A 1,079,941-nucleotide genomic window follows, 5' to 3' on the forward strand; every position below is an offset into this window, starting at 1 on the left:
TTTTGGCAACAAGACCTCGGGCTTGGAAAACACCTCGGTGTACTCCAGACCCTGTGGCAGCCCAGTAGTGCTGGTGTGTGATGCACCCAGAGGGCAAGAGGTTGGGTGAATACCTTCTGTCATCCTGACCCCAGCTGATCCCCAGCAGGAGCTGTCTGGTGACATGACAGCTCCTGGCCAGGTGTTTGTCCCACAGGAACTCGTCTGAGGGGTGCATGCAGCAGCCTCCTTTGCATGCCCCCCAAGCACAGCAGCTGATTGTGACCCCACACCCAAGAGGCGAGATGAAGCCAGGCCTGTGCAGCACTTTGGAGCGTGCAAACCTGCCAAAACCTCCTTTGCAGCCCTGACTGACCCACAGGGATCAGCTGGAAGCTGCACCCTGGTGTAAAGCCGCTGCTTCCTCTGTCTCCCCTGGCTGGGACAGCACTGATGCTGGCCAACCACCCCGTGTGAAGCTCTGCTTGCACTGGCACAGGCAGCATGAGCTGGGCAAGCAAAGGCTGGCCATGAAACAGTTGTGGTTAACCTGAGCCATTTTGGCAAAACAGGTCATTGGCTGACCCAGTAATTTCGGAAGTGCCCAGGAGGAAGCCAAGTCTGCTCGTGAGGAGGCTGGTGGTGACAGCAAGTCAGGCTCAGTTACCTTTTAACCCTGCTCAGCTGCAGGCAGCTCAGATGCAATCAGATCATTTCCTTTCCAGGTCTCGTTTTGCTTTCCGAATTTTGTGTTTCTGGGCAGCTGGGAATCTGACTTGGAAGATGAGCAAGTCTCCATTGAGGGCTCTGTGGGGTCACAAGCCCCCGTGCAGGCAGGGACTGTGGGTCTCTGAGAGCGTGCCCGGCCAGGCAGAGCCACATTAGCCCTGCAATAAACCATCACCCCGAGCAGGGTTTAATGGCTCAGCCAGATTAATGAGCCTGGGAGAGCCGAGCCGCTTCCTGCCTCACACGTGTGGTTCACTCAGTGCAGCCCAGGAGAGCACCATGATTAAGCCAATGCAGCCAAAATTTGCCAGCTAAGAGACTGCAGGGTCAGAGTAGTCCTGCTGGAGGTGGCTCCGCTGGCTTTCCTGCCTGTGCCTGCCACCCCTCTCAAGACAGTTTAAACAGTTTTCTCTGGGATGCTTTGATAAGCCTCTGCATCTCACAAGTAATTCAGGAAAGAGCAATAAAATGAGAGGTAGATAGAACAGGCACACAAGGGGGAAGCAAATGGCCCACATGTTGTAGTCGCCAGTTCCAGATACAGACAAAAGTCCCCTCCTTGGGAGTCCCCTTTGAAAGGAAAAGCAACTATTGGATTTCCAGGCTGTCACTCTGCTCTGTGTCCCCATCTTTGCCAAGGGTGGATGAGCTGTGGGTTGATATGACCGAGGTGCAAGCAGGGGTGAGGCAAGCAGCAGTGTGGGGCAGGCTGAGGTCTCCCTCATGTCCTGATTGTTGCCCCCCATGGGGCTGCCCTGGCTGCTCACTACTTGTGAGGGATGTCTCATGAGTCTTAAGGGATGTCTCATGGGTGCTGTAAGCACCTTCTGGTACCTGCGTCTATCCCCCCTCTACCCATGGTGAAGGAGCAATACCTTAGAGACAGCCCCACCCAACACTGATAACTCCTCTCCACAATGTTATCAAAGGCCTTATCAATGCATGCAGCTGGCACTGGTTGCAATAAAATTGGTTTCAAGCCTGTTTTCTTTACAGTTACCCATCTGGACATGCTTGAATCAGCACACAGGGGCTGGGAAAATCAATCCAGCCCCAGTCAAAACCCATTCAGCCAGCAGCAGTTCACTGGTTGCATTTGGCTGCAAGTCCCATGGTGCCTTTGCCTGTGCTGGAGGCTGGAGGGGGGAAGGTGAGTGGAGCTGTTGTGCTCCCAGGGGAGGTTGGCTGCAATGTGAGCCAGCCTCACCTGGCATGGAGTTTATCAGAGACTGCAGGACTGGGGCTTTTCCTCTTCTGTGGGTGCTGGATACGGTCAGCATCGGACACACCGGGAGACACCCCAGAAGCTGATGGAGGAGAAGATTTGTCTGGAATGAATGCAAACAGCAAAGTAAAATGCCTCTAGATTACAGCCACCAGATGAAAAACACCCCAGCATGCCATTTTCCTTGCTGCCCTTGTTGGTAAAGTGACACTGACACACATCTCAGTATGCCCAAGCTCATGGCTGGTGCTGCACTGGATGGGCCTTTGAAAGAAAGCATTTCTCAACAAATCCCTGTCTTGGCTGTGGTTACTGCCTGGGACAATGCCGGGAAGGAATATGCCTGGAGATACCGTGACCAGTGAATAACTTGACATGTAGGTGCTGGAATTCAGGTCTGGAAAAGGCACTGCAGTGAGGATTAAGGACAGCAAGGCTGGAGAGAGCATGCCATGGTCTTGTCTTCCCCCTCGGCACCTCCATGGGACCAGGACTTCCTTTTCTGATGGCACAGCTCCATTTCAGAGGATTTGGAAACTATATCCAACTGGCAAATGAGAAAACTCCCTTTGCCTCTGCATTCCCTATGGTACTTTTTGGCTCTCCTCTGGGAGCTCCCAGCAGGCCAGAGCTACACCAAGGAGGGATAAGAGGAGTACATGAGATGGGGAGGCAGCAGGCCCAGGGAAGCATGGAGGTGGGTCAGTTTAACCTGAGCCTGGTTTAGTGAGGAAGAACACAGACTGAGTGTCTGCAAAATTGCGAACCGGGGACTGGAGAAGGGTGACAGGTGATAACTGTGGGTGCTGTGTGTGGAAAGAGAAGTGCAGTTCACTTTTCTCCAGGTTTTTTTTTTTCCCTTCATGTTGTGATAATTATGTTTGTAAAAGCAAATTAACACTCAAGTGTGAAGAGCAAAATTCAGCCTTAGGAAGGTGGGAAGGAGCAAACTGCCTCCCTCCAAGAGGGCATCTGCCTCTCCTTGTCTGCAGTGACAGCTCTGTGTATCCTCAAGGCTCCCAGCCATTCCTTTGGGGTACACATGGCTTCCAACATGTTCCCAGAATCCTTCCACACCCTGATGTTGCATCATTCACAGAGATGTGTTCCTTTTGTCTTCATCTTCACCTTTGTTTCGTCCAACTCTGCACACTGGAGAAAAAAAAAAATCCTCTGGCTTATCTGGTTTCCAGAGCCAAATAGCGATTACCTGTTGGCTCATGCGTCCATCACTGGGAGAGCTGGCAGTTACTGACCCCTGCACTCCGGAAGGTGCAGGCTAACCCAAGCTCAAGCAGTGAAAAGAGCTAGAGAATTGAAGGTGGACAACATTCTCCTTTTCTGTTTGCTGCTGCTCCTGAGGGGAAGGCACCAGAAAACACCCAGCTGGACAGCATTTATTCCACAAGAAGGGTTTGCTGTCATATCTGAGCAGGTGATTCAGAGCGGGAGCATGCAGTGACATCAGGATTCTCAGTGCCCTGAGCTGCTTATATTTGATTGCTGTTAAAAACCTCTTCTGCCTTGCTGCAGAGATACCTCTGAAGCCACTTCCTCCTTCTGTTTTTCACGGTGAAGCTTTTTATCAAACTCATGTTGAAACATATTGAGTTGCTGCTAAACCAAATTTTTGCTTCACCTTTCTGACAAGCCACCACTGACTCAGTGTTACTTGCATTTCCATTGTTCTTAGAGGCAGTGGTGGAAGCTCTGATACATCAAGTGGTCTGAAACTCTACCACAAAATATAGCTCCATGCTAAGGTGTTTGCAGGCTGGAGAGGCGTTGGCAGGTACGTGTGGTGTGAACTGGGCCTATCAGGATGCCAGTGGCAGCAAACACTCTTTGTCTCCATGCCCACTGCCCTCCTTTGCCCTCCCAGCTGCAGAAAGACTGGATTTTTCTTGCTGCCCAGAATTGTTCTGTAGTAGGAGATGAGGATGAAACACAATCTCTTTGCCTTTAATATTACAAACTGAAAAATAGCCCAATGCTATTTGCATTTCAGCAAATAATCCAAGGAGCAAGGCTGCAGAAACCCCTAAACGAGAGCAAATAGTCCTTATCTGGCAAAGTTTTATGTTACTTATCGCCAGTTCAAGTTTAAGGGCATTTGTTTGTTTCTGTTGCACACAAGGCATCTTTTCTGGGCGGATCCTGCTCTTAGGGTTAGTCCCTGAGTATTTGTACTAGCACTTGTTCAGTTTCACTCTTGCTCAACTACAGCCTGATTGCTAGAAATGGTGGTTGCCAGTGACTGTAATTTTCTTTGGATAAAAGGCCTCAGAGCACTCAAGGAAGAGATAAATATCATTGTCTCAGGCCGTTTGCATTGTGACTGATAGAAATGTCACTTTGTTGTTTCCCTCCCTGCCACCAGCAGTGCAAAGTGAACAAGGGCATCGGATTTCAAGACTGGCTGGCTCAAAGGAGAACTTTGTTTGCAGAGTCTAGCTCCAAAGGGCATTAAAAGGACTCTAATTCCAAAGGGGAGGGGGGGAAAGACGTGACCTTTTCGTGATCTTCTGGAGAAAGGGCGACAGTGAGAGTTAATGTCTCTGTCACCATTAACTCTGCTCTGTAACTCAGTGAGAAGGAGTTAACCAAATGTCAGTGACTTGCACACCGAGAGACCAAGAATCACTTATTAGCATTAACCACAGGGTGAAGAAAAGTTGCCTAATAGCAGCTGAGCACATGGCCTTGGGTGCAAGCCAGGTTCACCCAGAAATGATGGAGAAGGGCCTTTCCATCCCCTGCCTTTGCCTGGCAGGTTGGAGCTGCCAGCTCCGCTGGGTGTGTAAAGCCCAGCATACGCCTGATGCCCTACCTAGAGGGTCTTGCCCTCACCAGCCACTTTTGGCACTGCCCAAGAGGAAGAAAATAGGGCATGTCACAGATCATGGCCACCAAAATATAACAATGGACACCATATAGAACAATATTTTGCTTCAAAGTCTTGTACCTGGCAAGGCAGAAGCATGGAGTGGGGAGGCACAAATCCTCCCAGGAGTGAGAGCACCACCTTGGCTTCAGCAGCAAACACAAAAGTGTCTCAGTTAGTAAACAGGCTCAGCTGTGGCTGGCTGGTGTTTTATCTTGCTGTTTCCATCAGAATTCATTTGCATGCAGACGTTTGGATTTTTAGACCATTTAAGGTTAACTCATTGCAATATGTTAATCGGCTGCTTTCCCCGGAGGAGCAGTCGGGAGTTAGGGAGTGTGGAGAGCAGAAGTTGCTCTGCCAGCGGCAGGATGATCATCTCTGCTACATTCGTGCCTGAGGTTGCTGCATGCCCAGGACATCCCTGCAGTGTGCTCAGCTGCTTCCCAGCCTTACCAGCCCCACACATCAACCTGAGCTCAATCCCTCTCTCTTGCCCTGGAGAAGGGCTGGAAGCATCACATGCCATGCCAGAAATGGTGTTTGGATGCCGTGCAGCCCACAGGCACACATGAGCATTCTCTTCCTTCCTCTCTTCCCTCCCCTCTTTTGGCTCATCATGGAGCTCATCTGAATTGTTTTGTTGTAAAATCCCTTCCTTGCTGCTGGTGCTGGGTTGGGTTGAAATTGGCCAGTGAATTCAAACCGTACTGTGGGCGGCTGATAGACAGGCAGATAGACAACATGATTGTGAGAGCTTAATTTCTGTAAGGAATCAGGCTAAAAATGACTCCTTATCCCAAGGGAGCTTGTCCAGCATGTCTCAAACTGAAGTGCACAAAACAGAGAGAAAATGCTCCGCAGACAGCAATGGTTACAGTGCTAATTCAAGATCCACAGTCGGTTTTCTACCCTACCACAACCTCTCTGTTTGGCCTCCAGCAAATCACATAACTTTTCTAACTCTCTGTTTCTTTTATGTAAAACACTGCCAAAGGTTTGGGGTTTTACTTTTAGGAGAAGGGATGATGACTGAGTAAATTAAAAATCATGAGGTGCTTGGATGCTACATCTAAGACTACAGCCTCACCCTGGTGCCATCAATGGTATTATCATGCCAATAATACCATTAGTAAAAATATATAAAACCCCCAACTTCTGTGTCTGGACCCGCAAACCCAGAACCACGTGGCTTTGGAAACCAGGTTCCCCTTTAGAGGAGGTACAGATGCAGTTGCACTGGTGTGGAGGAGATACCAGCATGCTGCTGCATCTGGCAGTGTAGTGGCACATGCTGAAACAACAGCCTTCTGCATCATTCTGCTCTGGGATTAGCTCAGGAAAGAAGAGCAAAATCTTATCTTTCTTCACACAAAGATTCAGAGGCAAAGATAAAATCCCACATTCCCCATTACATTGTTGCGTAGTATAGCAGAGGGGAAGACACACCTCAGGGAGGCTGCAGGAGCTTGTCTCCCTAGTTAGGAGTACTGAGTGTGGCAAACGCTGTCACAAGAACAAGGAGCTGTGGTATTGCAGGTGCCTCTCTGTGCACAGGTTATTATTCTACCTCTAGGTTTGTGGTCTGATGCTCTTGAACATTTGCAATCTCTGGATGAGCCCGTAAGCCTTCAGTTTTATCACATTAACATGGAAAAGTGTTAGCTGTCTTCACATCACCCCAGGGGTAATATTTGCAGCAAAGGGATAATGTTTTATGAGGAAAGGAGGTCTGAAATAGTGATGTTTTCTTCCCTTTAGTGCTAACCATTCCTTCTGTGATGGGTGTTCGCTGGCTGGGGGAAATGAATTGGTGATGGCTACCCATTCCTAATAGGATTTATATTCCCAGAGCTGAAATCACCCGCACATGCAAGGCTAATGCTGTCACTTGCCAGCCATCTCAAAAAAAAAAAAAAACACAACCCAACCCCCCCCAAAAAAGCAGTCATGGACTCAATGCAAGTTGAAAGTTGAATCATGGCTGTCAAATTCTTCCTAGGGATGTAGAAGCTCAGGACTCCCTTCAAGCCCAGTTCTCTGCTAAGGACCCATGACTTGAAGAACATGGTCTTGTCAGAGAGCAACTTCATCCTGCACCCACAGAGACGGGGATGCTGTTGTCTTCTCAGTGTGTTCCCACCAATGCGATACTGCTGCCATCGAGGTAGAGCCTTTCAGTGTCCTCAAGGGACTTGTGCTTGTGCGGTGTTGTGTCTGCCACAAAACGACCTCTCATGTTCTGAGAACCTCGCTTGCAGTATCGTCGTCTTCCTCCTATGTCCTCATTCCTTTCCCTCAATGCTTCTACAATACTCTAGAGGCACTTCTGAATCCAGCTGACCTCTGGCTGTCTTTACTCATCCTTCTAGCTGAGTTTGCATCGGGGAAAATTCCCCTTCAGTTATGCTGTCTCTTTGCCTGAGCTCTGACACGTTCACTATCTTAGCCTTAAAACTCAAAAGTAGAGTGACCCTTTCCCACAGAAACCCTCTCTGGTGCTGGCCAAGCAGCAGATCAGAGCGTAGGGCAGACTCTTGTGCCACAAGTGCTCAAAAGAGGCAGTGACAATTTGACAGCCACCTCTCACCTTCTCCCCAGCGAGCTGCCCAGTGTGCCCAGACGATAAATGGCAAGTTGGAGAGGTGCTGGCACCAAGGATTTGTTTTTAATGTGTTGCTTTTCCAAATTCCCATGAAATGTTGAGGAAGGGTGTACTCTAATTCTGCTTCCTTTGACCTTTTGCTCACTCTTGGCCGCAAGGAGTGAGGTCCCACGGTTGTGTTTCAGCATGTTTGCAGGGGTGCTGTTCAGTCAGGGGAGAGGGGGTGGTGATATTACGGTTTGTCTTGGCTTTGTTTTCCTTTCTGAAAATGGGCCCAACGTGGAAGAAGGAAGGCAAAAGTTTAATTGAGAAAAGACAGCTTTTGCGGTTAGGGTGTACGACCGGGAGTCAGCAGATGCAGGTTCTATTTCTGGCACCGCAGCAAAACTTCCTGATGTCGCTGGACAAGGCAGCTCACGCATCCCCACCTCGCCTCCCTCCCTCCCGCCAGGCAGCGAGCGCTCCCGCCCTCGCCGCCCCCCCGGGCGCGGGGAGATGCTGAGGGGCGGCTCTGCCGCGGGGCTGCGGGCGGCACGGCGGCTCTGCCTCGGCCCCGCGGCATCCTCGGGGGCACCGCCTGGCCCGGCATCGCTCCCGCAGCCCGCCCCAGAAGCAGCCCGGCCCTGCGCGCCGTCCGGGGGCTCCTTTGTGCGGGGGGCGGGGGCGGCCGGGCCGTGCCCCGGGGGGCGGGCGGCCCGCGGCGGCGGCCCGGGGGGCGGGCGGGCGCGCCGGGGGAGGAGACAGGCGGTGAGGGCGGCACAAAAGGGGCTGCTGCAGCCCTGCCCGCTGCTGCCGGCGGGGCTCGGCTCGCCGCGGCTCCGCAGCGCAGCGCATCCTTTCCCGCGGCCGGGAGGAGGTGCCGGGCCGCTCCGCGGCGGAGGAGGAGAAGGCGGAGGAAGGCGGCGGGGGGCTGCGGGCTCCGGGCTCGCCTCTCGCCTCGCCGCGGCCGGCGCCGAGCCATGCCGGGGGTCTGCGGGCGGGCTGGGGGCGAGCGGCAGCCTCGCCCCGCCGGGGGCCCGGCGGGCACCGACACTGCGCCGGCCGGGGGTGAGTGAGCGAGGGCAGCGGGGCTGGGGCGGCGGGCGGAGCACGGCCCGGGGGAGCCGCCCCGGGGCTGCGGGCAGCGGCGGCGGGACCCCCATCGGTCCGTCCCCCCCGCCGCTGTCGCCACCTGCAAGTTGTGCCTCGGCCTGGGGGTGCGGCGTCATCCCCTGCGAGCGCTGCCGGAGAGGCTTTCCCCACCGAGCCCCCACCTTCGCGCTCCTTATTTATTTATATTAGTGCTATTTTTTTATTCTCTTCCCCCCCCCCCACCCCCCTTTCGCCACCCCCCCATAATCCCGGCATCCCCTGCTAGGGAGCATCGGCTGTGGGGAGGAGGGAGGTGATGCTGCCAGCCCCCTGCCCGCAGCGGAGGGCTCGCCGGGGATGGAGGCACCCTCCCTCCGCCCGGGGCACTGCAGCCAAGGCCCATCTGCTGCCCGGGCTCGGCTTGCGAGGAGGGCACGGGCTGGGGATGCGTGCCAAGCCTGCAGCAAGCGAGAAGGAGTAACAGGAGTGCGTGCGTGGGAGGGAAAACATCCATACAAATAAATGCGTATCGTCCAACGTCCCCTCTGCCCTGCTCTGTGTCCGTGTCAGATGGCTGCAGTTCCCCTCTTCGGGGCTGGCCGCAGTGGGGGACGCGGGCACCCAAGTTCGTTGTTTGTGGGCTGGAATATCTGTGTCCTGTGAGTGACACAGGCTGGTGTACCTCAGTCCTTGTGAGAGTTTTGCTCCCTGGGCGAGCATGACAAGGTTGGTGGGGAACACAGCATCTGCTGCAGCTCTGGAGTCCCTCAGGCAGCTCAGTAAGGGAGGGAGCGTGGCGCGGGATGGAGAGAAGCTTCTCTCAGTGCCTTAGCTTGTGGTGTTCCTTCGGGGATTTCCACATGCTGTGTTTCCTCAAGCCGCGCCTGGGTCGCACGGGAACCCTGCCTATTTCCCCGAAATGATGCTGGGGTCTTGGATTTCTCCTTTGCACCCTAGAGCAGAGCTGGGGTCAGGAGCGTGCCAGCCCTGTCTTCAGAGCATAGTGTGGGTGCTGAGCACCTTTCCTCCTATAGAACAGCCCTCCAGTTAATTCCAAACCTCTCTTCTTGAGTGGGAAGTTCAAGCCTTTCACTTTCATCAAGTGAAAACACTCGGTGGCACCCCTGCTAACAAATATGACTTGAGTCACCAGGAACCCCTAAGCCTCTGCAAACTGAATTTCAAATTCCTGCATCCTCTTGCACCTGTGTCACTCACCTTGGCAGGGTGTGAGTCAGCAGGAACTTCTCAAGTTCCTTCCCCAAAGGGTGTCTCTTCTGTACTGTGGGTCTCTCTTGCAGCAATGGTGTTTAAGTCCAGCTGGCGCCTGTGATTTAAGAAGCACTTGCAAGTTCCTGTTACTGCAGCCTGGCTGCTGCCAATTTCTCAGAGAAGGGCAGAAATCAAGTAGGATCTACTGTTCATTGCTTGACCCTCAGGCAATGGAGAGACATGTCTGAGGGGAGGAAGGACTATGGGTGTCTCTACACTCCAGCAGACCTCCAGCTTCTAAAGCCCCCCCCAAACACAGCTCTAGTGCCTGTGCTTGTTTCAGCCCCAGTAGCAGTGCTGGGAACATGTCCTCCAAGCTAGAGTGGGAGAAGAGCAGTTTTTTGAGCTATTTCTCAGGAGGGATTCTCCAGCTTGCCTGTAGCACTATAAAACAAGCATTGAATAAAAGCCATTGCAAACCACAAGAGAGGCGGGAAGCTGTGGCTCTTCTACTGCGTGTTGTAAAAGTCCCTCAAAGATTTATAGCTCTTCTAGCACTCTCAGGTGATTTTGCAGTATGGGTAAGAAATCCAGTGCAAGGTATAGCATTTCCTCCTGTTGAGGACTCAGTTATACCTGCATAGCTTGTTTATTAATGTCCTGGATATGGCAATTATATCCTTAGGAGAGGGGATGGATTCCAGCTAGCTGCAGGTGTGTTGTCTTGCCCATTTACTAATTTTATGGCCTGACTGCTGCTTTTTGTCTAGTATACTTTTGGTCCTAGGTGCTGCTGTAGCTCACCTCTGTTGGAGGTGTTCTCCACACTCTTGTTTCCAAAGTGGTTTTGGTGGCTGAGTTGCCTTCTTGCTTTCCTCTCTCCCTGTAAATGCTGGTAAGATTGAAAAAATCCCTGTGTGGCACGCAGGGATTGTCTTACCAAGGAAGAGTGGGTGGGAAATAGTGTACTTGCAGGAATGTTAGCTTCAGTGGATGCTCACAATTATGAACTTACCTGGAGAACTTGTGCCCAACATGAGATAGGGATTGCTGGTCTGGAGGCTTACTGGGGCTGCATGGTGAGCACAGAGCCCGTTGAACCTCGGCCAGGCACATGGCTGGCACAGACACACTTGGCATGTTTGCCTGAGGAGAGTACCTGTGAGATTTGTGTTCTTGTGGGCTTCCTGTGTGCCTTGTGTTTACCTTTCTCCTCCTTCTCCCACGCACATCTGGCTAAGTGTGGTGTGACACTGGGGCCTGCCAGATTGGTGTAACATGCTTACTGCATGCCTTTGAGGGATGCTTGTGTGACAAGTGTGGGTGGCTGTTTGCTGGGTGCGTGTAGCAATGCAGACAGGTCCTGCTGGATGCACTTACCATGGAACACAGGCACTTGTGCTGATTTTTATGGCTGCAATAAATGTAGAGCATGTAAGCAGTCATGGGTATGGCAGTTGTTCAGGGCAGTGCACATAGATGTTGTTGTGCATATTCAGTACATGCAGGGCACCTTAGGCTAGGCAAGTTTCTCTCTGTCCCTTCCTTGTCAGCAAGCAGAGATAAACTCTGTCCTGTGGAAGGGTTTATAGCTGAGTTTTCAGTTTGCTGTGTCAGAGTTTCTTTTCTCTTGAGAACAGCATCTTTAAGGTGTACCTGCTATCACAAAATGACACCTCTACACCCCTCAGCCTCTGTGCTGGATCATAAAGGTGGAGGAAGGAAGTGCAAGAGTTTGGTGATGGATAGATAGGGCAAGCTGGGCCAGCATTTGTTCCTAACGGCTGATTAGGTTTTAGGTGGGGTTAGTTGCTCTAAAATGAGCCCTTTGTACATTGTTGGAGTCTGTGACCCAATCAGTGGGATGTAGCTGGAGGAGGTGGTGCTAACGAAGACTGGTACAGCTGTCAGTAACTCTGGCAGAGAGGAGGGTGTACTGACTGGCACAAGAGATGTCTTCATGACTTTAGGCCAGTGGAGGTGCCTCAAAGGGCTGGTTCATGTTACCAGCCCTAACTACAGAAGCAGAAAAGTGTGGGTAGTTGTGCCCACGTGTTTTCTGCTACTGTTACCCATCAGTTCTGCGCAAAAGGTCAGGCTGCACTTCACTAGCACAATGCCATCAGGACACTACAATGAAACATTACAGTGGGATCTGAAATTTGGAAAAGTAGGCACATGGGGCAGTGCAGTCTAAGGGGATGTCGGGAGAGTCTTAGGAATGCCTGCTGTTCCCAATGTTGGCTGTTCTTGGAAAGGTGGTGACAGATCTGCAGTGCACACGTGAACCGTGCTGTCGAGTCAGTGATGCAGGCTGGCCTTGAGGAGCCATGACAGAGCTGCGTGGAGGGGCCTAGCCTGGTATTGTGGGCAGTTTTGGGTCGGGTTTGGGGTGCTTTGAAAGCATAGGTGAGTGTCTTGCAAGGACTGGGCTGTGCCACAGCAACAGCGCTGGGTGGGGTGCCAGGACCAGCTGCTTGTGCCGGGGGCCAGGGCAGAGTTGCTGTCACAGAGCTGGTGAGGTCCCCCTTCTCCAGGGAAAGGTGAAGAGAAATGCTGCGTGCTGGAGCAGTGGTGTAGGATTTACAAAAGCACTCTATGCCTGCATCCCTGCAGAATAAACTCCAGCTGCATATCTGAGGAAGGTAGAAACATGATTTGTTCACATATTTTTTCTGACTTCTTTGTATTCCTTGGTATGCAGACCCTTTACTTCCCAAAGTTGTTCCTGAAGTATGATAGTACCTCCTGCTCTTCAGACCTCTGAACACCTGTAGCAGGGTGGGTGTATATTTTTGTGCTCAGAAACTTGCTCAGTAGAGCTGATAGGTGAAAGGGGGTGCAGCACTGCACTTTGAGGTTTCAACAGGCAGGCTGAGGAAAGAAGTAGTAGCATGAAGGGAGCTGACTGCCTTAAAAATGGCAAGGGCTTTTTCTAGAGTTGTGATTTTGGAAGTGATTATTACCTCTTTTAGGACAGCAAGAGTTATGTGAGCTGCTCGCTGGTGAGGCCTTGGCCTTTTGTACTGAGATAACCCCACAGGCTGAATAGACAGCTTGATGACCTCAGCTAAGGTTCCTTTTTTCCCCACCAAGGGGAGTGCCTAGGTCTGTATCTAAATAGGCTTTTTCCAAAACATCAGCTGTGCCTGTGGTGTATGGGTGTATGAGTGTTGCCAGAAGTCTTTTTCAGCCTGTAATGCACAAATTGCAAGAGGAGAGGTGGATGTGACTGACCGGAAGAGAGAAAAGCAGAAGGGGCTTCTCCTCTTTCTGAGGATCATCTCTGTCTTGCAGTTTGACAGAATTTCTCTTGAAGGACTTTGAAGCAACCTATTAAGCTTCTTTTAATTAGGTAAGCCCTTACCCAGAGTAGAAAAGTTTCTCACATTTCCCACGCAGTGAAACTGAGGCATGGAGCAAGGCTGTGCTGTGCCCAGTGGCTAACATGGGCTTGTCAGGAGAGCAGTAACAAAAGTGCCACGCTTCCTGTACTTTCTTTGCTGCTGGCTGTCTTGGAAATCCTGGAGAACAGCAGGGAGTAGGTGCTGAGCCAGAGGTTATTGATAACTTTCTAGCCACTGCTAGGGTTCTGCAGCCCTTTTCACCATAGATACCACCTCCTTCTTGATCTGCTGTCTAATCTATAATCCCAGCTCTCTGCTGCCTTTTCCTCAGAGTCGTTCTCCCCTCGGTGTGTAAATCTGTACAGGTTGGGCTAGGGTTAACAGGCAGACTCAAACCGGGGGTAATTTTTATCTTGGGATATTGCTGCATGTCTCTTGCACGAGGGCAAAGCTGGGGGAGGCAGGCCTGGAGCACAGCTGAGAGGCTGCTGCAGATCAGCCCCGCTGCATGGCAGCTCGCAGCTGTGACACCTGTGAACTAAGCGCAGGTATCCCCTGGCTTGGCACGCAGATACGGAATGGGACAGAAAGCCAGGGAGACAGCATGGCAAAGAGTCCTGAAAGGGAGTCTCTCTCCTAGATGCTGAGCCCTTTAAGAAGGGGAAGGTAGGCTAGAGCCCTGAGATTTTAAGCTGGTTGTGCTGAGGCTGAAGAAAGGACTACAGTAGTGCTTTTGGTTCTTCCTTCCTCTAACACAGACACTTCTAGCTGGACAGCAGGGAAAAGGAGGAGGATGGAGGCCTGTGCAGGCTGAGCACATTGGGCACAAATTTTGGAGGCTGCAGCAGCTAGGAAAGGTAGGGTTTTGGAAGAAGGACTTGGCTATAAGGGGCTCAGAGTGCATGGTGCTCACTGTGTGTGAGGAAGCTGTGTTTTTCTGGAGCTTGCAGCATGGGGGCTGGCTCTGAGGCAGAGCAAAGGGCAGGGTAAATGAGGAGAGCAGTGCCCTGGAGTGATCAGCATGAGCTGCACTTTGCTTAATGACCCCATTTCCAAGGAAAACTTTGGAAGCCCTGATATTCAGGGAAGCAGGATCTCCCAAAGGCAGAAGATTGAGGCAGCAGAACTCTGCTTTCAGCTCAGCCTTGCTTGTATGTTATTTGTGTTAGCAAAACTCTTCTTTCTTTGCCACTCCAGACTTTTTTTTTGTTCCCTTTTCTCCTTCCCACCTGCAGTCCTTTCTTCCCTGCCTCACTGTGCCAGTGCTGTCCAGCTGCAGCTTTTGCCAGCTAATCCGATCCATGGAGGCAAGACCTACTGAGCAGCCTTGCTTGAAGTGGACATGATTTTCTACATTTGCTCCTGGGGCCATGTGAGGTCTCTGGAGAAGAGGTGGATTAAAGGAGCTGCTGTTTCCCCATCAGCCCTGTGTCCCCAAATACCTCCTCTCGTGCCGTTGCTTGGTGCAGGCCTGGCTGTGAGCAAGTGGCCGATGTGCTCTCAGATATGTGCTATTGGCACAAAGCCTCTGTGGCCTCAGAATCCCTATCTAGCAGCATCTTTTGGAGGAGGGATTGACCACACCTGCATTCAGCTTGGCTGGGGGTATGATGGGATTGCTTTTGCATAATTTAGCAGACTCTTGCATTATTTATAGTGCAGTTGTGCTCTGGAACAGTCTTCTCACTTCCCATGAGCACTGGGGGGGAGGGAAGGGGAGTTTTTCAGGCATCCAGGGTCTATCACTTAGTGATGAGGAAGTGCTGTGGGCTTCCTTTCTGCCTGTGTTTGTTTGTATATGGCTCTGTGCAGCTGAACTGCCCTGAAAATGCAGTTTTGGCTTCTATATCACTCGGGCGTGTGATACTGCTGAGCATCTCTGTGGCTTGGGATTGTGCAAGAGGCTCCTGAGTTCAGAGCCTTGTCTTTGCAGTAAAGAGACTGTCAAGCTGGAGGCAATGAATCTGGTGCTTGAATTTGGTCCCTCATTCAATTACAGTGTGGAATCTTCTGGACTGTTCTCTAAAATATTTAGATACTTGAAAGCATTTTTATTCTTTCAAAGGCCCATCTTGTCATGCCAAAGTGTTTTTTAGATTTCTCATGACACCGTCCACTGGACTTTGCACAAGATCATCGGGATCTGAGCACTGGGTAGACCAGGTGGTTGAGTAGCAAGCCGTGCAGCTGAAATTCCCATCACTTCTCAGTGATTACACCCTGAAGAGAAACTGACTGGGGCAGTTTGTTACAGTCTCTTGCAGCAATGGAGCATCACGGAGATGAGATGGGTAGCCCAGCTATGTATGAGCTTAATGCCCTGTGTACCTCTGCCTCACTGTGGCAGGTTGCTGCACCTCACGGTGGGCTGTCCTGCTTCTGCCCTGCTTGTCCTTTGACTTCAACATAACCACAGCTCCCCTCCTACACTACATGTCCTACTTGTTCATAACCAATTTTCATAATGTTCTTACACAAAAATTCTGTCTTTTGTCTTTCCTTCCTTTTTGACCTGTTTGTGGCAGCTGACTTCTCAGCAACACAGTTCAATACAAATGTGTTACTGAAGACCTGAATGGAGAGGAAGAGGGCTGAGGGTGGAGAAAGAAACTTGGCCTGTAATCAAGTGATTGTGGTAGTAAACTGCTCTGTCTGTTGTGCAGTTGAGCAGAAATGCTCAGCTTCCCTGTTTTTATTTCCATGGTTTTCTCTTGTGGCTTTTGCGTCTGGGGCAAAGTTGGACAGGTATGTTGTATCCCTGGACAAACTGTGCTGTCCCATCTTGCCTTGGCCTGGTTCTTGGTCTCATCAGCCTGAAAAGAACCCATTCTTTCATCAGATGGTTTTACCTCTTGTCAGAGGCATCACTGTCTGGCTAAACAAAAAATACCTATTCATCCTCAAGAATTAAGGCAACCTAATGTGAAGACAAATGATCCCCAAATCTGTGTGATGTCTAGGATGGCATCTGATTTTGCTGATGAAGAAAAACTTTGTCCTTCTTTCCCCATAGACCTTCTTCTAGTTCTTTCTGCTTGGATTAATCTGGAGATCAGGGTACTGCTTTGCTTAGTGAAAGGGAATGTTGTGCAGAAGTAGTAAACATATTGTTGAGACCCAGGCCTGCTGCAATGCCTGTAAACAAGGTCCAGTTGTCTGTGGGAGGCAGAAGAGAGATTTATGTGACCCTGAGTTAAGTGCATTAGGAAGCTTTTGATTTCATTCTGGGAAACTGCCCCTTTTCGTGGTACCATATGCCAGTTATCGGCATAGAGCTGTGACTGCAGAATTGATTCGTGGGGATTTAATCCAAGGGGCTGCAATGCTGCAGTCAGAAGGATAACATTAGCAGGAGGTTGTCTCTGCAAGCCAGAGCTCCTGAGCTCATGCCCTTTGTCCACCCCAGAGGTGGGAGTCTGGGCTGACTTATTCCTGCCTCGGGGCAAGGCACTGAAAAGCTCTCTGCCTCTCGGCCCTTTCTTTCCGAAAATAATAACAAAGTGAAGTGGCAGCGGGGGATCCAGGCAGCACTGTGTCGAGGTCTTGACTAAGTCCTGAAAGAGGAAATTAAGAACAAAGGCAGAAGAGACAAATAAATAAGGGTCTGTTCGTGGTCCAAGAAAAATTCCCATGGGCTTGTGTAACATTCTCAGGAAGATGTGACACTCCCTGGGCTGGAGTTAGTTTTTGAGAAATGAAAGGAAAGGGGGGGGGGGGGGGGAGTGGGGAAAGGCGAGAGAGTGAGCAGCGGGGGTTGGGGAAGGGGTGGAGAGAAGGAGGGAGAGACATCCTAGAGAAACCTCTGCATGGAGTCCGTTTGTTCCTGGTTAAGAGGGGTTAATTCTCTTTGCATGGGATTGGCTGGTCACCAGATATTCAGAGTAGAGGGGGATCCGGGGGCTGCCAAGCAGGACCCCTGTGGCCTGAAAAGGAGGGGAGGAGGGGAAGGAAGGGGCTCTTCCAAACAGTAATAGATCGGCTACTGTGGGAAAGTGAGCACACTGCCAAACCCCAAGTAGCTGGTGATGGATGGGGGAGGAAGGAGGGTGGGGATGGAGGGCCAGCTCTTCTCCTGGCCACTAGGATCTTGCTGCTATTCCATGGCCTCTCGTTATTTATTGTCTTCCTGGGGTTTAATTATTCTGCTCCTTGATCCATCTTGGAGAGCCTTTATCCTGGGGATGCACAAACAACTGCCACCCACTTCAAAATTAGCTGGAGTTAACATGGTTTCTCCTGCCTGCGTGGGTCTGTGTGCTTCACCCATCACCATGGCATCAAGTGTTTCTTGCCTCTTTTTTAAGTGCCTTGCTCTGGGCTCACAGGGCAGACACTTCCTCTGGCCTCTTCAGCCTGCATCTCCCTGTTTCTTGGGCTGTCACACAGTCCCTGCTTTCCTTTGCACAGGGTTTGCATGCCTGATTTGGCACGTCTGCCGCGTGCTCTTCACCCATGGACCTGCAGGTCTGAGGATAATCTGGACTGTTCATCTTGGAGCTGTTCTCAGGATTTGTGGCTTGTACTCCACTTGCTTGACCTGCATGGAGTGCCTGCCAGGATCTGCACTGAAAGCAGCTACCTGCTGCTGCTGGTTCTTCCACTTCCTTCCTTGAGATGTGCTCCTTCTCTGATGCTGCTGGGAAGAATAAGGGAGCTCATGGTGGTTGAAAGGGGGCCTTATTGGAGATTTGGTTAGATGAACAGCACCTACAGTTATGCAATTTTGAGGATCTGAGGATGTATCTGCATCTATGTGTTTTGATTAGAAGTGAGCTGGTGAAATAATTTAGAAAGTTTCTGTGGGTCATCTGCTTGTTCCCATGCCTAGGCGTTTTCTTCAAGTTTATTTTTAACCCAGTTAGATCTGCTGCTGATATGGCTGTAAAAGCAAACTTTCATCTGATTGGCAACTTGCATCCATGCAACTGACAGCTGAGGGATGGGTAAGCTGTGATGGTGGTGAGTGAAGGGGGAGAACCTCTGACACAACAGCCTGTGTTGTCACATGCCTCACTTGAAGTCTCTGAAAGCATGATTTGGTTTTGGCCTGTCCCTCTTTGCAAGGCACCAAAACTAGCAGGGAGACCTTGCATGTTTGTTTGACTACCCCATGGTCTGTCTGAAGACATAAATTGTTTTTTTGCACAGTGTTGTCCCCTTTCCCTTTCCTGTTCTTCATGATGGAGTACTCTTTCCCTGTAAGGCAGCAGAAGACATGACCAGCTGTGCTTTGCAGTGACTGACTGCTGTGCAGCTGGAGCAGGGAGCAGCAGCAGTGCCGTGTTTGTCCGGGAGAAGGGCCTCGCATCCTGGGTGAGCGCAGTGAGCAATGCCTCTCTGATGTGCAGAGAGGCCCGGCCTTGGAGCCAAGTGGTGATGCAAGCTCCGGGGCCATCACAGCAGACTTCGTGGAACCAGATGTTTTGAGGAGGCAATAAGCAGAGTTGAGGAAGAGTTCTTCCAGGATATCAGGGATAAGTGAGAGAAAGAGATGCTGCTTCTCTTGTAGTGGAAAGAGCACTCAGACTTAGTGATGCTAAGAAATTGAAGGAGCAGCTTCTGAGAACCTCCGAAGGATTAGAGTGTGCAGAAGCATCTCTGAAGCAGTGGAAATTCTGATGGTGAGACTGGATTTAGCTGGAGAGAGAAGATTAGCTACAAGGGAGCCCAGCATATCTGAAAGATACTGAGAAGAATATTTGATTGATTGCAGTGGAGTTGGAAATCCAGCTTAGTTTCCTTTAGCATGCAGTACTGCACCCTTGTGACGTCCAAGTACTTCTTGGATAAAATGAAATTGGTGTCTTGTAGGCCATTACTGGATTTCACTAGAGTTTTCTAGTCTTTTCTGAGATCTTCTTTTAAATTTCATAATTATATATTGCTGCTATTAGTAATACGGTAGCTACAGTAAGAACAGTCTGAGTGGAGGGGTTTATAATGGACTCTGAAGGTGTTCAGATGTTGGTCTGTGATGCTAACTTCTGGAAGATCAGTTTTGAGACAAAATCCTGTCAACAAAGACCAGTTTTCTCCAGGTCCCATGAGTTCTGTATGGAGGGTTAAGAGCTGCTGCCCACAGTGTATGGCTGTCTTGCTGCAACTGGAGGTGTAGCACCTGAAATGACCAAGGCTTAGTTCACTGAAGGGCAGGAAAAGACACTTGAGAGAACAGTTGAAACAATGAAAGTCCATGGGAAGAGTGGATCCTGAAGATACTGTGCTTGTAGAGGTGAAGAGGTGAGCAGCCACAGCACTTATAAAGCTGGAGGCTTTGTGTTGCATCCATCTTAGTTTCTGTGTGCAGCAGATAGTAGCTGCTGGTGTGGAGCACTTGGGTCTCCTAGAGGAATGCATAAAAGAGATACTTGGTTTGTTTGTTTTTTGAATGTAGATGCTGCAGGTCTGTTGAGATGTAGCAAGGTCCTGTACACAATCTGGAGGGTTGTGGCTGACATGTCCATCATGTGCCTGCCCTTCCTGGGAAGGGGAAGGCAATGCCTTTCTTTGTGCTGTGCTGTTGCCCTTCCTTGGCCAACCTCAAATCTTGGTTTTGTGTAGATTCACCTTTAACTATCTTTTTTCCTCAGTCTGTTTTTCTTTCTGACTTGACGAGACCTATTACTGGTGTGTGGATGGCAGCTCTGGGCACCAAATGGGAATCATGGTGGCACGCTGTTGAGTGGTTACCTTACCACTCTCCTTATCTGTCTGCAGAAATGGAGGGAAGGTGCTTAGGACAGAGCCTTGCTGTCCCTCAACCTGACCTTGCTTGGAGAGTGACGGTGCTGGATGGCTGCATCCAGCTGTTTGGGCTGGCACCAAGTCAGTGGCACCTTGTGGTCAGTTGCCTCAAGGCTACAAAGGAAACACGGAGTCTGAGGTATTGCTGTTTTGCATTTGTGCTGTGGGCAGCAGCTCTTGATGAAGGACACAGAAGAATGTTTTATTCTGTCCTTGGAACTTGCAGGAAGCTGATACAGACCTGCTTACATGGAAACCACCTCGTGCTATGACGGCCAGAGCTTCTCACTGATGTCCTTGTAGCTTGCAGTCCCTGAAAACACCGTGGCATCCTTCATGTGAGAGATGCTGAGCCCTAGCTACCTTCTGGTACATCCTGCTACTCGGATATTCCCACAATGTAGGGTAATTTCCTTTTCCTACCCTTAAGCAAAGTGCAGTCCTGCTGTCCCTGAGCTTGTTTTATTTGTTGACAAATACTAAGTTTTATGGTTTCTTCTTCTGTGGATGTTTGCAGGACAAAAGTTACTTGAGATTTTTAGAGTGTTTGGAGGTACTGTGGCTCTGATGCCTGCTTGGTTCCTGTGCTTGAGGATGGCAGGTAGACCTCGTACTCCAGAAATGTGGAGCCTGTTCCATTTGTCTCTAGCTGGAGCAGAGAGAGTTGGGCCCTCTGTATGGTGTGGAGGGTGGAAGTCATACTGGGTTTTTAATCTGCCATGTGAAAGTGATTCTAATTTGAATTGCTGCTTTGTGTGGAAGTGTCTGAGTGATCTGCAAATATGTTACTGCATGGGTGTTATGGGATAACTTTAAGCAGAGGAGATGAGCATTTTGGTATCAGGGGAAAACCAGAAGCTTCTGCTCTGACTTGTTCTCCACAGTTATGTTTTCCCTGTAGCCGTGGGAGAGGTCTAACGAGTCTTGAGTCCCATGCCCTAACAAGATGGGGTAACAAGCCTGTATCCTGTTGTGTGGCCTCTTGCCAGTGTTCTCCAGAAGAGAACATTGGGGCTGGTGAACTGCCAGGTCTTATCGGTGCATATCTTTCTCTCTGGATTCTTGAAAAAGAAGTATAATATTTCAGAATGGTGTAAATCAACTGGTCACTAAAATGGTAACAGGTGCCTGGGGATAACTCATGTGCATAACACTTCTAGCTTTTCTCCTTTTCTGAAAGCACTTCCCCTGCATGGTAGAGACAGAACTTCAAGCAAGGAAATATCAAAGAAATCCCTTACAAAAAGAAGCTTTCAGCTTGTCTCTCCAGGATTGTGTGTTGCTGAAGCAATCTATAACTGTGCACTCCCTAAAGAGCTTTGTCTTAATGGAGCTGACTGTCCATACTACTTCAGGCTTTTTCTTCTACTTGAACATTAAAGTTTTTCTTGCTTCTGACAGCAACTTGATCACTCTCCCAGAGATCAAGTTGACTTTTTTCCCCTTCCTCAGTCAAAATTTTCAGAAGGGAAATACCTCTTCTTGCTGTTTTCTGTGTTCCTGGTCTCTGATGGCTGCTTTGTGTTGGAGCAGCTGGGCTCTTCTGTGACAAACTGAGATGTCTCCCTGACTGGTACCTCCTTTTTAATTTCCACCGCATGTAAACATTTTGGATGGGGAGGGTGGGGAATCTTCCCTTGCTGGCCTTTGTCTCCAACTTGTCTCTCCAGCTGCCACCAGAGATGTCTTTCACTGCAGGGCTGAGCAGAGGATATGGGATGGGGTACATGATGGATGGTATTTAGTGTCTTGGCTCACCCAAGGGTGCATGAGTGTTCTCCACTCCCTGGCAGAAGAATCCCTGGCATGTGAGAATGAAGGTGGTTCCCAGGCAAGAGATTTTGAAAAGGACACGCCTTGCTCCTTTGCTTCCCCTCTTTCAGGAGGGGTTAGGAAATGGGTTTGTGTTCCCACTCCCTAACAAAACCAACTGAGCAGTGAAAATTGCCTCCTGGGCCGTGTCAGCAGTGGAACAGCAGAGGGTACTGCAGGGCCAGCTGCCTTGGCAGAGCAGCTGGGGAGGGCTGTGCACACCAGCCTGGCATAGGAACCGAGGCAGCGCAGCCTTGCCTGGAGCTTGTTGTGCCCGTGGCTGAAGAGCTGCAGAGCCACATGCTGAGCCTGACAGATACTGATGTATGCTAATGTCAAGTGAGGAAAATATGCTTTGCTTTCTAAAACCATGCATCCTGCTATGTTGACACGGCATGCTGCATCTCAGAAAGAAGAGCAGTTTGTTGAATGTCAAGAGTTACGGCTTTTTGTCTGGGAATTTACTGCAGCGTGCCGAGCATCACAGCCATCTGAGAAGATGTTCCTTCTGTGATTCCTTCACCACTTGCCTTCAGCCCTGGGCTGGCCCAGAGGAAGCTGGCTGACCTGCCTTTGTGCATCCTGTAGGAACTGGAGCGAAACCAGCATTACCTGGCACTCACTGGGATTGTTATATTGGAATAGGTCAGCTGTTCATCTTGCCCTGGTTTCAGTGTCTGAGAGAGCAGCCTGATGTCTGGAAGTAATGCCTTGGAGAAGTCACAGGACACCTGACTGGAGAAAGCTGTACTCAAGTACCAGTGAGGGACACTTTCTACTGACCCCCTGTCATTCAGCTAATTTAGTGGAGGTTTGGCTTCCTTGTGCTCTTCCCTACACTTCAAGACAGGCTAAAAACTAGTGATGTGCAAGGAAAAGGCACTGAATATTCCTCTTTTACAAGTGATCTTGCTGCTTCTGCAAGACATCAGCAGAGCCTCGAGGAAGAAAAAAACAAGCATGGATAGAAAGAGATGCTCATGGCATTTTCTGCAGCCCCTTGTTTTGCCCTCGTGAAGAAAGCTTGACAGCAAGCCCCAAGATGATCTTTTATGGCTTTTAACAAAAGAATATCCCAGCCCTTTAATGGCTGGTCCACTACAAAGGTGATGTCCAGAGCCAGCACCCTGGCCTGCTGCTGACTTGTGTTGTGGCAAAGTATATCAAAACCCCTACTAAACATTAACCAATAGAATCAAGCTCTTTCCTTTTTCCTTGTTTATTTTTCTTTCAATTTTTTCCCCTCCCATAGCCATGCTGTAACTTTTCCACCAGCTTCAGGCTTGTAGTCCTTCAGTCAGAGCTTAATCCAGGACTCCTTGCCCTGCCACCTGGGCACTGGGGACAATGTCAGTGGATGGTGACTTCCACTAAAAATGTGACTGCCAAGTGTCCAGAAATGCTGTTGCTGAGCTGTAAGGAACAACTGTGGACAGCCCCTCTACCAAAGTCCTTGCCACAGTCATCTGTGGAAAGCCAGATACATTTTCCTTTGAGCAGTTGCCATCTGTCTAAATGCTTTATGGCTTTTCACTTTAGTATTAAATTCTCCTCAAGTTAATCAGTAAACACACTTTGCTGTATTTTACCTAATAGCCTTTGAAGTGGCGGGAGCTGGTTGGGTTCTTCTTCCACACCTGCCCACGTGTCGGGCTGGTGGTGTGGAGCAGCTTCCCCATGACCCCCAGGTGCAGGGACTGCCTCCAGTGAAGGTGTTGCTGGCACCACTGTGTGCCAGGTGGAACCTTTATAAGTGATGGTGCCTCTCAGGAACTTTGGCCCTGGAAAGGAGACTGCGCCAGGGAGAGAACCACCAGAATGGAGCCTGTGGAGGGGGTGAAATGGTACGTGTCACATGCATGGGGATCTCTGCCTCTTTGTCACTGCAGGAAGGGTGTCATGCTCCAAGACAGCCTCTGCCTTGAAAACTACTTTTGGATGACCTTTCTCCTATGCCCACTTTTGCCCCAACTTGCCTTTCCCTAAACAGCAGGTGATGAACACCTTTTCTACTTTTCCTTGGTGAAGCACTGTGTGAGATTAGTCTTTTTCTTGTATTTTTTTTTTTTTTTGTCCTTTTTCTGAATTGTAGTCTTCAATCACTTCTCTGCCTGACAGCAGTTCTATGTTCCCTGCCTAGGCTGGAGGAGGGGAGGTGGTGGAGGGGAGGATGAAGGCAGTGTTTCATGTTGTTTGGAGGGAAGGGCTCTACACCACTGGCTTCTTCCTGGACTGACGTGGATCCATCATGATGGCACAGTATTACTGGCAGAGACAGCTAGGCATTTATTTTTGTCACCTTGATCCAGATGCAGAAAAACCTCAGCATCTGGTCCACAGAAAGTGAAAAAGCAAACGACAGCATATGGAGATACAGTGGACTTGAGAATCACAGGTGGAAGAGACAGTATCTTAATTTTATTTTTGTTTTCCTGTCCTCCATGTGAACTTGGGTAGTATTTCCTAAGAACAAGGGTGGTTTTTAGGGTGTGTGTTGTACAAACACTGTAAAGATCTGGAGAGTGTAGGCTGCCTCTGGCAGTCTGACTAATGATCTTGGTCCTTTAAAACTGCCTCTCTTGCACTGGTCATGTTTCAACCATTCCTCCCCCCAACTCTCACCCTTCCTGCTCTTTTAATTTTCTCCCAATCCTCTGGTGATGCACCTCTGAGGAGGTTTACATTGATTTAATTTCCATCAGTGAATAGGGGCAAATCTGCCAAGTGTGGTAAGTTCACTAGATCATGAATTCCTGTTATTCCGGATTTCCTGTCTTTCTACCCCATTGCTAGTGCCATTCTTGTCTTTGTGGATTTATGAGACTGATCTAGCAGAGGTTCAGCTTGATGTAACCTAGCTGAAGCAAAAGGCACTGAAGATGGCAGGGGGTGGGGTTGTAGTTATTGGAGTCAAGTCTCTAAAGATGCATGCTGAATTTGGACCAGCATTCCTGCCTTCCCCAACCTGTTTTTCTAACAGTGGTAAACTTTCTGCATCTCAGTAACTATTGAATGTGACTTTCCTTTTCGTGGCTCTTCCACAGGATGAAGATGAGACGCCATAAACTCTTTCTGACTCTCTGCATGGCTGGTCTCTGCCTCATCTCCTTCTTGCACTTCCTCAAGGCCCTTTCCTATGTCACCTTCCCCAGGGAGCTGGCTTCGCTTAGTCCCAACCTCGTCTCCAGCTTCTTCTGGAACAATGCCCCCGTCACACCTCAGGTCAGCCCTGAGCCAGGGGGTGCGGAGTTTCTCCGCACACCCCTGTACTCCCACTCCCCCTTGCTCCAGCCCCTGTCTCCCAGCAGAGCCAGCGAAGAGCTGCACAAGGTTGAGTTTGTGCTGCCAGAAGACTCAACAGAATACTTTGTCCGTACCAAAGCCGGTGGCATTTGCTTTAAACCAGGCACCAAGGTGTTGGAGAAGCCACCCGTGGGAGGTCGGCAGGAGGAGCGAGTGGACGGCGCAGCCTCGGGGCGGCCGGCTCGGAAGCCGCTGAGCGCCAGCGGAACCAAGCGGCGCAAGTGGGTGGAATGCGTGTGTCTGCCGGGCTGGCACGGCCCCAGCTGTGGGGTCCCCACCGTGGTCCAGTACTCCAACCTGCCCACCAAGGACCGCCTCGTGCCGCGGGAGATCCCCCGGCGGGTGATCAATGCCATCAATGTCAACCATGAGTTTGACCTGCTGGATGTCCGTTTCCATGAGCTGGGAGACGTGGTGGATGCTTTCGTGGTGTGCGAGTCCAACTTCACAGCCTACGGAGAGCCGCGGCCACTCAAGTTCCGCGAGATGCTCCTCAATGGCTCCTTCGACTACATCCGCCACAAGGTGCTCTACGTTTTCCTGGACCACTTCCCCCCTGGTGGCCGCCAGGACGGCTGGATTGCTGATGATTACCTGCGTACCTTCCTCACCCGGGATGGCATATCCCGCCTCCGCAACCTGCGCCCGGACGACGTTTTCATCATCGATGATGCTGATGAGATCCCGGCTCGTGATGGCGTGCTCTTCCTCAAGCTCTACGACGGCTGGACGGAGCCCTTCGCCTTTCACATGCGCAAGTCTCTCTATGGCTTCTTCTGGAAGCAACCAGGCACCTTGGAGGTGGTCTCGGGCTGCACCATGGGGATGCTCCAGGCTGTCTATGCTACCGATGGGATACGTTTGCGACGCCGTGAGTACTACACCATGCCTGGGTTTCGGCAGTATGAGAACAGCACAGGGCACATCCTGGTGCAGTGGTCATTGGGCAGCCCACTCCACTTTGCTGGCTGGCACTGCTCCTGGTGTTTCACCCCAGAGGGGATTTATTTCAAACTGGTGTCAGCCCAGAATGGGGACTTTCCCCGCTGGGGTGACTACGAGGATAAACGAGACCTCAATTATATCCGGGAGCTGATCCGGACTGGTGGCTGGTTCGATGGCACTATGCAGGAGTATCCCCCTGCTGACCCCAAGGAGCAGATGTATGCTCCCAAGTACCTGCTCAAGAACTACCAGCGGTTCCGCTACTTGTTGGAGAATCCCTACCGAAAGGCGGAGGGTGCTGGGTGAGGCCACGGAGGCTCAGGCTTGGGTGGGAAATCGGAACTTCACAACAAAGGGAAAGAGTCGGGTGTTTTCATCTGTTCCTTTTCTTCTTTTGTTTCCTTTGTTTATGGGCAGGGTGTGCTGTTTTTCTGGGGCCTCTGCCCTCCCTCACTTCCTGTTCTTCTTCCCTTCATCCCAGGGTGATGCCTGGGAACCCAAATTCCTCAGTCACATGAAGGGAGGCCTGGACAGGAGGAAGAGAGATGTTGAGGACCCACTCTGTAGTAGCATAAAGACTTCCTTGCATCTTCTGAGCCTCTCCTGCTGGCTGGAGAGACTCTCCGCAGCCAGCTGGCAGCTTTTCCTCTGGGGGAGCTGAGAGGGTCCCATGGGGAGGGAGGGCAGCTGTTCCCATCCACCCTCATCCTTTGTGGATTGGAGCAAGCATAGATGCAAGCCTGGGTTATTCAGTGAGCATGTGAGTCAGCAGGCACAAACTAAACTCTTGTGAGTGGTTGTGTGTGCAGATGTGTGTCACTGGCATTTTTTGGATGAGTGAATGTGCAAAAGCATCTCAGTATGCTTTTTTTTTTTTAATACTGCTATATTCAAAGGGTATTTTGGGGAAGGGAAATCCTTTGCTTCCAAGGTGTCCTTCTCAATATGCAGCCCCTTGCACAGGCTTAATCCATTCTGTCCTGGACTGGATCTTGCCCCAGTACTCTACCAATCCTGGAGCAGATAGTTAGGAAGCAGAGGAGAAAGCTAGGCTTGAGGATTTTTTTCTGCTCATTTTTCCTCCTGCCCCCACAACACTGCATGGACTTGTCCTACAGAAGCCAAAGCTTCCCTGCAGTACATGCTTCTGTTGGGGCTGGGATAACCTGTGGGGGACTCAGTCAGATGGTGGGAGTGTATGTTTGCAAATGCATGGTTGCCTGTGTGCATGAGTGCTCACATGCATGGGTTTGGTGTGCACTTGGGTGTTTATTACCCCTATTGAGCGGGGCAGTAGGACATAGTGGGGCTTGGCTGTGTGTGCTTGCAGAAAATGGTGAGATCTAGAAGCTGTGATCTCAGTGTTGGCATGGATGACTTCTTGGGCAATTTGTAGGAGAGGACCAGGGATAGCATCGGCTCTGCATAGCAGTGCTACACTTTTTGGGACTGTTGCAAGCCTCTCTGGCTGCCTCTAGAGCCCTGCAGGCTGTACCTGTAGCAGGACTGCTGCTTACATGTGCTGGCTACTCCTTACCATGGGGTAATAAGAGGGAGAAGAGGAAGGGCAAAATTCTGATTGCTGTGGGCAAACAAAGCTTGTCAATGCACGTGATCCATCTGTCTGACCTTAGGGTGTGAGGGAGCTCATGAAGAAACAAGCCATGGGCAGTTTCTTCCTGGGGCCAAGAGACTGTTTGGGGACCACAGTTTTGCAGCCTACATCTGCAGCCTGGGCCATGCAGACAAGATGGAGAGGAGGAAGGGATTTAGGAGTCTGCTAGTTTCAGCTGATTGGGCTGGTGCCTGCTCAGGTATGAGCAGTGAGGATCTAGCCTGCTGTTGTATTGGATTGTTCAGCTCACTGAGGAGGCAGATTGTTGTCTCCACCCTTGCCACCACCCTTCCTTAGCAGATGGCTTGACAGGGTGCCCAGAGCCTGGGTCGTAGTGGGCAGAGGGTGAAAATCATAATGAACTTGCTCTCTTAGCCTTGCAGTGGAAAGACTGACTCATGTTCCAAGCAGAAATCATGGAGGAGGATAAAGAGGAAGGCGTTGGCACAAAGAAGTGTGGCCCTTCTGGCCAGCTGTTATAAAGCAGGAGGGTTTTCATTGCCCTTGACTCTGTCAGGGTTCCATGGTCCTGTGTTGCCCAGCACGTGCCACCCTTGTGCTTCATTCCTACCTATACCTCTCTTTTTTTCCTTCCTAGTCTCCTCTCTAGAGAGGAGAAAATTGTCAACAAAAATAACTTGCTTGCCTAATAAGGCAGAGACTGGAATGAAAAGAAGATTAATGTCTTTTTCTGATCAAATGGAGATGCACTTCACCTTAGCTCCTTCCACATGTTGTGTGCCATAATGCCTGCTCAGAAGAACTGAATGGAGCCTCTTTTTTGTTATTATTTTTGATTTCTTTAAAATCACTGTTCTCAGTTCTGTTGTGTCCTCCCTACAGGCAGAGAAGCCCCTTTGGGAACTGGGTGGACAGACAAACTTTGTTAGGCAGAATGCTCTTCCCCCAAAGGGAAGTTGTGGCTTTTTTAAGTCCAGACTTACAGATGTAGCAGAAGGAACTCCTTTCACATTCATGGGCTTCTGGTGCTGAGCTACTGTGTGGAGGTCTTGGGTGTAGAGAGGTGATAGAGAAACTGGGTCCCAGCTGAGAAAGGAGGAGCCTGTATTGAGCAAGATGAAAGCCATAGCACTGAGGATGCAGCACAGGGAGAAGATGCTTTCCCCAGGGACAGCTGGAGGAGAGCAGGTGTGTTAGCTCATGCAATTCAGCAGCAGCACAGCATGGAAGGAAGAAGTCATTTCTCATTTTTACTCTGAGGAATGAGCCTGAGGTCTGCTCTTGGACCTTTGTGCTTTGCTTTGTCTCAGTGATGATAACACAAGGTCAGTGCCAGGCTTTGCTGGGGGCAGAGGAGAAAGACAAGCCAATCTTTTGCTTTGGCAGCACCAGAGCCCCAGTTCAGCAGGAGCTGAAGTTCATGTGTACTGGGGTTGCACCTCCTTATCTCCCATAGTGGGAGCAGCCTTTCCTCTGATATCAGCCCTTCCCATGCATGGCCATCCTTGGATTTGTAGTTCACAGCAGTCATGTTTTCAGTGTTGAGGTGTGGCCCTTGTCTCTTGGGAGTCTGACAGAGCCACAGCTGCAGTATCCTTCTCCCATTCCACTACAACCTGTTGCCTTCTCTCCTCCATTATTTGCTCCACCATTCTATTCTTCCTCCAATTTGTCTCTCCCTTCTGCTCCCTTGGGCTGAAGAAGAAGGTGTTGCTGGAAAAGGAATGCTGGGGCTCTTCTGCAGAACTCCTGCCCTGCCTGCCTCCTGGACTTACTCACTTCCTAATTCTTAGAAAATTAAATTGAAACCAGACTTCTGTTGTAGTGGGAGGAAGGGGCTTTACAGATGAAATGGATTCTTTATGTTTCTCTTTCTCAAGAATTGTTTAAGCATTTTTTGATTTAAGGCCAAACCAGTCAATGTTTGTCTAATTTGTCTGGGTAACCCTGTGTTTATTATCCTTAGGGAACTAGAGTGCTTGTCATTAAAGATCTTCCTTCTTGTCCCTGGAGGGAACAGACACTACTAAGCTGGCTTTCACACAGGGATTTTCCAAGGTGGTGGCTTACCCTCTGCTCAGCCTTGCCTGTGCTGCCTGCTGGGACCTCTGCAGCCAGCTGCAGGTGGGACAGCCACCCCTCCAGGCAGCTGTCACAAGAGGGAAGTTAAAATATGTTTGTGTGTGAGGTGGTGAGAGAGGCAAAGCAGGAGGCAGGTTTGTGTCAGATCCTTGTTTCCCGGTGCTGGATTCTGAAGTGAGCACTGAAGCTCCATCTTACCTGAACCAGGTTCTGAGATTTGAGAAGGTAAAGACTAAGAACCTTGTCCTGGAACTTGGATCAGACTATCAGAGCCTGATGTCTGTGGGTTGTTGCAGCCCATGGGGGCAGTGGGCAGTGAATCCTGCTGTTTCTCTAGGACCAAACTGTCCAGGATGGAGGGAATACATCACCAGCCTTTTCCTGCAGCCCTTTTCAGCCTTGTGCTTTTTCATTCCCAAAACGTTTTTTACCTTCACATTGTTAAAAAGTGGGGCCAGGAAACAAGTGACACATTGTGTGGCACACCCAAGCCTTGCACTTCTTTCTGTCTGTCTTTCTGCTTCCCACCTAGAAAGAGATTGTGTGCCTGTGCATGGCTTTGGACTGGAGAATGCCTCTTCCTCTTTTTGAAAGGAAGGACATGGGTTTTGGTGCACCTGCAGCAGGTGAGCTTGCTAAAGCAGAGGGAATAGGGCAAGTTAGAAGTATTTGCCTATCTGGGGCTAATGCCACAGCCAAGTGACAGAAAAGACACGGTGACTTTGTGCCTGTGGTTGGTATGGAGGATGACATGCTCAAGCCCACTCTTGCTGTTGCTTTCTCTGATCCCTGTGTCCTGCTGAGGTGTTGTGGTTGTGCTGCCCAGGCCAACCTACTCTGTGTCTCTGACAGGTGAAGAAGGAAACGGAGTTGGCATGGAGGGAGAGTGTCAGAGCAGAATGGGTGCTCAGAACCTCTGCCTGCCTTGCTGTTTCCTTGTGGGATGGTGTCTCTTCCCCTCCTCAGAGTCCCTGGGGCTGCGTCCCTGTGTCCCAGCTCCTGCCGGCAATCTCTGTGGCTGCTATGCCTCTGCACTGTGAAGACGCGTGTCCAGGGTCACTCCTGGTTCAATTGGTGAACACTGGTGGTGAAGAGGGAAGGGACGGCTCGTCCTGGCTTCACTGGCCTCTAACCTTGGCGAGAAAGGAGGGAAGTGAGTGGGAGAATGGCTCCTGTATCCCTCCATCATTGTGTTCTCCCTACCCTCCCTAATCCCCTCCTTTCTGATTTTTGAGACATTGGGCAAACTCACTCCTGTTACGGAAAGAGAAGGGAAGCTGGAGGGTAAGGGGGGTGGCAGGAGGGGCTCAGATCCAGCATTGAGAAAGAAGAACTGTTTCTAATGCAATACACTGACATTTTAAAGCTTTGAGCACTACAGGTAATGGATTAAGAAGGGATCTGAAATACTCTTTAAGAATTCAAACCACTGTTTTTACCTGCTTGTCCGGATGATGATGCAGTATCATCCTGGAGGTGGTCCAGCAGCACTTCTGAGCCTGGGGTCCACCTGGACCTACTGCTAGTGTTGCTCCTGGAGGGGCTCCAGGACACCCTGCTTTGGAAAAAGAATGCGTGGACTTGCCAAAAACTAAAAAGAAAAGAAAAAATAAGAGCATCTGCAAAGCTCCTTTCAACTCTGTAATTTATAAACAGCAAGTAATAATGAACTTTTTGTAAGGATAAATCAAATGTACATTCTGAAATCATTTTCTCTGTAAATGGTTGGATTTCATTTCACCCTTAAAGGGATGCTTAAAAGGAGGAGATAATAATAAAAATTTAAAAAAATTTACAAAGTATGAAAGAAAACCAAGATGTGTGTGACAGCTTTTATTTCTGATTGTCTGGCCAAGGGGGCTGCTGGAAAATGGAGTGAGGGAGCTTCCTATCTTGGCAGAACACTGTTCCCGGGAAGGGAGATGGAAGGGGAGCCTAGCTAGTCTGGGGACTGATTCCTGATTTTGTAGGCCCCTGTCAGACCTAATCTGCATGTTAGGTGAGTATGAACATGTAAGGGCACATGAGTGGGGAACGATGGCTGCTACGTGCTCTCAGAAGAGCTGGTGGACATGGGAACCAGCATAATCTCATAAAATGGTCCCTTGAGACCATCTTTGCTCCTTTGGATGCATCCGTTTTTCCAAGTAAAGCCCTGGAAACCCCGGAGCCCTAAATTAAACCTCCCCACTGCAGGAATGCCTCTCTGGTGGCTGACTTTTGGCATGGTGTATGAGACCTCCTTGTTTTGGTTATTTTCAAACCTGTCTGCTGTAGTTCTGGCTGTTCCCATTACTTGGTATCAAAGCCTGGTCCTGCTCTGAATCCTCCTAACCATCTGGCCTCTGCAGTGCTTTTGGCAAGGGCCTTTTGCAAGCTCATGTGCCACCTACAGCTATTTAATTTTTTTAACTTTTAAAGTGTTTTATGCTTCAGGTTCATTCCTGATTCCATTTAGAGATAGTGACTGTAAGCATCATAGGTTATTTTCCTCATAATTATTAGCTCCAGTGCATTCCCTCATCTTTCATCCATACCAGTCTAATGTTCTCAATTCTCCTTTTGTGGAAGGTTCTCATCAAACTAGAGGATTGTGCTGTGCATTGCTGAATGCAATTCTGCCGTTTCTGTCTCTGGAACAAAGGGCGTGAAAGAAACCTGCCACTCAAAATTAGCAATTAAAATTTTCTATTTAGAATTTTTTAGCATTCTTAGTGATCACTGTATTTTTGTGCCTGAACAGGGGCTAATCTAAAAATAGTTGCTGACCAGCATGCTTGAAATTTCAATTTTTCAAGAGGGGAAGTATAAGTCTGTAAGCACAGACCAATGGCAACTTAGTGAGACAGTTTAAGAAATGAGAATTGACTAGGTCAAAGGTTCTCCCACATTATTTTTCTTACCTCTAACACAAAATCCTTACTGACATATTATTTTAGAAAGTGACATAAATGGCATTTCTTTTTCTTTCTTGTGAGGTTCTAAAGACCTTTTTCCCTGTAAAGTGTGAGCTTCTGCTGCAGGAGCTTCAAGTGCCTCTGTGAGCGAGAGGAGTTCACTCTTGGACAAACCAGTCTGGGGTGGAGATCTTCATTTGCAGGAGCAGTGGGGGAGCACCACCACAAGCCCCATTTGCCATGTCGGAGGGTCCCTCAACACACCAATGCAGCGTCCATCCTGGGTATGGCTACAGAGCCTTAAGCACCATATGGCAGCAGGAGCCTGCAAGCCACCTGATGCCAAGCAGTCTTGCGTGTTTTGCAGCATTTCAGTACCCCAGTAGGTGTTAGATGGGGTGATGCATCCTGGAGGAACTCTGGCGTGACCTGCCTGGAAGTCAGTGTTTTCTCCCAAGCTCTTGCTCTTTGTCATGGATGCCTGGTCCTCATCCTGGGCACTGTGCAACCCTGCTCAGTGGGGAGGCTGCCAGCGACCCTCTGGCTCACAGAGGCTGGCTCCAGCTGATTCCTTATTGATGTATATCAGGCTAGCTGGTAAAGGGATGATATGCTGTTTCCAAACACCAGGGTGCTTGGAAACAACATGACTTCATTATAAACTTAAGACACCTTTCAGAAAGCTGGAAGTGGGATACCAGACCCCATTTTGCCAGCTGTTTGTTTGTGTTGCTGGGATACGTTTGTTCCCTGTGTCAGGACACGTTTAAATGTGCTGCTTAGCAGGGACAGTTAATTTTTAAGTATTAATCCAATTTTATATTATGCTCTAAATCTTGCTGCTTTAGCAGCTCAGCTGGGGAAGCAGTGAGGGCTCACTGGCTGGCAGGCAGCCCGTGGAGCAGCCAGGGAGAGTCACCCCAGCGCCGGAGAGTGTCACCAGCAAATGGCTTCATGCTCACGTGCCCACAGCTGCAGGCACTGGCTGCCCTGCTTTCCAGAGCACTGCCACAGAGAGGATTTGGCCATGGCAGAAGGGAGGCACGTTCTGCTTCCTGGCAGTGCTGTGTGTTCCTGAGGCTCTCGGGCACGCCGAAGGCAAACCTTCACCTGGGAGTGAGCTTTGCGGGGCTTTGCTCTGTCCCTGCAAAAGTGGCCCGTCTCGAGAAGGGGCTCCCGATCACTGAAGTGAGAAGCTGAGTTAGGGAATATAATCCATGCATGCTTGGTTGAGGAGCCTGGCTTGGGACCAGGCTGCTGCAAGCTCTGCCTTTGAAGCTGCAGCAGGGACAGGCGTATCAGCAAAAAGGTAAAGGAACAGCCCTCTCCAGCTATTGTTTGGGACATTACTGTAAGCATCTCTGAGCTCTCCAGACATGAACCTTTACCTGGAACTAAGGAGCATCTGGCAATCCCAACATTTTCAGCATTTCTGTGTGTGCTTATTTTTTTTAAGCAAAGTGAGAAGTGAAAATACTCCTTACTGTCTTTTAAAATATATTACAGCTATGTAAGAATACAAATCTTTCAAGGCCATATCTCTCCTCACCCTGCCAAATGAAACACAGTATAAAACTCCATTGTTTTACTCTTGTGTTTCCTGTGCCTTATGGCTTGAACCATGGATCCTCTTGGCTTAAGTCCAAGTCAGTAACAATTTAATTTGGGAACACACTTCACCTTTCTAAAAATAAGGAAAACTGAGAAGAAGAGCAAATAAGCTATGCTGAATAAAGTTCTAAAATGACTTCTCCAGGATCTGAAATTTAAAAAAAATGTTATCCAAGGAATGCATAAAATAAAATAACATAAGCCTGCCTCTATGCAGCAAGCTCTTTCCTGGCATTATAGCCCTGTTCTACAGTCTGGACTTTTTCCAAAGAGAGAGCAACAAATCATCAGTTATATATATATATATATTTTTTTTCCCCCCTCAGACACTTACTAAGACCCAGGCATACACACAAAAATAAAAGAATGTAGAAAACACCTACCCACTTCTTTTTACTTCACAGTGTTTTTAAAGCATTTGTCTCAAACTGTTACCCAGAAGTGAATGTCAGACCATGGAAAAACCAAAACTAGGTAAACGGGACAAAAATAAATCTAAGGGCCTGTGACTTAAGGGGCAAGGTGTGCAATTGATGCCTTTGCTTGGAAAAAGAAGAGAAGCAGCAGAATACAGCAGCCATACCCTTCTCCGGTGGTCTGTACATACAGGGGACCAAACCACACCTGATGCTGGAGTTCAGGATACCCTTACACAAACCAAAATCCCATGTTCACACCAAGAGGGCCTCATCCCAGCACACAGCAGGCAAAGGAGCACAAGAAAGCCAGAGGTCAGCATGTGCAGCTCAGCTCAGGCAGGTGGTACCACCAGCTGCAAGCCCTCTGCAGAAAATGGGGGCTGTCATAGGGATGCAAGATTGCAAGGACAACAGCACTCACAAAAGCAGGGTCTCAGAATGGCTCTGGAAACTGCAGCATGCATCTGGTGCAAAGTGAAGAATGGGATGAGGGAGGCTGGGGGATGGAATCTTACCAGTCAGGGAATAATGAGGAAAGTCTCCAACAAACCCAACCATGGAGAAATGTGTTTGAAGAAACATGAGTCGTGCTGGGAGTGAAGGTGGGCACAGACCAATTGTAAAAGTACTACAGAAGCAATTTCAATGTGTTAGGTAATAAAACTGAGCCTCCTCAGTGGCTGTCAGTGCAGCCCCTCACAGGGACAGCAGCTCTGCTTCACACAGAAGATCACTTGCTGCTGACAGTGTTTGCAGCCCCCTGCACTGCAGGGATGGAAGTCCAGGGGTCTGAAAAGCCCCACTTCAGCTGCAGCGAGGCTTGGACCTTTGCCCTCTTCCCCCTGTCAAAAACATACCCTGAGCGTGGCTTGCCAGATTAGGTATTTACTGTCCTACTAAAATGTGGGTCTCTGCTCGAAATCAGGAATGCTCCTTGAAAAGTGGCTGTGTACCAGTGGTCTCTCCTCCCTCACCACCTGTCTTCCCACATGCACTCAACATCAAAGCTGCTGGGGCTTCAGGGAATGAAGCCACGTGTGCTGCCCTTGGACCTCCACCCCTCCTGGCTTGTCACAGCTGGAGAGCAGGATCTCAAATGCCATTAATCCTTGTGACTGCTCAAGAAAAGTAAAGAAACTGAGCTGCGATTAAAAAAAGAGCTGTTGAACAGGGCTGAGACTACCAAAAGGCCTCCTATGAGGTCCATTTACTAGAAGATACTAAAGATTTTAAGCTCAAGCTCAGATACCCTTGGTGGGTCACTATCTATCTTCCACCTCACATTTTAGAACTGCTTTCTGGCTCCACTAAGACACCAGCCTTCTGCTTCCAAGCACAGTTTATTTCCCATCCCTGCACAGCCCCTCGAAGATGCCATTTCATTTGTAGCTCTGAGGCTCACATTGACCTCCCTGCTGCCCAGGGAGGGTTTGCTGCCTGGTGACAAGCAGCACAGGGATGTCTCCATGGCTGGGAATGGTCCTGCCCTTGCAGAATGGGTGGTGGGAAGCCCTGGGCATGGCCCTTGCCTCCCAGGAGCAGAGGCTGCAAACTGGGCTCAGGGGCAGCCATTTGCTGTTTTTAGTGACCATCAAAGCCTGTGGCAGTGGCTGCTTGAGTGGGACTGGCTGCAAGCATGAGGAGACCAGCAGAGGAGTGGCTCTGGAGACCCCTGAGAAGGCAGGGGACAGGAGGGGATGCCTTAGTCTTATTCCAGGTAACAGCACGGGTTACTGTGCCCTGTCACACATTCTGCCTTTGAAATTTCAAGCTCACTTGGTCATTCTGGGAAACAAAGGTTGTTATTGTTCTCCAGGAGCACAGCAGAGGTCTGCTCCCTCCACTCTGCCTGCACCTGGCCCTGTCAGGTCAAGTGAATTCCCGTTCATACAGGGACATAGGCTAGAATCACAGAGGGAACTCCATTCCCAGTGAGTCCATGGGCAACAGGGCTCTGCAGGCAACGGGGCCCTCAGGGCAGCACAAGTCTTTGGGGTGTTGGCTGGGTCCCACCAGCTGCGTGCAGCACATCAGCAGTTTGGGAAACCCTGGAGACGAGGGTTCACGCTTCACTGTCTCGAGGCAGAGTTCAAGTGTACAACCCCCAGCATGGCACCAGAGGTGGGGCACTCGTGTGCTGCTCGGCCCTGGCACCTGCCCTCCTCTTTGCAAGAGAGAAGGGGCAGGCTGAGACCCCTGCCCACGCAATGCAGGCGTGGGCAGCGCCGACGGGGCAGCGGGCACAGCGAGTGACGTCCCTGCAAGGGCTGGGGCACCTGGAGACACTGCACAGTGTGGGTGCAGGAGCTCTCAACACGCACACATAGCTGCTAGCGAGGGGCCCGGGAGCTGGCAGCCAGCCTGGGGGGAAGAACAGAGAGAAACACCAAAACCAGCACAACCCAGGGGGCCGGGCTGGGGAGGGGTTGCTTATGGACGTGGCAGTCCTTGGCTGCCATGGCAGGAGGACAGCAGGGATGTCCATCCCTGCTCGGCCTGACCCGGCAGATCCCACTGGCAGTGCTCCAGCGGTTTGCCACGTGTGGCTGCTCAAGTTCTGATCCAGACTTTTGAGAGCTGGGCTCATCAGCACACCTGCCCAGGGCTGACAGAGCCCGCTTGTGAGAAGGGAAGTATTGCTGAGGATTAACAACCCAAGGAGAAGGCAGGAAGCCGGGAGGAAGGGTCAAAGATCGATTTTCATTCTGGCAGCACGTTAAGAGTGGGAATGCTGCCTCCGAGGTCTTGGATAGCCCAATACAGGAACTGATGATCTGGAAACAAAGATGAGCAATATACCAAACATTTTTAAAAGTTGACTCGAAGCTCTTGATTCTTGAGGAGACCAAAAAGGACTGAGTAAAATGCAAATGTGGCAAATAGGGAACACCACATATTTGCCAAGGATCAGCTGGGTACATGCAAGGTCAGAAGAGGGAAAACAAATTGCACATAAAAATTACAAAGCTCCAGATGTTCTCTAGCAACCCAAGAAATAATATGGATGTCACACAAACCCTGGCTCTGAGAGTAGCTGCAAGTTTAAAAAAAAGCATACACAAAATATTAGCATGCAGAAGGAAGAAGAAGGGAATAATATGGAAAATATGATAATGCTATTATGTAAATGACTAGCACGGCTTCTCTGGGAATACTGTCTGCAGTTCAAGTAAGCCCTTCTCAGAAAGGGCTGATTAGGGGCATGGCAAATTCGCTCACAGAGAGATCAAAATGATTGGGGTTGTTTATCTCAGAAAGGAAATGAGCAAGAGGAGATTGGCACAGAGTGAGCCAGTCCAGAGATTCTGTTTTTCTTCCCGTTCAGCTCTATCACTGTCATATCTGGTGTCACTGAGAATTGTGTGAAGTGATGTGGCTCTCCTCTGTTACACACCATTTGCTCTTTCTCTCACCCTCCCCTCCAGAGGAGGCACAGCACATTATGTTTTATATTTAAGTAGGGCCTGGGGAGGAGGGGATGGCTAAGGAGAAATAAATATGTCCCAGAGACATCTCACAGTAGAGAAAGTGAGAATGGAAAAGTGGGGTTTACACCCGGACAGTGGAGCAAAACATTCTGGCTTTGGGAGGAGTCTTCTTCCATCATCTCAGTCAGATCCCAGAGAGGCTGCCAGCTACTGCCCTTCTCCCGGAGCCTTGAGGCTTCCAGACCAAGCCCTGGGGGTTCCTTGGAGATAAAGATAAGGAGCTTGAATTTGGTAGGTCAGTCTGTTAAAAGCACCCCAGAAGTCAGAAGAACCTTGAGATGCAGCACTGATCCACTGCTCTCTTCCAGGGGAGGGTCAAGTTGGACATAGGGGAAATTCCTTTGCAGAAAGGGCGATTTGACATTAGGGATGGGCTGCAGGAAGGTGCTGGGGTCACCCCGGAGGTGTTTAAGGAACGACTGGATGTGGCACTCGGTGCAATGATTTGGTTGACAAGGCGTTATTCAGTCAGAGCCTGGACTCCATGACCTCAGAGGTCTTCTCCAACGTAACGCATTCCATGATTCCATGACCGCTGCAGCACACGGAGCCCCGGGCAGCGGGAGCATCCCGGGCTGCCGGTGCCGTTCCCGGCCGGAGCATCCCGGGCAGCGGGGCTGGGCCGGGCGCGGGCGCTCCCCTCCCGGCCGCCAGGGGGCGGCAGCGCCGCGCCGCCGCCGCGCGAGGCCCGCGCGGCTCGCTGCCCGGGGGGCGGCGCTGCCATTGGCGGGCGCGGGGCCGCGGCCCGGAAGCGGAAGCGCAGCGCTGGAGGGTGACCCCGGGAGCGGCCCGGTGAGCGCGGGGCGGCCGCGCTCCTCCCGCGGGGCTGCAGCGGCCCCCGCGCCCCGCCCGGCCCGGCCCGGCCCGGCCCTGCCGTTACCCCTGCCCGGCCCGGCCGTTACCCCTGCCTGTGGGACAGGCGGACGCGGCGCCGCGGAGCGGCAGGCGGCGGCCGGCGGGTCTCTCGGGAAGGGAGAAGCTGAGCCGGATCCCGGCCTCGGTCACTCCTCTGCAGGTCGCCCGCCCGCGCCCCACAGCCGTCCCCCATGGCCGCGTGGTCCCGGGAGGCGGTGCTGAGTCTGTACCGGGCTCTGCTGCGCCGCGGCCGCGGCCTGCGCTACACCGACCGCGATTTCTACCTCGCCTCCGTCCGCCGCGAGTTCCGCCGGAACCAGGGGCTGCAGCGGCTGGAGGACAAGGAAAGGCAGCTGGAGAAGGGACGGGCTTTCCTGCAGAGCAGGCTCGGGGGCCTGGTTTAGAGATTCCCCGTAGCTCCCACCGGTCTCACGTACCTCTTCTTTCCAAAATCCTCTCGCCAGCCAGAAGGGATGATTAACACTCACTACCCACCACTTGCTTGAAGAAGTCCTGAAGGTGCTTCCACAGGCACGCCAGGAGGGCTCTCCTGTTCTCTTCACAAATGCATTAGGTCACAGGTAGGTCATTTACAATGATAAAATTGCGTTCTTCATGCTCCTGTTACAGTGAGCTTTGTGAGAGTGCAGGGTTTTTTCTGCTTGGGGATGACAAGTCAATGTATTCTTGGTTCATCCAGGCAGGAACATTCCCGCTGGCTTGGCTTTAGAAAAAACAAATGGTAGTTTTAAACCACCCCAATCAGGCGGACAGGCTCAGAGCCTTGAGCACTGGTTCAGAAAACAAACCTAAAGTCACAGTGCAGGAGTTTCTTCGTGTTTTCATATAGGTTCACCAGGGGATCCCCCTATGGCTACAGGGATGGCAGTGTGTTTCTCAGGATCACAGAATCATTTAGGTTGGAAAAGGCCTCTGAGATAATTGAATCTTATCTTTGACTGATGACCACCTTGTAACTAGAACATGGCACTGCCTGTCACATCCAAGGGACACCCCCAGGGATGGTGACTCCCCATCACCTTGCTGGGCAGCCATTCCAGTGTCTAATCACCCATCCTGTGAGGAAATTCCTCCTGATATCCAGCTTGAGCCTTTGCTGGCACAGCTTGAGGCCATGCTGGCATGAGAGACTCTTCAAATTTAAATCTCAAGGTCAGGTTAAATGAAAATTTGAGAACACAAAAATACACATGTAAGAAAATATTCATGTCAGTGTTTTACATTATTTGTCTGCGAGTCAAACCCACCAGCCTCGAGGGCAGGAATAAACCCCAAATGAAGGCAAGGGAGCTGTTCCTTTTATGATGTGTTGCAGTCTGCTATTGATTCTTGGGTGTCTTTGAAGTACCTGGGATTGGACACTGTTCAGAAATTAATCTCTGAATGGAAGCTCTGAGACTGCCTTTCAGTTGTTAGGGAATATTCCACTTTGTGCCAGACAGTTGACCAACCCTGTATTGCCTTGTCTGTGAGCAAAGTCACACTTGTTACATTAAAATTACAAAACAAATTGCATGTGCTTTGCTTGAGAAGCACAAATTATAAGAAAAATACCTGAACAGTTAGAGAGTTTTCCTTAATATGAGGGATTTTATTGCAGAAGTAAATTCTGCTTCCTTTCATTAAACCTATTCAATTATTAGAAACCTGACATCAAATTTGGATGTGTTCTCCCAGGCACTGGGCGTTGCTTGGTCAGTACTGTCCTGGCACTGCTGGGAGCAAGCGGCTCTTCGGGGGAACACAATTGGAGAGGGTGCAGGGTTGGGTGGCCCGTTCCTGCGGTAAAACCCGGCGGCAGCAGCGGGCGTGAGGTGTTGTGGGAGAAGGGCAGAACCGTCAGCTGTGTAACGCTCCCGCCGCTTGCAGGTAAGATGGCAGGCGCCGGGCAGCGCAAAGGGAAGAAGGACGACAACGGCATCGGCACCGCCATCGACTTCGTGCTGGCCAACGCGCGGCTGGTGCTGGGCGTGGGCGGCGCCGCCATGCTGGGCATCGCCACGCTGGCCGTCAAGCGGGTGAGTGAGCGAGCCAGCGCCGCGGCCCTGGCAGTGCCCTGGCTAAAACGCAAGCGCTGGGCCCTCAGTGACTCAAACTCTCCCCGGTTTAGATGTACGACCGGGCAATCAGTGCTCCCAGCAGCCCCACTCGCTTGAGCCAGTCGGGAAAGAGAAGCTGGGAAGAGCCAAACTGGCTGGGCTCCTCCTCACGCCTGCTGACCCAGGATATGAAGACCAGCCTCAGCCGCTCCCTGCAGACCCTTCCCACTGATCCTTCGGCTGCAGACACTGGTGAGAGGCATGCTCATCCTCCTGCATCAGAGAGTCATCCAGGCCTACAAACCCTGTATTTGTTTAAGGGAATGCAGGGGAAGGAAATACCCTGTCTGGCCTGGGATTTTTATGTTTTTCTTTTAAGCAGGTCCACTGGTAACTTCAAGAATCAGAGATGACATTGGGAGCTAGTCAGTAATGGTCATCTATTTGCAGTCTTCATTCCTCTCATGATTTCATGGTGTTGAGCTTTATTCTCCCTCATTTTTGCTATTTCAATATGAATATCTATTTTTTCCTGATAGAAAGCTATTCCATTAGTTTCAAGAACTCTCCTGCCTTTCTTTGGGTCATTCCAGTTTGCTTGCATCTTTTTAAGGGGGGAGTACTCAAGCTGGGAATGTAGTAGCAATTTATAACAGCATTTCCTGTATTATTGCTGCCATTTTCCAAATAATTTTTGGGTTGACATTTCCTTGTTTAATACTGCTTATCACTGCATTTGTCTTCAGTAGTCTATAGAAAGTGTCCTGTAGTTTTCTTTCTGGGTGGGATAATCCGTCATTTAGAATCCAACCTTGTTTTGTTACGTGTGGTTGGTTCTTTATTCTCAGTGATTTTACTTTCTATCCCTGGTCACTAGGAGATTTACACTTGGAGATTTAACCTAAAAATCAGAATCAAGCCATTAACTCGATTTCCATATTATTTTAGAGGAAGTTATATTTGGGATGGCAATAGGTTTTCTGCTGAGGAAACAGTAAAAACTAGACAGCTAAATGGGGTCTAGATAATTTGATTGGTGTCCCCAAGCATATGGGCTGAGTAATAAAAACGTTGATGATGGTGTCTTAATTTCTTCAATTAGAAGTAAATTAAAACTCAGTAAGGAAAAATAATTTTTTTCATGAATAGGCAATGAAATCCAGTTCCCTGTGGTTTAGTACATTATTTCCTTTACGCGAAAAAAGCTCAGATATATCCATTAGAACCCAGTGGGACAAGAGACAACAGCTGCTGAGGCTGGGATACATGGCTTTGTGTACAGCTTGGTCAGCCATTCCTCCTGTGCTGTGTGGCCAAATCATCAAGCAAATCTGCAACAGCCAATTGCTTTAATGGGGCCACTGACTTTGGATTTCTCCTGCACCCATAGGTATCACAGCCTTTCCAAAGTTCTCTTAGATCTGTAATTCCCCTTTAATTCTCATTGTTAACTTCTGAAACTCTTCGTCCATTCTTCGTTAAGAGAAATCTGAAACAGACTGATTTATTGATTTATTTCTTTGGGAAACCAGTCAAAAAAAAAAGGGACTCAGAGAATCAGTGCAGGTCAGACACTGTTTAGTAATCCAGATAGCAATGTAAACCTTGTGTTGTTGCATTGTGCTTCTGAGTGGACTCTCTGGTCTTTTTCCAGTGGAGATTTCAGGGTGGTATCACTGGAGCAATGATGGCCTGAGCTGGGATGGCCCCAGGATCTGTCAGCTCATCATCCTAATTACTGTGCAGATCAGACTCCCAACAACTATTTCATTTCCAGGTGGCACAGTCTTCTCTGATCTCATATGCTAGTCAGGACTGGGTTTCGCTGGTAATTTGTAACAATCTGTTTCAATGTTCAAAACTCAAAGAGATCATGGTGGTTGTTCAAAAGTGTTTTATTCACTGGTCTGGCATCACACTGAAAGCTTTTGAACTTGTAACAGTACTGAATTTTTGATGAAATTGAGCTGAGATACTGCCCATGTAGCCATTAAAATTACATCCTTGTACACAATATTAGTCTGGCCAAATTTCAGTTCTAGTAACTTGTTTTCATCTGTTTTGATGCTTTTAGTAGTACGTTTTGAAGTTCCTCAGCACGCCCCTTTGGTATGGTAGCTGCATAAAGCCTGCAAAATGTCTGCCAAGGGCTTTCTGAGACCTGGGAGACTGCAGTTCCGCGCTGCAGAGTCTCTTCTGCGGAACACTTCACAGCAAAATCAGCTGCAACCTCAACAGTTTTCATTCTGTCTTGCAGACTTCTTTCGACCCACAAAGCCCAAGCCATCTGCCAAGAGGAGTCAGGTGGAGCTGAAGAAGTCCCGCCTTCGCCTGTCCCTGCAGGAGAAGCTGTTTGCCTACTACCGGCGGCGGGTGGCGATCCCGGCGGACGAGCAGGCTCGGGCCAAGCAGGCGGCCGTGGATATCTGCGCGGAGCTGCGCAGCTTCCTGCGCGCCAAGCTGCCGGACATGCCCCTGCGGGACATGTACCTCAGCGGCAGCCTCTATGATGACCTGCAGGTAACTCCTGGGGACGCATCACGGCTCCTCCTTCGGGAGCTGACCACCCAGGGGCGTTTTAGGCTTCCCTGATGGCACTGCTGGCTCAGCACAGCATTCCTCAGTAATAAGGCCCCTGGTGTTGCCTTTCCCACTATGGAGCCAGGTGTTGATTTCCACAGTGCTGTGTGAACAGGCATGACCAGGCTGCTCTGTCATTGTCTGCAAACCCTTTGCTTTTTGCTGGTTAATTTCTCCAAAATATCTCAGTCCTTTGTTTCCCTTCTTCTCTTACTTTAGTTGCGTTTTTCTTGCTGTTTCTGTGGTACATGTCTCTTTTCTCTCCATCCTTCTGTAACCATCCGAATACGTTCCCTTAGAACTCCCACGTATTCATGTAGGTCTTTCCTACCCTTTTTTTTTTTTTTTAATGCATGACAGACATGGATTGGACAGCAGTCCCTGCTGCAATATCTCCCTGATGGCAAGATGCCCATGGCTATAGTGAGTGATTCAGAGGCACACATTGTTTGAATCAGAGCTCTGGAATGGAGCATGGAATGTCCAGTGAAACTTAGACGTGGGGTCTTAATCACATTGATGAAAAGGGATCTTTAACGACCTTTTTCCAAACAATGTAGCAGACCAGGTGAGGGCAGTGTACCTAGCTGTAGCATTGGATTATTAAACCATGGCAACGGAAGCTTGTCAAGAAACTTAATACTCTGTCTCCTGTTTAAATTATCATGTGGTGTTGCTGTGCCCTAGGCCAGCTGCACCTCACAACCAAGGAGCAGACTTAAAGCAATATGAGGCAGACTGATTCATCTGTATGCAGTCCACGTCAGGTCTCTAAATAGTACATACCACATAAGCACTAGCTTCGGCTATACCTTGGAATTATCCCACTGATGGCTGGAAATAGTCCTTCAGAATGCCTTTTAACAAAGGGAGGCTGGGATTCCCACGCAGAGAGGAGAGCAAGACAGCTGAATCCTTATTCCAGGTTCCTTTGGACAGAAGGCTACCTAAAGGTGATGAATAAAATGAATGTGGAGATAGAAAGCTTATTCTTACTGACTTCTCTCTCTTGTGAAAGGTAGTGACAGCTGACCACATCCAGCTCATTGTACCTCTCATGCTGGAGCAGAACCTGTGGTCGTGTATCCCCGGGGAGGACACTATCATGAACGTTCCTGGCTTCTACTTGGTGCGTCGAGAAAACCCAGAGTACTTTCCTCGCGGGAGCAGCTACTGGGACCGCTGTGTGGTGGGAGGTTACCTTTCCCCCAAAACTGTAGCAGACACCTTTGAAAAAGTTGTAGCTGGGTCAATCAACTGGCCAGCAATTGGGAGTCTCTTGGACTATGTGATCCGTCCCGCGGCTCCCCCAGCAGACTTGACACTGGAAGTCCAGTATGATGCAGATCGGCATCTTTTTATTGACTTTCTACCATCCCTGACACTGGGGGACATTGTCCTCGTTGCCAAACCTCACCGATTGGCCCAGAATGACAACTTGTGGCGACTGAGCCTGCGGCCAGCGGAAACGGCTCGCCTCCGCGCCCTGGACCAGGGGGATTCTGGCTGCCGCTGCTTGTGCCTCAAGATCTTCAAAGCAGTGTGCAAGTTAAACCCAGCTCTGGGACACCTCACTGCCAGCCAGCTCACCAATGTCATCCTGCACCTCTCCCAGGAGGAGTCCGACTGGTCCCAGGACATGCTGGCTGATCGCTTCTTGCAGGCACTGAAGGGGCTGATCCGCTACTTGGAGGCAGGTGTCCTCCCTAGTGCCCTGAACCCCAAGGTGAACTTGTTTTCAGAGCTCACCCCTGAAGAAGTGGATGAGTTGGGCTACACCCTCTACAGCTCTCTGTCAGAGCCAGAGGTCTTGCTGCAGACATAATGGGGCCTTACCTGGGGAAGTGTTGATAGGGTTTAGCCAATGCAGACTTTGATTACTGCAAATTATATCTCCTCCACTTCTCCATATCTCCCTCTCTCTCTTTCTCTCTTCACCACTCCCCCCTTTTGGTTCATTAGTAATTCCTGCTGTGGAGTTGGTGCTCCCACTGAATTTCTTGGTGCTACTGGTCCATTTCCACCATCTCTGCCCCAACAGGTAGCCATTGGCTAGGGAAGAGAGGCTAAAATTGCAGCTCTGAGATCTTCACATAAATTCTGCTGAGTTTTAAGTGTCTACCAAAAAATGAACTAAACTATGCACTTCTTTCTTCTGTACTACACTTACAGCAGCAAGCCCTTTTTGGTCTGAAGAAGGTGGAACTGGGCTGGTAAATCCAGTGATGATTTTAGTAGACGTGCACTGAGGTTGTTTAATTTCCTCCAGCCTGACTTCGCCCTATGTTTCTTTTTCTCTGCTGTCCTACACTGTCTCACTTTCTTTTATGTTCTTTTGGCCCAGTCATGCAGGGCAGACTGAGCGAGATATTTTGGATAGGGTTCTTTTTGTATTTCTGAGTTGATAATGATTACACTGTCAATATTTAGGGCTGTAGAGCTTGAAATTGGAGAATTTCCAAAGCTCCTGCTCCCATGGAGCCTTCTCATCCTTTGCAAGCTGGGTTCAGAATTAAGGGCCAAAATTTGCTGCAACCGCAATGTCTTGTACAGGCAATTCTTGTTGAAGCTATCACAGGGGAGGAAGGAACCCTTGTGGTCTGGCTGTGTGATGAGGCTGAGGGAGCAGAGCTTGCTGTTCCTGCCTAGCCAGATCTGCTGGGAATGGTCTTGGGAGTGGAGAACAAGGCAGCTCTTCAGTTGTCTCTGTCCTAGGGGAAGAGAGGGTGATTACGGGGGAAGGGTGGGAGACACACATGGGAATGGGTTTTTTGTTTTTGTTTTTTTTTTCATCTTTCCCCCAAGAGCTTATGTTTTTGGTTTATTAGAGGTGGAAACAAGACTGCATGCCTCAAAGGGCTTTGGAATAAGCACACACAAGCCAGATTCTAACCAGCTCTAAAGGCTGTGAAGGTGGTAGAACTGAACTGACGAATCATCAGCAAGGTTCTGTCCCATACACTAGTATTAGGGTACATATACAAAGCTGGCATTTAGGGATATATTAGCTTTGCCACCTGCTCTGTGTGCTTTAGTCTCCTCCCCAGAACTGAGGCTGTCCATCCCCTTCCTCATTCCTCTGTGTTGACTTTCCAGTGCTCCCGTTTTACTAATACTCTTAGAAACCTGGTGAGGGCACACCTCCCCAGTGTGTCTGTTGGGACCTGTTGGCAGTGCAGTTCTGCTCACTCCTGTCTATTGTTGCTGTCAGGCTGTAGACTCTTTGTACTCTGCATTAAGCCACCTGCTGTCTTCAAAAAGTGGGATTGAAGGTGTCCCCCCAGGTCTGGAGTTCTGTGTGTATCTCAAAAGACCGGCGTAACTATTGTTTTAGAAACATATTTGCCTTTTCCCTGCTTTAGGAGCTTTTTTCACCCTTGCTGTCCAGCCTCCTTAGCCAGTGGAGAGGAGTACTGTAGCGGCAGAGTTTGTAGGGAGCAGGAATCCTTTATTCCTTTTCTTCTCCCGTCCCCTCAGGACTTCCCCCATCTTTGACAGAGAAGTTTCAAGGTGAATTTCAAGAGTAGAACCACAGAGGGAAGTCTTTCACCCCGTTTTTTTTTTAGAGGCAGTGCTGGTGAGGTGAGGGAGGGAGCATCTTTCTTGGACAATCTGTCCATTTTAGCCAGTGTGTCAGATAGCATTCTGTATACAGTGATAATGCAACATTGCATTTTAAATTATTTAATCCTTAGGGTACTGGTATTTTCTAGACTGCCAGATGTGTACTTTGGAGTCTGTGTGTGTATATAAAGTCTATAGTCTATCAAAGGTTAACAGGAATCCCATTTGTATGACTTTGTGTTTTGTAAGTTTTGCAGCAGTCAGTGTTGTTCAACTGTTGATTGCTCTTCACTCTGGTTCCCAGATTTTTTCCCCTCTTCCTTCCCTTGCCCCCCACTGCCTTTCTGATGTCAGCCTTCTTACCTTAAAAGCAGACAGATGAGACTTGGAGCCTACTTGGAGGCTACTGGGGGGAATTCCCCTTGTTTTTAATTACTTGAAGGTCAAAAAAAAATATTAAAATATCTGGGTTGTCAGGAGTTCCCCCAAAGCTCATTTATTCAGTGTGATCTCACCCCTCACTTGGTGGTGACTCCGCTGCTGTGATCTTTGCATTTTAACAGCAGTGTGGTTGTAAATTATTAAAACTCTAGATAGAAAAGAAGAAAAAAAGGTGAGATATGGCTTAAGAACAGTTGTCACATACATATCTGTATATATAATTTTTTACATGAATGCTTTCACTTTTTCCTGGCAACCTAATGAATTAATATTTTATGGCCATTTTTGCTGCTATCAAGCTCAATTTGTGTATCAAATGGAGACTGAAGCTGCCTTTTTGCCTTTTTTTGTAGACTCTGCTCCACTTCACTTGCATCAACCATCTCCATCATTTCTTCCCTTCAGTTTTGCCCTTCTCTGAGCCAGCCACAAGCCTGTTCTCAGGAGGCAACTGATCACTTTCTACAGGCAGCCACCACAGCAGGCAATGGCTGCCCTGGCAGTGGCAGTCTGCACAAAGGCCAAAGATCTGATGGGTCACAGGGACACTGCAACTAGGAATATTTTAAGAGTAGGGTCAGGTATAAGAGGCAACAGAAGCAGGGAAGAAGGTGTAGAGTAAGTGCGCAGGAAACTCCCAGTAATGCTGCACCCAGCCTGTGGGGTCAAACAGAATGTTGCAGAGTCTTTCAAACTGGCACCTTTCAGTATTAAATGCAGTACATGTGTTGATGTACAGCCTGGAGGGCTGGCTTACCTACAGGTAGGCTACTTCCTGGTCAAATCTGTAGCACAGAGCAGAAGAACCTAAAGTTGAATGTGAAAAGGGCAGCTCCTGGCCACCTTCCTGGCAGAGCAGCTCAGACAGATTGATTGTAAGAGGCCCAGGGCATGCATTGGGCTGGTGGCTGCCTCAGCTCCAAGTATGTTTCCATGTGTTCTGCTGTAGCTTAGCTCACACAAGCTTTCCATGAGATTGTCATCTTATTCCCTGTAACCACAGGGTGAGGACCAACTTGCTCAGCTGTGGGTTTCACTGCTGCTGAGCTCCACTGCTAATCTTTCAAGTCAGATGGATTTATTTTCCCGTGTTTAAAAGCAATTATGGAAACAAGAGGCTGCTTTCTGCCCCCTGGCAAGCTGCCATCAGGGCCCTCATTCTTAGTATGTGGGCACGCAGTGAGAAGTGAAGAGATGATGCCTCATCTCTCCCAGGCCTGGAGGTTATGTATGTGCAAAGGGGAAAATCCAAGTGCATGATCTGTGACAGAGTGTGTGGAATTCTGAAATAAAATTACTTTCCACAGTAACCTGGTTGTCTCTGGCATGTTTATAAACAATGGAACTCTCTGCTTTCATCTCGGTGCATCACCTTCATGTTGATATCATTCTGCACCACTCCAGTGTTTGGGGGCTGACTTGCCCCTTGCTGATTCACTCGCTTTCCCTTTGCTGCTCTGGGTGCTCAGCACTTTGCAGCTTGTCTCGAGGGAGCACTCAGCTCCAGTGTCCTGGCTCCTGGCAGCTCTCACACCAGTCACAAGATGATGTGTAATTGTGGCGTGGAGCCTCTCATCCTCTCTCCCAACAGTCTGCATGCCTGGACGGGCACCTGCTTTTCATGTGGCTCCCCAGACTTCAGAGGCTTCCGTGCCTCTGGAATATTAAACTTTCCTGTGTGGGCTCCCCCACCCTTGTTCAGTCACACCCTGGTTTTTGTGTGCCAGACCTCTCCCCTCCCAAGTGCACTCCTCTCTTACCCAGGCATCAGCCTTGAGGCAGCAAGGAGGCTGCTTTGCTGGGGGCCTGTGTCTGGTGTGGTGAAGTTCTTTACAGTAAGACCCAGTTTTATGTGCCTGCTTGGGAAGGTGGATTGGAAATGTTTGATGTCAAGTAATGTGTGAAGTTGTGCTGCTTTTGATGGGTCCCAGGCTTCTTAATTCTTGGAAGACATACTACAGTGGCAACATTGTCCTGTAAGACTTGTCTTAATGAGGACTCTGTAATTAACTATTTTAGAGGGTATTTTATGATACAAAGGAAGTCTACATCTCCAACTTTTTTTTCTATTACACCTTGCCTGTGTTGCTCTGTTTTGTTTTTTTTTTCCTTTAATCTGTCCTGTGGAAGGAATGGACCAGATGAGATCAAGCACATTTCATGCCATACAGAGTCTTACAGGAGCAGCTAAAATAAGCTGCTCTGTTAAATCTGTGACGGTATTACCCTGTCAAGTTAAAGCCCCTGGAATGCCTAGAGCCTGCAATACACGGTTAATAGATGCAGTGGTTTGCACCATTACATAAAAGCTGTCCTGGCATGAATAGGGAGGAAAGATCAAAAGATAACTGTCTGTTTAATGTAAAGAAGAAATAATTGAGGGGAGTGATTATAATTATTGCAAGTATGGAAAAAGTTGCTACAAAGAAGAAGAGCACAAGTAGTTCTCCAGGCTGCAAAGACTTAGAATCTCTTTTGTTCTTAGCCTAAGGGACAAACAGATTAGGAGGAAAGTGAATTTTGGAATAAGCAAAATATTTTGCCCATTTTGTTATATAACCACAGTCCTGTCCTGGATATTAATGTAGCTGAGTTTACATCTTACTTCTTTATTTTTGCATCTCTTAATTTTAAAAATAAATACGTAAATTCTAGTCTATTTTGTATCTAATCTTAAACTGGGGAAGAAAGGATGACTGAACCCCAAATGTGAGATTATCATGCTAAACTGTTGAACTGCATTAATAATGTTTCTTTTTTTGTTCCCAAATACTTAGTTGCTTCCATGGTTTTTTAAGGTTTATTTTAATATTCTAAACTTTAGAAAAGCTGTAGACAGTTGCTGCTTTTTAAATTTAGTCTCAGAAAAAAAAAAGCACCTCTTCCAACTTTTAGTTTCACAGAAAAAAAAAAGAACCCTCTTCCAAATGAGGAATTTTTCTTCCAGATAAGTTTGCTCACTACCTGCACTAGTCAATGGCTCCAGCATGGCTCACTGAATCTGGGACTGGATCTTGAAATGGGGGCTTTGCCACAGATGTAGCAAGGAAGAAATGGGAAATTCTACCTCCTATCAGTGAAACCCAGTATTGGCTTCCAGCCCTGGGAGAACTGCTGCTGTCCAGACTATCAGGGAAGTGTTTGAGATATCTGGATTTTATCTTCTTTATCCTTGTCAGGCTGAGTTACTACCTGAGTTTATGACCTGAAGGATTCAAGAAATATCCTTCCCCTCCCTTTTATTATTTTTCTTTCCTCTCTTTTTTTCTTTTTTTTTTTTTTGTAAGATTCAACACCTTCTTAGAATAGGTTTCATGTCCCTTACACAATTCAGGATAAAATTTTTACTAGCATACTTTGAGAAGGACAGCATTACTCACAAGTCAAGGACCCAGCAATATGCTGGTGAGCAGGCTATTATTCCTTTCTTTACAGTATGTGATCCTGTGGAATAATCCTGAAAACAATAAGGCAAAAGAGGGTGGTAAGACCAATGGGTAAGGCAGGGAAGATTGGAAATCATTCTGTAGACAGGAAACGTTATTGCCATTTTACAAAAAGCAAAGAGAGTGGGACACAGAGTTTGGCTCAAGGAACTCAAACTTCTTATGATCTTAAGCTTTCCTAAGTATTCATGCAGAACTCAGTTCTGAACCAAATCACATTAAACACACTAGAAGTCAGATTGATTTTTGTTTTGCTGCCCTGGTTAAATTTTCCTGGCTCCTGTGGCTAAGTAGCTCTTTCATCTGTCTCTTAACACTCAGTGCTAAGCTTCTCAGGGGAGATATAGAAATTCTACCACATTCTTTATGAAAAGCCTTCTCCATACAAATAAAGGACAAAAGTTGCTCACTTGTGTTACTTGTTTTATTTGGGATTTTCTTTTGTTAGGCAACAATTCCCTAGCTTCGGTGCAATTCTACCTTTCCCCTTCCTCTCTCTGTGGTAGAATTGTCACTGTTCTACAGAAGCACAGGGGTGATACTGTCCCATAAGAAATCCCACTACAATGATCCCAGTCCTGTACAACCCTCTTGTCTCATTTTGCTCAGTATTGCAAAGGACAGGCCTCAGAGGCAACAGACATGAGGGCACAGATGGCAAATGTTGGATTGTGTTGGCTCTTTACCTCTCCCACAATGGGCATTACTTGAAAACTCGTAGGGCCCTGGTGGACTCCTTACCTCCCTTGAAAGGCAAGAAGCAATTGTTCCTGGAAACAGTATGGCAGAATGACATTTTTGCCTTCAGATTCTTGAATTTATTTAGCACAGGGGACCTTGGAGACAGTAAGCAGCAGCAGCACTTATATGGATAATAAGATGTGAATCATATTTAGCTGCTGCTTGTTTGCAGCACTGTCAGAGGGGCACTGGAGCCAAGGCAGCAAGGCACAGCAGTCCCAGAGGCTGCAGAGCTGCAGCTCCCATGGTGCTTGTTAGAGAGCACGCTGGCAGGGGCCCAGCTCCCTGGCACTCACAGGTAGGCCAGTTTCTCCTGAGGCAAGGACATGACCAAGGCATAAACCTTCTCTTTTCAAATCACTGCTTGTAGGCTGATGCCTTTTCTTGAACAAGGAGCAGTGAGCTTATGTTTTGGGCTATGAATCTTTCTCCTCTTTTTTTTTTTTTTTTTTTTTCCCCTATGTTAAACAAGATAATGAATGAAGAATGATGCATCTTCAGTCCATCACTTTGCGCTACCAAGGAGAATGTTTGGTGTCACCAGCAGACTGGTAACTCCCAAGCTTTGTACCCTGGGACAGACTTATCCTTTTGTGAGTCTCCCATGCCTAGGTGGATGTGTTACCTTCCTGAATAGCCCTAGCATTGCCTCAAACCCAGAGATGTCTCCTCCTGAAGCCAGAACACAGCTTCAACAGTCTCACCCTCTGAGTGCCAGAAGAGCAGGCCAGCTGTTCCTCCCCAGCAGAGCTGGGCTGCTGTGGCTGGCTCCTGACAGACCTGGGTTTAGTCTAAACCAGTTCTCTCAGCAGTCAAGCATAGAAACCTCCTCCCATTAAGAGAACTGCAAACCTCTCTCACCAGGCACCACAGCAATGACAGTAAGAGGGCAGGTGAGTTGAGAAGCCACAGCACCTACTCAATATGATACTTTGGCTGCAAAGTCTCTGGGGACTATTATCCAGCCTGCCTATGGTCAGTCCACCTGTAACACACCTGAGGAGGCTCTACTGAGGCCACCCATCAATCCATGTACAAGTGCAGGGAGCAGAATAGTCTTCTGAAGTCTTCTGAAAGAATCTTCTGACATAATTTGCCAAATCCCCTAACACAGAGACCTTAGAAGGGAAAATGACATTCCTTCAGGAAAAACTATAAACTCAAAGTATCACAGTTGTGTCAACATCCGCCAGGATTTTTTCTCTCCTCCTTTGTAAACAAATATCTACTAAAACAGTACAAAGTCTGCTGGTAAATCATTGAGAAGCTGCTGCCTATGGAGAGTGGAAAATTATTACTGAATAATGGCTGCAGCCTTCTTCCCCAGGGACCTGGGCAGCTCAACAGTCTCAGCAGTGACTTACCCTCTAATGAGTTTCAGAGCTTCATCTGAACACTCATGTCAGTGTTGTTGCTGAAGCTGCCTGGCAGCACCAGAATCAGAGATCTCACACACCTTCAGAAGATCCCCACCTGTCAGCCAAAGCTGCCAGTTTGGCACCAGGTTAGGACTGCAGTGTAACTGGGGCTGGGCTGGAACAACCAGGAGCCCTCATGCTGACTGCTCTGAGGGGCACTGAGACCCTGAAAGAGAACTCCACTGAAGTTAACTCACTCACTGGAGTCTGGGCTGAGATGCTGCGGTCTCATAATCCGTACCTCTGTCAGGCCTCAGCTCTTGCTAACTTCACACTGGCAGAAAATAAGTAATGTGCATTGTCACTGTCCTCTTCATCCTTTCGAACAGAACATCTGGCATTTGTGACTCCAGCAGATGCTGATAACCTACAGGTACATACATTTTGATAGACACCAAGCACACAGTCTGCAAGGGGGTCACATCAACTACAGGCCCATGAAGAACAATAGTCGACATGAAATGTGCTTCTGTTTTTTATTGCTTGGATAATTGGAAGGCTTTTGTTTGTGTGCTAAACTGAGCCCCCATGTGCTAATGCACATGAAGGATTATTCTTGACCCCCAAGTCTTTCACCATAATAAAACAAGGCTGGACAGTGAGACAACTAAAAATATCCCCCAATGGTCTGAACAAGTCAGCACCCCCTCCTCTCCACCCCTTCATGCATTTTTTTTTTTTTGCTGTAGATAATTTTCAGCCAGTTGTAGCTTTGCTTAGGAAACTCATGCTTGGGCAAGTTACAACTCACCTCCCTCTAACCAGATTTGCGCAATGTTTTCACTTGTGGCAGCTGGCCACAGCCTGGCTGATTTTGAGTAACGAAGCCTCTGGAGATAGGTATTTTGTGAGCTATCAGCATGTGCTTGGCATGCCCAAGTTTGTTCAGTAAGAAAAATGTAGGTGGACAACCAGGGTTGTTTCCATAACTGTGTGAAATAATTGAACTGTAAGTTGCAAATGTAAATAGCAGATTTAATCCTAGTTTTTATTAGTCCCATTTCTAATGTCAGGTATACTTACACAGCAGGATGGAAACAGAAGACAGTGAGGGAGTGGGTAAGCAGTGAATGATTTATTAGAGATTCCATTTGGTGTACTAGTCCAAAACAAACGAGGCAGAGCATATGGATAACTTATTTTGTATGCAATAAAAGATGGATGTTAATACCTCCCAGCCTGACCTTTAATCATATATATTTGCTTTTTGATCTAGTTTTAAAATGGAACATCTATAAAGCAATCCCTAAAGAGCTTACAATGAGAAAAGATCTTTCAGATATCTGTTTGTACCACATGAGAAAAGAAGCAAGCAAGCACTGTGAATTAGTCTGTGCCATAGAGATTGTAGGTAATTCTCCCTCAAAATTGCTCAAAATGTCTCTCTGCCTTTCCTCATTCCTCCCTTGTGTTTTTCTCAGCACTCTGTCTTCAGGGAAAATTCCTGCTAGTCTCTGGAAATGCTTTGTTCATTGAAGTGAGGGATAAGGCTTCCTGTTCCTCTTGATGGAAGGTTCAAAGGACTCAGGTTATCCCTCACAAGAATCCCCTTGGGGCTTGCCCTCACACTCACCCTTCTGCAAAGCAGGCAGTGCCCCCTCCTCCCCATGCACCCCAGCAGAGCCCAGGGCCAGCAGAAAGCCCATCTGCTCCTTCTCTGGGGCACTGAGGCTCAGCGGGGGCCCAAAGCTGCCTGCGCAGTGCCACCATGGCCACCATGCACCCTCCCAGTGCAGTGTCAGCCCACCTTCCCCCTGGCTGCAGCTTTCCCAGCACTCTGGAGAAGAGCAGACATCTCTGTCGCTGTTACTTTTACTGGTTCCCCTCCTGGCCCCAGCCATTCCCACTCCTCCCACCCCCCTTGCTCCCCTGCTAGAGAGGGCCACCAGCTTCCCAGCCACTGGCAGTCCCTGAGAACATCCTATGCAGCCGGTCTAGACTGTGGGAGGGGATGTTACTATGGAAACATTTACGTCCTCTCAGTCTTTGGTGTGCTTACTAACAGCATTCAGCATTTGTCTCCTGTATTCTTGCTGGCAGAAGAAGAAAACATCTTTTCCTTGCAATGTGTACTTAAAAAAACCCCAAAAACCAAAGAAATTATTAAAACCCATATATTGACCTTCCATCCTAAGGAAGGAGGAGGGTGAATGAGGAGTATTAGTTTTCCACCTCCTGGTGATGCTGTTTGGCTGGAGGTGGCTCTCTGCAGTGCTGGATTTTTCAGGGCACTTCACTGCTTCCCAGCCAGGTCCTTGGCCTCTCTCCTGCAGCGAGTTCTGGAAGAGCAGCTCCTTTCTCCTGCAGCTGGCCCCTCGTTTCTGTGTCAGGATGGATCTCACTTATCCCAGGAGTTCCCTTTGCTGAGGTCCCCAGGGCAGGAAAATAACATCCATGGTGATAAAGCTGTTAACATGACAGCAGGACTTCACTTACCATACACACAAATTGGTGTTCCCTCAGAAGCCACCTTTTTGTGCTGAAATTAAATTTTTTCAGAGCTGCTCAGTCTCTGAGCAATAAATATGTAATATTGCAAAGAAATTCCTTTTTAGACACTTTTGAGTTAGTAAAGACTAGCTAGCAATCCTGTGCTCACAAAGTAGTTGTAATTTCTTTTGTACAAAAATTCCCAAAAATTGTTATTTGTACTTTAAAAAAAAAGTGTCTTCTACCTCGGCTAAAAAATCTAGACACAGTGGAGATATGTCTGACATAATATCTGTAAAAGAAAGATAATTAATGAATTGGGGTTGTAGATAATGAAATTATTTAACAACAGTTATTCTGCAGTCCTGCAGCAAACAGGGAAAAACATGCCTTTCTCTAAACAGCTGGCTTCTGGCTTGTTTGATTTCATTTTCTGGATTGGAGGTTGTTACAGAAAATCTGTCTGGAACTCATAATACAGATTAATTTCCATCTCAGTTCACACACAAAAGGGAAAGCAGGCGGCTAGGAAACAGGCAGATCTGGGTTAAGTTCCTCATCACATACTTCATTTTTGCTTACGTGATTCTTGCGCATACATTCCCAGAGTCCTTTCAGAGAAATCTATAATTATCTTTTCATGATGAAGGATTGGGTGTATAAATATTGGGTGCATTTCTGTTTGTTTAGCTGCTATTATGGTCATACAATCGCCCTTTTCACTCAGAGGAGGGGAAGGCAGGCACGGCTGTGGATATGAGAGCTCTCCCTTAGCCAGTGAGGACATGGAAGTGCTGTCCACCCATCCACACAGCCCATCACCCGCTCAGCGTCTTTAAAAGCTGCCGCATCCTCTCAATTTTCCTTCGAGGCGAGATCTGCCTCCTCCGTAGTGTATTTATCAGAACAGTTATCTCAGACTGCTCAACTGCCACAGTGGTGGTTTTTGGCACTGAAGGACATTTTTCTCTGCCTCCTCTATTTAAATGAGTCATTTCAAATTTTGTGCTTAGAAAGGAAGAAAGAGAGACAAAGAGAGAGAGAAAGAATCAAAACCAAACAACCGAAGTAAAACGGCAACAAACCAACATGTAGGGGAAATTGCCCTTTTTAATTCAGCAGCCAGTGTTCTCATTACAAATGTGGAGTGACATACTCTGCTTTGTAGCGACAGTGCTAAGACCAGACTGCTAAAAGTAAAAATTGGGTCACATTCCATCCTTGCAAATCATCAGCCAGTTTTTTACGAAATCCCAGGCCTGAGCAAATAAAGTGAAGGTTTTACCCAAATACTACTGAGGCTTTAAAAGGAAAATAGTGGAGCCTTTTGCAGAAGTAGTTGAGAGCAAGTTGAGCTGCAGGATGATGGTGTTTGAACAAGCAAAGTCCCACGGCAGCTCTCAGAGCTGATGGTGCTATGAGGCTGGCAAAGTGGAAAATCAACCTTTTGAAGCTGGATAACTGACACAGTGAGGAATGACACAGGTATTGAGACTCCCAGCTCACCAGAGCTGTCCAGTGCTTATGTGACCTGACTGAAGGGATGGTGAACTGAAGCCAGTGGAAAACTGTGGACCCGTGTGAGGTTCCTGCTGTGAGCTGTCTCAGCGGGGGCCAGGCGAGCTGGTGGAGCTGTTTAGTTTAGCAGGAACTGGGTGGGGGAAGAGGTCTGACTTCTTTCCTAGAAGCGAGTTGATTTGGATCAGATAAAAAGCAAAACCGCACTTGGAAAGCTACCCAAGGTGTCACTGCCCTTTTTAGCCGCGAGGTTCTATAGGTGATCCATTAATGCTCACACCAGACGAGTGATGTCTGCAGGGAGAAGAGAAGCAGCTGCATAAGCATGAAACTGCACGGCAGGAGACGACATTTTTATTCCTCAGCTGTGGAATAACCAACTTAATTTTCAGCCCCTGCGTGGGTTGAAGGCACTAATTAGACTGATCCTGCCGGCGGCTCGGCAGCGCGGCTCTGCAGCCGGGCTCCTCAGGAGCTCTCAGCGTCGGTGCGGCGCCATGGCCGCTGTGAGGCCGGCAGGCTCCGGGCAGACGCCCTCCTGCACACACACACACACACAAACAGCCCCGGAGTGCCCGTAATCTACACGCTCCGTGTGCGGGGCAGGCAGGGAGGGAAGGCAGCGCGTTATCTAAGGCAGCAGGAAGCCACGGCGGGCTGCAGCCGCCTCAGGGGCGCCATGACAGCGCCTCAGCCTCGGCCGCAGCCGTCAGCGCCCGCCAAACCTCAGCGGGGCTGTGCGGGGAACAAAAGGAGCCGCTGGAAATCGAAGTGAGGTGCACACACTGCTTCGAGAGGGGCACGTCAGGGGAAACGCTGGATTGCCGTGGGCGGGCGCCACTGCCCGTCCCGGCTGCTCGTTCTCGACCCGCTCCCACCATCATCCTTATTTCCCAACCCCGTGCGGCCGCCATTTCCCTTCCCCGTCCCGCTGCTCCTTCTCCCCTTCCCCTCCGCATTGGTCTCCTCCGAGCCCTGGCCAATGACAGCTCACGGGGCACGTAAACGACTCGCCCCTAGCCAATGAGCGCCGCCCTTCCAACGTGGTGAGCTGCGTGACGTCTTCCGCGCGAGCCCCGTGTCTTTGTTGGCGGGTAAAATTCCCCCCCAGAGCTGCCCGCGGCGCGGGGGGGGGAAGCGTCCTCAGTCGCTCCGGTCACGTGGCACAGCCGCGCCCGAAGGGGGGGGGGTGTCATGCGCGCATGTATACATCATATAGTCCCTTCGTGATTGTCCCGTCATGGTGCTGTGGCGTCTTGTCGGCGGCTCCTGTGTTTAACTCGTAGCAGAACAGCAGGAGAGAAGCCCAGAAAGACAGGCCACAAGCCCTTAGCTGCTGGTGAGAGGCAGGTCATGCTCGGCGGAAGGATACCTCACTGCCGCAGCTGGTCTGGCGAGGCGTCTCGTATATAAGAGCGGAGCGGCGCCGGTGCCACCTCATTGTTTCCTGTGGCCGTGAGAAGAGGTTGTGTGCGTGACTGGTTCGGTGTGCGCAGCACCTCCCGCGCGGCGCGGATACGAGCAGCCCCCTCCCCGGCCGCCATGGCTCTTTAAGGCGGCAGGGCCAGCGGCGGCATCGGCCAGTGCAGCAGGCGCAGCAGCAGCGGCGGCGGCCTCAGCACACCCCCGGCATCTGCAACCATGGCGTGAGTATCGTCTGTGAGGGACGGCTGCTCCGTCTCCTGTGTGTTGATAGGCGCCCTCTTACCCGCTTGAAGTGGGCTTTTGGGGTGGATTTATTGCGCCCGTGGTGGTAGTTCTGATCTCACGGGGAGCGGGTAGAAATACCTAGGTATACCAAATTAATACATTAACTACCTAGCTACGCCTCCCAGGTGGGGAGATCCTTGTAGAGCTCAGTATCCCCGGGTGCGGCGAGCGTCAGAAATAGCAGGAAATGCCCTTTAGAAAGAATTTACGAGGAGTTCTCTGCGTTTCCTATCGTTGGAGAAACCTCGATTTCGAAAAAGTTTGCCATTTTCTTACGTAAACCTACTGTCCGGTATTTTTGTGGGAGTACGGGGACTTTCCCAGGGAGGGTTTCCTTGCTCTCGCGCGGGAAAGCGCGGCTGTGTGTGGGGGAAAACGGGGCATTGGGGGTTGTAGGGTTTTGAGTCCAGGGCCCACGTGCCATAATCGCAGCTGGGCGGGCGGGGGCTGTTGGTCACCGGCGGCGGTGCTGAATGCCGCGCCGGCCGCGGACTGCGCTCACCGGCCCCGTGCGGGCCGGCCGCGGTCTGCGCTCACCGGCCGCGGTCTGCGCTCACCGGCCCCGGTCTGCGCTCACCGGCCCCGTGCGTGCCGGCCGCGGTCTGCGCTCACCGGCCCCGGTCTGCGCTCACCGGCCCCGTGCGTGCCGGCCGCGGTGCGCGCTGACCGGCCCCGGTCTGCGCTCACCGGCCCCGTGCGGGCCGCGGCCGCGGTGGAAACGTGGCAGGGCACAAGATGGCGGCGGGACCGCGAAATGGCGGCGGGAGGGCGGGGCCGGCCCCTCGGGGAGGCGCGGGACGTGCGGCAGCCGCGCAGAAATAAAGAAGCGGGATAATCTGCGGAGTTCCGCCATACTCACTGAGCTGCCCTCGGTTAAAATATTCAATGTGTTGGTCAAACCAAATACTGATGGGTGCGAGTTCTGTTTGCAGGTTTTTCACGGCATCGCACAGCAGCATTGCTGTAGTCGACGAAAAAGCCTTCTACTTGTCTACATCCTTCGACGTCAAAGCATTAAAAGCTGACGAAAATGAGCTTCTTGAACAACGAGATGCTGTTGGGGGATTCAATATCCCCCTTCAGCCAGCCGTGTTCGGTGGCTGAGGAAAGTCTGGGACTCCTAGATGACTACCTGGAGGTGGCCGAGCCCCTCGGTTCGCATGGGTTCTCCAGCGACAAGGCTAAGGCAGTCTCCTCCAACTGGCTTGCTGTGGACAGTTTAGGCAACACCATAGATAGCAGTCAGGGTAAGGTATTACTTACTTTCATAAAGGACGCCAATTCATAGTACCACAACATTCCAGTTAAAAATAAATTGCTAGGTTTTCTTAAATCCGAATGCAATCTCACGTGTGTTATCTGGGCCTGGAAAGAGTGTATGCTACACTGCTTATTCTGGACATAGTTGCTGGTTATGGTAAAGTGCCTCTTCTGTTGGCCTTGAAATAACACACCAGCTGTCAATGGTATTCTTTCTTGGCAGAGGTAACAATAAGAAAGCATGGTTGTGTGTTGCAAATGTCTTTGAATTCTTTTGGTATTTAAATAAGAGGGCTGGAATGTCACAAGAGAGGTAATGTTGTACCCTGCAGTTTTAAGGAGCTTAATGAAAGAGTTTTTTCCTGATGATTTACTCTTAGTGTTGTAATACGTGAGAGAAGAAACATGCAAGATGATAAACTGATAGATTTTTCATGAGCTTGAGTTGCACTGTGTGATGGTTTACTGAAGTGGTAATTTACTTTCTGTGTTGTGCAGAGGATGCCTTCTCTGGCATGGAGTGGATGGTGGAGAAGATGGATCTGAAGGAATTTGATTTTGATGCCCTGTTAGGTATGGAACATCTGGAAGCCACCGTCTCACCAGACGAGCTGATGGCCACGTTGGAAGACACGTGTGATCTATTTAATGCTACCATCCAGGAATTTCACAACAAAGAACTTCCACTGATAAATAATGTAATCACCCATCTCCCTGAATCCCCTGTTGGAGCAGATCCAATGGCCCCATTGACTTCCCTTTGGTCTTTTCCCCTCTCCCCAGGGTCTCTCACTTCCACTCCAGACCACTCATTTAGTTTAGAGCTAGGTAGCGAAGTGGATGTTCTGGAAGGAGAAAGAAAACGGGAGTACCCCACTGTTGTGGTGGTGATCACCAAGTCTGAGAAAGAGGATGAGAACCACTCTGATGATAGTGGAATATGCATGAGCCCAGACTCCTACCTGGGAACCCCCCAACACAGCCCCACCAATTCACTTGGATCCCCCAATGGCAACCAGTTCCCTGCAGATGCCCCCTGTGGCTCTGTGCGGTCCAAACCATACGATCATCCTGCAGAGAAGGTAGTGTCAGCAAAGGTGAAAGGAGAAAAGAAAATAGATAAGAAACTAAAAAAGATGGAGCAGAATAAGACTGCTGCCACACGATACCGGCAGAAAAAGAGGGCGGAGCAGGAGGCACTGTCTGGGGAGTGCAGAGAGTTGGAGCAGAAGAACCAGGCCCTGAAGGAGAAAGCAGATTCCCTTAGTAAGGAAATTCAGTACTTAAAAGATCTGATAGAAGAGGTCCGCAAGGCCAAGGGCAAAAGAGCTAGAGTCCCCGAGTAGGGTAGTCAGCAGTGTTGTGTGCTTGTATATAAGCTGCCTGCTAAAGCTGTGTATTGCTGTCTAATAAATGATTTTGTAGTAAATGTGCAATGATGGCGTGTGATGAGTGGTACCTGTAAAACCAGCATGACTTGAACCACACCTAGGTGTAAATACAAGCACAACAAGCTGTTGTGTGTCTAGTGAGAGCAGTGTGTCACTTGTGCTGCTTGTTCTGGGTGGTGGGTACAGTGCAAGTGCAGAGTGCTTGGAACTGGAGCGTGTGTAAAATGTTTCAGTTGACCTGTGCCCTCCATAATTTCCCTGTATTCTGGAGTAAGGGCATCACACTGAGGTGCCTCAGTTTTCAGCAAATTGTAAGACAGTTGAAACCAGCAAGATTGGAGAGTTGATGGAATACAAAAGGTCAGTAATACTATGTGGTGGGAGGTGCTTATTTTCAGACTTTGATATTTCTTTGAAGGGGGGGAAAGGTCCAGGGACAAAATGAAGTTGTGAACACTGGTTTGAGAAAGCTTCCTAGGATACAAGTCCAGAACACGCACAAGTGTTTGCTGCCCTTGCTGTGGGTTAACTGCAACCCAAGTGCCCAAACCATGAGCCTGGCCCTGTCAAGCTGGTGTGAACTGGGCCAGGTCGATGGGGTTTCTGAAGTGTTCTTATTGATGGGTCACGTTCCTGTACCAGTGTGAAAGTGCTGCTTCAGCCAGCCACGCATGAGTCAAATTTTAAAGATAAATTTGCCTTAACTAAGGCTATAGCTGAGTTGGTCCATAAAACTAGTTCAGCTCTAGTCCTGCCTCAGCTACGCAGGAAGGTACTGGTGTGCTGGAGCAGCACATCTGTTTGTGTGGGGGTGGTGTTAAGGGCTTTGGATGTGCCGTTTTTAACTACATGTGTGCTCAGTTTTTCTTTTTTTTTTTTTGGCTGCTCATACTCCCATCTAACACTGCTTAATCCCTTTGGCATGTGGACATGCCGCTAGTGCGGTTTCCTGAGCTGCTGGGCTCAGGTGCTGGACATCTGAGCCTGGCTGGCACACACTTGTAGTGCAGTGACATCAGGGCTCCAGTCAGTGCTGGAGTGGGGAGGGAAAAGGTCCTTAAGGAAACCTTGGAGAATGGTTTCTCCAGTTGTAGCCTCCTGGTGCTGGAGGTCTCTGGCATTTGAGCTCTTTGCCCAAGCCGCTAGGTGAGGTGGGATAACAGCTGTGTGCTGGGGACCTTGGTGTGCAAAGGCTACTCCAGCCCATGGATGGATGGTGCTGCTGGCAGCAGGAGCTGGTTGCTGCCGTGGAGGGCTGAGTGGGCCAGGCCCTCAGTGGCACCTGTCTGTGCTTACAGCTGTGCCTGGGTGCTATTTAAATTACAAGAAGGCTCCCCATCAGGAGTTAGGGCTCATGCCACACTGTGGAAGCAGTGGATAACTAAGACCTTCTCCTCGGTATCCTCAGACAATTTGAGTAGTCTCAAGCCTCCTGGGTAAGGGCTGGTGACCATGTACTGTATGAATGAGACGCACTGCAAACTAGAGACTGCAAGCAGGGACAAGGGACTCTGCTGTGGTTTAGGAAGTAGACTAATGTGATAGGTTTCCTTCAAATCAGCTGCATTAGCCAGGTTGAGGATGGGGATACTTAGAGGCAGAAAGCTCCAAGGTTTTGGTCAAATTTGCACCTGAGGTGACATTGCACTTGGTCTCAGTTGATCCACAGAAAAGTGGCTATTAATTTAATCAGCTGGTGGCTTCCCTGTGCAGGGAAAAACCCTCCTCTCCTCCTCATACCGATTCCCCCTTTTGCACCACAGGGCAACCACCTCCTCTTCCCTTAGAGCCATAGCAACTTCTGCTTACACCTGGCAACAGCCAGAGCTGAGGGAACACCTCCTGTGTTCTGCTGCTCTTACTCAGTTCTGAAGCCTGGAAAAATTGGCTGCACATTTATCCCTTCCCCACCCCGTGGCAGGGCTGTCTGTAAGCCACTTGTGGCTAAAACAAATATTAGCTACAGTGTCTGAGTGTTTAGTAACAGTGTCAGAGCTGGCCAGTAAGTACATGATCCTGGTTTCTACAGCCCTGCAGAGGGTGTGCAGGTCCAATTTACCCAATTACACTCACTCCAGGGAAGGAAGATCAGAGCTGGAGCAGGTGAGAAGGAATGCATGATGCATCCATGCTGCTTTGCTCTCTGCAGCTGTGTGTGGGCTTTGCAGGAGAGTCAGAAACCTGCCCTTAAAGAGCAAGTCAGCACTGTCAGTGCTTGCTGAGGCTTCGAGCTTGTGGCTTTGCAGAGGCAGCCCATATGGCAATCTCCTGCAATGCCTGCTGAAATGACGCTGTGTTTCCATACTTAGTAACTTAGTTAAGATTTTACAGGGGCTGGAGATCAGGGCTGATTCTTCATCTGCATTTTTTATCAAGACTTTTCCTCCAGGCTTCAGTTAGGCACACCAAGCATCAGGCTGCTTTGCTCTGCAGCCCAGCAGCTTGTCCAGCCTGCAGCAGGAGCCAAGGAGCGCCCAGGACACTGTCTCGAGCTCCAGCCCACAGAGGTAAAAAGTCTGATAGCTTCCTGCCTAATAATTGCCTTTATATTTTTCAAACTGCAGGAGCTCTCTCCTTTTTCTCACAGCCTCACAGAACAAATGTGCTTCCACTGATTCCTTGCAGCTTGCATGGAGTGTGATACCGTGTCCAGAATTAGATTGTAGTGCATGAAATGCAGGCTTTACCTACCCCTGGAGGAGCCTAGTTCTTCTACATCCTTGGAAACAGCATCATTTCCCCAATCTGTGTTTATATAAAAGCTGTTTGAATCTGAAGCTGGGACAGCTGATGGCATTTGTCTCAGTTATTTTGCCTCTGAATTAAGGGCAGCGAAGTAGATTTCACTATGACACTCAGGCTCTGATCCCTCAGCCAGTTTTGTGCTTCATGGTAAACAGGAGTCCAATATTTCCCCACAAAACCAAACAACCTCTTACAGTTCACTGCTCCCAAAGTCCCTTCTCATAAGCTTGTTTCTGCTGTTATCATAATATCTATAACTACCTTCCTCTTCACCCTGCCTTTAGAGAGACCCAGGTGCACACACTTCTCTTTCAAAAGGAAAAGGGGAAGCCATCACTGCAGACAACTTCTTCACATGCGTGTGTGGAGAATCAGATGCAGCTTTGCAGCAAGCTTACAAAAATAAATCCACAGCTGCAGTATTGGGGAATGAAGAAAGAATGATGACAAAGTCTTTCAAATAGCTTTTGCCCTGGCAGAAAGCCCAGAAATAGCTGCAAGGACAGGCTGTCCTTCGGGAGATTAATGCTCCTCCAGTGCTCCCAAGCTGGACTATAGAAAGAAAATGTGGCTTATTCTGATGCAGTTTCACACAGTGGTAGTCCATTCATAGCCTTTTTTGGGGGGTAGGGAATATATACATTTTTGGCCAGAATAATACCAATTTTCTTTTATCTTCCCATAGAGTTAGGCCTTAGGGAAAAAAAAAAAACAACAACAACCAAAAAAAGTACCTCTGTTGTCCTTTCTATAGGCATACTTTCCATCTTGTGCATACTAATTTTTTTTCAGTATGGTCCAAGTAGCTTCTGGGGATATCCTACCTTCCACTGTCCTGCTGTATTCACAGCCTTGCCATGCCGTGCTACACATAAACTCTTGTTACACTTCATTTCCAGTGCAAAGGCCATCTTGGGGTCTTACCATGCACATCTCTTGCTGGTCCAGAAGTGCTCACCTTTGCTGACTTTCTCATTGAAATGCTTCAGGCGCTGTGAATTAACAGAGAAATTCAGTCCACTGACCTAGGCAATACTATTTTGACTGCTCAGGTATCCCAGGTATTGCAGCCTTTGCATTATTTTCAGTGCAGTCATGCAGTGTCAGAAGTGAATGAAGTCACCAAAAGAAGGAAGCTGGCTGCACCCACAAGCTCCAGTTTCCCTATTACAGAGGTGCTCTCCAAGTGAGCACTTCTCATTTCTCCTTCAGCTGCTGTCTTCCTCTCTTTTGCACACACACACCCTTTGAAGGAATGGCAGGAGTGAGTTCCAGGCGCAGCAGATGTGTCAGCTGAATTTATATAGGACGGAGAATCTCCTAGTCCTGAAACTCCTCTGCATCTCCATTGCAGTGTGCAGGCAGGTGGAGAAAGAGTTCTGGTCTTTGCCTCACATTAAAGGAAATAAATGATCTTGCTGGCATGCAAACACTGCAGCTCAGGACAGAGCTATGGCTATGTTACTGCTTAGCCCTGCCAACAGCTTATTTCTTCAGAAAAAGGAGTGTGTAACCCTCTAGACAGCTGCAGAGCAACCTTCATGCTTTTTGTGTCCCCGACCCCCACCAGTTAGTGGTTGGATCTGTTAATCCTATTTAACATAACTACAGATAGACATGCAAACCTTTAATCCCCCTCCAACCTACCACCCTTCAGTCTGCCTTGGCTGGAGTTCCACATTTTGAGCTGTAAGCAGACAGTAAGTAGGCAGTCTGCCTTCTTTCACACTCCTCATTTTGACTTGAATTGATGGGTCTTCATGTCTCAAAATAAGGAACTTCTTTCACTGTAACTTTTCTGAGTTATTCAGGGCCCTACTGCTGTGCACCCTTTTTACAATCACCAGTCCTCTTCCTGAGGCATTCAGGAGCCTGTAAGTGCTGTAGGTGCTGATGCTGTGTTGATCATCAGCAAGACTGAAATGTAAAGCAGTCACAGAAAAAAACCCCGAGCATAAGATTGGCTAAGGTTTTTAGGACCATACCCCTTGATTTTCATCTACAGCTTTTTCACTGTTTTCAATCTCATTTGCCTGAGCTAGTTCATTGGCAGCCAGGTTTGTTACTGCTGTGCCATTTCAGAGGTAAGAAGTTGGTGTCCTGAACAAATGTGTTTTCTTGGTTTACATTTGCAGTCCTCTCCTCTCTGACACACACACAATACTAGTAGTAGTTGCTGTTGCTTTCTGTGGCAAGGAAGTGGAGACTTGCTGATACAGCAGAGGCTGTATGGGCTTACATGAGTTTGTACCCACCAGAACAAATTTCCTTTTTTTGCTTTCCATTCACATAACAAGGGAGCAATAGGCCATTAAGATGCTTGATGAATCTTATTCACAGTAAGCTAGCTCAAGGCTGAGCATATGGGAGCTATTCTAAACAGTTTCCCTGGAAAGGTTCTACACTAATAACACTCCAGAGCTTTTATTTGCATTCGTATTAAAGCTGCTGCTACTGCTGCCCATTCTGCCTCCCTGCTGCATGTGGGTGGAGACGCCCTGTAAGATGGCACCCTCACCATTGCCTAGCTCAGCTACCTCTATTTTCTGCTGCAGGATGCTCAGCTGGTGTCGCAGAGCTGGGAAGGGAGCCAGCAGCCTGATGAGCTCAGTGAGCACGCGGCGTTGGCCCGGCAGCAGTGGGACACGTCCCCGTGTTGCCGCTCGCAGATGCGCGGGAAAGAAATGCTGCCCAGCAGGTCCAAAGGTTGCTGTGGCCTGCAGCCCATCAGCTTCCAGCGTGGGAAACAGGTTGGAAGCCAACTAGGAAAAGCAGCTATGGCAGCTGCTGCTTCTCTGACTCCTTCTTATCTCTTCCATCAGGCAGAGAAGTCTGGCTGCAAAGCGCCAAGATTACAGAATCCATATGGGTTGGAAGGGACCTTAGAGAACATCCCATTCCCTCCCCCCTGCCAGGGACACCTTTGTTCAAAGGCTGCTCGAATCCCCATCCTACCTGGCCTCAAACACTTACAGGGATAGGGTGGTTGCTCCAAGGTAGCCACCTCCTGGAGTCCCAGCACAGCTGGCATCCTCTGGGCATGGGTAGACAGACAGCTGGGAGTATGAGAGGGTGCCTGGCTTCAGCTTAACACCAGGCACATGTAACAGGCTGTTCTTCCCTCTCCTTTGAAGACATTCCCCTCACGGGGCACCACCTGTCCTTACCTACCCAGTATTCAGGCGGCACTGCTCTTCTTTCCTAGGAGCTCACACCCTGCCAGAGAGGGGGAAAGTCAAGGTTGCTGCTGTTAGATCTTTGCCCTTGCAAATGATATCTCTAGAGCCACCATTCACTTCTGCTTCTTTTTCTTCCTCCCACAAAATAAAGTTTAATTTATTTAAGGATACTATTGGTTCTACAATCAAGTTTAGTTTCAAATGGCAAAATTCAGTCTGTCAGGTAGCTTTACTCTCCTTGACAGCATAATGCTTCAAGAAGTATGTTGATTATTTATGTTGGCCCTAATAGTATTTCTAGCCAGTAATAAGAGCTGACACCCAATTTTGAAACTCCCCTAATCTGGGTGTTATTATCCCCATGAGAACTGCTCTGGGCCTCACTTGAAAGTTCCTCATTAACTTTGAAAGAAGAGCTTTCCTGTTGCTTACATTTGCAAACAAACAGGCTCGGTTTTGCACAAAGAGAGTGAACCACATTACCCTCCTGCCCTTTTCTGGAACAAGGAAGGATGGTTTTGCTTCCTTCAGTCTGTGGGAGAAGGGCTCAGAAACTGAACAATGACAGAAACAAGGATGTGTAGGAGGAACGGGTAGAGGAGGAGCAGGAAAGGACATGAAGAACTTCTGTAGGATTATAGGAAATGCCAAATACTGAAGATGAAAACTTAAAACAAAGTAACACCCCAGAAACCTACCTCCTTCACTCAAGTTGTAGCACAGCCAGCTTTTTCACTCAAATAATTATCTTCATGACAGCTCCACAAAGAGCTGCTTGTGTTAGACCAGCTCACATGTACCGCAGCAGGCACACAGTGCAGAAGTTTTAGGTAGACATGTACTGAATACACATTTTGCTCAATTATTTCTTCAAACAATAATGCTTCCATTCTTTTAAGAAGCTTTTTTTTTTTTAATGTTTTAATTTTTGGAAGTAAGAACAAACTAAAAAAAGGGAATTGTTTTTTGAACTGTTCCATACTTACCACTTCTGGCTGCAGATAGCTGAACCTGATCCTATTAAAATAAATCCCCTCACACGTGCTATTACCCAATTCCAGTACACACACTTCAGTATGTTCACTATTTATTTCCCCTGTCTGGATCTCATATATCCAAGTTACCTTTCATCCTATGCAGACACAGGAAAAGAACTCAACAGAGGAGGGACAGAGTTAAAAGCACAGCACCAGGAACTATTATTGGAGGGTAGGGAAAGGATAAGTGAATTCCTGCCCATGCTGGCATCATGCAGCTGCTGCTCAGGTCAGACAGGCCTCTTGTAATCAACTCCTGAGCTTAACCAAAGCTTGGCATTAGTCTTTCTCCTTACCTGTTTTGCTTTTTCTCCAAGGGGAAAGAAAGGGAACACATTTTCCATCTTTTTTAGGTAAGGGGCAGGATAAGGCAGTGGCAGAGCCACCCAAGCACATTTAAAGTTGTTTAGTGAGGAAGTTTCTGGAACAACACTCCCACCTGCAGGGCCTTCTGTTTCTTACAGCTGGCTACTTAGTGCTGGTCTGAGAGAAAACAACTTCCCTTCAACCCAGCACCACAAGCTCATGCTCAGATTTTAATTTGATGCCAAGACTAACATCTGGGTCACAAGCTCTCCTGGCTACAGGACCTGGCTACACTCAGCAGTGGTGCCTTGATGGCATGGATAAATCTCAGAGGGACACTCAGCTATAAACATTCAAAGGACAACTTTCTCTGTGTGAGAGCTCTTCCTTGGAGAAAGGGAAGATTGTGAGTAGCCAAAATGGAGGAGTCATCTCCATTCCAACCTGCACTCTTTGAATGCCTAAGCATGTCAGAGAGATGGTTTAATATATGTGTTAACATGAATTGGAGAGGCCATTCACATAACTGAGTCATCCTAAAGAGAGGAATGCCTGGATCATAGCAGTTACATGGTTCATGTTCATGACCTGTCATAAAAATCACTTTGTGACAAAGGCAAAGAGACAGTGTCTGCAACAATTATTTAATCAAACGACATATAAAAAGTTTTTGCAATGACTGACAGACCTGACAGTGGCAGTAATCAAGACCCAAACTTCAGGGTTATTTGAGTTTAACAGTTTTTCAAAGCATCCTTCCCTTCTTAATGCTGGTCCAAAACATTTCTCCATTCAGATACAGTACTTTCAATGCTCCCTGCCAAATAATACAGATAGCAGGAGCCTTATACCCTGAGGCAGGGGAAATGATTTTTATTTGCCTTGGTCCACCCTCCTACATCAAGAATGCAAGACATGCTGGCTGCAGGAGGATAATTATAAGGACAACACATGTCAGAGCCAAGAGCACCTCTGTGGCTTTAGCTGGCCAGTAACAAGCTCTGCCCAGAAGCAGAGCTGCTCTGCAAGTCTGACACAGAGGCACTTACTGGCAGAGGTACATCCCCCATGTGCCATTTCAAACATGCCAAGGAAATGCCCAGGCCTGAGAGCCAGACTGGAGAAACTGCAGAAAAACTGGAGCTGCAAGAATCCCTGTCACGATGTTTATGGGATCCCAAAGTATTCCCTCTCAAATTTACGGAAATCTTCCTCAGTAAACACAGTGCCTTCAGGCTTCTTCTTTTCTGTCTTCTCTGGAGGCTGATCTTTGGACTTCCTGCCTCTGTTCTGAGCAAGAACCTTCAGATAATATAGAAATGGAAAAAAAAAAAACAGTCATTGTTATCCAGACCAAATCGCAAAACAATGATTTTCAAGCTCACCTGCAGCATCCCTGCTGTTCTACAAGAACCCTGCTATTTCCCAAAATGCCTCCAAAGAAAAGTGAGAGGCAAACTACTGATGTTAACCAAAAGAGGTCACTGGGACAACAGCAGATACCAACTTGTTATTTGAAGTCAAACATGAAAACTATTTTCTAGTTAATTGGGACAGAGATAAGAACATGGATTTCAATTCTGAACTTTCTGAAACTATGACCTTCTTTTTTATTCCCTCCCTCTGTGAAACAAACCAAAAACCCAACAAACTTGTGGAATTCCCTCAGCATTTTCTAATACACTGTCACAATCTCTAGCATGAGAAACACTGGCCTAAACCACTTTGTTTATGTAAGCTAACAGCCTATATCTCATAAAAACAGCTCAAGATTCTAGCACTGTCAACTATTCTTCTCTTCAAATCCTGGCATGAGACTACCTTTTGGGGAAGACCATTCAAGAAATTCTCAAGTTATGAGAAACACCATTTAGGAAGCTGAGTAATTCCTATTAGATGAGCTAGCAGCAGATCTGCTTCCTCATTAGTCAGCCTCCTGCTACAGAGAAGGCCAGTTTGATGAACAGTAATGAGAAGGTCTGAACCAGGGCATCTCTGCCAGCTGAAACTATGAAATACATATTTGGTAATTAAGAAAAGCCAACAGCTGTCAGGATATTTTGAGGAACCTGATGTAGTGGGTGGCATTCCTGCCCATGGCAGGGTGGATGATGAACTGGATGATCTTTTAAGGTCCCTTCCCACCCAAACTGTTCTACGATTCTGTGATTTTGACTAGTATTAGAAAACAACACAGGGAGCAATATATCAACAACAGTTTAAAGCTTACTAAGTTATTTTGCCAGGGCACATAGAAATTCCTCAAGGCCATCAGTAGACAGAAACTTAACTTGACTCTCTTGTGCAAGGTATAAATCTGGAAGATCCAGGGATGATTCTCATTCACCTGTGTTCCTCAGTGGAAACAGACCCCCCATCCCAAACAGAAATCACAGTCTTACTTGTTCTGTGACAGCTTTGTTTGCAACAAGCCGTCCCTTTAACATGTACTTCAGGTTTTCTCTCAAGTGATTCACAGGCTTCTTCTTATGGTACTCCTCTGAGGCAAAGCAGAAATCGACAAAACACATCAGCTGCTCATCCAGGCAGCTCACAAGGAGACACACAGAAGGATCAGCAAAACCCCGGGAGAAAGACACCACTACAGCTCAGGGATAGAGGTGCGCCCACAAATGAGGCTGTATTTAAAGTGAGCGACACCAAGAGGGCATGCAGAACGGGACGGGGATGGGAGAGGATGGATTGCGTTGAATTGAATGGATACAGCAACCGGCAGCGTGGCTACGGGACACCTCAAGGGTCCGCGGCACGAGGGCTGTGGAGGTGTCGGGACTCACCTATCGCCGACCTCACGACTCTGCCCTTGACCGTGGCCTTGCTCCTGCCGGGCTCCGGGGCCCTCTTCCTCCGCCTCGCCGCGCCCGCCGCCCCGCGTCCGGCCCGGCCTCGCCGGAGCCCCGGCGGCGCCTTCGCCCGGCCTGCAACGGGAAAGGGACGGAGTCACCGCACCGCAGCCGTGCCGGGAGCCCCGCTCCGCCCGCCCGCACGGCCCCGGCGCTCACCCGGCCCAGCCGGCGGCTCCAGCAGCTCCAGGCCGCGGCGCAGCAGCGACGCCGCCATGGCCGCTCCGCCCGCAGCGCCCCGCCCTCAGGGCGGCGGCGGCAGCGGCTGAAACACGGGAGCTTCCCCCCAAACCAGGGCGGCAGAGCGCCCCAACAGGCTGCGCCGCGAGCTCGTGGAGGCTCCGTGTCCGGAGACATTAAAAATCATCTGGATATGGTCCTGTGTCATCTGCTCTAGGTGACCCTGACTGGGGCTAGATTGGGTGAATACCAAGATTATCTTAAGTCAGGATGATGCAAGATTTTTCAATACTTTCAGTGCTAATCAGCAAGAAAAAAAGACTTAATCGGTGTAACAGGCAGCAGCCAGCATCCCTTAGTCAAGGACATCCAGGAACTAACAAACTTTAAGGATGTAGTAAGTCAGGATGTTCTGTATCAGAACAGATAGCAATTTGTATCCCTTACTCAAGGATATCCTGGAACTAACAACATTTAAGGATGTAGTAAATCAAGATGTTGACGTATGTATGTACTGCTAACTTTGCAAAATACTCAAGGTCCATGTATGTTCCCTATAATACTAAAAGTCATGCTGAAAGGTCAAAAAGACCCCTGGCCAGGTGAAGGCCCTCTCCCTGAGCCCACACAGAAATTAACTGGGGTTATGTAATTACTCCTACTAACTCATCACAACACAGGGGAAAGCTACAAACCCTAAACTTCTGCATATAAATGATGGTGTGGAAAGTCTGGTGGGTGTGCTTGGTTTGGGGGATGTCACTGAGCACCTGGGCTCACATAACCCTGAAATAAATAATCAAGTCTCTCCTACATGTGTAATTATTGGCTTGTTGCACACTGGATAATGAATCTGATTTTGTGGACAAGAGGTCCTGCCATCACAGGCCAGGAGGAAAGGGTATGGTGTCTTATTTTGTCTCAGCAAAGCCCCAAAATCCAGATTTAACTGTGCTAGACTCATCAGACTGAGAAATTGACTCTGCCATAAATTGCATATATTATTCAGGGTTACTTTAGTCTATTTGTTTAAAGCTTTCTTCTCCAGTTTTCACCCCTCTAGAGACTTCATGCTAATATCTGCTAAATTTAGCTATCATTTGAATAAAGCTTATTCAATTATAACCAGTGCTGCCGGTAACAAGCTGACACTGGAGGAGGAAAGAGGTTTATTCTCCCTCAGACATGTCCTGCAGGGAGAAAGGGATACAAATGGCTCTCATTGTTTCTCATATAATAGGGACCAATAACAGTTAAACCTCTGTGTATTAAAAGACAGCGGTTCTCTGGAAATTGTTCTCCAGCCTCTGCAGATGTCACCTCAATGCCTGTCTTTTATTGTGCCTTCTCTTCTGAATCCCTCCCTGGATGGATATCAGCATCCTGTGTCAGTTTCCGCTAGTGCAGCTAATACATTTTTCTGGACAGGACTTACATGGTGCCTATTCCTGGCTTCAGAGCTGGGGAGCATTAACCATTTAATGCTTGTTCAGCATGTCACGTCTCAATCCTAGTTTTCCCTTTAATGAGCTATTTTTTAAAATTGATTTGGAGGGACAGTCACTGGATATGTGATGCAAAACACTTCTCCAACAAGAACACATTTTCTTGTTTTCTGTTTATAGCTGGTGGAAAATTGAACCTGCTCAGCCTTGCCAGATTTGTCCTTACAGTTGTGCGAAAGCTCACAAAGTTACAAAGAGGTTATTGTAGCTTTGTAAAGAAGCTGAACAAGCCATGAGTTAATAGCCTATTGCTGAAATTGAAAAGAACAATAAAGAATATTATAATCAGCAGAAAAGTTGTTACTGCTTGTATATGCATATTATCTTCATCTTGGTCAGAGTGAGATAAATGATAGCTGCCAATGCCATGGGGAAAGTATTTTCAAAATACTTCATCAGTCAAACACTCTTATATTTCAGCCCCTAAAATACAATTTACAGGTTCTGTGTAAGCTGTTCATGGTTTCATATCACACAGTATATTCAAGACAGCTTATTCTACTGATTAAACATAATTTACTGGGAACACCTAATACATTGTTACACATGCTTTGTGTCAGAACACTGTAACCTCATAAAATGCCTTATGCAGACGTCTGACGGAAAAACATCTTTTTGGCCAACACTGCAAAACATGTTCAACAAAATAGTGTGATAGAAGCTGCACTGATGCATTATCCTGTTTATGGAACACAGAGCCCCTTTTCTACCTCAAAAGTAAACCATTACCACCTCATTTCCATTTCTGTTGTGCCAATTAATACCATTCTCAGTTATGTAGGTGTCTCAGAAAATCGGAGTCTCTTCTTATTAAATACCTTCAGTAGCAAGGACCCGTAATGCAGGCAACTCCTCCTTTGACCAGCAAGGCTGGATGCAGACTTGCTGTGATTTTAGTCAGCAATTACCTGCAGAATAAAATTTAATGAGCACACAGGGGTCACTTTGCTGAAGAGGGAAAGCAAGGCACTTTCTTTAACTGCATGCACAGTCTCAGAGGTTAAATGGATGCACACTTTATGGTTTGACGTATTCCTCAGGCTTGGATCTGTTGCCAAAGATCACGGTCTAACATAGGCTGTGGGGTTTTTAACACTTAGTGAAATCATGTACCTATAATTAATACATTACATTTCTTCATCTCCTTTTAACAGGATCTGGCAGCTTTTCTCAGGGCATGATTGCTGCTGTTTCTCCTGACTGCATTCTGGAGGCATTGTTTGGTCTTACCAGACATGGTGATTTCAGCTTCTGTCCTGTTCCTGCTGGGTGGCTCTGGTACAACCAACACCTGCCACACTCATGCAGACAGAGGTGCATAGTCTTCCTTTGCTCTTTGACCTTAATAGAGAATTATGCTCATATTCCCTGCACTGCAAAACAAGATAAATTTGTTGGCTTATATTAGGGATGTAAAATCATCTCTTAATATGAACTGGGTTTTGCCTGTGTAGTATATGTTACTTCTACTATAGCTCTAGAATGTAGGCTTTTGGAACACACAATGTCTTCTCCATGTTTCAAACTGCAAAATATCCTCTGCTGACCTTAGATTAAGTCAACTACCTGTTTCTGATAAATCTGCTTTATGCTGAGCAGAGCATATGAAATGCTCTATTTCTCTTTAGAGGAGCTTCCATGGCTTTATCAGTCTCTTAGTGATTATATGCTCCTTGTGTCATTATGAGATATACATAACTATGCCTTTCTTTTACTCAGTCACTGTTGAAAGTAGCTGAGCAGACCCTACAAATAGCTTTTTCCAGACTATTATGTACTATTAAAAACTTAATGTTATGAGACTTTGTCTATGTCAGTACAAAACAACAAACAAAACAAAAACAAAAACAAAAAACCCAACAGTATTTCATTGCACTGTTTTACGGCCTCTATTTAAATTAAAATTTCATCCAAGATTAATAAAATTAAAATGTCATCACTTTGCAATCCCTCAAAAATCAGTTTAGTTAGCTCTTTGAAGCACTTTGGGGACAGAATGAATGCCAAATGGTCTTCATTTAAATGTATAACATCCAAATAAATCACTATCTTAGAGCCTGAATAATCTGAGTTTAGGTGGCAAAACCCACAGATGCTGCATTTCAGATTGGGAAATGCCTTTCTTTCTGAGATTGAAGATGTCTTCAAAAGCTTCCTGACACTAATGTTCATGTTTTAGAGCTTTCTTTCATGTGTCAGTGGGTAGCTGGCTTTTCAAGTACTAAATGACCCAGCCTACAGATCAGTTGGAGTTTTCAGTAACTTCCATATGTGAATATTATCAGTTTACTTTCTGCTTCCTTTTTATGGCATTGAAAAATGGTACTTTTTTCCTGCTTGAGTATACAGATAAAGTTCCTGGTTCATCTTGGAGCAACTATTATTTCCCTATTATTCTGGGCTTTGGAAGACATCTGATTTAGCTTGTTCTACCTGATTATTCTGTATTACATGCTAACAAAGATGTACCTATATTCATGTCTAATCACACTGCTGTCTGTAGCAGTTCATAATAGCTGTCTGTTTGCTCTTACTTTGTGCTCCAGCTTCTGGATTCAGGGAGTTATGTAGGAGTCTCAGTCTGAAGGAATGTTGTGAATGATGTGAGAAGACAGAAGCTAAGGACAGCATTAGAAGTAAAATATAACAAACGCAAACATTTATTTAGTTTAGGGCTTTTTTAAAAAAATACAGGTTTATGATTTTGGGAAATGGGATCCTGATGTCTGAACACTTGGTACAGTCCACACTGACACATATATCTGTATTGTCTATTCCAAGTGAATCAGACTGATTTCCAAGCATATTCATAGCAGATTTTCACCTCAGCATGTTTCTTCATATGTGGATTATGGAATGTGCTTTGCTTTCAGCAGCTGTCCATTTTTACCACTTCCCATATTCTGTATTTTCTCTTGAACAGCAATATCCAATGCTGCTGTCATTAATATTTAGCTGTGTTTGCCAATTTGAAGCAGTTTGTGCTGTGGTCACCATTCCTACAAAGAGCCATGGATCACTGTACTTCAAGTGCACAAGAACCTTTGTCCTTTAACACTGTGACATGCCTTTGAAAAGCAATTTAACTTTCCAGCCTACTGAATTTGAACAAGGGCTGGGCAACACTTTCATTCATACACCTGCATAAGTATCTAGTTATTTTAGACTGACAGGAAGTCTTTTATTCTGGTTTTTTTTTGTTGTTGTTGTTTTTTTTTTTTTTTTTTTATCCATTGCATACATCTACCTCTTCCATTCACTTTTCAATGACCTGTTCCAGTTCACCAAGAAACTGGCTCTACCTTGTGCAGCTTTTGTGGATAATGTTGGAGCAGGTTAAGATTAAATCAGCTTCACACTGTACAAGATGCTGTAGCAAGAAATGAACTCTCCCCCAAAAGAGACATCCTATTCAGAAGAGATAAGGAAGGACAAAGATTAAGCAGCTCTCAACATCCTTGTCCTCTACCTGTTGTTTTCTTTTGCTCCAAATGGAAGGGGAAAAAGCATCAATAGCTCTACTGGTACTGTAAGAGTCCACTTTGTAGATAGAGGAAATATCTTTAAGTACATAAAATATTGTATTTGGAAAAAAACCCCAAACAAACAAACAAGCCCTTCTTCAGGGCTTAGAATACCAATAGAAAGAACTTTGCTGGTAATAATTTACATAATTATGAACCCAGTGTTCATGTCACAGGGTTTTGTGGCCAGAAAAATGGGTTTTGGCATCTAGACTCACAAAGATGCCTGAAAGTCCAGTGCCCTCATACTTTCTATTTTTCCCTGAAGGGAAAATTCTCTTCAGAAGAGCATCTGCTGGTCTCGCAGACCTCCTAGAGAGGAGCAGGCAAAACAGTTCTGCAGCTGGAGGGGAACTATTTCTCTCTGTTTCCCACTGCTATCCTTAAATGTTAAAAGGATGAAGGAGTAGAAGAATCCCAGGTCTCAGAGTGATTCACTTTTCCCTGTTCTTTCTGTGGGCCATGGACATGGTTTCTGGTCTCCCTCCTACCCTCCCCACCTTCTTCATTCCTGCAGCATTGGCTCCGGGAGAAAAGGGCAGACTCACTGCCACTGTTTCCCTGAAAGACCTAAACCTATCCTGCTGTAGCTTTTCTTTTCCCCTAAGAACCTAGGAGAAGATGCTAAAGATCCTTTGGAGCAGAGATGGGCCTGAGTGGACAAAATATACAGGAGCTGTGGAACTGCTAAATGCTCAAGAACCTGTGTAACAGATGGCAGACACAGGAAGGGGCAAAGGCAGGGCTTGGAGACAGTTCAAGTTTGCTCTGCAGATTTTCAGACTGAATGAAAAGCATTGTAGAAAGGTCAGTAAATTGTGGACAACACTTACTGCCACACGTACACATTGGGATCTACCGAAAACTTTAGAGATTTAGGTCCCTGTCTTGCTTATTTGGGATCTGGCTTGTTAATTTTTGTGGTTTTGTGTCACTGGCACTTCTGGATAAGAAGTTTTGAGCTGTTTCATGGAAGTCTTTTCAGACTCTTCCAGAGCATCTTCCCTTGATATTTTGAAACTTACAGTTAGTGTGGGTTTGATGAGACATCAGCATCTGAACCTCCAAGTTTACCAGTGTAGGCACACAGTTTGTGGTGATTGGGAGTGGGGCTGTGACCAAACCTCATCCCTAATGGGCTCCAGCTGTGACAATCATGTGAGCAGCATTGAAAGCAATGAGCCTTAGGGTGCCCAGGTGCACTGAGCATCACCAAGGGAACAGAGGGCACACAGGTGCAATTCATGAACATGAGGGGTATAAAAGGCTGGGCTTAAGGACAGCAAGAGCAGAGGCTCGCAGCCTTCTGAAATGGCCTGGTGTTGCTCTGTAGGGGCATGTCCCTGAAGCCTTCTGGTATGGTGTATGTTACTCTGTATAGGCAAGTGGGTTGAAGCTTTCTGAAAAAGTATGGTGCTACTCTGTGTATTGTGGCTATGCCAACTGTAATGTATGCTGAGACATACCAGGAACCTTTGTTTTCCTTTTAAATCAGCTTTAAGCCACTGAACTGTTACCTGATGATTTAGTTTTTTTGCTTTCTTGCCTCGGGACTTCAGCCTGTTTTTTTTTTTTTTTTTTTTTTTTTTTTGTTTGTTTTGTTTTGTCCTTTTGTTCTTCTAGAATTGATCTTTCCTTTTTAAATTGCAGACTGACCTCCCTGGTTGACACCTGGCCTTTTGGCTTTCCATTTACTTTTTATTCCTTCCTTACCTTGTTTGCTTCCTGCTTTGTGGCTTTCTTTTGTGTTTTAGTCAGAAATATAGGTTGTTCCATGCTGGAATCTGAGAAATTCACCTCAAGAAAGCTCCCCACTGAAAATGGAGAAAATGGACAGAAACTGAAATGAGGATTTTGGGGCAAGGTTCAGCGTATAACATTCTTTAACTAGAGGATTTGTAAAAAAGTTGTTCTCTATTCTGGAAATACTGTGGACTTAGATGAAATAACATCTTATTTCTTCCAGGAAGGATGTATTTCATCCAGGTTACAGTGGAATTAATGATTTCTCATATAAAGAGCTTAGAAATAAACAGAGAAGATGTTGCATTAGAGCTGTGAGCTTGTGTCCTCATGCTGTGTAGATATGAAATTGGGAGTGTCAGTGGCTGTGAATATGGTTGCTTTTAAAGCAGTGACAAGGTGGTGGAAGGCTCTGTTTTGTTCCCAGCCTCTCTGCTCCTTAAAATGTTTACAAGCCCCAGAGCTGGCTAAGAATGCAGCAAAGTTTATCTAGTTATGCTTGTCATCAATTATTAAGGGTTTGGAGACAGACAGGAGGTGGGCTGGGGCCATCATGGGTTTTGCTGCCTTAGGCAGGCCTTGTTAGAGGATGTCTGTGCTGCTTGGTGTGCAGCAGAGCCAGGGGAGCTGGGGCAGCATTGCCTGCTGCTGCTGCAGCTCCTGCCTGCTCTGTCCTCTGCTGGCACAGCCCAATCTTTCCATGGCTGCAGCTATGTCATGCATGTCCCTGCTTCAGTTGCTAAAGGTGGAACATCTCCCCTGCTGTTCCCCACTCCCTTTAGATTTGAAGGGCTGGATGTTTATAGCTGCAACACACACTGTGGTTTCCTAATTTCTGGGATGTTTTTTTCAGAATTGCTCAGAACAGCACAGAGTTACTTGTGAGGCTTCTCGGATCAAGGGAAGGTAATCTGTCCTGTGGCTGGCATGCTGCATTCATCAGTGTAGTGCCAGGCCTCTCTCTCTCTGCACTCTGCTTTTGTAATTTTTCTCTCACCATTTTTTTCTTTGTGCTTTCTCTCTAATAGCTGTATTTTGTCTTTCCATTTTTCCCTGCTTCCTTGACTGCTGTCTTTTTTTATTGCTTTTGTGTCTAAACAGGATCTGTAATTTCAGAGGCTGTGGGAGGGTGACAGTTCAACCTGACTTTTTACTATTTATTCTAGACTCCCAGCAGTTGAGTCTCTCTAAATGATATGTTTGGGTCGCTCCTCTCCTCCCCTCTTTCCTTTTCACCCATCTCTCCTCAGCACAGTTCAGGAAGCACTGAGGCTTTAAGTGCAAGCACTAAAGCAGGTGCTTGGGGCACTCTAACTCTCCTGGGGCACAGGGGCAGTCCTGGAGGTGCGGGGTACCAGACACCCATACGCTGCGACGTGAGACCCCCGCGGGCCAGGCTGCCTTTTCCGGGGTCACATCTGCTCTGCCTCTGTCCCCTCAAGTCCGGGGAACAAGAAGTGCCAGCGGGAGATGAGGCTGCTGCCATTGCTGGCGAGTGTGCACGGTGCCACTGGGGCTCACTCACTAGATGTCACTGTGAGGCTGAGTTTTGCCTGCCACGAGCAGCCAGGCGAGATGAGTGTTGAGTGATGAGTTTTAGGAAGGACCTGCCAGAAACAGGGGGAGGGCATGGAAGAGATTTTGAGGGCACACGTGCAGTTGCTGTGGGTTTTACGCATCCCTGACGAGTTTGTCAGGGATGACAAGAACCAGCAAGATACACAGGGGCTTTGGGGTGCAAACCCATACCACTGCCATGGTGCACACATCCTGGGTGACAGTCATTGGGCCATTAGGGTGACTTTGGTCTGAGTCATGCTCATCTCCTGTTGGTCACCATACCGGCTGTGCAGCAAGTCTCTTGCTAGTCTAGCAAGTCTAGTGCTCAGCCTTGGATTGCTGTTTACTGTCCTATCTGCCAGCACCCATGTGTAGTGCTGGCCCCAGCACAGCTTTGTACTCTGAGTGGCCATGGTGCTGCCTCTCTGACAGGACTGCTGTGGAGAGGACCCCTGGGAGGCACCGTGGTAGCCTCCAAAGACAGTGAGGTTGAGTGGTGGAGGGAGGCTTGCCAGGGCTAGCCTTTCTTCTTGCTAAGGAAGCTAAATGGCTGGAGGCAAGCTATATTGCTGAAGATGTGGGGCATGAGTGTAAGGTGGGTCTTTTATCTCTTGATCTTGACTCCCAGCACTTGAATTCCTCTAAATCAAAAGACCATCTCTTTCCTTTCTCTGCTTTTTTTTCCTTAAACTTTGTAAACTGGACTCTAGGATAATGTCTGCAGCCTTTGAGAAGTCCCTACTGAGAACTTGTAAACTGTGCCCTCAGGGAGAGTAGCTAACTAATAAATGTCCCATGAACCACTTTGGCACAGATAGTGTTTAGGAGAGTTAGTTTATTTTTAAGTTAATCAACTGCAGTTTGAACAAAGGTTATGTGGAAAGCCATCAGCTCCAGGGAAGCGTTTTGGTCTGGTTGTGTGTAGCTGTACAGCCTCTTGTCTCACTGGGTGCACCATGATTTACTTTGGGATGAGAGCACACCCCATTTACGTGTTAGCATCTGCATGAGTTTCTACCTGGCTGTAGCTGCACAAACAGTGCCATGGCAGGCAGCGTGCAAGCTCCTCAACTGGTGTTGTACAGCCAGACCACTGCGTACAGTTTGGATGGCTGTAGGTAACTGTGTGTGTTTGTGTGCAGCCTGCCTATGTGCTTTTACACAGGTGTCAGTGCTTGACAGCATAGAAAAGCAACTGGATCCAAACCCTCAGGATCTGCAGCCTTTGGGGCTGCCCAAATTGGTGGGGAGCCCCAGAGACTTCTCACTGGGCTCACCTTGCCCTGCTCTTTTAGCTGTGTGCTGCACTGGAGGCTGAATCTAGCTCCACTTGTTCAAGGGCCAAGGCACATTAACAGCTACTTTATCACAGTGCAGCCCAATTAATATTTGATTCTGGTGAACGAAGGAGGGCAGAGAGATTAAATGGGGTTACTAGCTGGGGTGGTGGGAGTGGTGAGAGGCAGACATGCTCTTTTTTGTGCAGCCCAGAGGAGTAGGACTAAAAGACTTTCTAGGAGGAATGGGGATTCCACCAGGCTGAATACTGTGTGGGATGATGGAGGAAGAGCAATGAGCTGCTTGAACCCTCTGGGCCCTAATCATACAGATCTCATAGAGAGGACATGGCTAGTTAGCCAGTGCTGCTAGAAGGTGCAGGACTTGAGGCAGACCTCTTGGAAAGCTCTCTGCAGGAAGAAATGGACAGATCCAGGCCACAGAGTTCTGAGGAGCAACTTCTGTGTCATTTACTTGATGCATTGGTAGATAGCAACTCAGGGTCAGTAGTGCACTGTCAGTGCTGCTCAGCAGGATGTGTGGCTTTGCTTTCAGAGCCCAGGCAGGTGAGATGAAGCAGATGGACTCTGCCTCAGGCAGAGGTGACTCCCATGCCATCCCTTTGTTTGCAGAGCTGCCTCAAGGCTGGGTGGCCTAGTGGGTTTCAGACAGGTCAGGAGAAGCTGGTCTGCTGCTACTTTAAGACTCTCTCAGGTGTGATTGTCCTTACCCAAGTATGCATCATTTCACTTCCCAATTGAAAAGCCAAATGAACTTTCCAGGCAGTTTGCAGTTTTTCTGATTCACTTGTTTGCTTTTCTTCTGTTCTTTCTTTTTTATTTTAATTCTTTTTTTCTTTCTCTTGTCTATCTGTATTCACTCCTGCCAGCTGCCTGCTTGGAATTTGTTTCAAGGGCAGGAGAAAGTAATTTTCTTATTTCATATTTGGTGCAAAATAGCTTCTTCCTCTCCTCCATTCCCTTTCCCCGCCTTTTGCTGAAGTAAAGAAAGCTATCTTGGCAACATTTCCTTTTTAAAATCTCCTTCTGCCCTCTTGTAGCTATTTGGTCTCTTGGCGGACAGTGTGGCTGACAATGTGCTCCTTTCCTGGTCCTAGAGCTGGAGAATACACTCTCGGGTGTTTTGCAGAAAACCAAGTAAGAGCACATCTCACAACAAATTTAGCTAAAAACAAAAGGAAAATAAATATTAGGACAGAGAGGGAGAGGTTTTTCATTGTCCCTGGGATGTCATCTCGGGAATTTCTCAGGGGCTCCTGAGTCCCTGGGGAGCTGTCAGCATACACAGAGTATCTCGGGGTCCAGTGCTGTGACAGGAGGTACGGGCTGACTCTGCCTCGATCTGGGAGTACTGCATGGGAGGATATTAGCCAGGATAGAGTCAGTTTGCAGCAAACATCTGGTAAATCTAACATTTTGTTCTGGAAACTGTGGGCTTTTGTGATGGATTTAAAATATCCCAGCTAGGCATGAAGGAACTGAAATCAGCTTCCCAGTTCCCACAGCCCAGCACTGTGTCTGTTGTATGTGCAATAATTGTTGGTAGAGCATATTTGCGAGATGTAGTGTTTATGTTACCTTTTATAAGGGAAGAATCGTTTATCTCAGCATTCTAATTATGTTCCATTAAAATGCAAATTTGGGTTTATGCGTTGAAATTGTCAGTACCATTGCCATGGCAACAGGAGCTTGAGGGAGGGGGAATTGGAATAGGTGGGACTGTGCATCTCACTCAAAATCACTCTCAAATATATCTACATAATTGAAATACAGTGCCCTTCTCCAGAAATGGTGGCACTTTCCCCCTAAATAATTTGAGCCATCACTGAAGTTCTTCACAGAGTTGTTCTAACAGGGCAAATGTGTGTGGGTCACCAGGTAACTTCCACCAAAGTGGAAGAGCTATTGCACAGGTCTGTCAGAAAGAAGTATATCCTTCCCATTTGAAACCCTCCCCCCCCCCCCCCCCCCCAAATGTGATGCTTCTTTTGAGGTATCTTGCAGGAGAGAAGGAAGAAGAGATCCCTAATGATTTCACAAATGTTCACCTGGAAGCCCTTGGATGCTGCTGCAGTTACTGGAAGGCTTAAATTCCATCTATGCTTCTAAACCCATTCACCTCCAGTTAGGCACCCACTCAAGCTGCCTGCACTGACAATGTCCTTCAGCAGTGAGTTCTCCACACCAATCATCCTTGGTGCAGGATGAGTAGAGCCTTCTCCATGCTGCTGTCTTGTGGCCCTGCTCCTTTCTCTGTTTGTTTTTATGTCAAGATGGTGTGAATCTGTCTTCCTCCTCCATTTACCAAGTACAGATGGAACTCCTGAAGCTTGTCTCCCTCCTCTTTAAGAATCAAGTGAAGGGGTTTAAGGATGCTGGGTGGAAGTGAATGCTGACAGAGATTGAGACAAGGCTGAGTACATTTACAGAGGAAAAATGTGCCTTTCTCTTTTGGTTGTTGACTGAAAATTTTGTTGATAAATAAAGCATGGTGAGTTAATTCCTAAACTGCAGTGACAGCTGGGCAGGAAAGACAAGCCTAGGTCTGTTTTCTGGCTCCCCATCCCTGATAAGAGGTTTACAAAATCCAATACCACATTCTGGTTTTGTCAGGGCAATTTTTTCCCTATGCACTGGGAATCTGATTTGATGATAGTAAAATCTACATAGAGTCTTATGAACCTGGTGGTCCAAACTGCAGTTTCTATTGAATCCAATTGACTTGGGTAGCTTGAGGCTGGTTATCATCCATTTAACAGTAAAATAAGAAGGAACATTCAGAGCAGAGTTTACTTCAGCCTAGAGAGATTCAAGCAAGGAGAGGTAGACTTGGGTACTGCCTCTCCACTATGAGAGTGGCAAATTGGAGTGGGTTCAGTGGAGGGCCATGAAGATGGCTAAGGAGTTGTAGCACACAGCATGTAAGGAATGCTGAGAGCGCTGGCTTTATTTAGCCTGGAGGAAATAAATTTAAGGGGGATCTGACTGATGAGGCAATGAGGGATATGCCTAAAGAAAATGGAGCTGGGTTCTTCCCAGGAGTATGTGTCAAGGCCAATAGGCAGCACAGACAAGTTGCAACTTGGAAAATTTCAGCTCTGCATGAAGGAAAACCATAAGCATGAGGGTGGATCCAATGTGCAATGGTGACCCAGAGGTATTTTGGAGTCTTCCTCCTTTGAGATACTCAAAACTCAAGCAAACAAGGTTCTGACCTACCTGCTGTGGCCTTGAACTTAGCTCTGCTTTGAACAGGGGTTTGGATTGGAGGCCTTCTGAGATGCCTTTTGACACCAGTCATTCTGTGGGCTCCCACTGGGGGCAGGTTCTGTGACTCACAGTGAAATGGGGAGCCCACACTGTTCTCTCTTCTAGGATGAATCACAAGCAGAAATAATCTGTTGGCTTCTTTTACTGGGAAAAGCATGGCCCTACTGTGGACCATCAGCTTCTGCACTGGGGGAGTTATGTCTGTGCAGCGAGCACAAGAGGGAATGGGGTCTGGGCAAAGGTCTGGATGCCAGGAGGACAAGGAATGTATCACTTGCTACTTCCTCACTAGGCAAGCTGTTAGCTTGAGGAGATTGGCTTTCCCAAGAGTGACATCTGACTGGGAATGAGGGATAGGACTAAAATAGTCCATTTTATATCTCAGGCTTTCTCAAGGAGCAGTTTAAAAATATATGATAATATCCTTCCTTTCTGAGTGGAGAAGATGGTAGAGGGGAATAAAAAAAGGTGGTATTTGAGTTTCTGCTTCTGAAGTGACAAGGAAAGGCATGAAAGTGGCTGGTACCTGAAAGCAGAGCATTGAATAATTGGTTTTGGTGTAAAAGAAACCATTTCACCATGTTCAATATTATCATCATTACATGGATCAGCTTCACCAGCAAGGAGGATAACTGAGAATGAGAGAGAAAATATTGTAAGGGTTGTAGAGGAACACACATTCAAAATAACTATGTTTTGGGGAAGATTTGCCAACAAGTGATTACAGAAGGAAAGACAGAAGGTGAGACAGAGACCAAAAGAAAAAGTGGAGAAGAGAAAATGACAGGGAAGAGAAGAGTGGGAGAAAAGAAAATGTCTATAATTTCTGTAAATCTCTGTATCCTGTTCCTTCACACACAGAAGTATCCTCCCCTCCCTCAGCTGTGCTGAGTACTTCCCCTGGCACCATTCTGGTGGCACTCTTGTTTCCTTTGATGATGAGCTGAGGGGCTTCAGCCCAGAATCTCTGCTCCACATCCATGCCAGCAATTCCTGACTCCCACCCTCCTCTCCATTTCCCTAGCCAAGCACTCTGCTTTAGAAAGAAGTGTTTGTCCCACATCTCCTTCTGACAGTCACACCAAGGTGCAGCAGAAGCTTCCTCTCTTACTGGGCTGAGGTTTTACTGACTGGGAAGATTTAACCCTATGTCAGCTGATGCAAAGGAGCTTTCTAAGATAAGGAGTAAATGCCTACTTTGCTAACATTAGCAAGAGATGGTTTTTGCCTCACTGATTTGAGGATGAGCAAACTGACCCCATGTCACCCCACACTTCTGTAGTGATTCATGTGGCACTCTGTGAAAACAACCTGTGACCCTTGTCCTTGCTGTACAGGTTGGCATTGCAAAATACTGTGTTTAACCTTGCCTTTTGAAAGTGAGGTCTTCTAGTAGCAACCAGGGCAGAGCTGCTGAGATCTGTAGCAGAGGCATCAGAGCTGGGTGATGGTGATGCTTTCCCTCAGCATGTGCTCTGCCCCTTTACCTGCAAACCCAGGCTGCCTGTGCACCTGCATACATTCAGACTGGTGAGGATGGCAGCACTGCACCCTCAAGCAACCATTCCCTCATCCTCCCTTCCCTCTGCCTGCCAGAAACAGATCGCCATGGGCTGCTTTCCTCTCACACCCCTGGCTGTTCTAACATATCCTCAGGGAAGGTGTAAGACTGGCTGTGGTGATGAGATTGTGATCTTTCCTTTTTTTTTAATTTTTCTTTTTAAATTGTCACTGGAGTTTCCCTTGCCATTTTCAGCAGATCTAAAAAAATCCCCTTCATCGAATATTCAGCATCTTCCTGGAGCTCGGCGGTAGCCAGCGGGGGCTGTGGGTACGCAGGGGATGACTCACGAGTCCTGTCTTTTTCTCGGGCCCCCAAGACTCCTCTGCTTCTCTCCCTTTCTCTCAGGCAGCAGTTTGTGCTGATTGGCCTGTGGCTGCCAACTCTGATGGGGCTCTAGTTGCAGCAGTGCTGGGAAGAGGGAGGAAAGAGGCACTGCTTGCAGGCTGTGGGGATGGAATGGGAAGAGAAGTTTTTACTGGAATACGGGGATTATTGAAGGAGGGTGCCTGGAGGCTTTGTATCTAATGCTGGGGGTGGCCTAGGGAAGAAATCTGGTTGGCAGATGTGGTGATTTGAAAGACTGATTCAAAACCTCCTGTACAGAACCCCTTCAGCTACCCCAGGTAGCTCCCTCATCCCCTCCCAGAGGTCTTGGTTCAAGCTCATTTCTAATAGAACCTGAGCCAATGCTGGCTCATTTTCATACCCTGTTGTTTGGTCATTGACTAAATTAAATTTCAATTACTTTTTTCTTATTAAAAAACTGGTGAGAACAGCAGCTTTTAATTGGAAGCAGCTAGTTGGCCTGTTGCAGCAGTGAAGGGTGTGCAGGTGATTGGATGAGGAGGAGAAGGCAGGGGGAGATGCTGAGTTGTAGGAGGAACCTTTGTGTGGACATGTGAGAGGGCACAGGAGTGGCTGGGTATCCTACCAGGAGATGTGGCATTAGCTGCTCTGCTCCTTCCCAGGAAGGGAGGCTAAAAATGCCATCTGATGCCCCCTCACTTTGGGGTTGTTCACCAGCTGCCAGCCCTGGGAAGGGGAGCCATGCTGCAGGGTGAAATTTGTCTTCTTCAAAAGATCCTCTATTGGTCCCTTAAGGGTGAACATGAGCAGTTGTTTTTGGTACCATTGTCCCGATGGGCTGCTGAGAGTGTTGCTTGCTTGTCAGGAGACCTGGCACAGCTTGACCTTGCCTCTCTGGAAATATGTCCTTCATGGCCCCTCAGCAAGCTGTCAGGCTGAGGAAAGACAGTGAATGTCTTCACTTGTGCACCTGCTGGGACTTGGGGAAGAAATCTGTCTGAAGGCACACATTATTTAACTGCTCCCCTGCCCCTCAGATGAGCAGAACAGCAGCTGTGCAGGAGGCAAAGGTGTCCTGGATCCTCTGGGAACTCCAGGAGTCATGGCAGGTGCATTATTTTGGATCTCTGCTTTCTGCTGTTGCTCAGTTGTTTTGTGTAGTGGGTGTTTTTTTTTTTTTTTTTTCCTTTAAGCTCCTCACTGCTCATCTCTGAGAAATGTAACCTGTGACCTCAGCCTTCATAACTGTGTCAGCCATGTGGGTCAGGAGCACCTGGGGCCCCTTTTCTCCTGGTGACATGTCCTGGGTACACGTTGACAGGTAGTCAGGACTCATTGTCTCTCAAAGAAACCAGGAATATAAGCTTGTGTTTGAATCCCAGGTGCAGAGAGGGTCTGCCTGTCACAGCCAATTCAGATGCTGCTGTGCCTGGCAGTGTCGTTCTGTTTTATGGGCTCCTACTCATGTTGCTCTCTTTTTGTTTTGCTTGCTTTCTCCCTCCTTCCTCTCTTTCTCCCTCCCTCTCCTCCCTGAGCTGCCTCCCAGCAGAGATTGGCTATTAAACCAACTGTACTGAGGCTGTGAGATGCACACAGGATTAGGAACAAATGACACTGAGCACTCGCCCCTGGTGCAGCAGCTGGACACCAGGAATCTCCAGGGGCATTGTCTGCCAGGGAGAATGTGTATTCTGGAGAGTTGATGAGCTGCCCCTTGCATCCCACAGGCCAAGGTGTGACTCTGCTCTGCTTGAGCTGCCAACATATGGGCGTGCAAATTTCTGCCATGGTCCATGGGGCCAACAGCTGCTGTGTGTCAGGGTGTGTTATGTACAGACTGGTGGCAGTGGAGGAGTTGCTCATCTCCCTTGTGCAGCTGTACAAGAGCCAGGGTAAACACTGTGAGCAGCTCTGGTTTCCCCTTGTCTGTGGCCAAAATGTAAATGCAGATGCACTTGTGGTGTCTTCTGGCATTATGGGAGCACTGGCTGGAAGGGCAGTGGTGTAGAGGAGGCATTACAGGTAAGTCTGTCAAAGTGACAAGAGCATGGAGGAGGGGAGGTTTGCGAACACTGGAGTTTGGACAGCTTACAGCAGCCCTCTTTGAAGGGTGAGAGTGAGGTTTTGATGTAGTCACTTTTTCCCCTTGAGAAGTTTCTTTTTCTTTGATGATGGCAATTTCTCACATGTCTGTACTGTGAAAGGTGTGTGGTGGAATCCTTTGGTGCAATGATGATGCTGAGGACAATATGGGTGAGAAGGCTGAAAGTCTGTGCACTGGGCAAATAAGGACATTGTCCTGAATGAAGAGGGTAGAGGAAAGAAGCAGTTCATCAGACAAAGAGATTCAAATAGATTTTGTCAGTTATTTTTTTTATGAAATTAAATGCCTTTCCCAGGTAGGCACCAATGATTTGGCCATAGCTGTGTTTAGAAACTGTGTTGAGGTGGCCATGGTTGCCATGGCTTCTCAGCACAGCAGTGCAGAGTGCTGATACTGGGAGAGTGACATGGCTGTAGTGCACATCCACCCATGCTGGCAGCAGGCAGGGTGCCCACAGGCCTTTGCAGGGGACAGAATCAGCTGAGGTGGGATCATTCTTTGTGCACCAAAGGGTCAGTTCCTGCTCAGAGTCTGTCTTACTTTAAGACTGTTTTCCTCACAGTGGTTCCCCCTCACTGTAACTTGTTTGACTTCCAGGGATTTTTCCAGGAGTGGGTTAAATGTCCTCATTAATAACTAGACCGATAAAAATCACTGGAAAAGGTAAATGAAATGCTGCTCTGACACATCTGATGAAGAGGGGGAGGCAAATTCTCCAGACTGGAAAGCCATTGTGTCCCAAGGGTTTTCAGATATCACATCCTCGATGGAAGCAAATAGGACATGCCAAGCTCCTTGAGAGCATCTGGTAATGTAGCATGGAGGGAAGATATAGGGACAGATTGGGGCCAACACTGCTTTTTGATTTTATTTTGGGAGAGAGCTTCACAGGACAGAGGCAGGCACTCTTTTCATCCTGGAGCTGAAGAATAAAGTGTGAGAGGCAGAGATGAGACCAGCTGCAGGGCTTCTCTCAGGGGGAGACTCTGTGGGCGATGAGTGGTGCAAGAGAAGAGTGAATCAGCCCCTGCAGGATGGAGTGATAGACCCAGGCTTGGAAAGATCAGCAGTGCCCAGTGCCTGAACAGTCAGACTTTTCCTTAGTGTAAGCAGCATCTCCAGAGACTTTTTTCCCCTATGACATAGCCTACAGTATTAAACAAATTAAAAAATGGTTAGGGAAGCATTTCGGCTACCTCTTGCTGTTGTCAAGGCAGTTCTGTTGCAGGCAGTGGTGAGGACAGGCAGCAGAGGCTGGCTGGCTGCTGCTGGGCAGAACATCCCAGTGGGAGATCACACAGAAGGGAGTGGTGGAGCAGGGGATCCTACCATAAACTCCTGAATCCTCATCCTAATGTTTGCCTTTGTCAGTGGCAACCAGGCAAACTGTGACAGATCCCTCCCTTTCTCCTGTGCCTCTACTCCGAGTCTGTCCAGAAATAAAAAAGAAAATTATGGTGGATGAGGGAAAATGTGGGAAAACTGCCTTGGAAAAATAACTCTGCTGTAATATAGGGAAAATTGTGTCTTATTTTGTTGAAACAGACTCAGTTTAGAAGGAGGAACATTAAGGAACACTTCAGGGAAATCTTTAATCTGGTTGCAGCATCCAAGAGAAACGGTGTAGGAGAAAAAGACCTGAGGGAAATGAAGATATGGAGATGCATTAGCAGATAAATAGCATGTAGCAGTCTCTGGACACTTCCCCATAGCTATGCTCTGGAAGGACCATCTGGGTTTTCCTTTCAGCAACTCCAATTCTTTGGTACAGGAAGAGAGGGATTCATGGCTTAGCTCTCCTTGTCCTTTGCTCAGCAGAAGCTTTCCCTTGACCTCGTGGCTAATTCTAATAGCCAGAGCTTGTTCCTTTAAGCATTTACACCTCCAATCAGGCCTCCAATCCCACTGCCATGTGCAGTCATAAACAGGGATAAACACTAATTAGCGTGGTAAATAGCTTGGCCTTGTATTTTCTGGTTACAGTATCATGGTAATTATTTCCAGCTCCCTGCCTGTGTACTTTTGCTGCCTGATTTTGTGCTCTGTACATCCTTGCCATCCTGATTATTGTTGGATGCATTAAAACTGGCAATTGCCCTCTCCTGTCTCCTATCCATGTCTCGGGGAGGGGACTGGCCTAAGCCAGTTTCACTGAGGTGATCAGAGATGATTGAGGGGTGCTGGGTAACATCACTCAGCTCTGTCTTCTCCAGGCTGTAGGATGTGGGGTCATGAGATCACACAGCACAGCATTTTCAGGGAACCCACTGCTGTTCAGTAGGATTTTGTAAAATATGGCAAGAGAAATGGCCAACTGGGCAGCTCCTACCTGTGACTCCCATTACTGAGGTTTTTTCTTTCTCCATTTCTGCTGCCTTGCTTCAGCAAACATCTTTGTCTCTAACAGAGTTTGACTTCAGCCTGGATTTTTGCCCAAGAGGGACAGCTGTGCATGTGCACATGAGTATGTATGAGGTGGCTGAAGGTCCTGCTCACTGGGAAGGGAGAAAAGAGTCCTCATTTTTGTCTCTTGACAAACATCCCAAGCCTAGCTTCTCTCTAATGCAGTGTAGTTGCTTTGCATGTTTCCATATGCAGCCAGTGGAGAAACATATGGGTTCAGGGGCCTGTGGCCTTCTGACCACTTGTGTGGAGCCTGTTGCAGCTTGTGAGCCAGGTCTCTGGTTCCTTTCTAAATTCCTCTGGGTTAAAAAAGTCTCTGTATTGCAGTGTGATGTGCTCTTGTCTTGTCTCTGCTCTTCCCCAACAGTCCTGACTATTTTTTTCCTTCTGGATGTTCCTCTGGCACACTACGGTAGGTAGGTACATATCTTTGTTTTATTTGCACCTAGCCCTTTCTGATATCTATGCACATAAACTGGAGGCACTGGAGGCAGCTTCTGGAACTGGGGTAATTGCACATTCTCTCCCTCTCTTCCAGTGGCCAGGATATTAGTATGAGAAATTTCTTAGAGCCCTCTCTCAGGTCCTGACTTATTAATGATTTCACCTGTGAAATGTCACTAAAATGGTTGTGTATTCCCAGTTATAGATGATCTCTCCTCTCTTTCCCCTGTGGAAGCACACTGCCTTATAACCCCTGTGGGCCTGGTGGGTTGGATTTTGCAGCACTGTAGGGCTCATTGGCAGATGCATTGGCTGCTCCTCATGTACACAGGCATATGCCTTAGCTGACCCAGTTTTTTATTTTGCTGGAGATATATGAGTGTTATTATTCACAAAGTGTTGCAAACACATGCTGGGCTCTGTGAGACTCTCAGGAAGACAAAATAAATGGGTATTGCTCAGGAAGAAATGGCCAGGGGAGAAACAGCTGCTGTTTCTCCACAAAAAGCACCACAATAATAACACTTGATCGTGGTGGTGGCCACAGGCCATTTGGGATTAGACACCCACAGAAGACAGGCCTGGCTGTGTCCTCAGGATGTCACTGACTTCATATTCATCCCAGAATGATGAATGCATGCATTATTCCCAAGAGGTTTGGGATGGCCTGGTTTCAAAGCCCTGAAGTGCAGGATGATCCTCAGGCAGTCTGAGCACCGCATGCCTTGCCCTCCTCACCACTAAATGCCCTGTACTGCAATGTAAGCCCGTTGTTGCTTCTGTCCACTGTGAGCACTAAGAACTGAGAACTCTTCTTTTTTAGCCAACTTGTATGCAACTGAGGATGGTTATTGCATCCCTTCTCAATCTTCTGTAGTCTAAACAGCTTCATTTTGCTCAGTAGCTTTCAGGTAGGTCATGCTTTCTGCATCTCTGCTCATGGTGGCTTGATTCTCCCAGCTATTTAGAAGAGTGCTATGCTCTCCTCCCCCATCATTCTCAAAATGATGGAAGAAAACCTGTCCATCACCTGTGGAGCTGTAAGTCCTTACAGAGAGACATGCTATCCTTCACTCCTCTAATACGACTTTGACTGCATGTCATTTTCTGAGACAACTGAAGTCATTCATCAGATTTGCCTCGCAAGGCTTGGATTGGAGTGCATTGCTGTTCACTAAGGCAATTAATTCTAGCTAAGTCTTGGCTTAGATGTGAGCCAAAAAGGTGTCTAAAGGAAAACTGATTTTGTATGTGTGTCCTTTTGAATGTGTCTGTAGTGTTGATCTAAGAGGTGGAGAACCTTTCAATTCATTCTGTGCAAGCTCCCAAGCTGCTTGGAAAAGCATCTCAACAGTGAAAACCCACTCTGCTGCCTGCAGTCAGCAAACAGATGAGCTTTCCCTGGGTGGCTGCCTTCAAAATCAGCCTTTAGGTCTCCTCAGCCAACATATCTACATTATCATAATTTTATTTCCTCCATCCAGGGTGCAAAACAGCCCATGAAAACAATTCAGCAAGATTTTGTCAATCTCACCATTCCACAGTTTTTTATCCCCATGGTTTTTTACTCCCCCCGTCTGTTCTATGGGCTAGCAGAAACTCATTCTCCTCTGATATCTCATTTCCTTCAAGCATCTCTCTTTACCTTCATCCTCTTTCTGCCCACTTTCAGAATCATAGAATTATAGAATGGTTTGTGTTGGAAGGGCCTTAAAGATCACCTAGTTCTCTGGGAGGGGAGACCTTCCATTAGGCCAGGTTGCTGAGAGGCCCATTGAGCCTGGCCTTGGACACTCACAGGGATGTGGGGTGTTCACAGCTTCTCTGAGCAAACTGTTTCAGTACCTCACCACCCCTCACAGAAAAGAATTTATCCCTAATAGACAATCTAAATCTATCCTCCTTGTGTTTAAAGCTATTACCCCTCATCCTATCACTATGATCCATGGTAAAGGTCCCTCCCCATTTTTTGCAGGACCTCTTTAAGTACTGGAAGGTTGATATAAATTCTCTCTGGAGCCTTTTGCTGTAAGCTGAACAACTCCTACTGTCTCAGCCTTTTCTCACAGAGGGACTGCCTCAGCCCTTGGGTCATCTTTGTGGCTCTCCTCTGAACCTGCTTGAGTGCGTCTGTGTCTTTCTTATGCTCTTTCAGAGCCAAACACAATATTCCAGTACTTATGGCTATAGGCTCTGCCTACCTGCCATGGCTGAAGTCTTCTCCTCAGTCTTGGTCTCATTTCCCTGATGTTGCAGTTTCCCAGCTTCGAAAATTTCCTCCTTGCTTGCTTTCCCTCATGCTGCTTTCTTCCTTGGGATCTCTTGCCAGTGGCTGTGAGGGCCTTAGCTGGCACTTATATTTTGGGAGCCACTGCCTGCACCTCTTCACCACTTCTGCTCCTGAAATGTCACCTGTCCTCTCTCCCCTCTCTCCCTCCCTTGTTTCCCTCGCTGCTGAAAGTTCAGCTGGTACGTGATGACGCATGCAGGAGCAGTGCGTGTGTGCTCAGGACATATAATAAGCACTTGGCTCCTACAGGCTGCATTTCAGCCTTGGGCTCCAACACACTTCAGCAAAATGATTGAGGTATTACCCTTTGCACAGAGGGGAAGGTGACTCACACAGAGATGCCCAGCCTGTCTGTGCCCAAGCTGGGAGGAAAATGCAGGTAGCCTAAGCCCTGCCTGATGCTTCCCCTTGGGCAGGCAGTCCTGTCTGTCTCTGGCTGCGTTTGCCTGAGAGACATCCTGCCACCAGTTATGTCTGTGCACGTGAAAATGTCCCTGTGTGGGCACATGCTGACCTTGCTCTGGCTTGAGTGCTTGTGAACAAGTGTAGGCAGGTATGTGAGTGCTGGAGGGCATTTCTAGGCATAGACAGGTCTCCTGACCCTGGTGGCTTTCACAATATCTGAACTCTCTGCCTAAATACTTTTCAGACCCATGGTAGCCAGGGAAGGGAAATGAGGAGAGTCACCAGGAACTGGTGACAGCAGGGAGGTTAGAAGGGAGTGGAAGATAGAGTTTGTGCCTGCTATGGCACAACAGCTTTCTGGTTAACAATGGCTCTATCCCACCTCAGGGCTGGCTCCTGAGAGCTCTGTATTTGGCTTGGAGTGCCCCAGTTAGTTAGCTTGATAGACAGGCCAATCAGTAGCCATGGATCTTAGATGAGCAGCCTTCTCCCTGGAGCTATGTGGCAGCCTTTTAGCTAGGGAGGATGATGTTGTGCTCTCTTGATTTGCAGATGAGAATAAGCATTTCTGAAATGCTCATGGCCAGTTTGGGGCCCTTGCCTTGCTGCCCAGTTGATATCAAGGCATCTCCTCTTTGAAATGGTGGCTCTGGAGTACTGATGGAGACAAGAAGCCATGTATTTTTTCTGTCTGCACGCAGAAAAAGTACTTTGTGGGTGTCTTCTTGGAGTTTTGTGGGGAGTTGTTTCACATGGAACTCTTCTTACTCTTCATCTCACGGTTTAAAATGCTGGAGTTCTTTCCTTCCTGTCCAACCCACCAGCACCAACTTCCTCTGCACATTGCTGGGTCTGACCTCGTGTCCCAGTGGGCTTCAGAGTGGAAGAAGGCTTTTCCCCTCAAAGCCTGTACATCAGAGAGGGCAGGATAGGGTGACAGGAGGCATGCTTGTGCTGCAAGCTGGAAATAAACCCTGCTGTCCTTGCCCGGGCCTCCCGAGCAGCCCTTGGATGTATACAAGGCACACTACAGTGCCATGCAGATACTGTGTGGTACCAGCACTGGAGCAGCTGTATCAGCAGGACAAACTGGTTTGGCTGGCCGTGGTAGCTCTGTGCATGTCCTTCAGCTCTGGCTGTCCTGTGCAGCCCTGGGTGCTCAGACAGACCTGTTCTCCTTGCTCCATCATCAGCCAGTGCAGAACTCTTCCTTCCAGGTTTGGTGTACTCCAAGCACTCCCTTCCCAGCCCGTGGTGGAGGCTGGCAGGGGGCTGCGTGAGCCCGGGGAGCGGTGTGCCCATGCTGATGGCTGGGACAGTGGTGTGAAGCCATGGGAAGAGGCAGGAGCCTTGCATCAAATCCCCAGCCTGATGTGAGGTGATGGAGCAGAAAGAGTGAGCGACAGGGAGGGTGGGAGGCGGGATGGGAGAGATAGGGGAGCTGGGGGAGGGGAGTGAGAGACTGGGCTCTAGCCTGGGAGCAGAACAGCAAACTGGCTTATTATTAACCATAACCCCTGTCCCTTCCTAACCTTGCATCTGATAATCTGTTCTCTGATTTTTTTTGTTTGTTTCTTTATTTTTTCTTTTTTTTCTCCCTCAGGCACTGCTGTAGCTCAAATTTAGCCTCCAATATTTATATCTTTCTGCCTCTTCTATTTCCTTTCTTATTTAGAAAATATACTCAAGAGGACTGTGCGACTTGGGAAGAGTTAGAAGCACAGGGTATGCCACATTGGTTTAGCTGATCTACTCCAAGATCTGAATTTCTGCCCATACCCTCCCTTCACAGAAAAATTAAACCACCTATCCCAGTGAAAAACCCAGCTGTATGATAGAAAGTTTGGCAGGAAACACCTTCCTCACCCTCCCCATGGCAGTGACCTCCCCTTGAAATGTCAGATTTGGTTTCCATTTGATGATATTTGGTATCCATGGGATCTCCCAGGTGGATGCTGGTAGAGTATGACCCACTCTGTGTGTGCTGAGCTGGGACTGGGCAGACCTAGATTTGCATCTGCTCTGCAGGGTGATCTTGAATGGATCATCTTCTTTCTCTGGACCTCAGTTTCCTTGTTCCTAAGATGATAACTAGGTGCTTATGTAATATTTCTCCAGCTGAAAAATGCTGGAGGAGATGCCTTGTTTTATACTTCAACAATAGAAGAGAAAGTATATCAGCAATCTCTAGACCTGGAAAATTCCTTGCTGGTAGCATCAAGTACTTAGAAGGGCATATTGCCCCTGATGAGGGAGAAATCAGTATGCACCATGCTTCAGATAGAGCTGGAAAGAGAATGTTGGGGAGATAATCACCCCAATGGGAAAGGTTCCTTTAAGCTTATGTCCTGGGGATTAGATCTTGTTTCTTCCTGCTCCAGAGCCCAGAATAAGGATCATTGGATGAAATAAATTGTCACTTATGTTGGAGAGCAGGTGAATCTCAAACCTTTCATGTTGTGCCAGTTTATGCTTTTGATTCAGCAAAAGGCATCTTTACAGCTACCCCTTCACTGCAGTGGTGAGTCCTACAACAAAAAGCACATTTTCCTTTTCATTCCTATATTGCTTTGTTCCTTTAGTCTGTAGCTTCTCTGCCAGAGGGCACAGTATGATGGAAAAAGGTTGAATCCATCAGTGGTTTAGGTGTCCTCTATCATTTGTGCTGGGAGTTATCTACTGCTTTGCCTGGACTTTTGTTGCTCTCAGGAAAAGCAATGTCCCTGTCAAGGTCATGCCTTTCGTGAGCTGTAGCAAAGGTGAATGGGTCTCACTTTCTGTTGATCTTAAACCATATGGACTTCCACCTCAATACTTTTCCACTTCTGCCCTTGGTCCAGGACTTCTTGGCCCAGACTACATTGTGCAAACCCATTATGAGGTGGCACCACAGGTTTGCCTTTCTTTTTATTTTGCCTTTCTAAATCTCCCTCCTTTACTCTTACTGGCCCTAGTAGTCCTCTTGGTTTTTGACCAAGAGGACTACTTTGCTGCTCCTTGTCACTCAGCTGAGTGCAAATGTTTGCCCTGGCTCCGAAGCCAGGTGAGACAAAGCAGCTATGCAGAACATGGCACAGAGCCTCAAAGATTTAAAGACCAAAGGGATGGATGGGTGATGAGAAGGACTATCTGCTAATTTTGGTACAGATTTTTTGTCTTTTTTTTTAAAGAGCAGTGAACATGCCTGAAAGGAGACTGTAGTCTGCCCTGGGGTGCTCCCTAGCTCTTGCTGCCTTTTTCTCTGCTTCCTGGAGTAGCTGCTGATCAGAGGGCGCCTCTTGCCTGTTCTGTCCTCCTCTTGCTGCGTGAGGGCAGACAGAGGCTGCCTGACAGAGCCAAGGAGCACAGCTGAGCCAAGAGAGTATTGGATCTTTTGGATGCTGTTGACCTCAGCCTAAACAGAGCCTCTCCTTCTGCAGCAGGCATTTTGCAAACACACTTCTTGGATTGCTTATGCTCCCCAAATGAAGTGTGCTGGCGCTTGTGTGGAGAATGTTCAGACTCTCCATGTTGTCCTTTGGATGATCAGTGGGGTGAAGCAGATCAGAATGGCTCAGCTTTGACACTTACTGGGAAATTAGCTCTAATATTTTGAGTGAAGATGAGAAGGTTTGGAGCAAGATGACAAATATGTACTGTATGAGACCGTCCCTTAGAGACTGATGTACCACAGTATAGGTCCAAACCTAAAGGATGCCTTGGGGAACGTCAGATCCAGGTTTCACCATTGTGTTCCACAGACTTGCATCTAGAGAAGATTCATAGAGGGCTTTTGAACACAATGCTCCTCTTCCCAGCATCTGCTTAAACTGCAAAGGTGATCTTCCTTTCCTGGACTGAGCTGTTGTATCAAATTGAATTTCACCCCTTGGAGATCTCTCAGCCAAATACACACTCTTATTATGCTTTTCTTCACCACTGTTACTTTTCATAAAACCACCTTTTTGTAAATGGTCTCTGTTTCTATCTAGAAACCTGTCTGTCACCATAGTTCAGAGCTGCCCTTTGGGGGCAGAGATTTCTTTTCTCTTGCATGCTCTTTTTCTCTCATCTGCTAGAGGGATTAATTTACAATTTCCCTCTTGCCTCTTTCTGAGCTCTTTTTTTCTACTATCCCTTTCATTGCTGCTTCAGATGAGGAGGGATGAGGATATTCCAATTTTAGGCCATTACAGATCCCCAGTGACCTCCTGTGCAGCTGATGGACAGTTTGCAGCCCATGTCTGAAACAGGATGATTGGCAAATGGGAGAGTGACCATGGCACCATTGTACCATAAATGTGCAAGGTATGAGTGCAGGTGTGAGGGACAGTGATGGGAGTGCCACACGCTCTGGCAAGTAAAAATGCTTGTGGAGGCCTCATAGAGCTACCTTTTGCTGATGACAAAATCTGTTCTCTGGTCTCAGAAGTGGACAATAGCTGGCAGTGGCTGTCAGCCTTTCCTCATGGAGCACCTGATGGTGTGGCAGCTAGGGCCTGAGGCATGATGGCAAGGTGACATCATGTCCCAGGGTGGTGGGCTGGAGAAGACAGCACCTTGCCAGCCCCGGGACACATGGGTGGGGTCAGGAGTAGAGCTCCATGCTGGAGCAATGGGACAAGGGATCCCTGGGAAGGAACTGGTGCTTATCCAGTGAGCTGTGTAGCTATCAGGACCAGCAGATCAGGAGGCATCACAGGATCTGACTGCCAGCACCGTGGCTGGGAGCACTGGGCCAGGTCTGGAATGCATTGGCAGATCTGTGTGAGGAGCTGTGCTTAAGAGCCACAACACTGAATCATTTTGCAGAAATCCCCTGTCAGTCTAACCATAAACACCAGAGTGGAAGGTGGGGACGTGTTTCTTCAGTTTCCTATAACAAAGCAAGCATAAAGGGGATTAGGAAGGCAATGCTAGGGGGAAAAGAGAGAGAGATTTAGTAGGGAAGGGAACATTAAGATTTACATGGATAAAATGCAGATTGAAGCTGTTGGGCCAGAACAGAAGAACTTCTCAGTCTACATATTTAGCTCAGTGAGGTATATAAACAGAAACCTACAGCCAGCTCAGCCACTTCTCCCCCAGTAGAGTGAGTCATCAGCCCTTGGATCTAAAGTTAGGTTCACGTCAGAGCTTACACTCTCTCTCATTTTATTTTTCTCTTTCTATTTTGAAGGATGTGGGAAAAGCTGGGCACTGTCTCCTGGAAGCAGCAAACATAAACCCACAACAGCAACAGATGCAGGACCTGATGCCCTACCTGGGAGCACTGTGGCAAATATTGCTTTCTGTCTGACTGCTCCTCTTCCTTGCTACATGCCTGGGGATGAGTTTAGACAACATGCAGCCAAGGCTAATTTGGGCATACAGTGGCCCCAGGTCCAAGGTGTTTTGTGCACTGTACAGATGAGCTGGAGGATGGAATGGGCTGTGCAGCCATTCCTGTGGCCACAGCAGAATTCCCTGTGTTGGGCTCCCATGTGTCATGCAGGGGAGCAGGATCTGTGGTCAGGGCTGTCAAAGAAGGGCTGGGGCTGGCTCAGCTTGGCAGGAGGCATGATGATGCCTGTGAGACTTGGCTAGAAGGTGCCTTTAAATCCAGTGTGGGTTGCTGCTGGTGGGCTCAGCCCACAGCCACCTGCAAACCTGCAAGAGGGGAGGGCTGCATCTCACCAAGCTATCTCTGCTGTCTTTGCTTTGATATGGCTCCCCCTTTCCTGCTCTTTCCCTCTCCCCTGGTCCACTTTCTTAAGCAGCTACAGTGAATCACATACTTTCCTTACTAACTCACCAGCCAGTGCTGCTGGCTCAGGCAGTGACAGGAAAAATGTGGACTTTTCTGTTCCTCTCAAAAATCACAGAAAGAATAGAGGGAGATTCTTGGAAATGCTCTGGATGCAACGGTTGGACCAGCTTGTGCCATGTTCATGTCTGGTGTGATCTACCTCCAGGTCACTTCCAAGCAATCCTGCCTGTATCGCTCAGGGCAGATGGCAAAACTTTCTGAAAGTGCACTGGGGGTGGAAGATGGAGCCCTGTGACTACTGTGAGCCGCAGGACAAGGAGACCATCTTCAGTCCCTTCCCTCGTGGATGGTGGAGAGGAGGGCCTTTTTCATGGACAGCAACAGCTTCCCAGCCCAGGCTTGGAATTGCTCTGCAGGGATGCCTGTGGTGGAGGTACCAGGAAGCCCACGGAAGTCACCCCTAGAATATGTGGATGGGGAGGGCTGGGGAGATGAGGCAGCTCTGCTCTGGTGCATGAGCTGCCCCAGGCTTACTCTTTTCATCAGCTCCAAATCTGTGACGTGTTGAATGGCATGACTCCATTTCCCCACCCAGCCCCTTTCCCTCTCCCTTCCTTCCAGGCTTGTTGCATGTTTTTACCAATTTGGAGGGTTTGTCTAAGTGGGAGTTCCAGTGTCTCTTTATCCCTGTACTGTGGATGTGCTGGAAGGCAAACAGATATGACCCTAGGATGAAGACATGACAGATGACCCACAGATTGTCCTGAGTGTGTGTTTATGTGCCTCTGTCCTCCTGTGCCCCTCTGCATGTACTTTTCATCTCCCTTTAAAGTTTTGTTTCTTTCGCCTCTCCTTACTGCCCTATTTCTCCACTCTGCCTCACCCTCTCCCTCTCTCTCCTGCCCTCCTCATTCTTTTTCTCATTTGATATTCATGCATGAATAAATTCAATTGCATTTTTCCCTGTTTCCCCTGAAGGGGCTTGTTGGTGAATTACAGGCATCTGAAATCATATAATGCTCAGATTCATCATTTCTGGGACAGAATTGAAGCCCTTCTATTTCTTGGGAAGGAATAATAGATGATTTTTATGAGGAGAGGGAGTAGTGAGTACCTTGTAGTTGGTGAGGAAAAAGCCAAGGAGATTAACCTTGGCAGCACAGAGTGGACCTGCTAGCAGAGGGGACTAAAAGGTCAGCCAGCCCCTCCTCTGTTGGCAGGAATGGGGAAGGCATATGTAGGCAGGGGTGTGTGTGTGGAATGCGAGTGCCTGTGATTGCTTCGTGTTCACTGTGTGGTGCTAGTGGGGCCCTTAGGGAGGAGTAAATCTCTTAGGGGACTGCCCAGAGTTGCTTGAGGAAGGAGTAGCCTGACACCTGAGCAGTTAGAGAGATTGTCTAGAGATCTGTTTGGAGCATCTGCCTCAGCCGGCTTTTGGGACGCTTACACAGTTTTGATATCACCCCAAAATCTACTGTGGGTCTGTGGTTGTGCCCAGCACCACATCCCCATCACACTGAGAAGCTGAGGTTGGTATGTCACAAAATCCTTCACTTTCCAGGGCTTCCTGTTGTGGATGGGCTCCTGCTGCTGATGGGAGCCTTCCAGTTCATGCAGGACAATGAACTCAGGGTAAGCACAACCATCTTTGGGGCCAAAGGTGATGAGAGATAGGGTCTTGCACAGCTCCCATACAAACAGGCTCTGACCCTGGGCAGGGGGAGGTCTGACCACCACAGAAAATTATTATCCTGGAATAAATTCTCTTTGCAGCTTGTGGAAGATGCATGAGTACACCATGGAACTGCAACCCTGGTCAGAAGCTATGAAAAAAGGCACGCTGGACTTGTCTGGGGAAGAGCTGCTTTTCATGGAATCTGTTAATCATGCAACTTTTGATGCTCACAACATACCTGTTGTTTGTAAGACTGTTTTTTTCTTTTTTAGCACTTCTGGAGCAGCCTGAGGATCCTCCAGGAGATGAGTTTACTTTTCAGGAGAGGTAACAAGATTAGACACTTTAAAAAACACAAAAGTGCTGCATTAAAAGTGGACAGCCATTGTCTTTGTTCCAAAGTCTTTTAAGGGCCTTGTGAGAGACAGTGGAGGTGCCAACCATGTTGTTCAAGTTCCAAGGAGTATGGCTTATGTGGTGTAAGTGGCTAGAGGCTCCTTGACTTCTGCCTCAAGTCCCTGGTACAGCAAACCCAAGCCATGTGGAGATAAGTTGCAGAGGAGAGGATATTTACAGGATATTTTTCACCCTAGGTGGTCAACATGAGCTACCTTAAGGTAAAATCAGAGTGGTCCTGACTTTACCAGAAGGTGGGCTTGCTCCATTGCCTTCCTATGGAGAGTTAACATCCAAGGGTCTGTTTCTCACTATGATGAAAGTGCTTGGTTTCCCAGCCATTTGTAATTTAGATGTGTTAATTACCTTGACCCAGCTATGCTAGCCATGCAATGTCTGTGACAGCTGGAGTGGACATTGTCTTGGTGAGGGAGGTTTGGAGAGGCTGTGTGGAACTACAAGGAGGCAGGAATGTCTCCATGTCTCATAACGTGGAATTTTATTGGTCTGAACAGGACAAACATATGAAAAGCCTTGAGGAGTTTGATGGCTTCCTGTAGTGTCTGTTTTCCAGAGCAGACTTGGGATCCCCAGAAGGAAAACTGAAGGTTGATACTTCAAGAATGAGGGGCTTGTGCTCATGTGGGGTAGGGCTGCTCAGCCACAGAATGGGACCAGTGGGGGCAGATGGCTGTGCTGGCCCTCCATTGGATAAGGCTCGGGGAGGCTGTACTCTGTTCTAGCCATTAGAAGGTAGGATTCCTGCATGTTATCCATCCCTCTCATTTTCCCCTGGCTTCACAAAATGGCATGGGAAACTAATTTGCAGAGAGTTGTTCCCACCCCCTGAGTTCCAGTAATGGATCTGGGAAGTAGGATGGGGCAGAGAGGAGGGATTGGTTTTGAGGGAAGGACTTTTGGGGGAGGGTTGTTTGGTTTTTTAACTCTTCTTAAATGATAATTCTCTAACCTGCTTGATCTGTGACCTGCAGAGGGACACAGCCTTAAAAGTTCAAGGAAAGGCAATCATGCTGAAGCCAGTGCCCACCAGAAAAGGAAGGCTGAGTGGGCTGAAGGAAGGGGCAAACCACCTGCCCTGAGACCCCACCATGGATGCAGGTGTGTGATGGTGTGCAAGGAGATTTCTGCCTTTCCTCCCCTGTTGTAAGAATTCCTGCATTCTGCGCCTCTAATTGTAGGTTCCCCTAAAGACATTTGGTGTCACTGTAAGGACGGTGTTTCACTCTCCCTCTCTGCCTGTACAATTATTCTCTCTCTCTCTCTCTGTGCAGTTTGCTCCATAAGCCGTTGGTGAACATACCATGAGACAGAGAGAGAGCGAGACAGACAGAAACCACACACCAGCCCTTCCTCCTCACTTTCCTACCATGGAATAGCTTACCTTGCCCCCACCCACACCTCCAATGTCCTGCAATTATTTTGACCCTCTCTGGTCTTTTTGGAAGGAAGCTTCTGTCACTTTTTAATACCACTCGCCTGGGAAAACAGAGGCAATACCCCTCCAAGCCCTCCTGTGAAGGAAGAGGTCCTTTGTTTTAACCTCTTTTTGTTTGCTCTGACTCTAGAGCTTCAGACTCCCGAGCAGCCACAATTTCTTACCATGTATTCTCCTTTTAAACCATCTCCTTCCTGCACACGCTCAGTCCTTGCAGGCACGGATCTAACACAAGTCCCCGCTCCTCGCCGGCAGGTTCTTTGCTCCCCATCACTCAGCTGATCCTGATCTTTTTTTCTCCTATTCTCCCCACCCCGGGCACCGAGGTGTGTGTGTCTGCGTGTGAGTGTGCCTGTGTGCAAGGGGGGGGGAGGTGGGGGGGCCTTTTTTTTATCTCGGTGGGGGAATTTTTTCAAAGCATCTTCATTATTATTTTATTTTGCTTCTCTGACTTGGAGACTTCTCCCTCGGAGATTTCTTTTCCATGCAAAGGTAGGTGAGATGCATGCACACCTGGCTAACCTTGTGTCTGTCTTGTTTTGCTGTCCTTTTAATAGAAAACTTGCGCCCACCCATGTACCTGCATCATTCCTGTTCTGTTTCGTACCTGTTTCCTCTCTGGCAGAAGTAAAGCTGAGGGTAGACATGTCTGTAATGTGAATAATTCTGTCTTTCCAGAGAGGAAAGTTGTTTCTGTGTGCATGTCCGGTGGTACGTGTATGTCCGAGTGCAGTGCCCATGTATGTGAAACTGCCTCTGTTTACCCAACAAGTAGCAATAATTGATTTTGGTGTGTGTTTTGGGCAGTGGTCATGTCAGAAAGGGGACAACTGTGTGTCCAGTAGTTCATGACCATGAGCAATTGCAGCAGGGAATGTGTATCTCGTAGATAATCAGCAGCTCTTTATACATGACTGTAAATGGTAAAAGGAGGGAGAATAATTCCAGGAATTGGAAATTTAGCCCTGGTTAGTTTGTTCTGTTATTATGGGGAAGGATGGTGGGAAAGAGGGAGGGTTACAAAATCTCCTCCCTGGAGAGGTAACTGCCTGAGACTTGTAAATACGTAACTTTTTCTAAAACCTTCTCACTGTTTAGGGTCTTCTTGGGTTTGGGGTATTGGTTTTTTTTTTGTTGTTGTTGTTGTTTTTTTTTTTTTTTCCCCAAAGCAAGAGTTTGGTCTTGGATTCAGGTCTCCTAATTTGTCTTTTCTTGTTTTGTTTATGGTTGTTATTGCATTTCAATTGCATGTGCAACATCCTGAAAAGAGACACGGAATAGGATGTACTCTAATTCAGCAAAATGCATCATCTTCTGTGCATCACTGGAAGCTGTTGGCTGGAGTCAGGGGTTGGAGCAGGGTGGAAACAGAAGAATTAGAAAAGAAGAGAAACAGAAATAATGTTAGACCTTGTTGACCGGCAATTATCAGGCATATTTTCTGCCAGTACTGGTTTTCGTAACCCTCTTGATGGTTACCTTTTGCTTCTTGGTAACTGCAGCTGTGTGACAAGTACTGGTGGTTTTGAAAAAATAAAAAGCCAGAAAGAAAAAAACCCCCATATATATATATATAATTTCCCTGTAAATTATTGCAAAGAAAAATGGTAAACAGCTAAAGCAGAACTTGTTGTGCATTTTCTCTCTGCTAATAGGTGTTTATCTCACTGATATGGGGGTTGCTACTGGTTCTGTGTCCCTGTCACTTAGAAGACTGCTATGTAAATTGTCAGTTGTTTCTGTGTGCTATTGCAGAGCTCCTGATCTTAGATTTGGGCTAGTGACTAAGGATTTATTATCTCAAAGAAGGAAGGGGTCTGCTGACCCTCCATCTCGTTTACCCCTCTGTGTTTTAACTCTGACACGTAAGCTTCTCTATCAGTGGAAAGAAATCCTCAAGCACTTTCTTTTCTCAACAGCCTACCTGCAAAGAAACTTTTAATTGAGAGCACTGCAAAGGGAATCCAAGAGCTCCATTTTTGCTCCCCTTCCCCTTTATATTTTAAGGACACCCGAGCAGCTCTGCCCCAACCAGCACTGCCCCATCCCTGAAGTCTGGGCAGGCACACAACCTCAGGCAGGAGGGAGCTGCCTGTAAGGGACTGAGAGCATTTATTCCTCTCTCCATTAAATAACAAAATAGCTTCATGCCATGGCACTGGATGTGATCTTCCTCAGAAGGGCAGCAGTGCATGCCTGTCAGTGAAGGTCTGGTGCCACCATCCTCTCCCAGGCCAGCTGGGAAGCAGGCAGGGATGGAGTCTGGGCATGGCACTGGGTTTCCTGCCCACTGCCAGGGTGCTTGCATCAGGCTGGCTGGGCAAGGGTGCAGTACCTGTTTGGGAAAGCCTTGGCCCTGACTGCAGCAGGAAGGTGGGGAAAAGCAGCTTCCCTGCAAATCTCACTAGAAAGCTGTGTCTAAACAGTGGCCCCCCTCGATGCACATGTACCTTGCCAGGATATCTGGTAGTGAATATCTCTGAGGAGAGTCAGGGGGACAAAGAAGCTTTGATCTGCCACATCTAAGGTTTGCCTTGTGAAGCCTGGATCAATCTGACAGTGCCTATTATTAAAGGGGATTATGCCAACCTGTTTCGTGTTTTATCTTTCAAAATGTCCCCTTTTTGCTGTCTTGGGAGTGTTTTCAGGCTGTGGATCTGGCTGATGCAGGGCCAGGACATCCACAGCCATCAAGGGAGTGAGTGGGATGCTGTCTCACAAGGAGCTCCGTGCTTGCCTGTGGGTGTTTCTGGGTAGGCATGGTGGCCTTGGTTTTGGGATATGAGGAGACCAGCTGGGCTTCCTGGGCTTTCCCACAGTGCACCTACAATGCTGGGTGAGCTTTCCTCTGTCCTCACTCTTGTCCCCATCAAGAGCAGCACCTTCCTTTATGGTCCAGTCCTGAGCATCCTCAAGGAGCCAATAATGCACCTGTGCCCCAGGCTGCAGTTTTAGCATCTCCTCTAGTCCTGGGCTGGCTTGCTTGCTTCCTTCCACCAACCCACCTGGCTGCATCTCTGCTGTCTGATCCAGTTTTGGAGAGCCCATGTGTCCATGCCCAGTGTGACATGGTGCCAGCCTACAGCCCCATTTAATGTTAGAGCCCTGTGCCATCGGCAGCAAGGCACACCAGGAAAATGTCCCACACCAGACTGGCTTATGCTGAGCCCTGGCCACCTCTGATTTTGGGGAAAAGCTTGCAACTCCAGGCTGTGCTGCAAAGAAGGCACATGCTTGGTCAGCTTTTTTTCCTAGTGAAAAAAAAAAAATTGTTCAAACTAATTTTTATTCATTTTTCTCAAAGAGAACAAGTGTCTACAGCTGGAAACTCATGAAAAGCACACCCAGTGTTAGAAATCTTTAAAAGAATGGGGCACTGATTTAAAATAAATTTAATCTTTTACTAAATTGAAGTCCCAGTCCTGCACATTCAAGCAAGCAGGTGAATTTCTGCAGTTGCCCAGAGCTTACTAGAACCTCTGTGTCCATGGATGCGTTCAGTAATCAAGTGGTACAGGTGGATCTGCAAGATCATATAGTACCACTTCTTAGCTATATTAAAAAAAAAAAAAATACTAGATGGGATAATATAGGACTGATTTGAAGGGTGTTCAAAATTTGTAAAACCTCAAACTGCTCCTGGAAAGTAGAATTTTCTTGTCAGTTATGCAGAGGTACATTGTTGTTTACAATGACCTAATATAGGCAGCTTACTTGGTTTATTTGTCTGTGTATGAAGTGCATACCTTGAAGCTCCTAGAAATCACACAGTGGCTTGAAGAGTGTCTTATACTGATACAAAATTTATTTAAACCCTCTAATCATAACTCAAATTGCATAAATCAACCCAGTAACTTTGTAATAAACTTGCTCTCCTGGTACTTGTCAGGCCTCAGTGTTTGAAGCACCGCAGTGTGCCCTGAAGAGCAATCAGCCCAGTGTATCAGGAACTAATTGCAATGAGGAGATGTCAGAAAATGCCTTCTCTCTTGCCTTGAACTGGAGGTGTGTGCTGTTGTGGTGGCATAGGAGGGGATGTGTTTTCTGGGCCAAGCCAGCCTCAGTCACCAGGGGCTTTGCAGATTCATACCTTGCAGCCTGTGGGCTCCTGGTGTGGAATCCTGCTTGTTGGTGTTTTCTGCAGTAGCTTGTGCTTCCCAGCACCTGCAGAATGCAGTGCAGAAGCCCTATCTCTGTGTGATCAAGGCAGGATTGGAAGGGTGCCTTCAAAAGCAAAGGTTGTTACCCTCTTATCAAATGTGTGTGTGTATTAAAAAGAAAACAAAACAGTACTAAGAATACTGCTTGTCTCTGCTTCTGACATCATCTGCAGCATGGGCACCACATCCTCCTCCCTTGTCTGCATGCAAAGTTCCATGGGGGCATCCCTGGAGGGCAAGCAAAGGGCATATCCTTATGAAACTACTGGGTTTGGGGCTATGGCCATGGGTTGAATAGGATGGAGAGGATCTGCTGACCTGTGCTGTTGGTAGCTGGTGAAGTGATAAATGCCAGGGATTTTGCTGTGTGATGTGACTGCTGAAAGTGCCTGTCTGGTATGATCATTAGTATGGGGGGACAGAGGGTAGGGAAGGTTTATATTTCCTTTTTCTGAGGTGTCAGACTTTGGCCATGGCTACAAAAACACTGCTGAATAGAGAGCACAGGTGGGGTTAGTGGTGTTAAACCTTGCTCAGATGTTGTGCTGCCTTAGTGTGTCTGTCTGACAGTCTCAATTAATTTGTTTTTCAGGACAGAGGTTAGGAATGGATTTTCCTGCAGGAAAAATCTGTTGGACTGTCAGGAATGGTTGGGATCCTGTTTCTGCTGCTGCATGTGTGTGTTTGCAAATGTGGGCATGTGTATACAAGTGTGCCCAGAACTTTCTTGCATCTCATCTCTGAGTGGGGACTTTTGGCAGTGTTGATGCCTTCAATTGCTTGGGCAATTTGTTTCTCCTTATTTTGCCTTTAAACCTACTCTGAGTTTGGCAGCAGGGATGGATGGAGGTAGGGGGCAGAGTAACTCATTATGGACTCTTTCAGACTGGGTTTTCTGGCAAGGCTGCAAGGAATTGGCTTGGATATAGGGGTCCATTTCAGGTGTGCGGTCAGATATACTTGCACTGGTGTCTTTGCTGCTTTTCAGTGATTGCTATTCAAGCACTGAAAAGTCCCAGCTTTGCTTTTTTCCCCCCTGGTGACATCAGGGAGAGAAGGGGACTTTCAAGCTTATGTAAATGAGTAGCAGTGTCAGTAATCAAATAATGGGGGATGTAGGGGAACCATCACAAGGTCCTGGTCCATCTATTGACCTGAGATTGAATAGCCTGTAGGCCTTTGCAGAAGAGTTAGCAAGATTGCCTCTTTGCTTCTAGAAGATTCCCATCTTCAGAGCTACATTTCTTTCCCATATCCTCTCTCCTTTCTGGAGGCAGAGCCTGGGGCATCATCACACTCCACATAGCTTTAGCTCCCTTCCTGTTTTTGTTTTTGCCAAGACTTAGTTTGCTCCAATTGCATAGCTGTGTTTATGCAGATTATCTCCTTTGGAGGGATTGAGGGGGAGCATGAACTTTTAGAGAGGAGAGAGGTTGGGGATGTAACCCTTGATACACCCCAAAGCTCTTCATATCCTGTTCCCTTTAGATGTGCTGCTTACTGTCTCCACCTCACCATTTCCATTTTCGTCCTGGGGAATCTCCTCTCCAGATGTGAGTGGTGACAGTGAGTTGGGAAAAAGACTGGAGGTGGTAAGGATGCTTGTGCGGAAGTGGCAAGTTGCATTCAGTTCTGTGCTGTGACAGGGACTAGGAAGTCTCCTGGGGTCTCCCCACTCCTTGTATGCTGCTGTTTTCCTGCTCCTGCTCATTCCAACAGATCCTGATGCTGGGTTGGGCTGGGCATCGGGATGGAGACAAAAAGGGCAGAGAGGCTGGTACAGGAAGGATGGTATGGAACAGCAGAGCTTCTCACTGTCAGCTTATCCTGTGTGGGAGCAGCCCCAGGATGCCCTTTTCCATCCACCCGTACAGGTGCAGTGCTGGCAGCTGCAGCATGGGGCCCCTGTCCTTGTGGTGGGCAGGGGCTGCAGCTCTGCTCTCCCAGCGTGGGTTTCTCTCAGAGGCACAGCTGAGGTATTTGCACATTTTGTGTTTCCTGCAGCACTTTAGGATCTGGGTCCTGAAGGGTTAAGAGTGTGAGGATGGCCTCAAAGCCATCATTGCTGATAGCCTATGACACCACTGTCTTCCTCTTCATCATCTTCATCTGACCTGAAGGAAAGTGTAAACAGCACATTAATTACTTCCCCGCGTGATGATAAACCAGGTTTTGCCTGCCAGTGGAGATGCAGTAAAATAACACAGAGGGAACTAGGAAGGTCAGAAAGATGGGTAGAAAATAACTTAATGACATTAATCTTAGGAAAAATGCAAGCGAGTGCATTTGGAGGCAATCAGAAGCCTGGAACGTGGGCTCTGCGAACTGGCGAGGGGCAAGGCGGGCCGGCCGAGGCCCGGGGCCGCGGTATGGCGGTAGACGGCACAGCGCACAGGGACTCGCAGCGCGGCGGGCCGCAGGCGGCACGGAGCACCGCGGGGCTAAGGAGATTAATTTGCGAGCAAGGATTAAGTGCTAAAGATGTGCGGCTTGGCTAAGCGGTGGTTTTAAGCGGGAGGAGATGACAGGAGTTCTCTCAAGGGAAAGGTGTCCGTGCGCACGAAGAGGAAGGATCGCTGGAGCTGTGCGGACCAAAGCAGCGCACGGGGAGAGCGGGGCTGGTTTAAAAGGGAAAACACCGACTCTGGGGCAGAGTCTCCACAGAGATGGATCTGTTGCAGAATAGAGTCGCCCCCAGAAGGAGATTTTTAGAGGCTGCTCGCTTGGAACAGCAAAAATGAAAACAATTTGTTGAAAACAAGTACATGTATTCTCTGGGAAGCAGTGGGATAAAGTTATGGTCTTCAGCAGCAGTCACCTCTGGGTCTCAAACACTCCACATAGGTCAGGTAAAGATTTTCCAATGGGAAACTTCTTCCTCCTCTGTATTGCCTGCACCCAAAGTGACTATATTACTCCTATACCTTTTCTTCTCTCGTTGTTTACTTTTTTCTCTTTATCTCTCCAGCAAAATTTTTACTGGTCTGCATAACATCTCCTTTGGCTTGGCAAAGGGCTTCTTAGCAATGTAAGCAGATCCCCACTTTGCTGTGCCAGGAGCAGGGACCAGAGGTACAGACGGGATGGGGCTATCTGAGCCACACGACAGGGAAGTGATACATTGGACATTGACTGTGATGATGAGGGTGGGAGTGTCCAGGAGATCAGGCTTTCCTCTTTCTACAGCCGCAAAATGCTGCCTGCAGTACAGGTTGAAGGCAGGGTATTGTTGAGACTTCAGGACAGATAGTTTGCTCATTTTGTCCTGTGCTGGCTGGACTGCTCCTTCCCCTGCTCAGTGGGATGCAGGAATTTCTTCTGCTCCCTGTCTTTAACAGGAGGAGGGGTGTAAAATGACCAGAAAAATGGGTGAGGCTGTCAAGTGCTCAAGCAAATCTAGCAGAGGATAATAGCACGTGTGTGGAAAGAAGGCACAGCAATTAATCAGCATGCAGCTGCAAAAGCAGCAGGTCACGCGCATGTGACCAGGGCAGGGAAGCTGGGAGACCTTGGCTCTGGTGCAGGCCACGGATGTTGTTCTTCAGGGGCGTGTGGGAGCACCAGCATCTGTGAGAGATGGATTCGGGCACCATTTGGAACACTCCTTGATGGCTTTCTGCCACATCCCGTTGCATTTGGAAGTGCTGAGATGATGGAGATGTAAAAACTTCTGTTTCAAATTAATTGCTAAGAAAAGTGACCATATTCCTTGCTGCTACTTATACAACCCCATGCATGCACAGGCAGATGAGAACAGGCGCTGTCTCATGCTAACAGGCAGAGAAACATGCCAGTGCCAGCTGAACACAAACACAGAGGGAGCTGGGTACCACTAATTATGTTGTACCACGACAAACGCTCCAAATGTGAAACCTGTATGACTAACACATCCCTGCAGCCAGACGCAGGCATCAAAGGTAACGCTTGCCACTTATAGCAGCAAACAAACGCGGGCTCACCGCCGTGCTCAGCACAGCGCCCCGGGAGGCTCACGCAGCTCCTGAACGGGGTCACCCACACGCATTCTGAAATAGCCCACGCAGTCAGAGACCTCCTTAAATAAGTCTGGGCCTGTGCAAAGCTGGCTGCAAAAGCCGTGCCCCCAGATGCTTGTCAACTTTTGGATGGATGTTGGGAGATGATAAATAAATATGTGTGCCTCAGGTGCTGCTCCAGCTGACGGGACCATCTTGCTCTCCCCTGCAACACCAGCTGGAGGTTGTCATTTTTGTCCCTCTTCTGCAAGGGTGTTAGCAGGACAGAGTGCTAACAGCTAACGGCTGTGCTTCCTGCTGCTTCTGAGTAATGGGTGACTGATGGTGATGGATGATTTGGAAAGGACTTGTGTGCCTCAGAATGGGAGGTGCTGTGTTTACATTTAAAGGAAATATACTCTGTACTTTCATTTTTGATGTGGGACCCCAGTGCTGTCTGTGTGAGCAGTGTGCAGGCAGGAAGGAACAGCTCTGAGGCAGTGTGGTCTGGCAAGGGATACAGGGTTAGGGATGATGGTGGGGAAGGTGAACTCTGAGGATGGTCCCACATGAGAATGGAGTTGTATCCTGCTGGACTCTGGGTGGATCCTCTCCAGCACTGGGACAGTGCTCTGGGGACCTCCCTCTGGTATTTCCCACTCCTGGCTGGCTGTGAAAGGCCCTTTCACTGTCAAGCTGCAATAGTCCAGACACAGCTGCATGAAAGGTCCTGTCAGCCCTCCCTCACCCATGGCTCTTTGTTGGCCCCTCTGCCAAGGGGGCAGTGAGGAGCTGGGAGGCTGCTTTGGCTGGAGTGTGGTGCCTGCAGAACACCTTGGGCTGGCTCGCTCATGGCAGGTCATGGCACTGACAGCCCTGGGATGCTGGCTGCAGCCTTAAAGGGGGAGTCTGAGCACTTCTGCAATGCATGCCAGGGGGTGACATCGGCCTTTTTGGACAGACAGCCCTAATCTGTAGTGCTTCTCCTGCATTGTGATATTTTCTTCTTTTATTCCTAACCAATTTCCTCTTCTCATTAAGTCCATAACTTCTCTTGCTGTTTTAGAGCATCCTTCTCCCTTCCTCCTCAGTAGTCTGGCAGGGCCAGGTGCTTCTGGGGAAGGGTTGAGCCAGAGGCTGTCAGCTTCTCTTGCGCTTGCCAAGGCAAAGAGCTCCCTGCCAGCGCACATGCCCAGAGCAGGTGTGCGTGCCGGATGCAGCACCAGTAGGTGCTCAGCTCAGGATGGTGGTGGCTTTAAATGGTCCTTGGGCATGGACAGTGCAGACTTAAGACCTGGATCCACAGAAGGGTTTGCCACAGGCTGTGCAGGGAGGGAAGCAGGAGGAGCTGCCAGCCCACAAATAACTTCCCTTCCCCTGGGACGGAAGTGCAGCTGGTGTAGCATCACTCCTTCAGTGGTACGTGACTTTTGCAGCAGAATGTTTTTATGTATTTGGGGACATTTGGCCAGGTAAGTCCAGAGTGGGGAGGATTTTTTTTTTTCTGGTGGATCTGGCCTGCTGTACTTGCTGGGGTTAGAGTTGCCTGAGCAAAAGTCTGAGTGAGAAGAACATGCATCTGGCCACCCCATAACCCTCATTTTGTATCCTTGTCCTCCTGTATTGCCCTTGTCACAGTAAGCTGCACTTGCACAAAGGGGAGGTTAGAGGCATCCCAAAGACAAATTCTGGAGATTTATAATTCTCTTGAGTCTTACTACAACTGCCTTTTATCTAGGTAGGAACCCTCTCCATTGATGCACATTTTGCTCTGTATGCAGACAAATGCATTTGCCAAACTCATTCCTCATTTTGATTTAAACAGGGCTCCCCTGGGTTGAAATACTGTAGCAGGCTGACTCCAACCAAGTTACAGAGTAAAGCTACAGCAAAGGAAGGCCAATGATTGCAAGGCCATAGAAAATAGTAGTATTGCATAAGTTGCAGCCTGACAAAAATAGGGAAAATAGCTGATTCCAACCTCCATATCTGAAATGGTAGGGGAGACATCCCTGGACCTATCTCTGGCAGAAAAAACACTCTACTCTTCTTTGAAGTTGAGATGGGAGGACTAACTGTGTGAAGAGCTTGGAAGTGCCCCAGTGCTTGATTTTTCCCTCTCTCTCTTTTGACACAGAATATTAATCCTGCTTAATGTAGGAAATACATTGTGATCACAGCCTTGGGAGGAAGAACAGGATTTAATCTCAGGAAGGTAACAGGTATTACTCACATCTCCAGTGGGGCAGCTGTCATTCAAGGACTGTATTTAGCTTCAGGACTTCCAAAGGGATTCACCTGGCCTTGTGTCCATATCAGCCCTAATGAGTCAGTCCGAGCTACACAAATTAGAGTGATGAACTGTTTGTGATAAACACACTACCCAGTTTGTGTGTATTTCACATGGGCAGAGCAGCTTCCCTAAATCCCAGCTGCATCTAGCAGTGGTGAGATGGAGAAGAGGCCCTGGATGCTTGCTGAAGGAAAGCAGGGAAATGCTGATGAGGTTGTTTCTCCTATTCCTTTTCTCAGTTGTACTGGCAATTATGAAGCTTTGTACGCTGCAGTTTGGAACTGTCATGCCCTCATCAGTGTGCATGCTCTGAGCACCATAATAAGTAATTCCTCCTGGCTGTCTCTGCTAATCTTTCTCCTCTGTGCTGTAATGGGAGGGAAGTTGGGCTCAGCCACTGCATGTTAATAGCCTGCGAGGGAGCCAGCTCAGAGCAGGCAATGGGGAGCTGGTGGGAATAGGGAATGAAAAATGTGGTATAAGTAGTTGCATGGGTGTCCAGAGTCAAAAATCTGCTGGAAGATTTTTTGAAAACAGTAGTGATAGATGGTGACAAGGATGCAATGTAAGTTTTTTCACAGGGCTTAAAAAATTATGAACAGCATCCCAAAGCCAGTCAGGAGACATGGAATCTGTTCTTTCCAATAGCTGCAGGCCTTTGGGATAATGAATTCAAAGAGTCTCTCTGCTATCCCCTAAGGGACACTGTGTCTGCTTTCTAAACCCCTGCACTTGCTGCTCTTTATTCTGACAAATACCAAGCCTTGAAGAACAAGCAAAGCTTTGGATCAAAATGTGTATTGGAAGCAGGAGGATGAGAAAACAGGATAGGTAGGCAGAGGTGTCACAGTCTCATCTGGGAGTGATGGGGCACTGCAACCTAAGGTGGAGTGGTTGGCAAGCCTGACAGATGAGTGGTGTGGAGAGCATTGGAGATCATGGATCCAGCAGTGTGAACACCAAAAGGGTCACGGGCTGAAATGTCAAGGGTGCATTGCTAAGGCAGAGCAGTGTCAATAAAGCTGCTCATGGCCTTTGTGATCCTAAAATGAAGAGAACAGAGACAAATGCCAGGGAGGATAACCTATGGCCAGCATGTGAGGAGATGAGGTCTGGATAGACACATCCTTTCCTGCTGCTCATCATGCTTTTCTGTGCTGCAGTGTGTCTGAGGGCTCTCGTGTGGCTTTTAAACCTGTACTTGCAGCATGGGCACTCCAGATGGTTGAACATGCCAACAGGGAGAAGGGAAGAAAATGAGCAGTCATTGGCCAAGGTCTCTTTCCTGAGAGTGTCCATGTAACACCTCTCCAAGGCCAAGCCTTGGAGTTTATTTAATTCCCCTCAGTTTGACCAGCCACTTCCACTCTGGTATTTAATGGACAGCACCCAGGCAACAAAGTGATGTTTTTTAGCAAAAGTTTGGTGCTCTGTAGTGCACAGGAGTGTTGTGGTTCAACCCTGGGTGGCAGCTGAGCCACACACAGCTACCTGCTCACTACCCTCCAGCTGGAATGGGAGGAGAATAAAGAGAGTAAAAGGGACAAACAGGCAAAAAAGTGAGATAAAGGCAGTTTGATAGATAATACAAAAATTTTGCACTCAAGTAAAGCAAGAAAAGGAATTTATTCACCTCTTCTCATAAGCAAGCAGATGTTCAACCATCTCCAGGAAAACAGGGCTCTATCATACAAAAACACTGAGTGGGGAATACAAATTCTATCACTCCAAATGTCCCCCTTACTTCCTTCTTCCCCCAGCTTTATGTGCTGAGAATGATGTCATATGATATGGACTATCTCTTGGGGTCACATGTCCTGGCTGTGAACCCTCCCAGCTCCTTGTGTATCCCCAGCCAAATAATTGGTGGGGTGATGTGAGACATGGAAAATGTCTTGGTGCTGTGTGAGCCCTGCTCAGCAGTAACTAAATCATTGATATCATTAATAACGTTTCCAGTACAAATCCAAAACACAGCCCTACTCCAGCTACTGTGCAGAAAATTAACCCTTAGCCAGCCAAACTAGCACAGGCTTCCAGTGAGCTTGAGACCTGCTCTTCTCATGCGCACCCATGCTTCCTGACCCTTCTGTTCAAGGAAATAATTTTTGCAGCTCGTGTTCATGGTATTTCCACGGCTCCAGAATAGGAGAGCTCAACAAGCTCAAATAAAAGGTGCTTAATGTTTAATCCCACTTCTGGCTTGTGCTACAGCTCACTGTTTGAATGAGTGACTGTTGTGTATGGGTTTGGCATGCATTTGTCAGTGACAGTCTGATGGAGCCTGTGCATTGGTGTGACACGGAGCCAGCCCAGGGTGCCCTTGGATAGAAGAGCTGGGCCAGCAAAGCTGCACCTGCAGTTGGCAGGACTATGTTAGGGACAGCAAGGGCAGGATGCCTCTGTTTTGTCAAGATGGGCATGTATTGTTCAAAACATTGTGCTCTGTTATGGCGCTCAGGCTGCCTCCAAAAGAGCTGCCACCATCCTCTGAGATGGTGCAGCACACTGACAGAGTGTCTCAGGAGCTACAGGGATGGTTTAAATGGTGATGGAGAGGAGTGGCCAGAGGAGTCTTGGTGGAGAGGTGACTAGCAGAAAAGAGCTTAAAACTGCTTCAGCACCAAGTGGTTACTAATTTGTCAGAGCCATCAGTCCTGCAGCTCTCCCCTGCTCTGGACTTGCTAGGAGAGCCCAGATGTGCTGTGCTTTTGATGCTGATTCCTTGTGGGATTTAATTTCTCTTTCTTGCTCCCTCTCCAGGGGTTCTTGCTTGTGGCTGGCATGGCAGAGTACGTCCCCCAGCCTCCCTCCACCTGGCCTGCAGGCCCACAGCCCCCTCACACTTCTGCCATCTGCCCACTGGAGCCCGTGGATCTGGGCATCTCGGAGCAACAAACACCACCAGAGCAGCCACCGTCCTCCCTGGAGCTGGGTGAGGATGAAGAAGTCACCTCCCCTCCGGATCCTGATGTTCCCTACCCAGACTTGGCCCCCGTTGTCTTCTTCTGCTTGAAGCAGACCACCAGCCCACGGAGCTGGTGCATCAAAATGGTGTGCAACCCATATCCTTTCTGAGATGCCCCTTCTCCCTCCCTGCCTCTGGCTCCCTTCTGCCCTGTCCTCCCCTCATCCTGCCCTTCTGGGGTGCCTTGCAGGTAAGGAATAACTTTTATTACATTTAACAACCTTATTTGTTCATTGCTTGTGTTGAAACAGAACCTTTGCTGTTTTAGTGTGTGATCAAAAGACATTGATCATGAAAGAAGGGACTTCAGAAAGAGCTGCTGGCAGTCCCAGACAGGGACTGGGAGTGGGGAGAGTGGAGGTGTGAGGAGAGATACATTAGGAAGTCTGTTCTTCCCCTTCCCAGCTCCCTTTTTGCCTGGGACAGAGTAGGATTTGCTAGCCCAGGAGCTTTTCAGACTGCCATGAATGGTGGAGATGTCTGAAAATACAGGCTTTACTGAGAGCTCACCTTGCTTTAGTCAGGGAACCACCACTCCTCCTGCACCCTGATTGCAGGGAAACCTAGGTGACCCCTTGCCTTTCCATTTAGTACATGTCACTGTCCTGCCAGCATCTTGTTGGGATGTCTGGCCAGGAATGAACGGGAGAATGTTGTATGTTCCAACCAGCCTGGGAAAGATCTCTGGGACATAGGCATGTGCTCCTTTCCGTGGTCAGCAGTCACACACAGGTGTTATCACTCATGCTCAGGGCTCCTGCAGCACAGCAGTGCAAATGATGGCCACCTGCACAGCTCATCACCAGGAGCCTGCCAGCTGGGCTCTGTGGCTCCAGTGTATAAAAACCAGGTAGAGAGGCACTGTTGTTCCTTGAACTGTGGGATTGCTGATGGTGTGGAGGAAATGGAGACAAAGATGAGTCATCAGAGAGGTTGGTCTGAGATTTTATGTAAATGTTTTTCTAGCTGAAAATCTCACCTGGCAGCACTTTTTACCTGGAAGTTTCTTAGTTCCTAGTTAGGTGAGCATTAGCTATGAGGATGCCTGCTCTGGTTTTGATGTATAGATTAAATCTGAATGTCTGGGCATACAGTGGAGACTAGCAAAATGTTTCCAAGAGTATTTTCAGCTTTAAGAGCCTAACCCTGGGTGAGGACTTGAAGTAGTGTCAGCAGTAACAGCTGACCTTAAATGGATGAGATTTGCTTTAATTTCAAGTGTAAGTAAAGGTTTGTGTTTGATCTCTGAGCTCTCATCTTAAAGTTCAAAAGCCACTGAAGAGATGTTGCAGTCTCAAACATAGGTTATGGCTGAGAACACATTGGAGATTTAGATATTCTACTTTCTTTTCTACTGGCTGCTCCATAAAATTTTAAAACTTTGTATTGAATTATGCATTGCTTTTCTATCACAGTGTGCCTGTTCTAGTTATTATGTCCTGGGAATCTTGTCCCAGCATGAGGTAGAGCAGAACTCAAAACAGGACTCAGAATACAGCATGAGACATTTGTGTCACTAAAAAAGGCTAGATTTGGGAAGTGGAAGAAGAGTAGCAGCATGGGTTTGGGATGAAGGCTTGCTTTTGGATGAGGGAAGGAGGTTGTGGTGGAAGAAGACAAGAGCCTGTCCTTATTGCTGGCTAAAAAGTCACACAAAATAATCCCTCCAATTTGATATATTGCAAGGTGTTTGCTTTCAGTTGTTGGAACTATTACTCAAGAAATTGGTCTGTTTTAGTTTTTAAATGTTACCTTTGTCCTAATCTGCAGACAAATGTGTTCTTTGAAAAGTCGTTAGAAAAGGACTTTTTCTTATTAGAAACTAGATAAAGAAGGAAAAAGCCTCATCCAATCACCTGTTGATGACCTTACATGTGGCTACAGATACCACCAGAGTGAAGGGCAATGGTGGAGCTGTGGACACTAACCTTTTGGAAGGGTTGTGTCAAATTTGAGGTTTCAGCTCAGCTGTGTGATGTTGAGAGATTACATGACTAATGGAGACTGAGAGGTGAGGATTCAGCCCCTCCTCTGATTTCCTTTCAACCCCTTGTGCTTCTCTTTTTGAAAGGCTCATGAAATAAATAATTAGCTGTTTTTCTCAAATGAGGAGTTGTTTCTGCACCCTGAAGGCTTTTTACATGTAATCATATGCTCTTGGCATCACACTTTTTTTAACAGCATCATAGAAAGGATGCATTTACATGGCCTGGTGGCAGATTCCTGGCTGGGAATCAGACCCTTCATAAGAGATACTTCTATGAAAATCAAATCATGTCTTCTAGGAATTGATATGCTTGCCTGCTTTTCATTCTTGTTATGCTGAGCAATTGGGTCTCCAATGTGCTTAAGCTAAGCAGGGGCAGGATGAGTTGCTGTCATAGGTCAATACCTGGTCTTTCAGGAAGATTCAGCAAAAAGATGAGGCATTAATTAAATGCCTATTAATCTTCTTGTGGATTTTTTTCCTAGGTTAGAGCTTCATGATCACTGTTATGGAAGTACTGTCAATGAGATTGAAAAAGGAAGCTTTGATAGTTAAGGACTATGTAACATTTTTTTTAAGCACAAGGTCATTAACCACCAAATTTCAATTTAGGTAATTGCATTCTAACTACTTAAATCCCCCTCTCCTGGAGATTATTTTTCCTTTTGTGAGCAGTCTTACAATTTTGTTATGTGCTATTAAACAGCTGCCATATTGCTTTGCTGCAGTGCAGTAATAGGAGAAAGAACCACTTATTTCTGTGCTTTAAAATTGCTTCTGGAAGCATAGTAGTGTAGAAATGTGTGATGCTGTCATTGCAAAACTTGTAGATCCTAACTCCCTTTTAAGAAGAGGACTATGATCCCTGTGAAAGTCCATGTGTTTGTCCCCAAAGGAAGTATTTGCTGTGCTTTTTGCTGTTGTAGTGTGTGGTGAAAAGGGGCCTGTTGCTTTCAAGTTTTGGTGATTTTCAAGTTTTTGGGATGGCTTTACCTACAGCACAAGTGAATGCTTGAATAGCCTTAGCTTATTTGGAAGCAGTTGTTTTGTTTTTTTTTATTCCTAATATACCTTATTAGAGACAGGTAAGTGGTGTATCAGCTGGGTATGCAATACAACAAAACACATACCTGGAGCCTGGCTTATCCCCTGGCTAGAAAGGAGTTGTTGTGATGCAGCACATGAACAACCAGCCAGCTGGTTTGTTTAGGTTAATTTGTGCTTTGGTAACAGGAGACTGGATCACTCAGAGTTGTAGATCATGGAGCTGTTGCAGCTACAACATTAATACAGTCCTTATTTGAGATGTGGTTATGAGAACGGCTGGAAGATTTTTTTTCTTTCATAAAACCTCAACTCTGTCATATAGGATTTGAAGTCAAGCTTGGATGGGGAATGGGATGAAAAGTGTAAAAAACATGCTTCCAAATCAACTGCATAGCATTTATCTTATGAATTTATAAAATGTTTGGGACTAAATAATGGGTAGGCCACATGGCACCTTACAAATGGATTCTTATGAGAGGCTCTGCAGTTCACTACTCTGTCATTTTCTTGCTTTTTATGTACCAACCCCTTGGTGAAGCTGTTGGCCCTTTGGGCTTCTGTTTTGCTCTCAAGCAATGAAGTGTTGCATTTCCAGCCGATTTCAGTGGTGTAGGAGCAGCAGGTCAGGTCCCAGATGAGTAAAAGCTTATGTGCACACTTAATTTTTATTACTGGGAGCTGTGTTTTACAGAGTATTGAGCAGGGTGACTTCTTAAAGCTGTGGTATGACTGCACTAAGGAGCTGCTTTGTAGCTCATTAGCTTCAAAATCCACTGAACGGGGTTTTGCCATCATACCTGCTGCCAAAAATCCACCTTGCTTCTGGAGATACCTTTCCTGTAGCTTTCCCTGGTGGCATTGTTGGCTTGGACTGGGTGCCCTGTGCACAAGGAAACAGGACTGGCCTTGAGCATTTTGGTTGGAAACAGAGGAAACCTCTGCATTTATTCCCCATCTCTTCCCCTGCCTGGTGCCATAGGCATCATTTATATAGGAGTCAGTAGAGGATGGCTGGTGATGGCAATAGTGGTGTTTCATGCTGGCACTACCCTCTGAGAGCCAAGTGCAAAATCAAATTTTGGAGGAGAGAAAATGCATGCATGTGGATTGATACTTTTCCTGGTGACAGTGGCAGGGACTGTGGGCTGCCAGAATCACTGCTTTTTGGGTTAAGGGGGCAAGGACTCTGTTGCTCATTAAGCTTTGGGTGAATGTGTTATATGTGTAAAATATGCCTGTGTCAAATACCAGTTTGGGCAATTAGTTTATGTCCAGTGAAGCTATATGTGCAGATTCTGTAGTGTGTTGTACTTGTTTCTGCCTGAAGTTTGTACACTGTCAAACCCTGGACACAGTATTCTTAATTACTACCTGTAATTATATAAAAAGCATAATCTGCAAATTTATTGTAAATCTTGTGGTAGTTGATGACTATATTAAGGCCTGAGCTCCTGTAATTGTCTGAATTTTACTTTTTTTTCCATACGTGTGTGTATATTTAAATAAAAATAATCATTTTCTGCATCTCTAGTAAGTAGAGAGAAGCTTGGAAATGTGACCAGAAAGTACAATAATACATCAAAAATTGAGCGGCTTATGAATTTTAAGCAGCATTGATCATGCTTGAGAACCTAGGGATCATGACTTTCTGCTCTTGGGGTCATCAGTATCAGCTTTTAGGTGGATATTTGAAAAACAGTAAAATGTGCATGTTGTTCATGTGTCTCCATTTTAAAGGCAGCTCTCCTATCGCTCTTAAAAAGCCTCTCTCAGACACATGAAGTCTGGCACTTATTTGAGGACTTTTGACAGCTTTGTATCATTCTAGGTAACCAGGCACATGTTGCTGCTGTGCCTTCTTTCCAGCTAAGGAGATATATCTGTGCACCCAAGCCCCACCAATACATGATTTTTTTTTTATCTAACCCCTCTGCACTCCACAATGTTCTAAGTCAACTTTGCAGTTGCTCCTGTTGCATGGGAAACTGAGATGGCCAGAGTTCTCCAGTGGGTGTGCAGTGATGGGGGCATTGGTGTTCCCATGGCCTGTGCCAGATGCTTTTCAAGCTTTGAGGGAGCAAGAGCGCTTCAAGTTCTACTGGGTTTTCTGACACTGCCAGCCTCCCTGCTGGAATGAAGCTTGCTATTAGCAAATAAGGGTGACTTCTAATAAGTCAGATGTCCATTATCTTGATTAATATTTGAAGTCACTGAATGCAGTGTATCAATATATTATCAAGTGCTCTCCTCCCCTTTTATGTTAGCAAAGTGCCTTAAAGCAGACATGTCCTACCCTTGTGAACTGACCCTTAATTTCTCTGTTAATTCTCCCCTTGGAAAGCTGATGGGCTTTACCCTGTCTAACTCTACCTGTCGAAAACCATCCAAGGTCTCTGTATATATTTGACAGACTGCCACAGGAAATTGAGTGTGCTTAACTGAACCTCTCTCTTCAGAGGGTAAAGCAGATCTCTGGAAGTTCCTGTTCTTCCTTTAGCAAAGAAGTAGTTGCTGGATAGCAGACTGTAGCATTTGCATTTAGGATTGCTATGCTGTTTGGTTTCCCAGATGCTCTAGAAGAAGGCAAAGGGAAAGATAAGGAAGTAGGTTTAGTTTTGGAAATGGCACAGTCTGAACATTTTAATGTTTCCATAATGAAATATTGGGTAATCTTAATTTTGTGGGAGAAGAACCCCATCCACCTGGACTCTGAACTGGGGAAAAGTAATTCCCTGAATTCCAGTTTTTTCTTAGGACAGCTGTTTCCTGATTGTGTTTGGTAGGCATGTGGCAGGGGAAGCATGATAGAGCTCAGGGCCTTCACAAGCAGTTGGGAAGGAAGTTGTCTCCACAAAACTAGTGACAAGGGAGTGTCATTAGTGCGAGTCATTTGATGTGCAAATTTACCAGTGGAAGTTCAGAGGAACCATTTGCACAGTCAGATTCAGTGTAAATGGAATTTAAACTCGTGCATTGTCATTAGTAGCACACAGGGGATGGATATGTTTTAAGGGGATTTGCATGCTTGAGATCTGTAAGAAATTGGCTGGGTTGTGTGTATGTGAGATGTATGCAATTTCAGGCAAGTGGGCAGATGTAAGGGATGAGGTCTAAATTTGGCTGGCTTGCAAGATGGCCCAGGCTATATAACCACAAATGTTGAAACTGGATAAATCCCTGCCTCCCATCCCCTTAGCTTATTCTCTGGAGGATTTTTTTATAGTGAGAACTTGAAGACCATGGTTTGGAAATGAAGCAGGAGAGCAGCACATACAAATCCAGGGCTCTGACTGAAGATTTAATGTTCACAGGGTCTAACACAACTGGAAATAAGGCTGAAAATCCGTAGTGCATCCTTATTTTCTCTTTTTCAAAGATCTGCGCGTTTTTGCTGTTACTGAAGGATAGATTCCTACTGTTGGAGGGAGGGCTATAACTGCAAAGCACAGAGGAGCCTGTGGTTTAGGAGAGGGGTATTTCTGCTGTGTGTTTGTAATGCCCTGTTTCCCTAATATGTTTCAAACCCAATAAAAGACCTTGTAGGCCTCCATGCCCTGATGCTTTAGGAAAGGAGGGCTAGGACTCTTACTGCAACAGCTTTTGATGAGGTGCCTTAATATGGCAGCTGGGTTTATGGCCAATGAATGTGGAAAGTCCAGGGAAACAGGGGAGAGAGCATAGAAGGCACAAGTCATGTAATTGTCTGGTATAAATCAGTGTTATTATTATACCTAGTAAGAACAAATCTATATGCACCAGCCATTGCTCTTCAGGTGAGGTTGGGGAGATTGGTCTTGTCTTGTCATACATCACCATGTATTTGTGGCAGTCTGGGGGTATCTGGTATTGCTAGGCCAGAGGAGAGGGGATGGTGTGCTCAGCTGGGATGTAGGGATGGTAGCAGTGCCTGTTCTGAGGGACATGCCCATCCCTCTGAGAAGTGCCTTGCTGAACTGAAACAAATGCTGAAAAACCTTTCTGGAGCATATTGTGCTTATTCACTGGAATATATTTTGCCTTGGAGATAAGAACCATTTATTCTTTGAAAAATGGTCAGTCTGCCTTTTTCAGCCTTTATGAACACTGGAGCAGGGTGTGCTATAGTGCCAAAAGGGCTCTTGTAGGAATAGAAAGGACAATAAAAACGCTCCTTTTGAGTTCAAGACCTATAAAATACTTGGACCAGACCTCTAATTGGATGTCTTATTATAACAATGTGAATTAATAGAATTAACCATTAACAAATTGACCAGCTGCTTATTTGAGGACTTGACACTCTTCCCACTCTAGACCATGGGAAAGGGCCTGTAACTGTGGGTTGTGAGCATAGTACTTAATGGGAGATGCTTCAGGTGAGGAACAATCAACAGAGTTGCAGCTCCTCTGCAGCAAATGGCCTGCAGCTGGTCCTGGTATGGCTAGAGATGAGGCTATAAAACACTTGGCCTGTTACAGACCTATGGAGAGAACAGGAGCAAAGAGTCTGCCAAGTGGCCAAGGTCTAAGCTGAGAAGATCTTTATGGTCCAGGAGAAGCACTGTTTTTGAATATGCACTGTGTTTTGGTGTAGGAAGGCTCTAGTCTGGTGTAGGATGGACCAGGCTCAAATTAGCACCCACTTGGAGCCTGTGCTTTCTTTGCCCACTAGTCCTGGTTGGCCCAGAGCACCTTGGCCTGCCCCTTCCTGGAATGCCTCGTGTATCTCTGTGCCCCTGCCTCTCCTGGACTTCCCTGTCTGCTGAGGGGCAGGGCTGAAGGAGGTCCTGTTTCCTGTTTGGAAAGTGCTTCCCTTAAATGGGGTTTTACAGCCTCTGGCTGGTGGGGGCGATGGGATGAGGCCTGAGAGTGGTGGGAAGGGCCACCAGCTGGGGCTGCCTGTTTAGAGAGGCAGATCTGGTGGTGGATTGGGCTTGGCCTGCTCTTTGTCACTGCTGCTCCTTGGGCTGTGAGTTTGTGCTGTGCTACCTCCTGTCAGCTGTGACCCTCCACCAGGAAGGGATTGCTGCTCTGCCTCCCCTCCTTGGAGAGGTTCTCTGGGCTTAGCTGTGTAAATGAGAAGGAATCATCTCAGGAAAAGCTTTGGAGGAGGAGAGAGGCTAGCTCAGGGGGATGGTTTTTTATTCCATGCCAAAAAAACAACAGAGTTGTGACCAGCATCCAGGGAATGAGGCTGAGATGAGCAAGGAAGGCAGGTGAGAGTGCAGCTGGGCTAGTAAAATGAGAGGTGAAGTGTGATGATGGAGATGTAAGATACTGATGGGGAATGATATGGGGAGGTCATCTAGGTTCGGAACAGATGATGCAAATCCCTACTAACCTTGGCAGGCATCTCAGCAAAACTTGAAATCAATGGTATTGAAAGCAGCTGATAGACCTGAGACAATCAGCATGAGTGCTTGATCTCTGACTGCCATCAAGGACTGGTGAAGTGAGAAGGTGGTGTGATGGCGGTGTCAGCCTTCTGCTAGAGCCTGCAGAGATGTTTGGATGGCTTGGCTGCTCTGAGGGATGGAGTTGGTGTGCAGTGCTGTAGCTGGAACAGCTTTCACATGCCCATCCTCACTGCCAGGTCAGCATGTGGGGATGGAGATGGAAAGCTTAGATTGGCCTCCCTGCCTTTCCCTTCTCCAGCTCTCCATGCCCATTGCATCAGTGTGCAGACTGGGGAGGGGAGCAACTCCCCCAGGCAGGATGGGAGATGCAAAGCTGTGATGTGGGGGACCATCTGTCCCCCTGAGACAATGGTGCCATTTACACTTACGTACTGCAATTCATCCAAGAGGAAAGATAAATCTGTCCTGGCTAATGATACATCACAGTCTTTGCTTATCCTCTCTTCCTTTAGTTTTCTCTCCCCCAGTCTCCTCTTCAGTCATCACCTACTGTGCTTCAGCCTATGAAAGAAGCCATTGCTCCCCCTCCTTGAGTGTCATTTGATGTTTGAGTCCCTGCAACTCCTCTAGCAGACTCCCCTGTGACTAGCCACCCTGTCTATCCCTCTTCTTCTCTGTCTGTGGCAGTTTGTAATTTTCCTCTTCTTTTATTATTTCCCTTGCTGTCATTCCTGGGTTTTGCTGCTAGCAGCCTGTCTGCACTGCCTGTTCCTGCTCCTTCTGTTAAGTGCCTTTCTTGGCCAGTATTGTGGACACCAGACTTCCTGGGGTGAAAGGTAGGCTTAAAAGGGAGGCCTGGAGGTAGGATTTAAACAGAGGGCATCACTCATTGGCTTATTTAGAATGAGGAAAAAGGCCAGGGCTCTACAGAAGTGTGAGTTTATCTGTGAAAATAGCAGATTTCTGCTATCTCTGGAGGGGATTTCTACATGGCAGGGTGGGATTGCTTCCTTGTACTCACAGGCTGCTTCCACCCCCCTTTAGAGCTGCTATCTTCCTGTGTTCTCTGACATGCTAGTGGCACCTCTGACATCCCCATCCTGAACTGCCAGTGTACAGGAGCACTAAGCTCATTTCTGAGCAGCAGAATGCAAGAGGTGCCTCTGCCTGGGAGCAGGGACAGGCTGCTGGGAGGTGACCACCTCCTGAGCCAGCCTGGGTGACACTTGCTGCTCCATCAACTGGCCCTGGCCTTCTCTGGGATGTAGCTGGTGCTTTGCTAGTCCCTGCTAACCAGGTCTGGCTCTTGTGGGCTGGCACAGACAGATGTGAGCTCAGCATGCTGGCTGGGAGCTGTGTGGCTGCAATCTCCTGGCCCTGTGCCCCAGCTTGGAAGCTGGGCAAGGCGCTCAAGGATTCACTTGCAAAAGTTGAACCAACAATGCTGTCTCAGCCTTGTTCCTGACCCCTGGACCTTTGTGAGGGCTGTTTCATCCTTACTTTAATAACTTGGTGTTGTTTATCACTACTTCCCCAGGGTAGCAAAAAATTGCTGAAAAGAGCTTTAAGACTGTTTGAAGGGACTGGATGCTGTGAGAGGCAGAGGGAACCAAATGTACCTCTTGGGGGATTTCTCTTCTCAAAGAGTCATGGATTAAAAAGGCTAACACCGGTACAAATTCATCCAGGAGAAAGCTGATGAATCCAGTGCTTGTACTACTAGCTCTGAGATTTCCCTCAACAGGCAAGAAGGGAAGAAGGAAAGAAAACACATGGTAAAATATTAACCTCCCTATTGGAACAGGCAGTTTGCAACAAACAGCAGCTGTTCTCTTTCATGGCATGAAAGATGTAGGAGCTCAATATTTGAGGGTGGAGAAATATTTTCTTCCATGCAGAGGTTGATAGTTCTTCACATCAAAGATCCAAAATATCTGCTCATCTTTCAAGCCCTGCTTATTATTTGGAAGTATACTGAAACATCAGTACTTGGCAAATCTGCCTTGCCCTATCATTCACACACCCCAAAAGGAAATCTCTCTGTCTTTACCTGTATCCTGCATCTTGCTTTGCAGCCAAGAATGCCTCTCTCTAGTGTTCCCCTAAGAATACCATGTCCTTATTTTCTACAAAATGTTCTACAGATCATTTACCAGCCAGCTAGCAGATGTTAACAAGAATTGTTAACAATAATCAAGCTAAAACATATTTGAGAAAAGTAGGTTTTTTGATGTATTGCAGTTTTGATGTAATTATTTCTGTTCACATATTTACCAACTTGTGATGTAATTTTTGCTTTGAGTAAATGTCTTGGGTTTGTAGGTGATTTTAGAATACTCTGTTTTGTCCACATGTGAGATTCAGGCCAGACCTTAAAAATGTTTGTCATGAGTGAGTTATATTTAAAAAGACAGGCTTATAGAAGAGCAGCAGTAAGAATATATTGCCTTTGGTACTACCTGATGTTCAGTGCCACTGGCCAACTGTGATATTTCTTAATGAAGGATTTTTTTCCCTCAAGGCAATTTTTTCTTGCTTTTTTTTCTTTCCCTATGGCTCCTTACTGATTAATTTTCTTGGTGGAGGAGGATCCTTCCCAGATTGGGAGTTTGCTCCTCTCTTCTCTGTACTTGTTGACCCACTGTTTAGCAGCCTTGTGCTGACAACTGCTCTCGTCTTCTCATCTTGAGCCCTCTCTGGAAGTGGGATTTTAGTGAGTGGAGGAGGCTCTAGATGTTATCCCATTTGTTTTATACAGGAAAATCCTTTGGAGACAGCAGTCTTCTCACTGTTTTCTTGTAGAACTTTTTTTTAATCCCATGCTACAGTTTCCCAGTTTTCTTTTTTACTGTATGTTGACCCTGTTATCTTTCCCTGTGCAGACAAACTCCTCCTATTATATGTTTTCTTCCTTGCTGGGTACTGAGTAATGTTTTTCCTTCTTTTCCTGCCCAGGAGGATCTCTGAAGAATCTCACACAGTTCATGCAAGGGCCAGAGCACAAATAGAACAGAAGAAATGGAAGATATAGTTTCCATTGTTCCATGAGGTAGTAGCATGGTTTTCAAAAGCTGTCCAACTTTTCCATCGTAGCAGTCTTTTTATCCATTAATAAAACCTTAATTTGGGATCTGGGAGGCAGAGACCAGGCAAAACTCTGTGCAAGATACTGAAGTGGGGAACTGAGAAGCCAAGGAGGAAGATAAGACCACTGGGTCAGGCAGCCAGCAGGGATCTGGAGTGGAAAGCTTATCCACCAGGTATCTACCCTCCAGAGTGGAGGGACTGGGCAGCAGTGGCATGAGGGAGCACCCTGGAGAGTGGACTGGTTGGGCTGGGTGAGGAGAAGGTCTGGATAGGAGAAGCTGGCTGAGAAGGCTGGGGCAGGGAGCCCAAGTGGAGGCAGGGCTGGAGGGCTCAACCTGCAGCAGGAAGGGGTGAGATAGGAGCACCCCATGGAGTGAAGCTGTGTGTCCCTACCCTACAGCCTTCCTACTTATTTCTGTTTCCCTGCTGCCAGCAAACTCCTGCAAGCTCACTGGCTGAAGTGTCACATTAGTGTCCTCTGTGATGCTATCCTTCCCTGTGGGCAGGGATCCTGAGGGGAAAAACCAAACCTGAACATGCAATGGAAGGTTGAGTTGTGAAGGTGGTGTGGAGAGGGAGAAACTGAGATTCCACATTCATCCTTATCTGTGTTAATTTATTGGATTGAGTCATATCAGACAGTCTCTTATGAGCATATTCAAAGGCCTCTTTTTTTTTTTGTGGTTTTTTTTTTTTTTTGGTTTTTTTTTTTGTTATGGCAGCTGCTAATTTATCTCCATTTGGATGGGTTGTTGGAGGATGAGTGAAAGGTTGAAAGCTCTTGGGTTACCCTGCTGCCCAGTGTGGAAGCAGCATTTCAGAGCATCCAGCAGCAAATGCTAGTCAAAAGAGCATCTAGGACACTTAAGAAGAGACAAAATAAGTTTTTTATTTGCAGGCATTGACATTCAACTTAGTTTTTCCTCACAGCAGTCATACCTGCTATGTAAGTCTCAGCTCAAGTTGCCAATCAAATGAAGCTCTAAGCAAATGAGACAGGGTGTTGGAAGGAAGAAGAGTTTGTGGTAGGATTAATTAAAATTAGTGTTATCACTGTAGCTGCATGCAGCCTTCCACCATATAGGTCAGCTCTCTCTGAAGCCTCAAGTTTCCCCTACAATGCCATAATTAACTATTAAAGTAGGTACTTAAAAAAAACATTCCTCCTCCAGAAAACCATAACCCAGGATTTTTTTTCAAAGCACAGAATTAATTGCATCCTTCCACAGTATCTTTGAGGTGCTGTTATTTCTTTAAAATGCATTTACAGCATATTGTGATATGTCACACATCCTTTAAATATCCAATAGCTTTTTAACTTTTAAAAATCTATTTCACACTTAGTGGCATGTCTGTAATGCATTTTTCTGGAACGTGTGGCAGATGTCTGGGGAAACTGTTTTCTCCCATATGGGGGTTATTTTACTGGAAAATGAAAGAGGGTTGACACTTCATTTGATTTTCCTGAGCTGTCACATCAGGGATTCTCTATCTGGGTGTGAGACGTGAAGCCAGATCATATGTAAACTGCATAAGGGAAGATGTGCTCCCTTCCCTGGCTGAAAGGAGACTTCCCATCAAAGAACATCTCTGAGGGCTACAAGGGGGGAAAACAGGATGGGGAGGTCTGCTCTAGGATACCCTGCTCCATGGGACTTTCCAGCATGCTCTGGACATACAGAAGTAACATTAAGTCTGTCCTTGGATCTTCCTCTGAGAAAGAGGCAGGTGGCAGCTTTGAGGTTACTGAAACCTTGAGGAAACTCCTGATACTTGTGACCCAGGTTCCTGAAGTGATCTGGCACTTGAGGGTTTGTGTGGTGCTGAATTTGACTCCTGGAGAGGCATTCTACATGCCAGGGCTGCAGTCACTTTAGATGTGTCAGACTGCCATTGCACGGTTGTGTTTTATGGACAGACAGACGGAAATTTGTCATCTGTGTTGGCCAACAATCTGTCTGCAGGTCTGTGTTTCTGTTCCGACTCCTTCCTCTCTGTCTGAATGTGGCTTTGTGTCCCCTTGTCCTTGTGCTGTGGTGAGTTGTCCCTGCATTTTCTTTCCTGTTTCCAGACTGAGCACTGTGCTTGGGGCAGGCCCCTCTGTTGTTTCCCCTGCGGTATCAGGGGGAGGGGAGGGAGCTGAGCAGGGAAACTGCTGCAAGCCCCTAAAGGTAATGCTTGTGCCAACATCGCCCCTTTACTGAGACAGATGCAGTGGGGATAAATACCAGGTGTCTCTTACAGAGTAGTTAAATGCACCAGCAGTCCCTGTTTTATTATGTTAGGACAGAAGAGCCTTCCAGCTTTGTATTTCAAAAGATTGCCAGTGGCACTTGGCACATCCCTCTTGTGCACAGCCTGGGAGACACACTCCTGAGTTTCTGGGCTGTACAAATTCCCAAGAATTATTTGGCTGTGGTAGCAGTTGGTGTCCTCACTGCTGGTATGTGTGAGCACAGGCTCACTGCTGTTGAGGCATTTCTGGGCAGAGTTTCCTAGGGACTAAGGAGCACAGCCCTGGGGGAAGCTGTCACTAAGGGCACAAAGCTGGGGAAGCAGAAAGGTGCTGGATATCCCAGGAAATACAGACATGGAGGCATGCCTCCTGTGTGGAAGCAAGGGGATGGAGTGGGTGAGTGACCTGGAATGTCCCCCACCAGATTGAGGGTGTCAGTGATCCCATCAGTGGAAGCAAAGGTGACAGGTTAGACAAATCTAGGGGGAGAGCACAAAAGTAATTATTTCCTTCCCCAGCCACTTGATTTCTCTGGGTACTTCTTTAGTGTGATTAAGCTGATTAGTGTAATGCACTTGGGACTTTGTCTTGTACCCATGGCATTTCCCATTCTTGTTTGCATGTGTGAAGGATTTCCTCACCCATAGCTGTGATACCTCTCCCCCTGGACTCAGGATTATTCTTTTCAGTTGATGATTAATGTTTTCATGGGTCTCAACTTTTCAGGAACACAAAGACATTCCCATCTGATGCCAGTCTTTAGTTGCTGGTTTTAATAGTTACACCTGGGATTATTTCATCCCACTGAATGACCTCTTCTGAGACACTGCTGCTTCCCCCAGGTGGGTTTGTATTTGTAGGCTTATCTCTGCACCCTTTCCCCACCAAGTGTGCTGCTTATACCTGATGCTGTCAGGCACGTACCTACAAGCTTGTGCTTGAAAACTTTGGGAAGGCCTCGTTCACCTCATGGACTCAGAGAGGTTCTCTGAAATGTGGACAAGCAGCAGTAGAACACCAAAAAGCATTGAGGATTGCCCAGAAGAAAAGTATAGGAACTGTTAGTGCAATGTATGTATTGCTTTTATCCTCTTAGCTCCTACACTGATACACATACACAACAAAGATATTTGACTAAGTGATACAAGTGCTACGTAATAAATCATCTGAGTTCTTTATTATTCTAATTTATATGCATCTGTATAAATCAGAGGTGTACTCACCACTCCTTTGCCATCCCTGAAAGATGCAGGAGGATTAGAAAACATTTGCATTGATGAGTCTTGGATAAATATTTGACCTACTGGTGAATTCCTCTGCAATTATCCCTTGGAGAGATTTGCTTCCCCTGTGCATCTGTCTGTGTGATGCCAGAGGGAGAAGCAGGGGAACCGTTCACTGTTGTTTGAAATCCTGGGGGAACTGAAAAGGTTTTGAGGGAAAGGTGAGGAATTTAACTTGTTTTTACTGATCAAGTAGTAGAGGGACGTCTGGAGTTATGAGGAGAGAATAGGTCATGGTGTTGGAAATCTAGTGGGCTGCAGTATGTTGAGCCATGTGGAGGTCACTGATTGTGAGGGTAGGGACTGAAGACAGTTAAAATCTGTGAGCTCCCAAATGCTCTTCAGGTGTATGGAAATCCCAGTGTAAGTCACCAGTGCAAGAAATTATGCTGATGGTGGGAGCAAAGTCCTCCCAGCTCTTTCTGGGCACCTACCTGTGGGATGACATAGCCAGACACCCAGTGAAGATAAGTGTGACTTGGTTAAAAAATAGGGTGTGCTACAGGGACTGGAGTCCATACCCAGGAAGTGGCTGGTAATGAGAAAGCCTTGTTTTGGCAGAGGTGGGCAAAGGACTGCCCCTGCCTGCTGGCTGCATGCAAAGTGTGTTGAGCCTCCAAAGCTGCTGGGTTTAGTGCAGGTAGGTGCTCAAGCATTTGAGTTCTGTATGCTGTGATTAATAAACTCACATCGTTCCACCAATTTAGAGAGTTCTCTTTGCTAATCCCAGTTCAGGGCCTCTCAGGTTTCTCAGACTGGGTGTAAATTTTAGAACAGGGAAGAAACTCTCTCTTGGAAAACTGTAGCCATGTTTCTTCTTTTGGTCAGGGTGCGTATACCATAAAGAATAGCCTTTGTGTCTGTGCTCGTTTCATGCTTCTGTTTAAACCAGTCATTTACTGAAACAAAATTAAATCTGAGCTGGCAAGTTGAGTTTGAGTTTCGGCTCCAGTTGGCCTGTGCTTTGTTCAGATTAATTCTTTTTTCTCCTGAATGCTCATACCTCCCACCCCATCCCCCAGACAGGGAGGCAGCTGTTGTCATTTCTCTGCTTTCACAAAAGCACAGTGGGAAGAGGAGACAAAGCAGAACATCATCTGCCTTCTCCTCTGGTGGCAGGCAGGGAGCTGAGCTCCCAGAGGAGCTGCTGCCTGTGCATTGGTGGGATGCTGCTCCACGGGGATGCTCGTGTGGCAGGTCTCGCTGGAGGGAAACAGGAGGAAGGTCCATGAGAAGAGGGCACCAGTCCAAGCATTGTGAAGGTTCCCAGTTTGGGTACTTCACTGGTCCTCTGTGTAGCTGTCTGAGGGAGAGCTGCTAGGGAGGATCTCCTGGGATGGCCAGGCAGCCTGGAGCATGGATACAGCACTGGAAAGAGGACAAGGGGGATGAGAGGGAGCAGTGTGTTAGCGCACCTAGGAGCTGGTATGTCTCTAAAGCTGATGTGTTGCCATGGTGTGCCTGGCAGTAAAGCTCCCTTGTTGCTTCTCTAATTCCATTCAGGCAAAGAAGAATGGTGAGGGGATTAAAAACAATGCAGAGCAAAGGCTCTGTCTCCTGCTGTAGTGTGCTCTCCTTGGCTCCTGCACCCTTTGCCACCCAGGCCTCTCTGCAACTCAGTCTCCCACAGGGTTGGGTGAAACAGCTTCCCTGGTACCTGCTGCCCAGGCTAATGCATTGCTTTCCCATGTTGTGAGAGCCTGGGAGAACACCTGCCACAGCTTGTGCATGAACAGCAAAGCAGAGAGAGAGAGAAGACAACTTTCTGGAAAGTCAGGAGTGTGGGTGTAGGACTGAAGGCAGCAGAACCACTGGCAGTACTTCCACTAAGGTATACAGGAACAGAACTGGGTTTGTGGTGGTCTGGTGTTAACTAGCTTCCTCTTCAGCTGTATCTGAGTGTGTTAATAGTCCTGTAGCAGAAATGTCAAAAGATCCTTGACTACAAGATGTTACAGGTAACGCCACCTAGAAAGTTTAATGGCAAGGAAAATAGACAGGATGACACTTTAACCCTGTTCATCTTGCTTAGCTCTGTCTCCTCCATAGAATTTTCTCACCATTGTCCATCTCTCATTGCCTTGTGATCTGACTGTCTCTAGACCTCCTACCTTCTGGATCCTTTGCCGTCCCTGCCTCGGCCCCTCAGCTGGGTAAGCCGCACTGTTCCATTGCAGGCTGCTGGGGCCCAGCCCTATCAAATCTCACCGTCTTCACCCCTTGCCCCTCCACAACTTGCTCACTCCAGTCCTCTGATTGTGGCCCAATGTCTTGCCCCGCTACCTGTCATGGTCCTTTTCTCTCTAAGACTTGTTGTGACACAGGAGCCCCTGTGCAGCCAGAATGGCCCTCACTTGTCTGTGCCTGCAATCATCCTCCATCTACAAAATCACTTTCTTCTTTCACTCCCCTTGTTTGATGGGGAGACAAAAGTCAAGTCATTACTCCTTCAGCATCTAATATGGGCGAAGCAATGTCCATAGAAGGAGCTGTGGTGGTAGAGGGAGAAGCTGCTGTTGTTCCTCTGCATGGGGTTGACCATTCTGGAGTTCTTGAGCAGTTCAGGTGATGTGGGATGAAACTGCTGCAGGGGTGAGCCAAAGCCCTGTTCAGGGAGTGAGCTCCAGAATGGTGGAGAAACAGTTCTGTTTCTCAGAGTGCAGTGTGCTGAATCTCTCCTTTAATAAGCAGCTGCTTTTCCATGGAGAGGTTTCCTGTCCCATGCCAGCTCCCCTTTCAAGACAGCCAAAAATTCTCCTGTGTTATCAAGAAGTACCTTCAGTGAAAAGAAGCCCTTTCCTGTCAGGGTGCAATGCAAACACCCTTTGCTTGGAAAACTGGACTTGAGTCTTGTCACAGGTGAGATACCCCAGGGAAGACCTGTTGGGGAGCCCTGCTGCTCCCTTGCTCCAGGCTGCTCTCTGCTTTGTTCTCCATCCCCCTTCAGTTCTGTGGGTCCCCAGGCCCCTGTGCAGATTTTCCAGTGGGTCTTTCTCCTTCACAGTGAATTGCCAGGCTTCTTGTGCCCACACTTGGTTGCTGATGGTTTGACAGTATCTGAAGTCTGGTTATTAATCCTGACCTAAGGCAATATCTCATTAATGAAAATAAAACTGAAAATTAATAGAAGAGGAAATAAAGAGGCTGAAAGATGATGAAAAGGGAATTGTGAGGGAGAAGTGTGAAGAAAGGGAAGAAGAAATTCAGTCTGGGACTTGATTTCTCTGGAGGCAGAGTGGAGAGAGGGAGAAATCTAAGTCTTAATAGGGCAAGAGAGGACAGAGAGGTGGATGGAGAGAAAGGAGGGTCAAAGGAGCCCTTGCCTAGGCAGTCTGCCATGGGCCTACTGGGAAGTCAGCAGGGCCAGGCTGAAGCAGATGGGGAGTGAAGGATTGCAAGCCTGAAGGCTGCATGAAATATTAAAGATGCTCCATCAAACTATCTTCTCAGTGGTGGTGAGATTCTGGGTAGGAGGGACAATAAAAACTTGGCTGATAAAATGAAGTAATAATAAAGAAATCTGACAACACATAGCTCTCTTCTTTACACCTCTTCTCTTATCTCAGGGGTCCTGGGCAACCTGATCTAGTGGGTAGTATTTGTGGGAGGGAGGTCAACTGGAACCAGATAATCTTTAAGGTCCCTTCCATCTCAAGTCAGTCTAGCATCTTACTTTCCCCATATGTGAGATGTCCAGTTATGCTGGACACAAGTCCAGGTTTCTTCAACCTTTGAGGTTTCACTTTGCTTTTTCTTTATATTTCCTCACATTCTTCCTCCGTTTATTCCTATTCCCCAGACTCACAGCAACTGTCACAGTTACCAACTTCAATCTAGCTGGGTCTTCTCCCCTCCCCTACTGCTGGGGTAGGGTGTAGCTCTGTCCCCTTTAGATATGTCCCCTTTAAACACAAATGTGTCTTCCTTGATCCTATAAAGCCTTTTCTTCCTCCGCTTGGTGCCTGGTCCTTTTGACATCTGCTCTTGGGAGTGGGATGATTTGCCGGGCATCTCAGTTCAGTGAAGCCTTGAGCTCAACTGAGGTGATGCACAAACAGAACCTGGTTTTAAAAGTATCCACAAGGATTTCTGCCTTTATCCCACATTGGCTGACAAAGGCAAAACTTGAAGCGTAATGAATGTCACTGAGTGTCTGAGGATCCAGGGAATGGCAGAGCCCAAGAGAAATCAGAAAGCTCAACTGTCTCAGCTCATGAGGTTTTGTACCACTGTCCTGCATTCTACCTATATACAAATAGCACTATGCAATTCTATCACCCTTTGCTTTACCCATTTCCCTTCCCTCCATGAGCACAGAGAGAGCTGTTACCTTTTGACTGGATGTGTGTAATCACCATGACCTAGTTTGAGAGCTGAATCTAGAAGGAGAGAAAACCATGTCCAAATAACTCCTGTGTTCTTTCCCCATGCCCTGTAAATCCAGTATTAAATTCACTTAGTAATTTAGATCAGGCTTTGGTTATATTTAAAAAAAAAAAAAACAATCTCAACACCTGTAGCAGATGTAGTTTTTAAATGTAGAAAGGAGTCCAGACTTAATTCTGAATGTTTTGTCTCTGGAGACTTCATTTGGCGGGGGGCAGGTACTGCGTCTTTCTTTTGTGATCCTCCTGTGCACAGTGTGTCCTGGCCACTCTGCCTTCTCCCTGTGAACTGTGCCTGATTTTTTCTAAGATGGTGGAATTGTCTGTTCCTGCTGCTGATCCAGCTGAGTTCTGCAGGTGACAGGTTAGCAGGTCCATGTTAGTTTTTTGATTTGAAGGTTTTTTTGAGTGGGGCAATAATGGAAGGAAGAACATGAAGTATGTTTGACACAGTTCATGAAGCAAGTGAGCCTGGGGCTGGTCTCCAGGTTTTCTTGATTGCTCTTTGTCTGGCATCAGAAAATATCACAGGACACAGACAATTGCTATTGTATTTAAAGGCAGGATGTGCTACAGGTCTATACCAGCATGAGTTAATAAATGTGAAGGAGTGAACAAAAAGTAAATGTTACCTCAGATGACAAAATAACATGCTTTCATAAAAAACTAGCATCCCTTCCTAGGATTGATGGCTTCCAATAAACCTGAGCTGGTTTTTCCACCCTTTGGTATTCACAGAGAGAAAATGTTCAGAAAACCTTTTGGGTTTTTCCCCCATCATTTTTGTAAATGTTCCTAGGTACTGAAATATGTGGTTAAGGCTAGTCATAAAACAGCCACAGTAGAAGACAGTAACATTTAATCTGATTTCTTCCAAAGATGTGAAATATGTATCTGAATTTGCAAGAGCAGTATGGAGTTCATATCTGAGTAGATTATGCATGGGAAGCCTGCATGTTGATGCTGTCTCTCCATAATCCTGTATCAAGACTGATAGTCAGCATTACCTTAGCTCTCCTCAAATGTTGTTATTCTCTTTGGCTGTTCTCATTCCTCCCTCATTAGGAGGAATCCATGAAGGAGGAGTGAAAAATATAGAAGCCAGTCTTGGCTCGGGAAGTCCTTGAGCTGAGAGTGGTTGGCAGCTGGAAGAGTGCCTAAGGGAAGTATTGTGTCTGCTCATCCCATTTTTACGCACTTCTCTGGGCAGCTGTGTTGCTGCCCAGTCTGGGCAGATGTTTGGTCCAACTTGAGATGCTCAGTTTTAGTTCTTATTGTTATATCATTCTGATGCTCCTTGACTTGTGTAGGCTGGGAGTCTGTAAACTCTTAGGTCAATTGTAGTTTTTGTTTTGTTTTTAAACATCCCTTCTGCTTAATTCTTATTACTATCTGCTATCCCCCCCTTCCCCCTTTTTTTTTAAGACACTTGTCCTTTTGATGGGTGTTCCCATTTAGGGGGACATGGGACCTCCAGCTCTGAAGGAAACAGGATCTGCTCTACTCAACACCTCTTGGTAGAGACTTCTTGCTCATGATCACTAAGTGTGTGAGGTTTGAGAGCACAATCTCAGCACCTGGTGGTGCCTACCCCATGTTTTTACCTGCTGCCTAGAGCACTGAGGGACCAGGCTGGACAAGTGTCCCTGTCCAGGCTCTGTGGTGTCCCATCCTCCATCCCTCCACTGAAAGCAGATCAGGAGTAAGAGGTCTCCCACAAGAGGGAGGTAAATATAGGTTGGGAAAATAGATGCAACATAGAGATGAACTGCTTGCTTTGAGAGGCTGGAATACCCTCCAAGTGGGGGATCCTTGGTTGGACACATTAGCCTGGCTCTGATTAACCTGTACACAGAATTCTACTTCAAGGCTTGCTTCGTTTGTCTCCCTCTCTTTTAGTGTATATGAGCCTTTGGTCTAAGCATTTAATTATGGTGGCCTTTTCCTTCTAGGCTGTGATAGTTACAGTCCATGATTATAAAGAAAGGTCCAGACCAACTTATTTTCTTGTTGGAGGGTCAGCCAAGTCTTGAGGCTCATTTGAGGACAAATCTGCACAGCAATCAAGTACCCAGGAAATCCAGCAGCCTGAGGCTGCTGAAGGAAAGCACTGCCTGGGCAGAAGTTTTTGTTCCACTGCACAAAGGCACAGACCTGTTGCATAATTATTGCATTTCCTGTTTGTAGCTTTACTTCAGATCTTCAGTGTTTTCTGTGCTCTCACAACAGCTCAAGCTCCCACAGGTTGGAATTATGATTTAGTCATAATACCAATATATGCCAGCAAGAAATGCAGGTGACTTAAATGGAGCTGGTTTTCTTTTGCTGTTGGATGGGTGTTTGTGTAAGAGAATTGCTTACTTCTAACTTTTCTTTAAAATCATGTTTAAAGTAACTTGTGTTATTTTATGATGTCCTCCTGTCCTCCCAACCCAGCATTTCTTTTATAATGGATTTAGCTATGGGTGCTGTTCCCAAGCCTCTTTCTTTAGAGTCAGCATAATTTGAGGTTTTAAGACTAAGCTGTTTTCTAAAGTCATGCTTACTGTTCAGGACTACACCTAATAAAATACTGCAAGCATGAAGTAGTCTGGAATGAAGGCAATGGGATGGATGAACACAAGCTTTGATGGGCATCCAAGAAACAACCTTATAAAGGACTTAGGGTCAGGCAGGAGTGTTATTTAACTTCTCAATGAGAATAATGAACAAATGCTGCCAGCCTTGGTAAAGCCTGCTTTCAATCCCCAGGAGCTGGGCCTTGTTCACAGGTGTTATACTGAGAGTAGCACAGACCAACGCTAATGGAGACAAAGGTGATCAAGGCTTTGGAGGGGTGGATCATCAGTGAACCCACTCTTCCTTCTTAGAAGAAGCATCCTGTACACTTGGAGAAGTCTAAAGGGAAAATGTAAAAAATGTTTGGATACAGCTGATGTTAGCAGTTTTGAAGAGAATTTAGGTTGAGGGCAGGACAGATGTTGAAGGGAAGGATTAATTCAAATCGGATAAAGTGCCTAATTTGCCTAAGAGGTTGCTTAAAGAAAATGACAAGTTGTAAAAATTCTGCTTAGCACTGGGCTAGAATTTAGAAGGTGATAATGATTGTTCAGTAGCCGTTGACAACGTGGAGGGAGTTCCAGAGGTGTTCACTTGCCAGCGGGTGGTGCAGCCTGATGGGCAGTGGGTAGGGACACTGGTTCATTTATTTATCATCCAGCTGAGCTCTCCCTTGTGGGTTACCCCTGTCTGGGTAGAAGGCAAGATGAGACTCTGTGAAAGAGCCCTGAATAAAAGAGGAGGAAGGATGAATATTGTGCTCCTCAGAGAGGGGGGGGGTTTGTAGGGAAAGCACTCAGGTGTATGTGCAACATTACCTTGAAGTCTCCTGTAGTAGAATATAAATGTGTTTGCTTTCTTCCCAAACTACTCTCTCCATCTGTTTTATGTTTTAGGCACCTTGGTCCCTATCTAATGTTTTATCACCTTGATAGCTCTTGCCTTATTAAGTATGTCTGCTTCTATCTCTCTAATCTCTTCACATCACCTCCCCAGGGTGCTTTCTTTTTTGTCTCTTACAGTTCTCCTTTACCTGATGCTATTTTTTCCCACCCCTCACTGGTGCACTGCAACCTCAGTTGACATTTCTCCTTTCCCTTGGAGCAGTGGTGAGAAGCGCTGCTTGGTGGATATCAGGAGGGGATTCAAAGTATATGGAGTGCAGCTGTGTGGGAATACAGGGCTTCCCTCTGGCTGCCCTGGAAGGCCTGGGACCCTGGCAGGGGGTCAGGAACTCCCCTGTACAGAGCCCCAAGAGACACTGTCTCTGATCTCTGTCCATGGAAAAGAGTTAATTACAAGCTCTGAGTGTTTGATATAAGTAATAATTAGTGTGGCACAGGTGCAAAAGTAGAATTTTAGGATTCTAGATAAGGGGTTCAAAGGGGACAAGATGGAGGAAATTGTGTGTGCCTTGTCTTTTTCTCCTTCTTCATGCCATCTATGTCTCACTGTAGTGTTGGCATTTTTCTATTGGTTTAGACTGGGGACACACTGTTCAACGTAGGTGATAGATATTGGCACGTTATTTTAAATATAGCACACGTAGTTCCTGGTATATAATGTTTGTAACACCCCACTGAGGGGCAGAGCTCCACATGCTGCCCTGCAGGACAGACCTGTGGCAGGGCAGCAGAACATGTTATAGATAAGCAAGAATAAACAACCTTGAAAACCAGCACAGACAAATTATGACTTCTTCTTTGGCAACAGGGCACAAAGACAGAGACTTTTTACAATCTCGGAATCATCAATACCTCAGATTCTGACACAGCTGCAACACCCTGGGTGAGCTGGACACCTGGTGTTCCCTGGCTTGGGAGCTGGGCCCTCCAGGCTCCCTACATAACTTAAGTCAGCTCTGACCTTTGGTGGCGTAGAAAAACCAGTCTTGAAAACCTCAGCTCTATGTTCATGGAATTGATGGGGCTCAGAAGCTTTCCCCAGTGTGGCAGGTGATGCTCAGAGATGTTGCAGTAGTGAACTTTTTGCTCCTGCACTGGTTCTTCCCATGTATCTCATCCTCCGGGTCCTGGTGCACAATGACAGTTTGCATAGCAGAGGGACAGGAAAATATTGTATGTCAAAAAGAGAGAGGGCTCGACAGTGAGAGCAGAAGATAAGCAACCTAGAATATGCATGGATTAAAGATGCTTGGGGCCAGACCCGTATTTCCAAAAAGGTGCAACAGGAACTGTCCAGAAAGATGTGAAACTGGCAGGAGGGCTCTCTATTTCTGCAGCTCTGCAGGATGGTTTTCTATCCACCTTCAGCAGAGTTTACCTGTGTGATTGGCCAGCTCACCTGAGAGGCAGAGAGCTCTAGATGTTTCCAGGAGTTGGTCCTTGTTCTCTCTGCTCTCCTCGAGCCCTAGATATCTCCAACCTTTTCTCCATGAGCACATTAGGGACAACTGCTAACAAGAGCTTCTTGCATAGCAAAGGGGCTGTGGTCAGCTGCAACCTCATGGTGGAGCATCTGCAGGCTGTAGTGTGTATCCAAAGCACCTTGGCATTGTAGTGACTCTTGAACTCAGGTAAGCACTGTGCTGGTAGATCCAAGTCACTTCAGAGAGCCCCATCCCCTAGGACTGGGTTTATTTATGTGAGAGTTGATTTCTCAGTTTGACAGGCTTTTCACTGGAGGTGAGATGTGGAGGTGAAAGCCCATGGGGAGATGTCAGTATCCTGCCAATGACTAGAATAGGAGCCTGATTTACCAACTTAGACTGCATCCCTACCTTCCCACGGGCGCTCTGTCTCCTGGCTGAAGGGATGTGAGGGGAATCTGAGTTGGGTGTGTGTGAGAGAGAGCTATCTGCCATTATCCTATTATGTGTAATGAACATGTATCATTTGATTGTTGTCCTTCTCTCCTGGACTGCTATCAGCCAGAGTGCACCATCTCTGTGCTCATCAGTAATGGCATCCTGTCCTCATGGGGTGCTCTCATCAGGGATGAGGCTGGCATTTTGAGTGCTGGCAGCCAGATTTTGTGCTCTGGTGCTGGTTTCTAGGAGGTGATGAGGCTGTCAGTGGAGCTGTGTGTGTGTGAATGTGCGGCTGCTTCTCAGGCGTAGGGACATGGGGAACTTTAACTCCTGAGCTCTTTCTGCTGTTGCCTTTTCTCTGCCTTCACTCCTCAGATCCTCTCTATTCTTTGCCTTGGCAGGAAGAGGTGTCCCAGTGTGCACAAGACTTAAAAAAATGCGAGAAAATTGGAAGCATTTCAACTTTTTTGTACATGTTTCAATTTTTCTTTGCAGTTTACAGTGCTAGACACACTGGATCTTATAATATAAAGATGTTGTTTCTTGTCATTAATCCAATGTGTGGTGGCTGTTGGCACTCTCCTAATTTGCTGTTCTACTTGGTGAATGGATATCTCATGGCATGTACAGACTTGCTGTAATTTAACCCTGTTGAGAGTGCTTGCTCTTTAACTTTAGGACAGGAGGAAGTATCCATTTATTTTTTGGTTTGTTTCCTCCTCTTAATATTATTGATGATATAAAAAATAACTTAAAGCAATAGAAGTCCAGCAAACCCTGGACTACTCTTTCTGGGGACCAAGACTTTCCAGGTTTGTCAATTCAGCTTAGGCAAGAGTCACAGCACTAAATTTTGGGTCCACTGGAACTGAGCACTGGATTTTATGACCCTGGTTTTGTCTGGAAATGCCACTTTAAACTGCTGTGAGGATCATTTTGCACAGAAAGAAAACAACTATGGGTGCTCAGCTGTTCTTTTTCTTATAACTGTTATTAGAATGTCAGTATTAATGTTTGAACACTTTTCCCTTTTCTCCTGAATCAGGATGCAGAAAGCATTGTCATTACAGCTTTTGTATCCTCAAGCCTGGTCTTTCTATCAAGGATCTGACTAGAGCATGAGCTGCTGTTGTGGCTAAATCCCACCTGGCAACTCAGTACCATGCAGCTGCTCACTCATTCTGTCCCAACCCCAGTGGGAAGAGATAGAACTTGTGGGCTGAGATAAGGACAGTTTAATAACTGAAACAAAGTAAAATAACAATACTAATACTGCGAATTATAATAATAATTGTAATACAAAGGAGAGCGAGGAATAACACCTGAGAGGAAAATGGGGTGCACAATACAGTTGCTCATTGCCCCCTGACAAGTGCCTCACCTGGCTCCTGACCAGAAGCTGGTGGCTTCTGGGCAACTCCCTGCAGTTCATATATTGGACAAGGTGTTCTATGGCATGGAATTTTGCTTTGTCCAGTCAGACCAGCTGTCCTGGCCATGCTCCCTCCCAGCTTCTTGTGAAGCTCCTCACTGGCACAGAGCACAGGAGAGAGAGAAGTCCTCGACTCAGGGTAAGACAATACCTAGCAACCACAGAAACATCATTGTGTTATTAACAGGATTCTGTGCTTAATCCAAAACAGCACTGTACCAGCTACTAGGAAGAAAATTAACTCTATTCCAGCCAAAACCAAGGATAGCTGTCCTGTTGTGAAAATTTAAGACTGAAATCAGCCAAGCTCTCCCTTTCCCTCTGAGGCTGACCTTAGGTGTGTTTCTGGATGTATCTATATTTCTTGCTCACCTGAAAATAAAAATTATTGTGCTTTACCACTTGGTGTCTAATTAAGGCTTCCTTAAGGAATAGAAGGAGAGGAGGATGGAAACATAAGGAACTGTTTCAGAACCAAGACCTCTGCTGTTCAAAGGGGCAGCATTAAATAAGTTGGCTGGTGCCTTTTCTTATGTTTTTGCAGACCATGTTTTTTCCCATTGTTCTCCTACTTCTTGTCAGGTGCTTGAAGGATGGTGTTCACTTAATGAGCAGCCAGATTACACCATGTTCTCCTGTGTTTGTTCATTGCGTGGCTCTGGGCCTTATTGACAGCACACTGTGTAAGTCCTGCTCTGGAGATAGGATTATTGATTTCCTCATAGTCCTTTTTATTTTTTTTATCACAGTAGTATCTGAGTGCTCATCGCTATAGAACCCAAGTGCTTCACAAACATTAATTTATCTTTACAATGCTCCTGGGAGGAAAGGGCTTTTCTTGGATCTCAGTTTATACAGAGGAGATGGAAGTGGGCATAGATTGAAATCAGAAGCATTCAGTAATTTTTAAATCCTAATTAGAAGTACATGGGATTAGTAATTGTCAGAGTCTGTGGTGTGTAGCACTTGCTCTATTCAAAGTGTCTTAGATGCAGAAGTGAGCTGTCAGTCAAGCTGTACTTGGGATTTCTGTACTTGGTCTGCAGTGCATAATGAAAATAACTGAATTAGTGACCACATGCTTGAAATGACTCATCTTAGAATCATAGAATCATGAAATTTGAAAAAGACCTCCAAGTTCGCCAAGTCCACCCTTTGACCAAACCACCATCATGTCAATTAAACAACAGTTTACATCATGTCAAGTAAACAGCAGTTGCTTCTTGGGCACTTCCAGGGGAGGTTATTCTTCCACTACCCTGATTCTGTTCCAGTGCTTAACCACCCTTGATGGTGCTTCACACCAGCCTGGAATGAATCATGTGGTGCCATGGCAGCTGCTCCCTCAGATTACAGTGGTGAGACCCTTGGCTGTGTAGCTCTTGCTGAATTTCAGCAGGGCTGGGAGCTGCAGCCTCCTCAGGGACAGATGATCACTGGGATTTTGCCTTGGAACTTGATGGGAGCATCCATCAATTATTGTTTTGGAGCCAAACACCCATGTTAAACTCTTGTCAGTTTTGCAAGCAGGGAAATATGAAAATATTCTGTTTTTCCCACACACAGGGAATATTTGGGAAATTTCCCATGTGGGAAACATGGTTCCACTGAAGGAATTCCATTTTGGTCTATGTACCTGTTTGAACTTCTATCTTCTTTGTCTTGGGTATTTCAGGTAAATATTAGTTATTTGCTCTTTTGTGTCTTTGTATTTTGATCTCTTTCAGAGATTTTCTCATCACAACTGTCTTTCAACAGAAAGTAGTCTTCTTAATTTCATGGAAGCTTTGCCATGAAAAGAGTCTCCTTTTCACAGAAAAGGATTATGTGGGGCAACAAGCACAACACCACATTGCAGGGCCTGCAATGATTGCTGTAAGCCCTGAATATCCAGGCTCTGCAGTAAGTTCTGGCTCATAACAGAGCAGGTCATCTGCAGGGTATGACAGCAGCCAGACACCTGTTCCTGATGATGCCTGGCTGCCAAGATTTGCTACTCCTGGCTGCCAGAATAGCTGCCCTGCTTTACAAAAGTGGTATGAACAAGGACCAAATACAGTGAGAAGTCCAAATGCTGAACAAGTGGAAAGGAGCCCCGTGGAGCCAGATTTGAGAATTGAAGTGGTATTTTTTTTTTTCTGTAATCAGTGTTCTGATTTAATGTCAAGTAAAAGTAAAGATTTTTCTTTATTCTTCTGTCCTGCTGCCCTCTGCAGCACATAATTGCATAGCTAGCAGGGCTAGTAGTTTTGCTTTTTGACTTCCAGCTGTAACTGTTTGATCTTAGCCACACTGGTTGATTGTCAAAATGATAGTTTTGTGTGTCATCGTAAAATTTTGGTTTATTTTGCCTCTTGCCCAGCTGTGTTTGCAAGTCTGGGGTTTGCTTGGATTTGGATAACTGATGTCTTGTGGGGGATAAAAGTACTTGTTTGTCTACTTATTGGCATCTGTGATGGGAAATCTAATCTTTCCATTGGTGTGTTTCTAGGATCCAGCAGAGATAGAGCTCTTTATTTTCAGTTTTAGCTTCTTTTGGTCGTATGCATTTGTTGTCCAATGGGATGTCTGGCTCTCTGTGTGCATCTTGATGAGGAAGTAAAAAGGTGAAATGAATGTGGTTTAGTGTAATTAGAAAACTTCTCAGCTAAGAATTAGTCTCCTGTGTTTCTGTTTGCAGTAAATGATCTAGTATGCTGTTTGAGCATTCCTTCCCATTGGAAAATTTAAGTCACTTTGTTAGCTGCATTTTGTTTCCAAGGCAGGAGTGACCATTATGCATTTAAGCAAGTGTCTCTTTCTCAGTGTTACTCAAGTAATCTGTCTTGCATTGTGCGAGAATGTTCCTTTCACTGACCTCTTCTGTCAGTGGCCAATGCCATCCCAAATTGCATCGGCTGTATGTCATCTCTGGGAAGCTGGTAACTGCTGCTTATGCAAAACAAGGCATTTCTTTGTAATTTGGCTTGAAATGCTGCATATCTGGCTGTGAGAGACAGCTGCTTTTCTGAGGCTGTGACTACCATCCTTTGGATGTGGACACAAACTCTGATCACCTGCACTCTGGAGTGACATTACCTATGGCACTGAAATAAAGCAATAAAGCATATTGAGTGTTTCCCTGTGCTCAGTGCCCTGCTGGTGTGGTCACAGCTTCCCTCTGCTTCAGAGCACAAGTATGGGGTGTGCATAGGTTCTGTTTGAAAAGTCTTAGAACTGAGCAATAACAAGGCAAGGACAGGTTTTGGTCCTCCCCAAAGCTGTGAAAAGCTGCTTATGTGAATGCTGTCACCTCTGAGTAGTGTAATGCACACACACAAACAGTAAACACTAAAAAATACCTTCAGCTTTGGAGAATGAATGTGCAGTTCTGGTACTTCTGTTATAATGGTGCCAATTTTCAAGACTCTTTGCTGAATTTGCTTTGGGGAAGACATCCTTTGAGGCAACGGGTTTTCTAATGAAAGCTGAGGCAGCCAGTTGTAACACTTGCATGAGAACTACAAGTCCAAGTGTTGGTAGGAAAGTGCTCTTGCTCTACCTGTGGGAGCAGCTGGACTGCTGTTACCTCCATACTGACAGATATCATTCTGAAGCAATTGCTGATGTGCTCAGCTTTTTCATGAAAACACAGAATGACTTGGCTTGGGAGGGACCTTAAAGGACATTTAGTTCCAACCCTCCTATCATGTGAATGAACACCTTCCACTAGACCAGGTTGCTCAGAGCCCCATCCAGCCTGGCTTTGAACACTTTGAGGGATCAGGCATCTATCTGTTCTTTGGACAACCTGTTCCAGTGTCTTTACCCTCATAGTTCAGACTTTCTTCTGTTGTCTAATCTAAAGGTACCTTCTTTTCATTTGCAGCCATTCACTCTTGTTCAGGTGCTACGTGCCCTTGTAAAAAGTCCATCCCCAGCTCTCTTCTAAGCCCCCTCTCAGGGACTGAAAGGCTGCAATGAGATGTCCCCAGAGCATTCTCTTCTCTACACTGAACAACCCCAGCTCTCTCAGCCCTTCCCAACAGGAGAGGTGCTGCAGCCCTCTGATCATCTTTGTCTCTCCTCTGGACTTGTTCCACCAGGTCCATGTTCCAGTGCTGGAGGCCCAGAGCTGGGCACAGAACTCCAGAGAGTTTCTCATGAGAGCAGGGCAGAGGAGGACAATCACCTCCCTTGACATGAAGTTTTCTCTGTATTCTACCTGGAAATAATGGGCAATTTTTTGCTACCTCCCATGCATCACTACATAGTAATTTTTAGAAAAGCAAAGTGGATCTGTTAGGTGAAAGAAGCTCCATCGTCTTTTCAGCTTTGGCATTGTATATTGTAGTCTAGGTGCTGCTTCAAAGTGTGCTCTTAAGAGGAGCTCACAGCCATCTGTTTGATATTTATGAGATTGTAATTTTAGATCAGGGAGTTTATTATTCTGTATTAAAAGGTAAGCATAAAATAAACTAAGCTAAAGGGCATACAACCTTTCAAAAGGTTTTCAGCTAGTTAAATGTTTCTCTCACTCTGCTATATGATACTGTGTTTGAAAGCAAGGTTACAAAACACCTGGGTGTGTTTTCTCTTAGCTCTGTGTCAAGATTGCAATCCAAGTGCAACTGGTTGCTGCTCTTGAGGGAACAAAATGCCTTCTGAACCTTTGGGGTTGTTTTGGGAGCAGGGAGGGAAAGAGATAGGATAGATGGTGCTGGCATTACAGCTGACTTATTTAAATTACAGTTTACAACTAGCCTGTAGACCAATGTATTTAACTGTTCTATATCCCTCAAACCACTGCTGGATGCAGGCCAAGTTCCAGCACTTTTCTGGAGTGTTTTTATTTAAAAGAAGAATTGCATTTTTTTCATTCAGTTTTTATCACACTCACAAATCTTTGCAGATTAGGTTCTGGTATGGCTGTGTCTCCCATAGCATTTATTTTGTTTTAAGCTGTCTTTGTTCACTGCTAGTCAAATTTTCTGTAAAAGGGGGATGATCCAGAGCTTGGCTGTTGTTTGGATTCTGGCTGGACATAGGTAAAGAATTCTTCTCTGTGGTATCTGTCGTATTTTGTCAGGAGCTTGTGTGTGTGTGTTCTTAGCTGGGCTTTCGAAATGAAGATGAATTGTGATTTATGTGCAGAGATGAACTGTTTGCCCTGCAGAGAACAGCACAAAGGAATGTCCATATTGTTTCCTGAACCAAAGTGCTGCTGGATGCTCCAGCAGATGTGAAATGTATGCTTTTAAAGCTTTGCATATGAATATACGTCCATTCATATTAGCTTTTCTGTGCACATGTAACCATGAAATAAAGCTGCTTTCATGTATACATGCAAACCCTGCACACAAGTTTATCATGTGGAAGATCCACCTCTTCATTTTGTTTCTTGCATGGGTGAGTGCAGCTGTGATCAGCCCATAGTTTATGGATTTTGTGTGTGGGTTACTTGAGTTGAACACATGGCAAGAGTGAAAAGCCTGTATGTGACTATTGCAGCACCAGAGAGCACCCATGAATAAGTGAAGCATGATTAGGGAAAGCCAATGAGATTTTTTACTGTGGCAGAATACTTTAATATCTGTGACCTTTATCTCAAAAAGTAGGGTTGAATGACCTTGGAGAACAGCAGGAACCATGTCTTGGGAAATCTGTGATGTGGTTTGGAGTTGAGCTGTTGTATGGCTTGCTGAAAGCTGTGTCATCTCATGAATCTCAGCTGTGGAGAGCAAATGGATTTTTTCTATTATAAGAGTGCTTTTAATGCATTCACTAGTTAATGCATGTGTATTTGTAGCAAAGCTTGTCTGTAGGGTGCTCTTTACCACTTGTTATGTCATCTTCATGGCAGAATCTAGGAGAAGTGAAATAAAACAGGGAGAATTAGGCCCTGTACGCTAATTGTTCCTTTAATGGATTACTCTAATTAGAAATGCATTATTTAATAATTAAAATGCACTAATTTGTAATTCTGTAATGATCTAAGTAGTTAGTCTTTGCAAGACCTGAAGAGAAGATTTAAAGCCAGTTAGAGAGCTTTCATACGACATCCAAACAACGTGCATGATCATTAATTTAAGCTTAATCCTTGCTTTTTGCCAAAATGCTTGTATGCACCTGCATATATAATGTCCTGTGTCTTTTGGGAACTTGGCTTTTCTCTTCAGCAGTGGTTTTTCTCAGGCAGTGTTCACACTTTCAGTAACAGACATAAACTAGCTTTACAGGAAGCTTTACTTTTTTACAACTCTTCAGACTTTCTATACTACTACAGTTTTTGCATGCTGGGAGAAATGAAATTTTTATCTCTGTCTCCTTGATGAAAGTTCCTAGGTGTCTGTACCATCTGTCTATTGAATCCTTTGGTCCTACTCGAGTCCCTGTTGGCAGAGAAGCAGAGATAGCAGAGTAAAGCTACTGCAAGGAGGCTACGTGGATTTAAAAGACCATGCAAAGGTCTTTGCAGCAGAAATCCTGCCGTGTGCACTCAGTTTATCAGTCAGCAGGGACTCCCATGTGGCTGCTCAGCCTTGGAACACATGCATGCAAGGGAGCCCCTGCTCCCTGCAGATCTCCTGTGCCTTGGGAGTCTATTGTGCATCTGCTTTAATGTCAGCAGAGGGGAAACCCTCATCCTTCAGCTATCCATGCAACTTGGAAGATGAGTATTTGTACAAAACAGAGGTGAGATCTTCTTCAAAAATTTTTTTTAAAGCTACTTTTTCTAGAGGCACTGCCCCTGAAATGCATCTGAGAGCTGACCTCCAAGCCTGGAGGCTGCTCCCACCTCCTCTTTCTCCGGCTTGGAGTTTGTTTTCCAATCCCATATGAGAGACACAGTGGTGATTAGCCTCCATCTTAATGCAGTCTATGAAGGAAGGATAACTCCACAGAGGAGCTCTGTGTCTCTCTGCAGGGCCTTGCAGACAGCCATGCTGTACCAGAGGGGACCTGCAGCCCATGTCCCTGTGTCTGGTACTGCAGTGACACAGGTGTCCAGGTACAACACATTGATCTGTGTGCACTGTATGGAAAGTTGTCACCAAGTGCTCCTGCAAATTATTTCCTCTGTGACCAATGTGAAAATATTATTTGCACACATACTTCAAGTCTGGAATAAGCAGTATGCCTTGCCTTACAATTTCTGTGCATTTTCCTTAGATATGCTATTTACTTTTGATGATTAATGCTGCTCAGAGCACCAGTGTCTGGCATAACAAGATAGAGTTCTGGTTTTATTCAGCTGTAGCTGCAATCACAGCATCATAGAATATCCTGAGCTGGAAGGGACCCACAAGAATTGTGGAAGTCCAACTCCTGAAGCAGTTTGTATTGTGGTCACCACAGTTAGCAAAACATGGGGATCACTGTCCCAGTGCTGACCAAGTGTGCAGGAAGTTTTGTCTGTAGCTTAATGTAACTTGGAGAAAGTGTTTCTTGTGTGTAAGCACTGATGATGTAACTGACTAAATCCTAAGTGTTTTCTGGTTTTGTTTTTCTGTTTGTATAAAGCTTGTTACAGCTACAGAAGAGGATTTTTTGGCTGTGATGAGGTGTGGAGTTGGTCCTTTGTATTCTAGTTTGATCTGTGATTGCTTTAGTTTTCTGCATCTTTTGGCTCTGGGGATTTCTTTGTCTCTTTTCCCAACGATGTCACCTGGAATAGCTGCTTCTGCTGTCTCGAGCCTAAATTTGCATTTAATTGTAAAATGAATTTGCATTTCACAGATTTTTCTTTTTTCAAAATCTCTGTGGCTTGGGTTAAGGTTAAATCAGCTTTCCACATGAGTCTGTGACTTGCTTGGTCCTTTTGTATTCTGTGTATGAGTCTAATCTCTTCATTAAAGAACCATATTTCCTCAGACTGACATATTTGAGCTTTAAGTCTGTCATATGCATCTACTGATTCATCTTTCCATTGATGAAGAATAAAGGAGAAAGGTCCCACACCAGTACCTCTCAGCACAAAAGAGGCTTCTTGCCTTGACATCTGTCTGTGCCCTGTGCCTTGTTTTGTCATCCTCCCCTTCATCTGAAAGCCGTGCATGCCTCCTTTGCTGGGAGCCTGCTGCTAGGAGGGATTGCATTGCCTTCTCTCAAAGGTTGCAGAGAAATACTCACCCCCTCCACCCCAGTTTCATATTGCTGCTGAGTTTTGCTTGGTGGTTTGTGGTGGAGGGAAGGCATCATCTCTTTTTTTCCTTTGTGTAGCATCTGGGATATGGGCCCTGACTAGACCGGTACATGTAAGCACTGCAGTTGTGACAACAATTAGTAGTGCTAATTGCAAGGTCTAAGGCAGCAGAGGAACGCTTTGGAGCTGGATGGCTGGGCAAAGAAAGGCTTTATTTTGTGAGAAGAAGTATGTAGAAACTGCGAGTCTATCCTGGCTGTCATCAGCAGAGCTCTTTTGTGGTGGTGCCAGCTTCTCTTTAATCTTGTGCAGGTTCTTGTCACTTCTGACCTGTGACTTTGGAGGAGCTAATTTATTTTAGCTGCTGGTAGGATTTGTTTTGTGCTGTCCCCAAAACTGGTGCTTTCCTCTCTTCATCAGGTTGTCTCCAAAAGAGGTTTGCACCTCTTGCAGGGGGCAGCCTAGGGCTGTAGGGGGGATGCTGGTCTCTTGATGTGAGGTGGTCTCTGTATGGGCTGGGCTCCTCTAGCCCCGTGTTCTCTGCTGTGTCACTGCCTGGAGGTCTCTCCCTGCTGCCACCTCACACCTAGGTGGCCAAGGATATGCACCAGACCTGGCACACCTTGCTGTTGCACCAAGACTGACCACCTGGGCTTGTCAGGTGGACTTCATGGTACTGGGGGGGACATGTTCAGAGCAGCAGAAAGGGCTTCTAGAATCCGGGTGAGATACTTTGTTTTGTTACAGAAAAAAATCAATATGGTATTTCCCCCTTCTTGACTTCTTGGTTTCCCTTTTTTTAATTATTTTGTAGCTGTTCATATTTTTGTCCTTTCAGTTTATGTCCTCTCTAAAAAGAAGCTAAAGAAAATGACCTCATAAAACCTTTGCTCATGATTGACAGAGCTGCCTTGACACTGAGGAATAGGGGCCTGATTGAAGGGGGGGAAAAACAAATGGTGTTCTGGTTAATCTGAGAATTATTTTCTTTTCCTTCTTTTGTTAATAAGCCTGTGTGAAATGGAAAGGGGGAAAGGTAAAACAGAGGAGTTTGATTTCTGCACCAGGGAAGATATTGGTGTGCTCTGTCCCTGTGCACAGTGTGTAATTATACCCAAAACAGAGCAGTGAACTGAGGGAGGGAGGTGGGCTCGAGGACCAAGCAGGGAGGGGGCAGGGTTACTCACTTCAGAAGCACTATCCAAAAATAAGTTTCCATTTCTTTCCTACTTTGTTTGATAAATGGGCTTTGTCTCATTAATACCATTTCTGGTTTGCTCTCTTTCCATCTTCATCTGCCCCCATTCTTTCTGCTCTGTCACCATGGGATGTGATGTCCCAGCTTGTGCTGGATCTGCTGTGCCAAGGATGCACCTGCAACGAAGGAGAGTGGCAGCTGTCTGGGAAGCACTGGGGAGTGATGGGCTCAAGAAACTCAATCTGTGTTAATTGTAGCTTGTAGCTTTCTCTAATGTGTTTTCTAATTAGCTCTGTGGGTTTGGCTTTGTGTTGTCTCCCTCACCCCTCACACTTTTCCTCTTGGTCCAAATATATTTCTGTACCTCTTCTTTGATCCACTGCACCCCCATGACTTTTACTACATTTACATACTTTGCTTCCGTGCCTTATTTAGCTTTGATTTCTCTTCACTTTTTTCCTTTTTCTTTGTTCTATTTACACATCTCCCTGCTTCTTCTATCTCATTTTTCCTTCCATTTATGCTCTCTACTTTATTTTTCTCTCATTGCATTGCATTTTTCTAGGGCATCACACTTACAATATAGCCATGAGGTAAAGGCCAATGGGCTTGTGAAGGAAACTGCTTTGCAAGAAAGTGAGAAATTCAGGTTAATTGGATGCAATCAGGTCAAAATTTAGTTAATCTTTGAGTGGGTGGGTGTGTTAGCACAAGGCTGTGTATGCATGCCCAGTCTAGGGGCTGATTCAGGAATATTCGTTTCCAACTTTGTATGAATATGCACATTCCCTCAGACTGGGAGAGTGATGTGCATCTGGGGAAAATGACAGGAATACAAAAGTGACATCTCTTCGTGTCATAGCAGAGAAACTTCTTCCTTCTCTGGCAAGAGAACAAGGCTGTCAAATCATAGAGTAAGGGTAGCTGTAGAGCTGTAACACAATAAACAAGAATGAAAGATCAAATAGTGCATCTACCCTCAGGAAAGGATGCTCTCTGTAGAGGGCAAAGGGATACTGCCTTTGTGTAGGATGAAGAGAGGGAAGATTCCCTCAGATATATCTATTGATTTCTGTGTGTGTGTGAGATTAAGAAACAGGTTTTGTTTTTCAGAGCTGTTCCATTTTAGTTAGCTATTGAGGTGTTCACTGTATTTGAATGTCTGGATGGTATTATAAGTTAAGGAAATTGGTGCTGTAGTTTTACGGGGAAAAAAACATCATTGTATCCTTTAGACTGGAAGGGTTCTCAGTGTGTCGTCCCTCAGGAGTTCAATCTCCTGCTTAAAGCAAGGTGGGCATTGAACTTAGGCAGGCCTTTGTCCAATTGGGTTTGGAAAACCTCTGTGTGGAGTCTGCACCACCCCTCTGGGCAATGGCTGCAATAGCTGCACTATCTAATGAGGGAAGAATCTTTTGCTTCCATTTATTTTAAAAAACTATTGTTTCCTTTTATCCTTCTGCAGTAAAGGCTACTACATGCTGCAGTAAAAAGCCTGGCTCCATCTCCTCCAGATAGAGGGCTGTTAGTTCTCTCAGATCTCTCCAGGCTTGAACAAGCCCCAGTCTCTCAGCCTCTCCTTGCTGGGCAAGTCCTTCAGCCTCCTGAGGCCCTTGGTGGCCCTAGACTGAACCTGATCCAGTTTGTCAAAGTCTTTCTTGTGCTGACAGATCCAGAGCTGATCCATGCGTGCTCTAGCAAGTGTTGAAGGATGAAGGGAAATAAATGCTTTCCTTAACCTAGATAGGTTAAGGTGAAAGTCCTGCAAATACAGCCTTACATGTTCTTTGTTAGCTGCCTCTGCTGCTGGGCAGAACACTGCTGCTGAGCCTTTCCTTGCTGTAAAGCAAGTTGTCTGATGTGGCCAGTGTGACATCTGAGAGGGGATCACCCTGCTTGACAGCTGACTGTCCCCCTTTTAGGCCCTAAAGGAAAAGGATATGGTTCATCATTTCTGCTATGAATTTGGCATGTGGGAGAGACAGCCTGCTGGGACTGGGAAGGGCTCTGAATGTAAGGTGGAGCTGCTGACCTTTTCCTCAGAAATAAAGGGATGACTTGATACTGGGTGGAAGCTAGGGAAACTGCTGCTTGTAAAAGAAAAAAAAAAAATGCCTGTTTTAGGGACAAGCAAACAAAACTCCCCACTTCTCTTATTCATTGGGAAATAGTGACAGTCTGGCTTCTATCATTTAGTACCATTAAATCAGGCCAATTGGAAACAAAGCACTTTGAGTTTCTATGGCCAGGTACTCCTCATAAACTGAACATGTGCTTCCAGGTACTGCTAAAGCACTGGAATCTTGTTTAGGTCTGCAGAGTAACAGTCATGTTGTCCATCTGTCACACAGGAGGGCGCTTCAAATACTTTCAGTCCTCCTGCAGTCTTAGGCCTTGCTGAGTGTGGTTAAGGGCAGAGAGCATACCTGCAAAAGTGGTGTTCCACTGATGTAGACTCTGATGTGTAGTTTAAATTCCAAGCCCCATTGTGGAGTGACAGATCTTTGCACTTCTTCACACAGTGGATGCTTGTCCTCATGCAAGCAGGTGTCCTCACCTGCATGGCTTGGTGTGACCACTGAGCTGTAGATTCACAAAAATACAGCCTGTTCAAAATCTCTTTTACATCCAGTGCTGGTTTTGACTGTGTGATTATGGGCTAGATCATTCACTTGTACATCTTTGCATCTCAGTAGCTGAAATATAATATTAATTAATTAATGGGCATTTCTGAAGCAATTTGAATATTCTGAAATAAGGTAAAAACTCAGCAAAAGGACTAACAGATAATTTGTAGGGAGATGCCATTCAGAACTGTAATCGGAGTCCTCTTTCTTTTGAATTTTGTTAGAAATCATTCATTATTAGGGTTTGTAGGAGGATGCTAGGAAAATGGAGATGTAGGAAACTTCTCGGAAGCTGGAAAGAGTGCACTGTCCTGATGTAACCTCAAATTTAATAAAAACCTTGTTTCAGACATGTGTTCTGTCCACACTTGGGGGAATCTTCAATGGAGCCAAGGACTTAATGTTGTAAGAGGAAAGGCCCCAGTAATGAATTGGCTGGTGCAACCAGTGGCCCATGAACAACGAGCTTTCACGTGCTTCAAGTGATTTCCCACTTTGGGTCAATAGCAGAACAGGGTTTGGAGGATGAGTGAGCTGCTGCACAAGTCATGGCTTCAGGCTGGCGTGGGAGGTGGATCAGGGTGAATTAGACGCCCTCCCTCAGCAACGTGGTAGCTCTTGGCTATCTGATGTGGTGGGTTGCTGTAGGATCTTGTCCATCTCCATGTTGCAAAGGTGATACCCATTCCATGTCCTGTTGATGCACAGTCTGGAGATTCTCTTACCCAGGACTGAGGTGCCTTTGTTGTCAAGGTAGGAGCTAAGATTTAGTCCTTGAGGAGTGAAGCCCTGGTACTTTCTGTGCCCCCTGGTAGGGCCTTTAAGCCCCCAGGGAAGGTGGCAAAGCACTCAAGCAGAAAGATGGATGTGATATTGCATCAAGAAGGGATTCTGTACCTTTTATCCTGTAGCTGTGCAAAGGCAGCCCACAGGCCTCTGGCTGAAGCACTTTCAAATATCTTTATCTGTAGCACACTAAATGCTCATGATTAGTTTTAATTCCAGCTATTTTCAGCTATTAAAGTGCTGCTTTCCTTGCATGGCCTCGTGCTTTTAATTAGCCAAAGCAAACCCATGTGCTACAAAATCCTTTCCTTCATCCAAACGGAGGAGAGCTTTATAATTTCTGTACAGCTCCTCTTTCAGACACACAAAACGTGATCCAGTAGCTGGGCAGCCCTCTGAGCTGCCAGGAGCCTGCACTGCTGCAGGCTGTTTCCCTGGTGTAGGAAGAGAGGGATGGAAGATCCCTTTTGCTCCGTGAATCTGTTCCTTGGTGCTCGTGGCCAGGGGCACTGAGGATCTGCAGTACAGATGTGCCATGTCCCCTGGACTGCTGAGTGGCACGTGCAGGACCACGAGGCAGTGCCCACGTCATTGCTCTAGTCTGGCTCCCCTCATAGACCCCCAGCCTGCAGTTCCTGCAGGCACCCTCTCTCTTCCTTTCTCCTCTGCTTTAAGCACAGATTTGCAGATAAGTGATACAATATCATCTTATTTTATGTGCTATCTACTGTGCTAGCTGCATTCTCTGAACACAATAGCACAAATTACTTTACATAACAGAAGTAGGGAATTCAATAATAGCAACAGTAGAGAGAAGGGAGAAGTGAACCACTGACAAAAACAAAAGATGTTTCCAGCTACGAGCTTTAATATACACAGGAGTTATGTTCAATGCAAAATTGATCTTTTTGTGGGCCAGTCATGAAACAACAGAAACACCTTCACAGGAGTGACATGGGAGGAAATCCAGGTGTCTGTTTTTCCTGAAGTGCAGTGGAGAAGATTCGGGCACAGGGAACAGGCTTAGGATAGATGGGTACTCAACCTGCAAGAGCTGTCAGTGTACCTCCTCCTAAATTGCACAGTGGGATCTTGGTCATAGCTTCATTTTGCTCACCCTCCCCATTTCATTTTTTTCCCATTCCCCCCTTCTTTGAGATGGTGATCAGCACTGCACATAATAATCTGAGTGTGATTCCAGCCCTGAATTATAGAGGGCTCAGCACAGTCTTTGTATTGCTTCATCCTGTTCCTCCTGTGTTCTGACATCGTGGTTGTTTTATTTTTTTTTTTTTTTTTGCCACAGCTGCACAGTAAGCTGAGCTCAGCATTCAGCTGTTCCTATTGCCATCTAGATCCCTTTCTTTGGTAAGAGAGTTATTTCATAAATTTGAAAGATGTGTGAATAATATGCAGTTTTCTCCTCTTTAGAGGTATTATTTGCATTTAGCAACATTGACTATAACTTCTTATCACAGTCTATTTGCTTGGTCTCACTCAGGTCCTTCCCTATTCCTTTTGGTCTTGGCTACATCAAATAACTTGGTGTTGTTTGCAATTTTGTCACTTGCTGTGTGTTCTCATTTCCAACTGTGTTTAAGTAGAAAGTGACACAGCCTAGCAATGAGTCTTTATCTCTCACAAAATTTACTGCCATAGTAAGGATTTTAGCACTGATGTGGTACAAACTTTGACCGATTTTATTAATTCACTAGTTTCTCATGTTTGAAATATTCAGAGGGTGGCAAGACACTGATTTCTTTAGTGTATTTTAAAAAATAGTCTCACAGCATATATTTCCAGATGTTTAGATACTATGATTTTAAAGATTATTTTATGTCAGTTGTGAGACCTAACTTGAATTTTTATAGATTTCTGAGATGCTTTCCAAGTGCAAAGTGTGGCCTGCTAATTCCCCAATTTAGTTTATGTTACTGAATTTTTTAGTGATGGAATTGCCTCATACTGCAAGTTATATAGAGATTATTGGTGTAATATTTGTGAGTAGAAGCTTTTGGATTTTACTCTTGGTTTGTTCCTACGCTGCTTCTCCTCCTGGCCCCTCAGCCTTCAGCAGTCTTGTTTCACTTTTGGAAAAGGAATGGAAAAGGATGGAAAAGAGGACAGGGACAAAACTTTTAAAAGGGGAAATTTAAACTAGTTTCTTCTAAATGAAGTAGAGATTAATGAATCTATTCAAGAGCAAGAAAGATGATAGCTTTTCCTTGTACAACATGAACAGCAAGAGTAATATTGGGGGCATGGTCAAGTGAAGTGGGACTTGAGGCAGAATAGGGAAATGGGTCAGGATAAGAGGAAATGAAAGTGTGGATGAAGGTTGCAGTGAAGGGAGACTCAGGAAAACTAATGATGATTAATTAGGCTTCTCCCTAAATAACTGTTCCCATCTGTACATCTGAAAGCCATTCAGATGTACAGTGTGCATTTGCAGAGTCCTACAGGTAATAAAGGTAAGTAAATTAGGTATGAAGTTACGAATCAGAGTATCAGGAAAAAAGTTCATTGCAATTTTGAACTGCACTGTTAATACTGTTAATGCTATTACTACTGTTATTTTTAGCGCTGTTTCCTAAGGAAATGAAGGTGATCAATGTCCCCCTGTAAGAAGCTTTTGGATGATTTCAGTCTCAGATGGGTGGATGGAGGAGAGCAGTCATGCTAGTGCCCTTACCCAAGGAAGGATGGGCAGGGCAGAGATGCTGTCTGTTCTGCTTGATCCACCAGCTGCTGAAAGGCAGTGACCTGTGCAGGTAGCTTGCTGTGCCAGATGGCCAAACAGCACCCATGCAGAGCAGAAGCAGCTGTGGTGGCTGCCAAGGCTTTCCAGGCTGGGAGGGTGTTTTGTGCTAAGTAGGATGAACTGGTGGGAGCAAGGAATGGACCTAAGTATGGCAAACTCTTGAGGAGATGTTGGGAACATGGGGAGGAAGCGTAAAACATTGTGGTGCAATGAAGAGTGAATAAAGTTGTAGGAGAATTTGACCTGAGATGTGCTGGTAGGTGGGCAAACCCAGAGAGATTAGTTTTCTGAGCAGTAGAACTAATGATGCCTCATGTTTGTGTCTCAGCTGGTAGGAGGGTCATCCTGAGGAGCACAGGCACAGAGACCTGTTCCTGAAAAGGGGACTGCCAGAGGTTAGAGATAAAAACTGCAAAAGCTTAAATTCTGCAGTTCAGAGCACTTTGATCTTACTGTTATGTGGGAGGATCAGGAACTGGCTGTGGTAGACCTTGTGTAAACATAGGAAGAGAAAGATGGTCCCTGCTTCAAAGAGGTTGTTTAGGTGCACAGCAAGAAATCACATTGTAAACCTGGCATGTAGTCCTCCTTTTTCCTGTGTGATTGCAGTTGTTACACGTTGGGTACTCTGAGTTCTGGGAGGGATTTTGGGAAGAGAGAAACAGGAAAAGCAGTGAAAGAGAAAACAAATCAAGTGCCAAAGGATCTGGATGGATTGATTTTTTTGGGTTTTTTTTCCCCTTTCTAGCAAGAAAGAATTAAAAGTTCTAATTATGGGTTGTTCGACTTAGCAACAAGTCAAGGGGAAGCCTGGAAGGAATATATAACAACAGGATAAGGTTCTGTCCCAGGGATGAGGAGGGGTTTACTTTAAGGCTGTAGAAATGCTGGAGGCTTTTGGAGGAGGAAAGGGACAAAGTATTTTCAATGTTCAAAGGAGCTGTGTGCATGTGAAGGTGTTAGGCTGATGAATGCCTCGTCATGGCTTGTGGCACTTGCAACCCAACTCAAAGGCACTGGGAACTGTGTTGCTAGGATCCTTCAAGGGCAAGGGCCTGGCTGCTGCACATCTCTGACACTGCTGACTTGCATCTTAGTGCTGAGATGAGCTGAGTTGGTTAGAGCAAGGTGCTAATTACAGCAAGGTCATGGCTTGGTCCTGGAATGGGCTACTCACTTAAGGGTTGGACTTGATGATCTATGTAGGTCCCTTCCCACTCAGAATGTTCTGTGATTTCTAGGGAGAGAAGCATCAGTTCAAGCACAAAATTGAGGGAATATGCTAATTACTAGTCAGTCAGACTGAAAGCCCTATCACCGTTTCCTTGGCTCTAGCCCAACCCCAGAAGCAGGTGTATCACAAATGAGGGGAAGCTGGGCAGGATACAAGAGATGCCAGTGATGAATTCCAGGAGGATAGAGGTGCTCAGCATATAAGGTTGTGCTAGGGTCAAAGAAAATGAGCCAAGAGAAAAGCTCATGGTTTGCTTTGCAGAGAGGAGATCATTAGCTATCCCAGGCAGTTCCAGTGCTCTGGCTGTCAGAGCCTGATCTAAAAACAGGCTGGGTTTATGCTCTGTATAAAAATGAGAGGCGGTGTTTCCCTCCCCCCTCTGCTTTCCTGAGAAGAGAGGGAGGGCTGCAAAGTGAGAATATGTTAGGGCAAAGGTGGAAATGTGCAGGAATAAAAGTAGTGACATCTAGCAAGTGGCAGGAGAGTAATGGAGGAGGAGAAATTTGGAATTGTTACAGTGGGGTAGGGAAAGTAGGTGCGGGGTGGAAGAAGTGAGAAGTGATGCAAGAGGAAAAAGATATGAGGAATACCCTGAGGGATGTGAGAAGGAATAAATAATATCTTGGGAGCAGTGAAAAGCAGCAGCAGGCAGGGAGCGACATTATTGAGATTTAGACTAATCTTACATTGAAAGGAAGCAATGTGCTCTAGCTGCTCATAATATGTGTGTGTAAGCTTCAGTCCTGCATGCATACACCTTTTCAATGATAAGGAAATAACTATCAAATTAATGAGGAATTGGTAGCATTGTTCTCATTGTCTGTCAATCCACAAAGAAAAGACAGTCAAGTGCCATGACTGAAAAGGAGCTGGAAGCTCTGAGAAGGCCTGGGCAATTGGCAGTCAGGCTAACTGAGCTAGATAAAGCAGTGCAAAAAAAAAAATTGGCTTGCGAGGCAATCTACTTATCCTGAAACTGGCTTGTGTCACTTCAGCAGTTCTCCGTGCAATACCATCTCGTAGCTGCGTTTTCCTTGGACACAGAGTTAAGCAAACATTCCTCTGCCTGTTTATCTCACAGAAGAAGCTGATGTGGAAAGGGATAAAGATGCTGGGCATGTGTGGTGCTGGATTGAGTCTGATATGCTGGTCTGGCCTCTCTGACAGTGACTGGTGGGGAAGGTGACAAGTGTTTGACTGGTGCCTGAAAGGTGTTTCTACCTTCTGGGCTGTTAATTAGAATGGAAATCATAGCAGTTGTACTAGTAGAAACAATATTTCTATAAATTGAAAATGGGATAAGCAGGGTTTGCTTGGCCTGATCTATGAAGGTCTGACTCAAAACGATGAGAGGAAACTGATCCTGGGAGTGGAAAAATATTCAAATGAGCATCACAGAAATTAATGCCAATGCCCCTTTATCTGCTGCAACTTGTAGCTGCCCTTTACTTGCTTCATTCTCTGGCTCAGATGTTGCTTTTCTGCATATGACTCCAATATTCTTAGGCACTTCAAAAAATCAAGCAGTAAATGTGATTGCCTTTATTATAAATGTCATCCAGCTTGGATGAAAGAGGAATGGCTGAGCTGGTGTAGTACATCACTGCTGGTGATTAACCACAGCAGGGAGCACCTCACAAGAAGGTGTCCAGACCTTGCTGTAGGCAAGTGTGGAATTATCCCCTGTGGATGGGTTAGAGATGGGTGTGATAGGCCTTTGAGTCTCCAGTAATGATAACTCTACATATGGATTTATTTTCCTGTGAATTGATTGGTTCTGTATTGAGTGATGTGGTGATCCTGGTCTTGCTGCCTTATGTGGCAGAGTTCTGCTGTTTAATCATATATTGAAACTGGGAGGAGGGGAGTGAGAGCAGAGCAGTATTTCATTTCTGTGAGGTTGGATTTGCCATCTTCTAAGGACTGTGTATCCTCCCGGCCCTGTGCTGGGAGCACAGAATTTCTCCTGTTATTGGTTTTATTATTTCATGCACTTCTATAATTTTTTTCTGTTCAGATGAGCTCAGGACCAAAAGGGATGGCTGGAGTTACCTTATCAGGCACCCTGCAATCATGAGCCCCTGTGCTAAGTCCAGAATGAGATGCCAAAAATGTACTCTCACACGTCAGAGGCTGTGAAATATTTTTGTGTGCTTTACAGCAGATGTAGGACCAATGCAATAGCAGATCAAAAATCTCCAACAGTAATATACTGTGATGACAGCCCTGCTTGGCAGAAATCAAGGGTATTGCTAATGCAGTTGGTGCTTGTAGTAGGGAATAGAATTTCATTGGTAAAAGGGACAAGAAGCCAACCCAAAGTTTTCCCCTTCTTGGAGATAGCAGTGTTCCCAGGCTGTCCATCACTTCTGCCACCTTTCTCGGAACCCTTTCAGGTTCTGCAGAAACTGTTGCAACCTGAGATAGCCAATCCCCACTTATTATCTGTGTCCCTCCTCTTTCTGGTCCTTTTGCAGCTGGGTATTTTTTCTGATGATGCTGGGCTGTGCTGAGCTGGGTGTGGGGACCCAGCTCCTGTGCACTTGCCTCTCAAAATCCTGTGAGAGGACTTGGAGCAGCTTTAATGTGGGTTTTCCAGGGTAATCAGATTGTTTTAAATGACAGTGTCACTTATCATTGTGTTGGCCATCTGCCTTGCTTTGGTTAAATCCCAATCTAACACCCAAGAATTCTCTCTGATCTTGAGAGGCTGTTTTGAACTCCCCAGAATAACCTGAATCCTCTACAGACTCTGTGACCCCACCACAAGCTTTCTTCCCACATAATTTATATATTATTTAAACCATCTGTACAGCACTTGCTTCCTTTACTCTGAATTAATGTCCTTCTGAATGACTCCTGTTGTGTTCTGAACAGTCTTCTAAAATCTAGTGTCATTTGTGTATCTCTTGATTCACTACCTCCTCCTAGGCCACTGAACTTAATTACATTGTGAACCATATTACTTAAGGGCTCAGATACTGTCACTTCTTGATTTAGTTTCCTGCGTGTTACTGAAAATTAAGTCAGGAGTTGCTGCTTTTCCCTGTTGGCACTTGAATTAGCTGTTCCAAGAAGCAATTGTTTTAAGAGCTGAGGAGCTGTTGTGTTCTTTGTGCCAGCTTACAGGTGAATTCCACCATCTTAATTTTCTAGAAATTGTGTGTTCTTTCAAAACTGCATACCCAGCTGTCTTTAGCTACAGCCCTGATAATAGATGTGCAGTATGGGATTATAAATGTATTGTAACTCCTGGGGTTGTGAATTCATGCAGAGTTTGATGGTATGATCTTCTGCACATATTTTTCCCCCTTAAGAGTTTTAAGATTTTCTGAATTAACTCCACTGAGGTATTGAAAAAACTGCATTATTCCTTCAACCCTTTGGCTTGAACCCACTTTTTCTGTATAACTTGCTTCCAGGTATTATAACATCTAATTTGCTTTTTAGTGTTCCACCAAGTTTCTGTCATTCACAGTGAATTAGTCATCATTCATTGCCAGGATGTGTAGTTCACCTTAAAATCAGCCTGTTTTGAGATGTTTAAAGCTAGGCTCGAAGGGGAGAAAGGGGAGTAAAAAAAAAAAGAGGTAGTTGTAGAAATGCTAATTTCAAACCTTTCTCCCTTGTTGAAGTCTGGATAAGGTGTTACTTGATTGGTCTTTCCTGCTGCTGTCTCCTCTGATGATGCAAGAGGTGCTGAGGGAATGTGATTGATTCCTGGGCTTGGATTTGCTGACTAAATGGTTTGTTTCTTTATCTGCTGCAATGAAAACAAGCAAATTGGAGTCAGCAGGTGAGAAAGGACTGACAGTAATTTCCCTTACTTCACCCTGCTGTGTAAACCTGGTAGGTTTAAGGGGTTGAGGGCAATGGGGCTTTGCTTTGTGTCCCTACTACCATAATATACTGTGCTGGAAGCAGCGCTGCCAGCTCTAGGCTATGGAAAATGAATACAGTCTCCTGCCCCCACCCCACCACTGTCCTTTAGGGTTGGCCCTTCCCTGAAAGGGGAGGGTGGGCACTGTGAAGCAGCCAAATCCAGTTTGGAAAACGGGATTGAGCATCCTGGGAATCGGGTAGCTTCCTCTGAGGGGAGCATACGCCATAGGCTCTGAGAGCTATTTTATGATTATGCCAATCATAGATTATGCCAACCCTTTGCTGTAGGGCTCTGCAGGGAAGAGGCTGAGGGGACCTCCCACAGATTAATCTGGTTAAACTGTTCTTCACAGGGTGGATAATCTCTGTGTCAGCATTTGTGAGTTCAGACCCACTGATAAAAGCTACTCTGCAGCCAGCTGGGAGCTGGATAAATAGGGCAGATGCTGCTGAACATGATGGCTTTCAGCACTCTGTACAAACATTTGAAAGTCAAAAAAAAGGAGCCCAGTGGAGAAAAAGGGGCCAAAATTGGGTGTTTGAAGCTGTCCAGATGTGCGTAGTGTCTCAGATGAACACTAGGGACAGCATGACGATTCCCAATGGTGCTTCTGGAGAAATTTGCCCTGGAACTGAGTTCAGTTGGAAATTGCTGATTCAGTGAAGTCAGCACAAATTTATTGTCACCCTTCCGCCCCTGGAAATGATGTGCATGTTTTAATCAGCTCAACACATTTCCTTTGGCTTTATATGTTAATGTAGAAGTCAACATGATAATGGTGATAGTCAAAACCCTTAGGTCAAAACAAATGTATTTCAAATGAGTCAAAGCAAAATGCATTCTTGAATACATTGTTTCAGGCCATTGCAAATTAAGATGACGTAGGCTTATCGTCTGCGATGTTTGACTTCCAACAACCTATTAGGAATCTGTGGCCTTAATGTCCAAACAAATGTTCAGTAAGATTCAGTTCGCTTCTCTTATTTTTAACTGAGTTCAGTTTTGATAAAGGCTGTGGGGCTGACATCTCTGAACAACGAGCCTTAATGCATTTCTGCAACTCACATCTTTAAAGCTTGATGTGTCCTGGCAACTCCACCCCCGTTTCTGAAGCTATCTTTTATCTTTTTTTTTTTTTCTTTCAAAGCTTCTAATGTTTCCTAGGTAGACATGAACTACATAGATCAAAGCCCCAGTTGAGCTACGAGGTGGATGGTGGGGCCTGCAATGCAGCCCATGTGGTTTCCCACACATTGCTGGCTCCAAGCCCACCCCTTGTGCAGGCTCAGAGGGTTTGTAGCATGCTCAGGCTGCCTGTGACAGCCCATCCAGACTGCACAAATGACAAGAGACAGTGCAGGGCTGAGAGAGCAGTGCCTGGGCTGGCACAAGGACTTACTGCAACCACCAGATTTGCAGGAGGGGTAAAGATGAAGCCTAGAGGGGACAGTGGCTTTTGGATCTCTGTGCAACCCACCTGTCCAAGATATGTAATATGCTTTCAGGTGGTTTTCATAGGAGTCTGCTTCCAAGCTCACCTTAAAACAGGCACAACCCTGCAGGAAAAAGGAAGGGATGAGTTCCCAAGGCTTCCTGCTTGTCTTCCTGCCATCCCTGCAAGAGTGGAGAAGGCAGAGGGGTGAGCGTTCCTTGTCATCCTCACTCTTTTGTTGGCTGCCGTTTCTCAGAATGGGTGTGCAAGCATTCTGTGTTGGGAACCAGGCAGGAGGCAGGGCTGTTGCCTTCCCCCTTCATCACAGTGTGGAGGAAGGGCTGAGAGACAGAAGCAAACATGCCAGGGGTCCTTGCTGGGCATAAGCAAAGGTATATCTCACCAGAGACCATGGCAGCATGAACCTTGTTCCCATAGAACAGATCCTGTAGTACCCCTATTCCTATATCCTCCCCAGTGCCAGGGCTATGTGGGTCAGCTGGGGGGAACCAGAATACAAGCTCCCTTCCAGAGCTGGAGTGCTGTGAGGAGAGAAACAAGTAATGGAAATTGAAATGCAAATTCTTTTTCTGAGTGTAGAAAAGGCCCCCATAAATCAGGAGTGACAAGAACACAAAGACACCATCAGGATGCATTTGCACAATCAAGGGATGTTTCATATATCTGAGAGAACCAAGGCACAACCTCCGCTCCCAAAATAAACCAAATCCATTTTTTTCTCATCAGTGAAGCAGACTCTGAAATTCCCTGTTTGAAGAGCAACAGAAAAACAGGAGATTTGAGCTAAATTTTACTCAGATGAGGCATGTTTTCTAATCCAGACAGCAAAATATTTGTTTTAAAGGGTCAGTGATGAATAAACAGATTTTCTCTCCCTACACATCCAGCAACATTATAGGGATCTGTATTTTTTTCCTCTAGATTTGTTGGAGTCAAATAAATGGTACAGCTGTTGAGAACCTTGATGATCTAATTGTGTAGTCTAGAAATAGAGTAGCCTTATGGCAAGAAAAGAGAGCAGAAATGCTAGAACAGAGAACAGAGACCCTGTCCACAGAACACTAGAAAAAGGAGCATGGCAGCATGGAGAGCTTTTTCAAAGGCTCGAACCTAAAACTGTAGCTGTGTGTAAGGTGAGGCAAGCTGGAGGTGGTTCTATAGGAAGTTTTAATGTGAAATCAGAAGTGACAGAGCTGAGTGACTGAATTTGGTCAAGCAAGCCCTGTCCTGGATTTTAGCTTCACTCTTCATCATTCTGTCACAAGCCCCAAATCTATTTGTCTTTTCCTGTAGTAACTGATAAAATGCCTGTGTCTCACTGTCTTCCAGTTTAAACTTGAGACCAGTCTTCAGTCTTACTAACTGGCTTTCCTGTTACACAGGTGTGTGTTGGGCATCTCTTTACTTCAACTTATAGGTTCCTGAGGAGCCTAGCTCCCATGGGTGAGATGTCTTTATCCCAGCCTTGCTGCGAAGAAGTGTTTTGTGCAGTTTTCAGTGAGTGTTTTAAAACCAGGTTGAGCCTGCCCAGTGCTATCTCTGCATCGTATAAAGTGTGATTAGATATGTGCAAGTGGCCTCATAAATCAGCTGGAACACATCTGTGCTCTGCTTTTGGCTGCAATTGTGTGGTCCTGTCCCACAGGTAGTGTTGCCTCACCCAGGCAAGACTGAAGCAGTTGCCATCTTCTGTTCCCCTGGTTTAAGGCCAGATTGGATGAGGCCCTGAGCAACCTGATCTAGTGCATAGTATCCCTGCCCACAGTGGTTGGAACTAGAGGATTTTAAGGTCACCTCCAAATTAACTAATTAACTAAGATACGGTTCTGTGTTGATATGTTAAATAGGTGTAGAGCTCCACAGATGGATGGATTTATAGGCTATTCCTGCCCAATGTACACATATAGGACCCTTCTGAAAAGCCATTGCTTCGCAAGCACTGGAGTTTTCCCAATTTGTATTTTCTTCAGCTGAGCCATCGTCCTCTGCTATTCCAGCTGTAGAATGGGGATTAGGCAGACAGGCTTTACTGATGTGATTTGTACTGGGTTAAAGCTCACAACTGAGTTATGCAGGTTCTGTGTTAATAAAACCTTTCCATTACGCCACCACATGCTCTAAAGCACATTAGAAAGTGACTGCATTGTGAAGGGCTTGGGAAATTCAGATCTGCTTTTCTGCAGCTGTTTTTCTGTCCCTGCCAGGGTTAGGTGCATAATGTGCCATTAGTTTCCATCTGCTAGGGCTGGAAACAACCATCTCTGTTTCTAAAAGATAACCCATTATAAACTCCCCAAATGCTAAACTGTTTTTTTTTTTTTCCTTTTTTTTTGAGCCATTTCACATCTAGAAGGGAAGCAGGAGAATGGCTAGAATGTCAGAGGCTCCTTCCTATGGAAGGGTGATACTCCCTGGATCAGGTGCAAAACTGGTTGTAATTCCATAGGAATGCTAAGTATTTAATGGGTTCCTGCTCTCCTCTGCCTTTGTTGCTTTATCCCAGCCTTGTGCTGTGTCTCACCAGCCTGAAATAAGAAGCAAAAGCTCACCCAGTGAGTGGTCACAGAGCCTGGGTGAAAAGGGAAGGTTATGCTACTCTTGCCCCAAAGAAGCAGGCAAACCTGCACATGCATTTCCATGTAATATGTAAGAAAATAAGCATGGTTTCCCAATTAAGGGCTATTGAGATTAGCACTTACCTTGGTAAGGTAGCCAATATTAGAAGGGATCTGGGAAGGGAAGATGGTTGTCTAACCCTAAGTCAAGTTGTCAAGTGTTTGGAGAAGTTCTCTGTGCTGTGGCCTGACAGGTGATTTACTCAGGACCCTGTCTGTGAGGATGGAGGGATTTCCTGACTTCAGTGGCTTTGTTTTGGACCTTGATGGTGCTGCTTACAAGAGAGGGTGCTAAAGGATCACAGCAATTCCTTATGCAGAGCAGAGGCTTTTAGTGCAATGAAAAATGATGATTGCTTAGTTCTCAGTTTCTTTAAATTAGGGTTAATTGAAAAAAATTGTGCAGTTCTCAAAAATGGGAAGAAAAGGCCTTCTCAAGAGAGAGATTAAGTTTTCAAATAGGTATGAATGATTTAAAATAGAGGACTTTGATAATTTAAAAATAAGTGCATCAAATGTGTCATCAAAAACATCCTGGGCATTCCATTGAAGAAACAGATCACTTGACAGGCTATCAAATCACCTGAATGTAAATGCCTTCCCAGTGCAAGACCTGTATCAGTTGATGGTTGTCCTAGATATGTGGCTTATATCCTTGTGTATGTTAGATATGCATGGGCATGCTTGCTTTGAAAAGCTGTAATGCAGCAGCTAGTAATGGGGCCAACATTATTCTATAATTTCTTTTTTATCCACATTCAAACAAAATCCTGTCAGGCAGTATGGGGAAGCTGAAAGGAAGAGCATGAGGAGAAAAGTGCTTACTAACAGGAAAGGGAAGGATCAGGCATGTATGTGGAGTGTTTGTAGAAATAATCTTAAAGCATGGAGGTAGACAAGACCACTAAAAGCTGTGTACACCAGAGTACAGCCCGATGTGACAATTGTTATTTGGAAACTTAGGGCTCTGTGAGGTTGAAAAGTTTTTTTTGAAGTATTGCTAAAACTAATTATCCTGAGAAATGAAGCTAGACTAAAACAAAGAAAAAATTATACTATGGGTCACTGTGCATAAAATTTGAGTGCAAATTTGATTTTCCTTTGTACCCTCCTCCCCAGTTTTAGTGGCATGTGGGTGGGAAGAGTGCAGAGTGAGGCAGAGTGGTGTGGGGAAAATTGCTTTATCAGCCTGGTGCAGCATGCAGGGGTTTGAGTGGGTGTATGGCTCCAGACCTGGCACAGTGTGACTGCCCTGGCCCCCAGTACTGCCTGGCAAGGGTGCCCATGGGGCTGCAGAAGCTCAGCCGTCTTGCTGTTCACTGGGGATTTGTCATTCTCCCTGATGGCAGAGGGGTGGGGAGCGGAGCTGGCTTTAGGGACAGGCTGTTCTTCCTGTGAAAGATGGGAGCTCTTTTGCAGTCGCTTTTTGAGATTTACTGTGGGTCCACAGTGGCTGTCTGCTCATGGTGTGCCAAGTCTGTCTTTACTATCCTGACCTATGCTCTGGTTTTTCTTTCCCTTCCACTCACTGTCACAAATAATGTGGAAGATCATTAAGTGCAGTTCAGTGCAGTGGGTGCTCCAAGCGTGCCTGGCACACCCTGCGCCACGCACCCTGCGCCGCACACCCTGCGCCGCGCACCCTGCGCCGCGCACCCTGCGCCGCACACCCTGCGCCGCAGCTGACACCTCCTGCCTCAGCCTCCTGCCACACTAAAAGGTATGGCATCCCTTCTTCCAGAAGCAAGCAGTGCTGCAGAGGGGGTTTTGCCTCTTTCAAAGAGGTGTTATGACAGGGCTGTCTCTTCTTTTCCTTGCTGATAAATTTTAAATTATTTTTGACCCTTACCTGACTCAGACCAAACCAAATGTCCTTCTGCATTCCATGGGGATGGACACCTGAAGCAGGTGCATCCTGGCAGCAAAATGGATAAGTGCTTGGGGCATATAAGAATCTGTAGGAAGGAAGTCTTGAAATATAAGGGTAGATTATGAGTAAGGAGCCTAAATCTTCTGTGGTAGTTTTTCCTACTATACCTCTGAGTCCATGTGTGATTGTATCCAGGTAGGAATAATCATTCTCAGATGAACAAAAAGGTTGTGTAGAGAAGATGAGTTTTATTGTCACTGCTGGGTACGTTTGAAGAAGGATGCTGCATGTAGGGTTTGAAAAATAACTTTGTAGAAGTTGATGGGTCTTTCAGCTCTAGGTATCCTGAGTCTAGCAGGAGATGGTAGTTGTCTCAGAGAGAAGCACATGAAGCTACTGGTCCTGATGGGTCCTCTGACAGGCTGTACAGGGCAGGAAGCAGGCATTCTAATCCATCAAAACTAATTTATCACATATATCTGGTCACTGGTGCTCCTCCAGATGAGACTGACAATGTCTCATCTTGCTGAGCTGGGCAGGTTACCAATAATTTGATGACTCTTTGCCTTGGTGATCTGCTGATCCAGGGGCTGAAATATCTGCATCATGATGCAGCCTTCCCTGCAGTGGACCTTTGCAGGCTGCTGAGAGCCTACTGGAGCCCTGCCCTCTGGTTAAGGGAACATGGCTGGGTTTTATACTCTGCTCACCAACATTCTGTACTAGCTATGTCTCAGCTAAGCGATCATCTTTCTTCCATCCTCATGGTAAAGTCACTTAATTGTGAGAAGCAGAAGGGAAGTTTCGGAAGTGTTCTGTGGATGTAGTTAAGTATTGTAGAATGGTGTGGGTTAGAAGAGACTTTACAGATCACCTTCTTCCAACTCCTCTGCCAAGGGCAGGGACACCTTTCACACCACCAGGTTGCTCAGAGCCCATTCAGTCTGTCCTTGAACATGCCCAGGAAAAGGGGCTGCTTCCTTGGGCAACCGTTTTCAGTGCCTCACCACCCTCAATAGAATTATACAACAGTTTGGGTTGAAAGGGACCTTAAAGATCATCTTGTTCCAACCCCTCTGCTGTGGGCAGGGACACCTTTGCAGTGGCAGTATGGAATCAGTGTGCACTATGGACAGGAGGCAGGAATGTAAGCATAGCTGGCCTAATGAAGGTGAGGGAACCTGCATGGCACAGAGGAAATGCACGCGATCCTTCGGTGTTCAGAAATTAATGTGACAGATGTCTGTGAGGTACCGAAGAGTAATCCAATAAAGAAGCAGTTCCTACAGAGTCAGGTGGAATGGGGAATGGTTGTTAAATGTTAAAACTAAAAGGCTCATGAGAGACTCTGAAAAGAGAAAAGGAAATACTTGGCATGGCTAGAAAAGAAGGATGGGGTAATGGGCTAGGCTATCACCTGCGTGTCCAAAATGAAGTGAGATTAATGCACAACTGAAATTTCTGACTGGACAGAGTATAGGGAAAAATAAGTTAGACTGTAAATAAGAGGAATAAGCATGCATTTCCAGAGGCTGTCAAAAACTCTAGAATAAATAGAGTGTGAAGTTGAATCCATATGAAAACAAATAGGTTGCAGGAATACAAATGTGGTACCAGTCTTAAATCTGAATAGAGGCGATGAATACAACAGGCAGAAAGACATCAAAGAGGCAGTAGAGCTGTGCTGTTCTGACTGATGAAGGCTTTAGCTAGCCTGCCCTATTAGCAACATGCTGTGTAGGACTTGCCTTTTTCAGAGATGATTGGGATGCAGTCAGTTGTGTTGGTAACTTGCACTTATATATCGTGTTTCTATTAAAGAAACCTGGAGTGCCTTGGAAGGTAGAAAATTCTGTGGCAGATTGGAAAAGAGGGAGATGCGTGGGTGTTAGACTGGTTTTAGTGTAACACTATCACAACTATGGGCTGATTTTTTCTTGAGGTCCCAGTGAAGGTATCGGTGGAAGATGGAGGGAGAGAGTGTGTGTCTTGTGGCTCTTGCCTGTTTATCCTGCACACCTGAACAGCCAGAAACCTCTCTGAATGCAGGGAGCCCTGCATTTATGATAATCTATTTGCAGTACATTACTTGCTTCTACAAGTGGAACTTGGACACTTCTCCCATTGTTCTTAGGAAAGGTTTTTGGGGAAATAATTTTCCCTGTGAGCACTGTCCTCATCAAATGCGGTAGTAGTTGAGACAGAGAACACACTGAGGTCAAAGATGCTGGAGAATAGCTTGGGAGACTCTTGCTTACCTCCCAGCTGTGCCCCATGTCTCCTGTCTGCCCTTGGGTAAATGCTTTCATTTCTCTGTGCTCTTGCTTCTCGTGTGTGAAGCAGAAATCATAATGCATCGTTAGCCTGTCCTGTTCAGTTAGATTAAAAACCGTTTGGAGCAGGCAGCATGTTCTACTGCATGTTTATGTAACATTTTGCATAATTTGATCTTGGCTAGCATCATCTAGGACACGTGGAGATACCTCATAAATAATACTAATAATATTTTAATATTTTTAATACTTAGCACATTCACAGCTTTTAACCTCCCCCTAAAACAGCACTCAGCACTGTCGACATTGCAGTGATTGAGCATGAGTCATGTTGGCTTCTTTCCCTGGCATGGTTCAATCTGTCAACTAGCCAGAAAGCTGAGGCCTTTAGTGAACATGTACTGGGTGTCAGGAACACCTGGATCTTAATGCAGCCCTGGCAGTAACTTACTGTGTCATTGCTGGGTAATGTTGTTTATTTTGGGCTTTTTTTTTAAGTGAACTCTGGTCTTTGAGCATCTCACTTGAGAGAGTGAGAGCCAGAGGCTCACAGAGCTTTTCTGTGTTAGAAATTATAAGTATTACACATCCTGCAAACCAGTCTCTAAGAAGCTCATGCATTGGAAAACCCAAACTAGGGGACACTTTTGAAAAACCCTGCTCTTCTTGTGCTTGCTTTCTAAACAGGAACAAAGGGGAAGGATTAATGCACCTTAAGAAGTAGATGTGGAATTCAGTAGAAGTTCACATGGTGTCTTGAAGGAAAGTACTAGACAATTTATATAATCTCATTTTCTCTGACTGCTCTTTGTTGCAGGATATAAGAGGAGGAATGGAAAAGAGACCAGATGTACTAGGAGAGTGCTGACACATCTGCTCACCCACCACAGGGTCTCTTTTCCTCCTCAAATGAGAAGCTTAAATACTGAGAATCTCTCCTGCCCTTTGTCACACAGACACATCAGGACCTTCCTCCAGGAGGTTCCAGCAGCTGCTGTGAGCCTGTATGCTGGCTGGAGCTCCTAGCTTCCAGTTATCTGCTGAGACAGATTGGCTCAGTCATCTGCAGTCTTTTCTCCAGGCACATGTCCTGCAGGACATTGGTGCCAAATCTTCCAGAATACCGATTGGGAACCAGGGTAGAGTGGCCAGCTACAAACCTTCAGAAGAATTAAAAACTGAGAAGAAAAAGGTGTGTTTAAAATAGGGGGTGGTGACAACTTAAACTCTGAAACTTACACTTTAATTACAGCCAATAAATGAAACAAACAACAGGAGTTTGTATCCAGCTCTCTGTTGCTGCCCTGCATTTTGCCTAGACTGTATGCAATTTCTTCTGAGTGACCTTACCTGAGCACTCTCTACACTTCTGAATTAATCTTTATTTACCTTGCTGCAAAGCTTTGTCCCTGCGTGTTTTTTTTTCCTGACAAGTACTGAAGCACTTGTCAGAAAAGCTTGCTAAGCTAAGCACCGAGCATAGGATTTAGTGATGCTCCAGCCACTGAAAACATCACACTGCTGGGAGAAGACAGAAAGAATAAAACCACTCTGCCTTTCTTTCTGCCCCTCTAATCTAGGATTTCCTAGAGGCAGAGTGCCCTCTAAGATAATTTAGCCTTGGAAACTGGCTGTCTGGAGGAGCAAGGTGCTCACTTCCACATCCTTCACCGAGTAATGTGCTGGGGTACATGATACTGCCCTGAAACCTGCAGAGAGAAGAGCCCCTGTGCAGAAGGGCATACACACCTTTTAACACTGTGAGAAGGTCCTTAATCTGCCTTTTGTATTTTCATTGTCATCTTTACATTCCTGCCAGGCAAGATGACCTTTTATTGAAGGTGCCCTCCACTCCCTTCAGACATATTTGAGTTGTACATCTCTCTAAGCTCAGCTTGCACTTCTGTGGCCTTTGACAGGGATAGGTGGGAAGCTGCAAAGAATGGAAAAAGTAGTCTTTAACATCTGAAAACTACTATGACTAGAAAGATGGCAATGCTGAACAAAGAAACCAGTGCAAGGAAAAGGAACAGGAGCAGTTATTGTTTGGTGGGCTTTAGCCCTTTGGTTCTGGTGAAGTTTCTTCTACCCTATTTCTTCTCAAGGGAAATGGCTTCTTATTCAAAGACATTCCATCCTTCCTCTGTATTTGCTGTAAAGTTCAGCACCCAGGACCCAAATCTCTGTCCTTCATGGTTCTGTGCCTCCAGTCTGGGGGTGGTGACTCCCAGCTCAAGCCTGGGGCAGTGACTAGGAGCTGCATAGCAGCACCTGCTTCTGGAGGTTCATTGGAATATCCCCTTCATGCCCCGTAGATGGCTTCCAGAAGGCACACAGAACCTAAAACCCTCAGCAAAAGGCAAACCCTGTACCCATCCAGAAACAAACCTGACAACATTAGGTGCAGTAAGGGAGCATAAAAGTAAGGCTTTCCTTTTCTAAATTTCTCTTCTCTGCCCTCCCAAATCTAACATCACTTGTTCTTTCCTTTTCCTTCATTGAAATTGAGTCACACAAACACTGCTATTATGGTGCTCTATGTATTTAGTGGTCATGCTTAGTGGGCACCCAAGATGAGGACCCTGTTCAAACCTATCTTGATATGAAGGTAAAAGAAGGGAGTGCAGCACTACCAAACATGGCAGGACAGTTGCATCTGCCTGACAGGTGCTGAGGAAGATTGACACAATTTTGGATGAAGCTGCTGGGTGACAGGGCAATGAAACACAGAAACAGAGGAAGGACTGGGAGATATTTTTTTCCTTTCCCCTTGCAAAATATTATTTTTATGCTTTAGAAGGAAATTTCACCAAGTAAGCTTGACCACAGCCAGATTAAATCTGATAAAAAGTGGCTCAGGCTCTGGTTAGAGAAAGGTGACTCCACCAGTTTCTCTGATCATGTCACTTCCTGGGGTCATGGAGGATGGGGCACTGTACCAGAGCATTCAGCTACACTGGTGAAATTCAGATTTCATCATTCTGGAGCACATTACTGATTGAAATAATTTCTGGACTACAGATACCTTCCTGTTTTGGCCTGCCAAGTTTAGCTCTTCTCTGGAGCAGAGGTTCAACTGAGTCCAAAAATCAAAGACTAACTCTTCCAAGGTCCCCTCTTTGCCACTGGCATCAATAAGAAGTTGCTTGTGCTATGCAGAATATCAATAAACAATAAGAACTTTAAAATTTGAACCCCAGTTTTGTGGTTCAGGGGGTTTTCTCAGCTGGTCCTTCTCTGGTGTCTGTTACTCCTATGACTCCATTTGCAGTAGGAAGCAACTGCTGGATCTGCCACTCTGACTAGAAGCTTTAGGAGCAAAGTTCTTTCACCTGTCATACAGCATAACAATGTTCCAAGCTGCAGTCCTATAGCCTCATGCTGTGGCCTCATTGAAGCTCCTAATGTGAAGCCAGGTCAGATTTTGGATCGTACTCTGCAAGGCAGAGCCAGAATGCTGCAGGAGGCACCATTTGGGAGTCAGCAGGAGGTGTGATTCCTCAAGTCAGTCTTGAACTGGTTCCACAGCATGGTGGAGTATTGCTTTCCTGGCAGGAAAGACAGGCAACCTCAATCCCAGCCATCTGAGGATATTAAAAAGCTCTTTCTCCAGGAACAGTCATTATCTCTAATAACCTGCTTAAGTTTAAACTTGGATAATTACTTTCATCTGACCTAAAAAAAAGATTCTCAGGTGGGTTTTTTCCTAGGTACGGAATTTTTTCATGCTTTCTGTAGTAAACAGCTTTGTAGGAACACTGCACACTGTTAAACAGATGCTCTGTTGCACCCTGAAAGATAGATGCAATTTGGAGGTGGGTCATTATCAGTTGAGAAGCTCTGGGGCTCAGCTGCTAGAGGCAGGAGGTAATCATTAATAGCAGGGCTGTGCAGCAGCGTTGATGAAGATGCATGGTATTTGTGAGGTATTTGAATTATTAGTGGTGGGATCAGCACACCTCTCCTAGAGAAAACACCAGGCTGCTTTACAAGACCAATGTCTGTCCATGTAAATGGTGTGACAGACAGCCAGAATTTTGGTGTAACTTATGCTAGCTTTAGTACTAGTGAGTCCTGCTGGTCAAGGGTATCTTAAAAAAAGCCTTGCTTTTCCCTGCAGCCTCCTGTTTGATTAGGGGCCCTACACTAGGTCAGAGATCTCTGGTTGTCTCCCATTTCTGGAGTATCTCAAGACTTGTCTCATTGTGTTAATACCTCTTTTTTCTTCAGGTTCCTTCCTAGCTTTTTAATATTCACTGTATGTTTTTCCTGACAGAAATTTCTTACTATATTTTTGGGTTTAGTGGACTTGAGAGTTTAACGGGTGCATTTAGAAGATCTGAATAAATCATTATGGAGAGAGTTTCAAGAAAGGAGATATTTGCTTCATCTTGTTTCTGTAATGAAAAAAGGCAAACCTAACACAATTTTTCAAAAGCCATCTTCAATCCTTGCCAAACTTTGCAGGGTAATATGATGTGGTGCCTGAGAAACAACTGACTTAAATTCAAATTAAACTTAGAACCTAATGAAAACTGAGCTATGCAGCCAAAGGCCTGTGTGCCCTTGTACAGGACCCACTTTCTGAGCAGCCCTTGGAAGTAAGATCAAAGGGTCTGACCAATTTATTTTTTTTGGTGTTCATCTGATTTAACACGGGAACAACTGAATCTTTGTCTTTTATAATTAATCTGTCCTTGGATAGAACATCCCTTCCAAAGGGCAGAAACATAGAAGCATTGCCAACCATTTAAAATTTCTCTACTGCATCCCCCTTTTGCAGTTTCTTGTCCTGCCTGCCAGTAACACCAACACAGGTTCAGCCTTCCCCAATGCCTCTCTAATCAATGTAGGAGTTCCGCTGCATTTTGCTGTACCACAGTCCTTTCCTTGGCATCAGTATTGTTGAAGGCTTGAAGACCTTAGCAATGCTTGTGTCAGGTGCCCAAAGTTCAGGTGCTGCTCTCTCATGAGAAAAGTGTATAAATGATGGCGTGATAAAAGCAAATGTGCCCAAGATTGCACAACATGAGAACACCTAGAGCGTGTCTACCTTGAGTGCTTGCAAAAAAGCTTTATAAACTGCCCTTGTGGCTTGGCCAGCATGACATCCCAACACTGCTATGCTGGGTGTTGCCATTTGATTTCTAAAGAAACTCAGAACTCCAAACCAGGGTGTTCTGTTGGTCAAAAAACCAACCTTTTTTTTTCTGTTATGTTGAATTTTTTCTTTGCACTAAAAAAGACATAGGAGAAATGCTTCAGTTTTAACAAAATAGAATTTTAAAAGTTTTTCTTTTTTGTTTGCAAAAATGTTTTGTTTTGATCTATTTGAACACAAACACATTTTGAGAGGTATTTTCCTTCACGTGAACACAGTGTTACATTCAATTTCTTCTAGTGAGTTAGTTCAGCAGACTTAGCTGAAGAGAAAGAGCCCTGTTGATTCTGCCAGCTTATTTTGTAGGAAAAGACAAACTCCCATGTATCAACACAGAAAGAAAAAACCCCCACAAAAGGTGAGTGTTGATAAGAAAAAGTGGGAGGGGGCAAAGAGAGAAACGTGCCTGTTGAAGATATTTTCAAAAGACAACAGCAATAAGGTTGAGAAAATGATAATTTCTTTCCTTGGAGCTATTGCCTTCTCTGACCTTTACAACAAATCCCTCCTTCCATTATAAGTGGAATATTAACTGTCCTGCTTCAAGTACAGCATCCTACTGGCTTCTTGCAGGACAGTCACAAAGCAGGGGAGGAGAGTAGGGAAGGAACACAGCTCTGTCCTTAGCTTGTTTCAAAAGGAGGGAAAGAAAACGTAATCACTGCAGACTGGAATGACAAGGTGAAGCCATTTAGCTGGTGGGAAGGACAGGGGGATGAGTGGCAGGTGGAGAGGAGCCCAAAGGGGAAGCAGAGAGGAGTGCTCATGCAGATATGATGCAGAGTGTCCTCAGCTGAGCCTGCCAGGCAGCAGCCTAGAAATGGGAGGCCCCAAGGAGTTGTATGAGGGGTGGCTGGTGTTTGGGATGTGTTGCATGGGGCTCCATGTTCTCACTTGAGGCACTGACCTGTCCTCTCCATTTTGGGGCAGGAACAGGTTCTGCCATAACAAACCACAGGGCGGCAGGCTTTCCCCCTTGCTGTAAATGCTTTATAGTCAGGCATTTCTCTGCACATTAAACAGGTCTGAGATATTCAGGACTTTAACTGGCACAAGGCATACCCTAGGAGTAGTTTGGAGATAGCAGCAGAAAACACTGAGGGATTGTCATGCTTATAAAGCTTACATATTTTCTGTGCTATTAGGAGTGCCAGCCTCTGGGGAGCTACTTGTGCCTCTGCAGCTGATGACGGAGGAAGAAGAGAGGTGTCCCCAAAGCACTGTTTTATTCTACTCTGTTGTGTTTTTGTCAGTGATAGAAAATGGAGATTAAGGTCAATCCCAAGAACCTTAAGTGGTACTCAGTTTTTTAGGTGCAAGGTAATTACAGCACAACAGACATTTCTTCTACTATTTGTCATTCAGAAATTGAGCCCAAAAGCTTTGCCTCTCTCCCATCACCTGTTTCTAACATAATTTTCCATTTTGCGCAGTTGTGTTATCAAACACTACCACAAAGCATGTCCCAGAAACATCTGCATACCTCCTTAAGTATCCTGTAGCTTGTGGCTTTCAGCACATCCCAGATGTTTTGGGGTGAATGAGGGGTTGCTCCTGGTGTGTGCTGGTGATGCATGCCTCTGTTGAATGTATCCTCATCCCAGGACTGCCCTGACCAAAGGAAGCCAGGGTGTGAAGGGTCAATAGATTCACAGTGGCTGTCTCTGGCCAGCAGCTGGCCAGGCTCTGCTCAGAGTGCAGAAGGACAGGGTTGGCACCCAGCAGCAAAGAAGTCTTGCTGCCACAGGCAGGCACCAGCTACAGAACCAGTGCAAGTTTTCTAGGCAAAATATAGTTAATCTAGTTATGGATCTTGATGTCTCCAGACAGTGCTGAAAGGAACAAAACTTTTTTTAAGGAGGAGAGATTTCTGTGGATAGTGAGACCAGCCCATGGTTACTCAATGATCCTTGTGGATCCTCCCAGCTGAGAATATTCTGTGATTAACTCAGGAGATACTTCTTTGCTGTATTTCTTTTTCCAAATGTGATCCATAGTCTTTTTATCTGAAAGGGTTTGAATCAACTGTGAACTGTCATAGTTAGTGGGGGAAAACCCCTCCTTTTAAGGGCAAATTATTACATAGTGGATTGCTGTGAATTTTCTGGTACCTTCCTCTGAAGCACCTTGTGGTGGCCGAGGGCAGAAGCTGACCATGGGCAGAATTTGTGTGGGTCTCCTTTTAGTTTTTCAAACTATTTGCAGGCCCCAAAACTCACCGGGAAAGATACTGGGAATGAGGCTGTGGGAAGGGAGAGAAGCAGTGAGGAAGGGCTGGAGCGGGGTGGGGAGAAAATATGCATGGGTTTGCTTGTAATTAGGAGATTTAAACTTTGAAAGAAGTTAATTAATAATGAAACTTCTGACTGAATGATGCAGATTATGAAGACTGGCTTTGTCAGCAGCTGCAATTAATTACAGGCTCAGGCGCAGGGAAAAGGAGGGGGGTGAGGGATGTGGGAGAGGGAAGGCATCACCAAAAGAAAGATGATAAACCTGGCTGCAGGCTGTTGCTGTGGTGACAGGAGGCAGTAGCTGTGGTTGACAACGGTGACACATTAAAGGCAGCAGATAGTCCTAATTACCCCCTCCACCGACCTAAGCAGGCAGCAACTCCTCCTGATTCAGGGTAGGAGATGCTCTGGTTCTCTCCTTGCACTTTGTTCTTTTCTGCTGTAGGTTTGATGTGGTTTTTTTAGTGTTTCCAGCTGCTGTGAAAGGAAAACGGTGGGGCAGTGGCTTTTTCTAATGCCACTGTAATAGCCTGGGAATGGCCAGTAGTTCTGTAATATTCTTGGGCAGCCTGGACAATGCTTGTGAATTTTGAGAGCCGATACCTAAAAAGCAGAGGAGAAGAAATCATCTGCAACTGGCCATGGCATTTTGAGCAGGAAAATGAGATGAGATTGCACAGCTGGCCTAAGTTTCAAGCTTTTTGGGAGCACTTGCCATGTCTTGTTAGGTTTTGTGCTTCAGGGTCTCACCAGAAGTTGACAGCACCCTGCCATGGTCTGCAGGGCCACTGCAAGGGCAGTGAGAGAAACATGGAAGTGTGCTGCCCTGGCATTGCTGCTGCCAAGGCACGTGCATAGAAGTGTGGGTCTGTGTTAGATAAAAACTCCTGACTCCCCTGAGTTGGGCTGCAGTCAGAGTAATGCTCTCTGCCTCCAACTCTCTTGTGTCATGCTTTCTAGAGGAAAAAAAAAGCCAACTGGCTTTTAAAACATTTCTGCTTTTGTCATGCATTAATTTAATCCAGGAACATTTGAGGCCCTGGTTTTGTCCACATATCTTCTGACCTCCTTATGCCCAGGGAGAAGGACTTCTGCAATCATTGGCTCAGGTTGCTCTGAAACTCTTTTGGCTTCTTGAAGAATGTCATTCAGCACTGATCCCTCTCTCAGGGCCTCACTGGTGCTGCCTTTCCAGTAACCATCAAAGCACCTGCAAAAATGGAAAGGCTGAGAGAGCTGGGGCTGCTCAGCCTGAAGGAGAGATGGCTTAGGGAGCTCTTATCCGTGTGTTACAATACCTGATAGGAGGAGTGAAAGACACAGACTGCTCAGTGATGCCCAGTGACAGAGCAAGAGGTAATGGTCACAGCCTGAAAAGTGGGATATGTCCTATTTAAAGCTAAGAAAACACTTCTTTTCTGTGTAAATAGTCACACGCTGGAGTAGGTTGCCCAGAGAGGTTCTGGTGCCTCTATACCTGAAGATATTCAAACCCCAAGTGGATTTAACCCTGAGAAATCTGGTGTAGTTGATGTTACTTTGAGCAGGGAAGGGTGGACAAGATGACCTCCAGAGGCCCTCCCAACATCAACCATTCTGTGCTTCCGTAACAAAGTGGTGGCACCAAACAGATTTTGAAGAGTCCAGAGAAAGAACTGCAGTCTTATCTAAAAATCCTGTGTGGACTAATGGGAACCTCTAAAATTGCTTTTCTGGGCTTCAGATCTGATCATTGAAGAAATGTGCAAGAGAGAGGAAGGTGGAAAGTTGAAGCTGTGTTGCATAGACCCTGGCTGAGAATACTTGGTGCCCTTTTGGTGCATTCCTCTCAGAAAAGGACCTGGTTTTGAAGCCTACATTGAGGGTGGGCTTCATGTGCATTACTTTGTAGAGCACATGGGCTTAACTTTGTGAGGGATAGTGACACATTCTTGAAATCACCTTAGAGCATAGTTGGATCAGCAGAACTAATGCCTTGCTCTTGTCTGATTTTGCAATTGAAGGTAGCTCACCACAAACCAGGTGGGAGAGAATAGAGAGAATTAATAATCTTCTAGATTAGATTGTGCGGTTTAGTCATAAATCACTGTCAGAGAATGAGCATGGAAGAGTTGCTCAGAACAAACTACCAGAATGTCTTTCAGAAGTGATCAGAGATACAGGCCACTCTTTTAGATTCAGTACTGAAAGGACTGAAAATGGATGCACGCAGTGGGTTGTATTTTAAGTAGATAATTTTGTGCCTCTCCTACTTAAAAAAGATAAAATTGTCTGACAGTGGAGACTGGGCAGATATGTTGTTGTGAGATGTGTAAAATGCCCAAGAATGTTTCTGCCAGAGGCTGGAGGTCTATTTACTCTTTTTATATCACTGATTTGCAATTGGAACACTGGAAAGTACTGCACAAATGTACCCACTTTTAGAGCTAAAATACTCTAAATGAGTTCTTGGATAAGCATGTATCAGGCTTTAAAACTCCTTCAGGAGGAGAGGGGGCAGCTAGAGTGTGTAGAGTACAAAGGTCACACAAATACAACATTTTTATCTACTTCTCTAATACATAAATGAAGTGGCACTTGACAAAATTATAAGACAACAAATTAATAATAAATAGGAGGGAACAGTTTTTAATGTAAAGTATAATTAGCCAATGTAGCTCCAGGCTGCTAACTATTATCAAAGCAGATATTTTAGCAAGATTATCAACAAAGGATTCAAATGAATAAGCAAAGCATCTGCAGAGACACCAGTGTAGCTGAGAAAACAATTATAAGGACTATCAATCCTCATGCTTTAGGGCATGAACAGATCACCAGCTGGGGTCAGAAACACAAATTCTCCCTATAGTTAGTGAGTAACTTGGGCACATTGTGGAGTTTTACACAGCGTGGGTCACTGCTGGAAACATGCTAACAGGATCAGTGGCACTTCTTGACCCCCAACTACCTCTGAGAGGGGACAAGGGAGAGTTCCAGCCTCATCTTGTACCCCCTTCCCAGAAGTGCAATAATCATATAGAGATCAATCTGCCCATTTTGATTTAGATCCCTTGATCTTGGAGACCTGTGATACATTTAGGTATAGTCCACCTTGGAAAGTCTCTTCCATGTATTTGGAAGATTCAATAAACCAGTGAGGGAAGGGACTCTGCAAACCCACAGGAGAGGAGGAAGCATGTATTTGATTATGGCAATTATTTAAGTTCTTTAGGCTTTCTGTGCTACCTCTGCTTTCCCTTCTATAAAAGAGTTTTGGCTTAATCAAGGACTGGAGTAGTGAAGAACTGGGTGCAGAGAATGTGGGAATGTAATAAATCAGCCTACCAGAATTTCTTTCCCTCAATCTTCATACTTTGTTACTCAAGCCTCTAGGCTTATCTCAGCCATGATGCTTTTGCAGAAGTTTTCCTTGACTGTTTTCCACCTGGTTCGAGTGTGTCAGCATGATGGTGATTCTGCTAAACTGTGTTACCCTGGGAATGTACCAGCCATGTGAGGATATGGACTGCCTTTCTGACAGGTGTAAAATCTTGCAGGTAAGCAGATTTCCTTCTTGTTGTGATGCTGCTTTAGTCCAAGTCACAAATTTTCATGCATGCTTTCCTTCAGCGTGTGGGCAACACCCTCCCAGAGAGGCTGGCAAGGCTGTCCCTGGCAGCGAGCTCTGCTGCAAAAAGGGAAGGAGCTTGCTTTGAGCAGGGGAATGGGACAAGAGTGAGAATGAGTGAACTTTGCTTGTGACTGTGCAATACTGAACACTTGCTAATATTCCTGAATCCCTGCAGGGGTTTCCTGACACAGACATCTACAAGACACGTAGGTGAGGGTTAAGCCAGGGAGAAATAACTTAGGTTACACAATCCAGGCAGGACGGAACAGCAGCTCCCAATGCATTTGGTAGTCTGATGATGTGCAAGACTATTGCTGATCCAACAGATACTGTGGAATTCAGGATGCCCAAACGGAGAGGAAATAAAGAGAATGAATGCTTAGAAGGGCTATGAGTACATCCAGACTGAAACATACCAGCTATGCTTGATGCTTCCCCAAGAGAAGGTCAGGCTTCTCTCTGTGATGGGTGTGTGCTGTCCAAGCTGCGTGGGAAGCTGCATGATGTCCTCAGCTGAGCCATCTGCAGCAATGTGATGAGGGGTCCCTCCTGGGGGGACCTTGGAAAAGCAGTGTTTGCCTGACCAGGTTTAGATCTCCTGGTGCTGAACCAACACCTCTTTTCAAGTCTATGTAAGGAGTTTCTGAGTCTGCATCAGTCACTTCATCTGTGGGTGAAAAACCTATAAAAGCCCGCACTGAGTTTGAGCAACAAGAAACTGTGATGCCAGGGCTGCATGAAGAAACTTTTCCAGCCCTACCTTGATCTTATTTTCAGGAGTACTGAAATTAGTATTTTTCTCACATGCTGTTTTTGAAAGTCCAAGCTGAGAATGCTTGTCAAATATGCTCTTGGGTTTCTGTTGGCAGGTGTTTGATGATTTCATCTTCATCTTCTTTGCCATGGAAATGGTCTTGAAGATGGTGGCACTGGGGATCTTTGGCAAGAAGTGTTACCTTGGAGACACCTGGAACCGCCTGGATTTCTTCATTGTCATGGCTGGGTAGGTTGATAATTTCTGGGTTGATTTATTCTGGGTTTACTAGAGTCTTGTATGGAACAGAAATAATGTAATTGAGGAGAAAATTTCCACTCTGGTGCTACTCCAGTGCAGCAGCCAAGCTAGATTTGGGCATGTTGGGGTTAGCATCCAATGGAAGAAAGAGCAGACAAGGTATCTTAACTCCTCAGCTGATGTGCAGCCATCTGTCTAGCACAACTTCAGCAGAGGGTGTTCATTTATACCAGCTGAAGATCTTGCCCAGAGACATTTCTGGGGTTTTGTGTTCTTAAAATGCCTAGGTAGAAGAGGTGTAACCTTTACCAGAACCAAACTAAAGCTAGCATTTCTGTTTCCAGCAGCAGTGTTTCAAGGGTAGGAATGTAGGTTTTTTATTCAGGGCTTTTTGTTTTTCTGTTGCATGAGCATTACCTGCAGTACTACTGGGACAAGTTGACATTTGAGGGTTTTTTACAACAAAGTTGCTATTTGGTGAAGCTTTGATTTTCCCCTCTGCATGTGTCAAGTGGAAAGTCTACCAGAATTTGCCTGTTAAATGACAGCAAAATGTCCATTTCTTCTAACAGTGGGATGTGCTTTTTTCCCTAGAATTCTAATTTTCAATTAGAATGCCTTGTGGGATAATAGAAACAAATCAGAAATAAATATGATATGTTGCTCTTCTAACAGAAAAAAAAGTGAACATCTTTTCAGATAGAAGCCCTCAATTTTGTTTTTCTTTAGCCAGGAATTACCAGCCCCACTGTTGCCTGGAAGTACAAGTATTACTGACTGAGCTAGCAGTGAGTTTGAACTCACTTTGCAGTTTTCCCCCTGGTGTGGAGCAGCACTGTCTTTATATTTGCTTTTGACAGAGTTCTTCTACAGCAAGACTTGAAAGTCATTCCCTCTGGAGGAGCAGATAATTGTTTGCTTCTGGGAGGAGCAGAGATTTTCAAACTTGGTGCAGCTTTAAAAATTTGAAGGCTGATTCTTAGCCAGGTTGTGCATGAAAGAGGACAGGCAGATGAAAGCTGTAGGCTTTTCTAAATTAACACAACGTGTGTGAGATGGGAAGACCTTTCTTGTAGCTCATTCTGCTGTGCTTAACATCTGATTTAAAATGGCCCAAAATGAGAAGTGCAGTTAAAGCCCCTGAGACTTGGTGCTGAGGAAAGCCAGATCATTGTATGTTCTAGCTGAGCTCCTGGTGGCTTAAATTGCTGGAGACTGGATGCAGGGAAAGCAAAGACCCCAGCACAGCAGCCTGTGAGGAAGGAAAAGCTGGGTAGGTTTGAAAAGGGGACCTTGGAGCCCATGGTGCTCCTCTGTGCAGGTGATGTGCTGCATTGTGCTGGGAGAAAGACTCTGCTCCAGGTGGGCACATCCTGGAAAACCATGATATGAGGTAAAAAGGCTTGGGAACTGGGGGTCTTGCCCTGCCTGGGGTCCCTGCAAGAATGGTATGTGAGTGGTGCTGTCTGAAGAGATGGTGGGGCAGTACTAAATGAAAGAGGGAGAGCTCAAATACTTCCTACTGAAAACAAGTGAAATCCACACTACCTAGGCAAGATGGGAGGAAACTCCCTTACACATTTCTTTCTGTCACCATTGCTGGCAGGAATTTGAGGAAAGACAGTCTTTTGTGCATCTGATAGCAGTACCATGAAAAAAAAAGCTCAAATCTGGACTTTTAATGCCAGGGAGACTTTGAATCAACCCCTTAGATATGAAATAATCTGTGTGGAGGGTTTTTTTATTTCAGGTCCAAAACGGAAAGTAATTTGTTTCCTGATTTCTATTCAATTGTCCTCATGAGGTGTCAGAATGAAATGATAGTAATCTCATTAGAATATCTGATCTCAAAGGACTTCTGCTAAAGAAAGATTTTTCCATTTAGTTATATAGAACTAATGACTGTATAATGTATTTTGAGTTACAAAAGCTTGTGGTTATTAATTCATTATTCTTTGAAATTCATTAAAATTGTATGCACTGTTTAAATCAAATCCAAGGCTTTAACTTGTCCTTACATACTGTAGGCTTTTGCTTAACCTCAAATGTAAGCCCCAACATTTATCCTTATTGATTCTACACCTGGATCATGGCTTCAGCTCACTAAAGCCATGTTGTCCAGCTGCTGCCTTGGCATTGACTCAGGGAGGACACCGAGCATTAGGTCTTGCATTTTCTCCATGCCAGGGAGTTAGATCCTGATCAGAGGCTAATCAGCTTTCTCTAAGAGCCTTCTCCTTTTCATCATCCTGGATTCTTATTTTCTGTAAGGAGGGTCATAAACTTGGCTCCTAAGGAAACATCCCTGATGTTGGGGAGCAATGCCCAGCCTACAGTCCATGCAGCTTCTCTCAGTTTCAAGAATATGGACTGTACTCGTGGCCCTTCTCCCTTTCCAAATAAACACCAGGAAGGCAGCAAAGGTTGCAAAGAATAAACTGCAGCATGGAAAAGTGAGGTGCAGGCAGGGCCCATTCTGTGGGGCAATCCTGGGCAGCTGAGATGTCTTCACCTGGTTTGCTGCATGACAGCACATTTTATCAAAGAGCATAATGAGTGTTTGCTGCTGTGACCCCAGACAGTGTTTTGGTTACATAAACCATGTATTCAGGCAATCATTTGTAGTTATTTCCTCACTTCCTTGGAAAGCCAGAAGCTATAGTTTTAGTTAGCTAAATTCCCTCGTGTGCCCTTGCCCTGCTTGCCCCTGCAACCCAGCAGCTCAAGGAGGAAGACTCCATTGTCACTAAAAATGTTCCGTTTCCATGGCAATAGGAGCTGACATCACCAGAATTTTCTCCCCTCTCAAACACTCCCTCCCCTAACCATCTTCAAAATGCTTTTTTGGGTTTTTTTTCTGAGAGGGTAAAGAAAAAACCCAAAACAATGTTTATAAGTTAATGTTCTCCCTCAATATTCCCCTCAGACCTCCAAAAGTCATATGAAGCAGTTTGGTTTGAAGAGTGCCAATGCCCCTTGTGTGCACAAACAACCAGGGCTGCATATTCAGCTTGTTGATGCTCCCATTCCCAACTGCTTGCTGGTGACAGGAGGTTGCAAGCTCCCAGACGTTTCAAGCAGGCTGTGCTTGTCACCACCAGCTGTCCTGGTGGGAGTCCCTCTTCCTTTCCCTTCCTGATTAGGTCTTGTCTGTCGTCATGTTTCCCACAGTGACGGGCGTGTTTGGAGAGTTTGAACTGAGGCAACTTCAGAGGGCAGCTACCTCAAGTTGAGATGGTGGTTTGAAAGTTGAGATAATGAAAAAGCTAATCAGATTGGAAATGTCAGCCAGACTCTATATGTGTGTGAAGTTAGGGGAAGAGTCACTTGTTTCTGAGCTCATACTCGTCAATTTTCTAAACCAGGCAGTTCTCTAGCAATGCAAGAGTGAACAATTGCCCCTGCTCACTCTATTCTGTGAAACAATTGCATTCACTTGTGGTTGGAGACGATGCCACTGTCCCTCTAGGAAAGGAGATACCATCCCTTTATATGTCTGACCTGAGGGTCTCCCTGACCTTGGGGGCATGAATTCCATGTAGGGAGAGGTTGTTGTTCTGCCTCTCATGATCCAAGTGCTGTAATTAACCATCTGTGGTGGGAATTCTGTCTTTGCCCCCTTCTGTGGCATCCCTGAGACCTGTTAGGTAAATTAAGGGGCAGAGGATTTACTTCACTATGACTGGGGGGGGGGGGGGGAGGGGAGGTTTGTGCGCAGCACATGATGTGCAATTGAGATGGCACGTGTGTCCCCAAAAATATGCCCAAAATCTTTCTTTATTTGTTGCTTGATTTCCATTGACTGAGGAGAGGGTCTGTCACAGAATGCTGTCTTTACCTCTTCCCATTATAACAGTAGAGTGTGCCATGTAGATCTCAAATTCTGGTCAAATTCCATCCTGTCCTTACCTTTGGTGTGAGGAATGGCATTTTGGATATTTTGGCATTTTGAGATATTCTTAGGGTGTTCTTAAACAGCTTTTAAAAGTGGTGTATTTCAGAATAAGACAGAGCATTCTGTCAGTGTTTCAGTCTCTTTCAGTGCCACTGGTTGTAATACCGTCTTACTATTCCTACCTGAAATTTCCCCTTTCCTATAGCCAAGCATTGCAGTAGCCTGTCCATTCAATCGCAGCACCTCACAATCAATACATTCAGCTACTTTCTTCATTGTCTCCAAGCTTGATTGGTTAGGTTATTTTTTTGTCTCCTCTTCTGAAGAGAGAAAACCCCTTCCTATTAGTAGGAACAGTAAACTTTATTCACAGATGTATGTTGGTTCCATTTTTTTTCACACTGGAATACTGGAATACATATTATTTGCATTTCCAAAGCAGTTCATGCTGTTCTATCCCCGACTTGTCATCTTCATTTCTTTTCTGTTCTCCCAAAAATACGCCTCAACTGCAAAATCCATCAGTGACTTTTTTAGTTTTCTGTCAGGTTGTGATAAATAAATAAAGAACAGAGTGGCAAGAATTGTGCATTACAGAAGTACATCTGCTCACAAATGAATCCCCAGTTAGTGTTGCATGTGAGGTTTATTACTTAGACAGTTTTTCTCCAGCTAATGTATGTCATGATGATTACATATCGTTCCAGCCATATTAACTTAATTACCTGTGAACCAGACTTGTAATCTCATAAGAAATTATAACACATTAGTTTGATGATGTATATTTTTCCTTACGCTTGTATTTGGTATGGTTAATTTTGTTATCTACTTTTAATCCATAATGTATCCAAGATGCACATTGACAATTTCATAACTGTACTGTCACCAGCATCAGTCCTGTCACTGAGATCACCGTGTACTGGCACAACATCAGAATTCTTTTGACCCTTGGATGCTTTCCCAGTTTTCTGAGTCTAATAAAAAATTATCAGTACTGGTCCAGATCTTTTCTGGCCGTCTCTTTTAAAACTCTTGCATACAAATTGTCCAGACTTGCTTATCTTAGAAAATCCCTATTTAGGCACAGCCTGAAATACTTGATCACAGCTGGAGCTGAAATTAGCTCATTATGATCAATGGTGCACTTATATCATCTGACCTTCCTCAAAGGATTTTTATTTTAACTGATGTTTTCTGCCTTTTTTACACTGTTAGCAACAATTATGTTTTCTTATTCCAAAACTTATACCATTTTATGTGCTCTTCAGTTCTCTTACAAATTTTCTACAAGTCCATCTCCTAATTTATATTCATGAGTATCACCTTCCCCTTTCCTGCTATTAAGTTGCTGCTTTTGCTTTCACTAATGTTGTAATATCTTCTTAGCCTGTTCACCTTTCTTGTTTCTCCTGAAGCTTCTTGAATACCTGAGAAATATTCCTAAACACTACTTGACTGTCCTCCACAGCTCATAAATTGAAGTCTGACTAGTTTGACACTTGGAGCTATTTAAAAGACATGTAGATGTGACTGGTGCTTAAGGACAGGGTTTAGTGGTGGACTTGGCTAGGTTGAATTGTACTTAATGATCTTAAAGACATTTTCTAATCTAAACAATTTTATGATTCTATGGCTGTTTCTGTGTGCTTTCAAATTGATGAATATGGCCTTTCAAATCCACCAGATATACCTGGTACTGTTGATGACCTTACATAAGTTGGACATAACACATGCAATCAAGTTATATAATTTTTTTTTTTTTAAAGAACTTGATAGAAAATCCATCTTCCATTCTTGAATACAATTTTCTGTGATTTGTAAGGCTGGGGACTTCCAAGGAGATTTAGGAACCCCCAGTGCATTCAGTGCATTACTCAAATTTAATTCTTAGAGGTGAATTGAGAGAGTGCTTTTATCAAGACAATTAGTGTGCCTGTATTCTGGTCTGATCTGGACATACCTAATCACATTCACAGGATCATAGGTAATCAGGGTTAGAAAGGGCCTTGTAGAGTCTCCACTCTAAGGGTCAACAGCAAACTCAAGTTAGAATTGTCCAGTCAAGTCTTGACAACCAGCACGGATGGAGATGGCACCATCTGTCACCACCCCAGCCCCACTGCTGATGTATCTCTTAACTAGTCTCAACCTCCCTTTTCTCTTTGTATTTATATTTGCTGTGTCTTGTTCTCCTGCTGTATGGTACTGTGAAGACTGTGGCTTAAATCTCACTGCCTTGTAGGTACCAAGGAGCTGCTGTTAGGTCCCACCTAACATCTCCTCTCCAAACTGAACAAGCCCACATCCTTCAGCCTCTCCTCACAGGACAAATGCTCCAACCTTGAGCACTTTGGTGACCCTCCATTGAACTTACTTCCATTTATTGACACCTTCTTTTATTGGAGGGCCAAAAGTGAATGTGCTTCTTTAGACATGGTCTACTGAGTGCAAAGTAAGGGGCATAATCCCTCCCTCATCAGATTGCTGCAACTTGACTGGTGCATCTTGGTGTGTCATTGTCTTTCCCCGCGTGGACCTGTCCCCCAGGATTGGCAGCTTCTTTTCAGCAGCACCTCTGTCCCTCAGTCCAGCCCAAATGCAGGACCTTGCATTCATCTGTTGAATTTCATAAGGCTCCTGTCAACCCATTTCTCTAGCCAGGAGGAATTCTCTATATGGCAGAAAATTAATCCATAAGTATTTTGTCACTGACTCTGTACTAGAAAATGCCATTTCTGACAGAGTGTGTTACTCCTCCTCTCATTCTGTCCACTTGAGCCTCCTGACTAGGTTAAAATCCTTCATTTTAATATTCCTTTCATGCAGATTTTCCCACCAGGCTTTCCTAATGCCATTTAGGCATTATGCTCATAAATTGAACAATTCTTATTCTCCTTATTACTCAGGCCCCTGGCACTGGTGTAGAGGCAACACTATTTTCCTCCTCTTTACATCTTTTAGTGCCTTGATTAGTTTTGTTATTGACATGGAGGTTCTGTAAGAATTAACTCTTTTCCTAGTTTTATTACTTTCCCCTTTGGTCTTTTATTTAATCTTCTGACTGGTGTTTCAGTTCTCTAAAACCTAATTTTTCTTCTAATTAAATGCTGGTTAATATTTCTGCACAGGATTAGCCCAGTTCTCTGCCGGTCTCATGCTCTATGTGGCTGGCTAAGCCAGCACTTTATCACCAGATTCCTCCATCACCTTTTTGCCTGTTGGCCAGAATGTGCCACTAATGAGTTCAGCTGAATATTTCTTGTCCAACTTCTTCAGAAAGGTTCATAATTCCAAGTTTATAATATGTGGTATATCTCTCATGATAAGAAAAACAATTAGTTTTGAAAAACATTATTATGGGTAAATACTGTCCTTGAAGTCTGAGCGCTTTCCTAAATTTGATTTTTAATTTCACCTTCAGGATGGCAGCAGAGCTCTTCTGGAGCTCCATTTCTTTTCCAAAGCACCCTTTCCTTTCTGACTAGTTGTGCAACCTTTGGGGGAGAGGGTTTTGTACAGCTGAAGATCCCTTTTCAGGTAAGCCTGATAGCCCTTTAGTCTTAGTAGAACACTTCTTCTCACTCCCTGTCCCTTTTGGCTAGTTGCTTCTTTAGGAGTGCTTTATGCAGATTCCTCATTGGGAGGCTGGAAAGTACTTCTATTAGCTGAGATATTACTTTTATGTTTTCTTTCTGATAGTTCTCTGCTATCGGTTCTCTCTGTCCTTGACTTCTGTTCCCCATAATTCTCTAGATATGGCATCCTTCCCAAAAACCTGGCGTGATGATGCCTCCCAAATTCATCCATCCAAGCTCTTTTCAGACATGTGCAGCACCACTGTGAACAGGAGCTTTCTCCATACATGGAAAGCACTTATGGCCCCAAGTTCATCCCTCTAAATTTCAGCCTAAGAAAGGTAGCTGGCAGCTCTCTGAAGGATGTGAGGTACCAACCCCCCATTCTCAGATGCCCACCTGTTTCCAGGAAACAAATCCATCACTGCATGGTGCCCTTCCACACTGGGAAGATGCCTCTTAGCCTGAAACACACCAACTGGCCTTAATCTCACAACATGGGGAAATGTTGCCAATCTTCTGCTTTTTCTTTGCTTTTAATTAACTGCAGTCCTTCAGGGACCTGGCCAGAATTTGCGTAGTTATGACTTTAAAATCTCAGATCATTAAATACTTATTAGCAGCAGGGTAAACAGCAGAATGCTCAGAAAATCCTAGTTAGCTAATATTCGATGCCAAATAGAAGTCTCTATAAAATTATGGCAAGTGAAAGAAAACTGTAATAAATATAGCAATTAGGTGTTTCAAGTAGTGATCAGAAAAGATGGAAACCAGCAAGCAGCAGGCTAAATAGCATCTTAACCAAAGGTAGAAATAGCAGCAGCACAGCCCTCCCCTCAAACATGCACTTTCTTTTCCCTCCTTAATGATACTAATTATTTCATTTGCTTTCTCCCAGTAAAGCTATCCCTAGATGTGCAACATATTGAAATGAAAGCAGTCATCAAAACGAAATGAATCACACCAGAGAAGAATCAAAACAAGCAGGCAGCGCTACCCTGCCTGCATAACGGGTAGTTCTCAATTATTGCCTCTGATTTTTTGCCTTCCTGAAAGCGAATTCCCTACCATGTGAATGCTAGGGTTTTTTAAAAGAAACAAAACACAAACCCCCAAGAAAGGTAAAACCAGCAGGCTTATAGGACCAAAATGCAAGCATTCTTTTTTATTTTCCCTTTTTTTTTTTTTCCCTAAGCAGTGAAATACAGAGCTCAGCCTGTATTCTGACTCTTGGCTTTTAAAAGTGAGGCCCCATCACTCGCATTCAGTCATCTGAGCTTGGCAAGTCCTTCTGGCTTTCTTATCACAGTGTGAAAACCTGCTTATGTCTTTTTGTATCATGTCTCTGAAACTATTAAGAAACTCTGACATTTTCTCTTAGTACACGGTTTGGAGAGAAATCTGAGTGTTCCAGGGTGTGAAATAATCACATTCCAGGCAGCAAGGGACCAGTCTCACAGGCTCTGGAAGCTTTCAGTGGCTTTTGCTTGCACAGCAATATAAAAAAAAAAAGTTAAAAAATATTTTGCACTGGAGGGGGGAGAGTTGCAGGTTATTTTTTTAAGAATACAAAGCATCACAGCTCAGGAGCTGACTGTGTAATTAGTAATTGATCTATAACTCCCTGAGGAAATGTCTTTTTGCTAACAGAATTATAGACTCTTTATTATTATTATATTTTATAAATAGGGAATAAAAAGAGTGTAATTTTTGCATTTCTTCTTTTACTAGCAAGGCTACTTTTTTTTTACTTCTGTGTTTCAGTTTTCATGTCAGCAGAGAGTTGTCTTTTTGCAGCATAATGAGCTCTAAATTTAAAAGAGATAAGCAGGACTACTTAGCTAAGTACACTGTGGTTTGCAGAGTAATTTGGAGGCCTACTGTGTTATTCCACTTTTTCTGTGGTAGATGTCAAAAGTATTTTGGATCCTCTGTTTAGGGTTCATGTTGAAGCTTGGCTCCAGAGGCACCAAGCTGTGCAAAATGGGTGCAAATGCACAGTTTTTTCTTCAGGTATCTATATGTACATAGATATATCTATACCTATCTATCCCAAGAGAGCTGATGGGGAGGCGGTGCTGGGATCTGCCTGGCAGCCCTATGCCTCCTGCATCACAATGTCCACATAGCAAAATATCAGGTTCAAATAATGAAAGAGTCTTTAACTTTTGCCATAGCCTGCTGGACCTTTGGGGAAAATAAGGATGTAGCTCCAGCTATAGAGCAAAATGGTGGGTCATGGAGCAGAAATCTTAAAAAAATAGGTCCTGGCTAGGAGCCCTGCTGGTCTGGCAAGTAGCCTGTGTGCATCTGCTGCTTTGTGTGCATCCTGTGGCTGAAGACAGAGTGGAAGCAGTAGCCCTTTGCTCTTGCCCTATGTCTGGTCAGGCTCATCCGAATCTCCTGTCCCTGCATCTAATGTGTCCAGATGGATTTACAAGAGATTGGATTAATATTCCAGCTCTCTTTGTGTACAAACTCAGGCATGTCCAGCCTTAGTAAGGGATGACAGGAGGAATCCTGAATGCCCCATGTGCCCCATGCTCTAGACCTTTATTTGTGTTCTCTTTTTCCTGCTTATCTGTGTACTCTTCCTTTTGCCTCATTGCTGTTACTCCAGTGCTGGTGGTCCCCACTATCCAGGCAGTTGTGGACCCCAGTAAGTGGATTTTACTGCCTGCCTTCCCTTTCCACAACACAGATTCAGCTGATGGAGTCTGTTGGGCAGCCTGGCCAGCCCTGTTCTCCATGTTCCCTGTCCATTGCTACACCTCTGGCCACAGAGGACCAGGGATGTGTGGATCTAGCAATGCACATGCCTTTTTTTTACTTTCCTTCCCCTAGGATGGATCAATAATGTAAGAGGGGAGATATGGGACCACTAGAGTTCATTGTCCAGTGCAAATACCAGCTTTGCTCCTTCTTTGTATTGTAGCCAGTCTTTGAAGCCAGAGCAGAGGCAGTGAGACCACCTTCTCATCCTGGTATGTATGACGGAAGTAGAAGAATTTAGGGGTAAATCAGCCTCCCACCACCCCACAAACTTCAGGTGGAAGATTTGAGCTCATGTATCAGGGGCTAGACATTTTGGTAAATGGAGAGATGTCAGCTCCAACCTTTGGTATAGATATATTAATAAAATTTCAGTCAGGGAAAAGGGATGGCCTTATGTTTTTCCTATGGACTCCTGTGTTCTAGATCTTTAAAGTGGTAGAAATTCCAGTTTGCAAAACGTGATAGACAAAACAAGGAGCCAAGGACAGAAAGGCATATTCCTGTACACAGAAGACATTAATTAAATCCCATCTAGCCATGGTATAGGTACACAGCAGTCTTTGAGCCTTCACACAGCTGAGAAGCTGAAGGAATTCAGAGCAGAAAACAATCAAAGCCTTCTGACCCAGTCATATCAGGTCCTCTTAGATGTAGGGATCAAATTGAAGTCCACAGGCAGAAAAAGCTTCATTTCCCACAGAGGCCCACAGCAAGTCTGAAATTGCAGCTAGAAAGTCATAGCCATGAAGTTTTTTTGGCTTCAGTGCCAAACCTAAATTTATTTGACAAAAAATTTGAATTGATTAGTCTGCAGTTAATTAGATTTCAATTAAAAACTTCTATCAGAGAAGGGGAATTAGGCAGCTTTTGAATTTGACAAAAACATATTGGCTTTGTGTCATAAGAAAAATACTGCCTTGGTATTTTTCATGAATGATTTCAGAATAGGTTTTTAATACCATTTCTTGGCTGCTAATTTTCAGTAAATAGTAGTTCAGAAGCCAAGATTAGGAAAGTTAATAAGTATTTAACAAAGGTATAAGGAGATGTAAATATGAAGAGGTAAATGGTAATGTTTGAACTGTTTTAATAATGGATTTCATTGAATGTAACTGCAAGGTAGCACCTAGGCAGGCATTGCATAAGTATATTATCATGGGTCACACGTGCAGCAAATAAAGTCTGCATTTTCTGGACTCCTTACATGGCTTTTGTCTTGTCACTATGTCTATTTTAGAGAGCCTTAGCTTTATTCTCCCTTCTGCTGGTCAGTCTGCTGTCCTGTGCCTGGCACAGAGCCATGCTGGCTGTGCATTTCTGCTGTTGGACAATGAGTGCTGCTCCTCTCGAGTGCCAAGGCAAATCCAAGCCCACTCTGGAGCTCACAGGTGCAGAGGACCAAAGCAGTGCCAGGCTGCAGCTGATGAAGCTGTTCTGGTGTTGTTGAGGTCTCATGAACACTGAAGGTTTCCGTGCCCCCGTGTCCCTGCACGCTCGCTGTCTGCTCCAGTGGCGTGACATGGGACAGAGGGACGTGAGACCAGGCACATTCTGGACTGGGTCAGCGTGCTAACAAATTGCTCACTTGTTCCCCTGCAGCTCCTCTGTGTCACTCCAGGTCCTTTGTGTGTTCAGCTGAGCAGATTTACCTAAATGGAAAAATACCAAGGGAAGTCAAGGGGCAAATGAAAAAAGCGGGAATTAAGAAGAAAGATTAAAATGAGAGATGGAAATGCTGCAGGCAGGCATGCGTCAGAGGGATGTAAAGAGGCAAGGGAGCAGGTGGGATGCCTTGAGAGTGGGGAGGGAGGCAGAGCTTAAGCAGAGAGGTGTTCCCTGCCAGACATCCCCCTGTTTCTGCAGGATGAACCCCACGCATGCAGGCAGTGCCCCTGTCCCTTTTGCCACCCGACAATGTTCCCAACATGCACCAGTCTTGAGCTGTGTGGTGTGAAGACACTGCCTGTGCCAATCCCCTCTCCTTCCAGAAGAGTTTCATGTGGAAGGTTTTGAAAAAGAAAACCTCTAGCAAGGGAAGAAGAATTACTGTAAATATTCAATTATCTTGACAGCTCCAGGCTCAAATTCCATCTCAGATGAGAAGTTTGTCTTATTTAGCATAGAACCTGTCCTTCTACTAATTTATTCACACAGGAGGCCACAAAATAGTTTAGTAATGCCAGAAATGAGCTGCTGTTTCCCTCAGAAAAGATGCATCTCACTCTGTTCCCTCATGATAAAGGGGAAGGACTCACACCCAGTAGAGTATTTTTTTTTTCTTTCCTCCCCTTCCCACATCCTAGACTTTTTCTGGCTGCCCCCAAACCTTAAAGAATTTTTGTGTTTACTAACAAGACATGCCTTAAGCAGACAAGAAAGAGAGGAGAACAACATGAATGGTAGTCAGGTAATGAGGGCTACCCTCACTCATGGCACTGAGCTGCTACAAAGCAAGGAGAAGGAGCCTGGGAGTCTCCTGGAGTTCTACAGGTGGCAACCATTTTGTACTAGCTGTAACCTTACATTGGTTTACAAACGCCCAGCAAACACAGGGTTCTGCAGGTTGCTGATGTGATAAGGATCCAAAACCCAGCTTAACGAGAGTGCAAACAAGCACAATGCACCTGACCCACCACCACAAGGTCTCTGGACACAGGAAATGTGAACCTCCTGAAATAAACCTGCTGGCAACTTCTGACTGATGGCTTTTTGTGATGAGTCCCTTTGACTCTGTGTCAACCTGACATCACCCCCACATATGGCATTAAGAGAGGCTTTAATGTCCAGGATTTCCAGGCTGTAGGGAGCAGGGCTGGCTGGAGAATGATAATAACAAAAAGAGCTGGTCTAGCAACCCCTGAAATGCTGCAGATGCCTGGAGGCTCCAGCAGAGTCACTTAGAGATCCTATTTCATTAGAGAATGGAGGCAAAATTTGGACTTGATCAGTTTTACCTACATAGAAGATGGGTGAGTTTTTGGTGATCAGTGGAGTTTCACTGCACCTTGGTCATCTGCATTGTGTGGGAATGCACAATGCATTGCACAAAGAGAAGAGTGAACATAAGCTGATGCTGAAGTGATCACTAGAAATGAAAAGGCAAAAATGAGCAGCTCTAATGCAAAATTACACTGGAATTGCATTGAAATTGTTTGGATACAATCTGCATGACTACAATAGTCATATCTCATCTGCAGGGATTTAAGCATCCTGGATTTCTTTATTATTACAGCCAAGACCAGGAGGCCTCAGGAAGAACTGTAAGCAGAACGGGTCTGTTAATCGAGCTGGAGCCTCCTAGGGCTGAGTTCATTTTTGTTATAAGTTGCTCTCTAAAAGATTCAGCATTTGCCCTTTTCTAACCCATCCTTGGGAACAGCCTGCTGTTTTCCCTGGCAGTGTGATTGTCTGTTCAGCTTTTTATCGGGCTACACTGGAACATAATGGCAGTAAATCCGTGACTCTGGCCACTGAGGGCTGCAGGAGGCTGGCTTGCTGCTGTCTGAACCACAGAGTTGAGTTAAGGCAGCATTTGTCTTGTGCTGAAAGGACCCACAGTCACTACTTGGATGATTGATAATTTTCTAGTGACACAGGAACTGTACTATATAGGTGGCAAACTCATTCCAGCTAGGAGAAAGCAGGGATGTTCACTGGGTTAAGGTTATTCACATGCTGTGGCGATAAGAGGACAAAACCCAAATGGTTTGAAAACATTTTAAAATTAATTTTGCATGGTTAAGGCTAAGAGAAGATGTCACCTCCATTTCATGTCACCCCTAGCCCTGTGCTTTTCCCCTGTGCTCGGTTTCTCTGAGTATCATTCAGGACTCATTCATTTGGCTCCTCACAGTTCAGAAAAAAATACTTTCTGAAATTAGATGTATTTTGGGCCAACAGCTTACTTAGTGTTCGACTCTTGTTTTGAGTTGTTCTGCTACTGCTCAAATTCTTTTTTTTTTTCTTCTTCTTTTTTTCCTTTAGAGGCAACCCCGTTCTCTTAGGAGATAAGTGTTTTTAGGGGAGAGGAAAGGAAGTTCACCAAGCTTGAGGGCTTTATCTTTCTGTGCATATACATACCTACAAGACAGATTGCAGCATGGAGGTTCCTTCAGGCAGGAAGCTGCTTCTGTGCCTCAACTCTCTGTGAAGAGCTGTTAGCTCATGCCCTGGGAACAATACAACTCTGTATTGTCTGTAGTGTGCTTTGCCTGTAACTGTAATTCCAAAGTTTCAGCAGCTCTGTCTAATTCTGAAGCAACAATGTGCTGATGAGACAATCTGGCTTTATTTGGAGCAAGGTTGGTCAGTGCTTACTCAAGGCCCTTTCACTGTGTGCCTTTGCACCACACAGAGATGTCCTGTAGTCATCTCCATGCGTTTTTATCTCTGTGTGTTCCTCCTCCTTTAGTACCTGCTTTCCAATTTCATCTGACTGCATCCTAAGCCCCTGTCTATCACTAATACTTTCTGTAGGCTGGTTGAACATTTCTGCTTGGTTTGGGGTCGGGGCTTTTTTTGGCATGGGAATATTTTGATTATCTGCATGAAATCCCTTGTCTCTTCTTCTGCTCTTGTATATGTGGAACTGACAGCTCCAGGGAGGTAAATGAATGCCACTGCATTTCAGGGGAAGAATTATTTCATGCAATTACCCTAAAAGTGCAGGAGAGAACAGACTGAAAGGAATGAGGGAGAGAAAGAAAGAGAGCATGAGAGAGGATAATCACAACACTTCGACAGGTTTACCCCATCGTGTTTGAAAATCTATCACTCTGACAAGTCCCGTTTGTGAAAGGTGTAGACAGATAACCAGGCATTAGCTCTTCAAGGTCCTCTTGAATGGAAGGTAATCTATAAAAGGATCAGTCCACTGCTCCATTTCACTCAATGCCTCTCCCTGATTATTTTTTACAGACTGGATGTACCCTATTTCCTTCTCACTTTAGCTCTCATTTAAATCTCAGTGATTCCTGGTCAGGGGAATTTGGGTAAACTTTCGGTTGACTTGTGGCTCTTTCTATATAAATTATGTTTTTTTTCTGAGAAAGGGGGCAGTACCAAAAGGCTGTCCCCCCAGTTCCTTCCTGTCTCTTGACACTTGTTAAAAGGCCAAGGGAAAAGGGAACTTTTTGTAGTTTCATTTTTCATGTCTGAGAAGAGATTCAGTAGAAGCAGTTCCTGTCCTGACTCTGCTGCTATTTCACCTGCTTTGTCACCCTCTTGATCCTATTCACAGACCAGAGTTACCCCAGGGAAGCTGGTGACAACAGCCCATGTCTTCCTGGGGGCCTCATGCATCTCTCTTCATTAAAACATGAAAGATAATTTAAGGTCCTCAGGTGGAAATTTCTGGCCAGGATTATCATTATATCATTATAATTATCAAGTTATCATTATAATAATTTCCCACCGTGCTTTTAAAGAGATGGGACATTTTCCATACTGGGTGAGGAGAGAATGCTGGGCTAAGGATTGCTGGGCTGGGTCACTTTTTGTCACCTGCACCTGCTGCTCTTGCAGCAAAGCCAATGCATGAGTCACACCTATTTGCACTTTGAGGTTATTTAGAGCACATGTTGTTGGGTTAGGAAAGCTAAGGTCTAGCATATGTCCTAAAATTAGCCTTTTCTCCTTTTGGTTGGTGTCAAAAAGAAGTGATTCACGCCCATGGGGGAAGCCTTTCCAGCTAGTCAAAGCAGTTAGTGCTTTAAGAAAGAGGGTTTATTTCTGTGTGAGATAAAGCAGGTTTAGCTGAAGCTGCCTCCTGAGACCACACCCTGCTGTGGGAGATGCAGGGAACACAGGGTGCACCCTGCTGTGCCACAGGAAACTCCCAACAAAACTGGCCACACTGTCCTGTCCTGCTGGCTTTGTGTGCAGTGGCCACCCCACATATGTGCCCTGGCCAGGAGTGCCAGGATGAAGCTCAGGCTTCATCCCTGTAGAGTTTCTTCTAGAAACTCTTCAATGAAGAAATGATAAACATGTGGCTCAAGCCAAAATTCTGGATTCTTTTAAACTTTCTTTTTCTCTCTTTTTTTTTTTTCTCTCTCCCTGCCCCTTCTCTTTCCCCTCCTACAGGATGGTGGAGTACTCCCTGGATCTCCAAAACATTAACTTGTCTGCAATCCGTACTGTCCGTGTCCTGAGACCCCTGAAAGCAATCAACCGTGTGCCCAGTAAGTCGTGCTTCCCTCTCCCAGCTCTCAGTGCTGCTTGTGGGGAGGACAGGATCAGTAAGGCTGCCTGTGCTGCTGGTGTCCCAGCAGGTACCAAATGAATAGAGGCTTCTGTAGGGTGTGTGCGGGCTTTTCCTCATTGGGGCCAAGAGGTGGTGTTGGATGGGCAGGAAAAAAACAGTGTCCCAGTTTACCTGCCCTGGGCATCCTTTGTGCACGACGATGCTGATGGAACTTAGGAACCAAAGGTGAACAATGTGCAGTAAATGGAAGTGGTTTTTCTTTCTCTTACTGAAAGACATCACAGGTTTAATGATGTCTGTAGCCTCAGAAAGGTCTGTGTGTGAGGTCTGGAGAAGAATGAGCTTCAGGAATCAGGGAGAATTAGTTCCAGGAATCAGGGAGAATTAGTTTGCTCAGGCTTTCACAAGACCTTCCAGGTCATCTCATCTGAACAATTTTCATGCCATTACAGATTAGGGACATGTAGCATGGACTCTTGTTTTTCCTCCTCACCTTGTGCTTTGTATTCTCCTTTTTGTGCCAGCTATCTCCTCTGTGACCTGCTGTGTGTGTATGAGCCAGGTGTCAGAGGTGTCAGCCCTGGGAGACTTTAGGCATTTCTTCTGCAAGTTTTTCAGTCTTACAGAATGGCAGAAAGTCTCTTTGCTGTTCTCCACAATCTCCCTGATTAGGCTGTCTGCAGTGCCTAGGACCTTGCCAGAGCTCTCCTAATCCTTCTCTCAAACTCAGATGCTCATTTTTCTTTTCCAGAACTGAGAAAGTTTGCACAGTTGACCTCCTAATCTGCATCATATGTTTTCCCTTGTGCCAAAGTAATTTTCATGATGTCACCTATTTCTTGAACATGCTGTGGAGGTGGATTTCAGAGACTCTGGCTTCATGCAAAGCTCTTCTATAAAAGGATCTCGTCCTTTTGCCTGGATGTACTTTTATCTTTGAGCAATAGCCCTGAACAGAAAGTGCTGAAAGGTGTGAAAGAGAAACTGTGTGCCCAGCATGGCAGGAGGGGACCAGACAAAAGAGCCACTGGTTGGAGCACTGAGAGAATGGCCAGGAATGTGACAGGTCCATCATGGGATGATAAACATGAGGTTCAAGGGAAGCTTTTGGCTAGTCACAGTCAGCAAAACAACCTCCCCAATTTGTCTCCATCTGGCCCTTCTCCAGAGAGGAGAGGACTGGGAACCAGCCCTGGTTCTGGGGTTGATGCCTTGAGAGGCTTCCTAGAGCAGAGGCTGGATGGTGTTAAAGGAATAAAGTAGGTGTTTATTAAAAGGTCTTCAAAGGATACACCTGGGGCAGTGCAAGAGCCTGGCCATGGCTCCACCCAAGATGGATGCCTGATCACGAGGTTTCACACTTGTTTTTATATATATATATATATTTATATAAGTTTTGGTCCATTTCCATGTTGGGGTTAATTGTCCAATTACAGCTTCAGGTTATGAAGTCCCATCCTCCCAGATGGCTTTCCTCAATTTGCTGTTGTTCACACTTTTTGAGCGTGAAGTTGCAACAGTGTCCTTGGTTCTCAGGCTGGAAAATGATTGTTTTGGCTACCTGCCCTGTGAAGAGAACTTGCTAACACTGTATATGAAGTTCAGAGTTACACGCTAAGGCAGTACAGAATCTAGAAAATACGAAAGCTAAAACTTAAGGCATCACGTTTCTGTGAGAGGGTGGCCTGGGGGCTGTGCATGCCAGACTCACCCCTTTCAGGAAGACATGGGCAACATGTGAGAGCAGCACCATCCTCACATTGTGCAGCCTCCTTTCCTCCCTGCTTCATCAGGCGTGCCATGAGTTTGTGCCCAAAGACTGCTTAGAGAGACTGATCCCTGTTAGCAGGGTAGACTTAACCTTGGAGGCAAATAGAAACATCTGGAATGACATCCAATTAACTCTTACAGGTGTCTGCCATTTTAATTGCTGGACAAAGGTGGTCAGGAAGAGAGCTTGCCTGACAGAAACTTAAGGCTTTATATTATTGCTATTTGTCTCCTGGAACAGCCAGAGCTGCCCCAGGGAGGAACAGTGTGAGCCACATCAAAACTGACCTGCTCCATCCATGCAGAGGCGCCAGAAATGGTTTCCATCATCTTTCCTGACCTTTGCAGAGCAGATGCCATTGAATTTATCCTTGCTGTTCCTGCCCTGACACTGCCTGTTTGCTCTTTTCATCAGTATAGAACTACACCTGTGTGAAATTGATGCTGTTTTAATTTCCACTCTGTGGTTAAACCTTTATGTATTTTTCTTGCTACATAAATCTGTGGTTATATGCAGAGACTGTTTTGAAAGAAAGACATCCTGCTATTAATTAAAACAAAAAACAAACAAACAAAAAAAAAAGAAACTGGATTCCCTGGGAGAGGAAGCATTGACTTGAGGGCTGAAAACTAGTGAAGAGGCTGTAAACAAAGGTTTGTGATAAATGGGAATGAGCTGCATTAGAAGAAGGTGCCTAGTGGGCTACAACAAACATAATTAATGGGACCTTTGGCCACAAATCTTTTTTTTAATGTCTTTTTAAAGTTCTTCATTACTAATCTGAAGAAAGAGGAAAGTCTATTAGTGAGATGTACTGATGATACCAAGCTGGAAGTGTTGCAGGTGCTACCAAAGAAAGTGGGAAATAGGACAGCAGGAGGTAGAAGGAGATTGAGGCCATGGCTGTGAGTGTGAGATGTCTGGGGAGAGGCAAGGAGTGGGGGGTGGTTAATCCCAAAGGCAGATACTCAGCCATGCTCAAAAGGCTGTGCTGGGACAGGGGAGTCCAGTGTTCACCTTGGGCATTCCAAAAGCTTCCTCATGGACACCTAGGTAGGGACTGATTTCCACAGGGGAGTCTGGCTGTGTGGACTAAATAATGGCAGTTTATTATCAGGAGAATGGACAAAATTATTAGGAACCTGACTGATTAGAACACGAGTGGAAGAGTTTTCCAGTGGTCTGTCAGGTAGAACTCTACTAATCTGTCAGTGTTTGAAAAGTGCACATATGTGAGAAATTTCTGGAGAAGTTGGATTTTGTACTATGGAAAGAAAAAGAAAAAGGCAATAACAGAAAATTAGAAGAGAGGAAGTTCAGAAGGATTTTCTAAGGAAACAGTAGCAATATGGCAGAGGAAAAAGTTAAATAAACTTATTTTATATTCTTAGCAGGTGGGCAAGGCTGAAGCTTAAATGCCCAAATTCCCAAATTGAATGCGTCTAAATTCTGCTTACATGTGCTCATTTGCAACATGAAATTCCTTGAAGCCCTTCCTCACAGTGACACTCCTGAGGCTTTGAAACAATATACCACAAAGAGTTGTTGAAGTCTATTTACTCATTATCTGTGGTATAAAGGATGCATGTGAGGATGTAAAACCTCTCTGAGTCATGACAGAAGAAGAAAGGGATAACAAGCGTAACCAAAAGGTGGTAAATGTCCATTGAGGATGACAGTTTCTACCCAGTTTGTAGTTAGGCTGTAAAACTCACTGCCACAGGAAGTGGCACTGTGCAAGTAAAGGAAGTAAAATGGGATTTTCCAATGGGATTTTCCAATCCCTGGAAGTGTTCAAAGTCAGTTTGAATGGGGCTTTGGGAGACTGGACTGGTGGAAGGTGTTCTTGTCCATGAGAGGGTGGTTGGAAGTAGATGATCTTCAATATCCCTTCCCAACCAAGAAATTCTGAGAACTCACATGGAGACACTTCTGGATTTCAAATCTCCTTTGGGGTTAGAGCTGATCTTTAGCTACCAGTTATGAGCAATTGACTGCATTTCTTGCAGTTCTCAGCGGGATGTGCTACTGACCATTTCACGTTTCCTGTCTGAAGCAGTCTGAGGTTCTGCCCTGCCTGGTCATTCCTCCATTCTCACGCCAGCTGTGGAGTGTGCTAGAGAAAACATGAAGCCTTGAAGTCTTGCAATATGTATCACACCTTCATTAGCATTCCCTCTTGTTCTTGCACGCCTGACTACAATCCCAGGAACTCTGCCTTTTGTGGTCATGTTTGAAAATGCAGGAAATGAAAAATCAGAGATTGGTCTGGTCCTATTGCCATGTTATTCGATTCCATGGCAATGAGTTGGTGTGACATGCCCTGCAAGTCACTGAATCAGTGTAAAGAGTAAAAAAATACCCTCCAGGTCTCTGTCAAGGAAGCTGCCTTCTGCTCTGGGCATGTCTGTGTCCTGGTCTTGGGGTGAAATTCCACACCCATTTGTTGTTATCCTTTTGTGATTGTGTGGCAGGTTGGTGGGTGAAATACTGCTCTTTGTGCTGGCTCCTTTTTTTGTTGCTTCTTCTCAAGGCAAGGCACAAGGTTTGTCGGGGCAGGCTGGCTTTGTTTTATTTTTTCCTGCTTTTGAGCAGTAAATCTGTGATCATTTCTGATAATTTGAATTTCTTTCTCTTCTTTTATTAAGTTTTTTTGACACTGAAGAAATAAATGTTTCTTCATTTTACTCTTTCTTGTCACATTGGCCTTATGCAAAGAAGAGCCCTTGCATTATGTTTGATGTCTGCCAGTTTCCACTTACAATTTAGTAGCTGATTCATCATTTGGAAGATTTCTTCAGCTGGGTACACTGTATGAAAGTGAAGGAATCTGTTGCAAAGCAACTTTACAGAGTAGAAAGTATATATATGTGCTAATACTCTGTCTGTAAGTACAGTAATATTTATGTGGAGTTATAGGTATTAGAAAAATAACAATATATGCTTATAAGTTGGTATGCAGGAAATAAAATTTCAGATTTGTGGGAAGTTCTGCTTTTTCTAAATGTTTTTTTTTTCAGTCAGAACAAAAATAATATTTTCCTATCCATTTTAATACAGCTTTATGCTGCCTAATTTTAGAAGATTTGTTTCATTTAATATTTTTTCTTTTACTGGGTCCTGACAAAAAAAGTCTAAAAATCAGAACTCTTAATCATGCCATTCTAGTATAAGAATGCTTCCCTCTCTTCTTGTCATCCTTTTCTTTTTGCTAAATGTTTTGAAAACTATTGCACTGTTTTTATTTCAATCAAATACCACTTTTTTTTTCCTAGTACAAGTGCTGTGTATAAAAAAATCTTGGTCTAGTTCCATTTTTCTTTATTAACGATTATAATTATAGTAGTCCTATGGGTCCAAATAGACTGGAGTTTTCTTCTTTTCTTCTACAGATCTCAAATATATAAACCATGGCTTGTTATTTTTAATCTTTCTTATGTTTCACACCCGGTTAGTGGGACCCAGAGAGTGTCACCAGCAGACTCAGGAATACAACTGACATCTCCTAACTCCTAGCTTTGCACTCATCTCACTAGACCAAAGCCCCATAAAAAGAAAATAATCTGAACCATCTGAGTTCTGAAATGGGAAAAGCAGATGTTTAACCTGTATATGCCTGCTTTAAGTCTGTATTCCACACCAAGGTACCTGTGCTTGGCGCTGTAACAGTGCCTAAAGCAGAGTAAGCTGGCTATGAACCCCGCACTTGGCATGGGGGGAAAGTGATGACATTTACTTCTCTAAATGTGTTTTTGAAGAACTAATTTCACTGATGAGCGTGTGTGAAATGAGCTTCTGACTGAGATATATGAGGCTGTAAAGCAGTCTCATTTACAGCTAGATCAGACAAAAACCAAGCACATTTGACAGGCACACTCCTGCCCTAGCAGTTGGAAATGCAAACGGATTATGAAATTCCTCTTCTAAGTGCCCCCCATGGGGTCTTTGCTTCAGAAGTTTCACTGTTTTACCAAGAGGACTTGCTTCATCTCTTCCAACACTGATTCCCTTTTTAAAATGTACTCTTCCAAATGACTCTTTTGGAAGTAAATTTTTTTCCCCCTCCCAGCTCTATTTGTGAAGCAATAGCTGAAACTTAGATACTGTTGATTTTTCCAAATGTTTAAACTTACCCAACTCACAGTTCTTTGTATGAGGTGCTCTGTAACTACTTATTATCACACCTCAGTGACAAACAAACCACACTCTCAACTATGCGCTAATAATGTGTATACACACAGATTTATCCACATAAAGCCTGAGCAGGTGAGTGAGGGCACAGGAGTGATGTTCTCTGGCAGCACCCATTCAAAAAGTTAAGAGGTCAGAAAGTCCTGTTCATTCCTGATCAGGCTGTGTGACTGAAATGTATTTAAGAGATGGATTTTGTACTCAGATCTGCACTATCCTGTGTGTGCAGCTCTACATCAAGTGTCTTTTTCAAGTCAAGCCCTAAATTAGACAGGCATGCTCACGATAAAGGGAAACTGTGTGACGGGGAGCAGTGGAGAATGAAGATCAATACAGATGAGAACAGAAAAGAAGGGGGGCTGGAAAGAGAAATGCACAGGAGGCGAGTGGTAGGGCTTGCCAGACACAGCACACAAAGGCCTGATGCACCTCTGTGTGTAGGATAATGCAGAAAAGTAGGGGAGAGGAAATCAAAACTTTTACAAAGTCAAGGACAGTATAAAGAAAATCTATTGACTCACAAATATGCTGGATGGGTTTGCAAATCAATGCTTCTCTGAAGGTTTTTAACAAACCAACTGGTCTGTAACCAGACCCACATTTTGCAGTGCTGGAGGAAGCCTAGAATGGCTTGGGTTGGAAGGGACCTTAAAGATCATCTTATTCCAACCCCCCCAGCTGTGGGCAGGGACACCTTCCACTAGAGCAGATTCCTCAGAGCCCCATTCAACCTAGCCTTGAACACTTCCAAGGATGAGGCATCCACAATTGCTCTGGATGTTCCAGTGCCTCACAACTCACAGGAAACAATTTTTTCCTGTACTTAATTTAAGTCTTCAGTCACTGAAGATAAGCTCTAATTTTTTTTTCTTCTTGTCTGATCTCAGTGCTGTTTTTCATGTGGATTACAACTGTGCAGTGTATTGCCAGGTGTTTAACTGGGTAATCAAAGTAAATTTTGTAGAAAACCCTCAAAACATAATGAAAATTTTATTACTTTTTAATGTAGGATCATGGCAAGGAGCTGGGAAACACTGAAATGCAGGAAATAGAGACCTGGAAGTGCTTTGTTTTGTATGATACATTGCTTAGTTTCTATTTTTTGTGGTCACAGGTCATGGGAGAAAGTATTATTTCCTTCTCTGAACCAGTCCATTTCACTGTTATTAGCAAGCATTCAGAAGTCACTAATTGTGGGCTTGTAAGTTTTTCAGATGGCTTTAAAGACATGAGAGTTGAAAAAGGAAAAACAATCAGAGATTATAGTTATTTATTTTTCCTATGGCTTTCAGACCTTTATACCTTTTTTTTTTTCACCCATAGTAGTGGGGAATAAAACTGTCTCTCCTTTTTTTTTTTTTTTTTTTTTTTGGCTGTAATCTGAGATTTTCAAATCATAGCAAGATTTCCCACCTGAAGGTTTCTGCCATGCATCCGAAGACTGATGATAAAAATCACAAGAGTCTGTAACAATGCTTCAGAATTTGTGTTACTGAAAGTAAAGCAAGCCTGGAAAAAAACTGAAACAAAACATTACAGAAACCAGTAACAGAAAGACCTTTGATGGAATCTTTGTTTCTCCCTTCTCCTGTAGGGGAACCTGCAGAGCCAGAATTTTAAAAAATGCTTAGTACCTCACAGCTCCCATTGTGCCAATTCTGCTGCCTGTTCAAACAAGCTCAGCCTCCAGTGTACACAGCAATCATGAAAGCCCAGCCATGTCTTTTGCTGCCTAAATGGGAGCTGAGCTGTTTTGCAAAATCTGTCCCATGGGACCTATCAAGCAATGGATACCATGGAAATGTGAGCAATAATGACAGTGTATTATGGGGTGAATGATATTGTCATATTACACTAATGCAAATGAAACTTTGTGTGTGTGGGCAAGGCAATTTACAATCATAACCTTAAATTTCTCTATCTTTGTGTATTTTGAGACCGATTCTCCTGTTCACACTCATTTCACGTAATATCATGTCATTGCCTGCAGTAGAAAGAAACATGATTCATGCTAGTGACAGCAAGAGGAAATTAGCCCTGTTAAATCTTACCCAGAAGTTGCATTAATGCTGTTTTACATAATATTTTGCATTATTCTGTCCCACTTAGCACTAGAGATCTGTAAAGAATTTAAGGATATTTATAGAATGGAGGCAAGTGGCTGGCAGCCACAGCACTGGAGTTGACTTTTGTCCTTGGTGTTAGGTGGCTCCTGCAACTCTGAAAGAAAAGCTGGCACTGTATGTTTTTAATAGACTCTTCACTGAAAGTGAATGCAGTCATTGCTGCAGTGATAAATGGGGAAAAAATGAGATGATCAGTGAATGAACTACTGTAGCAGGTGGTAGTAGGTGTTGCTTATTAGATGTTCAGTATTACAAAAAAGAACAGAATGACAGTAATCCCCCAGAGAGACACCTCTCTAAGAAATAATCTGACACCTGTCATCATTTTCCAAGACAAGGTTGCTTAACAGTCCAAAGCTTGCAAGGGGATAATGGCAAGACAGTGAAGAAGGGGCTTCTGACTGGGACTTTTGCCTGCATCCATTTCTGCTCATGTCAAAGATTATGTGGCTACCAGCCGTGCTGTGGTGGCACGTACTGAATGTGACTGCCTGTGGAGGAGTTTTAAGTTGTTTTCTGTGAACCTTAGCTGGGCTTACAGCATCCATCATAAGGTGCAGCCTGCTGCAGCACTTGGGTGTCTCTTTCTTTTTGGATGACAGAAAAGCATGGACTGTGGCCACTCTTTTTCCAGAAATGTCATCATTTAGGTGTCAAGGTAAATGCTCTGGATTTTGCTCTGCTCTCTTTCTTGAGGCCACTGCAACTGTGGGGTCAGGTCTGCAATTAGTCAGGTCTGCTTCACTTCTGAGCTTGCTTCTTCATATCACCTGGCAGCCTGGTGAGCACTGTGGCTCTGCAGTGCCTGTGTGTTTATTTGCTTCTCTTCCCCTCCAAGGAAAAGAGCTTATTTCTGGTTTCATTTGCACTCTCTTTTTGGTGGTTGTTTTAGCTGAACTTTTGTTGGGAGGTGTTTTAAGTGGTGCGTTTTTCTTCCCTTCTTACTTTCCTTTTTCATGCTTATGACCTGACCAGCTCCATGTCTTACTCTCTGACTGAAAAGAGGTGAGGTCTTTGTTAGCCCCTGGATCCTTGGATCCCAAGGGTTTCTAGAGTCTTGGAGCAAGCTTAAAGAGATTTTTTTTCCTCTTATATGAGTGTACTCTAGTGTACTCTAGTCTGAAAACCTCTGTTCCAGCAGGGTAAAGCTCTGGCCAACAAGTTTTTTTTCTGGAGTTTGTCTCTCCTTTGGCTACCCCAGGCTTAAGCTGAGAAGTACCTTGAAGGTAAGGACTAAGGCCGCTTAATGTTTAAACTTCGGTATTCTAAGGGAAGCCATTGTATGATGATGAGGACTGGTATGCCTGTGCTACTGAGAAAATGAGCAACAGCTCTCTGTACTGGCTGAAGCTTTATAAGTGCTGGAAATGTCATGTTTTGATTTCTTCTGTGGTTATACTGGGGAGTGACAAAGATAATTTGAAGTTATGTCATCAATAGGCTGTGTAGGATGAGGTGCCTGAGCCAGTCAGGGATGCTAAAAGGCTTTACTTGTCAGTAAGGCAAGAGTGGGGATGTGGTGAGGAACTGACCAGTGCTCCTGAGCTATGGATCACACTGACCATATGCAAGTGCCAAATACTCAGCTCTAAATGTGTCCTGCAAATGTACCCAGAGCCTGATGAAGAGATTGATGGGAAGCTTTCTTTTTCTCTGAATGAGGCAGTGTGTCTGGGGCAGTTTTTACTTAGCAGCGGAACTGGCTTAATGTCTCTCAGTACCTCATACTGTCAACTGGACCTGTCTTCCACAGAGTTGATTTAATTTGGGTCTGGCCATCCATCTGGACATGCTCTCTGTCTTGCCTTGGTGCAAAGCAGGCAGTGATCGTTTGCAGTGTGAGTGAGGCTGGCTTTGCAGCTTGAGGACAAAGCATTTGGAGCTGCATGCTGGCTCTTCCAGCTGAATTCCTTTAGCCTGCACGTGTTGTTTGCAGAAGAGGCAATGCATCAAAGAGAAAAGATCTGCATGGTGAGGGAAGGTGTGGGTTATAGTATAGGTCAGTTTGGCAGTGTGTCTGCTGTTGGACTCACAGCTGACTGGTGTCTCTTGGTAGTGTTTGGCCCAAATTGGAGCTGATGTTTATGAATGCAATGTGTGAAATGACAGCTAAGCCTCGGGTCAGCAGGAGATTAGTGAGGATGGCCACAGGTTGGAGCACCAGCTTGCACTGTGCACACAAACTGAGATTATTTTAACTACAGAGGTTGGCTGCAAAATTAAAAAAAAAAAAAAAAAAAAAAAAAAAAAAAAAGGTGCATGTCTCTCTCTGTGTACTTTCTGCACAATCTCTCTGCTGGAATAGTGCCTTGATTCTGGAAATTTCCATAAAGGAGCATGCACAGGAAAATCCTGCCAACCCCATGCTAGCTGGATGGACTGCCATGTGTCCTGGGGCAGGGAGGAAGGAAAGAAGGCACGCTTGGACAAGCAGCCTGGCTGAGGGACATAATGACACTTCAGTTTCTGCATTCTGCAAAATGTCCTGCCAGCTACAGTCACAAGTGCTGACGGGAAAGAGATTTGGTTTTGTTCCAGTTAAAATGACAATTGGTAGCTTGGTCCACGATGCAGGTGAGATGTTGTGTTCTCCTCCATGTGCTTTACCCCAAGCGAGGGAGGGATTACCTCAAACCGCTATCTCCTTTTGACTTCACATGCATTGGCTTTGTCCCTCACGCCATAGCTGGGGCGGATTGAAAGCCCCAGAGGTGAGAAAGAACAGGGTTTGTCAGGCAGTGCCCCGCTCGTATCACAGGGTGGTTAGCAGCAGGGAGTGCACCAGCTCAGCTGCGCTGGCGCTCGGGAGGCGGCAGGCGGGGAGAGGGCGAGGTGGCAGCGCTGCGGAGCCCCGGCCGTGGCGGGCACAGCTCCCCGCACCGCGGGCTCCGCTGCCCAGGACTCGCCTCCTGCCCAGCCCTGCCCTGCCCTGCCCTGCCCATCCCATCCCTGCCCATCCCTGCCCATCCCTGCCCGGCCCGGCCCTGCCCGCCCGGCCCCGCCGCCGCCGCGCTGCCCCCGGGCAGACACGGCAGTCGAGCCCGCTTAGCTGCGATAGCCAGGCTAATCAGGGCTGATGGCAAGTGTTAGGAGAGAGCTAGGGTCATTGTAGTGTCTGCTGAATTTGTCACGAAGGGCCTCTGGGTGCCGCCAGGGTGAGACAGACGATTTACTTCTTCTGAACCACGGAGGGAGCTCAGAGACTTAGCTCAGTCCTGTGCTTCCTTCTGATGCTCACTGGCGGGCACTTCTCTCACCTTCCCACCATTTCTCATCCCTGTACATACTTTCCCCCCATCTCCTGCTGTGTTTTAGTGGTGAACACACCTGTGGCTTTGCTCCTGCGGGATATCTTAGTAGAAGCAGCCCTGCCTTCGAGGTGCCATCGAGCACCCTTCTCTACCCCTTGCTCAAGGGCATGGGTGAGCAGCAGGGAACCATTATGTGAGCATTGTTTCCTTCCTTGGATGCCCACAGGCAATGCCATTTCATTTCCTCCCTTACCCTGGTCTCCTGGTCAGAGTGAGTGGAGAAGAGATCTTTCAGAGCCCACACCTGGCACTCATGAATATTTAATGTTTCTTGCTTTTATTGCCCTTGAAGAGCAAAACCTTTTCATATTTGATGTCCTGGAGGGCTGTTTGGTTGCAGAATGTTGTTTCATCAATGCTTTCCCTCCAGACTGCCCAGCCTCTTTCCTTTCTCTTCTTGAGCAGCATTCCCTTTTTCACAAAGGATGCTTCAGAAAAGGTCACTGTCCCTTTCATATCCCCTCCTTACTGTGAGCCAGCATGGTTTCTGCTCTGCCAATGGTAAAGGACAAACAGGGATGTGGGGAAAGGCAGCAGTGGGGAGGGAGGCCAGGAAAAATGTGCACATAAGCTGAGGAGCAGCACAGAGGCAGAGAGGAGGTGTAGGCAGAGCAAGAGGAAAATGGCTTAGCAGCAGGTAGAGGCAACAGAAGGTGGGAAGGAGGCAGAAGGAGGATTTTGATAAAGGATGGGCTTTCCAGGACCTTTCAGAATTTGTCATTCAAGATGTACAGGTGTTGCTGTGGATGGCAGCTTGTCCAGCAAGGGCCCTTTGGAAAAGGGAGGCATCCCAGTTCTCTAAACCAGAATACTCCCAAAGCTGCACTTCCTGTTTCCACTGTTGGGCTGTTGCTTTAGAGACCCCATTATTTTGGCCTCCAGCTTCTATGGTAAATCATCACGTATTGGCCTTAGGCCGTTCAGTCTTTCTCTCTCTTTCTCCTGCAATTGCAACTGATATTTGAATGTTTGGATGTGTTTAGATTCAGTATTACTGCTTTTGAAGAGCCAATCTCATATCCATAGTCAACATCAATGGGAAGAGAAAGATGAATCTGTCTAACTGTGAAATTAAAAAAAACAAAACAACAAAACCCCGAACTGGTTTCATTTGGACTTAGAACCTGTTAATGCTGAAATTCTTTGTGATGTGGAAAAGATACCACAGGGGTCACCTGCCAGTTCTTGGGTCATGGCCCCACGTACCCCAGAGGGCCTAACATGGGGGCAATAGGTATGATCTTGGAGCTGTGGAGAGCATTAGGACTTGTACCATTAGTAATCCCTCTGAGAGTCAAGATGGAGAATGTATGGGCAAGCAGGATCTTTCCAGGAAAAAGGCAGACAAGATTTGCACTTGCTTTCTCTTGGAACATAGACAAAATCAATTTTGGTAAATTCTGACCCAACAAGGATGCTGTCTGTAAAATTCTGGTGGGAATGTCTGTTTTGTCTGTTCTGCATTTAAACCTAAGGGCAGCCTCATCTCTCCTATTACCCAGCTCTGAAATGGAGCTAGCATCAATTGATCTGAAAAACACCACACCCTCTTGCAGCATTACTGGCACAGCTTCCCACATCACTTGGCTCTGCCTAATGTACTGGCCAGGACAGTTTATGGGAACTACTGAGCTCATTCTGTGACACAACATTAATGCTGGGAACACGTAGCACTACAGTGAGGGTGCACAGTCTTGAAGTCCCAGTGCTGCCCAGAGCATTTCTCCAGGGCCCAGCAGGTCTCAGGGGCTGTGCTGTTGGGCTTGGTGTGCTGAGAGGTCAGAGAGCTGTCAGTGACTCAGGGCACAGCTGAGTGAATGGCTGGAGCTGTGTCCCTGATGTACTTGTCTAGAAGCTGCCTTATGCAGTGACTGGTGACACAGCTGGACAAGCAGGCAGCAGGGCTTAACTACTGCTCCACAGCCTGGTCTTGGAGCTATTGCCATCATCCCTTATCCTTCATGATCCCATGGAGGCACCAATAAGCATCTTCTCCTTCCTACACATCACGTACCTGTAAATATCACTCCTGTCTCTTCCACTCTGCTCTGTCTCCAAAGCATTCTTTATTAATCTAAACCAGTCTGCTGTTTCACAGCAGGCACACTTCTCCCTCTTCCTTCAGTGTTTGTGAATTCCAAACCTGGCTGCCCCACCGCAGGTGCCACTTCCCTCCCCTCTCTGTGGGGTAAGCAGACTGGGGAATAGACATGGAGCATAATGTATAGTATTGTGTGGTAATTACTTGGTGCTGGGTACACAAGGGAGATTATCTTGTGCCTCAAAGGGCTGTCAGAGAATCCTAATCTTATTTTCCCCTCCTCTTTCCCCTTCTACTGCCATCTGAAGCAATGAATTGGTTATAAATACCTAATTAGCTAATTATTTGCTGGCCTACATGGAACATCTTCAGCGAAGGAACTCTCTAGGTATCTGGGGAGGACCTCCATGGAGACAAGGAGAGACAACCTCGTGAGGTGTGCACAGGGATAAAGGCAGTACTGTGATGCTCAGAAGAATTTCTAGACTTTCATCATCTCCCAGACAGCAGAGGAAAAGCCATTAGCTCCATGGAGAAATGGACTATGTTTACCCCTACTTGTGGCTGTGCGCTAAAGAGTCAAGGGGGAAATAAAACCACACGAATAATTCATTAGGTAATTAGAGAGTGAAAAAACATTTTTTTAAAAACATTTTTTAAAAACATTTGCACTGGGCAGAGATTCTGTGCTGGAAGATTTTTGGGCTGTGCCTGCTACTTGTGTGCTCCAGCCCCACTGGGACATGAGGACTAGCCAGGGGAGGAAATTGTGGTTTTCATGACTGTCTCTTGATGATACTGCCACTGAAAAAAACCCCAATTATCTATGCAAGTTTATATGTTCTGAAAAGGTTCATCCCACTGGCAGGGCTGGTCTTGGTCTGTCCATGCAGGTCTCACAGGCTGCAGGATACAGTTGCTGTACTGGAATGACCTTCAGTTGGAGCCATTGGATAATGGGGCTGTTGAGCTGACATGCCCCTTTGGGACAGTCTGTTGTCCTTCTGCAGGGAACGGGGAGGGAGGTATGTCAGTCAGATAGCTGATGGCACCAAAAGTCTCTTTCTATTTTCTTCTCTGCTGCAGATGGAGGCCTAAGTTTAAGAGATCACAGCATCACAGCAGCTCTGCTGGCTGCCTGTCAGTAGAAGTTAGGACAAGAAAGGGCAGTAACCATAAATCTGGCTAGGTCTGGACAGTAGTTAATTTCTGACACTCTGCTTTTATTTTCATGGTGTTTTTTGCCTTTTTTATGTTTGTCTTGTAAACTTCTTTCCTTTTCTTCTCCTTTCTTTCCTCTCTCTCTTTCTCCATCCCTGTGTCGAACACTTGCTCCTTCTGGTTCTCTTCTCCCCCTGCAGGCATGCGCATCCTTGTGAACCTGCTGCTGGACACCTTGCCCATGCTGGGGAACGTCCTTCTTCTCTGCTTCTTTGTCTTCTTTATCTTCGGCATCATTGGGGTGCAGCTGTGGGCTGGGCTGCTCCGCAACCGCTGCTTCATGGAGGAGAACTTCACAGTGTGAGTGACTGGGAGACAACATCTCCTTCCTTCCTTCTGTGGATGGTTCTTTTTCCCTCTGGCCGCTCATGTTTTCTGCCAGGCTCTCTGTGTATCACTACTCCAAGTGTGGGGTGATTGTGTGCAGGTGTTGGGAACATCTTGCAGTAGAAAGGGAGGGTGGGCAAAGACAGATGGTTTTCTTCTGTCTTCACAGCAGGTGTCTGGGCTCACTTGGATTTAATCAAAGCACAGGTTAGCATGACTGTCCCCTCCAGCCATGCCTAGTAGTACAGGATGGTGCTCCTACACCCAGAAAGAACTGAAACTCTGACACATGTTGCCAGAAGATCCTGAACCTGCTGCCTCTTCAGAAAACAGCACTTGCAGGAGTCTTACAGAAAGCTATTGTGCTGCCTGATGCATCCAGGAACATCTCTGATACCACCAAAATGGAGCTGGGGTCACTGTTTCAGCAGTAGTTCATTACCTCTGGAAGGACACTGAGAAATTTCTAGAAAACTTTGGGAGTAGAATTGCATGTGGCCAGTGCCATGGAGAAGGGATAGAGGGCTGCTGGGAGAGGTGTCCCATAGCTGGGTTAGTAGAAGTGAGAGCATCTGAAAGCAAAGAATGAATGTTTGAATGGGACAAAAACTCGTGGGGAAACATAGGAACAGTTCTGGCAAAGAGAGCCTGAAGCCACACAGGGGTCAAGTACAGGTATCTGAGGTTTATTTGGGGGGTCAGGGGGCACAGCTTTACTCCTCCCACAGGCAGTGGGGTGGAAAAGCTCCTGCCTGCTGTGAATTCTCCGATTACTCAGTTTCAGGGCACAGCTCTTCCTGTTGACTCTCTGGCTTTAGTAGATCTCAGGCTTTAAAATGTTTTCTTAAAACCGTATGCTAATCCCAGGTGTGCTATCAGTGTAGACCGCTTAAAGAAAACCCAGAGCTGTCGATCTGTTTAAACCGATTAAACAGTTCTGAAGCTTTACAGCATCTCAAATTGGAAAAAAAAGTGTGAAAATACAATGTGCAGAACAGCAGCAGAGTTGCAGAGCAGGTGCTGCTTAAAGTAGGCATTTCCTGTGTTTATTTATTCCTTGGGGAAAAACTACTCTTTAGGATGATTGTCCTTTATGTAAATCAGGAGTAGCACTTCTTTAATGAGTGTAATTACATCCATGGAGAGTTGATGGTAACTGGGAAGTGAATTGGGGCCACAGCCTTCACAAAAGCAGATATTAGAAAATACTTGGCTGACCATTACTAGGGAAGTCAGTTCTGAAGGTGCCCATGCATGACGAGGATGAGTTACAACATACCTTTGTAGCTTAGTCCTGCTTAGTTAGCAATCAGAGCCTGTCTTTTTCATCAACACCTGTCCTCTTCCAATGACATTTAGTGAAAAAGTCTGCATTTGTACACAACGTGAAAGTTGTGCATTATAGCACTGCAAGGAATACACCAGATAGAGCTTAATCCTTTTTTTTTTGTTTTTGTTTTTTTTTGTTTTTTGTATCTCCACCTTTCACTTTTCTGATATTAGCTCATCTCCAGCTAGGCAAGCATAGATGATTTTAATTATTCATGCATTTGGAAGGTGCTTGCATTATTTGGAAAAAATACACGAACTTGTCATAAAACATTGCACCCATAATGCCAGCTGTCAAGGAGGAGTCAAAGTTAAGGTTAAGTCAATTTTATCTTTCCATTTCCAAATTTTAAGGCTTATCTGTGCAATGTTAATTATGCATGAACTGGATTTTTTTTTAGAAGTACAGAAGGTTCACTACCAAATGTTATAAAACATGTCCATCAGCAGTTACATATATGAACATATTACAGTAAAGCCTGATGAACTTCCTTAATGTCATTGCATCTGATTTAGCTTTGATGTTAATGGGGAGAGTGATCAGACTGCAAATCTCTGCATTCTAGCTTTTTTTCATCTCCATGCAAGCAGATTGTGCAATTTGGCCTGGGGTGATCTGATGGCAAGAAAAAGCTCTGAAAACAGGGGACTCACCCTACAAATTTGCTGGTTTTCAGGAGCCCTGTCATTCCTCCCCTTCTCCTGAGTCAATAAACCTGGAAATCCCCTACCCAGTGCAGTCCCTATGTCAGAATGGGGGCTCCCAGCCCCATCAGTATCACTGATAGATAGGAAACTCTTTGTCACAGGAAATTTGACTGTGGGTTCTTTTGCAGACAAGGTGACATTGTCCTGCCCCCTTATTACCAACCAGAGGAAGATGATGAGATGCCCTTTATCTGCTCGTTGTCAGGAGACAATGGAATTATGGGCTGTCACGAGATACCCCCGCTGAAGGAGCGAGGCCATGAGTGTTGTTTGGACAAGGATGATTATTATTATTACAATTCAGTCCGGCAAGAGTTTAATGTCAGTGGTATGTGTGTGAACTGGAACCAGTACTACAATGTGTGCCGCACAGGCAACGCCAACCCACACAAGGGTGCCATCAACTTCGACAATATCGGGTATGCCTGGATTGTGATATTTCAGGTAAGTCTGAGTTAGCTTTCTTACAAGGCTCAAGCTTATATTTCTGTTTTTCAAATTTAGTTTTTCTGGGCTCCAGTGGTAGTTCCTGCAGGGTGTGGCAGAGATGTAAAGGGCCTTGTAACTCCTATGGTAAGGCTAACAGTGCACACAGGAATGTGCTTGCCAAAATAAGCTCCACTCTTCAGACTGGCTTGTACCAGTTTCCCCTCCAGCTATAGTAAAGGAATTTTTCTTTGTCAATTCCCAGCACGTGTTGCAGATGGGAGCTAAAATCCATGCCTTTTTTATTTTCCTCCGGCTGTACGTGGTGTCCAGTCCAAGGGGCACAGCAACCTGCTGCGGGTTTTCCCCTGCTGTGATCCAGGGAAATGAACTATTTTAATGAAATATTCCTGCTGTGGACTAGAATGATCTCACAGGCTTTGACAGTATTCCAGTGTCAGCAAGCAGTGCCATGCTGATTTCCCAAAATGGAAATTTGGCTTCGTTAAAATTAATTGTTGTTTCTCACCTTTCTTGGGTTGCAACTGTCCTGCCAGTATCTATCTGCTTGCTATACACTGAGGAGTGAGCTCTGGACTACCCCTCCTGTTTCTCTTGTTTGTCTTTGCAGGTGATCACACTGGAAGGGTGGGTGGAGATCATGTACTATGTGATGGACGCCCATTCCTTCTACAATTTTATCTACTTTATCTTGTTGATAATCGTAAGTATAAGATTTGATGAATGTCAGCAATGCAAGCTAAGAACTGACAAAAAACAGGTCTTAAATCAACATAGATACTGAGGAAGTAAACTTCTAGAAAATTCAGAAATCTGGCTAGTTGATTTTCACCAAGAGTCTGAGAGAGGATCACATATGTAGTTGTCAGCCAGGTTATTAGCTTTCACTCAAAAATATACTTAAGATTGATTTTTAAATTTATATATGCCCAGTGTAGAATAATGTTCTCACTGGCAGATCTTGCAAAGTAAATGCCCCAAACCACTTGACTTAAAAGCCAATTCTTTCTCTGCCCTTCTACTAGGTCTCTATACAGTTTAAGCTCTTGAGTAATTTTTGAGCCATGTTGAGTGAGGAGCTTTTGGCAGCACCTGAGTTTATCAGGTTCAGAGTCTGAGATTCACATTTTGTTAGATTCAGAGTTTGTCATGCTGAATTACTTCCTCACCATGAGCAAAAAGGAGCTACTGCTCCAAGAGTGTCAGCAGTCTGAAATAAACTGGCTGTGTGAGATCCCCTGTGGATGATCGGATGGAAAGAGAGAAGTGTGTCAGCAATGAGAACTTAATAAGCAGTTTATAAGCCCTGTGGATTTATGCAAATGAAGTTTGAAGGTTGGTTTTCTGCAAGAATATTCATTATCAGCACTTGGGATGAGAGGTGAGAAACATGATGCCATTGCCTCCCCATTCCTCAGGTTCCCTTGCATAAGTGCGTTTTCCTGGAGGGAATATCCTGTTTGTAACAAGGAAGGATTTTGGTTTTTATGAAGGCTCTTGCACATTGCTCACCTGGGGGACTAAAGCCAAGAATGAAATGGAAAGACAGGATGAATTATGGGAAGTATAAAATCTGTACATAGTAGATGCAATTTAGTTTCAGGTCACTGAGTAAGGACCTCAGTGTGTTTCCAAGGCCAACATACATTTGGATGGGCTGATGAATGGACCTGGCCAGGACTCTGATCTTCATCCAACACTTGTCCTATGGGGCCATGCCCTTCAAGAAATAGGATCTCTAGAAGCAGTCACCCAGTAGCACTAACAGACTGACCTAGTACGGGATCTAGTTTACATTCAAGCTGCCATGCAATGACTTGAGGTAAAGCAAACTTTAATCCATTTCTTTGAGAAATTCTGCAGCCTGTTCATATGGAGGGTGGCCCAAAAAAAAAAAAATCTATTGGCCCATTCAGGTCAGACAACATAAAAAGATCTTACTATATCCTTGATTTCACCCTGCCTTATGGTCTTCTATTCTCACAAGGGAAAAACAAGGAGATAAAAACAAGAATATGGCATACTCCCTGTTGGTGAAGCATGAACCTGGACAGCAGAGGTGAAATATACCTTAAGAAATATTGCTTTTACTTTGATGCTGGAGAGTCCCAAAGAGACAGAGCAGAGATGTGATTGCATAGCATGAGATGATGGAGAGGAGTTTCCACAAGCTCTATTCTCAAGGGCAAACTGGACATCTTCTGCTTTTTGAGAGTTGAGATAATAATAATTTCCCATGAATTTTGTTCATATACCCATCAATGCAATAGATATTTAGTACGTACCTGTATTTTGACTTTGTGCAGAATGGTCAGGATACCCCAATTTGTAGAATATGCAATTAGATACAGACTTTACTCCTTGTCCCACAGCCCCAGTCTCTCCCAGAGCCAGGAAGGACTGTGCAGGATCAGTGTTTAACCACTGGGGCACACTTACCTGGTCTTTTGTAGGCCAGTTCCAGAAACTGCCCTTCTCCCCACATTTTTTCAAACTACATAAATTCTGTCAGCATATTTTTGGTTTCTAAGTATCCTTCTAGTGCTGGCTCATGTCATGTGGATTCACAGTGATTCAAACTGTGTCTCTGAATTTTCAGGCACCAAAAACCCTCAATTAAACACTCCACCTGAGATGTTACTGCAGAGTGTCATTGACATTTCTAGACACTCCCTCCTCATTTGCAGAAGCCATATAGGTTTATTTCTGTCAAAACACGGGAGAACATGAATCTCAGGTTACTTTGGGCCTGCTGAGAACAAAGGAGTCATATGCTAGGTGGAATAGTTTCTTTACCTTTTGTGGAGTTAGGCCAAGGAAGTTTTTGGCCTTCCTACTACCTTCTTGGTATACAGCAATGCCAACTTTATATCATTTGGCTGCATTTTCTATCTGAATCTTCCTATAGAATGATGATCCCTCTTTAAGTCCCATGAAGTATGGCCCTTCCAGCCTTTATCCTTCCCTCCTTCTCCATGTTTTGAAGACCTGACTTTCTAAGCAGGATTGTTCTGACAGTCATACTTTAAGCCCTGACTCTTTGCTTTTCCACACACATTCTAGGCTTGGCTCAGACTTACTCTTCTGGGGCTGGATCTCTGCAGCTTCTGTCTAGAGCTGTGCTTTCATCCATGACTTCTTTCCTACAATGATATCTGCAAACACCTACATGAGGGCATTACCTGCTACTGCTCATATGGCAGTAAGAAGGCTCCACCACCTAGATATACTCCCAGCACAGCTAGAAGTCCTGCATAGATGTGCTTCTCTGAGGGGAAGGGTGCTGACTGACTGTGGCACTCTTGAATGGCCTTGTAGAACAGTCTGGGAAAAGCATTTTATGTCTTCAGCAGATTTAAAATGCTTCCCCCTTGACCAGAGATCATGGATATGACATGAAGGAAGGACTACTCCCTGCTCTTGGGTCAGTGTTTCACTTGGGTTTTCCTGCTTGAGGTTCAGGTGTCTCTTTGTCACCTCTCCAGCTACCTGGCCACTGCTATTGCTCCTGGAGCATAGCAAGGAGCTCTTCTGAACTCTTACACTGGCATCAGCATTGCAGCACTCAGAGGCTCCTTGAAGGGTGCTGTGCTTACATGTGTGGGCCTCAGAGGGCAAGATGGAAATCTAGGCATAAGTAGTAAAAGTAATTCACAAGTCAGGATTTGCAGCACTAGTCAGATTTTGTTAGATATTGCAGAGATGGGGCTTGAACTTTGGGCTGAATGAGGCCAGGATCTGCTTTATCAAAGCACAGCTCAGTCTCAGGGCTGAACAGGATGCTGTGTTGGGACTTGGAATCGAGGGTCTCCATTTGCTTCTCTCAAATGCTTTGATTCCGTGTCTGACTCTTTCTGTCTCTCTGCTCAGCCAGCTGAGATGAATCACTCAATTAGGAGCTTTCTGGGACCCTTCGTGTCCTTCTCCTAGGTGGGAGGCAGTGCCAAACTCAGCAGAGACTGAGAGTTTATGGACTTGCCTGTGGCTTTAAGGATTAACCAAGCTAATTTGCTTTGTGTTTGATGTTCCTAGCTAAATGAATAAGGACTGGGGAGTAGTTCCCATATCCACTCCTTTCACTCCCCCTCTTTTTGTTCATCTGGTGGGAGAAGGCAGCAAATGGTGCCTGTGAGGACAGGGCGCAGGGATGTGCACCTGAACCTCACTCCTGATTCAACCCTGGGCTGACAGTGCGGTCCTGGTGAGGGCATCTCTGCTCTCAGCTCTTCCTCTTGTGGCCTAGAGAGAAGGTGTTGCAAGCCCTAATTGCTTGTTGTTTGGGAGTTGTGGGAGGTTGCAGAGTATGGGGCAGTGTCACAAGTGGCATTACAGAAATGTTCACACAGCTGGTGTCCATCTCCCTGCCCTGCCTCACTTAGTGCCAGCTGAGGGACATAACCAAAAGGAAAGCCCAGGTGAATATCATGCTGCTGAGGAGAGTGCATCAGAGAAGAATTTGGATTCCCAGTAATATGCTCATCAGTTAAAATAAAACATGCAAGACATCACAGACTAGGAAAAATGTTGGGTGAAGGCAAAGGAATCTGAACAAGGCATTATTTTAATTTTCAAGGCTGCATGCAGAAGCTGAAGGAAAAATAGGCTGAAATATGGGGGAAGGAAAGAGAAGAGAAGGGTTCAGTGATGACAGGAAACAGAATTAGAACAGCTTTGAAGGGTGCTGAGAGGAGGAGGGGGGAAAAAAGCCCTTTATTTTGAGATACTTTATTGTCCTTATGTTGAAGCTGGTTGGAAAGAACTTCATGTTTCAAAGGGTCATTGAGATGCTAGCAGGGACACATGCCCTTTGGACAAAAGGCACCTGTGTCCAAAAGAAAGGGTCGCCCACAAGGGCAAGCTGGTCAGGGGGACAGTAAGGGCTATGAACTAAGGGAAAAGCTGCTTGGATAGGTAAAACAAGCTCTGAGGTACTTGCTGAAATAAACCTTTTTTCCAATCACAAGCACTGGGGTCAGGTTATCAACACCTATGCCTGCTCTGTCCCCTTTGCTGGAAAGGCTTTACAGGAGAGGAGACATGTGAAGACAAGGTCAGGACTGAATCCTGCTCTCTGTCAGAGCTGTTTGCTTGCAAAGGAAGGACAGTGAGGTGAGACTGGGTCCTGTGTGGGTTCATACAGGAGAAACTGGTGCCAGGATGCCCCTTAGCAGGAATGCTCACAGGTCCAGAGGAAGCAGAAATCTTGAGCTGGTGCTTAATCTCCTCCCAGGGGCTGCCCCATGGAGTCTTTTTCAGAGCACTGCAGATGCAGAGTCCTTGGTCACAGTTTAGTCTCTGCATTTTATCAATGCCCTATTGACACAGCTCTGCAAAGAGCAGGCACCAATCAAGGTGTCATAGCTTTTGAAAATCATTTTGAATGTAGTTATTAGCCCTTTTATGTATGAAATCCTCATCATATTGAAGCCCAGGATTCATCCTCTATCTACCTATCTATGGATAGATCTCCTGGTGGAAATTAATCTCTAATTTCATGATCTATAATACAGGGTGAGTTTATTTTGCCTCCAGAACTCTCAGAACAAAAAAAAAATGCTTGCTCCATTTTATAAATAGGAAAAACAAGGTTTAAAGGGAGCATGCGAGTTTTAAATTAAGCCTGGTAGACATTTGGGCTTCTTCATGGAGAATAGGGAGAACTTGGGCATTTTGTATGCTCTTTCTAAGAAATTGGGAGTATTTTTTACAGTTTCTGTGTTTGAAATGAGAAGCCTGTGTAGGCCAGAGGACAAGTTAAAGAAGAGCTAATATGATATGTCTTGTATCAGAAGAATACAAATTAAGCAAAGAAGTCTGGCTTTACCAGACTACTCAGTGTCCTTTTAAAAGTTGTTTGACCTTGTAAAGTATTTTTTTATTTCAAAAGTTCACTCATTTCAGGAAAGCCCCATCTCCCTGTTTGAAGAATTAAGGTGCAAATGGTAGAAACCAATAATATGCCCCATGTATACTAGTATGTCATTAAAATGATTTCAGAATACTGACATTTCTTCCAAGAGGTGGAGACTATAAATGGCAGTGCATGATTTTTCCAGTGGTAAATTAATAAGCAGAAGAGAAATCAACCAAACTGGTTTTCTGTCTCCTACCTTCTATTTAACACAAAGAGGGGAAAATAAAGTCCAGTTTTCATCAAACCCTTTGTATATAAGTGATTGCTAAAAGTCCCAAAACTTGCTAAAAGTTGGACCCATTTCCTGAATTTCAATGCATAGCTTTAAATTCTGCATGGAAATTATGTTGAGTGTGCCCTCAAAACCAAGCTCATACACTTCTGGCTTTCCCTGAAACCTCCATATGCAGACTGATTCCCACTCCTCTGTCTGCCTCCAGTCACTTTCCCCTCCTCTCTCCTCTTACATTCCTGCTCCCACATGTTCTTTTCCATGCTGATATTGGTCCCTTCTTCTCCTTGGCTGCTAGGTGGGCTCCTTCTTCATGATCAACCTATGCCTGGTGGTGATCGCCACGCAGTTCTCGGAGACCAAGCAGCGGGAGCACCAGCTGATGCAGGAGCAGAGGGCCCGGTACCTCTCCTCCAGCACGGTTGCCAGCTACATGGAGCCGGGAGACTGCTACGAGGAGATCTTCCAGTATGTCTGCCACATCCTGCGCAAGGCCAAGCGCCGCACCCTGGGGCTGTACAACAGCGTGCAGAGCTGGCGCCACGGCCACGTGCAGGAGCCCGGCGATGCCAAACCCGTCAGCAACAGGAAAAGCCAGAGGCACTACAGTAAGGATTGCGTGGGTAAAGCTGGAAATGCCAGTGGGGGAAATGTGAGAGTAACTGGGAGCGTCTCCATGTGCCAGCTTGCCAAAGGAACTGTGCCTATAAAGCACAGGATTATAATTGACATTGGCCACTGCGCGTGGCACCGGGGCCAGAAAGGTGAGCGTGACCAGCAAGAATGGGAATGAAACAGGGCTGGCCAGCAGGGAGCATGGATAATCCAGATATGAAATCCAGAGACCATAAAGAGATTAAGACACTGAGGCTTGTAAAGGGCTCCATGTCTGGTATAGCCAGGTGTTAGCAGTTTGGAAGACAGAAGAATTAGGGGATACAACAAAGTGGGACAAAGGATTGGACCTGGTGGCACAGCAGGTCTCACAGAGTTCTCCCAAAGTGAGTTGGTTCCAGACCTCAAGAGAGAGGCAAAGAGTTGAATTGCAATAAGGTGTTGCCTGAACCTAAGGAGTGATGCTGAAGAAGTGTGGTTGATATGCAAGGACGGTGGAGACAATTTCTCTTGACGGCAGCACACACCGCTACATAAAATCAGACGTGAAGTATCATTTAAATTGGGTTCCTGGCTGGAAAAGTCACTGTAAAAATGGTTTTGTAGAGTTAGTATTAACTGCCTGCTGATGCCTTTCCCTAAGTTATGCTCCCATTAACAACCAAAAAGGCAGATTTTCCTTCAATGTGTCTTGCATACTCAAACTTTCATTTTCTTTACTTGCTGGGAGAAAAGTTTCTGCAGGCTTCATGCACTATGTTAATGAATTAATTGCTTCATTTCACCTAGTATTCATTTGATCTTCCAGGCAAAAATGGAGGGTCAAGGAACACAAATTTAGGTTTCTCTGGTTCATAGTGCACACTGTCAGGAAGTATTTTTATGTTATGTCTTCTGGCTTCTTGAGATGCTTTTCTAATGTAGTTTCTCTAATTTAGAGAGTTCAGTTCAGCCTGGGGGTTCTCAGACCCCACTTGTAGCAGTTCAGGCCAAAAGCAGCTCCTGTGACCACTCTTCCCCTCAGGTCCCACTTAACACAGGCTAGTGTTAAGTGGTGTCAAGCTATGATTTCTGCATGAGACAAAGCAGTTCTTTCTTTGATGGACATGAACCCCCTTCAGCCTAATCACAGGCAAGCTGAACAGTACCATGTGTTTTGGAGACACAGCCTGTCAGCATAGAGCCCCCAATGACAACAGCTCCCAAAGCTGCCCTTGAGATGATGTGTCAGTGTTTAATCATCCTCTGAGCTAAAAAGCCCAGTTACCCTGTCTGAATACCCAGAAGCCAAGTAGGTGTCCACTCTGAATATCTTTTTCGTATCCTCCTTCTTTAAGCAGCACCATTTCTCTTTCCAGGGCTTTGCCAGCAGCACAACTCTCTTGGCTGCCCTCCTCAGGGTTTAGCCCAGCCCATCGCTGTGACAGCAACCTCTGATCCCACCAACTGCCCCCGATGCCATAGGGCAGAGCACGAAGCCTCCAGAAGGCTCTCAGTCCTGGACAGCGCTGGCTCAGACCAGGAGGATGGAGGAGCCAGTGAGGGGGAGGGAGAGGGCAGCCAAGAAGACCAGGGTGCCTCGGCGCTGGAGAAGGAGGAGGAGCTGGAAGAAGGACGGCTGAAGCTCTGCAGTGACGTGTGGCGAGAAGTGAGGGTCAAGCTTCGAGTGATTGTGGACAGCAAGTATTTCAACCGTGGGATCATGATTGCAATCCTAGTGAACACCATCAGCATGGGCATTGAGCACCACGAACAGGTAAAGCACCTCAGGGCACAAGGTGGCAGCGTGGACTCCCCCCTCCTGCTGGGGGTTATGGCCTTGCTAAGCAGCTGATGCTACTTGGTGGAGGCAAAGACTGAGCAATTTGGACCTCAGACTGCAGCACAGATGGTCCCAGCGTGACTTTGGAGAAAGCCTCAGGATCTTGCAGGGTCTCTTACTTCCTTATACCTGTATTTAATCACTTTCTCTTTCTCTCTCCATGTATTTTCCTCTCATCTCTTTTCAATGCCTCTCTTTTCCTCCTCCCTGGTCATTCATCCCACTGTTTTTCTTTTTTGCATTTGTCTCCACATTCTGTCTGCTTCTCTCTCTGTCGTCTCTTCCGTCTTCCTCATCTCTCTCACTCGTTTCTCTCTTCATTAGCTTACTGAATCCTTAGTCTATGTGGTTAATTTAATGTGCCCTCTGGGGATGTCAGAGGCACTTCACCAGCATCTCAATTCAAATCCATCAGCTTGCTAGCCTTCCCAACTTAATTAAGAGATATCTGAGCACATTCTATCTATACAAGAAGGCTAGGAAAGGTACCATCTCCAATCTCCACTCATTTTGGGGGCTCAGGCTGCTTGAGCCTTTCCTCTGCCCTGAGAGTAAGAAGTGATAGACAGGTCAGACACAAGCAGCAGGTGTGGGCACAGGCTTGGCTTTCACACCAGTAGTTTGCAGGCAGCTCTGAGTCAGCCGTATACTTTATCCTAATGACAGACTTGTGAGATGGAGAGGAATTATGTGCCTTTATTTTATAGCTGAGAGACAGAGACTGTATCTATGCTGTTATGGGCAGTGCCAGCATCAGAGAGGGTTAAGCATGCCCATGACCTTGCATCTGCATTGCTGGTTGGTAGCTCTGCTGCACTTTGCATTGAATAGTCCATGCTGTACATCCACATCTCAGATCTGTGCTGCCACTCTGAATGTGGCCAAGATTCACTCCGTGTGTCTGCCCAGATCACAAAATAAAGAGATTGCTGCACTACTGAGATGCTGACTGTATTGAAGCTCTGGAGCCAAGGTGAAGTCTAGTCCTGAGCACAGTCTCAGGCAGCAAAGAGGCAGTGAGCCCGGTTCAAGCAAGGCACTCAGATTTGTCCTGTGCTGTATGAGGATGAAGATACCTTGAGACCCAGACTATCTTCAGTTCCCTGTTTGAGGCAACACAGTGTCTGAGCCAGTATTTGAAGCCTCAGACGTCTGGATCCCACCCACGTATCAAGCTTTAAACCAATTTTCAAAGCCCAGCTAGTTTCTGATACAAGGCTGTGACACCTTAATTTGATCCCAGAATTCAAAACTGCACTGGTTGCTTCAGTACCAGAAAAATACTGGCAGGAGCCCAGAAGAGAGGAGAATGAAGAAGATGCTGGAGGGATTGACTCATGGAAATAGATAAAAAAGAGCAAAGTATTTATCACGTAGCAGAGAGATGACTAAGGACTGGAGCCCAGAACAATTTGAAAACTGCCCACTGGTATTTTAAAGATGTGATCACCAAGCAGGGAGAGCCATTGTTCATCCTGGTTTAATGGACACAGTGTGAATAATAGTTTGACAGAAGAATACTTGAGCTGGAGATAGAGAATTCACTCTCATGTTCTGGCTATTGTATGTGCAGATTTAAGCCCTTCTAGGATGCCTCTGCTATGTTTGTACAGCCTGCAGCACGGTAGGTTCTGCCTCTACAGCCTTGGGGTTTCTCATAGCAGGTTCTTAATGATAGCCCTTAAAATTGTACTATCACTTTTTATCCATAAGTAGTTGGGAAAAGCTTATGACCCTGCATGCTGTTTCTGCCAGAAGAGCTGTCAGCCAAACTGATCATAACTGAAAAAGGTGGTGCAGCCTGTTTATTCAAAGTGTGTACTCAATTCTGTTATCCTGGTACAAGAAGACTGAAACATTTTCAGACCATACCATTAATTTTGTGTTCTTTTCTGTCAGCAGTTAACTCAGAAGCACAGAGACATTTGTACCTCCCTTTTGTCTCCTCAAGTTTTTCTCAAACCATGCCACCAGTACACCTTAGGCTGGTGCTTCATTGCCTACTTATTTCTCCTTTCTTTCTCTTTTTCCTGTTGTCTTTTCTCCCAAAAGAAAAAAATTTCACAGAACAAAATCCCGCAAAGCCCCTCTGCCCACCAGGATCTGTGATTTGCAGGGTGATGCCATCCTATGATTGAAGAAGCTTCTGTTGCTTCAGCTATTTCATCATGTGAAGTCTTCTCACCCAGAGCTAATGCCTACGGAGACCTCTTGAGATTTTATTTTCTGGTACATGGGATATCACCAGCCCAGCCACTCTCTGGGGATATACCTGGCTGGGCAGCTCATGGCATTTGTGTCAGCAACTTGCCACTCCACTGTATCATGGGCTGCTCACCAGCAAGCTGACCAAAGCACCCCCAGCCATCAGGTTAAGGGGTGAGGCACAAGTTTCAGGCTTATAAACACAGGAACCCAGGGGACAGAGCACATGCATGAGTGTTGCCCGGTCTTGACTAACAGATAGAAAGACATGAATTTAAACTGTTTGTTATAATTCAGGGATTTAATATTCATGGTGGTTTTCTTCCAGGAGACTTAACTGCAACTCAAATAACTTTACTCATATTCAAATGACCTTGGAATTTGGCTTCTTTTGGCTTATTCGTCCAGTCCTTCATCCTGTCCTGATTGTGTAGCCAAGGCAGTTTCCATCTGCATATATATTTCTTGTGAGGGAAATCAACTCATTTTAGGAGAAACTGCATTTCTATGAGTCATTTTTAATCCATGATCTTATAATAAGATATCTTTTGTAAATAGCTGTGTTTATTTAAATCCATCAGTGTGCAATATACCATGTAATATTCTCAGTATTAGGCCTTTTTAGATATTGCTGAGACATTGCATAAGCCAAGCCCCATAATTTCAAGCTTTGTCCTGCTTGAAATAGTTTTAGCAGTTCTTCAGATCTGCCTCTATTTGGAAATGTCTGTTTTTAAAATCCAGTGTAGAAAATATTCGATTCTTGTGGCTGTCCAAAAGAATTCCTTTAAGAGGCTTACTTTTTATCTTAATATTCACAGTGGGTCTGGTGCTGCTGACTTTTCTCCCTTATTCAGCATGAAAATGAAGAGCTTGTCCCAGCTGAATCTCCTAGACTGCCTTTTTCATAATGTATTTCTTGAATGGTGTGTTAGACTCAAGCCTCTCTGCCATTAGCAGCCATTTTAGACAACTGCTGAGCGACTTGTTTTATCTTCTCCAGTATCTACTTACAGTTTTCCTTCATGCTTCAGATCAGTACTTTATGAGGTCTGTCTGTGTGGATTAGATGATAATCCCCTGTTTCCTAACTAGACCCATCCTGTGGATCAGTACCTTCATATCTTTTAGCCTGTGTGATTTCACTTTATACCAGCATTTATTGCATTCACAAGTTCATATTTTACAGTTATTGCTTCTCTTTTTGTTATTTGCTCCTTGTCAGAAACATTCAGCAAATGTCCAAGCCAGCTCATCATACTGATGTTTAGTGAGGATGGAACAGTCTCCCTGGAGTGGTGGATGAAACCACGCTACCTCAGCCTTGTAGAACCAGAGTATAACGATCACATAATCCTGCATTGGTTGTGGGGTGGTGATTAAATTTATGTGAAATTTTGTATGTTCCATAGCTGATTTTTATGGCTCTTCTAATTTTTGCCAAGTGACTTTGAAACTGTGAGTAAAAATAGACAGGCTGGAGAGACCTTTTTATGGAATATTTCTTTTTCATGTTCTCATCACAGAGGTGGTGATGTGTAGGTTTGGTAGGGTTGGTCTGCACAGGTCACATCAATTACTCTTCAGTTCCTAGACAGTTGCAAATTTACTCCTGATTAGGAGAAACTTTTCCTGTGGGGGATTAATGGTGATCTGTATTTTCTTAGCCTTTCCTATGATTCAGGAGTTTCTGTCTGCTGCCAGATAATGGACTAATTATATTTTCAGTAAAATCTGGCTAAAGAGCTCCAAAGTTAGTAAGAAACTAAAAGGGAGAAAAAAGCTGAGCTGCTGCCCTCTATTGCCCCAGTTCTAGTTTCTGATCATGGGACAGGAGTGCTGAAATAAATCTGAATCTCTCAGTATTTGGTCTACATTGTTAGAGACTGAGGACTTTATTCCACAAAGATGTGAATTAGATTGTTTCAGGGATTGGGTAAGAGATCCATACATAGGATAGATTAACCATTCTGGTTAAAACACTGGCTCTGGACGTACCTTGTTCCGTGGGATCTCTGCCCCTTCAAGCCACCCTTCTTATCCCAATACTCAGCTCCCAAATTTATGTTCAAGTTTCACTTCTAGTGTGATGGGTAAATCAGTCTGTCCTGTCTTGGCAATGTGAACAGACTACTTGTGGGGAGATTTCTGGTGCTCCTTTCTTTTTCTTGGACTAAAGCAGCCTTGAGCTGAGTTCTTTCCTTTGGGATTCTCCAATTTACAATTTCTAGGTAAACCTGGGAGGAGGAAGGGTTTAGATGCTGAATGCCTGAACGCTGTCTGTGGGAGCCTGGGGAGACATCACGATTGCAAGGTGGCACATCCATTGTGTTGGAGAGCCCATGTGCTGAAGAAAAGGGGAGAGCCAGATTTCCCCTTTGCTTGTCCTCTTCATCAAGGTCACACTTCCCTGGCCAGAGAAGGGTCCCCTGCACCAGCCTAGTCCTGGACACCTGCCTCACCCATTGTCACTCCCAGCCACCCCACCCTAGGAACAAGGACATCGCCACACACGACACAACCCCTGGTGAACCCCACCCTGCAGCCTTGGCTCCCAGCTGACGGCTCTTTGCACTCTGTCAAGTTAGCTCTAGCTCCAGAAACTGCAATGCTGGATCTGCTTTAGTGCCTCTCCATCTGGCTCCTCTTTATCACCTCTTTTCTTCCTGAGTTCATTTCTTTTGTTCTCTTCCTTTCTCAGCATTTACTTATTTGCTACATTATTTAAAACAACTCTTTCATTCTCTACTTCTTGTGGGTGCTAGTGAGTTTAATTCTTTTCCAGCTTTGTTTTTTTATTATTACTCTTTTTCTGCTTTCATCTCTGTCCAGTCTTTCCTGTCCCTCTGTCTAGGAAGGATGCTTTGCTGGGGCTGATTGATGGTCCATTAGAAACAGATTAACAGGTGAGCATTGACTAGAGAAACAGATGTCAAGGAGGGAAGAAGAGAACAGAGGAACAGGTGACCCTTTCCACAAGCAAGATACAAGCATGGTTTTTCAAACATCAGTCGTTCCCTACAAGAGCATAAGAGAATGTATAGAAAGCAGAGAGGAGGATAAGCCACCATCATAAACCATTGCTTTTTTGCATTGTTTATTTTCACTGACATAACGGTTTGATTCAGACGGAAATTGGCATCTCAGTTTAACATATAGACCTCATGTTCTCAGCAACTGTTATGCTGGGTCTCGGTGAAGTGATCTTCGTCTCTCCCTTCCCACATGCACTTGCTCATTCCTTCTCTCTCTTCTCTTATCTCCACCCCTTTCTCCATCATTTTCAGGGTTGTTTCACTATTCAGATGCAACTTCGGATGGAAATAGATCCATCTCCACTTTTTTCATTTTAAAGACATGGACTATTTTAATAAAAAGTTGCAATAAGGAGTGCAAGAAATTAACAAAGGTCATGGGAAGCCAGAGATGTGAGGAGCAGTTTCCAGTTAATTTGTTCACCTGGAAGGATCTTGGTCCCTGGGCGCCTCAGAGCAGGGGTTAAAGCAGATCCCAACTTCAGGCAGAAAGCCAGAACCAGAACTGCATTCCTCCCTCACTTCCCTTTCCACCAGCTATATAGGTAATGGGCATGGTCAATGCAAAGGCCACCCTTCAGCAAAACAGCAACTTTGCAGACCACGGGGAGAGACCATGACTTCCCTTCCTCGTGGGCACTAATATTGATTTAGTGCTAAAAATATTGTCTCTGACCTGCAGGGACTCACTTTTTTGTTTCTGCAGTGCCAGGAATGTCTGTCCTCTCTTGCTCTCTGCAACAGGCATTTGAAGTTTTCTTGTTCCCATCCATTTTACATGATGCTTAAAAGAGTGGCTTGGTGGCCAGGCACAGCTCAGACCAATGCAAAGGAAGATGCACCCTCTTTATTTTTCAACAGTCATCTTGTTTCATTCTTGGATTTTTCACCATAGTGCACTTGCCTTTCTCCTCTTCCTGTCCATTTATCTGTATTCTTCACTCTGTCCTTTTCTCACTTCCCTTACAGGTAGGTTTTAGCAGTGTGGTCCTCCTTGGTGTTGTCTTGTCTAGTTTGATATTTCCTTGGGAAATTATTGAGACCACTCTGAGGATAGAGGCATAACACTGATGGAGCAAGACCAGGAAACTAATGCATACAAGGGTTTGGTGGGGAAAGGGGGAGAGAAAAATGGGGAAGTGAAAAAAGAGAGGGGAAAGGGGCAGATTGGTGCAGTGATGTTTAAAGGAAGATGGGAAATTGTTTTCCAGTCATTTAAATGTTTTCCACATTTCAAAGGAAAAAAAAAAAAAGTCCCAGCTACCTGTGGAAACCTGAGGAAGAAGAAATTCTTGAAGGAAGAGATTGACTGCAAATCAGCTAGTTTTGCTCTCCTTCAAGAAATACTCAAGTTCTTCGCCCAAAATAAAGCAGCCTTTAGCCAGGGGAATGGGATATGGGGTGGGATGTAGGAGATGCTTGGTCAGCCTTGGCTGTGGAATGGCTGTGAGGCTCCTGAGTGCCTCTAGTAAAAAAAGTTGTTAGGGGTCTAATCTGTAGGTAGCAAATCTGCAAAGGAATTGGAGTGCAAATGTCGCTATCCAGCTCCACTCTAGCCTCAGCCATGGAAATTTATAACTCCCTACCAACCCTGTTCCTTGGGAAGGGTAACACTTTATTTCCCATAATTTCAGGGCTCTTTCAGTTCTGATTCTCTGAATTTGCATTCTGTCTAGCCAGAGGAATTGACCAACATCTTGGAGATCAGCAATGTTGTCTTTACAAGCATGTTTGCCCTGGAGATGATCCTGAAACTTGCTGCTTTTGGCCTCTTTGATTATCTTCGCAACCCCTACAACATCTTTGACAGTATCATCGTCATCATCAGGTGACAAGGGCCTTGGGGATCAGCTGAAATACACACATAAAGGACTACCACAGAGCTTGCACACTATTTCAAAAAGGATTTAGCAGCTACAGTGAGAGGAGCTGGACTGATGCACAAAGCCAAGGATTGGGAGATGTCTTTTCCCAATACTTGGTGTTGGTGCTATGTAAACCACACAGCATTTCTGCCCTTAGCTCTCTCTGTAGAGTGGAGGCAGTTGCAACTGCCTTGTTAAGTTCACAACAAATATTAGCTGTAAAATATTTTGAAAATGCACAAATTGAAGATGTTACAAAGGTTTAAAGTGTGATAGAAGAACTTGTCTTGCTGGAATTTGATTCTGAAAGCCTTTCTTCACTCCTGCAACATGTACTGCCACATTCATTTTCTTAAGGCATAAATGCAGCTTTCAACATACAATAAGCCTGTAGTTCCTACTTCTGCCTTGCTCAGACAGATTTTCTCTCTCACCCTTTCTACTGCCAATGCCAAGGTTTAGACTTAGCATTGTTATTCCTTGTTTTCTTCTGTTTGTTCACTTGTATTTGTTTTTTCCCTTGTACTTTCCATGCCTTTCTGGACCACAGCATCTGGGAGATCATTGGCCAGGCAGACGGGGGCCTGTCTGTGCTGAGGACATTCCGACTCCTCCGCGTGCTGAAGCTGGTGCGTTTCATGCCGGCGCTGCGCCGCCAGCTTGTGGTGCTGATGAAGACTATGGACAACGTAGCCACCTTCTGCATGCTGCTCATGCTCTTCATCTTCATATTCAGGTGAGCAGGCAGTCAGCTCACAGTGTTCTGGAGTGGCACTGTGTGGCTCGTAGGGACAGCAGCTTCAGAGCACGGCTACATAAATTATCTTGCCCATTGCTCCAGGCCAAGACAGTACTGACAAATATTTATTTTTTCATAAGGGCTGAACTTGTTTCTGCCTTAAATTGGATTCAGCAGCTGAGACTTTTGGTCTGGATGGAGTAGTGAAATGCTGCCAGCAAATGCAGACATTGAGCATAATGTCCCATTGCAGGATAGGTGAAATCTCCTGCTAATCAGCACTAGTTACAGGAACAGTTCAGTCTGAAGGCTGATTCTGGCAAAAGAGCAGCAGGAAGCAACCAAGAAAGTTTGTCTGTGCATGCCATGGATGCCCTGATAGCAAGATGAAGACGTATGACAGCAGAAACGACAATAGAGGGGACATATCTGACTGACAGGTTAGAGGCAATATATGAGCTCTGAGTCAGCACAGATGGAAAGCAAAGTTTTTTGTAACCTACAGGGTTGCACTATGTAGTTCCTTCTTCACAGACAGCTCCAAGTGGTGTGACTGTGTTGTTGTATCCCTTGGTGCTGTGATGTTGCATTGGATTTTCAGGAGGAGAGAATTGCTCTGATGATTTCATTTGTGGTGGCAGAGATATTTACATTTGACATCATCTTGTTCCAAAGCATCCTGGGAATGCACATCTTTGGTTGCAAGTTCAGCCTCAGGACAGATACAGGAGATACAGTTCCTGACAGGAAGAATTTTGACTCCCTGCTGTGGGCCATCGTCACCGTCTTCCAGGTGAGCCCACTTTGCTCTCTATGGGTGGGCCAGGGCAAAGTGAAGAGGATCAGGAGATGCTTTTTCCTTACTGAGGAGCACTGCACTGACTCCTGACAGCACAAGAGGTTGTGGAGGAATAACAATTGCATATTGGAACCAAACAACTGGTGTATATCTCAAACAGGGGACCTTCCTCCTTCCTAGGAGATGGTGTGCCAAACTCCTGTTGTGGCATCTCCTAAGTTTAACACTCTCACCTCAGCACATGACTGTCCTGATGGTTGTTCTTTTTGCTTCTTGCTCAGCTGAGGTTTTTGGTGCAGTGCTGCAGTTGGGCAGTGACAGTGGGTGTGTGTTAATGGGGAAGTTCAGAGGCCTGATCTGGTCCTGATGTGTATTCTCTGACTGTCCTTTTCTGGGAATACACTTCATGTTCTTCCTTCATGTTTTCTGACTTTCTTGTCCTCTCTTGCAGATTCTAACCCAGGAGGACTGGAATGTTGTACTCTACAATGGCATGGCCTCTACCTCGCCGTGGGCTTCCCTCTACTTTGTGGCTCTCATGACATTTGGCAATTATGTACTCTTCAATCTTCTGGTGGCCATTCTTGTGGAGGGATTCCAGGCTGAGGTGAGCTGCCACCAAGGCTTCATCAGGAAGAGGAACAGAGGTGCTAAAAAGGGATCCTTTGTGACACTTTGAGGATGCTGGACTGGAGGACTTACAAAGTATCACCCCTCATTAATTTCACTAATGAATAACTCTGTTCGGATAGTATTCAATTAAGCAACAGAAAAAAAAAAAAAAGAGTGTTAATCCTTGCAAGGAAAGAGGATCTCTGGAAGGGGATAAGGGGATTCACAATTTCTAGTCTGTGTAATATATCAGAACCTACCTTAAGGTAAGCCCTTTACCCATCCAAAAGCAGCAGCGCAGTCTATCAGCCATCCCAAATCACAGAACACTCTTTCCAGTGATCACAATGGATGCCTGACTGCCAAGGACAATTTTGCAGTTGCTCCAGAAATGAAAGAACAAAAACAAATGTTTTTTTCTGTTTGAGTTTCCAGCTTCTAAATTTGTGTGTTCCAGGGTGATGCCAACCGGTCATACTCAGATGAAGATCAGAGTTCTTCAAACATAGAGGAGTTTGATCAATTCCAAGAGGTCCAGGAAGGCTCAGGTACAATAGCTCAAACAGTCTTATTTGCTTGTGTCCTACTGCTGTTTGGTGAGAAACCTAAAAGCAGATTCTGCAGAAAATTTACTCCCACTTCTGAGAACTTGCCACTTTTTATTTTGAACTCTATGCCAGTTTGTGGTTATTTGTGGAAAAACAGAGACATGTTGGCATCCTGAGGAATGTGGTAGCTAAGTGGAACAGTTCTTGGATGACCTTCAGAACAGCAACTGGAAGTGAGAAGTTAGGCTGTCTCTGATTATCTTCAGGGTCACTATTTCAGAAGCACTGTATCCAAGTCTGAAACCCACATTTGGAGAGGGGATACCAAGATGGTAAAAAGGACTCAGGCAAATCTGGAAGCCTTGCCTCATAGTGAGAGACTAATGAAGCTTAGAGAAATCAGGAAAGTTACTTGATCTCTCTCTCTGTACTTGTAGACCAGAAGGAGGGAGTTGTGGTGGTAGATAGCTCTTTAATTGAGCAGAAAAAAGCATAATGAGATTGGAAAGGTCGGAAACTCAAGCTAGACAAATTCAGGCTGAAAAAAAAGCTGTATATTTTCAAGGAGAGATAATTAACAGGGACTCAGGGACAACCTGAGTACAAACCACCTGGCAAGGTCTCTATTCCTCAAAGACTGAAAGTCTTTCTACAAGAGGTATTATACTTCAAACAGGATTTGGTGGCAGGGAGCAGTGAGAGTAGCTTGCTCTGCAATGGATGGTGAGCCAGGAATTGAAGGGGACAGAGAGCCAGGCAGGAGGGCAAGGGCCATGCTGCACACTCTTGCACAAGGTGAGCAGAGCAGATCCATTGACACTAGTAAGGGTCTGCCAATGGTTTGGTAATTACCAGGCAAGCCCACACGGGTGAGGAAGGTCTAAAGTCAAGCCAAGAAGTCCAGTCAGCAAGACAAAATCAGGATCAGCAAGGTACAAGGACAGGTACAAACATACTCGCAGCAAAACTCAAACACGCACATTTCTGAGCATAAATGCAGCTCCCACAGCAGGGAGCAGTGGCTCCAGTTTTTGGCTCACAGTTTTTTCCTGCAACTTAGCTCTTTTCAAAGCAGTCCTATTCTGAGTTACATGGCTGCACTGTATCAGAGTTTATACTGTATGCAAACAGACAAACCCCTGAGATGGCAGAGGAGGAAGAGGTTACAGAGGTGTTAGTGGACTCATGGCTGTCTGTCATGCAGCTGTGGATAGGTGACCTTCATTATGCAATAAGTCAAACAAAAATGATTGCTCCAGTCCTTTCAGGCATTAAAATTCAATATCCTGTCCTTTCCATGCATCTCAAAAATGCTGATGGTCATCTACAGGACTTAAGATTTCCCTCAAAAGTGTCCTGGATCTTAAAGGTCAAGGATCAGTCATTTGAAGAAGGGAGAGTCGTAGGATAGACTGGGATGCAGTTTTTGTATGCAGTATGATTGCAGGAATTTTAAGATGACCTCAGTACATGGATGGCTGTGGCTATCCCTACATCTTAGTCTCTTGCCCAATGTTTCAGCCAAACTGCTTTAAGTAGCCAATCTGACAAGTGGTGGAATTTGCTGGTGTCTGCTCTTGGCATGCAGAAGCATGCTCTTGTCCCTCTGTTCACCTTCATGCTCTGCCTGTCAGTCTGAGGCTGCCTGGCCACCACTCTGCTCATCTGTCTGTCCCCAGGGAGAGATGTGGTTGGTTTTGGAGGCTGAGGAAATTACTTTAAAGCCTTCCCAGCTTGCACTGCCTTTGTCACCACACCCTAAATCACAGAGATTGATGTTGATTGGTGCTAAAGGGCTAACAACCTGTTAGCTGCTGTTAACATGCTAAACTGCTTAGCATAAAAACCGTCACTGGATAGTGAGGAACCCAATTTCTTCTTTCCTCATTCTTCTGTCTGCATCTTTCCACTTAGATCCCAAGCTCTGTGCAATTCCTGTGACACCAAATGGGCACCTGGACCCATCCTTGCCCTCTTCCAATCCACCAATGGCTTCTGGGGGAGTCACCAACTCTTCACGCAACTCACTGCAACTTGACCAGATCCGCGTTGCTGTTGGCTCCCGGAAGAGCAGTGTGATGTCCCTGGGGAGAATGACGTATGACCAGCGGTCCTTGGTGAGTGAGGGAGTATAAATGTGTGTCGTATCCTTCCTTTGAAGGCCAAATGCTTTGTTGGTTTTCTGCCATCATCTGGGGATTTCTGGGAAGGATTTCCCTGCTGCTGTGGGCTTCTAACATAACTGCATTACCTGTCTTTAGAATCCAGATCAGTTCACATTATTTTTCTAAATTTCCAGATTTTGAAGTCTACTTCCAGGTTAGTTGTATATATTCTTTGAGTGTGGGAGAGGGAGAAGACCAAGAAGACAATCTCCCTCTTACCGTGGAACATGTTTTTCTTCTTTGCCTTTTCCTTGTTCTCTTAGAGTGAAGGATGAAAAATGTTGTGTTGAATTAAGAAGTGATGCCAGAACCACCAAGTCCCATTACAGATGGGAATTTATTTTGTAACAGTGGAAATCTTGTCTTTGAGCTCCCTGTGGCAGATTCGGCTGCCCCATAGCCCTTCCCCAAGCATGCAGGTTTGTCTAACCAGTGCCTCTCAGACCTGCCCACCTTGTAATATCATCTTATGGGCTTTCTCCCCACTGGCATACACAGCTCTGGGGAGTGCCTTGGTGCTTAAATGGTTCACGCTCCTGCTATTTCCAAAAAGGGAGTGCTAGCAGCCATGTGATACATAATACCTTGCTGATGTGGCTGGACTAGGCTTTAACCAACAAGCTTGTTTCTCTCATTTCTCCCTTTTACTATGACTGGACTCAAAGATGGTGTGTCAGATGATTCATCATCCTGTACCTTGTGTTATTCTTAATCCCAGCATAATGTATAAAAAAGCTGCCAGTCAGATTCTTTGAGAACTTTACTCTTGCTCTGTGCTGATCTAAGTAACAGTATCAGGCACCTGGCCTTTGGCTTTATTACTTACCTTCCCTGAAAGTGCTTTGCACACAGATGGTGCTATAAAGTAATCACAGTCAACACCATTGCTAACTCATTACCAATTTACTGTCAGATTTACTGAGATTGCTGCTGAATTCCCACCATGCAACTTGCTCACTGTCTCTGATAAATGGCAGACTTCTGGCTTAGGGGCTCAGGGAGCAGTCTGTGATCTGAGAGAGGCTCACATGCTCCCTCCTCGTGCCCAGAGTCACTGAGTCCCCATCCCACTCTCTTACAGTCCAGCTCCCGCAGTTCCTACTACGGTGCCTGGAACCGCAGCGGAGCCTGGGGAAGCCGTCGCTCCAGCTGGAACAGCCTGGCCCGGGGACACAGCCTGAAACACAAACCTCCCTCAGCTGAGCACGAGTCCCTCCTGTCAGGGGAAACACACAAGGCAGCAGATGGGGAGCCGGATGGGACAGGAAGGGTGTTTCATCACCGCCGGACACTCTCTCTGGATAACAAAGGCTCCTGTGACCTGCTGGAGTTGGCCTCGGTCCCTTCTGGCCACAGAGTGACCCATAGGCTGGGAGCACCGCCTGGGGCCAGTGAGCATCAGGACTGCAATGGCAAAATGCCCAGTATTGTCAAGGAGATCTTCCCAAAGATGAACAACCACAAAGAACGGGGAGAGGATGATGAAGAAATAGATTACGTGAGTACTTGGTGGAGGAGCCTGGGGTTACATCACAGTGCTCTGGGATACTCCAAATCCATCCTCAAATTTCAGTCTTCTTGTGTGTGGATGAGAAAGCTTGCAAAGCTTTAGAGAAAGCTTGCAAAGGTGCTTTAGGAGAGCTGGAGGACAGGTGGAGGACTAAATGCAGATAGGACTTTCTAGGCACAAAGAAGCTCACACCACATTGTCAGGCTGCTTGCAAGGCAGGTGGATGGTGGGAGGAAGGCAGATGTGCAACGTACATGTGGTCGTTCAGGGGCTGTTATTTCAGAGCAGTGCAGCCAGTGATTTCTACAAGATAGGAGAGGTCAGGCTGTGCAAGAGTGAGAGTTTTGCGTGGGGAACATCAGCAGACCAGAGCAGGAAGCACAGGCACCAAAGGCAAGTGGGTTTTGTGGTATCAGCCTGAGGGACAGCAATCTTTGAGCAGATCAGAGAGTGAAAAAATTGGAGTGAGGGTCAGTAGAAATTTGAACAGATATAAATGTCTGTATGAAATTCTCAGCCCAAGTGCCAACAGAAAGCCTTCTTGTCCTGTCTTCTCATTTTGCTGAGGTAAGGAGGAAACATTGACCTTATGTAACACAGTCCCTCCAACACTTCTAAGAAGGCATCATGGGACCGCATCCTACTCTAGAAGAGACACCGGCAATTTTATTTTTCTTTATTTGGGGAGGAAATCAGATGCCAAGAGGTAAACAAGTCCTGTCAGAGCAGCTTCTACCTTCTTTTCCATGACTTGTTGCTTTGAGTTGATTTTCTCAATCGAGGGATTAAAGAAAAGCATGTAGTGGTGCATTTGAGTCAGATGTGAAAGGAAGAATGTCTCTCTCAGGCAAGTGGGAAGGTGACCAGTGGCAATTACTTCTGCTGAATCCCTACAGAGCCTGTGCTTTCGCATCCGGAAGATGATGGAAGTCTATAAGCCAGACTGGTGTGAGTTACGGGAAGACTGGTCCATATATCTCTTCTCTCCACAGAACAGGTTTGTGCAGTTTTTGCCTTGAGAGGGTTGAGAAGATGGGGCAAATACTATTGCTCTGCTGGCTGTATCCCCTGATACTAGGTGGCAACTTCAAACTTAGCAGCTGAGAATGCATATTTTCTCCTAAACAGCATTTCTTTTCCTAGATTGTGGCAATGAAAGGAAAGTTGAGCATCCTAAATAGCTATTGTGATCTTCCCTCCCTTTGGAGCATCCCATTTTTATTTTCTGTAATCATAAATATTTATAGCAAAGCAAGGCAAGGAATACTAATGTTAACACAAAGAGGATAAAGAATGTATTATTGATGACCCCATAATACTGATATTTTCTCTCCTGGTACCAGAATAGCATCTTCATTTAATTTACAGTACCAGTAGCAACTTATCAGCAGTTATATCACATTTTTTAGGGTAAAGTTAGACTTCTTCTTGCCTAAAAAAAGGAAATTTGGGTTGAATTCTTCCTGTAGAGATCTCAGGATGTCCATATACCTCAGCTAACAGTATTCTCACCCATGTATATTGCTCCTTGAAAAGAAAGGGCTTTCATTATAGGTCACGAGGGAGAGCTTTTTGCTCTGTATGACACCTATATTAATGTATCCAGTGTCTTTCAGAAGTGTGGTCCCCACAACTGCCAACCTACCTGCCTCTCCTCAGCCTTCAGCATGTGGCCTCTTTGCTGTGGGGTGGTATAAAGTGTGAATTTGGGATGAAAACTGGAATTCAGCTTCTTTAGAAGGCAAGAGAGGAGCACAGGGTCATAGTGGTTAGGATACCACTCTAGCAATGGAGAAATCAATGGAGGTTCAGCACATTGCTCTGCACTTGCTCTGCTCCATGCTCCCTATGTGACCATTTACCACCCTGGGCTATTGCCATTCCAAGGGACATCATTATCTCAGAGATAGGAAAGCTGCTATATCAGAGCCCAGTTTTGACCAGAATGCTTAATTCTGTGTCCTCTTTGCTCCTAAATCAGTTCTGCCCAAGACACAGGTGCCTACTGGATCTCTCTTGCAGGTTTCGCCTCCTCTGCCAAACAATCATTGCTCACAAGCTCTTTGACCACGTAGTGCTGGCCTTCATCTTCCTGAACTGCATCACCATTGCCCTGGAAAGGCCCCAGATTGAACACAGAAGCACGGTGAGTATCATTACCTGTCACCCACTCTTTAGCACAGCCTATAACAGTAAGTGGTTCCTGAGTGTTCCTGGTACTGGTATAATCTCTGGAAAAACTTCAGCATTAAACATCAGCTCCGACTTATCTATTCAAATACTGAAATATTAGTAGTTGACATAAATATGTGTTTCTCCTGCAGGCTCTTATAATGGGGCAACTCAGTTTATAATACAGAAAGCCTAGTTCCTTCTGTCTTGGAAAGTAAGTCTCCTCCAGGAACCTGCATATAAGGGATGAATGTCAAAAGGGGCAAGGAGTAAAACTGAGAGATAGAAGTAACTTCCATGCACATAATAGCACATAATCATTCATGTATGCTGCTCTTGAGCTATCTTGGAGGTGGCTCAAGCTGGCAAATGAAATTACTTTTTCTGCTTGTCTGCCTTAGCTGACTCCCTGACTTTGCTGCACTTGGACACAATCAGTGGTCTGTGCTCAGCAGCTCTTCGGGAAAGAGTGCCAGGTCACTGCAGCAGGTTAGGCCAGAGCAGCATTGACAGAAAAGGGCAGAGGCTGCCTTGAAACCAGATCTGCAGGATGCAAAAAAATCTTATCCACTATGGTCTGGCAGAGCTGCGTAGGATCCTGTCCCAGCCAAGGTATATGAGCTGAAAGCTGCCTAGCACTGACCTCTGCCAAGGGCTTCTCCCTTATTTCATCATCTTTCAGACCCTTCACAGGAATGCAAAAATATCAAGATTATCAGAGGGGACTGACAGAGTAACAAGAAGTAGCCAAAATACATTTAAGATCTTTCTTTGTTGTGATTTTTTGTTTGTTTGTTTATCTTTTTTCTAGGAAAGAATCTTTCTCACTGTGTCCAACTACATTTTCACAGCAATCTTTGTAGCTGAGATGACACTGAAGGTAACTTACTGGAGAACAGCTCAGAACCTTTTCCCACTGTGAAATGCTGTTCATGTTTGCTCAACATCCTTTTAAAATGTGTTCATCTTTTCGGTGTGCCAGTCCTTCCATCTAACTTTATAAAGGCAGTTACTGCCTGGGGTTCAGTCCTGTCTTGTTAAGCATAGAGGAGATGTTTATCGTAAGCACTACATCAAGTTGGATCTTAGTATTCACGAAGGATAGCTGATATTCAAGTACGGATTTTGTAATAATGTCAAATGTCCATTCCTTTTCTCTTGGAGCAAGAATGGGACATTACAACAATATTAATGACATGCTCAAAGTTGAGATAATTATTCAATAGATGTCAAAGTACTTTGCAACAATCAGAAAACCTTGTTATACCCTTCTCATATTTGGGAAAAAGTCCTAAAACTATGTGCTGGAAGTTAAACCCCTAAAATTCATATCTGAATTTTGACTGATTTGCAGGATGTTAATATGACACCAATTTCTGTAGCACCTACTGTTTTTGAGAACTGCTGACAAACAAATTACCCCTTTAAGAGCCAATGTGTGGATTTGGTGCCTGACTTTACCTCCCAGGTGACTTTCCCCAAGTCTCTGGTGTGGCAGAGAAAGGTTTCCTGTGTGTCCCCTACAGTGTCATGTTACTCAGGGAGGCAGAAAAAAGTTGTTTTCCTTCACAAACATCCAGGTGAAAGGAAAAGATTATAGGATGACACTTCAGTGTCATGAAGAGTTGATAACTATTCCCCCTCCTCCCATTCTCTCCATAGTTGCCCTCTACCAGATAACACAGGAGCCATTTCACCCTCTCTTCTCTCTCCTCTCTTCCAGGTGGTCTCTCTAGGCCTGTATTTTGGGGACCAGGCTTATCTCCGCAGCAGTTGGAACATCTTGGATGGCTTCTTGGTCTTTGTGTCTCTCATTGACATTGTGGTCTCAGTGGCCTCTGCTGGCGGTGCCAAAATCCTGGGGGTGCTGCGAGTGCTCCGGTTGCTGCGCACCCTACGTCCCCTCCGGTCAGAGCCCCACCGAGCCCTGCTTGGCCCCCTCTTCCCATTGTTTATCTCCAGGAGGGGTCCCAGGCTCAAGATCCAGCTGTCCCAGGCAAAGTCTGGTCTTTAACAAGCAGTAAGCCACAAGTAGGTCCCCCTTAGCCATATGGGTCTAATGCTGGAGGTACCTATGAAAGAACAAATCCATGGGAAAGAAAAGGCTTTCTGATCACAGGGGAGGGATCTCCACTGAAGGGTCACTGCACATGGAGACAGGAGTCTGCTGCTGCTGAAAATGCCTAGCTTAGGCCAAACATCCCTGCCCTGTCCCTCTTTCACCCTTCCCCTTCCTTCCTTTCCAGAGTCATCAGTCGAGCCCCTGGTCTGAAGCTGGTGGTGGAGACACTCATTTCTTCCCTCAAACCCATAGGAAACATTGTCCTCATCTGCTGTGCTTTCTTCATTATCTTTGGCATCCTGGGTGTGCAGGTAAGTCGTTACTATCCATCAAACAGCCCTTGAGACCCCACCCCATGGGCACCTGTACCCCCAGGTCCTATAGGGACAGACACAGGGAGCCAAGAAGAGCAGGAGAGACTGGGAAGCCAGTGAATTTTCTGTGTTTGCCCTCTTCCACAAGTCATCTTCATAATGAGACAGCCTTTGGCAAGCACAGACAAGTGCTCAGCAAGTGCAGGAATTGCTGGACATGAGAGACAGGAGTTAGTGCTCACACCTGGCAGCAGCTAGGTCAGGGTTTGGGTCAGTGTCACACTGAGAGCCCAGGGCTGGCACAGCACAGGACCCATCCATGTCAACCCACAAGGACAAGCAGCTCAGTGCCTGCTCGCATGAACCCTGCCACCAGTCAGCTCTCTTTCTCCCCCTCACTCTGAGCCCTAAATCCATCCACAAACTTCTTTAATTTTTTAATTTAATCCTCTTTATTTTTGGCTGTTGCATTGCAGAGGAGCAAGGGTGTGGGCGTTACTTCCATCTCAGGGAATGCGCTATACTTAGTTTGCTCTGATGCATCTGTACAAATGCACAATCCAGTACCTTCCATATGGGGAAAAGAGCCCTGGGCAGAAGAGTCACAGAAGTGCAGTGCAGCTTTGGGAAAAATATATATGAGAAGAAGAGGACGTTTTTTTCTGGTTCTTTACCTTCAGATGAGATCTTCTTTTCCCATCAGCACTCTCAGTAACGGGGAAGCAGGGAGTGAAGATTACTCTAGAGGACTGATTAGAAGATATTTTTTCCCTTTGTATCCCGAAAGATTGCCTTAAGGGCTGTCAGATGGTGGGTTTACAGTCACTGCTGCCCTGGAGAAGTGGAGGAGGCTGAAAAGCCAAGTGTGAGCTTACAAGGGTGGTCCTGGCGCCTTTGCAATGGTTGAGCCTGTGTTATACCTTGTGTTGGTGGTGTCCCTGTCATACTCTATGTGGCTTGCAGTCTTGTGGGCCATGCAGCATCTTGGCAGCTTCTGTACATCCCAGGGAGCATGGGAAACCCTATGGGGAAAGGGTCTGATGGGGTCACTCCCCTCCTGCAGCTTTTCAAGGGCAAGTTCTACCACTGCCTGGGGGTCGACATCAGGAACATCACCAACCGGTCTGACTGCATGGCAGCAAACTACAAGTGGGTGCACCACAAGTATAACTTCGACAATCTGGGACAGGTGAGTTTGCCCGCAGCCCCTCCCTCTGATGGGAACCCAACACAGGGTTTTCTCCTCCCCAGGGAACAGATGCAGTGCCTGGAAAGCCAATGCCTGGGCAGAAGGAGCAGTTATTTGGCATGCATGTCCATGAAGAAGCTGTGTCACTAGTGGGTTGGTATCAGAATGACACAGGATGTGTGGGAAAGAAAAGTGGTGGCAGCAGAGAGCTTGATTTTCTCTTTTTTCCTGCCATGAGGATGATGTTCTTCACAAACTCTCACCTCTGGTGGGTCTGGCTGCACATGGCTCCATGTCACCCCGTCCCTGTCCTCCACAGGGGAAAGAGCAGGTTTTGAAGTGTGCAGAGACATAAAGAATAGAGTATTTCAGTGCTGTGTGTGTTAGAGCATAAACCCACAATAATTTTTTTCTGCCTGCCAGATGTACCTGCTTCACATCAGCTTTGCTTTATATGTTGCAGGCTCTGATGTCCCTCTTTGTTCTGGCTTCCAAGGATGGCTGGGTGAATATTATGTATAATGGACTTGATGCTGTGGCTGTTGACCAGCAGGTACATGGACTTTCTTGTGAAAGGACCTTTTCACTTTCCTTATGCCTGTAAGGCAGAAGCATCCTTTAACATCCTGCTTCAGATACCTCCCTAAAACCAAGAGTCCCTTCCAGGACTCTTCTGAATCCTTTGTTCACCTATTTGCAAGGGGTCAGGTCCATGGCCTTCTCTAGTCCATGCAGGAAGGTATAGCTGTGGCTATGCTGTGGTAGGGTCAATGGGCCTTTGTCTTTTTGTAATGAAGAAGCAATAATGCCATGTGTCTTTCTGGGCATGCTGGCTCCTTCCTGGCCCACACACGATTATTTCAATACCTTGTAAAGCAGGATCTGTTGGGCTGCCACCCACTGCATTCCTATTCCTCTACTGCTAAGATAATGTCTGCCTTTTTTCTCCTCCCACTCCAGCCAGTGATCAACAACAACCCCTGGATGCTACTCTACTTCATCTCCTTTCTCCTCATCGTCAGCTTCTTTGTGCTCAACATGTTCGTGGGGGTGGTAGTGGAGAATTTCCACAAGTGCCGGCAGCACCAGGAGGCTGAGGAGGCGCGCCGGCGGGAGGAGAAGCGCCTGCGACGCTTGGAGAAGAAGCGAAGGAGTAAGGCACAGCCTAAGTGTTTGGTTGGTTCGTAGGCCAAGGTTTTTTGAGAAAAACCTTTTCCTCTTATTTTTCTTTCCCAATGAGCTGGTCTCCAAAATCCATCACTCGTGGCTGTGCTCTCAGCCTTCCTCCCTGCACCTCACTCGGTTGGTTTGGGGAAGAGGGCTGGCTGAGGAGGTCTGCTGGGACTCCGGGGAAGGCACTGGGGAAGGGTTTTAGCACCCTGATCCTCAGGAGATTATGTACCAAAAACACACCTGTGCACATGCTGACAGGCATTGTTGGCATGGGGTGTGCACACATGGATACACTTCCTTGTGCTTGGGGTAGAGTCCCACCTGGGATTCCTGCAGCTCAGCTGGTGGTTGAAGAAGAACCTGGACAGACCATTCTTTGTGTTTAAATACAAATCTAAATAGGAGGGAGGAAAAAAAAAAAAGAGGAAGACCCCTGTGTTTTGTGTCCCAGTGACCCTAGTGTTTCAGTATCACTCCTTGGGATCTCAAACCCTCTGTGGTGAAGGAAACCTTCTATTCCTGGTGTTTCTGTCCTGTTTTGTGTTACCTTTAGATAAAAATTGCTGAAGCGTACTTGCTTCTGGAAATCATCCCTACTACCCAGACTTCCATTCACAGCCTATGGGCATGCTTTCCTTTCCTCTGCTGCAGTTTTCCCCTTCTCTCCTATAACACCCCAGGGCCTCTCCTTGAACCATCTGCTCCCTTTTATCAAAACTGATCTTAATTTGTCAAGACCTGAAATGCTGATTTAGCACCATTCCTACAAACACAGTCTACTAGATTTTTTTCTAGTATTCCATTCTTTGTCTTTTTTTCCTACATATTTTCCCCATTTCTTCTTTCAGTGTTTTTGTTTTGTTATTTGTTTTTGGTTTTCTTATTTTGTCATTTTCCCCTTCCTCCCTGTGTTCTTTACCTATTCTTTTCTGGTCTTTCTGTCTCCCAACTACATTCCAATTCCTTTCAATACCTATCACCAAGCTTATACCTTCTCCCTCCTCAGTGTTTCTTACCCATTTCTCTCTTTCTTCTAATTTCTTCCCAACTCTGCTCTTATCCCTCTTTCCACTGAAGAGGCGCAGCGTTTGCCGTACTATGCTACCTACTGCCACATACGCCTCCTTATTCATTCGGTCTGCACCAGCCACTATCTGGACATCTTCATCACTTTCATCATCTGCCTCAACGTGGTCACTATGTCCTTGGAGCACTACAACCAACCTGTGGTGAGTGAGATCATGGAGTTAAGTCCTGCCTCCAGACATTGTCATTTTGGTACAGCTTTCTGGTGACCACTGCCCACCAGTATAAGTAGAACACTTGGGTGTCTCTAAAAACTACTGTTAAGGTTTTGTAGGAATTAGTTTTGTGGTCGGCAAATTTGTATGAAGATTTTCATGTGTATCCAAAAAGGTAGTTCCTACTTGTTATCCATTAAAATCCTACTTGTTATCCATTAAAATCAATAGAGAGAAAGTGTCTGAACAAGAGTCAAGCCCCTAGAAAACATCATGCTATTAAGTCTCTGTGCTTTATATTAGTAAGTGGATATGTGGGTCACCCAAATTTAGCTGCTTGCTCTGCTTTTCATGTTCCCCTGGATCCTAATAGGAGTTGTGGAAGCAGCAGTGTCCTGGGAGCTTCAGGCTTTGCATCAGATTTCCAAATGTCAGCCCAATTCCCCTGCCATAGGGCCTCAGCTGAGAGAACCAGAGTGGCTGGTTTTATGTCATGGGATGGGCCATACTTACCAAGCCATCTTTACCCTTCTTTCCTTCATAAGAGAAGCTGCAGGGCCAAAGTGCTGACCAGAGCCTCTCTCAGATGCAGGGTGTGGTTCCAAATACAGCACCTTGGAGGCCAAATAAGTTTTACACTTTGCTTGGGTACAGACCATGTCCCTCTCAGTTTTCCTGGCAAAGCTGTAGATGCCTTTGGTGGGAAATATGTATACTGCACATATCAAAGGAACCTTCTGCCTCCATATGTAGACACAGCATTCATCATGACATCTGCCCAGTGACATTTCAGTTTTCTCTTCAGAAGACCCTTGGTTTAGGTGACAGCTCTGGCATCTGAAGAGATTGTCTGAGGTAACTCAGGCTTTGATGAGGAGCTGAATCTGTCCTCATTCAAATCTATTGCTGGGCTCCTCTGTTTCCTGCCCACCTTGCCCAGCTGCCCAGGTTTCATCTTGCCCTAGATGGTGCCCAGTTTTATATTTTAGGAACTCTCAACCTTTATCTGTTGGTGTCCTCACATCAGATCTTTGTTCCTCAACAAGTCACTCCTTTTCCTTACTCTTGAGCTCCTTTCATTGGAACACAGCTCCAGCCAAGCCAGCCTGCTGTCAGGCTCTGTTAAACAATCTTCTCAAAGCACTTCAAACCCTTCCAGCACAAAATGCCACCAAAAGCTGCCCACTGCTCACGCTGGTTCTTGGTGGTCATGAAGGGGCGGCATGTAAAAGAATCAGAAACCAAACAGCTTAGAGATGTGATGTGCAGGCACCAGACCAAGGCACAGCAGGATTTCCCCTGGTCAGAGATTACTTGAATCGACAACCAGAGTAACCTCTGTACTTCACTCCTGGTTGATAGCTATATGCCAGAGCCATTAACAAGGTGTCATTCAGGTGGCACAGGCTACTGGCAGAAGAAAACTTTGATGGCATTTTATGGATCCTCTTGCAATAGACAGAAGAGAGGAGCAGTAACTGATCCTGAGAAGGACATGGGCAGAGGGGCTGGCTGGTGGTTGCCTTTAGTAGGCGACCCCCACATTCAAGTATGTAGGAAGTGTGGGGCCACTTCCCCACGCCACAGTGAATACCTGGGGCAGCTTCTGCACCCCAGGATGAGTTCCTGGCACTTAGGAGAGTCCTCACATAGGGGGGTTATGTGTTTGATGTTGCTTTTGCCTCACTTCTTTTCCCTCTCTTTCTGTGGCAGTCCCTGGAAACCGCCCTCAAATACTGCAACTACCTGTTCACCACTGTCTTCGTGTTTGAGGCAGTCCTCAAGCTGGTGGCATTTGGTCTGCGACGATTCTTCAAAGACAGGTGAGCAGAGGATTGTCAGCTGTGGCTGTGGGACAGCTGGGTTTGGAGTAGAGGTTTGGGGATGGTGCCCTACCTAGACTGTGAAGCGGTGGCAGAGTGCTCTGACTGCCTCCCAGTTCTGCACCACGTGGACCTAACCTCATCCTCCACAAGCTGCACATGCCTAGGCAATAGCAAGAGTTGTCCAAAAATTGCGTCTTGGTTGCAGTCTGCTGGTTAGGCTAGAAAGCAAAGGAGATGAAGTTAGAGACAGACATTTTTTCTCCTGCCTGTGCAGCAAACTGTGAGAATGCTAAAGCAGAACATAGATAGCAAAGTTGATTCAAGGTAGCAAGGTCGTAAAAAGCTGAGCCCATTAGTCAAAGCATAGTGCTATAGTAACACAGCTCCATGCTTTCAAATCAGGCTGGCTTGCCTCTGGCTGCTCAGGGTGTGTGCAAAATGAATCTCTGTTTCTCTGGAAAAGCCCATATAGGCTGACTCAGAATGGGCCTTGAACTCATACGTAAGGAAATGTTTAGGATGAAGTGGAGACAAGTACCTTTCTTTCTCAGGAAAATGGAATAACTCCATCTTCATTTATTCTCTTCAATTTTTCTTCTAAAGGTGGAACCAGCTAGATCTGGCCATTGTGCTGCTGTCTGTCATGGGCATCACATTGGAAGAGATTGAAATCAACGCTGCTCTCCCAATTAACCCCACTATCATCCGGATCATGAGGGTGCTGCGTATTGCCCGGGGTGAGAGAGACGCTGGCCAGAGCAGGGATGCATGTGGCCATTGAGTGCATCTTGGTGCCATGACTCATTGAGCAATGGCTGTAAAGTTTTGAGCTTGCCCTGTCCCCACCCTCGAGGAGCCTCTGAGGTGTCCTTCACCACATCCCAGTAGGGATTCTAGGATCTAGGACAGCCTAGAAGCTCAGGCTTTCTGATTCCTTGGGAGGTGAAGCACTGGGAGGGTGGGCAGGTCATGTGAGTGCTGAACTTTCTCTGTTATTTATTTCTGGGGCAACTGTAGTAGTGGTGTGGGGAGCAGAGGCCATCGAGCAGGTTGAAATTTCCTAGATAAGGTGGAGGCCAAGGTGTGCCGAGATGGTAAAAAAGTGATGGCTAAAGGGAGAGAAAGTGATAGAAGGAAAAAAATCAAAGCTGGACAATTAGGATACATATTCCTGGGAAGCAGCATGGGGATAGTGCACATAGACATGGTTGGCAGAAACAAAATATTTGGTAAAAAGGATATGAACTTGAGAAGAAGGAACAACTGGGGTTGTACCATCAAAAGCAAGAAGAGGAATGAGGGGGGAAATTCAGTTCTTCTAGGCTAAGGAGAGACAGGACATGTGTCTTGTGCTACCATTATTAGTAAAGGATGACTCTGAGCTCAGTCTGAGTGATACTTGTGCTTGTTGTGGCAGTCCTGAAGTTACTGAAGATGGCCACAGGAATGCGAGCGCTGCTGGATACAGTTGTTCAAGCCCTGCCACAGGTAAAACATCTTCCCTAAAGATGTTTTTTTTTTCTTCTGTCCCTTTTTCCAAAGGGTTGATTTTTGTGGGGTCTCAGAGGTGGTGTCTACTGAGGTGTGCAGGCAGCTGCCTGAAGGTCATGTCCAAGTTCTTGTGTCATTCATGGGGTTCAAGGTCACCTTGCATTTCTCTTCTCCAGCTTGTGAAAGAAATAAGGCTTGACTCCTGGATAAGGGTAGGTTTCTTCCCATCACATCTAGCTAGTGTCTAACTGTTTGCAACTAGTCCTTAGCTCCTTTCTTGCCTCTCCATAAGAAGGGAAGAGTGATTGGAAGCCATTTCAGGAGGAAAAGACATCTTTATGTCACTGCAGCTCTCACCCTTCCCTGAATGTGTCACCTTTTCCCTCCTTCTCCTTTATTTGTACTCTCCTTTCCTTAGCCAGTGCTTCCCCCTTCCTATTTTTTCTTCTTTCCTCCTTCTGGATCTCTTTGTGTTTCTGAGCATCTCATGCATGAGAAGCAGTGACACGCTCTGTTGTGGCTCACACAGCCGGCAGTAAAGTGTCTGCTGCAAGACATTGAGACAGAAGGATCTCATGAGCTGTGAGTGGCAGCTGCTCCCAAACGAGATGCTGACACGGTGCTTTACACAGGCTTCAAGCCCACTGTGAGCATCCTCCCTGATGGATAAGCAGTCAGGGAGTCTGGTCCCCTTCCTTTTGGATTGTTGAGGGAGAATTGTTAAGCAAGGAGTAATGGCACCAAGTAGCTCTGTGGATCATACATCAGACTGGTCCCTTGGCAGGCCCTGAGAAGGCAGCTCTACTGCAGGATATCAAAATGCACAGGCATTTGTCAGTTGATTTATCAGCTAATGTGCCAGTGCTGGTGAGTGATGATGAGCTGGGAATCAATCTGAAAACAGCATGAGTAGTTACCCAGGGAATTTACTTCTGGTGTTGGTGACAATAAATGTCAATCTGAATTAGTGGAATATGATGGCACAGAAGGGAAAAGGAAACTCTGTGATCTTTTATGGGTCCTGAGCTCTGTCTGATCTTCCATGCTTTTTATTAAGCAATAATTATTTGTGGTTTATGATAATAATAGTAATAACAACAATATTAGTAATTCATGTATAGGACATACAATATCATTCAGGATAGTTGTGGACTGAGATACACTGGACAATAGGAGGGGGAGATGAATGTTGTTCCTAGTGCAGGCAGATCTGGAATGTAAATTTTTATTAGTTCTGGCTCTGCTGTCACAGACTGGCTCAGTGCAGCTTCTTTGCACCTTGCTCTTTTCCATTCCAGGAGCCACAACAGATTTTTGTCAGGAAAGGATCTGTGCACAGTGAAGGTCTTCAGATCCAGTGTCTGCATGTCTGTGGCATGTTTATTCTAAAACCCAGATAAATGCACACAGATATTAAGAGCTGGATGAAATAGTATCCATAAACTATTGATAAAAGGACTTTGCAATACATTTGCACTTAAATTATGAGATTCAACTTCTACCCCCAAAATACAGATAATAAATAAGAGAGGAGGAAATATTCATATCCCTGTCATGTAGACAGAGAAACAGAGTAATCAGACAGTTAAGTGTTTTGCTCAAGATGGCAAAGAGCACAGCTGGGACCTGCAAGTCTCTGTTTCTGGTCCTAGCCACAAAACACAAGTATATTCTTCCATACTTTCTCATTTCTGATTTTTCTGTTTCCCATTTGCTTATGGCTCCTTTGCAAACCAAGTTTGTGGGCCAGGTCTTTTGGAGGCTAGTAATACCTGCCTCAAAGCAAGCAGATGTCTGAAAGTTTGGTATTCCCCTGGAAGATAGTAACAAGCAGTACTTAATCCCTCCAGCATCAAAGCCTATGACTTCCTATTGACTGCCTTTTCTACTTCCTATAACAGGTTGGCTTTGATTAATAAAGATGTGTAGCAGGGAAAAAAAATCCCTCCATACTTATAGTTGCATTAAAATCTGAACTTAAAGGTCTAAAATCCATCAGTTTCAGCATTAAAAGAATGAATCTAGTCTCCATATTTTATACACTGGGTCTTCAGGGGACAATTGAATTATCTGTAATATTCTTCTCTAAGATTTATTTTCTTTGCCAAAAGAAGTAGTTTAAAATAAGCTGTCCTTTCCCTTGCACTTTCTCCTCTTCCTGACCTTTCTCTTTTTGTTCCTAGAGCACAGACTCAAATCAAGGATTTTGGCTTGCTAATGGCATACCAGGCATCTCCAGTTGTCCTGTTTTAATTCCCTTCCTGTCTTTGTTACACTGCAGCAATTCTTAATAGTGAATAGAGCTTTAATTTAAAGAGCCCTTTGGAAATGTAGTCCTTAGCTAACTTTTATTAACTTCCTTTTCTTAATGCCCTGTAGACACAGACACAGCACTGTTTTCACAGCATTTACTATGGTGTCTAATATAGTGATCAGAAATAATTCCTTCCAGTGAGTATGTAGGGAGCCAGGATGTGGCAGTCCAGGGGAGTGGGTGGGCTGAATCATTTCTTTCTCTCCTGAATTTGGATGGCACAGCAGTTGCAATGACAAAATTAGATTCCTGAATTGATGATCCTAACTTAGGCCCACAGTGACCACATGCATTCAGACCAGAAGCTGTTTAGTGTTTCAAAAAACCTATTAGGTCCTTAATTTTTCCATGCCTTCTCTTCCAACCTTCCTGCTCCTCCTCCAGCCCTGATGGCAACTGGAGCCATCCCTGAAAATTTCTCAAATGTTGAGCAATTGTTTGCTTGCATTTGTATATTGGGATTTCACTGCTGTTCTCTTCAGTCTTGGAAATGCAGAAACACTTTCTGTACAGATGAAATAGGCTTTGGGATAGGCTGACAGTGCCATTTGCTTTCAGGTGGGAAACCTTGGACTCCTTTTCATGCTCCTGTTTTTCATCTACGCTGCTTTGGGAGTGGAGCTCTTTGGAAAATTGGGTAAGTCTCAAGCAGACCATGCTTCAATGTGAGCTACAGACATGCTGGTTGGGGTTTCTCAAAATCAGAACTCTTCAATACGGGGACTGAGTTATTTGGTGCACTTTGTTCTCCCTTATGCATAATTGATGTAAGAGGAATTTCCCTCTAAATTGTTGTCCTAACAGCCTAACAAAATAAGAGCAGTCTCCATTTTCTCTTACATTCTTCAGCATTTGCTTTTTTCTGCACCCTTTCCCTGACATTGCCTTCAAGATTGCAAGAAAAAGTTTGTGAGATTTTATTTACATCTCTTGCCATGGAATATTGATCAAGAAGAAAGGCAGCACAATGACATGCTGGGAGGATCCCCATGAACAGCAGTTACACTGCCTGATATCCTGGGGCTGGGCCATCAGAGATTTTTCCATATTGATGGCCAACAGCCAACTGTTGGGCAGGGTGATGATACCATTCATTACCTGAGGTCTTCAGGTTGTGAATTCCTGTTGTTGGTCACAGGGCTGGTAATGTGCCCTCCCCTGAGTGTTGTGCTCTGTGCTCCCCTTGTTTTTCAGTGTGCAATGATGAGAACCCCTGTGAGGGCATGAGCCGCCACGCCACCTTCGAGAACTTTGGGATGGCCTTCCTTACACTTTTCCAGGTGTCCACGGGTGATAACTGGAATGGAATAATGAAGGTAACTGGGACCTGAAGGCAAGGATCTCCTACTTGGGGGAAAAGAGAAATTCCAATGTATGGTCTATTCGGCAGAGCTTGGGCTAGCAAAGGGAAGGGGAACAGAGCACAGAAGCTGGGTTGCTAGATAAGGTCCCTGCTCTCCCCACTATGGTAACTCACACCTTGGGCTCCTCTAGTCCTAGAGACATGTGATTGAGAAAAGTGCCAGTTTTCCTTGGGAGGAACAAGAAAATCTTTTAGGCTGAGGGAATATCCAGTGTAGTCAGGACTGCACAGGACATGTTGTTGGATGTGTTGGGCATGGCACTCATCTGCAAAGCTACCAGGAAAACAGAAAATAAATACTTCCATCAGAGAACATGGAGAAAGGAAAGTTCTTTCATCACAGATGATGCTTTTGAGAGTAGATGGGAGAAGGTAGTATCAGCCTGCTCATTTTTGGTCTTGTTCACATGTGTGGGGCTGCGGTGGCAACAACATGTCATGATCTGAAAGTTTGCTTCATATGCCCTTGGATGGTTTTGCTCTGAAGCAAACAGAATATGACCAGAGAGTGTCCCAGATTCTTTGGGGAATTATGCCAAAAGGTATGGGGTGATGGAAGTGTCTGCCTTGTTCTTTCCATTAACATCAGTGTTTTTTGACAGAGAGAATTAGCCAAGCTTCTGTTCTTACTTTAGTCTTTCCTTCCTTCCATCATTCCCTCTCAATCCCAACTTCCCCTCAAGGACACCTTGCGTGACTGCAGCCACGATGACCGGAGCTGTCTCAGCAACCTGCAGTTCATCTCCCCACTGTACTTTGTCAGCTTTGTGCTCACAGCCCAGTTTGTCCTCATCAATGTGGTGGTAGCTGTGCTCATGAAACATCTCGACGACAGCAACAAGGAGGCCCAGGAGGATGCAGAGATGGATGCTGAGCTTGAGATGGAAATTACACACGGGCTGTGCTCCCACAAGTCAGGCTCTCCAAATTCAGGACAGGGAAAAGGAGCAGGAACAGGAGGAGGTGGTGGTAGAACTGAACCTGAAGGACATCTGTGCATGAGATGTTACTCTCCAGCCCAGGTGAGTACACCTTTGAACTTACTAAGCAGACTGCAGCAAGGAGCTGTGGGCATTAGCTGGGCAGCTCAGATGATCGAGGGCTTAGCAGTAGCAGAGTCTTCCACCTCAGGGTGAAAGGTTTGCTTTCAGCAGTAGACTTCTGAGTTGATAGGATCATGTAGGGATAAGGCTATGACAGCAGTGTGTCCTGTTCATTGTCATCGTGGTGTAGGAACCTGAGGGCCAGCAGAGGAGGGATGGAGCAGATCAGCTAAAGGTGTGACAGGAGCAAATTTGAGAGGGGAGCTCAGGAGAAGAGTGCAGGAGAAATGGCAGATGAAGAGTGAGTGACTCCAGCAGAGCTGTAAGGGAGACGTGAGCACTGAAAGTGAGTGAAGACTGTCCCTCCTTATTTTATTTTTTTTTTTCATTGAACTCTGGCACCTTTACACACCCGTGGAGCAAATGTTTCCCCCCAGTGACCCTGTGCAAGTACCTGCAGAGCAAGATGCTGCTCCAGATGAGTCAGGGTGGAGAACCCAACCCCAAATTCACATGAAACTTGAAAGCAAAAAACTCGACATTCTTAAAATGATCTCTCCCATCCTCCCCCCTTTCTTGTCCCCTAGGAGAACTTATGGCTGGACAGTGTCTCTTTAATTATTAAGGACTCCTTCGACGGGGAGTTAATGATCATCGATAACCTATCGGGCTCCGTCTTCCATCATTACTCCTCGCCGGCCATGTGCGAGAAGTGTAACCATGACAAGCAAGAGGTAACCTGCGTACGAGGATGTGTGAGGGATTCTTCCCCCCAGACCTGCACACCCACACCCACATGCCCGCAGGTCATCCCATGTGTGCTCTTCGCTGTAGATTGTGTAGACAGTAGAGCTTGTTGACCTGTGTTTGTTATCTGTTGTGAAGTGCTGGTACTGCCTCTAGTACAGGCCTGCCCTCCTCAGCCACACGTGGATGTTTGAGGTGGTGGAAAAGTGAGACGTGACAGGACACACAGGAGAGACTGAATGACCTGAAGAGAAATGACTATGAAGGCATCCTTTGGCAGCTCTTGTTGTGTTCAATTCTGCAAGGAAAGTCTAGGCTCAGGCTCATGATGGATAGAGGACTCTAAGGATTTCACACCAATGAGACCACTCAGGAGCAATTCAGTGGAAGATTTAAGCTTGTGTTTTGTCCTCATTTTAAGCATGTGCTTGCTTATTCCCTATTGAGGTTAATCAATTAAGCACATGTTTAAATGTTTTGTTGAATAGAGTCACGTCTGTAAGCAAGGATTGGTTTGTGGTGAAAACCAGTTAATTCGTTTGAGCAAAAACTAAATAAAAGTGAGCCCACTGAGAAAGTTTCTTAGCTGACAAATGGGTTGTTGCTAAGAGCAGGACCAAATGGCTTAGACTTGAGCTACTGAAGTTGGTAGATGCTTTGGAAAACTCCTTCTTAAACAATTAGTCTTTTCAGGCTGTGAAACTTGAGGAGAAAAATACTCTGGGAAGGGTTACGTGAGTAGCAGAACGGATTTAGTTCTGAAATAATTTCATTGTATGTAAGTGCTCTGATTTTGTGTAGTCAGACTTGTAGCAGTAGTGTGGCTCTTCTGAGAGTAAATTGGTACATCAGTGGCAAACTTCACCCTCTCCTTCCCCATAACTGACTCGATCTGTTGTTACAGCTTATAAAGAAACAAGGAAACTAGGGAAACAGCTCTTATTGGCAGGTCATTCTGTTCGTGTTTGAAGAAAGCAATATTTTGTTTGGTCTCAGATGCCTAGTTCTAAAGCTCTGATATTTTTTCAGCTTCTCAGCTGTCTGCTTTTTCCCATTGCATCATTTTGAAACTACCAAAATTAAAACATTGCTGTAGTTTATCCTTATTGAGACACTTCACAAATGAATTCTGCATTAATGCAACCAAATAACTAGTTTTCAATTAACTGCAATTTCCATTGCTTTACTTTAGTGTTTATGTTCAGCAGTCGGTGCTCAGCTTTCTCATCAAATGAGATCTAAAGCCAGAATGATTGCCCCCAGGTCAAGTAATTTGGAACTAGTTTACTACATTTGAAAACCTCACAGATAGTTTTCAGTACCCACCTACGAATGAAGACAACAACCCATTTTCTTACCTTTCCAGCAAAGAAACTAGATTAGCAAAATCTTCAAATGCAACTCATAGCCAGAGCAAAGAATTTGATGCAATTATCACAACTAAAAAATTATTCTTAGCTCGTACTTTCTAATGGATGTTATAGAGCCATAAATTACTTTCCAAAATGGTATTTCAATACATCTAAAATGTTGAATTGAAAAGAACTTATCTATGCAAGAATGGGTTTAGTAATAAAATGCAGATGTTTTATTTTGGATTATATGAGTCAAAGAGATACCTAAGGATTTTAAGCCAGAACTGACCATTACTTTCTCTTCATATTTCAAAGTAGAAAAGAAAAAAGGAGGAAATTTAAATAGTAAATCACTATATGGACTCATGTAGTCATCAGCAATTCCCAGAGCCATTAAATTATAGTGTACTCTGGTACATCAATATACCCAAATGAGCATTGTTCACAGACTGAATTGTAAAGTACCAGAAGCAATTGACAGCTAGTTACATAGGCAAAACTATTTATCTAGTGCTCTTAAGTGTGTGTATGTTAGAAAAAAATCAGTATGCTTGCTGTCCACCCAATCAGCCTTAAACCATCCTGCGGACAAAAATCACATATTAGGCAGAAATGTCCACTCCAATTTCACTGGTAGTTTAATTCACCAAGATGATGAGCACAGCGAATTGACACATTTAAATGTATGCTAAAAGTCTTTAATGTGTGCTAAGCTTTTTGTGGCATTGAGCAGAATTGCTCAGTGTCTTTCCCAATTATGCTCCTGATACTTTATTTTCAAAGCAATTATTTGTACAATTAAGGGTTTTTGTGATCATGGGTCTCTTCTTAAAGATATATCTGCAAGTAGTTGTTTTCTAAGGAATATGTGTGTATTGTTCAGTATCTCAGGCTGATGCTCCTGGCAGGTTTCATGGATTGGGATCTAGTCAACAGCCCTTTCTTCCTCACTGTTATTTAAAATATATTTTTGTTCCTCATCTTTAGTCAGCAGATTTTAAAATATTATACCATAAGGGGAGCAAAAAGATCAAAAACACCTTTTTTCATTATGCTAAGCTCTTCTCTTGTCATTTCTATCCTTTCACTCTTGGGATGGTTGACAGACTTCTGTATATGGATGACTGACATGTGTTTAGCCATGGTAGGAGTTTCTCAGTGGGCACCAGTGAAATGTGTTTTCACACCTGCAGTTTATTTAGTCAGGACTTTGTTGATTGTGGGTTTTATGTAGATCTCAGGGTGGTCAGAATTTTCAAGCAAGTGGTTCCGTGACAGACTACTCTGGCTTTTGTTGAAATCCTTTTTTATGGATGGCAAAGGTAGTCACAGATGTTAGTACATGTCATGCTCACATCTCTACAAACACAGCTGTAAGGCTGCTTTCATGTAGCAAGCACTTGGGAGAGTAAAAGATGAGTACACCCATTAAGTGGGACTGAATGAAGACTGTGCTTCTCTACAGGAGTTGTTGCTGACTGGTGGTTGTGTAGCATCCTGGGCATAAGTTCATTGTAAGCTCTCTGTACATTCATGCTCTGAGGAGCAGTTGTTGGTTTTGGGCTTTCCCTGTGGTTGAACAGCACCATGTTCCTGTGTCAAAGTAATACCTCAAAAAAGGATGCCATTTGTGCACTTTATTTAAATCCAGCTCCAGTTTTCCATTCTGTTTGTTTAAAGTGCATTATCCATCACATGGAGACCTCTTCCAGTCTCTGGCATTGGCAGAAGCCACTAGACTTCCAGCTCAAAAGTCATTTCTCCAAATGTTTCAGCTGCTGTCATGGTGCAAGAGCTGTACCTGCCTCTTGCAAACACAAACACATGGCCAGAAGCTGTCCGACTGAGACAACCCAGAATGCAGCTCTCAAGAGTTAGCTGCTGGTGGTGCAAACTTCTGGCACTCTAGAGACCAGTGATGGAAATCCAAGCACAGGAGGGACAGAGTAACTGCTTAGGCTGGTAGAAAAATATACTTTTCAGGCATTATGAGAAAGAGTTGTCAGGCAGAGGGGATTTAAAAGCTTGGAGGAAAAGGGATGGGAGAGGGGCACATGTGATATGAAACAGACCAAAAGATGAAGCAAGGTCAGGCAGAGCTGAAGCACAAGAATGAGACAGATGCAGTGGTCAGACTTGCTTTCAGAAAGTAGGAGAGCTCAAGTGTGGGTGTGTGGGAGGGGGCTGAGTTTACAGATGGAGAACAGAATGGAAGACAGTGTTAGGCAAGATCTTGGGTAGGTTAGAGGAGAGGGGAAAGGCAAGATGCAGGAAAGCTGGAGAGAAACGGGGTTTCAGTAATGAAGGTAAGAGAATATGAAAAGCATGACACTGGCATGGATTGCAAAAGGCATGACTTTCCCTGGAATGAAAGCAGCTTCATGTTTAAGCAGGGCTGTCTGTGGTGCCTTCAGAAAGAAGGCATCCCTCAGCAGAGAGGGCTGTCCTGTCACCAGCATGAGGGACCCCTCTGCCTGCCTGGCTTTACTTGCAGGGCCTTGGGCCAGCTGTACTGCTGTGACAGATACAGGACTCGTTCCTCCAATTCTGGATTAGAGGAGCATGGAGTGATAGCAGCCTGCTTGCAGATCGTATATTCAACCTTTCTTGAAAAGTGAATTCTCCTGCCCAGCCCAGTTCTGGGTTAGGCAGTTTCTGATATATCCAAGGAATATAACCTAAAATTGATTTTGGGTCTACAGGCTCTCACTTATCCACCATCAACAGTGTGACTTCTTGAAATGTGGATTCCAGGCATGACCTGTGACAGCTCTTTTCCCTTCCTGCAGGTCCAGCTGGCTGAAATGGAAGCTTTATCCCTCAACTCAGACAAGTCCTCTTCCATCCTTCTAGGAGATGAGTCAGACAATCGAAATGCTGCTCAGCTGAATCCTAAGGAGATCAAGGTTAGCCTCCGACAGCCATGGGCACCTTACACCATGTGCTGTACTTATGCCCCTGCTCATTTCAGGTGTTCTGTATTCATCCAGATATCCCTGAGGAATGTAATTCTAGTCATTTTTCAAGAGCTTCTCTATAGAGACATACTGTGGAGTAGGATTTGAGGAGAACAAAAGAATAGATGTATTTGAAAGTTCTCTTCACTACTGTTAGTAACTTCCTCTGAATTAGTCAAAAGGTGAATTTGGCTGGAAAATTGAGCATCTCTTAGCTAGCTTGAAGTTATTATCAGAATCTGTTGTTCTTGAGGCTTTGAAAAGTCTGCTCTATCTTCTTCCATTAAATTTCATAAGGCTTTGTCCTCACTTATTTTTTCCAGCAGGATGGCCAGGAGAACCCTGACTCCACTGGGGTAGACTATCTGGGGGAATGCCTGCTTCCAGCATCCAGTGAGGATGGCTCTACAAACCCAGATAGTTACCTGTGTGAAATGGAGAATACACCTTTTGACTCAGTTCAGTCTTGGTTAAAGCATGAAAGTAACAAAGGTGAGCAGGGCTCCAATTCTCCAGGTCTGTTGAAACTGTGGCTTGGTTAGCTCTGTTTTTCTCCTGCTTTCCCTCTGCCAGGGGGAGAGTTAATGTGACTTGGGGTTACACTAACCAAGAATTAGCTTTCAGTTTACTAATTTGCTTCAGGAATGGGGGGAGGAGCAGTTCCTTCATTTTTATTGCTAGTTTTTATATCTTCCCTCAGACGTGACTCTGTGCAATATTGTGAAAGTGCTGATCCTCATTTGTAGCAGTGCACCCATGCACAGTCAGAAAAGAGTGGGGACAGATTCTCCTCACGTGGCAGCTGGATGAACTGTGCTCACTCAGCACAGAAAAACCTCGCTGCCCCCTGAGACCAAGTAAAGGTTCAGGGAACATGTAACACATGTCTGCCCTTGGTGGAAGTACTCCAGCTCTATTCTTGAGCATGTCCTGGTCTCCTGTGGTCCCTAACTTTCTCAGACCACCACTAAACTTTATCTGCCTTCATTCCTTGCCTTGCAGGATCTGGGATAAATGTCCTCTGGCAGTGATACATACTTGAATCAAGTATAGCTCAGCATTTCTCTGTGAGAGCAACAGCAGAGCTGGCCTGTTACCTTATGGCTCTGAGCTCTGTTAGGTCTTCCAGGTCTGGTGCAAGTTATTGTGCAAAAAATGGGATCCTTAGTGTGAATGCCAGACTGAGGCATCTTGGCCAGGAGTGCATGTTCCCGAATATCCTTTGTTTGCTGGACCTGAGACTTTGCTCAGTGTAACAGCAGCAAAATAAAATCAAAGGACCCTTCAACTTTTTTTTCCTTCTATTTCTGTTCTCCTCCCCTTTCTTTTGATGCTCTGTCAGTCCCTCCCAGACCCTTCTCTCCAGGTGCATCTTCCCCTCTGTTACCTGTACCAACAGAATTTTTCCACCCAGCCATCTCTGCCACCCAAACAGGCCCTGAGGAAGTCTCATGTCCACACAACCTTCCTAAGATTTCTCTGCAAGGCTCATGGGCATCACTGAGATCTCCAGGTGTGAACTGCTCACTTCTCCATCAGGTGAGGAACCTCACTTCTGTCTGCTAGGAAAACTCAATTTTCATATGCCACCCAAACAGAGGGGGCTGAATGAGGAGGAGAGCAGAGAAAGGAGAGAGACAGCTGTGATCACGGGCTGAGTAGCCTGGATAACCTGGATCTGTAGGAGGAGCACAGTGGAGTGCAGAATGCAGTAGGGTAGGGGAGGAGAGAGGGTAGTATAACAAAGTGGTATTGGATAGCTCTCACCCCATGAAGTCATTTGTTCTTCTTCTTTGGATCAACAAATAGTTTGACAGCTGCAGTGTCAAACTATAGTTTGACAGATAGTTTGACAGGCCCCACATGAAGACGAAATCACATCACTCCATAGCTCCCCCCAGGTCCCTGGCTCTGGATGTGCTGCAGACACCTGTGTGCACAGCAGCCATGGTGTGGGCCAGGGAGGTGACAGCTGCACAGCCTCCTCGGATCTGCTTAACACCATGACTCCAAATTATGCACCTTCTTGATTGGAACAGGCTTCTTCACAACTGCAATCTCCACATCCCTTAGTGCCCATCCACACACTGTGTCCCTAAGCTCATTGTTTTGCACTGCCCACTTAACTCTCGCATCCCAGAAAGGTGCCATCTCTTTCTGAAAAGGCAGCTATTTCTCACTAACAAAAGACACAGAGATGAAAGCCCAGAAGAGATCCCTGCTATTGTTCTTGGAAGATACTCCGTGAACAGGGGCACTCTGTTCCAGACATACTAAAAAAATAAAATCACATGTTATTCACCTATAAATGACAGACACTGTTGGCACAATACCAATGTGTATAAATTCACCAAGGATAAATTTAGCCTTGGTCTGAGACTGAGTTGTTGCAGTGTTGAAACGTCTCGTTTAAATTAAGACACAAAAGAGGTAGAGCCCTGGAGCTGGCACACCACTGAGACAAAAGTACTGAACTGTTGTAAAAATTAGTAAACTTCTGATTATTTGACACAGACTGTGTTGAATAACTATGGAAACTGCTTTAGGAGACTGCTCCCTGTCCTACATGCTGTCATTCCCAGTGCAGTGTCCCAGTGATGATTGCAGACCAATTTCCTAGAAACAACTAAAATGCAGCTTAACTAGATGAGCCCTGATACAAGGAAATTAAGGCTGTTTCCTCTTCCTGCTGGAAGGGCACCCCACCTTTGTACCCTAAATGAAAGGGTTGTTGCTGCTTATGATGGTCAAAAGAACCATGGCGCCTCTTTTCTCTCACCATATATTGCTGATTTTTTAAAATCAGCAATAGGAGGTCTGTACAGAAGTCCTTTGATTCCTGTGCAGCTGATAGAAGTGTCCACAATCTGTGTGGCATGTTTATAGGGAAGCCATGCATGGGGATCCACAGGGAATCTCTGCTCTGCTGCCTCCTGGACCATCAGTGCTCAGGGAGAGCATAGGGGTGGGTGCTGCAGGGCTCACAGACACAGCATCCCTTCCCTTTGGTGGAGCACTTCACGTGGGAGGGGCAGATTCATCCTGAGGCAGAATTTAATTAGCTCAAAATATCGAAATCTTTCCTCCTCCTTGCCCAGAAGGAAATCCCCATGGCAGGCTGCATGTCTAGTTCTTTGTACCATTGGTTGGTTTATAGCTCCCTTCCGTAGCAAAGAAGAGCGAGAGGAAGGGAGTTTCCCCCCTTTCTGTAATGGTGGCTTGTTTTCACATCCCAAAGTCACCCCAAAACCAATAAGGCAAAGTCTCTTGCCCACTGCCCACCTCCTTGCTGAGAACTGTGTTTTCGTGCTCCCGCTCCCCAGTCCCCCGAGAGCGACACGTCGCTGGACAGCCGGAGCAGCAGCTCGGCCGGCAGCCTGCAGACCACGCTGGAGGAGAACAGCCTCAACCTCAGCGACTCTCCGCAGTGCGCCCTGGACCTGCCGGTGGCTCTGTGCCCCGTGCCGGCGGCGGGCAGCCAGAGACCCCTGGCAGCCCCGCTGTCCCCCGCCTCCCGCCGCCGGAGCCTGCGGGGCCGGGGGCTCTTCAACCTGCGGAGCCTGTGCCGCCACCAGCGCAGCCACAGCAGCGGCGGCAGCACCAGCCCCGGCTGCACCCACCACGACTCCATGGACCCTTCGGATGAGGAGGGGGCGGGCAGCAGCCTGCGCGGGGGTGGCAACAACAGCGAGCCCTCGGAGACGCTCAGCAGCCTCTCGCTGACCTCGCTCTTCTCGCCGCCCCCGCCGGCGCTGACCGTGGTGAAGAAGTGCAGCAGCACCAGCAGCCTCCACGCCAGCCCCTCGCCCCGCCGCCCCGCCGCTCACCACGCCAAGCCCTTCTACACCGTTGACCCTCGGGGCTTCCTGTCGATGCCCTCCTGGGTGACGGACTTCTGCAAGGACACCCCCTCGCCCAGGGAAGGAGAGGAGCCGGATGGCCCCGGCAGACTGGGGACAGGGGACCGCAGCTCCCCGCTCCCTTCCAAGCTGGAGCTGGGAGATGGAGTCAGCAAGAGGAACAGATGAGGGTCCCTGCGGTGCAGGGAGGGAGCATTCGGCCACTGGCGTGGGGAGCATGTTTCACTAGCTTCTCCTTGGCAGCAATTCCAAAGGATTTGCAAGAAAAAGAAAACAGGCAAACAAAAATTTATAAATATATATATATATACGTAAATATATATATATATACATATATATAAAAAATAAATATTCTGGTACCGTACCTCAGAGGTGTGGGAGAGTGCAAGCAATACGGGAACAGTCCTGCCTGAGGGCAAGACCTGGACCATCACCCCAGAGACTATAGTGACAAGAAAAGGCCATGGGGCTGGCAGGGACAGGACCCTCCAGCCAGGTGACTGCTACATGGCAGCTGTTTAGTTATATACATATACATATATAGAGAGATCGATTTATTTATTTTTTTTACTGAGAGATTATGAATTTCAGAAAGTGCTAAGGAGGAACAAGAGAAATGGGGGGCCTAAAGGAGCTGCTACACCAAACCATGAGGGTGGGGTGAAGGGAAGGGAAGCAGGGTAAGCGGCAAGGGAAGAGCATCTGGGGCTTGCCTTGTGTGTTTCTGGGAACTTCTTTATTGTCCATGCTTCCATTTCCAAGGTTAAAAATTGTGGGCCAGATCTTCAGTATGAGCATAAATTGGCAAAACATGCTGTTGGTGTAAAGCAGCAGAGTTCTGGCTTGAGGTGAATTCATGCTGATTTACAGCAGGTGAAAATCTGGCCCCAGCAACAGAGAAAAGCAAATAGCCATGGACCACAGGGAAACGTTTTGAGGTGAAAAGCCTTGCTTTGAAGGAAATGTGTGAACACAGCGGGCACACTCGTAGAAGGAGGGATGGAGACTACATGGCTTATTTTTGTTGTTTTGTGGGTTTGTTTTTTTCATTTTCCAAAGAAAGACAACTACAAAGGGAAAAAAATCATGAGGCTCATGGGGATATTTGGAGTGGGAGAAGGAAGGGAAGGGGGAAGTAAAAAGGAGAGAGGAAATGGAACTTTCCCCCCTTTTATTTGCAGTAATTGTAATATTTTATTTTAAAAGCCCAAGGGTGCAAAAATTATCCCCAGAGAAACCTATCTGTTATTTTTGTATCTATAGCTATAGATATTAAAAGAATACAAAACCTAGAATATTAAAAAAGACATAAAAGCAAAGGGGGCTTCAACAACACAAAACAGTCAGTCCCTTGACTGTGAGCTAACCCTATTGCAAGTTCCAGTGGGAAGACCCTGCAAGGACATCCTCAGCTCAGTGGCGGTTCTGTCTCCTCCCTAGCATCATCCTCTGGCATTTTCCTGATTTGCATCAGTGTAGCTGGGACCAGAGTCCTAATCAGTGCCAATCATGGGCATGGAGAGCAGCAAATATTGATGGAGAGCGTGTGTGTGTGTGTTTGTGTGTGCATGCCAGTGTAAGGATGCTGATGTGTGCTGTGTCCAGGCCAACTGGCTCACAAGCTGGAGAGATGGGTGAGAGGGACGAGGAGAACTGCAGCTCCCCCTGTCTCTGCGTTGTAGGGCACTGGAAGCAGGGAGAATTCTAAAGGGTAAGGTCAGAGTGACCCCTCAAACCATGACCTGCCTCAGGATTGCAAGATTCTGTCCAGCATGATCCTCTCCCTAAGTGGTTGCAACAAGGCTTCCAGAGGTTGCATCCCTCCTTGCTTTTCCAGAGGTACAACTGCACAAGTCTCCTTCCTGGCAGGGCCAGCCTGGATCTCCTCCTGCAGCAACTCCAAGGTTTTGTACCCTTCCCAGATTTGCAAGTGGGTAGGAAAACCAACCACCCAAGGGGAACAAAGGATTTTGGATGTCATGTACTACCCCAGGGATGTTCCACTCAGGTGTGTCAGAGAAGACAGACTGGGAAGGGCAGGAGGGAGATGATAGCCGCCTAATGGAGACAGGAATGCCTAAAGCATGAGGAGAAGGAGCAGGACTCCCTGTCCCATTTTTTCTGTCAGACCAAGAAGGCCTCTGCAGCCCTCACAGAGGTCTTCCAGCTGGCATACAAAGCATTGTGAAGAGGGCAGCACAAAAGATGTTCTGATTTTATTGTGACCTGTCTGACTTTAAAGCAGCTGCTGCATCTTACAGACCAGAGTTGTAAACAGCAAGCACATCACTTGGAACCAGCAGCCAGGAAAAGGATATTTACTGTGGAGACTTAATTCATTTGCTCTGTTGCAAGCGTGCATGCTGACTGCAGGGAGGTCAGAACCTGTGAGTAGAGGACAGGAGAGCCTGGGTCCTTGTCCTTGCAGAAAGGATGCAAATACAGATTTATTAAAGCAATAATAAGGGTCTTTAAATGCTTTTTTTGCACTGGTGTTCTTTGGGTGAATTGCCCCTGCTCATTGTCCCGTGGGCAGAGAGACACGACATATGGTTTCACATCCTCAGGGAAGGAAGTCAGTCACTAAGTGGCTGAACAATGAATGTGGGTTGCACAAGGCTTTGACCCAAACCCAGAGCTGCTTTGAAGCCAGAGGTAGGGCTTACCAAAAAACCCAAGGAGTTGAAACCCATCGAAACCCCAGATACTTCAATGCACAGAGTGCTTCTTGGAATCTTATCACAAGAGAACACGGAGGTGGGACTCCAAGCTGTCCTGGCAGTTGTATGGGGCTGTGAAATGTTTCAGCTGAACAATGAGAGAGACATCAGACTGGTGGAGTGCTAGAAAGTACCTCAGTATTTAATCATGAGAGAAGCATGGCCTGCACTTGGGATAGCTGGGAGGGAAGAAGGGTAAAAAGATGGTGGTGGTGACCTCGTGGGGTGACTACAGCCCCTTGGATGGATATCTCTAGGCTTATTCCAAGTTGTCCCTGGAAGTGACATCTTTGTTTCTCCTGTGGTTTGGGGTTTATGGCAGTCCTGCTCTGCGGGATGTCTCCACCTCCCAGCAGGGTCGTGCCATCTCACCCACCTCCTTGCAAAAGGGCTTTCACCCTCCCCGCTATGACTGGAGCAAAAGGCTTCTGGCTTAGGAAGGAGGTTGCCATGGAAACAGAAGACTTGATTATCCTTAAAGACTATTTTGTCTCTTTCTTTTAATTATTTACTGTTTCAATAAGAAGCAGAAAACATCTATCCTTCCCAAAGAAGCGGCAGAACACTAAACCCCAGCAAGGACTTTGTGGTTTTGCTGGGGATTTCTGCAGTGCTTCAGGTTGTGCACCTTCTCCTGGTGACAGCTGCCTTTCCCAGCTATGCCTGGCTGTTGGTACAGAAAACCTCTGGCATCACCCACCCACCTCCCAGATAATACCTTAAGATTTGCCCAGGCATCTATTAAGCCTCTAATATTCCCCACTTCCCACAAGGGACTGTACTGCAGGCAGTTCCTGCCAGGGTGCTCTCTGCTGTCATTAGCCTGATATTGTTCTGTTTTATCCATTTGGGCGTTAGTAGGGGGGGGTTGTTTTGTTTTGGAGGATTTTATGAGGCCTGTGTAAAGGACTGCACACCACCATCCCTCTGTGAAATTCTTATGAACTGAGCAGGACTTGGTGGGAGGGGAGAAACTGAAACCATTATTGAGCAAGAAAATAATTTTTCAAATAGAAGAAACATAAAGCAGAAAACCTTGAAGTGTTTCAATGAATTTTGTACTTTTCCCACCAAAATGTCTCTCACATTCAAAATGGTCCCAAAGGGCATCACAGAGGTTTTGTGGCCTGGTTGGCCTCTGGTGACTGAATCCTCAAGACCCCAGGCCAGTTGTCCACCTGATGGGGCACTGAAGATGGGTCCCAGGCAGTGAGGTGCCTGCAGGAAATACACCCTGCACACCCACTGTACAATGAGAGCAAAAGTTGTCCTAACGCTAGATCAGAAGCAGAGATTTATTTTTAGCTAGTGTAACTAAAATCTCAACATTTATTATGGAAGATACAGAAGTAAGTGACTTGGATTCACTTGGGTTCATCACAAAATTCTACAGAGAAGGAAAAAATTAAACCCTGTGGATTTTTTTAACTAGCTGTGATACAAAACACAGTGAACCTTGTAAGAAGAGCTTGGTACCTTGCAAAGTCAGGCACCTGGCTGTCTGACACCCAGTTCCGTTTATCTGTATGTGACCTGACTTTCCAAGAGTCTCCATTCCCTGCTCTTCACAAATGCTTTATGAGATCTGCCTTGCTTCTCCTTTTCTCATGTTATTTTTGTTCCTTGCTAGGGACTGGTTTCCAGTAGGAACTCACTATCTCCATATCTTTGAGTTATCACTCATTTCTTCCACCTCATTTAGATATATATATATATATATATATATATATATATTTCTTCTCTAGCACTCTTTCCTTCTTCTGCATATTTCCAAGCCCCTGTTTACATTTACTGAGATCCTGTCACACAGGAGCTGGAGCTGGCAATCTGCTATTCAATATTTATTGAATGTGGCCTCCCGGCCCCATCTAGGGCAGATGTGCTCAGTTTGCAGGGAAGATGCTCTCCCTGCTACCAAAACCAGCATCCCAGACACTGGTTTGCAGCACATCTCTGCTTTTGCTCCAACAGCTGCAGCAGTAAGCACTAACAATCTGCCCTTCCCCTTATGCCAGCCATGGGATTGCAAAGATGAGCCAAACGCCAGGGTTCATTCTCAGCCTTGCTTTGCATGTCAGCAGCGCTGCTGAGCATCTTTCATGCCCAAGACATCAGTAAGAGCAGGGAGGACTCCATACCTCCTGCAGTTGCTCCCATGAGCAGCTGGGCTGTTGCCATGAAAAGCACAGCAGGCTCCAGCTCACACTCCCCCTTTGCTGTGCAGTGCTGTAGACACAGAGGAATACAAACATTTTTCCTTAGTGGTTTTGTCTGTAGTCACCAAAGTTGACAGATACGACTCTCCCTTTGTCTCATGGTCCACAGAGCAGAATGATAGCAGAGGGAGAGGTACTGTTTTTCCAAGGACGTTTTCAGAGACCAGAGCACATTAACCTTCTGTCTAATGCTGCTTTAACTATCTGCATTATTTTGGAGAACTTTGAAAGATGCTGCAGCTGTGTTTTGTTGTTTTGTTCTGTTCTGCTTCTGGTTGCTGGGGCAGTGTCAGTGCACTTAGTGCACCATGCAAACAGAGCATCTCTTCCTACAGCCCTTCCCCTTTCTTTCCTTCAGCTGACTCATACTGGATGACATTTTTGAACTGTAAGTTACCTGCTTGTGCTGACCACAGTGAGATGGATTTTTCATAGTTCTGCTGCCACAACTTTCTTTCTGTTCTTCTATTTCTTATGCTGCTAAGGGAATAGCACTGTTCCTTCACAGAGTTCGGCAGAGTATCTTCAAAAAGAAACCACTCAGCACAAGCAGGCAGGGCAGTCACTCTTTCTTCACTCAGAAACATTCAGAGAGTCTAAGATGCTGCTTCAAAACAAATGATCAGTGATACCATGGGCTCTGTGGATGCCAGTCGGAGGAGAAACTATTTTTTAGCGAAACATCTTTAATTCAAGATTTGCTCTTAAACTGAAAAGTGCCTGTTTAGGAAAGAGCCACCCACACACAAGGAGGAGAAGCATCATGCAAGTACTCAAGGTACGTGGTCCATGCACAGGCAAACATTTTTATTACCCCGCAAGTCCTTGGTATAAGACTTGCTTTTGAACTATCACAGCTTTGGAAATAAAGCACCAGGTAGACCTTCCTCTAAAACTACCACTGTCATCCTTGCTGCATCTAATAATCACTGGGATAAGAATGAAAGTGGGTGATCCCATTTCTCCTTTCAATTACTTCCCCAACACTGTTAATTTCTTTTTTCACTTACACACTTCTTTTCTCGCCTCCTTATCTGAATCATATGAAGAGTTCATTTCAAGATGATCTACACACATATTCTAGTTAATAATAGATATTTCTAAGAAGAAGAGCTGAGTGCAGTGTAAATTGGGTGGTGTGGATAAAAGATCTGTTTTTATGTGTATAATCCCTCTACATACATACAACTACCCCATCCTCCCTGTACACTAATATTTTTTGGTAATTTCTTTGGAATTACCTTACCCTGAATGTAGAATTAATAACACATGCGACTGTTAGTCTTCATTGGCCACTGATTAGTTTTGTAAGCCCAGGCACAGGAAATAAATCAGGAAGGTAAAAAAAAAAAAGCAGCCAACGACAAACAACATGGCATTGAATAAAAAAAAAAAAACAGAGAGACTATTCTGAAAATCCCTTGGTGTCTGCTCAATATTTATTCATATGCTTCCATAGTCACTGCTGCTTTGTGTATGTGCGTAGGCGTAGGCATATACTTGTTTCAGGGTGGTTGTGGCTTATAAACAGATCTCCCGCTGGTCTCTTTTTTCAAGGATATATGAAAGCAGCCCAAACTGCTGACTCGGGACACTGCTCACCAGCAGAGCCCACAGCACTGAGACAGGCAATGTCTGGGCAGCACTGTCTGTGATGAGTTGCAAAGGTCTCTGCTTCCCCAGGGCAGTGAGCCCCGTGTCCAGCCATGTACTGTAGGCCTGGGACAAGGGGCAGCCTCAAAACAGCCTGAGGGGCTGGGCACAGCTGGGCTGCCACCTGTGCTAGCCCAGCCTGCCTCTGTGGGCAGGGGAAAGGGGGGACTGGGCTGGCAGGGAGCTGAGCTGGTCACCTGCTGGGGCATGAGGGGACCTGGGGCTGTGGGAGCCACCGCTTGTGTGTTTGTGTGTGTGCACTTGCACTGCTGGGGACCAGCAGGACCCTCCTTATGCTGTATAAATTGCTATTCCATCTGCTAATCAGAACTGAAACTCTAGCACTTCAGCATCATTGATTTGCTCAGGAACCCAAAGAGGCCACAGACCCATGTCAAAATATGTTGAAATACTCTCCCTTCTGGGAAAGGATGTTCAGGCACCTACACTGGGAGGCAGGGAAATGGCAGCTCTCCCTGCTGTAGAAACCACCAGTGTGCAGAGCCCTGGCTGGGGTGGGACAGTGCGGCAGATTTGGAAGGTTAGTTATTGTCTACCAGATGACGGCTCCATCCCAGCCTGACTGGTAAAAAAACAGCCTTTTCTTTTAGGCTTCTGTGGACACAGCATTTTAATGATTTTTTTTGTCCAACCAGCCTAGGTAACAAATGGGTGAGAGGGCCTGAGGGGAATTTGCAGTAATGATGGAGAGAGCTAAGGGTCTGGAAAAGAAGATCTAACTCCTGGCTTGCTATGGCTGATTGACCTTGAGGGACAGGACACACCAGGGGTGCAGGTTTCTTCCCTCCAGCCTCACCCCTGCTTGCTGCTGCATTTTTCTGCTCTGTAAATACTGCAGGAATCAATGCAGCAGCTGCTGTGGCATTTTGACATCTGAGGGAGGATTATTACACCAGGTGCTTATAAACCTGCTTCATCAAAACCTCAGTCAGCAAGCAGATGCCACCTTGCAGCCCTTGCCTGAGTCTTGGTGGCAGCTTCAGAGGGACGGGTCCCACGTGTGTGGAAAGCAATGGGGCTGTTGCAGCACTGGATGAGTCCAAGCATGCAGGTAGGGAAGGAAAGAGGCAGCCTGGCTGGTTGTGTTGTTTGCTTTGCACTGGTGATGATGCAGTGGTATCATTTTCATGCTAAATGCTAATTTTCTGCTTTGCTGGCCTCAGAATAGCCTACATTCATATCCTTCATTGCAGCAATTAAAGGGCTGGGTGCTCAAGCTGAGGCACTTGTGATGAGCATGATTTTAATCAGTGTGCATGAGAGAGAAGGAGGAATGTGATTGCCTTGCTGCTGCTGTGGGAACATGTGACAGCCCATGAGGGTAAGAGAGCCCCTACCCTCGTATGAGCATGCATCAGCATCAGCTCAGCACTGGGCCAGGAAGAGAAGGTTTGCCACACCTTCCATTTCTCTGTCTGGTCAGGAATTGCTGTTTGACTTGAGCAAAACATTGCAACAAATCACCTGCTCCCCTGCCTCATGTTTCTACCCTGTGCTACCACCTTCCAAGGTGCCATGCCCATGGCATAGAGATCCCCAGCCACTGTCAGACAGGCTGAGCATCACTTGCCTGTCCCCCGCTGCGGGGAGGCAGGGCAGGAGGAGAAGGCCACGCTGCACGTGCAAGATTTCCAGGTGTGCCTCTAGGCAGAAGGATGGAATTCCATAGTTCTCTGCTGTGAGACTGCATCTGAGACTGCTCTGCACGGCTGGGCATGGGAGTCCATTGTGAGAGTGCCAGGAGCAGTATTAGATGTAAGTACTTAAGCATTTACACTGTTTGCCTAAATCATAAAGCTCATCCTGCTGGATATGCTCACACATCCCCTCTGCCTCTTCAGCTGGCTTAAATGTCCCTCCAAAGGCGAACAGGGACTGTGTCCCTTGAATCCTCACTGCTTTGCTTTTCCTCGGTGTGGCTCAGTGGCCACGTTTGCAGGGAGGGGACCACCCTGCCAGGTTTCTGAGCAGAGCTGTACCTCTCCCTGCTGCTGCCACAGCACTATGGAGTCACAGCAGGTAACACGGGTAAAAACCCCAGAGAGGTGGAGTGGGGAGGGACTCTGGGGCTTGGTTTCCCATTTCAAGGGATTTGTATGTGCAGGGATATCTGCGGGAAAGGAAATCTAGGGAGAGACCAAACTTGCATCCAAACTGCAGGAGCCACTGGGAGGGAAGCAGGGGATAACAACATTTCTGGGACTCTACAAGCTTGTTTCTACAAGTTTCCTAGTTCATATTTCAGCTCTTCTTTGAATGTGTCCCAATTCCTTCCTACAGGGGTGGGGTCACCTTCCACTTAGACCAGGTTGCTCAAAACCCTCTCCAATCTAGCTTTAAATAATTCTAGGGATGGAGCAAGTCCCTGTCTGTCTCCTTTCCCCATCCCAGGGCCTACCTACTATTTTTGGCACCCAGAGGTAGTAACTGCAGACAAATCAGAAGAGTGGCTGGTTTTACTCTCTTCACCAGTTCAGATAAGATCTTGAATCTTTTCTCTGGATTACCCACCATATCTCAGTACCTGTCCTGCTCCCACAGGTAAACTTTATCAGAGACATTTGAACATTTATCCTGTTTTTATGGAGGTTTTAACACTGCCACTGCTCTCTGGTCAGGCAGAAGGCTGGGTAGCCTTTGCAGTCAGTGGCAATCCTGGGCAAACAGCCCCCACATACATACAGCACAGCTTCACAGAGGGAAGGTGGATTCTTTCCTCCACTGAGCTCACAGCTCATGCCCAGCAGAACCCTCTGCCAGGCCCCATCTGACCACTCTAAAAAGCTTCTCTTCTGTCTAGGCTGGCACTCAAGAGGGAAGGACAGACACAGTAGGCACAAGTGTGTTAGAGATGTATGTTCATTGTTAAAAAAAAAAAAAAATCTGGTTTTGACCCGGAGCATCTGAAGCAAGCTGCTATTTCTCTTTTCATCATGTACAGGTGGGCTTCCAGGGCTCAGGTGTCTCCAGGACAGGGGCAGGACACACTTGCAGTGTGGAGTGAAGGGGCCACATTTGGACCTGCTGCACATCCCAAAAGTCCATGTCCGGGAGGGCTCACTACAGCACAGGGAAGAACAGGGCAGACACAGGTTTGGACAGCTAGGCAGCGAGTTCCCTCTCCCTCCTGCAGAAGCTTGGGTGAGAAGGGAGGTTTCTCCCTCACACTGGCTGAGCTTTGAGCTGTGTACTAATGACAGCACAAGGAGGAGAGGAACTAGAGATTGACAGTCATGAGAGATTTTTGTTGCTGTTTGGGATAGACCTCTCTCCATTTCTTCTTCTGTCTTTCCATTTATTCTGCACCTCCCTCTTTTTCCTTCCTCCAAACCCTTTCCTCCAGCCCAGCCCTTGTCTTCCCTTTGTCCTAGTTCTCCTTGCCTTTTCAGTAAGTGAGGAATTAAATAAGCCTCTATGGAGACAAAACCAAATGCAATAGCATCCCTTGCCTCCCTGGATAGGATGCTGATGAAGTTAGTGAAGAGACATCTCCTTAGGATGCTGCTTTTATTTTATTATTTAGTCCAGCATGCACCAGGTCAGGACTGCGGGAGCATCCTTAGAGCCACATGCATGCTTGGAATAAAAGAGCTCACTGTGAAGTCACAGAGCACCTCCATACCCAGGCACCTGCTACCTGAAATGCCAGTAACCTCCCCCCGGGCACTGCCCCACACACAGGAAAGGTGGGGTCTGACCAGCACCAAGGGCTCCCCATCACTCAGACGAGGCCCACCTGGAAGCAGCAATAAAGAGGGGTCTGAGATACCAACCTCAGGGTGTTTGTGTTTAGTAGGTAATGAAGGAGCCTGAGGAGTAAATTAAAAAAGAAAGATGCAGAGGAAGGGTTTCTCTGCTTTTACAGTGTGCTTGGCTGGGGCCATCCCTTGGTGCTGCTATCTTGTATCTGTGCCATCAGAGTAAATAAACCTCCTCTTGTAAATGCTGACCTCAAGCTGTGTAGTAAATTCTGGTGCCAGCCAAACCTGTGTTTGGTCGCTCGCAGTGTGTTCTTCTCAGTATGAGGCTGCTGTATTGCTTTCACCACAAGCACCAAACGCTGTTAGATGCTTTCCTTTGGGACTCAATTCCAGGTACAGTGCAGCATCTTGTCAAATTTTTTTATTGCTTACTCTCACTCCTCACATTTCAAAAGGAGCAAAGTTTGCTGTTATGTGTTTTGCCATGTTTTTACTTCAGAGCTAACTTAATCTTCATGTTTTCCTTTCTCTGTTAATCTCAGGATTAACGAAAAGCTGTGAAAGTATGATTTGAGCTTTTAGAAATATTTTCTGCATTAAAAAAAAAAAGAAGAAGAAATTAACCTGCAATGAGCAACCCTTTTTATTTAGAACTGAATTAATGAACCCCCACTGAAGATGGGCATGTTGGGCATTAATATGTGTATAATTATGCAAAAGCACTGTTATGCCTCTAATGAAAATTAGATTCTACCACTGAGGCTGTGTTTGGTGATAGTGTATATCTTCATTTGTGCTATATTTATTCTTTTTTCCTAGCTGCATGACCTAGGATTACAGTTGCTATGGCGATAAGACAGTTAGTGAAGGAAGGAGTGAAAGGTAAGTTTGTGTGTTTGCCTGTGCTGCGGGGGCTGGGGCTGGCAATCTCTGTCCCCTGTGCTACGTCTGCCTCCAGCTCCTGCTGGCACTGAAAGGCTCCATTGCACAAGGGATGGTCATTTCTCCATTACTCAGGGATGGGTGCTCAAGCAGCAGAGCAAATTGGGTTGGCTTTTCTCTTCCCAGCAGTGTGTGTGTGTAACCAGGCCATGGGACTGCTGTGCTGGGACTGTTTTAGTGGGGTGGGGAGCTGATCCTTTGTGTGCATCTTTGCTGCTGGCCTTGGAGGGGTTTAGAGGTGGATTCTGGGGCTACCGGGGACCAGAGTGAAAGCCTCCAACTACTCCTCTGTATTTGTTGAGATGCATTTGTGATCTTGTGTGCCCTGGGCTTGGGGCTGGAGGTGCTGAGCAGATTTAAAAGATGTGTAGCTGTGGTGAATTTGGCAGAGCTGGGTAAGCAGCTGACCTTAATGGTCTTAAAGGTCTTTTCCAACCTAAGTGACTCTTTGGTTCTATGAGTGGCAGTTTTTCTCCCTTCAGCTGAGTTACATTACCAGCCTTCTTGCTGGGGTTTGCTTTGCTGCAGGCGACCAGCATTTCCCAAACCTTTCCAGAGCCAATGTTACCTCCAGACCTGAACAACGGGCCCAGGAGTGCAGGACTTCTTTCAATAAGTAGTTTATATGGAAGAGAGTCTGTCCTTTGTTGACAAGGAACATGTTTCCCTGAGCACAGCTGCCCAAACCTCTGTGTCTTTTTCAGCCTTAGCTTGCCCTGTGTGTGTGGGATGTGCTTCCCTAGCTTCTTGCTTGCCTCTCCCATCCTGCTCTTTCTGTCTTTCTCAGCACCCCTCCATCAAAACTGCCATTACCATTTGCCTTAAGCTTCCTGGAATGGAATGCTTACCATGGGAACTCAGGCTGACCAGCCTTGGTAATTGCAAGATTGATTCAGGCAGAAGGCTTTTTTTCTTGCAATTGTCTCTTTCAAAATAGCTGGACAGCTTTTTTGTCTTTTTTTCCTGAAGGAGCAATGGCTGCTATCACCAACAACTTGAGAACTTTTCACCTGATCCTCCCAGAAGAAGTGCCTTAGACACTCTGTGCAGCTCTGGGTCATGTTCTTCTCTCAGAAACATTATGAATTAGCTAGTGAATAAGTCTCAAGCTCCCACCAATTGGTTTCTGTAGCCTTGACTATCTCCTTGGACTCGCTAAACTTTTAACTAGGTATACGTTTTCCCCAAGAGGTCTTATAACTTTGCTTAATAAAAGATGAAAGTGTTTTTAAGAGTCTCTCCACTCCTGCCCTGCTTTGCATTTTTCCTCAAGTGAACTCTGCCTGTTTGCAAATTATCAACAGCACAACCACCTTAATGCAGGCAGACAGCACTCTCTCACTCGTTTGGACTGGGGTAAGGAAAATGAGCTGTCTGACAGGGACAATCCTGTACTTGTACTAGTCTGTCCCCTTGAGGAAAACTCTTCCAAGCCACTGAACTTTGCTGGGGTTCTCTTCATACACAGTCACCCTCTCATCCATGACAATCAGCATCCATCAGTGCCTTTACAAAATGCCTTGTGCTTACAGAGGACTCCACAGCTGGGGGAGAAAGTGGAAAAACCTCATGAGCAATGCTCATTGGTGATTTAGAGAGCAGGGGGAGTTCATGTCAGCCTAAGGGCAAGGGTGGGAGCTTGAAGGATCTGTATCTTAGCCTGTTGGAGAGTTGCTGCCACCCTCTTATGGGGGAGAAGATATCCTCGTGGCTAGTGCTTTTCTACCTCAAAGGCTGGGGAGGAGCTGGTACCCCTGCCCCTCCAGCAGAGTCTGTCTTCCTTCCAAACCCCAACATCATGGGGCTGAGGGTATAACAAACCTCTGGGACTGCTTAGCAAAGTAAACTCGCTTGCATCTACTCCAAACCGCAGGGCTCAGCAGAGCAGGTGCTCAGCTTTCCCCTTGAGGACTGTGGTAAAGTGATGTTAAACGTAGCCTGGAGATCAGGAACATCACTCTGTGTGCACAGCCTGGAAAGGCAAGGAAGAACAGAGAGCTGTACAAGGGAATGTGCAGTTCAGACAGATGAGAAGGAGCAAAACAAGCTCTCTCACATTTTTGACTCCCCTTCCTAAGATGAGGAAAACAGGATTCTGTTGGGAATCCATCCTGGCTAAGTCCTGCTTCAGCTGTGCAGTATCTCAAGATGCCCTTGCACAACAGGAGCAAGACTCTGCAAGTGGGGCCAAGCAATAATGAGGGATGATGGTTCATCTAGTTTGGAGGTGCCAGTGAGGTTAAATCAGCTGCCACCCTCCGTCAAAACGGAGACACTCCCTTCTGAGAGAACAAAATCATGCAAGACCCCATATGCAGGCTGGACACACTTTTTAGGGAAGTCTACAGCCTTGCTGGGGCCCAGGTTAAAGATGTGGAGAGAAAGCTTCCTACTCTGATATGGCTCTTGGATTTTCTTCCATTCTTGATTTTTCAGGTAGGCAACGATCAAGTTACAAACCCAAGGGCAGTCAAGAGAGACTTTGGGGCCTTGGGAGAGCTGGTTAAGGGACCAGGAGCACAAGTGGTGTCCTCATCTATCCTTCCAGTTGCAGGGAATGATGAGGGAAGAATTGGGAAAAGCCAGCAGATCAATACAAGCCTGCTGTCACTGGCAGAATGTTTGGATTTTGATCATGGATCAATTTATATAATATCAGGCCTGCTGGTGATAGACACAGTAGACACCTGATTCAAAAGAGGGAAAGGATCTTTCCACAGGAGTTAATCAGACTTGTGGAAAGAGGTTTAAATTATTTTAATGATGGTGACAAAAGGGTTGGGCTTTTATGGGTGACAATCAAGGAGAAGACCAAGAAGCCAAATAACTGCTGCTTGTGCCTTGGGTGGTGTTCACTTTGCTGGGTAAAAAACCTGGATGATCAACCCCAAAGCATGCTGGTGAATGGAATCGCATCCAGCTGGTGGCCACTTATCAGTGGTGTTCCACAGGGCGCAGTACTGGGGCAAGTCTTTAGGATCTTCACCAGTGCTCTGGACAAGGGAATGGAGTGCTCCCCCAGTCAGACTGCAGACAACACCAAGCTGGGCAGGAGTGTTGATCTACTTGAGGGAAGAAAGCACTAGAGTGGGATCTGATCAGGCTGGAGAAAAGGAGGCTCAGGAGAGATCTTGTTGCTTTCTACAACTACCTGAAAGGAGGTCATGGTGAGATGGGGGTTGATCTCCCAAGTGATAAGAGGAAATGGCCTCAAGTGTGCCAGGGAATGGGTTGATATGAAATGGGGAAAAATTTCTTCACCAAAAAGATTCTGAAGCACCGGAAAAGGCTGCCCAGGGAAATGGTTAAGTCACCATCCCTGGAGGTATTTAAGAAGCATGTAGATGTTGCATTTGGGGACATGTTTTAGTGGTGGACTTGGCAGTGCTACATTAACAGTTGGACTTGATGATCTTGGATGTGTTTTCCAACCTAATTGATTCAGTGATCTCAGTTATGAGATGAAGTTTGCCAAGCCATGATTTTCTTGCAGCCAGTGTCTGAGGTGAAGGTGAATGCCCAGGAAAGGCAGATTTATTGCATGACCCCTGGGACTTCTGGCTAGTGCCTCAGGTTGCCTTCTAGTAGGGAAGTGTTGGATGATAAACCCTTTGAGGGGAGGCATTAAGCCTCTCAGGCTCACTTGTGCTGTGGGTCCAGCCCGGGTCAGCAGTGTAACAAGTCATCAACACTGGGCTGAGATTTGGCATTGTCTGACAGCTTTGGACTTCGGTTTAGAGCTGTCAGTGGCAGGTCAGAAAAATCAATACAGTATTAAGCAGTGTCTTCATCAGCCTCTGACTTTTGTGCCTCCTCCCTTAGCCTTCTGCAGGGCAGTATTGAGGTGGGTCAGATATGTGTACACACAAACGTGCAGTGCCTCACCCAGCTCGGTATATACAGAGGGCTGAAAGCAGTCTGAGTGCTGTCAGGTTGACCTCTGGAAGAAAACCTTCTGGAAAAAAAATCCCAACATAATGATTTCTCCTCTTCTGTAGATATTCAAAACAAGCATTTAAAAGGGAGCAGCTGCAGTGGATGAACCCTGAGTTGTCATTGTCCTCTCAGGACATATTGGAGTCAGCACTCCAATATCCTTCCCCAGCCCCCTGCCACCTCTGTGTGCTGCATCCTCATGCTGCCAGGGTTCCATAAAGAGCTTACAGACAGGGATGCAACAAACATATCCTGTGCCTGTAATCCCAAATGAGCTAGGTGCTTAAGGACAGAAGCTGTCACCAGTAGGAGCAGTTGGACTGATGGAAAGTGTTCATGAGGAGGGACTGAGTTACCTCGAGGAGGGAGGAGTGGGCAATAGGGTCAGAAGAGGTTGCCTGAGTTTTACATCTTCAGACATCAATGCAGCAGCATGTCTTCCTCACAGTCCTTGTGTTCAGTTCACACCAGTGCCTTCAAATGCAGGCAGGTCTCATTGAGGGCCAACAAGTAGCCAGGAGCTGTGAGGGACCTGTGTTCTTGTCAGAGAGATGAAAGAGCTGGCAAATTGTCCTCATTGCAGGACAAAAGGAAATAGTGGCACTTGGGAGGATGCAGCTGGCTGATGAATTGCCCACCTGCATTGTAACTGCAGTGTTTGCAGGCAGGATAGCAGCCACAGAACATATCAAAGAGGTGGCAGCTTGGGGCTTGGAGGTGTTTTGGCATTTTTGTTCTGTTTATTTCAAGAGCCATGAGATGTGATGTCCCTTTGCATCGGATGCCTGTACTCTCAGGTTGTCCCAGGTCATCAAGTTTCTTCCTAGGCTCAGCAGGGATATGGTGTCTCCTTACCCTCGTGGGATGATAGGGGAATACATGTTTGAGAGCTGCAGTGAGTTGTGAGGAAGGACAGGCTGATAATCTCTGTACTTGCTTTTGTATTTCTAGTCCTTCTTAGTTGGCAGGAAAGAAGTAGCTGAAACTCTTAACCTGTTGATTTTTATAATACATCGTTTTTCCTTATCATGTGGAGAGATGGGAAGAAGAAAGGGATGCAGAAAGGACAGATGAAAAATGAGATGAGGACTGCAGTCAGCTTCAGTCCTCTTTAAATAGCAGTTTACCAATGAGGGCAGCTTCTGTGTCTCTATTGTGTCTTGTGAATTTGTTTGTGATTTGAAGCACACAGATCACTTTGTGTGTTAGTTTGTTTTTGAAAAGTGAAGTAAAGTTAAACCCATGTGAAATTCTGAAAAACTTTCTTAACCCCAAAATCAAGGGAGAGATTTCAGAACAGCCTACCCTGCAATGTAGTAATGTACTCTGTAACCCTTGTACTCACTGCTGGTAAGTGTTTGACCCTGAGACTCCTGCTGAAAGCAAATAATTTGTGCTTACACATTGATGGATGCTGGGAGCATTTGGTATTTCTTTTCCTGTATCCTTTTGAAGCTTCTTTTGTCTTTGCTCTATGGCTCTTTCGTCTCAGGATAAATTCTAGTGGTAAGCTTTTCCAAAAGTGAGAGAGAAGCAGCATTTCAGCTCTCCCTATATCAGCCTCTTTGGCATGCCTAAAATACAGCACCTTATACAAAGGACATATGATTAAATTAAAAGATGGCAAGCTTGGAACCAAGCTCTAGATCATTGCTAAATAAAAGCATGCTGTAAAACTAACTCCGTGTTCCAGCACACCACTGAAAGCAAGACCTCTGCAATATCCATTTGTGCAGGATCACATCAGCTGGATGTGTGAGAGCTGACTGAGACTATCCAGATATTTCAGAATATGTAATATTTACTGATATTATGCTAAACTCTATGCTTCAGGTCCTTGGGCAATTCCTATTTACAAGAAGCCTGATAAGACTAACACAGAAGATTGATGCTTTTGCATCATTTACCTTCTCTGTAGCATCAGGCAGTGGTCACAGGAAGACCAAATTGTGTGAAGAACTTGACCTGGGACAATAGAGCCGTGCTTTGCCAGGGAGCATCTTCTTCCCTTCCTCCCGCCTTCCTTGTGCCTGCCAGAGATGTTTACAGGAAGATGAACTGAACTGGAGGTTGGCTGATCCATGACAAGGTTTAGAGCTTCCTGTTACAAATGAGTAAGCAGCTCACTCATCTGTAACAGGAAGCTCTAAACTTTGTCATAGTAAATGGAGATTCCAAGGTTGCAAGCAGGACCTCTGGTTGGAAAATTTGTACATCTCCCCTTCAGGGGCAGGTTGGAGTACCTGGAAAGGCAGGGGGAACCCTTTTTGGAGGTGGAAATGGTTTTTTTTTTTTACTGTCTCTCAGCAGCTCCCTGGGAACCAGAAGCAGCTTCCATGCTGGGGTACCAGGGGCACTTCTGAGACAAGTTAAAACCCAGCAGCTCAAAAAGCAAACCAAATAGCCTGTGCTTTGGGATAGCAGGAATTTGGAAGGGAAGGCTAAAATAACTGAGTATCAGTTGGCTCCATTCGTGGATCCTGAAAGGTGGCTGTAATGATGTCACACTAGTGAGGACAGTGCAAGGTGGGGAAGAAGGGAGGGAAGGGAGATTTAGGGTGGTGAGACCAGATATAACCTGGAGTAACGATGTGGGAAACAGAGCCTGCGGATCAGCAAGGGATTACTGCTTTATTACCCTCTGGATTAGTGTCCCAGGGCCAGTGAGTGCAGAACAGACTGTATTGAATTATTCTTTATCCGATGGTGCTGACGGACTTGTGTCTGTCCCAGTAAGCTCCCTGGTTGACGAGGTATTTTCTGTGTTCAGGATGGTGTGCCATAGTAAATAGCTTGGACAGGGATGACTTTTAGGAACAAGAACATGGAGATGAGCAATTATAAAAGGACTTGGAGGCAAAGGAGTCACACAGCAGTTTTCTTCCTCGAATTGGATGGGCTCTCTTATTTCCAGATATATATATATATATATATATATATATATATATATATATATATAACTTGTTCTTTCAAGACATAGCTGGAAATCTTCAGTCTTTGATTGCAATAGCTTTTATTCCAGCACCTTTCCACGTTCCTATTTATTCTTCAAAGGTGAATTCAGGCTAGTCAAATCTACTTTGACTACAGGTTTAAAATGTCTGGGGATATAATTTTAACCCCAGAAAACAGTCACCTTATTGATAGATCTGTGAATGAGGAAGAGAAACAGACTGTGTAAAGGAAAGAGGGCAAATATACCTGCAGCTGGCCTGTAATTGTGCTGTGAGGCTGGAGAAGGTAAGGACAGAGATGAAGGTGACAAAGTGTTTCAGCAGGGCCTGCACCTCACTGTGAGCCAGTTCTTCAACAGACAGGAGTGTTGTGATGAAACACCAAGCCCAGGTATCCCATTTACTTCTTGCCACTAGCTATGCAATATTCTCAGGGAAAAGGACGTGCAAAGTGGCTTGCCTGGGGAACCTCTCATTGGGAGGAAGGATGAATAATACTTGGTGATTCTACTGTCTTATATTTCTGCAATCTTCTGAGCCTGCTGAAAGTGTAAAGAGGCAAGTGGATACCTGTAAGAGGAGTTCTGACTCCAGTGCTGTGATAGGCCATAAGAAGTGCAGTGTATTGTAAGACAAAGGAAGCTCCCAATGCAGGGCTATTACCCTTGCTCTGTGAACTAGATTTAGGTTCTGCTCTATCACACTAATGTTTTAAGCTTTTGTTTGCAAAGGAAAACCTCTACATGGGGAACCACTTTTAACCAATGCACTTTGAGGCTTGAAATGGCAAATCACCAGAATTAGAGCTTTTCCACAGAGCTGACTCTGCCAGACATCCATCATCAAAGGTTTCTGAATAAAATGTTGGACACTTGAAAATGTGAAATTTTGTTATGATGCAAATATTTGAGAGTTGGGCACTTGAAGGCAGTGAGGAAAATGAAGAGCCTCCTAAGAGCAAGGCTCCTCACTGTAACATGCATTTTGTGATGGAGAATGCAACAGGAATTTTCTATGTGAATAACACCAGTTACCATCACAATTTGGGATGAGTGTGGTGGCCTGTCAGCAACCTTTGTGCAGATCTCCAAGCTCCAGAAGCTAGAGGGGGTCATGCACCTTAACCAGCTAATGCGATCCACAGCTGGGAATATAGTCCCACCTTTTCCACACAATCACACTGGAATATGAGGAACTTCATTCCCATCATGCTATTAACCGCAGTATTTAGAGTAAAAGCAACCACATCCTGTAGCCTGGCTGGCCTCTCTCTGAAACTCTGTTGATTGCTTCTGGCCCAACAGAAGTGTTAGAAGCAATTTTGTGCTCGGGCTATGCTCAAACTGGCTCTTGAGAAATATTAATCTTCACCAGGCTGCAGTGATTGATACTAAGCTTTGTGGACACTTTTGAGGGAATGCAGGTGATTCAGAAATGAATGTTGAGAACTCGCTGGGCCCTCTCTAAGGCTAGTAGAGACATTGTACTGCCAGAGGTACTATATTTTCATTTAGAAGTAAACTCAAAGGCTGGGTCGTTAGTGATGCCGTGGTATCTTCCCCACGAGTTTGAATGCAGTCCTCAGTGTTCCTCTAAATTTCATCTAGCTAGAGTGGAGTTCTGCTGACTTGACATTCGTTCTGTAATCTAACTAGAACAGTTGCTTTTAATTTTCCTCTCTCTGACTTTGCCATATAGTTTTATTGTCTGTGGTTATACAACTTAATTCTGAAGTGAAGCCAGCTATATTTCAGCTAGATGAATGATCCCTATATAATATGCATATATGGCTGCAAAGTGCTTTGGATAAAAGATGCTAAAAAACACAAGTTATTGCCTTTTCCTGGGTTTTGCTTTGTCACATGTTATTTAGTAGCTTTGCTGAGGTTCTGTCTCAATGCATTGCTGAATGAAGTGTTCTGAACAGTTTTAGGACTGCTGGTGCGTTTTATTAATTGCCTTTCACAGGTTGTTGTTCAGTCTGTTTTTAAACTCCTGGTTTCACAGACATAATGAAAAACAAAAGTTTTAAACTGAAGTTTTAGCTATGAAGGCAGGGAGGGAAAGAAAGCTCAGCAAAATATTTGGCCAATCTTAAGCTCAATGTTGGGGATGATGTCACACCAGAGACTCCTCACAGTGCAGGTTTAGGGTTCAGGAATAATAATAACTGAAAAGGAGCACAATGCACGGTGCTCCAGGAAGGACAGAATAAGCCAGTAACCCATCTGGGCCTCTGACAACTTCTCAAAAAAGGGTTTTGTAGACTGAGATTTGTTCTGACAGCAGTGTTTTGAAAATGTTTAGGACCCTTGCCATCACATTTCTTTTAAGTCTGATTGCCTTATGTGGCATACTCTCAGCTGTAAGCTTCTCCCACTTCATCACTCCAATGATGTCTCGTCGGTGTACATTGGCAGAGGGTTAGCCCTCTACTTCCAGACACGTTGCCTTCAGCTGGGTTGGGCTCTCACCACAAGTCATTATGAGCCTGATGAGAGTGTGCTGAAGAGAGGACAAAGGCTTATGACAGGTAGTGGTGAGGACTGACCCAGTAAGTGGAACTCGTTTATTTTGGATTTATTACTAATTCCAGTTTCTCTGTATGATTTTTGTCTCGGCACACATTATCTTCTGAGACAGAAAATCCTGTAGCTACTGAGACCTCTGTGCTGCCCTTTGTAAGAATTGGACTGATATTGGTTCTGAGGTACTGGCCAGAACCATTGTAAGAAACTGCACTCATCCTTCCAGAATTCCCTTTGTAGATATTTAATACTCATCTCTGCTGCTTGTCATAAGGTCACTGTGCAACACTTATGTGCTGCAGTGTTTTATCATAACTCAGGTATAAGCCCTTCTCTGTGAAAGACCTTTTGAAATGTCCTTTGGTATCCATTAGTGTGAAATGTGCCATAGAAATGTAAATCATGTCACTGGCTGCCAAGGAGCACCTGGCCTCCAAAGAGTGTCCTGCTGCATTACTGAGAAGGGGGAAGAAGAGGCCAGCAGGGCAGAACAGAGGAGAAACTGAATTTGTTTTTTCACTTAGGACTCTTACTGGCAGAATGGTATAGTTGGTGTTATGAAACAAAAGTGAGCTAGAGTTTGAAAATTTTATGATGCAGTTTTTGATGCAGTTTAGTCAATTGCCAGGTGACAAAGTTCAGACTGGGGCACCTCTTAACTCATGCCAGAATACTCTGAGTCATCTCTGTAATAAGTTTAGAAAGATATATTAATTTTTTGTGAATTTTACATTATCTTCATCCAGTCTGAACTCCAATTTATGATATTCACCCAAGAAATGTTATTACTGAGTGAGCCTTTGTGTTGACAAGCTGCATCTTTCCCTGAATGGTATCCTATTCACATCCTTTCACTATGTTTTAATTTTTGGCTGGCTTTAGGTCAGGTGGGTAAATTTGCTTCTTAGTGCTTCAAGGATTCTAGTGCAGTTATTAATTTCACCAATAGGAACTGCTACAGCCTACAGCAAGTCTGGACACCACAAGGATCATGAACTGAGGATATTTGCTATGTGGTCCCAGAAAATAAATCCTAATCTTCTAGTCTAGACACAAGCTTCAGGCTGTTCTTAGGAAATATGTTCAAGTCTTGCCAAATGGGACATTTCCCAGTGACATTGGGAAAGTAAAGAGTGGATTACTCCACCTTTATATCATGTAGGTCTTGAACCTACCAATGCGTGCATCTCACTCAGGAAATGTGCAGGTCTTTAGGCAAGAATTCTGATTCATTCAGCCTTGCAAATTTCTCCCTAATGGAGTTTGCTTGAAGCCATATGACCTGGAAAGTGGGAGCTCCTAAAAACGTACTGCCTAATGTCTAGCAGTTAAACTAATAGAGATGGGGACAAGTGCACCCTTCACTATGAATGAGGGTTGTTCACCCCATTAAAACTCAAGCTTATCAGAGAAGGAGCCTTTTCCCTTGGCAGAAGTGTTTTCTAACAATATTAGGCATGTCCATCTTAGAAGATGTCACAGCTGAGAGAGGATTTGAAAATATTATTCTTGCTCACATGTGTGAAGCGTGTTGTATAATGATTTTGGTGCATCTTCAGTGTTTACTCATTGATAAAGCTACACAGATTATTTAGCAAAGACTGTTACACTCTTGCTAATACTGTATGTGCTTCTAATATGTCAAGTGCTATTAAACAACTCTGGTGTTGTCAGTGTCTAATTTTTATGAGAGCTGCAACGAGCTATTCCTAATCATGTATAGTATAATTCCTCCTTGTCAGGAGAACATATTGTGCCTCTGAAGTAAACATTCCTGCAAAAGTGGAATACTGTCTTATACTTTCTCTCAGCCAGTTGGCCCCTATGACTGCACAACTGCGAGTGTACATGTGCATGCAGCGTGGAGAATTGGCGACGCCTATGTGGTAATGATTTTAACTAGCTTTGCTTCCAATTTTGAAGCCTTCTAAATCCCCTCAGTAACAAAGTCCATTCTCTTGATTATTTGTTTGTGTTATATGTGGCCAATAAACCATATTTCTGGCAATTGAAAGCTCTTTTGATGAAAGGAAACCCTAATATTAACTGTACTGCTTGCTTTTTGCAAATGGTTCTTTCTCAGGCTCTATCTGAAAAGCAACTTGGCCTTGAAGTTCAGTTTTGCAAGAATCCTTGATAATATGCTGGCATGAAGTATGACTTGAGATCAACTTAGGAAATGGGTTTTTTTAAGCATTTGCCAAGGCCTCTTCAAATTTTTGTAATACTGACTGCAGACCTTGAAGACAGAATTTTTCAGAGCATCTGGCACTTGCCTAACTTTTCTCATCCTCACCTGCTTAGCTTTCCACAGAGCAAACTCTAGACAACAGCAAAGCCTCCTTCAAGACCCTATCCAAAAATTGTTCCTTAGGCTGGTGGTTCTGGGCTATGGAAGAGGGAGTGATGCTCCCAATCCATATAAGCCCTGCCTCCTGGAATAGAGTGGGCAGTTGCTCAAGCTGCACTGTTGCAGACAGATTATATTGCAGTAGCTGAACACTTGGGTCCAAAGTGGTTATGTGTTCTCCTAGCACTGCCTGCGAGTTTGGGGAGCTCTTGCTGAGCCCTTCTCCCTTGACAGGGGACTACTGCACTCTGCCCAAGAAGTAGTGAAGTTTGTAAACAACTTTAGCCCAGTTTTACATTCAATGGAAAAATTAATGTCTAATTGCAGATTTCTCTAGATCTCTAAACTCATTTCCTGCACATATCTCTGCAAAGTAGATTCAGGAAAATGTTCCTTTTGCTTTAACAATCTCAGAAATAACTTCAACTCAGTACAACAATTCTTCAACAGCTGTACAATGGTACAAGGACCAGCACAAGGGTCTGAAATGGCACAAAAATCATGGTTTTTGCTATGTGTGTTATTATCAGGCTATCTTGTTGGTGTTGCTAGCAATGTTATTTTTTAAAGGGAAGCCATACTGCAAGGAAAAAAGAAATTTTCATTTCCCTCTCATGCACCAGCTTCTAGCCAGAAATATATTGGCTAAACTGGACAAAGAGGGCTAGGGAAGTGTAGACTAAGAGAAAGTATGAGGATGTAAAGATTGTATTGTGTATCTCTTGTGCCTCAGATGTTGCCCTTCACAGCATTGCTTTGTGTCCCCTGCAGCTGTGCTCTGAGCTGAATCAGAAGGTGCTGAAAGCAGCCTGGAGTATTCTTTCTCTTAATAAGAGCTGAAACATATCCAGCCTGCTTTTCTCTTGCTTTCCCTACCCCTCCTTCCAGTAGAAGAGAAAACATGAAATTGAGTGGGTCTCCTTCCCTGCATAATGGCCTGAAGCCTTCCTTGGATCTTGCTGCTTAGCCCACTCACACCAGTACTACAGTTTAGATGCAGGAACAGTTTTGTGGTACGACATGTGATCCAAGCCCAGGAACTGCAGGTGTCCCCATGTCAAGAAACAAGAGGACATCCCCACTGCAGTGTCTGGGTTTGCTCCTCGCCCTCGGTGGGCTGTGCTCAGTCACTCACTGGTGACTCCAGCACAGCCACCTCGCAGCACGTCACTGTAACAGAGCTGAGGTTTCTCGAGGCAGGGGCAGGAAGCCCAGCTGCAGCCCACGGAGGCGCGTCGCAGGTAGATTAAACCACAGGCAGGAAATCTCTGCGCGGAGGCGCGGCCGCAGGTGTCCCGGTAGCTGTCACCGCTGTGGAAGCCAGGCCGGCATGGCAGCAGAGCGTCCCAGCTGCAGGCCCAGAGGAGCAGGGAGCGGAACAACCCGAGCCCCACCTGCACCCATGGGTGACAGCAGTGTCCGCTGGGCCCCGGGCAGCGAGGCTTTGTGCCAGGCTGTCCTGCTGCTGTCCCCTCTTGGGGATGGCACTGTCACTGCCGTTGTCGGGGCTGGCGGATTGCAGCAGTCAGCGTTGCGTGGTGCAGCGCAGTGCTTGGAGGCCAGACATTGGGAAAGACGGCTCCTAAGGGGAGTTCATCATTGTTGGCACAGCTAGGGCTGTAAAAATGTCAGTGGGAGAAGTGGCCAAAAAGTGGCAAAAAAAAAAAAGTAATTTTTCTCCTGTTCTTTGCCAGGAGATGATGTTATTCTTCTAGTGTGGGCTGCCCTTTGAGATAGGGTGACATCAGAGGCCTGAAGATATAGCCATGGTTCTCCTCCTTGCTGAAGGAAACCCATCTGTGTTGTTCTTGGACCTATTCTTTCAGCTTCACTCATCTCCAGGGTAAACAATGAGATAACTTCCCACATGGAAGTGCTTCATTAGCCTAAATTCAGTGATGCCAGTAATGGCACAGAGATGATGGAGGGCATCAAAAGAACATGATCGATTCACCAAAATTTGTGTGGCGCAGGGGAGTTCAAGGGAACTCCCCTGTTATACTTCTCTCTCTGTTATACTTCTCTCTCTGGTTTGAATTCATTCAGATGGGTATGTTATGGCATAATTGTATATGTATATATATATTTATGTCTTTATATGTATATTTATCATTTATTTCAACAATGTGGAAAAATGACCAATGTAGCTGGCTATATCTAGTGTAGAAATCTATAGGTTTGTGTCCTTTCTGCAAAGAACTTCGGATTTTCTTTTCTTCCCCAGAATGTAGCTAATGGTGATATTCCTCTTGTCATCTAATCACAAAGAAATCTTCTGTTTTGCTTAGTAACTGAAATTGGCATTTTTGCTTTCGCTGCTCACAGGTGCTGCACCACAGAATCAATATAATATCTGACAGTAACAATTGATTTGCAAGCAGTTGCACCCACACTGAGGATTTCAGGCCTAAGGGATGAAACACCCTGAGAGAAAAGTCACTTTAAATCAAGAATTACCACAAGTGTAACTTCATTATACTGCAACTTTTGCACCATCCCAGCAGAACCTTGAGAAGTCCCATGCTTATTGCTTTGGTACTGACAGCTGAGGTGCATAAGCCAGGCAGATTCTCAGTGTATGCAGGCACAATGTAGGCAGCAGCTGGCTGGAGGGGAATCCGGCCTCAGTGCTGGGCTCCTTTGCTCAAGGAGTTGTACCTTGGTGAGCTGGCAAGGACAGGACAGTCAAACCTCCAAAGAAAGACTGAAAGGGGTTAAGAAAAAGTTTTTTCAGTTGTCTTCTTTTACTGAAACCATACGCGAAGGTCCATCAGCAATATGATCCTTAACTGTTATTAATGAATGAATGAATGTCAGTGGCAAGGTCATCAGATTTACAGATGCTGGTTCCTTCCTCCTTTGTCATGCTGGCAGCAGCTTTCTCTGATGAAATGTGCAGTACATAGCTTTTCATTAAATTCCTGTTTCTATTTTCAATGGAATTGCAGTAGATCACAGCATTTGGTGGTAATACTCCAGGTTTCTTTAAACTGGCAGGGGGGAGTCATGGATAAACGAAAGGTGGAAAAAGTACAAAATGCTGCTATAGATGTCTAGATCAAACTGGGTAATGCTTCTACTGTTTTCAGCACTTCCAATCTGAGATATTCCTAGCATACTGTTCTTTTGGTACTATGCAATGTGGCCTCTTCAGATGAAGAAGCAGGGATTAATGAGCCTCAGAGAAACTCTAATTTGTCTGGGTTAGAGGAGATTAGTTTTGTTTAGACCATTAACATAATTAATCTTGAGACTAGAAGTGTTCATCTAATATTGCAGACTCACTGGGGTTTTTTTCAGAAGATGTAGCCCAACAGTATTAAATGAGAATTTCAAAATATGTTATATTTCAAAATGTGATCTCTGTTCTTCGAAAGTATTTAGAAGTTATATTCTACAGTTATGTAGAAAAAAAATATATGTCATTGCTCTAATAATTTGTCTCAGTATAGTCTCTTGAGGGACTCCAAACTGGTCAGTTCCTCTGAGAGCTCCAAATCAAGGGCTGCCTATAAGGTTTACTATGTTAAGGACAGAAGGGAAGAAAACCCCTGAGGTAACTTACAAAGGTGTAATACTTGGTTGGCTCTATCCCATCACACTGTCTGGGGAAACATTTATGTCTTTTAACATTTTCTCTCTTCCCAATTGCTAAGTCTTTTATCCCTCATAATAAAAATGAGCTAAAGTCAGACCATGGGAATAATTTTTGGGCAACAGAAGGGGACTGCTATGGATCTCAGAAGGTACTCATAGTGACTAAATTGCTGCCTGTTAGGGACAAAGAGTTATGATATACAATCTTCTTGTCCAGTTAGGGAGAGCCATTTTCCTTGCATTTTGTGGGGAAACAACTGTCTTGGAAGAAAACTAGAAAAAGAAAAAAGTGGGGCTGATAAGAGATGGTCCATCTCTACCCTATGAGACTCCTAAGTATGGGTATGTTGTACACCTGTTTCTGTAGTTTTGCACCTCCAACCATGGAATAGTTTTCCTTCCTTACTCTGCTTGAGATTGGGATCAGTGCAATACAGTTGGTTTAGCTTGCAACCAGCTTGGCTTTAAAAATTCTGTTTCAAGGATTCTATGGTTACAAATCCCTCAGAAAAGGTATAAAATATTAAGGCATGGGTGTTAAAATGAATTTGCAGTCTGCTGCTGCTATGGTAAGAAGCATTTGCACAAATTATATTGGGATATAGCTTGTGTTGGTCTTTGATTTAGTTTGAGGGAATTCAGAAACACTTCTGGAAACATTTTTTAATGTGAGCTGCTAAGAAAACTCATTCTAGCAGTTTTCCAAAATGGAGAGTTGTGCTTTATAACCTTAGAAATGGGGTTTTATTTCCAGCTCTTTGAGAGAAATGGGAGGAGCAGATTTCCCTCTGACATTTACTTTAATTCATAAAAATTACAGGCATTTGCCAAAATACCCTAAATTGTGGAGGAGGTAGAAATTGGGTCATGAAGAAAGATTAATGTCAAGCAAAAATATTTGCCAGTAGTTTTATATGAGAAGGGGAAAACTGTGTATGCTGCAGAAGAACTGTCTGGCTGTGGGGTTTTTTGCACAACCACATCTGGTTTGTTGCTTTAATAGAGAATGAAGAGAGGGGGCTAGAATCAGGATAATTATCTTTGTGCTTGTCTGCTCTTCATCTTTTATGTATCATTAGATCTGCACGTCCTACATTGTTACTTGAATTTATTTTGGCCATCTTTTTGTTCAGGGAGAGGGGAGACCAAATCCTCATCAGACATAATTTCCACAGGGGTCATATCTTCTAGCTGCAAAAAGCTTTAGACAACACAATAGTAGTGGCCTCAGCAGAAGCCTTGGAGCTGTTCTTCTCGGTGGAAGGAGGGAGCTCTCACAGGCTCTTTCAGATGGGGTTTTGTAACTTGCAGGGTGGAGTGCGGGATTTGACAGAGGTGGAGCTGCTCCACCAGCTGGTGACAGCTGTGGGATTGAGCGCCTGTCGCTGGAGAGCAATGAAACATCCATCTCTTAAGGGTAGCCTGAGGGTATCAGAGCAGGGGAAAGAGGGTTGAGAGTTAAATGGGAGCTGCTGTCAGCAAAAGTGCCTAGAGATTTAATGAGGATTTGGTTTCTGTTTCCCAGAGCAGCTATTCACCTACAGAAAAAAAAAAAAAAAATCCTCAAAAAAGTCTAGGCACAATAGTCTCACTTGCCACAGTGTGCCAGACTGACCTTGGCACAGTCCCAGGTTTGATGTTGGCCTCACTTATGTCCCAGAAAGAGCTTACCCAGCCCACAGCATACTAAACAGCAGCATATCGAGGTACAGACTTACAGGCAGAGCAGCTGCTGGCTCCAGGAGTCATGTATGAGCCAGTCTTCCTCCCCACCTGTGAGTTTTATCTCCTACACCACTCCTTTGAGCACTGCCTTGCAACCCAGTGACAAGATTACACTGAGGACTAACTGTGCAAGTGGGAACACGACCTTTAGATCCTTTCTCTACCTCCTAGGGCCAACTGGGGATGTGTTCAGCCTCTTAGATAATTAATTATGCTGGCTTGAAATAACCCTTCAGTCGTTATTACTGTTCGGAATATTTCTTCTTTGGGATGCAGAAACATGTCTGAAACAGGTGTAATTCCCTGCCTGTGAAGGAATGCAATGATGCCTCTTTTATACAAGTTTTATGGTCTCTTTTCACCAGGAGACATGCCAGAGTCCTTGTGGGCACTGATCTGCCCTTGTCACACTGGAATGTGCTGATGCAAATTAATGGTGTATAACAAGGCACTGGTCTGACTCGCATGAGAAAGCAGATCAGATGTAATCATTCTGTGAGATTATGTTAAGTATTTTTATTATTATATTATGCCTATGAAAATAATATTAATAATTTAAATAGAAATCCATTTCTTAATTTCAAAGATACTTCAGATAGATGCAGATTTAAACTGTCACCTTGGCCTTTTCCAGCAAGCAATATTAGCTCTTTGGCTGTGCACTTCCAAATGCCAGTAATGATACAGGATGCTTTTTTTATTTTTTTTTTTTAACAGTCTATGTGAGACAAAAGCTTCTCTTCTATTGTAATGGCTTCTCTTATATTCTGGGTACGTACAGAATTTTCTTGCTGGCGGTAATGTCTCTCTACTGGCATAAAGTGCATCTTTCAGCATCTTCAGTGTGGCCACTCTCCCTAGGATGCTCTGAAATGATTTTCTGCATGCTGCAGAACAGCTATGTGGAGGATATGAAAATTTATCTGGCAGAGTGCCCTCTCCTCCAGCAGCACAAGTGCTCTGAGTGCCACTGCCATTCCCCAGTGGTAAAGGATGCTGTGGTGTGGCAAGGAGAAAGCAAGAGGCAGTTTCTGAGCTCAGCTAACAAAACAATGGCTTTTTTGTTTTCATGTCATTCTAAGAACATCTCTCTCACTTTGCCAAATTAAAAACTATCGTTTTGAACATTTTCAATCCTTAATGTCTAGAAATAACTGTTAGATTTGAATTCCCTCAAGGGAAGAGGGGTCTGGGGCAAGGAGGGGCTTGTTGTGTCCCTGATGAAGCTGCTATGTAGTATCAGTAACTCAAGAGGTTTGTGTTTTTGATTGGTAAGCCAGAGCCTCTGCATAGAGTTAAAACCATCTAAGCGCACACAAATGCATCGCCTGATTTTGAAATGCTCTGTTAAAGATTATTGTTACTCATTTTCATGATCAGATTTTAGCCTTTACTAAAAAGACCTACTGTTGAAAAATGATGATTTAAATTATAATGATTATTTAAACCCTGGACAGCCTGAACTGTCTTGAAGCAACTTAGCGTATTCAATATTGTGCTCACCTGGGGAGATGGTAAGAATTGCCTACAGCACAAAAGGTGATGCTGGTAACAGACACTAAATGTGAAGGGCTAAAGTTGTTAGCTGAGCTAGCAGAGAATTCTCATCCAGCAAGCCCTAGGAAGTAGACTGGGAGTGGGCAGATTTAAGAATCCATGTAGCATTGACTGTGTAAACTCCCCTTGCCCTGGAGAGAGAGAGATTTGCCAGATGCCTGCACGCTGTCCCAAGAGGAAGGAGTTGGCTTTAGAGTTGCTTTGCTCACTAAAGTGTTTCCAGAGATTGAGAGGCATTGAATGATATAGGCTAGATGGTCTTCTCAGAAGCTTTGCTACTGTGTGGAAAAAGATTCCTGGCTGGATTTTTATGGAAATTGTGACATCTTTTGGCACTGGCCATCAGGGATTGAGCGAGACAGGTTGTGTCTTTCTTTTGCTTGCTAACTAACTGTTTCTTGGAAAGAGGATTCAGGGTGATATAGGAAGTTGGGTTTGAGGCAATATTATCTCCTTTTCTGTTTAAACCCCCTGCTTGAGAAGTAGCTTGGTTTGTCTCTGAAGGGCAGGAAGTGGCACCTGCAAGGCAGCAAATGAAAATAAAGTCACAGAATGGGAATGTGTTGCAGGTGGGGTGTGGGGATGTTTTAATCATGTGGGTCAGAGTGTTAAGTGTCTCAACATAAAAATTATCATGTATTTTGATGTAATCTCTAAATAGGATTGTGCCAGTAGTACATTTGACTTGACAAACCAGACAACCAGCTTGCCCCATTACTGCTCAGGGACTTTCTCAGCTACAGGTAGTGCTTTTAGATATGGTGATACTGATTAGATTATTTCTCACACATGTGTTCAGTCACTTTTTGCATCTAGGTAAACTTCTGGTGTTCATAGCATCCCTTGGCAGGGAGCTCCACAGGTCATCTGTGCCTTACTGAAAGGACTACTGTTTGGGATTTTTCTAATGTTACTTTTGTTTGTTTTTGTATTCAAGTCATTACTTATTATTTTACCTGTGGGGTCTGATGCCTCTCTCTAGCTTTCACAGTTCTGTTACATGACTCTGGGGATAGCTTGGGGTGGGGAGAATGACACATCAGAACACAAAGCAATATGCAAAATGTGGGCACACCATAAATGTGTACAGGTGCATAACAATGATCCCCTTTGGTCTCTATTCCATTCCTAATTGGTCATGCCATTAAATTTGCTTTCTGGCCACTGGTGAGCAATGAACTCATGTTTCCACAGTTCTCTTATGATGCTAAGCCCTTGTTTCAAAGGGATGATTGTCAAAACTACTCACAGTGTGTGTAAAGTTATTGGTTTTACTCACGGGGGGAAACCAATACCTACTCTGCACCCCGTCTGCCTTTTTATAACACTTCAGTATTTTGGCAGTTCTTTGTGGTCAATCTTTGTCTTTAATAATCTGATTAATTTATGCTTCTCAGAAAAGTCTGTCGTTACATGATATGGTTTTTTTCTAGATCTTTTCTGTCTGTGATGAGTAGGAGATCTTCCAGTGCAGATTCCAAAAGGACTTTTTGGTGATGCCTTTTTTCTCTTTTGCCTGTTATAAGATCATTTGAAGACTGTTATGACATGGCAGGTAACTTTTTTAAGGAATCTTAGCCGAAGATCTTGTTGAATTCCTTTGTATTTCTGGAGGAGGAAGATTTGAGATTCCCACAGCAAGTGTCTGCTCCAGCTGTGCCATGCCTCAACTGGTCTAAAACTGACTGCCATCAAGTAGTTCTTTGGAATAATTTAAGGGAAACTGAAATGAACAGCAAATTGCAATCACTATAGCAAATTGCACAGAAGTAGAAGTTGTTAAATCTGGGTTTATTTTCCATTAGTAGAACATCAATAATCAAAAAGAGTTTCTTTTGTTATTCTGGTGCTGGATTACCTAAGAAAAATGGGATTTAATATTGCAAGTCAATGAGATTTAATATTGCAATCAGAAGGACAGTCCTTTTGATATACTTAAATGGGGAGAGAAGGTATCTCATCTGTAAATACTCTCTGCTAAACTATCTTAACTAATCAGGCTATAGCATTTACATGGCTATAATCTTAAACTGATGTTTATTCTATGCATTCAGAATGAGTTCTGCATGCTAAGGTATTAAACTCAAAAGAGTTTTATTTTCTAACTGACATGACTAGCTGAAATTTTAAAAAAGCTTTGTTGAATCATGACCGGGGTGATCAGAGGATAAAGCCTGACCTGCTGATAAACCATATGGTACTGTATTATATTAAAATGATGTCACTCCCTTCCCCCTAGAACACAGGGACTGTTAAGGACTCATTTCTTAATACTAGGTGAACCCAGGTGGCCTTGAGAGTGACCGAAATCTCTTTTTCGATCTTCTCCAATGATGCATGTTAAGATCACTTAGATGTTTGCATGATGTGAAATGTGTGACTGGATTAAAACTGCATGACAGACTTCCAGCCAGAGACACATTGACCCCACAGGAGGAAAGTGAAATCTATTAAATGAGATTAAAATTAATAATCACTCCCCATATATTATTGCCTTATTCCAACTTCAGTCCTATCAATAGAGAATTCTGTGCAATTTTATGAAAAAGAGAGAGGTGAATGAATATTTATAACTGACATCAGAAAGGGATATTGCAGTAAGCCTCTACATGTTCAGAAATTTAGGAAAGTGAATTTTCTAGTTCAGCTAGATAAATTACTTGAAAGTCATCTCCTTGCTAATAAATGAAATTATGTAAGTCTTGTCAGTTATGGTACAGCTCAACAGGTTGGAAAGGGTTGAAAAGTATTCAGACTGCTGTGCAGTATAAAGATCTCTGTTGCCAAAAAGTTAGCTACAAGTGGTAATATTGATGAAATCGGTTGCTAAAAGAAAAAAAAATTAATGCAGTGCAGCAGTGGAGCACATCACTCTCCAGCATGTCTTGACAATCCATAACAATACAGGAAACATTGTGTTCGGGTGATTGTTGCTGCTTCTCCAGATAAATCAATTTGGAAAAATTAAGTGTGGGGTGACATGAAGGCAATAGCAATTTATCATACCAGTACTCTTGGCTCTTTCTGAAACAAGGCAGTACAGCTAAAAAGCTCTTTTTAGTGAATTCTGATGAGGTTGAGAATGATTTAGTGCTCCCTGGGATTTTCTTTTGCTATTGAATTTTTAAAAATATGATAAAACAGGTATATTTAAGATAGTAAATTGCCATGCATTAGACTGTCTTATTCTCCTGTTAAATGGTCTGTGTTTACAGGGAATGGAGGCTTTTCTTCTTGTAACTTAGTTACCATCAGGAAGACCCTGATGGCTTCATTACACTTGAGCCAGGACAGAGCTGTGCAAAATTTATGTCCAGGAGGACAGTAAGGATTTTTTTGTCATGGGAAATAGTAAATACAATTTAGAGGTTAGGAATCTCTTAGTAATTTTATTTAACTCTCACTAGCTTAGGGAGAATGGTAACACAAACACAACTATGAAACAAGAGTGTTAGAATACTCCAGAAAAAACACATTGTTTTTTATGATTTGAACACCTTTTAAAAATACTTTGTCATTATTGAAGTTGATTTTTCTTATTCAGTATCAGTATGCCACTGTGAAGTTAAGGAAAAGTTATGTCCATTTAGAGTGGATTAAGATGTTCCCAGACAATTAGTTGTAATAGGATCAGAGGATTGTTTGATGCCAGTAGTTCCTGACCAGCAAAACTATGACATAGCTTTCTTGCAATGGCATTTGGTGGGGAAAAAAAAAAAAAAATTATTTTAACCCAATTCATCAACAAAATAGATGCTTTCCACAGGGCTGCAATCCAGTGTCTGTATAACAATAACTCTTCATTAATCATTTTTCATTAGCTGTTGAACCAGAATTGCCATTATGGTGTTCCAATGCAGTGCCTGATTTGCTGAAAAAAGGTTTTCCTTGTGGATCTCAGAGTGAGAAAAATAAGTACTTGCATGGTGTCACTACTGTGGGGTTTTATGATCAATGCTCTAGGAAGTGAGCTGAAGTGATCAAATTATTGCAAATTAATCTGCAGCTTCTGAACACAGTCCTCTCATCTCTTCATGATTCATCATCCTGCAATCTTTTGAAACAAACAGGTCTTCTAGTCTTGGTTAGACAACAGGGATAATAGCTGATTCAATAACAGCTGATAGTTTCGTTTTTATATCAGAAAGAGAGCAATGGACCTTTCCAGAAACTTAGGGAAAATAACTCTCTTATAAAATTTAGTGGCATTTATGTCATGTGTTAGTAACTGACTTAAAGGCATTAGGTGAACTGAATCCCAGGAGAAGGTGAAAGTCATTCAGAGCTGTTTTTTCCTGGTGAAAGCATTCGTGGTAGGACTTCTATGCACCTATGGGATCACAGAATATGCTTTATTATTACTTCCTGAGGAAAATATATATCTGCTGCTCCTCTAGACAATAGCCTTGAAACTTATTTTGGAGAAATATTTTAACTTAAGGAAGATCTCATGCATCACATGTTTGTTCTGTCCTTGGAGAAGGTAATTCCAAAGCCCACACTGAAAGCATTTGTAAAATGGCACATTTCTTTGTCCACCCACAGTCAGCCCTGAACACTGTCCGCCTTTGTATATGTGAAGGGACCTGTTGTTACTGGAAGGGCAAAATATTTTTTTTTTGCCAATGAATGCAACGCACTGTGGAGTGACACAGGAACTTCTGGTTAGTTATGTAACTCCTTTTAATTCAAATGATCAAGCTGTAAATGCTTTAATACACCATAATACAGGTGATTTACAGAAACATTTGCCATGAAAACAAATACCCATCATAGTTCGGAAATAATAAACTAAAACCAACCAGTAAAATTGATTTTTCTCAGCTTCTTGCAAAAAAAAAAAAAAAAAAAAAGGTTTTTCTGATTATTCTGTTGTGGTTCTTAATGGAGCAATTTCCATCAACACACTAAGTTCCAGCCAGAGTACAGAGTATTATGCATTAGCAATGCAGTAAAATGGCAAGATTGAGGCTCCTGTTTGTTTATAAACTAAGCCACAAGCATAAAAGCTTGAAGTCAAAGAAGACGTGTGTGTGTGTGTATATATGAAATGTCCTAATCAGTTGACAGTACCACAGATGCACAGAATGTAGTTTAAGTGTGTTTGCTATGAAATCTAATGAGCAATCTTGGTGCTGCTGATGAAGGTCTTGTCAAGACTGAACAATTTATTCATCATCACTGTGTCCGTACCAGTGACAGCACAACTGTTAAAACCACCAGATTAGTTCTATTTTCCCCTAAAAAGTGAAACAGTAGAAAACATTCCACCCACTCATCCCACATTGGTAGAGCACACTCACTAAGCAGCCCTGGAAGTTAGCTGCTGGCACCAAATGGTCTTAAACGTGATCGTTAGCAAACTCAGAACCATGTGGAGAAGGAAAGGTAGCAGAGATTTCCAGCCTGCACAGAAATCTCTCCCAGAGCAAGAATCATTGGAAGCTGCTTGCATAAAAAGACTAAAGAGCTGTGTATAAATCCAGAGGCTGCCCCTCAGCATTGTGCTGTCTCACCATGACAGAGAATAAAATACAGCGTACAGCTGTAGGCATGCAGGGTAAGTGTGGGAAATGAAAAAGAGGAGTAAACATAACTTCCCCTACTTTGCATACAAAGGATGTGTGCAAATTTTGTAGGATCTGTGTAAAAATTGAGTAAAATCTTTCTGTTTCTTCAACTGTGCAACAGAAGGTACCATCTGCAGAAATCCAAAAGCCATGTAACATATGGTGGTATTTTTTCCTCCTTTCATTTAAATGATAGGAAGTCTGTTAATGTGGCTTCCCTCCCTTACTAGGTTCTCTCAGTTACTTTTTCTTGACTGAGACAACACAGGTATCATAAGAGGTACAGGCTTGTCATGACTGATGTGCAGAAGACCCCAGTGCAAGGAGTTTCTCAGACCTTCCATGGGCATCTCCAAACCCAGAATATCCCCTGTCACTTTATGAATCACTGCAACAGCAAAGCTACATCTTCTGTGGAAGAGTTTGGTGGTGTTCATGGAGTGTTCTGGCTACAGAAGTACCAAGCATAAATGTACATGTGACTTGGAGCTTATATTCAAATCAAGACCTCTTTAGAATGATGAGAAACAGTCCTGTATGGGGAGACAGCTCAATTTGTCATGCAGGCAATGACAAGTGATCCTGTGGAGTATCTTCTAACAGCTGAAATGTAATTCTGGGCTGCACAAGCTGATGCCATGTGAGTTCCTGCACCTGTGGTTCGGGCAGACCTGAGCTGCCATTTCCTCTTGATTGCTGATTTATTTTCATTATAGGCACACACCATGTTGTTCTTCATGTGCTGCTAACCGGAGCTTGCTTTCAAAAAGCTAGATTTTTTTCAGAGATTGTCTCTGTAAGCAATTTCTCCAGTAGTCTGATATGCCATATCCCATTAAAGTTTACAAAGCAGAGCCAGCAAGGATGACTAGGGATTAAAAAAAAAAAAAAGTTTATCTCTTGATTTGAAAATGTGCAAGTGAAGAAAATCTTGCCTTCAATAATTATATTGCTGAAAGAAATAGAGCTCAGAGATAATGGAAAGGCCAACGTAGTAATTGCTTGTAGTATGAAACAGTTGATACAGTGGGGAATTTGAATTGCTTAATGAACTGATTTAAAGGTAGAGATGTTATGTCCTTTGAGAGTAACTGCAAATGTCCTACCAGACATCTCATTTGAGACAGGGTTTTAATTCTCTCTTTTCTCTATCTTACACAAAGATGAGGCAATGATATCCCTCCAGTAATGGAAAGATATGAAATAACTGTTAAAATCTACACATTTTGAAAAAGCTTTAAGCAACTAAAATTTGGGTAGGTGTTTTAACTCTGGACTTGCATGCTCCAGCATCAGCAGAAAACATGTCCAAAGGCCTTCCAGTTAGGCAACAATACATATATGCCAGCTGATGCTTTCTGGCTTTCTTACATGGGGTGAGCCTGGTGTGAAGTGGATAAGTAGAATCTCTTTAAAGTAGAGTTCTGTCTGAGAAATGACATAGGTGCTGATCCTTTTCTCCTCTTGTAGTTCTTCACTGGACTCTAGTTCTTATCCTAGTAATGTTGTGGTGTATCTACAGGCCTACCCACCCAAAACTTTCCTACAGAACATCTGATATCAGGAAAGGTGGCCTTGCTTATTTGCCTTCATTAAATTTGTCTCCTTCCTTTCTCCTCCTCCATCTTCATCCTTCTCCCTCCCTTCAAACACTCATTTCCTTTGATATTAGAGGACAGCAAAGAGAGCTAAGCAGGCAAATGTGCTGTCAGACAAGCTGTTGCAATTCTGTGAAGCTCCATAAACCTCCTGAAAAAAAATATATATAAAAAAGCAGATTGTGTGCAAAGGGCTACAGCTTCTGTGGAGGACTATCCTGAATTTTGTGCTCAAGGGAGGTGGCAGCTGTCACCTTCAGCAAGCAGGGGAGCAGGCCTACTGGGAAAATATCAAGGTTATTAAAGATCAAATGTTTGGAATTTGGAGTGCTAAATTCTTCTGTGGATTTTCAAGAGTCTCTTTGTCTTTCAAGAGTGCTGGCAGTGCTTGAACTCAGCATTTCTGTCAAAGCTGAGGCAGGTGGGCTCCACAGCATAGTTTTCCCTGCTTTGTGTGCCCAGACCCCTGCCCAAGCTGCAGGTTTAGAAGAGGACGTGTGTGTGGTCCTTTTTATGTGCCCAGGCAGGAAGGAGCCAGGGTGTGCTGTGATCTCAATATCCAAGGGATGAGACTGTGCAGGACACTTCAGGCTGCACCATCCCCAGCTCTGGGATACAGCCTGAGACCTGCACTGCAGAGCTGATCACAGAATTCACAGTGCACCAGGCTGAGCCAATGACTGCCAGGCACTCTTGAAAAGTCATGGTCCATTTATTCCTGCTTTTTGTATAAATACTTAGGCATCTAATTTTAGGCTTCCGTGATGGGATTGCAGGGGGAAGGGCCACCTGGAGGAGTTTAACAACCACTCAGTTTGTTCTTCTGCAAATCTTTTCCAAAAGAACAAAAGGTGTGTTTTAATCAGTGCACAAAACTTGAAGTATTAGAGCTCAGTGCATTTGTTTTGGGTGACTCAGAATGTGGACAGGAGAGGGGGAATGGCAGAATATTCTGCCATTCATTCTGCTGCCTTCTAGCCCTGATTTTTTAGTTACTTCAGAAGCTCTGGCCCAGCCATCTGAAACAATTAGGTCACTTTTCTTGTGCAGTAACTCAGGGTATGCAGTTCTAATCAGAGACTCAATGAAGCAGATTTGTATTAGGTATTAAGTGACAGCTGAGTGACAATAGTACTAGGAGTTAAGTGAAATTTTAAAATTCCCCGAATGGAAAAATGGCACCATTAAAAGCCTCATCTAAGACAATTATTCTTTTTTTCCTAGAATTATGGGAGACTGTTGGAAAGAATTTAAACAGAACTTTATTGCTGCAAGGAATGGATGCCAGAAACGGAAGGCAATCAGAATAGATCTTTATTTTCTGACAATAGCTGGGTTTGAAGCACTAGATGTATTAAATAGTTTCAACTCAAACAGTAAAACTCATTTATAAAACCATGTACAAGAAATCTGAAAGATATTACATTTGCACAAAAATGGAAGTCTGGGAAATCTGAGGGTAGATTGCAAATGGTTTGAGGAGGCAATCCATATTTACACCTACCTCTTGATGTCCTTCATGAAAAATCAGGTAGTAGTAATGTTTCAAGGCCAAGAAAAAGACATTAGAGAACCAAAATTAATGGTTAAAAAGAGAAGTTTGGTAGCCCATACAGCAACTCATGGATCATGTCCTTGAGGTGTTGATTTTATTTGGGTTGAGAGAGACCTAGACATGTTCAAATGTACATCTATAGAGAGAAAACTGCTCTGCTACAATTTTTGTGTGCAACAGGTAGTTATAAAATAGTGTCCATTGCTAAGAAAAGGTTGGGCTTTCTCTCAAGGAAGTTCAAAATGCGGTAACAAAAGATACTGGAGAAAATGGAAAAGGCAGAGTCCACACAAAAAGACCTCCACATGTAAAGCTATTTATGTTATGAAAAACAAACAAAAAAAGCCAAGACAATCCCTTGCCTTTAGAAGAATAGCTGTGGTTCATACAGATTCTGTTCTTTGGCAAGAATTTAATTTTGGCAATGCGTATTCAGCATAAACCAAAAACACAAGAAGTGTTACTGTCTCTTTGGGACTCGGGGGACAGTGCTGCAGTTGAAGATTAGTGGGCTATCAAAATGAAGTGTGTTCAGTTTCAGTTAAAGGCAGGAGCAGAAGCCAGCAAAGTGGGACCTTGGAAAGCAATTATAGGCTGTAAAAGCAAAGCAAAATAAAGTGTTTATAGAAGTGAGCATATACCCTTTTTATCAGAACGTGTGGTATACAACCAGGCAGGAGAGAGGTGTATTTTGTGGTATCAGGAAAAAATACCTAATTACTTGAGAATATTCAAACAATATCCTCTTCTCAGAGCAGGAAGCAAATAACAGAGAGAATATGAAGTTGTTCCATGGGATGCAGGAGCTCCCACTGAAAAAACATCTTTTGTCTCTGTCATTAGAAAAGGTCTCTTAAACCAAGGTGTCAGGAGGAGCTGGGTAAGACCTGCTGCTCTGCGACCATAATGGGTTTGGAGCCTTACCCTCTGCTCACAGCAGGCTTAGGGACAGCTGCTCTCAGCCTCTCGCTGCACGTGAAGCCTCAGATGCTCTTTTCAAGCACATTCACATGCTCTGCACTTGTGAGAAGCACAGGTTTGTTTGTCTATCACAAGCCAGGAGTGTGAAAGTGTTGTAAATAACACTCTGCCATCTTGCCCACGCAGGGCCCTCCCTTCTCTGGGCAAAGACCTCCCAGTGTTGCCTCCTTCCCTTGAACTGCTATGTTGCCATCACCTCCTGCTTGAGTGCTGCTTCCACGTGGGCCCCAAAGGAAGGCCCCATGTTCAAACAGCCCTTGCAGTTATTGCAGGTGCTATGAGGCTTCAGCAAAGTCTCCTGGCAGCTTCTGAAGTGTCCACAGTTGCCTGCCTTGGGCTGAACAAATGAAAATGCAAACCCTCCACACTGTAATATAGTGAAGTTCTTCAGTGATACGTGATATGTCACCAAAAAGATCGAAGTCATTCCCAATTTGTCTTTATTCACAGACGAGGGTGGAAGGCAAGACTTCCTGGATTGCTTAAGTATCTTCCTGCCCAAATTACCCATTGATTCAGCCACTTGACCATGCAAAACTTTCTAATAGCCAAGGGGTTAGAAAGTCAGAAAAAGAGGCTGCAGTTCTGAGGTAATAAGTGACAAATCAGTTGTTCACACCTCTTTGAGCTGAACAGAAGCACAGTCTTCATAACAGTGTGGTTAACATTGGAGGTTGGTGGTGTGCACATCACAGGTGCTAAGAAAAAATGAGCATCCAAGTGTTTAAATAAAGCAGAAGTCAGTGACCGTGATATACAGGGGTAAGAAAGGGTCTTACAGTGACCTGAGAGAGGAGCAATAGCTGAAAACAACCACAAGGTGTAGATGGTATTGTGATGGACAGAAGAAGCCTGCCACAACTTACTTATCCGTGACCAGGAATAAAAATTACTCCTTACAATAGTCTTACTATTTGAACACAAAGCTGGATGCCTCCTGGCATAAATTGCTGTTTTTCCCATAGGTCATGAAATTAATCTTACTGACAGTACGCACTACAAATGTTAGTTTCTGGGTCTTTTCCACTTTGGTGACATCTTGTTGCCTTGTGAGTACAGACATAAAGGTTTGGTGACTTTTTGTTCAGTAATTCATTTTATCTTTTCAAAACAACTTGAGAATTAACATTGAATTTGCTGGGCAGGGAATTTGAAGGAATTAGTGTTTTCCATTTTCACCCAGGCTCATCCAAGAAAAGAAAATTCCTTTTCCTACCCGAGGAAACCTGCCAAATCCACAAGGGAATCCTAGATGTCAGGGAAAGGCTCTATGAGACTAGCACACAAATACATTTCAGAAATTTCCTGGTTTTACTTTTCTACTTTGCATGGGACAATTGAAATATTCACTGAGCCAAAAACTGGGGGTGAATTGCCTGTCACTAATCTGGGAAGTGGGATAACTGTAGTTATATCGTAAACAATGGTTTAGTCGTGAATGCTTGAGTGAGCACATTTGTTATGGTTCATAGTCATTCCCTTCCTTTAATTTTGGTTAAAAATGTCCAGAAGGAAAAAAAAATTTGGTTTGAATTGAGTTTTTAATTTTTTTTTATTTTTTTTTTTAAGAAACTTGGTTTGGATCAGACAAAGGAAAGTACTTTTGTTCTGCATGTGGAAGCAGATGGTGAAATTGTTCATGCAACCCTAATACCAGCTCTTTTTCACTGGGAGTGAAAAAAAAGGGGGAACAGGATTTATCTATGTTCAATGATCTTTCTGTGACTGCAAGATCCTTAGCTAATGGTGACTTGCCATAATCCACGATGTCAAATATATTTTAGGAGTCAGGCCTGTTCCAGTCAGGCCAGCCATTTGTGTAGCAAGAATTCAGCAAGCACAGACAGAGATTACAGAGACAAATCTCACATTTGGATTTTATGCACTGCTCTAATTGCTTCCTTGTGCCTAGCTCACAGCCAGAATAGACAGAGCTGGGCATGGGAGGTGGCATGGAAAGAGCAGGGCTCTCTAGCCCTGACTCAGCCATCTGTGGATGTGGCACTGCTGCTTCTGCATCCTCACGAGCTCGCCTGCACAGCGCAGTGCTGGGCTTGGTGAGCTCTCCCTGCCCTGGCAGCAGCTGCGGGCACCCTGCCCTGCGCCCTGTCCTGCACCCTGCCCTGTGCCCTGCCCTGCACCCTGCATTGCACCCTGCCCTGCGCCCTGCCCTGCACCCTGCATTGCACCCTGCCCTGCGCCCTGCCCTGCACCTTGCACTGCACCCTATCCTGCACCATATCCTGAGCCCTGCCCTGCACCCTGCATTGCACCCTGCCCTGCACCCTGCATTGCACCCTGCCCTGCGCCCTGCCCTGCGCCCTGCCCTGCACCCTGCCCTGCACCCTGCCCTGCGCCCTGCCCTGCACCCTGCCCTGCACCCTGCCCTGCACCCTGCATTGCACCCTGCCCTGCGCCCTGCCCTGCGCCCTGCCCTGCACCCTGCCCTGCACCCTGCATTGCACCCTGCCCTGCGCCCTGCCCTGCACCCTGCCCTGCACCTTGCCCTGCACCTTGCACTGCGCCCTGCCCTGCACCCTGCCCTGCACCCTGCTGCAGATCCCCAGCCAGCCACAGGAAGTCAGCAGCCTGAACAAATGCTCTCTGCAGACCAGATCTCTGCATTTAACAGACCTGTTAAAATTAAAGGAAGGCTTGGCTCTGTCTTTAGCTGTTAAGTACTGTTCAACTACTTGACAGCTACTCAGTCATTTTAGACCTTTTTTTTTTATGTTATTAACAAAAAGGTGTAACTGCGGAGTCTTTCTCAGAGAAGCACAGTGCTGGGGATGTGATCTGAAAATGCAGCTTTAGTCCCAACATTGATGATGGAAGTATTTGGCTGTTTAGACAGTTATTTTCAGTTCTGTCTCTCAAAGGTACATGGAAATTATTTTAAATGCTTCATAGTACAAGATGCAGAGCAGCTCACTGCACTTACACTGTCAGGGAGTTACTGTTTAAAAAACACTTATTTTGTTTTCTTTACTTCAGAAGAAATGTATTCACTTTTATCTAAATAGAAATAGATCTGACAACTTTGCTTGAAAAAGCTGCCTATAGTGTAGTTGAAGAGTTTGCTACTCATCTTTTTTCATTTTTAGAATAAAACAAAGAAGAATTAACCGCTCAGCTGCTACTCTGACACCAAGGGAGACTTACTCAAATTATTGTGACTGCACTTAGAAATGGGCCGGGTGCCTGCAAGGAGACATAGGAAAGCTAAAAGCAGTATAATTTTGCTTTATGCAGTTCTCTTTTTGCTGCACTACTGCAGTACAGCATTCTAGTTAGGGCATGAGTGTCTCAAAGTTGTTTTTTCTTGTTCCTAAGGCTGTGAGAAGCTTTGGTGCATCTTAGACAAGGGTCAATGAATTTTGTATTTGTCATCTTCAAGCATCCTTCATGTCTCATGGGCTGGGAAAATTAATTAAGAAAAAATTGCATACTGAAGTCTCACTGATGTCCCAATAAAACCAAAATTTTCAACAAATCCATAGCAACTTTCAAAATAAGAAAAGAACCCCAGAGTATAGCTAGGTCAAGGAGAATGGTAGGACAGTGAGTTTATTTAGACTACAAGTTTCAGTAGCTGAATCTGGTTTAATTCAGGGAAAAGTCAAGTTGCTCTGGACATTTTGAAGATGAAAAAAACTCTTACTGTCACTGCCCACCTTGAGGAAAGCAGCACTTCATCGAATTTGTTTGTTCTAGGAGAAAGCTAGAAGACCAGGCCAGTGGTCTGACTACCATAATTCATCTGGGCTGAGTCTGAGTAGAATATTACATGAAAGGCTGCAGGTCTGACTTGCCCCAACTTGCAGTGGGTAAAATCTGACATTCAAACACAGAATTACTCCTTTAGTGTACTGGTACATGAAAAAAAATTGCATCTCTAAATGCAGCTGAAAGAATGACTTCTCACTGCAGCTCTATTCCAAGGCCCATGCTTTAGGGCTATTCCTCCCTTCAAAAAGAAGCCTACTGGCAAACTTGGGGCTGTTTTTACAGAGCAACCACTGAAGATGCTGGGGAAAAACAGAGGCAGAGAAGTCTCCACTTTAGTCATAACCGATCAAAAAATCCCATTTCTGCATCATGACTGGGGGCTACCTCCAGTGCTCATGGTGGGTTTCTTTAAGGGCAAGGCAGTTTAGGAGGTGGTAAAATTCAAGTGCTGTGCTGTGGGTAATTTAAGGCAGGGCAACTTGCATTCTGGAGACCTCCTGGTGGCAGCCTGTGCCACCAGAGAAAGGCAAAAGTAAGCTGCTAGGTCTGTTTTAAGAGTTACCCCTGGGAAATATAACGGTTTCATTTATAACCCAATTTTTGTTTTGTTAAAGAGGCCAGCCTTGAATTTTACTGCAATGCACCGCAGGTAACAAACCTCCAGCATGGGAAATGTGAGCAACAAAATTAATTTCGTTTTCAAAGAACAGAAAGATCTAGAAAACGAAATAAAGGTTACTTAAGTTTCCTATGACCGCAGCCATACTTTGCTTACAGTACATCAGGAGAGGCAATTAAATCTGCAGGTTTTTTGGATGCACTCCTGATTCTCAGCCATTCTCTCTTTGAGGTTTTAACTGTGGTTTAACTGCTGTAGCTTTATCTGGAGCTGAGCAGCTTGCATCAATTTCAGGTGGCTTCTGCTTATTAAAAATTGAACTATACCTCTTCTCTATTCTTAAGGGATGTAGCTGAAGTTCTGAGATCGCATTTGTGAGGAAATACACAGGGCAGTTACTAGACTGCACAAGGAAGAGTGGCATTGGGGGGCTGCATTTGCAAAGCTAGAATTACTTTAAATTAGAGCAGTGCTAGTTTTCCACCATTTTGTCAGCACAAAAAACGTGACTGAAATAGAAGTATTCTTGTTTGTACTGTTGTTGTTTCTAGCAATGAAATTAGGTACTCGCCAGTAAGCTGCAACTCAGGCAAGAACTGTTCAGGCAGCCACAGACAATTCTGCTGTTCATGAGTCTAATCAAAATCGTGTCACTTGCTCCCTTCCTCTCCTCACAATTTGCCTGTTACCTTCTCACAAAACAAAATTATGCTTTTCAAAGACTGATTTTTAAATCATGGCTCATAGCAAAATGAAGACCTCATAGGAGTCTCTAAGTGCTACCACAGTACAAGTCATTATGTAAGTAAATTATTTTCCTCATCACTGGCTTTTTTCATAGAGTTCTTGCTTTCCTACCATAGTGGTAATCAGGGACAAAATGCACAGAAAAGAGGCTTAGTGAAGATCAGGATAGAAAATCAAGAACAATAGCCTAATTGATAATAACCTGCCAAAATACAAGTTTTAACATTAAAAAATTTGTAATAATTTTAAAAAAATTAAAATCTCCCTACTGCAAAAACATCTTTTCACATTTCAAGTGTGGATATTCATAAGTAAGCTAAATTGCTTCAAAGCTTCACCTCTTTTAGCTAATGAGCTGGCTTCACACTGAAGCATGGGAAAAATATTAATATATTTTGTTTTGCAAGGTTCAAGTCTACAGGTCATAATCTCCACCAAAAAGACAGTAACAATCTGGGGACACAATGTCTTGATTTATTTGAGCTTATTGCTAAGTGAAACCAGCAGTTAGATGCAGAGCTGTTTTCTTCCTAGATGCTGATGACATAACTGGTAGTATATGAGATTGGTAACCCAGTTTGTAATTTATTCCAAGTGATGGCAACATATAAAATTTGAGGTATGGGAGATATATGAAGAGAAGTGTAATTAATGCAGATGACCTGTTAGAGCTCTGCTTTTTTTATTAATTTGTTAGGTTATTTATGTTGAATCCCTCCCTCTGGCTAGATTCTGTTCTATGCTTTTCTTGTGTGATGAGGGCAGGAATCTGTATGTGATACAGTCAAATTGACAGTAAGAGAGATAAGCAACAATATATAGAACAGAGTGACAATTTCCTGCATTCCATTTAATTTATTGAAGGCTTTCTAATATGATAGAAAGATTATTTCTCCAGGATAAATGCAAGGGGACTGCAGTGCTATGGTGTATAGTTAAGCTTTTCCCATTCTTTTGGTTCTTTAACAGGTTTTCACTGCAGCGGCTTTTGTGATGGCTTATTGCATTAACAGGAGTAAAAATGAACCTTTTTGTCATTGCAGCACCACCACCTCCACCCACAGTTTTTTCACAGACTTTTTGGAAAGAAATTTACAGCCTGCTTTATATGCACAATTAATAGTAACACATTCTCCTATGTTTTTATAGTTAGAGGAAAGGAATAAAATTCAATAGGATTTTTTTCTTCTGTATACATTTCCTGTACACATACCTAAAACCAATTTTACAGCTAAGCTAAGCCTTCAGTTCCATATCTTCGATTTCATGTCTTCATTATGAATGTAAACAGTTACTGAAATCTCTCTGAATACATAAAAAAAATCTAAATGCAATTCACTTTCAAATCACTGAGATTTCCTTCATCTGACTCCTCCTCATTTTTCATCTCTAAGGAAACAAGCATTCATTTTGCCATGAAAATAGGCTTTTGGTTTCTTGATAGTTGATTAATTCCCACTACAGATACTTTTTTCACCCCTTGCCTTAATTTATTGTCTAAGCCATCTGCTGGTGACATCAATGGTGATGTTCCAGAGGATTTTGATTGGAGGTGCAGGAGACAAGGCAACAGGAGGCAGAGGTGGACTGTCCTCAAAGAAGATGAGTGATTTCCCAGTGAAGTAGAAGGAAAGAAAGCACAGAACATATTGGGGAGAAGTTGAACTGCTCCTACATAAAAAGATATTTTAAGCTCATGTCAGCTGTTAGAAATCCATATACAGAAAACTCAGTTTCAGGGACTGCTTCCATCATGCTAACACTATGCAAAACTGATCTTAAAAATATTAACAATAATTTATTCTCGGTAAACATAAGAAATTTCCGTTCAGGCATCCTGGCTTTAACCCTCTTTCATGTTAGTTGGCTCTGATCCTTGGTTCTATTTTTCTGCCCTGTGTTACTCTCTCCCTATGACTGCTTCCAAAAAAGTTGCTCTGCTACACATCCTTCCCAAACTAGTCTTCATCATCTTTGGAGAGTACTGGATGTATCTAGAGGCTGAGTTTCATGAACAATACTTCAGTGTATTGCTCTCTACTTTGCAATATGTAATGTAGGGATAAGCTTTTGAACATGAGAAGCTGGAAAGGGTAAAGGTAAAAGATGCCTATGGGCAAGCAAAGATGTCTGTTTGCTCCAGGCACCACTGACAGCATTGTTAACCACCTTTCATCTGCAGAGCTTCTGACAAAACAGTTTGATGATATTGTGGGAGTGGAAGCATTCTGCTCACCTTCACTGAACACTGTGATGAGAAATAAATACAGAAATTATAAACGGCACAGTGGGTGTTCATACACAAGTCACTCTGTTATGAGGATATAATTTCATCCATTTTAAGTTGTGAGAGGAGGAAGAAGGACAAGGTAGTTGCAAATTGCAATGTGTTTGACTGGTATTGGTGTGTAATGAATTAGTTGGCCCAAGTGCCAATGTTTGTAAAATGCTTAAGACAGGAGATGATTGCCTGCGTAGCCACAAGAAATTCAGATGATGAGACACTGATATTTAAAAGAGACAAAAATATTGACTGTTTCTTTCTCTCCTCTGCAACAAGGTCTCAGGAGGAGTAGGATGTTTCCCCTGCAGCATGTAGTAATATCACCAGTGCTTCTACTGCAACTATAGCTGATCCTCCTTTGTGTTGTTAAAGCAAGAAGACAGCACCCTTCAGTGACCACTCGCAGGCTTCTCTGATCACATTTAAAACAAAAGGAGGATCTATTTAGTAGGCCTGGTCAACTAAAGGGCATCTTTTATACTTCAAATAATTATTCTAAAATATAGAGAATATTTTAATGCTTTTTCATAGCTGTTATTGAAAAGCTAAGTTTTGAGACAGCTGTCTTTGATCCAGCTGACGATTTTACTGCTGTTGACAGTGATTCTAATTAATGCCTTGCATTTTATCATATCCTTTGGGTTAATGCCCTTCAGAATTAAATTAAATAAGCTGCATTGCACTATTGTGTAATAAGGTATTAAAGGGCTAGACATATCTGGAGTGGGAGAAGACACTGTGTAATCACACCCAGAGCATCTCCAGTAGCTAAGGAAGGGAATATAGTCTTTATCAGGAAATTCATACCTGATAAGGAAGCTTCATCATCTGTCAGTGAATTCTATCTGGAGTCATGAAGAGACAGGTCTGATGTCTCTTAACTCTGTCCAAATGGTAGACCAAGTCTTCATGTGGAATGAGGGGGTACTGACCCTGTGAAGTCAGTCAATTAGTGTCTGTTTTCATAAAGTGAAATTCTAGTTAACTGCCCCCTGGAGCTGGTTTGATTTCTAAAAGTAGAAACAGAAATTTGTGACAGGTTTCTCTGCTTATGTACTGGCTGATAACACACAAAACTATTATCCAAGCATGTAGTATTTGAGATGTTTATCTCTGTTTACAGAAAAGGCTTAAAATCTACAGCAAGCCACCAGTTGTTTAAATAGATTTGGTTTATCAGTGCACTACTGACAGCAGTTGAACAGGCAAATAAGGCTTTTTTTTCTATGCTACAATAAAAGTAACTTGCTGAAAGGATGATAAGAAAGAAAATACAATTGAATCAATGGTAAATAACCCTTGAGTATGTCAGAACAAGGACCCTTCCAACCAAGACCATTGCATGACTTTACACTGCTAACACCTGTTATTAGCAAAGAATATTTCTGTTCTACAGTCGTGATGAAAGGCATAAATTCTCAGAGTAGGTGAAAGTGATTCTGCCCTGGTAACAAGTTGACAGCCACCCAGTGTAGACAGGGAGTAACTGTGATTGACATATAACTGGAAGCAGTAGAATTTTGAGTGACATAAATGTATATGAACTTATAGGACTGCAATGTGGGTGGATTAACAGACACAGACATGTAGAAGTGAAAAGCAGTTTCTTGATGCTGCACAGGATGCAAGTTTGAACACAAAGCTCATCAGGAAGTGCCCTGAAATTCATACTTGTCTTGTCTTTGTTTGCCTTTCTTCAAGACAATGTAACAACAAGAAGAAAAGCTGACAAAACCCCAAAAAAGAATAGCCCACATCCTTGTCTTCTCCTTTTTGTCACAACATAGAGCATATCAGAGAAGTCCAAGTTCTTTCACACTGCTCTCACACTGGCATGACTTTAAAGTCTTAGTAGTTTAATTCATGTAAACATCTAAAAGTTTGGCTGATCTCTGTTTTGCCTCTTCCTCCTAGTCTTGAAAAATTAGCCCAGAATTACTGGGGAAAGAGGAGGATTCATTCCAGCATTTCTGCATTTTGTTTCATACTGAAAAGGAAACAAAGAACTTTGAAATAAAAAAAAACTAGTGGAAAACCTGACAAATCATCCTTGAGTCTCTGAAATTATTTGTTTAGGTTGCATTCCAAATTAAGACAATGGCTTCCTATTTTGTTTTTGTTTCTAAATGAGAATCAGGCTACACTTGACAGACAATTATTCCAATGGCCATGCTCTATCCTGTCAGGATCTGCTGGAAGGAAAAAAAACAAAGGAGGCTGCAACTTTTATTAAATGCTAAAGAAGATAAATTAACAATGTTTGGGATTTAAATCACTTTGTATTTTAAGGTCTGTCTTAATGCAGATTACTTGTAGTTAAAACAATCTGAAGAACTGATATAATTACAAAATTATAGGTAGTAGATATTTTTAGTTAATATTTTGCCCAATGTCTAAATTTTTCACTTTTTGCACATTCGTAGCTGCTTAATTCTAGGCTTTAAGTCCAAACTTCTGGCTTTTTACTCTGACCTGATGAATTCTTAGAAGTCAGAAAAATAATTCTTAGTGGTTTTTAAGTAAGCAGAAACTGCAAAGCTAGATACAAAAGTAAACAAGGAAGATCAATACCAGTGAAAACTCCCATGTTCAGAAGGACATCCTCCTACAATTTCAGTTCTTCTCTCCAAAGCTGTCAAGAGCCATAGAGTCCACTGTCATCCATCACGTAGCATTGCCTGCATTGAGACTGATGCACTGGGCAGCAATTGAACTGTTTGTTTTGTTTAAACTTGTATGTGTCTATGGAAAGTCTCTTGTCAGTGTTTGCATTTCTTTCTCATTCCAATGCTTTCTTAGCATTATTTCTGTTCTTCTGCCTGAAGCCTTCCAATTTGTCCACTGCATCTTGTCTCATCTGCAACAGGCTTGAGAAAAAAAAGTCTGAAATCAGTTTTCTGTGCATATCTGTGTTCCCTATAAATTTAGGTGTCACATCATGCGTGTTCTGAGATGTCTACTATCAAAAAAATAACTATGAGCCTGTAAAGGCTAATTCCACCTGTGTGGCAAAGTAGCCTTCTCTTCTGCTCTAGATTTCCAGTTCAGTGTGGAGGCCATTTCCAGAATTCCTGAGGAGATATTTTAGAATTTATGCAAAGTAGTAAGGAAAAATGAGAGTGTTAGACTTATACGAGAAAAAATTGAGCCCTGGCCATGATCAACAGAGAAACCCTCAAGCCATTTACTTTTGAAGGTTCCAGCAAGAAAGCATGTTTCCGACAGTAAGGAAAAGGGCTGATCTGCTTCAAAATTCAGCATGTGCAAGGGTGATGTTGTAGGTCCATCATTGTGTGGTTGAAATGTATTCCTTCAAAGCTTAATGTTTAAGCTGAAATATTTGTTTTTCATGTGCCTTTTTTTTTCCCCCTTTCTTTCACAACTTGTCTTCTGAGACCTGCACTGGTGAAGTGGGGGAAAGTGGGAGATTTTATACTAAATTAATGAACATCTCTGAAATATTAAAAAAAATGTGTACTTCATGGATTGGTATTGCTAGTTTAGAAAACATGATTTTGCTTACTCATGCTCTCCATTGCTTGTATATCACTTTCCCAGTAAAATATTCTTCAGGTTTCTTTTCATTAATTAAGTATCAGGAAAAATTTAAACCTCATCACAGAAGTAACAACAGCTAATTAGTTACCCTACCTGGTATTTAAAGATACAATGTTGTGTAAACAATTTGTCCAAAATGTTCTATTACTTTCTATTGTAATAATCTCTTCTTTTGACTCCTTTCCTACTGTGGTTTCTTTTTCCTCTCTAATCTTCCACCTTTTCCTTTGCTCATAATATTTAGTCTAATAATAAATAGTGTTAGTCTCCAGCTGTCCATGTTACAAAATACGAAGATCAAAAAGTCAAAGGAAATGTTAAGAGTTACTAAGAAAATAAAAGAATAGAACAGAAACCATCATCATACTACTGTACAAATTCCGGGTGCATTTTCAATGTCAACTACTGCAAAGAATTAGAAAGAATACAGAGAAGGAGTGCAAGTGGGATTTAAGGTATGGGGTGGCTTATACACGAGGAAGTACTCAATAGTTTCATTAGCTTGGCAAAAACAAAAAAAAGGCAAATGTTTTCCGGATCTATAGAAGACGTGTGGAGCACAGAAAGTGAATAGGAAATGACTACTCATTATTTCTTGCAACACAGGAAGTAAAGGACACGCAGAGTATTTACAGGCTCGAACAAATTTGCTTTAATACAAACTCAAAACAGCAGCTTTCCCTACAGTACATAATTGAAACTCAGCACCACAAGGATTTGAGGAAGCCAAGATCAGAATGGGTATCAAAACCAGCCTGAACAAATTCAGAGGAGAAATGCATTTGTGGCCACTGAACATGATGCTCTACATTCACCCCTTATGTTAGTTCTTTAAAGCTATTACCTGGCTTGAAGTTACAAGCTTATTTCAGGAAAAGATCACTCAGAATTTATCCTGCTTTTTTGTAGTCCTTCCTAAAATAGTACTTATGTTCTCTTACTGCTAGAGAGACTATACTGATCTAGAGGAACCTTTGGTCTAATTTTGTGCCATTATTGTTACATTCTCTGAATGATGTCATTTTGACAGTATGCTCAGAAACCTGTTCCTATATTGAAGTGTAGTGAGTGATTTATCTCCTGGAGATTTGGGCTTCATATTCGTTGACATCATTAGATCTCACCAGAGCAGACATGTTGGTCTTGAGTAATGTAAGAATCACTAGTCTGAGGAAAAGTTTTGTTTGTGTGAAGTTTTGAAAAAAGATCATTCTATTTCCAAAAACTAACAAGAAAATGGAAAGAGAAGTAACTCTGAGTAATCTGGGAGATGTGTTTCTAACTGAACTTTATTAATTGTAGTTTCCTGCTGTGGTTATTTTCATACATTTATTGAGCAGAGCTATTTTCCTCACTCTGGTTATGTATTATAAAATTCCACAGTATAGAACTTTCACTCATGCTTGCCAGGGATAAAGCATTGGCGTGCTATAATTTAACTATAAACAAGGTGGTTTAAATAATGGTTATGGTTTGTCTTTAATCAACAGGTTTAGGACGTGCATTTTAGTTTTGTAGAAAATTCCAAATTTTCTTTTACATCTTTCTTTTCCCACTGCAGCAGTAATTGTCCATGCACTCTTTAGTGGTCATAGGACCATGCAGCTCCCCAGAGGATAGGCAAGGCTCTGCTAAAAGAACAGTTGTATTTAGGGGCAGGAGTCAGCAAAATAAATAAGCCTGTATTTCTGAAGGCTGATTTTTGCCAATAGAGAGATCCTCATACAGTGTGAAGCAGCACTGTGTTAATCTCAACAGAGCTACTTTTTTTGATGGGGGTTAAAAATCTGAACCCATGTGTGCAAGATTCTCTCCTTAAATGGATGCAATTATCAGCACCACTCCTGGGTGAGAGGTTTTGCTTCTGTCTCCTCCTCTCTTTATGGCCCAGCAACCCTACAATTGCACTGTTTATCCTGTTGCTTTTCTGGAAGTTTACCCATGTTCACATGGCAAGCTGCACTTGTGGCTATGTGTCGCTCATCGCTCAAGTTTTGATACCCCAGCCTTGGTGGCAGTAAAAGCACGGCAGCACTGCCTTTGCTGCAGCCTTACTGCATGTGACACTTGTTGCTGAGACTTAAGAGTTTGAAGGCTAAATTTTGGCAGAAAATACCTTGTCAAGTTGACTGAAGGTAATACTTTACACCTTTGGTACATGGCAGATGCCAAACCTTGCATCCAGAGGTGACTGATACATTTTATGTCATCAGCTGAAGACACTTCAGCTGCAACACTTGCATCTTTCTTTCCTTGAAATGAGCCCAAGATTTTGTGAGGGATGGTCCTGTGCCACACACTGCAGTTGGAAGCTGGAATGAAATACACGGATTGGCTTCCACATAGCTGACTCCCTGCAGGCCATTCCATCCCCTTTACCTGACAGGACCAAAGGCAATGGGCACAAACTGAAATACAGGAGGCTCCATCTGAGCTTCAGGAAACACTTTTTTACTGTGAGTGTGACCAAGGGGACACACATTGCCCAGGAAGGCTGTAGAGTCTTCCCCCTCAGAGATATTCAAAAGCCACCTGGACATGATCCTGGGCAGTCAGCTCTAGGTGACCCTGCTGGAGCACAGGTTTGAACCAGATAGTCCCGCAGAGGTCACTTCCAAACTCAGCCATTTTGTGATTCTGTGGCAGAGCCCCATATAACATGAAGGTTGATATTTAGTTTACCAGCAAGTAAACAAATCAACCAGTTTGCTGCTGACAGCATTTCACACGTGCTCTGAGCTGCAGCAGGAGGGACTGTCAGGACACATTAGAAGAGGTGGCTCTAGGCATGGCCCACAGTCATATCTGAAATGGGATCAGACTCTCCTTACAAGAAGAACTTCTGCATTTGGTTCTAGCAAGAGCTGGGGAGCCTGCACGCAGCTGGGCAGCTGGGGAACTTGGTGCAGAATGCAAAATTGGGAATGGAATGACCTGATAGCATTCAAACACATAAGAACCTCTTTATGTTGCCTTGCAGTAGTGCTCCCATCAATAAGAACTAGGCCCCTAACCTCAGGAAGAGTACCATTTAATGTCATTATTGTCAAAAAGTCAGCGTTTGCCTGCTGCTGTCATAGTGTGAGAAATCACAGCAATTTCCTATTTTTAGAACAGAAGTGCAAAACAGCAGATAACATTCTGAGTACTGTTCCTCAACAACTGCTATATTTTTAGGGGACTTAGTATCACACAGCGATATTTAATTAGACAGTGAATTGAAACAGTAAAGTACTTTCTAAATGCTAAATATTAGTATTCCAAAGCATGGATAAACAGAAAAAGGAAAGTCCTGCTTTCCTAAATTTCTGAAGTCTGTGCATGGAAATCAAGATGGACTGAAGCAGATTTTATCACAAAGCACTTAAAAAGAGAGATATGGAAGCTTTGCCGGTGCTAACTGAGCAACCATAGAGATGAAACTTTTCCAAAATCCCCTTTTGTAACCAGTCTGCATATCTTCCTCCAGCATTATAGATCATGTACTGGTCCTTGCACAGCACGTGTGGGCATCACTAATAAGATTTACTCTTTATCCATGCCAAGTTTCATCATCCACTGAGAAGGCAGCTTGCTGAGCAGAGGGAAGAGTTATATTGTATTGGATGCTGCTGATGCTAATAAGAAACTTGGCAAGAATATGATGGAATATTGCTATAATACAATAATGTTTTTAGAACAAACAAACAAAAAAATCATTACCAAACCTCTTTGAAATGCAGGAGGCAAAACTTATAGGAAATTATTTGTATTCAAGAAAGTGGCAAATCAGTTACAGCAGGTTTTCACAAAGCCCATTGAAATTATTGTCGCAGGCAGGTAGGAATAATACTGCGATGAGTTTGCCCTCCATTTCCTCTTAAGATGCAAAATTTTTGGAGGCATATTCCTACCCTCTCGAGTGCACAAAAAATTACCTGTCTTGGCTGGAGACTATGTCCTCAGAGTCACAGAGCGTATAGCTCTAAACAGTTACATTTTGTTTTAAAAGTGCTTCTCTCAGGACAGATAAAAATCTTCCAAGCTTGAATTTTCTTCCCTTTTTTTTTATTCCTCTTTTCTCCTGCTGCTCTGCAACTCAACAGCTGAAAATCTCATTTACTCAATGTCTGAATTCAGACCCAGCCATGGTTTGTATTCTCTGCTGTAAAAACTCTAAGGAATGAATAGTTGCTTGATAATTTCATAGATTTTTTTTTTTTCCCTTTTTGCTAGTTTCAATATAGGTCATACCAGTCTTTCCCTAGTTTTGGCATCAAGGAAGGAACACAAGCATGTTTACCTTACATGATGACTGTTGGTTCTTCAGTGCTTTGAAGTCTTTCAGCACTCTGTTATTATGCACATACCTTGAGTAACATGAATGACATATTTATGTATAAAACTTCTTCTAAATTGAACATTTTAACTAGGTGAAATATTTCTCACACATGACAGATGTAAGACACTGATAACTAGATACTAATTAACTGGTTTAAAAATAGTCTTGTGCAGAAACTACAACTCAGGGATCCAATGCAGCATGAAGCAGGTAAAGATTTTTTCCCTAGAATACCAAAGTAATTTTATAGCTATATATTATTATGCATTTATTCACTATTATTAAATGTAATTCTGAAAATTAGAGAGCATTTTACTTTCTAGAGGGCTTCAACTCTGCTGACTGGTAACCAGATGCCAGATTAGTCAACTCATGTAATTTAGTGAGTTAAACAAACTCACTTTGTTTATGTTACTGAGTCAAATTGTAATATTTTGTTTGTATTAGGCAGCACCTGGTCGATTTAAACAGGATTACCAATGCTGTAAGACAGTACTAAACATGAGTGAGTACAGGGCACAATTCAAAATGGGTGTCTCACTGGGATCTCAGAGTACAATTTAACAATGTGAAGGAAAATGAGCTCTAGCCCAAGATACCACAATGTCTCAGTAAAACCTATTCTGAAGTATTCTGAGCTGCACATCGTTCTTTGCAGTTCCAGCCGAGCAACAGAGCACATGGAGAAAGTGCTGATGCCCAGACTACAGAGTTTTATCTCAAACATAATTTTTAAATGGCAATTTTGTACAATTTTTGCAATGCATTTTTGATTGCTGTCAGTGGAAGTCGGGCAGGAAACTACCTCAGTCACTCATATTGAGTATTATGGTAGTCACTCATGAAGACATATTTAAATTCTTGTTCTTGCTGCATTTATACCAGGGGGAATAGATGACAAATGAAATCATTACATTGATTTCAAATGTTTGGGTCCCACAACTCTGTCCCTGAGAAACTTCCTTATTTGAAGTATTTGACTGCTAACACCATAGGTTTGATATTTGTTAGTTAATTACTTGGAAGGTCAGGGAATAGAATGATGATTAAATAAATCTGTTATATATCCATCAGCTCTTCTAAGTATGTCAATGTTACTTATAAAATAGGCCTCCAATGATTTCACATTTTCAGAGAACTTGTCTGGCTTGGGCTACTGCAGTTTTTGCCTAGGTGCTGGAGAAAGCTGATTTTGATATGACAGGGATGCTGCCCTGGAAAATGTTCTGCTGAGAAATATTTTTTTAATTACTGGGGGGGAAGGGGTGATTTTTTTACACAGATGTTAAATTTCCTAGAATTAATCGGGTAGAAAAATGCCTTTGAGGCATCATTCGGTCCATTAACTGCAATGCCAACAGCCAGTGGCTGGAGTTGAATACTAACAGACTTTATAGCTCTTTATAGTAATAGACAAAGCCAGACAGATTTACAGCTCAGCCTGGCTCTCCTGTTCTTACCTGCTGCCTTCTGTGTTTATATCCCCAGTGTCTGCAATGTGCTTTCTTTTTGAACAGGGAGACATGAATATAAGAAGCTGTGTTGGTTTGCTTATTTGTGTAATAATTATACACTCAGCAAACCAGGATCAGGCCCTCCTCCTCCACTTCCAGGTACCACTTTAAAATTAATGCTATTGCAGCATTATGTCAGACACCTGTGCTTCATAACACATGGAGCAAAACAGGAGAGTAGGCAACATCAGAAAAACTATTTTAAAGGATGAAATTTCTGCAGAGAAATCCTTATTCATAAGACAAATATGAAAAAAATACCAAAGGAAAAGGAAAACATGTTAGTGTTATTTCATGTATGCATGTTCTTTTGTTGGCTACATGAAAGCTTTTAATATTTTTTTTTTCATACAGAATACAGTGTTCTGAATCATAGTGTCTTTCCTAGGAAAGGCAGGCAGTCCTTGTACACGTCTGCATTGCAGAACTGAGTTCAGCACAGAGGTGTATAGCAGTGGGGATATAGGCTGACATAAGCTGTATGTGCACCTATTTTGGATTCCTATCTCCATATTTTGCTCATGTTATTACTACCATGCCTCCCTTCTTAGTTCTAAGCTAGGAGTCTCCAAGCCAAACTTTGCTGCAATGGATTATGACAATTTAGTATGCAGACTACTCTGAGTTTCTACTACACCAGCATTCATAGAACATGCTGACCTTGGAATCAACTTTGGATGAGACATAAACCCCAAAACACTTAATACTTTGAGTGGGTAATAATCCCAAATTAAATTTGAAAGATAAGTGATTAACTTTAGGACCCTGATAATATTACCTTGTACACAATTAAGAGTTCCTCCCTCTAGTTTCTGTAGAATTTATGCTATTTCTTCTCCAAGACTTCCCATGCTGAGTGCTCAGATATGATAATGAAGGGACCAGATAGCTAATTATGTAATAGCTGTTTATCTGTTTGCTATGTGGTATCCCTGCAGCAGTCTTATTTCTTTGTTTGGAGTCTTTTATACACATGCATTTATAAGACACTTGGGAACGTGAGGAGAAAAAGCAGCAAATAAATATGTTTGGAAAGCATATGTTGTACTAAATCAGCAAAGGGTAAGGAGCTTCAAAAATGAGAAGGGAAGAAAATGGGCTCCAACTTAGAAAAGCAATGTGAGAGATGCTGAGTGAAAAAAGAACAGTCATCCAGCTGGGATTTATTATGTGGCAAGCATTGGTTTTGGTTTTTTTTTTTTAAAAAGCTGTGGAAGACCAGAAATCAAAGATCACTGTATATTTACCAGCTTTTTTTGAAGTATCTCTTCATTAATATCAGAACATCTCATAAAGACTAATCAACATGTTCTGAAGAACATCCTTATGAATTTGAGAGATTTAAGCCTTGTTTTATCATTGGAGCAATAAAGAGATTATTTATCTAAAACCACACAGGAAATCTGTGATGCAAATAATGAAGCAGGCCTGCATTCAGTGCAGTGACTTAACCATAAAACCAGCCAATCTTCTTTCGGGGTTACAAGGCACTAAGGGAGGGCTCTTGGTGCAATTCACAGTCAAAGGAGAGAAGCTGATAAGAGACTGCCCCCAAGTATAGATGGAGAGGGTTATATAATTCTGCTTGTCACAGAAAATCTACCTTTTTTCTTGTGTTTTAATTAAAGGCAATGCCATAAATGGATTTTCAGCTAGCCCTTTCTGGGCATCTCTGATGGTAGCCAGTCTTAAAAAGCCAAGACCCTTATAATGAAATCTGAGACTGTTTTGAGCTTTGTCTTCGTGTCATCATTTTATGAATAGTTAGAAAACTTGTATGCAATGAAGATGATAATACCCATGTAACAGGAAGTTAAAACCCTTTAGATTGATAAATTACAGATATAGCTGTCACACACAAAAGAAAAAACATCCTATTTATTGATCCAGTTGGAGTTTAAAGCAGAATTGCTAATACTTGAAAATAGGACAAAAATAATGTTATTTGAATAAAATTTTCCTATTTTGTGTTTTCCTTCAGCTTTTAACCATACATTGCTAAGGTTGTAGGCAAGCATTAACTCTGCTAAAACTTTCAGTCACTGGGACTGCTGGGTGAGCTGACCACATTTTGTGCATAGCTCTGAAGGAGACAGTTGTCATGCACTGTGATCTGAGCATGTCATTATTTATGTTACCTCCAGTGAGAATCACCTTGTAACCACATTCAGTATGGTTAAGTGAGATTTTTATGAAGGACTTGCACATCCATATTGAAACTGCTGTAGTACATTGAAGAAGATTGATGCAGCTTTTATTAGCCCTATTAACTCACTCTAATAAGGGGTCCTCTGTCTTTCATCCATATTTTCAAGGTACATCTGCCAGTTGCATCATCTGCTTCTAAGGGATCTAAGAGCTCAGAAAAAATAAGACTACCACCATCATGGTGATATCATACCTTTTCTGGGCAAAAGACTACAAATTAACTGTGCAGTTGTTAGGACTCCACAGATCAAAAAAGTATTAATTCACCACTTCTAGGACTTCCAAGTCCTCAAATAGAACTGTTATTATTCTATCCAGCATAATATTATAATATTGCTATTATAATATCCAGCATATTCTTTAAGGCATTGTGGAGCACACACTGGAGGCTCTCTGATTTTTCAGTTTCTTAGTTTTGGTTTTTCCATAGATAACTGCAAACAGAATTCAGTGTGGGCAAAAAAAATCTGATGATTTCTAAGATTATGGTGATTCCCAGACAGTTTGAAATTAATATTGCAATATGGAACTATTGACATGCAACAACAGCAGCAAAAAAATAAAGTACATAAGATGTTAGGAATTTGTTTTACATCAAGATGATTTAATCCCCCATAGAAAATAAATTTCTGAAGCTTCTTCAATTAGGAGCTACACAGTGTTCCAAATATTTGAGAAACAGATCGGCTGAAACTACTTGTGTGAAAATGTTTCTTTTCTGGAAGAGGGAGAAGGTTGTAGCTCATGTCTGGTGAGAATAAGAAAGCAACTCAGGGAGGCAGAATGTAGAAAAGCTGCAGATTATACTGGTTTTCTCTGCCTTGGTTAAAAAAAAGAAAAATTTTAAAAAGACTAATAACAAATAGCATTTTGAGTGTTAGCTACTTTTTGTGTTGAAATTATAGAATCTACTCCCATGGTGATTAGATATTACAGTACATATGGTATGGAACATTAAGGGGTGTTTGAAGTCCTCACAACGCCTGAACACGGCATGCCGGCCAACTGGCGACCGTGCACTGCAGCTGACATAAACATGGAGCTGCCTCCTGCTTTCCTGCACCTGGATTTGCTGCACAGATAATTCCTAGATGTTACTGCAGAGCAAGGCCCAGCAAGGACTTCATATACTTCTGTTAGCAATAGATGCAGCAAGTACACCATACATCCCCCACCAATAAAAGCAGATATAATCTTCTGCTTGAAAGGAGTTTGTCACATCACAAAAGATTTGTTTTCACTCTGTCCAAAAATTGCAGCATTTCTGTTTTTCTCTTGATGAAAATAGACGACATTACAACCTTTATGTTATACTGACTGCATCTAAAATACAAAAATACTTAGGACTGATGGGTAAGGCTTGAAAGTGCAGCAACAGACTAAATGCTGTACACGGTGACTTTGGTTGGTTTGGACGGTATGTCAACTTCAAGAGTCATGTCCTCTAACTTTGTATTCAATATCTGGCATTTCAGTCTTAGAAAATCAAGGTAAAAATTCTGAGTAATTTTCTTTTTTTTTCATATTAAAGACTGGATTGTTTTGGGAAGTTTCCAAATACAACTTCAGCTCAAATTAAATTTACAACATCTTAGAAGATTATCCTAACAAAACTAACTCCTGCTAATACTAAATATTCACAAGCTTCTTCTTCTATTTTACAGTTTAAATGTTGTGTAGAGCTATTGACTCATTAGTAAATAATCTTGATGCTTTTTAGACTTCTGTTGTATCCAATATATGCAAAAGCTGCACAAAAATACCTAAAAATACGCTACAAGTTGGCAATTTGTTTTGTGGCACAGAGCCATAGTGATTTAGCTAACACTACCATCCTATTAACACAGACATCCTACTCCCATGTTATTCCACAGTGAATATTATCTGACATTTTATTCTGAAACTAGTGACCTACCTGGAAAGTGGATGACTTTTTCTGAATCCTGCCTAGAACCCAAAGAATTAATTTCTCCTTTTATCTATATATCCTGTATCATTTGTGTGAACACCAATAGTCTAAATTATGTAAGACGTCTGTAGCTGGAATAAAGCATAAAGAAAGCTGTTACAAATCTGCTGTATTGATCTTTACCCACCTTTTCAGAGAATTTAATATGGTTTCTACAGCATGTCTGTTCTTCTAGTACTTTTCAGCCCCAGTGCTATTGCACAGTTCGAGCAAGAGTCCATTGTACTGATTACTTGTTATTCCCTACTGATGGTCTATTTCCAGTTCTGCACAGGCACCTCGGTCTTGACCCAAAGCAAGACTTTGTCTTCCTAGCTGTGGGATCCCAGAGGACCTTCTGTCAAGCTATTTTAAGACTAATCATCAATAGGCCCTGCTATCCTAGTTTATTAATTAAATGTTTTGGTCAAACCAAGCTTTACCAAATAGGGACTAATACAACAGAAAACAGGTTGAGACAGAGAAATCTTTGCTAGATTTAAACACCCACAACTGTATTAGTGACAAAAGAGACCCACTACTTAATTTCTAAAGACTTCCATTTTCCCCTTTTTCTAAACCCATTGATCTACCCTTTTTATTTTGCATTATGTGGATTTTTAACCTTTATTTCAACAAATACCACTTTTCTTAGCATGGAATGCTTTTTCATTTTAAAGCAACTAAAAATTTAGCAAAGATAGTTTTAAAATATAAGATTGAGGTTTTTAGGCTGAAGTTTGTAGAAAGAAAGTCTAGTAGGAGTAAAAAGAAATTAAATATTGGTGAGCAGCCTTTGATAGTAGATCTCCTAGGGGAGAGTATAATAAAAGAGATACAACATCTATTTATGTTTTAGTTGTCGTGATGCCTGTTTGTCATATTACTACTTCTGATACTGTCAGAAACCACTGGAAAGGGAAGATAAGGCAGATTTTTCCTGGGTTTGGGATGCTGAGCAAAGACATTAACATATGCTATAAAATGCCTCAAGAGACAGGTTGCAGACACAGAAAAACCTCTAGTTCCCTCCCCTCTTGCAAGTGTAAACCTGAAAATTCAGTACTAAGATTTCCTTCTCTGTGTAACTTTACTTTTCTTCTTTCATTCCTGGTTTCTGTTGTTAAGTTTTACAAGCCCTGAATCTGACTACATGAGACTAATTAAGTCTGGGGTGAGCTAAATACAGTGACACCATGGACAAATCTAATGAGTTCATAGATGGTAAATCAGGTGGTTACTTCTGTCACTGATGAGTACAGGGCTTTCAAATTCCTTCCCAGAGGGACTTTGAAGTTGGAATACTTTAGTTCACAAATAGGATGGAGTAAGAGTACATGTATTGTCAGCTAACAAAACTCAGGTGAAGGGCAATAGCAATTTCAGACAATGACAGTGACTTAGAACTGAGTGACCAAATGATAGTTGTTTTTTTTTCTGACTTGTTCTGAAACCACATTAAACCACGCACTACTTTCAAGTTAAGCAGTGGAGATGGAAGCACGTGTCTTCTTTTGCTGAGAGAGGGAGAAAAAAGGAATTGAAATGCAAATTTTTATGGCATAGTTAGAGTTTTCCTTAGTTTAATTTCATAGCCTCCAGATTTTTATACAGCCACTAAATAGTCTTGAATTTATCTCATCAGTATAAAACCAAGAAAATCATTATGTGCAGCTGTACTGTAGAAGCATCACAATGCAATCATTTCATTGCACAGGGCAGATGCATGCTGCTGGTGTGTCAGTGCCTATAGGAGCTGCACAGAGTTTGTATCAGTGGGAATTCACTCTCACATACATCACTCAAGGACAGGAATGTGCAACGTGACAGACCCATCACTACCCATCATTCATCTCATTTACTTCAGCAAGGAGGATGCTTGATTGTGTCTGAAAGTCAACAGGTCAGTGGCTTCATGTAGCAGCTCATGCTGTTCCCAGTGGTGCTATTTTCTTACTAATCATTTAATCTTGTATTCAAAGTTCAGTTCCTATGGCTTACCTCCTCCTCATTTTCTTTCACTTTCACTTAAAAATATAATGTTCTGTTTCAGCAAAATTAACTGCAATTTCATGGATCACTACAGCAGGAATAAGTTGTATACATAATACTGTAATCCATCTATTTGTTCCCCAGAATGCAAATTGACTTGATAAGAAATTCCATGTGCTATGTAAACAACCCTACTTCTAATTGAGAATGCTATATTTTCAGTGCAGATGGGGAAGGGAAAAGAAGATTGTCTCCAGCTTTGACTTTCTGATAGCTGTTGCAGAATATTTTGTTTACTTTTTTTTAATCTATCACATAGAAAATATAGGCAACAGCTGCCTTGATTTCTTTTTAAGCAAAATCTCCAGTGTTCTACTGATGCTTCATTCTCCCTTTTCCTTAGAAAAAAGTCTGGTTCTGATATAATATGCCAGATGACAATATCTAAAATGCACAATTCCTCTAGCGAGTAGATACCAATTATCATAGTAGTGAGAACAGCATATGACTCTTGTTTCAGAAGTGTGTCAGCAATGATTAAGAAGAAACACTGTACACTAGGATGCACAATAGGGAATTAACTTTCCATGGCCCTTTAGGTTCAGATTCTCTGTGGGGTTTTCCAGCAGCTGGAATAATTTATATGAACTTGGATGCTCTTCTACTATTAATTGATTGGTATTTCCATTTCTTTTCTCTATAAAGATATTTGTAATTACCAAGAATTTCTTTCAGGTTCAGCATTAAAATCAATATCTAGATATTATATCGAAAATAAAAACAGCTTTTATATGTTCTTACCATTTCCTAAACTACCAAGTTTCTCAACCAATTTTTAAATTATAAAGTAGGAGTTACTTAAATGCCAATGGTAAAGCTATTTGGGTGGTAAACACTAAATATTTTCTTTATGTATACACTTCACTGGACTACCAACTTGAAGTCCATTAAGTTAGCATAACCTAAGTCTTCCAGAAGAAACAAATTATCAAAATTACCAGACAGAGTTTTTAAGCAAAAAGAAGGAAGTGTTCTTACATACCATGAAGTAAGTTGTCACATTTGCTGCCACGGAATGTAACAATGGACAAAAACGTAGACAAACTTACAGAAAATAAATGGCTTTTTTTAATAATTGTTCAGATACAATCTCTGGCTCAACCAGTCAAGTCAGACTTGTTGCAGTGAAGAATTCCTGGAAGGAATGTCAAGAAGGCTTGCTTTGTTTCCTTTCTTCCTGCTCATTTTCTGTAAACAGATCATATTGGCACTCCCAGCTAGAGGACACTGTGCCAAGTGGGCCTTTTGCCTGACTCTGTACACTACTGCAGTGCTCTTTGTGTATTATAGCATCTTCAGTATGATTCCTTGGCAAAATCACATGTGCCTCAGAACAGACTTGTTTCTACCTGTGGCATCTGCCAGAACTGCAGAATGAGCAAACTTGCTGGCTGAAGCTGCTTCAGCACTTGCTCCCAGCTGACAGACACTGGGGGTGCTGCTTGGTAACTTGAGTTAACTGGGCTCTCATTGCACTGAGCAGCCACTTTAATTATCCTATTCTCATATCAGTACTCGTGTAACTAGGATTTTGTATACAAAAATTCCTTCTAACTGCCTTTGGTCCAATTCCCTTCATTAATCTAGGAAAACACAGGTATGGGAGAGTAATATAAAGACCAATCTATTTTAATATGTGCTCTAGAGTCAGAAAATATTAATTTGTCTTGCTTACTTTCAAGCCATTAATTTTCAGAAATGCCAAATGGATGCTAATTTCTTTTCAATTTTCAGCATTTTGGCTCATCTGTCTTAATATTCAAAAATACTTCCATTTATATGTAAACCTAAAACCAGCAGTGCTGCCATTTTCCCTAAGTTCTTATTTGTAAAGGTGTTGGTATTTTTAATTATTTTTTTCTGAGAATAGCATGGAAAAGTTGTTTATTCTTACACTTTTTCTAACTAGCTAATTTTTCCTTAAGCAATTAGGTTAAATAATCAACTCCAAATTTACTAATTTTAATTGACAGGTTTTCTCAAGTCATCCTTGATTCCTTTCAGTGTTATCCATATATTGAACATTTTGCAGTGTCTCAGTGTTGAAGAAGCCCTGTTTATATTGGTGTCTGACTTTCTCTGATGCATTATGTATAAAATAGTCCAACCATGAGAGGCACTGGAACACAAACCTCCAGGTCTTCCTGCAGCCATTCATCCAGTGGCCTAACTGTATCCATAATCCAGAAGGAGAAACTGCACTGTCTCTTAGTTCAGTGATCTCCCACATTAATGAACTTGGGAGGCCCCAAGAATTGTTAGTGGTTGCTTTTCTCACTTTAACTTTTTAAAAATATTTTTATAAAGGTTTTTGCAATTTTTCTAGTTATTTTCTAGTTATATCTAGTTTTAGTCAGTAAGTGGTGCCAGACACTTCTCATGGTGCTTTTTTTATTCTCCAAATGACAAAACTCAATGCACATCTGCAAATGTAACAACTCAAAGTAGGAATTAGGGCTTCTGTCCTGAAAAAGGTGGCAGGATGGATAGCCCAGATGAAGTGCATCTACACCAATGCATGCAATGTGGGGAATAAACGGCAGGAGCTGAAAGCCATTGAGTAAGTGCAGGACTGTGACATAGTTGCCATCATAGAAACACGGTGGGATGACTCTCACAACTGGAGTGCTTGCAATGGATATCTGTACACTCTTCAGGAGGGACAGGTGAGGAAGGAGAGGCAGTGAGGGAGCCCTGTGTGTTAGGGAGTGTTTTTACTGTCTAGAGTTTAATGATGATGAAGGTAGGGTTGAGTGGTTATGGGTAGGAATTTGGGGAAGGCCAATAAGGCAGGAGTCTGTTACAGACCACACAACAAGGGTGAAGAGGCAGACAAAATATTCTATAGGCAGATGGGATAAGTCTTGTAATTGTTGGTCTTTTTTCTTGTGGGGAACTTCAACCTACCAGGTATCTGCTGTAAGTACAGCACAGCAGAGAAGAAGCAGTCCAGGATGTTCTTGGAGTGTGTGGAACAGGGACAGAGAGCAGAATGAAGATCCCACAACCCAAGGGGAAATGGTCAGTGACCTGCTACACCACTTAGACACATGCAAGTCTGTGGGGCTGAATGGGACCTACCCAAGGATAATAAGGGACCTGGTAGGAATGCTCATGATATCCATAAGTCTGTGATATCATTTACTTAAACTTCTGGAGAAAGAAGCAGAGGCTGAAATAATTTCATCTTCCATTTCTCATCTGTGTAAGGAAGCCAAAATCAGGATTGCTTGGTAAGAAAATTAATGAACAGGAGAAGTGAATATTGCTTTCTGCAATAGCCTTTTGGTTCTATTCAACTGTCCTTAACTAAAAATACAGCAACCATAACAGATCTAAGGAGAAAGCAGAGAGAATATGTCTAGCGTCTCCTTTTAGCAAGACTACATTTTGATACCAAACTAGAATGAAAGTGACTTGGTTCTACTCAATAATGTATGCCATAATAATTTAGTACTTTGACGTTTACATTTAAAAGCACAATATTCAGGTGTTCCACTATGAAAAGTCAATTAAAAGCATGGAGAGAACCACCAGCAAGTAAAAGAAGAAATGGAAAATTTCAGTGCCCAGTAAGTCTGTTTAAACACAGCCTAACACCTTCAACTGTTTAACCACTGCTTCAGTAGACTTATGGTGCTAATTTTGATCACACCTATAACAAGATCCAAATGCAAATGTCAGAGTCAGTGAAAGTTACATTACAGAAAAAGAACAATATCTGTATCTAGGGAGAAGGGAAAGAAATGTCTCTTATCAGTCTAGTGCAACCCTCCTATTTACAGAATTGTTGAAGTGCTCTAAAAAAGAGCAGAGAGGTGAAAGAATTATGAGAGCTTCAATTTGTCATTGAATTGCTCTGCTAAATGGTAACACCAGTTTTTTCAAACCAATGGGCTTGACTGCATCAGCTTTCCCAGCTCAATACTCAATAGGAGATGCATTTTGGTCTATGCAGCAGTAGTGTAAAAAGGGAATGCAGCCGCCAAATGATTTAAATGATGCTTGTGAATTGTTATTTCACAGCTTTATGAGATGTTCCTGTTCCCATCCCTTCCTTTTATTGGTTAGCATAAGGCTGGATAGATTTCTGTGCAAATCCCAGCTGAGTCACCAGAGAAGGTCCTTTTTCATCACTTCTCAATTTGATTTCAAGCCCTGACAAACACCCAGCCTTAGGAAGGGAGACAGTGTGTGATATACTTTATGAAAACAATAAGTAAAAATATTAAAACTCCCAATAAATTTTGTTTTCCATGTGAGCTCCCTTCCCACAGTCTCCATTATAAGCATTTTTCTCTTGTGTGCTACCTACCACAGTCCAGATTGAGGGATATTTATAATGCAAGGATTGGCATAAATTTCAAGCAAAAGATCAAAATGGTACCTTTCGTGCCATTTCCTTTTAATTTTTCTAAATGGTACCTTTTCACTTTTTCTAAATAATAGAGCCGATTAATCTTTTTATCAAACTACACATTTTCTAATTACTTAAATGGGAAATGTACTGGTTTAATTAAGATTTTGCAGGGAGAGACAGTTGCAAACACTTGGAACAGAGAGAAGGTGGGATGTTTATGAGGAAGGTGCTGTATGCTTTATAACTCCCTGTCTTTTTCTTGTTTGCACTTCAAATGGAGTCCATTTTTATCTGTCTATCTCCTGCTGAGAGAATCTGATTTTATCATGTGTTTCAAGGAAGCTATTAAAAAACTTCAATCACAAAATTCTTCTTTCCCTCTGTATATTTTCTCTCCCCCTCTTTCTTTCTGTTAGAGTTGCATTGGTGGTATTGGTTATATGGCAGGATACATTGATTTGATTTGCTTTACAAGTTGATTAGCTAATCCTCCTGCAATGAAGCCTTGCTTTACAAAAACCTTGGTCACCATGTTTTCCTTAGCTGTGTCCACAGGTTTGATTTCCATAGGTCTAGGATTTTGTTGTGTATGCCACACTTCCTTCTTTGTTTCTTTGTTTTTAGTAAATGGTGAAAATGTCAAGAGTGACAGCTTGAAGGTCTATACGCAAACAAAAGGAACAACATGAACAATGCCAGCATAATCATCCTCCTCACTTCAGGATCTCAGGAATATTTCATAAGTGTAAAAAGAGCATACTGCCTGATATAGCATTACAGTACCAGTGTTTTGGTGGCAATATATCAAAACAGTTGAATCATAATTAAAAGAAGTTATTAACCTAAAAGATTTTCCTCTGAAAATTAAAAAAAATAAAAGCTAACAAACAAACAAAAAACCACACCCTGAAATATAAAATTTGGTAGATATCTGCATTTAAGTAATATTCAAAATAGCCATTGAGACTATAAAAGCATGAAGCCTGGATATAGCCATGCAGTAACTTTTTCTTTGTTTTATGTCAGACACATCATGCCATATCAATGAAGCTGAGCACTGTACAGGTCTTAGTGCTAGTAGAAAAGACATCAGCATTTGATTGTTGCATTCTGTGCCTCTGTTCTTGAGCCAGCTCCATGTGACTAATGCTACCAATGGTGCATATGTAACTGATTTTTAGTTTGCTGCTAAGATGCAAAACAAAAAATATTTTTGCCTGAATAGTTGAGTGTATTTTATCTTAAGCCAAATGGAAAGTTGTGCTTTGCCCAAAAGCATTTTTTATTGTTTAATGTGTTTTTACCTTTTTATTCAAATTAAAGTAAATTGTGAGATAGAGAGCTGTTTTTAGCTGTAAAATCAGAACATTTCATATTGGAAATACTTAAACTATTAAAAATGGCAAAAGAGTAATTTAATAGCAATTACAAAACACCTTAACTGGTCTCTGTAACTTTTTGAACATTTTGAAGATATAATTAAGAATACTTTTTTCAATACTAGATACTTCAATATTATCAATAAAATTTTGTTCATTTCAGTTTGCAACACCTGTGCTCTTTTGAATAACACAGATGGAACCTCAGCAACCTGGTTGCTTGTTCTACAAAGTCAACAGTAATTAGGTGTTAAAGTATTATTTTTTTGTGCTGCTTTTGAACAACAGGCTGGGAAAAGCACAGACCATTTGGCGAGGCTCTGAACCATATCCAAGGAAATGGTAGAAAGAAAAGTGGCTTCAGGAACTCAGAGCCATGTGGATCTCACTGGCTCAGGAACTGAGTAATTTATGAATCTCTTTCAGCTGCAGCAAATGGCTCTTTCACAGCTTACAGCTACCCGGCAAAATTTAGATGATGTTTTTAGGTTACGATTTTAAGAGGTCCTAGACTGGTGGCTGCAGGGGGAAATTTCACTTGATGTCAACTCCTTTTCCTTTCCTTTGAAATGCCTCATGTTAACGACTGCAGACACCGCACCAGGCAGGGCCGTGGCAGGGGCTGGCGTCTCAGAAGGCAGATTTCTGCTCTCCAGTAGCAGAAATTTTCCATTTCCACATTTTTCCAACCATCAATGGTCCTTCTCCCTCTGGGGCCTCCCTGACCCCTAGCAGCCCTCAGGCTGCCTTCAGGAGGAGGGACTGGAGCTCAGAGAGCAGAGAAGATGAGAGGGAAGCTGCCATTCAGAGGCCACCCCAATACACTCCTGGTAGCAACCAAAATGATGCAACGACTAAATCAGCAAATGTGCCTTTTCTGGGTTCTTGTAAGAATCACATTTTTATAGCTCTTTTGCTCACAGCTTGAAGACAGCCCCCTGGTTCACACTTATTGCAGAGTCTGGTGGCATCCTGGTTTCTCTCTCACATCCACTCCCTCTCGGTCTGTGCCTACACAGGCACAAGATGATCCTTGCGTCGCCTGCATTTGCTTACGGACATCCAAGCTCACGCGTGCACTGTGCGTACATGCCCGGGACTCTGGCACATCACAGGGCATTGTGGCACCAGAGGTGCTCCACGATTTCACGTGCTGATGGCTTATGGCCACTGCTGTCCCCCCATAACAGAGAGGAGGGTACATTTTCAGACACCTGCGATGGCTTGCTCTTGAGGATCACTACTAATACCTGAAGGGGCCAGTGCTTTCCAGACAGATATATTAAATAACTGAACACTGAGCAAGTTGTGAGGTGCCCCAGCACAGCTGTAGCATTCAGAGAAACTGCTCTCAAGCAGTTTCCCTCGCAGTAAGACAGTAAAACCACACTAAGCTGAGTCCCATACCCAGCTCAATAAGCTGCTGTGACTGTGAGTTCCTGTGTGGTTTGTGGTTTGCACTCCACCAGCTTGATTGGCTGCACTTCATGAGGGAGAGGCTGAGATGCTGGGCTAAAAATTTTTGTCCTGAATGGCTCCGCAGACTTTGGTCCTTGCTAAGCATTTGTGCTGAAGACAGGTTGTTATGAGACTCGTGCCATTCCCCCACTATTTTTTCCCATCACAGATCCTGAAAGACCAGAGTGTACCTACCTGCCACAAAGGTACAGATCTGCTTGGGGGCTTGCTTCTTCTGCTGTGAGGTTTTACGGGTAGATGCATTAGCTAAATTAACATTGCATTTTCTAGAGAGTTAAACAACTAAGAGCTTATCTGCAAGGCTTGAGATTTATCTGCAGGTGCATCAGATTTATCTCCTTGTCAGGGGGATCAGGACTGTGCTCAGGAGGAGTGTATTTATTGGAACAGAGCAAAGAAAATAATGAATGGGATTTTTTTTTTTTATTAGTCACAAGGAGAAAGCTAAGAAATAACCAGTTTTCCCTGAAAATTTAAGGTTGCTCTAGCAGAGATCAGACTATTGTGTCTCTGAGACAGCCATTGGGATCATACAGAAAGGGATAAGATGTCTAAAAAGAAAAATGCTTCTGGCAACTGGAGATTTGACCCTCCTTTTACTCAAAACCTGCTGCTCAAGTAAGCTGTTCTTCCTGATCTCTTATGTCTTCTGTGAAATGTGATGGTTTCTCAAGGGGTCAGACACGAGTGTAATTTTTCCTCAATTGCTTTTTAATGTTGTTGTAAAGCTTTTTGATGCATTGCAAGCATAACAGGCAATATTGTTATGAGATACATCTTTAGACTGGAGTGCTATAGAGCTGAATTGCAAGGTCTTGCATGTGTTTCATGAGTGTTTGTGTGCATAAAGTTCATAATACTTGCCTTGTAAGAGCAAAAGGACATCAGTCTCCAATACATAATTTAGTAACATCCTATCAGTACAACATTTTCTTAGAAAAAACAATAATCTAAACTCTCTTCATCAGCAGCAGGAGAGCCTCTCACGTTTACAATTGTCCAGTGAAGGAAAGTTTAATGATAATTGAGCTTTTAGTAAATGGGCATGGCAGCAGTAACTGAGCTTTGGGTTGAGAAAGAATTGCCTACCAGTTATATTTTGGCAGGGAAGACCATAGGTGATGCAGCCAGCAGTGCAAGTCATCCACCTGAAAGTGAAAAAGAGAGAAACTCATGCTTTAGCCCCTGCTCCCAGGTTTCTGAATAGGACAGAACCTCTGGCTATCATGTGATGGCAAAATGAGTTGTGGAACAGATAGGGAGGAAACCTGTTTCCTTAGCAGTGGCTCAGTGAACAAATGCATTGCTCTTGAAGTGAAGCAATTCCCTTTGCTTTCCTATTTAGTGACATTTATTTCTATTTCATTCTTGCATTTGAACTTGACAATCCCAAAAAGAAGAGATTAGGCACAAACAAGCACTGTCATTCCTGTTGTTTTCAGAAAAGCAGAATAACCTGGAGATGGATGGATATGCACTGTGAAATGCACACAGCTAAACTTAGCTTAGTTTTGTCGTCTAAATTTTGGATTTACTTTCATCTCTGCCACAACCTTCTGCACACATATACTAAATGGTTAAGACTGACAGATCTGTCTGGGCAAAAGGCAACTTTCAGAAAAGTGGGGCCCTGCTGCTCAAGCAGGCTGTTTGTCCTGATCCCCTGTGCCTTCTCACTTATTTTGCATAAGGTAGAGCAAGTGTGCAAGCTTGTCTGGTTTCTGTAAGTTATAGCCATCACTCTAGTAAGAGACATCGTTTCCTCTTCAAACTTCATCTTCCTTTACCTCATTACATGGAATTTATTTTTTTTTTTCCCTGATGATTACACTTACTCTTGTAACCATACACCAATGCCCTCCATTTTTGCGTTCAAGGGCCGGCAGTGTGGTTGTAATGTCCTCTGCACGATGTTACCCTTTGCCTTCCCAATCAACTGGCAGCTTGACAGCAGCTTCTCCTTAGCCACAAGCAGCATCTGAAAGTCTGGGCGGCAAGAGGTTGCTATTAAGCCACAGTACTGGAACTACTGCTGTAGGCAGTCCCTTTTGATTTATTTTTATTGTCTCATGCAATGAAAATTATTTTCATTCTTTTTCTGTGTTTCTTCCCTTAACATTGTTTTCACTTGAAATTCTCCTCTTAGTGGAGCTGTAATGTATATATGTATGTATGTATGTGTGTGTGTATACATATATACATATTTTTGTATGTATATATATGTGTGCATATACATATACACACACCATAAAATACACTCACTTGCAAGTTCAATCTCTGGTATTAGTTAGAAGAACCTACCCACTGTGGCTGACAAAACACCACATGTTTGACAAGTAAGGCAGTATTAGTACCAATAGTTGATATTCCTGGGCCTTAGGGGATCATTTTAGTTTGCTTAGATTTTTATAAATCTAATTCTGATTTCTTCTACCTTTTGTCCTCATCTCCAGAGTCTGGTTTTGGTCTAAGAAGAATGTACCAATTCTGTCTTTCATCAGTTCCTCAAATTGCAGTATAGAATCGTTAAAGCTGGAGAAGCCTCCTGAGATGGAGTTGGTCTGTTAACCCAGGGCTGCCATGTTCACTGCTAAGCTATATCCCAAAGTGCCACATGTATGTTCAATATAATGATGGCAATACACTTGATTTAAAGCTCAGGGTTGACTGTCAGCTATATCCCAGTCAGCACAAATGTTATGCATAAGTCCCTCAATATCTTTCAAAAATCTTTATTTTGTAGCTCCCTTGAAGGAGTCCTCAGCATCTTTTTAGCTTAGCTTTCCACCATTCTTTGTGTATTTGGCCAGCAAGAAAGGAAGTATATTACCATCAGAAACTTTGTCTTTCCTGGACAAGCCTTTCATCTTAATGTCTGCACACATTTTTGCCTATTAATGGGTGTTTTGCCCAGCCTTTAAGACAGGTGAGTGTGAACGCTTTCACTTTATAATCAGGCCCATGTACATGAGTGTGATGACATTGAGATGACAGAAGTACTAAAGCTGTACCAGCCTAACTTGACAATCTGCAAAAAAGGCCTGCTGCCCTGAGAAGGCAATATTATGGGTTTTGGTATCCCATTCCATTGAAATATCTCTATGTATGGCTGCACTGAACTTTTTAAATGTGTCCTACAGTTCAGAGAGGTGAAGTGACTTGCCCAGGAATGCACAGCAAATATTTAACTGAGCTGAACATTGAAAATGGATTCCTACTCTTCTCACCACTAAACAAGGCTGACTTGTTTCTGCACTTTATAGTGGTAATTTGATTTTAAATATGATTTCAAATGACTGCTTTTTTTAAAGGTGGGAAGAGAAATAGATTTGCACAATCATGAGTAGAATTGCTAGAGACATCAGCTAGGCTAACAGATGTGTGTACTATAAATTTCATAGTTCAAGACACAAACTAATTCCTGTGGTACAGCCCTTTTAGGGGGCTGATATTGTACTCAAATGCTCCTGATGCTTGATTGCTAATATCCTCAGGATGTTGAACTTACCCCACTGGGTAATCTGGTGGAGGGGAAAGGTGTCTTCCTTTCCTTTTGACTTTTGCCCAGAATGCTCTCTCTGAAGCGTAGTTGCTGTGTATTATTTCTAGAAGGATTTCAGATAGATGAGAATTTTTTAAAAAATGTTTTGGAATGGTATGAATTCTTCCTGTATCCTTTTCTTTTTTTTCAATTGTTCTACTAATTGGAGAACCATGCTAAAGTGCCTTTTAAATAATATCTAAGCAGGAGGGTTTAATCTTTGAGGAATAAGCTTGCTAAGAATGGACACATTATCCTGGCACTAAAATCAGAGGTCAGTACTGCAAAATATTATGAGGTAAAAGAAAATTAGTTGAGTGCCTAAATTAACATCATGTGCTAAAACATGATGAAATTCTTTTTTACCTCTCTTGGAACTCTAAGATCCATCCTTCCTCTCTCTCCCCAACTCAGTCTTTTTTTACAAATGGCTTTATCTTTTTGGAGCAGTGTACAGTACTAATAACATGCCACTTTTTCTCCCCGAGGCATTGTATACCTTACATTCTCTAGTCTTTCCTTTCCAGTTCCCCATTTGTTTTATTTTATTATCTCATCATGAAAATTCCACCAGTGACTTGGAGAGTATGACCTTAAACCCTTGGAACTATGACATTTCTTTTTTCTTTTTAAAATCTAGCTACATAAAAACATCATGTTTCTAGGTCAGTGGCACTAGCAATCTAAAGAGGGATTATCTTAAGATATGGACCAACTTCTGAAATTGTCTCTGTGTGTAATCAGGCTCGGGTAATGGTTTTGCATGCAAAGTGAAGAGTGTCAAAAGTCAGGACACTGGAGGCTTCTCTCTTGCTGTTTGTACAAGGCACTTGCTGTACCACATCAGACTGTTTGTCTGTCACATCCAGTACATTTCTCTAGTAGTGGTCAAAAATATTGATTCTGAGAAAGGTGACCGAACCCCCTATGAACCAAGCACGCAGAGCTCCATACGGGGATGGAAGAGATGCTTTCTAATTCTGTCAGGGAGATTAGTTTACAGTTTCAAGTGGAATTATCAAGTTTCAAGCTGTATTGTCATTACACTGCTTGGACTGCACTTTCTTGATAATTCTAATAGTGTAACAAATCTCTGAGATTAAATCTATCAAAACAAAAAAAACCTCTCTATTTCCTCAACTCTCAAAGATAACTGAATCTAGTCCATAAATACTTTCTCATCTTAGACAGAAGATGAATCTTAATTCATTGAAGCTATCAAGTACTTCTATATTCTTAGTAGAAGGGAATGAATGACAGGCAATATTACATTGCAAAAAGTTACATCAATGGTGTCATAATCATTTTATTGCCTTCAGCAGAGGCCATGTGCAGCACTTGCATCTTTTGCTTACTGGTTTGACATAGTATATATTGTTGTGTCCTGTACCCCAAGGAATGACATCTATATTATGTGCCTAAAAGGTTTAATGCTCTTTTCTGCATTTGCTGTAACAAGCCCATCCAGTATAAAAATCTCTGAATGTTTGTGCTGCTAGATTAACTTTAAATGATCTTCAAGAAAATATTTTTCCCTTCTCATGACATCACAGCAAGGCAGTTCTCAGTGGGGCTGACACTGCTGCTCACGGAGTTTCCTCATTCCGAGCAGCAGCTGCTTCACTCTGTTTCCAGCAGAAGTGAAGCCAGCTGTTCCTGCTGAAAGATGGTGGAAGTTCTACTGTCTACTGAGAAGCCTGGTGTGAAGTGATGAACATTTTCAAAGGACCATTCTAACTGTGGGCAGTTCAAGCGTCTTGAAAGCTCTATTTGTAGCATCATCAGAAGGAGTAAATCAAACGCTGAGTGTTTTATAAAGGATTTTTTTAAATTAAAATTATATTTAATTAAAATTAAATTTAATTTAAAGTATTGTAAGGGTAAAATAACCTTGGAAAAAAATCTTCATGTATTGTCTATGCAAGATTTCTGTGATCTTTAAGCAGAATAAAATCTGGATTAATTATTCTATTATTGAGGCCATAAAAACAAATTAAAGATCAAACCCAAAGTCAAGTTTCTTAAAAAAAACATATTTAAGAATAATTTTACTTAGTAAATTAATTAATAGATTTACATGTAACGTCTCAGAAAATTTATTATGTGCCTATACAGTTAATGCTGTAATTCTTAATGCTGTGTTTCTCATACACAGCAAAACCACTGAATCTGTATTTTAAGTTCTAAGCTCTGGTCAGCTGGAAGGTACACAGACATGACTAGTACCTCCATAGTACATACTAATTATTTTTATTTTCTAACTAGTTTTCAACATTGTTCTGACTGTTTCCCTTGACTGTTGAAGTCATTGGAGCAAACAAGGTTGAAGCAAGCATAGGATAATGTCTGTAGAAATTAATAATTCATTAATAACTGCAACTGTGAAATGGGTTTAGAAATACTTTCTTAAATCTCTAGGGCTTTTGAGGGTCGGTTATTTAAGCATCCTGAGCTTTATTATTAATTAGTTCTTTTACAGAAAAGCTTCAACTGACTTTCAGACACTGTTGACATTGGAGGCTCTGTACTAGAAGTTATAGCTTCATTGCCCAAAACAAGCAGTGTTTAATAGTCAGGTGGTTTACTCCAGGTGTACTGCTCCATATGGAATCTCAGGGAAGAAAAGGCACAGGATTCATGCTGTGGCCAATGTAATGTCTCTCCTTGGAGGTGTACCTCTAACAGCTCAGTTACCATTTCTTTGGCAATATAATAAGTAATGGTTGTAAAAAAGAAAACAGAAAACCAACTAAACACATCCGTTCAAGAGATGCAGGTTAAGTTATAACAGAAGAAAACCCAGGCCTCAGCAAGTTCCTTCTAAAGAGAGGGGTAAAGGAAGAGTGGGAAGTAGAAGGGAGGAAATATGAAGGGCTTGCTTGGATGAGGAGCTCTCCCAGTGCAGTTGTTTCAGTACTCCAGAAAAAAAAAAAAATCCTTTTTCTGTCTTGATTTCTGTTTCTTTGGTAGTGCCTTAAAGCTCCCCAAATCTGCTTTTATTTTGTCGCACTGTAATAAGCCACCAGGACACCACACTCAACTGAAGCATTCTTTCATCTCCACAACCAGCTAGATAGATTTTACCATTCCTTGCACACCATACAGAGACACTGGGAATGGCAGCACACTTGTAGCCACTGCTTTGTGATGTCAGCTGGTAGTTTTGGGGAGATCTGTAAGGAAAACCTCAGTGCTTTAGGAGGTGCTTGACTCAAACAGAGTCAAGCCCTTTTCTCTGAGTCAATACTGAATAATGTGCCTGAGCACATTTCTTGCACATGAGACCCGCAGCTGTAGGTTGATTGCCTGTGGTCATCAATTATCCTTCAGTTAATTGCATAAGCCTAAAGGCATCTTGCCCTGATAACTGAGGCAGGTCAGTTTGATTACAGTTTGCCTTCTGCATATCTGACATTTCAATTTTAATTGGGCAGTTCTTGCTTCTGCTTCTAACCTGCTGTGCACTGCTGAAAAGCACTGGAGGATGGATTTCATTGTTAGGTGAAGGGAAAAATAAAGTCAGGGAAAGCAGCAGCCAAACTAGAGGTGTCCTCCAGGGTAAATCTGGGGTCAAAGGACACAGTCATCAAATTCTAACATTCAGACTTAGCAGTTCAGCTAACCCATTCCAGGCATGTCCAGAGAAGTGTTATTTTCAGTGAGGCTGCAGGAAAAAACACCAGAACTCATAATAGGGCTTCTTCATTAAAGTGCTGGGTAGTTTTAGCAAGCAAAGGCGAAGAAACAGCTGTAATTCTTTAAAACACACCAGGGAGAAGCTCTACAGCAGAGTGTGGTCTGTGTCTAGTACTGCTGCATCCCCTCCCCGATGGAGTCTATCAGGATACCAGATAAACAAAGTGAGTCTGAATATAATTCATGATTTGTGAAATGCATTGGGAATCTCTTGGAATGAGCAGTGGTTATTTTCCTAATTAATTAGTGCTGTTTTGAACAGTTTTGGTTGTATGTTTAACTTTTTTGCTTGAAGTGGTTTTTAACTTTTGAGCAGAATGTTCTTTTGAAATGTTATTCTCCTTTTCAATGTAAATACTGGCATGATATTTTTAGGAAGTGGTTTTGAATGCATCATCTTCTGCTCTGCAATCTTGGATGCTTCACTGACTCAAGTTTTGGAAGGGCTGAGCATCCACACTTTCCTCTTTAAGCTGTAGAGATGAGCGAAGTCCAACCACCATCAGACAGAGCAACCAAGAAAACAATATTCCAAAATTCAGTAAAAGTTTTGTGGATACTTGTGGATTAGCTTCTTTTACAAAAATTATCTCTTTATTAAGTATAATAGTTTTTGTATAGCTAAACTAAAAGACAAGACTTATCTGTCAAGGCAAAAGAGACAGCCTACTGCAATCAAATATAGCAAGATATGCAGTAGTAATAAATCTGAAAATTGTAGTCCTTAAATCTGAATGCAAGTAAAGTAGATACAAGAAACTGATGAGAGCAGAGTAGAAAATGGAAGTGCAGTGAGTATTACAGGGGTTTGATTTTTTTTCATATGAAAGCAGAATTGCAGTGTTGATAAAGTTTTTATATGTATTCAATTTGGAAAAAAATAATCTCATTCATCATGGAAGTAATCACATTAATCCCTGTTTTGCTTGGTTAATTCTCCATGTAGCAGTGCATGGGCCTTGTTTAAGTCTCGTGACGAGTAATTCCTGCCGCTGGCAGTTTCCTCACTGCACAGCCTGTGAGAAAAGACTTACCATGATCAAAATGCATCTTGAAGGACAAAAGCTGCACAGTTCCTTCAGTTTCTGTCTCTCAAAACCTTCTTCTGCAGACTTGCTAAGTATTTAGAAGAGGAAGGCTGTATGAGGTACATGACATGTAGTGTTTTCCAATGTGCTGAGTAATGTAACTGTTTTTTCCAGTTTGGAATTTTCCCCTTCTTTCCTTTTCTGCGTTATTTCCTGAATTCCATCTACAAATAATCAGATTTTTGAAACTATGTAAGGAGGGTCTTCAGCACACAGAATTCAGGAAATAACAATTGTAATGATAGCCTCATTTTAGCGTGTGTTTTGATAATATGTGCTTTATAATTGGAGTCTAACACTGCAGTCAGTACTATCTTATGAATGCATATTGAAAGGAAATCTCAAATAATTTAATGCAGGTCTTTTAGCTAAATGATTTCCATATGTCTTTAATCGAGGCATGTGTATGATTTATATCATACACATGGTCTCTCTGAATGAGACCTGTGTTTCATTAGAGTAGTCACTGTAGAACGATGAGGTTACTTTCTCATTTTGTGTGATTTCAAAATTAACCCTGCTGTGGGCAGGGGCTTGAACTGCAGGATGGCCACAAATCCCTTTTAATCTACTTATTGTAGGATTCTATAGACAGCTCTGACCCACTGGTTTTTGTTACAGAGCACCATATGGAAAAATGCCATTTGCTTCAAGTGATTTGCCATATGGATAGGAAAGACAGTGAAAGACTAAGGAGAAAAGATGTAACACAATAAGTTGTCCAACAGACTAAGAGAGTTCAATAAATAAGATATCAATTCCCTGACTTTTTTTTTTTTTATTTTTTTCCCAACTCTTCCTCATGAGATGATCCTTAGATGACAGCACTGATATCAGCAGAGTGTGTTCTGGAGCATGTCTTGTAGGAACAACTGTGCAGGATGTTTTATTGTGTTGTGGAAATAATAACTTATTTTCCTTCCCTCATAGACCATAATGTGATTTTGAATGTAACACCTGGCTTCTTTAAATATGTACACATCTGTTTCTTAGTCTTAGAACAAAATCAAGGTAAAACAATCGTATTCTTATGCTTAAGTGAGCTGGTAGGACCAAAGCCAGTTCTCAGGGGATCTGTGAACTGGCTTATAGCTGCTGTAAATCATGTTGTGCCTCTGCCCAGATTACCTAAGATATTATATCCTCAGCATATCTGTATGCTCAAGACCCTCATGGGTTTTACAAAGGCCTTTGGTGTGGAGTCTCCCCTAACTGCATCACAAGTTCCAGTAGTTGCAAGACCTTTTCCTCAAGAAATGTGCCTTGAATTGTACTTACTAATAAAAACTGGATTTCCACCTCATTCCATTTTATCTTCTATACAAAGCCAATACAAGGACAGTGGGTAAATTGGAATTGCAATAATATGCCTGCAATTGCCAGACAAACAAACCTAAGAGTACATTTTCTCTAAACTTTTTGAACTTGGATTGCACTCGCTACTTAATGGGACATAATCTGTAATGTCTTGGTCCAGCGTTTGGGCTTTCAGATAATGAAGCTTACAAGGCTTAATACAAATACAAACATAATGAATGTGCACTTTTGCTTTTATTAAAGCACTTTTACTTGGAGATTTAACTACCGCTCCTCAATGGTTTGTATGCAAACTGTGTCACTGAGCAAAAATGACTGAAACTGAGAGAGACAATGTCCATTCTGTATTCTGTCCCCAAGGTTAATTGAGTGTGCTATCAATAACGTGCAGAATAGTGGGGGGACATCAACAATGGAATACTTTGAGAGGCTGCCTTGTATTCGTTCCATGGAAATCTTTAAGTAGGTGGTTCACTGCTAATGATATTTGACAAATGTATAAATTCCAGCTTCAGCTGACACCTGCTCATGCTCTTAGGTGCTCCTTGTCACCCACATGCACACAGCTCACACACCTTCCCTTCAAGTATACACAGACCAGCTCGTTCAGATTTGTATTTGCCAAAGAAAACACAACACACATCACTTGAAGTATGCTCATGGGACCTCTATTCCTCTCTTCAGGCATACTGCCAATGAACATCTTTCCTTTATATTCAGCTCCCTAGAGATAACACAGGTTCAAACATAACTTTTGCTGAGATGCGTTCAGGCTTGCTTGTAGAATGCCTGCTGCTGTACGAAGGTAGAAGAGGCACCTCACATGATGCTGTGTTCACCCAAATATGTATGTAACCTCTCATTCTCACATATGTGCAGTCTGCTGTGTTCCATGCATGTGTTGTAGCAAATAATTTAAATCTTTCTTCTCATCCTGCTTAATATGCAAATATGGATAGCACATCAAGATTGGAAATAAATGTAGCAGAATGACTTCAGTCAACCTGAAATGTCGAATGACTCATTCACACCCTTTGCACAGTGTTCCCTTTTTGCCACATGTAGTCTATTGAGTAGTTTGAAGGCTGTGTGCCTCCCTGCTGCAGAGCAGAAATTGATTATTCGCTCACTGAAGGACTGGGGCCATGATTATTTTTGCACAATGTACAAGGGTTATGCAGAGAGGTTCCAATGAACCTCCTTGCCATGATGATGCCCATGCTGTGGGAAGGGGAAATGTAGGATGTCAGACTTGGTCTGCCTATAAAGAATATTTTGTGCTTAATTAAGTTTCAGTCTAAATGTTAGTTCAGTAACCAATATTCTTACACTATGATATGACCCGATTTATTTCCAGATAATAAGAACCCATTCCAATCTGATATAATTTAGTTTTGGATTAAGATAAACAAGAATTACTAGATCCTAATTCAGAGTAAAAATGTCTACATGTTAAATCATTCAGGAACTGCTGCTGCACTTTAATTTCAGAGGTATCATAATTCAAGTGAACTAAAAAATGCATTGACAAACACGAAATATGTTCTACACTTCTACTAAAATGGTACAATCACTGTGCAGAGAAAACCCCAGGAATAGTAACAAGCTGGCATTCACACATCTTATAATGAGAAGAAAAGTTGGATTGGCTGTTGCAGTTGCATCTTTTTATGTATGAATTATTGTAATTGATTTCTTTTAAAACCCTCTCAGAACCATTCCCAGATGCAGATGCAAATGGCCTAACTTTAATTTATAGAAAGATTTTGTAGCACTTGAACCTTGTAAAAGAGGATCTGTGTTAAATGCAAGTTGAGCTGTGAAGACCATTAAGCAGAAAAAATATAGTTAATACAACAAAGAGGCTCCAAAGGTAAATATTCAAGTGGAGCCATTATGCAGTGAAGGTATCACAGCTGTGCTCATTATACCACAAGACAGATTAGGATTTCAGTTTCTCTGTCCTTACCTAAATGTGAGGCTTTGTATGTGCATCAGTTTGTCAGTTCTTCTCAGAACTAAGGCGGCTGAGCTGCAGTTATGTGTAACATGTCCAGGATAAGAGGACCATGAAAACCAAATAATTAGATTCCCCATGTTTGTGTTCACAATATCATAGCTAAACGTATGTTGAGCTAAACTTTCATATTTCATTCTTTCATAAAAGCACAAGAAGAGAGGAAAAACATAGAAAGGAAATGAGGCAATGCAAACTTCACCCCACAAATTTTGCAGCCAGATGAAATTTTGTACAAAAATGGGTTTATGTTTAAATGGACAAAGAAACTTTACTTTTTCTTACTGACCTAACTGTAGTTTCTGCAGTTATAGTTTTGTGAAAAATCATATCTGTTGCAACACAATCATACAATTTAATTTTAGTACTAGACTTTCAGATTCACACACAGTTATCTGTGATGGCAGAACTAATCTTACACACACACATACACAAGGGAAAAAAAAAAAAGGCAGTTTAATCACTGATCTTGCTCTTCTTCCCATTTTACATAAATTTTTATCAGCTGGTCTTATCGAAGAAACATGCAGTAGCTGAAACATAGTATTTTGTACCCAGCTGTATACACTGGCAGATTTTCATAGCATTTTGTTCCCATATCCTACCCAAATGTATTGCTCCAATGTAGACTCCAAGATTAAAAACTATTTTTACTAGATTGGATTAATGCCTTAATGTAATTAATTCTCTGGGCTGTGCTCTGCCCAGAAATAAAGACATTAGATCTTTTGCATCTTCCATCTTTCACATAGAAAAGAGGAATTTCATAAATGCTGTGGAAATGAGCCAATGACATAAAGAGAACTTGCTCCTATTTTAGTACAAATATTTACAGATTTTTCCCTAGATTTCCATTTCACATTGCAAAGTGCCTGATTGCTCCTAGACAAAGGGAATTTAACATTCATGTGCACATCCAGTGTGTATGCATATGCAGATCTGCATGAACACCAGAATTCTTCACCTCTTAGTTACAGTGCAAGAGCTCCGATTTATAGAACAGCATGCTGGAAACTACATTTTTTGGAATCCTCTCTCTGACAGTCGCAGTTGTAAGTAATTAAATCTTGAGTATTATTTCCCATATTTTGAAACCCAAATACAAGGAAAGCACCTTGCAATATCTGTATCTAATTGTAGGTGGGCTTTATTGCCTGTGTTTGGTTGTTTTTAATCAAATCTCATAGTGTCAGATTCTTGTTACTGTTTTTACTCTTTTGCTTTGGAAGTGACTTTTGAAAAGTCCTCCCTGATAGTATAAATGTGTGAAATATATCATCACTCTTCATCCCAGTCTCTTCTATGATCAATTTGAGAAATATAATTCTCTGTCTGACTTGCAGCTAGCAGAATTCCTCAGAGCTGGTCTCAGCTTGTGTGATTCAGAGAAGCTTTGAAGGCACTTCAAATTATACCAATGAGCAGTTTTAGGATAAGTAGTCACAGGATTTGACAGAGCCCAGGCATGGCTTGATGCCCACTTGATCCCTCTTGACTGCAGTCTCTTACTGGAAGTAGATCTCAGAGGATGAAGATTGTAAAGGGCTGCACACACATAAAAGTAGGTGTATGTACATGTGCATAGATACCTGAACAAATTCAGAGGTGTACATTTTGCTCTTTTTCTGCCCTGTATCCATTTATACTTCAATGAACCTTCAACATTAGTGCAAATATTGTTGCATGCAGACAGTTCACTGGTATATTGATATGGTGCCTTGATCATAGTGGTCTGTTGCAGCCCTAAATTTTATTAATTCATTAAGTACAAGCTCCACCTGTACACAGAGGCTGATCCCTTGCTTGCATACACACAAGCACAGGGTTGGTTTTCTGATAACCACACACTTGCAGTGCACCACATATCAGTCAGTGCTGAAGTTTACCAAGAAAAGATGAGAAAAATTGAGAGGCAGTTAGCAAGATAAGGTATGAGGAGATTTAAAAGAAAGTAGCATAGAAGGAAGTGGCTACATTTTTCATGCTTTAGTTGTTTGTCTGGAGGGCTTGAGAAGGAGCTGCTTGACAGTTGTTCTAAAAGAAACGATTCAAAGCAACTTCCCATCAGGCAGCATTCCTCAAGTGTCTGCTCTTAAGGAGCAGTCGGGGAAAATTCATTCTGTAGGAAGCAGTTAATGGGGCTGCATTACCGACCCCTTATTGCTCTGTCTGATAGAGAGACAGCAGGTTCACTTTGGCAGCTCCAGAGCCCTGATCAGTTCAGATTAGTGGCCCATCATCTGTCTGGCTTAATCAGGCATGTTTAGATATATTAATCATGATTAGAGGGTGTAGTGCAGGGAGGGGGAAAGAAGAAAGAGTGAGATTACTTTTCTCTAGCTTCAAATGGAAGCTTTGCAAATCCCACAGAGTCAAAAGGTGCTCATCAAAGGAAAATTTAAATCCTGGAAAGGAGTGTCTTGTTGAACACTCCAGCACTGGATTCAAATCACTGAAGAAGAATCTCTTTCTTTCTTCCCCTTCTTTTCTCCATCTGCTGTCTTTACATGCAGCAAAGAAGAAAATCAGTATCTCATGCAACCCACATTGATTTGGCTTGATACCCTGTGCTTAGCTTATCTGTAGCTCAAATTTTAAGTGTTATTTCAAAATTAGCCATCATCATAATAGCCAAGACTTCTGAATCCTGTGTTCTTGTCATATTTATCTTTCAGGGATGCACAGGGTACTATTGAAACTAAGTCCCAATTCTAGGACTTACTTTGGTACTTGTTAGTGTCCAGAAGGGATGGTAATAAATTGTAAAGGCTAGGAAGTTGTTCTTTCTTTGATCAGTAGCAGTGCTCCTGAGGTAAGATTATAATGCTGTAAAGAAAAATTAGCACATTATATATTAGTACTAAATGGTGAGATGTGCCAAATTTGCTGCTGTTGTAACTTAGTATAGTCCACAGATGATGAGGAAGATCAACTGATTAACACTTAAGAGTCTCTGAAAGACACCAGCAAAGAGAAGAAAGTTTTGGCTCCCAAGAGACCAGCAAGGCAAAGAAAGTTTTCTTAGACATCCCTCCATGGTGAGGAAGTTCAGAAACTAGTCCTGCTGGTGGAAGGCTCCAGAGCAGAGGTGAGGTTACAGAATCTGTGGTCTTTTGCCCTGAGTAACTGGCCCTTTTTTGCTTTTAAATGAGATAAATGTAGCACAGGCTTGGAAAATGTGCTGTTATGAGGAACATATTCTGTTCATCTGTTCTATGGCCACCAGAACAAGAGGTCTTTGGGCTTGGAGATTCATCCAGGTTTCCAAGTGAAAAGTACAAATTGCTGTGTGTTGAACAGAGACCTCCTTGATAGTGGGCTGGATCTTCTTTGGTCCCAACAGCCAATCCTTGAAACCCAGTTCATGGGCCTAAGCTGGAAACTCTGACATGGAACACTATAGAACACAGCAGGCATGCTTTGGCTGTGTGCACTCAGAGCAGCTGGCAACACAGAAGCTGTAAGGCAGTTCTTCCTGTCTGAGCTCTTGGGCAGCCATGTAGCAGTTGAAGAAAATCTGTGGAAATCCAGAAGAATTATTTGGTAGTGGAGAAAAATAAGTCAAACTTCCCTTTCTCTGTTGTAATCTACTCCTTCCTACTCTGGTACTTCAGTCAGCTCTGTGACAGTTCAACCCTTGTGGTCTTGTACTTGCTGTCAAAATTATAATCTTGGGACATCACAAGACTGGTTCAGTGTAATCACCATATAAATGCAGGAGGTAGAGAACCTGACTGGTTAGAATAAAGAAGCTGCTAGAAAGACACTAATAATTCAGTGGTAGGAATTGTGGAGTATGGGACGTAGAAGAAAAAGTTGGCATGTTTGAAAGGATTTGATGAAAATATTAAATATCAACAAGTTTGCCAGTACTTCTTTAGAATAGGAAAGTAGAGGATCTTAGCCATAAGCTTTCATAGAAAAATCTCTCAGAAGTGCAGAGATGCTCCTCAGCTGAAATGTAGGGGATATCTTTGGAGATCAATTTGCAGAAGGATGGGAAGCGTATGAACTAAGTAGCAAATTAACACTGATGTTCAGGATTAAAACCACATCTCCTTGCAATTAATGGTGCTACATGGATGGGACCAGGCAGTTAAATCATACACTCTCCTGGTGGATAAACAACCATAGAATTAGAAGAGAACTCTTACAGGTAAAGCTTATTCCTGTAAGAGAATTGGCTTCACACCTTTAATTGAAATAATTGTATCACTTGGGAAAACACAGTAGGCTGTAGTCACATCAGCTAAACTGAAGGTTGTTTGTGAGGGTGATGGCGACAAGATCAGCACTAGAGCAGCAATAGCTTTGCAACTGATGCTGATGATCAAGCTTTTTGAAAAAAGGGGACATGATCAAAGAGGACTGTTGCAGGTGAGCAACAAGACACAGAGATTTCAGGACAATTTTTGCTAACAGGAAGCACAGTAAATTGGGAAAGAGCTCTTCCCAGATCAGTGCATGGAGCTCTGCAGGGAAGCTTTTATAGCACTGCCACTTCTGTGCACTCAGTCCTGAAAAAAATAACTGCCTGCTAATGACCTGTCACTGTGGACAGCCTGAGCAGCTGTTTGCAGAGAGCAAAGCTGTGAGAGGATGAATTGCTCTGTGTGCAGCATATCTGAATGTGGGAACAGGAATAGATGGGAGCCTGGGAAAGACTAGACAGCTTCCATTCATAATGTTCAGCTTTATGTGGATTTACAGTCCTGATGCTCTCAATTCCACAGATGCTGGGTTATCACTTACAATTACTTACAACAATTGAAATCTCCCTTGTTTCCACACTTTGACTTCTGTTTCCCTTGTTGATGGTGTTACTTTCTGGAGGCGAACTAAGAACATAGGGAAGTAGTTTATCTTGAGAGTAACAAAACTTGGCCATTTAATTCTTCATGTATTATCAACTCAATTCAGAGTAGACAAAATATTTGATGTACATGTTTTGTTGGAAATTACCTTTTTTTTTTTTTTCTTTTACCCCTGTTTTTTCTCTGGCCGTCCAAATGCTTCCCAGATAGAAACTAAAGTGAATAAAATGTCTTGGAAAAAGATTCTTCTCTTGAAAATTTGAGGCCAGCAAGAAATCACTAAGACTTTTGTGAGACAGAATGTTCTTAGGCAGTTTTCAGGCACATTTGCAGATGCATCTGTTTTTGGCCACTCACCTAAGTGCAAAAGCAGGTATAAAATTGTCTGCATCAAGCTTTTTGAATCCAGGTCTTCTCAGGCTGTACAATAGTTATGGTTTGACCATCCTGTCTGGATTGTGTCAGTAGTAGATAATGACAGAGAATTATGCAGCAAGGAGTTGTGGAATAACCTGTCTGCTGGGTTGGGTTTAACCCAGTTTTCTAACAGATGCACGGAGTCTGATGTCCTTCCCATTAGGTTTGTTTCCATTACTTATGGCTGAAGTATCTGGATATTTCTTCATATTTTTCACATAGCTGTGATTAATGTATTCTGCCAGGTGAGGAGGTTAATGTGTTACCGTAACTGTGACAGAGGAGGAACATAAAGTAATGGAGAAGAAAGAAAAGAGAGTTATTTCCTATTCTATCCTATTTCCTAGTCTTTCTCAGTGTTGGGAGCGTGCCAGTATTGAGTGCTTTGTTTATAGTATAGAAAGCCATATCTCTTATGGCTTGACATTTAATAGATTTAATATTATAATGCAATAGTTCTGGATACATAAGAGGAATTCATGCAGTGTTTTGTGACATTGTCAGGCAGCAAGCATGAGTGACAAGTCACCAGCAGCGTTCCTGCTGGGGGGCCCATTAGATCACATCATGGTAGAAAATAGAGAAATTAGGTCATTCCAGTGTGTAACGTAATGCAATCTGTCATGCCATTCACAGACCACAAAAAAGCACAAAGCTTAAACCTAAGAAGACTGTAAGGATTGGTGTCCCACCTTCCTGTACAGAAAGTTATATTTCTCACATACTGATAGCCACATGGAAAACTTTTCACAACATGGCAAGAGTTAACTGCTGTACTCTTCCTTTAGCCCCCTGCCTGCTGAACCTGTATATTTTTTCAGCCATTATATTCAAGATTATCCCATTCAGAGGGAATTTTCATTGTATCTAGCCCCAACTGGTCTGAGTGCTTCATAATTTTCACACTACCCCTGTTTTAATTTACAGATATTACAGTGAGATTACTACCTCCCTAGAAGGCCGTGTGTGTAGGGATTACCAGCTACCAGCCTTCTGCTGGACCAGTCCTCTTAGACTAGCACATTATGGTGGTTTTTGGTGAAGAGCCACAGCTCCTAAGAATTAATTGGGTCAGGTTAAAGTTACTCACAATCCATGGTGCTGTACCCAGCAACAGCTGTTTGGGGAAGGAGAGTGAGAACAGAACAAGTTCATGCCACAGCTTCTTTCCCTAGGGCTCACAGATTCTGACACTCTTGGAATGAAACTCCTAGTGCTTATGTTATCAGAAATGATGGATAAAACTTCCTGTTTGCCTTTTCCATGATTCTCATTATTTCCAACATTGTTTTGTATTTATTCCTCTGACAACTTTTTTTAAGGGTGAAGCATCTCGGTCTTCAATTTGGCCCTTTCTTATCCAGAACCTTCCCATTCCTTTCGTCATCTTTAGTTGCTTTCTATCTGCTATTTCTAATGCTACTATCTCTGTGTTTGAGATGGAGGGACAAGAACTGGATGCTGTATTCAAATGACAAATATTCAAGCAGACACCCCAGAGACATGCACAGTGACATCATGTTGTCTTCTGGCTTGTTTTCTATCACTTTCCAGAAGCTTCCCAAGCTGTCTTTGTGACTTCCACTCAGCTGACACTTTGGTAGAACTCAAATAGCATCTCAAAGGTGTCTTTCCTGAGTGGTAATTGCTAATTTAAGATCATTGCTGTGTTCACGTAGTTATGTTTGTTTTGTCCCAAGTCAATTGCTTCTGCAGCCATCAGCACTGAAATTCACCTTCCATTTCAACAGTATTTTTAAAACCATCTGCAAGGCTTTGTGATGAGATTTAATTTGTATTACCCTGAATTTTTTTCTCATCAGTAAGTTTTGTCACTTCATGTTTTCCAGATCATTTATGAATATTTTGATCAGCACATTAAAATTGTCTCCTAACTTTTAATCAGTTCTTAATCCTCTATAGGACCTTCCCTCCTATTCTTTGAGAGCTTAGGAGGCTTTTTAAAGAGTCTTTGATGAAAGACTTCATCAAAAATTATGTAGAAATGCAAGTTTTATATGATCACCTGTATCTACATTTTCATCAGCTCCTTCAAAGAACTCAGACTGTGCCATGACTTCCTTCTACAAAAGTTATGTGAGGAGGAATTGGTATGTTTCTTCTCTCTTAGGGCCAGTAATTCATTTCATCATTCATCTTTTAACCCATTTCAGGCACACAGAAGTCAGAACTGAACCTTTCATCCCCTCAAAACACATCTCAAACATTGGCATTGTGTTTGCTGCTTTTTTCCTGGTACCGAGGCTTAGTTAAATCTAGCATTTTATGCCACAGTTTAATTGCTCAATCTTTATTATTTCATGCGCAGTTAGGATTTCAATCAAGATTTATAAAATATGAAATCTTTGAATTTACTCTTGTTCATTTGCTGGTTTTTCCTAAAATCTTTTATTCCAGTTCTTCATCTTGAAATAGTTCTCCTGGCTTTCCTCTGCAAAGAAAACTCCAGTGTGTGGACCTCCTTATATCCCTATGGAAGAGGCATGGATGCAGAGAATTCATTTCGCTTTTGTGCTTTATCCTTATCTTCTTTGAACATTCTTTTTACATTTCAATCATCTGTCAGCCCTACAGACACATTCTGGCAGGCTTCCTGTTTCTGTTGTCTTTGAAAATTATTTTATTACATGTTTTCATGTCTTTAACTACTTGTTCCTCAAGATGTGCTTTTCAACAGACTTACGGTTTCTCAGTTAACTTAGCAGATCTGTGTTCATTTCTGTTTTCCTTATTTGGGTAGAACTTGCACTTTTTTGAGGGACCCTCCTTTCTTCATCTGTTAAACCACCCTGGGCTGAAGCAGCAGCCACGGCCTGGTCCTTTTGAACTGGCACCACCATTTTAAACATGCAGGGTACCAAGTATTTCTGCCATTAGAGACTGGAAGCTGTCCATGCCCCGGTTGGGTTCCTCCATCCCTCATGCCCACTCCTGACTGTCCCCGCACACGCGGGCCAGCGCCGATGTGTGACACGGGCGCTCAGGGAGGGGCCTGAGCTCTGGGGCAGCACATCTCCTGCTCTGAGCGAAGCGCCGGCACGGAGGAGAGCTGCTCGAGGTACGGTCTGGGCACGGCTCCGACACTCAGGTGGGGGGAGCTGGCTAAGACACAGTAAAGGGAGGAAGGGAGGTTTTGGAAGGAAAGGTGAAGTACTGCGCAGTAGGGGCAGAGCATGGGATCCCAAGGCCATTTTATCAGTTTTCACAACAGCGCAGTGCTTTTGCAGGACAAATCCCTCTGCCTCTGCCAAATCTGACCAGCTGGGATCTGAGGGAGGAGGTGGGCAACCAGAAGGTGTTTCCCCACCACCCCTGTCCCCCCTCACCAACCCTTCCAGCACAGCAAAGATTTGGTATTTTATACTGTCACGGTATCATGCTGTGATACCATACCTAGTCCTCTCTTTGAGCCTGAGGTTGCACCAGCTTCCCATGTTGCTGCACAACTCTACTCTGACGTGATGGGAAGTAGCACAGAAGACCTGGGTTCCCTAGGGAAATTAAGCACCATCCTAGTTTGGGGTATTTCTTACCAACTGCTGTTGGTTATAGAGTCCTGAAAGTTTGTTTGTTCTGTGAATCCAGTTCCTAGGAGGTTTCTTTTGTTTGCACATAGGCTCAGCCAAAATGCTGTGCATTGCTCTGCGTGGCAAAATAGCCAAGACTTAAATGTATAATTTCTGAGTGTTTTAGTGACTTGTTCTTCCTTGTAAATTTTACCCTCTTATCACTGACAGTCAGTGAAGCTGCACCGTTAACTCAGTAGCAAGAGGTTTGTGTTTTTGGAGCTAAGTATCCCCATGCAACTTGTATGTGGCTTGGCTGGTGAAAACAAAGCTGTTATCTGCAACAGCTCTTCTAGATTATAGGTCCCTTCTCCATTGTTTCTGCTGAAATGTCATCTGGAGTTTCTGTACAGATGCTCAGGGTAGAATCCTGTCCCCAGCTGCTCATCAGTCCAACATGTTGTTCTTGTAGAGCCGAACAAAGACACGGTAGCTTGTGCTGTATATCTTGGTGCAAAACCTCACTGGATAAAGTTTCAGACTGGAGATGTGTGCAATTTTTTATGCTAGTGGCATAAAAATAGAACTTTTTTGCATATGGTTCCATTAAGTGAGTGCAGTGTTGAAATTTTGCTCTCCTTGTGATGTAAGTAGGTGAAATTGGGAAAGGCTGAGGCTGGACAACCCCCAAATGATGAACTCTTCATAGGTGGTGACGTTCCCTGGCATTGTTACTGCTGAATTTGGAACCAACATGGTGTAGGGTAGCGGTGTTAAACTCTTTGGGACTCTGCTCTCAGGCTGTATTGCTTGCTGACATGTTTTAGGCCTTGGCACTTTCCATCAACAGAGACACTGAAGTTCTTGCTCAGGGAATGGCATTCTGCCAAACTAAAATGCCTACCCTGTGCTCTGAAAGCCATGTTGCTTTTCACTTTTCATTTTGTGAAACTTCTGTTGCACTGGTCCCACAGAGCTGCTGTAGCCTTATGCCTCTTGAATCCACCCTGCTGCATAGGTGAACCACAGAGAAAATTCACCTGTGTGCACAAAGCCAGCACAAAATGAAGGGCACTGGTCAGCTCACACTTGGAACTGAAAAATCCCTCTTTGAACATTGCATATGTTTCATGCTGAACTCTCTACAAAGGTGATTTTCACAGAGAATGTTATGCACAGTGTAAAATTGTCTTCGGCTATTAAAAGCTTAAAGGAGTTACACCATGTAGTTAAAAGCAGAATTTGGGATAAAAGGTGCTTGAGAAATGTAAGTTATGATAATAGTGAAAAATTTCCTGTCTGTCTGTGTTGTGGAGTGGTGCTGGGAGTCACACACATGCAGAGAGGGAAAGAATGGGCTCCTGGTAGGGGAGTTTTCATGAGCCCAGGACTGTCCCATGTGGAGCGGGGATTCTCAAGTTACACATGGAGGGAGGAACAGGATCAGAGAAACAGAACTGGTTTGAAGTTCAGGTGCTGAAAAATGGTAGGCTGGAGTTCAAAGACAGGATTATTGGCTAGTGTTGCTTTAGGAGTTGGTGGGGGAAGAGCTTAAGGCCAGAACATTACTGCGTTGCTGATTTATCAACACAGCCAACACTGTGGATGGTGTTTGAGCCACTTCTAAATCCAGCCGCTGGCAATGAAAGGCATATTTAATCCATGTGTTAGATTGTTTGAAGAGGTATCTCTCTCCTGGTCTCTCCCTGAGGCTGGGATTTCTGAAATTGGAAAGAAAGTGAGAGGGAAGATTTTAACTGTTTCACAAAATCTTGTCCTTCGGAGGGACCCACATTCCAATAGCACCTTTAACATTAGGGTTATTGAAAAATTAAAGTTTTTCTACTCTCTTGTCCCTGTAAGGAGACCCCCCACTACTTCTTCTGTATCTAAAGGACAGAATCAAAGACAGGATTTGTATTTGAATCATTTGTATTTAAATTGTTTTTAAGTGTGTTCTTTTCCTCAGCCTGGGATTAATGGTCTGCATTTAGGAGTTCCAGGATCCACTTGCACTGTTGGCTCTGATCTCTCTGCAGCAGGCCACCACTGCAAGATAAAACACTGAAAAACAACCCTTACTAAAGTAACTCTCCTTTAGTCTTTTCCTTAAATTGTCTTCCATGAAAGAGTATAATTGTTTAAACAGTTCCCTTAAGGGTTAATTCCCCTCCAATTTAATACCCCTATGCTCTGTTAGCACACAACAGGGCTGACACTGCCTGTGGAGTTACAGACTGAAGCTCCAAAAATATCTATGCAAGAATAGAGGACAGATCTCAAATCAGGCCTGAGCTGCACTTGCAGAGCAATACCAATGTCTTGGAATAAGAATAAGACAGAGGGTGACCCTAACCTGCAAAAGGTATCAAAAGTAAGAATTAAAGAGTGTTAGTAGGTCAACAATGAGAATAGCGGGTGAAAATGTTTGGAATAGGTGGAAAGCTGAAGCCTGAGAATAAAGCACCAATGTGCTTTAGGGTGTTAGGATTCAGCACTGATTTGTGTTGAAAGCCTAAGGCAGCAGGTTGGAATAGCAGGTGTAGGGTGGATCTCAGCTGAGCTCCATACTCAGACCTACATGGGGCGCTCTGGCACTGAAGAAACCCCAATTACTCTAGAACAGATCCATGCTGAATAAGCAGAACTCTCTATGGACTGCCCAAAATTTGCCTTGGTACTTCATAGCTCTCATCAGTCACATGGATATAAATTCACCTATAAGCAGCAAAAAAGAGAATACTAACAGAATCCACTAGGAAGTATATAAACAGGTTTTTTTTCCTACATAGAAGTGGTTGTAACAAATATCAGAACTAATGTCCAGTGATGTTATGGCCCCTCTTGTGAATCACTTTATTCAGGGATCTTTAGTCAATTGCAAAGGGACTCTGCAAGCAGGAAATAGACAAATTAGCCAATAAATAACTGCTTTATACAGTTAACACACACAGAACCTAGTTAAGACTTAATGAAATTTTAGGCTACATGCTAGCATACTCCTCACCTGTGTAAAGGCACCCAAAGATTCTTTCAGGTATCAATCAGAAATGAATAGTCACCCTCCATGGTTACCATCTGCCACCAGCTAGGTCAGGACTGATGGCACTGACAACTCAACTCAGTGACCCAAATGATTCATGACAGGTACTCAGCTAGACTGACTATCACAACTAAACTATGGTTTTGTATTTCCTCTGAGATTTTATATCTTCCCATGTTGGTGGTTTTCCTCTGGAATCCCTGGGCTAATGCTGGTGCAGTCCTAGAGCTTTTGCCCTGCAGGCTTTCTGCCAGCTCATTCTCAGCAGTTTAAGTTGAGCTGTATCAGAGCTGGGCCCTTGATTCTGCTCACACAGATAGTTAAATCCCTGGGCTGTGTGTCAGAGGAGGAACATTACAGCATGTACTTTAGAGAAAGAGGGCTACTGCACCTCTTGATTTTAAAGTGGAAAAATTCTGGAGATTGTTCAGTATCAACACTTTATGTTGTGGGGATCTTGTGTCAGTTCTAATTGATAAGAAATATCTAATCCTAATTAGGGTTGCTCATTTGCTTGTACAGTCTGTTTCTAGAGCTTTCTGGTTAAGAACGTTTTGGATCAGACAAGCTGACACTTCCTCTGAAGCCATAAAAATTGGGTGTTTTTGTGAGAAGTGAGATTAGGCAGTGGTACCTGTGGCTTCAGGATCTTTGTTCCCAGACAAACCTATCTCAGAAATCATAAAAACTACTTCTATATTGGAGTTGTCTGATGGTATTCAGAAGCTCTGCTGCAAGTGCATCTGCCAGCAGTGCACTTGCTTAAGGTGGTACTGCCTGGCTTTTTCTTGGCTTGTCACTGGCATCCTCACCATTGGGCTGGGGGGTACATGACCCAGCCATGGGAAATTGGTAACCCTTGATTATAAAAATGGTCTTGCTGGGGTACATCCGAGTTATGTGAGCAGGAAGTGGTGAAGGAGCAAAGCCCATCTTGCCACTTCCCCTGCCACATTGCTCTGGTGCTGAAAAGCAGGCTTTGGTTTGCAGGCTGTCTGATACATTTCAGGCTCCTGGGTTACCAACACTGAGGTAGGCTAACTCTCTACATGCTTCAAAATTGGGAATACAGCCTTTCTGCAAACAGTGTTTTCCTACCTGAAAGTTGTGGTCACCCATGTTAAGCCATCACAAAGAAAATACTCTTTCAACTTTACGTATTGTGGCCCGTGTCCAAGAAAAAAATATATATTTATTGCAGCCCTGCTTGTTTTGTCTGCAATTTGAGTCACTCTTGAGGCAAAGAGTAAATCACTGCAGAGGGCAAATACATTTTTCCATTGCAGAACAGAGTCACTTGCTTTATTGGGAACTGTGACAAAGTTGGTCTATACATGTTTTTCCCATGAGATTGCTCTAGAGAAAGAAATCAGTTGGAATAAGCACACGCTATTGGTTATTTGTACTTCTGACTGCAGCTAATTATAGCCTCAGCCATGCCCTCTCTTCTACCTGCTAATGTCTTCCCATGTCTGGTAACTAATGGCTGCCTGTGGGTGCAGCTCCACATACAAATCACAGCACTGCCTGTCAGCTTTCCAAGGCTTGACTCTGCAATCCCAGTAGCTGATAGATGCTGACAAGTATCTGACGTTGCCTCTTCCAGCTTTGCTCTGCCCCCAAGACGCAATATGGAAGCCATTGCCAAGTTTGATTTCACGGCTTCTGGAGAAGACGAGTTGAGCTTCCAGGCTGGGGATGTGTTGAAGGTAAGTACAGTCCCCAGCTTGAAACAGGTTTTTGAGACTGCTTCCACATCTTTCTTGTGCTTCCATTTGCCTTGACAAAACAGATGAAGACACATCTATAAACTAGGATACAAACTCAGGATACCCCTCTCCCACAGGGTTTGCAAGAGGACAACAATTCCCAGCTTACTTGAGTCTGTGTCCACTTTTCTTGATTTTATGTCCATGAACTGTGGATTTAGTTGCCCTGCAGTCCTCTGGTAGTCAGCAGGGAAGGGTATGTATCTTTGCTGGGGTACAGATGAAGATCTTTGGTGACAGGTTTTGAGGGTCCTGTCTGTTTTCATTGACCAGGTAAACTATCCACAGTGACTACATTATGATGACCATGTCTAAACTTGCAGGACCAGTTCTATCCAGAGGGATTGCTGTCTTCCTTATTTCCAGCCCTTGAACTGTTTAAAAGATAACTCTTATCCATTCTAGAATTTATATCTAACTTTTCACTGTTAGTAATTACGGTTAGATGCTGCAGAGATCTTAGGCAATTGCAAATAGGAGAGGAAAATTCTATGAGACAGACTGTTACACACATAGTGGAATAGTTTAAGAGGTTCTGGTCTAATAATATTATATACACCCTTGCAGAAATTTAACAATGAGGCAATAGCAGAAGTAGAGCTGATCATACACAATACAGAGCTTCTGGAAGTCTCTTTAAAGTGTTTTGTATGTGTTATGATAGAACAGTTCTTGTTAATGTTACCAAAGTCCCACAGATGAAGCCACTTGAAGATTCACCCTAATTATTTATCCACTTCTCAGTCCCAGATGTTCTGTTTCCATTGAAAATGCCTGAGTATTACCCCTCCCTGAGGCCTTAACTCCTTTACTGTCCAAAGGGATGATGTACAACAATAGGATGTATGGTCCTGTTGGTGAGGAGCCTTTGCTACCCCTCTGTGCAGTCACAGATATTCCAGCTAATAATCAGATATTGGGTCTCAGTCTTGCCTTTTCCATTGCCACCACTTCTTATTTTATTGGCCTTTCAATTCTTGGCACTTAGACAAAGTTGATAGCATCCGGAGTTCATTAGTACTAAATCTTTCCAAAGAGCTGTGAGAAGGTTCTGGAGAAATCACTGTCTCTCTTCAGCACAGATAAACACTCTTATTCTTCCCCAGTTGGTCCCTATTCTCATATTATCACATGACCTTTACTGATGCCTTTTTTCTCAGGAGACTTCCATCAAGTCCCTGTCTGGGGTGATGGTGTAAGCCAGGTCACTTTTCTTTCTGTTCCTCAGTTTCCCTTCCTGTAAAATCATTATAAGATAGAGCTTCCTTTCAAAGTATGCTATCAGAAGATAAAAAGTGTCAACACTACACACCAGTTTTATTATTATTAGTTGTCACAGAGAATTCACTACTGGAAAAATCAAACTGCCTCTTGCTTTAATGTCCTTGAGGTAAACAAAACAACATCTTAGCCACCCAAGCCATAGTAGCAGTAAATCAGCCTGAGTAACAGCTCTGTTCTGGCATAGGCACACACACATTCCTACCCCATCATGAGCCCCCTCATGCTGCCTGCAACAACCTGTTGATTTATCAAGGAGATAAGATGAAATATTGATGTAGAGATTACAAAACAGGAAACATGAGGCCCTCAACCAGTAGCGACAAGAGGAAATCCACCCTCTTAGCCCCCCCTACATCCTTCTCTGAGAGGATGATACACTGAGAGAAACCTGCCAGCTCTGCAGTGGAAAACAGCTGGCGGGTCGTTCTGGAAACCTCACTTCCAACAGAGTAGGCCCCAAGCATGAGCAGGCAGTAGCAATCATCCCCTGTGTTTGGCCACAGCAGTGGCAAAAGATCCTTAACCCAGCACCCAGGCATGAGACAGCAGTGACTATACAAGTAGGGAATACCACAGCTTTCTATTCCTTAGCTTTTCTGAATCCAAATGTTTGAAAAAAGGCCTACATGGCAGGGAAGGCATTGAAGAATTGGCTCCAGAGACAGTAACATCCCGTTTCAAATACAAAGCAGCTAAAATGTGCCTTAGGTTCCCAAAACCATGAGATTGGCTCACAAAATATGTATTATTACTGTTAACAATAGATTTTAAATTCTTTTCCACTGGCTTTTTCCTTTTAAATCTGTCACAGCTCATGCTTTTAGGCTCCTCTCCAAAGCCAGAAAGAGCAGAAACATGGTCTATTTCATACAGCAGAATCCTGGAGCTGGAATGCCAAACCAAACACCAAAGACCATACTTGCAGTAAAATCCCAATGTGGTTGTATTTCTGTCCTCTCTCCTCTAGCTTAGGGCTGTTTCTTGGACCATCAGCCATGGTGTCATGAATTTGGGCCCTTTCTGGTCAGCAGTGATGTTTCTAAGGACCATTGCAGTTAACATTAATGTGAGCACACTTGAAGCTGCTCCAGTGTGTGATGTGGACTCACTTCCAGCTATCCTACAACCTCCTAAGTCTAATAGTGTCTCAGAGACACTTTTTGCCTCCTTCTTATATCTACCTTGGCAAAACTCAGGGCAGCAGAAGACTTAACCCACTAAAGAATCTCTTGTGAAATGACAGGTGAGAGCACATGGTAACATCTGTGCGGCCATAACACACACAGCTACAGCTGCATATCCCTCCATATCCATATGTCAGAGGAGTTTTCACAGATATTTTCTTCTTCCCTTGTGAATCTGAGGTGCTCCAGTACCAACTACAAAAGGCAGCACAGAGAGTAACTTAAACCCCTACTAAGTCTTTGAAAGCTGAATTTCTCCATTTCACAGGCATCGGAGATACACAGACAGGCAGTCAGACAAAGGGGTAAAGTTAACAAGCAATCTCCCTAATTCTACTCAGGCTTTTTTATTGCTTGCTTGTTCTGAAGTGGTCATCAGACACTAACCTTGGTGCGCCATGGGTGGGGAGTAGAGAATGTGTAGCATTTTCTTTTATGTTTACAAGACATTCTAGGTTTATTCCTGAATCTTGGTCACTTTTGCCTTTCTTAGAAGACGCATTTTTTCCATCCATTTCTCCATTGCAGATTTTGAGTTCCCAGGAAGAGTGGTACAAGGCTGAGCTCAGAAGTCACGAGGGCTACGTTCCTAAGAACTTCATTGATTTCCATGTTCCCCCGTAAGTGTGACAGAAATGGTGTCACCACCATGGCACATTTCCACCGAGTGCGGTCAGGACCACATTTGCGTGCGCGTGCAGAGGAGAGTACAGGGGAAGTGCTGGGCATAACATCCTACATTTTGGGGCTGGCAGGGATTGCCATAATGCTACACACGGTTCTGCCAGCACAGCATGTTTCTACCCCGAAACATCCTCTGCTCTTTCGCAGCTAAATGGATCTCGATGATCGCTGTCAGTCCTAAATGACTCTTTTGTTACTGCTGCGCAGAGGAATGCTGGGATGTGGCAGGAATTGCATTTAGATGCCCTCCGAGGAGAATAGTCATGATGTGAAATCTTGGTAACAGAGTCTAAGCACAAAAGGAAGAGCAAGAGATCTTTCTGAAAACGGATTTTAAAAAAAATTTTCTCCCCTTCGACTCTTAACGACGCTGATCCCTTTTCCCACCCTGCCGCCGCATTGGCATCCCCCGAAGTGCCTGTGACTTGCTGCGGGTGCGCTAGAGGTCAGTGCAACGCTGCGCCGCACTGACAGCTGCTGCGGAGCTGATAGACCAGACACGCTCTCACACAAACAGATCTGTCGGAGGACAGGTGTACCTGCATTTCTCCCTTCCCGCTGAGGAGATGGATCTGCACTTTCAGAAAGGACTGATGCGTGTTGGAATGCATGTTAAATGTGCTCTCCAGCCCTATGCCATAAATATGACAGCGCATGGGATTTTTACAACCTTTCAGGTTTCAGCAGAAATGCTCCCAGAAGCACCTCTCATTGTCCTTCCTCTTTCAAAAGCGCTGCAGCATTTCAGGGGTGAACGAGCAGAGCATGCACCAAGCCCAGTACTTGTGGCTGCAACACACCGATGCTCTGAGCAGTCATACTGGAAGCACACAGGGATTTTGAGGTTACAAATAAGTGCCTCTGTCCCCTTTGGAGGTGGCACTTACTGGCCTTTTTGGACATAAGCCAACCTGCTTGGCTGAGCTGAAGGACATTATTCATTTGCTGTGCAAATACGGGCTTGTACTTTTGGGCCTCGGGGAGATGAGATCTTCCAGTCAGTTGTTCTTGTTTGCTCTTTCACAGGGCTGTGCCATTGCTCAGGAGCACTGGCAGCTTCTTTTTTCACACACATTTTTCCCATGTTGCTTTCTCTGTGCAAGAGCTGCGAAGACATATTTCCACTCTGACACTTTTCTAAGTGGTAGGTCTGCACTTTGAAGCAGTTCAGCCCAGATGACAGAACTAGACGTGGGGAAGAAAGCTGCCTCCTATTTTTGATGGATTTTTTTTGCCCACCTTTTTCTCGTTAAGTAATCATTAAGATTGGTTATCAAGACTTGTCGCACTATGACATTAAATAACTCACACATTCACGCTAGATGCAAAAGAGGGAAAAGAGAGGAAGTTTATTCTTGACCTTGTAATATATAGAATTTTAAAAGTGACAGTGGATTGGAGGATGAAATTGCTACTTGTCTGACTACACTGGTTAAACTAACAGTCTATCAATTCTCTCTTCCCACAAGGAAGAATGTAAAACAATCATTATTTACATAACAGTGTGCAAGAAACTCTAGTAGAAATACGTAAACATCAGAAGGCATAGAAAACTTTTAAAAGAACTTTAAAATTTTTGAAAGAATAGGGTGACAAAGGCTCATCTGATTTTTCTTTGCTAATGATACACAGGTAAACTGTGATGATAATAAGGAAATCCAAAGCAGAAATTACAGACATTAGGAACTTAACAGTCCTTAATTTTAATGCAATACAGGCAATTACATATTAGGTGAAGTCAAAGACTGCAGATTGTGATCTTATTAGCTATGGAGTGGGCATATGCAAATGTATGTGATTTTGTGTTTGTCTACTGAAAAATTCCTACTGACATCATATTATTTTACTGTTTATGGTGACTTTCTTATTATTAGTCCAGTGCCTTATGCTGTTGTTTGTTATGCCTGGCTAGATTTGTGTAAGTGTGCTTACGTATTCTGTGCTTCTGTGATTTTGTGATATTGCAACTCTTGCAGGAACAAATTTATTAGTAGTAAAACTTTCATGGCTTGCTTCTACTAAAAATTTATGTGTGTTCCATGCAATATATCCATCACAGCCCAGTAATTTTCCATCAGTTTGCCAAAAAGCAATTTGATGTATATGTCTTGAGAATTATGTGTGTATATATGTATACATACACATTTGTCATTTAAAATTTCTTTGACTAACACCTTATTGTACTGCATCCGTAATTACAGTTTCACCTGAGTTTTGCTTCTTAGCAGACCAGAGCTTACATTGTTCTTTTTGCATGTACGTGTTTTTACTACTCAAAGAAAATGGTCTGCATCCATGAAACCTCTGTACCTCAGCATATACGTGGCCACTGGGAGTAGCCATGTGGGCTCCTCTGATCCTTTTGTTTTCTTCCCTCCACCCTGCTTATTCACATTCTCCCTACCCTCAACTTTTTTATTCCTTACCTTAATTCACATCCTTATTCACATCTCCATGATTTTTCCCACTTGACAGCTGGTTTGATGAGAAAATATCCCGCCACGAAGCAGAGAACCTCCTCATGAGCAAAGGAGTTGGCTGCTTCATTGTCCGAGCCAGTCAGAACTCTCATGGTGACTTCTCCATCTCTGTCAGGTATCTGCTTCTAACAGCATATTTCTGCTTCTTTTCCTGTTTAATGGTGTCCCTAGCCTCCTCTCATAAGAATTCCTAATGTGATGTAGGCTCTTGTGAAGTTTGCATGCTGCCAGTCACTGCTAGTGCTGCAGTCTTGTGAATGAAAACAAATTAGGCATCTGATTCCCAAATGTTTCTGACTCTTTTCAAGTGACACAGTGAATGCCCCATTCCAAAGCTGCATCCCCTGGTGACCTCCTTCTCTGAAAGAGCTACAGCAAAACAGAATGGTACAGAGAAAGTCTCCCACTGTGCTTAACAAGTGTCTTCCATTTGTTTAAATTCCCTGACAGCTCTGGTTACCAAATCCAAGAATTCAGCTACTACCTATGAAGAGATTACTATTACATTGTTAACTTATTTCCCACAGGTCACTAAAAAGCCATTGGACAAGGACTGGTTTTTCATTGCTTTCAAACCAGCTGCATTTCAGCAGCTTGCTGTAGCCCAGCACTTCTCAGTGCTTCTAAGCAGAGCTCTTAAATGATGTTTGGTTTCCCAATTTTCAGTCAAATAGTTGATAACCAGTTTTAAATTAGGGTCATGATTAACAAAGTCTTTTCCAAGTGGTCTGTACTTGCTGATTCAGGCAACTCAAAAAGTATCTGGGAGGAACTGCAAGCAAATATTCTGGTTACATTTGCACCAATTAACGCCAACAAATCAAGTAGAGTCAGGCACTTTCTCTGGCCCAGAAGTCAAGCAGTGAGGCAGAGGTCAGATCTGTATGGCTACACCCTCTTCACCCCACCAAACAGAAGAGCTGAATTCAAACAGCTCCCTGTGAACAGTTCCTGGCCTGTTCTTTATAACCATGGCCCAGCACTTTCTAAGGGAGAGCTTTTCCATTTAAACCACAACCATGCAAACACTTCAACAGTTTGGGGCTGTAGCAGTCAAGGATAGCATGCAACTCCTGCTTGTCCCCATTTAGTTTATTTGTGCAGATGTAGCCCCTGAGAAGAGTGTTTTGAGTGCCTGGAGTTGCACAGAGCAAGGAGGTGGGTACCAGAGCCAGCTCACATCTGGTGCAAAGAGGAATTGTACACATCAGACAAGACATGAGAGGAGGGGAGGTGCAGAAGGAGTAAGGGGCAGAAGGTTGAGATTGTTAATTTGGCTTCTAACAGCATCAGAAAATTCCTTTCTTTTTTTCTTTTTGGTTAGGAAGAATGACCTGTAGTAATTATGTTACACTAGATTTTATACCATCTTAAAGTTTAGTGTATGGCTTCACATGACTGTGCCTGCATATAGTGGTGATCCCCATGGTGTATAAAAGTGTAATACAGGTCTTACAGGCAATGCAGACTGGATGCAACAGACCTGCAGAGGCTGTTGGGTAGACTACAACTACACTTTTTCACCCTGGAAGCTCCTGTGACCTTTATCTCAAAAGAGAGGGTTTAAAACCCTGTGCTTTGTTCTGATAGTGCTTTGTGACTGGGCAGCCCTGGGGCACTCTGTGTTTGCAAATCCATGAGTCTTGAAACAGAGCCACATCTGGGTCCAGTACACACAAGGACTACCATTGCATGACTTTCCAGAAGGCTACATTTGGCCAAGCAAGAAGTTTTGGTACCCTTCCGGAAAAGACTTTTACAAAAAAGGTAAAAGTGTGATCTGTTGATGATCTCTTTTCCATTGGGATCCAGGCATGAAGATGATGTACAACACTTCAAAGTGATGAGGGATTCAAAGGGTAGCTATTACCTGTGGACAGAGAAATTCCACTCGCTAAACAAACTGGTGGACTACTACAGGACGACTTCCATCTCCAGGCAGAAGCAGATCTTCCTAAGGGACAACAGCCAAGAAGGAAAGGTAAACACAAACTGTCCTTAGGAGTTTCTCAGTCAGAAACCTTTCTGTGGGAGGAATTCATCCCATGAGAATGTCTCAGGATGAGGAGGAGGACAGTCTGTCCCTGGAAATCCAGCCTCATAACTACACTGGTGGGGCCTGAGACACAGATTCTTAGTGGATTCAGTGGCATGTGGAGTTGTATAATTGAGCAGAATTTTTTGATTCTTCAAATCTGAATAGAGATGCTTTGCTAAAGCTGTGCTAAGACCTCAGAGCTGAAATTCTAAGATGCCAAGGGAAGCAGGATTTACCTTACTGAAATGCCTAGATTTCCTGAGGACAGGTAAAGAGCTGACTGGTGGGTTGTGTCTCAGAAGAATTTGAGTCTGGTTTCTTAGTGTCCTTGCACGCACCCAGAGTACAACTACAACTGCAAGTTTGTCTGCTCAGAAGAATTGTCCATCTTCTGCTGCTGAGCAACCACAGTAAAAAGGATGTGGAGGAACAGAGGGCAGAACGTGGAGAAGGTAACCTGGATGTTAGGAACTGGAAAGTACTACTGAGAAGAACATAGCAGATCTGGGAACAAGATGTGCCTTCAGGGAAGGTATAGTCCATGTTTGAGAAGGCAGACAAATCCCAGTCCAATGAATGCCTGGTTTTGTGCCAGGGGAACAAGTAAATGACATAGCAGAGGCTGTTACACATTGCACTCCCTGTACTGGGAGTGAACATGCCTGGTCACTGCAGCAACCAAAGTCCTGCTTCACTGGGAAACGGACTCTGGTATTAAATTTCCAGGATGTGCAAGTAGAGACAAGGCAGAAAGTTTGTGACCTGCTGACTACAGCAGTAAAGTTTTATAAGCTGCATGTGGGTCATTCTTGCTGGCTCAAAATGAGAGATGATACATTTTTCAGTCTGAAGAATGGGCCTGGGATGTTGTCTCTTTCTAGACCACTTACACAGACCTTTAAAAACACACTATCAAGGTATTAAAATAGAGGCTCTGGGATCTGTAAGAGAGAGATTACAGTGATGAATCTCTGTGTCTGGGGAAGGAAAGAAAGACTGTATGTATGTATATCAGTATAACTCCTGTTTGGGCTGACTGTGAGCAGGAAGGGAAAAAGATGCATTTGCTCCAAGATGCAGACAGGCAAATGAAAGAACAGAACTCAAGTTTGCTTTGGCAAACTCTCTGTACGTTTATTATGGTGATGGGCACAGCAAAGTATGTTTAGCATTCACCACAGTGGGTTTCTGTTCACTATTCAAATTTTTATATGCTACAGCCATATGATAAAATGATTGATTTCAATGCAGAGACAAATGAATTCTAAGGGCAGTATTTCAAGAAAGAGCTTACCTTCTGTGCTGATCCTCACATCAGTAGCCATATTTTCAGCCCCACACCTCCCAGTACTACCCTGACTTCAGATGGAGAGTGGCTATGACAAAGATCTAAAATATAGGATTTCTGATTTGTTCTTCTGTGCAGAGAGGTAGGGTCTTTTATTTGAAAGAGCCTCCAGAGTAGTGGGTAGTGGTAGTGCTCAGTGTGCAATGATTGCCCAGCTTTAGTCAAGGATGTGCTAGGAAGCAAAACCTGACCTCACTTTTGTGATCTTTCTTCCATCAGGAGAGGCATGGCGGGAGCCTGGAACAGATAGGTCGGGAAGGATTCCATGTGGGAGGAGCAGCTGGAGAAGATCATTCTTCTATATCCAAGAGATATGTAGAGCATCCTATTCCCATACTGCAGCAGCAGCAGGTACTACCAGAAACAAGAGGCTGGGACATCAAGACCAGACATACGAAACATTGGCTTTTATTGCTTGGTAGCAAGCAAACAGTCATTTTGTCAAAAATCTACATCTCTCAGCTGTGCACACAAAAGAGAACTTGTTTCCTAAATGTTTCCTATGTCTTCTCTCCATCTGCCTGGGCCAATTTGTGTTAATATGACTTAGATGTTTGTCTCATTTTATTTTTGGCTAGTTTGGCTACTAGATTTATAGGTCTGCTTGCTGTCCTTTACAATATGGAGCAGCCCAAGACAAGGCAAAGTAGTGAGTCCTCAGATAGAGTCAGCTGCGCCAGCACAACTGATGTTCCCCCAGCATATGGGACAGAGGAAGAGCAAGGAGTGGGCAGGACTGGGTCATAATAACTCCAGATTGGCTGAAGTCTCCTTGGCAAGCATGGCTTTTATCTGCGAGTTAGAACAACCTTAGTTTTTCTTCAGATACCAAAAAAGCCCCTTGCTGACCATTTGTTCCAGCAGCTGTGAAACACAGCTGAGTACAGTCAACTTTCAGCTCCTAAGAAGTAAAATCCAAAATAGAACAGTCTAAGCTGACCTCTTCCACGAGGGTCATTACTTGCAGAACTGGAGCACAGGGACTTTATTGGAAGCAGACATCTAAAATTATTAAAGTGGGGGCCTGCCCCTGACTCCTTGCCCACTAACAATTCTTAAATCCCCTCATTTACACATCTCAGAATATATATATGTGTCATGGTTTAATCTCAGCTGGCAACTAAGTACCATGCAGCCACTCACTCACTCCTTCTCCCATTGGTGGGAGTAGGGAAAGAATCAGGAAAAAGATAAAACTCGTGGGTTGAGATAAAAAAAATTAATAATTGAAATAGAGTAAATACTATCAGTAATAATAATAATAATAATAATAATAATAATTGTTGTTATTATAATTTTCTATTTATTTAAAAGAAAATTACAAAAAGAGAGAGAGAGGAATAAAACTCAAGAAAAAGAAGTGATGCAGAAAACAATTGCTCATCACCCACTGGCTGATGCCAGTCCTTGACCAGTTATTGTCCTCTTCTGGCCAGCTCCTCCCTGTTCATATACTGAGTATGATGTTCTAGAGTATGGAATATCCCTTTGTCCAGACACTGAAAAGTCCTTGATTTAGAGTGAGGCACTACTTAGCAACAACTGGAACATCAGTGTATTATTAGCAGTATTCACATACTAAATCCAAAACACAGCTACTGCAAAGAAAATTAACTCTATTCCAGCCAAAACCACAACAACATGACTTTTATGCTGCTGTTTTCTTTCTAGGAAAGATATGGTGGGAGTCTGGACAGGAAAGACATGATGCATAGACTAAGGGATCATGGCCAAGGAAGTGCAGGAGCTATGCAACGGAGACACACAGACCCACTGCACCAGCAGACACAGGTAGGTGATGCAGCTGGAGGGCCTCATCTGCCCAAGTCAGTGGGTCTCTTAGCAGTGGCCAAGCAGTCTGGACAGTGCCACCTGCATGGAGGTTGCATGAGAAGTAGTGTATTTTGCCTGCCAGGCCATGTCTTACGAGACATTTCTGAGTCTCATGACTCTATCCCAGCCACTTGAATCTACTTCTGGGACACTCTGAGGGTAGGACTATGGTGTTATGTGAGCATAGTCCTGGTAACTGCTCTCAAGGTCAGTCTTATGCAGCCTCAGTGAAAGAGGGAACTTAGCATGAGCACAGCAAAGTAGGGGCAATTCTCCATAGGATGCTGGAGTGAGCAAAAACTCACCCATGAATTTTGATCAAGCACAAGACTAGTCCAGCAGAAGACATTTCTGAAAGCCTAATGATCTCTTCTAGTAAAATTTCATGTCCATTAATGCACAGAGCTTTCAATTATCTTTGCCACCGCAGCCAGACAGTGACTGATGTCAGTAGCTAAATGTGCAGTACATTTTTTAGGTTCTATGGAGAGCAGCCTCATGATACTGTACCATGCTACAGTGCTCCTTCTGTCTTGCAACGCACTTGTAGTCACACTGTCTCTTCCATTAATTTTTGCTGCAGTCCTGAGAAGGCCTGAGATCACCCAGCTCTACTTGTCTGTGCCTAGCACATCTCTCAGACCTCCTTTGCTGTCACCTACCTGACACCCTTGGCTGTCAGAACCTCTTAGCACAGTGGATGTGGGTGTGATCCAGATGTGTCTGCAGACACCCCAGACCTTCAGTCTCTACCTGCTCTGCCAAGTCCCACTTTGTGAATGCCCACACAGAATGTGATGTCTTTCCCTGCCTCAGCCTGTGGTTCCACTGCCAGCTACAAAGTATTTCCCTATGAGCTCAGTGTGACCTAAGGCATGCTCCTCTTCCTTGAAGAAATGTCCAGCTTAGCCCATAACCAGAGAACCCAGATCCAAGGAAAGAAGGAAAGGACAGCAGACCTTCTCAAGAATGAGTGAAAAAGATCAGATTGGATTAGGAGATTTGGAACATCTTAAAAAATAGGGGCATGCCGCTTTTCTTGGCAAAAGCCCCAAATCTTTACTGTAATCCAGCTTAAAATACAATGGTTTTTATCTCTCAGAGGCTGTGGCAATGAATAACAACATGCTTTTGCCTTCCACATCCCATCAGTGATGTAGAAGCCACAAATCCAATTATAGGAAGGTCTATATGTCCAACCAAATAACTAGTGGTGAGATCTAAGCAGGGACATGAATGGAAGATTTTTCAAAATTTGTCTGCTTTTAAACAGATCTCTCCATCTGTCCCTGCCAGATATACGTCCTAAATTATCTATGCCCTGTGGTGTGGATGCCAACAATTTCCCAGAAAGAAGCTTAAGCTATGTCCTTTAAAATATGATTTCTATCCAAAGTGGGAGATTGACTGCAGAGTCCTTTAGGAAAAATACAACCATAGTGCACATTACAGTGCACATCCCAGATAAACTGGTATACTCAAACAGAGGTTAAATCCTTTGGATCTCAGAGACCTGACCTTGGGGAGAGTCTGAAGAAGGTTTAAGACCCTTCCCTATGCCCCAAAAGTGCCTGAAAGAACAAATATCCTTCTTTATCCTTCTTTACAATGTTCTCTACTCTCACCTGTGTGCTGGCTCTCTCAGTCCTCGAGTGGCTGAGGACACATTTTCATACCTGTACCAGCACCACGCCAGCTCCCTAGAGCCATTCCCTAATAGTTACAGCCCATCAGGTTTCAGGCAGGAATCCTTCTGTACTCCCATAACTGACTTCAAATGTGGCTGTCCTGGCTCCCCTTACAGGGCAGAGGCATTAGAGACATGAGAACACAATTTCCTAAGGACCTGCTCTCAGTCTGACTTTTCACCTGGTGCAAATACCCACTGAGGCTGCTGAGAAACCAAACACCATCCCTCGGGTGTCCCAGTTAATTGGTCCCTCCTTCTTGGCATCTTGGCCACTTCCTGATTTAATTGCAAGTTGGTCTAAAATTCAGCACTACCTGTCCTTGCTTAGTGAATGTATTTACTCGGTCTTAAGAGGGGTGACAAAGATGATCTTTCAAAGTCTTGGCTCCTTGTTCCCTGCCTGTCGCTTCTGTCCTTTCCAGAGAACGCTGTGGGTCCGTGCCTTGTACGACTTCGATGCGATGGAGCACGATGAGCTGGGCTTCCGCAGTGGGGACATCTTAGAGGTCCTGGACAGCTCCAACCCATCCTGGTGGAAAGGACGCCTGCGTGGGGAACTGGGTCTCTTCCCTGCCAACTATGTCACACCGGTGCTGCTGTGAGGGCACAGTATGGCCCAGAGGACTCTGCTGGAGCTGCTCTTCTGACATGACAGGGACAGAGAAGGAGTTCATCTTCCCTTGCCACCAGGACACACATTGTTTTTTGTTTTGTCTTAATTTATTGGCAATTGATCTATTGAAATGTTGGTATGAAAGAGAACCCTTTGAAAAAGAATTTTTTACCCCTTTTTTTCACAGTCATGAAAGGGAGGGAGCAAAAATCTTGGACTGTTCATTGAGACTTTGCTGGGTCCCCCCTGCCGTGTCACCTCTTTGGCTAACTATTGATAAGCTCCTGCAATTAGGTTTATTTTGTGGAAATGCCCCTCAGAAAAGTCAGGCTTCAGGTTAACCTCAGGATCAGTATTCAGGTAGCCCTATCCCTTAATTTTGGATCTGGTAGCAGTCATAGTCTCTTCAGGCTCCAGTCTACATTTCTGTCAGAGGCAGGAGGGATGCCCACATGAATTAAATTATCCTTGGCAACCACATTAATCCTTCAGTTAGGGCTTTAGGTTGAGGTCGAGACAATCTAGGTTTTTCTTAATAGTTTCTGGCTTTCTTCTAGTTTAATTATTTTCTTAATAGTTTCTGGCTTACCCATCTCACACTGTGTGTATGGACTGTATGGATATACCAGATGAAGGGGAGGAGCCCTGTAAGCTTTTGTACAAACATGCAAATGGTGAAGGTAGGGGAGGGCAAGAAACTTGCTTTGCTTCTTCTCATGGGCCTGCTCTTCTTTCTGTACTCCCTAGCAACTTACCCATTTTCAAGTTGCTCTCTTAGGTGCCTACACTTCAGCCTGATTAGAGCAGATCAGGCCCTTCAGCTAAATCAGTATCCACTGGATTGGATAACAATATCCCTCATGGGTTCCTTTTGTAAAACTGAACTGGGGAGGGATTAGAGAGGTTTCTCTGGTTTGGTTGCAGAAGTTCTTTCCCTGAGAACTTGCTGTGTTGATGATCACCATGTTGCTAGAGAAATGTCTCATTCAACAGGTTAAGCTGTTATTTTACAGTATGTAGAGAATAAAGCTGTAGCCATCTAATAGTCTATTCTCTATTCCAGTTTCTTTTAGATAAAATAAGGTAAATTAATAGGTTTTCAAATAACTGCTGAGTGAATGCCCAGATGTGATAGAAATTTATTCTAAATGCACATTACCTGTCCCCTTCACAAAGCCTGTGAAGGAGACTCAACTGCATAACCACTGCTCAGGCATGTTGATATTAAACAAGCTGCCTGAATTTTTCACAACATGTGGGACCTCAGCAGTCAGCAAGGAGAAGTGATGATTAGTCATTATTGAAAAAAAAAAAAAGAATAGGCAAGTGAAAACCTCTAAACACAAATCAGTCTCAGGAAAAAAAAAAAAAGTTCTTATCTTTTGTTAGTCCCAGTGGAAGAAAAAGAACCCAGGAAATAGGTTCTTGGGGAAGTCCAATTCAATGTAGCTGGCCTGAATAAAACTGCCAGCTAGACAGAGCATTAGCACAAAGAATTCATTTTGAAAGAACTCCTCCAAAAGCAGATTGTTAATGGGTGAAGTAAAATGAGAGTATTTAACAAGGCATATAAGCTCTATAGAGAATAGAAAACTTTGAAAGACACATTAAGAACTTATTGGCTACCATGGTGATCCAGGGAATACGACTGCCTGGGCCTGTTCTCTTGCAGGATCTCTGTTCTGGCCCTTTAGGGTCTTCTTCTGAAGAGGAGTCCACGAGGCTTCTTTAGGAACAAGATCCCTTTCCTCTTGTATGAGGGTGTAACCTCAGTGTCTCCAGTTTGAAGAGTGGTTTGGTGTGATTTGCCCTTTTTTAACCTTTTTGTGTGTTGGTTGGTTTTCTGCTAAGGTAGTAACAAATTTGGAAGATAGAGGGTTAATAGTGAGAGGGAGAGCATTAAGGCCAAAAAGAGATGGAACCAAGAAACCGGAGACTAACAAAGGCAAAGGAGGGATTAAAATGATGAATCTTTCATATTCAGCTCTGGCTGAAACAAAAGAAATGGTGTATTCAGAATTATTCCCATCATGTCAAATCATCTTTCAATTAATTCCCTTTTTTTCTGTATTAGTTACTTTTAAAATTAGAAGCAATGTCTCCTTTTCCTTTCCTCAGCACTCTAAAGACCCTCTTGGTAGTGAAGATGTAGTTGCACAAAATTAATTGAAGATAATGCACTTAGCAGTTTGATAGCTCTTCACACATTTGAAACCCCTTTACAGAGATTAACTAATTAAGCAAGTCTAAGTAGTGCATTGTAAGTACCCCTGTGTTAACTCATGACTCATTTGAGGAAAAGGTAAATTTTCACGTGATTTTTTGAATTGATGTTTAAGGAACTAATACCTAAGGTAATTAGTATTACAGGACTGCACACTAATTATGGACAACATACCAAAACCACAGTAAAATCAGGATTTCTCATTATGAGCAGCACCTAATGACAGCAAAATTACCAGGAGGTGACAGCCTCACAGCATCTGTGATAACTCCACCAGTGCCTTGCTCTGCTGCCCTGTGCAGGGGCCAAGCTCAGGGCTGCCTTGCCCAGTCTCTTGCCTCTGCTACTGGCCTGGCACTGCTGCCTGCAGTTACTGCCACATGGCAGGAGCAGGGAAGAACAGGTGTCACCCTGCATTTTTGTACCCTCCCACAGTAAAAGTCATTTTTCTCACAGCAAAAGAGCCATGCTAAGGATTGTGGCTATTCCCAAGTCAGTGGAGACTTTGGACACAAGGGGAGGTGTGGACAAAGTGGGGAATTTTGGGGGGATAGAAGGGGCTGTAGGATGGAGACATTTTCGGTGCCTCATGCCATTTTCTGCCCATGAAATCCTCTCTCTCACAGATCAGGCCACTTAATAAGGAGGGAGAGAGACACTCCTCTAACCACATACCTTGCCAACCTTCCTGCTCTTTCTTCCAAGAGGTTTTAATTGTAGCACAATCCTTATTAATATTGTGGTGATTCACTTACACCTCAGAGTCTATTGCCATGCAAGAGGCACATATTAGCAACCTAGGACTGGAGCCTTAAGGTGACAGTGCTGCACTGACCTCACTTGACATTTGCCAACATTTTGGAAAGAACCAAACCTCTGGAACATATCCCAAGAGAGTTCACTGTAAAGCCAAAATGGGAAGGCATAAAGAGGAAAAGCAGAGGAATTTTTTTTTTTAATTATTTTTCTTAAGCAAGAAAGACAGTTCATGAGAAAAGAGAATGTAAACTGAGATAACAGTAGGAAAAGTATGTGGGAAGGCAGACACAACATATGAAACAGAGGAAGCTGGACTTGTACATGGTAAAAGAAGTCTGATGAGCACAGCTGAGCTGTGCTTTCTCCTGTCTAAATGAACTTTTTGCCTATGTTCTACTGCAAATCCATATTTTGCTTGGAAATGTCTCTGTGATTAATAAGGCTGAGCTAAAAAGAGTAAATGGAAATTTCCTTTCATGTGAAAGATGTGCAGGCAGTTTTCTGTGCCACAAAAGAGAGGTCTCTCTGCACTGGTGTACATGCTTGCTGTAACAGCTGTGCTCACTGGAGCATGCCACAGAAACCATGGGATCACGGCTGGTTCCTGTCAGGCTGCTCACAGGTAGGACCACCAGGGAGATGATCCTCAGGGCTGCCACCAAGTCAGCACCTGCTCAGGCTGCTATGCCAGCCGCTTGTGCCAGGAAAACAAGTTCATGGGTGGTTGTTGTTTTTTAAATTGAAGTTTCAGTGGGCTGTGCAGGAAATCTGAAGCTTTCCACAACAGCCACATGTTGATGATTTTTTCTATTTAGCGGCACCTCTCATCCTTCCTCCCCAACAGGATCCCAATGCTGCAGTCCCTTGAAAGGCCCCTCTGCCTTCAGGCCTTGTGGAGAGTAACCAAGGATGTCAGAAGCAAAAGATCCAGCAGGCAGGACTACATGGCTTGAGCAGCCTTGAACAGCAAAGTGCCATCAGCTGGGAGATTTTGCACTGCAGGAGCAATGCCACAGCAGGTGTAGTCCAGCAGTGAGGTGAAGGGTGACCTCTGCCCCAGCTGGGAAGCAGCAAGTCTTTAGTAATGTCCATGTCACATCATAGAGACAAACAAGGATGTCTGGTGGGACAGAACTGCAGCCATCTGGATTAGGGCTCTGCTCAGACTCCTCTTCTGCTTCTGCAGCTCTTTGAGGAGGAGCCTGGGTTATATCACACTAGGTGTGAGAAGTGTTTGGCAATGCTGCCCATCCCTGCCCAGTGCAGCCCCAGAAGTCTTCATGCACCTCCTTTCAGCTGTGGCCCATCACCGTGCTGCCCCTCCTGGGCCCACAGCCCAGCTTGTGCCTCTGTGGTGAGAGAAAGTGCTCTACAGACATCTCATTTCAAATATTTGTTCAAAGCAATTGGCTCAGGTGCTTTTAGATGAAACCCCATGGAGGTCAGTCAAAACCATTAGTGTTCCCTAGGTGATCCAGGCAGTTACATTTACTGGCTAAAACACAGGCTGAACTAAAGAGCTTCTGACACACAGCCTGTCCTTGCTGCTGAAAAGTTTGCATTTCAGTGGGGAACCATGAACTGAGTGCATGATAAAGCCTTTAACAGCCTTGAAGAAGAGGGCAGAGCATTGCCAATTTCTCCAATTTTTTAGAGGCAACTTTCATGTGACAGAACTAATGAGCCTTAATTCGCATCAAACAAAAAAGAAGTTTCTTACATAGGCAGAACTGCCAGCAGAAAACAGCCAATGACTTATCTGTGAGCTACAGGGTAGCAGGGAAAACAGGCAAGTGAATGAGGAAAGGTTGCTGACCATTGTGTGCAGAGAAAATTCAAAGCACATTGTCTGCTGCCACTGTGCAAGTGAGAGGTGCTTGGCCCATGTCCAGCCTGCCAACATGAAAATGCAAAATTTCACAAATGGCAGGCGTGCAGGAATCCTTGTAGACCTGCAGAAATAAAATTAGTCCAGGCAACAAAGAGAGGAAGAAGAAACAAACAAATTAAAAGATCCCTAGGACTCTTGAGGCCTCTCCCTAGTTCCAAGTAGGCTCATTTCCACCAGGATTTGTGAAAGGTATAGCCATGGTGAGTTTGTTTGTCACAAAAAAAACGAGAGTAAAAATGGGGGTGGGGAAAAGCAGTTTAGCATGTGCATCTATTACTGTGCACTTAAAGCTATAAAATGGTTACAGTGTCCTGATAATGACTGAAGTTTAAGTCTAAGTGGTGCTTCTGAAGCCTTTCAGTGACGTCTATGATTCATGCACATCTATGAATTCTGTGGTTCTATATCCAGCCACAAAAAAAGGAAAAGAAAAAGGAAAACCCAGGAAAAATATGAGATACCTTCTCTGCTGATCTAGAGGTCATTTGCAATTTATCTTCTATGACTGTGCTGTACTGAATGTGTCATAATTTCCTTCTGCTACTAACCAGTCCCTTTTCCTGGTCAGAGTCTGAGTACTACTGCAGTGCCAACAGGTAATAACAAACAGCAGGAATCAGTGCTTGGTGCCCCTTCTTGTGACTGAATGTTTTCTGCCAGCGTTTTGTTGTTGGTTTTGTTTAGGCTGGGGGGATAGAGTTAATGGGGTTTTTTTGCAGCGTACCAAAGGTTTGGTTGTGAAATGCTGAATTAGAAGTAGACTGCACCATGTTAATTTTATTTATTTTTCTCATCAAAATTTTTGGAGGGAGAAAAAAATCAATTGCAAGTTTACTGCCAGCACTAAGGGTTTGGGAAACTGCCCTTTGCTCTGCCCCTTCGAGAGCCACTTTCATCAGAGCTGAGTGGGCGTGTAGCTCGTTCTGCATTAGCAGCTCTCCCCACTCACCTGGCAGAGGTGCGAATAAGAGGAATGCGCGGCAGCAGAGCCAGCCCTGTAGCTGCATATCTCAGCTTGCCACCGTGAGGGCAGCTCTTTGCTCTTTATCGGACAGAAATGGTCTGCTAATAACAATGGCCGGGCTTTCACGAGAGCGGGTGAGTCAGTCCTCGGCTCGCTGCCGGCCTGCACAAAGCCATCCGCTGGGTTTTGCCGGGATAATGAGTTGAGTCAGCTCACCGAGGGCTGCACCGAGGCCCAGAGCCAGCGCAGGGCGAGCAGTGGGAATGCACGGCCAGGAGGGGAAAGGGGAAGACGCCGCCTCCCCGTCCTGGCAGCGGGAGCTCTTAGATCAAATCGTCCTAGGCTGCGGACTCGGCAAAAGGAAAACTTACCTGGCAGTGAGGTCGCCAGAAAGCTTGTACATGAGATGGGGATCCTGTATTTAAAAGTCGTTTGGGAGCTCGAAGTGCAGGCAGGAAAGGAAGGGGGAGAGAGCTCAGATCTGCTCTCAGATCTGCAGGCAGTACCACTCCTCCATGGAAAGCTACAGAAGCTCCAGCTCAACAGATGTGGGGATTTTGGGTTAGTTCTGGGGTTTTTAAACTGTAAACTAAAGCAGGGAAAATAATTCGACCGTAGTCAAACTCTCAGTCATTCAAGCTATGCTCAGCATTAACTGCGAGGAGAATGGATCATACTCGAGAGTTTTCAGGAGCAGAATAGAAGCGAGAGTACAGCCCGCTGCCCCGTGAAATCGCTCCATTATTGGTGCCCCTTGCTGCCGATGCTTCTCTCGGGGCGCAGCTCTCGGTCTCGTTTATCAGCTTGCAGAGCACGCCAGGCCTCACCAGTTTAAATCTTCAGCTGACCACAATAGTAGCTGCAGATCCTCATTTCGAATGTGCATCGCTTGTAGAGCACAGGCGTTTCGCAAACACTGGAACACCTGGAATAAACATAAACATTATAGACATAAACACCTGGAATTTAGGGCTCCAAAAATAAGAGGTAAGGCTCCAAGACACAAAAATGTGTGGTTTGCATTTCCGAGAAATGAAATGAAAAATCAAGCAGTGAAATGAAATTAAAATAAATGAAACTTCACTGAATGAAATTAAACTAAATAAAATCAAAATCAAGGACTCAAGTGAAATAAAATAAAACTTCAAGGAATGAAATTAAGTGAAATCTAACAATCTAGACATTTCCTTTCATGAGATTAATTGTCATTCGAGGAATGAAAAGGATATCAAGGAATAAAGATGAATGAAATGTAACTTAAAGGAAGGAAATGAAATCAAATTAATTGAAAGGAAATTAAAAATAAGGAAATGAAATTAAATGAAATCTCAATATTTCATTTTCTTCTGTGAAATGACAAAGCAAGGAATGAAATGAAATAAAATGAAACTTCATGTAATAAAAGGCAATTAAATGGAATTCTAAAATACAAAAAAAAAAAGAAAAAATGAAATGACAAATCAAGGACTGAAATAAAATGAAATAAAATTTAATGTATATAATGAAAATAAATGAAGGTGCAAGAAATGAAGTTTCAAAATAAAGAAAAAGAAAATGTAACAAAATGAAATTAAATAAAATCTTGAGATTTAATTTTCTAAAAGGAACTAAAATTAAAAATTTCATTTCATTTTGTTACATTTTCTTTCATTTTTTTCATTTAATTTATTTTCCTTTTATTCCATGAAGTTTAATTTCAATTCAATTTATTTTTTGATGTCTCATTTCATATTTGATGTTTGATTTCATTTAATTTTTCGTTTTTAGTTCATTTCATTGAATTTTCATTTCATGAAAGAAAATGAAATCTTTATATTTCATCTAAATTCATTTCCTTATGTTCATTTTCACTTCATTTCATTGCACTTCATTTCATTTCAATTCATTCACTTAAGTTTCATTCCTTTAATTTTCATCTCATGAAAGGAAATGAAATATTGAGATCTTCTTTAATTTAATTTCGTTACGTGTCATTTAATGCAGCTGTCTTTTGCATATGAGAAGTTTACATTTGTGTTGACCACTCTGTTACTTTGAGCATGGTTGCAAAACTCAGGCTCATGAGGGACCATCCTCTTTCTCATAGGACATTTATTCCTGGTATGGACAAAGCCAGACTGGCTCAGCTCAATCACCTGAGCCCCCTGTTTGCCTCTTGTCACTGTCTCCCTTCTCACTCTCACATCAGCTGGGACCTCTTGTCTTCAGCACCAGAGCTTCTAATATCTTCATCCTGCATCCACAGCTTAAATCCTTCATTTGGTTCTTAAATTCATTGCACAGTGTTCCTAAAGTTCACCATGCCCATCACTTACTTTCTCAAGAGGATGTAGATTTGCTTTCCATTTCCTTACACCTACTATGGGCATGAGTGTTCTCTCTTTTTTTTGTGGGTGCATTTTGTTTTGTTTTTTAAGTTTTGCAAACATTATTTTACTATTTATTCTTACTGTTTCCAAGTTGCTGTAAACACTTGGGAATGCTTAATCCAGGCCAAGGCCCTGTAGTACTGGCACTGTGGCTGTGCCCCAGAGCTCTTGCAGCTTCCAGCCGGTGATAAGAGATGTACAGGCAAGTCGACAGGAATAGCACAATTGTAGGACCACAATTCTTACTGGGAACAATATTTTTGTCTCACCTTGTCACCGTGTAGTTTGTTATACAGGGCTGGCCTCCCCTCAACATCTGCACAGATGCTGAGCTCTTAAACTAGCCTGGAAGTCCAGGCCACTCCTGATATATGAATGCTTGATCCAAATTAATAAGGGATGAAACAGAGAGAACCCATGAGATGCAGGAATCTAGAGTCAGCAGCTTTGGAAGAACTTTGGAAGTTTCAGCCTTGGTGTCATTGTCTAAGTTTTAGGAAGCAGCAACCTGTGCTGGCTTAGTGGCAGAGCTCAGGCAGCAATTTGAAATTAAAAATTAAAATGTGTCAACTGGGGAGGGAAAACAAAAGGGATCCTAATTAGAAAATGCAGAAAACTGACAGAGAAAACCAAATGCATCAAGTGCATAACCCTGGTTGGAAAACCTTAAAAGAATAAAGGATTTTAAGAAAATTTGGAATAGGAGTAACTCTAGCAATGATACAGACTTAAGAATATTTAAATTGATACAGAGAATACAGGGGAGCCTTGAGTAAGATTTTATGGAATAACTAATGTATGTTAATCTTGGCAAACTCTGTCCTATAGCTTTGTCCCTGATCATACCCAAAACATCAGGAGTGAAAGGAAGACAACAAGGAATCAATTCCCTGGACATCTCTATGCTGAGAGAGGCTGTGACAAGTTCAGAAAATAAGACAGAAACTAACAGGGGAAGGGAATAGGGTTTTTTTTTTTCATTGAACAATGACTTCAAGTCCATGAGAGCCTCAGTGTCACACTGAATAGAGGGCAATAAAATAAGTCACAAAGGTCCAAATCCTTACGCCAGTCTTTATTTTCCACATCAAATAAATTTATATTAATGGCATCTCTGCCCATTAATGGCATCTAATGCTTAATAGCTGCAGTGGAACTGCCTTGCATAATTGGGAATTCAGCGTCTAACTGCACCTGAGCATCTGAGATGGGCTCTGCCCGACCCTTCGGTGTCCCTGCAGGGGAGGGCTGCTGTGCAGTGCAAGGGCTGCTGTGGGTGAGCAGCACGTGGGATGGGAACAGAGCATCCTGTCCCTGCGGTGGAGGGGAGTTGCTGCACACAGGATACTCTGCTGTGGGCTGCTGACATCCTAGACCAAAGGTAATTACTCAGATCTTCATTTTCGTTCTCTGACTTCCCCACTAATGTTTCTTCCCTATTTCTATGGGCTTGTGTGTGCTGCTGCCTGTGGTCCAAAGGGTCTATTATCTTCCCATCCTGACATCTTGATAGGCAGTAGAATGAGTGGGATACAGCACTAAGATGTCATTAGCATTCAAATTGGGGTTTTGCATGATAGTGTTTTCCCAATTTCTTGTCAGAAACAAGTGTTGATAAGCACAAGGGCAGTCGCCAGTGGTGAAACTGCAAACATGAAATCAAACCTTGGTGGTGCCTCGGGGCAAGGAGGAGCTCACCTTGCGCATTTGTTCACCTGCAGGAATGGGAGGTCATGAAATGTTGCCCAGAAAATACAAAGTGTGCTGTGGAAAGCTGGCAGTTTGCTTCCAGCACCTCTCCTCTGCTGTCCAGGGCAATGTCATGGTCTGAGAATTTCCTTTTCTTGTGTATAATATGCCGAGTGAGCATCTCTCTCTTGTCCTACACTGAGCTTATGGGTCCCTAATGTTCAGTGTACACTAAAAGGTTTGTGGACGATTGTGTGAATGTGTGTGCCTGTAGAAGATTCAATTAGTGCCTGCTTAGTTTTGTGGGTATATGTGCTTGTTAGGAATTTCATCATTTCACCCAGAGTTTCCTTATGTGTAAAATGGAGATAATAACAGGTAATTACCTACCTGTCAGGGCTGCTGTGAGGACAAATTAACCAATGCTTGTGTGGGTGTTTGCAGATGAAAAGCATGATATTAGGACTAAATATAATGATTGAATATTACAGAAGAGAGTTTGTATTTACTATGGTGATTGAATATGCGTTGAAAGCACTTTCTAGGTGTTTATTTCTTGTGCAGTACTGGGTGTTTGTGGAAGGTGGAAAACTGGTGGAGCCAAGTTTGGGGTATGTGTCAAAGAAATGGTTGAAATTCCTCTTTAACCTGAGAGCCGACTGACTTTCTTCTCTCAACTAAATCTAATGCTGAACAAGGGACAAGAGAACAGAGAAATGAAAATGTGGGCCAGCTAAGAGGAAGGGAATGAAAATGAAATGCAACTGAAGATCTTGATTTCAAAGAACAAAAGTGTAAAAAAATGAAAGGGAAAATAAAAGCTAGGGAAAACGAGGATAGAGAAAGGAAAGAAACCTCAGGGATTCATGGGTGTTACATTTTCTCAGTACATGGGATTATGAGAAAGTAAACACCAATTTAAAAGAGGCATCAGAAACAATAGATGAAAAGTTTATGCAGGGAAAGAAATTTAGTGAAATGGGAAGGAAGCAAAAGATGTGCTTAATTATTTTTTGTTTTCATTTTGTTAAGTGTAGTGACATAATTCTTTTATTTCCTGTGGGTTGTTAAGAGGCACTTCTTTGCAAATCAAGAAGACAGCGCCAAGTATTTCAGATGCTTTTTACATGTGTTCCATGGGCTGGCTGCTAAGAGTTAAGGTGTGGATGCATTTGTCAGTGTGAGAATGGCCCTGTCTGGTTTCATCTGGCTTTCATGCTGTCTCTGGAGAATTAATGGAACAAATTCATTTCCATCGATTCCAGTGAAGCTGCACTGCAAGTGAATCAGAACCACTCTCATTGCTAAATGTAGCTGTTGTCCTATGAACCCCTGGTCTAAAGTGTTCTTCAGGTTAAACCTGGAATGTTTTGTGATTAAACCAAAAAAATAAGACAAAAGCTCAATTGTTATGAACACTCTGAGTATGGTATGTTGGTGTGCAGGCTGTCCAGAGGAGTGGCAAGGGGAGGTGGACCATGAGAAGAGTCAGGTGGAAATAACCAATACACACAGAGTTCAGGGAGCAGACTGCTTTTCTTTGCAAATTGTCCTGAGCTGCAATGAAAATCATTGGCAAAACATTTTTGCAGGGTCCTGTGGCCTGTTTGCTTTGGCTCCCTCAGGTTTGCCCTCTCTTATCCCAACCAACCCCCTCTACTTCAACATCTCTCCAAATTCAGGATGGTTCCAGTTCTTCACCTTGCTTCATATCTCTTCTTTGCACCCCAAAACTTATTTTGGGCTGAATCACTCTTACCTCAACTCATTGTCCTAAATTAATCTTTTGTGTAATTCAACTGACTAAAATTGACGTAAATTGAGTTACATCAGAGCTGAAATTAACACAGTCTGACTAAAATAGCACCTGCTTTTTCTACCAAACCAATGCCTGTCTCTTCCCCACCTCCACCCACATACCATGATATTAACATTTCTTTCTCCTCATTGCTCTTTCCCTTATCCCACTGCCACAAGCAAGCTGTGCTCTCAGTGGTCAGCATTGCCCTCTCTGCTCCAGCATCCTGTTCTCCTTCCTCCCACGGCACACACTGTTGGTCCCTATTAACAGCTTTGCCTGTGTCCAAGCCCATGCAACAGCTTTGCATCTTGTGTTGGATTTTCCTGTCCTTCACCACAGAGATGCACCATCTGAGTTCAGAGCCTATTTGCACTGGGCACTTCCTGTACCTGTAGAAATTATAGTCTTACTCCAGAGAATTTGCAAATCAGAGTGCCATGATGTACAAACAGGAGGAGGGAAATTAAATGAAGGTGATGTTATTTGCCAAAGGTGGCCTAGCAGAACAATGGCAGAGTTGTGGGTGTCACACTCAAAGCCTCTCTTTCTTTTCCATTACTTCCTTTAAGCCAGCATGGCATTTTTAATCGCCTCTTTCAGCCCCTGTCTTTGGGCCCTCACCCAGTGGTAAAACATCTCCTCTGCTTGCTTTCTCATCTCCTTTGGCTTTCTGACTTCCTTCAGCTTGCCCTTGGAGCCTGCTCATGTTGGCTAGGCTTTCTTCACTCCTCTTGAAAAATCCTAGTGTTTGCAGCCAAAAATAAAATATGGCTTCTCTGGTTGAGCCTGTACTTTACGTCCGGCAGCTTGCTCCACCCTTTGCATCTGGGTATCTCTCTGGGGCAAGGATTTATTCCATAATTGCTCTAACTTATTTATTATCATGGCATATGTATCTGCAGTGTTATGCAAACTGTAAAAGCTCCTAGTTCTAAAGGTCAGCATGTGTTTACCTTCCAAACACAGATGAGCTCAGAACAAAAGGGAATGGATGGCTCATGAGGAGATGAAGTCGGGGAATCACTCTGCTCTAACTAATTTGCCAAGGCACTGTTCACAAAGCTAAGTTTCCTAGTGCTGCAGACAAGCAACCCAATCCAACCTCACTGTCTTCCAGATGAGTGAATTAATTTCCCAGCACTGCTGTGTAGTCCCATAGCAGTGGAGAGCAGCATGTCCTAGACACACAGAGCAGAATGTTTCTCATCCTAAGTGTCAGTCTACTGAATCTCCCATGCTGGGACTTACACGTGGAGCTTCTTGTTCTGCAGTGTTGGGTGCCAGCTGTAGCTTCCTGGAGGGGGTGGACAGAGGCTGGAATGTTGTAGAGACTGCTGTGGTAGATTTATCCCCAAGTTCACAAGAGCCTTGCTGCAGTTAATGGCCTTCAGAAGCTGGAAAGCCTCTGTGCTACCTGGTGACAAAGGCCACCAGTACATCCCACACATGGCTTGTCACAGTGCTACCCTTAGCACTGGCATGAGTGATTGCTGAGCTACGATTTGCTTTTCACATTGCTCTGAAGTGTTGAAATAAGATCTCAAGGTAATTACCTTACCTGAGCTCATGAAGTGACCCCACTACATCCTATATGCGATTTCCAGGAGGACTAGAGATAAATGTTTGTGAGATATGCAAAGTGATAAGCCGTTATTTGCAGTCCTTCTCAAGATCATCTTCTGTCTAGTCAAAGCATTTACTGTACTTAGGTCAATTGCCAGCATGAAGGGAAAAAATAAATCTTTTCTTCCTCTACTAATTGACAGCCTCAACTAACTGGAATTAGAACCATGAAGATTGGACACTCTCATTCTGATTGTCAGACCGGAGAGGCTCTGCTAGGGATAGGGATCTTCCACAGGTTGCACTCTTCCCCAGGGGATGCAGCTGCTTCTCCAGTAGAAGAATATAAATACAGGAGAGTGGGAAGGAGGTGTGGGGGTCTGGCAAGCAGAAACCTGTTCCTGAGCCAGCCATGCTGGAAGAGTAAAAGGAAAAATGCTCAGGGTCATTCTCAAGGGAAGAATTTTAAAAGATCCCACCTAAGCATGACAGGGAAAATAGAAAAGAGTAGGTGAGTAGGATAAGATAAACATAAGGGGAGAAATAAGAGTTCTTCATCATCAGAAGGGGTACAGGAATATGGATAAACTTAGAGCTGTGGCTTATTTCTGCTGCAGCTTCTCCTCCCCCTCCCTTCCTCCTATGTGTTTTGCATGAGAGTGCAGCACAGTAACCTGTCACAAGCTTGAAATAAAGAGTACTGGGGGACAATCTGTCTGAAAAATACCCCTCTGCCAGAAAAAAAAAATCTTAAATATGATGATCAAAATGTTCAGGTATTAACAGATGAAAATGGTTTATGAATCTGGATTAGCTCAGAATCCATCTGAGTATTTTTAAACCTCTAAGACTGAAAGCCATAAACCTTCCTAAGAGAAATGCCATTTATTTTAAAATGAGCAGCAAAATCTTGATTAATTGAGTTGCAAAAGAAATGGATCTAAAAACAGACACTGGAGGAACATGAGTGCATTATGCATTTGGGTTTTGCTTTTGGAAAAATTCAAAACCACATCTTGTTGCCAATTCTGATCTGAAAATATGATTTTCAAAGCCTGAATTAAGGTGTCCATAAACACAGGGAGGGATTGTCCAGGTCACTATGGGGACCTGTGACATTGTCTCAGGACCAGGACCATCATCATGCCTCTGGTCAGTTGGCTGAGAAGTTCTTCCCTACTGAAGTCCAAGCAGAAATGTCTCTAGTATCAAAACAAAGGTGCTCTGCTGGTTTCCCTGTGCATGGCTTTGGGGTGCCCAGGGTGTGCCCCTGCATGGAGGGATGCTGTGGCCTGGGACAAATTCTGCTGTGCAGTGTCTCAGTCAAGCCACATGGTGGTTTGGCCACACAAAGAGCAGCTGGAAGAGAGGCAGGGAACGTCGCCTGGTTCTTTTTCTACGACCTCCCTTCAGCATTTATAAAGGAAAAAAAAAGGCAAATTAATTTTGAACATGAATTCCTGTGAAGTTTTGCTTTCACACCTCCAACATATCTGTCTGGAAACAGCCTTTCCAGGGGGAGGTTTGGTCAGCTCCTTTTATTTGTCTTCTCTGACTCATGGGAGTCACTTGTGCCCACACGATCTGCCTGCACTGTGGCACTGTTGGACAAAAGCACTGGCAAGTGAAAGGCAGGGATCTTCTGGAGCTAGTAGCGCTTCTGATAAGGTCATGAGCCACTGATTTCTCCTTTGCACTTCTTCATTGGATGTTTTTAAGCTAAATACACATCCGAGTCCCATGTATGCTGATCAGTAAAGGGTATCTTCAAAACCAAATTAACACCCTTCTAGCATATCTTAAAATCTTCTGTATATTTCTTTATATTCATGAATTACAGATCAACTTGTTCCATCTCCAGGTCTAAGCCTACACTTCAGCTTCCTGCATCTCTGCTCAGAGGGTTCCCTTTTTCCTTCCTATGCCACTCCCTTCACATAGTTCTACATTTTTTGTGGGGGCCAAACTTCCTAACTATTCATTTTTTTTATTTTTATGGCCAGCTTCTAACTTCTCTCTCCCCTAGTCAAGCCTCACAGTTATATTCTTTCCCCCTCCTTATAAAAAACATTTTCCTATTTTGCCATGGCTTTTTTTAGCCATCCCCAGGGTGTCTAAAACTTTATAGATACCAGAGTCTCTTCTCTGCTTCTGACTACTTTCCTCCACTGAATATGCAGCTTTCCAGATGAATTTGTTCACCCTTGAACACTTCAAGTTTCTCTTGCATCACCTCCACTGACTCCCTCTTACCCACCACTTTGGTTATAACTTTGCCATGTCTCATTATCAGCACATACCTCCATCTCCCACTTGCTCTTGCTGCCCTGGCCGGAGGTCTGCACCACAATATCTGGATAGTCCCATTAATCACCTCCTGCCAGTCTGCTACTCCTTCCTGCAGTGTCTTCCTGGGACACCCATTCCAGACTTCCTTGTATGCTCCACTCATCTTCCTGTTAGCTCTCACCTGAGCATTTTCTTTCCCAGAGAGCTGATAGCAATGCACACTGACAGGTGACCAGTACACAGACTTGTTGCTCTCTTAATTTTTCAGTGCCCCTATTCTTGGTGTTCCTTTGTCTATAAAGCACACCATGATTTGAGTGCTACAGAATTATAGCTGCAATTAAGCATCATATTCAGAGGCTGCATTGCTGGTTCCATGCTGTTTTCTTCAGCCAGATCTTCCATTCAGGATTTGGCTCATCTGCAAAGTGACTCTACAACTGTTTTTCTTCATTTCTTCCCCCCACCTCCTGCAGGAGAAACCAAAGAAAATGAAGGTGACGTTGGTTTGAGGTTTCATTTTTTAAGCTCTTCTCTATACCAGCCCTGTGAAGTAGATTAGTATTTTCCTAATTTTAGAGAATGGGAACTGAGGCACAACAGATGACTTGGCCAAGGCCCCTCAGGGTAGCTCAGCTGAATTGCACCCAGTTTGAGTCCCTGTCGGTATGGCTGTTGAAAGAGCAAGAGACCAGGGTCAGCACTATTTCTTACAGGAAACTGCCTAAAAAGTGCTGCTCTGTGAAGAGGAGCAGACGGGGAAAACAGCTAAAGGTGTTTCTGTGCGTGCTCAGTCAGCAAATACCTCGCTGCAAGACATGAGCCTGTGAACTCAGTTGTTCCTTTCTGCTCTCTTCAGAGGACTCTCTTACCTATTTACTCTCACATGGAAACATGTGAGTGGGAGGCCAGAAGCACTCGACTCATTTGCGGCAATTCTCCAGTTCAGCAGCTAGGTTTTCTCCCTGAGGCGGTGTAATGTGACAGAAAGGAAGCTTCTGCGAGCATTTCTTCATCCTCCGGATTGCAGACTGTCACTGCTGCTGCAGAAGTGACACACCTGCCTGCCACTGCCTGCAGCTCTTTGGGTTGCTGGAGGGTGAACAGAGAAGGCAGGAGCTTCTTCCTCTCCACCTTGAAATCCCCTTGTTTCGGGCTTTTTTGCTCTGCCAGTACTTGGACATGACTAATGCACCCATTCCTGCGCTGGCTTGGCAGCCCTTGCAAATGGGATTTCAGACTCGGGACAAGGGGAGCACGGCTCGCTGTGCACGTAGCAGTCTCCCCACAAACTCCTGGCTGCTGATCCAGAGAAGAGAGTCAAGAAGGTACAATCTCCACCAAGCCTTTGTGAGTCTTGCTGTGGTGCCAGCCAGCACAGGGAAGGAATATAGTGTTTAATAACAACCATGGCACAGGCACCTATTTATTTACTCTTCTACTTCAGGACAGCAAAGCCCTGACACTTCAGACTAACCTGCAGCTGACACAGTGAGAAACTGAAAACACTCTCTTGTATCTGCCATCACATAAACAATTAGTTGTCTTTGCACAGCTAATTTTTAAGCAGTTGCTGCTTTTTACAAAGGGGAAAAAACCAAACCCAAAGAACCCAAAATCAAATCAAAACAAAAAACAACCCAAAAATTAGTATGGTTGAATCAGAGGCATTTTGGTAAATCATCTTGGGTTTTTTTTTGGAGGATACCACTCCTTACAAAAAGACTTCTACTATACAGCTCTTGAACACTGTATCACAAAAAGATACTTATTTTAATATCTGCCCCCGTTTTTACTCCTATTCTGCATGTAGATGGTAAATGTTCTTCAGCAAAATAAGATATAGGTGATGGGGACAGCATCAGGATTTTGTTCCTAAAGCGCCGAGCACTCAAAGGTTTATAACGAGAGCTTGTAGAAGTTTATGCCACAGGAGAAACACTGCTGGGAAATTTATCAAAGAATGTATCATGAGGTAGGCTATTTAGGGACTGAAATTACATAGCAAGGACCAGCAAGAGAGATGTGTGCTCAGGACAAGCGCAGTCACAATTAATGCTAAATATAAGGTGTCATATCTTTATCTAATGCACAGCCTGCACTGCCTCACAAAGGAAAGTTAAGCAATTAGGCCCAAATAACCAGATTATACGTGGGAGGTGTTTGAAGGCAGATTTAAAACACTGTAATAGGGTTGGGGGAGGGTTACAACAAGAGGTAATATTTCCTGATAGGTTAGTTTACATCCTTTGGAAAACATTCTGGAACTGGACCAGAAAGTAAGGCCTTAACCAGGCCTTGGCCTGGGACGACACCCAAACAGAGGCGAAAAGTAAAGAGACCCAACCCTGCCTGTGCACACGCAGCCCCTCCAGCAGGTAATCCCCGGGACCAAAACAAACCCAGTGACGGACAGCGTAGTTCTGTGTGGATCTGCAGCTGCTTCAGCACAATTCAAATCAGCCTTCCCCTTTCTTGTTTCTCTTGTTTCTGCTAAGGACAGAGAGGAAAACATTTGCCCAAACAATAATGACTTCCTTTTAGAGTGGAAACTGGAACTGACTCCTTGATCCCAGAAGAGCAGGGCCAGGTGTGAGTCTTTTCCCCACTCTGCCTGACAAGCTGCTTTTTCCCTAGTTCTGCAGAGTTGGATTGACTCTGGGGCAGAGAGAGCAGCTTGTTTGCACAGCTCTTTTTACTCCTCTGAGGTCATGCTGTCAGCTGGAGGATCAGGGAAATCAAAAGGAACTGAATCATCTGACCTTACAAAAATTCCAGATCAGGAAAAGACTTGGTTGGAATGTACTGATGTGAGAATGGGGAGGGGGGAGATGGGACATGTACTTGCTTTGGGAAGGGGTCTTGCTCAGCTTTTGCAAAGCTCCTTGCACCTATTTATTCTATCAACACACAGACAACATTTTGTCTTCTAGTGTGAGAGGTGGGGGGCTAAACATTTCATCACAACAAAGTGAAAATAATCTTTGCTGCCTTTACTTAGATGTGGGAATTATTCACTTGCTTTTAAATACAAAACTATACATATATTTGTGAGCCTACTGTTGCTTTCATGTGGGAGCCTTAGGTGAACGCAAAAGACTATATTGTGCGGCTACAAATGAACAGAGCATCCAGGATTAAAGAGATTTTATTTAGTCCCACATGAAATAGCAGAGCTGATGGCAGCCTCTGGTACAGAAAAAAAAAAAAAAAAAACAAAAAAAAAAAACACAAAAAAAAACCACAACCGACAAGTAATTTAGTGAGGACTGGAACTAAGAAAGTCACATCTCCTGTATATTTGTATATTGTAGTTGATTGACCATAGTGCCTAAGATGGCAAAAAAATAATTTGAAGCTCTTCCTACAGATCAAGCATTTATTAGCATTCTAAATTTTATGGAATATCTGAAATCTAATAAGGCATGAACCCACATTGTAACTTGCACTTTTGGGAACTGTGATAGAGTCTCTTTTTGCTATCAGGCCTGTTACTTTTTATAAAATCTCTAGAGATGTAATTACACTTCTGCCAGACTTGTTTAAAATCAGACAGTGGGCTCAAAAGTTTATTAGAGACATGGACAGACAGGCAGACACCATGACCATGTAAATCTTATTTTCATCAGAAATAAGGCTAAAACAACTTACATGGAAATTAATTTTTAAAGGAGACTTGATAGGCAGAGGAGTAGACCTTTGCAAAGTGTAATTCAAATGTTAAGTTAATTTCATGCTAGGAAAAGCTACTGAAGAAGTTTGGAATACTAAAATAATCTCTTTTACCTAAAGGAGAGGAACAGCACAGGATGAGCTGTGGTGGCCCACTGGATCCTTGTTTTTTTAACTAATACTGAGGGCAGGTGATTTCTTAGAGAGAGGAAACAAAGAGCAGCTTCAGAAGTTCTGTCCCCTATAGTTTTTCTGCATGTGAGCACTTAGGGCTAATCACAGATGTAAAGCACTGTAAATGCCTCTGAATGTTTGTATTTCACCACTGCCTTTGACTTTGTTTGTATTTCACCACTGCCTTTGACTTTGTCCTTGTTTCCTTGCTCATTCCCTGCCAGCTCTGTCCCTGGGCTGCAGTGGGGAAGCCCTGCTTTTTATCCAATCTGCAGTGGGGAGGGAATCTGGATTAGGGCCCCTAGCAACGATCACACACTAATTTAACATTACAGCCCCCAGTCTCCGGTGGGATGCGTGTGGCTATTTATTCATGCTCCCAGCCAGAGACTGGAAGCAGCACTGTTTTACTCCCAGCTCTGACACCAGCCTGTTAGGCAGCCTTTGGCACATGGCTCTGTCATCTTCCCCTCTGTAAGCTGGGTACCCCACAGCACCTGCTTTTCTGGAGCTGCTGAGGTGCCAGAGGATTCAGAGAGAGACAGCTACTAGCTCTCTGCAGCCAACAGGCCACTGCCTGTGGCCACCATGGTGCACTGCCCACCTCCCTGGCCCCAGCTGTGCCCCCCTCTTCCTCATGAGCATCTGTCAGGCGGCTGTCAAGTGTGAAAGAGGGGGGCGAAAAGTCTTAAATAGACTTTTGCATTTGCACCTCAAAATACATCTGGGGCCCAGGCCTGGCTCTCCTCTAAGGACTGCAGTCAGGACACTGGTGCCAGCCACGCCAGGGTATTGTCCCAAATATGGATTCTTTCACCCAGTGAGGAAGCTGATCCATACGCAGTGTTGAGACACTCGATTTTATTTCATGTTTGCGCAGACATGGGTGAGAAGTGGTAAATCCACAAAGCTAGGAAGCGTATTTATACATACATACACAATGTACATATGCAAGCATATTTATACAATCCTATTCAGGCAACATTTGCATAATGAATCTACGTCACTATCTGGCTCAGCTACTACTGCCTTTTCCTTCCCCACCTCAGTTTAAAGGCACAGGGTATTCCAAATTTATGCGTTCAGTGGGCGAGGGTCTTCCCTCAGAGGTGCAGTTTTCCCATTTCAGTGCACCAAGTTCACTCTTAGGCTACAATTTCACAAGTTAGTTAAACATTTCTATCCCACATCCCTCGAAGCTGGTTTAGGCCGCCACATAACCAGTCTCTTCCCTTTATCTCACATCGCATCCTACATCTCTTAGGTCGGGTTGTTCTCCTTTTCGCAGAAGTTGCTCTCCCCGCAACTCGCACCCCCGTCCCGAGGGCCAGGAGTCCGGGCGAGGGGCCGGGCGGCGGGGACAGCCATGTCCCCGGGGCCCGGGGGAGCGGCCGCCCCACCCGTCGGGGCGGGCTCGGGCAAGGCAGGTGAGGCGGCCGCGGCCCAGCCTCTCCCTCCCGCCGCAGCCTCCTGCCCTCGCTCCCGGCCGGCGCTGCGCTGGGGGTGCCGGCGGCATGGCGGAGTCCCAGGTGCTCCTGCTGGACGAGCTGCACGTCAACGAGAAGGTGACAGAGGCCCAGGCCCGCTTCTACTACAGCGAGGAGCAGCGCCGAGCCCTGGAGGCGCTGGTGACCCGCGGCGAGGCCGCGTACCGGGAGGCGCTGAGGAAGGAGCAGCTCCGCGATTTCCTCTCGGGCCGGGAGCTGCAGGACCTGCGGGGCGGCTGGCGGGGCTACGACGACCCCCGGGAGGGCGGCAAGGTGGCGCGGGGGCCCGGCGGCGAGACCCTCTCGCTGGCCTACTGGCCCGAGTGCTCGGACACCGAGGTGCCCCCGCTGGACCTGGGCTGGACCGACAAGACGTTCTACCGCGGCATCAGCCGGGTGTCCCTCTTCACGCACCCGCGCAAGGAGGAGAGCGCGCCGCACCTGAAGGAGGTGGTGCGGGAGATGATCCAGCAGGCGCAGAAGGTACGGCCCGGCCCAAGACGGGCCAGCCTTGCTCGCCCTCTCCCGGGCCGAGGGTCTGGCTCGGGGCATGGGGTGGAAGGTGGGCGAGAGCCGCCGAGGCCGGGCGGCTCTCGCTCCGAAGCAGGAGCGCGCTGGCCATGCAGTGGTCGGCGTCCACCAGGCAGGGCTTTCCCTGTGCCTCGTTGCCAGTCATGTTACGCTTTGCCAAAGCTGATGCCTGAGATGGGGTTAAACCTCTGCACACCCCCTCCACGTCCCCTCAGTTGGGATTCTGAACCCGTGGTTCGCGTTGTCCTGTCCCGGCCTCATTCCCGGGTTCAGAGGAAGACAGGTCGTGATGCTGTTACAGCCACCCCTACCTGCTGTGTGCAGGTATCCCTAGTTAAAGGCAGGGCAGCGTGTTCGTTTCTGGGATGGTGTTTTTTGGGTTTATTTTTTGTGGTCTCAACACCGTCCAGCCTGAGCTGCAAGCAGACCCAAGTGCACACAATATGCGGCTGGTTCTCCCGTTTATCTTTCCCTGGAAATGACTGCTGGTGGTGACAGGGCACCTCTGGCAAGGAAGCAAACCAGCCACGATGCTACAAGAGCTTGCTTTGAACAGGTGGGGGCAATCACGAGGTTTTTCGTCACCCACCCCGGATGTGGGTGAAGTTCCCGGGGAAGACCACCCAGGAAAAGATATCCGTCAGAGCTGACACACCCCTTGGGTAAAGGGGGGAACAGTATAAGCAACTTCATTCCTGCGCTTAGTTTTGCAGCTTTCTGGTTTTTCTGCTTTGTAATTCAGCAGTCATTTCCTCCTCCGCCTGTTCCCCTCTGCCAACACACACTATATGCAACACTTTTGCAGACTTGTTCAAACCGAATCTGTCGGAAAACACAGAAAACTTTCCAGAGGCATTAATCTGGTGGGTGATGTCCTCAGCTCCTTGCTCTCGGAAACTGCACACCCTGTAATTCTGTTCAGTGACTGGTGTGATCAGTCTCTTAGAAGACAGAAGCTGTAAAATCCTTACACTATGATGTAGTGCAACTTCACCTCCTCTTTGTGCGGCTACAAATGTTTCTATAGACTGTTCAAGAACTGGGAAAGTTTGTTTCTTTTAATAGCTGTGCCTGGCACCTAGAAATAATTAATTCCTTTGTAGATTTTTATTTTTCACTGACTGGACAAACTGTGCCCCTCCCAGCCCGAAGCTGTGTTCACGTTTAACAGCCATTTGAGTGTTTAATGGTCCTTTTCATAGATAACTATGCCTATTGTGTTCAGCTGAGCTGGCCCTGGCAAAAAAAGTCTCCAGGTAGCAGTTTTTTAATCAGCAAATGAGAGTAGGGGATTGTTTGGCTTGTTTTTTTCTGAGGAGGGGTCTAAACAGATGCTGCTAATATGTGGCACATGTCTGTGGGTGTTTTATCATCAGTATTTTACAAACATATGTTAATTAAGCTACCTAGCTGCAATGAGATTAGCAAGCATTAACTTGCCAATCTTAAAATTCCTGTGAAGAGCTAGGCACACCTATGGGTCCTACAGGTAAGTTCATTATCCACAGGATTGGAAGAGAAATGGGGAAAATCTCTTGCAGGGGTAGACACTCATGCTCTGACTTGCTCTGGTTGGGAACGCTCCTAGGTGATCTTGACAGATCACCAGCTGTGACAGGGGTTTGAGATGGCAAACACAACAGGCGTTGCCCATGGGGAGTTTTGACTGCTGTTGTCAATGGTCCTCAGTCTTGGAAAGAAGCCTGAACTGACACAAGGCCCCACAGCCTGGAGGGAGCAATCCCTTCACATTGCAAAGCCAGTAGTGAAAATTAATGGTTTGTCCAGGAGGGGGTATAACTTCTTCAGTCCTTACACTCATTGCAAATGGTGGGGATGGAGACAAAAGAAGTTCTGCTTCTGCTATCCATTCTCTATGTGAATGTTCTTACTTCAAATGAATATTATTTGGCATCCTTTCTCCTAAATAGCATATCCATACCTCTGTGTGTGAGGGGAGAGAGAGCATAACAGGCCTGAGTTAATACATGAACCGTTCATGCCTTTAACTATGATTTGCCTGTATGTGGAGTTGTTCAAAAACAAGGTGGCACAGGTTCACTGTATTTTAATTTTTACAGATTCTGGTAACATTCCTGTTACATTCTGCCTAGTAGAAGTTACTGTGGGATTTAGTATGATATAGCTGCAGCATAATTCACCTCTATCAGGAACTTATGTGTTAATGATGAGCATAAATAAAATGTCAGCTCTTTTCTTTCTCTAACAAAGGGAAGCTGGTGTAAGCACTGTTGACAGAAGGAGCCTGACAGAGCAGATGTGTTGGTTGTTGTTGGCCGTACAATCAGGGACTAAGCAGAGCTTCAGCAGATGCAGTGGAGGATGTTTACTGTGGCATCACTTTCCCAAAAGCTATTTGTACAAGGGCATTTTTCACAGGAAAGAGACCCTTGAACAAGGGGGAGAATTATTCCCCCTTTCTTAGGGGGCTCCTGCAAGAGAGCTGCACCTTTTCCAAGCATCAAGTGAAGAAAGTCCTACAGTGTGATTCACTATTTAGCTCTATTCACACCTGTATATGTCATCCCCAGCCCAGATGGGCTTATTGCTGTGATCCCCAGCACCCAGGAAATTAAAATTTAGACAACTCTATTCCCAGCATACTGTCAGCATGACAGCTCTGACCTGGCACACTGATGTTATGCAGAGGGACTAGAAAAATAGTAGTTTCCTCCATTGATAACCTTTAAAATGTTGGGAAGAATAACTCAGGCAGAAAAAATAATTGGTGTTTCTAATGGTGTAAAAGATAGATCTTTTGTCTTTCTCTCCCTTTCTGTAAGATCAACATTAAAGTTACCCATAACCTTCTTGGTTTTGTTGTTACTCATCCTATAAATGTTCAGGCTTGTCTCTCACTTCAGTGAAACCTTTTGTTTTAATGTAAAATCTATGCCTGGAAAGAAGGATTCGTTTTACACCAGAAAAACAATACATGCAAAGAGAGGGAATGATTATTTTGCCTCCAAATCTTGAATACACTCCAGACCCTTTCTGAGAAACATAAAGTATTTATGTTTGAGCTCAATAAATCATTCCTTGGGAAGCAAGCCCTGAGAGCAGACTTTTCACAGGGATTTGGGGGGAAAAAAAAGGAAAGTAGAATTCTTGTTTTCTACACTGTGCATCATGGCTGAGGATGAAGGCCCTGATTGCTCTGCACATTCATTCTTCCATTAGATACTTTGAGGTTAAGTGTTAAAGTTGTGTTTTCAGTCTTCTTTTTCAATCTATTTTCAGTGTTCTTAATTTAAGTGAGTCCTTACAGAGACAATGGAAGTTTCTCAGTACAGAGGAAAAACTAGGTATTTGGCTTTGGCATTCCTCAGGCTCCTAAAATAAGTAATTTTCATGTGGAAGGAGAACTCCCATAGACATTTACTAATTTCCTTCCAAAGTACAGCAGCTAACCCAGAAAATTACAATTATTGCTAGTGCTTGGGCATGTGCATCCCTGTACTTTTGTCTCCCTATGGAGACAAAAGTTCTCCTCCATTATCTGGTGTCAGTGCTCTTCTTTATTTTGCACCAGTGGGAAGGGCCTTCCTTTCAGTTCCTAATATTTATTCAGTTGTCTGTCTACCATTTTCTTGTTTCCAGATTATTGCAGTGGTCATGGATGTATTTACGGACCGGGACATCTTCCGTGATATTGTTGATGCAGCATATAAGCGCTGGATCCCGGTCTATATCATCCTAGATGAGGAGGGTGTGAAGCTCTTCCTGGAAATGTGCAGATGCCTTGACCTCAATGACTTGCAGATCAGGGTAAGGTATTCAGTACTAAACCATTATCTCCTGCAGGTCATTGGCCTTTCGCAGTTGTAGTGAATCTTGGAACTTGCTTGGATCAGCAAACTCATCTCTTCCTGCCTACAAGTCATTCACCACTTAAAGTGATGGAGCACAGAGGGATAGCAGCATGGCTTGATAATACAGAAGGAAAGAAAAAGGAAAGATTTGGATTTTTTTGTTTTTCACACAAGACAGGGATCTGTGTAGTTCCCTGGCTCTTGTGACCTAAAAATTCCTGTCTGGGGAGAAAATTAGCAGAGAAAATTCCTATAGCTCTTCTATGTAAGGATTCAAACTACAGTCCCAAGCAGCTCTTTGAGTTGTCTTCATGGATCCCTCTTACAGGACACGAATACTCTGTGAAATCAAGACTTTCCTGCCCAGCAGTGGTCATCTGAGAGTGAATGAGCTTGTAGTCCTCCTTTAGGAGGACTTAAAGGAAGATGTAAGGGATTGAGTGCCACAGCTGCTGCCCAGTCCCATACCAGAGTGTGCCTTCATACAGTGCATGCAGCACATCAGAGTAGTCAGTCTAGCTTGGTTGGCAGAAGCAGCCTCAGAGGGATCTCATTCCATTGCATACAGACTGAAATCATTTGTGTGTTTCTTGTTAGTATTGTATTCCTTCCTTTCCCCACCCCTCCGCCCCATCTTTTTAGTCATGGCTGCTACTACAGATTTGTTCTAAATCCTGAAAAAAGTTGCTAAGTTGAAGCAACCTATGGGATACCAGACTCACCTCTCTTTGTGATCCAATTGTTCTGTGCAGTGGCAGTGCAAAAAAGTGCTTTTTGCCTGGAGCAGGGGTGGATTTTCCTTAAACACTCAATTAATGGTTAAAAAACCCCAAAACACAACCAAAACTCAAAAAGCTCTGAAGATTATAGTCTCATATTAATCATTTTAGGAGAACCATCTTAAATCTGGATGAAAATTACCTGCATGTATCTGAAGAATTCTCCTGTGAACTACCACTCTGTTCTGAGTTTCATCAAAAAAGACATCCAGCTGAGAACTTTTATCATTTTTCTCCAAAACAGTGGTGGAATTTCCTTCCTTCTGGTGTCTTTGAAAGCAAGACACAGACCTCATTATAACAGACATGTTTCAAGTGCCAGTGGTATTGTGTATCCTAGGTTTGTGTCTCTTTGGTACATAACTTTGAAATCTCAGCAGCAGTTCCATCTGCTCTGGTACCGGTTTCCCAGTACTTTTCTTACTGTATCGTTGTGTACAGCAATGATGTCTTCAGTACTACAATATTTTAACTTCTGGACAGAGTGAATGAAAAGATGTCCTGGTATTTTAGAATGAGTTGTGTTGAGAGAGGCAAGTTCCTTTCAGTCTGTTTTCTCTGTCTCTAAAGCAGTCCCCTTCTGCTCATCCTCTTATCCTTCTACACAGTCTTGACACTCCTAAACCAGTGATCCCAGTGATGTTCTACAGCAATGCCTAGGTCCTGCAGCAGTCTAGTTGTATGGCTCTCTTTAAAGAGATGCAGTTTGAACTGATGCAATCAAAAGAAGGAGAAAACATTTGTGTCCCTTCTGTGATTCCATTCTTTCATGGCAGCCCATGCTGTGTTTTCCTTTAGACATCTTCAGCTAAAAATAGTACAAGCTGACTTGAAGGAAGTCCACTGAGAAGAAATTTTTAACATCTTTTGACCCAGCTGTTCACTATTCTGCAAAGCTTCAGCCTGCAGATTTTTGTGCTTCAAATTTTCCTCCTCTTTTCCCAGGTATCTCATACTGGAAGTTAAATTCCCCTGAAGGTTGTTATCTTTTTTTTTCCAGTATGGCTTAGGTTTTTGTTAGTCTTGCTAAGGTCAATGCAGTTAATACCTGTATATGGTTATACGGAATGACCAGGGCGATTCTTCATGGAATGGGGAAACAAGTAATTTGCCTCTCAAGGAAGATGTTCTCTTAGTATCTCACCCAAAGCTGCTTTGAATGTGCCTATGCTGCTGCTTGGGTCAGTGTAGCAGAAACCATCATGTCGGGATTTCCCTGGCAACAGGCCTTGGATACCCAAGGAAGCTCCAGAAAGGTTAAGGTTTCCCCCTGAGAACTCCCCCCAGCCCTTCCTCTTGTGCCAAGGGTTGAAGATCCAGATTTAAAGCAAGAAAGCAAGCTGGGCTTCTGGTCTTGTTCAGGCAGAATCACTTTGTCCCACGTTGTTTGATCATAAAAGATACTGAAATTGCTGAGTAAACCATCATTCACCCATTTCTTATCAACCATTTTTCTCCTGACATCTGCTTTGATGTCTGAGTTTCTTCTACAGATTTTTAGCAACAGGGAAAATACTATCTCCTTTTTGAATTACCATTTTGCTTTATTCTAGAAGATTTTTTTCACAGTTTTCAGCAGACATAGTTTGCCAGCAAAGGAATTGCATACTCTTCTTTCCTGCCCTTCTGCCCATCTTCCCTTTGGAATGCTTGTGTGAGGTACAGAGGATGGTTTTTTTTTCCCCTCAGGAAGTTGCAGCCACATGAGATACAACTCTAAGGTTTAGAGACAAGTTCTGATCCCAGGGGGAGAGAGATGATGCACTGCCGTGAACCACAAGGTCACAATGTTTATTCTGTCTTGTCACCACCAGATACTTACTTTGTTCTGTATTTTCTGCCCTTTTGGTCCTGTTGCCGTGTTCATCCAATGCAAAGTGAATCCTTCAACAGTCCTAATACGGGGAGATTAAGTGTTAACACTGGGTTTTGCCCTTTTTCTATGTACAGTGATGAACATTTTCACAAAATTGTATTATTTTTGTAGAGATGGCAAGGTATCATGATCTGCTGACAATCTCATGGGAGGGAAACTGCTGGAGGAAGACAGTACCTCACCCTGCAAAGAGTAAGAGTTCTTAACCAACTCAATGCATGAGATGAGAAAACCTCAATTTTTGTCTGAAGGCCAGAGCTCATCAGAAATGTATTTAAATGCTATCATCAGAATGTTCATGGGTTGTTCATAGGAGCATGTCTTGTGTGTGAGTCATATGGCTTTCTGAGCCTACAGGACATGGTTTGTCAGACTTCTGTTTGACACGAGTGCTCTACAGAGATCACAGTGAATCAGAGTTTTCATAGACACTAAATTCATAGCCCCTCAGAAATTCCTCTTTTTTCAGGACCTGAGGGTGAATGTTCTCACCAGTTTTTAGATAAGTTTTTTGTTCTCATGTTTCTGTTAACCCTGACCACAATAACAGACACTCCTGCCCAAAGACTGAGAGAATTCTCCTAGAGTTCAAAGCAAGCTCAGGGAATAATTTATCTGCAGGAAGTTCACCTTCACATTAAGTTTTACATTCATTTGCTTAACATGTAAGAACTTTCTCCTTTCACTTCAGAAAATCTAAAAAGCTTCTGCCTAAGAAACTTTTGGAATTTCATTTCAGTATTTTATGGTTTTTGTCATTGAGTCCTACCTGAGATGAGGGAGGAGCAGAATGTGATGTGAAGTAGTGCTGTTGGTTTTTTAATGGTCTGCTACAGAATTCTTCTAGACTTGTGACCTTCTGAGAATGGGAGCTTGCAAGGCTCCAAACTGTCCAGGGCAAACAGAGGATTTTCCAGTTCTAAGAGGGAAGGTACACATAGGATTCTCTGATGGAAGCAGTTACAACACCTCTATTTAGAGTCTGTCTTGTGTATTACCCCTACTCAGCCCCAGTTTGTAAGCACTATGGCCTAGGTCTGTCAAGTCAGTCACAGCATTACTGACTAGATAAATTAGGTGTGACTTAGCTTTCTGTAGATTCAGACTGAGGTTTAAAAGTGCCACAATAAAGCAAGGAAGACCAATTCCTTACTATTTGTATTAGGATGCTCTGTCAGGCTTGACTGTTACCAGTCATACTGAGTTGTAGCCAGGAATATGTTAGTCACTGCTTGTGATGAGGAGTGGTGCAAGTCTGTGGAAAGGAAATATGGAAATTTAATGCAGACTGCATCTCCCATGAGCCAGGATATTACAGAACAAACCTTAAGCAGGCTTTTGCAACTATATAGATCTGGAGGTGTCACTTTTATCTGGTCCTCTACTCAAAATATTTGTTACTACTGTAACTCTAATACCCTCTGAAAACACCTGCAATCCTACCTCATTTATATTTGTCTCTCCTCTTTTGTTATCATGTAGTCTTTGGTACATGACCAGGCTCATTCTTCCTCTGTAGCTTGACTTAGCAGTCCACAAATGTTCCATGATCCTTCAAGGCAGAAAATTGTATACAAATAACCTGTTAAGTGACTTTATGTTTATATGACTTTGTGCTTGTTTTCTGCATTTCAAGATGTATTCATGCACTCTTGTACCTATTTTATTCAAAGAGGTTTATGTGCTCAGCTGTTCAGTTCTAACCCCTCTGCGCCTTTCTAAGTGTTACGTACAGCTCAGTTACTGCAGAAATTCAAGTGTGCTTTCTTTCCACCAAAAGAAGGTGATAGAACATAGAAACACAATAAGATCCAAACTTGTTATATGCTGGGAAGCTTTCTGCTCTCACAGGCTGATACTTCTTGATTCACAGGAGTATGTATCACGTCAGAGCTGTTGACTGACTTCTTGCCCTGTGCAGTCAGCATAGCATGATTTGGCAAATCCCACATCCAGCATTAATCAGCAAGGAAAAAAAAAAACATTTCAGGTGATCAGCCAGTCAAATTCAAATGTTATTTTAATTACTGGAAAGGGCACCATTTCTCCTGTGCTCTACCCAACCTGTCTTCAGCATCTCATATGTATGACTCACTGCTAGGCCTTGGGCAAGCCACTTCATCTTTTTCTGTCTTAGACTCCTCATCTTTAAAATGGGGTAATAATACTTTCAGCAATGTAGGGAGCATTAATTAGCTAATGCCCACACAGGACTCCAGACAGATCAAGCAACAGCTGAATGCAAAACACTACTGTCATCAGTTACTGTTAGTCAGAATTTGTATTTCCACTGCTGTGTTCTAGTGGGGAAATAGCAGCGGATTCAAAAGGCAGGAGTTATAGTCAGAAAAAACAGCTTTTGAAAGAAATCTGCATTCTTATAATCACTCATTCCTGCATCCTGATTTCTGTAGTCTATCAATATTTAAACTGTCAGTGAGGTTTATAGTAGTAGGACTTAGCTCTTTGTGGGATCTGAGGCTATGCTAGCATTAGCCAAATCCTCTTGATTCTTCTGCTCTGCAGATGGGGAAGAATGAAACAAAGGTGAATCGACTTTCCCAGAACATCACAAGGAACAGTATCAGAGCTGCAGTTATGCCTGCAACTATCTGACTCCCAGCCCTGAATTTATGACTCCAGTTCACAGTACCTTTTAGCTTTTCATTCTTAAGGAATCCTTACATAAAAATATGGTGGAATGAAGAAAATTTTCTAGATTTGTGTGTCAGAGTGACAAGATAGTTTTCTCCAAACTTATACTGACATTCAATATTTTCAGGTTTGAGGGGAGGGGAGGGGGAATGTTTCATGTTAGACACTTTGGCAGTTCAGCTTTGTGCAACCAGGACCCATGAGCAGAGTAACACTCAGTCCAATGTGCAAATATATCCTTATAGTATGCACAGGCATACATCTATTGTTGAAAATCACGTAACCTTAACTTTGTGTTTTTTCTGTATCTGGTAGTACTTTGTTTCATTATTTGTAGGTTTGCTGATCAAAGGGTGTGAGATGTGAGATTTGGGGAGAAGTATTCTTTTTCTAGCTACTTCCATTCATTTTATGAAAAGATTCTTGTTGCTGTCGAGGCAGGATGGGAATGAAGAGACTATGATTCAGAAGGCTGTAACAGTAAAACTCCCCTTTATTCAAAATGCACTGCTCTTTTATACAGTGCTCTGCAAGGACCAAATCCATTGGTTCTGAAGTGAAAACAACCCACAGCATTGGTGCAGAGTGCTTGACGCACAGTGATAGAACTTAACTATAAACAATGTGAAAAACAAGAGAGATAAAGAATTATTTACATTCTTTCCCAGCACTTTCCCAGGCTTTTTGCCTGGCTAGAAACTCTCAGTTTCTTTCTTTGACTGAATCTGAGACCCACAGATTCTCCTTCCTCATCCTCAGAAATTCTTCTTCACTGATGTATTCAGGAAATTAGTAGAGACACTTACCTGAAAGCATTGTCTTGCCAGTGGTTAAAGTGAATAGCTGAAGACAGCAGGCAGGGTTTTGATGATGCTGACCCCTTGGACAGCTATAAACTCATTGAGAGGAGTGACCTGTGTAGACAGGGGATGACAACAGGACTTACAACACTATGCTTTCCTTTTGCAGCCCTTCTGGTGGCTGATACAAAATGAGGTGTAGTCCCAGAACTAGTGAGACAATGTGAGTGAAATCTTAAGACTTGGAACTGGCAATTACCTAACTTTCTGTCCTATTTATTGTGACATTTTGTCTTTTCACCTCCCTGTTAGAATATCCGCATACGCTCTGTGACAGGAGTTGGGTTCTACATGCCATCAGGGAAGATCAGAGGCACACTGGCATCCCGTTTCCTGATGGTGGATGGTGAAAAGGTGGCCACTGGATCATACAGGTAGGTTACTCTTGTTTAAGGCACATTAAGGCATTTATTTAAAGAATGGTCATGGCTTTGCTTGAGAGTCTTCTTCACATGTCACCCCCTCTTCTCTCCCACCTTCTGTAATCTGTGTGGCATCTGTAGAAACTGGAGTGGGACAACAGAGAAAGTGGTATAAAGCCCTTCTTCAGAGAATGGAACATACCCATGCTGGCAGACCTTTTCAGAGGGCTAGAGACAGTTCTACACTGCATCGGGAAGGGGTCTGCAAGAACTCCCCACCAGTCCCTGTATTCAGTTCTCTTCAGTGAGGTTTTCAGTCCAGAGACTCTTCCTTTCTGATTCAGTGCTGCTTTTTTAAAAGGGTCCTTCAGAGTTTCAGGGCCTTTTCTCCCAAAGTCTACTAGTCTACATGTTTAAGGAAAAAAAATAATGTTGTGTCATGTATCTATGGGGCCCATCTGGCCAAGGACACGAGGGCAAATGGCATAATGCTACATATTCCACTGTATTGACTTAGGTTTTGTTAGGTTGGCTGGGTCAAGTACACCCCAAAATCTAATGCTGGTTCTGTTTCCTCCTCTTAGCTTCACGTGGACTTCATCCCACATTGACAGAAACATCCTGCTAGTCTTGACAGGACAGCATGTGGAGATGTTTGACATTGAATTTCGTGAGCTCTACGCCATCTCAGAGGAAGTTAATTTATACAAGGAACTGGGTATTGCTAACCCATTCCTCCTTGGAGTTGGGAAGCCAGGTTTTCATTCCTCCACTGTGGCTAGGAAGTTCATTAACCCAAAGTATGGTTTAGTAGCAGGGGCAACCCGTGGTGATATGATGCTCTGGGCTTCACGGCACAGGCAAGACAATCAGGGAAATATGGAAAAGGAGGAAACAAGTGAGTCAAAGAAACGGTTAAATCAGTTCCTCAATGACTTAGTCACATTGGAGCAAGTGTTCCCAGAAATAGATCCACCTCTGGAGAACTTGAACAAGCTGAATCGGAGCCCCCAGAAACTGTTGTCCCGGCTCCACATGGACCTGAAAAATAAATCCAAATCCAGAGAGTCTATTCGTGACATAAAGAAAGAAGATGCACAGAGCAATGCAAAGCAAGGAAAACGGTTTGCCAGTGGGCTTTTCAGTCGCAAGGCCAAGCGGTCTCCAGGCTCAAGCATTGAGGCCAATTCTTTTGCAAGTGAAGGACATTCAGGAGAAGACCTTGGGAACATGAAACTGGAATATGAGAGGCTCAGCATTGGCCATGCTAGTGTTCGGAGCACTGGAGGCAACTCAGGTAAAATCTTTTACCAGCATACTCTGCTTTCTGTGTTCCTTGTTCTGAGCTTGGCTGATTGATGCAACCATACTCACTACAGGCACTTGTGAGTAGATCCTCTGATTTCCTCTGAACCAAAATGAGTGAGAACAAAGGGTAGAATCTGTATTAAAAGATATAGGCAATATAAGTTGAAAGCAATTTAATGGCAGTCTTACTGTAAGGTTGGTACTTCTCATGTGGTGCTTCTTGTACTTTTGAGCAGCAAAGGGAGAGAAAGGTAAACATTGCCTTGTGTAAAACAGTGCTCAGTTCATAAAGTGCATTTGCCTAATAAACAGCAGCACTATGTACTCTGTTGTAGTGGCTAGGAGGCCACAGAGAGATTTTCAGTGTAATCCCTCCTTTCCTCATTAGAGTTTAGGCAGGTGTATTTCCTGTGACAAATTCCTGGTGGAGAAGAGAGGAAAACATGTTTATGTTGAGGTGAGGGGACAAGGAGTGGAGGAAAGGGTACAAGTCTTTTTAATTTGCTCCTTTAACAGCTTTTGAAATGGGGGAGAAGGTCATGAAAATAGAAGCTACAAAGAAGTAGATCACTAGATCTCAACTTTTCTTTCTTTGCTAATGCATGATTAATATTCTCACTAAATCTTTCTAAGGCTTCAGTCAGTTGAAGACACAAATGATAAAGAGTTCTAACAGGTTATGGGTTCATAGCTAACTTCCCAACATTTTACATGTTTTGTGAGATTGAAGTAAATCTTTGGACTATTCAGCCTGGTTGTCTTCCTCTCAGTGAGCTGTGTTGGGTGTCAATACATCCTGCACCATCGGGAAAATAAACTAACTGCAAGGAGAAAATTCCTCCTCCTCTTGTCTGGCCAGAGACCATTCTGTGCTCTGATGAATGCAAAATGCAGATGTAGAGAGACTGAATTCCTTTGCAGTTACCATGATGTGAAACAGAAAGATGTTCTCCTGGGACCAAGAAGAAAAGCAGGGTATTGGGACAGTCAACAACAATTAATTAGGTTCTTGGAAATATTTGTGCCTAAACGAAGGACAGGCTCAAAATGCCAAATGAACACAAGAAATAGGAGCTGTAAGAGGGAATGGCTAATTTAATTAAGACTGTAGTAGATCCATTTTAGAGTCTGCATTTGGCATTTGAGGAGGCAGAAGTAAACCTGGATCTAAAGAGGTCCTCTCTCCAAGTAGGTCTTGAACACAGACATTATGTGCTGGTGGGCCCCTTCCTCAAAGCCTGGAAAAGCAAAATCAGTGAGGACCTGTGGGGAGATGTATGGGCATTTCCACTTACGGGAATGGACCTGAGTGCTCGCACTACCCTCTAGTGACAGAAGGAGAGAATTGTGTCATCTCTGATTCATCAGCACTTTGCAGTATCAGAGATTCTCACTGTCACCTGTTTCAAAGCAGCCAGCCTGGTATTCCCACAATGTCTTGATGAAATCAGGCCCAGATTAAGGCACGAGAGGTTGATGTCTTTGGCTGAACAGTGGGGTGCTGCACCCTGCTGGGGCATTGCACCATCCGGGCAGCAGGGATGTCCCTATTCCTCCTAACACAGTGGATCTGTGCGAGACAGTCTGATGCTTGGTCTAGACCATTTCCACAAATACATTACCATGCTATTATGTTCAGGTTTTATTTATTGCCACTGTTACTTCCTGCAGACTCTTTCAATAAGGGGGAAGGAAGAACTGAGAACAGGTCCAGGGAAGGTGCTGAGGTCCAGCAAACCAGTCTTCCCCTGTCATTTTTCTGATCTGATAAATCTTTCCAGTGTGTCCTTGCTAGTATTTTTGGCTTATTGGCAAATTGAGAATGCCTGTTCATGGTGACAGTAGGAGACTACATAGCTTTTGAAGTATGGTATAAGTAGACTTTGTCCATCTGGTATCATCAAAGGTTGAAGGAAGATCATGGATTGTGTGTTGCTTTTGAATTAAATCACTTTTTTGTGAGAGAAAACTCCTCTAGTCTAATAGTCCCAAAGTGGCATGTGAACAGAGATGGTAGAGGACATATTAAATAGATGGATACTCATGAGGAACAGAAAAGGATTTAATAAAAAATTCTTGAAGACACCCATGGAATAGAGTTCCAGCCTCAGTATAAAGATAGGAGGCACTTTGTTCCTGGGTAACTTTATGGCTGACTTAGTTTTACAAGTTTAAGATGTCTTTCAGCAAAGCTAGTGAAAACTGGTGCTGTGATATTCTGGATGACAGAAGGGAGGTAAGAAGTGGAAATGAGGGAGAAGGTACTTCATATGCAGGCAGGTTAGGATGCAATTATTCAGAGCTTCACGGTTTGAAATAGCTGCCCTTAGCTTTTGTAAAGATTAAACAGCACACTTAAGTCCCATGGGGCTGCCTGTGCACACATCCTCCAAAGTCACTATTAATTCTCTAGCACCACGGAGACACATTCCATCTTGCAAATGCATGAAGAGACCAGATCCACACCCGAGTAGCTCATAGAGTAGTTGAAAGACATTATTCAAGCAGGCTGAAAGTCAGATTCAGTCTTGTAGGAGCAAATGGTGATGAAGAGAATCTGAACTGGGAAGAAAAATGATGGAAGTGTGTGCTGTGATGGAGTCTGAAACTCTGATGCAGTTTTTACAGGCTAGAAAAGGATTCCTATGAGTCAGAATTAGGAGTCTGGAAAATACAAGGACTCCAGATAGAAAGTAATGTCCCAAACTAAGTATCTGAATTAACACCTTGATGTGTTGTCCTAGCACATGGCAAGTTGTACATTGTCTTAAAAGGTTTTCTCAAACCACATAATGAAATTAACAGAACCCTTGGATTTCACTATTGCCCGCTGAGGGACAGAAGAGCAGCTCTGAACCTGACCAGAATCTTGTTAATTTTAAGTTGATTCTGAGCAGACTGTGGTCAGCAAAGACAGTGACTTCTGTGTGCAGTTACTGGGAAACATTGCAAAAGTCTGAAAGCCATGTACCTTCAGAAGGTACAGACTTTCTGGTTGCTGTTCTCCTTTGGAGGAAGCAAAGTGGGCTTGTTCAGAAGGGTCTGCTGTCCTGAGGTGCTCCATGCATCGACTTTATTCCTCATGTTGCAAAATACATAAATACATATACTTAGTAGAAGGATTTTGCGTTTCAGTTTTGTGTGCTTCTTGCAACAAGAAATGGGATTTACACTGAGTACTGCGATGGCATTGAAATAGCTGCTTAGTTATCACCAGCATTTTTCAGCCAAAGTGAGAAGAGTGGAAGAGTGGTAACTGGAATTTTCAGCCCCTTTTCTAAAGAGAAAGAGGGAAATGATGTTGGGTACTTGTCATAACACCATATCCCCAGCCAGGTAATAATTAGCATTAATTCTATGATTGCAAAGGCTGATCAATCACTTTATTATACTATACTTGTTAAGAAACTCATCACCCTTACAGACAGTCCGATACAGTTTGACCTAATTGGTCCTTTGAATCCAAAACACCATCACCATTGGCCAATTAAGAAATCACCCTTTGGTAAACAAATCTCCGTAACACATTCCACATGTTCACAACAACAGGTGCAGCAAGTGAAGATAAGATTTGTTTATCATTCTTTCTCTGGTCTTCTCACAGCCTTCCCCAGGACAATGCCTGGGAAAGTTGTGCCTATTGCTCTCTGTGGAGAGAGCAGCAGCCACAGGTACATACAAGGAGGGTGTTTGCTCTAACTGTAGTGGGATATGTAGAAAAAGGTCAGAAGACAAGAGTAGAAAGTGGTAAGAATAAAAGGGCTGGGAGATGAAATTAAGCAGAGAAGCACAGACATCTTTCAAAAAAAGCATGAAGGTCTTGAATGTGATACAGACTGGGAAGGAAAGAGGGGTGGGGAGGAGATATGAGTAATGATAATACTAACATGCAGGATGTGTCAGAGAGGGACAGGTAGAATGAAATGCCACAGGGAGATGTGGGGAGGAGGCAGTAGCACACAGAGAAGCCACAGAAGTTAGGGCAGGGTGCAGTGCAACCTCCCAGGTGAACATCAAGAAGATGCAGTGTGAAAGAAAGTGGAGAGAATGAGGGGGAGAAAAGAGAGCTCTTCTCTCCCCCATCATCTACAGGTAAGGGCAGCATTGACCAAATACCCACAAGCAAAAGAGTGACATTAAAAATCATTTACTTCAAGCCCAATTCAGAGGCAGTGCTTGGGTTGAATGCTCCCTAAACTTAGTAAGGCTGAGGCTTCTCAGTAGCATGTCACCATGAGCTGTGGCAGTTTTCTGGCATCTGGCTCCAAGTGCTTGGGAGAGGCACGTGTGCCTTCCTTCTGTACGAGTACATGAGCAGGGCCTGCCTCTGATCAGAGTGATTCAAGCCACATGGCAGCCCCTCTCAGTCCCTGCTGCCCTGGGCCAGAGTCATGCAAGCTTTGATGACTTTAGAGCACAGATAAGCTCCCTTACTTGCAAAAGCCTCTGAATACAGTTTTGTACAGTGCTTGAAACAGATATGCTGGGGCAATCATATCAACATCTGGCTGTAATGATGGACGCCAGACAGAAGTGGAAGCATTGAAAGGTACAGGTACTGGGAGCAGAAGAAATTCATAGAGTAAGCAGTGAAAAAAAACAGGATTGTAGAAAATGGAGGCAGCATACTGTGTCACTTTAGTGAGAGACCTTTGGATTTGTCTTGCAAAGGCAGTGGTGGAAACATTAGCACTAGAGATGTTTGAAACAAGACATGGAAAAAGAAACCTCTACTAAGAATGTGTGTGGGTATCAAATGGATGAGATGTCCTTGGGTTTTCAGGGTTTTTTTCCATACCTCAGTCTTTGGAAGACTTCCCACCCAAGACATGACCAGACTATTTATCAGTGTGCCAGCTGGGACCTAATGAAGCTTGATTGAGTACAAGCCAAAGCCTAGAAATACTTCTCCAGTGGTTTGCTCTACAATATAATATATTTGCTCTTATTTTAATATTTCTTCATTTCACTGCAGCAGAAAAAAAGCCATGAGAGAGTGCAGAATAATGTAGGTCTAACACAAGGTGTATAGTAAAAAATGAGAGTGAAGCATGAGTCCAAATTTTATCCAGGGCTTATTTACTTAACATTAATACTACTTCAACTTCTCTTTCCAGGTAACCTGAATCCAAACTCTACTATGAGCGATAAAAACAAACAATCTACCTGTGTGTTATCTTGATTGGGAAGGATTGTCTGGAGAACTAAAGACTGAATCTCAAGCTGGAACAGTAACTTCTTGATTGATTTTGAACCTACAGCCATATCCTCATGCAGTGATCTGTAAAGCCACTGCAGGTCCTGGATGCATCTGGCACCCCCGGCTAAAGCACATTTACTGGTGATGAGCAGACTTTGGATAGTCGGTCCCTTAAATGAGGGTTAGTGATGAATGTATTAGTCCATATGTCTATGTGTACACATATTTTGTATATAAAAACAACTGTGATGACTGGTCTCAGAGCTCACTCTGTGCCCAGAGAAATGCAGGAGATTTTCTGACTTTTTTGTGCTGCTACTTTGGTCTGTCTAGCTGCAGACTTGGAATAACTGAGTTGCATTGTTTACTCTACTGCACTGCAAAAATGTATTGATCTGACTGGCTGTAAGGCTGAATCCAATTAAAGTGGCAAATTCTGGGTGAAATAAGGATGTTTACAGACACTGGAGCAATCCTTTGTCCATAAGGGGTCTTCCTGTAGATTCCTGTTGTCACTTGCCCACGCAGAAATGAGTGGACTGGAAGAAGGGTTTAGCTAACAGTAGCCCACAAAGCAGTATCAGAACTGTTTCAGGTCACAATGTAGCAGTCGAACAAAGTGATTTAGCAAGAACGTGGCAAAGAGGAAAAATGGAATATAGAGCAATATTTAACATACACTTCAGACTGGGTCAGGAGAAATGCCTGATAAGGGGCCTAGGCAGGATCTGGGAGCAATAACAGAGGCTTCAGTGGCTGTGATGAAATCCTCACTGTTCCTAATTCAGCAATACTTTTACCATTCATGGAAACAGAATGATTAAGGAGCACATCTTTGAGGGTTGAAAGAAGAAGCAGAGGAGGCATGCAAACTTTTCAAATGTCCTTTTTTTTTTTTTTTAAAGTTAACATTTCCAGAATCTAAATCATGCTAAAATTGAGAGCTTTGATCCATAAGAAACATTGTGTGCAATAAGACCAAAGGCCATCTGATCTGCTGTTCTGCTTCTGAGAATAGCTTGTAACAGGTGATCACAGAAGCATAAAATATAAGGCTTGTATATACAAAGGTCTTTCTCTGACACCATTCCAGCAGTCTATGGATTTTCTCAGCTTTCTGGCAGTTCCTTCTGGACCTGGCCTTAAGGAATTCACTTAGTCCCTTTCTAAAAATCCTTTTTTATCTTTGGCCTCCAAAGTGTTCTGTGGTAACAAACCCTAAATTCAATGCATGGTACAAAAAACCAAACCTGTTGTCAGGCTGTTTTAATGGTTTCCTTGATGATTTCCTCATAGCTACTGTGGGATCTGACTGGCATTTCTGTCCTCTTGTTCACTATCCCTTTTCCAGTTCTGCTCACTAACAGAGTAGATAAACAGATTGTTTTTGTCTCTACAGTGGGCAGATTGACATTTCACTTTGCTTTCTTGCCATTTAAATTACATATCCTGCTGTCATAAGTAAATCCTGTTGTGATACCTAAAAAAATTAGATCCTAGTTATTAGAAGAGACCTGAAAACTAACATGCCTACTTGCAAAAAAAAAATATTTAAGCATCAGAAGACACAAGGTGTAGGCTTTTTGTTTAGCGAAACCATCTCGGTTTTTAGCTACACAACAAATTCACAGCAAAGGCAATTGATGCACTCCCAGCACAGAAGCAGCTGATTGAAAGAGTCTTTCAGCTGCTGGGTTGCAGTAGAGGTTGTTACACTCAAACAGCTGTCTGTAATTGATGATAAAATACAATTGATTGATTCACTGATTGATTAATTGTCTTTCCTTGAAGTGTATTTAATCTGAATGACAAGCAGGTCCATTTTACTCTATTTACCCTGCAGAATGTCTTGAGATGCTATAATAGCAAAGGTATTGTGCCCTCTGTTAAACATACTCATCCTCATTCCATGGGTTAAATGCTGGCTACTCTATATAGCCTTCTGGGAATGAGCTGTAGTTTTACAGCTGGGTTTGTCAGCTCACATTATGAGCAGTGTTTCATAAAATTATTCCTGGTAATGGGGAAAAATGAGGTGTTGGAAATGATGCCACCACTTGGATGTAGAAGTGACTTGATAGTTGAGTTATCCTGTTGGCTGTCTGTGTGTAGCTCATGTGTCTAAAGCTACTCACTGTATTTGCAGGATTCTTAAAAGTGGTTTGACTTTGCCATACTTTGGTTACCACTCTGCACACATTTGGGAGACTTTTCTCTCTCTTTGTATTTATTCCACTTTGTTAGCAAAGTTCAGGTATAAATTTATTAGGCTGATGTTGTTCCACTTTTTGTTCTGTAAAGAACAGTGTCATCTGGTACTTCCTTTTCCTCCCAGGCTTTTAAAATATTTATTTTTTTAATTGTGCAATAGGTTAATTAACTAATTAGCACTATGTTGATATATATATGGTAAAGTTTTCCAGGAAGTCCTTTATCTCCCTGTTGCTTCATCTTGGTTGAAGTGACTTCACAAATAGTCCAAGAGGCTGATTTTGCTTGTTCTTCCTTTGCTTTTGCACTTACACATTAGTGTGCTTTACTTTCTCTTCCCTATGGTGGATGTCAGAGCTCTTTTCTTTAACCTGTCAACTAACAGGATATCCTTTCCAGAGAAAGTCTCTTGTCTGCTTGTCTTCTTTGTTGCCACATCAGATCCTGAAAGGTAATGTTCACTTGTTTTCAAATTCTTTCCATGGAAGTCAGTCTCATGCCTTGACTCCAGGGGCTAGTAGAATTATCACACACTGCTTAATTACTTAATTTGAGAGAAGAAACTTGCTTTTTTGTATGATATAAATCTGCTCCTTAAACTCAACATTACTCTGAGGAGGCACGCAGCCTTGTTTATCCAGGGTGGAGGTTTCAGGCTCTGGTGGATCTAGTTCTTCCCTGAAGATAAAATCTGCTGAACTTGGGCTATTTACCTGCTCCTATGGCAACGGAAAAGAGCCTGTGTGAGGTGAGCACATTTATTTTGACTATTTTTTGCTAATTGTGGTCCTTGATGAGAAACCTGGGGCTGTGACCTGTAAAATGAACCTCTCTTGCTCTCCAGATAAAATGTGGTTGATGGTGCTGGAGTCACAGGGGCAAACAGCAGTGCTTAGGAATTGTGTTGGAAGTCTGCCAGCAGAGGTTGAAGGGGTACAGCAGTCTTCCAATAAGCTGTCAGTTGTTGCTTGCCCAAGATGTCCCATTGTGTAATCAAGTCACCAACCTCCTGAGAGGGTGGGAAAGATGGGAATTGTTCTGTTGCTACTCAAAAGAGCCAGATTAGTTCTCTTTGGTACCTGTATCCTCACCCTGTACAATCCCAAGAGGATGCCTATCCTCTGGATCTCTCCCTCTTTGGCTGGTCTGTGTGGAGCACCATGGGGCCTACAGCTGTGGTGCTGGTTTTGGACAGAAAGTAACAAAGCTGGAGCTCATGGCTCTCTCCTTCTGGCCTGCAGTGGTGAGTGGTTCAGAAAGAGCCACTTGGCTGAATGTGTGCCTTCTGTGTTTCTTTTGGTATGCATTTATATATTTAATGTACATGTGTCCAGTTAATTATGTGGGAGACCTTTTCTAAGTCAGACAAATAAACTCTTTACTGTGTTACATTTAAATACTGTTTCATGGTGTCACTTGTAATTTCTCTGCTACATTTCCTGGGTTGGGGGCATTTTTCTCATTTATTTGTCAAGAACCTGTACTGTCTTGATTAGAGCAGGTTTCTGTGTAACTGGCGAACTTCTTTGGTCAATGTCTGGTGGCATTTGTTAAAAGAAATGTGGGGCAGCTAAATTCTCCACAAGTTCAGTGGTTTGTGGCTTTGAGTACCTTAAGAGAGACTAATTCATTCCTACTTTCTTGCTGCTGGAGTAGGCTGCAGCAGATCTCCACTTTAGTTGTTTGTTTGGTTTTTGTTGTTGTTTGGTTTTGTTTGGTATTTTGTTTTGTTTTTTTAAATTACTTTGCAGCTGAAATGTATCTTGCTGCAGCTATAAATGCATCTGACAAAGTGCCACCTCGGTTTTCCTTTCTATATTTCTTATATAATTTGTATCCATCAGCAATGACATTTAATTTATGAAACTGAGTCCCTGTGCTACATTTCAGTTTTACCTGGTATAATGTAATCCTTGACATTTAAGTAACTCACAAGCTCTTGTTTCCCATGCTTCTGTTGTTTGCATATACAAAAGCCTGTTTTAAAATTCCTGACCATGTTTCAGAATAAATTCAACCTCTATTTTACTTTTGGGCATTAGGGTACATAAAAAAAATATTTGCAGTAAACAACATCTTCATCTTTCAGTGTTTTAAATCCATGTAGCAATTGTGTTTGTACTGTTTAAGAGGAGTCTGTCTAATCCAAGCTTGTTTCACAGAGTATCACGGGGCTCTGCGTATCCTGAGCTTCCTTCTTGATAGCAATAGCACCACCATGACTTTCTGCCTTTTCTTTTTTGTTTTAGGGAGGTTCTCTCAGAAAGAAAGACAAGACTGTCCTTCCTCTCATTTCTCTGCTACTTTAATATTGTCCTCTTGTTTCTTGACACTTTTGTCTGTTCTCCAAAACCAGGGTGCAGTACAGGATTCAATGACCTCTTTGTGTCTCTAGAACTTATGTCCCCTGTCCTTAGCCTGCTGAAGAAATGCAAATTTGGAAATCCTCATTAATAAGCAAGGCTTAGGGAAAGTAGAGTCAGTGACTGTAGGAACCAACTTGGAAGAGAAACCTACGGATGTAGATGAAATTGTAAAGCCTTTATGCCTCTAGCAAGGCTGGCACAGCTTTACCTAATTCTTTGCACAACAATTCTCATCCTTCTAGCTAGTCTGGGCATGTGTACTTGGGGAGTTTGGTTACAGAAAACCACAGCATGACATACAGCACTCAGCATCCAAATGTGGGCAAATTTGCAGGGCTTTTCAGCAAGATAAGGAAGTAAGAGAGTAGGTGGATGTGTCTGCACAAGAACTTAGGGGCACGGTAGCTGCTGTATCCTAAACTCATCACATAATGTGTTAATGTCTTGAATTTTAGAGATGTTTCTAATTCTACTCCTTTCTCCCTTTCCAGCCTATCTGTCTGCATTATCAACCTCAGCCTTTCATCTGACTTGTCAGGTTTTATTTTCTTTTTCTAAAACATTAGAAATGTCACTGGTAGGAGAACTGTAGGCATAAAACAGCCCTCCTGCCTACCTTGGGTAGAAAGCAGCAACTTCTAGATGACAGAGAGTGCCAAGAGCAATGATTTCATAAACACTGGACAGTTTTTTTTTTATAGAGGCTGAAATTTCACTGGACGTGTGAAATTGCACATAACCGGGAAAACACAACCAAAAGAATTTGTGCAGAAAGTACAGAGGCAAAATACAACATTTGCATAATGAGGATTGTGGCTATTACAGAGAGCTTGAAACCTAGAACATAAAAAATGAGAGCTGATTTCAGTGCCTTTACAACCAGTAGCACAGGGAAGGATCAGGGAGGTCAGATTAAGGATATTTTTATTTGTGAGTATTGACTTTATTCAGGAGGGTCTTTGTCTTTTTACTTTATTTAATGCAAAAGAGCTTCTGAGTTGCAAATTTCCAATGTGTAAGAAAGAAAAGTATGTTGCACCAGTGGGTTGTGGAGTGATCTGCATTTTGCATGGGCTTGGGGGTGGATTTGGCACATGCCTGCTACGTGTTGAATGGACACCCATGTTTCTTGAGCTATTTGATTTCCCAGACTGGAGTGGCTTTTCTAGCAAGGGTATTGCTCTGTATAATCAGACCAACAGCCAATTGATTGCAGGATGCAGCACTAATATCAAGATGCTACTGTGATACTTTTGTTTGAAAGTGCCCAAGGGGTAAGATATATGAGTTAAATGTACGTGAGAACATGGGGTAACAAAGGAACAGGAAAACACATCTGTAAGATCTGGCTGCTGGAACACATTGGATTATGTTTCTCCTGAGCTGGCTACAGACTCATGGCAGCATGGAGAATGGGGGGAAAAAGAAAAAAGACTGAGCACACAGGAGAGCAGTCTGCTTACTCCAGAGCTGGATCCTACACCAAGCATTAGAAACAAAGGCTGTGTCTTTCATGCCACCAGCATATGTGGAATAGGAATGTCAGTTGTCTATGACAGCAGGGTTGCAACAGCACAGGTCTGGGGTTTTACATGCTCGGGATTGTGAGGAATATAAATGTTCTGAGGGTTTATAGAGGCAAACCCTTGTGCCTGAGGTTCCCCCTAGGATGCATGAAGAGGTAAGTTCTGCTGCTTGGTTATAAACGGCAGAACCCTGTTTGCCCCTACTTGCATTGCTTGGTGATGTTGTGGTTAAGAAACAACAGAGCAGGGGCTATTTTATTATTGTTATGCTCTGGCTTTTCTGAAACTTCTCTACTAGTGGAAAAGATAAGTAACTTCCATCTACCTGTGATGAAACTTTTTTTGGAGGGTATGCTTCCATAAAGAAAGATTATTTAAAAGAAAAAGCTAGTTCCCTGAGAAGTTACAATATATTTTGGTAAAACTGTGTGAAACCTTAACGTGTATGTGCTAGAAAACCTTGGGAAAAGGGCACTTATTTCAAGTGTTTGAAAAGAAAAGCTATTTAAACTTTGAAGGAGCTATTGGTTTTATTGTTGCAATATTTATGATCCTCTCTTTATAGGTCATGCAACCATTTCCTTAGTTATCCTTAATCTCCTACCAGAAAATCTTTCCCTTGGCTGATAGTCCCCTTGTACTGAGCACTTGCACTACAGAAATAGAAAACAGCAAATCTAAACAAAGCGTGATTGGCTATAGCTGCCTTGCTAAGTGCGCAACACATCTGCAGAAGGATCAATTGCTCTGATTTAGCATGGCCATTAGTGACATTTTGACACTGAAAGGAAGAAAATGTATCTGTTTTGTGTCCTGAGGTATAACAGCAATAATCATAGACATTAGAAATGGGAAAGGTCACTAGGTCATCTAGTCTATTGCCTCAGTACAATGCAAGGGAATTCACCAATATAACTTTTCTAGGACTTGGTAAATTATGCTACCACTTGTTTGATGTTCTCCTTCAAAGTCTAACAAATCTCATAGGAAGGAAGTTAAAAAATAACTTTTTGGAGAGCTACAGTAGGCAGGTGTTCTGATGGGCATTGCGCTGAAATAATGACATGTCTCCTAGTTTATCAAAGCACCTGCCATTGCCCTTTTAAAATGAGGACACTGTAATATATTCACTTCCTTTGTTCTGTATTTATGACTGGAGCATTTCAACAAATCAAAGTTTTCTGGAAGGAAAAGTTGGGACTATCTCTACTGATTTCTCACCAATTTCTACACCACTTTTAAAGATGTTGATTCAGCCACAGAGCTAAAGTTATGCTTCTGCAAAGCCATATTAATTTCCCTGCACCCAATGGGGTTACTCTAGATTTAAACTGGAGTTACTGACAACCCAGTATGACCAACAGCTTCCTCTTTGCATCCAAGGAGACAGACTCACAAGAACAAAGAGAGAGACAGACAAGCACAGGCGCCAGCTACAGATGCTGCACCCTGCAGCCAAAATGAGGGTGTTGTTCCAGGCAGGTTCCATCTTGTTTCAGAATCTTCCACATAAGTAGTGCTTGGTATAAGTAATTGGGAATTCACCCATGAACAGCAATATTGTTAACATGAGGACACCCTTGGAAATGCTGTAGGGTGTTTGCATTGGATATTGCTGCAAAAGCAATTGCTGCAAGAGAAAGTCTTCTGGAGGAGTTGGACTTCCTCAATAAACAGTCTCCCTGTCTTCTTGAACACCTCTCTGTTCTGGAATATCTTGGAAAGGAAACTTAAATACGTATTTACCTTGCTCTTTGAGCATTAGCACTGCCCTGTGGAAGCAGGACTATGGGTTGCAACAAATATCAGGCCTGGATTAGGTTGTATAAGATCCTTGGTGACAATAAGCATTCCAGCAGCAGAAATTAAGTGTGGTCTAAGCAGAGGAAGAACACAGACTAGAACTGAGCTGCTGAGGGCCCTTGAGAGGGAACACACTTTCTTTTTAGCAAGGTCTTTGAATCCTGAACTGCAACAATAAAAGAACATTTCCTCTCTTTCAGGAAAAAAAAAAAAAACAACAAAACTAGCCTCAATATAATGTTGACTTTCCACTGCCAATCCAAAAGTCTCCTTAGGGCAGGACTAGGAGAAAAACCCTGGATTTATCTGAAGTGAGGAAGAGAGAACCTGGTGTTTTTAGAAGGGCCATTTGTGCTTGATGAAATCCACTGAATTTTGATCACCTTTCCTTCCTCATTCAAAAAGAAAACAGGACAGTAGACCAAATACTGTTGCAGCTCCTGAGCAAATGCATCTTTTTTCTCCAGTGGTGCCTGCACACAGTTTATCAGTGTGTCCAAAAATATCATCTCCCAGTAGCAGGAGTTCCAGTAATTGTTCCCAGGTGTGGTCCTGAGGTCTTTGCCCACACATCCCCACCTTGAACTCCCAGGAACTGATCCCGTGGCAGCCATGGGGAAGCTGCTGGCAGATTTCCCTTGAGGAGGTGACACAGAAAGCCATACTCACAAACCTGCATTGACTTTGCTACTAACTGCTGCAGAAGCAGAGCTGGGAGTGAGTGAGTCATGGGGTTTGCAAGTAATCAGCTTTGAGGAGTAAAGAAAAAAGAGCTTGGCTCACCCAGTGTGGCTGCTCTTTGTTCCCAAGCTGCTGGAGGCAAAATCATGGGAACAGCTCCTGCCACCTTCCTCAGGATTCACACCACCTCACACAGAGTGACCCTGGGCCATTTTGCTTCACAGCTCTTCCTCCTGGCACTCACACTCTGCTGCTGTCATCATCTCCCTTCTGCCTCCCCATACAGTTCTTTCTGCAGGGTCTTGGCCAGGGTCACCCTGCAGCTGATGGGGAAAGGAGAAAAGTTCAGCTCCTGAGCGCTCTGTGTGAGGACAGAACACGCTCTTCTGCACGCGATCCTGGTCCACGATCCAAGTAACCTCCCAAAGAGCTTCCTGCTCCCTGCCACATAAGACCCCCACATTTTTTCCCACCATCACCTTCATTCTGTAACCACATTTTTCTACCAATCTCAGTTTTATTATGTCTTCCAGCAGGTTTTTTTCCTCTGTCTCACTGATGATGCTTCCTTCCAGAATTATTCTCATTTTTTGTCCTCAGGTCTTGCCACCCTGCACCCTGGCCCCTTTTTAAGTGTCAGTAAGCTGTCCAGTTAAAACTCAGATATGCATGGAGTTTCTGGTGAGTTTTTTGTTGTTTTGGTTTTTATAGAAATCTAACTGGATGCTTCCCCATGAAACACCAGTTTTGGGAACTTTGGGAAGGAAGCCAAGGAGGGGGGAATAATATAACCACATTCTAAGGTGTATGACAGTACAAATAGTTATGCTGTATCTTTGAATTCCTAATCAAAACTGATAGTAACTTTTGTGGTTTGGACGGGTTTTTTTGCTTGTTTGTTTTTGGGGTTTTTTGGTTGTAGTTAGTTTGGTTTTTGTTTTTTTTTTGCCTGGGCTGCCTGGAGGAGGCACAATTTTCCACATATTAGATAAGGAAACTTTACTTTTTCTGCATAGTCCATTGCCCCACCCCACAGTAACTTTTCAGTCTGTCCCCTGCTCTGCAGGTGCCATCCTTTTTTCCTCATCTGCTTTTCTGGTAGAGCATTATTCCTGCTCACTGTCTGTGTCCAGCTCAGCAGACCAAAGAAAGGCAGCTGCTTTGCCATTGGTATTGCTTTCAGTGCTGCTGACAAGTGCAGACAGCACCGTGCTTTTCTACTAGGGATAGTTTCACTCCCAGACTAAGGAGAAATGGCAGCCATTCTGCTTTCTTTGATCTCATTAATAATAAAGTACAATGGGAATCCTTTTGAATATGAGGAAAAAGCTTGAGTTAAAAAATTAAACAGCATACTCAATTAATTTAGAACCACAGCAAAGCCTTGGAAAGCTGCCATCTTAAATCACTACACAGATACAACTCCCAGAAAATGATAATATAAGAAAGAAAAAATAATCCTGTGGTCTTGCTGTCCTAATAAGAGTTTGCTATAGAAGGACAGGTGGGAGCTTTCCCCAGCATCAGTATTGATCATACCTGTGTGATATTTACCTTTTGCAAGAGCAAGAGCATATATATATCTCCTGTAGCATAGGGAAGGAACTAGCAGGAATGTGCCTAACCCTCTTTTCTCTTCAAGATCTGATTTTTCTGTTGGGATGGAGCTGGGTGACATGGGTACATAAATGATGTTATAATTACTTTCACCTACCTATACTTTAGTTTCCATTTAGATTCAGCTAAAGGGGACTCAAAGTTTTGCACAGGCTGCTACTAATGTTGAGTATCATAGCTCAACCAAGCTGGTGGAATGGGAACATTAAAAGTTAATTAAAATCTTGTCTGAAGAGCTGCACTACTTCTAGCCTTAGCATAACTGCAAGCTGATAACTCCTATACACATGCTCGTTCGCTTTCAGGACTGAAAATAGTGAAAAGAGGCAAAAAGAGACTGTTTTAAAGATTACAATATTTTTCAAAACATTTTCCTAATTGTCTGTTTTTTTCATTAAAAAACCTCCACATGTTAGCATTATTTAGCTGAAAATAGCTGTATTTAAAATAGCTTCAAATAATGTTAACAAAGCATTGTTTTAATTTTGCCTCCAGGAAAAACAAAACAAAGTTGTATCATGAATTATTCTCTATTTAAAATCTCTGCCATCATATTAACAATTTTTCCCCTTTAGCTGTGGGCTGACAAAATTCTTTCTCCCTTTTCCTTCCAACAATATAATGTGAGCATGACAGCAAAACAAATTGAAACTTCTGCTAAGCATTTTGCCCAAGACATGCATAAACTGCTCTTGTTTCTACTGCAGCTGCATGTCTTTCCTGGGTATGACACATGAAAATAGGTAATGTCAAAATAAGCCTACTATATTAAGAACAGTTAGAGATGTGGAGGTGTCTGACTGGGACTTAAAGCTCAGGTCCTGAGCACTTACAGTTATTAAAGATATTTTTACAGTTTTTTGTAAAGCAGGAATGTTAGCACTAATCACATGACTAACATACAAATTTGAAAATTACATCTGACATCTCCCTAATTTCCTTTTGCTATTTAACTTAATTCTAGTATTCATTACTTTCTTTTTACTTAAATTGCTCTTTTGTGTTTCTTCTTTGCTGTTATGGGTGGCTTAGAAATGAAAAATAATTGCGTTGAAATCTGCTCTTCTCTATTTTAAACACAAATTCCTTTTTTCTATCCTGATTTTTACAGCTCCCAGGCATATGAAGTATTCCTTCCTCTCTCTTCCTTGTTCCCTAAAAAGTTCCATGAAGGATGCATAAGAATGGCTGAGAAAACTTCTCAGCACTCAATTGAAGGGAATAGGAAATGCTGAATTCTTAGCAGGTATCTCTACTGAAAGTAATTATTAGGCTAAATATTTTTAAAATAAGGATAATAGGTATTTAAACAGGATTATAATATTTGTAAATATTTATGTTTTATTCCCCTCATATATTGATGCCATATGCCTGCTGAAACTTCCCTGAAGTCTTCTCAGAAAAGGATGGATTAAAAAGCAGCTTCCAGGGGAAAGATGTAAGTAAGAAAATAATCAGCCTGTGTTTATATAAAACAAGAGAACATAAATTCTTTTATTACTTTTTCTATGAATCGTCTTTTTAAAAATATTCTTTTGATGATCTTTTTGATCTTCTTTTTCAGTGCTGCCTGCATTTTAGACATAGATGAAGTACAGGATTATATCACATATTAAATGTTATATTTCACATGAAAACACCTAAACACAGGACATCATAAAGAGCATCAGCACACACTTTACTATGGCTTTCCAAAAAATAAATTTTCTTTTAATCACCATGCAGGTTAGTTGGTTGCTTACTGTGTCCACAAGACAGCTGCTGCTTAGGGAAGTCAAAGCAGAAAAAAACGCAGGGTTAGCAAAGACCTTTTCTAAAAATACCAGTAGTTTTTAGTGACTGACTATCCAGAGTTCATTCGGGTACATTGATTTAAAAACCTATCAAGCCTATAAAAAATCATGTCATGGAACTTTTGGAAATAATAAACCAGTGTCAAAAACTCTGATTACTAATTCCAAATATCAGTGCTGTTTCTAAGTTCTTGTCCTCTCTCTTTCTTGCATCCAGAACTGTTTTAAGCTGGCAGCACTCTTTGTTTGTTTAGGTAAGTACCTTAATGTAGGCTTTTTCTAGACTGTCTCCCTGTCAGACGCAGTATTTATAATAAACTTAATTTTAAAAAGAAGAGGTGATATATTTTCATAACCTAAGAGTCAAAAGGCTGTGGGAAGTGATCCCAACTCTGAAGTCTGTCTGTCTCTTTGGCTACAGTCTGTGTGAGGTTTGATACTTGGGATGTCTGCAGGCAGAGTCCCAGCCTGTGTCTGCAGGAGTAAAAGGGAACGCTCATACTGCAGTGAGATCACTCCTCAAAGCTATAATGGTTTTTCTCATCACTTCTCCATCAGAAAGGAAAGACTTTCACCCCAAAGAAATCCAACCTTTCCCAGCACCTGGAAAGGCATCACGGTGGTAGTGTAATACTGACACCGAGTGGATGAAAAAATGTACTGCCACTGTCCAACTTTGTCCCATTTTTGGAGAGGCTCCGCAGTGGGGAGGTATGAAAAAAACAGGAAGAACTATTTTGTTCCTAAGCATCTGGACTTCATGAGAACCAGAACCTGTCTGGGAGCTGTGATTCCTTCCAAATCCACAGGTGAACCTGAGTGGGAACTCCTGAGTCATTCATTATAACTTCACAGAAACCAACAAAATCTGCTTGCTTTCTACTGTTCCAATTTGTTTGTAGTGTGAAACTACAGGGACAATGGAGAGTGGTATCTTTTGCTCCTCCAAAATTAAAGTATCAAGTTCCCTAGGCTTACGCAAAATAAATCATATTCCTTTACATGTTTTTACCAAAACCCTAAGCAAAACATGGGAAGGGACACTCACAAAAGAACACCAATAAAGGGAAAGAGAATTTAAAGAGGGAAATTATTTTATTGGTTTTTTACGTATGGCAAAGACTAGGTCAGCATCTTGGTCAGATCTTTCTCTCCCAAAACATGTACTCTTGGTGTATTAGTGATTTCTGCTTACAACTTGGGGAAAAAAAAATACAGACAGTTCTCAAACATTGAATAAACAATGAGGAAGAGAGGCAAAGTGCATCCAACAGTTATATTATTAATTCATATTGATTTATATAGAGCCTTTTGTATTCCTTACAGCACCACAGTAACAAGTATGCACATAGCCAGTATGAAATCTTAATCATATTAAGGTGGCTCTTTTCCCACCAATCAATGTAAAAAATCAATTACCATTACTGAATGGAGAAGCCATCGAAATATTCATTGTTCTTTACTGACTTGTGTAGCCTGAGTTTGCAGGGATCTTGTCTGCTGTCTCTGCCACCAGCCCACATGGCTTTCCTGTGCTGGCAGCTGTCCCTCCTGCTGGTGACTAACCTGTGAAGGGCTCTGTGGCTCTTCCAAGACAAGAGAACGTTTTCACCAAACACCCACAGACCTGTTTACTAAGGTGACAGGAACATCATATCCCTAGAGTTCTGTGTTCAGCTGCTCTGCTGATCAGGTTGTAACAGGATTCTCTCAAGGAGATCAAATGGAAACATTGCACTGGCTTGCAGCCTCGGCCAAAGTCAGGAAGTGACACTCATCAATGGAATGACAGCCCTCAAATTTACTGGAGATTAAGGAGAATGAGATTGAGCATAGAAATTAGGTACAAGGAGAACCTCTTGCTCCGTTTATCACTCCACAGGCTTCTGTTGTCCATGTGCTCCTCCCAGTGATTTCTCAACGCTCCTGTGGCCCTGCTCTTCCACTCTGCTAATCCTTTGTGCCATGCAGGTCCTGCTTATGTACCTCCCATTGTGTCCTTCCCATTCTGCGATCCAGCAGCGCTGGCCCACACGTGCTCTGCAGCCCAGGGCTGAGGCTGCTCATCCCGGCTTTCACTCCACCTCCCGGGGAAGCGTCCCGGGCCCGCTCCTGCCTCAGCCTCGCACCGACCGCCCCACACACACCCCGCAGTTTCTGACTCTGTCCACCCCACGAATAATGGAGACCAGCGCGCGTTTGTAACGATTACATTTAGTAATGACGCCGTGATCACCCTAAATGCCTTTTCCACAAGCGCTCCCGGTCGCGGGCCCCCGTCACGTGCGCGGCTGCTCGGGCCACGTGGGATGCGGCAGGCACGCGCCGTCACCCCGCCCACCGTGCTCCTTCCACGGAGATTGGCAGTGGAAGCAACCAATCATAGGCAGGCTCTGCATTCCCCCACCCCCAGCCCACGGTTGCTGTGTCATCCGGCGGGTGACATGGGGGGGTGGTCATCGGTTGGCTGCGCAGGCGTCGGCTAACGGCCAATGCATGACGCGAGCTGCATGACTGACACCCATCCTGCCCAATAGCTGTCGCGCGGGGGCGGGACGAAGCGGAGATGTCGCTGGGGGCGGCGGGCAGTGTGGCGTTGGTGCCGTGTCGCGGCGCCGCTGAGCAGCTGCAGCCGCAGCCATACGCGCTATCGCCTGTGGCCGTCACGGCGCCCCGCACATGAGTGCACAAACTGACGAAACCTCGCCTCGGCTGAGGAGGGTTCCAGCGACAGCCGCGGAGCGCGGCTCGGTGGGCGGGTCTTCGAGCCGTTACGGTGTAACGGGCACATTACTTCTCTGCTGGAGTCGGAGCGTGCGAGCCACAACCCAATCCGTAGGGCGGAAGGGCGGGACAAGTAGAAGCGGGCGAGCGAGTGCCCCATTTAAGGGGCAAATCTCGCAGCTAACTGGCAGAGGAAGAAGGGGCGGGAGCCAGTGAGAGATGTGAAGGGGGGCAACGCTAACCGCTGACAGCCAGCAAATGCAGCCAATCAGTGAGCGTGTAGTGACGCGAGAACCCAATCAAAAGGGCCCGGGGGCGTTGCTCCTCTGTGATTGATGTGCGTCCTGGCTAATGGACGGAGAGATTCCCGAGACTCTTCCCAATGGGCAGCGTGAAGGGGCGGAAAGGGGAGCGGAAGGAGAAGACGAGCGGGTAGAACGACCAATCAGCGTGGGGGTCGGCGGGGCGCCGTCCAATGGGCGGTGCGAGGGGCGGTTCGGGGGCGTGTCCCGGTGTGTTTGGGTTCGTGCTCCTCGGGGGAGGGAGAGACGGCGGCGAGGAAAGTTTGGTTTTGGTTTTTTTTTTTTTCCCCCCCGGTGGTGTTTTTTCGGCGGCGCCGGCGGAGCGGGGGGGGGTACGCTTTTCGCAGCTTCTTCGCCTTTTGCTTCCTGGGGTTCGTGTTTCCCGGGCGGGTGGAGCCGCCCCCGGCACTGAGAAGAACGGGGGCTCAGCGCACCGCGGCGGCGCCTCGGCGGTGAGTACGGGACGGGCCCCCCACCTCTTCCTCATCCCAGCTCCCGCCGTGGGACTCCCTGCGAGCCCTTCCCGCCCTGCGGACCCTCGCGCCGCCGCTGAGGGGCCTCTGGCGCCGGGCCGCGGTGCCGCGGGGCGGGGGAGGGACGGGGGGGCCGGGCCGGCGGGAGGGGCCCCGAGCGGCGGCGGCTCAAGGGCGCTGCCCCGGCGGCGGCGGAGCGGCCGCTGCTCCCGCCCCGAGCCCGCCGAGCGCCTGTCCCGGGGCGCAGCCGGGCGAGCGCTGCCCCCTCCTCGCCTCACGTGCGGCCGCTGTTCGCCGCGGCTCGCCCCGGTGTCCCCCACCGCCCCCTCCTGCTCCACACTGGGCCCCGGGGAAGAGCCGCCCTCCCGCCGGATCGCCCAGGCCGGGCAGGACGGAAACACTCCGAGGAGCCCTTGTGTGGATGGGGAATAAAAGTGCTTTAGTGTGGGGACAGAGCCGAGGTTGCGTTGGTACCGCTGCAAACCGCGCTGGATGAGTGGAACGTGATGCTGACTAAAATGTGTGTGTGTCTGTGTGCGTGTATGTGTGATGGTGGGTGGGAAGAGTGACCGTGTTCAGAGGTGTGTCCTTGAGGGGGAAAAAGTTTCCCCAGCTGTTTGTAGCAAAATGAGGGAATGTTTGTTTCTGGAGACGCTTCGCTGCCTGTGGATAAGCGCTGCTTGCAGCGTGGTATCTTGCAAGCTCAGATCCGCTTTATGAAAGTGTATGTAGGAGGGATCTACTACAGCATACAGCTGAGGCTTGTTGAATAAACCGAAGACTCCACAAAGTGTTTTCCTAGCTAAAGTAGAGATGCTTACTAATGTAAACAGTACTTGTTTTTCCATGGTAACGTTTCACTAACTTCATGAACATTTATTAAAATACCTCTTTGTAAAGTTAACTTTTTTTTTTTGTTTTTACAATCCATTAATTACTATTTTTAAATCATGATTTGCTGTAGTTCAGTTTACAACCGCTGCAAAAGGTACGACGTTGTCGTTGACGTCAACAAACGTTGTCACGTTTACAACCTCTACAAAAAATGTGACTTTTTGTGCAAAATAGTGGGTCGTTCTTTGGGGGGTTTACAGCTCTGTATTTGAAAGGTCTGTTTCTAGTGTTTTCTAGTAATATCGCTGTCCATATGAGTGGATTTTGGAAATTAGTTCCTGCTACAAATGTTGTAGAGGTGATAACTTAGGTTTATAGGGTTATTAAATATGTGCACAAGTTCAAGCAGCTGTGTAGTTAGCTTGTCCACAGTGAAATTGCTCAGCAATGCCCTCCTCTCCTGTGGTGACTCTCTAAGGGTGCAGATTCCTTGGAATGCGCGCTGTTGAAATGAGAGTGAATGCTCTCATCTGCTGCATTACCCAAGGCCCCGAGCTAAAAGTTCCAGTTTTTCTTCAGAAACCGTGGATAGTGCACGGTCTGCTGGGTCGATGTATCTCGGGGGAGGGGTTTGCAGGAGTGACTTTTCACCTGAGTTTTGCTGAGTTGCAGATGTAACTAGACAATTCCTCAGCGAAGAAATCGCCCTGCAAAAAGTTGGGGCTGGAGATGGGGGAAGGGAGCCCAGAGAGATGTTAGCTGTGTGTTAGATTTTCACCTGTGGGGTTTTGGGGCAGTAAGACACAGGCACATCTATCTTGGTAGAGAGTAGGTGAAGTCATCATTAGACATTTATCTTGTTTAGCTATACTGCATTTGTGCTGATGGGCAAAATGTTTTTGGGATACTTACAGGGAATCACGTAAATCCTGTAATATGGAAGTACTGGTAAAAATGTAATGATAAACCAGTCAGTGTCTTCTTGATTAGGTAGACTTTTGAATTAATTCACTATTCCAGTTTCTGTATACCTGCAAATTTAGCTAGAGATCTACACTTTCATTTAAATAATAAGTTCAAACATTTGAACATAGAAGTCTTGAAAAAGCTTAATCTGCCAGAGTTTGTGTGATTGACTAGTCCAATAAAACATTTAGGTTGAGTGTGTGTCATGGCTTTGCTTGGTGATGCTTATTTCATCGTTAAAACTTGATGTTGGAGGAAGCTTTAGGAGAGAATTTTGTGTAGCTCTGAGGTATTGTATTTTACCTTAGATCTGCCTCCTATAATAGCAAGTAAGAAATTAGAAATTCTTTTTTTTTGCAGAAGTAATGTATAATAAAAATCATACGTAGGTAGAGATGGCTGCATCCTGAACAGTGAGATGAATAGCTGCAGCCAGAATGATGGAAAGAACTGAAGGACCGCTATAAGATAGTAATTTGAAAATATGTTAAAATGGAGTTTGTTCTCTGGGATTTTTGAGTTATTTTTTAATTTATTTTTTCCCCCTCTGGTAAAGCTGGTGTATTTCTGCTCACAGAAAAGATTGGATTTACAATTAAGCAGTATGAACTGGAGATCATAGAATAAGTCTAAGAAGCTTAGTTATTGACTTGAATGAGTTTATTAATAGTCTGCTTAATGGTTTGGTTACTCTGTTTTCCATTTTCTGCAAAACGCTTGGATGCAGTTTGTTCTAGTCACTTATCACTGTTACTGTGTTTATTTTCTTGGACATCTTTATACATAAATATTGTCTGCTTTGTACGGTAATAACAAGTAATAGTAATTTTCCAGTTTCTTTACAATGGCTTTTGTCAGTCATTGCTCATAGTGCTGCTATTAGATTCAAGAAATCTGCAATACTTCTACTTACAGCGTACCTAGCATCTTACAGCTATTCAGCTCTTTATCATTAGTTCTTATTTTTCATGCAGCCTTAACCTGTGTGTAATTTGGGTCAGTAGATGTATTTTTGTGAAGAACTGGTGCTGTTTATTTTCACAGGATAAATTAAACATGTTTAACACATAGATCAAGAAGGGAAGTACCTGATATTAGCACATATGTACCATTGGTTTTCTTTAAAGCTTAAAGTTTTCTGTTACCTCAGTGCTTATAAAATGTATTAGCTCTGGATTTGCTTTTAATGGTCTGTTTCTTGCATTTTCAGAAATTTTAATCATGAAATGTTTCACTATCTTAGGGAAAGAATAGCAAGGGAATGTCAGTCTTCCATTCTAATTGCAAGAACCTAGTACAGAGATGTTGAGCAAACAGTAACATACATTTCTAATAGTTTGACCAGTTGTGGTAGAAAAATACATGTATTCTTGCTAACAGTCTTCCTTAGCTTAGCATTTACTGTCTTTCTCCATTTTCAGATAAAACATGTGATAAGGGTGCTTGTTCTTAACAGCAAACAGTGTGGAATATGGACTGAAGAATTTATGTTAATTTCTTGTGAATCCAAACTTAACTTTTGGCTACTATCTGCTAATAAAAATAGGGGCACTTTTGGGTACTTGGGCCAGCTGTCACTGTCAGACAAGTAGTTGCCTGCTGGTATTTCAGCTTGCGAGGTGACTGGGGTGAGAGTAATCAGGATATTCTGATTGCTGTTCCCTGTCCCTTTCAGCGGATAATAAAACTCTTACATTTTCTTACATTTGTCTTCTGTTCATGACTTCTTTGTGTTGCACTTCTACTCATTATTTTTATTTCTTCAGAGAAGTAAACATGCTTTGCTGCAAGGCGTTGGTGTCACTTATTTTTTTTTCCTTTAGAGCAGTAGGCAGTGAGTACGTTAAATTTGTTTTTTCTCTTTGCCTTCTTATAGCGGTTAGAGGGAGAGGGTGTTTTTGCACTTATTATGGTTTGCATCATGTTGTAGGGGAATGTTCTGAGGTTTTTAAGTTTTCATCAGCCTAAGGGTTGTGGTTGGAGTTTGGATGTTCTCTGTGTTTACCATGTAGTGAGCTATGGAGATGACCTTTTCCAGTTTCAGCTAGTCAGTACGGATTGCGTTTCTGGGCCCTGCCAGCTTTAGTAGTTCTGAAATTGGATATCGTGCATGTATTTCCTGATTTAATGTCTGTGGATCAGAAAAAACTCAATAGTTCCTCTGTGAGAAAATCTGGGAAGCAAGTTAATGTTCTATTGAGACACTGTTTAAATTTTTAAAAATATCTACTTAGAAAAGTAAAATGGACCTGAAAGCAGCTCTTAGTCAGTTTAGCTTTTAAGTCTGTGGAGCAACATCCTGCTTGTCAGGAGAAATGGGAGGTATCATAAGGCAGCACTTGTGCTGCATGCTACAGGATACTAGTCATAATAAATGTGTAGAAAATAACCTGGAAGTTGGTATATTTTGACCATGTTAGACAGAAGATGGGAGGCTGGAAAGCTAATTATCAGAAGAAATTATAAGAAGCAAAGTTGCAAAACAAAGAGTTGATAATTTTAGATAGCCTGACAGGATTAGTCAAAAGGTGCTACAATGATACCATGTTGCTTCTATGAGGGGAAGTTCTCTAATCCCTCTAAATGAGTAATGAAGTAAAAGTAATTTGTGGTTTTACTTGCATTTAATTTCTATACTTTTATCACAGCTCTTGACAGTGTCATAAAAAGTGCCATAAAGAAAAACAACCTGGCAGAATTTTTCAGTAGTGTATTGGGTTTTTCATTAGTAAAGTCTGTTCTCTCACAGGAGAAATTTATGCCCTTTTATTTGGAAGTAGTCTACAAAGAACACAGTTTTTGCAAGTACTGTTGGTTTTCTTCTGGTAAGTTTGAAGACTTTTCAGAATCTAACTTCTGTTTTGCTTGTTAGAAATGCTTCTTCCTGTTCCTCTGATTATCTTGTATCCTAGGGTTGCAGGGGCTTTTTTCCCTACTTGAGTCCCTCTTTATTTTCTTACCACAAACACTGGTTGTACCTGCAGTACTCTTATGTGTTGTTCACGTGGCAAAAGAAGACTTGGTGAGAGAGTTTCACTAGTTCAATTAAATGTAGGATTTTAAATGCAGAAGCTGAATGTTTGGAAAGGTGTTTACTGCCTTTCTTGTTTTAGGGTTGGTCTGCTACGTCTTCACATGGTCAGAGCTAAGGAACTGCTGGGCTGCTCCATGGCAATCTCATTACCAACTTCCCTGGCCCTGTGACCTCTCTGCATTAGTCTCACAACAGTACCACATGAGTGGTAGGAAACCCACCTCTGGGGAATAGAAGGAACTCTGCAGGGATTTGACAGTCTACTGTGGACTAGATCTATTTTGGCCTTAGGGTGATCCACCAATGAAAATGGGAGGAGATCCTCTTGTCTCACTGCTTTTACAGCGAAGAGATACAAATTACTCAGCATTTTGGTGTCAGTGTCCTCTAGTTAAGAACTTCTCTGTCTTTGGAGCAGAAGGGACCCAGGTTGTCCAGCTCTTCTCCTGGACATTTGAGAACCTTTTAGCTCTCTCCTGGGACATTTGGGTTAGAAATAATCTGATATCTCTTTCTGGAGAAGATGGAAGTGCCACAGAGTGCATTTTATTTTCTTATTACAGCTGACAGTGTATTCTGCTTTTCATACAGCAGTACAGTAACTTAGTGATTTAAAAGCTTTTCTTGAAGGTAGATTTTTGTAGAAGATTAAATCACTTATATGCTCACATACTTTACCATTACAGTGAAACACTGTTTCAAACCTCTGAGGTGTCTGTTGCTTGCACACTGTGACTTGAGAAACCATAAGTTAATAGTATCAGAGGGTACAGCTAGCATGAGAAATGATGAGGAACTTGGGTAAAAGCATTAGGATAATATTTTGATTTTAAAAAATTGCCTCTGAGAAAGAGAATGTGTCCCCTCACTCCAGGTTCTTACAAAGATCAAAATATACTTCAGAATGAATTATGATCCATAATTCATCTGAAGCAGCCCAAAATCCCTTTATGAGAGAAGGCCATAATACATATTGTTCTAAATAGTTGCTTTAAAGCATTTTCAGCTACTTTTATGGGGTTTAGTATCTTTCTTTGTGACCATCTCTGGGATTTTTATGTATTGAGATTTTTCCTGGATGTATCAGTGTTATTATAACAGCATTCTTACACTGCTGTAAATATTGCAGTTTAACTCTATGTTGGGAAAGTGTTTATTCTGATAATGATGTTTGGGGCTTTTATTTTGGAGTTTTTGTTTGTTTATTTTTTAAGTTCCACTTGACTGCTTCAAGTAAGGAGCTAAAAAAAGAGTGCTTTGGCACCAACGTGTGTCTATGCAGGATATTTTACTGTTACAGCCATTGTAATTTAAACTTGTATCGTTCCATGTATATTTTGATTCTGGGAAAACTTTGTTTAAGGTTAAATTTTTAGTATTTTTGTTTGTCAAATGGCTGAGATTCTGCATTATCAGGTTTGAGTTGTGTTGTATCAGATGCCTATTCTGGCAAATTAAAAATGCAGATGAGTCTTCTTTTGAAGAGAACAAAAATGAGAGTCAAACCACAGTGCTTATTTGTGACTGTTCATTAAGATTGGTATGATTTTTCATTGACACTGCAAAAAAATCAATACTTAACATTTTCTCACATTTGAAATGGATTCTCACATTTAAAATGGATCTTGTCTTTACTATTCCCTATAATGTTATAGTATTTCCCTGCCCCTAATAATAAATGTCTTTTTGGTGATTTCATACACGCTCAGACTTGTCTTCAAGGCAAGGTGGGATAGTAAAGCTAAAACGGAGTTTTTATTATTAGAGCTATGCTTTTTGCTTGGATAAATGTTTGGGTGCTTCAGGATCTGCTTGTCTACTTTCTGCAGCTGGTATGGTAGCAGCCTGAAGAACAGGTGTAGATTTTAGTTGCTGTTCAATGTTTCTGCTATATTTAATAAACGCTTAGGGGAAGTTGCTTATGTTTCTGATGGCACTCACTTTGCAATAAAATACATCTTCCCCCTTTCAAGTACCATTTAACAGAGGTAGGCTTTTCCACACATTTTTTAAACTCTATAGTTTTTGTAGATTAGCTGTCTATAATTTTCTTTGCTTGGCCTTTTTAATTTTTAGGGTACTCAGAGACACAAACAAAACTGGCTGATAATACTTCCATTTGTTGGAAGTTTACTGTTCTGGTTCTTTCATATTTGAAGTCCGACTTTCTCTTCCCTGTCCCTGGCAATTTATGTATTGTGGAAAATAGATTCATATTGAGAGAAGCTTCCTGTTGATTGAAAACTAAATTAGACAGTGGAGAAAACAGATATAAGTCCTATTGTATCAAATACTTTTTAACATTGTCTAATAAGCAAAGGAAAATGCTCCTGACAGTGTTACATTGTGGTGGCCTGAGGGCAAGAATACAGTGACATAATTAGTCCATTCCCTCTCCAGCCCTAACCCTGTACTTAACCAATGCTGGATAATGTTGCTTTCACCAGTTGAAGGTAACTAGATAAACTGGCACTGCCTTGTGTATGGATACTGTATATCAGCTTATCGCACCCCTGCCACAGCTGGGTACATAAATAAACTGAAAGTAATTTTAGTCTTACGAAGTTTGGACAAAAAATAATTGAGATTCTGTGTTACTGCATTTTCATATTTAATAAAAGATGAACAAAAAATAACATGCAAGTGAAGAACATTGAAAACTAGGAGCAAATTTCAAGAGTTGGGTTTTTAAATGTGGTGTGAGAGCTTGACAGTGAAAATCAGTTGTCATGTAGTTCAAGTAGTGGCCTAAAGGCAGATGTTTTTGGTTGCAATAGTAAACTGGGTTACTTTTCTTTTAAATACCACTTTCAGAGGAAATAAGATGAGAAAGTTGAAGAGCTCTTTTTATGCCAAAAGACCTCAGACGTAGTTGAGCACGTCTGAAGCTCTTCTTGCACCTTGTTCCAAATTCAGTAGTATTAACTAAACATGTTCAGCAAAGATTGCAGTGTTGAGGACTAGCATTGTATCAGTAATAATTTTCATTGTGTTTTTAAATTTATAAATTAGCCATAAAAATGAGTGTGTTGCCTCATTTATTTGAAGAAAAAGCTTTGTTGACTATAAAACAGATTTTTGAAAATTAGTTTCTTGTTCCTTTCTTAGATGCTGAAATAGCTGAAAAGTACAATTCAGACTGATGTCATGCTATAAATATTGATGAAGTTCTATTTGGCAGCTGGTTATGTTCAAAGTTGGTTTGCAATTATAGTTTAGAATTATTTGCTTAACAACTCTGCATTTGTTTCCTTTGACAATAATAGTGCTAAGATCTTGGACTTCTCTGCATGTATAATCATGTTAGTGAAAAGTCAAAATGTCCTTGTATAAGAGAACCTCTCTGTTATTAATCATTAGATGTGAGATAAATATGGAACGATATTTTGGAAAATTTCAGGGTGTAAGCTGAAAGTAAATTTAAAAATCAGAAAAAGCAGATTGTGACATTAGCTTCATTCTCTGTCACACTCCCCTGGCCTTCCTCCTGGCTGTGTCCTGGCTCAGCCTGACCATAATCTTCTGCCCGAGGCTGCATTACAGGATGCAGTGCCGAGACCTAGAGCCTTTCTGGGCAGCAGGGGATGCCTGTCTGCCTTCATGGCTGCTGGAGGACTTAGCACCAGTATTGCCATGCCGGTGTGAATTCCTTAACAACACAGCTCTTACTGTAAAAGCAAACAAAGCAAAAGGATAGTTTAACACAGGAAACTTTGATACTCTTCCAATTACATACAGGAAGATTGGAAGAACTAGATAGTTTGAAAGGCACGGTATCTTCCAATCCTGTCCTGCACGTGAATGATTTTTAGTAATGTTGTCTTTAGCTCTTGTAATTGCTGCTGTCAGGGAATAAGCAGCGCTCCCCCTTTCCCCTGCAAACGGCTGCTTACCACCTTATCAGTTTTAATTTAGTTACTGCTGCTGGGTTTGATAAACATGCTGCTCTATGGGACTTGATGAGTGTTACTGGTGGTTCGAAAGGAAACCTTCGATCTTGAGTTGACTTTAGTGGTATGAATAATCTCACAGGATGATTCTGTTGGGATTATCAGCAGTAAAGGAGTTATTTATAGCTTTCAGGTTTAAAGCTGAGCTGTTGAGAAGCAGGCTTCTCATTCATCACAACGTTTTGCTTAAGATGGAGAAAAATTCTTCATGTTTCTAGTTTAGTATAACATCCTCTCCTTAGAAAACTGGTCCTCTGTATACTGAAGATTTAGTCGCTTTGCAAATGCCCTGAAATAAAAGCTTGGTTGCACTGATGTAGCTCCAGCAGTGTTGAATCCTTGGGAATGCTGGTATACAGGGATTGCTGGCATTTTGAGCATGTTGACTGCGGGCCATTTTTGCCACCGGTGCACCATTAAATGCCATGATAGTTGTGATGCTTAAGATAATGACTGCTTTTGTGCCATTGGGATTCCCGGCACTTTGCAAAAAAAGTCTCTTGAGTGAGTTAAACTTTGATGTGGAGTGTAAAAAGCAGCTGCTATTCTCAACTCACGATGTTTTAATTCCTTGCTGCTCTAGGTACCACCATAACTTTGCTATGTGTAGTGAATGTAATTCGCGCCAATTATAACATGGTATATGTAATATTTAGTATTTTTTTGGGAAACACACGTCTGTATTAGAAGCTGCCCCCACAAAGGTAAAACTCAGTCTACGTTGAAACCTCATTTGCAAGCAAATGTATGTGGCTCGTCCGGAGATGGGCTGTATCTCGAAGCCACACGGGGATCCCCAGGCGCTGATCATCGCGTCAACGACCCGACACTGATACCATGAAAATCCTCCGGGCCGGTGCATGTGAATGCCAGATCCCCGTAACTACATCAGATTAATCAACACCTGACACTAGATTGTTCTACCCCAACGCCAAGAAAAGAAATTTCTTCAACGTTTGGGACTCTGAATGGGAAAAAAAGGACTGATTGCCAAAACCCTGGCCTCGGGTGGAATTTTCCCTATAAAAACCGTCTGTACCAAAAAGGTGGTGTGTGGGTGTAGAGGGACCCTTTGCTGAGGCTGACTACTTTGTGACACACCTAGTGCCGACCCCGGGCTCGGCTCTGATCTTTCCTTGTGTCTGGCAAAACATTTTATTTTTCATTTTAATTTGGCTGGACAAATTTTCATTTATAACAACTCTTACTGTGATGCTGGCTGTCCAGAAGATGCTGTCAGACAGTTAAGATACATGACACCAAACAACCTCAGCTGGGTAGTTTCTATGAACGTTGTGGTGTAGAGTGTTGAAGGTCTTGAAGAGAAAAAGTAGAAATAATTTTGAGGGTGTTTTGTTACATACGTATATTGTATCTACACACATATCTGTGTATATGTACATGTGTGTATATATATGCTTCAGTCACAGTGAAAATACTGGGTGGAACAAAGCACAAAGGACTTTGGAAAACTTAACCACTTGACAGCCTTTTGCTGATTACAGTTGGGATGTTGTCTTGATTACAGTTGAGAAGTGATGTGTAGTGTTATGTAGCGCACAATAGGTTGCTGTAGCAAAGTGAGGACAAATACCTTTTATGTTCACTGTAACCTTTAATGGATTCTTTAGCCTAATCGGTATGAGCGGAAAAGAAGTGGGGTTTGTGCTGCTTTGTACAGTGGAAAGTGGCAAAATGTGTAAAGAAAACATTTTTTTAAATAAGCTTTTCCGTGGACTTCTCCTTTACTGGGAGGAGAAACATTTAGCACATTAAATATTGTTTACGTAAATGGTTTTGCACACTGGGAAGGTGATGATTATGTATTCTGTCCTTATGTTTCAAGACTGACTTTAGACTCAAAGGCAGAGCCAGGATTTTCTAAATTGAGTCTGATTTAGGACTATTTGAGAAGTATACCTTTGCATGTTTCACATGTCTCCGTTAAGGATGAATCAAAAAGGGTGACATTTTTTAATGAGAAAAACCACAAATTCATTAATGATTGGATTTTCTTGAGCAGATCATGTTGTGTAGTTGTCCATTTTTTTTTGTAGATGTCCTCCCTGACATCTTCAGAAGCACTCTGTTTTATGAAATGGTTTGTATTTGAGTTGTTCATGTAAAAAGACTTAAGTGCTGTGAAGTGAGACCTGTGTTTTGTTCAGAGGTTGTCTTTAACTTCTTTTTGGTCCTTCTGTTCTCATGCTACTTTAGAAGAGCCGTACAGAGTAATGTATATGATATCTATTCCAAGTTACAGCTATTTATCTTGTTAAAAGTACTTGTGTCATTGTACATGAACAGCTGAAACATTTACCATATGTTACCAAAAACATCAGTGCAAAGAATTAAATACAGAACAAAATATGAAGTTGTGCAGCCAATGCTAAATTAAGCATAATGGACACCCTTTCTCGTGTCATGTTTTGCTTCAGAACACCACAGTGGTTTTGTGGGATGTGTGACTGCCCTTCCTGAATATTCCTCTGGATTTTTTTCCATGAGAGATTGAGGATTTCTGCCTTTTCCCATTCTTCCCTGCTGCTTTGTTTAAAGTGATATCTTTAGTTCATTTTTCCTTGAAGTACTAATCCTTCCTGGATTTCCTTCCACCTAAGTAATGCAAAGAGATTGTTCTAAACCATGTGAAATAAGGAGGTTGCAAATCCTCTTCTCAAATACCAGTAGTACCAAATTATTTGGTTACAAGTTATGTTTCCATCTTCAGCCTTGAAAAGTGGAGAATTATCATCACAGTGAGACCTGGGTTATCCTGGGTAATTTTTATAGTAAATCATGACTTACGCTGCTGCTGTGCTGTAGATGAAAAACCATTAACTATTTCTGTGTTGTTTTGAAGTTGTGAATGACTTAAAGCCAACTTCTCATATCCTAGTTGAGTATGTGATGTTTTTTGTTTATTTACATCAGCAGCTGATTTTTTTTAAGATGATGTTTTAAGACAGCTTGAGGCCTTTTGAGCAGAGTGTGCTCCTGGTTGCTTTATCAGAATCACCCCACAGCATAAATCAGAACCAAGTTCAAAATTTAAGTTTGCATCTGTAAAGCATTTACTCACTAAGCAAAGGAAAAGGTAAACCACAGTGGCAGGTAAGACTCCCTTTTATCACCAAATGTATTTTCTAGTCAGAAATTGTTTGAATGGAAATCATGCCCAGACAGCTCTTAGTTAATGCTAGAAGACAAAGGAAAAAAATACTCAGTTTATGGCAGTTAGTCCAAGGACAGGAACTCTTTGTTCCTAAATAATGCTGTACATTAAGGACTAGTAGCCAACAAAATGATGCAGTGAATTTAGAAAAGTGTCACTTGCTCATATCCCGTACAATAAACCAGGATAATGGCAACTGAAATAATTTAGATTTTAGTGATGTTAACTTGGATGTATAGTGGTAAGCTGATGGTTCTGGACTTCTTTTAATTCCTGGAAGTAGGTTATGTTTTGCAAAACCAAAACTGAAGTATTTAATACTACCTATGGTTTAGACAGATTATGTATGATTTGAAATGGAAATGACTGTAAGCCATTGCAGTGCTGCTATGTTACTCTTTCAAAATAGGATTAAATACCTGACAATTGGTAGGTATGCGATTCATTTTTACACATAACATTTAATATTTGGGAGTTTTTGTAGGATTACATAATCTCTTCCCTTGTCTGCAAGGAAACATGCTTGTGTGTGTTCTCTCAGTTGTTGTACAAGTTCCTGTACAGTTTCACCCCATGTTTTTCCCAGTTGTGAATACAAATTATGTTTCTAGAGCCTCCTGCTGTTCTGTTGTATCTCATAGTCACTAGGAGATTCTCTCACACATGCTACCAGTGTTTACTGTTTTTCCAGATTTGGATGGGAGGTTGTGGGGAGAATTTTAAGAAAATATTTTCCTGGTGGCAGCCTATTCCTTTAACTTCTGTGCATCTAGGTTTCCTGAGCTTCCGAGGCAGCTGCCCTTTGTTTTTATATTTGTTTTTAATTTACTAATGACCACGGTTGGTTGATGTTTTAATTTTTTTTTTTTTTGTCTCCTTTTAGGGTTTTGTTTTTGCACTGAATGTAGCCAGTACGGATCCTTGTGGGCTTTGACAGCCCTTGGAAACTGTCAAAGGTAAAAATCAACCAAAGCTCATTATTGTGATCTTGAAAGTTGGAGGTGAGAAGAACAATAGCCTGTGCTGTTTCTTAAGATACTGTAGGATGTAGATCTGTATTAATGTGCTTTCTAATGTGTTACTTCCCGTGGGTTTGTGTGTGAAGTTTATGTTGTTGCATGATATGATTTGTTTCTGTAAGCTGAAGTTGATATATATGATGTATCATTTTCTTTAAAAATTAGTTAATTTATGTTGAGATTTTTTAAGTTACTGAAATTGGTAAGTGATTGTTTCCTATAAGCAATAAAGTTATAGTCAAAGGTTTTTTTATCTTCTGAATGCTCCTGCTTTCAGAGCAACTTGCATTTAAAGTGACAAAATACTCTGTTCTTCTGTACATTTTATGCTTCTGTACATTCTTAACAGACTCAATGTAATACAATGCTTTAGCAATTAAATACAATATAGCTGGATTGTGTGTTAAAAATGAGTATTTTGTTTGTACCTTGAGGCTGGTGACAGTGGTGGTGTGTCAATACAATTGTGTCAAATAAGCACAGTCTTATTCAAGACTGGTCAAGTAGTGCCTTGTTCTAACTGCTCTTGTTTCAAGTATGCCATGTATACAAGATCACTGCCTTGGAAGAGCACTTGTGGGCCTGTTTTGCTTTGTGAGAGAGTTTGAGACCTACCTTCAATTTTTGCTTAATGTCTGTAATGGTTACATTTGGTGCAGCCTTACTGTCCTTCAGGGGGTTTCTAGTGGGTCATATCCAATTTAGACTTGGGAATGCACAGGAATCACAATTGGTTGTATATTAATAAGTGCCTCTCTTGCAGCTGCACTCTTTAGAAGCTTGAAGTAGGTTTTTTCTTCATTATCAGATGAAGAACAGATTTTCTCTTTAGTCCATATTTGATTCTTGCTGCCAATCTAAAAAAAAAAAAAAGTGTTGCTGCACAAAAGACCCTTGAATTAGACAGGGTGCTTAGTCCCAGTGATGCCTGTTTGATGAAACCAACTTTAAAACCATTGGAATTCCAGCTCTCTCTTGCTATTGAGGACCATGTATTTTTCCATGCTGGACCTACCTATGTGGAGGGAAAATCAGGCCTAGAAGGAAGTACCTTGTACACTGGTATTGCTTTTCAGGGATTTATAAGTATATGGAAATTTTGTTCAAAATTTTTTTTAGGTTTTGCTTGCAGAGTGTGTTAGAATGCAGTAGTGCAGAGATGGTATCCATAAAGACACTGTATTGTTCTGCTTACACTGAGTGGCTGGTAGCTGCATCCGTCATGCTGATCCCAGTAAACAGAATTAGTACATCTTTGCTGCAGAAAGAGATGGAGCAAAAATAGGACTAAATATCAAACAGAATTCTCCCAAAACCATACTGTTTAATGGCAGGACAGTATTGTAGTAGGCATTAAAGTTGGTAAGAAATCCAGCTGGTTCATATTATCACCTGGGTACTTGACATATCACATTAATCATTGAATATAAGTAAACAAATGCCTTTAGGCTTTTGGCATTTGCCTGATCCTATAGGATGCTAGTACAAATTCTTACTTTTCTTCTATCCTCCATATATAAAATAAATGACCTTCAGGATTCCAGTCAGAAGCTGGTGAGCTGAAGAGGTCATGTCTGTAACATGCAATAATTATGTTACTTCTTCATGTGCTGGCAATAAGAAGTCACCCTCAGTTGTGACTGCTACAAAAGTCTGCCAGAGAGGTAGTGTCCCATGGATTCAGAAATCTTGAAATGTCTCTTTTTGGCAATAAAATAAGTTTGTACTTGCATTGCAGCATTCTTGTGCCAGTGGCTAAGGGAATCAATGATTTATGTAGGCAAAATAACGTAAAAATTATTGAATTGGGCTCATAGTTTATTGCAAGATGTTTGGTCTCCTGAAAGAACCCAGAAGCAAATGCAATAAAGTATAAAAGAAACCCAAACCAAACAACAAAAGGACAGTGTTCAGCAAAATATCCTCTTGCAACACCTTTTGTAGTCTATGGCTTAGGATCTTCCAGCACCACTTAAAAATTTTTGTTGGTGGATTTTCTTTTTCACTTGTGAAGTTTACCAGTAAATTACTGAGCCTTTTAGAACTTCTACCTTTTTACCATCCCATGTGAGTGAGTTCACTGTAAGTATTGTATGACATATGACATATTTTTAAAATGTTAAAGCAAATAAAACATTAATTATGGGATAAATTAAGAGAGAAAATAGAAATTCTAGCAAAAAGAAAATACAATGAAGAAGGAAAACAGTTTATTCTTTCAATTTCTTACTCTAGTCTTTGTGTTCTGGATAGTTCCAGTGCATTTAATCTGTTGCCTGTGGAAGAGCTTGCTTTTCTTTGTTCTTGTAGCCTTTCCATTTTTTTAAATTCCCTAGTTCTACTGACCTTTTCTCCTTTGATGCACTGGTTGGTACATTTTTTTTGTCTTCTTCCAGGAGTAGTGTATAAAAACTGGAATCAAATACTGCCAATTCCTCTGGTAGTGAGGGATCTCAGAAGATAAAACACATCAGTTTTTCAAAGGCTTATGTTTGAGTTCTTCCAGCACTCTGAATGAAAAGTGACTTCCCTTTGCAGTGCTCTTGGTCTGACCTTTCTGGTCTTGTTTTATATGTAAGCTTTTTTAAATGCTTCTGTAGCTCAAGTTCATTCTTGCTTGTTTCTCTGACTTCAAGGCCAGGTAAGTGCCACAGGAATCCTTCTGGCCAAAGCTGTTTTGGCTGTTAGACATCAGACTGTCAGTCTAACAAAAATCTGAGGAGCTTCCCAATGATTTGATTCTGATACTGCAAAATCGTGCTCCAAAACTCCTAGCTCTGGAAGTTTTGGAGTGGGTTTCAGAAAATGAGCATGGCAAAGAAGTACCATGGACAGGGACTACCCAGCCTGGCCTCCTCCACTGTGGGTGCAGAACAAAAAGCTAGAAACATTTGTTATAGGAAGAGAATCTTGGCATAGATGTCATTCTTAGCATTTGATACCTCTGATTTTTGGTTATGCGCTGAAGGCAGAATGTTTAAGTGAGGATTTGGGTAAGAGTTTGATTTTCTCCTCATTCCTTCTTTTCCCGAAAAAGAAAATTACTATGCTCTAAGTCTTTACAACTGTTATGCCTTGCACTAGAGTGTATGATATTACTGAATGTAACAGCTTGTTGGTTGTAAGATTTATTAAGTTGTATGTAACATTTTGTAGCTTCAGGCCTTTAATGTTTGTCAAACGTGTTCTTCACTCCTTGTGTCAGCCATGACAGATGTTGTTTTACCTACGTGCAACATAACAGAGGAGGTTGGAGTGCAGACACCTTACACTCTGAACAGGCATTAGCAAGGAAGTGAAGGAGATGCATCATTTAGAAGCTTTCTGTTGTCAGTTTCCAGGCTTGGAATTGCTGCTGTGAATGTGAGAATTCTGCAGTTCTGTAGCCAGTGTGCAGCAGAGAGACTTGAAATGGATGTTAAATGCTGGTGCAGCTGAGGAGTTACATAATCTTGAGAGGGACAACTGTTAAAGCCTGACAGCTCTTGGCTTTAAGATAATTCTTAACTCACTGTATTCAGTGTGAGCCCTTATTCTCCATATACCTGGAATGTTAGAGATCTGGTCATGGCTTATGTCTTGCATTTAAAGTGTGAGAGATGCCTGCTGAATTTATGCTGGTGCATTTGATCTCTTAAATTGATTAATTTGATCCATTACCTCTGAAAGATGCCTCATCCTCTGGAGTAGTAGACATTCTAATCTTACACACCAAAGTCTCCCTAATTGTATTGCATCCTTCCATAACTTACTTTACAATTTGAAGACTGGAGTTTGGGGTGCAGATTTTGGATTTTTTTTCAGTTGGAACTGCCCTGATACTGTCAAACAAAGATTAAATTAGATTACTTAGTAGTGTTGAATATTGGAAACACTGGGATCATTTGACCTGGGTTAAATTGGAAATGCCAACCTGAATGTGAATGACTTTATCTGTTTCCCTGAACCATTTAGATTCTAGAATGTATTTATTATTAAAATGAAGTCAAGGAAAAAATCCTGAGTGTAAGACTTCAGAGGTACTGTGAGATCACTGGAAGTCTTAACAATTTTCAAAATAACCTTTAGTTTGGCTTTAAGTTGTGCCTTTAAGGCTTATATTTGCACAAAAGCTATTTCCTAGTAAGAAAGAATTGCACAGCTCTGATCTGTATGGTTGTTCCTTGCTGACTGTGACTTTAATGAGTAAAATCAGTGACTACATTAAATACTCAGCAATGCCACTTTAAAGTTAAAAAGAAAGTATATTCCTGTTAAGTGGATTTTTTTATTTTAATTAGGTAGTTTGTCTTGTCCTGAATAGTAGTTCTTGTTTGTGTAAAATATTATTTCAGCAAATATGTGCAGAATGGCATCACTAAAGGTCATCGCCTAGAATTGTTGTTTATGTGTACTGCAGTCTCACATAACATTGTTAAAGGTGGAAAAATAACTGTTTTTAAAATATATCTTTGTTGTTTATCTTTTAGGCAGTATTTTGCATTTCTGCAGAGCTTTGCACAGATCCTGTTCCCATGCAAACTGATGAGGGAGAAATACTGGAGGAAGGCAGTCCCAAGGTCAGTGAGGTAAATGCCACTGTGTTTTGGAGGAAGAGGAGCTTGTTTGGCTGAAATGGGGGGCGGGGGAGTACATGGAGTGAACATTGACTGGTGGTGGTATTTTTAATAAATACCTTCATGTAGATGCTTATTCTTTATTGTCACGGAGATTACTTAAGAAATTAAACTTTGTAAGACCTTTCAAAAGACAGGGGTTTTGCCACCCACTAAGGATTGGAACATGTGTTTTCAAGCACTTCCAGGAAGGAAAGAGAAAACCTGAAAAAAGATGGTTGTATTTAATTTGTGATAACTGGAAGGACTTTGTTTCCTACCCACCCACCTTCTGAACTAACTTAAGGAATTAGACATGTGGGCCCTTAGGTACAGGTGTTGGTGTCTTCTGTGGATTGCTGACTGACTTATATTGAAGGTGTGCTGCTTCTTGTTTCCTTGTACTTGCCAGCATGTGCTGTGTTGGGAGACTGGAATGTGTGTTGCTTTTAAAGGCACCTCTGATTCTCAGCATACCTTGTTGGGACAGGAGCATGTTAAGTGTTCTGTTGAACACAATGCTGTATCCTGCTTTTTGCCTTCTTCCTGAAGATGTACATGTTAATATGTGAATTACTTTGGTTTTCATAATGACATAGTCATTGTCATACTCTTCTGAAGGTTTATAAATACAATTTATAGTCCTGACTGCTCAGTGAGTTAGTGTCAGCATTGCAACTGTTCTGTGTTTAAAACATGCTCCCTACATTTCACAAAAATCTGGATCATTGTTAGTTTGCTTGTAGCTTTGTGTAAGAGAGAGACTGAGAAATTAAAACACTAGAAGATTAAAGTTAAAATCTATTTCCTAGGTAGACCTTTGGAGAGATGTTTTCATTGTTTTAGGATCTAAGAAAAAACTTTTTTTGGCTGTAAGCACCAAGTTAGGCAGTAAGTAATTTTTAGAGAAAGGACTTGGCAATTCTGCTACAGGTACTTCCGGAGTTGTGTTAATTTTAAATAGCTTTGAAGGAAGGTTGGCTCTAGATTAGGAGCTGAAAAATGAGAACATATCAGTGGATGTACTTGCAGCAATCCAGGCTATTGAATGCATCTTTTGACAAGGATGTGATTACAGGTTTCAGTGGGGAATAAACATGAGAGAGGTAACATCACGGTGCAATTAATTACTGATTATAGAACAGTTATTGGTGTCTTCTTTTCATTGCACAGAGGATCTTTGTGTGTGTGAACACGCATTTATGTGTATACAACCAGATGCCTATATATATATATATATAGGCACCTGGTTGTATACACATATATATGGATATACAGCTTTCTTCATTTTTTGTCTGTGTGGCAGGAAGTAGACTGAAGTGACTGTCTTTTCCTCCAATTAAGGGTATGCTTTTCTTTGGCATACTTAATTCTGGATATAATGGTGAACATTGTATATGTGCTCCAAAAATTGAATGAGCTTAAATTTAAAACCAAATTCTTCATACTGACTTTGAATACCTAAATGTGTATGAAGTATTGCTTTGAAACAATTAGAGATTGTGGGAGATCAGGAATTGTGCATCAGGTATTTCATGTTATTAATAAAGGACTATATAGGATCAGTGTATATTAAGCAAAAAAATCATGAATGCATCTAGTCCTTCTCCCCATTCTATGATGTACAGGACTACTCACTGAAGTCTGTTTTTCAGTGTTTCTTCAATCACTAAATGATCATCCTCTCTGTCCTTGTCTCAGGAGAGTTTTGTATCTATAAACAGTTGAAGCTTTGTCCTATAAAATTTTAGGCAAAATATATTTCACTATGTTGTCTAGTATAATTGAAATGGTTCCCTCAATTTACAAATGTTTTCATGATCCATTGACCCATTTTCATAGAGATACATTTTTCTACGAAATACCTCTATTAGATATTCAGTAATGTAGTTCAGTTTTTTTCCTTCTCCCATCCCTCCCCACCCACTCCCGACTTTTTCAGGCAAAAGACATGAAGTATACTTGAATGACGTATTCTGAAAGAGAGGAGAGCAAAATCATTTTCTGTGGAGATACCATGAATATCAGGATATAAAGATTTGGATACTGCAATAATTAATTTTTTTGTTGTACCAGCCTGAAAATAACCTAAAAAGTTTTACATGAAGATTCTATCATTGAGTGGAAAACAAATAATATGTTATGCTGTATGCTTTTGAACTGGTTTGGTTCTATAACTCAGATTAGTCTGATTTTCTGGTATCCTAGACTGTATAGTATTTTGAGACATCCTGGTCAAGACTTTGACAATAAAAGGAGATTTCCTATGGTTTTGAAGAAAAAATTGTATTATGCCTTATGTAGAGCCAAGTAAGTAGTTTTAAAGCCTAACTATTTATGGCCTTCAAACTAATTAACACTATGTAAGGTATGATCAGAAAATTTAAGCCCTGCAGTCAAACATCATGAATAATGATCTTGCTTGACTCCTAACAACCTGGTGAGACAGCTGTAAAGCTCTTTAAATGAATGTCAAACTCAGTGACAACTCATTGGAAATTAAGCTTAAGGACAGTTATTGATGGACTCAGTTCCCACTTTAGTGTTTATTTCTACCACTGTTGTTAATTAATACATTTTTATTTAATTAGTAATTTAATTTTTTAATATTGTGGTTGTTGAGTTGTGCTCATGTTCTCAATTTTGCATACACTTCCTTTAAAATGGCCTCAACTGGTAAAGATGCCTGGCACCTGTCAATAGCATGCGCTTGATTCCAATAATTATCTAATGTTAGTGCTATAAAGAGAGGAAGCAACCTGTGCAGAAGTCAGTTATTTCAAATGAGCATATGGATTTTAAAAATTAATTTTGTTTTGGCAGATGTGGAAATTTTATTTGATAATAATATCCAGTCTATTTTATCCAAGTGACCTTCTAGTGAGTATCATGCAGTGACGTATCCTTTCACTTTTTAGAATAGTTTGGGGTGGGCTTTTTTCTGGCTTTTCAGGGTCTCTTTTCTTCCTTTGAAAAAACAAAAAAAAAAATCATAGAATTGTTAAAGTTGAAAAATACCTTCAAGATCATTGAGTCTGAGCTTTGAATGCCACCATGAGGTGGTAAAGGCTCATCAGTGGGGTACCACCAAGGGAATTTTGTAGGATTGACCTCTTCAGAAGTGGGAATCCAAGCAAGACCCTCATGGTGTTCTCCCCAGTCATGTTTGATGGAGCTGCCAGTGGAAGGCAGGAAGCACTGTGTCATTCTGGTTCCCTGATACCAAAGTGAAATCTTCTACCTCTGCTACCTCTCCATTGCAACAAGAGGAAAAGAAAACTGGGGTTCTGCTTGGAACCTTTTACCCTTTACTATTATTTGGATTATGATTTTAATATTTAATTATATTTTGTGGTAGCTAATTAGCTACTAACAATTACTAGGCTTTTTCCATTAACAACCTTGCTACCCTGATATCAACAAGCACTGAACTGCTTGTTTGTGACTGAATTCAACTGCTTTGATCCATCAGTTAAGGATTATTGCACAGGCAACACTTAAACTTGGTTTCTTAGTTGTTCCTTTGCTGTAAAATGTTGCAGGAGAAAGCTAAAATTTTATGCCTGATTTGAAGTACTTTTAGATTTATTTAAATGCTGGCAGGAGTTTTGAGCTTATGCAGAAAACTTCTTTATCAAAAAATGCAATTAAAATGCTCATCTTAAATGTAGAATTTCCTGCTCTTCTCCTAGTTGTTCCTTCATGTCTCAAAGGAAAAGCCTATGAATTCAGAGGGAGTGAGGGACTTTGATCAAAGTCATTTACAGAAAGGTATTTATGAATCATGGTTTTGGTTCAGTGTTGTAGAAGGGAAAGGAGAAAAAAAAATATAGTTCTGCCATTTTAATGTTTTGTATACTAAAAATCTAGGTTTTCCAGTCTAGTAGTGGCCTGGTGCATTGTGCTTTCAGATTATAGTTCCCTGCACTATGAATCCCTGCACTCTTGGAAAATTTTGGCTTCTTACGAGAGGTGAGCTTTCAGCCTCAGTGTACTTTCCTGAGAGTACCTGACAATTCTGAGTATGTTTCAGTTTAGCCATATGGCTGTTGCTTCTCCTTTGGATCTATGACAGTAGGTTTTGGGGTTTTTTAATTTAGTTATTTTATTTTTCATGTCCTCTGCTGAGTTACTCGTGGAGCTTTCAGCATTTCTGTTTCCATTATTTTTCTGAAACATGAGTTGTAGGAGCAGCTAGTCTTCGTAAATCTGCTTGCAACTATACTGAGTTCCTGGAGTCTTTGCATGAAGTGTCTAGTATAGTCTTTGAAAAGTAGAGAGGCATTCTGTCTAACAAGACAATTAATGCTTCTCCCAAAATGTAGCAGTTTAAGAATTAGGAGGACAAAGACTTTTTCACAACAGAAACTGATGTCATCTCCATCCTCTGCTAGCTTCATTTAGTTAACCTGAAATAAAGCTACAGATCTTTAGGATAATAATTTCAAACCCAAAATATTTGCATATCATGTATTGAAATAAAAATCCATTAACCTCTCAGTAAAAAATTAATTTACTTAGAATTCCTTTTAATTATGTGTTATAGAAGTTTATAGAAGTGTTATGATATAGTCCTCTTGTTTTAAATACAGATTAACATAGGGAATCAAGGGAAGCTGAAATTCTGTTAGTTTCTCTCTGGAACTTCAACACTGTTGCCAGGAAAAGAACCTAAAATACTTTCCTACAAAATACTACATGCTTGGACCTCTCTACATGGAGGGAAAAAACCCGAACAAACCTGTTTGTGAGTTTATAATTTCAAATTTCAAAATTTCAAGGCATTGTAACAGAGTTATAATTATGGTTTTGGGTCCAACCTTACCTGGCAACTAAGCACCACACTGCTGCTCATCCACTCCTTCCCCTGCAGTGAGATGAAGGGATAGAATTGCAAAGGTAAAAGTTAGAAAATGTGGCTTGAGATAAAGGTGATGTAATAATTTGGGGGGGAAAACCCAAACCAACAACTAAGAGGAGAAGAAAATAAAGCCTGTGAAAGAACAAATGATGCAAAAGGAAAAGAATTGATTGCTGCCAAACACTTGATGCCCCGCCAGTCTCTGAGCAAAGTTAGCCCCAGCTAACATCCACACACACCCTCACTTAGCTTTCATGCTGAGCATGATGCCATGTAGTGTGCAGTATCCCTCTGGACAGCTGTGGTCAGCTGTCCTGGCTGTGTCTCCTCTGGCTTCTTGTGCACCCCTGGCCTGCTCACTGGTGGGGTAGTGTGAGAAACAGAAGAGGCCTTGATGCTGTGTGAGCCCTGCTCAACAGTAACAGAAACATCCCTGTGGTATCAGCACTGCTTCCAGCACAAATCCAAAACACAGTCCTCTGCCAGCTACTATCTGGAAATGTAGCTCAATCCCAGCCAAAACCAGTACAGTATGTTATCAGGGTTCACTATAAAAGAAGCAGTTAAAGATAAGGTAAAATTGTTGAGGACTTTGCAAAAAAGAACATGGAATTAGACAGTACTACTAGAAGTATTGTAAAGGAATGCTTTTGATAGCCTAGGTTCTTGGACATTTTAAAAGAAATTCAGGATCAAGTTCAGAATTCTGCCAGTTGGGTATACTGTTTTCTACAGAGGCAAGATGAATTGCTCATTTGAAACCTACTTATCCCTAGTGAAGACTGCTAAAATATAGATGCTGAACTGAAAGATGACTCTCTGTTTTCTAATGTCAAAATATCCTGAAGTGCTTTTGAATCACAAAGAGAAGGTTAACACAATGATGTATTTTCTTTCTCTTGGAAAATACCATCATGTGCCAAGGTGGCTTTGAGATCTACAAGAACTGTCACCATATGTTCTTTGATGCAGTCTTTTCATACGTAGAGTTCATGTGGAGAAAGTGTACTGGAATAGCATGTCACTGCAGTGAACAGGTATGTGTCATTTATAAAGGAAAAAACCCTTCAGTCTTAAGAAAACATTCAGTTAAAAAACTCATATTTTCCATTCTTTTAAAGGTTTTTTTTTTTTTATAAGTATTTTCTCATTAGTTTTTTCCTCAACTAGTAGCATCTCTTCTTCAGTTGATTACAGCAATTTATAATACTTGGCAAAGCAGACAAAAAAGCAGGTATTTGCTTGAAGATTGAAAAAGTGGTTCTGCATTTGGGAGCTTATGTGGTATAGTCCCACTATAATATGAATGACACTCAGGGAAATTGATTTGTGGCTTTGATTACAAAGCATTTCTTCTCATGCAGGTGTTCTATTGGCACACAATTTGAAGGCTTTCTGCCTTTTCAGAATATTGTCTTTTGATCTCTTTCCATTTCGTTTTGACTTTAGAGAATTGTTGGCAGTGGTTGTAGTCCATGTGAATTGTGACAGAGTTCTTTATAACAGGTAACTTTATATGAAGTCTTACAGATGTGGAAGTATTGATGAGTGTTTTCAATTTTCCTGTCTTATGGCAGACTTGAGGGGGATAAGTATTTAGGGAGAAATTTGAACCAGGGACATTAAAGCTTACTCTACCCTACTTTAAAAAAAATCTTAAATTTACTTTAGAAATACTTTGTAGAATGTAAGTCTGGCTGAATCATTGAAAGGTGTAAAATTCAGTGGTCTTGTTGATTTCATGCATTTGCAAGACTAATTTGATGACCCTTCAAGGACTATTTCCTTTTCATTTTGTGGGCTAGATGGATATGAATTTTTTTCACTTCCTCAGAATTTTTTTTTTTCATTCATTGGGTGTGGAAGAAGTACATGTGAGGTTTGATGGGAAGAGTGTGGGTTATTCTTCTGATGGTAGTAGCAAGAAATCGTAGAGATGGTTTTCAGTATTTGAGTACATAAAAGGGTGACTGGACAACTAAGGACACTGGAATTCTGCAAAAACATATTGTGTGCTGTCAGTTCCCCTGAAGAGTAAAAGCAACATTGAAAACATGTCATCGTTTCCTGGCACTTGCTTGAAATCACTGAAGCATTCAAGCAGTAGGCAAGAGGTTGTATCATAAGAGGGGAGAATGTAGTAGTTGTCTACAGACGCAGTAGTGTGGAATTAGGTTAAGAAATATTTAGAGCTACTTTGAAATCATGTTGATTGGTTTCAACAGATGCAAGTTCTACATGTAATTCTCAGAGAAATAGCATATTTCCATGGCATCTAAAGGTTTGTTGGGGATTTTTTGAGTGCAAGTTGTAGAAAAGCCCACACTCTTCTCCAGAGATGAGTGGCTATATTAATGGTTTGGTGGTCTGTCAGATGGCTAATCTTTCTAATAATCTTGATAAATTTGAAAAAATTTTATAAGCAAGCAGCAGTGTCAGTGGCTCCCCTGTGACTAAAATTAGTTTGGATTTGTATTCTGGTAACTGAAGAAACTGGAAAGCAGCTGTGTACTGTGGATGTGGATAGCCTGTATTCCTTCTCCTTTTTGACAGTGATCAACATTGAATGCTTAATACAGATGTGGGGCAGGGTTAATATATACATAGAATAGATTTGTTCTCATCCTCCAGCTGTTGAGGAATTTTGTGGGCCACTGTTAGTTTCTGTGTGTTTAGAATCAACACAACAGATTTCTGTGAACACAGAAAAGAAAGTTCTTTCTACTGCTTGCCTATCTGGTTTTAAGGCAGAATAACTTCAGCACCAATTTGTGTGTGCCTGGCTTATGTCACTTTCAATCATTCCTAACAAACAGTTAAAAACAGTATTTGTGGCAGTGAAGGTGATTAAATGTGTAGTATAAAAGTGTAATTTAGTTTTCTGTAATTCTGATTATCATCTGCTTTCTTAGGCCTTTGAAAATTCTTTTAGCAGTTCATGCCCATTGTCCTTTTGTGGCAATGCATCGTCTAGATTTCCACATCCAAGTGGGAGGAAGTTAATGTTTTCTCTCTTCTGTGTCAGCGTGGTTAACAATGTGGATATCAGAATATCAGCCACTTACAGATGTCAGTTTAAAATGCTATAACTTGTTCATCTGTGTCTCCATCATGAATAGGAAATTGACTGTAAAATGAGTTGGATAAATAGAGTTACTGAATTTCATATGGGTGGCTTCTGAAAGTACTGGTGGGGGTGAACTGTTCAAGGGCTTTTGGGTCAGTTGTATCCCCTAAATGGAAAGTGTAAAAATTTTGTTATGAAAGTGTAAAAGGTGGCCAAAGTTAGCAAGAATTCATGGCTTGTGAAATGCTTTTGGTTTTTAGCTGAAGAATAATTTAAAAGGTTAATTAAATAAAATCAGGGATTTTTTTTGCCTTACTAAATTCATATTATCCTGGGCTCCATTCATACTGTTTGTGCAGAACACACTACAAAATGGATGGAGTGTATGGATGGAACACACTAAAGAATGGATCATCAAAAGTGGAACAGAAAAAGAAAAACACTTTTCCCTAAATTCAGAGTGCTTTATTCATTTTTTGTGTCTGAGGTGGTTGAATTATTATTTGAAGCTGCCTTGGCAGCTTCAGAATTGAAGTTTTCAGATGGTATTTCTGGATATCCTGTCATACCATGACTTGAGTGACTTTAACATCTTCAGTGGTTGACATAAGGTAGAGCTGTATCTTGCTGCAAACAGCTAGGTGGTTTAAATTGCTTTCAGAGCAAGATATATTAATTGTATCTATATGCACACACACGCTATTGTGTTTTAAATACTTAGCAGCTTAGTGATGCATTAAAATAAAAAATTTTTTATTAAGTAAACTTTTGTACAATATGAAATGTGGCTGGGATCCCAGCCTTTTTAGCATTTCCAAAGTGTGATTGTAGTTTTCATGTTATTTATAAAACTGCTTAAGCTTAGCTGGGAATTCATGTTAAGCTGCTGGGTATTTCACGGAATATTAGTTAACAAACATCTTAAATATTACATAGAAAGTGAGCCATAGGTTATTTCTACAATTACTTAGTGACTATCTGGTGACTGCTAAAAGCAAAAGAAACTGAAAGGAAAACTTCTAGTCTTTAACCACTGCTGCAGCTTTTGTGCTTGTTTAGCTGTAGCATAAATTGCATATTCTGAGTTCCATAGGTTAATGATGAATTGAGTTCCCACTGACAACCTGTCCTGCTGTTCTATACACATGATGCATGATTTAATGATGGTGTATGTTAACATGTTGGCATTTCTTCTAGTTAATGTAATGTTTCAGTGAGCCAGGTGTTAAAGTACAATTAAGCTGCATATAATGAACACCAGTAGCAGATTAGTAACTTTTGAACATAATTACCATGGTCTAAGTGTGTTAGCATTTAAAATTATTAGTAGGAAGTACTGAATGTGAAGTGTGACTTAGCAGAGGGATTATGTTAGTAAGTTTTCACATCTCCTGTAACTAACAGAAAACCAGTCAGGACCGTGTGATGGTAATAACATTGAAATGTTCCATCTAAATGCTGCTGAAAAGCTTCAAGAAAATGCTGATTAGGCTAGGAGATGGTTCACATATTTTGGTAGTGATTTTTATATATCAAGACTATGCTTTGGCAAACTTGAGGAAAAAAAAAAGGTAGAAGTAGGTTCAAGTGAAAATTTAGTTACATCACAATGGTGCACAATACAACAAAGTCCTAAAAGAGACCAAAAATTCAGCCAGTATTTCATGCATACCTTGTCTTTAAGACTTTCCTCAGTGTGATTCAGAAAAATACTTGGTGCCTTCTCATTTTAGGAGCTGTTTTTTCTTTTTTTTTTTTTATTTTAAGTTTAAATCACTAATTCTAAGGGTTTTTTTATTTGTGTACTGAATTCAAGATTTAATCCAAGAAGTACATTTTGAAACTAATTTTGCTGAACAATTTGTGCTATTCTATGCACATTTTGAAATGCTAGCTCAACACTAATTTATTCCTAAAAAATTATTAAAGTGTTAGCAGCTAAATTGTATTTTTATTAAAAGAAGGCAAGTTAAAATTTTAATTAATCTGTTGCTAGTGAGTACAATTTTTCCCAATGCATGTTGTTCAAAGTGCTTATAATGAAGCCAGGCAGAGAGGTGACTCAGCTTTCCTTTCATTTGTAGTAGTGATTACATTTCTGTCAGACCTCAAATGGTCTGAGATTTCTTTTTTTATAGCACAGCCTCCAGCACTGTTAGCATTAGTGACTAGTGACTAATTTGAGGACTGGGTTGTGCAACTCTCCTTAAGACAACTATTAGCGAGAGAAAAAAAGTGCTGATGGCCTGTTTACAGTAGTTCTGGTGCTGCTGACGATTGGGAGGGATGTTGGTGTTAAGCAGTAGTTGTGATAAAACATCGGATTTATCCTTCTTAGGCTGTGGTAGGCTGTGTGAAAATCACTTCACTTAAAGCACGGGAAGTGGATGGCCACAACCTGCAAAAACCAGCATTTGACCTTGGCTGGTCTCCACCAGAGTGTCTGGTCAAGTGCCAGATAAGGCTTTGGTGTTGTGTCCGCTTGAGATGCTAGTCAGTGAAAAATTTGGAGTCTTCATCTCCTGCCTGGCTCAAGTCCTTTTGGTTTTTGTTTCTTTGTTTGTTTGGGGTTTTATAATTGTCATTTTGTTTGGTTGGTTGAAGGTTTTTTGTTTGTTTGGGGTTTGTGTGCTTGTTTTGGGTTTAAAATAGGAAATAAACCATCTTTGAAAAGGAGCTATGGAATGAGTAGGAAAAGGAGGTGATAGCAGCTCTCTGAAGTTGCATTAGTAGATTTCTTTACACTGGTGAAGACATGACTGTTTAAAATGAATAGCATTTCATAAAGGATTTCTCACAAATATCTATCTCTTTTTCCCTGAGAAAATGCTTGGTTTCTCTTAAGCTCAGTTCATCTTTGGTGGGCTACGGTAGCTAATGTACGAGCTGAATCTTGTTAGGAAAATGTGCTTTCTGACTTGGGGGATTCAGGAAAGGTGAGGCTTTTGCCCTTGAAACTTTCTGACCCTTCAGAGTGTTACTGACTTCATCTAGGAAATAAGGTTTACTCATTAATCAAATCCATTAGGGTCTCACTGAATATATTTTTAGAAAGAGTAGTATGAAACTGTAGTAACAGGTGTTGCACTTCCAGACAAAAAAAATATATATATATATAATCGTTTATTACACTGAAGCTCATGATAAATTTAATTTTCTAAAGGTTAAGTATTGAGTGTCTAATAGTGAGTAGATTTTCTTAAATAAATCAGATTCTTTTATTATTTAGAACACTCAATATATTTGTGTTAAAATTTGAATATTCAGAGGTGCCTGAATTTTTAGAGAAAAAGACTTTGAAATAATTTAATACAGAGTTCAACAACTGGCAGTTCCTTTAAAAAAAAAAAAAAAGTTTTCTATTGAATTCCTCCACTGCTATTTCAGGGTTTATTTCTGGTTCCTGCTTCCAGCTGCCAGAATCTTGAAGCTTTCTCTATTGCTTGCCAGGAGAAACAGGTGTGGAGTATACTTCCTTTGATTCCTGCTCTTGGAATCAATGGCTCCCTCTGCAGTCGTCTTAAGAGAAGCTGAAGTGTTTCAGATCCTCTGCCATTCCACCATTTCTCCTTTCCTTGGGAGCAATAAAAGGAATCCAGCTCTGTCTTAGATCCGCCTTCCATTCTTTTTCTACATATTGAGGACAACTGTGTTTCCTACATACTCTGTGAGTCAAGAGAGGCTCAAGGCTTTGAAAGCTGCACCTTTTCCAAATGCTGCAGTGAACCGGATCTGGTGAGGCTGTGGATGCTGTGGATGGCTGGAACTTAACAAGAGCTCTGGGCTCCAGTTTTCTTTAAAAAAAGACTCAAAGAGTGCTGAACATGATAGGGTGATGACAGAATGAAGGGAAACTGAGAGACTTGTGGGGAAGAAATGTGCATAGGAATTGTATAATAACTGTGGGTGGAGGAGAAAAAGAGTATTCTCAGCTAACTGTGGCTCTTGTGTGCTATTCCTCTCTTCAGTTCATCCTCAGATAGTCACTTAATCAAAAACTTAAAATGCCACATTCTCACTCTTTCTGTGTTACGGCATCATGGGATGTCATTGGGAAAATAAGATCTAAACATTTTAATTTTGAAGTATTTTTAAAATCTAACAGCTGGGCCTAAGAACAAACTTTATGAATATGTAAGCAATGCTTTTTGAATTTTATTGTAATTTTACTTTCTCTTAAATTGTTTTCAGAAGGCTTTGTCAGATATATCTATTTGAATTAACTACCCAATAAAGTGACTTTTAAATATTGCAGAAAGATGTAAATGGGTATTACTTTATGAACTTACTCTAGAAATTTTAGAACATTAAATAGGATATGCATCACTTTCTAGCAAAAATTTTAAAATCTGCAGAATTCCAAGTGAAAAATAGAAATCACTGATCATCAAATTGTTTAACGTAATGCAGGCCAACAAAAGAAAGTTAGAATCAAGGTTCTGCAAATAGAGGAAGGCAGAAATTGCTGCACTGGATCAGGCCTGTTGAATGATCTTTATATTTAACTTTTCCTTTCACTGTGTAAAATTAATGTTATTTCTAGAAACAGAAAAGCTTATACTGCTATTGTTTCTAATCCTCTAATACACATAAATCCTTGTACCTATAGGTACATAAACCACAAAACCTGCTAAGACTTGTGAAATTTAGTGTTGCAATTTGTTTGTTCAGGAACTAATTTTTTGTCTGCTTAGTAGTACATTTTCTCTATGTATCCTCTTACAGGTGTTCTTTTGAGAGTGAATTGGGTTTTGTTTATATTATAATATTGTTTATATTGTAATAGGAAAGGAGTGATGCTTCTTACAATACTGTCATGCTGCTTTTTTTTGTATATACCTCAGTGCTGTGTTGTCTTGCATTAAGGGAGGCCAAATGTTGCGTTTTATTTATATGAAATCTCCCCTCTGTCTACACTATACTGTGAGCTCTCATGTTTTTGGAGTGTTTTGGAGGGGGTTTGAGTCTTCATTGTCTCTACTCATAGACACTATTCTAAGAGAGGGCATACTGTAGATCTGCTGCACACTTTTCAGTATTTCTTTTTTCAGCATAACTTATTTTTTCTTGGTTGTTGTTTTATTTTGGGGTTTTTTTGTTTTGGTGTTTTTTGGGGTTTTTTTTTGTTTGTTTGTTTTGTTGTTTTTTCTTTTTTTTTGATTATGCAACTTTAAAAGATATTTTTCTTAAAGACTTTTCCAGATCAAAGTTCAGGTTCTTGCTAGATTGGGAATTCAGTAGGGGTTTTTGTCATGGATGTTATCTCTCAAATTAAACTGAATCTGTTCTTGTGTTCGTAGCATTGCTGGGAAATTCAGGTTCAAAGGGACCTTCCAAGGTCTTTAGTCTGACCTCCTGCTCAAAGCAGGATCATCTGTGAGGTCAGACCATGTTGTGAGGAATTTTACCTAGTAAGTCCATGAAAAACTTGAAGCAGGAAGACCACAAAACTACTCTAGGCTATCTGTTCCAGTCCTTGAGCGTCCTCATGGTGAAAATAAGTTACCTTGTGTCCATTCTGGACTTCTCTAGTTTGATTGTAGTTGCACTGCTTCTTGTCCTGTCACAGGTACCCCTATGGTGAGCCTGAATGCTTGCTGATCTCGTTGTATATACAGACACTTGCTGTTAAGGTCTGCCCAAAGCCATCTCTTCTCCAGGCTGAATCAGCCCAGCTCCCTTTGCCTTTACTCGCAGGACAAGTGCACTGGCTCCATGAGCATTTGGTGGCTACTGTGTCCTTCTTGTATTGTGGGGGCCCAAAAGGAGGTGCATTAGACCATGTCGGGAATAATAAACACTGAGTAGAGGTGGCGATCAGTTCCCTCATCTACTGGCAAGGCTCTTTTTAATAAAGCCTGGGATGCTGGTGACCTTTCCTGACAAAGCACACTGCTGGCACGCGATCAGCCTGCTTTGTGCCAAGACCTTTTCCATGGAACTGCTCCCCAGCCACTCATCAGCCTGTATTGTTGCCAGAGACTCTCAGGTGCGAGTGTTTTGTGTTTGTCCTATCCGAATTCATACAAATCCTGTAGGGACCATTCCTCCAGGCTATCTAGGTCCATCTGAATGGCAGCCCTATCTTTAGACTTATTGATTGATCCTCTTCACCCAAGTTAAACTTTATCTTAAAATTCTGGCTAGAATATACCTTACTGGCCCTGCAAGTCATTGGTAGAGATATTTAATGGACTTGTCCTATACTCTTGTAGCACTCCCACTCCACTTGATACCATCCTCCAGGCAGCATGCAGCACTTTGTCCTCTGAGCCTGACCAGCCAAATGTTTATCCATTCTCTAGTTGTTTATCCATTCTCAAAAGAGATATTTTCTAGTTAACTGATAGTCAATTCCTTGACCTTCCCATGACTTTTTTTTAGTGTGTTGATGCAATTTATTATTGGTTTTATTTATCAATGAAACCCTACCAATTTTTATTTTGTATGTTAGTAGTTTTCTGTGTTCCTGAGTACTTCCTCACACAGTAATTTTTTTTGTGACCTTCTTGTGAGTGTCTCTGCTGTTGTACTGTATCCTCTACAGTTCTTCTATTGTGCATATTTTAGTCATTTCAAGTACTTCTGTCTGCTGTCTGAAGTACAGCAAATTGATATAACATTTCTTAAAGCAGATGGGGTTCTCTAGTAATTTTAAAAGAGATTGTGCCTGGACCTACAATCTTGTTCTTAGCTCAAGTCCTTTATTATTTGTCATTATTTGCCCACTTCTCTTTGAAATGAAACTTTGATAGATAAGCATGTTGGAACTGGGATGTCACTTGTGTTCTTCATGTAAAATTCATAATAAAGCAAGAGTTCTATCAGCAATACTTCAGTGATTTATCTGTTCTGGTGGTGGACTAAAAGATGTTCCAGTTCTCAGATTTCCTGATTATCATCTAACAAAGTGATTTCCTATTCCTGTGTTTTGGTGGGTTTAAAATCATTGCCTTTTACACTTCCTTTTTTTTTTTAAATGATACCTCATTTTCTACAGCTTCATTGTATTCAATTTCTGTTTTATATGGGAATCTTGTTAGTTTTGCACTAATTATGCACACTAAATGTGCCTCTTTACTCCCAAAGGCTGCATTTCATCTTCTCAGTACTGGCCACAAACTGTTCCCCTGCTTACCATTCCTGAGAATTGTATTAGTCTCATACCAGCAACAGGCTAAAATACCTCCTGTGTAAGAGTAATTCTTAAACATTTACTCTCACTTACAGAACCACGCTGTTTTGCAATGTGGCCACAAATCTGTAACTATTTTACCTATTGACACACTTTGGTGTTTCAGCATTCTCAACAGAATTAAGTGGAATGGATGTCTTTCTCTTTAGCTAGACAGGTGCGAATCCAGCAGTTAGAGCTCTTGTGAATCAGGTATGGACTGAAGTACAAATAGATTTATGTATCTGATACGGTGGATATACATGGATAAAAGTCCTAGTTATTTAATAACTACAAATAGAAATTTTCTTGTTTTCGAGCATTGCTTTTACATGAAAATACTATTTGGGCTGGGAGACATGAGGGTACATGTTTACAAATGTGAATTTGCACATATTTGATTGACTGACTGTCTTATGGATGTCTTTAGAGTTCTCCACTTCGTCAGTTCATTCATGGTTTTGCTTGGGGCTGTGCCTGGGCAGTCAAATAACATCATTTCTTGTATCCTTGTTAGATGTCAATATGCAGATTTTGGGGTTTTGAAAGTATCTTTGATCTGACAAAAGTATTAATGTACAAATGAGAAACTTGGCTCTTTTGGGGGGAGGGCAGGGACACAAGGGAAAGTGGCTGATCGATTTTGGTTTGGTTTGGGGGGGTTTTGCCCCTTCAAAGACTGACTAAGCTGTGTTATCTTAACTGACTGAATAGTGCTTCTCTCCTCTTTCCAGTTCAATGTAGTGGCATGGATTTGTGTGTGATTATGATTCAGTTCTTTTTTGTGTGCCTTATTGACGCTTGCAGTAGGACCTGTTTGCTGGCTTCACATGAAGTTAGAGCATTGCTAACTGTATCTGGATGTTTATATAAAATACTAATTGCATGTGTTGAATTTTTATATAAAGAAAAGAATGTTTTTGCCACCTGTGCAAGAACTTCTGGCTGAATTAAGTGATTAAATGAAGAATGCATAATTAATGAATGAGCAAATATAATGTAATTCTTCTTTCTCTCCAAAGAAATTACTGAAAATCTATGCTAAAATAGATATTTTTAAAGCAAACAATTAAACATAAGATTTCCTTACTGCCCTTGGAATCTTCTAACAAGAGAGCCAAAGGAAATGCCTACCTTATGTTGTCATTGGAACAGCATCTATTTGAGGTTTCCTTAGGCCTCTTTTTTACCCTGCTAACTAAGCTGCATGTGCAGTTAAAGTAATTTTTAAAAAAAAGTCATTTTTCACAAGAAGTACTCTGCTTTTGCACTAATTTATTTCTGTGCTTAATAAGTTTCTTCTAAAATTTTAAGATTTTTTTTTTCCAGAGATGTTGATAAACCTTTTTTTTAATTCCTGCTTTATATGTAGGGAAGAGGTGGTAGAAATTACACGTAGAATGACAAGGGAAGCCTTTAACAGAACAGAACTTAAAACCTGTGTACCTTGACTGATAGTATTCTGCTATAGCCATTAAACCATCCTTTTTCCCTTGCAAGATTTTTCTGAAATTTGTGCTATGAAATGATACCATAGCAATGGGGTTGGAGATGTACATATGTTGCTAAGAAACTACATGCTCTGTTCTGGACCAGCCACTGTGATAAAGTGGCTGTTTTGAGTTGTTGCATATGAAAAGGGCCTCTTTAGGTGATGTGCGTTTTGCTCCACCGATTTCTGACCTGCAATGCTTGCCTTTGCAGATGGAACATGAGGATTTTGTAATGGAGGGGCATGGCAAGACTCCACCTCCTGGTGAAGAAAACAAACAGTGAGTCATGCGTTTATTTAAAAAGGGCCTTACCATAGTAAATGAAGCACACTCGTTTAAACCTGCTGGGAGCATTGGTTGGTTGCTTGGTGCTCACCCTTTTGATTCCTTAAATATCCACATATATAAAATAGTGGATGGTGGTGAAAAAAAAAAAAAAAGAGGCAGGATGTTGATTTGCTTTAAATGTAAAAGCATAGAAAGATGCATTGCAATTTCAACACATGAATCAGAAATTGTTGTAAAAGGCATAATCATTCTGGAAGCTTGGCACTGACGTAGTGAGTTTGTACATTAAGTTTCTATACAGCTGCTCTTCACTGAAGTAATGTGAAATATGAAAGAACTAGGGCCTTCCTTTTGGTGTGCATATGGCAGATTGGTCCCCTTTCAGCCTTATTTCTTTAGAATGCGTTTTAATAAAGGATCAAAAATTACAAACAAAATGCTGTTTGGAGGCTGAACAATATAAGATGCTGGTACACAGAGCTTTAGGGAAAGCAGCTTGATCAGAGTAGAAAATTACTGGTTTCTGTTAGGAAAAGGCTTTTTCATATGATTTCAAACTGAAATCTAGTACTGGTTGGACTTTTTCTCTGGGTTTTTGTTCAGATAGGAAGAAGAGGGCCTTGTCCTAGAAGTACTTCAGTGATGGCTGTATTCTGTATTCTCTTCATTAGTTAATGCAATGGTAATTCAGTTTTGATGCCGTAATTAATTTTTTTTTCTTTTCCTGTCATTTGGAGCAAGCAAGAAGATGGTCTTTGGAAAAATCTAGATCACATAGCTCTTTTTTTCCTAAACCTAATTGGATATCATCTCATGAGAATTTCTTGTTGATCTGCACTACACTTGTTGCAGAAAGGCTGGGATGTGACTTGAGGTGAAGGTCTACTTTGCCTCCTAGATAAGCTGGCAACTCTCAGTGCACAGCATCTGTGACAGTGAGTAACCATTTCTGAAGTAGGCAAGTTGAGGTCAGCAGAGTTCTAGTGCTGAACATGCACATTCTTTCAATCGTGGACACGAGCCAAACTTCTCAAAGTAATTGTTGTTATTTCTATCTATTCAGACGGAGCAACTTACTGTAGTACCGAGAGATACAAAAGTTGTTGAAGTAGAAACTTCCAGAAAGGTCCAGAAGAAAAATTCGAGCAGAAATAAAAAGTAGGAGTTAGATTTCTGCTCTCCTGAATTGTTTCTTTATGTATCTAGTCATTTAATGAAATACATTATTATAGTGAGTAATATGAGGGATTTTGTATTTGATTTGCCATTGCCTCATGTTTGTTAGGTGTCTTATTTTAAGTGCAAGTGGAAACTAGAATTACTTTAGAGTTGATCTGATTTTTAACTGGAGCTCTTCAAATGGCTTAAAACATTATCTCTCTTCTTGAAAACTCTGGTTATTAAGGAATATGAGATTAGTGATAGGCGATATTTTAAATTCTTAACTAATAAATTTGTGTTCAGGTGGCATCTAGAACCTTGTCATACAGATTCTGCTGCAGGAGTATAATTCTTAATAATATTTTGATTGAAGTCTAAAGGTGCAATTTTAGTAATGCAACAAAGAATGTAGTTGTTTTATGCAACTAGTAGCATAATGCCAGCAAAATTTAATTGTGGGTATTGCTCTTAAATTTAAATCAATCACTTGAATATTTTTCTACCCATAGTATAAAATTTTAAGCTAACAAAATTGTCTGCCGTGACAGAGTTTACCTCTTGTTGTAAGAGAAGAAAGAAAAAATCTGAAATTATTTCTTTGCGTTATTACTTACTTGCAGTGGGAATTAGCTGGACATCAACATACTGGACTGGGTTTTTGAAAGAGGACAGAGGGGAGCTCTGGAGTATCTGACAGAGGAGAAACAAAGAAAGCTGTGTCTGTTTAGCCTTGAGATAAGAAAACTTGGGGAGGATATTATTATTCATGTCTCTATCTGATGAGGAGACTAAGGAAGACTAAGCCAAATTCTTCACAGTGGTGCCTGGTGGAGAGGCAAGAAGCTGTTGACATAAACTGAAATACAGGAAGCTCCACTCAAACACAAGGGAAAATTTTTCTTTTTTTACTGTTAAAATGGTCAGACCTTTAGAAGTGGTTACCCAGAAAAATTGTGACCTCTAAGTTACTCAAAACTCAGCTGAGCAGAACCCCAATTCTGCTTCAACCTGCTCTAGTTAACCATGCTTTGAGCAAAGGCATGGGATTGATGGTATCAGAGATGCATCCATCTGCAGTGATTCTGTGATTTGTTGTACCCATGTCTACTGTTATCCTCCTAGTTGGTTTGAAATAAAATTGGAGCTTCTTAGTGAAAGGTAGATTCTAAGTTTGAATGTAGAGTCAGATGTTCTCCACAGAAATAGCTGATCCACTGAAGATGCTTCCTTCCCTTTCCAGCTGTCGTTAGACTTAGTAGAATTTACTACCTCTACAGCTATGCAGATGGAATGGTTTTTCTTTGACTACTTCTAATTTACTTTTCAGGGAAGTTGACCATTGTAATTTAATTGTCTTTCGTTAGGCAGCCTGATCTGGGTAGCTCTGCACTGGGATTATTGAGGAAGTGTTCAGAAGATATGGTTTCAGCAAGGGAGCAAACTTGCACCGGAGCTCCAGAGCAATCTGCCAGTATTGGCCACCTAGGAAAGCCCTGCAAATTTCTTACTATTTATCTGCATTTCAATGGGCTCGAAGCTTTACCGGACAATGAAAGAACAGAAATAAAAAGATGCTTCTGAGAGACTTTTGATGGATGCAATAGTTCTTACCTAGCCCCTGTTTTGTGTGGCATTTCCTTTACTGAAATATAGCTTCAAAACTGAATACAAGGAGCCATGGATGATTTCTGGTACTTTATGAAACAGATTATTTCCCCAGTTTGACTTGGAGATAAAAACTTGGCATTTTTGCCTTGTAGTATTAAACAAAGATACACACAAAAATGCAAACAAACCCAGCAACAACAAACAACCCTGCTGTAATGTTGTGAGCCCTTTCTGCTGTACTGACAGTTCTTTTGGACAGATACTAAAGTTACAATACTTTTTAAGATTTTTAATTGAGCTGTAGGTGATACCTGAGAAGTGCTGTCTTCTGATAGCTGTCACCTTTATAGGAAGGAATTACCTGGTTAAACTGTATACAAGGTCTTCAGAAATCTTCAACTGATCTTTTACAGTATGGATATAACTTATTTCAATTTAAACTAATTATGAAGAAGTTACCTATTCAAAATCCTTAGTACAAGTGAGAAAGTGAATGGGCACAGTCATCTCAGTCCTGTGAAAGATTTGCAGTTTATGTGCAGTGCATATGTCACAAAAGATGTCATGGTTGTGCAGCAGTCAAGTGATGTACACTAAAAACTGAACTTCAGAAGGAGTGAGCTGCTGGGACTGCTGGAGCAGATCATGGCCATCTCACACCTTGGTCCTGCTCTGGCTGAGGACCAGTGACTCCCTGAGGACCAGTCACTCCTTGATAAATTGTTACTTCTCAGTTTTTATGTACTCTGTAATCTCCCTTCTTAGCTGTCTGGTATGGGATATCACTGTGTGTTATACTTGGTCACATTATTTTTTTTATGTGGATAATATGTTTGGTAAGAAACCAGTTTCCTTCCTTCCTTCCCAATAGAGAAAAATGACATTATGCTTAATTACAGGTGAACATTTTGTTAGAGGTGTTCTCTCATATTTTCATCCATTACAACAAGGTTGACCTGAACTGGCATGCTTAGGGAGTAAATACTATATCCCCCCACAAAATACTTATGTTTTACGTGGCAGCAGCCTATTGTGCCCTTATCAATTGTAATAGGGCTTTTACTTTGTTACTGCTGGAGCAAAGATGAAGAGCCAAATGTGATCCAGAAACATCTTTCCAAAACAGTCAAACTTCTGTTGATGAGCATGGGGCAACCACAGGGGCAGGAAGTAGAATTCTGCTGAAGTCCTTAAATTGAGGTTCTGCTCCTGGCTCTAGCAGCATTAATTAGCAACTCTCCTTGTGCTAATAAGTTACCACCTGCTGTCAACAACCAGAAATGTGTGCACCTTAATGAGTGAACGGGACTGGGTAATGAAAAACGATTCCTTTTTATAAGATAAATGTAAATGTTTTACTCTTCCTAACTGACACATGGAGAGGTCTGTTTGACAGTAGCAATTCAGACAAAAAATGAGCCAAATTCTTACATCTGGTAGGAAGGTAAGCCAAGCTGCTCCTGCTGTTTGAAGTACCTCAGCTGGCTATTCCCTACCTGCTGTTTTGTAGTAATGGGAGAGAAAAGTCTTCAACTATCTTGACAATTTGTACATCTGGAAGTGATTCACATTGTAAGAAAGGTATCAAAACAAGATAATTTCTGTAATTTAGAAAGTGTCATTGGTTAGATCTACTGAATAGGCTGTTCCCTGGCTTGATAGTTTAATGCACAGATTCTGAAGCAAGTGTTTTTGATGAAACCCCCCAAAATTGCAGTAATGCCAGGATAAGATTGCAACCACTGGGCATCACAAAATTGTTTAACATTTGGTAATAGTATCTTATTTTTCTTTGATATTTCAGCAGGAAGGTTCAAGGTCTTCTTGGATTTGTGTGACACTATAGTTAAAAGAAAGTAGTAGCTAAATTGACCTAACCTGCAAAGAGGAATTACAGACTCCAAAAATAATCTTGTCCAATACCATGCCCAAAGAGGGGGGCAGATTTGAAGGTTAGATTTAACTTCTAAGTGGTATCAGGCTTTTCAGGTTTATTCGAGAGCTTTTTTGGACAGTGATGCAATATTAAGCACCCTCACAGTGAAGAAAATTTCCTAATGTTCAGTAAGAATTTATGATCATTGCTTTTCATCTGTGAATGTGTGTATTTGAACATGGCCCAGTCTTCATTAAAACTTGCCGCTGTGTTCACTTAGCAGAATAGCTACCCCCTCCCCCTAGCTTAGTTTTGCTGTGTGGAAACTAAGTGAAATCAAGAAGCCAGTCTAGTCTTTGTTTTCAGCAACCTGCTATGTCAGGGGCACATGTAAACATCACTCTGCTTTAATAGCACAAAAGAACCTATCTTACTCTTTCATGGTGTTGCTGGAAACTATAAAAAGGCTGCAGTGGTATATCCTGAAGATGTCTGGTTTGGTTGGTGAGAATGATAGACACTGTTATTAACTACTGCAGTATTCTTTTTAACAGTTGAAATTCCACAAAGGTGCCTAGCATAGCTTCTGTTCCTTTAGGATAAAACATTGTTCTTACCAAATTTAAAGTAAACAGTTAGCTAAAAGCTTTTGTAACAGAGGTTTGTTTGATGTTTTAAGGATATTGAATATTACAGAAGATACTGAGACTTGAATGGCATTACACTTTTTAAATTTACTGGCAGTACTAACCTCAACAGAGGTTGTTTTTTGTCAGAAGATACATGCTTTGATTTTCAAAGTAGTGTTCAAATCCTAATTCAGATTATCAACTCAGATTTGAGGTATCTACATTTGCATAGCAACCCAAATTCTGTGAAATTAATGGTAAGTTATTTCTTGAATTACATCCAAGAATTACGTAAAGGCATAGCTATTTTTATATTGCTGATTGTTCTCTGTGTGTAGAATAACTAGCCCATTTAAGAAATGTCCCCAGACATTCAAGTCCTCTGCCTGAGATCCTAACAAGTCACCACAGGGAAATATGGGATGTTTGTGTTGGCCATAGCAGACCTCTCTGTCACAGGGTGTTGCAGTTCTGTTAGTGTGTCATACTGTGCTTCAGACCCAGTGGTAACTCAGGCTCGCTCTGATACTGGCATGTGAATAGGAGAGTTCTAACTTTTTTCTTTTATACCCTTAGAGATTTGAGAGGATATTTAAGGGTGTGAGACTATTAGACTAAAACAAAATGAAAATTGGACCAGCTAAGGATTAAAGAATATTTTCATGACCTTCATACTGTACAGATGTTTTTAGTCCATACAGTGGAGTGAGTGACAGGACAAGTTTGTATTTGAAGGCAGGTTTACGTGGATGTTTAATAGGGCCCTGAGGCATAGAGAAAAAATTGTCCTTTATTTTGCAATTGAGTGAGTAGAAATGAATGAGACATGAGCAAAATCTGTATCTGTAGAGGCAGCTGTGTTTTAGCTGTGACTTGTAAGTCAACCAAGTTACAAAAGCTGACTTGCACCCTTACAATATAGTACTTCTGAACAATATGCAAAATTCATACACGAGCACTTTAAAATGGCAAAAGTTTCATTGTCTTCCATATTTTACCAGTTTAGTGTTAAATGTTTTGAAGTTTTTCTACTTAAAATTTTAAGTGTTGTCCACAGGAAGACTAGTTTGAATATTCTAAGCAAAAATATTTTAAAATTAGGCATTTCTTCTGAAGGTTAGACTTGAAAAAGTTTTCAATTATCATTTCATGATTCTTAAGACTCTGCATTTCGTGTCCTCAGTGATTTTATCTTTTTTTTTTTCCCTTTCAAACCATGAATAAATACAGGCTTTTCATACACCTCAGCCAACCTACAGCTTAGTTTACTGCTGTTCTGCAAGTATTTTCTTCCTATGTGGAAAGAAACGGAAGCCAGATGACCAACTGTTAAGAAAAATAAAAAGGAAGTCACACAGAAAAAAAGTCAACTTTGGAAGTGAAGTTCCCACTTATTATCACAATGTGTTTAGTCTACACCACTGCTGAATATTGAGAGAGGAAAATATTTTGGACAGTGTACATTCTAAGTGTGAATGTTTTGGCATTTCTTTGCTGAAAATTTTATACTGCTCTCTTCCAGATGTCTTGTGGTGAGAACAAGCTCGTTTGTTTGGGCTCTCCCCACCCCTAAGATCTGCATTTGTCCTGTGTAGGAAGTGCACAGAGCCTGCTTCTGAATTTTCAGTCTCATCTGATCAAGAGACTACTTCATACTTGTCGTAGTGAAAATATATTTTCTTAGGGAAAATATATTTCACTAATTTTCCAGATTGAGTATTTTTCAGTATCATATTTATAAATCAAGCATAGTGTCACATATCCTTGATACTTTGATTGTTATCTCTAGTTATTCCAGTTAGTAGTAGTTGTGATTGCTGCTGTCTTAGAGAGCTTACTGTACTTTGAAGGGAAGGTTATTTGCATACTGATCAAATTCCTAAAATCCCGAAGCCTCTGTATTCCAGACACCACCACCCACTTCTCCACCTACTACTGTCCTCTAGTCTCTTTCCAGGAATTCCAGGGAAAACTATCTGCTGGACACTCTATTGATTTCTGGAGTTCCTTGTCCAAGAAGGTGGGGGCTTTTAGGTCTGTGGGATAAGTGGCTGTTCCTTCTTTCTGTCTCCCAAAGTTGCCAACTTCCTCAGGAGCTGCCAAGGTAACTGCTCTCCAATGTATAATTTATATGGATGGCTGAACATTGTTCTCTTTGCAGCATTTCATTGCTATTTAGATGGCAGCCCTTGGATGACACCTACCATGGGAGTCAGCTAACAGACTTAAAGAATAGCAAGCAAAATCATCTAAGGTGTAGTGGTAGACTTGGCAGTGCTGGGTTGATAGTTGAATTTGATGGTCTTGAAGGCCTTTTCCAACCTAATACGATTCTATATGGGCTTTTAATAATTTTAAGTCCTGTCTAAATTAGCATTTTGTCTACATTCTTAATGTAAAAATACAGTTTTGACTAATTTCTGTGGTACCTACTCCAAGTTAGTGCCACTAATTTTGATTTGCAAAGGATTTAGTTTTTGGACTGCTAGCACAAGTCAGTGGCATCATAAATGTGTATGAAGTACAGTCCTAAATTTTTGTCATACATTTTGCATCAAATTTAAGATGCTCACTGCTTTTTTCTCTGCTTCATTCTCTCAAAAAACAAATTCAGCATTTTTTTTGTTTTTTTTTTTTGGTATTCAACCACAATAGTTAAATGGTTAAATCTTCCTTTCAAGGAGATGAAGGAAAGAAAGGGGAAAAAAGCCCTACTACTTTTATGTTATGTAAATGAGTTTGTGATGTCTTTTTGTTTGTGTGGAAAAAATAGAAATTTTGATGACTATGTGCTGTGGCTTTGATATACCAGAGGTTAAAGTAGAGAAGGGTCAAGGTGATGGTTCTAAGATGCAGATACTAGTCTTGATGAAGTGGCCATTATTGGTTAAAGAAAAGAGGAGGTAAGGAAAAAAAAAACAAGCTCTTTATTTCCATGCAGAAGACATGACTTACTTTGTATGACTAAAAATACTGTACTTTGTGGTAAACATGGTATGAATTAAAAACTTGTTTACAGAGATATTTTAGAGGTCTTAAGCTGCATTGCTCCTCTGGTATGCTGTGATTTGGAGAGCTGCTATGATTTCTTTTTCTTCTACCTAAATAGATTGAATTTGCTGGACTCTTTGCCCTAAGTCAAAGTTGTTAATATTTGGAGTCATACTGATTTTTGGGTTTCTGCATGAATTTGAATATTTGTGACAGTTACAGCTTGTAGAATTTTCTGCCTGGACAGCCAGCTGTTCCTTTCCTGACATTTTAAATTGAAGGACTGTACATGAAGGCAAATTACTCGGGGAAGATGTTCAAGTCACTTGGAAAGATCAGTTTACAGATTTTTGCAGCAATAAATAGTGCTTTTATTTTAAAAAAGTAAATTTAGGGAAATTCTCTCTTACAGTAATCCACTCAAAATATATTATTTTTGTATTCTGCTTTTACTTTGGGTGTTTTGTTTTGGGCTGGTTTGCTTTTATTATTATTATTTAACTTAGCATATTATGGTTCCTTTAATGAGAACAAAGGAAAATGGGTTGGTGCCAGCTTCAACCAAGATGCCAGAAATTCCTTTGCTCAAGAGGTTTCCGGCCCAGTGATTGAACTCTCCATGCTAAAACTAAAGGCAAGTTAGAAAAATTTGTAGTGAGATAGTGGGCTATCTCACAAAAAATAAATTAAAAAAAAAACCAAAAACCAAAGCAATAAAAACTGCTAAGCTTCTTTTTAGCTAGGGACAAAAACAGATTGAACTAGCATAAGACTTTCACTCCAAAAATCTTCCTTGTCTTTTCTGAGCTATCCTAAAAGTATTTGTAAGAAATCTGCTTTTAGTAGAGTTCAGGAGCATGTCTATAGGCACTGTATAAAGAAGGGGTACTGTTGTGGTAAAGTGTTTGTAGACATGAGAGAAGTTTTTACTTAATTATTCTAACCTGGTCAGATGAAAAAGCTTGATGTTATTTTACAATGTGTAAAGCTCCAATGCTTAAACAGGGTGGAGGAAGGCTTTAATGAATTAAATTACTATTCCTTTTGAAATTTGTAGTAAGAGCTATGGTTGATGGGAAGTCAGTTGGATCAGTCATGTAACTGGCATGATAATTTGCATACTGTAAATAACAATTAGAAAGCAAGACTTGCTGTATCTATAGATGGGATGACATGCTCTACCATTTCCCTGAATGTCTGTTTATTTGAAAGATGCATGGAAGTGTTTGAGGCCAGGCTGGATGGGGCTTCGAGCAATCTGGTCTGGTGGAAGGTGTCCCTGCCGACAGCAGAGGGCTTGGAATCAGATGATCTTTAAAGGGCTTTCTGAACAAAACCATTCTATGATTCTCTTTTAACTCATTCATATAATTACATTAAACAGACAGCTGTCTCCCATTTCATTGCTATTTTGGCAGTTTATAGATTTTAGGAACCTGTTAGGATAGAACTATAGCCTTCAAAATCAAGATGCTTCTGGCTGATAATAAACGGGTTAAAGAAATTCTAAGAATATTAATTTACACTAATTTAGTTGTGTGTTATGTTATTGGAAAGTACTTATTTCATGTTCAAGAATTTGGATAGAAAGACTCAATCTTAACATTTAGATGTAGACACCATTGGTGGAAGATGATCTAGGGAGTCAATTCTTTCATTTCCTAGAGTGGTTAAGTCTCATGCAATGCTTTTCCTGTCTTTATCTTTCCCAAATAAGTTTGGAGTCTGTTGTCCAGTTCTGGTTGAGAGAGGCAGAGAAGAAACTGTAATATAATTATTTATATATTAAACTTCCATATCTTCCTAGAGAAGAGACCAAAATTGATTTCTCCACTAACAGAAGGGTTTCATGACAAGACAATTATCTATTCTGCTTATATCTTCTAACAGCTAATCATGTGTGTGCTTTGGGATTAGCTGCAGTATATGCTAGTTTTTGCTCAGACACTAAAAGAGGTGAAAACAATTTATGGGAAGAGGTCTGCACAAAGCTTAATATACTGGTAAAACCTTGGCATCAAAGGAGAACTGGCTGTGCAGGAAGCTGGAATTAGTGTGGAAAGTAGAGGTGCAGTGATGTGTGACAGAGATTCGTAGGAAATGAGCTTTCAGTTCTGTTGTTCACCCAACAACTTTGTTAAAAGGCAGATTGAAAGCTTTCTCTTTCTCCAGTCTGGAAAGGGCATTTGGGGAATTGAAGACTTGGGGGTTTAGTGGCAGATTATTTATAGGCTGAACAGTGAGGGAAAGTATTGCAGCAGATTGAGGAAAAATTAGGTGGAAAAATGAGAGTTTGCAAAATTTGGTGAATAAAGTTTTCCTTCTGACTCATTATCTTTTCCTGAGCACTTCATTAATGTATAGGGTCAGAACTTGGCTTGGGCTTGAAGTCATGTGTCATTCTTAAACTGAAGTTTTCAGACCTTGTATTCTTTCTTCCTGGCAAAATATGAATGAGGTCTGAGCTTAGTATGACTACAAAGCAGTGCTGCAATATGAGTTTTGAATAATAATAATAATAATAATAATAATTCCTAAAATGTGTTGATAGGTGCCTTTGTGTAAGGGATGCAAAAGCTGTAATATTTTCAGGGGTGTAATATTTTCAGAAATCAAGCAAGCTTTTCCTTAGTTGGATGCTTTTAGTCATGATATTTTTCTCTGAAGAAACTATTTACATTATACTTTTGATTACTATCATTAAAACCACTACCAGCTTGGTGTTCACAATTCTGCAGCATAAAATATCTTGCTATTTACTAAGTTGGAAGGAGAGGACCCCTAAAAAAACCCTAGTTTTCCTTAGAGTGAGTGTTTTGTCCTTGAAAAATGTTTGAACACTTGAAAGTTTTGCACTCCTGTAAAAGTGGTCATCAATCTTGCACAATGGCTTAGGTGAAATTGCTGTGAAGACTAAAAAAAATACGTTGGTGCAGCCAGAATTAGCTATCATCTTCAATTTTCATAAGTGTTTGGCCTCAGCATCTATTTCTATTCAGAGAAAATAATTTATAAATGATCTGAACCATCCATTATCCAGGACTGAGACTGTTTCTATTAGAAAAAATAGTTTCCCCATAAACCATATGGTGGTTTTAAGAGCACCCAATGAAAAGTTAAGACTTTTAATTCTACTTCTTCATTTATGGGGTTCTCTGCTTGCTCTTTATTATTAGAAATTGTGAAATTATGAAACACAGTCCTTGCATACATGTTCCAACCCTGAGTTATGTTTTTAGCCTAATCTCAAGAAAGGCACTTTTCTGATCCCTTTTGACTTGAAGAGTCATGCTTGGTGGGATTGTAATCCCGGGCAGTTGCACTGCTGGGGACTGGTTGGGGAACTGGTGAGTAACCTGCTTTCAGTTATCTTGCATGTCTTACTGCACCACAGTTCTGGGGTTGGGAGAGGGAGATCTGGGGAACTCTTAACTGATAAGCTGCAGTAGGGTAGAGGACATGTAGGCTTCAGTTCACTTTGGCAATAAAATCTGCCTTTTTTTCCTCTAATATTTCAGGAGGCAAACTTCCACAACAGTATAAAGGACAGTTGGTGACAAGGCATTCATACTATGAGAAGCTTGTTAATATTTGAGGTTTCTGCCGATGAGCTGTGTTACTACGAGACTGACTTTTCCACTGTCATAGTATCAGCCATGAAGAACTTTCTGGGGGAAAAAACAAGTCTTATATTTATTGCCATGGGTGTATAGATAGTATAGAAAGCCCAGTGGGTGGGGTCCAGTGTTGGGATGATGAGGGTGCAGCCTTCAGAGTAAGATATGACATCAAACTGTAGGACTTTGAGCCCAAACAAAATGCCAGCTCATGAAAGAGGGAGTTTTGCATATGGACTGGGATGAATTCAGATCCTTTTAAATCTGAGTAAAGATCTACAGGTCAGACAGACTACATCTCCTTTTTGAGATGACAGCTGGAGGGTGTGTATACCTCAGTTCCAGTGGTCACTGGAGCATGTCTGCGTACATAATATTGAAGCCTAATTTCTTGATTCTTATTGGTAGGTCCTCAAAAAGAATGAGCTCTTACTAGAACCACAATACAGCTTAATATGAATGAAAAACCCTATTCCTCTCCTGTCTCAGTTGAGATACTAGTGCGAGGAATCCATAATTGTAAGCACCTCTCTTAATGTGCATGTGTATGTCTGCTCATACTGGATACTGTCCTCATAGGAGCACTGTGAGGCTTCATTAAAGATTTTAAAGTGCTTTATGATCCTCAGATGGAAGAAGCTTAGAAATAAACTGTTTGTAATCAGATAAGTTAGTAGCACATAACAAGGCTAACATAATTCACAATTTCTAATAGCCTATTAACACTGGCTATTAACAGCCTGTTGGCATCAGAATAATTAATGGTTAGGTTTTTGAAATACAAATGCCCTCTGAAAAGGAATGTGCATGTTTTAGATATGCTGTGTATTTTTATGCTCTATTCCATTGTTTCCTGAACTACTGTGCTGCATAACAAACAAAACTCAACAAAACTCCCAAATCAAACAAAAACCCCAAAACTTTTTGTTAGCCATCTTAATCAGTATGACAACAAGAATAGGTAAAGAATTGATGCCTTTGAAATGGTAGTTTAGTGGAAAATTTTCAGTTAAAGCTACAGTTATTTAAGAATTACCCATACTGTCCTCTCTAAATATTTTTGGTTCACTGAAAATTTGCTTACTTTCTGATTAAAAAAGCTTTGTCAATAGAACACTGACAAGGTGAAATTTTATAGCAATTATTTCAACTTGTATACATAGCAACTCAAGTGAGTGCTTGCTTCTGAAAGTCATCACAGTATTATCAGCTCCTTGAAGTAAAGGCTTCCAGTACTTCAGAATGGATAGTTGTCAAACCCTAATGAAGTTAAGAGGATTTATAGGTTTCAGTAAAACAATTTGGCTTTTGAGAGAGATTAAAATATTCTGCAGCTTAATGTATACTGTCAAACTCAGTGTGAGCATGCACAGAACATATAGCTGCAGTACTTTATGTATTTTTTTCAGGAGGGGGTAGCTGTTTCATAGATAGGCATTTACATTTGCTTTTGTGAAAGTGTGTGAATCGGATGCCTAGCAGTTGGTTTGGATTTTGTCATTAGGAATTCAGAGCGATTGTGGTGTTCTCTTTGGGTTTTGCTACAAATAAGATGTTCCCTGGGTTTTCACCACATTTCCTAAATTGCTATGTTTGGATTAGGCTGGCCACAAAACACTCCAATCTGCTACATCCAGCAGGGCAATTCTCTGCTCTGGTTTAGGCAGAGCAACCTGAGCAGTTATATCCAGCTGCTTCTATTTCATTAAGTATCCCAAAATGCAACTCACATTAGCTATTGCCAGAGTTTCTTGAGTCTGCAGAGACAGATGGTTACAGTGCAGACTGTAGTCCTGTTAAGAAATCCTGTCAGTGGCAAAATCCCCGTTTGAGTTTCTGTACCTTATTATGAGGATGGGAGGAAAACATGTCAGAACCAGAGCCACACTAGCCTTTTATGGCCTCCTGCAGGGGCCAGTGGCTTATGTTCTATGATAATACATACTAATGATTTTTAGTCTCATTCATAAGATGTGCAGCTTCTGCCCTCTTCAAATTAATTCCTTTGGAGTGCCCTCCCATGGATCTCCAAGTTGGATTCATTCCATGGTCTTGTCGTGAATGAGTGATTTAGATGCTTAAAGAATTCCTGTCAAAATTATTGGCAAAAGCACCATGTCTGTGACAGAGTTCAAGATGTGTTTGGATAATGCTCTCGGGCACATGGTGTGATTCTTAGGGTGGCTTGTGCAGGGGCAGGAGTTGGATTTTTTTTCCTCCAACTCAGAATATTGCTTACTACCTGGATGAAGCATAGCAAGGAAAATCAGATCATAATCAAATTGAAGAAATTTGTACAGGGACTGGAAACACATTAAAAAAAAAAAAAAAGTAAGCATGCAGAGGGTAAGGGAGACCCATTAAATCATGAGGTTCAGAGTAGACCCACTTGCCAGACTTAGGCTCACACTTGATCAGTGGTTTTATGTCTAAAGGATTTAGCAGCACTTAATCTTTGGCTAATTTTACAGAGAATGATTCAGTAGAAGTTAGTGTAAGCACAGCAGCAATGTAACTGTAGGTCTGAGATGTCGGTATTCCAATATACTTGCTGTATCATATTTAAAGCAATCTGCACACAGCCAGACACGAAGTCTGTATGAAGGTGTACATGTTTACAGTTCTTCTGGTGTTCAGGTGTGTTTTGGCTTTTTTACTTTCTTCATTGTTACATTGCAGAACTGTACAGAATTAAAAACTTGTATATGTTAAGGGTTCGATCCTGAGGTTCTCCCAAGAGCTTCCCGAGTGAGCTGTGAGTTCCCTCCCCAGGCACGGTTCCATTACATTGTCAGCTCCAGCATTTCCTACCCCTGTTGGAATGACTCAGGAGGAAGTCTCCTCACAGGAGGATCTTTACTGTTTCTGCACATTCAGAGTAACATCTGGAAACCTCCCGCTGATTTTTTTTTTTTTTTTTAATGTTACAGGATGGTGGGGTTCTCTGTTTCAGTCGCTGTTAAGAGTGGTTTTCTGTGGAAATTGTTGGGAAGAGACTGTGTAGACTGCCTAATGGCCGAGTTGCAGCCTGAGACTTAAAGCAGGCAAGGCAGCCGGAGAGACCGAGTTTGCTCTGCTGTCCTGCGGGTGTTCCGTGTTTGGACCTTGATCTCGGGTTTATGCATGCGTGTGTGTCGTGTGGGCAGTCTGGTTAGAGCCTGGATTAACTTTGGTCTGAGCATGAACCTATGGTCCTTTAGTCAGGAGGGCGTTGTGCTTAAAATGGGGGTTCCTCCAAGCGAGCGCTGGGGTCGGTGTTCCCGGTGCACCGCAGAACAGCGCGTGTGGCTGGAGGGACTTAACGTTCACCATTCGCCGCTTGTGGGCTCTGCAGCCCTAATGTGGAATTAGCATAATTGGCTGCTGTCTTTTTAGCCGGTTTTAAGGAAGAAGCTCCATCTGCACCGCCCTCCGTGCTCTCGGAGCTCCCCACTGTACCCTTCCCTGTGCCTCGCCTCTGCCCGGCGGGGCTCGGCGGGAGAAGCCGCCCCGCTGCGGGCAGGGCGCTGTCCCTTTAAGGCGCGGGGCGGGGCGGGCGGTGAGTGACAGCGCGCGCGGGGTCACGTGAGCCGCCCGTATTTGAAGGTCACAAAAAAGCTGCTTCCTTTAGAGAGAGCAAGAGGGAGCGAGAGGGAGGGAGCGAGAGGAGAGAGCGAGGGAGCGCAGCCAAAATGGCCGACGGACCGTCTGCTGGGTTCTGAACGTTTGAAATTAAAAAAAAGAGAGAGCAAAAGAAAAAAAAATAACAAAAAAGAAAAAAAAACCTAAACAAAAAAAAAAAGCAAAAACACAAAACCATTTTTGGATTTTTTTTTCTTTTTTCATTTCCATTTCTACCTTGTATGCCTCAACTCGCTGGATTTAAGCACTGCTGCACTTTATGAGGTTAGTGGTACGTTTATGTTTTATTGTTTTTACCTATCAGTTGATTTCTTTGAGAGCCTGAGCTGACCGTTTCCATCCGTGGTTTGGCAGAGGTGTCTTTTCTAGCACAAAGACTTGCTTCAGATCTTGTCTGCTTGTACGTGTACGGCACTTTTAAGTGGATTTTTTGGGTTTCTTTAGAAGAAGCTCTCCGTACAAGTGTGGCGTGGATTTGGAAGATATTTGTAATTTAAAACACCTAGGCGAATTACAGAAGATCGTTTGTATTTTTCGAGCCGGTGAAGTACAAGACAGTGCTGAAAATCTTGTTTTATTTAAATAGAGGCCTTTTAAAGAGAGATTTCTTCCTCACAGCACCCGGAGCTCTTAAATCTGCTGCAAAAATTTGCATGTATGAAACCGGGCTGGCATTCTTTCTGCTGCGGGGTCGCAGCGGGGCCGGCCGGGGCCGTGCCTTCCCCGGGAGCGGGGACGGAGCCGCCGCGGGCAGCGCCGGGGGCTCCGGCCGGGCCCGGCGCTGCCGCGGGGCTCCCGCGCGGGCTCGCCCGGGGCTGGCGGCCCATCCGGCGTGCGCCAGGTATTCAGGAATGTGCGGGATGCTGGCCACGGCCGGCTTTTTGTGTTCTACGGCGAGCAGGCGTTCATCCCCACCTTAGTAAATGTAGGCAAAGGGCTGCGCTTTCTCGCCTTTTTTTTTTTTCCCTCAGCCTTCTGTGTTGCTAAAAATTTAAATCCGAGTTATTTTTGCAACTCCCTCCAGAACCAAGCAGAAAATTAAAGGGAAATAGCTGGAGCTTGCTTTCTGAGAACAGGCCCCTCCTCCCGCATTGTAAGAGTGTGATGTAATGCTCCTTTCTGTGGGGTTAAATGAAAAAATTTCTCTGGTGGTATACATTTTACTTCACCCCTTCCTCACAGGCATTGCATTGTAATTTTTTAATTTTTTTTTTTTTTTTTTTTTTTTGTAGCTGAACATGTAAGCAGCAGATAATTCTGCAAATAATCCTGTGAATATACTCCACATTGAAGTGTAGTAGTGTAATGATTGTGGTTAGCAGATAAACTTTGTAAACCTACAAGATGGCTCATATTTTGTATTTCTTTGTGGCCTTACATGCATACAGTTAAACACAAATGGAGGAGATAGATTTCAGTAAGCTTATTGAAATCTGTCTGGCTGTTGTCGTTATAGTGTTGTACATATTGGGACTTTTTTTGCTGCACTGGCTAGCAAATATTCAGAATAATTCAATGCAGTGTGTTGTTTCTCATGGAAATTAAGAGATGGTGTCTTTGGAGCTTTCTTTTTTAAAATTTTAAATTAGAGGAAACCAGTAAAAGAGAGTTCTGCTCAAATTTTGTGTAGTGTATTTTGCTGGTAATTTGGTCATTAAACATTTAATAGTAATGGATAACCCAGTTAATACATGAAGTAATGCATGCCCTTTGCTTAGGGTTAATGAAGTTAATAGATTGCCCTCTCATGTTACTGGCAGGTATTTGAGGAAATGCTATAAAAACGTTCTGTGTCTTTGACATGATGTACCCTGATGGCTTTTGTTATTCAAAACCTTCTTGGGCTCAGTGGAGATGTAGTCAGAATATGCTGGATCTACTTGTTGATTGACAATAGTTAGACATTAGAACTGTTTTCAAATGCAGTCTAAAGTAGGAATATTCTCAGATTTGGTGCTTACTGGACAAAACCATCAGCTACTGCAGTATATGTGATAAGTGCTGTAGAACGGGATGTGTGAACTGAGCAAGTAAAGGAAACCCAAGCTGTGTCCTAAGCTGGCAGTATTGTAGGATGTAGTCTTCCCAGACTCTGCACTGCAGAACAGTACTTACCTTTTCTGTGTATTTTTTTGCCTTCATGCCTTACTGCCTACGTTACACGCTTGCAGCATGTGTAGATGTTTGCACATGTAGTTTGATGGTTAAGGTGATGGAATACAGGGTGGCTTCCAGTAACTGTTACTGCTCCTAGCTACAGAAGCTGTTGTGCGTTAGACAAAAGGCAGCTATTGAGAATAATAGAAATCATTCCAGTAAGGAGTCTATGTCAAATATTTGAGCAGCTTTGTGAGACTGTAATTGTGAATAGGAAAGACCAATTAAAATAATTCCTCTTATAAATATGCTTTTGACCCTTCAGATCTCACTGAGGGCTGTGATGAGTACTGTGCAGTCTGTGCAGCCATAGGATTTTAATTGTGAATCTGGGCAATTCATAACGTTGTTTGTATTCAGTGCATTCTGCAGTACAGCCGGAACAAAACACTTAAATTTGAGAGACCTGACTTGAGTTGCAATTTCGAGATCAGTTTGAAGCATGGGGGCAGGGGAAGTTTCCTTCCTTCCTTCCTTCCTTCAGTTTGCAGTGACGATGCTGAGTTCAGAAGCTTTATTAATTTTTTCTGTTTGCATTTGCATGTCAATCGTTGTTGTTATCTACAGTAATCACTCCCTTTCCAAAGCAGACTGTTTTAGAGGGTTGAAAGCTACAGTGAAGTCTGTAGTCAGCAGAGCCCCTGGAGATTTTTGCACTACATCTAAGAGATTCTTGAGAAATAATTGACAAGAAAAGCCCTACTACCATTGAGCTTCAATATACAGGAGTCTACAATTCTAATGGGAAAAATTCAGGGAAAACAAGTGACTGAAAGATAAGTATGCTTCGTTTCAGTTGCTTTTCTTTTAGCCTCTTTCTCTCCTGCTGAGAAGGAAGAAAAAGAAACTTTGTAAGATCATGCAGTCTTTGCCAGCTGATTTCAGCTGAACTTAACCTTTCTAAGATTTTTGTTTCTTACCTAGTAATAAGTGGCTTAGTAGAAGAGAAAGTGTCAAATCTATGAGGAAAAAAATCCATAGAAAGAGAGTATTTCTGGAAGAGAATTTTTATCCACAAGTTTCCTAGTACCCCTTTAGAAACTTGACTTTAATCCTGAAACAAAATTCTTTAATTCTGGTCATTATGGATCTACATTCCTTTTGGATCAGGGTGGAAGGTGAATAAGTTTAATTTATAGTTTATTTTGAACAACATTTCTTGGAAGCTGCACCCTTGGTACTCTCTTCAGTTGGTGGTAGTTCATAACTGAAAAGTTTCAGCGTTTTTTTGCTTTAATTGATTAGGAAACCATCTATGGCCTTCCTAAGAGCTGCTTCACCATGTTAAGTATTGGTTTCCTGTTTAAACAACTCAAGATTTGAGGCAAGAAAATAAGATACATAGGATGTTTAACTCCAAGGACCTGTATTTCATGTCCTGTCAAGGGAATCAGATATATCAAGGTTCGAATTTCATTACCTTAGATTTCAGGTAGCTAAACTTTAAATATTGGGCTAACATTATTGCTCCAGAATTAATGGTGTAAAATTCAGGTTAGATTGATACAAAGATGTATTTCTTCTGAAATCTTTAGTTGCTAATGTAATGCTAGCATTAGCAATCTTACATTATATGATTGCATGTGCTATATTTCAAATATTGAACAAAGAAGTTGCTTAAAGTTGGGTGTCAAGATAACCGTTTTTGGCCATTTCAGCATTAATGGCAAATGCGGAGCTATCATGGAGGTAAATACTATATATTGGGAATATTTCTATTTTGTTGTTGTGATGGTGCTATAATTGCTCTTCAGAACACAGGAGGAATGGTGCCTTTCTGTATTTGTGGTGAATTCCAACTCCACAGCTGTACATTTAACACTTGTCACTGCTTAAGTTCTCCTTGACACATTGGCTTCCTACTAAAAAACACAGCAGGCAGTTTTGTGTTTTGTTTTTGTTTGGTTGGGGTTTTATTTTGGTGGGTTTGGGGTTTTCTTCTTGCTGAGACAGAACATATGTTCTGGGAGCAGCATGAATATAAGTAAGCCCTGATAATTTTTTTGTCTGTTTTTTGTTGGTTTTTCATTGTTTTTTGTGCCATCAACACACTTCTGAAAGGAATTCCTAGAGTTAATGGATATTGTCATTTTGAAGACTGTTTTCCTGTCTGTATACGGTATGCTGGCATTATAGCTTAGGGATTAAATGCCCTGCTGTTACTACAATTGTCTATTTTGTAATAATTTCTGAGAAGTTGTGCCTTAAGAACTGGCTGATGTGATATTTGGTTGTTATAGCATTAGTAAATTGAAAGACCTCTCATTCAAAATATTGTACTTTAAGGACTACTTTTAATTAGCCTCTTTAGTCAAGTAGGAAATCGTAATACAAGATACAACCCGTGGAGTTTTTCAGGTACTTCAGAGAAGATAGATTAATAAAACACGAGATGTACTTCAAAGGCAGAACAAAACAAAGCAGGTTAAACACCATGAAAAAATGTGTGCTAATACAGCTACAGATAAACTAGTGAGGGCAGTTTTGTTAAAAAACACAGTTAGTAAGAATGAAAGTTGACTACTGTTCCTTACAGTGCTACCATTTGCGTCTGAACTCAATTAAATGGATGTATGTATATGTTAGAGAAAATAATCTAAAAATACCTTGACACTGATAGATGGAAAAATGCATAAAAGTATAAAGCATGTTTATATTAATAAAAACATGTGTTAAATTGAGACTCTTAAAAGTGAAATGTGACCTTGGAATTTACTACAGCAAAACTGAAACAAGGCATCAAGATGCAATTGTGTTTGATTTCATGCCAGCAGGGGAGTTCTTCTCTTAGGATGGGATGTATGAGGCCACATTTTAGCAGTGGGGGAGATCAGCAAATTTTGAGGTAGCTCCAATAAGAGCAGCAAGAAATAGGAGGTAGTCTCATGAAAAAAATACGTCAATTTTTAATGTTTATTTTTTATAGATACATTCTCTGCAAACAAAGAAGTAGTTGCCTAATTTGTGTCAGAAGACCATCATTTTGACAGAGCTCCATCGTAGTTGGATGTGCTTTGGATAGCATAGTTACTTCAGCAAATAAAAAGCAGAAAGACATGAAATTTTTAAAATCAAGATGACCATTCATTTTTAGTTCCTTAAAATTACATGAAACCCAACTGTGTATGTTAAAAGTGTAAGGGAAGCATGCTCATCTTTCCCAGTGTGCTTAGCAGATGCAGATTTAAGGCTTCCTCAAGTACAGGTCTGAGTATAGCAGCTGAACCATTTTGAACTAAAGCAGAATATTGCCTTAATTTCTGAATCAGAGAAGAAGTATTTATTTAAAAAATAAAACAATGGGAAAAATTACTTCTGGTATTCTCAGTGGGTTTTTCCCCCTTTTTAAGCTCAGCATTTGCTGAATAACATCATAAATCTGCTGTCCACTTGTAATCGCAGTGGCTGTTGGGCACAGCTTCTGTGTACATAGGAAAATGGCAAAACCTAAGCTGCAGTGAAACTGCTGGAATTGGGGTTTTTAAAATGGCTTTTGTAGATTCTGGGTTTTTTGAGCTAGTTGACCTATATGAAAATAGGAAAGGTTAAATGTATAATCTGTTAATGCCACTTAACCATTAATTAGAGTCGAGCTTAATTGTCCCATTTTACATGTGCTCTGTGGCAAATATACACAAATGTGTTGTCATTCTGGTTCATTGCATCTTTGTGAACTTGGTTGTGCCTGAGCTATCCAGTTTTCCAGGATGCAGTGTCCTGTGTCGCTTAAACCTTCCTTAAAATAAGTCTTCAGTATTTTCTTCCACTTTTTTTCCCCTGGTTTGAATTTTAGTGTTCGCAGTAGAAGACATTGCAACTTAATATTAGGGTGCTAATGTAGCAGCGTTCTCACTCTTGTTGCAGCTTCTGTATTAGTATTTATATTTTTAATTGTATATAATTTTGCTTAAGCAATCATGCCGGGTTCAGAGTCTGATTTACTGCACATGGTTCTAATTCTGTGTTGGTACTCTAGATATACTTGACTACAAAACAGCTTTATTTAGCAAGAGGTTGGCTACTACAGAGAACTTTGTCAACTAAAGTGAAACTGAAATATTCTGATACATCACTTTGCCTGCTAAATATACAGCATGTTTGTGCTCAGTTTTTTGCTGAGCAGTTCATAGGGAGAATGATTTGATCACAACATACAAGTGAATTTTGGTACAATGGTTGGAAATCCCAATCTGGTAGCTCATGCTAGATGCTTTTCAGGCTGTTCTCCTTCTTACTTGGAGAGAGTTTGAGAACAATAAAAGTGAAAATGGCTACCTTCTATATGCAGGGGAAGAGAGGACAGAAGGTACTGAAATTTAGCACGTTTTTTTTCCTAGCTTATTCCTGTGTAAACTGAAAACCAGTTGTTCTGTGAAGCAGAAAAGAGTAGATTGTTTCATTCCTATGTGAATTTTTAAAAACAAATTCTTCTATATCCTAGTTAAGACTATATAAATCTTTCCTTTTTTTTGTTAGATTTTACTTGGGTACTATTGGTGTTACTACCTCACTGTTTTAGTCAAGGGGTCTTCTATGATAAATATATGAAAAATACAAAATAATGCATTTAAAACTGGTTAAAAATATGTTACATGAAAATAGAGGATGTCCTGTTGAGGTTTTATATATGTAATTTTATATCTAGCTCTGTTTTTCTTTGTGGATGTCATTACACGTTCATGTGCACTGGTTGGAATCTAAATGTGGGCTAGGTTCAAATTGCCTCTAAAAATGCTTGGTTAACCTGAGGTAAAACCCCAAAAGCTTTTTTCAGCCTGCTATAAAAATAGGTTCCAGCTGCTACAGAAGTCAGTTGTAGCAATATTAATGGGAATTTTAAATTAAATAGTCTTGGGTTACAGAGTCAAAATTTCTGTTCCTTTGCAGGTAATGTTTACATTATCTGCTTGATGCATATCAACCAAGCAATACTGAGAGAAAGAGTACAAAGCATTAGGGTTATTTTTGTTTGGTTTTGTCTTTGCCTGTGTCCTGTAATTCTGTTCAGAGCAGTTCTAGATCATCTGGGCAGGAGCACTTGCTAACCAGTACGCTGGCCTTGCTCTACCATTCGTGACTGCTTTTCTGATGGAAACACACTGATGGTGGTGTGGGAAACTATAAACAAAATATCATCTGGGTGGACAGTAAGTCTTCCTAGTAAGTTTGGTTACATGTACTTCTTCAATAAGGTGTCTGACCTAACTTTCCTTAATTGGAAAATATGTTTTTAAAGTCTCTGAATTATAGGAGGAGGGCTTAGTAAGTGATCTGGGGTGGGAGAATGCTAAGTTTTACATGCAGATAATTTTTTAGCTGTTGGAACCAGTTTAGTCTTCTTGTGCAAATCTGAATTTGCATTTAACCACCTCATCTTGCATCGTAGCTGTTCTGGAATGGTGACTTCTGATGAACTCCTTGAGTGACTGTTTTTATCACAAAATAACACATTATTCTACATCAAATTAACTATGCTGTGTTGTTAGTTAGGAGATAGTGTTGCTCTACATTTGCCAGTTACTATAAATAAAATATATATCCTGACACAGAAAAACTAGGAAGTGCGGTTTTACTAGATTTTAGGTATAACAAGATGAAAAAGGCAAAAGCAGACAAAAACTAAACTTTGAGAGTCTAGAATTTACTTTTGCAGCCTAATGTACCCTAAAGCTTCAGTTGCAGAGTTCTTTAAGCAATCTTGCCGCAGTTGGCCTATTAAAAACCAAAAAGGTTAATTTTTGGAAAGTTAGCCTGTCTTGATAAAGTTTTGGGGACAAGATTTTTTCTCAGATGTGAATTTAATGGTGACTGTTTTAAAGATGATGAGCTGTGTTTGGCTGTTTCATGCTCAGAAAAAGCTGAGGTTGGCTGTGTCAGTCTCTGTAATGTTCTGCCTCAGTCCAGGTAATGTGAAGTGAAACTGTCCTACCATGGACTGGCCACCTCTAGGGTCAGCTTAAATTTATGTAACTTCTCCTGATCTTTTTTTTTTAAAAACTTACCTTTTAAATGATGCTTCATTTCGTGTTAGATAATTTGTTTAAGCTTAAATGATTGTTCCTCTTTGCATTCTTAGGCCATTGTTCTGTTGTTAAGATGATATTCTAAATATTAGTTGTTGTGATAATTTTTGCTTGCTGTATTTGTTTCATGCTAAGCTGTTAAAAACAGGCTTCATCACTGGATCAGTGCATTAAAAAGAACAAGGTTGCAGATAACTCTTCATTTTAAGTTGAATTATAGCATGTAACTCAATTTCATTTTTTCATCTTGTTTCTTAAGAAACTTTGAAATAATTGTCTGCTTTCCAGCTTACTACGTATTTTGCTATTCACATGTGTCTGATATGGGTGTGTGTATGCATATATGTACTAAGTGCATGTTGGCAGTTACTACAGTTAAAAACCACCACGTATCAACTGACAGGTAGGGACTTCTTGGCAGGGCATAAGTGTTCAATACACAATAAAAATGGCTCTCAAAGTCAGTTTGAGTTTTGTGTTTGGTAAAAGTCTGCACAAACGAAGCAAATGCCTTTCTGTATGTAAGTGTACACACATTAGAGGAGCAGCAGTGAAATCCAGAGGCCACACAGAAAGTCAGAGGCAGAGCCAGACTTAAACTCAGAAGTTCCTGGCTTGTGTCCTGGGGCTGAAGCCAGTCATACACAGCTGTATTGAATTGTGAACAGAATGATGCTTTTTTTTTTTTTTCCTTTATGGATTTAAGAGAACAAGGCTGATTTAACCGAAATCGTAATGTGGGTAAAGAGATGGAATTGTGTAATTCACCTTTCTCAAATTTTCAAGTGCTAAAACTTTGGTGTTAAAAGTTGGTTCAGCAGTTGTGGGTTTCCACTTGCCAAGGAGCGTGATTAACATAGCTGGGTCACAAATTGTGACAAATCCTAGTGCAGTGCCTTGAGGTCAGACTAAGGGCTTTTTCTGAGTATAGAGGAATTCAGGCTTAAAAGCTACTGCTCTGCATGCTACCTTGAGAAACAATAATGACGTAAAGAAAATGCCCTGAAATTTGATTTTCTTTGATGTTTTAAAATAGAAGTGAAAACCTAGTTCAGAGACGGTCTGCCTGAAATTGACTGTTTATTAAACGGAAATTCACATTCTGTATTTAACACTTGTGGAGTTTTTAATGAGGCTTTAAACATTGTTATCCTTCAGTGCAGTATGAAAGAAGCAAGAGCCTGCTGTAGGTTTGCTGCCCGGTATTTTCCTCCTTCCTGAAGTAAAAGCTTGGAGTAGCTTCTCTTGAATGTATGGGCAGCTATGGTTATTTCAGGAACTCCCTTTAGGAAGAAGGCTTTGATATAAAATATTATAGAATGAACATCACCTTTATGGATTATTTTTCTTTGCTGCTAAAAATCTTGACAGAGATTTTAAAGTCCATTTCACAGGAAAAGGGACTTCTTTTCCAGGTAAAAGGTCATTAATAGCAAGCTCTGGTGGCAAAGTAGAGTTTTTTACATGGGGTGCCTTTATTAATCTGTGTGCTGTGTCTTGCTAACTGAGGCTTTATGTTTTATGCAAATGTATAGTAAGGTTATTTTCCTAAATTATGAGTGTGGAACTTAGCCAGAGAATACAAACTAAAAAAAAAAAAAAAAACAGAACCAAACAAAACGGAGGTGTTTTTTGTTTGCTTACGAGGAAGTAAGTTCCATTTTGTTTGTTGAAAATAACAAAAACACCACATAGTTTTTAAAAAAAGTCCAAGTTTCAAAAGCTTAACAATAAAATATGTCACTCCTGAGGAATTGAAGCACTGGTGTGTGCAGTGTGGCTATGCCTCATTCTTTGTGAAGAATTGACTCTTCAGTGGTGTGCCCTTCAAGGATGCATCTAAAAATTTCACTGGTAGTTAATGAAAATCAGAATAATTAATTTGAGTATTACAGTGGTCTACTTTTTTTTTCACCCTCCTTTTTTATGCACTGTCATGGTTTAAACCCAATAAGCAACCAAGTGCCTATGGAAAATCCTTTGAGTTTCCCTTACAGTTTCAGGTGTTTGAGTGTTTACAAGTCCCACTTGCCTTTGGCTGTGGCTTCAGAAGACATTTGAACTGGGTTTGTCAGGTTTGTTGCATAAGCCTGGACCACTAGAGAGGTAGATTTTGTTCTGGCAGTTCTTGCTTTAATTCACTTATTACAGTTGGTAATATATTGTAAGTAAACTGTATAGTTCTTCCCAGCAGGTCTTTCAGAAATACTGTAACCATGTAGTGATGAGTTGCTGAGTTTGGGGTTGCTACCCAGTCATCACCGGTAACAGTATTATGGGCTAGATTCTGCAGTGGTGAGTAGAAGACCCAGATGAGCTTGTTTCATTATGAGCTGTGTTACCCCTTAATTTAAGTTGGTAGCATAGCTTCAGTGGCTGTATACATTTTACCCTGCTCTCTTGTTAAAACAAGGTGTTAGTTAAGAGTAAGCATATAAAGGGCTGGTTTAACTAAGAATTTTTCCAGTGAAGCCAAATGTATTTTTTTTTTCTCTTATATTCTTTAGAAAGACCATAAGAAAAAGTTGGGTGACTCTTACTTTATGCACTTCCCCATTTAGGTGAGTCAAGTGTAGGTCAGATTTACTGATAACCATAAGTCCAGTTGGCATCTCCAGCTTAGCAGATAGATTTGATTAAAGCTAAAGGTCTGGTCTTTCACCTAAAATTTGGAATTTTAAATGCTTACATGTTTGACTGAATTCTCTATTGCTTCTCCTATAAGGTCATGCTAATTTTCTGCTAGGTAGCATTAACCATTTATCCAAAACAGCGGCTTCACAGAAAGACAAATGATTTGCACTGGCAAACACACATGGAAGCATCAATAAGCTGACAAATTAGATTTGAGGTTCTAGTGTTTAAAGGGCTTTTCTTTCAGCAGGAAATAGTCTCCCGCATCAGCTTATGTATTTTAATCTTCAACTTTATATAGCAGCAAAGAGTTGACCTGTCTTTATGCAGAGCTACCTTTCTCAAAGAGGATCGAGAGAAGGTTTAACTAAATTAGAAGTGCAGTGTTTTATGGAACAGTGAGTATCTTACAACTGTGTAATGATCATACACTGATTTTGTCTAGTGTCTAAAAAAAGGAAACTGCTGTGTTGCACACTTGTGACATTTATTGCTGGTAAGGTGGGAAGGGGTGGTTGTTAATTAAAGAAAGGAGTCTTTAGATCTTCTGTCAGCAGAAGTCAGAATTACATTCATCACTGGAAAGATGTGAACTTAGGTAGCTCTGTGTGCTGAATGCTCTTCTGATTTAGCTATTTCTGTTAGGAAAGTTTCTGATGCTGGAAAAGAGTGCACACTTCTAACCACTCAGAAGTAAAGAATGTCTGTTACTCTTTGAAGATTATAGTCTGTGAGTTTTATGCATTTATTTCTTTGTGTCTCATTACATCACTGAACATGAGAAATGTGTGGTGTTGATTAAAAATAATCTTGCATAATGCAGCAAGGCACAAAGTAACCTAAAAGTATCGAACACTACTTGGATGGAGAATTTGATAAGACAAATCAGCTTAATCTTCATGCTTCAAAAATATGCTAAATGCTAAAATTTCATTTATATCACTATAATTTTTCTCTTGTAACTTAACATTTTTATTTTCTGTATACCATTGTGGTCATGCTCCTCTGTAATCTCTGAGGTGGCAGTGCAGTGGTTTCATCATTCTGGATTCTTTCCTGGATTATGTCTGTCTTTAGAATTTCCCTCTTTAACAGAAAAAGCGAGTGGCCATTCCTGGACAATGGCTATCCATGTTGTATGTGGTCTGCAAGTTCCTGTCATCTTAGAATTTTTGTATGTTGCAGCAACTTTCTGATGAGAATGTCCATGTTGTGAAGGAATGTAACCTTTCTGGAATATAGATATTCTAGTGCTGTCTTGGTTTTCTGGCTTGGTTTTCTTCTATGATAGTAATGTATAGTTAGTTGTAAAATGTTTCCATCTTCTTGAGTATGAATGGACACTGATTTTTGTAAGCAAGACATGTATTCAGTCCTCATTGATTGTTTACTATTTAAAAAAAATGTCATAAGTTATCTTAAAATACTGTATTCAAAAGCAGGAGGTACTTACATGGGCTTCAAGTTAGAAATCGATCTGGTACTCTTATCTGTGAACGATATAAGCAGCAAGTAGAATTCATCACTTAAGCTGTAAATTATAATTCCTGGAAAGAGACAAGGAATGAGAACCCTCAATCAAGATTTCAGAAATCTTGTCTACTGCACTCAGTGTAAATATGAAAAGCTCTCAGATGACCGACTCCATAGGAATTGCAGCATAGTTAAAAGAAATTCTTTCCTGGTGGGAGACTACCCTTAGTTTAGTTAAATGCCTGAGGATACAGTGAACACTTCTCACTTAAACTTTCTAATGTCTTTGCTTAAGAAATAAGGAAATTATTGTTTATTTAGCAGTTAGTAAGAGTTGCATGTCTAGACTAGGCGGTTTAATCTATTCTTTATTTCTAGAAGGCAAGAAATAAAGTTAACTTTTTAAACAAAAAAATACAGCTAGAGATTTGTGCACAGTATCAGGACTATAAAAATGGATTAATTAAAAATAGCCTATCAGATTAGTGACTGTGAGAGGTGGCAATCATCTCTGCTCATTAATGGTCTATTTTCTAAAACTTATTTTGTTTCTGCCTCATAACTGTTGTGGCTAGTTAATTTAAAATAAACTGTTAAACAGGTATCATTATGTGGCCTGCAGAATGCTGTGTTCCTCCCTTTTACAGTCTTCTTGAAGTGAAGAAGAGACATTTCTACTTTCTTCTCAGTTACCCTGTATGGGTGTCTTGGGCCATCTGCGCAGGTGATGGGTAAGGTGGCAGTACAGTGTTGAGCACAGGCCTGTGTTTACCCATCTAAGACTGGTGTGCAATTTAGGGTGGCAGGACTTTATTGTAAGGCACTAGCTGCTACTTGTGATGGTTTTGTTCCATGGATTCTAGTAACTTCCTGCTTTAATTCTTTTAAAAATAACATTTGACTAAGCGGTGATATTTCTAGTGTTAACTGTGGTGTTAACCTGATTTATCCTTGGAGTGGTCTCTTTAAGCTCTGGTCTCTTTAAGTTTTCTGTGACCTTATAAAGCTCTCACGTTAACTTGTAGTATCTTTCCTGATAATGCTTTCCATGGAGTACCGATAGCTGCCTTACCTTTCCAAACACGGTTTATCAAGAACATAAGGAAAAATTACATCTTAAAACCCATCAAAGATGGAGGCATTTCTACATTTCTGTACATTAAGTGCACATAAAGTGTGCTTGTATGCATGAGAAAAAGAGGTGGGATATTTTCCTTTACTAAGTGCAAAACTGATATTTATTTGCTTTCTGAATTACACTGCAAAAGTTTTCCTAGGAGGTTGCTAAAATAGAAGAAAATTTCCTTGATAAATTCCCAATGATATTATAACATGTAGATGTATGATAGGAATTTAATATTGGCCTTTAGAATTATTGTTAAAGAATTTGTTCATCACAGGGAAAGAAGGGTGCATAGCTAATGTCAAATCTGGTGTTCTTCAAAAGCACTGCAGAAATTTTAAGTCTTTGAAATTTAGGGAAGTGTATAGTAATGCCACTTATGTTCACCATTATGTTTTGGTGGTCTGTTCTTTTGGTGGTCTGTGTCTTTTCCACTGTCCTGTGCAAATAACCACTAGATTACAGAGAGCTTTGATGTGATGCTGTTAACTGGGAAGAGTGATCAGCGTTGCATATGAGTGATGAATTTGCAGTTGAGGATAGTAAAAAATAAAGTCATAGGTATTGAGAGTGCAAGTGGTGTTTGTAGATGCTTCATGGGTTGGTGAGGGTATTTGGTTCTTTATGCTATTCTGAAATCTTAGGTAATCATCTTCTTAGAATGCCAGATCAAAATTATCACTTCTGTGTCCTCAAAACTCTAGTGATTATATGAGATTATGAGTTTGGAAAGGCTTTGATTTTTTTGGCTGCTTATGTAGCTTCAGAAGGAACAATTTTTAGTTTCTTGCAGTTACAAACAAGTCACATCTTGCACTTCTGTGTTGTTTTCATTTTTCCTGTTTCCTACACACAGTTTCTTTACAATTCTCTAGTTTGCATTCTGCATGCCAATGAATACTTTCAGATTACATCTAAATAAGGCACGAGTCATGACATGGAGTATTAAGTTGTGATGTTTTGAATAATTTACTGATCTAATTTTTGAATGAAAAATGACTAATGAAGAGGATGGACCAGCTGGTTGCAGTAAGAAGGGTGAGGAGCAGCTGCTGGGGATGAATGCTTCCACATCAGGCTCTGCAAAGAATCTCTGTGCTTACCATATAACCTAAGCATCAAACAGTCATTTTGCAATGCCCCTGAGGTCTTGATGCTTTAGAAGTGGATATCAAGTCTAGCATATGTCTTTATTTTAAGCTGACTCACCAGAATAAAGTTCAGTTTTCTTCACTGTTTGAGAGTGTATCAAATTTCTTAGTAAGTGCTACCTTCCATTTATTCACTTATGTTTTAGGAGTAAGTCTCATGCTTTGGCTTTCAGAAAGTCTGTAGCAATACAGCAAAGAAGACTTTAATTCCCTTGTGATTTACCTAGTTTCTTGGGCAGGGCGTGCAGTCTGTCATCGTCACAGAGGATCTAATGAGATTTGATCTGTGCTTGTTAGCCTTTTAAGAACAGGTGCAAGCTCCCAAACAAGAAGAGGGCATGGTGTGTTAGCAGAATTAATCACTTCGGTGTCGTGTGCATCTTACAAATACTGCTCCATCCTATGAATGGTGCAGTGCATCTGATTCTAAAAGCCATTTGAAGGACATGGTTTATGTGATTTAATTTATCAAGGTAACTTTTATCAGTGTTTAGATCTTTATACAGAAGTGGGGAAGGAGGAAGTTTGTATCCATTTTCATATTGTAAAGAAACATTGAAATGCATGCCAGAGTTGATGTATGATAGAACAGCATTTTAATTACACATCTAGAGTGATAAATGTATTTAAGCTTTTTTTTTTCCCCACTCTGAAACACCTGGCTTGCAATTTAACATTGTTGTTTCACCAGATTTTAGTTTCTTATCACCTGTGGTTACCTATAGACAATAAATATTGAATAGCAGCTTTATAAAATAGAGTGATTTATTGGTACAGTAAATACTGTATCTCTTTACTACTGGCACAGGGAATCCTGACCTTATTTAGTCTGCAGTAGAATCTCTATGACCTTACTACAGCCATGGTCTGTAACAGTATAGTTGTAACTCCTTTCTTGGTATACATGCAGTACTCCATGACTTAGAGTGACTCACAAAAGTGTGAGAATATGCTGCAATACAATTAGACATTTTGCACGGGATATCCATTACTAGATAAAAGCTAGGGATCAGAAGCTTTGTGAAGGTAATGAAACTCCATTGAGTTTCAGGCATATATGTGCTTTTCCAGATGTGGAGATCTACATGTCTAATGGCTGTGTCTGTAGTAGGTCTCTTTGTCTGGAGGGCACATGATACTATCGCTGTCAGTAGAGCTTTGGTAGTTGCAGACTGAGAGGTTGTTCCCTCTTGATTTCCAGATATGTTGGGATACATCTTAGCAGTATTTGAACTTGGTCCTACTTCTAAGTGGCAGTGAGTTGATTAGACTCTTCAAGACTTTTTTGTTGAGGATTGGGTGATTAGTTTAACTCAGACTCAGCAACTTTGGGCTGTTGATTTTTGAGGAATTGTGGGGGTGGGACACCATTTATTGAAGCCAAGCTGTTAAATTTCATTCGTCCTCTGATGAAGGCATAATGCTTGAATGATAACATAAACTATGCTAAGGAGCTGTTGTCCCATGTAATGAGTAGGAAAAATTGCTTTATACAATGAAAGCTGTGTACCAAATATAATACTGAATTGCTCTCTGGTTTTGTGCTATAGGAGAACTTGAGATAAAGTTATAAGGGTGATACACACCATTATTGCCCAGAGGCTTAAGTTTCTTCTGACAGATTATGTCCTTTCGAAAGGGTGAAAAAACCCAAAACATGATGTCCAGGCATTCATTCAGTAGCCAATGAAAAACATACTTTGTTATGTAAAACACAAAATGCAAACCTGTTTTCCCTTCAGCCAACTAACTCTTTTCTCTTAACTGAATCTTGTTATTTTGGTGCAAAATAAAATTGGCTGTTGAACTATTAAGAATATTTTAAAAAACCAAAAAAAAACAAACCTGTGAAAAACCTGAAGGGCTGTTGGGATGACATCTGAATTACCCAATTTTTCTTTTAACTTCTTTATTAACATTGCAACAATAGTCTGCTTTTCTCATACAGAGTTCACTGCAAAGTGAATCTGCAAATATTTTTAGTGCTACTCGTTTTTTCTTACATAAAAACAGTAGTCTTTTGCCAAAGCAAAAATATATTTTTTGATGACATTAATGTCAGATTATCTTTTTTGAAGGGAGAAATGAGTAATGAAAATTAAACTATATTTAAAGTGAATTTTTAACAGGAGTTCAGACCTAGTCATCTTGGGGATCTTTTCAGTGGGTTAACAACAATTTTAAGAAATAAAAAAATTAATTTCACTACTGTCATTAAAGTCTGCAAGTGTGGCAGTACATAGAAGCAATTAACTTGAGTATGTTTTAGTATGGTCAGCTTTTACAGTAAAACTATCAGTGTTACAGATAGGTTTCTTCTGGTAGCTACAGTCATTGGAAAGACAAAACAACTGCAAAAGAGCCATGTTTGTTGCAGGTCAGATGTGGATATGTTATCTCAAACTGTAAGATCACTGAGTACTCATTGAAGTGATGACTCCATTATAGTTTGCAAAACAAGTAGTCTTGGACTTGTGGTTATTTCTTTAGAGAATGGATATTGAATTCTTAAAAAAAACCTGGTATTTTGCTTCTTTAATTACTGGAGTACGTGATTGAATGCTAAGAAGTAGCTTACTTGCACTTGTGAGGTCTGAATTTTTTATGTGAATTGTGTCTGAGCTCAATATTACTGGGTAATTTTAATTTACCAAAGAATAGCACACTCATACTTATCTTCACTAAGAAAAGTTGCCAAACAAGAAACACAGAATTTTTAAAAAATCTCATGAGAACTGGTTGCTGTGTTTGGAGGAAGACAGAATTAATGTCTTCTTGAGAATGCTGCCTGAAATTTGGTGCAGTCTTTGCAGGCTTGCACATGACCAGGTTTTATAGTAATGTATTGGTGATCAAGGGCTCTTCACATCAGATTTGGGGCATTAATTATGTCCTAGTTTCTAATGGAGTGTTCCTTAATGGCAAGAGCCGTTTCTCTCCGTACTGCTGACTTGTCCTGTGGCTTTGAACATAGTTATTTATTTTTTGCTTGGGTTTACTCATGTGCAGAATTAAGTTTTACATACTTCTTAGTGTTGTTGCAATGCTTAATTAATATTTATAAAGGCCTTTGACATCCTGTGATGAAAGGAACTCTGCAAGTGTTTAGTAGTTGTATTATTTTATTAGTGAAAATGCAGGAGGAGTCAGAAGGATACCAGTTCTGAATTTAGAGTGAGCAATGGAGTAATTCTGTAACCTTGAGCAGGTCATGCAGTCTCGTTTTGTAACATATCCTGGGAAAACTCTGTTTTGCACCATGTGTTATTAAATGCTATTCTTTCCTCACCCAAATCCATTCGAAGGGAAAAAAGGTAAAAAGTAAGCAAACATACACGACTTTACTGAGCTGCTAAATACAGCAAGTATTTCTTAAGGAAATAGATCATTAACAGGGGCCAGAGGGGTGAGAAGGGAGTGGATGTAACTTACAGTTGCATTTCAGAGTCACCATGAGAGCTTGAGTATGTGTTACCTAGTCACAGACCAGACTGGATTCTGCCTGTTACCGATGTCTGATTTGGGTTCAGTATGCACCAAGCTTAACTGCAACTTCACTGTGAAGGGAATGCATATAATCTTTATTATATTCTAAGAGCTCACTAATCCGTGGTACTCAGCTGGTAAACAAGTACTTTCTTCAGACTGAATATTGTCTGTATTTGAGCTTTGTGATTGTTAAGATTGATAGTTCTTATAGCATCTTGTATTAGACTATTGCATAATAATATAAATCTCAGTCACTTCAGGTTTTTTCCTCAACTGACAGAGGAAGGTTATGATTACTTACTGTCATTAAAATTACAAGATAGTGAGGAACTTTTGAAAAGTATATATCTGTTTCAAGATTGAGCCAGCTAGGCATTGGCCTAATTATATAAGGCACAATAACATTAAATAGTTACTTGATGTGCTTCACACATGCAAATGCAGGGTTTAAGTTTTTTATTTCATACATGGTGTTATATCTTCATTTTACTCATTGCACAAAACACATAGATGTGGTTTAGAATAAGGGGCATCAAAACTTTTATTTCAAGTACTTCAGCAAGGTGAACAGATTGCCCAGTGAAGTGTGAGGCATAGCTGAATTTAAGAGCCAGTTTATGCTTGTGCAGTATGGTGGATTCAAATTGAAAGCACCTGGATCTTTGTCCTGCTTTATTGCAGTCTGGCTGGACAGCTTGTTCTGGAGGCTTTTTACTTGTCTTTAGTCCTGCTTCAGCTCTCAGCTCAGCTGGCCCAAGGATGAGGAGGAACAGTGTTTGTCCCTGCTAAGAATAAACAGTGGTTTGTAGTCTTCAAGAACAGCAGTTGTTAAATCCCCCAAGCTTTATATAACCCTAGTTATAAGCCTTAATTTATGGAGTATGCCTTGTAGTAATGGAATATCAAGAATTTACCTGCCTGGCTTGAACTGAACATGCTGAACATATATTTAGGTAGATTTATTTCAAGATAGAGTAATTTGGTAAGATTTACATAGTATCTTCCAGACCTGCAAAATATGTTACTTGCTTCTGCCTTTAACTTAGACTTCCTGATACGGATTATGACCGTCCTGAAAGTTTGTAACTGAATACTTGCAGCAAGTAACTGAATGAATTTTCTTACCTGTTAAAAATAAATATTGCCTCAGGTAATAAATGGAGAGTGGAAAATACAAACCTTAATACCTGTGCCAAGAAAATCTGAGCAAGCTGTACAGAGTTGTTTGAACTTCTAATACGTTTAGAAAAACAACCTTAACTTGCTGGTTCTTCCACCTTAACCCACAACCAATGAATAATAACTTAGTGTGGAAAGCCTTGTTCTTAGCTTCACACTGATAAAATTAACTACATGCTACCTTTAGTATTTTGATTTAGTATAATTAAAATAATGACTTACAGTTTGATAAATGTTATTTTCATTACTACAGTGCCCTGAAGCACTGCATGTGGAAAACTTTATAATATTACACAGATCTGGAGGTATGTAATATGATTGTCAGACTATTAACTTGCACAAAGTGTTTTGGTCTTTAGAGCATATGAATTTAGAGTGTTTCTTTGGAAACTGAATAAAAGTAAGCAATCAGATCCTTTCCAAAATGAAATGTAAATTATACCACTATGCAACTGCAAGAGTATCCTTATAATATCCCTATGCAGGATATTCAAGCATTTCACCATTCAATAGAAGCTCCCTGTAAGCACTATGGCTGTGTCTGGGCTTGGTTTGGTGAGGGATTTTTTCCCAGTAATTTAACAGTCACTAAATAGAAACTGCTTCACTGATATTTATATTTTAATTTTTTCCTTGATCTGAAGTGCCTTCTTGAGTGCCATATCATGAACATTAAGAAAGCCTCCAGTATTTTCAAGCAGGTTAAAAAGTGCATCAAGTAACACTGTAATAATGTTGTCTGTGTTTTCTTTATTTTTACCTTCCCCTACGAATTCCGTCCTGTATCTGTAGATAGTCTGGATCTTTACCAGGATGGATTTTCGGTCATGGGTTTGTTTTTTTTTTAACCAAGAAACACAAATATAAATAAATGTCAAAGTTTAAAATAAATAGAACTACTTGTTAAAGATTCTGCGTAATCCAGTTTTTTACTGTTTGTACAGCCTCCACTGGTGCCACAAATTATGCTCTGGAAGAAAATGTTTCATTTGAATAAATTGTATTATACTTATTCAGTATTTTTTTCTGAAATGTCACATTCCGACATTAAAACAAGTGTCATAATTGTTGTGTGCACTGTGGCATAGTTACCATGGGAAATAGATACATTTCCTGTGACTGTTTCAGTTTTGAAAAATAATTATTTTCTTGGCATTTAAGGCAGAAGTTTGTAATCTAAGAAAGTACAGAATTCTGTTGTTAAAATCAAATTTATGCTTTAGTCAGGAGTCAGCATTTCCTTTTTAACTGCAATTATATTAATAGTAAGTATTCTTTTAATAGCATTTCTCATGCATACCTACAAAAATGGACTATAAGGTGGCAGTAATACTTGTGTTCCAGTTTGTAACCTGTTCAAAGTCCCAGTAGGACATTGGCAAAGCTGCCAGTAGAGCGGCTCGCTTGTGGAATTGGTCTGGGCTGCTGAATGCGTTGGTGTCCTGGTACAGACCTGGAGTGGAGGGTAGCTCATTTAGCTACCTGCTACAGTCCTTCTGCAGAGGATGTGTCAGTAATTAGTTTCCTGCTCACTTGACCACTAAGTACAGAACTATATTTTTGTTCTACTCTAATACATTTTTGGAGGAAGTATTCCAGAGCTGCATTGCCATCAGTGACACAGCTGTTTATGGTCAGCAGTGCAAAGTGCACTGGCAGCTGGGCAGTCTGGTGCTGGTCATGTTCAACATCTGTATTAATGACATGGTCTGTTGGGATGGAACAAACTCAGCACCTTTGCAGGTGCTATCAAATGAGACTGAGTGGTTGACTCCTCTGGAGATTAAGGTTGCCATTCAGGGGGAACACAGTAGGCTCGAGAAAAGGGCCTGACAGACCTCTTGAAATTCAACAGTTGTAAATGGAAAGTACTACCATTGTGTCAAAAGAGCTCCCTGCTATATAGCACAGGCTAGACATCCACTGACTAGACAGTAGCTCTGCAGAAACAACACCTGAAGGTCCTGAGAGAGAAAAAGTAAAATATGAATCAGCAGGGTGTCCTTGCTATTAAGAAACCAGCCATATGCTGTGTTGTATTAGCAAAGATACAGCCAGTGGGTCAGGAAAAGGGATTCAACACTTCAAGTCCCTCTTTAACATAATGTGTCCAGGTTTGGTTCTCATAGAGGGAAGATGCTGATCTTGAGGATTGCCAGCTCTCTTTTCCCTGTGAAATGACTGACTTGTGTCTCTGTAGGAGGCACAGGTTCTTAAGACTTGATTTTATTTTGGTAGCTGTTAACCCTTTTACCTGGCCCATGGTGTTTCTTGTGGCTGTCAGAATGATACAGGTAATTTTCTTGGCAAACACTTACAGATAATGCAGCTTTCTACTTGTATGAGTAGTTTTAGAGGAAAGGAGTACTTTTTGATAATCACATAAAACCTTGAAGTCCTGAATGGAGCTGTGTCTTGCCAAAGGGGTGTCCTGATAGGATACATTACAGGACGTCTTAATTACAGGCAAATTTCTGACCTCATGTTTTGCCACTCTTGGGCTAATTTTACCACATTTCACAGTTGTCTAAGCACACTTTACCTGTGTCTTTGGTGTGCATGATTGTGCATGCTATGAAATAAGAATTACAGATCTGCAAGAGCTCCAAAGTGTTTGAAGCCTGAAGTAGGGGACAGAATGTGCTCAATTCTTACATTCTAGAATTTTGGCTATAGCTCTCCATTCTCATAAAGCTTTCCTTTTTATCAATTGGCTAACATTTAGGAACTTCAGATTGTATCTGGAAGTCTTTTTTGAAAGAAAGAAATACAGCTGGAAAGAGTAATTTTGTTTAAAAGAGTGCAAGCAAGAAATACAGATTATTTTTTAAGATCATTTTTATCTTTTTAACATATGTCAAGGTTTCCTTATGAGCAGATGACTCTGAGAATTGAAATTGGCCCCCTCCCTCTTCAGATAATATTCTTGCTCCTTCAGTTGCTGAAGAGCTGAGAAAAAACCTCCATTTCTGTGAGCATTTGTTGTTATACTGTAGGGCTTATGCCATCCAGTTCTTTAAAGTAAAGAGCTCTTTATGCTCAGTCTCTATAGATCATTGTGCATAGGTGGTTATATATATATATGGAATACGTCACAAAGAATTAATTTAACTCTGTTAACAAGTGTAATAACAGTTGGTAAGGAGCATTCCTTTAGAAAAGTGTACTTTCAGCTGTCAGTTTGTTGATGTTGTAAAGTTGGTTCTTTTCTCCAGCAGCGTCCAGTTGCTGATGTTGTGCTGTGATAAAGGCATATCGCTTGGGCCAGATGCGCTGTTTCAAGTACGCAGCTTTCTTGCTCTGACGCGGTTTTGGTTTTCAGCCAAAGAGAAGAAAAAGCAGCTTACTCTTGAAAAGGAATAATCTTTTGAAAATGCTTCTTTAGAGCACTTCTAAAAACACTCTTTAGAAAGTCTCTTTATTTAATACATGGTGAGTATATGTTGTGTTTGTATAAAATCCATAGCTTTCCCTGGGAGAGAGAGAGGACAGGCTTTTATCTTACATATGGTGTATATACTATTTACACATGTTGCAAATATTTCATACTCCTGAAGGGCTGAGTTCTGCTTTTGTGATTTCACCTACCTTCAGAAAGTGTGGGACAAGAATCGTTTTACTAGTTGACCAATTCTGAACTGCACAGTTTATCCCTTGCATTGGTATCACAGTTCTTCAGTGATGTTGTGAATTTTTGTCTCATTTCAAGCAAACAATTTTTTTCCCCTCTTTTAAGTTTTTATATCCTAGGTCTTCAGGAATGCTATTCTGAAGGATCAATTGTTTTTCCTTATAAACATCAGAAATCACTTGGCCTAAAGTAATTTCATTCTCCATTTTTGTCAGTTCAGCCTAAAGACTGACTTTTGAAATGGCTATCTCCCATGTAAGCATATTTTGTATGGCTGTCTAATTTATGTGTTGCCTAATAAGAGAGAAGGCTGTGATGCTGAGTATTATAACTTTTTAAAAAATAAAATTTATTAATCCCATTTTGACTCTTTTGATCAGCAAGATCATAACTCTTTATTTACGTGGCTTAGTCTAGTGGAAGTAATTTTACCTTTTAGGAATGTAGGGTCTGTCAGCCGTGGGATTTATTCCATGCTGTGTTACATCTTGCTTCTGTTTGATGTTCTCTTTAAATGCACTGCAGCACACTTGCATGTTTGTACATGCCCCAGACTTCTCATGCTGCTCAAATAATGGAGCATGCCTGTTAAGTGGGATATGTTAAATGAAAGTGAAGTAAAATTGTGAGGATTTCTATGCTCCAGTTGTGGTGCATTTAATTTTACTTCATTTTTAGTCTCTGACATCCAGCTTCCTGATATGATTTAAAAGCTTTCATCCATTTTGAGCATTTCAAGCTGTAGACTGCCAGTGTTCATTACTGCAGCAAGAAGGGCTTGCACCTCAATGAACTCACTTGGGAGTTTGTAGTATGACTATTCTTCATTGCTTATGACCCGTAGTTCTAATCATCTTATGCTTTTTAATGCATTATTGTGAGTTGAATTTGCTTCCCGTATGCTCAGCTAAGTTCCAGAGAAGGTCCAAACAAGTGAAGGTCAAGGACAGCTTGATGAAGAGAAAGTGGAAGAAAATGAAAACCACTTGCTAGTGGCAGCAGCAAGGTCTTCATGAAATAGCACTGTTGAAGACATTTTACTTTCCTCTAAGAGATTTTGTCCCTGTATGGATTGGGGAAACTCCTGTCATGGAAGTTGCACCTGGGCTCAAGCTTGTTAAAAGTGTTTTGCAACACATTGAGACACCAGTGTGTGATGCCTAATTCTGCTGGTGTCCAGGCTATATAACTGATCACAGTACCAAGAAAACTTTCAGCAATGTTGAGAAGCTAGGTGCTTATAGTTAGAGTTCAATTGAAATACTTTAGCTTCAAATCTTGACCAAAATTGGATACCTTATTTTTGGATAAATTTCTGGTTTGATCAAGTTTTGAGTCTTCCCATCTGTTTCCAAAAGATTTGAAAGGTATTTGGTATTTTGGATCACTAGAGGCTTGTCTGTAAGAAAGAGTTATTAAGTTATTAATAACATAATATTATTAATAACTATTACTATATTATTAATAAAGTTATTATCTGTAAGAAATAGTTTTTAAGTTTTACTTCTAAGTGACAGTGCTCTGTGCATGTAAATCGTTCTCTGTGTATGGTGAAGGCCTTTAGCCCTGGCTAGTTGTGACTGATGCTAAATCTTGAGGGAAGATTTAGCAGTCGTTCAGGCAACATGGTAGCTACATAGATACAAAAGTGCTTCTGGTCCTGCAAGTGGGAGTTCAGAATCCCAGCGTTCAGAAAGAGGATGCACAAGTTGGCTCACAATTTGGAAGCAGGTTTGTAAATTGCCCTGTGCTCATCAACAACACAGAGAACAGGGTGCACCTATAGAAGTTTACTGCCACTTCTGTGTCGTAGTGTAGCTAACTCAAGTTGACTATTCTGAAATGAGGTAAAGTGTGAGGTCAGGAGGAGGGAAGAGAACTCACAGTTCTGGTAATGCACATCTTCACCTGTGAGGAACTTACAAACTCTCACACCATTGTCCTGGGCTGTTGGAAAAGGAACTGGAAGTTGCATGCACTAATGTGTCATTCTAGAATTTTTCATTTCTTACATTTCACTTACATTTTTTTGTGCAGTTTTAGTTTGAGAGTGTCCTTACAGGATTATGGGGTTTGTGTAGACTAATACTGTGTGACGCTTTATCTCTGCCTATCAAAGTGTGTTGGCAGCAGATAGTGTGCAATATGTTGCATGTCATCTTGCCTCACAGTTCAGCTTATGACAGCAAGAGCTTTGAAGGCAACTTCTGTCCTCTACCTGTGCCTTAAGCCCATAATGTTGTCAGAACAACTCTCTAAAATAGAATTTTCTGGAAAAAATAGTATTAGAGTTTTGCAGGAAGTGAACAATTTCCAAAACAGGTAGATTGTTTTGAGGGAGAAAACATTTCTTGAATGTCTGGTTTTGGTGGTTTTTTTTTTTTTTTCCCTGAATTGGATGTTTTAATAATATGGACTTCACAACTGTTTTCTGTTATGTCTGCAGTTAGTGTAAAAAAATTCTGCTCTCTAAAATAATTTCTTTTGACTTAGCCAGAAGAGGTTGTTTTAGGAACATAGATAAGGTGTGATGTATCACAAGTACTGGGTTTATTTGGGTTGGGTTTTTTTAGAATGAAGATAATGTTTTGGATTACATTTTATAATTTCTCATAATTTGTAAGCTGTTAATTTGCCTTACTTTAAATACTTGGAATTAAAATCTGTAATAAGCTTTTTAAATGCGTTCCAGTAATGTTGATTCTAAGATTTTGTGGGAGATCTTCAAATAAAATTAGGTCATATTTTTAGATCACCACATGCTTTCTTGAAAAAAAAAAAACTAGATTAAAAAGCTGGCTGCTGATTGCTATTTAGCAGACTTCCTCTTCAGGGTTGTGGTGTGTCCGTGTTGCCATTACAGTGTGCTCATAACAAAGCCCGGAACCACACCCCATTGTATTACACTAAATTCACTCTGCTTGCAGTTGATGGGTTTTCTCCCCTTGTTGATCTCCGTGTGAGCTACTGTTTACTGGAAAGCACATGATGGAGCCCTGAGTTTTCAACAGGCCAGGAAGAACTGTCTTTTGGCTAATGAGAAGCTAATGGGCAGCATTATCTCTGGAATAAATCAAGGAAGTGATTGATGTTGAATTTCTCAGGGCATTTAACACTGCTAGTTGTATTCAACAAGCATCTTGCATCCAGCTGAAGAGGAAAATCATTGATCATAAAACAAATGTTAGTGAAATGCATGGAACAGTAGAACTGGGAAGACGGCACTTGTGATACCCAGAATAACAATGAAACTTACTTACCCTTCTAGTTCAGTGAACTTTCACTGTGGTTGTACATCGTTAGTGTGTCTGTAGCATCTATTCTTGCTCTGTGTTATAAATGAAAATTTGTCCAGCCAAATTAATATAAAAAAATAAAATATTTATTTTGCAATTAAATTCTATCTAGCTAGCCCCAAGGAAAGAACTGAGCTGAGCCCGGGGTCGGCCCTGGGTGTGCAACAAGGAGACAGCCTCAGCAGAGGTTTTCCTCTGTGCCCACACACCCCCATCTTGGCACAAGCGATCTTTATAGGGAAAATTCCGCCTGAGGCCAAGATTTGAGCAGTCAGTCTTTTCTTTTATTCAGAGTCCACATGTTAATAAGATTCTCTTTTTTTGGTGATGAGGGAGAACAATTCAGTGTCCAGAGTTTGTTGAATCCCTTGATGAAATTTGGGAACGATGTATTCACATGTATTTGCCTGAGGATTTCCATGATATCCATCTCGGGTCAAATGATCAGCACTGATCAGCACCTGGGGTTCCTGTATCTCTCCAGACATGGCCCATCTCCTGGGGAGCCATGCCTTCTTACTTGTAAATCAGTTTCCAATATACACCCGGTCTAACCTGCGAGGGTGGGGGGAATCCTAATACAAACGTGTATACTCTTAACAAATATTCGATATCACATATATCATATTAGAAATGGCATGAATTATATCTACTACACATAACACTCTGCCATTTGGAAAATGTAACTTTGTACTTCTGACATGTTTGTGAGGTTTCATCCAGCAGTTTGTCACAAGCTCTGTGGTCCCGTACCTGTGATGTAGCCCAAGTGTTCAGATAGGTCCCTTCCACCTTAGTAGAGCTTACATGAATTGAAGCCTAAATAAAGTTTTGGTAAATGAAGTAAACCAGGTGTTGGTTGCTGCTGTATTGTGGTTGTTGAGGATACACCCAATAGAATATTAAATCTCTACTAAAAGAACAGAAGGGAAGGTTGTCATGCAAAACAAAAGGGCTTCTCTGCAACCTTAGTCCACATAGATCAAAAAACAAGGCAGCAGCAATAGCAATCTCCATGTCCAAAATTTATCACAAAGGCAGACCATAACTAGGTGATTACTTTCAGGCTATGGATCTTTTGTCCTGGAATCCTTTTAGGGCTGCATGTCACTATAAGCCATAGTTTCAGCTGTGATTGTGAATGTGGTTCTTTTCTCTTTCTTTTCTATTCCCTTCTCATCTGCTCACAAAAGTAAGGAAAGTGCTTTTAAGTAGAAAGATACCTGTGTGCCAAGCAGTTAATGGAAGTCATTTCATAATTTGATACTACCATTTTTAGCAGCTCTTTTGAGACATCTCCTTTTAAACTTCTTTTTAAACATTTACCTACTGCAAGAAAGTTGTTTGGAAATTGTGTAGTTAAAACTTGAACTGCAGCCCAAAAGGCATACACAGCTCGACAATATAAAAGTAGTAAACAATTTGAAGTCATAGCAATTTTGAATGATGAGGGTGTCACAGGAGGGATTTTTCATCCTCCTCACAATCTATGGCTCAAAGAAAATGAAAAGAAGTCTGTCTCAATGCTATGATAAACCATGCAAAGTACACCAAGCTCCCCAGTGCTTCACTGAAAAAAGTGTAGTAATTGCACTTAGTGGTAACTTCAGGATATTGTTTCTAAGGACTCATCTTGCCTTTATCAATTTTATCCATCCATGAAGCAGGGGAGACCAGCTTCAGGAAACCAGGAAGACATTTATTACTCTCTGTAGGACCTTTGTAGTTTAGAATCTCCTTGAAGTTCTCAATCAGGAAGCTATTAATACATAGCATCTCAAAATATTTTTGTAGGAATCAGTTGCCTAAATATCTCTTTACACTCTGGCTTCAGAGTATTTAGTGAAAATGAAAAGAAGGTTATTTCTTTTACTGTATAGATGCAATTTAAAGAAAAGTCTGTACAACATGACAGCAAAGCATACTCAACTTTTTAAAACTGTGGTCAAAAAAGTCCTTTGATTTAGGTGTAAATACAAGAAATTGTTCAGTACTATTATAAACTCTGGTTTTGTTTTTAATACTGTTCTGGGTTTTATAAAATTTTCTTCTTAAAGATTGTGGATTATAGTTGTTAGTTGGTTCCCATTTGTAGAGTCTCTGCTACTCTCATCTGCTAAATAATCTTTTTACATTAATGATCTTTGTCTTAATCTTTACCTATAAAAAGAAATTAAGTAAGCTGGAAACTTGGCCTTAAATTTCTTTTTAAAGAGGTGAAGACAACTGGTTAACAAAAATTGATTCACCATAGAAACAGCTCAGCCAATAGTATGTATGCAGTAAATTAACTATTCCATGGTACTTTCATATTTAATATAGAACATAGCAACAAGATAACGGCTTGACAACAATAGCAGCTGTATATATTTTTTTTCCTTTTTTTGAAAGAATGTTCTTGTGGGAAAAAATAGATTCTCTGGAAAGTAATTTGTATTACAAGTTTCATCACAAAAATTCTGTGGGTGGATACAATAGCCTAGAAATTAAATTAGAGATTTGTATAATAAATGATAGGTTTGATTTGATATGACACTTCTAGTCTCTTACAAGTGACATAGCTACAGGCAATAGAATAATCTCTTCCCCTTGTGAAGATAAATGTTGTATCAGACCAAACTATCTTATATTAATTACAACTTCCCTTTTTATTTTTTTACCATATGAAAAGGTTCATGAGGCTCTTCGTTAAATAATAGCATGATCCAATTATAGGAGTACTTTGGCCAAAATGTCTTGAAGATATTTTTTTACAATCAGGTATGTGATTAATTTATATAGGGAACTGCCATAACAGACATGAAGTGAAAAAGGGAATTTTCCTTTATGCAGCACATGGCATGATAGTGGCCATACTGAGCTAAAAGGTGCTTTTCTTATCACAGTTCGACGGAAACCCTCAGAAAGAAATGAAGTATGATAAGAGGAATCTGATAACTTGACTGTCTTCCTTGCAGGGAAGAGGTTTCTAGTATGTGTGGCTCTTATACAACTTGACTGTACTCAGACCAATGTTTTTCATGTTTTGGCAGAGAGAAGGAGCAAGAAAGGGAAGAACAGTTAATGGAAGACAAGAAAAGGAAGAAAGAGGATAAGAAAAAGAAGGACTCTGCTCAGAAGGTGGGTTTTGATACTTGAATTCTTTTATCCAGCTGAAACAAACAGTATTGGCGGTAATAAGATGTTAAATTGTTTGTATTTGGACTTAAAAATTTATTGCTTAGCCTGGTGCTTCTTTATTGACACTTTTTTGCATCATTTTGCTGGAGCTGAAGTGTTTAACTTGGATATTTCTTCTCCTTAGAGTACCATGTAAAATAAAGATTTTTTTTGATACAAAGTGTTTAAGTTACTCAATATGGCTTCTTTAGATCTCGCTCTACACAGCTGCTGCTTGTTGGAGGTGTTTGTGGATTGAAATACTGATGGGCTTTTGCAATTCTTGCAGTAGAACTGAATAAATATTTATTAGAGTAGGAAGATGCTTTTTTTTTTCGAAATCCTTAAGGAAGTTTATACGAAATATTTACTACTAAAGAGTCCGTTTACGTTTTTTGCTAAGTATTACTTGCATTTTACATTTTCTGTAGCTAATAGCACTTTTGCTGAAGTCTGCCAGTTCAAGTCTGAGTTGTGGAAAATTTGTAAGTCACCAAAAATTGGTTCAGGTCAGAAAATGAGTTTGACACTTGGCGTACTAGAAGGTTGGTATTTTGCAACAAACATCTGGCAGGTTGTTCTACGAATCAACCTGATATACAAGCTTGAGTCTCTTAGGGTGTTATCCATGCTTTTTACTGGTAAATTCTCAGTATAGGATAGGTGCAACCACCTTGGAACAAGTCCAGCAAAATGACTTTAATGAATAAGAGACTGGAGGATCTGACAAATGAGGAGAGGCTGAGAGTGTTATGACTGTTCCTCATGGAGGAGAGGAGGCTTGTGGTCTCATCAATGCATATTAATACTTTGTGGAAGGGAGTAAAAAGACGGAGGCACTCTTCTCCACAGTGCCCAGTGGCAAAGCACAAGGCATTATGTACATATCGAAAGTCTGCCTAATCATAAGAAGACTCCTTTTTTGTCCATGTAAGTGGCTGGGCGACCACTGGAACAGGTTTCCCAGAGGGGTTGTGGTGCCTCTGTCTTTAGATACTCAAAACTGAGTTTTACGTGGTCATGTGCAATCCAGTTTTGATGATTTTGTTTCAAATTGAGAAGTCTCTTGGGGCCAGGTGGAGGATAGGGGTGGAACCGTGGATTAAATTTCCAGAGGCTGTTCCTTCCAACGTCAATGATTATGTGAAACTGAGAGCAAAACGCTTTTCATTCAGTACTCTGTTTTTCAGTTGCTTCAGTAACAGATCAGGTGATGGAAGATCACAGTGTTCACTCTTATATTCTGTGAGTTTCTGCTGAGAACAGACAGCACAGACTTCAGTTAAATCTTGGCTTATCCAGGGTCTTTTTTAATCTGGCTTTTTCACCAATTTGAGTCTATCTGTTTAAACTGGGTGCAGATAAATGTGTATCAGTTGTCTTCATCCAGTTGATATATCCCCAAATAACAGTGCAAAAGAGCAGTTGCTACAGATAAGGTCTCTCCAGTGTCTTTTTGCCACAGTGTTAGTGCTGTTTAATGTTCAAGTTCAGAAAAGGTATGTAGAAACCAGAAAGAGCAGACCCTTATGAATAAAGAGTAGCGACTTGAGGATTATGTGCTGATACTCACTGATAAAAGGGAAACTTGAAAAGGCTGTACTGATCATCTTGATAACAGTGCTGTGTTTACTGAGGAATTGATGCTTTGAATACAAAAGAGATTTGCCAGCTTTCCTGTGTGGTCTGTCACCTAGTAAGTTGTTCAGTACATATTTTGCCACACTCTCAGGAAGGGTAAAGACTAAGTAATTTAATCTCCTGGAAGGCAAACTTGACAGTAATAGCTAGAGATAGCTAAGAATAGCAAAGTAGGCAGCCAAATGGACAAAACATAAATGTGTGTGTTGATTCTTACTGACTGTGGAGGTGTTCACTAAATAAGCAGCAGTGATTTCAGGGTACCATTTTCAAACTAGGTTTGTTTAACATGAAATAACTGTTCTGTCTGGATTGTCTGAAACTTAAAAAATAAAATTTAAAGAAAAATCACTTTAAGGAAAGTTACACAAGCAAGTTCACAGCTTAAATATACCAGTAGTTGGTGTCCAGGGAGCTATTTGATAGCTTATCAGTCGGCTGAGATTTATTCCAGCTACCCATTCACTGTAGCTGCTTCTGCCCTGCTGATGCTCACAGGCTGCCCACAGAGAGATGACAGCTGTAAATATGAGATATTGTCACATTTTTTTCAACTTTTGAGTTTTAGATGAAAGCAATCACAAAACCAGATCATTTTGACTATGGGAGAGAGACATGATAGGCAGAAGGTTTTTTGGCTTTTTTTGTTTAAAGTAATTTGTGTTCATCATGTAGAATTTTTCAAGGATTCAGTAAAATGTTTTTTACCCAAGTCAAATGTGTCTACTGTTGTCTATAGTAAACTTATCAGCAATACCAGATTGTGTTAATTAATATTTTTTCCCCTTTTCCTTTAGTAGCCAAGCATCAGGGTCAATTAAGTGTGTAACAGAATTTTTAACTGTTGCAGAAGATGATGTGATTTGATCCATACAGGACTTTTCATAAGTGAATTTGAAAATTGATGTGTGGCTTGGTACAGACATGGTTTTGGTACGAATATGTTTTTATTGTCCTTGAGGCTTTGGGATACTGTATGTCTGTGAGGTTACAATGCTTAAAATTTTATATCTTAGTGAATTGCGGTTTTCGTCTTTCCAAAGTAAACAATGCCATAGCAATTTAGTGCAGTTTGTCTTCTTATTTACCGTACAAAGGAGTTTTGGTTTGGTTAGTTTCAACAATAAGCTGCTTTTTACTTGTGCTTTCATTATTCTATACTGTTGCTGTGTGCTTTCCAGAAATATGGACTAGTTCAGCAATTTCTTTTAAGAATAGGTGTCATAGAACCTGACACATGATGATCTTTAGGTTTTTTTTCATTATTGTGTAGTGGAACTCTTGATGGACAGGTTAAAAAAATGCTACAATGCACACTATTCCAGAGAATATACTAATGATGTGTTTGTCACTACTGTAGATTGAAATCTGCTATGCTGAAACAATGTAGGATACAGATACAAATACCAACCCATATTGAGTATTTTGCCCAGCATGAATGCTCATTTCAGTCATTGACTTCTTGCTGCTTTCAGTAGATTTACTTATAGTTGTTGCTGGTCCTCTTTGTAAGTGTGGAAATGAATCCAGTAAGGTTTAGAATTACTTCTCCTTGGAAGAGATGTTCTGGGAAAGGTGAAATGAGAAGAAGGCAGAGAGACAGACTGCTGTGGTTACTTCAGGCCCCAGCAGTCTACTGTAAGGATACCCTCAACAGAAGGAAGGCTTTGTTACACTTTAACTGAAATACTTCATCTCCAAAATCTGAGAGAACTGTAATACTACAGTACATGTTTATTTGTGCTTTGGAAGCCCATGGTTGGGATGAGGAGGAGGATTGAGTACTTAAAATCACAAGTGAAGTATGATTGTTTCTGCCAGGGACTTTTGCATCAGGCAGAGTTACTGCAGCAGTTGTAATGCTTTTGAAAACCTTTGATATATATGTGTATATGTAACTAAGAGTACTATTTAGACTTGTAGTTCATCAGTTGGTTGTTTTTATTCAACAACAAATTCTGTTCTTTTGCCAATATATTAAGGCTGTGATTTAGCACAATATGTTCAATGTTTGTTTTGCACTGCTTAAAACTGTATTTACATTCTTGCTCTTAATTTGCAGGTCACAGATCAAAAAACCAAAGGTAAGAATCTTTGATACTAAGGAGTACTTTAATTGACTTGAGCCAAGATTCAGATCTTTACCAAAACCGTTACAAAAGGATGGGGACATATGAGTAAAGACGAAACACTGAATATGAGTATTCAGAAGAAATAAGTTGAGGTGATTAAAACAGAGAAGCTACAACTATTCTGCAGATGTGTTGTTAGCATTGAAATACTTCAAGGAAGAATGAGGATTGTAGATGAGATAGGTTAGCTGAAATACTCTGTTCTCTGTTTTACAACGGTTTTAGACAAATAACCAAGACTGACACCACCTTTATGAAGGGAATGAAAGACAGCAAAAATACTGCTTATAGTGAGGTACCAAAATAAATGAAAACTACTTGGGTTTGGAAACTTAAATTCAGGCACAGAAGAGTCCAGTAGAAAAGATAGGACTGATGAGTGAGCATCTGAAAGTTGGACTAAATAATTTAGCTGTTGTAAAAATATATTTAATCTTGCTTTGTGTATCAGTTTTTGATAAATTATGTGGGGAAATTGTGAAAGAAAAGTGAAAGAAAAGCACTAAAATAGTAACTTGATTTTATGGCTAACAAGAACTTTTTGGAGTTTGGGCAATGAAGCCTATCTAGAGATATTGGAAAACACTTTTAAAAATAAAATGTGGAGAATAATGCATTTATGTTACCAAAGAGAGACCCATTTGTGTTGATCTCACATTTGTAAGAGTAAAAGTTTTACTAATTGTGTTTAGTTTGTCTAGAGTCTCTTAAGCAAATTTTGTGATGGTGTCAGCTTCTCAAGGATTCTTCTCCAGTACATAATAGTCCTCAGGAGCAGCTTGTTTTTCCTTTTAGGGCCACCTGGTGACCAGCAGGGCAACCTTAAGTGAGCCAAATACAGTTGCTTTGTGTAGGACTGTCTTTTGGGTGGGAGTCAGCTATTACTGCCTTGCTGAAGAGCAGCACAGACAACTCAGATTTGTTACCTCTGAATGCAAAAGGAGGCAGGTTATTTCCCATCTTTTTGTTTGTTTAGGCAGTGGCTGTGTAGCTTAGAACACGTGGAAACTTGGGTTCTGATTTCACATTTCCCATAAAGATGATGATGTATAACAATCCAGAAAACAGTTGAAGATCAGGAAGGTGGAGCAAATTATATTTGACTAATATTTTAAAATTAGTCACTGTCTAGGGTATATTCTTTGCCAGCTTTACATATGCAAGAAATTTTGGACTTAGAGCAAAATTGATGAATGTGGTGTTTCATCCTAGACGACAGAGTTGCACATGGAAGCAAAAGGTCTGCTGCTATTGTTTTTTCCTGCTTCTTTAAATTGTTTTTGGTTGTTGAGAAGATAGAAGCTGCACAGTATTTCAGAGATAAAATAATGAAAGCAAAGAGTCACAATGAGTTCTTGTAGCTAGCACAGGTTTAAGTGGAAAAACTTCTGATTTTCATCCTTCCTGTTTTTCAGTGCCCGAAGTGACGAAACCAAGTTTAAGCCAACCAGTGGCTGCCAGCCCAATTGGCAACTCTCCATCGCCACCAGTCAATGGTGGCAACAATGCCAAAAGGGTGGCAGTGCCGAACGGACAACCGCCAAGCGCCGCCCGCTACATGCCTCGGGAGGTGCCGCCGCGATTCCGTTGCCAGCAGGACCACAAAGTGTTACTGAAACGTGGGCAGCCCCCTCCGCCATCCTGCATGCTCCTTGGGGGTGGAGCAGGGCCTCCCTCCCCAGCAGCACCAGGAGCAAACCCCAACAACGCACAACCAGTGACAGGAGCACTGCTGCAGAGCGACAGTGGGACTGCAACAGGCAAGTGATGATACTAAATAATATTAAAGGAAGGTGTTAGCGCATGGCAGAAAAGAGATGCCTGAAATTGTAAGCCTGCAATTATATAAAAAAACTCAGGTTGCTTTTGGGAGCCAGTGTCCAGGCTTCTGTTGGCAGTACTGAATAGCATTTTTACTACTAGATGAATGAGAGGTTTAATTTTTTTCAAGTATATTTTGAATGGTTTTAATTGGTTGCTGAAATGTTCTGCAGCAAGGTAAACACAAAGTGTAAATAAATAGCATTTTATGGTTGTCTCTGACTAGCTCTTAATGGCTCCTCAGGTTTCTTTGACATGAATTTCCTGTCTTGTCACATTTTTGTATCATCTCGTAAAACAGACATGTAGATGCCAGATCTGCAAAGGGCAGGTGTCTGTCACGTCTTCTCTGGATGAAACAGAAGGACGACCTATTGTTCTTCACTTCTGTTTTTTTGATAGTAATCTTACTTTTTGTACTTAGATAAGCCTTTTTGTACAAGTGGTGACTGTTCTTACTTTTCCATTCATTTTGCATTCCAGAAGATAAACTGATTTTAGGGTTGTTTGGTGAGCATGGGGAAGTTATAGCTGCTCCTGAATATTTTTGACCCTTGGTGAATTGCAGTAGCTGTAATATTTCTTCTTTAATTATAATAGTAAAACAAACAAAATTCCGCTCAAAATATCTGCCCTCTAAAGAAAGACTTAGGTCACCTGTCACCTGTAAAGGACAGCTTCAATTTTAACAATAAGTTAATGTTAAAACATTAAATTTAATGCTAGCAATGTTAAAATATTAAATACTTGAAATTCAAGAAGAAGAAAATAACAATACGAGTATGTCTGAGTTTTCTTTGGAAATCATCAATGGGATTATGATTTTTTTACCATCGTGGAAATCAAAATTTTTTTAGGTCTCTATAGTTTGGAATTAAAAACAAAAGTGACTTGTATAGAATGAAGTGAGCTAAATGGGATGTCTGCCCTTATTAAATAGGATTCTAGGAAAATTAATAATTCCATTTGTTTTGTGGCTTCAGTACTTGAATTCATTTGTAGCAAATTCCTGTTTGACACAGAGTATCTTGTCTTTGATAATAGCTGTGTAATAAAGAAGGTGAATGTCAAACTACAATGGCAAAAACAGATGTTTGGAGATAACTTATTTTGATAAAATACCTGAAACAAAGCATGCACTGAAGTCTATGGTTCCTATATAAAATCGTTAGTGGTACTCATATGCCTTCACAGTTACTGTAGTAGACTGACTAAGGAAAATTTGTGTTAGTGAAGCATTCTAAAAGTTTTCAAAACTTCTCATGAGCAACATTTTTTTGCTGTTGGACGTACTATATGAGGACCATTTTGAAGTATTTTGAAAGGCTCCTTAAATTGTATGTATTTATTTGATACTTAATATTTGTTTTTCTGAGGTTGAAATTTGGTATTATGCATTCTCATTTCTACACTTCATATAATGGTGCATTAACAATTAAAAAGTTACATGGCTGTGTTAGCCAGTGGTTAATTGCATTATCATGATGTAAATCCAGGAGTGCCAGGAAAGATATGGGTCCTTGAGACCTGCCTCAGCCTATCCATTTTTCTGCACCACAACAAGTTAATTGGGCTGGGGATCTGACGCGTATTAAAATTAAATCAGGTTGGTTTTTAAAGCTGATTTCAGTTGGCTTTTACCCATTGACCCAGCTGAATATCAGTGAGAAAATAGATGCTAGCATGTGAGAGTGTAGGTGTGCCAGAGGAGTGGGAATGAGCAGGTGAACAAGAGAGACACTGGGACTGTCTCAGGTGCTCCATCAAAGTGCTTTTGAAAGCATAGTGTTATCTGCCTCGTACATAGTTTATCCCACCTCACATCTGGCTGTTGACAAACAGAACTTTAGTTTTGGCCCAGTTTGCACTGATACTGTGGTTAAATTCATGCCACATGAAAGAAAACAAAAGCAGGTTTCCCACTGGGGAAGATCATGCAGCCTCCCTACTTGCTCACATTCTTATATTCACCAGATGATCATAGGTGGTGTTGGTGAGGATTTAATATTAAAAGTCAACACATAATCCTTCTTCACATTGACCTTTTTCTACCAGGATTGAAATCCTTCTAGCAAAACTAGTGTCCTGAAAGATGACACCAAGTATACTATTGTTTCATACCAATGCAGAGGTATTGATGGGGAGATGATGGGTGTTCTATGTAATTCTTCCAATACTAATGACAATTCAGGACATACAAGACAGTTTTGGATAAAAAGGTGTAAATTTTATTGGTGAAAGTCTTTCAATAGTTATGATTATTGCCATTGTCAGAAACAGCAAGGGAAGGCTGGTTTCATAAAGCAATCCATTAAATTGTGTCCTAGCATGCGATATGTGAGCAAGCAGCCCACCCAGTCTTAATACTTTTAGAACGTCTTCAGAGATATTAAATGTTCTGTTAAGGTCACTGATTTGAAGATCTTGCTAAGTTCAGAGCTGCCTATGGCTGAACCATTCGTTGACTGACCCATTTCTAATTTCAAAACCTTGCAACCTTGCAGTCTTTTGAGCTTGTCTTTGTCCTCTTTAAGTTCTTCCTGTGATCTGTGTAATCAAAGTTTTTTAATTGGAAGGAAAAAAAAAAGGGTGACTCTGTGCTAAAAAGATAGATGGATAAAAATATCAGTGGAGTCATACTTCCTTGCTATTGTTCAGTTTGCATTTGAGGTTAAAGCAACAGAAGGAACATAATGTACTTGGGAACTGCTTGATCTTTTGGGTCTTGGTGGGTGGGGCTTAGTGGTTGAAGACAAATTACTGTTCATCAATATTCAAAGCTTACAAGGGAGTTTTAACCACTGCTGTAAGGTCTGGATCCTCATTGGTGACGCTCAGTGAAGGGGAATCCGGAAGGCATTCATTGGATGTTCATTGTTTAAGCTAATGAACTGGAAGCCTCAGACAGGCACTGGAAGCTGATCTTATCCTCTATTGAAAGTATTAGCAACCAGAAATTGTGATCTTTACTTTGGAATATATAGCATTCAGTCTGGGAGGGGAGTTACCCAGTTTTTTAAGCTGTTTGCCTTATTTTCATGGAAGCTGTCATATGAGCTAGTACTGGGAGTAACAGTATATATTTACTTAGGAATGCTGCTGCAGCTGTTACTATGGAGTTGATGCTCTGCAAAATAAGTGGAATAACTGATGTCAAAAATCTGATGTTCTATGCTTGTACATAATATGGATTATTAATGACCTTTTTGGGTGTATTGTTTTTGGGTTTTTTGTTTTCTTTTAGATTCAGCAATTGGAGGTGCTGCTGCTTCAAATTATGCAAATTCCACTTGGGGTCCTGGAGCCTCCTCCAACAGCAGCACCAACGCCAACCCAACTCACATCTGGGACAAGGTGATTGTAGACGGGTCTGACATGGAAGAGTGGCCTTGTATTGCCAGCAAAGATGCTGAGTCTTCTTCCGAAAACACCACCGATAACAACAGTGCCTCGAACCCTGGCTTGGAGAAGAACGCTCTGCCAGGAAGCACCACTAGTAACAAAGGAAAAGGAAGCCAGTGCCAGTCTGGAAGCGCTGGAAACGAATGTAATCTTGGGGCCTGGAAATCTGATCCCAAGGCTAAATCTGTTCAATCTTCCAATCCTGCTGCCGAGAATAACAATGGACTAGGTAATTGGAGGAACTTGAGTGGACAAGACAGAATCAGTCCCGGTTCTGGTTTCAGCAACTTTAACCCAAATAGCAACCCATCTGCTTGGCCAGCACTGGTTCAAGAGGGCAATTCTAGGAAAGGAACTCCGGAATCTGATAGTGGTAGCTCCAATGCACAGATTAGCACAGTAGGTCAGACCTCTAGGGAACAGCAGTCAAAGATGGAAAATGCGGGTGTTAACTTTGTCTCTGGCAGAGAACAGGCTCAAATTCATAACACTGATGGACCAAAAAATGGAAACACTAACTCCTTGAACTTAAGTTCACCAAACCCTACGGAGAATAAGGGAATGCCCTTTGAAATGGGCTTGGGGAACCCTTCCAGGAGCACTGACACCCCTTCTCAAAGCACTGGAGAAAGAAAGACTGGGAGTGTTGGATCTTGGGGTACAGCTAGGGGGTCTTCTGGAACTGAAACAGTCTCTGGGCAGAGCAATTCTGGAAACCATGGGAACAATGGAAAGGATAGAGAGGACTCCTGGAAAGGAGTTTCTCTTCAAAAATCTAATGGGTCAAGAAGTGATTCCTGGGATAACAATAACCGGTCTACGGGTGGTGGGTCTTGGAACTTTGGCCCTCAGCATGCAAATGAAAGCAAATGGGGTGAAGGGAACAAATTAACATCTGGGGTCTCTCAGGGAGAATGGAAACAGCTGTCTGGGTCTGATGAACTGAAGATTGGAGAGTGGAGTGGTCCAAACCAACCAAATTCTAGCACTGGAGCATGGGACAATCAAAAAGGCCACCCTCTTCCTGAAAACCAAGGCAATTCCCAGGCTCCCTGTTGGGGAAGATCTTCCAGCTCTGCGGGAAGTGAGGTTGGAGGTCAAAGCACTGGAAGCAACCACAAAGCAGGAAGTAGTGACAGTCACAATTCTGGACGCCGATCATACAGGCCTACGCATCCTGATTGCCAGGCAGTCCTGCAGACTTTGCTGAGCAGGACTGACTTGGACCCCCGAGTGCTTTCAAACACCGGCTGGGGCCAGACTCAAATTAAGCAAGATACCGTGTGGGATATTGAAGAGATGCCACGACCCGAGGGGAAGTCTGATAAAGGAACTGAGGGGTGGGAGAGCTCTGCCACACAGACAAAGAACTCAGGGGGCTGGGGCGATGTATCCAGCCAAAGCAATCAAAACAAGTCTGGATGGGGTGAGCTCTCAACCCCAACGGAGTGGAAGGACCCCAAAAATACTGGAGGATGGAATGACTATAAGAACTCCAATTCTTCTAACTGGGGAGGAGGAAGGCAAGAAGAAAAATCATCTTCCTCTTGGAATGACAGCTCTAGTAAGGATCAGGGGTGGGGTGGACGGCAAAATAATCAAGGATGGTCTTCTGGAAAGAACGGTTGGGGAGAGGAAGTTGACCAAACAAAAAACAGTAACTGGGAAAGTGCAGGAAACAAGCCAGTGTCTGGTTGGGGTGAAGGTGGGCAGAATGAGATTGGAACTTGGGGTAACGGTGCAAATACAAGCTCTGCTTCAAAGGGTGGATGGGATGATTGTAAAAGAACTTCAACATGGAATGAGACGGGTCGACAGCCCAACTCCTGGAACAAGCAGCAGCAACAGCACCAGCAGCAACAGCAGGAGTCTTCTGGTTCCTGGGGTCCACCGCCCCAAACTCCAAGTAATGGGCGGCCTCCAAACCCAAACTGGAACAACGGACCACAGCCAGCTGCCCCCAAAGAGGAGGAGCCTAGTGGCTGGGAAGAACCTTCTCCACAGTCAATCAGTCGAAAAATGGATATTGATGATGGCACTTCAGCATGGGGAGATCCTAGCAGTTATAACTACAAGAATGTGAATCTGTGGGACAAGAACTCTCAAGGAGGACAGGCCCCACGGGAGCAGAGCCTGCCTACTCCGATGACTAGCAAATCACAAGCATCAGGTACTAGTCTTGTTCCTTTCTTCAGCAAGCTCCTATATTTGATTGTAACCTTAATGCATAAGAGAGATGCTTGTAGCCACCAATTCTCAATTGTTTTATTCTATAAAGAAAACCAAATACTTACTTGAATATTTGATTCTGTATTTAAAGTGTCTTTAAAATTTTAATTGATTAGTCTTCTGCTTGTTATGCTCCAATAACTGTGATCTGAATACTGGTCATCTTGCCAGGAAAAGAAATGTTTGTTAGCTGACAAATATGCATATTTAATTTGAGCTCTGAAGAAGAGGTTGAATTTCAGAATCAAAAATCTTTAAGACTGAGTCCAGCCATTAACTTAATAAGCCAAACACTGCTCAGTCCATAACTAAACCATGTTCCTTCAGTGCAAAATCTGCAGGTCTTATAAATACCTCCAGACATGGTGACTCAACCACTTCCCTGGGCAGCCTGTTCCAGTATTGGACAATGGTTTTGGTGAAAAGTTTTTCCTAATATCCATTTGCAACCTGCCCTGGTGCAACTTCAGGCCATTTCCTCTTGTCTCATTTCTTATTACTTGGGAAAAGAGACTCCCCCCAGCGTGGCTACAGCCTGCTTTCATGTATTTGTAGAGAGCAGTAAGGTTTCTCCTGAGCTTCCCTTTTTCTGGACTAAACAGCATTTTTAATATTTAATTATTAGAGAAATGGGGAGAAAATCTTTACTTACCTTTAGTCAAAAACATTTTGCTCTGAAACACTCAGTTAACACTTGAGATTTAGTACATCTGTGACAGTTTTTTTACTCAAGTTTGCTTTGCTGTATGATAATACTTGGAGAAATATTTTCTTCTTTGGAATAAGGACAAGAAAAAGTGACATAGCCTGGAAATGTATTATGTAATCTTTTCCTCTGACTCAAAGACACTTTAAAGAATTCTATCTTGATTTAATATGTCCTATATTCAGTATATAAAACCTTAAGTTAGATGCTTGTAATTAGTCATAGAAGTTTGCAGACAGGAGGACGGTATTGTATGTGGGGTTCATGTTTAATCTGGGAAAAGAGTATTACTCATCATAGCATTCTCTTCCTTTTCATCCCTGGAGGTCAGTGCCCACTCTAAATTAGTTGTGAATGATTGTCAATTCTGTTGCACCCACACTGCTGAGAACCTCAAGTTCTCAACAAGAAGAACGAAGCAGTAAATTAATGACGCGGTGCTGCGCTGCGGTAAACATTGCATTGCCTAAATGGTCTGTAATGAAACCTCTTTCTCCTTTGTGCAGTCTGGAGCAAAAGCACTCCACCTGCTCCAGATAATGGTACGTCCGCCTGGGGTGAGCCAAATGAAACCAGTCCCGGGTGGGGTGAAGTAGATGATACAGGAGCATCGACTACAGGCTGGGGTAATGCACCTTCCAACGCCCCGAATGCCATGAAATCTAGTGAGTATAGGCCAGATACCAGTTTCTTTGTAATTGCCTTGGAGATTTTTGTGTTTGACCTTTTGACATAGGTCACCTGTGGAGGAATTGTTATTGGAGACCTAAAAGCAGTGTTGAATGTTTTTATAGGATTTTGGTGAATGAGCATTAAGTGTTTGTAAATGACTGAGACTTTGTCTTTTAAGGTAGTAAAAAATTTCCTATCTAAGCAATTAAATGAGCAGCTCTGATTCTGGAAATTCAGGAAATACATATTTTTCTCTTTTTCTCTGGCTGCCTACTTGTTACATGATAAGTCACCTTTTCTGATCATATAAGGAAAAGGCATGCACAGTACTGACAAATTTCACTGTGGAGGCCATTATATCATTATCTGTGCCTTGGTAATGCAGCTTGTCTTTGAATGGATTTTTTAAAATTGTATAAGTGAGAAATACTGTCACTCTTAAGAACTGCACTTTGTAGTAGACACTAAATGTCTACTGCAGTGTCTTTCATGAATGAGATGTTTAAATATTTTAAAAAATTACTTCAAAGTTAAAATTTTGCTCTGTTAAGAGTTTTTGTGGGTATTATTCTTGATGATATAATTTGTTTGCATAATTTTTATTTCACTCTTTTTAAGGAAAAAAACAACAAATAAAAGCAATGTTATTGCCAGAATCAGTAATATTTGGATGTGAAGTTTCCTGTAGGAACTACTGATGATGCACAAGCATTGCTGAACTTCACTTGATTGATGCCCACTGTAAAATTGTTTCCAGCCCAGAAGTTGCTTTTGCAACATGTAATTGTTTGAAATGAAGTGCTGTGTAGATAGTTTGCTGTTGGGTCATTCTCCCTTCCTCCCATCCCAATTAAATAACTTGGCCATTTCTGAAACAAAAAAGCTTTGCTTCCTTAGTGTTGTTGTTACAGGAGGCTTTCATGGATGTCAGGCTTCCCATGCCTGCCCCACAGACTTGGCATTTTGAGGATGCTAAGCTGATTTTAGATGGCTATCTTCTTTTATCTATAAAAAGATACCTAAGTATGACCAAAATAAGAACTTCTGAAACTTATCCATTGAAAATTCTCTTGATTGGTTAATGTTTAACAGAGTCTTTAAAGACTATACATGGTCACTCGCTTACCATGACTGGTCTGTATGTGTGCCATAACCAAAGAACAGCAACCTACATGCACTGTTCTGTATGTGAGCTGTCCTCAGATCTAGAGCAAAATCTAGAGACAGGATACAGACTAGCTGTGATCAGAAAAGGGAAAAAATCAGTTTGGAGCCAAAAAAGGAAGCACAGATCAGTATCCACCTGTTTAAAAAGGTACATTTACGTAGTTCTGGCAGCATTGCATAAGAATATTCTAGAGGAAATAGGAACAAACTCAGTTTTCTGTAACACTTATTTTTTTTATCCTGAAAACTTCATTTGTGTTCTGTAGCTCTTGGTATCTCCTTCCTCAACAAATGCAAAAAATTAAGCTGGTGTCATACAAACAAGTCATCTTTACATCACTGTCCAGATTCATATTCAAGAGTCCTAAAGGGCTGTCAGTGCAGAAAAATAATCTCTGGTCATGTAGTAGCATAGTATATATTTAAGCACTGTAACTAGAAATAAATGAAAGCTGCAGGGACTACCCAGTATATAATTTCCAGATTGTGTTCTTGACTCTTCAGTCATAATAGTTTAATGTAGCCTTTTCTGTGTAAGTAGCATGATTAAAGGGCCAAGAGGTAGACTTTTTGCACTTGGACCAGTATGTTTCATAAGCAGCCCTGAACAGACTTTAAAAAGCTGTTTCCTCTGAAGTATCTGAGTGTTTATTTATGATGCATTTTAAGGTATCTCTTAAACTGCCATAAAATGCTGATGTACTTATTTTCATTATAGTCAAGGTAGAGATCCCCATGGCAGACCAATTGCAATTCCTGACTTTTTTAATATACAGACTTTCTGCTATGTATGCTAATATCCTTATTCCTGATTTCCATACTCAAACCCAAGACAAATAAAGGATTAATTATTACAAAGGATATAATGATGATAGTGGAAATCTTTTTTACAGTAGGTAAATACTAAATAGACAAATATGAGAATAAATGTGCAGAATGAAGAGTTGGAGCAGGAAGAACAGCTGGAGAGTGGATAGGATGAAGATTTAGGCTCTTGATGGCATGTCAGTAAAGGTTAGAATTCCAAGTTGCATGACATGCTAGAGAGTAACAGCAAGAAAAGAAGCCCACAGGGAAAAGTCTGAACTGATACAGTAAAGAGGTGGTAGCTTATTGATGTACTTAAACAGCTCTGCTAGTAATAAGTCTCTTTAGTAATATTGTTAGGAAAAGAATTTGTAGTAGAGAATGTTTTGGGTTATTTGGGGTTTTTTTTTGGTTGGGTTTTTTTGTGGTGTTGGTTTTTTGTTTGTTTGTTTTTTGGGTTTTGGTTTTTTTTGTTGTTGTTGTTGGGTTTTTTGGGGTTTTTGTTTTGTTTTTGTGGTTTTGTTTGGTTGTGGTGTTTTTTGGGGTTTTTTTTTTGTTTGTTTTTTGCATTAAACTACTTTTGGTATTGTTTGTACCAGAGGACAATGTCAGGTCCTTGCTTTCAGAGTCTACTTAGTTGTTATTCCTAAAAGTTGTTTCTGGAATTTTGTGGAAGAGTGTAGGGCAAGGGGAGTATTAAGGTTTTGAAGTGAGAGAGGAAATAATTGATAAACCACCTGAACCAGAGTCTTCAGCATCTCTGGTTTTTTATGTGTGCTTTGAAGGCTTTCATTTGTATTCAAAAATAGTAGGTTGGCTTTTAAATGCAGCTGTACTGTATAAGAGGTCCCTATTGCTATTATATCTTTAAAGGTTTGACATTTATTTAAAATAGTTGCACAACATGACATGTGAACATGCCACCAAATCTCTTGGGTTTTGGAATTCGTGCACAAGTTTTTACAGCTGTTAAAGTGAAGACACGTTTTTGAATTTTTTTTTTTAGTTCCTTTGCGATTCTGATGATCTCAGCCAATGTTGCAGTGTCATGTCGCCAGCTGCATGGTATTGTAGACTGCTTTTGAGCTTTTTTTTTTTGTTTTTTTTCTAAAGGTTCTAAATCTATGCAAGATGGCTGGGGAGAGAGTGATGGGCCAGTAACAGGAACACGTCATTCCAGCTGGGAAGAGGAGGAGGAGGGAGGAGTCTGGAACACAGCAGGCTCTCAGGGAAGCAGTTCCTCCCACAACTCAACAAGCTGGGGACAAGGAGGAAAGAAAACACAAATGAAGGTAAAAAGCTTGAATGATTCATTACTACTGTGTAATGAATTACTACAGTCTGACTGATATGTTAGAGCATTATGTAGTTACTTTTTAATAAGATTTTGCAGTTACAGCAAGGTGCCTCTTAAAGTAGTGTAAAAAAATGGGAGGTTTTTGGATTTGCTTTAATATATCACACCTGTTATGACTAATAAATCTTCCAGTAGGTGTCAGATTCTTTTGGTTTGTAAGCTGCACAGCCATTACTAAATGAAAATAAGTATCCCAAGGCTATTTCTCTTCTCTTTGCTGACACATCTTTGTTAGGCTGCTGCTGCTGTTCTTGCATACCCTGCTGAAGTTTGTGTTCCACAGTCCCTTTGGCACATGAGCTTCTTATTTCTAACAACTGTTGGATTATGTCTGACTTATGTTTGTTGTTGTTGACATTTGGCCTCAAACAGGAGCAGGAGCTTGGCTGTAGTCCTGAGTAAATTTCTTTTTAAGGTTTGTTTGCATTGACATTCTTCAGTACAGTAACACTTGTTATTGTATTAATATTAGAAGGACTGTGCTGTGTCTGCTTCTCATGTAGTAGGTACAGCAGACTCAAAAGGCAAGGCAGAGCAGTTTCTTAAGACATAGAAATACTACTGTGATATGTTAGGGAGTTTCACATTTTATGTTTTGCAGAAATTTTTCTCAGGGACATTTTTCTCACTTAAAGCTTTTTTTATGTGAACCACCAAAACAACTGGAAACTTTTCAATGTTGAACTGTGTTAATATTGGTGTTGGTGATCTCTAAATTACACTAAGGCCAAAGAGAGACCCTGCTCAGCACAGTGTCTGTGCAAGAGACACCATGCTAAAGGGAAGAAAGAGAGAAATCTGCCTCTGAATGCACTGGATTAAACAATGTATTAAACTGTAACAGAAGAAAAAATAAACAATGTTCACAAAGCTTTCCAGATTGCAGAATGAAACTGAAGGTGTGATAAACATTATACATAACAATGTTCAACCAGTTTGGAATACCTAACAGTAAGCAATTGTACAAGACACAGTGTTTGGTAAATGTTTCCAAACATGGAAATACTTAGAGTTGTTTTTTCAGGAGATTAATTTATCTGGTACCAAATTTCCATTTTAAATAGGCACATCTCAAAGATAAAGAAGAATTTAAGGAATCAAGAAGTTTCTTAAAAATATTTTTCTCCTTTTTTTTTTCAGTGCGCATTAAAAGGAGGAAATAGTGATTCATGGATGAACCCTTTATCCAAACAGTTTTCAAATATGGGCTTGCTAGTAAGTAAACTTTTTTTAAAGGAAGTGCAACTTTCTGAAAGATCTGTAAGCTTTAAATAAGTCAAAATATCATCAACTGTTTCACAGTTATTTGCATCTGCTATGCTGGGATGTTGATTATCATACGTGTAGTAGCTGTCTCAGAATGGCTTCTCAGAAAAACCCTAAATCTACTTTGATTCCTAAAGTTACTTTATAAGAGCTCCTGCTCTGAGGTTGCAGTTTCCTTACAAGTAATAGATTTGGGAGGAAGATGTTTGTTTTGTTATTTTGTTTGGTTTTGGGGCAGGAGGATTGTTTGTGTGGGGTGGGGTTTTTTTTTGTTGCTTTGGTTTTGGGCTTTTTAATTTTATTTTCATAACATGCTGTTTAGAGCACTCAAGATAGTCTCCTGCCTGTAGTGTCAGACATCTGTGATAAGTCCAGGGTATTCATTCTGAATCTCAGCTACCTATCAGAAAAGGAGATTTACAGCTCTGTGTCTGTCTTGGCTGAATTTACACTTGAACTACAGCAGTGTCTTTTTAGGAAAAATAAAGGGCTCATTATGAATCCATAAGTAAAGATTGTTTGGTAAGATGAATAAATAAATATCACATCATTTAGAAAAAGACAGAGTGTAGGGAAGTATTTTAAAAATAATTCTATATAATTTTTTTCAGTAACTTTTGACAAGCCAACTTGTAAAATAGTTTGCAGAATATTGTGCCAGTTGTCATCTTGTGAAGCAGGAATATTATGTAATACTGGCTAGCAGAAGATAATACAGAGTTTGTGTGAGAAGTCTAAGGCTGCACAAGCTGACACTGACATGCTTAGGATTAGTTTGCAATGTCTTTTGGCTCTCAAGTTCTAATTCAGTTTGCTGGACAGTAGATGCTTCTGAAAGCTATGGGAACATCCCAGACTGCTAGCTGAAGAATCCCATGGCAGTACATTTCAAGATTTGATGGCACAACAGTTCATGAGAATGAGCTATCATTTTGGCGACTATTTTCAGTGTTTTGTCACTCAACCACTGGAACATAAGGCCAGAGTTTCATTTATGGAGCAGCTCTCTGTCCATCTTCCTCCCTCATTGCCTTTGTGTGTCTGGTTTCACATGGGTAAACTTTACACGTGCAGCGTTAGGGGGTTGAGGCAAGGTGTGTCCAGGGTGATATCAGAAACCCTTGTGTTCAGTTTTAGTTTTAGCACAAGCATGCTCTTCCTATATTCCACCTTTCTGAAATATTTCTCAGCATTGAAGTCAGAACTGAATTGTGTTTTTTTTTTTTCCCCCCCCAGAGTCAAACTGACGACATTCCAGGCAGTAAGATGGACTTGTCTGTAGGTGCGTATATTTTAATTGCAATACATTTGAAATGTGAGATCACTTGTAGTGTTTTTATGAGGATAACATGCTGTACTTCTGGAAGGGCTTGATTCTTAGTTTTAGCACTCCTCACAATACAAGGTTGGAGTAAAAAACATCTTCCATCTTGTCTGTAAGCTTTGACTCTGGTGTGCAAGATTGGGTTGTATACCTGTACATAGCAGAGCTGTAACTTGGGGTAGACTGTTTTAATCTTTTAAGGTTGTATTCATTGTTACCGTTTCAACAAAGTGAAAATCTTTTTCATTTGGTAGTAGAGTACTGTTTTCCCTCCTGCCAGTAGGACATCCCATTTATTGCAGCTTCCTGGAGGTGGTGTGAGGGGAAAAAATTACCTTCTATCATTGATTTCTTCAGTTGCATGCCTTATGTTATTACAAATTACTTTTCAGTAGAACTAGATTTTATGTTCTGGATAGCTTCACCACAATTGCTATGCAGCTTTAGCATCATGGCTGTGTGGTAACAAAGGAGAACTATGGTAGTCAAGACTTACTTGCATCTAATACCTGGTGTGGATTTGGTATTCTAATACAATCCAGACAGATGCAGTGTCTCTCAGCTTAGAATCCATTGCATTCTTAAATTTCTATCACATTTCATAAAGGATTCAGTTGTTCATTTTTCCCAAAATTGCTGTCTTCCTCTGAGGTAGTTAAAGATCTCAGTAAGAGATGAGAAGAATGTTTATTTATATGGTATGATGCAGTTTTCTGAAAGGTAACAATTTTTTGATTTCTCCAGTTTGGCCTCAAGCGTCCTCCCTAGAATTCAGGCTCTGTATCATGCTTCTCTAAAGAATTTCTAGATGGAGATCAATCACCATCACGGGTGTTCAGTTCTCACCTGCCTTCAGATGCTGCTGGTAAAAAACAGATCTAAGCATATACAAATGAAGAGGATTATGTTGCTTATAGTTCTCTTAGTTTCTTATCTCCAAGTTAAGGATATTTTGGAACTATTAAGGACCCTAAGACCATCAGAGCTTCTGAGGTGACTGCTGCTCAGAATATCCTGTGAAATGGTGCAGAAAGGCTGCATCTTTTACCTTGATATGTTGTGCTTCTTTAAATTTAGTGTGCCCATTAATGGTGGCATCCCTTGATCTTGGGTAGGGCCATTTATTATGGCTTGTATTCTGTTTCAAAGACTGAGAATGTAACAGATCTTCATAGATTTTTCTGTTACTTCTGTATTTAGCGGTTTTGCTCTTGTTGCTTATGGCATTTGTTTGTGAAATGGCATTTGGAAAGCTATAAGCTGTTTTGCTCAGCCCAGGTCTACTTCTAAACTTTAAAAGTTGGACTTAATGAGGTAGGCTTGTTCTTCAATTGGTTTTCATTGAAGATTACAACATAGCATGTTTTGCTGACAGATGACTGCCAGTATGATGTTTGCCTAGTTTATGGATAAATGCATAGAGGTAAATTTGCTTAGAGACCACGTATGTCAAATAAAACTTTGGCTTTGGTATGTTTGGAGCACCTTGGCTCTGAGCATCATGCATTGTCAGTAATTCTTACTACATTGGTCTCAGTCTCCTTGTTTCAAAAGTGTGTTCCCTTTATTTCAAGTGCTAGAGTAATACTTCTATTTACTGACCAAGATAGAAAAGAGATGGATCAATAACATGTCTGAGGCAGATGTACTTCTTTTCTTCTTTTGTCAAATCTCTTTAATGGATAGCTTGTCTACTTTGAAAGTAGGATACAACTTTTCTTTTCCCCATTGAAATAGCTCCTATTCTGTAATTCTGAGATATAAAGCTTGCTACAGTAAAGTAGCTTGTCAGAACCACTTAATATTTTGTATTTTCTTTTCCCATTTTGACAGTTGCCTTTGTTTTTAAATATATTAGTTAAAACCTCTGCAGATCAGAGAATTCTCAAATCACCGTAAATACTGAGAAATTAATTAAAAATTTATCTTTCTAAATTACATTACAAATGTAATTTGTGCAGCTGGTTATTGTTAATATGTTACAAAGCTGTAACTTATGTAGCATTCAGATGAAACACTTCAATATCTAAGTGCATGTTGTTGCTCAGTAGGCTTGGATGATGTAAATTTATGCTAAAGGTATAAGATCAGTATCTTCAAAATGTTTTTGTTGTTAAGCAGAAGATGTTTCAAATGGCTTTCTCCATTTGGGTTACCCCACTGGGTGTGTATCTATTTTCACCATGTTGAGTCTCTTTTTGGCAAATGTTTGGGGTAGCTTTGCTCAGCGGCAGTTTGTATCTTCTACTTTCCAGTGCAGGATCGTATCAGATAATTCTGCATTGAATTCAGATTTATTTTTCTTCTTTTTCTTTAAGCTCTGTGCATGTGATGGTGAAGATGTACTTACTAGAAGTTTTTTCCCACCCTAGGGAGTGAGCATCATCTTCCAAGTCCTTGTTTGATTTTGCATTTTTCACAGTGTTTTTTTCAACTCTTAATACTGGGAAAAATCCAAGAAATGATAGGGTCTTTTTTTATGAAGATGGAATAACTTTTAACTGGTTCTATGTTTCTGCATGTAGAGAATTCAGGGGTTCATATTTATTCATACACAAGTGCTTTTGCCTACTGTAGAGGGTAATTCAAACTTTTCACATTTTGTCAGTTGCCATGTACTACATAAGGTAAGGCTATTCTTTAGCCCCCTCCATTATTTTTTGCTTTAGTTGACAAGTTCAAAAGACAAGACTCACACAACATGTTTCAAAGTTGCATTAGAATTTTCTATGAATGGGATAAAGGAATGCAATCATTTCTCTGTAAGGCCTTGTTTATACTGAAGTTTAAGCAGCTGCCTCAGCACTAAGTGACATGCAAATCTGTGCTTCAAGCCTTCAGAGGTGCTCTTTTAATGCTCTGTGTATTTTACAAGGCATCATTCAGTAATGTTTGAGGACCTGATTGGATCATCAGGATAACCAAGAGATGCAAGGGTGTTTCTGTGGCTTAGTCATCTTGTGTTGGCATTGACCCAGTTTCATTTCAGACAGTGATGCAACTGTGCCTCGCTTTCAGTTTCTTTTCAAGCAAGTGATGGCCAGGGCTTCCTGTGTGGAATTTAAGCACATGAGCCTTTTAGTAGCACATTGCTGGCATTGTGTGCAGTGGTGTGATGTAGATATTGACAGCACTGAGCTGTTTGTGACACTTTGTGAGTGCTTTTGCAAAGCCAGTTGTAGCTTTCAGGATATGTTAGAAAAGGAATCAGAAATCCACAAGCTCATCCAGGTCAGTATGACTCCAGTTACAAGCTAAGATATGTAGGTGAGTTGTCAGTTGTCTTGTGATAAATGATGTTGAAGGCATCTGAGAGGATGAGGCTGCATCAGCTTTGAAAGCTGTGCGGTTAAAAAAAACCCCACACAATTAGTGGTCAGTTTCTTAGCTTCTTGGCTCTAGCATTGCTGTGAATATTAATAGATTGGGATTGGACATTAGGAAGAGATGCTGGATTTGAGAAGCTTTTTTGAAGAATTCTGTCTTGAAGGTTAAAGCGATTAGCTGTCTGCTCTGATAAAGGTTTAGTGTTTTGTCAATGGTAGGGTAGATTATCTATCACCAATTTCCTTTGGAAAGTCACACATTTTCTTGTTAAGTGTGCTGACATGTTTTTAAAATGATTCTTGGAAAAACCATCTGTGCTACTAACTGAACAGTATTCTCTAAAATTAAAAATACCAGTAAAGCTCATTTCTATCACATCCGTATTTTAAAACAAACATGTTTTCCATCTACTTCAACATAGCAATATGCATCTGATAGCTTACAGGTGTCGCATCTGACCAAAAAGATTGTTCCTTGGCAACAGTTCGGTGTGTAAGGTGGAAAACTTCTTCCAGTCAGCTCTTTGGCTGTTGATAAAGCTTTTGGAGAAAGTCAATGTCTTATTCACCGTGTATGTTCGATTTGGTCCAGGTTGCTGACTAAACAATAGCAGGAGACTTTAGAGGCTGATTGAAAAGTGTCTGTTACTGGTTGTGTTATTGTGTACAGGCTGAGGGACATTGGTTCTCTATCTGAAGTTACAGATTGTCTTGTGTTAAAGAATCAAGTTCATGTGACTGTAGGACAATCTTGACCAAATTGTGTGCATGTGATCAAATTTTTCAAATTATCTCAATTTCTCAATGTCAAACCCAGCAGAAGCTAAGCAGACTAAATGGAGAACTTAAATAGTGGTCTTTCTACATACTAAATCTCAGAAAATTACAGTGCACGTTTTGGGAGACATAGAGAATTAGGTATTAATTAATATAATTACTTGAAATGTTTATGTTTATATCTCTACATAAATTGTGGTAAGTACTTAACATTAAACTCCATAAAGTAAATCGGCATATTCAGTGTTAAATGAAACTTCCTACATTTATTTTTCAACACTTCTAATACCAGCTGTAGCTGTGCTAAATTATAAGACAGATGTAATTAGTACCCTGATCTTAAAGTTTATTTCTTTGGCTGTGAACCTGCTGTCATGACACATGGTAGAGATTATTTGCATTCATTTCTTTTTTTGCAGGTGGTCTCCCAGATAAGAAGTTTGAGGTAGATAAACGAGCTGTGAATCTCGGGGATTTTAATGACATGATGAGAAAGGATCGATCTGGGTTCCGTCCACCTAATTCCAAAGACATGGGAACCACAGATAGTGGGCCTTATTTTGAGAAGGTGAGAGAAATATCTTTAGACCTTTATGTTCAAGATCCCAGGTTTTACCCTTGTTCTCCACAGGTGCTAAAAATTGAATAACCCTGAGTGGGCTCAGTAGTAAAAACTGTGGGGTGGTTTTGTGGTAGAAGGAATGTGTGTATAGAACAGATGTCAGGTGTGCGTAGACAAAATTGGTGAGAGCGAGGCTTTTTATTCTAGAATAGACTGGTTTTGATGTAGACAAATTCCTTTCTTTTTTCTTAGAAAGGTAAACTACTGGTAGCAATAAAATGTGTTACAGGTTTCATCATGATGAATCTTTTGGCTACTAGCTACAGTCATCTAATGTAAATAAAAACTGGTTGAGATATAAGTAAATCTAAGTACTCACAGTCTTCCAAATTTTTTTCTTCATTCATGTCTGGCATTTATTGGAAACACCCTTTCTAAATTCCACAACCCCTTTTGCTGTATGTCCGTGTACTGTAAGCTTCTGTACGACATCTGTTTCTCTGCGACATCTGTTGTATGTTATGACAGTGTTTCTTTCATATTCTTGCCTATTTTAAACAGAAGCTTTCACTGTTATTATCAAGTATTAATTGCTTCACATTATGAATGGGAGAGTGTCCAATAGATGCAGAATACTCTAGGGCTGTTTTGGGTTTTTTTTTAGATACAGTTTATCACATGTAGAATGGAAAACAAATTTGGTTTAAAAATTCTGAAGGCGTGTTAACTGTCTAGGAATTTTTTAACTCCTCCATTTTGGTATAACAAGCCGAAAAGCAGTTTTGTCAACTCCCTCTGGTGGCATAATTAATAAATACCATGAGCAAAGCTAATACGTTTCCTAACAAATTATGCCTGGTAGATGTGTGCTGACATTAGGAATTCATTCAAGATTTGTTTGCTTCTATAGTGGTAATAGCCACTATCAGAAACTAATTTCATGAGAATTTAAAACGTATTTTTAAAAATGAAACTTAAGAGTATCTCCTTGGACCAAAATCTTAATTGTCAAGTGATCGTTTGAATCAGAAGTTTTGTCCTTGTAATTGCTATTACAAATTAACTTTGCTTCTTCCTAATCACTCACATCCCTCTTTCTCTCCTCTTGCATTCTGTTGCTTCACTAACCAACTCCTGCTGTTGGCTAACTGCTGCTTCAGCTGACTTTGCCTTTCTCCAATCAAGATGGGTGCCTTGGGGATGAGGCTCCCTGCTCTCCCTTCTCCCCTTCTCCCAGCTACAAGCTGTCTCCCTCTGGTTCCACACTATCCAACGTCGGCCTTGGGGCAATCGGCTCAGGGCTCAGTCCCCAAAACTTCGCTGCTAGACAAGTAAGCAGGCCACCTTATAAGATTGTTGTAAGGCTGCAACCTGGGCTTAATCCTGGTTAGTTGGTTGCTTGCATTTGTTTTTCTGCTGAATAGATTAAGATTGTTAATGGTAATTTCAGCTGTCTCAGGCCATTGAGAATCAGTCCACTTTTGTTTCTAGCATCAGAACATACTCTGGTTTTGTTGGCCTCTTCTTAAATTGCAGTGCAACAGCAGGTGGATGTGCTTTTCAGAAGTCGTGAAGTTAGTTGTATCCATCATTCTAATTGCTGGCTTAAAACCCAGTTAGAGGCTGTTGATTTGCCTCATCAAACCCAACACTGAAGTTTTTCAGACTCCACTCAAAGACCTTGTATGTAGAAATGTGCCTGTAAAAAGTTGCAGTGATTTAGAATTGTGTGTGTTCCCTTCTCCCTTCCTCACAGTTCAAAGTAAGGATTGATTTAGTAGCTTTTAAAAATTCTTGAAGTAGCAATATTTTTATATGTAGGGAAATTATGGGGAAGAATTTAAGTGATTAACTGCAGTTTGAAAGAATTTCTGGCTATTATGTTCTGCATTATTCTAGAAGAAAATATTTTAGGAATACTAGGAAATGAAAGAATAAGTACCTAATTATTGCAGCTGGTCTAGTTTATGTAGTCATATGCCTAACATGATGGTGTTTCTTTGTGTTGTCTTTCTGTTTCTATGTGACACAGTGTTGAACATCAGATTGAGTCCAAAATTTGCAGGCATGTTGTTGATCTCAGTGTGCAGAACTCTTGGTATAGAGAGGAGTTACAGAGAGAGCTGAAAGTGTAACTGCAGTTTCAAGGCCTCTCAAAAATTTTAATGTATAGTTGACTCCATCTGACTCTTTACAGAATAAAACCTCTTGTCTTTTGGGTTTTTTTGTTTGTCCTCCTGCATTCTTAGGAGTTGCTTCTGAAGGAGAAGGTGCTTTGGATGGAGGGGGATGCAGGTGAATGAGACAATCTGTAGTGCTGCCAGTGTTGAAGCAGGAGGAGACACTTGTGTTTGAGCAAAAGGATAGCAGAGGATGCACAGTATTAATGGTAGGAGTATTATGCACAGTGTTATGATAGGATTTATGAAATCCTGGTATATAAGGGAAGGAGAGGTTTTAGTGAAGGCCTGCACGATCTCAGTTTGGAATAATGATGGATTTATGTTGGGTGCAGTAATGCTGGCATGGACAGGCAGAATAGGGAGTGATGGGTGAAGAGTGGAAAATACACTCCTTAGAACCCCAGGTATCTGAAGGTCAAAGACACCCTGGTAGACAAGAGGAGATGGGAAATTATGAGGGTCTTGAAACTGAAAAGACGAATTCATGGCACATAAGGATGCTTTGGAGGATGAGCTTCACCTTTTAGACGCAGGAGAGTGTAGCTTAGTTAGTGTAGGAGACTGTTTGATAGCATTTCTTGCTTTATTTGAAAAATTGTACCAAAAAAAGTCTGCTCAAGAGGCTGAAATCGTGAAACATAATCACAAATTTTCTGGGGTCTTGTTCATGCATTAGGGTTTATTACAGAAGTTGCTTATAAATCAGAAAATACAAAGAGCAAGTATTCTTGCGTTAGAAAATAAATCACTGAAAAAAAACCCCACAACTCTTTCTTACTTGAAAATTTTCTTCAAATTTAGTGGGAGAAAAGGGGAAGGAAAATACCCAACTCCAGAATTTTGTAGTTTTCATGGTGGAAGGGAAATTTTAATTCTAAAATAGTATTAGTTGATAAAAGGCCTACAGAGAAAAAAATAATAGCCTTGTTAGTGATAGCTCAGGAAAAGTACCTGTCTTCTCTAAAATGGGGGGCCAGAATTCTTGTTGACGCAGTCTTGCCATACTTTTAGGCCAATGGATGGAGTTTATAGTTTGTTGTTTGTATTCAAGTTTCCATTTCCCCATATGTAAAGTGCAAAATATTAAAACGGTAGATTTGTCATGTCTTGAAGTAAGTAGATAAGCATGACCCTTTGGTATTAGAGGAGAAACAACCTGCTTCTCAAATATGTAGTACAGTGGCTTTAACCCAGGTAGGATATTACTGATTTTAGCCAAACAGAATCTGTAATTCTAAGGGAATGCTGTTTAAGTCAGTAACTTGGCTCATTGTTACTGATCTGTAGTTTTTAGCATAGAAATCCATTATCCTGCAATATTCATCTTCTCACTACTGCTTTAATTTTATAGGGTGGCAATCATGGTTTGTTTGGAAACAGCACAGCACAATCGAGGGGCATGCACACACCAGTGCAGCCACTAAATCCTTCCCCCAATATCCGGGCGCAAGTGCCTCCCCAATTCCTTTCTCCCCAGGTAAGGAATTTATAGCAACTGATTACTTGTAAAAGTAGAGTTACAGCCTTCAGAGCACATAATTGAGGTTACTTATACACCTGTCTTGGTCTCAATTTGATGTTAAGAAATTGAAAAATTAAATAAGATAGTCAAAGTACTTAAAACTCAGCACAGAAGCATTAGCATTCTGTCTTATTCCAAGGCAGTTGATGGTAAATGCTCGCTACCAGTATTTTTAAACCTCAAAAGTGAATTTGGGAATCCTATATTTTATATAGGCTTTTGCAAAGTATTTAAAAAAAAACAAATAAACGTGAAAGCTTAACATGTTTTTGAAGTGTAACAGGTTGCTTCATTTTTTTAAGTAGTCTTGTCCTGTGCTTCCTGTCCCCCCCAGAAGAGAGGTTTGATGAAGGGGCTACATGTTACATTTGTATTGCAGAGCTTAATCTTAAGACCTCAGGTTCTCCATATGTACAAGTTTACCTTTTGCTTTGGACTTGGTGAACAGTTCTTGAGATTCTCTTTAATTGTACTTGTGTAACTCTCCAATAATGCAGGGAGAAATGGGGGGATTCTTCTCCACCTACTCCTGTCTTTTACTGTATCTTGCTCAATGTACAATGAGATTAACTCTTTCTGTGAGGCACTGTTTCTTTGCTCCAGTGACTGCCTGAATGCCTTTCTTTTCCCTTGTCAAGCAGTACATTTTTAATGTGATAATGCAGTACTGTGATTACTGGTTAGCTGCATATATATCAGCATTTATATTTAGCAGAGTCTCTAGCACCTTATTGATTGGGGGAATAACCTTTGTGTGTGTGTCTGCATCTGCACATGTAATACTGTATACTGTCAATCAAGTGAGGTATTCACTCTGCCCAGCTTATAGACTGTGCTTGTTTAAATGTGATGTGTTAATAAATCTGTAATGTCTTTCCCAGAACACCATTGAAGATTGGTGTCATATTTGTTCCTGTACAGAAATACTTGTACTTCATCATCTTTTCCTCGTAGCAGTGCATTCAGGATATGTAACTGGTTTCCATGCAGGTTTCGGCCTCCATGCTCAAACAGTTTCCCAACAGTGGCTTGAATCCTGGTCTCTTCAATATGGGCCCCCAGCTTTCTCCACAACAGATTGCCATGCTGAGCCAGCTTCCACAGATTCCCCAGTTTCAATTAGTAAGTAGCTGTAATCTTGTGAGACAAGACAGTTTGCAAATTGTCTGCTGAAAGAGTTTTCTTTTTGTACTTATTCTAATTCTGTTTTGTTCTACTGATGTTATTTTGTACAAGTATTCCCTCTTTGCTCTATGGGGTAATAAAGTCCTGATAGAAGGCAGCAGATATACCAAATAGGCCCATGTAATTATTCTGGATTACAGTGTGTTCATAATGGCTCCAAGCCATGTTTTCCAACAGAAAGCAGTTGTTGATTTTTCATGAAGTTTTCTCCAGACTTACAGTCATAGTGATGGGAATAAAGGAGGTACGAGTAATTCTGTTGCACAGTGTTAAATTAGAAACTTTAACATTTAACTGAAGGATTAGAATTCTTCTAATGCATTCATTGCCATTTTATTTGAGTGAGTAGAATGAGAAACAGTTTACCTAAATCCTGAGCAAAGCGTTTGCTAGTGAATAGCTCCTGGCAATTATATTTCACTTGATGAGCTCAATATTTTCACTCTTCCCACCCTCCCTTATCTTGTAGGCTTGTCAGCTCCTCCTTCAGCAGCAGCAGCAGCAACAGCTGTTACAGAGCCAGAGAAAGTTATCTCAAGCTGTGCGGCAACAGCAGGAGCAACAGGTGTGTGGCACTGTTTTTGTCAACTGTATGAATATGAAGTTTGCTGGGGAAATGCAGTCTGCACTAGAGATGGTGCTGGCTTTAGTAACATCATCCGCTCTCTTCACATTGCACTTTCTGGAGAGCAGGGTCTTTTGTATCTCCTTTAATTCACTGTTTCTTTATGTTTACTGTAATTTGCATTGCAGTATAGCATAGATGAAGCAGTTCTTTCTTTCATTTGCAGATTGCTCGTATGGTGAGTGCCCTCCAGCAGCAGCAGCAGAGGCAGCCTGGCATGAAGCATTCTCCATCCCACCCTGTTGGGCCTAAGCCACATTTAGACAGCATGGTACCCAATCCTTTGAATGTGGGTCTCTCAGATTTACAGACCAAAGGGCAGATACCTGGATACAGTTCAGGTGGTAAGTGCTTTGTGGAAGTAGGTTTGGTGCATTGCCTGTAGCTTCCCTTTTATTAATATGGTAATTATGTTAGTTACTTAGGTCTGGGTCCAGAAATGAGTAATTTATGTATAAGCATTAGAGCAAAGGTTATGACAAGTGTCAGCTTTGAATCAAATTGCATTATTTTTCATTGCATGGGAAGAAGACAAACCTAAGAAGAAAGCATATCATGGCATACTGACACAGCACACTTACTGAAAGATGCCCCTTAAACGTACCTTTTGCTCTTGTTGATTTCTTTTTCCCATCTTATGATTACAATGGCTCTCCATTTAAAGATGGTTAAAAACAAAACAGAGGATGACAATTGAGTTTTGTTTTGTTTTGTTTGTTTGTTCCACAGGCTTTGGCTCAAGTGGCATGGATTATGGCATGGTGGGAGGGAAGGAGGCTGGAACAGAATCCCGCTTTAAGCAGTGGACTATGATGGAAGGGCTGCCCTCTGTGGCTTCACAAGATGCCAATATGCACAAAAATGGTGAGAGGGGGAATTTTGGGAATGCCCTTGTAGGATCATCTTACCAGAGGTGAAATAGTTTAGATGAAACTGTCTTGCCTCACCAGTATGCATCTTAAATATTTTTGTGTTAATATACAATACTCCTGAAGATCCCAACCTTTCCCAAGTGTAAATGTATGTTTTTAATGCTGCAGGTGCAATAGTGCCCCCTGGAAAGGCTCGCGGAGGATCGCCCTACAACCAGTTTGACATAATCCAGGGCGACCCGCTCAGCAGCCATACAGGCCCTGCTGGTGATAGTTGGTTACCTGCCAAATCTCCACCAACAAACAAGATTGGAAGTAAATCCAGCAATGCCAGCTGGCCTCCAGGTATTACATAAGGGCAGGGGTTGTATCCTTGCTTTAAGATAGATGTGCTGGACCTTTCCTCATCATACTTGCTTAAATAACAATTACAAAGAAAATACTTGGTAGCTTGGCCTATCTCGGTTTTGAAATTTCTTCCACATTAAAGTAGAACGTAAATGTTGAATTTCCAGTTAAAAATGCTGGGCTGAATATGAGCTATCTGCTTAATTGCCTGAGTAGTCTTTGGTTTTTGTTAGGTGAACTCATATCTTCTTACATTTACAGAAAATTTTGTGAAAACATATGGTCATAGAATAGACACCACTATGTCCCTTCTTTTGTACTGATTCCTTATTTGTTCTTTGTTAGACTGATACAGTGTTAAAATTATTGATAGGGTGGAATGAGAAAGAAAAAGATGTGAAGTAAGGTTTTTTGTGATGGTGGGAACACCACACTCTTGTGGTTCACTTTAGTTCATGTCGCATAAATGGTAGAAGAGTGTTGCAACCCTTCAGTTATGCTCAGGAATCTTGTGCCTTGGGCAGAGGTTTCGTGCTTTTGGGATGGCAGGCTGGTGCTCATTTTTTAAGTTTTCTGGTTTCACTGGCAGAATTTTATTTTTCTGCTAGAAACCTGTCTAGGAAAAGTACATATGTATTGGAATATACATGTAATTTTCTATATAGAACATTTGTTTAAATAGAGTGGTGTCCTTGAAGTTAATCACCAACGCTGTTCAGCAAATAGTGAGTGCTCTGATTTTTCTCTTGTCTGGAAGACAAATGCATTCCAGGAAAACAGTACTAGCTGCAAACCCTCTACTGTGTATCCTCTCAAGCACAAAGAAGTAACAAAGTCCAGGTACATCTCTTGAGTACAGCAGTAGCACAGACCTTGCATCAGAAAGTTAGGAATCTATGTGACAGATGCAACTGCAGGAAATCTAGAAAATGTAGTTTAAGATTTTTGAGTGAAGCCCTCAGTGTCTTAACTCCAGCAAGAAAACATCTTCTGATGAGCTAATAGAGCTAAAGAATTAGCTATCTCAAAAACATCTGCACATGCACAAATTTTCATACTGCTCACTGCATTCTGTACAGCTATGTTTGTGTTACACTTCAGTCAGCCTGGTTGTTAAGTATGGAGCTTTTTTGACTGGAGTTCCTGTTCATAAGGCCAGAAACTCCCAAAATGTAATCTTTAGCAGACCTCATTCACAGACACATTGTTGCTGAACTTGTTTCCTTAGTCACCATTGCCTTGTATTATACTGAGGAATACAGTACTGCTCAGAATAGACACAAGAAGATCAGCTCTGCCATGTTTCCAAGTTTTGGAGTAGCCACTGGCTTTGGCAAGGTTTTTTGTGCCAAAACTGTTACAGAAGTTAAAAGTTTGATAGCTGCTCTTTGCCCCTTGTTGATACCATAGAGCTTCCCTAGTAATATCTGTAGTCCCATTGTCAGTGATAAATTTTTTTGTTGCTGACTGCCTCACCACTATGAGAGGGTAAGTGATTTGGATCATAAAATTTCACTGAGAGCCTCAGTACCATTCTTCATTTCTTGTGAGTAGCCCAAGACTATGATTGCAGCCCTCATGTAACAGATCCTGGGTTTTGGGAGGTGGCATTTATTCCGTTATTGCTGTTCCACTCTTATCCATAAGATGCTGGGACAAGTTACTGTTCCATGACCATCAGCCACTTGAGCTGTATTGTAGTCTAACTGTATTGTAGTGGTTTCATTGACAAGGAAAACTGAAATCAAGATCTACCTTATCAATACAACACCCCTGATGAAAAATGAAGATGTAAAATACCTTTACACTCTTATGTTTTTCTCTACAAGCTTGTAGATTAGGTCCTCTCTCAGTTCCTGGCATGGAGATAGATTTCTTCCTCCCAGTGCTGGAAAAAAAAGTTGTTAACAAAAATGGTTTTACAAGAGAAAACCTCTTGAAATAGGTGCATTTTTCCTTTGAATGAAAACAGTGGTCACTCAGCATTCATCCTGACTACACCTTTCGCATTTTCCTCCTAAATGCCATCTGCTGCAGAAATTCTGCCATTCAAGAGATCAGTATTGTTCAGCACAAAGATAAATGAAGTGGTGCCCAATCAAACTGATATCACAGCTGGAGGTGAGAGCAAGTTTTGCTGCATTGGTGAGAGCTATGTCATTTGGTTATGTTGCACAGACTTGCATACTTAGGTCGTACTTAGACTGTAATTTTCCCATTCAAGATCCGTCATACTTCAGGCAAACTGGCCTGGATGTCTCTGTCATGATTTTCACAATAATCTTATTTTTAAGCTTTTTGAGAGGACCTTTCAAATCTCTGTGGAGAAATGCATTTCATGTCTTCTTTACTGCCTAGAAGTAAAAGAGCATGTCTTTAAACAAGCGTTGGTGAATGTGCATGATAATCAGCCCCAAAGGAGACTTTGAAAATTTGTCAGTATGCTGTAGTTCAAGGAAATGTTTTTCCAGACCAGGGTTTCATTGATGAGTATATGTGTTCATAAACAATAATACCCTTGATTCTTGGAGCCTTGTTTGTATATTCATTAACCTTTTGATTAGAGCTTCCTGTGCACTTAATTTTCAGTCTCAGTTTCTCAGAATCTTTGCAAATAGAAGAGTTGGACATCCTTTTCTTTTTCTCCAAACAAGCTCTAATTTCCAGGTTCTAACTTGTGTTCATGGATTTTTTCTCTCAGAACAGAGAAGATATTTTGAGTAGACCCAAGAGCTGTATTACTTCTTCCTTAACAAAGGGAGGCCCTACTTGTCAGGGGATGGCAATATTTTGGTGGTAGCTGAGCAGAGACCTTCCATGATGAGCTGCTGATTGCTCATATAGTTTTGATACCTGGATTATTTTGTTATTAAAGATTGGGAGATGTAACTGAGGTTTATAAAATCATGAAGGCAGGGAACGAGCTAAATGCAGAATTGTAATTCTGTGACTCCTGCAATGCTAGAACCATGGTGCAAATGCTGGAATTAAGAGGATATAAATTTTAAATAGATGGGAGCTTTTTTTTTCCATCAGGAGTGGTGAACTTTCAGGTTGTGTTGCTTTCACAGCTTCTTGAGACAGGTGATACTGGCCAGTTGAAACAGTGCTTGGATAAAATGATGGAAAAACAGTTTCACAAGCTGGTGCTAGCAGATAGAGAGGGTATTTCTGCCATCTAAGTTAGGACAACTATGGATACAGGGAGAGTGTGAGGCCAATAGTCCACAGATAGTGGCCAGGTTTGTGTTCTGTCCCTTAATGGTATTTCTCCTAGTGCTGTTGGCAAAACACAGATGAACTGTAGTTCTGACCCAGTAGGGCATTTATTTTGTCTTCTCCCAGATTCTCATCTGCATTATCACAGTCTAATACTGCCCTTGCTGTGGCAATAATTTGAACCAGTAGTATCATATTTTCTTCTGTATTTGTCTGTGACAAGTCATAGTCTTGACTATAATTCTTCATTACAAAGGTGATTGAAATGAACCCTTCCAGGCCAGATTCATCCTATGTTGCTTCATTCTAGAGAGTGTATCTTGGATCCCGCTTTTAATAATGGATCTTTAATTGTATAATAATATTCTATTTTTAATTATTTCAGAAATTTGGGTTAGGAATTCTGTATCCTGGACTTGTATCAACAAGGGATGAATCTGCCACCTTTGCACTCTTCTCACACACAGATTGTCCCATAATATATGAAGCTTCTTTACTTGTTTTTGTGTTCGTCAGTTTTACTTTTGCACCACTGCTTCCAGAACTGACCACAGCACTTTATTTATTGAACGAACCAAGTTACTGATCTTTCTTACAGTAATTGGAGTCTTTGTGTGTTCATAAATTCATCCTCTTGTCTTAAAATTATGGCATGCCTGGAGCTGTAGTTCAAACTAAAGCATGATAAGTATATCCCATCTCATTGTGAAGCATGAAGAATGTCAATGAGTATATACACATTACTTTTACCACAAGGCATCTTACCTTAGTATTAATAGGTAATGTATATAGTGTTTGTGTACATACAGTGTGATGTGCCAAATGTGTTTCCAAACGCCTAAGGTAGGTAGCCTTTGCTGGAGAAAGGCTGCTGCATGCACACAAAATATGTGTATGGATCTAATATTACACATCTTATATGGAATTTGCTAAAACTATTGAAACCTCATCTGAATGTAGCAAAGCAGAAGCACTTAAAGGGATACTGGATGCCCTTGTACCACTTTTTTTGTAGTGTAGACTTGTATTCATATGAAAGCAGAGCTAGTGCTGTGCGAGGAACTGTGAAATAGATTACGATTCTAGCATGTAGTCTTTTTTTTGCCCATAAGGAACAGTGTAGAAGACAGTTGTTTACCATCCTGAAATACCTTCAGCAATTACTTCTAGTAAGTAATATTTCCCTGATTGCATGTAATTCCTTTTTCTCTCCTGTCCAGAGTTCCAACCAGGAGTGCCATGGAAAGGTATACAAAACATTGACCCTGAATCTGACCCCTATGTGACCCCTGGAAGTGTGCTGGGGGGGACAGCCACATCTCCCATTGTAGATACTGACCACCAACTTCTGCGGGACAACACCACAGGTAAAACAAGTGAACACCTAGTCTGTGATTATCAAAGTCGCTCTGATACTCGGGATTGTTGCAGTGTTGCGGTCATCACAGACAAATAGTCTGTTGCATTTGTCTGAGAAGGAAGCTGCATGTCTTTGCACTGTAGCTGGGAGCACCTGAAAGCTTAGCACTGGTACCGTCATGGCTGTCTTGAGGTTTAATGGTGTTACAGAAACTCTGTAAACTTGGTCTCCTCTTTCTCTCTCCGTTTCTTTTTGATAGGGTCGAATTCTTCCCTCAACACCTCGCTGCCTTCACCTGGTGCCTGGCCCTACAGTGCCTCTGACAATTCCTTCACCAACGTTCATAGCACTTCAGGTATGCAGGCTTCGAAACTTACCCAGATACAGCATTTTTCATTTAGCACTAATTCATTGTTGTTCCACTTGGAGTGTTTAGTCCATCACGTGGCAGAATTTGCTGTCTGCCTTTTTTAAAAAACTGGTTTAGGCAGAGCTCACAAATATTCATGACCAATAGTGGTGTTTTGGGGAGCACTTTTATTTTTTTCTTTTATTGCATTTCTTTATAAAGTGTTCTTGAAATGTGTTAAGGATACCCACTATATGTCTTCTAATAGACACCTGCCTACTAGTACAGGTAGTACATTTTTCTAGAAAAAAAATGCGCTGTCAAGAGTGTTTAGAAGTCCAACCATCACACAGCAAAGCAGCCTTCTTTATGTGGTACTGCTGTGTCAACATTGAGGTTTGTGACTCTCAAGAAAGCTTTGATCTTGTAGGGAGGACACCTTTAGGAGGCAACAGTAGCTTAGGAGACCAAGAATGGTGAATACTCCTTTCAGTGCTCTGCAGGTTTTTTTTTACATTAAGGTTCAATTTCATTAAAGGTCAGTAGTGCCAAAACCTTTAAGAAATTCTTCTCAGATGAAATGCAGTGTGGACATAAAAGTTGCTGTTCATCTAATTAATGATGTAATTTACTGCAATTAGCTACATTATCATAAATGATCCTGGTATATTCCTTTTTTTTAATCAGCATATATAAAATAAGCAAATATTAATTTACATGTAACATGGAGGTTTTTTGGTATGATAAATTAACTGTTGTATAGTCCTGTTTCCTGCTTCTCTCCAATATAAATGTAGTCAAAAGACTCAGTGTGATAGGGCAGGTACTTAATCTCACAAGTTTCTCTAATAGATACAATTTCTTTAATCTTCTAGCAAAATTCAGTGATTACAAATCAACATGGTCCCCAGATCCCATAGGACACAATCCCACTCATCTCTCCAACAAGATGTGGAAAAACCATATTTCCTCAAGGAACACTACAGGGCTGCCCCGCCCACCTCCTGGCCTGACCAACCCCAAACCATCATCTCCATGGAACAGCACAGCACCCCGATCGGTCAGGGGCTGGGGGGCACAGGACTCAAGGCTTGGCTCTGGTGAGAACAAATCAACTGGTAGCACCATTGATAAAATCTGAGCAGTGTATGTTTTACAGCACCAGTGGTATGGAGAAGTTGCAGTTGTCTGGTAATAGGAAAAAAGAGAGTTTCTTCTTGAAATGGAAGTTTGCTGTCAGTAACTGGTGCAGTGAGGGGTGGAATCCCAGGTCCTGCTTCAGGGAATGAGTGAAGAAGGGCTGAGAGCTGCCAGAAGAGAATACCTGCTACATAGGGCCTTTCAAGACTAGATGCTTGCTGTGTGTGAGAAACTCCTCAAAGATAAACTCTAGTAAAATTAATCTTTATGTAAACTGTGAGCAAAGGTGTGGTTTTGCTTTCAGGACTGAAGATAAGACATTCATGTTTTAACAGGGCTGGTAATGTTGACTTTTTCTGAAAGAATTAACTAAAGAAAGATGGTTTTTCTTTGTATCAGATCTGTCTTGATTGCTTTGTCTTATAATTTGCAGCATCTACTTGGAGTGATGGTGGCTCAGTTCGTCCTAGCTACTGGCTGGTTCTTCACAATCTCACTCCACAGGTATTTTCTATGGTTGTTTCTGGGGACTTGTTTGCTTCAGCAAGGATTTTTGAATTCTTGAGTTGTTTCTTTTTGAATAAAATCTGACAAAATCAGATTTGTCAGCACATGCAACGTATTTCTACTAAACTGAGCTGCAGTCTAACTGGTTTTCCTATTGTAATATATTCAGCTAATTTTAAGATGTTCAGGTTTTGTTATGTGACTGTTAAAACATTTCTTAAGAGTTACAAAAAATAATTGAAGAGAAAGATTTTTCTTAGAAGTGAGGGTAAATTTCATTACTATAGCATGAAGTGGTTTATAGCTGTTCTTTGGGATGTTGTCAATAAGAAATGTGTGTAACTGTCAGTTTTCACTTTAGTGTTTCCATAGTGAAACCACAGAATTTTTCCAGCGTTCCTGCCAAAACCAGTCTAGTTAGGTTATTTCTACAAGTATTCTCAAAGCTTGCTGCCATTCAGAATGAATTCTGTGGAGATCCTGGTTTCAGCGTTCCAAATTAGTATTTAAGGCCTAGGAACAGCATATATGATTATCAGCAGTACTGTGAGGTCTAGAGAGAGTCCTCTGTTCGGCCAGATAATTTACCTTGTTTCTGCAGTCTACAAGAAAGGGTTGATGTGGAAGGAAAAGCTGAGGTCTCCAGCAGATCACCCAAAATGGCAAGTCTTTTGTAAAAAAGACTGTTTACCTTGATATGAAGGAAGAAGTGGTGTGAGGAAAAAGCACAGTTCTAAGTCTGGCTTGTGTAAAATACTTCAGTGATGCTTTAGGAATTATTTAGTGGAAGAAGAATATATTTTGGAGGCATTTAAGTTAGTAGGAAATAGAATCAGATCATAACTGTCTCATTATGGATTTTCTCTTTACTGGGGATCAGTACAGTAGAGAGAGAAGTTGTAAAGGTTCAGATGGATTCACAGTTTTATAGAATGGTTAAGATTGGAAAGAACAGTATGTTCATGTCAAGGTTCTTTGTTTTAACCTTGACCATATTTGTGCCACCCCACAACTTCCTATTCCCTCATTTGAAGCTATATTATAAAATAAGGGGGAAAAGAAGGAAGAAAGTAGCACTTCCTTAAGTATTTGCACATACGGATCCCATTCATATGTCCCTGTGGCACACCAGGAATGGAATCTCTCTGTATAGAACACCTGGGAGAACAGCTATTACTGGAGGTAAGTAACAAGCTGTTAAGGCTGCAGAAGGAATGTAGGCAACACTGCTGTGAAAACTGTAGTTCAGATGGAATGAACATTGGTGGATTTGGCAGCAAAATCACTGGCTCTTTCTGTCACTGTTTCATAAACCATAAAGACAAAGCAGCACCAAAATAAATTTTCAAAAATTTAATTGTAGAAATACTTCCAGTTTTGCAAAAGCCTTTTAAATACTGGTTTATCTACATTCAGCTGAAATCAAAGAGCTGCAGATCAAGACATCCTGGTTCCTTTGGTAGAAATTCTGATGACTGAAGATGGTGAGAAGTACAAGTTGTATATAATTACTGGAAAAGCTGTCCATGACAGTGTAAGGAACTCAGTGAAAGAAGGAAAACTGGACTCAAGCTGTAAATTAACAGGAAAGATAATTTAGATTATTCCGTACTAAAACAAACTCTATGCAGCTGTGAGAAGTCAAGACATACCAGTTCCTGTTTGAAAATCAACTTATGTCACCTTTGCTTACTTCCCACTGCTTCATCTGTTTTTCTTTGTGAGAGCAGCATATCTTTCAATTAAAGTGATGAAGTCAGGATTAAAGTATGTTTGAAAAAATAATTACAAACATCTGTTTCATCCTGGCTGTTCTTCCTCAGATTGATGGGTCAACCTTGAGGACGATCTGCATGCAGCATGGCCCACTGCTGACATTCCATCTGAACCTGACCCAGGGCACCGCCCTCATCCGATACAACACCAAACAGGAGGCGGCCAAGGCCCAGACTGCACTGCACATGTAAGCAAGGTTTTGAGACAAAAATATTTGCGGGTGTGGGATTGGTGGTGTAAGCCCCTAAACTCAGTGAAATGTTTTGAATTTTACTAATCTCCTGAATTCCAAAGGTTTTAATCTGTTCTTCATCTGTGGCGTTTGAAAGGTGGCAAATGTGCATTTACCTACGTGGTATAGGCATTTTTATTGCTCTTGGCGTTAATGTTCCGAACCTTAGTTTAAATTAAGATTTTATTCAGGCACAACTGCGTGTTTGGGCAGGGGGTTGGGGAGGGGTTTTTTTTTTTCATTTGTTTTGTTTTTTCACTGTATAAAATGGAAGTTCTTTTGTTGTGAGTTTCACTGTCAAAAACAGATGAAGTTTTCCATGCCCATTCCATTGTAGCAATGTAGCTGATACCTCCTTTGGTTTGGAACACCTATTATTGGTGTTCCTGTGCTTTCTGAATCCCTTGCCCCCTTACCTTTTGGCTCTATTTTTTTTCCTTATGTGTACCTTGCACTGTAGGTGTGTGTTGGGAAACACTACCATCCTGGCTGAGTTTGCCACAGATGAAGAGGTTAGTCGCTTTTTGGCACAAGCTCAGCCCCCTACACCTGCAGCAACCCCGAGTGCACCCGCAGCGGGCTGGCAATCCCTGGAGACAGGACAGAACCAGACAGATCCAGTTGGACCTGCTTTGAATCTCTTTGGTGGGTCAACAGGGCTTGGGCAGTGGAGCAGTGGTGGCGGCGGCGGCAGCAGTGGGGGTGATCTCACTGGCGCTTCATTGTGGGGGCCCCCAAACTATTCTTCAAGCTTGTGGGGGGTCCCAAGCGTAGAGGATCCACACCGAATGGGCAGCCCTGCTCCCTTACTACCTGGAGACCTTCTGGGAGGAGGGTCGGATTCAATCTGAACTTAGAACTTTCAACTCTGACCTCGTGACCTTTTTTGGAACAGCAGCAGCACTAACTTGACCTTTTTCGTTTTTTTCAACTTGCAATAAATACATTTATAAGAGGAAAAAAGAAAATGGAGAAAGAAAAAAAGGTGGGTCATTGACAGACTGTCTGAGCACATAGTTGCCTCCCTTATATAACTTCAGTTTTTTCGTTTGGAATATGAATCCAAAAAGAGAACATATCACTCTTGAAATACTTGAATCGTGAACGCCAACTTAGAAAGACAATGTGAAGCAAGTACACATACCATTTAAATTTAAACAGAAAAAATTAAAAAAATTAGTTTCTAGTTTTTCACTTTTTCATGTTATACGGAAGTTGTTGCTAAGAAACATATATACTGAAAAAATAGCTTTTTAACTTTGTTTGCACTGGGTGTGTTTCCGTCCTTAGGTCTACCATGTTGGGTTGGGGTTGGGGAGGGGTTCAAAAGAATAAGGGGGGGAGGGAAAGACTTGACGGAGCCTCACTTTAAAAACAAAAATAAAAACAAAAAAAAACTAGAAAAAAATTTTAAAATTAAAAACCCACAAAAAAAAACAAAACAGAAAAAACAAACAAAACAAAAAAACCAACACTTTGTGATTGGCTGGTTGATAAGTACCAGTGTGTTCTGGCACATGTAACTGCCCACGTGTGCTTGTTTCTGTGTGAGTGCGTGTGCACATGTTTGTGTGTGCATTTTTTTCTCTATATATATAATCTTGAAACGCTGCATTGCTGATGGTCTACGGGCTGGCTGGCCATCTGCATGTCTTGATTCTGAAAGCAAGACAGGCATGGTGGAGTCCCTGTGGCTGAAGCAGAATCCCGTTGGGCTGGATTAAAATTTGTCAGTAGATTTTTTAAAATTCATTTTAGCAGGGTGCTATCTCAAATTTGCTGGTCATACAGAGTGGATAGTTGCTTCCTAGCCCTTGTTCTAACCGTGGTAGAGCAGAACACTGCCATATCGGAAGGATTTGGTGAGAGGGGAAACAATGTTGTCTTTTGAGTAGCAGTATCTTTATTTATGTTTGCATGTGGGGGTTTTTGTACTGACTGAACCCTAGAGTGTTTGTTATATAATGCAAGCCATTTATTTCTTCCAACAAGGGGAAAAGAGGAGGAAAGAGACATTGCCATTTTTTGTGCAGATAGACAAATGTTCTTTTTCAGTCTCTTGTAAGCTTCAGTACCTTTAAAAATAAGTGTTTCTTTTCTCCCTCAAACCTAAATAAGCACCTGTACTCAGTCTAGAGGAATCCATCAAAAGCTTGAAAATCCAGCCCAATCAAATTAGCCTTTTAGTTGATTTACTGCTTCTACTAAAACTGACAAAAAACTGAGTGGTGTCAGCAAAGTGCCGGCCAGCTTGCCTCATCTCCTGAAAGCACATGCAGCTAACTCCTTCCTGCGTCCTTCATGGTGAGCGTTACCTGTGCCAGGCCTTGGTGTCATTACAGCGCCAGACCATCACTGACAGAAACGTTTACTTACGAATGTTCTTAAACCAGTGTGTACTTCAAAGGTTTCCTTTTGTTTCTCTGTGTTGTGTTTTTTCCTGTGTATGTGGTTTTGCTTAGGGAGGTATATAACTAGCAAAGACTTTTTTTTTTTAAAGAAGTATTGCACCTTTTTGTTTTTTGTTTTTACTTTTTTCTGTACTGTTGCTTTTTAATTTCTGTATTTAAGGAAAGGTTTGGGGTTTTTTTAGCATCAGTGTAGTAATATTCTGGGCAGGATAGGGGTGACCTATAATCCACAGTGATAGCCAGTGTGTGCGTGCATGTGTGCGCTGGGAACAAAACTTTTAAGACCTGTTGTTGTGAAAAGAGTTGTATCAGACTTGAAGGAACATCCCTTGACACAAAGCAGGAAGCCTTTTGTTGGGGGGGTGGGGCCGGGAGAAGAGGGAAGAGAGATGCCGGTACTTTTTCCATAAGTGCTAGGACTTCCATTCAGCATTGTCCAGCTGTTACACTGTCTAACAAAGTGCCGACCTTCTGTACCAGCACATACCTGTCCATTCCAGCCCTCAGAGGGAGCAGTGCTTTATCAACTGGAGAAGGGGGGCACATAGGGGAGTCTGTTTCTTCAGCATTTTCATTGAAGGATATGACCATGTCTGATGCATTTAACTCATGGGTTTGGTGGGCAGAAGCAAAAACAGATGCAAGTCATGGGTGGGGGAGGTTGGTGCACGCGCGCGTCTGTGTGTGTGTATGCCTGTGTGCTGGGGGTGGGAGGGAAGGGCTAGGGAATTACAATGCTGTTTAATTTAATTTGCCCTTTCTATGTAAGCCCCAATGTCACAAGGAAGGCTGACTGAGGGAAATGCTGCATATACACATGCCTGTAGATTTGTATGCAAAGCGTTATCTGGTAAAAAAGTATGAGTAGGTTTGTGTTTGTTTAGTAAACTGGAGTATGCAGCATACTCTGGCCCCTTTGGAAAATACTTTCCTATCATGTCTCCTCCATCTATCCCACTGTGCACAAAGAAACAAAATTCTCTCTTTCAGCTCCTGCTAGCTGGCTAGTAACCCTCATGTTCAGGCATCTGTACAGCTTTGTTTCTGCTCAAAGACCAAGCACACTCAGACATGCAGAGCAGGTTCTTAAAAGTCCTGTGCCAGCAGTACTTCCTAGTGAAGCACCTTTGGCCTGAGCAAGCCAGTATCTGTTCTGTCACATGATTTGCTATACATGCTGGTTCATTGCTGTGTTCCACCCTCACTTCTCTCTCCCAACCTGCCCTAAGGTCCCTTTTCCTGCACTTTGGGCTAGTTAACTTCATTGCGATACTACGGTGAAAGCCGGGTGCTAGAGCCCCTCTTGTTTACAAGACATAATGAGGGATTTGAAATATTTAAAAAGAAAAGCTAAATTGTTCTTCCATTGTAAGCTTAAAGGGAAAAAATTAAAACGTACAAAAAAAAAAAAAAAAAAGACCAAAAAGTGCATATATATATTTTAGATGAAGACTAACTCTGGGAGCATTTAACAGTGTTTTTGTTTTTATTTTAACATTTTATTTTCCTGCTTTAAATTTGCAAGCATTCTCAGGAATTCTAGGGTAGGAAGCCAGTTTTTTGAAGATGGTTTATTTAACCTTATCCTAGATAGATGGCTGTTTCTTGTTGATAAACTTTTACAAGTTCCTGAATCTTCAAAATGTTTGAAAGTTTTTACTTTAAAATAAAAATGCTAAAAAAAAAATAAAAAGAAAAAGAAAAAAATAAAAAATCTCCAAATGTTACTGTCAAGCGAGGGATCAAGAATTTTAAAGACTTTCTAAATTAAGATACGTTAAGAAAGCTTCTCAATATCAGCAACAGGAATTCATTGCAATCTTAAACAATTTGTGGGAGAAGGGTTATCATTTATTGTGCTTTGTTACTCATGCAGACGTGTGCAGTTGCATGGAGAAGAGAAGTGTGTGAATGGAAACCTACTATTCCCTCTCGATTGAAACTAAAAATATTCTTCCAAGCACCTTTTTGAAGCAGAGTGAAATAATAAACATTATTAAAATGCAGTAGAGTTTAACTGAAAGAATCCTCAGTTAGGATGACTAGCGGGAAATACATGATGGTGCTTCTTTGAACCACTTCTGAGCAGTGCTAAAGAAAACCAGCGCTGACAGATTACTCAGTAATGAAGTAGTTCTATTAACCTGCCTTTTTCAGTACAGAAAAAAAAAGAATATGGAAAAACTCCACATAAATGTACATTGGAAATCAACTTTTCCTGTTTTCAGCTACTTGGTCAGTTTAATTCCCCACTTGGAGATTTGCTGCTTGCTTTTCTTCATCCACCCCACCTCCCAGTCTTTCTGTTTCATTTTATATGAGGGAAATAGCTGTTAAACTCCTCTGTTCACCCTGTTGCTGCTGGCTGTCAGGGCTTACAGTCTTGAACTTAAGAGTTCGGTGTTGGGATGGCCAACTTCTGCCTCCCAGCTCTAGGGGTCAGGGGCTTACTCCGCCTGAAACGGCTCGGCTCAAACCACAAAAACCGCACTAGTGCCTTGTTACATGCACCCACATGCCCTACAGTAGGGGAGGGGAGAGAAGACGAGGCAAAGTGAGGCAGTATAGCCACTTCACAGAAATAGATGTGCCCGTTCTTAAGGGAAGAAGAGCATGCTGCGTGAGCAAGTCGTGCAATGAGTTACTTAATAGTAGTTGAGGTAAGTTGTTATTATTATTAACAAAAGAAATCAGATGCCAAATTCTGTCTTTCTCATAGCAGCTGCCCAGTGTTTTCATGTTGTGCTGCGTGTGCATGTGAGTCTGTTGAAAATAATGCATCAGTAGTAATAATAATGTGCTTCAAAAATCCTGTTGTGGGCCAGTAGAAGGAGGGTTTACTTAGAAAGTTTAGGATTCTGTTTTATTTTATTGGTTTTTTAAATGAGAGAATTTGAGTGCTTTGCCAGAAGCTGTGTTTTACCAAATTAGCAGTGTCCTAAAAGAGAGGAAACCATAGCATTTAGTCAGAAAAGCTGACAGACATGACATTCACATGGAAGTGGATTGTGATTGACTGCTGAGGGGTTGACAGTCATAAATTTCAGCAGTCTGCTGGGTCCAAACCTACTGTAGTACAACAGTCTGCTCCTCATTTCCTGAATGTGCATTCTGTAAGTGTTAGTGGCTGTCTCCTCAGTGACAGTTTCCCTTATATTGTCAAACATTATATTCCAGCTACAGTTGACAGAACTGTGTGGCTTAGTCATGGCACTCCCAACCATTGCAAGTGGTGTCTGAGAATTGTGCTAACCAGACTCAACTGCTGGGGACACTTATTGCTTAATGTTGTAAAATATCTCTTACCATTTGAGCTCCAAACGGCGAAAAGTCAGCAGGAATTCTTGTTAGGGTATTTCTGGGCTTTTACAAAACTGTTCCCAGGAGGGAGTCATTGGCAGCATCTTGTTAAACATGTTGGCAAAGTAGGGAGAAGAGGCTGGGGAAGCACATCTTGAAATAGACTAAGGGCATCTCTTTCCAGATGAAAATCCAGCCACTTTGCTTACCCTACCTTGCAGTGTCTTTCAAGCTGAGAGTTTAATCTGTTGGATAATTCTTTGCTTCATTTGAGGATTTTGTCTTAGCAGTGACAACAGAGTCTAGCAAGCAAAACAGAGTGTAGTACAGCTCAGAGAAACCTGTGCTTAGACTTCTGACATTCACTTTGAAATACTTGCCATCTTTTCCCAGTGTTTTTATGTTTTTACCTGGACACTTGCCTAGCAGTCTTGAGAGTGGGGTTTTTGTTGGTTTGGAGTTTTTTTTAGAATCAGGATGTCAGGTTTTTCTTACAGATTTTTTTATTGTGCTTCACATTAAGTGGCTTTTGTAATGAGTAAGAATGTTAAGCCAAGTATGTTTTTACCTCTGCAATATAAACAGGCTGTTTTCAAAAAACTGGGTGGGATAACCACCTCAAAGATTAAATAACATTTAAAATTTTATATTAAGTTGGCCTCTTTTTCTTTTTTTACCATGTAATTTCTAAGCATTTATTCCTTAGAACTTTTGCCCTATTTTTTTCTTCTTAAAAATGCTGCCACATCTTCCACTGTGTCCTAATAGTGCATCCAAACAGTACTGTAGTTTTTTGGGGGGAAATTTTGGTTAGTTTGGGGTTTTTGCTTCATTATTATGCTTAGCTCATAAGTTTCTTACTTTGTGCATATTGTTTTCCTGTTGACTTTTAAGGGGAGCACTGTTTGTATATCTGAGGTACGCAAATCTGACAAATCCTGGTCAATGAAATGAGCTGGATCAGAGGTAACATAGCAGATGAGGACCTGTTGTGTTTCCAGTGCGTGTTGCATATGTTGCCTTTGCTGTAAATCATGTGACCTTAGTATCCAGGTTCTCAGAAGGATTGAAATGCAGGTTTTGTGGAGGCTGGTTAACATCTCAGGGTAATAGTCCTGATTGAGTAGAAGGTAGGGGGTTTTTTTATAAAGATGTTCCCTTAACAGAAGCAGCTTTCTTAATTGTAAATATGCATGCATGCTTTGTGAGCAGGAAAGTAATACCAAGACAACTACGTTGAAATTAATTTTTTAAAAAAACCCAATAAACAAATGCTGTTGATGTGCAACTTGGGTCCTGAACCTGAAGCAACATAAGCAGAATCTGTTGGTTTGTCTAAATTGATTTTGCACACAATATCATTTCAGTTCTGTTGTTTATTTGCCACTGTTTCGCAGTTTTAGGGACTGATACTGTTAGATCATATGGTCATTCCCACTGTGATCAAAATACAGCTATCTAAAACCTAAACTCTTTCTTCCCTTTTGTCTCCAGTACTTGGCTTCCACCTAGGGCAGAAGGATGGTAACAGTAATGGGAAGAAATATGTGAAGTTGCCCAATTTAGGCAGAGTTGGTACTCCCTGTTGTCCTGAATTCACAAACCTAAACCACAAAGCAACCATTAGGCTGTAGTCGACCTGTTGGTTGGACTAAATGACAGGAGCCAAACTGGAGATTTTTAGCAGCCTTGCCTAGTCCACGTTCTTCACAATGTTCTGTGTAAGTGTCCCATCACTGTAAATACCAGTATTGCTGAATTTTACCAAAGTTCCCTTGCAGTAGATAATAGGAAACGGGTCCATTTTGTAGTGACTCACCAACCAGAGCTTTGCCTACAGTAGACTTTAAGGGTCTGCCTGCATTGCTATCAAAATTGAGTCAGGGTCCTGTTTAGAAATACAGCACTCTACTTTGTGGTGTTATGTGACTTAAAACTTTGTGATGTAGTAACTATAGCTTCTGATCCTTGTATGAAAAGTGATTTAAGGTTTCATCTGTGCTACAAAAAGCACCACAGCTCCTGGTTGGTTGGAGGCTGCTTTTAAAACTTGTCAGGCCACAATAAATGCAGTTTCATCTGTAGCGCACAGCAGACAACATCTGTTTGCATTAACAATTTGCCTGCACATTGCTTTTCATTGAGCTATGCAGGAACGCTTTTCTCTAACAGTCTCCCAGAGTCCTAGAAAGCCTCTAGCAAATCAAGTGCCCTCTGCTAAAGAGCCATTTTTGCCCTGTTTGTGTGATAGTTGGGACTGGTGACATTCAACAGTGTTAGGGTTCCTGTAAACTTTGTAGTGAGAAAGGGAGTTTTTTGACTTGTTTCTGACAGCCTTTCTGTAAAGTAATACAGAGCACTCCAGGGAAAAAGAAAAATAACAAAAAAAGGGAAGAATGCATTGTGCCAGCTAGCATTAAGTATTTAAGTCTTCTAGAAGCAAGCATTCTTGACTGGTGGGCAGAGGGGAAGAGACTGGAGTGCGCAATACAAGGAGACCGTGTTTGGCACACAGTGTTTCCTTGAGCACTAAATGCCTCTTCTTGGCTGTTAGTGTGTGTTACCTACACAGAACTAACTTCCTCATGTTTTTATGTTTGTTTTTATTAATTGAGACAAAGTGGAAGCTCCTCCTGTTTCAGATGAAACATAACCAACCATAAGTGATCATTTTCTTTATCAATTTCTGTTAAGCAGGTTGCACAGCTTGTTAGGATAGCAATTTTAATGACATGGTTATGATATTATGTGCTTTCTTTCCCCTCCCTCTCCCTGCCAGAACTGGCTTACCCTTTCTGTATAAGGCGCTGTGTGGGTTTTTTTGTTTTGTTTTGGGGACATGTGGAAAAGAAGCAAAATGAAGTGAAAATGCAAGCCAAGGTAGAACAGCCTTACTTTAGGGGGTAGCCTTACAACAGAGCTTTATAGTGAGTGTGCTGTATTCCAAAATATGTAAGCCAAAAACAAACAAAAAAGCGTTCATTTATGCAAAAAAAAAAAAAAATAAGAGGTGTTGGAAGACTTCTTTAATATGTACCTTCTAAAGGTGGAGTAAGGTCTCACCAAGTGATATGTTATTGTGATACTTCTTGCTGGGTCAGTAGGAATGGGTTGGGGTATAAGCGCTTAATGTTTCCTCCTATGTTTTTACAAGCAGTAAGTTAAATGTGGTATTTATGAATGTGCCTTTGTGAGTATAGTGACTGTCTAATTGAGGAGACCGCTTGGGCTGGAGGGGAGACAAGGGTCAATTTATTCTTTCAAGAGGTCAGACATTGAGATTGCAGCCCACTGGTCCCTTCTGACAAGCAGCATCATTGGCTGGTCTCTACACTGCACAATACGTATTCATATGTGGTAGAGATTGGGGTGGGGGGTGCGAAGGGATGTCATGTGATGCGCACAGAAGCTGTTGATAGTTTTAGGCTAGTCTGCGTTGCAGATTGAGTTTGTATATGTATTATGTGGCTTCTCTTTATGTTTGTGTGCATGAGTGTGAGTGTGTGTGGCTTTGGTTTTTTGTAAGCACTGGAGAATTTGAACACAGTGATGTTTGAGACAAATTTATACATGTAGAGAAGATGATGTTTTGTAGCTTCTGTTAAATAGTGGGTGCAGGCACACTTTTACCCTCTCTGCCCGTGTCCTGATAAGCGAAACAGAAATTTTTTTTCAACCCTTTAACTTCCATCACACTTAACGTTGCCATTTAAATGAACAGGGTATTACACAAGAAGAAAAAAAAGTTTTTCAAAATGGTGAGGTAGAAGTGTTTTAAAGGAAAAAAATCTGAAGTAATTTTTTGTTTCTTCAAAGCTGTTTGTAGCTAAACATGGGAATCTGCAGTGTCTCCTTCCATTTGTTGTTTTTTTTCCTAATAATTCACCTCTTTGTCCCACCCAAAACATGAGGTGTACAAGATCAAGAGCTGTTGTTGTAGCGCTTTGTAATTCCCACCCTGAAAAGAAATTCCGGTGGGATCCCTCAGCTCTATTCAGGAAGACAAAGAGAGGAGAGACTGCAGTTTTCTTTGCTTCGCTCTCATTCCTCTCTAATGGCCTTGAAATGTATTATTATGCAAATGTGAATTTTGATACTGAACTTAAGAAGAGGTTGTTTGTTCTTTTTTCAAAAAAAAAAAAGGTCCCATATGTGGTCAGCATTGCTTCTTTATTTTGTAAGTGAATTGTAAACTATGCATTCTGCAAAGGGGGTGTAGGGGACAAAGATACTTTGCTAAACTGTTCAGGAGTTTCTGTGTCCATGGCATATCCATTTTAGTTTGGGGAAGTGGGGAAGTGATAACTTTGAATTAAGAAGGAATTGATAAGAACCTTTCTTTTGTCAGAAGCTGGCCAATGGATAACTGGGCAGAGATTTGAATAACCAACGTTGGCTGCAAAACAAAATCGGCTCTCAGCCTTGCACAGGGTGAATTCAGCCACACAGTGTTAACCCAGGGCCAAAAGGGTGAATGGGACACCAGGTCTACCTGGGGAATATCTGCCACTTCCTGTGCTCTGGCCCTTGTTAAGCTCAGGAAACCCACTGCCATAGGCTCTGGGTTTTGGGGTTTTTTTTCGTTTTTGGGTTTTTTGTTTTTGTTTAATTTACTACTCGTTTTCCATTTCAGCAGCCCTTATGCTCTTCCAAGAGAATTAGAATGTGGTTAGTCCTTGATATCCACACTTCTTACCCCTAACATCTTCTTTGCTGCTGTTTCTGGTACTCTTCATACAGTGACAGAGCAGCTGTGGCCAGAATGGTGGAGACAGTACTTCCTAGTGCTGATTAAAGCCCAGCTATAAGGACTGTGTATTTTCAACGTCGGCAGCTACTGGTGATTTTTTGTCTGGTGCTGCTGCCAGTGACTTAGCACTAATGTTGACAGTATGTGAAATTTTAGGGTAAGCAGACCGATATGTATACCAAGTCCCCTCTATTTAAAAGGAACTATCCTATTTTTATTATAAGGTGGTATCATAATAGTCATTTAAAAGTATTTACTTCCTCACATCTCCAAAATGTAATCATTGTGAATTATGTGCATTCCTTGAAGCTTGCTGAGCTTTCAGGAAGACTCTCCTCAGAAAAAATGTAGATCTCACTGCTCTCTCCATCATTATAATAGGGACCTTTTGACTTGACTTTTTCCTTTGTCCATGGTGAACCATGGTACTGGCATTATCTTAGGTGTAATATCATAAACTGAGAGATTATCCTGCCTGTATTCAGTGTTTTCATGCAGCAATTTTATTTTTGTTGACATTCACAGTACTGTAATAAGTAATAGACTTGATGATCATTCTTGCATCTGTGCCTGCCTTGCAGATGTGATCTTATCAGGGTTCCACTCTGTCAGAATGCCTTTAAAAAAAAAAAAAGAAAAAAAAGAAAAAAAATCAGAAGCTTAAACCCATTCACAAAATACCTCGTGGTACATTTTCCCTTCTAATGCAACCTTTTAAATCTTAGTTTTTCTTCTAAACATGATAGTCTTTTATTTCCATCTGTTATCTCCTTGTAAAAGATATTTGAACTAGTGGTTTTGAGCACAGGTTTGAGAAGCCTGAAACTCCTGAATTTTAACATTGGCCATTACTCTTTCCTTGCCTTGGGCAAGTCATTTAACTACTTTGCCTTTGTCTTTTCACCTGTAAAGCGGGGTTGTTAATAATACTTACCTACCTCACAGGGGTTTTGTGAGGATCAACTAGTAATGTTTGTCAAGTGCTTTAAAGAAAAAAGCATGATAGAAGTAATTTGAGGTTTCCACAGCAAGATCGCTAGTTCTTTTTACATGGTTTGCTTGTGTGGAGGGAGATAACCCTTTTGATTTTTTTAAATTATTGAATCAATTAGATACTCAGATCCTAAATGACAGAAGTTGATAGAGATTCAGTTACTCATATTCTTCAGTCTTTATGCCTGTTTCCATCTTCTTCTCTTCTTTATATAGTTATGCCAGTTTTTCTACAGGTCACATGTCTCCAGTACTTTTCGGTAAGCTTCAACATTGAAGTTCTTTGAGCTTTCTGCTTCTTTCACCAGACCACCAAAGTAGAAAAAGTTTGTGTACTTCTCCCTGCCATTAAATTACAGTTTCGGTAAGGTCATCTTTCAAGTAGACACATCTTTTCTTGCCATCAGGAAGGGGAAGTGGTGGTGTGTAGTTCCAGAGAGGGGACTGTAAGATGAAGAACCTGGACACTTTATGCTGCTGCTTCCAGGGATGAAGGGCAGAGTAGCTTCCTATGTCCTTCCCTGAGTTAATCTCAGTGTGTTACCAGTCTCGCTTCAAATGCAGTGTCTCTTCTTGTCCATAATATACAGAAGCCATCACCTGCCAATAGAACGTAGAACAGAATGATAGTGGATGCTGCTCATATATATGCCTTACAACTCTCCCAGAATGTCTCTGGGAGGGTGGTGGGCATGAGGTATTCATTGGGTAAATCCCACAGCTGTCAGGGAACCTCTGCTACTTTCTCCCCTCTTAATCACTTGGTCCCTGATTCTTCTTTCTTGGATGTGTGTCTCAGGGATGTGCATGCATATGAGCCCATGCCTCTTGGAATTTGGCGTTTGAAATATCTAGAACATGGTTTCTGTACCTGAAACCTTTCTGTCTGACACTCCCTGGTCTTCTGTCCTGTGTTGCTCCCCATGGCCTTAGGAACATCTCTCCACTGTTGCCCTATGCCACCCTCTCCCATCTCTGCCAGTAATCAAGGTGAAGTATATACCATGATTCTGCAGAGAAAGAAGCTGAAGTGATGCAAGTGCACCTGTGGGATTTACACACAGAGGTATCTTGGTTTTCTGCCACGTGTGCTCTAAAGCCTGCAGAACATCTGATGCATAGTGCTTTTTCTTTCTCATCAGGAAAGCAGAATAAACAGCAGTATAAATCTGATGATGGTAATTCTGTAATGTTTACTTCTAACTAAATGCTAAGAATTTTCTTCAAAGAACCAAAAAAAAACCCACCTTCTAACAAAAGTAACCAAATGTAATCTTCCTGGGTGCGGAAGAGGAAAGGGGAGGAGGAAAAGCAGTGACAGGGGAGCGTTCTGATCTAATTTCATCTCCACTGCTCGGCTGGAGGTGTGAAATGCTGCTTTGAGTTCCACAAACATAAGGGATTATGTTTACAAAGGTAAATGCCTTCTACCTGTTCAGGAAACTGGCTACTGGTGGGCATTGGGAGTTTGGCACGTTTCTCTTCATTGCAAGCAAGTAATAGAAGGGTGTGTCTGGAAGAGGAATGGAGAAACAGATTCATTTCATCTAGTCTTCTTGGTAAAATAATGCCCCCTTCTTCTCTCCATATGGAATGGAGGGATGAGGAGGCTGAATAGAAAATCATTGATATCCAATATGGCTGGATTAGAAAAGGCAGCTTTTCTACTTTGCACATAAATAGGTAACAGGAAGGTACAGCTAAAGTCCTCTAGCCTGAAACACTGTCCCCCAGAAGCAGACTTTGTAATAATAAAAATAGTGGCTGTGTGTATATTGATGCTATTTGCAAGTTACCTGTAAGTGTTTGGTTTTTTTTTCTTATACTTGAATGGCTTCCTTTACTAAACTACCGTAGTTCTGGTTTCTCCCCTCTTTCTATACTGTGCAGTAAAGAAAATTACAGGACAAATGGGGAGAATGTAGAGGAGATGACACAATGTCTTGCATATCCAGGTTTCATCTTAATTTCCATCCCATATTCTCAGAAATGTTTGAACTTCCTAAGGGTTTTCCATGGACACAGAAACTCAGCACTTTAGAAGGTGCTCTTGTAAGGCTGGCTGCCCCCTTTTCCTCCTTTTCTATATTTTTATTTTACTTTTAGTATAGTGGTACTTAAGATCACTGGTTCACTTAAAAAGAAAAAAAAAACCAATAAAATGTTTAAACTCTACTAATGTACAAATAAGCTGAAATGTTGCATTTTATGTGTATTTTTGCCATAGCAGGTACTGTATTTCTCATGCTGGATTTAGAAAAAAAAAAGGAAAAAAAAGGAAAAAAAACAAACAAAAGGGTGACGTTTTATTGGAGTGTGACAAGTTAAGAGTAATAAAAAATTAAGTCGTCGTCATTTCATTAAAACTGAGAGATGGTGTAATACTTATATATAAGTTTTTTGAAGGTTTCTTTTGGGCTTTTAAACAGCTTTTTTGGTTTTTTGTTTTCTTTGTTTTTCTTTTTTTGTTTGGTTTTTTTTTGTTTGTTTGTTTGGTTTTTTTGAAAGATATGATTGTATTATGTGCAACTCAGTTGCTTACATTATAACTACAAACTATTTTTGGGTTCCTGGAAAAAAAAATACTAATAAATGTGTTTGGCTGCTAAGCATTTAAAGTTGGTGTTGTGTGCCCGTTCTGTGTCCCGCGGCGGTGCCGGGTGGCTCGGGCCGCGTTGGCCTCCGGCCGCGGGGGGGCGCCGTGGGCTCGGGGCGGGCGCGCTGAGGGCGGCGGGGCGGGGCCCTGCCCGCCCTTATCCCGCTGCCCGCGCCGCCGCCGCCGCTGCCATGGCGGGCCCCGGAGAGGAGCAGGACGTGCTGGCGCGGTACCGCTCCCCGCTGGTGTCGCGGTACGCCAGCGCCGAGATGGCCTACAACTTCAGCGAGAGGAAGAAGTTCGGCACCTGGCGCCGCCTCTGGCTCTACCTCGCCCAGGCTGAGAAGGTAAGGGCGGGACGGGCGCTGAGGGCAGAGCGGCGCGGCGGGGGGAGCGTGGTGCCGGGGCGCCTTCACGTCCCGGTTCCCTTAAGGGCGGATGAGGGCCTGGGAGTCGGCCGCACCTTCCCGGAGCTACTCTCGGGAAACCGACCGGAGCAACTTTCCAGGCGCCCCTTGGCGCGTTCCGGGATGGGGGCGGTGCGAGTTCAGGGTTATCCAAGCTGCACGCAGTCCCTCCTGTCGCCCCTCAGCAAATCATTTCTTCTCGCCTCGTACCCTCCCCCTTGCACTTTTGCCTGCGCTGTAAAATTGGTTTTATAAAAGCTTTGCTAAGCAATCTTTGGTGAGGGGTTGCCTTTGAGCAAACAGCGGTGTCCTTCCCGGGCGCTCCGCTGTTTGCTTTCCAGGAGGTGTGACGGGTGAGGTCCGCTGTCCATTCAATCCGATGGCTGTCAGTCCGTGCCAACCGGACCACCCCCTGCTTCTGTGGCCATTTGTAGTTAGATAGCCCTTTTTTTCTGAGATATGTTTACTTTTGGCCAAAGTGAGCAGTACATTTACCTCGAAAGTAGTTGTGATGTTTCTGGTAGGCTGAGTGCCAAAAAAAAAAATAAACACCACAAAAGATTGGGTACTGTGTATTGTTAATTGAACTATTAGGAAGTAGCAAGTCAGAGTATGTCCATATGATTGCAAGCTGTTGCGTTAGCCGAGGATATGAAGTTGACTTTTTTAATGTGCACTTGAAGCTAAACCTTTTGACTTTGGTCCTAATTGGGGATACATGTACAGCTGTTAATACATCTCAATTGAGACACAGTTTTTAAGTTGCACTGACTTGATTCCTTGTGACTCTTACCAGGTTTTTGACAGTGAAAAAGCTGTAATGTGTTCCCCCCCAAAAAAGGCACAAAGCCACCCCACTTTCTGACAGAATGACTTTAGTTTTCAGATTCAATAGGAGCCAGTTTGTTTTGTAGAGAGTTTTTGTAGAGAGTCCAATTTCTGTTTTCAAAGCCCTGGGATTGTTAGAAGAATCCAAACTCTAGGTCTATGCATTAATATGAATGCAAGGGCAGAGAAGCACCATGCTGGAGAATGAATACACAGTGCACAAGGTCATTACCATGTTCCTTCTCCATGCAAGGATAGTATCACTACAGCCACATTGTCAAGACTATGCTGGACCAAATGTGGTGTTTCAGAAGCTGAAGATGCAATTATACAGCTGTGCTAAATAGGAGTCAGCTTCCAAAGTCATACATGCTTGATTTTGTCACTGTTCAGATGCTGAAGTGAGAAAGCTGCAAATCTCATCTGCCATAGAAAGTGTCAGTACTATGAATGCATGCTTGAGGAGCTTTGCATGTTCAAAGCATGACAATTTAAACATAGTTTTATTGATTCTATCAGATAATCATCACTTTTGCTTCTGATGAAGAATAGAATGTGTGAGTTGGCTAATAGCAATCTGCTTGAAGGAACCAGTTTGGGACTTCTAGGTTTCCATTCCCAAGCCCTGAATTCTGGGCTACCCCATCTATTGACCCTTGCTCTGCCTCCTGTTGCTGCCCCAGAGTTTTGTTCCCAGAAAGTAGAGACAGGTCTTACAACTTCTTGAGCTCTCTTTTCATAGTGGGAAGAGGGAGACTCCTATTTTTATCTGGCTCCTCATTCCAGAGCAGTTTGTAATCTAATGTCAGCTCTGGACTAAAAAGAAGGAAGAGTCAGCTACTTCCAGCACCTGTTGTCTCTGTCAGTGATCAGTTAGTTACACATTAAAGCAGTTTCTTTAGGTTCTTTATAGAAGATGCATAGTATTTCTATGAAAAAGAACACCCCCCCCAAATACCAGGTAATAAATGAACTATGGCAATTTACTGCAGCACATATCCTCACTTCCAAGACATTCATGTGTTGCTTCTTGGGTCATTCTTTTTTGAAGATACATAGCTTATCTTTTCAGAAACATTAAAAACCAAATAGTAAAAAATGAACAGTTGGCAATACTTACTTTTGTCTTTTGATAAATCAGATTTAGGAAGGTCTAATCATAGGTTTTCTTAAAATTGCAGAGAGTAGTAAGAAGACTTGCAACTTAATGATAAAATTTTAGATAAAGTACAGGGCCAGGCAGATGGCTTCAATATTCACTCTACTTAATAGGTGAAATTTTCAAGTGGTCCACTTGGAGTATGTGAGATAAGAATTGAAGAAGTATTTCAGTAGAAACTGAATTTGGCAGAAAGTCTATAGTGTTTTCCTCCTTTCAGCAGGCAATAGCAGGAGTTTGAAAGAGTAGGCTTAGCAAAATGTGGGATTAGTAAGAAAAATTTATGTTTTCCCAGCTAACAGTATTTAAAGTTTGGGTTAAGAGCTGGGGTGTCTGCATTTATACCCATCCCAGAACACTATTTTAATTTTTTGCATAAATTCCTTTGTATCATGATTTTTCTGTTAACACTTTTTAACTTGCACTCTTGACTTAATTGTATTTGAAAGTCAAGTACAAATTTCTTGGAGCTCTCCCTTTTCATAGAAGTAGCTTTGACATCCTGTAGCATCAAACTGACTTACAATATGTTTTGCACATGTGAAAAATAAATGTTTTATTTCTTTCTTTAGTAACCATCCACTATTTTTTCTGTCCAGTTTAATTTTCATTGTTTTTCTGTCATATGTTCTTTATATGAGGAACAATCTGGTGTTCTCATTCTGTGTCCAGTAGCTGTGCCATGTCATCTGCCTGTTCTGCCCTGTCCTTTAGGAAAAGTGATGAACAGTCATAGCTGTTAGAGGGGCACATCAAAATATTGGGACAGTCTCAGAAGAATGACACTCTCAAAGCACAGTCCAGAGAGTTCATCACTGACTTCACTGACCTGTGGTGCTTTGGGGAAAACCTTGTGTTCTTCCTTATGCAGTTTTCCTACTTGGTTTTTTTAGGTACATGGGTTTGAAGGATGTTTGTTTTCGTCCCGAGGTACTGCCAATATCAGCAAATGCTCATAGGGAAGAGACTCACACATTTTTTGTGGACAGATGAGAACATCATTTGTCTTGGCACTACTCTACCTTGCACATGTTCTATGTCAAGTTGTCCCTTTTTTTTTTTTGGGGGGGGGGGTTATTTCTTTCCTCTCTGTATGACTGTGTGCTGTGGTCAGCTTTTCCCAAAGGATCACAGATGTCTGACCAAGGCATGAGATTTTAATCTTGTTACAAGAATGTATTGCCTGCTGAACTACCTGTGCTTTTAGGCAGTTGCAGTCTATACTGGTGCACCTCAAAGGCAGCAGTCTGGGGCTAGGTGCTTTTCCTCATTTAGCTGGACACTCACAGGCATGTATTTTCTTGTGGCAGCATAAGTTTGGGTACTAATTATCTGATGAGGTCCTTGAGGACACATCTGCTTCACTTGTTGTTGTCTTCAGTTCCAGGTTTCACATCTGCAAACCATTTTTTCAGTCAGTTTGATTCTGAACAGAAACAGTTTTTAAATGCTTTGAATCCTGGAAGCCTCTTGGTTGGTGATTTCTCATCACTGATGCCCAGGACAATAGTATTTTAATTTGGAAAAGGCAGTAATGCCAAGTTTTTGTGAGACTTTTAACTTCTCAGTATCTTGAAAAGACATTTTTGTCACCTTAGTGGATTACACCAGTGTATAATTTTGTGGTTGGATATCTTTGTTTTTAAGTCAGCTTGCTGAAAAGCTCTAGCAATTAGTTTCAAACGTAAACTAGGAGCATTCATCTCCTTCTTCCAGATCAAGTAACTGATTTCACAAGGTTTCATATTCAGTCTGAGATGAGCTACTACAGGACTTTTGAAAAGGTACAAACATATAAAACATATACATCTTTTCATGTATTTTAAGCCCCCCATTTACAATTGTGTAGGTCTAGTTGTGGTCCAGTTAGTTTTTCCTGACATAAGCTATTTAGTCACATGTTAACTGGATTTTTCTTTACCCAAAAGGTAAACTTCATTAAAAGAAAATTTAAACTTTTGTCACTTTTCCCCATGTACTTTCGTTTTTGTAGTTTTCACAGGAATGTTACGTGTTTGAGGAAGGCATGAAGCCCAAGAGGAACATCTGAGAATGAGCACTGTGCTATCCCATTGGAAAAGGCTGGAGAGCCCTAGAATGAAAGCATTTGTTGTTACAGCTCAATTATACCAAATTGTCACACTTTTGGGAGATGTCAGACAAGAGTAAATTATTTAAACAGCTTCTGTCTCTCTTTGTCAGTAAGGAGAAAATGCAATGAAAGTTCTTTTCCCTTTGCAGTCACTTGGGCTTTCAATCACTGATGAGCAGATACGGGAGATGGAAGCAAATCTGGACAACATTGACTTCAAGATGGCAGCAGAGGAGGAGAAGAAGCTGCGTCACGATGTCATGGCCCACGTGCACACCTTTGCCCACTGCTGTCCGAAAGCTGCAGCCATCATCCACCTTGGAGCAACTTCCTGCTACGTAGGGGATAACACGGTAATAGGGTATTTCCAGTTCCCTGCCTGCAGACCTGGGTAAAACAAAGCTACAGTTGTTTATTTTATAGCTCTTTATAAACTTTTCTTTATAAAATATTAAGTTGATTTTTCAGTCATTTTTGTTAATTTTACTATTGAAATTAATTCAGTTCTTTAACCTGACTACCCTAGGAAGGCAAGCTAGTTCCCCTTGCCTTCTTTCTTGTGATGTGAAGCAAGGTCTATCTGGAAACTGTTCCGTAACTTCTGCTTGCATGTTAAATATTCAAGGAGATAAGAGGGGAGTTACAAATAAATGAAGAAACATGTGAACTGTGTGATTTATCAGTTACACCCCTGTGACAAAAGTTCACTGACTTACAGAACAAGGTCCATGAGCTTTCAATTGCTACTTGGAACCCCTGCGTAACTCGGGGGAAAACAAGCTTTTCAGTAGTGAAGAGAACGGATTGATGTGTTAAGTGAGAAAGGAAGTACTACCATTCTACAGAACCATAAAATATTTGTGAAAAACCTCATCTACAACAGAGTACAAACTGAAGCCTTATTTCTCAGTATATGTTGCTGTTCCACTGTTCAAGCCATTGCAACTTCACAGCTGCTGTTGTTGCATGAGAAACTGCTGTGTGGTTATTTTTTCTCTACTTCTTTTCAAACCTGTTTAGCTTTTGGGTAATATCACCTTCCTTGTGACACCTGTGCCCAGCTGTACCTCAGTTTCAAAAGGAGTAAAGACAGCTGGTGCCTCATCAGCCCACTGATTTTCCTGATGTCTTTAGCCTACAGTGCCTATATGTTCCACTTGGTACCATATGATTTATTCTGTCATTCCATGGGCAGTCCCAAGACCTCAAAATAATCATTCATAGGTACTTGGTAGAATCAGGTCTTCCACCACTTATGGCTTTCCATGGACAATATAAAAAAGAGCAATAGTGGATCAAGCATTTTTGTCATAGGCAACTTCAGTGCAAGCTCTGCTACAAGAAGGAAAGCGAATAATTTGTTTTAAGAGGAGACTTTTTGAGTCAATGAAGCATCATCTGTGCCCTCTCTGAGAGAAACTGTTATGTCTGGTCCTTCAAACAAGGCCCAAAGTTCCTTTCTTTGCTTCTTTCAGGATTTGATTGTCCTCCGTGATGGTTTTAACCTCCTGCTGCCCAAGGTGAGAAGGTGGTTCTGCAGTGTCTCAGAATATGGGAGCACTCATGTCCTGTGCATAGCCTGTGTTTAACTTGGATTTTCCTAAACCTTTGTGGGAAACTAGGAGGAGTTTTTTGTCTGGGTTGTTCTCAAAAAATGAACAGTTCCTTTTATTTCCTTTCTCAAGTCTTTTCCCAGAGATTTTTTTGCTCACAGTGGAAATTATAAGCATCTCCTTGTTTATCTGTGCCACAGGTACTACATAGCAATACAACTGTATTGCTTTCAGGATTTTCTTAGTCTTATCCTTAGCTATATTCCTAGGAGTCTGTCAGCATTCAAGAAACTATATAATACAATTTTCTGAGGTCAGATATAGCCATAGTGTAGTGTAGTGCTGTCTATCTGATCTGAATGAGTTGACATCCGATTTGCCCTGGACTGTACCTGTGTCAATTATACCCCAAGCAGCTTTATTTCTGACCAATTCCAGGAATAAAGAAAATACCCAAGATGAACCAACTGCAGGATGTAGTGTAGTGCTGTCTATCTGATCTGAATGAGTTGACATCCGATTTGCCCTGGACTGTACCTGTGTCAATTATACCCCAAGCAGCTTTATTTCTGACCAATTCCAGGAATAAAGAAAATACCCAAGATGAACCAACTGCAGGATTTGGTTGGGCATGAAGATTAGACTAGTTTGAGCTCAAATCCAGTGTTGTGTGAGCTCTTGCTTGAGTTTTGTAGCAAGCAGAAATTGCACACGTGCCCTTGAAAAACTGGAACACATCATATTCTACAGTTAGAGGGGACTGCACAGTTGCCCCACAAGGTCCTTTCCTGCACAGTGGTTTCCCTCCCCTTTTCTCACAATAATGTGCTTAAGCATGCAAACTTCTGTTGTTTTTCTGGGGTTTTTTCCCCTCATTCCATCACTTTTCTATCCTTCCTGCTTCCACCAGCTCGCAAGGGTGATCAGCCGGCTGGCCGACTTTGCTGAGAAGTATGCTGACATGCCTACTTTGGGCTTCACTCATTACCAGTAAGTGGCATCAGCCTTTGCTTTCTTTTTATTGTCTGTGCTTTGATTAAATTGACCTGCTACTGCTCTCTTGCCATCCTTTTTCCCATCTCTGACCAGCTGGTGGCTCAGAAAAGGCATATGTGCTTTACTCCAGGCTTGTTCAGGAAATTGGACTGTCGCTTTGACTAGCTGTCAGCAGTTGCTTCAACATAGCTTCATATGAAGGATGACTTCCAGGCAAACGCAGATGTTCTTGTTCTGGGTTGTTTCAAGAAACCATGACTGGGAATTGCACTAAGCCTGTCTTGTAGATTTTCTTTGTTTTTCTTTAAGTTATTTTCTGCTGCAGCCTAGAAAGTTTTGTTAATGGCTACTTGTTACTACAGATGCTGAGTCAAAGGATAATAAAGTCAAAAGATCTGGGTGGTTCTGTTCTTGGGGTAGTTTAATCTGCTGCATCATGAAGACTGTTTTCAGAAACATTAAACTATACTATGAGCTAAGCCTGGGTGTTCTACCCCAGTGATAGGGAGCAGCAGAGGCAGGGAAATTAAGCACAGGTCATGTCAGACTCTGTGTCTGGCACTTTAACATTTCTCCTAAAGGAGAGTGAAAGCATCAGATCTCTGATTTATCGTCTTGCTGTATATGCAGTGTCAGTTCCATCAGCCCTAGTCCTACAGCCCTCTTCATCTACAGCTTTTGGAGGAGTATCTGTGTTAGTTTTATCTGAGCTTTGGGAAAGAGGACAGAGGAGTTTTCAAGAAGTGTATACAGAGTGAAATCATAGTTGATGTCTCAGCCTTTTCTATGTCGTTTGTCAGCAGGGCCTTTACTCTGTTTACAATCGCATCCATGTTTTCCCTAGCCTTCCCTTTTCCTGTTTATGTACTTGCAGAGGCCTGTCTTGTTGCCTTTCACGTCCCATACTAAATTCGTCCAAGTGGGTTTTGGTTTTCCTTGCCCCGTCTGCTGTGTTGAATAGTTTCTTTGTATTCCTCCTGGATTGCCTGTCCCTGCTTCCAAATCTTACAAGCTTCCTTTTTATGTCTGAGCTTAATCGGAGCACATTGTTCATGAGGTATGGTTTTTTAAAGTAGTATGGAGGTCTTTGGAGTTCATGTGGATAATTTGAAATATTTCACTTTCTGGGTTCTGCATAACACCCCTGGTTTTGCCTCAGAGCATCTTCAGGGGAACTGAAGTGTAGCTGAAGCTTGCATTTACTTATTCCAAGGTAGAGAGGTCTTAAGAAATGTTGGCTAACAGCATTGTTGAAGTGTGTTTGCCCAGAGGCTGAGGAGCAGATTTTTTATAGATAAGAAGGAAAAGTTCCTGAGAGGAACCTAATTTAAAATCACAAAGTGAATGCAGATGTGTCTGTGCTGAGAAGTTCATACCAGTGCTGTAAGTCAGCCAGGGTGCCCCCCATGCCCTGGGTGAGCAGAATTGGGATGAGGGACAGATGTGCCCAGTCTGGCACAGCCCCTGCAGGCCGGCAGGGGGCGCCCGCCTGGCATTTGCACACAGAATTGCTGTTTTCTGGTACTGTAATTCCATCTAATTCCTGAATGGAATGATTACATCTTCAGTACCATTTACTGCTGATATTGGTACATCCTTCTGCCTAAGCCAAATCCTGTTAATTTCTTCTCAAATGAGTCAATAGAGATGAGTCTGTAGGGAACTCTTAATGGCAGACTCAGCAGTGAAGTGTGGTGCTTGGGCAAATCTTCAGTGAGTCATGTTTTGTTCTTGATCGTTTTCAGACCTGCCCAGCTCACTACTGTGGGGAAACGCTGCTGCTTGTGGATTCAAGACTTGTGCATGGACCTGCAGAACCTGGAGCGGGCTCGGGATGACCTGCGCTTTCGGGGTGTCAAAGGCACCACTGGCACTCAAGCCAGCTTCTTGCAGCTCTTTGAGGGAGACCACAGTAAAGTAAGTCAGATGTCCCAGGGTGAAGACTTGGCAATTTTCTGCTCTGGAATGCTGTTTTCTTTGAGGGAACATTGAGATTCTTGCATTAAATTTACAAAGTCACCCTGATTCCTCTGGGGCTCATTGATGAGGCTCTGTGAAAGTAAGTAGCGTTTGGGAAGATATGTTTCACAGAAAGTAGAAGATTTTTTGACAGTAAACTGAGAAAAGTGAAGATCATTTTTGTTCATGCTGACTTTGCTGAGTTGTATTTTAAGCTCTTTTTTTTTTTTTATTCACCCCAAGGTTGAAGAACTGGACAGATTAGTGACTGAGAAGGCAGGATTTAAGCGGTATGTAACATGCATTCTTAGCAGTGTGTGACTCCTGCTAGTAGTGTTGGCCCAGATTCCCCTGACTGCCAAGCTGACATCTGTGCTGCTGTTCACTTATTTCCCCTTGCCATCTTCCATTCCCAGTTGCATTTTCAGGCATGAAACTTCACCTTGTAATTAGGCCACTTCTTCTCCTCTCCCTGTCAAAGCACAGCTGTCCCTTTTTCTCTGTTTACCTTTCTCCCACATGCATGCTGCCCCAAGAAACTGACAGCCTGAATCCAGGGTTATTCACATCCGAGCAGAATGACAGCCCTCCACTTCAAGAGCCATGTCACTGCTTGCTCAAAGTCTTGCAGTACTGTTGTGTCTGGCTGGAACACTCAATTTATGTGCTTATTCCTAGGGCTTACATGGTCACAGGGCAGACCTACAGTCGCAAGGTGGATATTGGAGTTCTGGCTGTGCTGGCCAGTCTGGGGGCTTCTATACACAAGGTGAGCACCCTAGTTGTATGCATTAGGAAGAGGAAGAAATGTTTCAGATCTTGAAGAGAAGGTGCTTTGGTGCAGAATGCTCTGCTCAAGAAATATTGGCATTCCTTGCTCATCTGTCTTCTTTGTGATCATGAAAATTCACCACTGGGTACATACCTGATACTCAAATCTCAAACATCTTAAAACCAGTGACAAATAAAGCAAGTTAACTGAGCAGATTCTAAAATGCGTTAACAACTCCCACACCAGATATTAGTCTAATATATGCTAAATTGATCCAATTAGAATAAATGTCTTTCCTTGTGGTGTATAAGTTCTTAAAGTTCACCATTTCCTCCTAGTTAGTTGCCTTTCTGATAATGATGTTCTTCCCTCTGTCCTTGTGGATTCTTTTCATTGATTAATCTCTGTTCCCTCCTTTCTCCTCTTGTGCTAAAGTGATCTGTGGTATTTTCTTCTGTTTTGGTTTTTTCCCAGTTCAGTGAGCACACATTGTCTGTGTTTACGCATCACTGTGCAGTTTTGTTATGCATTTTCAGTGTTTTCTTCTGATCTGTCTTCCATTCCCTGCAAACATTTGCCCTTGTTGGAATCCTGTTCCCATCTAATCCAGTGGACATGCTATTTTCTGTGTTTTCTTGACAAACATTTTTAGGCCAGGAAGTATAATTGCAGTGTCAGTTTTTTTGTCAAATTTTTCAGTGCCCCCAGTTTACTTCTTGCACATAGATGCAAAGATTCTCCGAGAGCGCTAACATGAAGATATGTTGGTGGGTGTCAGTTTGGTTCTGTTTTGTTAATTTCTCATGCTTGCTTTCTAGATTTGCACTGACATTCGTCTTTTGGCCAACCTGAAGGAGATAGAGGAGCCTTTTGAAAAAGACCAGATTGGTAAGAGATGAGAGAGTTTTCCTGGACTGGTGTATATGTATTTTCATTTATGTTGGTATGGCCTTTTAAGCAAACTTAGAAATGTCACTGACAGAATTTGCTTTAAAGTAACTGGAGTTGATACTGTTAGTATTTTCAATCCTTTTTAAAAGAAAAATAAAGGAGGGGAGGGGGGAAGGAAAAAAGAAAAACCACTTTAACTAAAGGTTTATGGATATTAAGTAATTAAAATCAGATTTGTGCACTCCTTGTGTTTGTGGGGAGAGCAGTAAGTCTCCCCACAGGGTCTGAGGAGTGCTTAATGTTTTCCAGTCCTCATGAGGCTGACTGGAAAGTAGGTTTTCAGCTCAACTCAGCATTTTGATCTTTATAAGCAGACAAATCAGGAACAATCAAACTAGGGTGGACCCTTGCACCATCACCAGAAGAACACCAATTATGTGATTCTGACACTGTTAGAAAGGGAAAAGGAAATGTAATGTTTTGGCTCTTGGCTGAAAGTTTGGGTCCCTTAAATAGTTGTATAGAATTGAATCAGTGAATTAAGCCTTAGTCCTGTCTGGTACTTGTACCATTCTACATTCTGCGGATGATTTTAAAACCCACTCACTAGAGCAAGAGGCAGCAGTGTAAGAATCTGACTTTGAAGGACAGTGTTACTGAGCAGATGGAGGCTTGAACACTGCTAAGATTGCCATGGGTAGCCTAGAGAGATGGTGCTAAATAGTACATTAAAAAGTACAGCTATTTGTCCCTTTTATGTGGTAGTACTTCTGTTTTGCAGAACTGCAAAAATGTCATCTCACTTTTTCTTTGCCCACATTTAGATGTTTCTGATCTGAAGGGGAAATTAGTGGTGTCATTTTTTTATTATTAATTGTTCTAATAAAATTGTGTATTTTGAAGCTTTAGTCAAAGCTATGATTCCTGACACATTTTTCTTTCCTGGGGGAGGACCTTCATCTCTCCTCCCCGAATGCAACACTCCTTCTGTTGCCCTGTTTGCATCCCTTTTCCTGCTTTGCCAGGCTCAAGTGCTATGCCTTACAAGAGGAACCCAATGCGTTCAGAGCGCTGCTGCAGCCTTGCTCGGCACCTGATGACGCTGGTGATGGATCCCCTCCAAACGGCTGCCGTGCAGTGGTTTGAGCGAACGCTGGATGACAGTGCCAACAGGTCTGTTCAGCCTGTGCTCTGCAGCAACTGCAGGTGGCCTTGTGCAGAAAAGTCCTCTGGCCTCTTTAGAAAATACTGCCTCTAAACTAAACACACAAGACACTACCTTCACAAAAAGCAGTCTCAATAGAACCTAGAGACTACAATCTGGTTTTCTCTGTACCATCAGATAAAAAGTGTTAGGTTTTGTTTAATGTCAAGATCTTCTGCAAAGTAAACCAGCAGTGAAAGGGAGGGATACAGAAGCCAGGATAATAAATTGCCATCACAGTCTTCCTGTTTCAATAGCACAGTATTACAGAACTGACATTTTGCAAATTCTCCTCCTTATTTAGGATGCAGTTTTTTGACCCTTTTTTTCACTTTTTAGAGAATAGTTCAATACCTTAACCCTCCAAATAATCTAAAAAAACATATTTTAATTTTGGAAAATATTCTTTACAAGAAGTAGTCGGATTCTGGAGAAAGAGCACAATTACTTTACTTTTTAAAAGTTTCATGAAAATCTGTGCAGGTCTCTAGGATATTGCTTAGCAAATTTTGCTTTGTTTTATAATTTTTCATTACAACTATTTGGAGCTGAGCAGAAGTTATCTACAATTATTATCAAGCAAATTACAGCAATTATATTCAATGCTTCTGTCTTTTATTTAGTACTAAATCTGCATAAAGATCATACCTAGCTTTGAAACATTTTAGTTTCAAAGTCATATTCTGTTGCAGAATTTGATCTCTTAGACTCGTAGAAATCTCTAGACTTCTAAGGTATGGTACCTGTGAGACAATGAGCAGCAGCAGTTTTGGCTTAATTAATGCTAGATTAGCTTTAAGATTGCTGACGAGAATGTTATTTTTAAAATGTCTCCACAAACATAATAACTGCATAAAATGAAGAAAATAGAATATCTTTTTTTCCCAAGGGGACCTTATTCCACAGCTCCTAGTCTCATTAAAAAAGAGCTGCATAGGCAGCAGAAAACAATGTAAATTTAAGAAATTGCATAGTGGTTGTCATGGTGTGTTTTTTTCCCAATAGCTATCAAATGTTGAGAGATGTACTGAAATGTTTAAAATTTTATTTTCTTCTCATCTAATAGAAAAACTCATCTGTTCACTTCATTAACCAATTACAAAAATCTGTGCTCTTGTTAAAGCTATAGTGTTTTGGAAGGAGAGCAAGCCAGAGAGAGTTCAATCAGTCTACAACCCAGCAAAGCTGTTTTAAGGCCCTGTGATAGAATTGGAGGGCTTAAATGTAGCACAAGGTTCAAGAACTAGGATATTTTAAAAGACTACAGTTTAGGCTGGCCAGGCCCTGTTGTCATAGATGGATGATGCTATGTTTGCTGCATTTTCATGCAGAGTATTTTGCCTGATACAGCTCAGGCCCCACTACTCCTCTTGTTCCCCTCCTTCGTGTTTTGTCAGGAGCCTCCTTTGTGACCAGGAACTGGTTTATTGGAGGAATCCCTCAGCAAATGCATGGATCCCCTTGGAAATTCCCCACTGAGCACAGCCAGGCACAGCATGAGCATGCAGCATGTTCTACTGCTGGAGGGTAGGATCAGTAGTAGACACTTCAACAAAGAACACACAGGGGAAGATCCTGTAGATTGCTGCCCTGTTTCCTATCTGTGTAAGCACTGCATTATCTTGGAGCTTTCTATGTGTGCCTTCACCCTTTTTTTCTCTCTACTGACCAAAAAGGAAAAAAAAAAAAAAAAAGAAGAGAACAATTCCAGTGTTAGGCCACAGTAATGCCATTTAGAGCATTATTTACAGAAGCTGAAGCATCTGAGGTGGACTGGAATATGGCTTTGTTGCTGACCAGGGCTCGGGGTATGTGTGTTTTGTAGGCGCGTGTGTCTGGCTGAGGCTTTCCTCACAGCTGACATCATTCTGAGTACACTGCAGAATGTCTCCGAGGGGCTTGTGGTGTATCCAAAGGTAAAGCAGGAGATAATGGATTTCCTTGGTGATGTTACAACTGCGCCAAAGTGTACAATAATGCTCCCACTCCAAGAATTACATTTTTATCTGGTAGTTCAAATGGTTTCTGAATTTTGTTCTATTCTTGCCATATTCTCACTGTTGTAGGACATACGTTAGGGGCCTCTTGTGAGGTCAATAACAGTAAATACAAACTATGTCACAAAGGATATTTTTCCCTGAATTACAGATCTGTAGAACCTAGCAGTGAAAGATACTGTCTAGAAGATTTCATCCAGTCCTGTAACTTACTACAGGTTAAAAAAAAATAGTGGACATCTTTTCCAAACTAATGTCTCATACAAGATATGGCTTCTAAGTATTATCAACTTCAATAGCTGGATTTCCAGAGCTAAGTTCAAGATGACAATGTGTCTTTGCATCATGGGGACAAAGTTTTTATTGGCGCCTGCTATAACAGGACAAGGGGTAATGGTTTTAAACTGACAGAGGGACAATTTTGATTATATAGGAAAGAAGTTTTATTAGAAGGAGGGTGGTGAAACACTAGAATAGGTTGCCCAGAGAGGTGGCGGATGCCCCATCACTGGAAGCATTCAGCATCAGATTGGACAGGGTTCTTGGCAACCTGATCTAATTGAAGATGTCGCCACTCATTTCAGGTGGTTGAACTAGATGCCTTTAAAGGTCACTTCCAGCCCAAACTTTTCTATGATTATGTCACCATTATCCAGTCCCAGAGATTCAAAGGGAGAGGGAAAAAAACTTCACTGCAGTTTTTAATTGTCTATAGATTTCCTATAATGCTGTTTCTTTTTTCCTGTTTTGTTTTTTTTTTGTGTGTGTGTTTAAGGTGATTGAGAGAAGGATCCGGCAGGAGCTGCCATTCATGGCCACAGAGAATATAATCATGGCAATGGTGAAGGCTGGGGGCAATCGTCAGGTACAAATGAAGTGTCCAAAATACCTTTGTTTACGGCCTGGTGTTTGTCTCCTGAGAAACAAATGTATCTGGGCTCTTGTCCTGTCTCACCTTTCTCTGCTCTTCACCTGGTCCTGCAGAGTTATTACACTGGTGCTGCAAAGCCAGGCTCTGGTCTCTTAGGGGAGAGCACTTTTAGAGATCCCTATTTTCTGTGAGGAACACTGTGTTTAGGCTAATCTGGCTGGCTGTGCTAGAGAAGAAGAAGACCTATTTTTATGTTTGATACTAGTAGGCATTTTCCTTTTTTAAATGTTTGAAGGAACTTGGAACGCAGGCCAGACTTCTTTAAATGGAACATGTTGGCAGTTGGCTACTTCATAAATTAAAAGAGGATGAGTCAGTACTGTTAACAAAAAAAGCAAGTAAGACCATTCTGAATCACTCATTCATGTGTCATTCTTCCCTAACTCAGTAGAATATATTAACCACTTTGTTAATAGTCCTTCATTCAGCTTCCTGTGTTCAAGCAAACTGTAATTAAATATTTTCCTTAGTAAATAAACCCAGACACAATTAGATTATATTTCCTTATCATTTAATTTCACAGTTCAGGTCAAAATTGATAATCAAATTTCCATCTTAATGAAACACCTTATTTTCACTTTACCTTTTAGATAATTTTTCCTTCTATGATTATCTCCACACCAAGGACAGAAGTGAAACTTGCAAGAATAATGAAAGGTTTTGAATTAAGCTTTGAGAAGAGTATATGTGGTTTCAGTTTTCTGAAACAGTGTGGCAAATCACCCATTATATTAGTCAGGAAACATCCTTTTTTCCTCTTTTTCCCCCTGTGTTTCTGATGTCAGTGGGTCAGTGAGTAAGCTTCCTGACTAAATGCATTAAGGGTCACATCATGTGAATCAGATTCTGTGATTCATTTACGTCTCTTGTTGACCTGCCTTTTTTCTGGTGCTGTTTAATTACATACCCATAGGGCTTAGTACCTTCGTAGAAGGTGTTCATAATCACACTCATATGTTCTGTTTTCATGCTCTGGGGACTTTGGAACAGCACATTTTCTACCTTATAGCACTGAAACTCACTTTCTTTCCCCACTACTAAACAGATCTCTCCCCTAAATATCATTTTCTACCTTATAGCACTGAAACTCACTTCCTTTCCCCACTACTAAACAGATCTCTCCCCAGAAGATATATGTGTTCACCTGAGGCAGGTCAGTGGTAAAATGACATTTGGATAGAGGAAGCAGGATAATTTTTGTCCTAATTGTAGATCAAGGATAATACATTTAAGGAGAAGATTCCTGCATAGTTGTAAATGCAATCACATGGCTGTATTTTAGGACCAACAGGGCAATATCTAATTTTGTAGGTGGTACCTGACTACAGTTGTGTTCCTTTGTTCTTACCAATTGATTCCAAAGGAATGTTTTTTTTTTCTCAGTCTATCCTTATGTAGGTCATGGTTTGTTAAGTTGGACAGATTCTTTTCCTTTTCCAAAATCTGTAGAGGTTTTACATTATTTACAATTGCAAAAAAACCAGAAAAAAACCAAACAAAAAAAAACCAAACAAACAAACAAAAAAAAACCCACCCTAGAATGACTCCTAAGAGTATTTGGGAATGACAGTGATTCCATTGTCATTAGTTTATCTTATGGTTCAACATGGAATGTATGTGACATTGGGACTGTTTTAGCCTCAAAGGGTTGTGAAGATGTGAAAGGATGAAGAAAATCTTGTTTCAATGCAGTGGCATGTGAAACACTACAGTGCAAGCTGCATCTTCCTTTTGCACTATCCAGGGCGAAACACTTTGATATTTTTCCCTCCCACACAAGTTGGTGAGATGAACATGTGCTGTCAATAGCAATGGAATGACTTTTTTTCTTTTTCCATCTTCTCCCTGTACGTACAGGATTGCCACGAGAAAATTCGTGTTCTCTCTCAACAAGCAGCAGCTGTTGTGAAACAGGAAGGGGGTGATAATGACTTCATTGCCCGTGTCCGTGCTGATCCTTACTTCAGCCCTATCCATAAACAACTTGAAAGCCTGTTGAATCCCTCCTCCTTCACTGGACGTGCTCCTCAACAGGTAAAGTAATGGAAAATGGCTGTGGGTTGTAATGTAATGTGTAGTTAAATCTTGCATCCCTTTGTATATAATATGTACACTCTGTTTGCTAGAGAGCGTCTTACTTATATGATTCTAGCCATATTAAGGAAGACACATTTTTCTCCTTTGATTTCCTTGGCTTTCTTGTCTTTCTTCCATATGGCTTCACACTTTCAACCCTGGACATACCAAATTGTTGGATGTCTTTGTGAAAGAGAGACTCCAGTGAGACAAGCATGTCCATATGGAGGGGAGGAGGCAAGTCCTTTTCCTAATTTTATTTTTCTCATCTTGAACAGGTGGCAAAGTTCCTGAAGGAGGAGGTTCGACCAGCGCTGATTCCATACCAAAGCAAGATGGGTGGGAAAGTTGAACTGGCACTTTAGGTACAGTCTGCAAATGTGTGTGGGTACAGGAAGATAATAAAAGCCTTATTGACCCAGGTCTATTTACTGTGTCGTGTTATTTTGGTTCTCTGCAGTACATTTAGCCCCCAGAGCTTACAGTTGATTCCAGATGGGCTTTTCATTCTTTGTTTGCTGTTGGGTGGAGGTCTTTGACTACTGATGGAGGTCAAGCCTCCATCTATAGTGTGCTGAGTTACTGAGAAATGCTCAATTGTGACAAGGTAACTTTATCACAGCACCTTCATTGGCTCCTCACAGAGCACTGCCAGCTGTTAAGCAGCAATGCCTGGTGCTGCCTGACATTGATGTTGGACTGACTTGTTGAAGAGCAGAGAGGTAAGGGGAACTGAGCCCACTCTCATTTTCATCTTTTTTTCCATGCCCTGAAATTTTCTCCACAGGTGTCTCAAAAGTTGACAAGTTTGTCCTGGCTTTCAGAGTATTGTGACTTCCAAATATTAGAAATAATGAAAGAGGGAGGCCATGGAACTTCATGGTTCATCAAACTGGTGCTCCTTCAGCACTCCTTTCCTAGCTTAATACTGTAGCTGTGGCTCTGTAAAATCATATTTACAGGTGTTGGTGAGAAACCAGTCATTCTGGCTGTGATTGTGGTCCTTGGCTGTAGGTGCTTGATAATAGGTGGCAGTTGGACTCTGGCATGTGAAAGTTGTCTACTACAAGCTTTGTCTGATAAGAAAAAAGATACTGAAATTCACTGAATGCCAGAGAAATTCAAGAGTTTCATTGTTATTTCTGACAAGAAAAATCTGTTTTGTAATGTCTGTGCTTTACTGGACATTTAGTAGTGGATCAAATTCTTTTCCCTTTGACTTAATCTGGAATAATTCCATTACCTCTTCTTCCAGTGTTATTACATCACAGAGTATTTCTTCTGCTTCAGTGCAGTGAAAAAGTTCTCTCCCTGGCCTCTTTATTTATTCAGACCTTCAGAGATGACATGATAAGGGTTACTTGAGGATTTTTGAAGTGTGGTTGCTAAAGAGAATTTTAAAAAGCAGAACTAACTGAAAGAGGCTACCTGCTGTCCTTCAGGTCATCATTGTTGAAAGAGGATTTTAAAACACTGTATGTTTTAATAAAGCTTGTCTTTATTAAGTAGGTAAGAGCAATGGGAAGCTTCAGGCTGTAATCTTCTTCCATCGAGATTGCTCTGGCTTTACCTTGCCCCTAGAATATGGCGTTCAAAATGTCTCAGACATTTGCGAGTTTGATGGTGTTTTTAACATTTTGCTTGCTTGTGCTATTAACATTTAATTAGCCATCTGTTTGAAAAGGATAACTCTAATTGAAACCTCATCATTTGCAGGCAATTACTCAAACCAATAGCCAAGAAAGAAAACAGACAGATGCGTAAGTCCTTTTTAGGTCCTCTTTCCTCCTAAAAAAAACCAAACCAACCAACCCTGTGTGCAGAGGAGGAACAGTGTATTTTCTAATCATTAGAAATAAATATTTGTCAGGTAGAGGCTGCCAGCTGTGAGTTATTGGACTTGTTTTCCTGGAAATTCTAAGATGAGTAACAGTAGTGCAGAGGAAAATTCATCCTCCTAGAAAATAAGGCATGATAAACAAATCCTTTAGGAGACTTTCACTCCTTGGTTTGGGACCTGACTTTCTACTTTCCTGCAGAGTTGGCCGTAGCAACAGCCAGAGATGTAATTCTCCCCTCTGCTTGGTTTTTGGGAGTAGGTCACCAAGCAGTGCTTCAGGAGCAGCTCTCAGCTGTTCAGCTCTTGATTCTCCCCCTAGACTCAGCACTGGTGAGGCCACACCTTGAGTCCCATGTCCAAATGGGCCCCTCAGTTCAGAAAGGACATTCAGGTGCTGGAGCAAGTTCAGAGAGGGGGCAGCACGGCTGGTGAAGAGTCTGCCGCACAGATCTGATGAGGAGCAGCTGAGGCAGCTGGTGGTGTTTAGCCTGCAGAGAAGGATGTTTAGGGGACTTGTCACTCCCTACAACTACCTGGAAGTACGGTGTAGCCAAGTGGGGGTCAGCCTCTTCTCCCAGGCAACAGCCTAGCCTTAAGCTTCATCAGGAGCAATTCAGGTTGGACATTAAGAGGAATTTCACAGAAAGGGTGATTAGACAGTGTTGGAGTCACCGCCCCTGGAGGTGTTTTTAAGGAAAGACTGTAAGTGGCACTCAGTGCCAACTGGTGTGGTTGACATGGTGGCATTCGGTCAGAGGGTGGACTCCATGATCTCAGCTTTTCCAGCCTCATTGATGCTGTGATTCCGTGACAGCTTCGTGAGGGCAGCTCACGCTTTGGGCCATTCGGTTCACGTCCCTGCAGCCCATGCCGGCGCTGAGCAGGGCCATCCCGGCTCCTTCTCCGCTCCCGCCGGGCCGCGCTTCCCGGCCTACAGCCCCCGCCGCGCCGCGCGCCGCCGCCCGCCTCCCGCGCATGCGCCCCGGCAGCGGCGCGTGGGGCCGGGTCGGGGCCGGGCGCCCGCCCTGAGGGGACGGCGGCGGCGGCGGCAGGTGGGTGCCGGGGCAGGTGCGTGCCGGGGCGGGCGGGACCGCCTTCGCCCCCCGGGGCTCTCAGCCCCGCACCTCCCACCGCGCCGGGGGCGCTCCCGGGAGCGGTTCCGCCACCTGTGCGGCGCACGCCTCCCCCCGGCAGCCCCCTGCCCCGCTGGCCCCTCGGGCGGAGCGGGGCCGAGCCCCCGGAGCAGCGCCGCTGCTGGGGCCGTGTGGGGCGGCGGTGCGCGGCGCGGCTCCGCTGGCCGGGCCGGGGCGGGGGATCTGGGAGGGACCCCGGCCGCGCTGACGCAGGGTCGCGCTCCGGGGAGTGACTCACGCTGTGCCTCTCGTCTGGGCTGCCCGGGACACGTTTTCCCTGCGCCCCGCTTCCCCCGGCTGGGCTCCCCCTGCTCCCCGGGACGTGCCTCTCCGCCTCTCCTCTAACCCTCCTCTCCGCCCGCCCGTGGCTGCGACTCCCGGGGGTCCTGCTCTGCCATACTCATCTGCTCTTCACGCCTGCGCCTTTTCGGAGGTGCCCCGGAGGAGAGACAGTCTGTCTCCTGTCTGGCTGGGGGGGAAGGAACAGTCACGAAACAGATGGAAATATGGCAGTATCCTCTAGGCAATGGGCACAAATAGACGTGCTGCAGGCCCTGTGATTGTCAGCTGTAATAAATGTTAGAAGGAGAGCAAGAGGCAGATGTAATTCTTCGTACCTGGTGATGTAAATCCAAGGAAGCAAAGAGCCACAGTCACGCGGATTTAAATCTCGTTGCAGGCAGTGTCTGTGGGCTCCGGGACGGCTCTTGATATCTCTTCACAGAACTGGTAAGGGCGGGAGAGAAAAAAATTTCCAATGTGTGTCTTTGCTTCCTTCCTAATTTTTTGAGAGATGCCTGAATTTAAGCAGGTGCTTTCCTTCTAAACAAGTCAGTTTCAGTGTCGGTGTGTGGGGCTTTTATATGATGTCATAGCTTCCTACTTCATGATTTCTCAGCCCTACTCTTCATGGCTTGCTGTGATTTTTTTTTTTTAAGGGGGAAGTGGGAATAAAGGAAGAACAGTGCCTTGAGGAAATGGAGGATCTTTTAGTGCAAATAGATGGGAGAGCGAAGCAGCCTTACTGGAATTAAGATCAGTGGGTTTTTAGTAGTGCAAGACAGGATCTTAAAATCACTCAAGAAGGAACTGCCACACTAGCAGGAGTGGGGCACTGCTGTGGTTTTGCTGAGCTGTTGATCAGGATACAGTTGCTTGCTGGATAATCTGAATTCTAGACCAGTTTTTCAGCTGCTACGAGGTTTGGAGTGGTGGCCTAGAAAGAAACAGCCACTGGAACAAAATTCAATTTCATTATTTATTTCTGGATCCACACAATGTGTGTGTGACTGTCCCTAAGCAGAAACAAAGGCTGAATTCCTACTCTGGATAATTCATAAAGTAAAAAGGAAGGAAGAGGGTGAGAAGAGGCATGACTGTAATTGAAGAGGTCAGGGTGGGACCGATTGTGTCATGTTAATACTATGTTCATTCCGTGTTTAACAGATTGAAAGGACAAATACTGCTTATCTTAATTCCTGATTATGATAACATTTTGATAATGTTTGATATTCTTAGGGAGATATCATTCGTAGCGACTATTCTTCTGAAGAAGTATGAAGGGAGTTTCTGAGGGGCAGCAGAGAGGAGAGGCATATTTCTGGAGGAATTACACTGATCAGGGAATGATAGAATTGAGGTGAGGAAAGTACTGCACGCTTGCGCAGGACTGAAATAATTCTCCAGTTTTAGGGTTCTCTGCTAATGTTGTTTAGGTTTTTCTTCTTTGCTGTGCATTTAATCTGTCCCTTTCCCATAAGGTGGGATCTTTTGCCAATCTCAGTGTTCCAGAGAACCTTGACAATATTTTAAGATAGGCAATAATCAAAATATTTGGCTCTTAAAAATTACTATGTCTTACCTAAGGTGACATGGTAACAGTAGAGATTATTGATCAAGAGATCTGTGTGAGAACTGCCAGTCTTAGTCCCATTCTTGGTGAATTGATTTGTGTGTTGCAAAATTGTTTCCCCTGTTTGGTGTTTGGGATGCTTTGACAAAGGAATTAGTGATACCATGTTTGAGGCAATAACTGTTTTGGAAATTATTGGAATTATGCCTCTTCCTGGCTGTTAATTACAAACTTCTCACTAACACATCAGAAGTAACAAAAACTTGAAAAAAATCCTGAGGAGTATTGCAGCTTTATCTGCAGTGATAAAGGTCAGGTGCTTTATATTTTGGTGTATGTGGTCCTACAGCTTTTCTAGCTAAATCAGCAATGACCCTTGCTGGTGATCTGTATCACACTGGTTATTCTAGATCCTACCCTAATTCAAATGGATAAGATTTGGAGAATTTGCAACTGTCCAGTAGGAGGAGGTAAACAAACAGCTTCATTCTGTGTTGTGGGTGTGGTGTCTTAAGTGTCCCTTAGGAGATGGAGAGGTTTTGGTACTTCAGGTTTGTTTCCTCAGCCACATAAAGATTTGTCTAAACTTCTTTCTTTGCCACTTTTTATCCCAGGGTTGAGGTTTTTGATACATAAAGCTTACACAGGCTGAGTATCTGGGAGTAGTGGGGAAAATCTTACTTGTCAGCTGTGTTGCTGCTGGCACCAGGTAGGGAAGAGAAGGACCTTATCTTGCCACATTTGTTTTGTCTTTGAGGAGGTCTCAGATTTTTTTAAACTGGAGCATAACCAGTTACATTGGTAACAGCAATTTTGTTCCTGACTTAAGGAAAACACCCTGGAAGAAATGCAAACACACTTGTTTTATGTGATAGGTGAGGAGAGTGTTGGGAAGAACATACAAACATTTACAGAACTGGTGGACATTACCATACTAATTAGTATTAGTATTACTACAAGAACTGTTCTTACTGCCCAGTAAGTGCTGGCTGGGAAGTATTTGATGATTCAGAGAGGAGAAAGAAAGTCCATAAACCAACAATGCTTTTTTTCTCTGGAGAAGAAATCTTCCTGGTCCCCAGAATCAGGAAATATCAGAGGTTTTGTCTTGTTTTGTTACAAATGTTAACAATCCTTGTATATTTTGCTTTTTTTCCTCTTAAGTTATCTGTGCATATAAATTTCTGCAGGAGTGAGGTCTGAGTAGTCCAATATGACATGCTAGATAAGAGCTTTGCAAACAGTCCTGAGAGGTGTTTTGAGTGTTACTAACCTCTTCAGAATGTTAAGTCCTATAAAGACAAAGCCCTGAAGGACAGATGAAGCCCTGAAGCCAAATGAAACAAGTCCTGCTTAGAATCCTGTGAAGTGAGTCTGACTTTTTTTGTGAATACCGGAGCAAATAGTAACAAAATGGAGCTACAGGAGAGTGACCTGAAATGAGCCTTTCCTGTGCCTCACCAAGGTAACAGCAAAACCTCTGCCAATCCTCTGAGTCCCTGTCAAGGAAGAGCCATTGTTCAGGCCCTTGTTCCATTGTCACTGGGAGCAGTAGGATGAGACCAGCTTGAGAATCAAACTTCCACCCAGGCGAGCCTACAGGGCTGGTGATGGAGACAGCCTCAGGTGGCACTGCTTGTCACCACTCAGGACAGGGGTGTGATATAAAAGACTTCATAATACCTGACTTCAAATAACTGTCAGTAGTGTCTTTTAACCTTTCTTTGGTTGATACAGCCCCACATCTCTAACAGGAATATTTTCTTTCAAGTTTCTGTATTCAAATGAAACTGGACAGTTTTGATTGATTGCTTTCCACAGACATCTCATAGTTTACAGTCTTGCAATGGACCAGAAGGTAAACAACTCTTCTAAAAAATTTTTGGGAAAACAAATTTCTGTAGAGCTCTGCAGAAGTGCCCAGGTCCTGCACTGTGCTTATTTGGGTGAAAATGCCCATTTATTGTGCAGTACTTGACCCTCATGGAAGATATGTTTAGACACTAATGATAAACCTTTGGTTTATATTTGCATAGTGGTGTTTAACAGAGGATTGCCTTTACCCTAAACCTTGAAGACTGGGGTGACTACAGGCCTGCCTTTTTTGGCACATACAGGTTTTCTTGCCTATGTGTTGAAAGCAAGGAGAATTTTGCTGTGCAGTGAGAGTGAACACCATGCGAGTTTGTATCCTGGCCTGTCTTTCTAACTTCATTTGATGCAGATAGAAAACCTCAAAAACTGTTGTTCCTGTACTCAACTGTAATCCTCCTGAGTTGCAAGACTCTCTATTCCTGTCACATATCTTTTCACCATTCAAATAATGGGAGTACTGCGCAAGAGGAAACTCTTGCTCTGATCCCAAGGATCTTGACTAACAGGAGGTTCTCCACAGAGGTGCAGTTCATGCTTAGCTTGCATGCTGTTTGCTTTGGAGCCAGGTAAATAAAAGGCAGTTCTGCTCTGGAAATAAAATATCTGTTGATGTGTAGGATACCTGCATTCTACATAAGTAGGTGTTACATAGGGGTGTTTCTGAGACAAGGTTGACATACTGAAGTGTGGTCAGGAAATCCCATCTATGGTCTGCCTGTCCAATGCATAAGCAGTAGGAAGCAGGATTCCACTTTTTCACATCCTTATTTTCAAAATGGAGATGCAATGAGAACAAAACTGCAAGTTACTTGTTTTGTTCTTTTGTATAAACTGATAATTTACATAGCTCAGCAGCTTCAGCTCCACTGGAGCTCTCTGTAATTGCAGCAGGCATTGCTGGACACCGAGCAGTGCAAGGAGCAGAACTGTTGCATGGAAGTACCTTTTAGTTATATTTCTGCACAGAATTACATTTCCAATGAGGGCAGGAATCCACAGGGTGCTTTATGGCAGGAGACACAGAGTTCCAGTTTACTTTTTGCTGTCTCTGTTGCTCTAATAGTGCCGTGAGGCAGCTGGGAGGAAACACTTTGCCCTGCCACATTCCTGCTGTCAATATATGATCCCAGTTAATGACTGGGCAGCACTGGAGTCCTGGGTGGTGCCTCTACAGTCAGTGGTGTAACCTCTCAGAAGCTTGCCTGCCTGCCTGGCTCTGCAAGCCTCCCCCTTGCTGCTCTCCAGGTCTCTCATCTCCCTTTTGAGACCTGCCCTAAGCTTCTGGTGCATCTCTGGTTCACTTCCAGTACTACAAGAAGTGGCGTGAGAGCAGTTAAAGTTCCCAGCTCTTCATTCCTAGTCATGTCATAGAGAGGAAGCCTGAAGGCGACCTCAGCACTTCCAGCCTGCATTTGTACATGTTGCTCAACACCCAAAGCAGCATGAAACTGGTCGTGGTTTGTAAGCCTCAGACAGGAAGTTTGGGATGAGCCAGGTTCACTAACATCATATTGACTCCTTAACCGGTGTCCATGTGGGATTCTGCATTTTTTACAAAGCCGGGCTCTCAGGATGTGAGGGACAGGAGCTCTCTGCATCTTGTCTGCCACTCTTGGTCAGGTGTGTGGCTGCTCTTTGCTCACTTATGTATTTGTTTGTGAAGCTGGAGTTCTCTTCTGACTCTGTGTGCAAAGCAAATATTGACTTGTGGACTAATGGCATTTGCAGCTCCAGGATATGCCTTTGCCTGACTTGAGGGAGATGCTGATGGGGGAAGGGAAGGAATGCCAAGGGCATCCTGCTGAGAGTTCCTTGGACCATTAATTGAGCAAATCAGGATTATAATTTGGAAAACATAAGTTTTCTGGTTGTGAGAAGACAAAATTGAACTTCTAGTTCAGTGCAGAGCTTTTGTCTGATTTCTGAGAGAGGTATTAAATTGGACACAATCTACTTGGGATTATAAAGCTGAGCTAGAAGAGGCTTCTAGAGCTATAGCTATGTGCATAGCCTCCTGATGGGTGCTGTGACTTTCAATCACTTCTCTCTCTTCCAAAACTTTCTTTCTTAATAAAGGAAGAGAATAAAAACAGTGGAAACCAGCTAACAATCCAGAGGTGGTAGTGGGATTTACTGCATACACTGTTGCTTTCTGTTCATTAAACGTAAAGGAACGTAAAGAGTTTTTCCCATGCCGTCTTACTGTCAGAAGAGGTGTTGTAACTGTCAGAACAGAGGTGCAATTCCTGTAACAGTGAATGAAAATTATTCTAGAAATAATTGTTATGCTTGTTCTGTTCCTTCTGATGATACTCAGTGGAGGTTCCTGCATAGTTACTGGTTGTAAAGTTTTCAGGCTACAAAGACATTGCTTGGTAAAATGTTTGTCTTCTGCACAGTCTGCTAGAGGTATGCTGCCTTTTTGGTGGATTTTTTTTTAAACAGTGAGGGAAGAACACTCTTGGGAAGGAGTTTCTGCCCCAAAATAAAGGTTCTACTGAAAGGCTCCGGACAGTGTCACTTTGTGCTTAGCACATCCAGGCCCTACCAGCACAGGCTTAGGTGGAGATCACCTCAGCAAAAGAGGCTAAGCAGGTAAAACACAGGCAGCAGGAAATTGCTATTTGGGTTTGCCAGGAGCCAGGTAATTGAAATCTCTCATGCTACAGCTGTGGGGAAGAGCCAGTGTGTCCAGGAGAGGAGCAGTATTTCCAAGTGGAAGTAAATTTGCAGTACTGCTTTGCAAACATCAATTTCTGAAGGCACCTGCACTAGGAAATAAACTAATTGGACATAATACTGCATGGTGTGTGTTTGCAACTCCAACAAAGGTGTTGCAGGTGGAGTACCTGATGTTGTACCTGATGCTGAGTGCGTGCTTCCATTGTAGCCTTCTTTTTCAGGTACATCACACCTCTGTTCTAGCAGGCTGGAAACAATGATGATGTGATTTGTTTTGGACTCTGAATTCAAAAAGTAAATAAGTGATTAACAGGTACTATTTGCATTCTAGCAAAAAGTACATTTTTTTTGAAATATGAAGACTACCTGTTGTTTAGCCAAAATTGTTTCATATAAGAAACTTAAATTGCCTTTAAACATGGGACATGCTCCTTAATGTGTGAGTGAAACTGCTTTTAATTTTGTAGCACTGAGGGTTTAGGAGTTGCCATTAATATTTGTTGGATCTGATGTATTTTTTCCTTTTTATTTCTTATTGTTAATTTATGTCAGAAGTGTGTATGTTGCAAATAACAGCAATTTTACACATGTAGTTTCACAAGCTTTGTGGAGCCCTTTTTGTTACTTGCTATCTCCTGGCTAAGAGAGATTAAGAGTTGTTTTAGATTTATATCCCTCAGTCAAAGGAAAGACCTTACTATGTCAATCCCACGTGTCAGATACCCTCTTCCTCTTCCTGGTTCGCACTAGGTGGTGCCTGGCTGTGTCAGGGAACCTTCTTTCCAGTCCCTGGGATGCTGGAAGGGCTGGTTCAGTGGCCTCAGCAACTTCTCTTGGAGACAGCTGGCTCTGAGGGCAGTGCCCAGGGCAGTGTGTCCATGTGCCACAGCAGGAGCCTTCCCTTGATGTGATTCCCACTGCTCACCCTGCCCTTCTACACAACCACGTCAGCAGCAAGGTGAGCCTCACGCTCTCTCTGGCCTCTGTCCCAGATGGGTGCTTGCAGGAAGGTTTCTATGGGAACCAGGGGCAGGAAAAACCTGCCCACCAAGTTCAGTGCTCTAATGTCAGGGATAGGAGAGCTGGCAGGGGAGTGATTCCCAGCAAGGCAGAGGCGGCTTGATGGCATGGACATGAGCAGGTGTTCCATCTGCTACACCTGTCTTGGGACAAGGAGAGACTCACTCAGCACTCTCCTGCTCTGTTTCCAAGCACTATGGTTAATTCCCTTATTATGGGCTTTTTTCTCAGCCATGTGCCTGACACCCTGGCCTGGCTCTTCCACAACAGGTCGGGTCACCAGTGGCTGTACATGCAATGAAGGTTAATAATGGCTGAGGGGAATCTACTCACAAGGTCAAGGCACTGAGGAAGATTCAGAGCACAGGCAATGACAAGCGTGGCAGATGTACCATGTGGTGACTGCATTCCTAATAAAAGCCATTGGAAACAGGATTAACTGAGCTGAGAGAAGGCAGGGGAGGAGGACACTTTGCAGGTGCAGGAACAGAGCAGCCATGGTTGTGAGGCAGTGAAAAAAGCATCAAAATACATTCACAGCTATGTTGGAAGGGAAGTAAGTAATGTCAGCCAATTTTCCTGCTTGGGATGTATGCTCTTTGTGTTTCCATGTAATATGAGCATGCAGATGCCCATTTTGTAATTGTTGCTATGTCTTCAACTACTAAGAAGAGTTGGTGCTAAGGAAACAAATGGGACAGGAGTGTAGGGAAGAACACACAAACATTTACAGAACTGGTGGACATGCAACTGATCATCCTGTGGACAACACTACTTCTCAGAAACAAAAGCTGGATTTTGCCCTAAGCGTTAGTGTCGGAATGGATCAGAGTGTCTGTTCATCCAGGCTGACCTTTCTCAGGCAGAGAACTGTTTAAATCCATCAGGAGGAAACCTTATCATTGTGTTCTCAGACACAGATGTTTTTTATGCTTTTGCAGTGTTGTGCAGCTACTTATCTTGGAGTGCTGTAGCAAGTTGCTTCCTGGCTGCAGGTGCTTACTGGAAAGCTCACTGAGGTGCAAAGGCAATATAACCTTGTACTAATCAGCACTGTGAAACAACTTGGATAGGGCCTGTGGGATGAATCCTTGGGGTTCCTCCTTTTAGCAGTTTACAGTCATAAGTAGCTTTAATGAAAAGGGAAGCTGGAAAAGCCATCCTAGGTGTCCAAATGTTAGTTTCTCCCAGGTTCTTTCCCAAGGAAGTGTGAGTGACTGATCTATCCCAGCACTGGGCTTTATCTGCTTGGTAGAGGTGACTCTTGCTGTCTCCCACACACAAATTGTACGGTTGATCTTAAAGTCCAAAATCTCTCTGATTACTGAACTATTCCGCTGTTTTCCTGGAAATCCCCATAGAAATCCCCATAAAATATGCTGTTAACTAGTGCCAGGAAAGCAAGGAGGAGAGCTCTATTGCCTGATTTAGTTCAGAGGAGTCTGGTTCATGACTCTTTGCAGAGGTACTTGATAGCATCTTGTCCACATCCATGTGCTTCAGGGACTTGTATTCTGCAGCCCTATGCACTTAACTCCTGTGCTTTGTGGTGCTACCCCTAAAGTCTCTTCTGGACTTACTGCATCTAATGATTACCTCTTAAACCCTTTTCACCACTCCTGTCCCTTCTCCATGGCCAATGTCTTCAGAGAATGATGATGTATGGGGTATTTTCTTAGTTTACATCATTAAATACAGGACTCAAAATATGCAATGGAAAAGGTGTTAAAAGTTGACTTGTTTTTTTGACATTGTTTCAAGCAGCAATGCTGTTATTTCCACAAGACAAATTACAGTGTGCTCTTTCTAGCTGGTCAGTAGGTATGAAACCAAAAGGAAATTCCAGTCTCTATGGGGGCGGAACTTAGATACTAAGGAATTTAATTTTCACGTGAGGAAGTTGTGTGTAAGGGGTCTGTCAGTCCCCTACCATGTTCTTAGATGCTAATTGAATTCTCTCATCACCCTTTTTTTCTTTTTATAACAGGAGTGTAATATCTCACCTCTGTGGACAGCTTTTCTGGACCTGCTGACGCCTGTGCCACTCAGCCTTGCCTAGTGCAATGTCAGGTGAGCACACAGAAATTGACACAGTATTTTCTCATTTTGTTGCTTGCTCTGTCTTCAGCTGAAACTTCATAACAAATGTTTCTGGTTCCAAGAAATGGAATAGGGACCGTGACATATTTTCTGGTCAGATTGAGAGAGGAAACTTTGTGACCTAGCAGCCTTTTCACTCAGGGTAAACTCAGTTCCTTCTTTTACAAGGTAGAGGCTTTTTCAGCCATTGAACAGAGAGGAAGGAGGCTGAAATGTGGTCTGCTTTCCCCATTTTTTTTTTTAATATTTTCTTGATTCTGTTCTCCCCCAACACTTCCCCAAAAGTGAGTGGCTCACAATGACTGTGAGAGATTTTTGCTGTACAGTTGTAGCTCTAGGACAAGCAGAATGCTGAAGAATAACTGCAGTTCAGTTGTAGACTTCTGAGATAGAAGCTTTGCTAAAACTAGGTCTTCTCCTTTGTAAAGAAGCCAACTTTCCCACCCTGTACTTTTTTCTAGACCTTCCTTCCTGGTCAAGCTGGTTATTTCAGGGCACATAACCCTGGGGGAGACTATGCTGCAAGGCCAGGTAGACCTTTGTCTTGCTGATAGAACAATAGAAAACTTGGGACATGTTTATCTGCTTCAATTGCACGACTTGATGTCTGCTTGTATTCCAAGGGAAGCTGTTCACTGGGGTTCTACCTGAGGCTGGAAGAGTCCTTGTCTTGAACACAAAAGACCATTAATATAGGCAAACTTTCATTGCTGCATCTCTCTATACATGGTCTGACAATATTCCAAGCTGCTGGGAAAAAAGGGAGCAGTTGAGCATCTTTCTGAGGGCTCTGATTTTCCATTCTGGTGCCTTAGTTGACAGAGTTTCAGGAAACTCTGGAGTGCTGCTGATGCTGGTCCATAGGAGGAATTTACTTCTGCAAAATAATAGTTATTTGGTGATGATACCCATGACTTGTTCACAGCTGATCACACAGCTTTTCCAAGCAGATGAGTGATCATATGATGCCATGGAACTATTTCTCTTTCCTAAGAATCACTTTCTTAGAGGTAATTCCATTTGGCCCTTTTGCCCAATAAAAAGGAACAAAACCATCTGAAATTACTGGCTTCCCTGGTGAAGTGGGAGATGTCTCAATGTTTAGAGTAGCAGTAGCAACAAACTGATGAGTGAGTCCTTCCCATGCTGGAACAGTCTGTATGGAGTGTGTATCATCCAAGGGTATTCTTCCAGGCTTTCACTGCTATGTGTTGATCTCTTTCTGTTTAGGCCATCACACTCCCTCTGCTGGGGGTCCCTTCTCAGCACTCACACCTAGCATTTGGCCTCAGGAGATCCTGGCAAAATACACACAGGTACAGTGTGGGACAGGGTGGGGATGTTCTCTGGCTCTGCAAAAGTAGGGGGAACCTGGTGTTTTCTGGTGGTCTCTGAAAGCCACAGGGAAAAGGAGAGAGAGGTGCACTTTTCCTCCAATGTTTTGGTTACGGATGTCACAGGTTTTGTGGTTGCATCCTGGCTTTTGCAAGAGAATCTTGCAGAGTATAAAGAAACTTCTATGAATTATTTCCCTGCTGTTTTGCAACTATTGCTCCACTGTAAAAATGTTGACACCCTCAGGGAGCCTCTGTCATCATCAAGCTACTCTGGACATCTTGTGCATGGCAGGAAATGCTAGTTTCAAGCTTGACACCAGGTGGGTAGAGCAGGAAGGAAGGAAGCAGCTGTGGAATTTTGTAATTTAGCCACAGTGTTTGCTGAAAGTAGATTAAAGCTTTTTGTTGGAGGTGTATGGGCAGTGCTTCTTGCTTCTTACATGCTGCCTGGTTGCAGTGCTTGCAAGAGTCCCCACAGGAGGTGCGGGTGGGCTTGTGGGAAAGGGGAGAAAGCAGTAGGTATTTACTCCTAAAAAAAGTCTGGAGGTAATCTCCACTGTGTATCCCCCAGTATGCCCCAATGCCAACCATGAGCACAGATGAGGAAGGTTGAGATTTTTTGAAGGTCATGGACCTTAAGTTTCTTTGGCCTATAATTTGGACTTGCATCACAGGTGCAAATCCTGGTTTTGCCTGCTGCCTTTCAAAGGACACTTGAGAGCAACAGGCAGGAGATGGAGTGGTACAGGGAGCTGAGTTTGCAGTGTGTGTGCAGAGGTAACAGGAAGGATGGCTGTGTATTAGTGATGCAGATAGTAGAGGTCACTTTAGCTGGTGTGTGGGTGTGTGTATATTCCTCAGTCCATGAGGAGGGCTATTTGTCCCTCCAGGTGAGCAGTTCTGATCTTGATAAGATGCTGTGCTGAAGTCCTGATGGGAAAATCTGTATAGTTTTTTTCCATGGAGAAGTCAAAATGGGAACAACAGGCAACATCTCCTCAGCTGGGAATTGTGGTGGGAAGCTTTAAAAATTAAAGGGCAAGGAGTCTAGTTGCTCAAAGGGCACAGAATGAGCAGTGGTGGGATGAGACAATATCTGTGTGACTCTGTGTGGTTATTCAGTGATAAACTGCTGAAAATGTCTGTTTTCCTTCCTTGCATCTCCCAGAAAGAAGAATCTGTCGAGCAGCCGGAGTTCCGCTATGATGAATTTGGTTTCCGAGTTGACAAGGAAGGTAAATCCAGTCCTGTCCCTCTCACTTGCATTGTGTTCAGCCCTTCCCATGCTTTTAAGTGTGGCAGGATTTTACAACCATTCTGTGCTAAGTCTTGTCTACCCACCTGTTTCTATGTTCTACCATTTGTAATCAAGTGCATTAGATGTGCTGGCCTTATGGAAGTCCAGAGCATAGACTATGCAGCAATTATTTCCATCCCCTTATGCTGTGCCATGGGGAAGAGGAAGAAAAGTTGGGGAGTTACCATTTCCATTAGCAGCTGCATGCTGGAGAAGGGCTACTTTCCCAGTTCACAGTGGGATCTCCTTTGTGTCCAGTAGTACTGCAAGGGCTCATAGCAGGCACAGTGCTGTCTGCTGAAAAACTCATGGCCAAGGAGCGTGGTGATATGTTCTGCCCACCCTTAGCAAAGTGTAGGGCAAAAACCTACATCCTAGTTTTTCTGCAAGCTGTGGAGGCAGACAATCAAATAGGAGGAGGCATGGAGTGCTGTTGAAGCTGAGCATCAAACTACAATAGCTGGCTGCCTTAGCAAAGAGGAAGAGAAAGAAGTAGGAGATGTAGGAATTGTTTCATGGGCCCTGGGGGTCATTCCCAGGGCTCAGACTATATAATATAAGGGCAAAAGTTGTTTGCACATGTGCCCCTGAGGCACCTTGAGTCATAGAGGATCCTCTTTGAAGCAATCACCTGAAGATGAGGACAGAACGTTGTGATTTTTTTTTTCAGACAGAACATCTGTGCATTATAAAATCAGCAGAAAGATTTGGAGCACATTGTTGGGGTGTATTATATGATGGACAGAGTGTCTTATGTCAAACCTGTCCTTGTGCTAAAGCATCTATTTCAGGAAGCCAGCCTCAGGTTAAGGTGCTTTCTCATTGTGAATTTGGAAGTGTCCTTATTAAACTGTTTTTGGTGATTAAATAGCCCCAGAGTTAACATTTTTCACCGCATTACTTCCATGACCATATAGCTTTTGCTTGCCAACTCTGGGGCTTGCTATGCTTTTGTCAGCCTGATTTACAGATCCTGCAAAACCCAACAGGATGACTGCTGCCAGGATCTTGTTTAATTACAGCCACACTGTGGTCTAAATAAGTAAGTAGGGACTAGAAGCCTGCTGACAGCTTCTTTAGTTATCAAGGTCCCAAGCCTTTTGCTTATGACCATAAAATTTGCTGCATGGAGTAGGCAGTTAGAAACCAACCTTTGCCTTTCCATGCTCTGACTGGAAGATATGAATGTTTTGAATGTGCTTTTTTCAGATGGCTATCTTATTTCCCACCCTGCCATGTGTTCATTTCCTCTCCTGTACCCTGTCTCATTTGTCTGTTTCCTTCTCTACCCTTTGCTGAAACAGATGGTGCTGAGCCAAACTCCAGCAAGCTTCTGGGGGTCCCACTGACAGAGGAGCCACAGCAGAGGCTCAAGTGGCAGGCTCATCTGGAATTCACACACAACCATGATGTGGGCGACCTCACCTGGGACAAAATTGAGGTCACCCTGCCACATTCAGACAAGCTGCGCTCCCTGGTGCTGGCCGGCATCCCACATAGCATGAGGCCACAGGTGAGAGTGCTGCCTCTTCTGGGCAGGCACTCCTGCCTGGAGTAAGAGATCGTGGAATGGGATCTCTTGAGATGACAGTTGAGAAGGTGCCAGATTATGGCTTTCTGTGGCTGAGTGACTTGTGTCTCTGTTCACCTTGTCCCCCCAGTTGTGGATGCGCCTTTCAGGGGCTTTGCAGAAGAAGAGGAACTCAGAGATGTCATATCGAGATATTATGAAAAACAGCTCTAACGATGAAACCATTGCTGCCAAACAGGTAGGAGATCCTTCCTAGTGCTGAGTGGGAAGAAGGGCAAGATCTGCTGTGTGAGGCAGTGCTGTCTGCCTGAAAGCTGCAGCGGGGATAGTTGAGAGGATGTGTGATTAAGTCCTGGTAAAGCTTAATCCTGTGGAACATATTTCTCCTCTGTTTTGTTGGAATAGCAATTGTTTAGCTCTACACCTTCCTAGGACAGCAGGAAAAGGGTTAGAAAAATGCTGCAGTTGCATCTCAGGAAACATCACCATAGTCACTGAGGGAAGGGAAAGATACAAGGCTGACAGATGCACCTCTGTTGAGATTGTGGCAGCTGCTTTCAGGGCCTGTCTTTCTTCCCTCAAGCACAAAATTTCTGAACACCAGCAAGACTGTTAAAGGGTATTTTCTCTCTTCCTTTGACTTCACAGATTTGGCCAGGTTGTTGTTTTTTCTCTGGAATGCATTTGTTGGGAAGCCATGCTTGAAATCCAAGCAGATGTAATTCTCAACTAGTGTATGTTTCCTATTGTCAGTGGTGAAACTAGGGTCTGAGTTTAGGCAAGTATTTCTAGGGATTTGGCAAGCCACTGTCTTCACTGGCATTTTCCCACATGTCTTTGAAGGCTGTTAAACTGACCTCAGATGCTTGGACAGGGACATCTTTGGTGTTTGAGGACTTACAGGTGGATGTGGGGAGGCAGAGTTCCCTGATGCAGGGGGCCAGGGGAAGTGCAGAGAGCTGAAGGCAGTTTTTCAGATGCTGCAAGCTGACTCTATCCTTGTTTATGGCTGCCTGACAGATTGAAAAGGACTTGCTACGGACAATGCCCAGCAACGCCTGCTTCTCCAATATGAACAGCATCGGGGTGCCGCGGCTGCGCAGGATACTACGGGGACTTGCCTGGCTCTACCCAGACATTGGATATTGTCAGGGCACTGGCATGGTAACCTGCTTTTACAGTGTCTTTGTGATAGGGATCAGTTTGTATCTGGTTGCTACACTACAGCCAATTATTTGAGGTAGTACTGCCAGATACTGTGGTCTCCAGGTGAGCTGAAAAGATATCCCTTCCACCTGGAATACTTTTCCTAAAGAAAGGAGAGCAGAATAGCACCACACATCCAAAGATACAGAAGACTGTGATCCATCTGTTGGAGAGGGGGCAGTCATTATACTGAGGAGAAATCCCTTCAGTGAAGACTGTAGTAGAGCTCCTGCAGAAGGAAGATTTTTGGCACCTAGATACTGGTCCATCTCTCCATGTGAGAAAGTGGGGAAAGAGTTCCCACTTAGAACATGCAGTTTTTCTTCCTTCAAAATCCTAGGTGGCTGCCTCTCTGCTGCTCTTCTTGGAGGAGGAAGATGCCTTCTGGATGATGTGTGCTATCATTGAGGAATTGGTTCCTGCCTCCTACTTCAGCACCACCCTCATGGGTGTGCAGACAGACCAGCGTGTCCTGCGGCAGCTCATTGTGCAGTACCTGCCCCGCCTGGACAAGCTGCTTCAGGAGCACGACATTGGTAAAAGTGTGCCTTAGAAATTTCTTGCCAGGGTGACATGCAGACAAAGAGTATTGTTCTTTTTAAACAAAGGGGAGCACCAGGGAGAGGAGCAAACCTCCTGACCCTGGAGGCAAGGCATGGAGGAAAGCCCTTAGGAGAGTCCACTTTCAGTGGTTGACTGATTTCCTTTGTTGTGATTATTTTCCATGTCTCTGTTCACAGAGCTCTCCTTGATCACCTTGCACTGGTTCCTAACCTCTTTCGCTAGTGTTGTCCACATCAAGCTGCTGCTACGTATTTGGGACCTCTTCTTCTACGAGGGCTCTCTGGTGCTGTTCCAAGTCACTTTGGGCATGCTAAGTATGAAGGTAATTCCCAACTCCTCTCCCACCTTTATCATACTTCAGTGTTTATTTCTGAGATTTTGAGGCAAGAAGGTTTTGTATCCACTTGTTGTATGTGGTTTGGGAGTGTGTTAGGGAAGACAACTTCCTGCTGCCTTCAGAACTGGAGGCTGTGAAAATCTTCACTGAAATTAGAGATTGCTGTTTCCCATGCGTACCTCATTTGTTGCCACATAATGAAACCTCATCAGCTGCCACCCTCTAATCAGTCTAGATCCCAGCCTGAGGGTCCACCTTATCTAAATCTAAACTGAGATACCTCTTGATTTTGCATAACCTGGGAGGAAAGAGAAAGTCAAAGTTGTGATCATCTGAGAAGTTTTGGATGGCATTGCTTGAATGCTCTAAGAGATTAACATTGTCCTGACTGCATTTGATTTGGTTGGCCTGATCTTTTCCTTTTCTATGTGAAAAACAGTTTTGTATTCAGTTTGCTGTGTGAAGGGCAAGAGCGATCCTGCTGGGAGTAAGGGGAAGGTGGAGCACAGTTTGACATGGCAGGTGCTCTGGAGTGCAATTCCCATTCTCTTATCCCTGGCAAGATCCCTGCTGTGACCAGTCCTAGCAGTTGGTGCAGAATAGGTTTGGGTTTGGTTTTCTGTGCTGATTTGACTTAATTTCAATGGCGAATGCTGTGATTCAAAAAAATGCTGGCTAGAATTCTAGGAGGAGAGTGCAGTAGAGCAGTAAAAGATGCTGTTCCCCTCTCAAAAGTAGCTAGGACTTTTCCTGTTGAAGGTTTTTTTTAATGGAATTTTCTAGTTGTACCTGCCCAGGCTCTACACTGAATGTAAAACTGCATCTAGCAGCCTCAGGAGCACAGTCATGTTACTCCTCCATGAGGCAAAAATGACTGTGTTGTTGCAGGAGGATGAGCTGATCCAGTCTGAGAACTCTGCCTCGATCTTCAACACGCTGTCAGACATCCCGAGCCAGATTGAAGACGCAGATGTGTTGCTGCGAGAGGCCATGCGCGTGGCTGGCTCGCTGACGGACGTGGCGGTGGAGACCCAGCGCCGCAAGCACCTGGCCTACCTCATCGCTGAGCAGGGGCAGCTGCTCAACTCCAGCACCACTGTCAACAACCTATCCAAAGTGAGTGCACAGAGTCCCACTGCCTCTGCTGCTCCCTTTTTACCATTCCTTACATATTCCCACCCAATTATGGCTTGTGAGCAGTAGGTCCTCCTGTTTGAGAGGATTTTTGGTTCCAGGATAATGGTTACCGAGTAAAGAAAATGTATTGGGAAATCCTACACCAATGGCATGCTGCCAATCCTGTCCTGGTTGATAAATCCCCAGATGAAAGGGATATTAGCGCTGTTTGTAATTATCATCATGAAAGTGATGATGAAATGTGATGCATTTCATTAATGGAAACTAAAAGAAACAACATATGCTTTTGGCAGAATTTGCTTGAAGCACAGAGTAGGAACTGAATTTAATCCATTACTAAAGAACTGGTACACTAAAATAACCTTGGAAGGTAGAGTCAGAAAACAGCAGCAGCTGCTTTTGAGGAGCCAAATTAAAAATGCAGCTGTGTTTAATCTTGGACTAAAATCTATGGTTGCAAAACAAGACAGGCAATTCTAAAATGTAATAGCCATACACATAGAAATTTATATGGAATTGCTTTTTGCAACAAATACAATTAGAGTTAAAATTATTAAGAGTTAAAATAAAATTATTATATTTACATGGATCGTGGTTGATTCTTGAACTTCAATTATGCATTTTTAAAAATTAAGCTATAAAGTACCTGTTGCACATGGAGCAGATGGAGCAGTAAAGCTGATGCAATGTGTTAGGACTAGAGTAATTCCTGTCTAATACTGCCACTTCACTGCCCTGCCCCTTCTAGTGGTCTATGACAGGATCCCTTTCCCAGAACTGACTAGAATGGAGAGTTGCTTTATTTTCTTTCTGAAGTCTGTCCTAATGTGTGCACTTCATTCTCTCTGTTCCCTCTCCCACAGATTGTGCGACGCAGGACTCAGCGCAGGAAATCCGGCATCACCTCTCTGCTTTTTGGTAAGGACAATCCTGTGCCTTTTGTGTGTTGTTGGTGTCTGTAGCAGTTTAGGAAGGAGGCGAGCAGGCAAAGGAGGGAAACACTAGGACAGAGGGATCGGAGAGAAGGGAGTCAGAACTGAAGGATGAGAGGGAAGAAGTGCAGTTTACTACTTGATTTCTTTGATATGAGCTCAGAAAGTAAATTTTAGGTTAGACAGTCCATGAACAGTGGACCAACAGGACATGCAGCTCAGCCCAGCTGTAATGTCCTTCTTGCACTGACCAACTCATCAAACACATTTTCTGGCAGACCTTAGAGAGTCCACAGGCTGGATGTGGTACTCTCTGATCTTACTCTGCTCAGTTCAGGAACATCTCTGAATATGTGAGACAGGGCAGGATCTCTAGTGTGTCATCCATCAAAATTATAAAGGAGAGTTAGATGTTGTGACTTCAACAACAACAATGGGAAGTCTTGCTTTTGACTCTTAATTTTCTTCACTTATGAGCCAAGTCAGCATATGTCCAGAAAGGGTACAGTCAGAATAGCTTTTGGAGGAGTTTAAGAGTAACTTATTTCTTGACTCCATAAGAGTCTGTATGCTGTAAGCCTCACTGTCAGCACCTTACTTGAAATTGGCTGGTCTTTTTGAAATTGCCACATGTCACCACAGGAATTGTTTTTCCGGAAGAAGGCAACATACTGAATTTGCAGGACTCAGTGTTCCTGTTGTTGTTGAAATAGCCTGAATAAATCTAAAAATGGGCTTTACTGGTCTTTCCAGAGAGGAGCTTTTCTGATGTTCTCCAGGAAGCTGATATATTTTTTCCTACAAGCACATAGAACAGTACATATAAAAATGATGGTGGAGTACCCACGATGCTGTAAAGTCAAGCATGCAGAAGTGAAGAAACACAGGAAAGTTGCTTGTGCAACCTAAACTCAGAGCTTTTGTATGTAATGTTATCATACAGTTGGTACAGACTGAACTTGCTGGGAATTTGGCTGCTTCACACACTTTTCTTGTGTCTGTCTCCTTGACAGTTTGAGTATTTTCATGGAGGTGATAGTGAGTTATGCACTTGCACAAAGATAAATTTTAAGTTCAAGCTTCAAAATATATCAGTGGTAGAAAAAAGATAATTGATAGGGTTTTACCATTTTAGTGGGGCTTCTGTACAATAACCATCATGTGTTTTACCTAACATTATTAATATTTAAAACGTTGGTTAAAACTGAGAAGTTGTCATCCTGCAGTAGTTGACCACAATGGAAAAATTCAGCCCAAGTGAGAGGAAGGAAAGCGTGTATGTGATAAATTCACCCTCTACTGGGAACTGACAGTCAATCCTAAATGTAGTCTGCTGCCTGTGCCTAAATGTGTCTACTACTGTGTAGTACTGGTACTTACTTTCCTCATCTGGGAGGGAAGGAGAACTTACCCAGAGATTAATTCTTCTTCCTTAGAGTGAATTCAGATGTGGTAGTAACTTGGGCAGGAGTCATAGAATCACAGTAGCACTGTTTAGAAGAGACCTCTCAGTGTCTGTATTCCAACATCTCCTACTTGAAGCAGACTCTTGCTCATGCTAGATCAGGTTGGTCAGGGCTTTCTGTAGTTGAGATACAAAGAGTTGTACTAGATTTACAATGCAGGAAGAGAAACAAATAAGGAAAGATTATTTGGTGGAGATCAGAACATGCAAGAGGTGTTTTCCTGTTGTGTGGGCATTGCAGCAAGGGAATACAGAAGAGCTCCTCCTGTGCAGATCTGTGTAGCTCATCAGTTTTTGCAGGCTCCAAGTAGAGCTCCGCACATGTGGCTGATCATGCAATGTGGTTTCCTGTTTGGAAATGTGGGTGTTGAAGTTTGAAAGTGTACATGTTGAGTGCAGTGAGGTGAGTCTGGGGGACACGCCAGCTGTTTTCCTCTTACCATACACACTTTAAGGTGAGAGTGTGGAACTTGCTTCCCACATCTCCTGCTTGTGTTTGTCTAGGATTGATCTGAGTAGAGAAGGAAGAGCATGGTGTTTTGGCCAGATGGGACTGAGAGATGACAGAAAGAATCAATGATCTATGTAAATGAAAGCAGCCCACAGAGCTAGTGTAGCTGTGGTTTAGTTTCTTCTCTAGTTGCATTCTATTTTAGAAGCATGACATTTTTGGGAACCCCTGACATCTACGTGCTCACCTATCTATCTTCCATCTCTGCATCTCTGAATACTGAGAGTACTGGCATGCCCTGTACCTACCCCTGGATACAGAGGAGGAGATTTTGTTATTTTTTTATTACTTAGACTGGGAGTAACTATGCCCCACAATTTTTCTAATTCAGAAGCAAAGTTCAGTTTTCTCTTAAGCTCTGTGAATGTGATGTATCTCAAATAATTTAATGTAGCAGATATAAAATTATTTTTGTAATTGTTTTCTATCTAATGTTGTGCTTTTGTTTATGTTTCTAAAGTTTGGGTCTTTTTAATTAGGATCACATGACTAAAAGGTACTCTTAATCACTTTTCAATTAGCACAAGTTTAACGTGTGTATAGCTGTTGCAGCAGCTGTAGCTCAGGCCATGCTTTATTTATATGGTTTTCTGTAATGCTGCTAGAAGATAAGCAGAGTAATAATTTGCTAGCTGGTGATTTACTTGGGTCCTGAATAAAAGCTGTGTTTGTACAAACATTAGAGTTCAGTGAAAAAATACATAAATTTAAATGTTAATTATGTTAATCAAGCTACCACATCTTCAGTATATTATAGAGGGAGCAAAAACAGATATATGAAAGTACACTTTGGATTTAATAGAAAATTATTTTTTTAGAAAAATAAGGAAATGGTTCATTGTTCCCAAACATCATGTACCCAGTATTTAAGGCATGTAGATACATTAACAAAAAGAATCTAAAGAATCCACCCTATCAGGTATCTTTCTGCGTAAGGCAATAGACATAGGCTGTCAAAACTCCTGGGGGAATTAGTGATAGTTAAAAGATGCTTTGGTAACTTTTACTTTGGGCTCATGACCATTTCTGTACACCCCAAACATTTGAAGTCTGGCTCTTAAGTAGCTTGAGGTCTCTTGTGGCTCTGACTTCATAACTGGGACAAGAAAATAGGCTGTCTTAGTTTTTCAGATCTTTTCCAAGACTCAGTGAAGAATGTGCTCTCAGCCTGTGAGTTATATAAATATCAAAAGTAATTCAACCAAAACGTGATTCAGTTTCAAGAGAATGTCAGCTGAAGGGAATTACTGCAAGTTCACCAGTCTTGTATCCCACCTTTCAGCTGACCATATATTACAGACACATCTTGAAAGTAGTACTTTGGTATACTGAGTTTCCCAGACAGATCAAAGATGGCATATTCCAGTTCGATATGCAGATGGAAGTATCATCTCCTTAAACTTTGATGCAGTCAGATTGGTATGTACTATTTACATTATTGAATAGATTGGCAGTAAGTACCTGCCTTAGTTTAGGTACTTCTGATGTTAGGCTTGTTTGGTTTCTTCAGAACCAATAAATTCTAACAGTAACAAAATAATAAATACCATGTACTTGCTTTACTTCCATTGCTTTCCCTCTGGCTGCATGGGCTCCACCAGGGGATGATGATCTGGAGGCACTGAAAGCCAAGAACATCAAGCAGACAGAGCTGGTGGCTGACCTGCGTGAGGCCATTCTCCAGGTGGCACGGCACTTCCAGTGTGTGGATCCCAAGAACTGCATAATTGTGAGTGGAAACAGCTGGATCTGCACTGCTGTGTGCTCCAGGCATGAGTTTTGAGTGTTCAACCCAGGACATGGCTGTTCAAATGTTCTTGAGGTGTGGGCTTGAGAAAGAGCATGCCAGGTGTAATGGCTGGAGGGTGAGGCTTGCTTAATTCATCTGTGGTGGAGGGCTGTGCTGAGAGGCTGTCTGCTGTCTAGGAGCAGGAAAAGGTTTGGAAACAAGAGCAGGCAAGCTTTGGCAGGTAACCAGGAGACACTTGTGGACTTTGATTCCTCTCTGCTCTCATGTGTGTACCTGCTAGGATCTGACCCCAGACTACAGCATGGAGAGCCACCAGCGGGACCATGAGAACTACGTGGCCTGTTCCCGCAACCGGCGCCGCCGAGCCAAGGCACTGCTGGATTTTGAGCGCCACGATGATGACGAGCTGGGCTTCCGCAAAAACGACATCATTACGGTGTGTCAGACTGTGGACAGGCATCACGGGGGACAAGCAGACCCAGCTTGTTTGGGACGCTGTGCTACCTCTCCTGCAGGGGAAAGAAGGGAGGAGATAAGAGCCCAGTTAGAGGCCCAAGAGAAGCAGCTGGTGCTCCTAGGAACTGCCTGGGGATGAGGCAGTGTGTTTCTCTGAGTGTTGTCTTGTGGGTCGTTCTTGCTGCCACCACCAAGGCCCTTTCCTGGCTGCTGCATGGCTGTGCAAAAGATGGATTTGGTCCAACCCAAGTCCCAGTTTAACAATGCATACTGAACTGTGATACGACTGTAAAAGCATCCATTTGCATTCAGCTGTGAGCGTCCCATCTAAAACAGGGGAGAAGAGGATGTTTGCAGTAGCTTTGTGCCCTTGAAGGCCCTGGGCCATGTGAAATGAGAACATTGGCAAAGCAGTTGAGAAGAAAGCAGTTCCTCATTGTGGACACACAGCCAGGCAGCTGTACCCCTCCTGCCACTGCAACCTCTTCAACTGGTATTTTCCACTCCCTCTTTTTCAGATCATTTCCCAGAAGGATGAGCACTGTTGGGTGGGAGAGCTGAATGGACTGAGAGGTGAGAACAGGATGGGTTGCACTGGGGAGAATGGGGCCAGATGCAGAGCATCCATTCATCTACACCAACTGCTCTGGCAGCAAAGGCTCTGCCAGGTACCCAGAGTATCCGCCAGGGGCAAAGCAAACGTATGAGAGCAGTCATGCAGCAGTGACCTGGTTACTTCTTGCAAACAGCAAGTTTAGGCTCCATCCTCCTGGCATGGTGTGGTTGGTGCATGCCACCACTGCTGCATATGAGCAGTGTTCTGCAATTGACTTTCTTGTACAACTGCCTTAGTTATTGTGATTTTGAGGCAGCTTGCTTCCTTCTTTGGGGGTAGGTCCTATGAACTCTGATTTTTATCTCAGCTCTTACTGGGCTTTGTGTAAGGATTTCTCGGTATCTTTATCAGGCTCATCTCTTTGTTCACTCTTTGTAGGTTGGTTTCCTGCAAAATTTGTGGAGATCTTGGATGAGCGGAGTAAAGAGGTACCTCAAAACCCCACCATTACAAAAAAAACCTTCACATTTAAAAAAATAGTTTTGTCATAACTGAAAAAAGCCACAGATGAAAAGAGCCATAGATTTCCCTCCTTCAGTCTGTTTGCTTTCTCTGGCCATTGAGTACTTTGTGATGTGATCAGGCAGCCTACCTTCCTAAGCCTGTTTGCTCAACTTCTTCATGCTGACCAAATGGAGAATGAGGGCCCCAGAGGGCTGCCGAGGCATCTGTGTGGGATGCCTGGGGTTGCAAGGACCCTAGAGATGAGGAAACAGGGCAATGATTCTATCTGCTCCCAGCTGCCTGTGTTCTTTTACTCCTTTGAGGCTGTACCTATGGATCCTGCTCATGCTTTGTGGCCATGACAGTAAATTTTTCCCAAGCAGCTGTGCCCAAGGGGACAATCCATCTTAGTTCCTCTTACAGCTGGCAGTGATGGGATGGCGCTTATCTATAGCAGATACTTCAATATGTGCTCAAGATTTGGGTAGTGTGTATGAGACAAACATTAGCAGCTTTTGACCTCAGCAGTTTTCAGGGGAAATGGAGAAGGTCCAGTTCTCTTTCTTCTCAGCATCTGGGGAGTGAGGAAGAGCTCAAAGGCTGACCCAAGGCCCCCTAGAGAAGCCCCCAGAGAGATGTCAGTATTCACATATTGCTTCCTTCCCCCTCTCTCGGGCTGGCTCCTTAGATGCAGATCACCTCTCTGTGCACAGAAATGTCCTGCATGCTGAGTGTTTCTCCTCCTAACTGTGGAAACAGAGAGGATCCCACTTACAGATGTTAGCAGAGTGTCATTGTGATACCTCAAAGTGATGTACCCCCTGACCTGGAAATTCCTATTTACTTCTGTTTGTCTTGACTTTTAGCAGCTTACAGAGTCCCAGAGATCTTCAGTGCAAGTCCCTCTCCACACCTTAGCTCAGTCATCATCACACCATCACATTCCTGTGTGCTGAATGCTGCCAGGATGGTGCTGGGGTCACTTGTGTGGTCTTCTGGGCCACCTAAACACAAAGATCCCAGGAGATCCCCTGCAGTAGCACAGAACATGGGGCCTTATGCAAGAGCATGACAGGTAGAGGAGGGAAGGGGTTCTGTTAGGCACCTGGGAGTGGAATTGGTCTGTGCAGAGGTGTGGGTGAGTGGACCACCTCCACCTCTCTGCCCCCTGAGAGCTGGCTCTTCCTGTTCCTCAGTACTCCATCGCTGGAGATGACTCTGTCACAGAGGGAGTGACAGACTTGGTGCGAGGGACACTCTGTCCAGCCTTGAAGTCCATATTTGAACATGGATTGAAGAAGCCATCTCTGTTGGGGGGGGCCTGCCACCCTTGGCTGTTCATTGAAGAGGTGAGATGTCCCAGTTCCCTTCATGGGGTAGTGTTGTCAGAGGGCTGAGGTGACTGGCTGTAGGGCAGGTGTGCTGAGTGTCCCTCTGCTCCTCCAGGCTGCAAGCCGGGAAGTGGAACGGGACTTTGACTCGGTGTATTCTCGCCTTGTTCTCTGCAAGACTTACAGGTCTGTGCCCTGCTCCTCCGTGCTCATCAGATTGATTCTGCTCTGCAAGCAGCAAGACTTGGCAAGACTCATGGCCTGCCCCATGCTCCTGTGGGTGTCATGTCAGCAGGCTGCTGTGCCTGTGCTGATCTGGGGCTAGCAGTGGCTCTTGTCCCTTCCCCTGGGCCCCTGTGTTTGATTCTGGGTCTGTATTTGGCTCTCATGGCTGGAGGGGCACCTCTGGGCTCAGCAGTAGCACGAGAGCTGTTGGGGTAGGAAGCAGGAAAGGCCTGCATGTGCTCAGGGTGACTGGAGCTAGCTGGGCCTCTGCTGTGATCTTTACAGGCTTGATGAAGATGGCAAAGTCCTCACTCCAGAGGAGCTGCTTTACCGGGTGAGTGCTACCCCAAGCCCAGCCAGAGCCCAGCTCCTACTCTGGGGACGTTTCCTGTGGAGATTGTTGGAGGGAGATGCTCCAGAGTCTCCCAGACATTCCCTTAGCCCCTCTTGTGCTAGCAGGGGGCACTGGGGGGGCGGGAGCTCCAGGGAGGGCAGCGTTCAGCTGCATTGCTGAAGTGGCTGCCCAGCAGTAACCACACCTTCCCTCCCTACAGGCAGTTCAGGCTGTAAACATGACACACGATGCTGCACATGCACAGATGGATGTGAAGCTTCGTTCTCTCATCTGTGTCGGACTCAAGTGAGTCATCTGGCCCTGGTACCCTCAGCATTTTGGCTACAAAGAGGTTGGGAAGGGGCAGAATGGGCTTAAGGGTAGCAGTGGTTTCACTCTTAGGCCACTGTTTTTCCCCCCTCTCACTGCAACCACTGGGAGAGTTCCTTGTGTGTTGTGCTAGCCTGATTCCTAGCTGGAAGAAGGAGCTCCTGTTGTATGGGGTGGCTCACACAAGTTTATGGGGTTATCCTGTTCCCAATGGGGACAGGGCTGTGGATGAGGGTCAGGGCTTGAAAACAGACTACCCCAGAGGGACAGGGTTTCTTTCCTGGCTGCATCTGAGTAACAAGCCTATACCCCATTGTTGCAGTGAACAGGTGCTGCATTTGTGGCTGGAGGTGCTGTGCTCAAGCCTGCAGACTGTGGAGAAGTGGTTCCATCCCTGGTCATTCCTGCGCAGTCCTGGCTGGGTGCAGATCAAATGTGAGCTGAGGTGAGTGTCCCAATGGCATGTCCCTGTGCCAGTGTCTGGAATAGATTTCCTCTTCTGAAGGAGGTGGCTGGGTTTGGGCCCTCTCCAGTGAGTTGCAGCATGGGCTGCCCAGACATCTCAGCCATAGAGATTTCCTGCTCTGTGCTGAGACAGCAGGAAATCTCTGGACAGTTTATTTGTGAGGCACTGTGCCTGCCTGATCCAAGAGCAGAGTTTGGCTTCTGGGGTCCTGTTGTGACAAGCAGGCAGTCTTTGCCTGCCAGCAGCCTCCTGCTGTAAACCTATTCTGATGGAGAGTCTGCCTTTTCAACCCCACTGCTTCTCCATGTCCTTTGCTAGGTACTCTGAGTCCAAGCAGGAAGCAGGGACTGTGCTAGGGAGACAGTTGGACAGTCATTAGCTGGGAAGGAGCCCATCACCCACTGATTTCCCTCACCCTGGTTAGGTGAGGGAGTGGTGTCAGGGGCTGAAAGCAGCTTTAGTGCCTGAGCTTGCACAAGGCAGACACTTGGAGCTCAGGGCACACTCCCTGGGGCTCCAGGCATCCATGCTTCTGACCCTCCTGCACTCTGAAAAGCCAGGTGAAATCCCAGGAGCTGGAAGGCACATCCCCTGCCATCGCCTGCTCCAGCCTGGTTCCCGCTGTGGTTCAGTGGAAGCTGGCTTTTGTGTGCACCACCCACTTGCCTTAGGTCCCAGTGAGAGCATCTGTAGCCAGAGCAGGCCTGTGTGTGCACACTGCAGGGTGTTGTGTTCTCAGCCTGCTGCTGATTGGGAGAGGGTTTCTGCCACCTCTGGGCTGCCGTGTCCCACAGCATGGGGGCAGTACCAGTTGGGCATAACCAAAGGACCAAGGGGGACTGGTTAATGTCTTACATCCTACTTCTCCCAGCCAGCAAGGGAGCTCCCCGTGCTAGCCCCCTAGAGCACTTCTGCTGGAGGACACTTCTCTTACTCTGGGGAGAGGGAGGGTGTTGCAGAACTCTGAGGTGCTGCAGGAAGGGGTCTGCTTTCTGGAGAGGAACCTGCCATCTGCCATTGCAACCCTCAGCCAGGCGTTATCTGCAACCCGGGGCTGCCCGTGCCTCCCTGTACTGCTGTACTAGGCTCTGTAGGGGCTGCACTTGAGTCACATCTTCAAGCTCCTTCTTCCAGCCTGGGCCTGGGAGGATGTGAAGCCCAGCGAGGAGGAGAAACAGGGAATGAGTGACTGCCGCTGTCTTTTCAACACCATCAAACAAGGAATTTCATCCTTGTAAGCTTAGTGGCATGCCAGGATAAGCTGGGGAGGCAGTGTATTTGTGTGCCTGGGGCAGCAGTTGTGGGGTGGGAGTGTGGTCTGGGAGATCTGTTTTAACGTTGCTCTCTTCTGGCTTTGTATCAGGGTCCTCGGCAAATTTGCTTTCAGCCTCTCTCAGGACTGGGAGCTACCAATAAAGAGGGAGGTGAGTAGGTGGCATCTCTCATTCTCTCACTGAACCAGGGGCTTCACTTAACTCCCTCTGTCTCCCAGCTTTGTGCTACAGTCCATTCTCTGCCTTCTCTGGAGCCAGCTCCAGAGGCTGTGGATGGGGCTGCTTTCCTTGCCAGGGCAGGCTGTGCAGCTGGAGCTGTGGGGCAGTGGTGGCAGAGGGGTCTGCCTGCCCTGCCCACGTGGGGCAGAGGGAAGTGACAGGCTCCCTCTTTTCCCCCGTGCTTTCCAAACCCTGTGCCAGCTGTGCAAAGGTGGGAAGTGCAGGAAGCTGCTCTGTCTGGGTGCCAGAGCCTTGGCATGCTCAGACTGCCTGCAGACACAGCCTCTCCTTTTCTGGGTGTGGTGCACTGACCCGGGTCTCTGTGTCATCCTGCAGGAGAAGGAGAAGAAGCCACTGAAGGAAGGGGTGCAGGACATGCTTGTGAAGCACCATCTCTTCAGCTGGGATATAGATGGGTGACCCCCCACCCCGCCCCATCCTGGGGGATCTTCTCGATGGCCACAGTCTTCTCCTCCACCCCCTCATGTCTCACCCCCTGCCCCCAACCCCACCCAGTTGTATCTGTGACAAAATCCCCCCTGGGGGCTGCCAAACCACCTGGGACAGATGGAGCAGTGCTGAGACACTGAGCTACAGACCCGAGGGGGCTGATAGTCGAGGGTGATGCTGCAAAGGTACAAGTGTGTTCTGGCTACAAAAAGCAAGTGCCCCCTCCCAGTTTTCCACATTCTGCCACCCCCATTTTCTGCTTTCCTCAGCCCTGCCTCCCCACCAGTGCCCAGGGGAGCAGCCTGGCTGGAGCCATTGTGCCCTGCCCCATGTGAGCATGTCTGTGGCTGGAGCTGTGGGGAAGAGCTTTGATCCATGAGAGCCACTGACAGTTTGCACTGCAGTTGCATGTGGAATTGTGCTGGTGAGAGACTCACTGCTGTACAGGAGCAGGGAGAGCACATCCCCTCGGTGCCAGCCAAGGGCTCCCCTCTGATGGGGGACATGTCGACAAGTTCCTTTGACCTGGAGCTGAGAAAGGGGAACTGGCATCAGTTTCATCCCACCTCACTGGCACTGGTGTGGGGTGTTGACAGGAGTTGCCCAAATTTACCAGCCTGTTACCACTGTAACAGCCTTAGGGGGATGGTCATTGTATACTTTGGGAGCAGACAAAAACCACCTCTCCTCTAAATAAGAGTGTTTCATGCTGTCATTTTAATCTCTAGATTATTTTTACTGTTAACCAAAAAGCTGTAAATTTACTCCAGGAACATGTGTATTTTGGCACTGTTGTAGCTCAGGACAAGGTTTAGGTTGGAGCTGGCTCAGGGAGACTAACTCGTCCTCCTTGCTCTGCGATGGCAACGGGGACGTGGGTCAGGAGTGGAGAATTGCTGCTTTTTGGTGGTGGCTCTGGATATGGAGTCTGTGACTTTCTAATGAAAGCACTTGTCTGTGAGCACAAACTACTGATGGGATGACACTAGATTCTTACTTTCCTTTATTTGGTAGATTTGTAAATAAAAACTGCGCCTTGGGAGAACGCCGGGCTTTATCTTTTTTTGACAGGGCCAGGACTTGGTTTAATTTTTCCTTTCTTGCCTTTGGCAATTGTGATACCGTTTCTGTGCTGGCACCGAGGGAGCTCCTTTCATTGGAGAAGCCCACAAGGTCACGTAGCAGCCAGGGCAGAGCCAGTTCTGCTGCCACCAGCCCTAAGAGCAGGTCCACAGCAGAGCCCCAGAAAAGCCAGAAAATACTGGAAACTATGGGTTGTAGGGACACTGCAGGGGGAGGACCCTTAGGGGAAAGGGAGAGGGGCTAGCAGAAAGCAGGGCTGGGTGGTGGGGACAGCAGTGTTTTCTGTACAAGAAGTGTGTCTGGAAAAAGAAGGTGTAAGCTGAGCTGTGAATTGGGACAGTAACAGGGCACTGGGAGAACTTGGGAGAACTGTGTTTAGAAGTCAAGTCTTGTGGGAGGATGGAAGTTACAGCGTATGTTCTGATTAGAACGTGAGTGTCTTCAGTGAAGGTAATTCCTTTGTAATGTGGCTGTGGAAGGGGTAATGTCAACTCACTACCTGTAGTCCTGACCAGACTGCTGGGCTGGGGGAGACTAATAGCTGTCCCTGGTAAAACCTGCTTCTGGTTGCAGCTTAGGTAATTTCCATACACTGAGGGAATCTCCCTGCAGCTGAGCCACCACCACTTAAGCTGCTTTTTTCAGGTTTGAGAAAGACACAGAGGGATCACCCACCCTTAGCTGGAAAAGGCAGAATGGCCCCAAGTCCTCCCACCAACATAGCAGAGAAGTTTTTGAGAACATGGCTGTTTGGAATTTTTTTAATAAAATGGACTTTTTTTCTTCAAATATTTGTAACTGAAAAAATAATTCAATTTAAAGATCCATTCTCTCCCCCATTAACTTGTCACTTTTATCCTTTTCCAGTTGAATACTCGCTCTGGATCTGATGCCCCCCAACACCATCCAACTCTGATGGTGCTGATCACTCCTCGCCATTGGCTGCATAGTGGAAGGGAGAGTGCGTGCTAGTCAAATACACATTACAAACAAGTAGTGGTTACAGCAGAAAGATTCAGGATTACATTCAAGGTAGAGGCAGAACATCAGACTTTGTTTTTCCCAATGGGTGCAAAAATGTATGTCCAGGGGAATACCTCTTCCAACAAAGAACTATTGAACTATTATTCAAAGAAATAATAGTAAGAAAGCAGAGAACTGGGCAAGCCTGCTCTGGGCACTGTTTGGGGAGAAGACTTTCTAACATTTCTGGGCCTGAGGCACCACCTTACCTTCTGCCTACACACACAGGGTTAGTGCTCACCTGGCAGAAGCCCCTTGTGCACAGGGGCTCCCACAGGTCAGCCAGGCTCCTCAGGACATGAGGCTCATGGTTCTTTATCATCTGGGCTCCTTGAAGCTCTTCAGCCAATGCAAGTATGTTGGGCAAAGTCAGGGTCACTAAATTCCTACAGTTTCACACCTGATGCTGGATGGGTGAAGGTGAAAGGGAGCAGCTGTGGAATCAGCCTTCCACCAGCAATCTCTGGGAAGGGCTACACTGCTATTAGGCATTGGCATCTCTCTGCCAATCACTGGAGTACCTGGTCCAGGCAAGGAAGCAGGGCTGGGTCAGGCCAGGACTGCAGCTGGAGTGCTCCTACCTTCCTCTAGGAGCTCATTGCACTTTATTGATAATTTCCTCCTTTATTTAATAGAATTGTAATTATTTGTACCAAAGAAATCACACAGCTGGTTTTTGTGGAGGCTTCTGCAACTATGGGCTAGAAGAACCTGATTTTGCTTGAGTTTGACAAACAGGAAGCCTCACTTTTTCCCCCTAGCATCTCGGAGGTCCTCCCACACTTTCCTCCTTAGAAACTCCTTGCCTCTTGCCCCCACAGCTGGGCAGCTGCCCTGGCAGAGCTGGTGAAAGCTTTGTAAGGTGATTGCTAAGTATTCACTGCTCCCAGTGAGCATCTGGGCTGCACCAGGAGAGAATTCAGGGAAGGCTCAGGAGGATAAAAGGGAGTGCCCACTAGACTCTTTCATTCTGATTTTTAGGATGTGACACTGTAGCTTGAGGAATACAAAGTCTGTGGGGAAGGGGGGTGGTATCCTCCCCAGCCCGGACACTGAGGGAGGCACATAAGAGGCTCCAACTTGCTTACAGCTCAGGGCCAGAGGAGAGAGGAGGGGAAAAGAAAGGAAGCTGCCAGCAGGCTTCCCTTGCAAGTGATTAAGAAAGTGGCTCCCCATGCAGTTAACAAGCAAAGGGCTCAGGAAAGCAGGAGTATCTCAGCTGCAAACAGGCATGACCCTACCCTGCTGCCAGTTCAGTGGCTGAGGGAGAGCATATTGTGCAGGGCTGGCATTCACCTGCCTCACCATGGACCAGAGGTACCAGCACCCCTGTGTCACAGCTACCCCTCCCCAGCAGGAAGCTCTGCAGCACAGCATAGGGGAAAGGTGGGGACAGCATCCTCAGGGAGATAAACTGAGAAGGATGGCAGCTGATCCTTTCATTGCCTGAGCAGCTCAGTACCTCAGTCTGCATGACTTCAGAAGCCACAGTTTCCCCCACGTCACTCAGCGTGAGCATCCTAGACCCAGCTCAGGGCCAAAGCAGGGACAGCCTTGTGGCAAGGTGGCCACATCCCTGTAAGCCATGTCACTCCTGCTCAGTGTGGCTGTGAAATTCTAAAGTAACAGGAGTAACAGCACAAGAGCGAGCCACAGGCCTGGTGTTCTACCACAGAGCCCTGATCAAGGAATAGCATTGTCATGGCTCTGAGGTCCTCGGGGCTTGTCAACCCACTCATTGGTCTGCAGTTCCCCCAAGGCACCAGCCTGGGCCCCTACAGGGACACAGGGCACCAGCTCAAAGTAAGCAGCCATTTACTTTTACCTTGTGGGACTGGAGGGAGGGAAGAGCAGAGGTCAGCTGCCCAAAACTTGCTTTCAGGCTCCTCCCCAGAAAGGGGCCCTCACAGTCACTGAGCCAAGACCTGTGCCACACAACACCACTCATGCAGTCCCACTTCCCCTTCCTTGCCTATGGGGTCCAACATCCATCCCCAGCTGCTGCTTTCCACTGGGGCACGTGCTACAGTGAAGCATCCAACACAGCGAAGGCAGGAGACAGATTGCACATGGCCCTCAATGATATGTTACTGATTGCCAGCTGTGCCCCTCACCTGCTCCACAGGACATGCAGGCACTTTTGTGTCCCTGCCCAAGCTGACTGCCCTGCTCACCTGGGGATGTCACAAGTGCCATGGGAGCTGGGGGCAATGGGCTGTGCCTGACAGCAGTTTTAACATATAAGGACCTGATTTTAGCACCTTAAAAAACTGTTTTGCAGCCCAAAGCAAGTGAAGCTAGCAGGCAGGCCGGCAGGCCTCTGCCAAGCTCAGCAATATTTGGGAAACCAGCTTAGACATTACCAGGTTAATGGGGAGTCCTGGTTCCCTTTGGCTACATTTAGAGAAGGTGCCTGTTCTGCCCAACTCTTTCCAGCCCTGTGGCAGATCAGACCCTCCCCTGACAGATGGCAGGTGGTGCAGAGGGCAGCTGCTCTGGGCCCCAGGCAGCCCTCCTGCCTTTGTGTCCTGCTCCAGAGGTAGAATCCCCTCCCACAACCGTTAAGACCGACTGTGCTGGGGCAGCACAACCCCCTTTATCCGCCAGTCCCAGGACAGCGCAGAGTGCTGCTTCTGGAAACAGCTCAGGCCCAGTTGTGCTCTGTCCCACGTGAGGGAACAACGTGCTGCCATTGCTCCTGCCTGGAGGAACAGGGGCTGTTGGCTCTGTTCTCACCCTGGCTGGGCCAGACTGTGTGGAGTGGGCAGGAGGCCACCAGCCCCACAACTCCTCCTGTCCTCCTGCCTCTTGTTCCCCCCAGCAGCCATTCTCCCTGCCCTGGCCTGGCTCACTGCCAGCTTCACGCAGGAAGGATACTGTTAGGGGAGGAGTACAAATACTAGGAGCTCTTTTTTTCTTTTTTTTTTTGGTTGACTGGCCTCTTCCCTCTGCATGCCTTTCCCTCCCACACCCATTCCCTTCAGTCTCTGCTCACAGAATTACAAGCAAGAATCCCAGTGCAGCTGCAGATCATGTCCATCAAGAAAGTCTGTGGAAAAGAGGCTGGGAGCCGTGGTGTTCAGGGGAGCCAGGCTCATGACAGAACCCCCTGGCAGCTCCAGCCAGTCCATGCTGTCCAAGTTAGCCTCAGCCAGATCCAGGGCTATGCCCCCAGACGGCTCGTGAGCAAAGTGCAATTCCGAGGTGTCCATAGGTGAAGGCGGGTGGTCCAGGATGGCCGAGCTGCTCAGCATCTCACTGTGGAGGTCATCAATGAGGGACAGGGGCTCTGGCCCGTCGTGGCCTGCTGTCAGCAGCGGGAGGCCGGTGCTGCTCTCCAGGAAGTCCTCCAGCCGCCCTGCGAGCACCGGCTGCCCCAGGGACACTGGCACCGCCAGCTCAGAGGAGTGGTGGCTGCTGGGTGGTGAGGAACAGGCTGGGGCCACAGGTGGTTCTTTCCCAGCTGGAGACGACTGATCCTTGAAGTCAGCAGAAATCTCTGTAGAGGGAACAAACAGGTAAAGTCTGGCTGAGCACCAGAAGGATCCCTCCCTCCCACCAGGGCCACAGACACCCCCCAGACTAAGCCATCACTGACCACCAGCTGGGATGAGGAAACATCCTGTGCTTGTCTCACTATGAGGAGTTTTCAGCCCACCTCCACAAAATCCCATCTCTGTCCAGTATCTCAGAAGCGATGTGCCTGAATCTGATGCAGCAGAGCCATCAAGAATCACAGAATCATATTAAGGCCTGACTGACATCTCCCTCCGTGCTTTAATGACTATTGCCATTGCTAAAGGCAGTGGAAGGGACACCGGAGAAAAGAGTGAGGTCATGACAGATTCTCCCCTCAGTGCTCTGCAATCCCCAGACTCAGACCCAGGGAAATGCTGGCTTTATCTCCTTACCTCCACTTTCAATGAGGATATCAAACAGGTCATCCATCTGCTGGCTGGAACAGCCATTCTCCTGTGAAGAGCAAATGCAGGATTAGCTTCCTATTTACCAGAGGAACTTCCACCTCCAGCAGCACCCTTGGCTGCTGGCTCTCCCTTGCCCCAGGGACAGGGCTGTTTTCTAGCAAAAAATGAGCATACCATGACATGGCACAGAGTCCTCTGTAACTCAGGCTGTTACCGGCTGGGAAAGTATGGTCAGCAACAGCAATTAATTGTTTGGGATTTTTCACCTGTGATTTAGGGCCCGCCCCAAACCCTCCAGAGGAAATTCAATGAGAAAGGTGCGGTTGTGTCTTCATTCCCTATCACTGGCCCACATGAAGAAACTAAGTTGATTAACAGTGGCAATTTTTCATCTGCTCTCCAAGGAAACCAGGGAGAATAACTGTTCTCACCTGGGCCTTTGGCTGTTGCTTCACGGCCTCTTCATAGCCTGGTGGTGGTTCTTTCATTGGGACTGAGGGAACTGGAAGAGGAGGTGGAGGAGTTCCAAAAAGCGGTGTGTGCTGTTGCTGCTCCAGGTCCATCTGGGAAGGGGAAGGGGCAGCAGGAGAGCCAGGCTGTGATGAGGACTGTTTAAAATGAAGGCAGAAGAGGGAATGAATGCGAATCAGGGAAAAGTCTACATCGACTCCTGTCTCACAGCTGCTTTGAGACCATTACCTCTCTGTGAGCACTTCACAGCAGGCTGCACTGCTCAACCCACAGCAGCCTGCCTCCTTCCCTGGACTCTGCACTATGCCCTGACTACAGGGGAAGAAGACAAATTTCCCCTCGACTCACAGCTGGAAATCTTTAGCTGATTTTTCCAATGCTAAAGCAGCCACGCCACAAACCACCTCTTCACTTCTCCTGGAAGGGGAGAGCCTCATCTATCCAAGCGGGGGATTCCTGCAGCACTTTGGAGGGAAAGGGCATTTCCCTTGTGTGTTCAGCCTACTCTCTGCAATACATCCAGGGCCTGTCTTCTATCCACCTCCCTCTACAGTGCCTGCTTTGGAGTCACAAGCCAGCTTCACTTAGCAGCATGTTTCACAGCCTGCTGGTGGGCGGAGAGCACCAGAGCACTCAGCAGCACCAGAGCTCCATAGGAAACCCCAAGTGTTGCAGGAAGTCGTGCTCATGACTCAGCTTTACCAGATGAATCAGCACATAACTGCCCATAAGGGCAAGGATCGGGCCTTTCTCTCTACAGCAGCTTTGCATGACCCACACAGAAACTTCCTCCCCTAGAGCAGTGAACCCTGGGCAGCAGCTGAATGCCACTTCCAACACGTGTACACATGAATGCCTTTGCCCCTCCTATTTTCCCTGGAAAGCTGCTCACAGGTAGAGGAGTGACCCCAGACCAGCTCTGCTGGGATCCACTCTTCCTGAGAAGGACTGGAAACCATGGCACAGGCCACTGGGATGTGCTGGCAGGGTACCTTTTTTGACACACTAGGTGGGCTGGTTTTATCAGAAGTACCCATTTTCAGCAACTGCTTATGGAAACCATCGGGGAAGAAAGGCTGCAGGTTTGGAGGTGCTGAGAAAGACAACTTGGTGTAAGCCAGCTGCCCTGTGACCACCTGCAGACCTGGCTTCTGACCTCATAGAGAGGCAAAAGGATTGGAAGAGTCAGTACAGACACCTCTGCAGCACAAAGGCTAAGGAACTCCAAGGAAAGAGGTGCATTTATTTACCGTCTCCACTTTCTCCAAGGTCTCAAAGCAAACCAAGGCACTGACCCTTTGCAAAGTAGATTTCTCACTCTAAATATACTAGAAATTACTTCCGTCTTCATACCCTTTCCAAGAACTGACTCAGAAATTATCCTCCAAGCTCTAAAATCTTCATATTTTTTCTGTATTTTATCTTAATTACAGTTTAGAGAGGCTAAGGAGGCTAGAAAGCATTGAAATGTACAGTATAGCCTCTACAGCCAGCATGTGGAGAGGCCTAAAGGCAGAGGTGCTCTCTTTCCTGAAGCAGTATAGCACTTCAGAAAGCACTGATTAACTGGCATGCTCAGGGCAGGGGAACAGAAATGACAGCATGCTCAGCAATACCAGAGACTACAAGGTCACAGCCTTTTTACCCCTCTGAGCTCACATGCCACTTCAGAAGCAGCCACACTGCCCACACCACCCTCTCTCCATGCAGCAGCCACCTCTTCTGTTCAGCAGCAGTCCCTTCAAGAACCTGAAACACCCCTGTGAATCAAGGCTGCCCACTCCAGCCCCTCGTTTTCAATCCACAAACAACACCCACTGGAATGTGGTACGTTTGTACCCACTGCCTGTGGGTAAAAATGCTGGCAGCAAGCAAAGAAAACCAAGGGAGGAAAGTGAGCAGGCAGTGAGCTACCTTAGATTGGTTTGGTCCTCTGGGCTGCTGCTGCTGCTGCATGGGCTGCTGCTGCTCCTGCTGCTGCTGCGTGGGCTGCTGCTGCTGCGTGGGCTGCTGAGGGGTGTTTGCAGGTACCTGACATGGCAGTTGGCTGGAAGTTTTAGCGGGTGATGATTGTACACTCTGGAAAGAAAAGAGGTATAATGTAACACAGCGTAAGAGGTTATTTCTCAGACATGTCATGGATAAAGGGCTTAGGTTTCTCACAGGATTTATAAGTTTGTTTTTTCCCCACTCTGTTCTTTATGAAATTCCATCCTTCTCTTTCCCCGAGCAGAGAAATCACACTGGATGTGATTGAGAGTCTGTGGGTCTCAGAGATGCACAAGAGTCCTAAGATAGGAGGCAGTACCAGCCTAAATCCCTGGGCTACCCATGACACACCTCAAGGACTGCCAGACCTGACAGAGGAGCTGTGCCCTTGCGAAACATCAGTGGAGCTCAGGTGAGATACTCTGGGGTTTCAAGGTTGACAGTGGATGCTGATGTTTAGACAGCTGCCAATATCTCACCTGCTATGCAGCAAACATAGCCTGCTCAGTGCCTGTCACTGATGGCAGACACTGCCACTTGCTCTGCAGAAAGTGCAAGAAACGTATCAGCAGAGAATGAAAATTATCTTTGATGTCATGGAAGGTGCTGAGGTTTGACTTATGCCATCAAACTTGGGCATATTTATCCCTTCCTGGAAGGAGCACTCGGAACACTTCTGTTAAGTGCTGAGCTCATGCCAGCAGGGGAATAGTAAATCATTTCTGATGAAAGACTCTGTTAACACTGAAATACTGACATGCATTAAAACAAAGAGCAGCCAAAACGCAAACGATCTGCTCCCAGGGTCTGATTTCACCTCTTGGTAGGTAAGATGACCCATCTATCACTCCAACTATGATCTCTGCAGTTAAGGACAAGAGGTGAAATACACTCTGCTCATTTTAATACCACAGGCATAGTTGTTCTTTTAAAAGCCAGTGAACTGTGGCAGCAAACCCTTGTAGTCCAAGCCCAAGTCCAAGTCCTGACAAAAGGCAGAACCATGTGTTTGGAAGAATGCTGAGCAGCCTGTGATGAACAGAGCCAATCGTGCATTGCTGTACACAGCTCATCATTGTCAAATTCCAGTCTTTTTGCCAAAGATCTGCTTACAGTGCTCTGTTTTACAAAGCCATGATCTACCAACCACTGCAGTGAGCAAATCGGCCCTTTCAGTATTTACTGCTCTGAATTTCCACCCTGTGAGGCCATCCTATGGTAACCTGAGTGGGATGAGGAGAGAGGAACCCAACTGCCTGCAGCAGTGTTGGAATCTGACCCTTGCCTACCTGCAAGGGTGGGCAGCTGCTCCCTGCCATCCCGTGGGGAGAGAGGCCCTGCCTCTCGGTGCTCTGCTTGGTCACGGTAAGGACAATGTGGGTCCCTGTGGAGTCAGTGATGAGGGTGGGGGGAGGGGTGCCCTTGATGAGGGTGCTCCCTTGCTGGCCAAGGAAAAGCCGCGGGCTGTGGGACTGGCACGGCGGCTCTGCCTCCTCCTGTTTCACCATCACGGCTTTCTTTGGCACTGGGCTTGGATTCGAAGTGTCCATTTGGCTAGCGGTTGGTGCAGGGCTGAATTGGTCTGTTTGGCCACTGGATTGCTTCACACACTGGCAACTCAGGAAACCATTTTCACTCTTGACCTGGGCACCAAACGCTCCTGGTTTGGAGGTGAGGGCTGTTCCTTCTCTCACGGCTGTTGGGGCTGGCTGTGACTGCTGAGAGCGCTTCTCCTGCTCCAGCTGTAGCCTAAGCATCTCTACCAGCTGCTGCTTCTGTTTCAGCATGCGGGTGAGTTCCTCAATCTGCTTGTCCTTCTCCTGCAGCATCTGGTCTTTGTCCCTAACTCCTGCATCTCTGCTGTTACCAGCACCACACCACTCTGATTTGGGTGCCACATTTATGCTGCAGGAGGCAGACTTGGAGCTTTCTTCCTTCACCAAGAACTGCACTGGAGATGTCTGCAAGGTGAGCTGGGTCAGAGGAGAAGTCACCATCTCTCCAAAGGTATCTCCAGTGCCCGAGTTTTCATCCCCTGTACTCATTTGTGAGCGCTCAGAAGGAGTTGGAGAAACAGGAGGAGTTGAGCCTGTGCTCCCAAACTTCATCACGCCGCCCCCAGTAACTGTGGCCACAACTACTTCTGCTGGTGCAATGCCAGTGGTGACCAGGGCTGGCCCTGTGCTCAGCCTGGCAGTTGGGAAGGCCACCACCACTTCAGCAGCTTTAGGGAGGACGGCTGCTGTGCTGGGCTTGGGAGTGGGGGCTGTTTGGCCGGCTGCACCGTTCTGCTCTTGGTAAGCTCGAAGACGCTCAATCAGGTCCGTCTTTGTGCCCGAGACAGGCAAGGCCCTCAACTTCAGTTCTTGCTTCAGCTCTGCTACCTGATAAGGGGGGGAAAAAGAGGGCAACATTAGGAGAACTTCTAACTGAACAACTATCAGTTAGATATCAGCAGCAACATCGTTCAGTACTGCCTACTGACAATGGCAGAAAGGGTCTGTTCAGCTTCACAGGACATTTACCTTCATCTCATCCAGGTTGGCAGGGAGAGGGCCAGGCTTGCCCACCGCAGCGTTACTGTTTTGTCTCATCAGCCCACTAGAACTAGAAGATACTGAAGATGTGCTGCTGACTGTAGCAGAGAGACTGCGTACAGCAGGAGCACTGGCACCACTCTGCTGCTCTCCTGAAGGCCTACAGGAAAAGAAAGAACACAGACATCAAAACCACAATGGAAAGACACCAGAGGCCCTCAGTGTCCACAAACATACACATTCAGAAACATCTGGGTCACTAGTGTTGCCCTAGACTCTAAAGCACACCAACACTCTTGACTATATCTATACCCCTGCTGTGCCAACCGACTCATTCCAGCTGTTTTTGTCTGATTCATCTCTCACTGGCTCTTTTTGAGGCCCTCTGGAACCTACAAGGCTGAGTGCGTCACACCTGTCACACCCAGTGGCCGCCCCTCACACCCAGAATACCATGTCTCTGGTAAGAGTGCTCGTAAGTGCTTGCTAAGAGACCTGCCACTGCGGACCCATACTTAGGTGGGGCTGGAAGGATGGTCTGATAGTTGTAGTGCTGCTGCTGCTGGTTGAGGATCTGAAGCTGGAGAAAGAGCTGCTGTTGCTGCAGTATTTTGGCATAGGATGAATCCATGGGAGGAGCTCCCTTGTCCTGCTTTTGGTCCGGGGGAATATACTGATGATACTTAAGCTTCTTGACTTTCGGCTTCAACTCCTTGGCTTTTTTACTGCGCTGAGACTTCTCACTAGCAGACTTGGGCTGGCTTTGCTATTTAGAAGAAAAGGAGGAAGCAAGTAAGAATGGAAACACTGATATAATGTAATACCCCATGTAAACCAGAATACACACTGGGATTTTAATTTTGAAATTCTCTAGTTTGTTCACCTCAGGGTCTTCCCATGTTTCTCTAACTGAGACATTATAGACACCGCACTGGCAGCAGCTTGTGCTGCACCATAATGCAGGTCACCTTTCCCAGCACACCACATCATTTGCTCATCCAGTGCAGACTCATTGATTTTAATTATAGATAACACTGTTTGTTTCAAAACGTTTTGCATTTAGCATCCATTTTGTAGACGATGAATACACCATGGAACAGAAAACCCCATTAAATATGTTACAATTAGTGTCATAGGAAGACATCAGTGAGAAATGTTTCCTTCCTTTGCATCTGTTATGCTAATACTTCCAACTCCAAACCTGCTTAAAAGTAACTTTCTTATCTTCCTTCAGACTACAACAATGAAGACATCAGCCAAAATAGTACCTTAATGAGTGTTGGTGGGGGCTTGGCAGCAGTAAGAGCCACTCCATTGGTAAGACTAGGGGGCAGAAGAGGTGGAGGTGGCAATGGTGGAGGTGGCTGCTCAGGTAGGAAAAGAGTTTCACTGGAGTCTGCGCTAATCTGCAACTGGGATGAACCCTGCAGGGACAGAAAAAGGCATAATGAATACACACACAAAGAGGGAAATAGTTTAACAGAGTGCAGGAAGTGTCCACTTGGAAGGAAGGAGCATGGACTTAAAATCTTTAATCAGATGCCTTTAACCCACTGCTTCAGTTGTCCCTGAGAAGCAGTACAACTTCTTAGGGCAGAAAAGGAATCAAAATCCAACACCTGTATCTCCCAGCATTTCCTGCTGGGATCAGTTGCACATAGGCTGTATCACCAAGCAATGGCTGCTCGCTTCCCCACAAAGCACCATCATGAGATTTTGTGAATAACCAGAGGAGGATGTCACTGACACCACACGGAGCTAAGACCCCTTGTGAAATCTCACAGACTATACCTCTTAGGGAAGCCTTAGTCTCACTTTTTAGGCTTCTCTGCCACAAATCAACATGAAGCTCCAGGGCACTGCAGGAGGCCTCCACATTCTCACCTGAGCTAGTGATGTACCAGTGGTGCTAGGGAGAGGCTCACAAATCCGGGAGTCCATCGGCGATGGGACAGACCCTTGGGACTCATGGCTGGCTGGCTGTTCTGGGGAGAGGGCATCACTGCTGTCCTCATCGAAGGAGGAATTGTCTGCAACCTTTGGGTAGTTCACTTGTCCAACTAAAAACACAAACATCAATCATGGTCTGTAAAGTGGAATAAGAAATTACTTGGCTTGACACTAGATGTTTCACAAAGACAATGATGGCATGGAGAGAGCTCTGCTTAAAGCACCAGCTAAAAATGAGAGAACAGAGTCCAAACTGGATCAAGTTTAAGAGTTTACATGTGAACTGGAGTGAATAATTTCCCTGGCTTGCTAGCCAGGCAAGACCAGTGCGTGTAAGTAGCGATACTCAGGTCTGCCCAAACCCAGCTCTGTGGCATGACTTATTTCCACCAAAGAAGACTGGACAGTACAAGGTTGAATCATGGCTTTTTTGGTGTTCATCCTGTGTGGTGGAAAGTAGAATCTCTTGGATTCTTCTGTCTTGGAAGACAGAACCCCAAACTGTCCACTAGTCTTACAAGCAATAAGGGCTGTGTACTAGTGATGGCCCTGGCAGCTATTAGCATTTCTGTCCATCTACATGCCCAGTAGATAAATTCACATGAGTTTACACTTGTAATGTACCAAAATTTTTTTAGACTACATTTTCTCAAATTAATCCTGCTAAGCAGAGAAATACTGTCATTTGCACCTCACCTAAAATCAAGAGGAATCCAGAAATGTATTTTGCTTTGTCAGAAGGAAGCCACATCTCTTATGCTTCAGTTCACAAGTTCACCCTTCCTCAACTACTTCTTGTTCAGTGAAACCAGGCTCTCTCACAACACTGTCCTCCTTTTTTATGGAAAGTATTCCATTTTACTCACAGTTGTGTCCCATTTGTCTTTACAGTAGCTGTGCATGTTTGAGGGGATGAATAACCACAGACACACAGACAGCTCAGTCTGGGGAGACAGGAAAGAGCACTGCTGAGGCAGCAGGAAGGCTATTCCTCAGCATTCCTTTCAGCCCTTGGAATGGCACTGGCATGATTTACATCTGTTCTGGTTTATTTTTAAAGGGGTTGAATCCTCTGAAGTTTTTGAGTTCACAGACATCTTTTGTTTCATCCCACCTGTTTATAGTCTGTCTCCCCTCCTGACCTAAGTCAGTGGGCTCTCCCTGATCAACATTGTTGACATGTCATACTGAGAGAGGGATTTTAAGGAGACAATCTAAGGAATACAATCTTCAACAGCCTTTCAAGTCTTTAGGGTATACAACTGCTTTCATATTAATCTGGAATGTCCACATTCCCTATAATTTAATGTCTCCATAGCATTATCTGGGCCAGAGGGAAATCTGCTTCTGTAAATACTTGGGCTGAAAGCCTGTGATTCTGGGCCAGGAAAATGAGACCAGCCATGAGATTGCACTCTCTTACACATGCAGGTGAATTGATAGGTAATCATAGCCACATGTGGGAAATGCCCTCCACAAAGATCCTCCTCTGACTTTACCAATAATAGCTTCCTTCAGGCTCGATTCTACAGGCAAGATGTTCTTCTCCACCAACTCCATGGGCCCTGGCCTCTGCGCTATCTTCTCATTGAGGTCATCTGCCAGTCTGGCTCTCTTCAGCTTCAGCTGCTTAGCCTGCAAGGAGGGTTCAGCTGAGGTCTCTGGGGGGAAGTAAATAAAATGGTATCAATCCAACAGTGGTCAACCCATGCCCTTCAGCAGTATTTTAATGCTATTCAGAAAGGTAACTGTAGATAACAATAGGTAACTGCACAGAAAAATAGTTGATAGATAAAAATAGGTAACTATGCACTGCAAATATATAACAGATGTTATGTCTGAGATAACTACAGTAGCCCTTTTGACAAATTCACTGTTCTCAAACTGATGTCACCCAATTCTTGTTCATCTTTTCCCCTGGTTGTGCCCCAAGTTTGGTGCTCAGCAGCAGCATAGCACTCTCTCTCTGAAGCTGAGGTTTGTTATTAATCAGATCAAATCTGCTTCAATCCCTCTTGGGCATTTTACAGTGTCTTTCCTTAGCAGAAGAGCAGTCCATGGTCATTCTATTTCATTGTTGTTCAGTTATACAGAACTGCACAATTTGAATTCACACAACAGATTTTTCTGAGAATAATCTCTGAGTACACAGACTTCAATCCCTCTCAAGAAATCATGCAACAGGCATGATCTTCTGCCCGTTCCCAAGTGGAAGGCAGCTTTGGAGGTCAGAGGCAAAACAGAAAGCTGTTAAAAAGGTAGTTACGATAAAGTTTATTGTTGATGCTTTCATGTTCAGCACTTGCCATACCTTCCAGAATGTGCATCCTAACCAGCTCTGATCTCTCGGGCCGGGACCGGATTTTGCGTTTCAGATAGTCCTCTGTCTGCAGCAAAAACAGACAAGCAAGAACCACTTTCAGCTGATCAGACACAGGAGGGAATCTCGAACAGCACAATGAAAAGAATCAACCATCTTCAGCTGTTACTGAGATCTAAATAAGCACAAAATGAAGAAGGGACCTATCTCCTGTCCCAGTGCAGCCAGAGAATGAGCTTAATCTAAAGATGACCTTCTATTGTAATCACCTCAGTCAATTGAGCAATGCTGTCCCACAGAACGGACACTGGGAAGGACTTACTCAGGAGCTGAAATCCTCTTTTCCCCGTGCATGCACCACCACTAACTTGTGTCAGGGAAACAACCATGGGATTTCTTTTTACGTGAAAGATAAATGCACTGATTCCACTGTTCACAGAAAATACTTTCATGTACTGCTGGCATTCAGGGCTGACTTGTGGTTTGGGCATACTCTTTAATTTGATTAAAGACATGTTATTTGTTAAGCTAAAGACCCCATGCAGTCTCTTGAGGGGCAGAATCTAAATGCTGTGACAAGGCTTTTTTCACTCCTAGAGCTGCTTTTAGCTCTGTTTTTGGAGAAAGTGCTATGGAGCAATATATAGAGATGACCCTGACAGGCTGAACATGTTACTCTTTATGCTGCCGAGGAATGGGAATTTGGAAGCAGCAGGTAATAGACTGGGGTAAGTACTGGACATTAGGATGGGCCTTTGAAGAAAAAAAGTCTTTAAGTCAGTCAGAAAACTGCACCATTGTGGTCAGCTGCCCACATAAAAATATTAACTTAGTAAGGTTTTAGGGAAAAAAAAGAGAAATAAGCAAAAGCCCTTTGGTCACTGGTCTTAATGCAAAGTCCCCTGTTGCAATCCTTCCACAGTTTAAATAGCCTCCCTTACAGTTCTTAATCACAGTTGTTATTTTTTTTACTTTTGTTGCTTTCACTTTTAAAACAAAACTTAGTCATAACAAGTTTCACTCCATTGTAGGCTAATCAGAAAAAAATATTCCCAGAGGCCTTTTGAGGAACAGAAATTACCAAGAAACTCCCCAGTCAGAAAAGGTGGCACATGAAGTATGATGCCTGGTTTCCTGTTTCTGTAGAGCCAGAAGTCTGTAATTTTGGCATCACGAGATTTTGGGGGGATCCTCTCTATTCAATTTTCAATTTTTCTAATCTTCTAAGCAAAAATGCGTGTGCAGGTAACAAAGAAACTTTCCTCAAAGGTGGAACTGAGCTCCACATGGTAAGAGCATTTAATAGCGTTTAAGGGCAAAACAAACACCATTAAAAAAAAAAAAGAAGACAAGTGCCTGGACAGTGGGGAAGAAGAGTATCAGCCACTTCCAGAAAGATGACTCTAGGGAAAATCCACACACCATTTTCAATGGGCTTTAGGCATAACTAGTTCACTGAGGGTTAACCAACACCACATGCAAGCTGCAGAACACCCCATCTAATGCAATTCTGACTACAGAAAGCTGTGTTACATCCAGAATATGAACACTTCCCTTCTGCATCTCCTTAACAGCTACAGGATGCCCAAAACACAAGACATATTATTCCTGATTTTCCCAAAACACTAAAGATTATATTGCATCTTACCCTGGCACGCTCCAAACTCTTTCTTTGTTCATGAAATGCAGCTGGACTTTTCAGAGCTGTGAAGAGAAAAAGCATTTAGAAAATTAATTAAAATTATGGAAGTTCTCTCACTGCACAACCCTTCAGGCCAACTAAGTTAACAAACACACCACAGCAACTGCCTCCTGCATCTTCCAACACACTGAGGCAGATCTCCAGCTGGTACAAAGCAATGGGAAGTGCCATACTCCATCTGACAGCACAGGGACACAGGAATTGATGTGAAATTTTTGTGGGCCACTGGAGAGTCTAACAAACGTCTACTAGTACACTCCTAGTTAAACTAATCACTGTTCCCAAAGTTGGGCCCAAGAACAAGATTCAAAAACAGCCCCCCAAAAAAGCTTTTAACAAACTTCAACGAAGAGTAAGATATCCAGGACCCTTGTGGGAATGGCTCTGAAACTTTGAAGAGGTCAAACTGTTAGAAGAATGAGGGACAATGCTAATGAACTGTAAATCCCCTTTACTATCTTGTAATGTCAAAGGAAGCTGCAAGGCTTTCCTGAATCTGGACCTGTGTTTTGTACACATGCAAGGACTGGCTGCAAACCCTGCAGGTCCACAGGACACATATACTGCTCCCTGTAAGAGGAGAACAGGGACGTTTAGAAAGAAAAGTACATCTGTCTATTGACAGAAAACCACAGCTTGAAGCATTAACTTCAGCTCTCCACAGAACTGACCTTCTCACCCCCTTGGGCCCTGTTTAAAACCAGAGCCAAAGTGGATCAGGTTTTAAGAAACTGATCCTCTGCTGTCCAGGACCACACTAACCCTGGAGGAATCTCTCGCTCTGCCTGGCTCCTCTGGAGCACACAAAGCTCACGTCTCACAGTAAAACCAGAGGGGTGGGGGGCTGATGGTGTCAGTAGCTCCTCACAGTTTCCCTGAAGCTGCAAGTAGCTTGTTTTTTTAAAAAAAACCACACAGTGGTTTGTATAAAGTAGCTGAACGGAGCATAATAATTTATTTTGATATTTCTAAAATACTCATATCTTAAACTGTCTGAATTACCATCAGCTAAACAGAAAAGTTAAAGAACTTCAGCCTTAAAGATAAGTTGCACATCTTTTGAAGACAGAAAACTAAGCTCGTAGAGTTAGGAACTCTGACATGTTGCATCTAGGTCCTGTGAAAAATAGTCTGCTGATATTATTTTTTATTTAAGACCAGTGATTAAGAATTTCTCAAATACAAGTTCATAATGAGGTCTTAAAATACTTAAAAAATAAAAACCCCTGCATACATGCACTGTAAGAAACTACTTCCAACACATCTGGAGCCTTCCACGCCCTTTCTTACAGAAACTTTTAAGACACATTCTGTGAAATATAGAGAGTCCGTCTGATACCAAGATGATTTTTTGCCTTTTCTTTTATATACCTTTTTTATCATTTTTATGAATTCTCAGTATTATTAGCACACCTACTTGTAATTCCTTAAGTCTGATAATTTAGCATTGTCCTAGTATTCTGTTAGGTCAGGAGACCAAACATCCTAAAGGCTTCGCAGCTGAAGGCCGGAAAGCCCTACACTATCTTGGGAAACCAAGGTCCTCCCTAGAACATATCCTGTAAACTAAAGGTTTGGCCCATCCAGGGGGGAATTCCTCAGATGGGGGAATATCACACCATTCATCCAGGCCTCCCACTGGGGCATCCTTGTTAGATATACTAATTTGTAAGGTCTATAAGTTGTATACGCTATCTATGGCGTGTATAAATTGCAACACACCCCACCTCAGTGAAGTGGTGCACTATAAGGATCCTTATTAAAATACTGAGGTGAAAAACCCTTATCCTTTATCCATATCTGGCTCTCAAGTTTTTAAGACTAGGGAAAGGCATCACTTCTAGGTTCACTTCAGTGGGGTAAGAAGTAGAATTCAGTGCACACGGCAGGAATTCCAAACATGCCAGCCATCATTGATGGGGTTTGGACTACAGACATGAATGAAGAATAATTTGTAGAATAAATTAACAATAACTGAAAACCACAGTGAGTGTGTATATAGACCCCTACAACAATGGGGCAAATATAGTTCCTGCTCAGATTAGTTGCATAAATCTGGTTACAGAGAGAAATCACCAGAGAAAGTTACCCAAGCTGTGAAATTCACTTTGAGATAAACTAGAGATATGGTAGGGATACTGTTTTGCAATAACTACAAAATAAGGTAAAAAACTTCCCCATCTAGCTGAGGCACTAACAAGGCCTCAGCTGATGCCTGCAATGAGGTGTCCTGGGCAGCCTGACCATGGCACTTCAATGAAGGGCAAGGAACAAACAATACTCTTTTCAAGCTGAGTGAGCTGCTTGTGAATACGCATGTGCTTGAACCTGAACATGCTTTCCTTTCATTGTGGGCATCTCACACAAAAGCAAAATAAAAGCTCAGGTCCACTTGGGCAAAGATAGCAAGCAACATTTAAATCTGTATAAATATCTACCCTGGAGGCAAGCGAAGCAGAATTCATCTTGAATCTTCAAAAGCTCTCTACCACAATGTGCAGACACAGCAGTAATTCTTTACTCTCCCTTCCCGCCTACCTCTGCTGTCAGTATGAGGCAGCAGATGAACTTTAAGTGACATTTCCCTCACCACAGCTAATGGTCAGAAAAGTCAACTGCAGGAGTTCAGCTGGTGTCACAGGTAGTCCAGGAAAACTCTTGCATACAGAAGAACAAAGCAAGAAAAGACTCCCTGAGTAGAAAAAAAGAAAAACATGTATGCATTTAATAGTAAGTAACACAGAGCTGCTACAGAATAGTCTTGTAAAGAACACTTTCAGTCTCTCATGACTAGTCCTCTGGAAACGTGCACTGGGATGTAGCTCATGTTGGACTGGCAACATGACAGAGGACTTCATATTTGACCTCTGAAAATGTCAAGAGGGCACAAATCCTTCACTGCTTCCCTCAGCAATCTAGGATGAGGTTGATATGTCAGAACAGGGTGTCTATTGTAAAATCATACTCCATTTGAAGTTAACTAATCCTTGCGCATTTTTTGGCTTTGAAATGACTACTTAGCCCAGAGCTGTGGAGCAACTCTGTTAACTTTACTACAGCAAATAAAAAAAAAGGAAAAATAATCCTATGAAGAACTCGGAAGCAATAAGGCTCTGGGTGAACTCTAAAGGAGAGACCCTAAAATATGCAGATATGCCCCTTTTCCAGCTCCTACCACTGCCCTTCTCAGCCACTTAGCACTGATCCCTGCAAAACTGTTCCTGTGCCTCATAACCCATCTGGCTCGTTCACCAGAGCGCTGCTTCATCCATTCCACTCAAAACTATCCAAACGGATAAAGCTGTACCGTTCTCAGCCATATCAGCTGTGGTGGCTTGTTCTGGCAGTGTATGTGAATAAGTGGCTGAGCTGGTGGAGCAGAACCTGTGCAAACCAGGGGGTGTGGGGCAGCATCCCCACTCTGTCCACAGCCCTTAGGACCTGAAGTATCAGATACAACCACAGAGGGTTAGGGATGAGGAAACTCCAATCATCTGATGCTTTCTGACTGCTCAGCCTGCATAAAATACACTAAACTATTCCTTACAGTAGTTTGTCTAACCTGTTCTTGGAGACCTCTGATGAAAAAATGTAATATTATTGCAGAGAAATTATCCCACTACACAAATGTTTTTACTATTTAAAAACCTTTCTGAATGTCTAACTTATATTTCCCTTCCTACAATTTATACTCTTTGTTCTCCACCTTACCTGCATACATTACAGAGAATGATTTATTTTCTTCCTCTTTGCATCTATCCCTTTTGAAAGCTTTGGTTCTCCTACAATCTTCTGATATACAAAATTACCAAAGCCAGTTCCCTTGTAGTAACATTATCCAGACCTTTGCTTATTTAGTCTCTTTTGGACTCCTTCCATTTAAGGTGCATTTTTGTTGAAGCCTAGGGTCCAGAACTGGGTACATATTCCAGCCTAGGCTTTACTGGCTGTTATAGAGTTAAATGATTATTCAGTAACACTCCTCAGCCACATGTCCCAGCCAGTTTGCCTTGTTTGTGTCCATAAAACAAACAACGTTCACTTGTGCTTGTCTCAAAATCCACTAAAGGTCTCCAATCCTCTTCTGCAGAGCTGGTACCAAGCCAGCCACTCTTCATCTTCAATTCAAGCCACTGACTAGGTGTTACAAAATGTAGACATTCTACCTTTTTCTTTCATTTTATTCTACAGTTGTTGGCTTCTCCAAACGTTGAGTCCCAGTCCCATCCTACTCCTATCCTACTAACCTGGAGCTTAATAAACACACAGACTGCTCCTTTGTTTATATCAAATCACTCAAAATACTGAATCGTGTCAAACACTGATTTTCTCCCTTCCCATCCCACCCAACAACTCTGCTCAACTTAACCTCCCAGTCTGACACCAAGCCTTTATTCCAATCCTGTTCACTCACAAGTTGCATAAGCAGCTTCAAGCAGTCCCAGCTTGCTTCCAAAAACATCAGGAAAGGCTGTTTCAAGAACCTTACTAAACCCAAGAAGTGCAAAAACATATTTAATACCCTGAATTCCCTGGGAAACATTTCAACAAATATTTAGTCTGCTGGTAGATCCAGGTTCAGTAATGATCTCTTTTTCCCCACTTTTCCATGTCCCACGTGTTTCTGCCTTGCCGCTGATGGAGAATTGGAGAATTGTACTGCATGGAGAGCTCCACTATGGAATTGTTGCCATGAATTATCTCCCACACCTCTCCATGGCACTTGACCTTCTCCAAACTTAACCCGAATCCTTCATCTAACTGTCCAGCTACCTTTGAGTGAGCCCTGATGAGAACAGAGTGCTGCCAGGGGAAAAAAAACCACCAAGCTTGCCAAACTACAACAGTAGTATGAGCTGTTGGGTTTTTGTTTTCCACTGTATGCAGAAAAGCAGTAGTTGCCAATGCATAAGTAACTTCTGCAACGCCCAATTTCAGTTAGGTTACCTCCTGCATGTCTTTTGATTTTATTTCTACATGACATGTACATAGCATTTTCAACCTCAGTAAGCTGCAGTTCCACTTTCTGCCCTTGTTCCTGTACCTAGGTCTGGGACAAAGCATGTCAGCCCTTGGTTATGCTGACAATATCATCTGTGGACTCTGCTCACAGTTGTTTTTCTTGAAAGAGTTATTTTAACCTGGATTGGTATGCTGGTTTACAGCACAGCTCTACAAATGATAGTGTCAGCAAAGCTGAGCACAACTGCCCTGCAAAGTCAGAAATGAGAGGCTGAGTTTAAGGCCAGCACTGTAGCAGGAGCCCCATCCTGCTGAACCATGGCCCCCACATCTTCAAATTGCCCCATCTACCACAGGAAAACAGCCTGGTATTACAAATGGCCCAACAAGCACTAAAAAAGGCTCAGTGATAGATGGGACAATAGCATCACCAATGGGGCTTGGGACAGCAGAGTCCAGCAGGTGATCTCCACTGAGCTGTTCACTCTTTTGTTGCACTTGGACAACTGTGCCAGTTTGTAACAGCTACTGTCAGGAGGATGAGTTTAACCCCTCACCTTTAGACGACTGACAGGACTTGATTTTCCTCATTGTTTCCAGTTTCCAGGCTGGCTAGCAAGGATCTCACAAAATTCCTACCACAAGCATCCTATTTCTTTAGTCTCTCTGCTGCCTGTTGTGGAGCATTTTGAGGCTTCATCCTCGGAATTCCTGAAGCATTAGCATCTTTGTGGCCACACCCTCATCTACCATGAGAAACCTCCCTGCACATCAATGATGCAACTGTTCTGTGCCTCCACCCTGCTTTAAAAATGTTGTAGCTGTACACTGCAACTGCGTTCTTGCATCTGACTCTCAAAACCAGGCAACAGCACACAAGACCGTCTACATTAACCCACACTTTTCCATACAAATCCCAGAAATGAAAGTTGCTAATCTTCACACAAAGCAATGTATTAATTCCTATGAAACAGAGTGAAAAACTGCAATGACTGAGTTCAGTGTTCCCCCAGTCCAAGCCACATTTTGCAGATGGCAAAGTGCAAATGAATCACATAACCACTGAATAGTTTGGCTTGGAAGAAACCGTAAAGATCATGTAGTCCCAACCCCCCTGCTATGGTTGCAGGGACATCTTCCACTAGACCAGATTGCTCAAAGTCCCATCCAGCCAGGCCTCGAGACACTGCTGCAAGGCATCAAACTGGCACTGCTATAAACAACAGACTGAATCAAGAATCAGGAATCAAACCCAAATCTTCAACATAACAGCAGAGACAAAAAGCTGGGCAAAATAGCCCAAACATTTCTGTTCAGGGTTTACCCCACAGTGTACAAAATCAGATTTTAGCCATGCAAAGATATTCGTATGCAGACCTCTGAGTTCCTGCTACCGAGCATGAGAAATAAGTGGAATCAGAATCACACTGAGACACTCTAAGAATGAAACACAGCAGAAGAGGACTGACCCAACTGCTGAGAAAAAGAGGTCAAAATACCCATGCACCCTGCATTTGCTTATACAGCTGACAGAAGACACTGAGGTTTGCACAGAACCAAACAGAGGGAAGAAAGGCAAAAGATCTGCACAGATACTCATAGCGCAAGTATCTTGTGGGAAGCAGAGGCTGCAAAGCCTTCTGTAACCAGTAAATCACTACTCGAGGCTATCAGACTTGTATGCTGACAGATGAGCTTTCCTTGGCCATAGTATCTAGCTCATCATAGACAACAATGTGATATTTGAACTGCAAACCAGTTGATAACACACAATGTAGAAAGGCTACAGCTAAATAGAGAATACTGAGTCAAATACTTTTCTCTTCAGTTAGACCCATTCCTAAGGGAAAGGAAAAGCCTTCCTTTGCTATGACAAAGAGAAGCTTATGTCATACCCAAACCCAAATTCAGACAGGCTGATTTAATTCAGAATGGCAGAAGGCCTTCTGCTGCAGCTATTCACCCCTGCTCTTAATCAAATTCTGGTTTCTCTCTCTTGTTTACTATGCTTTCGTAAAAAGATGAGATAAAGTGCTGCAAATAGGCTCGATGACTTCCTCCGTTGGTTGAGGGTGGGGCTCCCACCCATGGGATTTGCTAAGAGACACAGAACTTGATCCACAGAGCAAGGCAGTAGCACTTTCTTCCTCCCCTCATCTTCATCACACTTTCAAAAAGCATTTCTCACAGCAAGGAAGAAAGAGGTATTAAAAAACTTGGTCACATGTACAGAAGGGTTTGTCATCTTGCTAGTGGGGCAGTGTCAAAGAGCTGCTGCTGTGTGTTGCAGAAATATGAAAAGGGGCTGGAGAATACACAGCTGAGAGAAGAGAGATCTCCATCAGCATCCTTTTCTCCATTTGCAGCTCTGGGGAGTTTCTCATTGAGGACATAGAACTGATCAGAATTCTTGATACCCTACCCCAACACCAGTAAATGACCTTGGATTAAGGCTAAAATATGAGTATCAAGTTAAGGTAGGAAAAGAAGCCACAACTGGCTTCTGGTAAATCTTGATTATTCAAATTCCAAAATACATACATTCAGAAAATTAAAAATTAAGACTGTCATAAAGAAGTCAGTGCAAATATGTTTATGAAGATAAGAAACATATCTCTGGCATTCAAACAAAGGCAGCTTGCCCTTCAGTGACATTCTTCAATGAGGATGTTATTGTGATTGAAGGATTATGAGTGCTCCTAGTCCCAAACAGATGAAAGGCTGCAGAAAGACTCCTTCCCATGTTGCTGCTGTTGCCAGCACTGCCAAAGCACAGCATTACAGATACAGTGCTGCAGCTTCACTGAGTCTTCCCCACTGCCCAGCTTTTCCAGTCAACAGAGACACACACAGAAAACGGCAGCCAAATTAAGTCCCTGTTAGCAGACTGGTGAGCCCCAGGCTGCTGTGGAAGCCAGAGCTGAGGTCCTGCCTCCCTGACACCTGCCTCAGAGAGCCAGCCCTTCTCCTGGGTCAGCATTCTGAACCTGCACAGCATACCAGTTCACGCAGCTGTTTTCCCCAGGAAGAGCTGCTTTCCAGCTCCCTGCATTGGGCTTGCTCTGGCTGCTGAAGCACACAGGCAGGGGGAACTGTGGTACCCTGCCTCAGCTCACTCACCATGGAGGCACTCACCAGCTGAGCTGCTTCCAACGCCTGCACCAGGCACTGCTCCAAAGCCCACTTTCAGCAAGACTGTCAGTAACTTTAGTACAGCAGTATCCCACTGATGATGCAGCTGAAAAGCCTAAAGGTTTGTCACAGTAAACATGAAATTACTGGCAGAAAGGACAAAGATTTTTCCAAGGCCCAACACTGAGTTAATTTAAAATCTAACATATGTGCAATTTCTCAGAAAGTTCATCCTCTTTAGAAGCAAAATAGAAATTGTCACCCATGGTAACAGTTATCAGATCTGTGAATGAGTATGGCTACGGCTTTGTGTCAAAAAACATTTACAGCAAATACAAATAATGTATAATCTGCTCCATCCATCACCATTAACTCGTGGCATTCAAAAGACACTACCTAAATCCTGAAATAAAAAAAGGCAAAGCTTCATTGCAATCAGGATTATACCACCTCTAATCTGGAAAGGAAAAGGGAGACAAGGAACTTGTATAAGGAACCCTTTAATCCATGAATTTGTAGACCAGATTTCACGCCTGTTTCTTGCATGGATAATTGGCCTTTTCATAATCTTCTGATAACGTTCCAGAGTGCCCAGGGTGAGAAAGGTAGGGGGTCACAAAAAGGAGAGACCATTCTCAGACAACAAGTAAGAATGAAGCCAAGACAACTGTGGGAACACAAAGGGAAAAAACTGTATTGCCTATCAGACTTTATTCCCCTGAACTATTACATTTCTCTTGCAACTGGCAGAGTTAATTTTTTTATCATGGCAGGGATCAAGGACCAAATGCAGCCTATCAAACACCTGAGTATGGTCTTCCTTCTACAGCTTCAGAAAGGGCAAACAGCACATTTCCATCATAACACAATGAACTTTATTACTCCAATCATGCCTTATTAATCACAGATCATATAAACACACGGAAAACACGCTCAGACAGCTATCTAAAAATACAAGCAAAGCAAATGCAGTTATTAGTCCTCTGACAATGAGACTCTCAGCTTAAATGTACAGACAGCCTTCTACACACAAAGCCTGAAGGCTTTGAATTTGTGCTCCAAGAAAAATTATCAAAGTTAAATAACCACCAAATAATTCCTGGGAGACAAGTTAGAGGTATACTATCAAATTAAAATAAAACCAGTTACAGATTTCTATGCAACACACCAAAAAGAGAAAAAATGTAGAGGACAGCTGCAAGAGTCCTCTACATTCCCCCCCACCCCTATTTTTCCCTATTTTTTCTCCTTGCTTAGTGTTCTAGTCTTACTCTCAGAGCATGATATTGTATATATTAAAAGTATAGCTACAGCTTTATTTACAGTCCACATATATGTTTTTAACTCCTTGTCCTAAACAAAATTACAATTCCAGCTTAAAAGCATGAAAGAGAAGCAGCTGCCAATGCACAGAACAGCAGACCTAAAATGGCAGGGAAGTGAAAATTTGTATTTTTGCTTTATTACTATAAATACATTCCATAAAACTGCAGGAATGTCACTACAAAGATCTGGTATGTAAAGCGGTGAGAGAATGACGGGGACACGTTACGTAGCAGGAAGAGATATTTCAGGGTGTTAAAGCAATGGGTTTAGCTGCAGCTCTAATAGAACACACCACAACCTTGAAATGTCGGCTGTGTAGCCACACTACAACAATTCCAAGTCAGTCGAACTCCACGCAGGCATAGCTGTTCATCTATCCTGGCCCTTATGTAGAGGACAAAATATATCTGAGGCATGAAGAATTGCCCCTGAAGTCACCAGCATGATGGCAGAACAGCTTGTACCATGAAAAATACTGCACCTGCAGGTTACTGTCACGTTCCAACAGTTTGCTGCCTCTTCTTTCTCTGACCAACACAGAAAGATGCTCCAACTTCACAGTTAACAGTTAAACAATTTATAAAACTTTTTTTTGCTTTTGTTTTGTTTCTGTCATTTAGTATGTTTTACTGTAGCTATTGTATGTAACAGGAACCAAAGGTTGATAGGTCTCCTCCAATTAGCATACACACACTAAATCGACAAGAATCACAATAAGAAATAAGAATAAATAAGAAAATAGGAACATTAATATTAATTATAGAGCCATGCAGCAATAAAGCTAGAAGTGCATAATTTTTAAATATTTAAAAATTATTTTTTTCTAAACTGAGAAGCTGCTAGACTATCAGGTAAAGGCTAAAGCAGAAAAAGCATTTTTAGCTACCCTACACAAACACAAGTGTGGATGTATGGCCAAATCTTGGGGTTGAGATATTGAGGTCTAGAGACATGATTTAACCTTAGAAACTCACATGTGGCAAGCAGTCTGCTTCCCAAATTCAGTATCTCAAAGATCCTTAGGTTTGTGTGATGGTATCTGTGCTGGATGCAGAAGACCAGTTACTACAAACTTCATCTAGATGATGACCAACACTGACATGCCAAAGCATCACCTGTGTTCTGCACTCTTAAATCGCCAGCTGTCTCCAGTAAATACCAATTCCTTCAAAGTTCATTCCAAGCAATGTCTCACAGACTCCCAAAAAAGCAAATACTGCATTTTAGTTTTATAACAAACATTACATTTTGTCCACAAATCCCACTGCTAATAAAAAATGCAGCAAGTGACATGAAAGGCCTAATGAGATGATAATCATTAGACTGCCTGCTGTATTAGTCATTCTAATCATGTGACATGTTGTAATTGAACCTTGGTAAGCTCCCCTCATGGAGTCTGAGGATAAAATACACTCTTGTACTCTGAAATAAGCTCGAGAATCCAGCAGGCTACACATCCCAGCAAAAACTGCATCAGAATGTTGGTAGCACAGAACCTAGGGCATGGAAACACCTCAGCACCTGTTAAAGCAGTCCCATTATAATTTCCAAGCACAAATTCCATCTTCTTTGGATCTACAGTGTTCTGCATCCCAGAACACAAACATACAGAGGAGTTGGATGTGGGCACAAAAACTGGCAAACATCAGATATACTGAAGTGAAAAAGAAGCTCCTGGAAATTCTCAGCCTGTACAGCATTCTCCTTCTAGCTTCCAGTGTAGGTGATGCCCTTTTCAAAGGACACTTGTGCCATTTTTCAGAGACTCACACAGCACTATTAAAGAGAAACACAAGGCACATTCCCAGAAATTATCTACTTCTGCTTTGCCTGCTTGGATAGATGTGATGGTCAAAACAGCTTTCCTGCAGGATTGTGCCATATGACAACCTTGCATTCTTGCCTGTGTTTAGCGTTTGCAGCCAGAAGCCAAAGATCACAATCCTAATGGATAAAACAAACGGCATGTAAAGTTTTAAATCTTGTAAAAGAGAAAAAGAGCCATATATTTTGCATAACAGAGTATTGCTACATTTGCCAAATGTCTTTCCCCTAAAACTTTTTGCTGTTTTAGTTGAAGATATTTTCCACATAACTTTCTACTCATTTGTGCATTAGCTACTGTTTTAAACACTGTCTGCAAGACTGAAAAATGGAGTGTTTAATATTCCCCCAAAAAACCTTACAATAGCCATAACCTTTAAATTTGACACTAAAATGACAGCACCTGACTGTTCTACAGCACAACAGAGTTCAAAGAGTTGAGCACAGAGAGCAGATTTTGTATAACTTGTATTCTGTGAGGACATGATGAAAATCATCTCTCAGCTACAAAAAAATGCAAATAATAAAAAGGCTTGTCTATTTTCACTGTTAAAAAATAGACCAAAACCTGAATAAATATAAAAATCCAGCTTTCCTTTTTTCAAGATAACATCATTCTAACTCAGATCACAGATATACCAAGTGCAGGTGAAGACTTGCTTCCCACCATTTTTTCTAAGAGCAATTGAAACTTTTAATCTTGAACCAATGAATCCTGCTACTAGTAAAAGATTACACAAAGTGGTAACAGAAAGCAAGAAGAATTAATGAAGCACAAAACACAATTATTTTGAATCCTCTTTCACTGCCTATAAATGTTTTATTTCTTACTACAATACACTAATCTTTCAGTGGAGCAAAGACCCACTGTAGGTGGCTGGTGGGTTGGGAAGGTTAAATGAGATTAAGTGTACTTGGTAAAAAAATGTTGAAACATTTGTCTTTCCACTCTACCATATAAACAAAATTCCACATGGGACAAAATAAGCAATTCACAGTTCTGTTATGAACAAGCACAGCAGGAGTAGCATAACTCTCGCTCTTACTTTAAGGTGACACAAGGTGTCATCTCCCACTCCTCATATTTAAAGTGTCCAAAAACCTTGTGTTGATAGAAGCCTGCAATGAAATTTCACTTTTAGGCCACCAATTTGCAAAATAAATCTTATGTGGGGTTTAGATTCAGTCAAGAGAACCAAAGGTATCAATGGGAGTTTGCACAGTACCATAGCTTGTAATGTAGAACACAACCTTTCACTTCTCCCACACTTGCCTCAGGGATTTTTCCATGGCTGTTTGCCTCAAGATATACAGGAACTGATATGTATCACAGGCTAATCCAAAGGAACATGTAGGAAAGCACAGTAAGACCAAAACAGAAACAAAGTTGATGCTGAGGAAGTGCCATCCCCACTCTGGACGTGAAGGTAACAGACAAGCTGTAGTCTGGTCCCATGGGCTGAATGCATATTAGCTCTAGGCAGAATATTTTCCACTTTACTTTCATTCCAACTTAATCCAGCTCTCAAACTTCATTTTATGGCACAAAGCAAGGCACAGCAGGCAGGTGCAATCAGGGGCTTTACTTCAAAAACACATTCCTGATACAAACTGTAATGCAGATAGAACTGCAACCATCACAGTTCTTTCAAGAGTGTTAAGACTCTCCAGATGGAAAATAAAAGAAAGAAAAGAAGCCAACCAGCATCTGACATGGAAACAGCACTCCAGCTCTTTTAGTTCAGCACCAAAGCATCCTCTGGATTCCAACTTTCATACTTTTGTTGAATCATCATGAAGGACCATGTGGGCTTGGTTCTTGGCTAACAAACTTGAGAGGGACACAAAAGATCAGCACAGCCATGTCCAGTAGCAGATGACAGCAGAACAAGATAAAGTACCTCAATGTTTTCACAGACAAGAGGTACAGGCCAGAGAAGAAAGGAAGAAAGAATACAGGATACTTGCATATTCCCAGCCGTGAAAAAAAGTCTGTTCTGGAACTCCAGAAAGTAGATGTAGAGTTGTTGTGGTGCTGAGATGCTTTCTGAAGGAACACAGTCCCAAGTCATCCTCTGTACTTCTCAGGTTAAAAATGGGAATTTTTTTTTTCTTTACATATCACAATTTATCTCACATATGATCTTCTCTTCAAAAATTGCCCAGACAAATTACATTTTAAACATTTCCCTACGCGTGGTTATTTCCAGCTGGCAGGTATGGGTAAATGATACCATTACTTGGGAGAAACTAATTTCAAATCATGTTTAGAACAGATGTGTTAAAGTGGGTTTTCTCCACTGCAGAAAGGACCTTTTCATGTGTTGCCAATATTTTCACAAAGTGCTTTTCTTTGGTCCATCACAAAACTCACATGTAAGAGATAAAAATGAAGCAATTAAGGGCACAAATCTGCAAAGACTAGTAATTTAGACTATGTTTTAAATAAATTTAAGACTCACTAATTATTCTGGGTGCCTTACTTGAATTACTTGCAAGGGCCTCATTTTCAAAAGGCCTGTAAAACAGACCCCTCTCAGGAATCACAAGTTTGGCCAGGCACACTTTGAAGAAAGCCAGTACTGAACACAAGTTAATAAAGTATTTGCATACATATCCACCTAAAGCAGGACACCACAAAGAAGTCAGGAACACCTTCTTCTGAGAAGCATTAGTGAAAAGGCAGTCACTGGGACACTAGTCTTTCATCCAAAAGCAAGTAAGTGTATTCTGTAGAGGCTCGTATACAAGCTCCGCAGATTAAAAAACAGACAACAGGTATGATATATCCAGACAGGACAATCTTTTCTTTCTGCTTTGGTAACACAATTTTAAGCAGGGGTCCCAGAAACCTCTTAAAGAACATTACTGTCATTCTGCAAGCCTCTTCAGCTGACAGAGTGCTGCTGTCAAGTTCTGTTCATTCAGTCAGAGAGCTGACAGTCTAACCTTCAGCCCTCAGCAAAGTCTAATTCACAGCACTGTGTCATATTACAGTGTGCACCCAAGAAACAGAAGAAATGAGAAAATCCTCATTACTATACCATCTTCAAGTAAAGCTTCTGAAACAAGGCAGCAGAAAAGCTTTTGAAAGAAGAAAATACATATCTGATCCACTGCATTTTACTACAGCTGTTGCGTGAAACTGAGAGGACCTCAAAAATAACACATTTGCTGTGTGGTCTTGCTTCAAACTGCTACCTATAAGTCATCTAGTTCAGAGGTACCAAAGCATGACAAAACTATTTGTAAGACACCTTTTTTGCATTTTTGGGGGAAGGAGGGGAGCAAAACAGAAAAATACCTTCTCCCATGCTAATCTGACACTGAAAGCTTGGCTTTAGGGTAGAGCCTCTGTGTTTACCCAGAAAAGTACACGTTCTCTGCCTGCACAGATTTTGCCTTTCCCTGCAAGAAGGGCAATGGCTGATGCCCATAGGGCTCATTCTATCTGGTTTATAGCTACAAACATAAAAGAGGGTCCCTTGTTGGTTAACATCTTGTACACCATGCCTGGTTTTGCTCAGTTTATGGAATATGTACACACAAAGTTGCAAGTGCCTCAGAGGTCTGGGGAGTTGCCACACTGTAACAACAGAAACTGCAGAGGCAGGAAGCCTGTTACAAGAGTGATTACCGGCATGGGTTAAGTATATAAGGCACATCTAACATGTTCTCCAGAAGATTGTGCACTGAGATGAAACACAAGCCTTGTTTTGCAGTACAGTGACACTTGCAGCCATTGCTCTCTTCCTCAGTATCAGAGGTGGCACCAACACTTCAGAAGGACCAGGCTGGGTGGGACAGGGTGGGGCTCTCACACACGATGTGTTCCATGCAGAAGCAGAGAACCTGACCTTTCGAATCATATGGGAAACCATTCTCCACCAAAAAACATGCATAAAACCACCAGGGCAAAGAATTGAAGTGGTACTTACGCGGCATGATCCCTTGGCTCACCAACTCCTCCCGCGTGCGTCGCTGCTGGAGCTTCAACTGCAGCACTGCACGACAGCAGAGAGAAGGGAAAGAAGGAAACCCATCAGTGCAAGAAACAACTGAAGAGACATTTTCAAATGCATCTTGTTTTCTTCTTTGGATGCCAAGGCACTGGTGAGCAACAGAAGGAAAATACCCCCCCTCCCACCCTGCTGCCCTGCCCTGCTGCAATTGCAGAAGTGGCCCCCAGCAGTCAGGTTTCCGTAGGCTGCTGCAGCCAGGGGGAGAGGAAGTTGCGCAGGGTCTTGGCAGGGTGATAAAAATCCACAAACCAGGCCTGTTTCTCAGTTCTTTCTAGAGCACCAACTGCGTTCCAAACCATTAATATTAAAAAACAAACAAAGAGAAACACCAGCTGACAGTCCTCCAATAAACACAGAGTGACACCCCAGCTGCTAATGACTCCTGAAAACTCTAATTACTATGTGCAGATTAAACGATATGTCAAAACTGTTGGTCGTTACTCTAAATTACAAGGCTGATTTCCTTCCTCAGATCGGAAATTCACCTTCAGAAATGTCTTGTGAAAGTGAAATTCCACGGATACATCTAGAAGTGTCCTACTACAAAAGGAATCCCCTTATCACTAGAATTTTTCCTATTTATTTTAGCATAACAGAACATATTAATGACCTGTGTGAAATGCAGTTGGCTGGGTTTTTTTTTAGTGCAAATCCCTGGAATAGTAATAAATTCAACATTTAGATTATAACAGCAGCTTCCCTTTAAACTATACAATCAAAGCAACATTCTAGATTGTTCTTACAGTCAGACACCTTCCATATGAAAGCAACCTTTCAAAATTGAAGAAAAAATTCATATGAATGTGTAGTCACACATGTCTCAAAATAGGACAACCTGAGTATCACTGAATCCTATTTGCAATCAAGCCCAAACTCCTAAGCAGGCTCAACATAAAATATTATAAAATGAATGGCAATGCATCTCATCTCCCCTGTTTTAATTTGAATTTCTCTTATGCCTTTTTTATAGTCCACATAATGAAAGTCCATACAAATGTAGTGGAACCACTAAACAGCAAAACTGCTCTACAATCTAACTATACAATCTCATTATAACCCTTATGTCTCCTTTCTTAAGTACTTTGTTTGTCCAGTACATTAATTTCATACATTATATCAAAATTCATATTGTACACTCCCTAAAGTAGAGATCAAAAAATTTAAGAAAATGGTATATTTTTTCTACTACAGACATCATCACATTTTACCTGTTTCTTTCAACCTTCTATCTGCAGTTTGCATTTGATTAAGATACATCATTCAATATGGGTTCTGGCCTTCATATGTATAAAAACAGAGATCCATCCCTTCCTTTCTATGGTTGATTCCGTAGCACCTAATCATCCTCACTTAAATCACACTTAATTTTCTTCTTGGATTTTTCTAGCTTCCATATCCATTGACTCTTGATGTACCTTTCTCTGAAACTGTTCATGCAGTGAGACGAGTACCTCCTACCAGTGGAAATACCTCTGTGCACACAGTGTGCAAACAAGTTACCTCTCTTCTGTTTCTCAAGACAAACTATGATTTCTTAATATATGCATTCTGAGCAGGAAACTACTTTCTTTTAGTACATGGAAGTGAGAGAGGGGAGGAGGATGTACAGAGCACCATGGTAATGCTGTGTGGGATCAGCCAAGAGCCAGAAGGAGGAGGAGGGAACAGAGAGGGGAAGGAACAGGCCCTTCATTTGGCTGTGAAACTGCAAACAGAAGTGGTAGTTCCAGACTCTTCCTCCCACCCAGCATGAGATCGCACTCCGACTTCTGTGCTAGTGTGAGGGCTAGCACAGCTCACAGCCCGCCTGCTCACAGAGCTTCTCACTTGCTGGATTCCTTTTGAGGTTATCAGAACCCAAATCTTGATCTAACACCTTGCTGAGAGGGACAGTGTCAAATCTCTCACTCTCCCCATCACCTCTCATTCCCCCTGACCAGTGGCTGGACTCACTGACACAGACCACAGCCCAGTCAAAACAGGCACCAGTTTTTGCATTTTGTGAGTTGAAGAGGATAACCACATAGCCAGGAGCTGTAGTGGAACAACAAGACCCCTGGTATTTGCCAGCACTGAAGGTGGGACGTGGACTTCATCCTTCCAACAGCACACTGACACTAAGTGATTTCTGCTTCGTTAGGAGCAGGCCATTGAATCTCTTACTGCATGGCATTACTTCCCCTACTGAGCCCATATATCCATACCCTAAATTAGCATATCTTACTAAATGTATACAGGCAAGGCCCAAAGCTATAGCATCAGGTCCATCACCCTAGCAGATAATCTCATTATTACTCATGTATTCGATTTACACATCTAGTACCGTATGTTAGCTCTTTCTGCCACTTACTTGCTACAACCATCTACCTTCCCTCCCATTTCTAACCACACCTACTGGTTCCTTTTACCTCTCATCCAGGGATTTCCATCTAAAAGCTTCCCCACATAGGTGTGGCTGTCATTTGCTCCTGGGTGCACACCTGCATTGTCACCTGTATTAATGTGCATTTTGCTTAACTGTCTCAGTTTGCCTAAATGATCTATACTATTTTTTTTAATGTCACAATTTATTCCTCCACTAGTATTTGTTCTGTCCACACTGTTACAGGCTCTTGCATGTGTTTCCAGACTGTACCGGGTTGAGCTCAACCAGAAATACTTTTCTGCTTTCTATTATTACAGCCATTCTTAATCCAATTAAGCAATACTTCATTAAATTCAAATATACTTCTTAAAACTAAAATACACTATGCTACTAAGTTAAAGATGTTATAAAAGTCTGTTGCACCTAGACAAAACCTCTAGCAACCAAATTTCACTTATCCAAATGACAGATTCACATTTGAGCAGACCTGTTCTCACAAACTGAAAAGCTGATCAGCGTGATTATACTGCTATTCTTATACCACCTGAATTCTTGATCAAATTTTCCATCATTTTTTTCCTGGAACTGACAGCAGATGAGCCACTCTTTACTCACTCACCCTTTGTCAGCAGTAATGCAAAATGTTATCGGTCTTTTGCTCTTCTGAAGTCTCCATGCTGTTCCCAGATTTATTAAAAATTACTCTCAGTCAGACTGCTAAAAACTTCATCAAATGACTTAAAATTACCCTCCTGACTGCAGCCTCCCTTACAAATCTTTTCTAAAGATATCTTATTTCTTTATTAGTTATCATCTACTACCTGTTTTCTCCACCCATTATATGCACCTTTTACTTTTAAACCCTATGTCCCTTCTCAGCAAGAAACTAGCAACTGTCAAGTGAATTAAACTGAAGAACAGGGGGAAAAAGTAATTTTCAGGACCTTTTTTATAAGCACTAAGTAGTTCCTGGGATTTATGAATGTCTATACATACTTATTAAGCACAAGTTATAATCAGACATAAAGTACTTTTTTTTCCCCAACACAGCTTATTTTTGTGGCAGGGAGGAGGGCAAAAAGGATTATTTCAGTTCACTCCTAAATACATTTTGGCTTAACTAAGTACTTGGAGTTCCCAATGCCATTTCATATATTTAGGAGATCACCTGTTTACATATTCAAGTGTGTGAATCCTATATATAGATTAACAGATGTCCCAAGCACCAGTCCAAGGCTGTTGTACATGGAGCTCAGCCAAAGGTCTAGAATGACCAGAGAAATTCAAAGCTACTCTAGGACAGAATGAAGTGCAAGTCTTTCAGTCACTAATGGACTATGTGCTCTTTCCTTTATCCCTGTACTTAACCTGTAAATTAGTCTTCAAATTAAGAATAAATCAGGTCATACAAAGATCAGTGTATAACTGCTGGCTAGAAAATAAGTTCCAAACTGGTGCCTTTCTACTATATGCAATATTTTGAGGAATTTGTTTGCTTGCAGATTTTTTCACTCTAAGGTGGGCAAACCTTATTTATTTCACAAGTATGAAAACATTCTAAATTAAATTTTGAACAATGTTTTCATATCACTAATGGAGCATTTCAAGAATTAGTAAAACACTCCAGAGAAATCTGGGAGCTAAGATAGAGGATCACTGCCAGTAGTTTAGGAGGGGTGGAGGAGAACTGTGGTGCCTGGGAGATGTATTAAATGACAAATAATATTGTGATACAGCTACTACCAACAGAGTCACCCTATTAGTAAAATACAGCATGTCATGATTATTCTGTGTTCATCTTAGCATAAAACTCTCTCAACAAGGAACCCACAGGCATATACCAGGACCACCTACTCACAGCAGGTGGCAGCTGAGATTTAACAGTATATAATTAATATGAAGATCTTGCACCCATAGGGGCACTTTCAGGACAGCTCCAGCCTTGGTGGTAGTTCAGCAGTGCATTAGTAGTAAGCAGAAACAAGAACAAATATCTATGATGAGCTAAGTTGTTTTTTGCAGCTCATTACCTATATCTGCAGCAGCATGCCTGCCCTTCTATTTCTACACCTCACTGCATTTAGTAGTTTGACTAGAACTGCTGCAGAAACTAGACTGCAGATTTTGCATCTCAGCATTTCAACAGAGAAAAATGTAATTAAAATCTTTTTTCAAAGACTGTCTCACATACCAGGACAGGTTTGTGACAAGAAATTAATAAAACACTCTGCATTTCCTGTTTTTTAAAAACTGTAAGAAGAAGTGCACAGCTGTGAACTGTAGCTTGTGGTGAGACCTTATTGAATACAGACTTACTACCAAAGGGAGTCTGTGCTCACATTTCTGCAAAACCTTTCCTGCTAGGAATCCCAAGCGATATTTAAGGTCACCCAACCAAGGTAATGATTAAGCACAGCCATATGGTGGATTTACAACTGGGACAGCATGAGCAGCAGTGCAGATCAGGAAGGAAGGAAGGCTGCTAGAGCCAAAAGAAACCCTATAGAGTGACTGAGGGAGGCAGAACTCCCTGGAATTCAAGCTGGGATATCCATGCAAAATGGGAGAGTCCAAGACACAAACTGTGTATTAACAAGAAAGGCTGTGTGCTCACAAACATGATTTATCAATTTTGTAAATTCAGTGACAGCAGTCTGCCTGATAGAAGAATTCATCCTTGCAACCCAATAAATAAACCATGTAATTAAGAAGCAAAACTGCTGAAGAACAAGTGAAATTAGCCTAACTTCATTATCTAAGTTGAGGAAAGTGCAAGCGTAAGTAAAGACAGTAAAAAGCAATTTAATGCTGAATAATTTGTACATTGTTCAGCACCTCTGGAGAGCCCATTTTGAAAGCACTGAGTGGCTACAGCATCCTCTTGACTCATAAGGAAGCACTAATACAGCATGGGCTGCAATAGGAACTTCACAGTTAGCTCAACACCTCTACCTTTCTGCAGTGTCAGAAGAATTTCAGGAGAGTTTTCACTGGCCCAGCACTGAGCAGGTCTGACCAGGTTTACTTTGTGAGGGTCAGAGACTATGGACTAAGATGTGCCTCTAGGCCACCATCTGCAGCCCAGGCATACTTTCCAATTTTTCAGTCCAGTTTGTTTAACACGATATACAAGCAACTTAATTATAATATGCAACAATAAAAAACAACTCTGATGACACAGAGTATTTGCTGAACTAAATTGGCACAGTTGTTTGTGCAGAACTGGAGCCTCTACCTCAAATCACAGTGCTATGTAACCATTGCTCTGAAGGATGAAGCCACCTTTTCACATACCATTCAGCCAGCAGCCCTTCTAATTGCACTCAGAATAGAATTTTTTTCCTACTTTCTGATTAAATAGTCACATTTGACCAGAAGCAAATGCCGAATTCAGCCTTTGAATATGCAGCACATCAGCTGTTGTTTTCTGTGGAAGCTATATCCTACTGAATTCAGTCCCTTGGAGATGTGGTAAGAAAACCTTTCCCTCACACCAATAAATGGTCTCTGAGCATTTTTCAGCTCTGCCAGCTTACAAAACAAATGTTGACTTGCATTAGATTTTTTTCCATGCTTCAACAGGAAGCCAGATTAGATTTACCAGCAAGGGCAGCATCTGTGAAGCTCCAGTTGCAACACCTTTCTGTGCAGAAGCAGCCAAGGGCTGTTAATGTACCAAATTATGTGAAGGTACACAAGAAGGTGTAAGAAAAAAACAACTGTGATAGTTTGTGATCAATGAGTGAGAATACAATGGTCAAAATTAATTTTCAATCTTAAATTGCTGAGGTGGATTACTTCATCTGTTTTAGAGCTGCATTTTTCTCGTGCTGTTGACAACATACCCCACACCACACAGAATGTGCTAGAAAACAAAGAAAAGCAAAATTTAAAGGCCTTTTTTTAAAGGTAATTTTCTGAGCCTAACAGCATTTTAATCCACTAAATCCATTTTATTCCCCACTGCTGATGGGGAATACTTGCTGGCTTTGCATTTAAGCAGACTGTGCAGTTAACAGAGAAGCATTTAAGTGAAGCAGACTGTAAATGACACCCAAACTGCAGGGATTATATGACAGTTTGCTACCCTGGGAAGGGGATGCCAAAAATTCATGTCCCTCTGTGGGGTGAAGGAGAAGCAGCAGACACACTGTTGATCCTCACAATTTGCAAGCATCCACTGTTATTGGGAGCAGCAGCCGTACAGTTCTGTTCATCTCAATGCATTTTAAAGAATAGCTTGAAGCAAGTCTGCACAAAGGGAGAGTTAAGCAGAAGTTTATTTCTTTACTCTTTGAGACTATCTCACATTCCACTATGTCTTTTCTCTACTGAAGCAGCAAGGACTGCTATTAAAATGCAGGCAGCTTCCTCTGCTCTTCCTTAGCAACCATGCTAGGGAGAAAATGAAGTTTGGAAGAGTAAAGAACAGAAAGAAAATTTGGTTTGGTCTCACAACAATCTTTCACACTAGAGGCAAAAGCCACTTATTTACATTCATGCTGTGGTCTTCCCTCTGTGAGAAGTAAGACTGGAACCTCTCTCCCTACACCTGAAGAGGAGGCCTGTGAAGTAGATCCTGAACAGGAAACAAAGAGGGATGAGGAGCAGTACTGCAGGTTCTGAGAGTAATAAAAGTGGATTTTTTTATTTTTTTTTCCCCCCAGAAATGCAGACATCAGCACATCCTGCTGCAACATGATGAGATGGAAAGATGTCTTGGACCAATTTGGGGAACACTGCATCACAGGCAGTTCTTGTACAGAAGACTTGAACCTTTTTTCATGACCACCTCTTATTTCTTATCCTCTTAGGAAGCTTATGAAAGCATTAAACATCTGTCCAGATAAAAACAGGAGTATGATTCTGCCTGAGGTAGACCTAAACCCTCTATCAAGTGATTCTTAAAAAACAGAACAGTTCCTTCACCTCCAAAGCAACAACTTCCAAAATACTTCAACTGGATGTGGTAGCAATAATCCGAGGATGCAATGGGAGCCATATCACACCAGAGCACTTCTAAAAGCCTTCACACTCTCAAATGCCCAGCAGCTTTAAAAAGCAGCTAAAAAGTACAGAAAAAAAAAAGAGTGACTGGTCAATTAAGAAAATAAAAAGACAAGGAAAAGAGAAAATGAACTGTCACTCTCAGAACAAGAAAGGCCTGTTTCTTAAAATCACATTCTTCAAAGCTTCTACAGCTCAAAATATTCTTGGGTCATATAAAATCATTGACTTTGCAGGCAGCTTACACATGCCTGTTGATGGTCTATATGAACAAATTCCAGAAGACTGGTTTTGGCTAAGAACAAAAAAAAAAACCAGCTTCAGGGCAATGTTTCTTATTGGTGGGAGGATGCCACGGGAAGAGACATATGAAATAGGAAATATTTAAAAATATCTTTTCAAAGGATGATGGAATACTGTATTATCTTTTAATGAGTCAATGTTATAGGGCATTAAGTAGCTCTCTTAGTGGAGACAAATACAGATTCTTTGATACAGTTAATTTAGCAGAATCAAAAATCCCAACCTACAGAGGAAAGTGATCCCCAAAGAATGTGAAATCAGAAGCACACAGTCAAAATAAAAGGATCTATTTCCATTCTCATATTACCACAAGGTAGCTGGCTCACACAGAGCACAGAACAACAAGCTATCTCAGTAGGCCATTTTTGAGGCTTAATATCAAATTTGATAAATGTAGATATCACATTAATGTTAATTTAAAACTGCACTTAGAAGATAAAACCAACATTTACAGTAATTTTAGTTTTGTTACGACACAACACTATAAAACAAACTAATCAGTAGCACCATCCAACTACCAAGACATAATATGATCTAAGATCCAGACAGGACAGAAACAGTTACTCCTGCTCACAGTTCTCCAAGGCTCAAGTCAGTATTGGCTTTGGTGGTAACATGTGGAGATCCTAGAGGAAGAACCAGTTCACAGTCTTAGAAGTTTACTTGGTTACTTATGAGATCCGGTCTCAAGATTGCAGACAATTAAACGTGCTTATTTCACAGGAGCTACTCATGTATATTACTCCAAATAAATGCAAACTTGATTATTACCATGAAAGTTATGCTGATTTTTCCAGGGTTCCTTTCATGTTTATTTAAAATTAAGACTAGCAATTGTGCATTTTATAGTATTTACCTTTACCTTCTTTCTTCCTTAACTTCCTAACTTCCTTAACAGACTTAACTTCTGCCTTAAATTTCCATTAAACATTTAAGATTTATGGGCTGTTAATGCCATTTTATTCACTGCTACTTTTTAATGCAATGCCAGTTTTGTCTTCTTTGATACTAAAATTTTAAAACCAGATATGTTTGTTACTATTAGTACACAAGTGTTTCTACTGAACACATAGAAGCCACTCTTAACCATAAAATCTTGGTACACCTGTAATTTATCTCAGCACTTGCTGAAACGGTTAATATACAACTTTAAGAAATTCACCTGAAATACATGTAACATGGTATGTTTAGTAACATATGCAGCATGTAAAAATGCACAAAAGCTTGTCAACAGGAAAAGTTGGTTTGCCTTCTGTGCAAGGTACTGATCACTTTGTCTCAAAAATCATTTTGTCTCAGTAGTACTGGCTAGGTGAAAACTAAGCATGTGAGTAACTAGGCACATATCCATATCCATGGAATCTGGCTACCATGCATGATCCAACAAGATGACCTGTAACAAAATACCTAGGTGGAAAGGTCTACCTAAAATTGACCCTGGTATCATTATACAGTAAATATTAACTGTAATCAGTATTTGTCGATGCCATCTATATATCCATTGTTACTATTTATAGCTGGAAGAGAAGTCTTGAGGAGGGAAAAACAGAATTTCCCACTTCCCTGTGTAAACTTGAGTCACAGTCTATAGTGATTTGTATTTTTCCATGAAACAATGAACAAGGAGGAACTAACATTGCCCTTAACCAGCTTGCAAAGATGATCCTAGAAGAAATTCTTCCAGATAATTTAATATGACATGGCAGATGGGGTCGAATGAAGAAATAAAGAAAGAATAGGTAGATATATCCTGACAATTAGATCTACAGCTGTCTACTAAGGTGACAGTACAAAAGGCAAGCTACACAAGGGAAACACAAGTTCAAGCCCTTTTCATTTTTTTTCTTGGAAAGATAGGGGTATCTCTGCCTAAAAGAAGAAAGAGCTCCAACCATTTCATTTTCTATAAAGATAATACACGGGAGTTGTTTATATTTTTTTTTCCAAAAACTATACAGAATTTGAAAAACAAATGTTTTGAGGTATGTCAGAATCTGAACAATTTTTCATTACATTTAAAACTCTGAGTTCAAGGGATGTGTTTTTGTGGGTTTGTTACAGGCACAAAGAAAATCAAGCACCGAGACAGTGCCCAGACAGATTCATAAAACACATGATTGATTAGGTATGTTTATAACACTAAAATTGAGCAAATCTTTCCATGCCCCTTGCAGCAAAATACATATGGTCAAATACTTTTCCTTCATAAGTCACCTCCCATACTTCAATTTCTACTACAGCAGAGTGCTCCAGTGTACAAACAGCCTCATAGATCAAGGCCATAAAGTTCCTTAGACATTTCTGAGAGACTGGGTTTGGCCCAGTGATTCAGCCTTCCTTCTGCCACAGGGCACCCACTACAGATAAAGGTTCAAAGTTCCCTTCACAGGAATCATCGAATGGTCAGGACACCACAGAATTTCTGTGGCAAAATTTCAGCTGGGACACCTTGACATATGAGCTGTATTTTGGGGTTTTCCACTAAAACATGGAATAATTCTATATTTCCAAGACCATTTTGGATTTTTAACCACCTAAAGATCTTTGATTTACTGAAACCAAATGCAAATGAGAGCAAATGTGTTTTACCACAAGTAGTAGAAAAAATTACTTTAAAGTTTGCAAATTTAAATACAAAACCAAGAGTTCCTTAAAAGTAATAAGTAACTAGCTATACAGGGAACTCAGAAAGCTGTGCCTTTTAATTTTAAATCAGCTAGCTTGAGCATCTCCCAGCTTCAGCTGGTTCACTGTGCTGACAGTTATTTAGTGGGACATGAAATAAAAGTGTTTGTGTCCAACGTGCTTATTAGATGCAAAAGGAAGACTCAGAGCATTCCCTATCTAGTTAGCATTCCTTTTACCAGCTTCTATCCAAGCCCCAGCATTTTCTCTTAGACAGAATTTCAGGTGGATACTACAAGGAATTACCATATTTCTTTAACTCATGGTAATTAACATCTTTGCTGTTTTCTCAAAGACTGCAAAGAACACTGGCCACAGTCATGGCATCTGAGGCTCAAATAAAGATCCTGGTCTCTGTATTCCAACAGGCTGACACCTTCTTTATTGATAAAGTACAAATTCTATTACAATTCTGTTGCTGTTCATAAAAAGGGTTGCAAGATTCAGCTGTGCCCATCATATCATTCTACATTAGAAATCGGTTCCTCCACAGGAGCCCAGTGTGGAAGCTGATCCCCAGAATTTGCATTACACATAAAAAGCACATCAAAGTTCCTCAGAACCTTTCCACTGATGATACATCTATCCACAGTTTTTTACCTCCTTTCTCAATGGATATTTACTTTCTTTTAAAAAAACTATGGACTACACATCTTCAGGACTGACTGTGGTTTTTGCCATGAGGGAAGATCCACAGCACCGAACAATTTGAGCTATGAGGCTTACTATGCTATCATAGCTATAAATATTTAAATAATATAATTCTGTGTAACAAATCAATCAGCAAACCAAAAAAATCCAGCAGTCCAGAATGGCCTGCATGACCACTGACTTGAGACTGGTGGACGAATTCTGGATATGTTTAAAATGTTACTGCTGGTTCAGTCCTCTGCTGAAGGGCACAGAGGGGACTGCCAGCAGCAGTCTTCAAGATTCTCTCCAACTGGTAATGGAGGTGGGCTTTCACTCACATCCTGAACAAAAGCAAGGGAAGGGCAGCCACGTTTTCCCTCTGTCACTCCCTCCAGCACTGAGGCAGGGAGGTGGCTGCGGGGGACAGTATTTGCAGCTGTAGTTGAGATTCACTGTCACATGTCAGTCCTGAAGATACAATCCTTGCTCTACACTGCCTGCAGTCAATATGACAGATATTATTAGCTGCAGTAAAAGAATCTCTCAGAGAGACACAAAGGTACGGTTAGTTTAGCATCTACTTCTAAAATGTTGCCTTCTCCTTCTGAAAAGGGAGAATTTGCCATCAGAGTGTGAAAAAGGGTTGCATGCAGCCTTAGAAGTACCTTCACACCTAAGTGTAACACAGAAAGATGCATGAACACTTAGGAAGGTGAAAGTGACTAAAAAGAACATCCACCAAAATAAGAAACAGAACACACAACAATTTGCAGGGCCAGGTTACATGTTGCTTGCAATACAGATCAAATTATGCAACAGGAGCTTCTGGCTTCCAGCAGTGCTGTGAGATTTGCAGAGGTGAATAACCAAAGATCATACCTACTGCCACATTCCATTCCTACAGAAGCACAGCTGTAGTCTCCATGCACTTACTGCTGGAGAGACATGGAGCAGCAGGAAGATATAGAAACTCCACACAGAGAAAGTCAAAACTGGATCTCTTCCTTCTGTTACCCAGAGAGTATCACTCAGCTCTGCCCCCAAGCAACCCAGCTGGGCAGCACAATGTTTGTGCCTGACAAGTGTTTCAGTAAGGAAAGTTACCAAAAAGATGTTAAATGTGTCAGCTGGTAGAGCAAGATAGGCCTTTGAGCCACCTTTGGGGACAGAGATCACAGAACAAGGTCTTTATAAGCACGAGTGCAACAGATGATTCCTGTCCCTGTGATGGAGAAAAGTCCATCACAGGCACTTCCACTGAAAACTCTCAAAAAGCTGTATTTTTACTAAAGGTTTTCTCTACAGCTGTTTATTTTTGAAAGCCAGTTTTAAAATAAGATTGTCAAGAAAACCTGGATTTCACCAGTTTTCACACACAATTTTGCAAAGAATTTATGTCCCAAAGCAATATATCCTCTTCTTTATCACCAACTTCTTTCTTGTTAGCTGCATCAGGCCAATATAACTTTAGATGGCAAAACTGCAGGCTGGAAAATTCAAACTTGAAAGAATGTTGATTATACTATTTGCACAATAAACTCTGACAGAAGATCACGTGCACATTTCTTCTACCCATCTCACCTCTCCTGAATACACTGATGAGTAAAAAGATTTTGTAGTTCTTCTTAGCAACCACAATATTGTAACATATTTCAGCTACTGCAGGTTTCTCTTAGTTTGGAGAGATACCAGGTTAATAAATACTACATAGTACCAGGGAAAAACATTGTATCTACTTTACTAGCCCAAGTAAAAGAAACCATGAATTCTGCTCCATGTTAATGCCCTTGGTCAGATGATGCATCCTGTGGAGCCTCCTGCAAGAAAAAGGAGCACAATTTTCGCCACAGGCTCACTACACGATGTAATTTGATAAATCTACACTACATCAGGAGTTGTATCCCATTTTCTACCATAGGTTGCAGAGGTTCTTGCCAAAAAATGTGCTGCTTCTACATTTTGGATTGAAATTTATTGATGCAGCAGGTGACAAAACCAGTAATTCAATGCTCAGAAAAGACTAGAGATATGGGAGCTGGGGCACGAAATGAAAGATCTAAGCAGACACTTATTTTTGGTGTAGATATTGACTAAGTTGTTGATCAATGACTTGCAGGTGTGACTGCATAATGAAAAATCAGAGGTGACTACTGACAGATCTTGTGGATGATAAAACTACTCAGATAAGATTTACACAAGCAGCCTGAGATGGACCCAAAAGCAGAAGGAAAACCCACTCCTGTCACTGACTCTCATCTTCAGGCAAAGACTCCAAACATTTTTTTCTGGATGCAAAGAAGGCAGTTTGAGTTTCAGTATCATAGCTCCATTAAAAAAAAAAACAAACCAGCTGCTCCTGGGAAGTCTAAGCATCAGTCATTTGCTGTTTAAAAGTATAAATAGAGATGTTTTCTTGAAAAAAGAAACAACAGATAATTATGAAAAAAAAATCAAAAATCTGGAAGCCAAGCAAAAAAAGAACTTGAAAAGTTTTATTAATATGTTTTATTAATATGCAAGCCAGTTGCTGGGATTATCAGTACCTCAGCACCACTGTCACTGGATATGAAGCTAAGTTCCACTGTGAAGAAAATTCAGTTGACAGGGCAGGAAAGTACTTACTGGAAATTTTACTTGGTATTATTACCAGTTCAAAGCATTGTCTGCATAAATGCTACTGACAGCTGTACTCATCACACCACACCCAATTTCTACTCTTTTTTGTTTTCTGCATGTGTTGAGTCCTTCCACCTCCTTACTCTTGCAGGTCCAAGTCTGCAACTCTTTCCTTTTAGTATTACTTTGCACTACAGAAAGCACTGTAATAGGCATTTTTTGACAAATTAAGTAGATCACAGTGTGGTAAACAAGTTAGACTCTGTCTCTCTCCTCCTCCTCCTCTTCCCATTCCCAGCATGAAAATAGCTAGGGCTAAAGCAACAGCTGGGGATCATTACACTGACAGGAATAGTTTAGTAAACTGCAAGAGAGGAAAACATGTCATATCCAAAAAAATAAAAACCACATTAGAATATCAGAACTGAAAAAACATGTGAATTCAGCTCCAGGGATAATTCTATGACTCTTCTTCCACTGATAACAACTGACTTACAAAAACCCTGGTCATTCAGTGTTAACCCTTTCCCCAAGCTTCCTACTCATGTCACAGAGTTAGCAAATACCCTGAAACACCTCTAGTCCTCACAGTCAAATGAGGCACACTGGCTATTAAGCAAAAACAAATTTAAATTGACAGACAACTTCAAGCCTCTTCACATAAATATATCATTATCTTACCTTCACTACACCTCTTACTTTTAAGCATAGTCACAGGCTGTGGTTGCAGCAAGAGGATACAGGGAGTGTGGTGTGCCTCTGGATCTGCCATAAGAAATGCCAGAGCAGATCAGCTCCCCCTACATTCAACACATTTTCTGTGTTTTAATGTGTCAGAGCACTATTGGCATAAATAATTCCAAATAGTGGGATGCATTAGGCTATAATTCAGAAAGGCATCTGTGTGTGTTTTGTGACTGGTTTCTGACACTGCTTATCCATGAATTTGCATCACTCACACATCTCCCCAAAGCAGCTTCAGGTCCACTGTGAAGTACGAAGACCAGATCATCCTTTACAGAAAAATGTCACCCTGCATTCCTGTGAGATGCCTTGGGTGCAGGGGCTGCTGCCCTCTTGCTGGGGATCTCCTTGGGACTGAGAACTTCCACGTGTACTGATGCAGGTTTCCTGACCCCTCCTGGATGAGGTGCGCCCAGGGTCAGGTGGACCTCCAGGTGCTGCACGTGTAATGACAATAAGGTCCAGATTACTCCTGAAGAAAGTTAAATGCTAACAAGGACTTGCACGACTCCTGATCTCTTCAAAGTACTGAACAGATATTAATAGTTTAATCAAAGGCTAAGCTAACTCAAATTACCTCCCATTTGCTGTGGACCAAGAATGTGCACACAGTTCGTGCATATCAGATGGCATGCAGGAACTTGTTCTGTGTCTGGGCTCTGAGATACAAATCTTGGAAAAAGACAGGTGAGTTTCACTGTCAGGCCCCGAGTCACACTGAATGTTTTTGAAGGGAAGACTTGCCAAAAAAAAAAAAAAAAAAAAAAAAAGCATAGCACAGATGTACAGAAATGTAGTACAGGAGTGGAAAAGTTGCAATTCAGTTTTGAAAGTACTTAATAGTACTTAATTCTGCACTAAACTCATGTGAATGCTAAATGGGTTTTGAGTAGCTTTCTGCAATTCCCTCTTCATATCTCTCATGAGGGGCTACCATACTGTTGTGTTAACTGATGTAGGAACTGCAAACTGGGCTCTAGTATTTGAAAACCAAATCACTCCAAGGCATTCTTGAATAGAAAACATGTTTATGGATTCCTAAATTCTAGGAATTTTGCAAATAACTGCCCTAAACACATATTTTGAATAATAGAAGCTTAAGTTCTTTGACTTCTGCATGTCAAATCCTTATCTGTGTAGAAAGGATCACCAAATCCCAAACCTCAATGTCAAGTCCTAATTAAAAAAAAAAAAAAAAAAGAAACAAATCAGATTTAGGAGACATCTGTTTTCCAAAAATCAGGAAGCAATATGTAGTCTATTCCAGATAGCTGCTTCTCATGAGAATCATTAAGAGAATAGATGAGCATTGTCAGCGTTAGTATAAGCCCTCATTCGTCCAGTTTTATTAAGAGTCAGGAAGAAAAATGCATGATTTTTCTGTCTTGGTGGCAACAAAACTAAGCTGTCCCATTTTTAGGGGGATCAAAAACTAAGGCACAACAGTCATCAGTCTCAGCTCAGTGCTAATTCTGGACTTCCATAAGGGTTTACACGTGGATGCATCTGTTCCTCTGCTGCCTGTAAGAACTGGCTCTGCAAAATACAGTGCATCAGTGCATGCTACAGAATAAATACAACAGGCATCCCAAAACTGCAGGGGACTTAAATGGAGCAGCAGCAAACCTAAAGTGTTATTATTTTCTTCATCTGACAGAAAAGAAGCTGGCAGCATCTATTTCTCTTTCCTAATCTTCATTTGGTAGCTGGTGGAAAGCAGCTTTCCTTATCACATGTGACATTAGAGCATCATAAATTAGCCATGGGGTAGGCTGATGGTATTGCTGGCCTTTGCAGAGTCAACACAGCTTTTCCAATAACCAGAATTACACCAGATTTCAATGGCCTTAATTCAATTCAACTTGGGACAGCAACAAACCTTTTTATATTGATTAAAGTAAGACAGAATTGCTTTTTCCTTGTTGTACATGTTAACCCACTGTACAGCTTGTCATATTTAGTGATTGGATGAAAGATGTATCCTGGTACATCCAAATGCAAAGTGCTCACCTTCTGTGAAAACCAATGCTTGCAAATACAGGACAGACACAAGTTCTGGCTTTTTTTTAATTTTGGGTTGTTTTTTTCCTCTGAAGATTGATGTGCTGCAGCTCTATGTCTCCAAAGCAGATAAAGAAATCTGGGAACACTGCCTGTACTAATGGATTTATAACTCCTGAACTTGAATTTGAGGACTAGGAGTTCAGTTTTCTTTTCCTTCTCCATATAATTTCAACAAAGAATATTCCAATGAAAACATGCAACAAAAATAGTAATATTTTTTAAAAAATAACGATAAGGTAGCTCTTGATAGATGTTAAATACGCTTGGTAGGGGGAGTGACAATTGGGGGCAGAAACCTAACACTTTTGTCTGGCAGCCCCAGCAGGCCTAGACTACGTACCAGAGAAAAATACTCTAAATGCAACTGCTAACATTTTCTTCCACACACTGGCCATATTTATGCAACAAACATGGTCTTATTCTATTTAGATTATTGTCCTCAACACCTACCCCTCCTTTATCTTGCTTTGCTGTGCAAAATGTCAGAAAGTTATTTTCCCCTCCTTTCAGATGACATTACTCGCTCTTAAAATCAGTCATCACCTTATTCTGAGGCACTGTACTCCAGATCATTGTTTCCTTCTTCAAGTTCCTACTGAAATTTCACTTGTAGCTGACAAATCCAGTATTTCTGATAAAACATAAACCTTGCTGCTTGCCATTGGCTTTTTGTGATGTTCTGCCATTCTTCCCTGTAATCTTTTCCCAGTTCCTGTTTGCTGATATTTATAATGCTGTGCACTATGAATGGATCACTGCCTGTTTTCATCTTCTCAATCTTTTTCAGTCCCTCCAGATCCTCTTCTTTCCTTTTAGACTCCCTGGAATCTGACCTCTCTGTGTCTACATAATTTTTCAGAACTGTTAAATCCTTGTTAAAAAATCACACATATTTGCAGAATACCATCAACTAAGACAAGATCACATTTAGATACATCCACAACACTCCTTGAACAGTCTTAAAAGAAGAACATAGAGACACTTAAAACATGGTACTCTTATCTTCTTCAAGGCACAGTTGCCACCCTAGAACAATCCTTTACACCTTTAATGAAATAGCCTTAAAATGTTGCTCACAACAGGCCTACAGATGTAAGGGAAGTTTGAACCCAAAATTTCTAAATGTAATTGTCTCAAGATCCCAGCACTGCAAGTCACTTCATACAGAGCTCCAGGCTTGTCGAATGATGTGCTTGAATGCCCTCAGGGACAAGAGGTCACAGGAGTCAGTGGGAAACCCAAAATCTGGACTATTGCCCAGAAAGCAAAAACAGGCAGATTCAATATGCAAGAGGGAAAAAAAACCACAACAACACAGAAAAAAAACCAAACAAAATAAAACCCCCACAAATGAATTATACAGTGCCTACAACAAAGAGAGCAGAGCCTGCTGACCTTCTCGTAAGCTGTGGTATGGATCTTGATATGTGCTTGAACAGCTCTTCCCTTGCTTTGACACAGTCTCTGCGAGCGGCACAATCCCGACATAGGCAGGCTGCAGTGTCTTGGCTTTATCCAACATATTAGAGGAAATCCCTGGACCTGAAGGCGGATTCTGTAACACAGGAGGCGTCCAGGCAAGTGGAAGGGGTGCTTGATCCTCACAAGAGACCCAACTACAATCCCTCTCTACCAGGTTTCGGTCACTGCACCAAGCGGTAGAGCAGAAAAAAAATCAATTTACTGCTAGATTCCAAGGCTGTGCTTGCATCAGAACAGAGAGGTTCTGTAGGCACAGACAAACCCTGACAGCCAACATCTAAAGATTAAAACCAACAAGGCTCTTGGCAAAATTTTTCTTCCTATGATCTCAAAGCTCAAACAGAAACTTCACTGTTTCAGCAAGCAGCTATAAGCATTTGGGCAGCAATACGCAGAGCACTGCTTATCAACAGATGCGTGGACTTCTTTGTGGGGCCACTTGCAGTAACAACCAACCTCATTCACCCAAAATAGTGAACAGTTGGTTCCTCTACTCACACTGCAGACACCTGCCAGACAGGCAATATCATGTGATTGAGCAGAACCCTCTCTCCCCCTGCATCTCCCGACTGTAAGCATGCTGTGCACACAGCTAGGAGAATATCCCTGCTCTGAGGGCAGAAACTAAACGCTTTTTCTCCCTTCTACCTTAAACCCTTAGAAACAAGAGTATTAGCTGTGGAGAAAGCTAAACTGATAATCCGAGAAATAGAGTCTTCATATGCATTTGCCCTGAGACCACACACAGGTAAGAGCAGGCTACTTCTGTGCAAGCACATATTCTCACCCCTTCTTCCCTTAAATCCATTCTCCCAACCTAGCAGAAACTCCTACCTTAAGATAATCTGCAGCCCCAGGTCAGTAAACCTCTACTGCAGGCACTAGAACTTCAGAATCTGTTTTTGTATGGGGGCATCCACCTCAACTTGAGCTTATTTCATGTGTATCATAAACAGATGCCACATGGCTGACAAATTTTGATTATACACACTGCCCAGCATGGTACTGGAATTGGAAGTCACCAGGGGAAAACATGTTCCATCTGAACAACAACCAGGAGGTACTCTCACCAATACAGCTGGTAGCTTTGTTGGTTTTTAATTTTGCTAAGCATGAATCATAAGAAGTACTATGAAGTCTGGAGTTTAAAAAAAAAAAAAAAGAAGAGATATCCAACGATCACATACCTAAAAAAAATATTCTTGTTATCTTTCCAGAAAAAAAAATATATATAAATATATAACCACATGGACATTGCAAAATTAAAAGATGAATACTCTAAACACTACAGGAACAGTTTCCAATTCATATTCTGTTCCCATCAAGATAAAATTTTCTAATTTCCAAATAGTTTTAGAGGCATTCAAGCCATTTTCTAAAGCAAGGCTGGAATTACAGTCAGGGAAAAAAACTTCTCTAATAATGAAACTAGTATCTAGAAAAGTAGTGTTCAACCAAATGCTAGATGGCATCAGTGACATTTCTGAGTACTTTTAACAGTGCTTTTCTTACTTTGAAATGTTCAACCTTCATCCAGGAAAGAATCCAAACCCCAGTCTTCCTGTGAGTAAAAAAATTACCTTTGGTGATAATATAAAGCTCTGTAATTGCAATACTCCTGAATTACCACCATATACTCAACAAAAATTGTCATCTTAATTTTAGGATTTGTAAAAGTCAGGTGAAGGTTCAGTCTCCCAGTGAACTTCAGCCAGCAAGGTCAAATTACTGCATAAATAGAAGAGTCTGTTTTTGTGTGAGCATTAGCAGCCACAGCACTGTGGAGACCTGCCTTGGGAAAGAGACTCAGCACACCACAAGAGTTCTAAAGACTGGATGAAGGAGAAGATAAAGAAATACATTGTCCAGATCTCCCCTTTCAGCAGCAACACAAAACACATTGAGTCAGGCCTGATACTCTGAGCAGGGAGGTCCAATAATTGCAATAACTAAAGAACAATTACTCAGTGCCAGACCCAGTTCTGCTTTTCCTGGCAAGACTATACCATTTAGATGGTAAAAATTACAAGATTCAGCTACAGAGGTGAGGACCTACTATAATTTTGCCAACCAGGGCCTCTGAGTTAGCAGGTCACTACAGCATACAAAACCTGAGAAACATGAGCTGGCTGTTCATCCAGCAAACCTGCCAATACCCAGGTATTGCCAAAACAGCACTAAGACATTGTCCAAGTTCTGATGAAGAGAACTTTAAGAACTGATGAAGATCTGATCCTTTCAATGTATTACTGCAGAGCTGCAGACATGTACACAGACACACCTTTCTTTTTCCTATGCAGAAAGCATCTTGGATAGAAGAACACTTGACTGGCTCAATGGTAGCTAGGTAAATCTTTTATTTGCTGAGGAAGATATTCTAAAATTTTGTCTCACAGTATCAAATTTCTCCCACACCATTATTTAGTGTTCTAAAAGAAGAAGTAATTATCCGAATTATCTGGGCCACAGCACTCCAAAGAGAACATGGATAATGTTCCCCATGCTGTAAGAAGATAAACTCCAAAGGGCTTAGTTTAGAGGATACCTTCAACACACAAGCAAGCACTTCTGGGTTTTCTCCTTGCAAAACGTGGAATCTAAGAGATAAGTAAAGCCAAGAGCAACCTGTGTTATATGAGACATTGATACCATTTTTACTGGTTTATAAACATAAAAAAAGGTTTTAAAAGTTTAATTTGCTTTACTGGATCCTGATGTACTGGTAAGAGATCCAAAAGTCTGATCAGCAATCACATGGACAGAAATAGCAATGCACTGTAAGAAGTAACTTTGACAGTTGCTCTGGAAATTAACAAGGTAGATTGGAAAACCCATTTCACAGCTGAGGTAGGATTTCAACAAGTTTCAGTTGCTTAACTACTCCAGAAAAGTAGGAGCAACCCCACTAATGCACACTCAACATTCAGTGTCTTGCACAACTTTTACCCTAGAATTGGCAGAAGTACTATTGGCAAAACAATCACCTTTACTAAGGGCACCTAAGTATTTGCCATAGATTTCTCATCTGAAAAACATCAGGCCCAGTTTTCATAATCTATGCATGAGACATGAATAGAGCTGCACATCCTCTAACTTTCAAGTGTGAAATAAGATGCAGAATGTGGGGATGTATTCTTCCCCAAGATGCTGCATCAGGAGCACACAGGCTTACACAGCTACTGCTACTCCTTCTAAGGCCTGGAGGGCATGGAATGCAGCACTTGCATTTGAGGTACCACTCAAAGTAGTGAGTAGGTAGTGGTACCTCAAATACACACAAATTTTAATGAATTAATTTCTTGTCTCTTTCTATCTTTAAAAGCCAAGGGAACGGAGAGAGAGGCCACACCAATTTTAATAGAGGGCAGACCTTGGATGAACTCACCTGTAACACAAAACTCCACCATTAGTTTCTACGCACCCCCCCCCCCAAAAAAAAAAAAGCATTTTTAAATTCAAATTATCAAGCAGATAGAAAATATGTTCATAATCTCCACCACCACCTTCCTCCTTTCACCTCCGTTCATCTCTGCAGTTCAATGCAGGTTCTCCTCTTTCCCCCAGTAACAATGTTCTCACAGGACACAACGCCTCCAATGATCTGCATGCACATAATTTAGTGATTAAATATAAACAATGTACTGCTAAAAACTTACTCAGACAACATGAGAGAGATCTCAGGCAAGGTCTAAGCCAGATAAATCCTAAGAAAGAAGTACGAGACCACTACATTTGAAGATCTGTCTGAGATGTCTAGCAATTACACAAAAGCTGGGAAAATAATAGAATGCTACACTACATCACTGTGAAGCCTTAATGTCTCACAACTCAATTCATTTTATATTTCAAAATAAATACAGACTGCACAGTGACACTTGTGTTGCTTACTTCTCAGCTAGAGATCACATCTACGTAATGTGAGTTCGCTGTGGATATTCCCAGGATCCACCAACAATGCCCCCCACCAACAATGGCCTTTAGGAAGAGGAAGAAAAGCGAGGCTGGGAGCACTGTACATTTTTGCTTCTCCAGTTCTCAGGAAGAGCCTGATATTTACCTCCTCTTATATTTTCAACCAGCTAGTGACAGCCAGTGCTGCCATTCAGCATTCAGAAAACTCCTAGACATGACAGGTAGCCAGAGCTAAACCACCATGCAGATGTGAAAATAGGTCACAGCAGCCAGAATCATGCCTGGGAACCTGGACTTTTGTTGTAGCTTTTGAGCAGCTCTTCAGTCCTCCAACCCACTCTGGGATATACCACCACCCCTGCTTTTGGCAAGTTGGCTGTCATTGAGCTGTAATTACTGCGAGTTGAAAGCATAAAAATAGCTGCTGCACAGGGTGGAAAACCTATCAGATGATGTCAAGGCGAGTTTTGAGCCCTCCCTTCCCCCCACCTCCCCCCCTCCACTTCCTTTCCTATGTCACTTTCTCATTACCTCACTGTCTCTAATTCTGAAAGTGCTTCTCTCTGCATCTTTCAGCTGTCAAAGTGAACTTTGCACAGCAGCTAGAGCCAAATCAACCCCCAGCCCATATATAAACTCTGCCACCCACTCCATTCCTTGGGATTCAGCCAAGATGTCAGTTTGCCTTTCCCTGAAAACACAAAGCACATGAAATCCTCGATCCCTATCTGCAAAACACAGGACCAAGAAGAATCAGTTGAGCCCAAGGAATGCAACTCTGATCTGCATTTGATTAACTCCATAGATAAGCAGTTTCCAACCAGCAAGGCAAGTCAACATGGTAAGTGAGGTGTGGAAAGGCAGCAGCAATCCCATCCCCCTTTGCTACCAATGAGTAACTCAGCCCTGCCTCTCTCCCAGGCTCTGCAGACCTGAGGAGCAAAGTGCCCCACAATAAAGCCAATTTTTTTTATTTTCCCACCTCTTCCCTCCTGATGTTAGTACTGCAAAGAGACTCCACAAATATTGCTACAAGGGCTGAAAAGAGGGAAAAGAGAGAGGAAGGGAAGCAAATATGTTGGTTCACTTATGGACCCTGGCTCTCCTCCTTCCTTCCTCCCTCCAGGACCCACTGCACTGAGCAAGATGGGTGTCATAAAGAAATGGTCCAGAGGTCTATAATACTTAAGATCATGTGCAAACAAAAGCATTATGCAGGACATGCTCCTGATACTACTACATGTGAGGGTAACATCTAAGAAGGTGTCACCTACGAGGCCAAAGAAAATGGTGAGACTTTTAAAGACAAGCTGGTTAATTTAGTTGGATTTTCTTCAGAAAACCACTGACAGCAGTTCTGTCAGTTCTGTGCTCTAAAAAGCTGAATATACACTCCTTGACTACAAAAAGGTGTTGCCCAAGGAGAGATTTTGAGCCCAGAGAAGAAGAAATGGTGGGTTTCTCTGACCAAAGCAGTGGAAGGACTCTGTCCATAACAGAAAACTTCTCAGTAGAGGGTAGAACAAAAGCAGAGGGATTAAGAGAAAGAAGTTTTACAACCAATTCCCAAACAACTACAGCCCACTGTGCATATAAGCCCAACAAAAACAAGCAAGTAAATTAAAAACACATATCCAAGCACAACTTATTTGTTATTTTTACCATTTTGGTTGATAAATTCTGGTTAGATGCAAACACTGTTGCATACCTCTTTAGTTCAAAGTTACTAGCCCTTCTTCAAGTTACCACCCCGTTGTGAACCCCCAGAACTGGTTGTATGAATGCTCTCACTCTGTTCCAGTGCAAAGTTAGAAAGATTAGCTCAAATTACCTTGGCTAAGCCAACGAGTTTCACAGTGAGAGCTCACACATCAAGAACCATTTCTCAAACTGGGGTGCGTATCTCTAGTGAAGGGCCTTAACTGAGAGCTGCTCCAGCTGGAATCACAACAGAATTCCACATATTCCTTTAGTTCAGCTATTACCCATCTTCCTCTAAAATAATTACTCAGACCAAAGGAAGTAACAGTTCCTTGCTCTTACCTAAGAGCAATAGTTTACTTGTTATAAAAGAATCAGATGTTTCAAGCCAGAGACAGCCACTCAAGGTGCAAGTTAAATGTTGTTCTTATAGCAGCCTTCCTGTCTACAGTTAATCTGGTCATTCACCCACATGCTCGCCAAGTAACTTCAGCTTCTCCAGGGGTAGGCAGATGTGCTCACACAGGCACAGATGTGCATTTGCCTACCCCCACCACTGCCCACAAACAGGAACACTCAGAGGTTGCAAAAATCACACACACAGAATGACAGAGAATACTCAGTTGGAAGGGACCCACAAGGAGCATCGAGTCCAACTCTTAAGTGAACAGCACTGACATGTGAGTATACACTGTGACCAGTGGAGAACACTGAGCACAAGACTTTTCAAAACATTTCAAAACATTTCCTCTTACAGATATTCCAGGCTTCAATTTAAACCACTATGAACAAGTGAAAACAGCAAAGTCCAAAACATTTGGTTTTGCTCTCAAGAGCAGAAAAACAGAGGAAGTTCTGGCTGCCAGACCAAGTGGGTTAGTGAGCAGGATAGAGTGGAAAAGGAAGCCATCTGAATTTGTCTTAAAACAGCAAATTGGTTTTAGGAGGGAGTAACTGGGAAAGGACAGGAGGAAGATACCCTTCCCCTCATGTTAAAGCATGTCTAAGAGTTTGAGAAGTTATGTCACTAATTCCTGTGGTTGTTGAGCAAAAGCTATCCTGCACTTCTCTCTCCCACATCCTTTAAACGTCCAGCAAAAAAAGGTTTCTTCTCTATGAAACCATCCTACTTACTGCACAAAAGGGTTACCTGCAAACACTTGGAAAATGCAGTCTATTTTTAAAGTACCTACACAAGAGAGGAAACAGCCAGGCTGTACTCTGTGTTCACACACTGCTTGTGGAAGGATTAGCAAACCCTTCATTTACTTCTCAGCTTATACTAGCAGAATTTCCACTAGGTAAACCTTCATTACAGGACTGACTTTTGCCCAGAAAGCTACTTCCTTCTCCAAACACATTGGTTACATGGGCATCAACAACACTTTGAGGCTTAATGTGACCAATATTCTTGGTTAATCTGATACAGAATTGCAATCTCAGAATCTAGATTGTTATTAAAGGTTATCTTTTCCTTATGGTTGCAGAAGTTTTCTTTACAACTTGAAAAAACTGCACTAATGGAGACATAATTCTAAAAAGACCATAAACCATCCCATTCATTTAATAAGTTAGTAGCCAACCCTAATCATTTTAGATGTGGGGTTTTTTCAACTGTTAACTTTTTCTCTAAAAGTTGTTTAAGTCCTTTGTCACAATCAAGTAGTAGTAGAGGCTTGGTTGAGGTGAAGTAGGAGACCAAGTTTTATGACACCTCTATCAATTCAGTGGTCAGCTGCCAGTAAAAGCAGTGGCCTCCTTTTCCCTTGTCATGGATGCTCATCTCACCTCACAGTAGAAAATTGCTATTGTCAGGATTGAGATAGGAAATAAGTTTCTCTTTATAATGTACAGTATAATCTATAATGTATAGCTCTTGCATTGCCAAAAACCTATAAATCACCTCCAACATCAAATGCTCAAACTCCTCCTTTAGTGTTGAAATTCAGCAATTCCCTGGATATATCAATGCCAATCTTGAGCTCTCACGGTGGCATCAACAACTGAATTTGTTTACAATATAAAAATGTATAATGTGTTTGAGTTTTAATCTATAGCTATAGCATAAAATGAGACAATGTCAAGGCACACAGCCATGATATAGTTAAACTCATGATATGGACACACTGATCCTGGAAAGAACTTCCAGAGTTTTGAATGGATTCATCCCCCCTCCACACATGCAGACCTTTCAGACCTTAAGTGAAACATAAATAATGAATCTCAAGAAGGAGAGAATTTTAGACTAGATTTGGGATAGGTTTTTACCTGATGCTGCTAAATTACTCAGCTTTTGATTAAATATTAAAATATTCTTGTCATGCTATGGTGGAAGAAGTCCTTTAATGCTTTCATGGGACTCACCTGCCTATCACTTTAAGAAGATGCAGTTTTGATAGTACTACCATTCCTTCTCCATAGACTACATTTTTAAGTGAATCCTTTTCTGCATCAACCAAACCACAGTTTTACTTTCCTTTATCTAAAGGGAGGAGGGAAAATATACAGGCCTCCTTTCCAAGGAGCATGATTACTTTTAACACAGATTTTATCTCATGTTCAAGATTTCTGATAATGTCAGTCATGAAAGCAAAGAAAAAAGGCGAGTAGCTGTTAGGGTATATTCTCTCCCCAGCAAAACCTGCCAAATCTTAGGAGTTTTAATCACCAACTGGCCTAAAAGCATTGGAAGGCACATAGCCTAAGTGTTTATAACTGTAAAGAAAAGTGTGCTTGGAACATGATGTTTTGATTCAGACATCAGCTTTCTGTTCTGCTCGCCTCCTCCTAAATCTGTAAGTTCACCTGAAACAATATGCAAAGAAGTCTCTTTAGTCACAAATTTTCCATTAGCTGCCTCATATCCCTTTAAGATATTTCTTTCTTGCTTTGGTAAAAGTTACAAGAATTTATCAGTCAGAACCTCACATTTATGGATTCTGATCAATTCAAATCTATTAAAAAAAATTTTTGGCTGGATAAACTAGGTTAAAATAAGTAGAGAGATTTAAATATAACACAGAGTCTGTGTGTCAGAACTGGGATTAGAAATCCATGTATCCTCCCTTCCTTGGCTGCCGAATCTATTTTGTAAATCCAGACACAAGAGAGGGACCATTAAGGTGGGACTGCATAAAAGCAAACAAGTGGAGGATCTCATTGAAGAGACAGACATGCAAAGGAAAAATATATGATTTTTATATGGCTGCTAGTTGTTATGATCTGGCAGAACTTGGCTGCTCACTGCCAGTACATCTAACAGCCAGCTTAACAGAAATCACTTGTGAACAAACTCTTTAGAACAAAACCAATTTTAACAGAACCATATTGCCATATGCTCACTTTTAGTAACTATGCTACAGTAAGGCCAGAACTGACTATGATCTCACAATTCTCTTCTATCAGAAAATATTTTTCCCTGGGCACGACAGCAAATCTGTCTTTAGGTTTCAGCTATAGTGTGCAGAGACAGACCCAGTGTAAGAGAGGAGAGCCGTGGGTACTGTCTGCCTGTCTCTACTGACTCAGTGGGGCTTTCACACTGCCTCCTGTGAGATCCTCCCAGAGAAGCTAATGGAGTCTGGGCCAGATGAGGAGACTGAGGTGGACTGAAAAGTGACTGGCTGGGCCAGGAGGGTGCAGCAGCACATGCTGGGGGCTAAGTGGCTGCAAAGCAGATTGGCAGGAAAGGGCCTGGGGATCCCACTGGACACCACGTTGAACATGAGACAGCCATGTGCTCATGGACAAAGAAGGCTAAGGAAGGTATCCTTGGCTGCACTAGGAGGAATGTTCCCAGCAGATTACAGGAGATGATCCTGTTCTGCTCAGCCCTGATGAGGCCTCCCCTGGAGTGCTGGCTCAAGCTCTGAGGTCCCCAGTACAGGAGAGCCGTGGCCAGACTAGAAATCTTATCCATCTAAAAACCTGAAGGAATGGTATAAAGAACACAGAGCCAGACTCCTCTCAAATGGTGTCCAGTGACAGGATCAGTCAATGGGCACAAACAGGAGGTTCCCTACAAACATCAGGAAGGAATTTTTTTATTGTGAGTGCAACTGAGCACTGACACAGGTTGCCCAGAGAGGTTGTGAAGTCTCCATCTATGGAGACACTCAAAAGTCATCTGAACACAGTCCTGGGCAACTCGCTCTAGGGAGACCTGCTTGAGCAGAGGGGCTGGGGAAGACAACATTCCAAATTCAACCATTCTGTGAGAGACGTGTAACCACCCTTTGTTGGAACTCAAAATGTCTCTCGGACATTTTTAGAGGTTCCAGGCCTTGGTCAGAGGTATTTTAGATCCCAGCAGGCAGCTGGAAACAGCTGTGATTTTGAGTTTGAGCCATGGAATGAGTTACCAACTTTGAAGGTGGAACGAGCAGTCACAAATGGTTAGATAGTATAGTAAAAGTAGTTACAGAACAGAGGGAAAAATTTTTTAGTATTGTACAGGAGGGTTTTTACTTTGTACATGGGGTCAGAAGTTCTAAGATGGAGGAGAGTGGGCTGACCCTGTTCTTCCTCCTTCTTCTTCCTTGCCTCCATGTTCTTGGTGATGCTGGCACTTATGGATTGGTTTAGAGTAGAAAAGCACTTGGTAATATAGGTAGTAGGTATTGGGGGAAAAACTGTAAACATATAATACATAATATATCATATAAAAGATAGCAGCAGCTCTGGGCGGGGGGAGAGAAGAAGAAGACAGCAGACAGAGAGGATGTCAGGGTGTGTGTGTGCCTCTGCCTGGGCCGCTGACCAAGCAGCCGCAGCCCGAGAAGACAATCTTTTAGATAGTTTGCAATAAACTGCCTTGAGACCGAACAGCAAGAGCCTGCGGAGTTTTTCTTTGGAAGCACGGGTTGGAGGAGAAACTTTACCATCACACAAGACCCCTGACCAAGCCTGGGGTTCTCACAACCCTTCTTCCAAGGACTTGTTTGTCCATTCATAGATATGTAGCAACCTCAGAGTAAAATCAAAGCAAATTCTGACATGACAAACCTCATACTGGGGAAATGCTCATGTTTTTAATATTCTTCTAAGAATCACTCACTTCTAATTTAATTCTTAAGGTTTTAAGTCTAGCATGCACTGTATATTATTCTTTACTGGCAATCTTTTCTGTCTCTTGGACTTACTATGCAGCCACTGCCACCATTTACAGGTTCCATGACCTAGAGTTCAGTAGTTTTCTCACCCTACTTATGACTTAAAGAGTTGCAACTGTTTATCTGCTTCCTCAGCTTCCCTGTTCAGTACAGAGTTTAAGTGATATTACCTAAACCAGATGAAATAATCTAGCATTATGCTCTCATAATTCCTTCTTTTTGAGGGCTCCAGGTTTCATAAGAAAGTTCAGTGAGTTAATTAGAGTCACTGATCCATCAGAAAAGTGAGGGGGTTTAAATGGCTTTGTTTTCAAAAGCGAATTAGACTCCTCATAAGGAAGTCCAATTGTCCAAGCTAGCTGGAGCTAAGCAGCAGATGCACTGAGCTGCTACTGCTGCTGCAAAACAGGAGTAAAGGAAAGTACAACCGCTTCTCCTCCCTTCCACTGGTCACGACAAATCATTGGGACAAATAATTTGAACTGTTTTGTGTTATTTCACCCTTGAGACAAGCTTCTTCATTTTTGTTCCAATTTAGTTTCTTTATTTTAGTTTACCATAAAGATATTGGGTCCCAAGAGACAGAGCTGCCACATTTCTGTTTGGAATATCTTGACAATAAACATACAGGCATGTGCTGTGTATAGATAGCCAGAGCATGTGAAATAAAATCAACACTCTGTGGGTACATCAGGATTACTTTTTGTACTACAAGCACACTAGAGACTTAATTAGCACAAGCACAACAGTTTCATGATATGTCAGATTTATTATGATTATGCTGCAGAAATGTTTGGGATTTCTGAATTTCTTCTTCCCTGTCGGTTAATGGAGTGTAGTTGCAGCAGGGCAGCCAGACATCTGTAAATTCTGCAGAAATGTTACAAGAACCCTCATGGTCCAGGATGGGGGAGGAGGAAGAAGAAAAAAAGTGGGCATTATGGGAAAATAAGACATATACAAGAAGCAGCATTTGCTCTTAAATCAACCCCCTGGAAATTAGGTTCCCACCACAATTTAGGCCCCTAGCTCTCCACCACCAACTTCTGTTATAGGAATAAAACTATGCACAGCCAGCCTCCTCATACAAGTTAGAAAGACGTACTCAAGTATTTGACAATGCCAGAATTATGATCTTAGGACATTTTTCTCCATTAAGTCCTCCCACACTTTTCCGTTTTCTGCTCCCAGTTCTTCTCTTCTCTTCTCTTCTCTTCCCCTAAATCAGTTACTCACCAGTTTTAACTAAAGAAATTATTTCCCCCCCTGCTAACTCTCCAAATTAGATGCTACTCAAAATTCTACATCAAGCTCTGCAATCTCCTGTCCCAATTAAATCAAAGGAAAGAGTAGCTCACATAAATAACATTTGCAAGATCCAGTTTTAGCTTCTAGATTTTGCAGCAAAGTTTCCAGTCCTGCTTCAGGGCCAGAAGGTTAAGCATTTCTCAATGACGCAGGCTCCCTTAGCAAGAGAGAGATGAGGAAGGGGCCCAAAAAAACCTCATTCTTCCCAGGCACTAAATCAACAACCACAGCAAACAGTGACTGCCTCTCTCCAAGGAAAACTGGGAGGAGTGGAGCAGTCTCTTATATGTAGCCACTTTGTCACCATAATGCGAAAGCCCAGTAAAAAGAGAAGAAGAAAAATAATGGTATGAACAAATTTTTTTTAAAATCCCAGAATGGAGATTGTACACTATATAGAAATCATAGTAAATTAAAAAGCATACAAACAAGCTTAAAATTCTGTAGAGAACAGAATAGACTCCACAAGTCTGTTTAAAGTTGTTGTTCTTTTCTCATCCATTTAAAGTTGTCAGTAACTTTCTAGCTTAAACTTAAAAGATCTTTTGACTTTTAAATGGGCTGAAATTTTTGTGCCTTGGAGACCACTTTTCATACGCTACGTATTCCAGAATCTCATTAATCTTCCTGTTTTCAAGGTAAGATAACAATAGTGGTTTTTCTAAAAGGAGTCTACTAATCTGGATCTTGTTCCTACTTATTTAGAGGTAACATGAAATCAGCACAGGTAGACTGAAAAGTTTTCTGTTTATTTCAGTTTTTAGTGAGAGAACATTGAAGGCTCTAAGCTTTGGGAATGTTTTATAGTAAGTCAAGCTCAAAGTCCTTTCTGAACCAAATGTTTTGCGAGGTGCAATTTTTCATCAGTGGTACCTCAGTGTCACATAGTAACTTTAATAAATCAAAACCACTCAATATATTTTTAAAACGCATATATTTGAGTTGACATCACTGAACACAAAGTTCAAATCCCAAATATTGGAAAACACAGACAAGGAATGACAGCTTAAATCAGAGTATCTCCAGCAGAATTTTAAAAAAAGGAAAAAAAATCTCCTCAAGGTTTATGATTACAGACTGATCAAGCCTGCTTGTGCTTCACTAGAAGCTGCAACTTCTTTATTTGGGATACACTCATTTTCGAGGAAAAACAATCAGGGCAAAGAAAATGGAAGACTACAAAGAACTGCAAATACATTTCTTAACCTACTTTTGACATGGGATAATTAAATAGGTTCATATCCTGTTGGGGATCCAATGCTGTGCATAATGCCTAGGAAGCATCATTAACATTACATAGAGGATCTGATTTAAAATAAGCATCACTACAAAAAGATACCAAAAAAACATTAGGCAGGTCACATTAGCAGATACTATTTTAGCACTTGCCTACTTTAAGAATATTCTAAGTAGATGAAGCTTCTTCTAGGGAGAATATTTTGCCTGCATTAAGGTTTGCATCAGTTTAACTATGAGGAGTCATTGGCACTGAAAGCCACTGACACATTTAATATTGAAAACTAGAAGAATTTTAACCAAAGAGAGAAAGTCTAGGACAGCTGTCCAGCATGAGTGAGAAATCTAACACTTTCTAAAGCAGTGCTCAGTAAATTTATATAGGGGACTATATGACAGAATTACTTGCAGCAGCAGGAGAGGGGGCTCTGCAACCCTGAAGATTAATGCCTGCTCCATTGCTTTATGACTTCTTACCTGCCTAAACTATGGCTAAATTAGACAGCATTCTTAAACCACACTAAGGTTAATCACAAAAGGGAGCTGTGCCAATGTAATTAAAACAGTTTTCTATATTAATTTTGATAGTAAAATTATCTTGACAAAGAAATCAAGGGGAAAGGGGGGCAATATTTCTTGTATTAAGATAAAAATTCTAGTTTCACCCCCATAAAGCAAGGCTCACGTTTCCTTAGCCACAAATGAAAAACCAGACTACCTCAAGACAACCAGCTGAGGTTTCTCCATTTAAAAAGACAATTTGGAAGAAATGCCAGTGTCTCCTTGGAAGAGCCCTAAGGTCAGAACAGCAGAGGGTGCTGTAAGTCTGAACTGAGGTGCAGCAGTTCCACAGTAAGGAGAATCCAGAGGCAACATGAAGCTGCGGGTTACTTTTTTTTGTTTTGTTCTAGAGGGGTTTTCTGTGCTGTAGGAGTCATTTGAGTCTGGTAAAAGCAAACAGCAAACAGGTTAATACGAAAATTTATTTATAGTAGCTTCCACATAACATCAAACAATAACGTAAGAGACATTTCCAAAACCGCAACAGTTACCTATAATCCCTACCACTGATCTATACACATTATAACATTAGGGATTGATTCACATTGATGCTTAGACATAAAACATTTGTACTTCAATGTCTACAGTCAAAATGTAGACTGGGCTTGGATCCCATTATTAAACAAAAAATCCTGATTATAAACACTAATGCAAATTTCTGCTATCACAAAGGCATGGAAACTTGAGCACTTTGTTAAACATTAGTCATCTCTTAAATCTGGCAAACACTGGCTACCCAGGAGCCACCAGGTAACTGGGAGACAGAACGGATGTGTGTCTGCAGAGTATCCCTTTAGGCAAAGAACGTGGTGTAATCATCATACCAGTTCAGAGAGAATCAGCACAGCACATGTTCAGATATTAATCCAGAACCTAAATTAGTGGCAGGCCACAGAGATGACTATGATCTGCCTGAGCCACAAAGATAAAAATTATCAGTCTGAGCCTATATACATAATCAATAATAATTCCTATACATCTGTGCCTAAAGACCCCAAACAGAAACTTAATTAATCCTTTTTCACTTCTTTTTTCCAATGCATTTGAACTATATTCCTAAAGAAAAGCTGATTCATATTAATCATGTAAATGAGTGGGTAACTCACAGAGTATGATGACAACAACTAAACAGGGCCCATTAATTTCACAGAAAGGAAGACTCTGTTTTGATTACAGTTACAACATATAAAACCTGACATGACTTTACATGTAAAGTAAACTTTTGTTTAAACAAAACTTTTGTTTTGTTTTTAATAACAATTGATGAATGATACTGAAAATTGCAGTATGATGATGACAATCTTACTGTGTACACTGGAAACTGGTTAAAATGCACACACACAGCCCTAAAGTTAATTCTCAGAAGCTGTATTTCAAAGTAAGCTAGAGCAATAAGAAGGGTTATGAGACAAAGCAGTCATTTTGTGTCTACCACATCTTTACTGTTTTAGAATAAGCGCAGCCTGTCTGTGCCCCCTGCAAGTTAATCTTAGTTCACAGAAGGGATAAGAGCAAAAAGGTGCCTGAGTGGTTGTTTTCCTACTCTCTATTTCTTAACCTATAGGGTAACACTTGCTGTATAAAAAGAATAAACAGAGTATTCTCAAAGCAAATAGAGGAATAAAAATATTACTTTCAAAAGATTATTTAATGCTTCAACAATATTTACTACAGGGATAAAGAGAGTTCCAGGAGTTTTTTGTTTAAGGTTATCAGAAGAAATAGGTACTGCTCAGCTAAATTATTCTAATGAGTACTTTTTATTGTAGACTGTCATTCTTGACACAAAAAAAAAAAAAAAAAAAAAAAAAAAAAAAAAGGGAAAAAAGAAAAGCATCTTTTTATATATTTAGTTTCAGCACAATCCTTCACCTCTAGTTTGGCTAACACAACCACACTGTGATTTGCTTTCTCAATAGTTAATCACAGGGATAAAAGGTAGCAAAAGGTTATGTTCAGATCTTTCATGAATGGAATAACTCACTAATGTGCAGCTTACAGCTGTACACTCCTCTCCCATGTCTGACAACAGCCAGCCCAGAACTTTGTGCAGTTCGTAGCTCCAGCACAAAAATTTCCATATTTAAAGCTGACTTAAGGAACATCCCATTTGCTGCTTCGGAAAGAATTCCCCCTGCATGATGATGATGAAGCTCACATAGCTTTGTTCAGTCTTTGAATCACATGCAGGATTCTGGTTAAAAGCCAGTGAAGTCATTTTATCGCTACTCAGAATATATACACCCGGGGAGCTGTACCAGCAACCGGGGAACTCTTTACACTCCCCAGGAACTTGCTACCTAGATACAAAAGGTTTCATTTCCAAATGCCATAGATTCCAAACAGAAATCAAAAGTTCTATTTTTAAAGTAGTGATGATGCAAACTACAGAACTAGGAATGTTCTCCCCTCAGCTCCACCCTCCATCCAAAACCAAAATCCCAATTGTGTTGATTCAAGAGCTCATTGCAATCCTGAAATTCCAAGTTAGAGGGAGGGAGGAAGGAAGAAAAGGGAAGAAAAATACAAGTTCTACTTATTAAAACAAAACTAAATGCAAAAAACCTCACAACTACAAAAAGCTCTCATTAGAAGATGAAAACAACAGCAAGGAAAAAAAATCCTTGTAACTGGTGCTTGAAAAAGACAAGATGAAGTTAGAAGGCATTTTACTGCATCAAGGAAAGGTCATTCCTCAGGTTCTAAAAGCCAATACTGAATTTCAAATCTATTTAAAACAGGAAAGAGAACATCAACCACATACTGCAGCTCTGACATTTGTGATTCCTGAAAGAGCTGAGGAGGGGGAATACACAGATATGCTGTCTGTACCCTTCCTTCCCATTAAAAGCAGTTTAGCAACTGACATCCCTAAAGCACTTTAACTTAAATCCTGTAAAGAGGGAAGAAAAAGAGTCTGGGAGTTGTGTTTTGAAAGAAAGAATGAAGGGATCAGCACTGCTTTTTCCTAAATTGAATTTAATATATCCCTAATCTGCTAAAGTAGCTCAAAAATCCAACTTTTCCCCAGAAAATAAGGGAAATTTTGCATTTGATTCAAAATAACACTAATTTTTAGCTGAAAGAATTTTTCCTTTTTCAGAACCAGCTGGATACAAAGCAAATTAGACCACAGAAGTCAAGTTTTATCTACTACAGAGAACTAAATTATTTCTGTGCTCATTTACAGTGCTGACTTCAAAACAGCTCTGCTTTTGTTCTCTCAATATGCATGGGAAAAATACTCTTGTTCATCTAAACCAAACTTCTGACAGTTTAGAACCACCTTGTTTTGGGTTTGCATACCTGTCTTGATGTCTAATAGACTTTAAGATTTTTTTTCAGCAGGTCAACAGAACAAACATATCAAAACCCAAAGATGATATTCAATAGGCTACCCTACACTGAACAATCTTATTTTTCTCAGTATACTCACAGAAATAAGATCAAAATGGGATGATTATTGATGTTCAATATATACCAAGACAGTGCAAACAACACTGTTGTGCACTGAAACAAACCAAAGCTATCCAGAACAGTAAACAAAGGTTTTAAGTAGAGCAAAACCATAAGGAAATAGAATTCATTAACAGAAGTAGCCATTTGTCCAAGTGCTAACATCCATTAATTCTGGCAATGCACTGTTAGACTCTACATGACCCTAAGAGGCCATAACTCTTCTCCATCCATGCAAAACGCTGGGAAAAAACTATCTGAAATTTAGGGTTTCTCTCTGGCTGATTGCACCTCTTTATTGTACTGCACACACACTTCTGCCCAGTCACCTGCTAGAAGCCATAAAAATGAATTTGTGACAAAAACAATTTTTAATTAAAAAAAATAACGTGAAGTTATATTAGAAAGTTTCTATTTGTTATTTAAACACAGAACTTGCACAGAGAAGACAGGAACATACCCAAGATTCCTGAGATTTCCCCCAGTTGCATGGGTTCCTCAAATGGCTGTTTGAAAACATTTAGGTGTTACTAAATTGTAGACTGTGTCCAAAATGAACTATGCTTCTAGCACTCTTGCCTCTCCACTAAAAAAAAGGAAAAGAAAATATAATATTCATTGCTCATTCCTTCAGTGGCAAGTCTGTTACAAAGCCATGTAACAACAAAAACTATTTAGTCCATATCCTGACTGAAAAGTGACCAACAGCAAAAGAATTTGCAAGATCTCTATATGGGCTAATTAGATAATGAAGCAAATAACAAAAAGGCTTCAGCTGAACAAAAAAAGAGGCTACATAGGGAGATTAGGTTGAAGTAGATAATGGGAAGGAAACAGCAAGCTTTTGGAATCAGAAATATAAATATAAATAAAGAAAACAAATTATACAGATGCTGAAAGAGTCAAGGCAGCAAAAAAGACCAATTGACTCTTGGAGAAAAAAACACTAAAGAGAGAGCTCCCACTCCTAAGAGCTTGGTACAGATGTGCACATCAGCTTCACTGTCAGCAGAATGAAAACACACAAATTGGCACAGGGCTGGTTCCAAAACTACACACTTGAAACTGAATGCAGAATTTCACCCCACTGTGTATGTCTGCTTTTGAATGATTGGATCAGTAATACCAGTTCTTTAAATAAGTTTAGTAGTCCATTGAGATGCCAAATAGACCAGTCATGGTTTTGGTCTTATTTTTGCTTTTTTGGAATGTCTTTTCAGCTTGATTTTCACTTTTACTTTTTCCTTCTTCCACTGTCACCAACCACCTGCATTGGCTTTTTTGCTCCTCTTTTTTTTTCAGTTTGACAGATGTTTTTTAATTTTTCTCTGGTTAATACAATATGCACCTCACTGTTCATATTGTTCTTGCCTCAGTTATTCTTTGTTCTGAAGAAACAGACCCTCTCCGCTTAAGCTATTCTCCCAGAAAAGTAAAGTTGTAATGTCCCCCTCAGTTCTTTCTCCAAAACATTAAGAATGTTTTCTCATCTTTAGTATCAAAGGAGTAGTTTTTCATGTGCCTGCCAACATGGAATACAGACACTGTGTCCTAGGTCAGCAATGGCTTCAGATACTTTTGCTTCTTGAGTGGACTCCCATTAATACCCAAGCAGTAAATAAGCACAGCCTCATGACCTGCAGTCTTGAACAATTTTTGGTCTATGGAGTGCTAGCTGTGTAAACTCTACCAGGATAATTTATTTGCCCAGCTTAGGCCACAGTTCTCCTATTTCTTCAGTAGGTGTTTGAAAACTTTGAGGAGTTGACTGAGACAACTCTTTCCATCTTTCCAGTAGGGCTTCTGAAGATGAACATCAGGACCAAGAAGATTTGAGAAGTCTTTCCTCAGCTAAGTAATTTCCCTCAATTCCTCATAATAGGTCTCAACAGACCGGAGATCCAATTTCAGCCTCTCAAGTCTCAGTTTGCCCAACACACAACTACCTCACTAGGCCAAACAAGAACAGCCACCACCACCATCTGAAGTCTCTAAATACTACAACTGAACAAATTGGCCTCATCATCAAGTAGCTGTTTTCCTTATCTAGAAGCTTGTAATACACTTCCATTATTCAAGACAGATCTTTAAAACTTACAATGCACATGTTCCTGTTGTCACATTCCATTTCCCCACCAATCTTGTGAATCTATTTACGTAAACATTTGCCTGCTCTTGCTTAAGATTTTCCCAGCAGTGGTTGATCCAGAAAAGAAGAGAGTGTCTGCTATTGGAAGAGGTGCAATAAATCTGTATCCCCCATTAGGTAAACTACACTTGCCAGGAAATTGCCTCAACATTACAGAACGCCACTGCATAATCCAAGACTAGGTTAGGGGACTTAAGCAAAAGCTCCATTCAAGTAGTCTTTAGTGGGAGAAACACTCACCCTCAGAATTAAATGAAAGCCTCAGAAGTTGAGGCTTTGGAGGAGACAAACACAGCCACACAAAGTTTTGAGAAAAAGCAATACTAATAGGAAGGCAATTTTCCTAATTTCAACAAGTGTTACTTTATTATGTCAGCTTCCTGAGAATATAATGCACAAACTCAGTTATAAGAACATTGAAATATAAATTTCACGGCTGTTCTTTGCTGGGGGGGGGGGGGGGGGAGGGGACGGAATTTAAAACTAATTAGAAACAAAGCATGTTGAAGTCAACATATTTTTCAGGCCGTCACATAAGAGCTTTCTTCCCAAAAAAGCCAGATTAGATACTATCCTGCCATATGCATCCACAATACCAAACACCTTGTTAGTGTCTAAACCCTACCTCCAAAATTCACAGATTGAAAGAGTACAACAGAGGAGTGATGTACAAACCCTCTTCTGAATTGAGACAAACACTACATAAGATGTAGGCCTGTCTTTCCTGTCTACAACAGGAGATATAAAATAACCATACTTTGGTTCTCTAAAATAACAAAGACTATGTCAGGTCTATAAAATAAAGGTCATACAGGATCTTTATAGACATAAAAATCTTCACATATATTTTAAAAACACACAAAATTGAGTTACGGAAATTAACATGGTCAATTCCGGGAAAAAACTAAAAAATAATATAAAATTAAAATAACCAAACAAAACATAGCAATTTTGGTACCAATTCTGGGGAAAAATTAAACTAAGAAATTATTGTTTTACTTGTCTCTTTCCCAGTCATTACTTAAGAAAATGAAAAAAGCATTTGACTTTCAGGAACAAGTCTGTCTCCAATCTTTTGGCATTACCTATGTGCAGCTTTTCAGACAATGCTGCTCAAGAGATTAAAAGGACACAAACCCAAACTCCTAGGCTACTACAAGCTTGTGGTCAAATCTTACCAAGTCTCTGTTCCCATCCACAGAGCAAAGGCCATTCATATCTATATATGTATTTATTTTCATGACTACATCATGTCCTAGAGCCTCAGATAAATACACCCTACAGAAGTATCTCATGCTCCTATTAACAGATAATTCTAATTCAAGCATGGCTTACATGTGAGAAATGCAACCCTGTACATATCTAAGGGGTAAGCACAGAATCACCAGAAGGTCACAGTACTTACAAATGAATCATGTCAACAAAATACTACTGTCATTCTCAAGGAAACAGACTTTCAAGACATAAAACAAATATCGGAAAGTTTCTAATACAAGTTTTGCCCAAACTACACAATTTAAAATCCCTCTAAAGTATCAAGAATATGTTTAATCAGAAAATAAATAACAGCAAAAACACATATATCAGTCAAAAGCTAAATGGAGGAACATGTCATTGGAACAAGTCTTAGCTTTGACTGGAATTTTGTAATCTTCATGTAAATTTAACACTGGAGACCAACAAGGGAAGAAAAGAGAGATAATTTTATCTCTCATGAAGCTCTAAATTGAACAGTACTTAACATCCAAGAAGTACTCATCTGCAACCTGTACATGAAATCACCACAGTTCTCTAATTTGTCTATCTGAAGTCATACAGCCTCCTGGCACGTCCTATATAGTTCAGCAACCATGATTCACTAGCAAAAATTAACCACAGGATATGTTTGGAGTGGTACCTGATTGGAGTGTTGTCATCTGCATTTCTGGTTCCAGCAGTGTCATGTTGATTCTCTTCTCAACAGTTAAAAGCCCTTAAAGACCCCTCTTTATATAGACATAGATATGTTAAAGAAAAAAAATAATTCAAGAGGACCTCTCAACTTTAAACTCATTCAAAACTTGCAAGACATTCTCATTCTTTTATCAGAAAACTGTGCCTAGTGAGAAAACTCAAGTCTTTCAATATGCAGTCCTCTGCTTATTCACTACAGGCAAGTTGGAACAGCCCAAGATCAAATTACTGCTAGGAGAAAAATGAATACTCCAAGGGAGAGCAAGATATGAAGTTTGCAGAAGTGAGGTCCGCCCCTTCATTCTCTGTAAGTTGAAGGGAGGGGGGAGGAAGGGGTCAGAGACACCAGAACTGGCAGTTTTCCCCCTTTTATAAGAGGATGATGACGTCTTGGGTAGACTTGCAATCCCCTAAGGGGCTCTGCTGATGAGGCAACTTAGTTCCAAGGACAAGGAGACCCAGTGTTAACATAAACATGCAGATATCCTCAGCTTTGAAACAACATGGCCAAAGACATATACATCCTGCTGACATACCAGTCACTTTTCTTCAGTCTTTGCCAGTCCTTTTTCTCAATAACTAAACTACTCCCCTAATCAACTCCCCTTGCTGATCACTAAACCTGAGCTACCCTGCCTATTTCTTAAAAACAAAAAACCTGCCCTTTGTCATTCAGATCCACCCTAGATCATTCCCTCTATCTAACTAGTCCAGGCATTAAAAAAAACAGTCTTGTTTCCCACATCCGCATGATCAGTTTCAGATTATTTGGCATAGTGGACAGAAATTTTACAGTCAAGGATTTATTGACTAAAAGATAAAAATAGAATTAAGTCTTTCCTCTCTAGATGATTCTAGCTTCCAACAGAAAGGAAATTCAGTCTTGGTCTCTAAAGAGTCTCAAGTAATTTGCCCAACAGATAATTTAATTATCTTAACAAACTAATTCCAACACTTCTGTCTCCAGAGCATCATTCCCTTATTCCCCATCTTTCCACAAGGCTCATCATCCCTTCTCTTTAGGTCATCTAAGTAAGTAACTGCATATATTTGTACCAAGCCCTAAAATATATTGAGCTGTGCACATCTAAGATACAGATAAATTTTTAGATTTTAAATCCCTTTTTGGCAAGTCAGCATCCCTGTCCTGTCACAACAGTATGCATAAAAATGAGTAGTTAGGTGTGCCAAACTGCTTAAACCCTATTTTCTGACCCCTCTAACATGAAATAACTTCAGGACTTCTCTACCATTAAGATACAAGAACTCCCTGACAGCTGAAGGAAGAGCATGGAAGGTTTTAGCAGCATATTTTTCTTCCCACATACAAACACACCTGGAGCTTTAAAGGAGGCAGGAAAAACACATTTAGCTGCTTTAAACAATGCAGGAAACTCCCTTAAAGTGATGATATTGTAGTATGTATCTGGTTTTCACACTCCATACAGCAGTAGTGTGTTGTAAAAGGACAAGAATTCAGTTCATTTGGGTTTCCCTCATACTCAAATGTCACCTTTGCAGTCCTAATCTGCAGCCAGAGTAGGCAAAAATCACTGGCCTAAAATGTTCCTTCTTGCTATGCAATCTTTATGAAAAGGAACTGCAGCAGCGCACCGTATCCTGAGCATTCAGAGACACTAGTGACACAAGTAACTCACTTTGCCACCTACTCTGAATATTCATATGCATAGTAAATAAAGGAAACATACACTTTTAGCAGAAGGCATGCTTGTTTTTGTTGTAATACATGGAAATATAAGAGGAAGCAGTATGACCCAAGTGGAAAGGAAACCTTTCCTACAGTTTCCAGGAAAATCACTTAACTCTCTGAAGTATGCATGTGTGCACTGTTGGTGATCACAAAGAGGCAGATGAAATTTAAAGCATAAAGCAGGATGTTGCTCATTTGACCAGCAAGAAAGATGAAGACTGCAGTACCAGATGTATTCCAACAGATTCCTTTATTATACTTTGTGACAATGTATTGATCGTGGCAGGGGCAGAGCTACAGCTCCAGAAGTGGCTGATAGTATTCCAATAAAAGTGAGTTATAGAAAGCCACACATTACAGAAGCAGCAAAGTACCCAATGCTAGGATTCAGCTGGCAAAGCACTAATAGCAACTGATTATTGTGAAATAGTGCAATCTTTCCTTCGTGAAGCAGCCACTCTCTGTTTAAGTAGAGCACATTGAAAATCCTGCTGAATGACATTCTCCCTTTGAAGAGTCAGGCTTCCTTTCCCCCTTACTGACCTTAACACTCAAAACAGCAAAACCAGCAACAGAAGTCCTTACACAGACAAAACAGCTGCCCAGATCTGGGCCTGACTTGTTTAGCAAGCAGTTTAAATTCATGAAAAAGGGATGTTTTTTAAATAGCTATCAAACTGCATGTCCAACATTCATCAAGCAGCCCTGAACCTTGAAACCTCAAAGGCAAACTGAAGTAAGAGAGAAACTAGAAAGGAAAATAGAAGGGAGAGCAATATTATGAGCCAGTGATTGTAGAAGGGTGTTAGTCTTGTTACCTTGATAAGGAACAAAAACTTTTTTGAGAGCTAACTTGTTAAAGCCACTACAATAAAGCTGCCTTTGGCATTACTCTTTCCAGCTCAACTATTCCCCCATCACTATTTAAAAGTTTGTTTAAAATACTTCAAGGAGATTACTCCTTCTCAGTTGTTTGGTAGCTCCAATCAGTAACAGGCCAGTCATTTCTGTCATGCTCTGGATCTCATAGCTCTATCAGAAACTTTCAGACAGCATGCTAAATTTATGGTCTCCTGGGACACAAAGTCTTGTAGCACAAATCTATCCAAGACAGACTGGTTGTTTTTGTTCTAATAACCATTCCCCTTACTCTCACACAAGAGAAAACATCAAGCCTCACTGGAATGTGTGTGAAGGACAGACCAGAGAAAGCTATATATTTCCTGTCTTGGTCCTTTTCCTACAATACAGACTTAATCTTCTTCACATCTAAGTTCTGGATGAGGCAGTAACAATCACTTGGTAATTAAACATAACTATGAGTCTCCAGAATGCAGACATATTTCAGAATACTCTCATCTCTTTAAAGCCCTTTCTCTGGACAAAATACCATCATTGTTTATAAGTAATCATGCCTAGCTTCTCAAATGAGCTCATGAGTCACATAATTTGCTTTTTTAAATGACAGTTTATGACATGATTTTAAGAAAACATTGTTTTGTTTTTGAAGTCAGAATAACAGGAAGACAATAATAAAATTTGCAAACCCCTTATAGCAAGTTCTCTTTGAAATATTTGAATCTAACTGTATTCAGTGTAATGACAATTCAAAATGGGAAATGGAGAGCAGAGGAGGGAGATAGGAATGTACAGCCTTATAAAAGAATTATAGGAGCAAATCACCTACAAAATTATTTAAAATAAAATAAGATACCCTAATACTCATGTATTTTAATAGTAAACGGGCATAAGAAGACAGGCACTAAATTAGGTCTTTAGAACCATTTTAAGCATTCAGCTCTGCGATTTCTGAATATAATCACCAACAGTTTACATAGCAACTATTTATCCCATGCTTTGTACAGCTGTTAGTGGAGTACCTTCCCATACCTAAAGAACATGCCTTTTATATTACTTGAGTCATACTGAAATTCCACACATTCCAACTAGAATCTCTTCCCCTAACACATATGGTACTTTGTAGAAGGCGTCCCAGATCAAGCCAGCCCCAAACACGGGCAAGCTGGTACAAGCTCCCTTCAAAGCAGCAATCATAAAATGCAACAGTTCATTGGAAAGAATGTTACCTCATCTTAAACAACCCCACGGTGAGAAGAAATGAGGAGTGTCAGAGCATTCTAACACAACGTTTTTGTATTAGAAACATTGAATAAACATTAAAAACTCATCTGGAGAAGAGGATCAGTAAGCTATTAGAGCAACTATAACAATTTCAAATGAAAGTTAAGGAGAAGAGGACTTTTTTTTAGAAATTATCAAGCTACCTAAGATATGTATATTTATCACCTAGTGGGTTTTCTCTTTTTTTTTTCTTTTTTTTTAATTTTTTTTTTCTTTTTTTTTGTAAATGCATTCATCAGGGACCTGCTCTAACCCTGCCCTAAAGGCTGGGATAACTTATCTTGGCATCTTAGTACAGGTGACTGAGAAAAATCAAGATATACCAAAGAGCTGAAGATGGCTCCATAATGGCCTTTTTCTGGCTTGTGTGATAACAAATGAGTCAGTCACAGGTGTCCTGGTTCAGGACAACAGGTAATCTCTTATAGTTAAAGAAAGTTGAGGCCTTGATGAACATGGGTAGAAGAAGGAATGTAAATCTGGGATAGAAAACTCACTCTGAAGCAAAAATTAAATAACTACACCTTAAATGTCCCATTAAGCTTAACATCTGAACAGAGCCTAATTATTGTGTCAGAACAATTTACTATACCTTACCACATAAGGTTTCCTTTCACTGAAGTGACAAAAAATTGTTTCCTAGCTTCCCGTTCAAATGCTTCATACTGGAATTCTATATCCTTAATATCTTTTATTGCACTTTAATTGTGTAACTTTACAGCAGCTGTTCAATCAAGCTGTTCATGGTCTTTACACCCATGTGTCCAGGTGTGCCTATCCTTCCAGAAGAACATGTAGCTGTGATAAGGGAAAATATGAAGAGAAGTCTGGATCTGAAACAAACCAAAACCAACAAGAAAACCCCCAGAAACTGCATCTGGCTGCTCTTCAGTTCTAAGAGAAGGAAAAAAAACTTTAAAGGAATCTGCTGTCCTAGGACATATAGCAGCATGCGTATACAGGACTGCCCTCCCAGTTTTCCCATGGGATACATAATTCCATGATGCTTCACAACCCGAAGAAGCTTCTATTTTAACTCAGCTAATAGTTTATGTTCCAGAACCACATCTGTCACAACAAACACGGTACAAACCTATGTAATACTCTTCTACAGATACCCACAGATAAGCCAAGTCTGTTCAGCAAAAGCTACAGAAAGAGTTAATCTGTTAGAAACTCTCAGCATAAGTAGTTAGTTCGGCTGTGAGTCAGCAGTGCCTGTCTAGAACTGCAAACAGGAGACCCTTTGACACAGATAGGCAGCTTCCAGCAAGTCTCTTACTTACCATCTCCTCCCCTCCCACTGCTACTCAGCTTGAATCTTCCTCATACCTTGAATTTAGCAAGTTGTCACAAAAGCAGTTTCACTGAACAAGATATGTTCTACAACCACTTTGGATTGCTCAAATGTTTAAGCAGATTGCCATCTCAACTGGCAGTTCATCTCTGAATTTTTTTAACATTTTTGAAACTGAGGACACAACAAAGATACACCACATTTAAGAAAGGAGTTTTAACAAGCTCAACAGCTTTCAACAGCTGTGCAATCTCCACCCCAAGATAACAGAAGTTCTCATTTGAAGGAAGACATTTATTAACTCAAAATGCATCAGCTAAATTTCTAAACATTGCTCACTAAATTTCTTAGCAGCCCACTAAACCAAGTGTTCTTTTATGCTCTGACAGTTTGCAAATAACCATATTTCAACAGCACTTGCCATTCCCATAATACTTTAATGAATGTACACATAAACAATGCATAACAAAATACTGCAGCCTAGGACAAGAGAGCATTGTGTACCTCCTGTGTACCTCCAAAGATAAGGAATATTCAGATAATCTATCTCAGGGACTTTGGACTTTATGCCTCGCCTGAAAAACTGCCCCTCCAGCAGTAAAATTCCCACTATTGTGCTAAGCCCTGATAAAGAATCAGCTCTGAAGAGGCCCAAATAATGAGTCATTTCCGGGAATATCCTAATTTTATTTGACAAAAGATAGGGACAGAGGTGTTCTTTTTCAAATATTTAAAAGTACCGCTCTATTTTACCTGTTCCAGTCAAGCAGATTTGCAGCCCACAATGATACTGCTTCAAAGCTGAGTCCATAAAAATAACATTACTCAGATAAAGGAAAATCATCTATTTCTGTTAAATATTCCTGAAGTACCAATTTTTAAACTTATCCAAATAACTGAATCCTGTAAAGACTTTACCGTTCCTGTGCTAGAATATCCTTTCCTCTGACTATAACAATACCATTCAAAGTGCTGTCACAAGTTTCATTTTCTGAAATGTACTCTTATCTGTTCCCAGCACTAGTATCCTTTTTCCAGTGGCATCAAATATAATCTCCCTCCTCCCACTTCAGGACCCTTGATCATGTCTTATGGGCTAAGAGAAGAACCCTGCTTCCAGACAAATCATAATGTCACTAGCTGTCAGGTGCTGGAAACAAATGTCCATATGCTTTTCCCATGTTCCAGCTCTCTATCAGTTTTACTACTATCTCAATTAAATACTGTTTGAAATCTCTCCTTGCTTTCATAGCCATAAAATGCCCAAGTCCACCACTAGTTGAGATATGCTTAGATCACAGTCTACCTTGCTGACTGACATTCCAATTTTCTTCTATTTACCATCACCACCTTTATCTCCATCTATTGTATTTTATTTTAGAAGACTGCAAATATAAAGGACAAAATTTTTTTTATTCTGTTATTGTCATTTCTATCTTCTCCGTTTTTTTTTGTAAATCTGTGATCACATAATGATGGCATAACATATATGAATGAAGAAACTCTTTTTAATCTCCTAAAAACCCAACACTTTGGATTTAAGTTAATCAATTCTTCCAAACTGCAAAATATCAATACACCATTCAGAAAAAGGCATGGCCATTTTCTAGATATAAAGATCTAGATGTTAAGTGAGGTCAATCCAAATTACTGTACTTCAGTGCACATGTTCTAAATCACTTAACCAGAAGAATTATGTTTTGGCTATAAAGCCACCCTGGAGCTCCCCAGCATTTCTCATGTGCTGTGTCATGCAACTCCATCATGTCTAACACTAAGGCACACAGGACTTGACCACACTCAAATCCACAGTACCCTGCATGTGATAGTATGAATTCAGACTGCAGTAAGGCCCTTATACCACCAAGATATACCCCAGAAGATGGAGTGAAGGGAAATCACCAAAAGGAATTCACCAACAGAAGCCACCGCTTATCAAATGGTTTCATCACTCTCACAGGATGAGGCTGAACATGCAAAGGCTTTCATGGCAGCTTGGTGATCCTGAGCTTCAGACAGTTAACAGCCTTCCAAAGCCAAGAATTCTGGTCACTGAGTAGCTATATTGCCGCTATATTGTAACCGACTATATAGTTGCCCATAAGATACCTGCAAGTTGATAGACATGCAGGTATTCTCACTCTAGGATCAAAAAGCCTACTGGAACACTTAATTTTCAACTCTAGTTCTTGTTTCTCCTTCCAGGAAGTCTGAAAGAACCTTTCAGACATTTGCAGTGAGAAAGTTACTCATCCTTGGCAAGTGCAGACCAAAGTGACAAAAAAAAAATCTACAGATGGCTACAGTCTGAAGGTGAGCTAAGATTTCCTCTGACTGACTGTCTCAGTTTTGCACAACCTAGTCACCACAAAGTACAGGGAAACTTTTTCTGGTTTTCACCTAAAATAATAACATAAAGCATTTATCACTGGAGCTCTGTGAAACTTCCAAAGCTACTAACATCAAACCTTCCAACTGAACAGTGTAAATACATTTTGTGAACTCTGGATCATTAGTTTTTCCTACCAAAAAAGACCATAGTAAAAAGCAATAGAAAGCAGACCTGTTATCAGAACATCTACCGTGACACCACCATTTGGTGAGGACACTACATGAGACAGGAGCACACTGCACCACTTACCATTCTTCCTTTCACTGAGTGGGGGGAGGTTGGGGTTCCGGCCATGATGGAGGCTGAGGGTCAGCTCGGGCTGCAGGGAGAGCTCCTGCAGCTCATTGGCAACAGCTTCGCTCTGCGGGCTGGGGGCCGCCGAAAGGGACACCAGCACCGGCTCATCGTCATTTTCGCCAGCCCCTCCTCCGTCCAGCCCATTTCCAGCAATGACGGAAGGGGGCAGGCACACCACCCCGGAGAAATCCACTTTGGCTTTCGTGATGGCAACCTGCAAGACAAAACAGCAAAAAATAGACCATAAATCTCACATGAAAGCCTTAGCCATATGTCCAGTTCATCATGGTGTCCTCCATGCTATAGAGAAACAAATTGAGTTTGTGTGACCATCACCAACTGAAATCCAATGAAACTTGCTCAACTCAGCAGCTTAAAACCTTGAAAAAACCTCCAACAGCATCACCACAGAAACCACTGATGAAACTACAGATGATTATAATTTTCTTATAAAGTATGAGAACATTCTCAATTTTTGGTATTTTAGGAACCCAGTCTTGAGAAGAACAGATTGATTCACTCCAGTGAAGTCAGTCTATTTGGAACCTTGTTGAACTCTTGAATACTGCCCTTTATATCAACAATAGTGTTTTAACAACAGTCGATTTGAAATCCAGGCAGGTAAAGTAATGCTTCATAATAAACCTGGCAGGACAGCTGAGTACAACAAATGAGGATTTTCAGATAAAAATCCACTGCATTTCAAAAAATTATTTTGTTCCATTCTATCCTTTCCATTCACAATCAGTGAAAGTGAATAAAAGAAAAATATTCCACATAAACAAAAAAGCTTTTCTGTTTTAAACCTCAGCTACTTTAACCAAAATGTGCAACATACAAAGGGGTTTAATGAAATAAGTAATTTTAAAACATTTTATTGTATTTCCATAATTCTTTAAATAAGTATTCAAAAGCCACTTCTTTGTTCAAATTAAAATTCTTTTCTGTTCAGTAATTTAAACAGAAACAAACCAGCTGTAAGTCTCCAGTGAAATGGTTACTGTGTCAACATTTAAACAATAATGGACATTATACAAGGGCAATCATACTTGGTTTTAATTAATGAGGACAGAAGGCTCCTGCATGTTAGAATACTGCTGTTTCAACCTGGAAGACTCAGTTGCGCTGTTGTAAAAGGTACTTGCAGATGCTAACATTCAACTTCAAAAAGATGCCGTAAAGCAAAGTCAAGACCACCAGGAAAATCCTCCAGAAACTAATCAAAAAGCATAAACTGGAAACAAGGATTTTAGCAATACAGATTTTATTAAGTATTCCCGACTTAACACTCATAATTAACCTGGATGAGTGTGACAACATCAACACATTAATAGCTGACAAAAGAGTTCAAATAGTCACTTTCCCCACTTGCATACTTCAGTTAATTAGCACCATTTGTTCTGTAATATCCAGAACAAAGTTATAAACAGTACAAAAATTTGTTTCAAATATTTTGTCAGTGTATATTTAAGACAACAATACAAATTCACTGGTAATGAAGCCGTTATTTCATCCACGTTGTCATACATTCATTCCCAAGACCCTATGTCATGATCTGAAGAGAAGCAAAGAAAAGAAGGGTGGAGAAAAAAAATAGAAAACAACAAAAACCACCAACTGAAGCTGGTGCTTGTTAAAACTAAACAAATGAGACTGAGCCAAACCTTACTGCCATATGAAGTATTTGCTTTTACTTCAGTTAACATCTGGCTAGAAAGTGCCTACTCCTTCCTTGATATTTTTCCTGTCCAAAGCAAACATGAAACCATATCAATTTGAAAGACTGTAACGGTAATCTGAAAAGAGAAAAAATTAGTATCATGCCCTTCTCTTAATAATGAATAGAGAAAACCTGAAAACACACACCCTTAAACCACAGACTTAACAGAGTTTGGTACACTACAACAACCTTTGCAAAGGCTGGAAAGAGTTAAAACACAAGTCATAACAGTTGGCCTCAGGCCCTGTCCCTGTAGGATGGGAGACCTGTGGAAAGGGGCTAAATGGCAGAGTAATTGCCCAGTCAGGAGGCTGGCTGGTAAGGGCTGCTGTCACCCAGTTAGAGGAGCCAAAGCCAATGTGCTTTATGGAAGGAGATGTACCAGAGACATCACACCTTGCCTAGTTCCACATGGTGATCAGATCATGCGGAAGCACAAGTGCAGCCAGGCCTGAAATCACAAACAGGTGAGAGACATATCTAATATTCACCCCACAAGGATAGGGAACAGCAGAATTCTCAACCTTCCCTCCTCAACCTACCCTCTAAAAGAGATTTTCTTCCTCTTCTCGAAAGGGAAGAAAAACATGTCTCAAATATGCAAAATCTGCTCCAATTAGGTAAACAGAAAATGTCCTTAGGAACTTCGAACATACTGGATTTTCTTCTGAAGAAGAATTTATAACGTGCACAATGAACTAGGAAAATCACATTTCAAAACACTTTAACAACAGTGTTGTAAAATAGAATCTATGTCCCTAATCAGTATATTGACATTAGCCAGACTACTGAAACTGTATCATTTATGGAAAAGGAGTGTACCAAGCCACAGTAAAAGCAGCGCAGCAGAGCCAGCTACAGCACAAGGAGCAAGAGACCCATGCTCACACACCCTTTTGCTATGTGACCTTGAGCAACACCACACCAAAGGGTGTGAATTGGTATTGAGATTATAAACCAGAGTTTCTCCATTAAATTGTCCGATGCAACTTCATCACAGCAGCTGGACTATCTAGAATTGCACCTGGACCTGCACATTTCCTAACTCATGCAGAAAAAAGACACAGATGGAAGGTATGTTAATCCTAGTTGGCACATCAGTCAGTGTTTGTCCCATACCAAAGAACACAGCTTAAGCAAACCTTGGCTTGACACTCATTCTTGCTCTGCCACTATGTCCTGAATTGTGATGGAAGTGCTGCTTGTAGAGCCATACTGTGAACTGTATCAGAAAGCTGATTCAGCTGAAATGGAATTTTTCATCTGGATTAATTCCTCTATACAAGGCACAGCTGAACCAGCATGGTACAGTGGAACACCACCACAAAATTTAAAAAAAGAAAAATCAGTCAGTCTGGACAACAATTCTGTTAGTCCAAGCAGAGCTGCAGCTCAAAGGAAACAAAACTGGGATGAACCATTATGATCAATTAAAATACATTTGGTAAGCCTGTCTTCTCCTTCCTCCACATCACCTCCCACTTCAGGCAAAACACTCTGCAATGACACACAATAAACCAGGTAAAACTGGTAAAAGCCAGTCTTCTAGTTCACACTCCAGCTAAGTCGAGTCCCTGGTGCAGTTCCCTGTGCAGTATCACCAGCGCTTGTGCCAGCTGAGGACAGAACCAGCCGATACCATCAGTACATCCAAACATCCAGCCTCTTCCAAGAGAACTCTTTTTCAAATCAGTGCCAAGATTTGGTATGGAACACATCCCCACAATTAAAAAAAGCCATCCAGTCCTCAAGACTACAATAAAAGCTATAATTGGATGAGTTTGATTTAAATATGTTCAATTACAAGTCTGATGAGGGCAGAGAGGGATTTAAAAGATGCTTTGAGGATTTATAAACATTCATGCTACAGTATTTGGAAGCCCTGTGAAAGACATGGAATCCTTTTCTGCAAACCAACACAAGTCTGTTTCTAGACTTCCCAGACAGTTATATCACTCTATAACTGTCATTGTAGAATGATCAATCAGATAGTTACACACATTAATATTTAGAACCTAATTAAATTTTTAAATGTTTGTTTTCCTGTCATTTCCAACCAGACTACAAACTTTCCCATAAAGAAATGTGCCATGCCATGATCTTTAAGTGAGTCATCCAGAAGCTGATGGACAGTATTAAGAGCTAGTATTTCTTATCCTCTGTAAGGGTTTCAGAGTAAGTACTCTTATGGATTTGTATCTGTTGCCTTACCAGGCAAAAACTTTCTATCATGGCATTTTTCTACTTTTACACCAGCTGTTTCTGGGACAAAGAGTGGCTGTGATACCACAGATGTTCTACAGCAGTAACATCAGCTTAAGCAACCTTTAAGTTCTCCACTGTCCAGCTACTCAATTCTGTCCCTACACTGCCCTTTCTTTGACTGAGGAATCTATTTAGCTGAAAACCAGACTTTTTTTTTTTTTCCTGGGTATTCAATAAAATCGCTTCCCCAGTTCATTGCTAACTACACGCATAGCTGTGTCACCACAGTGCATGTGTCCATACCCAACATAAATGCTGGATAGATTAAATCATTTAATAATGTCTTAAGATGACTGCTACCAAAAGTAGCCATCCTGATTTCTTTTTTACTTCCTTGTGCCTTATTCTCCCTTAGGATAACCAAGTTTTTGTGTGTCTGGCTGGCATTGCCAGATCAGCAACAGATGCAGATTACAACTAGTAGTGTGTGTGTATGTGTATGTGTGTGTGTGTGTGTGTGTGTGTGTTTTTATGACCAGGTCAAATGGAACACACATCAGTTCCTTGATCTGGTTCAGCCTGTGCTGGCTGACAGGAGGTGAGGAACAAGCAGGCTGAACTGCTCCTTTTGTTGGCAGTGCCAGTTTAGTGTCTAACCAGAGGATGTGGTTGTATGATACAGCTAAATTGGTCTAAGCTGGCTCTTGGCAAAGGGAAGGTCTTGGATGCATGTCTTTGTTGCTTCCCTATGCCAACATTGGTGCTTGTCTACCCTTATGATGAGATGATTAATGGAGCGAAAATGACAGGAAACTAATCCTAATCCCTTATCCCACTCCCAGTTTACCTTTCACTAGTTTACTGTTGGTCAGAGAGGTTTCCATTCTGTGTCTGTCTATTTTGTTTCCCTCTCACCTCATGGGCTTCAGTGATCCTGGATCAGCAGCTTTAACAAAAAAAAGTTCTCTTAGTAATTCTGTCATATGGTAAATGTAAAGCAGAATACTGTTTTTACCAATGACCAAGATAATCAGGTTTCCTGTGTGTTTACTGTGATACGGTGTTGCAATGGCAAGAGGATGCAATTAAACAGGTAGCATTTAAAACAAGTTCAGAGCAGTGTAGTCTTTATAGTTTGCAGGTTTGATAAAGGGAATATTTCTTAGAAAATTCTTTATGGCTGTCATTCTTAGTCTTACACCTTGTGCAAAACTGACTCTGTCTTGTTTGTCTATCTGAAATTAAAGTGTTTAAATGCCTTCAGAAGTTAGAAATGGATAAAGATTAGTTATTATTTACAAGCAATGTCCGCTGTATCTCTTGAGCAGATCTGTGTCCTCCCAGGTGTAATGGTTCATGCTTGTATTGTTGTGACAGCAGTTTTGTGTCTTATAGCAACATAACTGAAAAACTCCTGGCTCCTGAGAGCATGCTATTGCCCCTACATGATTTTGGGAATATTCAGATACTCGTGGTATAATTAAGATCTTGACAGTGAGTATTTCAATGAACCAAGGACTATCATCCTTCCCATACATGAAAACTTAATAACCAGAGTCAAACATAGAGAAATTTTAACTTAAAATTAAAACATACATCAAATTTTAAAATACGTGACTAAAAATCAGAGAAGCACAGGGAAAAGAACACAAAACACATGCAAATCCCAAATCAAGAAAGGACACCTCTCTAAACAGCTTTCCCTTGTTTGCATTGTAGGACCAAGTTGCCAGGGCAATAGCAATTTCCTACTGATTTAGGAATTGCTAAGCAACCTCTAGCACCTAACAGCAACAGCATGTGTGTGCAGCTGGGCTATTTTGAGTAGACAGGGCATTTTTTTATTTTAAACTTATGAGCAGCCTTTTGTTAAATTATCATGCCAACTGAGATCAGCCAGCCAAGAGGCAACCCTGGGGCAAAGTGGCTTTAAGTGGACAAATCTTTGAAATTAGTGAGAACACTGGAAGAGAATGCCATGACACATCCAAAAGCAACTATATCCCCCAGGTCATCACAAACTAAAGTAACCCAGGAGAAGTGAAGTTTACAGCAGGCAGAAGCAGAGGCTCTGCATTAGCTTGAGAAGTTGTAACAATCAGAATGAGAGATATCTCTCAATATCAAAGTCACCAACAGGAAGACCTACAAAGGTGTTATTTCATTTCCTGTCAGTCAGCTTAACTTAGGCACACATTAACTTAATGTTGGCAGAATTATTTCTCCAGTTAATTGAGAGCCAACATGATGACACTGCCCATAAAGAATATACAATAGAGTCAGCAGTGAGGCAAACATGACAAAGATTGTATCCTGGAAGAGATGCAGTCTTGATGACTTCAGGAACCACTAAGTTAAGAAGCTAAACTATGCAGACCACTAAAAAGAGGCCACCTTAGATTATGAATTTTATTTTAACACACACATTCCACATGCATTTGACTTCTGCAAAATTAATCTGTCATCAGCTTTCTTCACTTGCACAGTATTTGGAAGCAGGGATGGACAGAGGGGCAATTGCACTCAAAAAGTAACCAAATTCATTCTGGATTAGAAGCAGTGATTCGGAGGTGTAAGTTGTCCATGATCACAAGCCACTACACTGCAGAGTCTGTATTATAAAGGCAAAGACTGCAACACATGAGAATGAAGACACTGGTAAAACACAATGAGTACAGCTTTATCTGAGCTAAAGAACCCAAATCTGTATGTGTGCTGTGCCAATAACACTGCAGTAACAGAGGCTATCTTTGAATCTTCACCATCTCTTTCTGCTAACACCTCCAGCAAATCTAGCAGTACAAGAATCAAAATATGCTTGGGCCAGCAAGAAATGTTATCAGACAAAAGGCATGAGCAGATGTATAGAGTTGTGAGGACTTGAGGAAGAAAATATGCACATCTAGTGCAAAGCAATCAACTGCATCATTTGTGCTGTAGACAAACACAGCCTTGCACATGATTTTAACAACCACTCATCAATTATGGTATTTCTCTAAGCCCTAAATATTTCCTTAATAAAATATTAACATTTGCTTCACTCCATCCAGCAGTGATAGAAAGTTTTTAAGAGGTCTTGGAAAATCATCAATAAACATTCATTTCTCAAAGCCACAAACAGCAACCTAAGAAATGTAATTTGACATTCCAGCTATTTTTTAAGAAATATTTTTCATTCTTCAATATGTATTTGGAGGAACTTTGTGGCTTTCAAGCCCATGGAACTTTGGGTACACAGAGAACTGATAATAGAAAGCTAGTTTGGAGATTAGCAATTATATTCAGAACAAACAACCCTTGCTGGAAAAAAAAAATGAACTCTCCACCGATTTCTGAAGTTACTACTTTAGTTCAAAGCATGAATGAGGACAATATTCTTCTAATTTCAGAGGATGTTAAGTCTCAAACTAGTTAAGTCCTTTATAGACACCTAATTCTCTCATATCACTCAGACTGTTAAATGAACGATCTAGTTTGTGAGACTAAAGATGACAGCTACTGAAGAAATAACAGGTTTTGCTGAAGTTCAGAGAACAAAAGAGCAAAAAAATGTCATGTTCAGGTGTCATGTGTCAGTGGGTACATTAATGTATTTTAGGCCTTGGTCACAATAGAGTTCAACATCATAACTGAAAGAAGAATTCAGCCTACAGCTATCAAGCTGTTGGCTCCTGTTGCTTTCCTTTTGACTGATCTAATGATTGTGCACCCATGGGGTGACTCAGGTCAGCTGAACCAGCAGACTCTGTGAAACATCAGAAGCCATTTTTTTCTGGATTAGTTGGCTGGCTGGCTATGCCCCGTGGCTGCACAATCACCAGCTCTGATGCAAAGGAAGAAGCAGGAGTGCAAGGCTGTGCAGAGGCTTGACCTGCCTTTACAAGAGCAGCACACTGAAAGATTAACTTAACTGTAATGTCAAAGAGCACACTCAAATATCTAGCAGCAATGCCAACTTAGGCAGCCTGCTACACATTCCCACTCTCATACCTTCCTCATTGTGAGACCAGCATAAATCTCACAGAGACAACATGTACTGGACCAGATGAAAAATAATCTAGAGAAAAACACTTCTTTCCAGGAGGATGTGTTCCCCAGAGTGGCTCACCATGGCCACAAAAACAGCTATGCCAGCAAAACAGAGGGAGCTGAGAAAGGGAGCAAGCTGTTTGAGCCTGCACTGCTGCCAAAGAAATGCATGATGAACTGCAGTGTGTTTAGAACAGGACTGCCTGCTTTCCACCACCTTCTGACTGGCTGGCTTCCTTGCAATCACTGTCTGAGGCATCTTCTAAAATTTCCTTCATGTTAAAAGCAAGGCATTCCTCCTCACCCCAAAGGAGCAAGCAGTGGAAGCAATAGATTCAGCCAGCAGCAAAGGCATGTGGGGGTGGATGCCAACAACCCATGGAAGCAGGGAGGCTACAGTAACTAGAAAAAGGAATTCTGATGATCTGCAGCCAGATGTGAGCTTTGACTTGGAAATTCACAGCTAAACAAGTACGAAGGAACTCCTGCTGAATATGGATTTAGAGCAGACTGGAGTGAGAAAGTCAACGGTCAAGAAAAGCAGAGAAAGTAAGGCCTCAGAAGAAACAATACACTTTCAGACAGAAGAATTGAAATTTGGGTCTAGAACTGAATGACACAGGGCATAATAAAGTGCTGACTTAGGCAAGGAAGGAAAGACAGCTCAGGGAACAAATCTAGACTAAAATAAAAGAAAATAATTTTTTTAATTTATAACAGCAAAGGAAGAATTAAAACAACGATAAAGTAGTTAAATTTCAGTCAGTTCAGTTCCTGGCATAAGCACTCATTGCAGCAAAAAGCAGCAGGCAAAACTGCAAAACTTTAGAATCTTAATGATTTTTTGGTAAAGTTTTTTGGCAACTTACTTTTGTGTGTCTGAGGAAGTAGTTTTATAATTTATCTAATTCAGTCTGATCACAGGCTGTGACTGAGATTGTATGTCCATATTGTACCACCTCACCACAATTTTAAATTCTCGCCTCCTCTCCTTCAAGCAGTGACTCTGCAGCCATAAAGCAAGTCAATTCAGCCTGCTGTTCTGATGGAAAGCTACACCTTGAAACATGCTTGTTTTCCCATTGTGATACCAATCTGAACCCTGCAACCATAGATTCCTCAGATCTCATTAAAAACAAACAAAAAGCCAATTAAGAAAACCCCTAAACCAACAAATAAAGAAAAAAGAAAACAGTGAGCAAGACACATTGAAAAATGACAGCTTTTAGTTACTTCATGTGAAGTACAGTGGAAAACCAAAGCGAAACAGTCTACAAGAAGTTTTCTGACTCCAGTGACATTCTTTAGTCATGACAGTATGAAACTGTCTACAAAAATTAAACCAATCTGAAATGGTTTTCTCTCTCCTCCCCATCAATGGACACTCAGTGTGAAATTCAAATTTCTTTGCATTTATTGGCATCTTCTAATGAAGTTACCCTACATGATATTCATAAAGTGGAAGGTTCAGCAATTGATTTACTAGATATTCTGTTCTCTTTTCCCCTTACAACAGCTGTCTTTCCACCCTTGGACTTCCCCACTATTGAAAATAGGTAAGAATTTTCTTCAGTGATTCATAGAGAAGCTAAGACAAATATTATTGCCTTGTTTAAACTAACTAGTTTATTGAAAAGAAGTAGCAAGTACTCCGTAACATGGAAATATAAATGTGAGTAAAGAACATGATGTAGAGATGGGTGAATCAGAATTGCTGCTGTTCTTTGCCAATTCAAAGGATACCAAATTCAATTGCTTCTTTCTTTGAAAGAAGTCTTACTAGTTGCTCAGCAGCATAGAAAAGTGCACACATGTGCTGTTTATACTCTTGACACTATGAAGTCCTTGCTGCACAGCTGTCACACTAACAAATTCAAAATATTTTATCTCTAAACAATACTATCCCTCACTTTCAGTGACTATAAGCAATTTTCATATCAAAACCTAAGAACAAAAGGTGCAGACTAAAGACAGAAAAAAGAACACAACACATACCCTACTCACAGTTCCCACAGACAAATCCAGCTCACTTCCATGCCAGCAGCTCTCTCTTCAGTCACTGAAAGAGAAAACAGGACACAAATACTCAGAGATTTAAAAACAAACAACCAAACACAGCCCATTTTCTCCTTTAAGAGTAAGGTGCAAAGTCTTTTATCCGGGATTCTTTTTAAATAGAATCTATCATTCAGTTGGTACACACTACAGAAGCTGGATTGAAATACCATCAAGACTGCCACACTGATATTCACACACCATGCTACTTGCAGAGCAGAACTTTTATTTTAGGACTGCTGCTTTGTCAGTTCTGAAGAATGCATTGTTTGAGATCTACTAAGACAGAATATTCACCAACTAATATATTCAATTTTCTAGTCCCTCTACTGAAATCATTCTTAAACATTGGATAGTAGAACTTAGGAACTGTTACAACTAGTTTATGACACCAGATTATCCATCCACACAAAAACAGGGAAAAGATAAAAGTACATTACAGAGATCTGTCAAGACAGCAACAGGAATCCCATTTTGGAGGAAGGGGAAAAGAACCATGCCAGGCACCTTAAAAACTCATAAATATATTGAAGTAACACACCATTTTCTTTAGCAACACAGTTCTAAAAGGCAAACACAGTTCTAAAAGGCATTCTAGTTAGCAGTACCTAACTAGAAAATAATTACTTCAGAGGCTGTGGAAGACTGTTGTTTCAAATGGCAATAAAAAGGGTCAGAAGTTGCCATACGTTTACTCCTACTTCCGTAGCCACCTTTAAAAAAAAAACACATCATAAAAGTTTCCACTCCATTTCCTCCTCCAAATTTTTCAGACTTTGTTTCCTAGACATCAGAAGCACAGAATTGCAGTCAAAATGCTATAATATTTTGTCAAGAAGATAAAATAAAAATGAAACAGGCATCTCCCTAAATACAAATTTCAGACCAGATGAACTTTGGACAAGATTATTAGCATAGTTCCACTGAAAAGGAAAACAAATTGTTAAAAAAATAGTATAAGCTATCAACTATTTCAACATCAGGAGGAATAAGATCAGTTACACTGATTAGTCTCGATGCTTGAATAATAAGAGTAACACAAAATGTGAGTTTCCTGATCTCCAGCAAATAAAATAATTTTATTCTGTTTAGAAGGAGCTACAAGTAATGAATTGGACACTGCTTGGCCCACTTTCCTCCACTTAACTCCACTAATTTGAAGGAGAAGGGATTTACAATACTGGTACCAAAGGGAAAATATACAACAAGAAAGGACACCACTACTTCAGAAAATTCTCTTACAGAGAATATTCCTATTCTTCTCTCAATAAAGTGTGCCAGTACACATTAATCATGGCTCTATCACAGAAGCAAGGAGTCATTCTGCCACCTCTCACAGTATTTGTCATCAAGTCAATATTTTAAATTACTTACAACTACTTAATTTGAGAACCCATAATAAGTAATTATTTTTCTTTAATAATGCAGTCAGTGATACAACTGTAATTATAACATAAAAATGATGCAAGACTACACAATGAAGTATATACTTACAATGTACTTTTTACAGAATTTCAGATCCTAGATTCCCTAACAGGCAAGGCAAAAAGGCCTCAAGAAGTCAAGGAAAGTCTTCCACAAAGATAGCAAACAATTAACCAACGTTAATAGTTTACTATTCCAACATGATGAACAAGGTACCCGAGAATTTAACAAAACAATTTTGCTGGAACATTCTTCTTGACAGCATTAAGCACATAATATCACAATTTAGTTGTGATGATATTGGTTCTTTAAACCACAAATTATAAGTGAGTGAAATTTATCCATATATTAAATCTCTACTTCAGTGCAAGTTTTTGGCATAGTTTGCTTTTGAGTGGAATTTTTATATTTAAGTTTGCTGTTATTTTGGGATTTTTTTTTTTTTTTGGAGACTCAGGTATCCCTGAAACCACTTTTCACAACAGGGAAGTGTGCAAAAGTTAGAAATGGCATTTCATTTGAAGACTTCTGCTGGCCAATCACTCATTTCCAGTAATCTTGGTTCACTGAATATTATCTTCCAATTAAGGATTGCAACAGCACTAATAAAGCTGAACAATCGCCATGCTGCTCTATTTAGTTTCCAGCACCTAAGATCCATGTTCTCCAGAGTCTCAGTTGAGTCAAGACAGGTCCAACAATAAGTTTTTTCTTGATCTGCCTGTCCTGATATAGGGAATCTGCTCATTTTCTACAAAAGTGAAATCCCATAACCAATCAAAATAATCTCTGTATTTTCTTCAGTGCGTTTTTTTCCTTGCCCTAGCTTATTTACCTCTCCTGGCTTTCCAGCACTTCCATTAGCCTTATCAGGTGCCCAGAGATCCCTGTTCTCCCACCCATCACACACTTCTTACTTTCTCTACTAAGAACTAAAGTTGTATTCCAGATACTCTGGCCAATAAAAGGTCAACTTTAAAATTTTTAGTCTAATTTGCCAACAAAGTTCCTGCTCAGCCTGAGACAGTTAAAGTATTGCATCCTGCAATTTACTGCTTGGTCATCTGAACCCCAAATAGGAGATAACTGGCTTGCAACAGGCATGAACAGTCTTTTTTTTTTTTTTTTTTCCAATATGTGTGTGCTATTAAGCTAAGAGATGCTGCAGGTATAACATATTCCTATCTTTATTCTTATTCACTCACTCCATAGAATTTCAATCCAGCTTCAAGATGAAGCAACAGAAAACCCAGACACACCCTGCCTTCAAAATTAACAAGCCAAACTTCACAAATATTTAGCAGAACAGCCTTACAACTGTAATGAAAGACAAGCTCTTTACTGTTCCTTCTATGCTGCAGTGAATGAGCAAAGATTAATCTGATAACTGAAACATTTTTCTGGCAAAATTCCAGTTAAACTGCTTTTGCTATTCTTTGCCCACAGCACAATCAAAACATTCCTCCAACACTCCTTTTTCCTCTCACTACAGCCAATACAGGCAGAACTCTACTGTCCTAGATTTTCTGAAGAAAAAATAGTGTCATTTCTAAGAAATGCAGAAGTCTCATCTTGCTGATAAACTTCTCCATCCAATGGAAAAGTCTGTATGTCAGTGTTTACGTGTTAAAGCCAAATGGCTGCTATTCGAGTGATTACAATGGCTTACTGCCTTCACTGGTGACTTGGGAGTTTCGGCATGCCTGAACAACACAGAAACTCTCTGACGTGACTCGGAACTCAGATCGGAACACAGCGATGCAGAATTCATATCCCACCCTTCCAGCACCCAGACTGTCTGTTAGATGGAGGCTTTAAAAAGACTCAGACTCAAATGATCTGCTCCTGTAAATCATATCCAACAGGACACATAAGAGCAAATTTAGAGACAGTTATATTAGGCGTAACATTAACATAGTCATACCAGTCACTCAGAGAAAGCTCTCATCTGGATGCAGGTCCATCTTACAGAGTAGAATACAAATTAAGTTACAATGTGGACTGTAATCACATTCTGCTGGGAAACAAATTATATTGCTAAAAAAATCACAAGGGAGGGCAAAAACAGTAATATTTAAAAAAAAATCATTAGAGTCTTTCAATGTTTTTCCAAAAGCTTCTGCCTGAAGGAGGAAAAGCTTCCCTGTAATTAACAGAAAGTGAATCCTGTCTCATCTTTGCTCAGAGCTGTACCATCACACATATAAACAACTGAAGAACGAACGAGTTCATCATAACATGGCTATGGTTGTGTGTAAAGGATGATCTCATCTGAGTAAGCCTAAACAGGCTGTCAACCATATGGATCACTTGTGCAATGAAGATACATCCTCAGTGCTCCACTAAACCACGGGAAGGGGAGGACTCAAGGAACCACACATCCCCTCCCCAGTGTGTCTATAACCAGTCATAATTGCTATATATTACAGGAAACATTAATTTGAGGTTGAAACAATCTGTGATGTAGACTGTCCCAGACCAAAATTAATTTCACAGAACTAGACATATCATTTCAGTCTCCTGTTCCCCTAACAGGAAGATACTCTGAAGATGATGTGCAGTCAGCACATTCATTTGCCTCACTAGAAGATGGCAAAATAGGGATGTTTCTGCACTGCTTTATGCCAGGGCCCCCTGCACTGTGATACATACACATTTCAATATGCACCCATGGCAAGCAGAGACAACAGCAGCAGCAACTCCTGACCCTGTCCAGGAGAAAGTTTTTCTTTCAGTGCCAAAAAGGCAGCGTGCTGGCACATGCAGCAGCTACCATGCTTCCTCTGCTGTACTCCACAAAAACTCTACTTTTCTGGATCAGCAGGGCCCAAACAAGCTGAAAAAGGGAGCACCAGTTAATTAAGAAGGATAAGCAGAAGTAGTCGACACTCTAGTTTGTAGTAGGAGAGCAAATAATGGATGGCATGAAGTTAAGGTGCAGAAATCTCCAATTAAAAGCTCAGTGTTTAGCTTTCAAGATTTAAAAAGACTTGTGACTCTTGTGACTTGTTAAATTTCACCTTCTTGAAGAGATGTTATCAATATGGCTGTGTGCCTAAATCCAGAATATTTCTTCACACAAGAATAATGATGCTGCACACACACACACAAGAAAATGGGGGAGGGAAAGGAATGCTGCACAAACTAAATTCATTACATCAATTTCTGAAATATAAACCAAACTAATTTTAAAAATTACATATCTTCACTAAGTGACAAATTCTAAGATTTATCTGTGTGGAAAATAAGTGTCTTGAGTAAGAAATGGGAAAGGATCAAAGGAAGTGAAATACCGTCAGCAGCCTTATTCCTTTCACATTTGAAAGCAGAGTATCAGACTGAGGGCAAACTCCTGAACAAGCTGCATGCACTGCTTTCTCTCTGCAAGGACAACCCACATTTAAAAATCTAAAGGCTCTGACTGACCAGTGTGGCACATCTAAGTCTAGTAACAAAAACTGTCCTCAGCCCAACGCCATTCATTTCCCCTGAAGAAACCACTTAAGAGTGTTTGCACCCCAGAAAGCATTCAAAGGTTGGGAGGTAGAACATACACATTAACTACATACATAGCATCCCTGAAAAACTGAAGAATATTTGACAAAGAAATTAGTTTCTGAATTCACACAAACTCATCCATTTTATCTAACACCCACACATAAAAGAATCATCATAGGAACAACTTGAAATTATCGTTCCTTTTAGCTGTAGCTCTTACTAATGCACTCCTCCACTCCAGCTATGCATTCCTGCAGCTCTCCCCATTTTTTATTTTGGGGGGGGGGAGAGGGGGGGGTCTGAGGGGGAGAGTAATCAAACATGTCCAGATTAAAAATGAGGTCCCTAACCTGACCTAGCACACAGTTCCACTGACTCCACATCACTGCTGAGGTGACAGCACATGGTGGGGTGGGAGGAAAAAGGCAAATGGGAATACGAGCTTTTTAAGACAGCCCCACCACTAAAAGAAATGTCTGTGTAACCACATCCTCTGTTTGCAGTCTCAGTTCGATTCAGCAAATATGTCCAACAGGAAATAATTAGATTTGGCTTTCCCAGAGTAGGTGTCTGACAGTTTGAGACTGCTGAACAATTGCTTTTTCTGCTTCCTCTCCAACAGTTTCTCAGGAAAAGACATTGACCCTCAGGACACAACTGATCAAAAAAAAAAAAAAAAACAAACAACCAACTTTAAAGGAAAAGCTTTGTATAACTGTAATATGATTTGTTAATTATTACCACTTTTTACATGGAGGAAATCAACTGTACTCCTCAAAAGGAATCTTAATCAAATACTGAGTTATCAGTAAGTAAACAGACATTGAGATAGTCCAATTGTATTATCTACAACACAAGGAAGGATAGCTAAGTATAAAGAGGAAAGGCAGAAGAGTGTTGGAGTTGCTATAAATCAAGCTTTTGAGGTAAAAAGCATATAAGGAGGCACTCTGCACATTCCAAATGAGTGCAACAATTAATCTTGTGATAATGTTTTGACACATCATAAGAATTCATCTGCTTTCCACTCCAACATCCAAACCTTTTTTTTTTTTCTTATATTTCTCTCTCTAGCACAGCTGCTGTTTTCACCACCAAATACCATACAGGATTTAATCATGGCTCAACAGTGAAGGAAATCCAGTTGGGATTTTTATTATTATTATTATTATTATTATTATTATCACATTAAATAAAACAGTACTTTTATTGCCTAAACGTACATTTCACCTGGAGGTTCAAGGATGAAAGCCTGTGAAAAATGCTGCTCTTTTGCCATGCCAGTAGAAGTCAGTATAAAAAAAAACCAAAAAAATACAAGCAAGCAAACACTCCTCCTCAAACCTAAGAGTTTCCCATTATTTCATATTCAAGAGGAGAAAAAAATTAACGACTACTTTTGGAAAAATGCCACCTTCTCTTAGTTCTACGTTAAAATGTCTTCTGTACTACCTTTCTTTGCATTTTATTGCATGATCTGCTTGTAGCCTGAAGATTTGGAAATCTTCTCCCACATGATGATAGGAGTGGATGGCCTTAATTAAACAGAAATTAAAGCTGATTCCACAACTGTTGGAACCAGTGAACACAGCACTGCTCACATTTTGTACAGAACAGTGTGATGCTCAAGAAGCTGTAACTGGCAATGTTTCACTCTTTTCCAGAAATCACATTTGGTTTCTAAATTATAAGTGAGGAAGGACTGGAAAGGACTCAGTAAGCCAGTATCTGGTAATTAAGAAGGGCAAATTTGCCTACTTGTGGAAAGCTTAAGGCATTTGCTTTTAGCTCCGAGTATTTATTCTCTTTCAGCAGAAAGCACGAATCTAAGGAACAGAAAAGGAGTTCACAGTCAGCTTCAGATCATACACTTATTTCAAATTCTATTATTAGATCCTATTTAATCACAACTATTAGATCACTCATTAAATCACTGCAGCAAATGGGAACAAATTGGTGTCCCTGTCATTTCATATTCAGTAATGACTGAAATATTTTTGGAAATACTTATGAAGATCTAAAGGCATTACACTTCTACCAGTTCAACAGTATGGATTTTACAGAAACCTAGTGAGGAGTTTTGTGCCAGCAACAGATATATTTTAAAATCAGTGATGAAATTCATTTGTATTTTTATCTGAAAACCAACACACAAGTAAAAAACACACTTCTAATAAGTCAGCTATGTCACAACTAGCCCTGATGTCAAACACAAATTTAAAATAAAGACAGAATGTTGGGATATACACATCCAACTGAGAATAGCTACATTTTAGATTTTCCAAATATTCAGAGCAGTGTCTTCACATCCTATCAAGAAACAAAAAACACATTTTGGGTTCCAAGATACAGAAAAGAAGCTAAACAGAAACATTTTTAATGTCTTCAAATTGTATTTTCGATGGATGGCAGGTTAAAATTCACTTTCACAGCACAGGCCCAGATGCTCTCTGGACAAACAATACCAGAAAGGGACTGCTATAAGCAGCAGCAAACCTGCAGCCCTTTATTCAGCTCACTCAAGGCTCGTTTTGTAAAACAGAACAACACAGAACCATATGAACACAAGTTGCATGCTGCAGCGTACAGCTACACAGATCCAGATCATAAAGGTCTCAGGAGGATTCTATCCACAAAGACACATACAGAATTGTCAGTTTTCATCCACGATCAGGGGAAACGTAAAATTACAGTCCTCTTCGATGCAAGATTTTACAGTCACAGGGAGGAAGACAAATGGCTGGAACACGCGGATATATAAGCAAATAAGCACGCAGGCACAGCATGGACAAGCATCTTCCCAGCGGGGAAAATCGACCCGCCCAAGGGAGCCCGGTGGGGCTGGCAGGTCCCAGCGGCGGCTGCCGCCCAAACCCAAACCCCTGCGAGCCCCTGTCAGCACTGCCCGGCCTCGACCGCCGCCAAGAGCCCCAGAACCACCCCCAGCGACCCCCGAACGCCCGGGACCCTTCCCGGGGGGAGGGCGGGAGGGGCGCACAGCGCTGCGGGGCAGCGGGGACACAGCGCGGGGCTCCCAGGGGAGCGGCCGTGCCCCAGCGCGGGAGGCCCCTCGGGGCGGGCCCGCGCCCACCCTCCCTCTGTCTGCCGCCGGCGCTCCCCGAGACCGCCTCGCGGCTCCCGGCCGAGCCGGAGCTCCGCGCTCACCTGGTCACGGCTCCATCTCGCCCGAACCCGCCCGTGCCCGTCCCCGGCGGAGAAGGCGCCGCCCCCGCTCCCGCAGCCCGGCCGCGCCACCGCCGGCCGGCGCCTCGCAACCGCGGAAGCGCCCGCCCCCCGCCAGCCCCGCCAATCAGAGCGCAGAGGCGCCGGTGAGCGGCACGAGAAGCGACCAATGGACCGCGAGCACCTGGGGAAGCGAACGGGAGCCAGGGGCGTGCGCCGCCTGACTGACGGGGCGTGCAGCCAATGGGAAGGCAGAGATGAGGTCATCGTGGGCGGGGCGGAGGGGCGGGTGCCTGCTGGGCGGGGAGAGGCGGGGCCTCGCCCTTAAAGGCGCAGCGCCGCCCTTGTGGGCGCCGCGGGGTGAGCTGGTGAGCGAGGTGAGGGTGGAAACCACGGGACAGCCCGCGCGTGGTGGCACTCCTGGGAGTTTCGGGTTTCATGACAAGTCAGGAATATTTACCTTCCTTTCTCCCATGTTTTCACCCAGCACCGCCCGCCCCTAATCCTTGGGATGGGAGTGGGGGGTGGGCAGAGGCTGGTTCGTAACTGCTGGAAACCAAATACAGCAGCGGGGTGATTGTTCAGCTTCATCGCCAGCCTGTCACAATCTGAAGTCAGGAGATAATATTCAGTGAAGCAAGTCTATTGGAAATTAGGGATTAGCCAGCATAAATCTTCAAATGAAACACATTTCTGACTTTTCCGCGCTTTCCCGCGCGAAGAGCGGTTTCAGGGGTACCGAGTGCGAAGATCGCAGAGCAGCCAGCAATGTGCGCTGTGCTGCTCCCGCCGCCCGACCCGGCACTGAGCCGGAGCATGCCTGGCAGGGTGCTCTGCTCCTTCTCTTGCACAAGCGCGAAGCTTCTTGATGTGATACAAAGACAAGAAAATAAATGGTGCGAGTGGGTGAAATGTCCATAAGGAATTCTTCCGTTAACTGCAGCGGGGTTGCGCAGAAAATAGAGGAATGATGGCATCCCTAAAGAGCAGGGCAGAGAACCATAGTTGGAATGTTATAATACCGTTATAAATAGTCAGTGCACTTTACCTGCAGCGATGTTCTCACCCCTGCTTACTGTATCTCAAAAGGACACGAGTCATGACAGACTGTAACAATGCTCTGTAAAGGATTGGCTCACGCTGTGAAGCTGAAGAAGTTAGGATCACCTTTCAAAACAAAGAAAAGAGCAATGTATACAATAACAAGGGATATAAAGAAGGCATCATGGGCCTTTCCTTATTTTCTCATACACTCAGAGAACTGGAGGACGTGATATAACTGCAAAGCAATGTATGTGAAGTAGTTAGGAAAAAATGTTTGTGCCGTGTACAATTAATCTGTGAACTTTATGATAAGAAGCTTGATGGTACAAGTATGTTAAGAAGAACCAAATTCTTAGCCAGTTACTGCCAGTCAGCCACTATCTTGCCCTGGTTTTCAATCCTGACATTTATAGCTTTTTGCTTTTCCTTCCCAGGGATCCAGTTCAGCTCTGGCTACACAGATAAATTTTTGAAGTAACATAATTCTTCTCCCTCCTGTTTGACAGGGTTAACCCTCCAGAGGTAGTTTAGTGGAAGAATAGAGTCAAAAACACAAAACATTCCCATGCATGATGGTATTTCTGGGAGTTTCAGGTTTAATGACAAGTCAGGAATATTTACTTTCCTTTCTCCCATGTTTTCTAACAGCTCTCTGCAGACAAATACTCCAAGTGAATGAGAAAGCATGGATGTTTTCCTGTTCTGCATTGCCAATTTTAGCAACAATGGTGCGTGGCTCATTCTTGAACTCATTTGCTTAGAAAACTTATTAGTAGATCTGTTTACAGAACAGGGGAGGATGGATGATGTCTGCAAGGGCTTATCACAAACTGATGGCAAAACTCACAGTTTTGCCCATATTTCCAGTTCACAAGCTGAAGTCCTACTCACTGTATCTTCCTTCAAACAGATGAACATTTAAGAGATGGATCTGATTTACAAACTCTGCCTGTTACAGATTGTTTTCAGTAGGTGCTCCTGTGTTTTCTAAGTTTTCAAAGGTACTTACAGGCATTGATAAATATACAGTAGGGGAAACCATAAAGGAATAATTCTGCTTGTCCATAAAATCTTTCTGTCTTCACCCGGAACAAGTAAAGAACACGTATTACATGGGAGCTATATTTTTTTGGTTTAGTTTTGAAGGCTCTTTATTTTCAGTAGCTTTCAGTTTCCTTAAGACTCATAATGAATTAACTAAATTCACATTTTATTAACAAATGCATAAGAACATCTGCAGCATTAGTAAAGGCAGCAAATCAAGTCTATTAAATTACTTCCATTGGATTTAATGTTAGATGAAAGTTTACACTGAACAAAGAAGGCACCAGTGCAGTATAACAGAATACAACAGAATTCAGTACAGTTACAGTGAGAGTGTATATGTGCAGTTCTGAACTCTATTGCATAATTACAATATCAAGTTACTTCTGGGTGCCTACCATGAACAAGCTTGGGATCTTACGCAGAAATTTTTGATTTTCCTGATCTGATGTCTTAGTCATCATTGACTTAGCATTAGATTCACTTTTGCATTTGGATTTCCTTTCTTTTTAAAGAAAAGCAAGTAAGAATGGAGGGGGGGGAAATGAAAAGAGAACAAAGCAAAGGGTATTCCTAAGAGTGTTTCTAAAGATAAAGTTCTTAAAATGGCTCAATGTGGTGCTTAACATTATAGGCTGGATGGCCTTCGGCCATCTAAAGATGACTCTGCTTAAAACCACAAACTGTTACAGAAACCTTAATGACCCAACAGCTCAGAACATGCCTAACAGTGCTTCAGCATTAGGCTGATGGACAAATAGTCTCCTGACTGAGAAAGAACCTTGTTGGCACAGATGATTGGTCCAGCTTCATTCTTGGGAGAGTAATTAATTCTGCTATCTTGGCTTCTGATTGGTAACATGCATCTTAGCAGCTCAGCAAGATCCCAGGTTTTCCAGTGGTTTGCACAGACCACAGCAGCAGGTGCCCACGCGTGTGTGTACCCACAAGCAAGAGTGTGTAGGGACTTCCCAGGGCTCCAGGGAAGATTCTTCCAGAGGCAGCTGGACAAACAGGGATGATTGCTTGCCCTGGACTCAGCAGAGCCTGCACACCAGCTGCTGTGGCCAGGGTCCTGCAAGATCTGTCCTCAAGGGAAGCCAGCCCTGCCACGCCTCTGCTCCAGCACCTCTGGTGAGCACTTGCATGTGACAGATTCTGCTGAGCCATAATTGCCTGGATCAGGGCTGCAGCAGTCCTTACAGCAGACCAAGCTCAGCTTTCCTGTCTGAGCTCAAGCCAGAGCCTACAATTCCCTCACAGGCTGCAGGGCAGAGGTTGAGAAGGAGTGTGTGCCAGACCATGTTGGGCAGGGAAGGAATAGGAGGATACAGAAGTACTGGAGTTCAGGCATGTGTTTGGGCATGCAGGAGGAGGAGTAGGCTGTGGACACTGAGGATTGGGCCCCTAATGGAAAGCAGAGGGCTGTGAATGGTACAGCTCTGAGCAGGCAGCTGCTGCAAACCCCCCGTGGTGGTGCCACAGGCCTGCTTGTGTTGGGAGCTCTTGTGAGAGCTTTAAATGAGCAGTTGACTTCAGGGCTGCATTGTAAAACTAGGAGGAGATGTTGTGTTCTCAGCCTTATTTAATCAAGTCCTAACAAGCAAGACAACTGGAAGAAGTGCCTAACAAGATTCCTTGCCTTCAGTGAGGCCAGTTGCTTTCACTTTTTAAATTGAACTCTGCTCTTTACTTGGTTTCATTCTTTGTTTCCATGACCTGCACGTGAGTGGTTGATTTCTGTCCTAAAATCCCTACAGTTTAAGTGTGTCTTGAGAAAGGAGTTGGGCAAGGACTTAAACCTCTTAGAGAGGTAGTTCAGTGACTGTTCAAAATGTTAGAGACACTCATTTTCCTGTCTTGCTAAGGATTTTCTGTTTTGAAATGGGTCAGCCGTTTCAGTTTGGTAAACACCAACATATTTCTATTAATCTCAGATTTTCTGGGCAAGGAATCTACCTTCCTGTGTGTCCTGTGTGCCCTTTACACAAAAAGAAGATTTTGCCTGCTCAGCTGCTCAAAGAAAGAGAAACATATGGGAAAAACAGAGCAAAGGAAACTGAAATCCTTGTAAAAGGTCCTTTAGGCAAATATCAAGTACAATAAATTTCAATAAAGAAATTGTTTGGGGAAGTGAAGTGCTCTTTAAAAAGTATCAGAGTCCAGGGTTAATAATTACTGTCTTCTATCAATGAATACACTAATCATTACCTTGAGGCTGTGACTTCCAAGTTGTGACCCACATAGATAGAAAAGCATTTACCGTAGTAAATAACACGGTTTACAAACTCATCAGTTCAAAAGTGCAGGGATAAAGCTGCATTGTGGTTTATGAGAAGAGGTGAATGTTGGCCATTGTCTTTTGGCTCTAAAGGACTGGAACAGACACCAACTCGTTTCTGGGGCTTTGTAGTATTCCCTGCTTCCCTTAGATGGAGCCAAACTCACATCGTCAGGCTGCCTGTGACTCACCAGTAGTGCATGCAACTTGCCCAAAATCAGAGAGCTATGCAGCAGGAGAGTTTGTCATGGGTCCCTAAGCCCCATTTCCTGCCCGTTCCCCTAGACTGACTTCCCAGTACTGGTTCATTGCCTCCCAGGTCTGTTCCCACAGTGCCACGGTGACAGACAGTGACACACAAATGCACTGATCTGATGCTGACCTTCCCTCTCAGCTTGAGGGGAAATGTTTTTTCAGATGTTACAAATATTACCTTTCTAACTACACATTAAATCACGGCTTTTGCTACCGGTCTATTCATCTGCACATTGAATGCACAAGGCATTAGAAAGCATCTTTTGGAGGCTTTTTCCTTCTATGTCACACTGTGATCTTGGGCAAAATTCTGATCTACCAGATCTTGTGACTCTGGCCTCCCACTGCAAAATGTTTGGGATCTATATGACTGCAGTGCAATGACTTGTAATAGAAAGTAGGAACTTCAGAGAACAGAGAGGAGGAGTCTAGAGTTTCTGACAGCTGTGAAGTGATAGCTAAATTACAGCAATTTAATCAAAAAGCTGCATGTGAAAGAGAGACACCGATATCATCAAAACAAGGATAAGAGTTACAGAGTAAGGAGTGAGCATTTCCAGTTTTTGGGAGTAAGAAACCATAGTTACTCTCCTGACAGCAGCTTAATGTTCTTTCCTCAATTCAAGAGCCAAGAAAGGCATCTTCACATTTGTGTTTAGAAAAGTGCAAGGCCACTCATGTCCCAGTAAGGGGCAAGAGTAAATATTTCCACACTGATTTTTATTTACCTGGCAATATATGTCACTACACTGGATTTGAAAATGCTGTGAAACATCTGAGGCAACTTAGAGTGCCCTTTTTCTAGCCTTTTGTTTTTAAGCAAAACCACAGAACATAAATTTCTCAAAAGACTATTACATTTAAAGGGTCTGTCTTGTTATCCTGCCATTCAGTGTTCAGACTAAATCATGATGAATTGAAACACAGAGACTGTGTGTTGGTAATATCCCAGTCATATAATTGTGCCACTAACTGGAGAAAATATCTGCATACAGTTTTATATCCCTGTCATTCTACACCTATCATGGCATTTGCAGAGGTCCTTTTATCCCTTTCACAGAGGCATATGGAGTGCAGCAAGAGGCTGTCACAACCAAACAGTTGAAAAACCTGGGAAAGGTTTTCTGGTGCCAAACCAGTCTGTTGGATGGAGCCTCCTTTTCCCGGGGCTTGCTGGAAGGAGGAGATGTTGAGACCCACTCTGGTCTGGCACATTCTCATCAGGGCTGTACTACTTCCCAGCTGCTGTTCTGACTCCAAGGTCTGCTCTCGAAGGAGTTGTGTTTTCCATCTTTCATTGCCAGAGAAGGTGCAGCTGGAGGATTTGGAAAGATGAGATTTGATCCCTACACAACCCTGGGGGTTCCCCAGAGTGGTGAGTAATCAGCATGGGGACAGGAAGTGTGTGACACTCTCATCTTTACTTCGTTTATGTATTTCCCATGAAGCAACAAGAGGATCTTTGGGTTTCTCTTTGCAAAGCCCGGGTCTGATTTCAGCTGCGATGTCACCCTGCAAGAGCTGACTCATCCAGCAGGGCTGCAGTTCCAAGGAACACATGCAGAGGCTGGGAAAGTTCAGAGCTATTTTCAGAGCTTGGGGGAGTTGCACTGTGGGGTCCCGCTCTCTGGAAGAGGTGCTGGACAGAGAATGTGCTGTCCAAGAGGCTCAGTCCATAAAACTGGACACTGTCATGACTTCACAGGCTTCAAAGCAAACAGACTGCAAAGGCAGAACATAGTAGAGGAAAATAATTGCCATCCACCAGGAAAGGGTTCCTTTGGCATTTTGATCTGATCAATCACTTTTGTGTTGCATAGCTGCATTAAATGGTCTCGGTAGCAGGATTTTGGTAGTGCCCAGATAAAGATGCGCCAAAGGGAAATTGTGCAATACAATGGCAGAGTATGCTGATATTCACCAAAATGAGTGCAGCCTCATCTTCTGCCTCCATTTACCTTCATCTGTTTGCCTCAACCCAAGTAACACACCTGGTATTTCCAAAATTCTCCCTAGTCTGGGTAAGGCCTGTTAGCATAGCATTCAGCCTTCCAACCTTAACAAGATTTACAATTGTGATAAGAAACATTTTAAAATGTGGTTTAATATATATATTAAAAACAGTGGGGGGAAACCTCTGGAGAAAAATTATAGTATTCTGATTTATGCTTGAGAAAAGAGGGATCAAATGGAAGGGAAAAAAAAAAAGAACAAGACAGCCTAATGCTGTCTGGGGAACATAACAGCAGCCTCTCTCACACAGGCCTGATGTTCCTACAAAATAGCCAATCCAGGAATAAGTGTTCCAGATAAACAAAAAGGCACAAACATAGGAAGGAGGAATGAAATTCAAGTGGAGATACTTTCCACTTTCCCCTGCCCTGCTGCAGCACAACACTGAGACTGGGCAGATGAATTTGCCCCCATAGAAAGATACCCCTGTGTGTCAGAGTTGCCTGTCAGACACCAAAAGCTCTTCTAGGTGCTGGCAACATAGCAAGAGTGGCAGGCTCCTGGCCAGGGCTCTCATGATAGAGCCCACACAAATCAGGGAAGTGCCGGGGGCGGTTTGTTAGCACTGTGACTGCTCAGCATCTCGGATCCCAGCACTCCTTACTCCTTCTGCTCCTGGGGATCCATTTGTCAGAGTTAAATCTCTGGTTAAAGGGGCTGATGATAAAGCATTATCACAGAGCTGATTTCTCCAGAAATGTGTATGATGCCAGTATGTAATGTCAGGAGGCAGCTTTGCCTGAAATATCAGAGGCATCTCATTTCAAAAAAAAGAATACTGGAGAAAGGGTGTAGGTTGGAACTGAAGGACAGATATTATTAAAAGGAGGAATAAATTGCTATGCTGAATCCCCCTGTGATTATTTAGTTTACAGGGAGACATTCAGAAAAGGGAACATAATGGAAAAGCAAAAAATACCCAAGTTATAAAGGTGTTTTACAGTGCCCTTATTGCTCCTATGTTGAATGAGGACTCCGTGAACCCAAAAAGGATGCCTTTTGAAGTGGGTAACAGGAGACATGTTTATTACAGAATAAAGTTGGGTGTGTACAGGAAATGTATTATTTACTACTAATAATGTTATTTGTGAGCCTTTTGCAGACCATCATTGAGAACAAGAGTCAGTTTAAGTCTTAAGGAAGATTAGAGAGGGGAAAAAAGAGGATAATCAGAGGTTGTTACTTTTATTCTCTCATTCATGTTTGATAGATAAAATCCTACTAGCTTCAGGGCATAGAGCAACCTCAGAAAGCCCACGACTAGAAATAATTTCTTCTGTAGGCAAATTATCCTGTTCTTTGCTTGAACTTTTCTGTGAATAATCTTCTGCTGGTTTCTGTCACAGATGGGATAGTAGCCTGCAGGGGTAACTTTTTCAGTATGTGTTTTACTGCTGGAGTGTGTTAGTAAAGGTATGAGCTGGAATTTCAAAGACTGTTTTCGGGCCACTTTCATTGGCAGAAGAACACCATGTGACAGAGGAAGATACAGGCCAAGTGACTAACACATTTTTTCAACCTCTTGATTCTCTCCCAAACATAAGAAAAAATATATTAAATCTGTATTTTGTGACTATGCTTCTTTTTTTCATAGTAACCTAGTCTTCAAAGAATTTCCTAGGTTAATATTGTCTAGCTTTCTATCTTGAGCACCATCTATTTCCTGGGCATTGGCTGCATCTCTATTACTCTTTCTGCTGTAGAGAAGAAATCCAACCTTCTCTGCTGCCACCATGTTCCGGACATCTAAATCTTTGAAATCTGTCAATGTGTGGGCAATGAGCTCTGGCATGTTGAGAGACCCTATGTTTGCTCCCCTGCTCTGGATGTCAGCAGTTCTCCAGCACCCCTATTCTCACTGCTGCATACATGGACAGATGTTTAGCCACTGTTTACCAATTTTCTTCCTAAGATGTTGCAAGTCCCTTCTTGCTGACTTGATAATTTACCTTCTGTGGGCACATTACCCTGGTTTGGCTCCATGGCAGGTTTATCCTGATGATGTCAGAAGTTGTGACAGTCACTGCCCCTACTCTGGCTGAGTCCTTTAGTGACCCGCACTTATCACATGCAAATATTCTGAAAGATCAAGTCTCTTCTGCCCCAGCAAAGTGCCCAGCTGAGGGTGAAGTGAGCTACACAATTGCTCCAAGTCTGGTCTCCTCTATCTGCTGGGCACGGGGTCACTTGCTGCCATGGGAACACACACTCTCTGATCCTCATCTGCTCTTGCGCCTGAAATGCACATTTCATCCTGAGCTGTGCACTGAGCTGGCTCGTCCCTCTCTGTACTTGGTGGGTCGTGAGAGCTGTCACTGGGTCTCTGTGTCAGGTCAGCGGCTCAAGACAGGCAGGGACTGACCGCACACCTGCCAAGAGGCAGATAGCAAGCCAAAAAGTAAAAGTATTTCATCTAAAGGGGATATAAAGGGACCTAAACAGATGCCTAGAGTCCAAAAAAGACTTCAAAGGGATGTTTGATTTTCCCTGGTGATTCCATGCTTAAAAATGTTTAAACAAAACCAATGTATAATTTGGTTGAATGACAAGAATACATAGAGAATGATGATAACTCATGAAGCTTTAGAGGATATAAATGTCAAAGGAGAAGTAGTTATGGTGGTACTAGTGTGACAGCCAGGAGGACCTAAGCGAATTTGAGAAAAGGAAAACTTTGCCTCACTACAAGGAACAAAAATACAAACTAAATAAAGTGGCCTAAAATAAGTAACTGCACAAAGCCTAAGAAACCAAACAAATCCTTTCCTCCAAGCAGTTATTTTGGAAGAGGAAACATACCAGATACTACATTGAGTTCTTTGTGAGCTTTACTCTTGTTGTGGATTTTTGCATGGAAGCCACTTTAAAAAGTTATGGTGATGGTGGCTGCCTAAAATGGAAAGAGCCAACAATAATCACTGTTTGATTTTAACAATCCCCAAAAGGGAGAGGATTAAATCCCTTAGAAGCAGTAAATTAAAACTGAGCAGAAACCTGGCACACTGAGTAAATGACGCATACAGTGAATGGCACAATCTTCTGTTGGGCACTTATGTGTCTGTCCTTATGTTGGCACATAGAGGACAGACACATCATGATTTTCCGTGTCTAAAATAAAAAGCCTATAAAAAGTACTTCTTCCCGTTATGGAGACAAATACACTTGACAAGAGTGATTTGTCTTATTACAGAATTGAGGCTTTTTTTTTTTTTTTTTTTTTTTGCGTATGTATGTGTCCTCCTTTCCCTGGTGTGCTTTAAAAGTGCAGAGAAAACAAAGGTGTCTGATCTGGGTAAGAGTCGGACACGGATGAGGGGTCTGAAACTGGAACAATATCCCTGCTTTTCACATTGATAGTGCTCTCTCTTCACTGTAATGTCTCTGGGGTTTAGAGGATGTGATAAAGCATGTTCAGTCCAAGTGGGGGAAATGTTACAACCTCAAATATAAATAGACATGGTCTTTAAATTTAGTCACTGAGTTAGAAAATTGTAGCAGAAGCTAAACTGAATGTTTGAAGTAATGGAAATTTAAAGTCAGGCTAATGGTCAAAACCAGAGATCAAAGTTGATCTTCCCAGACAGATTTTTCTATTTTATTGCCAAAGGTTTTTCAGGTTTTTTTTAAATAAAGGCTCGAAATATCTGTATATTGATGGCTGTGCTTTGGTGGATGAGTAGTAAAACCAGGCTGGTCACTAGATCAGTGGGACAGACGCTACAAAGGAGAGCATCCTCTTCAGCCTCATGAAGCACAGACTCCTGCGCCAGCAGGGAGGCAAAGAGCTGCTGCACCATGTTCACAGTCCATTAACCACTGGCATTTTCAGTGCATACCAAACCCCAGATCAAATAACTCTGCTGTTAGGTCATGCTAAAGTGCTCCACTGCTTATTTCTCTCTGTCACATCCCAGTTACCAGGCTGCAGGGGCACCAGTGAAAGCAGCATGTGGAAGCTTCAACTGTATACACTTTGGTTCTTGAAACAAACAAATGTGCAATGAATGAGAACTCCTTGTTCCCTTGTTCTGTGTTTATGCTTTGCTGAAGAAGGCATAGGGTTCTTGCTGTGAAGTGGGATGACAAGTTTAAAAGGACACGGGCACAGTGCCAGGCAGCAAGTCCCTGCATCATTCAGGGGCCAGGCTGCACAGAGCCACCGCTCTTCTCCTTCCTGCCACCCTGGTTCCTGGGATGAAGGCATCCAGCCCAGGCATCCAGCTCAGTACTCGCCTCTCTGGTGGCTTCTGGCCTGGGATGGCTAATGGTCGCTGGTAGGAAGGAGGCAGGAGACAGGAATGTGCTGCCATCACGGCACTCTCCATTTCCCTCCATGATTTTGAGCTCTTAGGCATTTTGTTTCAAGGGCAGCGCTCTCCGGATGTTTTCATTCTCGTGTACGTGCTGATGTGACTCTGCCAAGTGATGTGCCTTTTTTTATCTGGGAAAATCCTTGTTGTGTTTTACGAGACGGACATACGAGGCCCAGGAGCTACCAGCACGTACAAACGCCTGCAATCTTTCTTCAGACAAAGGCTGCGGGCCGGATTTTTTCCATCCCCCCCCGAGATAGTAGAAATCAGTGCTCGCAGGGGCGCCCGGGTGTTGTGTGCGGCAGCGGCTCCGGCTGGCCCCGGGCGGCGAGGGAGACGTGCCGGGCTGCTCTGCTCTGCCTCTGCTCGGCACAGCAGCCCCGGGCCGGCAGCACGGCTATCTGCTGGAGAGGTTCTGGACTGCTTCACTGCTGTGGGGTGGGGGAATGAACTGCACTGACCCCTCCGACCGTCAAGCGCGCAGAGGCGGGTTAAATCTCTTGTTTTGCCGCCTAATCATGCCATGCTGTCTCTCCCAAGCCCCATCCCTCTCTCTTTTCAGATCCTGCTTATTAACCTCTTCTCCCAGATATCTACCACTGACTTTGTCCCTGTAGGTTCTGCCTTCTGTTTTAACCCTTTCACCTGCTCTACTAATGTGCGCCCAAATCCCACACTTGAACACAAATACCAGAACCCCTGAACACGCTAGGAACAACATCTCCCTAACATTATTATCATTACTAATATAACAGCATGTAATAATTACAGTAAGATATAAAACAAGTAAAATAATGCCAGTTGCACACTGGTATCCTACAACTGGGAGGAACAATTCCCAGGAATGATCTATTCCGTTCAAGAATGGCACAAACTTTGGGGACATAGCCTGCCTGTGCTGAAGGAAATGGAGGAACCAAAACAGCATCACTCTTTGTTTTTATTTAATGGCTTCTAATCTCAACAGGCTTGGAGCAGAGGGTAATAGAAAGACTAACTTAATGGCTGCAGTCAGGGCATAGCTGTGTTAGAAAATCTTAATCAAAGAGGATGTGGTTTTCCCGTTATGCTAATAAAGTTTGTTTCTCTTAGGTATGGGGAAATGATTGTTTAAGCTGAAATTTTCCTGAGACAATACAAGGCACACACAAACATAGAAACTTTCTGTCCACACCACTTGGCAACACTATCAACAACTTGAAATCAGACTCAGTAAGAAGAAGGGTCAGGTAGACTCAGCCATTAGCATTTTCCTCCCTGTGCCTCTCAGAATCAGATGTGGCCTTGTTCATCTTGCTGGGTCAGTAGTTGTACAGCTAGGTGAGGCACTGGAGGAGCCACATACATGTACCTGCAGAAAGCTGCAATATTCAGCTATTGTTTTTGTTTTATGGCAGATGAAGCAATGTGAAAGGACAAGTGATATCCAGCAGGATGATGTGTGGTGTGGAAGAGCACCTGCATCCTCTCTAAGCACCCATCTCCTTTTATTGCTTCTAGTGATGTGTCCATAACACCAATGAATCAATGGTGGTATTTGCGCTTGCCACTGAAATTATGGTCATGGAACTAGCTGGACAAAGCCTAGGTCAGAATCAGCAGGAACAAATGTGACTGTGTCTTTTCTTGCTGTTCAGACATCCATATCCTGAGAAAACCCAGCACTGTCCAAAATAATGGAAGTGTTCTAATATTTGCCAGCTCAAGAGCTGTTCTATTATTGGTATCAAAAGGAAAAAACGCAGGTGTTAATGAGGTCAGACTAACTCAGTCCCTGCTTATTTGTGTTTTGGAATGCTGTGAGCAGAGCTCCATGACCCAATGATGCAAAGAGAGGGGTGTCCCTGGCAGCAGAGCCCCGCTGTTGAGGAAGGGCATGGCACTGGGGGTCGTCAGGGGGAAAAGACCCAGTGCCGTGGCTTTATTCCTACAGCCTGTGCAGTTTAACTCTGGACAGAGGTCTGAGGCCACCATGTCCTGATTCAGATTTCTCTTTAGCAATGCTTGTGCTCATGGAGCCATTGCTCCCCCCTTACATTTCCAGCCATTCCTTCTTTCAGCTGCACCTCAGCACAACCACCTCCTCTACAGCACCAGCACAGTGGGTTATAGAGACAAGTGTTGAACCCCAAAAGAGAACTGATCCAGGCTAAAACCCCAATGTACCAGGATAAGAAGAGCAGACAGATCTCCTTAAATGGGAGTTGCCACAAAATGCCCTTCAGGAAAATGCAGCCCCTGGGTTCAGATGGCAGCCACGAGCGGGACCAGCTCTCCCTGGGAATGGATATGTGAGCCACTGAGAAACCTGTCTGTGTTTTTGCCCCACTTCAATCCACCAATTGCGTCTGCTCCTGTGTTCAGAGACAATCTTCACATGGAAAAACAAAGGTAGGTGCCTTTCTGACTTAACTTTTCTCACTACACAAAGATTTAAAACAAAAATTATTCCTACCTCCAAATTTTTTCTTCTCTGTCAGAAATCCAGGTCTCAGCAAGCTGGCTTCCTTGAAAGCTTCTAGTGATAAAGCAGAAGCAGTTGTGTGAGCCACCAGCTACAGCAATTTTCAAGGAAAATCTAATTGAGGGGAAATGAGTTCATTGAGACCACCTGGAGCTCTCTGTCACCAAAGAGGACCAACAGGGCAGAAAGCAGCAGTGAAAGGTCAAGTTTAATGGTCAAGATAAATATGGAAACAGTTGTTGCACAGGATTTCTTGGGTAAATTCACATTGCAAATACAAAAACTCCCAGAAGTGAGTGTTATCCACAGTGCTACACCCTAATTAAACCTCTCCAGCAAATCACAGCCACAGACCCCAATTCTACTTGCAGTTCAGCTTCCTCTTTCATGGTTTCTGGGCTTACCAGTGCTGCCATAGCTAAGAGCTACCCCACCCTTCAGAGCCTCCTGCAGCCCAAGCTCTGCTTACTCACTTGGTAAGATGGGGTTGTCCTTTTGAAGTTCACGTCTTACTTCAACCACAGCCCTGAAAGAGCTTCTCCCATGTGGACTTGGCTAAACCCCAGGCAGATATTGTTGCTAAATAGCTGGTGATAGTCAGAGCTCAGTGAAAAAGCAAGAAGTATAGTAAAAGCATGAGTGCAAGATCTCATGGTGAAAATGAACAGTCAATTGAGCCTTAGGCACAACAGTGTCTCTCTTACACTTAACACTCATTCTGACAGCACCTGGTGATGCAAACCTTTTATCTGCTGGCTACAGCCTCTCTCACAGCAGTGACTCAGCCGACCCTTTCCTACAAGCCTTGTTTGAGTGTGAATCTGTCCAAGTGGTCCTGGTAAAGTTCAGTCTCCTTAGATGAAGAAATTTCTTGGCTCTCTAGGAATGATTGCATCAAGCAAAGGCCAGGAAGAGTTACTCCTTGTTTGGGAAGAGGAGAAGCACTACTTCAGGCCTAAACTTGCTTCCTCCAGGAAAACACCTCCACACTATTCTTGCCTCTCCTTCCAGTCCTGTGTCCCCTCTCCTTGCTGTTTCATCATAGCAGCAATACTTGAGGAATTGCATTTGCTACTCCGTTTCTGTTGGATGGAGGTAGGAGAAAACAGAGCTGCAAAGGCTTTATGATGTTGCTGTTCATCAGTCTGTTCATGCAAGTAGGAAGTTTGGTTGGTGGTTTTGAAAATATTAATGTTTCCTTCATAAAGTGGCTTTCCACCTAATATTATGGTCACCCCCCAGCCTCTTCCTGCTGGCAGGAGGGCTCTGCCAGTGAGAGAAGCCACCCCCATGGTGCCACCCATAGCAACATGCTGTCTGCTCCCACAGAGAGCCAATCTGAGTAGGTAGCATTTAGAAAAATGTGAAATTAAGCAAAGCTTTAAAAGAAACAAACAGGAAAGCTTTTTCATCAGATCTGCTCTCTGTCAGTGCATTAAATGCTGCAATGAAGATTAAGCCAGGGTGAGGGACCAATTTATTCCCATCCTTGCATTGCCCCTACCCTGACTTTACCTGACTTCTGGCCAGGTGACACAAAGCACTCAGGCAAGGGTCTGTTGGGGAAACAAGGAGACTTCACTGGAAAAACTGAGGTGCACAAGGGCTCAGAGGGAGAAAGGGGCTCTGGAGGGCTGGCTGGAAGTGGTGCTCACAGGACTGGCCAGCTGCCAGCAGTGGCTGAAGCTACACAGAGAATTTCAGGCTTAAGACATCTAGGGAAAACTGTCAGGGAGCCCAAGAGCAAGGATGGCCAGTGACTATTGACAGCCCAGTCTGAAGCTCGCTGAAAGGTGAGTTTAGGAGCAGAGGGAATTGAGGTGACCCTCAGCAGCTACTCCAAGTCACACAGTCCCCATTTTTACCCTGAGCAGGAACACAAGGCTGGTTTTAGTCCTAACTCAGCCACTTTGCTCCAAACAGGAAACTAAGAAATGTGTTTATGTCTTCTTCAAGAGGAAAATAAAACAAAAACAGAGCAAAAGCCTCCACTTGGGATTACAGGAATGAAAGATGGGCAACAGGAAACAGTATTTCCAGTGCTGGGGAATGAAGTTGTTATGTCAACCAGCTGCTGTTGGCAGTCCCACATGGCATGATAAATGGAACTGGACTTGGTGTGGAAGCCAGCTGGCCTTCACCAGCCAAATCCTTATGGGAAGAGATGAAAGCTTGAGGAAGAGTTTGTGCACGCCCAAATGTGGGTGGCTTTGGAGAACCTCGGCTATCAGTGACCTACGTTTGCTGTCAGTTGGATGTTGTGAGCCACCAGCACTCTGAAACCACCCACATGGTTTGCCCTTGAGGACAGTAAGAGATTTCAAGGGAAACCTTTTCCTTTCAAGGGTGACCTCTTCCTTTCACACAATGCAAAACCAACGTCCTGTTCAGCTCAGTCTGAGATACAATCAGGGAGCAGAAAAAAGGAAGCAAGTGAGCTGGAAGAGCTGATGTCCAAAAGCCCTGGGTGTGCTCTTGAACTCACTGAGAGTTTCCCCTCACCTGACGCAAATAAAGAAAAGCCACTGAGAAACCACATGGACCCCTTGCAGCACATCTGAGCCAGTTACGTGCCTGGTGGAACCAACATCTCATTGACCTCTTCCAGTGACAGAAGGCTGAAAATCCCAGCAGGCAGCTTTGCTCAAAAAAAAAAAAAAAAAAAAAAAAAGCATCATAAACACATTGACTGTGACATTTTGTACCAGAAATAGTGTGGCCAGCAGGACCAGTGTGTGATCATCCCCCCCATATTTGGCACTGGTGCAGCCACACCTTAAATCCTGTGACCAGTTTCGAGCCCCTCACTACAACAAAGGCATTGAGGTGCTGGAACATGTCCAGAGAAGGGCAGTGGTAAGGGTCTGGAACACAAATCTTATGGGGATCAGCTGAAGGAGCTGGATTTGTTTAGCATGAAGGAAGCTCAGGGGAGACCTTAGCACTCTGTAAAGTATCTGACAGGAGGTTCAGCAAGGTGAGAGCCACCCTCTTCTCCCAGACACAAGATAGGACAAATGGAAACAGCTTCAAGTTGTGGCAGAGGAGGTTTTGATTGGATACTCATAAAAATTTCTTCACCAAAATGGCTGTCTAGACATTGGACAGGCAGTCCAGAGAAGTGGTGATGTTACCATCCCTGGATGTATTGAAAAGATGTGTAGAAATGGCACTTAAGGACATGGTTTAGTGGTGGACTTGGCAGTGCTGTGTTAAAAAAATTGGACTTAATAATCTAAAGGTCTTTTCCAACATCAATTATTCTATGATTAAATGTTACTGTTCTATCTTTGTAGCCCAGAGAATATGTAGATGGTGACTCCCTTGTTGCAGTGCTGGCAGCTCTGCAGGACAAAGAGCTGATTTCTGCATCCCAAAGAACATTTGAAGAAGCCAAAAGTAACCTTAAATAGTAACACTCTTGTAGGGACTTCACACGCTGTCCAAGGGGAGGCTTACATCTTTGTTTTAAGAAAGCAGTCTTTTTAGACAGGTAGACAACCACCTTTCCCTTCAGTTATAAATAGATTTTCTTAATAAAATTATGAGCTTGTACCTATTTTGGGGGCTAGTCAGATCATTAGATTGTTTAAAATTGGATGAGAAGGACTCTCTGATGGGCTGGGAGCAAATATACCAAGCAGAGTGGCTTGAGAACCGAAACAGCAACTTAGCCCCTTTCTAAAGGTTGGTGACAGTATCTGATGCAGTGGTGACAATGTGCCTTTAAAATACAGATGATGATTATTGTGTCCTTCTGTCCACACCTCTGTTTGCCAGCCTTCAAACCCAGCCCTTTCCAGGAGACAGGGGAAAGGCAAAGCCCACAGCAATTGATTTAATTGGCTTCACTGCCCTGCAATTTTTATCCTTTGCTGTACAGCTGGCATTTTGTTTACATGCTCCTGTATTCAATACAAATCAACCATGTTTGAAAGGGACAGGAATATTGCTCTCAGATGTACTAGATCTTGGCCCTCCCCATAAGCTCTAATTTCCACAGATTAAGTTGTTTAGAAATCTGTGGATGTAATTAATAACAGCCAAAGGGCAGGAGTATTTAAGCAAAGAACAAAAGGAAAATTCTGTGTGAAATAAGCTTAATTTTTATTGTTAAAAAGATTATTTAAACAAATGTATTCAACTTCATCAGTGAAGTAATGGCTAAAATTACCAATAAATAAAATAAAGAGCCCTGAAAAACTCTCTCTGCTATTGTCTAGCTACTCCAAGGAGGTTTTGTCATCCCATGGCAGCTGCCCCAGTACAGCAGAAAAAATAAACTGGTTTTGGCCAGCAGATCCCCTCCAGCACACTGGCTTGTAGCTGCTCCCAGAGGAGCTGAGGGAGCAGAGGGGAGGCAAAGGAGCAGCAGCTTGGCTCCTGGAGCATTGCAACCACCCCAGTCCTGAAGAAAAGAAGGCTCTGGGGAAACCTTATCACAGCCTTTCAGGATGTCAAGTAAGCCTCGAAGTAAGGCAAGGACAAACTTTTTATCAGGGCCTGTTGTGATAGAACAAGGGATAAACTGGAGGAGGATCAACTTCAATCAGCTATAAGGAAGAAGTTTCTTACAATGAGAGTGGTGAAACACTGGAACAGGTTGCCCAGAGAGGTGGTAGATGCCCCATCCCTGGAAGCTTTCAAGGTAAAGCTGGATGGGACTGAGCAGACTGGTGCAGTTGAAGGTGTCTCTGCTCATTGCAATGAGGTTGAACTAGAAAATTTTTTAAATTCCCTTCCAACCTAAAACATTCTATGATTTGAGCATCCCAGAGATTTTGGGAACTCAGAGAGAAATCAAAGTGCAGTACTCACTTCCTGTAGGGACCCCTAAAGCAGGAAAGGGTCCCAACAAAGAGGCAGTCACAGCTGGCACTGCAGCCTGAGCTCCTGACAAGGATAGCTGAATGAGCAGAAAATTATCTGAGTGAGAGAAAGTGAGGGAGTGGAAAAACAGAGGGGAGATGAATGAGAAGAGCAGGAGAGAAGAAATCCCTCTCACAGGTCCTCATAGCACCTCCTCTGAAGGGCTCTGTAGGCTCTCACCCACCTGCCCTCAGGTTTGTACTCACAATGAAAAGTGATACGTTGTACAAAAACATGACTTAGTTTCCTTCTTTCCTGTCACTAAATCTTGGCTGGTGCCTTCCTCACCAACAGCTCTTTTTCACAAAGGTTGTCTGACACTTGCTCAAACAGAGCTGGACTTTTCTTTAAGCACATCCCTCTCACTGGCTACAGGGCTGCTGGCACACTGAGGGGGTGAAGCTGCCAATTGCCCAAGAGATCAGAATTTCAGCACAAAGCAGAATTAGTAGGAAGGTGGGTTGGGATGGAGGCAGGAGGAAGCAAAGCCATGTGGGCGTGAAATGCTGGAGGCGGTGAATGATGGTGAGGATGGGTGAAGAGGGCCTGGCAGCAGCAGACAGGGTGCAGTACAAGCAGGGGAACAAAAATGGCAGCAGGTTTGGCCACAGATTAGCTGCCTGCTCACCTTCAAGGCCACATAGTGTGCCACTTCTACCCAGGCCTTCCCTTCTGGCAGGTTCCCAGCTAAGCCTGGCACTCATCCCTACCTGTGTGGGAGGGGGTGTCACTGCTTATTTTTTGATGGTGGCATTAGAAATCAGTCTTCAGAAAGGCTGCTTTAGTTCTACTTTTATTTTTCTTCATGTTTGAATGTTTTCAGGAAGATTTAGGTTAGTCTAGTTTGTTTTGGTTTTGGGGGGTTTTTCTTTCATTTTGGGGGCTGTTTGGTTGTTTGTTTCTTTGTTGTTGGTTTTTTTTTTTTTTACACTTGGGTAAAGAAAGTATGAGCTATGCTAAGAAAGGCCCTGAAAACAGAAGATGTATCAGCAGCAGAAGAGCCTCTGGCTCTCTCTGCTGTGGAGTTTTCAGCCCTTCATGGATACATCTGCCTTTGAGAGAGCTGACAAGAATTAAAGAATAATATTATTTAACCTGAACAGCACACGTGGGCTTGCCTGTTCCTGCAATTACACACTCAGGAAATTAATTTTGATAACTGCTCCTGAATACCTTCCTGTGGAAACAAAACCTGGCTGGATTTCTTTCCTCTTCTATCACTGGGGAATCCCAGAGGGGATACTTAGAGGCCCTGAAAGCATGTTTTGAAACCACCATGAGACAGGAACCTTCACATAAGGAAGAACTGGATCCTTGCCCATCCCAGCTGGGAACACCAGAAACTGCTCTGTCTGGACATGCTTTGGCTCTCAGGGATGTAGTGACAGCTTCTCCCATTCTGCCTTGGTGAAGTGGTCTAGATTGTGAAGGGAGGTGGAAATTGCGTGTGTGTGACTCGCCACAGAAATCCTATATTTCAAAACTGCTTAAACTATCCAGCATGGATTTTGTATCAGTGATTTATACACACACCTTAATATGAGGATTTTTTGTATCAGTTACCTAAATATGCTATTTGATATGAAATGTGTAGCTGCTGTCTAATTTCAAGTCAAAGACCTGCCTGAGAATTAAATCAGAACAAGAGGTAATTGCTTTGAAAAATCAGGCCTGATCCCACAGCTTTTCACAATCAGCATCACAAATTGGAGCCATCCAGTACTATTCACCAAACAGCCCAAATTTCACAAGACTAGCTCTCACTCCAGACAAGAACCCCAAGCTCTTTTGAGTATTACAGAAGAAACCACAGATTTATTTTTCTTTTGTTTTCTGATGCACATATGAAGTTTTAGAATTCAACAAGTGACTCATGCTAAGAGTTTCAGATGTTTCTGGCTGTGGCCCACCTTAGGCTTGCCTGACAGCAGTGGAAGGGGGCAGGAGAGGTGATGGCTCCCTTCCTTTCGGGACAGGGAGCCACTCAATTCCCACCTGCAAGCAACCTGCTCCTGTTGTAGCACAGACTGCCCAGGTCACCCACGCCAGGTTGGGAGTAAGGGAAACGCATTCAGTATGGAACCCAAAACATTGGTAGTGAGCACAGCAAAGTGGCAAATGAAAACTGTCCATCAGCTGCTCATGCGAGCGCTCAGAAGCCTGAACTTGTTCCCTGGCTGCACACGGGGGAGTCTTCCCTTTGCTACCTGGACCATATGCTCTCACCTTGGGAAAAGCAGTAGGGAACACTCTGCTGAGCATGCTTGGGCCAAAGTCGTCCTTTGATTCATCTCACTTGACTTATAAAAGATCCATCTAAATGATGCAGCTCCCTTGAGTGCTGTGACAGTCCAGATAAGGACAACCACAGGAAAAATGTCCAAATATTTTAGCTCCCATGTTTTTTTTGGGGGTTTTTATGAATCTACTATGAAAAAGGACAAAGGGAAAGATTACTCATTTTCTGTAAAACTACTAATTCTCTCCTGAAGAGACAGTTCATCCAGTTGATTCTCCTTCATCCCAAACTCACACCCTATGACTGAGAAGCAGAGAGAAAAATTGTACCCCTATTTTGCACACGTAACTCCAACCATTCAGAATGAACCTGTTTTCCCACTATCTATGTTTTCTGCCTTTTTCTGCCTTGTATCAGTCCTAGCAAAGTGATACATGGGAAAGTAAACCAGGACTTCACAACTGCTTTCCCTAGTGAAGTATTTAAAGCTTAAGGTTCCCACCTATTACCATGACAGGAAGGCATTTGTACAGTGAAAGTGGAAAGAGGAAAGGAAGCCCTTCCTTCCTTTTCCGTTTACATGTTTTTAAATTATCAACACTAGAGCAAAGTATAAAATAATGGCTTGATAGAGACTGTCTTTATTCCTGCCAAATCTTTTCTCTGTAAAAGAGCTAGGAGGATGAACTCTAATGTCTTCTGTGTGACTAGTGTGCCAAACTCACCTTTCCACGATTCCTCTACTGAAACAATTGTGAGTTTAAACTATACTTGCATTTCTTACATTTCCTAACCCACATTCCATAGTAGTGATGACAGACAGAATGATAGACAGAAAATACAAACTCACTGTAAGATGCAGCACCACACAAAGGACGATCAGGAGGAGACCAGGAGGAAGGCAGGTTTCATATTCCCATACTTTTTGGCTTCTCTTACCAGACTCCTTGCAAGACAGGGCAGGAATAAATCATTATCAGTGATAGCAGTGCTGGCACAGTGCAGCTTTCTGTCCAGAAACAGCTGATTGCATCAAACAGCTCATCCTGGCTAATCAAGGCAGAAGTCAGAGGGGGAATTCCTGTACTTACTACGTATCTAGACAGAGTTGTTGAGCTTCAGGAGGTCTCCACAAACATCTCCCTCCAGCTGAGAGGTCTCAGCACACTTTTCCAGCCACAAGTTGCATTGCGTCCAAGAGAAGGAAAATGTTAAACTTCTATCCTGGGTTATTCAAAGCCTCTCCTGGTGTTAACCTGGGGCTTTTCTAAGCACCTCCACCTGTGGTGAGAAGAAATAGGAGATGTGCTGGGTTCATATCTCTCACTGTGTGCTTAGTGAACAAGGGGACTTTCTGCACCTGTGTCTAGATTGGAGAATGGAATAATGGAATTGTTTAGGTTGAAGAAGGCCTCTAAGATCATTGAGTCCAAACATTAACCCAACACTGCCAATGCCCCCAGTAAGCAATGTCCCTAAGCACCACATCTACACTTTTTTTTTTAAATCTTCCAGGGTTAGTGATTTCAACAATTCCCTGGGAAATCTGTTCCAATACTTGACAACTCTTTAGTGAAGAAGTTTTTCAAATATCAAATCTAAACATGCCCTGGTGCAACTTGATGTCATTCCCTCTTGTCAATTGTTACCTGGGAGAAGAGACCAATGCCCACCTGTACACAACCTCCTTTCAGGTAATTGTATTATCAGTAGAGACTACCAGGGCAGACAGAGTGCTGAAAGCAAACCTGATCTATAAACTCAGACCTTGTTTGCCTTATGACCTGCCCTGAACTTGATTTGGCCACATCTCTGTGAAATGGTGGTGCTGTGTCAGCAGTGATCACTCCAAAAGTCAGCATTGAGCCAGCTTACTTTTCCAGCTTAAAAACAGGTCACATTCACATTGCATTTGCATTAACCCCAAAGCAGTGAACAAGGAAATTACTTTCATACAGGTCTCTCCTCACAAGAAGGGGGTCCGATGTTATCCCTATTTTACAAATGAAACAAACAGGAAGACCACAATTTGCTGTAAAATCAAGCACATGTTCCCTTTTTTACTCAGCATGAAGACACCCAAGAAAGGTTTACAACATAGTCTGACAAACTAAGACAGCTGGAAGATCACAGAGCCCACGCTGTTGAGTTTGCTGGGCCCCAGACCTTCTCGAGGAGCTGCTCATGGTCTGTTCATATGGACCAAAGTGCTCTGTATGCCCTCTGTATGCTACAGTCTGTAGAGACGGGTGGACGTTGGACAATGCCTGCACCCACTAAACCATTGGTGGCTCACACACAGCCACCAGCCCCTTACTGGAACCCATCATCCTCACACCATAGGCCACAGCTCCTGCCATCCACTGCCAAGGGCATTTGGATGTCATTTTGTGTGGCATTAGAAAGACGAGCTTCATGCTCAGGTGTCCTGTCATACATCACATTAGCTGCTCCAGCAGCTGAGAAAGGACAGTCAAAATTGATTAATGCTGTTTTAACACTAATTATGTTTGTAGAGCAGTGCTGCAAAGGAGCCTTTTGACAAGCGCGTCCTTCCTCAGCTACATCATTTTTCCTTTCCTTTGCCTTCCAGAACCACACACTTCTTTTCATTAAGAGAAAATGACAGAGCATTACAGTCTGTCAGGACAGAAAAAAGCAGTTCAAGGTCATTGTGTTGTTCACTTTGACTTTTCCTCCCCATTTCTTCCAATGTATAGAATATTCAATCACTGCCCTGTGGAAACTGACCTTAATTCCTCTCTGAAAGCAACTGCAGAGGTGGCTGCCTGGAACAGTTCTTGTTGCAAAGAGTCTTTCCTTAACACAATGCTTTGAAGTCTTTGTCACCTCAAACAGAGGAAGTCAGCAACTACAGCCACTCTACAAACCATACAGGCTTTTACAACTGAAAAAGTGTGTTTTCCACAGAGATCCGGCTACATTCTCTCATTTACCTTTGATCTTCTAATGCAATGGGAAAGTAACTCCTCAAGAGAAAAGGAGGATTACATACAGGCAGGAGGAGAGCTGGGGGGAAGTTGTAGCTGGGCAGAGGAAGGATGGTCATTGGCAGGGACTCAGTTGTACAAATCAGAAAGCAGAGACTGGAATAATGGATGCTGGCAGCACCATGAAATTATTTGGTGGTATCTTTGAGCCAAGTGCTAGGAAGATGCCAACAATCACACATAGCAACATCTACTTCTATCAGCCTAAGTAATTCACTTCGTCTCACAGAATCACGTCAAATATATTAAATAATTATGACAATGCCAGGTTTTAGTGTTGGTAGTAGCAACATGGAAATATCCCAACACATCCCTGGGGTGGCCTGAGTTCAGACAATCTTTTGCAACAATCACATTACAAATTCTTCCTTCTTGCAACTTAATTTTTCCATTTCATGTAACTCCATAGGTTGCACTCTCCCCTCTGAAATGTCTTGTACTGAAACCCACTACTTGGCTGTTTCTTTTTCTTCTCACCAAACAGTCTCTCATTTTGATTCAACATATATTTTTTCAAACCAGATTTTTTTTTCCCCCAGCAGCATTCAAAGCAATAGGCAGCACATTCAACTCATAAATGTTCTGACATGGCAACAAACATTTTGCCTGTATTGAAACAAAGGCCTGAGATTCACCTAAGGTTTTAATTCACTGTAATGCTATAACGACTCCAAGGAAAAAAATGTAACCTCATCAATGTGTAGCAGCAGCATTGGATGCCTAGGCCAAGTGCAAGCACCCAGCTTGGAAGGCCAGGTCCTTCTTACCCAGCAAGGAAATACAATTTTGCTACACAGAATGGCATTTACCCTCTCCTCCTTCCCAGCTTCTGGTGTGCCCTCTCTCCAGGAAAAAGTTTCAAATTTTCCAATTGTAATTTGATTTATTTTGGCTCATAGAAAAGTCCCTCTGCTTGGGTTCCTAGCAGCGAGAGAGCGAGGCAGGGCAGCGGGGCTTGGCTGCCACCTCCTGGTGTCTGCTCGTCTTCTTCCTCAGACACACACCAAACCCCACCGAAAACAGAAATCCCAAAAGTAAAAATAACGGGCACAGCCCTGTGGCTCCTCAGGTGGAGACCCCTCTAACTCGGCAGGAATAAAACAGACTTATCATGTAGAAGGATGTTGAGCTTGAAAAATTAATACAGTTTTAATGTATATGAATATGCATATGTTCATAGGTTTTAAAAATATGAAAGCTTGTGACACACTACAGAAGCAGTTAGCATGTTGTACACAGGAGCTACAAGGCTTCCATGAATGTTTCTTCTTCAGCTTTAGAAAAAACTTAAATGTATTTGTTCTAGAGAAAAGCAATGAAGAAATAAACTTTACTAATTCTTCCTCCTTTTTTTGTCCTCTTCCCTGCTTGTGAGGAGAATAGAAATTTTTCCCATTTTATCCTCCAAACACTAAGTATATCCACTAAACACAATATTTCAGGGCTCTCAGAACACTTTGCTTTATTCTTGATATATACTTTGAGCCAAGTGCTAGAAAGATGCCAACAATCACACATAGCAACATCTACTTTTGTCGTAGATGTGAAATCCTGGGAATTTCAAAACTAGAAAACAGTGGTGTCAAAGTATTCTTGATTCATGGCCACAATGCAAGCCTAGGAGAAAAAATTCAAAAGATATTAAGACATTTATTTTGTATGCAGCAAGTGACTCTGAGGCTTGGGACTGCATGGACATCTGCTTGAGGAAAGATAATGAGAAAAATCCATCAAATTAGTTTTCTCACATCAGCATTCATGAAAGACAGTACTTCATAAAACCTTCAAGATCAACAAGTCACCATGACTCCTCAAGGACATTAAAAGAACAATGAATTTCCCAAAACAATAGGACAAAGGAAATATTTTTTTATTCAAAACAGCAGTTCTGGGCCTTGATGTGCCATCACTCAGCTGAGACAGGGAAACAATTAGAGGAGATTCTATCACATCTTGAATCCACCCAGACAAGCTGAAATCTGCCCATCACAGATGAATGTAAGAAAGGCCAGGCCAAGAATTGTAAACTGGCAATTTTCAGCAAGGAATCTGCAGTGAAGTCTGCTAAAGCCTGGCCAGCATTTGTCTCTAATTCAAAATCATTCCTATTGAGGAAAAAACCCCACCCTCGTCCTCCATATGTGGATGTCAGAGTACAGAAGGGATTAGCTGCTACTAAGAATAAGACCGACGTGCACTGTGACGACAGCTGGATAACAGGCATGAACAATTGCAACCCCCCCATGTGCACTGAGCACTGGCTGAAGTCAGAAAAATGTGTTTTCCTATGGATAAACCTGGCCTGATCCCAGGCCCCTTCTGCATACAGATCCCTGAGCCCAGCACGTGTGAATCAATCTGGCGTTTGGCATTAGAGATAAAGCTACAAATACAACATTGTTAAGAGGCTTTCCCTGTAGTTAATATCTGCTTCTCTGAGGTGCTGTTCCCAGTGTGACCAGTAACTCTCTGTGCCTTTAGAGTTCTTTGAACCATCTTACAATCTGGCATATTGCCATGTTTGGGAGACTTTCCAAACAACTTATGCAATTTTGGTAGCAAATCCAAATGCAAATACCAGCAACCTAGACACACCTATTATTTTCTTCAGCTGGTTTGAAAAGTCATAGAAAGGCAACACAGCAAATGAAAAGCGCTGAGTAAAGGGGTATTCTACAAGAAAACCCCCTGGCTATCCAGACCATCCCAGCTCCAAAGGAATGTACATCCAATATTTCAGTCAGGAATTGTTAAAATGAAGTCTCTCACCACTGGTAAGCTGAGATGGGGGTGCAAACTATTTGGTTGATTGCTGCTTCGATAGCACCCCTATGAGCTGGGCTCCACTGTGCAAGTGCTACACCAAGATGTGGTAATGTGCTGGAGAATCTCTCAGATAGATTCTGGCCTTGTTATCACTTCACATTTCCATATCCACAAGTTAGGAGACTGTTGTCTTGCTGGGCTTTCTGATCTGGACCACCATCAAATTCCTGCACTTCCCTTTCCTCCAGCTGCAGTAACTGGAGGATAATTTCCCTGACTAGGACAGCAATAAATTCATCTTTGCATAAGCTTCTTCCCCCTACCTTGAAGTGGCTGTGCTGTGCTCCAGGCTGCTCTGACAAACGCACTACATTGCCACAAACAGCAGAGAAAAATGTTATCAGCCAAATAGAAAGGTGATCTCTTCCAGAAAGTTCTGGAGGCCATTTCTTTTAAACACAAAACACAGATAAAGAAGTTAAAATAACTCTCTGGCAGACAGTGCAGTGCCAGTTTAAAAAAGCTCTTTTGCTGTTGCTCATTGAATCCTAAAGCTATCCTCTTTTATCTAGTGCTATCAACACTTTTAAGCCATGAATATTATGTAAGCTATATATGATGTTACACACTCATAAAGTTTTACACTAGGTCAGCATTAACAGCCCTGTACAGATGATGCAGTCATGCACAGCTTTGTTTATGCAAGAGATGACCTGGCCCCTCTCTGTATGAGGAAAACTTGATTTGAAGAAGGTTCTTCAGCCCACATAGACCATCATACTATGCCCTAAAACCTCTGTTTCTCCTGTGAAGAGGCAGAGAGAGGTTTATAATGCCCACAAAGTATGCTTTGCAGACAGGTAATTCAGCTTTTTAGATTAGGTAAAAAAACAATTACATTAAAACAACTGGTTTAATAGTCATATTCCTCATCACATCATCCTCATTCTTCTTTGCTTTAAACCATATTGATTAAAAATAAAATAAGAAAAAAAAAGACACAAACCCCAACAATGGGTGTAAACACTATGAGCTTCCTATGTATCTCCCTCTCTCCCCACAGCCCCTGTGCTCTCCTGCCCCATTCTCACTAGCTAAGAAATGTTTTTGACATGTGGTGTAAAAATAATAATTCCACTGATGGCAATGAACACCTTTTTCAACAGACACCTCTGCAAGGAATATCGCAGTTTGAAAGCTCATCTGTTTTTTCCTCTGAATGGATGGTGTTTACCCTGCCTTTACTACAAAAGTCCAGCAAAGAGCAGGGTCAGCACACCCCCTTTTCCTTCCTCAGCAGGTGAGCAATAAGACATGTAAAGAAGGATTAATCTGGACAAGAAGCTTTGTAGTGCAGCAGTGTAGGGAGCTCTATTCCTCTTGGTCAAACTGGAGGTAAATCCTGGATTTCCTCCCACAACAGGTATGCACCAGTTTTCAGATTTTAATAGCTTTCTTCAGTGCAGCCAGAAAATCGTTTGATGGAGAGACTCTTCCAGGAAAGTACAGCCAGCTCTGGCAGCAAATACTCAGCAATTCAACATTACGTAAGACAAAAAAACCACGTTATACCCTATCAGTTGTCATCCTCCTGAGGCTTAGTGAATAACATTTCTATTTTATATATATCCAGAATATATATACACACACACAAATAACATTAGTGAATAAGCCAAAATATTAAATACTGCCCTACCATACAGGCAACCTATACTTGCAAGAAACATGGTCTGGAATACAAATTGAAGCAAAATTCATTATGCCACTTGCTTTGCAATCTCTGAGATGCCACAGGAGCTTCCTACCTTCAGTTAAAGTGTGGGGTGGGAAAGAGAAAGAAGAGCAGAGGATTAAATTTAAATCTCCTAAATTGAGCCAAGGACAGAATTACCCATGATGGAGCTCAGCTAAGACAGACGATCCTCTCTGCTGCTCTCTTTTGTAATCATCTTTCCTTTCTCTCGAAAATAGTATTAAAAATATAGGGAAAATACGTGTTTTGCATCTAAAGATAAAAATATTATCTGTTAAGTCTCTAGAAATGAATTTACACAATTTTTGGATGAAACACACCGTTACTACTGACTGCAAAGCAGAAGTGCAGAGCACTGGCAGCCAAGGCTGTCACTGCAGGTGCTTGTGCCTAGAGCTGCTTCTGCCACACCACCTCATACTCTGCCCTCCATGTTCCATCTCCAGCTTCAACTGTCATAACCATGTCCATTGGGAGCCACCTGTGTTTAAAGAACACTTGTGGGTTTTGTGCTGTTTGATGAAAACTACGTCATTAGTTTGCCAAATATTTTTTCTAGTGAAATGACAAATCTACAGAGCCAGATTAGATCGATTATGTCTTTTACACCACTCCCTAAATAAGATGTTATTTGCGTGAGAGAGGCAGCAGGAAATGGCAATTTATGTAAATGTATTTTAAAATAGAGTAAAATTATTTTATTTAGTTTTCATTTCTGAACAGTATTTATCCACCAAGGATGAATTACAACTCCAGTACCAAGATTAAAAATAGTCTTTCATAATTTGCTTTGATAAATTATAGATTTTTTTAATGTCAAAAATACTCACCAACGCTGAAATAGTTTAATAAAGTCTAACAGAAATGTCATAATCTGTTCAAACTACGTCTGAGAAAACTTAGGTAGAGGTACCAGTTGCAACATGAACATTTACCTGCCAATTGAATAAATGACTTAAAAATTCCTCAACTATCTGCATTTTAGCTCAGTTATGCAAGGTTAAGTTCTTTTTCAGTTCAGTTTAATGCCTAAATAAATACCAGAGAATACAAAAGCAAAAAAAGTTTTAAATGCCACAGGTCAACCATTAAAAGAAGACTGCTCCCAGCTTCAGCAACTTTTGCTTTCACTCCTTTATGAAACTTCATTATAATTGGTCAGCAGAGCCAAGTAGAGAGATTAGGGCAGAATGTCTGTTCCAGGCTTAATGGTAATGCAGACACAGCCAAGACTAGCACATTTTTACACAGGGCTTCTGTATTCAGCTTTTTTTGCAAAAAGGAAATACTTTATCCCTTTGAATCCACACTGGCAGGTAGACAAGTATTTTTTGGCTAGTACATGCTAGGAAGCATTTACTTTCTTCTTATAGGTAGAGCAACCAGAAAAATACTTCTGCAGGAATTGCTCCGTCATGCCACAGAGCAGACAGGTTCGAGGCGCTCAACTCCAGCTCCTGGCAGCCCTGCAGATTTCAGCCAGACTGGGACAAGAACCACTCTGCTTCCCCACAATGATTCTGACAGCAGGAATTTTGAGGTGAGGTAGCTTAACAAGAGCTATACTATTGATTCCAAATTTCTGATTAAAAACACCCAAAAGACAGCAGACTACCTTTCCACAGGACACCTAATTTCAGTAAAAAAAAGTATTTTTGCTGAAATTTTCAGAATTGTGATTCATTCTTTTCCTGCAGTGAGGTTTCCAGTCTTTCACTTTCATCTTTTAAAAAAGTATAATTACAGCTCATTGCACTTTTTTATTCTTATTTGTTTATGTAAATCCTACTCGGACTGAAAGTCAACCAGCATTAATGGCATTGAATAATGCATTGAATTAATGGCATTCTTCTTGAATATACCCTCAATACTCCTAAAAGAAGGCGCTTATTCTTGTTCAAAAGACATTATCTGCAGAATTATTTTACAATTTAATTCTTAAAAATGACTCAATTCAGACTCCAAAAACAGGTGCCATTTTGCATCACTCAAGTCTTCTCCTCCTTCTAGACATTCTTGGTGTTAAAACTGCCATTAAATATTTTAATACTTCAAATAGAAAACTGGTCTTCAGAACAATCCTACTGCCAACTTAACAATGGACAGAGCACAATTTAATTTGGATTTTAGGGTCTTGGAATACCGACCCAAACTATGGAAAAGGAACGTACAAGTGTTAGAACATAGACATTTTAGGCTTTATGGTCTGGGAATATCAGTGGGAAAATAAACAAAGCACATTTTTGAACAGGCATAGCACTTCTGAAGCAGTGCCCCCTGCCTGCATAAGAACATGGTATGAATTCACATATTCTCAAAAAGAATAGGGTCACAAAACTTTATGTATTTCTGTAGCAAGCCCATTTTCTTGAGGCAGCTTGTGGGACTCAACTTGAAAAAGAAAAGCGGTTATCCTCCTTCTATCTAGCCAGTATCTACATTCAAAATTTTCAACATTCAGAATAGCTGGATTCAAGACGACAGACTGCACACTCACTTGTAATATCCATTCCAGCAGTTCAGAGACCTCACCACCAGATATTTGGGGCAACATCAGATCCTGTTCCACAAACATACTTGAAGGTAAAAGAAAACCATGCCAAAAATGTTATTCTTTATGAATTATTTTAATTAACTGAATATGAAGTGACAAACACAGTTCAAGGAAAAAAACACAAAACCAGCCCCACCAGCTGCTGACAGAAGATAAAGATACAAGAATAGCTGAGGACAATTTGAGGGCAAAGAAGAAAGCATAGTGAGAGATAATCATTCTTGCCAAGAATATCAACCAAATAACCAAATCACATAATAGTTTAAATTCACGTCAAGTGCTTAAATAAGGTCTCTGGTTTTTTTCTTAACACGGTGAGTACACAGAACAATAGGGAATGGGCTATCCCTGAATTTTTGACATCAGGTCCTATAGAGCATATTCCAGATTTCTCCAAATACTGGAGATAAAGGTGGCTAAAAAGAGAAGCAGAGAAAGTGAAGACCCTTTGTTTACCCAGCCAGGTGTCAGATATGGAATGTGTTTTCTACCCCAGAATCTTTGGCATAGGTTCTTTTTCAATGTCTGCGCGAGTGCTTTAATCCCATGACTGTGAAGGTTGCTGCAGTCAGTTTCTCATACACTAGAAACATAAGAGCAGCAGTAAGGACTGTCTGCAGGAGCTTTGCTTCAAGGCCTTTGTAGAGTCCCACTAATCCGAAACGCCTAAGGAGGAGAAAAAAAAAAAAAAAACCAAACAAGAAAACAAGCATGAATACCTTTCTGAAAGTAATTCAGTACACTACAAAGAAGAATCAATATCACAAGTTAATGACCAACTGTAGGAATCTTAAACCCAGTCTTGACCTTGAGCAAGCTATGTTTAGTAGTATTTTAAAGAAAAAATTCTGCAGAAATTTAAGGTATTTTGTGCAAGAAGCCTGCTTCAAGTTCAGAGGCGGAATGAATTAGTATCCATATGTATCCTTATGTATCCTTGATGTCACTTACTGTACAGACATTTAGGATTGTGGGCTCTACAATGTATTACAAAAAACATTTTGACTCAAATATCAAGTTTAAGGGAGGCATAAGGAAACAAAATCCAGACCCAGCAACGTTTTCAAAATATCAATAATATGCAAGTCTTCTCTATTGTAGTAGGATAAGTAACATGCAAAAGCTCACCTCACTCTCTGTTGAAGAAGGTAAAGAACATTTCTAAGACTGCCCAGTGTTCGGTTCTCTGGGTTCAACCTGTGGCGTCCGAACTGAAAAAAAGGAAGAGTATTTTGTTGCACTGTATTATTTCCCCACTGTGCTTAGCAGAGAACACCATACATGCATGAAATCTGGAGAGCCTATCCTAAACATCTTTGAACATTTTCCACATTTTATGACTATCAGTAGAGAACAGAGGCCAAAGCTCACACTGCAAACATTAAAACTGTACATACTATTCTAATTTGGTTTGGTTTTAAGATGGATTCTAGCAAATATTTCCTCTCTTTCAGTTGCTCTGGAGGAAGCAGTTTTCAAGATCTCAACAGCATAATTTGCAGAGTCTTAGTAGGGATATGACACTCAAAGCAAGTTCTTTCTGGCTTTATCAGCTTTCACTTCACAAAGATTCAGACCCTCACACATCTGCAAATCACTAATACACTGAGATTACATAGCTGAACACAAAATTTATCTGCCCAGCAATGGTCTTGGAGCACTTAAGTGTGAACAGCTGCGGATGAACTCAAACTTGTTTCATCTACCTACCTGGCCCAAATTATATTTCTCTTTTACTCACTGCACTTGCTTATCCCCAAGCTGGTTTGCAGTAGGCATGATAGCTGCTGCTGTAGAGTTAAACTCGCAATTTCAGCAACTCCTTTTCTAGCATTCATTGATATTTTATTTGATACAGGTTGATAGTACTGTCAGCAACCTGTAACAATGCATTATTAATATACAAGAGCCGGCACACTTGTATTTGTAACAGCATAGCCTATTAGCTTTTGAAGGCTGTATTAAGATTCTGTGCTAAGAAAGGTGAACTTGAGCAACTGCACGTTGGATGAGTTTTTCCCCAGAACATTTTCAGGCAACTGCTATTTCTTACATGTAAGAAATTACCATTGACAGTAGGTAAAGTTTGACAGCACCAGCAGCATGCTAGCAGAATGTTAGCAGAATCTCCTGTTATTACGTAAATATACACTCAAAATTCACAATCTTCTCATCAGCAACTACCCATCTGATATTGACAAATCAATGTTAAGAACTATTGTCACCAACTCAGACACGCCCCCCAAAAGTTGCTAAGTAGGTTCCAAGTTACAGTGTCAGTCATTGCCCAAATTACTCATAGGCTTCCACACGACACCACCATTACGTGCCTCATTCTCCTCTTTTCTCCACCACTGGACAATTTTTGTACTACAAACAAAGGGTTATTAAGAGAGAAGAAAATCATTAATTTTTCACTAGGATGCTAACACTCCAGTGTTTACTGCAGAAGACTTCCCAAAGGGATTAGCATTTTCTATGAAAGAGAAAAAAATACTTCAGTTTTAAAGAGAACTTTATCATCTGGGATCACTGAGAACATTAATGGTATTGCTGTACCTCCAGAGGCAAATTTAATTTATCTGCTCTTTACTGACACATAGGCTAAAGAAGAGTTTCACTACATGAGTAACACCAGTGTCACATAGTTTTAATGACTGGGAGAAGGACATACCAAATGGCAAAGCTGGAAGCTGCTACCATTATCAATTACACAGAATAACTGTTCACTATATGGCAGTTAGAAGAGAACTGTGACAAAGAGTTGAAAGCAAAGGTGTAGAGACTTTATACAAAGAGCCCTAATAACTTTCAAAAAAGAGTAAGTTTCTAAAGGTTTAAAGTTAAAAAGAAAAAAAAAGTCCTGTACTACTTTGATGACAGAACTTAGTTATGATGTGTAAGTTTATATTCATAATATTGAGCTTATATTAGTTTGTGTGCAAATCTGCTAAAATTGTTTTAAAAAGCACCTGCAACTATATGGCTTTTTTCATGCAGAATATTAGTTCTGAAAATATTAAGCCTTTACTCATAAGCTTTTTTCCAACATCACTTAGTGTGAATGACAAAAACTTCATCAACTACAACAATGCCAGCTTTAGATTAGAAAACACATCACAAAATAGAGCAAGTCTGAAATGGACAGCACAGATGTCAAAGACATTTTTACTGTCCTCAACAGATGTGTTCAGGGCTCCTGGCTATTCTTTCAGAAAGCAAAGAGACAGAAGTCATCCCTAAGTGACTGCAGAACTAGAGACAGGGACCTTGTGCTCCCCATCATCACAGGGAGAGGATGGACTGGCACTGGATTTCTTTTTTTTTTCTTTTTACATTGGCATTAAGAGTCAGAAAAATTTTGTTCAAAAAGCTAAATAGAGACAGAAAAAACACGAAGCCTCAAGATTGTAACCACTTCTCTAAGAACCATGGAAAGGAACAAGGGCTGAAGCTGTTCAGTGGCTGCAGCCCTCTGAAACCTGCACTGCTGTGCAATGCTCAAGCTAAAACAGAGCACTCGAACTTTACTTCCAGTTCTCCTTCACACCAGGAGAAAACAGGAGCATCACAAATTAAAAACAGACTGATGTTGCAATTTATTCAAGCAGAGCTATTTTTGTTTAAATGTTTTCCTGTATCTGCCACTCCAGTAAAAGAAGTCTGTGTGATTAGTTTAGCTACTACTGAGATGTGTCCAGGCTGTTAAAACAGGATAAGGCATTGAAAGAAAGCACTAGTTCAGCTGATCAAAAATTACAAAAACTTCAGAAAAGATGACTGCTGACAAAGTTACACAGTAAGTATATTCAAGTCCTCTTGCTTTGAAATATAGCATCCTATCTTTTTACAGATTACAAAAAATCAAGATACCTTTACTGCACTCTAATTAGAGAGCTACAAATTATTACAAAACTTGCTTGAAAATTACTTTTTTCAGATGAACAATTAACATAAAAATTCCCATCTTAGAGAGGTCTGAAAAGTGATATTCTTAGCACAGAAGACTTGTTTCCAGTAATTCAACTCATTCTCCAAATTTGTCCAAGTGTTAGAACATACACAATGGCTTTACTGTACAGGCAAGTTAAGGCTCCTCCTTACTTCGGAAAATATATTTCATGTGGAAACACATTAATATTTAACACACAAATTAAAGTACAATATGCTTATGCATGGCCAGGTCTCCTTCCCTCCTACTCCCCAATTTTGTCTTGTGTCAATATTACAACAACATTGGTACACTCTGAAGGCAGCAGCATTATCCAGCCTCTGTACAAATCGCAAAGAAGAATAAATGCAAGTGTTTCCATTACCACTACAATTAGTCTACATGGCCAGACAAGTTGTTAAAGGTATAATTTATGAGGGAGCTCAGCTTCCCCTGATGAATCTTATCCTGGATACTGACAAGGTCAGACCACCATCTAAACAAAAAATCTATGAACCGATTTTTTTTTTTTTAATTACCATAGGCTATCTGGAAACAGACTGGTTTTAGAAGATTTAATTTTAACTTCCCACTTGAGACATTTTCCATTTATATTCCAAGAAATAAATATACATTTTTGTAGTGCCTAAAAGCAGTTCAATGCATCAGCTTCTGTGGGATACTGTACCAACACAATACACTGGCAATCCTACCAGCTACTTGAAACAAATGTGCACCAGTATACCAAGCTCAGTCAAAACCAAAGAGGAAAGTCATTCTAATCAGTGAGCTGCACTGGGAAAAATGCCTCCCAAAACAATAGGTCCATTAACACATATATAAAGAAGCCATGTGAACAAGGCTTGCATGATACAGACCAAGTCAGAGGCAGAGTTACCATGAAATGAAATTATTACTTACCCGCAGAATTGACTGAACTGTCTGCAGAGGATAAGTGAGGGTGGTGGCAACTGCTTTGGCTATTGCACCAATAACAAAAGCATCCAAAGATGTGAGCTGTTCAATAGATAAAGAAAAAATTTATTTCCACGTAGTACCAAAACAGCCAATTATCCATTTGTATTTGGGGATTCTGTACTGGTACCTGCTACCAGATTATCTAAGGATCTTTGGCATAAAGATTTCATGAAATCTCAGGGTCTTCTCATTTTCAAGAGCTGGTTATGGTTCAACTAATTTACTCTCCCACATCTTAAGGTTATTTGTAAATTCCACCGGTTTTTGCATTCCTCAATATAACTAGATTACTACAACACAGTTGATATAAAGCCACACAATCAGAGCACTTCAAAGCACCAAGAGCAGACAAAAGATAAGGAAGCATCATCTAAACATATCATCAATCAATAAGCATCTCAGTTTTTGCAACAGTGAAACCAAAAAAAGTCATATGGTGCTTGTGAAAAGGCGACAGCAAAAGATTACTTAAACGTCACTCTGTATTCCTGAGACATAATCACTACACTCCCAGGCAGAAGTTTAGTCTTGATGCCATAGGCTAAAAATCTCATCCCCTTTTAGTTAAGAACCCCTGCTGAAGCCCACACTTCTTCAGGATGCACCAAATACATTGTTACAGCCTATGCTGATTATATTGCATCTCAGTCTAACAGTGTGAATTAAGCACTGAACATAAACAGATGTCCATATTAAAACACGCTCAAATTATATTCTAAAATATATTGATTGCAATCAAAAATACACTCACACATGTACATCTTTAAAAAGGTCAACATGATATATTTAAGACAACCAGGAAACAACCAAACAGGAAAAAAAATGTTATTCAAAATAAAAATTACCATCCCTAGCTAAAAAAAAAAAAATATTTCTCCTCTTCATTGATCATGGACAAAGAAACGCCCTAATTTGAGGTGGAACTAAGTAATTTAAAAGAAACACATAAATAAGTATGTTATTAGCCAACAAGAAAATAACAATGCAGATGGAAGCTAAGGTCATGATTCAAAAAATGTGCATAATGTAACTGAGTAGATCCATCAGGTACAAATGGGGGGCTACAGCTGCAGTATTAACTAAAGACAGTAAAAAACCCAAGCTTCATTGATGATGCAAAATCTCATGTAAAAATAATTTCACTATGTCTTGGGGAAAAACAAGATGGTTTGCTAACATAACAGTATGACCTAACATTCTAAAATCACAAATTAACAACAAAGCATCATATCTTAAAGATATATTATGTTATGATGTTATCTGAAAATGTAATACAAATGCTTTCCAGTTAGCTGGAACATAAAAGGAACATGAGTTCAGCTGAGATTCTATACCTTATATAGACAACGAAAAAGAGTAAGGAAAAAGAAGAGCAGTATAAAGCAGGGACAGAAAAGTGATTGCACTTCTATTTAGAAAATCAGGAAGGTATTGTTACAATGCTATGTTTAATTCTAGTGCCCATCCTTGGAAAAATTATATTGAAAAATTGAGGCCTTCAAGAAAAAAAGGCTATTATTTACTGCAAAAAGGGTTAAAAGCAGACTTCAAAACAGTATGTAAACACTTACAAAAGATATATTAGAATTGAAATCTCTACTTTAAATCAAGGCCTGTGAACATATGCAAGCAAATGTGGACAAGAGGTTCAGTTCTATTTTAACAGGTAGAAGAATGTTTCACAGGAATTTATTCCCTAGGGACATGAAAGATTCCTCTCATTTCATGATACTCAACCCTTTTTAGACACACTATTAAAAAAAAAAAAACACACTTGAAAACACAAGAACCAAAACCAAACCCACATTCTGAATTTGTTTAAATGATGCATATCAAAAAACCTGTCTTGTAACAGAACATATTCATCATCTGGCCTCAAAACATACTCACTTGCAGCTGCTTTTTCAAAAGCTTTCGTTTAAAGCCTTCATAAAACATAAACTGTATGGCAGGATTGAAGACCAGCAGCAAGGAGGGGAAAGTACCATTCCACAGAGCTAAGACTCCTTCATCTCGTACTATTTGATGAAAGGCATCTGAGAAAAAAGGTGAGGAAAAAGATCACTGACATTTTGAGTACACAACTCTGAATATAAAATATATGAGAAGTTGCTGTTAAAGCCTAATACTCAAAGTGTATAAAAATCTATTGCAGTCCTTTATGCAAACATTTTTATCTTCTATTTTAATCCAGAAGTAAGTGACAAAGGAGGTTCTTGTTTGCATCACCATTAACATAAACAAAACTTACCATCTGCACAGGCAGTCTCCTTTTTTTTTTTTTTTGTTTTACAAGTGTGGCATCCACATTAAGGTCTTCCAAACCTTCTTCAAAATAACAGTAATGTTTATTTGGTTGGTTGGTTTTAAAAGGAGGACAGCCTGAACATGTGAGTGATTAAGAGATTAAGGTAAGTGAAGTTTAATTTTCAGACTGTCCAAACTCAGACTCCTAGCTACTACTTCATGGGGCTCACTACTGCTCCATTATCTGAATGATAACATATCTGCCCTTGCAAAAGATATTTTAGTTACATGGGTGCACACTGAAAATTCTTAATTACCATCACAAATAGCCAAGTCCAGTTTCCTGTAAAACTCAATGACTGCAAAGTGACAGAGTAGCATAGAGATTACAGGATGAAATCAGTTACATGAACAAAAGTCTTTGAAGTCCTTGATACATTTCATTTCATGAACTTCTCTTTGGCTGAAGACAACAACAGGTGCTTACCTATTATGCCTCTGTAATTGGTTGGTACAATGTCTTCATTTCTGAATTTTGCTCCCTGGAGCTTCAGGCGTGTGTTCACTACCCAGAGAGGCGTGGTCAAGAGTACATTCACTACTCCTAATGCAAAATACAGCACACAGAAAATCAGCAAGAAACAGATGATCTCAAATGTTTTCTTTTCCCCTTTTCTCCCCCTGATTCACATGCTACTGAAATTTCTGGTAGGAAGAAGGAATAAAACTAACACAGCATATGGGAAAAGTAAATAGTAATCTGCACCCTAATTCCTGTAGCCTTTGTTCCAAAATATACTTACATGGAATTTTACCAGACATATAGCCAGCTTAAGAATTTCCTTCCTTACTTGCACCAGCTATTCAGATAGTCATTATACCTACACTGAAAGTGTAAGAAACTACCAACTCCTCCCCAACCCCCAAAAAACCACCAAACCCAGAGGACTTTTGTACAGATTTGTTTTTAATCAGCTTGATTCTGTGCATTTGCATGAGCCATAGTACCTGAAGAATATCTCCAGGAAACACAAAGCCTACAGTAGTAACTTTTCACACTGAGCATGCTAGAAAAGTCACTTATATTATCATTCCTTCAAAGAAGGCACTGCATAAGAAGATAGAATAAAAAAGAACATATGGTCCCACTGGACCTGCATCTATCTAGGAACTTTCTGTCACTTTCAGGTGACAACCCTAAACCAAGTCTGAAAACTGACACCCAAATGCTTACACTAAAATTTCTTACCTAATTGAAATTATTTCAAAATTGGCATGTACCTTTTCTTCTGAAAAAAACCCCAACTATCTCCTCTCCCTGCCACTTGTCTTCAGCATCTTAGTGATGATGCTTAGATATCTGGTAAGCACCACACCAGACACAAATATCATACTAAGCCACAAGAGCACTGTGCTTTCTGCCAGAATTCACAACAGGAATGTTCTCTGCATCTCCTTAGGAGGTGGGGATGACACAGAGGAGCAATCAGAAAGAAGTAAGCCTGCATTCAGTGGGAGGCATGAGCACTCAGTGTGGCCTTCCAAAGGACTTCATAAAGTAAATCATTAGATAGAAGATATCAAAAATACATTCTTGACAAAATGGAGACTTTTCAGTATTACCTGCAACAACCCCAAGAACCAAGTCTTTTCCAGTGGTTGAATGCTGACCTTTGACCCAGAGGGTTTTAAGACTATTAAATGTATAAAAATAAACAAAATTGGAGCAGCAAAGGCTGGAGATAACAGGGAACCATCCTCGATATGGTGCCAACCTAATGGAGAGTAAAAAGTCACAGTAAGAAATCAGTGAAGTGTTTATGTGATCTGGCTGATTTTATGTGTTGGTGGAGGATCCCAGAGATACAATGCTGTATGCTACAGGAAGTACTACCTAGATATGTCTTTACCAGCAATGGTAACAAACCATACTTAACTCCTGAGTAAGGAAAAAAAGTATGTGGATTCTCACACAAAATTTAAAAATTGAAGACTAGTTACTGAAATTCATATACTCCACCTAGGAGAGTTTTGCAAGGATGCAACCTGGAGACAGAAGACAGACAGGTGGGAAGAATTTCTAATAAATGCCTTACTGTAAAATCTACAGCAAATTAGTCAGGTAAGTAAGAAAAAGACATTACCTAGTGAAATTTAACTAGATTAATCACAGATTAAAAACTGAATACCATCTAAACCTGTCTTGATTTAGCAATGATTTCGTAACAACTGCCTAGCTCCCTTCTCTGATAGGCTTGATCATCCTGTAAAACAGGGACACTTCAACTGTCCTACAGTCCCAACACGTTCTACAACACATTCAAAAAAAGATACTTATACCCACCTTCACTGGAGTTGCACAGAACACGTAGAAAACTGGTATCATCTTAAAAGCATAAAAAAATCACCCCAACCCCAGTAATTATGGAGGCTCTTTAGAATTCACTAAAATACTGGGAGTACACAGAATTTAAGGATCTCCAGTAAGACTGTAAAAGACGCAAGGCTGGTAAACACCACATCTGACTTTTCTTAAAATGTAAATGCAACTTTTTCATCTCAAATCCGTCAAGTGCTTCTCCCTCCCATGTAGCTGGGAATACACCTTATTGTTACAACTGCTTCTGAAGTTGCAGGCTTAGCTAACCATACAGTTACAAATTAACTGAATATGAAGTTATTCATAAACCAAATTAAAACACTTCTTATATTACCTATCTCTTCAATGCTGGAAAAGAAAGAGAGAAACATCCTCTACGGATTATGTCCTCTAACTGAGTGTTAGTTTGGGCTTGGTTGATTTATTAAGAACAACTTCTGATGACTTTCAAATGAAATATCTTGTAGTGCAAAACATGAAACTAAAACAAAACCCATGAGTTTATTTTAATGACTTAAGCTGTCAGTAGTAGCATCCATGATTCACTGCAGTCTTGAGAAAAATTTTGCGTACACTAGTCAACACCTTTCAGATCACCTAGAAAAGTTTGGAAGTTCAGGGAAGAAAGCTGTCTGATAAAGTTCTGCATGAAGTCCTTTAGCTTAACGTATTTGCTTTATCTAGACGAGAGAAACAGCCTCACAAAGTATGGTAATGAGACAAGACTCTACAAGCTAATGTGAACAAAATGTTTATGATTTCTCATATTTCAGATCTGTTGTTGTTTGGACTTTGTTACTTCACACACATCTCTAACTTAGTACCATTGCTTTGCCAGGCCTTCCCAATACCTTTGGAAGAAGCAATGTTCCTCTCTTAAGGATGTTCCTTCCTCTTCTGGATTTTTCTCTTTCACAGGCAAAGTGGGATGACCACTTTTTCGGTCTTTCCACCTCAGTTAACTACTTCATTTTTCTTGATTACTTTTGTCTTTCTTTTATTTTTTAATTGAAGTTTACTTGCCACCTTCATGTTACAGAGGTAATGGGGGAATGTGAACAAGAAAGATCAGCTGGCAGAGAACTCTTCATGCATACATCTGCTCAAGTTCAAAGGTGACACAGCATTACAGGCCAAGTTAAACTTTTGTCAGCTTTAATATCCTGGAAGCACTCGTCTACTTAGGAGTTCCAGGGATTCAGTTAGGAAAATACTTCTAACAAGGACAGGCATAAAATTGTTTTCCCCAGCCAGCTCAGCTCAGACTATGACAAATAATAAAGCACAGCACAGCTGAAAGTTAACTGGTTTTAGATAGATGTTGAATCCCACCAGCATAAAGTGCATTGGTGTTTAGTTCTACATGCTTAGGAGAAGATAAAGACCTTCCCACTGGGAAACATGTCTCAGTTCTCTTGAAAGTGGCTCAGTTGTCCAGGAGTTTCATCCTGGTTATTGAGAAATTGACACACCCAAGAATCCAGGTAGATAAAGCTGGTTTATCAGGTATATATGAAAGTACATTTGCATTTCTGAGGAGGCACAGCTACCTCACTAATGAAGGCATAGTTACATCACTGAACAGATCAATTGCATAAGGTGCTCAAAAAAGTTAATCCTAGTTTGCTAAAGACGAACACATAAGATTATGCAAGTCATACCACATTTGTGTGGAGACATTTCAACCTGGAATAAAAATCTGTCCACACAGATACAGGCTAAATGTTCCACTTTAAAAGCATATTCAAAATAGTTTTAGAGTTTATCTATGAGAAGACAAACAGAAAATCAGTATCTACTCACAGGCCTTCCTCTTTGATTATTTCCAAAAGGACAGCCGGTGTTGTCTTTGATTTCCGCTTCTCATCAACTGGAAAGCAAAACAATGAAACTTTTAAGATGATTCAAATTTTTAGCACTCTTTTTCAAGTCCTTATCCTTGCAATTCTGAATATATCCTACAAGCATGTGTTTCTTCTTCCTCATAAAGGATAGAAATACCCTATTTCTCCTTATTTTCATGTGCTAGGTAAGACAACTTACTTTTTTATTCTTCCTCAGAGTGACAGGTTCTGTTGTGCTCCAGAGTATCTATAATTACCAGTTGCTAATAGTTGTGACATGAACTGAAAGTAGGTTCCCCTTAAGTAGAGAGCTAAAATTGGGCCTGCCTAACTGCTCTCGAAATTATGCCTTGGACAGCAGAGTAGCACTGGTAGCAGAGCAATCTCCTACAGCTCATCTGCAAATAGCTAAGCCTTAGCAAAACAGTCTCTTCCAGCACTGAAAGCTATTCATTTCTCAACCACATACTTCTGACAACCTGGCTGATAATCTCTCTCCAGTTCTTAACAGAACTTTAGTCATAGTTCTAAAATGCTTGTTGAGTCTGTGACTTTTGATTAGAAAATAGAGTTTTAGAACAAAACAGTTTATGTCCCAGATGCATTTCTGTAAATATTGAATATTCCTAATCCCAATTCTAACCCTGATTTTTCCCTTTAAACCATCCTCTAGAATAATTCTAGACTTGTTTATCATTATATTACCCCTGCATTTTGAAGTGTTCTCAGCAGCCAAAAACAACAACACACAAATATAATCCTATGCAATCTTGCATCTTTGTTTTTGTCTTTGGTCTTAAATACTCATTTAAAAGTCAGAGAGTACACAGCTAATTAAAAGGTTGCCCAACTTTCAAAAGGGAGAATTACCTCCAGCTGGAAAAACAGTGTTACTGTGACACAAGTAAGATTCCTGCTCATGTAGAACATCCTCCCCACAACCACCCTTACAAGTGCCCAGGCCAAGATGAACAGAAATGCCCATGTATGAAGAAACTAGATTTTGACACTTACCCTGAAGTCTAAGCCTAGCTGTATCCAAAGGAAAAAATACAGTCATTGCAGTCATACTGCCCTGAAAAACAAAATAAACTGGCTGTATAGTGTATCAGATGCTTATACAGAGCCTGCTAGACTCTTCGTAACCCTTCACTTCTCACACACCAATCAGGCTGCTGAGTAAGTTTAAAAAGGTGATAAACTCTACACATAACACATTTTTTGTCCAATACTTATAAATGAGGGTTATTTTTCTCTTGCATTAGATCAAGACCAAAATTAAAACCATTAAAAGCTTTTCGCCAAAAGAGAAAGTTTTTGAAGCCTGAAAGTTGATCTAGTGGCATCAGAAAATAAACACTTAAATTTCTCTACCTGCCATTAGCCTCAAAAAGGCCCTGGCTTGGTAGAAACCTGTTTTCCATGCATCAGGTGGCTGCTAAAGCTGTGGCACCTCTTCTATTAGTGGCCATGCAAACTGTTTAAATGGTGGGAAGGTCTGGAATATAGCAAGTCGCTCAATGCTGTGTTTAAACTACAGTGCACAGTGTGACTTGAGCTTTCCTACAGCTGTCTTTTGCCATACATTTAATGGCATACTGGAAATGGAAATACACATCTGGAAATACTCCAGCTCCTCAGCAGGCTGTTTGGACCTAGCTCTACAACAAGCAACAGAGGACTAATTTTCTGGTGGTGTTTCCACACTAAAACAATTCTGGGTTGAAGTCTTAACCAGACTTACATTTCTCCAGTTTTTGTAATACTAGGTAGCATATGTAAGACTTGGCCACAATTACCTGGTTATTTTAACCCATTTAAGTTTGGGCTCCTGCCAAAACAGTTCATTCTGCTCTCCCATGTACTTGTCCTGTGTTGTATTATTCTCACCTACCATGTACCCAGCTGGACAGCAAGTGAATGAATGAACCCATCTGACTGAATAGTTCTAAAAAGTCTATCTCAGTTAGAAGGTTAGTGCCAGCACAAAAAAGTATCAGAAAGAGCCACAATGCTCTTCCTAATGAGAGCGGCATTACTGCAATTTTGAATACAGCCTCAAAACACAGTTACACCTACACACAGAACAAGACTGCACAGACACTACAACTTCCAACTTTCCCCTGCTTCTATCCTCCCAAAGTGAGATTTATCCTGGAGCTTAGCCTCAATGCAATGCACCATGCAGCAGCAACACATACACACACTTGCACTCAAAATTACAAAATGGAAATGAGGAAACAGTCGGGTAGTGTCACACAGGAGACAATGGATGTGTGGCCACAAGACACAGAACAGTCTATTTCAGTTGGAAAGGATTTGCAATGATCACCTAGTCCTGCTGCCCCCACCCCACTTCAGGGCTGACCTAAAGCAAAAGCATGTTAAGTGCATTTCCCAAATACCTCTTAAACACTGACAGGCATAGGGCACTGACCACCTCTCTCAGCACCTCTCTCTCTATTCCAGTGCTTGACTGCCAAACTGACTTAAAACTTATATGGAACTATAGTTTAAGAGACTGTCATGAGATAACTAAACTGACCTAACAGATTATTGCACATAAAAACCAATTTGTACTCTCTCCCCTTCTTTTGCTAAATTGAGGGAAATAGAAAGCCAAGTTACATTTCTCTTAGGTTTATAAAAGGAACAACTCAACTACATGATGAGGAGGCTGCCAGAAGCATCATACGGAAGAGACAGGATTTCATGGCTAGAAGAAAGGAAAAGAGGAGTAAGCAGGACCAGTCCTTCCCACAACAACAGAAGCCCTCAAGAGGGACGTAGATTTCTTGCTAAACTGCATTGAGACCACCAGGTAAAATTACACTAGTGAGTGCAGAACAGATGCTGCCATGTATTACCCTGCACTGCTGGAAGGGTGAGGCTTCACTGTCAGCCTTCCCACCACCGCCCTGTCAGCAGAAGATCTTGGTAGTTTGCCAAGTCACATTACCCCTGAATAATCACAGGGACAGGTACAGACTGGTTTGTGTAATCCCAGGCTCTTGGTCAACTGTGCACCATTGCTTCCTTCAATCTGGCAGCATAACTTTCCGGGCACCTACACAGTGATGCAGACACAGAAACTAATCTGGCTGAAAAACAACTTTTTCCACTGGGCTACTTCTTCAGTCACATCAGTTCACTGACCAGTCACAGCACCCAATAAACAACTGGGCAGTAGCCAAGAGGTGGCCAGAACAAATGGCCTGAGATGACTGCTGCCAAGAAGATGTGTGCAGGACCACAGCCTGAAGCTTGGCTTTACAAAAAATAGTAGTAACAAAAAACGTGTAACATATTAAAAAATTTAACTGTGATTTGTCAGCCACCATTCAGCCAATGAAGCAGCCTGACTGTTCTATAATATTCCCACAAAATTCTCATTCCTATAGCTTTTGCAATAGGAATATTATGTTGTAGCAACATGCTAAAGAGTTAAAGAATACTCATGTAATTCAATTAAAGTTCACAGGAAATCAAGCACTGTTTTGTGTTGGGGTTTTTTTTTTACTGCTCACAAAACTTTCCTACAATTCAAATTTGACTAGGTTGCCTAGAAGGTATATGAACTTTCAGTATACTAGAATACAAACAAAAGTTATGTCGTGGTCTGACATTTGTTTCTGATGTATTAGCTCAACACAGTCTGAGGTTATGGCTGGATTGATAAATTTGGTTCACACCACAAACTTTGTTCAGGGGCACAACCTTACTACAGCAATCTGTATTTGAAGGAAGAAGCTAACAGCAAGGTCTAGAAAGTATCACTGACTTCTGTAGAAGCCAGCAAAAGGAAAATGGGTAGTATTTCAATAATGAGATTATTTGAGAAAGCTCCACTTTTTGAAAGTGGAAACAAAATCCCCACTGCCTTTGATGTTTAAGTAAACAGACTTAAAACAATTTGAAGAGCAAACAAGAACCTTGTGTTTATTTATAATAAAACCAAAACTTCCCTTAAAATCTTGTTTTACCTTTTAGAATCAGCCTTTATAACTGAATCACTGAATTGTCAGGATTAGAAGGTATAACCCCCCCCACCAAAGCAGTGTCACCCAGAGCAGGTGACATAGGAATGCCTCCAGGTGGGTTTTGAATGTCCCTAGAGAGGGAGACTCCATGACCCCCCCCTCCCCCGGGCAGCCTGTTCCAGTGTTTATCGTTCAATAACATTTAGCAACTTTCATCCTAAAAGAGACACGAGGAGTTCTTTCTATCCATCAATATGCCAAATCCAACATGATACATGCACTAAAATTCTTAATCTGTTGGAAGCAGAAGGCTGATTTACTATTTAGAGCTAGCACTCTGAAAAGAAAAATTCAAGGGCTGGGCACACTAGGAAATCTACATAAATTAAATGCGACTTTTCAATTTACAAGCACCACACGAAAAATTAAATTCAGCAACCGACACAAACCTCCTCCGGGTGCACTAAGCTCGCCTCACACTTTGATTAGCACCTATGCGCCGCCTCACCCTCCGCAGCTCTAAGCACTTACGAGGCCGTGGCAGGAGGACGACGCCGGGTACGGCTCTCGGATTACACAGCTGAGGCGCTGCCCCTCTGCCCGAGCTCAGATTTTCACCGCTGAAGGATGCCCAGCTCCGGATGCGCCAACCCGCCTTCCTGAGGGGCAGCTCCCCGCAGCTCCCGCTGGCTCAGAGGCGGCTCCGGCTGCTCAGCCCCGCTCAGGCCTCCAGCCCGGCCAAGCCCCGCGCCGGCTCCCCGGCCCATCCCGGCCGAACAAAGGGACCCGCGCCCCCCGCCAGGCCAGCGCGGCCGCTCCGCCTGCCGGGCCCCCCGCCCGGCGCCGGTCCGCTCGCTCACCACGGCGCCGGACACGGCGTGCACCAGGCTCTCGTAGGAGGCGACGGACGACATGGCAGCGGCTCTCGGCGGCGGCTGCTCCGCCCGGCCCGGCGGCCCCGCGGCCCCGGCCAGCTCTGGGCTGCCGCGCCACGCCCCCGCGCCCGCCATGGCGCCCGCCCCGTCACGTGCGCCCGCGGCCCCGCCCCGCGCCCGCCCCGCGCCCGCCCCGCGCGCCCGCCCCGCGCGCCCGCCCCGCGCGCCCGCCCCGCGCCCGCCCCGCGCCCGCCCCGCGCCCGCCCCGCGCGCCCGCCCCGCGCCCGCCCCGCGCCCGCCCCGCGCGCCCGCCCCGCGCCCGCCCCGCGCCCGCCCCGCGCCCGCCCGCGCCCGCCCCGCGCCCGCCCCGCGCCCGCCATGGCGCCCGCGCCCGCCCCGCCCCGCCCCGCGCGCCCGCCCCGCCCCGCCCCGCCCCGCGCCCGCCCCGCGCCCGCCCCGCGCCCGCCCCGCGCCCCGCCCCGCGCCCGCGGCAGCCGGCGCAGGAGACGGGCGTCGGTCCTGGGGCTCGCCGGCAGAATACAGCGCCGGGGCACCCGGGAAATGCGTTCTTGTTCCTTCCTCTGTAACTACGAGAGCGCCTTTTCTCTCCACCAGCAGCTTCGCTTCTCTTCCAGAAGAGGCCACCGAGAGGGGACCTCATCAGTGGCTATCAGCATCTGCAGGGAGGGTGGTGAGAGGATGGATCCAGGCTCTTCTCGGTGGTGCCAAAAAATAAGGCAAGAGCAATAGGACAACGGGCAGAAACTGATGCACGTGAAGTTCCACCTGCATATGAAGAACAATTTCTTTGACGTGACCACACACTGGAACAGATTGCCCAGAGAGGTTGTGGAATCTCTCTCACTGGAGATGTTCAAGAACTCTCTGGACAAAATCCTGTGCCATATTTAATAGCAATAGTGCCATTATTTCCTCCTTCTTAAAAAAGCAATTCCACTTGATAATCACAGAACAGTCTGAGTTGAAAAGGACCCAGAAGAACCATCATGTGCTCTGGGATGTTCAAACAGGGAGGCTGGACCAAATGACCACTGCAGTCCCTCTTCAACATGATGAATTTTGTGATTCTGTGATTTCTTTCCCAAACATTTAACGTAAGCATTTAATTATAACCAGGAAGCAAGACAAAATTTCACATTCTGATTCTGCTTTTTTACTAACTATAGTCCCTTCTACCTACCCAAAGTCTGGTATCTTCAAAGTAACACCTTTACAAGACAAGAGTTTCTTATTCCATGTGGACCAATTGAGTCTGATGCATTTTCAAGCACCGGGGATCTTTAGCCTGGAGAAAAGGACCTTTGGGAGGATCTTACTGCACTTTACATGTTAAAGGAGGTTGAAGCAAGGTGGGGGTTGGCCTCTTCTCCCAGATATTAAACTACAGGAAAGAACAGACTCAAGTTGCACCAGGGGAGGTTTATACTAGATATTAGGAAAAAAATATTTAATGAAGGGGCTATCCAGCATTAGAACAGGCTGTCCAGAGGAGTGGTTGAGTCACTATCCCCAGAGGTATTTACAAGGCACGTAGATATTGCACTTGGGGACATGGTTTAGTGGTGGATGTGGCAGTGCCGGGTTTGTGGTTGGACTCAAACTAAGAGGTCTTTTCCAAACTAAACAGTTCTATTATTCTACTTTGTTTACTCCTTTTCCCAGTCTGCAACCCCTTGCTCATCTTTTGCTATCATGCTGAGAACCTGCAGCTGCAGCACACAGCTACAAACAGAACATCTCCTGGCTTGCCACACCTTGTTGTAGCTGAGGGTGGAGAGAGAAGTTCTAGCAAGACAGTGCTGGACACAAGTAGCTGGCTAAAGCACAGGGCATCCATGGCTCACTGCAGTTAGGGCACACAGAGACAAGGCTATCAGACTCACTGTTTGGGAAAATATCAGTAATCCTACAGCCTCCTTTTAAACTTTTGTGTAGGAGAGGTTCCACAAGTATGAAGGAGCTGAAGAAATTAAATGAGTTTGAACATGCCCCAATTAATAACAGCACTTGGGAGATGATCCCTATGTCTGTTCATATACTGCTGGGTTTTTTGCCATTCTCGTGTCTTATACTGGTTTCCAGATTGCTTCAAGTTTTTTTCTGTGTTAAAATCCCTTTTGTTTGTTTCACCTATACTTCGGAAAAAGTCTATAATTAAAGATAGGAATTAATTTTAGCTTTGTATCATGTTATTCCTGGGCTCTTTGGTTTCTACTGTTACTCCATCAGATCTTGTTCTCTCTTTTTGAAAGAAAGAATAACTTCACAATTTTTTCTTCATAATTGTAACTCCTAGTCCTTCAGCCTCAGCTCCCCAGAAGCCTCTTGCTTGAACTGCAAGAGCTCCTAGTGCTTACATCTGTGGTAGGAATCACCATATCATCCATCACTTAAACAATGACAGGGCAGCTGTAACATTACACTCTTCCCAAGAGCTTCTATCACACAATTGCACAAGCCATTCCCTTTTGAGATGTTCCTTCATCAGGTGGCTGTTAACAGACCCCTTGTCTCTACCCTTCTGTGAGGAAAATCCCATTCTTTCCCCTGAGGGAGAGCAGGCATAAAGAATACAGGCTACCCTACCTAATGCAAGTGTTTCAATTGGAGAAAAATAATTTTCCAGTGCAGTGCTCCAGCACATTCCTGTACTCAGACTTTAGATGCTGATACCAGCAACCTAAGAGACCACAATTCTTTTATACAATGCTGATACCACTGATAGTCCCAATTTTTTTTTTTTTTTTTTTTCATCATGTAAGATCCCTGTGATGGATGCAGCCCTTCTGACTTGAGTGACAGTACTTTGGTTCAGGCATCACCAAAAAGGAGACCTGACTGAAATCATCCCTGCAGTGCAAACCATGAGAATCATCCTAAGCCGTATCTTATCCAGGAACAAAGAGTTTAGGCCTCTCTTATCAGGAGATCAGCACCAGCCTGAGCTGGGACTAGACAGAACAGAAACTGCTACAGCTGCACACCTGCACATACACCAAAAGGGTCTGACTACTACTAAAATTACTGACTACGAGTCAGTAATTTGAACCTCTAAAGAAATGCCTGTAGTCCCCATGAGCCCATTGGGCTCTCCTGTACAGCAGCAGGCTGCTCAGCAAGGATGTCCCCCTCAGACAGGGATGGCTCTTAAGGTTCATGCTCAAGGTTGAAAGAGCCCCTTACCAAACATCTGAGATCTATAATGAGGAAAGTGACATTTTACATTAAGCCTTAAAGTATATTGCATACTTGCTGCAGCTTCTATAAATCTAGCTATAGCTTAATTATTAGATGTACAGTAAGTAGTAGAGTGTTTGACCAGAGTGTAAATTATTGTTCAAACAATAATTTAAAACATTGTTAAATCACTATTTACTGTTCAATTATTGCTTAATAACAATTCTATCATCATTCACTTTACATTTAGGTGTCAATTAATAATCTTTGATCATAATTTAATCATTAATAAAACGTTTTCACTTACACCCACATTGATGCACTCTTAAAAACTCACCTGTGACACACTCCTACATGCAAAAGACAGGTCTTAATTTAGAATTAAGGTGTAGACAGGTCACTGGCTATCTCCTGTTACTAAAGCAGGCAGGAGCAGCTTTAGAAATCCAGGGAACAATTATGCAAAAAGTGACTGCACAATCAGGCCCACGAGCTTTTGGGAGAAATGCCTCAAACAGGACACAGACTCTCATTACTTCTGTTCTTTGTGGATTTGTCCCTCATGTGTGAAGGGAAGCTTTCACCAAAGAGTCAGTTTGTACTGCAGACTAGAATTCCATCATAAATGTGCACCCAAATAACTCTATCCTATTTCTACTGTATTTAGCAATATTATTAATACAACAGTATGCCCTGTACATATTGCAAAGCAGAGTATTAACAGGTAACACAACCACTGCAATATTCTAAAAGCAACTTACTTTCTTGTTGGAACATACAGACCTAGTGAAGCTGTCCAGGAAATATGAGGGCACAGTGTAGATCAAGTTAAACTTAATCTGTAGTGTGCCTTGTATTTAACCAAGGGAAAACAAAAGGCAGGTACCGAAAACCCTGCATAAACCTATCTACATAAAAGGTTTCCTGAAGACATGGCATTAAGGTCTTCACATAAATGCTGCAAATCCGAGTTTCCAGGCAAACACATAACATGCACAAGTGGGGTTTAAGGAAGAACAGACTGCCCAAACCACCTACCTTCTCTCACATCTGTCAATTCTACTGGAAGGCCTGGAAGAAGCGAAATAAATTAAGCAACAACAAGTACAAACATATTCTCTGTACGTGAACTACATCTTTGTTATTTCTTGCTTATGAAATTTTGTAGGTGCCTGTACTAGGAGGTAATAAATCTTGAGAAACTTTACTCTTGATGGATTTTCTTTGGCTCACCTAAACTTTGTTTCTGATTCATGACAAGGAATAAAGATACTGTTGGTGACTCCAGAGGTCAAACTTACTCCCTCTGAACTGTGTCCTACTTTTCCAAGTAAAGAATGAGTTCTGAACTTAAACTATTTCTACCCTAGTACTCTCCTCATTCTAACATTAGTTTAAAAAAAAAATAGAAATACATATCTCCTTTATTTTTTTTTCCCAGAAATTAAATTCATTAGTCCAAACATGTCAAGACAGAATGACAGAATTTAATTACTACTTTCAAAATTACTTTCTGAATCTGTTGCAAAACTTTATCTCTCAGAGAAGGTGGATAAACTGGATCATACTCCCAGTACATCAAAGATAAAAGCAACTAGAAATTAAGAAATGAGATTGCGTGTGTTGACAATTTGATTTAATTAAATAGAGCAATTTGATCACACCAACTTGTCAAAATCAGGCTTACGTATTAAGGCCAAGGTAAAACCAGCCTCTTCCAGAGGCAAGCATTGTAATCACAGATGTATTAAAAAACACATGTGTATGTGAACTTTGCATAAACTAATTTTGACTGAGCCTCTGCAATGATGCAGAATGTTCCCTATGCACTTCATCGAGGTCCAGGAATATAAAAAAAAGTTGGAATTCTTTTAAGTTACTTGCATTTGCCATTATTATATTTAATCTCCTATCGTGGTACTTGCTCAGCCTAACTAGACCAAATGTCCCTCAGCTACCTTTAGTTTTACACAGACTAAGTAATTTAGTAATAAGTAAACACGAATTTCTTCCAAATAAGAGCTAGACAGTAGTGCCTAAACATCAAAATTTTCTCTAATGAGAGGTAGTGCAGCTGGCAGCAGCTCAGACACTTAACTCTCAATACAGTACTTTGATATTTTTCCATCTATTTTTGATGATTTCCTAAAAACCTTGTACCTTCAGCCCATTTAAAAGCTAGTTTTATTGAACACTGTGCTGGTTGTTACATGGTATCAGCTATGACATTTTTCCTTCTGAAACGTGAAATGCAAATTCAACTAATTTCTACAACTCTTATCCACCAGTGTGTGTTAGAAAACTAGATGATTCAATAATTGAATTCAATTCACTATTACCTGCTTTAGACCTCACCTCCTTGTTACTTACTTTACATTTAGTAATAAGTACCTTGTTTTTCTGAATACTTCTGTTCCATAAAAATTATGTGTACCATCTGGACTGCTGCAGCTGCTGTACATCAAAACAAAATTCAAAGATAAACTGCCTGTAATCATTCATGTTTCTTCACATACAGTAGCAACTTACATTCCTTGTAGCCTCTGAAATAAATGTTTATACATTAAAAAAAAACTCTTCTGCAACAACTAAAGTGCCAAAGATGTAACCCACTTAACAAAAAGAGACACAACACATTCTGCAAATACATTTATTTATTTATGGATAAGATCTCAAGCTTGTCTGAGATCATACATCTGGGATACAACTTTCAAAAGTGTGTTTGTACAGCAGACATATACAGTAGTAACAATTTGTTAGCAAAATTACAAATGAATATCTGGATTTGGTTAGTCATCAAGATTCAGATTTACAGACGAGTCCTAAGTATTTACATGCTATGGGACCTCAGGACCTCCAGTCAGTAGGGACAAGGAAAGGTTTGTTTTACATGAAGTTCCTGTTTGTGGGGGTCACATCAAGTGAGTAGGACGTACCCAAGTTTTGATTCACAAGGTGATCAGTGACTTGTAGCCCAGTCACTTGAATTTTTCCTGCTCCACAGTACAGATCTACCAGCAACCACCTGATCTGCTTCATTTATTTGCCACATTAAAACTGTTCCTGCTTCCTCTGTATTTGCATTTTCTTGGATCACTACTGACCTCCTATGATTTGTCTTGTGGTACATAACATGGAGGTGTCTGCATTTGATTGGATACCACCATTTTTTACTCCACTTCAGCTCTTTGGAAATCCAGAATTACTTTCTTACAATGCTGCCCTCACTCCATCATGTGCGAAGCAAGGGTGAGGCCCACCTCCGCAGAGCTCTGAATGTTTCACAGAATATGCCATTCTCTAGGCATCAGATGCTGTTTTCCTAGTGAGCCACCCTCCAGCTCCATGTTACCAATCCTTGTCAGTACCAGTAACAGCCAGGTCAGACTGCCCTGGAGCAAACAGGACATAACCCTCCAGCCTCGGCCACTAGCAACCCTCAGCCTACCTGCCCTGAGGGATTTCAAAGAGGCTCCAAACACTTGCAGTCAGCAGCACGCCATGATCCACGGGAAGGTACATGCCAAGGCTAACTTGGCTCCAGCTCCCCCTGGCTATGTCTGGAATCTCCCATCCATATAGGTGAAGGATTATGCTTGGACAGCAGTGCCACAAGCTCCCGTAACTATCTTATTTCATCTTCCATATCACAGAAGAGGGATGTACAGGCATATGCAAAAGTGTGGCTTGTATGAGCTTTGTGCAAAAGCCCTGAAAGTCACACACAAGAAAAACATATAGTACTTGCAAAAAGCTGTTTCTGTAACATGATTTTACCTTTACGTGGCTTTTTGATACTCATTGACCCATTTTCCTCCGGCTTATCATTGCTCTACCTAGCTTTGTCCCATCTGCCTTCATCCAACTTTGAGTCTGGCCCCTGCTCATCTAGTCACTGCCTTCCCAGAAAGACAAACCAAGCCACCTCAACAAGTACCAACAATGAATTACCAACCAACAAAAAATTATGGTAAAGACACCAAGCTTCGCATTTTACATGTTACTATGCAAATGGACTCCCTGTGAACTAGAATAGCCTGGATGTGACAATTGAGCTGACACTTGCTTTCCCTTGGGGCAGCAACTGAACCAGAGAGGACAGTCAAGTCATTGGGACTCACACAGAAACAAGGCTATGATCCTCTGCTACCAGTCAATTGCAGGTGCATCACTGTACTCCTGGGCAGCCTGGGTCATTGAATCTGGGCATGGGATCAGCCAAACAACACAGTACAGGTCTTGTGCACAAGCAGGAAGGCACACCTGAGCCAGGGGTAGGACTGGCAGCACTCTGTCCCAGCTGATATCAATATGCTCTTGCAGCTTTCAGAGGCAAACTGCCAGCAGAGCTCATTATTGCCACTGCACTTAAAACAACCACCCCTACTCAATGCTCCAACAGAACAAATAACCTGAAGGACCTGCCAGTAAATACAGGAGAGACCAATGAAAATGACAACTTCCTAATTTAGCTATTTACATCCCACATTTGAAACTTCCTGTCTTAGCTTTCTGCATTTTTACTTCTGTTCAAATCAGTTTAGCTGCTTAGATGTCCACACACCAAATCGGGGAAGTGAGATGAGGTCCAGACAGCTCATCCATTTACTTACTGAGTAACACTAAAACCAAATAAGCTCACACACCGAGGGAGTCATAGGATGTGTATTACCAAAGAACAAGAATTCAGCTAAACTGCTAAAGCCAACATCAAAATGAGAGAATACTTTTATAGAATCAATCAACTCTCAGTAAGGGAAACTGATGTGTAAGCAAGCAGGCAGGACACAGATATGACCATTTCTATTCGGTAGGAGTAACTTTCTACTTTTGACTACTAATGGGAAGACAGACACAAACAGCCAAGTTGGAATAACAGGAAACTGTAGGGAATAAATCTATATTCAAGATACTCTAATTTGTGCACAACACATATGCACTAGCCTGAATGCAGAAGTCAAGATTTAGCCTATATTGAGAGGTGACCTACTTCAAATATCTCTTCTTGGGAATAGGAGATCAAGACTATGACCAAAAACCATGCACACAGCAACACACAATTGTAATTTGAGTTCATTCGGTCATGAAGATGAGCCCTTAGGCATTCTGTTCCCATTTAAAACACAAGTTATATATACAGTTTGAATAAAGCACTTCCACATTTAATTTAAGCAGAACAGTTTTTATCAGAAAGTTACACAAACCCAAAAAGCTGTGTTTTTCAAAACCATACTTTATTTTTAAAGGATAAGAGAAGTATTCAGAACTGTATTTCTTAAGCAAAAAGATTCACATTTCATTGCGCAGGGTCACTAGTAGGAGAAAAAGCATTTGGAAATTTACTTTTTTGCAACTGCTGTTGAGTTCCTACATCAACCAGATTTGTTTAAAAATGGTAACATCAGTTATGGCTCAAGATACAGAATTACAAAAGAGTAACACAAACCTTGAAATTCAAGCAGTGAACAGGTAACTATGGTCATTTTTTTCCACATAAAGATGTTTTAGCCAAGACAAACAGAAGCAACAACTGTCTTTATTGGTAGCCAAATCCACTGAAAATCATCAGGACAGACACTACTTCAAAGATACCCATGCTGACAAATGCATGTGCTAGAAAAATGCCCTGTCTGTGCCAATTACTTCACCTTTTCCTCCATATCACAAGCCTCAAAACCATGGAGGTATGAAACCACAACAACAGATTTTTTTTTTTTTTTTAAACAAGAGGCTACAAGAAAAGACGGAAGACTACAGAATGTGGTGAAGAAAGAGTCATCACCACTACAGAGACAGCAGGACTTTGACCGTGAAATTTTAATCAGTGAGCATGTAAGAACCCAAACGGATTCAGAACCCAGAGGTGCAATTTTGTTGGGTATTCTCCCCTTCACCGATCTGTAACTCTGCATGTACATGTTCTGGATGGCTTGCATTCAGAGGGACAGAGGTAGTGATGGGAACAAGATTCCTTCCCTAAAGTTTCCAAATAGATGCAACCTGGTAAGCATGGCCACAAGGAAGGGTGAGTGCAACCAGCAGAGGGCTTGCCAACGGGGAAAGGACAAGAGCACAAGCACAGACAGGAAGCTGCTTTCCCATAACCAGACTGATAAATAAAATGTTACATAAAGGTGCTGGACAAGAACTGAACAAGTAACAAAACATATGTGGCCTCAGCAATATGTATTTCATGCTAGATTGCACAAAGGGTAGAATTGTACCTTTGCTGCACAGTTGTGGTGATCAAAATTGTATAGTATTTGCAGTACTGCCAGAAGTTCCAGTGTGTAACTAGCTAGCCTGATTATACTGATAATACCTGTAAAAAGTTTATCACCCATTAAAAAAAAAAGTTGTATTTGCAGATAATTCCTTTATCCAGTTAATTCTTCAGACTTGTCCTACCTTTGCTATTTTTCTGTCCTAAGGGGCTTAAGACAGACTTCAGTTGTTAAAGTTCTTTCCCCTTTTCTCAGTGACAGCAATAAAAAAAAATAGCATGTTTTTATCTTATATTCCTGGAATACTACAATTTCTTATAAGTATGTTCATTCAGAGAAAACTGTCTGTAATACTTACAATTAAAGGTTGCAACTGTTGGACAAGAAGAGATGGTTGAAAATTAGGTCATCTGAATATAATTTGAGTTCTACAAACTAATAATTGAATAAAGTCAATACTTGGGGCTAGAGAGCAGTTCTCCTTAGAACACCCCATTTCTCTTCTTAAGAAGATCAGAGGTAAAATGGTTTATTTTATTGCAACACTGGTTAGCCAAATCCAATCCTTGCCATTCAGATATGATTTTTAAAAACCAGGGATTTTATGGTTTACTGCCAAATTTGGCAGACAATTTACTGATAAGATTCATGACCTTGGGATTGCTCTGGTACTTGGACATATTTGCTGGGTTCTGGGCAACATCTTGGAATGCAACCATAACTTCTGGATCCTGTAGGACAAAAAGAAAAAAAAATAAGGGCATTTGTAAAACAACTCTACAAAAGTGATTATGTAGTTCCACATGAATCTAGTCTTGCTCAGCTTTTATATGACAAGACTATGTTAGACTTCTGGCAAGAATTCCCTAAAGACAACCCAATAATACAGTGCATGCTGTTAAAGCTGTGTCACTAAACACCAGAGTCATTATTGAACTTGTTACACTAATAGTTCAGTGTATGAGAAAGGGGATCAGATAAGACTTCTGTTTTCCCAGAACAGGAGCTATAAAACACAGCCACACCTACTGTATTACTTCTGTTCAGCCATCTTTCAAATGCATTTTGAAGGAGGTAGGAGTTTGATGTGTCTAGCATGCATGGTAGGATAACTCTACTCTGAGCAACAGTTGATTCTCATCCTTTTCTCATTTTTTTACTCTAGAAGCAGAAGCTTGAAACTGTTGGGTTGCAAGCAGACAATGTGGCAATGTTTGGCTTTTAAAATACATCTCAGTAATTCCTCACCTCCACTGAGAATTCACATTTGGAAAAGAACCTTGATCTCTCTTATCACACTATTGCGTTGCAGTTGATAAATACATCCACATATTCAATATTCAGTGCCCAAAAAAAAAATAACTCCATCTTCTCTATTTAGTATGAGAAGCATTAATACCTTTTTCCCCTACTTCTAGTATACCTCTGGCCTCCACCAAACTTGAACTGGTTTTACTTGTTTTACCTGTGTATGTTTTGAACATAATGACTCTGTATGTAACAATTTTACATCTTAGTCTGGAAAACTGTTTCCATTATAAGCAGTATCTACAAAAAAAAATTCCAATTTCCTTTAATTCAACAAAAGTGTAAGCAGTTTATTATGTTCAATACAAATCACAGATGTTAGCTGTAATTTCATCTGCTGTTCTTTCTAGGACATTTAAGTATTTTCACCAAAAGACACACTGCTTCCTAGACTTCTAAGCCATTGCTAGAGCAGGCTTGTTCTTTGGAAACCACCACAACACAACCAGTGTGGTCAGAGCTGTCTCTGCTACAATAACACCATCCCATATCTATTCTAGCATCAAACTCAGTCCAAAGCAATTGAACAAGTCTGATCCTAAATTGCATTTGGTAGGTGTGGACTCTACTGAAAGCACCCACACACCTCAGTCATATTTTTTATACACATTGGGAATGAAGAGCCCAGTCTTATGGGAGGATTTACAAATGTGTTGTCTCCCTCACAAAAGATAATCTCCAAACTATATGGAAAATAGAATGCTGAAGTTCAGAAAAGAGAGATTAAATACATTCTCTCCACTTTACAGGATTCCCATGCAAAGAAAAAAGGCAGACTTTCACAATTTCAGACTTCTAGAATTGATTTCAAAATAGGGCATATGACTATAAAGACTGTCATGTTGTTAAGTCTGTGGTTTCACTTATATATCAATCTGGAACAAAAAGGAGAGTAATCTTAGTCACTAGTTTATGTCAAAGCACTCCTAAATTAATGTTAAATATCCAGTTTTATGCTATGTGTTTCACTTTCCTATAAATTCACAGCAAGTAAATTATTCTTTACTTCCATGACTCCCTGGAAGCTCTCAACCTTAGAGAGTGTTAATAACATCCAAGGTTTGACAGTGATGAGCAATATTATCAAAATAAAGTGTAAGACTGAGGATATCAGCATTTCTGTAGGGAAATGTTTAGTGCATAAGGTGGAATGGTAGCCATTCTATTAATAGTACTAGGGAGACATTCAGTTTTCTAATGCTTCTGCTTTAGTTGCAGAAGGAAAAATAATACTTCCAAGAAAGGGTGTTATTTTTTTCCCAACTTAACATGAAGTCTGTGTCAAACATGTGGCTACATGTCAAATAAGGAATCCATAGGGTTATCTCACACATAATTCCTTATAAAAGAACTTTGACTTGACTCCAAAATGCAAATGTCTAGAGAAAGCACTTGTATATGCAAAATATTAAGTACTAGACAACCCTCCAGACAGACAAAACAGTAAAATAACACACACTAAAATTGTTAGGGTTGGAAGGGACCTCTGGAGATCATCTAGGCCAACACCCCTGCCCAGGCAGGGTCACCTAGACCAGGTAAGATTCATGCCAATGACAAGCAATAACTCCCCTAAACATGTCCACAAACAACCATATCTAGTTCTTTGGTTGCATCTATGGATGACAAGATGAAGTTAACAGTAAAATCAGTTTAATCTGGCTTGTATTCAGGCACCCACAGTTGTCAGGTTTACTGAGATCTTACAAGACTCGGGCACATTTCAGTGTTAATTCATGGAGAATAGTCTCCAAAATTATTAAAGACTGAGGTAGTGGCCTTTACTCTTAAAATACTCCCATTTTGGCATTAACTCCTCACAATGAAAAGCCTCTACAGACTAGCAGTTACAAAGCTATTTTGGAGTGACTTGTGTGATTCAGTATGTTCAGACTTTTTTTTTTAACCTCGTAATAGCTGCCAGCTTACATTATCCATCAACATATTCCATAGCTGCACTAGGCAGATGCCAAGAAGTAGAAACTACTGTCTTACATGGCCAATTCAGAAAAGACCAGAAAGCAGAGTTGGACATTTTAGGAAAAGGTAGCAGTGTAGACATAGATCAAGCTCAAATAAATAATATCTAGATAGCTAAAGCCTGCCTGCATTATCAGAAGACGCTTGTCAACACACATTCTTGCTAGAGTCCTACCCTATGCTGGGGCATATGTAATCAACATGCAATGGAGTTTTCTTAGAGGTATGTGAAAAGCACTTAGTATTTAGCTGCACCTCAACATTGTTTTCAGCAACCTCTCATCACAAACTCCAGTGTTACAGCAGGAAGTAGCCAAGTAAGGAAGATAGCTACAAGTCAAGGGCACTTTCTGCATGGTTTGCATGCAAGCCAACAGTGCTGACTGTGGCAGCCTAAGCAAAGGGGTGTTTTCCAACATCAGTAGCCATTAAGGGAACAAACCCATGAACTTTTGCATGGAAAGTGATGATTTTTTTGTGATTCCAGGGCATACTGAATAAGCTTCCTTCGTGATGCCTTTACTTCAATGAGCTGAGGACAATATGTAAGTCTAATCATGGCAATCCAGGAAAAAGAAAGAAGACAGTTCTGTACTTGATCATATTAGAATGCAAATGTAACTACATAGCTTTGACCTTTTCTAGCCCACCTGCCCTTAAAAATGGTGTTGTCAGACATGTTCCCTTTAATTTGTTGAAATACTTCTGAGCAGAAGTAGTTATGACACTGAGCAATTAATCAAGCCCAGCAGGGAAGTAAGCTTTCTGAATATGATTTCAGAAAATGCCAGATGAAGAGCTATTCTAATAATATTTTGTGTCTGGCAAAACCTCAAACATTTAATCTCCTAAGAGAAAGGCAATTCTCATCACAATATTATAATACATTGTGTAAGAAAAATATTACAATTTTTTTTGTTTGTGCATAATTATCCCTCTACAAAGTGTGTGAATTCAAAAAATGAGGAAGTGAGTTATAATGTGTGGAAAAGGACCATTTGAGAGACCTTCTCAAGAGATGACAACTGCGTATAGCACACAGTTTTGCGTATCATAGACGGCGGGCAGGGTTTGTGTGTCATCTTTAATTAAGCTTCCATTAGTTTGCAAAACAGCTAACATTTAATCCAGACAGTCTGGTGTCACACACATCAGTAAAAATTTTACAACAGAAATAAGCATCTTCCTTCCTCCACTGAGGCTCATAGGTGCTGTTCTTCTCTCATTCAGAACATGTAGCTTTGACTTTAACAAATACTCACCTGCATGGCCGCAAGAACTTCTGGATCACTGAGAATCTCATTGAGACCTGGCATACCTGCCATTCCTGGCATGCCTCCAGCCCCAGGAAAGCCACCTGAAAATCCAACACAAGAAAAATGTTCAACTCATACTGTAATTATACTCACTGAGACCAAGACTTACTGTCCTTGCCACATCTCTAAAGCCATATCTTCCATATGGCTACAGCTGGCCCACTCAATAGAAAGCAGTGTCTTCACCTTCCCTTTCTGTTAAGACCTACATCTCATTTCATCCAAGTTTTTAACCCAATTGAATAGGAGCCTTGTAATAAGTACAGTTCTTTTCCTGGTTAACTAAAATGAGGTAGGTCTCAAGCTCAGGAGTTTGAATGCCTGGGGTGAACAATTTAGGGCAGAAGCAGCACAGTATTATGTCCCAGGCATGTTCCGCATTTGGCAGAACTTTAGTTTTTGAAAAATTGTGCCACCAATGGCGAAAAACGCCAACAAAATTGCCCAAAAAAAACATCCCTGATACAAAATGCTTGAGGTTCTCTTATGGAATCCTTATTCTGCAGCTTCCCCAGCTGTGCTGAGGATGACACATATGTTGTCTATCCAGCTGCTGATCCAGTTGGAGCACACACAGAGCCTATCTCAACTCTCAACTACATCTTAATGTTCAAGAGCATCAGTACTTTTTTTTCTCCCCAGTTCATTGTATAACATGAAAAGCCTGACTTTTGTGAAGCTGTCAAGGATAACTTTTCTATAAGGCAATCTGCACTACCTCCTTTAAAAAACTATTCTATTAACAACAGATTTCCCTCATGTTCAATCCAAATTTTCAACTTTAAAAATGTTGTTCTTAAATAGATTCAAGGCACCCTGAGTAATTTAGAAAACATTTTTATACTCATTTTTAAACACATTATCGAGCAAAATCTGCTTCTTTTATCTTCCCAGACCTAAATCCTTTCATTCTGTTATCCTTCAACCATTGATTTCTGTCTTCTCTCTATTTGCTGCACAGCACAAATCCTCTTAAAGAGAAAGAATCCCATCCCTCTTACCACCAGTGCTCCAAAAGTTATTTGTATACAAGTTCTAAACTTCATGTAAGATTTTTCTCTCTCTGTCTTGAGAACAAATGCTATAAAAATTGCAGCTAAAATACTCCATATGGAAACAACAGCTGACTCTACCTCAAGTATTTGTGCTTAAAAATAAAATACCTGGGAAGCCACCTGGGAAGCCACCAAACTGAGCTCCTCCTGCCTGTCGTCTTGCTTCTTCCTCCTGCAGATGAAAGCATATCATTCCACACAAAACAATGGAACTGCAGCCTGTTTTCTACTGCTCAGCTGGGTTTAGGAGAAAAAAAAAACAGCTGAGACTGTTTCAGGCAGATATGCTATCACAAGAAACAAAGCACTCTACTGTCTTCAGAACCACTGACAAGAAATTGCTGTGTCTGTTCTCAATTTTGCACATGTTTGCAGGTTAGTTATGCAGGGTATGGTTCTACTGAATAAGAAGTGTATGATTTTAGAACTCCCACCCCACACATATTAAAATACATCATTAAAGCACTAAAAAAAAAAAGGCAAGCAAACTGCGCCAGGAATTGAGGAAGAGAAGTATTATTCTTAATTCAAAACCTCCCATCCCACTTTGGGATACATAATGACTTTAAGTGAAAACTATTCTGGAACAGTCATACAATAACTGATATCTTGAAATACAGCATTAGTAGAGATTCCAGAGACTGTTTTTGTCACAAGCAATAAAACCAGATGAACTCAAATGCCCTCTTCTCCAGATTTCATTATTGGTTAAGTAACCAAGAAAGAAACTAACTCTCTAAAATTTAAAATTTACCTTTACAGTATTTTTTTCCCCCTCTGTAATTAATTTTAACCAAAATTAACACTCAACAAGTTATTAAGAAATACTAAAACCTGAATATTCACCCTTTGTGCCTTCTCATGCTCCTCCCGTGCCTTCTTCACTCTTTCCATTCTTTCCTTGATTTCCTTTTCTTCACGCTTCCGCTCATACTTTCGTCGATGTTCTGCAATTTTCTGAGCCTGTCACAATCGAAGACCAGGAGTTCCTATACATTTCTAGCATCTCACACAATGTATTTCAGTACAAAATACATGTAAGCATAACCAATTAATTCTACCAGTTCTTAAAACTAAGATCTGATTTTGCATACTAAAAGCCTCTTTGTTTCAGGAGCCATTTGCTACTTCTTTCCCATGGCAGTCAGTCATTCATGTCAACTCAATCCTGACTGAATTCACCAGAATATGCAGTCTAATATATGTTTCTGCAGTAGTTTTAGGACTTGAATCATCACTAGAATTTGAACATGTTATTATTCCATATCCCTTTATTATTTTATGCTGAAATGTTGATTTCTATGGGGCTAAAATGAGCAACTGCCCTGGAAAAGGGCACAATAGGAAGCAAAATTCCCACTGCACGCACACACATACATTCTAGATAGTGTTATCGCTGTTTCAGATACCTCTACAGCACGTACAGACCAACACAAGCAGACCAAATAATTCCTCAACCAAACCAAGAAAGTAAAAAGAAGCAAACTTCCTCCCCACCAGCCCTAACTTTTCCCTCAAATTATTAAGTCTACAGTCCCAGTGAGGGAAGAATTTGCAATGAACTTCCCGAGGTTCCTCACTCAGGGTTCCTTAAAACAACGGAATTAAGGGCAGCACTGGTTTCCTCAAAACAGAAGATATCCTTATAAATAATTGTAAAAATGTCTCATGAGTTCAGACATAGTGTATGATGGTTACTCTGTAACATTCCTGTAACTAAAAAACACATAGCAAAATCCAGGTGCAAGAACAAAGATCCTACTTAGACAATAGATACTCTTGTATTCTTTTAGAGAAATACACTTATTCTTTAAAGGAAAAAATTGCTTTTTAAGTAGCAGAAACTTGATACAACTTATTTTAGTTAGGAGATACTCATTCCATACTACATTATTCCTGAAGTACATCTGCCAGAGAAAGCACACTGGAAGCAGCAGGATTGATAGGGAGTAAATGCAGTACCTGCTATCAGATCCAGACATCATTGATATTTGATCATCATTGACATCTTAATGAGCCTTTGCTCATTAAGAGAGGGGTAAGTGTTGTTTTCTTTTTAACAAAACATAAATAGATTCCAAATTTTAGATTTTTGTTATTTCTAAATATTTCTAGAAATGAACTAAATATTTTTAGAATTTGACTTAGACTTTTAGCTGAAAGTGCTACAACGTAAAAAATTCTAGGAAAGCTTGACGTGAGTAAATTAGATGAATGCATAATTTTCAGTTACTAAAGATTTTAAAAATCACCCATGAAAAGATCCTATGTTTTTCCTAGAGCTACATACACAAATTCCCATGCAGTTAGCAACTACACATCAATGTATCACATGGACTCACTCTGCTGTTTCTGTGCTCAGGCAGATTAACTGGGAAAGGTTCCCCCCCAGCCAAGCATTAAGTATTACTTGTTATGAAAACCAGTTGAGACCTAAGACCTAATTACATTAACCACAGATCAATAGTCTCCAAAACAGAAGACTAGTAGGTTGTAAAATGGTTACCGTTGTCATTTTACTGGAGACAGCAAAGACATGGCAGAAAAAGCTTTTAGCTTTTCCTTAGACACAAGAATGTTTATGCATCTAGGGGTTTAAGCTTGACCGGCTGCCAGATGCTCACTAAGCCACTCTCTCACTGCCCCCTCCTCAACAGGATGGGAAGAGAAAATAAGATGGAGAAGCTCTTGGCTTGAGATAAAGACATCACTCGCCCACTACCATCATGGGCAAAACAGACCCAACCTAGGAAGGATTCATTAAATTTATTACCCGTTAAAAATGGAGCAGGATGATGAGAAACAAAGACAAAATTAAAGCCACCTTCTTCCCGAAGCTCAGCTTTACTGTTTCATTTGCCCCACTTCAGCCCTGAAGAGCACAGTGGGATGGAGGCCATCATCAGTTTATAACACTGTATTTCTGCCACTCCTCCCTTTTCACACCTTTTTCCTGCCCCAGCATATCTGCCCCACAGGATACAGTTCTTCACAAACTGCTCCAGTGTGGTTCTCCCCATCAGGTACAGTGCTTAAACAACACACTGATCCCCCATGGGTCCCCCATGAGCTGCAGCTCCTGCCACAAAAACAGCTTCTGTGCAGGCTTCTCTACACAGGCTGAAGTTTCTGCCAGGAACCTGCTCCAGGGGACTCTCCATGAGCTGCAGCTTTCTTCAGGGCAGGTTCACTTCCTCTGTCATGCGATCCTCCACGGGCTGCAGGGTAGATCTGCCCCACTGTGGATCTCCATGGGCTCAAGAAGGACAAACTGCGTAACCATGACCTTCTCCATTGGTTGCAGGGGAATCTCTACTCCCATGCCTAGCACACCTCCCACTTCCTTCTTCACTGATCTTGGTGTCTCTGAGGGGGTGCTTCTCTCATATTTTTCTTCTTTACTGCATTCCTTCTCACAGCTGTTACACTGTATTTTTTAACCCTTTCTTAAATATCACAGAAGCACCACTGGCATCACTGACGCCCTCAGCTTTGGCACCAGCTGGCATTGGCTCCCTCTGACACAGGGGCAGCCTCAGGTCTCTCCTTACAAGAGGCCAGACCTGCAATCTCCACCTTCCCCTAAACTTCCTATATAAATCCAACACAATGAAAAAGCTGCCATCTGTGGTGTCTCAATCACTTCAAAGGAACACACAAAAACATGGAAAACGAAAGCCTGCTATCAGTACTCTTACAGAAGTTTCTCCTTAGAAGATTGCTGGGGTCAGCCAGGGGAGAACAGCTGAAAATCAGTTGTGCAGAGCTGAGGCTGCCCTCATGGGGCTGACTAATGAAAGTACAAACCACAGCAAAATGCTTCCTTTGGAAAATGTGCTTAAGGTCAAAGGTTTGATCAGCTCAGAAATATCTTGGGAAAAAAATCAGTTACCATCTATCTCTGGTTTTTCAGAAGGTTTTTAGTCTAGATGCTAAAATACCTGGCAAACTTCAACTGCTTCAGATTCCTCTGTTAAAATTTTAAAAATTAATGTGTTTCATATTTCTGTTACATGCCCAGTCCCATACATTCAATTTCTCTATACACAGCCATAAACATTTGTTTCTAAAGACAGTAAAGAAGTATTTATAAACTCAATCTGAAGTGTTGGAAGACATATGAATACATTTCTTCCAGATAATGCCTGTTGAAGAATATGGAAACAGCTGTGTCACTCAGACAAATCCAGGAAAGACCTCCAACATTCCTCCCCACTTACTCTTGGCTGCACCTCCTTCAGCATGGCACTTGCATCTTCATCATAATCCAATTTACAAGCTAATGCAAGATCATGAGCAGCCTCCTCCCAGTGACCAAGAAGTCTGGAAGTCAGAAGACACCAACAGTCAGAAGAGAAAACTGAACACTTGCAGCTCTTCAAAACATTTAACCATGCATCACTCAGAAATTTTACCTTGAGCTACAAGGACTTACAGAAGTTTAAGAATTATGGTGATTCCTCTAAGCTGCACACTACAATACTGTTAGAGGATGCTTGCTTGCTTCATATCCTTACAGTAACTTTTTCTTGAAGAAAAATGAGTAAAATACTGTCTGTGAGATTATGTCACTGTCTGCTATAAAGAATGATACAACAGGGAGAAGGGTACTGTAGCTTTTTTATGTACACGATGCACTACTACCACCTCAGGCTTAAGTGGACCCTCTTACTCAGCACTCAAACCTCAGGACTGGATGCACCACATTTTAATTAAAATGGTCATGTAAGCCTCTGTGCACATTTCTTTACTATTAATTTATATGGAATCTTGACAATTAAAAATTAAAGCAAATGGTGGTATTACTAAATGGTGAAAGCACTTCTGCTCACAGACAGAGGTATTAATTCAAACTATTCTCCAGTCTTCCCACTCTCAAGCTTCACACTGTAAATTAAAACTGCAGACACTAACAAACTATTCTATAAACACTAAGGTGCTTTTTTTTTAAGTCATATTAGCATTTACTTTTTCTATGTTTATATAAGCCATAAGAATTGTCACCTTTTATCTTGATTTATTGCTATTTTAAAAAAAGTTGAACTATAGTTAATGGCTTGCCTAACAGCATTTTAAATAATTACATTGTTTGCTTAATAACTTTCTCGATTGCAATAAATGATTCCCTAATAACCAGGCATTTCAACTTACTCTGTAGAAGAGCCCTGGGTCTAAGGGAAAAGGACAGCAGAGAAATGTTCAAGAATTATAGGTCAGTAAAAAAATCCCAACAAACTAAGTGAAAACAAAAGACCTCCAAAGAAATAAAACAAGCAGTCATAGATCTCACTATCTTTACCAAATAATTAGAAAATGTTATTCAAAAAAGCAGTAAGCCATTAGAAGATGAGAGAGAGAGAGACAGAGAGAGAGATGGAGAGAGAGAGTGAGTGGAGGGGAAACAGTAACAGGAGAACTACTCATAAATTGCCATCAATAAATCACCATCATCCTTTCTATTCTCTAAGCACAATGGTTTCTTGGCTCACAGCTACTGCTCTCCGGTACAAGACAAACAGTTCAGAGGCACAGAGAAGGAGAGAATGTGTGAACAAAACTATTCCCCCCAAGTAAAGACAATATCAAGTACAGGTGCAGTTCATTACCTATGTGCTTTCCCCCTCCATTTATAGGTCTGCGCCGAGTCAGGATTAATCTTGATGGCTCTGTCACAATCTCTAATGGCAGCATTTGGCTTCTGTAGTTTCACAAAAACACTGTGGGAACAAGAACATTTATCATACATATTGAAATACCAAGTTACTAACTTAAGCTGGAAATTATTTCGGATGACTAAAAGGCAAGCTAGTGAGATAATGCAGTTGAAGAGCTGAGTTCAAAGATTTCATAGTAGCATAGATAACAAAGTCGCTAAAATTTAGTCTCACCCTCCCAGCACTGTAGGTGACTCATGAGCAAGAACTGAAAAGATTCATTGTTCACACTCAAGCCTTGCCAGCAAGAGTAACTTCAGTGCAGACAAGAAGATACATAAATGCAAAGGGCAGTTCAGTCCCATGGTGCTTGGGGTCTGTGGCAACTAGCAATTTGAACAAAACAACAATATTCTGCATACCACATTGCACAGTCTTTAACACAGTGACACAAAGAAAGCATGAGGAGTTACACAGACTACAAGGATCAACAGCTAGAGTCATGAGGAAAAGGAGGTAGGACATGAGTCATCAAAATCAAAAGCAGTGAAACAAACACAAACTCAGCAAGAAGCCCAAATCCCTTGTCAGTTAAATGTAAAAACTGAAAATTTTACATCACACAAGCATATCAGACTAACTACTAGAGTGGTACTTTAGGAGGTTCAAGTAATTAAAACTAAAAATCTATTAAAGAAACACTGAAAAACAGTCCTGAATTGACAAAAGTATTCAATATTCAACATATTCTATGCCAGAACTTCTACATCTAATTCTACATCTTCCTTTTACATGTATTTGAAAAGTTTGTCAACAATTCCTGTAAGTAACTTTATTATTAAGGCTTCTTATAAAGCAAACACGAAGTCACAAATTGTCTTCTAGGAACAAAAAGGTGGACAGGGTGTCAGGGAAGTGTCCCAAAGCTACTCCTCATCAATGAGAGTCATTGCAATGCTGCTGTCTCCACAAAGCCCCTAGTCTCTCAAAGATACATACCCCCCCAGAACCCAGTGCTGGATTACTCCTAGCACTTGATCAGCATGGCAAGCTTTATGCTATTGTGATATATTATTAATTTCTTTCTACAACACATCAAATTAAGGAAACTTTAAAACTTCACCTAACATTCTTATTTTTCATTGCTACACCCAGTCCTGAGAAAATAGGACACAAAGAGATTTTGAACATACTGCTATGATGGCAACAGCAAAGTGTATTAAGGTACACAAGTGGTGTTACATGCAAAAACTTTGATATAGAAAAGAAAAAAACAGCAAGGCAAGTACCAGTCAAGATGTATTACAATGGAACAGTATTTTGTATCACATATAAAGGACACTAATTAATCTTATGAAAGTTTATGTTCTCTTTGAATAAAATTGCTATGGGAAAGATCCACTAAATTATCGTATCATCCATGATTGGTGGTCCTTTGTGTAAGAACAGAAAAAAAAAATTGCTTCTGCAACCCATACAAGCCTTCCTGAAGAATCAGAAAGATAAAGATGTTTGTGTGGTATGAATTTAGAAAGTTCCCAATGCATCATCTGCAGTCTGGTAGATGTAAGGAGCAGTACAGTGGGTAGAGAATGGGCAAAGATACAGACATGTCCTGCTTAAACATACAACTGTTGAACAGAACCTGGTCTACTAACAAATTCATTTAGCAGGTACAACAGGGAGAGAATTCACAGGATTCTTAACTAAGTTTGAATCTAAACAGAGTATCACTTCACTTATCATCTTAATCCCATAATACACTTCAGATTTTACAATTGTTTGTAACCCAGCATTATTCTACCTCAACATACCAAAAGCACTATTGTTGAGGAATACTTTCAGTGCAGGAATACTCCATGTGTAGCTGCAGTGTCAGCTGAAGACTGGACGCCAGGTGTTGAGAGCCCCAGGCAAGAACTGGTGTCAACCTTTGCACAGGGACCTGTGGCCCAGCCAGGTGACTGGACACAGACAAAGCAGAAGCCCATGACCTCAGACTTTCACATGCACAGTGAAGGTATAAAAGCTCAGCACTTTCTTTGTTTAGAATCCCTCCTCAGAGGCATCAGCTTGAGATGCTGATTTGTTATTGCACCATTATTAAATTATTTTAAGGATCCAGACGTCTGAGAGTCTGCTGTGGGAAATCCAGGGTCAAGACTGTAAGGAAACCTGATCTGACCGAGTGTTAGGGGTATAGCTGCAAGGGTGCTTCAGTCCCAACTTAGGGAGTGTGAGCATGACTGTCAGGGTGTCTCCTGGAAAGTGTCCTTAATATTACCACAATGCATTTTGGAACACCATCCTGTTATTTACTCTTTTACCAAGATTCTTTATATGGCTGCTCCAGCAATTCTAGTGAGACAAATGGAAGAGAAATTAACACTTCCCTTTCCCTCCTGTGGTTGAAGTTTACACAGATCCTCAAGTTGCCTTATATTTAGGCTCCTTAAGGAAAATAACAGAAAAGACAGAAACATAAATCACTAGGTTATGACTCACCTTGCCCTCTTGGCATACAAGATTGCCAAACAAGGATTCAGCTTGATAGCATCTGTGAACAAGTCAACAGCCTTCTGAAGGTCCCCTAAATATAAGAATCAGTGCAGTTTCAATGATTATGTAATGAAATTACATCTGAATTCACAGACCTGCCTTACACAGAGCTACGTGCCTAGACACTTCTTAGATAGAAGATTATCAACAAAGAAAAATCACCTTCTCCATCTTGCTATGTTACTGAAGTACAAACTTAGTAATTAATGCTTGAGAAGATATTTTCACAGTTAAATTTGTATATTTAACTTTGAATGCAATCAAATAGAATCTCACATCTTTACTATACACCTTTTCACTGCATTAAGTCAAACCACTAGAGACACTAATCATAATATGGAGGGAATTACTATAATTAATTTGTAATTAAAATGCTGTAGTACCTCATTGCCCCTCCCACTTTTCCCTAAACTATGGCTACATTGGAAAAACAGTACTTGAAGAAGCTTTCAAGTTCTAGATAGTTTTGGGTAGTCAACAAGAAGTATGTTTCCTCCTCCTCAAAAGGATTCAAAATGGTCCAAGATATTCACCTTCTTTTTTGTAAGAGGAGAACCAAAACAAATGTCCTTGAATAAGTACTAAAATGCAATTTATCACCTTCACTGAGAGCATTTATTGCTTCAATCTTCTTTTCATTAGCTTGATCCGCCATCTCTTCAGTTACCTAACAAAAAAAAAAAAAAAAAACCACACACAAAACCTCAAAAGCTGTAGAATACAGCCCAGAATTATCACACTAAGACCTCGCCAAAGGAGAAAGTGCTTCAATTGTCCAATTCTGGAATCTCAATTTTAATTTGCGTTGAAATCATAGTTCAAAAAACCCACAAAACCTTTGCTTTCAGCTTGTATTTTTAGCTATAAAACACTTTAAAGCTAAGGTGAATAACTACATATCTAGCTTGCATGGGTGTTTTGATAAATTTCTTCAGCATTTTCTGGCCTGATCATCCATAGAACTTTTTGATTGACTCTAACCTTGAAAAAGAAAATAATGATTTTTAAGCCAGTACGCTTTCTGTTTAGAAGAAAAAGAGGCGTAACAACAGCTGGTTACACAGATAATAGCGTATTCATCCTCCCTCAGCTGCTATCCTTGATTACACTCAAACCTCCTATTTTTCCTACTACCACACTGAAAACTTGCTTACCTCCACATTTTCATCTCCCATTTCTTGAGGGTCATCATTGTCCGGTTCAATCACTCCCTCATTATCAATTTCTGAGGGAAAAACCAAAAGCACAACTAAGCTTCATATACAAAGACATGATTTTCAGAATAATTTTCAGATTGGCAAAATGCAATCAAGTCACTATTTTCCTCACCTAAGTCGCTCTCTTCACTTTCTGGTTCAGATGATTTAACCGGCTCCTCTGGGTGTTCCTCTGCCTTGGCCTGAGAGACACACATATTTGTAAGCACACATTATTTCTGACCAATGCTCTATTTCCAATCCCATAAAATAAAAATGTCTAAGAAAAATCAAATTGCAGTACAGCTGAACTATTTTATTTTTAAGATACTAATCACTTTTCCCCTCCTCTCAGATTAAGCCTATAATGTATGAAATTATTTCAGAGCCCCAGTCTAGACTCATGAACTTCTATTATTGGTAAAGCTGGTCCTTCAAGTTTTGTAATTCAATAACCAAAACCAAATAATCCAAATAATATCCAATTCAGATCCAGTATTGCTGTGATTACTAACCAACTCTTCCAATCTTCCTGCCTTCCCTCACATGTTCTCTGGATCAAAAATTCTCTCCATTTAATACCATTAAGCTAATGTCCTTTATCAGGGAACTGCTAAACTGATGACAATGATTTAAATATTGTTTTCATTTGCCAGGGTCTGAGATGGTTGCCACTTCTACATAGAAAATTTTTCCAGAAATTTCAAATGTTTTATCGACTTCTAACTAAATTTCATCTGAATCCCATAACTTAGCACAACCTATTATCAGATACAAGCCGCTTGTCTTTATACTTGCCTTGTCACAACTATACTCAGTACATACACACAATCCCTTTATATTGCTCTAACTGGCCAGGAATTCCAGCACCTGGTGTCTTGTTAAAAAAAAATTTAAAAAATATATTTTTTCCAAAGTATCTCAAACTTGAAAAAATCCTGACATAAACATCTACAAGGCAAATTTATTTTCTCCTTTAAAATAAATCATCAAAAGCCATGTTCCACAATACTGCCTTAAAATTTTCATAGTTCCACTGATCACTTCATTAGTTATCATGCTCGTTAACACTTTTTGTCATTAAAAGATTATACTAAAACCCACTAATGACTAGAGAAATGGTTTCTAAACAGACAAAACAAACATAAAAAAAGAAATCAAGACTCTGTATGGCATTTGCATTGCAGAGAACATCAGGCATTCAGGATTAGGGAAATGGAGCATGATAACACTTGAAATGAACTAGGAAGCCATCTGTAACAAGTCATCTAAACCACACAATGGGCAGGGTTCAGACTGAACTCTCACATTCATTCCCCCATCTGAGTGAAAACTGACAGCAATTTTCCCCTTCTGCTTCTCAGTAATTTTGCCAGCATCAATTTTCAGTGACAAATTCTTCATATCTCACCTTACTTGTCTCCTCCGTGGAGACATTGGCTGGAGCAGGCGGTATTGTGCCTCCCATACTTTTCAGCAAAACAGAGAAAAGACAAAACAAAACTGTAAGATTATCAGAATAGTGGCATGTATTTTATTGATTCAAATCCTGGTAATCTCAGCTTTTGTTGTAACACAAAACATGATGATCCATTTCACTGTCCAAGCAGCCAATAGAGTACATATCCCCCACACTTTTCTCAGTGTAGTGCAATACACACTGCTGTACAACTCCTTTGAGACTCGTACTCACTCGCATCACCCTTCACCCACCCAGCCTTTCCCACAAGCAGAAGCTGCTTCTTGGCTCAAATGGATTTTCTCCTTTAAATGTAACTTATGTTTGAATCAAAACTAGATATTATAACTTTAATAATATCTATAATATCCATAATTAATTTTTAACAGAGGTCAAACAATTAGAGACAACAGCCTAAAATACCTATGCAATTAAAAAAAAACCCTGCTGCCTAGAAAAAAATATAATTTCTCTTACATACTGCAGTATTTCTGCCTCTCCTTCACCACAGTTAAGGAGCAAACTTGGTGCAGACAGCATTCTGTCAATATAGAATAAACTTCCACATGCTATCGACTTTGATTAGCAGCCAAGAATAAGCAGATGCTGAATTCTCCAGCTGTTAGATAGAACACTTAATCATATCTATGACAGCATGCCACAAGGAATACCATTTCGAGGCATCCCCTGCCCCACATTTCCACCTACCAATGGTTTTCAAGAAAAATGTTTCCATGAACTCAACAACCAACTCCTTGGAGTCTCACACAACTGGTTAGATGGGATACAAGGGAGAGGAGAAGGAGGTGAGTAAACAGGGCTGGGCAGAAGGAATTGGAAGTATGTAGGACTATCTGCTCTCAGGAATTAGTGCCACAAAAAACTGTATTCCGTTATTACTTCTTAAATCAAGCTACAGCAGTTAATTCTCCCCTCTTTCCTCCCTCCTGTCAGCAGCACCTCAGAGTCAGGCCTCAAACTGGCTGAAAACAAACCTGAATGAGGCAGAATAGGACAGGGATAGGTATGAACTGGGGGAAAAAAGGTAGAAGGAGTTGGAGAAGGAATTGACAGGATTGACAGGTCCTGGCACAAGGCCCTGCAGTGAAAGGCAAGCAAACAGCACTAAAGCGCTTCTCATTTACAAGGAAAAACTGCCGAAAAACTGCCAAATAACCCCAAAAACAACGAATCATCCAACCAACAAAACCCCAACAAGTGACAAACACCAGCATGTTCTGAAGCTATTGCAACAATCTCTGTGTCCCTGGGATGCTGACATTACTTAATCAAATTTATACTGCCAGGACTAAACAACTGCAGTCTCAGAAATCATTGTCCAGCCAGAAAATATGAAACATGGACTAACTGTTCCTCCTAAATTTTTGCCCTCGTAAGCTGACAATAGAACACATAACTCTATTAAGTCTCTAAAAACCAAGGAGAGGACTACAGCAACCATCTAGGGAAGCCTTGGAACTTTTCTTCTGCATAAAGGAAACTACAAATTACAAAGCATTTTAACAGAGCTAATAGCTAATACCCATGGTATTAGCTGATTTGGAGTCTGAAACCTTAAATCACTTCATGACTGAAACAACTGAGTCAGTCTCCTCTGTTCTCTTCATATCCCTCCAAAAACTATGAAAGTTTAGTTCAGTTTGAGAAATGTTTACTAACATACATGCATGTTGTATAACATGCTATTTCATGAACTACCAAGGCTAAACAGTTTCACTCACAGCAAATGAAAATATTCTTGCTATTCTGGTATAGTAATATCTATTTAAACTACAGTTATAATCCCAGAATAATTCAAAAGAAAGTTACTCTAAAATCTCTTAGCCCAGTATTTGATAACAATGTTGGAATACACAGCAGAAATATATGCAATGTTTGCAATGTATTAAACCTCAGCAGTATATGGAAACACAAGACACTTTTGTAGGGAAAGGCAGGTACTGAGCTGTAGAAAAAGCACAAACACACACAAGACACACAAAGAGTTTAGTGTGTGATGCCAGTAACAACTGGGAGTAGTCAGGACTCCATTGCAACAGTGACTGCCTATTTCCACTCATCAGGACCATGAGAAGTGTCACATTTATGACTAGTTGGAAGAACTGCAAATGTGATTTCTGCAACCACTTTTATTACTGACAGCAAAATTATCTTTAGAGAGAAATCGGATTACCATTAATTCAAAAGGGTAAAAACCTATTTGAACAAAACAACAAAAAAGGCAAAAAGCCTTATTCATCAATTAGGGATTCTGTAGTTTATTTTTAAGGACTGCTATTGTTTCTTTGTTCAATTGCAGAGTTTTGCAACATGTTTCCTTTCATGACTCATTTCACAATAATTCAAGTAAAACATTTGTATTTTTATGCAATTATGAAAAAATGGGCTTGATAAAAGGAATGTCAAAACACTTTCCAAGCACACTCACACACTACCCAATGCTTTCTCTACAAAGAGCATCGATATAGAAATTAAATACAGCAGCTAGGCAGAATAAGGGTTAGAAAACAACAAGTGAATGAAAACAGGTAAGACTTAAGGTTACTGATGCAAAATTAAAAGCTAATAAGAAATAAAGCATCCCCATTCTGGCTTCATGAGTAGTTAGCAAAATTTAAATTAGAATCACTAGGTTTAAGGAAAAAATAAATCAAAGCAATTAGCAGAATTTTAGTTAAAAAAATAATTATGGATTTTAGTATAATTTAGTCATTATTCTAATCACTTATAACACTACCTAGGCAAACAAACCTATGTCTTTCAGATTAAGTCAGGTAAGCCAGACAGAGATATAAGAATTCTTGAGTTTATTCCCACCTGAAGGCAGGCCATGCAGTTTGAAGCTGTTTCAAAATAATGATCAGGCCCTATAATGCACTTAACAGTTCTACTGCACACAACACTCCTATGTAAAGGCAGAGGCAACCCCACCAGAATTCCAGACAATTTTGCATGGTAAGTGTAATTTGGGTACCACAACCACCATCCAAGTGTATCTCTTAGGCAAATATTTAACTTAAATATGTTAAGAAAACCAGAAAATTTGAGAGTGCTGGAAGAGGTTCTACTCTGGACCTCTGAATTTTTAAACTTTTGAGATAAAAACATTCAGTGAAGATTTTACATGTAAAAAACATTCCATGGCTCTAAATGTAATTACTGTATTTATAAGACAAGCACCAAATACAAATTTTAAAAATTAATCTGGAATTTAAAGCCCTTCCCATTAACATAGAGAAAGTCAGATAGTCCTCTTTCCATTCCCTAACACTTTCTTAGGCAAGAAGAAGTGAGAGTTCTTCCCCTCCCTCTTACAGTAGCCTGTCCACACCTTCAGATTTATGCAACAGAAGTACTGGAAGAAGCCTAGGGTAAGGCACCAAAGTATTTTATGCAATACCAAAAGGAATAAAGACCTGCAGTAGGATGAGACAGATAACAATCTCCTTCCTAGGCAGAAGCATATCTACTGTCAGTACTATAAAGGCAAGTTCAACTAAATACCAGTGGTTTTACAACCACAGATTTATTCAGATGCATAAAAAATTTAAATATCACTGAAAAAAGACCACGAATAAACACTTAATTGTAGCCGTTTTCATTATAGGACATATTGTGAAATGTCAGTGTTTACTTCTCTCTATATATGTAGGTTTATATTTATCTATACATACAAAATCCTGGTATTTAACAAAAATTTTCTAAAACAAATCCCAGTTTGTCACTAGATAAAAATCTTTTAAATTCTCTTTGCTTAACACGTGCACCTGAAAGTATGTCCCTCACTTCTCAAGAGTTCTTTAGTACAGCAGCCATAAAAGCCAAGCAGAGGCACCATAGCTGAACCCAGGGGTTCTGTGGGGTTCTCAGTCAGCAGCAAAGAATCCCAACCCTTCCAGCCTCGTGCTTCAGAGCTCTCAGGGTGGAACCCAAAGAGAATTTTTATTTGGGAAGCACCTGTTACGGCAGGCCCCGCTCACACAGAGCATGTGCAGCGTGAACAGCAGGTACCCAAATGGCTCACAGGGAGCGGAGAATACCTTTGAGACATTAAACTTCAAAGCGCAAACCACGTTTCGGACAGAAATTGTAGCTGCCAGGTATTTTATGCTTTTGGGTACCAGGATGTAAGTCAACGTCACTCACCTCCCCACAAACTCGGTTCCTTTTTAAGACAGGCTAGCCAACTCTGCTGCGTAATGCGAGAATTAGCTCGGTAAGTATTACTCTGGGGCTTTCCAGGCTGGAAAGCTGAGCCATTGAGATGGCCGGGGGGCAGGCTTTTTGCAGCGGGCACAGCCAGAGTTAACGAAACAAAACAAAAAACGAGCAGACGTTTTTAAGGCGCCAGGAGCATTCCCAGCGGGAAGCGGGGGAGAGGGCGGGAAGGCCGCAGCGCGGGCCGGACCCGCGGGGGCGAGGCGGCGCGCCCCCCGGCCCGGGCACGCGGCGCGCGCGCGCGCCGGCACGCGCTCAGCAGGCACACCCCCTCCCCTCACCGCTCCCGCGCCACAACACCCCTCGCCCCTCGCCCCTCGCCGCCGCCTCCCCCCGCGGCCCGGGACCGACCTCTCCACCCACTCGCGGAGGAAGGCGAGCTCCGGGCTGTGCAGCAGGCCAGGGTTCTGCTTGCACAGCCGGACGAAGGCCCGCAGCTCACTCAGCTTGCGCGAGTCCATGGCGGCACGGCGGCGGCCCAGGCGCGCTCGTTCCCCCGCCCACCCGCCGCGGAACCTTCCAGCCCGCCCCGCCCGCCGGAGCCCCCGCCCACAACTGGTCTGGTGCCGCCCACCACCACTGACTCCGCCCGTGCCAAATTCCCTCCCGCCCGCAAACGTCACGCGGCGCGGCGGAACCTTCCAGCCCGCCCTGCCGATCCCATTCCGAGGCCCCGACCCCGCCCACGCCAGTCATTGCCGCGGGCCTCCGCGGCGTAGTGGGGGAGGCGTTGTGGGAGCGGCAGCCGTGCGCGGCCCCGCGCTGTTGGCGCCAGCCCGCGCTGGCGGGCGGGGCAGGCGGCGCGGGGCGCTCATTGGCGGCGGGCCGCGCGCGGGGATGGTGTCAGCGCGCGGCGCCGCGGCGCAGGGAGGCCCCGCCATGTCGCGTCTCCCGCTGCAGGGGCTTGTCCTGGCGGCCCGGGGCTGGCGCGGCGCCGCAGGTCAGACACCTCTCCTCCACCACGCTCTTAACGCCGCCCGCGGCTCCGGTAGCCGCACGCGGTATCGCAGATTACAGCCCCGCTTTCGCTTCTCGGGTCGAGGAAAGCGGCTCTCCCCAGCGGCGCAGTGGCAGCCCCGGTCAGAGCTCAATCCTAGGGAGGAACAGGCAGTAATTTGAGCAATAAAACAACGATAGAAAGCTGCTCGCTGACTTCAAGGTGTTGCTTTATTTAATGCCCGCTGTGTCCGTCTCCTTGCGAGCTGTCCTGTTTGTCTGCTGTGTACGTGGAGAATAACAGTAGAAATACCCATTTTAAACTAGACTGCACAAAAAAACTGCAGTTACATTTCACCGCCCGGGTCTCCAGTCAAGCATCACATAGTGAACGCTTCATGTTATTACTATTGGTTGTCATGCATAAATGATCTTCAGTTAGAGGCTAATCACACTGACTCCCGCAGCAAATCCATGGTCTGTATGTTTTGCTGTAAGCCTCGGCCTCTCAGCTACCTGAAAGGCAGATGTTTTCTTGTGTTATCCTTGCTTATGCTGGTGAAGAGTTAGAAGTATTTGTTCTAAGAATGGCAGCACAAATTGTTTTTCTAGTAGGCACATGGTAAGTAACATAAAGAGCAACCACTTTCCAAAACGTCAAATAGATGTTTACCTTCTGACTGCCGTCTCCTTCCTACAGGTCTGGATGAGTTCTATTCAGGCACAAACACTTCTTCAGCTGCAAAAGGCTGTGACAGAATTCTAAAGTTTCTGACAATTTTTAATTTTAGATTTTATCGTGCCCATTCCCAGCTCACAAATGCATACTTGTAGTTGTCTTTAAAACTTACCTTCTTTGTCTGTGTGTGGGTTTGGAAGTGCGATTCATAACGGTTCCGTTTGGCCAATGCTGCTGCCAGGGAAGGTCAATACTCAAACAGGGACTCTCAGGTATCCTCCAGACAGGAAAAGAAAATCACATTCCTGTGTAAACCTGCCTTATTTGATGGTTTCTTTCCAGCGTTATTAGTAAAAAACAGAACTGGAAAAGCCTTGAAAACTGTATAATTGTTCCAGATGAGAGAAATTTTTTGAAGACATAGTCAAGAAGAGACAATATACAAGTGTCATGCTTGGAGTCCTGTGATGTTTGAGGGAATCAAGGGAGGGAGAGTGCTGAGTGCATCATGAACACCATTTTTATGAATTGGGATGTGCAAACCAACCGAGCTTTCTGGGTTTTGTAGCTGGATTGTCAGGCTTAGTACGTATTTGTTTCTATCTGTTCTATGAATATTTGATTGTCAGTTGAGTTGTGTGCACATTGTTTCATAAACTATTGTGATGCATAGCAAATGGAGAAGTTAAGGAGGGATATTTATGTCATGTAAGTGAAGGAATGCTGCTAAGAGTCTGATGACTAGACCACAGTTCTCCAGTTTCCTAGCTGGAAAGTTTTTTTTTTACCGTGACATGGTGCATTTCTTTTCCTCTAGTTTGCAAGTCATGTGCTCTCCGAAGATTTTCCATCCAACCTGCTCAGCAGAAGAAGATTCCAAACCGTTATTTGGGCCAGCCCAGCCCCTTCACACACCCACATCTGCTCAAACCAGGTGAGGTTTGGGCTCTCTGTGAACCAGTCATTGATATTTTCTTGTCTCCATTTTTCTGAGTGTATTGATTTGCTGCATCATAGAGTTGTCTGTGGTTTCAGGTGTTTATGACTACCTTCATTAGTCAGTAATTATATTTAATAGATAATTTCCTTGTCTGAGATGATACTGATTCCAAAAATAGGCTTCACATGTGATGTTTTCATAGCTTCTTTCTTTTTTCTCATGATGTCCTCAAGGTTGTTTACTTGGGTGCTGCAGACCTTTTGTGGCAGTGATATTTTGTGGACTGGATGTCCTGCAAATAAATACGGTTTTTATTAAGAGGGAGTCTTTTGTGCAAGCTGAATGGTCAGAATGGTTCATATCCCATTTCTTGTGAGTCACAAAAACAAAAGTGCAGTTCAGCAAAGATGAATGGCGAGGGATACTGATAGATGAATGCCACTTGTCTAAAGAATGTGCCCTGTTAAGAGGAGTATTCAATATGAGAAGAAGGAGAAAAAGAAGCTTGTGACTGGAAGTTAGACAGTAGTGATAGAAACTGAGGTTGTGCATTTTTTTTGAGATTCATGAAAATGAGCATGTAGACATAAGATCATCACAATTAAATCTAAAAAACAAAAAAAATTGCAGCAAAATTATATTCAGGAATATGTCTAGAAAAACATTCTGTGTTCTTCCATACATGGGTATAAAGAGAGAACAGATGACTACGTGTGTGTATGTGTGCATATATATGTATATATGTATATATACACACACACGCACCTGTATTGAATTGTAGAATAATTCAGGTCAGAAGGAACCTCAGTGCACAGGTTCCCCCTGTGCTCAAAGCTGGCTAACTTCAGCATTAGATCAGGTTGCTTAGGGCACTCATTGACAGCTCACAATAAACGAGGCTGACTCCTTAAAGTGTAGCTGAACCACTAGAAGTGAATTCTAACTATCAAAAGTATTTTTCCATTTAATAAATTAGAGATGGTTTCCTTAAAATATTATGGCACTGTTTTATCACAATTACTGTTTTAAAAAGCAAATGCCTTTAATACAAAGAAAATTTCCAGACCTCACAGTTGCTGACTGGAATGCAGTGGAGCATAGGAAATTTGCAGTATGACTTTGTGGAATTGTGAGGCCAGATTGCATTAAAACAGTTTCTGTGTTCTTTGTAATTTCTACATTCACAGAGTAAAATAAATGTGGTGGGGTTTTGGGTTTCTATGGTTCTTTTTAAAGACTATTACATCTAATAGATATTGAGGATATAATCAAAAAGGTGTAAAAATAATTCAAATAGAACTTTCCCCTCCCACTGCACTCATGCAAGAATCTACTTGCACTACAAGTCAAATGTCAATTTTTGTTATAGAATTGCCACTGTATAATACATGAAAGAGGAAGAAAATATTATGAAAGTGGAAAGTTAACAAACAGTATCAAAATTCAACCTATCTTAAGGTAGGGTATTAGCCAAAGTACTGGTTAAGGCTCTTATATTAATTTAGATCATAATTAGGGAGTCTCACAATTTAAAAAATACATACTTCAGCGGTTGCTGGTTGTCCTTTGAAGTTCAGTCCCGTTTTGGTGAGTATCTTGATTGCTGTACTTCATGTCTTTTGCAACTGGAGCAGTTGAAAGAGTACCTTCATCTGAGAGATCATTTGCTTAGTTAGTATTATTAGAAATACAGTATTTAACTTCGGAAATTGGAATTGTTAAATACTGACAAAAGCTACATATGCCCTGGAGAAGATCCCTTCCCTTAACCAGGAGTCTGATGGCAGCCTGCTGTCCATGGTTTGTTTCTGCCTGGAATCTTGTGACTGGTTAGACTCTGTAACCTCTGTGTTTCTGCCTGATCTCCTAGAATCTCTGACACTCAATCTGTCCCTTGTGGTTTAGAAATAGTCATTTTATGAGTTGACTTAGTGTGTATTTGAACAAACATTCTAGCTGTGTCTAAGGAAATTAATGCTCAACCTCAGGAGGCAATCTTCTGTTCAATGTCCATGCTGTAAAACCCATCAGTTTTTAGTGGTCAAAGTTCAGTTTGCCTTGCCCCTTCTTTTTTTTTTTTTTTTTTTTCACGTTCTCTGCAAACATTTGAATGTTTGTCTAAATCTATCAGGTTTTGTCATTTCTACCTTTGCACAGAAATAACACAGCATCCAATTGGTTAGAACCAATGTCTCTTTGCATGATGGAGAAGCAGCCTAAATGAGGATGTGCTGTAGAGATGGGAAGCTGAAGAGGAGCAAGAGGAAGGCTTGGGAGGGGTTTCTAAGAAGGCATGCACATGTAAGGCATCAGGGAGTAGGCAGGAAATCAGGCATGTGACTAGTAAAATACCCTTAGAACCTTGAATTTCTCCATCTGATTTGTTTTGTATTCACAGGAGAGGTAACCCCAGGATTGTCACAAGTGGAATATGCTCTTCGCCGACACAAACTGATGGTGTTGATCCAGAAGGAAGCCCAAAGCGTGGATGGTTTGGACCACACAGTGATTCTGCTGTCCAACCCCATGTACTACATGAGCAATGACATCCCCTATACTTTTCACCAGGACACTAATTTCCTATACCTCTGTGGGTTTCAGGAGCCTGACAGCATCCTGGTCCTGCAGAGCATTCCTGGCAAAGCACTGCCATCTCACAAATCCATACTTTTTGTGCCCCGGAGGGATCCAAATCGAGAGCTGTGGGATGGGCCCAGATCAGGCCCAGATGGGGCAATTGCTCTCACAGGAGTAGATGAAGCTTACACCATTGAGGAGTTCAGGCACTTGGTGGCCAAGCTGAAAGGTAACAAAAACTAGAGAGGAAATGAGATGAGGATGTGGTTTGCAGAGTCTGAATGGTTCAGGTTTGGGAGGTGGTCTATGACATCACTTTGAAACTAAAATGAACTTGGGGAGGGGCAAGGAGAGTAGCTGTGGCAAAGGCAGTTGGAAGTTTGTGTTAGCTCTTTGAGGGCCACCAATGGGTATGTAGTTTTGAAAATTTCTGACTTTCTTGTATATCCATGTGAATGCTAGTCTGCATATATTAAGGAACAGGATAAGCAAGACCATGCTTCTGTTTTAGTCATATCTTTTTGCTGACAGAGTCAGAACTAAATGACATACAGGAAACTTGAACACTTTTTATTCATAGTAGACTTGGAAAGCAATTCACACAGGGACCTTGTTAGTCCACTCATATTAGCTAGATGATGACTTGCTTGTGAAATACAAACATTGCTGTCCTTTAGAAATATTCTTTTGTATCTCCCATCACTATGTAACCTCAAAAGTTATAATCCATGGGGAACTTAAATGCATTATAAAATAAAGCTGAAGAAGGCTCATGACAATATAATAAGGGCAAATGTTACTTTGGAGGGGTCACACAACTAGAGGGAGAGAATTCTGGAGTATTAAATACCACATTGGAATGAGTTATTTTGTTTCAAAAAATGATGTCTTGAAAATGGGTAAGTCACAGGGCAAAGGATGATCAAAGAAAGCATGAAATGTGTGTGAGATACAGGCTGAACAAACCTACTCAGCTTGAAAAAGAGAAAACAAGACAATGTATGAGATGTGTATAGTTGGGGAAAGCACAGAGGATGACTATGATTAACTGCTAGTTTTCTTAATTTAAAAACAAAGGGAACACTGAATTAAATTATCACATGACATGGATTGGAACCTCTTAGGTTGTAGATCACTCATGGAAGTTTAGAATATCAAAATTAAATGGAGTCAGAAGTTTTTTATTCTGTGGGGGAGAGGTCCATGAAAAGCTGTAAGTCAGCTAAGAGCAATACTCTTCAATGAATGCCCAGTTTCTTTGACTCTGTCTGTAATCACCTGCTAATAGTTACTTTCACCAGAGAAGGAGGGCCTTGGTGGACATCAGCAGTGACTCATCATGGCTTTTCTACTCATTTGCATGTAAGATGTTCCATGAGGAGAACGTTGGTGTTAACTGATGTTCTGAGTAAATTTCCACTGTGAGTGTGTCTGTTCTCAGTAAGCTCATTTTCTTTGAATGGCTGAAATAAGCAGTTGTTTCCCCAAGTGTTCTGAGGTGTTGATAATGATCTTGACTCCAAGCAAAAAGGTGAAGTGCTTTCCAATGGGAAATCTATTCAGTGATGGTTGTAAACCCCATTATTAGCCCAAAACTGGGGATTTGTCCAATCTATATGCTGTGAATTGGTAATCTTCCAAATTTAGAATAGATTGTTGGTATTCTGTGACAGTGAAAGTGTCTATATAGTCTGTCAATGTAAATTCAGAGAAAATTATTTTTCTCAAATACAGCAACAGATCTAGTTTAGGAGGAGTGAGTTAGTTTAGTATGGGGAGGACATTTCTGCATTTATTTTAGCCTGTGTCAACTTTTGTTTTGTATTCCAGGTGAGTCCAACATGGTTTGGTATGACTTGAGAAAACCAGTGCATGCAGAGCTGCACTCTGACTACATGCAACCCCTGGCTGAGGTAAAAGCTCGGAGCAAAAACCACATCCAGGCCGTTCGACATCTTGTGCAAAACCTTCGGCTGATCAAATCCCCTGCAGAGATTGAGAGGATGAAGATAGCTGGCCGGGTGACAGCAGAGGTAATGGGGTTGTGTGCTCTCCTAATGAACCAGTGCATTCCCTTGGTAAGGTGACATGAGTTGGAAGGAGAGCTTTGGACTAACCTGTTATTGAACTGCTCTGTCTCAACCACTGGCTGGCCTTGGCTTCCTCCACAGGACAAGGGGAAACTGGAAGACTGCTTGGACTTCCAGGTTCTCTCAATTAGCATAACTCTAGTGAAGAAAAGCCAGCAGGTGTTAGACTTTGTTTAAAAGCAAAGGCCAGTCTTTTCACTGTCTTCCCAGCTTCCTCTCTGCTTTCCAAAATAATTTTATTTCCCATCTATTATTTTTATTTTGAGGAAATGGGATTTGTATGAAGATGTTTCCTATGTGTGTGTTTGCATTCCCCCTTCACCCTCAGATACCTTTTGAACTCATTGGCCACTTGTAAACAAATCTGACAGATACCTCAAATGCAGTTACATTTTCGTAAATATTATTAAAATAGATAGCCAAGTAGAAAAGAGAGGTACAGGTTGTCCTCTGAAGGAAAAGCTGCATAAGGCAATCCTATTAGACCTGAGGGAATCCACAGGTGAGACAACTTCTAAAATGCCAAACCATGGGATCAGCCTCAATCATCTAATTTTTTTTTTTTCCCCAAAAACTGGAGTCAGTCATCCCCTAAATACAGTTTCATAGGGGATACATCTTAATTGGTTCTAGTCTTGACAGCACTTTCACCAAAGTGGTGAAACCCTCTGGTTCTGGTCCAGCTGATTTTGGGCCTTCCTCAAGAGACAAGAGGTGAAAAAAACACCAGTTCAGGCTCCTTTGCTAACTAAAGGTCCTTTCTTTTTCATAGGCTTTCACAGAGACAATGTTTGCCAGTAAATCCCCCGTGGATGAAGCCTTTCTGTATGCAAAAGTGAGTACTTTGTAGCTGGAAGTGAAATGGAAGGGCTGGATGTCGGTTAGCCTTCCAGGAAACCAGAAATGTCAGGTCTCTTTATCACATGTCTCCCACTGCAGCACATTTATTCACCCAAGCCTTGTGGTTCCTTGGACATGCAAAAGAGTCAGTGTGAGGAATTCTTCAGCTGTACTTCCCGTACCCTTATTTCAAGAGTGTAGCATTTGTCTAAGTTTCTCTCTGTTGATGTCTTTTTGTACTGTATTGAAATGCAAAACCTGCTGAACAATTGGAGGTAAAGTTTTCACTTTATTCTATAATACAGGTCTGTTGTACAAAATTTAAGTGGTTATAACACCTGTCTGTAAAGCCTGCTTCTCTTGCCTCTGGCCTCTTACTACATCAGATTACCACAGCCATCTTGAAGCTGTTTAGATGCTTCTCAGTTAGAAAACAAGGACTAATTGGCCTGCACTTATTGGTAAGGAATTTTGCAAGGAATTGCAGTGAGATGCCTGTTCAAGAAACATCAGCAGGATTTGACCCTCTGTTACTACATGGATGGGCCTATGCTGACATGGCACTGGCAGTACTGAGTTGAAAAAAATACTTTCATTAAGTGTATTTTACAGGTCAATTTTTCAGTCCAGACCAGCATAGTAAAACCTTTGCTCCATGTAGGCATCCTGGAGTATTCTGTCCCGTGTGATTTTGATAGCCATAGAAAAGACATGCTATTAACTTGTTGAGGGTCTTTATAGATATAAATGTATTCATTTCCATGCTTTCATCAGCTTCATCGTTCAAGAAAGGTAAAGGTCTTGAGACTTATGGTGCTTTTTTCATCTATCCTCTCAAACATCAATAGTGCATACTTTCAAACCTTCTTAGTTTAAACAGTCACGAAAAATAGATACTGCTCTAAATATGCTAGTACTTTGCAATTTTAAAAGACAGAAGCAAACCATGACTGTTGTCATGCTGACATATAGGATCTTTCAAATTTCGCAAAGTTGTATGGCAAATAAGAGCATTACTTTATATAAGAACAAATCCTCATATATCCTCATTGAATATATGCCAATGTAGTGAATGTTTGAGACAGTATTGAGCAGTGTGTACCAGAAAGAGCTTCCTGGAGATCCGGTAAAGGCTTGAAAAATTCTTGAAAAACTGTATTTCTTTTTCTCCAGAGTCCTTGAAAAATATTTAAGACTGCTTTCATTTAGTCAACTCACTTTCCAGTTTCACTTTGTATTGTACGAATTAAGAAAACAGTTGTAGGACAAGAATTGTTGTGGTTCTAGGGCAGTTAATCACCTGAATCAGCACTAATGGTTTCCTCTTCTCTGTATTGTTACTCCAGTTTGAATTCGAGTGCCGGGCTCGTGGTGCTGACATCTTGGCATACCCCCCTGTTGTTGCTGGTGGCAACAGATCAAACACTTTGCACTATGTGAAGAATAATCAGCTCATCAAGGTAACCATTGTGCTGTCCAGTAACTTAAAATGCAGTGCTGTGATACAGATATATGTTCCCTAGCTGCTTGTTTTTACTGAACAGATCAAAGCACTTAAATATATATTTTTCAAGTCAGCAAGGGAAAAGAATCCTGCCTTGGTTCATTTTACTGTCAATGGCAGATTCAACTTGTCTTTCTTTTTTCTCAGTTCTTACTGCAGTATTTTCTGAACAGTGCAAGGACTTGCAAACAGGGTTGCAGATAATTCAGTGCACATGTCTGCTCTCACAGCAGCTTGCAGTGCTGGGGGCCTCACAAAATAGGGGAGCCATTGTCGAAGGCAGGGCAAAGGCCCAAGGGGGATCTTCTGCTGTCACTTGTATTCCTTGGCCTTGCTTTGCAATATAAGGGCAAAGTGCATTCCTGCTCTGCTGAAGCTGAAAAGCATTTTGGTTCCATGTAGTCCAGCAAAGCAGGGAAGGGGAACAAGTAGGGAATGGATCAGCATTAAATGTCAAGAGGTGGAAGAGTGGCGTGTTTTGTCTTATTTTGAAGATTCTCATTGAATTGAGCCCTCTCCAACTTTCCTGACAATAGGTCTTTAGATTCAGATAAGTATTTTCAGGAGCAGTATTCTCTCACTGCTCTGCTCACTATTTACTTTTCAGAGGAGCATATTTTTCCTCTGTCTTAATGCAGAATGAAACTTTCCCACTAGCATTGTCTTTTCTTGAAGCTGGGGCTCTCACAGACCTTGAAATGATGTGCAGAGACAAATGTACAAAAGATATGACAGGCTGCTTTTGGCAGGAAGAAGCTTCCTTTGTTGTTCCGTCATCCAAGGTCAGGCGTGCTGCTGTAACTCCAGTTGCTTCTGTTAGAGTTGTTCAGTTAAATGACTGTCACTTATTTTTTTTCCAAAACTATTAAGTAGAAGATTAAACCCTTAAACTTGACTCTTCCTTTGTGTGCTGCTTCCTACAGATCTTGTTTCCAAATAGGCTAACAAAGTGTCTAATTTAGGAGGTGTCTGAATGTTTCATTCAGTTGTTTACTTGAGGGCTCTGCTTTAAAGAAAGAGGACAAGCACAGCATAAGGCATTTACTGGACAATCAAACCACAGGCTGAATTCCCTTAATAAATTGTTACTTAGCTTGTTTAATTGCTTGTAAAATGGCAGGTGCTGTAATTTCAGATTTGCCTTAAAGAATTCAACCAGTTATTCTGAAAAAGTTTAAAATTACAATTTAAATGGATAGTTAATGGCCTGTCTGTTCGGTGGGATAGTGAGGTCTGCTCACTGCTGGTTTGTCCACTGTGTGTCTGTGTCACTTAACTGTACATAATGATAGCAGCTAGCACTGGAAGTAGCACTAGCCATGACATTTTGTTGCTTTAATCTTTCCCTTAACGTGCTGCAATTACGCCTTGTCATTCCACATCATGTCTGCTGGCACAGTCATGGATCTGTGAATGTACATGTAGTGTAAATCTGCAGAGAATTTACTCCAAACTTTTTTAACATCTTACTGCTCTATTTGTTGTTAATCCCTTTAAGGAGAGAAAGCAAGGCAGTGGTTTTGTTCCTAGCCTTTTCGCTTTCTTCTATGTGATTTTTTGGGAGATGTGTAGTCATTGATATGGAACAGCTTTGCTGAAGTGAATTGGAGATTCACATCTCCAAAAAAGTTTTCTTCATCACCAGATAGATCCAGAAAGATATGTTGCAACAGTCAAGAAAGTTCTAGAAGAGAAAGGGAAGGTTGTACAAGCTATTCACCAGTGCATTTACAGCAATGATGTACATGTCAGATTTTGTGATACAAAGTGATTTTGCTGGGTCCTCATATCCTATGACAAGGGTAAATTTGTAGCTGTTACTGATCATGTGGGGGGCTCAGAAATCCTATGCTTTTGCTGCAAGCCCCCTCTGTTTCAGTCGCTATAGCTGACAACTTCTAGTGAAAGGAGTCATAGGCATAATTTGCTGGAGTAAGCAATCCAGGTGTGAATAGGACTTGTCTCAGAGAGCAGAATAGTTAAATGCAAATGCCTTTTTTTCCCTCCAAAATCTTAATCTTAAAAGTTCAGACAGTATATAAGCATAACAGTAAGAGACTACCTTACAGAGCAACAATCCAGCTGGAATAGCCTTTTTATAAACAGTAGTACCTGGGGTATTACTCTGCAAAAGGAATTCACTTTTCTGCCACTGCATTGTGAAAATAGAGGCATAACCTCCTTTCCTGCTGTCAAATAGAAAAATCAATTAATAGCTGGACTGATCCACAGAGCATTCTTACCTGTTATTCTCCAGGATGGTGAACTGGTCTTGCTAGATGGTGGATGTGAATTTTCCTGCTATGTGAGTGATATCACACGTACCTGGCCTGTCAATGGAAGGTATGCTGCAGTAAATTTTTTGAAGAATTTTGATAACTTCTTAAATAATTGATGGATTGAGTGTGTGTTTAGTCATCGTTTTACCATGTCCCATTCCGTGCTGTTTCAGAGTAATCAAATAATATAAAGTAATCATTCAGCTGTATTCCCCACTGCCTCATTAATTACTGCATGAATATATGTGATTATGATATTTTCAGATATTACAGCATGCTTAATGTGCAGAGAGGGTTTTTGTACATTCAGCTGTGGCTGACTCCAGTTGCGTGTAAGAAAACAGGAGTTTCAGTTGATGTGTATGTAGCTCTGCCAGTTGTGAATTTTCTGGTGTGGCCTTTCATAGAAAGAGACAGTTGCTTTGCTTTCTGGTTTTCCCCTGCTCCATCCTTGAACTGAATCTGTACGCAGAATAGGTTCTGGGGACAGAACCTCTTTTCTTTTGGAGACAGAGATTTAGTTGAGAGATATTCCTTTACTCAATGGCCTTCAGGTTCACCAAACCCCAAGCAGAACTGTATCAAGCTGTCCTGGATATCCAGAAGTCCTGCTTGAGCCTCTGCTCCCCTGGCATGAGTCTGGAAAATATCTACAGCCTCATGCTGAGCCTTATTGGACAGAAACTGAAAGACTTGGGTGTCCTGGAGAGTACCATCACTGACAGCCATTTCTTCAAGGTACTTCAATTTTTTTTACTCTAATTTACCCATGTTTATTCTAGTTTACTCCTGTTAATCCTGATTGTTTTATCCTTGGGTAATTTTAGAGCTTTAATTTGGGTCAGGAATGTGGTTTCAGGATGTCTCTTCTAATTGCTGCTACACGGTCCTTTCATTCATATTGTGGGCTGGTCTCAGCACGGGAATGAATTTCTCTGAGACAGGGCTAAACTCCAAGATGTGATTGAACCATTTGCTGCACAATTTGCTATGAAGTAATCCCCAGTCTTATATGCACATAGTATGAATATTTGTTCCTTGGCTCTTGCCGTTTCACTCTGCAGATACATTGCCATTGCTCTGCACTACTTATCAGTGCAGAAACAGCTTTAGAGTTTTAAGGGAACTATGGGCACTAACACAAGATTCTGGTCTACGCTTGACTGCAGGCAGTTATTTATACTTTTGTGGTCTGTTTAACATCACATAAATCTGCAGTGCCACCAAAAGGTGTAGCCTATTCTCAGTCATTCCACCTGCTGCCCCTTCTGCACCATTTTGTGTCAGTACTGGGACTCACAGAGCTACCTGGTGAACAAGACTGGGAAACTGGTCTGCCTTAGAGCTGAACCTGCAGATAAAATAGGATTGGTTTTCAGTTGGAGAAGTTTATCCGGTCGCTCTCACTGCAGAGCTGCATGATTGCTGATGCCAGTGCTGCAAAGATGGCGGAACCAGGTGACGGCACTACGGCTTTTGGCAGTCGGACAGGTTCCTGCCGGATTTAGTTGCGCGCGGTGCCGGTGCCATGGCAGCCCTGGCTGCCGCCGGCGGACGGAGGGTGTCGTGCCGGATTCTTCCGGCAGGTGGAAGCACAGCCGGACGGGACAGCGCCTGCAGCTCAGTCCCCTGGAGCAGGGAGGAGTTCTCGCTGATTCCCGCTTTAGAGGGAGGGAGATTAGGATGGTGTGGGGGGAGGTGTCCTTGCCTTGTAGAGGTGCATTAAAATCATGGTATATCCACCGAATGAAATCGGCACAGCATTTGCTCTGTTGTGCGCAGGAGACCACTTTCACAGCCCAGAGCAGCTGTACCCACTGCAGTCAGTTGTGAAGGTCTGCTGATGGGAGTCGTGCAGGGTTTGGATGTTTAAGGGATGGGAAGGGTTGGGCAGCAAAACTCAGCGATTTGAAAATTGACACCATGCTGAGATGGTGATGGCTTTGGACTGTTCTTTTCAGTGCAGGGGAAAGGCAATCTGCAATGTACTCATAATAGGCACCTGGTACTGGTGGGGGTTAAAGGCCATCCAGTTCTAGTAAATGGAAGGCAAGCCCTGGTGACCTAGGCATGGCAGTAAGACTGCTAGTTGAATACATAACTATTCTGTCTCTTTTCCCTATCTTTTGTATTGGAACAAGTTGGGTTGTGCTTAACTGCCTCTAATTGCCTCTGTGACACTTGTTCTGTCTTCTCTTAGGCTGTTCGAAAATACTGCCCTCATCATGTGGGCCATTACTTGGGCATGGATGTTCATGATACCCCAGATATATCCCGATCACTCCCGTTCCAGCCAGGCATGGTGATAACCATTGAACCAGGTAAAAGCAGTCAATGGTGGACAAAAACATGTAACACTGAGGGTAACAGTATTGCATTTCAGTAGTTAGCTGGTCCTGCAGACCAAAGCATTCACATCCTTCCTGGTGAAGCTGGAAACTATAGCAGTATTGGAAAGCCTTAAGTTATTCCCCTCCCAAAGTCATTAGAGTATTAGAAAAACCTATTTCCTTCCCAAACATAGCCAAGGTAACATGTAGTGGGAGTAAACTCAGGAAGCAGAGTAGTGTAGAGCTCAGGCTGTGCAGCATAGGTGAACTGCAGTGCAAAAATCAGGGTTGATTCACTTATGCTGCATTCTGTGTTCCTGCTACTAAACTTCTACCAGTCACTGGGAGTGTCTCAAGCATTGCAGTCTGCAACTACAACTACAGGGATTCACAACTTAGCTTTGCAAATTAGGCATACTGTGAGGAATCTTTCTTTCTCCATGTCACTAGATTTGGAGCTGTCAGCTGGAAACTTATATTTAATGCTTGCCTCTTCTCTCTCTATTCAGAACATTGTTAAATTCATCATTGTGAATGTAAATCAAGAGGAAGAAGTGTGAAAAGGCCAGGTGTAGCTATGGAAGTTTTTATTAATGTGCTGATATCTGGAGGCACAGAGGGACACTTTCCCTTCTTTGCCCACCAGCAGCCATGAGTGAGAGGAAAGAGAGCAACTTGCCATATTAAAAATTCTCAGGATCAAACATGTTATGTTGCTCAAAGTGCAATCCTGCTCTCCTGGTGGCGCAGTAAGGGAAAGGTGGTATTCTGGTGAGTGTTGTGTGTTTTAATTCCCTTTCTTCTTTCAGGCATTTATATCCCTGAGGATGATGTGCGTGCTCCAGAGAGGTTTCGTGGCATTGGTGTGCGCATTGAGGATGATGTTGTGATAACAGAGGATGCACCTCTTGTCTTGTCTGCTGACTGTCCCAAGGACATCTACCACATTGAGCAGATCTGTGGCCGCAGCTCATGATGCCCCTTCTCTGCCTCTTTCATTCTCCTTGGGAGACATAGCCCTGCAGGGATGCAGATCCCTTGGCTGGCTGTAGTTGTCAAGTGATGGAAGGCATGGACAGTTGATGGCTGTTTCCAAGACTGGGACTGGGCAGTGGAATGCAAGAGGCTTGGGTACTGAGGAATGAAAAAACAAAGTAACCTTTTCTGTGTGCATTTTTCTTCTGATTTGTGCTGATGTTGAACTATTGTATGATGTGGGAGTGGATTCATCCCTCTGCTCTGTGGATCCATGTGTTCTGGGGCCCTTGCGGGGGGGTTGAATTTTGTCAGTGCCACCAGATGCATAGGTACAACAGCTGAGACCAAGGCCCCCTTTTTTCTCCCTTGGCAGGAGTTTCACAACAGCAAGATTTATTTTAAAATGAGGCTTTTATAAATGCTGGTTTTGGATAAGAAAGTGTCAGCTTAAATTTTATAGAACCATGTAAGGAGAGAGTCTGGTAATCAGGGAGGTGGTTTGGTGGAGAGGTGGTTGTATCTGAAGCCAATGGAGATTCTTTTAGTATTTTATTCTTAGTATTTTAAATATAAGGATGTGTTTAGGCCTTGTTCAGGCATATGCAAAATAGGCCTGCAGCAGGGAAAAACACCTTGTCTTTCAGCTTATTGGAGTGTTTGGTATTTTCAAAAAGTACAAATAGGGCTCAGAAAGTTAGACCTACCTATTCTTGCTGTCTTCCACATTCCCTTCGTTTTGTCCCAAAGGTCCATTCCTTTTTTACTGCTCTGAGTCCCTTTCTACCCTAGGCTGTTGATTATGCTGGACTCCTCAACTGGTGAGCTGTTGGTTGTCACCCAGATGTGAGGTGTCCAGTTCTGGGACAGTCACAGCACTTTTCTGGCTTATGCTTGCTATGTGCTGTAAGTGCTGGCACCTTCAGTAGTGTGGTTTTGAAGAGTCTGCCCTATGGCGAGTGTCAAGTATTTACATGGCTTTTATATGGAATTAATTTAAAAGTAATTATTCTTTTCTGAACTCTGAGAGCATGATAAGAGCTGACTTTTGGGGTTTTCCCAAAGTGCTCTGATAATATTTTTGAAGCAGCTGCAAATGTTACTGGGGCTAGATGAAGAGTAAAGAGAAGAGTTTTCTACCTTGAATATCAACCTACCACCCAGGCCATTGTATGCCATAGTAAATACACCTGCTAGAGGCAAGCACAGCATCTGTGTATTTATTCAAAATACTTAGACTATCAGCTATTTAACATGTGTGAAAAATGCCTCTCATCAGAGCATCTCCTGTTATTTACACTTGCTGTTGCATCACCTTACTTCCTTTCTTATGATAGCTTTCAGTGTTCTTCATCTGTTACTCTAAATTTTCTTTCTCTTCTCTTCCTGGATTGTCTATTTCCACTATGTCACTGCTTCCTAATCCATTTTACTTTCTTATCAATGTCACTGCCTCGTCCCCAGTTTGGCCTAATTCCCCACAGTGAATGTAGCCAGAAGTAAGTGAGGAAGGTGGTCAGGGTTCTGGAGTTTGACCTCTACCTCTGTAGCTGTGTAGTCTCTAGCAAAATCTGTTCTTTTTTTCCTTTTTCTTTCCCCTCTTTTTGTTTTTTGCTGTGTTTCACTTAGTGAAGGCTAAGTGGGCAGTGTCTTGCATCTCTCATTGCACTGGGGTTTGAATGTTGGCACCTGAAAAGCAGGCAAGTCATGCCATAATTTTATTTTCTAAACATGACCAAAAAAATGCTTTTGTAAGGTTTAGTGTATCAAGTTTCACCTATTTAAGGGAATCCTCTAATATCTGATGGCAGTGCTTGTTAAATACTCCTTTGTTGCAGTGATAGCTACAGCGTAAAATGCTAGAAGGGAGGCTTCCTAAGTATAAACACAGACCTGATGAGCACTTTTGACGTTGTTCTGATTTCTAATACATTTGTTCCAATTACACCTGTTAGAGCCATATCAACCGGGCCAAATCTTGGGGATTTTGGAACTATGTAAGCAGCTTAAAATAACATTAATTTGAGAGATACATGTGTGAGCTGATCTGCCCACACATCTAACACAGTTAATAATGGTACTTGATGTAAATAAGCCTTTAAAATGCATATACATATTATTTTTAAAATAAAACATTTTGTAGAAAGTAATTTCTCAGGCCACCAAGTTGTATGCTGTTGAATAGATACATACACCTCCAAAAACAGCATTATTTTTCAGGGAGATTTATAAATTGTGTGTGACCTGTCTTGGATTTGAAATAACATTGCTCAATGTAGGCACATGCTAATTCGTACTTCTCTCAGGAAAATCCTGCAACTTGTAAACACCAATAGATCTTAGGAATACTGCAAATGAATTTTTCTGTTAGTAAAGAAGTGTTTGTGACTCTGCTAAATGGAAAGCAATGGATCTGCTATGACTGCTGACTGTGTCTGGTTTAGGCCATGCATATTCTGTAATTCATCCGCTGTGTTCAGCCATTTTTTCAGCATAATCTGCTGCTGGTTTGAATCTCTTGTTCCATGTAAAAGGTGCATTTTGCAGAAGGTATTAAACCTCCATCCTATGAACCTCAATTTTTGAAAGCTTTTTCTCATTTGTTGGAGAGATGAATAATCTGTGACCTACACTCACGCTGCAGTGTCCCTTGCAAACAATCAAATCCTTGAACCTTTTATACAACCTTAATCAAGAAACCCTAAAGAGCTTAGTTCTCTGGCTGCCAGCATGGCACATACCTGTGGTGTATCTCCCCTGGCACTGATCCCATCCTGCCAGACTGACTGCTTCTGCCACAGAAGAGATTCCTCACTCCAGCCACTTGGGTGCAGGAGCAGCTCTCAGTGGTGGTACAAGTCGACAGCTGCTTGATAAGGGCGTTAGTGGGATCACAGGGAGTGAAAGAGAAATTGAGGTATACACAAGTTCATGTGGGGAGAGATTTGATTTCACGTGGCACAGGTCTTAAGGACATCAGAGTACCAGAGAAAATGAGAGCCAGCCCATCCCTATGGAGAAGCTGCTTTGCTTCCAGAGGAACCCTGAGAGGCTTTTGGCTTTCCCACTTCACCTTCTGCCAGGGACTGCTTTGCCTTGCAGAGAACTAGTGAAGTCCTGGTGTTAAATACAGTCTGAGCAGAAGTACCAATTTGCAGATTTGCTTCTGTCATTGAAGTGGAATGAAATTTGACATTTAGCACAATTTGGCATTCTACCTCTATGTGGAAAAATACAGTATGTCTTTCCTAAAATTGCATTCATTATTTTGCAAAGGGATGTGGTGTAGGAAGTAGCAAACTGAGGTAGCACAGTAAAGAGAATGGAGATGGAGAGTTTTGGGACTGTACAATGCAATAAGAGAAAAATCAGGAGAAGGTTGTGATTTAGAGCTGCAAGGATGTGTTGCCAGGGAATGGGAGAGCAAGAAGAGAGCAACAGGGCATAAACTGGCTATTCAGTATGTTGTCAGAATGGTGCAATAGCTCCAGAAAACTAGTTATACTGTTTCATAACCCTGATTGATTTGTCCTACTCAGTAGGGAGGAACAAAAGAGTCAGATTGTATTGATGAACTTGGTCTTAACAGTTAGTTTAATTATTTCTTTAAAAATCAATATAATTATCATATTAAAAAGTTTTATGCAGTTCCACGTTATTGATTATGTGCCATATTTCAAATAATGGGAATGAAAAAAAGTATGTTTCTAGGCAAAATCTTCCATAATGATGGAGGGAGCAAGGCTGAGGTTACATGCTCTTATATGCTATCCAAATTATTGCTGTGGAAATTGAGTGATTACTCTGAGGAGAATTACCATAAGGTGAAAAGAGTTAGGGTTAAGCTTAGAAAAAAAACTATAGGAGTTAAATGACAAAAATGTTTTAATTGTGATATTTAATACTTTATGTAATTGGATAGCAAAACTCTGCACTCACATAAATTGATGGTTTTAAATTTCTTTCAAACTGAGTTGTCCAGAAGCCTGTACAGGCATCTCTTTATTCATATGCAGATCTAAAGTGCATTTAAGTTTATAATTCTGACATCATTATAGCACATCTGTTAAATATGCTCCCTACATGTGTGTACAGCCTCCACTTAATTAAAAATCATCCTTTGGACACTGTCACAGTACTGGCTCTAGGACTGGGTCTATAAAATTCACTGCATTTAATAAATACAATAATAAATTAATTTTAAAGCAGTATTTATAATTGAAATGGACAGTGAGACTGTGGGCTCAATGACTCTCAGTTTCAGCTCCTTTCTCCTTCCCAGTTTGTCTTGCTGCCTTGACTGCCTGGCAGCTCTGAGCCTCCTTCCCTAGCAGCAAGTGAGCAATGAACCCCTGTTTTCCTGGGACAGCTTATGCTTCAGCCTACCTGGTTGTTTCTCTGAAGCACCACCCAATATTTGGCTAACCAAAACCAGGCTTTTCAGAAGACAGGTAGAAAGGAACAAGGAAGAATTTCCAGCTCCTCCATGTGTGTGTTACCTTCACTTGCTGACTCATATCATGTATGCCTTTTTAACAACCATGACAGAGTTATCCATTAACTATGGCAAAGGAAAAAAAAAAAAAAAAAACCTGTCTGGGTCTGACAATGAAATTTTTGAACAAATAAAAAGTTAACAAGCAAGCTGGTTCTAGAGCCAGAAGTGAGAATGTCTGCTGTAGGCTTCAATATCTTCCTTCCACAGGGATGCTGGGGAAACAGGTAGCACTGCAGGAGCAATGTGCAGTCTTTTTTTAGGAGCTTTTTGCAGATGCTGGTCTCAGACATGCTGTGGGGCAGCAGAATCAACAGTGGTTAAAGCACTATATTTTATACAGTTCTACAGATTTATATTAAAACTCTGGTTTTATCTCCTAAGACCATAGAGAACCTGTGGCTTTCTAAAGGAATTTCAGTTTTTCATAATTTAAGCAGAAATATCATGTCAGTGCAGGCTAAGAACTTAGCCTGTGGTTCAACTAGGAGTTATTGGCATTCCAGTGAAAACTTTCAGAAATGCAGTTCTTTCCAGGGAAATAGCTCACTGCAATTTTTTTTTTTTTTTTTTTGGGATATTAATGCAAAATAGGATTGGTCACTGATCCAAGTTCAGATTACATGGTCTGACTCTTGTACCAGGAAATAGTTAGTAGAAGTCTGGTAAACTCTTATCATGTGAATATTTTACTCAGGTAGTGCTTTAAGTTTGGGGATAATATACTTTGCTTTTTCAGTCTAATGTGCACAGAGTGTAACATACAACATATGTTTTGCCTGTGAGAGCTACAACCAGTGCCTCTGTAATTAATAGTATTACATCTCCACCATGAGCACCCAGCAAATTATTAGAGTCATTCAGAGAAAGCACAGCTGCTAATGGCACAGCAGGGGGTTGGGTTTGAGCTTTCTCTACAAGCCTTGTTCCAGCTGACAAAATCTGGTGTTCCTGGTACTAAACTCTGGTGTTCCTATGAACACCCTTCCTTACCACCGCTTGGCACAATGACCATTTCTATTGGGTGGCCTCTGTGAAGTTTGTGGTGGCATTTCTGTGCTGTCCTAATGTGTCCTCAGGACCTGCTTAACAATTTTAACATGGTTTGCCGGATAGATAAGGTTTGATACAGCCGGGTCTGGCTGGCTTCTCACAAGCTGTGCCCTTGGTCCATCAGCCCAGTTGCTTGTGTCTCCCTCTCAGCAGGACAGAGAGGCTTGTCCCTACTGACAGCGCAGGAATGTCCTCACATACCCATGCACCTGCTCCTGTCACAGAGGCTTTAATCTCCAAATGTCCTCTAACTCTTCCCCCTCTGGATTTGCAGAGGTACCAGTCTGGAGCCAGAAGCTGTAGCCTCTGGCGTGCTTGTTGCACTGACCAATTGGCAGAGTCCATATGGTGCCACTGATGCTCCTGTGATGCATTGCAGTATCTGGTATGTATATTGCTTTCTAATTTATGCTTTATCCTCTTCTTTTCCCAGAAGATGAGCTGTTTAACAGCTACATGGGTGTTACTGTGGTGACTGTAACCAAGCAAAACTGTGCAGTTTGTACTGAGATAGTTCTACATTTGTGGACTTGGAGATGATAAAGAAATTTTTAAGGGCTTGTTGTATTTTTTTTGTCTTCCCTGCAGAACAGAGAGAGGCTTCTCAGGAACTTCCAGTTCCACACCATGAAGTAGAAAGGTATCATTCATCTTCAAATGCACAAGTGTATTAATATCTATACACAAACATCACATATCAGGCAAACAAATGTTGTGGCTGCTAGCTAGTTAGATTTAAAAGATGTTTTCTCAAACCATAATTAAGTTTGTTTAGATATTTGACTCTTCATTTCTCTGTGCTTTGTTTGGATTTCTTGTTACATTTAATTTTACCCTAGAAGTTCCAAGATTTATAATTTATCGGGTTTGAATAAATGCATTATCTCTCTAATGTATTTTACTATAAGTCACTGCTGTATAGCCTTACCTTTCCTTCCATTTTTGGGGTTTTTTTTTTCTACTATTATAATATAATTTCCCTGCAATATGAGGCTTTTTTGGGAGACAGCATTCTGTGATTCTCACCTGAGGAGTGCCTTTGTAAAAAAAGGTGAGAATGTGCTATCTGAAAGATGTGGTTATTACTCTTGCAGCTTCAAACTGTAAACTGTGTGACTTTTGAACCCAAATGTGCCATTCTAACATAGGTTTTTAGGGATATAAAATTGAACAGGTATAGCAATTAATGGAAATCAGGATTGTAGCACAAACTTAAATTCCTAATAAACTGATAACTGTAAATTTATCTCAGCAATTAGGCATAAAAGCTATTTTCCTCTAGTGTGCAACTCTTTGAAATTTTACTAAACTTTAATAATAAATTAGAAGACTGATAAACTGTTTCTCTAAGCTATTTGAGACAAGAATTGCACCAAATGCCACATTTCTGAAGGATTCAATTTTTAAATTATTCATAGGCTGATAGAGGACTGAGTTGAAATCCTCCACAATACTGCCTATATTCTGTTAATACCCTGAATGAAAGAGTAGGAAGGAGATCTCTCATCAAGTACTTTAAGCACCTTTCTATTACAGCCATTGCATTTCACCTCCTCAATTTAGTGCTGAGCCTGGTAGTTTGTGTGTGACAGCAGCAGATCCCTCAGTAAGGCATCAAGCCTTGATTGGAAGGCTTGTGGAGGGAAAAGGATAAAGTGGAGAATGGCTTCTTTCAGTTATCTGCTCCAGCTGTTAACCACCCCATCATCAAAAATTTATGCACTTTTTTTCTCCCACCCCTTATAATGCCCAAACAATCATTACAGGGAGGATAAGGAGTAGCTTTATATGTTTAATGAACCTACTCTGGGTTCAGTGTAGCCTTGACAGTGGAACTGTGACTGTACTTCTGTGAAAATGTCTACAACTGTGAAATTCATTCACATTTCTGAGTCCACAGAGTTGCACAACAGGGCCATTCACAGTTTAGCAAGAAGGACAAAGAACCAGAGAGGAAAGAAAGAAAGAAAATGAGCAGTGAAGAGACATACGTGTTGCATGACTGTCCTCTGGTAGAAAAGATCTTGGATGTGTACAAACACAAAAAAGAAAAACAAGTCTTGTGGTAAATAGTGCCATCTCAGAGTTCTTGGGTTTTTTCCCTTATGTACTTAACATAATCTTGGTATGTTTAAAAAATTAACTGTAATGATACAAAAGGGGCTGCAAAGTGACTCCTCTGGACCTGGATCCATACTACACTGGGACCTGCCCTGCCTGCCCCTCTTTTTGCCATCATGTTTGTTCCTTTAAAATAAGCAACTGTACAAGTTACAAGCATTGTCCAGACATTATCTAAGTATTCCCTTTATTCCCTGAATCATCTGGCTTTGATCACACACTACTCATGCCAATAATAAGAAAGAAAACTCCAAAACTGAAAAGTAGAAAGGAGAGAATCAAGTAATCCTGTGAATTGATGTTAACTTTTGGGTGACATTGTGCATTCAGGATCTGGTGTTTCAGAAAAGGCCTGTCCCTGTGTGTGTTCTGTCACCTTTGATCACTTTACCCACCTCAATGGCAAAGGCCTTTCCTTAAAATCCTCAATGTTTTTTGCTCTTGCTTTACATTTGAAATCTAACAGGCACAATATAAATCTTGTGTACCTCCAACTTTTCCCCATGCCACTTGGTATACTTGCATTGATCTGGCTACAGTAGATTAAACAGATAAGAAATATAATGTGGCAGAGATGTTTTCATCCTGTCATGTGGTATTTTCAGAACATTTCCATTGGAAAGCTTGCTCTAGATTATTTTCTGGAAAATATGAATGCCACTGAGTGTAGTTAAAAGGAGGGATGTCCTTTTACAGGACCCATAACCTGGATTTGCCCTGGAAAATTTTTGGGGGAAGGTCTGATGTGGGCATCTTGTCCCAACCCCAAACACTAACCAGGAGGATGTCTCTGTGAAACATTATTCCGCACCTGCAGGAGAAAGGTTGTGAGCCTATGGACACACACCATGTGCTTTTCTGCACACTTCCCTTTTCAATTCAAACAGGAAAAATATACTGTTACATTCATTTCTTCAGTAATTAATTCAAGAGAAGTGCCTAAATCACAGAGCAATTGCAAACTGAGCACTCAGTGATGGATAATCTCTATTGCTTGTTTGGAATTCATTATTTTCTCTATCTTCTCAAGCCAGTCATGTCATTATTTTGCTCTTTTTTCAGGCTTTACCATTCAGTCTCTTGTAACCTGCTTGCACACAAATCATTATTTCATTTTATCTGGAGGTGGCTGGACTGATGATAATATTTAATCCATTCCAGGAAGTTTTAGAGGTCATCAGTGTCAAGGAAAAACAATTTTCCTTAGCTTCTTTATTAAGTGTGTTGTTTTTTCAATAAAGTATTCTTTTACCACAAAATAAAAGCATTCTTGAAATTTGTACTTGTAGCCTCTTCCACCAACTTTGAAATAGTTACATGAACCAGAAAATGAAAAACATTTTTTTATTATAAAAATCTGGGCAAAGAACAAGTTGATTATTTATTTCTAGGGGGTTTTTTTTATGCAATAAACACATTTTTTAAAAGAGTAACATTTTAGGCAGAAGATAACTGATTAGCAAAATTTAACAATATGAACTGCAATTAATTTTGTAGCTGTTTAATATATAACAATTTAAAAGCATCCTTTTCACTGCTCCCAGGTGTAAAATCTCCCAAGTGAAGAGCTGAGATGAAACTAGTCTTGAACTGGCATGTTCCAGTGGAAGTGTGATTTCTGTACAGGCTGCTAGTATGTATCATACCCTCAGCTGATCTTCATAAAAAGGCCAGCTGAAGTATTGCTGAGCCTGTGGAAATAGGAACAAGTGTTTCCAGTGTTATCCCAGCAATGTTTTAGTTGTTAGTAAAGGACTTTTGCTCCCATGAATTCCAATCTTGATGGAAGTGACTGATGCTCTCTGTCATACACCAATGAGTATTTGAAATATTAAGAATTACTGATGCATTCAAATAATGGAAAAAAAAATTTTCCAGCTGATCTGGCTGTCCCTTTACTAGAAGGATCACTCTCCATGTGAGAGTGGCTGTGACTGTGCTAGCAGGGTGTAATGGACAACAGGCTCCCTATGAGCTTTTGCATGTGGGGCAGAAGGAAATGTCCATTCTGTGAGAATGCAAGGTCTTTCTTGCACATCTCTATGAATGTACTAATGCTAATGGCAGAACCCACAATTCTCTTTCTAATTAAATGCTGAATGTTACAATTAAAAGATTCTTTCTTCATTTATTCTGCAATTTTAGTTAAAATAAACTATTGAAAGGGGTTTAGCCTAAAGTATGCAGTGGTAATAGAGAAACACTTCATCCCTTTGTTATATGGGCAGTTTGTATCTTCTTGAGAAAAAAAGGAAGATTTGACAGCTTTCCATCTGTTTTCTGTGCCTCATAGCAAATTAAAAAATAATAATAAAAAAGAAATAATAATAATAAATGTTGCCTTTTTTATATACTCTTTCCCTGACCATTCAGAAGTTGAAATGTCCCCAATGTAAATTCAAAGCCAGCACACAGATATTTACTCTGCCTTGCACACCTACTCTTTTCCATGTAATATGAATAAAGCATTCAAAATACTGCCACAATCATCTGTTAAAAAATAATATTGTTCACAGACATTCTATAGAGGTCCTTCAGATGTGTGAGCAGTCCACTGCATAGCCACAGTGTTTAGAGGATGGAATGACATTTGTACTACTCATGTTCAGGTTCCCTGAATTTAAATTCAGAGGCAGTTTTTATCAGGTGGGACAGAGGACTCACTTCATCACAGAGAAATGTATCTTTGAAAATTACATGCATACCTTGGTGGCATATGCCTGTGAATCATGAAGAGAGAAAAAAAATTTAACTTTGCAAATTTGTATGTATGTATTATTTCTTGTCCTGGAAATAATTTTATGTTTTTTTCATATACTTTTGAACTTGCAGAGAGATGGTTTCTACAGAGTTCCCTGATGTAAGTTACATTAGTATTTTATAGGCTGCTCATGTAAACTCTTGAGCTTTCATGGCTCTCACTATTAGTTTTTAATATAGTACAGCTCATACTGGCTCTTACTGCTGTCTAATTTTGGTTGGGTTTTTTATGTGGTTCCTCAGCTGCAAGGAATGTGGCCTACACTTGTTTGAAACTTTTCTTGTTTGTGTAAACCTGCTATTGGTGTCCCTTTTTATTCTTGCCTATTGTAACATTCCTAAGACCTTAAGTTGCTTGTATTTGTCATGAAGGTCAATTATTCTAGATAGCAAACCCCGATCTCATATTACAAGTGGAAACTCAGAATTTTTAGATGACAAATTGAAGTCTCTTCTACCTTTGTATCATTATTTTGGTTGTTCCACAGATATAGAAATCCACAGTTGAATTGTTTAAATAACTTATTTTAGTAAACAGTGCTCCTTATTCAAAGAACACATGCAAATAATTCCCACCCAAATGTTAGCTATTGATTTCTAAGTTTATGTGCTTTTTGAAGTGATCACAGTATTACTCTTCTCTTTTGGGCATCAGAAAATGTTTAAAGCAACATGTGTTTTCTCACCTTTCTGTAAGAAAAAAGCAATTTCCACATAGGGTGAGGAAAAATGTAATTTAAATAAAAGTGTGGTTTATTTTGGATATTAATGTCTATAACAGCAGCTCTCCTGAACAGAGAGAAAACATTTTCTTTCTGAAAAGACCTTCTTAATAGTTATTCTTTGTTGGAACCCCAGCCTGGTTCAGGGGTTCTGTGTGGTGGTAAAGTCTCTCCTCCAACCCGTGCTTCCAAAGAAAACTCAGCAGCCTCTTGCTGTTCGGTCTCAAGGCAGTTTATTGCAAGTTATCTAAAAGATTGTCTTCTCGGGCTGCTGCAGTTTGTTCAGCAGCTCAGGCAAAGGCACACACACACCCTGACATCCTCTCTGTCTGCTGTCTTCTTCTTCTCTCTCCCCGCCCAGGGCTGCTGCTATCCTTTATATGGTACATTACGTGATAAATGTTTACAGTTTTCCCCCAATACCTACTACCTATATTACAAGGTGCTTTTCTATTCTAAACCAATCCATAAGTGCCAACATCATCAAGAACATGGAGGTAAGGAAGAAGAAAGAGGAGAAACAGGACTGGCCTACATTCCTCCGTCTTAAAACCTCTGACCACCATGTACAAAGTAAAAGCCCCCCTGTACAGGTGTTAAAACCCCCTTGTACAATACTAAAAAATTCTTCCCTCTACTTTGTAACTACTTCTACTATAATATCTAAACTTTTGTGACTTCTTGTTCCACCTTCAAAGTTGGTAAATCATTCCATGGCTCAAACTCAAAATCACAGCTGTTTCCAGCTGCCTGCCAGGGTCTCAAATGCCTCTGACCAGGGCCTGGAACCTCCAAAAATGTCTGAGGGACATTTTGAGTTCCAACAATTCTTGTTACATTTCTATAGACAATTCAGATAGTTTTATAAGATACTGAGAGAAGCGAAGCTTATGATTTCATAAGTCTTATGAGGAAAGGATGTTCTCTCTTGTGCCTTAATGTGTTTCATCAGAATTCCTGGAAATCTCTCCAGCTATATACAGTAAATATTTCACATAACCAATAAAGTAATTCCTCAGCAATTGAACCACTCAGCACAAATGAGGCTTAATTTATGATGGATATCTGCACCTGTTAAACAGTGAAAGAGGTTTCTGACATAAGTGATTCTTTCATACTGTTATTTCTCTAATTTTTTCAAAGATTTTATCTACCTAGATTCACCCCAAGACACTTTTAATGATCATGATTTCCAAAACATATCTACATTTTGAAATTTCATATTGAAGAAGGAATATATGTGATTTTGAACTAAAGTGTATATATATGAAGGGTTTAGATCAACACCATTAAAGGTAGGCATAAAACGTGCCTATTACTGAATTAGGCACTTGTTTTGTATATCTAATGATAAAATCAATATGAGGCTCCATCAGAGGAGAGATCCATTAGCCTCCATTTTGCTAGCATTCAATCAAGAGATTGAATTTGCAAGCTTCAAGGGGGAGAAACGTTTCTCCATTTTTTGACAATCCATATTACACTAATTCAGACAGCTTTTACACAGAGCTGCACCAGTTTACTCAAGCATTGCTTTCAATATAATTTCATTAAATCAATGCAAAAGATTGTGTTGACCTTTTAAGTATATATTTAAATCTGATCAGTGGAGCTTAAATCGATTGGGAACTGATTTTAGACAACTCTTAAGGCAAGTAAGTGTGTCCACATGGGGTTCCTCAGCTGTTCAACGAATTGATGTGAAATCCAATTTAAATTAAGCCACTGCAAACAAACCACTGTTGCATTGTAGGTGAGTCCCAAATGTGCCCTCCAAGTTCTTCAAGAACTTTCTTTCTAACTTGAACAGAGAACCCAAGGGAGATACAGTTAATGCAGTGAAAGCTGATCATCCCTGTCAGGAAAGGTGTAAAAAGCTTCCAAACATACAGGGTTCAGCCAAAAGCTATGTTTGTAAATGTGTTCCCTATTGTTTTTTACTCTTTTCTCTTGAGCTGTAACTGTAGTGAACAAGTCAGAAATGCCACCACTCACAGATTCTGGCAGGAAGAAGCTTCCTCCATAGCTCACAGTTTTAAAAGAGGAAATCCCCTCTAGTTCATGTTTGCTAGAGATTGGGATACCCAAGGGTTTCAACCTTCAGTTCATCTTTGTTTTTTCATAGTATAGATTATTCCACTCCCCTAAAACATCACTGAACATCTTTGCAGAACTGCAGAGAAGCCCCTTGATCTTCACAGCCCTTAACTCTACAGGGAGATTTCAAGGATTTTGCTCTAAGAGCAAAGAAATGGGAGATGCAAAATGAACTTCACTCCATATTGATTGGTAATGCAAATCAGATGGAATAAAATGGGTATTTGTAGAAAGGAAAGATTACCCAATAATTTCTACCTTTCAACAAACCTGTAACCTGGGGTTTAATGACTGAGTTTAAAAACACCAAACATCATAGAATCATACAATAAAATGGGCTGTGAGAGAAAGCAGGGGTGAAAGCAGTAAATAAAAGGAAATACTACAGTAAATTGAGGGACAACTGGTTTCATATAAGCAACTACCTGATTTATTAATCCAATAACATGGGAATCCAAGTTGCACTCTTGAACTTCTGGCAGCTATTGATCCCTCAACCTCTCTCACCCACTCTTATCCAGATAAATTATCATCTGCTCCATTTGCCCCATCCTAGAACTGAGGAAAGTTAATGAACAGTTTTCCTTATATTCTCCAAAATGTTTTAATTATTGGACAGTTTTGCTGTTTGAAAGAAGAGTTTTAAGGGTTGTTCTTCAATTTCACACCTGTTTCTAACAGAAGGTTGCTGTTTGATAGGCATTTTGGAGCTCTCTTTGCCAGTCCAAACCCCAGCAGGAGAGAAGTAAATGCAAAGGTAGGTTCTTGTATGAACAAAGGGAGGTAAGAGAATGAATGGACCTTTGTTTTTTCTCCTCCAGGGATTCAAAAGGGTCTGGTAGTGACTGCTGATGGTTTGGGTGTGTGGGGTACTGTTAGATTTCTGGCCTCTTTCCAGCTTTCCTGGTTCCTCAAAATTACTCACAATATTCCCATTCAAACTTGTGCAGTTGATTATCTTGAATGGTTGCAGACTCGCATAAGGTTATGGGATGTGAGTGAACTTGAACATAAGGCTCTGCCATGATATACTCATGAGTATTTCTATATATTCACATAAGTTAATTCACTCCATGGTACTAGGTGGAGAAAACTCAGAACTTTCTATGTATCTTGCTGATATCTCCCCAAAGCTGTTGCATCTTGTTCTTTTATTTTTTTTTTAAGTCTTGTGGACTACAGGTGAGTGGGAGTGTGTTCCTAGTGCTGGATATGGCTTTTTCCTCTTTCTCTAACACAGGTCAGTGAACCCTTAAACAAGATTGAGAAATAAAATTTCTGAATGTGGTAAGCAGAAGACGAAAGAAAAAACCACAAAACCCCTACCATAACTGGAGGGGAGAGAAGGGACTGTTTACCACTTTGCAGTGGTAAATTACCGAAAGCAAAAACTACCAATAGTAAATATTACCAAAGAAGTAGGCTCTGCACTTACACTTGCTTCTCTGCTTGCTCCTATTTTCTGCATTTCCTGTGGCTGTCAGAACTGGGGAGCTCCTGTGTTCTGATCAGTGAAAGCTTGCTGCCTCAAATGGCCTTTCTTTAAACTGATGTTCTGGAGATCCAGTTGTGCTGAGTTTGGAAATTAAAGGAAACAGTGTTTAACACAGCATGATACATTCAAGGTATGTTCAGTATAGAACTAGCAGAGAAACCATCTCTTGTGGGATTTGCTGACCTAGATGCTGTAGTGAACTTTCTAGTGAAATCCAGAACAAGGCTAATGTCAGTATATTGTCTTTATCTAGGCATTCATAACAGAAAGTGATGAAATGCCAGAATACTTTAAATCCTGTCTTCTGAGAACTATCTGAGTTAGCTACTACAACTTTTTGTTTCTTCTGGTATGGTAGGCAGAGGACTGATGGCTCCTTCACTCTTGGCTTCTTTTGTAATATCCGTATAGTTTTTGTACTAGAAATTGCCATGTCTGTGTGTCACCTATTTTTTTCCCCATTCCTTTGTGTTTTTCTAAGAAGAAATGATACAAAATTAGTAATTTTTTTTGCCCTGAAATCACATCTGAACTCACTTCAACATCTCCCCTGCCTAAACCAAACAAAACCAACAGTAATAACAAAACCCATCAAACAAATGACAGAAAAACTTGGATCTTCACAGTTTTTAATTGTCAAATGGTGCCTTTGCTACAACTACCAGGGACTGAAACAAGATGCTTTTACTGACAGCAGCATCTTTCCTATTGTGACAAAGAAGGATGGCAAAGGCTAATGAATTGTGTCTTACTGAGCAGAGCCTGTAGATAGGAACTTGATTCCACTAAGAGATCTTTGGAGGAATTTTGGGATACTATATTTCTTGGGAAAAGAACAAAGAATTAATATAGGAAGACAAATCCAAAGCTACAGCTCAATGGTTGTCACCTTCTTTTCAAAAATGATCAAAATCTTTGACTCAGTGGAGGTAGCTTCCAGACCTCTCTCTTTTTTAATTTTTTTTTTTTCCCCTGATTTAGTGTTTTTTCCCTTTGTATGACTCTCTCCCCACATTCAAAACAGTCAGGGAAAAGCTGTAGATAAGAATATCCATAAATAGTGTTTTAGTGTCTCCCACACAGCAGTCTGGAACTGTCTCCCCTCGTGTTTTTGAAGTTTCATGGATTTCCCAAATCAGTAGGAGTTTATTGATTTATATGCAAGCAAGCTTGTGTTACTACTTTGGTTACTCTTGTGCTTTTTCCTGGCTACTGCTAATTAGCCTGGCAGATCTTCCAGTGTTGCTTACATGTAATAGTAAATGAATATAACTTGTATTGAGTTATCATAACATTATATATTTTTTTGTATGTTCCTTAAAAGGATAAAAGGCACTTTGAAAACTCTTATCTGATAAATGAAAGAGATCCAGCTTGTGACCTGATACTCAGATAGTGCAGTCTCCTGCACTTGGACTATCCCATAGCCTCTTGTCACCTCATGCAGCTCTGGGATAGTCAGGTCACTCCCTTGCTACTGCTTTCCTGTTAGTTACCCTCTGAAAGGTTTGTCCTATCTCTCAATTACAATCCTACTCTGTCTCTGACATCTCATTGGGATCCCAGCTCAGGTTAAAGGTTCTTTCTCTCTTCCAAGCTCTCACTCTTCCCTGTGTACACAGATGGGGTTTTTTTCTCAGCTGCTGCAGGCAGTCTCACCCTCCTGCTTCTTCAGCCTTATGAGAAACAGAGGTGCCCAGGCTCTGGCTGACCTTGGACACACATGTTGCTTCCCCAGGCTTCAGGCGGCGTGGAGAGTTCTGGCTTCCCCGGGGCCCTCCGTGCAGACTGGAAGCCTGTCTGGCTGTGGAACGTTTCCTTTCCTCTGAGCAGAAGCCGGGATGCTGCTTTCTCTCGGGAGGTGGCAGCACAGCCAGACGCGATCAGCGTATGCAGTTTGACGTCCAGAACTGCAAAGGGGTGGCAGGGAGGTGGGGTTGATGTTGGATTCCTTCCGAGACAGAGCTCCTTAGCTGGGAGCAAGGATTAAGATAGGGAGCACAGGGGTGCTCATGCATAGAAGGGATAACTTCAAGCCCTTTCTTGAAGCGGAATGGAATCAGCCTAGCATCCTCACGGTAACATACTGGGATCCCTCTGTCCTGACCGTGTTCCTCTGTATCAGCTGCAGCTGATTGTTAGGTGTGGTGTGGGACCCACTGTGTCATTTGCTGAGCCCGCAGGCACAGACCCAATTGCTTGTTTGTTCATGTGTGGGGAAAGGCTCTGCAGGAGTTTGGGCAGAGTCAGTATGTATCGTATCGTGGGTTTTGCAAGCACCCACTTTCCTGCAGGCTGCCACAATGGTTGCATGTTATTGTAGTTATCAAGCAGTTCAAGGTAAAATGCCAAGAGAAAGGAAGAGCAACAATCAGTCACCATCCCATTAAATGCTACAACCTGCACCTCAGAACCTTACCTGTTACTTTTAGCCAGTTCGGAGGCTCCCATTCTCTCGTGAGGTTTTAATAATGGCTTATGAAGACAGGGGTACTATATGGGCTTTAATGTGACCATCACCTGGAAAACATACACAGAGGTAGGGTGTTTGGGTTTCCACAGAAAGCAAACACAGTGTGGTCCAAAAATCTATGGGATATATTCCTTAACGTACCCCTCTGGCTCTGTCCTCTGAATTCAATTTCCCTATGCCAAGCACACTGAATCAACTGGAGATGCTACAGAGCCTTGTACAAAGCTTTGCTGGGAGGTTGTTTGCCTACTTCTTGAACTTTGAGATTGTGGCAACACAGAATAACCATAGATGCAATATCGCCCCAACAGTAATTTATGAATGCTGTCTGTGGGCTTGTGCATCCAAAAGCAAAGGGTGCTAGAAATCCCAACTTGGACAACTCAAATAATTTTACTAGCATCAGCAACTGGAAGGCAGCCAACCAGTCAGCCCTACAGTTCTTTAAAAAGTAATAAAGTGCACCTGATTTATTTCTGCTTGATGCTGCTTAGGACACCATTGAAACCATACCTTAAGCAGGTAGCACTGAGATGGTGAAGCAGAGAATGGCAAGAGAAAACTTGAGGTTTGTAAGCACTTAGAAAAGGGCCATCTGCCTCTTTGCTCCTGGCAGTCTTGGAAGGCCCATACTTAACTCTCAAGATACTCACTCTGAAGAGTGTTTGAAAGTTCTGCAATTCTCTTTCAGACCAGCTCTTTTCCTAACTAACCCAAGTGCCCCAGAAAGATCCTGTCACACTGGAGGACCAGTCATGATAACTGCTCATCTTTTCTGCGGCTGGAAAACAGAATGCAAACAGCTCAGGCAGTGAGGACTAAGCAGATCCACCTTTTCTGTCTGCATTTTCCTTCTAGCTCAGTTCTGGGGGATCCTCCCGCTGCCATGTGGATCCCTCTTGCCCCGGAGGGTCAAGTTGTGTCAGTATGGCCACCACCAAGCCTTCTGCACCACCTTGTGCAGGTGCAGAGCCAGGGCTGCAAGCAGCCACCGCTCCAGGAGCAGTTCCACAGCAGTCCAGTCAGGAACACGCATTCAGAGTGCATGTATGGAGGAGGGAAGCATTTGAGGGATAAATCCCACATAGGATAATGTTTATGACTGTAGAAAAATAAACAACAAACCACCAAAAGAATGAATATAAAGGAGAAGGGCAGTGACCAAAATCCAAGACATTGGTTTTGAAAGGTTGGTGGTACATTGCCTTTAGGAACAGTCTTTGACAACTGGGGGAGAGTTTGTCTCATTTTAATTGGGACTAACCATATTCACAGCAGTTGTCATATGTCACCTAGTCTGTCTCGCTGCCTTTTCAATTTGGCAGCCTTCTCTTTTTCCTCCTGCATGTCCCAGAGGTTTGAGAAATGATCCATTCTTCAAAGCATCCCTGGAAATTTGGACCACAGTGTTATACTTCTTTTGAGACTGATGCCTTTCAAAGCTGCAGCCTTTCTTCCTGCAGCAGCTCCTGACAACCCTCTATAATATATAGCCTTAAGAGGGGAAAACAGGTCTGAGGAGATACACTTTTACTAGGAGGGAAGACATTAGAGACAACACTAAAATGAAAAGAAAACAGATTATTTTAAGCAAAGAAGGTAGCTTAGCCCTTTTTATAAAGTGCAGGACTATACTGTCACTAATTTCACTTTGAAAAATGTACTGGAGATCTCTCAATGCACTTATTGGTAAAATGCATCTGCATACACAGATCAATAATTATGAACTAACTAAACATGGAGATGCAATATGTGTTCTGTCCTGCACCATGTTTGCTGTCTTTCTTGTTTTCCTAACACTGCTACCTTTTTAGCAAGACTTAACTCGAGATCTGTGTTGTTACGTTGTTTTTTCTGCCAGATAAGGAAAGATAAATCCAGAGCACGTGACTGCTGGCTGTATGGCTTTACCCCATTGGCAACCACCTCCCCCTGGTGATATCAGCTGAAGTGGTGAGACTACAGTTTTATACTACATTAGTCACTTGAAGTGAAAATGAATGTTAACATCTCTCTGGTATGTATATGCCCTAGTCTACATGTTTGATCAATGTCCTGGTTTCTTGAGAAATGTCTTGCTGGAGACGTTGCCATACACATTTAGAAATTAAGGTTAGTATTGGTGCTTCTATTAATAAGAAACCTTGCAAATTCTGAATTGAAAATAGCTATTTTCTAGAAGATGAAAAGTATACTTTCTGAAGAACCCAATTCCCCTTTTCAAAATACTCCTTTGCAATAATCCTGAATATGGAGCAACAGGACAGAAATCTGAATTTGTGCAGCTGCAGTTTATAGTGATAGAGATGCCCCATAACCAAGCAGTATCTGGGGAAAGGGGCAGTTCAGTGAAATGGAAGCTTACCATGTAGGTAATGAGAGGCATTAAAGGGTGTTTACATGAGGGAGGGCATTTTTCTTCTTCAAACTTACCTTTATTGCCTATGCAACTTTCAGGCTCAGCCTGATGCTGCAAATATTTAGGTATGTGCATAAGTCAAGGCACAAGTGGTACATGTCTTTTAAATATTAATCCAAATCCAATCATTAAAATTATTCAAACACATCCAATGCCAGCATCATCTCGTTCTTACTGTAGGTCCCTACTTTAAGTTTAAGTCTATTTGGAGACTGTCAGACACTCCACCCCAGCAATGACTGGGTTTCAGGAAAAAGCTGTATGCACACAGCAAGACATGTAGAATGGAGGCAAACCAGAACGGTGCTGTTGGGCCCAAGTATTTATGAGAAGTAGAGTACAGATATTGCTTGCCTGTATCTATGCAAGAGAATGGCCTTTTAGTGCTTCTACAAACTCCTCTTTCCAACATCCATGGACCAGCAGTGTACAAATGGATTTAGAAGGGGTGGCTCTGCAGAGAGATCGCGTCTACAGGGACCTGCAAAGCTGGGTGAAATTTCAAGATCTATAGTTGTCCTGCTGGGGAGTGTATTGCCCTCAGTTTCCATATCATGGAGAATACTACCACTGACCTTGTCGGGAAGGTACAGACAGAGGAAGCTCCAAGAATCGGCCACCGTGCCTGTCATCTCCTCTCCATCCTTGCAAAAGAACAGGCAAGGCCTGGGCAACTCTGGCAGCACCTTTAAATCCATATTGATTGTAACTATTGTAAACTCAAATCGCACGCTGTAAGGTGCGCGTCCTGTCTCCAGCAATTCCATGTTCCTTTTTAAAAAAAACTGGACTTGCGGGAGAATAAAGGGCTACAGCGGCAACACCGCCGACCCCACTTCGTCCTGCCTCGATTACGATGGGCGAAAACAAGTTAGAAGTCTACTGAGGGCTGAAGCCCCTCATGTGAAGAGGGCGGGGGGGCAAATCCCAAGAGATTGTAGGGGGACGCTGCACCGAGAGCCCGAGGGCTGCGGGCAGAGGGATGAGGTAACTTCGGCGCGGCCCCGCCCTTCCCACCGCCCTCAGGAGCGCGCTCACGTGATCGCGCCCACGTGATCGCGCCCTCGGCCCCCGCACCTGCCGGCGCGGTGAGGGGCGGTTGGGGGGCGTGGCCATGCGGTGACCCCTCCCAGCGCCCCCGCTCCTCCGGCCCCCCGGCCCCGCCACGCCCCGCCGCGCCGCGCACGCGCGCAGAGCGGGACGGGCCGATTCACGCTCCCAAAATGGCGGCCGCAATGGATGTGGACACTCCCAGCGGAACCAACAGCGGCGCCGGCAAGAAGCGCTTCGAAGTGAAGAAAGTGAGGCCCCGCCGGCGCGCTCCTCTGGCTGCTCCCGGAGGAACGGGGGTGGGGCTGGGGCCGGCTTGATGCCAGAGAGCGGGACGGAGAAGGGAGCGAATTCCCGCTCCCTTTACGGAGCCGGGCGCCTGGTTCCGCACCGGAGCGGTGGGAGGGGCGGCGCGAGGCCTGCGGGGAGTCCTGGCGTGCGTCCTAGCCAATGGCTGAGGCGGGCCGCCGCACGTGCAGCGGGAGCTGGCCAATCAGCGGGCGCCGCTGGTGGGGGCGGGAGCAGGGGCGCCGACGGGCCGGGGGCGGCCCTGTCCGGGGCTCTGCCGCTCGCTCTCCTCTGACGCTGCCGCCCCGACAGGACAGGCCTCGGCTACTCCTTACCCAGAGCTCGGGCGGGCGAGCAGCGCTGGAGTGCTTCCAGCTCCCCATCACCCCCGGCCGCTGTGGCGTGGCCCAGCCGCCCGGGCTGCCCCATATGCTGCGTAAAAAGCTTTCTGCAAATGTCTGTGGCTGACTTTTTCCTCCTTCTTACATAAATCGAGCCATAACAACGTATTAGTGAGCAAATGTTCTCATGCCACCCTGGCTTTGCTTCCTCGCTCAGAGCAGTCATAATATTGCTCTCCTATCCAGTGCCACCAGTTTGTCAGCTGGGTCATGGTGATGGTCCGAGGCTATTCACGTGGGTGTAGAGAAGCAGGATTAGATTGTGTGGGCTTGTACTAAGGTACAATTTGAGGAAAAGTGTCTCCTAGACTGAATATCAGTAAACATTTCCAGTGATTCCTGCTTGTAGATATATTTGTTTAAAATGCAGCTGCCATCAGTGATGATGGAAACCCCTGGATATGTGCAGAAGGAAGTGTTTGGGTGACATAATTGCTTGTCCTTTGGAAATAGGGACAAATATAATCAGAGTGGTAGGAAGTAGCAGCATTTATATGTCAGTGTCATTCCTGCTCCCCAGCAAAGTATCAAGACCTTTGTTGCATGTGTGGCTCAGTACAGGTGTGTGGGCCATCAGAGTAGACCATAATGGGACAAGAGATTAAGTATTGGAGTGTATGGAAGAGATAAGGGTGCTGAGAACTTTTATCTTAGCTGCTTGAAGTATGGATGAAGTCCATGAGGACTGAATACTTCAGCCAGAAGGCCAGCTAGTCTTGAAGTTAGAAGACTGGGAAGAAACATGTGATCACTACTGGTGCATGTCTTAAAAGATCTAGTAGTATTGTGACTACTTTTTATATCTGTACTAATGAAAAGTTGAAGAGCTTACCCAAGTGTGAAACTGCCTATCAATACTTGGAACTCAGTGTTCCTTCTTTAATGTCCCAAACTGAGGGAAAGCAATGAAAACATTGAGATGGAAATGGAACACAGTAGAGAAGATAGTACAGTCAGTGCAAATATATACTGAAAAAATGTAAGGGGGACAAAAATCTATACTACGTAAGTCGTAAATGAAGATTATCCTGATACCAGTACAATATTTTGGATTGTTTTGGATATTGAAGGCAGGCCCATTTATTTAATGAGTTTACAGAAGACCTGATTATGGGTTTTGTCTGGAGGCATAAAAAGGTTTTTCTGCATAGCTTGTCCTAAAATCCTCAAACCCCCTGAAGTAGCATGTGACAGTGCTATTACTTTTTTGTATGTATAAAGTAAGTCTTCAAAAGGTTGATTTGATAGTACTTTGAAATTTTTATATCCAGCCTTGCCGATAGGTTGTTGCTTATTAACCTTTTGTAGGGAACATTATTCAGGAGTCAGTGGAGAGTAGCATTAGAGATTTAGTTCTTGACCCCAACTGCTCAGAAGGATGATTACTAGAAGAACTGCCACAAATAATAGGAATTCCTCTTAACAAAAATTACATCTGAATTGGTCTTTCTCCAAGGGGCTGTCCTTTCTTTCAGAATCTAGGGTTTGACATGAACTACTTCCTTGGATTCCATTGGATCTTGAATAGAAATCCAGATGTTTGCATTTGTTTCACAGAAAAAAAAAAGTGGAAGGGGGACTGTGGGAGTTACCTTCTTTTTCAGGTGGGAAGGAGACGTATCTGGGAGGTTTGTGAGAGGAATGTACCACTGCTTCCTAGTAACCTAAACTCTTGATGAGGAATTGTTCTGGACTTCTAAGATTTGTTTTTTCCTTAATATCCTAGCTTTTCTATTTCAAAAAGTACCTGGTATCTTGAAGAATAGCAAGGATTGCTGTCCAGCGTAAATTGAATCACAACTGTTTTTCTTTTTCCCCCCTCTCTCCAGTGGAACGCCGTAGCTCTGTGGGCATGGGACATTGTGGTTGATAACTGTGCCATTTGCAGAAACCACATTATGGATCTGTGTAAGTACATGGGGAGGGTCACATTTGGACTTCTATGTGCTGAATAGCTGAAATTACCCCAGCTGAGGATATAACTCAGCGCAGTTTTCAGTTAGTAACTAATTCTTCTGCTAATCTCTATTTTATGTAATGCTGAAGTCTCATAATCTATTTTTGTGACCTCTGTCACCATACTGTTTCTTCCTCACCCTTTTCTCATAAAGGGTAGGATCACTTGATGCCATATCAACAGACATGATGCTGTTGAATGTATTTTGAACACAGCAAAGGAAAAAAGGAGTAATAATAAAGAGGAACTGAAATTATTCAGGGTTGACAGGCATTGCTTACAAAGAAAGATCTTATGAGCTGGGGAGGTTGCTATGAGTGTCAGCTTCTTGATGATACTCATTAAGATGAAGTCTTGTAACACTCTCTGTCTATCCTGGGCAAGGAAAAGCATGGACCAGCAAATTAATTTGACTCCTCGTTCTATGAAACATACCTTATCTAACTAACTTAGCACATGTTATAGTAAGGGGAATTTTGTAGCCACCTAGAAAATTATCCGCTCATTTACAAAGGAGAGTAATAAAGTGCTAAAAAAAACCCCAATACATTATTAGTATTGGTTTAATTTGAATTTTTTTTTTCTGTATAATCTCAATGGTTCATTTCTATCATGAAATAGGTGTGTATGCATGAAGTCACTGTTTTCAGGCCCTTAGAGTATTGATAATGAGTACAAACCCATTTTTTTTCCCTCAAAAATGACAAAGTACTGTTGGCACCATAACTGTCCATCTTGTTTCAATCATAAGGGACAGAAGATCTGTTAGCATACCCCAGGGAGAAATGTAAGGCTGGTTGAACCTCCCAAAATAAGTCCAGGTCCAAGGACTGGGCATGGCCTGTCCTGCTCCCATTGGAATAGTTTTGTTGCACTTTGGTTTCATATGGTTGCCCTTGGAACCAATACTATAGGCGACTTCCTCTCAATAAGACTGTATGGAAATAAAACACTTCAGCAAAATGAGATTTCAAGTTTATAGGACCAGCTACTGAAGGATGTACCTGATTTTACTTAATATTTAAATAATAATTACAAAATTACTTTCAGAAGCTTTGTCTTTTGGGGTTTTTTTTGGTTCTTTTGTGGGTTTTTTTGTTTTGTTTTGTTTTTGTTTTTTTTTTAATAAAGTGAAAACACACTCTAACACACTGAGCATGGGTCTGAACATGGGTTAAGCAGGTTCACTTCTCTTCTTGGGAATAGATATGTTTGTATTTTGAGCCAGCTATTGCCTATCCATGCCTCAGTTTGTTCTTTGTTATTTGACAGGGAATGATATCACTAAAACGAACAGGGATTATGAAATAAGTTGAGGTTTTTTAATGTAAATATTTCCTTTTTAAGTGTCTCTTACCTGTACCATCTTAGAAAGAAGTTTCAAAAGAAGGTGGACATTGGACTATTACTTAGTCTCTCAGGTTTATAATGTATTGGAGAGGAAATAATTTTGCTGACAGGAAAATGGAATTTCAAAGACTTATTAGAACATAAGTTGCATTTATAGAATTTACAAATGTATAGAATAAATATATAAAATCCTGTAATTCAAGATAATTATTCATGACAAGAGGGATGTATTTTAAGATAGGAGATGCTAGTGTGTTTCATTCTGTCAATCTGCCTCAAAATTAATTGTACTTTCCATGACAGACCAAATACAGTCTCATATATTTTCTTTTGTTTTATAAATAGCAAATAGGACATATGGGATGAAGGAGAAATATAGAGGGGTTGGAAGGAGAATGGACAAATGCTATTTTTCAGTAATAAATTTTGTTTATCAGTTCTTTAAAAATATTTTTAAAAGCCCTACCAATATGTGTGAGGGAGTTGAGAGTAAATAGGTAGATTAGGAAAAACAGTAAAGGAAAAAGGCATAGGTAAGTTTTTTTTCCTTTTTGAGTTGCTCAAGCATAACATGTTATTAATTGGTATGAGCAATGTTATGAGGAGCCTGGACTGCAAATGACAGATTAAAATTGACAGCATACAGAGTAGAAGGCATATCTAAATTGGTATTCCGAGATCCGTGTTGGCTCTGGATTTGCTTACTTCCTTGTTACAGATCATTAATGTTGTTAAAAAAACCTTTAATTAGATTTTCAGACATAAGATGTGAAGTGATGGCAAATTAAGAAAAAATTAATAGAATGTGCAGGGAAGAACAGCACAAGATTTGATTTGATAAAATGCAGGATATAAATGTCTCCCATTCCTAGTGATGAAAAGAAACCTAAAATGGGAAAACACTAGAAGAGTAATAACTAATGTCAATAATGGTAATGAAAGTTTGTTAATGGTGTAAAGTCAGGCATCAATGCTAAGGTGTCATGCAGTTCTCCCCATGCATGTGCCTTATGACTCGGTTATAACATGATTCAGAGGATCCCTGCTGCCCTCAGTTTGGTTTGTATTCAGTGTACAGAAGGAATGAGTAGATTTTCAGTCTTGGTTTCATTCTGCTCTGGAATGACACAGGTTCTGTTTAGATTTTACTTGAGTCTTTCTTCAAAGGCTTGCTCTCTGGTGCTGTCACTGCAACATGGTAAGTTGGGGAGTGTTAACTGTGTGTTTAGTATATTGGATTATCTTAAATGTGTAATGTCGTATTGTAGTAAGATGACCAATATAGCTTTGAACTGTGTAAAATGTGCCATCAAAATACTGTCCTCTTGCCTGAATCCAGCTTCAGAAAGATAAATATGTTGCATAGAATCCGGAGAAGAATCTCAGGATGTTTATGAGATGGAATGGGTTTGGATTTACTTCTTTGATGTGTACCTATACAGGTGATTTCTGCAGTAGAAAATGTATAGGAAGTGGGCTGGTTCTTCCAATGTCAAGATTCAGAAACTGCCATTATATAAGATGTATTTCCACAACTCCCTGAGTTGAAACGCTTCCATTGCATCTTTCACAATTTTTTACAGGTATTTCAGGTTTTAGCTGACTCTTTCTGTCCTCACCTACAGATCCTCTGTCAAAAGCAAGGCAACAGAAGCATCATTCAGTATTCCTTCAGTACGTGTTACTATCTCACTCTTATAACTTCTTTTGGGTCAGCAGATGGTAAATAGCTTCTCTTTCTTTCAAGAGCCAGGATCATCAGCTTTCATTCTAGGATGGAGATTGTCCATCTCTTTTATGTATTATTTATTTTTTATTTGTTGATATATTGTCCTTTTCTGAAATAAAGCAAGTAGGAGACCAAAAAGTGCTTCAGCTTTTGGGAGGCCCTTTTTTGGCAGTCAAAAAAGGCCTACTACTTTGCTAGCAGTAGTCTCCAGTGCATTTGATAAGGGAGCTAAACCTGAGTGTCTTGTTGGAAGGGCTTTCCATCACTACCAGGGAACTCCTCCTCAGTCACTTCCACAAAAGTTCATCTGTCCTCTTAAACTTTTGAGACTCTCATGCTTTAGACTGTCAGTGAACGTTTAGTTTGAAAGTGCAAGTTTTGAGTAACACTGAAATAAATGTCAGTGGTACTTCTTTTCCTTACCTAAATCATCTTTCTTCCCTCTCACTCCCAGGCAAAATATAGAGTTCTTTAAATCCTGAAAATTAAAAATTCTGTTAATGTAGCTCTAATGTTAGGGTCTGTTAGGAAAAAAAATGAAAGCCAAAATGGCATAAAAAATGGGCTAGATGGACTTCATGTCTAACATGCCCAATATTTTGTTTCCAGCAGGAAAAGAGAAGAAACGAGATAAACATATTGTGTGCTGGAGTATTTTCCTTGCTTTCAGCAGAGTCTTTCTGAGTTAAACTTTGCTTACTCTTTGACTATTTTCCCTTCAGATGAGTTTCCTCATCTTTTCCTACTACTCATCTTCTCACCATTATCTGTTACTGTACAGACACTGGCCAGATATTTAAAAGTTAACATACTATGTCCCATGACCATGAGTCCATACTGCAGTAACAGTAAAATGGTTGCAAAGATCTCAGGTGTAGAATTTTATACAAGTATCCAAAGTAATTGAAGTTCTTCAAGGGTATTGAGCATCTTCCATATTATTAATAAGATTTAGTTTTATTGCTGTATGTATTGAGAGATTTGGGAATTAAGACTGAAGTACTGGGTTTTGTTTTCTTCTATAGGGAGGCAAGGGATTGAGCTTTGGACTTCCTGCTGTGGTGTATCATATCTTTCATGTAAACCATATGATAAATACAGGTTCACTAAAATCTTGCAGAACAGCTGTTGCTACTGATTTTCTTTAGACGTCAGTCTTGTTTTGAGTAATTCCTTATGACCAAGGTTAATTGGCATCTTTTGCATCTCAGAAAAAAATGGGCCTTGCTTTTATTTTGTGCACCTCCACACCTGAAAAGCATGAAAAATGGAGAAAAGAAAGAATGGGACAGAACAAATAGAGATCACATTTTTCAGCCAAACCTGTGGGATTTGAAAGTTTTTGAATCTTTAATTGGTGAATCAAATTCCTTTTCCTCTAAGCATATTCAAGCACATGAAGAGTGAACGGAGAAGTGGAACTCAATCAAATGTCTTCTTTGCCAGGAAAAAAAAAAAAAACAAAACAAGAAAGCAGCAAGGGCATGTATTGAGTTCTAAGCTTATCATCTATCAGCAGATCTTTTTAAATCACTTGGTCTTGACTCCTACAGAAGGCATCCTTTAGCAAGAAGTAAAATGTTAATCTTATAGGTTTGTGCTGCTGATGGTGGACGAGTTGGAAAAATCTTTTTCTTCTGAAGTTTCTTCTTGAACTGGAGCAGAAGTGAATTGTCCAGCCTTAGAACATAGAACTGGCTTGTAGGATTTATTTTCTCAGTGTTGTTCTTCTTCTTTCCTCACTCTTTTTCATCTCCTTTATCTACACCATTTGACACAAAAGCCCAAAACATAACCCAGACTCATAAAAAGTTAGGGTTAGGGATCCTCTTGGGTACTCAGCTCCAAGGTATAAAAAGTCCAAACCTGTATTTCCTGTCCAAACTGTATTTGCTATTGTGGATTTTTGGGATGTACTTACCTATCACAAGACTTTTAAATAAAGATGGGCAAACTCCAGCATTACATTTGCAAATAAAGTACATAATGTCTGACAGGAACATATAAGAATTTGTTTTGAGAGAAACCTGGGTAAGAAGTTTAAGTAAACATACTGTCAACTCATAATCAAAAGACATCTCTGTGAATGAAAGAGGAAAAAATGAAAAGCTTTTTCCTTGAAATTTGGGGAACAGACACATGTTGCCAGCAGATGAGCTATGTACTCTTGCCCTCTGGAACTTTGGAATACTAAAAAAGTAGAGGAAGGAGGAAATAAGGATTAAGTATGTTTTGATATGATACTTTTGGAAAAACAGTACGCATTAAACTGTAGCTCTTGATGCTTTCTGGTGTGTTAAATACCACAAAAAGCTCCTCCTCCTCTGCCTACATTTGCTATTATGAAGGAATCTACCAGTTAGTACATGTGCATGTACATCTTCAACTGCTGTGTATATTTGTTCAATCTTTATTTTCACAGGCATAGAATGTCAAGCCAACCAAGCATCGGCTACCTCTGAAGAATGCACAGTTGCATGGGGCGTCTGCAATGTAAGGAAAACTTCTATCGTGGAGTTTGTGTGGGGTGATGCTATCCTCCTTTTTGAAGATGTGGGACAGAATGAGTTCTGTAGCATGTTTCACATAATCCACCAAATAAGGATTTTTATGTCCTTATGTTTACTAGAATGTAGAAAGGAGAGAGAGAAGAAAGTGAAAGATGGAGAGATCTAATAAGACAAAGAAGCAAAGAGAGGAAGATAAGCCTTGTTTTTTTTTTAAGGAATAATAAATCTCTCATTCTGAGCATGATTTTCCTGGTCATGGTTTGCCTAGGAGTTAAACCTTTTCCTTTCCCCTGCTATTAGGATTACTTTGATGCCAGCCTGCTTGATGTGTCTATGTGCAGATTAATTTAGAGACAGTCTGGGGTAACCAGGTGATTTGCTTCGAGTTTTTGGGGAAGATCAAATCAATTGGTCCCACTAGCATGTTAACTCCAAACTTGAATGCCTCTTAGCTAGCCTGGGCCTGAGTTGAAAATAAATAAATTATTCCATATTGGATCCCATCTTTACTCTGCTGTGGGATTGAGTTACAACGTGTAATGCTGGAACAGGACCATAAATGTTGCCATTCTGTCTGTAGAAGACAAGGGCAAATTTTTAAACTATGTCAGGATATTCTAATGTCAAAATTATGTTGTTGTGTGTGAGAGTCACTACAAGTGGAATCTTGATTTTCAGTAGCTCTATGGGGTAAGAGAACAGATGCCCTTATTAAATACATAAATGAGATTTTTTTTTCCTAATTTTCAAATTCCTTTTTATTCAGGCTCTGGTATCTCCTGCAAACTGACAGAAAGCTTCCTTCAGCATGTATACATTGATATCATCCCTGCTACTCTGAAATCCGCTCTTTTCTTTCTGATTATGCTTTTTATCAGCGTCTGCTCTGCCAATTTTAGCAGCTGTTAAACTCTGCACTCCCTCCTTCATCAGAAATCAGTCAGTTGGCACTGTATGCACTGTGGAACAGCATCTCTGCTGCATTTCACTAATGTTTCCTCCTCTTTGAAAATGTGGATCAATTCCTTGGTGTTTATCAGCTAATTAAATGATCAGTTGTCCCCACCTTTGCCTGCAAGCTCTTGCTACTCTTTTCTTACTGTGATGCTTTCAGTGGCAGTTTTTACATTGATTTGCATTCATACATTCTGAAATTATGTGATCTGAACTTTGTCTTCCAGCATGCTTTCCACTTCCACTGCATCTCTCGCTGGCTCAAAACACGCCAAGTATGTCCACTGGACAACAGGGAATGGGAGTTCCAAAAGTACGTATCCTGCAAAGATTTCAAGATGAAAATTCCACTTGTCCTGTAAATATAAATGATCAGTGTCAGACTGGTGTGTCTGAGGGCATAGTTGCTGTTCAGAGGTTCTTTCCTTGGTCACCTGGTTCTAAGTGAGCTCTGAGGGAAGTCCAAACAGCTGTGGGGTATGTAGGAACTGTTAAAAAGTAGTGATTTCTACTGACATTCTCTCTAAAGAATGGAGAGCAGGAGAGAAATGGAATTGGCTAGAAGTGGAGTCTCAGGTGAACTGTGCTGCTGCATGAGCAATTTGGGTTTAGAGGATGACCTGAATTAAGCTGCTTGTGGTAAAAAGTGTTTCTGCTAAGGTGCCAGAGATCTTCTTGGGTCCCTCTGTTATCTTGATGATTTGTTTTATAACTCTGATAGCCTCAGAGATTAATACAGCTGATTTCCTAGCATCTGGAAATCAAGTGTCCATGTAGCCTTTCCTGCAGCTTTGTCCCATTTATTTATAATTGCTGTATTGTTTGTTTTATTTAATGTTTTTTAAAGGTCTCTTGTCAAGAATAGTAGTAGGAGATCCAAGAATGGGTTTTTGAGGGATAGTCACATTTTTAGAGGTAATTATCCATTGAGAATGGTTAGGAAGTTTGCCTATCACTTGCTTCATTCTGCACCACTGATCTAGTAATCTTTTCTTAAATGTAGATTGTCCCTCTCCCCACCTACTTTAAAAAAAATATATAATTCTAGTCACAGTCCAGACTAAAACAAAGCAAAACAGGTATTGTAACTGTTGAGGATTGTGTTTGAGCTCTGGTATACAGTCAGTTGTGCAAATCATCATTGATGTGACAACTGAAGTACCATAGCTTTGATATTAAGATGTTTTCCTGAACACACAATGAAAACTGAGTCCATGTTGCCTGGCTAATCACTTCATGTTGCACGGGCAGCATGATGAGAAACAGAGACATGAATTAATATTTTCTGATGTGTGCTCAGTCTGGGGCTGTGACAAGTTTTGGCCTTGCTTCATGCCTGCTATATTTGAAGCGGGATTCAGGGAAAAAGATAACTGGTACTGAGATCTCTTGCACATGGTGTTGTGGATTGCTCAGGCTCTCTTCTAACTGTTGTCTGGGTAACTTTTGGGGAAAGTGAAATGTGGAGAACTTCCTAAGATTTCCTTAACAGTATTTCACCCATTTACATGTTAATTATGCTGTGGTAGAATGAAAATAAATCCACCCAGACCAGCACTCCTATGAATTGTAATTTTTAAAAGAGCATTAACATATTGTCTACTTGCAGGTATGGACACTAGAGAGATGGTCACACGCTTCTTGTTATGTCATCGAACTCAGTTGTTCTTGTCACTATGGGTTTGTTTTAGTGACATGGAAAGTCAGTAATGTATACAATTCTTCTTTCATGCTAATTTCTTCCTATTGTATACCATTGAATAAAGTCTTGCTGGAGCTTCCTGTCAAAGTTTTTTGTCTTGTGTTCAGGAGCAGGCAGTCAGAGCATGAGGGAGGAGAATTATCTGCAGACCAGGGACTTAAACTAAGCTTAACTCTTGAGCTGGGGAGTGTTTCTTTTTTGCTGTGCCAGGCTTTTGACTGCGAGTTTGGTTCTACTCCCACACAAATGAGAGCCACACCTTTGGCTCACTGAGGTCGGTGTGAAGCTTCATTGTGTAGTGCAGTGGGTGCAGGACGTGGCCTGGCTATGAGAAGTTTATGCAAATCGATTTTTGTGAGGACATGCTTTATTACAGCAGAGTTGAAATTATGATCTATACAATTAGGGGTTGTGTCATCATTAGAAACTATTCTCTGACTTCTGCTCTTGAGTTTGACTGTGCCACCTCCCCTGCAGAGGAAATTTTCACTTACTTCCCCGTTCCAGCTGTTTAGCTTTGGGGAACAGAAACGGGATGTCTCTTTTTGTCAGTGTTCATGAAGCACTTTCATGTGTTGAGTGAAAGTAAACTCAGGAAATTCATGTGCTAGATTGGCTGGAAAGCTAAAAATTAGCAGTGTATAAGCAAACCAATTCTTTATTTGCTCTCTAGTGGTATTTTTCCCAGTTCAATTCCAACTGGCCAAAAATCATTCCTTTGAAAACTACATAATGCTCTGTTTGGTGTCTCCTCTGCCAAATGGCCTGGTATCCTGCTCACTGCATCAAATTTTGCCCTCTACGTCAACAGCTGTAGCAGATGCTGGGAACTGAAACAGTATCCAAGAAATTCTTCCTGCTACAAAAGGCTTTCTCTTTATGTCAGCAGTGGTAGACATGGTAGATTTCTGTCCTTGGCTATTCATGATGCCATCTTTGGATGCCATTTTTTTGCTAGTTACTGAGGATAGGAAATGTGATAGCTGATGTTAGACATTAGTGTACTGTAGCGATAGGGGATAAAGATGGCCATCGACAGAACCAAAACTTGCACGTTTTCTTTAATTGCTGGGGCTTTCTGCAATCTGCAGCAAGCAAATGTCAGGATTATTTTATCTGTTGGTGTCATTGCTCTGAAATTATATGGCTCACTGTATTCCAACCTTAAGAAGAAAACAGGAACAAGTAGGACTAGAAGAGTTTATAGCTAGACAGTTTATTTACCGTGTTTTTTGGTAGAAAGCTTATCCTGGATTTGTCAGGTAGTTTTAGTGAGAAAGAGGAAGGAGGGCAGGAAGAGAACAGAAGAGGAGGGGGAAGATAATTTCAACAGTGGTCAAAGTATTTACCTAGGCAACAGGGTGTCCAGATTAAATGCCATTCCCTGAAATTTGAACTCCTATTTAATGTCCCGTTGAGATGAGTGAAATGTCAGATGTCCCTGTTTTTGATTGTCCATTTTGTTTGCAGTGTTTGGTTTTTCAGGACCTGGTACCCAGATGCTCACCAATTTATATCCTTGAGAACTTTGTTTTGGGCCCAGCTATATCATTCTGATTCATCCCTCTTTCATCTCTGCATATTGCCCTGAGCATATTTGTTTTAGCTGGGGACAGAAACGTTTTCCTCTCCTCTGTGGCTTTGTGTGCATTTGCTTGAGGCTGTGCCTGCAGAAACACAAGGGGGTTTGGTATTTTTTATTGCCTTTTTTTCTTTAATATACCCTCCAAATGGCTGGCTACGGGCCCTTTCCCCTAAACACCCTTTGAAACTCTGCTCTGCTGCAGTGCGTAAAACTCTGTTAAATTTGATTTCAGATTCCTTTTGTATTGTCTGTCCCAAACCTGGTTTTCCCAAGTGGAAAAATACAGAGTGTAAAGCACCAATTGCTTACATGCCCAGGAAAGAAAATCCTTTTTCAGCTGCTGCTTGTTGCAGTGGCCCTGCTGCCACTTCCCCTGCTGCAAAGGTGACGGGCCATGGCTGCTGCAGCACAGGGCTGCCAGCAGCTCTGTTTTCTGTAGTGCATTAAGGCTTGTGTTTGGAGAGACAAGGAAAAGCTTCAGCGACTGAGCTCAGAGAGAAGCTGTGTGGCACAGGCAGCACCAGGTGAAGGTACAAGAGATCTCTTTTATCCAAGGGCACAAAGTGCCCCATTTCCCCAGGGAATGTTTGCTTGCTCGGGCTGGTCTCACTCTGTCCTAGCTTTTGCTGTTCAGCCTCTCCACCTCTGCTAGATGTAGGAGAAAGCACATTTATTCCCATTGCTTTTTTTCCTGAAGCAACAATCATTTTTGAGTACAGCTTCTCCTTTTTGCAAAATACAGAAAGCTTCTTGGGGAGGAAGAAGGAATAGGGCACATTTCTAAGTATCCTGTGGGGAAGATAGGTGCACAGGGGAGAAAAGACCATATCAGTGCCATTTGCCCTTCCTATGAATGGAGAATGCATTTGAACTGTGGATTTGAAAATAAAATCAGGAGAGAATGACAGTTAAAACTGCAGAGAACAGTGTATCCTGCAGCTGCCTCGCTTAGAGAAAAACAAATCACTGGTAGACCTGCTGTGGAGCAGAAGGTAATTTTGAGTTTTCTGATTCTTTCTACAAGTCTGTCAGCTGAAGTGGGCTGCATTGCTGAGCAGGCCATGGCAGAGAGCAGCTAAAATGACCAGACAGTGACTTCCTTCTCTGCCTTTTGCAAAGGAGACAACGAGCTCCAGGTCCTGCGTGGCATCAGTTGTGCCTCATATGCTAAATCCCTCAGTGGTCTTGCTTTAAAATGCCAGAATCAGGACAATGTGACACCAGGATGACACAGCACATTGGGCTGTGTGAAAGTAGGAGGGTATGGATGGGAATTTTCCTGTCAAAATCACTACAGACCGTACATTAAAAAAATGCCAGGCTGTCAGAAATCTGCTGGTTGAAAAATGTCTGATGTCTGAGAAAAATGGCTGAAACCTCAACCAGTTTGCCAGGTTTGTAGTGACACTCTATGAAGTCAACTTCGTCATCATATCCTCCTGCCGCAGTCAGATAGGGAGGGAATATCTGTGGAGATGCAGCTGTTTGGGCTGGGATGAGGAAGCTCTGCAATTGCTTTGTGTGGTCTTGTGCAAATACCCCTTGCAGGGGAGCCCCAGGAACTACTCCCACTTTTCTGTGGTCAGGTGTGATGGTGAAGCCCCAACCACACATGAGAAACACCTTTGAGTGTGGAGTTGTCTGTGTGCAGGTAAGAAAGGGGCCTGAAGCTGTCAGCCCTCTCCCACCATCTCCAATAAAGAAGCTAATGGTATCCCCAAGATGAGCTAAGCAGCACTATTGGTGTGTGAGCTGCAGCAAAGCCTGTGCAGGCAGAGAGCTGAGCTTCCAGGAGGGGAGCACCCACTTGGGAAGATTGCACTATTTCTGAAAAAAATGCCTCCTCCAAAGGCATCAGGGCAGAGAATGGCAGTACCACCACTTCTCTGTCTAATTCCACCTTGAATTTCATTCCTTGAGCTAAAAAGGAGCAGCCAGGAATGGGGGGAGGAAGATAACTCAGAGATGGGCAGAGGCAGAGACCAAGACTAAATCTCTATGTTACTCCCATTGTCAGGTAGGCAGGGAGGTGTTCTGGAAGATGGGGCCTACCCTTGATGGAGAACACAAGCTCATCCCTTTGTCAATGTGGAGGTGATCCCACATTGTATTTGGGCAGCAAGAATGTGGTGCTGTCATGAAACAGGAGAAAGGCACTTGCCTGTGAAGCATTGCATGGCCAGCACACTGCCAGCCCTTTCCTGGAGCACCATGAGCTCCCATCCTTCTGCCCTATGGCAGCGTCTTTGCTATCCAACAAGGGGATGAGCTCCTTGGTACTGTAAGAGGAGGCACTGGCACCCCAGGTTTCTCACACTAGCCTGGGTGACAGCCATCACTCCCTGAAGATCCCCAAGCCATGGCTGGAGAAAAAGGAGGAGGTGACACTGTGGAAAGTATTTTCCTAATCTAGGTTCCTCTGGGGACTGGAGGGGAAGAGGAGGATGGGTGTAGAGAAGCATCCTTTGTCTCCCTGCTTTGCTCACCACCATCTCCCCACAAAATGTATGGGAAGAGCGAGTTTTCTTGCCTGCTTTTGCTTTTCCTCACAAGCTCCCTCTGCCAGTATTGCTGCCGGGTTAATCTGCTGTGAGGAAACACACCATTCCCCCACCACAGGCTCCATACATTGCTCAGTTTTCCTCCCCAGTACAGCAGGCTTTGCAGTAAGCCTATTATTGCTCGCTGCAGGACACCTTGGTGCATGGATGGTTTCCACATGCCCCTCACCCCACCACCACCCTCTCCTCATTCCCTGCTGCTTGTTCTGGTCTGTTCTCTGCTCTCCTCTTTTATTTCCCCTCTCTCTGATATGGTTCCCATGGAAATCCAAGGTACCAGTGGTGGCCTTCCTCTGCAGCCTGAGGAAGGGGGTTATTGGAGTGATTTTGGGCTCACCTGAGCTGACATCGTGTTCAGTCCCAGAACTCAAGGTGCTGCAAGTTCTGTTTTGTGTCTCTGCTACTTGACTCCTTCACAACAACAGGGCATTGGCCTGTTCTTTCCCCTTTTTAGCAGCTTTCCAGCCTCTCTCCATTGGACACAGAAGGGGTAGCTCACCAGGTCTTTGCATCCCCAGCAATGGTCTTGGTTCTAAAAGAAAAAAAAAAAAAAAAGGCATTTAAGGTTTGATTTAAAAATCCATTGGAAATGAGCACCAACTGATTTTGGAGAGGCCAAATCTGAGTGTGCAGTTGCACTACTGCCTGTTGCCTTGAAGAATTTACCCACTCCACTGGAGCACCCTGGAATTTGTCTGTTTGCTGCCTTTTCTTTATATATGACTGTGAATATGGCTCCATCACCTGATTCCTTGGTCCTTGCATGAAAGGTAGGTCCTGACCTCGCTGCTCCAACATATAAACCAGGAACACAGCAGAGCAGTTTCCTTTGGAAAGGAATCAGGTGTACCAGCATGGTTGGTATCAAAACTCAGGATGGGAATGCAGAGGGCCAGTGCTCTCTTGGTGTTCTTGAGAATGTGTCCTTTTCTTCTGATTGTGTGGTTCTTACTCTCATATCCTCTTCATCTTCCTGTGCTGGATCTCAAATGGATATTTATTTGCTGGGAAGGGGATTAAAGGGAGTTTTCTTCTCTTGAGATGCAGTCTGCCTAATATCCTTTTCATCCTCCTTCCTCTCCCATGTCCTAGAAGACACCATTTTCAATGCAGTTCAGAAAGGGCATTCATCTCCTGTCTACTTACAGAGAGAAGTAGTATGCTGTTGGAGCAGTCTCTTCATCACAGTTGTATTGGATGCATTGAAATTAATCATTTTGATATTTTAGACATGAAACATGATGATTTTTTAATGAAAGACATGGGCTTGGATGTTTTGTGTGCTCCTCCCCCTCCCACCCTTCACCAAATGTCAGTATTGTGGATTTTTGGAGGCATGTGCTTGCCAAAATCCATCACGGAGCTGCAGCCTTTTTTGTAAAAGATGAGTTCAGTTTTGCATGGTTTCAGTGTACAAGTCATTATGCTTGTCACAAAACCCTTTTACTCACATTTGGTTCTGGGGATGAGAGATGGCTCCAGGTGCCAAGGCTCTCATGTCCCGCTGCTCCATGCAGAGTCACCATCCATCTCCCTGCTTAACTAAGTGGAGACCAAACATTTAAATACTCTTACATCACTGATCTGTGCCATTTTGAGAGATGAAAGTCTACAAAGGACAACAGCTCTGCAAGGATTGTCCTGAGCCCCTGGTTTCTACAGAAACTTTCCAAGACTCCCTAAAGGGACTTTTGTGAGAAGCAACACAAAGTTATCCTCATAGTGGGTATTTTGGGTGTCTCTTGGTGCCACTGTGTGCCTTTCCAGTGGGGTGGTAAGATGGCAAAGAAGTGTTGCTCCCAGGTAGGAGGCAAAATGAGATACCCCTCCTTTTTTGAGCCATTTTAGGATAGATATAATTTTATCCATGTGGAATCTTCTTGAGATATTTCAGGTAAACATGAATCCCAATGAGTCTACTGGACACAATTTCTAGGGCAGTTAAATTCAGAAAGCAGAAAGGCTCATGCTGGGTTTGCTTCAGGGGATTTTTACCTATTTCCCAGACCTTGTTCCCATGCCCCCTGATGTCACCCATGTTTCATTTCAGACAATAGTCAGCTGATGATAAACCCAAACCACAGTATCTTATTGGCACCACCCACCTTTAAAACCTGAGAATGGCACCCAGAGATGCTCCTTCCGCTCTCAAATTACATATGACATCTCTCTCAAAAATGATTTTTAGTGTTTATGCAACCAATGTGCTCATGTAATATTTCCGTCCTGGGTTGTGACTCTCTCCACCACCTCACTGACATGCATACAGCTGGAGACCTCCAAGGGACAGGATGGCATCCATGGGAGAGGAAAACAACAAATCCTCAAAATCACAAGCAGCTGCAGCATTTGTGCCACAAATCAGTGTTAGAAACTCAGCCATTACTTGTTTTGTGGCTATTTCCTCACCTGTGCTGTAGACTGCATTGGCAGAATGGAGCTCCAGGTGATGACAGTGGGCCTGGATTTGAGGCCACTGTTGATCAGCCATCTACTGAAGCACTAAAAGGAGCTCCTGGAAGATGAGGCAGCCTCATTTACTTTCTCCTTTCCCACTTCCCTTCTGGAATCAGAATTCCAGTTTGGGCTCACTCCCTTGAGTGTGTTGCCAAGCTCTTTGAGCTGTCTGTAAGTGTAGAATCTTCATTAGTGTTTAATAATCCCAGGTCATCTCTGAGCAGCAGCCCATGAAAATGTCATTCTTCTGACAGGAGGCACCTGTGGTCAGTCCTATCTATTGTGGCAGCACGTGCTCATCAGAGCTTTGCACATAGAGCAGATGTGCCTGAGGTGGGGACGATGAGCTCAACCCAACTCTCTTCTGCTGCCCATAAATCACATTAGAGTATATCAAAGCCTTGAACTGTCAGCGCTACCTAGATGTAAATACTGTAATTATCCTAAGTAAAATTAACAGTTCATAGGACTTCCTGTGCTGAATCTTTTTATTACAGTATCTTTTTTCCATCACAGATTTGATTTGCCATAGAGTTTATGTGACTCTGGATTATAAATCTCTGGCTTTCAAACACTACCTGACATCATGAGCCGTTACAGCAGATAATTGGCAGCTGCTCAGATGCTTGTTTTGCTGAGGAGAAGACTTCTCTTCTGACTGCCCTGAAATTTTCTGGTCCCTTTCAAAAAAAAAGGTGTTCCTAGGCGATGAGTGATGTTGAATCCTTACCAAGGTCCTATGGGATCCAGGCAGAGATGCAACCCTAGACAAATAAAGCAGTGAGCCTGTGCCAAGGAGAACATGGGGTGGCAAGCGTGAGGAGCAGAAAGGGCTTGAGCCTTCCTCGTGCACAGCAAAGCAGAAGGCAGCAGTGTCACACAGTGAACACGAGGATGGTCTCTCCAGCCCACCAGCCCCACCAGTGACCGTCACCATGGGCTGCCTCCATGTTAGGGGAAGCTACTGACAGTGGCTGCCAAGGTAGGAGCTTCAGAGAGGCACCTGCACAAAGCTGTGCTAGTATCACAAGTTATTTATAACACAGTCAAAGCTTCCTAGTGCTTGTATCAGGCTGCACAGTTCAACTCATATAAAATAACCTTCTTTTCACCCTATCAGAACAAAATTACTCCACTAAAAGGGAAGTAATTGACAAAGCCCGGTGCTGCATTTTCCACTGCCCACCTCCCTGCAGCAGAAGACAGAGGATAGTCAGCACACCCATTTCACCACGAGTTACAACTGGCAAAAAAAGGAGGCTGTATTTTGAACACATTAATAAATGATCCTTTTTCTACACACACCTTTGCACAGCATTAGGAGACAAGGAACATTATTGCTTTTGTCCCACTGGGTTCTGGCATCTTAGGATCATTTTAGTGTTTTTCCTGCCTGTTCAGTGCCTCTCCACCAGATCCACACTTCCTGAAGATGATTCATGAAACGTGACAAAACAAAACTAATTTTAATAGCTTGTCTTGGCCAAGGCCAACTAGGAATATAGCTGTGTTATTGTGAGCTGGAACACAGAGCTATTTACTTCATTCATAGGAACAACAAAATAGCAGCCCATGATGTTGGCATGAGTAGAGCCATAACTAAAATATTGCATACTAAATAGAAAAAGATCTGGAATAAACTCTATTATGGATCTAAGATATTTTTTCTTGGACAAAATAGGTTCAGAAATCTCCAACAGCTTGTGAGAGTCTGCTTGAAAAGTGGAGTTTTGTCCAACATCTGACTGGAAACCTCTGACACCCTAAGGATGAAACACTGACACTCCTATCTCCAGATGAAAGACAGGGTCTGAACACTGGCACTACACTAATGAATGAAAGCTTCAAGGCTGGAGACTTAGGAATGACAGAACATTTAAACAAAGCTATTTTACATTTTGGACTGAATAAAGTTCTGGAACCAGGGTGAGCATTGAATATGTATATCCATTCCCAGCCATTGAAAAAAGAAAGCTACAGGTAAAGTAAGAGTAGGCTGAATCCCTCATCATGAGACTAACATAATTAGGTTGGGGTTTGTTTTGCTTTTCTTTACTTTTCTTTTAATTAAAAGGCTCTCTGTACAATTTTGACAAGTATTTTCACTGTTTGTGGATATCTTCTTCCCAAGGACAGGTTTCATTCCCCAGCTGGACCTCAGCAGCTTCCCCCAGCTATGTGGATACAGAGGAGTTTCATTCTCTGGGAACATTACTCATCTGAAGTACAAAACAGGAGGATATAGCATAGAAATAACTATAGTAAAATCTGCTTAACTTTGAAAGAGGAACAGACTGTTTATCTGGTCGTAACAGCATAATATCCTTCAGTTTTGCTCCAAATTTTCAGTCTCTCTTGGACTATCTTTTGCATCTTAAGTACATCAAGCTGTCCCTAAATGCCCCATGAACATACCTGAAAGCAGTATGTGCTTGTACCTCGAGCGTGTCTTCTTCTTTAGTCCACTGGAGGAATCTTTTAAAACTGCCCTTCAAAGTGCCTTCCAAAAGAAGGAAGAGTTCCCTCTATGGGATTTCATTTTTCTCTCTCTGTTCTGGACACTTGGTCCATCCATCCTGCTCTTCATCTCCCCATTTCCCAGCCTTGCCTCTGCCTGCTTCCCATACACTTGCAGGCACTGCTGGGAAGACCAGTGCCACCAGCTCTACTGAGCCAGGAGGTGGCTATGGGAGGCAGCACCAAAGATCTCCAACAGCTCATTCAAGAATGGCTTGGGTTTGGGGTGATAGGTCCTCTTACCCCCATTCCAAACTGTTGTGAGTGACAGACGTGGATGCACGTGCTTCTCCGCTTCTGTGTATGTCCATGGCAATTTTAGGAGGAGACAGAAAAGCTATCAGAGCTGCCCTGGCTTCCTTCTTTCCTTCAATTTCCACCGTTTTCCCTCTCACTCATATTTTGGGACCAGCTGCAGTATAAGCCATACAAGGCTTGAAGAAACACGGTAACGTGCATCTCCTGGAAAGTATGAGCTTCAAGATATTTAGTCCATGGGCACATTTGCATGCAGAATGGTGTTCAGAAGGACAGCAGGGAGAGAAATACCGACGAGTCCCGGCTCTGCCTTTGTGAAAAGGCTGTGTGCAGCAAGAGGAGCTGAAAAGCTCTGCCACACCCGTGCTCGCTCAGTCTGACTCTGCAGCTTTTCCAGGGCATCAGGCTCATCCTCCACCTCAGATTTCTTGTTGGCAGGCCCAGGAAAGCAACACAAACATCTGTAACACAGGTTTAGAAGTGATTACTCAGAGTCTACAACACTTTGGATCAGAAAAGTGCAGGGTAAGCACTTTTATTTATTTAGGCGCTAGACATGTATGGTAATTACTCAGTGCTTGTGTGTTTGAGTGGCTTTCTAAGTTTGAAAAAAACCAGACTGCCACAAATCAGTCACCAGTAAAGATGTGTAAAGAAGACGAGCTGAGGTAGGGAAGTTTCTGCAGTGAGTCATGGCAAGATGACAAGTAATTTGTCAGTGAGTTCCCATTCTCCTCCTTGTTTGTCCAAGCCATTTCCCATCCTGTTGGGTGGCCTCCAGGCAGTCGTGTGCTGCTGATGCCAGCATCCAACATCCCTGTGCATGGTCCCTGTCCTCACCTGTCTTCTGTGAGCAGCGCAGGTCCTCCTGCATGCCTCTGTGAACATCTTTTTTCCTCCCCAAAATCTACTCTTTGGGGTATCTTTCAAGGATTATCCAGAATGTAACAGGGATACATGCTGGGACTGAAATGTAAGCTCTTAGTTTAGTAAGCCATACTGCTTTGATATAAGGAAAACCAAAAATCAATTTACTCCTCCTCCTTCTTCTGCACACACATTGTTAGAAACATAGACTAAATTAATTGCAGGAACATCATGCACCAGAGGGGTAGAGAAAAAAAAAATCAAAGCCTTGTTGTACAACTCTAACAGCATTTCATGTTCTCTGGGGTTTTCACTTGCAGTGACTCTGAATCAAGGTTTCAGTGACACAGAATCTAATGCCAATTTTTATTCTGCTCATTCCATGCTGGGGACATGCACTTAACCTCTGTGAAAATACACTTTAAGATCTCAATGCATTAGTGCTTTTTTGAGTCTTGGATATGAGCAGGTCCCCAAAATTATTTCTCTCTTTAGTCCTCTGATTACAAGCTTTTTCTTTTCTTCTTCTCTCTGTGTCTGGATTAACAGATAGACACTATCCATCTGTGCCAATGTCCCAGCTCCTGGGCAAGGTGATGAAATTGAAATTTCAGCTTCAGGAGCTGAGATAATTTCTTCTTATAAATTAAACTTTCAGTCTTTCATCATACTGAAAGGAAATTTGAAAACGTCACCTACAAGATGTTGGCTGAAGTCTGTGGACATGCTGGAGCTGTAGATCAAACAAAAGATGCACTGCACCATGCATCTCAACCAGGACTTAATGAGAAGGGTTATTTCTACAAGGGCTTCTTCTTGGATTGTGGCTGGGGTGGTCTTTCCCTGGCCTATAAATGTGGTTGTTGGGTAGAAGATTTGGCAGGGGTCTCTCTTACTCACAGAGGTGCGGGAGTCTCACAGCCCAATGACATTATACAAAAGATAGGGGACATTTGGCATCATACTGAGGATGAGAGATTCCCCACCACTGAATTGCCAGCAGAAGGTATTTTGGATCACCTTTAGAGGTGATCTGAAGGCAAGAAGACTGCAGAGTGCATCTGGCTGCCGGCACAGAGTAGTGAGCCCCACAAATGTGCCATATTGTCCCTGGGGACTCCTGCTGCAGCCTCTTTTGCAGGGCTGGTCACAGGACAGGAGGAGCTCACAATCTTTAAGAGCACCTGCCTCATGCCTCCCATCAGGAGTGCTGTGATCACTGTGATCTCTACCTGTTTGTTTCTGGGGGTGAATTTTTCCAGTTCAGTGACTGAGGTGGAGGAGAAGGAAGCAAAAAGCTCTGATAAAGCTCTCCAGGTGCTCATGAACAGAATGCCTATCTTGGAAAATTAATCCACCAATATTTTATGCAACCAAACATCTTAAAACACATGATGATGAATGTTTTCATTAGATCTTCTCTACAGGATTATGTTCTTCTCAGAGCATGTTGGAGCCTGGATGTGTCAGGCTCCTAGCCCATGGAACTTTGCTGAGGGGACACTTATTTTCTCAGCTCTGAGTGAGGAGTTTTGTCAGAGAAAACTGCAGCAAGCAGTTAGCAAAATTCTGATCACTTGCTTTGCCATCAGTGTGTGCATCTTCTTGAACAGAAAGATTTTTCAGCCATCAAACACTTTTCAACCCCCATTCCACACCAGCAGATTGTTCTGGCTTTTCTGTAATAGAGGAGCTCACATTGGATCCTGCTGATTTCAAGTATTCACTTCCTCTTACTATCTTCTTTTTTTGTTTGTTTGTTTGGGGTTTTTCTCTTGAGAAAGTGAAAGTAATTTGCCTGTTCTTGCAAGATCTGATTTGCCCATTCCCTTCCCCAGGACTGACACATGGCTGCTGGAACCTGGAGGTGACTCAGGCCTTTGCTGCAGCCGAACACTGAGCAGACAGCCCTTTGCAAAGTTGTGTGTTATATAGCGGGAAATGCTAAACATGATTAAACAGTTTCAGGGCTCAGCGTTTCAGCATTCAGTCCAGGATGAATCACCCTGAAGCTGCTGCAACCTCAGGCAGGTGCTGCCTCCAGAGCCCTCCCACCACCTTCTCCATGGCCCTTCCCATCTCCTTGCAATGTTTTATCCAGCAGCAACAGCAGCAGCAGCAGCAGCAGCAGCAGCAGCAGCAGCAGCAGCAGCAGCAGCAGTAGCCACATAGGCACTCTTCTCACTCAACACTCTTCTCTCCCTTCAGTTCCAGCACAATGGCTGGAGCCTGTCTGGCATGGTGGGACATCACCATGGACTTACTAAACAGCACCAGCAAAACAGGAGTGGGAACCTCTAGCTGGGAAGCTTTAGGGTCTCTCAGCCATCTCTGGGTTTCCCTGAGCCTGTGCAATTTCCTGAGAGTAGAATCTGCTGCTGTTGGTTATACCACATGAGAGGCAGAGGGATTCAGCAACCCTGGCAGCAATGAATCCCAGCTGAAGTAAAAAGGGCTGTAGGGTCAGCCTCATTCAGAGAAGCACAGAAAACACAATCACAGGCTAGGGGTGAGCTTGAGAGGGAGCTGATAATCCCAGTGAGTTCTGCAATCTGTTCATATGCTGCCCACATTGATGGCTGCTGTCCAGTCCTGGGGTTTAAGATGTCCATGGAGTGTTCCTGAGGAACTCAGAATCCCACCTCATCCCTGCTTTGTCCTGATTACAAAAAGGACCCCAAAACAACACACCTCTTGTGGTAGTAAGGGGCTGAACATGCTCATTGTAAGGTCTCCCATTGGCAGTATTCTGAAGACAACTTCCCTGTTTAGCATAGGTGCTGCCAAACAGTGTGGCTGAGAGATGTGTCCTCCTCTTCTTTGCACAGTGCCTTCTGGATCCCCAGGGCTCTTCCTTGTCCCACTCTGCTATGAAAACTGGGATTAGTATCAGCTGCAGAGCCTGTCTCACCCAGAGGCATCACCATCCACTTCTGGGTATCCTGCTCACACCACTCTGAGACCTACTTGTAGCTCCAGAAAACAGACATTTGAGGGCCTGCTACAGGGTAAGATTGTGACTCAGTCCAGTAAAATGGTGGTTTGTGACTGAGCTGGAAACTGTTTGAAACTGGGTCCATCAGCAAAGTTGGGTGATCAGAACATGGTTGGTTTTATAGTTGGAGACAGGTTATTTAGAAAAAGAAATTAAAACCCATCAATAATGTGATATTTGACTGGTTTTTCCTGAATTCAATTGCTGTTCTTTCAATTCCCTAACATGAAAATACAGTAAAATAGGACTTTTCCAGGCTCCTTTTCTTTATAGCAAAATATAAGATTGATATCAAACCAAGGTTCTGAGCTCTGCCGTGAGATCCTGGGTGCAAACCCGGCCTTCCATTCCTTGTCTCAAGCCTCTACCCATTGCCACACCAAGGGCTAGATGAAAAAGAAAGGTCCTTTCTAAAGGAACTCAAACAAACAGATTCCCAATGTTTTGGTTCTGTACATAAAATCAGAAGTTTTATTAAAACCTGCTGTTGAGCTATCCTGTGCCATTTATGCACATTAATACATTTAAAAAAAACAAATCTAAGAGCATCCTGTCATGCTCTATAAGTAAAAACATCAGGATATCTGAAGGGAAAGTGGTTTATTTTGACTATCCAGAATGCATGAACACTAGCAACCAAACTACATGAAAACACAACTAAAACCATAGTCCTTATTTTCTGTATTTGAAAGCATTCAGTTTTTCTCCCCAATAATACCTTGGTTTCATGTCTGTGCATTTTTATTATTAGTCACCTGGCAGCTCTTTTTAAACTACATTTTGAAAAATAAGGTTTCCTCATTGATAATCTCAAACCTTCAGAGCAAACCATGAGTTCCCAACCAAAGAGCTCTTCCCATGTCAGCACAAGAAGCGAAACTTTGAAATGCAGCAAAAGTAAGAAGAGGTATTTAAATTCCTTTGAAAGAAAATAACTCCCTAAAATATTACTAGCAAAGGCAGAAGTGCTAACATTTGTCAAAGCTGAACAGATCTTCACCTCCTAGGACTGCTATGGCAGAGGGGTCAGAGCAGGTGGAAGAATATGCAGAAGGTAAGGAATGAAAACTCTCTATGACACACAGAGACAGAAGCCCTGGAGAGGGAATGGGCCAAGAAGGATACAAATGCAAGTACTGATGCTTCATTAAAATAATCATCAAATCAGAAGTGCTATGACCTGGTAGGTAAAAGCTTTAGCTTATAAGCTGGGAAGAGTGACCACTAGAGTTTGAAATGTCCCTTGGTGATGAATAAGCAGGCGAGAAAAGGTGGGTACATTTACCATGTGCATACTCTGAGGCTTCACCATCAATGCTCATCTGTTTCATTCATCCCCTGGTTGAGTTGGGAGCACCAAGAAGGAAATCTCCCTGGGCTACACACAGGTCTGCTCCAGGGCAAAATTGCCTTTAGGCCCTAAGGGTTCTTGTCCATCCTGCCTGGCTCCTGCTGGTCCCCTGAGAATTGGGGCAGGGGAGCACATGGGCAGCTCTGCTACTCCTCTCAGTGCCACAGCCACCCCAGCTGGATCATGGCAATCAATTTGGTTTGCCCCCAAATCAGGGGCTGAAGTAAAAAATTCTCTTTTTCTCTCTGATGTTCTCAGAGCAGTCATGACAATGACACAAAATGAATACAAAATAAAGAAAAAGTATTTTTTTAATAATTAAAAAAAAAGAAAAATAAAAGAATACAACAGTGGACCACATAAGTTCCTGGAAGTTTTTCGTCACAATGTATAATTTCTCTCTTGAATTCAAAACCACCCGCTAGTGAATTTGAATGAAAATCACTGAAAATATAAAAGCTCCAAAAGCTTTTCTGATTGAGAGAGGTGGACAACAAACAGATCATAAAGCTGCACACAGTTGCCATAGTGACGGGGCTTCCAAAAGGGTGCAGGGGAGCCTCAGCCTTCAGGAGCAGCACCAATCTCCAGCACACCAGGAGAAGCAGGAGAATCCCAAAAGGGATGTTGGAAGTTGTCCTTCAAAGGGAGGATGTCCCTTCAGAGAGACAGGTGGGATGCTGTGCAGACAGAGTCCTTCCTGCTGGCCCCCTTGCCTAAAGAATTACTGAGCAGATGTGGAGAGTTTGGGATGTTGGGAAGAGACCTTCAGAAACATGGCCTTAGGACAGTGATGGAGTTGTCAGGGCTTACCTGAAGCAGTGGGGATGGGAGGTGATCTCAGTGTCTTTAGCAGCCCAAATTTATATTTGAGACTGAACCCTGAAGAACTTCAGAAAAATAAATAAATTGAAGACCAAGAGCAGCCAGAAATCAACCAGTTTGGCTCCAAAAAAATCTTCCCCATCAAGCAGTGATTAAAAAAGGCCACTGAACACTTCTGACTCCAGCATTGGGCACCTTTCACAGAAGACTTAATCTCATATAGTAAAAACAAGATGAGTAAGGGAAAGGGTTGCTCTGCTACCCAATAAATAGCAAAAGCTATTGATAAATACTTTCAATAAAGTCAAAGTCCTTAGTACTTTTTTATTATCAGCCTACAGTGCTGCTGAATAGGCAGCCAAGAAAGGGAATGAGATGCAATCCTGAAAGAAAACAGTGGTTAGGTGTCGGAACTCAAAATGTCCCTCAGACATTTTTGGATGTTCCAGGTCCATGTCATAAGCATTTGAGACATGAGCAGGCAGCTGGAAACAGCTGTGATTTTGGATTTGAACCATGGAATGATTTACCAACCTTGCAGGAAGAACAAGAAGTCACAAAAGTTTAGATATTATAGTAAAAGTAGTCACCAGGTAAAGGGAAGAATTTTTGAGTGCTGTACAGGGGGGTTTAAGTCTTGTACAGGGGGTGTTTTTGTTTTGTACATGGGGGTCAGAAGTCTTAAGATGGAGGGATTTGGGCCTATCCTGTCCTCCCTCTTTCTTCTTCCTTACCTCCATATTCTTGGTGATGTTGGCACTCACAGATTGGTTTAGAGTAGAAAGGCACCATTTAATATAGGTAATAGGCATTGGGGAAAAACGATAAACATTTAACACGTAATGTACCATATAAAAGATAGCACCAGCCCTGGGCAGGAGGAGAGAAGAAGACGATGGGAGTCAGAAAGGATGCCAGGGTGTGTGTGTGCCTTTACCTGAGCTGCTGAGCAAACTGCAGCAGCTCAAGAAGAAAATCTTTTTGATATCTTGCAATAATGCAATAAACTACCTTGAGACTGAACAACAGAAGACTTCTGAGCCTTTCTTTGAAAGCATGGGTTGGAAGAGAGATTTTTCTGCCACACGGAGCCATCCCCGACCTAAGGTGAGCTCTGGCAGTTAGGGAGCACACAGATGAGATAAACATTTTTTATTTCATTGTGCAGGAGCAATTTCACCCAGCACTAACTGACAGTAGGGGTTAATTTGGGGAGTTAGTGATGGATATGCCAAGATCCCCGAAGTTTAAAGAGGCCAAAGGAGCTCCTATGAAAAGTCAAGACAAGAGAAGCCAAGGGAATCATAGACCAGTCAGCCTAGCTGTAACACTTTAGAACAAATAATTTATTTGTAAACATCCATGAGATGACAAAGAGACGAGAAGGAGCCAACTTGTATTAGTCAAGACCAAGCCATACCACACCAAGCACCTTTCCTCTCAAAGCAGACTAACAGCAAAAGCTCCAGAGGTAAAGCATCTCAGCTTGGGACAGGCTGTGGCCCAGTCTCATGCAATGTCCTACTAAAACAGGCAGAAAAACACACTTGATAAAATTAGTGGAGGGCTAGTGGCAAAGCCCTGTGCTATTCTGGACTTTAAAGGTGATTTATTTTCCAAATGAAAGGGTGGACCAAGTGAGAGTGAGACAGGATCTGTCCTGGTCACAGCCCTGTACATGGTTTTCATGTAAATTACTTGCCTGAAAGATCAGGTTGATTAAACCTGAAGATGACCCAAAGCTGTGTTATGTTGCAAGTAACAAAGATAACTCTCCCTAAAAATAATATAAAAGAGGTGTTATAAAACAAAATAAGATATTAAAATTTCAGCTATGCTTACTAATAGCATCTTGGAAAGACTGAATATACATATAGATGAGATCAGTCAAAATCCTTAGCTACATATCACCCTAAATCAGGAAATTACTTTCTACCAGAGCACTATGCAGAGCTCACCCCCTTATTTGTGCTGTCTCTGCAAAAGGAGAACCAGAGCATCTTTTATTTTACATTTTAATTTTTTATTTTTAAGGCCCACAAATTGCCTCAGGCATGCTATAACTCACATTGGTGACAAAGAAATGTGAAAAGTCTTCCACCACATTACCAGCAAGCCTGGAGCCTCCATGAACTAGGAATTTAAATAGATTTTGACTCTTGTTTGGACTGGACATTGTGATATGAGAATATACTCAAAGTAGAGTCAATACTGAGAAAACTTTAATTGTCAAATTGTAATTAACGTAAGAGTGTTTTGTAGGTTTAGATAGAAGCCATGAGAGTAAGGGAAAAAAATTCCCCAAGTTAGCATCCCAATTCTTTTCCCTTAAGAAATTCACAATATTTTAACTTTAGGAGGAACTAGCATGAGGAAACTGCACCAAAGAGAAAGATGTGCTAAGAAGGACACCAGGTATTTTTCTGAGAGTTGGGAGATTTCCACTGGCAGCATGTGACAATCCCTCTACCTCTGCTGCAAGACAAACTTCCATTTTACTGGCGAGGCTTCCTCCTACACATCTGCATTTTGCATTACAGATATATGATCAAAACTGATCAGGCAAAATTAAAGGTCACTTGGTGGTGGGACTTCCTGGCACAGGTTATGAGGGTCCTGGATGACAGATACCGTCCAAAGCACCAGGGTTCACAAGTGGCCTAACAGCCCTACACTGCGAAGCCAAGGCTGATTTAAGTAGAAGTTATACCTGTAGAAATGATAATGATAAGAGAAACATGATTTTTTTTTTTTTTTTTTTTTTTTTTTTTTTTTTTTTATCATCCACTGCCCAAAATAAAGACATGAACATGCTGCCTTGGTCTGGATAACACACACAGAGGAAGATGAGCTAGACTTGAGGGAAGGCTTTCAGGGGGTTGGGCAGGCTCCAGGCTGTGTGCCCAGAGGAAGCCTTCAGTGCTGTGCTTGGAGTAATGAAGAAATATGGATGTGAATTAAATCCTCCAAGGAATGATGAAATGGAATAATTTGGTTTTACCTTTCTTTTAATTAATCAATTCCATCTCTTCTTGGTTTTCTGTTGGTATGAATGGGTGACCAGGTGTGCTTGTGTGAAAAATACCCTTGGAGGAATATTAAAATGAAGTAGTAAATTAGTTAAGATGGCAGGGTTTAGAGCTGAAAACAAGATTATTCAGAAGTAGCCAGGCTCACCTAACCACCCCTTCTGCTTTGGCAGTGGAGAAAAACTGGGCCACTTGTGAAACAGGGTATATATAGACAATAAACATTAATACATTTTAAAGTAAAATTAATATTTAAGAAAGATGTGTTAAAGGAAAGTTACCATGGTGATGCCTGTTACATTACATCCCCAAACACAGAGAAAAGAAGATTACCATATGACCTGGGTCATACAGCTTGGCAAAAAAAATCCAAAGAAGACTGGATATCCCCCTTCGAAGCAGGAGAGATAGCTCCTTCAATATCCTTATATCTTTCAAAGGCCTATGTTCTTCACTGCTGGAAAACTGACTGGTGTTTTAGCTGGAAAGACTCTGCCTCCTCCTTGAAATCTTCCTAGACAAGATTAATATCTAAGTATTTCCTTCAGTGGAATTCACAAGTCACTTTGATAGATACACAACCTGTTGACCAACCATTTGAATCTACTGATTTATTGATTTGATCTTAGTAATGATCTTGATGTGATCACTTAATTAATCTGCCTTAATACTTAATTAGTTTAGCAGAAATAATTAATTAATCTAGTGATATCCTTGCTCAGGTGTTCCTTCATGTGATCATCCTTTTTAATCACCTCTGCAGGGAATATATAAGGCAGGTTTACACTATTAAATAGTCACTGAGGTCACAGCCTGAGGGCAGGAGTAAATTTGGGTAGGGCATATGCTAGCAGCTCAGCTCTGCATCTCTTCAGCCAGCACCTCATACATCCTGTGAATAAATTCATCTCCAGGCACATTTGGTCTCCCAAAGATCTTGCTGCTGCTGAATGAAGAGTAAGAAGGGCTTTGTCTCAGAAGCAGTCAAACATTTCAAGGATGTCTTTCTCCATGGTTCACAACCAAAGAGGAGCAGATGGGGCATCCTGGGGCCCACAGTGGATGATTTATCCTCCCTTAGTCTTTACTCAGGAGCACAGAAAGCTCTGACTCTTAAGGTCTTTAGGGAAAAAATTGTGACTGAATTAAACTGAAAGAGAAAATAAGATTCTGAACTGTAAGATTTTGAACAATGCAGAACTGAGGTGAAAAGCATCACATACTGTTCTTTATTTTTTGCATTGTCACAGTTCTTGGATACCAGGAGAGATGACACACTCCTGTGGGATAGGTAACACACAAAAAACAAGTCTCAATGGACTTTTATGTGAGGTGGATGGGTGGTAGAAGGAAATGAACAGCTGAAATCACACAAAATCACCTGGTATTTACACCTAGATGGTTAAAATTTGAGCAGAAGAGCTGAGACTTCATGTTTGTCACACAATGTGAGTGAAAAGAGAAAAAACTGGTGCCCATGGAGTAACCCACCATCAGAGCATGAGTTCCCTCTGCTCCCAGTCCCAGACAACTCTTTTCAGGCTTGACGCTTTCAAATTCAGGTCAAATGCATAGCCACAATTGAATGAGCAGAAAAAGAAGAAAAAATAAAAGCTCAAAAAGCTCATATTACCAACTCTGAGTGGGTAAGGGATGCAGCTTTGCTTACCATTCGGTTAGCTAATTTTGTTCTTTATGAATATTGCTGTTAGCTTTATGATAAAGTCAGGAGACATTATCTGAACTGGCTTAGAAATTATAAAGAAGAATTTAAATTTTTATTTAAACTGGAGAAGCTGCTAGAGGCCTGTTTTGAAGCCAGTTTAAGCCCATGGAAGGATTTAATCAGGCTTTGTTTGCAGGCGTGGCGGCAGCCTCTTTTAAAGTCATTGTTCTACTTATAATCAAGCCTTGCCCCCATCAGATTTTAACCACTTCTTCCTAGGTTAGGCACGGGGATGGGCTGGGGATGGTCCCTGCTGCAGTCGCATACCACTTGTGTGGTGCTGGCATTCGAAGCCAGGCTGCTTCACTGTTTCCACTGCCGACTGTTTGCAAACGCAGGAGAGGAGCTGGGAATGAACAGAGCAATGCGGAGTCGGAGAGGGAGGGGTTTGGTGGCTGGGCTGGAGTTAGTCACCGCAGACTTCCATTTCCAGATCGTGAGGAAGGACTCAAACCATTTTAGGCATTTTCTTGGACTTCCTTCTCAGCTTTTAATTGAAATACCCAGGAGGGATGGAGGAATCTACAGGCCTATTTTGCACTGATGTGGGATATTTCTGTGCAAGCACAGACGCGCTCCCCCTTCATATTGTAGAGTCAGACCACTGTTGTTAGTCCTTGGCTCAGTTCCTTTGCATGGCAACAGGGAATCTTCCACACGTCTCACCTTCTGGAAGTTGATGCACTCCACTTTGGAAGATGCTCACTGTGGTGAAAATAATTTTTTAAATAATTTTTTTGCAGGAGCTAACTATGCTGGAATGCCTTGAATATTCAAAACAAAACACTTGTAATTCTGATACCTCTGAGGTATATAAATATACATATACATTTATCCATATGTATCTGTAAGTGGCACAGATAGGAAGATATATGAACCAGCAAATTGCAAAATCACAAGAGGCTTTGAACACCCCTGTTCCTTTTCAGCAGGAACTCAGATGCCTACATCTAGCAGAGTAAACAAGAAAAAGCCCTGCATAGCTGCCAAGAAAACTCACACATCCAGCTGCCAGACTTTCCACTATACTTCTCACTCTGGTGTTGTAAGTTTTGCATCTCCTCTTGTCCAGCAGCACTGTCCTTTTTGCCAGAGCAGCTCCCTGGGACATCCCAGGATGTCCCAGGGGAGGCAGGCAGCAGGCATGCTAGGAGCACATCCAGAGTGGCCAGGCAAAGTCTCCTCTGTCCATTCTCAAACATGGAGCCCATGCTCACTGTGCAGGGCAGCAGCAGCAGCAGCAGCAAATGGGATTTTGTGTGTGGTTGATATTACAATGCTTTTTTCTCCTGCTAAGACAAAAGAATTTTTCTCCATCCAGGGGAGCTCAGTGTCCTGGTCACCCAGAGAATCTTCTCCTGGACTTGGTGCTTGGCCTAGCAGCACCGTGCAGCAAGCCCATGGCCAAGCCCCTTCACACGGGGACCAAACATCTGCACAAAATACTTATTTATCCCATGATGAAAGAATCAATGTTTCTGGCCTTCTGTGATGCTGATTGTTCACCTCCAGCTTGGTGTTTTGCTTTATTGAAGCTGATTCTTAATTAGCAACAAAGTTGCAGTCACAGAAACACTGAGGACAGAGGAGTAACATCAACCTTGAAATTGTTACTTTCTGACCACTACAAAAGCTCTCTACCTTCCCCTGAAAGCTACTTAAATGTTTCTTCACTTCTAAAGAATGATAAACAAGTCCTTGCTGACAGAATATCACGACTACCTTGACCTTCCTTTCCCGTTGGGACCTGTTGGTGTATGAAATGATGACCAGCCCAGCCATCTCAAAAGGTTTTAGTTTTAATCTCAGGTGGTTGCACCTTTATTATGGTGCCTGTGCTGGATTGGGTGACTGGCCTTTGCCTGACACCCCACTGGTATGGTTTGTGACCACCTCCGTGCACTGAATCTGGAGCATCCTGTGGTACCCTTCTCCCATGTCTATACTGCAGTCAATGGGAAGGCATCTGAGATGGCAAAAGAGGTTGGAGCAAGTATCACAAATCAGCCCATAAACCTCTGCTCTGCTAAAATGATCTTTCCAGAGCTTGAGACAATGTAGGAGCACAAGGAGAAAAAGTGTGCTGCTGGGGTGCTGCCACACCTTCTGCATTCTGGTTGCTATCTTGGTGCCTTTTCACTGCAGTGCACCATCAGGGGTGATCCTCCTTCTCTGAGGCTTCTAGGCCTCACATGAGGGACAGGCAGGGAATGAGAACTGAATGTCTGGTGTCGCCTGATGTCAGCATCCCTTGCTACAAGGGACCAAAATAAAAAAAAACCTCATAGGTAATGAAATGTGAGGGTTCACAAGGAAACTTTTGGGAAGAGAAGTGATAAGTCTATATAAATTAGGAAGGTAAGGAACTGAGGATTACCCATATTGTTTTACACACAGTGGTTGCATTAGAATCAATTGTATTCTGGTGTTTGTAGTTAATAATTGACTTCTAGAAGGAAAGAATTCATGTAAAAAAGCAAAGAATGTACAAGAGCTTTTTAGAGAAAAGCAGAAAAAGAAAAAAATAAGAAACAAACCCTCAACCAGACCTATATTTTCTGTGATTTTTTTTTCTTCCATGGCAGCTGCAAAACCAGCTCAGTTTGTGTTAAGTAAGTGTATTATCCTGTGAACAACAGGGTCCCATTAGCTCTGTCAGAAGGCAAATACTCTCTATACTAAAAATCTCTTGATTCAGTACATTTACCTGTCACAGAGTAAATTTCTGCTTGACTCCATTAAAGAAATAATTTTAAATCTTGAAACATAAAAACTACTACAGCAGGAAAAAAAAGTTACTTTTCCCCTCTCTTTGCATTAATTGCAGACATCAAACACCACATTGCAGTTCAGCATATAGAAGAATGTTGTAGCAAATTAAAAAAAAAATACTCAGGGGAAAAAAAAAGAAAGGAAGGGATTATATGGCAGTAATAATTGTATTATTTTCTTTATAAACACATGTGTGGTGTAGATTTGAGTCTGTGGGACAATTCAGGAAACAAATGAAAAGATAAGTTTTGGGTTAAAACTCAGCAGATTTCAAAGTGCATTGTTTATACCCTCTGCAGTGCAATAAAGCTTATCAAGAACTTTTCTATTGGATACAAGAGTCAAAGGAAATAAGAGGAATGTGAACAGTATGCTTCCTTTGGGTTGCTACAATATCTGTAATTCTTTCAGCACAGATTTCCCATGTTAGTTTAAGCTCTGCCTCACAACAATCATTTTTTAGCAGATAATCGTAAATACTTTTCTGAGCTGACTGAGTTGTTCACAAATTTGCCATCATTTCACTCTCCACAAGCTCAAAGCATGTGGCAGGTTCAAGGGCCCTTAATTAAAAATATAATACTTTCATTCTAGAAGCTCTTGCATCCTGGTAATACTCTGGGATAAATCAACTGCTGATGTAAATGCAATTAATTTCTGTGTAATTTCATTTAGAAGCTACAAGAGTACTACATTTTTATTTAATTATTTGAATGTGCTTTCTGTAAGGAGGAGTAGGATCACCTCCCCCTTACAGAGGGGGGAGCTGAGCCTGGGTAGTGAGGGGCAGAGATTTGACCAGCCCTTGGTAAAAGCTGGGAGAGCATGCAAGCCTCTCACTCTGATCCACATTTGTGCTTTCAGCATGAACCAGGACCTGGAAACGACACACAAAGTACCATACATTTCAAGCACAAGATTTGGCTCTAGATCACTAGACCTTCAAGCTGCAATATTTCCTAGGCAGAATGTACTTCTGCCCCTCTCATAAATTGAGAGGTCAATTTTTGTCTTCTTTTCCTATTTTGCTCTTGTAAGGGAAGACAGCATGGCATGTTTGTTAGAACTATAATGTTGCATTTGCTAATTAAATAAAGTGGGGTTTTTGGGAGAACTTCTTTTAAGTAAAACCATGTGTTCCAGGGAGGAAACATTCTTCTGGTAAACAGCTGAGCCCTTAACATTTAGCAACATAACTGTGTTTTCAGCTATTGAAAACTGTGTGACCGAGGAAGCCTGTGTTTCTGAGACTGAGGACTGAAGGCATTTTGCTTGCTGTCAGAACGCCAACCCTTTCTTTTATGTATACGCTAAAAGCAAGAAAGAATCAACTATTGGATGGTTGCTTCTTATGGTTTTAATAAAATTTGTCTCATATCAAAACGCTGCTGGGTTTTAATGTTGACGCCGCACTGAGCAATGTTCTCTGCTTAGGCACAGCTAGCTCTTGCTTTCCAGAAGTGTAGCTGCAGCCTGGCATTACTTGCAAAAATTGGAGCCTTAAATAATTTCCTCATTCCTCTCACCTGTGCCAGGAAGGACCCTCCATGCCTAGACCTCCTCGCTGGTAGAAAGAAGGGGGTCATTCCTCCTCCCTCCCCATCTGGTCTGTGAGCAGTGCTGCAGTGACATGAGGTAGCTAGGGAACAGAAGTTACCTGCCAGACATGAACAGCAGCCCTGGAAATCTCAGGGAAAAAAAAGATAATAGAGCTGGAAACTGCAAGCAAAAACAGGACTGAGAGAATAGGAGTGCCCTGTACCTGGCTCCTGCTTTCCATTCCAAGAGTCCACATCTTTCAGAGACACTCGAAGGGCCACAGGATTGTGGGACAAATCCTGCTGAGGGGAAGCAGGGAAGTTTCATTTGTATAAATTATTTCCTGAGCAGTATTAGGGAGCAGGGGAGGTTGGCTGGGTGAGTTTGAGATGTTACACTGCTTCTCTATCCAGCAGCTGGAAGGGGAAGGCCACAGTCCCAGCTCCCTCTGGGCCGAAGGAGATTATTATTCCTCTGCCTGCTCATCCCACTGAAGCTGGACTGCTGAGCTCTGGGCATCACATTGACCTTTGCAGTACAAAGGGATCTTATCTTGTTCTTTGTAGCCCTCAAAGCAGCTGGGCATGCTTACAAATTTCAGTAACTACCAGCTAAGGCCAAACAAGATCCCACGATAAAACTTCAAGGCTCTGCATTCCTCTCTTATTGCTTTCCTGAGCAGATTCTCATTTTAACTGGACTTATGGTCCTTTCATCCAGTTATCTTAAAGTACATAATGACTACTGTAATTACTGACATTAATGAGCTAATCAATTCTTCTAGGCATTATTTTCAAGGGATAAATATTACTATCCTTGCTGTAAGAATGGGGAAACTGAAGCAAAGAGAAGTTTTTTGATGAATAGGTGTGTTTTACTTTTAATATTATAATATCCTCCTGGTTTTATTTTTATAGGTTTATGCATTTTCTTCTTAGTATGCTTTATGTTGTTATTGCTTTCCAGTAATGTTATCTGTCATGGGTTGTGTGCATGTACCAAGGTTCATTTAAGAAAACTGCAGTGATTTGAGAAAACTTAACAGATATTGAATAGTTTTTTGTCATTGTTTATATATATATATTTGATTTATCATAACCCTACTTTCCTGGCTTTTCCTTTACTTCCTCCTTCTTTTATTTTTGGTGCCTTTTTAAGGAAAATACCACAAATAACATTCTTTTCTATTTATTTTCCATATACTTCAGCTTGCATTTAAATCTCTAATCTGGAAAGCCATCTGAATATGACCTTTTAATGCCTAAAGAACTAAGATATTCTACTGGGTAGGAAGCTTGCAAAGCAGAACTATAGCTTTACTGAAGTATCAGTTAATCACTTATATATATATAATTAATATTCAGAAGACATATGTTGGTTTGGTAGCATTTATGTAAGAGTTTAAGTTTTCCACAGTTCAGGTATGCATCCCTGAACCCTTTTCAAGGATAGACAGACAGGTAGCCAGACCAGAGGGTAAACTGCAACAAAAACAAACAAACAAACAAACAAACACCCAACAAACAAACAACTTTATTTTGTTTGCCAGCACAATTTCAGGTGAACTGAATGGTAGGATCTAGTCTCTAGATAGGAACAAGTGTCTCAAAACTCTTATTTGAAACATTTTATTTGCTCCCAACTTGTTGTTTAGTAAGGGCCTGACTTCTAAAAGCATTTAGGTGTTTATGTGCACTTCAGCATCTTTAAAAAGCCAGCACTAATTCCTTATTGAACTGTAGACTAAGGGTCTCCAGTCTGACAATTTTATATTGACTTATTTCAGTCAACTTCTAATTCTAATGAGACCAAAAAGTTAGTCTCAGCTGTGTTAAAAAATTGCTTCACAAACAAGAGAAACTGTCAATCTGAAAAAAAAGCAACAACAAAAAACCAACCAACCAAACAAAAACCCAAAAAACAAACCTGAGGTAACGTAAAATCTCTATAACTGGCATATTTTGGGAAATTTAGAAACAATAAAAGGCAAAAAACCTGTGAAAACCACTAACATAGTTTCTAAGGTGTCACTGTTAAGTTTTAGGCTGTTAGTCCTGACAGCTTTAGTTTTGAGACTTTGAGACTTTTTGCACTACACATTATTTTCCCGAGGCTTATTTGTAGCGGCAAGGCTCTCTCCACCTCTCTTAACGTAGTGCCTATGCATTCAAGAATTTTCAGGAAGCCTAAATCCAATCTTTGGGCATTTTTGGAGTGGTTTGTGTTTTCCTTTTTGCGCTGGGGAAGACAAGAACAATCTTGTTTAAAATAAAACCCAAACAAGGGAAGCTGAAGAGTGGGAGTATGTGAGGGAGCTGGTGAATAACTTACAGGGCTGTGAATCTCCTCCTGCCTGTAGGCTCCTCTTGTAGGCTGCAGTATTGATTCTGTGTTTAGTCTAGGCTCTTCCCAAATACCTGCTGTGGCTCTTACGTGGATTGCAGAGAGCTCGTCCCTGAGGGTGAGCGGCAAGGGAAGTCCTCCTCGCAAATGTCCGGTTTTGGATCAACACCCCCTGATTCTCCATCCAAAACATGCACGTGCCTGCATTTCCCTTCCACTCCTATCTCGTAATGGTGTGCGGCCCGACGGAGTCCAAACGCACCGAAGGGAAATGCCGGGATCGGGCATTTCCTCACGGATGAGCCCTCAGAGATTTGAGGAAAACTCGTGGCCTGTAACCTGTGGGACGGCTCGGGGGCTGAGAGGGCTGGCGGAGGACCGCGCCAGTGTCACCTATGCCTGCGACAGCCCCTCTGATGGGCGGGAGCGCTGTCAGGACTCCGCGGTCCCTCGTACCGTGCCCTGCGCCATCCCCGCCACACGCTGGGGTCCGGCGGAGAGCGCGGGGCTTGTGGGCTTATTTATCCTTTGGCGTTTGGGGATTTTTGTCTGTCTTGTAACGCCGACGGGAGCCTGAGGCAGCTCTGGGTACCCCCGAGATGGGCAGTACAGAGCGCCGCCGGATTAGGAGGAATTTATTCACAGAAAGGGCAGTTAAACATTGGGAGCTGCCCGGGGAGGTGGTGGGGTCTCCGCCTCTAAGGGTGTTTAACGAAAGACTGGATGTGGCACTCAATGCCATGGTCTGGCTAACATGGTGGTGTTCGGTCACGAGTTGGACTCGATGATTTCAGAGATTTTTTAATCTAATTGATTCTGCGATTGTGTGATTCGCACATCCACTCGCCCACTTCGGGGGCCTCGGGGTGCGGCCCCGCTGCCCAGGCCCTTTGCTGGCTGGCCGGGTGCTGCCATGTCTGTGGCGCAGCACGGCCCGGGACCGGCGGCAGGAGGGCCCCGCCCGCCGGCGCCGCGGGGAACCGGCCGGGAGCCGGCGGGCGGGAGGGAAGGAAGGAGGGCAGCGAAAGAACCGCGCTCTTCCCGCCGGCGCCTCAGCCCACCGGGCCGGGCAGCAGGCACCGGGTGGTGCAGCAGCAGACCGGAGCGCCCACAAGGTCCGGCCAGGCTCTCCTGGGCCTACGCCGCGCACTTTTGGGCCGACAGATAAGGCCGTATGGGGCGGGGCAGGAAGAAGGAGCCTTTTTTTTTTTTTTTTTTTTTTTTTAAGGGAAAAACCCTTCGCCTTTAAGGGGCGAGGCCAGCGGAGTTTGCGGAAGAGCCCGGAGAGAGACGAGCGCTGAGTGGGTAAGCGCGGTCTCGTGACGGCGGCTGGGGCGGTGCCACGCCCCCCACCCCGCCGGCGCCCCGCGTTCCATTGTGTGCGCTAACGCCGCCGGGCCCCGCCCCGCCGTGTCCCCGCCCACGGGGCTGACCACGCCCCGGTGGCGGCCCCGCCCCCCGTGTTCTCTTGGCTCATTTCCGGCCGCCGCCGCCACCGCCGCTTCCCTCCGAGGGCTCGGGAGAGCGAAGGAACAACAGCCGCCATTTTGTTTGTGTGTGAGCGACGGAGGGAGGAGAAGGGAGCGAGAGGCCGAGCCGGACGGGGCGAGCCAGGGGGAGGGCAGCGCACAGAGACCCAGGGGCACGGACAGGGGACGGGGAGAGAAGCGAGGAATCCAGACTCCCCTCCCCCCCCCAACCCCAGCCTGCCCGTCCCCTCGCTATTCCTTCTCTTTCTGTTTCCTTTTCTCTCTTCTCCTTTTCCCGGAATTCTCTCTTCCCGCACTGCCCTCCGCCCCCGCTTTGCCCGCTCCGCACACACGCCCCCGGAGCGCCAGGCAGGGGCAGTAGGGAGCCTGCGCTCGGCCCCCGCGCTGCCGCCGTCCCGCCCCGGCCCCCCCCGCGGGGCAGCGCCGGGGACCCCCTCCCCCGCCCGGCCATTCCGGGGCGAATCCCCCGGCCTTCCCCGCCGTGATTTTTCTCCTGTTTTATTATTTTAATTTTACCTCTCGATCCTCTTCTCCGAGGGGTAGCTTGCGCGGCCTCCCCTCCCACCCCGACTTCCAACCTCTTCGCTCCCTTCCCCACCCTCGCAGAGGCGAAGGGGGAGTCCCCACCGCGCCCGAACAACAGCCGAGGGTCTCCTCCCTCGCTCATCGCGCCCTGCATCGCCCGTGGGTCCGGGGGAGCTGGGACGGGCAGCCCCCTCCCTGCCACCATCCTCGGCCGCCCGGGAAGGGGGAAGGTAGGCAGAGAGGGCGGGAGGGGCCGGCTTCTTCCTCCTCCTCCTGCCGCTGCTGTGGGATCGGCCCCTCTGCCTGCGCCGGAGCGGGGGGGCAGCCTGCTACTGCGAACGAGAGAAAGAGGAAGGGGGAAGAAGAGAAAAAGAGGGGGCAGAAGGGGTGTTGAAACCCGCCCCCCACCTTCCCATCCCGCGATCGGTGCTGCCTCCATCAGGACAACAACCCCTCCTCTTTGCCTGCACAACAAGATGTGAAGCGGAGACTCCTGGGACTTATCCTCACCCTCCTCATCCTTACAGCTCCCCTTTCTGCAGCCATTAGCGACGGGCGAGGAAGAAGCGAGTGGAGCTGGGGACCCCGCGCACGCTGTGCCACTCCCCCCCGCCGCCTCCCCCCCAGCCCTGTCGCTGGCGGTGGGTATTTTTTCGCAGGGTGGTGTTGGAGGGGGAAGGAGCCGCTGCTAGAGGACGGTGATCTTTTTTTCTTTTTTCCTCCTCCTCTCCTCTCCTTCGCCCGCCTCCTTGTGGCGATGAGGAGGAGGAGGACGGCGCCGAGGAGGAAGAGGCTGATGGCGGCGGTGAGGAGGCAGCAGGAGGAGGAGACCCCCCGAAGGATGAAGATGATGATGGTGGCGGCGGCGAGGAAGCACCAGCACAACAGCCGGGATTAATTTTACTAAAAAAAATTTAAATATTCACCAGCCTCCATTTTTAATTTTTTTTTCCTTTTTTTTTTTGGCGGGGGCTTTACCTGCTCTTCCCATCTTCGTTCAGCCCTTTCGCCTGGGGGAAGAGGCCTCACCCCCGCCCGCCCCAGCTCCCACCTCTCCCAGATTCTCTGCTGCCGCCCTCCCAGAGCCCGAGAAGCAGAAAAAGGGGAACTTGGCCCCCCTTCTCCGCCAGATCCTCCTCCTCGCTCTCGGCCTTATTGTTGTTCTTCAGCTGACTCCGGGCCCCAGAAGACCGTGAAGGTTTTGGGGTTCACCCCCCACCTTCTTTCTGCTCTGAGCGATTGTCTAAAAAATTAAAAATGGCCGAGAATGTGGTGGAGCCGGGCCCGCCTTCAGCCAAGCGGCCTAAACTCTCCTCACCGGCGCTCTCCGTGTCCGCCAGCGACGGCACAGGTCAGTCTCGGGGCCCCAGAGCCTCCCCGCTTCTTGGTGCCGCAATTACTGCCCTTTTCTCCCCTGTTTTGCTTAAATCTCCTCCTCCCTTTTGCTGCTGTTAGCTCGAGCCTGCTTTTCTCCTTCCCGTCTGTTTCGCCTGTTCTCGCTCCGTTTGAAGCTATTTGCGTTAATGGCATAGGGAGGGTGTTCGGATGTTTTTGCCCTTCTGGTTTTTTGGAAGTGATTGAGAGCAAAGCTATTCAGTTTATTGTGCTTTTGATCAGCTGCAGATAGGACTTAACAGTTCGTCATTTTCGTGTCTTTCACAATAATAGCTTAGCTCCTTGCTAAGCATAATGCCAGTTGCAGAAATACGAAGTGCTAAAGACGATGCTTTTGTATACTTTATTGTTGGATTACGTGTGTACGCACAAGTTTCTTGGTTTTGTATTTTATTTTGCATATACGGGGTTCTTCTAGATCTTGTTTAAAAACGAGATTTATTTCTCTTGCTGTTTTTCTTTTTTCTTATATGCAGTCTGCATATATGATTTACTTCTTACAATCCTCCGTTCTTCCTGTAGAAGTGTATCAAAATACTGATTTTCTGATTCAAATAGACCATCGGCTTTAGGAAAAACAGCTAAAACCAAAATTCAGATGCCATGCTTGTGGCATAAGGTTTATTGAGACTTATCTTCTTAGAGATGAAATTTTATTTCACCTTATTTGCCTTAAGAATCAATATGGAGTGTAGTTAATCTTGCATCTCCTGTTTCTTTGCTGTAAGACCAAAATGTCTGAAACTCCCCTGTAGACTTAAAAACTGTGAAAAGGGGCTTCTCTGCAGTCCTGCCAAGGTCTTTGGTGATGCTGGGAAGGCAAGCTAGGACATGGAAATTTTAGGTGACCCAGTCCCCAGCAAATATTAACTGGTTGTACTGGGAATGGGGAGGAAGTAACAAAGGGCTGTTTTTTAATATTTCTTGCGAAGCAGATGAGTATTTGGTGTCATTTTGCTATGAGAATACTCTGTTACCTGGAGTTTCTTTGAACTCGCATTAGTTCCCATTAGATCACATTAGAAACTATTAACCTATGGGATATGGAGGAGGCCTCCTCCTCCTGCCAGTCTGGTGAGTGGTGGCATTTCTGAAGGCACCCGTGCTCTTGTTCAATGCAGTTAACAACTGGCAAGAAAAGGGAAGAGTTGTTTTCTTGTTGGTTTTTGGGGCCTTTGTTTTGTTTTTTCTGAAAAGAGATTTTAATAGCAGGTCTTTGAGCAGTGGATGTGGTTCTGCTTGGGATCATCTCCAAAATTTTGATTTTGCCTATTCTATTCTCGGTGAATGATGTATTAGTTTTGAAAAGTTTGTGTGTGACTTTTAGTGCATATTAAATACAGCCAATATTATGTTGTAATTGGAGGACATGACTATTCCTAACATTAACAGGTCTCTAGTAAGAGAGTAGAAGAGGGTTGGAGAAGCTACTCTTAAGCGAGAACTAGTTGTTGGCTGTTTTTTTGCTAGATTTGGAAAACAGTGATTAATTCAATAGTAACCGTTTTAAATTTGTCTTGATAGTGGTTATTTTCCTCTGTTTAGAGAGGTGAAATAAAAATATTTTGTGAGAAAAGTTCTGATACTTTAAAAATATGCAAGCTAAAGGCATATTTTGATTCAAATGAACACACATCTAAGTTCAGACATTTGTGAGCAACTAAAGGTTGGATAATTCGTGTATGTATTGCAGTTTAACAGGTGTAGACTCTCACAGAATACTTAGTCTTCAGTTGTTAATTTACTGGACAGCTTTTTATAGTATATAAATGAACTTTTAATCTTTTTTGTGAAACACTAGTGATTGGACAGTTTCAGTATGTTTCAGACTAAATTTTTCCCAAAGTTTTTGGGACTGTTATCACCTGATAGCTATGCTAAGGTTTATAGTGGTGCAAACACTTCAGTGTGCTATATAAAATCTATTAAAGATTTCTTAATCCTGTGGCTTTTTTTTTTTTTAATTGCCAAGCAATTATGGGAAGTTTTACTTTCTGTGTTTTTTTTGACATGACATATAATATCTATTTCTGTGAATAAAATCCAACCTATGAACCAGTGAATGTATTTTGAGGGTTATATGGTTGTATTTTTCTCATTTGCTGCTTGAGACTGCAGTTTTTGTCCTGCTTCTGTTATGGGAAACTACTTTGAAATTTACAATTTTTTAACCTCTCTGCTGGTTAAATTTGCTTTGAAATAGTGTAAGAAGCTGTCATGAAGTAAATTCCACTTATAGAATCTTGTATTGTCCCCACTCCTCGGTTAATTATAGGAAATAAGTAACATGGTAGTTATGTACTTACTCAAGCACTCTTTTTAAAACTGTTCAATTCTTAGCACTATCAGAAGGAAGGAGAAAGGCAAGACACTTGCACTGTTGATGAAACTTACTGCAGCAGCTGTGCATAGTGCTGTTTTTGCAGTTAAATTTTTGATTAGTTTCTTTCTAAAATGTTCTGAACAGTTTTAGTTTGTTAGATATGTAAAAATGATGACTGACTCCTATTACATTATTCCCAAAGTTGCAGATGTTACGTATATTTATATTGAAGACCAAGAGGAATCTCTAACTCATGTTTTCACTGTAGACCTGGATGATACTCATATTCTGTGCCTGGACTGTACTAAACTCTAATGTTGGTGGCTTTCTTCTAAAAAGAAATAAGCAGAGATTGTCCTAGTATGCTTGATTTATTGGCAGCAGCCAAATACAGCTGCTTTTCTCACTTTTGTTGCAGTGCTGCATCATCTTCTGTCTTAAAAGTTACAGATGGTTCATGTGTTCCCTGCTCAGAATTTGCTGTGGAACATAGTGTGTTAGTGTGCTTTTAAGTTGCTTTATTAATTCCAGTTCAACCTTAAGGAGGCAAATTGAAATGTTTGTAGCACATCTTGTAATAAACATTCTGAAGTAGTTTAGACAGTCTTGGTACTTTCAGCGTCTTCTAATATATTAGAATTTTTGAATGGTCTCACTTTTTCTTTAATGTTGTGTAGCTCCGGAATAATTTCAGAGGCATGAGTGTGTGGGATTCCCTTGAACTACACAGGTTTTTCTACAATGTTTTTTCTCCCCTTTCTCTATTTAATTGTTAAATTTGTTGCAAAGAAGAATGGTAATGATCTCTGTATCTTGTAAGGCCTTAAGTTTTCCGAGGGCCATGACAACTCTACAGTGGGGTAATCTTTTAGTGACAGCAGTGACTTTGTTACACTTCAGTACCAGCACGGTTACATTGACAGAAGAGGATACTGAATACATTACCAATGTAGCACATTTGCTTGCCTTTCTTAACTGGTAGCAACATTTTTTATATGTTGCACCTACTCTAGCAAGACTTCCTTAAACACTATGTTAGCAAACTGGTTGATATTAGTTCCCTCCACTATAACAGAATAACTGGAGGAATTACCTCTTGGAGTAAAATGAATGAAAGTTGTTCATAAAGATAGATTTATGCTTTAAACCACTTGTTTTGGAATTTGGGGGTGTGGTCAGGGGGATTGAGAGGTATCTTTTTATTTGTGGATCCCTCAACTTTACCTGCAGTAATGCAGGTGTGATGAAATTGTACAGATTTCTATGTGATTCACTCGGGGCAGGAGAGTTTTATCGTATTTTACACCCCTCCCCATCCCCCCCACACATGCACTCCTCCTCCTGTTTAGAAATAAGCTGTTTTCTGTGAACTGGGAAAATTTTGGGCTCTGGGTTCAAAACCACTGTGTTTCTTCATGGAATAAAAATGGAGTACACCTCCTGCTGCAGAGTGTGTTTGTATGGTATCATGTATTTAGGCTGCTAGATCTGAAAATAAGATTTTAAGTACTTAGTGTTTCAGGTTTGCTGGGACACTGGAAGTCAGTTTTCTGCAATTAGTTGGCATGTGTGTTATATCAGAGATCAGGGAATGTATTTTGTAGTATGTGCCTTAACATCCTTCAGTTTACTATATCCAAAAGTCATGTTTTTCTGTGCGACAGCACATCTTCAATTTCCCTTGAAGTACCCATCTTTTGTAAAGTCTGGATGTTCCTTTTTGTCAGGAACTGTTTCTGACCTTTTAAATTTTACTCTCCCTCGCATCAAAGGTCTAAGACCTGTAATGAAACTTCTCTTCTGGACTACTGCAGTTTTGACTGATACTCGTCTTTCATTTGTTCTGAATGGATCAAGATGTTTCTTTTCTTGAAATTAGTTGTATTAATCTTACCACACTGCTCTTTTCAATTTCCTGAGAGCTGTGTGGCTTTTGCTAGTGTTTGTATATACTACATTTAAAATCAACAACTTTTCATCACTCTGTTTGCTAGCTAATGTTAAAGACCAAATGATTAGCTACATTTTAACTTACAGCCAAATGTTTTCATTCTTTCTTGTTAAGAGCCATATTTCTTACTGGTTTTGCCTTATAATGTAATTTGATGGATGGAATATACTGTAAGTCAAGTATTCCAGTGGTGGATGCTTGTGTGGCAAAAATGAGTGTCATTGCTGTGTAGCCAAACGGGCTCTCAAAGTAACTGTATTAGGAATACATATTAAGAAAATTTAAGTCTGTGAGACTTCTTTAAAAAGTAAACTAATCATTCATATAGTGCTTAGTGATTTTTTTAAAGAAAATCATGCAGACTTTTGAACCTTGTAGGTTCCCAAATTGCTGTATCTATTCTTTGTGTCTTTTACCATGTAGACGCTATCTCTGACATAGGTACTTTTTCTGAGCAGTGTTAGAAAACTACCTAATTAAAAAAAAAATAGTCCAACAGGAGTACCATACATACCACAGTGTAAAACTGAGGGTTGGTTGAGCACTTACAGACTGGAAAACCGGTTTACAATTGCAACTTAAAACTTAATTCACAAGTTTAATAATATTGCAGGGAAAAACCTTTGTTTGGGAAAAGATTTGGGAATTTAAATCCTAGATTAAAAAAAAAATACTAATTTTTCCATCTTGTTCCTCACAGTCCTAGAGCAGGGCTTGCCTTAAGTTCAGATTATTGGTCACTTGGGCATTTGTAGAAGACCAATTATCTGGGAGGGGTCTATCAGACTCTAGGTTTCAGTATATGTTTTTTGGGGGTGTGGTTCTAATAAGGTAGTGGGGCTAAATGCTGAACTTCTGCTGTAGGAGTTCTGTATTTTTGTATATTTATAACTTGGAGCAAACCACTTTATTATTAAATTTCAATTTTGTGTGACTTAGTGTATATTTCTTGCATCTTCTCTGTAGGCTATTTGATCATCTCCAGTGTGTCACTTCAGTGTCTTGCTTAGCTGCTTAGCAGGAGCAGCCTTTTAGTGATTGTTCCAACTGTGTAACATTACTACTTCACCCTTTATCATCACTTGATTTTGTGGTCCTTTGGAGAGTGTTTGTCCAAAAATCACTTAGATTTATTATTTGTCAAATGGAGTAATTTTCCTGTGTAGATTTCACTGACAACTAAACAATGCACACCTGTCTCCACAGATTTTGGTTTTTTTTTGTCTACTTAAACTGTAGCAGCAGGTTGAAGTAAAATACATCTGTCTCTGCATATGGTGGTGTGCCTGATAAAAAAACTTTTGTGGCTGCCTTGAATTTGTAGAACTTTAATTAGAACTCCAACTAGGGAAAAGATCCTCCCTGTGAACAGTATCTGACAACCTATCATTCTCTTCCTAAATAGCAAAAATTTTTCTTTAAATGGGCTAGCATATGAATGCATTTAAAGTTCTCTTAAAAATTTGATGTTCAATGTTCTCCTTCAAGCATTTATTTTTTCCAAATCTTTTTGAAGAAAATTAGAAGGAGGAGTGTTGAATTCTTAGGGGCTCAAACCGCAGTAACTTCTTTGCTTGATGCTGTTCCTGTCAACACACCTGACATCAAGCATGTCAAATTGGAGACCAGTCTAAGATTTTCATTAAGAAGTGCAAGTTAGGTTCAGAACCTTGAAAAACAGGTAATTTTCTATTAGTGGTCATTGTGAGATGGGGTAGATAAAGATTTAATTCTTTCCCATTTGATGGTGTGAAACACCTCTGTACTGCATCTTTAGTTGTATTCCTGCAAGAGATCTAAGGATAGGAGTTTTGAATGCTCTCTGCTTGCAGAATCAGGATTTGCTATTTCCTTTTTTTGTAGGACTTCCAAATACCACTGAACAATTTCTCTTGTTTTGAGTGAGACTGTAACATACTCCTACTGTTTTTAATGGATGAAAAGATGTGAATGTTCAGGGTTTTTTCATTTTTGGAATCATAATAAAAAGTCCAGAAAAATGCTGATATATGGCTTGCTCAGTTCAAATTTTGCTGAAACTAAACTGCTTTTTACATGGTATTGATTGTAATTCCAGGAAATCTGGAGTATTACTGGTTTAAGATAATGAAGTCTGATCTGCTGACTTATGTTATTTTGTTCACTTGTATATCTTTTGTGCATAAATTCAGCATTGCTTTTTGCTTTTACTCTGGAGTAATGCTGAACTTAAAGTGCCTTGACTTTTTGGTAATTGTATATGCAGATTGCATCATTTCATAGTCGTTGTTAACTTGACAATGAAATGAACTTTACTCTTTTCTTGAAACTGATTTGTAATTGCTTCTAAAATGAATCAGTGTGTTCTGTGCACATAAAGGTGTTCCCATCCTATCTGCATGTACCCAGTTTTTGTCCACCAGCTTCTCTAACTTTCTAGACCTGTGTGCATACACAGATGCCATTTGAAATAGTAATACTAATTTAGAGACTTTTGACTCAAGTTAAAGGTAGCCCAATGAACTTATGCAAATAGCAGCATGTATACAAGGAAATTAATAATGGTGTGACTTAAGCATTTTGGGATTAAAATGTCAAAACTTCATCTTATGTGGGTTAACAGTGATGGCAAGACTAGTGCCTTTGTATAATAGCATAAATAAACAGGTATATAAATAAAAAGGTCTCCGAAATTCCTCCTTAAATAATATTAAATCTTTAAACATACCCTATTCCTGATTTTTGACCTCAGTCTTTTCCATTACAGAAGTAATCAACTTCTGTTTCCCTACAACATTTACAGTTCTATATTCCAGACTCATAACCATTGCATTTTCACTATGGTTTTCTGTGGTTAACTCCTACTATCATCTGTATCTCTAATTACTTTTTTTTTGGAAGAACTTTCAATATGAAACTGGAAAGTTTGTTGTAAATACATTTTTTTTCTGAAGCTGCAAAAACCGTGCATCAATTAGAGTCTACTAAAATAGACATTTTGGTTGATATTAGTTTGGGAAAAGTATGACTTAAATTTGCAGGTTATTGAGACTCTACAAAACTGAGACTATTTTCTGTAAGCCAAAGTTGATGTGTTTGACACCAGTGTTTGAATAGGGATTAGGATAGCTTAAAAAATGGAGAGAGTGAGGTCCTAATTTTAGGACTTCAGTAGATGTTGAATGATAGGCTGTTGCTGATTTAGAACAATTTTTTTTTGTTGTTGTTCATACTTGTAAAATATTTACACTTAGCCTGGTTGTTACAACTAATAGCTCAATCATGTGCATTCTACATAGTGAATTGGACTTTGATCAATAAGTGTTTCATTTTTAAAAAAAATATCTGTGCCAGAAATTGTGTGCTACCATAGTGTGCTAAGATGTTTTGAACCTTTGTGTTTGTTGTCTTCCAGTTGTTTTGAATAAAGTTTTAAAATACGTTTTCTGTTTGTATTATTTACAGTCTTACCTCAAATTACAGAGTTTCTTGATGTAGTGAAGTAATTCAAGACTTTTCTGGATTGGCAGGGAAGGAAAGTGGCAGTGCTTTCCCAGTTTCTTACTGGGAACAGAACTAATATCAAGGTCTAACACTGAAGACAGTTACTCAAATAGCATAATATAGAACACAAGTTCTCAGTTGCTGCTGAGCAAGCAATCACCCTCCATTAGGATTATACTGGGAGTGCTGTCCAAGGATTTTGGAAGCAGTAGCTGCAATGATTACTCTAGACCTTAGTATTTTAGGCTGATGTGGATGTTTTGCCCCTTCATTTCAAATCAATTTAGTAGATGAATTTAAATTAATTCTACTGTTTAAGTTAGAACATTTTGGCAGAACTTGAGTTACCATTGGGCAATTGTGGCTTCATAGAGTATCTACATGAAAAGCCCCCTCTTTTAATGGACTTGATGGTTTGATATCCAAAGTGCAGTACAGCAAAATTCCTACCAGGTTGGTGTGTGCCTTTGTCCTTAGGCATGTGGGTTTTTGTTTGGGTTTTTTCTTTCTTCCCTGATAAAACTGCCTGGACTTATGTAATTTAATTTTCTGTCACTGTGGAGGCCTTGGGAATTGATAAGTATTAGCACTTTGTTTCAAGACTGTGCTTCACCTTTGCTTCTGCATTTTCATGGATAGTTGAGAATTACCCTATGAGATTGTTTCTCCTTTTCTTGTCCTGCCTTTTTTGGTTTTATATTTTGATTTCTGCTTGTTTTGGTAGTTTTTTTTTTTTTTTTTAATGTAATTTCAGACTGTGTGTTTTAGGGTCTGTAATGCTGGTGGCTTGACTGCAAGCCTCTGGCTTTTTTCTCTGGAATACTGGTGGGATCTTCTGGGTACTTGGTCTGTTACATGTAGGCCCTCTTCAGTTGTAGGTAGCTTTTGTATCCCCATGCAGGGAAGATACTGACCTCATCACCTTATTATTATTCTTTGTCTGAAAGCACAACAAAGGTGTTGTGTTTTCTATATGGTCCAACATGATCTGTGGTTCCTGTCAACCCTGTCACATGCATGCTTTGTATTCAGTGTCCTGTATTAAGCATTGTCTGTTTCATTTTGAACCCAATGACTGTGATATAAGTTGACCCACTAAGAGGTTGCTGGGCTTCAGAAACATTTGTGTAAAAAGGTGACTGTTCAGCAGGTTTTGAAGTTGGTGTGTCTGTGTTCAGAATATAGTAAATGGGAAACAGGGACAGGAACTGTTGAGTTTCTTACCTCTTTGCTGCTCTGACAGAGATAGGCGCAGGAGTCAGTAGATGTCTGACCTATCTGCCATTCAGGGTTCTTGAGGCACTGTTGATCACATGTGCTTTTTCTTCAGCGTGTACCAATTCTTCTCAATACTGAATGCTCCTATGTCTTGATTCTGAGGGTTAGTACCTGGGAGAATAAAGTATTTCTATTTTGTAGCACATGGGCATGTTCCTAAAAAACAGTATTGTTCACTGTAGTGTATTTGCTAGGACCAGATAGTTTCCGTATAAACAGAAATTCCTATTTTATTCTGAAAGGTGAATAAATGTCAGAACTAATCCCCATATGGACCACCAATTGTTGGTGTCAGTGCTTGGCACCAACCGAGGTGGATGGGAGCTGACTGTCATCGTTAGTTTATCTTACTGATCTTGTTGTAGGAATGTCATACCTTCTCTCTGTGAGTTCTCCTGGGCAGCTCCTCCCAACAGCTCCTCCCAACACTGACTCATTTTCTCTTTCTTCCACAAAGCCATCTGACTTCTCCCTGTCCCTAACATGAACATCTGACCCTTCCTGTCCTTAGCAGCACATGCTAACGCTTACTGTCCCTAGCACGACTGCCTGACCATTACTCTCACAGCAGCATGCAGACTGACTCCAACTCTCTCTCAACTACCTAACCCACTCTTTTATAACACCCATCCTTATTGGACACAGCTGTGACCTATTAAAAGCTAGGCTGTTCCTACTCTTTGGTAATTAGTACAGCTGCAACTCCTCAGGGGTAAGATTGCCTTCAGCACTATCTCTATTCTCCTACAATCCATCCTCCCATAAGTAAAGGTTTGTTGTCCTAATCCAGAAATGAGAAAATAATGGGATCCTGACTGTTGGCTAGAAAGCATGTAAAAGAAGCTCGTATGTCCCACCAGAACACATGCTGATTTCCTTGCTAAGTAGTTAGTATTGATATATTTTCCCTGTTTTATAAACACTGTCATAAATTGGTGCTTTGCCTGCTTTGAGAGCTGATGTGTCACTTGTGCTACCAAGTGCTCTTGCAGTAAAACTAGCTTGAAATAAATACTTTGTAGCTAATTTGAAAATTGATCCCTTGATAAGACGTTGAAGTCTATTGATTAAAGGATTTTGATTGCACACTCTGCATGTGTATTAGTTTAAAGTCCATTTTGGTGCCAGGTGGCTTTTCACCCCAGGCTGGCAGTTTCCTTGCATCTTGCAGATTAGACATTGTCAAAAGCAGACTTTTAGAAGTAGAATACAAAATCAAGAAGACAGTCCATAGTATGCAATGCAGGCTAGTACACTGATTTTTGAAGTTGCCTTCTCTTAGTTTAGGGCACAGTTCATACTACTTAATCCAGTCTAACTGAACTGCTACTGATCAAAATGGACCTGCTCCTACTATCTGTTCTGATTTTCTCACTACAGATTTAATGTAGCCAGGTTAAGTTGTTGGGATTTTGTTTTCTTCCTCTAAAGACTTTCTAAGTTTTCGGTAGTGGTACAGTTCCTAAAAGGAATTTATGATATGCCTTTGCATGTTAAGATGATCACAGATTAAGACTAAGGCTAAGATCTACTACTTAGATGTTGTTTTGAGATTTTTTTTTTTTCTTTGCATCTTGTGTGGCAGCAGCAATCTATTCTATATGTTCTTGTTGCCTGTAGAAAGAAATCCACTAATAATACCGTAAATAGCATGATGGGGATTCACTCTGTGCTGCTGTACTGAGATCAGGATGAGGTCAGGATTCAGGTCCACCACTGCCACTTCCTACCTGTGTATTACTGGAAGGTTTTGGGCTTTAGGCTAGATACTGTCAGTTCTGTTACATCTCAGTTTTTCTGTGTTGGGATCTCTAGAGATGATGAATCAGGTGGACAAACATTTGCAGGACTAATTTTCCTTCTCTGCCTTCCCACCAGCTTGATTTTGTTAGTGAGAAATCTTTGTGCATATCCTTAATGAAACAGATTGCAAGAGTAGCAGTGAGCTCAGTGTACTGGAAAGGCAATCAGCTCTCTGGATGCTTCTCATCATTGTCTTAAGCTATGCCTTTGTCTCTTGTGTGAGTATATATGATCTTGTTTTCACATGGTTTGTGAGCTGCCTGGCCCAGCTTTGACAGTTTTTGGCTTGGTCATAGATAGAACTCTCTACAGTGGCCTTTAGGGCACCAGTTCTATGTAGAAGACTGAAATGGATTGCAACTGTTATATATACACAAGGTCCTATTCATCTTTATAGTAATTTGAGATTCTGTTTCAGTCCTGTATTAGAAAAGTTTTGCCTCCCAGCAGTTGACTAAAAATGTAATTTTCATAGCTGACCAGACCAGACCAGTTTTTATATATTATGTACCTGCTAAAGAAGACTTCTAAAAAGAGCAAGCTCATACCAGAATATTGCATTCTTAGTAGTTACTACTTACAATTCTGGCTAATAGTTGACAATATTATTTTACAGTTAATTGTCATTAGTATATTCTCTAGGATTAAAAATCCTAGCAAATTAGTTTTATGCGGAAGTTTTATATTGAATATTTTAGATGTTTTGATATAAAGAATGAATCTAACTAGGATTATTTCACAGCCATTCAGGTTGGGGATGGGTTTTGTTAATGTAGCTAGTGCTGTGTTGTGTTTTAAGGTATTAATAAAAACAATTAATTCCACTTACAGTTTTTATGACATTTTCTTCTTGTTCACTGATGTCACAGAACAATCAGGCCAAGGAGCTCAGATAGCTTGTACCTGGATGTTCCAGTTAGTAATGGGTAGTAAACCTTAAAGCTGGAATTATCTCCTCATTTATGAGGAGGGAGAATTTAAGCAAGTGAGGTCTTCGGAGAAGCAGATTAATATTTTCTTGTGAGTCAAGATGATCAAATCTTTGTCTCTCAAAACAAGAATTGCACTGCCCCTTTGGGGTGTTACATCTGAAATCATCTGTATGGGTCTTCCTGAGAAAATACTATGTGGTGGTTTGAAAAACAAATTAGTTTTTCATAGTCAAATATTTACTGGTCACTTTCCAATTGGTTTTGTGAAGGGCTTTATACGCAATGGTCTGAACACAAGAAAGGTGAAACGAGGATTTTTGGTGTGCGACTTGCTCTGTACTGGGAGTTATGTTTGTTGAAGAGCAGAAATTCTTTGCCCAACTAGAAACAGTCAAAAACATGTCCTTTGGACTGTGTGGATGCTGATGGGAGATGTCTGGGCTGCCATGACGGTTATGTTGTAGATACAGGCTTTGTGCTGGGTCATGTTTTATCAAGTCACTTAATTTTGTTTTCACTTTTTTTTTTCTTCATTGTTGAGGACAACAGCTGAACTTGTGACTTCCTGATTGTATCTTTTACTCCTTCCTCACTTGTGGGTTCTTTGTCAGGTTATTAGTAGGGTGTTTTCAGGATGTAATGTTTCAACAGTTGACTGTTAAACATGTCCTAGCAGGCTTCTGAATGTGCCAATGGAAGCTGATTGAAGCTATCATCATTTTTTTAAATGGCCTTTTCCATTTCCTTGATCTCTAATTTTAGGGTCTCTTCCACTAACTCTTCCCATGTTCATTGAAATGTAATTCTTAAGCTAAATGCTGAGCATTGTAAGTTGGTTTTTGTTTCAGTTTTTTGTTTTGGGTTTTTTGTGGGGATGGGGGTGTGTGTGGTGTCTTTTTAGATGAATCTACTGACACACAACATTAAGTTCATGATTTTAGATGAAAGAGAAGTTGGACAAAGATTTATTCTTCTGATTGTTCCTTTACTTTTGAATCTTCAAAAATACCAGTCATGCAAATGGATGATCAGTCATTAATGTGTCTTGCAAAGCATAACTTCTAGCACAAGATATATGATAATGAAGAATGGGCTACCTTATTTTAATAGTTTTAAAGTTCCTTAATGGGAATTTTCTGTCTCTGGTGGTTTGTACCAATGTAGAGTTTATAAAAGGAGTGTTAAAATCCCTGTTGTGATGTACCTGTATTCTTGCCAATCTCATACGATATTTTCAGAATTCTAAAGTCATAATCTTATTTGTGATATCACTTGTGAAGTTGTAGAAACTCTGTTATTCCAGGTGTTTGGCAATTTGGGTATAGTATCATGTGAAACATTTTAAAAAGATTGACAATACTGATGAACTTCTCTGAATTACTTGCTGTTTGACTGTCGTCTTTTCCCACTAATTTTTGGACTATTTGCATCTTGAGCGCCACCTTTTTTGATCACTGCAGCCAAGGTTGCATTTGAGCTTTGCATTCCTCACCAGACACTCATGGTTGGTGAGAACAACACACCAGCTCCTCTCTCACTTGGAGAGAGAAGTTGTCATTAATGCATGTCAGAAACCATAAACTTAACAAGTTATTTTTGGTTTAACTACCACAGGTTATATAGACCAAGGTATGCATACTAATGCAGGCGTAAGAACTTGTTCTCTTGATCAAATTGGTTTTGGGTACTATGTAATATTCTTGTATCTGTAGCTTCCGAGTAGCAATCTTTTGCCACTTAGTTACCTTGGGGATTGCTTTGCATGGACTCTTGAGATGGGAATTTGTTTTTTCATCCTAGTGTTTTTCACAGCTTAGTGGCAAGCACCCTGCAGGGTTACTTTGTTTTCTCACAGTATTTGTTGTAGGAAGATACTGTCTGTCCAATGAAGTTCAATGAAACTTGGCAATTCAATGTTAATAATGACTGCATGTGGAAGAATAAAAAAACCAAACAGCTGCCCAAAAAAGAAACCAAAACAACCAACCAAACCAAATGCCAGAAAACCCAATTCAATGTAAAACCCTATAACTAAACCTCTTTTCATTATTTAATAAGTAATAAACATTTTTCATTTGTATTGCTGTATTAATTATGTTCCAAAAGCAATAGTTTAGCAAAAGTTTTAAAGACAGTGTTTTCCCATCAACCTGCTAATTCTTTTTTGCAATTGCTCTTTAATTCCATTGGCTAACTCTGAGAGATTTCAGTATGTATTTTTCACTTCTCCTTTGTCAAAATTCTCAAGTTGAGAGATCATAGGCTGAGATACCCAATGATCTTTCAACACAAATTGTAGAAAGCTAAAGTAGAATGGTTTTCTCTAGTTTAGACCCCATAGAGTTTAGAAATACTTTTATCCTGACAAATTAGATAGCTTTCAATAACAACTGATAAAAGAAATTTGCTTGAATGCAAAAAGTCAAGTTTTGCTGGAAATTAAGAATTAGAAACTTCAAGATGTTATTAATTGCTCTGAGCTCATACACAATCTGTTTTGTTTTTCAGATTTTGGATCACTCTTTGATCTGGAACATGACTTGCCAGATGAACTGATCAGCTCCACAGAACTTGGACTCACTAATGGTGGTGATATTAATCAGCTGCAGACCAGCCTTGGCCTGGCACAAGATGCTGCCTCTAAACACAAGCAGCTGTCTGAACTTCTGCGGGCTGGTAGCTCCCCAAATCTCAATATGGGGGTTGGTGGCCCTGGCCAAGGCATGACCAGTCAAACCCAACAAAATAGTCCTGGAATGGGAATGTTAAATAGCATGGTGAAAAGCCCCATGACACAGGCTGGGTTGACTTCTCCCAGTATGGCGATGGGTGCAAGTGGACCAAACCAGGGTCCTTCTGCTCAATCCACAGCAGCAATGATGCCAACAGTGAACAGCCCAGTTAACCAGCCTGGCATGGGAATGAACACAGGGATGAATGCTGGCATGAATCCTGGGATGTTGGCAGCAGGCAATGGACAGGGGATGATGCAGGGGCAAGTCATGAACGGTTCAATTGGAGCAGGCAGAGGGCGACCCAATATGCCGTACCCAAACCCAGGAATGGGCACTGGGAACTTGTTGGCTGAGACACTGCAACAAGGCACTCCACAGATGGGAGGGCAGGCTGGACTAAGAGGGCCACAGCCTGGAGCCATGAACAAGGTAAGACAAGCTAAACTTCATTACTTTTCCTCATTGTTGACTTTGTTTTACAAAATTAATCCTCTGCACTGTGGATTCTATAGGATTTTTTCTTTAAGAATCCTGTATGATGGAATAAATAGTTTATATGCTGCTAAAGTTGAATTTGTGATGGTCGTAGGAAGCAAAAATTGAATCTTGCACAACAGGCAAGACTATGACTAGATTAAAAAGCCTATTTTAGAAATCTTTTGACAGTACAGATTATCCATTACAGTGAAAAGTAACTTGATTGTATTTTATTCTGTTTTATGCTTTCTCTGCAACTGTATTTTTCTGTCTAATGTGATGCTGGTATTGTGAGTGTGATGGGAATACATCAGGACTTTTTAGGTGCTTTGGTGATTTTTTCTGTATTACATTTAAGGCAAGTATTTGGTATCTGAGATCAGCCGAGTGTTTGTGCTGTAGCAGATACTGAGAGCTGCACCCAGGTTTGAATTGACTGCTCTACTCACTGTGTGTGCTGAGTATTGGAGTTAATGGTGGAGAATGAGGGCTTGTGTAGATGCCTGAAGACAATGTTGAATTCTTAAGACTGTTAGTGTGATTCAGTTCTAGTTTTAAAATTTGTAGTGGCTTTGTCTATTGGAGAGTAAACCAGAAAGCTAAAAAAAATATATTTTGAATACTGAGTGGGAAATAGATGTGCTTTTGTAATCCAGGAGGTTGGAAGAAAGTTGTCATAAGACACTGAAAAGATGAGAGAAGACCTACGGGTTTTACTAAGGATAAAAGGATGTCTTCAATTTAATTTTTGTCATGCACAATTAGCCAGCTTAGAGTAGGAGCCACTTGAGTATTCTCCATTTTTTTAATGTTTTGATCAAAAACCTAGAAAATACTTCAGTGTTTTAGTTCACTTTAAGTGGGTATTTTTTGTTTGGCTACTGAGGGGAGAGGCTTCTTTAAGGTGCGTTGCAATACCTAAATCTATCTCTGAATGCCTAAAATCAATCCACTTGGAGGACTTGGAATGATAAATAACAGTCTATAAATGTATTTGGAGCATACATAAAAGTTATGCTGTGTATTAATGTTTTTATCATGCTTTAATATATTAACTGAAATTACTTTTGTGTGTTGTGAACATTAATTATAAAATTCTTTGGTCTTAGTTGTTTGCTTAAGCTCAGTGTGCTAACTTGCTAACTTTTGGGAAGGTGTGTGTGGGTGTATGTGTAGAGATACATATATATATATATATAGTATATATATATATTTGTTAAGTAATGGGTTGATTCTGTGGTCTGGTCATTTCAGATATTTTTGCCTGATAGGAAAATTGATGCCGAGTTTGATTACTACAGTAGAAAACTTACATGCAGCTTACAGTGGTAAGAAATATGTAGCTGCTTGAAGTGTTCTTGCATTGGAATTATATAACCCGTCATTCATTATTCCTTGGCTGTAAAAAAAAAAAAACAAAAACCAAATAAAACCCGATCTTCAGAAAGCTGTTTTCAGAGGTTAAAAATTGATGGTATTGAGTGTTTGGATGAAATGCAACTTCATCCTTACTTATCAGAGCTAGAGTTATGCACTATAATAAACTAATTTATCTAAAAGTAGAGAAAGGACATAAAATCAAGCTTTTGACCAATTTAGTCTAAAATTAAATTGCCTCCTTTCCTTACTTAAATTCCAAAAGTTCCATACATGTAAATTAAGAACACTTTATGCTTTTGAGACTATTCAGACCAAATACGCAATAACTTCTGTTTCTTATTTAATAGTCCCAGGATGGTTAAAAATACTTAGGGTTCTTTAATTGCTGATAAAACAATCTTGAGACATTTTGTGTTAAGTATAGTGGTTATATTCCTCATAAAGGAGTTGAAACTGTTGGATGAGAGAGAACAGTCTGAAATGGAGGCTGAAATTCCGGAATGTCTTCAATTGGTTTGGTTGTTGGCAGGGAGCCTGTGTTTCACTTCATACAGTAGAGTTAGCAAAGTCTGACAACAGTAGTGTCTGACCGTTTTATCTCCCCACCCATCTGCTTTTGGGTTTTCCCACCTACAAATCTTCAAAAAGTAGATGAAACAGAAGACCTTAAGCAGTTGTTTTTAAAAGCCATTTTTAAATTGGATAAATTTAGTAGCATGTTGCTGTTAAAGTGGGAGTTGCTGTACTAACTTCTGTAGGTTTCCTTCATTGCTGCAAAAAATGCACATTATCCAAAACCTCTCCTTCAGTAGGAGGAAAAAAATCAGACAAGATGCGTTGGTTATGATTGGTCAGCTTCATCATGTCAGCTTGCCAAAGGCAGGCCCTTTAGGTGTTGGGAGAGTTGCTTCAGAGAGTTCTCAGTGAGATGGACCTGTTTTGTGCAATGGTTTGTAGATTACCTATGATGTTAAGTAATTGGGAGGGAGGATTTTATGCTCTTCTAACAGGAAAGACGAGCTCCAAGGAGCTAGTCAATTTGGAAAGTGAAATGGGTAATGTTTTCGCTTTGTTCTGTTATCCTGTCGAGTTACTGAAGTTTTCTTCCTCTCTTCCCAAAATATTGACTAGCAATAGAGCAGAACACTTGCTCTGCTCGTTATCTACATACTTCTGACCTTCTCTAGTTGTTCATGTTACTTTTAGGACTTGAAATCCCAAATGTCTCTGTAAATTATTTCTGTTCATAAAATCATTCTGTCACAATCTCATACTTCCATCCTGTAGTTTTCTGTCCTGATGTTAGCAGTCACCAAGTTGTGAAGAAGCAGTTCTGTCTGGATGCTGTCTCTGTGCCAGTTGCATGATAGGCTGTGTGGAGAAACTAAACCTGACTGAAATTGAAACTCAGGTGGTCATTAAAAAAATAATTAATTTGAATTGTTTTTCAGGTCCAGTTTATACTCATCATTTGGAAAGCTAGTATCCCCATATTAGGGAGAGGATTTTTTTTTAAAGGAGTTGATCTTGCCTGTCAAAGGAGGGTGTGAATCCTACTTTTACAGTACAGATGTAAAAATGCCTGTGAAAGTCTATCCTGAAAGGAAGTGTTAGAAGTCTGGAAGGGAAGGAATTGTAAGGAGTTTTGTGTTCTTGAATAGTTTTTTGTTTTCTGTGTGCTTGGTTTTGTGCAAGTTAAGAGGATAACAGACATGCCTTTTACTCTTGAAATAGTGTTTTGGAAATTGTTTGTAATGCTTGGGTTCTGTCATCATTGAAGTATTTTTCATGCATTTTGTTTCACTAGGTAATTTTACACCTTTGATTTAAATGTGAACAGGTAACTTATTACAAAGATGGAATTGCTAAAAGCTGATTCATATTTCTGATTTTGAGCTGTTCTTCATTTGAAATTTTATCTAGTTAAAACCTCTGTTTTGTTCTTCTACTGAGTTCTGTTGAGAGTGCCCCGTTAGGGTCTTACCTGTCCAGCCTCATTTGAGGGGAAGAGGGTATTTTGTGACTGAGTTGCCCTATGCATTTCTGTCATAGCGGTGCTCTACCACAGAGTGATAGACCTGACCTTCAGGTCACTTACGTTTCCTGTCTGATTCAAGAAATGTTCCCTTACTCCACTAATGAAGTGGATGTGTAGGCAGTTCAGATTAGTAAGGGCATTACTACTACCTCTGCTATGTGAATATTTCACTTGAAACATTTAGTTCCAGTAGTAATTCTTTGTGACTTGGTTTACTCTTTCAGAAAGTACGAAGCTCTGTTACTATTGGCTTTATCACTTTAACCTCTGTTAAGAAAATTCAATGGCAATATTTTATGAAGACAAACATAATTTGTCAGAATCTCTTTAACTTCCTGAGTAGAACAATAAGAAATTTCCTAATAATAAATTTCTGTTCAAAATTGAAGAGTTTGAAGATGTCACCCTCAAATTGTGAAATTAGAATAAGAAAATAAAAGCATAATGTATTGCTTAGTGTTAACATATTCAGTCTCTCATTTTAGATAGGTGGTCAGTGTTCTTGGTTGCCTTTCTGTTTTTCAGTAGCTATTTGATTGAACAGGTAAATGGATCCATACTGTTCAGTCTGTGACTAAGCATACCATATGATCAAGTACATGAATCCATTCAAAGGGTAGTGTGAGTTCCAGTTCTTGCCTTTGTCTTCTTTGGTAAACTAAAGTGGACAAAAAAAGAGTAATTGTTCACTTCATACTAGAGTAAGAGAGGAATGTTTGTTTATGAGGGAAAAATGAAGCAGTGAGTCTAAGTTTCTGGAGTGGCATGGGGAGTTTACTGCAGAGATAGCAGCAACATAATGCTGGTGTCTTGAAATAGGCTTCTTAAAACACTGTGCAGTTAGTGCAAACTAAAATAATCAATAACAGTCCTTGGAAAGAAAGCAGCAGACACCACTGGCAAAATGTAGTTTGGGTATTCTTTAGATCAGTAGTGCTCTACCAGTCCTTAGAGTGGCACTAGGAAGTGTTGTACAGAAAATTCTTGTTTTTAAAGACCCATCTGGCATTTACTTAAACTCAATTTCCTGTGGGGAAAGTTAATTAACTTTCACTTGTGAACTTGTGGATATGGAAAGATACTAGATATCATCAGTGTAGTCTTAAACTAGACCATGCATTGCAGTTTCCCTGGTAGAGATATACATAGTTGATACTGTGAATTCTGGATTAACATTCTTTGAAAGAATGTTATTAAAGCTTAATTCTGTTTGTTTACTTCTCCATGCTTATAGTTATCTTTGCAAACCTAAAAGCTGATCACAGTTCAATACTAATGCTGATATTTAGCTGTCTTTCAAATATTAGAATGTTAATGATGCAGTTGTTCTTACAGAGAAATGGTAGAATATTTGCAATCTGTGTCCATACTTGTGGCAGGTATTCCTTTTCAATTTGTGCTTTATGGTATTAACAGTAAAACTAGAAGCAGAGTTAGTCACTTGACCTTCTGAACTGAAGATGCATGTGTTTCATGGCATTAGAATAAAACCTTGGGGAATTTCCTCTGCTTTTTGTAGTTGCTCCTCTTAGATGGGGGAGAGTACCCTGTCTGATGCTACTTGTAAACTAGGATGTTTCCTGAACTCATGTCATCCATGGTGAGAGATACACACCTTTCACCAGGTATTGACAGCCCCTGCTTCCCCTGGATGCAGGAAAGTCAAGTTGTTTTCTCTTGTGTATGTAAATTGAAGAATAATTTGAGATTACCTTTGCTTTCTATTATAATAATTTTATGATCTTCCTTGTTTTCTTCTTCTTTACTGTGAATGGGTCACGTCTGTCTTTGCTTGTGTGCAAGTTCTTGCATATGTGATGAAATTAAATGGAAGCTGTGAGGTGAGGAGAGGAAGAAAAGCTTTGGATGAATATGAAGAGAAGTAGGAAAAGCAGTGAAAGATGTGGTAGTCAGGAAGAGTAAGTAGAGGTTGTACTTGCTGACTTGTAGCTATGATGAAGCCATGTATGTTTTTGCATTGTATTGCAGATGAAGCCGTGTACTTCTCTTATACAGTGGTACTTACACCACCTTTCCTTTGGCTGGTTCTTCTGCACTTGTTTATCTATCTCTTCCCAAAGAACGTTAATGTGCTGATGAACTGTGTGTCAGTCTTTCTGGTTGTTGCTTACTGATACAATTATATGGGATTTTGATCCTCCTTCTGTAGTCATGAGGCCCTACATTTCTTCCTGTTACGTGTTTCCTTTTATTCGTGTTTCTCAACATGTCATAGCAAATAGCATGAGCATGCTGCTGCTTCTTGTGCAGGATCACAAGGCCAACTTGTGCCAGGTGGAGAATCTCCCAAATGATGTTTCTCTTGACTCAGTCTAGAGTTGCATGCAGGTGGTTGGTGTCGGGTTCGTCTGTGATGGCAGAACTGGGGAGCTTTGCTGTGAGGTTCAGCCAAGGATCTGGCAGGTATCAGTCTCATCAGAATCAAGTTTTGGCTGCTGATTTGTCCAGGGAGACCTTGAGGAATTTGGTTTTTAATGTCTTAGGTGTCGCTCAAGTGTCTGGCTTTGAGTCAATTTGGTGGGCTTGCCTGCCAACCTGGCCTGAGCTTCTCTAGTCTTTGCCTCTCCTGTGACCTGCAATGTGAAAGTATTACCCTCCAAGGAGCAGCTTGGCTGAGCTGGGCGTGTGGCGTTCTGCTGCAAGTCCCTTGGCAGAGCAGGGTGGAGGGGGAGGGGATCCCTGTGTTTCGTGGAGAGAGCCTTGTTAGAGGGAGCTTGTCCTGCACCCCAAACAGTGCCAGTGGCTGATGCTTGAGAAAGCATCAGAAGTCCTTGTCCTGAGCCAGCTTGATGAGTAATTTGAAAAAGTCAGATGCTTCACATAAAACTTGTGTTCAGCTTTGTTGCAAATATAAATGGTGAAACTCATCTGTTTCATGAGTTTCATTAGAAAGTTGTTTTGGGTGATGTAGCAAAAGTATCCTTTTTAAGTTTAGGTTTGAGTTTCTTACCCTGTAGTCAAGACAGAGCTGGCTCACAAGGCCACAGTTATTCTGAACCCTTTGATATCAGTGTGTAAAGTCTCCAATTGTCTGAGTTGGGTGTCTTGATTTCTCCCTGTGACACCAAGTTGTGAAAATGTGCTTTCAGCCTTTAATTCTGAATGTTTGGTTTGGTTTCTGTTTTCTAAGGCTGATAGCAGCATAAGTTACAGAAGTCAAATGGGACTGGTGATAGTAATAGCCAGCTTGTCTGTGCTTTGGTGTACTCTCAGATGTCAACTGACTTTATGAGCTGTGATTGTTAATGAACTTGAAAGCTTTGCTCAGAAATCTATGGTTTTAGGGATGTCCTTGCTTTCAAAACTCTCTCTGGAGTTTTGAGATTGCCTCAAAGGGATAAGGCTGTCTTACAGGAAAACATATCTTGTTTTCTTAAGGGACTAATTCTCAATGTCAGGCCTTCACTGAGCCTTGAAAACGTGCTCATCAATTTGAGGTGGCAGTGACAGTGGGGAATATTTCTGAAAGTGTATTTGCTGTCTCCTTATGCTTTTCTTCTCTTTTTGCCTTTGGCTTAACTTGCATATAAGATCTTACTAGTGTTCTGAGGGAGAGGAAGGAAGGCTTTGGGTCTTAACCTGTCCTGGTTTTGGCAGCAACCGCTTCATTGATCACCATAGGTGTATTCATTGTGTTTGAGACATGGCAATGGGAAGGAAGGCTTTTATTTCTGCTTGATCATTACATAGTTTGTTTTTCTGCCATGCGTAGAGATTCTTTTCATTGCTCTCTAATGAATTACTGCTGTGTGATTATGGTTATTTCTTATGTGTGGAGGAGGAGGGCTGTCCTCAAGTGAATTCACTTGTGCATATCAGATGTCTGAAGTAGCAGGTTCTTTGGTGAATTTTGCATTCCTTTTCCTGGAGCTTGAGTTTGATCCTGCCTTATTTTGTAAATGCAAACTGAAGGCTATTATAATGGATTGAAGGTTGTTATAGCCTGAAAAAGAGAAATGTGACTAATTGCAGGTAATCTCAGAGCATGTTGGTTACTTCTAGTGCAGGTTGAAGAAGCTTGGTGAGCAGAAACAAGGTGCTTCTGCTAGGGGAGGATGCTTTGAGAATAAATGTAGACATGATTAGAAACAGGCCTACCATGGAGTTATGTTCTTCTTTGAGTGCAGGAAAATGCTTTGAACCAAAGAGCATCAAGGAGACTGGACATTGTCTAGTCAAATGCTAATGTGAGTTGAAGCAACACAGCTCATTTTTAAGTATTTTTGTGCCATTGTTGTTGAGTTATGGCTCCTTGAAGATCCTGCCTGAGTAGTGGTGAGAACTTGGTAATCTTAAGAAAAATCTCTAGTTTTTCTGGTCCTCTCTGTCTAGTTCTTTTGGTCCTAGAAGGCCAAATTTCCCATGGAAAATAAATGGGAATGCAAGGAATGGAAAAAAAAAAAAATCAGAGGACAATCAACTTTATTGGCAAGATTGCTTCTTATTCTTTAGGTTCTGGGTGTTGCAAGACAACAAATGGTATATTCTGATGTGCTAGAACTGTTGAATATGTGTATGGCTTGTATGAAACATGAATCTATTTCCTCTGTGGGTGGATGATTCAATAGATTTGTTTTGTTTGCAGACTTTCTACCTGTCCTCTCCTTTGACCTCTAGTACTGCAAATGAATTGGTGTGACTGTGAGGTGTTACCTATGACTATGGTGTATTCTTAAATTGAAAATGTTTGTGTACTGATAATGCAGACATGCATTGTTATGCCTGTCTGGAGACAAGCTGTGTGAGTGATAGCAGTTGAGTAGGATGTTTTTGAGATAAACTGTGCTGATATGAACAAAGATGATATTTGTCTTCATTTGGAGTCTGCATAAGTGCAGGGAGGAGAACTCAAGTCTGGAAGAATTATGTAGTCCATGTTACAAATTTGCAAGATTTGTAGAATTCATGAATGTGAAATGAGAAATTTGTTGAAAAATATTTTGTAAATAAATAATCAGGCCACTTCTATCCAGTCAGATCTCAAAGATTGCAAAGTTGGCTTTGTTGTGTTTACAGGAACTATCTAGTTGAGAAGGTAATGTTGTGTGATGAGTAAATCTGTGAACATGAAGGAGCAGGGGAAGCATGTGGGTCAGTATTCCATTGCAGCCAGCCAGTGGCTGTGATCTCTCTTGCTTCTATGAAGTATAAATTTTTCTTACACATTGAGAACTTTAACTATCTTACTTGAACATCTTACAATTTTAATTCCTAGATGGGAATGATGAGCAATCCCAGCCCTTATGGTCAGCCCTATAGTCAAAATACTGGGCAGCAGATTGGAGCCAGTGGACTTGGCCCTCAGATGCAGAATAAAGCTGGACTGCAGAATAGTTTACCACAGTTTCCAATGGACAAGAAGCCAGTTCCTGGGGCAGGAATGCCTAACATGGTAAGTAGAATGAAAGATGTATTCATAAAATGTTGTGGTAAAGAGGAACAATATGCTCTGGTCTTGCCACATTTTAAGTTTTTTGCAGCTGTATTACCAAGGTGAATATGTGCTTGGAATCCACACAATGTACTTGTTTAAACCCCTAGGACTGATATGTGGGAGAGGGCTGAGTTGTGCTTTCTATGTTGATAAATTGCATCTCCACTCTTTGGCCTTCAAACCCTGTTAACAAGGAAAATGGAATGGAGCTCCTTAGCTGAAATGAGCTACGTAACCTGTTTGGACACCTCTGCTCTCCTGTCCCATCCTTTATTTCGCTGTTCTGTATTGGCCCCCTTCTCCTGAGATTATCTGTCTGGAGAATTATTTTCCTGTTTGTACTTACCTCTTCTTTTGGTAAAGAGAGGTGTCCCTTTTCAAACAGGTATTGTCTGTGATAGGGCTTAGAAACCCCAGCTGTGCGTTCATCTTGTGAATCACATGAACATGCACAACAATCCTGATGCTGGAGGTGTTTCTCTGGCAACTGTAGTAGCCTTGGTACCTTTCCCTTTTCCCTCCACTTTTATTGCAGCAGGACTTAAGGAAAGGGGCAAGAAGAATAGCGGGAAAAGTGGATGACCTGAGCTTTTAAATGCCAGTGCCTCACCACATGCCTTAACAGTAGATTCCCTGGCTTGAACTTAAAGCTGATGCTCCATTTTCAAAGTTTAAATTGGTTAGGGGTATGACATGCAACATGCCCTACCAGGCTTTTTTCCCCCCCATATATATTATTTTCTTTAATTTAGGAAACAAATTCATTTTTCTGAATATAGCATGTGTTCTCCCTGCTTCAAATTTCACTCCCACACACACCCTGGGAGGGTCTGTCTATTGATCTTACTTAACTGTTGCTGAAAACCATTTCCAGTTAACTTTAGTACCTTTAAATTTAAAAAGAGCTTCATCCTGTGAGTTTTATTTAATGTTTTTTTTTTTTTTAAGATGAGCATGAAACATTGAAAGACAAACAAACCAGTTGGTTGTATGAATCAATAAAAAAGCAGCCAAAACTTGTTCAGAACCCCAGCTGTTAAGTTTGTGTTCAGTGCAGAGCATATAACTCTTTTGAAGCTGGTGAAAACGTAGGAATTTAAAGTTGTTGCTGTCTCAGCTGTCATTTACAACACCAGACTGCAAACAAGACAGTTATGATGATGTTGGAACATGCACAGACCTGAGAGATTGACTAATTGGTGAAGTCACCTTGTAAAATGAAAGGTTAACACTAGAAGTCAAGAGCTATAGGAGAACTGGGGTTTAGAAATACAAGTACCTGGGGTCTAAAGAGCTGGAGATCTCCAGAAACATCCTGTTGAACTTGAAGAGTCAATTAGAAACTGAAGTCTGTAAAACTGAAGTGATACAAGCAACATAGAGTACCTGAACCTCTCTTATTTGAGTATTCCTCAAATGTCACCTGAAAGGAATACAAAGAGTTCTGCATAAATAAACAGAAGCAGAGAAGACAAACTAGATTCTGCCATACGTGACATAAGTTCTTTGGTGTTTATTATCTTGAAACTATGCTTCATCTCTAACAGAGACTAGAAGATGCTTGTTTTGAATGCATATGTGCAAGTTTGCTGGTAGAAAAGGTTAAAAGTTTCCCAGAACTTGCCTTTCATTCTCCTTTTCCAGGAGCAGTCAACTTGAGATACCTTATACTGAGAGGAAAACCCCTATTCATTCTAAAATAGGCTTTCTTTCATTAATGCGAGATTTGAGATCTAAATGCTTTTAATATTTTCTGGTTAGTCTAGCACTGCAGATTAACGTGTAAGCATGTGCAAAGGTCTGCTGGCTATTGATAATGCAAGAGCTAGGACTAATAGAGTGATATGAGGAGGAAATTGTGGCTGGCAAGAGAATAAAGGGCATTTTCAATGAGTCCACAAGAACTACATAGAGGTGGGCTCTTTCCTCAATCAGATATTTTAGTAGCAATTGTTTCTCTTACTGGACTTTCTCATATATTGCTGTTTACTTGCTAAATTAATTATTTTCAAAAGTAGATTTATTTCCATGAATTTCTTTTTCACCTTCTTCAGGGCCAGCAGCAGGCTCCCCAGGTGCAGCAAGCTGGGATGGGGCCAGCAGCTTCTCAAGGAATGGGGTCTGGAGCACCGACAGCAGATCCAGAAAAGCGCAAACTGATTCAGCAGCAACTTGTTCTCCTCTTACATGCTCACAAGTGTCAGCGTCGAGAACAGGCCAACGGGGAGGTGCGGCAGTGCAACCTCCCGCATTGCCGAACCATGAAGAATGTCTTGAACCACATGACACATTGTCAGGCTGGCAAATCTTGCCAAGGTAAGTGGGGGAGTGGCTATGTAGATTTGGTCAATGTTTCTTAGAAAGAGATGGACTAGTGAGTGTCTTGGGAAAAAAGTTAAAGAAATTCTGTCTTATTTGCTTAAGGCAGGGAATTGTAAGCAACTTCTTAGCCTCTAAAATTTAGGCAAGTTAGAGGGAACAAGATACAACAAAGACATGAGTAAAACTATTTTGCCTAACTTTGTAACTCATCCAAAATCTTTTTGGATTCTGACTTTTTTTAAAAGGTAGACATAAACCAGGAATCTGCAAATAGGAGTCTACCAGTCTTCTTTAAACTGAAAAGATGAATCTCGAGCAATAGGAAGACATGAATTTGACTGCTACTGGCACTTGCAACCTCTCTGTCCTACTAAAATGTAATCTCCCTTTTGATAGCCTTGGCTAATCTGGATTGTGCCAGTTGTTGACATCTCATTTGCTTGGCACAGTCTGCCTGACACCTGAGCTAGATGGAGTTATCCTTCAAGCCATGGAGACATAGGTTTGGGTATATCACATGGAGTTTTTGAGTAGGCTTTGGTTGAGCCAATAGTACTAGAAGAAATCTGGCTACATTTGCAAGGCTAGTTAGTGGTGAACTATTTCAAATAATACTTTGACTTCTGTTGATATAGGTGTGTGCCCTGAGAGAAAATGCTGCTCTCTACCCAGTTTGTGATGAACATGTGGAGATACTGGGAGGAGTTTGTAAATGCTTTTCATTTCTTTTCTTTGTCAGTGGCACATTGTGCATCTTCCCGACAAATCATCTCACACTGGAAGAATTGTACGAGACATGATTGTCCTGTATGTTTGCCTCTCAAAAATGCTGGGGACAAAAGAAATCAGCAATGTAAGTCTATTGGGGAATTCTGTATATTGAACAAACCATAAAATGCATGTTGGGAATTAAACTTTCTTGCACCCAGATAATAGTGGTGATGCTCTCAAGCCTAGGAACCTGTTAATGTGATTTTTTCTCTTGTTTTAATCTCTGAGTATTTTTCTGGTTCTGATTACTAGCGTTTATGAAAGCTTTCTAACTTTATTGTATTTTTCTATCAAGAAGAAAGGTAAGGATAAGGGTGAACAAATCATAGCTCTCTCAACCAAATGGTTGTTTTTTCATTGCTGCTTCTTCCAGCTGGACGCTTTCTGGAGACAGATGTGTGCACACACACACATTGTGTCATTTCCTGATACTTGGTTCTCTCTTCATTCTTTGTTTCCATCAGATGTCACTTCCCCTTTCTCTTTATCCCCTTGATCTCCCTGACAAAATGTTTGGCAAAATTTTTGTCATTGTGTTACCTGTATGGGTTTTTTTCCTCCCTACTTTAATGTTACTGTAGGCTCTTCTCATGACTAGTGTGAGCTGTTTCTTTGTTTAAGAAAACAAAAAAAAACCCCAAAAACCTAAAAGGGCAAAAAAGGTATTGCAAAGGCTGGTGGGAAGTTGTATGTACACTTCTGCCTTTAACCTCTGTGACATGGTGTGCCTCTGTTTTCAGTTTGAAGCAAGCAGATGTGTCCTAAATACTTAAGAGTGGGATTTCCTCTAAGCAGCCCAAAGGGAAAACAGCATGTTGGATTGGCTGGTTGGGTCAAAACTTGTCTCTATGTTTCATGACAGGTTTTTCAGATCTGTTCCCTGCATGCTTCCTGAAGATGTTTTAGTTCTGAGCAGCCTGTGCACTCTTTGTCTGTCCCTTATTGGCAGGCCCCTCTGGCCGCCTTCTCTCCTCTAACTCCGTGTGTCTCTCGCAGCGCTGCTGGGCGGAGCTGCAGTAGGACTTGCCAATACCGGCTCTGTGGGCGTGGGGCAGCAGACAACGCCCAGCATTAACACTACCAGTCAGATAGACCCCAGCTCCATCGAGAGAGCCTACGCAGCCCTCGGACTGACCTATCAAGGGAACCAGATGCAGACACAGCCCCAGGCTCAAGTGAAGAATCAGCAACAGGGACAGTCACCACAGAGCCTGCGCCCTATGAATCCTATGAGTAAGTTTATCTGTTAGTGTTAAAATGCAAACTACAGGCAACTTCCCCATGCTACATCTAATGCAAATTTTCTCAATCTATTAGCTTAATCCTGCTAGTTAATTTGCAAAAGGTAGGGCTTTGCGATATTTTAGACTTGAAATAGCAACTTGCTTAGTGGAACAGGAACTTTAGAGGGCCGAAGTGCCCTTCTCCTGGAAAATAAGTTGTCTGGAAAAACTAGTTTCTTTGTAAAAATGTTAATTTTTCAAGGATTTTTTTTTTCCTATCTTTATAATTGTACTGTAAGGCAAGTTTCAGGCTATTGGGAAGTTTTTAATTGGATATGCAGGGATTGGAATGCCAGCATTCAGGAGTACTTCTTTGTCACTCAGAGTGTAGTATTTTACATTTGTATCTCAGATATGTAAGGTTTGTTAAAAAAATGAAAAATAGTAAATAACTGACATCCTCCCCGAATTCTGTCATGTGATCTCACATAGCTCTAAATTGTCTAAGTGGCTTATAGCAACATGTAGGACTAGATGACATTTTCAATTCAAAGTGCAGTTAATCAGAACCTGTCTATCAATGCCATCAAATGAAGTCACCTTTAACCACCAAATCTAAGTTCGATAGTTTGAGATTACATCACAGGAATTTTTCTCTCTCTTAGCTGTTTGCTCAAGTTGCATAAGTAGATGTGGCTTTTTTAGCGGAAAAGAGGAAAGGAGAGCTAGTAATGATTTATCACAAGCTTTTGTGGGATTGTTGTGATGATGCCTATGTGTCCCATGAGAAGCTTGCATACAGAATGAGAGTGGTGCAGAAACACACAAACTCCAACCTGAAACCAACTGCTGCTTTGCTCTGCAAAGGGAACATTGCTCCCGAGCTACTCAGGAAACGGCTGCAGGGTAGAGTAGACTTGTTAATGAGATGAATGGCCCTCACAGATTGCATGTGAGTTGCTAAAACTTTACATTCAAGTGTGTGAAAACAGAGAAAAGGGCAAGGGTCTTAAAAGAAATTAGATTAAAATAATATGATTTTCTATTGTTCCTTGGAGTCTTTTCTGAAGCAAAATTATTCTTATTTTTTTATGTATGTAATTACTTATAAACAGTATTTTGCCTGTGCATTCCTTGCAAAACAGCGGGCATTCTTTGTACAATTGCTAAGAAAATCTAATGAAAATGGGATTCAAAAAGCTCTTGGAATGTGAAGAACAGCAGCTTAATGTAGAAAGGATAAGCATGGAGAGTGTAGGCATTTGACTGTTGCTTCCTTATTAGGTGTGGGTAGCTAAGGAGGGAGTTACAATAGGTGAGAGAGAAATTACTAGGTCATGGCCTACAGGACAACAGGGCTAGTTTTGGAGAAATAGTAGGATTTGATGAGGACTGCTGTGTGAAAAACTGCAATCCTAAGTAGCTCAAACAAACAGTTGAAAAAGGAAGAGTTAAGGTAAAGGTTGACTGTTGTCTTGCATGCCAGTGTGCTTTCAGATGGCAGAATGGATTTGGGAAGAAGAAAAGGACTAAAGGAAAGGACATTTGGAACAGATTTATGAAAAATTGGTTAAGTACTTTGTTGTGATATTAGGGGTATGTGTTAGGCTCAATATACTTAATTTCAGTGGGCTTCTCCTGTATGCAGTGTATAATTTTGCTTGAAATACAGATCCTGTCGGATTCAAATGTCCTAAATACGTGGAAAGCTTGGTAATGGTTTTCATGCTGCTTGCAGCTTCATAAAATGATCTCTTTGGAAGTTCCAGACAGAAATATACTGCATTTTTCTTTACTAATTGAGAGGTAACTGTAGTATGTGACAAAAAGAGGCAGTTTTTATGGTGATTGGGTATGATTCAGAAAACCAGATTTTGTTATGCAACAAATTAGTGGTGTTTTCTGCAAAGGATTGCCAGATTTTCTTTCTTACAAGCATTGGAGGTAGTTGTAGGATCATCAAGTATGTAGTGGCTGAGAGAGGACCTTGTCAGATGTAGGTGCTAACTGATGATTTAAGTTTTTTAAGCCTTTGTGAATACATATCCTAAGATTCTGAATGAAAAAATACCCAACTGCTTCTAAACGAAAAAGCAGAAGTGGTTGGACTCTTTCATTAGACAGTCACAGGAGAGGATGCTCTGGAACATAATACTTGGAGCAAATTGAAATCACTTGTTTGTAGATAAGTTCAGGAAGATGTGCAGAGGAGTAATGAGGTTGATGCTTCACTTAGAGGTCACCAGTGTTGGGCCTTGGGCTTTTTCTTGGGCTTGTCAAAAAAAGAGGGGTGAAGAGAGCAATAGGTAATTAAATTCACTTCACAAAAGTCCAAGTACTTGAAAGGCTAAACCCTTGTTATTGCTGAACAGTTACTGATTTTTTTTGATAAATGGGCTCTTAAATTTTTCTGTATTCTTCTGTTTTCTAGGTGCAAATCCAATGGGAGTGAATGGAGGAGTAGGGGTTCAACCTCCTAATCTGCTGCCTGACTCAATGCTACATTCAACTATGAATTCTCAAAAGTAAGTTGAATTCTTTTTACCCTATTGGTTTTATCTCATGGCACTTCTTGCATAAACAGTGAAGTAAATGCTGTTGATGACTCTCTCTTCCATTGGATTTTGTAGTTTTTGTTGCAGTTTTCCAAGTGCTTGGGTAGAACAGCATGTACTCTTTCACTGTGTTTGGTGTGAATGCGTGCAACTATTTCTGCAGTTTGTCTATTGATTAGGGAATGGCTGAACTAGCACTTTGTCCTAACATTATTCTAAAAGAGGCTATGACTGTAAGATGATTAAGCTGGGTCCAGACTTTTGCACTCAATTCTTGCTCTGTTTTTGAAGCCCCATGATGAGTGAAAGCACCAATGTTGCCAGTTTGGGAGCCATGCCGACAGCTCAACCATCCAATACCGGAATTCGAAAGCAGTGGCATGAAGACATTACTCAGGATCTCCGAAACCACCTTGTTCATAAGTTGTGAGTAGCAAATATCAAAACAATCTCCTGTTAAGTGAGCTGCTGCCCCAGGGGTGTATTGGAGGCAGAGGGTTTGCAGAAGGAAGCCTGACTTGCAGAACTAGAGGGCTGAGGAGTGAATTTTGTCAGGATACATGGAGAAGGGAAAGCAGAAGCCAAAAGATGGAGCTGCATCTGCTGGTTTGGGGCTGTTTTCTTGGAAGTTTCACACTCCGGGCTCAAGCCATCTACAAACATCTACTGCCCCTGGAAGAAGCAGCAGTATCTGCAGTCTGTCAGAGGATTTGCTTGCTACTTTGTGTTCAGACCACTGGGGGGTCTTGGAACATTCTAATCACTTACATGCATTTCTTAAATATTGTTTTCTTCCTGCTCAGAGTCCAAGCCATATTTCCTACTCCTGACCCTGCAGCGCTGAAGGATCGACGTATGGAGAATCTGGTGGCATATGCTCGGAAAGTGGAAGGGGATATGTATGAATCAGCAAACAGCAGGGTGAGATGCCATCCCCTGTTGTCTAGTTCTGTGTATTTCTACCTTGATCCTGTGCTGACTGGGGAGGAAGAGAAATGAAAGCACAAATGGCACTTCCAAGCTGAGGAAGCAAGTGTTTAGGGGGTGCCTGATGGGGTCTAGGAGCCAACCAGTTGAAGGCTGCTGCCTGGATGTGCCAGGAGTTGAGATGTGCTGTGCCTGAGACTTTTCACTGTCCTCCAAAAGCAGTGTTGAAGCTCTTCACTGTGATTGTCCCAATGTTGGAGACAAGAAGATAAATACTTGGTGTTGGTCTAATAATGGAGAGCAGTGCCCTTAGCAGTGCCCTTTTCCCCCTCTATCTGACAGTCTCTGCAAAGGGGAACACTGTTTCCCACCCCAAACAAAAATGTGTCTGTAAGGCCGCTTTGCAAGTCTGAATCACTGGGACCAGTTTCCTTTTCTTAATGTGTGTCACATCTCCTTTCTTGGTTTTTATTCCTGTCCAACAGGCAGAGTACTATCACTTGCTAGCAGAGAAGATCTACAAGATTCAGAAGGAGTTGGAGGAGAAACGACGAACCAGGCTACAGAAGCAAAATATGATCCCAAATGCTCCAGGCATGCCACAAACTCCCATGAATCAAGGCCCTAATATGGGACAGCCACAGCCAGGAATGTCTGCAAGTAAGAACATTTGGGTTACTGATCACTTGGTGCAGGAAATCCTATACTGTCATTTCAGTGGTCTAGTGACTGTTTAGCTGTTCATGGGTACCTGACTCAGTTGTGAGCAACTGTTCATTGTTGTAGCTTGATAACATGCTTTACATTTTCCCCCAGTTTCTGAAATCTGATGAAGATATTTCTGTCACTGGAATGTACTTCTATTTTCAAGGAAGTTATTGAGTTTGCCTTACACTTTGAGGACTCTTAAATAATGTTTAGTTACTGTATACACTTACTTTCTTTATACATGAGTTTTAATGTGTAATTCTCACTAAAATGTTTGATGGATAAATCCTGGTGGTCTTCTGAATAACATTATTTTATTTCAATATCTTTTTTTGCAGATGGTCCTCTTTCTGACCCAACCCTGATACGTGCCAATGTGCCAAACCAGATGATGAATCGCATGCAGGCACAGCCAGGTAAATATTTGAAGAAAATTTGCTACTGTGATTTTTAAAGGAATCTTGGATTTGAACAGCTCTTATTGAAGCATCAGAGACCTTGTATCATGTGCAGTTTTTACGTTTGGTTAAGAAAATAGCTATCTATATTGCATAAGTCTTAAATAACTATATAATAAATACAAAACACTATCTCTAGTACCATTTTGTCTTGTGATTTTAAGCTGCACGTTAGCTGCTTGCTTTGTTAAATAAACAGCTTGATGCTTTTGGAATTTCTGATGATGTGTGCAAAGGAAGGTGGGATCAGACAAACATGGTGAGCCTAGCCAGCTCAGGTGAGGACATGTTCATGGCAGAGGGAATGTGGTGAGACTTATTGCTCAGAAAAAAAGGGCAGAACCTTTTTTATACATTCAAGATGTGTTATAGCTATCATGCAAAGTGCTTGAAGATAAAATACAGTTTGAGATTCAATAAGGGAATTTCTAATATGTAATTAAGATAATAAAACTTTCTGTGGAAAGTTGATCTTCAGCAGCAGGTGTGACAATCAGTATTTGTCACGTGTTACAGTAGTTTTCAAACTTAATGAGTTTTAATAACAGTGGAAACGGATGTCTTGAGAGGGGAAAAGCTGGTCTGTATTCTGAAAGAGTAGGTAGCTCGATAACTATATTTAAAATTATTCCACGTAACTAGTTAAAAGAAGGCAATATTTGATTGAAAGCTGGTTGCTAGAAAGCAAAATTAAAGGAACAGTATTTCTCCTCCAAATGTGGAATGGTGCCTAAAAATTTCAGGTCTTTGTTTACACATTTTTTTTTTGGCACAAATTCACAGGAATGAATCAGTTTGGTCAGATGAACATGCAGCTGTCACCGATGGGACCCCGGCAAACCCCTCCTCTTCAGCACCCTGGACAGCTAAGTCAGGCTGGGGCCATGAACCAGGTCAGTGTGCCTTCCCACCAGGGTCAAGTTCATGGCTTTGCTTCTCTTGTCTGTGGTTTCCGTAAAATCAATCAATAAAAGATATTTTAAAATAAAGCAATAATCACTTAGTAAAAATAAAGCAATCATCACTTCGTCTTTCTCTTGGCCCTTTGGTTTCTGTCCTTTTCTTCTTCTCTAATATCTGCCTGATATATAGTAAATCTTTAGATAATGGTAAGAATTGCCTAAAAAATAAGCTGAAGTGGCTTGTTGTTACATTTTTAAAACAAGGAACCAAAATAAATCTTAAGTTACAGTCCCAATCTGAAATCAATATCCTTTTACTTAGCTTTTAAGAGAAATAGTCATAAATTCTGTCTTTTGAAAAGAGCTATGAGCAGGTTTTTTACATTGTATACTACAGATAAGTGGCAAGCATCAACTTCTGCAAAAAGATGAATGTTTTTTGTTTTGTGTTTTTTTGTGGGTTTTTTTTTTGGTTTTTTGGGTTTTTTTTTTTGTTTGTTTGTTTGTTTGGTTTTTTTTTGGTAAAATATTATGAAGGTGTATGCACATTGTGTGAAATGAGTTGCTTTCTTTTCCACCAGATGGGATTTCCTTCACGTATGCAGCAACCAGGTGTTGGCCAGCCTTCTGGTCAGAATCAATTTCTACAACAGACTCAGTTCCCTGCTTCTTCCCCGGGAATGAACACAGCGAGCATGCCTATGACTCAGCCTGGCAATCAGACGCCAGTATCTCAAGTAAGTTTCTGATTTGTTGACGTGGTGTCAGTGGCCTTTGTCATAAACTGGTTATGATTGTTAAGTTTGTAGTAATGGAGAGCAACTTGTTTCCTTGAGAGACTTGTGGAATTATAAGAACCAAATTAGTTTATCGAGACTTTTCATTTTCCTGGTGTAGCACTGGGAATGGCAAGGTTGAAATATTGTTGACTTGTTCTCAGGCTTAAATTTAGGTGTTATAGACAAATTGTTTTAGGTTTTTTTTTTTATGGAGCAAAGAAGAAATTGTGACTTAGCATGCAAAGTTAAGATTCTCTTGCTGAACAGCGAAGCAGCAGAGCCTGAGAAATTAAGAGGTGGCAGGATAAGTCATAAAAAGGCATGTCTATCCAGGCTCATGTGTTGCTGGCTTTGGGGGATTAAGAGGGTTATCACTACTGAAGATCTGAACGTACAGTCTAGCAGTTTCCTTTCTGTCCTCTCCCTCTCCCTTTTCAGCAAGAACCTTTCAGGCCAGGAAGAAGTAGGGAACGTCAGTTTGCTTCTCATTGATGCTTCTTCCTAGTTTGCAGGCAAGATTATTGTGGAGTTACAGTTTTTTATCTTGACCAATACAATTTTTTTGTAATTTTATAATGGTAGAGTTAAAGCTGTACTTATTTGTGATGATAAATTCAGTTTCTAATCTTGGGGGTGGAGGCATGGGCACACTAAGTGTATTTGAATCAGTTTTTCACTGTGGTGCATTGTCCCATATTCAGGATGTACAAATCTGCAGTTTTAGAAAGAAATGTTTTGCAAACTGGGAGTGTAGGTGTGCCATTCTTTAAGTGTATCAACAAGTTCAAGTTATTCTATTGAAACTTCTGTAAGAGAGATGAATAAATTACAAAACAGCCTTATGTTTGTGTAGAACAAAATAAATCAAGTAGACCATTTCTGCTTTTGAAAGAGTTTTTAAAAGTGAAGCAGATGGTTTGTCACATTTCTAAAGTACACTGTGGGAAAGCAGACATTTGACAGTAATTTCTCTTGCTTTTCTATACCAAATCACTGCAAATGTGTACCTGTTTTCCCACAGGCACAAATGACCAGTGCTTCCTGTCCTGTGAACTCTCCTGCAATGGCTCCAGGTTCTCAAGGGAGCCATATTCACTGCCCACCTCTTCCACAGCCTCCCATGCACCAAAATTCTCCTTCTCCAGTACCTAGCCGAACCCCAACACCTCACCACACGCCCCCAGGCTTGGGATCACAGCAACAGCAGGCAGCAGCAGCTGCTGCCACCACTGCCCCCACACCTGCTCCTCAGGCAATGCCACCTGGACCGCAGTCCCAAACTATGCACCCCCCTCAAAGGCAGACTCCAACGCCTCCACAGGCACAGCTGCCTCCACAAGTCCAGCCTCCAGTTCCAGTTACCCCTTCTGCAGAGCAACAGCAGCAGCCTTTGTCACAGCAGAGCACGACTGCATCTGTTCCCACACCATCAGCACCGCTGCAACCTCAGCACCCCACAACACCTGTAAGGAAATACTTTAATTGTGCTTTCCCTGCAAATGTTTGTGTGTAAGGTTTAATTTTCAGTTGTCTGCTCCTGGCATATTTAATATTAAAACAGGGGGATTTTTTTATTTGGGGAGTAAACCTTTTCCATCAAGACAAGTTTGTAGATCATCTGCTGTTTCCAGAGAGGAAGTATTTTACAGAATTCTTGTACATGTTTTGAAATTCTCTTTGAAATGTGGCTGAGGCTTTTGGTTACGTATACATATGCACAGTACTTATACAATAGGGGAAACAATGCCATTTTCTGTAGACAAGGCCTTCTAGTGCATGCCTCTGATATATGTTTTCCAGTAGTTGAGGTTGTGGGACCACTGTATCCTTCAGGGAAAGCAAATAGAAGAGTATTAGAGTGCTTTTAAATTTGGTGGAAATGTAGCATAGGTAAAACATAGATTAGAAAAGGAGAACAGGTTCGTTGAAGCCCATTTGTAATGTGTTTTGTTCCCAGCTTTCACAACCAGCTGTGAGCATTGATGGGCAGGTATCCAACCCCCCATCCACCAGCAGCACAGAGGTGAACTCACAGCAGACTGTTCCAGAACAGCAGCAGCCACCCTTGCAGGAAGTGAAAATGGAAATTAAAACAGATGAAGGGGAACCAGAACAAACAGAGATGCAATTGGAGGAGAAATCTGAGGTGAGATTGTTGATCAGATATTGGAGTAGAATAGCTTCATCTAGTACTGCTGGATGCTTTCTGTCATTCCTTTCAGAATTCAGTGAGAGCTGTAGGTGCTACCTACTGCTGTTGCAGTTTTGACTGTTGTATTTTGTCTTATTCTGAAAGAAGGGTCTGTGTTTTCTGGTGAAATTGGGGTAGTAGAAGTCAGTGGCCACAGAAAGGACCATTATATTGTAGTTGCTATGAGGCTTTGCTTTGGTAAATGCCATTGTGAGGGTGCACTCGGGTCAGTCCTACAGCTGTTAAAATAGCAGATACTAGGATGAGGGGAAATGGCTTCAGGTTGTGCCAGGGGAGGTTCAGGTTGTATATTAGGAGAAGTTTCCTCACTGAAAGTGTTATCAAGCATTAGAACAAGCTGCCCAGGAAATGGTTGAGTCACCATTCATGGAGGTATTTAGATGATGTGTAGATGTGGTACTTTAGGATGTGGCATAGCAGTGGACTGGGCAGTGCCACATTGAAGGTATTTTCCAACCTAAATGATTCTATATGTACATGATGGGCTGATTTACTGGGCTTTGACAACTTGTCACTGAGGAGAGCCAGGAGTGTGGCTGCCAGTTGTATCATCCTGGTAGCTAAGCTGTATGAGAGGCTGTTAGAACTGCCTGAAGAGGTACCCATGCTGCTAAGCAGTGTTTAAAGATGCATTCTAACACATTTGCTCAAGTTTTAGGTGAGTTTGACTACAAAGGAGATAGAGTGAGTGGGCAGCATGACAGATAGGTTTAAAGGACAGAAATGTGGATGGGTGGCCAGGAGATTTAAGTGAAAGGCTCCAAACTGCTTTCCAGGCTAAAATAGAACCAGTTGCAGAGGAATGTAAACCAGACCCAATGGAGCAAGAAGAGAAGAAACCTGAAATTAAGACTGAAGTACCAGAGGGGGAAGAAAGACCTACTACTCCAGCAACTCAGTCTTCTCCAGCGGCTGGGCAGTCTAAGAAAAAAAGTAAGCAGAAAGACTGTTTTTACTTAAATTGACTGCATCTCCCTAGAGAAATCTCTGAAGAGGAAAAAAAAAATGGGGCTTTCCTTTTTGGTACTTAGTGGATTATGTGGTACTTATATGGATTGTTCCTTGTGGCTTTTGGACAAAAATATCTAATAATACATGTGCTTATAATTGGCTTTGGGCAAGTTCTTTAAGCCTTTAGAATTAGACACTAAGCCGTAGTAAAATTGTCAATACAATGGAGATTTGAAATACTCAGTTACAAATTCTCTAGACAATATTTTGTCTTGTGGCCTCCAAGAAGGGATGTATCTGGTATGTGAACCATCTCTACTTATCAATGTTGTCTTATGATCACCTTTTCTTCAGGTGATCATTTTAATATCCTCCTCTGGACTCAGTGTTGCAGAGGATAAACAAGCCATGCTTAAGTACCTCAAACCCATTGTCTGTCTGTCTTTTTCCACAGACATCACATTTTCTAGCAGGCTTCTTCCTTCCAGCTGTTTCTGTTATCTTTCTAATGTTGATTATTTTCCAAAGTTTTCAAGCCAGAAGAGTTGCGGCAGGCACTTATGCCAACACTGGAGGCACTTTACCGTCAGGATCCAGAGTCTCTTCCATTTCGACAGCCTGTGGATCCCCAACTATTAGGAATTCCTGTGAGTGTCTTAGCAAGATAATCTCCTGGTTTAATTCAAAACTACTGTATTCTGACATACCTGTTTGAGAACAGCTTACATCTGTCTTCTTAACATCTTCATATTGATGTTTGGGGAGGTTTAACTTAGGCAGTGGAACATACAAGGTCTGACTTAGGGAAGTTTGTTTCGTTCTGTATTTCTTTTACTAAATAAGCAGATATAGCATGCACTGGAATGATTTGCCAACAGAACCCCAGTGCTGTATGGCCTTTTTATGGTTGTTGCTTCATGTTGTGATGCTCTTATTGCTGAATTTCATAGTTTTCTCATAATGTATAAATATTTTCTGAAGATGTGGGAAATTAGGCAGATAAAACCCACTTAAATGTCCATTAATGATTGTTATTTATTATAGGAAAGGAATAAACAATTTAAGTTAGATGTTTGTTTACATTAAACTTTCTGCTTGTTTTAGAATTGTCTTGAAGACAACTATCATTCAAGGATCTGTGTTTTTAAACTCTCTGAATTGACCACACAAGTTTACAAAATATAAACAAATACATAGACATAGAAGTCTTCTTTAAATACTTCAGGTGATTTTTTTGCCTGAAAAAATTTTTATTTGTTATTGGTGTGGGGGTTTTTTTAAGGCAGATGCAAAATTTCAAGGCCTGCTGTATTACAAGCATTTATGCACTTGCTAATATTTTTACCAAACTTTCAATTGACTGTCATTCTGCAGACTTTTGTAGATGTTGCTCCGTAATAAATGATGGATTGGAAAAGGGCATTCTTTAGAGGACACATAAGTTTTAGCATAGGGTAAAGTTATTTATTTTTGTTAGATTTTCTGGGCTACCGAAAACAGTTGCTTTATATTAATGTTCTTATGTAAGTCTTTGGATTGCAATGGCTGCAAAAACATTGGCATTTTCTATTTGTAATACTTGTTTTGCTGATTAAAATTAGAGTGACTTGTTTTCATTAGTTGTGAATGAGCAGCAGCACCTGAGAAATAAAGGAACAATGAAAAGGAAGCACTGGGGAATTATATGGTATTACTTAGAGATTGCATTCTGTGTGTCACAACCAGTTTGACAATCAAGTCAGGGAGGAACCTGTTTTTCTTGATGAGAATTTATACGTTGAGAATACACATGCTGTCATGTTACAACATAGTTCTCTAGCAGGGTTTTGATGTACTGTGTTTACTTGCAGGATTATTTTGACATAGTGAAGAACCCCATGGATCTTTCTACTATCAAGAGAAAGCTGGACACAGGACAGTATCAGGAACCGTGGCAGTATGTAGATGACATCTGGCTCATGTTCAATAATGCCTGGCTGTATAACCGCAAAACATCCCGGGTATACAAGTACTGTTCCAAACTGGCAGAGGTGTTTGAGCAAGAAATTGACCCAGTTATGCAGAGCCTTGGTTATTGCTGCGGAAGAAAGGTAAGAAAGTAAATATCTTTAGTCTGTTACTTGCTTCCTTGAATTGAAGGGGTAAAATATAGCAGTTGCAGTTGTTATTAGTTATGGTGTGTCAAAAATTTCTGAAGTTTACCAGGATTTAACAATCCCAAGTAATCTGAATTTGAGCATTTTGTGGCTCTTCTAATTCTATCTAGTCCTTAACAATCTATTTGTATGTAAGCCCTTGGGGGAAAAAAGTTGGCTACAGAAGGCTTATTTTGATTGGGACAATCTTTTGCTGTTGCAAATAAAACAGGTGTGTTTTTATTACTTCAGAAGTTCTATATTTCGCTGTATATTGAAATTCCGTTTCCCTTGTTTTGATGTGCTTTCTGTCTTTGGAGAGGAGTTAAATTGAGAATAAAAGCCCACTCAATGTCTTTCGTGACTAGCACTTCACACACTTTACTGTACAGAGATCTGTGCACAGAGTAAGGTGGAAGTGTTCACTGTCTGGGTCACACTTGCTTCCCATGGAGAGCAAGTGAAAATATGTGAGTACTAAGGTGACCTATTCCTCTTTGCAGTTGGAGTTCTCGCCACAGACTTTGTGTTGCTATGGCAAACAGCTATGCACGATCCCTCGAGATGCCACTTACTACAGTTACCAGAACAGGTAAGGAAAACTCAGCTGGTGCAGTTTTCTGCATGCTGCAATCAGTCTGTTATAGGCATGCATGTATTTACATAGACACCGTCTTTATATGTGTTTACACTTTTATGTTTTAAAATAAAATTTTTTGCTAGAAGTGCTTTTGAATAGTTTGCCTTTTGTGCTAATAAGGATTTCTTTGAGCAAAAGTTCACTGCAGCCTTTGCTCTTCCCTCCTTTGTTTGCAGAAATGTGATGTCTTACTACAGTTTGATCCTGCAGTTAATTAAATCTTCAATTACCTACAAATCATATGTACAAGTCTGTTGCCTTTACTTCCTACTGTGCAGCAGAATTTTTCATGCAGAACACTGAGCAGACTATGCAGAAAGTGTATTAATGCTCATAATACATATTGGTTTTGGCAAGTCTGGTTTTTCTTGTGATTTTAACGCCAAAGAGCAAACTTACCTATGTATTGCACATCTTAACTGGAAGATCTGTGTATTCAGATCTTCAGCAGATTGATGCTTGCTTTTTCTCACAAAGTTTCTTAAAGGGAATTGTCTTGGCAGTAGCTATCGGTAGCTCTGTAAAATGCTGTCCCTTCTACAGCTCTTTTGAGTATCCTTTTTTACTTGGGGCTTATTAAAGAATTTAAATTTACTTGACTTCTGAAGGGATGTTTCTTGGTAGTCATCTCTGAAGGTCATCTCTGGGGAAGTGAGGCAGGAAGAAACAGGCAAACACATGCTTTAACATTGCCATATTCCATTGCCTGTCATCAGAATCTACCTATTAGAGCAGAGAAAACTGCTTAACTCCAAGATCGATCAATTTATTTCGTTTCTGCACTCCATTCATTCCAAAACCTCAAACAAACAAACAAACCAGAATGACAAAAACATGAAGGATTTTACCTGAAAGCCAAAATTTTCCAAGAATTGTGGTTCCCTTAAGCACCTGGATGAAAGCAATCAAAGATTACACAAGTTACATCTTAACCTTTTAAAACTTCATAAAGGTTTATAGCAGCAAATGATGGTTTTTAAGCTTCTCCTACTTCTTTAGTCCTATAATACCCCACAATAGCTATAGACATGTATGCAGTGTAGAGCTTGTCATGTCAGTATCTTCTGCTTAAGTTTGTCCATAAGCAAGTAGTAGATGAACCAAAATACTATTGCTCAGAAATCTGACAGTTGACATGTTTTCAAATGTTAGAAGGGAATGTTTGCATTGTAACAGGTGCCTACATGTGACTTGTAGATTACATCATATATACAGATGCATATATCTATAGATTGAAATGTATAATTCCAGAAGTACTGTTCTCCGCATCATCTCAGTTGAAAACTGGGAAAGGAGGTTCAGATGTGTCTTTTTAGCCTAACAGTTGCTAATATCATAGTGTGGCTTTATAATGAACTTGTTTGCATTTTATATTTATATTTTAGCTGTTTTGTGCACTCAATTAGCATGCCTTATAATGGAGAAGCCATAGCTTTAGAACATTTTTGAAGGCTAGGGTAGAATCTTGAATTAATCTCTACTTTATTGAAGTACAAATGAAATCTTTCTCTGTAATGCTTGCTGTAGTGATGGCTGAACTGTTCTATGTGCAGACTGGTCTATGGCAGAGTCATATCCATGTAGAGCATTATGTGTCTAGTTAATGTTAGTTAACATGGAGTTTGACAGTTCTATTAGTCTGTAAGAATTTTAAGGACAGATTTTATTGTTCCTAAAGTTTCTGATATTTAGCTTTTCCTTTCAACTGGGAGGGAATTCTGTGGCCTTTTAGCATTTGTACATTTGAGATGGAAGACTACCTCTCTTCCATTGATCTCCTGCAGATCCTCCTCCCAACAGAACTGCTGTGCTGATATACAAGTCAGAGTAGCAGTTCCTTCCTTCTGCTCTTTCCCCTGTCTCATTTTAATTCTTTGCTGTACGTGGCATGGATTATTAAAATGAAGAGGGTATGGGTATGCTAAAATAGAATACTCTTGTTTAATTTGTTTTTATCGTTTGCTGCTTGTGAACCCATTTGAGAGATTTAATGCTAATCTGTGCTTTGCCTTGGCTTTCTGCTTTGTGTTGTCTTGTCTTGCTTCTATGTTTTTGTCCTGCAAACCCCCATTTATTTGTTTGTGTGTGTGTTGTTTTTTTAATTTCTCCTTCATGCTTGTCATTGTCTGCACTTGGCTTTGATTGCGCAAAAAAAAATTCCAAATCAAAAAACCAAACCAACCAAACACAATGTGGGGCCCATAAATCTGCATCATTGAATATCCTTGTCGCCGTTGATGACCTGCTCTCTGCTCCTGTCCCTTCCTTGGCCTGCTGTGATTGGTGGCTCCGTTGCTTGACTTGGGCTGTGTTGTGTGGACGGAGCAGTTCACCCAAATATGGCCTTCTTGCTGACAGGTATCATTTCTGTGAGAAGTGCTTCAACGAAATCCAAGGGGAGAGCGTTTCTCTGGGAGATGACCCATCACAACCTCAAACGTGAGTTATTTGTATTTGCTTGGGCTGTGCTTTCATCAGTGGTATCATGGCCTGCAGTGCCTTCTCTAGGGTAGGGGGGTTCAGCTCTAGGTTTTTAGGCTAGTTGAAGGTGGAAGGTACATCCTTCATAAAAGCCTGGACTTAGCCTTGTCTTTCAAGCCTGGACTAACTGAACTAGTAAAAAATAAGCACTTAGTGCTTAAAATTGCAACTGTACAAATAGAAGGGAAAGAAGAAGATGGCTTTTACCCTGAAGAAAGTGCGAGTATTCTACTGCAGAGAAATAACCATGCCTGCAGGCAAGTGACAGACATAGCTTGAAACATCAGACATACCATTTTCTTTATACCCTAGCTATGCCATTAAACTTGTATTCAACATCAGGTTGTTTTTCATCCAAACCATAAGCAGGCAACCTCCTTTTGCAACACAAACATTTCACTATAGGAATGCTATCAGTCTATGAGAAATGCTGTGCAGTAGTTGAGGACACAAAAAAAAGGCCGTGCATGGATTTTACCATGTTGGTGGCAAACTCTTGGGGCAGTCTCTGATTTTGCTGTGTCCTCCTCATATCTCCCCTCAAAAAGATCTTAAAACAGAATTTTTGGAGGAAGCCCTTGAGGGACAAATGGGTGCCAAGCAGTTACTCTTTGAGCTATACAAGAAATCCCTTTGGAGGAAGGCAATGCAACAACCCTGCAGGTAGAGCAAAATGAGAAGTTCAAGAAAAGTCTGAAGCCAGAGGGAGAGTTGTTGAAGTTGGTAATTGAACAAACTGAGTTAACTTTTATTTGGAACCAGATCCTGGATGCACTAATGGATGCATACAGAACAGTACTGGAAGTATCTGTTTGGGCTTGGGATGATGTACTGAAGTGTACTGAAAGAGGGTAGATGGAGATTAGATACAACAAAGAAGTGCTTCACTATGAGGGTGGTGAGGCACTGGAACAGATGGCACAAACAAGTTCTGGATGCTCCATCACTGGAAGTGTTAAAGGACAGGTTGAATGTAACTCTGAGCTACTTGGTCTAGTGGAAGGTGTTCCGGATAATGGCAGGGGGTGATGATCAATTAAGGTCCCTCCCAGACCAAACTATCCTAGGATTCAGTGACTTGCCTTTCTGGAAGGAAAAAGGAAGAAATAATGTTATGTGCTGGTCAGTACAGTGGGCCATTTAATGTTCCTGTGGATAGATGGATTGCTATTCTAGTAGAAGCAAAGATCCAAAATTCAATCAATATAATGTCAGAGAATACATAATAGGAATATATATGGTGGGTCCTGTTTAAGTTCCATGGACCATATTATAAGAATAATTTGAATTTAGCTATTTAACGTCATCATTTATTTTATAAGGACCTTCAAGTATTCTGCAGGTGGCATGATTCAGAATAAATACTGAAATAAGAGGAGATAGGAAGGTTAATTAATCTCATGCAAGTTGGAGTGCGTCTGTGTCATTGCTTCTCAGAGAGGGACATACTGATCTTCTCATGTTATGCATAACACTCCTTGGGGTAAATTCTCACAGATTTGAGTATTGTATGTTCTGAACCAGGTCGTTTAAAACTTCTGTCAAAAAGATGAAATTTTAGGCCTTGAAACTGATGTAGAGACAGTAGAGATAATGTACAGTAATGGCTGGGATTGCAGGGTTTGGAAGCTGATATTTATCCTTTGAAGTTGATGGAGGACAGCTAGGGGAATCTGAAAAAAGATAATCTACCTTTCTCAGTAATCAAAGATAATTGGAATTCTCTGCCTGCAGAATATGGGAGGCATATCAAGTAGTCTTTTCACCATTAAATACTGATCAGACCTATCCAAAACCTGAATTGTCAGCAAGCTTTAATATTTATCCTGTAGTAAAACTGAATAAGGGAACAATGTTGTTCTCTACAAGAGAAAAATAATGTTTTCCACAGACAAAGTGGGGTGGCATACACTTCAGTTGTCTGTCACTGTGTAAAATATAATTACTTTCCTTGTAGTGCTAGAGAGTATATAAAAACGTTGCTTGTACTTTTGTCTTGGTTTGTGGATAGATGTGATATTGCATGAATGTTTGTCTTAAAACTGAGTTTTATTGCCTGTTTCTCCATAGCACAATAAACAAAGAACAGTTTTCAAAAAGGAAAAATGATACACTGGATCCTGAGCTGTAAGTATTGCTGTCACTCTGAGTGATCCCCATTTTATTATAAATACCTGTTAAGATACATGTTATTCATTCACCATCAGCTTTGCCTTTGAACGTTTTTGATTTCATGTAGTTAGTTGGTAGAGGCTGCTCAGTAATCAGCAGATCTGGCATTCAGTGCTGAGAACACGAACCACTATGGCTGTGCTTGAGAAATATGTAACACTGGATGTATGGGCTGAAATGACTCCATTTTGTTGTCTTGCATGTAGATTCAACAAAAGGATGAATGCAGATAGCTCTGCTTTGAAACTTTGTTGTGGCAAATGGTCAAGTCTCAGAACTGGTTTGAGTCATTTGGCAGTAGCTCTTAGTGCTGTTGGTGTTTCTAGTTGCTGCATTTTACAGGCAGCTGTACTAAAAGGAAAAGTTGCTATATTTTGAATAAGCCAGTTATTCTGTACTACTTCGAAAGCAGAGCTGTAGTCATTCAGTAGCATTAAGATGATGGTGACTCAGCTGCTTTTCTTGGTATTCCTGAAGTTTTTTGAAGCTGTTTGACATGGTCCTGCATCATACACACCTATTGCTGCTGTTTTGCAAACATTATCTCAGTTCTCAAATGAATGAGGAATTTATTGTTCCCACACCATCCTTCTAAAGGCACAAGGGTCAGCCAGTTCTTCTGTTTTACGAGGGCTGTGGGAAGGAGAATAGTAGCTTGATTCATAACTTTTCTTTCCTTTTGTTAAAGTGAAGGTAGAATATAAGCCTAACACACAGTGTGATAGCACATGCTCTACACAGATTACAAGTCTTCATTCAAAGTCTGAAACTTTTAAGACAGGCATGTTCAAAAGGAGTCAGATTGTCCCAAAACCTGAAGCAACCTTAGGTATTTTGGATAATTCTATTCACCAACATCTGGGAACTAAACCATGCAATGTGTCTCAGTTGTCCTTAAATCTCTGCTAATTTTCTGAAGGTGACTTTGGTATTTGATTCTTGTTCTTTCTTCCCACCTTTCTGCAGTATATTTGCAATATACCTCAGGGTTCAAGCATAGTGGGGCAACTAACAGCCAAGTAGTTCACATGGTTCTTCCTTTCTGACATGTGCAAATCCATTTTTCTCTGCCCTTTATAGCGACAAGCAGTTTACAGATCTATATCCTTAAAAGGGCTTCACTTGGAAAAAAAAAAGAGTGGATGGTGGTAAGACAAGCAAATGGTAATAAAATATCCCTGCATAGTCTGTCTGACTTGAGCTGGCAGGTTCTTAATTTGTTCTGAAGGCTGTTCTCAGCATAGATGTTTCCTCTGTGTTAGACTCAAAAGCCTGAATGCTAGAAGTGCTCTAATAAAGTACTACAAAATACACAAGCAAGAAATTATTCTATTAACCTTTGCTTCCTTTTGCCTTTTTTGCTTTGTACAGATTTGTTGAATGTATAGAGTGTGGAAGAAAAATGCACCAGATATGTGTTCTTCATAATGAGATAATCTGGCCTTCTGGGTGAGGAATTTCTCCTTATTAAGTAGATAGCATGTTTACTATTTGGTAGAGCTTATGTATAAACTTCCTTATATTGGTTATATTTAAAAAACTGTTTAATGGAAGAAGTTACAGTCCCTGAAAATTTTATACAATCTATAGGGTAATATCAAATTTATATGGTATGTTTTACAGTGTAGTGTGTCAAGTTTTCTGATCTTCAATGTTTCCAATGCTCCTTTGTGTAGAAAAGAGAATTTCAGCCTTTTATGTTTAGTGATGCTAGCCTTTCATGAAAAGATGTTTTTAGTTCTGGTAACAATTTCAGATTGATCTGTTTTCTGTACAAATCATGTTCTTCATCATCTTCAAAAATTTTTGTAACAAGGATTTAAGAGGCGAGTCAACTTTTTTGACCTCAGTGATCAGATTAAATTTAAATTTAAAAGATATAGTTTTCTTTAAATGCTCCATGGTTCTTGATCCACACGTGTTTTCTTCTGATCAATTTAAAAACTTCTAAAATAATGATGAATTATATGTTGAAAAAGTTTTACAACAGCTTAAATGTCCCATTTCTTGTCCAAAAAGTGTGAGTTTAGCATTCTGTTATCACATCCACATTGCAGCAGAAGAGGGTGGATGTCCTGTAAGTGAGGAAGAATCATAGAATTATTTCAGTCTACAGTGTATTTGGCATTTAGAAAAAAAGATCAGCCTTATGCTTGGTGTTGCAATGTCTTACCATGATCAGAGACAGCAGTTTGAGCCTATTTGCACAAAGAATACTTTGAGCTGATATTATCAGACCTACCAGTGGAGACTTCCCTGGGCTTTCCAGTGGTGATGCGAGCAACGGGCAGGGCATGCAGCACCTGGAGCTTAGATCCTCCTCTGCAGCTCTGAACCAGCTGGGCTGTTCTTTGTGTTTTTATTTCAAATTTCAGTTAAGCTATTTTCCAGATCAGATAAAATCTGGTGAAAGATTTTGCTTCTAATTGTAGGATGCTAGAGAACTTGGTGGTCTGACTTGGGGTGACTTCATGTTCTCTGTTTTTTGCTTCAGCTTTGTTTGTGATGGCTGCCTAAAGAAAACAGGACGAACCAGGAAAGAGAACAAATTTTCTGCTAAAAGTAAGTTTCTGGCACTTTCCCAAAAAAATTAAATATGTTAAGAATGGGGAAGAGGTGGCTTTTATGCTTGTGTTTTATTTAAGTTTTTTAAGAGCTCAAGGAGGATACTTTTGGTCAGTTTTAACCATCACTTCTGTAGTGTTCAGAGTGTTTGCATTCACAGGCAGAAGTGTTAGTTAACATTCTGTTTTAGAGGGCTAACAAACTGTTTTAGAGCACTTCCATTATTGAAATATATTCTTTTGGTAAGTGGAGATACTAACTTGGCTAGTATGGCTTTATAGACAGAATATACTTCCAAATGCAATGTCTGCTTGTGAAGATGTGTCTGAAAGCAGCGTTTTGTAATCCAGTTTAAGTAATTAATAACACCTGTTCAGGATAAACCTTAATTGTGATTGACTTCTAAGACAAGATAGAAACTGGGTTGAAATACAGATTCTTTATTGATTTAAATAATGTATAAGCCATAAATGTGCCTGCAAGGGAAATGCAGCTCACCCCATCTAGAAGTGGTAGGGTTTAAAGATAAAGCTTTAATTTATGTTAGCATACTGCATGTGTTAAAAGTTATATTTCATCTAACGTCTGAGTAGAGAAATCACATAGGAACAGTTCAGTTTTGTATATGTTTAGAGCTGTATTTTCCTCCTGCAGGATTACCAGCTACAAGACTTGGTACCTTTCTGGAGAACAGAGTCAATGATTTCCTAAGACGACAGAATCACCCTGAAGCAGGAGAGGTCACAGTTAGGGTGGTACATGCATCTGACAAAACTGTTGAAGTAAAACCAGGAATGAAAGCAAGGTCTGTTTGTTTCTAATTTTGCTTTTTTTGCAAAAGCGGGAGCTGTTTGTACTTATATTAGACACTTAATTAAATAAAGTAATTTAGATTGGAAAATAGTTCTAAGTTTGAGTACAACTGTTACCCTAGCACTGCCAAGGCCACTGCTAAACCATGTCTTCAAATGCCACATCTACACATCTTCTAAATATCTCCAGGGCTGGTGACTCAAATGCTTCCCTGGGCAGCCTGCTTCAATACTTAACAGTCCTTTTCATTAAGAATTTTTTTCTAATATCCAGTCAAAAAAGACTGTTCTATTCCAAACCTCATCACCAGCCAAGCAGTGATAAACAGGTATTCCAGCAGCATAATAATTTTTTGTGATAAGTGTTTTTTTCACACTAAAAAGTGGGTGCCTCATATTTGAGTAGTCTGTAAACATTTAACTTTCAAATTGCACTAAAATTACACTTAAAGTAGCCCTCATCTTTGTTGCCTTCACCTAGTAACATGCAGTCTTTTATATGTGAATATATTTGATATTCCTTTCTACCCTCTGGTCTGCAGGTTTGTAGATAGTGGAGAGATGGCAGAGTCTTTCCCGTACCGAACAAAAGCACTTTTTGCCTTTGAGGAGATTGATGGTGTAGACTTGTGCTTCTTTGGAATGCATGTGCAGGAGTATGGCTCAGACTGCCCTCCACCCAATCAAAGGTGAGGAACCCCACAAAAGTCTACTTTACCTTGGTACTCTCTTGTTTGGATGAACCTCCTGTAGTTCTGTACAGAGTTTCTCTGTTGCATATGTGAGACGCTTAGTGCTGTTAGGTTCTAGAAACAAAGTAGCTTCTGTAATCTTAGAGTTGTTTCTTACTGAGGATGTGCTAGTTGGAAGACAGAGTTGCCTTAAGGATCATTAATCTGTGGTTTCAAGGAAGGGTTTGAATAGTTTTAAGGAGATGAGGCTAGGATATCAAAAGAAGGGCAAGTTTCTTAAGGTACATTAGGATCAGAGGCTTTGTAGATTGCTGTTGTAATGGATGCTTCAGATGTATAAAATAACATTTAAAAAACTTGTAGAATCACTTTAAAATCTCTTGTCTTTCTCATGGTGTTATTGTTTTGTTTTGTTTTGTTTTTTTTTTAGGCGAGTGTATATATCTTACCTTGACAGTGTTCATTTCTTCCGCCCTAAATGCTTGAGGACTGCTGTCTATCATGAAATACTAATTGGATATCTAGAATATGTTAAGAAACTAGGGTAAGTATCTTACAACATTTTCTTCTGTAGAGCATTTGTGCTGAGTAGTCTTGCTGCAAATCATATTACTATATCCTATATTAAAGAATATGGTGCCTAAGTATTAACCCATGATAGAATAACTTTACAACAATGGTGTACAGTTGAAAAGGAGAAGAAGGGATTACAGGCTTTTCAGGGGAGGCCTCTGCTTCAGCTATTTTTATGTTTCCAAATCTATGGAAAACTTTCTTAAGTCTAAGTAGAAACAGCGAGCCCCTTCTCCAGTCCATAAAATGTTGTTATCATTGTGTAATGCCATGGCTTTAATTAGGTCATTCTTTTGGGCTAGCAAATAAGTTCTTACCCTTGTTTATAAGGAGAAAGTTTTGTGTTTTTTCTGTACTGGTTAGCTCTGTAATAGTTGTGTAAGGCCACTAAGAAATCTTGAGTAGTTGAAAATGTGAGAAACTGAAGAGTTAGGAAGGAAATAAGCAAATACACTGGGACAGCACAAAAGAACACAGAACAACTGCAGTAACAAGAAAGGTGGAAATTAAATTACCATAATGACTGAAATAGAAAGGCCAATTAAGTAACCATCACTCTATTGTCAAGGTACCTAGTGTAGGCTGGTGAAGTTGTTTGTGGAGAAATTGTTAGGGACTGTATTTAAAGCAGCTGATGAGAAAAGTTAGGGGAGTTAAAGTGGAGTTCTGAAGGTAGTATCTTCAGTACGTCAATGAGGTGGTGTGTTCTTTATTACTTCAAAAGCATACATTAGGTTTCTTTCTGCTTTTTTTTATTGTCTATTTTCTAATCTGTGAGTCTACATTTGCTGCATAGAGCTCAAGCCTAAGCTTTACTTAATGTTATTTTCTGTGCTAATGGGTAACATCAGGTTCTCATTTTGGGAGAACAATTTTGGTCTTGCAGTATCATCTCTCCATTCTCAGGCAGAAGGAATGACAACTGGCTGCAGCTCCCAGGGCTTAGGGAGGGTTCTGAAGAGCTGTTTCTCAACAGGGCAAGGATGGTTATTTTTCTCTAACTGATTATTCCTCCTATTAGAGTTCTCTTCAAAAACTGATAGAGAAGAACTGAGGATAAAGAAGTGATCTTAGGTGTTACATTTCCTGCAGCTGCTACTAATTGGTTGTCATCTCTTAATAGTACTCTAGATTGTGCACCCAATACCACAAGTTGGCAGTACCTGTTCATTGCCAGATATAATTCTAAAACTTTTTCAAACTGATTCTCAAAACCCAGAGGATTTACAATAGAAAAGTGAATTCTGTCTTTAAGTAAATCTGGTTTTAAAATGTTGCTAGATAAAATATTACTGCTCTGTCTTCACGATTTCATTACTGAAATACCTAGACTCCATCTTTTTCCCACGAGTTAATTGGGAGATAGCAGTTGCAGATTTGTGTCAAGCTTTGTTTCTTATGTAGGCTGTAAAATGTGCACCCGTTACATATCAGTGCTCCATATATAGCGCTGGATTTTAGGAAATTAGTGAAAAGATGGAAATGATAGGTCCGGGAGCAGCTGCCAACCTCGGTGGTGGCGCCACCTGGTGTCAGAGAGGAGCGCACGCGGGAGTGCACTGTCAGCGCCCACATGTCGCGGTTTTGTCTGACCTCGCCAGGTATACTACTGGACACATCTGGGCGTGCCCGCCCAGTGAAGGAGATGACTACATCTTCCACTGCCATCCTCCTGACCAAAAGATACCCAAACCCAAGCGACTGCAAGAGTGGTACAAAAAGATGCTGGACAAGTCTGTGTCAGAGCGCATCGTCCATGATTACAAGGTGTGTTAAGTGTGTGTTTGGGGGAGATTGGTCAATCTTGTCTTGATTTCTTCCTTGGATTAAGCATTGTGCCTGATTCTCGGTGTTTACTGCATTAGTTTTAAGTGAACTGAGCACCAAAAGTTTAGAGTTAAAACATATTCTCTTTAAAACATGCAGCTTCTGGAATCGTTCTATTAAAAGACTTGAAATTGTTCCTTAGAACAAGCTAAATTCTTGAGGAATACTGTAAAAGAGCAAAAGAACATATATGGAATCTTAAATCTTCCTATGTTAGATCAAATTGCAGGGTTAGGTTAGTTAGAAGTATGTAAAATCTTTGGAATAAGGATTTAAATGAACGTTGAGATTATGGTGATCACATTGTCCCAGTTGGTAAGAATGCATATTGAAATCTAGCGCACAGTAATGATTTCTTTCTTCTGAGTGGGAATATTTGAAATGTATTTGACAAACTGTAACAGATACAGTGTTAAATTTGCACTTAGAATGCGTTCTCGTAAAATGAATTAGAATATTAAGCTTTCATTTGTTTAGTCTGCTGATGACTTTCCTTGTCACTCATTGAGAATGTTGCCTTTCCTTATGTGACTTGTAATTGTGATAACCAAAAGTGGGCTTGCTCTCTTTTAGGATATATTTAAGCAGGCAACAGAGGACCGTCTAACAAGTGCAAAGGAACTCCCTTACTTTGAAGGGGACTTCTGGCCTAATGTTCTGGAGGAGAGCATTAAGGAACTAGAGCAAGAGGAAGAAGAACGGAAGAGAGAAGAAAACACTAGTAATGAAAGCACAGATGTAAGGATGCTTTTGCTTTTCATGATCTAATGTAAAAGTTCTGATTAGATAAGGCTAATTATAAAAAAAAAAGGATGCAAGGCACTTTGGTTAACTGGGGTTTTCACTTTTCACTCTAAAATAAATTTCAGTTTTACAGGTTATAAATTAGAGCTGGTAAAATACCAGTAAGGTACATCTGGATGAACAGTGGGTGTTCATATGGCTATAAACTATCTAATTATCAAATGTAATTTTGTTGAAGCAACTGCTAGTTGAGCATTTTTTTGCTGAAATCCAGTTATCAGTGATCCTGTTGACACCTCAGCCTGATTTTGAAGTTTTTTCTTTAAGCATTAGCTTTTAAATAGTGGCTCACTCTTTTCTTTCTAACTTAGATGATATAACACCAATCTTAGCAGAAAGTTCTGAGAAAATAATGGAATGCTGTGAATTAGTACTTGACTCTCAATATGTTTGTTTAGTAGCTTTAAGGCATTGAGGATCTGAAGCACAAATTACTGCTGAACTGTTGGGCTACCTTAAAGTAGAGAAATTTGTTACTGATATCTTGTGCATTTTTTTTGAGAATGTACAACTGTGTTATCAAGGTCAACAAAAAACCCCTCAAAAATAAAAGAGATGCCTCTTAATTCAAAAGTAAGTTTGAAAGTGAACAGATGCAGGATTTATGCATCTGCCCATCCTTGGATGTTCTGAACTTTTATGGAAGAAATGGTGAATCTAGTATAAGGTTAGTAGTTTTGCTCATGCAGTAGTACTTGTTACTTAACTCTTTAAACACTTCTGCGTTGTCACCTCATCAGATACCTAGATTTTTTGGGAGGGGGGGATTACAATTTTTTTGCTGGAAGATCTTTGGATCGAAAAAATTTAGGTTTAGTGTTAATTTAGAAATTGTGATTCTGCTGTGCTGCTCTTTGCAATACATTCTTTCAAGGACTTTGATTAAACAAAGTGCAGGAAATCAGGCAACATGATGTCAAATTTGCATTAAGTAACATCTTTCTTAGGAAGGTATTGTTTGTTTTCCACAAGGTATAGCTTCAAGTCCTCATCTCTAATATACCCAGAAACCACTTGTGAAGGATCATTTAGCTCTCTGTGTGAGGTTGGTCAATATTTAGTTGGGCCTTCACAGCAGTTTGATTCCAAAATCCTGACATAGGGCCAACTTCCAGTACATTACAATTTAACTTTACTATTATTATTACAAATACTTTTAACTCTATTGATCCTATGTTTCATATTTGAAGAAGAGGCAATAATAAACTGTACTGTCAAGTGATGTGATAGTCATCTATGTTCATTGGGAATTTCCATTCTGACAAAGTTATTTTAAGCTTAGGAAAGATGCTTGTTTGGCTAGCAATTACTTTGATCCTTAATCATCTTATGCTGTGGGGTTTTGAGGGGCTCTCTAAGCATCCCAGCAGGCAATAAACTGTTAATGGCTAACAGAATATAGTTGAAATTAAGTTTTGGTTGAGTGTTGCAGGCTATGACAGGTGCATGCTAGAAGTTGCACTACTAATGCATTTTAGACTTAGAACAACAGCTTCATACCAAAATCAGTTTAATGCAGTCTGTTAAAAGTAAATCTGTCTGAACTGTAGCAAACTAAATCTAAGTGGTTTAAGTCTTTCTTATCTTGGTTTAGTGCAATATCAATTACACTTTGCAGTTATTTTTACTTTTGAATTATATTGAGAATTCATCTACTGAACCCCTTGATGGTTGTCCAAGAGTGTGTAGCTGTAATGGATAAACAAGTTTCATTATATAATGTTTTGCTTGAACGTCCTGAGCATCTATGCTTTTAATATTTTTGGATGTATGTAATGCTGATCTTGGTATCTTTTGGAGTAATTCTAATGGAGTTAATGTTTCTGGGGACCCTAGTATGTGTCTTCAGAGTAAATGATTGTAAAGTGTGGTTTGTCCTGCAGTTATTGAATATGTAAAAATGGTAAATTTGTGATGTGGTATTGCTTAGATACCTGACATTAATTGTCTTTAAAATTGCTAGGTGAGCAAGGGAGACAGCAAAAATGCCAAAAAGAAGAACAATAAGAAGACAAGTAAAAACAAGAGCAGCTTGAGTCGTGGCAATAAGAAGAAGCCTGGCATGCCCAATGTGTCCAATGACCTCTCCCAAAAGCTGTATGCCACTATGGAGAAGCACAAGGAGGTAAGAGCTGATTGAATGAGGAATGCTTTTTACTTCAGTAAAGAGATGTACAAAGCTTTGATACTTCAAACAGAGTTATGCCCTGTAAATTATACCAGTTTGGCTGGAGAATTGAGTGGCTTACCCGAACAGACCAGTACTAGTAAGTCTGAGTGCTCTTTGCTGCAAGGAAAGTGGGAATAAATGCAGCTGTGTTCATGCAGAACTTCCCAACAGTCTAGATTGCCACCACAGTTCTACTGTTACTGTTCAGTCCAGTATCCCTTTCCTAATTCTTCAGAGGAAAGTGAACCTGCAGGGCACCCAGAGGTCCAAGATTTCTCAGGCCTCACAAGTACCCCACCTGGTGGCAGGTCATTCAAATATTAGCTGATCCTGGAACTGTACACTCTGTAATGAGGTTTGGTGACCAAATATCTTGATAAGCGCTAGCATATTAAGTCTTTTTATTTTTTAGGTCTTCTTTGTCATCCGTCTCATTGCTGGCCCTGCAGCCAACTCCCTGCCTCCTATCATTGAGCCTGACCCGCTCATTCCATGTGACCTGATGGATGGGCGTGATGCTTTCCTAACCCTTGCTAGAGACAAGCACCTGGAGTTCTCCTCACTAAGAAGGGCTCAGTGGTCAACCATGTGCATGCTGGTGGAACTGCATACCCAGAGCCAAGACCGCTTTGTTTACACCTGCAACGAGTGCAAGCATCATGTGGAGACCAGATGGCATTGCACTGTCTGTGAGGTATGTTTGGTGAAGTTTTTGCTGCTTCTGCCCCTGTATCTTTGTGCCCAGAGTGCTCTTTACCTGAGCTGATTTCTCATTATTAACTAATGGAAAAAGATCTGTGCAGCTCATCTGGGAGTTCAGAAAGGAGGGAAAATACTTTCCTTAAGAAGTGGTTCTGCTAATGTGCTGCTTGGTTTGATTTCTGCCTTGTGGAGAGCTGAAATAGAGTTGTTTTCTGTAGTTTATTTAAGGTGCTGCTGCCTAAGAAATTGGCATTTGTAGCCATGGCTTGAGCTGCAATGGTAGGATCAGCTGATCCTAGCATTGCAGCAATGTGTACATTTTCCTTCCAGAGTCAGAAGTGTGGGGCAGCAGTATTTGTTGGTTTTCTGGCACAGTGGTTTTGCTGTGCTGCAAGTCAGATCCCAATACCCCTGTGACTCTGTCACTACTCTGTTGTGTCTTTGTAGAATGCTGCAAGACAGCATTTGTGTCTTCAGAAGTGTTTGCAAAAGCAGTGTGTTTGAAGATCAAGTCCAGAGGTTTGGTTCAATGCCCACTGGAAGCTGGATTATCATTGTATCTGGCTTCTAACTTAGTTTTCTAGCCTCCTGGAAGTGAATGAGTGACTCAGATTTGATCCTAATTACAATTTGATACTTCCATTTCCTTACACACGTATATATGTATACAAGCACACACATGTGCTTTGACCTTCTTGGTATATAGCAGAAAGTAAATTCTGAATTTCCTATGGTTTAGTCAATCCTAAGAACTTAGGTCTTTTTCTTAAAGATCAATGATTGAACTTAAACTCATGTGCTGTTGCTTTCACAGAATGCATTCTGTTCTCTCAGCACTCTCTGTTGTTTAACTCTCAACTGCAAACTGAAAATGCAGCTTTCGTTCTTTTTTGAAAGCTGGTACCTCTTGTGCCACTCCTGCTTGCTTCTTTGGAAGCAGCAGCAGATGAGCAGTGATTTGTTCCATGCCTATTTATTTTCCTTTCCTGTTGGGATTTTTCTGGCCTGGCTAATAATGTGTGACTTACTAGCTCAGAGACAACTTGTTTTTCAAGGTTTATATATTTGTGTAGCTTTCAGACACCCTTACACCCACACACGTTCCCTGGCTATAATTTGGATTTATTCCTTCTGTAGTACCTCAACATGGCATGAATTTTTCCCTAGAGCAACAATTTGCCTGGAACAGACAAATACTCCACTGGGAGTAATTTGTTGAGGTGGCAGGACATCATTTATTAATTTGTTGTACGTAGTTTCAGGAACACTGATAATTCATCCTTTGTCATCTTTTCAGGATTATGATCTGTGCATCACCTGCTATAACACTAAAAACCATGACCACAAGATGGAAAAATTAGGCCTCGGTCTAGATGATGAGAGCAACAACCAGCAGACGGCCACGACGCAGAGCCCTGGTGACTCCCGCCGCCTGAGCATCCAGCGCTGTATCCAGTCTCTGGTCCACGCCTGCCAGTGTCGCAATGCCAACTGCTCGCTGCCATCCTGTCAGAAGATGAAACGGGTTGTCCAACACACCAAAGGCTGCAAACGCAAGACCAATGGAGGGTGCCCCATCTGCAAGCAACTCATTGCTCTCTGCTGCTACCACGCAAAGCACTGCCAGGAGAACAAGTGTCCTGTGCCCTTCTGCCTCAACATCAAACACAAGCTCCGTCAGCAACAGCTCCAGCACCGCCTGCAGCAGGCGCAGATGCTTCGAAGGAGGATGGCGAGCATGCAGCGCACGGGTGTGGCGGGCCAGCAGCAAGGATTGCCCTCGCCCACGCCGGCCACGCCGACAACTCCAACGGGCCAGCAGCCCCCAACACCACAAACCCCACAACCCCAGCCTCCGCCCCAGCCTGTGTCACAGCCTCAGCCTGCACCTCCCAACAGCATGCCACCATACACCATGCCAAGAACTCAGCCCCCCAGCGCTGTGTCCCAGGGCAAGGCAGGTGGCCAGGTGACACCTCCAACTCCACCTCAGCCACCACAGCCACCAGTTCAGGGTCCTCCTCCAGCAGCAGTGGAAATGGCCATGCAGATCCAGCGGGCAGCAGAGACCCAGCGCCAGATGGCGCAGGTTCAGATCTTCCAAAGGCCAATTCAGCACCAGATGCCCCAGATGCCACCAATGGGAATGAACCCTCCACAGATAGGCAGAGGTCCCAGTGGCCATATAGATCAAGGAATGGGGCCAGCAGGAATTCAGCAGCAGCCACCGTGGGTGCAGGGGGCCTTACCCCAAGCTCAGCTGCAGCCAGGAATGCAGAGGCCATCCATGATGTCAGTAGCTCAGCCGGGTCAGCCGATGAATATGGCCCCTCAGCCAGGGATGGGTCAGGTACCTGGCGCTGCTCAGCCCAAACAACCTCTGCCCCAGGCGGCCTTACAAAACCTACTGCGGACTCTCAGGTCTCCCAGCTCACCCATGCAGCAGCAGCAGGTGCTTAACATCCTTCACTCCAACCCTCAGCTGCTGGCTGCTTTCATCAAGCAGCGGGCAGCCAAGTACGCGGGGTCTCAGAACCCGCAGGGCATGGCGGGGCAGCCTGGCATCCCGCAGGGGCAGCCAGGGCTTCAGCCGCAGCAGGCCATGCAAGGGCAGCAAGGAGGGGTGCACCCCAACCCGGCCATGCAGAACATGAACCCCATGCAAGCAGGAGTGCAGAGACCCAGCATGCCCCAGCAGCAGCCGCAGCAGCAGCCGCAGCAGGCCATGGCAGGGATGAATCCTCAGGCACAGCAGATGAATATGAATCACTCGGGGATGGCTCCCCAGTTCCGAGATCTCCTGATGAGACGGCACCAGATGATGGAGCAGCAGCGCCACCAGCAGCAGCAGCAGCAGGGAGCAGGACCGGCACTGGGGCCAGGGATGGCCAACCACAACCAGTTTCAGCAGCCCCAGGGTGTTGGATATCCCCAGCAGCAGCAGCAGCGAATGCAGCATCACATGCAGCAGATGCAGCAAGGAAACATGGGACAAATAAGCCAGCTTCCACAGGCCATGAGTGCAGAGACAGGAGCCAGTTTGCAACAGGCTTTCCAGCAAAGGTTGCTTCAGCAGCAGATGGGATCCCCAGCTCAGCCCAATCCTATGAGCCCCCAACAGCACATGCTCCCCAATCAGGCACAGTCCCCACACCTCCAGGGCCAGCAGCTCCCTTCATCGCTCACCAATCAAGTGCGTTCTCCACAGCCTGTACCCTCACCGCGGCCCCAGTCCCAGCCCCCTCATTCCAGCCCATCCCCTCGGATGCAGCCTCAGCCTTCTCCACACCACGTCTCCCCGCAGACCAGCTCCCCACATCCAGGACTGGTAGCTGCCCAGGCTAACCCCATGGATCAAGGGCACTTTGCCAGCCCAGACCAGAGTGCAATGCTTTCCCAGCTTGCTAGCAATGCCGGCATGGCAGGCCTCCATGGTACAAGCGCCACGGAACTGGGGCTGAGCTCCGAGAACTCAGACTTGAATTCAAACCTTTCACAGAGTACACTAGACATACACTAGACACGTTGTAGCATTTTGGGAGCAAAAAAAAAAAAATTTAAAAACAAAGAAAATAAAAAAAAACTTATTTTCGCAAGACTTTTTGTACTGAAGACAAATTTTTTTGAATCTTTCTTAGCTAAAACGACATTTTTCCCTGGAACACATCTGAACTCTGCAGCAGTAGTTTGTGGTTTTAAAAACAAATCGACAATGAACCTGAGGGACAGTAGAGTACAAAGAATATATTTTTGTTATGGCTGGAATTATAACCAGTCCTTTTTCTTGGCTTTTTTTTTCCTTGTGTGCGTTGGGGAGGTTGGGGGAGTAAGGTGGTCTTTTGGTTGTTCACCAAAAGGATGCCCTGCTCATGCCTCCAATAGGTTTTATTTTTTTTTTTAAATTAATGAAAATATGTAATATTGATAGTTATTATTTACTGAGGCAGATGGTAAACATTTTCCCTATTCTGGTTTTTCGTCATGTCACTGCGAAAAAAACCACCACAAAAACAGAACAACAGAAAAACACAGGAGAACCTTTCCTAAAACCGGAGGACAAAAGGGGTTAATGTTGCTTTAAAACTACATTACATATATAAATATATATATATAAAAATAAATACCAATCTTTTCCTCTTTGGTTGGAAATATGTCAATTCTTTGAAAAATGTAAAAATATTAAATAACTCAGTCCCCTCCTGAAGTCTACTTTTGTCCTCCAAGAATTTTCTATACAAGAGTGTGAGCTTAAAAAAAACTTCAAGTATTAAAGTAATTTGTACATGTAGAGAGAAGACAACATTTTTGGAAATACACGGGGGCAGCTGCCAAATGGATGTAGTATATATATTGTGGTTTCTGTTTTCTTGAAAGAATTTTTTTGTTATTTTTACATCTAACAAAGGAAAAAAAAAAACATAAAAAAGAGGGTAAGAAACATTTCCAGTGGGATTATTTCAACCTGAGAAAAAGTCCCTGGGGTTTCTTCTTTATGCTTGCTTTCTCTCTCCCATGCCCCTTTCCCACCCTCTTCCATTTTCTGTAAAACTTGAAAATAGAAAGCAAAAAACCCTCAAATGTTGTATATCATGCAATTAAAGTTGGTTACTTATAAATAAGAACTTTCGATCACTGTATAGACTGTTAAAATTGATTTCTTATTACCTATTGTTAAATAAACTGTGTGAGACAGACAGCCTGTTTTTAATGTTTCCCTTCTCTCCCACATGTGTTGCTTGTTCTTAAAATGGTGGGGGTAGCAGAATACGTGCTACTTCAAATGTTTGCTATCTAGGCGTCAGAGAGCTATTTAATGTATACGACTGTTTTAAAATGCAAATCTCTAATAAGGGGTGTGGAGTAATAATTAGTCTTCTAAATGGACTCTTTTGGTACAACTCTACATTTGCGTTGTTCCCAGCATGTATTTTACCAAAGAAACGAGGTCTGACCTCAACAGTTGTGCCAGTCAGCAGTACCCCGCCCTGCTCACACAGCCTGGGAGCAGCCGATCTTCAAAGGACCTGTTTTGCATTTTGAAATGAGAACTATTTGTTTGGATATGTGATATTAAAAATCCTATTTCACTTGGAGTACATTGTGCGCCTTTTGGCACTGATGTGTGAGCATGAGGTAAGCTTGTGTGGATGTCCTGCAGGCAGGTGCTGCACCGGGATGGTGTATGGGTACCCAGTCACCCTGGGTCACATCTGGTGACCTGCTGGGCGCAGAGGCATTCCCGAACAGAAGTGCTGTCGCCATGGAGCGCACGGGCAGTGAGCCCAGCTGTGTGCTGCCCACAGCTGTGCTCACACGGAGTTAATTCGGTCATGTCGTGTGTTGTGCTCAAACTGGTTGTGGTGGATGTGGCTGGTTCATTGAGGGCTTTCCAAAATCCAGCCTTATGGTGTGCGTGTGTATACAGTACTAGCTGCCTAGGGAATGACTCTCCACCAGGGTATTATGCACCTGGAAGACCCAGATGGGACCACGGATGTGACCAGAGCACAACTGTGTAATGCCAGCTGTGTTGGGAAGATCAGTGTATCTGCAGATCCCAGACAGGTAACACATGCAAGCTGACCCAGGAAACTGCTCGTGGAAGACAATGGAGGAGGTAAGTGCCAAATAAAAGTAATGGTGTATTGCAATGTGAATGGATGTGGGAGTAAAATGCTTGGGTTTTGGATATAAACATAATTAGGACAATGAATCTTGTATTTAAAAAGGGGTTGGTGGCAAGCCTTCAGCAAGATGGTGGAAAGTTTGTGGTAGGCTTAAGGAAAGCAGCCCTGGGCTTTGGTGTTTGTCCTTGGCTAAACCTCATAGTGGTCACCCCAGCATGGTGCAAACCAGCTCTGCACCAAGCCCACAATTACCCTGGTGCATTGGGAGGGACTGCTCTTGGCCTAAAGGAGAGCAGTAAGCAAAAAAAGCCCCATTTATTGAAAGCCAGGACAGCAGCCTGGGATTGTTTAGATTTGTGCTCTAGAAGCTTTCCTCTTCCTTCCCTGCCACCAAGCAAAGCCTAGTTTTGCTTTCAGCCTTGGGGGGGACTTCTCAGGATGGAGCATAAGTAAAATTCCTTCTGACCACATAGAGGCTAGTAAAGTGAAAAGTTGCCCAGCCTTCTGACATACATGGTTTTAGTGCAAACAGTTTTCATTTGTGCCACTGAGTTAGCACACAAACCATGGTTAGAATTTGTCCTGACCTGCAGGACAAATCAAAACATCTGAAGTGGGGAAGTCCTGGAACCTTGCAGAGCACAGTACACATCTTCCAACTTCAAATGCCAACATAGAGACTTGCTTGAAAGATGCCATGATGCATTCTATGTGACAGCACAGCTGCTCTGTCCCTCTTTGAAGGTGCTGACTGAGCCAAGTTCAGTTTTTGAGGTGATGTGGATGATCAAGAGTCTAAAATTTGCATAGGGTTTTTTTTCCTGACATCCCTCTACTTCTGCTTTCTCTGGTTCTTCTAGAGAACCAGATCCCACCATTTGGAGCACTACTATGGCTGTTTCTAGTAGTGGGAGGATTTCAGGGAGACAACAAAATTAGGGTGTCATCTGTATCTCTCTTGCCATTCAGTTGTGTCCAAGTTAGGTTGTTTCACTCCTATTTATTAGACTCTTGGACTACCAAAAAGAATTCACACCCAAAGTTCTAGCAATCTAGTCAGATGTTGATTGTCCAGTTACAACGATGCTAATGGTTGTACTCAAATAATGTGTAGTTCAGTGATGTAAACTTTCTAATGTTTGACCTTCCAATATCCCAGCTCCCTCAGCCTCTCTCCATCTGACGGAGGCTCTAATCTCATCACTGTGCTGCCCATTTGCTGGATTCACTATACCCATGTCTCTCTTGTACTGGGTAGCCCAAACTATTTGGCACAAAACCGAAGATGATTTTGGTAGCAGTCACCTGGTCATTAGACAACTGTTGTAACAGCAAAACGAGCTATGGCAGCTCCTGGCAGGCCAAGACAAGCCCAGGCAAAGCCTGACAAAGTCTCACATAAAGCAGAGCTGGTGGCCTCTTACCAGTAGTGGCAGCACCATGACAAGGCTGAGGTGGATGATGTGACAGTGACAGCCATTCCAGCTTTTGTTTCATTTTTCCAGTATATGATACACAATTTCCCTGCAAGAAACTCCACCTCCTGTTTCCAAGATGGTCTTTTTGCTGCTTCCAGTTTCAGCCAAACTCAATGACTCCAGCCTATCCTCTCTGGACAGTCTGGAACAGATCCTGTAGTGAAAGACAGCAGCAATCAGAAGAGTCTGCTCCTAATGACCAATTCTGCCTAAGTATGTGATGAGGCTTACTACCCTAAAAATGAGCTTTTATTTGAAGACAGTCAGAGGGTGCTCTGTCTGGGGAATATTTATTTTTACTGCCTTCCTACAATACTGGGGTATCTGCCAGTTTGCCCAAGGAGCCATTTTTTCCCTCAGCTTGTCAAAGCAGATTTTGTGCCATAGATCCCAGCCTGAGACACAGCATAACCTGGCCCCTGAAAGTGTAAAAGCACAACACGTTCCATCCTCAGGGGTTGCAGCAGCATCTGTGTTTGCATCATGGCTGGAGAGCTACTGAGCTGCTGTCAGCCTTGCAGGTGTGGCATGTGCATCAGCATTTGCCTGCCTGACTGTGCTCTGGCATTTCGGTTTGCTCAAGTTACTTTAGTTGCACTCCCTTAGAAGAGGGTCTTGGTTTCAACTCTCCAGGAAGGGCTATTGAATGCTTAGAAGGGAAACATGTTTTGTGATTGGTGCTGTAGGTAGCTGTGGGCAATCAGACATGGCTCTGGTCTACTGTCTCTGTTATAGTGAGTGTGGTGGATTTGGGGAGGGTGGAGAAATTACTGTTATCACCATTCTCCCTCAGTCATCTTTAAAGCCCTTCCTAGCTCCTGGTGAAGTTGGCACAGCTCAGACTGTGGTTTTTTCCCCAGGTGTGCTGGCTGGTGGCAGGCTCTAGTGTATCTTGGGAGCACAGAGTTATATGGGAGGCAACCACAAACACATGTTTTTGCTTCTCCTCATGTCCCTGCAGTCCCCAGGGCAATAGCAGGAACTGAAAGGTCATTACCAGAAGAAAGATCTTTGCCAATCCTGATCCTCTGGCTGAAAGTGCAGAGCTTCTGCTGCCCTGAAAAGCAAAAAGTCTTTCATTTTATTTTCCTCTTCACTTCTGCTTTTCATTGTCTGTACTGTCCCACACCAGTGTGGCACTGAAATGAGCTCCCAGTACAATGTCGCCCCATGTCTTCCTTGAAAAGCTTGTAGAGGAATCAAGAGGCAGCACAGCTCAGCTCTCAAAAGCCAGATTTCTTGGGGGTCTGGGATGGGATAAGCACTTCAAACCAAGATAGATCTCCTAGGCAGTTGAGTTTTTTTAATTTGGACAAAAAATATTTACTGTTTCATTAGTATTTGTATGTAGAGTTGTGTTGACATATATTGACAGATTTAATGTGATAGTAAAATAGCAAGGAAGGACAGGCTAATTTAGTATTTGTGCCCTTAACTGGGTTGCCTGTTGGGTCTGGGGTTGGATTATTTGGTCACTATACAAATTACTATGTCAATCCTATAGTGTAACCTTGTGACAAGAGGCTGCAAATGCAGAAGAACATTACTGTAGCATTTTGATCTGACAAGGGTTTTCTGCAAGCTCCTCGGCCCACAAGAGAGATCTAGAAAACAGCAACTGCTCAAATCTCCCACCCGCAAGTAGGCTGTTGTCATACATAGTGCAGGACATGCCTCTCCATTTCAGTTACCATGGTAAAATTAGTCTGCCAAAGGTTAAGCAGAATACGTTTCCTTATATTATTCCTTCTGTTTGCTTTTTGGTTTTCCCAGCTCACTACCCTATTTTCCTTTTTCAAAGACAGTACTATGAATGTATGGCCAAAGCTTATGTGTCTATGAATACTTTTTCTTCAAAATGGTTCCCTTCCCAGTGCTCATGACAAAAATTAAACCCTTCAAAGTATTTTGGTTTTTCACAGTGTCAGCTAGGAGGAGCCTACACACAAGAATTTGGAAGGCCTGTAGTGGAATGGCTGGCACTTAGTGCTGGAAGTGAAAAAAGGCCCCTGGAGCACCAGGATTCTCATGAGCTCTTTGCAATAACAGAGGAGAAAACTGAAAAAGGAGGCTCTGGAGAAGTAGCAGATGAATTTATGAAGACTGGGGGTCTGAAACATGAGCTCTGCATCCCAGAGCATGGGTGAGAAGACAGTTGCAGTAGGCAAGCACAAAGAGCCTGTGAGACAAGGCTCCTGAAAGAAGTTGTGGTAATGAGGGGCAGAGCATATGCTGAAGTACAAAAACTGCACACCTTGGATCTGAGCGCCTGAGGAAGCAGCCTGGCTCCCTGTCCATTGCAGCCAGGGCTCCTTCTGTCATTGCACCTGACAGCAGCCCTTTGATACTGATCTTTCTAAAATTTTTATTGCAGATTATGTTAAAACACAGACCAAGCCCGGAACAGCAGTAGGGAAGGAGATGGGAAAAGTGAAGTGTAATCTAAGAGTTGGGTTTTAGTTACCTGATATTGCCAGTGCTGTTCTCTCTCTAAAGAAAGGAGTTAGTTTTGATTGTTGTTACATAACAGAGTTTTTATTATTGAAAAGAATATAAGTATTCCTCAATCAAATTGAACTTGATTCACATTAAAATGAATTTATTTAAATACTATTATTTATTCAAAAGGATTGTTTAGAACTGCAATGAAAAATGAAGAGCTGTGGTGTGGGGTTTCCCTTTTAAAGCTTGTTCTGTGTGAACACAGGACTCATTTCTACTGAAGCCTTCAAGAAGCCTTGAGCCAGCCTGAGTGTGACCTAAGGGTGTGACCTGCTTGTTCCACTCTGGGAAGGGAGCAGGTGGTGCACACCAGTTATAGCTCACAATGTGTTCCATGAAAGATTATTGCAGTAGAAAGACTTAATGAGCCTTTAATTTTGTACTGTGTCTTTTCTGGAAACAGCTTTGCTGTCTGCAATGCCATGCAATGTCTAGCAGTATTTACAAGTGAATAACTGTCATTATGATTTATTTCATTATTAACTATACTATTTTACAGCAATTTTCTATTTTTAACATTGGTGGAGGACTGCTTGGAAAACCTGAATGTGGAGGATCCCTGGTGCTAAGGAAATTTGCTGATTGATTTGCAGAGTAGCTTTGCCAGCTCCCTGACATTTCCCTCTGTAAATTAGGCTGTGACCACTATCCCAGATTCTCAGCGTGTTTCATATGGATAGTGACACCTCTTTGTGTTTATATCTACAGGCTGTAGCCCCATGTTAGAGCTTTTGGATTGTCTGGAAGAGCCTTTGGAATGAACCTTTTCCATGCTGCTTTACTCCCACCTGCAGCTAAGACTGTACAGTTGTGCTTCATACATTATTTGTTCAGCCACTCACTACAAAGTCCATACACACTAGGAATGCTCAATACAGCCCCTTTTTTTTTTTTTTTTTTTCTTTTTTTTTTTCTTTTTTCCCTCCTACAACGTCAACACAGTGACAATGATAACAAAATAAGAGGGTGGAAAATGGAAACTGCCTCCAGGGGCTTACCTTTACATAAGTTTCTTGACAGGCTGATAGAGCTGGGGTTGTTCAGCCTGGAGAAGAAAAGGCTCTGGAGAGACCTCGCTGCAGCCTTAAAGTACCTAGAGGGGGGTAATAAAAAAGAGAAAGATGGACTTTTTATATGAGCAGATAATGACAGAACAAGGACTAGTGGCTTTAAACTGAAGGAGGGCAGATTGAGATTAGATACAGGAAGAAATTCTTTACTGTGAGGGTGGTGAGACACTGGCACAGGCTGCACAGAGAAACTATGGATGTCCCATCCCTGGGAGTGTTCAAGGCCAGGCTGGATTGGGCTCTGGGTAACCTGTTCTAGTGAAAAATGACCCTGCCCTCCGCAGGGGGGTCGAATTGGATGATCTTTAGGGTACCGTCCAATCCAAGCCATTCTGGGACTGAGTGGGCTAATACCGAACCACAAGCAAGAACGGAGCCGGGGAGACGGCAGCAGAGCCCAGCCCGTTCCTGGGCGGGACCGCCGCGAGGCGCCATAGCTGCGGGAAAAGAACTACAGCTCCCGTCATGACCCGCGGGCAGAGCGGCGGGAACAAACTCCCCGCTGATTTGCTGTGCTTTCCGCTGTTCTCGCCAATCGGACGCGCAGCTCAGGGGGGACGCTCTCCAGGCGCGTGAGGCGGGCTGGCGTGGCGGGGCCATGGAGCGGGACCGGAGGGAGGTGAGCGGGACGCGGCGGGGGCTCCTCTGGGGCCCCGGCTGGGTTGCTCCTGGGGACGGCGGCGGGTCCTTCTGATCCCGACGCGATGGGCCCCCGCGTCCCCCTCAGCTTGCCGAGGAGGCTCCGGGTGATGCTGCCTTTGCTTGGCAGCCCTGGGGACTTGTAACAATATCCGCAAGTTTCACTCGCCTGTTGTGGAAGAGTAACGATGCAATGGTGCTCACGTCCTACGAGCTGGTGTAAAATGCACCCACACAGGGACTAGAAGGCGATGAAAATCTTTGTTTTTTTAGAGTTCAGGCCTTTCAAGACATCAGGAATGCTATCTGAGGGCCTGGATCCGTAGGACAGGAACTCTTTGTTCAGGGAATAACCTGGGAACCTTGGATCTGTGTTGTGTGAAAGCCAGGGAGGATGCGGGGAGACAGCAGTGAGTGAAGTCTGATTTTCCTGTCCACGTGTCTATAATGACAGCTAGAGCCAGGGGTCAGAGGGAATTTAGCACTGGAAGGTGATAGGCTTTCTGCTGATCTTTTGTTGTTGCCCACTTGGAGGAACAATGGTATCCTCCTGCCTCATGTAGCTGTTTGAATCTGCCTTTCTGATCCATCACTTCCTGTGCTGATGCTGTTTTTGCTGCTCTTTCATGAGTTGCTAACATATTTTCCTAGTTTCTTTTATGCTTATTTGGAGCCTGGTTCAAGATTCTTCTAGTCTGAGACACACTGTTTTTCTGTGCTCTTTCTTCAGTCTTTGCCTTGCAGCTCTCCTGCTGTAACAGCAACTACGAAGAGCCAGTGAAGATGTTTAGCTGTGGAGGCATCTGGGTTTAGACAAAAACCTATACAAACGTTCTGCTATCCTGCTGGTGTAGTTTCTGAACCAAGGTCAGCTGTGGACTCTGTAGTTTTCAGAGGACATAAACTGTCTCCAGGACTGAGCTGGTCCTGCTGACTTCCAGGCTGTGCTGGTCTTGTGAGCTGTGATGGCAGGAACGTGCATTGTTGAAGTCTGTGCTGGCTTTATTGTGATGGTCTCTGTGCTGCTATGCTGTGCAACTATGTTGGGAGGAACATTGCCGGGAAGGACGCAGTCTCATCTGTCTTCATCAGCAAGGCAGTGCTTTGCCCTGTATTTTCTATGTTCCTCAAGATTCTTTTTATCTAGCAACAGCACTTTTCTCTTGGGAAGCAGAATGCAGCATGTTGAATACCAGTAAAGGGATCTGTCTGGGGGAAGGCAGTTCAGAGTCCCGCCTTTGGGGTTGTTATGTGGATTCCTTGCCTGCCTTGAGGCCACTCCCTGGCCCAAGAGGGCCTCCTCCAGCAGCAAAGGCAGGTTTATTGTGCAGTGGGGTGTAAAATGTTGATTTTAAAGTAAATTGGCTCTTTTTCTAGATGGTGTCTGCCTTTGGCCACAAAACTTCATCTTTGGAGCGGGTGGAGGAGGAAGGTGATGCTGATGAGGAGGATGATGAATTGGACATCTTTGGGGGTTATGACAGCCTCACGTGCTACAACAGCAGCATGGGCAGTGACAGCAGCTCCTGTCTGGAGGAGTCTAGCGATGATGAGGTGGCAGACCGGGAAGCTGGAGAGCTTTCAACATCTCCGATGCACCAGCCATCCACAGGCCGGCTCACAGAAGACAATGGCTCCGAGCCAGGTACTGCCTGTGCTGCCTGAAGTATGTTCAGGGGCAGTGAAAGGTGTGTGGGGATGCTTTGGGAGCAACTTTGGATTCAGACTGCATTTATTGGGCTATGTGGGGGATCTGCACTGTATAATCATGGTTAGCTGGTCTCAGCTCTGTTACCGTGGTGCATTGACTCTGCAAAATCCTCATGTTTTTGGCCTTCCTTCTTGCAGCTGTGTGCGAAATGTGTGGGATTGTGGGCACCAGGGAGGCTTTCTTCTCCAAGACTAAACGTTTCTGCAGCGTCTCCTGCTCCAGAAGCTACTCCTCAAATTCTAAAAAGGCCAGCATCCTGGCCAGACTGCAGGTACGTTAAAACTGTTCCAGCTGGCTCTCTGGCTCCATCATGGTTGTAGGCTTATGTCATGCTGGGGAACTTCAACCACTCCTATACCTACAGAAAGTAGCATGGCAGGCTGTAGGTAATCCAGGAGACTCCTGAAACGTATGTGGGATAGTTTCTTAAGCCAAGGAATAGACAGCTGTAGCAGAGAGAATGCAACAGTAGACCTGATGGTCAAGACTAGAGGCAGTGGCTCTAGTTGCAGTGGTCATGCATTGGTGGAATTTCCAATCTTGAGGAATATAGGTCAGCTAAGGAGTAAAGTCATGCTCTTGAACTTTAGGAAGGCATACTTCCAGCTCTTCAGAGAGAATCTATAATTCTGTGAGATTTCCTGGGGATGGAGCAGGATCTGCCTTTATGTAGGGTTGCTCTTTAATTGAATATCAGACTGACAGTCCCAGTGGCTTGTTCTTCCTTCCTGAAGTCTCCAGAGAAGGCATGACAGCTTAAAGGTGGTGTTCCCTAAGAGCTGAGAAAGGACACACATGTATTTTACCTGCTGTTTCTTGTTCCTGTGAGTGATAATAAATACTGTAGTAGACTGAAAATTGTCCCAAGGAAGAGATGTATGCCCAGTTCCAGAGAGTGGCTTAGTCTCCTGTGCCATTAATGTTTCTAATCATTCTTCTTTTATAGGGGAAGCCACCAACGAAGAAAGCTAAAGTTCTGCACAAGGCATCCTGGTCAGCTAAGATCGGGGCCTTCCTCCATTCACAGGGCACAGGACAGCTGGCAGATGGGACACTGACAGGTCAGGATGGTGAGTGTAAATGAGGTGTGAGGAGGTGCAGCTTCTGAAGTCAAAGAATGGGGAGACTTTGAGGGATATAAACTCTGAAGTCCTCCTTCTCCTCTCTGGTACACTTCTTTGTGCGTTGTGTGTGGATTGCTCTGACACAAGCTGGCAGAACACAGGGCATGTCTTTTTTCCTCTTCCTGCCCATCCACTATTGTAGCCTCATCCTCACTCCTCGTATGACTTAACCTGGAGTGTTAGCTCTGTGGTCCCAGTTCCATGAGGTACTGACTTCTGCTGGCAAAGGTGACTTAAAGGTGTCCTGTTTCTCCCAGCCATTTGCTGCCCCACTCCTCATGGTTGCCCCGAGTCACCCACTGATCGCTTTGAGCAAAAACCAGTCACTGCAGCTGAAGGAGTAGCAACTTACTGTGTTAGGGAAAACGGGACATGGCAGCAGCAGGGAGTGATCCCTGAGCAGTCTGCTGCTGGAGCGGAGCTGTAGCCTGCAGCCAGGATGACTGCGGGATTAATCTCTCAATTTAGTATCTGATTTTCCCAGCAACCTCTGGGAAAGCAAGTGCTGCTGATAGGACCCTGCAGTGTTGCAGCTGAGATGCAAAATGTGAAGTGGTTTAACCCTAAAAGAATGCACTCTCCTTGGAGTGCTTTAGCCCTGGGCTGGACTTGACCGCTTTTATTGCCCTTTCTGCTCCTCCAAAAGCAAGTGACAGTAAATATTCATTAGTAAAATATTTTGCCTCATGTGGTGGTTAGTGACCTTGCACTCACATAGGGTCTAGTTTCCCACCAGAGAAAATGCAGTGGAATGCATAATCCCTGTGTGTTGTGTCCTAGTGCCTGAAGGCTGCAGGCTGCAGTCCAGAGGTAACTGATCTCTGTGGCTGTTGTCATCTTATCTGATTTTCTGTTCTCATGTCTGCTTGTAGCACTCGTCCTGGGCTTTGACTGGGGAAAGTACCTGCAGGAGCACGGCTACAAGGCAGCTCCTGTCAGTTGTTTCAAACACGTGAGTTCTACTTTGCTGTGTATGCCAGGGCACATAGGGCATGTCATATGCATGGGGCCCCCCTGTGCTCCTGCGACAGGTGGTGAATAGAGGCCCAACAGGGCATTATTGAGATCAGGTGATGCAAGAAAAGAAGTTGGGGTTTGTTGCAGATGAGAATGGGAGTCTCACAAAGGGTCCAGGAGTTTTGGGGGAAGGAAGCAGAGGGGGACGTGGTAGAAACCCTGGTGCTAGTGATGCATATGATTTTTAGCTTTTTATGTTTTTCATGTATTTGTAGCTTTGTAGATTGCTAAAGCATGGCTGTAGCTTCTAGTATTTTTCCCGGTTTTCTTCCCTACATGTAGGAACAATAAGCTAATCTTATAAACACATTCAGAAATATTATAGTCTTATTCCAAGAACACAACCAACTACAAGGACGTTCTGTTTTCCAACCAGAATCTGAACCAGGCATAACAAAAATGGGGCAAAAGAAACCTCTGGACTGTTTCCAGTGGGTCAGAACCCCAGGAATTATTACCTAACCAACTAACATTTTAACTTGACAGTAAATGCTAAGTATACTAATTGACTAATCTTATAAAAACTGTAGAATTACTGTACCATGTGTAATTTTTGCCGTATTGTGTATCTGAAAGCTTTTAAGTAAAGGTTTGCTTTTATATTGACTCTAACATTGTTGGGAAGATCTATTATATTTTCCAGGCATCAGTAGTAATAGCTCAGTGCTAACTGGAAACAGAATTAGTTCTGACTGGGGATGATAGTGGGAAGCTAATTTTGTATGGCTGAGTACAGCCCAGGATGATGTGCAGAGAGGAATTCAGTTTATGTGAGCCTGACAGTAGCTGTACCTCCAACATGTCCAATTTTTACAAGACTTGTTATATTCCTTTTGAATTGTAGTCTGATAATACTGAAAACATTTCCTTTTTCTTGAGGATAGTTCAGGCACACATGTTAGGTATCCTCATTGTTAGGTTTGCCATAGAGGAATGACAGTAGATACTTTGGAATAATAGGACATCTGGCAGTGAAACAGTTAGGTATTACTATATGGTATTCTGCCTTTTGGGATCCTCAGCGAACATCCCAGTGAGATGTTTGGGACAGTTTAACTGTATTTCAAGATGTTGGCAAATCTAGGAGGGGTAAGGCATGCAAGCCTGTGTCTAAGGTGAAAGTGTAGCTGCCTAAGACATGTCTCTGAAAGCTAGAAGGGCCTAAACCCTGCTCTGATCTCCACATCCCTCTCCCAACATGGCTGCCTCAATCTTTCAGGTGCCACTCTTCGATCAGTGGGATGATGTGCTGAAAGGTATGAAAGTGGAAGTGCTGAACAGTGATGCTGTGCTCCCCAGTCGTGTGTATTGGATTGCATCTGTCATCCAGATTGTAGGTAAGTCTCCAAAGTAATCTTTGACAGCTGGGCACAGCTAAGCTCTGAGGGAAACTTTAGAGAGCTGCGGGTAGCTGGTCAAGCAAAAGAGCAGCTCTTTGGAGCACTACAACTGCTGAGAGATTTTGCAACAGGAAATACCATGGTGCAGGAGTCAGAGGAAACCAGCACTGTTCTTCTTCTGGTTGCTTGTCAGTTTGCAGGAATAGTTGCTCGAGATGCTCCAGTAACCTGTGCAGAGAGCTGAAGGCCATGCTATGGGTACTAAGCCTGTGGTGCCAAATTCTTGGCCTCTAATGCCTTTGTTTGTCTGCTCTGTCCTGGCAGGCTACAGGGCCCTTCTGCGATATGAGGGCTTTGAGAATGATGCTGGTCATGACTTCTGGTGTAATTTGGGCACAGTGGATATTCACCCCATTGGCTGGTGTGCCATCAACAGCAAAATCCTGGTACCACCACAAAGTGAGTATGGGGCAAAAGGGCTCAGCATATACCTGGGCATGGAGAAGGTTTGGTTTATGCCTAGCACAGAGGGACAGGTGTTCCCACTGCATGTAGGACTACAGCTCCATTTGTGCTTTGAGTTTGGGAAGCTGGAGACTGTTTGGATTGCTCCCTCTGCATCTTCCTATTATTGACCTGAGATGCTGCATGCAGAGCTGATGTCAGACCTGTGGGAGCTAATGCAGGTGGCTTTTCCTCCTTCTAATCCACATGGTGGCTGGACTTGAACTTTGAGGGAACGTTTTGGTCCTATATCCTGGGCAACCTCTCTGGTAAGTGCAGTGACTCCAGTCCCTGCACAGCTAGCAGTTCAGAGAGGCATGCTACTTTAGTGGAATTCTGGCAAGCTGAGATTTGCTTGGTATAGCTCAAGTATTTTGCTCTACCACTTCCTCATCTAGATCAGTGGAATTTAGTGTCTGCTTGGCCCAGTTCATTCTGTAATGGTGATCCCTTCAGCCAGATCTGGGGGCAAGCTGGCAAAACAGAGTATAGAATCTGAGTGTGAAGAAGGCCTTTTAGTGCTTATGGGCTGTCAGAGAGAAGAAAGGTGTGGTGCTGTAATTATTTTGGTCATAAAGATGGACTTTTTCCCTGCTCAAATGTAGCTATCCATGCCAAGTACACTGACTGGAGAAGTTACCTCATGAAAAAACTGGTGGGAGCTAGGACCATCCCAGTGGATTTCCACATAAAGGTAACCATGGGAGGCTGTTTTGCATGGGGGAAATGAAGCTGAAGTCAAGACATGTGCTCAGCATGTCTCTTCTGGTTCTGATCTGTGCATCTTTTGTGTGCTTTGAAACCTGGGCAGGGGCAGTGAGTGCTTCCACATGCTCCTAAGAAACCTGTCATGATGGTGTGGGTAATAGATAGCACAGCCTCTGTGCCCTCTCTGCACAACAGTTTCTGCTTTGGGTCATAGGCAGGGTTTAAAAGCTGTTGTCACGTAGTCTGCTGGGAAATACTGGGGATGAGATTTGGCATTTTACTGAAGGGTGAGGCTAGTGCAGCTCCAGCCTGGCATTTCCCTGCCCTGTTTCAGTTCCAGGAAATAGCTCTGAGGGTCAAAAAACTTTGCCTTCAGTGTTGGTAGCAAAGCAGCCTGCAAAGAGTGAGAAGGGCACAGGCTTCCTTTAAGTACCATGGCCTTGGCATCTCTGTAGCTCTCAGGATTGTTTTTGTGTAGCCTGCACTGAGATTACACCTTGTTAGAGGGAGGAGAATCTCCTGTGGCTAGGAGCTCTGGAAATGGCAGATAAGGAAGACAGTCCCAGAGACAGCAGACAGGAAGGCAGGTGATAGGTTTTTTTGTGTGCAAGGTAAGTGGTGACACTGAGCTGGAGATCTAGATGTAGTTAGTGCTTCTCATCTTACTTATCAGAAAGTTAAGAGGGTGGTTGTAGCTGCTTGTTCCTGGGCCTCAGCTTGTAGCTGAAAGGGAAATGGTGGAAGGAAACACACATTGCTTTTCTTTCTCCCCTTAGCATCTCCACTCCCACCTAATAAACAGGAAGTAGAAGGGGAAGAGTTTAGCTTAAAAGTTATTTTGGATTCAATTGTAGGCTGGTTTGGGTATCTATTTTGTGTTTCCTAGTTTCTGGTTAGCATCTTGGGATCACAGTTTAAAAATGTCAGGGGTTCTATAAACACCACTGGGCATTTGTGGATGAGTAGGACAAGGCAACATGAGCAAACTAAAGGTCTCCGAAAAAGTCAGAAAGCAGCCAGTGACTCCATTGTGCCTTTGGGTCAGTCTGCAGAGTAACTGGCTTTGGATGTGGATTTGGGAGATAGATCATCATGTAGCTCAACCTCTGATCATAATAAAAAGGTGAAAATAACAACCTGACCTCTTTTGAAGTCAACTGAAAATCCTGTTGCACTTTGGGAAGCTACACCTCTAACTAATTGCAGCCTCAAACCCTTGTGATCTCTTTCATGACTGAAAAGGCACACACAAATTCCTTACTCAGTTCCCCATGAACAGAATTCTCACTGAGAACATTCACACAAGGTGGTGGCTGGGCGTTTCTGCTGGGCAGCTCTTATGAGGCCACATGACAAAACAGGGACCCAGTGTGTGTGTGCCCAGCCACACTGTCATGTCTGGAGCTGCCAACTACCTGTCCCCCCCAAAGAACCCACTCCTATTAATTCCTTCCTAGTCAGCTTTGGGCAGTGCATATCTGTGGGGAAAGCTGTTCTCTGAAGTGTTTGAAGAACTGTGGTTGATCTCACCTCTGTTGGTTGTTGCCAGATGGCAGAGAGCATGAAGTACCCGTTCCGGCAGGGCATGCGGGTCGAGGTGGTGGATAAGAACCATGTGTCTCAGACACGTATGGCAGTGGTGGACACAGTGATTGGGGGCAGACTGAGACTCCTCTATGAGGACGGCGACAGTGATGATGACTTCTGGTGCCACATGTGGAGTCCCCTCATCCATCCTGTGGGCTGGTCACGAAGAGTCGGCCATGACATAAAGAAGACAGGTATGTATCAGGCCACTGCAGCCATCTTCTCATTTGCTGGGAACTGCCTGCACCTTTCTGTTGACACCAGTCTTGACATGGTGGGAGTGAGACAGTTGCCCCAAGACGTAACAGGTGAAGTCTGCTTAGTTTTGTGTCTGCTGGCTTTTTATTCGGATAGATAAAAGCCCTGTGATCACAAGTCAGAATGAGGGACTGTAGGGTTTCTTACCTGAAGCACACAGGCTGTCCCCTTAGCATGAGAATGCAGACTTTGCAATGTGAGAGACGTTTACAGTCCTTTTGAGGAAATTAATGCTGGCTTCTGTAACACTGGATGCCATCAGGTTGTGTTTTTCTAGACTTTTACCAAGAATTGTTGATTGGCTTACACTGGCAAAGTAAAAAACAAAGTAAAAAGCAAGACTTGAGCTCTGCTGATCCTTTTGGTTGTCTCTCCATTCCTTGCTGCCTCTCCCTGGTGACTTCAGCTGCATGTGTTACCAGTAGTGCTCAGGAAGCTGAGCCATCTGTTTTTGAGCAAGCCCTTCATCACAGCCCATTTTATAAGTGTAGAGGGACTGACCTATTCTTTTTAGTAAATGGTCTGATATTGAGGGGGTTTGTAGCAGCTAAGCTCTCACAGACTGGGTATTAATTTTCCTGTTTTTTTACTGCAGTTGCTGCAGATTTTTTACCTGTCTGTGTTTCTTCCATTCCTCACAGAAGAAAAACGTAATGACATGGCAAACCATCCCACCTTCCGGAAGATTTACTGTGATGCTGTGCCCTATCTGTTTAAGAAGGTAGGACAAGTCTGCCTTTCTGTGGGGGTCACAAAGAATGAAGCAGTGATAGCACTTCCTTGCTTGGGCATACATGTGGCCATGTGCATTGTTGAGGGTGGTCTTTCTTATACCTAAGGGCAGTCAGCTCTTTGGGGTGTCAAGGCTGTTGTTAAAAAGGAGCAGGTCAAACTAGAAAGCTGAAAGAATTAAAGGACAGTGACAGATTGAGGCACTCATTCAAAGGGCAAGCAAGGGAGCTTTGAGTTGGAGAGGGAAGAGGATTACATAGGAGAGACCAGATTGCTGGTAAGGATGGAGATTAGAAAGAGGTTTGCTTTGTTGTGGAGAAGCAGTTGGGCTTGGCTCTCTGACTGACCAGAACCATGACAACAGGTTGCTGACACAAACATAGTGTTGGTTTGGCTGCCTCTTTGTATTTCTTGTAATACTTTTGCTTAACCCTCCCAAGCTGAGCCAAGTGAAGAAGTTCTAATCCTATTTGCACTTGCTGTGCTGGGTGTCAGTATGGGACTGTCCCATACTCCTGGCAGCACATGGTATACCAGAGTCTTCTTTAGGTACGAGCTGTCTATTCTGAAGGTGGATGGTTTGAGCGAGGTATGAAACTGGAAGCCATTGACCCCCTGAATCTGGGCAACATCTGTGTGGCCACTGTTTGCAAGGTAAGTTCAGTGAGCCTAAGGGGGTCTGCTATGTTTGCTTGGGATAATGCAGCTTCTTCTCAGGTCTTTTCAAATTAATAAGACCAGGTAAGATTTTGCATGAGGGACAAGAGAGGGCTGTCAAGAGAAGTGGATGGTGTTGTGTGGAGGGAATTAGGGAACTGGGGGGTTGCATCAGAGGTCTGACGAACTGTTATACATGTACTTAGACAGCATGAAGATGAGAGCATGCTTGGTCTGCCAAGCTAGTGCCCAGTGTGTGGGACTGGCAACCACCCTTTTTCCACCCTTGGGCATGCAGTGGGGAAGATTTGTTCTCCAGTTCTGAGAGTGCATAGAGAAAGGAAAAGAATGGGAAGAGTTGTGAGGTGACTTCCATGTGGGCAATGACATGAGGATAGAGGTGTCACCTTCAGTCTCTCTTGATGAGGTGGTTGTGAGCGCTACTCTTGTGCTAGTGTTGAGAAGTAAATTCCTTGCCCAGGTTTCCTCAGCAAAGTGTGTTGAACGTTGAAAATATAGCATACATCTGGGCTTTTCCTGTTTCCTCAAGAAGCTGCCCTCACAGAACCCAAGCTAAGGACTTTGACACTTGGAGTTTGGCAGTGGGATGCTGCAAGAGCTGTTTGTGTCTGTAGAATGTTCCCTTAAGCCATGGTTTGGAAATGGAAGAATTTGGGACAGGCATGCCTGTCACCTTTGGTAGGCACTAATTTATCAGTGAGTGACAGGATGGGACAAGTCTTGTTGCTGTATGAAGTGGCAAGTCTGAGGGTGGAGCTCCTATCCTTCTAGCCAGTAACAAATTCATGATCTGGCTGGTGGAGATGGTTTCTGGGCTGCTAATGAGGTGTTTCTGTGGGAGAACAGAGCTCCTGACTGCTGTTTCCGGAGCCTGGGCTAGCTCTTAGAGCTCTGGCATTACGCCGGGAGTGAGGAACTGCCTCAGTATGGGGATTTACCAGAGGCAGAACCTTTAGAGCCACTTGCTCTATGATGCCAGACACAAACCTCAACAGGGACCAGAAAGAGGAGAAAGAAGGAGGCTCTCAGTCTTCAGGATCCACAAAGGTTGATTCCAAGAAAAGGGATGAGAAACAAAGAGCCAGGGCACTCCTGTGCAAGGGGTTTTGTACAGATACAAATTGGGGGGTGGATACAAACAGCTAGCCAATAGGGAATCCTCAGGGGAGGAGTGAGGGAATTACATCAAGTGTCTAGGGCTAATTGGGGTAGGAGGGTGGAGAGGATAGGTCACATGGACCAATGGGGCTTCGAGGAGTAAGGGAATTCCAAAAGGGTGTTGCAGTCCGGAATTGGCCTGAGGTTAAAGTAGCAGAGAAGATTCGGGAACAAAAGGGGCTGGGTTGCCTTGACAGGCAGGGAAAGAGCTCGAACAAGGAGGGCAATGGCATGAGGGACAGCTTTGATGGCGGGTAAAACCCAGGGATAAACTAACTTGGGGAGAACATGGTACACCAGAATGAGCCACTTAACAAGGAATCAATAAAATAAATTCAAACCACAACACCTGACCATTTAAGGTTCACACAGTCCTTTCACAAGGTTCTTAGTGTTGGTCCCAGTCCTGCAGAACTTGCTGCTTTGGGGATTAGCTGGTGTTGACTAACATACTAGGAGAAGCCTCGGTCATATAACATTGGATTTTACTATCTAGTGGAAATTGTGATTGATATGTGGGGACTTTTGAGAGAATTTTCTGCAAGGAGGAGAGGCTTTAGAGCAAGTAGAGCTCTACACTCATGTGTTCACTCCCATCTCAGGTTCTCTTGGATGGGTACCTCATGATCAGCATTGATGGAGCAACATCTGATGATGGCTCTGACTGGTTCTGCTATCATGCCTCCTCACACGCCATCTTCCCTGCCAACTTCTGTAAGAGGAACAGCATTGAACTGACCCCACCAAAAGGTGAGATTTGGACTCTACCCTGTGGTACAAACCTGCATGCAGAATTTCAGGGGGGATGTGTTTCTGAGAGGGGTCAGGTTCAGATAAATCAAAACAAGGTCCCAATCAGCTTGTTTTTCAGGTAGACTGCTAGTTCAGAGAGCCAGGCTATTTGAGCTTTGCCCATATACCAAGTCTTGGTTAGCTCCTAGTAGATTAGTGGCAAAGATGTATGATCCCCAAACTGAACAGAATAAAAGCTTTTAAAGGACAAGGAGGGTAGGAAGGGATAAGTAGAGCCATTGCTGCAGGAATCAGTGCTTAATTGTCCACAGTCATCTCTATTCTATTTGAATAAATCTGATGTGAGTATTTCTTCAAAGTCCTAAGAGACAATCACCCTAGTAGTATTTTTGCTGCCTCATCTAGCCATAACCAAAAAGGCTTGCTCTGAATTTCTGTGTTGCAGCATTTTTGTGCAGTGCTGTTCCATCTTCATTTGGTGTTCCTGCCGCTGGGAGAAAGAAAGATAGATCTAAGTGGTGTGACACACTACCTCCTACTTGCTCCTGGTCCTCCCCTTTCTCTGTGGTCTGGGTCTATGGCTGACACAGATGTTCAGAGCTGCAACTTGCACTTTTCTGTATTTGCCTGCAGAGAGAGGTGCTGGACTCCCATGGAATCCATGCACTAGTTTAATATCCAAGATCAGCCTGTACATGCTGGTTCATTTACCTGCTCTGCAACCAGTTGCTATGCCCCCTTCATGCCTACTCTGCCTTTTGTATTACCTGGTCTACCCAGTGACTGCCTGTTTACCTCTTAGTGTTTCTTCCTTCTGCAGGGCATGAAGCAAAGACATTCAGCTGGGAGCGTTACCTAGAAGAGACCAAATCAAGACCTGCTCCATCACGGCTCTTCAACACAGTGAGTGCTGCCAGAAAGAAACAATGTGTAGGGATGCTTGGAGTAAGCAAGGAGGTGTGCAATAACTCTGGCTGTCAACAGATCACTGAGATGGAAGTGACTTCTTGTCCAACACCCCTGCTACAGCAGGGCCACCTGTAGCAGATTGCTCAGGACCATGTATAGATGGACGGAGACTCCACAACCATGTGGGCAACCTCATGTGCTGGCACTCATTGGCACTTATGACTCCATGTCTCCAGTCTGTGCCTCTTAACTCTGTTCCAGGCACTGGGAGACACTGAGAGGAATCTGGCTCCATCTTTGCACCCTCATTTTAGGCATTTATATACATAAATAAGGTATCCCCTGAGCCTTTTCAGATCCAGGATGAACAGTCACAACTGTCAGCCTTTCCTCATATAAAAGATGCTCCCGTTCCCTCATCATCTTCCTGGCCCTTTGCTGGATTCTCTACACTATGTCTCGTTTGTACCAGGGAACAATTCAGGTATGGCCTTCTCAGTGCCAAGCAGAGGGGAAGGGTCATTTCCACTGATCTGCTGAGAACAGCCCTGGCCCATGTTCAACTTCATGTCCACTGGGATTCCCAGGCCTTTTTCTGCCACACTGCTTTCCAGTCAGTCTGCCCCTAGCTTCTGCTGGTGCCTGGGGTTCTTCCTCCGCAGATAAGGGATTCCAGCTTGTCAAGGTGCCTCCGGAGGGCAGCACAACCATCTAGTATATTCTGTCTCTCCTCCCAGTTTTCTACCACAAGCAAGCTTGCTTGGTTTGACATGGTACTGACATGTCATCCGGATAATTAAGATGTTCGAGAGGAGTGGATCCAATATTGACCCCTGGGGTACGCTGCTATTTACTAGCCTCCAACTAGACTTCATGCCACTAATAACCATCCTCTTGGCCCAGTCGTTCAGCCAGTTTTCAGTCTATCTTGCTGCATCCACACCCAGCCTGTATAGTTCAGTCACCTTATGGCAGAAAGTGTCAAAAGTCTTCCTGAAGTCAGGACAGACAATACACACTATACACAATATATGCAGTCTCTAGTGGGCTGCAGTTTGCTGACAGACAGCACTTTAAGGAGATCTCAAAGGTTCAGGAGTATGTGCTCTCCAAGTTGGGACATCAGTATCCTGCCTTTTGTGGGTCATCTGTGATTCTCTAGTGTTTCTGTGAGCTCCATACTCCTGGTGGGCTCTGCATTGCTCATTGCCTGTGGATATGTGGTTGGCATGTTGGGTGGAGAGTGGGGAAGCTGCTTTACATCAACAAAACTGCTGCAGTATGTGGGCCTATGCTGCTTATTCTGATTCCCCAGGGGTATGTCAAGTAATTGTTTGACTATATGTTCCTGAACTGCTGCTCCCCCCACTAAAGGCTGGGCTGAAATTGATTGAGGAAACAGCTGGCCTTGGATCTGTTTTTGGATCTATGGGCTTGTTGTCTGCTTGCTTTAGGCTGGAGGCCAGCCTGTGTGAGAGTGGTGTTGGCCAGGTACAGATTTGGACTGAGTGCAATGGCCTTTCCTTTTCTTTTTTCATTTTTTAATTTTTATGCACCCAGGACTGTCCCAACCATGGCTTCAAGGCAGGCATGAAGGTGGAGGCAGTGGACCTGATGGAACCCCGGCTCATCTGTGTGGCCACGGTGAAGCGTGTAGTCCAACGTCTCCTTAGCATCCATTTTGATGGCTGGGACAATGAGTATGACCAGTGGGTGGACTGCGAGTCTCCAGACATTTATCCTGTGGGGTGGTGTGAGCTGACAGGCTACCAGCTTCAACCACCAGTGACTCCAGGTGAGTGTAGATTTTACTGTGAATTCTAATACTAGAGATAAAGATTTCCCTCCTCCTGCTCTGTGAGTGCCTCCTTTGAGTTTTGGACCTTGTAGGAAGAAGGAAATGGCCTCCTTGATTTGCATTGACTACCATAAATCTTCCTCTGTTGCCACATTCTAGCAGCTGGCAGTGGGAGGAGCCTGATGGGGAGAAAACAGCCTGAGTTTTGAGATTGGCTCAGTGTCCCCACACCAAGAGAGTTAATTGCTCCTGAGGAAGTTGCGTAGAGTTCCAGGTGGTCCTATCCCTACACATCTCCCTTTTATAAGCATAGCTATAACCTTAGCCAGATAGCAGCAGGAGCTTGACCCATGCTCCCTTTTCTCATCAACTCTTTGACTCTGTCTGTAAAAGGTAAGAGGATCCTCTCAAGAGTTCATTCCTTCCCTTGTCACTGGGAGGCCACTGCCTCACCTATGCGGATATTTTCCTTTTTGTCTCAAACTACCAATCTTGTTTCTTTACTGCCCCTACCAAGTCTATACTGGGCCTCTCTCCCCTGTGCTGCCCCAGCCTGCTGCTCTGGGCCCTCACCTGGAAGCACAGACAGAAACTGCACTAGAGCCTTGCTTTCCCCTCAGCTGGTTGTCTTGGGAAGAGGGCTTTGGCTTGGGGGGATGGGTATATCTGTTTCTCGCTTATGTCACTTCATCCCAGTTACCTACTGGTTATGGGACTTGGCTTTCGTTTCCCTCTCGTCTCCATGACAGAGCCCACAACTCCAGCGAAGGCCAAGGAGGTGCCCAAGAAGAGGAAGAAACCCTATGGAAAGAAGAGTGAGTGATGTTTGATTAGTGCCCTCCCGCTCGCTCACAGGCTGGGCCCAGTTACAGGAACCCTGTCCATGTCCCATCAGAGCAGGAGAGAGAGGCCTTGTCTTGCTGTGGATGCCCTCAGTCAGCTGTGGGTTTACCAACACAGCTTCACCCTTCTTACCTGCCCTATTTCCTAAAGTGCAGAGAGCTCTGTACGGGAAGGATCTGTTTTGCAGTCTGTTTTCTGTTGGTCAAGGTATATATGGCTTGCTTCCAGGTGTGAGGTTGTGCTGCTGTCACTACAGTGTCCATGGTTGGAGGGAGATGTTTGCTGCAGCTGGATGGTAGCTGGAGAGCAACCTTGCTTTGTACTAGGGAAAGAAAGCTTAAAGATGGCTAAAGAGGCCAGTAGAAATACTTTTATTGTTTCATTTTATCATTGTTGCTGTCATTGTTGTAGTAGATGTGGCAAATCATGTAGACAGACAAGAAATTCCTTCCTGGAGGGTGGAGAGGAAAGGACATCTAAAGAATATCAAGATTTTCAACCTAAATAAAATGGCCAGCTAAAAACCAGAACAATTTTATGGTTACAGTGTCTGCACCTTGCAGCAAATATGCTCATTGCTTAGGACTAGACTCAGACAGGTAAGCAAAGCTGACTCCATACTGATTCCAAGAGGACCTGCTCCCTGGAAGTTAAACAGATGCCTTGCCTTTAATGAAGGAGAACACGAAGGAGCATATTCTGAGATGATGACTATAGAATTTTTCTCCAGTAGACCATTTCTGTTGCATAACCAGTTGGCAGCTAATGACCATGTAGGTTTCTGTTCAGTTGTGCTGGTCCCTGGCCTGTGGTTTCTCAGAGGAGCAGGGTTGCTGATTTTCCAGGGGAAAAGAAATACACTTTTGCTTATACTCTGTTATCTCTTTGTTAAGGAAAAAAGTTACCTGCCAAAGCCCGCAGTGTCAAGCAAACTGCCAAGAAGCCTTCTACCATGAATTCAAAACGAGAAGCAAAAGCTGCCAGCCAGACTTTGCCAGAGCCAGCACCTGATGAGAGTAAGGGAATGAGTTATTCTACCTTGCAGCTACATCCATACATGTTCTTGGCCAATAAGTCTTGGGCATCTCCAGGCAGGAAAAGGCAGCAGCATGTCAAAGGTCCTTTTGTACTCCTCTAGAGACACTCCGGAGAGTAGAAGAAAGTGTTTCCTTGCTTTCCCTGGAAAGGTTTGCCTCCCAAGAAGGTTTGGTGGGACCAGTACTACTCAAAATCTCAATGCTACTAATGCCTGTTGAGGGCCTGTCTGCCCTGCTGAATGGTCTGGTTGTGTGAGGTGAGGGAGGAGAGCAAAGTTGATATGTCAGAGGTGGCTGTTACATCCCAATCCCCGTAAGGGCTGTTGCAGCATGTGAACACAGCCTCATACTGTGGCCCCAGCAGAAGAGCAGCTGGGTCACTTGCCAGCCCTAGTGTGTAGGGGGAAGGAGGGTGGGTGAGGTGCCTTTTGCACATGGGGATTGGAGAGTCATGAAGGTCCCTCCTGTTCATTTAAGTTCCCCTGTGTGAACCCAGGCAGATTGGAAATGGATGACTTCCACTTTTCCTTCCTTAGGAGTTGTTCTTGGGAGCCAGCAGCTGAATGATTCCAGGGTTTAGTTCCATCCTGATTGCTGCTGTGACCATGGATAGATTTGAAGTGGCATGAAAGGGCTGCGTGTGGTGAGGTGCCCTCAGGAAGTGGGTTGGCTCTAGGGCCTGGGGCATTTTGAGTACCTGCATGGACAGAGCTGGTTTGGAGGTGCTGCAGGTAATACTAGTCAACATTTTATTTACTTATTTTTCCCTCTCTGTTTTTGTCTCTTGCTAGTCATTGCTGTGCGGGTGAAAGAAGAAACCATTGACCCTTCAGATGCAGAATTTGGAGAGACGGAACTTCCTGTTCCCATCAGCAGCATAAAGCAGGAGGACACAGACTGATCTGGAGCATTCCACACCTTTCCTGTGGCCAGTAGCTTCACCCTGTAGCACTTTAGGGAAGGTCCTGGCAATGAGAAACAGAGGACCAAAAGGGCCTTCCTTTTTTAAAGCAGACCACCCTATGGAATCATAACTCTGTTCTCCTGGTGTGCAAAAAAACTTCCCCCAGACATGTAATATTAAGCCCTAGGAAACAGCAGAAAGACTGCAGGTGTGCTGCGGAGGATGACCAGGGTGGCTGTTAGGCTGCTAGTTGTGCATAGCCTGATTTTAAAGGCGCCTTTTGAATCAGGAGCTCGAAACAGGGAAAGAGGCTGCTAGAGCACAAAAGGTTAGTTTGGGTTCTTAGCTTTGGCTGGAGGAGACAAGCTGCTGTCCAACGTGATGATTGCAGGACATATTAGGAGAGGAGCTGCTCCTGTAGGACTTGGGTGCTGTGCTCTTTGGTCTAAGTGCTGCGAACCCAAAGAAAATCAGGACAGGAAGAATGGAAAGAGGTAAAGAAACAAAAAGAGATTATGGTGCCTGCTGAAGAAGTGAGACTTTTTTTCATAAAATCATAGAATGGTTTGGGTTGGAAGAGGCCCATAAAGATCTCAAGATCCTCATCTAATTTCAATACCCCTGCTACGGGCAGGAACACCTTCCACTAGACCATGTTACCCAGAGCCCCATCTGACCTGGCCTTGAACACTTCCAGGGATGAAGAATCCACAACTTTTCTGGTCAACCTGTTCCAGTGCCTCACCACCCTCACAGTAAAGATTTTTTTTCCAAATACATTATCTAAAACTACTGTCTTTCAGTTTAAACCCATTCCTCCTTGTGCTGTCACTACATGCTCTTCTAAATGATCTTGTCTGTATGGTCCCTTCAGGTATCAGAAGACTGCAGTTAGGTTACCTTGAAGCCTTCTCTTTTCTAGAGTGAACAATCCCAACTATATCAGCATTTCCTCATAGGAGAGGTGCTCCATCTCAGTCATTTTGGTGCCCTCCTCTAGAGGACCCCAGAGCTGGATGGAGAACTGCAGGTGTGGTCTCACCAGAGCTGAGGGGGAGAATCCCCTCCCTCATTCTGCTGGCCATGCTGCTTTTGATGCTTTCACTCATCTGTTGATGCTTGACTTTCTGTGCTGTGAGTGCACATTGCTGGGTCATGTCCAGCCTCTCATCCACCTGTATCCCCAAGTCCTTGGCAGGGGTGCTATTGATCCCTTCATCCCCCAGCTTGTGTTGATACTGGGGTTTGCCCCGACCCATGTGCAGCACCTTGCACTGAGTCTCATTAAACCTCTTGAGATTCCCGAGTCTGTTCCGATCCCTGTGTCTGGCATCCCATCCTTCAGGTGCATGATGAGCACCTATCAACTTGGTGCTATCTGCAAACTTGCTAAGGGTGCACCTGATCCTTTTCTGTGTGTCTTTTAATGAAGACATTAAAAAACACTGATCCCAATACAGACCCCTGAGGGACACCACTGGTAACTGATGCCCATTGGGAGTCTCAGCTGTTGACCACTACCCTCACCCTCTGCAGGCAACCATCAAAACAATTCCTAATCCACCAAACAGTCCACCCATGGAATCCATCACTCCAGTTGGAGTGAATAGTTCTGGGAGGCTGTGTCAAAAGCTTTACAGAAATCCACCTGTCTCAAGAAGCCATCTTCCATGCAGGAGTCTCCTGGATTGCCTGCAGTTTACCTTGGTACTTTCCCCGTAGATGTCAAGGTGGCTGAAGTCCCCCAACAGGACTGGAGCTTGTGAGCACGATGCCTCCTGTAATTGGGGCAAGAAGGCTGAGGATAGGCTCCCCTTGGTCAGGCAGCTGTAGCAGACCCTGGCCACAAGGTTCCTTTTGTTGCCTCAGAGTCTGATTTTAACCACAGTCTTTCAAGCTGCTCATGGCTGTTCTTCAGAGACAGCTCTTCACACTCAATGCACCTCTTGACATAGAGGGCAGCCCCTCCACCTCTCCCTCCTTTCTGTCTCTTCTGAACACCCCATAGCCATTGATAGTCACACTCCAGTCACACAATTTGTCCCACCAAGTTTCAGTAATGGCAGGAGGATCATAACTTTCCAGCAGCACGGTGGCATCAAGCCCCTCCTTTGGTTTGTTGCCCATCCTCTGTGCTTTGGTGTAAAGGCACCTTGGCCAGATTGTTGGCTGCATCACCTTCCCAGAGGAACAGCCCTTAATTCCTTTGAGATATTCCCTGCTGGTATCCCTGTTGGCATGGTATCCCTGTTACCTCAGGAGTCCCTGGCTCACCTCTGTAAGACTCTGAGTGTGCTCCCCTGTGTCTGCTACCTCTTTAAGTCACCTGCAGAAGGACACTACTATCCTGTCCTTCTAACCTTTTCATACCATCCCACACCTTTCCAGGGAAGAACCTGAAATTGTCCCCCTCACATCTGGTTTAATCAAGCAATTGCATAACCCAAGAAGGAGTTTAGGAGGATTCCTGCACAACCATAAAACACCTTTGGTGGTAGCTCTTTGATGCTTACTGTGAAGGACAATCAAGGAACACCTTTCACTGCACTAATTGGTGTGATGTACGTACCCAGAGGAAGCCATGGGATTTTGGACCTCACCTACACAGAGTTCTTTAGTTTAAGGCCCATCTCACCAAATCAGGCAGGCTGCTGCCAAAGATTCTCTTACCTTTTATAGACAGGTGGATCCCATCCATCGAATGTGTTAAAATCATTAAAGCACACGCCATTGTCACAAAAGCCAAAACCTTCGCCATGGCACCAGCCTCAAAAACAGATGATCATCTGCACTATGTGTCTACATCTGTAATTTCTTGCTTTTGAACCCAGAATTGCAGAAGACTTGGAGTATGGTTTGAGTTTTTATTTTTTTAAAGAGTTGTATTGTAAATTTGGTCTACAATCAGTACCTTAAAGCCCTGTGACCAACTTTAGGAAGAGGCCCAAGGTTTGCATATTGCTTTCCAGGCCACCAAAATCCAGAGTTAGTCAAAACATATCTTTATCTGTACATATATCTTTCAGAGCCTTTTCAATTTAAGCAAACTTCTGAGTTCTGGAATCCCAACCTATGCAGTCATGGGGAATAGGTTGAGCACGTAATTATCATGGGATCACTTACAGATCACTGATCGAATTCTACAGGAAATAAAAAGTCTTCCATGTTTATATGTTTTAATTTTGAGGAACTGCTGGGAATTAAGGCAACATTTTCACTAATAATTTTCAAGCTTTCTAGCATAAGATTTGTGCCGTTGCAGGACCTTACTGGGTGGTGCTGGTTCCAGTCCCACTCTGGGTTCTTCTATAATTTTGGCAGCTGTGAAAGTGCTCTTCAAAAACAAAATCAAATTTCTGGACAACAGCTTTTCCACATGGGTGGTGGAAGCCTTGGAAAGAAGAAGCAAATATCTGGCTTCATTATTTGCATCACCAAAGCATGCTGCAGACTCTATGGAATGTGCCTCTGTGTCCTGCAAAACCAAACCCTGCATCTTTCGCAAATCAACAATGTTTTGGTGGCACCAGGCTCTCCTGTGCACCTTGGGCAATATTCATGTCTACATGGTGGGGAAAAGTAGAAAAACTGCTCTAGCCAGACTGTAGGTATGGCCTTGTTGTGTCCAGCATATGTCCTACACACCTTAAGAAGCCCTAAGCTCTGTTCTTACTGAAGCCTCTGGCTGGAGATTTTGCCGACCTGTTTTACTTGTTGGTCTTGCTTGCAGCCTTAGTCTTGTTAGGATTGGTTTCTGCAGCCTCACCTTGTCCCCAGCCGAGACAAGATTGGAAAGTGGTGGAGAGCTTCACCTTCATCCCCTGGGCTTCTGGAGGGGAAGCACAGGTGGCCCCTACGCAGAGGTTGAGTTTGTTGATCCACCTGGAAATGTGGTAGAAGATCAGGTAAAGAAATGAGGAAAAGTGAAACAAAGGGAAAAAGTCTATGCCTATAAGTGGATGATCACTTCAAAGTAAGGCCAGGTAATCTGGGTGACCTCTGAATATCTCAATATTTGCTGCCCCAGCTTGTGGCTGCTTTCCCTATGCCCAGAAAACCCAGGCAACTTCCATCCTTGCACACAGGTGTGCGCTACATCTCGCCACCACGGGAAAAGACCAGAAATGGACAGTGTGCTGTGAATTTGTGCCTTCATCATAGGAGGTCCAGCTGTCCCCCAGGCAGATCCCTGAGGCTGCTCCCCCATTCTGGCACTCACCTGCTCAGCGGAAGGAGCTGGCAGTCACAGTGGAAAGGCACAGCATGCAGGTTGAGGATCTCCAACCCCGTGAAGTTGCTCATGTCGGGTATGTTACTCATTTTGTTGCTTTCCAGGAAGAGGCTTCTGATCTTGGGACCGAGGCCAGTGAAGGCATGGGGAGAAATCTGCAATGGAAGAAGGGTATGTCAGGAGCATGCTAATCAAGGCAGGAGAGCAGAGCTCTGCCCCTGCACTTCTGATCATCCTGGGGGGTCTGACAACCTGTCCTGAAGCTGGTGGCCCCACAAAAGAGCTGCTTCAAACAGGAGGAACTGTTAATTAATTCAAGCAGTTTCAATCACATTTTGGAACTTGTTAGACTCCTGTTAGTCTTCTTAGAAAGAAGATCACATGCAGGAGGTCTCAGAGTGATCCCTGTGTGCTGTTAAGATAACAGTTATTATGAGGGTGTTGCTAACACCACTTCCTTGAGAAAATGGAAATATTCAAGATAATAGCAGTGGAGAAGCCTGCAGGACAGCCTGTAATAAGAGAAAGAGAGAAATCTGGCCAGTGGTGGGGGAAGGAGGTGATTTAGGGAATAGTCTGGACCCCACTGAAATTGGGTATTAAAGGATTGGAGGGAGTAAGCTTCTCCCAAGGGAGCCAGGAGCAAGGTTGAAGCAAGGGAATGCTACACCTGAGGCTGAAGAAATCTGGCTTCCCTGCCATGCTATGGAACATCTCCTGAAGGCTTGGGAATTCAAAGACATCTGTTTGGATGACCCTATAGGGGTCACCAGCCCTTGGCAGTGTAACCTGTAATATGCCCTGTGATGCCACTGCCCCTTGGGAGTCCCATAACACACTCACCCACTCCAGGCCCATGTTGTCCAGGTAGAGGTGCTGCAGGCTGGAGGCCACTGGCAGGAAGACACTGTCCCCCATGTGCTTGATGGGATTTCGGGACAACTTCAACTCACTCAGGGTAGGCAGGCCCCCCAGGGCTGCTGTGGGCACTTCTGATAAGTGGTTTCCCTCCAGCTGCAGCTTTTCCAGCATCTTGGTGGGAGCCAGGGCAGCTGGGGCAATGTGCTTGATGGCATTCCCAGCTAGGTAAAGCCAGCGGAGCCCCCTGGCTCCAGCCAAGTCACCCTCTGCCAGTTCCCCAATGGCGTTGTGCTGCAGGTGGAGGGAGATGAGGTTTGGCAAGAGCTGGAAGGTGCCTGCAGGCACATGGGTGAAGGCATTGTGGTCCAGGTCAAGGTAGGCCAGCTGTGGGGCCCCCTCAAAGGCAGCAGCCACCAAGGTGGAGAGGTGGTTGTCAGTGAGGTATAGGTAGATCAGGCTTGACAGGCCCCGGAGTGCCCCAGGGTGCAGCACCCTGATGCTGCACCTCTGTAGGTGGAGCGACACCAGCTCCTTCAGGCCAGGGAAGGCATCCGGTGGCACTGTCATGAAGGGGTTTTCACGCAAGTTGAGAAGGCGGGTGTCCTCAGGGAAGTCCCGAGGGATCTCCCGCAGGTCCCTATTCTCACAGGACCCATGATGGAAATCAGGGGAGCAGAGACATCCCCAGGGGCACTGCCTGCTGCTGGCTGAATGTGGCTGCTCTGGTGGTGCAGTTGCGCTAGGGGCTGGCCAGTGTCGACTGCATCTCATCTCAGGGGACTTCAAGGAGTTGAGGGACCGGCCACGGAGGGCAGGGGGTGCAGTACAGGCACCCTCAGCGTGCACTCGTGCCCTTGTCAGCCACTTGTGGAAGGGGCGCAGGAGGCAGGAGCAGAGAAGAGGGTTCCCTTCCAGGCTGACCCTTACCAGCCCCTCTGCCCCAGCCAGGGGTGGCAGCTTCTGCAGCTGGTTTTCTCGGAGGTCCAGAATACGGAGTTGGGGACTGCAGGCAAAAGCATTGGGTGCCACATCCTGAAGGGAGGCATGGTCCAGGAAGAGGTGCCTCAGCGAGGCCATGGCCAGGGCTTCCTCACCCACATAGGTGATGGGGTTGTGGCCCAGGTCTAGCCGGGTAGCCCCATCCAACCTGGCCAGGGCCTCACCAGGCAGTGCCTGCAGCTCATTGTGGTCCAAGCTTAGCCTGCGTAGGGCAGGCAGAGCAGCAAAGGCCTCACTGCCCAGCACATGGAGGACATTGTGAGACAGCCGGAGCCATCTAAGAACCTGCAAACCCTGAAAGACCAAGTCTGGGAGGTAGACCAAGGCATTTGCCCTCAGGTCAAGGACAGTGAGGGACCTCAGATGGCCAAAAGCACCCGGCTGTATCTCCTCAATGCGATTCCCCTCCAGAATGAGCTGTTGGAGGGAGAAGAGCCCATCCAGGGACTCCTGGTAGAGGAGGGCTATACCATTGGAGGCCAGGTTGAGGTAGACAAGCCTCCCCAGACCCCGGAAAGCCCCTTCCTCCAGTCTCTCCACCTTGCAGCGCTGCAGGTCTAAGTGTGTCAGGTAGGGGGTAGCAAGGAAGGCTCCTGCTGGGATGACCATGAAACTGTTGCCCCGAAGGTCTAGTTTTCTGGTGAGCTGTCAGTCACACAAATAAAACACCAAATTACCCAAGGGCTGCCATACCTATCCTCTCTCCATCCCTTGACCTTTCTTCCCCTTCCCCACCTCTGGGATGGTGTCAGGAATGGCAGTCATGCTCCCATTGACACACAGGACATAGGCACGGAGGTTATCGCAGACACAGGGTGCAGGGCAGCGGGCGGCAGCTGTTACCCCCAAGGCCACTGCAAGCAGAAGGAGCCCCCAGGATGGCCCCATGGTGGAGGGCACCTGTGGCTGGGGAGAGACATATGTAAGGCCAGGAGAGAAGCGAGGCTCCCATACATCCCCAAACAGCATCACCTGCTTGGAACCCCATGTGCCAAGAGGGCTGTTGCTATCACCTAGTGGGTCAGGTCTCACTTTCTCTTCCTCTCACACTATTACTTCACAAGTTATAAAGGAGGAAGATTTAAAAAAAGAGAAGAGGAATTCTTGGAATGAAAAGTAAAGGTCACAGATACCAAATCACTCACAAGGAGCTACCTTGAAATAGACACCCATGCCACTCCTACATTTTCTTCAAATATCACTAACTTAAGATATTAAGCTATCATTATCTCTCCTGCAATTCTTTTTGTAAGGCAAGCAGGTGTAGCCAGCCAGAGAATGTGATTACAGACTTGTGAGCTCCTACCTTTCTTTAAATGGCAAATGTCCCATGTCTCCACTATCCTGATCATCTACCTCCCACCCTGCAAGCTCCCTGCTTCCCTCCTAAGCTATTCATAGCAGTGTTTGGAATAAAACTCCACTGTTTAGCTGCAGGAAGGAGACGTTGGTTTTGGCTAGACAGGAGTGAGCCCCTGGAGTGAAAGTACCAGAGAGAGGCCAAGGCTGGGAGAAACACAGAGGAGGCAGCCGGCTGCAAATATGACCAATACATCCTCCTAAGCTCTGAGATAGCATCAGTAAGGTCTACAAGGCTTCAATTTGTGGAGACACTGTAGTGCACACACTGTAGTTCATCATCACCTGTGGTCCCATACACCAACACTGCTCTCCCACTGTCACCCCATCTAGAGTCCTGCTGCCACCCATACACAGACACACTGGGGCAGCCCTCTCCTGAACACCCACTGCCCAATGCCACAAATCTAATGTCCCTAAACTCAGTCCCCATGCTATGCCTGGAGCACTGCCACATACCAGACATCATGCCATCACTCCCACCCTCACACCCAGAGTTTGGAGTACCTGAACTTCAAGATGTGTTGAAGAGAGGAAAGTATCCTCTGCCCTGTTTAGCAGCTGCCGAGCTCCTACACCAGTGTTTGCTGTCCTTGCAGAAGTGAGAACTGAATGGGCCCCGTTGTGTTACTTTCCCAGCAGCTCTCACCAGGCAGAGCCACAAACGTGGGAGGAGGAAAAGGACGGGGGGAGGAAGGGTAAGCCACCCCTGGAGAGAAGGCAGCAAACCCAGATATTACTGCCTCCTTGATTCACGGGGTGCTGAGAGCACCCCGGAAAAGCCCATGTGGGGTTTGCATTCACTGTTCCCAGGGCTCTGCCTTCACTTTCCAGGCTGATATAGTCATAGAAGCTACAGAGCTGCAGGGCAGAAAAATGACATCTGGCCAAAATCAAAGACCAATTGCAGTGGCAGTGCTAAGCCTGAGCAAAAAAAGAGGCAGCTGACCAGTCCTGCCATATTTACAGCCCTCCACTCTTCTCATTTTGCTTTTTGCTTGTTTAAAAGAGGCTGCATTAGCATTGCCTGTATGACACATCCTCGGCTTAGAGAAGTACATGGAGGCATTCATTTCCCTCCCAGACTGTAGTTTTACTCTCCCAGGGAACAGAACAGACCTGCAGACTTACAAAAATATTGAAAGATGTGATACTGGTATCTCATTCCACTTGAAGCCCTTGTCCTGTGCAGCACCCAAAGTAGACAGTGAAGCACGTAAGGTCATTGCTCAGTAAAGGAGCAAAATGAGAGGCTGGGGTGAGACTACGGAAGGGCGAGATATGACATTTAGCATCTGGTAAAATACCTTACTCTCTTCGTGGATCTCCAGCAGAGCCAATGCCACCATTAGCGAGGTTTTCCTGTACAGTCTTTTGAAAACCCATAGAAGGGAGCTCCTAGCAACAGTAGATCATGGAAAGACCATGAAAATGAGAGCATGGTGGGCTTGATAGTGACCAAAGTAGAAGTAAGATTCTGCTTCTTTAACGTCCCATCCCCATCAGAAAAAGCAGAGTGGTCACCACCAGATAGTAATCTCAAGAGCCAGAAAGAGTACGTCCCAGTAGAGACAAGGTGTCTTCTCAGACCCAACACATCATTTCTGCTCTTAAATAAGTGTTCACCCTGGAGTTTCAAGCCGCACCAGCCCATGCTCACACCTCTTGTTTTCCCATGGCCTCTGCTAATGTACAACGACACAATTGAACATGGAAAATCCAACATCCTTTGCCTGAGGGAACTGTTACCCAACAGCCTCACAACAAGATGCTCAAACAGCAAGCCACACCACACACAGCTACCACTACTTCAAATCCAAGCTGCTACTATTACCTTGTTCCACACTGGAGCGCCAATGGACCACGATACACTCAGGCCGGAGAAGCTCCGGCTCCTGTGCCTGAAGGGAACTGCCACCCAACAGCCCCGTGGCGAGATCCTCAAGCAGCCACCCACAGAGCCCCCTGGGCAGCCCCCAGTCCTCCAACTTCAGCTCCAAGCTGCTGCTCTTACCTTGCCCTTCCACTCGGGGGCTCAAAGCTGCCGGTCCTCTTGCAGGCTCTTGCCTCGCCGTTCCGCTCTTCTGCTCCGAGCTGCAGCCGCTCTTGCCTCGTCGTCCCACGGCCTCTGCCGGTGGACCACGACACAACTCAGGCCCGAGGAGCTCCAGCTCCCGAAGGGCACCGTGACCCAACAGCCCCACGGCCAGATCCTCAAGCCGCCACCCACAGAGCCCCCCGGCCTCAGCTGCGCCCAAAAGCCTCCAACGTCAGCTTGACTCACCATCGCGACGTCCAGCGCAGTCCCATGCGGTGCGGGGAGCCAGGCCCTCTGGGCAAATGAAGCTGGGCATACGCCAAGCAGCGGCCAAGAGGCTGCACCCCTGCTTACAGGGAGCTCAAGCCGCTGCCTGGACTGCAAAGTGCCCGGGAATCCAGAGCACAGGCCCCGACTTACAGGGCGGCCCCGGCCCCCAAGGCCTACGCAGGCTCCTTCTCTCCGCCGGCTGCCAGCTGAAGGGAGCACAAAGGCTCCCAGACCCGCAGCCTGCTTACAGGCCGGTCCACACCCAGGGAGCCACAGAGCTCGGCCTTTCCCCAGGGCAACAGGAACGAGACTCTACGGTCAGGCTCACGGCCTAAAGCCGAGGGGCCGGGACCCCAGCCCCGGGGCTGGGGGGCACACGCCCGGCCCCATGACTCCTGACCCCACGCCTCTGAAAGGCCGGGGCCAGGGACACCCACCTGGTTACAGGGGGTCCCTCCAACCGCCCGCCGAGGGCAGGGGACGCACACAACCCCACTTACGGGGCCGTCCCCCGCAGCCCGGCACCCCCCAGCAAGCACCACGGAGCACAGGCCCCGGCCTGCGCCCCGCTCTGGGGCCGGCCGGGGCCCAGCCGCGGCAGCGGCAGCACGGCCACACAGCCGTCTGCAGGAGCCCCTCGGGAGCCTCCTCAACGAGGCACCTGCCCGAAGCCGCGCCAAAGGCGGGACCGCGCCCTGCGGCGCAGCGCTCCTTACACCTGCGCCCTCTCGAGGGCCCGGGAGCGCTCGTTCCTGTCACCTGCCTAAAGCAGACTCCCCAGCCCTGCTTACAGGGACCTGGGGCTGCCGCTGGGGACAAAGGTCGTGACACGTGCCCCGAGTACAGGGCCGGCACCCTGGCAGGTCACCAGCAGGACCGCCAGCGTAGGCACACACCCAGGCCCAGGCTACAGGCGGGTCACGGTGCCCACGCTACCGCTAAGCTGCTCCGTGCCCTCCTCAGGCGGCAGGGGCAAGGCCGGACGCGTTCTCCACCCGTGCCTGTGTAGGGACCTCCCCTGTGACCGCACAGAGCTCCTCTTTCCCTCCTGGGAAGTCTAGGCTACCCTGCTCTATTGCTAAAGGGGGGCTAAAGGGGGACAAACGCACTTGCTCACTCACACCAGCTGAGGGGAAGGCCGGGGAGGGAGGGAGGGAAGGAGGGAGGGTAAGGCAGTCCCAGAAGAGGGAGCAAGTTCTGTGCGGGCAACCTGCTCTAGGGAGCCATCCCTACCGTCGAGCGGGAGAGGAAAGCATCCGACCTGCCCCTGCAGCCGCAGGCGGGCGGGGCACAGGGGCCTCGAGGCGCTGAGGCGCTCGGCGAGGGGCACGGGGACGAGGGCGGTGACGCACCCCGAGTACAGGGGGTCACGCTGGCCAGGGGCCAGCAGCTGGCAGAAAGCTGCCGGGGCCGGGCAAAAGGCCCGGCCCTGCTGACAGGGCAGGCGGCTGGGCTGGGGATCGGGAGAGCTCCGTTTCCCCCCTCAGGTGCAGAGACAGGGGCTCTCACCCTCCTTACAGGGTTGCCCCTCTCTCCGGGCAGCCAAAGGAGCGCAACGGCAAAAGGCCAACGTCAGCAAAGACCCAGCCCTGCTTCCAGGGAGGTCGCCCAACGCAAAGACCACCGCGGCACCCGGAAGGTGCCCTGGCCGTGCCAGGAAGGCCCTTTGCCCAGAGGGCCTCTCCTGTCCCCTTCTTCAGCTCCCAGCTCGCTCTTGCCTCGCCGTTCCACTCTTGAGCTCGAAGCTGCTGCCGCTCTTGCCTCGTCGTCCTGTGGCTTCTGCCAATGGACCACGAAACACTCAGGCCGGAGAAACTCCGGCTCCTGTGCCTGAAGGGAACTGCCAACCCAACAGCCCCGTGGCGAGATCCTCAAGCAGCCACCCACAGAGCCCCCTGGGCAGCCCCCAGTCCTCCAACTTCAGCTCCAAGCTGCTGCTCTTACCTTGCCCTTCCACTCGGGGGCTCAAAGCTGCCGGTCCTCTTGCAGGCTCTTGCCTCGCCGTTCCGCTCTTCTGCTCCGAGCTGCAGCCGCTCTTGCCTCGTCGTCCCACGGCCTCTGCCGGTGGACCACGACACAACTCAGGCCCCAGAAGCTCCAGCTCCCGAAGGGCACCGTGACCCAACAGCCCCACGGCCAGATCCTCAAGCCGCCACCCACAGAGCCCCCCGGCCTCAGCTGCGCCCAAAAGCCTCCAACGTCAGCTTGACTCACCATCGCGACGTCCAGCGCGGTCCCATGCGGTGCGGGGAGCCAGGCCCTCTGGGCAAATGAAGCTGGGCATACGCCAAGCAGCGGCCAAGAGGCTGCACCCCTGCTTACAGGGAGCTCAAGCCGCTGCCTGGACTGCAAAGTGCCCGGGAATCCAGAGCACAGGCCCCAACTTACAGGGCGGCCCCGGCCCCCAAGGCCTACGCAGGCTCCTTCTCTCCGCCGGCTGCCAGCTGAAGGGAGCACAAAGGCTCCCAGACCCGCAGCCTGCGTACAGGCCGGTCCACTCCCAGGGAGCCACAGAGCTCGGCCTTTCCCCAGGGCAACAGGAACGAGACTCTACGGTCAGGCTCACGGCCTAAAGCCGAGGGGCCGGGACCCCAGCCCCGGGGCTGGGGGGCACACGCCCGGCCCCATGACTCCTGACCCCACGCCTCTGAAAGGCCGGGGCCAGGGACACCCACCTGGTTACAGGGGGTCCCTCCAACCGCCCGCCGAGGGCAGGGGACGCACACAACCCCACTTACGGGGCCGTCCCCCGCAGCCCGGCACCCCCCAGCAAGCACCACGGAGCACAGGCCCCGGCCTGCGCCCCGCTCTGGGGCCGGCCGGGGCCCAGCCGCGGCAGCGGCAGCACGGCCACACAGCCGTCTGCAGGAGCCCCTCGGGAGCCTCCTCAACGAGGCACCTGCCCGAAGCCGCGCCAAAGGCGGGACCGCGCCCTGCGGCGCAGCGCTCCTTACACCTGCGCCCTCTCGAGGGCCCGGGAGCGCTCGTTCCTGTCACCTGCCTAAAGCAGACTCCCCAGCCCTGCTTACAGGGACCTGGGGCTGCCGCTGGGGACAAAGGTCGTGACACGTGCCCCGAGTACAGGGCCGGCACCCTGGCAGGTCACCAGCAGGACCGCCAGCGTAGGCACACACCCAGGCCCAGGCTACAGGCGGGTCACGGTGCCCACGCTACCGCTAAGCTGCTCCGTGCCCTCCTCAGGCGGCAGGGGCAAGGCCGGACGCGTTCTCCACCCGTGCCTGTGTAGGGACCTCCCCTGTGACCGCACAGAGCTCCTCTTTCCCTCCTGGGAAGTCTAGGCTACCCTGCTCTATTGCTAAAGGGGGGCTAAAGGGGGACAAACGCACTTGCTCACTCACACCAGCTGAGGGGAAGGCCGGGGAGGGAGGGAGGGAAGGAGGGAGGGTAAGGCAGTCCCAGAAGAGGGAGCAAGTTCTGTGCGGGCAACCTGCTCTAGGGAGCCATCCCTACCGTCGAGCGGGAGAGGAAAGCATCCGACCTGCCCCTGCAGCCGCAGGCGGGCGGGGCACAGGGGCCTCGAGGCGCTGAGGCGCTCGGCGAGGGGCACGGGGACGAGGGCGGTGACGCACCCCGAGTACAGGGGGTCACGCTGGCCAGGGGCCAGCAGCTGGCAGAAAGCTGCCGGGGCCGGGCAAAAGGCCTGGCCCTGCTGACAGGGCAGGCGGCTGGGCTGGGGATCGGGAGAGCTCCGTTTCCCCCCTCAGGTGCAGAGACAGGGGCTCTCACCCTCCTTACAGGGTTGCCCCTCTCTCCGGGCAGCCAAAGGAGCGCAACGGCAAAAGGCCAACGTCAGCAAAGACCCAGCCCTGCTTCCAGGGAGGTCGCCCAACGCAAAGACCACCGCGGCACCCGGAAGGTGCCCTGGCCGTGCCAGGAAGGCCCTTTGCCCAGAGGGCCTCTCCTGTCCCCTTCTTCAGCTCCCAGCTCGCTCTTGCCTCGCCGTTCCACTCTTGAGCTCGAAGCTGCTGCCGCTCTTGCCTCGTCGTCCCACGGCCTCTGCCGGTGGACCACGACACAACTCAGGCCCGAGAAGCTCCAGCTCCTGTGCCTGAAGGGAACTGACACCCAACAGCCGCATAGGGGCAGCCTCCAGTCAACCCCTTCTACAATATATTTCCCTTCTTTTTTTTGCATGTGTTACTTACATTAACAGCAATGGAATTATTTTTTTGTTTCTTTTCATATAATCTTTGCTGTCTATGATCCTAAAACTGCATTATACTACACTGCTTTTTATAGCACCTGTATTGTGTTTTCACCTGTTTTTATTAGCATACTTTTGTCTAATTATCATTATAATAAAATATATAAATTTACATAAATATGTACGGTTTGCCATCCTTTATTCTGAAGGAAAATTTTCACTTCTTTAAAAGCTTTTAGCTATTAGTCTTTAAGAAATCTGGGGCCGAGTCTGGATTACTTCACAACCAGGTTTCTTTTTGTTGAATTTCTAGGTCAAGAGGGTTGTTTTGGCAGCTCTATGACTGAGCAGGATGGCTTTTCTGACAGATTTTTTCTGCATCTCCTATTCTTCCCATGACTGTAAGCTGTTAAAGTATGAGAAGTTTCAGGTTTTCAGCTAAAAGTATCAACTCTTTGCCTTCTAAGGTATCTCATATTTTCTGTCAAAGATGCCACATCAGAATGCGGTGTTACAACAGGCTCCCTCAGAAATGCTCATTTTTCCTCCCAAAATTACTCTAAAAATCACCCTGCAAGAAATCACTATTTTTTAATGTGATTTATCTCAAGTTTCCTGACAAGAATCTTACTTTGGACCCCCAAAAGATTACCTCTAATTTTTCCTCTGAAAGGACCCGTAGCCGTACCCTAAAGGATACTTAAGATTTTACCTCAAAACTATTTTCTCCCTTCCCATAGATTACCTGAAGCTTTACCTCAAATATATCCCCTAAAGATTGCCTCACATTCTGCACCCAAAATATCCGTTCTATCCCCCACAGATTTCTTCACCTTCATTCTTCATTGAGATTACTTTAGATTATGCTCCAAAAATGTTCATAAAAGAGAATAATTCATATTTTCCCATCAGTCATTCCTAAGATTTCCAACCAAATACATTCCTTCAGGCGCTTTAACATTACGTCACGTTAATCACAAAATATCCTCTGCCTGTTTGTCCCATATTAAGACCTCCGCGTCTCAGACCAGGGGGACTCCGAGGCCGCGTAAAGAGCCCTGCCCGGCGCCTCGCCGGGAGAGGCGGGCACAGCCGGTTCGAGTTCCCGCCGCCGCGGCCGAGGGAGCGGCGGGGCGGGGCCGCCGCCCCCGGGCCGCAAACGCGCCCCTGCGGCGGCCATCACGAGGCGGCGGCCGCGCGGCGCGACCCGCCCGTCCCTCCCGGGGCCCTCCCGGCGCACTCGCACCCCCTCAGCGACCCTCGAGTGCCCGTAGCGACACGAGGCGAACCCGCAGCTCCTCAGCGATCCGAGCGCCGCCGCAGCGGCACGCAGGGCATCTGCCACCCCCGCAGCTACGTGCAGGGTGTCCCGTACGCCTCCCAGAGACCCTCACGGCCCCTCAGAGACTCTCGGGGCAGCGCCCCCTCAAATCGCCTCTGTGTCCCCTCAGCAACACACCGGGCTTTTGCCACCCCTTCAGTGACCCGCAAATGCCCCCTCAGAGGAGCGCGGGGCTCCTGCCTCTCCTCAATTGTCCCGCAGAAGAACACAAGTGGCATCTCAATCCTAACTCTTAAGTAACAAAAGGTTAACCACCCGTAATACTGTAACAATTTTGCAGGTAATACAAACTAGCTCTCAAAAGGCAGGGAGAGACCAAGCATCATCCAAAGCAAGATAGCAAGTTCTAACTGAACTTCCAAAAAGGCAAAATTAGCTCAAAAAAAAGATTAAACGCACTAAAAAAAACGATCAGACGTACTGTAGAGGCAAAAGGTTCAAACGTGAGGAATGCTACAGAAGTTTTCATCAAAAGACCACCAGAAGACTGATGACCACCACAGAACAATCTGATGACACAGCCTTACACAAATATGAATTTGCTAACGATATCCTGCAAATGTGATGTTGCACGGAAGGCATTTTAAAATGTATCTGAAGGCTAAAGAAGATGGAGTGAGGTTTTGGCACAGAGATCCACCTCACTCCCAGCACTGAATAAACAAGCACTATTCTGCTCTCTACCTCTCTCACAACAGAGTTTTATTTTCTTGCCCAGTTTTGAGCTCCACATTTACCTCCCCTCGGTGACCCTCATGGGCCCTCAGCCTCCCCATGAGACCCTCAAGGGCCCTCAGCAACACACAATTCCAGAAAGGAATCGACCCTTCCTTCAGGGACCTACTACGCCCTCAGGGATACGCAGGGCACCTGCCACTCCCTCAGGGACCCACGTCCCCTCAGGGACACTCACATCCCCTCATCGTCACTTCGGGCACCCAACTCTCCCTCAGGACTCATTCCACTCCTTGCATATTACCTCATACACTTCTTTCAAAATATTCCTTCAGTCCCCTGCAGATCCCCTTCGAAGTTTACCCACAAAAAATGCTCCTTCTTGCCCCTTAAAAATACCTCAGGCTTTATCAGAGAATTTTCTCCACCTATCCTCCCCAAATTACCTCACACTTTTCCCCAAAAACATTTTCTTCCCTTAGGAACCGCCTCAGATTTTCCCGCATATCCTCCACACATGACCGCAGCTTTCGTTCCCATACCGCTCAATTTTAAGGAAAACGTTCATTCCTTGCCCCACAGACGACGCCAAGAAATTCCAGCATTCCTCCCCTCTAAAGACCTGGCCGTCCCCTTTAACTTACCTGAACATTTGCTCTCGCAAACTCAAACACCGCGCAGTGCTGTGACGGCCGCCGTCCGTTCCGCCTCCGTGTCTCAGCCCAGGGAGCGCCTCTGGGGGACTCCGAGGCCGCGTAAGGAGCCCTGCCCGGCGCCTCGCCGGGAGAGGCGGGCACAGCCGGTTCGAGTTCCCGCCGCCGCGGCCGAGGGAGCGGCGGGGCGGGGCCGCCGCCCCCGGGCCGCAAACGCGCCCCTGCGGCGGCCATCACGAGGCGGCGGCCGCGCGGCGCGACCCGCCCGTCCCTCCCGGGGCCCTCCCGGCGCACTCGCACCCCCTCAGCGACCCTCGAGTGCCCGTAGCGACACGAGGCGGATCCGCAGCTCCCTCAGCCATCCTCACGCAAACGCGCTCCTGCGGCGGCCATAGTAACACATGTGGCACATCCCTCCCTTCAGGGGCTTTCCTGACCCCTCAGCAGCACACGGTTAATCGGCCATTCTTTCAGTGACTTGTTACGCCCTCAGTGACACACGGGGCACCTGTCACTCCCTCAGGGACACGTCTCCTCAGTGAGACTCATATTTCGTCACCGACCCCTAAGTCCTCTCAGCATCACAATGCCTCCCACCTCTCCCTCAGTGTTCACTGTGGTCCCTATAGATTGCCTCAGAGTTTCCCTTCATAATGTCCCCATCTGCACCCATGCATTACCTCTCAAGCCTCAAAATGACACCTACTGATTACCTCTGATTTTACCTCCAAAATGTCTTTTTGTCCCCTACTGATTTCCCTCACATTTTCCCTCACAAAATTTCCCTATTTGTCCCATACGGATTACCTCAGATTTTGCCTCAAATATATTAATTCAGTCTCTTGCAGAATACTTGAGATTTTACCTCATAAATTTCTTTCTGGCCCTTAAAAATTACCTCAGGTTTTGTCACAAAATTTTCTCTGCCTGTCCTCCTCAAGTTTCCTCAGACTTTTCCAGCCTTTTCCCACAAACAATTTTTCCCTCTAGAAATTGCCTCAAATTTTCCTGCCAAAAATATCCTCCTGAGATTACTGCATCTTTTGTTGCCACAGTCCAGTGGGAGTAAATCTCCTGAACTTTACCCCCAAAATGTTCCTTCTGCACCATCCAGGTGATGCCAGAGAATTCCAGCATTCCTCCCCTCTGAATTTCTTGCTGTCACCTCTGAGTTACCTCAGCATTTCCCCTCACAAACTGAAACACCATGCAGTCATGTGATGGTGCAGGCCCATCCATTTTTTACCATAAAATCCCTGCTCTTGGTTTTTCTATTGTTCACAACCGTATCTCCCCAATATGACATTTCTTATAGTTCTTTCTTTCCCATTCCACAGATTTCTAATCCCTGTTTTACGTATCCATTTCAACTGTGTATCACAGTTTTACTTCTCTTCCTACCATCTGTCTTCCCCATTATCCTGTCCTGTTTTCTCCCCTTAGTATTCAAGTAATCTTCTTCCAGCTTGCTCTGTTGTTTCTTATGGACATCCCCAGTCACACCCAAAGCTTTACTTTCCTCTTTTTGAAAATAAAGCACTTAACCCTTTTGGATGCTCTATGGACAAACTCCATTTGGGAACAGGCTGGTAGCACTTTGACTCTGTGCGACTGCTTGTAGCACTCACAGGTGACCCCAGAACCATAACCTTAGTGTTCTGCCATTACCAGGACTGGAGATCTCAGTCAATATATTCAGGACATATAATGACTAAATTACAAATCCATTACAAATGCACAATTATTATTCTTTGTTTAAGGCTGTAAATGTAAACACTTTTGTACAGTATTGGTACACAAAGAGAGAGTCTGTCTGAAGCAAAGCCTACCACATTCTTCCCCCTGATAATTTTTAGCCCTCACTCCAGATTTTAGGAAATTTAGAGACACGTTTACCATAGGGCTTTGAAGACTTTTTTGTACCTCGAGAGCACTGTTTAACAGCCTCACCTCTAGGATGGCTCTCTGCCCAGAGAAACTGCCAGAGAGCCAAGCCCCTTGGAGACAAAGGCAAACCCTCACATAGCTCCAGAACTGCTGCAAGAGGAGAATCTGATCCATTGACTTGCTTCCCAAATAGCATCTGCTGGAAGGTGCCTGTCTGGCCAATACCTGTGGTGTTTCCATCTCCAACTGAGATGAAGTCTGGTGCCAGGAGTCCTGGGGGGGGCTTCCTTGACAACTGAGATGCACAACTGAGATGCACATGACTTTTCAGGTGCTGTTTTAACTCCTTTGAAACAATGAGCTGCCCCACCAGAACTCAGATAAATAAAACTAAGGTGTACAGCCAAATGGTGAACAGCATTTATGTTCACAGGCAAATTTGAGCTGACCCTGAAATCTGCCATGAAGCAAACCCTCAAGAGAGCAAGTAGGCTGGAAGTATTTCTCCAATTCAATAGGGCAGAGATCTTGCAATATTATCTACTTTGTTATTTAATAGCCTTTAGATTAGAAATTTCAAGGGACATAAGGTATTTCCATGGGATATACAGATAAATCTAACATTGAATTAATTTTAATGTTCTTATTAAATCCAAAGGCTTCTAATTTCAAATTTTATTGCAGACAATGCATGGTTCATCAGAAGCACTAGGTGCATTTATTGAAATCAGAACACATCTTGGAATTATTTTAACAAGACAGTGTGAATTTTAAGCCAAATCTTACAACATCAATAGGAGCAGCAGTATATTATTACTCATTGTCACAAATTTTCTATGGACAGTAAATTCACTGAAAAATTCATATTTTCATCAATTCAAGTTACACTGAAAAGCTTTTTTAGCCCAAAGATGGCAAATACTTTTTTCAAGGAAGAATTCCATTATAAAATATTAAAATACATAAGAATTTCAAAAGGAAATGTTATTTTAGGTTTCATAGTTTTGGCATTTTGACAAATTAGCTACTCTTTAAGGGAAAACTAAAAAAAAAAAAAAAAACTTTAATTAAAAAAAAAGAGAGAGCAAGAGAGAGAGAGAGAGACCCCCAAGAAGTATCATGTACAATAGATTGACAAGTAGTGTTAAAACCGAAAATATGTTGGGTATTGTAAATGCAGGCAAGTCCAATGGAAAGAAATGATGATGTCTGACTCAGAAGGCTGAATGATTTCTTTATTATAACTATGCTATAATACATTAATATACTACATAAAGGAAGATACTAAAACTACATACTACTTTCTCTAACCACCAAATCTAACTAACAGCTCATGACCCTGTTCTCCAGAGTCCAGACACAGGTGGATCCGATTGGCCATCAGACTCAAATAATCTCACCAGAATCTAATCAAGCAATCACCCCAGGTAAACAATTCTCCAAGCACATTCCACATGAAAAAAAACAAGAAGCAGAAATATAAATTGTTTTCTGTTTCTGTCTCTCTGCACCTCTATGAAAAATCCTGACAGTTGGGGATTTTTTTTGGCTTTTATTTTTAGCCCTTTTAGATGGAGGACCAAAATATTATTACTCCAGCTGAAGAGTTTTATTTTTCAGTTTAGTAAATAGCCAGAAACATCCATTTCCCTGCTTTGTGCTTGGGAGGAATAAGCACATATGAGGAAGGCAAGGAGAAACTGAAGGGGGTGCTGTGGATCAAATAAGCAAAGGAGAGGGAATGAAGGAAGGATTTATCAAAGGTGACAAGCCAGATGACAAATGTAAATGTTTTTAAGTTTATCTGCTGACATCAGGATACCTCATAATCATTTCCTTTCAGATCTTTCTGATAACTCTACTCTTTCATTAATTCCTTTTCACTGGCTAGTAGGGAGTTGCTTTGTTTAATGATTCTCTAAAGATCCATGAAGGCTAAATATCCTAATAATGCAATTGTATTTCACAAACAATATTACATTCACCAATATAATTAAGTTGTAATGTTTTCTGCAGTAGGCCATGTCCCTAGCAATGGGGTATGCAACATCGTAATCCACAGGCAATTTTGGCAAAATGAACTTGTCCTTTCCCAGAGCTAAATATCACTCACTGGAAAATCATAAAATAGATGGCTTATTCTGAGAGAATATTTAATATCCCAGGAGAAAAAGAGAAGAACCCTGATCACTGACTTCCTCTGGAGTAAAATTCTCCATGCTTGGTGTTTTGCAAGCTTATATCATTGTTTGATTGTAGGTGCAGCCTCAGGAAAGGAAATAATTCTCAAATTGTCTTCCTCCCAGTCAAAAACGTCCCTTCTTCATGAAAAGAACATCATAGATGCAGACACTGAACCAAGGTGTCAAGGATGACTTCTGCTTAAAAGATAGAACTCACTGATGCAGCATCAGAAAAATCTTGCAAATAACTTAATCAGCTGTTCTTTTACCTACATTTCTTATCACTAATTAAATATTTAATGTAGAAGTCACCTTTAATTTGCTGGTATTCCAGAGGTGTTTTAGGACTAATCAAATTTCTTGTTTAGTCCAGTTTACAGTGGGTTACTGCAGCAGGCAGTGACTCAAACTCTGACAAAGTGCACTGCCACACAACATCCTGAAACAAGCACTGAGAGGTCCCACAAAAACCCTTGCATTTCAATTTCTGTGGATCCCAGTGGTTTAGAGAGAAGTTAGTATGTGCTCTTCTCTCAGAGTTAGGGCCCTTTATTCATTTGCAGAATGAAAGGTTCTCTAAGCTTTTAATGTAGGTCAGACCCAACTCTTCACGGTGTATTCAGGCAAGAGGCAGCTGTTAAGCTTCCCTTTAAAATATTCTCATTTCCCTAAACAAGACCCCTGGCTCAGTGCTGCAAGTTCCAAAATTAGTGAGTGGTAAAGTATCAAAGAAAACACCCATAATTCATTTTTTATTGAGTGAGGTTCAACATTAGATGGGAAAACTAACAAGCACTTTGTGCTTTGAGCTGACTCAAGAAAATACATGGGAAGGGCAATTTTCATTGGATGCACAGCAAGCAGAACTCCCACTCCAAAGGCAAAGATGCTCCTCTTGCGTTATTGTGGCAACTCTGTGGCTTCAGCTGACAAGGGACCTCTGTCAGATCTCTGCAGGGAGAGACGCTGCAAGTGCAGGCATCAGGTGTTCAGACAACTCAAGTGTCTGGCAGAGACCAAAGAACAATTTCACAGAAACAGTAAAACTTCTGTACATTGGAAACTGAAGCATTGTAGCATTTTTTCATTTAAGGCAGCAATTCTTTCATAGTAGAAGAGAAGAATTCAGGCAAAATCTAACAGGGAAAAGCTGGGAAAAGCTGCTGGATGTGATGGAGGCTATTTCCTAATCCAGAAATGAGATTTCCTCATCTGAAGACCTTCCTTCTTTCACAGTAAACAGGCTTTGTTAAAACAACAAGGGAAACACATTATTTTCATGTTTTCCTTTCTTGCTGCTTGACTGCACTCCTTTGCTTTTATCATGAGCAGTAATTCCCCCGCACACACCCCCTGCTTCAGCCCTCAAGTTTCCACATTACTGTAGTAGGGCTTGAGTGCTGTTAGCATGGAAATGGCATCAGACTACCCATCTTAAAATAATATTTTGCCAGGGTTCAATAATTGTAGTTAAAGATGCTTTATTTGTGTATCAGATAGTAAAGTACTATGTTTTCCTCTTTATACTTGAGGGGAATTTTAAAATCCTGGGTTTAGAACAAGCTAAGCTTATGTGTTGCTCAGGAGATCTGAAGTGTGTTTAATAAAAAACGAACATGTAAAATCTTCAAGGGTCCAAGTCGTACCTGTAGTGTCAGAGCTGGGGCTCAGCACACAGAGCAGGAGGCAGCCCATAAAGGAGCCATTGTGTGGGGAGCAGCAGGACACAGTCCTGTATTTATGGAGGATTGACTGTTCTCACTGGTTTTTAAATCAAGCTTTGTCTCATAGCACCACAGTCAAATATCCCAGCCTACCTTTGCCTTTCAAGTGCATCCTTCACTTGACTTTCAACATAATTCATCCTTCTGTAAAGACACTCAGGCTTTGTTTTGATAATGAGATCACCTTCTCTCCAGTCACACCCTGCTGCCCTGAACTGGGTTACTTTTTCGAGATACCAGACTGATTTTAGTGCCATTTTAATTCTTAATTTTCTCTTTCTTAGGCTAAGAACAATGACTAAATAAAGCTACATTTTTAAAAAGTTTTGCTTTTGTGTCTTGCCAAATTACCCGTTTCTGGAGACTTGTTGGAACTTAAAAAGAAATAAAAGAAAAAAAGGGAGGTATAATTGTGTTTTTCTTCTCTCCAAGCATTCTTTTTTGTAAGCAAATTTGGGAGAAAAAAATGTGGTGAGAAAGATCTGCTTTCCACAGGTGCTGAGTGCCAAGGTGCTCATTACCAAATTTTTTTAAATTCGATTATTTGAAATTGATTTTCAATCCCTTTGCAAATATTCTGTGATTTATGGGCAAATTTTCTATATATTGCTTAATTCCACTGCCTACTTACTCCTTGTATGCTTTTGAAACCACCAATTTCTACAAAAAACAAATAGTCTCTGCTCAGGTAATGCAGTTCTGCTTCTTGTGTCTTTAACTACAGACAAAAAAAGCAAAATTTCAGTCATCACATTTGAGAGGGTTGTATCATGGTTTGGGAATGGTATTCTCCAATTTAGTGCTCGCAATAAAACCACTCCTTCCTCCCTAGGGTGGGATGGAGAGGAGAACTGGAGGCACAAAAACTCTCAGGTTTTTATCTTCAGCTTTAAAGTTAAATTACATTAAATATTATGCTTTTAGTTTCAGCATCAAGAAACCTTAATTAAAACAATTCTTTAAATTATATTATGAAGATATACAATGATGGCTATGTGTCATTTCTTAACACTCATGGTTTTAATTTATATTATTCACAAAGTTTGCAATGGAAGCATGAAATATTTCCAAAGGGTTCCTCTGCAGTGTGTTTATCAAGGGCCAGCCTCCCTCTCTCATAAATAGACTGTGCCTGGAAACTGGAATTACTTACTTAACACAGCTTTGTTTAAAAGCCTTGCCTTGGCACCCCCATCCTCCCTGACCCTTCCAGCAGGGAGAACGAGGATGTTTTGGCCCTATTTCACTAAAGAATATGCCTAATCTCATCACAGTCAGCAAAATGCTTAGGCCTATGCTGTGCTTTATCTTTTATTTTCTTTTTAATGTGGCCTCTTTAACTTTAGCCCTTAACTCCTTTTTCAGAAAGTAGAGAGATTTACAAATTATTTTATATCCCTTAGAGTTCTGTTAAAACAGAAATGAGATTTTTACTTGTCCTGAAAGTGGAAACAACCCAAGCAAAACAAACAACATAAATACACTGTTTTTTCTGAGGAGAAAGATTTTCAGGAGATCACAACTTTTCCTAGAGCAGCTGGCACAGCTGGAGAAAAAAACATGGCCAAGGTTTCCAGCCTGCAAACACTTCTTTAATTCCAATACAGAAGCTCTGTAGAGCACAAGGAGTTTTTCAGTTGAGTTTTACTGCACTAAGCATTGAGACAGATCCTGTAATACCTTGGGAGCCCCAGGGTGTTCCATGGACCTGGAGATATTGTGTGTGCAGGAGCTTCAGCCCTTCTCTCCCACATTACTGGAGCAAATCCTGCGGTTCCTTTTTTTCCTGAGTTTTGGACATTTTTTTTCCCTTTCCCCCCCTCCCTTTTACTAGAAAGACAGCTTTTATGGCTCAACTTGAATATTTTATAATAATTTTACAAATTTGTACTTGGGGCCAAACTCCTCCTTGCTCCCATTGAAAAAATGAGTCACACTTGGGACAAACAAGCACCTGGTCTCCTTGAGAGAACACAAATTTTAGGTAGCTGCTGCTAATTTCACATCATAAAATGTAACCCTTACCAGATTCAGCTGAAGTAAATCAAGGTGCAAACAGACACTAGGAAACAGTCTTGTTTTGACAGGAACAGGAATATCCTGGAGTGTGATTGTTCCTGAATAAAGCAAAGGTGACTATTGATTGAGTCCAGCTCACTGGGTTGATTCAAATTAAGCATCAGCTTCAGGTCTTGATGTTCAGATCTCAGTCACAGAAACTTCTGAGAGCTTACATGCAAAGCTGCTTGTATTTTTAGCATTCAGGAACACACATAATCATGAGATATAATTATATGTAGGAGTTTTTATTGAGAGCTCTAGGAATCAGGGGTACAGACCCAAATATGACTCTGACATGGCTTTCGAACTGAACATATTTTATATTCTATTGTTATATAACTTACATATTAATTATTAAACTTATATTGTTCTATTGTATACATTGACTTTATTCAAGCACGAGTTTCTTGTGATCTTTCTTAGGCCCCTGACCACAGTTTCTCATGATTATTCCTACGATTAAACAGTAATTATATTTAATTACTAAACAATCACCATATCTAACAATTATATATCATGTACTAGCTACACTGGTGCAATTCTAGCAAGGTGCAAGGCCTTCAGGTACCTAGGGTATTTTTGTATTCAGGGCCTACTAAGCTTAATTTTCCTTTTACCCTAAATCCCCATGATTTTAAAACCCTTTTACTATCAGTATCACTGCAAATAAGCATTTATGGAAGTTTTCTGTTTGTCATAAGAGATAAAGACCTCAGAAATGGCTCAAAGATACAAGTAAAAGCTGTCAAATTTGTGTTTGAAAACAAACATAGAAGCTGTCAATTGTTTGTTTGTTTATTTGTTTGCTTACAAGAGGGCAAACAAGGGACAATACAAGCCTGGAATAAGGGTCAGAGAGAAGAGGCTGGGAGAAAAAGGCAATGCAAGGAAACTGAAAAGGGGATTGTTCATAGGAAAAGGCATTTGTAACCCTCAAGGATATTCTTCAGAGCTGAAATAAATCCTGGACTCCTAAAACTCAGCAGACCATTACTATCTGCATGTATTTATTAAACCCAGTGAGAAAGGCACAGTTCATCTCCCTCTAAGGTCTGGGCTTACATCTGTGCTGAGCAGTAAAGACAAAAACCAGAGATTCCTACTTGAGATATGGAGCTGCTAAATAATTAGAACATCTTTATTAGCAAGCATGTCCTCAAGAAGCTTATCAAAAGCCTCAAAAAGAACCTAACTTATATTTCTGACTATAAAAATGTCTATTTAAAAAGATATTATTATTCAGGATTGGGTTTTTTTCAGTGTAGGTTAGATACATAACCAAGTACACTGTAAATGGTATCTTCTGTTGAGATATTCTTGCAGCTGTTCCATGATCTGCTGTTCAAAATGCTCCAGATTTCAAAAAGGCTACAGAATCTAAATTTGTAACACTAGCCTTTGTAAGAAAGTTTTGAAATATTGAGTATTTTCAGATATATAATCTGTTTTTTCCACTGTTTCTGTTTGAATTCATAGACTATAAATAACAAGGAACTCTTGCTACTTTTACCTGTTTCTCGCAAAACTTTGATGTGGGGATTTGACACTTAAAGTTAGATCATATGTGAAGAAAGGAAGATATTTTCATGGAGTTTCCCTTCTCAGGAATATAAGAACTATTTTCATTCTAGAAATGACTGACTTATCCCCTTAGAGTGGCAAGTACCAAGTGGAAACCATTATCTTTGGAAAGAGGTTTTCAACTTTAGGATGAGTAGAGCATCATCTGTCATTTCATGTCTTTGAGCTGCCTTAACTAAAAAGTTCAATCAGTTAAAGCCAAGAAAAGGGAGGTGGTGGGGGAGGAACCAAACCAAGACCAAGAAAACCCCCAAATTTTATTTATTTCCAGCAAAATGAGTATTTTAGCTTTTTGCTTGCATACAGATATTATGCTTGTGGAACATTTCTATGTAATGCTCTTCTTTTTAGCATCTTCTGAGTTTGTTTGAAGTTTGTCAGTGCTCCAGCATTGTGAGGATGAAGTCCAGATGTCATCAATTTGAAGTCCAGGGTAGATGATGGATGAACCTCAACACTGTTTATAAACAGAGGAAAAACACAGAGCCAGCATAACAGCCTGGCTTGTCTTTCATTTCTGAAACATTAAAAAAATATAAGAGATATTGGTTCATTCAGAAGAGAGTTCCAGAAATTCCATACCTGTGGACTTACAGGCCGGTCCACACCCAGGGAGCCACAGAGCTCGGCCTTTCCCCAGGGCAACAGGAACGAGACTCTACGGTCAGGCTCACGGCCTAAAGCCGAGGGGCCGGGACCCCAGCCCCGGGGCTGGGGGGCACACGCCCGGCCCCATGACTCCTGACCCCACGCCTCTGAAAGGCCGGGGCCAGGGACACCCACCTGGTTACAGGGGGTCCCTCCAACCGCCCGCCGAGGGCAGGGGACGCACACAACCCCACTTACGGGGCCGTCCCCCGCAGCCCGGCACCCCCCAGCAAGCACCACGGAGCACAGGCCCCGGCCTGCGCCCCGCTCTGGGGCCGGCCGGGGCCCAGCCGCGGCAGCGGCAGCACGGCCACACAGCCGTCTGCAGGAGCCCCTCGGGAGCCTCCTCAACGAGGCACCTGCCCGAAGCCGCGCCAAAGGCGGGACCGCGCCCTGCGGCGCAGCGCTCCTTACACCTGCGCCCTCTCGAGGGCCCGGGAGCGCTCGTTCCTGTCACCTGCCTTGCATCATGGGAGCTAAAAGGACTCAGGAAATATTCAGAGCAAAGGTGTTCAAGCACTTCCCACAGGTGAAATTTTCTGTTAGGTGGGGAGTATCTGGAAGAACATCGTACACTGTTTCTGTATGGCTTATTTCTGATTATAGCTCATTCTGCTTTGTATTTTTTAAATTAGTGTCTTTAACCTAATGTGATAACATCTCTGAGAGTATAACAGTGACTTTTCAAAAATACTGCATTGACTCAATGCAAGTCTGATGTGTCTGAACAATCTGGTTTTAAACAGGTAATTAAAAAAGAGAGAAAGAGATTATGATGGTGGCTGATGCAGGGCTGAGGAGCCATCTGGGTCCTGGGGCTGGGCTCCCAGTAAACACCTGGCTGGGATGAGCTCTGGGAAAAAAAGAGTCCAGGAGAGTCCATGGAAGGAGCCAGATGTTAGAAAAAGAGAATAATGAAACCTGTCTTGGAGATAAAGTAATTGCGCAATAGTACATTAGTTTTGTTGTCATCAAACACACAAAGACAAGATGTCTCTGACACAGCATTTCTAGGATAACACAAACAAAAACTCAAAACCACTCATTTATTGATCAACTCTAGCATTAAAAAAAGTCATAAAAGTAATTTAGATTGAAATGTCTTTGAAAGAGAGTTCATATTTGTTGGATTTTAGAGTTTCATTTCAGTAAGATCAGATGCATAATTCTTTTCATAAACACTTGAGTCTTTGGGAATTAGAAATTATTCTTACCTTAAACAATACGATATTGAAGCAAACCAAATCTATTTAATATTTAAAGCAACCAAAAAAAAAAAAAAAGCATTCAGCAATTCCAATATTTTTGCTCTCAATTAAAATGTTCTCTTCAACTGTAACCACAGTGTGCTATAAATACATGAAGTTTATGAGATACTTCTTTATCAGTTGGTGTTTGCTGTGCTGGTGTGTTTGGCAATCTCCATCTTTATTATATGGGTTGCACTAAGTCTTCCTTCCCACCCTTTTGTCCCATTTTCTGTCCCCACTGGGATGGCTGCAGGGGCGGTGCCTTTGAAGGCAAGTGCTGGAAGAGAGGGAGTGAGGTGATGGGTCCTGTCTAACACATCTGCTTTTTAATAGATCCAAACACTGAGAAAAAGTCTCAAGGAGTAATGTCTGCACAACTAAAATCAGCAGCTGGCAAGGTACTAAAGCAAGGTACTAAGGTGCAGCAGCTGGTGGTGGTAAAGGTGGACTCTGGTAGATGTACCCTCACAGTAACAGGACACTCCTGCACTGAGCAACCACTTTGCAGCATCACTTTATACCTGCAAAGCCAGGCTGATTTAAAACTTACACAGCTTATACTTGTGAAAAACAAAGAATACTCTTTTAATCCTAGCCCACAATTTTCATCAGAAACACACAATTGCCTTTTATAGTGTCCTTTGGAGTATTTCTAGGTAACCAATACATATAATCTGTTCTTAAATAACAACATGTCTTGTCTGAGCTCTGCTATTAAACCAAAATTCCTTTATAAGCACTATGAAATGGCAGCCACTGAAGCAAAATTCTGAAAATTGCCATATCGTTTCTAGTGCAAAATGAGCATACAAGGAGGTGCTGTTGCAGTCTCTTGCTGGCCTATTTTTGTACTGTAATCATGTTACAGAGAATTCAACTCCTGTCTAATTGCTAATGTTCCCTTATGTGTGTGCCATGTGGTTCATTGCTGAGCATCAGCAGATGAGGACTCTGTTTATTAGACTCTTGCTTAAATCATTAGGGGTGAAAAAAGGAGTGAATAATGTATTTCATGCCAAGATGAAAGTGGAGGCACGGTAATCCGGCCTGGGAGAATGACTGCACTTCCTTTGTCTTTCCAGGGACTTCTGAAGGGAGGTTCAATTCCTCTTTCAAGTCATGGGCTGAAAACTGCTTCTGTCTGGCAGAGGATTTAATTAACAGCCAGGGAAAAAAAAAAAAAAACAAAACAAAACAAAACCAAAATCCAACCAGTGGCAACATCAGTTTTAAAGATATAAAGTATCTGTTTCTAAAAAAGGAGCCGGATAGATGTTCCTGTAATGGAGCTGATATGACACTCTCAATTTCCTGTCCCCTGCTCTGACACTGGGCAGATTGGAGCTGTTCTGGTGAGAGCTGGGACACCATCAAGGTGCTCCTCTGCCCCTCTGAGTGCCTCTGGGAAAACAGAGCTTAGTGCACCAGCATGGGCCCCAACCTTTACAACCACTTCCCCTCCAAAAAAGGATTATTTCCTAAAAATCTTCTCACTCTCTTGACTTCCACTGCTATTTTGCCTGTTTAAATTTCCAGGGGAGTTTGGAGTTTTCAAGGGCATCTTAGAGACAAACCAGATGGGCCTAAATCATATTCTTACCTAGAACATAGCTTAAGGCTGTATCGCTAAATACCAGCCTAGTCTGCTGTGAGTGTAAAGCAATGTTCAAAGCGTTTTGGTTCAGTTTGTTTAAAGCTGTGCTTAAAGATGTGTGTTTACTTTGCTAATTCAGAGCCTTATGCTGCTGCAAGAGACAGAAATGAGATGCAGAAGCTGGAAGTAGATAAATTCAGACTCTAATGAAGCCAGGGCAGATTTTACTTCCGATGGCTGCTGGGGTACTGCAGCAGAAGGTGCCTGTTTGGCACAGGGTGTTGTTTGATGGCATCTATGGCTCGTGTTAAGTGGTGCCAAACCAGCCTCTCCTGGTCAGCAGGATGGGAACTCCCTTGCTGCTGGAGTCAGGAGGACTGCAGCACTCTGTGCTTTCATGGACAACACAGCCACCCTGCTGAGCTCTGCTGCACAGAAAAGCTACTGTGAGCTTGGGAGGGAAGGACTGAAGACCTGGAGCCATGAAGGACAAGTCTCTCTGGCTCTTTTCCTGCACTTGTTGGGGGCAAGTACAGACAGACCTCAGCTGCCCTTCCCCAGCACCCATGAAAGCACATTTTAGTCAGCGTTGCCCACCCTGGAAGCACTCACTGCTTCCCTCAGGAGCTGCCCTGCCTTACCCAGTGCCAGGCAGAACACGATGCTGGCTGCATGAAATGCAGTGCTGGGCTGCCTCCAGAGCAGAGCAGGCCCCTGCCACGCCAGCCCAGAGCATGGCCAGCAGACCTGTGCTGTCTGCACCCACCTGCCCAAACAGGTCTCAGACTGGCTGTAATCTATCTGGGTTTGTGCTTTAATCCTATCTGACTGTCACAATCTTGTCAAGGGCTTTTGATTTCTTGTGGGTAGAAGCAGAAGAGGCATGGCTACACGCTCTCCTGAAGAATGAGGCGTGTGTGAGCAGAAACTATTTGCTTTGTTGCCCTTGAAGATGAGTCCTCACCCACACTGGCTCAGGTCAGAACTCTGCTGCGTGCCATGGAGAGCTTTCAGACTGAGAGTTTCATCAGAAATGCACTCATGAGCATTCAAGAATACTCCAGACATGGGAGAGTTCTTCATCTTCTGTCCTGCTTCTTTAACTCAGTCAGATGGTCCTGCAGCTGACGGAGCACTAAATTCAGGAACAAATACACAAGCTTTTGTGCATTGTCTCTTTTCTCTCAGAGGCTCTGGTTTCCTGTTCCACATGTAATGCTAAGCCTTAGGTATGTTGTTTGGAAAGTGCTGCTAGAACTCCAGTCTTGTGAGCTTCTGGCAGGAATGAAATGTAATGCTGAGTTGAACACCACGTTGAGCAGTGGAGCCAAATTTGTTGTTGGTGAAACACAGAGCACGTCAGGGAAAATTAACAAAGCAAATGTTTGAACCATAAAGCTCAGAGTCACCAGTCAGCAGTCACTCAGCTGTTCTGGAAAGGTTTCCTTAATGACACTGATTAGATTATTAGAGAGGAACTTGAAAGAGCCCATATTACTGCTGAGTTTGCAGACTCCTATCAGCATAGCATTGCCAAGGTTTGCTCCCAATTCAGGCTTGCTTCCTTTACAATAATTTCCTGTAAAGATTACTGGTAGTGAGTGAGTTCCAGTGATGACATGCGCAACTCCTTTTGCCATTAGTGGGCTAAGAAATTGTCATTACTTTCAGGCATAACACATAAAATAATGACTGTATTCATGGCCCCTAACATTGTGAAGGCACTTAACAGTTTTGTTTTATATGAATATAATTTTCAGGAGCTTAGTTGCTCTTGGGAGTGACTTACTATGGAATACACTGCATATTTAATTGGTGAGATTTGAAATCAAAATCATTCACAAATTCTAAATTCCTTCCCAAATTCTTTTCCCCACTGTTTGCACACTACATGAATTAGAGCAGTACTGCTGTGGGCAAGGCTCAGTAAATATGGCATTACCCAAGAGTTTCATTACTTTATCTCTTCCAGGCTGACATTTCCCTAGCTGAATACTCATCTGCCACACTTAGGAAGCTTGCAGTGAGGATGATGTAAGATTTGCAGGTGCAAATCAAAGATGAATTGAATTTGGCTTTTAGTTACTCCTTGTTTAGTAGGACTGACATGACTGATAAGCTATGGGGGTAAAAGATTGGGAAAAAATTTAAACACATCTAAGTTTCCTTCCAGTCAATTCCAGGACTTAAATGGGTGCTGTCTGCCTTTACAGAAACCAGCTGTAGTAGGCTGGGAAGAACTCTCATGTTGCCTACGGCATAGCTTTGATCAAACAACCTCAGCTCATCTCTCACAAAGCTTTCCTAATGCACCTGATATGGGAGCCTGCCTGAGATAATGAATCATAGTGCATTTAAAGAAAGTACAGGATTAATGTCAAACTCTGCCTCTAATCCAAACCAGCACCTTGCTCATCTCTCCAGTCTGCAGAGTGGTAGGACTTCAACAGTCCTGGGCATCAGCTCATGGGCTGAGCACCCATGAATGTAGGTCACTGCCATTTGAGAGGCAGAATCAATATTTCAGGGTACATTGCTCCCTCTAGCTTATGAGTTTAATGGAAGAGGTAGGAGAACTAAAATTAATTTTTAAACAGCCTGACTGGAGGGCAAAATCATCTTAATTAAATCTCATACACTCATCCTCTGATCCAGCAGGCAGATGGTGTGTCCCTCCTGCACTTTGAAGAGGTTAGCCCAGAAAAGCTTGCAGAGAGAGCAGCTTTGAGACTATCAGAGCTCCCTTTCTCTCACTGCAGAGATCACTGACGCTGGCTGTCTGTTGACAGACCACAGAGTTTGAAGACAAGAGACAGGGACATGCTCCCAACTCTATCTTTCCAAGGTGAAATAAGGGGAGGTCATGTATTTTGGAAATCTGAAATTTTGGAATTTTAGTTTTTTTCCTCTTGTGCTTGTGCTTCTGTTTATTCAAGGAGTTTTGAGCACAGCTGTTTACACCCTGGTATGTCCTTCTCAAGAGGAGGTGCTGGTGGAGGTCTCAAGACAGGGAGCTGCCACACAGCACAGGCAATATCTACCCAGCACACACACCCACGACACTGCTTTGCATTTGGCCTTACCTGTGGTTCATATTTCCAGGCTTCATCCTCTGGCTGTGAAACTAAAAATAAGATCATTTTTATTTATTTTCTTTAAAAAAAAAAAAAAAAAAAAAAGTATATTTCATCTTTATTTACCTCCACAGAACTGGAATTCCCAGGGCAGGGTAAAGCCCAGTTCTTAGGAGATTTGTGATAAAAAAGGTGAGTACTGGCTTTGTTGAGAAAACAGGTTAGTTCCTCTGATCTGTTCCAGCTTAAGCATTTGTGCTGTTTTGGAAGCAGAGCTGGCAGCCTGGCTTCCCCAAACACCATGTCCTCCTGGCCCCAGTGAAGGAGTGGGGCCGAGGCCAGCAGCAATCCGGGGTGTCCTTCTGCAGAAGCCGAGGACACTTCCAGTGCACCCCACTGCTCTGCCCAAGGCCCTGCACTGGGGGAAGTGAGTGGGGAAGAAGGAAACATTACTCCTATCTCATGCTGATGGGGTGAGGTTAAAGGCTCAGAGGCTGCAAAGGCAGCTGCACTCAGTGGAGCAAAAAGCCAGCAGTGTGGTGGAGGAAAGGGAAAGCTGGGCAAGAGGGAAGCCAGGGAATGCTTCCCCTCTGGGGGCAGTAGAACTTTCTTTTGAAGACTAGAAGCAGCGCATCTTTGAAGTCTGTTTCAAGCTGAGTACATAAGAGCTTTGAGGGTGTTCACGTAACAGAGATACCTGGCAGTAGTTCCAGGGATTGTGCAAGGGCTGCCATGAAGTCAACCAAGAATGAGATGAAGGAGCCACTCCCCAGCCAGAGCAGTAGGGTGGGACTGCTAGCCAGGGACCCATCCCTCACTGTCTGACACGGTTAGGTGGAGCAGCTGGAAAGCCACTCTTTCCACAGCAGAGAGCCCTCATTCCCACTCCAAAAGCAGGGGAGTTGCTGCCCACCTTTAGTGGATTATTAGAGACAGGCTCCCTTAAACCCATTCAGCCACTATTGTATGGGCCAAAGAAAATATTAGTGCTTCTTTTTAAACCCATTTGTAGAACTTCTTTGAACCCCTGGTCCTTATGGGACACCCAGATACCTTTGGGAACCTCTGGCCACATCTAGCCATGACCATACAATGCCTTTCTGGCATGCTATGGTTTCTCATTCTGAACACCAGCATGTCCAGCATCCTCCTGCTGTGCTGGAAGCCTCTTGTCCCAGGCCACCCACTGGGTCCTGTGATAAACATGATGAGTGTGTGGGGCACAGGGACAGACTGCAAGGGCCACCACCTAGTGCTTTGTGTGTGGCATGAGCTGACACAAGTACCCACAGCAGCAAGCTCCTCATCATGCGGACGAAGGGGACTCCACAGTAGCAGATCAGCTGAACTGGTGACTTGTGTGGGTGGGACAGAAAGCAGTACATGAAGGCTGTTGGTGGATTGCCAACCAGTCCACATGGATGTGAAATTACTCTTTATTTCCACTGTAATCAAGATTTATGAGATATATTTATTTATCAAGATGTGCCTTGTGCAGATGCAGCGCCACTCCAACCAATGTTGCCAGTGCAGACTTACACCCATGCATATCTTTAGGTGTGTTTCCTGGTGATTATCAATTGTATCCTGAACACGATGGCAAGATTGGAATGTTTCTAACCTGCTGCTCACTGCAGCCTGGGAAATATGTGGGCAAAGTTCTATGGTGCTTTTGTCTTTTCTGCATAGTTCTTCCTCTGCGTCCAGTAGATGCTGCCTTGATATGACTCTCATGGCATGCCACAGGTATTGTGTAAATAAATGTGGGAAATAAGTTTTTGTACGAGTGCTGCTGCACGTGCCAAAAACAGCTGGACCTGCGAGTTACAGAACATGATTAAATGTTTCCCCACCTGTTCTCACCTAGAGATATTTCAGTACCATTTCACCAGTGATTCAAAACCTGTTTCTTCATGCTCCAAAACTAGGTTCTACGTGCTGGGCATGGCTTGCACAATCTATTTCCAATGCAGAGTTGAAATACTTCTGATACTTTCATGAAGAAAAATGGAGCAAGGTTTCATGTTTGCTAATGCCACATCTTGAGCAGTTTTTTTTTAAAATAGTGATATTTTTAGAAGACAACAAATATTGGATTGTTGTGGTCTTAATATTTCTTACTTGCAAGCCTTCAATATGTGGCTTATCTCAGTTTTCATATTTTCTTTGTAAATATGAGTGCTGGATACTTTTCTATTAATCTGGAAAGATTTTACTCTTGCATAACTATGAGCGTGCAGGAGTTGGCCTTTACAAAAAAACATTGCGTCTTTGAAACTCTTAAGGACAAGATAACATGACAAGATATAACCCAACTACAAAGTTTAAAAAATAAATTTGTCTTTATGCCATATAACAAAACAAGATTATTTTATTTTTTATTTTATGTGTATACCTTTAAACTGAGTCAAGCAGGAAAATTTCAGTCTTCCCAGAAAAGATTTCATAAGATTTTATGTGTAAGTAAATAGAGGGTTGTATTATAGTACATAAATCACCATATTTGTTGGGTAATAGAAGATAGCTTAGCAGGTGGCTGATGACAGTAAGAGGTAAAAGTTCAGATTCATTTCAAATAACATGACCTACAGGTTAAAAAGAAATACTGTAAGTAGTAGTTGAATTAGAAAATATACAGGAAAGACTGTATAATTAAGAGTGTTTTATTTAGCATTCTGAAGAAATAGATCCAGTTATGCTGAAGACTGAATGGCAAATTAGATAGTGATGAATATTGAGTTGTATTATTATGTAGAAGGATTCTGGGCTTGCAGACCTTAAGGATAACTCATTGATTATTCTTGCTGCCTCCTAACTTAGGGTTTAGAGGAAAAAGGCAGCACAAAGGCTTTAATGACAAATTCTATCTTTCTAACAACATGGCTGCACACATTGCTGCATAGCCAAGCAGAGGCAGGAACTGTTTCTTAAAAATAGCATTACATGCATTCCTTTAAGAATTAATTCAAATTCTGACCAAACTTTCTGGGGGTCTTGGGAGGGTTTGCTGAGTGAATGAGCTGCCACATGTCTGAGTGGTTTAGCTTAATTTGAAAGACAGTTTGGAAGCTGTGTGAACATGTACCCATAGTGGACAATTTTATGAAAATTTTCCCATAGGGGTAGCTTTCTGTAACCCCAGTTATTCACAATGTGGCTTCAACTTTAATATGTGAAGGGTTTATTTATTGGTAATTATCATTGGTAATCACATGGCAAAGTATAGGCTACCAGCACCACTCATCTGCTGTATGACCAAGGATACAGGAAAACTTTGGTCTCTTCTGAGCACCACTGGGGGTTTTGGACTGAGGGTATGTTGTGACAGGGATGTCATGTACATATGTCACAGGCCTGCATGTACATCATGCACTTCATGCTTGAGCAAAAAGGAAGTGAGTTAGAATTCTGTCCCACAGTTTGTCAAGCAACAAGAGGTGGTCACTGTTTTACCAGGTAAATGGAGAAATTCAGAGCACAAAGGTTGGGTCTTCAGACTAAGAGCCTTATCTGTGAAAGTAGTGTTGAAATACTCTGTAATACTCTGGGGGCTCCTTTGTGTCCTGTCCCCACGTAGCACCTGAACTAACCACCATTCAGGCAGCAGGTTGGGTTTATTGCATTTTACGTTGACAGTGAGGAGCATGGAAAGTACCTGTAACAAGTTCCCCAAAAATAATTCTGAATTGCTGCTGTATTGACCCAACTGAGGAATTAGACTGAGCATATCTACACAGAAAAAAGTAAATAGGAAGAATGGATATTTGTGGGTCTCAGATTCAGTCAAAGAGAAACGGAGAGTTTCTAGCCAGGCAGAAGCCTGGGAGAGAGCTGGAGAAGAATGTAAATAATTCTTTATCTTTCTTGTTATTCACATTGTTTATAGTTAAGTTCTATCACTGTGTGTCAAGCACTTTGCACCAATGCTGTGGGTTGTTTTCACTTCAGAACCAATGGATTTGGTCCTCACGAAGCTCTGTATAAAAGAGCAGTGCATTTTGAATAAACCGGAGTTTTACTCTCAGCAGCCTTCTGGTCAGAGTCTTCTCATTCCCGTCCTGCCTCGACAGCGACAGATATCAACAAATGTTCCCTCTGTATTTGTCCTGTGCCTATAACCATAATCAGTTACCTCTTCTTTTGACTGGAGCAGCAGCACTGATTTTCAGCAGGTGAGCTCCTTCTATCATTGTGCTTGTTTGACAATGATTTGCTCTTCTCTTTAGTTTTTTTATAGTTTTCTTAATCACTTTGCATGTTGAAGCCTTCTGGAAGCCTTCATGAAAGGCTTCTGTAACAGGATGAGTAACAGGGGTATCGTGTTAATGCTATAGCAAGAAGTATCAAGAAGGACTTCAGAGCTGGGAGACTGAGGGACTCTGGGGAGCATTTATTTTTTCATCAATTCTCCTGGTCAAAGGGAGGGAGTTTGAAAGGACCAGTCAAATCTGGTAACTCACCAAATGGTTACAGAACTGGGGCCACAGCCAGGGGTTGGCTGCTTACACCACAGGTCCCATTTTGAGAAACCTGGACTACTGATGGGGTCCATCTGTCAGAGGAAGGGAAGAGTATCTTTGGTCAAGGACTTGCCCAGCTGGTGAAGAAAGCTGGTGAAGAAGTAAAGGTGCCGGGGGAGGGAAATCTCAGTCCTTTCCAGTCCTACCAGTTTGATGCCAAGGAAAGCAAGAGATGCCAGACACTGAAGTTGAATCACAGGTCAGCAGGAGAGCACCTGAAGGGCAGCACAAAGGAATTCCAGACACTCCAGCCAGAGAGTTGGTTTCAGTGGGGACCCAGCTTCACTGCCCCTGTGCAAGCACACGCAGCATGGGGGATAAACAAGAGGAAGCAGAGATGTGCACACACCTGCAGGGCTGTGATCTTGTGTCCTGGGCTGGCTGCTGTGACTGGAGTGCTGGAATGGAAGGACACAGCTCTTTAGCAGGCAGGAGAGATGAGGGGAGGGTGTTACCTGATGCCAGTGAGCAGCTGGAGTGCCTGGAGCAAAGTCTGGGGGGAAAGAGGAGCCAGCGAGAGCTGTGGGTCAGGATTAAAGGGAGGGCAGGGACAGGTGACATTGTAGTGGGGGTCTGCTACAGCTGCCAGGCCATGGAGCACATGGGGTCCCCTATGGGTGTTCTCACGTTCAGAACTCCTGGTGTTCATGAGGGACTTCATCCACCCCAACATCTGCTGGAAGGACAACACAAGGGAGCAAAAGCAATCCAGGAGATTCCTGGCATGCATTAATGGTAACTCCTCCAAGAGACAGGGGAGCCAACAAGGAGAGGTTCTATGCTGGCCTTTGTTCTCACCAATAAGTAGGATCTGGGTGGGGTGGGGGGGGGGGGGGGGGGGGGAGATGTGAATCTCCAGAGCAGCCTGGGCTGCAGTGACCATGAAGTGGTGGAGTTTGAGATCCTCAGGGTGGTGATGAGGGTGCACAGCAAGCTCAATACTCTGGACTTCAGCAGAGCAGATTTTGGCCTATTCAGGAATCTGCTTGATAGAGTGCCATGGGACAAAGTCCTGGAGGGAAGAGAAGCCTGAGAAAGGTGGTTAATATTCAAGAATTACCTCCTCCAAACTCAGGAGTAATGTGAAGATCAAGTCAGCATGACTGTGAGAATGAAGAACTGCCCACTGTTGGAGAAGATCAGCTTTCAGACCATATAAGAAACCTGAACATGCACAGGTCCATGGAACCTGAGGAGATACATCTGTGGGTCCTGAGGTGGAGGGAGTGGGTAAGCCAGTATACATCATAGTTGAGATGTGGTGGTCAAGTAAAGTTACCACTGACTAAAAAAGGGGAAACATAACCCTCATTTTTAAAAAAAGGAAAAAAGAAAGACATCAGGAACTACAGATTAGTCAGTCTCATTTTGGTACCCTGGGAGTGTTCAAGGTTGGATGGGGTCCTGAGAAATCTGATCTAGTGGAAGATGTCTCTGCCCATAACAGGAGGGTTGTAATCAAATGATCTATAAGGGCCCTTCAAAACCAAACCATTCTATGAATAGTCTTAGGACTAAACTGAAATATGGTGATGGAATCTGCAAGATGGTTACTTTACCCTGCCCAAACATAAAAAGAAGGATTTATTAGACATCTGCTAAAGATGATTGATAGTCAGTATCTGTATCTGCTTTAGTATAATTTCAGCCTGTGATCTTTAATGTTTCTATGTTTGCTATAAGGAGAGGCTATGATTAGTTAATCCAAGAGCTACAGATTGCCCTGTCATTGCAGGAGGTATGATATGTCACTTTTTAAAATTTAAAACAAACAGTTTCCAGCAGAAGCCTCCCAGACCGTGGGTTTGCAAACTGTGCTTGGGAAACAACACCTCTCAAGCCATTGCTCAAGCCAATGAGAACCTGCTTGTTCAAGGTGTGCCTTATACACACCCTGTTCTGCTATATAATTCATGGTAATTATAGACTTGCTGAAAACACAGAACAAAACCAGAACTGGGAACAAATAGACAGTCTGGGAAAAAAAAAAATCTTTGGTCTGTAACAATTTTTAAATAGATGCCATTAGTTTGTTCCTGTAAAAGCTATCATCACAGCAGAGCAGGACTCTGGCTTCTTGCTTGCAACTAGCCTCACCCGTGCCAAACTTTCCTGACAGTGGGCATGCTATGTGAGAAAAGAAAGAAGTAACTAGCTCTCCCAAGCTGGCATTAATGCAGATATACTTTTTTCCTTCCCTAGACCCTGTGGAACAAACAGGGGAAGGAGGCTTGAACAACTTCCAGGCACAGTGGAGCAGGGCTTGCCCTCTCCTTGCCCTGATGTAAAGGGAATCCAGCACCACTCAGTTTGAAGGGTAGGACTGGTGACCTCTGCTTTCTCTAAAACAAAAAGCCAAGGTGCCAGACTGGGGAGGGCAGAGCAGCAGGCCCTTGGTGACAGCAGGGATCTTAACTGCTACTGGGTATCATTAATGCAGGGCTACACACTCTCCTTGCATGGGGCCATAAACCTGAACTTTATGCAGTTGCTAGAGTCAATACTTGCTCTTGGTTTACTCACACCAAGGTATAATTTTGCTTTCAACTGCTGAGTTTGGTTTAATTTCTCAGTAGTTTGTTAGTTTCCTGAGGAGAAAAAGTATGAACTCATAACTCTCCTAGTTAGAAGTGCACAGGCTATTTAATTCATTGTAGCTGCATTTTTATCAATTAATCCCTGCTAATTAGTTAATAATGTAATGTAGCTATGAATAGATGTTCTGTGTGGTGACAGAATTAAACCCACATACAATGAGATACTCTTCACATACTCTCCCATACTCTCTACAGTTGTTACTATAGAAAAGATGCAAAATCCCTGCCCTTTCCAAAGTATTTTATATATATGTATATACATACACACACTCATACAGACTAAGTCTGCTGTTTTCTCTTCATAAAGGACAAAAATACATAAGAATAAATCAAGATCCTGTAAACTAAAAAAAACCCACAAAACAAGAAAACATCCTATAAAGAAAACATACAAACCAATCACCTGATATTTTAGAAATTAAAATAAGAAATGATCATTAGTGCATGGGAATATTTGCAACAGTGAGACTATAGACACAATATGGCAGAAAGAGCTCTGGGTATCAAGAGCATTTCTTTTCAGGTGAAGACTACACTTGGCAAAGTTTGCCTGATAGGATAAAAATGTAGTAATATAAAGGACAGAAATAAAAAGCTCTATGGGCTAAACTACACTTTGCAAATCAGAGGATGTAGAAGGAATTTGAATGGCTGAGTTTCATCATCTTCCTGTTAAAATGGTGGTGAATGCTGAGTAATTTCCAGGGAAGAAGAAATAACTCCATTATTAGAGAAATTTAATCTGGCCATAGGTGTCACTGAAGATCACAAATTTTAATGGAATAAGACATTTAAATCACATTTTACTATAGACACCTATATATAAATGAACTCATATAACCAATGCTACATATATCTTCAAGTCTGGAGCTATTTAAATAATACATAATGATAGCTGATGCAAAATCACTCTAAGTTTATTTACCTGCTTTTGGTCTTTTTAAAAAATTTTAATTACATTATAACAGAAAACTCAGTGCTGTGATATAAAGTGGAAGGCTTTGAAGACCAAAAATAAGAACACTAACATAATGTGGATTGATAATCAGAAGAAAACAAATAATAATAGATCTTAACAATAAACACTTAAATATAATTAAGGTTGCATATGATCTATCATCATGGTAATGAAGGCAACTCTCATGTGAAACAATGTCTTTTTCTGAAGATCTTCTGGATATTTTAAAACCAACCAACCAACCAAACAACCCCCAATCAAACAGGAAGAAACACTACAGTCAAACAAACAAACAAATGAAAGTACAACTTTCACATATCCAAGTAAAGCTAGAAAATTTGATGTGAGTGTAAGATCAGACTGTAAATGCAATGAATCCTTGTCTTTATTAGTGCAAGAATTAGAAGATTGGTCTTCTGGTATCTTAAGCCTGTCCCATTAGTGTTGATTAATTTTCACTAGAGTGAAAGCAGAGAGACTTATCTGTGGAGCACAAAACTCCATGGGGCTTATAAGGTTAATAGAACCTAGCCCGAATGAATCAGACAAATAACCACAATTAAGTTAACTAGGTGCCTACGGCATTACCTTAGTGTGCACAGAACTCTGAGAGATGTTGAGCTCTTGATGAACCAGCTACTCTTATCAGGAGCCCGGATGCTCCTTGATGCTCTCTGGATGGGTAAATTGCAGGAAAACACTAAAATCAAGACATCCAGAAGATAAGAGTGTATGGATTCGCCTCAGCATCAAGAAACAGCACTTAGCACTAGGTGGTGCTCTTTTCTCTACTATATTACTATTCAGTGGTTCTGAGGGATTTTTTTTCATTATACTGCCACATTTGTTACAGTAGGACTTCACTCAAAGAACAGAAAACACAGAAGAAAAAGCATAAAGCAAACCAGAATTCTTTTATATGTTGATTAGCCATTGTCCATGGGCCTAGAAATACAAATAAGATCACAGTAATTTCTGAGTGGACACTGCTGTTTCTCCTGGTCTTTTTTTGTCAGTGATATTTACAATGACCCAGTGGTGAGGGATTTCTTAATTTCCCAAAGAGATTTTCTTGGATATGTACATAGATCACTGTAATGCACTTCATTCCTGAGGTCTTCTATGTTCCCTTCTGTATTCTCAATCACAGTCTTTGTTCATTCCCTCCAGGTATTTCTGTTCTTTAGTTACATGCTCTGTGGCTATTATGCAACCAGGGATACACACACACACACACACACACACACACACACAGAGCTAATTTTAGTCTTTTGTACCAATCTATTACATATTAGAGGTCTTCACCATTCCTTGTATTTTTCTAAAACAACCCTAATTTCTTCAATGCTTTGATTATCCGAGCCTCAGAAGAATAATTGCTAAGATCTACATTTTCCATGAGAAGCCAGACAATGAGATAATAACTTCAGTAGTTATGAAATTATCTAGAAGACTGTCCTAATACAGAATGACTCAGTGATAAAAAGTGGTAAATGAAATTCAGAGCACAAAGCCAGAGGAGAAAATGGTATTTCATTTTACAGAGAAAACAAAACAGAAAAAGATTTCACTATTACCATACAGGAAGAAGATATTAGATGGTGAATAACAAATGCCAGCTCAATGCTGGTTAATCAGACAAACACAGCCTCAGGACTTGCAAACTAAATGGGAAAAACAAAAAACATCCTTGTGCTAGGGTAAGAATCCATGCTGCAGCCTAACATGGAGTGTAGTTTCAGTCCAGTCTCCTGATTTCAGGCAGGAGGTAACAGAATTGCAAGAATCCAGAAAAGAGCAGTAGAAGTACTCAGAAATGGTATGAGCAGAATCAAATTGATTTTGAGAATTCAGCTGGGAAAAAGAGAGCTGAAAAATCATGTCTTTTAGTGGATCCCCTGAAACAAAGGAATACTTGTTTTTATTCACTTTTTGGAGAGCGAGCTCCTTTGGTGCTATCCCAAACAATTTTCAAACTTGTACCGTATTAACAGAATTTTCTGTCTCACTCCATCTATATTTTCCTGATCCTCAGTAACTGGTTTGTTAAAGCCAGTTCCTTTTTGTTCTTTATAACTCCTTTTCAACTCCACCATGCTGGTTTCTGGCCCTCTTTGAGAGCAGCATCACTTAGGGCTTAACCCATCAGAGCATTAAGAAATGTTCTGCAGGTGCTGTTGCTGCCCAAAGCTTGTGATGGCACTGGGGTAGCTGCATGGGTGCTGGCCATTTGCCGTGGTTGAGCCACAGGTTTTGAAGGCCCCAGCAGAGCCTGGAAAGTGCCCCACATTCCCAGCACAACATTAACAGAGATGGCCAAGGCAGATCCAGATAGCATAGCCTGAGAACATAGGAGATGCTTTTCAATGAGAGCATGTGTACCTGGCCTCTTCCTCTGGTCTGGTCTCCTAAGCCCACAGACATTGGAACTGCCTGTTCCTTTTATTATCTGTTAATAGAGGCATTGTTCACAAATCTTGTCTAATCCCTTTTTATGCCTGCTAATAGCCTGCTTTCCCAACCTCCTGTGGCAATGAATTCCAGAAGTTCATTACCCACTGTGCAAAAAAGTGCTCTTTCATTTGAGGAGCAACTATATCTATGGTCCCAGTCCACAAATATAAATTTAAATAAAACTCAGTCTGTCACTGCTGTATCATCTTTTGGCCTAAGTGTTACCAAGTGGTAAACACAGAGTGAGTGATATGAAAATGAATTAAGATAAATATTAAGGCAAATAAAACTCAGTTTCTTGCATTTTTCCAGAGGAAGGTGAGGAGTTGTTGTTTAACCATTGCTACTACCTGAATAAGTGCATGGCTCTTCTCCACCTAAGTGCAGGCCCAGCCCTGAGATGGAAGCATGTCCTTCCTCATGGGAAGGGGAGGTGAGGCTTGGCACTGCAGATGCCATGGTACAGCACGTGGTGCTTCTGCACACCTTGTTTGGGAACTTCTGCTTCTCACATCTCCCAGCTTGTTATATTGCCATTTCAACTAACCTTTTTTCTCATGAGTCTGTGTGACAGTGCCAAGCCAGGCTGCACACACAGAGAGAGTAAAGCAACCTGTGCCATGCTTAATCTACAGCTGTCATCCCTTAATTTATAAATTCCATGATGCTATCAAAATAAAGACTCTCAGTTTTGTCTTGCAATATGTATTCTTTACCTGCCCAACCCTCTGTTGTTCAGGTAACTCTCCACCCACTTGCTCTTCCCCAGGCTCCTATGTTGCCTGTGGCTTGTGGTCCAAGTATTGTTTAGGTAATTACTCATGTCTTCACCCACTTTCCATACTTCTTTTTTTGTTATTACTATTTATTGGTTTTGTTGTGGCAATGCCTAAGGATGCCAATTAGGAAACAGGATTTTGTAAAAAATTGTAGAAGTTCTAAGCCAAAGAACTCACCATCTGGGTATTAGGCACTCCATGAGTAGTGAATAGAGACATGGGAGAGAGTCTGAGAACACAGTACAGCAGGATAAGATGTTTATACAGTGTAATAATAGAACTGGCCAGCAAGTAACCTCTGCTAGTAGTCATCAGCAGGTTCTGTAGGGAAACATAAAATTTCCCAGCCTCATTGAAGCTACCATCATCTGGATATTTTACCAGAGATAGGTAACTTAGCATTGATTCCATCTGGAATGTGCTAGGGTTTGATGCTTGTCATTTAAATATGCAAAGTAATTTTTTTCCCTATCTTATATAGGGCAGGTTGGCAAGGCTGCACAGAGGATGCTGCCCAGAGTAGTCTGCCCTGGGACCACTAATGCTGTGCTCACCATACAAATACAGGACTCCCATCATTCAGCACCTTCCAGAAGGCTGAACCAAAAATTGAAATCATGGTGGTGAAGAGGAAAATGGGAAGGACAGAGGAAGGATGAGGATACTATTAGGAAGGACATAATGAAAAATCCATCATGTTGGGTAACTGCATCCTTAAGGCAAAATTTACATTGTGCAACTGTGACACATTCAGGTCTGAACAGCTGGTTTTGGTGAGAGGCAGCAGAAATTAATTTCCCGTGCAGCTTTTGTATTAATAATTCATCGTGTTAAGGTGTGGTCTAACAGTGTTTGCACAGGCACAGGAATCAGCCCTAATATTGTTTTTGACAACTATCTCTTCTGCAGGCACCTGCAATTTGCGTGTCCTTCTTGCCTCAATTTTTCTGTACGAGAAGGAAAGAGCAGTACAAGCTTTGGTCAAGATCTGTAAATTAGCTGGCTACTTTACTACTTTACACTGTTACTACTCTATGCTGTTGCTACTGTGTAGTCTTTTGCAGTAACATGAAGTAACATTCAGCGATCCTGATCATGTTGGGCTCATTTCAAACCATTGGCGAGTCAGGCCCAAGGAATAGGCTTAGAAGCACAAGATTCTGACCCACAAGATTAAGTCCCTTGCAAAAAATTACATGACCTGGCTAACCCTGGGAGATATTTAACAACCTGAAAACCCACTAAGGTTGTGTTCTGCTAAGACTTATTTTATTCTTCATACTGTGCTAGATATTAATAGTATTATCACAAATGATTGAACTAAATTACATTATTGTAACGACTACTTTCAGGTCTTCTTTCCATTCATCTCCATTATTTAGATTCTTCCTTTAATACCTGAAGGGACTTGCCAGAGTGAACCTGCAAGATTTTACTGCAAAACAGGTGATTCCAACTTTCAGTTAACCAACAAATCCTCAAAGCACAGTGACATAAAAGGCATATTCATTCTTAGTGCTATCTACTGATTTGAATTATGGATCTATTTAAGATCACATAGTGGAGGTTTCCCCCAGAGATATGTTTTAGCCCTGTTCTTTTTCATGTATTTTCTTCTAGTCTGGCAGTACTGGTTCAGTGGGGATCTAATGTGTATTTGTGCTACATGGGATATAATACAATAGGTATGTTTATGTCAAAATATATATGACCCTGATATGACCATCTTAGTCTAGACAGCAGTTATAGTAGTACAAATTACAGCATTCCTTAGGCCTAGAAGAAAGATAAATAAGTGTATAGGCAAAAGCACATTTTTGTTATATAACACAACCACTCCGGCCTGCCAGGAGCTGAGGAAATTATACTGCTTTATTAACAACAATATAGTTAACACAGTAAAATTTTTATGAGTAAAAAGCATTAGTACATAATGAAATACTTTATTTCTTCATCAAGTGTAGTGGTTCTACTCCCATTAATCCTCTTCTCAGCTCCAGATAGGATCCTTTTATCATATGTTTCTTTTCATTGTATTTTTTCCTGTACAGCTCATTCATTTTCTGGAAGGTAGATGGAAAACACCAACCTCCTTTCTTTTCACTTCAGAGGTGCCTCATGCTGCTTTTCCTCTTATGCTGATCAGCTCCAGAAATAACCCTGCAGAGCCATTGCTTGGCTTTGATTCCAGAAATCCCTCTTCCTTCTCCACCCTGTCCCTTCTGGTTTCTCTACCTTCTTCTCTCCACAGACATCTGTACTAAACCAGTCTGTTTCCTTTCCTTATCTGCTGTTATTCTGATTACATAAACATCATCTTGCACTCCTTTTTTCCTTCTCCACTTTGAGATTACTTCCCCCCATCGTGTCATGAGCCAAGTGATAATTTCCTTCAGCAGCTTGCTTTCTTCTCCACAGTTATTGGAATTAAAGGCTCCCCTGTTGCATATTTTAGCCTGCCAGTTAAGAGTGCTTAACACTTTTCTTTACTCATTGTTATTTAACCAAAAGTGTTAGTGAGTGATGGGAAGAAAATTGAAGGTATTTTAAATGTATTTTATAGGCTTGACTGCTTTCCAAGACCTGCAGTTTAAAACGAGAAGCCAGTCAGCGAAGAAAAAACTAAGTTCATAAAATTCTTAAAAATCAAGATATAACAGTTTTTAGAAGTTTAGTTTTGTTTGTAGTGAAGATCTTTCAAAGGATGACTATGAAAAGCCTAAGGTTCATGTAAGCCCAAGGCATCAGGCAGAAAATACAAACAGAAGTTTCACTTTGCCAAGTAGAAAGCTGGAAGCACTGTATATATTAATGTTGAAGAGTTCAGTGTTTACGAGAGAAAATTGAGTCATTATTGCTGATGCGTGAATGTTGCTGACATAATTTCCATCAGCAACAGCTCATGAAACCCAGTAACACAGGAATACTGTTACCTTTCCTTTATCAAAAGATACTGGAATACAAGAATTATTGGGTCACACAGTTCATAGACAGACATGGACAAGCAAAAAGCTAAAGAGAAAATCTGTGGACACTTATATGAACCAAAATATTCCCATTTTCAATCCACTGTATGAATGAATATAACTTAAATTTTGCTCATTGTAATGTATACATTATATTCTATTTGCCTAATGTTTAGGCTTTCTGGTGTGTTAAAAATCTCTGAATAAATTGTGGCTTATATGTGGCAGAGTATATACATTCAGGAAAACAACAGTCACTAATGAGATGACATACTAGCTGATTATTTTGTGTGTGTGAATTTGATAAAATAGCATGAACTACACAAATTATGAGATGCAATGTCCTACAATATTGCTATTTCACAGCACTTGAATATTTCATGTTCCACTGTGTATCTGAAAGAATCTCTGCCTTCCATAATGGCGGGGAGATGCCCAGGTCAGATGCTTAGCTCGACAAAACCTAAGGATTTTTCTTGAAGCCTTCTGCCAGTCATGGTGCAATTAATCTATTTAACACAGATTAATCAGAAATCAATTATTTATATATTATTGCCTGTCTTGATGAAACCAAGTCACCTCCATTGCTTAACAGAATCTCCTCCTCAAATTAAAATAAATGTTCAGCAGGTCAAATAAATAACCAACTACCAAGCCAAATCTTTGATTAAATTTGCTTATTTAGCACCGGTAAGTTATCAGTTAGAAGTTTGAAGTGGGGTCTCTTCTATTTCAAGTGGTCTATTTCAATTAGATAATTTCAAAACCAGCTGGTACCGCATAGGCACAGCTGATACAACTTGTCTGCAAACATACATAGGTCAAGCACAGGGCTCTGACTCCTAAGTGAGGTCTGCTTGGCTCATTCAGGTTGTGTGCAGCTCAGTGATTTTAGGCAGCTTCTGAGGCTTACAGGGACTCTGTGGGCAGCTTGACCATCTGTGCAGGGTGTGCTGTGTGTGTCAGGCAGAGCGCTCACCCTTCCAAACGCAGGGTTTTGTTTGGTTGCCCAGTGAATGAAGCTCATGGTGCTGAGTCATGTGGCAGGAGAATGGAGGCAGTGAAAGTGTGACAGCCCTCATCGGGACGGCCGCCAGGGAGGGATGAGGAGTGCTCGCAGCAGTCCTCCTCTAAGCACCGGGCAGGGAGCGGGGCTGTAAACTCCCTCCCTGCTCCCCAGCCCTGAAGTTTGAGCCCATCTGTCTGCAACTGCTCAGGGAGTGACCAGAGGTGATTGGTACTTGTGGTGCTGTAGCCATGAGGGGAGGGGACCTTTAGGAAAATCTCATTCATTAACTGTGAAATTGGACAAATCTGTAAATGTTAGATCTAGCCAATACAGCTTTATATAAACTAGACACTAGCAATCTAGCTATGTACTTAAATAATAAAAAAGGGAGATATTGTGCCCTTAATTATTCAAGTTAATCCTTCAAGGAGATTAATAGGATGCTGGAGGGCATAGGTCATTCACATTATAAGAAATGAAAAGCAGATTTGATTTAAGTTTCCTGGTGCAGCCATGTTAACAATATAGCACTCTGCTTGTTTACATTGGACAAGTTAGGAAAAAAATAAAATAAAAGCTCATTTTGACAGAAGGGTTGTATGTTTTCTGGAAATGGGGAGCACAGAGAAAAATACTACAGAGAACCAGGACCTATGTCTTTTTCCTGCTTTACATCTGAATGGACACAAATCAGGCAATTTGCATGAAACATGGTAAGCTAAATGTCACTTGCTAGATCAGTTTCAGAAGAGCCTAGAATTGGAGTAAAATATCCAAGATAGAAAATATGTGGGTAATACTGTAGGATTGAAATAACCATAACTTAGAATAGAATAATTTTACCATAGCACAGAAACTTTTTAATACCAATGTGGATTAAAAAAATTCTTTGTCATTAAGGTCTGAAATCTGTGGATACCAACCCGTTTATATACATGACATTAAGATCAGGACAACTTCTGCCAGACTTTTTGATCTGTTAACTCCTTTTTCAGTATGGAAGAGAGAGGGTTGGATGAAGTCAAGGTGAAGCAAATGTCTAATAGCCACACAACAGCCAGAAAAGAAATGGCCCTGGAAACGTCTAGAGTATGATTCTGAGTCTGAGCATCCTGCAGCTGCTACTCCCTGCTCAGTTTTCAGCACAGCTCACATGGCAAACTGGAGACAATGACTTAGCAGGATTTTACAGGCATGGGCAATATGATGTGGATGAGCTTTGCTGGACAGCAAAAGATGCTGTGTGAAATAAATGCTATGCCCAGGTACAAATTTGGCTTGCTTATTACATTAACCTTGTAACTGTGCCAGATGAAAAAGCATTGGATACTTTTGGATAAGATTTGGATTTGTAAATCTGGTGCACATAAATTGTCAGAACCTAATGACGCTGCAGGATTCCACTCGCTGTGGGTGAGCTGCAGGTATTTTTAAAGAGCTCAGTACAATACCCACAGATGCATGACACAGTCACAAGTGTTCAGTCCCCTCTAGATGGAAATGCCCTGAATTATGAAACTCCCATCACTTTCATTTTGAGGCTGTTTGGTATGAAGGCCAACACAATTCCCCTGTAGGAGCTTTTTTCTTTATCTGCTTTCTTGCCAATCCCATAAAATACCATGGCAAAAGGAGAAACAAGGCATCTGGCCTATGGCATCAAATACAGAATAATGAGCTGAGAAGCCCAGGGAAATCTAATCTTTGTTCTGTCCATACTGGATTCCCTCAATGATTTCGTACTGAACTATCTGTGTCTCCATTTTTCTGCCTTTTGGATAAATATTATCTCAGTTTACCTCAGTAATATGGTATGTAGCTTGAGTTCCCCCTATTTTCAAATGCTGTTGGGGATTTGAATGCTGGTGCTGTGTAATTGAGAAGAAAGGAGATTGTAATTTTGTATAGCAACTTCCAGGTGGGCCATTTTCTAGAAACAATCTAAATTCTGAGTAAGTAAAGAAAAATAGAAAAGTAAGAGAAAATAACTATGAGAAACATGCAGAACAACAATAACACAGTGTATTTCTGCTGAGAAATAGACTTTTGAAAGATTCAGGGCTATGGCTAGTGGCCCCATCCAGCTGGGAGACCTCACATGCACATCTTTGACAGAGGCTGGGGCCTGGGCGTGATCAACCTTCACTATCAGAAGCAAAACAACCAGAACTGCAAGGTTTTTAGCATATCATTAAAAATTCAAACCCGGGCCTATTCTGATGGAAAATCTTCCTTAGGAATGTGAATTGTTTTGGGCAAAATAATCAGGCTTCTTTCCTGGCAGGGATACTATTTGCATCAAAAATTAGTGTCATCCACCCACTCAGTTTCCAGCTCAAAGCCAGGCATTTCATTAGTGAAGTGAGAACAGAGATGCCTGGCTGGAGCAGCTTCGGCAAACAAACCTGCCAGTACCCCAGGAAGGTGGGAGAACTGTGTGCTCCCGCGGGCACGAGGGTCGTGAGGCCCACACAGGGCCAGAAGAGGAATGAGGACATCTCATTCCTGCCTGGGAAAGGGAAATATGTGCAAGAGCAAACGACCCAGCCCAGCCAGCGGGATGAGCCCCTCTTTCCCGGGAGGGAGGCCTTGGAAGCTGCGTGCAGAGCTCTCGTGCGTTTCGTGTGCGAGAGCCGCGCGTGTTGATAGCGTGAGCGGAGAGGTGCGTGGGGACGAGCTGTGCGTGTGCAGCCCTGCGTGCGGGCGGTCAGCGCCACGCGTGTGCCCGTGCGAGCCAGGGGAAAAGGCACGGGTGGCCAGGCACCTCGAAGGCGCCCACAGCTGCCGGCGCACGGTGCGCGGGCAGGGCGAGCGAGCTGAGCCTTCGTGGGCGAGCAGGCGTGAGGAGAGCCGTGTGTGCGCGGGGGCAGGCAGCGAGCGGGTGTGCGCATGAGGAACAGGTGTGCGCGGAGAGACGGCGCGTCAGGGGCGGGGGTAGGGGTGTGCGTGTGAAGGGGGAAGGGGGTACGGGTAGAGGAGGCGGTGTCTGTGTCTGTGCCCGCACGCCGCCGTGTGCCCGCACGCCGCCGTCTCCCCGCGCTGGCGGCTGCCCGGGGCGGGGCCGTGACGCACTGCGGCTGCCGCGGGCGGGGAGCCGGGCCCGGCGGGGCGGGGGGCCGGTGACCGGGGCCGTGGCTCGGCCCGCCGGTGCCTGACTGACAGCGCTCCCTGCCCAGGCGCTGGAAGGGCCGGGCCGGAGTGGGGCGGGCGGGAGGAGGAGGAGCAGCAGCGAGAACCGCCCTGCACTGCCGCGGCTCCTACCTATTCATTCAGTCACCTAAAATGGCTGGAGAGAGGAGCTGGCGGAGCAGGAGGAGGAGGTGAGGGGGAGCCGCAGCAGTGCCCCCACCTCCTCCGCGGCCCGGCGGAGCTCCCGGCGAGGCTGCGGCCGCCCCTCGCCCGCGGCACCATGTCGGCCGGCCCGGACGAGAGCTCGGTGCGGGTCGCGGTCAGGTAAGCGGCGGCTGCTGCGGCCGGTGCGAGCGGCGGGGCCGCGGCGTGTTGCCGGCGCCCACCCGGCCGGGACGGCAGCCAGGCGCATCTTCCCTGCAGAGACGGGGTCGCCGCCCCATGGCCCCTGCGGAGCCTCTTTTTCCTCGCAGCAGTAGGAAATAGGCAAAGGAGAGGAGAACCACCCCCTCTCCCCCCCCCCCACTGTTCTGAGGTCTTACTCAGTCATTTCTCTCTAATTTTGAGCAGTGACCCTAAAAATACTCAAACTAATTATAGCCTGGTGCTGCTAGTGCTTACTCATGGAAGCAGGGCAGCCCCTGGACTGTGGCGATGCCGTTTGCATCGCGGAGCTTTAGGAGAGTGGATCCCGGCACGCTGATATTTTTAGAAGGATAAAGGCTTTTATCCCGCGGAGGCTGTGTCTAACCTCGCATACCAGAGGGATGGGCTCCCATAAGGCTGCTCACAGTACATAGGAATTAGGTGTATGTAGAAGTCATGATGGGAGGGGCGCTTAAATAATTTTATAACATCAGTTAATTCAAATTGCTCTTTAATCAGAGATAAAAATCTGCTATTCATCAGTGAGCTCTTGGCTCTTCTCGGTTTTCTATGTGAAAATACTGTTTTATGGTTTGAAGAGCTTCCCATTTAGCCCGTGGATGCTTCAGTCTTCAAGATGTCTTTACATGATTGAAGCATGAGGAGAAATACATGTATGTGTGTATATATCTATGTCTGGTTATGTATAGGTACGTCAATATTTGGAGTCTAATTGTGATCCTGCCTGTTGATTTATTGCTTTACTTTAAGAAGTTTCTTTATGCTGGCACACTTGGAGTATTACAGCACAAGAAATCAGACCTTATGGGAAGATGGGTTTGTCTCAGTGGGTCCTTGGACAATCTTGCATTAGAGAATTCAAGGGTTGTACAGGAAAACAAAGAGGGTGATTTCTTAGGTTTGTTTTGTTTTCTCTGAAGGATGCAGAAATAAGCGATGTTACTTCGTGCTATTGTTGATACATGGTGTAGGAGGGGTGCAATAACATTTTCAGTAAACAGATAAGCACCACCTCTGCCTGATAATGTGGTGTGTGTGCTGCAGTTGTTCATTAAAGTCTGATTGCAGCAGCATTTTTTGTTGGGAGGGATGCTTTTGTGAGTGCTATCTGTTGAAGCATTTTTCACATAATGTTTAGGGAGGTACTATTCTAAAGCATAATAAGGCTGTGTTTTTAAAAAGGAAAATATGAGATAGCTGTGATCCTAAAAACTGGGTGTGTTACAGGTTTACAGACTGCTCTCATTGAAGAGAATATTAAATATGTTCTGAGCCAAAAGAAATAGTGATGTAGCAGTCCATTTACAAATGCAGAGGTTTGTTGCAACTTGGAATTAATGAAAAAACCTACTGGTGGAGATGCATTTATAATTGTAGGTGTGTGGTAAATAGATTAGGAATAATATATGGTAAAGAATTTATAGAAGTAAATTCAAGTCACCCAGCTGTAGTTTTTGACAACAAAACCCTAATGTTATAAGGTATGTTTCTGAATTATAATTGTCTAACTAACATTTTGTGCCTGAATGCAGTTCACTAATAATGAAGGATTACATTTTTCTTCCTGTCTGCTTTCTTCCTTTTAGCAAATTAACTATTCATGTACAAGATTTCCCCCTTTCTGTTTAGCATTCACGAACAAAAGCACGTACAATAATTGTTTTTGCACCAGTAGCTCTTTGTAGATGGTTTTCTTTTATTTCTGATTGTGTACTTTGTGCAGTCCTATAATTCAACTGATTTTGCATCTCAGTGTATACTGGTGCCATGCTGTACTGTGCATTATGAGTATTATGTTCTGTTTCCTTGTTGGTTTTGCTCTTCAACTATTTTTGTCAACTTGAGCATAATTCAGTGATGATCTCCACAGTTGTGATGAATTGGTTGTTGTGTTTTATATGTATGTCTCTGAACAAGGCTCTCTCTACAGCTGGGCCAGCTTTTAGTTTGCAGTCCCCGTGGTTGCAAGATATACTGCAAAAGCGTGAATTTGCTTAGACTTTAAATATAGGTTACAGAATAGACATCACTGAAATTGTTTAGCAAATTATTTTTCCAGAACCTGTTTGTCTTACCTAATTGTATCCAACAGGAATGAAAAATACTTCATTCTTTCCAATTAGCACCAGCTTTAAGCTATCATCTCATATGCTAATTGCTCCCCATTTTCTTCAGTGTAATCATGGGTTTGTGAGTGATGGGCTCCGGTTTAGTGAAGCATGAAAGCTGAAAATAGTTTGGCAGATAACCCAGTAACTAATGTTAAATTCCCCAATTAAGAAAATATTTTTCCCTAGTTACCCATCACTGAAAGAATTGTGGACTTTGTGGATGATGGTGTGCAACTTCGGCAAAGAGCTTTGCTCTCTGTGTGACTGCGGGTAGTTTCTGTTTTCAGATAAAGTCAGAGAGCCCCCAAAATAGAAAACAGTCATCTGATTAGAGAACTTTCATTTAAATGTGGAAAACTATAATTTTTGTAATTCTAAATTTTTTCTTGCTTTTTGAAGTGTTTTTTCAGCATATGAAGGCGAACTTTTGACCAGAAGGCTATGAAATGTTAATATCATAGGCAACTGTTTCAAGTTCACAAAAGGATGTAGATTATAGTTTCTAACTCTTGTCTCTTGCCACTTTAGTGGTGTCCACCAGTAAAATACAGTGTGTAGGCTTCTGGCATGTTGGGTAGATGAAGTTCTCACCTAAGATTTAGACCATCAACAGCCAGTGGTCTATGTCTGTTACTGCACTTCAGAGCTGTTGTATGATCCATGGAAGGGGCTGGATGGTGTCACTCAAGAAGTGTGCTGTTACTTTTACCCTTTTACCAACCAGACTTGAGCTGGGTTGCAGGAATTGAAATGGCTCCAACAATTAGTGCCTGTTGTTGCTCCATGTGGCTTGGGGCCCTGTTCTAGCAGTGATGATCTAAGAAATCAAAGTTGAATTTGAGTCCTTTGCATTTTTGGATACATGTTAAACAAAAGAACTTCTGGAGAACAATAACATTTGCATAGGTCTAACCTGAGGTCTTGTATAGAGGACTGTACCTGATAAAGCATGAAAGGGTATCTGTTGTATCTTCTCCCTAACAGAATCCAAATAACAATGCAGAGCATTGAAGGAAATGTCTGTCTTCTAGTCCTTCAAAGGTGAAAGACAGCCTTGATCCACTGGGATCAGAGGAGGCTCTGGATGTATAGATGATAAGCTTCAGTGTCGATTTGTTAGAGATGCTGTGTTAAAACAGAAGAAGGAATAAGTGCAGCATGAAAAAATGAACTGCTGTACAAGCTGACCAATAGTCAAGAGAAGATGGTCACTGCAACATGCTTGGGTGACACCTCAGGTGGAGTGGACAATAAAAGAATATGCACTACCAGTTGGTGAAGCTGAAGAACTTTGGCATTGGGCATATTCTCATGAAAGATGGAGCCCAGTTGAAACTGTATTAATAGGCTGAACACAAAGAAGCTTCAGGGGATGGTGTTTTATAATCAGGCATATTTAATATGTATAAAGAACAGAGTAGTTAAAGTTTTCACTTCTCATCATCCTAGGTATGCCTTTGTGTATCTGCCTTCTTCCCTGCTTTGGTAAAAGTGCCTCACTGCTGCTGCTTCATCTGCTGTGATTGACATCTGTTTTGCTTCATCCCTCAAGTGAAGAACAGGAGTGTTGCTACATTCCTCCTCATGTGTGTAGAGAGGCTCTGGGATCTGGTCACCCAGTTGTGCCTTGAGATGTCTAAAAGATTTCCTTTTTGTACCCACCCTGGGTGTCTGCAATATGTTGCGACACTGCTTCAGAAAAGTGAAATGTTGATGTTTGCCAAGTACGGAAGCTGTGTGCAAAATGCAATGGATCTACAGGTAAAGGTTTTTAGTAACAGTCAAAGTAATAAGTGCAGCTGATGAATTAAAACCACACAGCTTCTGTTCCTGGTTTTCCAAAAGGGAGATGAAGTATGCTGGAAAAACACATTAGCTACTAATTCAGTTTAGTGGAGATTAGAGATTTTTGCAACTAAAGCTTAGTGTGGCATGGTGTTAGGATACGGTGTTGACTTCACAGGGGTTTTTTTCCTACTTCACAAGTTTCTGTGTGGGTTTATTTTTCTCCCCATATGGAATCTGCTCTTTGTTGTCATGCCTCTCTCTACCTTTTCAAATTTTCTTTTCACATTTTTGTGTTCTTCTCTTTAAGCATTTTCTTTTTAAACTTTTATAGTAAGGCTGTTTTCCTTTGTGCTAGATCAAGCTACTGTTAGATACACTAGGAAAGAAGGAACTGAGTGAAAGGAACCTGTCCTTTTTAGACAAGTGTGTTTTGAAGTACTTTGATGGCAGCTGAGATTGATTTTCTTTCTTGGGCTGCTATTGTGCAAACAGTTACAGATGTGCTTAAGCTTCCCACCATGAAGGGATCCTCAGATGCTAGATGAATGGACATGTATGCTGTGGTATATATTATATGCTCTGGAGATACTAATTTCATACTTCCTGTACAGTGCTAAGCATTCTCATAAATCATTCTGTAACTAGATAAGCAACAGCAATAGACTACAGTACTATCCATTGGTTCCTTAGAATGGACCAAACTTTTTATTTTAATAGACAATAGTTATTTCCCATCTGTAATCAGCTGTAAAATTTTCTTTGGGGAAATATGTGACTATGTTAATGAAGTTCAGCAGTCTGTAAGTACACAATAATGCCCCACGTAATAAAAGAGAAATTATCAGCAGCATTAAATAGCAAGGTGTTGGGAAATATTGCTTCTTCATGGAGTCTGTTAATGGAAAGCTACAAAAGATATCTTGTTTTGGAAAGTTCCTGTTGCATATCTCTTTGTTAGTTTTGATGTTTTTCTTTGCTCTCTGACTTACACAAACATCCCCTTGTCCTCCTCTGAAACTTTACCCCATTGGTATGTTTTGCATTTTAGCTGAAGAAAAGACACTGCACCATCTGCTGCTGAATTAATTCTGGTTTCATAATAACTGACTTGATCATCCATTACTGATATTGCTTGGGGCAGGCTGAAATCTGTGATCTTGCTTTCTAGGATATAAACCTCCCTTTTCACCACTTGTGTTGTAAACGCAAACTCATTCTTGGATGGAGGGGAAAGAAATCCTACTTGGATCTTTCCCTTCATGTGATGTATTCCTTGCCAGAAGATGGGTATCTTGAATTTAAGAAGAAGAAAAAGTAGTGGTTGGTGTACTTCAGCAGTCTGCTCATGCTTTGGATGAATTATATTTTTAACTTGTCACTTCCCGAAGTTTGTAGAAGACTGGGGAGTTTGCTTTGAAAAACCATCAAGTTAGTCACTAATTTCCATTTAATGGTGTTTTCTTTACTGCTTATGATCTGTTTGCCTAGACGTTCTTATTACTGAACTCGGGGCTTCACATTTTCAGGTTTACTGTGTGACATCTGTAAATTCTTCTGTAGTAGTTGAATGACCCTTGTGCATGGGATCAAGAGAGTTCTGCTCCCCCCTCTGCTTTCCCTTGATTTGTTTTAAGCCTTTTATAGATTGCTCTTGCTGCCCACTCAGAGATGACTGTTGGAATTCTTGCTTTCATGTTTGGTTGCCCGACTACTGCTGGTGAAATCAAGCAACTTTTGGGTGCTTTTTTTATTTTAAGGAAAATATAGCAGAATACTAAATATCTGTGGTGACTAGAGAATTTTTTTTATGCTAATATTATTTCCATGTAAAACACTTTGAAGAAGTGTCATTTGAACTGATGAACAAGAAAGTTTAATTAGAAATCAAACCAGATCTGAACAAGTCTAGCAAGTGTAACTGCATGAGCTGTGCCTTTTTATTATGCTCTCTTTCTCTTCTCTTGAATAGTTTTAAATCTTCGCTCATTTCTTCCTGTTCTTCCTTGGTGGTTTTCTTTTTTTTAAAGTTCTGTGTTAATTTCCACTTTTCCCTAGTGAAATATATCTGCTCCAGTGTAAGGGGAGAAATGCTGCCTTATTTATAAAAAATAGTCTTGTTTGATGTGTTCAGTATAGCAACAAGATACAAATGGAGAATATTGAAAATACAGGGCTGGCATCACAGTGGGTTTGATGCATAGAGAAACAAAGCATTCAAAATGTATTCTAAAATGTGAAAACCTGCTGATTCAGAGCTTATGATTGATTAGCATAAAATATTTCCTGAATAGAATCTGGATGGAAATTAAGAGTGAGGAGTGAGTACCATCTGTTCCTTTATTCTAGTAGTATCCTCAGCAGATTTGGTAGAGTTGGCCACTGCTGGAAAATTTTTTTCTGTTAAAGAAACTTTTTTTTTTTCTTTAAATCAGCTGTCAAATGCTGGTTGGGACAGTGCACCCTTTAAGCATCTTTACATATTTAAGTTACCGAGCAAAAATGCATGACTTATCTCTTGAGCCTGTTCGCTCTGGAGCTTCAACTCAGAAAGCTCAAAGCAACACAACCTTAGTAAAAGGTTATGATTGTTCCACTATGCACAGCAATTTTCATGCATTCAAATTGAGCAGTGCACTTCCATTGTTGAATTTAAAAATGGACTAAAGAATTTGTTGTCTAAGTAATTTAGTGTTTCACTGTTGGCTCTTGCATTTATGCTGCTGTAGGAACTCTGCATAGTTCAGTTGGTTGGCAAATAACTGTCTCTTTGCAGGACACTTTAGATTTAATGATAATCTTTCCATACTAGCTCTCAAATACCCCAGGTTCCTTGAAATGCTTCCTCTCTTGGATATTGTAGCTTTGAAGGATACTTTTTTCCTTTCCCTTGATGTTCAGTATAACTGATCCTGTAAATGCATGAGTAAAGCAGTATTTTCAAGGTGACTGTAGCATGCATAGTTCAACTACCAGAGCTGAACACATGGAATGTTATCGATAATAGGACTAGACAGAAAATGTTTTCCTTTTGTGAGACATCTCAAAGTCTGATGCTTCTGATGCTGTGTTCTCTTTTGATAATGGAAGAGTTTGATCAAAGAGGTTTCTCTGTTTACTGGGTCTAATCTCATCTGGGCCTTGAAGAAAGGTATTCCACATCTTGAGTCAATTCTTCAACCTCTTGGTTATTATCTTTAATCTGTGTATTTTTTCAATGAGCTGGTTTTTCCTTCCATTTCTAATTATGTTAATTATTCTTTGCTTAATACTGCTAAAACAAATTTAAGGTGATATATTAAGCTGGAAAGCTGCATAGCTGTGAAGTACTAATGTCAGTCAAGAAACTCTATTAAATACAGCAGTTGTTAGCCATGTCATTTAAGAAGTTATGCAAATCATTGATAATAGGCTTAAGTATAAAAGAAGAATTTATCCTGTAGAAATACATTGCAAATGATGAAATACAGTCTTGTATAATTTTGGGGTTACTAGCAGGTCTGCTAGGAAATTTCTCATGTAGAGTAAAACATCTAATATTGCATAAAATTTAGAAAGTGGCATATCTGGGTTCCTTTAAGTATTTGGTACCGTGTTGTGTGTCAGATTTCTTGGCATAAAGTGATAGAAAGGTAGACTTGACTTAAGTTGTGTGTGTATATATTTTATTCAAAATACCTAATTAACTTTGTTTTTCAAAGTCAGTAGTCCTTAGCATTAATTTTGTTGGACAGTTTTTCTTTAAGCATGGGACTAATTGGGAGATGAGTCCAGAGATCTTTTGTGTCATTCTGAGTAGCTCATTATCCCAAGGTCCTAGAGCTGCTAATCACTCTCTCAGTAGTATTGATTTACCAGCTGCAGCAGTGCCTCTGTCTTATTTTGTGCTTGATTCTGTCATAGGACACCATCCCTGTATGCCCATCTCTACCTGTATGAGAATATAAGAGGGGTATGAGTGTAGGTAGTAATGTTGGTCTTTTTTTAATATTCTTTTCCTGCTTTTCTTTCCCCATGCTCCCCTGGCATTTTGTTTATTGTCATCTTAGAATTATGTCATAAGATCCTCAGGCCAAAGATGTAGCTTCAAAGTAAACACTTATGGTATAAATAATACATGATGTAATATCATGAGAAAACCAACTCAGCTAAAACACCTGAGTTAGTCATTACCTTCTGTGAAAAGTCTTAGAGTTAAAAATTCTATATATGGCTTTGCTTCTCCCTCTCTGCTTTGCTCATTTCTGTGAAGAGTAAAAAAAATATATGTCTGTACCAGACACTTTGATCTGGAGGAAGTAGCTGACTACTTTTTTTACCTGCTAAGCAAACCATACATTGCTTTAGTTGTCACTCTGCACAAGTTGCCCAGGTGAGGTTTATTTCACTCCCTAGTCTCAAATGCATTCTTTTTGAAGTCTAATCTTTAATTTTAAGTACATGTGAAATAATTTTCTGTCTCTGTAATGTAAAGCCTTTGCATTTTTCCTTAGAATTATTATCCATACATATTACTTTGCAGACTATAGATGTTGATACCATCTAAGTATCTGTATTTCTGTTTCTAGTTAAAATTATATCATGCATGTGAATTACTGGTATATTTGGGAAAGACTAGTGTGTTTATAAGCAAGCTATTTGAAATGCATTAAAGACCAGAAAAATACTTTTTTGTTAGGTTAAGGATGACTAAGTATCTGAGTGCATATTTTCTAGAGATGATCAAAATGAGAAGGATTCTACTTGTAAGTGTCTGAAGAGGCTGTAGATCAGAGGGAAGGCCACCTGTTCAATCTATATTACTTAGAGTGCAGCTTATGCTTCTGTCTAATCTGATCAGTCAGCCCATTACTCAGGAACAATAAAATTGCCATCCTGATCTTTACAAGCAGAACTCTGAGTTAGCAAAAGTGGATTGGTGTTTAGTAAGCTCTAAAAATGAGATGACAGATAGGACTTGATTGGTATTTGTGAGTAAACTATTTGACAGTTGAACATTAGTAGAATTAAACGTTATTTTTTCTTTTTTGTATTCCCAAAAGCGTTTTGGTTGAATTGAATTTGCTGTTGGGGGTGTGTCTGTGGGATTTTTAAATATTTGTTTGTTTGAATAATTGTTTCAATTTTTTTTTTGTTCTGTGCATGTATTTTTTGTTTGCTCTCTGTCTTCCTTACACAGTCTTCAAGGTGATCTACATTGGCTGGTCAATCCACTGTCTCTGCATTTTAAAATGTCACTGTAGATATATTTCATTGTTGTTGTTTGGAAAGCTTGTAGGAACAGATGGACTTTTCATTGTTCTCTAAATGTCAACAAGTGTAGCCCTGTTAGGCCCTGAAGAGAAATCATAGGCTTGTCAAGGTTGGAAAGGACCTCCAAGAAACATTGTACAGCTGAGAGTTTCAAATGAAAGTGCTTTGTTCTGTACTTGCAGCCCCAAGAGCGGGGCTGGCCCATGCTGCTGTTGGTTTCCAGCTCTCAGGATGCTGAGTGTGGAAATGCCTCTTTGGGAAGAGGCAGCTTCCATAGCATGCTGCTGACCTACATCTTGGAAGATACTTGATTAAAAACAAAGGGCTGATGCACTCTCTGCTGCTGCTGTAGGCAAATGTTTGAGGAATGTACACATTATTCATAAGCATGGAACAGCAGTGTTGTATTGTAGCAAAAGAAGAAACTCGGTGTATATGGAAACTGGAGTCTTTACGAAGGTGCAAAGAAATCAGTTCTTTGTTCAGTACTGTTTATGTCTAGTAGTAGGTTTTGGGTCCTGCAGCTCACAAAAATTGTGGACTAAGAAGAATTGAAAAGAGGCAGAAAAGGGCTCTTTGTCTAGAAAACATGTCTGGGGTTCCATGTAAGATACAAAGAGGGAAGATTTATAATAAAATACCTAGAGTCAAGTAGAGAGTGGAAGGGAATAAAATGTTCTTCATGCTCAAGGTGAAGTTGATAAAACAGTAGATTTAATTTTCAGTAAGAAAAGTAAGGGAAGAGAAAATATTAATCCATGGTAAGGATGGATATTGTGGAATGAACAGACCAGGGAGGGAAATAAACCTGTGCTTTGTCTATAGAGATGTGAAATTGTTCATACAGGAAACTCTTAAAAACAGTTCAGACTGGTAGCTGCCAGGAAGATTTTGGATTAATTGATAGTACTTTGGTCCAGAAAGGTAGAGTGGGTGAATAAACTCTGACATTCACAGGTTTTTTTCCACCTCAATTGTCTGTAATTCTGTGAAGCTATATGTGGGGTGCCAGGACCTGAATTCAGTACAATTGAATGATCCCATTCAAATGTCAGAATGTGTTCGCAGAGGTATGACAATGTCCACATGAACAGTAAAGCCTTACTGATTTGGAAGGGTAAGCTTAGATTAATCCAAGTTTGAAGGGACCTCAGGAGGTCATCTGATCCAGCCTCCCCCTCAAAGCAGTGACAAAACTAAGTTCAGATGAGGTTTTGCAAGGCTCTATATAAAGTTAGGTCTAGGAAAAACCTTTGAGATAGAGATTCATCAGTGTCTCTGAGCAGCCAATACATGACTGTTCCAGTTTTTAATGGTCAGATTTCTTCTTTATGCTAAGCTGGGAAATCTCTTGCTTTGTTTTGTGGCCAGTGCTTTTTGTCTTCCCAGTGTGAATCTCGGAAAGGACCTTGGGCCTTTTGTCTTTGTAATCCTCTCTTCTGCACTGACAGAGAGGAGACAAGGTCTGGAAGCCAAGAAGATATTGAAGAGCTCTGTGCCTATGATCTGTTGGAAAGGAGAGATGTGGGGGACATCTCCCCTTTCCAACAGATGCAAAGGGGGTGCAGCCTCTTGTCCAGTTGAGTTCTGAGTATGGCAGATCAGATTCTTGGGGGATTGACAGTCATCCAGTGGTGCTGGTGAGAGGGCTGCTATTAGGACATAATGTGTTGTAAGCATACACAGAGTGAAGTACTGGAGGCTTCTGTTGTTCGTTTGCATGCATGCTGTACTCTTTATGTGTTTATTCATGTGTCAATTTTTTAAAGTCTATTCATTCTCCTCATATGACCCACCTCTACCTGTTTTGTAGACTCTCATGGTAAATGTGATATCGAAGCTGTGAAAGCATTTGGAGTGTGATTCAAGTTAGGCTAATAGTCTTTTTTCCCCAGCAGGAATATGTGGTGCTCACCTGTCTGCATTTTCTCTGCCACAGTTTAAATTTACTCATTATTTTGACTGAGCTGACTAATGGGAATAATTACCCTCCATCATTGTTTAATGTTTCTTGGCTTTTCAGATGTGCTCTTCTCAGTCCATCTCACAGAATAATCTCTTTCCCTGTCCTGTACTGTGACAGTTCATGTTTCATTATTTCAGTTCTTCTGGCTTGTTCAAACAATATCTTCTGTATGGCAGAAAGAAATGTGTACAATAGTTAGCGATTTATCCCACAAAATATGTGATTTTGTTGTGAATGCAACCCAAAGCATTGACTACCTTGGAGTTGTTTCTTATGACTCTTTGGAAATTAATTATAATTTGTGCATTAGCAGTTTTTGTCTTGTATATGAAGAATGGATTTTTTAACTTGATTTATTTGTTTAGATTTGTGTATTCATAAAATGCATGTGGAGTGCTGGGCAAAGTTCACATTCAGTTTGGTTTGTATTGCTGGATATCTGCCTAGTATGTATAAGAGCTGTCTGGTTGAAGTTCAATCAGTTTAAAACAGAGGAATGTATTGGTAGACTGAATAAAATGCTTCAAAGCTCACATCTGTGTCTCATGAATTAATAAACTTTTAATTTCTCAGATTGTAGCTAGGAAATGGTACTGACTTCCAAATTTTGTCAGATACGTCAAGGAAGTATGACTAATTGTAGTCTAGCTGGGCAACTAACTGCTCCTTTTATGTGTATTCTTTAGTTTATACATGCAGTTTTCACCTTAAGAAGACTTACTTTCCTCAAGGCTATATGTCTCTCCAGGGAATATCCAGGGGGACAGAGTGCTTGTCATGTACTGCGCTGCTGTAATGATAGTTGCTCTCCTGTTTTGCCACCTCCTTGGTGTGGATGGGGATGGTCACTCCAGCACAGCAAACGTGTATGAGGTCCTCTCCTTTGTTCACAAGTAACTTGAACTGGCATCATGTTATTTTTCCATTCTGATAATAAAAAAATAAAATGTAGGAGATACTTTTGTGTTCAAGGGGTCTTTAGCTGCTGCAGCTGTTACCAGTACTGGCAATCCTCTGGATGTACTCCTGTGTGTCAGGGTGAGTGCTGCCATAGACCTTTTATGGGTCCTTGCTTCTGTGTGGCAGGCCGAGGTAATGCATGGTTAGGGGACACTGACCACTTCACTTCCAAGATTGGATATAATTAAATAATCTGTGGAACTTGTTTTAGGTATTTTTCTTCAGAACAGGGTTAAGATACACGGAGTTGGAAATTCACTGCTGTTTATAGGGCCAACTGTGGTGTTGGAGTATCAGTGAGCCTGTCTTCTGAGTATTCATTCAGTGCTGAGGAGACTCCTGTTACTTACTGATTTAGGTATGATTGGAGTACAAGGGTATAGTATATCTTCAGTTACTTTGGAAATAGCTGAGAAGTTTTGTTTACAAAAGAAATGGACATTCAGAGCTCTCACTTTAGTCCTCCGTAGCTAGATAGGGATGCCAAGATAGTGTAGAGCCATGGACTTTTTCATTGTGAAGTCTGAAAGGTTCAAAGACAGCCAGAAATTGTTTCACCTAATGCATGAGTCTTTCAGGATATTCTTGTTATGTACCATTGCATACTTGCTCAGTTTAATGTGCTTGTGACTGATGCAAAAGTTAAAGTTAGAGAACTACAGATTACACAAGGACCTCTCTTGTGAAGTGTAGGGCTCTTTCTTTTAAAATGAAATTTTTGCCCTATTTTTTTGCACTTGAATCTTGGTCTAGTTAGTTTAAATTGTTAGCTAAGGTAGGTAGCAAAGGACTACACATATCAGATTTTATTGTGGTGTGGGGTTTTGTTTTGTTGGTTTTTTTTTTTTTTGTTAAAGCCTCAGCAAGAATTGCTAGAGGTACTGAAGTAGTTTCTGCTTTGTCAGCAAGTTTTACGTGGAGTGCACTGTTGGACTATTTTTCTGCTGCTGAGTCTTTGTGTTGCTCCATTTTTGCTGCTGTTGCAACACTCCTCTGCCAACACTCCTCTGCCAAAACTGCTGCTGCAGATCAGAGATAAACAACTAATGCATTGCAATGGCTGCCAGGGAACAGAGGGCCGAAGTCTTGTTTCTCTGAACTGAAAACCTTGTGATACCTTGAGATTAGGATGGCAGTATAGGAAAGACAGAAAAGACTGTGTAATTTTTTTGTCTATTCTGACACTTAATTACATATTCTGTAACCCTGGTCAACTAGATTTGATTGAGAGTCTAATTTTGTGTTCTGTTAAAAACATTATTGTATTTGAAATAAAACCAGTCCTGACTTCAAATGCTGAGTCAAAGAAATCCTCTCCTTTCATTTGTGCTAGATAATCCTGCTCCCTGTCCTGAATCTTTCTCACAGTTTCAATTTATCTTGCTCCCATTCTTCAGCCACTGATCCTTGGTTCAGTGGTCTAGAAATGGTTAATGGTAAGTAGAGTTGGGAAATAAGCTATTTGTAGTTTTCTATGCCTTGCTAATTATTCATGTGATAGAGCTTACGTAAGGGCTGCATTAGAGTTGCACTTCATTTGATGACAGAGTTCTGTATTTCTGTGTAAACAAAAGTCAAGTGATACGGCATGGGCAGTCAAAGTCTATAGTTGAAATCAGAGGGAAAACAAACTTTCCTGGGAGGATCTTAAGGTCGTGCTATCTGCTTAGCTGTCATGTTTCTTAAAAAAACCGCCACAAACAGTAACAAAAAACCTCCATAAAAACCCAGTCCTGACAGTATTTTATTTAAAAAAACTTTTTAAAAGCCAAAATGGCCTTCTTTGCTCTCTTTCTTGCCTTAACCTTTCTTGAGATTCAGTGGTGAAATCCCTTAAAACATACAATTGACAGTTTGGATCGCATGATGTAGCAAAATATTAACATTTTAAACAGCACAGAGTTTTCTTTCTTTGACACCTAATTGTAAAAGCCAACTGTCTTAGAAAAAATTTAAGTACCGGTTTGGAGAAACTTGTACATTCCAGGGGAAAAAATGTTGATCTATTGACCGCCTCTTAAGGCTTTTTAAATACTTGCTGACAATTTTAGTAGAACACCAGTTACCTTAACAAATTTTGTCTAAATATTCCATTTTTCTGTCTAAATATCTGGTATCATAGTATATGCTGGAGTAAATGGCTTTTTACCTATTTTCTCCATCCCTCAAATGTTGTCTGTAGTACTAAGAAAATTTCTTTTAAATGAAAACAAAGTTGTCCAAAACACTGGAGCTTTGTTAGTGTGGAATGTCCTTTTCCCTTTTCCCTGTAAAAGCAGGGGTGGCAAGTGGTTGAAGCTAAGTGTAGCCATGGAGTGGAAGTCAGAGGTGTGGGAGGCAGCTGCCTGTTTCACACCAGTTGGCAATGCAGAGTCTGTAGCTTGTGCTAATATCCAGTCTTCTGGCTTTATGTTGCTGGTGAGGAAAACTATCTGAAACAGCTGTAAAGTAATGGATTATTATAGAGATATATCTGTCTATAGCTTTTAATAAATGTGTGACCCTTTATGAAAGCTTTATATAAGCCTTAGTGTAATGCCCTCCCTGACCTTGAAGCACTACCAGTATGCCATTAACACACCATTTTGTATGAACTCATAGTTTTCCATTTCCTGGTGAAGTTGCTTCTTAGCTCCTGGAAAACCTTGTGAGCACTCCCTTTGTCCACTGTCGTCTTAGGTCTCATTTAAGCCAAAGAAACTCCTCTGTTGTCTGATGTAAAGTGCTCGGAGGAATGAGATGCTTGGTCACAACTTTTGTGGCAGGTCTATAACCATCTCGGTTTACAGATTAGGACTACAGCAAGGCAGTTACCATAAACTTAAGTTTCTAAGGCAATTTGAAACAGTTAATAGATAAATATTTAATTTGAAAGCATCTATGGTTCCTGCAGTGTAAGGGGGACTCTATTAACTCTGACGCAGACAAACCACAAGTGATTTGCACTGATGATTTCTGAGAGCAGCTGGGAGATGCCTGATTTAGAAGTATTAGTTGCCAAGAAGAGCTGATTTAATTAAGTCAAAGCAAAAGAAATGGGTTTTGACCTTGAAGCAGCTTGTCAGGACAGACCTTACCTTATGTCCCCATGGAGCTGTAGCCAAGCATTCAGCAGGCAGAAATGATCCCAGGATCAGGTGTTGCTGCTTTGTGTGCACTTGAGCTGAGGGAGACTGGCAGGGCAGTGCCCAGGCCAGCAGCTGTGCACAGCAGAGAGCTGTTCCAGACGTGGAGTCAGAGCATCCCAGGCCTGTGATGTAAAATGGAGATAGTTGCTTTCAATTTGTATGATCTACCCTGCTGCATGACTTTTTTTTTTTTTTTTTTTTTTGTGGTTTGTTGTTTTGTTTGGTTTTGGTTTTTTTTTTTGAAGTGACTTTGCATTAATAATTTTGGATTTCTGGTTGGATTTGTAATCTTATCAGGGAACCTGAGCTGTAATGAAAAATTAAGCCTACAGCTAGGACATGAAGCAGAAAGTGCTTAGCATTGCTGTTAGGCCAGCATAGATAATGGTTGTCTAAAGCAGATATAAGTAGTAAGGAAGTAATTGGTTCTTTATAAACTATATTCAGATGTTATGAGTCTTGTGCAGTTTACATTATGGTGCATGACCGGGGTGTACTTGTTTAATGGATGTCTCTGTCCTGGAGCTATTATTTTGGTGAAATGTTAGCAGTATTAATACTAGTGATAATTCCAAACTGTAAAGTTGCTATTGCAGCAAGGTCTGCATGCCAATAGAAATTAAACCAGGAGAACGAGCATTTCCACCATGATTTCCACACTGAATTTGTTTAACCTAGGCAACAAGGAGCTTCCTAGTGTGGAAGCTAAACAGTTTCAGAATTACACAGGCTTTTCTCTTTTAAATATTATCAAAAGTGAAGAATATGAAGTCAGCCCATGCTTTCCTGATGAGGTAGCAAAGCATTCTCTTTCTCTGAGGTTGAAATCTCCAGTGATACATTGGATATTATAGTCACTATTTATATAGTGTCATATAAGCCCTTCTGAACTCAATGAAAGGCTGAGCATGTGAAATGGCAACAGCTCAGCCCTAAGCACAAGTGTTGCAGAGGAAACCTCTCTTTTCTTCTAGCTTTGGGATGTGAATTTTTGTGTGAAACTGGCTTTCCTGCAAGGTTCCAGATTCCAGTGGATTTCTTGCACAGATGATGTTGAATGAGGCCCTGATAGAGCAGTACCAACTCCAAACTTATTTCACCAGTCAACTGTGATAAATCCCATTTTTTTGACTTCTTGTGTTACTTAAGCTCCAATAATTTCAGCTCTCTACTGGTATTCCATATAAATGTTAAATACTCTGGCTAAATTGTTTTCCCCTGTCCCCTCTCTACCACATCTGAAAGCCAGCCTGCATTTAGCTGAATAAAAGATTATGGCCTGTAGATAACCCAAGTTTTGCACTGGTTGAAACTTCATGGGAGAGTGTTGTTTAGAATGAGTACCAAGAGACTTGCAGACTTCTCAGCTTTGGTGGGGATTGAGGGATGGGAGAAAGGTGAGGAGAGTTTGAGGATTGACAGTTTATATTTGCCTGAAATGCTCTCAGAGCATCCAGGATTGTACTGAGCAATCTGTTTGAAGCATGGCTCAGTGTGGGGAAAATGCTACCTACTGAATTTTTACCTCAGTTTCCATAGTTTCCTGTATTGTCCTGATTTTAACTAGCTTTTTCAAGCCAAGAAAGAGCAGCAAAGTAGTCAGATTTAGAATGCAGCTTAATACAGTGTCATTGCATAGGAAAAGAAGAATGGGAAAATTATCTCTGATGCTGTTGCTGCTGATTTGAATGATTTTGCAGCCTTGCAAATAGAACAAATAGACATGAAAATAATTAAATTTGAGGATTGGCATTCAGACGTAAAACAACATAGCTGAAACATCTTGACTGGAGAAGGTGGATAACATTGTTTCTTTCTGTTTTGCAAGTTTGAAAACAGACAGTACTAAATAAAGCAAGTGAGTTATTTTTCCTTTCTCCAGAGTTAGGATTTACCAGCTCAGAGCTTTCAGTCACTGCTTGAACAGTCTACCTTCTGTTTTGGAACAGAGCAACTTCTGTTCATTAGAAACAGTCAACAATAAATATGAAGAAATTTTCTGCAGTTTGCTTTGGAACTTGGTGTATCGGGTGTTATGGATACAGCGAGGTTTTTTGTGTTGATTATTTTTTTTTTTTTTTGGAAGGCGTGGCAGAAAAGTCATACAGTGGTTTTTGTTCCAGGAATGCTGCTTTGAAAGTTAACAGAGTGAAGGCACCATTCAGTGCAGTTTACTGAAACACTGTTTTTAGCTGTCTTGTCCCATTGTGAAGTCTCTGGTTATTTTAGCAGTGTTAGCTAAGCAGTCATTTCAGTAATGATTAATGACAACTTGTAATTTTTTTTTTAACTGACCTGACTCTCCTGTTCTTTTGTTTTATTATTTAACTGTAATTACTTATGAAATGGCTTGAAGCTTTACCTATAGGTATGTTTATAACTTTGTGTTTGTTTTGAGTTGTAATGTAATGTAATTACTGGACTTGTGGCTCAGAGGTGTAAAGCAACCAACTGCCCTAAACTTGAGAATATACAACTGGAAAGAAAATATTTCTGTATGGAGGGGAAAGAAATGAAAACAGTTTTCAGAGCTACAGTAATCTTGCCATGAACATGTATTTGTGTGCTACAGCTATAAGACCTGGGAGCTTAAGTATGTATGGGTGTTTAAAAAGGAAAGGGAAATCTGGGTAAGAGAGGCAATTAAGGCTTCTTCTTTGCTGCAGACATAGCAAACCCTTTTAACTTTGTTTAAAAATAACAGAGTACCTATTTTTAAAAACTAGGCTGCTTGGAAGAAGTAGTGAACTTCTAAAACAGACATATATTTAACTGATGAGGAAGAAATGGAATGAAGCCTAGTGTTGGCATGACTGGCAATTTTTTGGTCATCTGGATAGCCTTGCATTACATCAGTTCTTTGCTCTATTAAAAAATTATTTTTCTACTGTGAATAAACACTTTTTTCCCGCTTGGTTATTTCTTAATATATTTGTGGTACTTATCAGTGCTTTTAAGAAATCAAGTTATAATGTGAGGAAATTCCCAAATGCATGTTTTTATTCTTAAAATATTTCACTTAATTTCATTAAATAATTGTATTTTTAAGTTATTCATCTTTTTGTATGTGAGGGTGTGTGAAAATAATGTTACTGCTCTGCAAGATGGAATTTTCAACTTTTGAACCAGAAATCCACTGTCATTTCTGTGCCTTTATGTGAGCATTTTTGGGTTATTTGCTGATGTAATGATGCTGCTGGCAATGTTCTTGAAACCAGCTGTCTCACAAAACTGTGCTTTTTAGTGAAGTTTGATTCTGGTAGTTAAACATTATTTACATCTGTGCTTTCTAAAAAGAGTTGACACCAACCATATTTTTGTTGACTGATGTACTTGTTACAGGCTTAGTGTATTTGTGTGCATTGGGTTGATTGGTTGCTGGCATACAAGAGGTATCCAAATTATCTCAAAATCCCTGAGCTGTAAATGTGACTGAATTTGTTTGGATGTACTCAAGACCATGGTTTAGTGGTTTTTGTGGTTTAGTGTTGTTTAATGATGTTGTGGATGTTTGTTGTTGGTTTAGGCTTTTGTTTGTTTTGTTTTAATTCCTTCCCATTTTTCCTGTTGGACCTAAATAAATGTTATTCTGTAGCTTGGTAAGGCAGCAGTGACTACAGTGGTTTGGGTGGTTGGATAGCCTATGTTCACCACATTACTTTTGACAGTACATTACTTTGTCAGTTGAATTCTCATGCTAACATTTCTGGAAGCAAAGTGTCTCTAAGATACTGGCTGTACTTGTTATCCTGGCTCAGGGATATTAGGCTGCTGGGCTATGCACTCTTCAAAAAAGCTTTTTTTTTTTTAAATCTCAATTTACTTATAATGGTATTTGTTTAGCACATACAAGCTCTGTTAAGCATTCAGCATGCTACAGGAAATGTATTCCTTTTCCTGATGCTGCCCTTATTACATAATTAGTACCAGGCTCTGGTAAGCTTTACCCAGGCAGTGACTCAGCCACTCCTTACAGCTGCGAGCCCCAGAGCAGGAATGATGAAGGCTGCTGAGTTTCATGCTAAAGCTATATTTTAGAGGGAAAAAACCTCCATGATTTGCAAAAGAAATATAGTGTCATTCTATTTCTTTTGTATGTAGAGTTGCTTTCTCTCATTAATCCTTACCCTCAGAAGGATATACTTGCTAGCTTAATTGGCCTTGTTGTATCCATGAGGGCCATAGTTGTAGACAATGATCTGGGGACACACCAAAAGACCTTTCTTTTCTCTTTTCTCTTGCATTTGTGACATGTGTTCTTTAAACGTAGTAATCATCAGGTATAATAGTCTTAATTTTTTCATAATAGTAATCTATACTAGTCTTCATTATTGTAAGAGGTAGTGATTGATGTGAAACACCACCAGTGAAATGAAGATGGTATTTCATACTTCTCTGCATGAGCTATATATATATATAAAATATATTATATTTTTCAACAGAATTGTTTAATTTTAAAAAATCAAGTGCAATCATTGTAAGAGGTACAGATTTAATATGCAGTTTAAAGGCAGTACTGTCCTTAATTTGCTGTGTGGATATTGGACTTGGTATATAAATACATGGGCAGCACAGGCTGATTGCAGACTGATTGAACCCTCTGGTAAACTACAATTTTAATGAACAGGAGCAGCCATCCAAATCCATAGCCACAGATGGTTCTGCTTCCCTGAGTAAATGTTTTGGTTACAGTTTCTCTTGATTGTGTATTTCTGGTGTCGGTTCAGAAGACATTTCTTTGCTGATTGGCCTTTTGGAAATAATAGATTCCCAGACCACCTGGGGAAGAAACCTATTGTTCATGTGTGAACCAAGTAATTTGGGATATCTCTGCTATTCTTCCAACTGTGTGGTGATGTCCACAATTCAGTGTAAGCAGACAAAAAGCTGAAAATTTACATAGGGCGTTATAAGACTGAAAGCTACCTCTCAAATAAAAACTGAAATGACCTAGCACCTTCTGGAGTTCCCTTTTTTCCCCTCTTATTTAAAGGTGATAAAGATTCTCGATGATATTTACAGAGTTAATCCTTAAAGGAGAGATAGCTAGTGAGTGACCTGTTTATTTCAGTGTATGTCCACGTTCCATACAGCACGGTGTCCAGAGCCTGAGCTAATGCCTGAGCTGAGTAGTGCAGCTGAGTGCTGTGTTTCCTTGTGCAGCAGAAATACTTACTTTTTGCTTCTTACTCTTGAGAATGACTTGTTCATGCTCCCTGATGGGGAAAGGCAGTTGCTTGGGGCTAATCAGCTACCTGGAGATCAGGTGATTGTAGTCCCTTTCAGCACCAGAGTGCCTTTGACCCTTTCAGCACTGAAGCATATTTAACTCCTGATTGCTGTGGCCAAAGTCTCTCTTCTGCCACTTCATTGCACGATACAGGTGTGTCTGCATTCCTATATGGTGTGACATTAATTTAGAATTTTACTTTTAGGAAGGTCTAACTTCTTTCATTTCTTGCTCATAAACCATAAATACTTCAAGGCTTAGTTCATAAGTAATACTTTACTGCATTTGCTTAGCTCTCATTTTATCTAAGATATTGTGTTATTATCTCCTACCTTTCTGAGAGGGGTGAAACATATAACAATAGATGTTAAGAAAACCAAGGCAAGTAGCACAATAGAACAATTAAAAAAAACCAAACTGTTTGCCTTTGGAAAAGGCACTTCTGTTTAGCTTTACTCAAATTGCACTTGGATCTGGAGGTGTGCCAGTCCTGTGCTTGGCAGGCATGTGGAAGCTTATGGTAGTGCAGCTTTTCCATCAGAGATGACCTTGTCTTGAACTAGAAATAACCCAGGCCAGTGCAAACCCTGCAATGCACTTCTCCCTTTTCTCTCAAAAGCCAAATTTTTCTCAAAAGTTGTGGATTTCTTTGCTTGCTAGAGTGTTAATTAGTTCACAATAAAACTGCACAAGGGTTTGTGTGAATGCATTCATTCAAGTTATCAAGAAAGATGTTGGAGGTCTTCTAGATCTTCTGGAGCATCTGCTAGCCCTCCTGTGGGGTGGTGTGAGGAAGGAAGCATGTGGAGCAGTAGGAATTATGTGAGAGCAGGTCTGGGTGTTTCCCCTCTGTGTTTTCTTTTCCTAGCAGAAGTGTGGGGTTGTGCCTGCCAGTCTGTGTTGCACAGCTTGCTAGGCTGTTAGAGAATGGCACAAGAATTAATCCGAAATCACACTGCTAAATTGTGTCCTGGCCATGGTGGCTGCCTGGAGACACAGCTATTGTATGGCTCTTCAGCAACCAAGGCAGAGCAGCAGCCTGTGGAACTGCCTCAGCCTGGCACTGCCAATGTCATCTCCAGCATGAACAGCTAATGGGTATGGGAGCTGACCAGACCCAAGCTACTGAAAAGGGTAATTGTTTCATGAAATTAAATTTGTGTGTACAAATAAAAAAAAAATATTAAAGAGGTAGAGTTTGAGCATATGGGAGAACTGGACAAATCTAATTATGGCAGTGGTATATTTCCTCAATTTAATTTCATTCTAGTTTCCCATGTGTTGCTTTCTCATTAAATGCAAACTGGAAGTGACAGTCTGCAGCACTGGAACAAAATATTTTCTGCATATATTTTTGAATAGATTTTTTTTTTGTTTGCATTACACTAAGTTAGCTGTTTCAAAGCTTATACCTCAGCACATTTGGTAAATTAGTGGCTAGGTGTTTTAAGTTAAGGCTTAATGGTAATATTTAATGGCTACACATGGTTTGAAGGGATGCTAATACCTTTTTATAAGTATCTTAATAGGACTTTGGAGTAAAATCTGGACTGTGTAGATCCTGCTTAAGCTTTTGTCACAGTCCTTACTGCATCTTTTTAAAATACCCTAGACTGTTTCAGGAGGTTTTATTTTTGGTATTGTCAACTGTACAATTGTCATGTATTGAAATGACTTTAGATGCCAAGAAGTTCTCAGGTACATCAAGTAGGTAAGTGTTAGTATGTGTGTAAAACATCTGCCTCACTTGTGCTTGCCAGGAGGTGTAAGTTTAGGCTGAGTAACAGCTGGGCTCTGGGCACACACACCTGCTGGCAGTGCTGGGCTCAGTCTGGACCGTGGCAGCTTTAGAGGAGCACCAGTGGGAGCAGTGCCCAATGTTATGCAAGAATGATGGAGTTCAGCCACAGCAAGGTGATGCTCCTTGCCCTGGCTGGGTGACTGCTGTGTGCCTGGGCCCCTGGCACAGGGTGAAGCAGGTTCCTGGGGTGGGAGCTGACCCATGGCAGGGGGATAGACTTGCCCATGTGCTGGGTGACTCAGCTGCTGAGCCATGTCTCATGTGGTCACTGTAATCTGTATGTCTGAAATTGCATGTCCATTTTCCATCTTGATAGCAGTTCATGGAATACTGGTGATTGATACCATTAATGTGGGGTTATACCATTCGTGATGCTGCTATTCAGAAACTCTCTGTAGGTGATGGTTGCTGGTACGAGCCTAAAGGTTTGTTCCTGCACCCTTTTTGCTGTGTTAACAGGAGTTTCTCATATGCCAGATCTTTTTGTGTCCTTAAAGCTTGTTGAGAGATATAGTTCAGAGGAATGCATTCAGACATTAAAATTGTGGTCTCATTTTAAAGTGTTGCTAATTGCAGAGCAAGATTCCAGTGTGTGCAACCAAAAATACTGAAAAGTTTTGCAAGCCTAAGTATTGGGTGTCTTTGAGACGAAACCTGCTTAGCTTTCTTTACTCCCTGCTTGTTCTAAAGGGAGTGTAATGGGAGTGATTTGATGAGTGTAAATTTAAGGGAGTAGTAAGGCGAGGGAATTCTGATGCTGAAGTAAGAGTTGGAAGCCGGTTTCTTCTGGTTTTGGGCAGTTTCTGTTTCCCAGGTTGTATTGCCTGCTATGCTTCACTAAATATTTTATTAGATGTTTCTGGATTTAATATTTCATATACCCACATGTGAAACTTAATTGTGTAAAATTTAATAGGTTTAGTGTAGCAAGAGAAGTATTGGATAGCTTTGGGTTTACATGTTAACTTGTTTCCTGCTCACCATAGCACATGGTTTGAATTTATGCTTTTCTGAGCAAGCACAGAGCCTTTTTTAATGACACGGGGCTTCAGAGCAATCTTTTCTTTCCAACATACACCTTCAGAATAGTCATTGCAGTCTGAAAGATCAACCCATGTTTATTTTTTTTCTACTTTGCTTTCTGTAAAACAAGAATAATTTGATTCTTTGCCCTTTTTAGATCAATCAGAGAAGTTCTTGTATGCTTAATGCTATTCTGTAGAGGTGCTGAGAAGGCATATGGTAAACACTTTGATTATTACCCTTTGTTAGAGTTTACAGTTCTTCTCATGGAGATGCAAATTTTATAAAATCACTGGTCTTGTTTAGTATATGAAATGAGATTAAGTGGTGATGTGATCATAGTTGGTTAGAGATGGCTTGGGTAAAATTGAATAATGGAGAGGTTTTTAAATAATCAGGCACAGAGGTAAAACTATTTAGTAGTAAAAAGGGATGTGTGTGTATGTATATATACATGTAGTTATTTATGTAAATAATATGTATTTAGATCACTGGGACAATTTTTCATCCCTAGAAGTAAATTCAGGATGCTTTTCAAAGAGATATTATGATATTATCTAGTTTAAACAAGAATCAATTCTGTAAAGTCTGATGTCTTGCGTAACACAGGGTATTGGTCTGATGATGACTGTAGTCCCTGAACTGTATTATCTGAGTCTGTTCTAGCTGACAATACTTTTAGCAGAGACATTGTGCCCCTGCTCTACTGAGGGATTAGTTCCAGTACAATACAGTGCATTACTGTGCAACCGCTGGCTGGTTTAGTACTCCCTAATTTGACAACTTGTCCCAGTGTGCTAAAGCAGGAGAGATTTAGGGGATTAAGTTTCATGTGTGTGGCCTGGAGGTGCTGCAAAGTACACGTAAACAAGAATTGGGTGTGTTCATGCTTTGGAGAGGAGCAGAGGGAAGGATGGAGAGCAAAATGCTGTTTGGGAAGTTGCCACATCTAAGGATATGTGATTGAAAATAGGTAGAAAACACCTGATTATCTGCAATTAAGAGAGTAGCCTGAAAAACAGATGGGGTGGGGCCATGTAGAAGACAAAATGGGCAAAGTCAAATTGGTCCTGGAGAAAAATCTCAGTGGCAGACTGCCAGACCACAGGCTGGGCAAGCAGAGATGACCAGAATGAACTCTTTCACATTTTTTAAGTGTGGGTGCTGCCTGCTTTGCTGACAGAAGTGACCACATGAAGACGTAAGAGTGAAAAATGTTTGACTGTAAGCAGAAAGGAAAAAATCACTTTCCCAATTCATGTGTGGGGTGGAGAAGGAGGAGATGTTCCTATAGGCAGTGCTGGAGCCAAATTCGACTTGCATGAGGACTTCTGTTAGCTGGACCACACATTCAGTGCAAATAGTAAGACTGAGAGTCTTGAGGTTTGGGTGATGCACTCACATTGTTTGTAAGTGGGCAGAAATCAGGGTGAAGGGAAGGAATCTCTTGCTTACTCCTTGAGGACATCACATTAGCTTCATGGTAAGTTTAGCAAGAGAGCTGTATAGATTTCAGAGAATGAAGTATCCCTTAAGGAGACCTCAGGTTGGGTGATGAAGGATTTTTGTCTGCACATCTCTTTTGGGGGAAAATGTCATTCAAGCCTGATGTGCAGTCATGATCTGTCTCTGCTACCTCTCAACTCCATAGCAGAGTGGGACAGTGTGTAAGACTACTGACAGAATGAGGAGGGAGTCTCTCTTTGACGTGAAGCTTCCCTGCTGTAGTGAGTCTTGCTTTGTATTTCCTTTGTGTTGCCTAAGTGCTGGTGAATTGTGTTGTTTCTCCTAGCACTGCTTTCAGATTTAGTGGTAAGTTAGGGAAGAAGGACACCATCATCATTGCTGGATCTCTGAATGCTGTGTCACCACCCAGGGGAGGTGGTTAAGCTGGTAAGAAGCTCTAGCAGTGACACAGGTACCCCTCAGCTCAGCCGTGGGCTGGTTGTGCTGGGCTGGTCTGTACAGCTGCTGTGCAGCACAGCTCTGGGAGGTGCTGCATGGCTGCAAGGCAGGACCTGGCCAGGAGAATTCTCATGGGAAGTCTCTGCTGGGCGACATCGAAACTGCTCGCTTCACACTCCTGTCATCACTGTAATAATTATCATGCAAATCATTGATATTTTAGGCATGCTGCTCCTTTTCATGGTCGGTCAGTCTTTACTTAGTAGTAGAAAGGAGAAATTTATTCGGCACCTGTCATAATTGCATCAGTTCATCAGTGTAGAAAATTAATTCTTTTTCAAGCACAGAATAAAAACATATTAGGAAAAACTTAAAAAAAAACTTGTCAGCTTCATTCTGCAAATTGTTGTTAAAAGCCTTTTTGGAACTGGGGAGAAGTTGTGCTTTTGGGATCACTAAAGCTTGCTTGATATTGAAAATGTGTTTTCCATCTGGATTTCTAGAAGAGATCTTCCCAGGCTTTTCTGCTCTGGAAGGCTATGAGACATGTCTCTGGACCTTTACAAGCCCTCAGAGTTCATTCTTGTAGGGACAGTTGATGGCCTCTGTACTGTGTGCACTGGGTTAGTGAAAGAATAAGAGTGCTTAGTCTGAAAAAGGAGTTTGCCCTCTGACTGACTTCATGGCAGTAAAAGAAGGCAACAGAATAACCTACTGAGTAGGCATTTTCTAAATATTGTTTTAGACAGCAAGCTGCAGTGTTTTATTTGCTTGACCTTCCAGTTGTGTAGAATGCTTTTAGAAAAGGCATATGATTATTTTTTTTTTCTTTGAGGACTTTCTCTACCTAGAAATAAAAGCTATTTTATTACCAAAATTTCCTGAATTTAGAAGGAAGTAAATGTATTACAAGTTTCTGTACATATTTATCAGATTCTGTGTTCAGTTGACACAGGTACAAGTGGATCAAGTTGGTTGTTATTGAAGGAGTTATGTAAATCCTGTATTACTTTCAGCATTCTTATTTCATTTAAAGAAAAAAAAAAACTCCTTATGATGTCGTTAGAGAGAAAATTTGACCTATATTACACACTTTGTATACTTAAATGCAAATACTAGTTGTAGAATATTTATGCCTATTTTGCACATCATGTAATCTTTTCTTTAATGATATTTTTCAAAGGTTTACTTAATTTTCACATTAGAGGGGAAGCTGACAAGGGTGGTACCTCCTGATCATTAATGAAATTTCCATACTGAAATTAATGTGCAGAAAACCTTACAGATAAATGAAGGTTAATCTCTAGTGTCACATGTGGGATATAATGAAACCCTCAGAAGGAAAAATCTGAAAAATACTCTTGACAGCAGTGCACATCCCTGGATGAAAAATTCAGAATCTGCAATAAAAAGTAGACACATCATGCTCTGTGAGATTTTTTTTTTTGTATTTTTTTCAAGCAGGATATTTCTAACTTCATCTAACATGTACATAATTAGTCTGCAGCAGCCCACTCAGTTGTTGGAGACAAGCTTGCTCTGTATCAGCAGGTGTTGGCACAGTCACAGTAGATCAGCAGGTAGCTTTGGGCCCTTATGCTCCCATTAGATTTTGGAACAAGTTTTGTGTGTTTGGAGTCAAGCATTTTGGCTTAGTTTCCTCTGAAGGGGGTGTAAATTGTGCACTCTGAAACGGCTTTGTGATCCAAACCAACATGTGATATCTGAAAATGTTGGGGAATTTGCTTCAAGGCAGCACAGCTGCCCTAAACAGAGCATTGATGTGCATGTGGCCCTTAAAACATGGACTATGAGATGAATATGTGCCTTTAAATATACTCTGTGCATGCAGGTCTTTGACACTGTGTCACTGAAAGTAGCCACTCTGAAGTTTTATATAATTGGAGGATCTATATAAAATATTCCATGATTCTGTTTGTATGTAGCTGTACTGCTGCTTTTTTGTCATTCTTATTAGCCTTCTTTGTTACATCTTTTAAGCTGCACACGTTTTGGTGTGCGTATTGTGCATTTGGGTTTTTGGTTTGGATTGTTTTTTTGGTGGTGCTTTGAGAACTTGGAAATATTTTTTACAAAGGTAGCTTTGTAAGCAAATTATTAGTACCTTATAGCTAGAAAAATGTGTTAAGTGGGCCAGAGTTTTTCTTCTTGATAGTTAATCATTAAACCCATCGAATCACAAGCTTCTGCAGTCATTATTAGTTGTGAGGCCAGTACCTTAATTCAATTTTGATAAGGCTGGAAGAGTGTTAAGAGGGCAGAGGAATTAATAAAATGATAGAATATAAGATGTTCAAGCTATATTCTATAAGTTATTTTGTAAAATAAGAAACTGAACAAACTGAAAGAAAAGTTGAAACTTGCCTTAGAGGGGAAATAATGAGGAATGAGACACTCTTTAAAACTTAACTATTGTGAACTACTGTTAACTATTGTTCTTTTTATGTTGTCTGAAGGTATACTTCTTCAGTGAAACCGAATATTTCACACAAGTGTTCTGGCTGTACAAGCTCCGTTTCTGATGAAAGGAAAGAAATAAAGCCTTTTCCTTGCTGTCATTGCTCTCACAGCAAGGAGATTATTTCATTTAAGATATCACAGAATTTTCTGAATTGGTAGGGACCCATAAGAATCTTTAAGTCCAACTCTGGAGTGAATGGCCCATAGAGGAACTGAATCCACGATCTTGGCAGCAGTAGCACCAGGCTCTAACCAGCCAAACTAGGTGTTGGTGGGTCCTTGCTCCCAAATTGCTATTTAAACTATCCTGTATATTTTTTACATGTTTAACTTGCTTGTTAAAAAAAAAAAAAGTAAAATGACTGTTTTTACAATGAAAGCATGCAGAAGTTTGATAAAACTGGAAAGCTTGATTTCCAAGTCTGAAACAACATAGAAAAGTGACTGACTCTTCAGTAATGCATAATATACATACAGAAACATTCAGAGTTCTAGGCAGCTCATCAGCTTGAAGTAGGTGAAACTTCAGAAAAGATGGTGTCATTTGCATGAGCAGTTTTATTGCTAGGGTTCTGATACAGTCAGTATTGTGGCTCAGACAGCCAAAAACCTTCTGGCTTGCTGAAGAAAAATTCTGACTTCTTAGTAATTAGGAATTCTTAGACCCTTATTTATATTGTGCACTCCTCTTTTTGATGATGAGAATTTCTAATAGTTCTTTTTATCTCTTCCAAAACAGAATTAGACCACAGTTAGCCAAAGAGAAGATTGAAGGATGCCATATTTGTACATCTGTCACACCTGGTGAACCTCAAGTGTTCTTGGGAAAAGATAAGGCCTTCACTTTTGATTATGTCTTTAACATTGACTCACAGCAAGAAGAGATCTATGTACAGTGCATAGAAAAGCTGATTGAAGGTTGCTTTGAAGGCTATAATGCCACTGTCTTTGCTTATGGCCAGGTAAGCTTTGCAATTTTATTTTAAAGCATTTATTTTGGATTGAAAATGATTTTTCTCTTAAATTTCTGAATGCATTAATCTAGTTTTAGCATCTTGGGTTTATTTTCAATGAGTTACCCTCTAGGAGAGTGAGTTTATATAAATTCTGTTTAGAATGGCAGTTGAAACACAGGCCACAGATCTGAATTTAATAGTAGTCCTGAAAATAATATCAGTCCATGTAATTCCTGAATTCACCTCAATACAAATTATTGACCTAATCAGTTGAACTATAGAGATAGGTTGTACTGAGATTCTTTTCTGAGCAACTTTTCAACCCACTGCATTTTTAGAGACTTTTGGGAATAGGAGCTTTTAGAAAACAAATCCTGGAGAACTTCAGGCCACATTGTTTGCTTGTGGGCAAAATGCAGTGATCATATTCCAAAGTCAAAGAACTTTGCATCAAGAACACACCCTCTCAGTACACTGGGCACACTCGAAGCTGAGCACAATGTAAGAGAGTATGTTGTCTTCTTCTGAATATTTCCTTACAAGTTGATTGCATAAAATGTGGTCTTGTATGCTGAATTTCACCTCTGTTAGGTGTTGCATCTCAAGTTAGCCAGGTGAAGTCTATTCTTAGTCAAAGCAGTTTGCAGATCCAGTTTAGCAGATTATGTTCAGCTCTGTGATCCTATCTTTGTCTTAGACTTGACCCAGTAATTAAGTGAAAACACTACACTACCTTGACTTCTATTGGACTTCATATTTAATTAGGTGATCTTCCTAGTGAAGATAGAGCTTGTATTCTTTAGTATAAAGTGAGAACAATGGGAATATAATACCTGAGTTATTCAGACATCTTAATTAAGGGAGTCATTTGATCTACTTCAGTAAAGAATTGCAAATGCTGCTTTTACCTTCAAAATACATGTTTCAATTAACAGCCTTGGTTGGAGACATTAACTCATCTTTTGACCTAGAGGAGATAGCTCAAGGCTGATGTGAGCTGGGTAGGGAAAATTTCTAGGGGAAGGGTTATGAGAGATTGAACTGCTCTCTGCCTTTTTGTATGTGATCTCTGAATAAACAGTAGAATTTGTCCAAAATCTGCTGCTTATCCGTTTTTCAAAGTGACCTGTTGTTGTATGTGTTAATATTGTAAAGATGGTAGGTTGATGTGAACACTAGTGTTCACAAACTGTATTTCTATGATGATTTGGTACTATTAACATGTTCTAGTGACTACTCCTTTTTCAAATTAGACAGGTGCTGGCAAAACATACACCATGGGCACTGGATTTGATGTCAACATAACAGAAGAGGAACAAGGCATTATATCACGTGCTGTTAAGCACCTTTTCAGATGTATTGAAGAAAAAAAACAAGGTGCTGTTAAGCAAGGACTTCCACCTCCTGATTTTAAAGTGAATGCACAGTTCTTAGAGGTAAATATGAGCCACATTTGTGGGTGTAACTTTGTGGGTTTTTTGGTAGGTTTTTTTTTGGTGGTGTTTTATTTTTTTTAGCAAACCAATTAAATATTTTTTTCTGGTTGCTTCTTTTAAATTTTCTTTCAAGTTGTTTTGAATTAATATATGAGATTTCAAAAGAAAAATGTATGGTATTTGGTTCAGCTCTTCAATTTATGAAAAAGTCTTTTTATCTTACTCCAATTATTTTACTACTTCCCTTCACAGTGTTATTTTGAAGTAGAAATATTTGTTTGTCATCATTTATCCCTTTCTGTTTGTAAGGCCTCTTGCTCTTGTCTGTTGGTAATTCTTAAAAAAACTTAAGAAATTATAAAAACCCCTCTAACTGTATTTTATGGCTTTGAGTAGTGATCATGCTTTGCTTGCTTTTGTCACTTTGCTATAGATTTCTTTAGCTTTCAAAATCTGTTCAGAAGACTCTCTTCACCAACGAAGAAACCTAGCATGAAAATACTTTTTCTGCAATTCCCACTGGTTTAGGATTAGGCTTCAGTGTCACTGTTCCCTTCTTTCTTTGACCCAGAGAAAAAAAAACCTGGTGGCAAAACTGTGGCAAAACTGCTCCCTTTGTGTTTTCTTGTAGACAAAGTTACTGGTAAAGGGGCCATAACATCTGTGATCTTTCTGACCTGCAGCAGCTGTTGCTTTATGCCTTGCAGTGTCTCCTGACTGTGGAACTGCTCTTTAAATGGATTGATTTGGGTGTAACGTATTTACATTTACTACCAACCTGCAAAATCTGATACTTCAGGCACACAGAGAGGCAGAATCAATTTTAGGAAGAGCAGGTGTAAATTGTTTTTGCTTACTTCAGTATGTACAACTTTATCTGCTTTAATATTGCCCATGAGAAAAGCTGTTGGTTTTATTACTGCTGAAGTAAACTAACTCTTTTAGCCATTAACAAGCTGGTATGAGTTTTGCATCAGTCTAGGTTTGTTGTTGCTACCCTTAGGCAGAACCTTTTGTTGCTCTGGCTAATATTTGCCTAGAGAGAGTTGGCTTGAGCATGTGCTGTGGGAATGCTCTACTCTGTGCAGCAGGGAGCTGCAGCTTTGCTTAGGCAGCTGCAACATGAGTAGCATAAGGAGCAGTAACCAGTGTGGTTTCTGAATTTATTGTACTTTTTGACAAAACATTACAAATATGACTGTGTCCCAAAATACAGGGCAGTGATTAAATGTTACAGTGAGAATGGTATGAAGAATTGCAGCCACTGCAATGTATTTCAGCTGAACTGTACATACTGAATCCTGTCTTCTTTATCTATATAGAGAAAGGCTAAATTTGTATATAATAATTTCTCCCTTAAAAAAATGTATTTTAGTTGGTAGATTTTTTTTCTTTTACTGAGGCTTTCCCAGAAAGAGCTTTTTCTGATTAGTTTGATATTATACAGTATTATTGTGTCAAATAGTATTCTCTTCCTCCCATCCTGTCTACCATTAGAGCTGGATTGCATAAACAATAATTTAGTCGTTGAGCAAGTTGAAGCAAGATTGTATTTTTGGAGTAACTTTGAAGTCTTACAGCTGGATAACTGTTGGGAACAGTGACTTCTGTTTGCTACTTCCTTGCCTTTCTTTAGTTGGCTGAAGTCTGCCTCCCTTAACTCCTTGCTTTCCTGCTTTTTCAAAAGACAGGTGTATGCAGTCTCATCCAATTGCAGCTGCAGTATCAGGATCTGCTCTAAATTGTGACATCAGTTTGTTTGAATTTATGAAGGTAAAACATTAGTGAGAAGATTCCTACATAGAATATCTGTGCCTAATAATTAAATACAATTCCTTTTTTAATATGTAAAGGATTAAAAGCATCACATTCACAAATGCTGAGTTTTTTTATTCTCAGGGATGACTTTTTTCTTTTGAGAGGAGAAAGTCACTTAATTTCAGTACTATGAGAAAGTACCTTGTGTGAATACAGATCTGTTGTAGTGGTTTGACTGTTGCCTAGGGATTATGATCAGGAATTGAATTAGTCTGGGCTGAGCTTTGTTGACATGAATTAGTATAACTAAATTAGAGACACTTGATATGTTCCAGGGTACACAAGCAGAGACTTGAGTCATGACATTCAGTGGGATAGTGTTTTTTTCTGGGTGGGTTTTCTGTTTTATTCCCCCTGATATCTTCAATTCGATCTAAACACTGCATAAAGTTCAGAACATTGTTATGGGGTACAAAAGCCTTGCTCAAAAAGCGATGCCATAGTATTTTTGGACTGATGCTTGGTGTCTTTAAGAAGTGGCTTGCACAAAAACTATTATTCTATGTCAAATTCCTTCCTGCCCAGGAAGAATTTATCTAAATGAGAGCCATAGAAATATGAAGGTGTGAGAGAGAAGAAGAGGAAAGTTGCAATGGCAGGGAGAGCACGTGGAGTGAGTTGTAAGTGTTCTGAACAGGGTGCAGCCAACTGAATCCACAAAAGAAAAGCCCAAGGTTAAATCTGAAGAGAGCAGGTGCCTGCCACAGAAACCACTCTTGTTCTGCTGGCACCAAATTCCTCCTCTTCCCTGGTCCCACTGAAGAATTTTATTTCAGATATGGCAATGTGAAGGAAGCATCTTTGGGTAGCATAATAGGAAGTTGAGCAGGTCACTTAATTTGCAGCTGCTGTCACCTATTGTCCTTGCAAGTTTGGATATTTCACATCTTTTGGGAGCTGAGACGCTTGGATTTTTGCAATTTTTGGTATGTGCCATGCACAGATTTGTTAATCATTGGAGGAGCTCCTTCTAAAAATGATGTTTTTTGTCTTTTTTTCTCAGCTTTACAATGAAGAAATTCTTGATCTGTTTGATACCACGCGTGATATTGATGCAAAGAATAAAAAATCAAATATTAAAATACATGAAGATTCAGCAGGAGGAATTTATACAGTGGGTGTTACAACCCGAACTGTGACTGGAGAATCTGAGGTGATAACTGGAAACAAATTACTCTGTAGCATGCCAAGTAGATTCTGAATGTCTGTATGCTTTGATGAACAGTTAAATAGAGGTCATGCCCAGGTCTGTGTCCTGGGCAATTTAAGTGTAAAAACTAGCTAACTAGCTAAAATTTTTATTTTCTTAATTCTTTGTAGCCTTCAATGTGGCATATTTGATACTAAGTGCATATCACTTGCATTTAGAACTAGGAAAAGTTTTGTTCATCATATAGTTCTGCTGGGAGAATTTTGACATATACATAAACCTGCTCTCCCAAATCTTATATATGTTATTTTTCCTCTGAGAAAAAAGCTTTGCATTTGGCTGATGTGAAATAGACTGCTGTTCACATACACCACAAATTTGAATACAAATGTTATTGTACTTTTTTTTTTGGACAGGTGAATGAAGACAGCTATGTTAGTACTAGGGTACAGTAAACAGAGGAATATGAATAGAAGATTTAAGTATTTTACAGAAATCACAAAAAATACTTCTAGTTTGTATGTTTAAGGATTTTTGTCCTTTTTTTTTGTGTATAGGGACTGAATGCATATCAAAGTGAGAAATTTTAGTCATATATCCAAACCAGCAAGTATTATAGGAGCATTTTTCCTTTAATCAGCAAGCAAGGGATGCCATGTACTTCTTGCCTGTTTTCTAGATGATGCAGTGCTTGAAGCTGGGAGCTCTGTCTCGAACCACTGCCAGCACGCAGATGAACGTCCAGAGCTCACGGTCACATGCTATCTTCACTATTCACTTGTGTCAGACCAGAGTCTGTCCTGCATTTAACGCTGTACGTATTTTTGCTGTTGGTAAACTTCTCTTTAGTAGCCATTTGTCAAAATGGGGATGGTTTGGCAGCCACTGCTATTTGAATTGCACTTAGTAAGGATGCTGTAGTCATTATAATGCTTGATTAATTTGCTAAGCAGTATAATAATTTGATTTAATCTGTGCATATGTAACCATCCTCTAGCCAGAGGCAATCATAAATTGCAGACTCTTACAGGAACTTACCTATTCTCCTCTAATGTTTTCTTCAGTATTTTGTTGCGACATACACAACCAAGAAAGTTAAAATATAATTTGTCTTTAATTGGGAAAGCACATTTAAGTGTCATAGCAGTTAGTGAGTTTAAATTTGCAGTTGCCTAACTGAAATTGCTTGGATATTTCAGATTAATTGTGTGTGGCTATTCAGCTGTTAGTTGCTCTTGGTTGTATCTTGTAAAGGGGAGAGTTCTGAAGAAATCCACATTACTGAAAGCTACAGTACCTTCAGGGGGACTTAACTTCAATATTCTAAAGGTCTTTTGCATATATTTTTTAAATATTAAATACAATCTGGCTATCATCTGACCCATAGTTACCACATTTTTAAGCATGTGGAACAGTGAATTGGATTTACAGTGCTCTTTGAGGGGTTGCTTTTATTTTTTAATACTACAAATAATCATTTACAGGCAAAATGTGTGTTCCTTCCTGGTCCTTTGTGGTATGTAGACCTGCTTTATACACTTGCTAAAAACACTTCTTTCTGCTTTCCATACTGAAACTGTGGATTTGGTGGTGGGGTCAGCTGTCTTCACTTGGGAGGGATTGGCATCACACTCCAAGCCCACACAGGGCACTTTGGTCACTGTGTGGTGACACTGTCTGCTTGGAAATTTTTGTTGAAAACTGTCTGCTGAAGAGTGAGGAGTCATGTGGGGGTCTTTTTCCAGCTGAGCTGCCCAGGCAACTGTTGTTGGCTCTGCCTATGTAACACAGAGGCTTGTGTTAGAGGAAGAGGTGGCCATCTTCTGCCTTGTGTCAAACTGTTTTGTTTCTGCTTTTAATGGGAGATATGCACAAGATAATCTAACTGTGGATCTGGGCATTTCTAAATCCTTGATTTTTTTTTAAGACTACACCCTCTTCTTTCCCTGTTGTTGTTTAGGAGAGTAGAGGATAGAACAGACACTGTCCTCTGAATGCTCCTGGAATCTAAATTAATACAAGCTATTATTGGGTGGCCAAGAGAGATGTAGCTCAAGTTTCTGTAGACAACAGTTTTGGGAGACCTTTGTTACTAGGGCAACACAGTTTCTCCTTCTCGGATGACGGCCTTGGCCGTGCCCACTGTGTGCGGTCGCCCGTGCCCAGGGCTGGCAGGCAGCCAGGGCTGCAGTGCACAGACGTGCTCCTGGGGCTCTCTTCCCATCAGCCATGCTTCTGGGAAGTTTCTGGATGTGCATTTCACTTGCTAAATGAGGGAGAGTGATAGGATACATTAATCTTGCAAATTAGTATGGTCCCCAGAGTATAAACATCAAAATTACAGAAATTATGGTTACTGGTCTTGTGGAAGTAGCACGGTTCCCATTCTCTTCTGTTACTGCTACAAAAGGATGCATGAAATATTTAACTACCATCAGAAGGGTTTGGTCTGCAGAGACCTGCATTACCTCTTGCAGTAGCAAATGGAGCTGTAGGCTGGCTGGCCAAGGACAAAAATGTCACCAGAGAAAACCTGAGGGGATGTGTTTAGCTTTTTGATTAGGTTTGGGTTTGTTTGTTTGGTTTTCTTGTTTTTTAAGGTTTTTCTGAGTTTTCTATGCTTCATATGACTGGAAATTACTAATCTTGTAGGTTGGGCTGTGAGAGTTTGTTATGAATCCAGTATACACTTGATATGCTTATTATCTGACACCATGACAAGTTAGTAGAAACTGCAATGGGTGCCTTACCAGTAAGGTCAAGAAATGAGTGATTTAAGGATTTTTCTCATTGTGTTACTTTCCTGACAATAAATCTAACTACACTTGTAGTAAACAAAAAGTTTACAGTGAATGGTAGAACTAAACTAACCAATAGTAAAAAAGTTTGGGATTGTTAATGAAAAAGGATAATTTTCCTGCTGTGCTTTGGGATGTGAAATGGAAAGAGGCTGAGGCTGTGGTACCTGCCCCAGTGCAGTGTGTTCTTGGGCAGACTCCCTGCACTGATAGAGGCTTACAGCAAGTGCCAGTCATTGCCTGAGGGAGGAAGGTGGAAGGGAGAAAGGAACCTTTTCATTTTCCCTTTTTCCCTCTGTTCTTATTTTCTGGGGAAGTCAGAAGTACTAGTGGAATACTGACTGCTAGGAGAAATGGTTTCCAACAATAATTCCTAATGTAAATTGGAGAATCATCCCGCAGGGAGGCTGGTGATGGGGTTTAGAGAGGTATAAAATCAAAATATCTTTCACCTATTTGGCAAGTTTATGAACTAGCTTGTTCTGGTGATTTTGTAGCTTAATAGTGTAATTAAAGCTTTCTTTTTAAAAATCGGTTTCCTTTGACAATCTATTCAAGACTGCATTTTAGCAGAGATACAAATTTGTTGATCAGCTCACCTTGATGGAGACTTGTACATTTTAATAGATGTTTCCCCTCATTTCTTCATCAACAAGCAATGGTAACTTGTACTTAAAATAATTTGTAATTACAGGCATCTAGAACTGGGTCTTCAAGAATGATATGTTAGTATCATATGATTAAAATGGAGATAAGATGTTTCAAAATACTGTTGTTATAAAAGAAAAAATAAGGAGATGGTCATAGTAAAGAGGTAGTTTTGGAAATAATTGTTGATTGAACTTTGCAAATGTTAATGTGAAAGATCTCCCCAAGCCTTGTGTGTTCTTCTTTTCTTCAGGATAATGCCACTGATAACAGGATAATATCTGAATCTTCTGAGATGAATGAATATGAAACTCTTACTGCCAAGTTTCATTTTGTTGATCTGGCGGGATCTGAAAGGTTAAAGCGAACAGGAGCTACAGGAGAAAGGGCAAAAGAAGGCATTTCCATCAACTGTGGACTAGTAAGACTATACAACTATACAATATAATGTAAAACAAACCCAGGCAAAACACTTCAAAATGAAATTTATAGCTTACAGCTTTTTTTTTTGTCTATCTACTGGCTATTTTTTAATTAACTGTATTAAATCAAGTAATTTTAAAATTAACTGTATTTAATGTTTTTGTTAATGCTGAACTGCACTGAAAAGTAGAGCTGGTGATTATCAGTCGAAGTTGTAGTTTCATGTCTTTGTTTTGTGTACCATGGCTATGTGGAGGCTCTGTACAACTCTTTTCAATAAGACACAGAAATACACTTCTGTTCTATTTGTGAAAACATGTTTTTTTTCTGGGCTATTGTGCAGTACCAGTTTTCTGGGGTATTGTTCAATTAGAATCTTCTCAATGATTCACTTCCATCATGACATTGGTTATATTCTGTAGTTCTTCTGGTTATATATTACATGGAAGAGAAAGAATATTCAGTTCAATTTCATCATTGACATAAGCACAAAGCCATCAGGATTTGGGGGATCTAGATGACATGGTTGTATCCTTAACAAAGACCACATAAAGCATGAAGGTGAAAATCAGTGTGATGTAACTAATATACGATTAAAAACCTTTTATTTACAGTGAAGTCCAGCCCTCAGTTTTGTGGAACAGATTGAAAGTGTTTTAAATCCTTCAAAGCAAGCAGGATATGTGCAGTTCATCTGCTGTTGGCAGCTGCACCATTTCCAAAGCAAGAACTTGCAGTGCAGGGCGCCACCTAAAGCAAAATCCTTCAGTTTCACTGAAGTGTGTGTGGTTCCACATAAAAATAACTTCACAGCCAAATGTTTGATTGTTTATAAACATGCATTAGATCCTTTTAGTAATGGAAGAGGATAGCCATGGACTACAAACATCTAATTTCAAGTCTTAAATGCTCAAATCATTATCAGACATTTTTTGCTTTATAACTGTAGAGGTACTAAGTTCTGGGGTTTTTTCTTCATATAAATGCTCCATATTTTATTCTAAATGTAGCATAAAGCAGATTGATAAGATGAATTTTAAAGAAATGATAGGTACTGTTAGAGGTAGATATCAGCTTTAATTATAATCCAAAACAAATGTTTGTTAGTTTAAGTAGTACCACCAAATTAAGTAGTAGTTTGTGACTCATATGAGATACTAACAGTGCATATGAATTGTGCTAAGCACTTTGGCACTTCCAGTGCCAGACTGTAAGTCATCCGATGCACTGTTGATAACACAAAAATTTCTAAATACAGAAATCTTCAGAAATAATTTAATGCTAACTGTCATGAGTATATTCATTTTCTCACAATATGCTAACTCCAGTTTGTAGGTGTTTTAATATAAAACTGCACAGGACCTGATTCTAACTTGTGTGTTAATTTGGTGTTTTATAGCTGGCACTTGGCAATGTAATAAGTGCACTGGGAGATAAAAGTAAGAAGGCAACTCATGTACCATACAGAGATTCAAAGCTTACAAGGCTACTTCAAGACTCTCTTGGGGGAAACAGGTATGAAAATTGGAAAATTTTATGTATTTCATTGTGAATGAGCACAAATGAGAACATAATCTGCAGAAAGTAAAATGAACATTAAATGACAATAAAAGTCTTGTTGGAGGAAGATTCTGGAGATAAATTGTCGTGCAACTAATGCTGTCAATAGAAGGGAAAGATTTTAAAGAAGATTTTTGCATTGTTCTTTTCAGGGCTATTGTTCTTTTACTAGACATGAAGCTTCAGGTTACTTAGAAGTTACCATTTTCAGGCAAGTTCTTCCCATTATATTATCTGTAGATAGTACAATTGGTAGGTTTTGTTTACAGCATATTTTAAAGCTGTGATGAGTTTCTCCTTTAGAGGTGTTTTTTTGTTGTTTTCGCTTTGTTTTTTAAAATGTCAATGAATATTGTTTGCTCTGACTGCTATGCACAGGAGCTTGGAGTCAGTTTACCACAGTCACTTCCATCTTTTTAGAGATTATATATCTCAGCCTATGGTGCCTCTATTCAGTTACCTGATGTTGCATTGCAGCCTAATAAAAAGAAAGTAGTCTTTCCACCAGGGTTGTTTGTATGAATCCAATTGTATACATTCTGCACATACAGTGAAGGGAAGCTTTGACCTCTGAAGGCTTTATATAAGGAAACATTAACAAATTTATTAAAAGAATACAGATTTTGTATTTGTAATGCTAACATGTACAAATCTAAGCGGGACTACAGCCGAGTACATTTTAGTAAGATAGTACTCTTGTTCAATATGCCTGGCTCCTATGTTTAGGAGAGTAGTAAGTTTTTATACAAAGGTGTAGGGAGATGTGGAAGAAAATTCCTAAAGTGTTGTAATGCTCTTCAGAGAGATGGCTTTAGTAACAAGTTGAAGCACTGCAGTGTGAGGGAAAAGAGCCAGAAAAAACAAGTAAAATAAGGGCTAGAAACTTTCAAAAGTGCAAAAGGGAGGAAGAAACTCCACATTTACAAACAAACCAGAAATCAAACAGCATAACTCTGCTAAGCTATTTCTGTAAATAAATGCAAAAAGCACTTCATTAATTTTTTTATCGAATACACCAGCTAGTGAGAATGTTTTTCAAACTCTTCTAATATCGGCCCTTTGTAGAAATAGTACTTTGACTCTGAAATATTTTCGCGTCTCACGGCTCCGCGGCTCCCCCCCGTGTTCTCCAGGAGCAATCACGGAATTTTATTTATTTAGTGTGCGATGGGGGCGGGCAGCTGAGCCCCCGCAGAGACTCCCTGCCTGCGCCGGGGGAGAGTCACAGGGTACAAGGGAGAAAAGTCAGGGTTTTTGTCATAAGGACGCTTTGTTAGCTAAAGCAAAAGTCGCATATGTAAGCAAAGCAAGGGAAATCATTCACTCCAGTCCCATGGGCTGGCAGGTGTTCAGCCATTCCCAGGAAAGCAGGGCTCCATCATGCCTTACTGTGACTTGGGAAGACAAGTGCTGTCATTGTAAATATCCCCTCTCTCTCCTCATTGCCCCAGCTTCACAAGCTGAGCACGATTCCGTATGGAGAGGAATATCCCTTGGGTCAGTTGGGCTCAGCTGCGTCCCCTTCCCAACCCTTACGCACCTGCTGTTGGAGCAGGTGAGGAGCAGAAAACGTCCTGACTCTGTGAAAGCCCTGCTCAGCAGCAACTCAAACATATCTGCATTATGGACCCAGAGTAGGTGTTTCCAGCACAAATCCAAAACAGCTACTGTGAAGAAAATTAACCAACCAGCACAAATGTACAGATAGCAAATGCTGGCCCAGAATGTTTTTAATGATACTTATATGTATTTTTTGTTCTTTCTTGATTTTTATGATTGATGAGAATTGTGTGGATGCCTTCCTTCCCCCCAGTTGTGTTGTATGTTACATACATGCTGAGACATCTCAAATCAGCACTTTGCTGTTAAGAAAGATTTTTCCATATGTATTTATATATAGAATTTTTAATTGTTTCTAGGTTGGCTTTGGCAATCAAAATGTGCGGGAAAGCTAAATTTTAACGAATATACATTTTTTCCTCTGGAGAATCAGGTTTAGACTTCTTTATGCCTATTCTATAGCCTTCCAACTTCCACCCTAGGTATAACCGTCCACATTGTTGTTTCTCTCTTAACAAATACTTAACAGTTTTCTAGCAATGATTTGGGTTAGGTTGTAGTAAATACTACAATACGCAATATTAACAGTGATGAAAACATTGTATCACTGTACTATTCTCACAATAATCCTTATTTTTAGTATAATGCTGTAACAGTTCTGAAGCAGCACTTCAATATTAAAGTTTCTTGAATTATTAAAATAAAAATATGGAGTATTGATGTTTTAAAAGGAATGTTATAATGTATAATGTGAAAAATTAAAACCTTCCTAACTTCAAGAGCAGGGGGAGTAATTTAAAGAAATGGTGACATAAAGGAAGTAGAACAGTATCAAAAAACCCTAGTCCATTTTACAATTCAGACAGGAAACTGAAGTTCAGGTTGTTCTGTTTTCAAGATGAGCACAAGGCAGAGCCAGTCCTCTGAGATTTAGAAAAGTAAGCACATTCTCAATGTCAGAATTAAAAAATTTGCTCCTAATCTTGCACGGCCTTTTCTTGAGGACTAAAAGAGTTTGGAGAACTGACACAAAGATACGGGTGAGAATTGAGGAAGAGTTGTTGAATTTTTTGTAGCCCAGGCTAGTTACTCTTTCTAGCTTAGTTTCCCAGTATGAATGGTGAATATAATTGTTTGACTCACAGAGTGTTGCAGGGATTAATTTGTTTGTTTCAATTGGAAATTATAGAAAGTGAAGATCAGAATCCAGGCTGCCTGATGCAGATAATGCTCCTTTGCCCCAGAGACAGTTCTCTTCCTAACGTAACTATCCCAGTTGTGACATACCATGGAGAAGCAAATGCCTAAAAAACTTGCAGGAGTGTACTTAGTCCATCAAATGCAGGTGTTTTGCCCTTTCTGTTGAGAATTTAGGCAATGTATGCACTTTCAGAATGATCTGCAACTGGACAACTGGAATTCTGGTTCTGACTTTCTAGGCTGTTCTTACCTGACGTGAAATGAGTATGCTCCAGGGACTGAGGGAAGGAACGTGTTAAATGATGGAAGCACTTGGTTGGAGTGAAAATTGTTTTAGTTTTTTTCTGCATTTGTCCTACTGGTTTCTACTGGTCTATCTGCTTGATCTTTCATTTGGAGCTGCAATAATATCCCATGATGGGATGGCTAGGGGATGTTGTAGGAAACTGAAAGGAGGATGGTTGTTCCTAGGCCTCTTGGGCCAAGAATTCAGGTCCTGCTGCTTTTTGTTGCAGAAGGTTGCTCTAAGAAGTGATGTTATGAAATGTGGTACAAATACAGTTAGAGACACAGAGTGCTAAGGGTAAGTCCTAGTTTTAGGCTTCTTTTGGAGAACAGGAGATAACTTGCAGTGGAGAATTCGGCCAGTTCAGAACCTGAGGTAGAGAACAGGCACATTAGACATGTATGGGCAGGTAAGATGAGCATTTGGTCATCTTTCAGGTGAAGCAGGTAAGCAACTCAGGAATTACAGTAGACAGTCCTGACAGCTCTATGATCCAAATCACTGTCCAGGAATTTAGGTTGACTATAAATTCCTTAATCTCAGTTTATGTATGATTAGGCAAACTGAATGTAATTTGAGAAACGTTTCTAGAAACACTCATTAATTGCTTTTACAATTTCATATGTGGAACAAGCAATGATCTAGCATCTCCTACTCTATGCTAGGGAGATACAAGACATAGTACCTGTAGCACCTGCTGACCTTTGTGGTTTGTGAGCTAGATGCAGAAATATTTTCACAAATACTGTAGAGTTGCTATTCTTGTTTCACCTTCTGCCTGAGGACCTGTTAGCTTCTCTCTGCTCTTTTTCTCTTGGATGTGTAATGCTGACCTGTGTTTCTGCCTTCCAGTCAAACGCTCATGATAGCATGTGTGAGCCCTTCAGATAGAGACTTCATGGAAACCCTGAACACGTTAAAGTACGCCAACCGGGCACGGAACATCAAGAACAAGGTGGTGGTTAATCAGGATAGGGCCAGTCAACAAATAAATGCTTTGCGCAGTGAGATTGCGCGGCTACAGATGGAACTCATGGAATACAAAACCGTAAGTTTATCCTCTTAGGATTTCTTCTGATTTAAAATGCTTATAATTCCACAGGTTTTTTTTCCCCCCTGTTGATTATTTCCATTTCATACACTAAAAACATTGGAAAAGCAGCCCTGGCATAAACAACAGTTAATTCCAGTGATTACCAGATGTTTTTACAAAACAAAGATTGTATCCCCAAAAAAAGAGATGTCAGCAAATGTCAGCGATATTTACTGGTGATGCATGCTATTTGCTTTTTGAAAGGCAATGAGAAAGTCACTTTCAAATCAAAAATGACAAAACCACAACTTAGATTGGTGCATAAGTGAATGTGTACAGTTACTGTGTATTGCTTTTGAAAACTTCCTAGATGGCTAAAACAATTTGTGTTTTAAAAATCCAGTCTCAACTATATAAGTCAAATACTCATGCCTGTTCCTTCCTGGACTTAATTCAGTATTTTCAGCAATAAAGGTCCTTACCAAACAGGATCACCTTTTGCTCTTCTTGAGATAGTATTCTGATTTGACAAAGAGTTATCTTCTCATTTTTTAACCTCTTCAAGAAGTTGTATTTCAGACTGAAGTGACACAAAACCCAGATGCTAAGGTGTTGGCCCAGACATCAGTCTTTTCAAAACTATCCCCTTATCATTGTTTTAAACTCTTTGAGAGACTATCCTGTGCTACAAGTGTATGCTTGGAATTCTAAGTCATCTGTGGATTGCATTTACGAAGTTAGAATTTTTTAAAAACAAAATATAACTAATTATTAGTTATTGAATAATTAATAAAATATTTTTACTTTCTTGAAGGGTAAAAGGATTATAGATGAAGAAGGTGTTGAAAGCATCAATGACATGTTCCATGAGAATGCAATGCTGCAAACAGAAAACAACAACTTGCGTGTTAGAATTAAAGCAATGCAAGAGACTGTTGATGCTCTTAGAGCCAGAATAACACAGCTAATGAGTGATCAGGCCAACCAAGTGCTAGCCAGGACAGGTATGCTGTGAATGTGCATAAACTGCTTCATAAGTTCATGTTCTTGCTTCACCGATCTCTTGAAATCAAATGATGCCTTTTTATTAGCACTGTAGGACCTCCTTTGGCAGGGATAGGCCCCCATATAATTATTTCTTCTGTTTCTGGGGTCTTTTTTTAATAATAGAAATAGTTTGGTACCCTGATTTGACCATCAATTTTGAAATGTGAACAATAGAAAATATGAAACAATATCTTTGTGTAGGACTTATTTGTATGTTTAGCCCCTGTAGTGGTTTAACAATCAGACCAAGTAAATTTGAATCCAAATTAAACTCAAGATGAGTAATTTTGATTAAAGCATTGTTAAAATGCACTAATATGGAAAACAAGTTACTGGTAGTCATATGGTGATCACATGAGAGAGGAACAAAAAATGTAATTCAGTTTAAGAAGGAAAGCTGTTTTATAAATAAGTTAAGATTTACATGTGTAGCCCATGTCACGGTTTCCCTTTGCTGGTACCTCATGCCTATATTCAGATATTTATACTGTTACTGCCATTAATCTTTCTCTTTCCTCATTCCCCTTTTCTCTCTGTCCTTCAAAGGGGAAGGAAATGAAGAAATTAGCAACATGATTCATAATTATATCAAGGAAATTGAAGATCTCAGGTATTTGCATTATGTATTTGGACAATTAAAAAAAAAATAGAAGTGTTAGGAATACTTCAGCTGTTTTCCTGTGTGGGGATTACTTTGGGAGAATGGTCCTTCAGCTTTGAAGACCTGGTGTTGCTCTTGGACACCAAAATGTAAAATATTAGAGATCAAACTGGCAATAGAAATGAGAGTAAGATGTTGCCTAAATTATGGTAATAACTTAATATTGTTGCACAAGGACAGTAAAACTTAGAACAATTCCTTTATAACTTTATAACCTCATATAAAAATGATAGCACTAAGGAATTACTTGTTTAATTTTTTTTTTTTTAAATACTTCCTTTTAAAATTAAAAATCTAAGATTTTAGATATTTTTATTTATCTATGTCTTGGATATACACCATGCAAAAAATTAGCTGGCCTATCCTCAGTTTATATTAGAGCTTTTGTATATCTTTCATATACTATATACTCATAAAGCATGTTCAGATATGTATTTGTGTATATATATGTCTGTATGTATGTTCATACAGATATATTTTCATGTATTCTGTCAAGGTTATATAATATATGTACAACATACATAATAACCATTGTGTAAAATGGTGTTTTAAAGGAATTTACTACATTGTATTTTTTTAGACTTCACCTTGGTTTGTAGTTTCTTTTTAGATAGAATGTAATGCATTGAAGTTACAGAGGCAAAAGAGTGTACACCTCACGTACTGGCAATAGTTGTAATTAATGGTCTACAATTTTTCCTTGTTTTGTCTTTTATTAAGAGCAAAATTATTAGAAAGTGAAGCAGTGAATGAAAATCTTCGACGCAGCTTGTCAAGAGCCTCATCGAGAGCCACGTACTTTGGTGGACCATCAGCATTTTCTGCTTCTATGCTTTCCTCAGAGAAAGAGACAATGGAAATTCTAGATATAGCCAAGAAAGATCTAGAAAAGCTGAAAAAAAAAGAGAGGAAAAAGAAAAAGAGGTGGCGTATGAATTATAATTCTATTTTCTTTCTTTTTCTTAGTAAAAAGGCCTATTTTTTAAATTACTGAGACTTAAAAAGGCTTTTTGTGTGGGTTTGGATGCTAAACTGCTGTTCCTTCAAACCCTTTTACATGCTGAAGTTACAGTTTTTCTTTTGCATCTTTTCTTCCAGTGAAGTGTGCAGTATTTGTAGATTAAGTGTCTTCTTTGTAATGAACCTTTCTATGTAATTATGCACAATGATAAAAGCACAGATGTTCTCTCTAAATCTTTACCTTTTTAAAAATTTCTTCTAAAATGCACCTGAAATTTAACAGAAGTTTGAAAAAATTTTAAAATTTATTTTAATTCTATATCAAAACTGAAACAGCTTTCTGAAGAAAAGATACTCTGAATAGCTGGGGATTCCTTGGTAACTATTGAAGTTACTTCTTTTGCTTTATCTTTTGCTTCTATGAATGGTTTTTTTTTTTAATTTGAGGTTTCCTAATTCTCTGCAACATCATGCTTTGCTGTTTGTTTTTTTTTTTTTTTTTTTTTGCTGTCCAACTTCTCATCTACTAAAATCCTCATAGAAATTGACATAAATGCTTGTTTAGATAGCAGCACAGCAAGGCTTTTTGTACCCGGGGATTCTGTGTCCATTAGAAATATCTCAGTTTTAGTTGAAGTTTTCCATGTTTCTAATCTGTTGCTCTTTTTTATAATGGTCCTTCAGACTTCTACAAGTTCAGAGTAAAGTTATAACAGTTTAAGCTTGAAGTAGTCTAAATATAAAGTAGGTGAGGATCAGTTGTATATTTAATTTTAGGTCCTATATCTATAGATCTGTTCACCACACAAATGTCTGATGCTTTAGAGAACAGTTGTTTTAAGTACAACTAGATTTTTGCATATAATTTTTCAGGAAGCTCTTAGACTTTTGAGGATTTTGATAGATTTTGTCTCATTTTTGTAGAAACTTGAGGGGAAGTATTAAATAAAATCATTAGAATGTTCTGTCCTCTCTTTAGCCAAGCACTTCAGTATGTCCTTTAACTCTAAATGTAGGAACAAAGAGATTTGATTTTGTATTTCTTAACACATTTTAAAATCACGCATGCATTTAGCTACATGCTTAGATAGAGCTTCAGTTGTTAGGTTGTGTTTCTGTGGTTTGTTTTTGTTGTGGTTTTTTTGAAAGCCAGTCATACTTTCTCACACCAAGATAATAATACTGTGATGGGACAGCCAAATAGTTTGATCTGAAAGTAGGGACTACTTACCATAAATTATTTTTGAGATCAGTTTTGAATCCTAGCATTATAGAATTAGAGAGCTGTAGAAAATTTAAAGTTGGAAGAGGCCTCTTGATGGCTCCATCTTAAAGTGTGCCTTGTGTTCTAGAAAATGGGGTCATACTCTTCAAAGTTCTGATATGGTTTGAATCTCTCTACTGGCCTATCTGCAGACTGCGTTGTAATAAATACTTAGAAATTTCTGAGGTGCATGTGTTGGGAGGAAGATTCCTTAGATGCTAAGAAATGTTAGAATTTGAGGGATTGTACATTGTCATTCTTGCTATCTGCAGAGTGCTTCTATCTAATTAGTGAAAAGTCTGTGTTAAGGTTATATCACTGTGAATTTTTATTCTATTTAAATTTCAGGAATTGGCAGTGTGTGCATTAATATAATGCACAGACACTTTGTCCTGCTGTTTGATGAGGATTCTTTGTTATAATTCAGTCTTCTACAGGCATTTAGTTACATTTACTCTACTATTTCTTTCTAGTGTTGGTGTTCTTTTAAAGTTGTCTAACTAGCATTTTTCTATTTAAATGGGATTGGTAAGCCTAGCAACTGTTTCTGCCCCATCTGTTGCCCTTCTTGGTCTTTTGTTTCCTGGGTATGGGTCAGTATGACAAAAGGTGCATAATTTTAAATACATACAACTTATTTAAATTGTTGTGAGGTAGCCTGAAGGTCTAAGAGCAAGGTTCTGAATGAGCAGCAGGTATGTAGGTTAAATACTTATAGCCTTAATAAGCATATGTCATAAAGTTTATTGGAAACATTTAACACAGCAGTAATACTTTGCCTACCTGATTGGAGTATCCCACAGTGTGACTTAATGTGACTTACCCACTGAAAGCCCCATAGCAAATCTTCCACATTCCTTTCAGTTGCTAGTTGGCCTTACAACCTGGTAACCATTTCTATTTTCTTTTGACTCCCCTAACCTTAATTAAACTAAATTAGTGATGAAAGTTACATGGGGATCAGCTTGCTAGCTCCTAGCTAATACCAAAGGAAGGTGGTAGGCAGTACAAAGTGAAAAGGCAGCAAAAGCTCTTGCTTGAAACTTTGTCATAATGGGAAATGAGGAATTTCAGTAGTTGAATTTTAAGCCATCTCGATTATTATATATGTCATGAAGACTTTTTTTACTGATACATCCATGTTTATTCAAGAGGGAAAAGTGCAGGTAGAAATACTAACATTTTGTTCATCTCATTGCTTCTGGTGCATGTTTTTTGTTAATTTATTAAAAAATAACAAGAAATTATTCACATGTACTTTCTGAATCCCAGAAAAACAAGCTGCAGTTTTCTACTTTTTATTTAAAAACAGACAACAAAACCCAAACAAAAACATGAATGCAGTTTGAAGATATTTTTGTATTAATTTTATCCAGACTATGTTATTTAGAATATTCATACCATATTTTTCGTATTCATACTTTATATTACAATATGTTACCAGCATATATAAAACTAGTTTATTGGTTTTTTTCCTGATATGTTTCTGAGAATATATAACTTTGGGTCAGTGGGAGTATTTGAAATTTTCGTTATTTTATCAGCCAGTTTTAAGTGGAGAAAGAGGAAAAAGCTTTTCCAGAATTGAGATATTTTCTTAATCTATTATTAGAAATAATTCTCAAAGTTAAATATACTGTCTAAAATTTCTTCCTTGGTGTAACTTGAATTTACTTGTTATCAGTGGCAAATTAGTTAACCTACACATGCTTCTTTTTTGTTTTCTGTTTACTTTCCAACTGTCCAGGATGTATTGCCTTTTTACTACTTGTTGTCTCTTGATGGTATCTTTTAAAATTTCATTTTAAACTCCGCAAGCTCATATATATCATTTTTTTACCTTCTTATCACTTTTGCTTTTCACTGTCTGGTTTGTCCTTCATTGGCTTGGCCTTCCAATACTGTACCTCGTGCTTTTGAAGGCTACAGAAACTTGAGGAAAGCAGTCAAGAAGAAAGAAGGTTGGAATATTTCCCAGGTTTTTAATTACCTGTCATTTCAATTAACTGGTTGTCATACATGAAAAGAAGTTGGGCAGATTCATAGGTACTCCAGGAGTAGTTAATTTTCAGAATTATTTCCTGGGTTTTCACTTTCAGCTAGTGTTTTAAATGGAAACATCTGTTGTGGAATTGAGGTTGACTCTCAAGTTACACGTTGTTGAGCAAACTTTTGTGGGGAGGTGGCACCTTCAGAAATTCCTGTTGAATTAATTGTTTTCTTTCTTGCATGGCCTGAGAGAAATGAAAGGCAGGAGGAAGGTGCAGTACCACATATAGTATGAAATATCTAACAGGCAGTATATGACAATCATAATTTTGGCATGTGAGATCAAGAGTGTCTTGGACCATCACACCTCAGTCAAGTCTGCTGCTTTGGTTTCTGAAAACATGTGATGAAAGCCTTGATCATTCCTCCCATTCTGTTTCAGCTAAACCAGTAGATGAATAGTCATTCACAGAGAGCAGTTAAACTGGGGGTTCTGAAAAGAGATTTATATTATGATTAAAAGTGAAACTAAAGGTATTTTTATTTTTCTGCTGTCTACTTTGATCCAAAAAACCCACCCACTAAATTGATGCAGATGATGGGAATCCAGTAACATACACATTGAGCAGTACAGGTCTACCTGGGAGAGCTGCTGGTTCTCATTCCTGTCTCTCCCCTTTCTTAGGCAGAATACAAATTCTCTGTAGTGATTAGTTCTGTACTAAGTGGACGGGAAACTGGGGGTTTGCCTCAATTTGCATGAGGATTGCAGCTAAGGTACATTATCTTTTAGGCTTAATAACAAACATAAAACATGATCTGGTTTGAGGTAGAGGTGAATCTGTGGAAATGAGATTGTATGACACAGTGTTCCCTGTTAGGCATTTTTTTGTGTGCAAATCTGGTTAGATTTTTAAATTCCAGCATCCCCAGCTGCTGTATGGATTTAGATGGTCCCAACAAAAGCTTTTTGCCTTGTGCATGGTCAGCATGTAACTGGTAATGAGTGGGGCAGAAGGGAATCATTTACCATTGAACAGATTAAAAAGTAACACAACAGAAAATCTCGTGTACCCAGCACTGTTACTCAACAGGCACTTTTTAGATTCGAGCACTGTTAAAGAGTCACTTACCAAATCAGTGTCTCAAATCTACTGTCTATTTTTTGTCACTGCACTGAATACTGGATTTGCCCAAGAGTTTGATCGTGAATCTGAGCTCCTCTTGGGATCAGTGGAGGAAGATGTGCATTTCTAGCTTCTGTGCCTGATCAGTGACAGCACAACTTTTATGCAGCTGATGTTAGTTAAGGTGGATTCCACATTATGCAGTCCTAACCACATTTTTGCATTAGTACCCCCTATGGTGGCTAGATCTATTCTGTCACAACTTCCCATCCATTGGAGCTTGGGTTTTGTACATGTAGCACTTAGAAGGACTGATACCCGGTCTGTGATAATTTGCAGACTGCCATTGATTTTTTGTTTTTTATTTGCATGCGATGTCTTAAATGTGCACTTAAAATGTTAAAACTTGCCCTAATGGGTAATACACCAAATGTTTAGAACAAAACAAAAAATACCCTGCTGTAAACCCTTTTTATTGTTGTATCAGTGACTATTTTGAGTATTCACTTTATGCCAAAATAGATAACTAATCAAAAGAGTATAAATTATATTATGATAAATAGGATATTGTTTAAGGTGTATACATAAATTTTAAGACTATTCTAAGTACAGTAAGCTCTGTTATATCTTGAAAGTGTAGGAATACCTGTAATGTAAACTGTACTTGCACACAATATTCTTTTATTCTTTTGTGAACGCTACTCTGGGTACACTGCAACTTCCATACAAAATGAGTACTGCTATAGTACATGGAAATGTGTATTCTGATTGTCCCAGTTGTGTGGTATGCTGGAACAGTGTGCTAATCATTACTATTACCTTGCAAACCAAGAATAAAAGCAATTAGGCATTATTTTATTATCTGCAGAAGTTTGGAAGTTGTGTTTTACCCATGCCCAACACTTTACGTTTTTCTAACTACACTTTGTTTTTTATCTTTATTTGGAGTTACACCAATTACACCATACTGGTTTGGGGGATGGGAAACAACCATTGGGGTTGGAAAACTGTCATTTCAGTTTGTGAATAATTTGTGTCTTCCTCTCCTACTAGTGTTAAGGAGGATAACACAGACAATGAGCAGGAGAAAAGAGATGAAAAAGGCACTTCAGAGAGAGAGAATAATGAATTGGAGGGAGTAAGTATATATAAGTGTTTGATTTATTTGTTCATTGTCTGTTTAAAGATTTACAATTTTATAGAAAGAAAATTAGGAATGTGCCAGGTAAATACTGCAGCTTAACAGTCATAGTCAAAAATAATTGTGGCATGGAAAAGTGGGGGTGCTTTAATGTCTGTATGTTTTGTAGGAGGAAATTCAGGAAGTCAGTGATCATGACGATGAAGAAGAGGAAGATGATGAGGATGAAGATGATATGGAAGTCGTTGAAAGCTCAGATGAATCAGATTCTGACTCTGATGAAAAAGGTGATGTCAGTGTAATATTCTGTAGAGTTTTGCAAATAATATCTGTCAGACCTCAGGTCTTGGTGGGCAAGAAAGTGTATTGTCAACCATCTGTGTGTAATTCTCTGTGAAGAGCATGTTCTGTGAATTATTTTTTTGGTTATGATGCTAAAACATGTAATAGACAGCTGATCGAGTGTTCCTGGATGGGTTTTGAAATTGACCAGAGGCCAGGTTCATTGTGATTTGTGTGGAATCCTCCCGTGCGCAATATGTATTAACAATGACTCTAAGATTGCAAGGATTATCTGTATTCACGTGGTCCTTGCTTTAATTTAACAGAAATCTTTCTGTTTTAGAAAATTATCAAGCTGACTTGGCAAATATCACCTGTGAAATAGCCATTAAGCAGAAACTGATAGATGAGCTAGAAAACAGCCAGCGAAGGTTGCAAACACTGAAAAAACAGTATGAAGAGAAACTAATGATGCTACAACATAAAATTCGAGACACACAGCTTGAAAGAGATCAGGTTCTTCAAAACTTGGGTAAGAAGTACAAAATCATTGATCTTGTATAAGCTATTGAACCATTTTCTACTTCTCTCATTTTCTTTTTCAAATTTGATGAGAAATTGCAGAAAACAGAAGTATGTTTTGTATTCATAATGCCAGTTAATAATTTTTTATTCATTCTAGTTTCTATTAGAATTGAGAGAAGATTTTTTTTAAACGCATTGCTACTGACAGGTATTTGATTTGGGTGAATAAGCATTTTCAGTTTTCTAAGAGCTCTCATAATCCTGGAGATAGTTCCTGATTAGAAGTTTTTTTCGTGTTCCTTCCTCCTCACTTTCTTTCTATTTGCATGAGAATAAGAGCAAGAATCAGTGAAACACCTTTTAGAGGTGTTTACTGACCAAACATTTTTGAATATGTGTTAGTATTGAGATGACAAACTACCTCTGATTCAAGATTACCTGCCACAAATAACTGCACTTTGGGAGTGCTGTGGAAAGTATTTTGTTTGTTTTTATTTTTTAAACATATATATGCTTTACAGGTATACACGGTCTAAGCTTTTGCTGTTCCCCTGTTATTCCTTAGACCTTCCCCGTTGATCAGTGTCAGAAGAGGAATACTAGGCTTGATGGCTTTTAGGAGTGTTGTTATACTCCTGTGTACATATGTGTGAATGTGTCTATTCGTACTTTCAGGTGCTCAGATTTGTTGCAAAGAAGTCAGAGGAAAGTGTTAATAGTTGATGTCTTATCCCAAAATGTGTACCAGGTGGAAAGTTCAAAGCAGTGTGGGTGGCAGGAACTAGAGAGAAATTAGGTTGTTTTAAAGGTATTGCAGAGCAATATTGTAGCAATTCTAGAGCAGAGGAAGTAGTTATCTGCTGTGGCTGGCAAAAGTAAAAGTACCCTGAACAAAAGCAGATTAAGAATTCCCTTTTACTCTAGGTTCTGTAGAGACCTATTCAGAAGAAAAGGCCAAAAAAATCAAGTCAGAATATGAAAAGAAACTCCAAGCCATGAATAAAGAACTGCAGAGACTTCAAACAGCACAAAAGGAACATGCACGATTGCTTAAAAATCAGTCTCAATATGAAAAGCAGCTCAAGAAACTGCAGCAGGAGGTGACAGAGATGAAGAAAACCAAGGTATATTTCAGTAAATTGAAGTGTTCCACAATAAATGTTTACTGAAAATTGTGTTGAAATCTCCTGTGCATCCATCTATCTGATAACTCTGTTCTTGCTGTTATCTGCTTAAAATAGGAGATGCGAGCACCAGGCTGTTCCTTGGGGAGAGGGGCAGCTTTTAGGTTTAATGAACAGAAATTAAGGTATTAAACATGCATAAGCTTGCACAGCTTATTAGCTGTTATTCAGCACTGAGTGAAGATGACATTGTACTTCAGACTAAATGGCTAAAAGCATGTAACATAGTGGAAAATGGCAATTTGAAGAGAAAACTCTGTATAGTTGGGAGCAGGGAGCAGAACTTCAGTGTGTGCAGCTTTTCTAAGTGATGACTTCTTTACAGGTTCGCTTGATGAAGCAAATGAAAGAAGAGCAGGAGAAAGCTAGAATGACTGAATCTAGAAGAAATAGAGAGATTGCACAGCTTAAAAAGGAGCAACGCAAACGAGAGGTGATTTGGCAGATAAAGAACTTTCATTTGGAATAAGCACTTATCATTATGACGTGCCTCTGCTTGCAGGCACACCCCGTGTATATGCATTCACTGAGGCAGGCATGTTTGCACCAGAGAAAATGCACAAAATTTGGTTTGACTTCCATGCAAATACAGTTTCTAGCTTCAGGTGATAAGTTTTATATTTCCTATTGTGCTTATTGAGTATGTATATCAATGTTATCAGTGAACTAGTGATTAATGAATCTTCACAAAGTTGTTGCTACTACCTTGCTTGCATGGAATTACTGTTTTTGATAGAATTGATGCAGTGAAACACTTATTTTTGTTCTATGCTAGGAAGATCAAGAAACGATCAGATTTGAGTCTTCATGTAACAGAAATTTTGCAGATTTGTATTAATGTGTAGAGGTCTTTTTGTTTATACAATGCAGTCCTTGTGAGAGAGAATGAAAAAAAAAATCATATGCTGCTTCTGTTTTTTCACAGCATCAGCTCAAGCTTCTGGAAGCTCAGAAAAGAAACCAAGAAGTTATCTTACGTCGTAAAACTGAAGAGGTACTGTGGTAAAAAACCAATGCATATTTGAAAACAGAATGATGTTCTATTGCTGTAGCTTAGAATTTAGTTTTGGGAGAGTTAATCATGTCTTTGCCCTGTGCTTCAGGTCACAGCCCTTCGTCGACAAGTAAGGCCTCTGTCTGATAAAGTGGCAGGAAAAGTGAGTCGAAAGCTGAGTCTGCCTGAGCATTCCATGCAGGAAGCAAGTTCTAGTTTGTCAGGCGAGCATGATGGCTCCAGAACAGCAGCACAGCAGAAGATGAGAATTCCTGTTGCAAGGGTTCAAGCATTATCTGTTACTGCAACAAATGGAACAGGGTAAGGGTTAAAACTTCTTAGGACTCTTACAAGAACTGAAATTTGTGTGGACTTTCTAGCAGGTACTGTTGCAGGAGCTGTTAGTTGCCAAACTGCTATTATGTAATGCTCATAAAATGGGCATTTTAACATTATCATATGCAATTTCAGATTTCTGTATTTAAGACAAAAATAAAATAATATAAAATGGCATTAAAAGGCAAGTCACATAAACTGGATTTTGAATTCTTGAGGGCTTTTAAACCTACTCTTCAAGAGAAATTACCTTGGCATTCCAATGACAGCAGTGTTAAGTTAATGGAAAAACTCTGGAAAATGCAGTTCAGTGTATCAGGTTTATTTGTGATTTTCCACTGTGATTTGAAGCAGATCTCCTTCTTAAATAGGGAACAACACCTATATGGCATTTGAACTCAATAGTGGGTCATGAAAGATGCAGAAGCGTTTGACACCTGTTTTTCAGGTGTAGCATGTTACAGTGCAGTAGAGTTCAGGGCTGGGTAGAGGCACCTGTCTGGTGCTGTGAAAACCTACAATAACTTCTGCATGAAATTTTAAGGTTGTTTGTGAAAAATATTCCAGCCTGATCATTTCCACATTTGAGTTTTTAACGGGACTGCTTCAGGCTTAGCTGTATTTTTCTCTTGAATGCGTCACAGAAGGAAGTACCAGCGGAAAGCAGTGACAAGCAGAGTTTACTCCTCGAAGGCAGCCAGGATGAAGTGGCAGTTACTGGAACGCAGAGTGACTGATATTATCATGCAGAGGATGACTATTTCCAACATGGAGGCGGATATGAACAGGTTGCTTACGGTGGGTGATCTTCTGTGCACTGTTGACTGTATCATTGTATTAAATAGGGAGCACTGCAAATATGTTTGCTGTAAATTAATTGCTCTTATGGCAGCATTGGCAAAGTGGGTGGAATTTACTGCAGTCAGTGAAGATGCTTTTGGCTACAGTAAACATTTGAACCATGGGCTGTTCTTAGTAAGAACTAAGAAACACATTAATACTATCATGGGCAAATAGATTACTGTATTCACCTCTGTAACTTCTTCCCATGGGAATCATGATGTCTTAGTTAAACTGTAGCAAACAAAGGAAAACACAAAGGCACTTCAGAGTTCTAAGGGCTTACTAATTTCTTTTTCTGTAATATTATGTCTTTGTGGAAAATAGCAACGTGAAGAGCTCACCAAAAGAAGAGATAAGCTTTCAAAGAAAAGGGAGAAGCTCATCAAGGGTGGGGGTGGCAGTGAAGCAGATAGAAATGTCCAAAACATAAATGAGGAGATGGAATCAGTAACTGCAAATATAGACTACATCAACGACAGCATTTCTGACTGCCAAGCAAATATTATGCAAATGGAAGAAGCAAAGGTAGGTCAAATATTATTGCAAAAATGGTAAAATGGGGACAAGAAAACACAACTGTGTTAGCCTTGAAAATGGTCTCATTTAGAAATTAGTTTTTGTTTATCTGTGTAATTACTGAGACTGGAAGTGAAAACTGGTGAAAACTTTTATGTGAAGTTTGAGATGGAGACTTATACAATTGATACCTCAGTTTTAATGTCAATAGTGTAATGCAAGTTAAGATTGTGAAGCATTTAAGTGTCAAAGCTGATGCTTTCTAGTCTGCTGGCAATAGATTAATACAATTCTTCAGACTTTTTCACAATCTGACTGGGCTTATTCTTGCACACATAGGAAGAAGGAGAGACCTTGGATGTAACAGCAGTGATTAATGCTTGCACTCTGACAGAAGCTCGATATTTGCTTGATCACTTCCTTATGATGGGTATCAATAAGGTAATGTGTAAGTGAAGTATGTGTGTTCCAGGACTATGACATGTGCCAGGAGCAGATATGTTGTGCTGACCTAAAGACATGACTAATGTGTGTTAAAAAAAGCTAAGCTGGTCAACATTACTGAGTCATGCTGATTCTCATTGTGAAGGCCTTTGAGATCTGTTGTCCTCTTCAACTTACTGCCTGTCAACCCCAGTAGAGCCTTCTTCACTGTATTAATTAGCTTATGTTGTTCTTACAAGAGCACTACTTTTTGTAATCAAATAAATCTCTGTGCTTTTCAACAAACTCCTAAAGAGAGCTTGAGATCTTTTTTCAAAAGACTGGCTCAGCCACCTTTGTACAAATATGAACCTCAAAAAATTTAAGTTACATGTTGATGCATGACATACTTCAGTCTGAGCAGAGCCACAGGGATTCTTCTGAAGGTGTTGGGGAAATATGTTTAGTCTCTTATTTTCAAAATAAGCATTTGGCAGCTTATAACCCTGTGCACACATGTATCATGTGCTCTTGCTGCTGCTTTTCTTCTTGTTTCATCGAGTCAAATGAAAGATTTCAATGATACTGAAACTGTCTTTGGGTCAGCCCCCCTGACCAGTAATCTGGGATTTCTTTTGCATTCTTGGTTCATCACTATGCAGGTAATCCAAAAAGTTTGTGGGGAAAAAAAAAGGGTAAAGAAAATTCCCACAATCACATTGGCTTCTGGAAATGTCAATCTTTTTCATATTTTTCAGCCTTTGGATGTATTTGAATGGATCTTGCAACAGAGTTAATTCGAGAAAAGTGCCTCTAACTCACTCTGTTAACAATTTCTCTTTATTATGATAATAAGCTCCATTATGTGAAGGATTGTATAATCTTTTTGTTTAGTAATTATCACATAGAAAAGCTGAAGGGATATTTTTTTGCAAAATTGGTCATGCCTACTGTCTATTCTAGTGTTTGTTTTCACCTGCAGAATGTGTCTATTGATACGTAGCTTTAGTTCAATCAAAATGTAGTGTGTAAATTTTTAGGGTGACACTTATTACTCATGCACTAACACTCAAAGTCTGCTGTTGCCCTAGAAGCCTTTGAGAAGATTTTTTGTACCTTCATTTTTCCATACTGTTTCCTTTGGAATTTGGAAGTCTATTTGGAAACCGCTGCGTGAATTTCTTTGTCTGTATTTTCTACAATGAAAAAATTGTCAGAAATCCTTGGCTCTAGGGAAGTTCTTTTAGAATGAATTGTGTCATAAGTTAGGCCATTAGATCTTTTCATTAAAAGCTGAAAGTTCACTGACTGTTTGGGTAGGAAAGATTATGGTTCTGTGTCCCACCCTGTCCCACTTCCACCCTCCCCGCTTTTTCTTGTCATAGACTACCATAGGTAATAATTTTTAAAAAAATAATTACTTGGGGAAAGTGGAGGTGTTAATCTTTCAGATGCTTGCTACTCTTAAAAATGGCAAAGACTCTGAATTGCACTTGGGAGTCATGTCCCACTTAGCCACTAGATGCATATTTGCAAGGCAGTCTGAGGAATGCAAGTTAAAGGAATGCTTAATGAGTGTCTTTAAAGGTGAAAGAAAGAGAAAGACCCTTTGTTGACACCTGATCTTCAGGATGTGAGAAGGTGGCTGCAATGTGCACATTGTTTATGTTTGCAGTTTTAAAAAAATGTTGACAATTTTCATTTTTAAAACAAGGGTTGTGATAAAACATTTGTCATCTTTCTTTCTCTTAGGGTCTCCAAGCAGCTCAGAAAGAAGCTCAGATCAAAGTTCTTGAGGGACGCCTTAAGCAGACAGAAATTACTAGTGCTACTCAAAACCAACTGCTGTTTCATATGCTAAAAGAAAAAGCTGAATTAAATCCTGAACTTGATGCTTTTCTGGGTCATGCTTTGCAAGGTAGTTTTTTCATCTTGTTTTCTAAATAGTCAGCTGCATGTCATGTTTGCCTTTTGTGCATGCTGTCCTGGGCATTCTGGACTATTTCTTTTCTGAATAGATGCTGTATTGTAACATCTTATACTTCACAATTGACATGTGTGTATGGCATTTTTAAGTAGACCCTCTCAGCAGTGAAATGTAGGAAACCAATTTTTTTTGTATTGAGATTTTTTAAAAATTCAAATAATCTGCTTGTTATTTTTACAATCTGGAATGGTTTTAACTTCCGAATAGGAAGTTCAAAAATTCAGTCCCTTTAAGTCATCGTATACTAGGGATTTTCAATTGGCATTTTATGTTACGGCATCTATTCTACTTCTCATGAAATGATACTAAGAAAAATTTAGAATATGTTTGGGTACTTTTGTTTTATTTATTTTTATAAATGGATATGTTTTGATTGGAATGTTGCTTTTTTTTCCTTGTTGCTGTATTTACACAGACCTAGATAGCATACCACTTGGTAAGTATGTTTAGCTTTTTATGTACTGTACAGCTGCATGAGTTACTAATTCATTCATATTCACTAACTGATGCGTCTTAGAATTTGTGAGTCTGTGAAATTTGCATGAACTGTTCTGTAAATGTACTCATTATCATGAGCTTAAAGAGCATTTCTTCCTTTCTGAAAACACCTCTAGCTCTTGTGGTAATAGCCCTTGTGGTAGTTAAAAGTGAAGACAGTAAGCAGAGATGTATTTCAAATTTATAACTTGGTACTTGCAAGTATGCAACAAAGTATGTTCAGACTACATAGAATTATTTTGTGATATACTACTGTTGTGACAAATTGTGCTCATATTATTAGGTTTGAAAAAAAGGAAATTCTTAACTTGCAGGTCATTTTTAACCTTTTGCAAATAGCTCATTTTGTAATGTAAATATTGTACAGAATGCAGGATCATATCCCACTTTTTCAAATGTGTTTAAGTTACTGACTTCACTGATTTTGAGATAAAAGTTGCTCTTATTGTTGTTGCTTTGAAGTTATTCTCAAATGAATTAAGCTTATTTTCTTCCCTCCAAAGAACTGACTATATTTGGAACTTGAGAAAAAGAATCCTGTTACCAGTGATAATTCCTTTAGTGTTGTTTTGTGCTACTTTTAATCACATTTTGCTGTCCTGTGCTAGTTTGCACAGCATTTCAAAGCACAAAAGTACATGGAAGTGTATAGATCATAATGTAAAGGTGGTGAGAACTTGGCCAGCTTCCTGTCAGGTGACCCTTGAAAATCTGTGTCAGGGGATCTTGCTGCCTGCAGCCAGTTATTTATTCAGGAACCTCAGTGGTTTGTAGTATCATGGTGTCTCTAGAACAGGCCTTTAATGTGTGTGCATATTCACCCCTGTTGGAGCATTGCTCCTCCTGACAGCATTGCATTTTCTTTAGCTCTGGACAGGCTTTTACTTATTAACAATATCTGAAACATCTGAAAAAAGCACCATGTACTAAATGTATTGCTCAGTAGATCTGTAATAAAATTTTTTGTAGAGTGTTTTCTTGTTAAAGAAGCTTTTTAACACTTTGCAAGCATGACTGAAGCTGTTAGAGTATCTAAGCCACCCAGGAATCTGCTAACAGTTTATAGGAAAGAAATGCAGCTGAATATGCTGCACTAACCAAGGTCCAAGACTGTTGGTAGTCTGTGTTTTGTGGCTCACTAGTGACCAAACCTTTTGAGCTGCAGGGAGTTCAGACATCACTGTAGTGAGGCTTTGATGCTGGGATTTCCAGCTGGTTTGCAGGGATTCTTGTTGGTGCAGGGCCTGGCAGAGTTCCTGCAGGTAGAATGTGGGTGGCAGCAGATCCTGAGGCCAATCTCACCAGGATGCCTGACATCTCAGTGTTGGAGCACAGACAGCCCTATCCCAAGCAAAGGGATTGCACTTCCATGGTATTTGTGATTTGCCCTCTTGATGCCTGCTTCCAGATCCACCATCTTCAAAAGTTCTTAGCCATTTGAATACACTTGGCTCAGAAGAGCTTGAACATTCCCCAGTGTAGTTATGCACTTGCATTCAACTGTAGACAAGAAGAAGTTTCAGTCTGCAAAAGTACATCACAGGTTCAGGTTTTGACTTGAATGGACTTTCAGTTCACATCCACCTTGGTGGATGAGCCAGCTGCCATTCACTATCCCATCTGCTCTTGCGAAGAGTTAAAATGACCATGAAATTGGGTTTTGAATGTTGCTGAATTGACTCCTCTTTGAGGAGCTGTGGAAGCGCTTTTACTTCCCACTGTGATGTATGGACATTCACAGATGTGAGTCACATCCACTTATGTGCAGGTTTTGAGAGGGCTGGTCAAATGTCATTTCCTCTGGGTGAACTCTGCTGGTGTATGGCATTGTTCTGGTACCGTCCAGTTGCCACTGCATGAGGATGAAGACGCATAATCAGAAAATTCTCCACCTGTTCTGCAAGCAGTGGTTTGCTAGCACCTGGCCCTTCAAACATTACAGTCTTTACTAACTTCATATCTCCTTTCATCTCTTCTCACTCTCACAGAATCTTGCTCTTTCTACCTTTTGTTGATTCTGTGTTGATTTCTCTTTCGGAGTTTTGGGCAGTCTTTCTGTGTTGAATTGCAGGCAAACTGAAGAAACTCATCAGGTCACATAAGAGTGAGCCTGCAAATAAAATCCTACCTTTTGTGGTCATTCCACACTTTCTACTTAGTTACCTGTAAAAAGAGATCACAAATTCTTTATGAGTAGGGGGATGAAGTAACATAATTCTAACAGGAATCCTTTATATTTTTAAAATGCATTTATTTTAGGGATGCTGCTTTTGTCTTACTGAATGGAGCAGTACTCTAAATGCCCACTTCTGCAGGAGGCATATAATAATAATAGCAGTAATAACAAGACTAATGACAATAATAATAATAAATATTGAAAGGTTTTCACCTGGCCTCAAATCCATGAGGGAACAAAAAGAAAACTGAAAATTCACAGTGCTACTCCTGTGACCCTGTTTTCTTTAGAATATAGTTGTGTTTCTGATAACTAAAATTACATTGTTAAGATTAATTCAGCAGTTTGATAACCCAGAAGCACAATATTCTTTGTTCTAGGTTGATGGTTTTAACTTTTTCAAGGAGCACATTTAGATGCAGCAAACACAAAAGGCAATATTTTCCTTCTCTTTTTTCCATTCCTTCTCAAAGTTCAGCTGAAAACTGCATATCTTTCTTCTCTTTCTCCAAAGGATGAACTTGCACTTCATACCTATACATGGACAAACCTGTTTTAATATGGGTTACAAATGTATCTGTTCTATGCATTGCAAATGGTATCTGCTTTTTAACAGAAATTAAGTAAAGTGTCTCTTCTAGTAAAGAGGTGTAATGGAATTTCATTACAAGGTTATTTAATCCTTAATATTTCATGCATATGTTCAAAAATGAGGGACTTTGCCTGCAAAAATGTGTTACCTATGTCCTTGATCTATGCCTAAAATGTATTATTAGAATAACATGCAATTTAGGGGATTTGCTTTCCCAGCAGTTTGGAACTGATTGTACATGTGCCCTTTACTCATTGTCTCAGCTTAATGTTTTGCACTGTTTGCATGCAGAATGTCAATTGGATGTTTGACAGTGTTAATGTGTGGCATGCATGCTGGGTTTGTCTTCTGTGGACAGGTTTGTGTACCCATTTTTGCTTCAGGAACATTTCTACTAAGCAGCTTCCTTTAGAAATTAATCTCCTTTTAGGAAGCCATTCTATAGTATTAAGTGGTAGCATCATCCTCTTTGGAAATGAATCCTTATATACTAGTGAAGTGCCTGCTTCTTGTCAGCTCAAATGCTTGGTGGCATTATGTATCAGAGGAGGCTGAGCCTCAGCTCACTAGCTAGTTACAAATATCATTTTCTTTTTTATTATAGCCAGGCTGATTCTGTTTTGGAGCAAGAAGATGAAAAAAAAGAGGAGAAAGAGACATTCTTACTGTCCATTGATTTTACATCCCATATCTTCCATGTCTTGCAGATAATTTTCTTTGCTTTATCTGCTTTCTTAACAGATTTCCTTCTAGAATTTCTGTTTTTCTATCATCTTCGTTGCTGTGCTACAGTAGGCAGAGGACCATTTTTGACACAGTATGCCTAGATGTATGATGTATTTAGATTGTATGAGAAGAATTTCTTTAGGTGTCAGGAAAATTCAGTGGGACCTGGATAGAAAATAGTCAAGATATTTTGCAAATCCCTTTCAACATTGTCTGAGTTGCTTTGTATAGCAGTTAAAGCCTTCACATCCAGTTGTAGAGGGGCAGCTGTTGTAGAGGGACAGACTAATGTTATTCTTCTGGAAATTTTCTAGAAAACTTGGAAGATAGTACTGATGAAGATGCCCCATTGCATAGTCCTGGAACAGAAGGAAGGTGAGGAAATCTTTGTTACTACCAATTCTAGAAAAATTACTGTAATTTCCTCCTTTTGTAATGCAGACTAATGTATCCTTTAGAAAGTATCTCTAACATTGTTTCATTATACTTTGCCCACAATTTCAGTAGAAAGAAGAGTAAAATTAAAATACACACCTGCCAATCTGCAAAAAGTATGACTTTCTAATTTTGATGCAATTTTTCTTTTAGTTCTTTATCTTCAGATCTCTTGAAGCTTTGTGGTGAAGTCAAGCCCAAAAGCAAGGTAAGATGTATAAGGATGATGACGATAATTCTTCTACATGTCTTCTAAGTGAGTCCATGATTCTACAATAATTTATCATTTAATGATACCTTCTGGTATCATTAAAAAAAGTTCTTGCTTTGCCCAAGAGACTTCAATGAATGAAGATATCCAAAAGGTGAACTGATGTACTTTACATATGATCTGTGTGCAATATGATTTTGTGTGACACTCCTCTCTAAGAAGCAACGATAAAAATAACTTCTTCAGTATTTTGGGGTTAAGCTATTAGAATTCCAGAAAGAGATGTGTTCTTCCAGTTACTTGCACTCCATACTGGTGTAGTTTTGCAGATTAGTATTAGTTAGGCTACAGTTCAATGCTATTGCCAGTGGCAGCTGTGGACGTGTTTATTGTTTGCAATTTGTCACAGATATCTTGAAGTTTATGAAACTAAAGTTTGACCTCCAGGATCTTAATTGCATATCTAGGTTGACTACAGTTTAATATTAATGGCAGTGGGAACTGGAAATGTGCACTGATGGCAATTTTGCTTCTGTGCTAACAGAAGCACAAACATAGTTTGGAAAGTAAATAGAAGCTTAGTCTCCAGTTTTCCAACTGCAGTTGGCTTTGGAAGAAACCATCTGTGTTGGCTGTTGAATTATTTGGTAACATTCCTTGGTGTGCAGCTTTTTGGGCTGTTTAACTAAGTGAGTTTAGTCCAAAAAGGCAATGAAATAAACAAATCATTTTTGTAATGGTCCTTTCTGACTGGATCTTTGTCTTCCCTTTTGGTCTTTCTTTCCCTGAGGAACAGATCTTAAATTCACTGTAAAATCACACCTAACATGTGTGATCCATGTTTTACAAATTACTGTGTTGCACAAAGTTGTTGTGAGTTTTTCTCTTGTTTTCAAATTGTTGAAATGCTGAATGAATTTTAGTTCATGTGGACTTTTGAGGTGACTTAAACAAAGTAGAAGCAGAGTTTGTATATGAGAAGAAGAATTGATGTTAGAAGTCACACCAGTATAGTTGTAGCTCTTTAAATTGCCACTTTGCTTTATTGCTCTCTGCTTTATAACATTTCGTTTGGATAAACCATAGGTAAGTAATATTGTCCTCCTGTAGTATTGGCAGGCAGCTGGTTGAAAAGATATAGTTGAAAACCAGTTGTCAAATCAGTGGTTGGACATTGAATTTGAATTGCCTCCTCTGAAATTGTTGCCCAAAAGCAGAGACGAGCTTCTTGGTTTAGTTTCCAAAGGCAGTTGCCAAGTGCTTGAGGGGGATGCTAATTGCCAGCTAATAATGCTAAGCTTGAGTGTAGGACTCTTGACACACACCACGGCATGGTGAAGTGGCAGTTTGGTTTTTGTCTGTCTCCAGGCCCGCCGCAGGACCACCACCCAGATGGAATTGCTGTATGCAGCCAACAGCGACCTGGTCTCTGACAGCAGCGCTGCAGACTCTGCCTCGGCTGGCTCTGCCACGTCAGCTGCAGAAAACCAAGAAAGTGGGGTGGCTGCTGACACACATGATACTTCTGCTAGGGACAGAGAGCTTATACCCCCACCATCTGGCTTACCTTCTAAGATAGGCAGCATGTAAGTTTGGCCATGCTGTGCTAATTATCCTTTGCTTTTAAAAAATGCATGTCGCCAATTTCTTGTAATTTATTATCTTAACTTTACAAATGAGGTTAATATACTTGAAACTTACTAAATAATCCTGACAAAGCTCCTTCCTTTCTACCACCACCACTCTAGAAAGTGTAAATGCAGTCTTGTAAGTACTGTGGTTCTTATTGAAGATATAAGTTCTGTTAAGCTGCTTAGCTATTGTAACTGTGTTCTATGTAGAGGGGAAAACCCCTCTAATACCTTGAATAATTTGCTGTATTAGTGCTATGGGAAATGCACATTCTAGGGAGATAGTGAGAATCTGATTAGAACAGCAGTGAGATTTAAAACAAACAAAATAACAACACACGACCTGAAAACTTTTATCATGGTATTTGTATATGGTCCTAATTATTAGGAAAAATATTTCTGTGAGTTGTCTTGTATGGACCATGCATGAAATGAAGTCTGTGCAGCAATGGAGTATTCAAGTAAAAAGTTGAAAGGAAAATGTTAAATATTATGAATCCTCAAAAATCCTTTCTGTTTGCAGATTGCAAACTTACCTGTAGAAGAATATTGCTAACTGAAAGTATCTCCTGATTCTAAACAGAACTAAAAATATTTTTATCGTTTTACTTTGGGACCAGCAGATGTCTCTCACATGCACTCACACTATTTTTTTCGTTTCACTTGCTCTTGCTGTTCATTTTCTATCTACCACTACCACTGCTAGGTATTAGCCATTCACTGCAAGAGACCCTTTCCTTGGCTTTTTAGGTAGTAGCTCCTATGTTGCACAAGCACATGTGTAAATTCAGTGCACTTCCCACATTCAGTGATGTAGAAATCAGTGTCCTGTAGCTATCTTAATGTTACAGGTTCTGGAGTCATGCATTGTTTAATATTCATCTGTCCTATTTGCATAATATTTTTACAGCAGTCTCTGCCTAATGTACACTTGCAATTTGTATTTTTTACTATGTATTTCTGGCATGTGCTTGTGGTGGCAATCGTGAACCTTAAAACACTGCTGACAGCAATTATTAACCCATACTGATGGCTTCAATGCAAATAGAATCTGCTTGGAAAGAATGCTCTTGAGGGTGAGCATAGGTGGAGAAAACCTACTTGTTTCAGCAGTTAGCATGAGATGAGTAGAGACTTTTGAAGCTTCAAGATCTAAAACATCATGTATTATGACCTGACATCCAAGACTCAGGTAATATCAACTTTTGCCTTGGTCCATCTTCTAGAATGTATCCATTTATGAAAGTGAGCCAGTAAAAATGCAAAACAGGATTTTCCCAAAACTGATTTCTGAAAGACTTTGAGAGTTACATACTGTCAAAAAGTCAATTCAGTCAGCAGTAGGCCTCATATATTGAATTGTCTTGGATCATGTTTTAGTAGTTAAGTGATCAAAAAATTCCACAATCAATCTGCAGTGACTTTCTCACTGCAAGTATATATGTTTTTTCAAAACTAGAACTCTTGCTGGTTTATCTGGTCATAGTTGAAGAAAGCTTGTCCTTATGACCCATCTGGCCTTCCCTTATGGGCCTGTGGCGCCAGCATATTTTTCATAATAAAATATATAATTCAGGAGGAGACTATGCCCTTACCTGCAATAAATGTTTTCTCCCTTGTGCCATTACTTACGTGACATTCAGGAATGTAGAGACCATAGCAGTAATCCAAAATATTGATTCTCAAAGAGAAAGAAATTAATTATATGTTCAGGTGCAGATTTAGGTGTCCGCATATGTACAAACTGCTCCACTCTGGAACCCCCTCAGTTTTCTAAAGTTTGCTGTGATTCCATGGTCCTTGGAGAGGGACTTGTTACAAGGGCATGTGTTGATAGGATAAGGGGTAATGGCTTCAAACTGAAAGATTGTAGGTGTACATGAGACAGTGGAAGAAATGCTTTATTGTGAGAGTCAAACACTGGAACAGGTTACCTAGAGGAGCTGTGGATGCTGCATTCCTGGAAGTGTTCAAGGCCAGGTTGGATGGAGCTTAGAGCAGCCTGGTCTAGTGGAATGTGTTCCTGCCTAAGAGAAGGGGGTTGAAACTAGGTGATCGGTAAGTCCCTTCCAATCCAGACCATTGTGTGATTCTGTTATTTAAGGAGGCACCTAAATACATATGGCCAACAGTTAATTTAACTGGAATTCTGTTAAAATTGTTTAGTGCTGTTGTCCTTTGATATGCTCACCTCATCTACAGCAGCTTTTTCAGAGTATAGTTATCTTCTGTAGGACTTGTGTCAGCTCTGTTCAGATGTCTGATGTCCTGGCAAATATAAAAGGGCTTTGGAAACCTGGAAGTAGGTATGTGTCCTGTTCCTTTTCTGTTAGGTCATTGACATCATGCACCTGGTTTTTACACCTGTGCTTAGGAAGCAAGATAGCTGCATTTTTAGAATACCTGCATTCTTAGGCTTTCAAAAAGAATTCAGAAAATGATGATGCTATTTACACCCTCTTCTGAGGATGTTCCACTGTAGAGTCAAAGATGGAAGACTCAAGGGCAGGTAGAGCGTGAGCAAGCGAAAGTTGTCTGAGCATGCTGGATGCCAGTGTGAGGCAGATGAGCTTGAGTTCCAGTTTCTGGTTTGGTTTATTTAATCAAGCAGCTGCTCAGTAGACATATAAGCAACCCTGGCAGTAGACACTATAGTCTGTCATCCTTGCTGGAAGACCTGTCAGCCTGTTTCATAGAATTTGCCTTGTGACCTCAGGATTTTTGCATTCCTAAATGCATATTGGTCCAGCATAAAGAGAGGGAAGGGAGTGTCCTTTGCACAGTATTCCTAGAGGTAAGGAAGCCCTACAATAGAAATGGGTGCTCTGGCATTGAGGGGACTGGACCCACTTTCTCCCCTTTTTTTATGGCTTAACTGTTAGGCTTCTGTGCAAAACCAGGCAGCTTATCAATTGTCCTCCTTTTCCTATCTCTTGAAGACCCCAGGGAACTCTAGGGTTGACATGCAGTTCTTGGCACTAGGTCCCACACATTCCAGTTAGGGGTTGTGATCACTTGAGAGTGTCTCATCTACTTGAGTCAAGTAGCTGTTTGTTGTTGTGCTGTCCATGTTAAATCATATTATTCTGCATTCCAGTCTCCAGGTGGATTTTATGTAGCTCTTAAGGGAAACATATAGAGAAGTTGGAGCTATGCATGTTCAGAACCTGTAGAGCTCTGAGACTGATAGTTGTAACCATGTCAGGCAGGTGGCCTGCTAAATGAGCTTTATCTGATTAATGGAGCTGCATGGAGCAAAAACACTTACGGAATCTGTTTTCTTGCTTTTAATGAGTGTTTCATATTCATAGAAAAAATCCTTCTAAATGCAAAGATGTAGGAAAATAGAAAACAAATGTTGCTTTTGTGATTGCTCAACTAGTGAGAAATGGAAGTTCAGAAGAATGGAGACCACTCAGATTCCTTTCTTTTTTCTTTTGTCTGACTGTGGTGAAATGAGAATATTTGGGTGTCAGCTTTAATATTGTCTTCTTGATAATTTTAGTGGGGAATAAAAGGTTGGGAGAAAGACCACAGTGATTGTGAATTGGAATTGTTTCAGAGCAAGAACTGGAGTGAGAAATGAGGGATGGAAAGCAATGGAGAAGGGAAGTGGGGGACAAAGAGAAGGCATGTTAATAGTTAGATTGCCAATGGGAAGTACTTCTCACTTCCTAATTAACATTAATATGTTACTGCAAAGATTCATTTGTGTATAAGAATCATGTGTTCTTCATGTCTATCGTAAATGGTCTATTGTAGATGGAAATGTGGAATCTGAAATTTAAGAACTTCCATGATCTTAATTTGGATGCATACTCCACTTTATTTCTTTTAGTGAGTCTCTCTTTTATTATTGAATTAGTAAATCTCATTTAACTATTCAGTATCTGACACTGTATGTTGATCAACTTTGAACATTAGTAACGTGGTATATTTTCATATTCAAGTGTGAGAACAAGTTTATAATCCTTAGATTCAAGAGAGACAATAATAGTTTAAGTACATTCTAAATTTTGAAACTACACTGACAGAATGACAGGTAATGTTCTGTGAAGGGCCTTACAGTGAAAAAATGATTGCTTTTGTTTTAGTTCAAGGCAATCATCTGTTCCAGAGAAGAAGATACCTGAGCCTTCACCTTTAGCAAAAAGAAAAGCCTATGAGAAAACAATGGAAAAGACGAAGACAAAAGAACAAAAACTGTAAGATTATTTTAAATTTATTTCATCTTACATAATTTGAACTTTGAATTTTCTTGAGAAATATATATGTCTTTTTCAATTTCTTTTCTTCCAGGACAGTTAGTATTGTTGTCAGTGTTGATATTCATTGCTCAGCTTATGCATGGTTGTTTTGGGTTTTTTCCAGGTTGCTCTTCTGTACAAAATAACTCAGGGGCAGAGCCCTGAGCCCTGAGAAAATATCCTTTGGAGCGTTTTGCAAATAACTTTTTTTTCTTTTTTTAAATCAAAGCAAACAATCTCTCTAAGAGCCTTCAATTTTATAAAAACTTCTTTGTTTTACATGTGTGTTTTCTGCCTGTAGCTTTCACTTTTGCCACTTAATCTTTGAACATGGTGCCATCTTGCACTCTGCAGCCTTAAGCTTTTTGCATTCTCTGAGAAATATCTGTAGCTAGTATTACACTCTTAATTATCTGCTTAAGAAAAGAGCATCTAACGTTTGAGGCATGTTGCATTTAACTTTTCTAACCATTCATAACCTGTTAAAGAAGATGTTCTTTTTTTTTTGTAGCTCAGATTCTGGAGCCCCAGAGGCTAGTCTGTCACCTCCTACTTCCCCACCAAGCCGGCCCCGTAATGAAATGAATGTTTTTAGTCGTCTTACTGTTTCTCAGGGAAACACATCAGTTCAGCAGGATAAGTAAGTCACAAAGGGAAGCCTCAGCCCCCAACCAGGGAAATGCAAAGTGTGCTCAAGTTTTCAGTGTAGTGTCTGGTAGAAATTGCCCTTCTGCAAGACAGGAGGAGATATTTCTCATGTTATTGTGTAGTTTTCAAAGGAAATATTTTAAACTACAATGGGACCACTGTAAAAAATTGAGAAATTTCCTGCTGAACCTTGTTTCCTGTTTTCTAGGCTATGTCTGGTATTTGTAGTTTTAAACCCAAAATAGAAAATGGTAGAATTCTTAGATGTTTGTGTATCTGTATGTGTGTTTACGCTCAAAAATAGATTTTAGGTGATAATTTAGGAAACAGTGCTTTTGACAGTTACTTAATTGCTCCACTGTTGCTCAGAGTGCTCTCACAACAGCACCTCAGAGGATGGGATATTGAAATGGCTAGCACCCAGTTGTTTAGAGATGATCCAAATTATTGAACAGACTGATTTAAGGAGGTGATTTGCAGGAGTAGATGATATTTATATCTTGTTTAGAAGAAGTAGAACAGATTTGTCTCACATTAGGCATCTGTTTAGGAGTCTTACTCCAAATGGCAGTGGACTTTACTTGACTAGAATCGCTATTGCAGGTTTCAGTACTGATACAAATACCATGCAGTGCTTATGAACTGCAACTCAGATTTAAAATAAACCTTTATTTGTAACTCTAGCAAGACAAGAAATTGCTTTTGTCTGTTTATACTATCTTTTTGAATAAAATGGGTTTCTTTCACAGGTCTACAACCACCAAATACCAAGCAGTGGCTTGCAAGGCTTTCAGTAACTGTGCTTGTGACTTCTTTATCTTAGCTTACCTTTCTCATTGCTAACTCCTACCAAACCCTTTTCATTTTCTCTGAACTGACTTTCAAGTCAAATAGAATCTGCTGAATCAGTTTGAGTTGAAAATGAAGCACATCTTGAGACATGTTGAAAATCATCATGTCTTGGGGAAATATGGTCTTCTATGTTTTCTTGTTTTTTATTTTTAAACATTTTTCCAAATGAGAGGTGAAGAATTTTGAACTTAACATGGCTTGCAAATTGCTGTATTTATTTGAGTGGGTTATAATATTTAATATTTGTATCTCTATGACTAATATTTTGCATGTATCTTATACACTTAGAAGGCATTCATGTTCAGAGTAATTTCTTTTCTTTAGATATTCTCAGCAAGCACGACCTTATTGAGGTTAACTTGGGCATCTATCTTCTTTTAATTTTTTGCCTTTACTTCTCTAAGAAAATGTTGGGGAAATAAGAAATGGCTCAGCTGCTGTTACTCATCTTCTGGAGCTGAAACAGTCTACTGTAACTTACTGCTGAGAGTGATATTTTAAGATAATTATTCTTTCCCCCCTACCCCCCCATATCATTATGGGTTTGAGATATACCTTGAGCAATGCTGCATAATGTATGTTGATTTGCATTGCTTTTCTGAGTTGGCCATGCTGTTGTTTGTTCTTCTCATGTGGAGGCATTCCTTTGCTGATACCTATATTCTTTCTCCTCACAACTCCACCACTGTTGATTGTAGGTCTGATGAAAGTGATTCCTCTCTGTCGGAGGTACAAAGGTACTCTCTCTTTGTCTTTTCTGTTTTCTTGGCATCTCTCACCAAAGTTATTCCAGTTCTTAAGACACTTCATTTTGCTGCATGGTTTTTCCTGACACCTGTGTATTGTTTCTGTTGCTTTTGCTGAAACATGAAATATCTGAGATTTGGGTCAAGCATGTCTCCCCCTATCCTTTTTAGGGTGTTCTTTTATCATCGTTGAGCATGTCAGGCATTTTAATTATAACTGAAGTATGGTGTAAACATTTTCTTAGACACATTTTTTTCTCTGTTTTGATCAAAAGAAAAAAAAAACAGGAGCATTTTCTTATGTTTTATTTGCTTCTCTCCTTGTTTTTCTTTTTCAGTTGTATGCTTTGATCACTAAAAATGAAATCCTAATATAAATAAAAATAAGTAGGTTTTTATTGTGTCTTTCTGAGAGAATGCACGGTGACTTAAGAGATGAAAGAAATGTTGCCATTTGTGTCCCTGTGGGTTAGGATTGTGGTACTCAATGAAAAATGAGTTTATCTAGAGAAGGGCAGTCAAATAACTGCTAATAATGTAATGGTGGCTTTGGCTGGTCATTGTAATAGTTGTAGTGATTTTTTATCTGCAGATTTTAGAACACTGCATATAAGTAGATAAACAGTTCCAGGACATGTATTTTACATGGCTTGTCATGGGAGTGAGAGGGTGAGAACAGAAGGAGGGAATAACTCAGTTCAGAGGCAGCATGATCCACTAGGGAATACTACAGAGAAAATCATGTTAGTTTAGTGTGATACTAGAAAACAAAAGCATAGAGATCTAAATTAATTAAAAAGCAAATTGTTCCTGTTTTCTTGAAAACATAAAATGGTGCAGATCAAAGGTGAGCGCATTTCCAAAAGGAGGATGATAATGTTACACAATTTAAGATGCTATTAATACTAATAAAATCTATAGAAGGATTGCTGAGGAGTAATGAAATATATGAGTGAAGATGTCCTGCACTGTGAAAAATGTTTCAAATCGTAATTTTAAAGTACTAGATAAACTAACCAGTTGTCACAAAGTTAGCTTGTATCATAAAGGATTTTTTTCTTTCTGTAGCATACTTCTGGACAATATGGCATTTTTTTTGCATTTTCCTAAAGTATCTGATAGTTTTGTTCTGTTTTGATGAGATAGGGCTATGGTTTAGTTATTTTTCCTCACAGTTATGTGTGTGATTCCCAAAAGAGCATGACAGTGAGTCTTAACTGCAAGCTGATCAGGTCACAGCTGTGTTGCATGTTTTGGGCATTACCTTGAGGCTTTTCTACATTTCACAGAAATAAAGGGTTGGTGTGCATGCACTTGTATGCATGGGATTTTAGACTGCTAGTAATTTTTGTTTGGCAAAGAATTGTGAGGTGTTTATTTCAGGCAAGTTAGTCTTTTGGCACCACCACAGAATTAGCTGAAAGTGCCCATGAAGATTCCTCTGGGGTGTCAGCATTCCAATCATCCTCCCTTTGGCCATTTGGGCATGAGCATGTTGTTGGGTACAGGGTGCAGCGGGAACTTCTTCAGGCACAGAAGTTAACAGCAATTCTCTTGTGTCTGCCCAGAGAATGCAGATGATGTGAAATGCACACTGAGTTTGGAGTGCATGTTACATTCGCTCCATTTTTCAGAGTGTGCTGTTTAGATGGTTGATCTTGGGCATACAGAAGCTTTAAGTGTCCTGGTTTGTTCAGCATTATGCAGAGTTTGCCATGTACCCTACATTTAGCATCTTGTTGTCTTTTCATTTGTTTGTTTTGGTATGTGATTTCCTTTAACTGATAGTCCAGAATTGACATGTGTTGAGGCTAAATAGTAAAAGTCCTTACATGGTTAATGAAAGGCATTCAGCTGTTCTGCTCTTGCATCTAAGAATACTAAGTTAATTTTTTTCCCTAGATGGAAGTAAATTAGCTTTATCTGTATCTATTAGTATGCCCAACTCACATTCCTTTTTTTTTTCCTTAGGGGGATAATTAACCCATTTCCTGCTTCAAAAGGCATCCGGTCGACCCCGCTTCAGTGTATCTATACAGCTGAGGGACACACCAAGGCTGTGCTTTGTGTCGATGCAACTGATGATCTTCTCTTCACTGGGTCAAAAGGTTGGGCAAGCTCTGTGCACCTCTGCTACCTGCAGAGGCTGCTTTGACAACATGAGGTGTTGTGAAATTCTCAATTTGTGCTTAGTGCTGTAAACACAGTGGAAAATTCTAAGGGTCTGTTTCTCAACATGAGCTGAAGAGGGATTTACAGTAATTATCTACAGGTTTCTAACTCCAATGTGTAGTATTTGGTTGCTTATTTGTGGTGGAAAACCACAAAAAGCAGTAATATTAACGTTTGTTGAGTGATATGATGGAAGCAGTCATGGTAGCATGTGCACACATGATATGCAATGCAAATAGCTTCAGGGTGGAGGTGGGAATTGGCACATGTTTGTCTCTGCTGCACAGAGTTTGAATATCCTTATGCCATAGTTGGTTCTTTGAACTATCTTCTTCATCTGAGGGTATCTTTTGCTTCCTCTGTGCATCCTGTTACAAGAACTGCATGGCAGTCATGGGAGGGCCTGGAATTTTAGTAGTCTCCAAGTTCCTTACTGGATGGTGCAGTCACTCGATAAACTCAAACTGACAGAAGTGGTGTTTTGGAGAAAACATTTTCCTTCTGTCTGTAGTGAATTTCAAGTATCATTGCTCAGTTTGTCTTGAAGATACTGCCAAAGGCCACTGGAGCTCAATAGTTTCTTTTCACAAACACCTATTTTAATATAAAGGACTTGTTATAATCTTATATTGTGTACCTGCAACTATGACAAATTATTTTTTTTTCTGAAAGTATCAAAGCTAAGAGGAATTAGAGTGGCTGGGAAGAAGTTAACATCTGTTGACAGGGAGATTCTCCTTTTCACTAGTTCGTATAATGAATATTCAGGACATCCCTTGACATTCAGGACATCCCTTTTATCCCAGTATTAGCGTAGTTGACAACACTATTAGATGCAGGTATTCCACTGCTAAAATTCAGGTGTGGTTTCTGTGGATATTCTACTAGCTGGCTGTTAAAAATACCAAATCAGACACTTTGAATTGGCAAACTCTTGATCTTGCCGGTTTTAAGCCAACATTTCAACATTTGTGCAAGCATATACAACTGCAAAAAGGACATTGATTTAGATTTTGTAAATAATACCTAGTTGATTTCTGTTGAGATTTTGAATATAGTGGCTATGTGATGGGAAAAAAGGGCATGTTATAACATTTTGTTTTATATCTAGATTTGCATTCTAAAAGTTTGGTGGTTTTGCTTAATGGATATTTGCAGGTGTTTGAAATATTCACCTTTTTGAAGTCATATCCTAGCTTTTTAAACCTATGGGAGAATTTTTCCTGCAAATATTTTTTGAGGGGAGTTTACCAAGTATGCTTTTACTCAAGAGTGTAGACAGTTGTTTAATTAAATAAAGTTACATCTTTTGGAAATTGTTGCTGAAGCAGAAAGTCTCAGCTCACTGACATCAGATAATACTTGCACACAAATTCAGAAATGCCAGTAAACTCTCATGGGCATTGCAGATCTTTGATCTTGGTAGCTGGTGTTTTAAAGAGGCAGAAGGGTCTTGCTAAACTTACCATCATGCTATCATAACTAGAGTCTATACATGAAGCTTTCTCTTCATCTTTTCAGTAATTATTTCATTATAAATGTATGTTTAAAATACATGGAGTGATACAGACATGGTGCAGCAAGGAGAGTTTCCTGTTCTTGCCAATAGTGTTGCAGATTTCTTGAAAACTTCTATGCATTTGGAATTTCAACACATAAAAGGTTGTAGTATTTAAATTACTTTGCTACAGAATCAAAAGTGTGACTAAAGCACTCTCTGCTGGGATTTTCAGAGGCCTCCAAAACACTGAAGAGTTTGGGTCCTTTCTCACCTTTGTAGTTTTGTTCTGTCAGTTTGAACTTGGCCGTGCTAAGTCTCAAAATTCGTCCTAAGCTATGTTTTTAGGATTCTTCTCTTCATCTATCATCATCCACACTTTATAGCCTTTAAATTGTCTGCAATTTCACTAGCCTTAAGATTTTTATTATTTTAAATGCTTTGAAAGCTAATATGCAGATCTTGAAAGCACATTTAATGATTAACCTTGCTTAGTTTTGGTGATGACAGATGCCTATGTATATTTTTTAAGAATTGCTTTATTTAGCTGTTTTTCTGCACTGCCTACAGAAATGGAGGAAAGTGTATGAGTGCAAATGAATGAATTTATTTTAATTAACTGTGTTTAGGAAAAGCACAAGATTTTTCAGAGTTTTTTTTTTAATTATTGTTAATATTTTCCCCCTTTTTGTTTGTCTTTATTTAGATCGTACCTGTAAAGTCTGGAATCTGGTAACTGGACAAGAGATTATGTCTTTAGGGGGTCATCCAAATAATGTAGTTTCTGTTAAATACTGCAACTACACAAGCCTGGTTTTCACAGTTTCAACCTCCTATATCAAGGTGTGGGACATCAGAGATTCCGCAAAGTGCATTCGGACGTTGACGTGAGTATGCTGAGCCTCAGATGCCAAGCATTAAGATGAGTCCTAGTTTTAGATACATTTTATTATATTTAATTCAATATTGTAGTACAGTGTAATATGAGTACACTGTTGGGGATGGCAGCTTTCTTTACATGTTCAGGCTAAGTCAGTATGGGCCACCAGTAAAGGAAACACAGAACAATGTACATACAGAATTTTATCAGATGTTTAGTATTCATAATTGGCTTGTAGTCTTTTCTACTCAGTGAAATAGATTTGTTTATAGAGACAATTTGAAGTGTGGCAAATAAACTGTAGAATTTGTTTTTTTTTCTTTTTTTTCCCTTTTTTCCCCTTCTCAACTCAGGTCTTCAGGACAAGCTATGCCTGCTGATGTGTGTTCTGGAAGTACTAACAGAACAGTTGCTATCCCAGCTGGAGAGAACCAGATCAATCAAATTGCACTAAATCCAACTGGCACATTCCTCTATGCAGCTGCTGGAAACTCAGTGAGGATGTGGGACTTGAAAAGGTACTGAACACCAGCCAAAGAGAATGTTCTTTAGGTGGTTAGGTGTGCATAGGCAGCAAAGTTGTGCACATGAAACAATCAGTTTCTTCTATATGGTAGTGTCCATACCTGGGCAAAATATGGTATCAGTTACAGATCAGCTAATCAATCTGTGGTGGCTACTGAGATAGTAATTTTCTCATGTGTTAAGGTTGTGGTGAATCATTTCGGTAAAAATGACAGGAAAAACACAAGGTTTCATTGTAAGGTGAGAATGGGAATCCTGACTAGTAATTGTTGATGAGATGAGGGAAGTCAATGGAAGTAATGCAATAAATAATACAAGATTATGATAGTTGCACTATAATTACACTTCTCCAAAGACAACCTGCTCCCAAAGATTGCATTCAAAATAAAGAAAATACTTATCAGGGGACTGATTCACCTTTACTTTAAAATGTTTTAATTCTTATTTTGCATACATGAAAGGGTTTTGTTGTATTTAACGTAGATGTAATAGTTATCCATGGATATGAACAATAGAGTATAGGTAAACAAGAGGATGAGTACTGAAGACATAGGGAAAATAAAAAATAAATCCATTCTGTCAGAAGATGTGCTATGGACTGTACTGGATATATGAAAAGTTAACAAATCCTCATTTCTTCTCTCATCCTTAAAAGATTTCAGTCTACAGGAAAGCTAACTGGTCATCAGGGTCCTGTTATGTGCCTTACTGTCAATCAGATCTCCAATGGACAAGATCTTATTATCACTGGTTCAAAGGATCATTATATAAAGGTAAACCACTGGTATTTGCTTATTTTAACTTGGCACATCAGCATGGGATGCAGGCTTCAGCAGAAGTGGCTTACATCTACACATTCAAAATGTGATAGCCAAGATGAAAATTACTTCACCACTCATGGATCATGAATAATATTCAATCATAATACTTACCAATTCAGTGCCTTTTTTGTTTCTCCAAGGAAGATGGATCCATGGTTGTCTCCAGTTAAGTTTTTCTTTTAATCCCCATTAAATTGGATGTTGGGTGTACAAAGTATCGGAGAAATATTTGTTGCACCTACTTTTAGATAACATTTAGCTCTTTAAAGTAACTTAAGTCAATGCCTCTGTTTTGGAGTGCAGACCTAATTGTTTCAGCAGAGACACCCTGTGTGTTCCTCACATAAGACAGTCCAGGGTTTGCCCAGGCTCTTTCTGAAGTGTCACCTATGTTCTGAAGTGAGGAAGACCACAAGGTCAGCAGTTCTCAGTCATGGTGACGAATAAACTTTTCTGTTTCTCGGAATTGTGAATAATTCACTCAAGGATATGGAATCTGGCTTTTGGGAGGAGGGTTTTTCTTTTTCTTTTTTCTTTTTTTTTTTTTTTTGCTCACCTCAGCCAGTGGCTATTTGAACCCACAAGCTCCTGTTTCTCAGGGCTGCACCTAAATCCCCAGACGTAAGGAATTGTAAATGATCCGTAAAGCCAACGTGTGATACATGAGGCCAAAGAGAGAATGGACAAGAAACCCTAGCTTGTTATGAGGGGATACCCTGTGTTCTGTTCTTCTCACACACTGGAAAAAGTGTATGAACACAGCTGGGGGTGGAGCAGGATACAGAACCTGTGGGAGCTTTCTCACTGAGCTAGGCTTTCTTTTTTTCATATTATTCTACAATTCTTGGATGCTTGGCTGTGCACTGTGCCAGATGCAAAAAACTGCCTGAGAGGTTGGTGCATAGTTGGACAGTTTGGGCTGTGGATTTGAATCCTATCAGCAGTGTCCCTATGGTTAGAGGCCAGGGGAATCTTAGGCAATGGGGAGACAGGCAGACACTCTGAGAATGACTTCTCTGCACAGTTCAGGATATTGCTTTAGATATGAGCTGCCATCCTAGCACGGTATGAATGAAGGACCTCAGTGGGAACAACAGATTGGGATCATGTAATGCAAGTTTGTCATGCTGTGAGCTCCTGTGACAATCAAGGAGGTGGGAGGGCTTTTGGAAAACAAAGCTGTCAACAGTCAGAGAAGTTTATCTGTCCTTCCTTTCCATAGCCAGGCTACATAAATCCTCCAAAGTCTGCCTCTTGACTTATACCGCTACAATGTCCAGGGATATTTCAGCAATTTCTATGTGCTTCAGAGTAGTGTGTGTTCTCCAAAGTGAATGTCTCCAGAATTGTCAAGCCACTTTAGATATTATAAATGATCTGTATGAGCAGCTGTCTATGAATTCTCAATGCTTCTGTTCAGCCCAGAAAAGAAGATTATGTGGAGACCTCATAAATTCCCAGTATCAGAAAGGGGCTTACAGGGACTCTTCATCAGGAACTGCAGTGACAAACAAGGAGTAATGAGTACAGATGGAAAAAGGGGAATACTGGCAGTATTCAAAGCCAGGCTGGATAAGGCCTTGAGCAGCTTGGTATAGTGGGAGGTGTCCCTACTACTGAAGAGGGGTTGGGACTACATGATCATTGAGGTCCATTTTAACCCCTTAACAATCTGTGGGTTTCTGCATGGATAGGGCTGTTGGGCTGCCAGGTCTGGTGACAGATACTGTCATGCCACAGGAAACTACTGAGTCAGTAATATTAGTCATCTCTAGGAACCTGGATTTTCTGGTTTATCATTGAATATTTTGTTACAATTGGAACTGATGCATGTTAATTGAATGCAGTAACTTATTTTCAAATATTTTTAGCTCAGAAGGTACTATTTTACACTACCAAGCTCTCCCTTTTCTACTGTCAAGCTTATTTATTCTAAAAGGCCAATAAAGAGCAAATAATAGAGAATAACATTTGACATTTGCTTGTGAAACTGAGATGATGGTTTAAAGAGTTACTGCTCATCTGTTCTTTCAGCTCAGTCTCACTGGGTGAGTTCTGGTTCCCTACAATGCAAAATGAATGCTGCTTACACTGCATCTCTAGCAACAAAGTCCTGATGGCATTGATTTTGCCTTAAAATGTTAAAACAACCTTTCTCAAAGAGTTTGTTCTAACACCCCATTCTTGGAGCACAGGCAAGGAGAGAGGTGTGTCTAGTCCATGAAAAGCATCAGTGTGTAATAGTATGCAACCGTTACCAAAACAACTTGTCCAGAAAAACACATTAGTCCTGTTTCTGAAGCTACTTACCTGTGCAATTCTCCCAGAGTGAGTTATGTTTCCCAAACTCACCCATGAACTTTGTTTCTCTAGCCCATCACACAGGGTATATATGGGCCCTTCCTGTGAAGCTGCTGTGTATATGATATTCAAGTAGTAGTACTTCTTCCCAGTACTTCTCTGAAGTCAGTGGAGTATTCCCACTTCAGGCAGGAGGTGGAAGAGGAGAAAGGAGTAGTTCTGGTAGATAAATTCTGTCAAATATACATCGTGATACTGTGGCCTGTAATAAGACTGTAATAAGTTTTTTCCCTAAATTTATTTGCTGCATGACTTTCAAGCTGATTAGATGACAGAATATTTCGTGTAACATATTTCATTATTTATTTTAGATGTTTGATGTGACTGAAGGGGCTCTTGGAAGTGTAAGTCCTACACACAATTTTGAACCTCCTCATTATGATGGCATTGAAGCACTTGCTATTATGGGAGATAACCTTTTTAGTGGCTCGAGGGATAATGGAATTAAGAAATGGGATTTGCCTCAAAAAGACCTTCTTCAGGTAATGAAAGAAATCATGCAACTGCTGTGACAGTCACGCTGTAGAACTGTTTTCAGGCTGTTTAAATGTTCAGGCTCATACAATGACTATTCACATAGACACTGATGCTTTTAATAGGGAAGGCATAGAGCATTGACTAAGAAAGCAATCAATAATGTACTTGATCTTTACATGCAGTTGCTTTTCTCTTGTGTGCATGTAGCATCAGGAAATTGTGATGAAGTGGTTATCCTGTTTAAGCTCTGAGTACATGGGGGTTGTTTTTCTGCTTGAGACTAAAAACAGCATTTGCCTCATCTGTGACTGGAATCATTGAATACTTGTCTTTGACAAGTTAGTAAATTTTGGATTGGGAACTCATTAATGAGAAACAATACTTTAAATCAGGCTACAGAATGTTTTCTTGTGATGAGGTTTTACAGCCTATCTCACTCCACCCAGTCTTAGACCTTAGATCATCTCCTTATACAGTGCATGTGTGATGTTATGTATACAACACACTTATAACAACACTTGCTGTCAGAACACATTTGCTGTATGTTTTTCCTTATGTAAAAAGGAAAAAAAGGGAGTGGGTGTAAAAGGACCTCAAATCTGGGGAATCTGCAATTTGTGTGGCATGAAGAACTTTTTTTGTCAGCCTGCTATAAGCTGTTCTTTTTTTCTATTCTTTTCTTCTAGGTCTTATGAGAGGTTCTTGAGGTATAGTTGTGATTATTAAACTTGAGGCTGAGTGAGAACTCGAAGGTATAAAAAGAAATACCAGAAGGGAGTACTGTTTTTGCAGTAATTTTTAGGGAAAGGAGGGGCATGCTTTTAATATGCAGGAAACAAATAGAATTTTAAAGTATTGGGACATGAGAAAATAATGGACTGGCTACTTCAAAAAGACAATTTCTATATAGGCATACCTAGTATTACATAAATATATCAACTTTCTTGACCTTCATTCAAAATAATCCACTTCAGTGCCATTTCATTTTCAGAATACTATGAAGACTTCACAGTTAAAATAAGGATTCATAAATTTAGCATCTTACAGAAAATCTTCACTTGGCCGTATTGGGACATCTGCCCTCACATCTGTCTGTCCAGAAAAATGTGCTAAGCAGCTTGTACCAAAACCACAGGCACTGGAAAGATTTTGTATTCTCAGGATGACTTCATAAAAGTTGCAAGGAGTGTCTTCACTCTTGCATTTTTAGGCTCATTAGTACATTATACAGTATGCATTTTTGCTATTGCAATTAATTTAATGTCAGAAAAAGTACAGGATCAGGGGTGAATAAGTATGTACCTGGACTAGCTATATCACTTTCCTTGTTTCCCTTTTGGTATATGTGCATTTCATAATTTCTCTACTTCCTCTGTTTGTTGGTTTGAAAAGTAGAACTTGATAATTGTTGTAGTTTGACATGGGAAAAGAATTTTCTCAGACCGAAGAGATCAATCCAGTCAAGGGTCAAGTTAAGGTACTAACACTTAAAGTGACCAATTAAAAGTAGACATGCCTCTAAGAATATAGAGGAGTTAAAAGCATAATTCCCAAGAGAACTCACTCTCTTTGGTTCCAGTCATCAGTCATCGGAGGGTGTAGACCTCCCCTGCCCAGCCACGGGCTGGGTGGAGGAGGAGAGCCATGTGGCCTGCGGAGGTAGGCCAGGGGGTGAAGGATCGGGAACTGAGCTGGGCCAGCTCCTGCAGACAGAAGGTGGAGAATGTCTGAGATGTCTTTGTTCTCCCCCCCCAACCTAGAGGGAAAAAAAAAAAGAGCCTACAGACATTTGGAAATTTTCTGGTAGAAGAGAAAGAGGAGGGAGGGGAAGATGCTTAGTGTAGGAGATGGGAGACAGAGTCTTGAGCTGAGATTTTAGCCATCTGGGGAGTCCGGGAATTTTAACCCTTTCTTGAGAAATGAAGACTTTTTGAAATATTACTCCTCCTCAATTTAAAAGAAAGAAAAATAGCCTGAGACCTTAAATATTAAGGAAAGAAAGCTGAGGGGAAATGATAGAGTGGCTTTTGGCTAAACTCTTCTTGTTAGCCATAAACTAAACCAATCCTTCCTCCAAGAGAGACTGCATTTTAAGGGGATGCAATGGTGAGCCAAGAGAATCCTTCCGCAACTACCGGTTCAGGAATGAACAGAAAAAAGCTGAAGAAGGTGTGATGATGCTTTCTGTCCTCAGAGAAGAAGAAAAGATAATCTCTGTTCTTAAACCCTCAGCCCCAGGGGAAAATGGGGGGCACTGTAGTCCCAAAATGAAACACTAGACTGTTATTCCTGTTAGTCCTTAGCAAAACATCCTTAAAGGAGCCCTATAAACAGTCTCTGTCCATGCACAGTAATGAGAGCACTATGACATAGAGAGGAGAGTATCACACTGGCCGGTGTGTCTGGGCGGTGCCATTTGTGACATGGAAACAAAAGAAGTAGCAGCTCTGTTTCCTAGGAGTCTATAGTGCAAGGAAGACTCCTTTCTCCCTTAATAGACTCAATATTAATTATGTAGAAGGGTAAAGACTTGATTAAGAGTCCAAATGTGTCTTGCTGTAGTTTGTTGGAGTTGGGTGGTGGGAGAAGAAATGTTTTTAAAAGTTGTCATTTTAGATTTTGTGTGTGGTTTTTTTCCTTTCTTTTTTTCTTTTATGGTAGTAGTAGTGGTAGCTTAATAAAGTTTTTTTATCCCCTTTATTATTAAACTTAGTCCTGATTTGCTCTGTTCTCAATCGTATTTCACAGCATTCAATTGATAAGTTACATTTTCATGGGGGTGCTGGCATTGTGCCAGTGTCAAACCATGACAATAATAATCTCACACTTGCTTCTTTCTTTTTATTTCTATTTCTATAAAATGCTGTATGTTTTTCAAGGAGGTGAGACTGAAGCAGGTGAGACTGAAGCATTTGACAGAATAGAAATAATTTTTATTCACTGTCTTTTTTAGGGAATGAGAAATGCTGTTGCTTTGCTAATCATGTGATAATTCAGAGTTGAAGGGCCCACTGGAGGTTACACAATGTAAAGTTCTCATGCTGGTCCAAGCAAGGCCAGCTTTGTAGTTAGGTCTGGTTTCTCAAGGCCTTGCCCAGCTGAGTTTTCAAAACCTCCAAGGTTGCAGATTGAACAGCTGCTCTCCTTAATCAACCCAGCAACCAAAACATGAAACAGAGCCAGGCTGCTTTACAGCAGAAAGGCTAATGTTGAATTAGAGGTTCTGGTTTGGCATACATGTGTTGACCAGGTGTGATCCTCTGTATTTGATGAAAATCCTTTAGCAAGCATGCTATTCAAGAGTTTGGAGATCATCTACTTCACTTGAGGTTGCACATCCCAAGTCACAAAACCCCGCTGTGACAAAATTGGGATTTCTAAGAACCACAGCCACCCCATGCCCCTGCCACTCCCAGTTTCATGAAGTGCTGCAGAATCAGACTACCAGTGCTGTGGTAGCTGTGCATGTTATAAATGAAACACCAAGGTGATCCTAGAAAGCTGAATGTACTCCATTATGAGCAATGCAGCAAAGCAATTCTTACTAAGCTGAACTAGAGAAAAGCCACATTTGGTATCCCCAAAAGACAACAAATTTTGGCTATTATTTCCCCATTTTTTTCCCCCGTGTATTTATTTGTGAGAACAAATAAATGTGTCCAAATAAATTTGAGAACAACAAAAGGATGTTGTTCTCAGCTCGTCTGTGCAGCATTTTGCTTTCTGAATGAGAACCTAAATGCTAGTGCCCTTCCTCAACAAAAAATTAATGTGTTTCTGTGAACTGCAACATCACAAAATCAAAGTGTAATGGGAAAAAAGAAAGGCAAACCCAGAAACAGCTTCTGTCTTCCTGGTATATTTTTGTGCAGTGTTTTGGATTTTCTTTTTATGTGTTTTATAGCAGTTATAGAGTCTTGAAACATATACAGAGACCATATGTTCAAAAATGTATTCAAATATGCATTTGAAAACACCCAGACTTTACATTATCCTAAACTGATTTCTGTTCCACATTAGGTCAATTGTGCATATTAGATCTCTTTTTTTATTGCAGTATTATTTCACACCAAAAAAACCCCAAAAACCACTCTTGGAAGTTAGCACTCTCCTTGCTCTAAGGGTGCAGAAGCCACCCAGAGCCAGGTAGCAAAACTGCTGCAAGACAAGGAATCAGGCTTACTTACAACTTGGGCTTTTCCCACTTCTGTGCTTGTTCCTCTGGAATTTTGTGCAGGCCTGTGAGACTTGTCTGCCTTCTGTCTTTCAGCAAGTCCCTAATGCTCACAAGGACTGGGTTTGTGCTCTTGGCCTGGTGCCCGGTGTGCCGGTTCTGCTCAGCGGCTGCAGGGGAGGCACCCTCAAGCTCTGGAACGTGGATCCCTTTGCACCCATTGGGGAGATGAAGGGACATGACAGCCCTATAAATGCCATCTGCACCAACTCCAGCCAGATTTTTACAGCAGCAGAGTGAGTTCTTCTCCATGAATCTTTCTTTTCTGTGTCCCCTGCTAGAATTCTGTCCATGCACTTGTGTGTAGGATATGTGTAACTCACTTCATAGAAAGCATCAGGAGACCTTGTCCACTCCATGCCCCTCAGTGCTAATGTCTATCACAGCCATCCCCAAAGTGGGGTGCTTGCACCCCAGAGGATGCACAACATGACCCAGTGGGGTGCTGGAATAAAGTATTATAATTCAGTGGTTTGTGTATACAATTAATAAACATACACAGCAGTGTGGGCTTAAAAAAATTTTAGTGGTAGGGGGTGCATGATCAAAAGAAGTTGGGAGACCGCTGATCCTACAGGGAGAATTTGGCAGTACTTGAGAACTTTATAAGCTTATCTCTACAGCTGGACTCTTTCCTTGTAGGACTCATTCCTTACCTGTGCAAATTCTCCTGAAAGCCATGGCACATGGCTGTTTGTTTGTGGTTGGTTTGTTTTTAAGTGCTGGCATACAGCAGAAGCTTTGCAAGCCATCCTACTGTCCTGTAAACACCTTGATTTGAATATTTGTCTGCTCAGTAAAAGTGAGCAAATTGAGGAACTGAAATCTCAGGGGAAATGACCAAGAAAAGTACCTTGTTATGGAGAATATGCAGGGAACGGCAACAGAGCCTCTTTGTGGTGTAGTCTGAGCACAGGAGCTGTGAAAGCTGACGTGTTACATTCTTGTGCCAATTGTGGAAGCTTCTGGCCTTCTGAATTACAAACAGGTCTTACTGAATCATAGCAGGATTTCAAAGTAGCCAAGTGTTCATATTTGGTGGTCAGGTTTTATGTTTAAGCACTAATAGGTAGGGGTAGAGATGTCAAAGCTTCTGTCTCTGCCTAAAAATTCTGAATCCATTTAGAACATACAAGCATCTGAAATTCATTTTTTTTTTTTCTAATAAAATAATTTTAGTCTTTTGGTGTTTCTAGCAGTGGGCTTAAAAAAAATTAAATGAATCCTAACAATTTAGACTGGAATAAAGGCACAAGTCAGAAAAGACTTTTAACTGTCACAAAGTCTGCTCTGTCTGCTGGTTTCTTTTGAGGGGCTTGTGAGGAACATAGGAAACAATGTTGGCTAGGCACTCAAGTTAAACATTAATATGAGAAATTCATAACTTCCCTTTCATGGAATAAATTGCTATTTAACAAGACTAACTCTTTATTTTACTTCTAAATTATAAGAGAGTTTTATAACACATTTTATGTGATATTTTATTTACACATACTTTAAAATTGTGTAAATAATGATTTTTTTCCAAAAGTAAGAGCCAGCTCACTGGTATGTGCTATCTAGCACCTTGGAAGTGGGTTTAGGTTTTTTTGAGTATTTTTTGTTGGAGAGCTGGGTCTTCATATTGTCTTGTGGTTTTATGCTTGGGTTTTTTTTGGTTTTTTTTTTTTTAATTTTTCTTATGATAGACAGACACCTCTTTCCTTGAGCATGAAGTCTTCATATATTCTTAGATGGCTAAAGGTCATAGCCAGTGCTGTGATTAGGTTGGGGAATCTTCAATATTGTACATGTTAAATTACGAAGTATCGTGGAGGTGGAGACTCCCTTCATGTCCATTAAAGAGCTGTTATTTTGCCAACAATACCTTTCTGAATAAGACACTCAAGCTTTTAAGGAAGCATCCCCTGCCCCCCCTTGGCCCTCTCTCCCTCCCCAGTGTAATCACAGTGCTCTAATACTGCTCTGTTTGGTTTCAGTGATCGCACTGTGAGGATCTGGAAAGCTCGAAATATGATAGATGGACAGATCTCAGATACAGGAGATGCAAGTGAAGATCTTGCCAGTAATTGAAGTTATGGGGGATTAAGGAATACATTGATCAATTTGAGGTGCACTCTATGCAGTTTTCTGCATGTCTATTAGTTAAACACTGCTGACTGGAATGGACTGAAAATGTGTGAACTCTTCCACTAGACCTGCTGTCCTTAAAATATGTACTGTATTTAAGAACCTCTTGGTAACATGCTTGAGTCTCAACAGTCACATGTATCTCTATCTATTACGGCTGAATTTGTGTGCGTATGTAATACTTGCAGTTTAAATTAACTGGAATTCAGTCTTCTCTAATGACCATCTCAAAATAATAACCTGAAATATATAACAAAAGTGCTCTGCTGTATTTCACTCACAAGTATGATCAGCTGTTTAGCATTTTAGGGTAACAGGGGAAGGAACCTGTCCCAGGAATAAGCTTTTGATTACGAGAGGCAGTTTGAAGACTTTAAAGGTCACTTACACTGTTGTTAGGAAAGTGGAGTGAATAATAGATGGGAAGAAGCTGTTAATGATACATCTACCTGACATGGCTGTATCCTGCTAACAGCAAATGCTATATGATTTGTGTGTTGATAGCATATAATCTGTGTTGACCAAAGTTGTGCAGCTGTGTATACTCTGTGCTCAGGACTAGAACTCAAGTGCTCACAAATGGCTGTGTTTTATTTGTGTTTTGCCTATGTTCTGTAATGACTAGATGTTCATAATGTCATGATAAATATATCTTAATCTATTTTTCTTACGGATTTCTTTCTGTCATCTCACATTTTCTTTTTTTTTAAACAAATTCTTCTCTTTTTATCTAATTTTCTATGCTGCTAAATGTATTTTAAATGCACTGTTTTGCAAACCTTGGCAGTTACTTTGAGAACTGAACCACATTTATTGGGAAAAGCTATGTAAATAGATGGTTGTATAAAGAAAATATCTTATCTTGTGCCTGTATGACTTTTAAAGCCCTTGGAACCTAGATATTGAGGGAGGATATATAATTTACCCAACTGCTCTGAATATTAATTTGTAAATTCTGAAAATTTTAAAACGTTATGTAGATTCAGAAACAGTGTTTGGATATTGAGGTTTTTTGGTTGTTTTGTTTTTATTTTTCAGAAAATATCAGTCTGTAAATTATAGCTTGTGTAGGTAACAAATAAAGATGTGAATGTGAACTGCTTTTTTGCCTTGTCCATCATGCTTCCTTATAAAAAATTCACTTCCTTTGCAAAGGTGTTGAATACAAAAACCATGGTTTTACACAGTGCAGTAGAATAGCTTGGTGAGTACTACAGCCCACCTATCCCATTGTATCTCATGTCTGTCTTCTCCTTGGCCATAATTTGTGTTTGTATAGTACTTAGGAACCCTAGGGGGATTCCCTCACACTTAGTACAGTACAGACATAAAATGGAGCAAGTGACTCCTGTTCCTAGGAGATGACACTTCTCTTACCTTATTTCATATGTTCTGTCAAACAAGGAGAAGTGCTGATGCCCCTTACTGATCTTGGAGGAATTACTTCCTTCTCTGCTCAGCTTGAAAGGAGATGAAAATACTGCTTGCAATTTGAGGTTCCCAAGGTATTCCAAGTTTTGATAGAAATGGGTCATGATTTCTATATATTGTTAAAAAACAACGTATAAATTAGATAAAATAAGCAGCGGCACTACAACTTAGTGTTTATCTGTCTTGCTTCTTAGCTACTCAAAGG

The 1,079,941-nt window shown here is 42.3% G+C and overlaps 21 protein-coding genes and 2 long non-coding RNA genes across 76 annotated transcripts; 16 read left to right on the forward strand and 7 right to left on the reverse strand.

Moving 5' to 3' along the window:
• The first annotated feature begins 8,207 nt into the window (after nt 1–8,207).
• On the forward strand, nt 8,208–31,090 carry MGAT3 (beta-1,4-mannosyl-glycoprotein 4-beta-N-acetylglucosaminyltransferase). Of its 4 annotated transcripts, none has more exons than XM_021554052.3 (2): nt 8,208–8,469; nt 24,653–31,090. In XM_021554052.3, exon 2 carries the CDS (start codon nt 24,654–24,656, stop codon nt 26,160–26,162), a length of 1,509 nt encoding a protein of 502 aa, XP_021409727.1. In that variant the 5' UTR covers nt 8,208–8,469; nt 24,653; the 3' UTR covers nt 26,163–31,090. The 4 variants fall into 4 exon arrangements, with proteins under 4 accessions (XP_021409727.1, XP_085425723.1, XP_085425721.1 ...); XM_085569597.1 differs by lacking the exon at nt 8,208–8,469 and adding an exon at nt 20,182–20,201 and having other exon boundaries at nt 24,653–26,305; XM_085569595.1 differs by lacking the exon at nt 8,208–8,469 and adding an exon at nt 23,288–23,452 and having other exon boundaries at nt 24,653–26,305.
• A 7,885-nt stretch (nt 31,091–38,975) lies between these two features.
• MIURF (mitochondrial elongation factor 1 upstream open reading frame) lies at nt 38,976–39,188 on the forward strand. The gene has a single exon (XM_077783405.2). It carries the CDS (start codon nt 38,976–38,978, stop codon nt 39,186–39,188), a length of 213 nt encoding a protein of 70 aa, XP_077639531.1.
• Nucleotides 39,189–39,225: 37 nt separating this feature from the next.
• Nucleotides 39,226–48,739, forward strand: MIEF1 (mitochondrial elongation factor 1). The gene is made up of 5 exons (XM_021554054.4): nt 39,226–39,365; nt 40,675–40,823; nt 40,916–41,096; nt 43,102–43,364; nt 44,443–48,739. The coding sequence occupies exons 2-5, from the start codon at nt 40,680–40,682 to the stop codon at nt 45,247–45,249; spliced, it is 1,395 nt and encodes a 464-aa protein (XP_021409729.3). The 5' UTR covers nt 39,226–39,365; nt 40,675–40,679; the 3' UTR covers nt 45,250–48,739.
• LOC146763421 (uncharacterized) lies at nt 47,603–58,280 on the reverse strand. The gene is made up of 2 exons (XR_014952366.1): nt 54,742–58,280; nt 47,603–54,632 (listed from the first exon to the last, which is right to left on the reverse strand). It is a non-coding gene; the product is annotated as an uncharacterized LOC146763421 (long non-coding RNA).
• A 141-nt stretch (nt 58,281–58,421) lies between these two features.
• On the forward strand, nt 58,422–61,388 carry ATF4 (activating transcription factor 4). Its single transcript, XM_021553935.3, has 3 exons — nt 58,422–58,628; nt 59,625–59,939; nt 60,451–61,388. Exons 2-3 carry the CDS (start codon nt 59,723–59,725, stop codon nt 61,296–61,298), a joined length of 1,065 nt encoding a protein of 354 aa, XP_021409610.1. The 5' UTR covers nt 58,422–58,628; nt 59,625–59,722; the 3' UTR covers nt 61,299–61,388.
• Nucleotides 61,389–69,240: 7,852 nt separating this feature from the next.
• Nucleotides 69,241–71,784, reverse strand: RPS19BP1 (ribosomal protein S19 binding protein 1). The gene is made up of 4 exons (XM_021554027.3): nt 71,634–71,784; nt 71,409–71,549; nt 71,013–71,110; nt 69,241–69,912 (listed from the first exon to the last, which is right to left on the reverse strand). Exons 1-4 carry the CDS (start codon nt 71,689–71,691, stop codon nt 69,778–69,780), a joined length of 432 nt encoding a protein of 143 aa, XP_021409702.1. The 5' UTR covers nt 71,692–71,784; the 3' UTR covers nt 69,241–69,777.
• A 29,570-nt stretch (nt 71,785–101,354) lies between these two features.
• CACNA1I (calcium voltage-gated channel subunit alpha1 I) lies at nt 101,355–268,528 on the forward strand. 4 transcript variants are annotated; one of them, XM_077783408.2, is made up of 40 exons: nt 101,355–101,430; nt 101,572–102,988; nt 103,162–103,651; nt 103,784–103,817; nt 116,516–116,816; nt 182,483–182,595; nt 183,539–183,672; nt 200,014–200,111; nt 214,936–215,095; nt 217,288–217,603; nt 218,217–218,309; nt 224,051–224,360; nt 225,726–226,123; nt 233,106–233,257; nt 233,845–234,030; nt 234,709–234,826; nt 235,284–235,439; nt 235,902–235,992; nt 237,907–238,109; nt 239,239–239,655; nt 240,564–240,664; nt 241,690–241,813; nt 242,651–242,719; nt 243,563–243,747; nt 244,086–244,212; nt 245,279–245,404; nt 245,868–245,957; nt 246,365–246,557; nt 247,655–247,806; nt 249,532–249,641; nt 250,248–250,381; nt 251,062–251,132; nt 254,008–254,086; nt 254,644–254,765; nt 255,496–255,834; nt 256,443–256,589; nt 260,747–260,863; nt 261,238–261,406; nt 262,257–262,453; nt 264,238–268,528. In XM_077783408.2, the coding sequence occupies exons 5-40, from the start codon at nt 116,537–116,539 to the stop codon at nt 264,940–264,942; spliced, it is 6,582 nt and encodes a 2,193-aa protein (XP_077639534.2). In that variant the 5' UTR covers nt 101,355–101,430; nt 101,572–102,988; nt 103,162–103,651; nt 103,784–103,817; nt 116,516–116,536; the 3' UTR covers nt 264,943–268,528. The 4 variants fall into 4 exon arrangements, with proteins under 4 accessions (XP_077639534.2, XP_085426509.1, XP_085426508.1 ...); XM_085570383.1 differs by lacking the exons at nt 101,355–101,430; nt 101,572–102,988 and having other exon boundaries at nt 103,019–103,651; nt 246,365–246,584; XM_085570382.1 differs by lacking the exons at nt 101,355–101,430; nt 101,572–102,988; nt 103,162–103,651 and having other exon boundaries at nt 103,666–103,817; nt 246,365–246,584.
• A 6,670-nt stretch (nt 268,529–275,198) lies between these two features.
• Nucleotides 275,199–379,741, forward strand: GRAP2 (GRB2 related adaptor protein 2). Of its 4 annotated transcripts, XM_085570405.1 has the most exons (10): nt 275,199–275,304; nt 275,391–275,478; nt 275,905–275,967; nt 359,643–359,745; nt 362,802–362,893; nt 365,433–365,552; nt 367,250–367,418; nt 369,043–369,174; nt 370,495–370,614; nt 372,769–379,741. In XM_085570405.1, the coding sequence occupies exons 4-10, from the start codon at nt 359,668–359,670 to the stop codon at nt 372,946–372,948; spliced, it is 891 nt and encodes a 296-aa protein (XP_085426531.1). In that variant the 5' UTR covers nt 275,199–275,304; nt 275,391–275,478; nt 275,905–275,967; nt 359,643–359,667; the 3' UTR covers nt 372,949–379,741. The 4 variants fall into 4 exon arrangements, with proteins under 4 accessions (XP_085426531.1, XP_085426532.1, XP_021409710.1 ...); XM_085570406.1 differs by lacking the exons at nt 275,199–275,304; nt 275,391–275,478; nt 275,905–275,967 and adding exons at nt 334,589–334,761; nt 341,890–354,575; XM_021554035.4 differs by lacking the exons at nt 275,199–275,304; nt 275,391–275,478; nt 275,905–275,967 and adding exons at nt 334,589–334,761; nt 341,890–354,545.
• SACK1F (scaffolding CK1 anchoring protein F) lies at nt 378,602–411,694 on the forward strand. Of its 2 annotated transcripts, none has more exons than XM_085570401.1 (5): nt 378,602–378,931; nt 397,994–398,161; nt 404,628–404,749; nt 405,322–406,034; nt 411,163–411,694. In XM_085570401.1, exons 1-5 carry the CDS (start codon nt 378,602–378,604, stop codon nt 411,225–411,227), a joined length of 1,398 nt encoding a protein of 465 aa, XP_085426527.1. In that variant the 3' UTR covers nt 411,228–411,694. The 2 variants fall into 2 exon arrangements, with proteins under 2 accessions (XP_085426527.1, XP_021408387.2); XM_021552712.3 differs by lacking the exon at nt 378,602–378,931 and adding an exon at nt 393,626–394,324.
• Nucleotides 411,695–425,830: 14,136 nt separating this feature from the next.
• TNRC6B (trinucleotide repeat containing adaptor 6B) lies at nt 425,831–558,594 on the forward strand. Of its 17 annotated transcripts, none has more exons than XM_021552719.4 (27): nt 426,434–426,720; nt 439,584–439,656; nt 444,189–444,278; nt 461,121–461,188; nt 505,889–505,976; nt 509,719–509,740; nt 511,204–511,548; nt 514,854–517,181; nt 518,453–518,611; nt 521,706–521,884; nt 523,090–523,164; nt 524,452–524,497; nt 529,062–529,210; nt 530,365–530,535; nt 532,739–532,864; nt 533,900–534,031; nt 534,564–534,659; nt 534,886–535,063; nt 535,449–535,583; nt 535,760–535,936; nt 537,977–538,060; nt 540,379–540,525; nt 540,778–540,873; nt 541,743–541,967; nt 542,441–542,511; nt 544,338–544,477; nt 544,983–558,594. In XM_021552719.4, the coding sequence occupies exons 3-27, from the start codon at nt 444,234–444,236 to the stop codon at nt 545,371–545,373; spliced, it is 5,673 nt and encodes a 1,890-aa protein (XP_021408394.2). In that variant the 5' UTR covers nt 426,434–426,720; nt 439,584–439,656; nt 444,189–444,233; the 3' UTR covers nt 545,374–558,594. The 17 variants fall into 17 exon arrangements, with proteins under 17 accessions (XP_085426512.1, XP_021408394.2, XP_085426515.1 ...); XM_021552718.4 differs by having other exon boundaries at nt 426,459–426,720; nt 444,189–444,287; XM_085570386.1 differs by lacking the exon at nt 461,121–461,188 and having other exon boundaries at nt 425,831–426,720.
• Nucleotides 558,595–558,757: 163 nt separating this feature from the next.
• Nucleotides 558,758–575,858, forward strand: ADSL (adenylosuccinate lyase). The gene is made up of 13 exons (XM_021552692.3): nt 558,758–558,919; nt 563,208–563,411; nt 564,534–564,578; nt 565,522–565,601; nt 567,353–567,524; nt 567,810–567,856; nt 568,245–568,335; nt 569,157–569,226; nt 570,255–570,402; nt 572,259–572,349; nt 573,206–573,295; nt 575,219–575,395; nt 575,716–575,858. The coding sequence occupies exons 1-13, from the start codon at nt 558,764–558,766 to the stop codon at nt 575,800–575,802; spliced, it is 1,458 nt and encodes a 485-aa protein (XP_021408367.2). The 5' UTR covers nt 558,758–558,763; the 3' UTR covers nt 575,803–575,858.
• Nucleotides 575,859–578,227: 2,369 nt separating this feature from the next.
• SGSM3 (small G protein signaling modulator 3) lies at nt 578,228–607,196 on the forward strand. Of its 3 annotated transcripts, XM_021552808.4 has the most exons (23): nt 578,228–578,329; nt 579,090–579,139; nt 587,827–587,909; nt 589,170–589,255; nt 590,445–590,511; nt 591,878–592,086; nt 592,235–592,342; nt 593,125–593,268; nt 593,651–593,846; nt 594,051–594,196; nt 595,100–595,327; nt 596,212–596,266; nt 599,858–599,985; nt 600,287–600,442; nt 600,981–601,035; nt 601,457–601,506; nt 602,719–602,871; nt 602,969–603,039; nt 603,364–603,412; nt 603,633–603,718; nt 604,065–604,187; nt 605,572–605,632; nt 606,038–607,196. In XM_021552808.4, exons 3-23 carry the CDS (start codon nt 587,903–587,905, stop codon nt 606,119–606,121), a joined length of 2,262 nt encoding a protein of 753 aa, XP_021408483.1. In that variant the 5' UTR covers nt 578,228–578,329; nt 579,090–579,139; nt 587,827–587,902; the 3' UTR covers nt 606,122–607,196. The 3 variants fall into 3 exon arrangements, with proteins under 3 accessions (XP_021408483.1, XP_021408486.1, XP_085426526.1); XM_021552811.4 differs by lacking the exon at nt 579,090–579,139 and having other exon boundaries at nt 578,253–578,329; XM_085570400.1 differs by lacking the exons at nt 578,228–578,329; nt 579,090–579,139 and adding an exon at nt 585,722–585,777.
• A 783-nt stretch (nt 607,197–607,979) lies between these two features.
• Nucleotides 607,980–703,787, reverse strand: MRTFA (myocardin related transcription factor A). 3 transcript variants are annotated; one of them, XM_085570396.1, is made up of 17 exons: nt 703,641–703,787; nt 695,493–695,556; nt 685,496–685,757; nt 656,231–656,390; nt 638,335–638,400; nt 623,099–623,154; nt 621,442–621,517; nt 620,630–620,791; nt 619,065–619,240; nt 618,449–618,604; nt 617,696–617,946; nt 617,169–617,340; nt 615,933–617,027; nt 614,569–614,733; nt 612,615–612,791; nt 612,169–612,229; nt 607,980–611,756 (listed from the first exon to the last, which is right to left on the reverse strand). In XM_085570396.1, exons 3-17 carry the CDS (start codon nt 685,538–685,540, stop codon nt 611,257–611,259), a joined length of 3,318 nt encoding a protein of 1,105 aa, XP_085426522.1. In that variant the 5' UTR covers nt 685,541–685,757; nt 695,493–695,556; nt 703,641–703,787; the 3' UTR covers nt 607,980–611,256. The 3 variants fall into 3 exon arrangements, with proteins under 3 accessions (XP_085426522.1, XP_085426525.1, XP_085426523.1); XM_085570399.1 differs by lacking the exon at nt 656,231–656,390 and having other exon boundaries at nt 703,641–703,786; XM_085570397.1 differs by lacking the exons at nt 695,493–695,556; nt 703,641–703,787 and having other exon boundaries at nt 656,231–670,529; nt 685,496–685,631.
• LOC110483108 (uncharacterized) lies at nt 703,667–728,989 on the forward strand. The gene is made up of 4 exons (XR_002467512.3): nt 703,667–704,035; nt 705,351–705,430; nt 716,653–716,999; nt 717,089–728,989. It is a non-coding gene; the product is annotated as an uncharacterized LOC110483108 (long non-coding RNA).
• Nucleotides 728,990–734,316: 5,327 nt separating this feature from the next.
• On the reverse strand, nt 734,317–750,656 carry SLC25A17 (solute carrier family 25 member 17). 3 transcript variants are annotated; one of them, XM_085570403.1, is made up of 10 exons: nt 750,485–750,617; nt 748,310–748,360; nt 746,659–746,719; nt 745,604–745,670; nt 743,044–743,195; nt 741,908–742,024; nt 741,064–741,209; nt 739,117–739,212; nt 735,393–735,475; nt 734,317–734,930 (listed from the first exon to the last, which is right to left on the reverse strand). In XM_085570403.1, exons 3-10 carry the CDS (start codon nt 746,711–746,713, stop codon nt 734,783–734,785), a joined length of 864 nt encoding a protein of 287 aa, XP_085426529.1. In that variant the 5' UTR covers nt 746,714–746,719; nt 748,310–748,360; nt 750,485–750,617; the 3' UTR covers nt 734,317–734,782. The 3 variants fall into 3 exon arrangements, with proteins under 3 accessions (XP_085426529.1, XP_021408472.3, XP_021408474.3); XM_021552797.3 differs by lacking the exon at nt 748,310–748,360 and having other exon boundaries at nt 750,485–750,656; XM_021552799.3 differs by lacking the exons at nt 748,310–748,360; nt 750,485–750,617 and adding an exon at nt 750,156–750,437.
• An 8,254-nt stretch (nt 750,657–758,910) lies between these two features.
• On the reverse strand, nt 758,911–781,201 carry ST13 (ST13 Hsp70 interacting protein). 2 transcript variants are annotated; one of them, XM_021552894.4, is made up of 12 exons: nt 781,039–781,201; nt 776,401–776,458; nt 775,123–775,192; nt 774,948–775,018; nt 774,394–774,460; nt 773,740–773,824; nt 771,187–771,297; nt 769,801–769,903; nt 766,427–766,543; nt 765,689–765,752; nt 764,472–764,566; nt 758,911–760,652 (listed from the first exon to the last, which is right to left on the reverse strand). In XM_021552894.4, exons 1-12 carry the CDS (start codon nt 781,146–781,148, stop codon nt 760,524–760,526), a joined length of 1,080 nt encoding a protein of 359 aa, XP_021408569.1. In that variant the 5' UTR covers nt 781,149–781,201; the 3' UTR covers nt 758,911–760,523. The 2 variants fall into 2 exon arrangements, with proteins under 2 accessions (XP_021408569.1, XP_085425014.1); XM_085568888.1 differs by lacking the exon at nt 781,039–781,201 and adding an exon at nt 780,616–780,915.
• A 292-nt stretch (nt 781,202–781,493) lies between these two features.
• XPNPEP3 (X-prolyl aminopeptidase 3) lies at nt 781,494–798,416 on the forward strand. 3 transcript variants are annotated; one of them, XM_021552891.3, is made up of 10 exons: nt 781,494–781,627; nt 783,120–783,236; nt 785,641–786,048; nt 787,650–787,852; nt 788,682–788,744; nt 790,096–790,209; nt 792,511–792,596; nt 793,087–793,270; nt 794,733–794,853; nt 795,672–798,416. In XM_021552891.3, the coding sequence occupies exons 1-10, from the start codon at nt 781,525–781,527 to the stop codon at nt 795,836–795,838; spliced, it is 1,566 nt and encodes a 521-aa protein (XP_021408566.3). In that variant the 5' UTR covers nt 781,494–781,524; the 3' UTR covers nt 795,839–798,416. The 3 variants fall into 3 exon arrangements, with proteins under 3 accessions (XP_021408566.3, XP_085425012.1, XP_085425013.1); XM_085568886.1 differs by lacking the exon at nt 781,494–781,627 and adding an exon at nt 781,728–781,846; XM_085568887.1 differs by lacking the exon at nt 781,494–781,627 and adding an exon at nt 782,227–782,245.
• Nucleotides 798,417–816,664: 18,248 nt separating this feature from the next.
• On the forward strand, nt 816,665–827,500 carry RBX1 (ring-box 1). Its single transcript, XM_021552738.4, has 5 exons — nt 816,665–816,773; nt 819,041–819,119; nt 824,670–824,740; nt 825,939–826,024; nt 827,321–827,500. Exons 1-5 carry the CDS (start codon nt 816,696–816,698, stop codon nt 827,331–827,333), a joined length of 327 nt encoding a protein of 108 aa, XP_021408413.1. The 5' UTR covers nt 816,665–816,695; the 3' UTR covers nt 827,334–827,500.
• Nucleotides 827,501–856,721: 29,221 nt separating this feature from the next.
• On the forward strand, nt 856,722–916,608 carry EP300 (EP300 lysine acetyltransferase). The gene is made up of 31 exons (XM_021552832.3): nt 856,722–857,604; nt 871,927–872,582; nt 881,285–881,461; nt 883,558–883,819; nt 884,565–884,678; nt 885,593–885,829; nt 888,251–888,344; nt 888,666–888,800; nt 889,178–889,295; nt 889,787–889,961; nt 890,348–890,425; nt 891,251–891,360; nt 891,951–892,106; nt 893,170–893,613; nt 894,106–894,294; nt 895,137–895,293; nt 895,840–895,958; nt 897,162–897,401; nt 897,950–898,038; nt 900,445–900,525; nt 902,638–902,694; nt 904,111–904,188; nt 905,234–905,301; nt 905,959–906,109; nt 906,659–906,805; nt 907,239–907,352; nt 908,983–909,148; nt 909,782–909,946; nt 911,976–912,137; nt 912,595–912,876; nt 914,182–916,608. Exons 1-31 carry the CDS (start codon nt 857,511–857,513, stop codon nt 916,402–916,404), a joined length of 7,338 nt encoding a protein of 2,445 aa, XP_021408507.1. The 5' UTR covers nt 856,722–857,510; the 3' UTR covers nt 916,405–916,608.
• Nucleotides 916,609–919,935: 3,327 nt separating this feature from the next.
• On the reverse strand, nt 919,936–924,148 carry LOC146763422 (uncharacterized). 4 transcript variants are annotated; one of them, XR_014951937.1, is made up of 4 exons: nt 923,712–923,850; nt 923,490–923,584; nt 920,987–921,046; nt 919,936–920,143 (listed from the first exon to the last, which is right to left on the reverse strand). XR_014951937.1 is itself a non-coding variant. In XM_085568889.1 (4 exons), exons 1-4 carry the CDS (start codon nt 924,026–924,028, stop codon nt 920,100–920,102), a joined length of 312 nt encoding a protein of 103 aa, XP_085425015.1. In that variant the 5' UTR covers nt 924,029–924,148; the 3' UTR covers nt 919,936–920,099. The 4 variants fall into 4 exon arrangements, 2 of the variants coding, with proteins under 2 accessions (XP_085425015.1, XP_085425016.1); XM_085568889.1 differs by lacking the exon at nt 923,712–923,850 and adding an exon at nt 923,916–924,148; XM_085568890.1 differs by lacking the exons at nt 920,987–921,046; nt 923,712–923,850 and adding an exon at nt 923,916–924,148 and having other exon boundaries at nt 919,950–920,143.
• On the forward strand, nt 924,121–944,792 carry L3MBTL2 (L3MBTL histone methyl-lysine binding protein 2). 5 transcript variants are annotated; one of them, XM_085568882.1, is made up of 17 exons: nt 924,121–924,180; nt 925,578–925,845; nt 926,049–926,182; nt 926,858–926,972; nt 927,908–927,987; nt 929,272–929,389; nt 929,717–929,851; nt 930,502–930,590; nt 932,154–932,385; nt 933,091–933,170; nt 933,731–933,835; nt 935,620–935,767; nt 936,591–936,673; nt 938,240–938,474; nt 939,227–939,292; nt 940,214–940,336; nt 941,149–944,792. In XM_085568882.1, the coding sequence occupies exons 1-17, from the start codon at nt 924,160–924,162 to the stop codon at nt 941,256–941,258; spliced, it is 2,142 nt and encodes a 713-aa protein (XP_085425008.1). In that variant the 5' UTR covers nt 924,121–924,159; the 3' UTR covers nt 941,259–944,792. The 5 variants fall into 5 exon arrangements, with proteins under 5 accessions (XP_085425008.1, XP_021408509.2, XP_021408512.2 ...); XM_021552834.3 differs by having other exon boundaries at nt 926,858–926,981; nt 941,149–942,040; XM_085568883.1 differs by lacking the exon at nt 924,121–924,180 and adding an exon at nt 924,998–925,067 and having other exon boundaries at nt 926,858–926,981; nt 941,149–942,040.
• A 41-nt stretch (nt 944,793–944,833) lies between these two features.
• Nucleotides 944,834–948,452, reverse strand: CHADL (chondroadherin like). The gene is made up of 4 exons (XM_021552833.4): nt 948,088–948,452; nt 946,336–947,997; nt 945,481–945,647; nt 944,834–945,143 (listed from the first exon to the last, which is right to left on the reverse strand). The coding sequence occupies exons 1-4, from the start codon at nt 948,319–948,321 to the stop codon at nt 944,969–944,971; spliced, it is 2,238 nt and encodes a 745-aa protein (XP_021408508.4). The 5' UTR covers nt 948,322–948,452; the 3' UTR covers nt 944,834–944,968.
• A 43,561-nt stretch (nt 948,453–992,013) lies between these two features.
• On the forward strand, nt 992,014–1,079,406 carry KIF21A (kinesin family member 21A). 12 transcript variants are annotated; one of them, XM_085569066.1, is made up of 37 exons: nt 992,014–992,039; nt 1,021,038–1,021,260; nt 1,022,508–1,022,690; nt 1,025,512–1,025,661; nt 1,026,338–1,026,472; nt 1,029,358–1,029,525; nt 1,030,927–1,031,042; nt 1,034,986–1,035,181; nt 1,035,981–1,036,170; nt 1,036,760–1,036,823; nt 1,037,595–1,037,798; nt 1,041,021–1,041,059; nt 1,043,268–1,043,352; nt 1,043,525–1,043,642; nt 1,043,981–1,044,169; nt 1,045,087–1,045,286; nt 1,045,672–1,045,779; nt 1,046,272–1,046,340; nt 1,046,450–1,046,661; nt 1,047,321–1,047,474; nt 1,047,844–1,048,044; nt 1,048,375–1,048,476; nt 1,050,211–1,050,376; nt 1,050,861–1,050,881; nt 1,054,752–1,054,812; nt 1,055,026–1,055,080; nt 1,056,452–1,056,669; nt 1,060,809–1,060,919; nt 1,061,473–1,061,601; nt 1,063,160–1,063,198; nt 1,065,179–1,065,315; nt 1,067,584–1,067,764; nt 1,068,111–1,068,275; nt 1,068,938–1,069,055; nt 1,071,776–1,071,946; nt 1,076,212–1,076,411; nt 1,078,155–1,079,406. In XM_085569066.1, the coding sequence occupies exons 1-37, from the start codon at nt 992,029–992,031 to the stop codon at nt 1,078,246–1,078,248; spliced, it is 4,983 nt and encodes a 1,660-aa protein (XP_085425192.1). In that variant the 5' UTR covers nt 992,014–992,028; the 3' UTR covers nt 1,078,249–1,079,406. The 12 variants fall into 12 exon arrangements, with proteins under 12 accessions (XP_085425192.1, XP_077639541.2, XP_085425193.1 ...); XM_077783415.2 differs by lacking the exon at nt 992,014–992,039 and adding an exon at nt 992,250–992,592; XM_085569067.1 differs by lacking the exons at nt 992,014–992,039; nt 1,063,160–1,063,198 and adding an exon at nt 992,256–992,592.
• Nucleotides 1,079,407–1,079,941: the final 535 nt, after the last annotated feature.

The sequence above is a fragment of the Lonchura striata genome, chromosome 1A (assembly GCF_050655825.1).
Source record: "Lonchura striata isolate lonStrDom1 chromosome 1A, ASM5065582v1, whole genome shotgun sequence".
In the NCBI taxonomy this organism is placed as follows: domain Eukaryota; kingdom Metazoa; phylum Chordata; class Aves; order Passeriformes; family Estrildidae; genus Lonchura; species Lonchura striata.

Excerpts from the sequence above, each read along its gene's own strand:
- XPNPEP3 (XM_021552891.3), top strand. The coding sequence starts at position 781,525 with ATGGTGTCAGCGCGCGGCGCCGCGGCGCAGGGAGGCCCCGCCATGTCG. Across the intron at positions 787,853-788,681 it reads CTGGCCGGGTGACAGCAGAG|GCTTTCACAGAGACAATGTT; the intron begins GTAATGGGGTTG and ends TCTTTTTCATAG. Across the intron at positions 793,271-794,732 it reads CTGACAGCCATTTCTTCAAG|GCTGTTCGAAAATACTGCCC; the intron begins GTACTTCAATTT and ends GTCTTCTCTTAG.
- GRAP2 (XM_085570405.1), top strand. The coding sequence starts at position 359,668 with ATGGAAGCCATTGCCAAGTTTGATTTCACGGCTTCTGGAGAAGACGAG. Across the intron at positions 359,746-362,801 it reads AGGCTGGGGATGTGTTGAAG|ATTTTGAGTTCCCAGGAAGA; the intron begins GTAAGTACAGTC and ends TCTCCATTGCAG. Across the intron at positions 369,175-370,494 it reads CCATACTGCAGCAGCAGCAG|GAAAGATATGGTGGGAGTCT; the intron begins GTACTACCAGAA and ends TTTTCTTTCTAG.
- RPS19BP1 (XM_021554027.3), bottom strand. The coding sequence starts at position 71,691 with ATGGCGGCGTCGCTGCTGCGCCGCGGCCTGGAGCTGCTGGAGCCGCCG. Across the intron at positions 71,550-71,633 it reads GGAGCCGCCGGCTGGGCCGG|GCCGGGCGAAGGCGCCGCCG; the intron begins GTGAGCGCCGGG and ends TTCCCGTTGCAG. Across the intron at positions 69,913-71,012 it reads ACAAAGCTGTCACAGAACAA|GTTCTTGCTCAGAACAGAGG; the intron begins GTAAGACTGTGA and ends TATTATCTGAAG.
- CHADL (XM_021552833.4), bottom strand. The coding sequence starts at position 948,321 with ATGCTGTTTGGGGATGTATGGGAGCCTCGCTTCTCTCCTGGCCTTACA. Across the intron at positions 947,998-948,087 it reads TTCCTGACACCATCCCAGAG|CTCACCAGAAAACTAGACCT; the intron begins GTGGGGAAGGGG and ends TGTGACTGACAG. Across the intron at positions 945,144-945,480 it reads CAGCTCCTTCCGCTGAGCAG|GTGGATCAACAAACTCAACC; the intron begins GTGAGTGCCAGA and ends CCACATTTCCAG.
- LOC146763422 (XM_085568889.1), bottom strand. The coding sequence starts at position 924,028 with ATGACGGGAGCTGTAGTTCTTTTCCCGCAGCTATGGCGCCTCGCGGCG. Across the intron at positions 921,047-923,489 it reads GTCAAGAAACTTATGTAAAG|GGCAGCAGAAGCTCTGCACT; the intron begins GTAAGCCCCTGG and ends TTTGCTTTTCAG. Across the intron at positions 920,144-920,986 it reads TGGCAAAGATCTTTCTTCTG|GATCTGTTCCAGACTGTCCA; the intron begins GTAATGACCTTT and ends CTTTCACTACAG.
- ATF4 (XM_021553935.3), top strand. The coding sequence starts at position 59,723 with ATGAGCTTCTTGAACAACGAGATGCTGTTGGGGGATTCAATATCCCCC. Across the intron at positions 59,940-60,450 it reads CACCATAGATAGCAGTCAGG|AGGATGCCTTCTCTGGCATG; the intron begins GTAAGGTATTAC and ends TGTGTTGTGCAG.
- SLC25A17 (XM_021552797.3), bottom strand. The coding sequence starts at position 750,634 with ATGGCGGGCGCGGGGGCGTGGCGCGGCAGCCCAGAGCTGGCCGGGGCC. Across the intron at positions 741,210-741,907 it reads CAATTACAGAGGCATAATAG|ATGCCTTTCATCAAATAGTA; the intron begins GTAAGCACCTGT and ends CTTTTTTCTCAG. Across the intron at positions 735,476-739,116 it reads CAGTTCAGTCAATTCTGCGG|TTCGGACGCCACAGGTTGAA; the intron begins GTAAGTAATAAT and ends CCTTTTTTTCAG.
- EP300 (XM_021552832.3), top strand. The coding sequence starts at position 857,511 with ATGGCCGAGAATGTGGTGGAGCCGGGCCCGCCTTCAGCCAAGCGGCCT. Across the intron at positions 857,605-871,926 it reads GTCCGCCAGCGACGGCACAG|ATTTTGGATCACTCTTTGAT; the intron begins GTCAGTCTCGGG and ends TTTGTTTTTCAG. Across the intron at positions 895,294-895,839 it reads TGGGCAGTCTAAGAAAAAAA|TTTTCAAGCCAGAAGAGTTG; the intron begins GTAAGCAGAAAG and ends TATTTTCCAAAG.
- MGAT3 (XM_085569595.1), top strand. The coding sequence starts at position 23,427 with ATGGAGCCTGTGGAGGGGGTGAAATG. Across the intron at positions 23,453-24,652 it reads CCTGTGGAGGGGGTGAAATG|GATGAAGATGAGACGCCATA; the intron begins GTACGTGTCACA and ends GCTCTTCCACAG.
- MRTFA (XM_085570396.1), bottom strand. The coding sequence starts at position 685,540 with ATGGCCGGAACCCCAACCTCCCCCCACTCAGTGAAAGGAAGAATG. Across the intron at positions 614,734-615,932 it reads GCAGCTGCCCACCCTTGCAG|AGTGTACAATCATCACCCGC; the intron begins GTAGGCAAGGGT and ends TTTTCTTTCCAG. Across the intron at positions 612,792-614,568 it reads GAGGACCAAACCAATCTAAG|TCCTCATCACAGCCTGGCTC; the intron begins GTAGCTCACTGC and ends CATTTTAAACAG.
- CACNA1I (XM_085570383.1), top strand. The coding sequence starts at position 116,537 with ATGGCAGAGTACGTCCCCCAGCCTCCCTCCACCTGGCCTGCAGGCCCA. Across the intron at positions 182,596-183,538 it reads ACAGGTGTAAAATCTTGCAG|GTGTTTGATGATTTCATCTT; the intron begins GTAAGCAGATTT and ends TTCTGTTGGCAG. Across the intron at positions 260,864-261,237 it reads TGAATCCTAAGGAGATCAAG|CAGGATGGCCAGGAGAACCC; the intron begins GTTAGCCTCCGA and ends TATTTTTTCCAG.
- L3MBTL2 (XM_021552834.3), top strand. The coding sequence starts at position 924,160 with ATGGAGCGGGACCGGAGGGAG. Across the intron at positions 927,988-929,271 it reads CTGTCAGTTGTTTCAAACAC|GTGCCACTCTTCGATCAGTG; the intron begins GTGAGTTCTACT and ends TCAATCTTTCAG. Across the intron at positions 936,674-938,239 it reads CATCACGGCTCTTCAACACA|GACTGTCCCAACCATGGCTT; the intron begins GTGAGTGCTGCC and ends TTATGCACCCAG.
- ADSL (XM_021552692.3), top strand. The coding sequence starts at position 558,764 with ATGGCGGGCCCCGGAGAGGAGCAGGACGTGCTGGCGCGGTACCGCTCC. Across the intron at positions 558,920-563,207 it reads ACCTCGCCCAGGCTGAGAAG|TCACTTGGGCTTTCAATCAC; the intron begins GTAAGGGCGGGA and ends TTCCCTTTGCAG. Across the intron at positions 567,857-568,244 it reads GAGAAGGCAGGATTTAAGCG|GGCTTACATGGTCACAGGGC; the intron begins GTATGTAACATG and ends GCTTATTCCTAG.
- KIF21A (XM_077783415.2), top strand. The coding sequence starts at position 992,549 with ATGTCGGCCGGCCCGGACGAGAGCTCGGTGCGGGTCGCGGTCAG. Across the intron at positions 1,037,799-1,041,020 it reads GAGAGGAAAAAGAAAAAGAG|GCTACAGAAACTTGAGGAAA; the intron begins GTGGCGTATGAA and ends GTGCTTTTGAAG. Across the intron at positions 1,045,287-1,045,671 it reads CAGAGATGAAGAAAACCAAG|GTTCGCTTGATGAAGCAAAT; the intron begins GTATATTTCAGT and ends ACTTCTTTACAG.
- SGSM3 (XM_021552808.4), top strand. Across the intron at positions 592,343-593,124 it reads AAACCATTGCTGCCAAACAG|ATTGAAAAGGACTTGCTACG; the intron begins GTAGGAGATCCT and ends GCTGCCTGACAG. Across the intron at positions 593,847-594,050 it reads GCTTCAGGAGCACGACATTG|AGCTCTCCTTGATCACCTTG; the intron begins GTAAAAGTGTGC and ends CTCTGTTCACAG.
- TNRC6B (XM_021552718.4), top strand. The coding sequence starts at position 444,234 with ATGCAAACTGATGAGGGAGAAATACTGGAGGAAGGCAGTCCCAAGGTC. Across the intron at positions 461,189-505,888 it reads CCTGGTGAAGAAAACAAACA|AGAGAAGGAGCAAGAAAGGG; the intron begins GTGAGTCATGCG and ends ATGTTTTGGCAG. Across the intron at positions 517,182-518,452 it reads TAGCAAATCACAAGCATCAG|TCTGGAGCAAAAGCACTCCA; the intron begins GTACTAGTCTTG and ends TCCTTTGTGCAG.
- MIURF (XM_077783405.2), top strand. The coding sequence starts at position 38,976 with ATGGCCGCGTGGTCCCGGGAGGCGGTGCTGAGTCTGTACCGGGCTCTG.
- MIEF1 (XM_021554054.4), top strand. The coding sequence starts at position 40,680 with ATGGCAGGCGCCGGGCAGCGCAAAGGGAAGAAGGACGACAACGGCATC. Across the intron at positions 41,097-43,101 it reads TCCTTCGGCTGCAGACACTG|ACTTCTTTCGACCCACAAAG; the intron begins GTGAGAGGCATG and ends TCTGTCTTGCAG. Across the intron at positions 43,365-44,442 it reads GCCTCTATGATGACCTGCAG|GTAGTGACAGCTGACCACAT; the intron begins GTAACTCCTGGG and ends CTCTTGTGAAAG.
- ST13 (XM_021552894.4), bottom strand. The coding sequence starts at position 781,148 with ATGGACTCGCGCAAGCTGAGTGAGCTGCGGGCCTTCGTCCGGCTGTGC. Across the intron at positions 776,459-781,038 it reads CTCCGCGAGTGGGTGGAGAG|TATGGGAGGCACAATACCGC; the intron begins GTCGGTCCCGGG and ends TTTGCTGAAAAG. Across the intron at positions 766,544-769,800 it reads TGAAGGAGGTGCAGCCAAGA|GCTCAGAAAATTGCAGAACA; the intron begins GTAAGTGGGGAG and ends CGATTGTGACAG.
- SACK1F (XM_021552712.3), top strand. The coding sequence starts at position 393,869 with ATGGCGGAGTCCCAGGTGCTCCTGCTGGACGAGCTGCACGTCAACGAG. Across the intron at positions 398,162-404,627 it reads TCAATGACTTGCAGATCAGG|AATATCCGCATACGCTCTGT; the intron begins GTAAGGTATTCA and ends CCTCCCTGTTAG. Across the intron at positions 406,035-411,162 it reads GAGCACTGGAGGCAACTCAG|GTAACCTGAATCCAAACTCT; the intron begins GTAAAATCTTTT and ends TTCTCTTTCCAG.
- RBX1 (XM_021552738.4), top strand. The coding sequence starts at position 816,696 with ATGGCGGCCGCAATGGATGTGGACACTCCCAGCGGAACCAACAGCGGC. Across the intron at positions 819,120-824,669 it reads AAACCACATTATGGATCTGT|GCATAGAATGTCAAGCCAAC; the intron begins GTAAGTACATGG and ends TTATTTTCACAG. Across the intron at positions 824,741-825,938 it reads TTGCATGGGGCGTCTGCAAT|CATGCTTTCCACTTCCACTG; the intron begins GTAAGGAAAACT and ends TTTGTCTTCCAG.